Source organism: Cygnus olor, chromosome 25, assembly GCF_009769625.2.
Source record: "Cygnus olor isolate bCygOlo1 chromosome 25, bCygOlo1.pri.v2, whole genome shotgun sequence".
Classification (NCBI taxonomy): domain Eukaryota; kingdom Metazoa; phylum Chordata; class Aves; order Anseriformes; family Anatidae; genus Cygnus; species Cygnus olor.
The window spans coordinates 3,189,628-4,167,127 of NC_049193.1; the positions used below are offsets into that span (position 1 = coordinate 3,189,628).

General features: G+C 49.0%; 26 protein-coding genes, 8 long non-coding RNA genes and 2 other non-coding genes across 139 annotated transcripts in view; 15 read left to right on the forward strand and 21 right to left on the reverse strand.

Annotated features, from left to right (window-relative positions):
* The first annotated feature begins 953 nt into the window (after positions 1-953).
* On the forward strand, positions 954-7,545 carry RUNDC3A (RUN domain containing 3A). Of its 4 annotated transcripts, none has more exons than XM_040536831.1 (11): positions 954-1,125; positions 2,744-2,859; positions 3,023-3,156; positions 3,863-3,948; positions 4,046-4,135; positions 4,236-4,316; positions 4,397-4,562; positions 4,794-4,951; positions 6,234-6,371; positions 6,465-6,571; positions 6,778-7,545. In XM_040536831.1, exons 1-11 carry the CDS (start codon positions 1,019-1,021, stop codon positions 6,918-6,920), a joined length of 1,326 nt encoding a protein of 441 aa, XP_040392765.1. In that variant the 5' UTR covers positions 954-1,018; the 3' UTR covers positions 6,921-7,545. The 4 variants fall into 4 exon arrangements, with proteins under 4 accessions (XP_040392765.1, XP_040392766.1, XP_040392767.1 ...); XM_040536833.1 differs by lacking the exon at positions 954-1,125 and adding an exon at positions 2,293-2,597; XM_040536832.1 differs by lacking the exon at positions 6,465-6,571 and having other exon boundaries at positions 965-1,125.
* A 230-nt stretch (positions 7,546-7,775) lies between these two features.
* SLC25A39 (solute carrier family 25 member 39) lies at positions 7,776-13,125 on the reverse strand. 2 transcript variants are annotated; one of them, XM_040536870.1, is made up of 12 exons: positions 12,995-13,125; positions 11,117-11,225; positions 10,983-11,042; positions 10,481-10,525; positions 9,916-10,025; positions 9,732-9,799; positions 9,523-9,647; positions 9,251-9,424; positions 9,056-9,165; positions 8,849-8,930; positions 8,683-8,763; positions 7,776-8,589 (listed from the first exon to the last, which is right to left on the reverse strand). In XM_040536870.1, exons 2-12 carry the CDS (start codon positions 11,211-11,213, stop codon positions 8,471-8,473), a joined length of 1,071 nt encoding a protein of 356 aa, XP_040392804.1. In that variant the 5' UTR covers positions 11,214-11,225; positions 12,995-13,125; the 3' UTR covers positions 7,776-8,470. The 2 variants fall into 2 exon arrangements, with proteins under 2 accessions (XP_040392804.1, XP_040392805.1); XM_040536871.1 differs by lacking the exon at positions 10,481-10,525.
* A 2,484-nt stretch (positions 13,126-15,609) lies between these two features.
* Positions 15,610-19,174, forward strand: LOC121059802. The gene is made up of 2 exons (XR_005814645.1): positions 15,610-15,950; positions 16,903-19,174. It is a non-coding gene; the product is annotated as an uncharacterized LOC121059802 (long non-coding RNA).
* Positions 15,620-32,086, reverse strand: LOC121059797. Its single transcript, XR_005814639.1, has 4 exons — positions 32,008-32,086; positions 20,406-31,811; positions 17,416-17,840; positions 15,620-17,107 (listed from the first exon to the last, which is right to left on the reverse strand). It is a non-coding gene; the product is annotated as an uncharacterized LOC121059797 (long non-coding RNA).
* On the forward strand, positions 19,490-67,354 carry MAPT (microtubule associated protein tau). Of its 22 annotated transcripts, XM_040536619.1 has the most exons (17): positions 19,490-19,566; positions 37,770-37,858; positions 39,234-39,320; positions 40,605-40,691; positions 42,300-42,365; positions 45,329-46,237; positions 48,635-48,690; positions 49,809-49,988; positions 51,055-51,187; positions 51,809-51,859; positions 52,367-52,632; positions 55,758-55,850; positions 55,998-56,090; positions 59,681-59,762; positions 60,261-60,373; positions 62,258-62,405; positions 62,956-67,354. In XM_040536619.1, exons 2-17 carry the CDS (start codon positions 37,786-37,788, stop codon positions 62,958-62,960), a joined length of 2,442 nt encoding a protein of 813 aa, XP_040392553.1. In that variant the 5' UTR covers positions 19,490-19,566; positions 37,770-37,785; the 3' UTR covers positions 62,961-67,354. The 22 variants fall into 22 exon arrangements, 20 of the variants coding, with proteins under 20 accessions (XP_040392553.1, XP_040392549.1, XP_040392555.1 ...); XR_005814598.1 differs by lacking the exons at positions 62,258-62,405; positions 62,956-67,354 and adding an exon at positions 59,276-59,314; XM_040536615.1 differs by lacking the exon at positions 62,258-62,405.
* A 310-nt stretch (positions 67,355-67,664) lies between these two features.
* On the reverse strand, positions 67,665-165,907 carry KANSL1 (KAT8 regulatory NSL complex subunit 1). 10 transcript variants are annotated; one of them, XM_040536549.1, is made up of 16 exons: positions 162,835-162,859; positions 162,079-162,318; positions 142,265-143,651; positions 97,610-97,751; positions 92,710-92,814; positions 87,594-87,709; positions 85,960-86,155; positions 83,092-83,257; positions 78,961-79,146; positions 78,406-78,567; positions 77,932-78,083; positions 74,603-74,721; positions 73,373-73,430; positions 72,649-72,761; positions 69,827-70,073; positions 67,665-69,378 (listed from the first exon to the last, which is right to left on the reverse strand). In XM_040536549.1, exons 3-16 carry the CDS (start codon positions 143,566-143,568, stop codon positions 69,133-69,135), a joined length of 3,312 nt encoding a protein of 1,103 aa, XP_040392483.1. In that variant the 5' UTR covers positions 143,569-143,651; positions 162,079-162,318; positions 162,835-162,859; the 3' UTR covers positions 67,665-69,132. The 10 variants fall into 10 exon arrangements, with proteins under 10 accessions (XP_040392483.1, XP_040392479.1, XP_040392478.1 ...); XM_040536545.1 differs by lacking the exon at positions 162,835-162,859 and adding an exon at positions 165,786-165,907 and having other exon boundaries at positions 78,406-79,146; XM_040536544.1 differs by having other exon boundaries at positions 78,406-79,146; positions 162,835-162,864.
* Positions 165,908-167,400: 1,493 nt separating this feature from the next.
* Positions 167,401-200,406, reverse strand: CDC27 (cell division cycle 27). 12 transcript variants are annotated; one of them, XM_040536608.1, is made up of 19 exons: positions 200,079-200,406; positions 194,144-194,219; positions 190,692-190,839; positions 188,572-188,697; positions 187,446-187,543; positions 186,776-186,930; positions 186,450-186,664; positions 185,668-185,782; positions 182,545-182,660; positions 182,018-182,117; positions 181,177-181,384; positions 180,219-180,388; positions 178,723-178,875; positions 177,290-177,498; positions 176,507-176,624; positions 175,556-175,684; positions 174,461-174,535; positions 172,550-172,730; positions 167,401-170,354 (listed from the first exon to the last, which is right to left on the reverse strand). In XM_040536608.1, the coding sequence occupies exons 1-19, from the start codon at positions 200,103-200,105 to the stop codon at positions 170,272-170,274; spliced, it is 2,502 nt and encodes an 833-aa protein (XP_040392542.1). In that variant the 5' UTR covers positions 200,106-200,406; the 3' UTR covers positions 167,401-170,271. The 12 variants fall into 12 exon arrangements, with proteins under 12 accessions (XP_040392542.1, XP_040392540.1, XP_040392538.1 ...); XM_040536606.1 differs by having other exon boundaries at positions 180,219-180,391; XM_040536604.1 differs by having other exon boundaries at positions 182,545-182,678.
* A 3,237-nt stretch (positions 200,407-203,643) lies between these two features.
* Positions 203,644-209,791, reverse strand: MYL4 (myosin light chain 4). 2 transcript variants are annotated; one of them, XM_040536927.1, is made up of 7 exons: positions 209,593-209,791; positions 208,750-208,777; positions 206,611-206,760; positions 205,905-206,078; positions 205,466-205,543; positions 204,773-204,813; positions 203,644-203,897 (listed from the first exon to the last, which is right to left on the reverse strand). In XM_040536927.1, the coding sequence occupies exons 1-6, from the start codon at positions 209,689-209,691 to the stop codon at positions 204,785-204,787; spliced, it is 558 nt and encodes a 185-aa protein (XP_040392861.1). In that variant the 5' UTR covers positions 209,692-209,791; the 3' UTR covers positions 203,644-203,897; positions 204,773-204,784. The 2 variants fall into 2 exon arrangements, with proteins under 2 accessions (XP_040392861.1, XP_040392862.1); XM_040536928.1 differs by lacking the exons at positions 208,750-208,777; positions 209,593-209,791 and adding an exon at positions 207,486-207,982.
* A 2,906-nt stretch (positions 209,792-212,697) lies between these two features.
* On the forward strand, positions 212,698-219,085 carry LOC121059785 (parathyroid hormone/parathyroid hormone-related peptide receptor-like). Its single transcript, XM_040536950.1, has 13 exons — positions 212,698-213,232; positions 213,992-214,097; positions 214,496-214,606; positions 214,727-214,851; positions 215,022-215,116; positions 215,467-215,644; positions 215,837-215,990; positions 216,153-216,213; positions 216,826-216,892; positions 217,026-217,124; positions 217,474-217,611; positions 217,725-217,766; positions 218,020-219,085. Exons 1-13 carry the CDS (start codon positions 213,155-213,157, stop codon positions 218,374-218,376), a joined length of 1,611 nt encoding a protein of 536 aa, XP_040392884.1. The 5' UTR covers positions 212,698-213,154; the 3' UTR covers positions 218,377-219,085.
* Positions 219,086-220,833: 1,748 nt separating this feature from the next.
* DDX42 (DEAD-box helicase 42) lies at positions 220,834-238,403 on the reverse strand. 3 transcript variants are annotated; one of them, XM_040536586.1, is made up of 19 exons: positions 237,180-237,800; positions 236,986-237,088; positions 236,271-236,507; positions 235,439-235,589; positions 234,770-234,831; positions 233,986-234,022; positions 232,375-232,524; positions 231,997-232,101; positions 231,257-231,376; positions 230,614-230,790; positions 229,998-230,126; positions 229,022-229,121; positions 228,280-228,327; positions 227,626-227,723; positions 226,387-226,663; positions 225,534-225,760; positions 224,109-224,219; positions 223,598-223,702; positions 220,834-222,896 (listed from the first exon to the last, which is right to left on the reverse strand). In XM_040536586.1, exons 3-19 carry the CDS (start codon positions 236,489-236,491, stop codon positions 222,183-222,185), a joined length of 2,832 nt encoding a protein of 943 aa, XP_040392520.1. In that variant the 5' UTR covers positions 236,492-236,507; positions 236,986-237,088; positions 237,180-237,800; the 3' UTR covers positions 220,834-222,182. The 3 variants fall into 3 exon arrangements, with proteins under 3 accessions (XP_040392520.1, XP_040392519.1, XP_040392518.1); XM_040536585.1 differs by lacking the exons at positions 236,986-237,088; positions 237,180-237,800 and adding an exon at positions 238,111-238,403; XM_040536584.1 differs by lacking the exons at positions 236,986-237,088; positions 237,180-237,800 and adding an exon at positions 238,077-238,184.
* On the forward strand, positions 238,170-249,709 carry CCDC47 (coiled-coil domain containing 47). 2 transcript variants are annotated; one of them, XM_040536802.1, is made up of 13 exons: positions 238,170-238,205; positions 241,095-241,360; positions 241,490-241,597; positions 243,085-243,259; positions 243,580-243,701; positions 244,028-244,093; positions 245,015-245,116; positions 245,985-246,095; positions 246,661-246,746; positions 247,865-247,923; positions 248,602-248,711; positions 248,882-249,049; positions 249,369-249,709. In XM_040536802.1, the coding sequence occupies exons 1-13, from the start codon at positions 238,190-238,192 to the stop codon at positions 249,447-249,449; spliced, it is 1,470 nt and encodes a 489-aa protein (XP_040392736.1). In that variant the 5' UTR covers positions 238,170-238,189; the 3' UTR covers positions 249,450-249,709. The 2 variants fall into 2 exon arrangements, with proteins under 2 accessions (XP_040392736.1, XP_040392737.1); XM_040536803.1 differs by lacking the exon at positions 238,170-238,205 and adding an exon at positions 238,450-238,585.
* Positions 249,710-251,139: 1,430 nt separating this feature from the next.
* On the forward strand, positions 251,140-262,349 carry STRADA (STE20 related adaptor alpha). 3 transcript variants are annotated; one of them, XM_040536865.1, is made up of 13 exons: positions 251,226-251,304; positions 251,386-251,461; positions 252,736-252,793; positions 253,382-253,410; positions 256,911-257,013; positions 257,539-257,660; positions 257,791-257,899; positions 258,026-258,149; positions 258,829-259,000; positions 259,304-259,408; positions 259,659-259,900; positions 260,403-260,445; positions 260,861-262,349. In XM_040536865.1, exons 2-13 carry the CDS (start codon positions 251,426-251,428, stop codon positions 261,011-261,013), a joined length of 1,296 nt encoding a protein of 431 aa, XP_040392799.1. In that variant the 5' UTR covers positions 251,226-251,304; positions 251,386-251,425; the 3' UTR covers positions 261,014-262,349. The 3 variants fall into 3 exon arrangements, with proteins under 3 accessions (XP_040392797.1, XP_040392798.1, XP_040392799.1); XM_040536863.1 differs by lacking the exon at positions 253,382-253,410 and having other exon boundaries at positions 251,140-251,304; XM_040536864.1 differs by lacking the exon at positions 253,382-253,410 and having other exon boundaries at positions 251,210-251,304; positions 251,386-251,437.
* Positions 262,350-263,272: 923 nt separating this feature from the next.
* LOC121059733 (E3 ubiquitin-protein ligase RNF113A-like) lies at positions 263,273-286,459 on the reverse strand. 2 transcript variants are annotated; one of them, XM_040536882.1, is made up of 10 exons: positions 286,399-286,459; positions 268,498-268,574; positions 268,306-268,410; positions 266,767-266,874; positions 266,522-266,631; positions 266,211-266,317; positions 265,642-265,731; positions 264,702-264,795; positions 263,898-264,004; positions 263,273-263,396 (listed from the first exon to the last, which is right to left on the reverse strand). In XM_040536882.1, exons 1-10 carry the CDS (start codon positions 286,442-286,444, stop codon positions 263,317-263,319), a joined length of 924 nt encoding a protein of 307 aa, XP_040392816.1. In that variant the 5' UTR covers positions 286,445-286,459; the 3' UTR covers positions 263,273-263,316. The 2 variants fall into 2 exon arrangements, with proteins under 2 accessions (XP_040392816.1, XP_040392815.1); XM_040536881.1 differs by lacking the exon at positions 286,399-286,459 and adding an exon at positions 268,749-268,920.
* Positions 270,879-283,988, forward strand: LIMD2 (LIM domain containing 2). Of its 3 annotated transcripts, none has more exons than XM_040536938.1 (5): positions 270,879-271,098; positions 279,595-279,758; positions 282,308-282,352; positions 282,592-282,731; positions 283,199-283,988. In XM_040536938.1, exons 2-5 carry the CDS (start codon positions 279,738-279,740, stop codon positions 283,356-283,358), a joined length of 366 nt encoding a protein of 121 aa, XP_040392872.1. In that variant the 5' UTR covers positions 270,879-271,098; positions 279,595-279,737; the 3' UTR covers positions 283,359-283,988. The 3 variants fall into 3 exon arrangements, with proteins under 3 accessions (XP_040392872.1, XP_040392870.1, XP_040392871.1); XM_040536936.1 differs by having other exon boundaries at positions 270,887-271,098; positions 279,595-279,739; XM_040536937.1 differs by lacking the exon at positions 270,879-271,098 and adding an exon at positions 276,997-277,648 and having other exon boundaries at positions 279,595-279,739.
* Positions 286,460-289,287: 2,828 nt separating the features above from the next.
* On the reverse strand, positions 289,288-333,244 carry MAP3K3 (mitogen-activated protein kinase kinase kinase 3). 3 transcript variants are annotated; one of them, XM_040536725.1, is made up of 18 exons: positions 332,956-333,105; positions 325,576-325,697; positions 325,122-325,211; positions 321,975-322,015; positions 317,097-317,196; positions 315,702-315,815; positions 312,057-312,177; positions 307,964-308,097; positions 307,249-307,322; positions 305,438-305,505; positions 305,088-305,180; positions 304,100-304,291; positions 302,085-302,233; positions 300,101-300,232; positions 299,105-299,234; positions 297,306-297,483; positions 290,020-290,082; positions 289,288-289,854 (listed from the first exon to the last, which is right to left on the reverse strand). In XM_040536725.1, the coding sequence occupies exons 1-17, from the start codon at positions 332,957-332,959 to the stop codon at positions 290,040-290,042; spliced, it is 1,785 nt and encodes a 594-aa protein (XP_040392659.1). In that variant the 5' UTR covers positions 332,960-333,105; the 3' UTR covers positions 289,288-289,854; positions 290,020-290,039. The 3 variants fall into 3 exon arrangements, with proteins under 3 accessions (XP_040392659.1, XP_040392657.1, XP_040392658.1); XM_040536723.1 differs by lacking the exons at positions 289,288-289,854; positions 290,020-290,082 and adding an exon at positions 292,941-294,880 and having other exon boundaries at positions 332,956-333,244; XM_040536724.1 differs by lacking the exons at positions 289,288-289,854; positions 290,020-290,082 and adding an exon at positions 292,941-294,880 and having other exon boundaries at positions 307,261-307,322; positions 332,956-333,235.
* Positions 333,245-340,913: 7,669 nt separating this feature from the next.
* DCAF7 (DDB1 and CUL4 associated factor 7) lies at positions 340,914-356,454 on the reverse strand. Its single transcript, XM_040536878.1, has 7 exons — positions 356,099-356,454; positions 350,305-350,463; positions 349,800-349,911; positions 348,592-348,710; positions 347,739-347,948; positions 347,041-347,158; positions 340,914-346,477 (listed from the first exon to the last, which is right to left on the reverse strand). The coding sequence occupies exons 1-7, from the start codon at positions 356,234-356,236 to the stop codon at positions 346,305-346,307; spliced, it is 1,029 nt and encodes a 342-aa protein (XP_040392812.1). The 5' UTR covers positions 356,237-356,454; the 3' UTR covers positions 340,914-346,304.
* Positions 356,455-357,646: 1,192 nt separating this feature from the next.
* On the reverse strand, positions 357,647-389,208 carry KCNH6 (potassium voltage-gated channel subfamily H member 6). 2 transcript variants are annotated; one of them, XM_040536553.1, is made up of 16 exons: positions 388,934-389,208; positions 385,803-386,033; positions 377,994-378,149; positions 375,360-375,469; positions 373,311-373,623; positions 371,595-371,806; positions 366,536-366,964; positions 365,392-365,791; positions 364,959-365,158; positions 362,978-363,230; positions 362,292-362,485; positions 361,858-361,957; positions 361,284-361,571; positions 360,721-360,901; positions 359,381-359,579; positions 357,647-359,006 (listed from the first exon to the last, which is right to left on the reverse strand). In XM_040536553.1, the coding sequence occupies exons 1-16, from the start codon at positions 389,007-389,009 to the stop codon at positions 358,719-358,721; spliced, it is 3,630 nt and encodes a 1,209-aa protein (XP_040392487.1). In that variant the 5' UTR covers positions 389,010-389,208; the 3' UTR covers positions 357,647-358,718. The 2 variants fall into 2 exon arrangements, with proteins under 2 accessions (XP_040392487.1, XP_040392488.1); XM_040536554.1 differs by lacking the exons at positions 373,311-373,623; positions 375,360-375,469.
* On the forward strand, positions 379,101-381,117 carry LOC121059799. The gene is made up of 4 exons (XR_005814643.1): positions 379,101-379,442; positions 379,580-379,686; positions 379,802-379,848; positions 380,753-381,117. It is a non-coding gene; the product is annotated as an uncharacterized LOC121059799 (long non-coding RNA).
* Positions 389,209-396,865: 7,657 nt separating the features above from the next.
* ACE (angiotensin I converting enzyme) lies at positions 396,866-413,782 on the reverse strand. The gene is made up of 25 exons (XM_040536542.1): positions 413,342-413,782; positions 410,288-410,455; positions 408,987-409,074; positions 408,580-408,723; positions 408,153-408,344; positions 407,929-408,026; positions 407,246-407,418; positions 406,778-407,001; positions 405,013-405,157; positions 404,624-404,722; positions 404,274-404,396; positions 403,574-403,785; positions 402,916-403,052; positions 402,484-402,642; positions 401,976-402,063; positions 401,631-401,774; positions 401,211-401,402; positions 400,893-400,990; positions 400,427-400,599; positions 399,757-399,980; positions 399,391-399,535; positions 399,086-399,184; positions 398,536-398,658; positions 397,809-397,996; positions 396,866-397,530 (listed from the first exon to the last, which is right to left on the reverse strand). The coding sequence occupies exons 1-25, from the start codon at positions 413,558-413,560 to the stop codon at positions 397,334-397,336; spliced, it is 3,852 nt and encodes a 1,283-aa protein (XP_040392476.1). The 5' UTR covers positions 413,561-413,782; the 3' UTR covers positions 396,866-397,333.
* Positions 413,783-421,794: 8,012 nt separating this feature from the next.
* Positions 421,795-426,520, forward strand: LOC121059751 (cytochrome b561). Of its 4 annotated transcripts, XM_040536908.1 has the most exons (8): positions 421,797-421,978; positions 422,964-423,133; positions 424,112-424,319; positions 424,574-424,672; positions 424,757-424,860; positions 424,956-425,113; positions 425,814-426,038; positions 426,345-426,519. In XM_040536908.1, the coding sequence occupies exons 3-7, from the start codon at positions 424,118-424,120 to the stop codon at positions 426,007-426,009; spliced, it is 759 nt and encodes a 252-aa protein (XP_040392842.1). In that variant the 5' UTR covers positions 421,797-421,978; positions 422,964-423,133; positions 424,112-424,117; the 3' UTR covers positions 426,010-426,038; positions 426,345-426,519. The 4 variants fall into 4 exon arrangements, with proteins under 4 accessions (XP_040392840.1, XP_040392842.1, XP_040392839.1 ...); XM_040536906.1 differs by having other exon boundaries at positions 421,795-421,978; positions 422,979-423,133; positions 425,814-426,520; XM_040536905.1 differs by having other exon boundaries at positions 421,798-421,978; positions 425,814-426,520.
* Positions 426,521-426,636: 116 nt separating this feature from the next.
* On the reverse strand, positions 426,637-709,636 carry TANC2 (tetratricopeptide repeat, ankyrin repeat and coiled-coil containing 2). 24 transcript variants are annotated; one of them, XM_040536498.1, is made up of 30 exons: positions 707,879-709,636; positions 674,575-674,679; positions 642,613-642,675; positions 635,115-635,214; positions 585,888-585,959; positions 580,946-581,125; positions 555,406-555,516; positions 537,580-537,728; positions 530,732-530,918; positions 518,951-519,214; positions 507,191-507,316; positions 496,720-497,001; positions 494,328-494,461; positions 482,871-483,102; positions 479,665-479,831; positions 477,019-477,626; positions 462,717-462,825; positions 457,895-458,017; positions 456,949-457,185; positions 455,123-455,308; positions 453,036-453,129; positions 447,470-447,603; positions 446,965-447,088; positions 442,747-442,922; positions 442,355-442,487; positions 441,794-441,823; positions 440,736-440,827; positions 438,937-439,083; positions 436,381-436,481; positions 426,637-434,298 (listed from the first exon to the last, which is right to left on the reverse strand). In XM_040536498.1, exons 4-30 carry the CDS (start codon positions 635,179-635,181, stop codon positions 432,339-432,341), a joined length of 6,225 nt encoding a protein of 2,074 aa, XP_040392432.1. In that variant the 5' UTR covers positions 635,182-635,214; positions 642,613-642,675; positions 674,575-674,679; positions 707,879-709,636; the 3' UTR covers positions 426,637-432,338. The 24 variants fall into 24 exon arrangements, with proteins under 24 accessions (XP_040392432.1, XP_040392442.1, XP_040392429.1 ...); XM_040536508.1 differs by lacking the exon at positions 707,879-709,636 and adding an exon at positions 675,516-675,676 and having other exon boundaries at positions 581,057-581,125; XM_040536495.1 differs by lacking the exon at positions 707,879-709,636 and adding an exon at positions 675,516-675,676.
* LOC121059792 lies at positions 706,884-745,407 on the forward strand. 3 transcript variants are annotated; one of them, XR_005814631.1, is made up of 7 exons: positions 706,884-707,925; positions 713,125-713,225; positions 715,764-715,909; positions 724,270-724,449; positions 734,764-734,873; positions 738,855-738,932; positions 741,725-745,407. It is a non-coding gene; the product is annotated as an uncharacterized LOC121059792 (long non-coding RNA). The 3 variants fall into 3 exon arrangements; XR_005814633.1 differs by having other exon boundaries at positions 745,007-745,407; XR_005814632.1 differs by lacking the exon at positions 738,855-738,932 and having other exon boundaries at positions 745,007-745,407.
* LOC121059787 lies at positions 731,556-740,743 on the reverse strand. Its single transcript, XR_005814622.1, has 3 exons — positions 739,128-740,743; positions 738,971-739,056; positions 731,556-732,705 (listed from the first exon to the last, which is right to left on the reverse strand). It is a non-coding gene; the product is annotated as an uncharacterized LOC121059787 (long non-coding RNA).
* TRNAS-GCU lies at positions 742,427-742,508 on the forward strand. The gene has a single exon. It is a non-coding gene; the product is annotated as a tRNA-Ser (tRNA).
* Positions 745,408-749,563: 4,156 nt separating the features above from the next.
* On the reverse strand, positions 749,564-775,074 carry MRC2 (mannose receptor C type 2). The gene is made up of 30 exons (XM_040536537.1): positions 774,904-775,074; positions 765,998-766,396; positions 765,135-765,308; positions 764,802-764,966; positions 764,474-764,587; positions 763,918-764,061; positions 763,193-763,381; positions 762,367-762,521; positions 762,021-762,128; positions 760,012-760,127; positions 759,737-759,885; positions 759,417-759,634; positions 759,039-759,181; positions 758,551-758,653; positions 758,186-758,324; positions 757,831-757,866; positions 757,156-757,316; positions 756,735-756,802; positions 756,366-756,466; positions 756,113-756,258; positions 755,836-755,950; positions 755,590-755,753; positions 755,223-755,331; positions 754,542-754,780; positions 754,288-754,456; positions 753,937-754,086; positions 753,552-753,671; positions 753,075-753,254; positions 752,825-752,851; positions 749,564-752,279 (listed from the first exon to the last, which is right to left on the reverse strand). Exons 1-30 carry the CDS (start codon positions 774,989-774,991, stop codon positions 752,059-752,061), a joined length of 4,410 nt encoding a protein of 1,469 aa, XP_040392471.1. The 5' UTR covers positions 774,992-775,074; the 3' UTR covers positions 749,564-752,058.
* LOC121059791 lies at positions 774,594-777,466 on the forward strand. Its single transcript, XR_005814630.1, has 2 exons — positions 774,594-775,233; positions 775,885-777,466. It is a non-coding gene; the product is annotated as an uncharacterized LOC121059791 (long non-coding RNA).
* LOC121059737 lies at positions 775,834-779,617 on the reverse strand. 2 transcript variants are annotated; one of them, XR_005814612.1, is made up of 2 exons: positions 778,351-779,617; positions 775,834-776,596 (listed from the first exon to the last, which is right to left on the reverse strand). It is a non-coding gene; the product is annotated as an uncharacterized LOC121059737 (transcript). The 2 variants fall into 2 exon arrangements; XR_005814613.1 differs by lacking the exon at positions 778,351-779,617 and adding an exon at positions 776,886-778,339 and having other exon boundaries at positions 775,834-776,254.
* Positions 779,618-782,080: 2,463 nt separating this feature from the next.
* TLK2 (tousled like kinase 2) lies at positions 782,081-826,937 on the reverse strand. Of its 7 annotated transcripts, none has more exons than XM_040536693.1 (23): positions 826,581-826,936; positions 824,382-824,467; positions 822,505-822,570; positions 815,755-815,826; positions 813,194-813,263; positions 812,093-812,136; positions 810,936-811,031; positions 808,091-808,258; positions 807,445-807,540; positions 804,408-804,500; positions 802,800-802,910; positions 801,284-801,420; positions 799,738-799,890; positions 795,810-795,876; positions 792,920-793,017; positions 792,539-792,620; positions 790,780-790,871; positions 789,712-789,801; positions 789,104-789,273; positions 787,469-787,607; positions 786,258-786,369; positions 785,138-785,245; positions 782,081-784,752 (listed from the first exon to the last, which is right to left on the reverse strand). In XM_040536693.1, the coding sequence occupies exons 2-23, from the start codon at positions 824,460-824,462 to the stop codon at positions 784,579-784,581; spliced, it is 2,319 nt and encodes a 772-aa protein (XP_040392627.1). In that variant the 5' UTR covers positions 824,463-824,467; positions 826,581-826,936; the 3' UTR covers positions 782,081-784,578. The 7 variants fall into 7 exon arrangements, with proteins under 7 accessions (XP_040392627.1, XP_040392625.1, XP_040392631.1 ...); XM_040536691.1 differs by having other exon boundaries at positions 824,382-824,470; XM_040536697.1 differs by lacking the exon at positions 808,091-808,258 and having other exon boundaries at positions 824,382-824,470; positions 826,581-826,937.
* On the forward strand, positions 825,997-836,833 carry LOC121059798. Of its 3 annotated transcripts, none has more exons than XR_005814642.1 (3): positions 825,997-826,042; positions 830,130-830,635; positions 830,956-836,833. It is a non-coding gene; the product is annotated as an uncharacterized LOC121059798 (long non-coding RNA). The 3 variants fall into 3 exon arrangements; XR_005814641.1 differs by lacking the exon at positions 825,997-826,042 and adding an exon at positions 829,355-830,022; XR_005814640.1 differs by lacking the exon at positions 825,997-826,042 and having other exon boundaries at positions 829,355-830,635.
* Positions 836,834-837,640: 807 nt separating this feature from the next.
* METTL2A (methyltransferase like 2A) lies at positions 837,641-852,569 on the reverse strand. Its single transcript, XM_040536861.1, has 9 exons — positions 852,424-852,569; positions 849,978-850,069; positions 845,695-846,056; positions 844,292-844,341; positions 843,752-843,812; positions 842,436-842,575; positions 840,531-840,637; positions 840,253-840,318; positions 837,641-838,882 (listed from the first exon to the last, which is right to left on the reverse strand). The coding sequence occupies exons 1-9, from the start codon at positions 852,519-852,521 to the stop codon at positions 838,731-838,733; spliced, it is 1,128 nt and encodes a 375-aa protein (XP_040392795.1). The 5' UTR covers positions 852,522-852,569; the 3' UTR covers positions 837,641-838,730.
* Positions 852,570-852,610: 41 nt separating this feature from the next.
* On the reverse strand, positions 852,611-865,534 carry EFCAB3 (EF-hand calcium binding domain 3). Of its 5 annotated transcripts, none has more exons than XM_040536587.1 (23): positions 864,716-865,534; positions 864,293-864,613; positions 864,047-864,146; positions 863,563-863,762; positions 863,384-863,469; positions 863,104-863,205; positions 862,612-862,653; positions 862,309-862,368; positions 861,332-861,433; positions 860,681-860,779; positions 860,017-860,136; positions 859,814-859,918; positions 859,131-859,202; positions 858,368-858,460; positions 857,384-857,480; positions 857,202-857,311; positions 856,570-856,713; positions 855,983-856,054; positions 855,235-855,361; positions 854,723-854,916; positions 854,023-854,207; positions 853,741-853,932; positions 852,611-853,133 (listed from the first exon to the last, which is right to left on the reverse strand). In XM_040536587.1, the coding sequence occupies exons 2-23, from the start codon at positions 864,499-864,501 to the stop codon at positions 852,846-852,848; spliced, it is 2,799 nt and encodes a 932-aa protein (XP_040392521.1). In that variant the 5' UTR covers positions 864,502-864,613; positions 864,716-865,534; the 3' UTR covers positions 852,611-852,845. The 5 variants fall into 5 exon arrangements, with proteins under 5 accessions (XP_040392521.1, XP_040392522.1, XP_040392523.1 ...); XM_040536588.1 differs by having other exon boundaries at positions 857,202-857,275; positions 864,716-865,290; XM_040536589.1 differs by lacking the exon at positions 862,612-862,653.
* Positions 865,535-865,625: 91 nt separating this feature from the next.
* On the reverse strand, positions 865,626-885,606 carry ITGB3 (integrin subunit beta 3). Of its 4 annotated transcripts, none has more exons than XM_040536687.1 (15): positions 884,375-885,606; positions 880,792-880,877; positions 876,839-877,031; positions 874,635-874,887; positions 874,045-874,207; positions 873,299-873,460; positions 873,057-873,152; positions 872,755-872,844; positions 872,127-872,261; positions 871,243-871,672; positions 868,892-869,114; positions 868,625-868,725; positions 868,381-868,500; positions 867,587-867,753; positions 865,626-866,856 (listed from the first exon to the last, which is right to left on the reverse strand). In XM_040536687.1, exons 1-15 carry the CDS (start codon positions 884,430-884,432, stop codon positions 866,788-866,790), a joined length of 2,346 nt encoding a protein of 781 aa, XP_040392621.1. In that variant the 5' UTR covers positions 884,433-885,606; the 3' UTR covers positions 865,626-866,787. The 4 variants fall into 4 exon arrangements, with proteins under 4 accessions (XP_040392621.1, XP_040392623.1, XP_040392622.1 ...); XM_040536689.1 differs by lacking the exon at positions 884,375-885,606 and adding an exon at positions 881,111-881,273; XM_040536688.1 differs by lacking the exon at positions 884,375-885,606 and adding an exon at positions 880,953-881,040.
* Positions 885,607-887,788: 2,182 nt separating this feature from the next.
* RPRML (reprimo like) lies at positions 887,789-889,275 on the forward strand. The gene has a single exon (XM_040536945.1). The coding sequence runs from the start codon at positions 888,186-888,188 to the stop codon at positions 888,519-888,521; it is 336 nt and encodes a 111-aa protein (XP_040392879.1). The 5' UTR covers positions 887,789-888,185; the 3' UTR covers positions 888,522-889,275.
* Positions 889,276-915,831: 26,556 nt separating this feature from the next.
* Positions 915,832-920,562, reverse strand: LOC121059880 (zona pellucida-binding protein 2-like). Of its 2 annotated transcripts, XM_040537065.1 has the most exons (10): positions 919,946-920,562; positions 919,768-919,827; positions 919,196-919,300; positions 918,520-918,663; positions 918,154-918,366; positions 917,926-918,026; positions 917,658-917,829; positions 917,217-917,396; positions 916,751-916,832; positions 915,832-916,382 (listed from the first exon to the last, which is right to left on the reverse strand). In XM_040537065.1, exons 1-10 carry the CDS (start codon positions 920,052-920,054, stop codon positions 916,061-916,063), a joined length of 1,488 nt encoding a protein of 495 aa, XP_040392999.1. In that variant the 5' UTR covers positions 920,055-920,562; the 3' UTR covers positions 915,832-916,060. The 2 variants fall into 2 exon arrangements, with proteins under 2 accessions (XP_040392999.1, XP_040393000.1); XM_040537066.1 differs by lacking the exon at positions 919,768-919,827 and having other exon boundaries at positions 919,875-920,560.
* Positions 920,563-944,167: 23,605 nt separating this feature from the next.
* LOC121059854 (corticotropin-releasing factor receptor 1) lies at positions 944,168-973,738 on the reverse strand. 2 transcript variants are annotated; one of them, XM_040537022.1, is made up of 13 exons: positions 973,451-973,738; positions 965,170-965,254; positions 956,700-956,819; positions 955,123-955,208; positions 953,908-954,014; positions 953,533-953,653; positions 953,022-953,175; positions 952,742-952,802; positions 951,816-951,888; positions 950,664-950,749; positions 948,759-948,894; positions 948,528-948,569; positions 944,168-946,698 (listed from the first exon to the last, which is right to left on the reverse strand). In XM_040537022.1, the coding sequence occupies exons 1-13, from the start codon at positions 973,499-973,501 to the stop codon at positions 946,558-946,560; spliced, it is 1,263 nt and encodes a 420-aa protein (XP_040392956.1). In that variant the 5' UTR covers positions 973,502-973,738; the 3' UTR covers positions 944,168-946,557. The 2 variants fall into 2 exon arrangements, with proteins under 2 accessions (XP_040392956.1, XP_040392957.1); XM_040537023.1 differs by lacking the exons at positions 955,123-955,208; positions 956,700-956,819; positions 965,170-965,254; positions 973,451-973,738 and adding an exon at positions 954,153-954,650.
* Positions 973,456-977,500, forward strand: part of LOC121059855 — a 4,086-nt gene continuing 41 nt past the window's right edge. The window contains exons 1-3 of the long non-coding RNA XR_005814668.1: positions 973,456-973,627; positions 974,972-975,139; positions 976,407-977,500. The exon at positions 976,407-977,500 is cut by the window's right edge and continues 41 nt beyond it. This is a non-coding gene — a long non-coding RNA (uncharacterized LOC121059855). The remainder of the gene's footprint in view (positions 973,628-974,971; positions 975,140-976,406) is intronic.

Consider the following 977,500-nt stretch of genomic DNA (forward strand, 5'->3'; position numbering starts at 1 on the left):
CATGCGGGAATGGTGATGATCGGGGGGGCGAAATTCATGGGGTGGTTTGGGGGGGGGTGATGTTTGTGGGGTGGTGACACTTATGGGGTGGGGCATGGGAGGAGATGTTCATGGGGGGGTGATGCTCGTGGGGGGGGGTTTATGGGGGGTAATGGGGGGGTGAAGCTCATGGAGGGGATGATGCTCATGGAGGGGTGGGCTTTATCATGGGGGTGAGCATTATGGGGGGGGCATCGTGGGGGGGCATCATGGGGGGAGAATACCATTGTGGGGTGAGAATCGTTTGGGGGAGCATCACTGGGGGATGAACATGGGGGGGCATAATGGGAGGGGGCATCACGGGGGGGCATAATGGGGGGGGAGCATCATCAAGGGGGGCATCATGGGGGGGCCAAGTTTATGTCAGGGCATGGGGGGTGATGCTCATTGGGGGGGGTGAACATTATGGGGGGGAAATAATGGGGGGGTCATCATGGGGGCAGAACATGATTGGAGGGGGTGAGAATCATGGGGGGGCATCACTGGGGGGTGAGCATCATCAAGGGGGGGCATTGTGGGGGGGGACCTTCATGGCAGGGCATGATGGGGGGGTGATGCTTAACTGGCGGTGATGCTCACGGGGGGGGGATGCTCATGGGGGGGGTGATGCTTAAATGGGGTGATGCTCATGGGGGGGGATGCTCATGTGGGGGGATGCTTAAATGGGGTGATGCTCGGGGGGGGATGTTCATGGGGGGGGGTGCTCATGGGGGGGGATAATCATGGGGGGGGGATGCAGGTGTGGGGGTTGACGCTCCCCCCATCCCCCCCCCCTTCCCCCCGTCCCCCCCCCTTCCCCCCAATCCCCACGGGGCTGATGTCGGGGAGGCCGGGGGAGGCCCCATCCCGGCGCGTGGGGGTGGGAGAAAGAAAGGGGGTGGGGGGGGTGGGGTAAGGTTGGGGGGGGTGGGGGGGGCCGCGGCGGCGCGGGGGCCGCGGGGAGGGGGCCGCGGGCCCTGGCGGCTTCGCCCCGCTCTGGATGGAAGCGAGCTGCGTCCAGGCTGCCATGGCTCTGGGGCTCTCCTCCAAGAAGGCGTCCTCCAGAAACATCGCCGTGGAGAGGAAAAACCTCATCACCGTCTGCAGGTGGGGGCCCGGGGGGCGGGGGGGACACAAACCCCGGGGGGGGGGGAGACCCCGAAATATAGCCGGGGGGGGGGAGCGGAGGGGGGAAGGGGGGGAGAAGGATGGGGATGGAGGACCCCCGGTGGAGGGGATGGAGGGGAGGGAGGGGAGAGGGGAAGGAGGGGGGGGTGCAGGGGGTGGGGGGGTGGATTCCTCCCCCCCCGCAGCCCCTTCAAGCCGGGGGGGGGATTTTTTTGTCGTTGCCGGTGTTGGTTTTTTACTGGGGGGGCGGTTTGGGGATGGGGAGCGGGGGAAGGATGCGGCTGGGATGGAGCCCGGGGGGGCGGGGGGCTGCCGGGCACACGGGGGCTGCGGGGAGGGGGGGGGGGGGGCACACAGGGCCAGAGGCTCCGGAGGGGGGCAATGGGGGGGCAATGGGGGGGGGGCACAACAACAGCACGGGGGCTGCAGGCGCCGGGGGCGGCAATGGGGAGGCAGGGGGAGGCCGCAGAGGCTGGGGATGGGGGGGAGGCCCTCGGGGGGGGGGGTGAGGGGTTGGGGGGGCACCGGGACCCCCCCCCGTGGGGTGTGGGGCCGAGGAAGTGACGTCAGGCCGCGGGCCAGGCGGGCTGGGGGAGGAGGGCAGCGGGATGCAGGGATGGAGGAGCGGGGATGGAGGATGCGGGTTGCCATGGCGACGCCGGCTGGATGGGGGGGCGATGGGGATGGGGTCTGGGGACCGGGGGGGGGGGTCACGGGGATGTGGGGCCCTGCAGGTGGCGGGGACGGGGAGGGCACCTGAGCTTGGGGTCACCCCGCCCCGTGCCCCCCCGGTGCTGATGTCAGGGTCTGGGGAGCCCCCAAAACCTCTCACAACAACACGGGGGCACCTCCATACCCCCCCCATACCATGGGGACCCCCTGTGCCCCCCCCCAGGTCACACAGGGCACCCCTCCCTCTCACCATGACACCGGGGGGGGGGGGGGGGGGGTTCTCCACCTTTGTGCTCACGCCACGGGGTCCCTCCAGACCCCTCCAGCCCTCCAGCCGCCCCCCCAGCCCTCCCCCTGTACCCCACAGGTTGCCCCCTGGCATCCTCCCCATCCCCGGCCTCCGCGGGCCCGATCCTGGGGCCTCGGCCGGGCCTCGGCCCTCCCTGCGGCCAAGGGGCCGGCGGAAGGGGAAGCCATCACCGCCCGCGCGCGGCCGGGGAGGAAGGGGGCCTTTGTTCGCCCTTCCTGGCCGCTCGCGCCGAGGGGCAGCGGCGGCCGCCCTGCGGGCCCCCCGGGGACGTGGGGACGAGGAGCCGGAGCCCGCGCGTCCTGCAGGGTTTGGCAGGGCCGGCGCCGTCCTCCCCCCCCGGGTGTCCCCTCCCCGCCGCAGGTGGATGCGGTGTGGGGAGCGGGGGCACGCGGCGTGCCCAGCGCCGTCGGTTGGGTTTTGGGTGCTCGAGCCAAAACGGAGACAGCCGGCGCTGTGCCCACGCAGAGATGTGAGCCCCATTTTGGGGAGGAATCATGGGAAAAAAGGCTTTTTGGGCTGAAAACGCATGGCGTGGCAGGGCACCAGGGAGTTTTAGTCCTCTTGCAGCCCCGTCCCCTTCCGCCCTGTGACACCCGTGTGTGTGTCCCCTGCCAGGTTCTCAGTGAAGACCCTGCTGGAGAAATACACGGCGGAGCCCATCGACGACTCCTCCGAGGAGTTCGTCAACTTCGCCGCCATCCTCGAGCAGATCCTCAGCCACCGCTTTAAAGGTAGCGCGGGGACCCTCGCGTGTCCCTGTCCCCACCCCTGTCCCCATCCCCGTGCCAAGCGCCGGGTGGGGACACGTGGCTGTCGTGTGCTGGGCACGGGGCTCGGGGCCGCTGGGGCCGGGTGTACTGGTGCAGCAGCCCCGAATCAGCCCCATCCCCGCAGGCCCCGTCAGCTGGTTCAGCTCGGATGGGCAGCGCGGCTTCTGGGACTACATCCGGCTGGCCTGCAGCAAGGTCCCCAACAACTGCGTCAGCAGCATCGAGAACATGGAGAACATCAGCACCTCCAGGGCCAAGGTCAGGACGGGGACAGCCCCAGCCCTGTCCCTGTCCCCATCTCAATCCCCATCCCCATCTCAATCCCCATCCCCATCCCCATCCCATCCCATCCCATCCCATCCCATCCCATCCCATCCCATCCCATCCCATCCCATCCCATCCCCTTCCCTCTCCCTCTCCCTCTCCCTCTCCCTCTCCCTCTCCCTCTCCCTCTCCCTCTCCCTCTCCCTCTCCCTCTCCCTCTCCCTCTCCCTCTCCCTCTCCCTCTCCCTCTCCCTCTCCCTCTCCCTCTCCCCATCCCTATCCCTATCCCTATCCCTATCCCTATCCCTATCCCTATCCCTATCCACTTCTCTGTTCCCATCCCCTCTCTGTCCCATTCCCCATCCCATCCCCATCCCTGTCCTCATCCTATCCCTGTCCCCATCCCTGTCCCGTCCCCATCCCATCCCTGTCCCATCCCCTCTCTGTCCCCATCCCTGTCCCATCCCCATCCCATCCCTGTCCCATGCCCTCTCTGTCCCCATCCCCTCTCCCTGCCCTCCCGCAGCCCCAGCCCTCCCCATCTCCCTCCTGGTGGGGCCACATGAATTCACCAGGAGGGGATCCCTGGGCTGAAACAGGAGCGGGGACCACCCCTGCCCCCCAGGACGAGGGGGGGGGGCACGAAGCAGGGTTTGGGGGCGCAGCATGCAGCAACACCCCGCTCAGGACTGCCTTGCAGGGCCGGGCATGGATCCGCGTGGCACTGATGGAGAAGCGCATGTCTGAGTATATCTCCACTGCCCTGCGCGACACGCGGACCACCAGGTGAGCGGCCGCATGTGGGGTGGGCACAACGAGGAATTTTTGTTCCCCCCCCCGCCCTTTCCCTCCTGCCTGCCCACCCAGCCTCTGGTCCCCGCAGGCGCTTTTACGACGACGGGGCCATCATGCTGCGGGAGGAGTCCACGGTGCTCACCGGGATGCTCATCGGGCTCGGCGCCATCGACTTCAGGTAGGATGCGGGCAGGCGGCCGTGATGTCCCACCCCTGACACCCCCTCCCCAGGGCTCCCCTCACCCTCTGCTTCCTCCCCACGACCCCCCCGGGCCCAGCTTCTGCCTGAAAGGCGAAGTGATGGATGGCAAAACGCCGGTGGTCATCGACTACACGCCCTACCTGAAGTTCACGCAGAGGTAAGAGCAGCCCCTGCCCCTCTCCGTGGTCCCCTCGCCCTGTGCCCACCCCCCCTGACCCCCGTGTGTCCCCCCCCCAGCTATGACTACCTGAGCGAGGAAGAGGAGCGGGGCAGCGTGGAGAGCAGCACGAGCGAGGACAGCTCCCCCGACCACCCCTACCTGCCGCTGGTCACCGACGAGGACAGCTGGTACAACAAGTGGCGCAAGATGGAGCAGAAATTTCGCATCGTTTACGCCCAAAAGGTACCGAGGAGGAGGAGAGGGGACGGGGACGGGGGGTGACAGGGGTCACGGATGGGGCTGGATGGGTCCCAATATTTATGGGATGCTCTGAGATGGCTGGGTCCTGATCCCTGCGGGATGCTCTGAGCACCCCCAGCATGGCGCTGGTTGGGTCCTGATCCTTATGGGATCTGAGCAACCCTGGCACGGCGCTGGGGACCTCGCAGCACCGCTGACGGTGGCCTCGCGCAGGGGTACCTGGAGGAGCTGGTGCGGCTGCGGGAGTCGCAGCTGAAGGACCTGGAGGCGGAGAACAAGCGGCTGAAGCTGCGGCTGGAGGAGGTGATGGTGCAGAACCAGCTGGAGAAGAGGGAGCTGGAGGGCGTCATCCTGGAGCTTCAGGAGCAGCTGTGAGTGCGGCCCCATACTGGCCCCATACCGGCCCCATACTGGCCCCATACTGGCCCCATACTGGACCCCCGGCTGCTGCCAGGTCTGGACCCACGGGATCTGGGTGGGTGGTGGGGACTTGGCATCCCGTACACACCCAGTGCCTGGGTGCTCCGTGCGCCCTGGGGGATGTGGTGGGTCCCCATCGTCCTGGATGTTCTGTAGGAGATGGTGAGTGCACTGTGCTCCATGTGTCCTGTAGGACATGGTGGGTCCCCAGTGCCCTATATGTTCTGTAGGACTTGGTGAGCACACTGTGCTCCATGAGTCCTGTAGGATGTAATGGGTCCCCAGTGCCCTATATGTTCTGTAGGACTTGGTGAGTCCACAGTGCTCCATATGTCCTGTAGGACATGGCTGGTCCCTAGTGCCCTGTATGTCCTGTAGGACGTGGTAGATGCCCAGTGTCCCACACATCCTGTAGGACATGGTGGGTCCCCAGTGTCCCATATGTTCTCTGGGACATGGTGTGTGGTTGGTCCCCAGTGCTACATGCACCCCGTGGGATGTGGTGGGCCCCTAGTGCCTCATATGCCCCATAGGACATGGTGAGTCCACAGTGCTCCATATGTTCTGTAGGATGTGGTGGGTCCCTAGTGCCCTATAAGTCCTGTAGGACGCGGTGAATGCACTGTGCTCCTTGTGTCCTGTAGGATGTAGTGGGTTCTCAGAGCCCTGGCTGCTCTGTAGGACATGGTGGGTCAGCAGTGTTCCATACGTCCTGTAGGATGTAGTGGGTTCCCAGTGCTCCATATGTCCTGTAGGGCATGGTGGGTCCCTAATGCCCTGTATGTCCTGTAGGACATGGTAGATCCCCAGTGTCCCATACATCCTGTAGGATGTGGTGGGTCCCTCGTGCTCCATACATCCTGTAGGACATGGTAGATCTCCAGTGTCCCATATACATCTTATAGGACATGGGGGGTCCCTAGTGCTCCATATATCCTGTAGGACATGGTGAGTCCACAGTGCTCCATACATTCTGTAGGACATGCTGAGTCCACAGTGCCCTATATGTCCTGTAGGACATGGTGGGTCCCTAGTGCTCCATACATCTTATAGGACATGGCAGGCCCCCAGTGTCCCATACATCCTGTAGGACATGGTAGGTCCCCAGCGCCCCGTGTGCCCTGTAGGACACGGTGTGCCCCCAGTGCCCCGTATGCCCCGTGGGACACAATGGGTGGTGGGTGCCCAGTGCCTGCAGCTGCACCAAGTGCTGAGCGCCCGCGTGTGCCACAGGACGGGGCTGATCCCCTGCGAGAACCCGCAGCTGGCGCAGCTCTCCAAGGAGATGGTGACGCCCCTGGTCAACCAATGGCCCTCGCTGGGGACGCTCAACGGCAACGAGAGCGGCTCGGACGGCAAGCTCTACAGGAGGTAACCCCCCGGGGGGGGCAGAGCTGCCCGACCCGCGCCCCATCCGGCCCCGGGGAGGGGGGGGGACGGGGGCTGAGCGCCGTCCCTCCGCAGGCACAGCTTCGTGAGCACCGACCAGCTCTCGGCCGAGAACAGCCTCAGCTCCGACTCCCAGCGCCTGGGCGAGGGCAAGCGCGAAGGCGAGCCCTGGGGGCCCTTGGGTAAGACCCCCCCCCCCCTTAGCCCACCCCAGTGGGGTGCTGCACGGGGCCCCTCCTGCCCTCGACACCTCCCCAAGCTAGGGATGCTGCCCACACAGCCACGGGGTCCCCAGGCCACCTCGGCGCAGCCCAGCGATCCCGGAGGGGTGGTCCCCATCCCCGTCGCCGTCCGCAGCCCCCGCGACGCCCGCTCTGTGCCCCCGCAGGGAAGGACCCCACGCCCTCCATGCTGGGGCTCTGCGGCTCCCTGGCCTCCCTGCCCAGCTGCAAGTCCCTGGCCAGCCTCAAGTCCAACGAGTGCCTGGTGAGCGACAGCAACGAAGCCAGCCCGACCCGCAGCCCCAGCTGAGACCCCCGGCCCCCTCGCCCAGCGCCGCCGCCGAGGACTGACCTCGTTCCCCTCCACCCTGGGACCGACGGAGGACGGAGGGACTCGCCCAACCCATCGGGGAGGCCGGGGACAGCGTCCTCCCCCCCTTCTCTGCACCCCACCCCGGCTGCGCGTTGGACCCCAAGCCTGGTCCCCGGCTGGAGACGTGGACCCGTTGGGATGGGGATGCTGGAACGGGACCAGGATGTGTCTGTGTCTCCCCCCCGCCCCTTTCCCCCGTCCATCCAAGGTGGGGAGGAGGTGATGAACTGCGGGGACACCAGGGTTGTGCTGCAGGGTGCAGGAGGGGGGCTTGGGGTGAACCCCCCTGCAGGGGTGAGGGGCCGGGCACGGCCCCGTTGCCATCCCAAGGGCTCGGGGCGCAGCTCTTCCAGCCGGGCTTCGTCCAGCAGCCCCCCGCCTCAGCACCCATGGGACCACCCGTCCCTCCTTGCAGCCGCATCCCCACAACAGCAATCGGACCCCTCCCTCCTTCCCTCCCCCTTCCCCCCGGGTTTTGGGGTGTTTGGGGTGTTTTCGGGTTTTGGTTCAGCCCCAGCTTGCCTTGTTGGAGCGAAAGGAATCAATAAACGCAGCGATACGAGCTGGCCCCCGTGAGCACCCAGCCGGCTGGGAGGGGGAAAAGAGCCTTGTGCCCCCCCCCCCCCAAAGGGATATGAGGGGGGTGCTGGGAGCCCCCATGCCCCAAACAAGCCCCCCAGCGCTGCCCTGGTGGGTGACAGCACTGTCCCCAAGCACCAGGGACACCTCCCATGCTCCCATGCCCCCCCTGCACACAGCCACTGCAGGGACCAGGGGCAGGGCTCCGCGACCTAAGACACAAATTCCATTTCATTTTATTTAAGAAAATAAGAGAAACTCCCCCCAGGCACCCAGGGCAAGCTGGGGACTGGGAGGGGATCGGGCAGCACCCGCACCGGGCACGGCGCAGGGCAGGTCCTCACGGTGAAGGGACAGGGGGCACAGGACAGAGCCCGCTCCCCCCAGAGCAGCAGCGAGGTTTGTCCCCACGCAGGGTCCGAGCCCGGGCTGTGCCAGGGGCCGGGGAGGTCCTGAGCAGGCCGGGGGAGGGCTGCAAGGTGTCCCCACACCACGCAGGGGCAGAAGGGGAGGCTGTGCGTAACTGGTGGTGAAGGGCCGGGCTCGGGGCCGAAGCCGAGCTGGGGGCAGGCATGGGGGGCAGCCCCCGGGGTTTGGTCCACGATGGAGCCCCAGCTCCTGCCCCCGAGCACGGCAGGAGGCTGGGGGCACCCGACCTCGCCCAAGTCCGTGAGTCAATCCAGCAGCAGCATCTGTCCAGCCTCAAGGGACGGACTGGGGGGGGGATATACGTCCCCAGTGTCACAGCAGGCACCGTGCCCCCAGCACGGCAGGGCCAGGGTAGCCCCCAGGACCGTGTCCACACCATGGGGCCGTTGGGGAGCGGAGCACACGGGAAGGCACTTGGGCTCAGCACGCGGGGGTGTCCCTGTCCCATGGGCCACGGTCCCCATCCGTGCCCCAACCCTTTACAACCCCCGCAGCCGCCGCTCCTGGTTCAGCTTCTGGAAGAAGGTTTTGCCGAACTCGTAGGTGCTGATCATGATGGCGCAGGCGGGTGCCACCTTAATGACACGGGGCAGGAACCCTGCAAGGACAGCACCATCAGCCCCGCGGTGACACTGGGGCACCCCAAAACCCCAGCCCCCCCTGGGACAGGGTGGGGGTGTCACAGCCTTACCTGCAAACAGCCCCCGGGTGCCCGACTCAGCGCGGATGCGGCGCATGAGCATCCAGGTGGATGACGGCTTGGAGGCTGCGACTGCGGGAGGAGAGGGGAGCGGGGGGTCAGGGGATGCCCGGGGGGCTCCCCGCTGTCCCCTCCACCCCACAGCAAGCCCCCTCACCCGGGTGCAGCTCGCTGTCTCCCAGCTCGATCTGCCGCTGGGTCTTCACCACGTCGAAGGGCAGCGTCAGCACGGCGGCCACCTGCGGGGCGAGCGGACGGGGCTCAGCTCCCCGTCCCCATGGCCATGGCACGGCCCCAGCCCATTGCACCCCCGTTCCCCCTGGGTGGGGGGGGGGGGGCTGCAGACCCCAGGCCCCTTTCTCACCGTGCCGGAGATGGCCCCGGAGGCGAAGCTGATCATGAAGGTGGCCTCATCCAGCCGGGCTTGGGTGCAGAGCCACTTGCGCACCAGCTCGTAGTTGAACCAGTAGAGAGCTGGGAGGAGAGGTGAAGCCGCCGTGCCGCCCAGCGGCCCCCCGCCCCTGCCACCCCCTGCCCCCCGCCGGCCCCGCAGACCTACCGGAGAAGGGGACGTCCCGCAGCACAGTGGGTCCCCAGCCCCTCCAGAGGGACAGCCAGCCGTCCTGAGCCACCGCCGACTGGATGCAGACGCGCAGCTCCCGGTAGCTGAGCTGCCGCGACTGCATCTTGGTGCGGATCAGCTCCAGGGGGCTGATCACCGTCACAGCACCCACTGCCGGGGGGGGGAAAGGGGGTGTCAGCACCACGGAGTGGGCACAGCGGGGCCCCTCCTGTGGGCTGGGCGTGCTCGGGGTCCCCCCCGGTACTCACGGCGGGCGAGGGCCCCTGCCAGCAAGGGGATGTGGTGGCCGCCGCTCCCGGTGCGAGCGTGCAGGTAGTCCCGGAGCTGGTCGTAGGCGGTGAAATAAATGACGGTGGCCGGCACCGCCATCACCCTGCCGGGGAGGAAGGAGGTGAGGGCACCCCGGCGTGAGGCTCAGGGCACCCCCCCAACCCCAAAAAGTTGGGGTACCACTCACAGCGTCGGGGGGAGGCCGCTCCACAGGGACCTGATGCCCTCGTAGCGCGTGATCTTCACGAAGGCATCCTGCGGGGAGAGCGCAGCGCCCAGGGGAGGGTGGGAGGGGGGCAGAGGGGCAAGCACCCCCCCACACACCCCCAGGAACACCCGACCCCACACGGGGAGACCCCCGCAGCCCCTACCAGGGTGCCGGTGAAGCGGGTGGGGGCCTTGTACCAGGCGGTGCAGCCGGGGCCGTTCTGGCAGACATAGAGGTGGTCCATGAGCCCGTTGCAGTAGAGGAAGCACTTCCCTGGGGCGGGAGGGAACGGCAGCACCGTCAGAGCCCAGCCCGGACCCCTCCGTCCCCAAACCATCACCGTCTGTCCCAGGAGAGCACCGAACCCGAGCCCCCGGGCCCCAAACCGGAGCCAGGACCCTCGCTGGCCGCGACCCTATGGGGCAGGGGGCACCCTGGGGGAGGCAGAAGCCTTCGTAGTGAGGCAGCGAGGCTGCGGGCGATGCCCCCAAGGCTGGGGGAGCTCCCCTGGCCATAAGCATCCCTCCCCCTGGCCTGGCATCAGCAAGGCCAGCGGGAAGAAGCAGATCCCAGGAGGCTTTGACGCAGCGGCAGGGCAGAGCGACAGCACGAGGACAGGGGCTGCAGGCACGCTTCCGCCACAGGGCAGGACCGAGGACGGCCAGGCAAAAAGAAAAATACCGGGTCCGGGACGTCCCCGCAGCCGCCACCAGCAGCTCGGTACTCACATGTGGCCTGCCGAGAGCCCCAGGGCGCCGAGCGCACCGACCATGCTGAAACACAACGGGGACAGGCTGAGCGGGGGCGCCGGGGACGTGCCACCCTCCGGCTCCGAGGGAAAAGGGGCTGGGAGCGGAGCCCTGCCGGCACCAAACCGGGGCTGTGGGGAGCCCGGAGGCCGTGCCCGGTGTCCTCCACGGGGCAGAGGCTCCATGGCAGAGGGGTTGGCACCGCTCAGCTCCTCCCTGGCACCCGGTGGGCACGGTTAGTATGGAGCAGCCACGCAGCTCGGGCAGCGGCACAAGAGGCAGCAGGTCCAGGGGATGGGGAGCCTCCGGAGCACGCTGAGCCCCCCACCCGGCCCCGCAGCGCTGGCCCAGCTCCAGCACGGGACCGTAGCGGGGGGAAGGAGGACGAGGGGGGGCCCACGGCAGCAGCGTCCTCGCCACGGCCCCATGCACCCAGGCACGAGCGGAGGCGTCCCCGCCGCTGGTTGCCCCAGCGGGGTACCTTTGGAGAAGGGGGTCCTCTGGGCCTGCAGCCGGATCTTCACCACGTCCAGCGGCGTCACTGCAACGACAGCCCCCCTGTCAGCCACCTCCCGGGGCGCCCCCCTGTGCCCCCCCAAGCCCCACGGTCCTCACCGAAGAGCGAGGTGAGGATGGCGCCCGTCCCGGAGGCCAGCATCTGCTGCAGGGGCGTGATGCCCCCGCCGGGGCCCGGCGACGTCTTCTCGGCCATGGCGCTGCCCTCCTGAAACATAAAAATGGGTCGGGGGGGTCCACCCGAGCCCACCGGGGGGGCCGGGCACGACTCCGGCCCGAGCATCCCCGCCGCGACGCCGCTCCGCGCCCCGCTATCGGCACGGCGCAGGGCAGGCGCGGCCCCCGTCCCGCTGCTGCCCCCGTAATCGTGCTGCCCCCATCGGGGACCCCTCCTGGGGCCGGCTCGGCCCCGATAACGCCCGGTAGCGGTGCTGGCAGCCGGCCTGGCCGCCCCGCACTGCTGCTCCCTGGGGGCCCGGGGTGGGGGGGGGGAGATGCTGTCCCCCCTCCCAGCGCCGCAAGCTGGGACGTGAAGGGACGGGAAGGGCCAAAGTCCAAAGACCAGGAGCCCCGTGCTGGAGACGGCCCCCTCCTGGTCCTGGCTACGAGGGCGTAACGCAGCCCCGTGGGCACGCGGGGGGAAGTCCCCCCCTTGCAGAGCCCCTCCAGAAAGGGGCTGCACGCCCCAAATCTTGCATTGCAGCACCAGCAACGTGCCCTGGGCTCTGCCCTCAGCACAGCCCCTCCTGCGGGACGCAGCAGGGCCACAGGAGGGGCTGCACCCCCAAAACCCACAGCACCCCCACCGTGGGGTCTGACAGCAGGGAACCCTCCTGGGGGGGGGGGGGGGTTTGAGGGGCAGCAGTGAGTTTTTTGCTTCTCCACCCCTCTGGTAACAAATCACGGCCACTGAGCACAGACAGAGGCAGCGAGCGGGGCCAAAAAACCCCAAACGCCTTCGGCGCCTGACTCAGCACCTCCCCAAGGTCGCCGCGGCCCCTCGGGGCTGGGCGCCGGACCCCAGGGCTCCAGGTGCCACCCATGGGTGCCGCACGGGGTGACGGTGATGGTGTCACGCTCCTGGCGGTGGCAAAACCGGAGCCCTCGGCCCCAGCTTGCACCCCCAGCGCGGGGCCGGATCCTTCCCACCCCTGAGAGGGGAGGAAAGCGCCCGGTGGGGGCACGGCGCTGGGGGCTGCCACAGGGAGAGGGGCTGCGGGGGGGGCTGTGTGCGCCCCGAGGGAGGGGGAACCCCGAAAGGGCAGCCTGCCCCTGGGGGGTCCTGCTGGGAAGGGATTAAGGGTGAGGAAGGCAGGCAATTACGGGTGAGGGCGAGGAAGGTGAGGGTGATGAAGGCAAGCAATTAAGCCTGAGGGTGATGAAGATGAGGGTGAGGAAGGTGAGCAATTAAGGGTGAGGAAGGCAGGCAATTAAAGGTGAAGGTGGTGAAGGTGATGAAGGTGAGAGTGATGAAGGCAGGCAATTAAACGTGAAGGTGAGGAAGGGGAGGGTGAGGAAGGCGAGCAGTTAAGCATGAGAGTGATGAAGATGAGGGTGATGAAGGCAGGCAGTTAAGCACGAGGCTGAGGAAGGCGAGGGTGAGGATGATGAGGGACACAGCAGCAGGGCCAAAGCCTGGGGACCCCGGGGGGCTTCGAGCCCCAGGGGCAGGGGGACAAACGGGGGGTGCATGGGGGGGGGCACACAGGGGGCGCTCCCCTACCTTACCCCCCCCACGGGGGTCTCAGCCCTGCCAGGCCCCCTCTCCGCAGCCCCCCCAAGCCCTCAATGCCCCCCTCCCACTGTCGCCCCCCCCCAGAGGGGGTTGCCCACCCCCTGCCCCCCCCATTCCCTCCAGAGAAACTGAGGCAGCGGCCCCACGTGCCCGGCCCCCCCGGGGGTCTCTGTGGGGGGGGGGTCGGGGGGGGGGTTATGGGGCGGGGGGTGTCCGGGGGGGTGTCCCGGGGGGGCCCCCACCTGCTCATGCCGGCCCCGCGCGGCGCTGCCGTCCCCGGGCACGCGGATGGGGGGGGGCGGCGGCGCCTTTAAGGAGCCCCATGGGCGCCGAGCGCGCCCCCGCCGCCGCCGCGCGCCGCTTCCGCCTCCTGCCCGCGCACGCGCGCGCGCAGCGCGCCCCCACCCCCCCCTTCCCCGTGCGCGCGCCCCCTGCCGGGCCGGGGGACGAGGGGGCGGGCAGGGTCGTGCAAGGGGGCGCTTTGCACGCGCACCGTGCTGGCAGGGGGGCGCTTTGCACACTTACCAGGCTGGCAGAAGCACACCCTGCACGAGTGCACATTAACCATGCCGGTGGAGGGGTGCTTCGCACGCTCACCGGGTTCGCAGAAGCACACCCTGCACGATTGCACCCTCACCATGCTGGCAGAGGGGCACCCCGCGTGCTTGCACGCTCACTGTGCTGGCAGGAGCACGCCCTGCGTGACTGCGCGCTCGCCGTGCCAGCGGAGCGGCACCCTGCATGATTGCACGCCGAGCTGGCACAGGGGCACTTCGTGTGCTTGTCTTGCCGGCGTAAGCATGTCCTGCATGATTGCACACTCACTGTGCTGGTGGAGGGGCACTGTGCACGCTCACCATACTTGCAGAAGCACACCCTGCATAACTGCACACTCCCCGTGCCAGCAGAGCAGCGCCCTGCATGATTGCACACCATGCTGGCAGAGGGGCACTTTGCACGCCCATCATGCTGGCAGAAGCACACCCTGCACGATTGCACACCCATCATGCTGGCAGAAGAACACGCTGGGTAATTGCACACTCACTGTGCCGGCAGAGTGGCACCCTGCACAACTGCACACCGTACTGACAGAGGGACACTTTGCACGCCCATCACGCTGGCAGAAGCACACCCTGCATGACCGCACACTCACCGTGCTGGCAGAAGCACACCTTGCACACTCACCGTGCTTGAAGTATTGACACTCTCACTGTCCTGGTGCTACCGAGGCGTGCACAGGGCAGCGGGGCTTGTGTGCTAGTTGTGCCGGAGGCAGCAGGGTTTGCGCACTTACACAGCTGGAGGCAAGCACACTGCCACAGCTTGCACACTCACACAGCCGGAGGTGAGCACACTGCCACTGCCCCGTGCACGCAGCCTTAGGGCAGGAGCAGGCTGCAGAGGTCAGAGGCTTGCCCGAGCGCGGGGAGCAGCACGGGTGGTGCAAGGGAGCAGCACGAGCAGCACACGCATCACCCCAGGGGCGGGCGTGAGCAGCTGAATGTGTCCCCGCAGCCTGGGAGGTGCGGGTGTCCCCCCCCAGGGTGCTGGCTCCTAGCACCCTAGGGCAGCGGCCCCACCCCAGCCTCCTTTATGAGGTGTAGGGGAGGAGGCGGGGCCAGCTGGGGCCTTTTAACCCACCCCCCACCCCCCCACCCCCCCCCCCCAAACAGGGGTGGGGGCAGCTCTGGGGGCTGTGTCGTGCCGGCTGGGTGAGGGCTGGTGTGTGCTTTGGGGTAGGGGGTCTGGGGGAGGGAAGCTGGGGGATAGTAAGAGGAATTCTTAGGGCTTTGTTAGGTGTGCATCAGCCGGGTGATGGATCTTTTGCACTTAAAGGGTTATAGGTTGTCTCTTTTCACCTGGGAGGCTGGGGTTCCCTTCCTGCTTAACGCAGCTGCTTGGCTTTGCGCTCTGCACCGTGCCGAAAGCGCCAGCGTTTCGGGGGAGACCCCCGAGTGCTGCACGGAGATGTGAGCTCTTCGGGGTGACGTTATTTCTGCTGCTGTTTCAGTCTCTCAATGATGCGTTCTGCCTCCCTGCAGGTGGGAGGTGAGGGTGCTGCTGTGGGGTGCTGCACGCCCTGCGCAGGGCGGTGCTTTAGATGGAAGACGTTTAGATGTAGCCCTTAGTGATGTGGTTTAGCGGAGGCCTTGTTAGCGTTAGGACAGAGGTTGGACTAGATGATCTTGGAGGTCTCTTCCAACCTAGACGATTCTGTGGTTCTGTGCTGCTGTGGGGTGGGCTGGTGGCAGCAGATGGCCCCCAAAGCCCCCTGACACCCACAGAGCCCAGCAGCAGTGGGGAGGGCCCCAACCTGGCCCCGCACAGGGCTGATCGCGGGTGCCTGGGGTAGAAGAACTGGGGTAAGACCAGGGTGGGTCCTGCTGGTGTCTTCCTGGCCCCGTGGATGGGGTCTCCTGGACCTCTGCATCACGTGAAGTTCTGCAGCGGTGCCACCAGTGGTACTGGTACCTGCTCCCCACCAGAGGGGACGTGTAACGCCCGGAGCAGTGCCCGGTGTTTGTGCAGAGGCTGCGGATGTGCCAGGTCCGGGCTCGAGGGAGGGAGCTGCTGGGGCTGCCAGCATGGGTGCGCAGCCAGGAATGGCCCTGACTTGTCTGCAGGCACTCGCTGCCTTGACACGAAGCGAGGCGAGTCAGGGCTGCGCGAGGTGAGGCTGGGAACCCCATAAAATTCCCCCAAGGTCACATAACAAGTCGGTGCATCCTGTACCTCCCCAACTAGTAACTCTGCCTCTTAAACACAGTGTTTAAATGATCTGGAAAGCTGCTCTAGTAGAGTTTAGAAGCAGAACAATAATGCTTCAACAACAACCAAAAACAATTTTGTTTTAATTACAAAAAAAAAAACTTAGGGTCTTATATATTTTTCGGTGTCGGGCTTTGCATGCCTTCCGCGTTACCCAACTGAGAAGAAAAAGGAATAATCTTTTTCCAGCTGGGGTGTGGGCACGAGGGAAGCATGTGAGGCAGCGTGAGGGCCTTAATCTCAACGTGTCAGGGCTCTCCGACCAGGGGAAGGTGCTGGGGCTGTTCTCCCCGCGCTCAGCACCGCTGGGCCGCGAGGATCTGGACGGCTCTTTCTGCTGAGTCACGGGGGTGTGCATGTCTGATCCACGTCCCTGCAGTCCCTCAAGGGCTGTGTCTTGTTCCTGGAGCCTGCCCGTGCAATAGACACGTAAACTGACTTTGGAGAACCGTGCCCAAATTGCAAATCCATGCGTTTGGTCTCAACTTGTGGGAAACGGAGCCAGCTGAGCTCTAATCCCCTTCTGAGTTGCAGACTCGCACGCAGAGGCTGAGCTGCTGGGAAAGGCTGGTGGGAGGCTTTGGTCTGCTCGGGGCAGGAATGCCGCTCTCCTGCTGCTCCTAACGGCGTGCGAGCACGGCTGGGAAACTGTGCAATGCCCGGCTCCCTGCCGCGATCTCCATGGAGAGGCTTTAAAGCACGGCGAGATGTCACAGCCCAGCCGGTTCCCTGCTCCGGCACCGTCTGCGCTGGTGGCCGTGCCCTGGGGGCGAGTCTGGGGGCTGCATCTGCCCGGGCTCCCCCAGGAAGGGGTCATCTTGTGGTCTGCCAGCCCACGATAGCGTCTGGAATTGGTTCAGGAAGACCAGTCCTGTCCCCTGGCTGGAAACCATTTTGCAAGCCATTAGCCCGCTTCCTTTTTTAGGTGAAGTTTTTAACGGCCAGGTTGCAGAAAGGATCTGGGTAGTGCTGTAATGGAATTACGCTAGTGCAGAATTTGAATATTTATTTCAACTAGGATCATTGTGGTTTTGCAAAAGCCATCCTTAATCTGAATTAAGTGACTGAAATGAAGCAGCTTGCAGGCAGATAAGGCCTTGGGGACATCAGGCTTAAAACCACCGTAAGCCAGAACCCATCACTCAGTTGCAGTTCTCCAGTTCCCATTGCAGGCTGGACCTGAGAAATCAGTTTACCTTCCATAGCACCTGCTGGGGAAAACCTTGCTGCAGTGCAAAACACCTGTGAGGAAAACAAGCCCCATTTTCCAGACAAGGAAGCAGATTTGGAAGCTTAAAGCTTTCCTTCTTAGAGGTTACCTTTATAATTTGTTAAAAAAATAGTCCTTTTTTTTTTTTTTTTCTTTTTTTCCTCTCTCCAGCTAGTAGCAGGGCAAAAGGGATAGAGGGGAAGGAAGAGCCTGGACTGAGCTAACAAGTGTCTTGTTGCGTGGTGTGGTTTCACATCAAGGAGGTGGTTTTGTAGCAAACCAGCAGTGGATGTGTGGTGCGTGGGCAGGCTGAACAAGGGAATCTTCTGCCACTTGCTGCCCCTCTGACGCAGACATTCAGCCCATGGTTTTGGCCCTGCAGGGTGAAAAAGAAGAGAAGCTGGGTGTGGATTTGATTATTTCTCTGTAGGAACTTTACCAGGAATGCCCATGCGGTTCTATCCCTATGAACAGAGGGAATTGGGCAGCAAGACACTGTGCCTTTGCTCTTTCTAGATATGATACTCAGAGCATCTTTTTATTTTCAAGTGCAGTGCCACCAGGCTTGCATGGGTGGGTCCTGGGCCAGGACAGGAGGTGTGGTGGCAGCCCTGCAGGACTGACCAGGGAAGCACTGCTGCTTTACTACAGTCCACCAGCTGATGCATTTTATTCCTGACTCACCTTTACCAGCAGATCTTCTAGATGGTCAGGCTGTGGTAAGAGTGGCTGTGCTTGAACATCATTGGGACCAGTTAATACTTCCCAGCCTGTGATTTCCTGGGTACTGAAGGGACTCAGTGCCTGGTGACCTGAGAAAAATTCAGGCAGGCAAAGATGAACGCTGGCAGATGGCTTCAGAAAGCCAGGTGCCATTCTCCCTAATAATTCCTGCTAGGAAACAAAAGCAGGGAGGTCCCTTCTGGTTTTGTCCCCCTTGGATGATGAAACAGTCCCATTAGAGGGTGCTCAGCTGCTCTGCAGTCACTCCCGTGTTCCTGCTGCATCCGTGCTGCCTGTAGGAAGAGCTGCTGGTCCAGGACTGGGCTCTCGGTGCTTGCACTGCGAGTTCAAATTCAGCTTGTTCCTCATCACAAGGATGGATCCCCCTGTAGCATGAGTATTTATTTCACAATTCCCAAAGCAGTGAGATTTTTCACAGATGTGCTTACCCTGGGAAAATTCTCCAATCAATTTATAGCAGGTACTTCTTAAATTCTTTAAGAAAAGAGCCACTCCCTTAGTTTTTTTTTCAGGTCAACAGAAACAACTGATGCATGTAAGCCTATCTCATGGTGCTGTGTGTTCATAAAGCAAAATTTTTGCCCCCAAATAACTATTTCTACTTTGTATTAATTTGACTGTACCTTGTACTTATGTAGTTACTTATACCGTAGTAAGAGAAGGGCTTTGACCCTCAAAGCTATAAGGCTTCAGCCGCTTGTTCCAACCTACGGTGGACCATCCCTAACCAACACTTGTCCAGCCTGCTTTTTAAGCGCTCTGGTGCTGCGGGTTCCACATCTGTTTCTTTCCTTATTGAGTTTTCCCCTTCACAACCTCTGTCAGAGAAGCCTGTTCTTAAATTGGCTGTTTGCCCTTGATGTACACCGGAATGCTTCCCAGATAAAAAAAATAAATAAAAATCTGAGCTTGTCTGCCAGAAGATCCCTCCTGCAGTTTCTCTGCTAAATCCAATTACCAGGGGTAGAAGCCTGGTAAGGCAGCAGCTCTTTGCAGAGTGATCTCTGCTGCTGGCACGAGCCACCTGAGCACCCTGCTCTGCTTCCAGGTGAAGCAGGCAGGTGGAAGAGGTGAGGCCTGTCTCTTCAGCCCTTCTGACTTCCAGGGCTTGAGGCAAAGCTCTACAGGATGAGGAGGGAGCCTGGTGCGCCTGTGTTTGCCCTGGGACACGCTATGTTGTCACTTGTCACCTCCTTCCCACAGGTGTCAGCTGCCCCAGATGTTCCTCTGAGCATGCTGACACTCACCTGGTGCTCGTGTCCCTACAGCCCGAGGTGTGCAGATAACCTCGGTGGGGCTGCCTGCCTCGGGAGGAAGGAGGCTGCTTTTCCTTTCCTTAGCTTAGAGCTTAAAATTGGGTGAAATGAAACCTTCACGGCTGCCTGCAGGTGGGAGGACACTGCTGAGGCTGGTGAGCCCTTGGTGGGCTGGGACCGTGAGGGTGAGAGCCAGACTTGAGGAGACTTCAGCCCCTAAACAGTCCTATGTGCCTCTTCCTTCCCAAAGTGTGCTTAATGAAATACTGTTTCAGCAGCGCCCAGCTGGGACAAATAAATATATTTTTAACCATCCTGAACCAGCAGTGCTGCGGTTCTCCCTCACTCCCCTCCCTGAAAGCCCCAGGGAAGCAAATCTGCGCTCATTCCCCTCGGAGAAGTCTCCTCAGAGACAAAAAATGAGGTAAAAGAGGCGGGAGGGCGGGACGGGGCCGACCACAAAATGGCGGCCGAGGGGGAGGGGGAGGGGGAGGAGGGCGGGCAGCGCGCGAGCGCTCCCTGCTGGGCGGGGCCCCGCAGACAAAAGCCCCCCCCCGCAGCACCGCGCACGCGCTCACTCTGGGAGGGGGGGGAGAACAGGGAAGGGGGGGGACAGTGCAGGGAGGGGGGAGAGGAGAGCAACTCGGCGCATGCGCACTCCCACCCTCCCCCCCCAGGGCGGCTCGGCGAAGGTTCCGGAGCTCGCGCGCGCCCCCCCCCTTCCCGGCCCGCCCCCCCCCCGCCCCCCCCCCCCGCCGCCGCCGCCGCCGCCGCCCCCCCCCCGCCGCTGTCGCTTCCCCAGCGCGGCTCCGGTGCGGACACCCGGCGGCGGCAGGTAGGGGGGCACCGGGCTTTTGGGGGGGGGGGCGGGACACCCGTGCACCCCTACACCAACGGGCACGGCTGGGGAGGGGGCTGCGAACCCCCCCCCGCCCCCCTCCGGGTCCCCGTTTACCGGCTGCCAAACCGTGAAACGGGCGGAAAACGGTAAAATAAAATAAAAATAAGCACCGGTGGAGATACCCGGGGGGGGGGGGCACGGCGGTGCCGGTTTGCCCCCCCCGGTGGTGGTGCTGGGGGGTGGGGGGCGGTGCCGGGTGTAGGTTTTGGGTGCCCCCCCCCCCCCCCCCGCCGTGGGGGACGGAGGGTTTTTTTTATTTTTTGGCCGTTTTTGCAGGTTTTTGCCCCAATTTCCTGCGGCAGGTGGGGCCCGGGGGGGGGGGCTGCGGCAACGAGGGGTGGGCTGCGCCTCCCAGCCCCGGTGCCATCTTCTGCAGGCTGGGTGTGTGTGTGTGTGGGGGGGGGGGGGGTCGGGAAAAAAGGGGGGGAATTGGTTAAAATGGGTGAAATGATGAAAAATCCTTCAAGGGGGGGGGGGTTGGGGGGAAAGGGAGCTGTCCACGCCCGGCCCCAAAACTGGGGGGATCCAGGCGGTGTGGGGTCGGGTGTGTGGGGGGGTTGCGGTGCTTTGTTGGGTTTGGGGGTGAAATTTTGGGGGGGGGGTTAAGGGGGGGGTCCCAGCCCCCGAAACCTGTCAGGTTTTGGGGTGCTGGTGGCCAGCCCCGGGGGTGCTGGGTTGGGGTCTCGGTGCCACGCTAAGCTCGCCTCGTCTCCCCGTTATCCCCCCGTTACCCCACAATCCCGTTATCCCGTCCCAAAATCCCCTTATCTCACCCCAAAAGCGGGGCAGAACGCAGCCCCCACGCCCCGTGCCGTGCTTCTCCGCCGGGTTTTTCTTTGTGTTTTTTTTTTTTTTTTTTTCCGATCCGGGGGGGAACTTCGCTCACCGTGCGGGGCGGGAGCCGATTTTTGGGGTGAGGGACGGGGATCGGCGCCCGCACGCGGGTTTTGGGTGGGAAAAGCGGGTTTTTAGCACCTGGCCGCGCAGCCCGATGGCGCTGCCACCGCGTTACGGGGGATTTCTCCTTCCATCTGCCGGCGGTGCTGCCGGGAGGATCCCCGGGCCGTGCCCCTGCACCCGGTGAAGGTTTCCTTGCTTTAATCTTCCCTGCCGGCACCTCCGATTTGCCTCGTTTTAGGGTTTCCCTTCTGCGGTGCATGTTTTTCCCCATTTTTTTCAAGGTGTGCAATCAAAATCGTGCTCGGCTGGGCGTTTACGGGCTGCTCGTAAGGACCATCAAAGCGCCGTTTTCGCTAGAAACGAGAAACAACCTGACCCGTTCATAACCTTACCCGGTTTCGTTCCGCCTTGATACGCAAAATATTTGGGATTTTTTTATTTCCAAGGCGTGCAGCTAAGGAGAAAAGCGAGGTGCTGGCCCGCTTCCCCGCAGCACGTGGGGGCTTTTCCGGGCAGATAACTCACGCCTGATAAAAAATAGCGTTTTTTCTCATTATTGCCCTCGGTGGATCAATGGTGTTCGGGGGATGGTGTTGGCTGTGACATCCCCCAGCGTTAGCAGAGGCTGATGAATGCCCTGGGGGACGAAGGCTTGGATTCGAGCCTTTGGGGTTAAGGCGTGGGCAGGGTTTGGGGTTTGACACCCGGTTCCCGTGCGGCGGAGCAAGGCGATGCTGCCGGGGCTGCTCGGGGCTGCCCTCCACGAGGCCGTGTGTAAAGGAAGAGGATCTGAGGACGTTGGGACACAGAGCTTGGACTGGGAGGGCTGCTGACCTGGGTTTGCTTGGTTTAGGGGTTATTGGGCTGTCAGTGCGTGCGTGGAGCCCGGTGCCGTGGGTCTGTCGTCGTCTCGTGCAGCAGGATGGTCGGGGTCGGCCCCTGGGCTAGGGCAGGTCCGTAGGATTTAACGGGGGCAGCGCGAAGCTCTCCTGGAGTCTTCTGAAGCCTTTACACGAAGATCTGCGCTCTCCGAGGGCGTTTATCCGGCCCTGCTCTGTGACAGCTCGCTGCTCGGCCCCAGCTTTCAGGTGAGCTTGTGGAGGTCCCAGCGGGTGGGACGGGGGGACGCATCGGGACGTGGGCTCTGCCTGGGGGAGCGAGGCTGTCACCTGCTCCAGGAGGGGCCGGTGGCACCAGGGTTGGTGTACGTGCATTTATCCGTAGGTGGGATGAGGACAGGACCCCCGTGTGCCCCACCGGGAGCTCCCCAGGCAGGGGCCGGGGCCGGTCCTCGCAGGTGACAAGGGCACCGTAGGGGCCGTAACCCGTCTTGGCTCTGCCTCTCGTTACTCCCCCCTTTAAAACACTGCTTTAAGTGGTTCCAGACCAAGCCTCCAGTTTGGCCTCCCTCGCCCTGTGCCGTGGCCTCGCTGCCCTCTGCTGCCAGCCTCCTCCTGCCCAAAGCCTCCCGCACCGACTGCCCCTTCCCACCACCCCGACTGCCCCTTCCCACCACGCTCAACAAACCCAGCTGGGACAAGCGACCGCATTTTTAACTATCCCAAACCGGCAGTGCTGCAATCTCCCCTTATTCCCCACCCCGAGAGCCGCGGGGAAGCAAATCTGTGCTCGTTTCCCCAGGAGGAGCCCCCTGAGAGGTGAGAAATGGGGGAAATAAGGTGGCACTGGCCCTGCCTTGTCTGTGCTGGGCTCGGTGCGTTTCACCGGGGACGCTCGATGCACGCTGGCGAGGTGGGTGCCTCAGTCAGCCTTCGGTGCTCCTCTGCCTCGCTCCTAAAGCGTGCGTTTTTGCATCTGCTCCATCAGCTGTAGGCCTGAGCTTGTCCTGGGCAGAACGAGCTGCTTCTGCCAGCCCAGCGCCGGTGGTGGCTCCGCATCCTTTGAGGGAGCGCTGCTAATTTAGCCGTGGCGACCTGGCAGCGCCCTGCCGCTTGATGGATCGGTCGAGAGAGGACGAGGGCTGGCTCCCACCCAGCTCCCAGTGTTTTCCAGTCTCCTTCCCCTGCTGGTGGTGGGGTCGGGCGGCTAGCAGGCTGGCTGCAAGTAGGTGTGGGGCCGGACTGGGGGCTGGAAGCTCGTGGTGGACCCGTGATGCTCGTGGATGCGTGGTCTGGGTGATGCTGAGAGCACGTGCGGGAGCTGCTGGAGCTCGGTACGGGCGTGGGAGGGCCGTGGCTGTCCTGCTGGCTGGGTTTGTGGCTTCCAGACCACCTTCGTGGTCTGGAAAAGCGCTGCCGGCCCTTCCTGGTAGAGCACAGCGCGCTTCCCTGGCTGCACGGGGACACGGGAGGCTGAGGATCAAACCCAGGGCTGGTCGCTCGTGTGCTTGCCCCGTAGTCGAACGCCGTGAAAAGGAGGTGATGGCAGCAGTACCTGGAGCCGGAGCACCGATCCTTGAGGAGCTGAGCTCCTGCTCAGCTTTGGGGCACGAGCAGCCCTCGATCCCAAGGATTTGCCCCAGGGCTTGGCAGGAATAGCAGAGAATCGTGGCCCTGTAGGTAACCTATTCTTTTTTTTTAAGATGGGCGCAGCTCTGCCTTGAGGGGCTGAGTGGATCTCAGCCTTTTCTCGTGGCAGGATGGGTCCCCTCCATCTGCGAGGTGGAGCTTTGTTTCACGCTGAAATCTGCTGCTTGTAGGCTGGGTTTTATTTTAAGTGCCTGTGGAAAGCATATGCAGTTTACCCCAGAGTCTGGAGGAGATGGATTTGCGCCTTTAGACTTGAGTGGATTTTCTTTGCAAGTCTAATGAGCCCTTCGTGCTCTCGGAGCATCAAGCCACTGATTTATTTTATTTTTTTCCCTTTTCCTTTCCAAGAAGTCCGATTAGCAGAGGCAGTCGGTACATGCAGCCTGGCTCCCGTTCCCAGTGCCTGCTCTTTAAATACCTAAGGAAAAGCAGCGCCAGGGGATACCTTCTGTTGAGCTAACGGGGTCGGTGCTGCAGCTGGGCTGATTATTTCCATCCCTGCAGCCTCCCCTCTGTACCTGCCCTGACTCCTTGCAGAGCAGCTCCGTGTCGCTGCCTGCCCACCTCCGCCTCCGTGCTTGTCCCATTTGGCAAGTCCCGTCAAAAATGGGGAGCTGGGATGCTAAAACCACTCGTGTTCGGGTTTTTGAATAACGTCTGGGGCTCTGAGCCCCCGCGGTGCCGAGCTGCAGGGCTCTCTGCTGCTCCTGAGCATCTCGGGGCACGGCTCCCCACCAGCTCCTGCCCGCCTGGAGGTGCCCTATGGCGTTCCCACGGGTTTCATCGCTGCGTGAGGTCGCTAGCTGCAAAACGAAATTCCTCGAGGTGTTTGTAAACTGCTCACATCTCGGGAAACCTCTCCCGTGATCCTCGAGCAGTGCCCAGCTCAGTAACGTGCGCGTTTGTGCCGGCCTGGGGCCCATTTTGCTCATTTTTGCTGTCTTGTATCGGGCAGAAGCGCTTGGGATGCGCTTTTGAGTCTGAAACTGGTGCAGGGACACATCTGGCCAGCTGGGCACGTCCTCGATTGAGGAATTAAGAGGAGAGGCAGCGGACAAAGCGGTGGGCAAGGATTTGGTTTCATGGCTGGCCACTGCAGCGGGGCTGAAAGGGACGTTCCCAGCGGTGCTGAGACACGAGGTGGGTGGAATGGGGGCGAGAAGAGGGCCGAGGACATGGAGTCAAGTGAAATAGGGGCTGAGGAGCGATGAGCAGCCTGTCTTCAACCTGGGTGCCCGTGCTGGGAAGGGGCTGTTGGACCTCAGCAGGTCCAGCAGTGGCAGGGGTGCGAGACCTCGAAGCGGTCGGCAGCGGCTGCACCCCTGTGGCCGGGCCGAAGTTGTGCTTGTGCTGGGCTCTTCGATGACAAAACGGCCCCGTGCTGGTGTGTGGGGCTCACGGGGAGCGCGTTCAGGGTGCGGACTGGTGGGGCGAGCAGAAAGGCGTTCCCAGGAGGAGGGATGCCCCATGGGACGAGCTTTAAGAGGTCGGTTTGTAGCTTTGCAGCCTGGCAGGAGGAGCCTTCGGCGTAAAACGAAAATACGACCTTTACCTGAAAACGCCCCTCACCGTGGTGCGGGCAGGGGTAAAGGAAACTCGACGGAGCGGCGCAGACGGGGCTCGTGCTCCTCTCCCACCTCGTGCAAAGCGCTGGCGGCTCCGTGCCGCTGCCCGGTGTTTCGTTACCCTCCCGCTGCAGATCCCACGTGCGATGGGGTGAGCGGCTGGCACCGAATTCCCTTTGGGGTTTGAAGGCGAGGACTGTGATGGGGCTGGATTTGCAGGGCCAAATCACGTGCCCGATTCACGTGCCCGAAGCTGTAGCTTGTGGTGTTGGGGAGCCCGGGGCTGGGAGGTGCTCCCAGGGCAGAATTTGGTGGTTTCAGCTCAGAATTCGGGGGCAGGCTTTACCCCGAGCGAGCTCTGCCTTCTGAAGTCCCCTCTTTTAGCGTGGTTTCACCACTGCCTCGTTGCTGCCCCCGTTTTAAGAAGCCACTTTTAGGAACGGACCTCTCCAAACGGGACAGAAACCCCCGTGCTCTCCCGTGCCTTCTGCTGGTGCGGAGCGGGGCAGGCAGAAGCAGCGGGCGATGCTGGGGGGCGCAGCCGGGACCCAGCACGTTGGGGACGGACGGGGCTGGCACCGGGGCTTGGGACCTGTCCCGTGCCAACGGCAGCCACGGGGCCCTGCGAGGAGGAGGATGACCAGGAGCTGGGGCAGGAACCGGCCCTCTTCCCGTCACAAACCTCACCCGGCAGACCCAGACCCGGGCTCTGCAGCGCTCGGGGAGCCTCTGGTGCTCGGGCAGGAGCTGGGGGGCTGCGAGCACCCCGTGCCCAGCTCCCTGCAGGGTGCTGACGTGCTGGGCTGGGCTTCCAGCGCCGGCTGGTGCCGGAATCTCAGCTGCAGCAGTGCTGAGCTGCTGGCAGCGCATCCTCCTCCCGCGGACGGTTTTGGAGCCTGCTTTGGGTGTGTTTTGCCTTTTCCCTGCTTCAGTGGTAGCTGAATTACCGTGCCTCTTCCCCCGGGTTCCTCCAGGCTAGAGGGGAAGAGAGTTGTAAACGCTGGTTAAGGTGAAAGCGCTTCTTAGCGCCTAATCTCCCCACTATGTCAGTGCTTTTATGGTGCCTCATAATAGGGCTCATTGTCAGGGCTGTCTGAGGTCCCTGCGCAGCTCCGAAGCCGGTTTCCTTAGTGACTCTGCTCAGGCACTGCTCCGACGGAGGGGCTGCTCGCTCCCCGGGCTTGTTTGCTCTTCCAGCATCCCAGAGCCTCTCGGTGCTTGCTTCGAGTCCTGAAATGGCAGAATCCCGTCCTCTGTGCTCGAGCCGTTGCACCTCGCTGGTGCTCGTTGCGAAATTTCTGGCAAGCTGCAGCCAGCAGGAGCGAGCTGAGCGTGCCGGGCGATGCCGAGGAGCGATCAGCAAGCATCAGAAGGGTTCGGGGGCCGAGCGAGGACCACCAGGTGCTGCAGGCAGGAAACACCACGGACCCTCACCTCGTGTGCCCATGGGGTTTGCTTTGCTGCAGCTCGAGCCCGCTGTGGGAGCAAAGCCCAGCGTCGTCCGCCGCAGCCAAGTGCTCCCTGCCTCCCTCGGGGGGGCTCCAGGTGTGCCCAGAGCCTCTTCTAGCAGCCAGCCTCTGCTCTGTGCCGCAATAAAAAGAAGCGCGACTGCAGTACCGGCACCCTGTTCGTTCCTGCCTTTGTATTGGTGACCCGGAGAGAGCCCTGACCTTACGGAGCGTGAATGGATCCTCGTAACCCGAGCCCAGCAGCAATATTATTTTAAGCAAGAGGTAAGGCTCCCAAGCAGGCTGTCCTGTTGCGCGTGTCAGACGTGTGACAGCAGAGCTGCATTTAGATGGAGGGGGACGAAGCCCCTGAGGACACTGACTGCACCTCGCTGATTTTTACCAAACGTGCTGGGGAGGATGGAGCCCAAATCCTAGACGTGGGGCGAGCTTAAACGTGGACAACTCCAACTGCTCGTCCCCTGGGCCCCTAGATGACTGCCACAGGATGAAATGCACGCTTGTTCTGGTTTTAAACCTCTCGTCCTGCAGCCTTTGGGTTGGGAAGGGGAATAACGGGGCTACCGCTCGGGCTGAATTTAGGGCCTGGCTTCCCACGCGGAGTGTCGCTGTTGGTGCCACCTGCACATGCTGTTGTAAATCTGTTCATCGGCTCGAGAAAGGTAGAATCGAGGCGAGATGAGATTGGTAGCTGGTCATTGTCCCGAGTGGCCCTCATGGGGTGAAGATGAGCTGAAGGGAGACTCCCAAGCACTTGATTTTTACGTGCTGTTGTTCATCCTACCTCACTTAAATATCCTCGTCTGTCGCGTGCCTCAGCACGGTTCCAACTGAGCTCCCTCCCTACAAAAAATCAAGGCACAGCGCAGCTTCGGGGGCTTTTCCTTTTGGAAATAAGAGCTCTGGCTGTCGAGCTGTGCTGCAGGATGCCCGGGTGGACGTCGCTCTGTGCCGTCACACCTCTCACTGCTGGTGGCGTGCAGAGGTCGGAGCTGGAACCAGGACCCGTGTCCCCGATGTCCCAGCGCAGTGTCCCCAAACCTCTCCCTCCGCCGGCACACCCCGCTTCCTGCCCTCTTTTCCTGCTGATATTTCTTCTTCCAGATCTGGATTTTTTTCTGTATTGATCTGCTTACTGCCCCTTCTCACATGGATTTAATAACCAACCCAACCCTGATTTTAGTAAATACCATTGTGCCGATCTGCCTTGGTGTAGAGCATTTAGGGGAGCGATTTGTTTCTGCTGCTCTGCAACAACATGACAGCGACGACAGAAGCATGGTGAAGTGCTGGATGAAGATCCTGTTGCTTGCATCTTTTGGCCTGGAAGAAGAAAGGCTGAAGCACACTCGCTTTGGACCTCAACTGTAATTTTTCCTGGTAGGGGAGAGCAGAACGATGCAGAAAAGCTGGACAGAAGCTAAAATCTTCCTCTGGATGCCCTGCGTAGTGATGGCTGGCGTGATAGCCCCGAAGGGCTGTGAGCTCTGCTGTGCTCCTTTCTTCTACGGCGAGGCAGCAGTGTGGAAGAGCGCTGACTTTTTCCCCTATAGGTATAGGGACAGCCACAGTGAGGTGTCCCGCTGCCTTCCACTGCTTCCAGTCCTCTGTGGGATGCTGGAGCTGGTCGCTGCGGGGCCACAGGGTGTTTGGTGCCCACTTTGGGTATCAGGTGGCTCACGGTGACGTCCTGGTGAGATGAACACTGGTGCTGGTCTGACACAAGACCGCGGGGGGACCTGTGCTGCCACAGCAGAGGAAAGGGGGGATTTTTGGGGCCAGCTGATGATAACGCCTGCTCCTGCGTGCCCTAGGCCGTGGTGGCGTGGCGGCACCTGGAGCAGACGGTGCTGTCGTCATTGTTTTCATTTCTAGCTGTGTGTTGGAACGGCTCAACGTAACAGAAAGGCCAGCCCGAGGAGATGGCTTGAATGTTTTCCTTGCCCTGAGAAAATCTCTCGCACCCTCGTGGTGTCCCCAGCACCTTCCTGGCTCCATCCCGTCCGCGCTGGCTGGGATCACACGTCTGTAGGCTAGGGCTGTGGCCCGGGGCGTCTTTTAAATTCAGTGTCCTCGTTACTGAACTGAACATTCACCGAACTTCTGCCCAGGCTGCGCTGTCAGGGCGCAGCAAGCGTCAGCGCCGCGAAATCAAAGCGGGAGGAGCGGCTGAGATCAAAGCGAGCAAGCAGCACGCACGCCTTGTGTCTCGACAGCATCTTTCCCAAAACCTGGTGCTGGGTGTGGCTGGATGGCAGCTGGACGGCAAGATCCCTGCTTCCCCCTCCGGAGCTGCAAACCCGGGGCGAGGAGCTCGCGGTGCTCAGTGCCACGCACAAATCCTGCTTGTGCGGGGCGTGCGCGGGCGTGATGGTGGCCGAGGTGGAAGGCGACAGCACCTACCCGCATCTCCAGGTCCATTTACAGGTGCAAACGAGGGTTCCTTCTCCTTAAGTCGTAGTCTGGCTGCACGCAGATCCCGTCTGCTTGGTGTCAGCACCACGGCACGGAGCGAGGCAGGGGAAGGGGCTGGTGCTCAGCCTGCTTGGTGCTCGCCCTGAGGCTGCTCCCGGGCAGTGCAGGATGTGGCCCTGCCTGGCTCTGAGCACCGCAGCGAAGGCAGGAGGCAGCCAACTCCTGCTGCAGCAAAGAAAGAAGAGACTCGGGGGGCTGGCAGGGGGGTGGCCGCGTGCTGCAGGGAGAGCCCTGCCTTCTCTCCTCGCTGGGGGCTCTGCGTTTTTTGGCACCTAAATGCGGAACGGTTGGACTCCTCGGTGCCGATGGGCTGTGCCCTGTGCGGGTGACCTGAGCCTGGCGTTCCCCCCGGGCTGCGGACATTTCTCTAGCCGGTGGCTCTGGCGCAGCAAATGGATGCTGCTGTACGCGTGCCGCTACAGAAAGCCTGCGGAGAGACCAAATTAGCAGGAGCTGTGGCTCTCAGACCGGCAGTCGGCTCTGCTGGGTCCTACGGCACGCGGCTGCGCTGCGGAGCAGTTGTAAAATGGAGACGGTGCTCGGGAGCCTGCATGAAGGTGAAGAGCGGAGCTGCTGTCACGGAGCCGCTGCTCGTGGCCGGGAGCACCCCGAGCGCCCCGACCCGGTGCTGTGCAGCACCGTGCACCTCCCCGAGCGCACAGCTCCGCGCGGCCCCGCTGGCTCAGCACCAGCCTGGGGTTTTAGCCCTTGGTCCGTCAGCCTTTCCCGGCCCTGGGACGTGTCCTGGTACCCGCTGCAGCATGAAATCAGTCCTGTCATTTTGTTCCTGACCTCATGTTAAGGAAGAAAATGGTGACAGCCACGAGGAACCTCTGGCCGTGCCACTGGTCCTGCTCGTGGTAGATTGCAAGCGTCCCCGAGCAGATGAGCCCCGCCAGGCTCCTTTTGCCACCGACAGCTGTGAGAAAGGGATCTCACTTGGCTGCCATCGCAGGAACAGCCTTTATAATTGTTCCACGGGAGTGACAGAGAAGAGGGCGGCAGCTGCTGTGCGGTGGGATGATGTCTGCTTTCCTTCCTGGGGCAGCGCGGTGCCTCGGGAAAGCAACTTCTTCCTCCCCACGGTGCAACTTGCAGCCGGGGGACAGGAGGCTCCATGGGGCAGGTCCCAATTCATAAACACTCCAGCAGCATTTTGGGAAACTTTTCTTTCCCATTTTATCCCCCCATCCAAGCACGCACCAACATGGCTTTTGTAGCTGGAAAATAACGCGCCCCGACCGCACTGACCGCTTATTGCAGCGTGTGGTATCACAGCGCGTGGTAACAAGCGCGGTACTGGGAACGCTGGGGCTGGATTTTTTCTCCCCTTGGCCATCCGAAGGGGCACTTTTCCTCCCCTGTCACATCCCCTTTAGCAGCAGCGGGCGGATACATGGATATATGGATAGATGCCCACAGCGGGCGGTGAGACCGCAGGAGCAGTTGGCTGTACTGCCATGTGCTGTCATCCAGCCTTTCCTGGGCACGTGGTGGGACTTTCCAAGGGCAGCACCGCGGAAAGATGGCACTGCCACCTTTTTTTGTTGGTGAACGCCAACTGACACAGGCCCGCGAGCCTGCAGCAGCAGAGATGCTCCGATTTCCAACCGGTCGGGCTGAGCCCGGGATGGGAAGAGTCAAAGGGAATTAGCTGGTAAATAAGATCTTCTGCCTTCCCTTTGATCCGCTCTACGCGTTCAACTGCTTAAAGGCTTCCCAAGAAAGCAGGATTTTGGGGGAGGAAGAACTTAGCTACCCACGGCCCATCTCGTAGCTCTGAAACGCACGACGGCAAGATACTCCAGCAGGGGGCTGGGGCGAAATCCGAAGGCAGCCTCGTAAATCCCTGCAAAGAGGCTTCCCCTCCTCCTATCCGCCAGGAGCCCGCTGACCAGCTAGGGCAGGCTCCAAAACTCCTCTTGCTTCCTCTTCTGCCGTGTAAGCCCCTCTGATCGGAGCCCTAATCTAGCTCAAGCCACTGGACTCGGAGGCAGCCCGAGCTTCGCATCACAGTGCGGAATGAGAGGGGGGATCCGGGGCGCTGGCGCCCTTCAACGCCCCCCGTGTAGGCGTGCAGGGCTCAAGGGGGCTGCGGGGGGGCTGCAGGAGGCTGCTTTTGGCTGAGTCAGGTAAGGCAGGAGGAGAAGAGAAAAAGAAAGGTGGGAAGGGGTGGTGGGAGCTCGGCACGGAGGCGTGCGGCTCCAGGCAAGGCGAAAGCTGGGTCCTGGTGTCCTGGTGGTGTCCATCGGGGGGAAGTCAGGGAAGGTGACTTCCCGGCGGTGTCTGCCAGGGAAATCAGGGGCGATGACATCCGGGTGGTCTCCATCAGGGGGAATTCAGGGAAGATGACATCCTGGTGGTGTCCACCGGGAGCTTCCTGATGGGAAGATGGGGATGGCGCTAGGTCTGCAGCAAACTGCACCTCTGGCAGTTAACACAAGGTGCAGGGTGGGTGTTCCTGCTATGCAAAATACTTGTGTGTGCTCCTCAGGCGATTCCCAGCGGGGGCTGTGTTTGTGGTGTCCTTTTATTTGGGCAGGTAAAATCATTTCCCATCTCCCAAGTCTCGCTGCTCGGGCTGGGGCTGGAGCTGGGGCCGGCTAATCTGCTCTCCTGATTGCCACCCTGCGTGGAGCCAGCTGCCAGAGTGGGCCTAAGCTGATTCGGGATGGCAAATTCTGTTAGTGTAATTCTCAGAAATGCCGAGGAACTGGCCAGCACGAGTGGCCCTTGGCTTTTCTCTGGCCACCGGCGTGCCCTGGAGACCTTTGCCAGCTGCTGAGAGCTTGCAGGGCTCTGGGCGAGCAGTCAGGTTCGTAAGGGATGGTTTCTGACGGTTCCCTGAGCTCTTGCGTCTTTGAACCCAGCTTTTTTATTCCCTTTTGACCCAAAGTGGTGTGCGTGAAGCTGGTGTGAACACCCTGCTGGGATGAGGGTCCCGAGCCTCAAAGTTGCTCTGCCGTGAGCCCAAACCCACTGCACGTCTGCTTCGAAGGGGTCCCGGCCCCAGGGAAAGGTGTCAAATTCCCAGGCCTCCAAGCAGCCGCCTACACTAAAACATGGAAAAAACATGAAAAAACAGTGTAGAAAAATGCGGTTCTGAAACTATTTCTATTGCAGCTCCCTCCTGCTCCTCTAAGAGGCATTTTTCTTGTCTTTGAACCTGGAGGAACTTTTCGAGCCTCTTGTCTAGAGAACTCGAAACTCCATTTAATTCCTCAGCTCGCTGCGTATCAGACAAATAACAAGGTCGCCATCCGTATTCCTTCATCTGTCAGCTTCTCGGAAAAAAACAGCACTTGGAAAGGTACACAAAGGAGATGAAAAGGGAGTTGCTTATGAATTATGAAGAGCCTTTCAGGCTGATGGTATTTCACGGGGCTGTCACTCCGTTTTAATTGAGTAATTCAGATGGAATTGTGCTTTTCGAACCCCCCTGCTTGCGTTTGATCACCTTTCAGAGGTAACACTTACCGGATGGCTGATGTTTGTTGAATTTTCATTTTTAAGTAGCACGAGTGGGCGCCTGCTGCCCTTGCGGGGTAAGCCCCTGGCAGCAGAAGGGCTGCGGGGACGCGGCTCCGTGCCCCTTTGTGACAGTGCTAATGGTGGCACCTGGAACACACTACGCAAACCGAGCGCCGCCGAAACGCAGCTGCGTGGTCCCCAGCACCTGCTTCCTTCCCCGGGCCACTCTCCGTGGGGTAGGTGTTTTCCAGCCCTGCTTTTATTTACCTCTCACGGCGAGGAAACCTTTTGCCGAGGGATTAAGGCTTCGGGCTGCCGGACCTAAGTGGGATGTAAAGCTTCCCAGGCTTTGCGCGCTGCTGTTCGGCCTGAGGGGAGCAGGATGAGCGCTGCGTGTGCTGTGCCTTCGCTGCTGGCCCCGCAGGAATCGCAGCACCAGACCCTGCAGCACAGGGGGCACGGGGCAGGAGGAAGGTGCTGCAGCGCCGAGAAGTTCCTTACCAACACCGGGAGCTGGTTTGTGCCCTGTACACAGGGCTTCGGCGTGCTCTAATGGGAAACTTCTTGCATATTTCGGTCATTTATTGATTTAATTTTCTTTTGTAATCCTGGTTTGCATAGGCTGTTCTCCTCCCCTCTTTGTGAAACAGTGCTTGATGGTGGAGCCCTCTTGGAGGGAGGAGGTGCTGCTGCGCTGCCTGGCCCCGTTCTCATGCGTGCGGGTGGTGCTGGGGGCGATGCCAGGAGCCGAGCACTTGGCTCCGCTCAGGCAGTGCCACCCCAGCTCTGTTTGCATTCCCTGCGGCTCAGACCACACCAAACCATTTTCCCGACACCTTAAGCCTACTCTAGGAAATACGCTTGCAGACCAGGCGATGGGAGAGGAGCACTGCTTTCATTTCTGAATCATATCAGGGCGCAGGACGATGCCAGGGATGTGGCTCTGGCGCCCCGGCTCCCGAGCACCACGTCCTGCAGAGGAATCGAGGTCAGGCTGGTGCCGAAAGCTCGGTGCGAGCCGCACAGATGGCGGTACAGGAGCTGCCACGCCGAGCAGAGAGACCCCACTGCCAGGTCTGTGCAGCCTCCTGGGGGAGTGCTGATGGCGCTTTCGGCATCCTCGCCAAATCCCACAAGGAAAATGAGGTTTTTCTCTGTTTAAATACCTTCTGGACCTTGAGCTGACTCTGACAGCTCTCACGTCCGGACCCCAACTCCAGTGATGTTGGTGGCTGTAAAAGCTCTGCTTCGCTTCTCTTCAGACTTCTGGTCCTGCAGGCTTTGGGCTCTTTTGGGCTGGAAACTGCTTTTGTAGCCACTTCCACTTAGGCTTTTAGCCCCTACCATTTTGCACAAGAGCCCTGCAGGGACCACCCTGTGCCGGGCTGAGCCACACAACGCCACCGTTTAAACTCGGCAGGAGCTGCTCCTGGTTGCGGGAGCACTGAGCTTAGCCCCCAGCCTCCCAAACCTCCTCCCAACCCAGCTGGGAGCCCGGCACCACCGCTCCGTCCTCCAAAGCAGCTCCAGGAGCGCGATGCGCCGCGTGCCGTCCTGCGACGCCAATTGCTCCTCCTGCACTGGTGCAAACGGCAAACAACTGAATTCGAGACATTGGATTTAGGCTGAGGGACCTGACCAGTTTGCACCAGCAGAAGTGCTGGTGGGTGAGCTGGCACTGCCAGAAAGCGGCCGCTTTCTCCTGCTCCTGGCAGTAAAAGCCTGGCCCCGCGGTGCCTCCTCGTGTGCCTTGCTGCACAGCTCGAAACGGCTGCTAAATAAAGGCGCCTCCTCTCTCACAAGGCGGGCCGCGGGTTTGAAAAATGCGAGGTTCGGAGGAGCTGTTCATAATGGGGCGGGCTGTAGGGTTTCAGATAGTGTCCCCGAGAACGGCAATAGTTCTGCTGGAAATGGATAAGATGCTTAGGGGGGCTTGTGCCTTATCTGCCATGCAGAAGGTGCTGCCAGAGTTTATCTTGGGCAGCTCTCCTTGGTGTAATTAGTCATTACCGAGCCATTGCTTCAAGGTGGGGCTGTCATTACAGGGGTTTTGGAGCATCTCTCCCCTTAATGTTATGTTTTTCCCTGAGAGGGATCTCCCAGTCCCCCACTCAAGAAACAGATGAAACAGATCATAATTACAGGCGTTCTCTAGAATTCAGAGCAGTTCCTCAAATCTGCGATTCCCAGACCCTCTTTCTTCAAAAAGAAAAACCTGAATCCAAAACAGGCGCTTTCATAGGGCTTCAATTCCGTTTAGTCCTGGATTTATCACTTGAGTGAAAACCTGCAGCAAAGCCGAGCCGTTCCCCTGGAATACGAAGGGGTTTGCGGGCAGGACAGATCCGTCCCCACACCGCGTGCATCGCCGGCGCAGTCCCGAGCTTGCTGTATCCAATGGGTGAGAAAGAAAGGAGAGCGAATGAAGCTGAGCATCCATCGGAGAGGCATAAAGTGTCTTTATAGAGGCCATTCCTGCTGAATATGGCTGTACGATTATTCTGTGGGCTGCGTGTTTTGAATTCAGCTGGGAGAGCTTCGCAGCTTAGAGATAATGGTGCTGCTGGCTCCTTCCTGCTTACCCACCGGCTTGCTCTGCGTGGCTGCCATTATTTATTTACTTCTGTGTTCCCGTTGAAATTCCATCAGCCCTGCTGTGACGGGTTTAAATCTCAGCCTCGGAGGGCGAGCTGCAGGAAACGCATCCGGGGCGGTGCAGGAGCAGCAGCGCTCGTGGTAGAGGCATCTGGTGAGCGGGCGTTTCTCCTGCTGAGTGCACGATGCTGCTGGAGCCACATGGGAGCCAGGTCCCCGTCCATGCCCCTTGGCTCGTGCTGGTTCGAGGAGCTCCTCTTCTCCTCCACTGCCTGCGGGAGGACGACCTGCTTCGTGTGGGAGACGCTTCTGCTCCGCACAGCAAACCGTGCCCCCTTGCTGGCCAAATAAATGAGCATCCAGGGCTTCTCCTCAGCTGCAGCCAGGTTTCTGGTGCTCTCAGGGTATCGTTGAGTGTTTTTTTGATCCATCTTTGTGGCTTCTGGTGGGGCCTTTTTCTTTGTAGCAGAGCAGGCAGCTCTTTCTTTCATCTCTGCCAAATTAATGGCTGTATCCTCCCGGGCACGTCTCCACTCCTTTAGCTCCAGGCGGCTGAATCATGCTGTATGCACGGAGCTCAGAGGGAACGGAGCCTGCTTCTGCCTGGCCGTGAGCATCGCAGCGTTAAAGGCCTTTCTGCAGCGCTCAGAGAGACAGCGAAACCGGCAGCTTCTCTGAAAAACACCCAGCCCTTTCTTGGCGCTGAAAACCCCCAGCACAGCCGGTCAGCGGCACGCAGGGCGGCAGCCGGCCCCGCCGGCAGCACATCCACCGGCCTCTGCTGAATCATCGCTCGCTGCTGGCGTGCCAGGCTTGCACAGATGCTCGATGCTGTGCTCTGAGGAAAAGCGGGACGTCTGTGGCTGAGTCGGATGCCGTGCGCAGCACCAGCAGATGAGCCTCCGGCGGGGTGCGCGAGCTTGGTAGCTGTCAAGCCAGGAGTCCTCTCTGGATAGCGTCCCAGGAAATTCGTGTCCGGAGGCAAGACAGCACTAAATGTGTCTTTCCGGGGAGACTGGGAGAGAGGCTAAGTGCTGCTCTCCAAAAATCAGGTGGGAGGAAAGAGAGAAGGAGGCAGGGGGAGGAAGCCTCAGTTAAATCCAGCAGTGTATTTGTGGGCGGTTTGCCTCTGGGTCAGCAGTCGGGAAGCAGAGCTGTTGGTACCTGTAGAGGTTTAGTGAGCTGAGCTGGGCTGGGAGGGCCCACCAGTAGGGAGGGGGACGGGAAGCTTCCCCCATCTGCATTTTCCTACCAGCAGGCAGGACAGCCCATGAAAAAAACTGCTGAGCCCGTCCCAGGTGCGCGTTCGGGACAGAGGGCTCACTCCTACGCCTTCCCCTGTGCATACACAGCGAAGAGCAGCACATTGCCATTTCACACTCACGTGTTCATGCCCAGGCTGCCTTTGTCCTCTGTTTACTAGATTAATGTTATAATTTCGTATTTCAGTGCTAACTAGACCTGCAAATAGGATCAAGTCCCAGCCAAACGGGACCAGGATAGCATCAGTGTGATCCTTTGAGCCCCGGGAGGAGGGCAGCCATATGCCCAAATAATTAGGGATGTTCGTTTTTGATGGGTAGCTCCCCCTGAATTTTGGCAAACAGTGGATACTTTACTCCTTCCTATTTTATACCTCCATTTTTGCGAGCGATTTTGTTTCAGGGCAAGTTCTCGAACTTCCTCGGTACAGTTAGGTCAAGTGGCTTTATAGCTGTCAAAGGCAGAAATTCAGTTGCATAGTCATCTTCCCAAGGCTTAAAAAAAAACGGGGTAAGATCTGATTACTGGCATTTGAGCTTCCCTTGCTTAGCTCCATATATCCAGAGAATTTATTGCCAGCAAACAAAACCACGTGAGCTTGCTTCCTTGCTGCTGGTAACCGGAGCCCCACTGCTGGATTCAAGCGCTCCTGGGGGTCGTGGCAAACTCGCCATTTCCCTTAATAGCTGGTTATTAATCACTGCCAATGGCTGTAATTATATCAGCTATTAGGAAGTCAGCTAAACCCACTGTCTGTCCAGCTAGCGCAGAGGATAAGGAGAAACACGGTCCATGCTTCGCAGGAGCAGATGTTTGTTGGCGGCTTCGTTTCCTTGAGCAGCTCGATGCTCGCTGGAAAAAATAACTCTGAATTTTAGCACCTTTCTGCGTCAAGACGCAGTGCTGGCCCCGCTCAGGCCCTGCAGGAGGTGATCCTGGCTTTGGTTTGTTTGTGGGGCTTGTGGCTCGGCTGGGAATTTTGGCTTTGCCCTCTGAAGCCAACCCACAGGAACATGAGGGTTTGGACTGGCGCTGGACGGCAAGCGAGATGAAATAAAGACGTTCTTGTTGCCCCGTGCAGTTGCATTGTGCTTTCCTGGCACCTTCCGCACCATTTCCCAGCAGGCTGAACGTGAGGTTTGTCAGCTCTCCGTAGTTTTTCAGTCCTTCTCCCCTTTGGAAATCCCAACCACAGCCCTTCTGAGGGATGTCAGCGTTTTAGGCATCCCTGCCCCACTGCCAGCCAAGGCTCCTGTGGGAGAGCAGAGGCTGAGCAGTGCCCAGGGTCACCAGGATGGGCGTTTTGCTCTGGAAATCCTAAACACCTCGGTCATTTTGGTGTTGCAGCTGGGCAGAATTCACCCATTCCTTATGCAGACGGATGCAGCGACCAGAACACGCTCGTGCAGGAATAATTAGACCTTCCGTCTGTGCACAAAGAAAATTTGTTCCTTTACATGTCTTTTATGAAAAACGGGTGTTTTGTTGGCTCGTGTCTGTAGGTACATGGTTCGGCACCTTAGTGCTCCCTTTCCCCTGCCCTCCACTCAGTGACTGCAGATAAAATCTGCTCCTGGTGGATTTGGAGCCGCTTGCATTGGATGCCCTGGGGAATATTGCAGCACAGGTGTGAAACCCAATAGGCACCGTGTATCTTGAGCCCTGACCTTCCCCGAGCACGGTGATGGGGTTTCAGGGCTCATCAGAAAAGGGAACAAAGCAGACACCTTGCAGTGTCTAAAGAGATGGCTGGAAGTTGGTTGACTGCTTGCAGGAGGGTATTTAGTGCTCCTGAAGTTGGCTGGTGAACCAAAATCGCCACATGGAGCAGGAGGAGGGAACGCACCAGGTGAAGGCCTGCAGTGCCAGCATTTTCCTAATTCATGATGATTTTTTGTTCTCTTCCCCAGGTAACTGTGCTGAGAGATGGCGGAGCAGCGTCAGGACGTCCCCATGATGGAGGATCACGCAGCTGGCCAGGAGAAGCACATCCCCACAGGTGAGCACCTCCAGGAGGAGGTGGTGGAAAGGACCTGCCCTGGCCACTGCTGGGAGAAGAAAGAGCTAGAATTGGGGAGAGCAGGGCCAGCGAGGGGGTCTTGGGGACGGCTAGGAGGAGACCTGGAAGGTTGCCGCGCACCAGCGGGCTGCAGCCAGGGGACATGGGTGGCCCACAAGGTGCTCTGTTGTTCACAGCCGTAGGAAAATGCTGCTCTTTGATACCATTGCCCAGCAGGAGCAGAAATCCCTCTGGTATCTAGCCCAGGGATGATCTTAGTGCTGCAGCTTGGCACACGTGTTTCTGTGTTCATTCCTCAGTTTGCTATCAAAGTAGAGCACTGCTTTTATTTTGAGACACAGCTCAAGGCTGCTGCTTGCTGCCTGCTTTTCTCACCTGCACAGGGAGAGCGGAGGACTGAGCAGAGAGCTCTGCGAGCAGGAGCCGTGCAAGGGTCTTTCGCCCCACATTTCAGACCTGCATTTCTCGAGAAGCCTTTCCTTTCTCATTCCACCATGCTCCACAATTGAGCTTGGAAGCCCACACAACACCAGCAGACCTGGTGGGACTCACTCCTGGCTATGCTCCATGTAAACATCATCTTGGTTTTCTTTTCTTGAGGTGCTTTGGCCACAGCTTACACCAGATAAATGGGTTGTCTCTCTCCTGGAGAGAATCCATAGCATCCATTCCTCATGGGTCGTATAATGCAATTCATTCTGAGAGCTTCTCGCAGCTTGTAGTCCCATCTTCGCACATCACAGGTTCCCAGGGATTTCACTTACATTAGTCTGAATCTTCTTTTCCAAGCCATTTTCTCCAGTTCTCATTATATTATTTTATTTGCCCAGACTCCTTGCAAAGAGGAGACTTGTGCTTCTTACCCTGCTCTTCCAAACCAAAAGATGACTTTTGCAACCAAGCCTTCACATTGTACGTTACATGCCGCACCGAGCCCTTTACAGAGACTTGCTGGTTTGCAGTGACTAGAATTAACACATCGTGGAAGTGCTCGGGAGCCTGCTCTGGGAGGGAAGCTAACGGCTCTAGGAATGGTAGAGAGGACAACAACCCCGCAGACGTTGCACATCTTTTCTGCTTATGTTGCTGAGATCTCCTTTCCTGCTTGTGCCATGCTGTGCTCTTTCTAGCTCTCTGGATCACTGGGTTTTTCTTTTGCTGGTGGGCTTCTGCTTGTTCTTTTTGGCGATGGCACCGGTGTTTTTGGTTGGCATTTTCACGCTTTGCTTGCTCACTGAGGTATTTTACACTCTCCAATTTCTTGCTGCTGTGGATCTGGGCTAGTAGAGGTTCGTAACACATAGGCCATGACTCGTAGCCAAGGACGTGTTCTAAGCATTTGAATGTTTTCCAGGCTATCCCCTTCAGATACCAGTCGATGATGGATCGGATGAGCCTGTTTCTGAAACATCTGACGCTAAGAGCACCCCAACTACGGAAGGTGGGAGCTCTTTGACTTACTGCTTTGAAACCATGATGGATGGGGTCGTGGTAAACCTTGCCAAAACACTCGCTGTGCCTTGTTCTGCTGGGGTTTCTCAGCAGGAGTGTTTGCGCTCTTGGACAAGTGCTCTTCATTAGTCTCATCACAAGTGAGGTTTGCCACTGCAGAACGAGATAATTCATTTAAAGGTGGACAGTGGGCTGGAAGGCCTACGGCTGAGAGTGTGAAACGTTGCTCGTAGTTGAGTGAGTTGCTTGTGGGTTGTTTCCTGAAGGCTTTTTACACGAAGACCACGGGATCCCATCAGCTCAGTGCAGCTGCGAGCAATCCCACATTGCTCCCAGGGGCAGAGGTGTGCACCATGGTGCACCACCACGATACTCACAGCACTCTCAGAGCTAGCTGTGCCTCACAGCTCTTTTTTTGATCCCTCTGTATTTATATGTTCATCAATACAGCATCATTCATGCTGGAATGATGAGATGGACAGAGTCTATACATGGAACAAAACTTTGTGCTGGTGTAAAGGTCATATGGGTAGGACTGAGTGCCACTGAATGCCACGTTCTGGAAGAATTCTCATTTGGAAGTAGTCTAGAGACTTGCTCACTGTTTTAATTAACTGCGCTTTTTGTGTTCCTTTAGCCAGGAAGAGGCAGAATCTGAGGCAGAATCCTGGGTATCTGCCTCTTGGATAGATAAAGGTATTAGTTTGCAAAAATTATCGAAAAGACGTGCAGAGATGCTGACTAGTTCCAGCTCTGGCTTGTTAGGGGTGTGGGCTGCCAGTGATCTGTAGCACAGCTCTGTTCTGTGCATGTGGCTCAGGAAATCAGGACATAAAGCAAGGGATGTTGAACCTCTTTACAGTCATATCGGGGCTGTTACGATGAGCAGATTGCCCTCTGGCAGCGCACAGATAGTTCAGGAAGGTATCGACGGGAGCTCCAGGCGAGTGCTGTCTCATGCAGCTGCCATTGCTGTGCATGCAGAGCAGGCCCAGTGGCTGGCCTCAGCTCTGTATTTTCAGGCAGAGTTTATGGCAAAGCCTCCAGCTGCATTAAGAGCTGCAGACGTGTGGTTTGTGTGGCAGAGGGGACAGCTTGTGGTGTCTCCGAGGGACTGGCTTTGCTGTGTCGTGCTCGGCTGTCTCCCCCCGCAAGGCCTGGATCAAGGGAGGGAGCCGAGTGCTTTTCTGAGCAAAACCATCTCCAGAAATGTCCTGCCTCCCTCCAGGGCCTTGCTGCTCACCGGCTATGTGAAAGCTGCGTTGTTTTTCAGATGCCACAGCACCTTTAGTGGAGGAAGGAGACCACGAGGATCAGGGTGGTGTCGAACAGCACGGAGAGATCCCAGAAGGAACCACAGGTGAGGGAGACCAAGGCGCAGCTTCATCTCTTGGTGCAGACAGGGCAGAGAGCTGCACTGGTTGGTGCTTAAAAATGACCAAACCTTTCGCAGGCTTGCTTTGTTCCTGATGCTTCCTTCTTCCTTCTCCATGGCCTGCAGAAATCCTTCCTAGCTTACAGCTTTCTTCTTGCCTTCCCCAGCCTGGGGGAACTCGCAGCTTTTCCTTCTCTCTTTCTCAGCTCCTCATCTGGCAATCTTTCTAATTCTTTCTATCTGGTGTCTCTTTGTGGCTTCGCCTCCCATCTCCAGGCTAAGCGCGGTCCATTCCCAAACCGTCTGCGACCTGCAGATCCCGGTCATCCCTGCCCCTCTGCCAGCAGCCCTGCTTTGAGGTGAAGCGAGGCAGCCGCCGGGCCTTGCTGCTCGTCTCGCAGGCCCTCTGCCTTGGCCAGGCCCCTGCGGCTCTCTCGGGAGCGGCGGCTGGAAACCAGGCCGCTGCGGCAGCTCGTCGGCTGCCAGCACGTTTTAAGGATAATGCAGGGGAAGGGAAGGGGCTAATTCAGCCTGAATGCTCTGTGGGGACTCCCTGCACCCAGGCCTGGTTTGGCAGGGGGCAGTGGGGATCTCTCAGAGGTAGAGCTGTGTGTACGGCCCAGCAGGACCCCATGGGAGCGTCTGTGGAAAACGAGTGCGTGGCCCTTGTGCAGTAGCTGCTGGGTTCCTCTGGAAATTCAGGCAGGTTCTGAGAAAGGTAGGGGGTAGAAACGGTCTTCTGCCAGCGCCCAAACACCTGCACAGCCCCACAGCTCAGCCCCACAGGTAAACTGTCTGTCCTGCATCCATCCCAGGCTGCTGGTGGAGCCCTGGATGGGAGCAGCTCGCCGGCCAGGAGGGACATGCAGTGTCTGATTCACAGCCTGACTGCACCAGGGAGCCAGGAGGAAGCAGTTTCTCCAGAACTCTTTGAAAAAAAAAAGGGGGAAAATGGAGAAGTTCCTAGTTTGACTCTAGAACTGTGATGTACAAGTGTAATTGCTTAGGTTGGTTTGAAGGTATTTATATAATACATTGAAATAATTCTGGTAGAGACAAACCATCACTGCTGTGAAGAAAATTATGCTTCTCTAATGTACCCGTATTCCTGAAGCATCAGATTCATGTCAGACAGACTGAGGTTAGCTGGCATCAAATAGCCTGGGCAGAGTTCATTGCAGTAAGCTAGGTGGAAGACACTGAGGAGGCAGGGCTCAGGTCAGAGGTAGGCTTCATGTGAGTGCCACCGGCAGCGTAAATGCTAGGTGGGGGTAGAAGAGGGGATGAAAATCCACAGGTTTCCCTGCTCCTTTACAGCTTGTTTTCTTCACCTCTGCCTGAAGGAGCTTGCACTAAGCTGCCACCCAGGACTTGGTGAAACGCTCCTCCAGCCTGATACAGCACATGCTGAATGAATCTGGCTAGGTTAATCGTCGGCATGGGTCGATTGCCTTTCTGATGCTGCCCTGCTCGTAGTACAGCAGTGATGGGCAGAATCAGCAAGGAGGTAAATACGTTCTCCAGACATGCTTAAACTTAATTCTTGTGGTTTTGATCATGTTTTTTCCCCTTCTTCCTCTGAACTGGGACCAGCTGAAGAGGCGGGCGTAGGAGCCACCCCCAACCTGGAGGACCACGCTGCAGGAGACGCTGCTCAAGGTTAGTCCAGCTTCTCTTACTGGGTCCAGTTAGTGCTGCTGGTGGCTTGGGGGTTTTCTTCCGTGATGAAGTTCTCCCTGTTCCTGCCGGGAGGGTCACACATGCTGGGAATGTCCCCACACAGTCATTTCAGGGTACTGCAGCTTTTCATGCACCAGCTTTCTCTCTCAGACGGCTGAAGCCCTGGTGCTTGTCTGTCCAGTTGCAAAACAGAGCATCCTCCAGGCTAGGAAAAGTACTGAACAGAGCCGGGACAGTGCAGGTAGCTGGGGGGCACTGCTCAGCACCAAGCAGGGTCGGTTTGGGGCCCTGCATGTGAAAGGAGTGAATTATTTGACTCCTATTTCTCTGTCTTCAACTTAGAAACTGATCTCAAACCTACTCACTGATGCCCTTGATATAGCATTAAGGGCGTTGTTTTCTCATCCCAGCCTCCAGGAACAAGACTGACAAAGGCACGATGGGCCGTGAGCATTTCTAGAGCATTAATTGTGCATCTGCTCAGATGAGCCAAGTAATTATCCAGGTCCCTCCTGGCTATCTGGAAGCCTGCCTTGACTCTGCTCAGTTCAGACTCGACTGAAAACTTGAGGATGGGATTCTTCCAAAGCACCCAGTGCTAGCTTAATTCTGTGCCCAGTGAGGCAGACTTAGGGGTTTGAAATCCCTTTGACATAGCCGACTTGCTCACACTCATATATTATAGCTCTAATTTTGTGTGCTATTTACAATGCCAGTTAAATCCCATTTTGTAAGGTAGTTTTGTTACACGCTTCAAATTCCTCAAGCTGCTTGGACAGTGTCTTTTCTCCTCGTGGCTGAATTAGTGCATTTATAAACATCCGTCACTTTTCAAGAAGTAGATAGGTCTCTGCCTTCTCATCTCAGGGAATAACTGAGGTCTTTGCTTTCCACACACAGCACAGTTACTCACATTCTGCTCCTTGCAATTAAAATACAGCATTTGCTTACCTGTCCAGTGGGTCTCAGGTTAGCAACTCTTCTGTATTTAAATAGTGGCGCCGATAAAAAAGAAATCAAGATTGTTAGCAGGAGCGGGTAAAGCTACCTCTTCTGTCTGCCCTGTTTAGTCTGGTTCTAGCTGCTGTTCATCACCAGATTTTTAATAGGACCTTTCTGTATTGTCCTGCGATCTTTCAGCTGTCAGATTTGGGGACATTCAGCTAGCTGGAGCTCTGATAAGACCAATATGACATTTCTAAGTTCTTATGTAAACTGTTACTTCTCTGAAAATGGACTTTTAATAATGTGCTGCTTCCTTTTAATGATGATGTGATTGTCTTTGATTCGGAGGAAAATACAATTATCGATGCATGCACGCAGCCATGGATATCTCATTACTCTCTACCTTCGTTTCTTGTGTTGTGGGATTTGAAACAATGATCTCTGGAGTGAAGATGGAGCGTGTTAAAATGCCTTTGGAGTCTCAGGTGGAAAAGCATCTTCTGATTCACGGTTTTTGCCGTGCTGGTATTCTGCCAACTCCCGACCTGATGCTAAACATTTGCCTCAGCACTGCTGACAGTCCTGCAGGATGGAAGCACAGCTAATGAATTGCCTGTCCACATCCCTGCACCAGCAGCCGTTAACGGTCCTGTTGGTCGTTAGCAGCAGAAATGAGCCAGGACGTTGTGCTGGCTCCTGCAGAAACACTCTTCAAATTCTGTGGTTACAAAAGGAGTTTCTTGATGCCATGTTTCAAATATTACCTGCCAATAGATGCCACTTTAAGATTTCTCTTAAACCACAATTCTGGAGGTCTTTGCGTGGTAGTTTCATTTAACCATTATGTTCTCTTAAAATGCGGAGACCATTGCTAAAAGACTGAGTCAGTCTTGACTTCTTCTTATCCTGTTTTAATCTCTGTCATGTAACAAAGAAAGAACTGGAATCTTGGTACTGAAGTGCTCTAATCGAGGCTCTTCAGTACTCAAAAAGACCAAAGAGAATTTGAAGGCAAACAAATTCAGAATATAAGGTGCACGTTCTTCCAGGAGCAGTTGACTCAGAGCAATTCACCTGTGCTCGGGGTGAATTCTCCATGGCTCAGTACATCCCTGCTTCAGTCGGATGAGTTTCTAGCAGAAAAGCTCCAGCTCAACCAGAATATATGGCTTAATGCAGCAATTGTTGGGTGAAATTGTGAAGTTCTGTGTCATGCATGAGATCAGCGATAGAACATAATTGTCTCTTTTACTCTAAAAAAAAGATCTGTGTCTCTGTGACCTTAAGTTTTGGGTTTTAAATGTCACCATGTCTGAATGGTGGCAGTGCTGCTGGAACAGATGAGCCCAAGTGGATGCATGGTCCAAAATCACTGTGGCTGTGTCACTACAGCCACCTTTTTACTTGCAGTCCTTTCCACTGAGGCTCTCTGCTCCACTGGCTGTTGAAATACACAGCATAAGAGATGGGACATAGGGGTGCTCTTTTCCGAGCTCATAGAAATGACCTGGAGAGGAAAGCAGAGAAGGTTTGAGCTCTGGGAGGGTGTAACTGGGCTCATGATGTCTGCATGAGCATCTCCTGGAAGGGAGAAGAGGACTTCAGGGGTTTCATAAGCCCACGAAGGAGGGGAGGGTGTCTGGCCGGATTTGTTCAGGCCCTTTGCTTGCCAGCTGGTGGTCCGATGGTGATGGTGGATGAGAAGCTGGATGTGTTCGTGGCCAGCTCGCAGCACAGGTGAGGCAGCTGTTGGCACACTGGGGTACTTCAGCCTCCCCTGAGACTCCAGGGAGGAGCCTTCCTCCCGCTGTGCCTGTCACTGTTTCCAATTCCCCTGGGGTCAGGGTCCCACTGTTTGCTGAATGGGGCAGGGAGCACTTGCTCTTACCCTCTAGATCGATAGTGAAAATCCTCAGTCTCTCTGCTGCGTTACGTGACTGCCTGTTTGCCATGCCTGTGCTAATTGTTTGCCCACGCTTCGTACTCTGCGTCTTCAGCTCCAGGGGAGCCGGGCTCTCCAAAGCTTCAGCCTGGCCCTAAGGAGCCCGTGGGAGATGCGATAAAAAGAGAAAGCCAGCCCACAAAGCAGGTGGCCGGGGCTCTTCGGGAGCCTCCTCCGTCACAAGAACCGAAGGCTGCTCCCACCAGGATCGAGGTCACTATCCCAATCCCCCTGGACATGTACCAGGACTCCAGACCACCTGAAGACGACGAGGTGTGGGATCATCGAGGCAGGGAAGGCATCGGCGTGGATGCAGCGCTGGGAGCAGAGCTGGGTGCTGACGTGTGCACTGCGGGGCTGGCAGGAGCAGGAGGCACGGCTGACCCCCGCAGTAAGGACGGGTCATCTCCTTTGTATACCAGAGCCCCGCTAAAAGAAGATGCCAGTGGACAGGAAAGAGATGAGGACCGTGATGTTGATGAGACTTCTGAGCAGGATTTGCCTTCCCTGGTGGGACAGCGTGTTTCTCCAGGACCTGAAGTTGGTTTCTGTGTAGCAGCAACCAAGGAAGAAGCCCTTGAAGAATTTGCCTTTGAAGAAAAGTCCCACGATGTCCTCGGAGATGCGCCGAGAGAGGCTCTTCTTGGTGAAACTGAAGCACGAAAAGCAGAAGAGGACCAAGAGGAGAGGAGACAGCCAGAGAGGGGGGAAGAATACACAGATATCGCCCCACCAGAGCCTTCTGCAACCACCTCCCAGGCAGAAGCTGAGCCCAGGGAGGGAGAGGATGCTGGACCCTTGCTGGAAACAGCCAGCCTCCCTGCTCGGTCGGAAGACGACACAAAAGATAAAGATGCTGCTCTGCAAGAGGCTGTGCCGGAGGCAGGAGGACGCCGGACGCCCAAGAAGAAGCCGAGTGCCCCCGCTGCAGACAAAGCAGGCAGCCGTGTTCCCCTCCTGAAAGGTGTGTGCGCGCCGCCTGCCTGCTCACGACAAGGCTGCCCCAGCCTCCTTCAGCTTGCTGCCACCTCTCGAATCCCGCTGCTTGGGAAATGGCCTGGACCCGTGCTGCCGACTGATCTACAAAGCACTGCTGCTTCTCCCTCCCCTTCCTCCCCACGTTATTTAATCCTGGACGTCCTGGCGTCCCTGCCAGACCCTCACGCTTTGGTTCTGCGCCCCCTTGCATGGTGCTGGCGTGTCCCGATTGTGCTTGGTTCTCCTGGTTTTGTTTCGGTCTCCTTGGATTTGGGGGGTGGGCTCCTTAACTCGCCCCCGGCGCTTTCCCAGAGGAGGAATACCGGCTGGTGCTGTTCTGGCATGGTGTGCGGGGCTAACCCGGCGCACGCTGTGGCTTGTTCCTAGACGCGTGCCATCTGGTCTGCACGTGTCCGCTGACCACCCCAATAACTCCCCGTATCGCCTTTCCTCACCGGGAGGGAGAAGGAAAAGCACAACTGAGATAGGTCAGACCTGGGAAAAGGCCCTGCGTTGGTCCTTTTTCCTTTAGTTTTCCCTTAAAACCGCTGACTGCCGTTGGAGGCAAGGTCTGGACCTTTTGCAGGGCATTTCCAGCGCTCTCACACAGCATCTGCTTCCATCCCAGCTCAGGATGGCCTGTTCGGGATGGCCTGGTGCGACGGCTGCATTTGGGGTGTCTGGCAGGTGTGGACACTTCCAGCGGGGGGTGCGTGTCTCTGGGCTGGGCATCCTCCACTGCGAGCACCTGGGGGGCAGTCGGAGGCCAGAGCTGCTGTGCCTGTGCGGCAGTCTCAACTTTAGGTGGGTGAAGGGCTGAGCTCACCCCTCAAAGCACGAGGGGCCCTGCCTGCGGGGCTGCTCTCGGACCTTTTCTTTCTCCAAGAGCAATTTTCTGCTTTTGCTGGGGGTCGGGGGTGTCGCAGAGGAGCCTGCTCGGTGCAGAAGTGCGGATTTTGCAGTGAGTTGTGGTAGGAAGCTGGGGCAGCGGGACACGCATCAAAACCCCATGGTCACTTCACCATCTCACGCCTCACCTCTGACTTTTGGGGTCTGGTTTTGGGGAAGCTCTGCCTTTCGCTCCAGCGCCACGTCCCCAAAGCTGTCCTGGCTGCTTCCCTTAGCCCCCAAACCCTGCTCACCGCCTCTCTCTCTGGTTTGCAGCAGAGGGAAGCGTGCTCTTTGCTGCGTGGGGTTCACGAAGAAATTGTTGATGTAGCTTTTCCCCGTGGAGCTAAAGCTCAGGACATATTTCTCATCGCTCGCTGCCCGATACGCCAGCAGAAAGCTTCGCACATGTGCTGCAGGGTGTCAGCATGGCTTGCTCTCGCTGCCATCAGAGCCTGGAACCAGTGGTGGGTTGCAGATGCATTGCCCAGCATCAGCCAGTTTCTGATTCAATAGGAGGGATTCCCTTAATTAATTAATGAGCTTTTCCTTCAAACTCAGAGGTACTTTGTGGCTGTTCAGCCTTGCTCTGCTCTGCAGCAGCCCTGGGAGTGGCTGCTGGGATGGGGTCAGGGTCTCAGCGCTGCATTAACAGCGTTGGTCGTGGGCTGACCCACCAGGGTTGGCTTCCAAATGCTGGGGCGAGTATCAGCAGCTTCTCCTCCCAGATTAGGGAGGAATTGGCTGAAGATGGAGAAAAGGGGCTTTGTTACGAGTGCCTTGTAGTACAAACGTTACTTCCTCCCCGCTTGTAATCTCCTAATGACTGCAGTGCTGCACTGTTTTGCTTGTGGACTAACGGGACAAAGCAGTGAAACACGGTGAGAGTCACCATATGCTTGGGACGAACCAAATAGGACGGCAGCTAAAACGTTCAGACCCTGCAGGGCCTGACCCAAATCTGGGGAGGCAGAACGCAGCAGGAGAGATGGGAAGTGAAAACCGCCAGGTATAAAAAGGCTTCGTGAAGCTAACACGCTGAACAGACCATGGGCAACCTGCCGCTGGTAGGTTTGGGGCATCCTGCAGTTTTAGTCTGTGTATGTGTGGTTGTTAGAACCAAATGGGTGTTTGTTTTAAAGAGGGAGACTCGCATTTAGGGACAAAGAGAGTTGTTCTGTCCTAAATTAAACAGGTGTTACTGGAACTGAGTGCAAATCTGGGCAAAACACAGACCTTGCTGGGTGTGTCTGATGCTCCAGCGATGACTAACGCACCACTGCCTGAGAACAGGATAATCTGCTAACCCAGACACGATGTACTTATAACATTTATAACTTGCTAGTATTTCTAGGAACGGGATTTAATTTAAGCGAGAGCAGCAAGGTGTAACACCAACCCAGCATGCGTGTTACCGTAGCACAGACGTGCTCAGCTAGCTGGAGCTTACTCCCCAGTCCCAAGAAGTGTAATTGTGTGTGTTTCCCTTTGTCAGCTCGGATTGACAGCAAAGACAAGGAAGGGGCTGAAGCTGAGGAAAAGAAACCGAAGGTAAGCTGAAAAACAAAACCCGCCATGATGTCAACCCGCCTGTGTGGGTTGTGCATGTTCCTGTCTTCCTCTCCTGCTCTCCTGCACTGGGCTGTGCCAAACCCTGCCATTGTCTGCCATTCTTCAGTCTTTCTTCCAAGAGCATTTTAATTTTTGTCTTCCCTTGCCCTGGTTTGGATCGTGCAATCCGTGGTGATCCTTGAGGGCAAGGAGGCAAGGCAACTGAAAACAAAGATGTGGCTCATGGGGTTGTGCAGGCAGTTAGGAAAATCATTTTCTCAGCCCAAGACCAGAGAGCGGCAGGCTGGCTTTGCTGGGCCAAACGGGTGCAAAAGCAAACTCTAGACTGCATTGGGTTGTATTAGGGTTGAGCACCGTAACAGTGCAAAGAGCAAGACGTGTAATTAAAAAATGAAATTAAATAATCCAGGCCTTGCAGATGCCATGTTCATCAGGAGGAACAGAGTTTAATACTGGCTAAACTGCAGAAGTTTGGAAGGTATCTGTCACACTCTTAATTTGGAGGATGTTTAGTTCAGCAGGCAATAGTCTGGCCGGTGTCTGGGCAAGATAATGGGCAAGCTGATAGACAGTAGTGGGTGAAGAGTTAAAGTGAGGAATATAATTCCTTCCAAACAGTATGAAATGGAGACTTTTTCAAGGGAAGTTTGGCAGGGTTGACAAGGAACTTAATAGCAAGCTGTTATTGATAAAGGAGGTGCGATGGGGCTGAGGGACTTGGGAGCAGCCGTGTGCATCTCCCAGAAGTGCTGGTGGTGGTAGTGCTGTGCCTGGTGCATGGCGATCCTGCAGCATCTCTGCCAGTGGTCTGGGAGCAAATGGAGCAGTTAGGATGGTAAAATGGTGTGGAGGTTGGTGGCAAGGACACGCTGCAGGGGGTGATGCATCCCCTGGAAAGGGGCTCGGCTGTCACCGTGTCCTGGTGCAGCCGTGGGTCCTCAGCAGTGCCCCAGGACCTGCACGTTTGCCTAATTCTGTGCCTCAAGGACAGGGCAGTGCCAGCTGTCTCCTGTCCCATGCCTGCTTCTGATCCCTTTCTGTTCCCCTTCCATACTGATTTTTTTTTGTTCCAATTTTATTTTGTTTCCATGTTTAAGAAATCCTCACCTTCCACCGCCAACCCCCCAGGCGATAGACCCTCCATCCCCCCCCATCGACACACTTCCTCTAGCACAACCCCTCTGAAAACACCCTCCAGCCCTGCTTCCACCTCTAAACGAGTCTCTTCTGTCACATCCCGACCTGCCAGTACAGGAACGCAGGAAACAAAAGCCAAGGTAAGGAAATGGGATGCGAGAGAGGCAAAAGCTGCCTCGGAGAACACCTGAAGGCATTTCTGACAGTGCTTACAGGGCTGCACCGTGTCTCAGAAGTGTCTCACGTGCTGCAGGGCGTTAGCTGGTCTCTCCGAGGCATTTCTGGGTCCCGTTGTGGTTTTTGGTGTTCTTTGTTGGGCAGCTTTACGCTGTGCTTTATGGCAGACGTATTTGAAACATGCCGGAGCCAGATCTGCCAGGTGCTGCACGGAGAGTAGGAAACACACACACATCTGTGGCTTACGTACAAAGTAGCTTGGAGTTTGCCTTTATGGTGTGTGGTCATACAAACACACCCGTGGTGAGGGAGAGAGCAGAGGCTGCGGGTCTCGGGTAGTGGGATGCCGAGTTTCTGTGAACAGGGGTTGTGACGGCTCTGCTCCGCTTCCCTGCTGCCTTGGGACCCGTCGGCTTTTAAGTTCTCCCTTGCTGTTTTGCATCAGTTTGTGTACACAGACCAGCATCAGAAAATTGCTGGAAAGAGGATGCATTAATTTGCTAGAGAGAGGATGCATAGATTTGGGAGGGCTTTTCTGCAGGATCAGAAGACAGGAAAGAGCGTCTTGCTATTTACACACCCCCACGGGCTATTTACATGTTACCTGAGTGCGTTACAGCTGGGGACCAAGGAAAAGCTTACCTGTGCTTGGAGCCTGGCTCTGTCCTGAACGGAGCCTCTGATCTAAAGTCCGAGGCTGGGTTGGTTCTTCTTCAGCACAGAAATGTAGCAGAACGAGGGGAATAAATGAGGAAATGCAGGGGACAGACGGAGCAGCTGCGCACACCTTTTAACCTGAGCGTGCGGGGAACGCTGTGGCGCGGCCGCTCTGCCAGCCCACCAGTGGCCGTGGCAGTTGTGGCAGGCGCTGTGGTGGTGAGCAGGGTAGGAGCAGGCACGTCGCAGACGCCTGCACCTGGGGAAGTTTGGGGAGCCCTGCAGGCAGCAGGGGGGTCCTGCGTGGCTCCGATCCATGAAAAGTGATGGCAGATCCCCCCTGCATCAACCTTCTCCCCCTTGCGTCTGCAGGGCCCAGAGATGAGAGGTGGCACGAAGGCGGCCACGCCACGCTCCGCAGCCGGGCAGGCTCAGAGGAACTCGGCCAACGCCACGCGCATCCCGGCAAAGACACCCACGGCCCCCAAGACCCCTCCCAGCTCCGGTAGGTGGTGGCGAGAGCGGCGTGCGGCCGCCTTCCCTCGGGGGCTCTCACTCCGGGGGCTCCGCGCCGCTGCAGTCCCCAGGCTCTCCGTGCAAGGATTTTGGGGTAGGGAGCCCCTCGTGCAGGCTGGGGTTGTGCACGGCGCTGAGCAAGGGCAGGGCCAGCAGGTTGAGGTCCGCGTGGTGCCTCAGAGCCGCTCAGCATCGTCACGGGGCTGAGGATGGTTCCCCTGAAGGGAGCCTTTCTGCACGCTGCTTCATCTGCTCGGTTCCTCTAGCTGCCAGTGTGTAGGAGAGGGCACTTGCTTTATCCCCGTGGGATTTCCTCCAATTTGGAAGATTTAGACAGCTCCGTTTTTTTTAATCCGTCTTTCCTTTTCTCTCGACGATATTTCACAAAGACCTGGGAGAAGAGGATCAATTCTTCGATTGCAGGAATGGAGATTAGCCCATTATTCTCAGAAGAAAACCCCAGAAAGCATCAGGCATTGTGAATTTCCATTAAAACGGTGCATTTCGCTGAACATATATTTTCCATACTTAACCAGAGCTGCATAAATTCTTAAATCAATTAATTTTCCAGCTTTATTAGGTTTAACCGTCTTTCTCATTCATTAAACAGGCAGAAAGGAGCAGAAAAAACCACCTCCTGCAGCAGCAAAGTCTGAGAAAGGTGATCTTTGAGGATTTTCTTTCTTTTCTCTTTTCTTTCTTCTCTTTTCTTTCTTCTCTTTTCTTTCTTCTCTTTTCTTTTTCCTCTCCTCTCCTCTCCTCTCCTCTCCTCTCCTCTCCTCTCCTCTCCTCTCCTCTCCTCTCCTCTCCTCTCCTCTCCTCTCCTCTCCTCTCCTCTCCTCTCCTCTCCTCTCCTCTCCTCTCCTCTTTTTTTTTTTGATGGGGGACAGTTCCAAGCTGCTCAGTGATCTGAGCTTTGTTTAATTACATGATTTTATAAAAATGCTTCCAAATTCCTAACAGGAAAGTAGTTTTGTTTCAGTGTCTTTTGTCTAGTTTTTCATGCATGGTAATGCCACACGCTAGTGGGGCATGATCCGGACAATAAAAAGAATGTCTTTCTTCTGAGATATTGGGGAATATTGTTTTTAATTTGAGCTCTCACTTGAAAATTAAGTGCGTCTGTCTGCTTACCCTGTGCTCGCCTCGCTGTGTCTGCAAACTTCAGGTGAGCAGCCCAAGTCTGGAGACAGAAGCGGTTACAGCAGTCCCGGCTCCCCCGGGACTCCAGGCAGCCGTTCCCGCACTCCTTCTCTGCCCACCCCACCAGCCAGGGAGCCCAAGAAGGTGGCAGTGGTTCGCACCCCGCCGAAATCTCCTGCGTCTGCCAAGAGCCGCATCCAGCCCTCAGCTGCGCCCATGCCTGACCTGAAAAACGTCAAGTCCAAAATCGGCTCCACCGAGAACCTGAAGCACCAGCCCGGAGGTGGCAAGGTAAACGTGGGCTCTGCTTTCCTGCGGGGACAGCGGGCGCCCAGCACTGCCTCTGGGAGCAGCAGTACTGGGGGGGGCAGCTATGGCAGCTGTGCTGTGGCCGATGTCCAGCCTGATTCTGGTTTTGGAGTTTTTGGGTTGGGCGCTTGTCCTGAAATCGCTTGCCTGGCTTAGAGCAGCTGTCCCGCAGAGGGCTGCAGGGGCTCGTGCCTTTCACGGGGTGGTATATCCGAGTGCAGACCGGCTGCCGGGGAGTGATACTCCCCCGGGCATCCAGTTAGGGAGAGCAGCTTGTGACCTGCAGCCCTAAAGAGTCCCAGGATCGAGGTTGTGTTTCTGGATCCTACCTGGAGCAGTCACCCCAACGCTGCCTCCGTTTCTTCGAGACGATAGCTGCGTCCTGCGAGGGTCTCGGGTTAGGTGAACCACCCCCAGGAGAACTGCAGCCTCTGCCAGGTCGTGGTTGTGGTCCCAGAGGGCAAAGAGCTTTGGGCTCACTGGGTCGGCCCCAAAACACGGCCAGCGCTGAGACCGCAGGGCCCTTGGGTCTAACGGGGTTCCTGCTGGGTGCTTTTCTCCCGGGGCCAGCCGAGGCTCTGGGGGCAATCCCAGCCCTGCTGGGATGTGGCTGGGACTGAGCTGGAGCTGCCGCTGTGGCCGGGATTGTCGGCTGAGGTCTGGTGAGGGAAGCAGTGCAAGAGCTGAGTGCTTTTCCTGAAGCATTGGGGTTTGGGATCCGGTTCTGCTGGCAGGGCTGTGGACTGCGCACTGCAGTCAGCTGCTGTTGGGCCATGACGGCGCAGTGTGGCACGGCCAGAACTGGTGGCAGTGTTTTATCGTCCAACCCCTGGTGTTATCCTCCAGCCCCTGGTGTTATCCTCCAGCCCCTGGTGCTTTTCGCTCCCAGAGAGAGCAGCAAAGTGAACTCTGGGCTCCAAGTGCTCGGGAACGAGGGTGGCATGTTAAGTTTTGCAAGCCCAGTGGCAAAGACTTCTGCAAAGCCCCGGCACAGACCTGGCTGAGGGTCTGAGCAAAGACTTTTTGCAAAGCCCTGGGCATAGACCTGGCTGAGGGCCTGGCGGCTCTTACAGGGACGTTACACGGCAGAACCGCACGCCTGGTGCCCGGTGCAGCCAGGACTCGCCACGTGCTCGTGCCTGCAGCTGCTGAAGCACCAGGGCCACGACACGTCCGAGCGGTGCCTGCTGCTTCGTGCCACCCAGTGGCTCCGTGCCTCTGAGCCTTTGGCACGGGGGGAGGCTGTGAGATGGCTTCTCCTCTCCATCGCAGAGAGCAGCGGGCTTTTGCATTTCTGTAGGTGCATTGGCTGGCCGTTTGCTGGACGATGCACGGTTTGCTCTCTGCTGCAGTCTGGGGATCGGTTACAATCTCTGGACCCCGGCTGGGGCTCTGGCCGCTAGCAGGGCAGAGCAGCATGCGTCCTTCCAGCTGCCTGTGCCCCGGGTCTCATCCCTCCTGCCTGCGTAGCACAAGGCTTGTATTTTCCTGCCACCCCCTCAAAACCGGTCCTCTGGGAGTTCAGAAGGAGCCCTCCCGCTTGCTGTAAACGGGTCAAATTGTTCGCTTGTTCTTTTTAATCCAGCTTTTGCTATTTTTTTTTCCCCTTTGTCGGCTTCTCTCTCGGGCAGCATGTTGTTTATTGTTGTCACCGGAAGAGTAAGAGCGGCTGAATTTGGGACAATTCATTGCTCCTTGCAGGGGAGCGTGGCTGGGTGCTCTGCCGGGGGATCTGTAGGGCACGAGGCGGCTCTGAGCTGAGCGGTTGCAGCTGGAGTGGAAGGGGCCGACCCCACAAGTCTGGGTTTAGGCTGGCCAGAAGCTGGCCCTGCAGCCTGCTCCCTCCCCCCAAATTTCTGCCCCCCAGCCTAGGGAACATGGGGCACGCGAGCCAGAAGTCAGCCAGACCAAATCCTTTCCAGTGCTCCTGCGCTGTCTGAGCACTTCTGTTTCTGGTTCTCTGAGTACTGCTCTTGGTAAGCCCGGACGAGCCGAGCTGTGTCCTGATCTGCAGGATTCATTGATCTGGACCTGAAAAATGTCTCCGGGGGCTTCTGTCAGCCTTGGTGCTCCTCGTGCTGGAGAACCGCGGTTCAGCGAGGAGCAATCCTTACAGCAGCGGGCTGGGGACGTGCTGAAACCTAAAGCGAGGTTTTGTGCCCAGCCAGAGCCCTGGTTTAGGTCAGGAAACAAATCCAGCCCGTGCAGGGGAAGGAGCAGGGACTGTACCTCCATCGGTGTCTTGTCTGGCATTGCTGCTCCTATGTGTGGGGTCACTCCAGCATCGCTGGCCTTACAGAAGACACAAAAAGCAAAACACATCCTAAATGGCTTCTTTAGTACAAAAAATTAGGGAGAGGGTGGACAGGCCTTGGGAAGGGTGATGTTAGCGTGGCGTGTGGTTCCCAGGGGTACTGAGCCACTTCCCACCCGAGGTGGTGTCAGGAATATGGGATAGAGCCTTTGGGGTTGGCCTGGGCTGTCCATTCATCTCGTCTGCACTGGGGTTAAGAAAACTGCAGGCGTGGGACCTCGTCCCTGGCAGCCACGGCGTTTTCTCCTCGGAACTGCAGAGGGAGTTGGAGCCCTGCGCAGCGCCGAGCTCGGCGTCCCCTCCGGGCTGCTCTCCAGGATGCTCTCGGCATCCCATCGCAGTTTGCTCGGCATCTCCGTGCAAGGGAGGGGAGATGCGGGCTGGCCCAGGACGGGGTGCTGAGCCCCGGGGTTTTCCTCAGCCCCATCCCTCCTCCCAGCCCACCCGCTCGATGCAGGTGCTGAGTCACTGAGCACTGCCGCTCTGCAGCGCGTTTGCTGCCCAGCAGGTCCCTCCTTTTGTTCGGGGAAAGCAAAGGGGGGTCGCTGGCTTTTCTGCCGGTGTTCTGGCTTGGAAACCGGGGCTGCCTTGCCAGCCAGACGTCAGTAATCTCTGGCTAAAGCTCGCCCACCTCCGTCTTCGGTTTCCAACCCATGAGCAGAGCCGTGCAGCAAGCCAGAGCTCCTCCTCTGCTCCTGACGCTGGAAGGCAGGCTCCTGGTTTTAGTGCTATTTCGCATGGTCAAGCTGCAGATGATCATGTTGTTTCTCACGCTCTTTTCTGGCTACCAAAGGTGCAGATTATTAATAAGAAGCTGGACTTTAGCAGCGTTCAATCCAAGTGTGGCTCAAAGGATAATATCAAACACATCCCAGGAGGAGGCAGTGTGAGTACCTTCACACTTTCAATGCACTATAATGGTTCTTATACTAAGTGGCATGTTGTGTACACTAAACTGCCAATGCTATCTGCAGCGACCGTGCCGTCAGATAGCTATTGGTGACGTGCAATGACTCTTTTCTGGCTACCAAAGGTGCAGATTGTTAATAAGAAGTTGGACTATAGCAGCGTTCAATCCAGGTGTGGCTCAAAGGATAATATCAAACACGTCCCGGGAGGAGGCAGTGTGAGTACCTTCACACTTGGAATGCTCTGTGATAATCCTGACCAGTAGTGGCATGTTCTAGACACCGAATCCCCAATGCTATCTGCAGTGGCCCCGCCGTCAGATAGCGATTGGTGGCGCGCTGTCCTTTAACCCATTAACCCAGAAGACGTGGGTAGAGGAACCCTAACAGGTCCTGGACGTGGACAGAACTAACTGACCCGTGTCTGAAACGAAATGTCCCGTTAACCCCAAGGTTTTACGCTCCCTGGAAGGCTTAAAGCCTCATTGCCTGCAGGACGGGCGGCCTCTAGCAGGCAGTGATGCAGCTGCTGATGCAGTGGACGGATAGATTTATAAGCAAACACAGTCCTTACTGCTTGTTGCCCTGATAAATTGCACCTGACCCTGCACAACACATAAAAGCACAGGTTCCTGATTGTTCCCATCAGGCAAGTACGATCCATGTGAACATCCACCTTCTCCGTGCTAATGAATGTGCCCGGTGTGTGCTAGTGCCCGTGGAGGCTGAGCCTGCAGTAGCACCGCGTTAATTGAGCTGAACCCAGGCATTCCCAGCCATTCCCAGAGGAGCAGCCAGCCTCAGCCTTCAGTTAGCGTGCCAGAAACCTGCAGAAACACCCCAGAGGTTGGTGGATTTGCACCGGTCTCTCTGGAGGCAGAGTTGGGGGCCAGGAAGGACGATGGACCAAGGAGGGAGCATCACCGAGACCCCAAATGGCGCGGCTCACGGTGTGTGGCCACCTGAGGCAGCCATCGGGTGCCCCTCAGACGTTCCCGATGGCTTTTTGTTGTGCTGTTTTTGGTCTCTGGGGATGCCGTCCCTGGGAAACCGAGCGTTGCAGAGGGCTTGGCACGTAGGCATCGGGACATGACCGGGTTTGCAACCTCGGTCTTAAATTTGCTGGCATTCTCCATTTATTTACGGGCCAGAGGAGCTGCTTTGCAGAGGTGGGCCTCTGTGCAGCAGTTTCCCTGCTCTTTTTGCCATTTCTTAAACCTGGGTCCTGCTGCATTACGCCAGGAGGGGGTGTCTGTCCATCGCATCATGTGCGTGGCTGCTGCTCAGCTGCAGCACGAGGTGCTGAGCTCATCCTTTCCTCCACTGAGCGCTCGCACCGTGGGCAAGCACTTGCCTCTGCAGTGGCTTACGAATTATCTGGATTTTTGGCTAGAGATCGCCATCCCTCCCCAGGCTCTGCCAGCAGCGAACATGGTGTGGTCGCTGCCTGGCGGCGCTGACACCGAAAGCAGCAGCTTCGCTCGGGGCACGGGTGCTCGGAGCAAAGTTTTGTGCTGATTTGGCTCGAGTGTGACCACACGGGCTGACCTGGTGGCAGAGCTGTGCCTGGGGGCTCCTCTGATCGAGGGGCAACGAGAAGCCCCCGGGGCACTACGGCAGTCGTGTCTTAATCCTCTGCAATGCTGCCAGCAGCGACGCCGGCCCAGCCTCTGCCGCTTCGAGGGAAGCGAGCTGCTGCTGCTGTAGCCTGGGGTCGGTACCTTTTTTTATTTTTTATTTTTTATTTTCTTTTATTTTTTTAATGCCAGTGGATGCTCTGGCAGGGTGATGCAGTAGGCAAAAGCTGCCCTAAGAATTGGGGATGCTAAGAGATGGGATCCCAAGGTCTCTGGTGCTGATTTCCCAGGCAAGCAGCTCTGTGCCCCTTTCCCTTTCTTGCTACAATGGGAGGCCCCTGCTCTGCTCCCAGCCAAGGTTCGCTGAGTCCCACCTGTAAAAAAAAGGAGCTGGGAGGAGAGCAGAAAGGGATTCGGTTGCCGGTTGCTTGCTCTGGAAATGGGGGGGGGTCTTCCAGACCCGGGTCCCAGCAGTGCCCCAAGGTGTTCCCAGGCCCTTTGGGGTTGCGTGGGATCAGAAAGGCTCTGCCCTTCTGCGGGCTGTTTCCTGCCTTCCAAGTGAATTTAGCTCTCCTCTTACCCAGTGCGTTAAATGTGTGAGCTTCTCCCCACCCTGTCTCCATGTCTGTCTCTGCAGTGTGCTCCTAGCCCCTGGGGTTGCTTTCCTCCCCTCTCCCTGTCCCCACTCTGATTTAAACGTGCCTTTTGGTGCGCGTGAGCATCGGAGACGAGCCTGGCCTGTGTGCACGGGGCAGTGGCACCAAGCCTGTGGCCCTGCAGGAGCCAGGCCCTGCACCTCCCTGAAGATTTTTGCACATCCCAAGCACCAGGGATGCTGCACCCCCCCGTCTTTTCCTGGTGAAGGGGGGGACGTTTCTTAGCAGTGTGCACAGCCACGTCCCCACCCGGCTCTGAGGATGGTGGCCACAGGGCTGCTGTGAGAGCTGGGGCTCTTGGATCAGCGCAGGGTGCGTGGGTGCCGTAGAGAAGGGCAACAAACCCTTCGGCCACGCTGCTTCGGGGGCTGCCTGGCTGCTCGGAGGGTCCCCTCCTCTGCAAGGGTCCCTTTGGTGCCGGCACGTCCCTCCCGAGCTTTCTGAGAGCTCGGTGAGCGTGCAGAGAGCAGCACACGCTCCCCCGAAATCCCAGCCTGTTCCTGAGAGCCGGCTGCTCCCCAGCGGGACGGGACCAGCCCAGAGGTGTCCGTGACCTGGTTTCTCCTGCACAGGCTCACTACCTACAGCCAGAGCCGATTCGCACGGAGGTGCGAGTCCAAAACCAGGCTCCAAAGCAACTTTGGGGGGCGTGGGGACGTGCCCTCACCCCGCTGTCTCCCAGTCCTGGTGTCGGTGGTGTGCACGTGCTGTGTTTGCCGTCCCTGGCACGCCTGCTGCTCCCAGACTTCCAGATGTTGGCGTTTTCCAGCGTGGTGTCTAACCTCTAACGCAAACACTAAAAGCTCCCCGTTAACCATCCCCGTGTGTGTGTCTCGTGTGACCCCATGGCTCCCGGCACAGCGCCGCGGCCGCTCCTCGGACGGGGCGGCGGAGGTGGAGGTGCCGGAGCCCTGTCCAGGGACATAACGTGTGAAACAACCAAAAAAGCAGCATAAAACCAGGAAATACTGCTGCGATTCAGTCTGTTATAATTGCCATTTTAATTTATATTATGTGAACTCCTGCCAGATATTTAGACTTTGCTTTTGCTTTTTATTTGTTTATTTATTTTTGGTTAACCGTTATTTCCATTGCAGCGTTTTTCAGAAATGCATATTTTGGTCACTCTTTTAAAATTTCTGTGCACATTGATCATTTCTGTTCTTTCAGTTTTTGTGGACATAAGCTTTATGTTTTACACCAGCAAAGGTATTTAATTTTTTACGTTTTCTCTCTGGTATATATCTCCTCCTTTTGGATGATGTGTATGCAAATCTTAATTAATTACCACTCCACTTTCTTTCTCACTTAAGCACTTTAAAATTGCCTCTACTCCCCCCCTCTGTGGAGAGGTGATCTTGTGCATGCTGACATGTTAAGAGAGGCTCCTGCACACGGGCATTAATGATCTCCCGTTTCCAATGCCGGTTTCTTTTGTACTATTAATCTCACCGGGGTTGGAGCTGTCCTTTCCCTCGAATCCAGCTCAGGTGCCGCTGTGTGTTGTGCCTCCCCCTCCCCGGGCGCCCCGTGGTGGCAGCGGGCTCATCGCCTTCTCCTTTCTCGCACGGACAGGTCCAAATCGTCTACAAGCCGGTCGACCTGAGCCACGTGACGTCCAAATGTGGGTCCCTGGGCAACATCCATCACAAACCAGGTACCCGTGGTGGCCGGGCGCTGGTCCCCGGCGGCTCCCAGGGAGGTGGGGGTAACGCAGGGGGTGCGGGGAGATGCCTGGGGCAGTGACCGGAGGGAGCATCAGCGTGGTGCTGGGCGCTGTTCCCTCCTCTGACACTGCAAAACTGCTCTGCCTGACCCCTCGGGGGCTGGGGAGGGATCTGCTCTGGTCCATGGACACCCTCGGTTGCGCCAACACACCGCTGCCCTTTAGGATTAATTCGGGGGTGTAGAGGGGAGTAAGGGTAATAACGCCCTGCCCGTGGCTCTCCGAATTGTTGGGATGCCCGTCAGCTCCGTACAGCATCCTCTGGAAAGTCTCTTTACCCCAGTTCCCTGGCTTTCCAAAACTCCTGCTACTGTTTTTGTGGTCCTCGCCCTCTGCACAGCCCCAGCAGTGCTCGGCTCGGACCGGAGCTCTTCCTCTCCTGGGTGCCGCAGGAGCTGACGCTGCCCTTCTGGTGCTCTTCTCTTCCAGGCGGTGGCCAGGTGGAGGTGAAATCTGAGAAACTGGACTTCAAAGATAAGGTGCAGTCGAAAATCGGGTCCTTAGATAACATCAGCCACGTTCCTGGAGGAGGAAATAAAAAGGTAAAGGAGTGCTTGGTGGGAGCGGGGCTGCTCTTCTGCTGCGTGTGTCCGTGTGCCCTGAGAGCGCCTGGAGGCTGGGCGCAGAGGAGGACCCGCTGGCCAGGCTCGTCTCTAGCCCACACGACCTGAAATGACTTGCTGCCCAAATTCTGGTGGGGGGTGGTCAGTAAAAGCACCCTGCCCATGGAAGGAGGCAGAGCTGAGGGCTCCCGGGCTGCATTTTCCAGCCTCGGGGACGTTTGTCGGAGCCTGGCCGTGGCAGAGCTGCGGGGCTTGCAGCCTGTCCTCCTCCTGCCCACAGCCGCCTGAATGAGTGTGAACGCGTGCGATGTCCCCTCCTGTGGTTTCCTGCTCTTCCTGCTGTTCTCTGAAGGTTGTGCACCACAAGTTTGTGTCTGGAACCTTTCACGTTACGGGGTGCTGCTGTTAGTGTCTGCGCCGTGCGATTAATCCCAGCGGGGTGGCACGGAGCTGGCGGTCAGGGTACCGCGTGGGCATCGGTTCCCCGGTGAAAGTGGAGCATTAAAGGCTTAGATTTATTTAGAAGAGGTGACTGTGCAGTAGGCTGCCATTTGCAAAGAAAGGTGATGTCTTCCTTCAGATCTCAGTCTCCCAGATGAGGCTGACCAGGGACTGTGTTGGGAGTGGCGCGCGTCCGGGGGAGTTAAATTGAGAGGGAAAAGCCAGGCAGGTCGGGTGAAATACTGAACCTGGAGGGAGCCGGTCGTGCCAGAGGCTTTGATGGTGCCTTCACAGTAAGTGTCAGCAAGTAAACTCCTCTGCAGCCGCACCTTAAGGACAGGCGAGCCTCTTGCAGGCAGGGCAGCGGGGAGGTGGGGTAAGCACAGCGTTGGGACTCCAGCCTGGTGACACACACGGTTGAATTTCCCTAGGGAAAGGGGCTTTTTCTCTTGCTTTTCTTTCAAACACTTTTTTTCTCGATGGGAGGGGAAGGCTCTGTTTTGGCTCCTGTATTTTGGCACTCTGTTCTTGGCCATGTTTTCTCTGTGCACCTCCCAGCTCCTCATCTCCCAGCGGTGCGCTGGCCTCTGACGGAGGGACTGCTTGACTTCCTTACCCTTCTCTCGCTGCTGCTACGCATCAGACTGCCCTGCGCTTCACTGAGCCCATTTTCATCATTTTTGTTCTTACGACCCTGACGATTCTTTCATATCCTGGCACATTCACTGGGTCATAGCTTGAAGAACTTGCCCTTTGGAGGGGGAGTTTATTTGCAGGGGGCTGAGCCGGCAGCGGGATCACCTGCCTCAGCCTCCTCGCATGGCAGCTTCCCAAATCCTGCCTAAATCCACACCTGGAGGAGGCTGGCAGTCTGGAGTTCATCCACTTCCCTTCCCCGGCCCATTCCCCTTCACACCTTAGCACCAGGACCATCCTCAGGTGCTCCGAGGTGGGATGCTGCGGTCGCAGGGTGGGCACAGGACAAATCTGTGCCCGGTCAGCCCTGCACGCACAGCGGCTGGGGGTGGCTCTGCTGCCCCTTCCCCAGCCTTTCCCTCGTCCCGAGCCCCCTCTTGCTGAAGGATCCATTCGGACACCTCGTCCCCAGCTCTCCTGGCCCAACGCCTCGGAGCTGGGGTGCTGCGTGCTCTGCCCCAGTACCTGTGCTGGCAGCATCTGCCGTCCCCTGCTGCACAGGGGAAGCCTGTCTCCCCGCCTCCAAAGGAGATGCTGTTCTTCCTATCAGTCAGTGAATGGCCTGGTTTTTCAGATCTTTTTCCCCCCAGTTTTCTCTTTCTTTTCTTTTTTTTTTTTTTTGGTCTTTTTCCTTCTGGTTGACATTTATTGGATCTTTTTTTTTTGTTATTGTTGCTGATGCGTTTTTTGCACCCCACCGCCTTGGGCGGGTTTCTTCACCTGTAGAGAGAGAAAGGCAAGGAAGACAAGACCTGTCCCCAGGCTGCTCGGACCCCGAGCCCAGACCCCGCTGGGCTCCAGTCCCTGGTGCTGGAGCCACCCACCCCCCTGGAGAGCCAGCTCCCAGCCTTGCACTCGGCTGGGGAGGGCACCAGTAAGTAGCAAACCTCGTCCACTTCACCTCCCCTCGCGCTCGCCAGGAGAGAGGGGTTTGGCTCATGGGAGCAGCTGGGCCATGGGGTAAGGGGCAGCTGAGCCGTGCGCGTCCCCCCAACCGCGTAAACCCCAGCGAGGGGAGCAGGAGCAGCCCTGGTCGTGCCAGCCGAGTCCTGTGCCCAGGACCCAGCCCCACGCTGGGGCTGGGTGCTTGGGAAGGAGCCGGCGGCATCCCGAGGTGCCCCAGTCCTGCCACCCCCCTCCAGTTGAGCCCATTCCCAGTGCAGGCGACTGGAAGGGACGTGCCTGAGGACTGGGGGCACTGAGAGGGATCAGGCCAGTGACCCGAGCAAGCCTCTGGCCCCTGGGGCTGGCAGCCCAGGGGAGGGGGCTGTCCCCAGCGCCACGGTCAGCTCTCAGCTGCCTCCTCACCGCTTTCGTCCCAGCTGCACAGCGGCAGTGGCCCAGCGGACTGCTTGCAGGTAAAAACGGCCCCTCTGGATCGCGCTCCCCATCCTCCTGCTCACCGGCCTCTCCTGTCATTGCAGATTGAGACTCATAAGCTGACCTTCCGTGAGAACGCCAAAGCCAAGACTGACCACGGCGCCGAAATTGTCTACAAGTCCCCCACCATCTCCGGAGATGCCTCCCCGCGCCGCCTTAGCAATGTCTCCTCCACCGGCAGCGTCAATATGGTGGACTCCCCCCAGCTCGCCACGCTAGCTGACGAAGTGTCCGCTTCGCTGGCCAAGCAGGGCTTGTGATCGGGGCATGGCGGGCAAAGATGAGAGAAGACAAGGAAAAAAAAAAAAGAAAAGAAACAAAAATAATAATCTGGCCTTCTTCCTCTGTTCCTTTTACAGCTGCTTCCCCATCCCCTAACTGGTTAATGATTTAACCTGCTTTTACTGTTCATTCAGCTCTAGCTCCAGGACTTCAAAATCAGACACTATGAGGTACAAAACCTCCTCTCCCCCTGCTCCTCGGAGCGCACAGCCCGTGCCCGTCCCCACTCCCTCCCCTCGTCCCCTCATCCCTTCGCTGTCCCAGCGGGAAGGAGCCAGGGGGTGGAGGGGGCAGCCCCAGCACAACGCTGACCCCAGCACCCCAAGGGCCTAGAGGGGAGCGGGGGTGACAGCCCCAGGGCTCCCCACGTTCATTACCCTAACGATGCCCGGGCTGGAGGCCTGGCCTGCACTCAGTGCAGGTAGTGGGTGCTGCAGCCAGGGACTGCAGGCAGGCACCCTCCCTTTCTGCATTAAATTTGCCTGCTGATTTGGAAGAAACCTTTTGTTTTTCCCTCTGAAAGCCGAGATGTGTATGAAGGTAACTGCCAGGTATCCCCTAATCCCGCTCTCAGCTCCGGCAGCTGGAGTACCGGCGACACCAGGGTGTCCCGTTGCAGAAGGGGCCCCGGCCGGCCGTTTCCCTCTCCATGGCTGTGCTGGAACCGCTGAGTGGATGAGTAGAGGCTTTTCCCCATTCCTTTGGCAGCCCCTCGTGTCGTAGAGTAGATTTGTCTGTATATGCTTGGACCGTGCCAGGGTGATTGTTTTCATAAACGAGCATGTGTTTGAAAACGCTGTAAGTAGTTTTGCACTGCCCCGCGCCGGCTCCGCCGCAGCCCAGCGAGGAGGGCAGGCGTGGGGAGCCCTTGCCGAGCTGCGGGTTGTGCCCAGACCCGGCACCGCATGTCTGCCGGGTGCGTGGGTGCACACAGCGCCGCTTCCCCGCTCCCTCGGGGGGGCCGGGGGCTGCGCAGGGTGTCCTGGCGCTGCCCCCCGTGGCTGCGCGCCTCCCGGGGCCCGGGGACGTGGCACGAGGGGCGCTCACAGCTCCAGGGCTGGGATGGCTCCTGGATTTGGGTGCAGCTTGTAACAGTTTGGGGTTGATTTGTTGTTTTTTTTTCTTCCCTGCAAGGTCAGCTAAGAGGTCACAGAAGTGGCAGCTCCATGGCTCTGCTGTTCTCGTGCCATTGGCAGCGGTAGGAGACAAATGGGAGAACGCGAGGGGAAGGCGCGAGGGTGGTTTTAGGTGGTGCATGGCAGCAGCGCCCCCGGTCCTGTCCTGAGTCCAGCTGCACTGGGGCCCAGTGGCTGCTCTGTGGCACTGCCCGTCCCTTTCCAAGGTGCCCTTCTGGTTTCAGCACGTTTGCACCCACTCGGTGTCCCAGTCGCACAGCACTACCTGTCCCCCCCCACACCACGCAGGGGAGAGGAGCTGACTGCTTGCTTTCACTGCTTTTGTTCCTGTGGCAACCTAGGGCTCATGAGGGGGTGGCCGGGGGCTGTGCTGCACCCACCGCCATCCCCGCGCGCCCCTTCCTTCTACAACCAAAGAGGCTGAGATGCGATCGGTGCAGCTCAGTGTGCATCCTCCCTCCCCATCTCCCCCAGGAGGCGTGAGCCGAGGGGCTGGGGCAGAGCTGGAAACGGAGCTGAGGGCAGCGGGATGCCCCGCAGGACCGGCAAAGGGCCCTAAGGGCTGTGCTGCAGGGAAAGCCGTGCTTTCCCAGCAAGGGGCACGCGGTGCTGGGGCCGAAATCCCAGTCTGACTGGGGTGGCAGGGGAGGCCTCGGGGTGGAGGCTGGGAGCCGCCAAGGCCGTTTGAGCTGCCGATACTCGGGGCAGTGCAGCAGTCGCTCCCTGCTCCCATCCTTAGCAGGAGGTGATGAAGCTGCCGTGGCCTTCACATGGGTGCACACCACTGGGCTCTGCAGGGTGCTGGGTCTCTGTTCCTGGGTGCAGGCTGGGGCCAAGGGGGGGAGGCCTGGGGAGGGCGCCTGCTCCAGCCTGGAGCACTGCTGGTGGGATGGAGGTGGTGGTGGTTGGGGTCCAGCCCTTGTCTTTGCAGCCCCTGGGGCAAGAACCCACGTCTGGCGTGTTGCTAACTCCGTTTCAGTTGACTCGATGATTGTAAGCATCTGTATTTAAGTCCGTGACTCCCTTTGTATCGCTGTGGGATATAGGCGCTGCTGCGGCTTTTTTGTCCTATGTAAAAGTGAGCGAGTGGGAGACATCCCCACCCCCAAGCCATCACCCCTTCCACCCCTCTGGCTGCAGCACCACAGCTGTGCTTGACCATCCCAGCCCCTTACCTCTGGCCCTCTCCATGTGGTTCCCGAGGGACACTAGTGCCAGGAGCCAGCCCTTACCTGCAGCTCCAGCGAGCGGCCCCTGTCCCGGGTCCATCGGGGGTGCAGGGGGCCTGGACAGCCCCGTTCCCCCACCCCCCCCAGCACCTCCCGCTGCCCCCCCCCTCCAGCAGCCCAAGCCACGGCCCCAGCCCCGACCCGCCTTCAGACCTGGGCCTGGGGGTTCCTGCGAGCAGCTGGACAGACCGACCCACGGCTTTCCCTTTACTCCACACACATCTTGGTCTGAAAAGGGTTGAAACCGGCACTGATTCAAAAACCATGTTTCTGCACTCAAAAGTATGCTTGTTAAGTGAACTGCCAGTGTCAGACTGCCGTGGCGGTGGCAGTCCCGCGTCCCCTTCGTGCGCTGGGGAGGGGAGGGCAGGTTTGATCTCAGTGTATCATTCTAGCTTAGCTTCCTGTCTGTGAATGTCCATAGTGTAGTGTGCGTTTTAACAAACTGGTTTACACTGTTGCCGTAAAAGTGAATTTGGAAATAAAGTCATTACTACAAGAAACGCTGCCTCTTTCGCATGGGGCGGGAGCATGGAAATGCCTGGGGAGCGGCAGGGAGCTGGTGATGGGCCCACGTGGGGACTCTGGCACATTGGGGCTGGGTTTTGGCTGCACTGCGGGGAGCTGAGGGTGGCAAGCACACGTTGTCCATGGTCCATGACAAACCCCACCATGGCCAGCAGCATCCCCAGGGGTGCCATGGACAGGGACTGACTACAGCTCTGCCCACAGGTAGCGGTGAACACTGGGGTTTTTCAGAGCCCACTTCAAATCCGCGGTGACGCCCTTTTCACCAATTTCAGCCCGTATCCAGGGCCTTGCCCATTGTGTTTCTAGCTTTTGCTGCCCAGGACCCTCCAGCTGCCGGCACTTCGGAGGCCACAAAGCAGCCCCAAAGGGCCTTCAACCGCTGCAAACCTTCCCAAGGGCACCGCCGCTTCGTGCGGGTCAGAAACCCCGAGTTTAATGCCTGCAACCAGCACGGCTGCCAGTGCAACTGCCGGCCGCCACCATTTGCTGTTCAGATTGGATTTTTCCTCCTCCATTACTTGTAAATAAACGGGTAATGCACAGGTCGCTGCCTCCTACTCCTTTGATCATCTGGTGAACAATCACCCCGCAGCTTCCTGTTTCCCAGCCACACGGGTGACCAGGAACAAAGAATGGTCTCTTAGCTTGGAAATTTAAGAGCATCCAAGGAAGTCGCCTCCCACCTCTTGCCGACATTCGAGTGTTGCAGTAACAGCCTGATTTCCACAAACCCTACCTGGGCATGACTTAACACCAGCCAGTTAACCCTAAACACAAAATAAAAGCCTCACCCAGCCCCAGGCATTTACTGGCAGCCGCGGGGCAGACCTCGGTTCTCCTGGGCTCTCTCAGGAAGTGCCACCAAGCCCTGGTCCTGCTTGATCTGATATCACAGCGCAACGCCGAAATCCAGAGATCCCGCGGAACAATTCCTCTTTTCACTCCTTGACAATAACTGCTGGGAAATAATGGTGTAAAAGAAAAAAGAGGCCATTCACCCAGGCCGTGGGAGGGAAGCGGCTGATCGGCCCGGGGCTGGGCTGAGCACACCGAAGGCTCCCTTCCACCCCCCCCAAGCCAGCGTTTCACAAACACACTTTGCATAGAATATTCTGTTTTAATTTTTTTTTTAATCTTTTTTTTTTTTTTTTTTTATAAGCACATTTGTGCTTTGCCAACAGAATCAAGACATTAACAAAGATCAGCTTCTCGGAAGAAAAGCATTTCTATATAACAAGGACATTACACAGCTCAAAGCAGGAAAAGAAAATATTTACAAAATACAAGGTGTTTTTTGTGGTTTTTATAATGCTAAAAGGGTTATTCAGAATTTTCAACCTTATAAATAGAAAAGCACTTATGCAGAGGGATATGGTAGCATTGTTTTTTGTTTTTTTTTTTTTTAAAGAAACGATGACATATCCTTTAAACTAGAACAGAACCAAAAACACTAGATAATGTTGAAAATTGTGAAAACCCCAACCATTAAGCAGTTTAGCTACTATTTCTTTACGATTACAAAATGGAAAAAAAAATATGTCCTTTGTATTTTTTTTCCTTTTTTTGGTGATGTGATTATACATAAGACAGGCACAATGCTAGCAACAGGACAGGGACCAATAGCCACACCGTCGGGATCAGAAAGCGTTACAGATGGGAACGGTGTGCGGGATCCGGGAGTCGCTGCGGGTGCAAAGGGCCGGGGAGGGAGGGACGGGAGGAACAACAGCGAAGTTGGTTCCAAAATAAAATACCTGTCAGGAGGTGGCGTGTCAGACCAGACTCAGAAATGAAACAGAATTGACACCTTTCTCGGACCGTGCATGGAAGTGGAGCGAAGCAGTGGTGACGGATCCCCATCCCTCCCAGCACGTCAGCGCCGGCGGGAGCTGCCCACCCACCCGATAAAGCGCCGCTCTTCCCTCTCTTTTTTCCCCTTCTCTCTGAGACCAAACCCACCGAAAGGAACCATCCCAGCGCCTCGGCCTTGCAACCCAGACTTGCCCAGCCCCGCTCCTGCCATGGGACGCTCCCTCGACCCGCAGCTCTCGGCGGCTCCTCAGGGCCGCAGCCCAGAGCTGCCCTGACCCAACCTTCCCAACCCTGCAGGGGACACAAAGGCAGAGCTCATAGCGACAGCCACAGACCCGCATCTCCCAGCCGAGAGCTGCTGCTGGCCTCGGCCAGCGACCACATCCCCAAAGGGAGTCCGTAAGTGCATGGCGCGTCCTGCCTCTACTCGCAGCACCCGGCCGCACCACGCGGGGGGCTCTCCCCTCCCCACCTTCCACCCCGGGTAACAACGCGAGGTGTGAACAGGGCTGTGCCTGAAATCCCTCTCCTCCCACGCGGAGCTGTGCGTCAAGCGGCTAAAAGGGTCCTTCCTTTTCCCCGGCTGAGGCAGCGGCCAGGGCTCGGCACAGCCGGCGGCTGCTCCGGGACCAGGAGAAGGAAGGAAGCGGTGGGGGGCAGCCAGGGGCAGAGGGGGGGTCGGGGGCTGTCACCGCCCCGGGACACCTGGAACCACAACCTGTGGTAGGGCAGCGCCGGAGGGTGGCACTGCAGGGTGGGCACGCTGCACGTGAGGACAGACAGACAGCTAGTGAAGGTTGCAATCCCAAGACATCACTTTTTCACCACTAATTTCACTCCACTAAAACCTTTCAGGGAGGGGGAGCGGGTTAAGAGAAAAAGACACCCTTTTGCTTGAGAAAAACTATCCCCGAAGTCCGCTAGTCAGCTAAATCCTGTGCTCTAGTTTTATACACCTAAGAGGGGAGGGGAGGAAAGAGGGAGGGGGACTGGTGGGCTGCTCCCCTCCCGAGGCTTCACTCCGCTGGGAGGAATCTGGGGGCTCTCATTTGTGTGACAAGGAAACATGGAAAAAAAACAAAAACAAAAAACAGTTTCTAAACTCCTTAAATTCACTAAAAACTGTGAAAATTCCCGGCAGGATGTTTGAATATCAAACGCAGATTTTGGAAGCTTTAATGCCAAGAGTTAGTTCTGTGTGTTGGTTTTGCTCATGTCTTCCCGTATGTCTCTATCTGTGCGCTGGCCGCTGAACTGCTGCGGAGGAAGAGGAGGAGGGTGTCGCCAGGGGGGTTCGGCTCTTGAGGCTGGCCAGGTTGGGCAAAGCAGAAGTGCCATCGGTCTCCCGGGAGGATTTACTGCCCGATGTGCGCCGGGTGCAGCGCGACGACCGGTCTTGGGGGTCGGATTGGTCCTCGCACTCTGTCCTGGGATCGTACGACAGTGGGAAGGTGCGCCGCTCCCAGGGCAGCACGGCCTAAAGGGAAGAGACACCAGGCTATGGAAAATCCTCCGGACAAACTCTTCTGCTCCCCCTCTGTGCGTGACTCCGGCTGCCCGCAGCGGCGGTTGAGGTGGGCAGCTCTATGGGGCAGGCTTAGTCTCGCCCCGTTAGCAGAGCACGGAGAGCAGGACCTTCAGCACCCGTGGTGAGGACGCAGCAGCCGCCAAACCGAACCCACCGCTGGTGGGCAGCGGGACGTGTTCCAGCACGGGACGGCACTACGCTCTACCTCCCGTCCAGCCGAGCCTTCGGGCCGAATTCCCCACATGCAGCTTTCCAAGCTGTTGCCCCACAGCGAGGGGAATTAACCAGCCAAGTCTGAGCACCGGATTTACCTCCACGCCTCTGCAGCAGTCGCTGCAGTGCCACCGTGAGCAGCACGGCGCTAGCGCCAGCAGCCACGGCCAGGACCTGCACCCACCTGCTCGTCGAGGCCGGCCTCGGGCGTGGAGCAGCGCGTGTCCTCGCTGGACAGAAGCCGCATGGAGTCGCGGGACAGGGGCGTGAGGGGGGCAGAGAGCAGTTCGGGGCTGATGGGACTGCGCGGGGAGTGGGTGTGGGACAGCTCCGAGTGGGAGTGGCAGCTGCCCACGTCGGGGGATGCTGGCTGGGGAGTCGAGGGGTTCCCCAGCTGGGGGGTCGTCCGTCCGTCTGTCGATCTGTAGGACCTGAGGGAGGAACAGATCCCAGAGTTTGATTTCGGTCCCGTTACAGGCACCCAGCCCACTCTCTGCCACCCAATGCCACCCTTTGGTCCCTTCCACCATCCCCGCCTCGGGAAGGCCCGTACAACAGGGAATGTTGCAGGAATTCGGTGCGTGCACCAAGAGGGAACGTCACAGCCCCGAGGTTGAATCCTCCAGGCCCATCCGCACCCCGTCTCCACTGCCTCGATGTGGCACTGCAGCGCTGATGCTGCTCTCCTAAGGAAACTTGTCCCACACAGCTCCTATGCCGCGAGCGCTGCTTAAATGCCAAAGTGAGAAGGCCCCTACGAAATCAGACGTGTTTTTAGCAGCCCCTCCAAGTGTTTCCAACATCATCCACACGCCACCTGACACTTCACAGGTAGTTCAAGAACCAACTGTAGTGAATTGGTAACGCTGAAAACGCACCACATTCAACAGATGGGCACGGGAGGAGCACGGTAAAAGCCCTAGACTTCAGAAGATTTAAACCAAGAGTTAAGGAAGCTTGAGCAGCTACAGAGATTCCCTGATAAGAGACCCAAAGGCTGCAAACAGAAAAGCCCATCTCACGCCTCCCTATCTGTAGGTATCTTATCAAGATGAATTCCAACAGCAAGTGGATCAATCAAGGATGGCTAAGGATCATACTTCAAAATTTATCTGGGCTAAAATGTTGATCAGAACACAGAAACCCAGCCCAAGTTGCACTAACAGCATAGCTACACCTGCAGCAGGCTATATGGAAACACGATGTGCTGAGTCAAGATGCCATTAGAAGCTGCTACACAAAGAAAAACAAACCGATCTGTTACGTACACGAGGCAGGAAGACCACAAGATGCTCAGCAGATCTGCTAGAGCGGGTCACTTCAGAGAACGACATTTCAGAGAAACCGACTTCACCCCAATGTGTACTGCCGTTACCTGGCCCAGGAGGCCACAGGCGAGGAGGAAGAACAGGCCGAAGCACAGCAGCACAAGTTCCTGGGCCGTGAGGAGGAGGCCCTCAGCAGTTTCTAAGGACCGAAGCAGCTGCAGCAAACAGCCCCAGCATCAGCCCAGGCTGGCCACGGAGGACCAAGCAAGGATCCTGCCGAGGAGCAGCTCGGGATGTGGTGAACGCCAAGCTGAGCTCAGCACAACTCACCACCAAAGCAGCAAACCACATCCTCGGCTGCACCGAGGAACGCGGCCAGTGGAGCAGGGGCACCTACATCCCCATCCCACCCTGCGGGGTCCTGGGGACGCTTGAGAGGGTCCCAGGATGGTCACGGGAAGCAGAGGGAGCTGGGCTGGCTCGTTTTGGCAGAGAGGTGAAAGCAGGATCCAACTGCTGCCTTCTGTAGCAGCAGCAAAACCTGCTTCCCAAGTGGGGACAGCCCTGCTCCAGCCACCACACAGGTGGGGGAACTTCCATCCTCGGAAACATTCACGCCATGTTAGCCAAACCCACGGCCAACCTGATTTTCAGCCCTGCTTCAAGACGGAGGCTGGACCAGAGACCTCCAGAGGCCCCTTTTCACAAGCATTTCTACACCTGCACGATGAATTCATTTCAGTGACCTAGTCAGGACACCACCTTGCACCAACATCCCTACAAGAGGTTTTTAGAGAAGAGGAAAGTTAGGGTGAAGTACTAACAGATGTGAGAAACTGGCTGAAGAAGTTTGCAGACAAACACCAAAATGTCCCACGCTCAACCAGCGCCGGGAAATGCAGCTGCAGATGAAGCGCAGCAGCAGCAGAAATGGAGCTTGACAGACGCGACCTTTGCATTTGCTGAAGTCCTGCACGACCACACACCCCCGACGGGGCTGATCTGAAACCACAACTATACCAAGAAGACCAGTGCATGTCGCAGTTGCACTTCGGCAAGAATTTCTGCCCAAGAGCAGAGTGGTTCAAGGCCAAGGCATCGGAAACCAAATGGAAAGGAGCGAATCTCATCGTAAAGCTGCGTAAGAGATCAACAGCTGGAAACTGCGTGCAGTTTTAGACACCCACTCACAAAAAGAGACTGCAGCACAGCAACAAAGTGTGAAGTGATCAGAGGATTGGAAGGACACGTATAAATGGAACACCAAAACAAAGTTGCCGAAGCTATCGAGCAGCGATGTGATACGCAGCACAATGCTAAGCACAACTGCTCCGTGTTCCTGTTTAAGGATGCCCAGCTCAGCCCTTTTGTTTTTCTCAGGACTCCTGAGCTGGCACTCAAGCCTCCACTCTTCTGGAGCCGTGAAAGCAAAATCCAAACACACAATGCAAGAGTTGCTTGTCTGCAACTTCACCGGTGGGTAACTTACCCCTGAGCTGAGCCAGACCCTGTCCCACTCCTACAGGGGCTCCTCCAGCTGCTCTTGAACATGGCGAGCAACCTTTCTGATGCCAGCACAAACTTTCAACCATTTTTATCCACCAGCCAGTTTAACAAAGCCTGATCTGTTGGAACAATGCCTGGGCCGAGGGAAGCACACTGCGCCCTCTGCCCGAGCGCTGCTGACCCCGGGACACCTGTGCCAGTGCCCCGCAGGGACAGCATGCCGACAGCGTACCTGCTGCCCCGCCGCTGCGGGGGCATGCTCGTGCTCCAAAGCCACCGGGCCCGCTCCATCTCTTCGCATTTGCCATGCCGAGCAGCGAAGGCCGAATCAGACAAGTCCTCGATCTGGAAAGGGAATGGTACAGGGCTTGGTCAGGGCTTGCTTATGTTAAACACACAGCTACGTGCAGTTCTTCCAGCATTAGCTACAGCATGAACTTAAGTGTTGATGTCTGGAGGGAGGCAGGTGCCTCAGTGAGCGAGCAAGCACCTTGTTAAACTGAGTCTGCATTGCTAAGGAAGGGATTAAGAACTGAAAACCAAAGGAAAGCCATTTATCCCAGAGCGAGCGCACTCACACAGAGGTTTAAGGAAATACCATCGTAGCAGTTTAGCTAAAATAATAACTACAGCAGCGTGACTGGTCATGATTTCTTGATTAGACTATCTCCATAAAAGACTGCTGCCCAGAAAGGTCTCCTGACAGCAATTAGACCTCAAATTCCGCTGTGCCCAGCCAGCTAATCCAAGTTCTGCCCTATGACCCCGTTTCCAAAAAGAAACCAACACCAGAAGGGCTTCTGCAAAGTTAGTTGTGCCCTTTTGTTGCCAAAAAGTAAAAGATTGCACCTCTCGGCTGACGTCCCTGTGTCTGTACCCTTCCGGTACCCACCACCGACACAGTTAGCTGCCCTCAACCCCATCCCAAGCTAAGTGGGACATAAAGCAGCTCTCACCTCCTCGTTGTCTTCATCAGGGCTCGCCTTCAGAGTGCCGATATCCACTTCACGCCAGCTGCAACACACAAAGTCAGACTGCAGTCAGTCACGGGCACGGCCGAGCACATACCCAGCACACCCCACCACCACCTTTTGTGGGAGAAGAAACACAAGCCTGGCACAATGAGAAACACATCCTGACTCAGCTTTAGCCACATTTATCTACCAAAATCCCCCCCGTGGTACCAGACAACAGTTTCTCCGCTTCCTGCGTTAGCCTGACCCATTTTGAGCACATTTTTCCATAGGAAGCAGGCGGTTTGTGCGCACTGAGTGCCCACGCAGGAGATTTGTCCTTCCTCACTTGGCTGAGGAATGGGCAACGCAGCTCCTGGCCTCCTCCCGCTGCAGCCCTTCCTCGCTGCCCCTGCCCAGCTCCCGGCGCTGCTCTGGCAGCACGGCCGGAGCCTGCGGGGGCAGAGGAAGCAGAGCAGATGCTGCAGCGTTTCCTCCTCTTCCTCTGGCCCAGCAACAGGCTCCCTCCCTGCCCTGCACTGAAGCGGGCCTGAGAAGAGGAGGGAGAACCAGAAAAAGGCTGCAGGAAGGAAGCAAGCTGGGAAAGAGAACTGGAAAACTCGAAGGGAAAAGAGGGACTAGAAGCCAGGCAGCTTGGCTGAAGAAGCTGCACCAGCTGCAGCCAAGTCAGCACACCCCACAGAACGCTCAGGTGCACAAAACTGCGAACCCAACTCACCCACGGCGTTCGTCCAGGATCATCTGAACAAGGGCTGACAGCTCACCTCCTCGCACTTAGCTCGGGCAGAGACTCCCAATTCCCACGGCTGCCTCTGCTCCTGGCCACAGCCACCCTCAAGACCAGCCCCCCCAGCCCAGGGGACGTGGGCACATCCGGGTGTGTGCAGGGCCGGGAAGCACCCAGACCTTCAGCTCACTGCGCTCAGCAGCTTCGTAGCGGGGCAGAAAACAACCAGAATGACTTCGGGTTGCTCGGGGAGACGTGAGCAGGGCAGGCGGCTTTCATGCACCACGGACGCTGAGACAACATAGTCCCTAACTCAGCCCAAAGTCTCTTTCAGTGATATGATCCAAATTTTCTCTTACTCTCAAGGAGGAAGGAAGCCCCTTTCCTCACCAGCCACTGGAGCAAGCCCTAGGCTTAATTTGAGGCCTAAGAGGTACGCGGTGAAAGCAGGCGGCCCCCCCTCGAGCTGGGGCTGGGGCACGTACCTGGGTGTGAGGATCTCTTTGTACTGCAGCTTCTCCACACGCGTTGTTGCAGCGACAGACATCGGGATGACAATGTTGTTAATATCGAAGGAGCTCTCCCCTCTCCTCCTCCTTGGCTGCTGGAACGTAAGGACAAGAACAACGTGAGGAAGGGTTGCAGGTTTTGCTGTGTTAAACCATTGACACAAAAAGGACGTGGCCTCACGGGACATGGTCTCCTGCGACCGACAGATCCCAAAGCCAACAGCAATTTGTGTGGGCACAGAATTTGCCTACCGCCTGCTGGAAGCCCTCTTCCCCCACGGGCGCAGGGCAACCAAAGCCCTTGGTTTGGAAGGCACGAACAAGGACGAGGCTGCGGTGGCCCCGCGGGCACTGCGGTGAGGTGAGCAGGGGCTGCTGAGCTTCAGCCGCCATCTCCACCCTGCCGCCACCATTCCCCCTCCTGCCACAGCCATGACATTGATCCGGCTGAAAAGCCAAGCCAGCAAAAGATGAAGAAAAGCCTCCTTTACTACCATCTTACTGCTTTAATACGATCCTATTCCCTCCTACCAGTGTGAAGGGGGTGCTGAGACCACGGGGACAGTGAAGGACCACGCGTCTGGATCACAGCCCCATTCCTTGGGGCACTGCAGGGACCTGCCACACGATGCTGCGGCAAAGCAGGAACGGGAAGCAGCCAGCCAGCAGTTCATCCCGGGTTTTGACAGCTGTACTGAGAACCTAACAGCTTCCATCTGCATCTTACTTCTGACTGGAATAGATTCTCCAAGACAGAAATAAGCTACACACTTCTCTATTTAAACCGGGCTGAACGCTGGGTGCCCTCCTACCATCTGTCTATCCCAAAACCTCCCCCAGACCTGTGACAGCAGCGCTGCCGGCACGGCGACACGAACCTTCCCGGATCAGCTCGGCGTGCTGCCTCCCTGACAAAGCCACGTGCACGTTACCTGCGCCTCCACCGATCCCCGCAGCTTTTTGGGCAAAAACACGCGGGAGCCCAAGCGCAAGGGACCCGCCGCGGGAGCTGGATGAGGATGCGAGTGGGTGGGCAGCTGCCATCGCCACGGTTCAGGTTCCTCGCCCTGTTTTTCAGCACGTTCCTGGTATTAGGGTGGTATTTGGGGGTGCTCTGAGCTGTGTGCACAGCCCCTGGGAGCCGAAGCACGAAGCTGGGTGCACCCCAGCAGGCTGGGCACGCTGTGCTGCACCGGGGGGCTCTGGTAAGGCCAGCACACCCAGATGGGGTGAGGACATCCTTTTTTCCATCTGTTCCCTGATCCAAGAAGAACAGCAGACCCTTCCCCATGTGGAATCGTATTACCAGATGCTTTTACGTCCCCAAGCAGCAGTGTTCCTGTATTACACTCGGAGCTCAACCCACACTCGCTGACAGCACTTTGCTTAGTTGCCTCAATCAAATTTGTATTGAATTTGGTAAAACACAACAAGGAGCATCATTTCTGAAGCAAAATCTGCTGGGGAGCCACAGAAGAAAATGAAGACTGCGGGCGAGACTGCACAGCCCAGCTGCCCCACGGAGCGTTAGGGTGCAGCACGCTGCGCCTCCCCTCACGCACACACCTCTCCGTTCAATCCAGCCCATTCCACCTCCCCTAAGGAACAAATCTGGGGGCACTGATTTCGTGGCAAGGTTCTGCACGCTGGTAGTTATTGCAAAACCACTAAACCAGACCCAAACCTTGGCCTGCCTTACAGTAACTCATGCATACACCAATAGCTTCGGGCTTTTGGAACGGCACAGGAGGCTGTTTGGGGCTGGGAAGAGTTGCTGGACTTTTGTGATCAGCAGATTTGTTTAATTTGTCATCTGTTTTCAGAATCGACACTCCACTGAGATTGAATGGGGAAGCCTGTAACTCAAAGCTGCAGCCTCAGCTCGTCTGCAGACTGCAGAAGACAGACTTTATAAATCCTAATTTCAACACGAACAGGCACAACCATGAATGCAAAAAAATAGCACCAACAACCACTTCTCCAAAACAAATATAGATTCTGCTTATCACACTTGTTCAATTCTCCAATCTATACTACAGTGTCAAAATCTGCCAGTGCTACGAACCGAGAAGAGTCTCCGAAAGGAAGCGAAGGAGTTTTAGAAACCAGCTGCAAGGACGCAACGTTAACAGCCTGCCCAGTCCGCTCGGGCAGTGAGGGGTGGCACAGGATTACCTGGCAGGGCTTCCCCTCGCCCTTCAGTGGACATTTCTGAGGGCATCATTCCAGCTGCGAGGCTGTCAGTACCGCTCAGTAACCTCACTTTTCAGAACGGCTTTACGAAAAAGCAGCAAGAGAAGCGGAAAGCAAGCCCGAGAGAAGCGCACGAAGCACAACGAGATGGCATCCTGAGACACTACAGCTGCGGAGAAGAGCTGTCCTCTTCTCCAGAACACCTAGAGAGTTCTAGCAAAGCTACCATGGCTGGCTGGGTTCTTCGGCCACCCGGAGCTGGCATCACTGATGACACAGCTGATGACGCAACAGCAAACGTGTGTTGGGCAGGAACCCAGCTGGGAGCTGGCAGAGCTCGGAGCAAGGACCAGGGCACGCGGTGGACTCTGAGCCCGCGTGGACAGATGCCTCCTACCCGCCCCATGTCCAGCCTAGGCTGTGCCACAGAGAGGGGCCAGGAGCTTTCCTGAGCCACCTTCAGAGCTCAGAGCAGGGTGGAGCTGGGGTCCTGCTCACTGATGACTTTCAGACACCGCTCCATAAAGGTCCCAAATCCCGTCATCCTTCTGGGAGGCCGAGCAGATCTCGGAGGACAATACGAGTTAAGCAACTGCTGAAGCTTGTGTCCAAGTGCAAGCTGAGGTCCCAGCCACCGCTGATCTGCCCCCAGCCCCATTTCCAACCCAGCACGCACAGAACAGGCTGTGAAGGGGAAGACATCCCAGTGGAAGCACTGCTGTAGCAGCAGCAACACGCTGCTGGTGCTCAGCTCTTCTACTCTTTTTTTTTCCTGGCATCCACAGACAACTTCAGAAACCAAAATCCGGATGTGGAGCAAAGCCAGGGGACTACTGGGAACAGCAACATTTACCAGCAGCTACTGAACTAGCAGTGAACCTATAATTGCAGCTGACTGGCTCTCTGCACAGCCAAAGTCAATCCAGGAGTGCAGCAAACCCAAAGCCAGAGCAGAATAAGGGCCAGCGACCCCACCATCAGCTGAACCAGCGGGTCCAGCGAGGTAAGAGCAACACCGAGCCCTCAAGTCTAGTTGGAACAGCTCGAAAGCTGAGCCATGCTGTGGCGGAGAGGAGCTCAGAAGCCTCTCCAGATGGGCAGCGGATACTTACGGCTGCGTTGGAGGTGCCCTGTGAGCTCGTACTGGCAGGGGCAGAGCCTTCCGAGGAGGTGGACAGTTGCCGTGCTATAGGGCTGTGAGGGGCAGGGGTCGCAGCCGCCGACAAGTAGCTCGGGCCACCGACGTCCGCATGATGCTTCAACACTGCACGGGGAGGGAAGGAGAAAACAGAGAGAGACATTAGCAACAAAAGGCTGGGGGGGCTGGGGGCAGAGAAAAGGACCGTCTGCACCAGAAATGGCCAGTGCTGAGGAGCACTGCAGGAAAGAGAAGCGTCTTCTGACCGCAGCTGCCAGCCTGCCAGGCCCTGCGGGAAGAAGCAGTTAGAGCACACGAGGCGTCGCTGCGGTGGTGACAAGGCCCAGAAGCAGTGCGTTCCCCCCTTCTCCGAGGCCGAAGGGGGAGAGAGGCTGGGTATGCAGCAAAGCCCAAGCTCCCCCCGAGAGACCTGGCCGTGGGAGCCTACCTTCACTCCTCTCAGATGAGCAGTCTCGCAATCGCTTTTTGTCATAGGCAGGAGGCTGGACAAGCGAGCGCTCTGGCGCTCTCTCGGCCTTGGACACGGCCGTAAAATCGTCTAAAGCCGGCCTGTGTGCCTTGTCTGGTTGGATTTTTTGATGTGAGCGCTCTGAGGAGGGGAACAGAGAAAGAGCTATGAAACGCCTGTTTTCACCTCTCTTTCTGTCGGCACAGGAGGCTTGGGCAGGACGTAGCAGCTCCGTGAATCCAGCCGGGTCGGGCTCAACGCCATCCCGGCCCCGGGCAGCCGCGCTGAGCTGAGCGGTGGCACTGCCCGCGCCGGGAGAGCTGCGTGAGCACAGCCTCGGGCTGGGCGAGGAGGGGTCCCTACGAACCGGGACCACCTCACCATCCTGCACACGTTTCACCTTCAGCCCTGGCCTCATCCCCGAGGGCTCAGTTTGAAGGGCATCCTCCTCTCTCCTCCCAGACTGCACTGCTTTTGGGTACAAGACCGGGGCGATGTTTCTGCACGCGGCGGGGACGAGGAGAGGACACTTACTGGCTGCAGTGAAGAACGAGTTCACCAGCTTGTGGCGGTCCTTGCGAATAGGGTCGGGCAGGCTGCTGGTAGGCATGGGGGCTCTGTGCTTGAGCGAGAGCTTTTTGGGAGCTTTGATTTTCTCGTAGGGTTTGTTCTGCCACTGAGATTTCAACATGCTCTGGAAGTGCAGGCTTGTCGGCACGTCTGCAGGAGGACACAAAACACAGCGCTCACGTTAGCTGAACGATGCCCCAGAAATACCACGATTGTCCCCCAGTCCCCAACAAACACGGCAGGCTTTCACTGCACAGCCCGGGTTTGCCTTCCTCGTGCTCACGGAGGACCTGCAACGTTAGGAGCCAGCTTTTCCAACCTGCAGCTCTTTGAGAGAAGCACGTTATCACAGACTTCACAGCCCAAGTACATCCTGGCAGGGGAACGAAACCTTTGTCAGGAAAGCCACGTGTCTCTACCACTAGCAGGTATCTCGTGTTGCCATGTTCTGTTCTGCTCAGATCTGACTTCCAAGAAGCCCAGTTATCTCAGCACATCAAATCTAGAGAAGTACAGGCTGGAAGAGAGAAATTCAGCTTAAATCCTCCATTTCAGGTCAGCCCAAAAGCCAGCCAAGCACCGTGTGAAGTTAATCTGCCTGATGTGGCATCTCAAGCACCTAACGAAAGCTGCGCTAAGCGAGCACACTCCAGAGGCTCCGGGTGAAAGCAGCCACGCCGGGGCTCTCCCCAGGCAGGGCTGGGTCACTCAGCCACCCACGAGCACGGCAGGCTCCACTCGTCCTCAGCACACCCCCACGGCCCCATCTTTGCCCCTAACCCTCTTGCCCAGCACCCGGAGTACCTGGCCCCATGTAATCCTGCCTTCTCACAGCCAGCACGTGCGTGCTGTCCGGCTGCGCAGCCGGCAGACGCTGCTTTTGCCCACATTCCTCAAGCTTTGTTTCACCCCAATCCCACGCACATGTGCACCGCTGACCTTAGCTGAAGGATGGAAGCTAATGAGATTATTCAGTGCTGTGCTTGGGCGGACAGCCTGAGCCATACGGTAGTCTATAAACACCACTAGCTGGACCAGGAGGCTCCCCCAGGCTCAGGAGTGCCACAAATAAAACCTTCCTTTCACACCCAGAGCTTCAAACCTCCCATCTGATCACCAAACGCTGGTGTTGTGCATCTCTCTGCCGAGCCCCAGCTCTCTTCTGTGCGCCCAAGGGGCCAAAATCACAGCTTGGAAAAGCATTAAAACCTTTCAGGTTAACAAATTCACGTCTCGGTAGTTCTCTTATCTTCTCCAACTACCCCATAAGATCGCTGTAGACCAGCACGAGGTTTGGCATCCCACCCATCCCTCTCCTTCCTCAGCACAGACCAGGACAGCCCGGTGCTGGCTAACGCTGCTGAAACCAGGAGCGAGAAGCACGAAGACGAGCACAAGCAGTACAAACATCCCTCCCCCAGGTCTCACGCGACATTTTCATGGGGATTTTGAAGGAACCCTGCTCGGAGATGAACTTTCCCGGGCCCCACAGCAGCAATAAAGCTCCTTGCGAGGCCTGCAGAGGGGACACCGCAGCGATCACGAGCTGCCCTGGGATTTGGAACTCCATCTCGATAACCTCAGAGGGCAACCTGAAGGGATTGAAGCCCTGCCGATAGGTTCGATGGCTGATACTTGAACCCCTTCACAATTTCCCAATAGTTCCAGGGACTGGAAAGCCCCAGCAGAGCTGGGACAGGCAAACAGGACAGCGGGAGCTGGCAGAGCTCGAGCTGGAGCCTGCTGTTATTAATAGGGGGAACTTGACTCTCAGGAAAAAGCCAGGACAGCTGCGTTTAGAAGGCTTGGACAGCTAAAGCTCTGGTTTGGCCCCATCTGTTTGGGAAGGAGAGGTGATCACGGTGCGACGGCAGCTCTTTGGCCACCACCACTGTTTGCAGAGACACGTCCCGAAGAGAAGAGAGGGTTCAAACCCCCTGATTATGCAGCTAGCAAGGTTCAAGAGCAGGATGCTGCAGCCTCTGGGAAAATGGCCTCTTTGCTAATCTTTTGCTTTCTTCTGGAAATCCATTCCCTGCACAGCAGCTCACACGTCTGCGGAAGGACGGGCCAGGTTGGGAGGGAGAAGAAAAAGGAAGACAAACCGAGAGCAGAAAAACGAGTTATCTGCCGCGTTTTCTCTCTGTCCTGCCGTCAGCGCTGGTTGCAGTGGAGCCCGCGCAGCGCCGGCGCCGCTCCTCCTGCAGCGCGCTGCAGGCTGCCCAGGGACCGGCAGATGGCAACCGCGCCGAGCCCGCGCGCCGCGGCTCCCATCCTTCCCACCAAGGTTATTACATCATCTGAAAATTCCCAGCTAGAAATCAGCCGAAGCAGAAAAAAAGAAAGCAAAGGGAAAGGGACAAAGCGGGTTAAGAGCCACCCGAGCCTCCCCGCCCGCCCACCAGGAGAATTAAAGGAGCTTTTTCCTCCTGCAGCGCCCGGTGGTTTTGCCCTTGGCAAACTGCACCCGAGAGCTCCGGCTGCTGGAGGAGCCCCGGGGACACTCAAAGTGAAAGCCAGCACATTGTCCCGGCTCGGAGGCCAGCCTCCGGCTCGCAGCCTCCGCCCTGGCGGAGTCGAACCGATCGCTCTCGGGGTGAGCCCCCAAAATCCGCAGGCGGGAGCGCCAGCAGCAACCGGCGCTGCCACTCGGCGGGGAGACACCATGACGACTTCAGGCTGAGCGCTTCCCCTGCCTCGCTGGGAAGGTAGCCCCAGCCCCAAAAAGGAACCCTAGCAAAACTCTATTAGGCACTAGGGAATAATCCAAGTGACTCCGTCCCCGGCTCTGGGAGGGAGGCAGTGAAGGTACTTCTGTGCAGACCTTTGAAGCTTTGAATGCTCTAGTTTTAAACACAAAGTTTTTAATCTCATGCAGCCAGAAGAGATCTTTCATCATGTGAGCTGGCTGCGGCTGACCCTAATAAAATGGATGAGGATCTCCTGGTGGCCGTGATGCAATGGTTTGTAACAGAGCTTCTCAGCGCCTCCCGGGGTGTCACATCCAGCACTACAGGCAGAGGATTACCGGTGCTGCGCTGCAGGAGTTCAGCACATTCAATTCCTTTAGCATTCCTTAACACAGGGATGTTTCTTAGGGGTGGGTGGGGACTTAGTTTTTAAAAATAGCCCAAATTTATTTATTTTTTTCAAGTCTGCTTTAAACACAGGGCTCCTGAAAGATGCCAGATTAATTGTTCCCAGACACGCCATGCATTTCCTACTGTTGCACAAAGTTTGCACAGAGCTGGAATTTAGCTCTACACACACCAACCCTGTGTCTTAACCCAGACCAAGCACTTCTCATCACCAGCAGCAGGAGCGTGCAGCTCCCTCCGTGCGGTACCAGCGGTGTCTTACACCCCGAGCAGCCAGCCTCTCCTAGCAAGCAAAGCGACTGCTGTGATCTGTTTAATTCCTGGCTCTCCTGATAGAAGTGCCAGTTCGTGGCCCTGTATTCTGTGATCAGAGGGAAAAGATGACAGGAGGACACCAGTTTCCTGCAGGGCAGTCATTTTTGGTCAAAGCAGCAGCTTGTTTTTAAGGTGGCAACTTAGGAAGAAGACAACTCTGGAAACTACAACTACCACATGCAGGGAGAAGTCCCTGCGCAACGCGTGTGAATGCCCCACAGCCAGGGTTGGTGAATTACTCCTCTTAACGATGACTAACCTTGAAACCATAACGCAGGGAAATGAGCATCCTAATGGGAACATCCCTTCTTGTACCCTCTGACCCAGCTCAGCTCGTTTACGATTCCATACAAGGTCAAAGAAGTTTTCTGTGACTTCAACCAATCCACAAGTAATTTTACACAGATGAATAAATTCTGCAGAAGCCAATATTTCTCAACTGGTTTGTAATGACACCAGCCCGAGGGCCAGGTCCCAGTGTGGACTCGCAGGCTCCAGTAAGTGCTCTGCTCCTAAAACCACTTGCAGATGAACGAGCTCGGTCTTAACGACTGCGCCCAGCAGCTCTGCGATTCCTCTGGGTGAAGGGCAGCGGTGCAGGCTGGAAGAGCAGCCTCCAGGGCCCTGCACATCCCTCGTCTCCCATTTCAGGCCCCAGTCCTACCGTGGGTGCTGTGCTTACCATCTGGGAATGATAGAACAGGATGGATGCAGGAGTCCAGCTGGGAGAGGCGCTCCAGCAGCGGGGCATCGTACTGGATTTCCAGAGTCGTCGAGCTTCGGGTGCCGCACAGAGCGCACGAGGGGTTCACATCGCAGCTACATCGCACCAGGCTGTTACGGTGGACCTGGGAAGGGGACAGAGAAGTTCAGCATATCAGAGGTCATGTTTCTAAGGGCTCTGTTCACACGCTCCCCTTTGACAGCTCACGAAAAAAGTCCTCAAGGCTCAGTTTTTTTGTAATACCCTGCAGAAAATCCACTGACTTAAGCCCAGACTCAAAGACGGACGCTTTTACCCCATGTAAACAAACCTGAGAACTACAACTCGCCTGCACAGCTGAACATCTACTAGGTTTGACTAAAAGAGTTTATCTAGGTTGAAAAACGCATTTAGAAAACCATGAGGCAGCACAATTTCGTTGTCAGAGAGGAAAAACGCCTTTTTCTAGTTCAGACAAGTCAGAGAGCCATCATTACGCCAAGAGCTGGCACCTATAGGGATGTCTTTACAGAGTGAAGAGTGTTTTTCCTTTTGTTTTTTAACGAGGACAGACTTCCGATTCACAGATTTATAGACTTCAGACTTCCTTTACATGAAACCACCGTGGCACGGAGGCACAACTGGATGTAAAACCCATACAGAGACAGCAACCAGTGAATCCCTGTCAGAAGGTAAGGATGCATCAAATTAGATCCTGTAAAAGCCCGGTCTGAGTCTAGCGTTATTCAAATAATTTTCACTAATGACTTGAATGCTGGAAGAGAGAATATCCTGAAGGCTCAGCAAACAACACCAGAACTGGGAAGGGCTGCGATCACCTTGAAGGAAAGAGCTGCAATCCCAGGCACGGTTACAAATTAGAGAAGTGATCTCAAATAAATCAAACCCAACTCACTACGGGCAAAAGCACCAGGCAGGCACTGCAGCGACCCATGACGAGGAGGAAGAGCCAAGTGAGCAGCAGCTCTGCCCAGAGGATCTTGTGGTGGTTATGGATCAGAAAACGAGCATGAATCAGCAGTGTCGTACCATTACTGAGAATTAACACCCCACGGGGCTTTATAAACAGGATGGCTCTGCGAAGTGAGGTAATCCTGCCTCTACTCGGCGTTACTCATGTGCGGGCTGGAGGGCTGCGCCCAGTTCTGGGTGCACATTTCAAGAAATGCATGCACGAAATGGAGGGAAACCAGAAAAAAACCAACAACAAAAAGACAAAAAGATCCAAGAACCACGTCCTGTGTGGAGGAACAGAGAGACCTGTGTTCGTGTAGTGCACAGATGACAACATTAAGAATTACCACACTAATTTGCTATGAGGAAAACTATGAGGAAAACTGCTGGAACAAGGCATGGAGCTGACCAGTTTACACCAGGATTTGGACTACTGGTAATATCTTTATCCAGTCCTGTTCCACAAGACCGATCCCGTCCCCAATCCATCCAGGCTACAGAGCCTCTCCCCCTTTAAGCCTCTTTTCTTTTCTACAAGCCATCTCCTAACTTGAAGAATATTTTATCTTGAGTATCTGGAAGAGTCCACACAAATCCTTTGCTATCTGGCACTTCTTCCACTCCTTGGAGTTGCTCTTATGAACCAGCTCTGATAATCAAATGTACTTGAGGAATGCGGTCAAGAGCTAACTCAGAATTAACAGACCTTCCTCAAACAGCAAGTGCACAGTCAGCACGACCTAAGGGATGGTAGATAGTTCGTCAGCTTCAAAACATTGAAAATCTCACAAGCAGTCGGTGCAGAGGTCCACCAGAAATACCCCACGTTAACTGGTTACTCCTTTGCTGTTTTAAGCTAACTCAGCTGGCCAAGAATCTCTTTTGCTCAGCAGAAGGATGCTTTTTGGGCTTTCTCTCTTAAACTCTAGCTCCCGCAGAGTGAAAACCCCTGAAACTTCATGGTAATGAAGTTTGACTTGAAACACTGACTCAAAGGTAAGTGAATTTGAGCCATCTATGGTTCTGCAATCATAAGAGCACAAATGCACAAAAAAATGTCCTCATTCCCTCAATTTCTTACCATCTATCCTCCAACTGACAGTTTATGACATTCCTAAGGGAGGTCAAAAATGAATGAAGCGTGGCCTTTCCTCACACAGGGTGCTCAGGGAATAAACTGTATTTCCACTGAACTGAATCCTGCATATGGGCAAGGGAGGACTATGCAGAGAAGAGTACAAAATTAAAAAAAAAAAAACAACAAAAAACAAAACCAGGAAAGGAACAGAGTCACAGCATTCAGTGATTTCCAACCCTAAGTAGCAGAAGAGAGCAGGGTCACTTCTGCAGGCCTTTGCAAGACATCCCCCGTACATCTGGACAGACAGCTACAGTTTTCCTCTAAGCGAGCAGCAGCACGTTCTTGGGTCTGTGTTAATTCCTGTGCTCAAGGTAAAGGTTTCCCGATATCTGACTTTCCAAAGGTTCACTTAACTGCTCAAGCTTTACCACGTTAAACTACCCAGCCTGAAGTTTACCTTAGGCTGGTTGGTTTTAGAAAAGAAAACCTCGTGTCAGAATTCGGCATCTCCCCTCCACAGTGACAGCTAAGAGAAGTCTCCATCAATTAAGAGCTCCTCCTTCATTTCTCCTTTACTTTTCAGCCTTTGAAGCCTCACTGACTTGTTTTTCCTCTCCATTTTTTCCCCTCTCCATAACCACAAACATTCCCAAAGCAGGGAGACCTCTTTGTGGAAATAGTAAAAGCAGGGGGCCAACACATCAGGAGCTCACCAGGCCCTTGTGTGTGGAGCTTGTGCTACACGCTGCAGCAAAGGAGGAAGAAAAAAAAAAAAAAAGGACAGTACTAACCTTTTTGGAAAGGGGCATAATGCTGCTAGGTCGAACAAGCCGTCGCTTCTTACAGCTCAGTACTGGGCGAGTGCGAGCTGCTACACACGTTCCATCAGAAGATGAAGAAACCATGTTCAGTCGTTGCTTTTTATGCAAGAGCTCCTCAGCTTCCTGGCCATCTCCCTGAGCGTGTTCTGCCAGGCCAGGCTGAAGACTGCCCAGGAAGAGAAGAGAGTAAGAAAGACGAGCGTTATTCATTCAGCCATTCCCCATGACCCAGCAGTACCAGACAGGGTCGAGATTCAGACGTTAGCAGGGTTAAAAGCACTGCAGTTTCACAAGGCAGGAGTCTTATTAAGCCAGCTCAAATTTCTGCTTTTGCTTCGGTCACTTTCCACATTCTCTCCCACCTCTTAACCTTTGACCAAAAAGCTTTGGAAGTTCTGAACAAAAAACAGTTCTTAAAGCCAGGCACAGAGCAAGCTCCCCAAAAGCCACTCTTGCCACAAACAGCTTTAATCCTAGAATTCATCCTTCCCCAGAATTACAGTTCAGGGTATCTTAAGCCTATAGGTCCTCGTGAGTTTAAGTGCTAGAGAACGCAAGGCAGAGACCTTGCAATTTTCTAGTAAAAATAATAAGCCTAGATGTAAACTCGATTCTGATGCATACTCAGGAACTGTACCTCTAACAACTCTCTGCACCTTTTCAGTGTCACTGCTATGCTACTCTTCACCTTTCTGTTCCACACACAAAGGAGTTTCCTGTCCGCATGTGGTAACCCTACCCTGCCATGGCATCAATACACCATGCCACGCACGAAATACCAGTGCAGCTCCCCAGCTACAGAGCCTTTTCATGTATATTTTACAAGTGCTTCATTTCTAAAAATGCAAAACATTGAAGTCCTGCAGTCTAATGCTCTGTAGTTCAAAGGCTACAGGCATATAAAGGGCCCTGTCGTAGCCTGCAGCGTTTCAGCTGTAGCGATGAGTTGGTCAATCAGTATTTCTGCGCTGGCTCACGCTGCAGCATCCTGCCCAAGGTACTAAGCAAGGGCAACGGTGCCGGCAGCACTTCTCTAGCCAGTACAGAACTTAGGGTTCAACCCTGAAATCATCCTGTAGCACAGGAGAAGTTCTTTCGCTTGTTTGTATTTACGCACTTAAAAGATTTTCTTAACAAAAACAACCTGGAGAAACAAAGGATTTAGAGAATCCTATTCCCAAGGAAATCAATGGGATTTGGGCTCCTCTGCATCTTCAGAAAAGCAGGCCAATGGTTTACAGATTTCTGCAAGCTAATTGCAAGCAGGCCTCGAGTATCTTTGAATCACACAATTTGCAAGTGTATTAAAAATACCCATAAAGGAACAGTTTTGAACATGCTCACTGCACAGTTGCCTGCAGGGCTTGCTCATGTAAACACAGCTCTGTTCAATACCATTTTCAGAAAAACAATGCAGCATAAAACCTCAAGCAAGAGATCTCCTCCAACGCTGTTTCCGAGCACGATCTAGTACCAAACATTTTTTTTTTTCCAAAAAGAAACCATTTATACCATTACCCACCCAATTACTACCAACCAGCACATTACAGGCTGGCTTGCAATCATAAAAATCAGACTCTATCCGTAACACACGAGCAGCTTACGTGTTAATAACTCCATTGACAGGTCTTGGTGCTCCACAGGGCTTGGCGGGATGGGATTCAGGAGTACTTGAAGCAGAAATCCCCAAGTTCTCTAGTGGCTGGGATCCAGAAACACTCTACAGAAGGATGAGAAAAATGATAAATAAATGTTTAGAAATATTCTGAAGTAGCTACCACTCTTAATTCCTAGTTTCTAGCTGAGGTTTCTGCACTGTAGCTACGGGCTTCCGAGCAGAACTTCAAACCAAGGATTTAGGAGTCAGTGTGAACAGAAGACCGGGGATGTAAGGACTTTGTGGGGAGCAGCTCTGGCAAGAGGATGGATACACAACAGCGCTTTCCATGTGAGAAACAAAGGCTTGCAATTCCCCTCGGGCGACCGCTAAGGAGCATGAAAGACTTCGGCTGAGTTCCTTAGGGAGATTTTAGGATTTTGTCTCAAAGTGCAGAGAAGTTCCTAACCACCTGCACAGCTCGCAGGCTGCTTCTCGCGTCGGACGGCGTGCTGCAAGCCACGGAGCTGCAAGCGCCTGCCTCAGCACTTTGGGGGAAAACGGGCGGCAAGGAGAGTGGACTTGCACAAGTCAATTTGCATTTTAACTAAATACCTGTGCCAGCAGGGTCCAAACAGCACTTTGCAAGATCTTTTAAATTAAAATGCACCCAGGCTGTGGTTTTGGGGTGTACGTGGGCCAACTCTTTAAAAGTGCCGGATACACACAAAGCTGGAAACACCTTTGTGAAGAGGAAAGCAAGTACGAACTAAGCTGAAGGCACAGCCCTCTCCCTCCTGCCTTGGGTGTGAAAAGCAGACAAACCCTCCCAAGCTACAATGAGAGGCAGCTACTGCGCGGCTCCAGCATGGAAATATCGAATATGGTAAAGCTCGTGCTGGCCTGCAAGTGGCAAAAGAGGGGGGACAGTCACTGTCACCTCCCTGCACACGCTGGCTTTGTGCCTCCTGCCGTAGCATCCCCGCTCTCCACCCCGGCTGGTGCCAGTGAGGTCTGGCACATCCTTGCCCTGCCACGAGGCTCCCCCAGACACATCCTTGCAGCCCCATCTTTGCTTTCAGACACGCTCCTCCTCTTCCCCGGAGTTGAACTTGCTTTCTTCCCTCGCGTAGCACTTCCTACACTCGCTGCCAGTGTCTCTCTAGCTGGGCTTTCCCCTTTGCGCACCCAAGGGCGGTGGTGCATTTCAGGCACTAATAAAAAAGACAAAAGAAAAAGGGCTGACATCTACCCAGGTGTCCGGGCAGCCACCCTGCCCGTCCCAGGCTCCTTCTCAGAAGCATCGGTACTGGCCTCGATTAAGTAAACCTTCCCTGCAATCACTCCTCAACCCCACAAACAACCTGCATCAGGCTACAGAGGTGCTGGGCCGCGTACAGCGTAGCAGAGACCTGGTTCAGCCAGGGCAGACATTTCTGATGAGGCAGAGAACTTCTGCCCGCTGCCTATTTGAGGAACTTGGCTGGCTTTTCTGCACTTCTGCTAACAAAAAACACATTTCTCCTGTCCGGGCTGATGGGCTCGTCTGGTATTCGGCCGCCCCAGGCACGGGTCGGACGGGGCTGGAAGCCTTACGCAAGCTGAACGCTGCACCCCGAGGAGGTGAAGCAGGGCGAGAGCCGTTCCCCTCGGCTCGCAGAGCCTTGGCGAGCCCGTGCCATCACCCGACACCTCCGCTGGAGGCAGGGACGGCGCGGGAGGGCGGGTGCACATGACTCATGAGCTCTTTTGAAACAAGGCTATTTATTTTCTCCTCCAGGAAGGGCCTTAAAGGAGGAAGCTCTTCTCCGGAGCGGTCTCTGGCTTGGTTACTCGAGATAGGAATACGGGGTGAGCCGCCTTCTGCAGAGGAGCTGCAAAGTGTCAGTCCAAAGTCCCTTTTATCAACCACACCGCAGGCTCTCCCTATCGCACTGGACATGGGCGTTCCCTAACCGGGCTCTTGCACGACCAGCTCCAAGCACGGAGATCTCCAGCCTTCAGACTCTGTCCCCAGCTATCCCTGGCCGCACCTCCCCGTGCCACGCGCTTCTCCAGGGCTGGCAGGGCAGCCAGGCTGGGATCTTCGCAGCAGGACCACGGCGATGCTCCACGCCGAGCTCTTTTCCAGGTTCTGGGGCTGGAAGTCCAGGTCTTCGGGATGCCTGGAGCTTTTAGGCTGGTCAGATACAGCTTTACGCTCCTGCTGGCTGCACGTGAAACCAGGAGCCTGCAGAGCACCTCTCCCAGCAGCACAGGATCCACTCCGTGAGCATGTGCTGGGAGGTGGGTAGTCATGACCCAGGACCAGAAATGTCCCTCGCGTTCCCAAAAACACAGGTTCAGACCCTCACCTACTACTAGACACAACTACCCAGTGCATGGCAAAGTCCTAACAAGACATCCACCAATATCTTCTCTCGTGTATTATTAAAATTTCAACTGCGTCCCCTCGCTAGCAAGTCCAGCAATGAACAGATATCAACGCTGAGTTATTTCTTCAGGGCTTCACGTTATTCCCATCTTCAGGCAAAAACATTTAGTGACCTCCTGGGCTTCCAGTTCCGAAGTGGAAGTTGACAATGGACCCTTCCAAGCCTGCTCTGTAAAGCCTTTCCCTCCACTGCTGGTATGATTAATTCCTCCGAGGGATTATCAGTCATATCCTACATATCGAGCTGATGCCCAAGGACACACATCCTGGATTCACGTTGGCCAAAGGAGTCCCAGGGGTGGATGAGACCCAAAGGTGAAGAGCTGGGCATGAGATGGAAGGTATTCCCTCCCCTCACCCTGCGCTGCAGACCGCTTCCGCTCTCCGAGCCTGAACAAAAGAAAAATCTAATTGTAAGCAGCCCGAGGAGTGCCAAAACGATAAGCACCTCTCCAGCAGAGGCCTGAGCTACCCTTCCAGTAAGTGTCCTAATGCACCAGGAATGGTCTCTGGGCTAATCGCCGGCTCTGAGCAGATCAAGGCTCTGACTCAACACCCCACCCTTATGAGCAAGTCTAATTAGGCACAAACCCTCCTGCAGGAGGGCGTAAAAGCTGGGTGCCTGCAGGCAGCCTTTCTGCTGGCTGACGCCTCCAGCCCCGCTGGAGAAGCGGGCAGCTCGGTGCCACGCACACCCACCAGCAGCCACGTGTGCAGGGGAAGAAAGAGTCCATTTTGGGAGGAGGCACCCTCCAAGGAGCAAGGACAGCTGCAGAAGGAGCTGCAAGAAGGTGCCAAGCATTAGCTACTACTGCTTTACTTCGTAGTAACTAAGCCTGCTTCACGCAGACGTTCTTTGCTGCTCTTGGTACCTGTTACTTGTGTCGCTGCTACCTCCAAGACCTGCAAGAGACCGGATCTCTGTAGTGCTAGTGCTCCAGCAATAAAAATCCCTGTCTAAAGAGCTTCTGTCCCAGGGAAAGGGATGAGAAAGGGGGCAAAGCAGGAAATGAGTAAACACAGCAACAGTGAGGTGGCTGTGAGCAGGAAAAACAGCGCTGCCCGAACAAGCGTTTTCTTTCCTCTTCACCAAACCTGTGGACATTTTCTATTCTATACATACAGAGATGTACATCTCTGGACATTTCCTGTTCTATACATACAGAGATGTCTAAGACAACCTGAAAAAGGACAGCGTGGTGATTTTAAGTATAAGGAAAATGTCTTGAATCTGTAGGAACAAAGTCAGAAGGGACACAGTGCTTCCATCTACAGATTCCAGGTTGAAAATATACCCGTATCATTGGATAAACATCCTGATTTAGACAGATAAGGAAGAAAATTTTCTTCCTTATCATTGTTAAATTTGATTATTCGTCTCCGTTATCAGCCTATTTACAGGTCAGCTCCCAAACAGCAGCCAATCCACCAGCGCAGGAGCATGCTATTTCCGAAGAGAACCGGAGCACGCTGTCCCAGCCTTTGTTTATTATTCACTGAGTGCTTTTTGGGTTAAAGCATGGACGGGGGGGGGGATGACAGACGGACATCACTGTTCAAAACCAGACACTGCGTAATGCTTCTGTTTCAATCATGATCTGTGGCGGCCCTGCCATCGTCGCTCTGCAGCCTCCTGTTGCTCTTGCGGCGCGGCTCTGTTTCCATCTGAAGCACCATCGGTCCTGAGCACAACCTGCTCGTTGTACCAATTACACTGCAGAGTTTTGGGGCTGAGCTAATCTGCTAATTAAAGACTTAAATTCCAAACACACATCTGAAAGGCAACGTTAAGCAAGGGGACGTTTCATTACAGTCACTTGTAATAACCCCTCACGGTGCGCTGTCAATCAAAAATTTCACAGCATTTCACGTTATCGCTCAGTATCAGAAAAACCCCGACAAAGTCTCACCAGCGACAGGAGGAAATACTTGAAGTACAATTTTACGGTCGCTTTCAGTTAATTTTTTTCTCTGTATCAACTACATTGAATATTGGGCTGTGAAACCCAAGCACTCCCATCGCAGTGAGGTGTTGCTTCTCCCCATCAGGGCAGGGAAGAAGGAGCTCTGCAGCCTGGCAGCAGGAGCTGGAGCCAGGCAGGGACCACCCTTCTTCTCGTACTACACCGCGACTTCAAAATCCTCCATTTTAATACGTCGATGTGTCCCGCAGGATCAAAAGTAATCACAGCCAGAGCAAACGGTACGATCAAGCCTTTACTCTGTGGCCTACATTTCTGCATTAAATAATAAATACCTGGCACTCCACATAGTTTCCAGTGCATCTCCCTGAAATCATTAGTTCCCTTTCTAAGGGGTAAAGCTCAGGCAGATTATTAATAGTCACATCTTCAGAAGCCTTTGCTAATTGTGCTGCTCTCAGTTTGAGGTACTGTTGCTAGAGGGAAAGGATTAGTTAGGATTTTTAAGTTTCATAAAATGCTAATGCATGTTACAAAGGTACCCCAAGGAACTCTGGGCTAAAAGGTGTTTAAATCGTATCGTTCATTAACCCCGAAATAAGCCGGGAGGGGGCATGACCAACAGAGGGGGCAGGACCAACAGAGGGGCCATGGCCACGTGAAGCCCCGCAGGGGCTCCTGCAGGAGTCCTGTGGTTCGAGCATCCCTCCCGGCTCCAGGAACGCGGAGCGCCAGGCCCCCAGCATCACCCTGCTGCTGGCACTTACCAGCCGGTCAGCCCCGGGCTCCAGCTTCACTTCAGCACTAACGGGACGGGACGCATCATCTACTGCAGGATCGGGGGGTGATGCTTCACCGAGAACTATCAGCCCCTGAAAGAGAGGGAATGGAACAGGAATTAACTGCGGATCCTTCGGGTTCAGCAGGGAAGCTGCGCATCCTTCCATCCCCCAGAAAAAAAAACACAAACTAAAACCACTGCAAAGCGAGGTTTGCATTCCCCCATTTTTCAGACGTGATGCCAAACCGAGCGCCCTGCTGGATTTTCCTGACATCGGAGCTGGACTCGGATGGGGAAGGAGGGTGGCAGAGGACAGATCGCACGCCTCCAGCCCATTAGGAGCAGACACCGAGCTCCCTTCTCGCCCTTCCCCTCCTCCTGCACGCTCGCCGGCTGGAGGTTGAGCGAGCTGCACGCCAGCAAAACCAGCGAGAATCTTTTGCTGTAGCACAGAGCAGGAAACGGCTGCTTTAACAGCACCGAGTGGAACTCGCCGCCGCAGCCGAGCAAACCATTGTGAGCGGGTGCCAGAAATCTACAGGCAGACTCGTAACTCAGAGCAGATTTTTTCAAAGAAGTGATATTCACAAAATTCAATAAGGGAAGAACAACACTGATAAACAAGCCCCTGCCATAAAGCTAGCGGGACAAAGCGCGGTGGCAGAGCACTGTTTTATCGGGCCTCACATATGCTGTCCTGTTTGTGTTTCACTCCAAGCGAAGCTCACTCCAGCGGCAGGAGGACTGCTTTCTCACCCAGCGACACAAAGGAAAACAAAATCATTACAATTATGCCTATTCCCAGCTATACCATACCAAAGCAGGCTAAAATGTGCGAGGGATGACAGTCAGGAGAACCTAAAGGCCATGAATATAGCTGGGGACAAGCCATGCTGGAGTTGGACAGAGCAGTCATTTGGGAACCTCAGAGGTTGCCCCGTGTGTCCAAGGAAAGTCAGCCTGAAAGCAGACCCAGGCACATTATCTGGAGAGGAAAGGGCTACAAGTCATCCCTCAAAGTCCTCAAAACCAGATCTTGCATGTAACAATGACCGAAGCCACAGCACGTGGCCACTCAAATCTCTTGTAAGGTTGATCCTATGCCTCGACACCATCTTCTGTACAACACGTCCGTAGCTTTCCAGAGACACAGTGGTGGCTCATCGTTCAGGGATCATTTATTTAAAAATAGATCATTCATAAACTAAATACAACTCTTCATGGCCTCGGCAATCAGGAAGCAGCCAGCTTCTAGATAAACATGACAACAATTTTCTATAGTTTTCTGAGATCCCAGAAGGCTGTTTAGTAGATGAGAGAGGCTGGAAGACTAAAATCAATTAAATGCTGCTGTGCTGTTCTTCTATTCCTGGAAAAATCCCTCTCGGAAGCACCCATCACATTCTGCTACCGCTTCTCGAACCATCCTCAGGCGTGCTGCAGAGGTCGGTCGTCCCCGCGTGTCCAGTGTAGGAGACAAGGGACACAAAAAGGGGAGGAACCGGGACTAAATGCAAAATTGGCAGCATGGGAACCGCTTCCCTTTGACGCTCCGGAAAGCGCTCGGGCTGCGTGTTTGCTCAGAGAGAGAATGAGATGGGGAAGCGTGCGCATCGGGAACAGGAACAGCCACCAGGGACTTCTGCCTTCAGACAAAAGGCAAGAGGACGAAGTGAGGCGCCCGGGGGCTCAGGATAATACAGGTAGATGTTGAGAGGCATGTCCCTGTGCTGGGGATTGGGCTGCACTCTCCTGCACGATGCCCACGGTGTGCACAGCTTTGGTCCCCGTCCAGCGCCTGCCTTGCACGAGCCCACCGCCCCGCAGGCTGGACGGGCTCTCCGCTGAGGAGCCGGGCTCTCTGCTTTGAAGATAACTAAATCTCCGTTATTTGCAACCGTCTGAATAACAGACAGGAGTCAGAAGGGCAACATCAAACTTTCAACTCCCTTTCAGGCCAGGAAAAGCCACGGTGCTTGGCGAGTTATTCCGAGCTCACGCAACGCTTGCTTTTTACCAGCATCCTCCAAAATAAACAGGAATAATGAAGAATTCATTCGCGCAGCTCTCGGATGCAGTTTCAGCTGAGGCTTGCAGCTTCTGCCAAGGGACCAGGGGGGAAGGAAGGGGGCTGACCCACAGCAGGACCCTTCGGAAGAGATGGAGAGTCCCCGGCAATGTTGCTCGTCATGCTCTGAGCCCGACACCACCGCACCGACGTGGCAAGCTCGTGTGAGCACCGCCGGCTGCTGCTCCTGCTCGTGCCCCCCTTCCCAGCACACGTTCCTCTGCTATCAGCGGCTCCAGCCCCAGCACGGCCCCACGGGGCTGAAGGCTTGGAGGGAGCAGAGTGAAACCTTCCTGGTTGGGCTGGGAGAGAGTCGAAGCGGGGTCTTCTGCAGGGGCGACGAGCAAAACAAATCGTTGAAGGTCTTCAAGGAGTCCTGGTCATCGTATCCCAGCCAACTCCTGCTACACAAAACTCCTGCAAGAGCCCTTCATCTTCATGTACCTCGTATTCTGTGTAAGAGGGAAACTCACGAGAAAAGAGACACGGGAGAGGGCAATTGCTCTCCGTTCCTTCTCCAACAGCGAGCACTTGCCACCCACACATGCGGGGAGGTGCGCAGACTTGATGGGGGAACTGGCATCATCCTGCACCCCCTCTAAAAACAGCCCAAGGAGGCACATCAGTGAAAGGAGACAAAACACCCCGTTACCTTCGTGGACATCCAGTCCCTTCAATTAACCGCACCGCACGTTTTTGAAGCCAAAACCAACACAAAATCGAAGGCAGTAAGCCCGCTCTTTGTAAGCAGCCAAAAAAGACAGCACTTGACGCCGAACTGTGCACACATGCCCCTGATTTCTTGTTTTCCTCCACACCCCGTCAGGCTCTGACCAAAGTGCTCCCAATGTGCTGAAAACACAATTAGTGCCGAGACGCCGGGCAGCGACGTACCCTCAAAACAGAAGGTTGTTTTCCACTGCCGTGTCCTTCCCTTGCTTTGACAAAGCAACGCGCCCTGCTTGCAAGGGTACACCAGGATGGAAATTTTAACATACAGATACAATAAAACCAGAAAATGAATAAAAAGGAATAGCAAGTGTGAATGTTTACAGAGGCTACATCTTAACCTCCTTATGTTTTAGGCCAAAATGGCTTCGGTTAAGTTATGCTGACCAAAAAAAGACGGTGTCTCCAAATTCTTTAACTCTTGCCCTTGTACAGTCTGAAGTCAAGCCCATTCAAAGACTCCTGCGTTACTGAAGTGTGTGTTTATTTCCTCATCTTCTCTACTTGCTGCAAGCTGATTTGTAAGTCTTACTCCAAGCTCCTCGTTGACAAAACCTGAACACATTTGCCAAGGCATCCTTGAGCTCAATGACACCGACACAACGACAGCTGGGTGCAAGCGGTGATCTCCATGAAGACAGGGCGTGTGATTTCTGCTTTCCTGTGCAGGCAGGACAGCCACCATCAGATCCTGAATATTTGAACTCTTTTGCCACAGTAACTGGCAGGCTTAATCTTGAATTCACCCATCAGGTTACCGCAGTTGAGGAGTTTTCGTTTGAGCAAACGAAAAGATGACGACAAGCTGTTTTCCAAAGCCTCAGATGTACTTTTCAACTTTGACACAATACTGTGATGTTCTCCTTTCAGACCCAGAGACTGCAACCTTAGATAAAAACATATGGGGTGCTTGTAGCCATTATCAGGCCACTTCATGAGTCTGTCAAGTTGTCAGAACCTGGAGAAAGCACCGAATCTTCTACTTTATTAGATGAGCTTCCCCATTTCCTCCACTATTCAACTTCTAGTAAATAAATGTTTAGTCATTTTGTATTTGATACTTCAAAACCACCTTGCAAGCCTGCTTTCTTAAGACAGAAGGGATAAGGATTCATTCTGATGCTGCTTTGTTGATTTGACGTCCCGAGCACTTCCCAGAGCCTTCTCCTCTCCTCTTCTCTCCCTGATGTATTCCCTTCAGCCAGCCGGGCTCCTCCACCTAGTCATTTACAGCCCTCACTCACCCCATCAGCCTGTTCTTCTGCATAGCTGCATAAAAGACCACAGTTTTCCTCTCCTGCCCGTGCCTCTCTACCCCTCTGGAAGTCTCCCTCCCAGCCATCCCCAGACCACCATAAATCTCGGGAAAAGAGTTCACCAGACTCTGAATTCCTGAGGATGTCTAAGTTGATGCAATACCCAGATCCTTCTTGCCACAAACTCCAGACATTCCTCCCTCCAAGGCCTGACATTTAGACGTGCGCGCCTGGACAAGTCTCGATAACGATTCCTTCCTCATCCCTTCTCTGCTCTCCCCCGCCCTCCTGCCATCTGAGAGCGAGTCTGAAAAAAAAATTCTTTGCACAGAGAAAGGTCAGCACCTACAGTCTTTTTTTTTTTTTTTTTCTGACTCAATTTTAAGCCTGTGCTCTGTGATAGCATCTGAAGCTAACTTCCTCCAGAGTCCCCTCCCTTCCCCAGTAAGCCTCTGGTCGAGCTGTTCCTTATCCCCAACTTCAGATACTCCCAAAGACAAAGAAAGGTTAAATGAATTGAATAAAACACAAAGACTGGAGTGGTGGGCGAGTGCAACACACGTGCAAAAGCAGTAGTTTTGTTCGGAGCCCAAAGACTGGCTTTTAGGTGAGGAATTGCTCTCTACATGTTACTGTATGGAACCAGGGAAAAGAATTGCACTCAGCCCATGCCAAATTGCATCACCATTAGTCACAGCCGTGCAATGTGCTTTTTGAGATTGGGGGGGGGGGGGAAAACTGCATCACACTCTGCATACACACTCCCCACTGCGGTGAAAGGGAGAGCCATTAGGAGACAGGGCAAAAATCACACGTATCCAAACAGTCCTCACCTTGTTGGCTCTAATCTGCTTGTAAATATCCGTTTGCTGCCGGATTCGGTATTCCAGGTCCGAGACGTGGGCTTGGAGCCAATTCCAGCGACTGACGATGGCTGCACGGTCTGCTGCCCATCTCCACTCTGCCCTTCGTCTCCTGGAAAAACAGACAGGGGAAGGGGGGATTACTTTGAGTGAGATTTTAATTCTACAGCCCACAGAAAACCCAGCAGAACTGACAGCCAGATCAAAAGCTACATGCTGAATGGCACGACTGATACCATCTAGCCACCACTAATAATTATCAGCCCAACTACAGACGTGCTGGAAAAGCCATGCCTCCGCAGAGCGATATTAAAACAACTTTTGGTACCCAGTGATTGAAGTTCTGCCTATGCAAGCGTTAAGGTTTTATTCCATGCTCAGCTGAACCAGCAGCTCCAGTCCTACCTGGCCGCATCAGCCAGACCCACTTTGCCAAGTCTCAAAGAAATAACACCCACCTGCCCTCCCTCCCTAAGCTTATCCCCTTTCAAAGCACCTCTGGCATCAGTCACAGAATAGGCTCGAACACCAGCACAAACCGCACGCCCACAATTAAAGCACTGCGGCCAGTCTCACAACGCATCATCGTTCAGTTTTAAGAGAGCATCTACTATTTGGAGGCGAGCAGCAGAGCTCACAGCGCCTTGCACAAGCTGCTCCCCTGCACGGAGGTGTTGCAAAGGAAAGGGGGCAACGGCAAACTTGCTTTCTGCCTCTGATGGCTCGACCGAGCAAACGAAGCCAGGAAGAAAAGCAGAAATTACCAAGTGAGCTGCACCTCCCGATCTCACGGCTGCACGGGGGAACCCACATGCTTTGCAACCCTTGGCTGATTGCCCACCTTCTTTATCTCTGCTGCGACCACAAAATACGGTTCAGCAGGAGCATAAATATGCTTTCGCTAGCATGTGGACTACAGCGTCGCATTTTAGAGTCAACTGCTACAAAAACGCCCTTGCTCCCTGCTACCGAGCTCCAGGCAGAAATAAACACAAAGAGGCAAGGGACACATAAATCCACGGCTCCGCTCTCCTACATTAGAAGCCATAATATCATGAAAATGGATCACAAGCATCCTGATTCTGGTGGATAAATACTAAAACTACCCAAAAAGAAAGAAAACCACAATATGATGCAGAAACAAGGCAATGGCAGAAGCGCATGCATGAATCCAGTGTCGCCGCACAAAGCCTTTGCCACATCTGGATGTCTTAGAATAAGGAATTAGTGACCAAATAATTCCCTTTTCCCCCCATCCCTTCCTCCTACAGCATTTTTGGCCCTGAGCATCTTGTCTAGGCTGGAGCACAGCCACCCGACCGCCCTCCACCAGGCAGAGGAGCTCCAGCGAGGTCCAGGTTTTTCTTCCCAAACTACCCCAAGTTGCCTGCTGCTGAGATTGACCTGTTTGGAAGCTGAGACCAGCCATGAGAGCGAAAGCAATACGTGGTAAATGAGATTTATTACCGAAGCACTGCAGAGACTGTACGCAACAGCAATAATCAAGTTCTTAGAAAAATCTGCACCTCTGACGCATCTGCCCTTGTTCAGGCGTGCTGCTACCAAACGTGTCCCCAAGAAAAGCACCGGGGTGACTACGAGTTTCACATCAGCTAAGCAAAATACCCTGAAACGAAGGAGTTGGCTCCTTCGACCTGCAGGCGAAACCCACAAATTCAGAGCAAGACGCGTTCTCCGTATTCTTGCTGGGCTGGTGGAGCATGCGGAGGGCTCAGCGGTCGCTGGCATCACCCCATCACAGAGCTCGAATCCAGATCCCCATCCCAGTCAGGCTTTATTCTGTTCCACGAGGGATAACACTGCAGGAAAGGCAGGAAAGGGGTGGCTGGGCACCAGACCTTCTCCCTCCTCCTGCAGGGAACTGTCTCCAAGCATCGCTGGGAAGGCAGCACCGCTCTGACTCCGTCGCCCACGAGACCGATGTCATTTTTGGAGCATCGTTTCCTACAACACTTTCCAGAGCACGTTACTTCTCCGCCAGTGACGTTTCAGTGAAATTCTACCACACTCTCATTTCAGAAGCAGAGGCCAATTTTACTGGAGAAGAGTTCTTTTTTTTGACAAAAGGCATCCTCAGCATCTGCAGGTAAAACCGACTGCACGAACATCCCCAAAGTTTGGGGTTCTAAGCCCGATCTCCGCAGGACTGCGCTTGCTCGCTGGGGATCCACCTTGGGAGTATTTTTTAAAAAATCAGGTAGAAGAAAGGTTGAAAGCTGCTGAGAGCACCTCCGAACTGCTTCCTCCCCTGGCTTTCCTCTGCAAGGCTATAAAGCACCTGTACAATGCTACAAAGCCCCCGTGCCTGCTGGAACAACGTTGTCCTGCTCCATTAAGTCTCGCTCTTATTTCCATTACACAGAAATCAAGATTAAGGGTAAAAACCACCCAGCGCCCATTTCGATTCCTAGGCGGCACGGCGGTGTGAGCAGCGGCAGAGCCACTCTTTGTTTCACCTTAAAAGCAGGACACATCCTACCCCAGAAAAACCCACTGGATTTAAACCAAAAATAAACCGAGAAAGCGAAACGCGGGAACGTCTACTTCATCCTCTGCCACCCCGCAGCACAGGTGGAGGAGGGGAAGACCCGTAACGATGGCTCAGCCACACTTTCCAAAACAGTGCCGGGCGTAGCGTGGTCCCTCTATATTTAGAGTCGAGCCTTTTCAGGGCCTGCTCCATTACTCCCTCTGCTGCAGTGTAGATCTTTTCCTCCTGTAGATCAGCTTTTGGGTACGCGGTTTGTAGCTTCTTTAGTTTGAATCTCTATACAAACGCCTTGCAAAGCAGTATTTTCTCGGCTAGCACTAGAAAGTAGCAACCGAGCACAGAACAGAGCACTGGAAGAAGTCACGGGCAGTCACCCCAAACCTCAGCCGGACACCCAGCTACTGGGGGCAGGGAAACCCACTTCCTTTCTTTCGAAACATCAGGGGCTTTGAAATGATGATTAGTAGAAGGGTTCGCTCCACCTGCCCCAAAATGGGGCTGAATGAAGCTGAAAATGAAGGGAGAAGAGAGGCAGATGGCTCTGACCGTGCTGCGTGGCTTGTCCTGGGGGCAGACGGTGCCGGTGAAGGTGGTGCGGGCAGCGCCGTGAGCAGCTCCTGCATCCTCCAGGACAAACTCCTCCTCGTGCTGCTGCGTGGGCACTGCTTTGGGCGAGAGCACGTGCAAAGCTGGCTACAGAGGACGACGCAGGACAGCCGTGCAGCCTCTCCAGCTCAGGACACGGCCACGGGACAGAAAAATGATTTAGGGGCTTGATTCTTTAAAAATAAATACGTTCCCAGGTAGGCTCGTTCCCCTGGTGGAGGCTGTGACGTGTGCAGGGCTGCAGCCGTCTGACGGCGCGCACGCAGCTGGCGTGGCACTCAGCTTGACCGACAAGGACAGCGCGGGGCGAGCCGAAGCAGATGGCGCCGCCGGTAAATCGCGTGTGCCGAGCTGGCAGCCGGGAGCCGACACGTGCCCGGGTGGTGCAGGCAGAGGTGGAGGAGGAGGAAGAGTGGCGGAGGAGGAGGAGGAGCGGCGGAGCCAAGCTAGAAAAATGCTTAGAAATGCTACGCCGTGTCCATGGGAGGCTGGGGGCCTTCGCCCACGGACAAAGGCCTCCAACCCTGCCCATCTGGGGTAACAACGACTCAAAGCCCCGACAAGGTGGCAGCAGCCCCCCCTGGGTGGCACCGCGCTGCTGGATGTGCGGGGATGGGCACGGCCTCTGCCTTCCCCACGGAAAGGCTTTGGAGAGCTGCAGGAAGCAAGTTCATCAACGTGCCGAGTCCTCAGATTGCTCTGATTAAAGCACGGGGAGCAGCTGAGGGATGGAGGGAGGTAAACATTTCATCTTAAAAAAAAAAAACACAGCAGTTAAATATGACTGAAGAAAGGCAGGGGGGGAAAAAATCCCGTGTTACATCAGCGCAAGTCCTTGGGATGGGCTCCAGTCCTTCCCCAAGCACACAACAGGCAGTTGTGGGTTCAATTCAGTGTCCTGAACAGCAAAGAAAAGCTCCCGAAAGCAAACACACACACACACCCCTGGGGGCAGGTGCTGCTGCCCTGTATTAGGGTCCCCAGATCCAAACCGTGGTGCTCGCGGCCAGCCCCGCTCGCTGCCGCCCGGGGTTTCGGCCATTTCAGACCAGGGCGTGAGCCCTGCTTTGTTTGGTTTTTAAACAGGCGGGATAAATACAGCCCTGCCAACGAACACAGCCAACACCTAGGTCAGCGCGCTGCCGTCGGTACGACCTGTGCTAGGTTCAGTTGTCTCAGCAGCTGCGGTGCCGTAAAAGCCGGACGAGCCCCGTGGCGATAAGCACCAAGGAGCACAGCCTCCGCCTGTAGGGCTTAAACCGAGGTAACCGACACAAACTGAGCTGCAGCCGTGCACGAGGCAGTCCTGGGTGAATTTGCACAGGGATCTCCCCCACAAAAGGCACATCCAAGCCCTCTTCCCCCAAGCAGGAGGCTTCACGCGCTGCCTTAGAGGAAATTAAGGCCCCGTGAGAGTTCCCTGGTTCCCCACAAGTCTGATGAGATGTGTTTGCTCTGCTCCTCCTAGACCTGGGAGAAGCTGTGCTGCTCCACCTGCCCAGCCACTGGCCGTCCATCAGTCCGGCTTTCCTTCGGACAGACCCACGCTGCCAAATGCCACCGGAGCGCAGGGCAAGCCCCACAAACCTCAGGAATTAGGGACGAACGGAATTTTCTTCACCAGGAGATGCCCTGCAAAAGGCCCGGCTGCAAAGTGACCAGAGCAGAGCCGCCAGCTGCTGCTAAACCGTCCTGGCAACACAGAAAAGTGAAGTGAAAGGATTTTGGATGGAAAAGTTTCCTGCTGGAGGGGAACCACAGCTAACAACCGCTTACAGGAGGCAGCATCCATGACGGAGAAGCAGCCACGAGGGTCTGGAGGGAGATTGCTTCACCACCTCGAGCCCAAATCATCCCGGTGCTCCGTGAGGGATGTGTGGAAATGCTGAAAAACCTTCACACAGCCCAGGGGGGGTGAACCAGCCCTGGTGGGACCGAGGGCAGACCAGGGAGAGCTTTCTGCCAGCAGGCACCGGGCCCGTGCCGCGGGCACGCGGTGGGTCGGGCCGGGTCGGGTCGGGCAGCGCCGTGCCGGCCTCCCCCTGCAGCTCCCCGTGTGGCTGCTCCCCTCCTCCACTTCCCCCTGGCAAACACCCAGGGGTTTTCTGTCCCGAGCTGCAGTTGTTCCCGAGGCGGAGGCCACGCTGTATTTGCTCTCCCCCTTCCCACGCAGCTTTCGGTGGAAAAAAATCGCCGAAGACAAGGCCTGGGTCAAAGCCCCGGAGTCCGAGGCCTTCTCCCGACGCCGGCGCAGCCTCCTCCTCCTCCTCCTCCTCCTGCCAGCACACGCTGGCAAAGGTGTGAGCTGCTTTCACGTAGCACGGGCATTTCCTGAGTAAGACGGTGAAATATCTGCCCACCGAATGAGGCCTCGGTACCGGGAATCGAGACCTTTGTGAGACATTTGCCAGACCCACGCTGGGGGCCCCGCTCTGCCGGCCCTGAAGGTGCTCCCAAAGCCCTGCACACGCGGCCTGCCCGCTCCCAGCTCCGCATCCCCCTGCCAAAATGCTCCAAGGAGCACTCGGTGCCTCCCCGAACACCAGCAGTTGATGCAATTCCCTGCTCCTAACAGAGGCCGGGTCCTGCTGCCAGCCACGACGACAGCAAACAAGCAGGGCACGCACCAGGACCACGTTCCTATATCCACCTGGGCTCGTCAGCGAGGACAAACCCTGCCAGCAGACCACAAAAAGCAGCTTCAAATATGACAGTTGAAGACACTCAGCTGTCAGCTCTATTAAAGGGCAAATTATCCGTATTAATTCTGCGTGCTTTCCCTGCGTTACCTACCACAAGGCAGCAGCCCCAAGGCAGAATTCAGCAGTGCGAAGGCAGCGCAGCGCTTCGTGTCCGTACTGGTGCAACGTCTGCTCCTGAACAATAGCAGGGTGCCTCCAGAAACCTCGTGGTTAAATCAACTCATTGCTTCACAGCATTAAAATCTGGTTAAGAACAATGTTTCACCATCCACTTTTTTGCTTTTTGAGAGGCTCAGCTGCCAGTACTGACAATGCTGTAAAATATGGGGACATTTGTTGTAGGGCTCCAAGCTATGGACACCGTTACTGACGAAAAGACAGGACGAGGCCAGGTAAAAAGGCCAGCGCTCTGCTCACGTACGTTTCAGACAGGAGCCATCCAAGCACCATCCTCCAAGCACTATAAACAACTTTTTCACGTGCTCTCCGGATCTTCATTTGTGCCTCACTGAAGGGAAGAGATTCGCACCCAACTGGGGTGCCGCTTTCCAGCTTGCTCCCGTCCCCGTATACTCCCCACGTCCACTCCATCCCCCCCTAACAGACCACTGGGCTTTTATACTTTCCTAGACTGATGCTAAACAAGATCTATGGGTGGAGCAAGAGTTAAGCTCTGCCAAATGCACCCGCACAACAGCTCCAGGGGAGGAAGAGAAAAACCCACCAGCTCCCCAGAACAATCTCCTGAGCCCACCCTAACGTCTCTGCCTGCGAAGGAGCCAAAGCGAACAATTTGTTCAGCTCAACGCCCGCCCCCGCCCCGTGGACAGAACCGCGGGCTCTTCTATTCACAGCGTGCGCTCGGCTCTCAGCTAAATCCAGCTCAACCCTCAGCCCGCTTCATTCATTCCCGGATTCTGAAAAACCCGAGAGGCTGGGAGCAAAGAGTTATTTCCACCGGTCCTCGCCGAAAAAAACCCCGCCGCTCGGAGGACGTTCGCGAGCACAAATCCTACGGCGTTTTGCGCAGGGATGCCAGGCTGCTGCCCCAGGGAGAGGGCAGCCCTGGGCGGCCGCCAGCAACCCGGGGCCGTGCATTATTTGCATTCGAGCACAGCCGATCCCAACCGCCCCGCTTTCTGGTGCCGAGGAACCATCCAAAGAGCTCCAGCAGCCGCAGCATGCGACGCTTTGTCTGCAGGGCAACCAGCGCCCCGATCAGGATATGAAAGGTTTGTTTTGGCATCTCCGGTCCGGTTCTACTAAAAAGAGGAGAAAGAAAACTGGCCCAGGCCAGCCATTAAAAGATGCTTGAAGTCCTGCATAGGAATTACGGCGGGACAAGCCCGCACAGCCTGCAGCAATTAGGCACAGCAGAATCCAGATTTCTAACACCCCACTTGAGGTCTCCGGTACGGAGCTGCTGGGCTCAGTGGCACCGTGCTGGAGCTGGTGCCCCGTGCTGGAGTTCAAAGCCCAAGCCTTTGCCCCTGGGCCACTCTCTCCTGGCACTTTCTCTCCCCCAAATCCCTTCCTAGCAGAAGTGCAGTGCAGCCCGCGGATCTAAGGAAACCCTCAGAGGGTACAAAACTCAGTCCACAAACAGCTCTACAGAGGGGAGAACAAAGGAGGGAAATTAAAAATACCAGAGTGAAGCAGCTGCCGGGGGGGGGGGAAGACAACCTTCCCAGCCCTTCCTGCTGCCTACTACCAGGTTTTACTGAGATTCAGGACAATTTTAACTGCTTTAGAAGCTGTGGAACAAAAATACGCTCAAATCCACTCTTCAGGAATTCGGTTTTCCCTAACGTAAGAAGTCACAGGATTATTTATCTTGTTGAACATCGTAACCGTCTGCATTCCTCAGTATCACGCTTACCTTAACAAGTTTTATACCTCTGAAGTGCAAATGGCTTCAAAAAAAGAAGCAAAAAAGCACCTATTGAACTATCCTTCCCTTAAAAGTAAGACTTTGAGAAAAGAACATGCCATGTAAGAGACATCCCAGCGAGCTGGCAGGGAACGAGCCAGTGAATTCAATGGAGATGCACGCACACGGAACAAACACCGCACTCAGTTTCTCTCCAAGAACCTGAAAATCATCACTTTCTTTACCTCCTGGTTCAGAGCAATGCTGCTGGCTAGTGAAACGCCACCCGCATCGCTCTTAATTTCAGCTCACACACACCTGTGCCGCAGGAAACGCAGCCAACACCTCTCGGGTCCGAGGCCAGCAAGATGACAGGGCGCAGGGTCGGTGGTGCCAAGTCGCTGCCACGTCTGCGTGAGCCCCTCTCTCGGCCCCATGAGCAATCCCAAACGGGAAGCACGAACCCAGCGGGGAGCACGCGGAGGCTTTTGCCGAAGCCTGGGCACGGGAGGCTGGGTGAGAGCGCATCCCTTAGCAGGGGCTGGTTTTAAGAGCTGGAAGGATGCAATAAACCTCTTCTGTTTGGGTGGTGACCCTAATTTTAGGGTCATTAAAGCCACGCTGGCAGAAGGATCTGTGGGATTTCAGACGCCAGCTCCCGAGGTGGGTCTGTGCATGGTGTCAATGTGTTCTGGCAACAGGACAGCAGCTCCGTCGCGCCCAGCTCACCTACAGCTGAGCCAACAGGAACCAAACCACGGCCGGGCATTGGTGGGTAAAAGAATGGACCAGGTCCCAAGGCAAGAAATATTACAACAGCCTTGTCCCCCGTGCCATCCCAGCAGCGTGACCAGCACACAACGGGGTGCCCCAAGGAGGACGCCTTCCAAATACAGACACGGGAGCCTGGTGCCGGTGCTCCTCTTAGCAACCCTACCTCATCCCTTCCCCAAAGATCACCGCAGAGAGGATCTTCCCAAAGTCCTTGACCCCCCAAACCATCGCACACACACAGGTGTGACCCCAACAAGCTCGTTCCGGTTCCTCTGAAGCTCCTGCTGCTCCATCACCCCCCAGATTTGCTCAATTTCTTCAGCTGTCTCAAGGTGTCACCTGCTTAAAATTAGAAATAACGCCCTACTTCTCAATTAAGAGAATCCCAGTAAGACCCCTAATCGTAAAGGGCTCTGATGTAGCATATTGGGTAAACTATAAAAAGATTTCAACTAAACAACCGTCGTACCCTCATGATTTTATTTTCCGTTGGGTTCACGACCAAGGCATCAGTTTGGCAGCGTGCCGATCAGAAGTGAAACAGCACGGCCCAGCAGAAGGCTCTGCCTAGACTCAGAACTGGAGTTCAGATTTTTTTTTTGTCTGTCTCAGTCTCCTGAATGCTTTAAGATCTTTGCTGAAATTCCTCACGCCGGTTGCCAGGGCTAGGTTTGAACTTCGGCGATATTTCCAATCCAAGCGCCCCAGATCTTTACGCTATGACATTTATGTAATGCCCCAAGCATTTATTCAGCTGACTGTCTGAAAAACATCCACTGCAAGCTTTAGCTGCTCTTCAGCCCTTAGCAGCAACAATTGTTCTGTGACAATAGCCTCAAATTCCCAGTTTATTCGTCTAGGCCAATGCAAGGACTTGGGCTCCTGGCTGAAAGCTGCTTTGGCTCCCGCTCGCTACGGGGCAAGATGGGGGGGAGAAGGGGAAGGTGGTAGGGGAGCAGCCTGGGGACAGGGGGGGCAGCCAGAAAAGCGTGGACGTGAAGGGCTGGCTGGGCTCACCAGCAAAAACCGACTCTCCAGCTGCACAGCAGAGCAGCCAGCTGGAAAATACCACGTTTGTAAGAGAATTTATTGGAGCGCTTTTCCAATATAGCTCTCCCCATGCTCACGGGCAGCTACGCAGGCACAGCGGCCAGGAGAACAGCCAGCTCGGTCAGCGCACAGAATGTGCCTGATCATCATCGCACCAGAAAACGCAAGGCAGTTTGTTACCCCCCGGCAGCTAAAGCCAGGAACGAGGAGGTAAGAACACACCGCATGTGAAAGTCTGTGCTGGTATTTTTTTTTAATAACTGGAAAAGTTTTCTTCGACTGCAGCGCGCTGCTAAATTCATTGGTAATTTTTCCTTTTTAGCTCTAATTAATACACCAGTCCCAGTCATATCGACTAAGCACCGCAATGCCTAAATACCTAACATAACAGGATGAGCAAGCTCACAACATGCTTCTTCCAGGAACGTATGCTCCTTTTTGGTAAGCGTGGCCCTTTATCAGCGCTGTAATTTTGCTTACGACAGCTTCCCAGCAGGTCTGGATCGCCCAGGAAAGCACAATCGTTACCTTTTTAGACCCGTATTTTAGTTATATTTCTTCCATTGGAAAGCAGAGAGTGACAGAAGCTCTATCCCCATGCAAATCTGGCCCTTGTTTTTCCTCCTTCAGGTTACGAGTGCGGTTTCACTACGAGATTCACAACCTGCCTGTTGGGAAACGCAGCAGCGAGGGACTGGCACCTCCTGCTCCTGAAGCAGAGTAAGTGGTAACGGAGGCTTTTTTACCGTCTTCGCTGATATATCACGAGCACAACCAGCAACAACTGCAAAAATTCAAGAGAATGGGTTAGATTGCTTTCAAGTAAGAGGTCCTGAACTACTCGGCCAATTGCAAAGATTGCAGTTCCATCCTAAAACTGCTCGCTGCCAAAGAGCACCAGCGCAGCACGCGCAGGCAGATGTACTGGTGAAGAGCACATGCCAAGCATCCCCCAACACATCCCCGGACAAAACCGGTGTCTTCTCTAGGGAACACGAAGAAACGAAAAGCTGCACAGGATGGATCTGACTTTTTGGACCTCTGTCAGCTAAGCTTCCCCAAAATTAATGCAGTCACAACTCCAAAGAGAAGGAAGGGGGTGCTCAGAGCCTGAAATTCTCCTAATGAGAATAAGTGCATAACAGAGAGGAGACAATCACAGCCCAGAGTAAACCGTTTGAAAAGTTACTACACTTGTTCAACAGCACAGCCCTTTGTGTGTGTGCAAATAGAGTAGTTTGGTGTCAAAGTGGGGGAGCGCTCATGATAGACCATTAGTGGCACAATCCCTGGGGAAAGGAGAATAGAGACTATGCAAATCAGGAGCTATTGTTAAAAGGGAAAATTTATTTCACATTCCTGAGCAGCAGTGTTCCTGGAGCATAACAATTGGTGAGGCCCTTCTGCTGAGTACTGCACATTTTTATGCTCCACAGTAAATCAATATTCCATAATACAGAAACTATGTTAAATTATTGCCAGTGCGAGGCCGGCAGCTCCGAGCTCCAGTTGGTGAACAGCCTTAATACAACGCTCTATCAAAACAGGACTTATTTGGGACACGCTCTTCATTGATTAGAAGAGTTTACTCAAGGCAGAAGTGATGGAGTTGTTCTCCAGCATGCTCAAACCTTCCAGCGCACCGTAGTGAGAACAGCACAGGCAGAGACAACTCCATCCGAGGACGTGGGACTGCCTGCAGTCACCTCGGGGTTGCAAAGCCTTCCAGTTGGGCAGCACCAGCACAACCATTTTGCAATCAGGCACCTACGAAGAACTCTAATCTTGATGTGGGAGCTCCCTGGACGCCCACGCCCCAGCTCTCCTTGCAAGACGAGGGGACCACGGGGACCGCTCCTTCAGCAGCTGCCACGAAGGGTGCCGCAGCACGGGCTGCAGCCACCTGCCCAAACTGCTTCCAAGGAAGCAACTTCTGATCCTTGTCTTTCCAAGGAAGCTATTCCTGATCCCTGCCCTTCCAAAAAGGACTGCTGGGAGCAGTCCAACCAAAACGTGTTTGTGTTTTCCTCTTGGCAGAGCCAGCAGACGGCGCAGAGTCTTCCTCTTCACCTCCTCTCCCCCATCCACGGCACTTTGCAAAAACCAGAGAGTGACGGAGAGAAGGGAACGAATGGCAGAGTGCACACCGCTTCCAGCTCTTCCCTTTTTATTATGCAGCCGTAGGACCAAAGGTCAAAGGGTGTTTTGTCATGGATTGAGGGGAGGGGGGTGTCTTTGTTCAGCTCCACAGGTTGTGGCCCAAGATCAAAACGGGACTTGGAAATAAGCGCCGGCGCTGAAGCCGGCCTCTGCTGCAGGCCTGGGAAACTGCTGCACTCCCGGGATGAGCTCCCCGTCCTGAGCAGGAGGAAAAGGAGAGAGCTTGGCAAGTAAATCTCAAAATGCAGAAGCCTAACGTGAAGCCTGAGTTCACAAACGCAGCTCTGAGCATCACAGAAGCAAGCTCTGCTCTGCACCTGAAGCACAAAAGCCCTGAACCCTTTCCACAAAAGCCTGTTAAGAAGCTTTCCCAGTCCTTCCTCGTTGCCCGTTAAAGCAAGCAGGCTTTGAAATTCAGCAGCAGAAATCTAGAAAAGATTTGTTTGGACCACGCAGTGACATTAGAACAATACAGGTAGAAGCCAAGAAGGATTTCCAGCCAAAGCAGAAGCAACGAGAAATGCAGCTCAAACGGGGCGGCTGGGCAGGGACTAACGGCGAACCAGGAGATTTGGGGGCACGTGGGAGCAGCAAACAGAGGCAGCACGGCTGTGGAACAGCCTCAGGGGGTGAATTCACATGTGGGGTGCAGACCCCAGGCCCCCACCTTCCAGGGGTGATGCACGAGGCAATCTGCTCAGCACCCACGGGGGGCGAGCTCTGCCGCAGGCGTGCGGCCGCAGCTCGTGCCCGCTCACTTGGGGGCTTACCCCGATTTCCAGGCCTTCAACCTAAGCAACAAGACTTAAAATACGTATTTCTGGAAGGTCATCCCTCCAAAGCACGAGAAATAGCAGGCCTGTTAGGAGAAGAGGACACCCACCGAACGCAGCTTCTGACACCCCGTGGTAGTCGCGGCGCTCTGCCCCAACCTGCACAGGCGCGGCCAGAGGCGGCCCCCAGCAGACCAAGACGGCCTCTTTGGTCTAAAATAGAGCAAGGGTACAGCTACACGTCAATATCAAATCTGAAGGTCATTTAGCCAAGGGAAGGGGCAAACGTGCTACTTCTGGCACAAAACCAAGAGAAGTTTCCTCCCTCAACCCCTCCGCGTTAACGCAGGAATAACACAACACACTTCTGGCCTCCCGTCCTTTACCTTAGGAACAGAGTAAAATAATCCTGGATAAAGGTCTCATGGACAGTACGGGAGCATGAAAAAGTCCAGAGAGAAATGGAAAGAGAAAAAAAGAGAGGGAATGATGGGAGGCTGATGTGAATCACGCTGTGTTGGGTTTTGCCTGAGCCACAGGGAAACGTGGCACGGAGCGGGCACAGAGAGTTTAGGGGTAGGGGCAGGGGGGCTGCTGCTGACTACGGCCCCGTGGCAAACAGCACTAGAAACGGAACATCAGGAGGCACGAATTAAGGCATTATGAATTAAGGAATTAGCAATTACAGTCCACAGAAGGGTTTTGCAGCAGCGGATCAAATCCGAGAGCGATGACGTGGGGGCAGGTGCTGGGGCTGGGGCAGATAAACTGGGGACAGGGAGCTTTGTGCAGAGCCGCCTGTCCCGGGGTAACTGAGGATGGCCAAACTGCAGCACGCTCAGGCTGTGAAAATCGCGTTTTATTCCCATTAGGAGAAGAAAGGCACAATCTGCATTGTTCGACCATGTTAAACGCCTTTTGTAGCAGACGCTGCGGCGTACAAAGAACTGAAGGAACAGGATTCGCACTCAGGCGGGGGACACAAAGAGCATCTCCGCTTTCCAAGGAAGGGCTGAGCTCCAACCAGGTTCAAGAACCTTCCAGAATGGCAACTGGCCACTAACGAAGGTCACTAATGAAGGGTTTTCAGGGGACTTCCCAGCTCAGCTCTGTGCAAACCGACACATCACGTCAGTTCCCTCCGCTAGCACTTGTCCCCCTTTTGGCACCAGCAGGCGTCTGCCAACACCCCTGAATTTCTCGGGCATTCCTGGCTCCTTTTTTGCAGTTTTTCCACCCAAGAGCTCAGTTAATGAAGCTGCAAGTCACCCTGCACGGTCCCACGAAGCACAGCTAAGAGCCCCTATTTCAGCCCTTACCATCTTCCGAACCCCTCCGCCAGCAGCAATTAAAAAGCCAGCAATTTCTGCACTTCCAACAACTCACCGACTCACCCAGCACAAAAATCTGCCCCGTGCCGGACCCAAAATCAGGAGCTCCCTGGAGCTGTCCTGTGCCTCCTACACCAGCTGCCCTACCCCGGGACGAGGCGTCACTGCTGTGACGTGCCTTTTCCCCGTAACACCTACAACACAGATTCATCACCGGCTTCAGTGGAAGCTGGCGAGTCCAGGCAGACAAGCTAAGCAGTAACGTCTGTACTCTGTGCTGGGGCAGCCTTGGTTTTGGCTTTTGAAGGTGTTTGGGATGTCCTCGCTCGGCCAGGCAGCAATGAGAGCGGGTACGGTGCTGCCTGCAGCCCCGAGCACGGGATCAGAGCCCTTCTTCTGCACGTCCTTGGAGAGCAGCAAGGCACAGCGGCGATCAGAGGTGGCGAAGGATGCAGCTGAAAATGCCTGCGTGAGCTGCTAGGAAGGAATTGAGACAAAAAGGGCCGAATGCTCCACTTGGCGAGCGAGCTGAAGGCTGCGAAGCGAGTCGTATCGGTCGGCATCCCCTCCTCCACCCCTGCTGCCCTTTGGTACAAGGACAAAACACACTCGGCACAAGCAGTTTTGAGGGAAAAGGGTGGGGGGAAGACTCGGTGCCTGTGCTCCACCTGTCCCCCGGACAGAGGACTTCAGTCTCGGTGCTGTCAGGGCTCCGTCCTTCAACAGGACTCAATGCAGTGTAAAACAAGTTCCTCCCCCCAAACATAGTTTTATCCACAGGAGGCCTCTGCTACTCGCTGTGGGCTGACAAAGGCCTTAATGTTTAAACTTACAGATACCCTATTTATTTTCCTGAAAAGAGTATGGGGTAATTCAAACCCTGGGAGAGCATGCATGCCTTGGAGGGAGAAGGAAGCGGGAGCTGAATGAGCCTGCAGAACTCTTTTCTGCGGTGCTAAGAGCTGGCGATGCTAACAAACGGTGGAATTCCTATGCACGCCGTCCAAACTGCAAATCCCTCTGTGCCCAACGAGGCCAGGGCTCGCACCGATCGCCCTGGGAGCCGCAGACTGGAAGCCTGTCACGGCTCCGCGGTGCCACCTTCCCCAGGGCTCGGCGGCGCGGGCTCCAGCGGTGGCAGCTCGCCGGTCTGCTGCTGGCAGCCAGCACCACGTCCCCCCGATGAAAGGAGCACAGTTGGGGCGTGCTGAGTGCCCGCAGCCACGAGGGACCAGCGGGCATGGACGTGGCAGGGCAGCTCAGCAAGCCCAGGTTGCTCTTTAACCAGGTTGCTATTTAGATTGCTGCGATAACGAGCTTCAAAAGTAACATCCCGCTAAAAGCCGCCCGAGGACGGGCAGCTTGCACATCACGAGGTTCCCGTTTTTGCTTGATGGCAGATTTCCCCCAGAGGTTCCTTAAAAGGTTTCAGATGCGAAATTTCCTTTGGGTGTCCCTCTAAGGGCCAACTTGGTGGGCGCTCCTCTGCTCAGAGCAAGTTCTCGACACCAGAGGTTCTCATGAGCGCAATAAATTCCTAACTGCGGCATTCCTGCAATCACCGTTTATAGCGTGTTTGCATCTTCAACACAGCAACAACCATTCTGCAAAGCTGATAAAAAACTGGCTGCACTAGTTTCCAGGTGTCCAAGTCCACTCCGAGAGTCCCCAGGGGGGAGGTGGGCACCAGGGCAGGCTTACGCAGGTGTGGCACCGCCCGCTCCCTCCCCGAACTTTCCTGTCTCAGTGGTCAGAAAACCCACTTCGCTTCAGCCCAGTAGTTCAGCCAAAGAACACCAGCTTCAGATCGACACCTAGCACAGAAATTCCCTCCATCCTCCAGTTCAGACCGTCCACAGGGTTACGCGGCCAGACTGAAGCAGACCACCAGCACATCTCAAACCCCAAATACAAAAGCAGAGTCCTCTTACGTTTCTCCTAACCTTGCTACGGCTTTTCATAAGACAACGCTGCCAAAAAAAGCCTACGGAGGTTTTAGTTCAGTACATAACAAAAGTTTATAACGTTTTTTATTTCAACTGCTCGCACACATCCTGGTCTGCACGTAACGGATCCTTAACTGACTTCCATTCTGGACTGCAATGAATGGCACAGAAATAAGCGATGTGATTTCCGAGCGCTTCGAGCACTCATTGAAAACTTCTCCGGCTGGAGAAGCAACTCCTGCGTTTCCTCTGCAGCTCTTCTGGTAGGGCATCAACATCCCACGGCGTCCCGCTAAACGCCGTATGTATTTATTTGTGCTGCCACCTCCTTTGCTGCTCTTGCTGTGCCAGGCAAGACGCTGCCTCCCTCCCCTCTCCCTGCCCCGGCTGCTCAGACCACAAACCACTCTCCGCTTCCACCGACGAGTACAAACCCCTTGCTGATGTGCGAGTGAGATCCAAACTCGTTAGCTGTCACTCCCTCTATCCACGACCTATTTACATCTCTAAACCACATTTTGCTGGTACTGAATGGTTATCGGGTCCCAGCAATGCCTGGGACAGGCTTCAGAGGGTAAAATCGGGGTAGTGCAGATCCAACTACGTGAAGTCACAACTGCGCGGCCACGTTTCCTCTGCAGAGCCAAAATGCACCAGCCCAGAAGGTTTAGAGAAGAGAATAACCGAGGAGAGATACAGAATTAACTCCAAGTAGGAGGAGATCCACATCTGACCAGGAATAAAAGCGAACGCACAAGATCAGGGCGAGAAGCTGACTGCTGTGCGTGCAGCTGTAAGTCCACGGTGAATTGTATACGAAGCTATTACTGTTTCCCACAGGAAAGCCCTTCCTTACGGAGCAGGACATTACAGCTGTCCCACCACAGAACCCCGACCGATGGCCGAATCCTGGTGGCTGCAGCGAGGCCGAGGTGGTGGGGAGGAACCCACGGACACGCTTTGTTCAGCGTTTTTTTTGTCTCCTTGCGCTCCGTTTTCTTTCCTCAATGTCTCAAAAAACAAAAATAAAAATGCTACAACTATCCCTCTCCTTTAGTAATCTTGAATATATTTATTAGCACACCTGATGTACAAGAGGAAGCGTATGATCCGACCTACAGCCTACATCCAGCCTACATCCAGCTGTTTTTGCCCTTTTTTATTTTTATTTTTTTCTTTTTACATACACCTCTCCCTTCCCCCAGAGCTCTCATTCCACAGCGACCTTGCCAGCGCCTGCATCAGAGACTGGCCAGTAATTAGGGTCAGAGGAAGCGGCACCGTTTCATGGATGCATTTACTGAGAAAGCCCCCAGGCAGCGGGGGCAAGAAAGCCCAGGAAGTTCTCAAAATCCTGCCATCCCTTCACAGCCAACCTCTGCCTGCGTAACGTTCAATTATGGGGAAAAATAAATGACACAATTTGGAAGCAAAGGAACGGAGATCCTTGCCCCCAGATCCATGACGTGCAGGACAGATCTCTTCCCCGCCGCAGGCAGGATGCTGGAAGCTCTGTGCCCTCCTCCCTCCCCTGTTTTTTTCCTTTTCTACCCCAAAGAGGAAAGAGTGGAAGATAGCACGTGCTCTCCTGAACCAATCCTGCCACACTGCATTCTTCCCCTATGTGCACGCCACCGTCCGGCCCTGATTGCATTGAGCATTTTCCAACGATTCAGACAAGGCATGAGATTATTCAGGCTCAGCAGCACTCTCTCCCTGCTGGATGGGATGCTCAGTGGGACCTACGGTCCTGTACCAGAGCACACCGACTGTGTCAAGCTCCCTCCTTTACCAGGTTCACTTAGAGGGAAATTTGGGGAATTTATGGCTATTTACTGTTCTTCTGGATACAAGAGGATGGTGGCACTGTCGTGTGCTCGACGCTTACCCCTCCCAGAGGCTGCTGCTGGCCTTCTGCAGAGCTCGACGCCAACTGCAGCAGATGCAAGCCCTAATCCCGACGTGAGAAAGGCGAGAGCCCGACGGCACGGGGCTGGCTGCTGCGGCCAGCCGACAGGTGTGGATTCGGGAACCTGGCCTGGTGACAGCGCCTCAATGCTCCCCTTCATACCGGGCATTTCTGGGACAATGAAGTCCCTGTCCGCCGCTGCGTAAATCAAGTTCCTCTTTGTGAAAGTTCAGTTCCAGCAAGTCGCAACCCCGCTGCAACCCCAACCCCACCCCAGGACTCGGAGGGACAAACCCAAGCTCCAGCGCCTCCGCTGCCCTCAGATCCTGTCTTGTTGCTGCTGGAAAATTCTCTGTACGGCCCTGGCTTAACCAAATCCTTGCAAATTCAGAGCTTTATACGAGATCCAAGATCCCCGGCGATCCTCAAGGGCAGTTGCCAGGCCTGACAAAGTGGGCAAAAAGGAAGAGGAAATAAGTCTGGGCACAATTCAAACACTCGTGCGCAGCCATCGCGTGAAGAGGTTGTGCAAACGTGTTTCAGAAATAGGTCAGAGAAACGGGAAAGCAAATGGAAGACAGATGGCACCGCAAAAGGGGAGGCAAGAGGAAGAGGGCAACGGCATCGAAGCCAAGAAAGAAGCAACCGAAGAATTCTTCAATGAAATCCCTGTTTGGTTTCACAGCCCCGTGCTCCGGAGTTGACAAGTAGTAGAGATGAAGCAGGAAGCCCATTTTGCTTCATGTTTGGGGGGGGGGGGGACAGGAAAAAAAAAAAAAAATCAAACCACATCTCTGAGCACAAGGCACTGTTCACCTCCCAGAATCTCAAACTCAGAGGTGTCAACGTCTTCCCGGGAACGGAGCCAAAGTGCGCTCATAATTACGGACTAAAGGACGGCATAGATTTAGGGCACACCACCCTCCATCGCCAGCAAAATCCCGCTGGTGTCAATATAACCTTTGTGCAAACTTCACGAGCCAACTGCGACCTGCGTGCGGTGCAGGAAATTATGAGGGCGGCGTCTGTAGCTATCTGTCAGAGAGGGGGAGGCCTCAGCGCTTAATCTCATCTTCTGCCCTAATCCAAATATATCCCTTTGCACTGAGCATGGCAGAACTGCGACACGATTTCAGTAATTTAGCTCTTTTGTTCTTCTGTTAAGTTGTTTTTACAAGTCTAAAGCTCCGTGTATGTAAAAAAAAATATATATCTCTTTTTAATGTTTAATTTTTTAAAGGTAACTCTTGCTAAGCTATCAGAACAGTTCGTACACACAGGAGACAAACCACATCCCGGCTGATTAGCAACTGAAAGGGAAGACTGAGAACAGGAGGCATTTTGAGTAATTTCTGCAGAAACACGAATCTAAATAAACCTTGATTGAAGGAACAAAAAGTGGTAGGACATGGCGCTGACAGAAGATGGCTTACTGCACCAGCAGCGGGTGAAGGCTGAACACGCTTAGCGCTTCTGTCCTGATTTAGCGGAAACAAAAGAACATAAACCAGAATTACAGAATTGGGATTTTTTTTAAACAAGGGGAAAAAAACGCTTTTGAAGGACTTTCCGATCGTTCAGGATGAAGACCGCTCTGTTAGAAGAAATAACCAGCGATCCACCCACAAGCAAGACTAAGTCGAGTCTCGGTGTTAACAGAAACTGCCAAAAGCCACCGCATCTCGATTTCAAATCCGAGCTCTGCTCAGATGGCACGGGACAACAAGATCCCATCCACGAGCACTTCGGCTTGCCACACGGCTTCCCAACCCAACAGGCAAGGGAGGAAACAAGAACCGATGGCCAAGAGATCAAACTAAGCAAGTTCAAGCCAGAAGAAACGAGTAAATCACCACTCCTACAATTCCTTCCTTCTCTATGTGATGTGAGCAATCCCATTGGGCCTTATAATTTAAGTACACAGGGGGAAAAATACTAAAAAAATGTTTATGACATAGTTTCTCTGAGCTTACTTTCCTACACCACCATTCTCTCCCAGTCCTTTCGTCTCCCTGCAGCAGCTCCTGTCCTGACACACGGCACCGCTGCGTTCGTCTCAGCCTCGTCTGCTCCCGGGACACGGCGCTCCTCTGCCTTTTAAGACCAGTCACCGGAATATCAGGCAGCGCTGTCCATACGCGCTGCGTGCTCACGGAGGGAGCAGTCAAGCTGAAAATATTTTCAGTCCTAGCAGTGTGTCCCAGCAAGTACAAGAAGTATTAAAACATTTGGCCGCGCTAGCTTTGATGTGGTATTCCTGGGAGAGCGAGCCAAGTGTTTGGATCATTTCATGGAATCATCTTCGTTGTGGAGGCTTTAATCCAAGGATTTCATTCTAGTTTCCATTAAATTCAGCCCCCAAAGGTACAGAGCGCAGCTCAGCAGTCACCATCCATGCATCTGGCAGCACGTAGGGCTGCTACCGAAAAAACCACTCTAAGCAAGAGATGGTCAGGAGCAAGCAGTCCTCCAGCAGCTGATTGCTTAACAAGATCTTCCTGGAAACATCTCTTAAGAGACCGAGGTCACAGAACCTGAGGGTGTCTGATCTCCTCCAGGTGGTCTCAGCAGGGAGATTTCAACATGAAGCCAGAGAAGAGGGAGGTGCAGACTTGGAGAAGCATTTCTTCCTGCAGCCGCTTCTAACGAACAATCCCGGTGCTGCACCAGAGTAGCAGGCATCCTCCCCAAGTCACAGTCAAAACTAAATGAATCATAAACCAAGAAAAGGAGCAAACAAAGTGTCCCAGCTCCAACTCACCGGAGGATCTGATTCCTCCATGTCCGTGGTTAACGGCAACATGGCCGCGGTGTGCCAGAGGGCTGCTGCTGCTCGCTTCCTACACCCAGCGGTCAGTTGGAACCCACGTACACACAGCAGCCACCACCAGCACCGCGCAGATCCTTCACCCCGGGCTGCAGAAATCAGCCAAGAGCAGAATTTCACTGCCTCCTCCTGGGAGCCAGGTTTTGGGGGCCAGCTTCGCTGGGAAGAGCTTCTCGAGGCAGTCCCAGCTTCCACAGGATATCCCCCAGGAGAGGAAGGAGATGACACGGTTTGAACTTTTAGACAAGAGTAAACATGCTGGAAACGTAACCCAAGACGATTTTGGAAACCAGAACAAACAACAAGTACCTGAGGCAGAGGTCGCTCGCATCCTGCCTGGGGCTCAGCCGAGACGGGCAGCGAGGGATGAGCGGGCAGCCCACCAGCTGGGAACGGCTCCGGCTCTGCTCCCTCCTTCACTTTCCCCTTCCCCTCCCAACAGGGAGCTTTTCCCTTTAAAAAAAACTAAAATTAAGCACCTCTCTCATCATTTCACGTAGCAGGAAAAGAACAGGCTGCGCCCATTTTCAGCTGTTATTACAAAAAACACAGAAAACCAGAAAAAGTTCCAGCAGCGAACCTTCCTACATCCGCTCCCCAGGCACTTCGGACCAGACTTGGCTCAAAGGTACAGAAAGTAGGACGAAAAGGTGGGGGGGAAGGAGAGGGTTAACAAATGTCAAACTTCGTTATGCAGCAGTTCTGTTCAGCCACCTACTACTCAGAGATGAGGAGTGCTGACCCTGTTTATTTTCATCTTCCCAAGTCTTCACAAGCTCCTGCAAAACCTCTGCATGCCTTGAGACAAAGTGGGCAAATCCCGGGGCAGCGAACAAAGCCTCTGATCCTCCTTTCTCCATTTCAGTGCTTCTCCTCGCCACATTCTTCTTTTGTAGGACAACGTCCCCCACTTCAAGATCGAGGAACCATGATTGCTTCAAAGCAGCCAAGAATCCTGGAGGAACTATTCCGGGCTTCACAACGCTGGTGGGAATACGGTCCGTAGTGAATGAGGCTTCAAAAAGCACCCCGTGCCCTCTTCCTCTTTCAACTCCCTGAAATAAGGCTTAAGAGGAAATCTGCCAAGGCACCGAAGAATAAGGCCACCTGTTCTGCTAAGTGAACGAAAGGAAGCAACAATAACCCGCTAGCAAAAGCACAATGACGAAGGTTTTTCAAGCTCTGCTGCAATGCCAAGGGAGCCAGGAATGTTTCAAGGACTTGCACCCACGTCAGGTCCTCCCTTCCCGGGAAGGAAGCGTCCCGATGCCGTCCCCTTCCCCAAGCACAGAAGAGCGGGGCAGCCTCCGGAGCTCTCCCCAGAGGTGCTTTCAGAGTAATTTTGTTTATTTCGTTTATTTTGCTTACCGCGTTCAGTCCTTTGGCTGGCTGAGATTAAGTAGTCATCGGTGGGAGGGCAACACAGGTAGGGCAGCTTCACCATTTCTGGTGGTCCCTGAGCAGAACAGGGTGGCAGAGGAGCTCGTTGCTACCTCAGCCATTTCACCAGGAACACCACCGGTGCCATCAGCCCCGCTACCACCCAGGTGAAGACTCACCAGATGAACTAATTCGGAGCTCCCCCAAAGCAGAGGCTGCGATGTGGTCGCTGGGTTTCTGCTCACATCACTAACGTGGGCCATATCCAAAAGCGACTGGAGTTCTATGCTACCCAGAAGAACCCTCAACTGCAATTTTTGGCCCCCTTTGCGAGCCCTCCCTGCAACTTGCTCGCAGTCGACGTAACGCTACAGCCGGCCAGGAGCCTGCAGGGAGCAGTGCAGCCAGCAGCCTGCTCTCAAACCCCAGCAAATACTAGCTAGAAGAAAGTTTTAGGCTTCACTGCTAGGTTAGTTCATGATTGTGGGGTGCTTTCAGGATGAAAACACTACACGTGCTAAGCATCCTCATCAAGCCTAAGGAGAGCAGACTTCGCTCCAGAAGAGATACTAGAATCACATCTACACGAATTAAAAGGCTTGGAGTCCTTCCAGAGCAGATCATTCTGAGTTTGTCTTTCTACTTGCTGGTACACAGCTACACGGATATCTGATTTTTGTAGGCATGGCACAGAAATCCAGAAAGCTGAGTTCCAACCCTAAAACTAGATAAATAACACCAAAAATATTCCTGCATGGCAGAAGATCATCCTGAAAGCCGATTTTTTCCTGTAGGATACCTGCAGATCTCCAAGAGCCTCAACTTCACCGCCTATGAAGTTTCTATGAAGTTTCTCTGGCCTCCATGCTCAGACACCACAAACCAACCATGAGAAACTTCAGGGGGAAAAAAATGCCCTATAGAAGGCTGGAAAAGCTCTAGAAGGTTTAAACAGGAATATATTGATATAAATATTAAATATTTATATACTATTTATATGTGTAACAAGTTTCAAAATGAGATTCAGACAAGGAATTTCCAAGCTCAGCCAAACAGCATTGCAGCTTGATGGAGAGCTACAGTAAGGTGGTTTTCTTTAATGGGATATCTGAGCCCAGGTCTCGCTCCCTGTACCTGAGAAAGCTTTTAGGGGAATTTCTGGAATTGAGTTTATTCTTTAATCAAAAGTTTATTTTCTTTCAGATCTCGTAGTACATCACGTGGTACTCGTGTGTCAGAAGTGAAGACAACGCTCCTAGGACTTTACATTTTTCTTCCTCTTAATGCAAAGCAGCCTGGCTGGGCTGCAGCTCTCATCCTTCCTGCTGCTGTTTCTTGGTCTCCAGATGCTGGTGCACTGCTCCTAGCACCTCGGAGCGATGGAGCACAGGCCACTTGGGCAGTGACACCTCCCTGCCCTCCTCCTGCGTGTTTCATGGTGGGGATGAATGCCAGTGCTATCCCGGGTGCAGGTGGAGAAGGCAGAAGGCATCGTGGGAGGCTGAGCACACCCCGCAACACGCACGGTGGCTACAGAGCTCCCCAAATAACAGACGGCACCGTCCATCCTACAGCTCACCTTGGTCTACCAGTACAACAGTCAGAGCGCAAATCCTAGGAGCAACACGCTAAGTAAGACAAGGGAATCCTGCAGCATGCTTCCAGCGCTAGTCGGATGAAAACCTGGAGCAGAGGAACGTGACCCCAGAGGGAAAATTTCTTACTCAATGCTATCAGTCAGAGCGTGCCTTCAATTTAACACGGGGGGACATTGTCCAGTGACCTCCCTTTAGCTCTCACACCATATTATAATACATATTATATATACTAGAACACCAGGTACGCTAGCTTTGCTGGTGTGCATCAACATTCCCAAAACAACAGCCCCTTAAGTTTCAACTTAAAATACCCTACCACAGAAAGCATAAGCCTTATTTTAGCTGACAAGCATTTTGTTGGTTACAGAACCTTTCAGCGTACACCCAGTTCTCAGACAGCGCCCAGGAAGGCAGCTTGGAGCCCTTCCAGCCCCTGCCAGTGCCTCGCACTGCAAAAGGAGAAACGTGTGCACCGCAGGCACCTCTCGAGCAGAAGCTGAGCTTTCTCGGAACAGCAGAGGACAAAATCCACCAGCAGGATTTATCTGTGCCAGGAAGACAAGAGGCAGATGTGTGCGATTGCCCAACGCTTTTATTTATTAATCCGTTCAAGAGAAGGATTATATTTAACGTAAGAAAACAGCGATACCTGCACATCACCACCTCAACTTGAAAGTCTGAAATCCCGTGGCACGGGCTGGAGCTGCCTAGTGGAGTCAGGACAGCTCACACCCTTCAACAAGTCAGCACAGATCGAGCAGGGCAGAGCACGAACGGCGTTCCCTGACGCACAGTGCTTGCCTCCTGCCCTCTCCCATCCCAAAGCGACGGAGACTTCATCCTGAAATCAAAAATGCACCAGGGCACAAACATGCACGGCTACTGCAGAGCAGCTGGCAGGCTGCAAGCTTGGTGGGAGATAAATCAGAATACAAATGTTTCACGTCTGAATCCCAAGTCCGTAATTCAAGCCTTTGCTACTGACAGAGGGAGTCATCCTTAGCCTAATGAGAACAAGAAGATGCTCAAATATTTACAATTACAACAAAAATAAGCAGGCACTGAGGCTACAAACCACAGCTGCAATTGTTACCAAGACACTACCACCGATTTTCCTGGAAAGGAGGAAAGGGCGTGTACTAGTAAAAAAAAAATACACTACAGGTTTTATACGTTTTCATACGTACTTCGCTATGAACGGCAGACTTAATCCAGGTGCTCACAAGACTAGTCAGGCACAAGCCCCTACAAAACAGCTTCATGAGACTCTGGTGTTTTAAAGAAGAGCTGTGAAGCCAAGTCTTTTCCAAACAGGACGAACACAAGTAGCACGAAGTCTTTCCCATCTAGATTCTCAGTGGTCTAATAAGGGAATGAAAAGACTCCCATGAAGGTTTTCCTTCCACAGCACGCTGGGAGTCTCTTTCCCCTGAGTTGCTGAGTTGTTTTCATTTGTTTTGTTTTTAAAATCTATTTATTCTGCTTTTTGAAGCCCCTGTGTGCACAGAGTAACTGCAGCAGAAGAAGTAGGGGGCTGGCTCTACCAACAGGTTCCATTCCTGCTGGAGAAAGCGAACGCATCGCTTTAGGGTATTTTGGCAAGGCGCAAGCAGGAAATAAAAGCAATTTTAAGAATGATCGCAAGCACTTTCAGCCATATGAAATCATCTTCCCAATGGCAGCGTCCAAATCACGTGCTTTGTGCTTCCTGCAGAAGACAAATTCACGCCGTATGCACGAGCACGCTCTTCCACACAGAAATCACACACTACAAGTTTAAGGGGTGTTTTAAATTAGCCACGTACGCTTGATTTAAGACTCACTTGAGAGGTTTTCCTACAAGAGCACAAACCACGGAGTTCATGACACTCTCAGAAAGCAGCACGAGCACCAGAGGAGGGGAGCAGCACCGGGACGGGCTCGCTGCTGCTCTACAATTCCCTGCTCTTCGCACATAATTGGACTCCAAGGGCCTCCAGCCCCAAGTTTGGGGAGGAAACCCACTTCTGATCAACCCCGACATTAACCCCCCCACACACACGCACACCCTCATCCACACGCTTTCCTTTCCAACACTGGCTCAAAGAAATGTCTTTTGGTACGTTCAGCTGTGCCGTCTGCCGCACACAAGAAAGCCATCACGAAGGGAAAGGAAGGACAAAAGAAGCTAAAACTTGACAAAGATTTCATAAACGTACCCAAGTTGTTTCAATGACCAAACAGACCAAGAATTTGGACTGCAAGACGGTAAATGAAAAGGTGTCACCTGAAAGCACAACGGGAAAGCCGCGTGCTCAGCTGTGCAAGGAGCTGGCAGCGAGAGCGTGTTTGGACCGAGCATCCTCAGCTGTAGCGACCTTCCCTTCTTTCTTCTTCAGGAGGAGAGAAATCAGAGACAACAACTGTCATAGCACTGACATCAAGGAGTCTACTCCATGCTGTGAATTCTTTGGAGGTTTGGGTCTTGGGGAAGGGGGCTGTTAAAACAAAATGCATTGCCACCGAATTCCAGCAGCCCAGCACACCGCATACTTCCCAGCTGCGTGGGAAACTCCCGTTGTAAAAAAGGGAGCTGGGGAGGATACACATGCACAAACCCCCACATGGAAACTCAACTGCTGCAGAGGGACCGGGTGTTTTGTTACACCTTCCAGGAATTCTGTCTCCAAGGACCTGTAATAAAAACTTCACGAAACCGCTCCACTGACAGCCTCCTCCCACAAATTCCCACGCACAGAACACCCTGGGCTTTCACAACCACCGACTGCACCAGATTTGGTGATTCCCAGGCAAAGCAATGGGTAAATCATCAACCCGAGCTGAATGCCCTCCAGAAAACACCAGCCACGCAGCAGTTTTATTAACTCCGATTTTGACAGGGAACATTTCTTTTCGTTGACACCTTTGCTTCGGTCTCCCGGGAATTTAAGAAAGGTCCAGTCTCGAAGCGCCTTTTTCCCAAAATTAGGACACAGATATTTGGCAGAGATAGCACCTGAGACTGAGAAGAGCAACGACTAGATCATTTTTTGATTGGTATGTCTCCCAGGAGGATACAGAAAAACAAAAAAACCTAGTTCCTTCAAAAGCATCAGAGCAGTAACAGAAAAGGGATTCGGAAAATAGACAATTTTAGCAGAAGAACGCGTTATTAACTGGCACATAGCTTAGCGATTGCAATAAAAAAGATGAGAGCTGCAGTTTAGGTGATCTGTTTTGAAGTGTACACAGCTTCTGAGCAAGGAGGTATGTTGTGCCATGTAGCAGCACTGAACTTGGCTGGCTTCCCTTCTCTCCAAACAGCAACACAGGAATACTGCTCCTCACCAGAAGACGGAAAACACTGGCACATATTTTCGGAGACACCTGCTACGACCGGAGGAACTCGCACCGAGGGCAGCCGAGGTGGCCACGCGAGCCTCGCCCAGCGTCACGAGGCCAAAGGAAGGTGACAACACCGTGACTGACGCTCCAGATGCCACCACGCTCGCTGCTTTCTCATCCCAACAGCTGCCTGCGCTTTCTCAACCTGGTATAAACACAGTTACACAACCAGCAGAGACGCTTCGTGTTCACCGGGGACGAGCTACAAGAGGGTCGTTAGCTACGTTCTGTAGATGAAGCCTACCTCCCAGAGCAGCATTTTCCCTTTATTTCTCCACGGAAAGAATAAAACACTGCAAAGCCCACTTGGGCTTCGGTCAGGAGTTATCGATACTTATTTCGCTTCAAAAAGAAACCTCTGCAAGTAAACCACACCAACTACTCCTGCTAACTGGCTGCTAAAGCCTCACCCTGGAGGAGGAGGTCAGGCAACTGGCATGCTTGTTACGACTGCAGAGACATACAGACTATGTACCCTCTTCTGTTTTGAAGTACACCACCAAATACTTCAGGCTCCAATCTGGAGGGGAGGAGGTGAGAAAAAAAAAAGAATAAGGCCCACAGAGTGGGGAAAAAGCAGCAGTCAGAGGCTTTGAGAAAAGCTTTCCCCTCCAAGCCAGCCAGACTGATACAGAGTGCTCCAGACTTCTTCGACCTTCAAAAGAAGACAAAGAACTCATGATTTACGTCCCTCGAGATGCAACCAGAATTCACAAAGGAGCTGCAAGAAGTGTTCTGCGTTATAAATGAAGTCCTAGACAAGCTGGTAACTGCAGTCAGTTTGGTTTAATAAGAATCTGCAACCGCTTAATTCCACCTGAAGCAAAGCTTATAGGCTGTCCTCTGCTTATTGACAAGTTTCATCTATAAAAGCTACTTATAAAGCAGCTCTATGCTTTTGCCACAGCAAGGTATAAAACTCAGATGAAATACTTGCAGTGCAGAAGCGGAATGCTGCGTTACATGCTGCAGTGTCCCCAAAAGCACGGTAACACGCTCTGACACTTGGAGCTACGCGATCCAATATCCAAAGGCTGTAGGAATGGAAAGGACGAGTCTGACAATAAGACAGTAAAAGAGGTCTTAAGTGATTCCATCTTCCGCTTTGTTATGAATTTGACCAACAGTCAAACAGCACCTACCCCAAACACACTGACCGCAGAGCAGCTTCTAGGAGACATCCCTATTAAAGGCTGTATTCGGCTACTACCAGGATTTCCAGACAGCACGAAATACCGCTCCACCAGCGGCTTCCTGTAGAGATTGCAAGTTCCCAAGAATTTCTCAGACCCGGGCAAATGATCTCCAGGCCTGTGTGCAAAATGCTGCTGAAAACAAATTCACGCAGATGCACCACTTGCTAGGCGAGTTTTGGGGAAGCTCGGCTGCGTGGCTGGGTTTTTTTTGTACTTTGAGGGGTGGGGGCTCACAGGTCTGTCTTCGACTTCAGGTAGAGGCGAGGTGAAATGGAAGGTGGCTCAGGTGAGATGCAAACAGAACGGGCTACGGCAGGGCTGTGCTTTGCACCACACTGGATCTGATAGCAGCACTTACCAAAAAGTGATGGTGAAGGGAAACCTCCGCATTTCTGAAAGCTGCGAGTTACAAATAAGGAACACTTGCCAGAACTTCACACGAGACAGCGTAACTCCTCCAGCAGGCTCCCAAACCAACCAAGAATTCAGCCACATTTAAATATTTTGCTTACTCTTACCCACAAAGTTCTGACAAGTTTTAGAAGAGATGTTAAACCTCGCGACTGAAAATTTAAAGCAACCCCTAACAAACATGAATGAAACCTACCACAAAGAGCACATCTTCCTCATCAGCTTTCCTCTGGTCTTTTAGAGCACAAGGAAGGCTACAGGAGCACGGCCACATGTTCCTCCTCTGAACAAAGAACTCCCTCCTCTGAGCAATAAAGTTATGGACATGTAGAGAACAAGACCAGACTGTGGATGTGAAGAAATAAAACAGGTGGTATTTTTGGTGCCGTGGCTGTACTATGAGGAAGTATCCATGCACACAAAGATTTTGTGTTCAAATCCTCAAAATACTCCTGCTTTTACCTATTACAAATACCTCGCTTCCTGCCCTTCCCCAAACCTGCTTTAATAAAGTTATATTCTCACAGAATTAGAAGAGACTTCGGATCCCCTCCTTTCTGGCACTGAACTATTTCTGTAAGTAAGGAGACCGGGGCAAGGGCCTCAAGAGTAAACTGCTGGGATAATAGTAAACACAGAAACTTTTTAACAAAGTTTCTGGTATACACACACACTGTGTGCATACACACGCTGTAAGACGCTCAGACATCTTTCAAGGTTTTCATAGGTCACTATAAATCCCCATACAAGTTGTTCAGAATTCCCTATGGTTGAAAAAAAACATACAAACAGCTAAAAAAAGGATTGTGTGTAAACATGTGCAGGAGAAAACAGGACTATTTTACTTTCCAACAGTCCGACTCAACTGCTGTTCGGTAAACTTACTGCCTGTCGCATTTTTTTCCTATGGCTCCGGGTTCCTGCAGCCCATTTCTGACCCCAGCGCTACCTGAATTCTCCGTCAGCCTCTCAGCTCTTTGTTGGTCTGTTTACACATCTCCGCGTGGCTACAGCACTTCAACTCATTAAGCTGCTAATGATTAACACAATCCTGCAAAAAGGCAGAAGGCTTCTGATACTACATAAAAAAAGATACACAGAAGTATTAATTTCATCTCATTTAGACACAAAGATTCACCGGCTCACTCGGCAAAGGCAAGATGCTTTCCACTGCATCTAGGCAGCCAGAAAGAGCCCAAAATAATGAGTTCACAGCCATATTTCTGGTTTTCAAGTAGACAAATTCCACAGCCTGAAAGAATAAATTGCCGTCTTAAGCAATTAAGCAGCACTTCCCATCCACAAAGTGCATTCTCCTCTGGCGTCACTGAACTGTGTGCTGCTTTCAAACAACTCAGCTGCTCTTAGTAAAAAAAAAAAAAAAAAAAAAAAAAGAAAGAAAACAGCTTCCTTGCTGGCAAGGTGAACGGCTGGAAGGATCTTCCCTCCTCAAGGACAATGCGGGTCGGTATCACGCAGACGTGGCAGGTTTGCCGCTGCTCCCTGTTGTTAATGCAAACAGGGGAGGCCCTGCCTCCAGCGCCGGAGCGAGGGCTGCCCGTGGAGGACAGGGAGCTGCAGCCACGCTGGAGGTGGCCGCGGCACCAAACCTGGGAAGGACGGAGCGCAGCCGGTGGGGGAAGCTCCCCTCGTTGCCACAGGCATGGTTCTAGGCTCACCGATCCCTTCTCCCTCACTCATCCAAGCCCTGCGAGCAGTACCTCTCCGAAGCAGCAGGCTCTCACAGCCTCCCAAAGGCTGGCCTCCCCCGAGGATGGGTGTCCGCACCTCACGGCCTCCCAAAGGCTGGCCGGGTGTCCCCATCTCACAGCCTCCCCAAGGCTGGCCTCCCCCGAGGACGGGCGCAGCGATGCCCACGGCCGAGCTTGCAGGGACACAGCTCCGCTGCCCGCCGCATCCCGCGCCATCGTCAGGGGAGTACAAAACACAGAGCACGAGGTGGAAAGGGAAGGCACAGGAACAAGAAGTGGTGAGAACACACCAAGGACCATCTTCTGGCCTGAAATAATTCAGTCCTTTCTTATCTGTAACGGTTTGAAGACGAGAGGCTGTTATCCTGCCATTCCACCCGCGTTTCTCAGAGCCACCCTGGGAAATGAGCGGCTATGGGCACAACATATTTGCACCCCCCTGTCACTCTCCCCCCCAAAAAAAGTGGTTTAAGTCACACATGCTGTTGGCAGCTCCACCAGAAATTTGTTTTGCTTGGATAGCTTTTGCCCAACCCTTTCAACCAGGTTCAGCCAAGACACACTCCCCGCTTCGGGACTTTAGAAAGACGAGATAATGTTTACTCCATGCTAAAACACCAGGCACGAAGCAAATGTTTCGGCACAGAAAAAGCCTGGTTCCACCTCCTGAGCAAAGCCCCTTGCCGTCCAAGTCCTTGCTGAGTTTTTTGAAGGATGTCAAGTTCAGACTAATTTTATTTGTATCCTGTGTGAAGTCTGTAGGAAATATCCAGCGAGTTAGTAGCTAGAAGAGGAGTAAAAACAAGCCGTGCATTCACACACACCTACTTTAGCCCTGAGTATTTTGGCCTGTTGCTTTAACGTGGATCTCCTGCAATCAACACAACGTTATTTAATATCGGGCTCCGATTCGCAAGAAGAGATTCTTCTCGAAGATGGGATATTTATAGATGATGTTGTGATTGGCAGCATTGAAACATCTAGTAAAAGAGGCAGAGCCCCCATCATTACCCCAGCCCTCCCCAGTTTTTCAAAAGAAAAAAAAGCCAGATCAATCTGATCAGAAGAGTTTTGAAGGAGAGTTTCGAAGAAGATGCGTTTGGTTCAGGAGGGTTCAGTTTGGTTTTCGAGGCTTTTGGGGAAGAGGGAGCGAATGGAGCACTACGTACCTTCTAGACGCTACCTTACAAGAGTTGTACTTTTCAATAAGAGTGAAGGCTCCACACTTTTTAATTTCTTTCCAAGCAAAAGCAAAGCATGTCACATTCACATGCCTAGAAGCCAGGACAAGAGCCAAAAAATTAAGCTGCGGCAACATTCAGCTGAACAATCTACGAGCAAAGGCAGCACATGAAAATAGTTTGCATTTCTGTCATCTTCCAGACCTTAACGCTAGACAAAAATTTAAAGAGCTTCACACAAAACAGAAAAGAATACAGATTCTCCTTCTATTGAGACTTCCAAAATCTGCTGCAAACAATGCTGTCGGGCTGACGGCAAATTCAGTCCAAGGCCCGATGCACGATCATGCTACGAAGAGGCTCGTTGGCCATCACGGCGAGTTACGGGGCCGAACCTGAGCCTCGCTGCTTCAGGACACCGCTCCCCTGACTCACGTCAACGTTATTTAGACATGTCAGAAGAAAGCCTGACACACATGGTCCTTTTTCAAATGCATTCAAGAACTCTGAAGCCAAGCATTTCACAACAAAAGCCAACACAAAACTAATTGTGTCGGAAACAAAGAGCAATCGCTGCAAGATGACTACACAGCCTCCAAGGGTCCAAAGGGCCACGCGGTCTGAAAGCCAAACTATTACGCATTTTCCCCTCCCCAGACCTCGAGGACTCCCAGCTCTGGAAGACACACGACGATGCTTTTTTTTGTGAGTGTAGCTGGAGCAGACCGGAGCAGGAACCAGAGCGGCCGTGCGGTCTGTGTGTGTGTGTGCCTCGGTCAAGGGCTACGGCGCTACAGCAAACGCTAGCAGCAGTGGGGTGTTTTAACCTAAAAAGAGACAGATCTTGGTACAAAGGGAAATTTTCCCTACAAAATTGTCATCCGATCTCCTGCCATAAATGTAAGGAGGTTAAAACTGATAGCAGCCAGTGCTAAGCTAACAGGCAGTTACAAAGATGCGCTCCTTTTTTTAATCGAAGCAAGATCATTACTTGTTTTTCTTACATTCTCTAAGACATTTCTGGGAGGCAAGAGGAGACCCTTCTCTGCACAGCTCTCCGCCCCGATGCGTGTCAAAAACCGATCACAGGTACGACGGAGACGATAATCCTGGAGGAAATCAGGCACCTGCTGCTCTTCGCGGTGCAAAGAGGAGGGGTGCTGCCCACTTGCTCCTCTGCACCGGGGAAGACAACAGCATAAGTAAGCCCTGCTAAGTCGATAATCGCGAATTCTCAGAACCTCCTTTATCTAGGCGGGCATCAGCTCGATAAACAGAGAGAGGTGCTTTTGGACGAGTTACTCTCAGAAATGAAGTGAGACGCACGGGAGCTCCATTACTTCAATTAACACTCCCGTTTGTACCAGGTCAGCAGTTCTCAAGGGCAGCCCGGACAGGCACAGACACATCCCCGTATTTCCTGTCTGACCAAAATCTCCAATCTCCAGACAATAAGCATCAAACTCACTTTACAACTCCAGGCAATCTCTTACACCACCAAAGGAAAAAAAAACAAAAAAAAAAAACAAAGTTTATGGGAGGAGAGGCTTCACCAGGATAGGTATTCTTAGAAATTTTGTTTTCAGTCTCCCAAAATGGGAGGGAGATTACACAGTTTCCTCCCGAGCCTAATAAATTTCAGCAAAAACAAATATTTTTCCAGTAAGCAAGCCCCAGAACAGGAAAATTACTTTATACGCTAGTTTGACGAGTTGAGAAATTCAAACACCTACATCAGAGCTGCTCAGAGCAGGAAAAAATCCTCCTAGAAAACTCCAAAGGGAGGGGGGCAAAAAGTTTCCATTATATAAGGCAAGCATTTAACATAGCCAAGTGCTCTGGGTGCAGATGGCTGGTAACGAGCAGACAAGAACTAGATGAAAGTGATTTTGAGGAATGCCGCAACATCAGAGCAAGACAATAACGAGAGGATTCCTGGGGTGGATTCACTGAGTAGCGCTGAGCGGCAGCAACGCACTCTCATTAGCGGGGAGCATTTTGTCGATGCTATGAGATTTGGTGCTACAAGACTGCAGAGGTGACCTTCCCGGTGCTGAAGTCTTGCAGCCGTTCCTCGATGCACCCATCACCACTAAAAGCTTTGGGGAATTTATACCAGAGTCTTTGCACGCACAGCAGCACTCAAGAAACCAAAGTCTTCCATGCGTTTTATCATCTTTAGGAGTTGGGTCTCTGAGAAGCTGTCGGATCCCATCGCTCTGAGCTGTGGGAAGGGTGGGAAGAGGAGGGAACCCCGAGGACTGCGCTGCTTCCATCACTCGGCCACCAGCTCCAGCAGGGGGGACGCCCGCCCCGATGAAGCGGCTGCAGGGGCTACCCAAGGGCGAAGAGGAGGAGGCAGCAAACACGCAGCTGCTGCCCACAGGGAGAGGGAAAGAAGGCCATAGACACTCGGTATTCCAGCAAGAACAACTGAGCACTTTCAGTAGTTCTTCATACAACCACCAGAAGGCTTAACCAAGTCGTTTGCCTTTAAATCATCGCGGAAGAGCGCCGCCGTCCTAGCACACAGCTCACTCGCTCTAACGCGAGAAGGCAGAGTAAGCAAGTCCATTTGCAGAGCAGCTTCACCTGCTCGGGGCTTACCTGTTGCCAGCCTGGCCGGGCATTTGGTTTCAGGCATTTAACATAACCAGAGCACGCCTGGTGACAGCGCGCTGACGGGGAAAGTACAGCAGGTCTGTGCCATGACAACTCGGCCGGGTTACAAAAGCTTTCCCCCCGCAGAGGACACTACTCTGAAAATCGATGCTGCTTCGGCAGCCACGACACGGGAGGATTACCTGCACGAATAACCAGAACGCCTTATACCAAGGGAAGGTGGATGTTAACGCAAGAGGACAGCTCATTCAGGAGCGAGAGGAGGGGCACGAGGGCACGTTTGACAAGTCAGATATTCACACAAAAGAGCAAACACATACCTAAGTGCTGCAAGCTGGAGACATCTCACTGCAGCCCGTAAGAGTTGGGAGAAGTGGGAATGTTCACAAAAAAGCAGCTTTAAAGACAGTCAAGTTACATACTTGGTAAGCCTGTTTAAGATCCAATACACAAGCCCGTGTCAATCAAGGCTTTCAGGTAAGATTTTCTACAAGAATCACTTAATGAAAATAGGTTTAAGTAACAAGGAGTTAAGTTGGTTTGGGCTTCCTGCCCATTTCCAGAGGCAGGGAGAGGGGGGTGGTGCAGGGGAGTGAGCTGGAGGGCTGGATATGGAAAGCTGTCCTCAGGCTCAATCTGAATCATCACACTGAAGGATTTTCTTTAAGTGGCTGGCTACAGCTCAAACAGATTGAGTTATTTCATTTAAAAGGCAAGGCTTTGACCGATGCCTGAATGACAAACCTTTGAAAAAAATCAAAAAGATGGCACTCACGTGCGTGCATTGAAATAATACTCGAAAATTAACCTGTATCAGCTTTATCTGCTTTGAAATAGGAAAAGCAGCTAATGCCTTGAAAGACCTCCTAATGATGCTGTAGTTTCTTCAAATTATTTTCTGCTGTGTCAGTAGAAGCAGCATCTTCCCTTTGACATTCAGCGAGCCCTGCAAATGGCAGAAGAGCTACCCACAACAGAGCAGGAGCAGAGAGAATTCTTTTCTTGTTTTCGTCTGACACAGTAAAGAGCCAACGCCACAAAACGTTGCATACATGGAGCAAGAGCCCCGCAAGTGTTCTGCATTCAAAATGCACACCCACAGAAGGCTAATTGTCTTTTTCTTTTTTTTTTTTTTTTTTCTGAAATAGCCAGCGCTGGAATAGCAGAAGTCACATGGAGCAGGGCTCCAATTCACACAAAAATAGGCAGACTTCGCTGCTGCAGTTTTTATTTACGCTACTGTCCCAGCCTACGAATGGAAGCGGCTGCTAAAAACAAATATTCTCCCCCTGGATGCGGGATGCGAGCCTCTAGCAGAGCTGGAAAACAGTGGGCACAGAGAACCACCGCCTCAGACACCCAATATATGATCTGCATTAAAGTTTCGTTAATACCCCCAAAACAAGGCACACCAGGATCGTGCCTCCCCTACCAGCACCACGGAGGGAGCGCAGAGCTTAGCCATGCCCCTCACCAACCACGCTTCCATGCTTTTTGTTTTTCCAGTCCATTTTATTTAAAAAAAAAAAACAAATCTGAAGGGCAGTGACAACTCCCAAGCACCCACACCATCACCTCCGTAAAGACGTGCGGGCACGGAGCAGGAACCCGAGCAGCCGGGCAGGATGCGACCCGCAGCAGCGGGGCCGGGGAGGCTGCAGGGGAAGAGAAGCAGCAGCGGCTCCAGCTGCGGGGCGACTGCACCCGGCCTCCTTGGCAGGTGCAGGACCAGCACCCGAGGCAGGGCAGCGCGGAGGCCGCACCCAGACTGCGTTACCTCCTCCTGCAGCACCCGCCGGGGCTCACGGTGTCACAGAGTGGTTTTCCGTCCAGCCTGCAGATGCAAACTGGAGAGAAGGGGGGAAAAAAAAAAAAAAGCAGCCAAGGTGCACAGAGTTTATTGATAATTTGATGTGGTTTTTTTTGCAAGGCAATGCAGCTTTGCTCGGCATCCCGTCGTGGAGCCCAGGGAGGGCTGCGTGCCACCGCTGCCAGCAGCATCCCAGGCACACAAACCATCACCGGGACCGGCTCGCGGCAGCTTCCCCATCACAAGCCACCCAAGTAAGGCCAGAGGCTCGGAAGACTTAATGCCTAACTTAATAGAAAGGTTAAATATCTAACTCGATAACAGAAAGCCACAGATAAGATACACGGAAGTGCGACATTCGTGCACTGGTGTTTAAGCTAACCTGGACGGCAGGAATTGCTTCTTGCTGGGTTCCTACAGGTGATTTAACTGCAAGGTCACCTGAACCGCAGCGCCTTTGGCTGCTCTCCGCTGCTGCTGCTTGCCAAAGTGGGCAGAAACGCTGGGCTGGGATGGCTGCTGAGGCTGAAACACACAGCTCAGATCCACAGCCCCTCAAATGCATGCACAACCCCCCTCTCTGAACCCTTTTTCCTCCAAGAATCCATTTTTGTGACTTCCATCTATTAAATCTACATAAAAAAAAACCTCGCTTCTTACTCAAGAGTGGATTGGATTTGATAATGCAGTGTAACATCACCAGCCCTGAAGCAGCAAAAGCTCAATATTGGTCATTAAGTAGGAGCCACCAGGGAATTCGCTAAATGAAGATTGCCTGGAAAGCCATATGAGCTCCGCTGTCACAAAGCCTTCTGAAGGGAGCCGTCCCATTTTTAACCCAACCGAGCTCACAGAGAACTCCGGGCACACAAAGGGGCTAACAGCTCCCAGTATTTAACCAAGTATCATAAAAAGAAAACGAGTTCCGACTGCACATGGGCTGGGTTGAGAACTACTCGCGAGATAAGATATTTTCGCCCGGGCTTGGAAAATGATTGACAGCAGAACGCTTCCAAAGCTTCACCTCCAGTATCAGAGAGGAAAGACTTCATGGCAAACACTCCCAAGACGACCTAAGCTCTCTTATTTTCTGTTCTCTAGCCCAGGAAAGTTCGATCTACAGAAGGCTGTTCGCTCGGGACAATACGTTAAATCACTGTCTCCTACCTAGCATCGTTTTTCCTGCTCCCACCAGAAAACACAACCAGACTCCCCTCCGATTCACGCCGCCTCCCACTAATATTTTAAAGTCCTGCCTTATAGAAATAAAAATCCTGCAACACCTCTTACAACATCATTATGTGTTACTATGGCAACTGCAAAAATGTCACAAATACAAGCCTAAATCTCTGCTGCGTGAGGAATACCTTGCTCCTCCCCATTTCCCCCCCTTTGTTAAGTCGGTGACCAAATGTTTTGGGCCTCATTAAAAAAGTCACCATCAGAGCACAGACGGCTGTTGCTGTTTTTGCACCGCTTTAAGTTACTGAATATTTCATTAAGCGAGCAGCCAAGCGACGTGACGTTTCACAGGTCACCCCCGGCGTCTGCCCAGCCTGCTGGGAGGCACTTTTTAAGTTCAGCGAGTCCCAAAAGCATCTGAGAAACTCCGCGCCGTACGGGGACACCTGGAGCTGCAGGGACATCTGCAGCGAGGCGCCAAGGGCTGCTCCCCGCCTGCCCCCGCGCCATCAGCGAGAGACAACACAGATCGTGTATTTATGCTGCAGGGATGCATGCGTTGAGCAGATACGGAGCTCTAACACCTTAAAATAAGCAAAATATTTCAGAGAATTAAACGCTTCGCAACAGAGGACGCTCGTACCCAGTCATTCGCAGGGAGGCACGAATCAATCCGCTCCGCAAGCGTCACGAGGTGTGCCGGCCCAACTCCGCCACCATTATCCCAGGGAACATCTCGCATTGCAGCTGAGGCAGCACGGCTGCACGAGAGCACGGCGGGGAGAGAGCCCGCTGCCGAGCCGCTCACCTTCGGCGGCTCGATGGATCACAGCTACGGACCAGCACCCCCGCGGGGACACGAGGGCCAGCCGCCGCGACACGCGGGGTTTGGCACAAAGCCGCTGGCTTTTTCGGGGGGCTACGGGCTGTAGGCACCTGCAACGTGACCCGTTAGCAGCGGAGGTTGAGGCAGCCCAGCTTCCCAAGAAAACCGGGCAATCGAAGCTCTCAGCAGCACAGGTTTCCAGCAGCTCTTTTTCAAGTGTTTTTTCCACCAGGGCATCCCCTCCGCTCCTTTTGCGGTGCTGCGTAAGGAAAAAGCGTGCTCTGCGAACGCATCCCAGGCACCAAAACCCTCGGCTCCGCGTGGCCGTGCCAGGTACCCTGCCCAGAAATAGCTTGTTCAGCGCGGGGGCAGAGCTGGAGCGGGCGTCCCAAAAAGCAGCCTCGCCACAGAGAAGGTCAGGGGGGAAAGAAGGGCTGGATGTTACTCGAGCAAACCATGTAACCGGTGGCCAGCACATCAGCAAGTCTTCCGAACGCACAGAGCTGCGATCAGAGGGCGTTAGGGACAACTCTGGGGGCAGAAGTGACCCATCTCCAGCTCAGGACCCACCTGGCTCTGCGGACAGAAAGGGCGACTCCAGCACTTGACTGCAATTCAAGTGTGTTTCTGCTTCCCGGCTGAATTACGGGTCAATGCAGGTGCCTTCACCCATTTGTATTTTTAAGTCCCTTCTTTCATTCAGCAGCTAATACCTAAGTCAATTTTTTTTTTTTAAAGTTCCCTTTCGCCTCCAGCGGTTTCTCCGCGGATGGCCCAGCAAAGCCATCCAGTTCTCCGAGCCTTTGAAACGAGACACTTGCAAAACGCACCATAGCCAGGGTGTGCCCAAAACACGCTCTGTGGAAAAATCTGTTGGGGTAGTGCCAGTGCAGCAAGGAAAACATTTTTCCCCCAGCTGGAAGCCGAGCGCAGCGCTGCTGCCGAGCGAGCGCAACCAGAACGTATCTGCTGGAACGGAGAACAAAGGAGGGGGGAGGAAAAAAAAAAAAAAAAAAGGCAACGTTACTGCATAATGAAAACCAAAATCTTTCAGGAAGAAAAGCACATCTGCGAAGCGCACCTTTCCAAGCTCCTTAAGGAAGCCCACGTTCGCCGTTCCTCCACTTTTCCTGTCAGGCAGAGTCACTTTGCAGCTTGTATCGGCATCAGCGGGAACAAAAATGCGGCTCTGAGCCGCAGCCGCTTACAGATGCCGGGGTAACAACACAAGAGCCTTTTCCCCATCCCCCAGACCGGTGCGTTAGGCTTCAGTATCAGAGATCAGCTCTAAGCAGGGCCCCTTTCCTTGCTAAAATGCTAACTACAATTCTGCGTGAGACTGCAGGGAAGCAGGCAAGCTACCGCACCCGTCCCGAAACACCAGTTCACGTTGAGACGTCTTTCTGCTTTTCGGATGCTGTGACAAACTTTTCCCAATTAAAAGGAAAGTAAATATTTATCCAAACCCATCCGAAGCATCACCTGCAAGTCCTAAAATACCCGAGCGAGAGCCCATTCCTCCTGGCTGCCCCACTGGGGCAGGGCTGTAAGGACAAGGTGTGACTTCCAGGTAGCGCCAGACCCCGAATCATTCCCAGCCCTCCACGTTACCCTTCAAACACAAGCCCAGCCCAGCCCTAAAGCCTAAAAACAGGCAGGGAAGACGCGACCCAGCAAAGGGAAAAGAGCTGAAGGAGACGGGTGATGTAGGAGACGGGTGAGGCGCACCCACGTGCTGCTGCTCCGTGCAGCCACCCAGCAGAACCCAGGGCAAGCACCCATGGGAGAGGCAGACGAGGGTTTGTAGAGCAGGCAGCGGCAGCACAACCTCTGGAAGAAGCAGCTCTGTCGGCACTCAGCTGCCTGGATGCGAACGTTTTCCTGCAGCACAGCACCACTACTGTTCGCTGGGGTGACCCCGCACGGAGCGCCGGTACCCTCCTGGTTGGGACCCCCCTGACACAACCACGACTTCAGCCCAGAAAGACGGATTTAAACAAACTCACTGTAGGGTGAGAGCCAACACGACCTTAACGGAGCTCAGCGGATGGCAACGCGAGTACCTGGTAGGACACCCAACCTCCCGTGTGTACTCCAGGGAGGTCCGCGTGGGGACCACGCTCGAACAAAAAGCCCGGAGCAGCCCACTGGGCATCCCCTGCACCTCTACACGGCGTGCTCTGACCATATTTCTAGCAGCAGTAACAGACTCCTTTTCCTTAAGATCTTTTTCAAGCAGCGTTTTCATTTGCCCTCTTTTCTTAAAAGCAAGAGGGACTCGCACGGTGTCCTACTTACTGGGGATACCTGATTAAGCATTTTCGAACAGTGAACTGCTCCCTGCTATTCTGCTTTCACATGCAAGGCAAGCACGTGCTCAGGATTTGCTCTTTCGCTCCCTTCCCAAGCGAAAGACGTTTGAGGGGCATCACCCTTGACCAGCAGCAGGCGGGTCACAAGCAATTCAGGTGTGATATATGCAGATGTTCATAAACTGCTGAGAACCAGAAGGTCAGGAACTGTGCTGCAGTCCGTACCTACAAACACAATGAAGTCAAGAACAAGAAAAACACCACAAAAACATGAGCAGGTAACTGAAAAAAATCATAAAGAGGAGGGAGAGAGTTTTGTGATTGCTCTGCATAGATCAGAGCAAGTGAAACACGTTGGAGACCAGTAGGAAAAGCGTCCTTGGTCTCTGCAGTGGGGGATCGGCCACCTGAATTGCTGCTCCGTGAAGTCACTGACATGAGAAACGTTATTTAATAGCCCTCGAGGCTACCTTCTTGCACTCTCACTTGAAAAATAATATCAAGGGAGAAAAATCCAAATTTCTAAATTCTAATTCCTCAGTCCACTGACTCACCGCCTGCACCTGCCCCTCGAACAACCCCTAATGCAGGCGCCACAAGCACTCCTCTCCAACACGGGGCTTTGAAATCAGTGCTGACTAAAGCATTTATTAGCGAAAAACCTTCATTACTACTCCGGGTCCAGCAATCCCGAGATGCAGGCAGCGTGACGCGACGCAGCACAGGGAGGAGCCAGCACACAAGCTCCCAGGCTGGGGAATGATTCACTGCAACACTGCAGTGCAGAAGGTGCTCGGATTTCCCACCAGTAAACGGGATAATTACAAAGCGTGCTACGGCATCGTGGCCAGAGGCGTCGGAACAGCCCCGACCGAAGGCACGGCACTGCCTGGCCCTTGGAGGAGGTGGCGCGAGAAGTCAGTCCCTAAAACTTGGCTTCGCTCTCAGCAGACACTCCAGGTAAGAAATCGGAACCAAAAAAAGCCAAGTTCCCGTTAAATATTTGTTTCCGGTACCTTTTCAGAAAGTTCCCGTGAATCTCAGACCGAAGCTGGGGAGCAGAGGCTAACTCCCACATCACTTCCCGGCTGATGACCGCATCGCTGCTCGGCACAGGTAACTCATCAGCCAGAAATAGCTGTCGGCTCCTGAGGAAACCACTCCACAGCCAAATGCAAGGCAAAGAAACCAGCCAGACTGAGGAAGGCAGCTCCTACAGATACACATGCACGTGAAACATTTCCCACTTTTACAGCCATTAGCACGGGGCCACAGAAATACCAGTGCTTGCTTGGGTAACTCCCTAAACCCTCACTCGATTGCACAAGCCAGAGCCCCCACCAGCAGCACTCCAGCACCGGGAGGAATCCGTGCGCCAGGCTCCAAGGCACCTTTCACAATCAGCAGCCCCCGATCCTATCACACCGACAGCAGTTTGGGCCCTTTCAAAGCCCCGTGGGTTTCAAAGAGGCAGGAGGCTGCTGCCTACGGTCAAATATGAGAGCAGTTGTCGACAGGGGAGGCTCCAACCTGGCCATCACGAAGCCGAGGCACAGCGCCCGCTGCTCCCAGCCCCGCCACCAAGCACGCTTCTGAAGCGACACCTCCGAGGCTCTTAGCTGTGAAGCAAATCGTTGCTTCTCATTAATCTGAGCGCAAATGAACGCAGCGTGGTGGTCCTTGATCCACGTAAGTCTACAGGCGTGCACCAAGAGCCAGCCCAGCCCGAGCGCACTTCGTTCTGCGTTAGCCACATGGGAGTCAAGAGCGGCTTATTAAACCAAGCCCATAGCTGGCAGGGCTTCCCAAAAAAGAAGGTGTAACGAATACCTCCCTGCTTTGTTTATGCATTACACGCTGGCCTGGTTATCTGCTCGAATGGCAGCGCCTTCCTGGGCAGCGGGCGCAGGACGCTTTAGGAGGACCTACCAAGTCCTGACGCGTGCCTACTGCTACGGGAAGACGCGATTCCCCGGGGAGACGCTGCCTCTATAGCCAAGACCAGGCGGGCCTGAGCAGCGCGAATGCTTCAAGTCTGTCCTTGACCAGATACTGATTCTGGAATGCCACCATGCCTGAAAAACTCAAAGGTCAGCTCTTATCTAAGCATGATGTAAACAGGTCTTTGTTTCTTTCGCATGCTTCTACTTCAGTCCCAGAGGCGGTCGGGCGACACGGCCACTTACTGCCAGCCAGCCACGAGACGCAGAATTTGAAGAGTCACTCTCGCTAGAGAGCGAGAAGCCAGCAAGCAAGTCCTTGGGGGAAGGAAGGAGCGGCCAGAAACAATACATAACCACGGGAACCTGGCTGCGGGATCAGGCAAAGTTTTCGCACTCATTAACATACTCCGTCTCGCTACTGAAATTATGAATAAATATAGTAAAAGTCTTCCCCCCCAATAAATAAATTCTTCAAGCAGCAAAACCCAGCCATACTTGAGCGAGCCTGCAACAAGCCTCTGCCCTTCTGCGCTCGCACAAACACAGAACAATGCTTCTGTACAAGCAGCTGGCCCAAGGCGGCTTCCCAGTGGAAAAGGCAGCTCTTCCTCTTCCTGCTCGCCGCGCTGCTCACGGACGGCATTTAGCTGCGCGCACCAGCTCTTGAGGTTGACTCCAGGAGTTTCGGTAACGAGCACAAATGCGCATTCAGCCTCAACAGCACCAGAGCTCCTGAGACCCGACATCAAAGCACTCGTGCCAACAGGACAGTCGATGGTGGAAAGAGCAATTACTAAATACCCACAGGCATAAACTTTAAACTAGGCTTGGTGGGCCTGGCCTAGATGCCAGTACGCGTACACACCAGCTTCTGAAACGGCGGACAACAGAAGGATCATTCTTTTTACTGGCTTTAAAAACCCTTGGCTTTTAAAGAGTACTCGGGAGGCCGGGGAACGTAAAGGCATGACTAACATAAAGGGCAGAAAAGTCAGCGAAGAATTTCACGCATCGTGTCTCTGAATACCGCACTTCCTCTTGGGATTACGACGAACGGCAAAGAGATTTCGCTTTGCTAGACGACACGTGAATCTACGAAGCCCGCAAGATGGAAAATTTAATATTACTTTGGACAGACAATATTGTCAAGTGCCGCCTCCATTAAGAGCTACAATACTTAGGAATTCAATTTCACTACTAATCCCAACAGAGCAAGTTTGACGATGTTATAAAACAGGAGTAAAGTTACTCAACTCTTTGCCACCAGCACCAGGGCCAAAAGCCTGTGTCCAGCCTGCACAGATCACACGCTCAGCTGCTAGCTTCGTGCCAAAATCATCTAGAGTTTAAGACTTCACATACAGAAATTCATCTTACACTAACATCCCAGAAAATAATGTGAAATTCTGCTGGAGTTTAATGCTTGAGAGCTGCAATATAGATGTTTATTAGCTCTTACCATGTGAGCATGTTTTCTGGAGGACGCTCCAAGGCACCAAGTACGCACGCTGTCCGTGTCCACCTGCCTAGTTTAGTGAAATTTATGTCACGGTACTTGTCCGGCCATAAACATGACTTTGGACAACAGATATCAAAATACATTCAGCTATTTCTCCACGGCTATCTGCGCAAACCCAGAATAGCGCAGGTATGCCAACAACGTCCCCAGCCAGGGAGGACCACCGTGGCTGCGCAGAGCTTCAGACTGAGGTTCAACCAGGATGGAACAGATCTGCTGAGGCAAGCAACGTTTTACACAGCCCAAACACACAACACAGCCTTTTAAGAGATTTGTTCAAAACTACTCTGATAAGCGTTCCTAGGACAAACGCTTTTCTTTGGAAGAAAAGTTTCCCTTGTTCCTTGACCCGTCTCAAGACCTTTTTCCTTGATGCGGGTTTTCCTCCTCCACACACAAGTTGACAGCTAATACTCTGGCAAACAGGATCCAGTTAACAACCTATTAGCTGCTGTCATCATCTAATGCAACTCATCACAAATAATAAGAAAATTCCCAACACTGACTTCCCAGAGATTAAGGAAGACAACACGCTCACTTCACACTTCCACCGCCACTCAGCCCAAATCCTTTAAGAGATTTTTTTTTACCCCCAGGCAGCTTAACCAAAAAAATAAAAATTAAATAAAAAAACATCACCACTCTGCAGTCAGTGAAGATTCAGACTGGCCTTACTTTACATAACTGGTTTACAACAAAGATCCCCATTGTAAAAAGACAAATATTTCATTTCAGGGGACAGGGCCAACACATAAGCAAGACAGTGGAGAGAACTGCTTATAGTATTTTGAGTTCATATCCGCAGCATGCCTGAGCGGCTCCAGCCAGGCACTATTTCCAGGACTTGCTGCTCTGAAGGAACACCAATGACTACTGAACACACGGAGGATTTTAACTTCAGTGCTCCATGCGCTGCCTGAACTAGGAAGTGTGCCACAGATCACACCACACTAGTTTTAACAATTATTTCTTTGATCTAAGCCCATCAGAAGAGAAAGGCGTTCCTACAAAATCCAGATTCTCCATCTGCCACCTTTCCCCTTACTCTCCCCCCTACCAGCAGTAAGACAAAGCATGACTGCTACTTACAGTGGTACGTGGGGTTGTTCTGGGTCTGCTTTGGTCAGTTCCTCCTCTTCAACGTCAGACTCTCCTCCCGAGCTGCTGTCAGTGACATCCGAGTCAAACGCTTGTTCGCTGGATCTCAAGTTGGCCATACCACTGGCCGTGAATCTCTCCAGTTCTTCCGATATCGAATCGCTCTTCAAGAAGCTGCTTAGGCCTTCTGAAGTAACTGTCTCGCTCGCAGCTCTCCTCAAAGCTGCTTCTGCTTTTCTGGTCAACATCAACTGGCTCCGATGCCTCAGGGGGTCCAAAGTTGGAAGCTTGCTCAGAGTTTTCTCCAAGAAGCCACCCAACTGCTGCTGGATGTGTCTCTCCACCTGCTTCGCCTGCACCACTTGCAAGCGTTTCTGCAGCCTGCGAGCCCGGCTCTCGATGTCTGCCTGCCGTCGCAGCAATGCCCTCGTCCTCATCTCGGAGTCAAGAGCACTGTGGTGACTGGCCAACAGAGAAGGCTTCTGCTCCTCCGACTTACCGCTCCCGAAGTCCGAGTGACCAGCAGCACCAGGCAACCTGGGCTCTCCACTGCCACCCTCGAGCACCCGCTGCTGCTCCATGGAATTAAGGGAAGATTTGTTTGCAGTGCTATTATTGCTAAACGGAGTCATGTGCTCTGCATCAAGGCTTCTATGTGGAAGAGTGCAATTGGTCAACCCGGTCTTCAAATCCCCTAATTCGGAACCCCCTGCGTTATAGTCAACGCCCTGGAGGGCAGCAGCAGGAGGAGCACACTTCCCACCATTCAGAGCACTAGAATTTTCATGGTCTGAATTGGTACTTTTGGCCAATTTCTTGGCCAAGCCGTTTACAGGCGCTTGCGGGAGAGGTGGCTGGCTATTAGTACTCATTGTTTTTAGATTCTCCAAAGTAAATTCCAACACCGGTTGCCTCCCCAACAGATCACTTGTTTTCAAGAAGGACTGAGATAATAGAGAGTGAGATTTAAGGACTGTCTGCTTGTTGAAGACTCCTTGCAGCTTCAGAGGCTCTTTTGAAGAAACAGATGTTACATCCGAGCAGAGATAAGAGGCCACTAGCGGCTGCAGCTTGCCCAGCTCTTCCTTCGTAGGGTTGTTTCGGAAATCTAAACTGGGATCCTCCGGAGCAATGGCTTTCCTTTTGGTGCCGTTGGCAGCCAGGAGGATGTTGTTGGCGTTGCCGTTGCTCTCGGCACTGCCAGGCGACAAGGTGGAGGACGGGGGAGCCAGCTTGAATCGGATGTGGTGAGCTTCAGCTGCTGCGTCAGTGAGAGCGGGCGCCATCGCAGCCATTCAGCACAGAGAGACGGGAAGTCCAGCCTCTCCCGGTGCCGAGGCCAGCTCCACTGCCTCCCACTGCCTCTCCTGAGGACAGCCTGCAGAAGAGAAGGAAAAGGAGAAAGTGAGGCATTGCACTTACATAAAATGCAATAAGCAAGACAGCAGCAACCAGAGGCATTGACTCGACGCTCCGGTAAAAGCCACGGGCACGCCATCCTCCCCCTGCCACCATCAGCCTCGTGCCGAGCGGAGCCACCCGGGCGCCAGGAGGGTTAGGACAGAAGCAGCAACACGCGAGCTGGCCCCGAGGATCTTCCAGAGCTGGTGCCTCTAACTATTGCCGTCATCTTTCAGACCATCCACCGAGCACACCCGCATCCTTCCAGGCCTTTGTGAAAGGTTTGGCTCTGCGTACCCACAGCCCGTTGCTCAGTGCCACCAGTTTGCCAACTTTATCTTGAAAATCCCTGAGCTATGCCTATAAAACACATTTCACTACTTCTACTGCCCATTCAGGTGTAAGAAGTGACAATGTAGAACTGGAACCTGCAACAGAGACAGGGCCCGAGGGGAAAAAAAAACTCCATATGCTCCAAATCCCAGTAGCTAAAGAAACCCTGCAATCCCACATGGGCTGGAAACCCCATCGCTTCCCTGAAAGAAAGCCCTGGACTTCAAGGAAGCCAGTTCCCTGGTGTGTATGAAAGCTACTTTCCCAGAAGCTCACTTCCAAATAAGCCGGGTGATTTCCAGCGTTAGCTGTTTCCACTTCTCTTTCAAAAACATGGATAAAGATTAACTCACACGCACCATGACGGAGCACTTCTATACTGACCGTAATAGCAAGCCGCTGGCTTAACTCAACTAGATCGAACAAGAAAAATAACTAAAGGCATTTCATTCATACCTACTGCAGCCTTTTTTCCCCCCAGATGTCAAGTTTCTAAAAATTTACCTATTTTCTTTACCATTAAGCATCAGCAATTTTAATGCCTTTTTTTTTTTTGTTCGAACTGCCTTCACATAGCCCACAGGACAGGTTGTGCTAACAGTACAAGATACTTTACTCTCGTGCTGGAGAAGTTGTGCAGTACCTTCACAAGCTATTTCAATGTCAAGTTAATAATAAGAAATTGCCCTGATGTCTTGCCTGATATGCCAATCCTCTAATTTCACATAAATTTGCATAAGCTTGTTGTAGCTGTTCATTAACACACCCCAATGACCAAATTAATATACCATTAGATAGTCTTCACTTATCCTATAAGAAGTTTGAAGACGTTGAACGAGCAAAATTCAGCAGGCAGTTTTGGCTTGGGCCTTGTTCAGCCGCACCGAGGTTGCTCCCCCGTGTCAGACCAAGCACCTAATGCAACCTACAGAACCGCGTTTAATTCCCACTTGTGTCTGCTCTCAGAGCTCTGCCCTCCTCCTCGTGGACCTTCAAGCACTCAGAGATGAGCATCTCAACTTCCTTCTCCAACTGGGAATCGAGCGGGGCGCTCAGGTCAGACCAGAAGCAACCCGAGAACAATCCCAGCTCTCCCCCATGCAGGTCAGGGCTCTACTCCCAAAAATAAAACAGAGCACCACTAAGTGCTGGTTTCTGGCAGTATGCAAGACCAGTAGAGATGAAACCTTTTCCAATCGTATCAGTAAGATTCTCACCAGGTCCACAACTCAGACCACCTCCAGTCCCGCTCAAGCTTGCCCAGCCCGCAGAAAGGTGGCACAGAGGAAGACAACAGGGAAAAAGGACACACTCATGGGGGACCTGATTAAAAAACAAGCACAGAGCTACCAGGGACGAGTTCAGACTTCAGAAGTCCCCTGCTGACAGAACTTCGCCTCTTTTGTAATCAACTATACTTTGTCCTCACTGAAAAGAAAGTACACTGCACGCCTAAAAATTTAACGTACATCACACTGAAAATAGTTTTTAAGTCATCACTTGGGTCCATAAATAATGACGATGACTCTTTGGGACAGAAACAAAAAAAAGGAACCTGCAGGGAACTTTCCACTTGTAGCTAAGATGCCCTTGGGAGAGGAGGGAGGAAGAGTGCCAGAATAAAGGACTTCCCCCACTCCAGCCTCCTACCAAGACCTCCAACCAGATGTGTACACCAGGAGGGACTGCTCCCAGAGCAGCTGCCACTTCTGCAGGATCACGCTGGTCTGCCTTGCAAAGGGAGGCTCTGGATCAGTGCTTTTCACCACGACTGCCACCGTAACATCACAAGGCAGTGAGAGCAGCTTTGTGAACACCCTTACCGCAAAAGAGCAGAAAAATCCACGCTTGGTGCAGAGCGCAATGATTCATTGTGAACACGTTCACACTGCGCTGCAGCCATTTAAGTTTACCAAGGCTGAAAAGCATTTCAGAGTAAGTTTGTATGTCATCAACTTCAGTTAAATTAAGAGAAGTAGAAAACGGAAGCAAAACTTTCATGCTGCCTCTTCCTCCAGGTTAGCAAACTTGCTTTAAAAAGAAAACCCTCCTCCCAAGCTAGAGCAACCCTCCCTGCCTTCACTTTTAGTTGGGCGGACAACATTTCAACACTTCTGAAGCCCGGGAAGACACCCTTAAGAACGAGGCTTTGTTCCAGTAGCTTAAAGATGACCTCCAAAGTATTGGGTGTATGGCTTTTTATTTAAGTCCTTAAAAACTGTGTGCCAGACAGCGCTGGTTTCCCTAACACTGAATTAGATCTCTACTGCTCCGAACAGCCTTGGGAAGAAGCGCTAAGGAATGTTTGTGAACGTGCTTCCCCCTTGGCTCCGTTCGTAGGCTTTGCTTGTTATTAAAGCCCCATCACAACATCTCTAACTCCTTCCTACGAGAGCGGGGGGAGAGGGCACTAGGCACCTCTGAGGTGAGCGTGGGGACGAGGAGCAGAGGTCACGGACACACATACACAGCCTGCGGAACTCTGAGCGGGTCTGGGAGCGTTCTGGCAGTAATTCTAAGAACTACCCACCCCATTGGCCTGAACCTTGTCTGCCCCTGGGACTCGAACCACGCTGCCAAGTTCTCCCCGAGCTGCTATCACCCACCAGCACCATCAGATCGACACCAGCACCCACAGGTCCCTTTTTTTGGCGTTCCTCCGCCAAGGGCCTGCGACTCCAAGCACCGGAGCTGGCAGGAACATGGCCCTCAGGAGAAGCCCGCTCCAAGCCCCACTGTGGACACTGCAGATCACCACGACGAGCCTGCAGCAGCACCTGCCCTCAGCAGCCACAGCACGACCCTCATGCATGCCTTGGTCCGGATTTTGCTTCAAAACACCCAAAAGGAGCTTCTTCTGGAATGGCGACATGTACAGCCAGCCTGAAAGCAATGCTCCGAATCCACAAGCACATCCTTGATTTTTTACTTCAAAACTAGAGCACTGGCAAAGCAGTTAGCGTTAATTAACAGAGGAAAGATGAAAGGCTGTAGCACGCAGTTAAAAACAGGGTAACCGTAGCTCGCCCAGCTTCCCTCACTTCCTGAGGAGTGCGAGCAAGGCCACCGAGGGAGGAAAGCCACTGGGCCGACTCGGTCAGGTGGCTCCAGCCACAGTTCCACGTGAACTATGCTTGCATTCAAATTCTTACCCGCCTTTCAAAATCAGAGCAAAGGGAAAAGCGTCAGTAAGGCCAAGGAAACGATGGGAGGTTAGGAGAAGCACGAGGACAGCGGCCAGTCACGCTACCCTCCGCAGCGGCCGTCGGGTCACAACGCCCCTGAAAACGATCTTCCTTCAGCACGCCGACTTCTCCAGGACCATCTGGTTTTGAAACTCAATTTTAGAACCAGCCCTTGAAAGGAGAACTGGCTTTCCAAGCACACCAGTTTGTGCAACGCCTCACAATATAAGCCCGAAACGGACACGCTAAGTTTTTGTTCTCTGAAAAGTTGTGACAGGAGTTTCGGGATGGGGGAGAAACCGAGCACCTGCGCTCGCAGGAAGGTTCACGAGAGGAACCGGAGGGCTCCAAGGACCAGAGGCCTTGCCACCCATCCGCCCCCACAGGGGCACGGCTGCCCCCAGGCCTTGGCCACCCCACGCAGACCACCAGCCCCACAGGCGGTCTGCCTCCCCCTGGCACCGCTCACATCCACCTCCCGTAGGTCTGAATTCCCCGGATTGCCATTTAAACCCTCACACGGAGGGAATTTTGCGTGCGAACGTCACCGTCTCATTTCATCACGCGCCAAAGCAGGCCGGGGCTGCTCTCTGTGAGGGCTTCGAGGCCCCCTCGCACCCCCAGATCTGCTCCCACAACGCTCTCATCCAAACCCACTTCGGGACATGCCCTTTTCCTACTCCTTGTGCTAGGAAGGGAGACAGAAGAGGTTACGGGTACCCACACAGAGTCGAGCTCAACGCGTGCACGAAGGGCCAACAAAGCAGCGAAGCCTCCCCGCGCCTGGTGCTGCGACCACCTCCCAGCCCCCCCTGCCCTGGCACCAGGTCCCGGCAGCGGGGACCGCGCATGGGGGCTCAGCACCTCAGGCCGGGTGCTGAGGGAGGGTCCCTCCGAGCCAAAGACCACGCAGGCCAAGCGACCCCGAAGGAAGCGAGCACCAGGCCAGCTCCCACTTCCCCCTCTCGCCTCCTCCACGCCCAGGCATCTCCTCAGCCTGCGGGGTCACAACCGACTTTCGGAAGAAACTTGGTGAGAATTAAATCCCTTTACACCTCATTCTGCGGCCGAAAGGCTGCACCTGAGCTCCTAACCCCACAGAGCAACTTAAAATGCAGGCACTCGACACAAAGCCAACACCCTGAGCCTAGAAATACTTCCCGCATCCACAACGTGCATCCACCAGAAGTCATATACAATATGCATAACAGATCCTCTACATGCCTTTTGTATCACCCTTCAATGTTTTATAGTTGTCAGACAGATGTTTACCAATTTAGGGAGAGATTTACATGAGAAGCAACTCTCAAAGCTTTAATTAAGAAAATGTGACAGGCAAGTACAGGACGATAAAGTTATCGATAACCCAGTGGTCACATGCAGTTTGGCAGCCAGTGCACTTATAATGACCTACATTTGGGAAACAGGCCCTTTTTCCTCTTTTCTTTTTTTACAGAAAGAATGAAAAAGGTTAAGAACTGCAGATTTTTAAAACATATCCGTTAAGTACCTTCCCTATATATTAACGCAACAGACTGGCTCCTAGTCACTCAGGGAAAAATATTTTAATATTAAGAACTTCCCAGGGAATTGTACTTCTGCTCTAGAGCAAAGAAGAAAGAATTACTAAGCTCCAGTTTTATAGCCTTTGTTTCCAATCAGAAGCCCTCAAGATTAAAATAGAAGCTGCTGCTCTTTACTTGCTGGTCCACAGAAGTGGCAGGGTCTTTTCTCGACCAGCAACCTGAGATCTCCTTCTTCAAGTGCAATTTTCTGTTACGCCTGAGTTCTTACCGGATATAAATAAAACTCCCTACGCTTTGCATAATTTAAGGTAGAGGAGTTCTTATTAATACCATGTCAGAAAAAAAATCCACAAAGCCAAATTAACTGTCATCTCCCTAATCAAAAGTATGGAAAAATCAAATAATTTTAAGCACGAATGACTTCACCAGGTAAATGAAGCATCTGGAGATAAAAATACCCATTGCTTTTAGGTTACTCTTCAGAGCAAAGTTGTTTTCTACAGTCAAATATAAAGCAGCATGGTTTAAAAAACAATAGTGGGGCATTTGCAGAAAGCAGCAGTCTGACATAGTACTAACAAAGACAAAAAACAAGCTTTAATTATTAAATCCAGGTCTCCCCCCTCATCCAGTATCAGAGAGATTTTGTTTTTCTTTCGCATAATCTGGGCAAGTTGCCCAGGAAATATGAAAACCTGAACTCAGGACTCAGAGAGCAAGTTAAACAAAAAACAGAATTGCCTCTTCAGTTTAAAGACACGTTTCCATTCAGGAGGTGCTGTTATAACCACCTCTGGGCAAAAGCATACAAGGATTTTTACCAAAACTTAAAACCCCTGCCCTGTAAACGGTACCACCTTGATCCTTTGTGCTTTAAACACTGCGTAAGGACTGTCACTACAAGAAGCTTCATGTTAACTGGTGTTCGGCACGAAGCAACAGGCCAGAGGAGCAGAATTAAGCATCCCCAACCACTCGATCCCTGCCCAATCTGGCGGGCCAGCCTCCCGCTGAGTTTAAATACCTTATTTCGAACGGAGTTCATGAGAGCTCTCCTGGATATGTATGCTCAGCTAACTGCAGATCTCAGCTTTTATTGCTCCTCAGATCTCACAGCAGAGAGAACAAATCCACCAGGACTGCCATGGCAGCAACTAAAGCCAAGACGACACGAACTCCAGAACAGAGATGCTCACTGAATGGAAGATGATGCTCAATCACACAGCACACGTTCCTTTCTACGGGCCACGATTACAGCCTGAACTCGGTTTGCTGTTTCTCATTCAGCGTAAGGCAACTCAATGGTAACCTTTCCCATCGTATCCTGTCACTGCAGACCTCGACAGGAAGTTATAAAGATTTCAGCGAGGAGAATCGTGAGGTTTGACAGAGCTGAAAATGAGAAGTCTTTAAAGGTCCATCTTCTGCTAACATCTCCAAGGTCCAAAAAAGCTCTCCATATCACACTAGGTATTTCAATTAAACTTTTTTTTTTTTTTAATAGCTAGGTTTTTTAAACGCTTGGCTCTCCACTAAAAAAAAAAGTTTGCAGCCAAAGATTAAGTAACAGATGAAGATGTGGCCTGTTGAGGCTGACAGCTACTCCCATTTCCTCTCTTCAGATGCAATTGTTATCCTTTTTCCTTGTTCTGTTAGATAAACAGCACAGCTCCACCACTAAATTCAGACAGCGTGCTCTCAAAACTCTACTCCCTGGAATTAAGTCTCCATGCCTATTAGCATATCCCATTTTGCTGCAGTCATCTAGTAACAAGAGTCGAAAATATGGGGGTTGGGGGGGGGGGGGGGGGGAACCGACTTATTTTTCTTATTTTCTAACTTTCTTTGAAACCTGAACAGTAACTTATCCACAGCCCTCTTCCAAAAGCAGCGGTCTGAACTCAGGCTGGGGGGACACACGCGGGGTTTAATGGAATTGTGTTTACCGAAGTCCCACAGCACCAGGACTCTCGCAGATTTGAGTACGACAACTCTGTGCCCAGTGAAAAGCAGCAGAAAGCCTTTCTTCCAGCTTAAATTATTTGTTATAGAAAGCTGCATCCTTGAAGATGCGGCTAAACCGCTACTTACAGGGCAGGAAAGGATTCTCAAAGCAAGCGGCATTCTGGAGCAGTCTCTGCTTGTCATTCCAGACAGACGTTGTATTCCTGGAAGTTTTGAGCTGGGACGTGGTATTTATAAAATGCAGCAGCGGAAACGGTGCTCCTCAGATCACCTGCCATTCCGGCTGTCCCGATACTAAGCAGCTCCTCGTAACGAAACTATAACCGCTCCGAACACGCGTGCAGAAGTCACGCATTATTTGGTCTCAGCACTACGTGATCCAACTGAGCCACTTCCGCTGAATTAAACTCCCATTTTTGCTTAAGCTGGCCCACCTGTTTCCCACACAGCCCAGTAAAAAGCAAACGAGAAAGACAAAATCAGCTGCTGATAAATGGGGACAGGCAGGGATATCACTGACTTACACTCACCAAAGAAAAAAAAAAAAAAGTAGTTCCAGAGAAATATTAAGACCCTCCCATCAGAAGAGGAAAAATAGATGAAGTTTTGTGGGCGGGGTGGGGGGGCACCGTGCTGCCCGTCCTTTCTCCCCCGTCCCAAACCTTTACCCTTGCCCTCAGGCCGCGTCTTCACCCCGCTATGGGTTTAGTGCTCCCCTGCCTGGAAAAGCCTTCTGAGGCTCCTGAGGACACGCACCGCTCGCTGCCTGAGCAGAAGGAGGGTGGAGTGCTGAAACTCCAGAGACATTCTTTGTTCGGAGCGTTCATTAGATAATGGCAGTTGCGCTCTCACACACACACACACAAAAAAAAAAAAAAAACAGTTATAAACAGGGCAAAAGGAAGTGACTTTGGTCGAAGAAATGCTCAGCTTTCCCCCCTGGCTTTTTTGATGTCAGAATTTCACCAGTTCTCCAGTTACCGAATGAGCTCCGAGAGATGAGACTCGAATTCAGCATTACAAAAAAAAATAAAAATAAAAAAAAAAACAACGCAAGGAATCAACCCAACCGCGTCTGCCTGGTCATCTGCTGCTTTATCATTTCTGAAGAGGGAACACAAGCCATCCCCCGTCGCTAAACCACCACGGCTCGGCTCCAGAGCTATCGCAGCCGGGTCCCACGACGAGCCGGCCCCGCGGCCACCACGCCAAGCCCCGGGGTGGCCGTGCCACCCTGGCAGCGCGGTGGCGGAGCACGCACCCGGCCCTCCCGCGCCAAAAGCACGCCGCCCCGAGCTCGGCCCCGACGGTGGCCGGCAGCGGACAGCCGGAGCCGCGCGCGGGGCTTTCCCCACCTCCTCCGGCCCTTCTCCGTCTCCCCCCTCGTTAATTGAGGCTTCTTAATTAAAGAAATAACCGCGGCTCGAAGCGATTCCGCCGCGCCGCTCTTACCCGCGCGCCAGTGAGCGGTTGGGGAGGAGGAAGAGGCTGAAGCAGGGGGAGAGAACCGGAGGTTCCTCCATGAAAACAAAGGCTATAAAAAGGACAAATGTGGTTTAAAGGGAAGACGCTTTCCGCGTTCGGGACGGGCCGTGCGGGGCTCGTAACGCCCTGGAGGACCCCCCCCGGAGCGATCCAGGGCCCCCCCCGGGCAGCGGGACCCCCTCGAGTCCTCGCCGGCGCCCAGCAGCGGGGCTTTTACCTCGCCTTATTTTTAGCGGCACAAATCACACTGTACGCAACACATGACATGATGTAACCGCTAACACCGAAACGGCCCAAAGCAGCGCAAAACGTACTGGTCAGCCCGAACAAATAAAAAAAAAAAAACCAAAAACCTGCAGTTCCTCCCAGAGCCTGACCGGTTTTTATGGAAAACTACAGTTTTGTCATCCGAGTGCATTTTACATAACAGGCGGCGTGGAGCCCGCGCTCTGATCCACCTGTACACAAATTTAATTAGCAGGGAGATCGCAGCTCGGTTTGCGAGAAGGAGCTGCCTTTTTTTTTTTTTTTTTTTTTGTAGAAAATAATCTTAGTTTTTCAGTAATTTTGGCCGCCCTATTTTTGCCTTTTCCAAGACCTTCGCTGACGGCCCAAAGGAGGGGAATTTCTCCGTAATCAGGCACCGAGAGATGCTAATCCCGTGATGAAAGTAAACACCCGTGCCGGTCACCGAGAGCCTTTCGGGAGAGCCGCGCTCTCTTGTTTGGAGAAAAATACATTTCGGGTTGGCAGGGCCGCTCCGGCAAGGGGGGGGGGGGGGGGGGGAGAGAGAGAGAAAAAAAAAAAAAAAGAAAAAAAAAACGAAAGAAGCAGCCGGAAAGTAAATACAGGAAAATGGCTTAGCAGATCAAACCCAGATGAAAAATTACGCTATTGTACAGCCCGGGAGCAGGGGCAGGCGCCCGTGACACAGCCCCGGCCCCGCTGACAGCCCCGGAGCCCCCCCGGCGGCGCTGGGAGCCCCCCCCCCGGGCTCCTTTTCCACGCGGGGCCGGGGCGAGCGTGCACGCGTGTTGCAAGCTGGAGGTTATGCAATTTTTTTTTTTCCTTTTTTTTTTTTTTTTTTTTTTTAAAGCTTATTTTCTGTTTACTTTGAAAACTTCGCGTGTCCTCCCCCCCCTTCGGCCCCCCGTTAACCCCCCCCTAGGGGTAAAAACGGACCCCCCCCCCCTTCCCCCCCCCCCAAACCACCCCCTCCCCGCACCTCCCGGGGCTACACGAGGTGCCGCCGGGACCCCCCCCCCCGCCTCCCCGTACCCCCCCCCTCGTGCTCCCCCCTTCCCGTTCAACCCCCCCCTTTCCCGTCCCACCCCCCCCCCCTCCCCGTGCCCCCCACCCCCACCCCCACCGCAGCCCCCCCGGTAATACTTTACCCAACGGCGGCACCGGGAAAACGGGGGGGGGGGGGGGGTGGGGTGAAACGGAGGGGGGGGGGGGGGCCGCCTCCCGCCGGGTGGAGAAGTTGGGGCGGGGGCGGCCGCGGAGCTGCCGGTGCCCGGCGGGGCGCGGCGGCGCTAACAAAGGGGCAGCGGCGGCGGCGGCGGCGGAGGGGGGGGGGGGGGGGGGGGGGGAAGAACGGGGGTGGGGGGGGGGTTGGCGGGAGGGGGGGGGGTTGGCGGGAAGGGGGGAGCACGAGGGGGGGGGAGGCGCGGAGCGGCACCTACCACGTGATCGGGCGGCGAGCGCGGTCCGCCGGGGGAGGCCCCGCACAAAATGGGCCCAGAGGAGGAGGAGGAGGAGGAGGAGGAGGAAGGCGGCGGTGCCGCAGCCGGCGCCGCTGCCCTGCCCCCCCCGCCCCCCCCGGGGCTCGCCCGTTTCCCTCGGTGGGCGCGGAGCCGGGGGGGGGGCGAAGAGGAGGAGGAGGAGGAAGGGGTGAAGGGGGGGGGGGGGGGGACACGGGCCACGGCCCCCCCACCCCCGGTTCGGCGGCGGGCGGGCGGGCGGGCGGGGGCTGCGGGGCCCGGCGGGGCGGAGCGGAGCGGAGCTTCGGTGCGCCCCCCACCGCCCCCCCCCCAGAGCGGTTTTGGCCCCCGCCCCCCCCGCCCCCCCCCCCAAAAGGCTCCGGGTGAGCGCGGCGGCGGGCGGCGCGGCTCGGAAAATGGCGGCCGGGCTCCTTGTCGGCCCTCCCCCTCCCTTCAACCGGAGAATGCACGGAGGGGGGGGGCGGGGAGGGGGGGGGCGGAGGGAAAAGTGGCGTGGGGGGGGGGGGCTGAGGGAGGGGGGGGCACCGCAGCGCCCCCGCCGGTCGCCGTGCGTACCGCGCCCGGCCGCCCGCAGCCAGGGGGCCCCGCCGAGCTCCCGCCGCCGCCGTCGTGCCGAGGAGCTGCAGTGCGGGGGGGGGGGGGGGGGGGGAATTAAAAAAATAAAATGGGGGGGGGGGGAAGGGGAAGGGGCGGGGCCCGCCGCCTATTGTCCGCCCGCCGCCCCGCCGCCGCCCGCCAGGGGGCGCCCGCCCCGCCCCGCCCGCAGGGAGCGGTGCGCATGCGCGGTGGCGCGCCCGCTGCCTCCCCCCGCCCTTCCCGCTCGCGGCATGGGGTGGCGCGGGGCTTGATGGGAAATGTAGTCCGCCTGAGGTGCCCCCCACACACACACACACACACCCCAACACGTGCGGCGGGGAGGGGAAGGGAGAAAGGAGGGGAGGGGAGGGGGAAGGGGGGAACCTCCCCGGCCCCGCTGCAGGAACTTTCAGCATTTTAAGCGTTTTCCCCCAAAACACCGCTCCTCAGCCGTCTCTGCCCACCATGCTCCCACCCCCCCACACGCCGCCAGGCGTTATTTCCAAAAATTCCGCCTCTGGTGCTGCTTGTTACAGTCCCCGAAGCCTGAGCAGCACCAACTGACCCCAAAACGTGAACCCATGGCTCGTGGGGGGCCACACCGGCCTCCCCAGGCCGTCCTGCACCGGGGGTCCCACAGCCCCCACTGGGGGTCCCTCAGCCGCCTGCAGCCCCCGATGCCGAGGGTCGGGGCCCGACCCTGCAGCAACCACCACAAACACTCGGGGCTGACAGGAAATCTGGCGAGCGCTTTCCGCAGCCCAGCAGAAAGCAAATTTTCTGCACGTGATCAGACAGATACCTCCCCTTCCACTTCGTCCCAGCACACCGGGCCCCTCCGGGACAAGCCGGCTGCCAGGACCCACCCAGCAGTGCCCAAACGGCCAGGACCGGGGCGCTGCGCGCGCCTTGCGCCTCTTTGACCTTCAGTTTTGTCACGGGTACAAGGGTGACGCCAACCCATGTCCCACACAGCCGGAGCTAATGAAAGCTCACTCGCCTGCTGCCCTCTGAGGGCCCCCAAGCTGCTGAATACTGCTGCTGGCCAAGGCCACCGGCCCCCCTCAGGCAGGTCTACGTGCCGGGTTTGATCCCGTACCCGTTCCCGTACCCGTTTAGGTTAACGCACTACTTTCCCCTTGCTCTGGCTATGCTGCCCCTACAGTAGGATTGCAGTTATGCCAGTAGAAAAGGTGCTTTGTATTCTCATCATCTGCCTGCAAAGGGAAGGAGCCACAGCAGGGCACGCTGCTGTACACCGGCAGAGAGGTGTCCTCACCCTAAGAAGTCAGCTTAAAGCGAAAAATAAAATCTCAAAGTTATACTGTTCTGACTGCAGAATTAGGTAAGACCTGCAAATATTGTATCCACGGCCAGTGTGGGCAACTGGACCAGAGCCAGACCTGGAAGAAGCAGCTCATCCAGACAAGTTTCTTGCCCCCCTTTGCCTCAAATTCCACCACCACACAAGGGGAAAAGCAGCCAGATACTATCTGCTGCCCAACACAAACCCTCAAAGCTTAGCACACGTCTAAGTGTTTTTCAGGAAGACCGTCCAGTGCAGGACGGCAGAGACCAGTGGTGGTGTTGATGCCCTGGCAGCGAGCTGCAGGCAACTCGCCCTGCTCCTGTGCATGCTCTGTCCCTCGCTGTCCTCCCTCCCTAGATGACCTCAATGGTCCTGTCCCAACGGAGCAGTTCCCCTATCTCAGCAATTCCATGCAGAACCTTGAAAAATTACTCCAGAGATCTCAATCTGGTCTCTAAGTGAATGATGAAACAGTGCCAAGGAGGACATGGGGACAGGGTGTTAGCAGCAGCCCTGTGCCAGTGCAGAAGCAGAGCACGCAGAATGTGCTCCCTTCTGACGGGTTACAGAAGTACTATTTTTGAAAGGCTGCCCCATGATGAACTCAGCAGCTTCTTGCTTTCTCCTGACCTGTTTCTCCCCACCACATTTGGGTAACTCTTTAGGAAGCCAAGATACCAGCCCCCTACAAGAACATAAATACCTCTGATTTTTTTTTTTTTTTTTTTTAAAGTCTACCTAGAATTCGATTCAGCTGAAAACCAGTAGCAATCAGTTGTGGAGGAAGTTTAAAATAAATAAATAAAATTCTGTGCAATGAAGTTTCTCATCTTTTACTCGTTCTGCACTGCAGAATTCTGCTAATCGAGGCAAGCCCAACCAAGAGTGAGATCTCCAGCCTGGCAGTCTGCTGCAGATCTGGACTCCCTTGCAGCACAGCCATACCTATGGCTTTCATCAGTCACCCTGAGCTGGAGATGACGAAGCAAAAATTTCTGTGCAGTCCAAGATAACACAACTTTGGCCTTTGCCACGTACCTTTTTATAGCCTTTCCATTCAGAAGAGCACTGCAACATCCTCATGGTCACCCAGCTGCTCCCATCGGGCACAAGCCCACACCTCGAGACACAGCTCAGATGGAAATGTCCCCGGGGACTCCCAGCCAACAGCCCCATCCCTGCTCTACCAGCACAACCAACTGCCCCGTCCACGAGTCCCCCAGACGGGCTCACTGCTGCTGCTGATACCCCACATGAACAGGAGGTGATCTCAGTGCCGAACCCACAGGTTTTACAGCATCAGCCTGGAAAACTTTCTTTGAAATCCTCCTCTCCTACAAAGCATCAAGAACACACAAGCCACAGGGCTCCATACACAGCGTACCCAACTGCTGCCTTATTTCCCCACACACACACACCCTTTATCTATTAATCCTCATGATTTGCTTTGACTGCTACATTTAGAAATGAAGGTACAAGCTTTGTGTGCATATACAACTATTAGTACAACAAAACACATACTAACAAATATGCTGGGGCACATGGAGGGAGACTTCAGAGCATGCAAAGACACCAGATCAGTTTGAGAAGCATCTTATCAGAGCAGAGAAAGCAGTGGCCACCCAGGGACACGGTGACACGACTCCCTACAGACACTGCCCCTGGATACAACTGCATTTTTTCCACATCCTGGTTTGCAACTTTGCCGTTTTTTGTTAAAACATCTAATGATCTCAAACGTCAGTGGCCACTGAGGCTTCAGGAGATGCAAGACTCATCTATATTTAGCTTCAAACCTGACGAGCTGTAGCAACAACACAAGAAGAGACCTCTGCAGCGATCGCTGCACTTCCAGTATCCTTCTTGAACATTAGAGAAAGTGTCCAGTCATGGCACCAAAGGCACTCAGCTGTGACAGACAGCACTCCCCAGCTGGCTCTTCTGAAAACGCTCGCCAGAAAGGACAGAAAGAGAGCAGAGTCCCTAAAGAGAGCCACATGCAGATAGAGCAGAGGCTGGTGGGGCTCTGGGGGTTATCTGTGCTGCTGAAATACCCCAAGGTCGAGCTACAGACCTGCGTCTTTTGTCAGTGGCTATTCCAATTTGCTTGATACAAACAAGAAGGGAACACAGTACTCCCTTAACAAGCTGGCTGATCCACAGAAGTAACATCACTCGTCTGAAAGCCACGTTAATGATTTGGACTGAGTCATTTGATGTAGACATCCCTAACTGCAAGGACAACACGTGCTGTTTGTTCTCACATCGGAGAGCTTGCTCTGGAAAGCACCGCGACTCCCAAGGTCGCAGTCCTATTGCCACCCAGGCTGGGGGGTTGTTTTAATCTGTTGTGAAGGTAAGGGGCAGTCAGTGCTAGTGACGGGGTAATAAACTATCTTGAATCAATTACAGTCACAGCTGCAAAATGTGTTAATATGGTTTCCACGAGGATGACAGGCTGGGAATGTAAGGCTCCTTAGCGAAGGTAACAAACTAACTTGGCCACTGTATTTCTGAGTCCCTGCCAAAGATGTTGGTGTCATCCTGCCAAAAACTACTCAAATACTCCACACTGTTGCATCAGACCAACGCATGTTGTACAGAAAAGCCTCGCTTCTTAAAGTCCTCACGGGAAGCTCTATTTTCACCAGTTTGGGGAAAACAGTGGAGTATTTTCCAAAGAACAGCAGGCCGAGTACTCACAGAAGAGCACCCTGGATTTAGGTTGTTAGTCCAGCTGGGGTCCAATAGCCAGGTTTTATCAGCTTGCAGAGGGTAAAGCATCCAGTTCTACGTTTAGTTGTAACCCTGTACCATTTATGTCCCTGTAAGTTACCAACGATATTATCAGGTTGGCTTAGATCCATCCAAAACATGCACGTAAAACTGCACAAAAGGTGCAAGAATAAGCCTCAGATCTCATCAGTTTTCTTGGATATTTAAGAAACACTGTGATGGCTGGAGTTAAGGTGATGTTTCATTATGGGAATCATGATGTTTTGTGCAGCCTGCAGTACGTGATCCCATGATATCATTCTGCTATTCATCTGTAAGTAAGGCAATAGCACACTTCTAACAAGTTGCATCCCTTCCATTTCTGTTTACACGTACTTTATATCGGAGAAAAAGGAGGAAGAAATAGGACAAGGAAATGCCATCCTGCTCTACCCACAGAGAAGCCCATGTCTTACCAAACCAGGAGACAAAGGCTAACAGCGTGGGGGACAGCGCATTGCAAATCCCAATACTCACGTGTGTGTCCCCACTACTAGGGGCAACATTCTGTTCCACTGGCTGATGGGCAAAGACTTGGGAGGTTTCATGTAGAAGTTCAGAAGAACTAGCGAGGTCCGGTTAGGAATTCCAGCAATTCGTAGCAAGCGGGGTTCCTGCTGCCAGAAGGCTGGGGCTGAGGGGAAGACCAGATCTGTACCTGCTGTGCAGCTCAGCCCTTCTTCCTTCCACTTGCAAAGTCTCGATGTATTTCCCTTTATCCTAGGCAAGGAAGTCCACAAGCCACACCTACGGCTCGCAGAATGCCTTCACCGACTTGTCCTGCACCAAACCCTGCACTCACACGTCCTCCTGTGAGTCAACAGCTGATCTGAGAACCAAGCCAGCCTCCAGCCTCGGACACTGCTGGAAGCTGGCTGGGGAAGTTTGAAGTCTCCATTTGTAATTCTCAGCCTCTTCCCCTCCACCACATTGTCTTTCCCAGCCTTTTTAACAGCAGAATTAGTTTCTGTTTCTATTGCTATTTAGATTTCCAGACTCAGGGAAAAGCATACCTTGCTATTGACCCATGACTGCTGCAGCAGTTTAACCAGACAGAAACGTAATCAAATATGCTGGTTATTGACTATTTACTCCTTTGGTCACAGTCAAGTCTCACCTAGCTATGCTCTGAGCGCTTCTGTTCCAGAGATAACAGTCCTCAAGTCTTCGAGCCCTAGGTTTTGGTGCTTCACACAAATTCCTCAGTCTACGCCAAATCCACCTGCCTCCAGCCCGCAGCAATGCAGGAAAACATCAGACATCATCGGTGGAAAGAGTCAAGTCCCTACACGCTTTCCTTATTAACGATACTTCCTATAACAAGGCAGGCACAGCAGAACAACTGCAGGGGAACAGCAGCAAGACCAAGGCAGCGAGTCCCCCAGTTCTGCTACCACCACGGGGAAGCAGAGGAGCACTTTGCAGATTTCCACCTGCGGCTGTTAGACATGAAGGCAGAACACACGGTGCTCCTGTTCCTCTGCTCCAAAACACCCTCCCACCCCGCTGAGGAGCTGCAGGTAAAGAGTTTTATAAGACTTAAGGGCTATAATGGAGCTGCTTTCTTTATGACTACAAAAAAAAAAACAACGCAGGCTATGACAACAATATTGGTGCCACGGTTTGAGCACAAGTCAGGAGTGCAGGACACAAAAGGATTCAAATACTTACTAGTCAAAGGTTTAAAGCTATTGGCACAGGAACAGAAGACATACTTGAGCGCTCAAAAAAATAAAACCAAGGTCCACCGTCCACCTAGCTCCTCCTGAATGCCTCCAAGCAAAACTGCCGAGCGGACGTGACAGCCTGACACAGCGGCTGTCTGCACATCCTCCTCGGGACGCTCTCCAGCAGGCTTTGGCTAGTTCTACGTGACCCGCCGCCACGGGCACACCTCCTTCCCCTCGGCTCCTGCCACAGCTTGCGGAGAGCATCCCACGTTATCCTCCCGTGCGCCCGCCTCCGAGCCGCTCTGCTGGAAGAAGCGGGTGCCTCCCGCACCCCTCCGGCACCCGGAGCCGAGGTTCTCCCTGGGGCCACCAGGCACGGGGCCAGGCGCTACCTGCAGCTTTTGCAGCCACCAGCACGAGATGGATGTCGCCTCTCAGGCTCACCACAGCTTAAGGACTCCTAAATTTCACTTGGCTGCCCCCCATCTGCCTTTTCCAGGCTGGAGCACGAGGGTAATTAGCTCACGTTTGGAATCCTGACGTTTTGTTATACGGATCAGCACCGCCTCCGGCTGCCACAGACCCTCACCCATTGACAGGCATACGAAAATCACCGGGCTGACAACATCCTAGGGCCACGCGAACACCAAACCCCATACGATGCACGATAAACCGCTGCTCAGCCAACACGTCGCCGTGCAGAAGTGAGGACTGATTTCCAGAGAAGCCACTTACTGGCTCCCCATCGTTCCAGCAGGAGTTGTAGGAACTGAGATTTCTGGGAAATTCAGCAATAACCTCCAAAACTTGTAACAGAGCCTTATTTTCCTTTTTAAAGCCCACACAACGATTTGCTGTTATTATGGATACACAGAATAAGAGCCTTTGCTTGTTTTGTCAGCCAACTGGAAATCAGATACAAATCAGAGCAGATTTGTCTAATGTTAGCGTGAAAGGACTGAGTAAAGATTTTTGGTTTTCCCACTACAAAAGAATGTCTAAATTCAGCCCTTCGTAACTGGGCTAAAGTCAGCCTGTTTTGGCTTACAGATTTACGTGAGGAGGAAAACATCCTCCCCTTCAGCATTCCACTTTAGGCTTTACTCAGATTCGCATAACTTAATTGCTGTACCTAAGTGTTTACCCCGTAATAAGAGTTGCAAGATAACAGGTGACTTTTCAAAGCAAGCATCAGCAAGTCCTCACGGCCCTCCTCTCGAGACCCAGAAGCTCTTCGGTCGCTTCGCAGAGGCATGGAAAGGTGATCAGACTTGTCCATGCAAAAAAAAAAAAAAGCTGAGTTAAGACCCTCAGTTTTCATGGGAGCAAGCCAGGTCCCTTAGACTGCTCTGACAGGTGCGCACAAAACTCTCGATATTACAGACACGCACATAAACCAGGCTACAGCAGCAAACAAGGAGGATCTGACAGGTGTAAGCCTGGGTTTTATGGACGCACATGGTACGAGGAGTAGATCTTCCTTTTTCTAGGCAAGTCCCACCTTGATGCCTAGGTGCTGTTGTGTACGCGGACAGGTAGTACCAGGAAACACGCACACGCTCCCAAGAGGAGGCTGCACATCTCCTCCCTACGTGTGGGCACACGGGTCCAGGCTGCACGGACCACTTTTGAGCGAAACACCCCTTAGACACGGAACGCACCCACGTTTTGTCCTGCACCTCCATCTTAAAGTTCGACGTTTGCCAAGAAACTACTGCGGAGGTCCAGACTCACCCCGCACCACCAGAAACCAAACCGAAGCCCAAAACCCCAACGCAGCCCACCCAGCTCGGGTAGGTTTGCAGTTGGTGAAACCGAAATTCCTGCTGTCAGGCGGGATGAGGGGGGGGCCCTACCTGGCTGGCCGTGCCGGTGAGCCCCATCCTCACCACCTGCGGCCGTGGGGGTGACCAGCAGCGTTGGCAGGGGGATCCCAAATTCCAGGGGGTGACCAGCAGCGTAGGCAGGAGAATCCCCAATTCCAGGGGCCGACCAGCAGCACAGGCGGGGGGGGTCCTGAATCCCCCCAGCCCCGACTGATCCCCGGCGGCTCCGCAAGTTTCTGATTCCTCAGGAGGCGGTGAAAGATCCGGGACCTGCGGGAAGAAGAGGCTGCGGTGAGAGGTGCGGGGGGGGGGGGGGGCACCAGCACCACTTCCCCCCCCCCCGCAGCCCCATCCCACACCGGACCCCAACGGGGCCAGGCCGTGAAGCCGGGGGGGGGCACCACGGGCTCACCGCCCCCCCCCGCTCCCTCCAACCCCCCCCCCCCCCCGGGCCCGGGATGCGCCGGGGCTAAAATGGAGGCCCGGGATGGGCGGGGGGGGGCGGGAGGTTTCTGAGGGGGGGGTCCCCACCCCGCGCGGAGCCCCCCCAGGGGAGCGCTGCCCCCCCCCCCCCAGTACCGCGCCCCCCACCCCGCCGCGGCCCGGCCCGCTCCCCGCAGCCAAGTTGCGGGAGGCCGGTGTGGAGAAGGGGGAGGGCGAGGGGGGGGGGGGGGGACGAGGCCGTGAGGCTCCCCGACCCCGGGGGGGCTCCGTCCCGCGCCGCCCCCTCCCCGCATCCCGGCCCCCCCCCCGCCCCGCACCGGCGGCGCCTCGCCCCGCACCTACCTGCGCCGCTCAACCAGCCTTGAAGTGGGGACCTTCCGCCCTCCCCCGCCCCCATTGGCTGAACGCGGGGCATGCGCCCACCCCATTGGTCGCCGCCGCGTCAATCAGTGCCGGGGGGGCGGGGCCCGGCCGGTGATTGATGCGGGGCCGCCGCTCGCCCCCCGCCGCGGGGGCCGGGACCCCCCCCCCCCAGTGCCCCCCCCCTCCTCCAGCGCGCCCCCCCCCCCTCCCTCCGGGCGCGCCCCCGCGGCGCGCCCCCGCGGGATGGGGAGCGGGGGGCGGAGGGGGCCGAGGAGCGGGTCCCGGCCTTGCCCCGCCGAGGGGAGGCAGCGGCTGGGGAGGGAGAGGCGGGGGAGGGGGGTGGCCCGGGGGGGTCGCCACACGCGGCCCCCAGCCCCGTCCCGCAGCCCCGGGGGCGGCCCGGGGCCAGGCCGGGTGTCCCGCGGCTGGCGGGGTGCTCGAGGCCCCGGGGGACAGCGGTGGTGCGCGGGGAGCGGCAGGGTGCTGCTGCTCCGCCGGTGGCACAGCCCCCGGGGCCCGTGGGTGCCACCAGGGCCCGGAGCCGTGGGTGACACAGCGCCGTGTCCCGCGGGTGACACCAGGCCCCTGTCCCGTGGGCGACATGGCTTCCTGGATGAGCAGTGACACCAGGCCCCTGGCCCATAAGGGACACAGTTCCGTGTGCCGTGGGTGACACCAGGCCCCTGTTCCATTGGTGACACAGCCCCATGTCCCATGGGTGACACCAGGCCCTTGTCCTGTAGGTGACACAGCTTCCCAGATGACCAGTGACACCAGGTCCGTGTCCCATGGGTGACACAGTTTCCTCTCTGAACAGTGACTCCAGGCCCTTGTCCCGTGGGTGACACCAGGCTGATGTCCCACAGGTGACACGAGGCTAATGTCCCACAGGTGACAGAAGGCCCCTGTCCCATGGGTGACACCAGGCCCGTGTCCTGTAGGTGACATGGCTTCCTGGCTGAGCAGTGACACCAGGTCCATGTCCCACGGGTGACATGGTCAGGAAGTCTGAACAGTGACTCCAGGCCTTTGTCCCATGGGTGACACCACGCTGATGTCCCACAGGTGACACAGCCCCCTGTCCCACAGGTGACACCAGGCCCGTGTCCTGTAGGTGACATGGCTTTCTGGCTGAGCAGTGAAACCAGGCCCTTGTCCCACGGGTGACGTGGTTTCCTGTTTGGCCAGTGACTCCAGGCCCTTGTCCCACAAATGACACCAGGCTGATGTCCCACAGGTGACAGAAGGCCCCTGTCCCACATGTGACACCAGGCCCCTGTCCCACAGGCGACATCTTTTCCTGCCTGACCAGCGACACCAGGCCCCTGTCCCCTCGGTGCCCGTGTCCTGCACCCATGGGATGCAGGAGGGGCGAAGCAGGGAGGAAAGAGCTGAGAGAGGGACCTGGGGACAGAGCGGGGACACAGGTGTGACAAAGGCATGCGGTGCAGACGTTACTGGGGCCTTCATCCTAAGCAGCCCCCCAGGACCGCCAGCCCCCACACCTCCTGCTGGCCAGGACAGCCCGGCCACCGCACTCCTCCTGCCTGCCCCTGCAGGCCGGCACAACCTGCCTGGGTTCCTTCCACTCTTTCTTTTAGCTTTTATCCATGTGAGGGGCTGGGTTTAACCCAAAGAAACGGCGGACGCCACATCCAGCAGGCTGAGGATGAGGTGGGCCCCTCAGCTTTTATCTGACAGATCGGGGTTTCCTAGTCCTGGCTCAGCGAGAGGACACCCGGATCATCTGCGGCTTCTCGGGGACCTTTACATTTCGTGCCATTTTTCAGGAGACAAAAGCCGGTATACCCACATATGAGACGCCTTTCAGGATTATCAAAATGCAAACATAAAAAAGGGGCAGGCGGCAGTGGGGTGCTGCAGTCTGTGCCCGGTGCAACAATTCTCAGATTGCACCGCGCAGGGAGGCTCAAAACGACGGCAGTCACAAATGTACGGCACTGCCGAGCCACGGGCTGAGCCTCTGGTCCCCTGCGAGGAGAATTCCTGCTTGTTTGGGGCAGCCAGCAACGCAGCCACAGCACATTTAAAAGCCAGCATTCTTCCAGAAAACAGAGCAGGGGATGCACTCCCACCCAGCTTGGGGCAGAGAAGCTGCCATCAGACCCCAGCGGGTTCCATTTCTAAATCCGTGTAGAGACACACGAGAAACCAAAAGAGGAAGAAATTAGCAGACTAATCCTCTTGTCTTATTAAGGTTGCTTTCCAAATGTCCCAATAACAAGGAATTTCTGTTGTTCCTCGTGTATGAGCCACGGGATTTTTTAAAAAAAGGAGATTTTTAACCAATAAATCATCTGAATGTGAAGATTGGCAGAAAGGAACTTGCGGCTCCTTCTTGGACATGGCTTTCCAAGGTATTTTTGCTGGAATAGACCTTTGGAAGTGTTTTTTGTTTGGTTTGGTTTGGTTCTTTTTATGATCTGGGAGGTGTTTCTGTTTATTGGTACTGTTAGGGTTCTCGAAAACCTCCTCATCCTTTAAGACCAAATAAGATTGTCTGGGCCAGGAGAGCGGGTCCCAGATGAGAAGTGGTCACAGCATCACGAGAGCAGGGGCTAGGATGCCCAGACCCCAGTGGAGCAATAAGGATCATAGCCAGAGCCACAGATGGGACACCCCCATTCTGTGATTTGGGCACCAGCAGACATGGGGGTGACCCTGCTGAGTGCTGTGCTTGAGAAACCCAAAAAATCCCCAAACCAACCCAATGCTGCTGAACACAACAGCCGGTGCTGTGGGGCTGAGCTGTCCCCGAGCAGGCAGGGCTGGTGCAGGGGCCGTTGGTTTGGACAGGGATTGCCAGTTTCCATTGGAGCTGTGACATCTGGGTGGCCTGTCACCCCGTGTGTGTGTTTTGGGGGGATCCCTTGGTCTCCCCCTGGAGCAGGGGCCGCGGTCGGGTTTACCTTTCTCACGGAGGGGCTCCAGCAAGGGCGATGCCGAGGCGAGGCGCAGGATCTGGTCCCACTCTGCGGCCAGGGCAGCATCCACAGGGCTGGGACATGCCAGCCCTCCCCGGCTGGGGGCTTGGGACTTCTCCTGGGTCCATCTGGGTGCAGCCCCAGCCTTCCTCGTGCCCAGCCGGCCACACACTCCTCATCCCAAGCCATCCAGGCCAGGCTCACTGGAAACTTCCACAGCCAACTGCCACGGAACCCACCGCCCGCTCCCAGCAGGACAGGTGCCGGTGGGTGCCGCACCGACAGCCCCGCATTCCCCAACCTAGGACACCCCACCAGTGACACTGCCACCCCGAACGAGGGACCGGGTCCCCTCACTGTCCCCATTCCCCAGGCTGCCACTGCAGGCAAGGGAACATCTCCCTGAGTTCATGCAACAGCAGGAACCAAACTGAGACATCACGGGCCGCACAAATACCATTTTGAGAAGCAGACAGACAAAGCAAGCGGAGGAAGTCTGATTCTCTGCATTAATTTTAAGCCCTGTTCCTCTGAGGATCAGGAACTCTTCCTGCCTTAGAAACCTAGTTCTTCACACCATGCACAGCCAGGTCTTACAACCCCTCTCAAACCAGCTCAGCTCAGCTGGGAAACGAATAACACGTTTCAAACAACGCAAGCCCTGCTCCTCTACCGAGTCTCGCTCAAATCAAGTCCCTAACGCTGACCGAGGGGCAGGGAACAGGGAGATGCTGCAGCAGCAAAGAACCACAGAGCAAAGCCCAACGTACCCGTACGAAGCTGTACACACTCAAACACCGAGTGCCAAAAACATTCCCAGCTGGAAAGCCCTGAGATGCTACCAAGCCCTAATACGCGCTGCATTGCTACCATTCAGTATCGCAGCTGACAAGTCAAATCTCATTTATAAAAGAAAAAGCTTTGCTTTTCTCCGGAGGCACCTAAAGCTCAGCCAACCATCGACAAAGCTTCGCTTCGCCGCTAGGAAGCGTGCAGCCCGACTCACCCTGACTTGCCCAGAAGAGCTGCACAGGAAGAGCGACTCGGCTCTCGCTGCTGCGCGCAACGCGGGGCGGGAGGTCGGCTGCAGGAGCCAGCGCGTAGCTGCGCGGCCGTGCCTGTGCGCGCAGTCATGGAAGGCCGGGGTCGAAAGGCACGGAAGCAAGAAAGGGAGAAGGAGTAGGAGAGGGTTAATTTCAGTGCAACTTTTACAGCCAAACCCGGCTCTCAAAAAGTCACCAGATTAGGCTGATACAACAGACCCGGTGCTACAAGCTTTAATCCAAGGCTACCGTGCATGCAGGAGGGATTCCCGTGGAGCCCGCAGCTTTTTGCACGTACTGGCGAGCGCGCCTTCCTGGCAAGCCGAGGCTGTGACCATTTCTCTGGTGTACATCATTGTAATTTTCTTTACCAAGGAGGAATAAGCTCTTGTTGGGGTAATTAATAAAAAATGGTGCCACCTGTGAATCCGGGTGGCAGGTTTCCAGCAAAGGGGGCTGCAGGAACAGCCCCGGGGCACCCAGTGGCTGCATCGCTGCGCCCACAGAGCTCTGAAGGCTGCATCCCAACACCAAGCCAAAGCACCTGCTGCTGAGCCTGCTTTTAAAAGTAGTTTATTTGGATTTTCCACATCCTTTAATGAATCGCAAATATATTAACAGAAAAGACTTTTTTTCCCCTAAGACTGTACAATTTCTGAAATAAAAAGTCAAGAAAGCAAAAAAAAAAAGACAAATTACATTGTTTCAATGCAAATAGTACACACCACACCCACACTTTGCATTTTTCCATATTTTTGTTGTAAGAAAATGACAGTTCCCTAATTCTTTTCAGTGAACACCCTTGCCCAAACCTGGCTGTCAGAGTGCCTTCGTGCTCACCGCCCTTCTCCTCACCCCTCTTCAAAGAGTAGCAAAACTTTATTGATTCAATACTAATTTTGTGCATCTATTTAGAAGGTAAAATAGCAGCATGGTCCAACTGTTACTTGATATTCTTGGAGAGAAAAAAAAAAGCAACCATTTAAGATATGATGTACATGTAAAGCAGCAGGACAGTTTTTAAGTATTAAATCTTCAAGGTAGAATGAGTATCCTTTTAATACCCCAGCTGAGTTAAGAACTCTTGCCAGGGTGTTGGAAATCTTAGTACAGTTGTTCACAATTTTCAGAGAAGGGAAAAAGCCACCTAGTTTCCTAAACCTCTGGTCCCCAGTTAAACAAGCAGCAAGTCTTCTGGAAAAGTCACAAGAGCAGCACCTGTTTTTTCAGATCTGAAAAGGATGAAAAAAAAAAGAAGTGTGCAATTTTGGGAGCTAGAAGCGCCCAGCATTTCTTCAGATCTAAAGACAAAAGGCCCCTGGCTTCAGCTGAGAGTCTTCTAGCTCCCAGGGAGCGGGAAGAAACTCATGCTTTTTGCTTAAGAAAACATCGGGAACCAAAAGGAAGGCAATTCACGCATCAAGTGGTGGCACTCACACAAGTACTGCCTCCAGACCTTCTGCTGAGGTGTGGGGTGCTCTCAGACTCCTTGAGGAAACCTCACGAGGAACACACACCGAAGCTGTAGACGCATTGCATCTGGATGGAAAAACGATGTCGTGACAGAGCCAGGGAACCCAAGAGCCCCGTGAGAGCTTTACCGTTGGCACAGAACAGCCCTTGGGAAATGCAAACCCTGCGTTTTCCTCAGGGAAGATGCATCAGGAAGGGAATCGCACCAGAACATTGATCACCACGGGAAGCCGTGCAGGATTCAGCACACAAGTCAGCCGAAACACGTCGTGATTTCAGTTCATCCCCCATCCAGACACAAGCTGAACTGCACGGCTGAGGCACAAGGCTCCTTTCATAAACTACCATTCCTCATTTTTTTCAGATTTCATTTCACACTGTTAGGGGAGTTCTGGCCTATTTCTCTCTGCTTGTCCTCCTGCTTCCAAAAAAAAAAAAAAAAAGTATTTCTGCACAGCACTCGTGGATTATTTTTGTTTGATGAAGGCATCCCAGTGGCTCACAGCCAGAGAGGAGCCATGACAGGGCACGGGCCTGGTGTAAGACAAGGTTGCAGTTTTAAAAGCTTAAGTTCTAAAGGTAACTACATCACCCCTAAAAGAGATATATATTTTAAAAAATTAAGATTGATGACAAATATGTTGCCATGAAATTTATATCACTCCCAATTTATTATGCATAAATTGCTCTTTAAAACTGCTTGTATCGTACACTTTCTTTATCGCCACTGCATAAAGGGCACCAAGTGTTGCTGCAAAATGCTACAGAGAAAGATTGTTTTGGACTCGTTACTGTGGCGTAGATTTCTTCTCACAGCAGCAGCCTCAGGGGAGGAGGAAAGGGGCCTACGTTCCTACAGTGAGAAAGTACTCTAAGAGCCTTAAAGAACAGCTTAAAAAAAAGAAAGAATTGCACATGTTTGCACACTGCTTGGACCACACTTTAGAAAACAGTTTTAAAAAGGACACTATCTTAGGCAATTACTCGATGCATTTGACTGTAAGGTTCTGATTGTATTAAGGCTTCCACGGTCTTCCCAGTTTATTTGTTCAGAAAGACACAGGCGCTGTTGGTTAAGGGTTTGATGTTTCCACATTAAGTTGTATCTACATTGCTCTTTGATTTCGCCCTTTATTAATTTTTATTCTCACACTGGGAAGAATAAGTCAAGGGGTAGATGAAAAAATGAAGCAAGGTGTTGCCGACTTGTTTCTCTGAAGTACAAAGTAAAACATTGACATTTTAGAAACTAGGTGAATAAATTAATTCTTGGTTAGAACATGAAAGCATTCTGTGAAAGCTACGATTCTGCAATGTGATTCTCCTGCTACGTTTTCACTCCTGCAAGTTTGCACTCTAAGTAGGGACACTGAACGTTTTATGCAGTCTGACACTCCCAGTCCTGAGCACGTGCATTGTATTTGTTCACGGGAAACACTGCGGCTTTAAGGTCATGTACATTCCCTGGCATTTAAGTTACACTACAATATGCAAAAGTCTTTAACAGCCTGCATTTGTCAACACTGTCCTCGAAGAACTTGGAAATGAAGTTCAGCGCTCTGCTTACCAAGAAAGAACCAAACTAAGACACATTTCTGGAAAAAGAACAAGACACTGCTTCATTAGTACTATCCCCGCATCTACTGGCTTCGTTACAGCAAACCACAAGTCTTTCTTCCGTGATATTTTTCCAGCAAAGTGGAGTCCAAAAATAGTATTTCCTCCTCAGTCATTTTCATAAATGTCTAAGAGCCAACTAGTCAGACTCAGTAGCAGCTGAATATTGCACTGCCATTAATTCTGCATACAGTTTTAAGTCTGAGTGGTGTACTCATGGTGTCAGTGGAGAATAATGACAATGCTGGCTCAGTGATGTGAAGACCCAGGATGCGAAGGAAGGGGAGAACACAACAGTACCAGTCACACACTCAAGCCCAGATACTGGCTTTTGGAGGTTAAAATTCATCGCTTTCAACTGCATGGAGCTGTGTGTCATCCGCATCTGTCATGCTGCTCTCTTGGGATTCATCTGTGCCAACTTTGAAAGAAAAACAACAAAACACACAAAGTAGTCAAACAGTACTAGGCTGCTTCACTACAAAAATTCTTATACAACCAACTCCAGCATGTTAAAAACACAGCAGCAACGTGCTTGTACTTCATTAACAACGTGGAACAGACTTCCTGCCTTTGTCCCCTTCCCCCAAAATGCTTTTAGGCCATATGGCTTTTTCCTTGCAATAAGTCAACCCCTGTCAACTTAATGAAGTCTAAATAAATGCATTTAGAAAGGAATTAACATAATGTACTATAAAAACATGCAGCCTAATTTAATGTCTGTTTAGATACCTTCTGTTAAATATCTGGAATTCCCAATGCCTGGCTAGGTAGGGATGGGTATGGAGGGTTCCAGAACCGCCTTAGAAGAATTTTAACCCTCCCAACTCTTTCAAATCATACCAGATACTTGAATATGCTCACATCAGTTACCCACTGCATCAGTGCATCATGTCTGCTCAATTCACAATCAAATAATATTAAATTAGAAGCATTAAGCAGTCTCCAGTTGCTCCCTGCTTTCATGACAAAGACTACTGCATAAAATATGGGGGAAAAAATTGCTTTGAGTAAATGCACACAAGTTTCTCACACTCAATTACTCTGCTCACTCAGCTCAGATGATGGCTGGCCTACAACTTCCAGGAAAACTACTCAAAAACCAGCAGAAATCTAAAGACTGCATGCTATGCACAGCATAAGAGAAATACTTATATATGAGAAGCTACCTTTAAATATTTAACTTCTATACTAGTTTAAATTAGTACCAAGGTAAATATCTAATCATGGTTGTTCTTCACACACAGGAAGTGCAACTCGAGTCTTTCTATAGCAGAATTTAGCATATTATCATTTCCCAAATGACTAAGAGGTTTCATGTAGAGAAACAATGATTTTGCTGCTTTAAGGCAAACACTTTACAGGTTTCCTGCACAATAGGCTCATCAAGTTCTATGCTACGGAATTTAAAGCACAAAATGGCTTATACTAGCCAACATATTGTAAAGCAACTCTCCACTTATCTCACGTATCCTAAAAATGTTATTCAGCCGACACTGAAACTCATCTACATTATCTGAAGAGCCAAGGAAACCAAACTGTCTACACACAGCTTAAACATGGACATTGGGACATTGTTTTATTTCAGTTATGTTTATTGGACAGATTTTTATTTTTTTTAATGCTCTGTGACTTAAGTGTTGCTCAGAAGTTCAAGTACTCTGTCTCCATCTTCTGGTCAGAAACACATTCAGCCCCCAGTAAGCCAGTGTTCTAGGTTAGTCCAACTACAACAGCAGGGAGAAGAAAAGTTTGATACTTCAGGAAACACAGCGCAGGATAGTTCCATTATTAAAAAGCACACTGTACACAGGATCAATAAAAATGAATATGATATACAGTTACCATAACTTTTTCAGATGAAGATTTTGGATTGTAGAACATAGCATACATTATTATCTTTTTCAGAATTTCTTTGTTCTTCTTTGGAGGGAAAGAACTAAATTGTTTATTAGTATTTATTCTTCACCACTATTTCAGTTTGTATCAGAGAGCTCAATATTTATGGCTTAACATTACTCTGTGCTTCACTGGAACTTAAGCTCACAACATCTTAGAAAGAAGGGAGACATCTGGGACATCCTTTTCTGTGGATTATTCTCAAATAGTGCATTTGGGAGCATTTTATTTACTCTCGATTCAAGTGAAACTTTTATTGACTTCCTTCTTCAAAAGCTACCTTTGTTTTCCAGACAAAGATGTTTACCTAACATCCAGCTTATTTAATTTCTCCTAAAGCATCTATAGATAATTTTAGCTACCATTCAGTTACATCGCATGATTTGATGCTTCTATGGGGGAAGAGTGGAGGCTGTAGGAACATCTTGTTCTTTCCTAAGATGGTATTAACCAACCATGAGTTCTGTGACTTTACAGCATTATTTTTGTCCTACTCCATCTACGTATCCTAAAGAAAAGTCATAATCCTTTCTCATAGTAAACCTAAAATAAGACGTACCTTCTTCTGAATCAAGAACTTTGAGTTTTTACTCGCTGAGCAGCAAGGTTGAGCAGTGTGCTTTACTTATTAAGCCTGGAATTCTTCCTACTTACAGACACTAGGTGACACCCAAGCAGAAACACCTCCCTGAATGACAAAGGGTTGGAAATACAAACCTGATTCATAGGGGTAACATTCATTTATTTGCTCTTCTTGAGTTATTGGTTCCTCATCATCTGGAAGGTAACGTTTATCAATAGCCTCTTTAATCTGGTTGTTGGCTCCTTTGGGATCTAGGTCCATCGCCCATGAGAAATTCATTAGGGCCAAATGAGTTTGACCCAGCTTTTTATAAACCTAAAATAAAAGCATAAAATGTTACATTTACAAAAAGTTGCTACTTGAAAGTTTGGAGAAACATACTAAGCCAGTTAACTAATATTTTATGAAAAGCAATGCAGAGTACACACAAAATTTATTACACAAGTCAAAAGGTAAAGAGAAAAGATGTGTAGAAAGAGCATGCAAGTGTTCCTACTTAAGTGGCCAAAAGGATTAAAAGAAATTAGTAGCTGACAGATTCAAGAACATATGAAAGTGGCTCTTCAGATATAATTTATGCTTTGCAACTGTGGCAGCAGGGTTGTGTAAAAGCTTTTAGCATGTTTTGTGTTGCCTCCCTCCTCTTTTCCAATTTTTACAGTCATTGTAACCCCAAGTCTACTACTTGCTCAGGAAAAGCCCAAAGTCTCAGCCTTCTATTGTCAGAGACAGAGAGAATAGTCTTGTGAACCATTAACCACATGCGTAGAGTAACCTTATATTCTTCCCTACAGCAGGTTTGGGGGGGGAGGGGGGAGAGGGCCAATATTAAACATCACCTAGCTTGTCCTGATAAACTGATTGGGAACACTTTCACAACAGTGCATTACCAAATCTAGTATATATTTTAATATATTTTACCTTCAGAGCAAGTTGATGGTGACAAAGAATTGCTCCTTATCATTAAGGATAGGCAAACATGTAATTTATCTGTATTAAGATTTAAGCAGCAAAAGTTCTCAAGTTTGTCAAGACATGGCAACTAACACCAATTTAGAGGTCCAGCTACTACTGGATAAACACCAGTCAACAAATTTCAGCACAAATCCTTTTACTTCTCTAATTCAAAAAAAGTCTCGTTGATTAAGAGTTACCCAGTCCTGTGAAAGAGACAAGTTTGTCTTGTTGCTTCCTAATGACTACCCACAGAATTTAAAACTGCAAAACTTAAAGCATATTAGCCAAGAAGATTGCCAAGGAAGGACTTCCATTACCAGATTACTTTTCTCTGGCATTAAACACAAAAAAAAGTTGGAATGTAAACACATCTGATGGACTAGAAACATCTTTTCGTGTGCTCATCTAGTCTATTAGCCTGAATAAAGGCTTCTTGCTTTCCAAACCTATATAGAAAGAATTTTCTACAATTCTTCTGGGAAGGCCATCAACTGAATGAGACATTGAGGCTACTGATGGAGACTTAAACATACTCCAAAAATACTAATTCAACATTTCTGATATGACATATTGGAGTGTGATTCAATATTTGAATAGCTCCATATCCATATAACCAACATGGCTGGCTGATAGAAATTCTTAATTTTGAGGGATAGACCATTTCCATCATTACTATAATACTGGATCAAGCCTTCATGAAGTTCAGTTTTCAAGGAAAAATATACAACTATGCATAACCACTGCATCTTTTTTCAGTGAATGATCTCAATAGAGATCTATTTCGCAGTTTCTAAAAATGAATTATTTCAGGTTGACAGTAGTGAAAACAAAGGCACAGAACAACAGGGGCCCGAGTTATTTTTTCTTGGTTTTAAAAATACCTTGAGGCTGCTCCTGTCTTCTGCATTTAAAAGCTGATAAAGCTGTGAGTTTATATGCAGCACGTCTTATTTAAAGCTTTGGGAATTTTTAGAATACTGCCCCAAATGGAAGCAGCTTAGTGACAGGCATCAAATTTTCTCATTAGGCATACATTTCTGCAATGAAGGAAAGCAAAGTACTTACAAACACAGTTAAGTTCCACCTACCTTTCCTATTAAAAAGTAAACAAGAGACTCTTTGGGAACAATCTGTTTCAGTTCTTCAAGTTCTTGTAAAGCAGACTGAAAAGGAAGAGAAAAGATTCAGTACAAGCTAGCAGTCTGCAACCAGTTACATCACTAAACTGCATTTTAGTGCTGACGAGAACCCTGGCATTTACATACAGTATACTCCACCAAGAACAACAGTACAGACTCAAAAGAACCTAAAGTTTCTTTTACATTAGTTCCTCATGTAAAGATTGTAGGTTATTATAGCACAGTTATTATAGAAACAGAGAAAGTCTGTTGGGCTTTGGTCTCCTAGAAACACATTTAACATTCTTCTGCTCTTGTATTTATCCTCTGCTTTTGATTTTTAGAAATAAGTCTACAAATTGCACTTCAGTAAGTCCTTAACCTTAATACTACTTATGTTTAACTGGTTACATTATGAATTTTCAAAACAAGTTCTAAGTAAAGTTTTCCCTTTACATATGTACACACATTTCTGAAGCAAGGTTTCAGAAGCCAGACTGCAGCTTGTATTCTGTGGCCAAGAAAAACAGGCCAGAGGACAGAGTCACTGGAAAGACAGACTGTGGGAAGATCAACTCCACTCATAAATAGGGTACAAGTCAGCAAGGGATCAGACTGAAATTATTTGGCTTCCTATTTTTTAGTTGATAATACAGCCTTTGAAATGGCTAGTTCTTATTGCTGTAATCTGTTGTGGGGCTGTTTGCTGAGCCAATTTTTAGTAGTTTAATAGAAATTCACAATAACACAGCCCCATCTTGGTGACAGCTGCAATAACGTCCCTTTCTTTCTTTTTCCAGGGTCAGACTAAAATAATAATTAAAAAGGTACCTTTTGGCTTCAGATTTTATGACAATCAAAAAATTTAACATAATGCAAAAGTGGCACTTGCCAAAACAAATGCTTTATGTTAGACTCCACAGGATAGGTCAATCTTCCTGCTCATGCTGCAAGCCTTGACGCTACCAGTGCTTATCAGTTAACATTCAGCCACCAGTGCATCCCCATTCATAGCTATAACAATTTAAAGATAATTTAAGGTTGTCTACGTGTACCAAATCTTACCTTGTACTTTTCATTTGCAAATAATACAGAAGCTCTATGGAATTTGCATAGCGGGTTCTTGGGGTCAATGTTAATAGCTTTGTTTAAAGTATCCAAAGCCTTTTCAGATTTTTTCAGTGCATGCTGGACCTATTACAGAAAAGAAGGAAAACCTTAAAGAGGGAAAATGGCCAAATAGACTTGTCTGGCAGATAAGCTGCTATATTTGCTTACAATATGTTTCAAAAAAAAGTAGTCCAATTCTAGACCAAGTCTTAAGAAAGCAAGTTTTCTTACAGGAAGAAAGCTTCACCTCTCCCCATCGCCACTTCAAAACACCCTCCATTCACTGGCTGATAGAAATCATCTAGCCTTTGGCCAGGAGTAAGCTCAATGCCATTCTCAGCGCTTAAGTGGCAAGAATCCTACTGTTCCTACAGACCCTGACAACTTTGCTGCTGCATAACAGGTAAGTGAATGCCAGCAGGTTACCACCGTTCATGCTTGCACAGTCTTTAGTTGCCATCACTAACATCTGAGAACTGCTTCACCACACTGTGAGCAAGCATTTGCTGGAGTGAGACTTATGGCTGAGGTACTGCGTTATGTACCACAGTGGCAGATGGACAAATGACCAGCTTTCCAGATAGCCCTGCAAATTCAATATGCTGTTCCCATGAATAACTGCACATGGGCTTGATTTTCATACCACTAGTAACTTGGCTTACTCGCATACACAACCTGATAGTATATTTCATTACTGGCTAAAAACAATTGTGGGTGAGGAAAGAGGAGTGTTTATTTTCCTGACACATTAATCCCATGGCTATTGATTCATATGGCACTTAAGATCCTCTAACAGGTACTCTGAGCTTTTACTTTTGTGCTTAAAACAAGTTCAGTAGGACTACTGCAAGCAAAGTACAGAGGCAGATTAAAACCTAAGGAGAGAGCCGAGTACAGACTACTTACTACTCCAATGTGGCACAGTAAGACTGAGCTCTGAGGATTGATATCAAGTGCTTTCTGGAAATGCATTTCTGCTAGGCTGAATTTTTCCTGTTTGTAATAAATCATTCCCAACCCATACCTGCAAACAGAAAAATAATGTTGTTAAGTAAGACTGCATTCTGAGTAAACTAACCTTTGTCAGTGAATATGGTAGAAGTGGCATATAGACTGGCCACTCCATCAAGGGTAAGAAGTGACTCTTTATAGGAGAAAGCTGTGACTAAAGTTACTTTTCTCTTGATTGCATAGGTTGAAGAATTCATATCCAGTGCACAAAAAAACTAGCTGAAGAGCTACAAAAGTAGAAAGCATACAGAAGCCTCTAAAAGATTAGAGGACTTACATTAACGAACCTGAAGTTTACTACTTTATGTATTTTTTCCCCCTCAAAAAAAGCTACAAGAAGCAGATTATATCCTAAGGTATAAGGGGACAGATCTCACCTGTCCAGCTGCAAGTGAAGAACAAACAACTAGATGCACAAGGAGTGTTGCACAGAGAACAGAATAGTTGGAATAACACAGCCCAAAAGATCAATGGAAACCATAAAAGCTCTAATTTCTTGCACTCCCTGTGTAGGGTATTTAACGAAAAGATGAGGTCCACATCTTCTGCAGGAATGGCTTTGCTCTCTTCTTAGTGAGAACAGTGCTAAGAAAACATTGCCAGTGGCAGCACATTTAGCTTTTCTCCAAACGGTGTTCCACATCACACGCAACACAAAAGGGTTGAAGCATGACTTACCATGCATTATAGTGTCTAGGGTTGACTCTGATTGCATTCCTAAAACAAGCTAATGCTTTGTCTAGTTCTTCTGTTAACACAAATTCATGTCCCAAAAGGGTGTAGGCATAAGCATAGTTTGGATCAACTTGAATGGCTCTCTGGAAGAACTTGATTGCAATGTCATGCTCTCGTTGCAAGCTGAAACAGTTTCCTGCAGCACACCACGCCTAGTGAAAACAGCATTCTAAAGTTAGCAGTTTCCTTTTACAACCAGTTTGAGATGAACAGATTTTCCAATACTGACTTACAGTTTTCACTTCCTACTAGATTATAAATAGTCCTAATAATAATAATACAAGAGTTAGTTAAGCCTCTGAGGAAGACAGGGCTAAATATCCCTTTGAGCTAGACAAGCTGAAGTACAGAAATCAAGCATCTAGACAGCCATCAGATCAGTGCCAGTTCGATACTTTGATGACTAAAGCTTTTGAAGCTGTTGAAAGGCTAGAAATAAAACATCTTGGATATCCATGAATAATGATGGAGAGTACATCCACACTCTTCTCACATTCCAGGATCCTGGAAGCTGCAGAGTAACAATTTTAGCAGCAACCTCCTCTCCCCCTCCTGCTCGACACCCATCATCAAGACAGTGAAGTATCATAGACAAGGCCCCTTGCTTTCCCAAACTATTAGCATCACTGCCAAATTCTCTAACTGTTCTCCATTATTTGCATTAGAGTTATTATCATCTGCATTTTCTCCTTTCCAGGCTACCTTACTACAACTTACTGACCTGCTGCTTCATTGTTTTTTCCCCCCTACTGTTAGACAAGCTACTAGGAAGACACAAACAGGATTCTCCCCTCCAACAATAAGAAAAAAACGCTACGGCTTTCTCAACTCTGTTAAGAGCACATTTATAAACACACACACATTACTGGTACTGTGACAAATATTAAGAGAGGTCTGTCTTTTTGCATATCATGCCCGTACTGCTGTACACTCTGCAGGTTCAATGGACCTTAGCATACAAGCGTGCAATATTCTGTTGGAAAATAAGCTCTAGAGCAAATATATTTTATGTGCCAGTGAATTAGAGCAATTAAGAAGTGGTACAGGAAAAGATATTCTTTATCTTCACGTACTGGAATTAATAGGCATGACTGACTAATCCATGATCTTCCTGGATGAATGGTGCCAATACGAATTTAAATAACCATTAACAGATAAAAGGTTTCGACCTGCTCCATGTAAGCTTATATTCTAATGCCAAGAAGCCATTTCAGGCATCATCAGTTCAGGAGGCAATACTGCCACCTCCCTCTCCAGTTTCCCATGCAGTTCTCACATGAGAATACACTCGAGCTAGATTAGAATTCAGAGTTTTGTTCTGAATCATTGATTTTGTCACAGTTACTCTTCTCATTTAACACCACAGCATTTTATACCTCTGGTGAGTTTTTATCCATGTCTGTCAAATCCTTTGAAAGAACAGAGAGCGCAACATCTTTCTGCAGATGCCACAGCGTAGTCGAATAGATCTCCATGCCTTCTACTCTGTAGTTTTCAATCCTCCTTACTTCTGAAAATATCCTCTCAGCCTAAGAGCAGAAATCAGAAATCAAACTTAAAACAAGATTCCACCCACCAAAGCAGAGCACACAGGTCAAGGTTAGAAACCTCCTATGTCCAGACTGAGGATCCTCTTTGCTTTGCAGGTGTATTATGCAGAGCTACCAGTCCTGTTGTATTTTTAACATCACCTCCAAGTAAAGGAAATAACTATATCCCAATATAGTTAGGCCAAGCAGAAACCCAGCCAGCCCTCCCTGCTGCTGTCTCTGATTACGTGACTGTTCTATCGCAGTGCACATGTGAAGTAAACATCATCAGCAAAAGATTTGTATGTCAGTCCTGATTATTAGCTGTTCTAACAGATGGCAGGTATTGCATTCATACGGAGTGCTATACCCCTCCAAACACTGTGTGTATTAATTATGAGGCAAAAGGCAACGTGAGAATTCCTGCACTGAACATGGCTGATGCAGGGATGGGGTGTGGGTAAGAATGTGACAGCACATACAGGCATTTTATTTTCATTTGAAACTGGTACACTTCTTATGAACACTTGACTAATGAAGTCCTTCTGATGTAGACTTCTATTTCAGAAACATAATTTCCAAGTTACAACACTCAAAGTAGCAACAAGGGAAGAACACTAGTTCTAGGAAACTCACCAAGGTCTGTAGCCTCAGTTTTCAAAGTTAACTATTAAGTTGTGCACTAACATACAGCCTGAGTAGAGACAGCACAATCTAGAAACTGCTTCTGAAACCTGTTTGTCTCCTGCACACAACATATCAGAAATGTTTGAAAAGCTTCTCCTAAGGAAATGAGCACCTCAACTATCAGGACAACAGTGATAAGGAGAGTTTTACTGCTGGATTACCCTTAGCTGCTCACTTCTGTTTCTGAAGCAGTTTGGCATCACCTCAGCTGTACAAACGCAGTCATTTCTGAGGCTGCAAAGGAAACTAGGTCACTGATGTGATCTGCAATAACTAAAAAGGGGGCGAGACGTCTGGTTTTAGAACCCAAATAGTTTCAGTGATCTTATTTACAACACCGCAGTACAAACAGTTACATCGGCACAGCTGTGGGTGAAGACAGGAAGAGGCAGGGGAGACTCCAATGATTGGATGCAAGAGAAAATAACTCGAGCATTAAAATAAGTCTAAAGCATTCTCAGCGTCTTCAGGAAGGCTGAAGGTGATGCAGCTTCAAGATCTAAATCCACTCTAGATATAGCTTTACCATTCATACCTTGTTTATACAGCTATATCAACCGTAAACTTCCCATAGCTTTCACAGGAAGTCAGCAGGTTTTCTGCAAAGCTTCCAAAACAGAAGTGAAAATAGTGAGAACCAACCACACAGTTCCTACCTGCATGTATTCTGCCAGCTCGAAGTAAGCTCTCCCAATTTGGCACAGCACCCAACCAGTGTTGTAGTGGTGAGATGGTAAATGGCTTAAAATATTTATCGCTTCTTTGCAGTTGTATGAACACAAGGCTAAATAACCTTTCCCCATGTCCCGAAGAAGGCTCATCAAACCTTCTAGGAGAAAAATACAATAAATAAAAATGGAAAAAGGATTGCCGAAACTACTAATCCCTTAAGCTCTTCAATTGTGCAGGCACTGCTCGTGATTTTACTTATTAAAATCTGCCAAGAGTTCCCAAACAGGCCTATACACTCTTAATTCAGGCATAACATTCTGAACAGCAACCCTTGTAACGGAAGTCAGATACCAACAACTTCTTAAGTCAGCAACAGAACACCCAGGAACAGAGAAACTGAAGTTCAGGACAAGTGGATTTTTTTGCATTTACAGCAGCAATTCAAACATTTTTTCAGGTCTGAAGCAGAGTTTCCACGTCTGGTATCCATGGATACCTCTGCTTGCTGCCCGGAAACTCTATCGAGCCAAAAGAGTAATTCAACAGTTTGTCTAGGATTTTCTGACAATCTGGATAAAGACAAGCTTTTAAACAAATGGGAAATAAGGAGGGAGAATAGACTACATAAACCCAATTTTGAGGGAAAATGATTGGATTACTTATAGTTCCTTTGAATAAGTTTCCAAGAGTCTTGCCTCAAAATATTTTAATCCCTAATAAGGACCAGAGCTGATGAATAGATTTGCTTACAAATAGACACTTTTTTACTACTACTTCACCTGTTCTCTTTACGTTAACTAGAATATACTGAATTCAATCAATCTTTATAATTATACAAAGGTCATAGGTGCAGGCTAAGAACAGGAAACAAAACTAGAGCATTTTTTCCCCACTAAACCATAAAAAGGTGGATTTACTAAGTTTGACAGCATTCAAACAGACCTGCTGCTGCTTTTTGTAGCGTAAAAGCCTGGATCTGTGGTGCAACAGTAGAGATTTTCCCTTCTGAAATGATGGAAGAGTCTAGTTTGGTAATTTCCAAAGTATCATTTATGTTTGGTTGAGTTATTCCTCCCTTATTTGTTTTACTTTTTGTTTTTCTGTTTGGAATCTTAGGTGGAAACTTCATTTTCAATTTTTTGCTATTTTCCTGCAAGTAAGAACAAGAGTTGCACGTATAAGAAACTTTTGAATTCAGATTACTAAACCTGCAAGTGAACTGTGTAAGAATGTATGTATGCCCAGCCATTTTACTTTTAAACTTAAGTATACAGACACCTTGTAACTTCATTAAATGCTTAGCTGTCCTTTTTTTAGACAGCAAACATTCACATATGGTAACTACAGTTCATGAGTATTTGCGTTTTGGTGTCCTTCTCCATTGTTTATGGAGCAGAAAACTGGTATGAAAAATATAGCTTGCTTTTAGAAAAGCAAAGCATCCACCCAAAATGAATTTTTCAATAAATATGAACACGACGCCTTACCAAATAGGCTGACAGCTAACAGAACCATTGCATTTGTCATCCCAGCACACATCTTTGGTTTTGTTTATGATATTCTTGTTCTCAGTCTCAGTTAAGCATTCTCAAGACTGAAAATTTACATGTTACAGCATCATGATGTGTTTCACAGTCAGATATTTTGTAAGTTCTACTCATTAGAGAACCTGTTCTTAAGCTGCTACAATTGCTATGCATATGGGGAAATTATTAGTCAGTGCAGTGGCATGTACAAGGGAAAAACCCCACAAGTCTGAAAAAAACTGCATGAAGTTTGTTACCTTTGTTGTAGAGCTATCGCTAGTAAACAGGCGAGAGCTTCTTCGAGGCAGTGCATTTGGTGGAGCAGCAATTGTTGGGCTCAATACCTGAGGTGTTGTACTGAAAACAAACACATTATATTAAAGTTCTTGGTTCCATTCTGAGCAAGTTTTAACACCGTTTTATCGTTGCGTTAAAGAAAATTGCTCAGGTACAACAGTGCAGGTATTCCCATCTCAAAGGGATGGAAAAAACAATCTACCTGTCGCATATGAAGAACGTGAGCAGATCTTCAACTACCTTAATGTTTATTGAAGAAACTGTTTAACTGCCCAAAGAGATTTAGAACAAGACTACCCACCACGCACAAGCTTCCTATCCAATGAAGTTCTTTTCCCCTAACAAAAAATAAGCTTCTTCCTTATTTAAAGGAGAACTCTGCAGAAACACCCAAACAGGCTGTGGAAAGTAAATTTAAAAATCCCCAAAACTTTCAGAAAGGAGAAGCAAAAGATAGTTCTAAGTTGAATTATTTTTATTTTCCTACCTTGTCTGTGGGCCAGAGCTCTGTGTTTGTGCAACAAGAATTGGAGTGACTTCTCGGCTATTTCCGCTCTGAGAGAAGACAGATTTTGTTCCAGCTTGGCTTATCCTGGTGACAGCCTGCATAACGCAAAGTTTCTACAGGTTTGTTATTATGTCACTAAGAAGCCTCAATCTGTTATATCAGACCAAATCCCTTCTGCCTATTGAACGCTGCACAAAGGAGGAGAAATACAAATTACTTCCACAAAGGCTTCCCCCATCCACACGGGGAGCACACAAAGTATTTCTCATACTACCTGAAAAAAATGCCAGTAGCACTGAGTTTACCAAAAATTCACACACAGTATTTGAAAGATTTGAAAACTCCATCTAGTGGCAAGAAACTATGTTAAAACTTTGTGCAAGAAAAGAGAATTAGCAGATGTCATATTTTAAGTTCCTTCTCAACAGGGAGAAAGTTGTTCAAAAACTCCCAACGACCAGGGAATGAAAAAGATTTTGAAGCCTTACACTACACTCACATTCAGAAGCCATCCCCATTAACATCTCATTGTGGTGCTTACTGTACAACATCTGAGCCTGCCACTCCCCTGAAGATTCTACAATAATTTCAAGTGCCTGTTTAGCATACCTGTTCCCAGCATGAATCAGTACCTTCAATTACACCATTACTGTGTGAACCTTTGGGGCAGATACAGAAGAAACCTTTTTGATCAAAAAGGGGTCTGCACGATGCCACGTAGAAGAAAGACTTGCAAGGTACTGCATGCCAGCTCAGCGATGCTTCGTGTCCACATGCACATATTTGTACTTTTTATTTGCTTTTTATTTATTTTATTTATTATTTTCTAAACAAAGCCTAAGTTGTATTTTTCTGCTCCCTCCAAGGGCACTAACATTCAAGTCAATGATAGCCATTTGGAAAAGATGCGCTTTCTGACACCAAAAATCTGCAGTAGGACTAATGACAGCACAAGCAACACCAGATTACAGATTACCAGACTTGTAAACGTTCCATCCTTCCCTTCCTTCTCAATTTCTTTGTTATCAGAGGACAGTTTAGGCAGCCAGCAAGCACGCTTGCCCACTCAGATAGGAAGCCTCTGGATCCATCCTAATGTTTCATTCATTTACGTAAGCGTCTCCAAGGTAACTGCCTCCATTAAGTCATGCACATTCAAGCCACTGCTACACTAAGCTTTTTCAAACTTGGTGATTTGAAGAGCAGAAGTGAAACTGGCCAAGTAATTATTTACATTGGACAAAGCAGGCATCAGAATTCTAAGATATTTATTAAAATTTATTAAGTGTTTGTGTTTAGGCACTAGCACAGACGCTTCCGGGCAGAAAGCATATCCATGAATTACTGAAATTTACACCATGATGCTGTTGTGCCATACCTAGCAAAGCAACAATGAAGGAACAAGTAGGACTTGATTTCCTGAAGCTTCACATCCATCATGTAGCGCATGTGTGAGATCAATCACAGATGAGGATTACAGTTAGTGGACTGCAGCTCTTTGCTATTTCAGTTGTACAGACTTGTGACAGCTTACCTTCCTACGCACACACGATCCACCACAAAGCAGTGCTTTCAGCTATACTGGGGAAAACTGGTTGCTCCTCAGCAACTAAGGGCAGGAATTGGACTCGCCATACAAAGCATGCTTCTAGCAGACTGTTCGAGCACAGCCCATCCCAAGAGAAGAAAGGCAAAAAAAGGGCAGGACTAAGACAAGTGATAGAAAAGGTTGCAGTAAGGAGGTGTCTAGAGACCATAATGGCTTGTGCAAAAAAAATCTCGAGTTCCCAGTAATGGGTTTCAGAAGAACATCCAAAGAAGAAGGAAAAAAGATACATACATAGTTACCTGCTTACTGCCTTTTATTCTTATAGGGATTAGGCTATCGAGAGAAGAGAAACGCAGCTTTTAAGAGTTCCCAAATCTCTTACAGAAAGGCACAGCAAGCTAGGCATCACCTGATTTGTCCGTACCATCAGATGCAGAAATCTAAGCGTTACTTTTTTAGGAGATCAGAACTTTTGCACTGAACTTTTATTTTAAAAGGTGTCCATCTATAAAACACTAGCATCCCTCATGCAACTTCTAGATTTACTAAAAATACATGGAAATATCCTCTGGTTTTTGTTTTTAGAAATGAACAAATGGTTCCTCAACTGTCATCAACATTCCACCTCCCATTTATCACTATGGCAACCGTGGCAATTTCTTACTGAGTAAAGAAAAGAATTTTTAGCTTCTTCTACACAAGACCTAGCCAAGGGAAACACCACTGTTCAGTCAGCCCTCCACGGACCACCAGCAGCATTTTGATTTGACCTGCCTGTAAACTAGTATTCAAGAACTGCTTGCAAGAAAGCAGTATTTTCAGCTGACTTGAAGCTTCTAGAATTCTTTGAAGTTACCCCTGAAAACACCTGCGTTAAACAACATTAATGTGAAAACTCCAAGTTCTGACTGTTCTCAGACTCTGGCTTGCACACAGAAGTTTTGAATTCTTCACAGTTTAGAGTCATTGTTTGTACATTCCTCTCTAATTGCAGGTGGACAGGAGTCAGAGCATCTGCCCCAGGTTGCCTCTTAGGCCTGCCAAGCAATGCCACTGAGGCAGTTTGCACGTGCCTGGGCATTTGTGGGCAGGAGAGGTGGTTTATTTTTATTTGAAAGAAAGAACTATTGCCTATCTTTATAAAACTTGGGAAAACAAAAGTCTGTTTCACTGTCCAATGGAAGTGACATGATAAACTGAAAACCATTTACAACACAAACATCATTGCTTGAGATAAGACAGTAAAGAAAAAAATCTGTATTTGCTTAGCTGAAAAGAAGATTTTCAAAACAAAATGCTTTTTGTTGAGGCTTTAGAAACTGTTGTTACTTTGAAACAGACTATTCCAGAGCAGATTTCATTTCAATTGATACTTTCTAGAAGTCCAAAAGGTTTTGTGCAGGGAGATAGCTGACCAGTTGTAGTCAAATTGAAAATGAACTCCTCCTCCACAATGCCTTTTTAAAAAAAAATGAAGACAATATGCGGATTTCAAGTACACTGAAACGTAAAACGCATACAGAACAGCAATTCCATTCTAGAACACAAAGTACCTTCTTTGAAGGTGCTCCTGTGGATGGCACATCAATTACAGAAGAGGAGTTAGTGTAGTTTTGCAAATATGATCCATCTCCAGGGCTGGGGGTTTCTAGTGGCAAAATTCCAAAGCTAAGAATAAAATGAAGAGAAAGTGTCAAAGTCCAAATATTAGACCATGAGTATCAGACCAATTCTGTGGGCAAAGCACAGACCCAGGTTACCTGCTTTATTTCAGAAATACTTGAGATTTATGTTAACCCCCCAAAAACTTACTATCCATTCTCATCTGTAAAAGATGCTTCAAAACATATTCTCATTCCTGAAGTTTCACACAGAACTTTCTTTGCCTCCTGCAGAACTAATAGACACAGACTGCCTGAGTATTAATGGCTTGTAACATAGTACTGGAACACTTCTTTAACCAAGATGGTATAGAGGAAAGAATATTTACACGCTCTTTAGAAGAGAGATTTTTCAATGCAAGCACTTAAGAATAGCTTTTCATAACAGTTTATTCCAGAGTAGAAGCTTTTAAAAACTTTTCCAGTGTGAATACAGCAATAAGCAACATGGTGAATCAACAGCTCCTCTCTTCTAAACAAAAACACCAGCTGCTTGTTTAAAAAGAACAGAAGAGATGAACACTAGGACCAAGAGCAGTTACTGAAGTGGTTTAGCTTTTGTTTCTGTATGAATTCTGTATGCATCATAACCCACTATCAGCAAGTCTTGTGCTGCACAACACACAAATTATCAGAGCAGTTAACTACAGAAGTGGTCCACCTCAAAGACTTACCTTGGAGTTAGTGGGCTCAAAGCCGCAGGTCCCCCTAGTAAACTCCGCCCAGTTTTTGGTTTATTTTGAGCCTGTTTAGACAATATGGCAGATCCTGACCCAAGAGGGACAGCATCTGGTGAAATTACGGCCGAGTCAATGTAAGACATAGAGGAATCCGTGTTCAAGGAAGGATATTTTGAATTGGAGGATTCTAGGTTGAGCCTGTTCAACTCCTGAAAAATGGAAGGCTGCTTTTAGTTACCCATGCAGTGTAGTTTCTAATTAGTATTTTTCAGTCAAGCTGGAAAGACTGCTTCAAACACAATGATTTTAGCAAAACTCACAATTGTGTCTTGTGGAGTTTCCATCAGGACAGAGTCAGGTTGTCTATGCGATATGTTGTGATTAGATACCAATGTTGTGCAAGTGTTAGGCAGACAGCTGCTGAAGTTCTGTAAAGATGTTAATTTAAATGTTTGGTCAGGGTCTGGTTTTTCACCTGTAAAATTGGAAGGAGATTTAAATAGAGTTATTCCTGAGTCAGTATGCTGAAGATTCGGGCTGAAACAAGGAGGGCAGGGGACAGTATTTTAGAGGGGTGCATTCTTATTTCATTATTTTAAAACTCCTTACACTAAATTGGAAGTGTTCTTCCACTGCAAAACCCTGGACAATCTGTTTTATCATTTTATTTAACTTGCTTAAGTTATTCTCAGAAGCATGGTTTCTAAGGGTCTCCTCAGAAAACACATGGTAGAAAAACACATGGTATTGCTAAATCCAAAATGTAGTAGTGAAAAATAAGAAAATGAGAAAAGCTCTGAACACTGGTAAAGTATTTTAAATCCATTATTACTCACAAAAACACTCACGAAGAATCCTGCTGGCATTTTACTTACAATGTTTTGGACACAACATAAGAAGTTGCCACATGGGGATGGCAAATGGGAAAAATTGACATAACCAAAAAATGTAGAAAATATCTTCACTGGGAAGACAGTTCTGCAGACCTACCTATTTCACAGAGCGATTCAAAAGGGGACCAGAGGAAAGGATTTAAACTAAGGCTCTTTTGGTAACATTCTGATCCTTTGGCAAGCCGATCTGTCTTGCTGCAAGAAGAATGCAACAGTTTATAAGGAAACTTAAAAACAGTACTTTTGTTCAAGATAGCTTTCCAGGAGAGGAGTTGAAAAGCTAAAACATGTTGAGAACCACAGCAACATTCCTCATTTTTCAATGAGGAACAGAAACAGAGCAATATTGAGTTATTTGGCATATTTATACACAGAAGATAGTTACTTAAACACAGTTCTTAAAGAAAAAAGCCCCAAGCACCAAAGTTTTCATGTTTAGAAAGGTGCTGTTCTCGGCAACCGTTTATTTTATTTTCTCCAAACTGACTGCTAGCCCTTCAGCCATTTTAAATATCTATGGGTAATATTTTTGCATATAAATTAGAGGTAAGCAGGATACTTAAATGGACACAAAAACAAGCTGCTTCTGATTTTTTTTTTTTGAGAACAGGTATACTAGGGAAGAAACCAAGAACTCCACTATTCCCATTTATTGATTTCTCCACATTTACTAAAACGTTTCTTGTATCTGAGCAAAAGCTTAACACTTAAATTTGCAGTTATTCTGAAAGGTATTGCTCACCGCTTTCATTTGAAGATTTCAGCTATACCTCTATAAACCAGACAGAAAAATCGAAGTGGTAACACTGAGAAACAGGCTTTGAGAGTTTCTCTTCAGGAAGAATACAGATCAAACCCTAAGTTATAAGAAAATGACTCCTGGGCACATGCTTAACCTGGAAGAGGAATTAAGTATTTTGAGGCAGTCAAAAGCTCTGGGTAAAAGAAATCACGCTCACATCCCTAAGCTAGATGGTTTCCACAACCATCTATCTGGATTTAGCATATTCTTTTGCACAGACCACATGGCCTGGCCACAGAACCCAGAGACAGGTAAATAAATAAAAATCACCAAAAGATTAATTTTTTTTCTTTTTGACTAAAATTTGTTTGGTCAAAAAATGAAAAAACACATACATGAAAAACCCACCTGCCAAAAACCAAAATCCAACAACAAAACCCCCCTAAGCTTTAAAAAAGGCAAAATAAAAAAGTAACATTACCAGTAGACATGTCCTAGTAAGGAGAGTGTAAAGCATGCAGAGTCACCAAACTCCGTAACAATGTCATCATGGCTTTTCTGTTTATTCAACACTCCACCAGATAAGATCTGCTCTCCCTCTGCAAGCCTTTTTAAAAAACAAGAGGTTTAAAGGGGTTACAAGGCTCACAGTATTGGTAGTCCAGTGTTCTCACCCTGCTGCAAACAAAAACAGAAATCCACTGTCAGTGTTCACAAGTTTCAAATCCCATACATACCAGCTCCTGCAAATGAATGTTAAAGAAATGACTGATTCCTCTAGCAACATGGAGGTACAAAATACTTTGAACATCTCTACTGGGGGAAGAAGAAATGAATGAAAAAAAAAACAAAAAAACCACGCCACTCCAAAACCAGAAATACATACTACAGCATGATTTTTCCAAAAAGGGCCTGATCTTGGGTAGAATACAAAGGGGAGAGAAGTCTTTCAAGCGCTTTATTTTTTGATGGTGTTCAAAACATGTCTTCTAAAATACTACTTCAGTTTGGCTTCATTTCCCAGCTATGAGAAACAACCTGTAAGGCTCCATGCACTCAGTTCTTAAGATCCAGTACTGGGATGTGGTAGATTTGCATTTTAATGCCTTTGTTTCTTTCATAATCTCCTCTTGCTTCCACATGACGTTACGCTTCTGTGTAGATGCTCCTATCAGTACAGGCCATTCCCACAAGCAAATAAGGTACATCTCTATAAAAGAGCTCATGTAAATGTAACAGCGCCAATGACAGTTAAATTTAACAACTTCTGAAGAATGTTTAAGAAATCCCACCTACCTAACTGAAATCAGCTCAGAAGCTGATGTATCATACACATACAGACTTCGTAAAAGCAAGGGAGAAAACAATCAGCTTCAAGTTTATTCTACTGGGACCTTTCCAAGTAGAGCATTAACATGATTTCCCTTTCAACAGAAGACACGGTAAAGAAACTGGTATCCTAATAGCTCCCAAAGTGCTAAAATAGTGTCAAAAGAAATGCAACAAGTCAAGACTTCCCTAGTACTCTAAGGACGTCAGAAGATTTGCCTACTAAAAAGAGCATCAAAGAAGAAAGAGGTTCCCCAAGAGACCTGCATTCTGGTTACACGTTGCGGGTAGGATCATGAGTACTGCAACACAACCACATCACACCATGTGGAACTACAGACTTCACTTCCTATTGTCTAAAGAAATGAACCTTTTTTTGGTCACTGAAAGAGGGCCACTCAAAAAGGGAAAAAACACAAACAAAACACACCCCAAATCCTACACAATACAACCACAAGCTGTTTTGTAGAAAGACATTTGGACTATTGCAAAACATCCTGCAGTACTTGAAGTTTCTTGAACTAAGGTTTTTACCTCCCTTGGTGTCTTTTATTCTCTCCATTCAACATCTCCACCAGATATTATTTCCTACATTTGAGTTGTAACAATCTGAAAGATCTACACAGAAGCAAAATACCCTCATTAACAAAGTCTCTGGGCATTGGTCAGGCTACAGTCCCTAATCTCATTTATGTGCTCTTGCAATGAAACTCCAGAAATCTACCACAATACCTTGATATTATGTCCCTGTTAAGGTTAATTTTTAATGTCAAAGCCAGCATTCGTTGGTGTGGATTCAAGCTAGTTTGTTTTCTAAAGAGATGTTTGTCCGACATCTTTTCCCCTCATCTACCCATAGCACTAACTGGGTAAGCGGAGCAAGCTTACTGTTTGAGGGAAGTGGCCTGTCCATTAAATTCATACTGGAAACACTTAATGAAATAAGCAAGAGCATCAGAGAAATGCAAAAGCGAAACAAACACTTCCCAGCCTGGTCTCCTTGAGTCATCTCAGCAGTCAATGCTCTTTTTCCCCCTATGCAGTTTGACAACTCCTTTGCAAGTTATTCAATACCTTTTAGAGGTTTGTGCAATATGGGCTAATGTTTGTTAGGTCCATCTCTGAAAGCAAAATGAATTGAACTTATAGTAATCTTTAGAGTTGAAGGGCCAATGAACCACTAGTTTATGCAATATGACAGCTTTCAAGGCAGAACTCCAACAAAAAAAATGCATTTGTAACCCTGGAACAGAACATAGAGGGTTCACTTACTTGCTGAGGTCAACACAACATTTTGCAAGCAGGTATTTACATTGTGGGGTAGTACAGCTGTGTCCCTTTAGGAGCCTGTATGCTTTATATGCCTTTCCTGAGCGGTAGTAACACGTTGCCAGTAAAAACAGTGCTTCTTCTGAATGTACTAAGAGAAATAAAACAAAAACCATCAGTCAGTTGCTTACCATTTTGATGCAATAAACTGGTGGGAGCAGACAGTTAGAAACAAGATACAAGAAAACAAGTACTGATATTAGACAGTCATTACCCACTGAGGTGTATTTCTTCATTCATTAACATAAAACTAGCTTTAACGTGCTGCTTTCTTGTACAGTCAGAGCAATTCTTAACATCTACTGTTAGAAGGGATCTTTGATCCTTCTGGCTACGCAACGTAAATAAGCAATTAGCCAGCTTGTTGTTAAAATACCAGCAAGTCAAGCAATGCAGTCATTGCTAGCAGAGCTGAACTGCTTTAACAACTTGTTGGCCATACCACGACTTGGCTCAGGGTGTTGTCAGGGAACACCTGCGAGTAACACTTCGCACACATTTCAGATGTGCATAAGCACAACAACAGCTTATGTAAAAGAACTTCTAGTAGGAAAGACCAATTTCAGCCTAAGTAGCCTAATTAACAGTTTTCATGCTAACATCAAATGTTTTTCTCCCCCATTTGCAATTTTATTTCTGTTATTTTTCTAAAGCATTTGATTCTGTATCTTCACGACTTAGCAAAGCAGGTTTTCTGATTTTAGTGGCCATTAAAGCAGATCAGCTACCAGTCACCTCTACCCCGAAATAAATTCTTGTCCTTTTTGCTGCCCACAGTTATTTACTTCATCAGGAATATGGCTTAAAACTACCATTCAGATGCTTTATTTATTTTATGGTAGGAAGTAATAACAGGGACAAGCTCTCCTGTAAATCTTCCCAAGCAGAGTTGTCACAGGTTTCCAAATTCTGAATTAATTAGCCAAGCTTCAGGAAAAATAATCTGTCTGAACAGAAAGTGAGATTAATTGAGACAAAAAATCCAACACTTTCTTTGACAGAAACTAGAAGTTTTTAGCCTGAATCATGTTTGCTTCACCACTTCTTTCACCGCCGAGCTGTATTATGGACTGCACTGAGAATGCTCTATTCAAACAACTGGAGTTGGCATCCAGATTGAAGACTGAGGTCAGACTTGCTGATTTTACTTGCGATTACAGTGTAAAGGACAGGGCACCTAATCCCGAAAGTAACTTTAGAACCTTACTGTGTAATTGTCAGCTGAAACTTGAAACAGAGAACACACATTTGAAAGGCAACAGCAAGCATTACCATGCTGTGATGTTGATTTGAGTGTTAAGCTATGATTGTGTGGAGTGTCTCTGTCTTCATTTTTCACTCCTTTCACCAGTTTCTAAGCCAGAGTAGAGATCTCTAGATATACTCATGAATTATTTAGCCTTATTCTTTGTACTTCCCCAAAAGTTTCACTCAAGCCACCATTAAGCAAAGTTTTTACCTCAAAGAAGGCTGTCTGTAACGACAAGCCTCTCAAACCTCCAAACAATTAGAAAACCAATACCACTTTATACTTTTCACAACACACTACCAAGCAGATCGAAGTCAGCACTAAAAGAAAAACAAGTTATGGTGTTTCCTTGCCTGCCTACATGGAACTCTTCAGAAAAATCAATGCAAGCATCGTACAAAAACCTCTTTGGGCAACTTACTCAGATCCTTTGCTGCACTGAACACTATTTTAAGCTTGTGTCATCACTCGGATGATGGCAATGGAAACCGAAGACCCAAAGAAAGAAGGACATCTTATTATCCTTCTGCTAAAAACTCCAGAAGATCTTTTTGACAGTTAAAGTTAAATCGATTATTTTATCCACTAATTTAACACACTTCAATCCAAGCATCCTGGGAAACTGCCACGCCACAGATGTCCCCACAGTAACTGCAGGGGCACTTAGAATTCTTCTTGGGGTCAGATTCTTACTGTCATTATGGAATCCATGTATTTGAGCTCAGCAGCTTCTACCCTGCAACATAACTACTCATTTTAACCAGAAGTGAGATGTTTTATCAACAGTTAACTGTTTGAACCAAGGGACAGCATGCTGTTCTCTCTCAGCACTGTTGGTCACTGAAAAAAGCTGTCTGAAACATTCTTGTAGAGTGTTATTCCGCAGAGATCGCATCATTACATCATCATATATTTTCTCCTGGCTGCTGCACAGAGTGGATTCTCCTCATTTCTACAATATCCTTGGCAATTACTTTCAATCTAGCATGTTCCGGCATCTCAGAATGTGCTGTGTTCAGGGGAGATGAGCCATCCCTAAGAATTCTTTCCTTCATGTACACCTTTATTATAATCTGAAGGTTCCCACAATATTCTATATAACGCTTGTCATTTCAACACTAGATGGAAGACTCCAGATTTCATGGGTAACCCTAACAAAAGGGAAAACCCTCCAGTTCTCAAAAGTTAGGTTTGTGCTTCCAGCATCAAGTACATGGTAGGCACATCGAGCAGAACATCAAAAGCAAAACATTTCATTATAAAACCCGGATCATGAAATAGATTACCCAGTTTAATTCATGTTAGAAACCTGAGTTTTGCTTAGCCTGAAATTAAAACATTTTTTTTCTTTTAGCTTAATGGTGGTGGTTTTATTTTTGTTTTCATGTTAGCAATTAAGGGACAATATATTTCAAAACAGAAAAAGTGAACACCAGTGTCAAGGAGAAAGAAGCAGAGAAGAACAAAAAGCTTGTCTGGGGTCATGTAGTTAAAGATAAGGAAGAAAAAGGACTACAGTACACGGAAGTGGTCTTTGAAGGACCCAGAACAGTACAGATCTGTGTTACTGCTGCCTGCTGAGTGCACAACGCAGGCTAGAATTAATGGCATTACAATGAAGTAACAGCTAACAAGAATTCCACAGGAGATGCATATTCCGTATTTTCTGATGCTCATTGCCTCAATTTCTCTCTGTTCTTCTCTCTTTATTACAAAATTACTTCTTTCAGCTAAGACACCAATCAACGTATCTGAACAGGATTATTGGCAAAGACAGCTTTCAATATCGAGACAATTTGTAGAATGCATCTCTCCAAGTCAACCTGAAGAATTGCATGTCTTCCGAGGGATTAAAAACCTCCCTCCCGTTTGACACCATGCAAGATACCACTGGAAACATTACACTTAAACACCCAACTCTGAATTTAATTTTAAGGAGGTTTTACTGTACAACAACAACAAAAACACATTGCTGTTACATGATTTGATTTCCCAACTTAACTGCAAAGCATTCTTCTGTTTTCCCCAAGCAGACAGTTAAGCTTTATTATCACAATGACTGCAGTAAGACAAAACAGGACCAGAGGCTCAAAATCCTACATCAAAACTGAAAAGACCATCAATTTCATGTTTGCAAAGTACATACCTTCTGCATATAACCTTTCTGCGAGGAACACTGCATCACGGTAAGCGTAGTGGTTAAGTGCTTGCCATATAGCAGCCTACAAGACAAGAAAATAGTCTAGGTTTAGAGAGAAGCTTTAAAACTACAGAACTCATTAGGCTCTTGCTATCAAAAAGCAAAGCTGTTTTGTTGTCCTGGAGTGACAAGAAGAAAGGACATGGATAAATATGACGTTTTAGTTGTTTCTACTAGTAGTAAGGAGATTAAAAGCAAAACCATCTTTGCACTGATACCACAAACCGATCTGCGACAACTGTTTCTCACTGGTTACCATACACAGCCGTCTATAAACCTCAGCCAGCGCGCGCTTCCACTCATGAGTGTTTTACCCTTGTGCCCGAGCAGGGATTATCACCAACTACCAAATAATTAGGCATTTTATCACCAACTATCAAATAATAATGCATTAAGAATAAAAACATCCCCAACTGTTTAGCAGAGCACCATCTTGCTCTTGGCTCTTCACGGTGCCTAAGGAAGGAAAAAAAAAAAGGCAAGCATACCCAACGCATTTTAATGCGTTTCCCATTTAAACCATCTCACCTCAAGACAGGACAAACTGAAAACCGACAAGACTAGGAATCACATCTGGGTCTGAGGTTGTCAGTGTAAGCCTGCTGTTTCTTAAGCATATGAAATACACAGAGTTTTCCTTGATGAGGCATTGGCGTCCCTTTAAGAACCAAGATTAAAGTGATCCACTGCTTTTTGTCATGGTTTTGTTCGGGTCTTCGCTCACCAGCCACCGCTTCACCACGGCGGATTAGGGTTGGGAGGTCTCACAAGAACATATGCGATGCAATGGGATGGACAAACTGATCCCTACACACATACGAAGGCTGCTTTTTGCTCGTACACCCACATTCGGCCAAAGCCAGCCACCTGCTTAAGGGCACCAATCTTCCTTTTTCAAAGTTTAGTGTCTGGGGCTGTCGGTATTCAAGCAACCTCTCAAGATGGCATTACTCCAGGGAAATGCAAATCCAACACACATATAGGCGCATAAACCTCACGCACGTTGGAGTAGCTGTGGTAATTACCTGCCCGGTATCCTTATTAGCAGAGTTAAAAGCAAGAGCTGTCCAGCAAAAGGAAGAACAGGGCTGGGGGATGCAAGTTTTGTTACACTATGCAGCGATTTTCTTTGGATCCGATTAAAATAACTCTAAGTAAAGGGGTGGGAGGGAAAAAAGAATCCCTTTTAACATCTGCTCAGTCCTTCCTCCCCATCCATTAAAAGCTGTGGTATGCATGCTTATCAGGGGTTGTTTTCTGAGGTTCGATGGGCTGGGACAAGGACGGCAGCTCCTTCCCATCTGGCAGCCTCGCTCCAGTTCCCGAGCCGTTTCCCACAGGCCAGCACACAGCCATTTTGCAGGAGTTGTGCTATAACTGATCCAAACTAGGTCTGAACTCATGAACTCAAGGCTCTGTGCTCTAATACTTCTCCAATATTTATCAGCAACGGAAAACACGAACAGAATCTAGCTTCTGACACCCCATCAGACGCTGCAAAACTAAAACGAGACTTCCAGAACTAAAGCAGCAAGCACCCTGTAATGCCATCTCCAGTAGGCAAAGCAAGTGCCAATTCCAATTAAAAAACCCAAACGTCAGAGGCAGTTACACGGACCATATGCTACTTCTTCCAACACAAACTTGACAAAGTCAGGGTGTGAAAAATGTGCGAGTTCTCCTCACGGGAAGCCTACACAGCCCTTATGAACAGTACACACCAGAGCTTCCAGTTACTACAGAGAATATTTTATGCACCATCTCTACAGAGATGCTGTTTTCCTCTACCAGTAGGCCCCAGCAGTACATTTTAAAAAATCAACAGGTCCTTTTAAGCCTGTATGAAAAGTATTTAACCATGGATTCTCTCGGCTTGATTATAATAATATAAACACATTATTTCTCTCTGGCTGTATTCCACACTTCAGATAACTTCAGCCTCAGCATCTGCCTGCAGAGATTACTCTGTTTTTACCTTGAAAAGCTCCAAGGCTGTTTATTGTTCTGTGCCCCTCGGACAGCATGGTACAAGAAGTACAAAACAGGAGGGTGTTAAAACCTTTCGGGCTAAATCCAGGTTAGAGCAGCCTAACATCTCCTTTTTCTCCTGCTCTCAGAAACAGCTCTTCCTTTACCAAGCCACAAGTGACATTCAGATGAACATATTCGAGTTGTGCTGTTCTTAAGGTTAAAAACACTGTCTTTACAGGGACATAACTCACCATGCTTACAAAACAGAGGGGTATGGGGGCGGTGGTGGTGAAACCAACGCCATTTCACTTCTCAAACAGGAGCAAATTGCCAGAAACAACCTTGCCAAAGGCCAAGAGGGGACCCAAGTCGTTTTTGGCTACATCGCAGCCACACGATAAAAGGCACGCTGCAGACTGGCTCAAGCGACGATCCTTGCTGAGCCGAGTCCTGGAGCAAGTAAAAAGCCAGCTGGTAATATGCAATAATTATCGTTTAGCAACTGAAATGGTGCAAGTTGGAATCCTGCCTTCAACTGAAGGAGTCTGAAGACCGGATCCTTGCACGCGCTGTCCTGCAAGAGCAGGATGAGGGAAGGAAGGTGGCAGGGCAGCAGCCGGACCTACACCAGGATTTTCTACGAAGACAGCAGATGTCTGAGCTACAACTTGGTTTCAAGCTGCCAAAAGTGAGCATTTCTACAGTGCCCTTTAGGGAGCAAGCCTGGGACAGGAACATCAATCTCCTCGCAGAGCAGCAGCTCGGTTTGTTCTAGCGGAGGGTCGCTGCATCTCCCCAGCGTCAGCGGCACACAACTGCTGACCCACGCCATGGTGGTTTGGAACAGGAAACTTTGGAGGCATTTATCCAATAAAAACTATTTAATCCCGAAGGCCTTTGGAGGAGGACAATCCAGTACAGCCACAAATACAATCCAAACGCAGCCTTAGTTTCTTCCCCATGGTAGTGATCAAAGTTTAGATGGAACCTGCCAGCTGAGATTTAAAAAGCCACCTCCTTGGGGGTGCGCAAGGCAGTTAAGACACTTTGGTTGTCACGTCTGTTCTCAGGGCTACAAGCAAATATGGACAGGAGGGGAGCCTGAAGCATTTCATGGTTTTATCATGCTTCCAGGATAAAAACCTCTCCAGGTCCTAGTCAGCTGTGCTACTGATTACATACAGTAATTCGCAAATAAAGAGAACAGAGAATCCCCAAACTACCACACCAACTACAGCTCCGTGGCAAGGCATCCTCAGAAAGGAAAGCAAGAAAACAAAAGCTGGCTCACACATTCATCTGTGATCCAGCAAATCCTGTGCGTCGTCCAAGTATCACCCTACATCTAATCCCAAGATCTCTTAAAGGATAAGGGGACACCTCTGACAGTTACGTGGCCCTGGAAATTATTTTCAGAGCTTTACAGCCTATTGTCATGTTAATCAATCCGTTCCTATCGTGTTTTAAGATTTGTTCGGGGCGAGCAGAAAGTTTTCAGAGACAAACTTTGCTACATTTACTAGTTAGGAAAACTTTCTCCATTAAATAATCAGACACTTAGTGGTATTGCATGCTTTCAGCCATGACAGCAATCTTGGAGTTCAAGCGCTATTCGAGTGGGTCACAGCAGATGATCACCTTGAAAAGCCAAATTCCAAGGAAAGCGTTCATTTGTTTCCAAGATGTTTTTCAGAAATATTTGGAAGGCATCCAAACCTGCATGGGATACAAGGCTTCATGCCTGAGCTGAAGAGTTTTAAGTTGACCACGTCAGGAAGTACAATAACGGTCTGTTGTCTACATAAAGCGAGTAAAAGTACCAGAGTTTGAGGAATTAAAAGAAAAACTAACCAATGAACTGGATGCCTTTAGCGACATTAGTTTTGTATAATTAAGGTGTTCCACTTACAGGACAAGATACACATTATTTATCTGTCATACTTTGTATATCATGACCATAAAGATGACAGTTCTTGCCTAGAATACCAAGCCCTGTAGATGTCTGAAAGGAGAAAACAGACAAACGGAAGAAATTTCTGCAATGACAAAAAAAGGAGAAGCAGCGTCAACTTTTTCAGACGTACTGCCAATAAATAAATAAATAGAAAGCCAGAGACAAGTACACGGACTCCAGCTACAGTCAGCTTCATCCAAATGTGTGCTGCAAGATGGAGACTGATTGTTGGACACGACACGAGTGAGAAAACAAGCGGGAGCTGGTTTGGAAGTACAGATCCAAGACCTACATCGCTACTCACAGCCATGGCACAGAGAGGACTCCAGCTTGCAACAGCAGATCCAGGCAAAACCAAAATGTCAACTTTGTTTTGGGTGATGCACTGGCAACTTTTTTTGTCTTTAAAATCAAAGATATGACCTAGGCTTCAGCAAGTAACAAATCCTAAACTTCCCAGTATTGCTGTCAGCAAAGAACAGCAGCGAACGGCAGTCAAATCACCAACTAAAAGTGATTTGGCATTCGAAGTAGACAGAATCTAACTAGATATACTCAACGTAGTGAAGCCCCATCAAAACTTCCAAGCTGATAAGAGCTTGAGAATTGCACTAGATAGGTCATTATCTCTCTGAAAAATTAAAATAAGACTGCGCATTTCTATTGGGGAACTCTCAGAATAGCAAACATTTTCCACTTGGTTAGTCTAATTAGCACAGCACTGGAAACATTAAATATTGTTTCCTGTCATTCACTCTGAAATGCATTCTTGCTTCCTTTTCGACTGTAACCCCATGTTTTCCTAGAATACCCAAGTGCTGCAAAACACCAGCCCAGCTCCAAGGGTAACGACAATGGCATCAGTACGGCCACAGCAGAAAATGGAGCTGGTGGCCAAAAGCATTTCCAGGAGCACACTGACCCTTGCTCTCCAAGCGGACCAGCAGAACAGTGGCATCGAGAACGCAAACCCTGACTCTACCAGAATGTCATCGTTGCCACTATCTTGCACAGGCAGGGTCAAGTCAGCAGTGCGGTCTTCCAGGCAAGAAGTCCTTCTTTCCTCTCCCCATCCTCTTTTCCTTAAAAGGAGAGCGGAGAGCCAAACACGAGGATTTTCACAACGTGCATTACAGAGCACAATTCCTGTACGACCAAGGCATATTTAGTAAGACGTTTCCGACATAACTAGAAAAAAAAAATCTGTTAAGATATAAAAATAATTTAAAAAAAGGAATGTGAATGAGGTTATAGTATCATTAACAGAAAATTATAGAAGAGTTAGAGTACAGAGGACAGGTGGAAAGAAACAGCCAACTTATCCTGTGAATCACGCCTTTTGGATGGGAAGACTGCAAAAAAGAGCAGGAAGCCCATCAGGGCAACTGCAGCAAGACTGAAATACGGCAGAACCTCACAATTTACGTTATTTTCTCCCCTAGATCTCCCGCGGCTCTGAAAATACGAACTCCTTGGGAATAAGGCACGTCCTCCGCCTGCACTGCGAGCTTTCCAGACGAGCCAGCAGCAGAGGTAGGAAGGTGAGCACGGAGAGGCATCAACAGGTCCCCCGAGGGGCAGCACAAGCGGCCTGCTCTGCACGCAGCCCGCCACCTCCCGAGGGGAGGCCGTCTGCCCGGGGCCGGGGCAGCCGAAGAAGAGGCAGCAAGGCCGCAGGAAGCTCCCCCCGGCCGCTCGGGGGATGGCGAAGGGACACCCGGAGGCCAGCCGCAGCCCGGCAGCCCCCCGGGACGGCCGGAGAAACCGGCGAGGAGCTGCCGGAGCGCCCCGAGGCCCGGCCGAGACAGGGCAGCGCCGCGAGCCCCAGGCCCGAGCGGCTCCCCCCGGCCCCCGGGACAGGCCCCGGCTCCCCCCCCGCTAGGCCCGGCCGGGCCTCGGGGCCTGGAGCGCGGCGGCGAAGCCCGAGCCGGAGCTCGGCCCGCAGGGGGTCGGTACCTGGACGGGTTCCTGCAGCACCGTCATCCTGCTCCCCCGGCCTCCTCCTCCTCCTCCTCCTCCTCCGCCGCCTCCTCCTCGTCGTCGTCGTCGCCGAGCCCGGAGCGGGGCGGCCCCGGCCCCGCCTCAGTGCGCGGCCCAGCGCGGCGCGGCCCGGCCCCTGCTCATTTGAACTCCCAGCGACCGTTACCGGGAACGAGGTGGGCCGAGGCCGCCCGAAGCTGGCTGCGGAAACAGCCGAAGCTGGCGGCGGAAACAGCCGAAGTTGCTGACGGAAATAGCCGAACCTGCTGGAGGAGCACACGGAGCGCCCCGCGGAAAGAGCCGAAGCTCGTCGGCGGAAAGAGCCGAAGCGCCCCGCGGAAACAGCCGAAGCTGCTGGCGGAACACACGAAGGGCTCCGCGGAAAGAGCCGAGTGCTGGCGGAACGGCCTCGCTTAGCGGAGCCGCTCGAGTGGTTCCGGAGATTGCCGAGCTCTGTGGCGGGGCGCGGGGTGCGCTGACCCCCTCAGAGCCGGGCGGTTTTTGCCCCTCACAGCCAGCAGGGCGGCGGCTGCCTCCGGTCCTCTTCCCTCGAAATGCCACCACAGGAGATTAAAGCTTGCGTTTTGTACCAAAAGATGGGGTTCTTGGGGTGTCTTGTCTGTCAGGAAGCCTCGGCAACCCTCACCAGCGGCCTGGGGTCTCCCTCACACCATGTCCACAGGGGCAAGGGGGGTAACTTGACAACGGACATTTCAATCTGTGTGAAGGTGCCAGTTTGCCTCCAATCACCAGGTACAGGGAGGGCTCTCTTCCTTTCCCAAAATAATGGAATAAAGATGCACAGCTACACTTCAGTTTATTAAAAATATTCACCTATCTTTAGCCACCTGCAGCTCACAGTGACCGTCCTCCAACACCCTTCGCAGGCTTCCTGTAATAAAACAGCCACACACCACCAACATACACACACCCCACTGTTCACAGGCTCTCTGCTCCCTCCTTCCTCTTACACTCACGCTCAACTCCTTGAAGGACAGATCCTGGCACCCGCCGATGCGCTGCTGAGCACGGCAGAGCAGCTGTGGGAGCAGGAGGTTGCTCCTTTACACGAGAATAAAGCTCTGTGTACGTTGCTTATGTTGAGAAGTTGTGTGGAGAGCAGGAAGGATTGGTCTGCCTGCTTCCCCAGTCCCTTTGCAGGTCTCTGCATTTCTGAAAAGCGTATTTACAGGTTTGCTATCGCTCCAGCAAATCTGCAGGTGTTTGCTTTCAGGGTGTGGGCAGGCTGGCACAGAAAGAAAAAGCTTGCTTCAGTCCACGACCTGGAACAAATAAAACGAAGCAGTGCTCTCCCCAAGGACAGATACCTGGCTCCCTACCAGGTTGATTTGAGCCATTTTGCCCCAAACACGGTGAAGTGTTTCCCTCCCCGAAGGGCCTTTGGCATCACCTGCCGTGATGATGGTGACGGTGGTGTGTGCATACGTGGGTGTGCGTGCGCGAGGCTGCATTTTGAGGCACGCAGTCCATCCTCATCACCCTTATCACAATCTCTGCCCTGCCATGTGCAGCTGATAACTCCCCAGGAGGAAAGCTGGCTCCATCTGTCTCTCCTGTTTCACGGAGGCAGCGCTGACTTTCCTGACATCCAGACCGTCTTTGGTATGAGTCTGCCTTATCACAGGCTGAGGAGATAGAGCCACAGTCTCTCCTTTGAGTGGGGGAGTATTTTTACTTCTTGGAGTCTCCTGGACTCCAAGTAAAGCATCTGAAATATGAAAGAGCACAGCACGTGACCATTGTCTTGGGACATCTCAATTTATAGGGATGCCTCTAGCCCTGAAGCGCAGTTCTGCATATAGGGTCACTCGCTGGTGTCAACAGATGCTTTGTGTAAATGTCCATGGGACTAAAACTGTCTGTTCCTCGGCATCCTCTTCTTTTCCAAAGGAGGCAGGGCACAAAGGCACATGCAGAGGTGCACAGCTGTACAGATACAGAGCTATATGCTGCACCTGTTCAAGTGCATCGTTCCAACCTGCTTCAGCACAAATCAGCTTTGTTTTACCCTAAAGAGACAGAACAGGTCCCCAGAGGGAAGCATGGTTGACTTACCTCAGGAGTGCTTCAAAGGCTGGATTTCTCAGCCCTTGCATTTTTGTCTAGTTCTTCCCATCATTTTCCACTGCTCCCTTTCTGCCTGTCTGTCTGCAGGAGTCTCTGCTTTTCATTTAGTGTCATCCCTATCTGCACAGAAGCTGGGGGCTTGAATGCAAGGCGTGCACTCTGCATACGGGAGCAAGAGCACGGCCTCCTGACTTGCCAGGGCAGGCACATCACAGCTAGCGGGGCCACCGGCCTCTGTTGTGCATTTCCCCTGCAGGTTGGGGCAGATCCCTCGCCTCTGCTCCGTTCCTGTCTGTAACAGCACGTTCCTCTGCAGGAGCCAACGCCACGGTGGTGGCAAGGGCAAATGTGACCCCAGAGTAAGTGCAGCAAGCAGTGTCCCTTCTCGCACTGTCACCACGGTCCTTTACCAGGTTAGAACACATGTAGTACGCTAAAGGCATGAAATGCCCCGATTCTCCCTAGTGGGAGCTGTAGAAATACCACGGACAGGAGCTAAAAATCTAATCTCACATCTATAAACAGCTTATGTTGCTTTTTACAAGCATTTCTATCAAGCAGTGGGAATTGAAAGCAGCTGTTACTCAGTCACTGCACAGAAATGAGCAAGTGGCAGCTGAAGGCAGCCACGGCAAAGCAAAACACCTCCAATTTCTAGTCCAAGCCATGGCGTGAGGACAGGGGAATATGGAGCAAATCAAAGGAAAGCATTATCTGCTCCCAGGTGCTCTGCTGATGGGGGGCTGAGTTATCTGTCATGAATTATTCACCACTTCTAAGGACGCTAGGATGATTTTCTGCAGGTAGGAAAAGAGCTGGCAGCTCACGTCACACAGCCCCCAGGGAGCTTCTGGCTGCGGACATGCTGTCCTGTACAGGACCATACAGAAAAGAAATAATGTTGTTAATGCTTTCTCTGTTTGAAAAAAAATAAACAAAGAAATAAATTGAAAAGAGCCTCTGGGCTCCTCTGTCCCTTTTCTGGCTGGGACAGGCGGATCAAGGAGAAGGTGCCCGCTGCTCTCTCCTGTGATGGGGGACAGCAGCAGGACCAAGCAGGTCCCTCCTCTCTTCGTGGTATGGTTCAGCCTGGACCTGGACAGAGTGCTCATGGAGCACCGTGCTGTAGGGTGGATGGGCTACAGGTCCAAAAAAAGGCCTGATTTTAACACAGAGAGGTGTGTCCTAAGAACAGGGGGTCATTGCATGCAGCCTGTCCCTCACTCTCACTTTGCTCCGAGCCTTCAAACCCCTAGTAGCAAGACACGGCCAGCTGCTGGCCCCACGTTGAGGGTGGGTGATGAGCAAAGACCCTCACGCCCGGTCTGAATTCCTCCCTCACTTCTAGAGGTCACGAAGCCTTCCCATGCTGCGAGAACATCCCACCAGCTCCAACCACGGGTAGCCCCAGTCTCCCCATCCACTGCTCCACTGACCAGACCAAAGCCACAGGTAAGGAAGGATGGAATGAGATTTAATGAGATAAATGTCACAGGAAAAACCTGAAAAGAATAATTTAGAGTTTAAAACCAAGTCGTGGACTTATCCCGTTGTATACCGAGGCTTGGGCAGATGCACGGAGGCTAAATCTGCGCTGGGGCTCGTGTGGAATGTTCTGCCAACAGGGGACATCTGGGGAAGAGGGGACGCGGACACAGGAATCTCACAGTTCGTGGTGCTCAGGTGGGTTCCAACATTTCCGAGAACCTGGGAGACAATCATGAGAGGGCTTAATGCAATGAATCCGTGCAACGAGAGCGCCGCTTCCCAGATAAACCCCAAATGTCAATAACCATAATTCCATGCCATTAAAAAAAAAAAAAAAAAGTTTCATGCAAATAGTTTTGGGTAGAATTGCATCTCCCTGGCAGCATTTGCCACCCAGCTGCCCGTATTGCTGAGCTGATGAACAGGAGCCGGAGAGAAAGGGATTGAAAACAAGATAAAATGGGCACCGAACATTCAAAGTTCAGACTTCTGTCTCCCTTGGCTTTAACCTTCTGATGCTTAAAGAGATTTGCAAAGGGAAGAAATAAAAGAGATCTTTAAATGTTTAATTTGTGTATTTAGCAGTTTCTGAAGGTCTTTTTTTTTTTTTTTTTTTTTTTTTTTTTTTTTCCCTGCTGCCCTCTGCACAGCTGAGGAGAGGAAAAATGCTTAAGAAAAAAAAAAAAAGCGAGATAAAAGCATAAGAAACTGGCAGGGGTGAGTGGGGCCAGCTCTTAGTAATTTGGATTTTCTTTTAAACTGAATACATTTCAGAGGAAAAGTTCATCCTGAAAGACACTTGTTTATCTGTTTTCCTCAGGCAGCCTTAGAGGAATGCAAAAAGCTTAACAAGCAGCAAGGGTACGTTTTCCATATTCTTTCTAATGTTAATGGGAATGTTGGTATTTTTTTAAGCATTAACAAGGAAACTTCTGAACTACTGTGCTAAGTAGTTAATATTTTAATATTTTCTTAGCATCTAGTCAGTCACAATTTTTAAAATATTTACGTCCACCAGCATGAGTTACACGTGCAGGTTTTTTAGGCAGGGCTTCCAATGTCAGACCAAAGAGGGGAGACCCTGATGGACTCACCTGAAGTTGGACTCAGCCAGACATGATGTGCTTGACAAAAGCTGAGGAGGAAAGGAGAAGTGAGAGCACAACCCTGCTGGGAGCTGGGGGGCAGAGGTCCCCAGGGCACCCAGGGACAAAGGGGACTTGCCTTGGCAGAGATGCTCTGCCAAGACCACGATATCTCCTTCTATTCCCACTTTCCACCCCAACCCCATCTGGAGAGACACCAAACCCCTCTTGGAGACAAGCCAGTCCCACTATTCCCAGTTTTCTGAGGCCATGGGGAATGGATACCCTCTTTTCCTCAATGCTCTCCAATTTTAGGGGTTCCCAGAGTTCATGCCAGACTTTCGCCCTCTTGGAGCCACGAGCAACCTGCGTCTCCAAACGTTCCCAATTAGCTTCTGCTGTGAAAGATGCTGGCTTTGTTTATTTTTGATGGCTTGCAGCAAAACAGTGCCAGCACTGGGGATAAATCTGTCCCAAAGCCCTTCGAAACATGCTGTCTTCAGCAGCCTTTGCTGGAAATCACTGGCACAACCGCTGTGTTCCCACCCCAGCTGGGATCCCATCTCACATCTCTCCTTGAAGAGGCTTTCGAGGATGGTCCACACCTTCCTCTCAGTGATCCCCAATGTCCTCACACATTTTGTGCCCTAAGACAAGACCGCTGTGTCTGGGACAACCCCAGCAGGAACCTCGTGCTCCTACCTTCGTAGTTGATACAGCCATTGGCATCTTCTTGCCCTGCCATGAGCTGCTCCACCTCGCTTTCTGTCATCTTCTCCCCTGGAGGAGGAGGATGGAGAGGTGAGGGGACGGCTGTGGCCCTGCTGTGACCCTCCTGTCCTTCTTCCAGAGAGCCAAAGCCACCAGTAAAGGAAAAGGGGGTTAAATAGGTGGGAGATTGTGCAGAGAAGACCAAGGTGTGGCCGTTGTCTGACAGTCGAGGATGATGTGGACTCTCCAGCTCACTTGGGTCACGCATGAAGCTACGGCTTCAGATGGAAAAGCCATGATTTTGGGAGCCATCAACTCCTACAGAAGCCTACAAGCAGCAGGGTCTCTCCAGCCAACAAACCCAAGCTATTTGCCCCAGAAGAGCTCCCGGGTGGCCCGTGGCCTGCTCCCCTCCCCAGGCAGCCCGTACCCAGCGTGACCAGCACGTGGCGCAGCTCTGCCCCCATCACCATCCCGTTGCCCTCCTTGTCGAAGACGCGCAGCCCTTCCACAAAGTCCTCGAAGGTGCCCTGCTCCCTGTTGCGGGTGAAGTGCTGCAGGATGGGGAGGAAGGTCTCAAAGTCCAGCACCTTTGTGTTCATTTCTGAAAGGGGAGGAGGAGAAGAGGTCAGAGATGAACCCTATTAGGCTGAACTCACCCTCTGAGGACCTCCTGGTTAACCTTTCTGGGTGTCATTTCCATCTGAGAAGACCCACAAGGTGATGGGACTGTTAGGACGTTATACTCAAGACGGGAAGATACAAGGACTAACTATCAGCTGGGGACTGCACACGGGTTGCTGGTATTAGCCCAAAATTCAAACCAGGGGGTAGGTCCTCAGCCACCAAAGCAGCGTGGCTGCAGTGGGACTGGCTGGGTTGCACTGCTTTGCAGTTTTCCAGCTCAGGATCCAGTCTGCTTGCATCAGCTACCACCGTCCCCACTGGGGACAGCCTGTCCCTTAGGTCAGTCATGGTACGGGGCTGGGTGGGAAGAAATTACGCAGGAGTGAAGCCTCTCTGCATCATTTTCTTTCTAATTTCTTCGTCTTGCAGGGTTCCAGGGGCTATGTCCCTCCACTGTCTGTCTGGGTTTGCATATCCCACCCTGTCCCACGGCCCCGGTGTGCTGTTACCTTCTGGTTTTGGCTTGCCCAGCACCTTCAGCACCTCTGCGTTGGTGGGGTTGTGACCGAGCGCCCTCAGGACGTCCCCGCACTGCGCGTAGCTGATCTGCATGGCTCCCGTGGGCGTGCGGTCAAACAGGCTGAAGGCTTCCTTGAACTCTACAGGGAGGAAGAGCTCGGCTGCCCCCTGCCCATGCCGGCCCCGTGTCCCACCCTACCAGGAGCAGGGTGGCCAGGAGAGGGTGGGACACGCGGGAGTCCCCATACGGAGCTGGATGGATGAATCCTGCCGGGGTTCCTGCACCACCTTGTGCTGGCAGCACCAGGTGCAGGCTGCTGTCCTCGCTGCAGATCATCCCCTTTGCTCTTCCCCTTCTTGACTCAGGCCTCCTGGGGACCCCACGACCCTCCCTCCGCGCCCCCACCATGCCCACAGCGCCCCATCTGCTCCAGACCCAGCCATGCAGGCACCGCGCGGCACTGCTCGTGTTCAGGTAGGGTCACCACGTCCACCCAGCCTTGCACCTTACACCAGCCCTGCTTGGGAAGACACAGGAGATCCATTTCTGAGCTCAAATTATCACCCCTTTGAGCGTTACCTTTTACCTGCAGGAAGAAGGCCTAAATTAGGACGAATTAGGGTCTCTCTCCTCCTTTACACGATGCTTTTTACCTTCCTAACCTACTGCTGGATTCTCTCTTTGGTCCCCATGTTGCCTACATGGCCACCAGATGTTGACTGCATGGCCAGCCACGCTCCTCTGCAGCTCAGAGCCTCATCGCTGCCTCCCCCAGAAGGCTTCTCCCCTCCAGCAGGCTCCTTGCTGGCATTGAGGTGCAAAATGTGGAGAACCCAATTCTCCAGGAACCCCCCAACTCCTTACCCTCCTGGGGCGAGCCAAGGGTCCTGAGCCTGGCGGCTGGTACCTGCCTCTCCATCTGCCCCTCATGGGCAGTGAGACGCTGGTTTTCCTGCACCAGATGCTCCACCAACTCCTGGCTTTCATCCTGCTGCCTCCAGACCCATGAGCCCACCTGAGCAGCTGACACTCACAAGTGGGCAACCAGCCTTTCCAGCCAGTCCACGTGGATGCTCAGAGCTGTGAGTTTAACGTCCATGGCTCTAACAAGCTCCAGATTCTGGTCCATCTTCTTCATGATGCCCAGCACTAGCTCGCTGGAAGCGGAGCAGCCGCTCCTCCCACTGGCGCGCGGGATGAGACGGTCGCGGTCTCCATGTGGGGTTGGAGACGCGATGGTTTGGGATATATTGCTTTGGATTTGGTGGTTATCATTGCCTGGGGCTTTGAGTTTGCTACTTGGCATTTTTATATCTTCTGTTGAACTTCACTGTCCCCTGGATGTGTCCCCGTGGTGCCCATGGCATGGATCTGTGTCCCTGTAGGGCTGCCCAGCACCTCGGGGTGCTGCTGTTTGCCCATTTGACCTCACAATGGCTCTGCCTCTGCAGGTGGCATCTGGGGGGACCCAGGGAGGGCCAACACCACCTGCAAGCCCCTGGGCCAAGAGGACACTCGGTGATGTCCCCTCTTGCCCCAGCACCAAGGCCTGATAACCTGGAGCACATCACACGCTTGGGGACATTGCTGCAGCTTAAATCCAAATATCTTCCAAATCTCTCTCTTTCCTCCTTTCAAAACCCGGCCTGGGGGCTGAGCCTGCACAGCACTCATCTGCTCCTCCCAGTACTCCCAGCAGGACGTGCCCTCAGATCTCGTCCCTCCCCTGGCCTGCACCGAGGCACTGGAACTTCCCATGAGAGATGAGAACGCCCAAGCCCCGCGCAGATCGGGCACGGGGCTGTCTCTGTGTCCCAAAGGCTGCTCCTGCAGTACAAACCCCAGACTGTGCACCAGGCTGCATCTCTCCCCGTGAACAGAAAACACCTTTTTCCTTGCCGGGCTGTGAAGCTGGGATTATCCCGTTCATTTGGGGCGCCCTCAGTGCAGAGCAAGGAGCCAGGGGCTGCTCACTGCTCCCTGGTGTCTCAATCCCAGCCACATCCCTGAGCCAGCTCCTGGTCACCTCCTCTCCTGCCTCCTTTCCCATCTCCTGCTGCAGAAAAATCTGGAGGAGGGACTCCCCGTGTCTAATGCCATCTGAGGGGGAGGCGGTGCCCGCACTTACCTTCGATCTGCTCTGCCGTGAATTCGATCTGTCGGGAGAAGAGAACAAGCAGGGCATGAGGATGGTGTTGGGGGCAGTGAAGGGGCTCAGCCCTGCCTTTGGGCACCTTCCCGGGCTCTGCAGCCTGCTCAGGGTGGTGGCCATGCCCGTGCCATGCCCATGCTGTGCCTGTGCCATGCCCGTGCCCGTGCCGTGCCCATGCCATACCCAGGAACACTCCCACCCTCATCACAGAACCAAAAACCCCATGGAAAGCACAGCCAGCAGCAGTGCAGCGGGCACAGGGAGGATGCTCAGACCACAGTAGGGTAGCACGGATGTCATTTCGAGGCTTGACCCCGAGTTCAAGTGATTAAGCAGCCTCTGTGCTGAGCCTGCTGTTAACAACCCCCCTGCCGCAGCTCGGGCTTAAAAATGTAACCGTAACCTGGGGAATCGCGGCAAAAATGAGCTCCCGTTGTGGGGACTTGGATAAAAGGTGCCATCCCATGGAGGAGGCGATGAGGGGGCAAAGTGCTTTAGGATGCAGGCAGCGGGTGGCGGAGATGCTTTTAGAGCTGCGGTGGCCCCGGAGCTGCTGCGGGGCGTTCGGCTCCGCAGCCCGAGCCAGCGCGATTTCCTCGGCTCTGCGGCACGCAGGGCTGGATGGGGGAGGATTAAACCCCCCCGGCGAGGAGAGCATCGCTGCCAGCTCGCTGCATCAACGCAGTGGGATCGTTTTCCCCTCCCAACCCCAGCTCCTAGATGGAAGGGCTGACGCCAACTCGCGTGGTGCCTCGCATCGCCCGCGCCTGGCGGGCGACAGCACGATGGAGGCACGCGATGCCTCCATCCCTCGCTCACCTTCACGCTCCTGGGATCGAAGGCGAGCTCCCTGGGCACCTCCGGGGCTGCAGCCGCTTTGGCTGCATCCTTTTTGGGGTCGGGTTTTTTGAGCGGCATCTCGCTGGGAGCTTTGCAGAGGTTCAAGGCTGAGTCCTCCGGGCTGGCGAAGCAACGGAGCGCAGGGCTGAGAGGCAGGGGCTGCTCCTTCCCTTATAAACCCAGCCCTGTCCTCACCCCGCAGGGGCAGGCCAGCTGCTGGAGCAACTGCTACTTACTATAAAAGGAAGAAAACTCAAACGAGAGGGGCCCCAACTCGACAATTGCCCATTGTCATCGGCTCCCGCGCGGCGAAGCCACCAGCCGCGAGAGGGGGGATGTCCCCCCCAGCACCTGCGCCGGGTGGGCTGCACGGGGGCCGCTCGCTAAAACAGCTCCGGAAACCTAAATACAGACAGCTCTGGGTGCCTGGCAAGGAAAAAGCAACGTGGAGAAGGTGCTGGAGGGGCTACGTGGCCACGCTGTGGGTAGAGGACACGTTCGCCTGCACCAGGGTGGCTAACAAGGGCGATGCAAACAGTGTGACCCTTAATTCATCAGCTCAGGATCTTTCCCCCTGCACTCCTGCACATCCCCATAGCAGCCCGCGGTGCTGGATGTGCTGCTTTGGGCGCTACCTGGACAGGGGAGGTTTCCAAAAGTGGCCTTGCTTTTTTTGGGAGGGGAATAAAAATAAAAAGTCCCACCCCTATAGCGAGGGATAGTTCTGGCAGCTGGGAAGTTCCTGCAAAAAGAGCCAGAAGAAACCATCGAGGTTCAGCATCCTGGCAAACGGTGCTGGAGGGGCAAACCGAGAGATCCTAAACCACCACCTTAAATGCAGCCAGGCTGCAGCAGAGCGTGGGGTTGCACCGAGAGCAAAGTGAGACCTGTTTTTTTTTTTTGGTAACAGAAATGGGGAGAAGCTATTTACGAGAGATGGGAGCACAACCCTGCTTGGGAGATGCTGCACGGCCTCGTTGCTCCCACGCCCGCCTGGGCTGGGCTGCAGGGACGGCTGCGAGCCGCTGGGTGGAACAGGATCCTGCGGGATGGATCCTGCAGGATGCGCACAGGGTGCGAGCCATCGCACTGATGCATATACCCCTGTGTGTGTACGTAGGTATACAGAATGCAGCTGTGTGCGTGCTCTCGGGAGGTATTTTCTAGGCTCGAGGCTCTGTCTCACTCCCAGGCTGTGCAGGAGCCAGGCAGCTCCTCCGCTTTGTGCCATTTCTCTGATCCCTGCGGAAAATGAAGGGCTCAGGGAAGATGCACACATGAGCAGGGAGGTCTCCGGCTGTAAATACTGAATCCCCTTCTTCCCATAAGGCAGAAAATTACCCTAGAAATTAAATTCTGAGCATGGCAGCTTTCAACTCCACTTTAATTCCTAGGGTAATTTCCCATCTTCTGTAAAGATGGGAGGGTCCTCACCCTGCACCCAGAGCCCCCGCTTTGGCCTCTTTTTTGCCAAAACGCTGCTCAATGCTGAGCTGCTGCCAGCCGGGTCATGGAGGTCTTTTGGCAGGAGGGAGCAGCTGAAAACTGCTGGGAAATTTGCTGTCTGCCATCGTCTCACGACTGCTGGAACGGATTTGGGGTCTGACCGGGCTGCGTGATGGGGCTGGGTGGGTGTCATTTGCGATGATTGCTTTCCCGATCTCTGCATAATAGAGCGAGCAATTTAGCAGAAAACAACATGTTTTGCTCGCTGCAAACTCTGAGTCTGGGTCAGGTTTCGCCTGCGGTGGGAATCAAATCGCCCCAGAGCTTTGCTGCCTCCCCCTCAGGCAGTATCGATCCCTATGCTCTGTGAAACACGGAGCCCGTTCCAAAATAACCTCACCTGAACCCCAACCGCACTCCCCGGGAGCTTCTTGGCCAGAAATCGGCACCCAGAAGAGCCTCCAGAAAACATTACTCCTGCAATTTAACTACTTAGCCCTTTTCTTGCCCTAAAACCCAGGCAACATCCAGATGAGCCCCTCGGTGAGGGAGACACCGAGCTGGGGTCAGCACCGACGCAGCACTCGGGCTGGGGGCTAAATAGGGCCGGGGTGACGGGCAGCTGCCAAACCTGCCCCGATCCCTCCATTACAGCTGCTCAACGAGGCAGGGGAAGCAACCCAGAGGCTTGCTTTCCTCTCCGATTTAATCCGAGCCAGCAGCAGCACCTCCTGAGCCCTGTCACCGGGATTTGCTTTGCTCTCCCAACTCTCTGCTCCGGTTTTGCTTGCTGCAGGAGCCGGGCAAAGCCTGACCTCCTCCAAGCAGCGGGGAGGCTCCTGGTTAAGACCAGAGCGAGCCCCCCCCGCCTGGTAAACCCAGAGGGAGGCCCCAGGGGGCTCTGCCCCGTGCGGGATTTTGCCATTTACGGAGGCAGCGATAGCTGCACCCAGCCATGGATTGCATGGGTGAAGCACTGGGCTGGGATCTTGAAATTCCCAGGGTTTTGCGCCGGGGTTTTGAATTTCAGCCTCATCCCACTGAGGACAACCTGCTCAGGAGTTAGACTTGATGATCCTTGTGGGTCCCTTCCAACTCGGGATATTCTATGATTCTATGCTCAGGGAGGGAGGACTCCCCGCTTTGTGCCCCCATTTCCCCAGGGGGATGCTGGGGGGACACGAGGTGTCCAAACCAGTGGGGTGGTGGGAACAAGCCAGGTGTATGCACGATCCCAAAATGCAGGGGCCAGCCCTAGGGCCTCCCCATGGGGATACAGGTGACGAGGGAGCTGCAGCTCCTCCACCCCACAGCTCCCCTGGGCACGGCCACGCAGCGAGGTCCTGCACAAGCACCACGGGCGCGTGTCCTGTGGGGCACGGGACCGATGCCGACGCACCTCCCCAGTGTACACCCCAACACCAGGAGAAGGAAAAGGGTTAAACTGGCGTCTGCCTCAAAGACATCCCAGCTCCAGCACCAGCAGCAAAGCAGTGAGGATGCTCACGTGTGGCACCCTCTGCCTCCCCACCTCCAGGCGCACTTACTGGGATTTTCCCAGTCTGTCGGCTCCTCGGGACCAGTCTGCTGCTGGAGGCGGCAGGGGGATGCCGTGACAGCTGAAAAATGAGCCACCGGGCAGCGAGAGGAGTTCTGAAAGGAGGAATCTGCCTTGACTGAGGAGGATTTTAGCACCTAGGGCTAAGCCAATAAAGCTCGGCCGTCCCCATCCCGACGGGAATTGTTTGCTCACGCTCCGGGAGCTGCTTAAAGCAGGGGAGACGCGGAGAACGAACAGGAGTAAGCGAGGTGGGGGGAGACCCCCCACGCGTGGCAAGCCTGCGAGCATCCCATAGTGCTGCCGGGACCAGGGCTCACCCCGAGCCCCCAGGGACACGCTGTGCCCCTGCTGCCACCTCGCCTCGATGGGGACTGCAACCGGGAAGGCGCTCGCAGAAGATGCTCTGCCTCGCCGACCACTCCAGCTCTCTTTGTAGCCCGTGGGCTGGCGGAGATTGGTGGTGCCCAGACGGCTGCGCCCAGGCGAAGGCTTTGCTCTCTCCACCCCTCAGTCCCTGAGGACCCCGGCGGGACCATGGTGGCATCGGGCTCCGGGGGAGGCGTTGTGGTGGCCCTGCTCTGCTGCTGCCTCCTGAGCTCTGCCTGGGCTCTGGTAAGTCCGCGCGGCCCCGGGCTCCTCCAGGCCCGCCGCTCTGCTGCCTTCAGGTATCGCTGATCGCCTCTGGGCAACCCGCACCTCCTGCATCTGCACTCCCGCTAAAAGCTTTTCAGCAGCCATGGGGACACTGTGATGGGATTTATTTATTTATTTTTTTTATTTCTTGCACATGCCCAGGGCAGGGCTCGCAAGGGACCGGAGGGACCCAGGCGAATTCCCATTAGCGCTGGTGAGGCTGCAGGGCTGGCAGCAAGGGCAGAGCTGGAAGCACCCATGGCAGCGCCTCTCCCCAAAGCGCCCCCCCTTGCTGATGCACCCCCTCTGTGCCTCCCTAGCCCCATTCTGCCAGCACCCAGCATCCCGGCTCCTTTTCCTTTCCAAAGCTGGTGGTTTGCCCATCCCCTCTCCAAATCGCTCCCCTTATGGCTCTGCTCTTCCCATATCACTTAGCTCTACCCCCAGCCACCCACACCCAGCTCACCGGGGACAGCACGGTGCTGCGAGGCTGCTGCACCTTCGTTTCCAGCCTGGCTGCCCCGTTGTCTCTGCCCACCTCCTCCAGCCGCACTCCGGGCCTCCCTGCTTGTCTCTTGCTCCGGCTTTGGCTCATTTCCCACCCGAGGACGCTCCTGCTTCGTGCAGGAGGGTGCAAAGAGTGCTCAGAGCAGAATTGAGTCAAGTTGCCATTAGGCACCGCTGGCCAAAGCCCCCCTGTGATGGGGGGGGGTCCTCACCCCGGTTTTGTCTGGGCAGGTGGACCCCGACGACGTGCTCACGAAAGAAGAGCAGATTTACCTCCTGGTGGAAGCCAAGGAGAAATGTCAGAGGGACATAAAAACCCAGCTGGAGAAGATCAAAGGTAGCATCCTGACCCTGCGCATGGGGGGGCAAGCCTGGGGACCTGGCTATGTCACGGAAAACGCTGTCCCCTCCGATGGCAGCAGGACGGGGCCAAGGGGACCTGCAGCTCCTGGGGACCACATGGTCCTGGAATGGATTTGTGCAGCTCCTGGGTGTAATTAGGGGACAATCAAACCCTTACACTGATGAGCCAGCACTGACTGCACTGCGCAGCCCCATGTGCAGCACAAACAAGAGCTCTGGGATGGGGATGGGGGTGGGTCCCCCTGCTCTGCAGATGAGGGGTGATGGCATGGCAGCACACTTCCTCGTCTTGGTTTGGGGCCCAGGGGGGTCAGAGGCAGGATGAGGCGCTGTTTGGACACGGGGTGCGATGCGCCTTTGCTTCCTGGCCAGATACCAGCTGCCTTCCAGAGTGGGACGGGATTATCTGCTGGCCGGAGGGCTCCCCCAGCCAGGAGGTGGCCGTGCCCTGCCCCGACTACATCTACGACTTCAACCACAAAGGTGAGCGCTCGCATCCGGACAGGGCGTGAGCTCACCTCGGGGAGCCGCCTGCACCAAGCGGGGGTGCAGATGGGTTTCCTGTGGGTTCTGCTGCTGTCACAGCACCCACCGCGTTCCCAGGTCATGCCTACAGGTACTGCAGTGCCTATGGGACGTGGGAGATGGCTCTCAGCCTCAACAAGACCTGGGCCAATTACACTGAATGCGCTGTGCTCTTCTCCTCTGAGAGCCGGAGCCGTGAGAAGGTGACCTTGCTTGTCGGAGGCGCTGGGAAAGGGACTGGGCTGGGGACCAGGGGAACGGCTGGGACTGGGGGCTCCCCAGAACAAGCTCTGCTCCTCCCGTGCTCTCGGCCTGGAGGCAGAAAGGGTCCTGGGCCGTGGGGGAGGCGTGGAGCAGAGCCCTTCTCTTCCAGGAGGTGTTTGAGCGCCTGCACCTGATGTACACCATCGGCTACTCCATCTCCCTGGCCTCCCTCATCGTCGCCGTCTGCATCCTCTCCTACTTCAAGTAAGGAGGAGCTGAACCCCATCCCCATGGGGGGAACAACCACGTCCCCATCTCCGGCACGCAGCACCTGGGGGGAGCAGCCCTGTGGGGCACCGGCACCACCCCAACCCCAGCACAAACCTCAGAGCATTTCCCAGAGCCCCCAGACACGTACTGGTGACCAGTACAACCAGCTCCTCGCTCCTGAAGGGGGATGAAACCCCACTTGTCCCCCGAGCTGCCTTTTGTGCCCACGGGGGGCTGGCATCTTGGGGCTGGCCTTCTCCAGGCCCCCCCCTTGCCTGGTAGCCCACATGTGCTGAGCTTTTTGGGCAGCCAGGGCTGGGCTCGTGTCACCCCCTTCTCCGTAGGCGCCTGCACTGCACACGCAACTACATCCACGTCCACCTCTTCACCTCCTTCATCTGCCGGGCGGTGAGCATCTTCGTGAAGGACATGGTGCTCTACTCGGCCAGCGAGACGGAGAAGCTGCGGGAGGACGACTTCAAGGCAGAAATGGGCTCCTCGCCAGGCCAACGGAGCCACCTGGCAAGTGGTGCATGGAGACCAGGGGCAGGAGCAGGGCAAAGGGGGATTTAGGAGCCCTGGTGCAAGGAGATGTAGGGCTGTGACACTCTGTGATGCCACTAGAGAGGGGAGGGAAAAACCCCGAGGAGATGCAGCTCTGGTGGCCGGCAGCTTTCAGGGAAGGGTCTGACATGGGCACCTCTCTGCCCGCAGGTCGGCTGCAAGGTGGTGGTGACGCTCTTCCTCTATTTTTTGGCCACCAACCACTATTGGATCCTGGTGGAAGGTCTCTACCTGCACAGCCTGATCTTCATGGCCTTCCTCTCCAACAAGAGCTACCTGTGGGTCCTCATCATCATCGGCTGGGGTAAGCTTGGACCCCAACCCAACCCTGCGAGGAGCTGGGGCACTGAGCAGCACCGATTGCCAAGATAAGGGCAATGGGATGCAGAGCAGCCGCCAGAAACCAATTCAGGCTGCAAACGTGGTGTCTCAGCTGTGCTCCTCACCCCGGTTTGCGTCCCTCCAGGTCTCCCTGCTGTCTTTGTGTCTGTCTGGGCCAGCGTGAGGGCCTCCCTGGCGGATACGCAGTACGTAGCTCCTCCTTCACCAGCAGTCCTTTGGGGAGGGAAAGCTTGGTTGCAAATGCTAGCAAGAAATCTGTGGGCACCAGAGCTTCTGGAAATGAAAAAATTCCAAAAAGAACAAGAGGAGTCAACAAGTATACAAGGCTTGTTTATAAAACTGTCGGTAATCTAGTCCAGTAATATCTTTGTTCTGCATGTGGAAGGAAGCTGGATGCAGCTTTACATCATAAATTGATTGATAAATTGTGCCAAGATGAACACTAAGGGTACGTTCTAAAGTTAAGATTTTAAAAAGAGGAAGACCACTCCTCCACCAAGAGGAGGACTTACAGCAGGAGGTTTAGACAAGGAGCTCTCAGCAGGATTCAGGTTAATTAAAAACTGAATTGCCACAGAAAGATATTTGGAGGTGTTTGTAACAGGGCTGCTGCTGGGTCAGGATTTACCCAAACTCCAGATTTCTCCCAGCCAGGCTCACTCAGAGATGGCAAAGAGGTGAAGGGTGGGAGGACGGGAGATGGGGACGGTGGCTGGTGGGGACAGGGACCATCAGCCAGCAGTTCTCCTCACCAGTGACTGCAGGCGTCTCCAAAGGTTCTTCACCGGTCTCTTCAGGTGCTGGGACCTCAGCGCGGGAAACATGAAGTGGATTTATCAGGTCCCCATCTTGGCTGCCATCGTGGTAAGAACCCCGTGGCTCCATTTCCCAACCCTTTCCAGGGAAAGGGGACTGGGAGCAACCCAGGGCTGATTGCTTGTGGTTGCTGGGCCGGGTCGCTGCAGGCAACAAACCCACGGTGGGCGTCTGTTGGCAGGTGAACTTCTTCCTCTTCCTCAACATCGTCCGGGTGCTGGCCTCCAAGCTCTGGGAGACAAACACGGGGAAGCTGGACCCCCGGCAGCAGTACAGGCAAGTGCTGGCAGCAGCAGGACCATGCCCCAGCCCTGGGCTGGCTCATTTAGGCGTGACGGTTCCCCAGAGGGCTGGGAACGAAGAGCAGAGACGCTGGAGTAGCTGCAGGAGCGAGGGAGGGTGGCAGCCAGCACTTTCGGCAGCTCGGTTTGCTTGAAACAGGAGGCTCGGGGTTCAAACCTTGCCTGGTCCCTTCCCCGAGCCGGGTGATGTGCGATAGCCTGCACAAACCAGGGCAGCAGCAGAAACTCCAGCGCCTGCCCTTCGCTGGGACACTCCCCAACACCGGCAGCTCCGGGCTGGCTGGCAGGTCCCAGCTCACCGCCCCGAGTGTTTCTCCTCTCAGGAAGCTGCTCAAGTCCACGCTGGTGCTGATGCCGCTTTTCGGAGTCCACTACGTGGTGTTCATGGCCATGCCCTACACCGAAGTCTCTGGGGTGCTGTGGCAGATCCAGATGCATTACGAGATGCTCTTTAACTCCTCTCAGGTACGTTGCTGTGGGGCTGCCCTCCCTGCTCCCAGCACCGAGCGATGTCCACCCGGGCACGCACACGGCATCCCGGCTCAGGACTCAAACCCCACGTCCGTCTCTTTTGGCAGGGTTTCTTTGTGGCTTTCATCTACTGCTTTTGCAACGGGGAGGTAAGTGAGAAGTGCGAGCAGCTGAGCTCTGGGTCAAGCCCGTTTAGGGTCAGGGACTTTAACCCACAGCCCCTGACTTGGGATAACTGGAGGGAAAACTGATTCATCACTCTCTGTAGGCTTTGGAAGGGAAAAATCTCTAGGAGTGAAAACCAAGGGAAGGGAAGGGAAGGGAAGGGAAGGGAAGGGAAGGGCAGGGCTGCCTGTTTTGCTGGCTCTGCGCACCAGCAGCCATCTCTGATCCCTCCTTTAGGTGCAGGCAGAGATTAAAAAAGCCCATTTTCGGAGAAGCCTGGCACTGGACTTCAAGCAGAAGGCACGCGCCACCAGTGCGGTGGGGAGCTGCTACTACGGCGGGCTGGCCTCCCACGCCACCACCAGCTTCAGCATGAGCCTCGCGGGGCGAGCGGCAGGGAGCACGCAGCAGCGTGGGCTGCTGCTCCCTGCCCGTGCCAGCCTGCCAGGCTGCATCCCCGGCTCCTTTGCCTTGGACTTTTTGCCCTGTCCGACCCAAGAGATGAGCCAGAAAGCCTGCGGGGAAACCACGGGGGACTTAGATGTGGATCGGAGTCACCCCAACCTGAACAAAGAGCTGGAGACGATGCTGTGAAGTTAACGGTGCATCTCCCAGCTGGACTGATCCTCACGCTCTGGGCTCCTTTTGTGCTTGCGTGGAGAGCTGGGGCAGGGGTCAGCAGCTGAATCAACACAAATCCCTCTGCCTCCCAGCCAGCATGCAAAGGGAGCACGTGCTCCTGTTCCTTCTTGTACCTACCCAGCCTAAAAACGAGCTGGTTCAAAACCTCCTTTCCTTCCACGCGCAGATGAGTGGTGTAAGTGATGTCTGTGCATGCAAAGCCTTGAATCGTCACCAGGACACAGTCCTCCAGGCCCAATCTGACAGACTCTGACAGCCTGGAAGGCTACTTCAGCTCCAGCGTGTACAAAGCTGTGCCAACGACACCGCAGCCCTGAAGTCTGCCTCCCCTCCTTGGCACTAATTCCTGCGGTGTGCAGCCCGGGGCTGGCAGTGAGCGGTGCCTGCGGAGCTGCTCTTCAGCTCACCCTGCCCTCACCTGCATCCTTGCGTAGCTCCGCGGTGCTGTGAACGCCTACAGGCACTGCTCGGATACAAACAGGGGGCACGGAGTCACCGGGACACGACGGGCTGAGGGAGGCAGACCATGCATTACAGCCTGGGAAGGGCGCAGCAAAATGCCTCGGTCCCCCACGCTTTCCAGCACGATTGCGTGGAAATGCAGAGACCACAGCATGCCAGAGCCTTGGCCCTGGGGTCTTTCTGCAAGCTAGTTAATAAAGAGACAGGCTGCAAGGCTTGCTTCCATCCTCAAACTTCTTTATGGTCTCAGCAAATGGTTACAGGAGGAAGCAGAGGGGGTGAAGGGCTGGAAACCCAGCCAGACCTACCCTCACTGCTCGCTGTTGGGGTGCAGTGACACCTCCGAGCTCCCTCCTGCCCCCTTCGGTGACACACACAGTGCCTGGAAAACCTCAGCACCCAGCTGGGAAAAGGCATTCCCGAGGATATTGCGATGCCCTGCACAGACAATTCTCTCGGATGGTGAGGGAGTGGGGTGGGGGGTGATGATTACAATGTTGTTGGGAGAGGGGGTACGTACACCAGTTGAAGTTACATGGCATGTCGGTGTTTTTTTCCTACTTGAGACACATTCCAAGGCAGTAATTTCATAATAAAGCTAGTGACAGAGAACACACAAATAATTCTGTGCATTTGCAGAGCTTTCCGGTGAAAGTCTAAGGTGCAAACTGAGCCACAAGGATTAGAAATCACTAGAGGAACCACCAGGCAGAGGGCCAGGAGGCCTGTCAGGGCAGGGACGAGGTTTCCTGGTCTACAAGAAGATGGCACATCTGCATCACCCCCAGCCAAGAAAGCAAGTGCCCTGCTCTGGGGGACGAGAGGCAGAGGGGGCGACCGATGCTCGAGCAGAGGCAGGAGCAGGGTTGTACTTCCCAAACCTGAGCTTCCTGTAATTGATTTGCTCAGCTGAGTTGTGCTCCCGTCTGTTCAGAAGAAAGCACAGCCAGCCCCTGCAAGGAGAGAGGTTCTCTTTCAGGGTAGTTGGCATGCAGCTCACACTGCTACCTTGTTCTGTGGAAAAGGAATCAACCCCCCTTATGTACCTAACGGGGACCTGCGAACTGACATTTATAGCGCTCTGTCACCGATCAATATTTACTCACTCAATTCTCCAGAGGCTCCTGGTAGCTGAGAGAGGGGTGAGGAATTTCAATAATCCTATCAGAACAGCAGAGGGATGCATTAAAAAGAAGGGGAGAAACCCACGCATATGCCACATACAGGCCAGATCCCCGTGGCAGCGACCTGAGACCAAGACAGGGAGGGAGCAGAGGGCAGCTTCAGACCACCAAGCTATTTTTTGGTTTTAAAACTCAAATCTTTAGTTATGCTGAGTGATAAACACTACGTGTGATAAGGAAAAAGGAACCCAGCAGTGGCTCCTAATCCCCTGCCGCATCTGCCCTCGAACAAGACATCATCCTCATCTTAATACTAAATATGCTGAAGTCTTCAGTTTTGCAGAGCTCAAACCAGTGCAAAGAGGTTTCTGCCTGGACTGTGATTAGGTAATTCAAGTGGAAGCCATCCTAAAACCTGTATTAGAGCTAGATAGCGAGGAGGCCCAAATAATCACATTGCTGTCTTCACTGAAACCAGGACATGTGCAAGTCAGATGACAGGACTGTGGCTGAGTTCCCTTCCCAGCTCTACAATGACTCCATGAAAGGCTGGGAGAAGCAATGTGTCCTGGACTGCACGCTTCCACACTTGTAAAATGGAGAGAAATCTATTCCCCAGTAGGCTTTGAAGCTAAAATACGGCTTTCAAAACTGAACGATGCTGAGAAAAACCACAGGAATTATTTTCTAAACTACAATCCAAAACTTCTGTTCAAAGAAAGGGATGCAGTCAGATCTCCGGCCACACAAATCGCTATCCAAATGCCAGAACAGCCAGAGGAAGAAGTGGAGAACAAAAAGCACATGGTAGATATTTTGTCCCAGTAATAAAACATTTACTAGAGCAAGCAGAAAGTAAATGCACAGCTGATAAAGAAAACATCACAATGTCACAAAAAACTGACAGTTTCTGATACTTCTCTCAGTAGAAACAAGACAGAGGTGGGTGCTGACATGTTTCAACAAAAGAGTTCTTCCTTACCTTTACGGTGCAAAAAAAAAAAAGTTAAAAAACAGGTAATACACACAATGAGTTAAAAACAGTCAAGCAAGATTTTACAGTTTTAACTACATGTGTCCAATATGGGGCGATATTTGAGCTGTTCCACTCCTTCAATTGCTTTTCAGGTTCTCCCTAAAGGCTTCTGAGCAGCAGGTCCCTGAATTTCTGAATGAAGCCTCTTCATTTAGCTTCACTTCATGAGGGGGAGGTGCCAGCCTTTAATTGCTGTGGCATATCTACATTTTGTTTCCCTTTTTTGTTTTTACTTTGAAGAAAGCAATCAGCCCTCTCAGAACAGAGGGTGCATAGGCACAGCAGAGAGACACGTTTGCTATGCAGGCTTCCACCAAAATGAAGGTTATTAGGAAAGAAGAGTTTTGTGTTTTTTTGTTTTGTTTTGTTTTTTGTTTTTACAAGAAAAGAAAAATACCTGGGGCAATGGGATTGGTGTACTGACCACAAAAAAAAACCAGGGAGTTCATCCTTCACTGTGTGTGATGTCGTGGTTAACTGGGCTGGAGAAGGATCCCTTGAACAGCTTCGTAAGAAATTAAAGAAAAATCAACTTGCTCCATCCCCCCTTCAGCAATGTAAATTAATACATTCTTAATTGATGAGGAGAGACAGACGGGCCAATCTGGAGGCCAAATTATTTGGGGATAGAAGAATATGGGAAAAGAAGAGACTGGAGAAGAACTCACCATACTGAACAAATTGCTGAAAGATTAAAGTTAAACAGGTGGGTCCTGAGCATCTCCAGATGAACTTTTTTTTTGTTGTGTTTCTTTTTTTTTTTTTTTTAAGTGTGAATGCTGGTTAAGAAAAGACTACCTTCAACAGTTTCTTAACGTTCCAAGGACATGAAACAGCTTCTTTCTTGTCAAGAAGATCTGTTTAAATCCAGCAGAGTCACTTGAGCACTGAATGTTTAAAAGCAGAACCCAGGGAGCTTTATCAAAATGATTTCTCTTTGACTAAGCATTGCATTTACACATCATTAGATTGAATCTGTCCGCAGATGTACCGGTGCAGACTTCCACGGGGAGTTCACATGGTTTCCTTCTCCTCCCCCAGCTGCTCAACAACCAGTTACCAAAAAACCCAAGAAATCCTCTGGAAAAAGACAACACTACCTGCACAGATTCCACCAGGCTGTGAAGCACCAGCCTTTAACTGTCCCATCGACTCTTCTTACGTTTTGGGGGCTCTGGGACAGCAAAACCATCTGTCTTGTTGTCCCGGCTGTTGGCATCCTTCCTGTTCTCACCATTCCTGTTCTCGTTGTTCCTACCCTCGCCGATATTCCTGCTCTCACCATTATTGCGATTGCCACTGCTCACGTCAGCGAAATGCCGGCTTTCACCGTGGCGATGGTTGTCGCTGTGCCGGCCCTCTCCGTGCCGGTAAGCGTCACTGTGGCGGCCACCTCCTTCCCCGTGGCGCTGCACGTCGTTGTAGCGACCGCCGCCGCCCTCTCCCCGGCGTGGGACCTCATTGTGCCGACTGTTCCTGTTGTCGTTGTATCGTTCTCTGACAGTGCCACCGCCGCCGCCACCACCAGCAGGAGCGACGCCGGTGCTGGAGCTGCCGATGCCTTCTCGATTATTAGCGCTGGCAGTCGTGGTGTTGTTGTAGCCCTGTACTCCGACGCTTGGGAAGGTGGGAACGCTACTCAGATTCCCGGTGCTGGTGAAACCTGGAACACCCTTTGCTGCTGCGGCAGCTGCAATCGGGCTGTCAGGATTTGCAGAATTTTGCTGTGCTGAACTTGTTGGTACTGAGTTCAAGCTCCCAGCACTAGTCCAGCCACTAGCACCCGCAGCAGAGCTTCCAGTCTTTTGATTATTTAAGCTTGCAGCAACAAAGTGGCTCTTATACTGAGACTGCCAGAAGAGACGGAAAGAAAAAAAAAGAGAGCACGTTTGCCTCTACACTGCACCACAAAACACACAGTCATCATGCATACACAAGCCCGTCTTGAACTCTGGGGAACCCCTAGTAAAAAGGGTTCCTATAAAAAGTCAGTCTTGGAGCGATTACATTCCTGCCGTGCTTATGAACACAGAATTAGTAACGGACATCTGCTACCAGACCACAGAAACAACGGAACTCCTATGCTGTGGGGTTAATTTTCACACTCAAAAGAAAGGGTTTCTCTGTTCCCTGCTTCTTTTGTCTGCAATTACACTATTGCTGCTAAGCAACTTAAGTAGGATCAAGCCTAGGAGCAGAATCCAAAAGGGAAAAAGAGCAAATAGGCAGCAGAAAACAAAATAAGTTTGGCACAGAAAACAAAATAAGTTTGGCACATTCATGTTGTGCAGCTATGTTCAGTCCAGCCTGCATGCTATTCTTCCACTTTGGACTGCAACATTGAGTGCTCCAGTTGGATGAGACATGGCTGCAACTACCAAACTTAACTCCCCTGAAGTCAGCAGGATTTCTGCACTCTTGAGGGAGGAAACAAAAAACATTTTGAACCATCAGTAGTAAAATTTTTCCACGCTATTTCCTTTTCCCTTGAGGTAGAACTTGGGATACAAGTGCCTGAGTTGGAACTTGGGATACAAGTGACCGAACCAACCTGAAAAGCTGCTTTCATTGCTGTAAGTCTGTCGCCCATTGCCCCAGAGGATGGCTTATATGCTTCATAGTTGCTCATCACACTGTTGTTGTTGTTTCCACGGTCCTAAGCAGAAAGACAAAGGACAACTGCAGAGATTTATCCAACTCAGACACTTTCAATTCAACACTTCTCCAAACCTATCTTCCCTCTGCACTCAGGGAAAATGCTCACTAAGGACCACAAACCTCCGGGAGCACTGAGCAGTAGCACAGTTTGGCTCATGATCTTGAGGATGACAGAAAGGTAAAGGTGCAGGAGCTCTAAGCAACTCACTATTCAGCAGTATAACCACATTTCCCAGCTCCCTACAGTACAAGCAAAACCAAAGTGCAATCAGATGATAAAACCAAGGTGAAATCAGATAGTTTGCAAAAAAAAAAAAAAAAAAAAGAGCAAGCTACAAGCTGGTCAATCCTGAGTTTAAAAGTTCCAAGAACCTGTAAAGAACTTCTTCAGCATCTCTACTTACAGAACTTTCTGATCCCAGACCAGGACGCTCACGATATCCTAAGCCACCACCACCAATGTTCAGCTTCTTGCCTTTTCCTCCTTTGAAACGGGATTTCCGGAACCATGGGTTCTGTCCAAAAGAAAACCAAATGCTTTTCAACACAGGGAATGAGAAGACTGGTAAACACTGGTAATGAGGCTCAGAAAAGAAGGATTTTGCTCATTTCAAAAAAACAAAACAAAAACAGTCTCCCAATCCACAACACAGCTGTTGCAAGGGGATGGGACACTTCAGACTACACTGCTTTATAATTAAGTTGGAGACAGTCCTGTCATGTGGGTCTGAAGCTTTTCCTACAAATGCTCCTTATGATAACTGATTTTATGTCCTGAGCTCTCGGACATGCTAAAGTTTTGGGGGGTTGTATTCTAATAAACCCAGGAATAAGTGCAATCTCTAATGCCATTCGCTTGAGAGCTCTGAATTTGCTCATGTTTGGGTTTTATTGATTTAGTCCATTGCCTGGCTACGAAGAAATGAAGTTTTGTCAGCAAAACTTACTGCAACGAGCAGTGGCTAGGAAAGGGCAGTCCAACCAGACCTCCTGTTACTAGGTTTTTAGATAATGGTTAGCTGCACCTCTCCTTATATCCTGTAGTTTGTTCAAACCTGAAGAAGCCAGTAAGCCAAGCCATTCAGCTTCTGTTCTCTCCTCTCATACACAGCCTTGGAGCTGTGCCTCACAAACTCTGTCACTTGTGAAAATGCTGCCTCTGTACATCAGAAAAAATATTTACTTCTAACAGCTAGTGTCTAAGCTGCTGGGTGAAGTCACAAGCATGCTAATCCATACCTGAAATTGGAAATTACCAAAAAGCTTTTGCTCCTTTGCAGCTACAAAGGCAGCAAAAGACAAGAACTTAATGAGCTGACAAGTACAGCGGCATAAACACAATTGTTTGAGCAATCCATCAGACCTATATATAGTAAGCCTGCCAGACAGCACTGCCAAGCAGGTAAAACGATCAAGCCACAACCAGTTCACAAAGTGAAAGTTCCTGTAATCAGCTTCTAGTTCAGCTTACAACTAAGCTGCATCTTCTAGGTACCTGCTATTAATGCGTATCAAAAATCTGATGGTAAGGAGATACCAGAGTTGGAGTGCTCTGCTGACATCAGGCAGGTTATAGTTCCTAACTTCCTAGGCAATGTTTTACCCCTGAATAGATTACATGTTGCAGTCCCAAATCATCATCATGTCTTCTGCATTCTTTCAAAGGCCATAACAAAAAAACACTAGAAAGCCTACTTAAAAACAATACAGGTTCCCAAAAGGTCACTGAGAATATATGATGGAGCCAGAAACAAGACTGAACTCCTTATTTGCTCACTGTGCTACTCATGAAAGTAACCTTCCTCTACTCAAAAAGTTTTGCTTTGTACCTGCATTGCTAGATCCAACAGCTCTTTGGAAACATGCTGATTAGCACCTTCCAGATTTCGGACGAGATCACCAGCGAAGTTACTGTCTTTGGGAGTCAACAGAGTGTAGGCAACTCCCTTCTCGCCTGCTCTGCCAGTGCGACCAATTCTGTGGGTGTGCGTGTCTATGTCCCGAGCCACATCGTAATTGATCACAGTCTTAATGGAAGGAATATCTAACCCACGAGCTGTAACAAAGAGCAATACAGTGGTAAGTGGGATTGGTCTGAAGGAACTCAAAGCAATCCCGTTCATACCAGCACATCATTCTGCTCCAGCATAGGAAAGGAGTTTTCACAGGAAAAGATCCCTGTTAAGACACCCTTCATACACTACGACTCTTTGCTATCTTAGGTACAGCAATATCGCTCATCTCCAAGTTCACAGCACTGGAGATGGAAGATCTCTCTTCAAATGGCGTTTATTTCAAGTGAGAAAGATACATTGAAATCCATTCTTTGTTCAGCTAAACATCTGGGTACGAAAGGTTTTCTAGAGAAGGCTTCAAGTGCATCCATCTCCTCCTCATATAAGCATGCATAATCTGTCAGCTGACTGATGAATAGCAACTACATCCTTAAGAAACAGTTTATTTTCTTTTTGTGTATTAAATAATATACCTGTCACTGTAACTCAAATATCACTATAGACTTTAAAAATGTAATCCTTTGCTAACACTACTTCTGAAAAACATCTGGAAAACTGTGTCCAGCAGGTGTAGAAGCCAACCTTGTTGCTTTCCACTGAAGTGCATTAACCTTTCTGCTGATATCCACAACTTGTACGTGCTGCTGTTTCTTAAAAAGCCACATACCTGCTACATCAGTAGCCACCAGTATTGGGATCCCTTTTTTCTTAAATTCTGAAATTACTTTATTCCTCTCACTCTGGTCCATGTCACCATGAAGCAGCCCTAGATTATGATCCTCCTGCTTGAGGTTATTAGCCAGCTCTTCTGCATTTGCCTTCTTGGTGACAAACAGGAGAACGCTCCCAGAAGATGTGAACTCCACAAGGCGTCGAGTCAGCCAGTTCCATTTGCTAGGGCCAGAAGGGAAAATCTCCACAATTTGAGTAACATCTTCATTTGCCTGAGGAGAGAAATAAGACAAGCCACAATGCAGTACATGAAAGGCACTATTGCAAACAAACACAGCAGAATAAAATCAGGAATTTAAACTAAGTGTGAGAATAAAATGTACAGAAGCAGGGGACTGACATCCTCCTCTGAACGAGGTTTCAGTTATCCCCTGCTTGACTAATTGCTGACCGCTTTATCTTCACTACACAGAAAAGGCAGGGGTTAAGCAAGCTACTCTGATAAATCTGAGAGGCAAACTGCAGCCTTTGACACAAACAGAAACTGACTGAGCAAGGACAGCTGCTTTTTTCCTTAAGCAAAGTTTAGAAGAAAGAGTCTCCTAGAAAGGAAAGGCCGCAGGTAGCCGTTCATTTTTTGTTATTAAGGGATACCTCACAATCCTGATTAAAAAAAATAAAAATGCAGGGAACTGGTTGAAAGAAGAATGTTCTGAAGGCAGATTGTGAAACTTCTCAACAGTTTGCATATATTCTGTGCAAAGTTTCTTCACAGCAAGCGTACATCTGCCCACTTCATTGACTTATTACCAAAGCATGCTGATAGTTCACCTGCTACTGTCAAGCAAGTACAGATCAACATTCCCACATAAACCAGCTGAGAGGCATTACAGCCTAAGTTGCAAATCCTCCATTGCAAAAGCTGTAATCGCCATATTTATATTTTTGAGACAAAGCAAAAGGATACACCTATTGATTCAGCCTAATAAACAAATCAATCACTGCCTTAAATGTTGTTTCACTCCTAGATGAAACCCTCCCATCACTACAAGATTATTTCCTGGCAGAAAGCTCAATAAAATAAAATAAAACAAAAACAAAACTCCAAAACATTTTTTTTTAAACACAAGATATTGACTCTTAAATATATGTGATGAATACTGCAGTTTAACATAAATTTCAGACAACAGAACGATTCATTTCTATGACTGTATCAGAAGTAAGGTGGAATTACCTCTCCAATGTCTCCCTGCACAACTCGAATTGGGTCAATCAGAATATCTCGGGCCAATTTCTCAATCTTTTTACGGAAAGTGGCACTGAACAAGAGGGCTGAAAGAAAAAAACAGTATTTGAGCTTCATGAAAAATCTTTTTTCAGAATTATGAGAACACTGCACAGATATTGTGAACCTGTACGACTGTACTGTATGTCAGGGATCTAAAGCTACAGTCTGTTTTAGCGGTTCTAATGAAAATTACCAATCGCAGTGACTATTAGAATATCTCAAAGCAGAAATATGTTTCATGGTATTTGAAATAGGATATGAATAATAGGTGGCACTGCTGTGAGCCTTCTTTTCTGCCACTTTAGAACACAGAGTCTCAAAGCATATGAATATTAATTCAGCTAATCATCTTTTCTCCGAGTAAAGTCTGTGGAGGGATTACAGAGTGATGAACAGCCTGGTTAAATGCTCACACTTCACAAGCAATCCCTCCCACCAGCCCCCACAGAGAATAACACCACCGGAGTCCTGCGGAAGTCTCACTGCACGGCTGTGTCAAGAACAAGAAATCCAAGCTCTGCTTCAGATTCTTAACTGGCAGCCCACCATATAGCCTCCTTCATCTCCCAGTAGTGTATTTTGAAACTTGCTTATACTTACTCTGTCTGTCAGGACGTACGTGGCTTGCAATTGATCTGACCTGATATTCTGGAAAAGAGAGAAAATGCTCTAATGAACACTGTATGCTCATTAGGTAGTGGACTAACTCAGAAACACAACTGGACTGCTTTAACAAATAACCACAGAATCAATGAGTGCCTCTCCCTTGATATTTAATTTTACTGGGACTTCCTGGTGCTCTTTGCTGCACAACGAAAGTTCATTGAAATTTCCTTACGGAACTTTCTTAAGGTTCCTTGAACTTCATCAAAAGTTCCTTTAAGCAAAGATCCTAGCTGAATCTGTGCACACTCTGTACATCTCACAAGTGTCTCTCACATCGGGGTATCATAGCACCGCCAAATTTTTATTGTGTCCCATGATTCCTGGGCACATATTCGAAGTCATATAGATCCGAATGACTAAACCTGATCCAAAAAAGCAGAAAGTTCTTCTAACACCACTAGTTTGTACACACAGAATCAAAGCACAGAAGCGACTTGCCCAAAAGTTATTCACCAATTCTAAGATGAAAATCAGGCTTTTGGGAATTTGTTCATCAACAGGGCTTTGCTAATCTCTTTATACCAACAGATAATAGACCTTTAAATATGAGCTTTGTATAGAAAACATTTCCATAATGCATTAAGTATAGGAAGCTACTGGAGCTAAAAACAGTCATATTAAGCTGGGAATCACACACTGCCGCTTTCCAAAACGGTGACCTTTGGTCAGCACATACCAAAACCCATATCAAACATTCTGTCTGCTTCATCAAACACAAGGTAAGTGACTCTTTGAAGGTTTGTAGCTTTCTTTTTCACATGGTCAATCAAACGACCCTGTGGAGAAAAAAAGCGCCATTTTTTTAAAAGCATTTAAAAAAAATAAAAATATATACAACCTTCAATCACCTAACTGCTTTTTATCCTCACTTACCAGAGACATAGAACAAAAACATGTCAGGGCTTCAGTCTGGAAATAAGTGTTAATATTCAAGTCATAGAAACAGATTCCTAAATCTCTCATGAAGTATACTTGACAAGATCAATTTTATGACTAGTTTTTGAAGGATAACAGTGCTGAGACCCTAAAATTGCCCATGCTTCATCCTGACTTAACTTTAACTGTGAACTATTTAATTCCAAAATTGTTGGTGCAGGAGTTCTTCACACTTCGCTTTTTTTGCCCAGTATCCCAATAAATAGCCACAATAAAACTTCCTCCAACCATTACTTGCTCAGTTTTGCTCAAATTTGTAACTAGTTTTTGCAGTAAGCAAAAATCAGTTGAGAATAGCGCTCATTTAAATCACTGGCTCAGCATCAACATCCAGTCAATGTCTCAGCCTTTAAATATAACTGCTACAGGCTCTACACTGATTCAGGAAGATGTCACTCAAGTTCAAGACATTCTGGGAATTGTCCTCACAAATCTAAGACTCAGCAATCAGAAGCTGGTGTTGCACACAACTGACACTGATTCAAGCAGGTCTTGCTTGCTACTATGTCTTCTGTTGGAAGATCATACCTAATCTCTTTCAATTTCTCTTGAGACAGGAATAATCCCAGTTTATTTGTCTTTAACATCTGATAACCTGCGAAGAACCTGGATTTCAGCGATCAGAGAACAAAATCTACATCACCAATGATACTGAGAGATCTGCCTCAGCTTCAGTTACACAACAAAACATGTACTGTGTGCAGACAGGCACTTACCGGTGTACAAACAACTATCTCTGCCCCCTCCTGGAGGGCTTTGGCTTGTTCCCACATGCTTCCTCCTCCATACACAGCTACGGAGCGCAGATTATACGCCTTACCAAAGCGCTTACATTCAGAATGGATCTGAGAATTTTAAACAGAACACATCTCAGTTCAGGTTAGAAGGATTTGAGAAGATACACTTACCTTGGCAATGGAGCCCAGCTCCTGAAATCCACTTTTCAGTTATCAGCTTAATTAAATTATTCAGAAATCCTCAGGACTGAATGCTCCAATACTTGTGGATAACTTCCATTCACTTATCTGGGAAAGCTATTTAGGCATTCAACTGCAATTTAAGCTATTCTTTTATACATACAATTTGTGGCAATGGATCCACAGTACTCCCAATACTTAAGAATAACATGGGAGAACTGTGTAAAAGTAACAAGTTAAAGTTTGTCATGATCCTTAGACTAAAATTAGTGTGAGGATTGTGAACTTACAATGGAGGCAGGTGCAGAGCAATTTTTTCAAATAGGTTGCTGAAGTTTTCTGGTAACTTCTGCACAGAATTTTGCCTTCTTTCTGCAGGAACACTGTATGGTACACACATTTTCTAGACACCTACCTGTTGGCAAAGCTCTCTGGTTGGGCATACAATCACTGCAATGGGACCGTCCCCTGGTTCAAGCTCCTTTTGATCCATGATGTGAATCAACATTGGCCAGATGAAGGCTGCTGTTTTTCCACTTCCAGTCTTAGCTATCCCAATCATATCTCTGCCACTTAGTGCAACTGGAACACCCTAAAAATAAGGAGATTCTAAACCCATATTATGCCCAACTTAGCATGTTACTGTCCTAGATATTAAATGAAAACCCAGATAAAAAAGGAAGGCATGTTGCAGGGGACTCAGAGCAGCATACATAGATACATACACAGTTTTATTGCCAAGTCAGATTTGAGTTAGTTTGGTTTAAGGGCTGGAAGTAATTGCAGTATTATGTTAGTGTTCTATATGAAGTCAGTGTTTGGGCACAGTACAACATCCCCAGGATATATTTACATGGCCATAAATGCATCCTGTCCAGCTGTAAGAATGCTAAAATCAAGAAAAATAACAAAGCTATTTACCTAGAAAAATCCAAATTATTCTTCTCTGTGACAGCTCTATATAGGAAACTAGAATTGTATATGCCCTCATACACACCAGGGACCTCTGCGTGCATTCTGTTAGCTGCATTTAGATGTAAGAGAGTAACAACACTCACCTGGCACTGTATAGGAGTGGGCTGGGTATACTCAGATTTCCTAATTTGATGCATAAGTTGCTCATCAAATCCAAAATGAGCAAAGCTACTGCCAGGTCTTGGAGGAGCAGCACCGGAGACCTTAGAAATAAAAACATATCTTCGTTCATGGAAAGCAGTAAGAGAAAACCAAAGAAATCTATAAAAAAAATGACCAAAGCTATTTCTACCTCAGAAAACTGCTTTTTATTTTTTTTAACAGACCTAAGTATAACTCAGTGCAAACTCCATATGTGCTGTGTAACTAGGTCTTTCAGATATAAAAAAAAAATTACATAAGTTGTCAATCAACACAAGCTACTAAAAATCGTACCTACTTCCCTGTAAAATTTATCTCCTTCCTCCCCCAAATAGTTCCCTTCACAGGAAGTCACCACACTAACATGTCTCAAATGGCAAAAGAAATAATTCTTGCATATAGGATTTCCAGTTTCAATTCTTAGCTCTGTGGTTCTTTAGTACAATTGCAACTTTAGTACAACTGGCAATTTTGGGTGCCCAATTTGAAAAGCCCAGAGATGACTTTAAAAACTGCTGAGGAAAATCAACCTCCTTTAAACCAAAGTCATTGAAGGTGTCCAAGAGGCTTGGTATTCAAAACATGGAATTCCCTGCCAAAATTTTCATTAAAACTACTAAGGCAGTTAGAAAGAATGAGAGAAAAAAAAAAAACGACAAAGATAGTTCTGTGACCTGCTTACCCGGAGATTTAGCTTATGACGTAACTCCACCACTTGCTGTGGGGTGAGACTGGTGATCTCCTCATGCTCATCATAGAAATTTTTCTCAAAAGGTGGATATTCAATCTGCAAGGGTAATTACTCAGTTAGTCCAAGACTCAAGATTCTCTCTGTACATCTAATTTTGGAGGGAAAGTTTTCAGAAAAAAGTTCTTAGCTGTCTGTGATAACGTTAACTTAATAGGGAGCAATTTTAAGGATCTTCAGAGTATGACTCAAGTGGCACAGCAGTGAAATATTACAACACTGATTCACAGGGAAGGAAGCATATTTCAATCTACTTCCTAGCTCCTCTTTCTACAGTCCCTCAGAAAGAATAGAATAGAATAAGCTTCCTACCTCTGAATGGTCAATAGGTGGAAGGGGATCAATGATTTTTTTGGACGGTGCAATTGGGTTCCCATCACTGTCATACTCGAGGTTATCCTCTTCCTCTTCTTGTACCACACCAGCAGTAGGGTTTTCAGCCATGTAGCGAAAATAAGCTTCCTGCAGCAAAACATATCAGTAAAATTGTATACAATAGGATGCAAAAATAGTACCACATTTGTTTAATGATGTACAAAGCTAGGTGGTGGTTTGCTTTCACACACAGCATTGAGAAACAGAATGTTCACTAGAACTGGTTCTTCTAACAAATACCAACAGTTATGCCCAGAGAAAGGACAGTAAGAAGACATGAAGAAAACAACTACAATGTTCAGGTAGACCACAAATGCTTTTTAAAAAAAAAAAACAAAACATAAACTTTTCCTCTTACAGATCTGCTTAAGAAATCCTTCCATCAAGACTTGTAATGCTTTAACAATATAAAATTCTATTCTTATTTCCACACAAACACAATACAAACACTGCAGGTTTTTAAACACAGAACACAATGTTACTAAGCATATGCTGTTCTTTTTTTTGTTAAGCAAACTATGCCAAAGATAGTTTCTCCACTTCTAACTACACTCAAGAAATGAAAAGTCAACAGCAAATGGGAAAGAAACTATTTCAAGAGTCCTTCAACACAAGCCCAAGTTAGAAATCACTGTCACATGCTATCCTTACAGCTCACAAGGAAGTATGCATCTCACAGAATCCCATTTAGGTCTCACTGGCACATCACGACATTCTCATGCAGAAACGCCAGTCTCAATTGATTTTTAAGCAAAGATTTAAGACAAGATTTTTAAAGCAAGGTTCAATTTCAAAGAAATGTGTATACCCATCTGGTTTTTTTCCATTCACATGGCCAATTATTGCTCAGTCATTTAGATATGCATGCAATATACTTTCTGAACAACTGTCTGCAAGCGTAAGGTAGCTGTGCTCAGACTTTAGCATGGCTACACTCACCAAACTGGAAGCAAAGCCCTACAGGCCAGAGAACCTTTCCATGCTCTGCTTTACTACAAGTACCACGATAATTCTTAATTATAATCTGGTAGAGAGACATTCTGAAATTAAGCCTTTCCTCTTTGCTTAATATTCCATTATGGCGATGCCTACAATCATCAGTCAGAACTGGAGCTCCTCTGAAAACTAAGAGCAAAAAGCCAGATTCTTGCCCTTAGCAGACAAACTGCGGAGGCTATTTGCAGTGAAATTTCAACAGCCTCTCAGTGCTGTTCCATATTAGTTGCTTCAGTTAATCTCAAATTTGATGAGACCCTCGGATACTGAAAAACCTGTAGTACAGGAAGTTGAAATTCAAATTGACAAAAAAAAATCGTCTCAAACAGGGTAAAAAAAGAAAGAAATTGTCTCCTAATAATCTTTTCTTTTTTTCTTTTGGTGAAACACCTAGAAGGGTGGAGACAGCAGGGTAACCACTAGAGTTTCCTGCTGAATTGTCCGGGTACTGTGCATGACACTGGAGTTTTATTTGTACCTAGTAGATACATATTTGGGGAGGGAAGATAAAAAAACAAAAAAAGAAGATAGAAAGACTGCATAAGAACTCACTTGGTCATCTTCCTCTTCAATGTCATCTCGAATACCCCTGGAAAAACAAGCGGAGAAAAAAAAAACTTCCCTGCAAGTGTTCCACATACTCAGCTCCACACTTTGATTTGATTAGTGCTGATACTTTGCGGAAGATACAACGCTAACAACTCAGTAACATTCATAATCCCAACCCATGGATTTTTCATATTTGGTGCCAACCATAACAGCGACCCTGCAAAGACTTCATTTTACTTCTATTAATGAGACTGAAAGATTAGGATTCCGTCTTCCCAGTAGAAGCCACATCAAAGATCATCCTGGTCTAAGCTCTCGATGCTACCAGATGTCCCATAAGTGAAGAGCAATATGAGCCAGGAAGTGCAAATCCAGTTCAGGACTTCCCCAGGTGGTCATTTGGATCCGGTGTTCTGTTTCAGGACCATGTATAATCTGATCAACCCCATGCAATGCAATGCAAGTTCTATCAACGTTTCTGACACTTATATCAAGAAGCACAACTATTTCCCTTGGTCAAAACAGATAGACAAGCTGCAAAAATGTAAACTGCTTGAACTCCAAATTTAGTAATCCCAATTGTCACCCACTACCTAATGTGTCAGCTTTACAGGGAATGTCTTAAAACCTAGTTCAAGTTTGGAAAAGCCTCCAGTATCTCCAGTACTACAGGTGCAGCAGCACTGTTTCATATTATCTACAGAACAATGAACATCAAAATACATCAGAATTTTCTTAGCACCATACAAGACACAGGTAGGAATGGGAATTACAAGAGAGAACTTACTTAGCATTCTTTTTTTCCTTGTCTTTATCTTCAAGTCGCTTCATGTCTCGAGCAGCTTGATCCTAGCAGGTCATAAAATTGTGGCACGTTAGAAAACATAAAAAGATGATAAAATGTGGAAAGGAAAAATTGTTCCTAACTAGACCATCATGCTGCAGCGATGATCATTTCTGGACTAAGCCTTTTCTTGTTCCATGCCCTATTAACATTAAACAAATTCTAATTCCTTTGAAATCTATATATTGTAACTTTGTGGCAGCGTTGTTAAAAAAATATATTCTCTGCATTCTTCTTGCAAATGCTGTGATAGAATCCAGCTAACTACAGAATTACAGCTAAGGAACTGCTGATAAATCTAAAACATTCCCATTCAGGTTGTGAAAAAACACACAAAATGTTAGCTTAGTATTTAGAGACACACAAAGCTCTTTGTGGCATTGCCTTGGAAAACCCAAAGCACTTAAATAGTTAAGCGACTGTAAAGTATATCCGCTACATCCCCATTTAATTCACGTTTAAGTTCTAATTAACATACTGTCTTAACTAAAAACCAAAAGCTAAGCGACATTCCGAATGCAACTGCCAAAGCCATGAGGGGCATTTGCTGCTCCTGACCGGAGAGGAGCACTGCCACAGAAGTTAATAAACATTTCACAAGCCGGGTCTTGCCTCCACTTCAGCCATGAACGCCTCCAGAGGATCATCGTCGCTGTCAGAGTCTGCCGATTTGGAATGAAACTGCTGGCGAGTGGGGGAATTCTCCGCTGGAATGTATGGCAAGTCGACATTGCTGTTATCTTCCTCTTCGTCCTCAAAGTACCTGAAAAGAAACAAACGTTGGCCCAGTCAGGACGGAGCCTACAGCAGCACACCGTCCTTCACGGTTTTCGAGCTGAGTCAAGTTTCCCATGCAGAGATGGATAATAAAAGTCAGTGCGTATACAGGACCTGCCGCTAAAATGCTTTCCTTGTGAAAGGCACACAAATTTATCCTAACTGGCCCCAACTCTGAACACAACACCTCACGCAAAGTCCCGGTCGTACCAGAGCATGAGATTTGAACGGTCTGAGGCTCAGCTGAGGGATGTTCTTAGGGAGAAGGAAAGCTAGAGGAGGAAGGGAGCTCTCCAAGAGCTCCTGTAGGATCTCACTGTCTTCTAAATGTATTTAAAGGCAAGGAAGCTTTGCTATTCTTGTTTTATAGGTGATGGGCTGAGACAGAGAAAGGGTAAATAAGTCCAGGGACACACCAAACATCTACCCCTGAGCAGGGCTGGGCGCTCCTGCAGGCAATCAGCTCAGTATTTTTGATACTACGGCAGTAAAGCCACCAGGGTTTTGCTACACCATCATGAAGTGTTAGGGTATTTTATTTAGGGTATTTATTAGGCTGTTCTAAATAACTGAACCTCGCAAACATCACAGGTACTTCCCCTGACCTTGAAAAGTATAAAACACTACAATCTAGAACTAGAGAGACACAAGAAATAACCCTACTTACGCGTTCTCTTCATCGAAATTTGCTCGCTTTGACCCAATTTTGTAGAAAGAAGGCAGCTGTGGAGGTCCCGATTTCGCAAATGCAGCAGAAGAACCGGCTGTTCCAAAAGCACTGTGAGACTGTTGAGAAAGCTTAGGCTCCTCTTTCTTTCCAGGCGTTATGGCAAATCCACCAAAACCAAAGCCTCTCTTTGTACCAGGTCCACCTTTATTCCAATTCATGATGCCCTCGATACACCTGTTAAAACCAGAACAGAGAAATTAATGTCCTTCCTGCTTTAGGCAGGTATAAACAATAGTGATCTTTCTTGAAAGCAGGTTCCTTTATTCATGATAAAGAGACGTGAGAAATATAACCACAAAATTTTGATCTGTTTCCCAAAAAGGATTTGCAAGTATGAGCGAATCCACAACTTGGAAAAAGAATAAATCAAAGAAGTTGTCTTCGAAAATAGATCACATCCCTCAAACCCTACTTAAACATATGTTGACGGTCTTGTTTGTTTTACATTTTACATTTTTACAACGTAAGACAAACAAACCCAAAGTCAGAACCTGGCACAGCAGGAGGAACGAGAGACGAAAAGTCAGCTCAGTAAATATTTCTGCATGCCCATACAGCGTTTCCCATCCCCGAGCGTTTGATGGCTCTGTAAATACCACGCTACAATCCAGACATTTCTAGAAAAACAGGCCCAAAGCAGCACACAGCTCACCACTTCGTCGTGAGACAAGACCCACTTCTGCCAAAAAGTTAGCTCCCTCTTCTTCTCAAGCAAGTGTCTCTAGCCATCGATACGTGTTCTCCATTCCAGCCTTCTAAGTTAGATGAAGACCGAACTGATATACTAACATTTACACTTTTCATTCCAAGTAATTTAATTATTTCATCTTCACAGTCAAGTCATACCTTTAAGGCTGCCAAAAAGAACACGACCCCCACTGCTTCCAAGTGTTTTGTAATTTGACAGCCCAATGGCTACAAGACTTATCGAAGGAATCCCTGCATTCAGCGAGAGCCCTCCAACGAGATCAGAATTCACTGGCAAGGGGAACAACTTCAAAATAACCTCAGAGCAAGCGCTGCCGCTGCGCCCTGTGCAGGACGTTTACCAGCCTGGGGCTTGCTCGGTAAGGCTCAAGCCTAGAGCTCACGAGGAGGCTCTGGGGAAGCGTTTTTCCTTTCTCTGTGGCAGAGGCTGGCTGTGACACGCTGCTCTTGCACAGACACACGGTGCAGCTTTCACACCTGACACGGATACGAGGCCAAAACGTACAAGAAACGGATAAAAGGGGGAATTTCACAGCCCTGGTGCCGACAGCACAGCAGGCATCCCTCTGAGTGACAACGCCTGTATCTAAGGATCCATCCTCACACACTTAACGGCCTCCCTTTCCCCCCACCGCTCCAGGACCAAAAAAGAAACGTTCCCTTGTTCCGTTTTGTGCCTAAACCCCCTCAAACCGCGTCAATTCGCCCACGGAGCGGTGACGGGCCGCGGAACGAGCCCCTACGGCCCCTGCGAGGCTCTGAGGCCGCTGGGAGGGGGGAGGCAGCGGCGGGGCTCGGAGCCCCCTCACGGCTTCCCCGGGCTCGGGGCTCCCCTCACGGCGCTTCGGGGTCCCCCTCACGGCGCTTCCCGCCCGCCGCGGGCCCTTTGTGCGGGCCGGGCCGGGCCGAGGCCTCCCTCAGCGGCGCTGGGTGGTGGCCCCGCGGCTCCCGCGGCTCCCTCAGCCCCTTCCTGCGAGGGGAGACCGGGCAGGGGCCGCCCCCGCCGTCCCCGCACCCCCCCCGCCCCCCGCTCACCGCCCGGCCCCGCGGCCGCCGCTCCCCCGGTTACCGGGCCGGGGGCGTGGAGACGGGACGCGACGTGCCGACGTGCGTGCGTGACGCGCTGACGTCAGCGCGCCCTGCTGAGCATGCGCGGTAGCGGAGGTGAAGCCGCCGAAGGGGAGGAGGGAAGGGTTTGGGCAGAGAGGGGCCTACGGGGTCTGAGCTGGCAGCAGTAGGGCTGCGTAAGGAGGAGACGGGCTCCGGCTGCTGTCCCGGGCTCGAGGCGGGGGCTGTCGGGCCCGCTGCCCCCTCACGTACGCGTGTGGGCAGCCCGCAGTGAGCATGCTCCCCTCGCGCTACGCAAAGTACGCGGGCTGCGCAAAACGCGTAGGCTCCGCAAAGCACTCAGGTTCCGCAAAGCGCGCAGGCTCTGCGGAGCGCTCGGGCTACGCAAAGCACGCAGGGTGCGCCGCTTGCGGCCGCGGCGGGCGCTGGTTGCGGGCCGGGCCGGGCCGAAGCGGTGGCGGCGCCGCGTGCCTCAGGTAACGCGGCCGGGCCGGGCCCTGCGGGCACCGCGCGGCACCCCCCCCCCCCCCCCCCCCCCGGGCCGCTGGGGCTGGGTTTTGGCCCTTTCCTTGTCCCCGTTACCGGCAGCCCTCGGCCTTGCGGTGCCCCCCCCGGGACGGGTGGTCTCGGCTCTGAGGGCTGCGGGGCCGGGAGCTGCGGCCTCCTTGGGGGGCTGAGGTGAGGGGCCGGGGGGGCTGAGGTGAGGGGCCGGGGGGGGCTGAGGTGGGGTGCCGGGGGGCTGAGGTGGGGTGCCGGGGGGCTGAGGTGGGGGGCCGGGGGGCTGAGGTGGGGGGCCGGGGGGCTGAGGTGGGGGGCCGGGGGGCTGAGGTGAGGGGCCGGGGGGCTGAGGTGGGGTGCCGGGGGGCTGAGGTGAGGTGCCGGGGGGCTGAGGTGAGGGGCCGGGGGGCTGAGGTGGGGGGCCGGGGGGCTGAGGTGAGGGGCCGGGGGGCTGAGGTGAGGGGCCGGGGGGCTGAGGTGGGGTGCCGGGGGGCTGAGGTGAGGGGCCGGGGGGCTGAGGTGGGGGGCCGGGGGGCTGAGGTGAGGGGCCGGGGGGCTGAGGTGAGGGGCCGGGGGGCTGAGGTGGGGTGCCGGGGGGCTGAGGTGAGGGGCCGGGGGGCTGAGGTGGGGGGCCGGGGGGCTGAGGTGGGGGGCCGGGGGGCTGAGGTGAGGGGCCGGGGGGCTGAGGTGGGGTGCCGGGGGGCTGAGGTGAGGGGCCGGGGGGCTGAGGTGGGGGGCCGGGGGGCTGAGGTGAGGGGCCGGGGGGCTGAGGTGGGGTGCCGGGGGGCTGAGGTGAGGGGCCGGGGGGCTGAGGTGGGGGGCCGGGGGGCTGAGGTGGGGTGCCGGGGGGCTGAGGTGGGGTGCCGGGGGGCTGAGGTGAGGGGCCGGGGGGCTGAGGTGAGGGGCCGGGGGGCTGAGAAGCAGGGGATAAGGGTGAGAGGGGGGCGTGGGGTGGCATAGGGTGGCCCGCAGCCAGTTTTAGCCTGGCTCACCTTGACTCGTGTCCCTGCCAGCAGCCCCCGGGCGCTGTCAGGGGTCTGTTGGTTTCCACACGTTTCATTTTGCATAAGACTGTATGGAGCGTATAGGGTTTTTTGGAACTGGGTGTGCTCAGGGTCTCAAAATTCATCCTGTGAAACCCTTGTGGGTTTGTAGAGCAGGTGGTTCTGTTGTCCAGGTGTTCTATGCAAATTCTGTGGCATGTAAACAGTGTTCTGTTTTCATGTTTGAATTCACCTAAAGCTGTGATATAAGCAAGCAGCGTGCTAAAATCCTGGGGTCTGCCTTGCTGTACTTCCCGTCTGGATTAATGTTCTTGTGACTGATCTGTGCGGGTTTTTGCTAGAACAAAAAGTCTTGAACGTAAGCGTTTATTTTAGCTGTCCTTGTCACTCACAGCAGTGAGTTCCCTGCATGCATTACTCAGAGGAGTGCTGGTCGAATTTAGAAACAAATTGCTTCTATTTCAAGTTCTTCAGAGAACAGTCTCATTAACATTGAAGTTCCCACTCAGATCTGGGTGTGAGAAGGAGTAAAGGGAGTACTGCCAAGTCTTTTGCAGCTGATCATCCCCAGACATTTGTGAAATGCACAAAATGCATTTTACATTATTACTGCTGTCTGAGACCTTAGTTTGGACCTCAGTAATCTGCAGTTGTCAGTGCTGTACAGTCTGAATGACAGACCGTGACTGCGTCAAGATTAAGCAAAAAGTCATAAGAAGTCGAGAGGGAAAAAAATAAAGGTGAACTATCAGATCATCTCCCCAGGTTCCTGGCAGATCTGGGGAGAGAACTCCAGGCTCATAAGCCAGTTTACTCTGTTATTTTGGGGACCAGCGCAATATCCATCCTCTTTATGCTTTCTTTTTTTGTGGACCTTATAACAAAAGGTCTCCATCTCTAAACAGAAATAGTGGAGGGATGCTGTAGGACCCGATTCTGAGAATTGGTCTAGAAAGATCAAAGCTGATCTGTTTTAAATAAACGGAGGCTATCAGAGCATTGCTGTTTAAAGTAAACGAATTAAGCACATTTTAAGATTTACTGCTTTTGTAAAACATTCCTGGATCTGACTGTGTCTAATTGCTAATTAATGAGAACTGTAGGCACCATGTGTGTTGAAATGAGTTGGCAACTCTGAGAGTTGCTACTGAAGAGTCAGTTTTATAGCAGGACGTCGCTGTTTCTAGAAATTGGTCACCTGAACAGCTTGGCCAGATGTGAACTTGCTGCTGCCTCAGCTGCTCCTGCTACGAGCAGAAAATCTAGTACCTCGCCCTTCACGTTATTTTTATTTCTTGTTAGAGTGTTCACTTTATGTGGAAGATGGCAAGATGAGGCAGAGCTTTATTTCTCTCGTGCTGACCTGACCCCAATAGTGTTTTGAAATTGTTCATGGAAGTTGGGCATAACTGGAGGTGGGATGGAGCAGGCTTTGTATCTCCTAACGTAAGGATTTGTTGCAATGTTTTGGATTTTCTTGCAGTGAAAATGAAGAATTTATATATTTTCGTTGCTGTCCTGTTCATCCCGTGGAGTTTGTCTTTGGCAAAGTACGATGAATTTGAGGACGGAGATGACATTATGGAATATGATGATAATGACTTTGCTGAATTTGAAGATGTTAATGAAGATGCAGTCACAGAGTCTCCTCAGAGGATCATCACGACAGAAGATGACGAAGAAGAAGCCACTGTAGAGCTTGAAGGTCAGGATGAGAATCAGGAGGACTTTGATGACACAGATACACAGGTAATGCCTCATCTCCTTCCCCTGTGTGTTTCCTAATGGTGTCTCTGAACCTTACCTTCTCACCCTATCTTTTCGGATTTTGACTACCCAGCTTTGGATTTTCATAATGCTTGTGATTTTGTTCTTTAGGAAGGTGATACTGAGAGTGAACCGTATGATGATGAGGAGTTCGAAGGCTATGAAGAGAAACCAGATGCGTCTCCTAGCAAAAATAAAGACCCCATAACAATAGTTAATGTAGGTACAAATTTTGATCCTTTTTCTATTTGGTACTTCATCACTTGTTTATGGCAGTATGCCAGTAACGTCCATGTTGTACAAAGAGAGAATCTGTCCTAAAAAATTTGCTATTTGAATTAACAAGATACGGAGAAGAAATGGGAAGAAGTTTGGAGACAAGAAATACCTAAAATAATACAACGGGATAGCAGCAGAATAGGATCTGTCAGCTCTCAATTCCATGCTCTTGGAATTCTTCATGCATTGGTTTATGTTACTTCAGATAGCAACTCCTGAAGTAAAACTTCCAGGGCAGGTATGTTGTTGGTCTGTTGATGTCTCTTTTAAGATGCTAGAACTGCCGTCCTTGGATCTGTGCTGGATTCAAGCTGAGAACTGCAATTGGAATATAGACCAGTAAATTCTTCATTAAAACACATGCTTTGATGCATAGGTTTGGCCAAACATTTTATGACTTAGGTTCTGTTACCTATATGAAAAAGGTGGAGATATGGAGGAGCTGTAGGGATAAACTCCTTTTAATCCAGAGAAAAACCATACATCCCAGAAATGTCTGGGTGCTCTCTTAACACAACGAGGAAGTTACAGTGATGATAGGCTTGCAGTAAACATAGGGTACTTTTAGCTTGTCTCTGGCTAAAGGTTCAGGTTGGCTGGGGTTTTGAGCAACCTAATCTAGTGGAAGATATCCCTGCCCGTGGCAGCGGGGTTGGAACCTAGATCACCTTTAAAAATCTCTTCTAATCCAAACCACTCTGTGATTCCGGAAGTTGACTTCTCAGATGGTTTTTGAAACTAATGTCTCTGTCCACACTGCTTCACCTTCTTTGTTGCCTCCCAGAAGGATCTTTTATAGAATGATCAGGTGCTTAAGGCCTACACTTTTATTATCTGTAAGATCTCTTTTTCAAATATGGTGGCTGACCTTGGCAGTGAAAATGAAGGTTTGGATTGCTTTATGACTGTAGGGTGACGTGGTGGTAAGCAGAACTGCTGATTATTCTCTGAAATTAAAAGATCAGGCAGGCTTCCATGCTTCCCCCACAGTCCATGGCTCTTGGTGCCATCCTGAAAATGTTCCTGGACATTTAGATTTCAACAGAAGTTAAATGACGATCAAATAATGCTGTGATGGGCAGGGCATCGAGCCCAGATAACCATTGGGTTGAAATGCTGGGCAGTTGACTACTCTGAAGCATAAATGTTAGCACAGGCTCACTTGGAGAAGATTATTTTTTTTTTTTGGTGTGTGGTAGCCAGGTATTTTGGGAATGCTGTTATCAGTTGTTCCCTGTAGGACGTCTGTGTCCCAGGAGAGCTAAATGCGTTATGTGTAGGCTTACTTGTGTCTTGTTGCCATTGTGGAGCTTGCTGCTGTATTTGGGAGGAAACCTCTTCAGAACTCTGCATTTTTTCAAGTTGTTTGTGCATGCCTAATCCACTTAGTAAGGAAAAAAAAAAAGATTTCCATTTACTTCCCATAGGTCCCTGCTCACCTTCAAAACAGCTGGGAGAGTTATTACATGGAGATCCTGATGGTAACAGGTCTTCTTGCTTACATCATGAATTACATCATTGGGAAGAACAAAAACAACCGTCTGGCTCACGCGTGGTTCAATACCCACAGGGAGCTGCTAGAAAGCAACTTTGCTCTTGTTGGTAAGTCCTGTAATAATTAGGATGCGTTTTTGGTTTATTTGAATAGAGATTGTTTTAGACCTGCTTGTAAGCTCCAGAGAAGGAAATCCTTTTCTATGCATATGTGTGATAGCACTGAGGGCAGCTCTGGAGGTAGATAAATAGTACGCTAGTCTTTAAGTGTTGAAATTAGATTATGGCGTGGTATAAATTATTCAGAAACATCAAGGTGAGTCTGAAGGAATCCAGGGACAACAGATTGATAAACCTACTGATGCTGCTCTGGCGTATAAATTTGTGCTTTTTAGACTGCAGTTCTTTTTCATTGTCATTTTCTCCAGGGGACGATGGTACCAATAAAGAAGCCACAAGCACTGGGAAACTAAATCAAGAAAATGAACACATATATAACTTGTGGTGCTCTGGAAGGGTGTGCTGTGAAGGAATGCTTATCCAGCTAAAGGTAAGGATGAGCGAGTTTGTAACACTGCTTTCCTGCTGCCCACGTTCGGGAAGTCCTGCACCTGGGATGGACAGTCTCACATGTTAGTTCAGCCCATAACTTGAGGGAGCAAGGCCCTGAACAACTCGATCAAACCCAGAAAGTCAACCTGCTTTTTGAGCAGTATAGGTGACTTCTAAAGGGCCCTTCAAAGTTAAATTATTCAATGAAAAACATCTGCTTACATCTGCCTTGTTTTTCCTTAAGTTGCACGGCTATCTGCCAATGAAGTCCCTCACTCTAGGTATATTTATTAATGTTCTGTGTTTACAATCTTGTGTTTTTAGTTTCTCAAGAGACAAGACCTCCTGAATGTTCTTGCACGCATGATGAGGCCAGCTTGTGACCAAGTGGTATGTACTCAACCCTTTAGATCAGCTGTGAGAAGTTGTTGCATTCCTTTTGTGCTTCTCTGCTGCTTTTGGCTGTATTTATAACCCACACTTGAAGTGCTGGGTATCTTTTTATGGTGTTCAGTATCTGTTGAAATAATCTGCAAGAATCATTCCTATTTTTTTTTTCTGCGCGTGAAATGCAAACTGATGACTAGGAAATGTTTTATCTCTAGGGGTTTTATTATTTGGGTGGTTTTGTGAACAGTTCATTGTGCTTCAAGACCTCATCTTGATTAAGACGTGTTTTTACAATCTAAAATACTGTAATTGTTCTTTTATCTGTACAGTCAGACTGAACAGAGCTGCTTAATGCATATGCTGGCCTGCATGTTCTTTCTTGTAATGTCACTATTTGCCTAGCCACTTTCTCTTAGAGTTGAGGGGAATCTCTGATCACATAAATGTCAAGAGAGGTTATATTTTGGAAGAACAGTGACTTAGAAAAAGTATTCACGATACACAATGTGTCTATAAGTGTATTTATAATATTCATTAAAATACTTAATTTAGATGTGGGCAGATAATCTTATCAATGGATATCTGTGCAGCAAAGGCTTATTATAGCCCTTCTATTGAGGAGTCGCTGTCATCACACGGTAGCATTATACCAGAATGCTGAATTGAGTGCTCCAGGAAAGGCGTTTTTTAACTTTAAGACACACTGAGAAGCTTTAATTTAACAACCTTTATCTCAGCTGTGTACAGCCTTGCTTAGGCTTTGTTCTTTGAGGTTATGAAAGATGAATCAAAATGTCAGATAAGCACTGAGGCAGCAGAAACTCTTCTTCAGGGAAGACACAGGTCTCCATTTGGCTGGTAGTCTGAAGATGGAGTGCATCGTAGAAATCTGATCAATGCTAATAACTTTCTGTCCCACAGCAAATAAAAGTAACAATGAATGATGAAGATATGGACACCTATGTGTTTGCTGTTGGAACGAGAAAAGCATTGGTGCGACTTCAGAAAGAGATGCAGGACCTGGTATGTGTGCTCACAAGGGAATAATAACAAGATAAAACCAGTGGGATGTAAGAACCTCTAATCAATAGGTCATTTATTTTCTTGGGAACAGCTGAACACTTGTGACTGACCTGTTGGAATTACTGTGGGGGGAAAAAGATATTTTCATCTAATAGATGGACATTTAATGCCATCAACCATCCGAAGCACTATCCAGCTGTTGTCAGAACTGCAGAAGAGGCAACTGAAAGCAGCTCACCTCCTTTTTTTGCTGTATAGTTAGCTTAGGAGGAGGTTGAAGTACATTTGGGATACACGCGAGTCTCATTTTCTCCTCATCTAATTTGCGCAAATGACTTTGTAAAGGATTGAAAAATGAAGTTAAGTGATGTGCGATGTGGAAAAATTTGGGTCATGTTTTTACCTAGTGTGAAATAAAGAAAACTTCCCATACATTCAAGCCCTGAAGTTTGCAAAGAATCCAGCAATAACGAGCAGTGGTTTGCAAATCTTTTCTCTCATAACATCTCAAACAGTGCTCAAATGCGGTTGGCAGGACGCCAGTTGGTCTTGTTGATTTAGCAACCAAAATAAGCAGAATACATTAACCTTTATCAGGTGTGCCAGCATGGATGTATTATACTTTTTTCTTTAAAGCACTCGCTATTGAGGGGAGATGCTAACTTAAAGGCTACAGGCATTGGTGTTTAATGCTTTACTTTATGCTTGAACTGTCCCCAGCGAGACTGAGTGACTGAGTTAATGCATTTTTATTGTTTCTTATCTGGTACTTTTAGGGGTGCCATTGTACCGAAACAGTTTAGTTGGTAAGCTATGTGCATGCTTATGCTATTTTTAATTTTTTTTCCTCTTCCTCTCTTTGCAACAGAGTGAGTTCTGCAGCGATAAACCCAAGTCTGGTGCAAAATATGGGCTTCCAGATTCGCTGGCTATCTTGTCGGAGATGGGGGAGGTTACAGAGGGAATGATGGACGCAAAGGTGATCTTGAGTGACTTAGTACAAATACTCCTTGGTGTCCCTGGTACTTGCAGCCTGTGCAAAAGTTCTAATCTTTGTCTCCTGTAAAAATCACAAGAGAGCTGAATGGCCCTAGTGAGATCTGGGAGAATCAAGAGGAATGTAAGGGCTAGAAGAAGGGAGTAATTGCCACTTCTTTATTCCTTTTATGTGGCAACTGTTAGTCTAACATATGATCTGAGGACTTAGAACTGCCTTTCAAAGCCTCAAAGCTAGCTCCAGCACCTGGCTTGATGGAGGGTGTTGGTCTCTCTGCAGGTCCTCAATGTTGATGTTTGTTATCAAATGAAATGGCAAATCCCAAATGAGAGCAACTCAAGAGTTATTAGATGTGTTAATTCCATGCATTGAGGCCCCTTCTAGCAAAAGCTAAAAAATCCAGCGGTTTAAATTGCGGTGTTACCGTGGCAAACTGAGCACAACAATTTTCTGAGTGGTGTATGGCCACGCTGGCAAACCAATCCGGAGTGCGTAGGCTGATGTCGCTGTTGGTGATAGGAGAAACTAACCCCTGTTTCTCTTTTAGATGATACATTTCCTCACGCACTATGCTGACAAGATTGAGTCCGTCCAATTCTCGGACCAGTTCTCCGGTCCAAAACTTATGCAAGAGTACGTACGTATAAAGCTAGATCTCTCCTTGCAGTAGCTGCTGTAACAGTAAGCAAAGTAGAGGCTGACAAACCTGTTTGCAGTGTGGAGCTGGCTGGAATGCACATAAAGAGAAATTGGGAGCAAAGGTGAAACAGCTGAATAAATACGCTCCCAATACTTAGAAATGCTGCATCAGTGTAGATGATCAAGGTGCTGCATTGCCTTAATGTTTATTTTTGAGTGCTGGTTACTCTTTAGTTTGGGCAACTCCAAATCTCAGATAACACCTGGCTGTTACAGTGTACGCAGCTCATGGGAAACAACTGAGTAATCCCACTAAAAGGATACAGCATGTTAGAGTTCAAGAGCCAAGAAATAATGCTCCAGGAGTGGTTGAAAAAGCACATTAATGCGTTCCAATAGCATCTGAAATAAGAACTAGGTTTGAGCAAAGTCTGAAGCGTTTTAAAAAAAGTGCTTTTAGCTGCTGCCTCAGAATTGCCAAGCAGTGGGTGCTTTGTCTTATCATCTGAGTTACTATGTAGGCTTTTGCAAGGGTGTATTATGCTTGCAGGCATATAAAAAAATGATCCGTATCAAAACTTGAAACTGCCCTTCAAAAGGATCGTGCTTTCTTTTAATTATAAGACAGCAGCATGTGTGCCTTGTACTGAAATTGCTAGGCTTTGGAGGCTCTGTGGAATGTAGGTCTGACTTTGTTGAATGAGCCTGTGGTTTTTTGGGCAGTCAAGTCTTGAATTCTTAAGAATTTTTTTACTTTCTTAATAATACTTTAAGCTTTATGTCTCAAGTAGTAGTATAAACTTTAGGGCATATGTAAAACTGAATGCCTTTAAAAATACACAAGCTTTTCTAGGGGTCAGATGACTTCTGACAATCAGCTTGGATGATGTTATTTGTATGGTTTTACATTATTGTCTTCTCACTTCTTTTTTTTTGCGTGGAACAGTTCAGGAACCTGAATAGTTTGAAACTTAAATCTTGTTTATTTTATTCTTGTGAGTAGTTTGCAACTGTCTCTTGGTTCTTGATGAGATTCCCCCTAACAACGCTTAGTATTTTATATGCCCGTGTTTTTCTTCACCGATTCCAGCCCCTTTTTTCTTTCTTACCAGGGAGGGTCAGCTTACAAAACTGCCCGAAACTAAAAAGACACTTTTGTTTACATTTAATGGTAAGAGAACTGGCGTATGTGTGTAAATGTATCTGGGGGGGTGTTGTTTTACCTGTGCAAGGTACGCTCAAGTTATGTCAACTATGGAAGACAATATTATGACGAATGACTGGTGCATGTAAACAGGATCGCTGACTGATGAACCTGTAAACAGAAGGCAGTAATAACAAGGAGGACACAGCAGCATATTGTGATGATAAAAGGAAACTGAACCTTGCTATTGTGGGTCTTAGTTCACAACCATATCTCTGCTGGTGGTTGTATTAGGTCTGCATTGAAAGGTGACTTGTTTTAAGCCACACTGCTTGTGGTGTGAGCTTGCACAGAGTTCCTTGGTTATCCATGCTTTGGAAGAAAAGCAGTCTATTCCAGAAAAAGACCACAGTTCTCTTAAGAATTCACAGCCATAGCTCCAAGTAAAGTTAATGTCAGAGCCAGAACTCGGTTTACTTTTTTTTTCATTCTGTACTAACAAAAAGAAGGATCGTGTGAAGGAAATGTCACTGTGAAGAATCTACGTGCAATCTCCAAAGCAAAATGCCTCTGTTAGTAAAGTCGTTTCTAAAGAGGATGATAAGAATATCGTTGATGATGATGTGAGCAATAAGGAAGGAGCATTACAGCTAATAGGAAAATCTTGCCAACCTCCCTGAATTAACAAGGAACTCTCTGTTTCAGTGCCTGGTTCAGGCAATACTTCCCCAAAGGATATGGAGTCTTTGCTGCCTCTGATGAGCATGGTTATCTACTCTATAGACAAAGCAAAGAAGTTCCGTCTGAACAGAGAAGTAAGTAGTATATGTTTTGTGCCTTCTGATTATTATTTGAAATTGCAAATGTTAACCTTTGATCCTTAATCTTAATGCTGGGAGCCTTTGGTTTCCAGTATAACTACTACAGGTACTCCATCCTGCTCATAGGGAATCTGTATTAACTGCCTTTGCTTTTATCTAAAAAGGGCAAACAAAAAGCTGATAAGAACAGGGCTCGCGTGGAAGAGAACTTCCTTAAGCTGACTCACGTGCAAAGACAGGAGGCTGCCCAGTCCCGTCGAGAGGAGAAAAAACGGGCAGAGAAGGAGCGAATCATGAACGAGGAGGATCCAGAAAAACAGCGACGGCTGGAGGTGAGATGGATTTTCAGCTTGTTCCAAGCTACAGGCGAATTTCTGCTACAGTATCTCCAGGGCTGCTTGTAGGCATACAACCAGCAGCAGCCAGCTTTGATTTCGTATTTTGCCAGAAGGCAGCACACGCTTCCCGTGTATGCTCTCTTGCTTTCCCAAACGTGTGAGGGCTCTCAGTGGGGAGCCAGCTCATGTGGTTAGGGATGTGAACCCAAGTATAGTACTGGGGGTTGCCGCCTTTGTTCTCTTCTGAAATGATCAGCTTGTTCTTTGAAGGGATCGCTGATGTTCATTTAGCTCTCTGTATCCTTTCCTACAGGAAGCTGCTTTGCGGCGTGAGCAGAAGAAACTTGAGAAGAAGCAGATGAAGATGAAGCAAATCAAAGTGAAAGCTATGTGACTCCATTGTGAGACGCCTGTCTCAGTGCCACCTGCAGAATTTTAATTCACAGGGTACAAAGACGTACTTAACTCCATAATCCTACACTTTTTTGAACACTACTAGCCATTAAGGGAAATGCTCCTTGCATCGGTGTTACTTATTTAAGTATTACAGCAACATTGCAGGTGTATGTAGAGAGCTTTGTCTCAGCAGTTTTATTCCAGGTGGTATAAATTTTTGCTACTTGTCTGTTTAAAAAAATTTGCAATATTCTTGAATGCCCATTGTCATTTGTTCTTCAAAAACATATGATTGTAAACCTGTCCATGTGTGCTGGTAACATATTAATGCTTTGGTTTTAAACTTTGGTTTTAGTTTTTGGGAGGGAAGGGGGAAATCCTTAATTTAAGTGGGGGAAAACTGCACAATAAGCATTTACTGTGCATTTATTTGCATCAGGCTTTTAAAGGCACAAAACTTAGCCTTCCATACACAGTATGGATACTTCAGGGATTTAAGTCCAGTAGAACAGAAGTGTTTTTTTAACAGACAAGGGTCTGAAACAGTATTAGGTCACCTGTAGGCATGATTGGCATACGTGTAAAACATATAGATGGGTTAGATACCAGGGAACGGAATACATGAGCATTACTTCTTACCTGTGGTTTTGAGTGCTGCAAGCTTAGTAAGATGTCAAGTCTGTGATGTCAGCGTGGTGTTTCTTCAGGAGTTGAGTGCATGGTGAGTTAGCAGCTTCAGCTAGTTTTTCCTTGAATATTTTAACTGTACAAATTTGCCTCAAAAACATTTTTCCTAGTCTTAGCAGCTGCTGCCTAATTCACTCCAGCAAGAAGCTAGATTCAGTGAAGTATCTGCTATTGCCAATTTCCCCAAGCTAGTAAAATTTTCAGAGGCTGTGTATCCTCTTCACCTGATAAGTGGTCACTTCAGGTTTTTGAGTATAAATGAGGGGAAGGAAGTGAGCGTCCTTGTGCAAGCACTTGGCTAACTGAGAGCTCTGCATTTTATAAATGCTTCCTGTCTCGAAGGCATTATATTGTTGCTGTAACAGACTTTTTACAGTTTTGTGGGGAAACAATGTCTTGCATTTTCTCGTTCAGTAATATGTGCAAATTTTGTTCCGAGGCAATAAGAGTGAGCTGCTGTTGAAACAGCAATTGCTTAAAATTCTTGTTCCAGCATGGGATACTTCAAGCTGATTTAAATGCAGAAGTCTGTAAGCTGATACATGCAAATACATTAATTTTATAACGGTTGGTAAAATTAATTTAAAACCAAAACTAATATAGATTATGTGAAATTTTAGCACTATTTAGCTTTAAAGATTAATGTGGTCTTGTTTCATGAAGTTCTTGCAAAGGAAATAGTAGTTTGTGCTCTTTTTGAGTAAGCCGACAGTGTTCCCGAAGTCCTATGGCAGCTAATTTTGTAATATGAACATTCAAATGAACTACCTAATGAAGAGTAAAATATAATTGAAACACTCCGCCTGCCTAGTTTACTGGACTCTGTGTTCCTTTCAGCTACTCCCCCTGCCTACTTTAACGTTCCTCTCAGGTATTAGCATCTCAACACTTTATTTGTCCTGTTTAGGGTATAAAAGTGTATTTTATGTGAGGGACGCGGATGCTGTAGCCAGAGGAGTGCCGTTCTGGTGGGAAGTGCTGGGGCTAGAGGACGGCACCCTGACGGGAGCCAACATGGCGCCCGCCGCTCCCCCCCCCCCCTCAGGTGCGCGGGGCTGCGAGCCGCCATTAGGTGCGGCGGTAGCGGCGCGCTGACGTCACGCGCAGCGACGTGCTGGCGTCACACGCAGCGTCTCCTGCCGGTGCGCGGTGGCCGCGGCGCTGAGGTGAGGCTGGGCCGGGGCTGAGGGGACCGGGGGGGTCGGGGCCCGGGCCGGGCCGGGGCTGAGCCGCTTTCGTCCCCCCAGGTTGCCTTCAGCAGCGTGTGGCGACGCACCCGCGGCCTCCATGTCTTTCCTTGTAAGTAAACCCGAGCGCCTGAGGGTGAGTGTTACCCCCCGTCGGGAGCGCCACGGCCCGCCGGGCTCCTTCGGGAACCGCGCTTGGACGCTGCCTGCTTGCCCACCTGCTGCTTGAGCGCTTGCTCCCTGCACACTTGCTGCTTGTACCTTTGCTCCTTGCACACTCGCTCCCTTGCTCCTTGCACGCTTGCTGCTTGCACACTTGCACCCAGAACACTTGCTCCTTGCACACTCGCTCCCCGCACGCGTGCATCCCCTCCGTGTGCGGCACCCAGCATTTACAACAAATGTTGTATTTAAGGGAAAGCCGAGTCTCTCCGACCTTTCCTCACGAAGCGACTGCTCTCGTCGCGCTGCGTACAGCTCTGCTTTTTCTGAACGTAGCCAAGTTTGGGAAGTTGAACCTCAGTGTTGCTTAATTCTGCGTTTTTGAGTGTCAAAGTGATTTGTTTTACACAAGAGAAGAGCTGCTAATGGCTTAAACCGAAAGGGTTATGCTGCGCTGTGTGTTTTGAGTCACTGTCACCAGAGCCTGGCGCTTTCCAGGACCGGCCTCGCTCACGCTAAGCGACATAACCTCTTTTCTCACTGCTTTTACTGAGCTGACAGGCTCTAATGTGCTACTGCTCCTGACTGTTTAATGCCAACTTAATCAACGCTCTGCAAGCCTGAAACTGCATATTCTATTGCCTATTACATATGTAGCCCTATTTTTTTTCAAATCGCAAAGCCAAATAGAATGGTAGAAACGTTTCTGTGGACAAGCTAATGCTTGCTCTGAATTTTAAGCATGAATTCTGGAAGAGAACTACAGCTTTACAACACTTGGGTTTTAATTTTACTTCTAGTTAATGGATATACTGCCAAAATAGTTCTCAGATTTCTAAGATATCATCTCGTTATAAAAAGTTGAATCTTTTTCACACCTGTTACGCCCAAGGAAACTTTTATTTGCCTGTATAAGGGTGCATAGCATGCTTGCTATTTTCATGTGCGTGTATGAAGACTCTTGTCTGAATAATTTAAAATGAACTTTATTGCAAGTACATGCTATCCAGGAGAGGCGGCAGCACCTAGGTGCTTGCTGGGTGCGTGCCAGCATAGTGGCAGAGGAGGGTAATGTTCTTGTCCAAAGGAAGGATGTAGCTCTGATGTTGCAGCTTTTAGATCACAGTAAAATTGTAGAAGTGTTAGGATTGTGTTTTACTTTTTGTTTTGGGGGGTGAGGAGGGAAGAGGGAGTAGATTGTCTCTAAAGGAAAAAACTAATTTTTCTTTTTTTTTTCTTTTCTTTTAGCGGTGGGTGTCGGAAAAGTTCATTGTTGAGGGCTTAAGAGAGTTTGAACTGTTTGGAGGTAAGTTTTCCTCTCGTTAGATGACATTGGGAAGGTTAATTATGATTCATGAGTGAAAATGGGTTTGGAAACTCTGATGATAGCTCCCCAGCGTGCCTGTAGGAGAGCTGGTTGGTTTCTGGTCTGCTTTGTGTGGAACAAGCAAAATCATTCACCACGATGCAGAAATCTTGGTCAGTGACTTAGAAAGCAATCAGAACATAGGAAATCAAGATCTCATCTAGATTTTGAGCTTCTAGAGGGAGTGGAAAAACTTTCGCTACTTTAAATAAATAACCTTTAGACAGTTTCTTCCGTATTTAGGCTAAGTATGTATGTCATTTGTCAATGTCAGTTTACATTTATGTTGAATATCTGAACAGTAGCACTGTTTGAATCTTTTTAATTCCCATTCTTGTGCTACGTTTGATTATTTTTAATGTAATTACCTGTAAATTAAACCTTTGTCTACAATATATGTGTATATATGTGCTATCAGTAAGTATCACGTAGGGTTATTTACTTAGTTTTCATCAGTAAGTTCCAACTATATTTTTAATGGGTATCTGTTGAACACAATTTGGTGAACAATTAATTTCTTTACTCCAGAGCAGCCTCCGGGTGACTCTCGGAGAAAAGTAAGTGGCTTTTGCAGGCTGTGGTGCTGTGGTTCATTGCATGGAGATTATCCTTGTGAAAGTTTGATTTTTCTTTTTACCTTAGTTATATATTTCATCTCTATATTTAGCTCTACGAGTGTGGAGACAGGTTTCACCCTGGAGTGGAGGTTTTGGTGTGTGGTTTTAAAACTGTACGTGACTAGTCAAAACTTTAAACTTAATCCCTCAGATTTGAGGGTCTCTCTTTTGAGGTGATTTAGATCTGATTCCTCGGAGATGTTAATCTCTTTGAACTCTTTTAGAGTCGAGGGAAGACGTTAGCCTATGAGACTTCTGAAAACGGCCCCCACATTTTTGTTTTGGCCGTTCTAAGCCAGCGTTCCCCTCTGAACTCATTGATTCTGGTTTCCTTACTTTTCCCTGCAGAGCAGTCACGTCAGAGGCCCCAACATCAGAAGCAAACATCATGTAATTTGCAGTTTGAGGTGACTTCATGTCCTGTTGGCTGCTCTTCTTCAGAGCCAATTCTGAGAGCTTTGCCTCTTAAGAACTAAAGTCACTTACGAACGAGGAATGGCTGTTCAAAAACATACAGCCAAAACGGGGCTGTTGAGAACTTTACCTTTGCTTTTTGTTCTGCAGGCCCTGACTACACACTGCGTGGTGCTTTATGAATAATGCCCACAGAATAACACAATTTATAGCAGAATATAGTGGTCTAAATGATTTCCTACCTGCCCACACCATACTGAAACGTTCTGTGTGCAGGTGTTGCTTTAGTTTAAGGCAATTACAACCAGGAATTAAGTGTGATTTGTTTATAACTGTGTCAGTTTAAGCTGTTATAATTGATTTTGTGTTACTGTCTGTAATTTGCTGGCACAAACAAAGCTGAAAACATGAGATATATACAGAATGTTTTGTATAAAGTCAAGTGAATTCACACCTTATTTAATTGCTGAGCTTCCAGCATATGCTGTTCTGGAAGTAAATGGAGATTAGCATCTGTATCGTTTTTGTTAAAATATTCCCTTGTGTTTTTGGACATGACAGTGATATTGGTGACTCTATTTTTACATCTAAATAAAAGCTTACTTTTTCGATCATGGCTGTACAAAAAGGCAAATAATTGGGGGAAGGGGCAGGAGGAAAATTTGTCTTGCTCATGCTGAAAGGGAGTGAAGGAGTGAGGAGGTGGTGAGGAAGGCAGCAGAACAAAAACAACTTTCCCTCTTTCTAATTCAGACGGATGTGATTTGGCAGAGGCAGATTCTTGCTAGCATTATATAACTGATTTTCTTATGGCATTTATAACAGCAGTTATCTTTCAAAGATTAATTTCCTTAAACCTATTTCCAATTAAAATCTGATCAACGAGCCTGAAGGCTAGCTCCTAATGAATGCCAGGCCATAAAGCCAGTCGTACGTGACTTCATTTCGCAGCTGCTTTTGCTTTTGACCATACACCAAAAGTTGTCCTGTGTGAAACCACAGAGGAGCTTTTTTGCAGTATTTCATGAGTGACATTTCAGTTTAACTTTTTTTTTAAAAAAAACTCTCGTATGATGTTGGTAAATTTCTGGTAGAGCTCCTTGTGCATTAACTTAGTTATTGGTCACTGCTAACACGAAGACAGGTGAGTGAAGACCTCTGATGTTCTGGAAAACTTTTTAAATAGGGATTTTACAGCGTTTTTCCATTCCTGTTGAAACAGCCTACACCATTCATAAGATTAAATTTATTTAATTTTTCGCATCTGTTTTGTTGGCTTACGCTATATTTGGAGTGGAGTTTATTAAAGCAAACCACTTACGTACTGCTCCGTGTTTCACCAGCTGTCACTGCTGCACAACGCTGCTTACCAGAGCTTTCCTTTCCTTGGTGGTGCCTTTCTGCTTCAGAGGTTTCCATCTGCCTGTGTGTCTCAGTGTGAAATTGATGGCAGAAGTAATGAGTGATGCAATCCAAGTCAGAATTGACAAGGATCTTTAACACGAGTTTGAAATAGCGAGTAGAAGGTTGCTGCCTGTTTCAGCCAAGCCACAGCACGCTGTAGTGCTAGGACTGGAAGTAAAGGTTTTGAGATCTGGGGGGTTAGTTACCCTGAAACAGATGCCAGCTAAGTTGCTGTGCTGGAGTTGTTTGAGCTGGAGTTGTGTCCTAGCACTGTTCACAAAGCAAAGTTTCACCTTTTCCCATAACTGAAAAATAAACCTATTTTTAAGGTAGACAGAGAGAGGTAAAACGTGTCCTGGTCAGAGTCAGTCAAAAAGCTGAGCTTAGGAAGCCTGAACAGCAACTTACTCCCAAGGTATACTTAGAGCTGAAAGCTTCTCAGGAGCTGAACCCTCAAACAGAACCAAAGGCAGTTAATTTATGGTGAATTCATGTCTGCTCTTGTTGCACTACGTTTACCCTTGGCTGAGCGTAGAACAGTGCCTTGTTTTTCAGCTGTCACTGTGTCGTTTCCATCTTCCAGCGATGGAAAAAAAGAGTATTCACTGTCACTGCAGGAAAAGGGACAAGCTTTTTCTACCTCATGAATCATGAGGAAAGGTCTCATAAAGGGCACTTGCAGTTGATGAGGAATGAGTTGGCAAAAATGAGCTGGGGTTCCAAATGTCAGGAGGAGTTAATGTGCTAGAAATTTGACATAACGAAGTCTGGACTTAGACACCAAATAAATTTGGATTCCCATTAGGATGCGCTCCTTGTGACTTTGGAAACTTAAGCGAGTTGCAAGGTATAAAGGAACTTGCAAGAAGTTCCTGCTTGGAAAGATTTTTGTGATCGTAAATAAAGCAGATAGCTTTGTGTCAGATGTGTCAGGGTAGCGTAGTTGGTAGGCTTAGGAGCGCTGCTTCCCTGCGTGGTGTGAGTTTTTTTTCTATTCTTTTTCTTTTCTCCCTGTAAGCACAAATGCATCGCAGCTAAATTTTTGCTTTCATTTGGAGCTTTTCTTATCATGTGTCTGACCTTCATACCTTTGCTAAGGTGGGTTCATCACTTTTACGTTCGGCTGAGCAGCTTCAGCTGCCCTGCTCTTCTCGCAGATGAGCGGCTGAAAACCAGAAGCCCCAGCTTCATCAGGCAGGAACGCTGACTGCCACGGTGCAGGGAGGTGCTGTGAACGAGCTTTCCTTTGGCCTTTGCTCAGGCAAGAAGAGGGTGACACAGAAGTTTGTAAATAACAGGAGAAAGACAGTTACTATAAAACAGTGCTCAAGCTGTCCTGGGGAATAGTAATTGGCTTTATCCAAGTATTTCAAAATAAATTTTAGCCTAACCTAAGTGAGAATATTGCCTTTTATGGTTATATGTTTAAAACACAGATGTCTGGATCTTCTGAAATGAGGCATCTCCTGGATTTTGATTGATATTTAACTATTAATTGTTTTAACAGCAGTTAAATTGTCTCTTCTATAATTTTTTCATATTCAGTGTGTATGATAATGAACAGATGACTTTTCTACCACGTGATCTTTATTTCTTTTGACCTGACTTTATTTTTTCCCTAGACAAATGAGGCGAGCTCCGAGTCGATAGCTTCTTCCCCTAAAAGGGACACCATGAGCAACTTCCTACCAGACAGCAGCTGCTACGAGTTGCTCACTATCATAGGTAAGATTACTCGTGGGCTGGAGGATCGGAAGTCTGCTCTGCAAAGAGAATAATTTCTGCAGACTTGTTGGCCTTTTTTTGATTAATTACTTATTTTTTGACATTAGATGCCCTTCTTCTTTGATTTTAAAATCACTTCAATGAAAACTGAGGTGCTTATCCTAAAGGCTTGCAACTCAAAGAGGCGTGTGGTGCGTTAACAATACTGAGTATAAAGTACAAAGTCAGCAGAAGGACTCTTGAAGCCCTGTCCTTGGAGGGGCTGTGGCCAAATCATTTTACTTCTGGCTCAGTTTTGAACTTGAAAGACTGGATAATACCAACTTACCGTCTAGGATAATTCCTCTCAATGGGATACATGCTAGGGGAAATGGTATCTGATGGAATAATTACTTTCTTTCACAAGGCTGTAAATAGTTTAAGTAAATGAGTATAAAGATTATTTAAGGGTCAAGGACTGGAGGAGTTCTTTAGAAGTGTGTGCTTCCAGAAATATTGCTGAAGCTTTATTGCCTTTTCTTTCAGGCAGAGGCTTTGAAGACTTGATGGTTGTGAACCTGGCCAGGTATAAACCCTCAGGGGAGTATGTCACTGTCAGAAGAGTTAACTTGGAAGCCTGCACCAATGAAATGGTCACGTTCTTGCAGGTAACTTGAATCCACTAATACAATAGTGCAAGTTTAGGAGAGAACAGATGGCAAGAACAGTGCTTATCAATCCTGTATTCATATTTCTGCATTTACTAAAATGAATCAAAATATCTTTTTTGTTTTTTAGGGGGAACTTCATGTTTCCAAGCTGTTCAACCACCCTAACATTGTGCCATACAAAGCAACTTTCATAGCAGACAATGAGCTGTGGGTGGTAACATCTTTCATGGCCTATGGTAGGTGGAGAGGGAACACCTTGACTGGCCATCATATCCTGTTAGATCGGGTTTAAGAGGTGTTGCATCTTTTTTGAAGCTTCCTTGTTTTGCTGACCACTGAAGAGGTGTTTTGTTTCGTTTCAGGTTCTGCAAAAGATTTAATCTGTACCCATTTTATGGATGGGATGAGTGAATTGGCGATTGCATATATCCTCCAAGGAGTACTAAAAGCACTTGACTACATCCACCATATGGGCTATGTACATAGGTAAAATAATAATAATTTTTAAAAAATGTCACTATGCAATAAACTTACCTCTGTACCGTGAAGACCAGTGTCTGAAGTCACGACAAGCCACGTCGGCAGGCAGACTTAAGGCTCTGTTCAGGTGCTTTGTAGAGTCTCTGAATTGAGACTGACAGTGAGGGGAAATTTGTCCTGTTGCTGCAGAAGGTCCTGAGTCCATAACCTCCAGTCCCGCATTTCTCCTTGCCGCGGAAACTTTCTTTGGGAAAATGCAAAGTGGGTGAATCGAGTCCTGTTAGTGCTTGTATACGTAGTTTTGCACAGCATTCAGGATGGCCATCAGGACTCTCAGCCTCCTGGTATGCTTTTATCCTTTCCACAGGTGCTTGCTAAGGTTGATCTTTCTCTTCAGTGCTGCAACGTCTTTTAATCTCTTCCTAAATCATCGTGTCCATCCTTTAGCATGTTTTTCCTTTCCTCTGGTATATCCTGTTGTGAAAGTAAATTTTAAACACGGAACGTCCTAGGTTATTAGTGGTCACTACGTTTATTGTATGTACTGTAAAAGTTGTTTAGCTCAAGTGTTCCTGCCTTAAATCCTCTGTAGTGCACCTCCGCACTAGCGGTGTTACTGGGGATGCTGTAAGGAACATAAATCCTCAGAGGGCAGAAAACCGGACTTCTTTTTTTGTTGTTTAAGGAGTGTGAAAGCCAGCCATATCCTGATTTCTGTAGATGGGAAGGTGTACCTCTCTGGCCTGCGAAGTAATCTGAGTATGATTAACCACGGGCAGCGACTCAAAGTTGTTCATGACTTCCCCAAATACAGCATCAAAGTCCTACCTTGGCTCAGTCCTGAAGTCTTGCAGCAGGTGTGTTATAAAAACAAAACTACTGCTTGTACTCGGTGATACATAGCATCTCTGCATAATTTTCTGAGGTTTCGGGGCCTGTTCTGGGAGAAGAAAAACAGCCACGGTGTTGCTTTTTCTCATGATGGGCATCTTGCTTTATACTTCTTAGCTTAAAACTACCACCACCACCACCAAACCATCCTGTATGCGGGTTGTGCCATTTCTGTTCTAATCATTTGGGTTTTTTCTTCTGCATGGCGAGTCATGAGCATTGCTTGTCCACATTGCAAGTCCACAATTTTTATTTTCCTTTTCTTTTAGAATCTCCAGGGTTACGATGCAAAGTCTGACATTTACAGCATAGGGATAACAGCCTGCGAGCTGGCAAACGGACACGTACCATTTAAAGACATGCCTTCCACTCAGGTAAGGTTTAAAGGTTCTTCCGTTCTCTCTTTCGTCTGAGCACGTGGAAGTGTCTTGCAGCACTGGGTTGTGAAGATAGGAGGGTGCTGAGCCTCCCTGAATTCCCTTCTCATTGCTGCTTTTTCCGTAGAACTGCTGTGCTTCTGTATTAAACCTTTGGTGTCCAAACGCTGAGGACATTAGAAATCTACTGAGAAATGTTAACTGTCGTGTTTGCATGCATGGGATGTTGATGCCCTTTCACTTCCAGATGCTCTTGGAAAAGTTGAACGGAACTGTTCCCTGCCTGCTAGACACCACCACTATTCCTGCTGACGAGCTGACTATGAAAACCTCGCGTTCAAGTGCTAACTATGGGCTGGGCGAGAGCATGGCCATTAGCAACGTGAGAGCAGCCAACGGCGAGTCAGCCCTGCACCCTTACCTGCGGACCTTCTCCGCCTGCTTCCACAACTTTGTAGGGCAGTGCCTGCAGCGGAACCCGGACTTCAGGTAAAGCCAGGCCAAAGCTGCTCTTCGCAGGCATGCCACAAGCGCCGTTCTAGGGTCTGACTGAACCAGGAGAGCCAGCAGAGGTTGTTTGAAGTTTTTTTCCAAAATTATAGCTGCGTGAGGATGTGCTCTACATCGAGAAGAGTATGCAAAGTATGCAGAACAAAAGCAGGTTAAAATATTCTTTAAGAGAGCCTGAAGAACTTCAGAGTTCATAGCTCTGCTTTGCAACCTTCTCTGGGGAGCGGAGAGGTCCTGCCCTGTCCTTCTGGTGCTCATCAGACCACTCCACGAGGTGTGAAGAGCAGGAATAGCTTTCTGCTGTGTTAGTGGGTTCACTCTTCACAGACAGTTTGAGTGGCAGAGCTGGTGTGAGGGAGGGGATGGGACACGGTTGTGACAGTGAACTGCCCGCAGAACTACACTTGAGCATCTTGAAAGGACAAAGTGTCACTGACTAATTTTTCTTGTGTGCTTGCTTTATTCTAACTCCCTTCTACAGGCCCAGTGCAGGCGCTCTCCTAAATCATCCCTTTTTCAAACAGGTAAGGAACTCGTTTAATATGCAGAGAACAGCGGCTTTTTTGCAGTCGTTAGCTTACTGTGTCACTGAAACTGAGGGTGGGAGTGTTGAGTTGCTTAATCCTTTCTGATCACAGAAAAATTAAGTTAGCTTGGTGCAGCTTGGTGATCGTCAGCTTCTCCAGGAAGGTGGATGAGGGATGAGGTGAATGTTCTCTGGGAGTAAGGTAGCTCTTGAAGCAGCTGCCTGTTCTGTGGTGCTGCAACTTCTTTTCCTTGCTGAGGCACACAAGTGCTGCTGGAAGGACTGTATGCGAAGCGCTTTCCTGTTACAAGATGCAGAGCAGAAATCCTTTGCCCCTCTTGATGCGGGCAGGAGGATAGCACTGTCTGTGTGGGGAGGCATTTCGGCAGCTGAGTTCTCTCCTTTTTGTGCAGATCAAGCGCCGTGCTTCTGAAGCACTCCCTGAACTTCTGCGCCCCGTCACCCCAATCACCAATTTTGAAGGAACACGGCCCCAGGATCCCAGTGGCATTTTTGGGCTGGTGTCAAACCTGGAGCAGCTAGACGTGGATGACTGGGAGTTCTAGAACAAACAGGGACTATACGTGGTTCTGGAGGAGCTTCCTGGACATTGTAATTTATTGGTCCTGTTCATAAAAGGTGATGAATGTTACATGTAGAAGAGTTTACAGGTCCTTGGGAAGGAACTTCAGCTGCCTGTTTACTTGGAAAGTAGCCTGGAAACAAATGGACAGACCTGAGCTGGAAAAGGCTCAACCCCAAGGAACTGTGCAATATCCCAGTTGGTACAGTGCCCCAGCAAGCCTCAGTCCTTGCAGCTGAGAACACTAGAGTGGGTTGAGCGAATCTGTTTAGTTATGGTCTCTATTTCTGTTTCTAAAAATCACTGGCTTCCTTGTATCACAGTCAGAGGCTGTACGTCCCTGTCCTCTTGTTGTTTCTTTTTTAAGGGTGCCTTAGAGTTAAGAAAGGGAAGGAGGCAGCTCTTAGCTTTGGGCATTTTCCTAGAGCTGGTCAGATTAGTTACAGCGTTGTCACCAGGTAACTTTTGAGAGTGGGGGGGGGGGGGGAGAAAGGAGCGTGCTCTTAGTCACTGCTTTGGGGTGGAAAATTGGAAATAGAGGATGACCTGATTCCATTTTGGGCACATTCGCTGCATTGGATGTTCCTCTGCAGCACTGAGTTCTTCTCCAGTTTGGGAGAGCCCTTGAAGAGACTCCTGAGTCGATGCTGAGTACTCTGAACTCCAGGTCAGACAGGGCAGGGCTGGAGACAGGGCAGGGCATTCCAGCCTCTTCTCCCGTGGCTGCCTGGGTCAACAAATGCAGTGTGTAATTCTGTGCAACGTACCAGCATTTTTACTCCCCACAGCGTATCTAGTTCAGCCTTCTGTTAGCTGAGCTGGTTTGACAGCATGAAACATTCACACCAGGTTGTTCTCACTGACTTAACTTGGCATAGAGGGAAAGTAATTTGATTTTCATGCAAAAACCTCTTATTCACAACTCCTCTTTCAACATCATGTACAGAATTATCTTAAGCCTTCTCTTACCATTGCTGTTCCACCTTCCCTGACTGAATGCCAGGTTAAAAAAAAAAAATCCTCTGCTTGCTTTTCACATGGCTTCCCTCGATTCATGGCTGTGGCAGCTCTCCCCCATTCCATGGTATTTGTTTTTGGAGGTGTGTTTAAGGCTTTTAGTTTGACCTTTCCAAGGACGGCGAGTGCTGGAGGTCTTTCTACTCTTTAATGAAGCACTGAGAATCCAGTCCTGCAGGTGTGGTTGATGGGAGTAGTGGTGCTGGCAACAGGTCCTTCTTGTGTTTATAAACTGTACTTGAACCCAGATAAAGTTTGTTACTCTAGTTTTTTGCCAAAACAAATAAAATATTTCTGAAGTTTTTAAGCCTGCTGTTTCTGCAAGGTGATGGAGTAGATCACAGCAGTGATGACAAGCTAGCTCTGCAAACTTACGGTCTTCCCTGCTCCTTACTTAAGAGGCTTTATCTTGTACCTCAGCTCATGAAGTCTGCATCTTGCCAAAAATCTACATCCCTCTCGCCCAAGCTTGCACGGGGATGGGGTTAGTGGTACTTGCAGCAAGAAAAAAATCAAACTGCCGCTTGCAGCATAAAAGCTTTGGGGCGGTGTTAGTGACATGCTTCCTCACAGAGGGATGGTTCCCCAGACCTCTCCTGTTGCCCACTTAAGTCCTAAAGCCTTCTTGACTTACCTCTTGAACTCCCCTGGGAACCAGGAGGCAAGCAGAAAAGACAGGAGGAATACACTCCTGTGAGCTGTAATAAACCACACCTACCTGCAGAAGTCTGGCTTACTTTCTAATGTCTAGGGTGATGGATGAACCTAGCACAAGCTAATTCTTCTCGTTCCTCTCCCTGCTTTCAGCTTACTACACAATTAAAGGTTACAAACTTAAAGTTTAGGGTCGGGATTGCTCCCTGTAACTTAGGGATGGTTTTATGCTTCCACAGCTAGCAGTCAGACACAAGCAGGATCAGTGCAAAGCTAGGCGTGAAACAGCAGTACCTTGTCAAAAAAGTTGTTACGAAATAACTGAACAGTCTTTAACCCTTCCCCAGGTCCGCTGCTGCACTCGGCCAGGCCATCATGCGGTCCTGCTAGCAGCACAGTGGTACTTAGCCACAACTCTGAGCTTACCTCTTCTTGTGCCTTCACAGAGCAGCGACCAAAGCCCCTGGCACCAGTCATGATGGCATTTTAGTAACAGCTGGCTGGATAAACACGCACTGGCTACAGCTGCTGGTCCCAAGGCAACTGCTGTGATCAGTATTTTTTTTTTTTCCCCCCACAAAAACTTTATTCAGCTAGATACAAAACAGCGCTTTGCTAGTGTGGATCCTCTCCGTGGTCTGAATGCTCTGATTCCTCCTCCTCCGCCTTGTGTTTTTCCAATTTTGCCATGAGCTCTGAAACACAGGAAGAGGCAGGATGAGACTCCGGGTATGGGAGATGTCCAGCAGCGAAGCTGGGGGCCCAGGACCCTTAAACATCCCTCTCCCCAGGAACCCAGGGAGCTACCAGAAGTCACTCGCCTACACAGAGGCTGAGCTAGGAGCTACCACCCTTTGCTGAGGCCAGGGCATCTGATGCTGCAGTCAGGGCAGCACTGACCTGCCACTGAGAGCCTCAGAGAAGCCACTGTTCCCCAGCACCCTCCCCCTGCCCTCAGCAGTCACCTCCCCGAGTTCCTCACCTGGGCAAGCACAAGATGCTCTTTTCACACCCAGAGCCACCCAGGCCCTGACCCGGTGTCTCCAGGCACTAAAGGAAGTTCTGCCTGCAGCCAAAAGCTGCGAGCCCCAGCTTAGGGCCAGGGCAAGCACCACGAACACACATCGGGAACTGGTGCTGTGCAGACGCTCCAGGTGAAAGCCCTCTCCCCCAGGCTGAAGCCCTCTTTCCCTCACCTTTTGCTGGGTTGAAGACGCCGTTGGTTTGCTTGTCACACACGTAACAGCGCTGGGATTTCCGATAGTGCTGGAGGGCACAGCTCTCACAGAAGTAATGCCTACACCTGTAAGGGGAGACAGATGCCACTGCCAGTCACCAGACACAGCTGCTGTGTCCAGGAGTTAAAAACAATTGACTACCGAGCCCTGAGGGATGCAAAAGCAAGCTACGTGCACAGCTTCCTCTGGAACACTGGCCCCATGTTTCAGCACTGCTTTACTGACACAAAAGTGATTGCAGAGAGCCATCCGTGAGCTCTTCCAGGGTCACCACGGGTTCGAGCGCTGAATTTAGCAGGTTGTGGTGTTGCCTGTGGGGAAGTGTGGCGGTATCAGGCAGCCAGCACTGTGGGCGAGGGCTGGCAGTGTGCGATGTCCCCTCTGTGCCTTATCCTTGGCCTCTTGCCTTCCCCATGCTTCTGTTTCTCTGCTCACACCCTGCAGTGTCATTCAGTGTTCAGGAGGAAAGAAAAAACAAAACCTCAAGGGGAAGATGATGCAATCGGGCAGCATCTTTTGGGAATCTAGAAGGCGCTTGGTCAACAAAGGCTCGGGATCCCTACCAAGGAGATGCTTCTGATGTAGTTATGAGGCTCCTCGGGTACCTGAGGCTTTCCACGCCCACCTGAAGAGCCACAGCGGACAACAGGCAGGTTCCGCCCACCAGCCTGCAGGCAGTGACTCTGTTTGCCTCCAGTGAATGACTAGTGGACTCGATCCACAACAGATGTTTGGCTCCCCCCTGCCAAAATAACCACTTACTTGGTGACCACGGGGTTCTTGAAGGAACTTCTGCAGATGAAGCATTTGAAAGGCATGTCCTCCTCGTCGCTGCTCACCTCGTAGTTTTCTTCGTCTGCACAAGAGAAAGTTAACCAGACTGGAGCAAGAGCAGAGGCAGCCAGGCCAGCTGACGCGTGGGACGCAAAATATTAAACACGGAGAGAGCACAGCAGGTGGGATTGAATCCCTGCTGGAAACAATAGGGTTCTGGCATCTGGGTGTCACTGATGTCAGTAACACGCGTGGGACTGAGATATAATTAGTCTAATGAGCCAGCGTGCCTGTTGCTCATCTCACAAGAGCAAATTTTTATAGCAGCAAGTGGGCGACGCAGAAGGGACATATCCTCCAGCCCCCTCCTTTTTAGATTTTTTTTCCAAAGCAGCTGCTACCAAACGCTTCAGCTCCAACTGAGCAGAGACTGCACCCATCCCCGCAACTGCACAGGGGTTCATGAGCAACACTCAGCAGCAGTCCTGGGCCACAGGTACGGATGCTGAGTGAGAAATAATGATGTAGCATGGAAACACTCCAGCTTCGGGGCATCCGTGGGGCAGGAAATGGTTGCACCTCCCCAGCTCCACAGGGCTCACTGCTGGCACTCATACAATAGCCTGCTACACTCTGTACAGACAGGGCAAATAACTCTCCCTGGTGTCAGTCGGTGGTTATCTGAAAGCAGCAGATTTGCTCAGCACTGTCAGTGGTTCCTGGCACTAAGCTTATCCCATAGCAGGGAGTTCCACAGCTTTGTGGAACAGAGTCCTTTCTGTCCAGTATTAATTCAACCCATGGCCTATGCAATGAGACAACACAGTCCCTGAGTCCTGTTCACTCCAGAGTATGAGGGAAGGCAGGACCGTGTAGCCACCACCACGATCAGCTTTGGGAGAGGCAGAGCAGAGGGGTGGTGCCGTACCATTGACTCCGTAGCGGCCTTCATCCAGCTCCCGTTCAATCTGCCAGCCGTGTTTGTAGTCCGAGCGGTCGTGGAGGAATTTGCAGCTGTCTGAGGAGCACAAAGAAAGACAGATCAACACTCTTCGTCCCGCTGCCTAGCTGCCCACAGGACACCTCGTTCGGGGGCAGCATGAGCTGTGCCCAGGACAAAGTGAAACTTGATTGTTTCCCCACCCAGCCCTGCTCTTCCTCCCAGGGCAGTGCCAAGCAGGCCGATTTCCTCCTCAGGACTGACAGGCCACAAGCACTGTGCTCTGTGCGCCACAGCGACAGATCCAGCACTGACCCACGTGGGAAGTGGGATATGGATCAAGAAATCCCATCCCTCCCACAGCCTCAAGTGAGATGAACATTATATCAAACAATTTTGCAACAGCACCACATACTAGCTCTGCAAACAAGTGCCTGTAAAGCAGTAAGTGCACATCTGCGTGCCACAAACATGGGATCACCAGCTGGACTAGATCCCTTTGGATCCCTCTGCGGACTGGTGCAGCACACATTCAGCTGCAGGCAAGGCCCACTCACCTCCGAAGCCGCAGAACCCCGTTTCTTTGTAATCCTTACAGATGTCAGGCTGGTAGTCCCATCGCACCGTGGCCCGCAAGTGCTCTGGAGCACGGATGGGTCCTTTTCTGAAAGGGTGGGAGAAGGCTCAGGCCAGCTGCGCCGCTGCGGTGGAGAAGGCCCCTGGGGGCCTGGTCAGAACCAGACACCGGACTCATTAGACAGGAACAAGTCGGCAGGATCAGCAAAGTTCAAGCCCCAAACAAGTGCCTTTGGGGACAGCGCCTGAACTCCTCTGTGATCCCACTCCTCCAAGGCTCATCCCAACCTACCTGACCATTCCTGAAGAGGCATTTCCCATGGACGTGTCCTTGGGCTTCACATACTTCTGATAGTTGTTAATACCACGGTAGATTTTATCATCTTCCTTTCCTCTCAGTTCCTAGGAAAGGGAAAAAAAAAGAAAAAGTTATTAAGGGTCAGAAGAGCTTCACACCTTCACGTCCCGGATAGCTTTTACATCTCTGACAACAGTCTCCCAGCCCAGCCCTGCCTTCAGTCAGCAAGGCTGACTGACCTCCTGGATCTTCTGGCTGCGCTCAAAGATGGCCTGGGCATCTTTCTCCTTCTCCGTGTCCAGCTCATACACTGCTGTGGCCCCCATGTCTTCTGGGCCAACGGGTTTCTGAAAAGCAAGAACAACTTTTGACCACAGTGAAGTGAAAACAGAGCTCCCTGGCTACCTGGAGGGTGGGTCACAGAACTGAGCACGGCCTGCTTCACCCTCCAGCAGTTTGTATCTTCCCCTACCACTTGCCAGAGTGAATCCCCCACAGGCTGGATCCAGTGCTTGCAGAAGCCAGGATGCTAATTACTGATTGCTCCTGAGTTTTAGCCTGCAAAGTCAGGACACGCTTGTCCTCACTTTACTCCTCAAGCTCAGCCTTGGCTTAGCTAGAAACTGAGCTCAGGTCTCCTGTGTCCAACACTTCAATCATGAGACAATCCTGCCTACACGCAGGATATTACATCCAAACTTTTAACCCAGCTGTGGGTGGCTTGCACTCAGTTTTAATGCAGTGATCTGGTTTAGATTCCTCTTGAATGCACCGAACAGACACCTATTCCAGCTCTCCAGGAACAGCTGCATAGAAACTGAAGAATAATTATAACCAGCCTAAACTGAAAACAAATCCAACTTATACGCCAAAAGCTTCTGGAGCCCGAAGGCTGTCACCTCCTCCTCCTCCTCCCTTCCCATCTTCCTGCAGCAAGTAGCACTAACAATATGCAGCCTCCCCTTTGCAGCAGTGGTGAATAATTACAGCACGAGTTTTCATATTAGTCTCTAATGGGATAAGGAGACCCAAGTCTGATCCCACATCTTTGACTGGGGACAGCTGGACATTATTCCCATTTTATACAGAACAAATGGAGGCACAGAGACTAAGGAAATAAGTCTGAAAAAGAATAAAAAGAATCAATACACCAAACGTTGGTACTTGCTTTTAATACTACTTATATCCTGACCAGACCCTTACTAATGGGCACAATTTCACTGCATAAAGAGGAGAGTTAAGAGAAAAATCCAGTGGGAAGAGCTCCAAACCTTCACAACTGACTTTTCTCCACTCCGGCTGTTAAGAGGACCCTCAGGTGTCCCCTGTCAATCCCAATTAAAAACTGACCTCTCTCGGTAGCTTTTACCCCATCACTAGTCACAAGAACAAAGATGGGAGCACCTTCTAAATTACTTGAATTCCTTGGGGACGAAGCTGTTCTAAAGCTGTAAACATGAACCTAACAATTAGGTAAACCTGATTCAAGTGCTCCGTCTCCTCAAAACTTTGCGTGACGTTGGGCAAGTTCGATGCCGTCTTGAGGTTTTAACTCCCACCTCTAAGAGAGGACGACCAACCTTATGTGGCCTCCCAGTAACGCAGGGGGCATAGAGAGAATAAACCCAGCATGAGGTGTTTGTGTATGAAGAGGCAAAGGACACGGAAACGCATCTCTAGGTAAAAAGCAAGAGCAGCTGATCCCACATCCACGGAGCCTCTCTGGCCAGCCGAAACTGCCCTCGCGCCCCGGGACCACCGCCGCGCTCCGTCCTTACCGCGGACCTGGTGGATTTGTACGTGACGCCGATCTCCTTTGAGGGATCCTCGTCCTCGCTGCTGCTCGCTGCGTACGCAGGCCTCTCCTTCGCGCACCGCCTGGTCTGGGGGGCGAGGAGGCAGCGGGGTGAGGGCGGGCAGGACCCTCAGGACCCCCGCCCGGATCAGCGCCCCCCCCCCCCCCCCTTTACCTTCTGGATCATGGGGTTGGGGGTCTCCCGCCGCCTCTCCTTGCGCACCACCGTGCTGCCCTCCTCGCCGCTGCTCTCTGGGGGAGGAAACCCGGGGCTGAGGGGGGAGCCCGAGGGCCGAGCCCCCCTCCCCCGTCCCAGGACACGGCCACAGGGCGGGCACCGCGACCGCCCCCTCACACCCCTCGGCTCCCCCCGCGCCGTAACAGCCCGGCTCCGGTCCCAGAGCCCCCGCCCCCGGTGACCCTCACCCCCTTCCTGGTCGCTGCTGGGCCGCTTGCGCCGCCCCCGGCCCGCCGCCGGGCCCCGCTTCTTGAAGACGAAGCCGCACACCGGGGCCCCGTCCGCCATCTTGCGGCCTCGCGGCGGGCCGGGCCGGGCGGCCCCGCGCCATGGCGCCCCCTGCGGGACGGGAGGGGCGGGGCAGGGGGCGGGGCCCGGAGGGAGGCCACGCCCCCCTCCTCCTCCCCCTGCCGGCTGCCGGGGGGCCTCGCGCGTCGCCATGGCAACCGGCAGCGCCGCGGGGCTGGGGGGGGTGGGGAGTGTGCAAGGGCGTGTGTGCACGGGGGGGGTACAAGGGTGTGTGTGCATAGCTGAGTGTGTGCATAGCTGTGTGTGCACATGGGGTGTGGGTGTGCATGGGTGTGGGTGTACAAGGGTGTGTGTATGTGCATAGCTGTGTGTGTGCATACGGTGTGTGTGTGCATGGGTGTGCATGAGTGTGTGTGTGCACATGGGGTGTGGTTGTGGGCGTGCAAGGGGTGTGTGTGTGTGTGTGCGCACGCGTACCTGTGTGTGCACGAATATGTGTGCACACAGTGTGTGCGTGCACATGTGTGGGTGTGCAAAGGGTGTGGGTGTGCAAGGGGTGTGTGTGTGCACCGGTGTGTGTGTGCATAGCTGTGTGTGTGCGGGGGGGGGGGTGTGTGCACCAGGGTGTGTGCACAGTGTTGTGCACAGGATTGTGCATGGGGGTGTGTGTGTATACGGGGGGGGGGGGGGGGGGGGGGGGGGGTGTGCACAGAGCTGTGTGTGCACAGGCATGCAGCCACATGCTTGTGCCTTCATGCACATGCATGTACAGGAGCACACTAGCATGCATGTGCTTCCATGGGTGTGCACGCGTGGCTGTGTGCAAGAGCAGGGGAGCATGTGGCCATGTGCACATGCATGTGTGGGCTCATAGGTGTGTGTGCGCGTGTGGGAGCATGCACGTGTGTGTGTGCACGTGTCCATGCATGCATGTGTTCACAAGCATGCTAGCGTGCGTGTGCTTTTGTGCAAGTACCTGTGTGCACATGAGTGTGTGTGTGTGTGTGTGTGCACATCTTTGCACGCTGCCCCCACCGCCGGGCCTGGCAGCAGCGGATTTTATCCAGTTCCTCTTTCCTTTGCCCCCGGTGGCAGCAGGCCCGTTCACCGCAGATGCTGCTCGGGGGACAGAGGTGACGAACGGCATCGCTGCCGCCTCCTCGGCCGGTGACCACCACCTTAAATCCTGTAAACAGATTTTTTTTGCACGGATTTTTTTTGTTTTTGTACGGGGATCGATCGCCTGCCTCTGCAGCTGGGAGCAGGCGCCACGCTTGGACCCGGAGCCGTCCCCAGCCCCAGGCTGCACCGAGGAGCCCAAATGCACCCCAAAGCTCTTCCCACCAGCACTTTTCAAGCTTTGCCTCCATTTCCCCCACACCAGAGGGGTTTGGGAGGTTAAGAAGAAGTCCTTGTGTGCACCAGGGGGTACCCCAAACCCCAGCCCACCTTCCCATCCCCAATTCCCTGCTCCCAGCTTGCTTCTGAGTTCCCTGCAGATTTAACCATTAGTGCTTACCCTCACCATTCCTGCCCCTCTGCCCTATTTCTGGAGAACCCCCAGCCTCCAAACCACAATCAGCAGCAGCAGGGGGATGCTCAGTTGTGATTCTGCTCACCCCAAATACCCACCCTGGCCACAAAATGCCCGCCGCACACTCCACCACCCCATGCACGCTCCTAAACCCTCCCGGGGGTAAAACCCAGGTTTCCAAAACCATCAGGAGGCTGGGGGGGGGGGGGGGACTGCGGCGGGTCAGATCCTGCAGGATCCTCGAGGGTCAGATCCCGTAGGATCCCTGTAGGATGCCTCGCGTGGCTTCGTGCCAAGCCCAGCGAGCCCACGGCCTCGAGCGAAGCTCACCCGCGCATCGTGGCAGGGAGCCGGGGGGGAGAGGCTGGGCAAGAGCCGATTTCGGGGGCACCTTCGGAGGGCCGGGGGCTTCGGCATCGCTCTGCCGGCCTGGGGAGGCCGCGGGGAGAGGGCTGGGGGAGGCTGGGGTTAGAGGTTGGCTTCACACAAAGGAGCCAGCGGCTCGAAGCCGGCACGAAGCCGGGAACCAATCACCGCGGCGGCCGAGCGATAAAAGGGCTCGCGAGGCGGCCGTGGGAGCTCGCAGGAAACGCTCCCGCGCCCACAGCCCCGGCCTCTGCAGCGCAGAGAAAGGCACGGCCAAAAGGCACGGCCAAAAGGCACGGCCGGCCGGCCGGACAGACAGACAGACGGCCAGACCCCGCTGGGGCCAAGCCCTCCCGCTCGGCACCTCCGCCGCGGAGCCCAGGCGTATGGTGGGTCTCGCTCTGCCGGGAAGAACGGGGCCGCTGGGTGGGAGACAAAGCTTGGGTGGGCGCCCCGAAATCTGGGGAGCGTTGGGGCTCACCCAGCGTGGGGATGGCGGCTGGGTTGGCAAGGTGGGGAGGGGGAAAAATGGGGGGGGGAGAGGGAAAATGTGAGGGGAGGGAGAGAGGCAGGCACCCAGGGAGAAAGGGATGGGGAGAAAGGAGGGATGCGAAGATGGGGGAGCCCCGAAAGCAGCGCCGCTGGCCAGGGCCACTCAGCAGGTGGGGGTTTCCACCCCCCCTTATGCACGGCCCCCCCCTGGAGGTCAGACCCCCAGGCAGGAGATGCGCCGGGAACTTTTGCTTTGGGAGGAGGCTCAGCCAAGGGGGGGGTGTGGGAAGCAGATTTGGGGTGGGGGGAGCACAAGGGGGGCTCTGCTCCCTGAAGGCAGGCGGGGAAAAGGGGATGCTGCCGGAGCTCCAGGCACCTTTTGGGGGGGGGGGGGGGGCGATGCTGCTGGGGAGGGGCAGGGGGCGAGCACCCCGGACCCTGCGTGGGCTGGGGGGGGTGCAGGACCTGCACCCGGTGCTTTGTGGGGTGAGCAGGGGCTTGGGGGCGCTGGCACGGCTGCAGCGGGGTCTGGGTTCGCAGCGTTTCGGGGCTCGCATCCCCGCACTGGGCTGAGCTCCCTCTTTGTTGTGCGCTGCAGTGCGTGCTGGAGGGGGGCTGGACAGATCCATTTTATTAAGCCGATCGGAAGGAGCAGATATGGAAGGGAACCTGTTAGATCCCAAGTCCCTTATCCCCCTCAGCTGATGCCTGCTAATTCCCGGTGATGTGTCTCCCAGCGCCCCATCCTGCCCGGCCCTGAACCTTTCCAGCGACAGGTCTTTCATCACTTCCCCGGGGAGGCTGTTGCACGACTGTGAGATTTAATTACAACACAAATACCCTGAGCTCTGACACAGCCCCGAACAGCCAGGGATCTCCCAGGGCTTCACAAAGGAGAGCAGCTCTGTTTTCAGCCTGGGGAGGGGAAAGGGAACAGAAAAAAATGCAATGATGTGCCCAGCATCACCCCGAAATTAGCAGCAGAGCTGGGAGCAGCCCCAGGTCTCCTAGGTCGCAGTCCTGCACCGTAACCACCGGCTTTCTCTCTGCAATCCCCTTGGATCACTTGAGACCAGCTAAGCTACCTCGCAGGTCACATTTTTGACCAATTTTTCCACCGGTTTCTGTTCGCGGGGTGGGCAGCAGTTCTGGAAAAGCAGGCTAATTCAGCAGCCTGGATCATGCCTTGGAAGCTGGGCTTTGTCCACCGAAGACATTGCGCGAGGGCTCTCTCAGGGAAGACATCTGGTGCCCCAGCTGAGCTGCCACGTATTTAAGGCCAGGAAGAGCATGTCTGCAGCATTATTAATGCAGATTAAAAAATAATAATTGCAGGGTAACTGATTGAGCGTAGTCTGAAACTGCCCCCGCGTTAATGTCCTTCCTCAGTGGGAGCCCCGCGAGAATCAAATTCCCGTTAGGAAGCGAGGGTCTGCAGGGATCCCTGTGGGCCAGCGCAGCACAGGGTGCGAAGTGACAGGATGCATCTTCATTTTCACCAGGCTCAAAACAAGGCTGCTGACCTTTTTTGGTCAACAGAAGTCCCACGAGACTTCTCGTTAGGGAAGGGAGTTCCACTTCTGGTTTCCTTCGGCGTGTCAGCTCTGCGAGCCTACAGATACCCCCTTCAGGCCCAGTTGCGGTGAGGTTTTTCCTCTCCTTTTTGCCCATCCTCAGCTTTCAGAGCGTTGCCCATTGTCAGGCAGCTGCCATGTTCCCAGAGGTGTCCGCCTTTCACTTTCCAGCTAAGTCATTTCTATCTGCCGTCTGGGGGTGTTGCAGAGCTTACCTAGCTGCTAGCACAGCGCTGGGATGGAAAACATTAAAGCTGGGTGAAGGGATTATTGCAAACACTACTAAACACAAGTTAGATGTGTTTTTCACTCCTCTGGTGTGCCCATAACCCTCTCCATATGGCCGGCTCAAGGGTTTTCAGACACAAGAGCCTCAACAAGCCCTGGTGTGCCCTGGCACAGCCTCTCCAGGGCTCGCTTTGCCCGGCGCGCTCTTTCTTCACTCCGCTGCAATCCCATTGCTTTGCAGAGCCCCAGCCCACGCCGGGCTGTATGGCATCTTGAATCCTACAAGAGGGGACAGAGGTGAAGGCTGAACGGAGAATAGACGGGTCAGCTCAAAAAGAAAGAGCTTTTTTGAAACTTGACATGTGAATGCCATTTTTGGTGGTTTGAGTTTTTGGATGCAATCCGTGTGTTGGGCAGCAAACGCGGGAGAGCACAGCAGCACTCAGGGCTGGTGTGGAGGGACCATGGGAAGAGGTTGTGCTGTGGTTTCGGTTTCTGGAGCAGAACTCACCCCTGCTCTTGCTGCAGGTGGTGGAGCAGCACCAGCTCCCAGGCTGATGGGGCTCTCAGAGTTCTGTTCAAGATATGAGCTAACCCACGTAGGAAGTGCAAGTACAAAGTCCGGTGTTTTACCGGTGATATTCCAAGGGAGGAGATCAGCCAACATAACACTTACAGGTTATGTTTGGGGAAAGGGGAAATTATGGGAAGTTACAAGTCCATTGGTTGGAATACAATAAAAAGCAAGTTTCTAGGGTAGGTTTTGGAAGAGGAATTAAAGGTTGGGAAGCAGAATGAAATGCAGCGTGGTTTCAACACAGATCATGCCAAGTTGCCTCAGTATCTTCTTTGGATGTGATAACCAGCTTCCAAAACAACGTGGGCTAATGGGTCCACAGTTAAGGAAAGCCCTTGGTACACTGCCCCAGGGAAATGACTTCAGGTGGAGATAGGAAAGAGGATAAAGACGAGCCAGCAAAATGGAAAGAGGACACTTGGATCCTACCCCAAGGAGAGGTCTAAAAATTGAACATGTTAGCAGTCCCTTTAGTGCTCAGGTGAGTTGGAGCAATGCTGGCAGGACGCAGGAGGTCTGCTTATGGGGAGGAAAAACAGATCAGCAGAGAGGAAGGTGAGCCAGATTCCTAGAAATGGCTCAAGGAGAGCTGAGCTGAGAGCTGAGCCCGGGGAGCTGCAACAAGAAGCTGCTGTAGGCAGGGGGACCTCAGCAAGTGGAGGTCACTTGCCTGTGAAGAAGTGAAGAACAACGAGCATCTAGGATCACTGGCAGAGGTGAGAGAAGAAAACATAAGGCCAGATGTTTTCTGTGGTGCCAGAGAAGTATTCGTACCAAGAGACAAAGGTCTGACATTTCCTCCAGTGCGGGGCATCCGCCCGCCTGCAGCAAGCCACCAAAGTAGCTGGAGGACTGGAGAACAGAGTAAAAGGGGTTGGCTTCTCCTGGTGAAAGAGGAGGCCGATAGGCACAGCCTTTACAAATACTTTTGGGAAGCAAACATTAGGGTGGGCAAACTGGGAGCATAATGCCAGGAAACGGATAAACATTTAGGCAGGAAACCAGAAGGTGAGGTTTCCAGGTGGAACATGATGAGGCTGTAGAAGGGATTATGGAAAAACGAGAAGGGAAGGGAGGGAGCATGGCCTGCTGTTTGCCTCCCATGCCTCTTTGCACCAGGTTTATATGGCACTTGATTAGTACCATGCTGCAGAGCTTCCAGGCCTTTCTGCCTGTGACGTGTTCTTGCCTAATGTCCAGTCTGAACCTTGCAACCTGCAATTTTGGCCATTGCTGCTTGCTCTATCATTAATGAGAAAGGTTCGTCTCTGCCTGGAAAAGAGGCTCATCCCAGCCTCCCAGCGCGCTTTCTGCTGCATTTGTCCACTCAATCTTGACTCATAGCAAGACAGGAGATCCCAGGGCGCAGAGACTCCCTTCAGACCTTAATCTTTCAGGGATGCCATAAAACATGGCCACGGGCCAAGGAACGGGCTGCTCCGTGCTTCAGTTTCCACTCCTGGAAAACGGATGGATCCCAGCAGCATCCTCCTGCTTCAGCTGCCCCCTCCAAGCAAGGCAGGGGCTGGACCAGCCCGGATCCCCTTGCCCTGGTCCTTCCAGGGCTGTGACCTCCTCTGGGAGGCAGAGCCAGGCAGGGCTGAAGGTGGGAGAGCAGAAGGGGTGGGCAGGGGCTCCCCTTGGGCTTGCTCCTCGCGTGCGCGGGTCCCCCTGTCGGTGCCCTGACAAAGGCAGCCCTGTTCGTCCCCACAAGTATTCCTTGTCAGCATCCCTCAGCACTTCGGCTGCAGACTTCCGGCCCACTGGCAGCCTTTCAGGAGGCAGCCCAGGCGCGGGACGTGGATGGAAAGGGGATTAGTGGGGCAGGCTGGTGGAAGGTAGTGCGGGGCTGTGGGGTGCGGGCAGGAGCAGCTCAGGGTGGCGGGGCTGAGCCGGGCAGGGCTGTCTGCACCAGTGGCCCTGTTGGTCCTCCCTGGAGTGCTTTGTCCTGAGTCAAAGCATCCCGAAGCTGATACTGGTGAGGTCAAGTGGTTGGCTTGAAGCCACACAAGGAGCCAAGATCTGAAGCTGACAAAGTCTTCCATGGCCAAGGCTGGAGTCACGACCACTGGGCTGACTCCACCGTCCCCCCACAAATGCAGCTCGCTCTCTCTTTCCATGCTTGAGAAGCTGAATCAGCACCGGAGGTGCTGAGCCCCCTGGTCAGGTGCTGGCCCGTTTGATGCTGGCTCTTCATGGTGTAGTTTGGCTGTGATGCCCCAGGGCCGTAGGAACAGGGCCCGGCTGTGCAGCGAGTTGGTGACCCCCAGGCTTGGGGTTGGCCTCATCCAGCTCCTTCCCTGCAGCCCTGCCACAAAGCCAGGCGCTGAGCTGGTCAGTGGCTGGCCTGTGTGTGTAAGCTGCACTGATCCTGCACACGATCGTGGGGACATTGGTGGTGCTCATTTTCACGGGGAAGAGGCTTGACAGCCTCTCCGAGGTGTTGAGCCCCTGCCCGTGCCTTGCCGTGCTGCCCGGGACGCTCAGCATCCTCCTGGGACACAGGGAAGGAAGGGGCCCGGATCCCCTGTGCTGCGTTTGGTTTTTGGGAAAGCCTCTTGCCGTGGCCCAGCGATCCCAGCAGTAAACATTCACTTCACAGGGCTGCTAATGGGAACCATATGGCAGAGAGGGGCCTCTCGCCCTCTGCAGTCACGTTGCTTTCCTGTAGCGGAAACCCTTCGGCTTTCGGAGAGGCGTTCAGCCAGCAGCGGGCTGCTCCGCGCTGGGGGCCCCGTGGGACCGGGCTGGCAAGGCACTGAGGGCAGCCTGGGCGGCCCTGCTGGTTTAGGAGAAGGGGGGAAAAACCCCACGCCTGGCCTGGCTGCTTTGGAGGCAGGTTGTGGTCGGGGGGATGCCGCCATCCTCCAGTCGGTTGGGGAATTTCCTGGAGGGGCCACTCCAAACGCTTCCCTGTCCTTAACGCCTGTCCCCAGGGGCCAAGCAGGAAGGTGAGCGGGGACGGGAGAGGCTGCAGGACAAATGCTGCTGTGAGCAGGCAGCTTCTGGGCTGAGCACTGCCTTCCTCAACCCAAAGAGCTCCTTGGTCAGTGCCAAAAGGCAGAGCTGTGGCGCTTCTCCAGCTGTTTTCACACGGCGGCAGGCACACGTGCCCTGCAGGTGCCACACGAGCTCCAACCCTGAGGTCCTGAGCTAAAAACCAGCTTGCTGAGAGCACCAAGAAAGGCCCCAGAGCCAGGCTGGGCACTGCTGGCAGTGAACTGTGAGCAGGTGGAGCTGCCAGCTTGGGTGCTGAGCGCATCCTGCTGGCCCCAGTGCCACCGAGACCCAAACCCCTGTGAGACCCAAACCCCTGTGAGACCCAAACCTCTCTGAGATCCAAGCCCCTCTGTGCTCGCCACACTGTGGCGACCAGCGCTGCCGCCAGGCTGCTCCATCCCCCTGGGCGGAGGGCACAAGCCCAGTCTGGAGGGTCATCAGACGCAGGAAGAGCAGCATGTGTAGGGTGAAGGTGTTCTCATCCCATCCTGAGCCCGAAATTGCTGGCTGCATGATTAGGAGAAGTCAGTACTGTGTCCTGCTCTTCCTGGGCTGGGTAGGTGGCTAAGAGGCTTGGGGCACAAAGGTTTGGAGAAGTCAGATCTAGCAGTTATAGTGCCAGCCTTCAGCACAGACTTGGCCATGACTTCCTTGCCTTGCCACAGATGCTGTCCTGTGGTCCTCAGAAAATCGGTGAGCCCCTCCAGCGCGCTGGGCGATTGCCCTGGCAATGTGAAGACTTCCCAACACCTACGTGGCAATGTGTCCTTAGGCAAAGCCTGTGCCACTGGGGTTCCTCTGCGTGTGTTTACTGCCTGGGGCTCAAATCCCCCCCTGTACAGACCAACGCCTCCCTGAAACAGCGATGACAGCAGCTGGGAGCCTCTGAGAATCCCTCCTGTGGTCTCGAACTCGTCGTGTTTCCCTTATCGCTTCAGCACACCCTTCCCCTGCAAGATTTCTACTCCTGCCTCCTGCCCATCGGCAGGAAGGACGTTTAGCAACTTCTGCTCGTGTCCACGGGGCTGCTACGCCACGGGGATCAAAACAAAGCCTGGGAGAGCGCGGGTACGGGGCTGGGAGCAGGGTGTGCGGGGAGGGATGGGGGCAGAGGGATGGAGGGCATGGAGGGTGGGTCTGGGGGGGAGAGCATCAAACCGCAGGTCAGGTTAACTGCGACGGTGTGGAAAGGAACAGGGTTTGGGGCCTGGGGGGAGGCTGCATGTGGGAAAAGAGGTGAAAGGAAAAACGGGAGGTGGAAGGAGCCAGGGAGTGTGTGCGTGTGGGGGAGAGGAGTGGAGAGGGGGGAAAATGGGGAGGAGGCAGCTGGGGTAGGGGAGGGAGATGAGCTGTGAGGGGAAGGGGAAGGGAAGCTGGGGATGGAGATGTGTTTGTAGGGGAGAGGGCGAAAGGCAGGTGAGAAGGGCAAGGGTTGTGCATCTGTGCTCGAGGCACGTGGTGGGTGCAAACCAGCAGGGTTTTCTGGGTTCCTCAGGCTCCTCTTAGGGTCTGTGCTGTGCTTTAGGCACCGTGCACACCCCCGAGGTGTCAGAGGGGAGGTGCTGCACCAGGACACGGTGGGCAGAGAGGGGCCGTGGGCTCGGGCTGCACCCCCAGCCCCGTTTGCCCAGCCCACGGTGCGCATGGGCCACGGCAGCCGCCTGTGTGCACCAACACCCGCCCTGCTCGCGAGCAGGAAATAACAAGTGAACCGCAGAGGAGACGGGAAATGATTTAGGTAAAATCGGAGTCGTGTTCTCAGCCGGAGCTCTGAAACGTTTGCAGCAGGGGGTGCCCAGCCCCTTGGCCTGCGAGGGTGAGCCTGGCTCCTCTGCCGCTGCCCAGGACCCGGAGCAAAGCTGAACTCTGAAAGCAGACACTAATTTTGGGTGCTCAGCTGGGCGCTGCTCATGCCTGAAACCAGCTGCTGAGTGTTGGGACTTTTTGGGGACCAAAGAGCCCTCCAAACCCCAAACCCAAGATCAGCAAGAGCGTGGAGTGCTGGCTTGCCAGCCCCCAGCACCTCCCTGTCCCTGCAGAGCCACCCCTTTGCTCCCATTTGCACCCAGGACAACATGGGGGGGGTGGGGGTTAAGGCCACGGGTTCAGCATCTGCTGCTCTGCTCCTCCCTCTGCACCTCGTGGTGCTCAGCTCCGCATGTGCAGAACAGGGCTCATCAACCCTGACCTTTTTTGGGTGTTTTGAAGTTAAGGTGCAACGGGGAAACCCCCGTGAGGATGTCAGTGCCTTTTTATCTTGTACCAAAGGAGGTAGTTTGCAATGCTTGTGGCTTTTTTTGTTTTGTTTTGTTCTGTGCTGCATTAAAAGCGGTCAGAGGCGCGTTGAACTCAGCCTCCTGGACGCTCAGCACATCACCTGGAGGCCACGGCCTCTAAGGGAACCGCTCTCAGCCTCAAGGCAACGTGGGCACCCCGAAAGGACAAAGTCCCCGTCACCCACTCCGCTGAGCTGTGATCTCTGTTCAGCGAGGCTTTTCTGGGCCACATTTAGACTAAAATCACCATCTTTGTGGTTTTAGCATCGCCAATCCTTTGGTGGCTGCATCAGTGAAACTCCGGGCTCTAGTTTCACTGCCTGGGCAGGACAGCAGCTCTGGCTGGAAGCTGCATCCTTTATCCTCGCTGCCAACAGCTTGGCCATTGCCTGGTAATCGCCTTCCACGCGTGGTTTGGAGGCTGTTTGCAGAAGCTGTCACATTTACACGTCTCCCTCTGCCATCCTAGCCCAATATCTTTGCATAGGAAAGGGGACTAGAGGTACTGAGCTGCATGCTAGGCTCAGCTCAGCACCCAAGATCGCCTGCCAGGTTCCTAACCCAGCCGTACCCCAGACCTGCACCTCCTGCCGGGTGTGCCCCAGGAATCCCGTACCCCAGAGGCTGCCCCGACCCCACAGAGCAAGCTTTGAGCAGGCACCGGCTCCTGCAGAGCCGAGCAGCTGCTGGGTTTGGGGTGACGAAACCGGCCTCATCCTGCTGACATTTCCTTTCCAGGTGTTGCAAGAGGCCGCCTTGCACCACTCAGCCACCTCCCCAGGGACCGTCGGGCCACAGGCTTCAAGCTCAGGATCAAGCGGACGGAGGAGGGCAAGGGACCATGTTCCAGGCCACGGAAGCCACCAGCAACCCCCCGGCTCATGTATGTCGCGTCCCCTGTGGTTTGTATGCGAATTTCCAGACCAGCTGGGTTTGTTCTCGGGGTGGAAGGTTGGGCATGGAAGCTGTGTGCAGGACTTGGCATTTTAGAGCCATCAAAGGCGCAGTCGCTGCTACTGAGACAAGAGGACCAGGGGCAGGGATGTTCCAGCAGAAGGTGCTGTTTGCTGAGCACGTTGCGGAGCCAGCATCCCGGCGCTGGCCCAGCCCGTTCCTCACCCTGCTCTTGTCTTGAGTTGCCGGCTGTTTGTTTGTGTTTCCATGGCTTTCGGCGATCACAATTGAGAGCATGCGAGCTGCTTAGGGTTGGAGCGATCGGAGATGGAAAAACATAAAAGCTCAAGAACATCCCCTGCTGGGACAGGATACGGCCCTTCCCCGGGGGAGGATGGATCAGATACGAAATAGAAATAGATAGTGAGCCTGATCGGAGCCAGGAGGCTGCCGAGAAGTGACGGGCGGCAGTGGATTGCCTGTAGCCTTGGGAACGGATGCGATCCAGCTCTAAAGCAGCAGCGCCTTCCTTCGCTCTGGTCAGCTGAGCCTAGAAAGAGTACATCAAACCCTAACCTCCGGAGAGCACCGGGGGTTGCTTTAGCAGTGCCGAGGGACGCAACCGGTTTTACGCGGCTCAAGTCTCCCCGCTGCCCGTGTCCCTCTGTTGATTTTGGCTTTCTCCTCCAGCCTTGTGCAAGCAGGAGGGAGAAAAATCACGGCACAGACCTCAGTCAGCGCGAGCAGCTGGGAAACGTCTGAAGAGGCAGCTTAGCGAAGTGAGAGCTTCCTGTGTGTCTCTTAGACAAACTGCTTCCAAAAATACAAAGGAGAAATGGAGGAAGGGCAGAGCAGGGGGAACGGGGGTGGGAGATCACGCTGGGGGCAGAGAGCTGGGGCGCGTTGCCTAAGCAGAGCTAAGGCAGTGGCAAGGGAAGGACGAGGAGGCAGTGGGGTGATGCTCCCAGGTCACTGCCCTGGGAACGAGGAGTGCAGAGGATGAAGGAAGCTGTTGCAAAGCAGCCCCGGCTGGCTCACACCGCCCAGAAAACGCACTAAAAAATGCACCCTTTGTTCCCAACTGAAAGAAGAAGGGGGCGTTTTCGTCAGTGCAAAGGGAGGTTAAAATACTTGCAGGTGACTGAGCCAGGGGGCAAGCGAGGAGGAGGAGGAGAGGGAGGTGATGGGCTGTTGCAGCTGCAGACCAGAGGGACTTCACGATGGGACCCCTGTGGATGTGCAGAGACCACGCTTGGAGGTGCTGGGGGCAGAGGTTTGGGCACCTCAGTGCCTGCATCTGCCCTGCTGCTCCCCCCACAGCTGCAGGGGCTGAGCAACGTCCCCCCGCCAAGCAGCTGAAGGCAGCAGAGCACATCTTTAGCCCTGCCTGTGCCCCGTTCCCCCTCCTGCCCCACACACGTGCAGTCTGCGGGGGTTTTTGAAAGCTTTTCGGTCTCAGCCACGGCGCGGGCGTTTCCTGCGCAGCGCAGCAGCGCCTGGCTGATAGCAGCGCCAGCAGGGGAGCTCAGACACAAAACATCCGGCGAGGGGCACCCAGCACAACGCGCTTCGTGAGGGCGAGGGGCACCCTGGACGTGCCACGGGGACACGGCCAGCCTGGCACCCTCCCACTGCAGGAAAAAACCTGGCTGAGCCCGGTGCACCTCCAGCACGAGAAGTGCTAATTATCGCTCTCCAGCCCCGTGGGGTAAATAGTTGTTGGGCAGAAGGGACACGAGCAGCATCTCACACCCAAACAGAGCTGTTGTTAGCTAAGGGGCTTACCAGGCAGCACGTGATGCTTCCCAGTGCGGGTCAGAGAGGGGTTTTGCTACAGGGCCTGCTGCAGCCCCTCTGCAAAGCCCTTTCCCCCTCTCTGTCCCAAGGGATCTTGAAGCAGGGATGCTTCAGCTGCACTCCTCTGCTTCACTGAGGGGCTAATGCCAGCCCTGTGGGCCTGAGATGTGCATGGTAGGTAGCCAAGGACAGCGATTGCCTGCAGATGGGGAGAGCTGCACGACCCCGGGGCAGTGCCAACAGCGTGACACCCCCTGGGTCTGTGCTCATGTGCTGCCTCTGCTAAAAAAAAGCAGCCGGTGTGTTTGCTACGTCTTGGTCCCAGACGAAACAAAGCCGTGGCATGTGCTGTATCCAAGCCTCAGTGAGCAGTGCTGGATGGCAGAGCTGGCCGCTCTGTGCCCACGGCCCCAGGGAAGTCCCACGGCCTCCTGGTGCGAGTTCGCTCTCTGCAATATATAAATGACTTTCCCTCTTTTTCTATTTTCCTTTCCTCCTTCTTGTCACTTCAGGAAAAGCAGCACAGTGCAAGCAGTCACTTGCACACTGGGACCTGATTGAGGTCATGGCCTCTGGGCAAATGAGTTCAGAGACTGTCACCAGGTGCTGTGATGGCCAGGCAGAGGCTGCTGGCATGCCCCAAGATCCTGCTGCTCAGCTGCCCTTACAAATCCTCTGCTGCACCTCCTTTAGCACAGCTCAGCACCGAGCCCCTTAGTCCAGGCTCTCATTTTGATTTCTCTGCTCCATCTCTCCTTAGGAGGCAAAGAACAACTCAGGAGGCAGCACGGTGCAGCGCTCCAAGGTACCTACAGCTTTACTGCGCTCTTCTGCTTCATGGCGAGGGGGAGAGGATGGAAACCTAAAGCCTGAGCACCAATCCAGCCCAGCGTCAGCGGAGGCGACGGTGGGCTGTTTCAGGCTTACCGGTGCTCCAGCAAATGGTAGCAGGGATGATGTGGAAGGTGGTTGCACGGTGAGATGGGCACCAGACCTCCAAACCCCCTTCCTCACCCTCTTTCCCTTTGCTCTCCCCTTGCCCAGTCCTTCAGCCTGAAGGCGCAGGTGAAGGAGATGTGCACTGCTTGCCAGAAGACCGTCTATCCCATGGAGCGGCTGGTGGCGGATAAATTTGTCTTCCACAACGCCTGCTTCTGCTGCAAGCACTGCCACGCCAAGCTCAGGTGAGCCGTGCCGGGTATCGCCGAGCCGGGGCAGGGGAGGCTCTTCCAAAAAGTGCACCCACCTGCCCACCGCAGCCCGTCCTCTTGTAGGGAAGGGATAGACCCTCGATCTCCCGATCACAGCATGAAGGGCTGTGGTCCCATCTGGTCCCAAGTCCCAGTTTAATCCCACCTGGTACGGAAGAAGAGTTTTTCCCCTCGAGAGCAGGGATAGAGCCCCACGGGGATGCCAGAGCTTCCTCCTAGGTGACACAGGGCAAAGCCTGAGCCGCCCTGCAGGACCCCTCTTTGCAGCCCCTTAAGGCTGCTCACAGCAGCCCCAAGACCCCAAGCAGCCCGGAGCAGGCAGCTGGCCCTTCCTGCTAAGGGGCAGCATGTTCCCTCCTCCTTCCCCTCTCTGAGCCTCCCAGCCCCCCGGCACCCCCAGCTGTGCCCCGCTGCCCACCCAACCCCTTCTCCTTCCCCAGCCTGGGCAGCTACGCGGCGCTCCACGGGGAATTCTACTGCAAGCCCCACTTCCAGCAGCTCTTCAAGAGCAAAGGCAACTACGACGAGGGCTTCGGGCGCAAGCAGCACAAAGAGCTGTGGGTGCACAAGGAAGTGGAGAGCGGGACCAAGACGGCGTGAGTGGGACCCAGCCCAGCCTTCCCTGGATGGAGCACAACAGAGACGGCGCGGAGCACTGCTGAGCCGGCAGCTAACTGAGCTGATGTAAAGCAAAGGGGACCCTAAGCGCCCGTGGGTGGTAAGGGAAGGGAGGCAGCCCGATTTTGAGGCCTCTGGAGGATGTCTAGAAGGGTCATGCAGACCCTAAGGACAGGGCGGAGGTGAGCGGGGTGTAGCCCCCAAACCTGAAGCCCTCTCTCCCTGATGAGATCAGACCAGAAGCACTTGCCCCCATGGGAATGCCCCAGCCCTGTTCACACATTTCAGGCCTGCTACAATGGAAAAGGAGACCTGGGGACTCTGAGAGCCAGCCCCAACCTAGCCTGTAAGTTAGAGCAGAGCTCCCAGCTCCTGCCACACCGATTCTGCCTTGTTGGGGCTCTGAATAAGGAGGGTCTTTGGTTTACATCAGCTCCGTTCAGCTGGGATTGTTCAGCCTTAAGGATGTTGCCCTGCGACTGTTTAACAGTGTCTGTCTTTTTTATATTTGCCTTTCTTTGGTACGTTCTGCGTTGGAGCCCAGCAGGGCTTCACGTGTGACACTGCGCAATGCGCTCTTTTATTTTTGTAATACAAGGTTTCCAAGCCTTCCCTGTCTTGTCCTGTGTTCCCAGGGACACGGGGAGGTGGGAGCAGCGGTCAGGTCTGGGCAGCTGCTGTGGAAAGAGCTCCTGCCCATAAAGTCCCAAGAAACTATTCCTGGGTGTGGAAATCCTGAGTGATGTGAAATCCTGAGCAGCATCACTACCCTGCGAGCTACAAGCCCCGACCCAAAGCTGCAGCTGTAACCACATCAGTTTCCACATGGAGCCCAGACCACCCTCAAAGGGAATTCACTGCCATGTGAATTATATCTGCCCTTTTGCCCCGCGTACACTTTGTGGCTTGCTTGCTTCCCCTGGCAAGACCTGTCAGGCTGGAGATCTAGTGCAATGGAATTAGGGAAAGCAGGTGGGTTTGCATTTAATTATAATTTACCTGCTGCCTCCACACACACGGATTTACAAGGCTAGCTTGAAAGAGAAAGCAGTGAGGAACCTCATGGCTTTAAATACTGCGGGAGTTGGGCCTTTCAGGGCCTGATCAGAGCCCAACACCAGCTCCTGCTGAGGTCCTGTCCGCCACCAAATGCTGCTGGAGAACCCAGACCCAGCCAAGAAACCACTGAAGAGGGGAAGAGATGGGGATGGGCCGGGAAACCGACGGTGCCTCTTCAGATGTGTCTTAGCCCAGGTAACCGTGGTGCTCCTCCCGGGGGAGCTGGAGGCCTCAATACTTCACCCTCAGTCCTTTTGGGCCCGGGGTATGTGCAGATGGCCAGGCTCTACCACGGCTCTCCTTCACTGGCGAAGCAGGCTGCAGTCATAGAATCATTAGGGTTGGAAAAGACCTCCAGGGTCATCTTGCCCAACCGTCCCCCTACCACCAATGTCACCCACTAAACCACGTCCCTAAGCACCACGTCCAACCGTTCTTTGAACATCCCCAGGGACGGTGACTCCACCACCTCCCTGGGCAACCCGTCCCAATGCCTGACTGCACTTTCTGAGAAGAAATTTCTCCTAATTTCATGCCTGACCACTCTTCCTGAGAAGAAATGTCTCCTAATTTCCAACCTGAACCTCCTCTGGTGCAACGTGAGGCTGTTCCCTCTAGGCCTCTCTCAGTCCCACCTGATCTCGGAGGAGAGGCCTGCTGGATGACCCCAGGAGCTCGTCCTGGCGGAGGAGTCATTTCTCCTCATTAGTTCAAAGGTTTTGCAGGCAGGTCTGTGGGGTGGGCACTGCTTGCGGATTTCCAGTGCCAGCACAGCAAGGACTAGACACACAGACCCTGGAGCCTGAGCCTCACAAAGTGCTTCTAACCACCGCCATCGCACGGGAGCTGTTGACTCCTCTTTACACCAAAAGCCATGCAGCACACACCACGCTTACACCATAACAAAAGCCACTTCCTGACCAACCCTGTAGGATTCACTGTAACACAAACGAAAGCACCAAGAGCCTGCTGCTCTGTGCAGGGGGCCTCATGACCCTGTCAGGTTCTGGTGCCTTCCTTCAGCAACCCCGGCTTAGAAAATGAAAGCAGACTCCTCGATTTCGTTTCCTGTTTCGTGCTGGCTTCACTTCTCCATTCTCTCACGTTGGCAGGCTGCTGCTCTTTTCCACACAGCAGGGAAATTATATACAAAGAATTTTAAACTATACTAGACGATTTTGGGGTAGGGGAGGGAGAAAAAAAGCTTCCAAGTGTTAGGCTTTCAGTTAAAAAAAAAAACAAAAACTACATCAAACAGGAAGAACAATGATGTCCCGTTTCTCTCCCTCCCTTCACTCTAAAAACTGAAATTTGGGATTTTGTCTGAAGACAGTAGCAATCCCCAGTCTTTACAATCACACCTTTCCATACTCCTTTCTCATACAGGCACAGCAAACTCTTGGCAATACAGCAGAAACAGAGGGAACAGATAAAACACTGCGAGGTGCGAGGTCTTTTGAATATAGATCAAAAAGATACAGTATCTCCTGTATCACTGCTTTCTGCACAGTCCCTTTTTCTCATTTGGAGAACACAAACCAACATCCTATGTATCACCAAAATGGGCTGCAGCAAGCTGACCCAGGCACAGTTCAGGGGACGGAAGGAAATCTGATTAATATCAAATTCACACACGGGTACAGCCAAAATCGACCCAGCCACCCTTCACAGAACGGCTGCTGCACATAAAGCAGCTAAAGGCAAACTCCTGCCTCCCTGATGAACATGCCCAGCTCTGTACACAGGGAAATCCTAGTGGTAATATACATGGGAAGATGTTTTAAACAATGCTTTGTGCTCATCTGATCTGCCTGATGAGTCTGAAGGTGGGTACACTGCACAGATGACAATGCACACTTTACGTTCCCAGGGAGTACCAAGAAGCAGCAGTACAGAAACCCCAGCTTGAAATTTCTCATCAAAGAGGTTTTTATAAGACAAAGATTAAAGATTCACTTCTCACCGTGATGCCCTTGCTTCCAATCTCTGTCTTTAAGCACAAAAGCCATCTTCCCTCCTCCCAGCTGCCACCAGCCTCCCTTGAACAGCAGTCCAGCCCGGCGATCTGCTGGTGCTGTGTGCCTGCAGTTCCTAGGATCCAGTGTGCTCAGACCCCACGTAAGCGTAAGATTTAACAGCTTAAGTACCACGAAGGAGAGAAAGACCACAGCTTCCCAGCATACACAGCTGCCAAACACTACGACAGCTTTTTAGTTGGAGTGGCCAGAAGCCAGCCATCAACTTGGAGAAGCTGAGCGAGGGGGAAAGCACCCTGTGCTCCCCCTGGAGCAGCTCAGCAGCACCGCACAGCGGCACCCCACGCCCGCCTGGGACAAAGATGCTCCAGAGCGATAAGGAGCATCAGCTGGGTTCAGAAAGCAGCCAGCACTATTCGGTAAGTGAAGCAAGAGCTAGGGGGACGATGCTGCACACAGACCTACTCGAGGAAGCTGCACGGGACCTGCACCCACTCGTGCAGAGATGAACTACCTGGAATTCTTTTCAAGTCGTGTCCTTGTCCCTGTTGGGGCTGCTTTTTGTTGCTCTGGCACAGTGAAAGCAGCTTAACCCCAGCACAGGAGCAAGGGAAGCAGCGAGAGCTGTAGTGAAAGCGTGACACGCTGGGCTACAGGGCAACAGAGAGCTTGAGAACAGCACCTTTAATAGCAGCAAAAGGCTATTCCAGGGGATACTGACTACTCCTGCAACACTGGCTTCATCTAAATCATAGACAATGGCAGACTGCCACCTGCATTTCCTTCCCTCCACAGCACAGATCTGGTCTTGTCACTGACAATACGAAACTGACAGGTGCCCAAAAACCTTTATTTGTATTGCACACACCACAGCTTTCTCTTTCCTTTTCCATACAAGCTCAAGGCTTCCCTGTTAGCCAGCTTGCCTTTCAGCTCAAGAAAGGACCTTTTACAGAGCCTAAGAATTCAAGCCAATAAATTCATGTAATAAAAAAAATGGTTTTTGGAGGGGTACAAAAAAATCAGTAAAAATCCTTTTTATATCTGTACCATCCAGATGTCCAATTTTGGATACGACACAGAGCACTAGGCAGAGATCAGCACCAGAAGAACAAGTGACATGACAGCTAACCGTGCCAGCATTTCCTGGATATAATGCAATACACCCACACCCAAGCGATATTAAATCCAGAAGACGTTGTTCCTAGTTGAGACTTTACTATCCTCACAGAAATAGCCACAGCAGAGTAGTATAACCAATCTCTTCAGAGATTCAAAATTACATTTGCTTCAGAACTGTTTAGCTCTGGCTTTAAAGAGGAAACTTACCTTAAGTCACCTTCCCTTGAGCCATGCTATACATGTAACACAAATTACCACGAAAACATAAAGGCAGTGGAGGTTTTTAGCTGCATTTCTTTTGTGCATTGATCAGTGTTTTGGGGCTGATCGTATCCACCTTCAACCCAAGCTTGGAGTCATTTTCCTCTCCCAGCTCTGGCTCCAACACCACCCAAGGACAGGCATGGTGAAGATTCAAGTCAGGAGCACACGCTGTATTTATGGAAATAAGCTAGCTACCTCCTAGAGGGGCGAGTGGGAGGGGAGTCCAGGGGAAAACATGCCATCCTACAGGCCTGAGGTGTGCATCTCTTGTTCACAAAGCAAATGTTAGAATCACAGAATCATGGAATATCCTGAGTTGGAAGGGACCCATAAAGATCATCGAGTCCAACTCCTGGCACCACACAGGTCTACCCAAAAATTCAGACCATGTGACTAAGTGCACAGTCCAAACAATTCTTAAAATCTGACAGGCTTGGTGCAGTGACTCCTTCCCTGGGGAGCCTGTTCCAGTGTGCGACTACCCTCTTGGTGAAGAACCTCTTCCTGATGTCTAGCCTAAACCTCCCCTGCTGCAGCTTGACACCATTCCCGCTGGTCCTATCACTGGTCACTAAGGAGAACAGATCGGCGCCTGCCCCTCCACTCGCCCTCGTGAGGAAGCTGTAGGCCGCGATGAGGTCTCCCCTCAGCCTCCTCTTCTCCAGGCTGAACAGGCCCAGTGACCTCAGCCGCTCCGCATACGTCTTCTCCTCTAGGCCCTTCACCAGCTTCATCGCCCTCCTCTGGACACTCTCCAACAGTTTAATGTGCTTCTTGTACTGTGGTGCCCAGAACTGCACACAGTACTCGAGGTGAGGCCGCACCAGCGCAGAGTAGAGTGGGAAAATGTTACTGCTGAACAAACCAAGTGGGGAGGAGAACAAAGGCATCGGCTCTGAGAAGGATCTCTTGCAGTAACAGTGGTTTTCAGGGCCTGCAGGTTTCTAAGCTTCTCCTTCAGTACAGGTTCTAACACACAGAGAGGGTGTCAGGAAGCAGCGGGAGATGGTTATTTCTAATTCCACATGACATTTTTATTCTGGGACAGCTTCAATTGTCTGGTTCTCATCTGTTCTGGAAGAGCACACAAGTGCCACGCGTGTACTTGTTTCATGTACCGGGGCTTTTATTGCATCACCTTGTTAACCTATTTATTCTTATCTGTTCATAATTTACATTAACAAATATTGCAGTATTTAATTGGCATAGCAACTAGCTATAGCCTGGCCTGTGAAAAGGCGACTACAGGGAAGGTTGTGGTTAGGGCCTGGGGGGGCCAGCATCCCAAGGGACCCCGGTGGCATTCAAACCACTGTGCTCAAGTGGCAGCGACAATGAAGACTAGGAGACGCATAAACAGAGAGAATAGTACCAGGAAAAAATGAGTATCTGAGCAAGTAGTGTAGACGAATTTTATAGGAGCACTATTTCTGTCCTTTCCTAAGATAGTATGCTGGAAAAAAATAAAGCCTGAAAATAGTTGGAAATGTGGTCACCCACTCCCTTGTCCAGGACAGCTAAGCTTACCCTGTCCCAAATTCCTAGCACACCAAATGCGAGGCTACTCAGAGTCCCCCACTTTTGCTGGGAGGCTTCAGTTCTGGCAGAGGACCTCGTGACATTTGCCTGAAGCCCAGAGGCCACACTCCTCCAAATTTTTGCTTTCTAAAATGGCAACACAAAGGAGGAACAATTCAGGAACTGTTTCCAGATATGTAGAATAAACACATTTCCAAGCAGGCTGAGCTTCACGAGCTAGAACTGGAGTTACCCACTTAACCTTACCTCCTCAGGGGCACTCCCAAGTAAAACACTCCACGGCAGACACTGCCACACAAACCATCTCCTCACAGTCTTGTTGTGAACTGCCTAGGTCCCTCTCCCACACCTGACGACAATCTGCCCTCGTAGGCACCAATGAATTAGGGCCATTTACAGACCCAGGCCTGGACTAAAGAACTCAACACCACAGCACAATCCAAACGCAAGCCTCAGCTTCTGCTCTCCATCACTAGGATCTCCAAATGAAGCGCTAATGAACCAGCCCAGCTACTCTCCTGCAAGGTGAAACGAAGACAGCTATTTTTACACTCTACAACAGGGGCAGTGGTGTTGTGGTTTATATATAAATACCTAGACAGAGCCATTCTACCTCTCTGAAGAGAGACAATGGATGAATGTAACCTTCATGAGAGGCAGCCTTGTAGATGACACACACTTACCCGATCCAAGAAGCAATGCTTCATAAATAGGACACTCCTCCGTCTGTCCCAAAATATAAATTCCTGAAATGAAAGATTTCTTCCTTCAGTTAAGGTCCTCAGTTAGGAGGAAAACTTGTTACCTTATCTACTTATCCAGAAGCATCATTTACATGGGAAGCAACAGACACTACATTGCAAACAACCACCAGAAAGACTTTCATATAAATGATAATTTTATTGTAAATAAAACGATACATTGGCCTGGCTTTGCACTGCAAGCCCCCGGTCGGTATATATAGACTACTGGTTCAAGGTCTTCTGCACAATCCAGGTTAAAGCAATTTCTCCCTGCTCTGCATGGTTTATGTCAGACAGGTGTTAACACACAACGATATCCTTTTCTAAACTGCCTCCTAGGCATCTGCCTTTTCTAACTGGGGAATTCAGAGCTGCTTGGTGAGATTTGCTCCTGAACAAGGTTGGGGTTTAGAGAGCTGAAGCCCAAACGCCATTAAACCACAGACAACACCAATCTTTCCTCTGAATATTAGACAGACTGAATACTCCCAGCTCCAAGGGCAGGTACCAAGGTGACAGCCACAGGCCTACATAATCAAATACATAAAACCTTTCCACCCAGCAGCTATGAACCTAATAACCAGTCACTGGGATCTCATTCAGCTGCCCCTGCACAGCTTTAAATGTGCCTTTGCCTACCAGTGAAAGCCTGTACAGCAGGGATAGAGTTACTGAGGTTTCACAAGTTATCCTGGCTCTCTTGGCACTTGGAAATAACGTGTGTCACCTGAGCAGGTACCAATTTCCCTTTGGGTTAATTTGTTTTGGTAATTAATGGCAAAGGAACCTCTTTGGAGCATCTTCAAGTTCTTTGGAATACCACTCCAAAAATGTGAAAAAATCCAAAGTGCTGCAACCTACAACAATTAGAATAGGCAAAGACCAGATTTAGTGGAGAAGAAGCTAGTAACCTGGAATGCACAGAATCGTCACACCAAGACCAAAATGCCAATAGTTTGCTTCCTAACAAGCTCATGGATAGCCAAAGTCCCCATTCCCCCAAGCTCCTCTCTGATGGGAATCAGACATTTTCCTGCTCAGACTCACAACTGTTTCAGGATAATAATACTCCTATAAGATATTTTTCTTCAGGCAGAATTTTCTCCACTTTTGCAGCACCTTCCATGAAGAATCCCAATACTAAATATTCACCGTATCTGCCTCCCAGGAAGGAAGAGCTGAAAACACAAAATGACATTTGAAATGGACACAACAGCTTTCTGTTAGCCTGGCACTCTCTCCTCCGCTCTCCCCTAAACAAGTTTATCCCCATTTTTTTTTCCAATTCTGCCAGGATAAAGAGGCCAGATGTAATTCAATTTAGAGGTATAATTACATTTATGTCCACTTGAAAGTTTTTTGATGTCAGGGTTGTATAAAGAGACTGTAGTATAAATGCTGGCCCCATGTTTATTCGTTGTAGCAGTGGACTTAGGAATCCTGATCTTCCTTTTCCATAATCAAGAAGGCTGTGAGGAAACAAAGAATGCATTTTGGCTTGGCTCTACTTGTTATAAACCATCAGCAAATTCTCTGCAAAACCAGCTGCTTTTTTTCCTTTTTAAATTCATAAAGGCGTCAAATTAATTTCCCATCCTCCCCCCTACCCCGTAACAGTCGAGTCGATATATATAAAAATCACCAAATATGATCTTTTACGATATAAATAAAAAAAAAAAAGTATGAGGCATCACCGTTTACATGATGTAAAAAGAGCTAAAAAAGAGCGATATAAACTACATTCATAAAAGTGCATCTCCAAACATACAAGTAATGCTTTGGCTTGTTCCTGTGCCGAACGGGTGGCATTGGGTCAGGTACTGGAATACAAGAAGTCCAAGCTGGCACCCCATGTTCTCTTGTCACTGTACAATTGCTATTGACTTTCCTTACTACAGACTGGACTACAAGTGTATACAGAGTAGGCACATCTCAGCATAGGTGGTGGGAAGGCCCAGAAGCTCTGACGGGGAAAGGACTGAGCCCATCAGCCCACGACGCTCTTTGCTCTGCTCTGGCACAGCCTTCCATGCCGCGTATGAGGTAAAAGCCACAACAGATCCTGAGGATTTAGTTGCTTTGAAACACTAAAAGTTACACCATTTCCTCATGCCCCATTCTCCCAAGACACGATGTGTGGGATGGCAAGGAAAGACCACGGAAGGAGGTCTCGATTTGGTGAGGACAAGCCGAGGGTACAGAGAAACCTACACGGACAGGATCACTGCAGTCTAGGTCGCTGCTTTATGCCTGTGGGTTCAAGTGTGAAAATAAAAGATTCCAATCTTTGGTATGTTCAGGTGCTAGTTGCAAGGCTTGAAGAGTGCTACTGGGCCCCACAGGAGTGCTGACCACCCTACTTCTGTCGAGACTACGGGAATGATTTCACATCCCTCTGCAGCATACGCAGCCATTTACGCCACAGCAAAGTGGTGTAAATGACTCCCCAAAACAGAATAGTAGTGTTACGCCCTCACTTCCCTCTGGTGCAAGCGACAGTGAAGTGCAGGCCAAAAGTCAGGCCATGTGTCTGGACAATTTGGAGTCAAGTTCCAGATTTTAAAGAGATCAATAGAAGTGCTCTCACTAGAATTAAATAAATTATGGAACAAGGGCTTTCATAAAAAAAGAAAAAATAAATCCCCCTAAGTGCCTGCACCCTAAACAGTGCATCCTTGTAGTGGTGCAGGAGAGCCAAAAGGGAAACCAACACTAGCTTTCTTTCACTGATTACACATTGCTCTGAGTTTGGCACAGAAAAAACACGTCAGATTGTTAAAGCCTTTCAGGGCCTTTCTTCTTTTTAGTTCCCTCTTCTAATTTCACATATTATTTGTTGGGTGTTTAAGGAGCTTGGTTTCATTAAAACTTGCCTTATCCTGCTAAGAGCTTTCACTTAAAATGAACAAATGAACTCCTGTTAATTTTACTGCATTATGAAAGTGATTTTCTTTTTTTTTTTTTTTTAGGAGGGGGAGGGGAGGCATGTGGACCATTAATATGGTTTCCAATACAAGAGCAGAACACCTCTGATGTTGCTCTATAAAGCAATATTTTAGCTAGTAACGTGCTTTCTTCTCTTAGTTTAATTTCACACAGAAATCGTATAATTAGCCAAAGATCTCCTGCACTTAAAAACTACTGCTCTTCTGCGTGAAATGAGGACTGTGGGTGCCGCAATCAACATACAGTGTTTGAGGCCAGCGAGCCATCAGGAAATCTGGTATCAGACGTGAACACTTCAAATGCAAAATGACTTGGATAGATCTTGCTGGTACCTGCCTGGGGATTTCTGCAACTCTCTTGTTGGCCAGATAGTTTTACAAATATGCTACCATTACAAGTGTTCTCTTTGTTTCACTGTTTGACTTAATTTGTACAAAAGCTTATTTAAATAGGACGAAAATATTTTATGGAAACCTTAAATGAACACTTGCACACCTGTAAAACAAAACACTTGCTGAAGGGTTGAGCTTGACTCTAGCTTACTGTGCACAAGTAAAACTAGTATCCAGCAAATTCTCCCCGTGAAAAAACAGCAACCTATTTTCTTAATTTTCCATCAGGCCAGGCCATCAAAGAAACTTGTAAGCTTTTCCTGAAGTAAATTCCTGGGCGCCAGGTAAACTATCTTTGGTTTAAGGGATGGTAAAAAGTTACCTGCCAAAAAGATAGGTACAACACAAAGCTGTTCTGCACAACTCCCTTCCAGAAGGGATTTGTTTAGACCCAACAGTCTCAGGGAGATGAACATGGGACACAGATTTGTTGGCTATGAGGACACAAGCTAACCAACACTGTCTCAACGCTAGGACAGATCAAGCCTTGGAAATCAAGCTCTGGATTTTTCTAATGTCAATGGGAGAGCCCTTATCCTAGACCCTAGAGTGATTGCATTCTGCTGAAACTTTTCTGATTATCCTGACATTTAGCTAGAAAGACCTCCCTCACCCCCACCCCCAAATCCATGGTTTCATTATAAAATAACACTATTCACATACTTTTGAATCAATATTTTCTGAACACCTTCAGATGCTGAATACTTAAGAAGAAAAATATATAATATAGTGAGCGCATGCTCAATGACACATGGCTTTTTGCTGGATTCATGTACTACAGATGCCTCTAAAGCCCTAGAAGTCTGGAAAGCAGTGACCCACACGAGTAGCCACTTGGAGAAAGCTGGCCTGGGTAGCCATTGCACGTTTCTGAATAGTGTAGCTCTTCCAGTTCCCACTTTGGTTCAGATTTCTTCTAGGTTCAACCAGCGAGACACTTCGTAGATTCCCATTCTTGGGCCTGCAGAAAACATGCAGCCAGCTACAGCTTCACATCAAGGTAACTAGGGCAAAAATGCAGCTCTGTTCGGACAGCTGTCGGTAGAACAAACATTAGTCCAGCAAACAAAGGTATCAGGCACAAGGGCAGACCCTAGGTTCCCTGGCATAAATTCCCCGAAGGACTAGGACAGCTGAGTTGGCATTTTGAAGATGCAGCACCACGACGGGCAGTTGCAACTAGACCAGGCGGGGCACTGAAAGCCCAGCAGGAGCTGCGAGCGAGGGAGGTAATTCAGTACTGGAGCTGTGCAAACTGATGTCTGAGCAGCTCTTCAGCAGAGGGTCTGTGCCTGGCTTCCACAAAGATTTGCTTTAGAAAGTCCCGGCAATGTTCTGATATGTGGGAAGGGAGCTGGGGGTTGGTTGGCTGGGTGGCAATTTTGAAAATGGCTGCCATGGCTTCGTACTCTGCCCAGGGTGGTTTCTCTGTCAGCATTTCCACAACAGTACAAGCGAGGCTCCTGGAAAAGCAGACAGGAAAAAAAAGAAGTGAGAACCAACTGACACAATAACGCACAGTGTTCAGAGAGAACTTCCAAACAGGCAGCACCAAGGTACAGCTCTGCCCTGAAAACAGCTATAAAATGGCTTTGTGCTCAGCAAACGCCATGTGTGCACAGATCCTGAGCCAGATCTGCCAACATCGCTGCTTTTACCGCTGTCAGGCTAGCAATAAAGTGCTGAGACGGGGAGGCTGGTTTCCACCGAGGTTCTCGCTGCACTGAGAACTGCAAAGCGCCATCTGTCCGGCTCTCCTTCGCCCAAATTCTACTCTCAGTAAACGTTTGTATTAACAACGGGGGACAAGAGCTGCACACAAGATGCCCCTGAAGTTGTTGTTGGACCTCAGTGGTATTTCAGGTCCTGCTGCTGCTATCTCAAATGCACTTGCTGGGTTACAGGGTAGAAAACTGACTTTGAGCTAAGGTCCAGTGAATCACAGCTGGTCGACACCACAAAGCCATTTCGGCAAAACCCCTTTTCATTGCACTTCCTCAGAATAACCATGTGAGAAAACTCCTATCTCCATAAGACACCAAGCATCCGCCACAGTCAAAAAGTAATTAAAATCTTAACAGCTCCAAACTGAGAAGGCAGCAAATTAAGACGCCAGTAGGGCAGATGCATCAATACGTTAGGGAAAAACAACCAGTGAAGTTATGGGGCTCTGCGGGGTAATTCAAGGCAAGAACGTGATTATGAGGACAGACACGGCTTAGCCACCTTTCTGAAGTGAGTGTGACACCGATACTTTCACAGGTTTCTGTAGTACAGCAGTGACCCTTTCTTTGTTCAAAAAGGATTGATTGCTTCCTCAAGGCCACAGATTAAGCAAAGGTAGTGAAATTCAAACATCCAGTTTTGTGTTCTGATCACACTGTTCCACTGAAAGAGCAAAATTGTTTCTTCTACCTTTAAACTACACCTTCTTTTGAAGTGAAATGCAAAGAAAAGACATTTTCAGAGGCAGACTTGCAACAATTGCCAAGACAAGGAAGGAAAGGAATTAAATCCAGTGAATATGCAAGAAATGACTTCTTGACAAGGTTTAAAACTCCAACGTGAAAATTTTACACTGGTTTCCAGCCATTTAAGTCTTACTCGAAGAGAGTACAGAAAATGCAAACCATGTGTGCTGAAATGCTGGGGGTTTGCTCAAGAGCAAGCAGGGATATATTATTGTTTAGACTGATTTATACCGTTTAAGCAGATCCGGTTTCTTTAAGATATTCAGCAAACAGCAGGAATGTTTTTCATGTCAAGTCACTCCAGCAATAACAAATAGCTCACATATTCTGCTATTTAGGAAAAAGAAAATTGGAGAGGGGCCTGCAGCAGTGGCAGAAAGCCAGGTGGCTAGATTTGTTACGTCTTTGAGCCTCTTGGCCATACGCATCCACCCTGGGACTAACGTTGCACTGGAAAATTCTGACCCCCCTAAATAACGATGGGGATTGTAGGAACTGGAGCCCAGCCAACGGCAGTGTCTCTTTGATGGGAATGGACCGATGTCAGCACCGAGAGGAAATCCACAACTGCAGCAATCCAGGGGGAAGGGCACGTGCTCCGTTCTCTCCCAAAGCATCCCAACTGGGAGACTACGCAAAACTTAACTCTTTGCATATGAGAAAATTTCAGCTCTGTTTCCACTTGCTGCTTGTATGGGAAATAGCACAGACCTTTCTTTACTGCTGAGACACAAACATACCTTTTGTTGTTGTCATTTAGCTTGGTTTTATAATCTCACCTTTTTAAGGCCTCCAAAACTAACATTTTGACACAGGACCATTTTCTTTTTCCTTTCGAAAGAGGTTGTTTCTTGGCTATGCCAATAATAGCATGGCTACAGTTTCCACTCATGCATGCTTCAGATCACCTCTGATCTGACCTGTACCTTGTGTGTTATTCCAGGTTCGGGCATCTTTCCTTTAAAGCTTTGTCAACATACTCAAATTCTGTTCGTTTCCAGTGTTATAAGCATACCTCTCATTTTAAAACAAAATGAATGGACTCTCCCCAAACAAACTTCGGTCTCTTATCAACATAAGGGATATAAGAGGGGTGGAAACCTCGCACCAGAAAGTTAGAGAACTGGCTATCAGTTTGAGGGAGGAACGAACGGAAACTGTTACTGAAACACTAAATGGGCACTTGTGTGTTGACACTGCACAGCTCAGCCTGCAGCAGGTCATGTCTTAAGTTCAAACCAACTACTTAAGTTCACCTTTAACTGCTCTCACTTTTGATCCAGACTAAATCTGAATTTGGATATATAGGGATAACAGAACGTGTATGTCTATTATCTTAGGAATAACATACATATCTCTATTATCTCACTCCAGAAAAGCTCTAAATTGATTGACAGACAGAAAGTCGATCCCTCACCATACGTCTGCTTTTCTTCCATAGCCCTCTCCGCTGATCACCTCTGGGCTCATCCAGTACGGTGTGCCAGTGACAGAGCGGATGCCTGTTCCAGACATACAGATTGTCTGCAGCCGTTTGCTGGCCCCAAAGTCCCCAAGCTTCACATTCCCAGCAGAGTCACGGAGAATATTGGCTCCTGGACAAAAAAAAAGAAGGGGAAAAAAAAAAAAGAATCGAGACAGATGTTTTCATGCAATCCAGCTGTTGGATCTGCAGCCTACGAAGCTGATATCCAACCCAGAAATACCCATGCTCATGGTATGGCTTTCAACCCGTTAAGCCTCAGGTGACCTGCTAAACATCATTGCTTTATTTCAGGCTGTAGACAAGCCAACTGCTAATGGCTGCAAATGGGAAAAACTTCAGGGGAAAAACACAAGGAAGCAAAGGGGGAGGGGAAATGAGAGCTGAGTCAGCACTGTCATTGTTAACAGTGCCTGTAAACAGCTCAGACAGCCTATACAGGGCCCCTAGGCCAATGTCTCTGATAGTTCATAGCTGTGTAGAAAAGGATTTTATTTGGATACTACTTTGGTGAATATACCCAGCTGACCAGAAAGCAATGGTTAACAGATGTACCTAATTAAACCACTTTGAACTCCTACAATAAACAAGTCAATCTCCACTTCACTTGGTCAGAGGTCCTGAACATGAAACACAGAGGAAAAAAAAAGCAAACTTAGAGGATAGCTTGTGTGTGGATACAAGCTAAGGCTTAGACACCAAAAACAATTCTTCCTCCAAAGCTGCAATAAGCTCAAGAACCCTTTGTTGCCATTATTTGGTATATGCCTATGTGAACTCCTTCTGCCCCCCAGTAAAATGCATCTGTGCTTTACCACTCCACTTCCCCAGTGGGAGAGCTGAATTCGGAATAGCAAGTCTGGTCATCCAGCACCCTAGGGACAAATGAACAGTTTGGTCTGGAAGATGGGTGAAGACTAGTGAATAATCCATCGGTAGCAGATCATTTGGTAAAGAGCACCACAAGAGCAATATATAAGGTGTTATTCAAGAATAAGCAGCTCATTTTCCTTTGCCAACCCTAGAGGGGAGGCAATGAAGATTTATAGGCAGGAACAAGAAGATATTTTTCTTACAGTGAGCAATGCTCCTGTCCCTCTAGAGCACAGAAAAATGTGTGTGGTGTCTGCCACATCTGTTGACATTAACTCTTAAGGAGACTGCCTGGCTCCATGGGGTTACATTGGGAAGAGGACAACTAAAGGCTGATCACGCAAGTTGTATATGGAAAGTCTTGCACAGAGCAGGAAAGAAGTCACAAGAGCCTGAGGTAAGCAGGACTGTCAAAAGCAGGCATTGAGCTCTTACAGCAATTGGTATGCTTAACAGCTGAGAAATGGCATTTTGGTCAGAGAGGAAATTAGAAGGGAATCAACAGGGAAATGAACATGTGTTACGGGAGCAGTGAAAGTCAGGTGGCAACTTAACCTCATTTTACCGGGGTGGAGTTATAGCTCAGTAGTCCTAAGAATTAGAGGCTTCCAGTCTTCCTTACTACAAACACCAACTGCCACACTCCCAGGTCCTGTAGAGAAAACAGCCCAACTTCCCTTGCCCAGCCCAGAATATCTCCATCCCTAAGACCTGGACAGGATATAAGACAAAAAGGGATATCTGAGCAAAGCACTATTAAGAAGCCACAACCAGGATACTGAATATTTAACATTTGGCTTCTTTTCCCCAGAATTCCTTCAGCACGTGGCATATATATATAAATCACCAGCTGATCTCACCCTTTATGTCCCTGTGCACAATCATGTTGCTGTGAAGGTACGAGACTCCTTCAAGAATCTGGCGAGTATATTTCCGGGTTACATTTTCCGTGAGAGCACCATACGCCTTCAGCTGGTCTTTCACTGACCCCTGCACCAAAAACAAACAGAACAGATTGGCAAAGAAATGACAAACCACAAATCTTGCAGTCTCCATTCAATTCCCAGAGCTGCGACTGTGTTATATACCCGACCAGCACAAGTAATGAATTCTGGCCTCTTCTAAAGCCTTTTTGTGAGGCTCTCAGAACTTCTTGCCCTATGAAGCCCCTTTTGAGAAAAGCAAGGACAGTGCTTTACAGCAGAAATAGCTTGAGGAGGTTCTTTGCGCTTCCTCCATCCTCTAGCTGTGTTGATACAACTGTCTGTGGATGCAAGCAATAAACTAGTTCAGCAGACAGATCTGGGTCAAAGGTTTCCCTTTTTTGCAGGGTCATTTTTAAGCTAATTTGCTGCACTGTATGACTCTGCTAATTCAGTTAGCCCAATTTACAAGTTGGCCCAAGCTCTTTCAAGTACTTTGGCAGAACAAATTTAGACTGAAGGAAAGAATTAGCTTTAGTGACGAATGAACAGAATGTATTTCAACTACAAGACACCTTAGGAAAAAAAATAAAGAGGTGATTTGGGCATGAATAAAAAGCAAGCAGTGGCACTGTAACACAGTATGAGAAGGGAACATACCTAACAGGACACAACATAGAAATATACAATAGTTAAGTTGGAAGGGACCTACAAACATCACCAAATCCAACTGCCAGACCACTTTAGGGCTAACCAACAGATAAAGCACATTATTAGGAGCATTATCCAAATGCCTCTTGAACACTGACAGGCACGGGGGCATCAACCGCATCACTAGAAAGCCTGTTCCAGTGTTTGACAGAGTACATAGCTGAAACAAAAGTTTAGTCCCGATCACCAAAACCACCCATCTCAGTTTGTTTCAGCTCTTACCCCTGGCATGTACTCCATGAAGATGGTCAAGGTCTTCTCTGCCCGATCCCGTAGGCAGCCGTAATACTGAACAATACGCTCGTGCTGGAGATTCTTCAGCAGCTGAATTTCACACTCCAGGGCACTCACTTCCTATGGATGTTGAAGGAGAAAATAAGGTTCTGACTTCAGGAAATATTCCATCCTAATAAATCCATCCTTGTCACTGTCAGGATGAGACCACTACTACACTGATGCAGTCTAATCCGTGGCATTGGCTCAACTAGCTCTTGGGAAAGGCAAACATTCACCAATGCCTCAAGTCAATCCTTCCTGTATAGTTGGTAGTAGCAGTGCAGATGTTAGAAACAGAACAGAGGAGGTATCAAATACGAATTTAGTACCAGAAAAAAACAACAACAAAACAAACAAAATACCTTTGTTGCCTTGATTCTGTCACCTATTTATTCAATAGCTTCAGCTAAGTTGATGGAAGGAATTATTTGCACACAATACAGCAATAGCCTTACTCCTCAGCACTAAGTTGATGGCAGTGCGCTTTAATTTCAGTTATGAAAAAGGTCTGAATACATTGCTACAGAATGGCCAGGAATCTTTCTGCAGGAACCCCAATCCCTTAGATATCTAGATTACAGGAGCTAGAAGTTCCAACTTCTTTTCTCATGTAGTCCTGCTCTGATTCATGTTGATGATTTTACTTGGATCAACCTTAGAAACAGTTTCCTCTTATTTACTTCAAAGAATCTGCAGCTACGCACGTGAAACTAATTCTCTGCTTTATGCCTGCCACAGACAACAGGGTATCATAGTGCACAGGCAAAAAGGCTATCCAACAGTTTCAGACTGAATTGGAGATGTTTGTTGCCCAGGAAAAGTATCAGCTTCTTGCTGAATCCAGGGAACGAACAGGCTGAACATCAAAGGCACTGGAGCACGAGGATTTATGGAAAAAGGAATGATGGTTTCCCCCAAATTAGTCCCACTTAACTCTCTCTGCCCCTGCGCCACTGGAAGCTGCCAGATTTACTTCTCTCACTTGAGGAGAGGATACAGCTCTTCGAGAGCAGGGACCTGGCTGCTGCACAGATGCACGGAACCAGAGGAAGGAGCTCAATGGGTCCAACTGATAGTTTAAGGTTTGGGGTTTCAGTGCCTTCGAAATCTGTTCCAGCCTGTTCTTCCTTGGCTCAGATTTACTGCCTGATTTACAGCAGAGACATGGTACAACTTACGACGTACCAAGTTAGGCCTGCTCTTGGCACCAACGTTCCACATAAAGTCAGAATAATTAAATCTTCATGGATCAGTTATTTCAGCTCAAAGTGGATTTGTTTAATATTGGGAAATCAGTTCATTGTTCAAATACTAGCAAAAATCTAACAGTCAATCCATCTGCATTCACTGTGAGGGAATTACTTGTACAGTTTCAAGGTACCCCTTCCCATTGCCACCATTTCTACTGTGTTGTCACGTTCTTGATTAATTTACACACCACAGTTCAGTCTATCTTGAGGATAAAGAGAATTCAGCAGTGGAAACAGGCAACAATTAATATACTCGATATAGGGCCCAGAAAACCATAAAAGCCCAGAAGATGGGTTTTGCAAGTGCATGAAGCTTTTTTTCCTCCTTTTTTCTTAATTTAAAAAAGAAAAAAAAAAGTCCTGCTCTTTCTGGGTCTAGTTTCACTCACATCCGTGTCTAACCAGGAATACAGGGCAGTCTAGTATTCCTCAAGTAACCTGGCAACAAACCAAAAAGCTGAGAACAGACAGCCAAAAATGAAGCCAGAAAATGGATTTTAGTTTCAGACTGAAGTTAGTAATACGGAAAAGCAATTTTTAAATGACTCCTATTCCTCTCCACATGATTTGAAACCCTAGTACAAACTAATGATGCCAGCTTTCGAGGACAGACAGATACAGGCAAATTACAGGATCTCAAAGTCTGCAGGGCAAAGTTTAGTAGCTGCAAAGACAATTACCTTGCTCGTTTCAGGACTCTCTGGGTCAAACTGGACCTGCTTAGCTGCGAGCTCTCTGCCCGTGTCCACATCGTAGCACAAATACACACGGCCAAAGGCACCCTGGCCCAGCAGTTTTCCTCGTCGCCAGTTTATTGGAGCACTCGGAGCTAAAAAACAGCAATAATTCTCCTTTTTGGCTCTGCTATTTAAAGATAATGGTGAGCTTTTCAGAGATCAATTCCTATCATAGCAAGACTGAAGCATGTATTTTGCAGATGAAGAAACAGACGTGAAAGGGACTCTCAGAGTACCAGTTAGTGGCAGAACTCTGAACAGAATTCAGCCATCCAGACTCCCAGGCCACAGCATCCCATCAAAAGGAAACTGTGCAAGATTTCATAAAGATACGCTGTAGACAAGTTTTAAGTTATTCAATGCGGCTGGTGGAATTTCATTCTGCCAGCAGGGAGGGTTCTACAACATCACGATCTTAAGAGATGGGGCAGCAATTAAACAGGACCTTCTGACCCTCGGTATGTAGTTACTACACACATCAGATGAAGAAGAGCTGGTCAGCCTTGCTAAATCAATCCCACCCAGCTAAGAATGACTGTTAAGCTTCTGGGACAACTCGTAGGACACAATTTCTGAGTTCTTTTCCAACTAGTAGTTATTTTGGGGTTCCTTCTCCTGCATGAAGGATTTTACTGCAAGGCTATTTCTACAGCAGAAAAATTCCCTACTAGAAACCTGTATGGTAGGGACCATAATGTAAGAACAGTGAAGGTATCTTCATCACCTGCTGAACGATTAAGACTCTAAAAAATATACATGAGAACCAGCTAAAGCAGCTAGCTCCAACACCCCCAGCAGGAGGTTACGTCAGCAGGGAATTACGAGTTCTCATTGTTCTACTGTGCTGGCCAGCTCATTGTACAAGTGGCAGCCTCCTGACCCAGAAAGTCCTGAGCCCAGTTTTCCAGATTGCACTTAATACCACAGCACATTACTCAAAGAGCAGTGCTTTAACTCTAACTTTGAAAAGGACACTACCAGACACACGCAGTGTGATGCATCCAATTATGTTGCATCTAACAAGAAATTGTAAAAACACAGACAGGAACCAGCCATCTGGACAGTGTGAAAATACAGAAGAGCTCAGAGATTAGCTTTGCCATGTCTAATTTAATCAGATTTACTGCCAGTCGGTGTTTTAGTGTTGCTTGCTCTGCTGGCTTAATGTCTTTATTTTGATCCCTAAATTACTCTACGGGATCGCTGAAGTTCATTATTAATGACTGATGCTCTATTTCTTTCCCCCTTTTTTTAAACAATAAAATGTTCCCAAAAAAACAACTCAGGGATGTTACTAATACAGAAGTAAATCTTTCTACTAAGGAGCAAGTGAAATAAATAGTCCTTAACTGTAAAATAACTGTAATCCACAAGCCTGACCATAAATGTTAATGTATCAAGAAAATAAGCTTGTCTGACTGGTTTAAGAATCCTGTACATCATCTAGATCCAATCAACTTCCATTTTTCTTTAAAAAAAATTCTTAGCTGAATTTCCAATGCTTTCTAAAGGAAAGGCCATCTCACAATGCAGGGCTACGTACCATTACTTAATAACTACCAAACTATTTCAAGCCCAAAAAACTCCTAAAATCTTTGTAAACAGTCATGTTACTGTGGACTATAATATGACTTGCTAAACCTTACTACCAAAATAGGAGGCGGTAGAAAACAGCTGGTTATACAGATCTAAAAATGCTTTACAAGCAGCACTTGCCTTCCTGGACTGTTGTTTGACCAAAGATTATCACCAGCTTCCAAAACAGCTCAACTGAGGGAAAAAAAGGACCTCATTGGTGAGACAGACTGGTCGCAAAACACAGCCACGTGATTGTGTGGTTTGGAACGGCTTGTTAAAAGTCAAGCTATAGTCTAAATTGGATCTGGAGTTCATCTCTAACAGCCTTTCCTGCCCGTAACCCCAGGAAGCCTTTCTCCAGCATCAATGTGACCACTTACATTTAGTGGGAATGTTCCTCTCCTGCACAGCGAGGGCATTTTCACTGTCAGCACTCCGCAGGCGCCCCCGGGGGTCCAGGTACTGCAACGCCAGGCCCAGGTTTTCCCCGTTAGTGCTTAAGGAACGACTTGAAGGCACCAAAGTGAAAAGATTCCCTTGGTGACGCCGTATCCGGGGAAACGTCCTCCGACCTGGAGAAAAATGGTGAAATTTCTAGATGACTTCCTTACAGCTGGGAGGTAATGGCTGGAAGTTAAGCACTGAAGAGAAGGGACAGAAAAAATATGTTGTGTTCTTTTCCCATGAAATATAACCTACTACCAAACAGACAATATGCAAAAATGTAACAGCGCAGGGCTGATGTTGAGTTCAGCACAGCTTTGGATGACTCCCAAGGCTGAGGGGAGAGAACACTTTGTAACGTCCTCAGAGCTGTTGTGCTTCTATCAAGATCTAAACAGAACTTGCCTTCCAGAGCAAAATTTGGTTTACAAGCTACCGCACAAGCTCCAAAGCTTGTTAACAACCACACAGACAGAATGACTTTCTAAATAACGTGCCTGGACTTGCAAATAAAAAACACATACAAAGATTACGAGAATTTGCGCCTCTTATGGAACTTGGAGAAATTAATTTCCTTACGCCCCTGGTATCTTATTTTAAGATACACAGAAGCAAGTTTGCATTGTGAATTAGCGAAGCATGATGAATCCTTCAGGTAGGAATAAACATGTCCAGCACTCAACCTTACCACTCACAGATCAGCCTGGATATATGCAGAAAGGGCAAAGTAATCAAAGAAATCTTGTGTGCCTTTGAAAAGGGACAAGCATCATGTGCAGCATCATGCACAGTAGCAGCAACTTGGGCACTAACTGCACGGACCAGGGTATTGCGAGGCTCCTGAAGAGTTATGCGGGTCCCTGGAGGTTGCCACTGCTTCAGTTTCTTTTTCAAGCCTGGAATGAAGGTCTGAACACAACTCACCATCATTGTAGTCTTTGTGCTGCATGGAGACGTTGTAGCGCCGAGGGTAGGTTCCACCTTTCCCGGCTTTGTCATAGATCTGATTCTCGCGGTCTGGAAGTAGATGCAAAGACAGGAGTGAGGCTCCTTCAAAAAGCACACGTTTTCTAAGGACAGAATTATCCTGATACAGCAGATTTTTATTTTATTTTTTTATATTTAGGAAGATGTAAGAAATAAATAACTTCAGCACTTTTCAATCAACATATCCCCAGTTCCTCTATTTTTATCATCCCAGCAAACATGGAGGCTAGCCAGCAAACAGCAGAAATGTCTGGATCAAGAACTCTTTATACTGGACACTGACATACCTGAGAACTCCTGTCTATTATCAGGAAAGCTTTGTGCCCTTGACATCCGTGACTTCCGAAAAGAAGGACTATTAAAGAAAGAAGGCAAGAGTAAGTTTTGCTAGCTACTGGAGAGAAACCTACAAGGACTTTAAAATACAAGCTAATATATTTGCACATCAGTAACGGTGATTCTCAAGTCGGTGTCCCTACAATAATTTAATGCTAAAACAAAGTCAGGCTTAGCCCCAGACTATTTCCCAGCACGGGCAGGCATCCTTTCTGTTCAGTTTGTGCCACTCATTCAGTGGTTCCCCAGACCATGGTTTCAAACCGAGTGCTTCCTGCAGCTACGTGAAATGGAAGCTTAAATCCAAGGCTGAGAGGAAGAGCAAAACAGGACACTGCTTGTAGCACACTGCTCACAGGGCAGAAGAGAACCGGGACCACTGCCCTAAGAGGTTCATTGTGAGGTTTAAGAGTTCCTGTGCTGAAAACTTCTGTTCCCTTTCCTCTCTACCAGCAGCAGATGAGCCCAACCACAAACATTGCTTACACCACTGATACCTCACATTTCTCCCCAATAAGCAGGACTCCTCAAAGCAAGCCTAAGTATGGCTCCTTGCTTGGCAGAACGCCTCTAACATCTCTAAAGAGATTATGCAAACTTCATCTGTACCAAAGCCGTGTTACCTACACTTTTTTATTTTTAAACCAGTGTAGAAGGAGAACAACAGTTTTCCCAGATGATACCCACACCAGCAAGGAACAAGGGGAGAGGACAGGTAAGAAAACACTAAATAAATAAATAAATAAAAAAAAGTGTGCACACACAGAGGTTAATTTAACTGCTTGTTTGTGACTCAAACTGTGTGGAAGAAGCGGACGGCCACAAAACCAAACCTCAAGTGCTCAACCTAAAAGCTTACACTACCTATAGGAACCAGCTTGGAAGAACCTTAAAAACAAGCTGAAGCCCATATGGGAAGCTATAGCTGTTATTCAAGTTAATAGGACCTACAGTTGTCTATTGACACCTCAAGGCATGTGCGCCCTTCCTTCTCCCCCAAATCAAAGCCTGCAGGGGAAGAAATCAATGTTGTAGCTTCTAGATTCCTTTAATTGAGAAAAGGACTTGTCTTTGTAAAAGAATAGTCTTTCTGGGAGGGTCCATACATAACCTTAAATGGGGCATTTCAGTTTATGAATTTTAGGTTATTTCAAATTATTGATTTTACATGGGAAGCACTTAAAAAATCACAGCCTTTCTCACACACACTTTAGATGTTCAAAGGCAGCACTGATCCTACTACCTGCGGGAGATGGGCACCACCACCAGCAAAGGAAGGGAAGAGAAAGATCTAGACCATCAGACTATGACTAAATTCACCAAAGGAAGAGCCCCCCCATTCACCTGAGGAATTAATACAGTATCTTGCAGGGCACAGGAATCTGGTGTAATGATGTATTTGTGTAACCTTAGAATAGGTTGTTGTTTTTTCTTTTTTTTAAATGAACAAGTAGAGCCTTGTCTAAAAGATTTAAATACCCTGCAGCCAGATGTTCTGAGCCCAGGCTCCACACAGACGGCACACTTTAGAACTTTGTATTTATAACACAGAGCTACTGAAGCACCAGTTTGTTGGTGTATGGTTTTGCCAGAAAATAAAACAGCCTTAAGATGCAGTTAATTCTCTCTAAGAAATATATTGGGGTATAGGTAGGAAATAAGTTCCTCTTTCTCTCCAAGAAAATTTGAGATGGAAAATAGACTTTTGCATAAGTACAACTGGTATTTTGATTTGAGCATGTAAGTTCCTACCAGCCTATACCTGTCTGCTGACCTGTCCAAGGACTGACAGCTTCCTGACACCGAGTTCTCAGCACTGCTTAAAGGGTCCAGCATCTGCAACACAAAAGAAGTCACACAGCAACATCAGTCTGATGCCTAAAAGAGGCTGCACAAGAGGATCAGAGTCCACTACTGCTTGCCTGGAGGATGTCCAGAGGATGAGGAGAGTCTAAAGCTATTTAGAGCGTACATTTTTCCTACATCTCCCACATAAACTATTAAGCACATACGGAATTTGAGCCACTGCTTTGCTTTGGGTGATGATGGACTTTGCTGTGACGATTAAAGTAAATCAACCAGTGTGCTGGGTTTGATCCCAAGTGATTTCAGGAACAGTCTCTGCTGGTGCTACTGCATTGCTGTCCCCACCTGCAGGTTGCCCTTTGGCCTTACTTCCTACTTTTTTCAATGGAAACCGCAGTTTCAAATGCAAGAGGGTCAATAGGAAACCTGAGCATACACGTGTAATGCCACCAGAACTGCAGGGTTCATTCAGAGGTGGAGAGACAGTGCCCAATATGCACGGCAACAGCTTCTGGCAGCCCAACAAAGGCACTGAGGTTTGAAGCATGGCTTAAATGAACAAGGCAACACTAGTAGCTGCTAACACAGCTACAACTACTGATTATTCTGGAGTGAAAGCAAATTCCTTAACTGCTGGACTTCCTTTTCTTTACCCTGATGTTCATACTTACACACTGTTCATTGGTTTCCGGGATGAATTCGCCTTCGCTATTGATGCTGGTGTAGGAACCCTGCCGAGCAATGCGCTGCTGCCTCTCTGGAACGTACCCAGGGGGTGGTGAACTTCGGCCTGTGTTCTGGGAACCTGAGCCAGAGAGAAGGACATCTTTGAGACTGATGCTTACTGAAACGAGACTGCACGTGCACACACACAAAATACGAATATTCACCTCTAACGTTAGACCTCTATGATCACAGCAACGCTGGAGTAAGCCTTATAGTCTGGAGTGGAACCAGGAGGTGCGATGTAAAAAAGCAAATTGTTGAGTGAGCACCTGTGCCTTCATTTAAGCTGCTACAAGAAAATTGCTGGCAAAGCTCCTAAAGGAGACGTCACCTGTCTCTAACCTCTTCTGCTCAATCCTCTGAGCATAACTTTGTTACCTTGGGGAAGGCAGAGGACTTCAGGAATTCCTGGCTTTCTAACAGGGGCACGAACTTGACTACACTGCTAATCACTAGACAAAACTCTGGTCAGAGCAACCAATCTTTTGCCTTGGCTGTAACTTTGCCTCAATCACTGTCATCTACCTTGAGTGAGAACACTATCCCTGCTAGTTATCATCAGCTGATCGTACCGATACTGAACAATTTTTAGTATTCAGTGGGAAGACTGGTAACTCTGTGAACAACCCCAAAATTTGTTCTGCTGTGTGAAATTGAAGTTGTACGGTTAGCTTGGGCAAAAACACACGGAGGTCAATTCTGCAATTTTCATTTATGAGACAGGTAAATGGCCAGAGTGTGTATGTTTAGGGGCCAAAAGAAAACAATGAGAAAAACATTTTACTTATCTGTTATGGTACTGCCTAAGGAGTTTCTGTTGTGCCACTTAGAAAAGCTCAACCCCTGGGATTTGCTTTTTCTTTGCTGATCTCAAAGATGATACTTGAGAAACAGGAAGGAATAAAATCCTTTTCTGCAGTGACCTATCCACCTGCAGCTCCCACCAAGTTAATCCGTGAGCTCCAAGAAATGCTGTGGTCCAGCCGATCTGCTCAAGGTCACCCATGAAGTCAGAGACAGAGTTTTAAGATCAGCTCTCAAGCTGTGCTCTTCACAACACTGTCTTTAATTAACTGTGTGTACTCAGGTGCTATGAAAGATGGGTAAAGATCAGCAAATCCTCTCCCAAGGAAAATATTTTCTACAGAAATTATTGTAATAAAGAGTGAAGGCAAACATTGGCAGAAGCTAGCCGAAAACCAGCACGTACACCTTTCAGAGGGCTGCGGAGCGGAAAAAAAAGCCTCCACTGGCATGGTTTAGAGCAGGCGGTGGGGAGGTGGACTGCATGCAGAAAAATTTGCTGAGAGCTACTACCTGATTTTCCAAGCAGCTCTGCGGAGCTCACGTGATGGCACGAGCCAACTGCAGCAGGGATAAACAAGCGAGTGTGCTTCGTGGCTGCACCGAGTGAGTCAGGGGAGCACACTTTCACTCTTTCCGAGACAATGCCACCACGGCTGGCCGAAGGCAGCCCGAGTCCTGCTGGCAGCAGCCCAGCCGCTATTGTGGAAAGGCCACCAGCGCTGGGCAGGAAAAGGAAGTCGGCACTAAATCAATGCATATCAAAGGAAGTGAGTGGAAAAAACACAAGTGCTGCCAGAATGCTTAGCAACTTTTTTTTCTCTTTTTTTTTTTTTAAATAAAACTTATCTTTACTTCCTCTGAATTGGTGACAGCGGGCTCGAGGCCTGGCCGTTTCAGAAGACAGGAACTACACGGACGTATCTCCTGCAAACAACTTCTGTTCTACGCTGCTTTCGACTTCCATCTCACGACGTGTTATGAACAGGGAAGTTTCTGTGCCTGAAATGCTAGCTAACAAGGGTACGCTCTGTTTCCAAAATCAAAGATAGGAAAAGAGGAGGAAGAGGGAGCAGATTTAGTGCTAAGCTATTGCCAGCTTACTATCAGACCTCCTGAAAAACTGGAATCCTTCTGGACCTCTTAATAAGGTAGCAGCCTGAAACTTTGACACGTTCAGAAAATAAAACTAATGCCTTTATGATTGATGACAGGCTAATCAGAAAATGTTCGTAAGCCAGGATAAGAGGAGAGAGTCTGTGCAACAGGGTTACAGAAGGGGCCCCTTATTACTGTACCGCTTACCCATGACAGACACTCAGTACAGTCTGTTAGCTTTGGCATCATGGTTTGGATACCTTCAAATGCCAACAAAAGAGAAAGATTTTTTTAAAATAAAATATTTTTGGCAACGAATCTGTCTGAAAAAAAGAAACATGGTGTTCAGACAAGCGTGGATATCACTGCTTTCCTTATAGGACCAAGGAATGCTGCTCTTTTTATGCATGTTAACTTCAAACTGGAATGGATGGGTAAACCCCTTCTGTACCAGTCCCAGACATACTTCACCTTATAGCACTTTTTTGTTTTTGTTTGCTACTTCACAAACGCAAACTGTATAAAAGGGGATCAGCAGACTCTAGAAAAGATACAGCAGACTTGCTAGATGAGTCTAATTTAGAGAACTGCTGGTCCAGTTCTCAAGTCCTTCTCTACTGAGCTTCCTCTCCCAATAAGCTTCAGTCAGGCAGTGTAGATCTGACTCTGGTTTAGGGCCCCCAGTATGGGACCGTCTGCACTAATTTAATCAGATTTGTTATTTGACACCAGGATTGCTTTGCAAATACTGTTAAATAAAATATGGTTACGATTACGCCTCAAGTTTACACTTAATGAACCTGAAGCACTCCTCTTCCACAGAGAGAGCTGGTTTAGAACTTGGAAACAAAACAACTCTGACATTCCCAGCCCCTAGTGCTGCCCTTGTGATTTGCAGCACCTGTCAGCTGAAGCATTGGGTCTGACAAGCCCTAAAATAGCTGCTAAAGCAAACACAACTATCCTCTGCTTCTGTTTCCAGCAAATTTCAGCTTTTCTCACTTTTAAAGCAAAAGTCATTTACGTGGAACGCCATCTCAGGCTGTATGTAGCCTTCAGGCTGCAGATCCCTATTATCACCTTCACCTTCTTCCTGCTCTTTCACAGCTCGCTGAGGTTTCACACAAAGGAGCCAGATTCTAAACCACGGAGCTTTTTTTTTTTTGACCCAAAAATCTTTGAAGGAACTTCAGACATTTATTTTTTATTTTTTATATAAAAATCTTAACAGCTTTGAGCATCTTTCAACAGTACTTCATAGTTATACATGGGGATATCATGAGAAACTGGGATGACTGAGCCAAACCTACCACAGGTAGAAACCATGCAGATGAAATGCGTGCTTGTGGATGCTCTAAATCAATGCACTATGATGCATCATGTTCTGTAACATGTGCACATATGGTCAGTGAGTTCTTCCTCTAAAACTTTGCACACTAACTTTTAGAAGTTGTGAGAATTGATAATACTTGGCAACTTACAGGTTTAGATTATTTGCATTACTGGGGTCTTACATGGACCTTCTCACTGAGTATGTATTCACTAAGCTAACAAACACAAAGGCACTGAGACAAAGTTACATATTACTCTGACTTTTTTTCATTATTTTCTGTGCAGCTGTGCCAGTCACCTACCATATTTGCCCGGTGCTCTACCGATTGGTAATTACAAGAGTGGAAAGTAAGGGAACTCTGTATGTAGGGCAGTGGTTAGATATGCAGTGGCAATTCCTGTGCTACCCATAAAATGCTTGATTACAGGAGCAAGCACCAATTCCAAAACTTAACACAAAAAAATAATAATAATAAAAAAAATCAAATCTAGATTTCATGAAGCGAAATTGCCAATCTAAATAAAAAAGCTTAATGGACTCACGTAAGCTTTCCAAACTTCTAACCTCAATGAATCTGGCTTTAGCACATCCCTTTTAGCAGCTCCTCAGCTGTTCAACAACTTAGTAAGGAACTTTGAAACATTCTATTATAAACATACTAAGAGCTTTTGAAAATGAACAGCCTTGTCCTAGAATAACCTTTCAATTTCTCATGGCTTTCATAAACCCTATACCATAAATCCTAGTGCCCAAAAGGTAATTTTCACAAAATAAAGACAAGCAGAAGTGGCAAAAATACTCACTGACAGACAGATGCCTACTTCTGGGTTCTGGCTGCTGATAGGGTGTGTTCACATCCCCCACAGACTGGGAGGTTTTAATCCTGACTTGTTTGGGCAGTCCAGAATGGGGTGAAGAACTTGTCTGTTGGGTAAAACGAAAATGAAATAAAACAAAATGAGACTGAGGAGCTCAAGCAATCTGGCCACAGTTTCAAAAATATCATTATGTTTAGTAGCAAGAAAGTAGCTGAAAACCAGCCCTACAGCCTGATGTCTTATTACTTCAAAGAACACAAACAATAAAGGCAGCAAAAGAGGAAGCTTTGCAATTATTTTGTAGAACAGGAGTCAAACAACTAGAGCATGCTTCCCTCCAGCCTCAAATCAGATGCAGGATTTACCGGTCTCAGTGCTTGTCTTCCTTTAGCAGCTACCTGTGAAGCTAACAGGAAAGGGGCTCAGATCACCCTCCGATATCAGACCACGGAAGAACCTGCAGTTTTGCCAGCCACTTTGGCCAGCAGCGATAAATTATGAATCTTGCACTCTTTCAGACAGGGTTAGCTAGCAACTTGATTCCCCACAATTTTTAAGAGAGCTGACTAATCAGCCTAAGCAAAAATAAATCCTAGAATTTGAAAGCACAAAGACTTGGGAGATTACAAGATGAATGCTGCCTGCGTTGCTTTTACTCAGCCTTCCCTGCACTTACATGGATGTAATCGAATTAAAGATCCTTTTTCCACAGTGCCTTCCTTTCATTCAAAGCAGAAAGAGCAGCGAAAGGAGACGTGCCACAGGACTTCTCCTGCATTTGCTGAGGAAGACAGAAGGGGTAACTCGAGTATGCTTTGTAGAAAGAGAAACCGCAGGACGGTTTTGCAATTCAGTGCAGTAAAAAGCTGCCCAGGAAATTTGTCGTCCTCCTTGTGCGACAGTTACGCAGAGCTCTCACAGAGAAACTGCAAGGCTTAAATGCTGAAATCAGACTCCTTAAGGTGCTCACTCGTGAACGTTCAGACTGCAGCTCCAGCGAGTTAACCCCTCTGTGCACTGCCTGGGGACTGTACAGGTAACGTGGGCTCTTAACATGGAACTGAGCTTTGCTGTGAACACAGATCCTGGGCACCAGTTATCTGAGGAGGCTGCACTAGGGTCCAAACATATGAAATATTGTGGACTGGCAACCTCCCCCGAGCAAATGAGATATTATGCATGACAAAGCAGGTGCTCAGGACCAGTGGATATTTTTGATTTCGATTGTCTTCTCCCAAAGTACCTAGTTTTACAAGAGGATATGATAGGCCCTCCCTCTCATCTGTTACAGAATTGAATGCTTGCAAAGCACTGATTTTACCGAGATGAACAGAACCAAAGGGACCCCAAGGAAATGAATCCTCTCTTCTGAATTTTATTTGAACAGGACTGACAAACAAGGTGTGAGGCCATAGAATCAAAAAAGTAAAACCATCAAATAGCTGGTCATTTAAAAGGGAAAATCCTTTGCACCAAGCAAGGAGGGAGACTGGTTTAAATTGCAGAAACTCCATCATGAATACATTCATGGGAGCTGAATAACGGATGCAGAGGTCACACCAGTTATGTGGACAGTCTGCCTTTAGTACTCTAGGTGTTCAACTTAACCAGTTCTTCCCATTAGTTTCTAAAGAGAAAGAAGGGACGACAGGAGTGAGTTTCTTGATAAAACAAAGAGCACAACAAGTGAGCCACAGTAAGAGGCACAAGGAAATTAATAAAAACAATATCCACAAAGACAGGCTCAGTACTAGTCACAGAGCTACTGCTGGAAAGTTAAGTTGCTTTATACACATATTAGTGCCAAAGTCACGGCATTACCTTTCCATCCCCAGAAAAAGAAAAAGAGCACAACTAAAACAAAATCTGCATCCTGTACTTCAGGAAAAATAATGCTTCCCGCTCCCTCAGTGGGATGAGATCATGCAGCCAAGAAACCTCCTTCAGCCTCGTGGGCTTTTGCTTTATCACATGTAGGGCTCTCCTGTCAGGCAACTCAGAGATGAAGAGGAAGTCAGAGGAGAGGGGGGAAACAGTGGCACTTACTGAAGACTTTGCTGTTTGTTTCTGCTTTGAGCAAAAGAGGAAAAAACAGCTAATAAAAGGACACCACCACAGTACTGGCTACTGGCTGGTGTAGGGATGAGACTTACCGAGTGTTTACTCTAGGAAGGTTTTGGGGGCTTACGTAAAGTTTAGATAGTATCATATAACATCTGGTTTGTAGCCTCAAGACACTGGAATTAAGAGGGTTGTAAAAGACAATTGTTTTACTGTGTAATACCAAAAGTAGAGGCCACCTTTTCCAGACCGTTTCCTGACCACACAGAACAAAGTCTGACTACACTAGGTCAGACCAAAGGCCTTCTTGCCAAGTATTGTCTTCAGAGCGGCCAGTAACAAATGCTTAGGGACAGGGCATAGGACAAAGAACATCATCGTTCCCCCAGTACCCTTCCAGCTTTTGGCACGTTTGAGAAACTGCTGTTAATACACCTGAAGGTGTTTATTTGTCTATTACCATAGATTATCAATTTCAAAAATAGTACGGAGTATATTTAAGTTCCTCTGACAGCTCTAAGAATTAGAGGAGTGATTATTCCAAGAGCCGGAGCTCACAGCCTGCAGAACTTGAACAAGGATGAACATTCAAGATTGACAAGCTACGATCAACAGAGATTTCAAGATAGGATAGCTTTTTGTGTCACACTGTTCAAGAAAATTTAGTAATTTGCAAATAAAATATCTAAGCTACCAGGCATCTTTGGCTTTGAAAGCTGGATGACTTTTATTCTAAAAAGAAAAGAAAAAAAACACCAAAAAAAATCACCCCAAAAGCACTGGTTTAACAGCCTGAGTGAACAGAGTTCACGTGCGGACCAGCAGTATAAGAAACTTCTGACATTTTTTGCCCTCCTCGGTTCATATTTCAATTCACTGTCTAAAATAGGTGTCTTTGGGAACTTGACTTACTTCTTACGTTACGGTCTTTTCTGCTGAAAAGTGCAAACTACATTGATAGTCACTGACTGCCACAGCCCCTTATGATGGACAGTGAACCAAGACAGTCAAATTCATCTTAGGTGTGTATGTGCCATTATTAGCTAAAAGCAACTCAGTTCCTACACAGTAAGACTGGATTCAAAGCAGTAAGCCACAGAACTGGAAAAGCACCAGGTATGTCCTGAGGCATTCCATCCAGAAAAAAAAAATCCAGAAAAAACAAAGTGCTAATAGCTTGTCTTCAAGAACAACTTGTGCTTTCTTAAAGACAAGATAATTACGTGCAGTTTTGACACTGTGCTACTAATCGAAACTTAAAAAAAGCTCTCTACGAACCAAACTCATCAAGAGTTTTCTGCATACTGTCATTGGGTACTCCACATAAAACATCCTTTGTAATTACAGCTTGAAAACCTCTTTTCAATGTTTTAGTCCCTAAACACCTGCTGCAGCCGGAAAAAAAAAAAAAAAAACAACAAATCAAACCCTATAGGTAAGCCAAAACAAAGAGAATAAACATATTCATGTGTGTCTGTGAAGCACAGAAATTTTACAAATTCCTATTATGCTTGGATAAAATTACCATTACGACTACATTTTGCTGCAGTCACAGAAGTTGTTACGTACATGGTTCCTGTCCTGAGACAGCAGTAATATTCTAAGGCTTTTCACATTAGAGCTTCGGTCTAAGAGATCTACTGCTTTATCCAGGTCATCTTGGTTTTTCAGAGGAATCGATAGCTGCAAAATACAGAACAAAAAAAATCATTAGAAAGAACAGAAAAGAGTCTACTTCTGTAACAAGAATTTAAACAAGATGTAAAAAATAAAAGTAAAATCAAAATACAGAACAGGATTCTGATTGCTTAATTATGCCACAAGTTTTCATCACAATATTGTCTTACTGTCTTTTTATACAGAGCTTTCCTTCAATACCATCAGAAAAGCGGTTGACCCCATGCAAAACTCCCTTAGTCAGCGTCCACAAAATACTAATTGCTACCTGAATTCATTGCTTGCTAAGAACAAGTCAGAGACAGGCTGACTCCCTGATGAGAACATTGTCTCAGAATATTTATTAATCCAGACCTAGCAATCAAATGAAAACTAGGTTTCAGCAAAGAGACAAACACGGGGAAGATCTATGCTCTGAAAGAGGGAATCAAAGAAGAATTTAAAAATTTGCTCTCAGACACCTTCTATTCTACAGCTCCCTCACAGCTCGATACGTGGATGTTACTAACACTGAAGAAATACTTTCATTTTGTTGGACTTCTACTGATGAATGGTGTTTTACATCTCTTTCATAGTGGTGCAGTCTCTAACAACACAAGGGCAACACCACAACAAAAAAAACAAACAGCAAAAGCCAGGATGCCCAGTGAGAAAGCCAAAAAATACTTTAGATTATTAACACAGACTACCCAGTTCCTCAGAGGCAAGTGCATACTCCCCAGGTCACTTTCTTTTATCAACTATAGTGCCCGTAATCCCCTCACAGCCACTCCATAGCGTTCCCTGTTCCCTCACTCATGTTGTTTGCCTGCGAGCTGAGCAATAAGCAGAAGGGTCACAGCCAGCAAGAAGTAAATGTCTTACAAATGCTTGGATGGCTGCTGCTGGTAGGCAGTCAAATTAAGACACTTTTAAATCTGTTCTTGGCCAGCTAAAGAAATGATGTGGGGACTGCCTGTAGTCTGCAGACTGCAAATCTACTGGCCTGTGATAGTTGGTTTCAGCAGTCAAAATACTTCAATTAACTTGTTTTTACTTCCCCAAGAGAGTCTCCCAAATAACACCAGTAGGAAGAAGTAAGATGATGATGTCTACAATATAGACATCAGTGTAATGTTCTGTCCTTATCAGCACGTCTTCCTCTGGAGCAGAGAGATTCAATCATGGTCCATATTAGAGGGAAAAATTGAAAATTAAATTTAAAGGCACAGAATTTGGGATGGAAAAAGGAAGTGTCATCTAGAGAGATTGTTGCATGTTTTGGGCACTGACAAAAATGCTCTGTACCTCATTGTTCATGTAGTGGAGGTCCAGGGGCTGGCCAAAGGCTGTTTTCACTTTCTGTTGCACATCTTCATAGTGCACAGGACGGACAAATGGGATAATTCTGGAAAAACAATAAAAAAATTACTTATTGAATTCAGACATATACCTGATAATGTAATCAAATTAGATGGTTGAATCATTAAAAAACAAAAACAGAACACAAATGTTTTCCTTTCATCCTCAAAGAGGTAATTATCTTTTTAACTTGAATTGATGTTATTTATTTTAGCAAGGAATTGTTGATCTCTGGTGCATTTGCAAATGGTTCACCAAAATGCAATATTCAACCTCAGAATTATTCAGCTAAAGATTTCAAATAGAATGCCCTTACTCCTGGATAGAAAAGTATCCTTTAGTGAATAAATTTCTTCCACGTAAGAGGACAAAAATCTACTACGTATGTTGGCTTAAAGAATACTGCCTCAGGTACTAAACACACACAAATACATTTAGTGAGAGTTATGCAGCAAAAGGCTCAAAGAACAAAAAAGCATTTTGGTTTAAATACTCTGATATCTGAACAAAAAACTCAGTTCTTAATATTTTCCAAAACGTGTTCCAATTGAAAGGTTTCAACAAACTTTCCCACAGCAAGTTAGGCCTGGACTCCTGAGGAAAGGTATTGGCAAGAAGACACAAAGGAACCTCAAAGCCCTCAATCCCAAGGGTGATCTGGGACATTAGCTCCACATTCACCCTCCGCAAATTCAAGTCAAACATCTCCAAACACCCGAAACACAGACTCACCACCCTGTTTCTGTAGTTCTACCTCAAATCCGATGCAACAAGCAGCGGCTTTCTCAGGAGTTGAGGTCAAACCTAACTCACGTGCAACTGCTGGTCACTCATGGCTTTTTTTCTTTTAATTTTGGTTTTACTCTCTCTTTTAATTACAGAGATGTAATATATCAAAAAACTTAAATACTGCTTCAGCTGTAACAACATTTGATTTGTAATTCAAAATATTCATATACAACAGATCAATCTCCTAATCTCATGTGTCCTCCCTACTTTAGTAGAAGAGACATATTTAAATAAAACAAGTATTTTTCTTGTGTGCTTACATGTAATGCAACTCTGCGCATATCCACCAATTGACAATTAAAATATGCAGAGATATAAATTTTTCTGATCGCTATCTATGAGCCCAGACTTTGTGGCCCACTAAAATGCTTGTCCTAACATCCAGCTGTTTCCTTGCCAGCTGAATGGCAGAGCGTTCTAGGCCGATACACATCAGTGGCCTCTAGAAATCCGAAATGGCAACAGGCACAGCTGTCCTAGGGGAACCCTGGTGCACGCCACAGCCAAGCATGCTTTTAAGAAAAGTGCAGTATAGATTTCTTTGTTAGGTATTTATTACCGTTTTGCCTCCATGAGGATAGAAGCGATAATGCTTTAGACACAGTGGTAAAATGAAGTTCCAGCAAAGCACCTAAAACTGTTTATTTTGCTGGAACATTCTGCTGCAGGAAGTTGCCAAGTACTCAGAAAGTTGCTACCTTGACGGCCATGGAAAAAGATGATTTTACCTCTCTCGGAAGAATAATCAGCCAGTAAAATGGGCTGGGTCAAGAACTGGAGGATTCAAATGTAAACTATAGCTTACAGCTTGTCAGACCTTATTTTGGTGAACCAAGGATGCCGACCGCCCAGAAATCCATTTAGTTGGTTGTTCCTGCCTTCGGGCTTCTGCAAGCAGACTCCTCGCCATCTGCTGCCACAGGCCACGAGACCAGGCTGCCTCCCGACTGCAGGTCCAACAAACAGCTCTGGGATGTGGCACTGCCGTGTGGGGAGCTATCAGAAAGCTCTGAGATAGCGACTTCAAACAACTCTGCTTCTGCCGAGCTGAAACACTGCCACAAAAACTTGGCTGTTCGCACTGCTCGGCAATTCTGCCATCGAGAAGAGCACGGACTACCTGAACGGATCACGGATGCTCGAGATCCATCTTGCTCGCAGCTTGGTGAAACCCTGAATCGTCCCTGGGGACAATCACACAATTTTGCGTTGAACCTGACCTCAAGATAGCAGGCTCAATTTCCAAAATGTCCATCCAGCACGCTTTGCCAACACTCAGTGTCCTCTCTCTACACGCAGCCTTTGTTTTAAATAGTTCTAGAGTTAGTTGGCTTCCTTAGCCACTTCCCAGGAAGGGTTCATCTTGCTACCAGACCTACAACGTTCAGCAATTTAGAAATAATTGTCCTTGCTAAAAACACAGCCCACAATAACATTTTCTACATATTACTAAGAAAGCCGTCCATGAAATTATAGCACTCTGGCACCGTACAAATGTAATTTAGCTCTCAGATGAACTAAGTCCCTTATAAAGGCTTCCATTCTGTGCTCACGACATTGAAAAGCAGAGCTGTTCTCAGGTGCCGCAAATTCTATTAGTGTAAAAAACTCCGTGCACTCTTCTAACACAAAATCATGGACTGCATGGTTTAAGGAGCCCATTCCTGCCTGACCACCTTAAATATTTGTGGTCAGATCTGGCAGCTCCTCTGAAACCCAGCACACACACTTACATTCTCGGGGCAAGCTCGCTGTCTGTAACTGCATACCGCTCTGGGAATGGGGAATTCAGGCAAGCGTAACTGCATAATTAGACTAACACACAATCAACCTTTTCATTTTAATGTTACTTCAGGAAAACCTTCCTTCTCCCCTGAGCTCTGTGCCATCCTAAATGCACTCAGGCAGGAGACATGGAAGGTGACGGGACTATGGTGACAGGAGTTCGCTTCCGAGGCGCCTTGTCATGACACGCTATCGCGACAAGCTGTTACACCTTGCACAGCAGCTCTGTTGTAGTCCCCACAATGCCTCTGACAGAGCAGAGTGTCCAAAATCGTTTTTTTAGTCATAGAATTCACCATGTAGGGCTAAGGTGAATGTAACCGTTCAATTTTTGAGGAAAAATTTAAGTTATTCTTTACTGTTTGCTTTGTCAACAAAAATGACTGTTTTCCTCTTTTAACAAAAATACCTACATTTGACAAAGGATGACACTTGAAGAAGAGTTTAAGCAGCCCAGTCGGTAACCTTTGCTAGTAACAGGCTGTTAGGATCTCTGTACACAACTTGTACTGAGTTACTACCAAACATATAAAAATGTTTTCTTAAATTTGTGTTTTACCATCAAATCATGATGGTAAAAATCACGAACCACTTCATGTTGAAAATACTGCCTGGAATGGAAGGAACCAAAGGATTTCTATAGGATACCTGTAAGGAGTAGCGTACAAATTCATGCTTACAATCCAACTGATTTCTTCAGAAAAAGGAAGCTGGAACATAAATAACATCAAGATCCCTTTTCTTCCTCAGTGGAAGCTCAAGAGGACTCTCAAAGAGGCTGCAAGCAAGCTTGGAGCCTTCCTGTACATTCACATGGCCACTGAACAGCTATGACGGTATCGAGAGGTCCTCTCAAATAGGGGACAAATTCGGGCCTTTTTGAGACCAGCTTTTGAAAGTTCTAGGCAACCATTACATCTTCCAGGAGTTCCCACTGGTACAGCATTTGCACTCTGTTGGCTGCTCCAATATGCTGAGCTATAACCGGCTCCAGCATTGTGGTCCAAACTGGACCAAACACGAAGCATCATGGAGAACATTCATTAAAATAATCTCAAATTGAGGCCTCGATATGAAAAATGAACTACGAACAACAGGGGAAAGTTTTAAGCCATAATTAACAATGTGTTGATAGCTTTATTATTTTATATCCAGACACTATCAATGAGCAGTCAAGGTTTAACTTGATGTACTAAATTAGATACATCCCTTCTCTCTAAACCCCTTCTGGTGATAAACGCATAAGCACAAGATGCGTTTTTACAAGACCTCTGTGAGGGTTTGACTGGCACATCAACAATGTGTGTAATCAACCAATGCAGGTTGTAGGGTTCTCCAAAATTAAGGTATATTTTATAACCTCCTGCAACAACCAAACAAGGAGACAAAAGTGCCAAAGAAAACATCAATAACTTCCTCTGAAAAGCAGCGGTTAGTGACCCTTTAACAATGAGCACGAGAAGTGCAAAATCAACTTGTGACAGAGAATGTGTGTACTAATCACACCAGAGCTCCTTCGACAAGAAAAATGAAGGAATTATATGATGCATTAGTATTTTAAGAGTGTGTGTAAGGTGGTCTTAAACCTCAATATTGACCTTCTGCGTACACAAAGTCATGAGATTTACAAAATGAGTAAAATTTACTTGTGTGAGAAATTTTATTTCAGCAAGAAAAACTCATGTACGCAGAAGAGCAGGGAATGAAAGACCTGACTAAATTTTACTCACTGGAAACAATATTGTAAACAAAAAATGTTCATTCAGTTAATTTTTTTTTTTAAAGAAAGCATCTCAATACCATGTATCAGAGGAAATAAGAAGGAAACAGAGACCAATGAAACATCTTCCCTTGCTGTGTACGTTGTTCAGTCACAGCAGGCCAGCAATAGTGATAGGTCATCAGGAAGTGAGAAACTATAAAAGAATGAAGCTAGTTTGATTCGCTTCATTTGGTTTTAGTTAAATGAAACAAAAGTGAAACATATCTGAGATAAAAAGACTCAGGCTGGATAGCTTACTTAATATTACTGCAATTCACTAACAAAGAGATATTATGGAAATAAATAAGAGGAAAGTGATTTTCTAAAAAAAAAAAAAAAAGTTGTGTATAATCTGCCTTTAATGACAACATTTCTCACTACTGTGTGTGTTTTTCACTCAGCATCAAGGAAAGTGAAGCCAACAAGATATTTAACCTGACTAAAGTATTCTACTAGGCAAAATACTGAAGTAGCGAAGACAGACTTACCGCCTTTCTCCGTTATATTCAAACTTTATCCTTACATCATTCTGCATAAAAAAGAACAAAAGGTTAGCTCACAATGAAAACTTTGACATACACAGAATAAAGCAAATGAATGGACCACATAATGATTTTAAGGCCCAAACACAAAGCAGGCAATTCTGTGACTGCAGGAGGTACACCAACTCCTCAAAAGGCTAACCAGAACACAACAAAGCTGAGTGCTTGAGCTTCCATGGAGAAAGTCAACTGTGGACAATTAAGAGGATGGCATGTGAGCACAGCACCATGTGCAATGGAGAAACTGCTAAGGGAGAAAGAGAAGGAAAGGGGGTAGAAACTAAGTTGTAATTTGTATTAATTATTTATTTTATTTTATTAAAATGTATTAATTGCCATTTAAACAGAGGACGTATTTAGTTATAAAGAACATCAGTCCATCTTCAACACTGCATGGCAGAAGCCTGAAATTGTGTCCAACTGCATATTCATGCGAACTGAAACTGATTTTCTTTATGAATCCTCAAAGCATGTCTTTCTCCATGGTAGAAAAGAGACAAACAGAGAACACACCACATTATTCACTCTTCAGACACAAAGTCTCTGCTTTTGCAAAAACTCAGTCCCTGAAACTCAAATTATGAGAATAAAAACAAGTTAACTATTATGTCACCTTGGAAAGTGCAAAGGGTTATCATCCATATCTGGCAGATGGTTAATAGCACTAACTGCACAACCTGTGCATTTCCCTGTAAACTCAGAAGATGCTAGATGACACGGAAGAGTCAACATGCTGAACTTTCAACTCTGGAGATCAAAGTTCAAATCCCAATTTAGGTCACAAAGATAAAAATAAAAGGGAAAAATCTGCTCTGATAAGCCTCCATAATTTCTGCTGCACAATTTATGTGATTGGAGTAGATTAAGCCATCTGTGAAAGCCTTAGACAATAGGCAATCATACATCTAGGAACTTCAAAAAAAATGTGGCCAGGAAATGCTCTTTAGCTAGAGGAAATATCTGGCAGGCCTAGTAGTCAAGAATGCAGTTCAAAGGGACCCATGCAATCACTGCGAGTACACAGTATTCCTGCAGCACTACTGTAGGTACATAATTGATCCCAATTGAGCTTCCCAATCAGAGCAACAATAAGCTGCAGGTGGGTAATTTACACATCAACTTTACCAAAGACAGTTTCTTAGATGTGGGAAGAAAAGGAATTTACTCTAGAAAGACACCAAAACAAAGCAAATTTTAGAAAAGTCATTTTAACAGAACAGTAAAAGAAAAATGCAACAAACAGCATAGGAATAATAAGCTATAAAGGATGTGCATCAGCCAACTATTGATGAAACAGATGGATACTGATGGATAGAGAAACGATCCCTTAATATTATGATTTTCTGGGAAGGAAAGCTCTAGATTTTTTATTTTCCTATACTATTCTAGGTAATCCAGTCTAAGTGAGCTAAACAGGACCATTTGGATGAAATTAAGTGACTGTAGTTGTATAGATTAAATTTCTGACCTCAAGATGAATTTTAGGTTTAGACATTTTAGGTTTCATTATTTTAACTAGTAAGATCAAAAAAAAATCTTCAGGGCTTTACAGAAACCGTTCTTCAACCTGCTGTTACCTGAAAAAAACTAAAATACCTCTTTCTCAACTCTGTTGTACCCTTTCAAACATCTGATTTGTAACAAAGAGAAAGGGGGAAAAGTGATCATTGGTACTGACATAATTCGGCATCTACCTCCTGATAATTTTTCCAAAAGGATCAGACACTGGCCATTTCAAGGAATTCAAAGTCATCTTAGTGTTTCAGGCAGAACCTAGAAGAGTTAAACTATCGCACTTCTCGTTTCCTTTGAAAGTACAGCAAATTTATCTCCTATACAAACTGCTTTTCAAAGTGACTCACATAAACTGTCCTAAGAGATGAGTAAGAAAACAAATCCAAGTTTGGGGCTTTAGTGTTCCAGCTCTGTGATGTGGTATCATAAAGACTGATTACAGATTGTGATTTAAGACTTCACTGAATTTACATTTCAAAATGATTTGGAAAGGGTTCTGTACTACTCCTTCTATGGATTTGTCCAACACATTCAAGGAAATCCCAGATCCCAGCTGAACAAGTAGATTATGAGCAGACAAAGCACAAGGAAGAGACAGACATGAACTTTAAAGCCTGCTCCAGCAAGCTTATGCCTGTAACAAGCATATAACTGGAAAGAATGATTTTACTGGTATCAGCAACTTCTCATGTTAACTTCAATCTAATTACAAGCAACTTGATTTAATTCTTTAAGACAGTAATGGACAAACAGTTCTTGACTGAAACTGTTAATTCTGCACTGAAGTATTTAATTCAAATGATACGCGGCATATAGTGCCAGAGCTATATTATTCTGTCCTTTTTTTCTACCAGAAAGTCAATGCAATAGTTTTCTCTACAAAAAAGAAAGTCTCTATCGACACAAAAGAGAAATTTTAAAGTATTGACCCTGCCACTCATTACCTTGGGAAAAGTATTCCATTTGGAGAATGGATTTTACATCCCCATACTCAAATAAGGGTGAGCTTCGTGCCCCTCTTCATGTGACACAGGATGGGTAACTCCAGCCAATCCTCCCCACTAAGGATGCTGGCTGCATTCAGACACCTGTAAACGGCTGTCTCCTCTTTCACAGAGGCAAGATTTATTACAGTTTCACTAAAGCCAGCCCTTTCAGATAATCCCCTTCACTGTACTTGAACCAACTTCAGTTTGACTCACTTTCATCAGGATCCTCACCCTGTATTCATATGCAGTCTGAATCATGTGAAGATGAAGACCAGCATTAGTTCATTACCCAACAGACTGCTTTATGCAACTTTGAACTGCAGTGACCTTCTTTTGAATCAGAAATTGAAATACTCGTTTCCTTTTCATCATTACTGCTTCTCAGTTCTCTGCTTCCCTCTGAATTTAAGGATTATTTCCACTACAAGGAGAAGTGCATGCTACTGCCATATGACAGAGTTAGTAACGAAAAGCACTCCCGGCCTCCTGCACCTGCTTAAGTGAATTCTGTAAATGCTGCCACGCACAATTTAAAAACACGCTCCTAATTTGTAATTGTTAACGCTGAATAGGAAGCAAGCTCTCTTACCGGAATTTTTTTTTCTTCCACTGCAGAGGCACACTGGTTTGTTATTGCAGGGCTGCCCAAGAGGGGTGGACTGCTGGCATTGTGTTTTTTCTTTAAGAATTATAAAAAAAAAAAAGACGTAATTAAAAAAAAAAGACGATAGGGACTGCAAAACAAGAAAAGTTTACTTGGTAAACTTTTTAGCTAATCTACAACAGATCAAATACCATCAAAACCACACGTGGGATGAAGACGGAGCGCTGAGATACCCAAACTGCATCCTCCTTAGTCCATGAAGGTCAATAAGTGAAAAAAACACAGCCCGAGCAAGAAGAGGGAGCTAATCCAGCGGTGATGCTTCAGCTGCCAGGCCGGAAGCACAGGACAGAAGACAGGCAGCAGACCCACTGTCAACCCAGCGCGCCCCTCTTGACTCCAGGCAGCAATTTCAGGTACCCGTTACCCAGCCTATTACCTGTTTGTTGGAGTGAGCGGTGTCTTTGTTCTTCATGGTATCAAATCCAGTCAGCCTGTGCCGTCGGCTCATCTGGAGTGCTACCAGGTCCTTCATGATGGAGTTCAAGGCCTCTTGTTCATCTGCCACGGACAAGGATTTTAGCGGTGAGTTGCCTGGGTGAGCATCAGCTGTAACACTTCCGCACGTGTTTTCTGCTGGCTCATAGAAACGCAATCCTTTGAGAGATCTTTGTAAATAAATACACTGACATTTCACTGAGTCATAAAAACCCAAACTCAACCTAACATCACAAAGTAGTAAACAGACAAGTTTCAAGCCACTTGCCCAATATCACAGAAGGATCAGGCCATAGGAAGGTTCAGAACAAATATCCCCAGCCTCTGGTTCTGTTAAGATGGCTTCAGAACAAACAGTGCAACTTGGAAAGATTTGCTAGATCACCACAGGTCACTTAGGAAGAGCAAACTGATGTGCTCCTGCCAAGCAAAACCCAGTAAGAATCTCTTCCTTCCAATCCTATATCCTGTTACCTTACAATTCTTGCTTGCCAGTGGAGCAAACCACAGCCAGCAGAAAGAAAACGAAAATCTGGACGGTGAGCCATCTTAGAATATCTCAATTCAAATCCATTTGTACTGGTATCTCCCCAAACGGTTCTCTCTTCCCCCAAAGAAGAGAGTTCAAAATATCTTATGAAGCTTCAAGACCTATTCAGATTCAAACCGAACAGAACTAAGAACTCTCTGCTGCCAGCACACAGTGCGGCAGATTCTCGTCAAGGCTTCTTGCAAATGCAGAAAAACAAAAATACACAGAGAAATATTTCTTATGTACGCTAGACTAAAACTTTTCTGATGCTAAGACGCCTGATGTGACCAATTTAAGGTGTTCTTCTACTGAGAAATGCATAGTAGCCGGGCTGTGATGGATGCTAGCACAAAGGAAGGTGTTTAGCAGCTACTGAAAAGAATCCTTTGCTTCTGAAAGCATAAAAATCCTAAATTATTCGATGCATTGCAAAAGGGGGAAAAAAATTGAAATTTGGTTCAAAATGGGACTGGGCTAGCGTCTTTGCTCCCAGGTGCTGTGCCATCCGTGCAACAAAGCAGCATCAGATGCCACCACCGAGATGACCCGTTACCGGCACGCTCATGCCTACTGCACTGCTGGGCTGCGGTTTCACATATGGACTCGGTGTTTTGGGGGACAAAGCCTTGTTTCCTCGGCAAATAACGCGTCCAGTTCAATCCTTTCTGATATTGACGGATAATGGATGCATGAAATGTGAACCGGTGATCAGATCAGCTCTAAGCACGCCCAGAAGGACAATCTGCCCTTTCTAAGAGTCTGGTTGGACTTCACCAGCAGTTCTGGATGCAAAGCTATGCTTTATGGGTTTTTTTTTTGGGGGGGGGGGGGGTAGGAACATTTGAAAGTGCTGTTACACAACAAAGGCACAGACGACACCCACACTTGTACGAAGCGTGTCAGGTATGCAGGTTTGGAGATATCAGCTTCCTCCTTTCTCCCCAAGGTCCTTAAACATCGGTTTGACATGAATTGAACCGAGCGTTTCTGAGGGTGATGTGTAAATAACTGAGAAGTTCTTTTATAAATCCAGCAGGGCTACACCTTTACTCACAAGCCAAGGTGCTGATTTGGATGGGTGCAGGCTTACATTGGGAAGTGGTGTCCTGGGACCAGCTGTAGGTTAAATGACGGACTGGTGTGCACCTGCATTTCCCTGTGAAGGGGACTCATTGGGAGCAATCGTTTCTTCAGTTTCACGTTACGCTTTTGTCCAGGAGTGTCTCTCCATAAAGCTGGCTTATGTTTTATGCAGGAGACTGCCTTCAGAATTAAGCAATGCCTGAACAACAGATTTTTGCCCTGCTTAAAGCTGACAAATGCAGGACGCGTCCAGCTTCTAAAGCACACAGGGAACAAATACCACCAACACTTGGGAGCAAAAAGGAGGAAAACGCACCTACTCGTACGGGGGCAGCATCTAAACCAGTCCCCGTTGGAACAGAAGCCACACTACCGTTATCTTTGTTCCAGCCCCTGGTTCCTGCCCAGGTCTGTTTCGCCTCCCTGGCAGGACCGAATGGTAGAGCAGAAATATTTCCACACCGGGCTGCAGTACGTGCTGGTAAGGTGATGTAAGCTCTCGTTTTACCTTCTTTTCTTGAGAGGCAGCTTTATGCATCCCCCCAAAACAAGAGCGATTGTTTAACCGCTACAAAATCTGGACCATATTCCCCATTAAACTTTTTCCAGTTCATTTAAACCTGGTCAATAGCCGTAGACCTCGGCAGTCCTTCGACGCGCTGAGCAGGTACCCTGCAAACAACCGGGGGCATTTCCTACCAAGGTTACTTAGCTTCGGTGTTTGCTAGGAACCACTGACAAACAAATTAATTGTTTCTAGGATTTTGATTGCATCAAGAATCGATAAATGCAACACGGAGCTCCTCTGGTAGCTTGAAGGCAATTTTGGAGGGTTAGCATTCCGCTCTCAGACCATGCATTCATCCCATTGCTCTCCCAGCACCACCAAGAAAAGGACTATTTGGATTTTAATGAGGTGTTGTATCAATTATTAAGACAAATCTGATCACGTGTTATAAGTGGAACAGAAGCATCGCGCCTCGGCCAGGCAAGAGAGGGGAAGGGAAGGAGCTCTCCCCAGGTCACTTGCAGGAGGTGTTAACTTGGAACAAAACCCTTCAAAATAAGCAGAGCGCAGCAAACAAAGTTAAAAAATTTAAAATGCACCAAATCGCAATTTTCCAAGACAAGCCAGATGAGACAATAACTACATTGTGGCAGTGTAGAAGGGAGAGTGTTCCTTGAGTTTCCATCTGCACACTCAAGGAACCAGGGGATAAGTAACCCAACCGTAAGCAACCCAACCAAGGCAAGAGGGTGCTTTTTGGGAAGCACACGGCCAAAGGAAATAATTGCTATCCCTATCTCAGCACTAAGTAAACCCTTGTGCGAGGAAAATGTGAAAAAACACGTGAATGAAGTTCAAGTTCCAGGTAGCTGACAGCACAGCTTTTTTTTTTTTTTTTAAATTGTTTCCAACTCTACATCGAATGTTTAACCTTTTACCTTGCTGGAGTGTCTCCAGTTTTCTCCTCTTCTTTAATCTTGGTTGATGTTAAGCATAACCTCTGAGTAACCTGGCCAACGAAGACTGTAACTCTGCACAACAAGACGCTACGAATTAGGGACTGGCACATCCCTGGAGCGCCTGCCACCCAAAGCACGTCGCGAGGAGCAGGGACACAAGTTTTCCAGGAGCAGGGACACAAGTTTTCCACTACAGTGCACTTGGGGTTTGGCCAGATACCAGGAGGAGGAAGAAGAGCTTGTCTTGGCAGCCGGTCAGGGCTCCTTTGGGCAAGCGCAACAGCTATGAAAACAGCTCGTAACTGAGCACTCATGACAAGGAATCAAATCAATCAAGGAACCCATCAGCGAACGAGGGACTGCATCTAAACAGTACGGCACGTCACTCAGAAAACAAGATCAGCAGTTACAAGGGGATCACGGGCTGGAGGTGTCGGGTGCCAAAGCCCCAGCTCATTTTCCGTCTCTTATTTGTACGAGGAAGTGGGCAAAGAGGACGGGCATTTAACCACCTATCCATCTCTTGATATAGATTATAATTCAACCTGTGGATTCACAAGAAAGATATTAAGCTCCTACGGGCAGCAGCTAAACCCTAGCTGGTGCGCTGCGAGGTCTGCGCGACGCTTACTGTAACCTGGGCTTCATCTCTAATGCTGAAATCTTCCATCCAGGCAAAAAGGAACGCGCTGGAACGCGGCAGGCTGATGGAACAACTGCAGGTGAATCTGAATCCTATGCGATTATACGTTTCAGTAGTCTCACAGCAGGCTATCAGACCCCTAGTAACTAGGGTTGGGTTAGGGTTAGGACCCTAGTACCAAACCATATCCTATAATTCATTCCTATGTTGGTGAGATAAAAAGAGAAATCCATTTCCTAACATAAAATGAAGGCCAAATATTGATTTGAATGTAATGTATGGAAAAAATGTTTCCATTTCGGACAACCCTGTGATAGACTTAGCGTTGAGGAGGATGAATACTCCTTTATTTCCATCAAAATAGATGATTTCCATCGGCTGGCTTTAAGGAAGTACGTGCAGCAGCATCGCATTAATCACACAATGCAAAAGTTATTACAAATGAAAAATAAGCAATTTTTGAAGCTCACTGAGAGACCCTGTTTTGCTAGGTCTCCACTAGGTCTGGGAAACACAGTTCTGCTTTGTGCGGGAAAGATGTTGTCCAGGAAATGCTTTTCATGTTTTAAAAACTACACTCAAGGATTTTTATAACATCGATAAAGGGGAACTGCTGCTCATGAAGAAAGCTGTGCCTCTGCATAAAGCGTTTATTTCAGCTCATACACGGCTTACTACACGGGTCCGAGCAAGTCAGCGTGTTTGCAATGGCAGAAAATAGAGTTTTGCAAAAAAAAAAAATAATCACGAAGTTCAAACAGAGTAAAAGTATCTGCACGCTGGTAAAAACAGGAAGTCTGTAAAGCCCTATAAACCAAGATGCTGTTTTATATAGTGTGATAATAGAAGGCATGATGCTGCAGCTGCTTAGGAAAAAAGAAGAAAAGCGAACAAATAAGGGGTTGTTTGTTATCTCCCCCCAACAACAGCAAAGCCGATTGCTCGCACAAACCATCAGCAGATGCAGGGGCAATGAGTAAGTATCACAAGTTAGGGAGAGAAATTCAAGCGTGTTTTCAGAGCTTTCAAGTATTTCTTCGAAAAATTTTAATTCTGAGCCCTTCGCAGCATTGCACTGAACGAAGCGCTGGGTATTCTGCAACACTGTCTTAGCAAAATGCTCTTTCGCCAGAATTTTTTGGAAATCACGAGTGACTTGGTTTGTAATTTAAGAGAGAAATCAGAGCGTGTCCATGAACCTGACACATGCGGTGTGTGTTTGGGGTCCCTCTTCTCACCGACAGAGCCCCCCAGCAGGATTCGGCCCTGACCTGCAGCCTTGGCCCCCTCCCTTCCCCCCCCGACGCCGCAGGGGCTGTCACCGCAGCGAAACCCAGGAGCTGGCTACGGGCAAGCTGCGAGCCAAGGGAAGGAAGTGACACAGGCAGGAAAAAAAGAGCAGATCGAGGGAAAGACTCGACTGCAGCTGGGCCTGCAATGAGCATTTCATCCTAGGCCTTGCACAGGCCACTCGGCCCAAAGGCCGCTCTCCCGTGTCCCACGTACACGTGCATTTCTCTGGATGAGCAGCAAGTAACCACAGCTTTACTATGAAATGTAAATCTATGAAATGAACTTGCTTTACTTTGGCTTTGAGCAACGTTTGCAACGCTTTATGAAGTTACGACATAAATAAAAGATCTGGTTATGCATATATTTACTTTAAATGCTGTTGAGGAGCTTTCCGTTTGGAAATAAACCTCAGTTGTAGCCCTTTCTGTGATGTGCCAGAGATCCACCATCGGTGAGCCTCATTTGTATCGACGGAGCCCCAAAACCTGCGACACTAACCTCTCGTCATCACCCCCTCCCCTTAGCTCAGACCAGCTTCCGAAAAACACGAGGGAAGCAAACTAGAGAATCACGCAGCCCGTTATCCACCAGCCTTATTAAAAGACTTGATAACGAATGCCGCGTTAATTTAGATAAGATCTTTCCTATCAGGAGCAATCTGCTCGCAGCTGTACCATAATTACTCCGTGCAGGCGTACAGCGCTATGGAGGAGCGCTCCATGAACTGCTCGTCGTCGTTCCGCACCCAGCTGTTTGCAAACAGGCATCCCAAAGCTGCTGGAAAATGCTTCCGTGGAAATCCAGCTCCGTCCTTCTCAACTATTTTAAGCCTACGTACCATCAGGTTGGTTCCTTTAGGGAAGATACGGACCGAACAATACCATGCCTCTCTTTATAAGACAGAAACCTACTCGTGGATGTGCACATTTGTTGTATTTACAAAATCAAAGCAAGTTACGAGCTTGTTTTAGGTAAGTGCTGCTGTAGCTAGGATTGTCCAGGGCCACAAAGGAAGCGAACTTGCTTTACTTTGGCTTTGAGCAAGGTTTGCAATGCTTTATGAAGTTACAGTATAAATAAAAGACCTGATTATGCACAGGGACTAAATAGTGCAGGTGAGCCTCAGAACAGCAAACTTAGCTGGAGGAAAGGAACAAGCTGCAGCCCACAAAGCAACCCAATTCTGTGCTGCAGATAAAAGCAGAAACTCACAGAATCCGCTCAGAAATTCACAGAATGGGGGAGGTTGGAGGGGACCTCCAGGGACCCTCCAGTCCAACCTCCCTGCTCAAGCAGGGTCGCCTAGAGCACCTTAGAGGGGATAGTTCCCCTGCTGATATATAAGCAGGGGTAAGTCTGGGTTTAGAGAAGTTAATTTTTTTATTCTCTTACATAAGAGACATCTCTTAAACTAAAAAGGAAATGAGGCAACAAAACAAACAAACAAAAGCAAAACCCAAGAACGTAACCAGTTCTTTATAGAAGACATAACTTCAAAAAAAATACACGTTAATCATTCAAATTCAGTTATGCCAACTTTCAAGACCAACTTTTTAGTCTAGAAAGAGTTCACCTAACTCCTTCACGTAGTTTTGTGCGCTATTCTCTGAGATAAATACAGCAAGCAAGCGTTCAATGGAAGCTCCCCAGAGGAAGCGGTGCCTTGACAGGCCTGTGACCGACGTGACGGACAAACACCCGGCTGGCCCCACGGACACCTCGCTGGCCCCACAGATGTCTGGCCAGCCCCACAGACACCGGCTGGCCCCGCGGCCACCCCACCGGCCCCGTCGCAGCCCAGCTGGAGGCCACCGGCAGCCACCCCCAGAGCAGCCCCGTACGGGGTCCTGGGGGCCTACAGGGTGCCCGTGCTGACCTCCAGCCAATTTTAACCCAAACCACCCGCCAACGCGCCCATGTTCCGCCACACCAACGCAAAATTTTTACGAAAAAAATTAAAACAAATAGCCTCACAAGCACGGGCTGCCCGGCGGCCTCGCTCTTCGCCAGAGGGCCCCTCAGCCCCGGAGCAAAACCCAGGGACCGGGACGAGTCCCCCCGGCTCCATCCCCTCCCGGTTCCCCCCTACAGCCCCCGGTCCCCCCCCGCCCTCCTCGGCTCCATCAAGTGCCGGTTCCCCCCGGTTCCCCCCACACCCCCCGGTTCCCTCCGGTCCCCCCTAAGCTCCCCCGGTCCCCTCTTCTCCCCCTCAGGCTCCACCCCCAGCCCCGTAACGCGGCCCAGCCCCCACCACAACGGGACCCCCCCCCCCCGCCACCCGCCCCGTGCCCCCCGTCTCTCACCCATGGCGGCGGGCGGCGGCGGCGTTGGGCTGCGCTCCGGGGCTGTCACCGCCGCGGCTCCATGGCGGCCGGGCCGAGGGGGGAGGGCTCAGGGCCGCCGCCGCCACATTGCCGGGCTCCTTCCGGCGGCCCCGGGAGGGGAGGGAGGGAGGGGGGGGACCGGGGGAGGGAGGGGGGAGGGGGGGGGTTGGGGCGGTGCCGATCGTTCCCCGCCGCCGCCGCCGCCGCCGCCGGGAGCAAAACAAACGGCTCGGCCGCCGCCGCGCACCCGCCGCCGCCTGCCAATCACAGGGGCCGGCCCGCCGGCGGCAGCCAATCAGCGCCGCGCGGCCCGCCAGCCGACGGCTCGGCCCGCCAATCAGCGCGCCGCAAGCTGGATGGGCATGCTGGTGGGCCCGCCCCTCCGTCCCGCTACGGGGGGGAGTGAGCGGGGAGCCCGCCCTCTGGTGGCTGCCAATCAGGGTGACGGGCGGCACCCAGGGCCCGCCCCCGGCCGCCGTGGGCTCGGCCCTGGGTCCTAGAGGCCGCCGCGCGGGGGCCGCGTTGGGCCCTGGGGGTTCGCTCCCGTCACACAGGGAGGGTGGCAGGGAGGTTAAGTTTCTGCTTCAAAATTCTCTTTTTATTTTACTTTTTTTTTTTTTTTTTTTTTTTTAAGAAAGCGCTTCTTTTTCTTGAAAAAGAACACAGTTCCATAATGGAATAGAGCCTCAAAGCCGCAAAAATGGGATTTTTTTTGTTTGTTTTCAAAGGAAAAAAAAGCATTGGACAATGCCCCCACTCGCCACCCCAGCATGACCGAGGCCACCTGAGGGAAGAGATCTCACTCAGGGGCTGCTCTAACCAAAAGCTGTGGCATGACCAAGCCTTGCCCGTGTCCCCTGAGCCTCACAGGTACCCCACGGCCCCCACACAGCGCAATAAGGGACAAATGCGCACGTAACAGCTTAATTCCCTCATTCTTTAAGCCTGCAAAAGCACATTTCATACTCTCCACAACCCCAATGTTTCTAGGTCATCATATATTTATTAAAGTTACTCGACATGAAAGTAAATTCACGTGGATTTAATGCACGGGAGTGCACTCTAGCCTCGGGGACTTAAAGCTCAGCATTTCCTCCCTTTCATTTAGTGGTCTGTCTTAACAAGAAAGTGTTTTTGGTGGTGGAAGTGGAACTGCTCACCTGCTACATTCGCTCACCTGTAGACACTCGATGACAATTTTTTCCTCCTCCTGTTTTAGCAGCCTTGTCTGCCAGGCCACCTCCAACAGACGGCCCAGAAGCAGAACACATTCTTGCTGAAAAACTCAGTGCCACTAAACATAAAAAGCTGTGAGAGGGATCACCCCAAAACAAAGCAGACACACCACACAGGGAATTTGCAGCGGTTTTAGGGCAAAGGAGGACTACTGCGGTTGTCCCATTTAACCCAGTAATTTCATCTCACTTCATAAATCAACTCATACCTTTTAAAATGACGTCCAGGCTTCAGCTGCTCTTTCCTTGCTTCTGTTTCCATTCCACCTGTGGGATGGTATTTTGACAATGCTTTTTTTTTTTTTCCTGCACAAGGGACAGCGGGGGGTGTGTTTATGTTATTTTTATTATTTTATTTTAATGAACAACTACAGCTCTCCTTCCTTGTTGCTGCACTGGCCACCCTGCTGCTGGGAAACCCACCTCGTGCAGATGGTGTCAGCAGCTGCTTTTCAATCTGGCAGCCATCTAGCAGCAAGTGCATTGTTTTCTAAATGTTTTTGCTCACAAGCAACACGGCAATGTCAAAGGGGTTGCATCAACTGGACGAGCCACACGAAGAAAACTAGACTGGAGAAGAAAGTTTCTCAGAAGCGTGGGCAAGTGCAGGAATCCAGACCCCACACAACAGGAAGAATTTAGGATTTACCCAAAGCATGATGACAGTACCTGTGATGTCTTTTTTTTTTTTTGTAAAGTACTTGGGATAATGAAAAGATCTTGCAATGCCATACTATAGACAAAATCAGTAAAGGAATGCTTAGATCAATAGATCTGGCCTCTCTAGGGCATGAAGCTCTGCACAAAGCTAATAATCTCACTTTGAAGTCAGCCTGCGTTGAGCAGGGGGGTTGTACTAGATGGCTTCTCCAGATCTCACCTTGAAGTTCCCACCCAAAACCAAGTCTAATGCTGTCAGTGTTTAGGCTTTTTAGTATCTCTTGAATTGCTTTTCCTGTATATTCCGTCTCGTATTCATGCCCAGCTTATAGCCATTTGTTTTCATGTCAAGATTATCCTTTTATTTAAATAATCTTTTCCTCTTCCCTGGTGTTTTCTCTCTAAATACTTCAAGAAGATAATCATATCCCCTTCCAGGCTTCATTTTAATAGATGAGTAAGCCACTCTAACTCTTATAATACAAGCTTTGTATTTGCAGTATCTTCCTGGCAGCCTTTTCTGCCCCCATTCCAATTTGATTCCTCTCTCGGTGACAGTATCTTCATCGCTGCTAGACCAACTTTCTACATGCATTTTCACAGCTTCACAGTAGCTCATCGCTATCCTTTATCAACTAGTAAAACCAACTTCCTTTCCGCACTAATTTCCAAGTAATAAACTATTAGCATCCTTTGCAAATTTCTCTTTGCCCCTAAATTCACAGCTTTGCACTTTCCACGGCTACATTTCATCTCACGTCTATTTCTCACTCTTCAAAGTCAATTCTCTACGATATTCTAGTTCCCTCGTATTATTGAAGCCTCCCTCTTTTGTTCACCACCAAATTTAATTATCATGCTTGCTTTTTGTGCCAAGGACATTATAGGAAGGTTTTAGTGAGATTACTCCTGGGACTAGAACTGGAGAAATTCAGTATTAACTCCCCACTGTGCCAGCTCTGATGTCAAAACACTATGTCACCTCTCCCTTTGGTATTTTTGTCTGTCTTCCAGTTCTTACATGGTTTTGAATGAAATTCTCAGTTGAAGTCCTGTTACATGAAACCTATTACAAGTCCTTTGTGTGGAAAGTGGGCTTATTTAAACCAAAGAGACACCAGACTTGCTAGTCATCAATTCTGACAGTGAATGAGGAGCCCCCAGCAGATGGTAGGAGACAGCCACCCTGGTAAAATGTGCTCTTTCCATCTCCAATTGCCCAGAAAGTCTGGATTTCCCTGAAGTTTTTATTCCTCCTCCTCTGAAAATAGAATGATTTGTCCTTGATGGTTCATTACTTCACGTACCTATCAAGCCTGATGTGCAAGACAGCAAGTTGTGTCTGCTGATTTGCAGTTCTGTTCTTTTTTGGAGACATTACCATGACCCTCTTTATACCCAAGTGCCATTAGACCTTTTTGGCCCATTGTAGACTTCCTACCTGATATTTTATTTTCTAGACAAGCTGGTACACCCTTCCTGGACTGCAGTTACAGTTTCTACCATGAAAATTTAGCAGATGACCCTATTTTGTATATCTTCAGGGGGGAAAAAAAAAGTTTTTTTCCACTTTTACTGTCTACTTAATGATGTACTAATATTGAACAAAAGAATCAGGTTATTCATTTTACTAATAACACTATGATACAAACTGATATTCTGTGGTTTTCCACCCTGATTGCCCACATCCTTTTAAAGCTGCTGCTTTCCAGAAAAGCAGCAGAATTTCTGTAAACAACAACTATAAAACATACTTAATACTTCAGCTTAAAGCTATTCAGATTGTTTGAAGCCGTTTTATGTAAAATCATCAGTACAGATATTCACCAAGACTCTACAGGAGCTATTGTGTTTATAGTCAACTCATTTGTTTTAAAGGAACTTTACAGAGGCCTAATTGTTTAATGCCGTCACACAGCATGAAGCAAGAAAAGGAAATGTAATCCCTATTTTAGGGATTAAAGAGCGTTGCACAGAGAGCCAGTGACTTGTTAAAAGTTACACAGGAAGTCTGGAGTAGGCCTTTGGGATTTAACTCCTGGCATCTTTTCCCAGTCTCTTAATTGCTATGCCATCATATTTTCTATTCTGGTAGTATTTCCGTTTTCTGTAGCATACCTGTCTGACTCAAAGAGCCTCTTCTCCTTGCTATCAGATGTACTATTTCTTCTTTCCTTCCTGTTTCCCTTCTTGTTTAGGTACACACATCCTTCCTGGGGAGCTTAGCAGTCTCCAGGCTGAGCCTTGTCCCATGCCAAAACTTCCTTATTCAACCTCTCAGACTCCACAGCCAGAGACACTGTACTGGGAGCTGTGCAAAGAAAAAAAAAACTGGGGGGAAGGGGGTTGGTAGTGGAAAAGAAACTCCATGAATCTTCAGACAACGCATGAAAGCGTTCTGCACTCTCTTCTGCAGATCTGAGAAGGGCAATCACGCTGGTTCCAGGCAGTTATGGCTCTGCTAACACTCTCTCTTGGTGTTCTCAGCTTTAACGTTGCAGGCAGGTTTTTTTTGATGGAAAACTAAGAGAACTGTCACTGTAATCCAACTTCAGGAGAGCGTGGCACAACATGGAAGGGCCAAACCGTACCTCACCACCACCAGAGCACATCAACCATGTGAAACATCTCCTCAAAAAGCATGAGTGTAGCATTCATTCCCCAGCCCCAAAAGAACAGCTGGTACCTGTCCTATTCTGCTGGCCAAACTCTGGCCTACTGCTGTCAGCACTCCAGTAGAGGGGGCTCTGAAGCTGTCTGTTTAAAAAAATAGGAGCCATTCTCCTGCTTGTGGTGGGCTGAACCGAAGAGAAAAGGAAGAGGAGGGAGGATGTTAGAAATATTGCATGCTTTCAGATCATTACTTGCTTCTGAGCTGGCAATCTGGACCACTTATGGAGCAGCACCAAAAAAAAAAAAAAAGCCCAAGATTAAGGCATAAGTTTGTTGAAGTCACTGCATTACTGTAACTAGTGCGCGTTATTGCTGGACATCTTTAACTTTCAAGTATTTTCCAGCCACTTACTGATCAGCGATGAATTGCGTGCTTTTCACTTACAGCTGCTATGAAAGAAGTGACTTTCCCAGGGTCACACAGCAAGCAAGCCAGCCAGCCACACCAGATGTCAGCTGTTTCTTAATATTTACAAAGGGAAGAGAACCTCTCGCTGTTTCTTTTTCTACGCATATTCCTCTACAGGACTTAATGGCACTTGTTTTGCTACACTGACAAGCAGTCTGTTTCTCTCATCATCTACCAGCTCCTGACTTTTTGCACTAGCAGGTCCAATTTGCAGAAGTTGTCATCACAGTCTTTCCCACAGGACTTAATTAGGGCGCAAACTGGTTGCTTCCAGCTGTACTTTATAGACTTCTAGTCTTTATCACTAAAGAGACAGGATGCCTATAGAAACAGGTAGATCTGTGGGGTTACTGCTGAGCTAGCCCCCACCTCCTACCCAACCCACACATTTCTGCATCCTACTGGTCCTTAATGAAGGGAAGGGATGGGAAGACAGGTTGAGCTCCCTCAGCTGGAAGGTGACCTACCTCCAATAGCCACCGATCCTATTTTTGTTGCACTTCCCATAATACCATACTGGGTAAGGAGAAGTTTAAAACTCAGTTATGTCAAATGGAAAGGACAGATTTAATTTAGATTGTAAGCAAAGTTAACCAAAAGAACAATAATTTGGCTTTACAATGAATGTTACTTTTCTGTTTTAGTTGCTTCCCTACAGAGATGGGGATTTTCTTCTCAGTTGAAAGTTACTAAAAATACGACAGGTAGTGCTTGGCATCTTTGAATTCTGGCATTAAATATTTGAAGATTGTCACTTAAGATTTCTGCATAAATTGATTTCAAGCAAATGCAAGTTTGATGCCATTTGAATACATATTGTTATTTACCTCTATAAAGAAGAAAGCCCGTTCTCCAAGTGGGAAGCTGGTGCAGTATGTCTCAATATTGAAAACAGTTGCTGGGATTTGGCATACAGAAATTTAAATTTCTTGCCTTCTTCCGCTAGAATGGAAGCGGAGAAACCTTCTTTGGAGAATTCTGAAGCACAGATCCAGGAAAAAGAATCTAGGAGGATGTAAATACATTTCTAGTGTAAAAAGACAATTCTTAGAAGGAAGGCATCTTTTCCAAATATGGATTACTGGAACAAAGTCCATATATAGCTTAAACAGTGCATCTTTATAGGCAACTCTTTCCACTGTGGTCATGAAGCTTAAAAAGCTTTCATTTCAAAGCCAGTATACAAAGAATTAGAGAAGAATCCAAAAGTACACTAGTTTTCAGACAACAGTTTAGCTGAACCAGAGATAATCTAAATACTTACTGAAATCAGTCCTGCTCACCAAGTTTTAAGGTTAAAAACAGATTTCCAAGTTCTGCCACCCTATTCCCCTCTAGGTCCCAGTTCCAGCAACAATGACACCAGTGACAGAGCCTGTAAAGAAAATACCCTTTAACAGAGGTCACCTATACATAAGACTTAGTAGCTAAATAAGGGCCTAATTGCTTTGTCTTCAATTTGCCTGTATTCAAAAAGCCTTAGAGACCAATTATTTGTATTAGAAAATCCCTCTTCCCCTCATCTTAAGTACCAGAAACATGCAGGCAGATAATTACTATTTGTTCTGTAGGGAAGAAGTACTATGCAAGGAAGTCAGAAAACACGAGCACAGACAACACGTGGTACATTTGTTTAAAAAAAAAGTAAATGTGGGTGTACTTTAAATATTAACCATTCTGTTCAAGTTGTCTTGTGACTGGTTTCCTAACAATATAATTATTTGGAGCAACCTGTAACTTATTGTAGCTAGAAATATTAAGTTAGTTTCATTATTAGTAGGATAAGAGATTAATACATCTCACCAGCTTTGTAAAGCAGAGAAGATAAAACGATCACCCTCCCTTTCACAGCAATGAACTTCACGCAGGATACATGAAACCTATTTTAAATATTTCCCTGCTAGTCCCACAGGGACCAGTTTCAACTCACCACACAGTGAACTGCAGTCAATCTACAAATGTTCCATTTTTATTACAAAGTATGAAAGGCAGAAAATACTGTACCTAATACACAGGAGGCTGAAACTTAGAAAGAAGGTTAAAAAATCTGAATAAAACTACATAGGAAGCAGGAAATAGCATAAAAGGATGCAACATTCCACTTTCAAGCGACTTCAGAAAATTGCCTTAAAATTTACAGAGTTTCAACAGTATGGTTCCATGACTCAGGTGTTAAAATCCATTGTAACAAAACCTTTTGCATTTTCTCCATAAAAATAAAGGAGTATAGGGACACTGCAGTTATCCATGTCAACAACATATGTCTGTTGAATAGCAGGATACTAGGATTCCTCTAGGACAGTATAGTAGCAAAGTTGCAAATCTCAATATGGAAGGTGGAGAAAAGGACAGAAGTAAAACTACTATTGCTTTAACATATTTTAGTGAGAACAAGAAGTCGGGAGTTTCATATGAATGTTTGTACAATCATGCTACAAAGATTACACCTTCAGGAAATTACCACAACGGGACTGTGAATGGAAAGAGCAGAAGGGAAAAAACACACAAAAGTAAACATCTCCTACTGACTATCGGTAACAAAAATGCTTCGGCGCAACAGATTTAAATTACATTTTTCACTGCTAGCAACCCAAGTTTAAAAAAAAGGTTCCTTTTAAATAGTAGATTTCATAATTCATATTCACCAGGTTGTCAGAAAAGCAACACATTGCTTCACAGCTGTACTATGACTTTCACTAGTTCTCGCATTTCTGCCTTTGTTCAGATTCGACAGACCGACTGTCGTCTCTAACAGGGGAGACTTGAGAGTCACACGTTTTACAATCGTGAGAGCAAACTCCAAGGGATGTTGACTTGTGGCTATCAATGAGAGCTGGAATATGGGCTTACAGCTACCCTTTGCAGCGATATTTTTCGGGAAATAATCTTTTTGTTAGATTTTCTGAAAAGGAGTAAATTTGCTGTCATACAGAAAGTCATACAGATTTTTTTTTATGAGTATGAAAATCCTAGCTTGATGCTGAGTATCAAAGGCTGCACAAAAAGCCACTGAGATACATGGCAGACAAAGTTATCTTCTGAAATTAGACAGCAGCGAGCAAGTCTCATAAGTGCCTTTGTCTCTGGAGTCTGCCACAAATGATGAGCATTCAGTAACTGGTGTTTAGCTGCATTTTTAATTACTGCTTTTTAGTGCTGGTGAATGCTGCTGACCAACAGTTCTGGAAATCTCTTCCTAAAAGAAGAGTTGGGGCATGCTGAATTCCTCTCAATATCCTCAACAATAAAACATTTCCGACTCTTCCCAGGTAAGTAGGGTGAAGTACAGCTGCCTCTCTAAGTAAGCATGAGAAAGTGCTCGTTAAGTGCCACATACAAATAAATCCCCGGATTCTCCGCAAAGATCAAGAGAAACAGGGACACAGTTGACAGTACCTTGCCCATTCCAGAACAGGTTTTGGACACCTTGTTTTTAATGTCCACTGTACAATAAATACAGGCCTGCTCTGGAATATTGGTCTGACAGTAGAAAGCAATAAATGTGCAGAGATAACCTGTATTAACTGGTAAGATAACCGTATGGATGTGAGGCGGTAGTGCCATTTTGCTAACCTGCAATGGGAAGACTAACCATTTCAGGATTTTGATGGAACTGTAACTCTGCAATCCATTGAGCCAATAGCTTACCCCTGCTGCCATTCATCCTTTTGAGGATGTTCTGAAAGAGACAAAACACCATTAAACACGAGGAACTGACAAGCTCCAGAATTTAGGCTGTGTGAATTCACAGACAGCAGCAGCAATTTTTCTATCACAAAAACGTTACCCAAAGAATCCAGCTAGATCTGTACACCACCAACCTGCCACTACTGCCGTCAAACAGTAGAAGAGAGATTGCCAAACACTGCCAAGTTCCTAAATAAAGCAAAAGGGACTCTCTGGGTGACAAGCTGCGCTAAATTACTTGGGGTGACCTTGCAAGGTTGTGTCATTCTCTGAATACAGAGCTTCAGTTTAACATAAACAGTATTGTCAAGTGCTCATGGTTTTGGTGTTTAGTAGAAACAGATGAGGGTCCACTAGATACTGACAGCCATAGCCAGTTGAGGATTTCTGTGACTGTTGTATTTAACATTTCATACAAAACACAGACAAACGCCTGCCATAAAAAGGCTGAGGAAAAGATGACTCTCCTCCTAATCTTACCAAAAATATACTTGTTAAAGTGCCATCTGCAAGAGAACAAAACAGACACACTCAGCTTTCTTAATTTACATTTAAAACAAGCACAAGAGCATCTGTGAATTCCAGTATATTGGACTTCTCCCCTCACCTAGTCCCTGGTAGGCAATGATCTACAGTTGAGCCTGATGCAGCTTTCTCAGTGTGACACCAGGCAAAAATAGATCCTTTCACTATTATCCAGAACATTCAGGAGAGTAATTACAGCTAAGTTTTGAAAGGATCATTAACTTTGACTTATGAGAGGCAGTGCCTCCCCCTTTTAAGTACATTTCAAGGTTCCATACGGAACAACCTGTGTTATCAGTCTCCTGTCGTATCGCTCTTTGAAACCACCGTTTCCTTTCTAAATAGATTGTCAAAGCACTCACATCCTTGCCTTTTAAATCCCTGCACACAGAAGCACAAGTCCAGTATACGCAACCTACCATAGGCCGTTTCATTTAGACAATTAAGGGTTAGCATACTACACACTAATTCAACATCCAACTTGTATTCTGGATGTTTTCCCCTCACTAACGAGGTATTACACAATTGAAATCTCCTGGTTGAAAGCCCATATACTAGCAACCGGTTGCCCACATAATAGTAGAAATCTGTGGAAAGCTTGGTTTAAATGGAACATAACAACCAGACAATAGCATAATATCTGGAATTAATCAACTGAGTGCTACACAACTACCGAAGCCAGAGAAAAATGACATTTCTGTACCAGAATCAAGGCCTTGCCTGTACCAAAATAGGCTGCGATTTTCTGCTTTTCTAACCTCACTGATGCTCAGACTTCTCCCTTAATGTTACTGCATACTCAAGGGATACCAGGCATTTGAAAGCAGTTGCTCTGCACCCTCCAGCAAGCACAAAATAATCAAGATCAAATGCTGAAGTATTTACATCCATGAACTTAGAAAAAAAATAATGCTTATGGGGGTTTCATACCCAACATAATTGAATGTTAAGCCAGTAAAATGCGATAAACCCTATCTTCTGATTCACAGGGTACAGCGGCAAGTCTCAGGGTTTTATTTTATCTTGCAAATAAACTTGAACCAGCAAGTAGATAGCTTGCTGCCACTGTGTCAGCAGGTGCTGGCAAAAGGGCACCGAAGTCTCTCACTTCCTCTCTAGATGGAAGTGCCATTTGCACTACAGAACATCTCACCCATGAGGATTTTCATGTCTTTTCAGTCATTAACCTTTCAAGCGACTTCTTTGAAAAGAAGCTATTTTAAGTAGCATTTCCCTGTTCCAGAACAGCCTCTGGTGATTTTGAATGTAATTTCATACGAAGAATGACAACAGATTATGCCCAAAGCAACATGTTATAGACCTAGAAGGTAGCCCAACTGGCTAAACAAACAGGATATGAGTTTTATTTAGAATCCACTGGAGTCCACAAAATTCCTTCACTTGCCTTTGAAGAGTTTGGAATGAGAATCCAATACCACAAACAAACTTCCATCGGTTTTATGAATGGAAGGGCTGACACTCCAGGTTCACAACAGAATTGTACTCTAACACTAGCAAAATCTACCTGGTTATTTGACTATTAGCCCCTTCACGCGTGCTCTTTTCATCATCTCAGTACAAATAGAGATTCTATTCCTAGAGAAGCAGGCTGTATTTGTGATTTAGTATAGCCAATGGAGTCTTTCGGTGACTTTATTTTCAACTAAATTAGCTTATGTCTTTTTTTAAAGCACAATTCGACAGTTGCAAAAGATCTGTTCTTAAGCTAAGCAACAGGCACATTCATCCTTTACTCATGCCATCTATTTAAGAATGAGACTTCAAAGCACAGAGGGGACTTCTGAAGTACTAACGTTACAGGTAGTTCCTGCCATTCCCCAAACCACAAGTTAAATTAAAAGCTTGTCTGGTAACAACTGACTTTGCACTCCAAGCCAAAGTTAAAATCCCTTAGTGACACAGGGCATAATATCCACTGTTTGTAATTAAACAGCACATTACAAGTATGTGCACATTTTTATGAGTTTCTAAAGCTCTGCACGTAATTATACGCTGCTACTAAGAAAATGCTGATTTTCATTTAATTCTGAGTATTTTCCAATTTAAGAGGAAGCACTATTTAAAAGAGTTAGAACCCAACTGTTTGGCTAACACCGTTCTGATACCTAGATCAAATCTGTGGAACACACTACTCTCAGCACCACAGCTAGTAAGGAAAACCGACCTTCAAGTCAAATGGAGCCTTCTGTCAAAAAATCCCACAACTGGACACAGAATGCCATTGACAAACCACGAGCTTAAACTGTGTTAGAGTTTCTTGGCTCTGCAATTAAAAGGGGTGATGGAATAATAATGCTGTTTCTAATGAATTGCAAACAAATTCACAAGGCCGTGCTTTTCTGTGCTCATGCTGAAAAGTAATCTGTAGAAAAATATTTCTCCATGTCCAGAATGACAAAACTTTTCAGAGTCTGTTCTGTACGTGACAGCACTTTCAGCGTCAGTTTTACTGTTTCTCAGCAATCTCTTTTCCCAACTTGCCTTTGGCTGCATAAACCAACAAAATTCAAGTTTGCCAGCGTCCTACTATTTATAATGCTGCCCGGAGTTGTAGGTGAATATACATTAGGTGGAAGGCTGATTTTGATAATTTCTGATGTTTACATCAAAACTCAGCTGGTATAGCCTCAGAGCCCAGCTACAGTTGTCATGTCTTCGTTGGGAGAGCACTGTGGAACATCGATCTGAATAGCTGTGTTATATTAAGACTTCACTGAAGATTTTTATCTTGCCTAATCCACTCAGCTTTGATTGCAAAGTATTACTGTAGAGCATTCCACTATTCAAAACAGAAACAGATGCCCCTGGACACATCCCAAAAAGACATGAGGATGACAAGTGCCAAACCATAGCCTCTGTGGCACTGTTTCTTTCATTTGAAACCCATCTTCTGTGCATTACATTAGGGAATTCTTTCTTTCAGAGAAACAGCTTTCATTTGGATAGCAGACCAGCTCTTCCAACTCATCTCCTCATTCAACAAGACCTGACAGCACAAAGCAAATACATTTAGGAAAAAAAGATTGCTTTGCACTCCTTTCAAGAACTCCCAGGAACATAGGCCAAATGCAAAGAAGCTCCAAGGTACAGGTTAACCACAAAATCTTGGTCATATTATTTGCCAATCAAGCAAGCTACAAAGTGTGAAACCATTTTATTTTGGTTCAGATAGTAAGCCCTCTAAGGGGAAATCATTTCATTGGAAATGTCAATCCAAAGTCCATTACAAATAACATTTTTTTGAGAAGTCATTTACCTCAGAGGGAGCTCAAGTCATGCAAGTATCTTCTTTCTGAAACCTATTACCATTCTGTTAGCTAACACAACTGCAGGAGACACACAATAAATTCAGTTATAATTTAAAAATAAGGCCTACCATAGTAGCAACTGCCTCTAGCATCAGAAAAGTGTAAGGAAATTGTGCAACAAGTACTTACACTTCACAGCACCAGAAAATTCTGCCCAGGTAACCAGGTATTGAGAGCCAAGGCAACAGTTAATTCTGGCAGGCCTTTACTGCCAGGGAGCCTGCAGTGTTATTGTGACTTGTATCAACAAATATATCCTGCTTTGGGCCTATGGAAGTGGATCACATATCAAAAGTAAGAATTCAGGAGAAAAGCCTTACTCAATAGAAAGTTAGCCCAATATATAAAAAACATACAAATGTTTAAACAGTTGAGAGGCAGCAACAACAGGAATGATAAAGATTCCTGCCAAGGTGGCTGTTAACATCACCGTCTTTTTCCCCACCTTGTTTTGCACTTGCATCTATTGAACTAGTTAGATGTGCTGCCCCAGCTGGCTGACAAACACGTGGACATACGCAGCAACTTAAAGCCTGCAAGCTTATTAACACAGTCAAAACAAATATACAGAACTTTAACTGAAGAAAAAAAAAAGAAAACCAGAACCCAAAAGGTCCAAGAGGCTCAGCATGTCTCTGCATTTTAGAGTCTTGGGGACAGGAAACACCTGTCCTTGATTCTTGTAAGAGTTTCTTGGAACAGTAGATGCAAAGCAACAACAGATACTGGCCACTTGACTTGTGTTGTTCTTACTTTAGAGGGGAGGGGAAATTATACGGCCTTGCCTCAATTTGGCATGAAGCAGTAATGTTACACTCTCAAAATCTCCAGGCAGTTGTTGTAGCAGATAGCTATCCAGTCTGGCTGAGTTGATGCCCACTGTACATTGTTGATTTCTCCCTCTGCTGTATAGGCCAAGATAGGGTCCTCAATGGCACGAGGCATTTGCTGGATGTCCCAGATGAGAGCCTGATGGTCATCCGCTGCACAAGAAAACAAAACAGTAAGTAGAATCGAAGTATTATGGGATCTCCCTACATGGGATCTCTCTAGAAGGGGTGTAGTAGAAGCAGCTAGATAGAATATGGCTGTTGCAGTCCAGATAAGAAATCAGGATGGAGATACAGTGAGTGATGCAGCTGTTCTCCAACAAAACCTGCACACATCTCTGGATAATTATGCGTTATCCAGGACAGTTATAAACCAAACAATCAGGGGAACTCCAATTGAAAACATTTAAGAACTAGCTTGCAAAAAAACATTAAGCAGCGTGGAAAATAAAATAGCTTAGCCAACAGAGATGCACAGTTTGGGCACTGTGCTCACTACTGCCACCCAATAAGCAGGTGTCTATTTCCATAAACTTTTTAGGAAAGTCTCTAATAAAAGGCTTCTAAACTTCAGGTAATCTTTAGCAAAAGGCAGTAAGAGAAGTGCATTGACTTTTTGGAAGAGAGGATTTTGCAAATGTAATGGAAAGCTCCCAAGCAGAGATTCACTAACATAGACGGCGAGAGATTGATCTGGAATCTCTTTCCACACCTACCTGCTGTACAAATATGGCAGGAAGAATGAGGCGCCCAAGCAATTCCATTTACACATGCTCTGTGGTTGTTTAACCTGGCAACAGGAGTGCAGGGAACTCTGACATCTAGAATCACAACCTTCAGAAACAAAACAACTAAGTTAATAATTTGCATTTGTTTGTTTTCCTCCAGAAAACAAAAAGATTTGGACTACAGCTGTAAAGACTTTCCTAAAGGGTGCATCTGGCAAGCACACACTGTTCTCAAAAAATAGTTTCTAGCTGGTCAGCAAATTGTGTGTATCTCAAAAAGAGTCAGGCCTCACCAGGAGGGCTTGTGAGTTATGAAAAAATGGCAAATGAATTATGCTCCCCTGAAGCAGCACAGGCGACAAACTAAGGTACATTGCCTTATGCAATGAACTGAGAAAGAACAGGACGACTAAAATACTTGCATTTATGATTTTATGTGAAAACTGTTGCCCAGCTGGCTCACAGACCCCTCTTAAAAAATCAGCTAAAATATTTAGGAGCCCCAGAGATCTCCAAGTTTATAATGCCAGTTATGTTTAGCTCCTACTGAAATTGCTACAGTAAGAAGCGGTACTTAATCGTACTCCACATAACGACATTGCCCCCTTCCTTCAAAAAGGATTAAGAGCTGAGCAACCTCCCAAAAATCACAGCCACTAGCACCCCCAGGAGAGCTAGTGCCTCACCTCCATGCCATCCATAGCCATTGTAGCAAGATAGTTGGGATCCTGCTTGTTCCAGCAAAGACGCAGCAATGGATGGTGCTGTGGGTCTTCATAAATTATGGTGCTATGTTCCAGATGACGGAGATCGAACATCCTCACAGAGCCATCCGCACCAACTGAAGCGAACATATCTCTTCCACCACCTGCACGGCTAAATGCTATGTCATACACCTGCTCGGCATCAGGGCAGAGAAAAACACAACCTCAGTTTTAGTGAGCGTACTGCCTCCTAATTCACAGCAAAATGGATTTTTCCATATGGATAACAGAACTAGTAGTGACATTTTCTGTTAAATGCTTGGGGTTCCTAGCTAGTTTTTAAGTCACTACATTCGCCAAAGGGAGGGGAAAAAACAACAACTAGTCATGTCATTACAGGATTATTCACTGAACCTGAACATATTTGTTTTCCAGACTCAGATTTTGTTAAAATGAAAGAATCCTGTAAGCTGTTTATTGCCTTTGATATGCAGTTGATTACAATTCTAGTTTGATGCTTTATCTCATTTTTCTAAAATATTCTAGAGCATAATCTAGTAAGACAAACATATTCTCAAGCCCAGATTTTATGACGAGTAAACAGAGCAGTTCTGGTAGCCAACAGTACAGCTTGAATCAGTTTGTAATGTATAAAACCCGTATATCTTAGCTATAACTAATGCATATCAAAGCCATCAATCTTATATTTTAAATACATTAAATTTTTGGATAACCAGATTTCTCAAAAAAAAAAAACAAAACAAAACAGAAAAGTCCTTTTCCTTGTCTGCTGCTTTAAAAATATACAATGTAAACAACCAAAAAAAGCCATCACCTCTTTGTCATGCGCAATAAGTTGGGTCTTAACATGGCCAGAGACCAGATTTACTCTTCCAAGAACCTGTCCTGTCTCCAGACCCCAGATAGTGCAGGTCGTGTCAATACTAGAAGTACCTGAAACAAAGAGGCTTCTGTTAGCAAAATGAATATTCTTAATACGATAATTTGTGAGAATTTTGCTAATGACTTACTCCATTAGTGTAATAGCCGCTGACATCTACAGATCAGAATAGCTACAAGAGCAGCATACAATTAAAGTCAAGGATGTCAACCAGCCAGCTGGCTGCCATGCATTTAAATGACCCAAACCCTTTAGCTGCAGAAAGAGTCTTTCACACAGGAACAAAGTGTAAATAGCTCATGTCTGCTTCAATCTATGCAGAAGCCTGATGCAGCTCTGGGATGAACTTCCCCATCCTTTAAGTCTCACGCACATGTCAAAACCAAAGCCTAATCCTAGAATTGCAATAGCACATCGTTATTAACTGATTGCTTCTGTGGACTGAAGGTGGGGCTAGCAGTAAAGCTTGTAAGAGAGGAGCAATGCAACACAGAAAAAATAAATCATGTAGTAAATAATTACTAAGACACATTATCAGTGTTAATCTCTGGGCAAATCCCCCTGACACGGCTGTCCTCTTCTGGAAAACAAACCTCTGCTGAATCAGTCATCACGGATTGACAATTTGTCCCAAAGGCTAAAATTAAGCCTTAAGCATTCAGCCCCCTCCTCCAACTGATTTAAGGGTTCCTGCCTTTACTCCTGCTACTGAAATGACTTTCAGAAATAAAAAGCCTGGTACGGAGTTTTCTAACCACTCCAGAACACACTGAATAAGTCACAGGAGTTCACGTCCGCTTTTACTCAGCACTGGAACACCAGCTCACCAGCCCTGAAGGCTGATAGCTCCTATCTGCAAGGTAGGAACAACTGAGGCAGCAAAGGAACGCCCCTAACCCAACCTCAGTGACCCCGCTCCGTGCTGGAGGGGCCACCTTTCAATACAAAAGAGTCTCCACGAGCTGGCTTTTTTTTGAAACCCAAGACAACGGCAGTTTCTCTGGCGTACAAATTTGTCTGCTTGTTAGTTACCAGACTGCTGATTGCAGTGACAGCAGCCAGGCACATCTGGGATTTCACCAGACTGAATTCAGAAGCGTGTCTTTTTCACGCCAAAAACCGCAGCGTTTTGTCAGTCTCACCTAGGAGGTACGGATCCACTTCATTCCAATCAAATGATGTTAGCGGAGCACAGAAATCAGAGTTCTTGTTATTGTTCAGCAAACACTCCAGCCGGGTCTCTGTTTCACCCACCTTTAGAAAAAGCAAAACATCTGACTGAAATAGAAACACCACGCGACTCGTTCCGCTTGTACTTCCAACACCGAGTGCTAATCCCGGGTTTCCTTCCCTCAGCTTTACAACCTAAACGTCTGGAAAACACAATCACCACCTCCATCTTCAACCAGGTGGTTAAAACAGCAACTACCACCATAATTCTGCCTCTCCTATAGTCTTCGTATTTAGTAGCATTATTATTGCAGTTAAGAAAAAGTGCTCTGCCTTCGTTTTGTGTCTTAACCTTCACACTGCAGCAAGCACAAGACACCCTGAAAGGAAAGAGAAAAATCTGGTCTCAAGTAAAAAGGAGATAAATATGCAGCAGTTAATATCCGAGTTGTCTCTCCCCAGGGAGGATTCACTCACCCTCCACACACGCAGGTAGTCACCGCTGGTTGCCAACAGGTCTGGGTAGACTCCCTTGGTGTCTGGGATCCACATAAGCTTCGTGGTAGGGTAGGGGTGATCAAAGGTGTTCCTGCAAATGAACTCTGAGCTCTCTTCATCCAAACCAACAAGCTGCACCTGTAAGAAACCATATTTAAAAAGAAAGCATTTTTATCAAATAATCATTTATAATTAGCGCATTAGGACGGCGTATTTCAGAAGGATGCCTTCTGTAACCTCAAGGACAATTACAAAGGACCATCATGGCAACGGAATGAGAAATCTTCAAAGCTGCGCTTACATGCCCAGCTGGGAAGCAAAGCGAAGTACCCATCATCACCACAGTGCTGTACTTTGAAGACACGATCTCAAGTGAAGCAAAATCCAAGCCTAAAGGACTAAAGCCCACCCGTCTCTTCCACACACTGCAACAGATCGCATCAGCCAACTCTCGAGCTGTTCTCGGTGTCACAGTAGCTAACACGGCCTGCCACAACTGCACCAAAGGAGAACACAGATTAATCCCACCTGGTGTCAGAAAGTAAAGACAATTCAAACTTGAAAAAAGGAGGGGGAAAAGAAAATGTTGACAAAATTATTCAACTGTTTCGTGTGAAGACCAAGAAAGCAGGCCTGCTGAAACAGATTTTAGGTAGCTGATCTCCAAATTCGTATTTTTCTTCCCACGGTAATGTGATGAAGGGAAGGGCTAACTTGCCCAGTTGTTAAAGTAAAGCAAGACAGAGCAGACAAGAAGCTATCTCCACATAGCTCGGTCATGACAACACCTGAAGTAATGCTGGTAGTCCCAGACATTATGTTATTAGAAAAATATTGACATGTCAGAAAGCGCTCAGAGAACAATATGGTGCTGGGAGGCTGTGTTTACCTAGCAGTGCCTACAAGACCTAAACAGGATGAGAGCCCCGCTGTGCTAAACGCTGCTCGAACACAAACACAGCGAGGACAACTCATCGCAAGCAGTTTGTAAGCTGCTCACAGTAGGAACTTCCTAATACTTTCCACACTGCAGCTTCCTCCTGGAAACGGTGGCTTAATGGACTTACTCTAAGACGTTTATCTGGACAATTCCTAAATATTCTGGTATATGCAGTTCGGTTAATGAACTACGCATTTAAAGTAGACTGGAAATCACCATAGTTCCCCCCAAACACACACCACCACCCCTCCACAGTCCAGTTATGAGTCCATTTAGACACACTCCTAACAAACGCAACCCTTGCCGCTTGTCAAACTGAAGATCCATCCTTTCCACCCTGTAACAGACCCCAGAAGACATCAAAATAAGCCTCTAAAACCAGGCTACCTCTGCCTCGCACTCCCCTCACTGCAGCTACTCCACTTCACACTCCACCACGAACCAGCCCCGAATCTCCCGCTCTTCTGAAGCGATTGACAAAAAGCTCTCTGACTCCTTCAGGGATCAGAAACACTAAGCGGATTTCACAAAGGAAGCAAGTTGTCCTTGGTCACAGAAAATCTCGTGGCAAGGTCAGAATCAGAAGACAAATGACTTCTAACCATTTCTTTCCCTTTGCTTACGCTGTTTGCAGCTCAACGTGAGGGCATTCAGCCTGTGCAAAGCAATCAACATTCCCCAACCAGCAGCGGATCTCGGACAGCAGAGGACTCGCTTTCCTGGTGCCAACTGACAGATCCCCGCCCTGCATAATCCTGTTCAACCCCTCTGCAGAAAAAGCAGCGACTACGTCGTAGCAAGCCAACCCCTTTGTGACCTTTGATGTTTTTAGGTTCAGGCCAGGTTGGAGAACAAAAAGCCCAGTAAGGGCACAAGATCTCCTGGCACCTGCTGAGGAGCAGGTGTCTGCCGCTGATTGTCAGAGCCGGCAGCAGCCCAGGGTAGTTCTGAGCAGGAGGCACTGGTCTGCCCAGAGACAGCAGCAGAAAATACTGCTTGAGGAGCTCTGTTCTCTCCTAGCTCAGCATATTCGAAGGTCTGACTCTTCTCTTTGGACCCGATCACACGCAGAGACTACCGAATCGCTCCGTCCATCCTCTTGGCGCAGGCTGCGGAGGACGACGGAGTTATTTTCAGGATGCTGCCTGTACGAGAGCCCCGTCTCTCCCTCCTGCAAGCGAGGCGAGATTCGCTGCTGTCGACCACTGCACGAAGCAGTGCCTGAAGCCTAGGCCAGAAAAGCCTGAGGAGATGCTAAAACCAAAGTAATCGTCAGTCAGGAGACAACCTGAACCTTTCTGCATCTACCTGTAACTCGTTCCGGTGGGAAAATGAGGACAAGGGGGTTCAATCTCCATTAGTTTTGCGATTATGCTACGATGGCAGCCAGGAAGGCTACATGGTTATTTTATTTCTCCCACACACCAGGATACGCTGCAATTGGCTGGGTGTTTTCCTGTCGCAGCCCAAGCTTTTATTTACCTGAGGCTTATTTGCAACACTGCCTCTGAGCAAACAAGTGCCTTCCATCAGCATTCATTAACTTCCCAAAAATTCCCTCTTCAACACGACCCAAAAGAAGAATGACGTTTCACAGTTATTTTAGGGTCAGACACGGCGCTGTTTGATCTTCAACACGCGATGGACTTATCTTTGCAACCCTAAACCTTACAGAAAAATAAAAAACACAGCCTTCTGGTACAGCAACCACCCGGAACGCTCTCTGATCTGAGGCGCTGTGCAGGAGAAGGTGGCAGTCTGGGAAATGCGCGGTCGCAACCTGTCCGTCTGCTCCTGCGATGGGAGCCAGCAGCGCACAGCACCACCTCCTCCCGCTTTCTACCTCCCATTTCACCTCTGTCTTACAGGCACGCCCTGAAATCAGCCTTCCTGCCGTTTTCCACGGATCACTCCTGATCCCCGAAGGCACGGTCAGGAGCCCGCAGCTGCCTCCCGTCGTGCCAGCGATCCGCGAGACGTTCTAAAGCCTAACAGCAGTTTGCTAATCCGCGGCGTTCAGGAAAAGCCGGCCTAAATAATTTCAGCTCTTCCCACTGGAGCAAAGTCATCCGTCTCATACCAGGGAACTGATCAGTGCAGGTGTAGGAGCCGAACCAAAACTCCCTGGGGGTTCAGAGAGATCCTGGCAATCAGCTTCCTCCTATGCCCTACAGCTCATTAGTAGTTGGGGAGTGACAGCGGTTAGAAGAGTCTGGGAATTGGGGACAGCAGGAAATTGGGGTTTTGCAGTCAGCAGAATTGAATCCCCCACAAATTAGAGGTGCAGAGAGACCTTTTATACATGTAGCCACAAGTACTCGGAGCTCTGGTAATTACTACAGAAACGGAAACTCTCCGAAATGAAGGAGACAAGAATCTGTCCTCTTCCTTTCCCTGCAATTCCAGCCCCAGCAGAAACTGCTGCTACAATGAACGTTTGGTGCATTAAATCTTTTTAAAAACACCTTTCAAAAAATAAATAAAACAGGAGAGTAACAGGGAAAAGGTATATTGACCTATTTGGTTACGTTTTCAGCAAGCTAGAATTGCTATTCCGATCTGGGCTTTGGTGCACTAGGGGGAAGGAAGGAAGTCGGTTATTTAGAACAAAACACCGCAGCGACAGGAACAGAAACGTTCGGTGCTTGTCAAAAGCCTCCAAAGATATCTGAGTGCAAGGAGAAAGCTGAAATGAAAGTGAGTTTTCGTTAGCCTTTTGATTGGTTCCACCTGCAAGCGTATTTTGATGTCAGAAGTTGGCAACGTAAAACATCTCAACTGTGCAGGGTGACTTAGGCAAGAGGACAAAGACTTCACACGTGCCTGAAAAGCCTTAAATTTCCACTTATCTCAGAACTCGGGTCGAAAAAAACCTGCTATAAGCACAACATTACGGACTACTTAGGACAACTTCCGTTTTACCACACACACGGACAGAGGCTGGAGCTGAAAGAACTCACAGCTAGCGTGCACCCCGCACGACCAACAGGGTCTGTCCTAGAGCTCCCAACCTGGAGCCCGAAGCCGCCCCCCGAGGGTTTGAGCATCCTCTAAAAGTTTCAGCAGAGCGCTGAGAGTCTCAGAGGGACACCGCGAAGAGCGTGCAAATAACCGAGCACTCCCAAGCTCCCTCTGGTCTCCAAAGGAAACACAACGCCAATACTCGGCGCAATAACACCACTTGCCTTTATCCAGGAGGGCTCTACCTATTATCACCTACCTACAGCAGAAAACTGTACTGAAAGCACCTTAAAAAAAAAACCAAACAAACAAAACCCCACCCCTCACCACACAAAAAAACCAGCACCCTTTAAGTATCACAGCAAAACATCTCAACAAAGCGAAGGCCGCGGTGTTATTGTGCAAACTGAATTTTTAATCACACATTTTCTTCGCTTCCAGACTGGCACCTCATCCTCGTACAACTACTTTCCTGCTATTCACACCGTGCTGCATAAATACAGAACGAGGTGCTTACAGGGACTGGAGTCAACAGGATTGTTAGTCCTGAATCGCCGAGGTCAGGAGAAGCTCTGGGGGATGTTTACAGACAGCGGTAATTTACATAGTCCTACACAGCTTCTGTCTGCAACAACTAAGCGTAAAGGATAAAAAAAAGTGGCTGACTCAACTGCCTTTATGGTTGAAGCCTGAACTGAAAAGCAGACTTGATAACGCTGTAATTGGGAACAATAATCCCCGGGGAATGACCCAAACTGAAAAGCACCAGAAACATGTCCCTTATTAACCAACTCTACCGCTTCTAAACAAGGAAAAAAAAATATTCACAGGTTGGTGATTCGGCCTTTAAACAAACGGAAAGTTTTCGAGCTCAGTGAGCTGCAATCCCCAGCACCCCGATGGTGCTCAGCGGTGGGAGGACACAACTCACTCGTAGCCGGATCAGCGGCTGGACTACAGCACGCTCCGTGAGCATCATGCCAGGACTGCTGCAGGTGGAGTGATTTAACCCCTCTGAGATGTCACCCTGCCCCTTCTGATCACATCTCATGACATCCTTCCCAAAGCCCAGTCCCCGACACCAACTTGTGGCCTTATTTTCTCCATTAAGCAGCTTGACAAAGCTAGAAAACGCACATGCTATAAACACAACGCTCTATTTGCAACAGCTTCAGTTTCACACTAGTTTCTGGATGCTCTATAGCTGGGTTTATTTCCTCATCTCTCCCCTGCTTGTATGCATTCATCACCCCAGACGGGTGCATTAAAGGCTGTTGAGAGATGAAGGGTGAAATGTCTGAAGAGACGGGCACATCTCTGCTACCTGCACAAGGTTCCCTGCTTCGATCTGGAGGGAATGCTGAGGATACGACCCCGCGTTTCGTGTCAGCATTGCCCTCAGAGAGGAGTAAAGGCACTGAGGGATTACAGCCTCGTGAAAAAGCCCCCACAGCAGCCTTCCACGAGGAGAAAGAACGGTAAAAAAGGCGTAACGCTTCTGACGGAGCCTCACCCCAGCTCGCACACTCCCAGACTTGGGTCCTCGCCGAAAACTTTCTGCACAAAAGCCGGGCACGCCGAAGGGGGGGGTTGAGGCCAGCGAGGAGACCTCTCTGTGAGCAGCAGCACCCCCACCCCGACCCCTCGGCCTCCCGGCACCCCAAACCCCACAGGGAAAGACCCAACCGGGGGGGGGGGGGGGGGGGGCACCCAGGGGAGGCCCCGCCTGGCTCCCAGAGCCGGGGCCGAAGCACGGGACCCCCGCAGCCCCCCCAACCCGCGGGGGTGGTGCCTGGGGCGGGGGGGGGGACCCCAAAACCCCCCCCCCGGGGCCCTTGGGGGGGGGGAGGGGGGGGCCGTGCCCGCGCCCACCTTGTTGTTGTACTCCTCCACGAAGCTGCCCAGCGCCAGGCGGAACCGTTTGTCCGGCCGCACGCTCCAGTTCATGGCGTACACGGTCCATGGCGCCTCGTACTTGTAGATCTCCTTCCGCTTGCCGTGCAGCGACATGGCGGGGCCGGGGGGGGGGACCGGGGACCCCGCGCTGGGCTAAGGGGGGGGGGGGGGGGGGGGGCGCTGGGCCCTGCTGAGGGGAAGGGGCCGGGGAAGGGGCCGGGGAAGGGGCTGGGCCCGGCCGCGGCGGCGGCGGGGAGCGGGGGAGGCCGCGGCGCCCCCAGGCCCGGCCTCAGACGCCCGGCGGCGGCCGGTTGGGATTCGGGCCCCTCACACAACGGGAGCGGAAACCGCGCGCGGAGACCCGCCCTCTGAGCGCGGGTTGGGCGCCTCTGGTGTCAATTAGCTCTGCGGCTGGCTATTGGGTGTTTTTCACGTCCGTTTGGCGCTGCGCGGCATTTTATTGGTTGGTTTGCCCTTCCCTTGCCGGGATAACCTACCGCGGAGGTTGGTCCCGCCCTAGAGGGAGGCCACGCTCGTTCTCGGCATCTCATTGGCTGCTAGGGGTCGCAGCGGCGCGAGGCGGGCTCTTGAGCCCTTATTGACAGCCGATTGGCTGGAAGCGCTGTCTGTCACCCCAGCCCGAGGCCCCCTTCAGGCGCTCCCTGCTGTCGCGAGTTCGAATCCCGCCTCCGCCGAGGGGCGGGCGAGGGTGGGCTGGCCTGCAATTAGCCGGCGTTTAATTACGGGGCTTTACGTTCAGTAACGCCAAGGAGCCGGGCTGTGCGCCGGCTTCCCAGGAAGCTCCTGCGTGGAGCCGAGCAGGCTGAGGCACAGTGCCTGGCTTGAGCCCCTCATGGCGGGGCAGGTGGTGCCTGGGGACCCAGCACAGGGTGCGGGTGCTCCCTGGGGTGCTCCCTGGGGTGCTCCCTTGGTGCTCTCCGGGTGCTCAGGTGCCTCCTGGAGGATGGCAGGGAGCAGAGGTGCCCAAATGCCGCGAGCCCAAAGCTGAGCTGGCCTGGCTACAGATGGTGGCTTTGTGGGACACGGCCAGGGCAGGGCGAAAAACAGGCTGGGAGCAGCCCCCATGGCAGAGATCAGCGGGGGAGGCAGGTCTGAACCCCGGGCCCTGCCTTCCTCAGGGGATGCGCGTTGGGTTCCAGGTAGCGCTACGTTATCCTGAAATCCAGCTTGCACCAAGAGCTCTTGGTGCGATCTCTGCCTGAGGTGTGTTTGCTGGATCATTTCACATACACAGGGATACAGCAGCACGCTGGTAAAAGTCAAAGAGCTTTCCCCGGTGTTGCTGAGACTGAGCTGCATCCTACTGGGAATGAATTGCCAACCAGCCCTGTCCTTGATCTGCAGGATCTGCAAGTGGCCTCCATTAGCCCTGCACTCCCTGGAAAAGAAGAGCTTTGTGATTTCACCACAACCTTTCCAGGGATCTTTACAGATCAGCAGCTTCCTCTGTACTGCCAGGGGTGAATTTATATATACTCCCAACAACCACAGTTGTAATCCACATTAGGTGCCAAAAACATCTTTATTAGCAAAGTGTACACTAAAACTCCAGAGAAAGAGACGCTCACAGTTTTACTACTCTCAAAGGGAGCTCAATACATTACTTGAGCAGGCGGCCTAGGACTGTCACAGCATCTAACCGAACAGCGAGGCGGCAGTGCTAAGTGGGCTTCTCCTACGGGGGATGCTGTGGGAGTCTGCCAGGGAAAGGGCTGAGGAGTTGGAAGCATCTATCAAACCTTTATCAAAAGAGAGAAGCTGGGAGGAAGGGCTGGAGATGAGGTGTCTGGGACTTTTCGCCTTTCTGGGTTTGTGCTTTTGAGTTTTGTGCTTTATGTCCAGGCCGGTGACCAGCTGGGTTCCTACAGGGATTTGTGAGATGCGTGTTGGGGTTTGCAAGGCGCGGTTGGCCTTGCTGGAGAAGTCAGTGCCCTAGGACTCGTGCTGAAGCATGCTGAAGTGGCGGGGGTTGTTGGCTCTTAGTGTCTCAGTGGCCAGCAGGTAGGACAGGGATAGCTTCTGTCCTCTGTCCTTGTCCTGGGCTTCCCACCTGCAGCTCCCCCCAGTACCGCACTGTGGAGATCTCCTCCTCCTCTGGTTGACTCCCCTTTTTGTGGTGCCCACAGGCTCCGCTGGGCTAAGCCCAGTACCAACGCAATGGTCCCGGCTCCGAAGAGCTGACAGCAAAGCGCCCTCGCAGCTGAGAGCCACGGATTTGCTCCCCTCCAGTCGCTGTGGCTCACTCGGCTTGTGCTGCTCTCGAGAGGAAGCCTTGGCAAGGAAGAGGCGGTGGGTGCTGTTTGGCCTAGCCAGCCTGTTGGTGGCTGTAAGAAAGAACTGCTCTGGGTTCACTAGAATGTGCAAATGAAATCTACTCTATGGAAACCGCTGGAAAACGTTGATCTTGGAAGCCAGCCACTCTACTCTTCCTTTCACGGTGGCAGAAGACAGCTACAAATTATACCCCTGAGCCAACGGCATTGTCCTCCGTCTTACCCCTGCAGTCAAAATCAACATCAACTGACCGAGCTCACAGTTGAGGTTCCTCTTGACTTGCTTCGCAGCCCCCACATCTCTAACTTCCAGGAAGCCCTGGGTCGGAGAGGTGTCTCTGAATGTCCTGGTGCTCGGAAGATGCCTCCAAGTGCTCAGGGAGGGAAGGGAAACGAGAGCCCCGCAAGAGTCCCTGGGTATTTGGTGCCCTTTGGTGGGGAGGCTCTGGGTTTGGGAGAGGTGGGGAATGGTGCTCCTGTTCGGAGTAGACCGTCATGGTTTCATCGGATGCCACGGTGAGGTGCATCCCGCTTGACAAGGAGTCCCTGGATTTCAAGTGGAACTTTTCTACCTCCGTGTAGCTCGGGTTCTGGTGGGAAAGGAGGAACCAGGTGGGTTATGGCAAAAGCAAAACAAAGTAGTCATGCTTTCTCCTCACCCCATCAGGCCTTAACCCCCCAAAAATGTTATTTTTGGCTTGGGGAAGCCTCAGAGGAGAGGAACCCACCCCGTTCCCTACTGACTGGGAAACCTGGTAGCGCTGTGCCCACAGATCAGTGGCAGAAGCATCCCCAAAGTAGATCCTCTCCAGTTTCATGACTCCTGGGCTTTGTATGAACCCCAACAAACTTAGCTGTGTTTTGCATGCAGGGAGGCTGGATAGAACTGCTGGCCCTCCAGGGCCCTTCATCTGGGGGCAGAAGGAAGCTCGGTGGGTGCTGAGCCAGGACGGGGTGGCCTTACCTGCCCCAGGGCCGTCTGCTCCTCATCCTCCAGGGGTGCGCAGGGGGCGAGCGGCTCCAGGCTTCGCGGGACGATGCCGTACATGGCCAGGTTGTGCGAGGACGGCGAGATGGGGCTGTACGCGGGCGGCACTTGGGACAGCTGGCGCTGCAGGAGCTGGAGGATTATATTAATGTCTGACGACATCCTGGACTCCAGCCTGGGGACAGAGCAGCCCAGCGTTAGCGCAGTGCGTCCCGCTGCACCCCGTGAGAGCCGGACCCGCGGCTGGGCGGGGAGGAGGTGCTGATTCGGCTGCCTGTGGGTGATGCTGCTCTGCCTGGTGCTGCTTGGGGAGATTTTTAGCAGAGCTTCAAACCGGTGCTGCCACAGAGAGATCAGTCCTGCCGCCTCTCTCCTGCCACACTCAATTTTCCCCTGCCCAGTTTTATTTTTCTGTGGAGCCAAACCAGGATCTGGAGCAGGGAACTGAGCAAAGTTAAAACTACCCCGGAGAGGGGGAAAAACGCAGTGGTTAGTTTTAACCTGGATCAATTCTGCAGGCCAGCTGCCTGTGCTGACAAATGGGAGCAAGATGGGTTGGTGCCAACCTTTTTGAATGGATTAATAGAAGGAAAAGGGAAAGCAGAATAAGCCCCTTCCTTCTTCCTTGTCCTAACCTTAGGTGAAATGAGCAGCTCTGGCAGCAGTGGGCACAGCTCTTCTTGCAGGCAATAGCCCCGGTAGTGCTATCAGAGCAGATGGGAGGTCTGGCTCCCATTGCTGGGACTGGCACCTTGGTGAGACACCGAAATATGTGCACGGGCACTGGGGTGAAGTGAGATTAACACGTGCAGCACCATGAGTGGGAGAGCTGGCTGCTCGTGTGGGTGCTGCCTGGGGCCTTTAAAACCGTGTTTCCAGTGCAGTCTCTTCCTTTTTATTCAAAAATCTTGTCCTTTTTCTTATTTAGAAGGCAACGATGTGCATGAGGCTTGAGCAAGAGGAATTTTGCAGCTCTTTGCAAGAGGAAGAGGAGGCCTGCAAAGGGCTCAGGCTGTGAGCCTGGGGGTGCTTTCACGTCCGTGGTTGTATCAAGCCCAGAGGCAGTGGCAGAGCAGATGCCAGTGGTGATGGGATGGCAGAGATGAGGTGCTGGGCTGCAGCCAGGGCTGAGACTTGCACTTTGAGAAGCTGCTGCATTACCTCCACCTCCTCCCCAAGGACTGCAGTGTCCCAGGGGGTCAGGAGGTGGCATCTGCTGCACACAGAGCCTGGTGCAGCGACCCTTGGAGAGCCGGAGAAGGTGTTGGCCCAGAGTTCTCTCCCCCAGGTTCTCTCCAACCCTGTGCCCTGCCCACCTGCTGAGCTGGGCCTGCAGGAGCTCCAGCCTGGACTCGATCTGCCCTGGCCTGTAGTCACTGTGCAGGGGGATGTCCTGTGAGCTGTGCACCAGGGAGACGTGCTGCAGGGGCTCCGGGTGGTGGTTCTGCCTTCGGTCCTCCCAGAAGGTGAACATGTTGGGGATGTCCAGGGGCGTGGCTGGAAGGAGAGGAGACCCCTCAGCACCTCTGACTTGTGTTCCCCACCTTCCTGGCATGGAGATGCTCCAAGACCCACCACCCTACGTGCTCACGGAAAGCCACCCCCTGACATATATGGTGGTCAGGGAGAGTCCAGCACCCTGGCAGCTGAGGTGCTTATGGGGATCCATCACCCTTGGCACCCAAGTTGCTCATGGGCAGTCCACCACAGTGGCACCCACCACACTTATGGAAGCTGCTACCTCCTGTGTGGCCCAGCACAGATCTGGCCCCTTGGGACAGCTCCAGAGGGGTCCCTGGGTGCTAGGAGAAACCCCATGGCACCGGCGTTACTCCTAGTATCCTTTCTTCCACCCTCCTACCAGCTGCAGATGGGCTACCTGTGTAGGACTGGCTGCTCTCTGCCGCCTGCTTGCCGACCTCTGTGCTGCTGGCGTTGGCAGTGATGAGGCTGAGCGTGGGCAGAGCAAAATCATCCTTTTTGGATGCGGGGAAGGGCTCAGCTTTCGTGGGGCTGCTGGGCTTGGCCTCGTCGTCGCTGGTCTGGGAGCAGGGGGTGGTGCTGCTGCCCAGGTCATCCCACTGGTCCTTACTCAGCGGGTCCTGCGGGTTGGTGAGCTCTGAGTAGGTGTGATACTGCTCAGCATCAGAGGTGCCCGTGTCTGGGTCTGTGGGGCAGCACAACAGGTTAATTCGGGGAGTGGCACAGTGGTAAAATCAGCCCCCACCCCCTCTAGGGCGCCTGTAGGGCTGGGGCATCCTAAGGAGAAGGAGGGAAGGCAGCACGCCTGTCAGTGTGGGGACGTACTGGGACAGAAGCACCGCTTTGGGGTGCCTGCCAGGACAGCGATTGAATGGCAAATCCTGCTCCCTGGTTTTGCCAATGCTTCGGGCTGCAGAGCTGGCATGGGACCGGGAATGGCCGGGGCATGGCGAGGGAGGCAGGGGACTCACCGGGCTTGTTGGGCTGGCAAAGGGAGTGCTTGCGTCGGCGCACCCGCCGGTAGGTGCAGTCGTACTCCTCGCTGAGCGGTGTGCGGGGAACGCTGTCTGCCTAAGGGACAAGAGGGGCTGGTCACCAGGACAAGGTGCCATGGCCCACCCATGGGTACCGCGGCCCATCCATAGGTGGCATGTCTCATCCATAGGTGCCACCGCCCAACCACCATCCTTCTAGGGCTGGTCTCCAGCCACCTCTGGCTCTTCTTCACTTCCCCATCCCACACAGCAACTCCTGGGCTGGTGTCAGAGCTCAAGGAACCCTAAGGGCTGGCCTGAGAGCACAGAGACTGAGCGAGGAGCACAGCCTGATGTCCTCACTTCAGCCCTCCCACTGGCCGAATTTAAGGCATTGACCGACCCATCCCTGGGACAACCCTAGCACTCACATCTCGCAGGTTGAAGGTGATTTCTAAGTTGCTCCAGAAGTTGTCGGAGAAGGCCGGGTACATGTCCAAAACCTCCAGCAGGTCCTCCCGCTGGATCTTGTGCAAGTCGCAGTAGGTCAGGGCCCTCACGTCGGCATTCGACTTCCCTGGGCGGGCATAGAGGCTGATGGGCTCCCCGAAGATGTCATTCTTCCCTGTGCCAACAGACAGCTCGTTAGGGAGAGATGGGGGCCCACTCCAGCTCTGCTGGACCAAGAGACCTCACTTTGGGGCTTGGGGAGAAGGGGGTGCCCAGAAACCCCGACCTTGACTGTGGATGTGGGGATTACACCATGAAAGCCACCACTAATGGGGTGACCAAGCCAGGGCGGTGGGTCATCAGTAACAGCTGGGGACTGCTGAACCATGCCCTGCTATCTATCTTCAGTCCTTTGGGGCCTCTCCCCATCATCTCCAGGCAATCCTCCATCCTACGTCCACTGGTATGGTGACCAGCCGGATGATGAGGATCAAATTTTCCTTCTCCAGGACTTGGAGAAGTCCTCTGCCCCTCACCTGCCGCCCTTTGTCCATTGCTCATCACCTTTTACCTAGCATTCCTTGTCCATTGCCCATTGCCCTTCACCCATCACCCTTCACCCCTTGCCCAGCGCCCCTCGCTCTCCCAGAAGGAAGGACTTCTCCACCTAGGATGGCCACCACAATGTCTTCCCGGAGGATCTCAATGGAGCCCCGGGAGATGAAGTAGAGCGTGGTGAGGACGTCCCCGTAGTGCACCAGGGTGTCTCCGGGCGGCGCATGGGTTGTCTTGAACTTCATGGCCAGGGCTCGCAGGCAGCCTTTGCTGGCCCCCCGGAAAGCCTTGCAGTTCTGCAGCAGCGTGCGGTTGAGGTGGAGGCAGATGTCTGCCTGCAGGCAGTCGGGGAAGCCCTTCAGCACCTGCAGAGAGCGAGGGAGAGATGCCCTCACACCGCTGTCCCCGGGAAGGACAGCCACGGTCCTGCCCACCCTGGGGTGCTGCATGTTGTGGCCAAATGGGGAGCCCCCAAATAGCCAAATCCCAAAGCTGGGGGCATCTTCTGAGCTTCCCTTGGTGGACGCCTGCTGTCCCTGGCTTGTACCACCTGTGCTGGGGATGAAAGCACTCCTGAGCAATAAATAATAATAATAACCAAATTAATCTATTTATACCCGCTGGTGGCATATCCCCCTTTCATCTTTCCACCCACTAATCTTGGCTAAATGAGAGCGCAAACTGGTAACGAGGTGCTGTCCTAATTAAACAGCACCTGCCTGAACGCCAAGAAGCAGCACAGGCCAGTTGTGTGCAGCAACAGCTAAATATACCCGTGGCAAACACCTCTCCTCGAACAGAAGCTGAACCTGAAGGTGAAATCAAGGTAAAACTGGCGACACGGAGAAAGCCACTGCCACCAAGGGCTTCGGATGCCTAGTCTGGATGCCTTAGTTTCCCTACTGGGAAATCGGGGGCGGACACTTCGATCGGGACGTGGGATGATTGATCAGAGTGTATTGTGTCTTAGCAGCATCCAGCAGGAGCTGGTGTGAGCAGAGGCACGTCCAAGCTCAGCTCGTCGCAGGGGATTTGTGCCAGGCCCTGTGCTTTGCGGGGTGCTGTGGCTTCGCTTCCAGCTATTGCCACCAATGTCCAGCTCAGGGTGTTCCCTCCATGGGAGAGGGGTAACCTCAGGCTATCCCAGCAGCAAAGCTCCCAGTGCTGCCCAGTTTATTGAGGCAGCAGCTGTTGAATTAATGCAAATCTGTCCCCTGGTAGTGCTCAAGGATGGAGGAGGATCAAGTCTTTGAAAAAAAAAAAGGGAGGATGAGCTGGGAACGAGCGGGTTAGCAGCCTGGCGAGGGCTGCAAGCTGGGGAGCACCAGGTGCCACCTCTCTCCTTGCCTTGCCCCTTCTCATTCCTCTCTGCCTTGCAGCTGGCTGAGCCAGCACGTTTGTGCACAGGACCCCATGGCCATTAGTTAAGTCCTGCCACCCCGAGACCACCCCAAGACCACCCCAGGCTGAGCCCCCCCGTGCCCCACGGTGCCTTGGTGCCATCCAAGCCACCCCACCAGGCTTGGAGCCCCGGCGCCTCTCCAGCGTGGCTCCCCCATTGATCCCCCCTTTGCTAACAAACAGCTGCCTCTCTGGGCTCTAATTAAAATGGATTGAGGTTTATTTAAATGCCCTCCTTTCCCTGCTGCCGAGAGCAGGATGCACTTTGCTTAGCAACCGGCAGCATGAAGAGGAGCTGGATCGATCCCGGCTCTGCGGCACCAGCAGACACCGTCCTGAAAGCGCTTGGCGCCGACGGGGGCTCTGAGCTCCTCGCTGGCACCAAAGCCACCCTCCAGCCGAGAAATGTTATCGTGGTCCTGGAACGGCCGGATAGATGTGGAGGGTTGGATAGTTGGGGGAGGGAGAAATGTTATCGTGGTCCTGAAGTGGCCGGATAGATGTGGAGGTATGGACAGATGGGGGGAGGCGAAAGGGGAAAAATAGGGAAAGAGGGCTGACAGACTCTCTTCAGCCTCCCAAATCTCCTGCCTCCTCTCCAACCTGGTCAAAAGGGTGGACACATTTGGGTGGGCTCCCAGACTTCAGGACGAGGTGCTGCACGAATCGGGGGCCTCCCCCGCTGCACTCACCGCGTTCATGTCGATGCCGTTGGTGTAGGACCAGGCGTGCTGGAAATACTCCTCCAGGCGCTGGCGCAGGGGGTTGGGGATCTGGTGGAAGCGGATGAACTCCTTCACCCGCAGCATCTGTGTGTGGTAGCGGGCCGTGCCCGAGTACAGCCGCTGGATGATGGCGGAGACGTTGCCGAAGATGCTGGCATACATCAGAGCTGCAACAAGAGGGCAGGACTCAGGGGGCCACGGGGAGATGCATATCCAACCATCACGGACCTGCAACCAGCAGGTTCCCAAATCCCTTATTTCTATCCCCTCATCCTCTGTGCAGAAGAGGCACAGACGGAGGGAGATCCTCTCCACGTGCCACAGCATGGTGGCTGTCCCCCCGCTTCTCCCCACAGCAGCCCCTCCAACCTCCGGGGCAGGGCCAGGGCCAGGCACTCACAGCCAATGAGCATGACACAGATGGAGAAGATCTTCTCCGAGTTGGTGTTGGGTGAGACGTTGCCGAACCCCACGCTGGTGAGGCTGCTGAAGGTGAAGTAGAGGGCAGTGACGTATTTATCCTTGATGGACGGGCCGGAGGAGAGGTCGCTGTCATTGTAGCGTTTGCCGATCTGGTCGCCCAGGTTGTCCAGCCAGCCGATCTTGTGCTCCATGTAGGGCCGCTCCACGTTGCCGATGGCGTACCAGATGCAGGCCAGCCAGTGGGCGATGAGGGCGAAGGTGCACATGAGCAGGAAGAGCACGGCCGCCCCGTACTCGGAGTAGCGGTCCAGCTTGCGGGCCACGCGGACCAGGCGCAGCAGCCGGGCGGTCTTCAGGAGGCCGATGAGGGTGGTGGTCTGCAGGGCAGAGCAGAGACAGCTCAGGGACAAGCAGGGGATAAATGTGGCCAAAGGCATGTCTCCAGTCTAACCATGCCAGCTCTGAAGGCTAAAAGGGCACTTCTAGAGCATGAATCACTTGTCCTGGAGGTGACACCTGAAAGAGGCTAGGTGAATCATGCCACAAAATGGATGGCTTCCCTCCACTGACTGGGAAGGGAAGGAGCCCTGGGATTACAGGCGAGCAAGTGAGAGGAGCCAAGGCCAATCTCGTGTTTCCTGATGGGTCCTCACCTTGCGTAGATCCCAGAATGACTGCCTTTCACCCCATCCCATGGGCTCTGAGCCATGGTGGGGCCTCCAGGTAGTACAATAACAACAGACCCATCCCACTGCCTACATTTTGAGTCTGGCTGGAAATGCAAGCCCAAATTCATCCTTGCTGATGTGTGAGGCCGGTCCCTAAACTGAGCTCCCAGCCTGCTGTGCTGGGTTAGCCTCGGGCTGTCTCCCCTGCAAGGAGAGTGGGTCCAGTTGGACATTATCTTAGCTTATAGTAGGGTCTGCGTGGCTGCCTGACCCTTTTCAAATAAAACTCCAGGTTCCAGCTGCTTAATAAAAACCTGTAATAACATCCTTGCTCATCCCTCTGACAAACTCCTCGCAGATCTAGCCACCCACCGCTTACATTAACCCATCCATACCCCTCTTGTTCTCTCCCCTAAATCCCTCTCCCCATCTGTCTACGAGTCCTCTCCTGACCTCGTCAGAGCCGGAGCGGAAGATGAGCAGGTCAAAGGGGATGGCGGCCACCATGTCGATGAGGAACCAGCCCTTGAAGTAGTGGATGGCGATCTTGCCGGGGTGGCTCACCACCTCGTCGTTGATGTTGACGTAGGTGGTGCGGAAGTTGATGACAATGTCCACGATGAACATGATGTCCACGATGAGGTCGATGATGTTGAGCGGGTCGCAGGAGTAACTGCAGTTCCAGTGCTTCTCCTCCACCTGCTCCTCGTTGAGCAGAAAGGCGGCCGAGTAGGGGGTAAAGACGGCTGTGTAGATGACCAGCAGTAGGATGAGCCAGTCCCACACGGCCTTGAAGGGACTGTAGTGCAGGATGGTCCATCGGTGGATGCGCGGTGCCTGTAGCTTGTACTCAGGAAGGACGTCGGCCCCCAGGGACAGCACCTGCAAGGGGATGGGCATGAGAAGGACATGGAGACCAGGAGGGAGGTTGGACAAGGCCAGGAGCCAGGTGAGAGGCTACTATCTGTCCCAGTAGGGTAGCAGGGAGCATTCAATTGGGTTCCTACATCTATTTCACTGCTGTTGCCTTCATGTGTGTCTGTCCAGGAGGCCACAAGGTGAGGTGACCACTGTGGCTGGCACCAAGGTCTTCCCAGCTCCTTGGCCAGCTCTGATGGCTGAAGGACCCTTGGGGCAGGCATTTATCCACTTTACACCCTTGAGACCCACACTGGCAGGGAGGACAGTGCCTCCTATCGTGCCTCCTTGTGCCCTCAGCTCTGTGCCACCAGCCCAGGAGCTGCTGGGTGTCCCCACCACAGGGGACAACAAGCCTGGAGATGCAGTCCCGTGACTGTGGCCCCAAGGGCGATGGCATGTTAGACATCCTGCAAGCCTTGCATGGTGCCTTTCTTGGTCACAGCAGGACCTTCTCCTCGATGTCGCTCTGGGACAGCTATCCTGGGACAGAGGGGACAGCCGGGGCCACCCGCAGCAAAGCCTGGCCTCGGGCAATGCCCATTTCCCATCTGAGCATCCTCAGGGAGGGGACAGCCTGCGACCACCAAGGGGCACACACCATCTCACATGCACAGCCAGCCTGCCGCATTGTCACATGCCCTGGATTTGTCTTTCCTCCTGGGGACACAATCCCACAGCACCGGTGAGTCCCCCCATGTCCCAGTTCCCCCCTCTAGGACCACCGCCAGCTCCTGGTGAGCTCTGAAGCCACCATGGGGACACAAAGCAAGGCTCTGGGGACCGAGAGGGCTGGGGCTGTCCTACTTTGGATGCTGAGACAGTGGCATGAAGGGGGTTATTTGGAGCTGGGGGCAGCCAGATCCTCCCTGCCTGCCCCTGCCACTCCATTGTCCCCTGGGTGTCCCCGCAGTGCCCACCACCCGTGCCACCCATAGAGGAGAACAAGGGGCATCCCCGCACGGAGGCCCCAGCAAAACAGGCGCGATTCGGTGCCAGGCTGTGATATCTGTCCCCAAGGAGAGAGTAGGACCCATGCAGATCCCACATCCCACCAGCAGCCCCATATACCCTGAGGCCACAGTGATGGGCACCACCATGACTCTGCCAACAGCTCCGGAGGAAGGGCCAGATCCTTCCTGCACTGGTGCCCATCTCCTTCAAGGCTTCAAGGGCTACCCGAGGGCTCCTGCTGCTCTGACCCCGCACAGATCCGGCCCCACAGCCCCATCCCACCACGTCCTCAGCTCCTACCTGCCTGCGGCTTGCCCGGCGCCCTGGGTGGCAGCTGACCCGCGGCGAGGTCCGGGTGTCCCCCATGGGGGTCCCCAGCCCCAGGCGCCCACGCAGCGACCGGCGCGGGGGGCGCAGGACCGGGGCCGCGGCATCGCCCGCGCAGGCACGCACGCGCTCGGCCAGGCGGGCAGGAGGCATGCGGCTGCGAAGGGCATTCGGGAGCCTGGCGTGGATTAATCAAACCCGATCGATGCTGGGGCCCCCGTGGGGACGAGAGCACCAATGGGGCCGCGGGAGCTGCCGACGTCGCCGGTGGATGGAGAGGGAGGGATAGGAAAAAGTGACTGAAATGCAATCGTTGTGGAGGGGAATGAGGCACCGGGCGGGCTTGGGGACTGGTTCCCGCGGGGACAAAGTGATGCTGCTGAAATTTTTGGTCCCCAAGCTAAGATGTGTCCTGCAGACCCCAAACGGGCTCCTACGCCTTGTGTCTGGGAAAACCGGCGATGCTGCCACCCTTGTAGCAAAATTGCCCTGTTCTGCCTGGCTGGGAGCAGCTCGGCGAGGCCAGTCCCAAATTTGAGCACCTCAAATGTTGTTCCCTGTGCTCAGATGCCTGCTGTGCACCCCTGCTCCTGACACCTGGCTCCTGCGGCTGGAGCAAGAGTGAGTTGAGCCCCCTTGGTTTCCAGGCAGGGATTAAAAAAAAAAAGGACAACCACAAAGATTTGAGGCAGAAAAGGGAAAAGAAACAACGTCCAAAAGAGCATCTATAGCAACCCAGAGGTAGGCAATGCCTTCAGCCTTGTCCCCAAGGGATGCGGGCGGCACCCATCGGTGGCCTGGGTGGCTCCAGGAGTCTGCAAGGGTGCCAGTGCCGGGTGTCCCCCATGGTGACTCCACCGGGTGCGTCTTCCCCTGTCCCCCTTCCCCTGCACTTACTGGCTTCAGCTGCAGCCGCAGGCTCATGGTGTGGGGTGCAGGGTGCCGGTGCTGGGTGACCGAGGCAGCCGCGGGAGGGAGGAGGAGGAGGGGGAGGAGGGAGCAGGGTGCGTGTGGGCTGTGGGTGATGGAGGGGGGGCCCTGATGGCCCCGGCTGACCCAGGCCACTGCTTGCTCCCCATGGGGCTCAGGGCAGAGCAGATGTAGCCCCCCTCCTTCTCTCTTTGCCCCATGCAGGGGGATGGGGACACCAAGCTGGGGAGGGGGACACACCAGAGCCACCAGGAGACCCTCAAGCAAAGAGATTCAGGCCCATGGTGCTGGCTGCAGGCAGGCACTGGCCTTTCCCCCCTCTCTGTTGTTTACCCTCTGGTCCAAATCCTGACACCGCTCAGCACCCCCACCCCTCCTCCCCATCACCCCCCTGACCACCTCCACAAACTTCCCCCTTCCCTGGGGACCCAGAGAAGTGCCACCCACGAAACAAGACCCCGAGCTGGTGGTGCTGACCCCGCAGCACCCTTGAGCAGGCTGAGCCCGGCGCACTCGTTGCACTTGTGACCGACCGTCCCGCCTGCTCACTGCGGTGCCAGAGCGCCCCAAGCAGCCGCTGCCTGCCTCTCCCTGCTGCCAGCCGGTATTTTTAGATGCCGTCAGCCATGTCTCGCCTCTGTCTCTGCCTCGCTGTGAATTATTTAGTGGGCAGGAGCAAGGAGCTGTGGCATGGTGGGAGGCATGGGGTGAGGATGGGCAGGATGCTTGGGGTCCCTGAAGCCAGAGGGAGATGCAATGGGGAGAAGAAGTCTGTCCCGTCCCATCCTGTCCAGTCCCATCCCATCCAGTCCCGTCCCGTCCCATCCCATCCCATCCCATCCCATCCCATCCCATCCCATCCCATCCCATCCCATCCCATCCCACCTGGAGATGGGTAAAGGGAAGGTCAACCATTTTGGGGGCTGCACCGCAGAGCCCCGTGCCTGCCCGTAGCCAAAACCCATCAGCTCTGATCCCCTCACCCCACCACCAGCTAGAGACCCGGCACCGTGTGGCTGGTGCCACCGTGCCAAAATCACCCCAGTGCACTGCAGTGGTCCCCAGCATGTGGGTTTTCCCCCAGGATGGGGACACGGAGGCCACTCGCCATCCTGCTGCAGCATTCGGGGCTGGTCCCCCAGATCTGAGGGGTGTGGGCTGACGGGGTCAAGCCAAAGCAGGGAACAAACCTAAAAACCATCCCATGCTATTTGGGGAGAGCCCGTCCACCCCGCACGGAGGACACGAGCTGGAAAGTTTCCTGGCACCAAGCTCCTGGGAGGGAATTCCAGCTCTGAAGGAGCAAACTGCCAAACCCTGGGGCTTTTCTGGGCTCAGATGGCTGCTTTTTTGTTAAATTTGCCCTCGGCTGCTTCTAGCAATGGTGGGATGTATTGGATGTTTTTTGCACATCACGGCTCCCCCGTGCCTCAGTTTCCCCAGTGGTAACAGATCCTGACCAGGGCTGTGGGACGCAGCAGCACCTCCCATGTGCAGCGAAACGCCCCTCTCCCTGCTCGCGCCATGCCTTGGCATCTCCCGTGGCCTTTTAATTAACTCGCTGTCCCAAAGTCATTATTTCCCAATGGGGATTTAAAAATATTTCCCTTCCTGTGCATAGAAGGAGGGCAGGCAGCTGTGGGCAATGTCCCCCCTCTGCCCCTGGGTCACAGGCACCGTGGGCAGGTGACAGCAGGGTCGGTCCTCGCCACTTGGCGTCCTCTTCCTCCTCACACCTGTGCCACCGCGTCCCATGGCCAGGGCCACCAGGGAACTCGGTCCCTCTGGGGACAGGATGGTGCCATGTGTTTGCCTTGCGGTGACAGTACAGGGACACGCGTGTCCCCTGTGGTGACAGGGTGATGCCATGTGTGTTCGCCACGGTGACAGCGCAGTGTCATGCGTGTCCCCTGCAGTGACAGCGCAGCATCACATGTGTTGGTGACAGCGCGGTGCCACGAGTGTCCAGTTCGGTGACAGTGCAGTGCCACCTGCTGTCTCCCAGGGGATCCGTGGGGTCCCCAGCTGAGCACACGAGGGCCACCGGTGCCCTGGGGACAGCCAGAGCCTACCCTGCAAATGAACCACAGGCACATGCAGGCACACGCGTGTGTCCCCTTCATGGCCATCATCACACCACCAGCAGTTAATGCCCATGTCCCCCTGGGCACAAATTACCCATAAAAAAACGATTCAAGAAAAAAAGAAGTAAGTATATCAAACATTCAGAGGAAAAGATGAAAATCAAATGCTGAGATGCTGGCATTGCCCAGGGTGGAAACTCCAGGTATCGCTGCCCTCTCCTCCCAAAGCCACAGGAATGGCTGTGACCACATCCTGGTGGCAGTGCCACCATGCCACCACTGTCTCAGCGCCCACGTACCTGCGTGACCTTCTCGGTGACATTCTGCGTGCGCTCCATCACCTTGTGGGGCGCAATTATCTCGATCTCGGTGGTGGAGCCCGAGCGGTGCTTCTCCAGGTTGAACTCCACGAAGTTGAGCGTGAACTGGGGGATCTGGCTGATGGTCCGGTACTTCATCAGGTCCGAGTCCGAGGTGGAGTTCGGGGGGTTGGGTTTGACATGGGAAGCCTCTGAAACAGGATGGAGAGGAGCGTTGAGGAGGGTGGCGAGAGCAGGAGCTGATTTGCAGAGCTCTAACCTTGGTGCAGGACCACCACAGGGTGCCACCAGAAGGCACTGACCAGGCCATAAAGGCTTGGCTTCTTCAGGGTGGCTTCTGACATGGGATGCCCAACCCAAGACACCCGAGGGGGGCTGCTTTTCAGGCACATCACCCATCTTCTCACCATTAAACCTCCTTCAGGGGGCTCGGATGGGATGCCAAAATACAGAGGCACCCAACGTGCTGTGCTACCCCTGAAGACTGCGGTGGGTTAGGGACCGGTCCCAACGAGACCCACCAGGGAGGGATGTCAGGAGCTGATATGAAAGCAGAAGGGGAAGGTGGGCCTCCTCCACCCTTGCATACTCCAGCATGACCAACACAGCTCCTCAGTTCCTTGCCTTGGCTCGTGGCCACCAAAGTGAGCCAGGAGATGGGCAATGTCCCCACCCAGACATATCCTCCACCCTCAATTCTCCCGAAGAAGAGCTGTAGCGGGGTTGGGGTCACAGTGCTGCGGGGGCTGGATCCCACCTGGTTTTCCTCCCTGCCTCACCCTGGTGCAGAACCGGGGAAGAAGTCCCAGAGGCACCAGCTTGGTCTGGCTCATGGCAATGTGTGCCCACAGAGGTGCTCGTGCCCACACCTGGGGGTTCAGGAACATACCCAAGCACCACAACCAGTGTGTCCCACCCCCTCTATCTCCTACAGGCAGGGCTGGGTTATTTTTTCAGTTTATTACCCCTTCTATCCCTTACATTCTGACATCACCCCAAGAGGTGTCATGGGCAGGAGGTGCCGAAGACCCTGTGAAGGTGCCCTCCTGCTGCCACCCTTCTCCTGCCCGCTCAGCCCCTTCCCTCCCTCTGTGCTGTGTCCCCTCCCGAGGTCCGTAACTTGTGACTATTTGAGGACCATGATCCCCCACCCTGTCTTCTCAAGCCAAACACTGCATGCTGATCTCTCCCCATCCCCAATTGTTGCAGCTTCCCTTGCCTGACCTCCATCTTATTTATTGTCATGTCTCTACAGGAACAAGAGGTCTGAACGTGAACACCAGGGTGGAGGCGCGTTTCCTCCCACGCTACAGAGGTGGCCTGGCCGCTGTCCCCTCCACCTTCAACGTGGGGACCGCTCACGGGGGCATCGCACTGCCTGCTGACCCCTTCCCTCCCTCCTGGCGTGGTGGGACGGCATCGAGACGCCTCTCACCCGAGGCAGCCAAACGCAACCTCACGCAGTCTCACGACCCACACGTGACGCCACCGATGCTCTACCCAAGAGCAGGACCTGCCTACGCAGGGAAGCACGCCGAGACCAGCGGGTTTGAGGGAGAAGATCCCACTTTATCTCCACTTTGCAGAGGAAAAAGCAGTGCAAGGTAAGAGACCTCCCCCCCCCGAGATGTGCCGGTGGCCCCTGGGGCCGTCGCTCCCGCAGTAGGACCGAAAACTCCGGGGTTTTTCCCCTACCTGAGTTTGCCCTCCTTTCCCTGAATTTTCTCTGGAACTCAGACCTCGCAGCCTCAAAGTTGTCCAAGGAGGAGACCCTGCGGAGGCTGTGGAAGCTGCCCCCGGGGCGAGACCGAATGAAACCCCACGCAGAGTACGGCCCTCGCGGGCCCAGCGAGGGAGGCTCTTGTTTCGGGGACGAGTGTTGTAAGGTGGGGTCGGCCTCCAGGCTCGGCCTCCTCTCCTTTTCCAGGAGGGATTCGGTCTCTGACTGCACACAGTTCTCCTTGGGCGATGTCTTCAAGTCCCTCAAAATCAGGGAGTCACCACCAGGCTTTAAGACAGCCGGGAGAAAGGGTTTTATTAGAAGGAGTCCTCGCGTGCTGGGGGGAAGGAGGGAGCTGGGGAGGTAAGAGGAGGGGCAGGGGGCTGGGAAGCGCTGCGGTTCCCCCGTTCAGCTCCAGCTTGGACCAGAACCGAGAGTGCTTTGCGGTGGGGGTGACCGAGCCCTCGGGGACGTGGCAGCCCCGGGATGGTGCCAGGAGCCGGCTCGCACGGCCGCGGGGCTGTTTGCAAGGCGTAGCTGGAAGCAGGCAGAGCAAGAAGAGAAGAGGAGACCCTAACGGTGGGTTTGCCTGGAGCACCTGCCCTGCAGCGCTCTTTCCTGAGGTGTCCCCATGTCCCACCACCAGTCCTGCCTTTCCCTTGCCCCTTGATCAGGCCACCACGGCGGGTGGGTGCCCGGGGTCCTGTGCTGCTGTCCCTGGGAAGTGATGTGCTCTGCACCAGGAAGCACCGGAGATGCTGCTGGGTTTGCAAATTCAGCCATATGAGGTCCTCCCTCTCCTCCAGCGCCCCTTGGCCATTGCTAAAGGTTGCTCCCTGGGGACCTAAAGGGTTTCCAGCCTTTAACGGCTTCTGCAGCGAGGAGCACAAAAGCCACCACCTTCTGGGGCAGAATCCTCCGGGTCTATGCAGTCATGTCCATGGCTGGGACTGGGGCTTTGAGCGCGTGCCCAAGACACGGTGCAGCACTTCTCACTATACTGTGGGTCGTAGGACGTGGTGACCAGTGGGGCTGGCTGTCCCTGCTCCTGCCAGGCTCTCCCCACTTGGACCAGGCTCCACCAGAGCGGTGGATCGTCAGGACGTCCTCAGTGCGCATCCTCCACGTGTGTGCCCCCGAAACGCTGCAGTGCACCACGCAGCTTCAACGTGGGGCACCCAGAGCCTTTAGCAGCACTGGTGGGTGTGGGACCAACGTACCCAGAGCAGCTGACAGCACTACGGATGCCTTCAGCTCGCCACAAGCACAACCTCTGAGAAGACATGCACCTCCCGCCTTACCCAAGCTGTGACTTTGGGAAGCAGCTGTATCCAGGCTGTCTGGATACACCCAGCGCAGCAACGACCTCGTGCCTGGGGATGCCTCAGCAGAGCGAAAGCCTCCTGCCCACAGCCCTGTGCCTCGAGCTGGAGGGTTTCAGAAAACAACACGCCTTTGCCCAGAGGTACCTTGAGCACTTCCGACAGCCAAGAAGACACTGAGAAGAGCAAGCTCTAAGGAGGTTCCTCCGGTACCTCCCCGATCTCATCACATCAGCAGTGAGCATCACCCTCCATCACAGTCTTTGCAGGAGGACTGAGAAGCCAGAGCTGCCTGGGTTGGTCCCAGCCAGGAAAATGGGGGGAAATGTGCCATTTCGAGGTTTTTGCCTGCAAGCCCTGCCAGCTGTGCTCCCTGCTCATACCACACCTTCTCCAGCTGCCACCAGTATCTCCACGGAGGAGACATCTCCCCTGACCTCCGCCATCCCAAACAACTCGCCCTACAGAGCTGGACCTTCCTCCCAGCTCGGCACATCTCCCGCTCCCCCCGTGAGCCACGGCTGGCCCTGCGGAGCAGCACGGTCCCATGCCACCGAAGCAACGCCACTGGGGCCGGAGCCCCCCAGCACCGGGTACGACCCGAGCCACAGCAGCCGAGGGGGAGCGGGGTGGGGAGAGCGAGGAAGAGCGCTGGGTCCTGGCCTGAGGCACGGGCTCGTATCAGACAAAGGCTGCGGTTACCTTTCCATAGTCAATGGCTACTCCATCAAACTCACTGGTGGGCAGAGATTTCCGCTGGACTTTGAGTCGCCGCAGGGACGGGAGACTAAACTTCAACCGCCTACCTTGACCTTGTTAAAAAGAAAAACACAGACAAAACACAAGAGACACAGATGTAACCTAGCTGCACGGGATGGCTGCAGTGAGGCAGGTCGGGGCGGTGGCAGGGGAGCGGGCTGCGAAGGATTTCGGGTGGTTTTGGGGGACATGCGTGGTCCTTCCTCCTGCAGTGCTCGCTATTCCCGCAGCGCCGTGCGCTCAGGGCAGACCCTGAGCCAGCAGAAAGCACGGCGGGGCTGCAGGAGACCCCTGCCACTGAGGATGCAAAACGGGAAAGGTGCGGAGCGTCTCTAAGCTGCTTAAAGTCACTTAGGGGATTTGGACCTGGAGGAAATCGAGCCTCTAAATCTCCTTGGTGGGACTCAGGGAAAAAAAAAAAAAAGTGCTAAAAAGTCCTATAAGTTAACAATTAGGAAGAATACTTCCGGCCATTTTGTCCAGTGCTGGAACGAAGTGTTGGGGTTACCCCTGGGGACAAGGGAACCACCTCACTGGAGCCCAGGACTGAGATGAGAGCAGCTGGGGCTGCAAGGAGCAGCAGAAGAAGGTGAGGAGGGGAAGGGGTGGATGCAGAGAGGGACCAGCAGCAGCCACAGGAGGACCTGATGTCCCTGGTTGTGATGCCCAGCACAAAATTGCTTGTCCTCCTCTGCAGCTGCTTTGCGGAGCAGACCATGACCCACAGGACCACACTCGTGACCAGGACCAAAACCTTCCCCAGACAAACCCCGGCAGCAGGGCCAGGAGCTGGACAAGGCTTGGACCAGCTTGGCTTCACCCTACGTTAAAAACAAAGCAGCCTAAATCCACCGTTAGATGAGCCTCTGGCTGACTTTCCCTGTGTCTCATCCCTCCACTAGCAGCAATACCTCTTGGCACAGGGACGTGGGATGCAACATAAGCTCCAGAAAGGCATCGTCCTCTGGGAGAAGGCAGCATATTGTGGACCTGGTGGGTTTTGGCAGAATTTGCCTCCCCTCACTTAACCCCAACACACTGCCAAGCTGCTCGGAGTCATAAAACCCACGCACAAGAGGCTGGTCCAGGCTGGCCCCAGCCTTTCCCGACAAGGCTCCTTGGGGTGCGCAGCACAATATGGGGTGCGCAGGGAAATCACTCGGTGCTGGATCTGTTTGGGCACCTTCTGCAGCCAAACCCACACCTCGGAGTATGTTCAACAGGACAGGAACACATCATATGTCGAGACGTACATATGAGAGCTGGGAGGGCTGCAAGGCAACACCGGTGCTGGTATTTAGGACGTCCTCAGCAGTTCATGCACAGAGGCTAACTGCTATTGTCGCGATGCACCAGAAATATAAACCTCGCCACTTCACAGACATAGCAGGACTTACATACATCCACCGCATAGCCCTGTGCGTATGCCTGGCCTGAGGATGCACAAAACCCGAAACCACACACAGCATCCCCACCAGGACCTGCAGCCGCGCACGCGAACCCCTTCGTGGCACCGGGCTGTGTCCGTGCACCGAGCGTGAATGCATTTAAAACACATTACACTACACAAAGGGCAGCGTGAAGGGGCCCCGTCAGTCCCCGGAGCAGCCCCAGCCCTGGCTGCGGTCCCAGTCCTACTGTGCCACCCCCAGTGCCATGTGGGGACAGACCCGGGCTGCTCCCACAGCTTTAGCCTGGTCCCCAAATGTCCTGACGCAAGCCTCCCTGTAGCGCCCCACACCCCAGGTAGTGTTTATAGGAAGATCTACGTAAGATTATTTACCCACTTAGAATACAGGTGGCTGACACAGAGGACCCTATAGCAGGAGAGTATTTGGAAGCTCCACCCCAGCTTCCCATGGTCTGGTCCAACATCGGTATCTTTTGGTACCCGCACCCCCTGCAGGGCCTCGCCATTGCTCTCCCTTTGATCCAGCTCCCCAAAAAATTGCGATTGGATTTTCCACTGCCCCCAAAAGCCCTGCAAAGCCCTGGGATAAGCCTGGGACTGCGGGTAACAGCCCAAAGCTGGAGCAAGTTCAGGGCCATCCCAATGCATCCCTCGTGCAGTGACAACCCCGTGGCACAGCCCTGCTGTTGGTGACACCAAATATCCCCCAGCTGTCCCAAAATATCCGCACGTGGCTCCTGTCCCACGCCAGCGCCCTCTGTCCCGGCCAACGCAGTGCTGCCTGCCTGCAGCAGGGACCCAAGGGGCTGCCACAAACCCCTCGCAGCATGAACTATCAAAAGGCTGGCAGCAAAGAAGGGGGTGTGCAGAGGGGCTCGACGGCTCCACTCGTGGCGAGATGCCCTCTCCTTAAATTTGCACCCTCCTGTGCCCGGGGTCCGTCCCCACCCTGTCCCGAGGTCCCCAGGTGAATCAGGAGGTGCGCGGCACACGGTGTGCCTGGGCGTGCACGCGAAGGGCAAAAAAAGCCCTTTTTTCACCCGTTTTCTTTTCAAGTGCCTCAATTCCCCGACCCGGCGGAGCTGCGGCTTTGCAGAAACGCAGCCCCTGGAGGACGCAGCCCTGCCTCCCCCCCCGATGTCCCCGGTGTCCCCAGCGCCACCCACCTGCGCGCCAGCTCTGCGACAGCCGCTGGTGCAGGCTCCGGCTGGCGCTCTTGGCGATGAGCTGCGCCAGGTCCTCGAAGTTGAGGATGAACATGATGACGACGCCGTCCTCGTTCTTCACCGGCACCACGTCCACCAGGCACCGGAAACAGGAGGCTGCGCGGAGAGAGGGAGAAGTCAGGGGGGGGATGCGGGGGGCTCTTCCCCGGCCCCCCCGTGCCATAAAACGATTTTGGCAGAACCGTATTTTTTAAGGGATGCAATTCCCAAGGGTGACCAGTGGGGAATTTGGAAGGGCCTGGAAAGCTCCGTCGCCCTGCCACATCCCAGCTCCCGCAGACCGCATCTTGCCTTTATATTTTATTTTTTTGTCCCAGACAGTCATTTATATTAATGTACTTTAGACTAGCAATTACGGTGTGGGTAATTAAGAACTCCAAAAGTTTCCAGGTAGCAGTTCAACCTCATTAAGTGTGCTGCTTGTAATCAAACTGCCGCTAATTGCCCTGCAATCGCCAACCAGTTTGGGGGGGGCTAGTTTTGGCCTTCTCCCGTCCGTGCAGGCCGTGGGTGGGGGCAGCACCTCGGGGAAACTGAGGCACGGGGGGGGGACATAGGGATGGGTGCAGTGACCTGGGAGCAGGGGGGCTGCGGGGACAACCCCCAGTGTGGTACCAGGGCACGGGGCCATGCAGATTTGCCCGCTGGATGCACGACTTGACCCCACGGTCCTGCTTGAGCTGCAGGCAGGTGCCAGCCTGCAGCAGGGGATCCCCAAATTCCCTGCCGCCCTTTCCCCAAAGGGAGGACGCAGAGGGCTTCCCACCACCCTTCATTCCCACAATAAGCCTAAAAAAGCCATTCCCAAGGGTACAATCAATGCGGAGCCCTTCCTTGAGCCGCCTCCTGTTGCTTTGGCACCGACCGCATCCCTGCTGGTGAAATCCCCCCGAAAATCCCCCCAGGTCCCCTAGAAGCAACAGGGCAGCGGGGTACTGCTGCAGAGGTACCTGCTGGGTGACAGGATAACCCCCTCAACACTTTGGGGCAATTTTGGACATTTCAACAAGCATCAGCCCCTGCAAAACCACCCAAATCTTCCCTCCGTCCCTGGACACAGTGATTAAAGGGGCCGGCGCCCTGCGAGCGGGGGATTAGCGGGGCCGGCAGCGCAGGGATGCGCGGCCACGCTCGGGGCCCGTCGGCCTTTCTGCGTGTAATTTTAAAGAGCTCAGGGCCTCCCGTAATCAGGAGCAGATGGCCGGCATCGGGCAACTTCCAAATCTGCCCTGACGTCAGTGGCGCGCGCACACACACATGCACAAGAAGGGGAAAGAAATGGATAGGGTGAAATCCGTTTAAAGGGCCCGGCAGCCGGGATTATTCCTTTCCTTTCTTGATTTCATCGTTGTTCAGCACACAGAGGGGAAATCCACTTAAAAGCAGGAGGTGGGGAGGAGGCGGTGGGGGGGGTGATTTTCGGCAGATAAAGTCATTTGGAAGGGACGCACGGGCACACTGCACCGACCCGCGTGCTGTGATACTGGGGATGGAGAGAAATGAACCCTTTTTTCCACCTTTTGTAGGTATTTCTGCGGGGCCCGAGAGGCGAGCGGGTGTCCTCAGGTGGTGGCACGGGCACGGAGGATGGTGTGGCAGCCCTGGGATGCTGCAGCTCTGCTGGCACATGCGTGTGAGTGGTAGGGTTGGCTGTGGGATGCTTTCTCCTTCTCTGTGCTATAAATTTTATTATTATTATTGTTGTTGTTGTTGTTGTTGTTGTTGTTGTTGTTATTATTTTCCTGCAGGTTATTTTGAAGCATCACCAACTTCGAAAGGACCAGAAAACTGGCAGGTTAGCATGGCAGCCGTCAGCTCTGTGCTTTTCCATGCAAGGGCATCCCGATCCAGATGGCCTGATCCTGGCTCACGTGCTCTGCCCTGCTGCACGCTTCCCTTTCACTGCTTCATTTTTTTCCTTCCTAAGCTCCTCCGTGGTGCTGGGAGCCTCTGAGCCGCCGCACACCTTGTGGGGGCCGGATGCTGGAAGGGCCAGCGTGCCCACAAAGGGTTAATCCCAGGCCGATGTCAAACAGCTGAAGACTGGGGATGTGAGGAGCAGCTGGGTGAAGGCTGGGGCTCGGGTTGGAGCTGGGAGGCAGCTGGCGCCTGGTGTGATCCCACAAATCCAGGCACTGGTCCGATACTCCCCACTGGTCCCCGGGGAATTGCCCCGGCTGGGGCAGGACCCATCCTGCGTGCAGGGAGCTCGGTGCCTGGCTTGGACCTGTGCCTTAGATGGGAGGACAGGGCATTGGGGACGGAGAGGATGGCTCAGCACCTTCCCTTGAGATGCAGCCAAATCCTCAAAGATTTGGGGTTTTGGGCAGCGGGGTGTGGGGTACTTGGGCACTGGAGCTGCTGCGGTGCCCGGTGCGGGTGGGCTGAGCCCCCAGCCCTGCGCTGCCGTCCTTGTTCCTCGATCGCCTGTCCCCATCCATCTGCCCGTCTCTTCCCTTCAGCTGTTCAGCTAATCTGTCTCCATCCATCTAATTTTATCTAGCCGCCAAATGATCTCCTGGAGGAGTCCTGGGGGCATTCGCAACCTCTCTGTGCTTCGCCCCCACCCGTGGGGCTGCCCACAAAAAGGGATGGCAGGGGGGACACGGCACGGGAACGGGACCGAGTGGCTCCCAGTGGGCTGGGGCAGGGAGTGGTGGTCCTGGGGACTCTGCTGGAATTTCTTTTCCCTTCCCCAGCACAGGCTTTTGGCATCTTCCCTCCTGCCTGGCAGCCGAGCGGTCCCTGGGGCATCAGCGAGGGCTCTCCCGGGAAACAGGGGGTGTCCCAGCACCGGGGGGTGTCCCCGCACTGATCTGGCTGTTAGCAATGAGGGTGCTGCTTTGGAGAGTCCCACACTCATCCTCCAAGACTTGATGGGTTTGCGTGGGCTGGAAAAGAAGCTCATTCCCCCAAACCCCGGGCTGGGTTCGATCCTCCCATCACCCAGCATCTCTCTGAAACCGAGAGGTCAGAGGCTTTGTGCTTCTGACCCATCTCGTCTTCTGACCTTGATGAAAATGAGCACTTAATAACATTAAAAATGTCATCGTGGGGCCCCTCCCTCCCCAGCCCTCTTATCCTCCGCAGCCACGAGCGGTGACTGCTTTTGCCCGTATCATCGGCATTAAACTAATCAACGGGACACGGGGGTTTCCGAGAGCCGGACACAAAACCGTATTGTTATGAATATTAAAAAAGCAAGCTATTAATCTGCTCTGGGAGCTCTTACTGAGTCCTTCCCTCCCCCGGCCGGCAGATTTAATCTGCAGGGTCTCATGGCAGAGTGGCTAAATCTATAGTGGCATTATATAACGGAGCGGAGGAAAAAGGGTGGGAAGGGCATGGCGGGGACGGGGCCGTCTCGCGCCCCTGAGACGTGCACAGGGCTGAGCCTTGCTCCTGTCCGGGGAGAAATCAGCACTAGGGCCCCGGTGGAAACTTCAAAGAGCTGTGCAGATTGCTCCGAGACCCTAAATCAAGCCATTGAGGCAGGATGGAAAATGCTGGGAGGCTGAGCCCTTGGGAAGTGGGTGTCCCATAGGGTCTGTCTGCTGGGGGGTGGCTATGGGGGCTGGGGAGCGCCCTGGGACCACGTCCCCCTGCACTGGGAGGGGTGGCCCCATGTGCACCACGAGGGTGGTGCTGAGGGATGCCTGTTCCTATCCTATTGAAACTGGCTGCGACATGGGACCAGCAAAAATACTGCTTGGGGCAAGTCCCTACAACCAAAACGACCTTACTAAGGGAGGTGGGATAGAGGCAGCCCTGCACCGGCGATTTCTGCTCATGGGTTGGGGACGACAGGAGGGGAAAGAGTAGGAGCACGGAGCAGCTGAGGACACCGGGGAGCCTCCAGCACGAGGTGGCCATGAGGATGCCACCCAGCCTGGTGGGGCATTTCGGGGTGCGGGTGGCAGGATGCTCCGGTGGCCCTTCCCTCGCTAAATCCCCGCTGGCCGCAGGAATTAGCCCAGCTTAGGACGGGGCTGTGTGGCCAAAGCTGCAGCACTGACATCTCCCGGGGCTGTGCGGGCACCCGGAGGGCTCTGTCCTGGTGCCACACGGTGCCACCTCCCACCGGGGACACAGCAGCCGGTGAGGGTGGGGGGATTAAGGTGAGAATCAGTGCCGGGGCAGGGATTTCAGGAAAACCCTCCATGGGAAGCACCCCCGGGGTGCTGGGGATGCTCTGGGCCTGTCTCTCCATTCATGGGATGCCTGGTCCAGGTGCACAGCACCCAAGGAGCTGCAGAGGGTGGAGATGTGTCCCTTCCAGCCCTGTACCCTGACCGTGCTGTCCCCGGGGCAGAGCTGGAGGCGCAGCACGGCCGTGCCAAGGAGGACGGACGTGGCCCCGCAGCGCCAGACCCCCGGGAGCGGAGTGTTTGTCATTGCAAGCCAGGGATGTTTATAAGTCCCCATCTGGAGTCGGGCCGCGGTGTCTGTCCCCTTCCCGAGGTCAGGGCTTAGCTCTGCCAAGCCCGACCCTTAAAGAAACACGGGGTGAGCTGCCCTGGCTCGGCGCAAAAACCACAAGTTTTTGTAAAAGCGAACGGATCGAGCTGGGGTTGGGCTTTGTCAGCCTGCCGTGCCTCCCTGCTGTCCCCTGCCACCCGGGAGGTCCCCTGGGTCCTGCCTGCTCCGCACCACGGGGCAGCACGCTGCATGTTGCCATCTGTATGGCTGTGTGGAGTAAACGTGGCCGGATCCGTCCCCGTCTGCCTTCGCGTGGGCTTCTGGCAGCAGCTGATGGAGAGAAGCCCATGGCTGTGCTGCAAACGTGCCCCATATGGGGAAGGAGGGGACACGCTGCCTGCGGTGACACCCTGTAGCCACCAGCCCCATGGGGAGCTGTGGGGGACATCCGCAGTGACACTGGGTCCCTGATGGCTCTGCTACCTCCTGAGTCCCCGGGGAAATCCCAGCCACGGCATGGCACGAGGCATCTGCCGGGCTCATCCCTGCCCCTAACCCTCGGGGGACTGGCACGAACGGTCTCTGCTCGAGGGGACAAACCCCGGGCTCTGGACACTGTCGCTGGGGGGGACACAGGGACGGGGACGGAGGGGCTGCCAGCAGGTGGCTGTCCCTCCAGCTGTCTCGTCCCCACGTCTCCCCTTTCAGATTCATAACCATCGCATCCACGCAGATTAAGAGCCAGGCGCTCGGTGCCAGCTGCTGCCGCGCCGCCTGTGCCAGCGCCACTGTGCCCAGCACCTGCGGCCACCGGCCCTGCTCGGGGGGCCCTGCGGGCTCTCACCGGCCACCTTTAGGGGACCCCCAGCCCCTCTGGGCCAGCTGGCCGTGGTGGGGACCGTGACCCCACGTGCTCCTCATTGATGTGGGGTTGATCCCGGCCCCGGGCAGGTCCAGCTGGGCAGTGTCTTGCGAGGAAATGAACTTCAGGCTGAGCCGCCGGCTTTGGCCGGAGGGTTGGAGCCCACCCGCACCACGGCCGGGCTCTGCCCTCTTCCCGAGGCTGATTTGGGGCTGCTGCGGTGGGGAGGGACAACGGTCCGGTCCTGCTTTCCCCCCCCCGGTGCTTATTGGCTCCATTTCATCTCCTTTTATAATCAGCGGCACGCTAACGACAGCATGGGTGTGATGTTGTCCCCAGGGACGTGCTGGCCCCAAAGCAACAACCCCCATGGGAACCTGCCTGGACATGGGCACAGCCACCTGCCCTGACACCCATGGGTGCCCCGGGCACCCTGTCCCCCCCCAGTCCCCTCCATTCATCCTCCCTTATCCTGCTGGGGGGCTCAGGGAGGCAGGTTTTGGGGGGGAGAACATCAGCTCTGGCAAACCACAAAAGCCAGGAAAGAACCAGGCGAGCTGCAGAGCCGGGAGTACCGCAGTAATAAACAGCAGGTCGAGCCTGGAGATTGGAGCCGCCGTGATGAAAAGGAGGACGGGCGGGTTCGGAGCCTCCGCGGTCTAATTAAGCAGCAGCTCCCCGTAATGCGAGGGCCTTTTCTTCGCCGATAAGGCCCATTTATAATGGGCTGAGCGATCGCAGGCTGAGTGCTGGGGGGAGACAATTGGAGAGCATATTGCTGGTGGGGCTGGGGTTTAAAAATAGCCACGAAGGGCTTTCTTCTAGGCTTTGTTGTGTGTGTGCGTGTTTTTTTTTTTTTTTACCCTTCTTTTTTTTTAATAAAAAAAGAGAAGAAAGCAGCTCGGAGTGTTTCCGTGGCCTGGAGGAAGAGCAGGGCTCTGTGGAGAGTGGCGAGCATCCCACGAGCTGTCGGGAGCTCTTCAAGCATGGAAGGAGGGCCTGGATCCTGCTGCCAGTGGGATCGAGCAGTCCCCAGGGACCAAGATCCCAAACGGCCTTTGGGGAGCCACCACCTCCAGCTCCCCATGACTGCGGGGGCCAGGATTGTCCCCAGTTTTTCGGCGCTGGGTTCTGGGGGCTGCTTTCTCTCCCTGCTCATCCTGTGCCACCATCCCCGTACTGGGGAGGGGACGCGGAGCCGCATGCCCTGTCCTTGCCACGGCCACACGCTGCAGGGAGCAGGGGGACGGCGTGTGCCCGCTCCTCCTCGTGCCTTCCCAGCCACGCTGGGCTCCGGCCAGACCCCTTCAACCCACGGCGGCTCGGGAGGGGGACGCGCAGCCCCACCTGGATGCCAGCCCAGGAGATAGGGGCTGGGAGGGAGGCCAGGACACCCGGGTCCCTGCCTGGGAGATAGGGTGCGGGCCGGGAGCCAAGGCTCCTGCCTCCATGTTCCCTTCCCGGTTGTTTCTTCTCCATCCCGGCACGCTCGGAGCTGACAACAGCGAGGTGCAGCCCCTTTCTCAAGCCCAGCCCCCAGCAATATAATCTAAAGCGATGGGAAGGCGCCGCAGGTTGAAAAAAAAAGGAAATACTTAATGTTTTCTACCTCTAGCGAGCGCCTGATCTTCTGAATTCCCCCTGCTTCTGCCAGTCCCGGCCAACGCTGCTTGGCAGCATCAAGCACTAAATATTTATTTAACTTCCTGCAGTATTAGAACTAATCACTAGTATTTTCCATCAAAGCTTCATTTTCATCTTAGTGTAATTCCATCTGTGCGCACGCAGCCACATCCTGCTGGCTGGAGGGGCGGCTCCGACGCCATACCAGTGCCCGCAGCCGGCTTTGGGATGAGATGGGTGGCAGGCTCACCCCGACACGCAGCCGCAGTCCCACCCCATCTCCTCCGTGGGCACCCCGTGGGATCCTCATTCAAGCCATAGGGATGCTGCGAGTGGTCCCATGGCTCTGAGCCGTCACTGAGGGCTTGCAAACCCCATTCCCAAATAATCCAGCAGCTCCTTTCTGTTGCTTGAGGTGCCACCACCACCAGAGCCCAAATTATGGCCAAGCTGGGTCTATCCAGCAAGGACCCACCATGGGGTCACCCCGCTCCCATATCCTGTGGCAAAACCCTAGTCCTGGGTCCAATCCCAAAGCCCTGGTGCCATCAGACTCCCTCTGCCACCCAGCCCCAGCTTCAAAGAGCTGAAAGAAGAAGAGAAGCTGGGGGTGCCCCATCCCTGGAGGTGCCCAAGGCCAGGTTGGATGGGGCTTTGGACAACCAAAAGCCTGGTGGGAAGGGTCCCTGCCCATGGCAGGGGGTGGAATGGGACGAACTTTAGGGTCCCTCCCACCCCACCCCGTGCTGTGGTTCATCTCAAGCCCAGACGGGTGACACCACCACAACCACAGTCCCCACCTAAGGACACCGGTTCGCCCCGCGCGTGCCGAAAGCATCTCTTACTGTCTTTGCGGTAGTAGAGGATCTCCAGCTTGCACTCCTCGGAGCCGAGCAGCGCCTGTGTGAGCTGCGCGATGGAGCTCTTGGTGGTGTCGGGGCCGGTGAGGAAGTCGCAGGTGCAGGGCCGCTGCATCACCTCCACGCGCGAGTAGCCAAACATCTCACAGAAGCCGTCGTTGCAGTAGATGATGGCGCAGTTCTCCATCTGGGCGTTGGCGATGAGGAACTTGCGGTCTGCAGGGACACAGCAGAGCACGGGGCTTAGGGGGACGTGGGGACACGCAGGGGGCCCGGCTGGATGGGGGGTGCTGGGGCTTTTTGGTGCCACCCGCTGTGGGACACCCCGGGGCTTGTGCAGGGACGGGCTCCCCAGTGACACCAGTGAGAGGTGCTTAGGACGATCACTGGCACCAGCCCACACCACTCTGGGTGCTGCCCTGCTCTTCAGAGAGAGAAAATCCCCCTAATTTCCCGCAAATCGGTGGCCGTGGGGACCCCCAAACAAGGGTCCCTGCTAAAATGCCACTGCACAGCCCTGAGCCACCTCTCCCTGCTCACGCATGAGGACTCGCTGCTGTCTGAAACGTGGGAAATTTGTCCCCAGCAGGCATGGGGAAGAGCTGCAGAGCCTATCTCAGCCCAGGAGCTCACCGGGGACCCGAGATATCTCAGACACTTCCCACCCTTGCTCAGATTTGACTCAAGTCAGGCAAGAGGTAAGAGGAGGCGTGAGCTCGGCTTCTGCGGGAAGCCAGGCTGAAACCTGCCGCACTAATGATCCTCCGAATGTTTTATGGGATAATTGTGCCTTCAGGCTGGAGCTGAAACGCGGACCCCGCCGCGCTGTGTGGCCCACGTGCTCGAGAAGGCCGGGGCTCAGGTGGAGGAAAGAGGAAACTGAGGCAGGGAGCGGCATGTCCGCATCGCTGGGCTGCAGCCAAGCTGGTGTCATGCCGTGGTGACTCACAGCGCTGCCGAGCCTGGGGTGTCCAGCCTGGAAGAAGCCCCTTCGCCCCTTTTCCTAGGGGAAACCCAGCCTCAAGCTTTTCTTTTTTTTTTTTTTTTTTTTTTTGCTTTTCTTCAAGATCGGGGGGTGCTGGGCACCAGGAGAGGTTTTGTTAGGATGTGGCAGCGGGGTCTATGTGCACTGACGGAAAAGGCTGCGTCCACCCCCTGCAGCACTCCCCCAGCCTTTGGCATCCTCCCGGGCTGGAGCTGGAGGCAGGTCAGAGCAGAGGGTCCCTTTGGAGGCTGCTTCCCAGCCCAGACCCCAAATAATCTCCCGGATTACCCAGGAATGGCATCTGCAGTGTGCGCGCGCTCCAGAGCCCCGCTGCTCTCCCGAGCCGAGTGCCGGCTTCACTCCAACGCGGAGAAACCTCGGCACGGCTGCGGCACCGGGACCTGGTGGGGTGGGGGCCCCCCCCGGCACATCGAGGCTCCCCTTAATGTCACCTCCGGAGTCCCTGGGGGTGTGGGGATGCCGGCATCGTGGTCTCCTGCGTCAGCCCTTGGTGGCCCCTCGTGGGGGGCTCCCACCCTCGGCTCCTTTCCCACGCAGGACGGACTCACGCTGGCGTGGGGTTTTCACCGCAAAGAGCACAAAACCCACATCCAAGCGTTCCCAAGTTGCCTCCCCTGCCCCATCCCGCTCTGTCCCAATCGCTCTGGTAGCACAGGGAAGGGATCCCCCCAAACCCTGCGCACCACCTGCGATAAACATCTCCCCATGCAGTGCCAGCCCCGTGGGCCGAATCGGGGCCGTGCTGGCGCAGGACAGAATTGATGGTGCTGGCAGCGCGCCACACCAAGCACAGGGATATGCCCAAGGCCGGCGTGGGGACGAGCTGGGGAGCCAGCTCTCCTTGCGGGTGTTTTTGCCCCAAATTTGCTTTCTGCACTGCCCTCACCTGCAGGTTTGCCCTTGCCCTTGTGCTTGGCAGGGAGGGTGCCCTGGGCTCTCCAGCTCCGGGTGCTGCGGCACCCACGGGGGCTGCAGGGCAGGGTGGCGGCACCCACAAACAAAGGAGGGCGAAGTGGCCCGGGGGGGCTCGTTTTAGTCTCTCCCAACACCTGTTACACACGGAGCTGCCCCAGGGGAGTGAGGGGGGAATATTTTGGTGTGTGCCTGGCCCTGCTGGCAGCACGCAGGCAGGGAGCCCGCGGGGCCAAGGGGGCCTGGCTGCCTCCCTGCTGGCACGCCTCGCCGCCTGCCCCCGCTGCCCTCCAGCCGCCGTGTCCCAGCGGGGGCTGATAGGAACCAGGGACAGTTTTTCTCACTTCCCGTCCCCGGGGTCACGTCACTCACTGCCACGGCAGATCCCGCAGGGACGGTCGCCCAGCCGGAAAACTCGGATACCAGGGACAAAGCGCAGGGAGATGGGGCGCTGGGGGGTGCACGGCCCCAGCACCCCACGGTAGAGACCCAAATACAAAAGGGGGGGTAACCCTGCTCCCCTCCCCTTGTCCCCAGCCCCATAGGGACAAACCAGTCCCATCGGGGTGCCTGGACAGGGTGAGCGCAGCCCCCCGCTGCCTCCCCCCGTGGCCCCTGACCGATGGCGTGCAAACCCCCGAGCTCCCCGAGGCGCCCGAACTCTTTGCTATATTTGACACGAAAAGCAGCCAAAAAAAAAAAAAATCATATAAAGGGATTACTCCGAGCAACAGCAAATGGCAACGTTTCACCAGGGACGGCTGCCTCGGAGCAGCGCGGAGTTGAAGGCAAACAAGCAGCGAGCCCGCCTGTGCCGCCGGACACCCGGCTGCCGGCCGGGCTCCCTCCCCGCCACCCCGGGGACCCCCTCCCAGCCCGGAGGGGCGCGGGGGTCCCCGGTGTCCCCCTCCCCCGGCACCGCTCGTCCCCTTGTGTCGCCCTGTCTATAAATACCCGCGGGGACAGTGCCTGGCTGTCGCCCACCCCTCCGCCTCTCCCCTCCCCGGGGGGGGTCACGGAGGAGCCTTTATTTCCCCGGGGACACCCTGCCGGTGGCCTCCCTCCGGTTCCCCCTCTGCTCCTCGCCGCGCCCCGAAGTTTGGGGGCCGCGGGGGGGGGGGGGGGGGAACGACACCGGGACCGGGAGCGGGGACCGGGAACAGGGAGCGGGGCGGGGGTGGGGGGGTACGGTACTCACTTTGCCCTTCAAATTTGCGGATGATGGTGTCCAGGTAGGTGTTTTGGGGGGCCACATGGCCCCTGCGCACCGGCATCTCCCCGCCGCCCGGTGCGCCCTGGGCGCAGCGCAACTTCCCACGGGGGCGGCGGGGAGCTCGGCCCGGCCCGGAGCGGCTCGGCTCGGCTCAGCACGGCCCGGCTCGGCACGGCACGGCCCCGCTCCGCCTCACCCCAGGGCTGGCCGAGCTCTGGAGCCGAGCCGGCCCGGGGCTCCCGTGCTCCCGGCGGCCGGAAGGGGGAACCCCACCGCCCGCCCTGCCGCGCCCGGCCCCGGGCGGGGGCGGCCGGGGAGGATGAGGATGGAGGGGAGGAGGAGGAGGAGGAGGAGGAGGAGGGTGGGAGGTGGAGGGAGGGTGTGTGGAGGAAGGGGGGGAGGCTCCGCTTGAAAGGGGGAGAAAAGAAGAGAATAAAATTCTAAGAGTAGAAATCCCCAAAGTGCTTAGTCACCGCTGTCCCGGCCCGCCGGGAGGTTCCCGGGTGGCTGTCGACAGCACCAGAGGGAAGATGGGGAGCTGCCCCCCCCGGCCCCCCATGGTCCCCCCCGGTGTCCCCCGGTGCCCCCCGGTACCCCCGGCACAGCACTTGCCGGCAGCAGCCCTGCAGCCCCGGTGGGCTCCGGGATGGAGTGCTGGGGTGGGGGGAGCAGGTGGGTGCTGGGGTGCTGGAGGTGGGGTCCTTGGGGTGCTGGCGTGCTGGAGGAGGGTTCCTGGGGTGCTGGAGTGCTGGAGGAGGGTCCTTGGGGTGCTGGAGGGGGTGGAGGTGGGGTCTTTGGGGCGCTGGAGGGTGTTGGATGTGAGGTCCTTGGGGTGCTGGATGTGGGGTGCTGGAGGTGATGGGGGTGATGGGGATGCTGGAGGTGGGGTCCTTGGAGGGCTGCAGGGTGCTGGGTGTGGGATCCTCAGGGTGCTGGGGCAGGGGGGTGCTGGAGGGTGCTGGAGGTGGGGTTCTTAGGGTGCTGGGGAGCTGGAGGTGAGGTCCTTGGGGTGCTGGGACAGGAATGGTGGAGATGGAGTCCTTGGGGTGATGGGACAGGGGGGTCCTGGAGGGTGCTGGACGTGGGGTTCTTTGGGTGCTGAGGCGGGGGGGGCGCTGGGAGATTGGGGTGTTGGAATAGGATATGCTGCAGGCACGGGGGTTGGTGGGAGTGTGGGTGCCGGGTGATGGGGGTGCTGAGGCACGGGACTGGTGGAGGAGGAGGTGCTGGGGGAGCCTGGGGGCTGGGGAGGGTGCAGGAGTCTGGTGATGGGGTGCAGGGGGCGGTGGGGCTGGTGATGGTGGGCGCTGGAGTGCCTGGGGTGGCAGAGGAGGGGATGCAGGGGGTGGAGGGGGGGGTGCAGGGGCAGAGGAGGATTTGTAGGGCTGCAAGGGTGCGGGGGCAGAGCCGGGGGGGTGCGAGAAGTGGGGGGTGCTGGGGTGCCCAAAAAAAGGGAAGAGGGAGCTGGAGAGCGGGGGGGGGCGGGTGCAGTGGGACGTGGGGTGCAGGGCGGCAGGGGGATGGGGGCAAGGCTGGGGGTGCAGGGAAGGTGTCGGGGGTTCCTGGGAGATCCCAGGAGGGGGGGTGCGGGGGGGTTCGGGGGGTCCCGGTGCGGGCGGGGCCCCGCGCCCGGCGCTGTCCACTTGCGAGGTGCTGAAGGGCCGGGCTCCGGGGGGGCGCTCGGCACTGGGGGGGCACCTTCGGGGCCTGGGGACACGGGGGACACGGGGACTCCATGGGATGTGGAGGGTCCAAGAGGGGCAGAGGCCTTTGGGGTCATGTTTGGGGTCCAGGTCATCCAGCCTCATGGGCTTGGGGTTTGGGGGAGACCAGGAGGGCACAGGGGGCCCAGGCTGCCCTGGCAGAGGAGATGCTTGAACAGAGCCCCAGGCTCAGCACCAATCCTGCCACTTCTCCGTACCTCCAAGGGGTCCTTCTCCCTTTTCTCCCAGCCCTCCTCCCCCCGGGCCCACCGCTCAGGGCAGCGAGGGGCTCTCCGTTGTTAGTTTGCCACGCACAATTTTTCAGGCATGAAATTGGACTAAGAGGATTATGGGCCATTAGCATCAGCAGGAGTGTTTTGCTGGGATTTTCAATTAATATTCCGCTGCACCTCAGGAATACTTACGGGGACCAGGCCCTGCCCGGGGGGCACCCGACCCGCGGCAGCACCCACCGGAGCTGCCTCCTGCCCCCAGGGCCAGCACCAAGAGTGGGTGGGCAACGGCAGGTGCTCCCAGAGCCCATTTCAGAGCCCTGCCGCTGCTTTTATCTCCGCCTGTCAGAGAAGTCAGTCTTCCCCCAGCAGAGAAAAACTTATTCTATTGTTGAAGAGGGTGAAAAACCCATTATCTTCCCCCCATCCACTCCGCACACTGCCTCTGCCGTGATTTACTGCGAGTCGTGGAGGATATTTTGCTCTATATTACACAGATGCAGCTTAATAGCATGGGGGAGGGAGAGGGACACAGAGTCCAGGCTCCTGCCTTCTCTGTTTTCTTGTTGATATACTGGGTGACTCGAGGGAGACAGCTCTGTGCCGCAATTTCCTCGCCAGAAAATAGGGACGTCGGTCACTCCGCCTTATGAAACCGCTCTGAGATTCCTGGATGTCCAGCTCCGCGGGGAAAAGAAAACTATTATTATTATGGCTAATATGATGATAATTATGATTATTAATCACCGGGCAGTCAGGATTTAAGGTTGGCCTCCAGCCCTCCTCTCATCCCATAAATCAGCCCGGGCTGTTCATGGGCACGGCACGTGGCTGTGGATGTGCCCAGTGGTGTGGGCGCGTGACAGCTCACAGCCCTCGCCGGAGCTGATCGGGTCCCCATAGGGGAGTGTGGGGTCACCGGGGGTGGCTCTGGGCATGGGGCAGGGCACAGGAACAGCCCCTCCAGCCCCTCTGCCACGCTGGGGTCTGTGGGACGAGCCTGGGAAGTCTTGTCCCCCTCCGGCCATGGCAGTGGGGCAGCTTCAGTTTCCCTTTCTCTGGACTGAGCTCCAGGGGCCTCCCAGTGCCCCCATAGCTCTCCCAGTGCCCCTATGGCTCTCCCAGTGCCCCCATGGCTCTCCCAATCCCCCCATGGTTCTCCCACTGCCCCCATGGTTCTCCCAATCTCCCTACGGCCTCCCTGTGCCCCCATAGCTCTTCCAATCACCCCGTGGCTCCCCCACTGCCCCCACAACTGTCACAGTCCCCCTGTGGCTCTCCCACTGCCCCCATGGCTCCCCCAATCCCCTTTTGGCTCTCCCAGTCCCCCTATGGCTCTCCCAGTGCCCCCATAGCTCTCCCAGTGCCCCCATGGCTCTCCCATTCCCCCTACAGCTCATCCAGTGCCCCCATAGCTTTCCCAGTGCCCCTACAGCTCTCCCAGTGCCCCCATGGCTCTCCCAGTGCCCCCAGAGCATCCCAGCAGAGCTGGCTGATCCGTGAGGCTGGGTCCGTGCTCTCCTCAGGAGTGCCCTGTGCCCAGACTCCTTTCAGTTCCCTGGGCTTCTCTGGGACTTAAGCATATGCTTGCAGTTAATCCCGTGCTTACAGCCTATCCCAAATAGGAAGAATTGGGGTCTCCGGGCAAATTCTCCTGCTGTTCAAGGCAGCTGAAGGGCTCCCTCTAATTCAACGAGCAGTAATCCCCTCCCTGCCCTGCTCCCCTCCTCCTCCTCCTCCCTCGCTCAGTTCTTTCCTCCTCCTCAGGGAGCGTTTTGGAGGTTTTGCTCCTTTCCCCTTCGTTCTTTCCTTCCCACACCCCAGGCAATCAATGGGAAAGCACCTGATTTCCAGGGAAAAAACGTGCTGGGTGCTACCAAGGGTGCCCTCCCCTCCCGGTCCCTCCCCATCAATTCGCCACGAGCCATCTGTGCCTGCAGAGCTCAGGTTCAACCGGGGCATGTTTGGTTTTTGCCGGGCAGGTGGGGAACCGGGGGACTCCGCGGGATAAGGCCAGGAAGTAAAATATTTGCGCTGTGCAGGGAATTATAACCCACCCACGGCTGTTGGGCAGGGGCGGCTGTGTCAGATGGGGGGGTACAGCCACGGAAGGGGCTGCGGATTTGGGGTGGCTGGATGAGGACGAGGGGCTCGGCACCCACCCGAATCCCAATGCAGCGGCTGTGGCTGATGCCTGCCGGGAGAAATGTTTGCCAGCCGCGAGCCGGCGTTTCTCCACCTTTTGGTAATTAGAGCTGGGCTGCAGGCACAGCGGGAGAGCAAGGCTGAGGACAGAGATACGGGACTTCCGCAGTCCCCAAAGCTGCTGGCAGCCACTGGGGCTGTCCCCAAATGGGCACAGGGGTCCCCCCTGCCTGGCACCCCTCGTGCCCTTGGTTTTTGGAAGAAGCTCCAGAGGGAGGAGATGGAGCTGGAGTCGTGGCCCCCGGGGACAGCTGGGGAAGGGGCATGGGTGGATTTTGGGTCATCCTCGACCTCCTCCACCCCACCCCTCCAAATCTGGACTTTTTTTTTCCCAAGCTTTCCCAGTGACACTGTTTGTTAGCTAAGTACAAAAAATAAATCACAAAACCAGTCAGATGTGCAGCCAAAATTAACCCTGCTCTCTCCTCAGTGCCATTCTGCGGGAGGCCCAAAGGGAGGCTGGAAACCTGGGAAGGTCTCAGTGACACTAAACCAAGTCTTAGGGTGTTATTTCCCAAGAGGGGCCAAATCCCATTCAGCAGAGGGATGAGAAGACATGGGAGCTCAGCTCCAGGACGTGGCACGCTTGGTTCACCACCATCCCACACGTCCTTGTTGCAAAGAAGGAGAAACTGAGGCATGGGGCAGGCTCGTGACTCCCTCACCATCCTTGGGGTTAGGAGGATGGATGGGGAGAGCGGGAAGATGGATGAGGAGAGTGGGAGGATGGATGGGGCAAGGGGGTGGCTGCACTAGCTCAGAGCGATGCTGCAGGGACGGCAGGGGAAGGGCAGGATGCGGCCGCATGTCGCGGTTGCCACGAGACTGCTGGTGGCGGCTGCAGCGCGGCTGCTTGGTTGAAAACCCTCCTTGGCTTGGGGAGAGGAGAGCCAAGCACTGGGGGCTTGGCGAGGTGCTCCACCATCGCTCAGGGCCGAATCGCTTCCAGCTGGCAGCGATTCCCTCCCTGCTTGGTGGGGAAAATGCTGGCTCAAGCGGGAGGGTTGGGGACGGTCCCCTTTGTCCCGCGTGCGCTGAGATGGTGGGCACAGGGACGGGGGGCAGTTGGTGCCTCGTTGGGCTGGTGCTGAGCCTGCCTTGGGGTCCTGCTGGGACACCCCAAGGAATCAGGAGGGGGGGTGCTGCCCATGCAGGCTGGGGGCTCCGTGGGGCTGGGGTCAGCACCGCTCAGCCCCACGGAGGTGCCTCCAGGTGTGGGGCACCCGTGTGGGTGCCCGATGCTTTCCTGCATCTCTGGCTGCCTCCCTGCCCTCCCTGGGATCCTGCGTGCCTGGGGCCCACCTGCCCATGCCATCGCTGCCCTGAGCCCACGGTGGCACCGCTGCTCCCCAGGAGGGAAGGGGACAGAAAGCAGCATCCCAGAATTAGGGGGAACACCCTCAGGGGCCACCCTGGGCGAAGCATGTCCCTGCTCGATGGCTGATGGAGGGGGCATTAGGAGGGTGGGTGTGCAGGCAAGGATTTGGGGTCTTGTGACCCTACTTTAGCCCACCACACCCACAGGATGCCCCCCGTGCCACGTCCCCCCCACTGATGACCCCTGCCCGGGGTTGGCCCCTGCTTCTGGCCCCTGGGTGCCGGGTGCTGCCAAGCTGCGGCTGCATTTTTCCAGGCGCTCCTTGTCCCCGGGGAAGGGGAATGCGAGGAACGCGGCCCCGTGCGCCCTGCCTGCTCCTGCCTGGCCACCTACCAGCTAAGAATAGACCCAGCTTGGCTGGGCCCCCACCAGCCGCTGGGGACGTGGGGTCCCCCCCACCAGTCACCTTCCCCCAGCTTGGTGGGTGTGGATAATGAGCATAAAAAAAAAGGAAAATAGGTTTGTGCTCTGCCCAAAGGGTCTCCAGGCTGGTGAAGGGAACCCAGCGTGGTTCTTGCTTTTGATTTGTGTGATTTTAAAGCAAATCTGCTCTCTAGGAGCCTTGTGCACAGGCATCCCCAGCACAGCCCCCGCAGGCCTGGGGTGCTGCTTTCTGAGTTGCCCTTAGAGGGGCTCTGTGAATTGAAAGGGAATCTCCTCTTTCTCTGCTCTTTTCCTTTTTTTTTTTTTTTTTTTCCTTTTTTCTTTTTCCTAGGGAGTAATTTTGCTAAGCCTCCTAATTTCAGCAGGAAGCGTGATGCAGAAGCCAGAAGGCAGCAAAATCTCTCCAGATGTTGTCACAACAGGGGAGGTGAAGCATCCTCATTTTAAAGGTAACTTGTAAAACGGTGGTGGTGGTTAGCAGAGCCCTGAGGGCACCAGCAGGTCTTAATTGCCCTGAAAAGCTTCACCTGTTCCCCCACCCATGGCTCAGCAGCTCCAGTTAAGCTCAGCTCAGGACTTTCATTTCATCTTGAGCTGGGCTGGAGGTAGCAGGGTGTTCTGTCCTGCTCCTGGATGGAGCTTGGAGCTGTGTTGGAGGTAACCTCGTGTCCTGCATCATCCCTTGAATGGCTTTGGACCTGAGCTGGAGGTAACCTGGTGTCCTCCTGCATCTCCTGGATGGACTTTTGCCTTGGGTTGCCTATCTGTCCCTGAGCAGGAGGCTGCAGCTCAGTGCTTCCATCACCCACCACTTAGCCGTGGCCTCTTCCAGGACACCGGCAGCTCCCGTGTGGGCTCTGATGGTGAGTTAGGGCTGAACATGTATCGCAGTCCCTGAGTGCAGTGCTCAGTGTGGCTCTCTTCTCTCCAGAAAGCAATCTTCCTGAAGCTGGCAGGACCTTGATGACCTTGGAGACCTCTGTTAATGGTGCAGAAAGCAGCCACAGGGCTAAAAATTACCAGTGGGGAGCTGAGCTTGATGGAGCACACCTGCACCAGCCTGCCTTCTGGGGCTGAAATCAAACTTGGCTTCCAACCCAGCCCTCACTTTGCAAGGTCTCTGATCCAAGGGCAACGCGTGGCTGGGAAGGGGGAGCAGGGATGGTGCTGCTGTGGGATGCAGGCATTTGGGGCAGCTGCTCCCCCAGCCCTGGGACCACAGCAGTAAGATGCACGACTGGCAGCTTCACCTCCCCGTGGGCGTGCTGTGCATGGAGGAGATGGAAGCAAACAAACACAAACCCGAGCGTGGGCGGGCAGACACCTGCCTTCTGCTCCTCTTGGATCTCGATTTCCCCCTGTAAGACATGACTGAGGGTGGAGGCCATCGGTTGAGAGGGATGGCACAATCTGCCCTGCGTCCCCTCATTTCCCTTCCTGCTTGGGGCTGCAGCAAATCGCAGCTCTTTAAGGCTGCAATAATCCCTGGCCTGGGATTAGTTTTACACCTAATCACCGCAGAACAAATACGAAGTTTTATTTACAGAAGCAGAAGAAAGACGGGAAAAAAAGCCTCAAGCACGGCTGATCCCAAGATAATCAGAGCTGGGGAGCGGGAGGCGATCGCTGACCTCAGAGCCCCCTCGGCCCTTACGTAAATGTGCATCGTCCCTGTGCTTGAGCTTGAGCCCTGTCCCTGCTTGGATTTGGTGACCCCCAACCCTCATTACTGCTCAGGCTTGGACTTTTCTGGAAACCCACTTCTTGGCTGGGGTTTTCTGGCCCTAATGCAGCCCCTCGGTTAGATATATGCCCTATGGAGAAACCCTGAGATAGCAGCTGCAATGGGAGACAATGTTTAGGGGATGATGGTGCTGCCATGGAGGGATGCTGAGCTTTCATGATGGGGATGGAGAAGACCCCAAAAGCCGCACCGACCCCTAGGAAATTGTATTCTCACCAGCCCAGCATCCCATAGAGATACCACCCACAAGAAGGAGCTGAGCTGCTGCGCTGGGGGTAACAAGACATGGGTTTATTTTTCATCCATGCAAGCGAACAGCCCAGCAGTGGGCAAACCACGGATGGACAGAGGACACAAATATGCTCTATCCTTCCCAAGCCTGCCCTCTGTCACTTGAAGCCCCCATGGCTTTGGCCACCCTGGCACAGGGGTCGGAGATTGATGGTGGGTGCCTGGGCTGGACCTGCACCCCCCAGGCATGGGGGCAGTCCGTGATGGCTCCGTGCCTGCCGGTGCCTGAATTTCTCTTCCCCTTATGCAGATGCTGACAAATAAATAGGTCTTTTCTGCTTTGGATCTTGCATAGTGGAAAAAAAAAATGTCCGACCTGATTGGAGAGAGGAGTCCTGGGCTGTGGAAACCCATGGCTTTGTGGGCGAACGTGCCCGCAGCATTGCCGTCAGCCTGCCCGAGTGCCTGCGCTCACACCCTGTCTGTGCTCCCCCATCAGTGTCCGCCTTATTTCAGTTCCATTTCTGAGCTGGATTTGAAGGCCTTTCTCCTTGCTGAGGACAACTTGACGCCCAAGAAGATGGTGGTGATCACGAAGACGAGCGCCAGGGCGAGCAGTACCCAGCCACCTGCAGCGGCTTGTTTGCTGCTCAGGGACATGCCCAGGAAATCGGTTCGGTCGGAGCCAGCTTGGCTTTGAGCAGCTGTAAAATGGAGAAATGAGGGACGTGGTTAGTGCTGGTGGCTCTGGGCTGGGTGTGGTGTGTCACCAGCTTCCCCTTTGCTGGTCTTGGGTGACTTGTCTACTTTAGACTCAGCTTGCTGGGAAGTCAAGGAGGAGCATCCAAAACTCCTGTGGTTTTTGGGGTGGCCAAGCGGCACCAGGGCAGCTCCATGTCCGCTATGAGCCCCATCCCCACCCTGGAGAGGACCAAACTCTCCCCCATCAAGGACCCACTGTGTTCAGCCCATTCCCATGTACCTGTGTAAGGAGTCCAGTTGTACTCCGGCCAGCCCAGGACCTCCCCGTTCTTCTCGTTCTCCTTCACCAGCCACGTCATGAGGGGCTCGAAGTAGCTCATCAGGGCCTCGGCTGACATGTTGGGCTGTCCTGTGACGAGCTGCATGGCTTCAGGCCACGGCTTGCTGAAACCCAGCTTCATGGCCTCCCTGTGAGGGAAAAATCAGCTCCAGTGGGTTCCCCATTGCCCCCTTTGCCACCAGCCCTTGTCTTCAGGGCTTGGGGTGCCCACAGCCCTGGGGCATGGTCTCTGCCTTCTGGCATCTGTGAGCCCAGAGCATGGGGAAAAAGGTTTTGCATGTGGGATATGGGGCTTTACACGCCTAAAGCCTTCCAGTGCATCCAGCCTGATGCAGATCAGTTTATGGGTGAAAGGGTTAATTTTACAGGTGCTTCCCTTGAAGCAAAAGGGCTCTTTTCCCTAAGGAACAGGGGGCTGCGGAGGAGGAAGAGGAGGGAGGGAGGGAGGGAGCCTTCCACCTGCCAGGGGCCCAGCTACCATCTAGTGGCTGCTTTTGCAATCACAGCTGCAGCACCCAGCCCAGGGTCCCCCAGGGCTAGGGACCGGAGCATTGCTGGGGCAGGGAGAGGATGGAGCACCAGGGGCTCTGCTGTCCTGCGGAGCTGTGACCTGACTTCAAGGTATTTGGGGTCATAAAGGTCTTGGCTGTGCCCTGCCCGCACTTACCCCAAGAGCTTCCCGGCCTCCTTGGACTGGTAGATGTCACACTTGTGAAGAGGCCCCGTGTGCCCGGCTGCGGTGCAGAGAGCCTGGTGGAACTGGAACTGGATCACGAAGCTGACGAAGTACCTGGAGGGGCCACAGAGGGGTGAGGGCACGGGGACAGACCCTGCTAGTGGCTGTGCAGGGGCAGGATGTGCTCCCCCCTATCCCCCAGGTGCAGAATCCCAGCCTGGAGGAGTATAACTGGCTTTGGAGCTCCACCTGCATCAATTTGGTCCAATATGCTGATGTCATTTTTTCCTTTTAATGTGCATTTTATAGCTATCTGGGTGGCGGAGCCCACCTTCCTTGGACAAAGAGAAAATTCCCCTCTAAGCCCTTCCCTCTAAGGTTCTGTTGATACATATGCAGCATCTTGGGATGGGCACCACCAGATGTCCCACCAGCCATGGAACAAGGTGCCATTGCTGGCATCTGAATCAGAGGTCCCTGCTTCAGCATGGGCTCACCTGTCCCAGCGGTGTCCCCCCCTGCCCCAGCCCTGCTTGCTCACCTGATGTAGGGGACATTGGCAGGGATGTGAAACTTTGCTCCAGGGTCGAAGTCGTCTTCAGACCTTGGTGTTGGTGGGCACAAGCCCTGGTACTTCAGCCTGGGCCAGAGAGGGATAATTAGCCCAGCATGGGAAGGAGAAGGTGGGCTAAGCCAGGAGGGGATGCAGTGGGGTGTGGGGACAGGGTAAGGGGTTGTGTTATCCCATCGTGTCCCACTGCAGCCACCTGGGCCAGAGGGAGAAAACATGAAGGGGGACGATGGCCAAGGACCTTGCAACAAAGAGAGGTCTGAGCTTGAGCACACCTGAGGTTCCACCACTGCTGGTTGTACTCGTCCTCCTTGATCCGCCCGTCAAACACCTTCCAGCGCCACTGGTCCATGAGGTACCCGAAGGGCAGGAAGGCGATTTTGTCCAGGGCGATGCTCATCAGGTAGTTAATATCACTTTCTGCCCGGAGTGGGAAGGTGTGAGCAAGGGGGTACTGCGCCCACCTCTCCACCCTGTGCAGGTCATTCTGCCCAAGGGCAGAGTGTCCCCATCAGATGCTGTCCCTTCCATGCATACCAAGCCACCATGCATGTCCTCTTCTACCTTTCCCAGCCCATCCTGACCCTCTGCACCCCCAGCTGCCCCCACCTGTGCCCTGGGGTGCCCCCATGCCAGCTCACCTTCATTTTCTGTGACTTGGTCCAGCAGCTTGATGCTGTGCAGATGTTTGGGGGTGGAGACAGACAAGGCCATAACATCCCCAATGGCCTCGTGGAAGCCAGGATTGGCTCCATCGCGGAATGAGATGGGCTGGTCCATGTACTGCAGGAAGTACTGGACGTGGCCCATCTCGTGGTGCACCGTGATCAGGTCATCCATGTTCACCACAGTGCACTGCTTGATCCTGGATGAGGACATGGGGTGGGGAGAAAAGAAAGGGCAGAGCTGGGGTGAAAGTCTCCAGGAATGACCATACCCCATTAAGCTGTGTTTTCCTCTGGTCTCTTTCCACGTGTCCCCTCCCCAGGTCTGATGCTGGTCCTGCTCCATGGGGTTGGCCTCTGGCTGTCTTCCTGCCTCTCCTGCTGCCCCTGCCCATTCCCTGTCCATGTTTGTAAGCTTTTCCATCCTCTGGGCAGTTCAGGGAAGGCATAAGTTGCCCTCCCCCTGCTATGGGGACTCCTGCCATCAATGCCAGCATCTTGAGTACCAGTGGCAGTGCCAGAGAGGGGCTGCCACAGCCACTGGGCAAGAGGTACCGCGGTGGCACCATCCTATGTGCCCTTATCCCACCAAGATGCTGCCCCAGCACCATATGAGCCAGGGGCACTGCTTGTTCCCTGCAGGCACCTGAAGTCCTTGCGGTTGTAGAAGTCCCAGGCCGAGGCATGACACACCACCTCCCGCCCATCCGTCGGCTTCTCGATCATGGACTTGTCCCAGAACTCCTGTGGCATGGGGATGAGGCCCAGGGAGGTAAAGAAACGGTCCGACTCTTCAAACATCATCTTGGGTGTCCAGCCCTGGGGAGAGAGCAGACAGAGGACCTGGTGAGGGGCAATAGGGACTCCTGCGGGTGCTGGAGGCTGTGGGAAGGATGGGAGGCTGGGAACAGTCTTGTCCTCTGGGCTTGGGAGGTCTTTGGTGGCGACTACTGTTGGGTCCAGCCCTTGGTATATCCAGATTGGGAAATAATAGGGGCATGTCATGGAAGCTTTTGGCAGCATCAAAGCATTTAGCAATGGGGGTGTTGGCAGTGGCCAGAGGGTGCTGGGTCCCAGGGGACTTCTCCAGAGCAGACTGTAAAAGCACTGACCTGTTCTTTCATGGCTGGGGTGGCATCCACCTTGGTGGCATCTGGGTAGGGCACAACCAGGTTGAAAATGTTGGACCATGACTGGGCCCACATGTTGCCTGGGAAGAACAGGAGGAAGATGGGGAGAGAAGAACAAAGACAACCTGTTACTCCCCAGTTTTCAGGATGGGCCACCCTGTCTGTGGCTGGGGTGCGCAGTCACTGGTCCCTGCACCGCCTGCACAAGGGCAATGCAAGCACAAGGTCCTGGCATGACTTGTAGCAAGCTATGCCTGCTGGGAGACACATCTCTGCTCGAGGCCCCCACAAAGCCCTTACCTAGCAGGTGAGCAGGGATGGGACCCTTCAGGTTTATGTGCTCAGCTCCATACTTTTTGTATAGGGCCCGGCGTACATAGGCATGCAGGTTGAGGTACAGGGGCTGAAGCTGCAGGTACAACTTCTCCAGATCTTCCTCGAAGGTGGATGTCTCATACAGGGATCTCCAGTAAGCCCCATTGTCTGTGTAGCCTGAGGTAGGGCAAAAAGAGCTGTCAGACACTTCCCTTCTTGGGCAAGAGTCTGTCTTGCCACTCAGACACCCCAGATCCCTCCATGCCTATGAGACAGGGGACCTAATGACAGTTGGTGGGACCTCTATGCCCTCAAGATATTGGCTCTAAGTTGGATGATCAACTCAATTCTCTGCTCACGGGGTGCTGAGACATTGGTGGGTCTCTGAAGGAGCAGGACACTGACCGTTGAGCACAGCTGCCTTGTTGCTCAGTTCCACGTATCGCTTGTAGTTGTTCCTCATTTTCTTCCCAGAAGCATCCCGCCAGCCCTTCCAGACAAAGAGGAGCTCATCGTAGTCCCTTGAGGTGGCCAGGATGTCCGTGAGGTCTAACGAGAGAGCAATGAAGCCAGATGATGACATTGGCTGGGCTGGCCTGATGCAACGATGCTAGACCCAATATACTGCTCAGGGGCCATCACCGAGAAGGTGGAAAGGCCCCTTCATGACCCTTCTCCATGTCCCTATGAAGAATCCCTCCTTCCTGGGCCTGCTGCAGATGACTCGCTGAGCACCCTGCCAGGTCTTACCAGGATCCAGGGGGTGACAGGTTTTGTTCTCCCTGCAGACCTTGGCTATGCTGTATGTGGTCTCCATATCTGAGAGAAGGGTGTTGTACTGCAAAGGAAATCGCATCACGTGAGCTCGTTAGCCTTGCTCCTGCTCTTGGGGAAGAACACAGCCCATTGGGATGTTCCCAGAGTATTCCTCTGGCCCCTTCCACACTGTCCTGGCAAGTCAAGTACGACCCCAGAAGGAAGCAAAACCAAGTCACTCTGGGAAGTATGGGGCCAGCATACAATGTGCCATTGCCACCCAAGCAGCTGGGACCCACAGCAGGCTGGGACAGGCAACCTTTGGGTGCGAAATCCTGGAGGTGAGGGTATTGCCTTTGTGCAGAAGGTACAAAACTATCACCTTCTGCAGGGGCAGGGGCAGCTGCCCAGGACCATTTCCTAAAAGCTGGGCGAAGCCTGTGTCTTCCCACAGGGTAGTGGCAAAGGACTGCCTGTCCTGCCCTGCCCTGTTGCAGCTCACCTCCTTCAGCTCATCCTCAGGCAGGGCTGCCCTCTCAATGATGCTCAGCTTCTTGAGGATGCGTGTGACAGTTTGGTCCTGGAAGTCAGAGGCATCGAACTGCCTGGCTCTCATCCCGTACTCAAGGGTGTGCTTGGACATGGCCAAGTTCTTCTCCAGCTGCAAAGGCAGGAGAGGAGTTACCTGAGGGAGCTCCCTGAGACGTAGGCCTTCACCAGAACCACCACCTGCCCTGCCATGGCTGACAACCTCCCCATGGCTTCCCTGGGGGGTACCTCATGGCATCACTTTTCATGGACAAGGCACCTTCTGGATGAGAATGTAGTTCTCATCTACATCACTGCTAGAGGCAGAGCCTGCCCTGGTTTTCAGAGCTCATTTGCAATGGGAACCAGCAGCCTGCCGTGGCTGTTGCCTGGGTTATTTTCATACCATGACCTCTTTGTTGTGGTCGGTGATGTTGGTGTTGTAGGCCCAGGACGCCTCAGTGTAGGCATACCACACCTCCTCGGCCGTGCTGTTGTACTCGGACAAGAACTCTTTAGCTTGTGCCTCATCTGCTATTTTGTCTAGAGGAAGAGATAAGAGGAAAGAAAGGGGAAGTCCTTTTTACAAGAGGACTCTCAAGAGGTTTCTCCATGGAGAAACCATGCTTGAACACATCCCAGAGCTGCAGGTCTGCTGAAGGATGTCTGGGAGCATGCTGAAGGTGGAGGTGTCCCACGGGACAGGGGATGGGATCACAGGACAAGCTGCCTGCCCTAAACCCTTCCAGCTGGGCAGAAAGGATGCAGCTGAAAGCAGATGACCTGTCACACCAGGACTGATGGCACTACTACAGTGGCAGGGCCACAGCTCCACACAAAGGTACGTCAAGGGGCTGGCTCATGGCACCTGCTTCAAAGGAAGATGTGACCACCCAGGAAATGGGACCCTATGGGACTTCACATGGAGGTGGTTATTCCTCTCTTTCCTGGCATGGAGACCTCACCCATCTACAGCAGAGACCTCCCCCAGAACTGTCCTGCCTAGGGGCTGGTGGTGGCCCCGGGGAGAACTCTTCCTGCCCCTCCTGGTGCCGCAGCCTTACCAATGCCTTCGGGGTAGCCTTCGGGGACAGGGGGACGCCAGTCGAACTCTGGCCAGCCCAGCACCTCATTGGTCTTGTTGTTCTGCTCCTCAAGCCAGGTGGTGACAGGGCTGAAGTACTCCAGGAGGGCCCCAGCGTCCATCTTATCCGTGCCAGTGAGGTTGAACAGGATTTCCTGCCATGACTTGGAAGACCCAGCTTTCAGCACCTCCCTGCAGAGGAGTGGGACAGCAAGAGCCAGCATTAGGTCAGAGGATGGACAGGAGAAAAGCAGTGGTGATGCCTCTGCTTCACAAGGGTTGAAGATGCTCTGCCTGAGAGGGACATGAGCCTGGAAACTGCCTCTGAAGCCCCCCAGCTATCCTGTGCTTGGGGGCTGAAGACTTTCCACCACATTCTCATGCATTCAATGCCCAGGGAGTCAACAGAAACCAAACATGCTTTAGTGACCTCTTGTCTGGGTGGGAGCTAGTGACAGGGACAATAGCAGGACTGTGGTGAGGACCACTCACCCCACCCCAGTGTTTCCTTGTATTTCCATCTATCCATCCATCCATCTGCAAAGCTATTTCTCCAGCCATCTCCATGGCCACTTTTTCCTTCCTTCCTTTCTTCTTTCCTTCCTTTCTTCCTTGCACACCATCAGCTTCCACGCACACATCTGCCCATGGCGATTGTCCCGACCCTCCTCTGTCCCCACCTGAGTTTGGCTCCAGCCTCTTTGGACATATAGATGTCACAGGTGTGTAGGGGACCGGTGTGGTTGGCTGCCTGGCACAGCGCCTTGTGAAACTGGAACTGGAGGATGAAGCTCACAAAGTACCTGCCGAGGAAGCCCGTGAAGGTGAGCACCGGGGACAAAGCAGGTGAGTCCCAGGGCATGGCCAAAGGCACCTTGCCACCCATCTGCTCCCCACCATTTGTACTCCCAAGCATTGGATGGTGTCTGTGTCTTGAGCAGGAGCAATGCATCCCAGTCCCCGCCTGAAGAGCTGGGGTCCCCACACCCCCTGCCCCAAGCCTCCGTCCCCTTCCCAGCACCTCCTCTACCTGATGTAAGGGGTGTTCCCAGGGATGTGGTACTTTGCACCAGGATCAAAGTTGCTTTCGTTCCTCGAAATCGGAGCACAAATACCCTGGTATTTAGTTCTGTAGGCAACAGAGAACAAGAGCATGAGCTGGAAAGAGGAAGCCAGGTGAACCAAGGCAGGAAACAGGAAAGGAAGGCATAGTGCTAAAGAGATCTGCACAACCAGTGTCCTTCCATGTTTTTCCATTCCTCAGCCCACCCTCCTATGCATCCATCCCTCCCTCCATCCCTCCATCCATCCATCTTTCTCCAGCCACCTCAGTGGCCACTTTCTCCTTCCTTCCCACCCTCCTTCCTTGCACACCCTCATCTTCCATGCGCGTATCCACCCTCCATGACTGTCCCCTACCTCAGATACCACCAGTCGTAGTTGTAACGACTCGGGGGTGTGTGGCCATTGAACACGTTCCAGCGCCACTGGTCGATGAGGTAGCCAAAGGGCAGGAAGGCAATCTTCTCCAAGGCCATCTTCAGCAGGTAGTTGATGTTGCTCTCTGCATGAAACAGAGCCCGAATGAGGTTGGGAAGGAGTCCTGGCGGATGGCACTATGGTCACTGGGTTTTTGTTGGCAGTGGGGTGAGGAGAGCTGGATGAGAAGTTGGAACAACATTTCAACATATAATTGTGATCCTTAGAAATTTGTGCATGGGACACAAGGTTTTTCTGGCTGCAGCTCCTGCTTGGGGCAACATGTCTTTCTACTGAGTGGGAGCAATGGGAGTGACAAGCCTGGTGTCCCCTTGCCTGAAGCCTGGAGAAGTCTCTGGTGAGGGTAACTCTAAGGGTGCCCTGTTAACATGTTCACCCTACAGGGGCTTCAGGGTGAAAGGGATTTGGTCTCCATGGCTGGCACACCAAAGCAAAGGCTGCCACGGTTTGGATCCAGACCTGGTTTCAAACTTGGGGCAGTCACCACCATACCATGCGGAGCACAGGGGATGGTGACATCTGCTTTCCCCTTCACCTCGAGCAAAGCAAGGCTGAAGAAGGACCAGCTGGAGACCCAGCTGCAGCTGTAGGGTCGGAAAGGGGTTGGCAGCACTGCCCCGACAGGCTGCTGGCTGCCACCACGGTGGTGGCGCGGCCGCCAAGTCAAGCAGCGATGCCTTGAGGCAGCGACCATCTGCTCCGTGATGTTTGTGCAGCATCGGCCCAACAATTTTGGCTGCTGTGACGGCTTCCCCATCATGAAACAGATTTAACGACAAGGCAGGAGGACCCAGGACTGGCCCTCCTCTGCAAAGCAGCCGCCTGCGGCAGGGCTCTGCGAATGCTTGGTTTCCTCTGCCGCCGTCTGGTTTGACGTGTTGGCTGGGGGGTGTGGGGGGGTGTGCAGACCCTTGCCAAGCCGGGAAACGTCCTGCAGCGACAACTCCTCCTCCTCTGCACTGGCTGGCAGGCGGACGTGTCACCCGCTGCCTGTCCTTGTGACCGGGCGGGTTATCTGAGCAAGCGCTCAGTGCCGCCTCTGCAGAGCTACGCAGTGAGCTCCTGGGTGGACAGGAAGGGGAGACGCTGGAAATGTCAAAACCAATAAACCCCAGAGGTGCTGCTTTCAGTTTGAGACTCTGCTGGGGAGGGGAAGGGAACAGACAAGGCTCCGGGGAGCATTGCTGCTGCTCATGGTGGTGAAGAGGATGGAGCCAAGAAGGAGTTGTCCACAGAGCCCAGAAGGGGCCATGCATAGAGCCAAGGAGGGGTCTGTGCATGGACCCATGGCAACAAGAATCAGAATTATGGAATCATTTAAGTTGGAAAAGATTTCCAAGATCACCTCGTCCAATCTTTAACCTAGCACTGCCAAGCCCACCATTCAACCACTAAGCTCTACATCTCCAAGTTTTTTGAAGACCTCCAGGGATGGTGATTCAACCACTTTCCTGGGCAGCCTGTTGCAACACTTCACAACCCTTTCAGTGAAGAAATGTTTCCTAATATCCAACCTAAGCTTCCCCTGATGCAAATTAAGCCCATTTCCTCTTGTCTTATCACTTGGTGCTTGGGAGGAGAGACCGATCCCCACCTCGCTACAGCCACCTTTAAGGTAATTGTAGAGTAAAGGTCCATGGAATCAAGGGTGGATGAAAGGCTTTTGTCAACCATGGGGTCATACCTGCATCCTCGGTGGCACTGCTGAGGAGCCCGATTTTCTGGAGGTGGCTGGGGGTGGAGACAGACAGGGACATGACATCGCCAATGGCCTCGTGGAAGCCAGGGTTGGCCCCGCTGCGGAAGGAGACGGGCTGGTCCTTGTACTGCAGGTAGTACTGCACGTGGCCCATCTCGTGGTGCACTGTGAACAGCTGCTCCATGGTCACCGCTGTGCACTGCTTGATCCTGTGAAAGCAGCGATGCATGAGCTGGGTGAGGTCTGCCCACGCACATCCCCAGTGGGAAGGACCCTTAGAGGGTGGCAGCACCCCATGGGAAGGAGGAAAGACCCAGTGGAGGGGAAGGCAGAGCAACGTGGTGCCCTGAAACCTTACCCCAGAAGGTGATGGGGTACCCAAAATAGTGACCACCAAGGGGGGTGGAGGAGGCTCTTGTCCTGTAGCCCTGGGCCCCTGCGTGGCCCACGCACCTGAAGTCCTTGCGGTTGTAGAAGTCCCAGGCCGAGGCATGACACACCACCTCCCGCCCGTCTGTTGGCTTCTCCAGCATGGACTTGTCCCAAAACTCTGGGGGCATCTCCAGCAACCCCAGGGAGGTGAAGAACTCCTCTGAGACCCGGAACATGTGGGTGGCGTTCCAGCCCTGGAAGGCAGGAGACAGAAGGTTACAGCCAAGGAAAGGACTGCCCATGCCTCGGGCGTCGCCTCTGATACTCTCACAGCATCGTAGGGAGGAGGAAGGCTCCTGCCCCTCTCACCCTGATGGGAAGCTCCATCTCCAGAAATGGGGTAAACATCCCTAAACAGCACCGAGCAGCGGTGCTGGTGCCCAGAACGGACAGGAGAGAGGAGCAGGGCAGGTGTCCCAGGAGGGCTCAGAGATGAATGATGGTGTGGATGCAGCCCCCAGACTAAGGACCAGTACTGCTCCCACCGCACCAGCCTCTTTTCCTACCTGCTGCCTCTTTGGCCATTGCTGGAGTGGGAGCGGGGCCATTTCTCTGTCTCTACCCTTCCCAAACACGTTTTTTCTGCTGTCCCATGTGTAAATATGGGCAAGCACTTCCATAGGCTCAAAGTTATGGGGAAGTCCTGGCCAATGCATCCCCCTTTTTTTCCCAGTGGTGCCCTAGCAGCTCCCCCAGCCCATTACCTGCTTCACCATGGTGCTCGTCACATCGAGGTTGGGCTTCTCGGGGTAGGGGACCATCAGGTCATAGATGTTGTTCCACTGCTGAGCCCACATGTTGCCTGAGGAGAGAAAGCAGACAAAGTAGACCCAGGGGTGAGTCAAGAGGAAGAGAAACACAGAAATAAGCGCGACCACCCACCATCCCACCACAGCTCTCCAGCCCCACCAGAACCCCTGGCTCTTACCCAGGAGGTGGGCAGGGATGGGGCCCTTCAGGTTGATGTATTTGGGGCCGTAGCGGTCGTACAGCTTCCTCCGGACAAAGGCATGCAGGTTGAGGTAGAGTGGCTCCAGCTGGTTGTAGAGATGCTCCAGGTCTTCCTCGAAGGAGGCTGAGTCGTACCAGGAGCGCCAGTAGCTGCCTGTGTCCTCGAAGCCTGCAGGGAGACAGTGATGACCCCTGGCTCCAGCCCCAAGGGGCTGCCCCACATCCAGCCCCAAGAGCTGGGCCTGTTGGGCACCAGTAGGATTTTTGCACCTTCCCCAGGGTGTCAATACTAGGGCAGAGGGGAAGTGGAGGCTGGATGCATGCAGGATGGGGAGAGCAGGACACCGCATTGCCCCACTTCCCGCCCCAATCCCTGACCCACCACGTCCCCATCCCGCTCGCACCGTCCATCTGGTACGCCTCATTGCTCAGCTGCACGAACTCCTCGTACTTGGCACGCAGCGGGTTTCCTGCGGCGTTGTGCCAGCCCTCCCAGGCATACAGGAGCTTCTTGTAGCTGCGGGAGGTGGCCATGATGTCCGAGAGGTCTGCGACAAAAGGGACACGTGGGACATGAGACATCCAAGTGGAAAGGAGACACAGGAGCGGGGCACAAAATCAACCCAAATCGACCCATCCTCACCCCAGGACAACCCTATGAAGGTGGACAAGGACCCTGCCAACCCCGTCCCAATGGGAATTCGGGGACCAGGGCAAAGTCACGGCCTGGGGGTGCTCATCAGGAGCAACCTCTAAGCAGGGGAGGGGGACGGGGACGGGGATGGGGACGGGGTTGGGGACATGACCGCACCTGGCTCCAGCTCCCAGCAGGTATCGTTGGCCGGGCACACCTTGGCCGTGGAGTAGATTTTGTCCATGTCGCTCAGGATGGTGTTGTACTGCGGGGAGGGAAAAGGCATTGGGGCTGGAAGACGGTGGGAAGGGCTGTTGAGGAGGGATTTATAAAGACTTCCTATCTCTGGAGCACATGCATGTGTCTGAAGGAGGATCAGGGTGTTTATATAGTGCTTTTTTTGGGGTGAGGTGTGTGTTATCACCCGTTGTTTCTGCACCCGGCGCACTTTGGGACAGACAGCCCACGCACTGCCGCTCACCGAGCCCTGTCCGTGTCCCAGAGCACGGCTATTTATAACGCCCTTAGTCAGAAGGGCTGCAGCACAGACTGTTTATCTAAGCGGGCAAAAAAAAAAAAAAAAAAAAAAACACACAGGAGGAGGGGAGGGTATTTATTTCTGTGAACTTCAACAACAGCAAACAATAGCGATGGGAGGTTTCCTGGAACCTGCTCGGGGAGCCCATTCCCAGGAACGGAAATTCCCCCATGCCGTCCCTCTCTTTGCTCCCATTCCTCTGCTCCGGAGGGGACGGCGGTGGCTGCGGGCAGGGAGGGAAGAAACGTGGGTGATGTGTGGGGAGGAGATGGGATGCTTTCTGTTATCAGGGACAGGTTTCCGGGAAGGAACTGAGGCCACAACTGCTCCAGTGAGGATTGTATCACCGGGCTCGCAAGCCAAGCAGGGTTTTGGTGGGGAGGTGCCCCGAGAACCACCAGAGATGTGCAGGGATCGCTGCCTCAAGCATTTTGCTTGCATTTAATTAAAGGACCCTGCAAGCTCAGGACTGTGATGGGGAAGGCTGTCCTGATGTCTCTGCTGCTGGGTTGCGCCACCAGTCACAGCCGCTCTGGGCACACAGGGAGCCATTTGGCTGCCGCAGCCCTCCTGTTTGCTGGGCTGTGTCCCCGGGGGCTCAAGCCAGCTGGCCCCCAGCCATGGGCACTGCCTGGCTGGCATCCAGGGAACGCCCAAGGCCACTCAATGTAAGCAGGAAATCTCCAGCCCCCGCTTGCAGGTAGCTCTGCATTGACGTAAGGGATGGATCCTGGCCGCGTGTCCCCCCAAGCTGGGACCCCAGCTCCTGTCTCCTCCCTTCCACCACTTTTCCCCAATTTGCAGCCTCCAGGGAGACCCTACAAAATGCAGCCGAGGGGCATTGGGCCAGCAGTGGAGTCTGTGTGCTCAGGAAAAAAGGCTTTGAGGGGGAATCGCAGCACCCAAGCATCTCCCAGGGCTTCACCACCACCTGGCCTACCTGCTGTCGCTTGTCCAGGGGCAGGTTGGAGGGCCCCAGGGTCTGGATGGAGCCAATGATTTTCTTCAGCTGCGGGTCACTGAAGTTGCTCCAGATGCTGCCGTAGAGCTCCTTGGCTTTCTTGCCCCATGCCTCTGTGAAATTTTGCTCCTCCAGCGATGCCTCGACCTGCGCGGTGAGAGGGGGACATGGAGACCAGTGCCGTGAGGTGCCACCACGCTCAGAGTCACGGGGTTTGTGCGAGCCAGAGAGCAGGGGACACACAGTGGCAGGCAGGGCTGTCCCTGAGCCATGACATTTATAGAAAGAGACAACAGTTTCCAGCCAAAGAGGCAACATCTGCAGCCCCCGCTCACCTTGCAGAACACCTGAGAAGTGGCGTTTGAGGCTGTTTTGGAAGTGGTGTTGTGCCCTGGGTGGGATGGGGACACTGGGACCCCATGGGCAGGGTGTTGGGTGCTTGTGGGCCGTTGTGCCAGCACCATTATACCCATGCTCGAGCAACATTTAGCTGCACCCCCCTGCTCTGTGCCCTATAAACCCCATCTCTGGGTTTTGCCTTGCAGGAGGGTACCCATTTGCCCCAGATATGCAAATCCCTGGAGATGCCCCCAGTTTTGGGTGCCCCATTACCCTTATCCAGCACTGCCAGCCCCGACCTTGCTTCCCAAGACCGTGGGACAGTGGGAGCAGCCTGCGCTGCAGGGGTTATTTAGGCAGCTGGAGCTGCAGCCGGCAGCCACGATTTTGGGACGAGGCGCATCGCAGGCGGTAGCATCCTTGTGGCCAGGGAGGAAATGTTGATTTTTGGGAGTGTATCAGCCTGGGCAGTGCGCAGTGAGAACATGCAGAATGCCTGCTCGCTGCCCGTGCCGTCCCAGCATGATTTATGGAGCTCATTAGCTGTAATTCGTGGCGTTTCCAGCCTGGTTCCAACAAGCCTGGGTTGTTTTATTTTAATCATCACATTCTCGTGGGAGGGAAGGGAGTTACAGCATGGTGTGGCCAGAGGTTGCTCGGGGACATGGAGGGGAGATGCCTAAAGCAGAGCTGGGTGCCCACCACCCCCCTTGAGCATCCCAGCACCTCCAGCCTCACCCCCATACCATCCGGCCCTGGCTCCCCATCCCACCAGCATGTGTCAGCCCCCACCCTGGAGCAAGATGCCCTTGTATCGATGGGAGTCACCCACGAAGCGTGGAGGCCCACGAGGGATGTTTTATCCCTTCCCAGACCCCGTTTCTGAGCCAGGGAGCTGTAGGAGGCAGAGTCCAGCTGTGTTTCGTCTTCTTCTTGAACGGACGCCTGTGTTAGGTCAGGCGAATTGTGCCCTAAACTCTCCTGACAGCTCCGGTGGAGCGAGCTGAGGCCGGAGGCTCTGCCCCAGACCCCTTGCTGCAGCTGTGCCCGCCTGTCTGTCATTCCAGCGTCCCTCTGTCCATCTCCACAAGGCCAGGGGCTGCTGCCCTGCCTTTGGCCTGCTGCCCCCCCTTGTCACTTTGACCCCTGGCCACATCTTTGGGGACAGGTCCTGGGGGAGACCACGCCTGTGGGCTGGCCTGGCTCAGACCCTCTGTGCTATAGACCTGAGCAGGGTTTGCCTGGCCAAAGGTTCACCAAATCCCCCAGATTCAGCCTTCAGGGTCCTGCTGGCCACCTCGAGCTCTGTTAACCCTTTAGTTCTCACTGCCTCCCCATTGCACAGCACACATCTCTGCTGCCCCTTTGACAGGCTGATTTCAGGGGCCAGATCCCCTCCTCTCCCTCTCCAACTGTGTCAGGCTCAGGCAAATAGTGTGCTGGGCACCACCGGGGTGCTTTCAGCCCTGCAGGGTGCTCTGAGCATTTCTCAAAGTGGGCAGATCTTTGGGCAGAGCGGCCAGGAAAGTCCTCTCCCTCTTCCCCCCTTGTTCCCAAAACTATCCTGGAGCTGCTGGGAGGGGAGCAGGGTGGCCCAAGAAGCCTTGAGATCACAGCGAGCACCCAGCCGTGATCCTCAGGTATTTATTAACATGGGAAAGTGGGCTGGTCTGGGAATGTTCCTGAGCAAAATCCACACAAGGTGTGCCCCGGCCCCTCCCTGCAGCCTGCTGCGGCCAGGATGCTCCTGCAGCACCCAGAGGTCCCCGGCCCCGCCACGACATCTGCAAAGGCAGCAGCTGGGCGCGTGCCTGGACAGCGTCAGCTGGCCGAAAAAGGCTGGAGGGGCATGCCGGGTGTCCTGCCAAGTTGGCAGCATTCATCCCCTGCCGCCCCAGCCGGTCCCTGCTGCGTCCCGCACGGACAGACGTGCATTGCACCATGTGCCTCCTGCCTGCAGGCTCCTGGCCGGGCTCTGGGGGGCTGCATGACATTATTTGGGGTGTGGAGGTGACACTCAGGTTCCCAAACACACCCTGGTCACATATATGTTCTCCTGACCCTGTGCACCATAAGCTATATGGGGTAGGGTGCATGGCTCCGAGCCGCACACAGCGCCGTGGCCATGTCCCCATGGACACGTGTCCCCACGCCGTGGCTGTGGCAGCCCCCCAGGTATGACAAGGGCTGGGGGAGCATTCATGCAGGGCAGGGGTCAGGCTTGTGTAACCGAGAGCAGCTCCAGTCCACCCCAAAATGTACAACCTCCCCCCAGCCAGCTTGTCCCCATGAGCTGAAGTGCCCCGGTGCCACCCTGCTTCTCCTTCACGCTTGGGGCTCCCGTGGGGCTGGGGCATGGCACAGTGCCAGGGACGTGGTGCCGGGCAGGGACAGGGACACTTGACACCTGACCCCATCCTGGGAAGGGGGGGAAAGAAAGTGGAAGGTTCTGGGCAGAGGGAAACACCTCTAAAAATAAACCCAGGCTCTGCTGCCGGGCCAGGGCTGTTGCACTGGGGCAGGGGCTCTCCGGAGAGCCAATTTTGGGGGCAAAACCGTTCCCAAGCTATGCATCTGAGTCCCGGGACAGCACCTTGGGGTGCTTCGAAAGGAACCTGCGGGGAGGAAGGGGACCCCGCCAGCCCTCCCCACCCTGCCGGAGCCCCCCCAGCAGCAGCCCGTGCCAGCACCCACCTGCAGGGCACCGTTGGTGGCCGTCAGGTTGGTGTAGTAATCCCAGCTGGCCGAGACGCTCTTGAAGAGGACGATCTCGGCCGTGCTGTTGTAGGCATCAGCGAAGAGGACGGCCCCTGCCTCGGTGGCATCAAGGTCGGGGGGCTCGAGCCCCGGCTGCAGGGTGCCCACCGGGCTCAGCACCAGCAGCAGCAGCAGCAGCCCCAGCGCCACGGGCATCGCGGTGGGAGCTGTGCTCGGAGCCTCGCGAGGGAGCTTCCCTCCGCGGCCGGCTGCTTATAAGCCAGCAGCCTTCACGCAAACCCTGCCCACCGCGCCTGCCTCCCCTCGCAGATAAGACCGGAGCATTTTCGCTCGTCCTTCAGCTGCTCCAGGCTGCGGGGAGAAAGCTCAGCCTTGGGGGGGCAAAGTCCCCTCGGTGCCCAGCTGCGCCGGGAGGGAAGGGGAAAGGGCTGGGAAGGGAGGGAGGGAAGAAGGAGAAGAATCGAGGGAAGGGCGGAAAAAGAAATACAGCGAGAGGAAGGCTGGGAGTGTGGGGTGGGCGGCTGCAGGACTTGTCCCATGCTGGGCTCTGTCCCCGGTCCCCTCCTGGCTCGGTGGCAGGGGGACCTCATCGCGAGAGCAGGATGTCCCTGACACGTTCTGCAGCTTCTCGGCACAGTCGTGCCCCTGGGCATAACTCATTTTTCAGAGAAACGGCGTGTTCCTTCTGGTGGGGAAGGAAACCCCATCCTGTCCCACAAAGTGTCTGGACTTTGAGGAATTGGTCTGATGACAAATGAGCAACAAAAAGTTCCTTCCAAATGAAAACCAGACTCGTTTTGGTGGGCTTGATAGCTCCTTTTGTGTTTTGTTTTGTTTGGTTTTTTAATTAAATAAATCCCTTTTCCCCAGGGTCCAGCCCCAGCCTTGGGAGCAGTGCCCAGGCTGAGCTCAGGCTCAGGGCTCACCACGTCCTGCTGGCCCTGTCATCCCCAAAACCACCCCATGGGGACACAGCAGGCACGCACCATGGGGGAAGGAGGGGTGTGTGTGCTTTTTTAGGGTGGAGGACAGGGGAAATCCCTTGACTTGTTTGCCTTGCAGCATGGCTGGGCACTGCCATGGCCCCATGGTGTGAGCACATGGGACAACACAGCCCCCAACAAGGAACGAGTCCTCCCAGTAGGGCTGGGAACCCTACAGCATGCAGAGAACCATTTCCAGAAGAGAAAGGAGGCATTTAAGAGCCTGCAATCTCCTAGCATCAATTAATTCCTCTCCAAAAATTACAGCTTCCCGCAGCACACCCTATCAGGAACACCCAAAAAAAACCTTCCCACCCCTCACCGAGCACGTACCGGGGTGTAAACGGCACCGGCACTGCTTCCAAACCCAGACACCGCGGCACCCCCTTGCCATCCCCTCTCCCCAGCAGCCACAGGTCCCTGGAAACTTCCCTGGGAAGTTGGAAAAATGGTTGGTTTGGCTCCAATTTGGCCAGCGATCAAGGGCCGATGAATGGAGATTTCCTGCGGAGCGCCAGCCCCGTGTTCCCAGCTGCTCCGGGGAGGGGTTTTCCCGGCTCCTGGGCCAGGGTCTCAGGAGAGCAGTGTGGCCAAAATGGGCTCTGCAATCTCAGCGTGGTGTTGGTATGCAGTGACCCCAACGAGGGCAGTTTGGGGCCCTTTTCCAAGGAGAACAGTGCACTGGGGTGCCCACAGTCAATGCATCTGAGCATCCTTCAAGGCGCTGATGGTGCTGCAGGACTTTGTGTTGGGCAGGGGTCCTCTCAGTAGCTGCATTCCCAAGGATGCCCGCAGCTTGGTGGCATCCCATCCTAAATATCCCCAGCTGGGAGAAGACTGAAAAGCCACCTACACGTGGGACAGTGCTGTCAGGTGAAGCAGCTGAGGTCCAGGAAGGCAGGTGAGATGTCTGCAAGTCTGAAGACGCGCGTTGGTGCCTCTGTGCTGCCCCGAAGCCACGACATTCCCAAACACCAGCCAAGGATGGGCCCAGAGACACCCACGGGTGCAAAATCGACCAGTCCCCACACTCCTTCTCCCCATACAATGCAATTTGGGGGTGCCGGGGTGGGTGATGGAGGGCAGGGGACCCAGCTGGGGAGTACCCAGGGCTGCTGGTGATGCAGACCGGAGGCAACAAGGATGTGAAGGATGCGTTGCCACGGAGACGGGTGCTGAACCGAGAGCGGCCGCGGGGCTGCGGGGTGACGTGGGCTCCTGGGTGAGCCGTGGTGTCCCCGGCGGCTGCCCCAGCCGGGAGGATGCTTCCCATCCGCTCGCATTTCCATCAAAAGCTGCAGCAAAACAGCCTCCCCCCCGCCCCCCCCCCCCCCCCACACACACACAGAGCACGTGTGCACAGACACGTGTGCTGTGCCGGACAGTTACCGCAGCCGGCTCCCGGCATCAGAGCAAGAGCCCTGGAGCCCGCTGGAAGAAAAGGGACCAGAACTGCTCAGATAAACCCCAAATGTCCTGCAGCAAGGATAGCCATGGCAGGACGCTGCTTGTGAAGTGCAGATTGCTTTCCTCGTCTTTAACAAGCTCCTTGGCTTGCCAGACCCACCAAATCTCCCAGCCCATGGCCCCACGGAGTGAAGGACATGGGAGATGAGCCCCTGGACCCGGAGACCCCCAAATCAGGCAGAAATAAGGAGTTTAACACCAAATACTTCTCAGAAGATTTGTAAGGTATCTGCCGTGACAGTGGTGTGATTGGAGAGGGCTTAAGGTGAGCAGGGAGGTGTGTGATGGAGCAGATTATTTAGGGATAACCCAGGTGCTAGATGAGAAGATTTGGGGGTTTTGCCAGGTGCAAGCCCACCTTACAAACTCTGGCTGGGAATGCTCGAGCTAGTTTTCCTTTTCTTTCATTAAAATCCACATTTTAACATTCCCATCCTATTTCTCAAAGCATTCAAGGGTGCTTCAAAACTCCTGCCTGACCCATCCGTCTCTTTGAGCAACCAAGGAGCGTCTGGAGATGAGAGAAAGGGTTTGCTGAGGGTTTATCCTACAAAAAGAGCTTTTTTGGGGGGGTGTGCCCCCTCGTCCGTTAATTTTCCCCATTGCTGTGGTTTTGTGGGCACAATGGCTTCTGCACCAGCTCGTAAAATCCCTGCATGGGAAATTTTTCCTCGCTCTCTGGACCACGATTCTAAATGATGCTGCTTTATTTACTGATGAATTCAATCAATTATCATAGCGCATAATTCACTAAGCTGCTTTCCCAGATGCTGTGACGTTGCCATGAGGGAGAGGAAAACATGTCTCTGCTCCAGATTTTTCATCTAAACAGCTCTTTTCTCATCCTGCAAAAAAAAGAAATGAAGCAACCCAAGCAACGTGGCAGTTCATTTCAGACCTGCAGGTGCTAAAATAATTACAAACTATTGGAATAACTGCTGTGGCCAGTGCAAGGCAGCAACAACAACAGCAATAAGAGTAAACCCAGTCCAGTGGGATTTGAGTGGATGCGGTGTCATGGGATGACCGTGCAGCCCCCTCTGTCACTTGGGCTTGGGGACAGGAGCTCTCGCTCTGTGCACTGCTGGCTGCAAAAAAATAGATTCATTGAGGGGTTTTTTTGGTCATTTCTTGCCTAAAAGTGCCATTTAAAGCCCCTCCCTGGGCTGGGGTGCAGTGCGTGGCAGGGAGCTTGCCCCCATCGTTAAAGCCACCCCGTAGCACCTACTTATCACCAAAAGAGCACACTCAGCTCTTGCTGGGGCTGAACGCAGCAGAAATGCTCCTTATCAGTGAGATTCCAGCCCTGCCCTGGGAAACGCCTCTCATAGAGCCACAGGACAGGGGTTTATGGTCAGTGGCAGGAGAAGGGGACATGCCGGCATGACTGTGTGTGTCCCTGCCCTCGTGGCACCAAGCAGGTTGGTGGGGCTGGGTGGAGATGGGAAAGCGATGGAGATGGGAAAGGGATGGCGGTTGGATTTCACCATGGGAGCTCCTCCAGCTCTGTCTGGGAGCAGCGCCAACAGCCCAAGGACGCGCTGTGACATTGCAAGTCCCCCAGAAAGTGGCACGCAGGGGGCAGCCGTCGGCTCAGGGCCCTTAAATGACAGCAGTGTCTTGGAAGGGTTGTAAATAAAAGCAAGACCCCAGAGGTTAGCCCCTGGGGAGTTCCCTGGCTGCAGTGCAGGAGATGAGACCAGTGCAGGGCACGTGGCCAGGAGCACCAGAGGGGAGAAGTGAGAGCCAGAAATCATCCCTTGTCCTCCATCACTTATCCTTTGTCCTCCATCAGTTATCCCTTGTCCTCCATCCCTCATCCCATGTCCTCCATCCCCCATTCCTCACCTTCCACCTACCCTTTCTCTCCAGCTGCTGCAGGGTGATGGAAGAGCCCAACATGTTCTCTCCACAACCATGCATCAACCCTCAAATATATGACAAAGTCCACGCTTTTCCTTTTATTTATTTATTTTTTTTCCCTTCCTTAATAACAGAAAACAATCCCAGCCTCAAGGCGAGCGAGCGTGACTGCTGTGGGTGCATTAATCATCTGCTGCACGTCCAGCGCAGGTTATCACTGGTGTTTATCCAAGCAGCTATTAAAATGGCCATAAATGAGCCTTCAGCCTCTTCGGAAAGTGATGAAGTGTTTGCACTTGCTGCGCCGATCTTATCGCCAGCCGTCCTCAGCTGAGCTCTGTTCCCAGCAAGGAGGAGAAGGTGGATTAATTGGTGCCAGGAGAAAAACAGGGAGCTGTGCCCTGTTCCAGCTGGGCTGCTCCAATCCCTGCTTTGGGGGAACCCGACTAGGATGGGTTTGTCCCAATGGGAATCACCTCTTGTCCAGCCTTTGTAGGATCCCAGGCAACTGGGACCAACCTTGGGGCAACTGGGACCAAGCCTGGGGCAACTGGAACCAACCCTGGGGAAACCGAGGCCCCGGGTGCTGCCTTTGGCACAGGGACGGGGCCAGATCCGGCCGTGCTGGGCGTGCTGCAGTCCCATAAAAACCAAATCCCTGCTGGGGGAATCAGCCAGAGGTGTGCAAAGAGGTCATCCCTTGGGGCCCTAAGCTGCACCCAACAGCCCCACTGGCAGCCACAAAGCTTTCAAGCAGAGCTTTTTTTCCTTGCATTTGGCAGAAAATTGTAATTTTGACCCGGGTTTGGGGTTTTGCTGGGGAACTGCTGTGGCTGGGGTGTTGGGCAGCTCAGTTCCCCCAGGGAGCCCAGGGTGGGTCTGGGAGCACTGTCCCCACCCCCAATGAGTCTGACTTTGCCAGCTGGGCTCTTGAAACACTCCTCTGGGGAGGCATCCTGCAAATTAGCATTTCTTAGCAATAAAAACTTCATTTGGGGGAGAAAGGAAAAAAACACAGAAGTGATGGGTTAGATCAGCAGAATGGTAATTTGATAAGCTCAGGCAGAGGCAGGGGAAGGGGCCAGCAGCTGGGGAAGGGCAGGAACTGCTGGTTTTATGAAGGATTACCGATTTAGTGGGCTCCTATTGGTCTGTGGGTGCTCAGTATCCACAGCATGTGCCGGGACCCCCAGAAAAAAAACAAACAGAGAAGCCCCAGGAGAGCCGGGGGTGTTACGCAGAGGGGACAGCTGGAAACGGCCACCACCAGCACCGGCTCTGCTCCCAGCATCACGGGGGGGATTTCATTACCACCAGCCACAGGCAGATTTAATAAACCCATTATGTCCCCGGCAACGTCGCTAATTAAAGAGCTGGTTACAAATCGCTGGCTAGCCCTGGGGAGAGGAGCATGCCTACCGTGGTGGCAGGGTCTGGGGTGTCCCCATGTCGGCCACCGCCGCATCCCCTTGTGCCCAGCAGGTTCAGGGGCCCATTGGCAAACATTTGGAAACATCCTAAAAGAAGATCCCAAGCTCATCCCCTTGGAGGGTTTTCTGAGGGTCTCAGCCCAGCCACAGAGGGGAAATCCTCCCTCTGCTCTGACCCCAAACACGGCTGACCCCTGCCATGGTGTGCAGCCCAGCGGCTAAAGGTTTGCAGTTTATGGCAGGTTTTATGGCTTAGATTAGCTCTGGTAAACCATTTACCAAACAATTTACCAAAGGTCTTGGGAGTTCAGGGAGGATCCTGCCAGCTGGAGACAAGTCAGGACTATGCCCAGGTACAAAACGGGCACGAGGCAAGACCCAGGGAGCTGCAGACCCGTTACGTTACCCTGGTCCAGTCCCTGGAAAAGTTGTGGAGAAAATTGTCCTGGGGGGTAGCGGGAGGCATTTAGAGAACAAAGCTCTTGGCAGGCATAGACAGGGAAGGGAAAAGCCTGCCTTGGCGATTTTATCTCTGTCCATGACAAAGTCACCCCCGTGGTGGATGGAGGGCAGTTGGTGGGTGCGATGGGGCTGGATTTTGGTAAGGTTTTGGTACCATCCCTCACAGCATCCTTCTGGACACATGGCCCCGCTGTGAGAAAGGTGGGTGAGGAGCTGCCTAGGCAGTGGGGCCCAAGGGGGACCTGGGTGCCCTGGCACCCAAGGGGACAAACGCCGTGTTGGGGTGCAGGAATCCCTGGCTGGTCAGAAGAGGGGATTCTCCTGCCATATTTAATGCTGGTGTGGCCTCACCTTGAATAGTGCCTCCAGCTCGGGCTTCCACAATACAAAAGGGGTGTGGAGGGCCTTGAAAGGGTCCAGAGGAGGGCAACAAAGCTGGTGCGAGGGCACATCCTGTGAGGACGCTTGGGCTGTCTGGCCTGGGGAAAAGGGGGCTGCGAGGTGCCCTCGCTGCTCCTTGGGGAGGGAAATGGGGGGCAGGTGTCAGTTTCTGCCCCCTTGTCACCAGTCTCTGCCCCTTTGTCACTGTTCTCTGACACCTTGTCACTGTTCTCTGCCCCATCACCGGTCTCTGCCCCCTTGTCACCAGTCTTCGCTCCCTCGGCACCGATAACAGGACACGTGGGTATGGTACAAGGCTGCACCAGGGAGGGTCAGACCAGAGTTTAGGAAAAATATCTACACCGTGAGGGTGGTGAGACACAGACACAGGCTTCCTAGCAAGGTGGTTGGTGCCCTGTGCCTGGCAGTGTTCAAGATAACGCGTGTAATAATGGGCCCTGGCTGTTGGTTTGCCCTGAAGTGGGCATCAGTAGGACCTGGTGATGTTTATAGGGCCCTTCCAGCTGACCCGGTCGATTCCATCGGCAGGAATTTGGCTGTGATAGCACCTGGTCTCAGGTCGCAGCAGCTCCCCGGCTGCATTTCTGCAGGGATGAGGGTTTGGGGCTCCTGCACCTGGGGCTCTGCTGTGGTGCAGGGACCAGACTTGGCTCTCAGGGTGCTGGGTTTCCACCAGGGACAGGGATTTCACTTGGTGGTGATGGTGGCTGGCACCACCCCAGGTGGATGAGTGCCCGATGCTAGGGGGAGGCTGGTGTGGAGCTGGGGGCTCTGGGGAGGGGTCTTTGCAGGCCGGGTGGGTAGGAGCAGCCCTGCAGGAGCCCCCAGCCCCTTTCTGAGGGAAGGGGCTTGTGTGGGACAGCCCTGTCCCTGAGCTGCAGGGCCAGGTCCCACCGGCTGCTCCAGGACCCGGCATGCCCCAGGTAGGTGCTCCAGGTCCCAGGGGTGCTCCAGCGCCCAGGGTGCTCTGGCTCCCATGGGTGTTCCACGTCCTGAGGTGCTCCAGGGTCCAGGGTGCTCCAGATCTGAGGGTGCTGCAGGGTGCTCCATGTCCTAGGGGTGCGCCATGTCCCCGGGGCGCTCCAGCTCCCAGGGGTGCTCCAGGTCTCAGCAGAGGCTCCAGGTCCCAGGGCGCTGCGCACCGCGGGCTCCTGGTGACACCTAGTGGCACCGTGTGACACACGCACACCCCACACAAAAATTGGGCTGGGGGGAGTTATGGGTTGCCCCCAACCACCCCCCACCCCCCTCCCACCTCACTGCCTCTCCCCTCCCAGGGCTTTTCTCTCCCGGGGGTGTCCCAAGGGGACCGCAGGATGCGGCCACTTGTGCCCGAGGGGCTCCCGGGGGAGCAGAGGGGGGTGGTCAGGGACACGTCCACGCCCCCCAGCCATCACCCAAAGCCCTGCCGAGGGCCCCACACAAGCCCTTAAACATCCCCCCTGATGCTGCTGATGTGGGCGCAAGCGATGAACGGGAGTTAATTACATCAAGTCCCTCATTAGTGCTGCTCGAATTAAAAAAACGACGGTCATAAAACTGGGGTGGGGGCCTGGGCTGGGTGGGGGCTGATGCCAGGTTGTGGGGCTGGGTGTTGGGAGGGGATCCCAGAATTTTTGGGGGGTCATTTGGGGGCTCCCCAGGGGTGGCTGCATCACCTGAGGAGCAATGGGGGTGGGGACACAGGCCCTGGCACAGCTCATGGGGGGGGGCGGGGGGAGTGGGCACGCAGCCACCAGCACACCCTGGCTGTGACTCAGAGCCTTGGGGACCGTCCCCGCCATTTTGCAGCCCCCCCCCCCCCTCCCTCAGTTCCTGCAGCCTCCCCAGCCCACTGGCGGTGCCACGGCACCCTCCTTCTGCAGCCAGGCTGTGGGGGGGGCTGTGGCGGGGGGCAGCCCCCCCCCCGCCTTGCCATCGCTCCGTTGCCTTGCCAACGCGGTGCTGGCCTTGTCCCTCGCTCAGCCGCTGTCACCACTGGGCCTGGCAGCACCCGGCACCTGCAGGTAGGGCTTGGGGGGGGGCACAGGGGTGGGGGCTGTGCCATGGAGTTTGGGTGTCTCCCCCCAAAAAAACCTTCCCCAAAGCATCACTCCTCCCTCCTCTGCATGAAACTGTTGTGGGGACCCTGCCCCAAACAGGGATTTTGCGGGGGACCTCAGCCAGAGGCCACAGTGAGGGGCTGCTGGGCTGTGTGATGTCTCCACCCCCAGTACAACATGGGGGGGGGGGATTAAGCAAAGACCCCCCCCCCCCCCCCGAGTAAGGGGGCTTTGGGGGAGGATTGGGGGCCGCCCTGGGTGGCTGCAAGGGGACCCCGTGGCACGGGGACAGGCAGGTCCCCATCACGGGGGGAGGACACAGGGAGGGGGCAGCATTTTCTGGGGGGCGGGGGGTTACCTGCCGTGCCACTGACCTGTTGCTTCGGCGGGGGGGGGTTGGGGGGGGCGGGGGGATGTCTGCTCACCTCTGGCTCTGCTGATGCTCGGGGTTGTTTTGTGGGCTGAGGACAGGTCATTTTGGGGGCTAAGGGGCCGCTGCTGGTCCAAGGGGGGCTGGGGACGGGGCTGTCCCCTTGCAGCATGCCAGCAGCACCCCGATGTTTGAAGCTGGTGTTTGAGGCTGCGCTCTGGGACATGGGTGCTCTTCTGCCAGCCTCGAGGCCAAACGGGGCAGGACGGGGCCCCAAGGGTGCCACCGGCAGCGGTGAGGATTTTGGGGTCCCACTGTGTGACAGGGAGGGGGCCCTGCCTCCTGTGGTCCCCCCCACCCTGCCCTGCTCCCTGGCGTGTCCCGCAGAGCCTCGGTGGCCCCGGGCGCTGGGGCTGGACGCTGGCAGGCGACATTTGCAGTGAAACCTAATGGGATAAACCAATTCCCCTAACCCACTTAGCCGGCTGATCCAATAAAGGTGGCTGGGAATAAAGTGTGTGCGTGGTCTTAATGCATCCTCCCCCCACCCCGTCCCCCCTGTGCCCCCGGTCCTGGCAGTGCTCTCTGTCGCAGCCCGGCCCCCAGAGGCAGTGGCAGCAGGGACGGGGACAGAGGTGGCCCTGGGGCTGCGACTTGGTGGCCCCCACGGACGGGCAGCAGGAGTGGTGGCCGTGCTGGTGGAAGCGGCTCAGATCCCCGTGGGATAACCCAAGACAAAGAGGGTGCAGGTGGGTCATGGGGGCCTGGGGGGGCAGATCTGTGGCGTCCACTGGCACTGGGGCTTGCTCAGCCTCCTGTCCCCAAGGGCCACCGCTCTGGGGGCCTGTGGGGCCCTGAGCAGCATCGCTGGTCCCTGTGCTGCTTTTCTGTAATAGGGGTTTGGGAGGGTGCTGTGATGGGGATGGAGGGTGGGGAGATGGGGGAAGGATGGGGATGGGGAGATGGGGATGGGGGGGAAGGATGGGGATGGAGGGATGGGGGGAAGGATGGGGATGGGGAGATAGGGATGGGGGGGAAGGATGGGGATGGGGAGATGGGGGATGGGGATGGGGAGATGGGGATGGAGAGATAGGGGGAAGGATGGTGATGGAGGGATGGGGAGATGGGGGAAAGGATGGGAATGGGAAGATGGGGAGGGAGGGATGAGGGGAGGATGTGGATGGAGGGATAGGGAGATGGGGTGGAAGGATGGGGATGGGGAGATGGGGGGAAGAATGGGGATATAGAGATGAGGATGGAGGGATGGGATGGGGGTGAGAGGGATGGGGATGTAGGGGTGGGGATGGGATGGGAGGGACAGTGCAGTTGGATGGCTGGGGCAGGAGAAAGGGGGCAGAACAGATGGGGCATGAGCACAGGGATGCTGGGGGCAGGAGCAGCTGTGCAGGGCCAGGGGGGCTGGGGCAGAAGCAGGGCTGGGAGCGCAGGGAGGGGACAGGAGAGCAGGGACAGGGTCTGAAGGCCAGGAGGGCAGCAGGAGGGGACAGGAGGGGACAGGAGCCAGCAGCTCAGGGCCGGGCGTGCCGCGGCAGCCGGGAGCCACCCCCGGGCGCAGGTGACGCAGCGGCACCAGGAAGCGTCGGGGGCCCCGTGGCAGGTGAGGGCCGGGTGGGTGCTGCTGCTGCGGGGTGGGCACCACAGCCACCAGGGTGGGCACCGCAGCCACCGACCCGTGGCTTCGCTGCCTTCCCTCTCTATCCCCACAGGCCGGCATGGACGGGGCTCCGCCATCCGCCAGCCCCGCCGGGCTCTCGGCATACGTGGCCGTGTCGCAGCTGCTGGGCCTGACGCTGCTGGCGGCCACGGGAGCGTGGCTGGGCCGCTACCGGGGTGGCGTGGCCTGGCAGGGCCAGCTGCAGTTCAACGTCCACCCACTCTGCATGGTGCTTGGCATGGTTTTCCTCCAAGGTGACGGTGAGCAGGGGCCGCGGGGAGGGCGCTCGGCCATCCTCATCCTCCGGCAGCCTTCAAAGCCCCCTGAGGTGCAGCCCCCCCGGTGCCACTGGGATGGGAGGTGAAGGGGGCAGAGTGGTGGTAAATGAAGTTGGGGAGACACTCTGGCCAGCCCCACACCTGTGTGCAGCACCCCAGGGAGATGGGGGTGTCCCAGCGAGGTTGGGGGGACCCTCAGGTGCTGCCCCAGCACTCACCCACCCTCTCCCCGTCAGCTCTTCTGGTCTACCGGGTGTTCAGGAACGAAGCCAAGCGCTCCACCAAGACCCTGCACGCTCTGCTCCACGGCCTGGCGCTGGTGATCGCCCTCGTGGGTGGGTGCTGGGGCTGGGGGTGATGGGGGGGGGGAGGGGGGAACCGGATCCGGCCCCGGCGGTGTAACGGGCTCCTTTCTGCAGGCATCGTCGCGGTCTTCGAGTCCCACCGTGCCAAGGGCATCGCCGACATGTACAGCCTGCACAGCTGGTGCGGGATGGCTGCCTTCGTGCTCTACCTTGTGCAGGTGAGGGATGGGGAGCCCCGGCACCCCTGGGGGGGGGGGGGGGGAGGGGCAGGTACAGGGCCCCCAGCACCCCCTGACACTCCTGCACCCCGCAGTGGCTCCTGGGGTGCGGTTTCTTCCTGGCCCCCGGCGCGTCCTTCTCGCTGCGCAGCCGCTACAAGCCCCAGCACATCTTCTTCGGCATCGCCCTCTTTGCCCTCTCCATCGCCACCTGCTTGCTGGGCATCACCGAGATGCTGCTCTTCAACATCAGGTGGGTGAACGACTTGGGGGGGGGGTGGGGTGTTAATAGCCCCCAGCCCCCCCCCCCCAAAAATGCTGCTCCAGCCCCAGCCCCGCAGGGCAGTGCCTGGCCCCTGCCCGGGCTGAGGTTCTGTGGCTCTGATCCCCCCCGAGCGTTTCAGTTCTGCTGCTGCTGAGTCACTTCCAGATGATGCTTAACGGGGGCCGCATACTGCTCAGCTTCTTCTTTGCTCCTGGTGGGGAACGCAGCAAGTGCTGCCGCCTCTCTGCTGCCAGGTGTTTGCAGAAACCCCTGGGAAGCTTGGCTGGAGGACACGGGGATGTCCCTGTCCCCTGAAAGCCCACTGCCCATCGGGCTGCAGGCTGGGGTTCCCCCTTGCCCCAGCACTGTGGGGACACGGCCACGGGGCGCCCCCAGGAGCCCCCTCCCTGTGGCCGGGGGAGCTCAGCTGGTGGGGGGGCTCTGGGCTGCCCATGGCCGGGTCTGTAGGACTGTGCCCCCCTTCTCCCTGCTATCACCCAAAGCAAGCAGCAGCCTCACTTCTTGCTCAGATTTGGGGGCAGGGGACATTTCCCGGTGCCCGTGCTCAGCTTTGGGGCCACCCCACCTTCCTCCAGGAGGACAAGGATGAGGATGGAAGGGGTCCCAGCCAGGGCAGGGCCAGGCCACCCACGCCCCAAGGCTCGAGCATCCCTCTCCGTGCCCGCAGGGACTCCTACAGCCAATTCGTGCCCGAGGGTGTCCTGGCCAACACCGTGGGGCTGCTGCTGGTGGCCTTCGGGCTGGTGGTGGGCTACGTGCTGACGCGGGACGAATGGAAGCGCCCGCCGCTGGCCGAGGAGCTGGCCCTCTCCATGGACTTCAAGACCCTCACGGAGGGCGAGAGCCCCGGTGGCAGCCAGTGACAGCCCCAGCTCCCCTGTCCCCAGCAGGGGTGGGTGTCGGATGTCCCTGCGCCCCGCCACCCATCTTCGTGCCCGGTGCCGGTGGGCAGAGCCTTTGCTCGGGGCTCCGTGCAGCTCCCAGGACCCCCCCCCCCATGCACCCCGAGCATCCCCTGACCTGCGTGGGGACGGAGTTGCCGCTGCACACAGGGTCCCCAGGCTCTGCCCTGGTGACCTCAGGCTGACAGCCTGCATTTCCCTGCCGTGAAGCTCCAAAGCCCAAAGCCCATCCCCATTTCTTTACGCCAAATGGATCTGACGGTGCCGATCACGAAGATTTTTTTACTTGTTTTCAGCCTGCACCCCTCCAGTGTGGCCACGTGCCGGGGCTGAGGCCACCAAAGGTTCCCAGAGCAACGTCAGTGCAACTTTAATGGGTTTGTGTTCCCTTCTTGTGCAATGTGTTGTCTGCAGAGTGGATGCTCCTGACCTAATAAATATTTGCAGCTAACCCTGCCCGGCTCCCATCTGTGCTCATCATTTTGGGTACCTGGGGTGTTGGATCAGCCCCTCTGCCCCCCAGGAGCTGCGAGGCTGAGACATTTTGGGCAGCAGGGTGGGAAAAACACCAGTCCGCAGGCAGCTTCCAAGTGTTAACCATTTATAAATAAGTACATTTTTTTTTCATACATACAGTTTTCATTGTACAGATTACAATCTGTATACATTGGGGTGGGGGGGAAATGCATTCTTTTGAACTTTTCACATCTATCTCACAGCTCACATGTACAGACAAGAAAACTCTGCTCAAGCAAATACAGCAAAGGAAAAAATATGTTTTCTTCTTTCCTTATACATGAGAGGCGAAGGCCTCCGCTGTCGGCAGGGGTTGCTCTCCCCACTGCACAATATCACAACTGTGTGGTGTTCAATATATCAGTAGAGAGAACAGAACATGCATTGAATAATATACTGTACAGAGAAAGTCCTTTACATCAGAATTATAGAAAAGCTAAAGGAAAATTAAGTGTCTTAAAGATCTTCCCAGCAAGTGTCTTCAAGGATGGCAACCAGGGAATTGTACAAATCACAAAGTGTGTATACTGTACATGTTTGTACCAACTCAGATCCTCTTGGAAGTGAAGACAGAACAGAGACAAAACGCTGAATGCAACACTATGGGAAAGAAAACGCCGGACAGGAATGACACCTGCGGTGCTGGAAGAGTCCACACGAGTCTCTGGGTTAGCGGTGCAGCGACAAAATGGACGTAATGCACACGGCGCTGCTCTCGGCTTGCTAATGGTGTCTGGAGAATCAGTGCACACGGCAAGGCAAAGGTGAAGCGAGCGAATTTCCTGTGCCTGAGGCTTCCCCACCCAACCGAATAAGCCCCCGCGTGCTAAACCTCCGGGGGGGACCACCTGGAGCCTACCTGCCTCCCTGGAGAGCGTCACCCAGAAGGGACAAAGTCTTTCTTGCAAAGCTTGAGGGACTACAGAGACCAGGACGCAATGGTGGCGGACAGGACCCGGCTGCTGACTCCCCAGTACCGCGACAGCTAGAAACTTAGCAGGAGGGAAGGGTACAGCGGATCTGTTTGGTGTCCGTTCGCTTTAGTGGTGACGATCGTGTTAGCTTTGTTTTCTCTTGGGTGGATCTGTAACAGTCCCAGTGAGATCCAGCTGCAGTCAGGAGTTGGACACGAACGCATCTTGCTAAATAATTGAGCCCTTAGTGGTTTAGAATTAGAAAAAGAGTTTGATTGAGTGAAAATCCAGCAATTATCCAAGCAAATCTGAAAAAAGCAGATTGACTTTCACCATTGTGCTTGTGTCCAAATGCACCCCACCAGACTTCGCGTCGAGCAACCAGAAGGGAGCGAAGGCATTTATCTGCAGAGGTCCCCGCACCGCGCCGTGCCGCAGCAGGGACAATAGCTCTTACCCTAAGCCCTTGTTTAAACACTGTTAATCCCAGCAGAGGAGTCGTCTGGAACCCCCCCCAAAGACGAATCAAAGTACAACCACCAAAGACCTTGCAACAGATGACCCAGGACCCACCTTTGCAACGAAGGTGGAGCACGAGCAGGCACGCTGGCTTGCTTGTTTCTCGAGATAAGGCGGAGCTGGCACTTCGGTTTTAGCTAGACTTCTTCTGGGTAACCCTGAATAGAGAACAACCTTGGTACGGGGGGACTGAATCGCTGCAAATTTCATAGCCACCCTGGTTCAGGACCTAACCCAACTATGGCTTAGGTATTTGTTATATGCACACACACGTTTACACTAGATAAGCAGTTTTCTTTACAGCCACGCTAAAGAAGAACGCAAAGGTCAGCGCTCGGATGAAGCCCCTGCACCGCAGGTACCCAGCAGCAGCCTTCGCCCTCCCGTGCATCGAATCAAAGCAGCAGCACCGAGGCGGTGGCACCAGCTGCATTGTGCCTTTACCTTCGGAGACAGCCTCCAAGGGCCTCATCTTTGGAAAATTTTTCCTTTTCCAAGCACTTTATAATGATCTCTCGACTATTTTCAAAGCCCTTAATGCCATTCCTAAGGTGGCTGGTACAGAGAGCAGCACAACCTCCCCACCCAGCAGGGCTCCCTGCCTCCAGGACAGGAGCATCTTTCCCCCTGGGACACAAACCAGAACCGGAGAAGCCACACCGCGATGCAGCAGACACCGATGCCCCGAGCTGGCAGATATTTCAGCTCTGCGGCACATCCAGTGCCGAGCAACCGCGTGCGGAGTGTGAGGGACATCTGGTGGGTACTGTGGCTAAATACAGGTGTTCGCTCCAGCATCGCCTACCGAATACGCCCCAAGAACCAAATCTGGAGGGTTTCAGCATCACCAACAATCTGGTTTACTTGGTGTACCCGACGAGTCCCACTCGCTGCCAAGGCAGGGGCTCGCGGGTGGCACCAGGGCAGCCAGGGGAGGGGATGGAGGCACCGACTGGCAGCAGCATCCCAAATGTTAATTATTCAAAGAGGCTAAAGGCATAGCACGGACGGTCGATACAGCGCAGTGTCTTTAAGGTCTACATCTAAGATGACACAGCAAAGGGACGTCGGGTGAAATCAGGGCACTTTACAACAGGACCACGCACGACTGCAAATATGAAATGACCTCTGCTTTTGTCCATGCCAAACCTGAATCGTGACATTGAGGACACATGGGACTGCGAAAGGAGCAGCTTTTCCAGGGAGAGGTGTGCTCCTCGCCCGCCCAGCGACTACAGCAGCAATCAAGCCTCAGCTGTCCCTAAGAGAATTGCTGGGGAAGCGCTTTAAAACCACTGCAAATAATTTTGTGTTTAAAAATTACTCCATCTGTTGATGCTTATATACAAGAGTCAGTTCTTGTGCTATAAATGTTATGATTCATTGCTTTTTTCTTTTTTGAAAAATACACTAAGAGACAAGAGTTGTTTTGCTATTTTCTAATGAAGACACTACTCACGCTTAAATATCCAGTATTTATCATAGTAACAAATTCAAACAGTAAAGTGCACCCATTTACAGAGAGAACAGATGGTAAACCATTAGTGCAAGAATCCTGTGAAAATGTAACACGTGGTCTTGTGAAAAAACCTGCATGCTGCAGTATTTCAGCATTCATTCATCTTAGTGGTAAAAGTGTGAGCTGTTTCGTTGTTCCCTTAAAACACCTTCACGAACCCAAAGTTACACACAGAAGTGCTGCTAGGGGACATCTCGGGAGTACAGTACTGGAACCACATGGCAGTGAATAGCAAAGCAAAGCACAGGCAGTTCTTACAACGCTCTCCTCAACACGGACCGTCCCGTTGGCATCTCAGCTGAGAACGCCGGCTTATAGCTGTAGCATGTCTCACTCCACCGTACAAAATAGCAACGGGGCTGAATTTGGTTACTTTTCCCTTGCAAAGAAGCAACTCAAGGCAGAAAGCCACTCACTCTTTGGGAAAGCAGAGGCAGCGAGGCTTTGAGCAAAACGACTGATGCTGCTGCAGACCCACGGATGCATGTTGCTAGCTAGCTAGGCGTGCTGTACATGGAGGGAAAGAAATCAGTTATTCCTTGCAAAGCAGAACACACCACTTCCAAAAGAGGAACAAAAACCATCGCATCCCTTCCAAGGAGAGCAGCAGGGCGTGCACCGGCGGCATGGCCGCGGGACCCGCGCTCCTGAGGGGTCTCTGAGTCTACAGCCTGCTCTACAGCCCTATAAGAAAACAAAGGTCAGAGCCGAGCCGCACTTGAGAAGGAAAACGCCAACCTCAATACAAATACTGGCTTGGACAAATACAAAATAGCCAAAACAGCGCAAGCATCTCCAAAGCCTGAAGAGGAAAACCCCCCTGAATACTCGCAACGTGTCTATGAGACACAAGCCCCCATCATCCCAAGGTACGCGCGTCCCGGGTTGGTCTGAGCAAATGAGGCGGTGAGATAACGACGAGATGTGCTGATCCATGCGCAGGACAGCCCGACCACAGCCAGGGTTTGCTTAGAGCTTTGAGCCATGTCCTCAGCTGGTGTAAATCAGCGTCACTCGTCTACACCAGCTGAGGCTGGGCTCTGCAGTTTGGTTCAAGGAATTTTTCAATCTACGGCTGGGTTCGCATAGCCCTTTGGAAACACCGAAAGGTATCGCTCGCTCTTCCTGCTCAGCACCAAATCCCTTTTGCTGTTAGGAGTTGATATGGGTGAGATTCATTCAGCATTGGGCAACAGGCACTATTTTTGCTTTAAAACAAGCTACACGTTTATCGCTCTCCCCCCAGCTCGTCTGACCGTTTGTCCTTGGTAACTGAAAAAGGCAGATTACAAAACAACCAGCAGTAAATGAAGCATCCCTCCAGCCCCCCCTCAAATTCCAGAGAATAACTCAAAAATTCAGTAAAAAGGTTTTTGGAAGCGTCCCCTGCTTTTCACGCTGTCTTGACGTGATTTGCATTTGATTTAAAAAAAATAAGAGAAAACCAGCCAAACCCCCCAAATGTCCTGAAACAGAGTGCATAAATAAATTATAAATATCTCTCTTTCAACTACAGGTCCTTAAGGAGCAAAACATCCTCTGTACCACTTGCAGGTACGGAACAGGGCAATTGCTTTCCAGGATTTTGGGAATGGATCCTGCAGCTCTAAGGAAGCAGCATTTCCCTTAGAGGGGTGCAGCCCCGCTCCGGCACGGTGTCCCAGAGCAGGAGCACGCGGAGGGGAAGTGATGCTGCCGAAGGACTTGGCCACCGTTACCTCCTCGGACCCTTCCCGTCTCGGGCCACGATGCCATGTTACGCATCCCATCAAAACAGAAAAATAAACTGCAGTTTTCCTCCTTGAACAGGATTTCCTAGTCGATTTTTTTTTCCTCGTGAGCCAAAAAATTCCCCCAAACTAAAACCAAACAAACCAAAACCCCACAAAAACACCAAAACCAAACGGAAACCCCAACATTAAAACTGTCCTGGTGAAAACGCAGTGTTGTATGTGTGAGGTGCAGTCATCTGCTACTGGTGTGACGAAGTTGTTGCAATCCCAGTCCACGAGAGGCTTCTAGCCAATTCCCTTGGCTGCTCAAAACACGTACAAAGGGCCAGCTTTAATCTCTGCAAACCTGTAAAATGCCCCCAGAGCAAATCAACGTTGGGGCACCTGGAAGGTAAACTGCAAAGTAGCAAAGCATCTCGTGATCCCCACCCCTTCGGGCAGATTACGCGGTGAAATAACAAATACAATTCCGATTAAAATTCTACAAACCAGATGAAGCAGGATGGTGACTGTGCATAGCTACTTCGCGTTAGAGCAAACGACGCCCTGCTCTGCGCGGGTCATTCGCTCTTCGTCGGCAAAGAGACAAACGGGCAGAGAAACAACCCGGCTGGCACGGGGACCTGCGGACGCGGCCTCTGAAAAGGCTCCTGGGATCCCTGCTCTGTTCCCACTAGGAATTTTCATCAGAATTGTGTAAGAGCTCATCGAGACAAAAGAAACCAATTTAAATTGAAACGCGATTGTCTCTTGAAAAAGAGCTGGTTACCTCCCACTGCGTAGGGGTTATTTCTGGACTACCCCACACCACGTACTAAAATATCCTGGTTGACAGCTGAAAACTGAGGGAACTTAGCTGGAATTGGGCAAATGATACTGGCTTGGCTGATGTTGGCTTCACAGTCAGCTGGGTAACAGAAGGGCTGGAGCACGTGCATGGCTGTTTGACCACCACACAGAAAGTACCGGAGAAACTTGATCATGTAGCTACCAAAGAGAAACAAAAATAATAGTAATAATAATATGCATGGAAATCAAGCTTGGAAGTGTGTGCTGAAAACATAAGGGTCTTACTCCAACAAGCGTCTTTTACACATTAGACTCCACAAATGGTCTCTTTGGTTTGATTGGGGACGTCTGCCCTTGCCTGGAGTCCCTGGAGAGCTGCCTGTACAGGTTGTCCTGGTAGGCCTGCGCTACAGGCAGTGTCCTTGCCACCTTGACGTCGGGGTACGAGGAGGCTTGGGTGACTCTCTCCAGGAGGTCTCCCCGGGACCCATTGGCCAGCATCCCATGGGGGCTGTAATAGTCTTCCTCTAGCAAATGGCCATTCTGTGCATTGTTGGTTTTGTTATAAAAGGCAATGTTGCTGATCGACGAGGGTGGGCTAAATGATTCTGGCTGGGGGAGATTGCCAGGAGACGTAGGACTAATTACAGTATCCACAGACGACACAGCCCAGGTCCGGTTCTGCTGATGGAGGTGGGGGTACTGCTGAGTCCGAGCGGTTTTATCTATGATTCCCATGAACGGTGTGGTCCGGGAACGTGCTGGCTCGCTGGGGTAGCCCCCCTGCGTGGGAGAGACCGGAGAAAGTTCATCGCACGACCTGTCATAGGCTGGCTTGAGAGGGATCTCCATTTGCTGGATCGAAGCAGATGGGCGGAAGTTGGGAGTCAGGTTGGAGGTGGATGAAATGCTATTGCTGGAAGGAGAGAAGCGGAGGCCAACACTTTGGGAATGAAGCAGCGGCCTCGGAGTCGGTGGGTGAGGCTTTATTTCACTGGGGTTAACCGTAATGGGCCTTCTAATGAGGTGAGACACGTCCGGAGAGCCAAGCTGGCTGGCGGGAATGGAGGTCCGCTCCAGGTCAAGCTTCGAGTGACACACCGGGTAGTAGGAAGCAGACTGACTTCGCCCAATCTGGGGTGTCTGGCTGTATCTCATACCCCCCCTGTAAGCCGAGGACGGCCTCTGGGGAAGATCTTCTTTAGCCAGGCCTCCGTGCTGACAGATGGCTCCCGCGCTGAGACTGGCCTGAACGTGCTGCACGGGTCTGCTGTCACCCACGATCCCCCCGATGGAGCCCTGGTAGACCAACCTGCTCTGACTAACCCCCATCTCCCCTGACGCCGACTGGTATTTGCTGGCCATCGAGTGGGCCACCTGGCTGTAAGCACCGGTCGGAATTACAGTACTCGAATGCACGGCAGAGCTGGGCTGGTTGCTCCGGACGATCTGGGCCTTCGCTGGCTGCAGTCTCAGGCCCTGCTGTGGCACCGCCACGGGCATCTGGGGCATCTGGAAGGATCGCTGGGTCATTTTGGACAAGGGAGACTTTGGCCGACCGGGGAGCTGGCTGACGCCGCTAGGTTCTTGCTGATAACGGACTGGGGAACCGGACTGGGACCTATAGACGCTCATGCTTTCTGCAGGGGGGCTGGCACGGTACTGAGGGCCTCTGCGGAGAGGAGAAGGTGGTGGGCTTTGATATTCTTTCCCTTGGCTTCCAGCGGGAGGTGGGCTGAAGCGGTAAGAGGAGCCCTGGTGCGCAGGAGAAGTGTGCGGAGGACTAGGTCTGTAATGGGAGTTTTGGTGTGTCGGAGACAGAGCAGGAGATGTGGACTGGTACCCTTGCCTGGTCGGCGAACCCACGGAGCTATTGGACCTGAAATCAAAGACCTGATGAGAGCCAAGAGGCGAGCCAGAAATATAGGCAGAGTCCCTGTGTGCAGGGGACGGCGGTGGGCTCTGGATGATGGGCAGCCCTTGGTTTGGCCTGGACTCTGTCTGCAGGCCAATGGAAACATTTTCGACATCCTGCTCAAGGTATTCCTCCTCAAAGATATCCTGCACGGAATACAGCTCTTCGTGCTGGGCTTCGGGTTCGGGCTCCACCGGGAGCGGTGGCTGCTGCTGCTGCTGCTGCTGCTGCTGCACCTGCCTGCACTCCTCTTCCACCCGCATCAGCAGCCGCTGGATCTCACGGTTGTTTGGACACAGCTTGATGGCCTCGTTCAGGTCCTCCAGGGCTGCTGAAAACTGCCTGCTTGACAAAGGGACAGAAATGAGAACTGAAATTACTCTGGATTTGAACAGAGCCGTTCTCGGAGGCTACCGAGGGTTAAGTGGCTTGTCTGTTTTACTGAAGGAGACGGCTGCGACCGCTACAGCTGGATGCCTCTCTGCAACTCTGCCTTACGTGCCTCCCTCGGATTTATTTTAGCCAAACTGAAGGAAAATACCGCCAGCCATTCTGGGGGAAAAGGGGAATACAGTTCTGAGATGGCACAACCCAGACTAGCAAAAATGCCTGTCCTGTGTAGTGCATGATACAGGCTTATTAATTACTCCTCACAGCACCACCGTGAGCTCTGCCCTTGTGTTAGCAAAGGGGAAACCAACACATCAGTAACTAGCAGTCCAGCTCACCATCACTGTAAACAAGTGCAGCTTTTGTTGCAACTGCTTACAGCAGTGAAAATTTAGCTTGTGACTGCCGCCAAGACCACACAGCGTCACGGCTGGCTCCAGGAGCCAGGGTTCCCGTGGGTCAGCACTTTAGGCAAGGCTGTCTCCGCAATTTTGCAAGGGATTTGGCTAACTTCTTCAGAACAAAGGAGCCAAGCAATGCTAGCAAGCCTGCAAGCCCCCCTGGGCCAGCTTTGCAATGGCAAGGCTAGCCTGTGAGGAGTAAAGGAAGGTGGGGATTCAGGGAAGGTGGTTGTTGTTTACAGGGACACTGTTCGCTTCTGAGCAAAACCATCTGTTTGTAGGTGAGCGTGACCTGGGGGATGATCCCCTGCCTTGGGCTGAACGTGCAGACACCCTGCTTTGCTGCTCTGTGACAAAGAAAAACTCCCCAGCACCTCCCAACACCAGCTCAAGCTTTTGCAGAACCCATTCAAAACCCTGGGCAAGAAGGAAAAGCCACATTCCCCCGACTGCGCTGACCTCAGGGGTGCTGCTGTGCACAAACAGGGAAATAAATAAGAAAGGCCAAAGTGATAACGGTTTCTGGTGGAGAGACCTGGGGAGAAAAGGCTGCTTGTATGTGTGGAGGCTGATATCATCTGGAAAGCGACCCAGTTTTTACGCTTCCTTAAAGCAATTTGGAAACAATGGAGAGGAAAACCATTAAAGGAAAGGCATGAGGTCAGCACAGCTCAGCCAGCAGGACTTCTCTGCAGAACACAAGGTCACGGCTTCACCTCCCACACCAAGACCCGGTGGACCTGGCAGCACGGCCTCAAGTCAGCCAGCAGCCCCGTTACACGTGTTGGCTCCAGCATGGAAGGTCAAACCGTGGCCTTGCCCGCTGGGCTGCCGTGTGTACACAGGTGGGCTTCACAAACCTCTGGCTGCTGGCGACTCCCTGCACTGCTGTGCAAAGCGTCCCGTTTAAAACTGGGACTCGTGCAATGACAGCATGCCCAGCCCTCGAGGGCAGGACTCCAAGCCCTCCTGCCCATTTAGGAACAGCATTGATCAGTTTTGAAATGAATAAAATCTCCTATTTTCAGCTTTCGGGGCAGTGAACGAGGGCACCCCCTGGGCTCTGTCTGAGCTGCAGAGAAATGCCAGCGCTGCATCGCCCCAGGAGCTGCCTGCAGTGCTCTGAGCCCAAACTATGGCTGGATCACAGTGGCTGGCATGACCTGCACAGGCACTGCACGGCTAGTCATCAGCACTGCCTTGCAATGTGTGCTGCAGGACAGAGAGATTCATAGATTTGAAGGCCAGAAGAAATCACTGTGATGAACAGAGTCTGCCCTCTTGCACAGCACAGGCCACAGGGTTTCCATGAATCATATTTTGCTTCGAGTCCAAGTTGTGGTTGAACTAAAGGGTATTTTTAAATGAAAACCCACGCTTGGTGTAAAGGGTTCCAGTGCAGTAAGGTGTTCAGACAAAGTTCAGCTAGGATGAACAGTTCAGAAACATTCACATTCAGCTGTCTGCAGAAATTACCGAATGAGGGAGAGTATTACTTTGGAGTTTTGTAATCTTATTAATGAACGTTTCTTTGACACTTCCTCACACGGGGACACTTGCACAAAGTTGCATGGTGAATGCCCACACCGGTGCGGCCAGGCTTGAAGAGCCCAATCACTGGTCTCTCTGTCCTCACCTGCTGCTGCGCTTGGCCCTTGCTCTTGCATAGTAAGCTTCGTAAGATTTCGGTTTCAGCTCCAGTGCTTTAGTGGCAAATTCCTCCGCCATTCCAAAATCCTGTCATTACAATAGGTGTGGAGATAAGTAATTGGACAGATAGAGAAATAAAAATATATACAATCTGGGAAGAAAACAAACTTAATGTGGACTTTTTTTTTTGCACGTTAACTTGGAAAACTTGATGGTACTGGAATGTTTCACATGGATTCCACATCATTTACGATCAGAGTGCTATGATGGCATGCCCAAAGACTCAAAGCTCTCTCCGTAACGCCAGATGCTGTCAGCACCCAACGGAGGCCAGTGTGCCACTGGCTCCGTTCTCATTGATTGTGTCCCCAACAAGTGCATGCAATCCCTGTCCAACAACCTCCAGTCTTGAGGAAACATCTGGTCTTGCAGAGCTTGGAATGTAATCTCATGAAGGACTTTTTTCCACAGTCAAAAGCAATAGGAAACCTTTCCCACGCCCTCTGCTTCCCACTCTGCAACACTGACATACTTCAGAGGGGCTGAATAAAACTCTACATGAGACTATTGATACCTTGGTAGCTACAAACAGGACTTGCCTGGCAAAGGTCTCCTACCTCTGCCACCCATTTCACTGTTCCCTTGCCTGTCCCCTACACTTGAGAGATTTGTTTGGAGTGGGGAGGAAGAGGGTGACAGCATGGGATGGAGATTGCTTTGGGAGACTGCTTTGGGTGCTGTCGAGTGGCAGTGCCATGAGGTCAGGCCAGCAGCTATGGTTCAAACCATGCCAGCTGTCCTCCCTTGCCCTCGTCCCGAATGCTACACGTACTGCTGAGCTCAGCTGAGCACCTGTGAAGGAGATCTCCCAGTGGAGGGGTTTTCATTTCCCATCCAAATACTCACAGCTTTGGACTGCTTGACTTAGGCTCTCTACCAGAACTGCTCAGGGCTAAAGAACCTAAAAATATTCCTTATTCATTCACAAACTTAGTAAGCAAACTCCACCAGGCTAGAAGTGAAGTTTGTGAGCGCACCATGGCCACTTGGCCTGCACCGAGCAGAAGTGCAGGAACAAGTAAGGTCATCCATAACCAAGCAAAACCTCGAGTGAAGTTTAATCTCCCCTAAGGTGCCCGTGCTGGAGTTTGCTATCTGGACAGCCTGCCTGGAACAGCTCGCAGCGTGATTCATCTGAGCAAACTGCGGTGTCTGCTGTAGGAAGAAACGAATTGCAGTGAGGACTGCGCTGCCTGCAGCTCCCTGGGTGCTATGGGGGTGGGAGCTACCTGGCACTGCCTCCGCTTGGACTCCCACCGGGAGATGGAGGAGGGCCAGGTGACGCCTCCAAAGCACGAAAGGCCACAGAACAGCACCGTGCCTCGTCCTGGGTGATTTTGTCAAATTCTGAGGCACATGCCATAACCTGCCACTTTGCTGTTTAGTAGAAATCTGTTTTGAATATGTAAAAGTCTTCAGTAAGAAGTTTTTTGCTTCTGAATCTACAGGGGAAAATTTGTAAGTCTGGTCTGTAGGCAAATACTTCTGTTTGTATCTTCAGTAGCAGTTACTGAAGAGACACTGTCTAATAACTAAACGTAGTCAAGTGGTAGGTACCTTTACGGTCTAGCTTATAGGCGCAAAAAATGCAGAAGCAACTACAGCCCCCTGAGATTCCCTATCACAAAACCTGGGATTCCCCTGTTAACAGTAAGCTGGGAATCTTGTCCTTAAAGTGCAGACTTAGCAGGGAGTTGGCTTGTTTAAGGAAAAGATTCACACTTTTTCTGAAAACTGTGCTGTTTGTTCACCAGTGTTAAGATTTTATTTCCATTGCTTTTCATCTGTCTCCTTCATAGCTTAAAAAAAAATGAACGTGTCACAAAATCCCATCCTCCCTTCCAGTGTAATCATTGCTGGCTCATAGCCTTGGCGGAGGATTTCACTTTTTTGAGCCTACGGAGACTTTAAAGTTGTAGAGGTGAAAGTTGCTGAACGCAGAGCAAGGGGGAGGTGGCACTTGTCTGCTGGAAGAACAGACATGCTGCAGAAGTTTGTTGCTAGATGCTGCTAGTTTGGAGCAGGGAGAGTGACAGTGATATGGCAGTTCTGGGAAGAGAGGGAGGATGTGGGGGTGTTTCTGGATGAGTCACTGCCCTGGGGAAGTGCTAGCCCCCTAAGCATATGCTCCTTCATTTTAAATTAATTAGTATTCAAAGGAGCACATCTCCTGGCTCCTCCCTCACCACTGCCCTAGAAATCTGGAAAATGCCTCCACCCCCAATTCACATAATCATCAAAAGGGAGTAATAAAAAATTCAAAAAGCTATAAACATAGCAATGAATTTTTAATAATCAGAAATGCATATTAAATCATTACTTCTTTTGAATTATAAAACATCAGCGCGCTGTGAAGGACAACCAGGTTACCCAGAGGAGAGATCTCAGAGGTCAAAGCACAATTACAGGATGGACATGTCTTTATGCACAGGCAGGAAGCTGGCAGCTTGCTCATAAGGCCATGGAGAGCGGGGAGACTTACATTCATTTTCCTTCGACATCGGGAGAGGTTGAGAAGGAGCGACACCTTCAGCTCACGGAAGGTTTTCAGGTCTTCTCCAAACCCTTCCCTGGGGAACTTCTTGAGAGCGTACTGGTAGCGCTGGGCAGCCTCTTTCACTTTACCTTTCTAATATAAAGGAGAAAGGGTCAAAACACATCCTTTGGTTGAGTTTACTTCACTGCAGAGAACTCTACAGCCCCAAGAATGCTTTGTGTGGTTAAGGTAACATGACATCACTATTTAGTTCTTTTCTAGGAAGGAAAGCCAGACCATTTGATCAAGGGAACATTTGATCAGGGAATGAAGCTGCCTTGTGCAAGCTGAGCTCTCCCATGTCACACAGCGTTGTCAAGCTACAGTGGGAAACCGCAGAAATTGTTAAATTGACTCGATACAACTCCATCTGGTGTCTGGGTAAATGGTCTGTTGAGCTGGGTGATCCTTACCCCATTCCTGGAGAGGACCCCACATCCCTCCTATGGGAAGGTGCAGCCTTCACACCCTGCTAACAGCTCAGGGGCTGATCCTGTGCGAGAGCCCCAGCAGCCACACAGCGTGCACTTGCAGCGCAACTCCACAGGCCGTGCTGAGGAGCTGGTCACTGGGAACAAGCATTTCACATCATTTAAGTCTAACTCAAAGCTTAAGAAGCACTAGGGAAGGTGAGAAATAAAAAGCCTTGGGCTTTGGGTAGAGATCCTGGGGCTCCGAGAAGCCTCTGCAATAGCAAAGATCAGCATTGTGGCACCGATGTGGCTCTGATGTTGGACAAATGGATTGGGATTCATCTCCCCGGACTTTAGATGTCTAGAAATTAGGTGTCTACATCTAAGGCTGTCAACTGGGTTCCTTTTATAGTTATTGGGACGCAACAGTCACCTTCAAAGGGTGACTCAGCCTTGCTATTTTGGGCACCTATTTTTGGGATGGGATGATCTGCGCCCTGGAGGTGGGCAGCCATGGCTGCTAGGGTGAAAGAAAGAGGGCAAAATGGGATCTAGGACACATGCAATTCACGACGACCCAGACATAAATTTTGCAGCTACGAACAGTAAGCTTTAAAACCTTTCAGACTCAGGTTTCTCAGTTGTATCACGTATCTCTGGCAGATAACTCCAGTTACAATGCCAGCTTTGCATATTTTCTGCTTTACCCTTGGAGCCTAACAGTGAATCATTGTTGTACTTGCACATTTTTGTGTGTGTGTGCAAATCTCCAGGTTTTAAAGATTGGCTTAAAATAAACACGGAACAAAAAAGACTCTAACTGTAGTGGTGGAACATCTCCCATGGGCTAAAGGACATGACAAAGCCATCCGTGTCCTGACAATCTGTTTTCGTTACAAAAACTTTCTTTCACTAGTTTTCCTGGGCTATACTGTCTCGTTGCCTTGCTTCACAGCAGAGAGCCAGCTAGGTAATGACAACACTGCCAGACCTGACGCAATGGCATTGGCACTGAGGATCTCTGCAAAACACTTAGGTCCTGGTGTTTCCAAGGAGGAAATGAAGTGTTGGCTGAAAGCCAGCATGCAGACAGACTTGGCTGTGCTTCAGCCTTGTTATAGATTTTGGTAATCAACCCCGCCCCCTTCCCCAACCCCACTAACCAAAACCAAACAGTTTGCAACATGTGGGATCCCGCAAGCAGCAGTGTTTGCTTGCCATGGCTTAAGACAGCAGCGTTGCTCACTGAGCTACCAAAGGAAGACCAAAACCTTGTAGAAATGTATGCTGTAAGCGGCATTTTTTCACTTTCTCTTAAAAAGCTCTTCTCACCTTATAAAACATGTCTCCCTCTTCCATCAGCTTGCTCAACAGGATGATCATGATGTCTGGTTTGGAGGTTGCCATCGCCCATGTTGCTGGACCTGTAGTGTACAGGATGCATGATGGGTAAAAAACTCATACAATGCAAGGGTGGTAGGAAGCTGGGTGGAAAAAATATCCTGGGGTGGGAATTTCTGCTGGAGAGAACAACTTGGCATGGTCAAAGAGCAGAGTGCTCCAAAGGATTGAGCTGACAATTCCTCTTGCACTTAAATGAACGTCATCCACATTGCAACGTTTTTTCCTTGGCAGTCATTAAGGCTAACGCTAATCACCACCGCCGCGTCAGGGAAATGCTGGGAGCCATTTCCACGAGAGGGCAGTGCTGTTTGCAGAACCAGCTGGGGGGGGGGAAGGCAGCGTGGTCGGGAAGTAAGCCGGGTTTGAAAGGAAAATCAAAGTGGTTACATAAAGAGCACTTGTAAATTAAAATATATATGGTGTCCTAGGAAATCTGCAGTTTGACTGTCGGTAGGCATTTTGCTTTTAATTGGATTTTGATTTCCAACTTCACAAGGTGTGAAATACGAGAGCAGAAAATCCAAACAGTTGGAGGATGTTACAAAGGCAAGGCCATGTCTCAGCACAGCTCGTGCCGAAGGATCCGTGCTGGGCTGGGGACAACCTTGGCTCTGGGCAGGTGAATGCTGCGGGACAGCAGCGTCTGGCTTTGGCCAGCGCAGGGTCCACCCGTGCAGAGCCAGTTGTTATCTCAAGGCCTGATACTTGGGAGGCAGGGGCAGCAAAAATTTGGGGACAACTCATTAGTGTGGGGGAAGAATAAGTCAACAGTATTGCGTAAGTAGATTCAGTACGTTTTGGGGGGAGGGGGTTAGTTTTTGAGTTCAAGTTATTCTCTGCAACAGTCATTTAAAAAAATTATTTGAAGGTGAGGTAAATTAAAAGATTAGAGGTGTTGGGGACGCATGCAGGCTAAATCAAACAGGAGAAAGCAAGGCTGACAAAGCTATCAGATCGAGGCTGATGCTGACAGCAATGAGATATACCTCGTGGGCGACTCGGTAACGTCTGACAACCTTCAAAGAAAGGAGAAAACAAAAAGTTGTAGGAGAGAGGGGAAAAAATGGATGAAGGTGAAAAAAAGAAAGGAAAAAAGCAGCTGTGAGAGGCAGGCAGCAAAGAAGCCAATGCACCAGCAAAATCCCCTTTCACAGGAAAATGTAACGTGAGCAGCTGTGTGGCGCAGTGCAGGTAACACTAAAATCTGAAAGCATACACAGAGCAAGTGAATGCAGCAGCTCACAGCAATGCACGAACATAGTATATTGGTCGACTCAGACTAGTAAAGACAGAAAAAGCTTTACCGGAGGAAAGACCTTGCCAAAGAAACAGTTGTTTATTAACTTTTTCTACGTAATACGACAGCAAAAACAATCCCAATTTAATCAAGAGGACAAGGCAGTCATGACTCGCTGGCTGCTTTCGGAGTACGAAGCAGCAGCTGGGGCTGGGGCTACCTCCACGCTAGGTTTCTGCTCACTAGGAAGTCCCTACTCCAAGTCCTGCCTGAGTATAGAGCCAACGACGCGTCCTCCCCTGGTCCCTACCTATCTTCGCTCCTTTCTTCAGGAGGGTGACGACCACCGAGGTGTTGCGGCACCCCACTGCCCTGTCGAGGGGCCGCATCCCGCTGTAGTCGACGTGCTCGATCATGGCCCCATGGTCCACCAGAAACTGAACCTGCAACAGCAAAGGCAACAGTCAGTTCTGCTCCGGAGGGACCTCTGTGCGCTGCTGGTGTGAAGTCCGAGCAGCCAAAGCTTGCTCTGCTCCACTGCTTGTGCCAGAACCACCTCTGCGGGGCTGAGGTTTCATCCCTGGCATGCACTGCCCCTGTGGAAGCACGTGCAGAGGGGAAGCACGATGCTTGCTGCTACTTCAAGCCACGCTGTACCATTCTGTAGCATTTTTTGTTCTGCATGCACTACAGGCCACTTACCACCTCTGCATCGCCGTAAAAAGCAGCCAGGTCCAGCGGAGTGCGTCCGTTTTTATCGGCATGGTCAGTGGCAGCCCCGTTCTCCACCAGAGAACGCACCACAGACAGGTGGCCCTTCAGACAAGCCCAGCTGAGCGCTGTCAAGCCCTCCTTGTCCATCAGAGAGATGGAGGCACCTGAAAGAACAAGCGTCAGTTCACCTGGGAGCTCTGTCATTGAGCAGTACGATACAACAAACCATCCACGTAGCAATGACAGCTTAGAGCGCTATGTATACGATTATTAATTACTTTATTAACATTTCTCCCACTGTGTATCCCACCCTCCATCACTACTTCAAATGTGCTGATGGGAACTGTGGCAAGTGAGTTTATTCACACCAAGCTGCAAACTTTTTCACATGTGGCTCTGTAGGCTGTCCTGGCAAACATCTTCTGAGCAGCAGGGTGGATTTGACATCCCTCATCTGAGACATCAATCTTCCTTTTTAACTGTTTTTCATCTAAACCCATTCCAGCCTGTGTGAGTCAGGGATGAAGGCTGTTTTGCTGTTTCAGCAGGTCACAGTGTACCAGGGGAACTAAGTCAACTCAGCTCATTTCTTCTAAAAAAGCACATATTTCCCCCTCCTCACTCCCTCCCCTTTAACCGAATCGACACAATTTCCAGCAGTATTTCTCCCTGAACTTTACCCAACATAAATACAACGTTGTGGGATAAACTACTGCCAACTGCAAGCCAAGGAAAGGGGGACTTGACATTTTCTTGGATGAAGAAATTGTGCTGCCATACCAACGGGTCAGTGTTGCTTCATACGGCATATGGGTACGCATACGAGATCTGAACAGCAGCATTAAGTGAACACTCCTCTTCGTGGCATGAAGACAAGTCCTGTTGCCATGGCACAGGCAGGGCTCTCGCTCTTGAGTGTGCAGAAGAGACGTGTATCAGCTCTGCTCCTCCGAGGAACTGTGGCTACCTGCGGGATGCTCCTGCCAGCAGGCTGGGCTGAATTGCTGCTGCAGTATTCTTCTCCTGTAGGTAAACTCGAAACCACCCACCGTGTGTTCTTCACTGGCTCCAGAAAGCTTAGCAAGTGGGGGAGTAATGCGAATTTCCTGAACCTTCCCATTCATCCCAGCTGACATATCCCCTGGTTAGCACACATTACCAAGGCGATAGCGAGCTGCTGTGTCTTCCAGCTTGCACAACTTCTTGTTTGCGGAGGAGCAAAACACAGGAATATTTGCTGGAGATAATGTTCAGAAAGCTCCATCTAGAGCTTTCAGCACAGCCACGGCATCCTGCCTGCTGCTTGCCTCCAAACAGCAGCGCACAACGCCAGCGAGGTGGGTGCCAAGCAAGTGGCTGGGGTGATCTGGCGTGCCAAGGTGGTACACTGGCTGCAGAACAGCTCAAATCTATGACAAACTCCTCTAATGGTGCCCCACGTGGCACCAGGAACCCTTCTGAAGCTCTCTGAAAGCTCTTGAGATGACCCTCAGCTAACTGAGGCCACCTTCTGCTCAGTAAAAGAGGACAAACCTCATTTCATCCCTTCTTATTTGTTCCTTTCTTGCAGTCAAAGTCTTCTAGTGTTTTTCTCCCGACTCTTCTGGAGCAGGTGAGAAAGCTCCCACAGGAAGAGGGAAGGCTGGAAAGCCTCATCATTGCTCAGCCTTCCCACTCTTTTCCCAGTCCAGTGGAAGAGCCACCATACCTCAGGCTGACACATGAAGACTTCAGGGTCTCAGGGCAGCAATGCAAGCCGAAGGACTCCACGAGAGGACAATGCAAACTGCTTCGAAAATGCCAAACCGCTGCTCCTGTGCATGCTGGGCATGACGTCCACAGAAGAGCCAAGGTCCCTTTGCAGCTGTGGCTCCCAGAACCTCCCTGTGACTGCACCACAAGTCATACTTCGCTCCTCGGGGCATCTCCGGCCTCCTTAGCACCAAGGCAGTCGGACGTGAAACAAGCTGATGGCTTTGAGGGCAAGTGGCTTAAGGTGAGCTCATGGGACCGATCCCTGCTGCAGTGGGATTTTGTCTGGGTAAACCAGCTTTCTTCTGAGAGGGGCTGGGCTGCTCCTGCCTTAAAAAAGTTAACTAAAGCATAAAACAGTGAGACGGGGAGCCAGCGAGAGAAAAAATAAACTCAATCGATGCTGTTGGAGCATCAAAAAGAAGCAGGAAGGGGCCAGGCCGGTCAAATCCTTTCAGTACAGAGGACACATCCAAAGACGCCCATGCAGGTCACATCTCTGTAGGGATGAGGCTCAGCTCTCTGTGTGAGTCACAGGCACAAGATGTCCAGTGAGGAGCAGAAACCCCACGTACCAAATACCTCAAGGTAGTAAAAACATCAGGGATTGGTTTTTGCAGGGAAATGAGATTGAGAGTCAAGGTTTCTCCAGACTGAACACTTATCAAGACCAATTTGCTTTGTCTGACATGGATTTGTACAAATACCCGCTCTGGCAGAGCTGCAGCCAGGAAAGTTTTCCCGGTTCACATGTCCATTCCTTCTGGGTACTAAGCGAGAGCAACAGGTAACTCCAGAAATTTGGATTTCAAATTGATTGATGACTGCAACTCTGTTAATAAAAAGTGTTTACAAATGCTGACTGTGTTAATCAAGTACAGTCAAATGAGATTTGCTTTGCAACACACTAATTAATGCTTATGGCTTATGATTCACACACTTTGATTTTAATGAAACATTGAACAGGATTGTCAAAGCCATTTTAATTAAAATCCACCATATATCACTGTACTCTGCCCAGGCTTGAGCTAACTTTTCAGGACCATGTGTTAGAGCATATTCAATGGAGTTTATTAAGCTATTTAGAAGGATGATCCTTTTCAAGTGAAAAGATTTCCACGAATTTGACTTCTTGCGCCCTTGGTGTCCAAACAACCAGGGAAGCATTATGCACATTTGTTGGCCACCCAAAGTCAGGATCAGATTATCTGCTATCTTCATCCTTCACTGACCCAATCTTCAGCAACGTGCACAGTTCTCAAGTTTGCCAAAACCCACGATTTGATTTTTTTTTTAAAGCAAAACAGAGGAGAATTAATTGAATTAATTCATAAAAAACTTGATGCCTCAAAATGATCTTTGTCACATCCCTTTGCAGGTTACAGCCCTGAACAGCAAGGACCCTGCAGGCCTGTGGCTCAGAACAGACAGGCAAGGGGAAACTTGCACTTGGAAGCCTGGCAATTTTACAGTGGAAAAAAAAGAATGTTTTTACAACTACTATGTAAAATGTTCAAGTGTCTCGCGTTCTGGCTACGAGGTCAGACACAGTCGCTTACGATATGAAGAAAATATCCCTTTCCCAAACAGGGATCTTACCTGAAATAAAAATATCAAATAACGATACAAGAATTAAATGCTATGTCTAGCCAAAAATAATGGAAAATTACCCAAACAAACCAAACAAACATTGGCTATCAGTCAAAAAAAAAAGGATCTAGGGAGCTACAGAATAAGTAATAATCATGTTTGCACAGGTTGCAGACTGTGTTGTTCTGACTCACCTCAAACATTTACATCAGAAATGAGTAAAATTGGAAGACATTCTTGTTGACTGAGTAACTCCTAGCGAAGAGGAGTTATGAGACACTGAAAGTACCGAGCAAAGTGAATCTGTGAGTGCAAAACTGACGGGCAGACTATTTTTGAAACAATCCTGTATTGTTTTCACCCAGTATACCAAATCCTTGCCCGTGTCAGGGCCTTACCCTCCTGCTGATGTGGGTGTCAAAACTGTGGGTAACAATACTAGTGCTAAAAATGGGAGTGTTAAAATGTGCCCCAAACCCTGTAGTTGAGTCTCACTTGTCTGGTCCATAGCATTGGTGGTTCACTTGCAGCACTTGTTGATTTTTGTCTTGTTGATTGTTCTAGAACATATTCTTAACTCATTGCTCAAAGCACCTGTCCTACGCTGCCATGTTAATTACTAACCCAAATGTGGGGTTTTGAGGCTGTGAGCGTCAAACAGGAAACAAAGCGGATAGCCCAGATGAATACTCTGCCTACTCTAACCTTGCTCTCCAAAAACCCGGGTAAGATGTTGAGAACCTTTCCCAGTGCCCCATACAGCAACGGGGTCACAATCCCCTCTGATACTATGAACTCCAGCTGTGCAGGACACAGCAGCAGGACTCGCTGTGGCCAGCCTCCACCACGCTTCCAAGCACTGACCTTGTGCAAGCAGAAACTCCACTGTGCCCAGATGTCCCTCGGATGCAGCCATCATCAGCGGCGTCCGCCCCTGCTTGTCTGCCATGTTCACATCAGCACCGTGGGTGAGTAAGAGATCTACGATCTGCAACACACAAAGCGGGGACACACCTAGAGAGGCTGCTGGAAAGAAGTAAGGGCTGAGAAGGAGCAGGGGGATCTCCACATCTTGAAATCGCAGCCCCAGGTTGCGTGTCGCCCCCTGGGATTACTGCTGCAGCGTTAGGTCACGGAAGAAGCAAGACAGGTAAAGGGAAAAATAACCCTTTAAGTCAAGTGCATCCTGTTTGTGTGCCAAACGGTGTGATAACACAGCACATAAACAAAAGCTGTCTGCAGAGCGCAGGAGCTCGGGGTGTTTAAAATGGCAAAAGCTCTTCTTTTCATTATTATAATCCCCAGAAGAGCTGTGTTTTCTTCTCTACTTCATCAGGGGTCGGTTGGAAGCCGCGCGAGGCCAGCTCACCTGCCAGTGGCCCTGTCTGACCGCGCTGAAGAGCGGGACCACCCCGCGCCGGTTGGGCTGCGCCACGGCGGCGCCCTGCTCCAGGAGCAGCCGGCAGACGTCCAGCTTCCCTCGGCCCGCCGCCGCCGTCAGAGCTGCAGGGGAGAGGAGAGGGGTGAGCGTTCGCCAGGGCACTTCTTCCAACCCTTTCTTCTGGATACCAACATGAGGGTGCCCAAAATGCCATACATACCCACCTGCACACCCCAAGAAGCAAAACGAACCACAAAAATGGGACGGGCCAGAGCAGCTCTAGCTTTCACTGGTCAGTTTGGGTCCATGTCTTTCAGGCCCATGTAACTCAAGTTCATGGCGCTGTAGCAGAGGAATGCCGGGCTGTGGCACAGGGAACCTTCACCGTTCCCCCTCGTGCCTCCTGCAGTCTCCCGTACAGCAAAAGCCACAGACTGTAGGATTCAATGTGTTTTAGCACAGGCACAACTTCCAGAGAAAACACAGATCTTTGGCTACGTGCTTCCTTGACAAGACCTTTCGCAACCTGCCCTTGACTATTTTCGCCAAGATCCTGACTACGTGAGATCCTTGCGAAAGCCAGGGGAGGTTTAGGTTGGGTATTAGGAAAAACCTTCTTTACCGAAAGGGTTGTTAGGCATTGGAATGGGCTGCCCAGGGAAGTGGTTGAGTCACCATCCCTGGAGGTATTTAAAAGACGTTTAGATGTAGAGCTTAGCGATATGGTTTAGTGGAGGCCTTGTTAGTGTTAGGTCAGAGGTTGGACTGGGTGATCTTGGAGGTCTCTTCCAATCTAAAGGATTCTGTGATTCTGTGAAGTGCGGGACCGAGCTGGAGGCGCGGCCAGATTCCTGCCCACCACAGGAAGTCAAGGGGCTTTGGGGCTTTTCTTGTCAGAATTAGCACAGAGCAGCATCACTGAGATGGAGGATTTCTATTTGTAATACCCCACTTTAGCCTGTGAATCTCTGAAACAACCAGAAAGCCAGAGCTGCACGTATGTGCTCACACGTTCTCTAGGCACAACCCCAATTCCAGCCTTTGTTTCTGGCCAGGACCGATCCTACCTGCAAGGGTCCTTGTGCAAAACCCGAATTACCCCTCAGCTTCAGTATTCCAGGTGCTCTGGGAAAAAGGAACACCTGACACCTCTCCCGCTGTCAAAATAGGCTCTGCTAACTCCAAGTACCGTTGGGTTAGGAACGACACCTTCAGCCTGACAATAGTTCCAAGGGCAGGACCTGCCTTTGGCTCGTCTTTGGTATTAATTTTAGACTTTTCAGTCCCTCCCTCCTCTCCCCAACTTTCTGTGCACTTCAGCACGGCTCCTCTGGCTCTGCTGCTTCTGGTAGGAGTTGGAGCAGAAGGTGGGAGTCTATTTCTAACTGACGTAGCTTGTTTTTTTCTTTGAAGTACATTTCTGTGGGATGGCTGATTACGAGGTGTTGATGGGTTTCCAACTGCAACACTGTTAATGGTGGGGGATTTAATTAATTCTCTATTCTGTTCCACATTATGGCTGAGTTTTCTTCTCTCGGAGTTGAGACACCAAGAGTTAAAAGAAAAATCATCTCCCTGCCACAAGCAGAACATACTGCAAAATCTATAATCAGCTCCATGTGGGTTTTAAACGTAAGCTACAAATATAGAAGGAGGACTGTGTCTAATGTTCACGGCAGAGGGATCGGCATGCAGGGCTTTTGGCTTCTATTTCTAACTTGCCTGCACTTGAAATGTTGCAGGTTAATTTGAGGTATTTCACGTCAAAATGACTTATGGTTGCAACAATGAAGATAGTGTAAGTCACCTAAGTATTCGGTGTTCACCATGAAATGCACTTTGGAAAAGACTTCACTGGAACAGGACGATTTGATCCAGGCCATCCCCTCTTCCTCTCTGCTTTGCTGGCTACCAGCATTGATGTATCTTGATGCTCTTCACTTCTTGGGGTCCAAACAAGTGGTGTGAGTATGGAGCTCCAGCCTGTCCTTCGCAGCTCCAACTCAAGAGAATCTTAAAAGGTTCTGTGCTACCGAGCTGCCAGAGCGTGCTGCTTCAGGACGGTCCCACACTGACGATCTGGGCTCGCTGCCTGCTGCGAGACAAACCTATCCAAGCACGCCTTGTGTAACACACAGCTATCTATGCAGCCGACCTCAGAAATAGAGAAACTCTCTGCAGGGTGAAAGGAGCACAAAATGTGGCTGGACCACAGGGTACCGGCTCATTAAGGCACACCCCGACTTCAGTAGTGCCTGTGCTCCGAACAGAAGGTCAGGGCAGACAACCCCTGCGCTCCCTCCGGCTACAACGAGCTCCATATTGGCTGCTCCGAATGCAGGTGCCTCACCCCTCTACCTCCAGCCTTCCAGCCAAAATGTCCTTTGAAATCTTCATGCTCCAGGCTCCAACACTGGCATCTCAAGCCCATAGCGCTGTCCTGTGGTGTCAGCTGTGTCCATCCGTCCAAGCCCCAAAGCTCAATTAAATGACTTCAGGAAAACTTCCAGAAGTTCAGCTTATTTAAGCCTTCTGGCACTCCTGAGGTGCTCTTATCAGCCTGCTCCTGACATCACCACACCGTTTCTGATGTGCCTGCAGGAGCCGCTAGTCACCACAAAACCCACAGCCCAAGGTAAGGCTTCCCCTGTGCTGCCTTCGTCTGCCCAAAAGAGACCGGAAAAGCCAAGGGAAGGCAATGAGAGGAAGTGAGAGAAATGGAAACGGTTACGTTTGAAGTTCTACTGTCTGCCAGAGAGCTCATGGCCCAGTGTGAAGAACATGAATGCACTGAGCCCAGCCAAGGAGCAGCCACCAGAGCTGGCAAACGTCAATGTTCAAGTTGCAACTCTTCTATGAGGACTGGTGCCATGAGAACAACTCACCCTGTAATAACAAAGTCTTGGCATAAATGCCATAAAAGACTTGCTGCAGTTCTCAAGGCCCAGCTCAACGAAACCCCAGACAAGCTGCAGGTGTGGACGTGCACCCCTCCACCGGTAAGGACGTCACACAAGCAGAAGGGATTTGCTAAGGCACATTCTGCCCCTGCCTGTTGTGCAAAGCGTGTCTGTTTTCTTAAAGAAAAAAACAAACAAAACAACTTTATCTGGAGAAGGAATCATGAAATTGCAGCGTGCTCCTGGCTCCTATATGGTGTGTGTATCTGTTTCACGGGCTGGCAGCAGGACAAACGCTTTCTGATGTAGTCGCTCTTGCTGCATTTGCACCTCCAGCCCTGGTGGAGTTATTGCAAGTGACTCAGATACTTTTGGGCTGGGTTTTGCTATTAGTCTTGTCCCAGGGGTAAATAATCCATCTGGAGTTGTGCTGTCAGCAATTCCTAAACTTATGATGTAACTTGGCACTGCCGTTTGGATGATATCAGGCTGATATCACTAAGCCAGGCAGTCAGCTCTGCTCTGTAGAAGATTAGACACATGAGCAACAAGTATCAACAAAGAGAAAAGACGTGATTCAGATTTTTAGAACAGATTGCTATTTTTAGGTTGGAACCAGAATTTCTCTTCAAATGTATCTAAACTTGCTATTTACTTTTGGGAAAATAAAAATAAAACAACGTGCAAGGGAGTCTTGTGATCCATATAAACCTGTCTTGCCCATGATGGGAGAAAATGCTGCAGAATTTGGTGGTTGGCTCAGTTTTGCTCATTTTCCCATCTCACTTCCTTAGTTTGTGTGCAACTTGCAAATCACAAGTCCACATTCCCAGCTATCTCCTCAGAAACCCGGAACTTCTCGATGTCTGTGTGAGTCCAGCTTTTGGCATCGGTGGGGAGGTAAGGGAGGAAGAGTGACAGAGAGGGAAATGTTTTCTGCTGAAGAGTCCTTAAGGCAACAGGCAGGCTGGGAACAGCAAAGCTGCCCAGGACAGGAGGACAGAGATGAGCTGGGATTTTTCAGGGAGAAGAGCATGGAGCTCAGCTTTTGGACCAGAGAGCACAGCTGACCAGGAGAGAGGAGGATGGGAGCTGTGACCTGTGAAGGCAGAGCTCCAGGGAAGAGAAGAGTCACACAACAGCTGAGAAAATGTGTATGGCTTCATACCAGGGTGTGCCAGGTTAATCCAGACAACCCAGGACTATCTGAACCTAAGAAGAGAAGAGTATCTGCAGCAGCTGATGATGCTTCTGAGGTTATGTTGCAGGAAGACATCATTTCAGTGGTTTTTGATCAAACTCTGAAGACATCTGGACCACCTTTTGTTCTGCTATTCCGCAGCAGGACTGTTTCCTCAGGAGCCAAATACCAGAGCACATTTTGAATGAGCTGTCTCTGACCTGGGGTTATGACCTGCCTTGCTGGTAAAAATGCCACTGTCCTATTACCAATTACCAATAGTCTGTCATTTCCTTTGAATAATTCTATATCCAATGTCTTCTTGCTTCTGTGATACCCTAGGGGCACTTCTAAATCGCTTGTTTGTATATGTTGGCCTTATTTCCACCAATAATGGCACCATGCCCTTGCTGCTCTGCTCCGTCCCGGTGGGTGCAGCGTGCTGCTGCTTTTCCTAATGCCCTGCAAATGGCCCAGAGCAGCCCTGCTGTGGCCAGCTCCATGCTGGGACGCTTCATTCCTCTCTCCCTCTGTCATTTAAAGCTGAGGTTGCTCAGAAGGAATAGTTTCTGGTAGGCTCCATTCATTACAACACCATAATACGGCTACATTTTCAATCCTACAGCATAGGAATCAGCTCAAAATGTAACCCAGCTCTTCGGTCTTCAGACCAGAGACAACCTGACCACGCACAAAGCTGATGCCAGCCAGTCTCTGTACCCTTGGATCATGTCACTTTTAAACAAAGCTGACAGAATCAAAATCAGTCCTCTGTTACCCAGACAGGAACATTACCTTGGTGTATTAAGTTGACAGGAACATTACCAATGATGCAAGTAGATTAGTGAGTTGAGTACAATAGACGGTGGATAATATTTAGGAGGTCACTGGGGTTAAAAGCTAGAAACTCCAAGTCTGAATATCTCAAGAAATGGAGATGACGATGCGGTAAGTGAAGTAAAAGGGGTGAATGGTTGCTTTTGCTTGGTAGAAGTTAGAAGAGTAGGGCTTCTGCATCATATTCATCAATACAAAAAAAGTGTTGCACAAAAAGGACTTTTTCTTTAATTACCAGGTACTAAATAATGATGAGTTTTCAGAAAATCAATGGATAATTTAACAGTCAGTGCTGCATGTTACAAGGAAAGGGAGAGTGAAATAGAAGGTGTTTTGGATAAATATGCCAAATATCAGGAGAGGAAGAGCAGAATTTTGTATCCATCTAACTTAAGACGAGATGTTTCAGAGAAATTACTGCCAGGAGCTGCAGAAGCTCAAGATTTTCAAAAGCCAAACCCTTTACTTAAGCAGAGTGCAAACTGAACCTTGGCATCTGTAAATCACCTGAAATCAAATCAGAGGAACTGATCTTTTCCCCTTCATCACAACAAAGGCAGGGATCAGGGATGTGTCAGGTGGCAGGAGACCATAAATACAAACATGCAGGAAAAGCTACAGCATCTACAGAAATCACCTGTCTCTCCCCAAAGACTGTCAAAGCTGTTGATTTGTGCTCGCTCCACCTCCTCTTCATCTTTTTCTGGAAGATCGAGCAGGTAGGAGACAATCTAAAACAAAATGACATGTCAGCTCACGAACTTTGGTGCGTTATATATAAACTACTGACATTTGAACACGAGCTGCTCTGAACACACGGAGGAAAATGAACAAAGTCTCTGCCTGGCACCCTTAGCTCGAGTAAATACTCTTCCGGAGATCAATCACTGAACCTGCTGCCCCATAAAAGCGAAAGAACCCCAAGCGTCTCGAAAGGATTGCACACGATGAGCCTCTGTAACACCAGCTCCTCGTATCGGTGTCTGCTCTGCTACAGACCATGAGGCACGCAGCGGGTGCACCTCTGCTGTGGGTTGAGCTACAGATGCTGCAGCCAGTGAAGAAATGCTGTTTGCCCATCTGTACTGCCCCTCACTCACCTGGCGGGGTGTGATGAGTGGGACCATCCACTTTTCCTGCTGGGAAAACCGAGTGACAGGCAACTGACGTAATGGCACAGTTATAATCATTAGCCTCTTCATTATCTTAAGCCACAGCCAAGATGAAGTTGCTTCCAGAAACCATTAGCTCCTTTCTATTAAGTACCATCTTTAAGCAGACCGTTAAAAAGACTTCCACTATGTTTTTCTTCCAGCTGTGGATGCTTGAAATCTCAGAGAAGCAAGCTAACTTCTTTACAGGGTAAATTAAAGGATTTAATTGACTGAAAACTGGCAGGCAATTTCGGTGTTTGGAGCACACGACATGAGAAAACAAGAGGCTAAGAAGAAAATTGAGATTTTACTTTCGTGACTGAAGGACAAAACCATTTTTCTCAGTCTAGGAGAAATAATTATCTGCTGGGGTCTGGGCTAGGAGGAGCATTTGCCAAGTGCTTGCGAGGAAGCTGTGCCTGCTCTGCTGCGTGCAGCTGCCCATGGGCACAGGTTGTCTGATAGAGGGGCAGAGATTTTGGGGACAACTGCTGTCTTCCAGCTGCTCTCATGCATCGTGGGACATCAGGAATGACAGAGGCATGAAGGGAGCTGGGAACCCAGCAGAGGGCTGTACCTCTTAGCGGACTTTGTGTTGCCTGACTAAAGCTTAAAGCTCAGTCTGGTTACACTAGAGTATAAGCCCAGCAAGGACTCCAGTGTGTCTCCACCAGTGATTAAGATCACTTTATAAACATGCAAAATACTTGTTTCATCACTGAAGTTGGAGAAAAAACAGCAAATTAATCATCAGCTTACATCTAGGGCTACAAGCACCTCAAAACAAGGAGCTGGAGTATTTTCTGTAAGCAACCATGTACATGTAGGGTACAACATAAATATTAAACTGCTTTTTATAAGGGTGACTGGTATGATTTGCAGGGAAATTCTCATTCAAAAATTGCTGTGCCCTGTTACAAATTATGTCCTCAGCGAGCAGATCTTTCTGGTTTTGAAGTCACATCTGCTTCTAATCGGTTCAGCTCACAGTCGCTTAGCTAATAGGAATTTCCCAGCTTTCTTTAATTAGCTCCTCTGATCTGAGCACATTACCTATGTTTTCATGGATTATACTTAACAAAAGCAAAGTCTCAAGTCAAGTAAATGAGAGGAGCTCAATTTAGCAAAGAAATCAACCAATTCAAAAATGCTCACATACAGCTTCTCGGAAGGAAAATGCACGTTTATCGTATCAGCAAATCATAATCACTACAATAGAAGCAAGCTCTTTGGCTCTTCTCTCCCCCCAGCAAACATACCAAAGCCGCGTGGTCTCACGTTCCCCTGAGCGCTTGGAGGAGTGGCGTACGCAACACGCTGTTTACCCACCCTTCCTTCAAGGTTTATTCCAACAACTTACAGGCTTGTTGCATGTCCTCTCTTGGAAGTCTGCCCAGACCACAGGCTTTGCCAAGGGATCTGTGAACCCTTGGATGGGAAGGGAAAGAAGAGAAGGGGCACTGCCCCCACCTCCCAGCCCCCCTTTGCTCAATGTTTTGGCTAGGAAACGTCATTAACTTTTGGCTTCCCCAAAACCCCACGGAGACAGTGATGGGCTGGTGAGACTTACCTCTGTGTACCCCATGCTGGCTGCAGCGATCAGTGCCTGCTGGATGGCGTGGCTCTTTTTAAACACTCCCTGCTGTTGCCCAGCCATGGTCCAGTCGCATTGGATCAGAAACTTCACCACTTCCAAGTGTCCCCTGAGAGCAGCGTGAACCAGAGCGCACTGACCGTTTTTGTCCAAGTGATCCACCTTGAAAAGAGAAGACGACAAAACACAATTAAGCCACATCTTGGGCAAAGCGTCGTCTTTTCTTCAGAGTTTCCAACCCCGGTTTCAAAATAATGCCACGTGTGCAAGATGTGCATATTTCTGGTAAACTATCCCTTCCACGACCAGAAAACAGCTATTCCCAAAGAAACTCTGCCCCAGGCTTAGGCATCCTCTTGGCCACAAGTGTTTACTTTGGGTAAGTTGCCTTTTTTTTTTTTTTTTAGCTTCAGTTTTCTTCAGGCTCAAAGGCTGCAAAACCGTTTTTCCCTTTGTGTCCTGAAATACAGCGACGATGTTTTCTTGAGGACTGAAATCAGACTTGTGATGTCGTCTCCTTTACCCAAATCCACAAAGGGAAAAACAGCTTGTTTCCCAGATATCATTTCATGATTCTTTCAAGAGAGACAGAAGTGCCTCAGCTTGTAGTCTAACACCCTAATGTGAAACCAATGCAAGCAGAAGTCAATAGGAAACAGAGATTTCATTTGGCAGCCCCACAGGAACTTATTTGGTAGGCTTTTCAGGACACGACATAGTTTTCACTTGATGCCTGAATACATCGACTGGCATTTCTGGGTCCTGTCACAAAAGCAGCAACTCGGTGAGAACGGGACGGGCAGACCAGCTACCATCCATCCTTCTGCCAATTAACCACTTCCATGCTCTGCAAAGTATTATTTGTCATTTACAAACTTACACAGCAGTGTTTCATTTCTGCTTGCCATCATTAAACATCTCAGCCCCCAAACTAAACCCAGCTGGAACTGGGGTGTTGGGCACCTCCTCAATAAAGGCAGGGATATTCAAGGAAAGCCTGGGTGGTGAGCCTTTTGCATTGCATTTTGAAACCCAAATATTCCTGTTCTCTGTGAGGGAGCAGATTCACCAAGTGACAGGGACTCACCCAACTCTCAAAATATCCCCATAAAAGCAGCATTCTTTTTTTGCTTCTTACTGTCCTTGCAGTATTACAGACAACATGGCAAGATCTGAACGGTCTCTCAGTCATCCTGACATTCATACCGCAACTACACAAACCCGTATTTTGCTTTTTGAACTGAAGCTAAACATATAGAGAAACCACAAATTGTTTCCAGGAGGCTTCACTTCAAATATCAGTACGATTTTCTTCTTCATCAAAATATTTAAACTTGACTCATTATATACAATTAAAACTCCAAACACTTACCACAAAGCTAAACAAAGGGTATTTTTCTAGGACAAGTCTGATAGAAATTTTTGGAAAATGTGTCTCAACGAGATATTTAAAGAACACTCTGCGCTGCAAAAGCGACGTTGCCATTTTAACATTGTGAGGTTCAAGGACTTCAGAACATACTTCAGCAGGCCGTTAGTGCAGCATGATTAGGCAGTTCCTGCACCAGACCTGAATTCCAGAATACTAATTACAGACTCTCCAGAGTTACTTGCCTTTGGTTTTAACATGAGATTTTGAAGCTTTTTAACAGAAAAGCAAACCCTCTGCAGCAGCATCCTGTGTTCATCTGATAGGGGATATTCTTTAGCAAGTGCAAGATATCCTTCCTGCAGCTCCTGCTCTGCCTCGCCTAAGCATGGAATATGTTAAGTCAGCTGTTAGAGGAACATAATCACCTTACCTTGGCCCGTTTCTTGCACAGCAGCACAACAATACTTAGAAATCCAGCAGCAGCAGCATATCCAAGGGGAGTCAGGCCGCTTTCAGAAGCAGCATCTACATTAGCACCAAACTCCAAGAGCAGAGCCACCATCTCCGTGTACCCCAGGTGAGACTGGACACACAAAATCGGGGCGTTGTTCAGAACTTCTGTCCGGTAATTCACATTTGCACCTCCTAGAATCAGCAACCGACTGACCTACAGAGAAAAAGCAAAGCTCCTGTTAGCTGCTTTTTGTGGAGAGACATGAGTTTATCGTCAAGGCAACACAAAAATTTAAACCAGGGCCCTTTGCACGTTTCAAAGCAAATAGTGAAGGATATAAAATGTCCAGTAAAAACACTTGCCAAATATACGGTCACATTTTAGGTAGCAGGATTTAAACTTTCACCTGAAAGAATGTGCTCTGAACGGTGCAGTTTTACTTCATACTAGACCAAAGTCACTACAGCTGGTCACAAGAGCTGGGGACAGTGTCTCTCATGTGAGGGTGTGAAATGAAAACACACAGAGAGAAAAACTTCTCCTTCCCATGGGATCCTCTCCTAGTGCTGCCTTTGGTCATCCCGTTCTGCTCCCCAGCTTGCTCTGCTCCCTCTGCACGTGGCAGTAGTGGAAAGACTACACCCAAAGGTGGAGAGTGTGGCAAGGACACGACGTGGAGATGGACCCCATGCTCTCCTTGTTCACACAGGGGTGAGCATACAGGGCAAATACTGTTTCAGACAGCTCAGCAAGTTATACCAATGCCTGCACAGTTTCCAGTCGGCTGCTCAGCTGCTGCCAGTGTAAGAAAGCTGTCACTGCCAGGCAGCTGCAGGGAATGTCCTGGACTTGGTGACTGCGTGGCAGTGGAAGCTTCTCGTGTGAGCTCCGAACCCCTCCAACTCTCCTCTCCCTCCAGTACCTTGATGTTTGGGGTGTAGAGGTTTCTCAGTGATGCCAATGCCATGGAAAGGCCTTCGGTACTGTAGGAGATCCAAAGCCCTTGGAGGATGGAGGAAGAAACCCCAACTTTTTTACTCAGCCCCTGTGAAAGAGAAAAGATGACTTTGATCCAAGCCCTGCGTATTCATTTCACTACTGGGTGAAAACATTAGTAAAAGCACTTCACAAATTATGCTTTCTTTTATACAGTAGAAACCCAGGCTGGTAGTCCAGGATTAGCCCAGTAACCACGCCCTCTTAAACTTAACTTTTATCTCTAAAACAGTGCCAGTATGGGAGGATTGCTTATAGATACACTGAATTACATTGGGCAGACCCTCCTGTGTCTAAGGACTTCAAACAGTTTCAGGACACTAATGTTTATTCACAAGATAACATGATCATTTGCCACATCCGACCTTTGCACTGAATTAATAAGCTTGTAGGAAATAACTTGCAAAGTTTCTGCAGCCATCTCCAAAGTCTAAGAAAGGCAGGATTAAACTGTGAGCAACCCAAATCCATTCACCTCCCCCAGAAAATGTTATGCCAAGGAGCACAGCGTGCCTCTTTTCTTCTTTTTGAATAAAGTACATGTTATTTTGGCAGAAGCGATTCACAAAGTTTCCTTATTATTCACAGGCTTAAACTAGATGACAATACCCGATCACAATAAGATAAATTAAGGAAGTCTTAACCACGGGCTCGAACAGCATTTCCATATCTAATACCAGACTGTCTCCAACCTTTCCAGTTGGCGTACGTGAGTAGGCTACATGCAATGTACAGGAGCTATGACATCTTCCTTCAGCAATGCTAATCAGCAGACCACGGCACTGTTAAGCAAGCTTCCCCCTTGCTACCGAAGGGATAAATGCTTTGTAGCCAACAGAAGTTAGCAAATGGCCCAGCCAAAGACCAGAGGGATGAATGGGGACACAGCAAGTGAATGCCAGCTTTGCTGCTGGTTGTGCTCCGCCGTGTGCTGTGGATATGCCCTATATGTAGCTGTTCTGCTATTGATTTACCATTAAGTCTGCTGTTTCCATGGAAACTGTACAGACATCTTTAATTCTGTTTTGATATGCAAAGCCCGATTCCTACCTCCTCACTTGCTGCGTGGTCGTTTGTACCTGCTCAGAGTGGCAGGATCACATTTTGGAAAGACTTTTGGACCCCTCTGCAGCGAGGGACTGATACACGTGGTGTGGGGCTGTGGGAAGAGGACCAGCAGCAGGCGATGGGATTTGTTTCACCTCAAGGAAGATGCTCACAGTGCAGGAATCACCGTCTGAGCCCGCTGCTGGGCTCAGTCACAGACCACTGCCACACAGGTGTGAAAGGTGCTCGGAAGCTTTGCACCAGCCATCGGCGGATTTGTCACTTAAAACAGTTTTACCACAAATTAAAAAAAAGCAAAAAGATTACACAAGCTCTTATAAATAACTAACAACTGCATGAGCTTGTTTTCTTCATAATTCAGGGAAATGAAGAGAAAAATAGCTGCTCTGCTTGAGGCAGAAAAAGAACTCAGGAATTTCAGTGACTGGTAAATGTTGCTTTTGAGATGACACAACACAGGACACTGGAGGTCAATATTAAATTTCAGTGAACTCGGTACAGTATCATTTGACAAATGGAAAACCATTTTATAATAAACAGTTAAAATAATTCAAAAATAGTTATGATACTACCAAACCCATAAATAAGCTGTTTGAGTCACCACCAGGACCGAGGGAAAGAGTATGTATTTTCTGAATAGCCATCTGAAGATAATCACATACGCTATAAAAAATCTCAACCACTATTAGAACATATATACTTAGATATTAGTGCAATGCATAAAAGATGACATTTATCCTTTATGGAATAAATACACTCGACACCGTTAGCATTGCTGAAACAAATCTGCACTATTTCTCATTTTACAGGTAATATCTTCCTGACTCTCTGTTTCCCTTCTCTGTAAAGCAGGTTGAACCCTTCAGCGAAAGCAAATCCCAGCCCGACACAACATCAAACTGAAATAGGATGAGTGGTTTCCATTTCGCTGAGACCATCTGGCAGGACGAAGGCATGGCCTGACCGTGTACGTTTCATTCAAACAACTCTGCCAAGCCCCCACAATCCTGATTTTCAAACAGGCTTAGTTTTTTTTTTTTTTTTTTGTCCTGCACTCTTGTATGCAGCTGTCAGCATCCTTCACTGCTAACTTACTGCTTCCTCTGCTATTTGGCCATCGGTTCCTCTTGTATCCATACCTTGCTACAGCCCTAAGGCTTTGTCTCAGCCGTGCCGTGACACGACGACTGCTGTGACACGTGTACAGAAAACCAAGAAGAGCAGGAATGAAATCAACTGCTGTCTGTGGCCTATGACAGAGTCAAGGATTTGACGCAAAATCCAACATGAGCTCCTTGTAAGGCTGTTTTTCAAGGAACATCAGACACCTTCAGACACCTTTACATACCCTTAGCTGTCACAGCGTGTGTTTCAGCCTGTAATTGCCATTACACGCTCAATCTGGAGACGAGGGACACCCACTTCTGGATTACTGACATTTCAGCTAATTTAAGATCAAGTTAAAGACTTGTCTTTGGTTGATTTGTAAAACATACGTTAGCTCGAAGTTTAGGTCTCCTCGTATCATTACTGCACATTTCTCTTCTTGCCCTTTCATTCCATGCCAGGCTTCCCAAGCTGGGTTTCCATATGCTCCTGTTAAGACTGGTAATCGCTTTAAAAGACTAAAACATTTGTACTTTTTTTTCCCAAACTGTTTGAGGATGTTTGTGTCTAAGAAAGAGCACCAGCAGATCTCAGCCACCGAGCGAAGAAGCTTCCTTGCACCCAGCTGCCAGACCAGCTCCTCGCGGCCGCATTTTGTTCATCTGCTGCACCCGGCAGTTCCAAGTGGCCCCCCGTTACTTTGCACAACTGCTGGTGGATGTGAAGTGACAGGGATCAGATAAACATGTTTTCCTCCCTGTTTAATCAAAGTTTTGACTCTGTAGCTAACCCTCATTTCTACCTGGCTGGACAAAATGCTTTAACCCTCACCAAGGGTTTTAATCCTCACCAAGCTTTATGATGGGTAAATAAACTGGAAATAAAATGATATTGAGCCTCGATAAATACCTTCAAAATCAGAAACTTTGTGTCTGCAGAAAGCCACTGCTATAACATGAGATATTTCAGGAAAAACACACTGAATTTATGACCTGACACGCTCCTCTCTTGGCAGAAAACCCATCTTACTTGTATTGACTTCACTAGAAGATCAGGCAGAATGAAAGGCTTGAGTGGAAAAAATGCTTGTTTAGAAGCAAATATGGTCAGAAACAGCAGGAATGTGCATACGTATTGTCTGAAATATTTTCTTAAAAGAATGTTTAAGATCTTAAAAACGCTCTGCAATACTCCAGTTTAATGTCTCCTTTCAAAAACTAATGCATCTATTGTTTCACTCAGTAAACACACAAATCCTCAGTAAACACTTGTTAAAAAAAGGAATAAAAATAAATCTATTCAAGGAAAACCAAAAGACCAAGTTTTACAGTGTTTCTAATCCAGTTAATCCAAAGCCTTTCAAAACTTTACAGTCCTTTTAAATGACATACTGTTATGCTTATCTGTCACCAGGACATGCTATTCTTGCTGCAGCATTGCAAAAACAGGGATTTTGCCGAGTGATTAGAAACAGAAGGCAGTACTGACATTTTTCATATGCTAATAGACATTTTCTACTATTGTAAATATTGCTCAATTAAATGTCGAATCTACAGGCAACTTTTCCACTTAATGAAAATTGTCATTTGTTTAGCTCCTGAAACCCCATTTGTTTCTACCAGAGAAGTGTGAAACAAAAAAGATTTGGAAGCAGTTTTAATGTAAAATGCAGCTGAATACTAAATTCACTGCTGAATTGGGCCTTGGGATTGTATCCCAAAATTTGAAAATTATACACTGATTGGATAATGCTTTGACCTGGGGTTCTTCCCTTTGGCTATAGCCATTGTTTTCCCATACAAGGAGACTTCACTACTATACTTGATCATGAATCCAGCAGACGGAAACCAACAAATAAATACAGAACTGACACAGGACAGAAATGCTTGACCTAAAAATACTAATAGAACTGCATAAGTTCTAAAGTCTGTAAAATCATATACAGACCAGATGAAAATATAGTCTCATTTTTATCAGTGTTAAGCACGCCCACAGATCCTAATACTTTTAAGAAATTCTGTATTTCCTATGACCTTACAAATCCATTCTTTCATTTCCATCTCCTGGTATGAGGGCCAGCAGGCAGAAGAACAACATTTAATTTATGGGTCACATTGCTGTTCATGTCCAAGCTTGCCTTTTAATTATCCAGGTGTTAAACGTCTGTATGAGAAGTAAAATGAATCAACCATCAGATTTTAGTGCTTTTTCCTTTTACAGCCTAAACTCTGGGTTGAGTTCTTCAAAGCCTTTGAATTCTTTAAGATTTATTTTTCCTAGATGTTGTTACAGGAACTCATCTTAGATGGTAAGAAACCTCTTATGGCAAGAGAGGGATTCTAGGTAAGAGGCTCTCTCTTGAATTTACTGTCTGAAGGATGGTTTAATTTCAAGAATTTCTTATATACCACTGCCAATTTTGTAAAGCTAACTTCTACATGTTTCAGCAGCCTGCAGCAATCACACTTCTCACAGCAGCCCTAAAACAAGAAGAGACTGAACGTTGCCAGCGTTGGCAGATTATACACGACGGGGATGAGGCTGGCATGAGTCTTCATTTTAATTTTTGTTACCTTAAAAATATGTGCTTTGAGAATGTGATGTCCCAGTTCAATAGTTTGCTGTCGATTTAGTTTTCCTTCTTGACGGGAAAACCAGAAGGCAAGTAATGTGTGGCCACTCCTGAAAAGAGAAGGAGGAGCACGTTAGTATTTGCCTGTTACACCAACAAAAGAACTTTTGAAAACAATTTTTGCTTCTGCTAAGCCTTCAACCTAATCCAGCTTTGGGGAAACTAAGCTGGACTAGCTCTTATTTGTAAACCACCAACTAATTGCATATCTTTTATTATTGGTGACCACTTATAACCAAAAAAAGATCATTAGAAGATAACAAAAATAAAATGATACATTCTCTATAAACAGATGTAACCTCAGAAATGCTAGAGGTACAATTTCATGAGAGCCGAGGTGCTATTTTTGTAGTTATTTTGCAGAGTGCAACTCCACTTTGAAAGCATGCCATCGATGCTGAAGTCATTAGAAAATGACACATTCCAAATATCCACACTTTGAAAAATGGCCTTTAAATGACAACTACATTCTCCACCCTTTGACATTTCCTGGGAAGACTGAAGCAACTTTATTTCCATGTAAAACTTCTAAACATATTCTCCAGCTTTTCGAGTAACAAAGATGCTTCTGGCAAATGACCTACAAGGTTGACAACCCAAACAATGTAGCTGAGCAACATGCAGAGCCCCATTTAATGCGAAACACAGTAAAAGACACTGACTTCCTTTGCTAACAGCGGTCTTTGCTGACATTTCTAAAGGTACTTAAAGATTTTTGAACTTCCAGCTCCAAACAGTGGAAGTTTAAGATGGCTGTGTCTTGACTCGAGCAGCGTATTCTCTGTATGTGCACAGAACACACGCGGTGCAAAGAAGTGAAGCAATGCCAATCGTTCTGGGGTGAGAATGGCTGGTATTTGTCCTTGCAGGCAGTTTTCTTGGTGTTGCCTACAAATATGCTCTTTGTGTACCCTTCCATATACTGGATTTTCTGAAGGAAGCAAACCAAGAGGAGACGGCCTCTGCAAACTGGAGATGCAGATCACTAACGCAGACATTGTTGCTGCTTGCAACGAACTAGGAACAAACGAGGCTTTTTCAAAGTCTCCCAAGTGTATCAGATCAAAAAAAAGAAAAACAAACAATTACACTGCAGCCAAGTATGCACGCTACAAGCGAAGCAACTGCTTGCCTTGACATTAAGGGCAGAGAAAAAGGGAAGTTCAGATTCTTCCGTAAGCCTTTGGATACTCTCAAGGGAGCCCTTTTTAACCCATTTCATTTCTGGAACAAAATAAAAATGTGACTACGCATAAAAGCAATCAAAACCCCCCAAGCCAAACAAAACCAAACATCATATAAATTGTGGCTTTACAAGGGCTTTTAAGGACAGGGAATGTTATTAGCTCATCACTATTTGGTAAAGCAGAAAAGCACTTAGCATGGTAAAAAGGCAAGTAAATATTACAAAAGATGGATGTTTTCACAAGGGTGGGGATCTCCATCCAGGGAGAATGCTTAGCCCTGTCTCAAAGGAAAGCCAGGCTCCTTCTTTTGCTGAAGTACAGAAGGAAAGTGGAAGACTTGCGTGCCACAGCCAGGTGTTTGGCGAGGTCTCTCCCAGTCCCTGCCAACGAACCTCCTTCTAGACTGATAATGCTCGGATTCATTTTAGCAGAGCCCAGTGACGCTTTGCCAGCCCACGTGGTACTTGTAGGATGTTGGACGTGTGCCCAAAGAAGAGCAGGATGAACAAAATGCCTTTTGTCATAAGGCAGGCCTAGAGGCCCCAGGTCTGGCTAGGAAAATGTGATGTGGTGATCTTCCCCATATATTAAAATAACCTCTTCCACTGGCGAACAACTCCATTAGTCCTCTCAAAAAGCCAAGGAAATTTATAAGGGTGCCCTCATAGAATCATAAACATTGGAAAAGACCTCCAAGATCACCTGGTCCAACCATCTCCCTACCACCAATGTCACCCACTAAACCATGTCCCTAAGCATCACGTCCAACCATTCTTTGAACACCCCCAGGTATGGTGACTCCACCACCTCCTTGGGCAACCTGTTCCAATGCCTGACTGCTCTTTCTGAGAAGAAATGTCTCCTAATTTCTAACCTAAACCTCCCCTAGCACAACTTGAGGCCATTCCCTCTTGTCCTATCACTAGTTACCCATGAGAAGAGGCCAACCCCCAGCTCCCCACAACTTCCTTTCAGGTAGTTGCAGAGAGCAATAAGATCTCCCCTGAGCCTCCTCTTCTCCAGACTAAACAACCCCAGCTCCCTCAGCTGCTCCTCACAGGACTTGTGTTCCAGGCCCTTCACCAGCTTCGTGGCCCTTCTCTGGACATGTTTCAGGGTCTCGATGTCCTTCTTGTAGTGAGGGGCCCAAAACTGAACACAGCACTTGAGGTGCGGCCTCACCAGAGCTGTGTACAGGGGGACGATCACCTCCCTGGTCCTGCTGGCTACACTATTCCTGATAAAAGCCAGGATGCCGTTGGCCTTCTTAGCCACCTGGGCACACTGCTTGCTCATGTTCAGGCGAATGCAAAAAACAGTCTGTTGTCTAAGTGCTTGGTTGGTTGATGGTACCCTTTGTGCTTTGGGTGTCTTGAGCTGAGAAAGAACCTGAAGAGAAGTTCCTGGCTGGCGGGGCCTGTCACATTCCTCTTCACGCCCTGTCCCAACCCGAGCTCGTCCCACCATACCGAGCACCCTGTGGTGGGCGCCCACAACCACCACACTCCCTTGCCACAGGGTAAGGAAGGAGAAGTTCCTCCAGATGGTGGTTGAGGTGCTCAGGTGCCATGGTGGGCTGCTTGAAATGAAAGGATGCCTCTGTGCACTGGGCAGTGCCTCCACTGACATTCGGCCATGCTGGGAGAGCTTTCCACATAGCACTAACAGAAGGGACAAAACTTAAAAAGATGGCAAAACAGAAGGGATTTGGAAGTGGTTGTAGCGCCCTGAGTTATCTATGGCCTACTGCATTTCCTTCCTTTTGCTCTTCCCCTCTTTGCTCCCCACCTTTGGAGCAGAAGGAGATTCCCACCAGTTCACACCCTTTCAAAGGAGAAAGTCAAATGCGTTTGCTCATTACACCAATTAACCTCTAGGAAGGCCCATGGAAAGAAGAAACAGAGCAGACAAAAACAAATGACTATACAACACAGCTTGAGTTTCGCGTGATCACAGAACCATGGAGATACAGCTGCAAGTCAAGAAGTGCAGCAATTGCTAGATTTTACCCATCCCCATTCAGCCGGATTATGAAAACCTATAATCACTCTAATAGTCTCAATACATCTCAATAGCTCCTCAGTCTCACGTTGCTACGCTTATATTTTGGACAACAGCCAACGCATTTACCTCAACTAAAAGGTTGGTGGTGCACGTTCATTCAGAGACATCAGCTCATTTCCTTGCTGGGGAGAGTCATGCATTGGGCTGGAAATCATTAATAGCAGCTTTCTGTTCCAGGATCTGATAGCGAGCTCACAAAGGGATGCTGTAGCTACCCTCTCTCTACCTCTGTTTTTCCCATCGCAGAGGAGGAAATAAAGCCACTTGTTTGCTTGTTGAACACGGCTGATCGAAAACTCTTCAAAAATGTCTGGGAAGGCTCAGAACAGAGCTGTAACTGCATTAATATCGAGCGTGGACTGAAGATCCAAGAAACTTCTGACGTGCCTTCTCTTTGCAGTGAGAGATGAAGTGCAGCTCCTGTCTGACACGTGAGCCCAAGGTCCATGCTTAGCTGCTAAATTGCTTTTCAGCTGCAGCTGGTAGGGTATTTACCTAAATTTAATTATACGCATGACTTTGGCTGTTATGAATAAGGCATGTATGAACTATTCCGGAATAAAGTACAGTATTCATGAGTAATACATTACCTCTGCAATGTTTCCCAGACCTTGGCTTTGGGCTTGTTGATAAATACTTGCAGTCACTTGTTCTGTCAACGTTAATTGCATGCTAAAACAGACTCGAACAGCATGGGCTTTTTTGCTTTTTTTCTACTACAGCAGAGGATGGCAGTAATGATTTCTACATCAAGGAGCTCAGTGAAATGATTTGCTTTGAATTTCGCCACTGCAGAGTTTATCATCAGAGATTTTCTATTTTTAATGCAAGATTTCTTTTTGTGAGAAATTAATAGTGCTGCCAGCTCAGCTGTGGAAGCCTTTGTCTGCACTCGCAGATTGCGTGTGGCAGTGCAAGCCAGCTCCAAAACGCAGGCTCCCATAACGGTGAGGGCTGTTCCCAGGGATGTGCACACGTACGTATATATAAAGATGAGAGGCTTGATCCTTGCATAGCATGAACCAGTGCAGACGTACAGCAGCTATAAGTGAATGCTACCTATGGGATACGTGTTATAGGCTGCTCCCTTATTCACCCAAAGCTGCAGCATGCGGAGCTGTGGGAGCAGAACAAGACGATGCAGGGAGCTGGTACCTCAAGCACATTCCTCATTCCGTCTCCATCCCTTGTGCCACAGATGGAAAGGGACGATGCAGCACTAACAAAATCCTAGCGTGACCGAAGAGCTGTGGTGCAGCATGGGGAAACACAGAAGAAAATACTAAAAGCTCCTGCATTTGTGCCTCATCTATACTCTTCTATCCTTCAGACAAAGCAAAGGAGATTTAAAAGGGTATAAAGTTAATCGATTCTTAAGGCATTGAACCAATGAAACAGAAGACAGGCAGGCAAAAAACAAAGTGAGAATCAGTCCCTTTTACTTCTGAACCTACCAACGTCCAAATTCCCTGATTTACATTGCATCCCCATCTCCCTTCTTCCAGCTAATCCCATGAAACCATTCCAAAATCTAGACATCTGACACAGTGCCCAGTGAATCTGGTCTTCCAGCAGACGTGTATTCATATTTTATTCAGCTCTGCAGAGGGCAATTTTATAACTTCAGTGCAGAGAATAATGTCTGCTCTGACGAAGACCGGAGCCTCCTTTGCTTTCCAAAGGACGTCTGTCCAGCGCAGCAGACTGCAGGAAAGGCCAAGCTCAGCTCACAGTCAGCTCCTGCTGAAGGATCACTTAATCACCAACAGCGATTTATTGATTTGTGTAGCATAGTTTCCCTCTGATGTTATAATTGTGAATTAACTTTAAAGGAATTAACGTTATACAAGAAACAATTCAAAACAGGGAATGTTCTTAAATACACAGTATTATTTCCTACAGAATTAAACACTGCTTTAACTTGCTAAGCTAATTGGGACAGCAGAGTTCACAGCCAAGAAAAAAAAAAAATCCCATCCCTTAGGTCATGTTTCATTGCAAAGAGACAAAGTATGGGACACCTGATCAGAAAGGATCACCCTGCCTACAAGTAACGGAGAACACAGCAGCAGGGCACTACCAGTTCCTGCTGCTCTATGAAACTGCAGAGATAATTCCGATTAGCAGGGTAAGAAACCTTCGCCACCATGGTTTCAGGTTGTTTTCTTCACCCAACAATTTTCTTATTCACAATGGCTTGCTCATACCATAATCACCACTGGCCATTCTTATACAGCAGGTACACCTAATGGCCTCAATCATAAACTAGGAACCCACTGTTCCAGGTGCTAAACATGCCATTTCCCAGCTAAAAGAGGTTATCTGTGATTATCTAAGCTTGCTTTTTCGTAGCACAGATGATAAGGCTCAACCCATCAGACACACACCACATCCAACACCCCTGGTCTCACTGCAGCAGGTCTCTCAAAGACATCTCCGACCATAATTTAATACTTCAACCAATGCTGCCAGCTACAAGTGCTTGACTGATGAGTTCTGGTTTACCAGAGACAGAGCTCTGCACAAAAATCTGCATCCAGACATCATCCCAACTCTTAGTGCTTCATCCCTTTATATGTAACCTTCCCTACCACCTTATTTGTAGTCTAAGCAGCAAAAGCAGCAAAACTGTGATTGGTGTAAAGGAGAGCTAAAGAATTGCACAAACCACTCCGTGACCACTGGAAGCAGCAGAAATGGAATCACTTAACTGCACCTGGCCTATCCCTAAAGAAACTGATTTAAGTAATAGCGTCTTGGTGATGGCGGACTTCAAATCAATAGGCTCACTGCATGTTTCTTCATTGCTGCGGTGCGACAGAACACCAGTAAAACCAATACCACCCGCACTGCTACAATATCGTGCACATCAGTGGGACGTGATCAAGGAGCAGAGCTTCCACATGCAGCCAGTACTGTCTTGCACCACGTCCTTAATACCCTGCAGGGAAGGCAGGCTGATTGAGCATGTGTGAGACTGAGCCAAACAGTAGTTAACAGCATCTTCAGCACTGAGAGATGTCTTAGAGCATCTTGTGCTTAATGATTTCGAACTTCGAAGGAAGTGGGAAGCTCTGTGCCCCCCAACATGGTATTAACGTCATCATTCAGGTAGGAAGTCACTGGTTTATTCAGGTAACTTTGACAGGTCTAATAGCAATGATCTCACTGATGCAGCTCAGCTGAAAGCAAAATTATGCTGAAGATCTGCTAGCAATCCTGCTGTCATTTTTCGTTCTCTAGACTGTCTGTTATAAATTCCATAGGTACTAACTGTGCCGCTCCCATATTTTATCAAGTATGGGGAGTACAAGCCTCAGATTGTGTTACATACTTGGCTATCACAGAGAAAGAGTTCATCTGCAATCTATCTGGGATAATACAGCTGAACCTGTAACAGGACTTTGTCCTGGAGCAGCTCTCCACTAAATTGCATGAAATAATGGCAGTTGGGTGCCAGGAAGTGCCCAGAGAAGCAGCAGAGGAAAAACAGATAACTGTGATGGCACCCTTCAGGTTTAAGGTAACAAAACATATTTGCAATAATTTAAAAATACAGAACAATAAAGGAGAGAAAAAAGCATTTCTGAACCCTTACAGAGCCTGACTTAATGAGATTAAAAAAGCAAGATCCAGAGAGTAAAGATGAAATTCCCTCGTCTCAGTTCAGTTCATAAGGCCTTTCAGAAAATCTGCTGGTTGCCAGGAACAGATTATTTCGTATTCAGAGTAAATAAGTGATGTCCAAGAGCAGTGTTAAAAGACTGCTGGCATATTTAATAAACATGCTAGATGGGTAAAATGAATAAAAACCATCTCTCAGTAAGCTCTCTGGTGACTATACAGTCAACATGCAGACAAGAACTCAAAAGATGAATGGTGATGCACCTCCTGTTCTCATTTCACCCGATGTAATTTCAAATAAGCAGGATGATAAAAGAATTGGGAATGTGACTTGGAAGTGTTCTACTTCCATTTAACTGGGAGTAAATGAACTTGTAAGAAGGAAGGTGGAATGAAGTCGGGGTTCCTCTCTAGTAAACCACTGGAAGATGTTTCTGCTCAGAGAGTGAGTCTTAAGATTTGAGGAATGAAATAACAAGAACAAATTAAGCAACATTTCTTTCTTCAGTAAGCACTCATTTTGCCTCCAATTAATTCCACTTCTCCCTTTTTGGTGGCTCAGTGCCACAGAATGGATTACTCAGTGGATGTTTTCTTCCATTTAGATGTAAAAATGGTACAGCATACAGAAGTTTGCAGTCCAAAAAAAAAAAAAAAGATTTTATGAGGACAGTAACTCAAGACAAAATATATTCAAAAAAGCCTCACATCTGAATGCTTAGGTTGCATGTCTAATGAGCCAGTTAAAGCAAGCTGCTCTGCTGATGTCCTTTATGGTGGTAGCAATCACATCTGCTCTTCATCTCATCTCATCAGTCATGATTTGTAATCTGTCTCCCATTTCTTCTCTTCCAATCGACACCACAGCTGCAGCCCTGTCCAAGTTTCCAAGGCAAAACCTGCAGCTCAGGCACGTGGGTGCTTCGTTAGACGTAGAGCCACAGGGTGAATGAGCTCAAGCCTCCCTCTCCTCTACATCCACCACCAGATCCTCCTCTGTACCCTGTCCTCAATTCCATATTACACAAATCCTTGCTTCTGACATTCAGAGAAGTCCCCATTACAGCTGCCTGACTTGCTACTGATGGCTTTAATCATTCATTTTTAGCTCTGTATTTCTGCAGGAGCTTAGAGTTAACACCTAGAAACGTTGGCAACGTGGATACTCACATATAGAAGTCTCCTACATTCATTTGGTTGAGCTATTGCCATTCTTTTTACATTTCAAAATACACCATTTACAAGTCAGGGATCAGAAGACTTTACTCTGGAAGCCTGGAAGTTGTATACTCAGTGTCAGCAGTCCATCGGATCTCCACTGCCTGGTGAGCAGCTTGTGTTTGCCCATTCAATGACGTGGAGGACATCATGATGGATTCATCTTTGTGATCCAAAAATATGGAACTCAGCTGCATTCCTCTTGATGAGGAAATTAAACCAGCAAGAAATGTTTGACTGTCATTCTTATGCTATGGGTATAGAGGAATCCCTACTCCAAACCACAGGTAAACCACCGTTTCCTCCCCGCTCCACAGTTCTGCCAAAATTAGAGCTCTAGGAATGATGATAAAACACCAAATCCCACGGCGATTTGGTAATTAATTACACTAACTCAGCGCAGGCTTTGCACAAGTGCAGATGCCCGGACAGCAGGCTGGCTAGGGAACGAATTGACCTCGTGTATTTCGGTGACATGTGGCACGCAGCACGCAGCTGGGCACAGCGCAACGAACAAATCACAACACGTCCCTCGGGGTTCTGCTGAACCTCCAGGTGCTCGCCACGGACCCGCGCCTGGGGGCACTCCAAAAAAAACACTTTCAGAAAGGTAATTTAAGCAGCAAAGTAATGCAAAATAATAATGGAAGAAGCAGCGTTCAGCTCCCTGCTGTACCTCCAGAGCTGAGGCTGCTGCTGAACACTCACAAAAACCTGCTTATTCCATCTCCCTCCCCACAAGATGCTAGTGGGCACTGCATTATTTTTATTTTTCTGCATAAGTATGTAAGAGATTCAAATAAATAAAACCCATTATTTTGCTTCACCTTGAGATCAAATAGCACCTTTGCTTCACGGAGTGAAATCCATCCCACGTGAGTGCAGAGAGAACACTTCAGACACAGCCTGGCTTTTGGTGAATGCTTTCTTTCAAGCTAACAATAAATCTGAGCATATTTTAAGAGCTTTCCAGAATCTCAGAATATAAAAGAGGAAAACAAAAAGTTAACTAACCATGCACTATAATGACAAAGTCGTTGAGATACTCAGGAGCTAACTGTGGACGAGTTTTAAGAAGCTGATGTGTAATACAAAGCCCCCCTCCCATTTAAGTGTATGCTTTATCACTGAATTTTTATGATTTTCACTGACTTCTTTTCCTCCAAACTTTCTAAATTTATTCCCTTTTGACTGGGGATTGTTATTTGTCGATCAGATTAAGCTTAATTTGATTTGTCAATGAGATTAAGTGCAAAAAACACTTATTTGTTTCTAATTCACAATCTATCAGTCCACTGGGTAATATGTAAAAATATTAACTTTGTGTAGGAAAAGTCTCCACTTGCAGCTTGCCTCCCAAGAGAGAAAGGAAAATGCAAAATACCTACACTGTATTGTATTCCAGGACAGCTCTGCAGGAAACCATGGCAACTCGGCGTGCTGCGATGGAGCTGCGCGCTCCTGCTTGGATTGCTGCTGCACCCCGAGCCACACAAGGTGCCTTTATTTAGGGCTGCAGGGACAGGAACAGATTCAGTTCGTGATGTGGAACACGAGGGGGTAGATGAGGAGCTGCCCTCACCCTCAGCTCCAGAGACACCAGGACTTCTGCCTTTTTTTTAAGCAATATCCCAAATTGTCAGGCATCTTCTGATTCAGTTAATGAGCAGGAGGAAGTGCCCCTGATCAATTGTTGGTGCACTGAAACATTTGCTGCAGAATACTGATTCCTCATACAGCATTTGTTTAGGTTTAGGTTTAGCATTTGGAGGTTTAGGTTGGAAATGAGGAGACATTTCTTCTCAGAAAGAGCAGTCAGGCGTTGGGACGGGTTGCCCTGGCAGGCGGTGGAGTCACCGTCCCTGGGGGTGTTCAAGGAAAGGTTGGATGTGGTGCTTGGGGACATGGGTGACACGGGAAGTAGGGTGATGGTTGGACCAGATGATTTTGGAGGGCTTTTCCAACCGTAATGATTCTAGGATTCTGTGATTTCTGAGCTTGAGCTTTACCCCTAAACCAGCCCAGTGGTGTCACTGCTGGCTCCCGACCCAGGGATCAGCAAGTGGGTTTGAATGATTCCCAGTGCCTGCAGGGGCTCTCTTCAGACCTGAGCATTCAGCTTTTCTGGAAGCCTGACCATGGATATTCAGGATTTCAGACTACCACCACATCTGGGATATTCCCAGATGGATTCCCAGCAGGATATTCCCCCTAGGAGGAGCTGTCCTCCCCCATCGCCACACCAGTGCCTGCTGCCCTCCCCGCTCGCCCCGGTCCAGATACGTGCACTGCAAGCACTGGAGGCTAGGTGAGGTGACTCCATGCTGCAGGTGGAGATCTCGGTGCTTCGTTTTGCTGAGGTGCCACTGCTGCTGGAAGGTCCCTGAGCTGTGCTACAAAGAGCCACTTTGGTAAGCGATGACAGGGAACACACCACCAGCTTGTGCGTGTGCCACCCTGAGAAGCAAAAGCCCCTGTTACGAGAGCCATATGCTGGCAACAGCATAAAGAGCAGCTTTTTCCTTCCTTAGCTTCCTGAACAAGAAAAGGACATCTGCAGATCTACCCTAAAAACCTGCGTACCGGTTAGAAGAGCAGACCGGACAGGACTCATCTCCTCCCACCCAGTTTTACTTGTCAGTACCGGAGACATCTCCCGGTAAGCCCATCACCCCAAGCTCCTTTACTAATCGACAGGAGGAGACACTTGGAAGGCACTCTTCATCTGACCTATTTTAGCCTTTTAGCTTATGATGAAATGAATCATCCTTATTTCCCTCCTCTGACTATAAAGCAAGTCTAGACAAGCCACGCAGATGTTGATACTTAAATCTGGACAGAGTAATTTCACTTTGGGGGTCTGTATCTGGCTGCAGCTCTTTTACTGCCTCACCAGGGCAAATCACGTCTGTCTCCCTCGCAGTTCCTTCAGCAGCAGCACAGGGATAAAACGTTTTATTAGCATTGTAAAAGCATGCAAGATAATTGCATGGAAGTTTCTGATTAAGTCTAGGCAAAACACAGCACGGCATCAGAGAAGAATTTACGTTAAGAAATACAAGTGTAAGAGCGAACACTCAATAATCACCACTTTCTCCATGCACTAGTCACAAAGGATTGGGTCTTTCCCCTAAGATGTTTGATGTTATTTGTCAACTAAGGCACTGAGTTAATTGCGTTATGCTGACAGGCAGGGGAAGTCATTACTCCGATGCTGGTTCGACTCTGACAAATGCTTTGTTGGTGCTCTGTTATTAAATGGATGCTGGGGGGTCTCTTGCAAGACAGGATATGGTGATTGTGTTCCCCTCAATGCCAGGCAGCCCTTGCTTGAGACAGAAAACTCATGGTGAGCATCCAAGGAAGAGGGTTAGCAACTCACCAGGCTCACAGGAAAATCCGGAGGATGGAGATTTGCTGCTTATCATAAAAGCCTAGAAAAACGTGGTAATTTCTGGACATTGTGTTCTTCCTCTCCCCTCTTCTCCATACTCCCCAGAACACAGGAACTCGCTCTCATTAATGAAATGATGAAGATTACCCCAGCTGCAGTGCTGCAGACACAAGGCCCATTATCCCAATTTCTTTCGTAACATCCTTACACCTGGACGCCCTGTCAGGGTAAGTCAATTAAGAGCAGCTTCACAAAACCACATTTCACTCCAAAGCTCTTCTCCTATGAAAAATCAGCCTTGGCAACCTGACTCTTGGCTGTATCGACATGGGGAGGTCAACGAGCTTTGCATTAACAGCGCATTTCTGCCCCAGCAGACGATGAGCGGTCCATACGGTTATAACGTCTTCCCAATTCCCGAGCGAGCAGAAAGGAAATCAAAGTTGCTGCAAACAAACCAACAGTAGGCAAATTTTCGTAGGTTACTCCTATTAGCTCAGTCAGTGGCAAGCTGTGCTTCTTTTAGAGGAATAAAATGAAAAATCATTACTTATCTTAATCGTTGCTAAGGGTTTACAGTGCTCTGAGCTCAACATTTCAATATCAGCACTTCCCTGAGAGCTGGACAGGAGGATTTTGAGGAGCACAACAGCAGAATCTCAGGGGGTCCTCTCTATTAATCACCAAAATGTATCCTGTTTCATTATCTACCATCGGAGTGTAATGCAATTAGTGTGCATTATACATTAGAGATATTTATTAGCCCTTCAATATGTATAGACTTGCACTTGAGGCACTGGGAGCCCATTACAAGCATTGCAACTTCTTTGCTTGCCCCTGGCAAGGAGCTGAGTCTGGTTAGCGTCGGAAATCCTGCAGGGGTTTTGTTCTTGCAAACAGCACGAGATTTCCCCATACGGTTAAAGCCAGCATTAATATTCCAGGTGAAATGGCACATATGGGACTCGAGTGATGCCCAAGAGCCTCCCTAAGCGTGTGACAAATTGTTTGGCGCAAAGAAGTGGAAGAGCAAAGGACCCGGCTCCAGCTCCGCAGGCAGGTGAGCGCGGAGCTCACACGGTTTCCTCGCCAGGACAGTGCTGTGCCCGCTCTCAGCTTGGCAAGAGGGCTACAGACCAAGCCCTGCTCAAACTACAGCTCTGAGGGCAGCGCAACGTGGTCATGATGTCCTTGAATCCCAAGCAGAGATCCATCCTATGGTTCATCTCGTCGAGTGAACAAGGGCTGATCTGTGACTTCACGCAAAAACCACCTGCAGTGGCAAGCATGACTTCAGTGCAAAATCACCTAAAATGGAGCACTTTTGAGTTTCATTCTGAGGTTGGTATTCTGAGAGCTTGTAGGAAGCCCGTAACCACCTCGGTGAGCATCAAGAGGAATAGTTCTGGGCCTGGGGAATCAAAGCACCCAGATTATCCAACTGTCCTCGCCCAGCTGCTGACAATCTCCGTTGCAGATGTCCGGCCAAAACCACAGGGGCCAGACAACACCAGCAGGGCTGGGAGCAAGTGGCCAGAAAGAGGGGCTGCTCTCAGCTCCATCGGCATAATCGACGTGTCCGCATTGCAAACAGGGTGGAAAAGTATCACCCAGTGACGAGTACTTAATGACTCCACAGAAGGATATTAAATAACCAACACTGATTGATATAAACACACCTGCTACTGTAAGATACTTTACAGAGGGTTCACTTGATAGGACTATCACGCAGAACCCACTAAACCAGCCAAGATTCCCACTGGGAGGAGCTATATGATATTTTTCTACTGTAGCCTGTTTGCAACATAATTTAAAGTGGTAAATTACTCCGAGAGCGCTAGCAGGTATGTCTGCTTTAATCAATTATTTGGTTCCAGCAGATACTGTCGTATTTCTTCAGGCTGGACGCAGGATCTAGGAGATGCCCTGATACAGCCGAGCATCTGAGTGTTTCCCTGATTTTTATAATCATATTTTAAGAGATGGGCAAGCAAAACGGAGCAGAGCTTACAGGGATAAACTACTAGAATTACAGTCAGTGTCTGTTTCCACTCTTCAGCAGAAACAAAGATAACATTGTTAATAGTGATCACTGGGTTTAGAGAATATAAATCTAACCATGATTAAATTCTGTTCTCTGTGAGCTAAGCCAGGAACTCAGCTGCTATCACTACAGAGATTGCGTATGCATTTGCAGTCCAAAATTGTGAAGAGCCTGATTCTGTTCCTTATTTTGCTTTCAAAAAGACATTTACAGCAGGACTACGAGGAACAAGACTTCAGAAAGAAGCCAACTGCAAAAGACGTATCCACACTGTTCATCTTTCATCTCCTTATCCTCCGCTTCACATGGTTTCGCTACCTTTGAGGAAACGGAGGATGAGTCCCCTCTCCAGACTGAGCTGGCAGGATTAATCTGCCAAAATGCAGCCTCCCCTAGCATGACTCAGATGCCTGTATCTGAGCTAGTCAACTGGGACCTTCTGAAGAACAGCTCATCTCATTCTAAAGAAGACTATTACATTTGCCGGGTCAGTTTTGTGCCCAGGGAGTGCTTCTTTCTTTCCACAAACAATACAAAGTTGTAAGGAGACCAGTACAGCTGTAGTTATGTACAGTGCAGACACATCAAAGTCAGGTGAGATGAATCTCATTCCATGTGCAACCTTGTAAAATGAAATGATTCAGATAACAGCACGAAACGCTTTTGAGACGAACACATTTGTAAGCTCTGATTCCTCAGAGTATCTGCTTACCTAGGATCACAGAGAAACTTGGTCTTTTCACCTTCTTCTCTCCAAATAAGCCATTCTCGAAAAGAGGGATGAACAAACATTCGCGTCATATCTCTACGTTTGATAAGAAACATAGAAAGGTTCTCCATCCTCTGCTGAAAGTCATCCCACTCCAAAGTGCCCTCAATGTTACCTGCATTAATGGCCTGAAAAATATGTTCATCTGTTAATGGGTGCAGAGATGCCACTGCCACATTCAAGAGAGGCATAACCCGATCAAAGGAAGACTGCGTTGGGAACTTCATATTGCACTGCAACAGGTAAACTTCTGACAGAGACACTGGCACTACTTTGTAGCTGGAGCTTTTTAGTACTAGGTATCCTTTCTCTATGAGATCAAAAGTGAGTTTTAGGTACAGGTAGGACCCTTGGCTCAAAGTCTTGAGGTGAGAACTGAGCTTGCCAAACGTAGTGTTGTCCATTTTGCCATTCAGCGAGATGTTGTTCTGGATCTCCGAGCTGCTGTGTATCCGATGAAGGATGTACGCCTGCAGGTCCTGGTCTATGGCTTCATTCTCCTCCAGTCTGTCCAAAAATATTCTATGGAAGGGCAACAGCTTAATTATTTCCTACAAAGAAAGAAAAAGAAGTATATTCATGCTAGGAATGTTTATTATTCATTAAGTAAACTTAATTCATATTACAGTAACACCTTTGAGACTCCTTTAAGACCTTCTCCATCAGGGCAAGCACACAAAATGGCAGTTTGTGCCTTCAGGACCTCACGATCTCATCTATAATCAAGTAGTTTCTGTGTGAGACATGACTGAAATCAAAATGAAGGACATGGTTCCTAACACCGCATCCCTGGAAAGGAGTGGAAAATTCCCCCAGAGCAGTGCCCTTGTTACTCCTGCCCTGCCCCATCCAAGTACTGACATGGCATCTCTCCTGCTGTCATTTCAGAAGCCCGATAGAGGGAACGACCTGTGGACAACCAGATGACAGATCTGAGACCAAAAGAAATTTCTCTGAAGCCGAGCAAAGCACCTCCTCCTGTCCTACTCTGCTGCTATCAACAGGGAAAAACACCAAAATGCGAGGGCAGATAACAGTGAGTACTTTCCAGTGCAAAATAAATATGTCTATCTGCTGCAAGATACCATGGCCAGGGAATCTCTCATCTGCTAAGCTCACCAATGCTTTGGGTTTTTGATAGCCCCAAAATCACTAAAGGCCTCTCCAAAGGAGTTCTCATGTCATGGGCTCTGTCGCTGTGAAGTGGGGAGAGAAATGACGCAATGGAGCTGGATAAGGCAGTTTCAGGAGCAGCATCCAACTCTCCAAAATAATAAAAAGGGTGACCATGGTGCAAAACTAAAGCTCGCCATGAAGACTGTAGGGCTGCAAGAGCCCTAATTAAATGAGGAACTCAAGCCATCGAGATGCGATTTATCTACCGTTATAAAAAGACTTCTTTGAAATGATGTTTAATTTACTCCACTACCGAGTGACCCAGAAGCACGCCACAGAAGAGCAGATAGCCCCTGCTCTCCCGGTGTCTCGGGGAGCAGCTGCAGCTCCCGGCTCCGAAGGCAGCGAGCAGCAGCTGGCTGCCTGGATGGAGCTGGAACCAGCGCTCAGCTCCCTGCCAGGCAGACCACAGTAAATCAACCTGCGGAGCTCGATAAATATTAGCGGATCTCGGTAAAACTGCCTAATGGACCTCGGTACAAATGAACTGCACAGCCCCGTGCTAATGAAAAGTGGCTAATCATGGAAAAATGGGTGCTGTTCTGCGTAAGGTAGAGCTGCAGACACGTCCTTCTCCCTGGAGCAGCTGGGCCAGCTGATGAGCAGCTCTCATCCCAAGCGCATCTCATCCCTCTGACGTCTGTCTCCTCCGGGCTCCTGGCTCAAAAGCTCAGTGTGAGTGTTCCCACAACTGATGCTGCAAATCAACCGGCTCTGCTTTGAAACAGTTGAAATAGCAGATCTGTCCTAACTGGGTCATTTTGTTTGCCTCTCAGCTTGCTCCATTCAGATGAGCCAACAAAACAAGGGCGGCTTAATCCTGTGCAAAGGGAGTGGTGACGAGTAGCTAAGGCTAGGATGAAGGTAAAAAAAAAAAAAAAAAAAAAAAAGAAAACCTGCTCAGCTGCAAACTAAAATGAAAATACTTATGGATAACCCAAACAACATTCAGCCTAGAGCTTCAGCGCCTACTCAAGATATTCTTAATTGAGCTGAATAATGTTTTGTACCAACATTGACTCCTTCCGATGCAGTCGCACAAAGTGGTATGAAGATGCGCACTCCTTGGCCCTTCCACAAGGAGGAGGGGGGGATGTTTTCAAGCAGTCTCCTAATATGCTTGGTGATTAAGTAGCCCCTTTTCATGTGAATTTAGTTCACATGAAATGAACTTGAATGATTCATTTCATCTGAACACGATGAACATCTATGGGCATAAACAAGTGATGCCAAATTAGACCCTTGCAACTCCCTTGAGTCTGGGGACAGGAATGCAAATCCAAGTATAAAAAAGCCAAAGCGATAACCTAAAATACAGGGTCTTAAACAAATCCTTATATACACTAAGACATTGTTTATCAACACCCATCATGACAATGCAACAGTTTATCAGAATTATTGGACTCAGTGTACCTGTAGACTTGTCCTGACTGTCACCACCAGCTTCAGCCAGGAAGGGAATTTTCCAATCATTTTGCTGAGAAATGATACTATGGTGTCTCCATAATCTGGCTTGTGAAATTCTGCCTCATTTAAGCCATCAATTAATATGATGAAATCTTCATCGGGGATCTTCCTCTCTGAGATAAGAGAAAGAAAAAAGGCATTAATTTAAAAGGCTAAACATGTGACTACAATATACTGTAAAGTCACTGCAGTGTTTTAAAGTGTCATCAGATACTGCTAAAGAAGAAATAAAAATGCAGCAGCAGCACCTCTCTTATGATACACTAATTCCTAGGTAGGTTCATACATAAACAATTTCCATTCTTCTAAAATACATATTTTATTTCTGACATACAAAATGTAATATTCTACAAGTAAAACAGATATCCTCCCACAAAGTCCAATGTTATTCGATGTGAATCGAGATCCTTCTGTTAAGTTTTAATAAGCACATTATCAGAAGTTCTTGTAATTTTGGTATTAAGCTCAGAAATGATGTCAGCCTCTCTTAATTTTTGAAGGCTCACCAAGAAATTCACTTCCCCAACACCTCCACACCATTCCGATTCTGATGTCTGCACTTTATTTATTTATTTTATTTATTTTTGCACTTGATCTTATTGATCAAGTAAGGTCTGCACAAGTGTTTTGAAATGAAAGCAAACCCGATTCACAGGCAAAACAATTATTTGAGGAGAGTAAGCCATCACTCTGCAGGTGTGGGGCTGGCTGTACATTTTGAAGGTTACACTGGCTGTTTCCAGCACTGTAAAGGAGTTTGATCAGAACTCTGCAGTCAAAACCACTTTTATAAACAAGCTGGGGGGAATAACCAGATCCCACAAAAAGCAAGTCACGACCTTTTTAAACTTTTTTTTTTTTGCTGCGGGTGAATGCAGTAACCAAAGTGATGCATACAATGAAGTCAGTGTTTCTAGGTCAGATGCTGAGAGCTGAGTAGAGCTTTGGAACTAATGATATATATTCTTGTGGACTGGGATCTTAAGCTCAAGTGATATCTTCTCAAAGGTAATCTTGTCTAATAAACGCAGTAATGGGTGGGAAATAGGACATCCAAGGCTACTGTCGGCATAAGCTACTGACGTACTACAGGTTCTAATTGGTATAATGTTGGCTCTCCTTTGTAAAGTACCAGGGATAAACCCGGCTAACAAAAAAGCTCAGTATTCCTGACAGCTGATCAGCTTTTCTCTTTGACTGTAAAGTGCATCAGGAAATTTTCTATAAAAATCCAGCACAAAATGTTCATCGACACCGCGAGCCGTCTGTGGTATTCCAGGGAGGACAGAAACGCGTAAACACCTTGCTTTTGGTAGCGCTGAACACCAAAATCCCATCTTGTCCTTGCCTTACGCTACCAAGTTGCATTTATTTCTGAATGTGCTGTTAATATCCATACGAAGAACACACATTTTGCATGAAATTCACTAGAGATCCTTTTTCAGTTAACTTTTCAGTAAGCTTATTGGATATACTTGAAACTACACTTTATGACTCTCTGAAATCCTGGAGTGAATATGGAGCACGAGTTTTATGCTCATATCTCATGTTTCTCATAAAGCCTGAGGGAGAGGGAAGAAGGCAGGGAGAGGGGAAGAATCAGAACTTTGTTCTCCTATGTATCATTTAGACTCCTGGCGATTCAAAAAAATGTATTTGAGAAACATGAATCTGAGTTTCTCAGTGACATTCACCATTAATGGTTATGCAATAACTTTGCCCCAGTAGCATTAAAGCTTCAACAGCACCTTGTAAAAGACCTGCTGATATATTTACAGAGTCTTAAATGTTATGTATTTTAAAACCAATTTCCAGACACTGTTCATTTTGTCACAAAACACTTGGTACAAATCAGCTTGCCAGCACTCTCCATCAGCAACGTTGAAAGATGAGAGCCCTGATCACTGGCTCCATCAGAGCTGCGTCAAATGCCGAGCCCAAAAGGAAACAAAACTTTTATAGAAAATTTTTCCACCCCCCAAGAACTTGGGACCAGCTGAGGGCCAACCTGCTTGGCAGGAAAAATAAGCATCCTCTGAAACCCTTTAAAATCAAGAGCTGGAACGCCTCCCAAGGAGTTACTGCAATAACCACAGATTATTTTCCTTTAGAGCAGTGGTTCCTAAACGTATCCTTTTTCTGCCAGGAGTGTTGGTTGGAAAGGGTAGCCACACTACTCCTACAGTGACATTTCTCCATGCCAGGAAAATCAACTGCTGTTGAGCTGTGCTGGCTCAGGATGTTCTTGTGCCTGGTAGAACCACGCGAGTTGGACTCAGAAGCTCAGGGCTTGGACGCTTTGTTCTGAAGAGCTCATCTGAACAGCAGGGCTTTGAATCTGGTAGAGGCTGCACCCATTTCACGTCGGTTCGAACACTGGGATATATGCAGGGTCATAACAGAAAATTATCTGAACTATTTTTGCGGCCGACAACTTAGAGCGTGCCATTTTGACAAAGGCAATTTCGCAGGACAACACAGCCCTGAACTCTGCAACGCTTTGCCAGTTTTCATGGCAACAAGCGGAGATCTTAAAGGTAGCGATTGTCACGACGAATTAGTTGCATCTTGAAAGAAAAGGAGACAAAATCAATGCTCCATTGGAAAAAGCTCTGAAATCAGTAATCAGGATATGGCCTGTTACCAGTTGCCCTAGAAGCTTTAGACAGGGTGTCTATAGACTTTTATGGTATCAGCTCTTTTGCTGAAAGCTTCAAATTCTCAAGAGCCCACTAAATAATGACAGGGGAAGGGAAAAACACTCACCCCCTAAATAAGTAAATCAAAACACATTGCCATAAGCAGGGCTGTGCATGGAAATTTTTGCTTGTTTTCACCTTCAGAGCTGCGAGGCCACATTTGGGATGGGGAAGAAACTGAGAAAGCAAAGTCAAATGCACTTTTGCATTAACATTTCATTTGTGGCCCCAAATTGCACACCAGAAGAGGGATTAACCCTTTGTGTCCAAACAAGCTTGATGGCATAATCTCAGCTTTTCTAGGTCTCACCTCTTGCCTGCAGCTCTTGGACTGCAACATGGATTAATTTATTGCTTTGTTTAAATGCTCAGATGCATCTAAGCACAATATTAAAAAAAAAAAAAAGGTGCAAGGGAGCTAAGGGAAAGGTGTATGGGGTGTATCCACAATACCTTTGTGCAGATTCTCCAAGGGCTCCAGGACTCCCCTCCGAAAGGAGGCCATGGGGTCTTGGACACAGGACCTCAGGCTGAGCATGCTCTGCAGGTGGGGCTCTCGCAGGAGCTGCTCCCTGTAGGCGACAAACTGCGGCGAGCGGCAGAGCAGCGCGGCCACGTTGTGCACGAACTCAGGCACCAGGCAGGTGTAGGCATTGTCCGCTTGGCAGTAGTGATAGGCGACGACCTGACAGAGAAGAAAGGAACAAGAGCACACCTTCATCAGACACGAGCTAAAAGCAGCGTTTTGCGTCCGGCGGCTCTGATGTGTTCTGGCAGGAGAAGTCTTTGAGAACACCAAGTGTTAACCACCCATGACAAGGATCCAGATGAATCGGCTGGTGAAAACAGGCACTGATCCTGAAAAGTGACTGGACCTGCCACTTGGGGAATAAATGAAATTATGCTGTAGCTGCTCATGGAGACGGACAGTGACAGTAGCTGACATCTCAGAAGCATGGCACCGAGCGATAGCATTGTGCTCCGAGCTCCGTGGAAGGACTTGGCATCAATAATAACTTGTGATTGTTTTCTTAAACTTACTTTTTAGTTGCTGCTTGCAAACGTCAAGCTCTGTAGATGCAGACATGCGGCACTAGCTGGAAGAGAGTACCTTGCAGCAAGGTAGCATCTGCAAGTGACAGATTCCCATGAACAACAGGGAATGCCAGGCTTACTATACATTACTCATCCGCTGTGATAGAGCTCTTCATTCAGAAAACCAAGTCAAGAAAAAAAAATAAAAATGAAACCTTCCTCTTTTCCGAGGTCACCTGCTTTTCCCAAGTCTGCCAGCACCCACCGAATTCTGCCCGCCTTCTCAAATCTGCAGAAAACCAGTGCTATCTTCGCAGTCTGATCTGACAATTCTCTTGGTTTCTTTTACAAAATAAGAAAAGGCCCCCAGACCTCTCTTGGCTTGCAGAGCCCTCAGCAGACTGCTCCAGTCCCACCCCACCGAGCAGCTCACCCCGTCCTTCGCCGGGAGCAGCATCCTCGGTGCCAGCCTGGACATTTGGTGCCAGCATTGGCCAGGTCAAAAAAAAAAAGCTTTTCTCCAGTGCTGCTCCCATTCACTGACTTTTCAAATGCCACTGACAGTATCCAAAAATATCAGAGTGAAGCAGGCGAGGGCAGTTTGCCACCACTGCCCTGGAAAAGAAGCCCATGCTGTCCATTGCTGCAGCACAGAGCACTAATACTGCAAAATAAAACACACTTCTGAACTCGGGGAGGGTGGGCTTTTTAACCAAGGACATGATTTGCATGGCCTATCTGTATCTGATACTGCTGGGTATCTCTGGATGCTGTGTGAGCTCTGCAGTGTGGCCAGGGCTGCTGGCTGCTGTCTGGATCCGTCAGTCTCTGGACCACGTGGCTGCAGAAGATGGCACTGAGAAAGCAAAACATAAGGCTGGGGGGGGTCCTCAAATGTTGCTGGCTCAGCACTGGCTTTTCATTTTAAATAGAAATCTATGAAATTACCGATGAGATATAATGCAATAATTTCCTTTTGCAGTCAAAACGAGGTGTGATGCATACAGTGATGATAAAGCTAGGCTGCTATTTGGAGCATCAAGTCCTAAAACATGTGCTTAAGCTTTAATGGATATCTCCAAATTCATAACATAATTTTTGCTACCAGCCAGTTAAAATATAATGTATCCCCTTAGAGAACAGCACCGGGTAAAGTCATAATAAAGGCAGTGATTTCTTTTCAGCAATATCATTTATCTGGGGATTAGAACTTGGGGACTCCACAGCATGAAGGTCCTGAGCAGCCCTCCTTTGATGTATCACGTTCCCAGTAACAGAAACCAAATTGCTATATATGCAGAGCTCTTACTTCCAACACACTATGTATAGAGGCACAAAAATAAGGCCTCCTCTTTAGGAGAGGCTTACTATCTTCTTCCAGGAACCTAAAGAGCCAAGTCACGGAAAAGGGGATGCAGCCAGTACCCCTGCAGAGAACGGTCACCGCTACTTATGGGGACACACTTCCTTCTTCTGGAACATACGTGCAGTTACAACTCAGCTCACAGAAGCCCCTTCACATACATTTTTGATACTTGGGCTGGATTTATTCACATATTGGCAAAGCCTGAACAGTATGATAGATGTAGTGCTTAATACATGGATCTGAAGACAAACCAGTAAGCAAGGAAGATTTTGGAAAGGCAACTAAAGGATAGGCACTACAATGTTCTCACAAATGCAACTGCGCCAGAATTTCATCTTGATGTTATTTATTCTCCATGACATTTTCTCAATTTTCAAATCAAAAAGAGGCTGCCAAAAGCTAGCGCTGTAAGCTGAATCTGGTGTTAGAAACCAGGCTCTTTGCTTATATAACCAGAGTTGGGTGGGAAACGGTTTTCTCATCCTATAAAACTTTCAAAGGTTTCAAATCGTTTCTTTGCTCCGCCTTTGGGAACGAAGCCAGTTTTCACATGAAAAATGAAAGGAGGAGACTTCAGGACAACCAGGGGGCTGCTGTGGAAGGGGCTCATTCCCAACCAGGTTCAAACCCTGCTCTTTCTCCCCATAGCAGGTGAATGCCTTTAGCACCATCTCACTGCTTGAGATACTCTGCTAAGAGGTGGGAGATCATGTCCAGGTCTTGCTCTACATCTGAAATAACACTCCTCAGACTAGCCATAATTCAGGGGTGTTATTAGTCCCTCCTCCTCTCGCTCACCTGGACAAGCCAAGAAGTACATCCAAGAAATGAAAAATAAGAACTTGTTCAGGCTGGAAACAAACATTGCATTGAACAAGGTGTGCTCTCAGTAAAAGCTTCATTTTCCATAAGCTGAATTTCTTTGCTTTAAAAAATTTTGCTCTATTGTTGAGAAAGTTCCAACGAGCTCTCATCATAAACTAAATTCTTGAGTGAAACATTTAATTTTATCTAGGAAGTGTTACAATGAAGGAAATCATCAGGGGACAGCCTGCTCTTCCAAAGATATTGGCATGCCTGGCTGTTGTCACCAGTAAGCGTTATTTTTGTCTGATACAATTTAAAGCTTAATTTTTCTAATCATATTTTCAATTTGAACTTTGTCATCACATAGCACAAAACATCATAAACACTAGATTGGCCTTCCCATACTTTTAAACCTTTATTTCAGCTCTCACGCTTGTTAAATGATGTTTACAAAGCTGGAAGCTGAGAAGTTCCTTGCTCCGGAGTTCTATTAAATTTAAATCATCTTCTCAAACATGGAGTACACAATGCCTATAAGCAATCCTAATGCAAAAGACGTGGATTACTACAAGGGATGAGAAAAGTAATACCTAAATAAAGAGAACCAACCGTTCCACGTACATGTTTATGCCATTCCTGTAAGGGCTGAGAATGCAATTTCAGCAAGCTGAATGACTCCACATTGCGAACCCAAGGCTTTTTTGCTGTTTCTATTAAATATCAAATGCCAAAAGTTACAAACTTGTATCATTTCCTCTCCTGCTTGCAAGAGGGTTTCAAAAATAATTCACACTTGTATCATGCATGTTTTGCCTCAACTGATCCCACATGCTGGAGCATGGGGTCAGGCAAGCAGGCAGCCCTAGCGTGCCAGCTGCGCTGGCAGTGCTGCACAGCCAGTGCTCCTCGTGCTCCTTCCCGATGTGCAAATGTGTAAAAAAAACTCTTGGAAGTTGGCAAGGAGAAATCGGTTGCAAGCGACTCCATGCCAAACGTGGGTTCTGAGGGCAGAGATTCTTCTCTTTTGAACACAAATCTGCTTCTGCCCCACTTAGCGCCAAAACAACGGCTTATCTCGTGCACCTCTTAGGAAAAATAAAGCAAGGACTCGGTCTGTAAGGCCTACGTTCCTAAAATAATTTGGAGAGTCTAGCTGGCTGGCTGCATACCAAAGAAACACAGTTATCATGAGCTCCGTGACAACTTATTTTTTTTTAAATATTAATTATGTGTTACAAGGCTTGAGCAATACCAGACACAGACGGCAGAGCACTGCCTCTCACGGCCTGCAGCCAGCGCTCGGTGCACGCATGGCCCTGTCACCTCCTGAAGTGGGGTCAGGGAGCACTGAATCCTCCCTATAAATGACAGTGGCTCATCTCCCTAAGTGCTGAAGCAGAATTATGAAAGAAATCGTTCATATACTCTAGGTGGTAAATGCAGCAGGACTCCCGGAGCCTCTTCTCCCAACCTTTCCGCCACTGGCCATCCTGCTCTCTCCTTTCCACCACAACCACTTCCCACCTCTCTCTTTATCCAGCCTCACATAACCAGCACTGTTCACGTTGCCTCCTTGTGCCCCTCCATCCTGTGTCACAGCCCCATCCACCCTTTCTGGGATGCCGGACCCGGTGCGGCTGGGTGGTACTGCACAGGCCTTTATCTGCCTGATTCGAAAGGGATTTGGCTTCGGCTGAGAAAGGAAGGAAGAATTCCATGCAATCAGGAAAAAAAGGGAGATTTCCTCATATAGATCAGATCTACGAAAGCAGCTGCTGGAAGAAAAAGGGCGACACGTGTGTGCTAAAAGCAAAGCGGTTCTCCCCAGCACAGCAGAGGACACCCGGGGAACAGGACGGGGAGAGTCACGTGAAAGCAGCAGGAGGAAGAGGGCAGAAAGGGCACAGAGTGGGGGAAATGAGGCACAAAAGAGATTGTGGTGCATCACCTGGAAAGTGCAGAAGGAGAAAAGAGACAGAGCTTGCGAGGGGCAGGGGGCAGAGGTGGGAAATATGTGACAGGCCTGGGGGGGCAGGAGATAACAGCCAGGAACAGGAGCAAGACCGGCAGGACAGCGTGCACATCAAAGGAGAAAGGGGCTGCAGATGGCTCAAGGGAAAGGAGTTATTTTTACTTAATAGGACAGGCCAATTTTAAGCAGCTCTCTGGCACTATTTGTGAAAAATAATATCCTCCATGTAAGAAGCGTTCCTCTGACATCACGCCTCTGGTGTGACATGTCTCAGCTTCCTTCTGCACGTGTCGGACAAGGAGACCGTCCTGCCTCCGTTCTCCTGTTCAGCCCCACCAGCCTCAAGGGAAGAACCTCGCTTACCCCATGGCACTGCTCTGCCTGCCCAGTGCTTCCCTGCTCTTACCGAAGCGCTTCAGCATTGCATTTTAACCCTATTTCTGCACCTAGTAACCTTTATCTCTATTTGAGCCATACAAAATAGCTTCACGTAAATTCAGTGCCATGCTTTTACCTGCCAGAAGGCCATCTGCCAGGCACAGCGCTGGTTGTAGTAACGCGAATGGAAATCAGCACTGCTGGGTTTTATTCATTGCACATGACCATGCACAGATGTGGAGACCCAGTTTATCAGGAACATTCGTTACTTTTACACAGCTGAGTTTGCCAGGAAATGCCCTCTGAAACTCATTAGTGTCGCAGGGCATCAGGGCTCTGAAGTAACGAAGCTTTCCACCTCTGCATAAGGTAGGAGGACTCCTGTTCTTTTTATACGCCCGCAGCAATGGCAATGACGCTTTGGCTTATGGCTTGAAGGATGGGGGAAGAGCCTCTGAAGTCAGCAGCAGTGCTCAGCATCAGCTGAGTGAGCTAATGCCATGGAAGCACAGCTCCCAAACCAGCTGCTCTATGTAGGTTATAATCCATTAGTGCTGCCAAACTGGTTTCAGGCTCATTTGTTTAAGTGCTGCTACCATGAGCAGCCAGACAGCAGCCAGAAAGCCAACGAATAGAGCTGTTCAGTGGCTTATTTAAACTGTGTATCACACCCATTAAAAATCCTGGGTGAATAGCGGAGAATACCTCCAGGGAAAACAGCGAAGGTGATCCTAACCAGAGGGGACAGCCCGTTCGGGCTTCTTCCCTTGAGCTGAACCCATCTCACCTTGGGCTCTCTCACCTCCCAGGGGTGCTGGTGGCCCTCGCTGAGATGCAAAGGTCACCCAGGACATGTCTGTGACTCTGCATTTTTCCGTACCGGTGGGAACGCCTCTCAGTTCGTTTTGCTGAGGTGAAGGACCAGCGCTGGACAAGCAAGGTCACGCTCCAGCTGAGAGGCATCAGCCCAAGTTATACATTATCCGGAAACATTTGGAGACAGGAAAGCAGCACAGCAAGGACAGCAGTGTGGTGACTTGGCCATGCTGCTCACCAGCCCTGCTCAGAGGAAATTAAGTCAAAGGGTATTGCAATGGGTGAAAGAATAAATAGAAAAAAGGAAGAAAAAACACGGCACAACATGGGAGAGGTGCGGAGTGCTGTCTTTTGTATGGGATCTTAGCTTGAAAAACCCTGCTGTTCTTATTCACAACTTTTTTTTTTTCTTCAGTTTCACCTTACAGTCATTCTGTGATACCAGGCAGTATGTTTACAAGCACCAAGTAACAGCACATCAGTTTAGCAGTTACACAAAGCTCTGCACTCAGCTATATGTGGCTAGCTCACCAGGAAACTGGCATGCACCTACTGCAGGGAAGGAGCCGAGCTGAAGCTTGACTCACTGGCACTGCTGAAGAACTGGCAGCCTGCTCTTTGTCAGAGGGCTGACTTGAAATACATTCAGGAATCCTGTAAACTGATTTCCATAATACATGCGTACAGATTAAAACAAAAGGCTAACCAAATGCACTCTGCCAGAAATGCTAATGTTTTATTTGCAAGTGTCAAGATGGGTGTTGCAATTTGAGAAGCTTTATTCATGACTTCTGAGAGTTTGCCAGATCTGGCAAGACAATCCCTCTTGTTCTTCTTCCCTGCAGGCCTCTTTATGCTACCAACTCCTACAGATGACGGGGTGGAGGGAAAACGGAAGGGAAACTTCCCCAGCAAGGACAGCTCTGCTGGGAGCTGGGGTCCGACAAACCAGCCCACCAGCTTCTCCATGACTGCCAGGGCATTTATCAGCTCCACTGCCTCACCTCTTCTTCTGAGGCAGGAGAAGCCTACGAGTTAAAAGGAAAAAGGGGATTTTGCCAGCTCCATTCCTGAAAGCTAGATTAAGCTACCTTTAAAAAAAACAAATTAGGAAATTGATTCACAGAAATCTCTGCTAAGAAGCAATTAATATTGCCATGTACTTCATATTTTCCTTGTGAGGAAATGGACGGCAAGTCATTTAGCACTTGATGCTTCCAGTTTCCTGGCACACTTCTTCATCCCTGTCTACACAGCAGCACTCAACACGATGCCAACCACAACCTTGAATGTGACCCTGGAATGACAGCAAGAGTGAACTTTCCCTTCTGAAAATCTTCTCCCTATGCACACCCAAACTTCTCACTGGGAGCTTGGAGAGGAGGGCAGCCAGAACAGACCTTGGTGGTGTTACACACCAGCATCATTGTACTTCCAGCATTTTCTCTGCTAATTCTTCAAGGCAGTAATCACCCTGCTGCCACTTACAAAATCTTAGTAAGACAGGCTGTTAGGAGGGGAAATGGCAAAACAAACAGACCAGCCTCAAGCTTAAGCTCCTTGTTTACTTTCCTTCACTGCAAACCTTGAGGAGCATCCAACCTTTCCTACCACAACCACTTTTCATATGACAAAAGACTCCGTTTCCCATCAGAGGGGGACTGAGACACTAGAAACCTCAGTGGTTGCCCACCAGCCTCTGGGAGGAAGAGAATTTTGTCCTCTCCTTGTGATGTTTTTGTCCTCCTAGGGTCCATGGCAAGGATAACATCAGGGAACTCCTGAACAAGCTGGACACAGATTGTTTCCTTGCACAGCTTTTGCAGGACAAAAATTACACCTGATACCGGTTTTCTAAATTGGCTCATTTCTAAGCATTTTTCTTCTCCAATTGTTTGCTGATGGACACTGAACTAGAAATCACAGGTAACTTCAAACTACTCTACGAATACAATAAAATAATGCTCTTTTCCAGCATGGCAAGGGAGCTGAAAAGACAGCCTGAGCAGCGCTCCTGCTAGGCAGCTTTCAGTCACTTATTTTTAAAATTAACAATTTGCTCATCTATGACAACAAGAGCTAAAAGCAACCCTTGCCCCAATGAACTTACTGCATGAAAAATAGACAGAGAAGTACAACCCTGAGTAATCCAGAGGAGGAAAAGCAACTGTTCACCTTTCATTTCTGTCATCATAAACACACAGCTTCTGAGTTTGGGGTAAGTGACATTTTCAGCAGGAACGGAGTGGGTGAGAGGGACGGCGTGCTTCCCACTAGCATTCTGGAGCCCGTGCCAACAATTACTTAAGCCTTTTAGTATATTATTAATCCACTTTCATAACGATCTGCATTTCTGTCTCACAACGACCACAGCACAACCCGAGAACATCCTTCTCCCTTCAGTGCAAGCAGAGGTGGAGTATCTGTACGTGGCTTTCTCTGTCTCCTCACATATGTTTTGTATCTCCCAAAATATTCCTGACAATTGTGGTTGTCCATCACTGTCAACGCTTTCTTCCCTGCTTCATTTCTGCCTCTAGCCTTAATGCAACTACAGAACACACACGTCCAAGAACAATTTTTCCAACCAGAACAACCCAAGGGGCACTTCTGTCATTTCTTTGGGCTCTTTTTTCTGCTGCCAGTTGAACAAATACTTCTTTAAGTAGGCCATTAGGAATTGTTTTTTTATTCCACAGCTACTGATACAAGAATATGGTCTTCTCTCCCTTTCTCCTGCAAAGGATGTTCCTTTTTCTTTTTTAGATTAGACTTTGGGCAACCTTTAGTTTACCCGTGTGAGGGTTTTCTGACACCGTCCCACAGAATGCATGCTGCAGCATGTGGCATCAGACACTCACGTTAGGCAGCTAAATTATTTTAACCAACTAGCTTCACTGTTGTCTACCAAGACCACTCAGTGTAGTAGCTCTTTTTAAGATTTCAACACCTTCAAAGCCTCAAATGAACAACAAATTTCCCTGATTTCTCAAAAGCTAGTTACAGACATGTGATTGAGTTTCCGAATGAGGCGATCCTATGCAGCACGAAGAGCTCCCAACTGTTATTTTAATGGATTTTCAATTACGTTGCCAGGTCAGTAATCCTTTTGCTCCCAATGTCACTCAGAGACTTCAAAAACCACAGCTGGGTTGGAATAGTCAGTGTTTGTTTTATCTAGGAGGACATCACACGGCATGGCTCTTTCTAAGCAAATCAATTTATCTGCTGTTGACAGCAAGTATTCATCAGTGGCGATGCTGAGTTGTGCTACTCAGGAGGTTACTAAGAGCGCACTAGGCACACGACTTCCAGCTATCAATTTGACAAACATCCTAACCCATTTTATTTGCCTTTATTTCCCTTCCTGAGGCTGGATAATCCATCAAGCTTACTGTTTGTAACATGCCGTACTGGTAAAGGGTCTGATGCAATAAAACCAAATTGTTGCTTTTGATCAAGTACCATCAGCAGGAACATGGAGCTGTAAAAAAACAACCAAACCAAAAAGCTCCTACACTTCCAGTAAAAGGTCCCTTTGTGATAGGAAGTGATGCTCTGAATCAGGATTTAAGCACATGCTTAATTTCACTGCATGGCTTCATTAAGGACATACCTGAAAGACAACTGCTGATTTGAACTGAGAACACCAAACACCACCCTGTTACGTATCCTTCCAGCGTCAGACACCCAAGGACCATTAGCTGCATGGATCACTCTGCTATTAATAGGGAGGGAAACAGGCAGGCGGATGAGATGCTGATCTCCAAGGAGCCCAGCAAGGCTAACGGCAAAGCTGGGAATAGACCCAAGGTCTCTGAGTGCTGAATCAAGCCCTGCCGCTGCTGCTCTGACTCATCCCGTAACTGTTTGCTAAACATTGTGAAGCTTTTTAGAAGTTTTGCATGCTGTGTCAGCTACTTGAGTAAAAGAAGCGATTCCAAGAACACGAAGGTCAACTCATCAGCCTTGGCATTGATCTTTTCGGGAAGGCCTCATGTTTGGAAGCCAGTGACAGCTATTTCTGGAATCTGTCTGCATTTATGACAGTTGAGATTTATTGGGAGATCAACAATCCCACCAAAAATCTGTAACCGTGCTGCTCGCACAAGAGGTACTACATCTTCCTAACTCATTTGTTATGCTCTGACAGCAAAACACGGGATTGGTTTCACAAAAACTTTTGGCTATGGGATGAATGGGGCTTTAGAAGCCTTTCCTAAAGGGGTGTGCAGCCAAGGTATCACAGGTATTGTAGGTATAACTACCCATTTTTACCTTACTTTTTGGCTATGAGGATTGTTTCTTATTTTCTTACTGGTCCAGTAACCAGAGATGCAAAAAAGCTTCAGTGCATCATCTATGCACTGTATGTGACGTGCTGCTTGAAAAAGCCGTATCCCTTACCTTTTTCAGGGGGAAACTGAAGCCAAAACTGTATCCATTTATCAATTACGTATCCAGCAGGATTACTGAAGCACTCAGGGGAAGAAAGTCGAGATAGACGAGGCATTTTAAGCAGAGATAGCATGCTTACTGGCCTTTCTGGTAGTCTGTAATGCTGAAGATTTACAAGGAGCACGATGACTAATGCTTTCTGAATGGAAGCAGGCCTGGCCACTGCATTCCTTTCAAGAACTCCATGTGGAAGAGAAGAAAATCAAGTCTTAATATTTATTAACACAGCCATCACACGCTCTCTGCCTTGCCATCTGGGTGCAGCAGAAAGCAGATAGGACAAGACAGTATCTGGTACAAAAAGCCAAGCAAAACACGTCCTGGCAGTAATTTAGAACAAAGACATTGCTAGATATTTTCCTCTCCATAGTAGGAGCAAGGCAACAGGAAAGCATAAACTGCTCACATCCTCTCAAAATGCGTAGGAAGAGCAAGCTCCTTGGATTTCAAAGCAATATAATGGCACCTTCCCACTATCACAAAAGTAGGACTGAATCTCAGTAATACAATAAAGCTCAAGCTGTAAAGCTTACCAACAGTAAGCAATACTGCTATACACAATCCAGTCTAGTTGTAACAGCAAACAATCTGTGTACTGCTCAAAAGGCTGTGATCTGTTTTGTAGACTTTCCCCAAAAAACATCTAAGTGCACCACCCAGCAGAAATGCTCACAGCCTGCTCCTTCACCTGCTGTATGCTACCTGCTCTTTTCAAAACGAAACACTGGTCACTTGGCAATTTTCTTTCCACTGCTGAAGAAAAACAACAATTATTCTGGTAGCTGTGTCATCTCGTAACGCTTCCACTGTTGGAATGATAAAGTATGATGGCTGGAAAAGAAACTCTCAGAGTTAAAAGCACATGTATCTGATATAATGGCAATTTCATTTTACAGAAATAACTTTCCTAGGGTAATAAAACTTGTTCCAGAAATTTATCCTCTGTACTCTCTCAGTAAGCTTTTGAATGCGCACATTTTCCATTGCACAAAGCGATGCAAGACAGAAGGCCTTCCAAGAGAGTCCATTAAAACCGACACGTTTCCAAGGCCTAAAAAAATCCCAAATGTTTCCATACCTGTGAAGCTAGTCTCCGCATGGCCTCTTCCTGGCGCCGGCGCATTTCGGGAGTCCCGGGGCAGCTCCCACTGGCGATCGAAGAGTGAGCAGACGGCGGCTGGGTTAAGGGCAGCTCTCTGTTTGCATCCACATCTGTCCGAGGAAAGAGGTTATGAATGGCTATGGGACAAGCACGACCCATGTTACTATTACCTACTACACAGCTGGCATTTTCTAGCAGTTCATTTGTGGCAGTTACACTTTCCACAAATATTTGTTCAGGACTTCAGGCAGTGGAACAACATGACACCAGCCAGCCAGGACAGAGGCTCCTGAAGAACTTTCTTTTGGAAGCAGCATGGGAAGGACTGCTAAGATAAAGCTTTAAGCTTGTCTTATTCGTCTTCTCCACAGTAATTCCATTGATTTAAATTAATCACAAAAATTGAATGAATTGTGCGTTCCTGAAAGCATGCTCTGTCTTCAAGTTTCGTGTATTTTAGTGCAATGCTCCCTGGGCTCTGCAGTTCTGCCAATAGATCTTCCTTCGTTATGACCCATCGCTCGTTAATTTAGTTCAGAGTCCTTCTTCAGTGGAGACAGACAATTTTTCTGAATTATGTGCCCATTTTATAACATATAAAAATGGAGAGCCACAGCTAACATATCTATCTGGAGCCCATTAATGCTATCAGAGAGAGAGAAGCAGCAGTAGCACCAGGATCTGGAAAAGGCTTGCAAGCAAATAATGAATTATACTGGAATCATCTCTGACAAATTTAACTGTGTTTCTATTGCATTTCTTTTGTCTGGCAAAGCAGAAATCAGCTGTACCAGTACAATAGTCCATTCACCTGACCTTTGTGGTTAAGACTTTCAAACCACTCATTTTTACACCCGTAGGTACTCAAACAGAGTATTATAGAATGACATCAAGACATGCAGTACTTGATGATGCCTAATTACTGATTTCTTTATTTTAGGAACACTTTAAAAGCAACAGACTCTACTAGCAGAGGGTTGTCCTGGATAGATTGCAGCAATGCATCCTTGAGTTTGACTTGCAATCATAACAGAAACAATGACCCATTTAATGATAAACAGCAAAGGAGGATGACTACTGCCTACATAATTAAATCCTGAATGTACTAGCAATGATGCACATTCTTGATTTTGAGCATACACCACCACCTTCACCTGTGTTGTTTTTTCTGAGCCAAGAATAAAAAGTTTGAGGCTGTATTTATTCCAGTTTGCTAATGCTGATAACACAACTGCTGTAGAGTAGTCAGGTCACCTAACTAGCATTTGTTATTAAACGTAGATTTTAGTAAGCATTGTAGACTTTTCCAGCATATGAAATTAGTAGAATAGTTATTATCTTCTATAGCTAGACTAGGACTTTTCAAGTCTTTAGGAAATGAAGTCAAATCTGTTGATTGATTCTAAGGTCTCCACCCCAGTAACTAACACTGAGGAATCATTCCACTTTCAACTTCATAGACATATCAGAGCGTGAACTAAAACACAGGTGACCAAGGATCTTTTTCTTCTGTGCATGAAAGGTACAGGAAGCTTTCTCGATATCCAAGCCTTTAGTCTGGAAACAGTTAAGTACAGTAGACTGCTAATCTCCACTATCCCTCTAAGTAAGCTGGGGAGACATGCAGTTGGTGCACCGCAGAGTTACAGTTAAAATATAGAAACAAGCCCTGCCTTTCACTACACATTGTTCATTTAGCTCTGACAAGTGACACTACTCAACATGCCAACATTCGGTGACATTTCAGATATTTCTACATGGCTAAGAGCACTGGATTCCAGTAAACAGATTCAACTACAGTTTCTCTGAGATACAGTGACCTAGATCCTTAAAGATACCTTTAGGTATCTAACTCAGTATTTTTAGTCCTGTCTTATTCACTTACTGGGAGCAGAGTGATTTTAAAATGTTGTCATCCCCACCTGCAAACATGTCAGGGCAGAATGATGTAAATTGCATGGGACCCACAGGAGGCAGAGCAAGCCTGGCTGCCTAGCCCACACGGGCTTGTGACCTACCCTAAACTTTCAAACCATGACAAACTGAGATAAACCAACTATGGGAAGGAGAATGCATCAGGAGGGATTTGTAATAAAAAAATTGGAGCAATTAAAACTGGAGCCTTCCTGATCAGAGACAATCTGTGATGCTTCTAAGCTGGGGAAAGCAGAGAGACTATTTTGACTCTTCAAAACGTGGATTTGGAACACAAGTAGTACAGTGCTGGCAGGTGCTTCCTTTGCTTGGCAACAAAGGTTTAACTGAGTTCTTGGGTCTGAAGAGGAAAGGGATCTTTGCAGCAAAAACGTTAGAAAAGTTGATGGAAAAGGTCTCTGAGTTTGGAAGATGTGCATGCTGTTGAACTTACGTTTTGGGGAGGCGTGCGGGCTATCCGAAGCGATCTGTCTCATACGTGTGCCATGGCAGCTGAGCGCAACCAGCCTGGAGATGATGGCAGTCTTTCCAAAGCCTATGTTGCCAACGATCACCACTCCTCGGTTAATGCTGGCATTTGAGCTCTGCAGCTGAGCATCTATCTCGTGAAACACCCAGTCGCGGCCAACGAAGACGGACTCGGTGGTGATGCTGGGAACCTCAAAGAGCAGTGGTTTCAGAGAGATGTCAGGAGGTCGGTAAGGTGCAAAGCGTACTGTAAAGAAACACAGGGAGAGAATGTAAGTGTTAATGCTACCAGAGTAAAACTATAGATCTGAAACCACTATTTAATCTTCCTTAGGAATCTTTTCATTGCAAAAGGTGAAAAGAATACAAGCTTGTTTATTGCCCACAGGTTTGCTGTTAAAAGTATTGGCGCTTTCCCAGCATTTTCCATCAAAGGAGTTCAGGGAATTTTACAGGAGAAAGTAGTTTACAATTGGGGAAAGTGGAGCTGGAGAAATGAAATTTCTTGTTCAAGGTCACCATAATTAAAGGCCCTGCCACAGGGCAGGAAGCTCTGCAAGGCAGCTGTCCTTGTCCCCTTGTGACACAGAACTGCATGCCTAACGTCACCTGTTCAATACAACGAGCACAAAAATCTTACAAGCGTTCAGTCAACCTAAGCAAAGTTATCTCAACTCTTCCACCATCTATAAACGAAACCAGAATTTTCCTGTATGACAATTAGAACATTTATCTTTTCACAAGGAAAATCCCAAATTTAACTCAATCTCCTTATGCAGAAAATGTTTTAAAAACGCAGACTGATTTTAAAGCTCCACTGGCAGGCTTCACCATCCGCAGCACTGGTAATTGGCAAAAATTAAAGCAGCAGAATTCAATCTAAATAGAAACACAGCTTCAAATATTTGATTATGGCACCTCTTAATACAAAAAAACCCTTCCACCTACTCCTACAGTAGCCCCATCAAGCTCTGCCCCAGAAGATCTACCTGTCACATCCCAGGCAGCAGGGAAGATTTATATCAGGGCAGGAGCCTGATGAAATTGGGCTATGCATTATTCCAATTTAGATATATGTAAGTGTATTTTGCTTCATGTGGGAGATGCAAAAGCAAACTCTAAGCAGTGTTACAGGCACCCTGAAGATGCTTGTGCATCTTCATGTGCATCTGCATGTGCATCTTTCAAGACGCATGCATGTGCAGTGCTACCACCTAAAACATAGAAGCTCGCTGTATTCATTTTCCCCTTTTCGTATGCAAACTCATCTTTTGAAAAGCTCCTCAGCATCTACGAGGGGGATGGAGGAGAAATTCAAGTGCAATCCCCTGGCAATCAAAGGAAAATCAGAAGCATTTGTGGGTTAATTAATTCCTATGAAGGCAACAGAAGAGGCCTACAACTGGCTTCACTTTATATGAAAGCTTTTCCTCTCTACTTAAAAGATGCAGTAAGTACCGAAAAAGCATTCTGCTCTATTTTGCTTTAACCTAACAACTTTTCAGCTTCTGGAGTTTGTTCCCATTATGAAATTAACACTGTCATTTGTTTCTTGAGATGCTATAGGCTCCCAGAGCCTCCTGAAAATCAAGCCAGCCAGAGACAGCTGCCCTCGAGTCGGCAGGTCTGCTTACTCTAGCTCACCTTTCTTCATGTTTTTCTGCCCGTGCCAGGCTGGAATACATCTCTCAGCCTCTAAAACTGGAATTATATGATGTCAGGAGATAAAATATATGACAATTTACTGAAACGTGAAACATATGTGAGATGGAGAGCTGTGACTTCACATTAATCTATATATGAGCATCCTTTTCCGATAGCTTCCCAATGGCTTCTCATCAGGAAGGTTACAACATCCCATGCCACCTTCATTACATCGGCAAAAGCATGTTTCTAACAGAAGATATGCCATATCCCACTGCAGGCTATTGCCACACCAGCAATGAATGCAGTAACTGCTACCTTTTGTACAGAGAATCAATTACAAAAGAGCAAAAAAAACAGAGGGAAAGGCATTGACAGTAATGATCGCTTGTCTCCCAGTTAGGACAGAGGTCAGGAAACCTCTGCCTCTTTGATCATTTCTAGAGTTTTCACATTTGCACATCTTCTCCTTTAATCCAAGACCTGGTTCCCCTACAGAAAACACAATTTACAAGGTGTACCTGGCTGTGTGGCCTGGGGGCACCTGGGCACCAAGGACATTTACTCAGGTCCCCCTGCAGAGCAGATTTAGGGCTAAGGAACCTAAACAGAGGCATCATCCCTCAAACCCCAACTGTACTGCTTTCTTTTATGTCTGGTAGCGTTATAATATATCCCAAATTACAACAAGATACAATACTGACCACAGAAAATGCTGCACGTCGTTGATATTTCACAGAAAGCACAGAAATGTTATTTTTGAATCCTCAGAAAATAATTTCACAAGTCAGAACTAAAAAGCTTTGTTTCTATCTTGCTGGTCCCCCACCCTGACTTCTAACCTAAGAAGCCTCCATGTTGTGTACTACTGCCCTGCACCACGTACTTTTGCCACTACAGAAATATTCTGTGAGCTTTACTTGATGGTGTGAACAAGGAAAAAAACAAAAGACAAAAAATAAGCATTTCTTCATCGAATTCAGGGGGACGAGCACACTTGCTGTGTCCCCCTGCCTTTGCCCTTCCAGCTTCACTTTCCGAGCCTCAAGGGAGGCACAAGGATGCTCCGACGGGCACGGCTGGCCGGCAGCCTGGTCTGCGCTACTGGCGTGTTCAAAAATGTGAAGCCATTCAAAGCACACAGGTCAGTGTCACTCCTCAAGAACATAACTTACCTAGAAGACATTTTCCCCTTCCCTGAAGAATTCAGGGATTCGTGGGGATTGCTGTGTGCTTCCTGCCACTGAAATGCTCAACTCTCAGTTCTGGATTTATTCCACCTTTAGGTTATAATAATATGTAAAACTAAAACCAAAGCAGCCTCGAAACCTTTTCAGGAACATTTGGGGGTGGAGGGAGAAGGTATCTGCCGTTCTTTCCATTTGGCACAAGCTATCTAGGGAACATACACCTACAAAGAGTAACAACTACACACAGATCTGGTGCAAACCTGGTCTTAGGAAGATTAACTCACATGGCTCATTCTGCCTAGAAGACATGTAACTGGGAGGTGGTACACAGAAACCTGAAAAAACAAACTGCTGGAAGCTCTTTGTACTGGCAGGGACAGTTGCTGCTTCTTCACAGCAGCAGCTTATTTTCATTTCTTTATTGCTGAGACGATTTCTTAATGAAAAGCTTCCAGAAAGTGGCCACAAAGACAGCAGGAGATTGCTGCCCAGGGAGAGGATGGTGTCACAGCGTGACTGATGTGGCTCTCGTCCTCATCCTGATCCTCATCCTGGGGACCAGCACCTGCTGGGAAGGGGGGTTCGGGCTCCCACCACCTGCACCCCACAGCCCCTGAATGGCAGCGAGAATCAGGACTGCCCACCAAGTAACTTCACCTGAAAACTCTTTATTTGAGACAGGATTCCCTCAAGTCAAGGCTAACTGAAGGGTCCGGAGCTGCAAGAGCAGGATATGAGTTCAGCCTCAGAGCCGGGTGTGAGCCCTGAGCACCTTCCAGCCACGCTGCTTTTTGTACGATACAGAGATTTAAGCCAATGCCATGAGCTGTGGCAAATTTGAGCTGTGGTTCAGGAAGCTGAATTCAATTTGTTTTGAGATAAACTGACCCACCATACAACTTCTAGATGTCCTCACAGCCTATTTTAAACCAAACCCCGCAAAGCTGCAGAGGGGGAGTCCCCCGAGCAGAGCCGCAGAAGGATTTAAGTAAAGGACTCGCTTTGCTGAGGGTTCTCTCTTGGCACAATCCCGCTCCTATCCCCTACACGAGATGCTTCCAGTTGGGACCGTTGGGTTTCTTTGAAGTTTTAGGGCCCCCAGCTACTTAAGAAAAGCCCATGCATCATTCAGCATCTGCTGAGGTCGGGCATTCCTTCAGCAGCTCGCCTCCTGCACGGAAGGGTTCAAACCCCTGCAGAGCCCCCAGCTGTCCCAAAGGCACTCCGTGGTGCAGAGCGCTCCCACTCCCGCCCCTGTAGTGAGAAACAAGCTCCAAAGGCTGAACTCATTGAAAATTATGTATTGTGGTACAGCAGCGGGATATTTTATCTACACGGGGAGAGGTGAGAGCTGTGCTACCACCCTGAAGCTCTTGCTGTAAATACAAACACATGTTTTTTGACCAACCTGGGGCTCTACGTCAAGCCTCGTGCTCCGATGTGAGATCCTCCCCCAGGCTGTGCAACGCTCTGCTCTGAAAGCTATGAATGACCCAGGCACTCGCTGCCTTGAGAATCCCCCAACTCATCCCTCCCTTTCCTCCTCCCACGTTTCAGCAGCAGAGGACCTGCTGCGCATCCTGCGAGGCTCTGCCTTCGCACCCTGCAGCCTCTGCCCCAGCACCCCGACACCTCGCCCCCGCTCCCACCCCACCCGCTCCTGAGACCCACCCCCTTATGGAAAACAGCTTGTGGTTAAGTTGTTAAGTATTTGCTTTTTCTTTTTTTAATACTGCAGGCAGGAGCTGTAGTTTTATTCCCACTTGCAAGCGACGAGCGTGCTTTAAGTTTACGTCAGTGAGGAAACGCGGAGATTTTTGTATTAGGGTGGAGATGGCTTGGGAGAGGCGGGAGCTCCGGTTCACCTCCCTCGCTGGGGGCTGTCACGGGACGCGCTGGCACGGAGGGTGCTGGAGAAGGGAACTGCTGGTGCTGGGAGGGGACGAGCCAGCGGGTGGCTGCAGCTGGTAGGGGCACGTGTCTCTGCCCCAGCTCCAGGCTGGGGGGCTCGATGCCAGGGGGTGGCACGATGCAGGAGCAATGGCACGATGCAGGGGCAATGGCACATGCAGGGGTAACGGCACGATGCACACAGGCAATGGCACGCTGCACGGGGCCAGGACCAGCAGGTGAAGGGGGCTGGCTGATGTAAACGACGTGTTTCAGCATTGCCTCTGATGGGAGAGATTTTCGGTCACGTTACACCACTGATGCTATATATAGAAAATGAAATAAAAATAATAATCGAGTTTCCATTTGGAAAACATCAAGCTAAGACTTGTGCTTGGTAAGCTATAGCTTTACCTCACTTGTGCGTGTGTATATGTGATGTGTTGTGTTAGAGAGTGAAAACACACGGTAATTTCTTCTGAAAGGCTGCAGAGGAGGCCCACGCTAGTGCAAGCCAGATGTCTAACAGGTACCAAACAGTCCCAGGAGTAATACAAAGACAAGACTGAGTAAATATGTAAGCTGTGGGATCCAACAGGCTCCTGCTGTACACGGTGGAGACAGATTCAAATCTTCATTTCTTTCCAGAGGTGAGAATGGGTATGAGGCTGTGTGACAACTACACCTGCGACCGCTACACCCCAAGCAGACAAAGGGTATCCTAAAGACAGGACATGCATATATACACCTTGGTTGTCACCTGGTATATGCAGTCCTAAAATAGGCTTAACAAAACCCGGAGAAGAGACACGCCCACTCATTTGCCAATATCCAACCTTCCTGCCCCTGCAGACCTACCAACACCACTGAGCAAACGCCGCCTTCTGGCAGCCTGGCGAGACCTTTATCACTCCCAGGCTTCGCAATCGCGGGGCTGACCGAAGGCAGGGATGTTGGTAAGATTCTTGCCATTAACTAAACACTCAGCGCCAGGTTCCTTTGGACATCAGTGCTGAGAATACGCTTCTTGTGCCACCAGCCACCAAAATCAAGGCCACATGCTAGGAGAAGACCCAGATATTTTGTTTGACTGTGCTGAGCTGAATCATGGAGCAGGGTTAGCGGCTCTCAGTGCTGCTGTGCACATTCTTTTAAGCTGCTGCCCTGCAAATACCTGCTTCAAACCGCACCTTCAAGCCAACGCGTTCGCTTTGAAAGAAGAAAGCAGCATCAACATTTTCCTAGCTGGATCGTCTAAAAGGGTTATGAATTATTTAAAACTGTCATTGACTAATTGCAAGCTATGTGCCAGATCCTCATTAATTCCTGATGCTGTCTGCTGAACCACTCCAAAACCCTCCCCTGTTACTATTTATTTTACGAGCCTCAGCAGCCGGCGGTCCCCAGGCAGAGGACGAGGCAGAGGCACGTGGCCGTGCTCCTTTAGGGCTGTGCAGCTCCCAGGGGATGAAACATGGGGCTCTGCTGAGCTCCCAGCCGCGACCTCCACTGGCTCCACTTTGCAAAAGAATAAACAATTCTTTCATCTTAAAAGCTCGGCTTCTAACAAAGGAATGAACAAAGTAAGGACTGGTAAAGAAACATGTCACGCATCACGAGGGAAGGAAACACAGAGAGAAGGGAGGCTGCACTGTAACTTCAGCATTTGGTGCTGAAGTTGAGTAAAGGATAAACCCATGGAAAGGACGCTATAAGAGAGGACAAGAAGGTTCAGAACTATTGGGTGAGGATGTGTGCACACATTTTAGACAGACTGTATTGAGGCACTTGACTTCAGCATTTGTGAATAAGCTGCCTTTCCATCCCTAAAATTTTGTCAAACACTTACTGGGGTCTATATTCATTTTTAATCAAGGATTTTAATAGAACTTAAGCCAGAGTACCACAGAAGTACCCAGAACTTCAGATAATATCTTAAGGTAAATTAAACTCCTACTCCTATAGATATTGGTGTGTAGAGTAGGGCAGCGTGGAATCTCCTCACCAGTATAATAGCTGATGAAATGCTGTGCAAGCTTTGGTACAGCCCGAACAATATATTCTAACCCCAAGCTCAAACGCTGTCTACCATACCTGTCCTGGCTCTTTTTTGCATTTGAAAGCATCAATTAAATCCCAGTGAATCTGGCTGTATTATGGGCACGATTTACAGAAGCCACTGGGCTGAAGACGAGCAGGGACAAAGTCAGACAAAGGCCCATCCTGCTTTAACACGCAGGTCATTCTCTGCTACACCACGTGAATTTTTACTTATCTTAGCTTGTGGAAAGAATCTTAACTGCCTGTTCAGAAATCATGTCTTTTTACAGACTCTTCTCTCTTTAAACAGGATTTGTTCTCAGCATCCACAGCTCATTACTTCTTTGATATTTTGCTCTAGAAGCGTTTCTGTTGCCATTTTACTTTCCCTAATGGAAGATGTATCTTGCTGTCCAAAGAAAGCCCATACCGGATGAAGATGCATAGCGTGGATATTGCCAATATGTGGAGAGGAAGCCCAGGCAAGAAGCGCTTCACTATTTATTACAATGAAATGCGGTTCTGAATAACACAGTATCAATCAGCATCTACCGTGCCCTTCGTTAAATAGGAACCCATAAATTAGTCAAATGTTTATTTCCTTTCCTTGCTTTGGACTGCAGCTTCTTTCAAGTGTCATCTTAAGTGTCTACATCCATCACCATGAAAGCAGTACCTATTTTTCACGGACTGCATGCCTGAAAAGGCTAAACTATTTTTTAACATACCCAAAAGGGTACAGCATTCAATAGACACCAAGAGGGGAAAAAACAAAACACAGAAAATTATAAAAGAAATTTTAAGGAAAACATGCTATTGCCATATGGCCTATATTAGTCAACAGTCCTTTTCCACTGTAGTGGTTGGGTTTGAACACTTTCACCAGCCTCTCCTCCCCTACCCAAAAAGATTCTTCTCCCACTGCATCAGCACAGACACTTTCCTGTTGGAGGAAAAAATAAATAAATCCTGATGGCAGCAGTTGGGATGTTCTAATACCATGTAATTTGGTTGCCATCTGGCTTCTGCTCCAAGGTATATCATAAGTATCTTGTACTTCAGGTTACAATAACCCAGAATGGCTTCAGATTCCGCTGGCTCGAAATAGTAAAACCGAGAAGAGCATTCGCCATCCTATTAAAAACCTGCCACCAGTACAAGTGCTTGTAATGCTCTTATAGCCTTTGGGATTACACCGTGAAGTTCCTCACCTGCTTAAAATAACTGATTTAACAGGCACAAATAGGCAGGACGGTCCCCCATTTAATTGCTCTGCACTGGGATTCTTAAACACCAGGAACAAAATAAGTGGGCTGTAATCTATGTCGCCAGATCCTGGGCCAGTAATAGCTTCATTATTTCAGCAGAGTGCCAAGTCTAGAGATATTAAAGTTAAGCCCAAGTTTAGCATTTCCAGTTGGAACAAAGCACTGGTGATTATAACAGCCCAGATCAATGCAATTTCACAATAATATCTGGACCACTGAGTATTGGGTGGGTGGGGCACAGATATTCATTGAAATGAAAATATTTCCAAATAGTGATGGCTTGATTTTTTTTACATCCTCTTCTCTCCCCTCCCCACCTCTTTTTAAAAATAGCACAGCTCCTCAACTAGAATCAGCAACAAGTTCCAAAAACCTGACACGCTGCTGCTATTCTCATGCAACCTTAGCAAAAAAAGGGGGAAAAAAAAAACATTAAGAAAAGAAGAAAGAAAATATGTAGTGCTACATGTTTTTCAAAAGTGTGTCTGGAAAACAATTTGATTCTGTTCCTACAATAAACTTTAATGTTTTGGATGCAATCACTGCAAATTACGAAGGCTTGGCAAGCTCTTCTGCTCGAACATATGGAAATTTTGTCTGTCAAAGTTTGCTTTCTTCACTTACTGCCTGCTAATACATTTTTATAACTGCCTCACCAGCCAATGTGATTTCATTACAGACTGCAATCCAAAACGACCAAAAAAAAAAAACAAAACCAAAAAAACCCCACATTTTTTTCTTGCAGTCAGGGGCTTGTGTGCTTTGTAGAAATCCCAACTCTACCCCAGGTGCTGCCTGCGGTGCTGCTGAGCTAAACCCAGCCTGCTGCCTCCCATGTCCTTGCCCGAGGACAGCGGCCGCGTTCCCAAAAGAGACCCAAAGAAAGGGGGAGCTGCACAGACTGCCAATAGAAACTGCTCTCCCTGCCTCCCAGGCACAGCTGCAACCCAAAATTCTCCCAAAAGAGCCAGGAATAGGATTTACAGTTTCAATTCTCAGACCACCAGAAGCCAAGGGGGTCTGAGAGAGGAGCCCTGAGCTCTCTTGGCCATTTACTGATGGGGATGAGGCCTTAACCTGGTGATTTGCTGCACATGCAGAGCCATCACCGTTACCAGAACAATTGTTCGAGGACAAAAACCAACGGCAGTGCTCAGATTAAACGGGGGATGGAAACTGTGCGGTGGGATGAAGCCTCAAGGACATACAGTGCTATGGCAGTGCCAGATCTGACTGGAGTGGTCTGGAAATAAAATCCCAAAATGTCAGCCCTGGTGCTTCTTCTCATTGCTAATGTCTTTCTGTGGAATTTGCCAGGAAGAACCGCAAAACTTTCCCCTCTCAAAAGGCCTTTCAGCAACGAGAGGACCGCCTGAATGGCAGCATTGTGAGCAGCCATAGCAGGGGTGCTTTGGGGTGGTGGCTCCACGCACTGCGCTGGGCTCCCACTGCACGGGCACGCCACAAATTGCAAAGGGGGCCACAGCTTGTGCTTTTGTTCCAAAATAATAAAAAAAAAGGAAGTAGTCCATCAAGCTTTCTCATTTCTCAAAAACTATCAAAGCTCTGAATTAGCCCCAGTGCTCAGTGACAGGGAGCACTGTTAGGGGAGCAATCAGAGAGAGGAATCTGGGGACATTTTGCAGGAATCCCCATATGTGATACAGCATTAAATGCATAGGGTAATACAGATTGGGGGATGCATTTACCCCCCCTCTCCCCTTAGCCATGCATCAGTGCCAGGCTGTCTGTAGGCACAGCCAACAGCATCCCAGCCCCAGGATGCCTCTGGAAGGAGGTGTGGGGCTGCAATGCTGCACGCTGTCTTTAGAGTAAAATTTATTGATTTGTATTTGTATTGCCCAAAAGTGAGGCTGCTCACAATTTGGGCCAACTCAGTGAAACAACTCCTCCATAATCCAACTGAAACACAGTTTGGGGCTCCAAAATTAAAGCACATGCTCTTCCAAAAAGGACAAAGGACAATTAGAGAATGTCGGGGGTGGGGGTGGGGGTGGAATGGACCTCTGTCATCAGTGTTTGCAGGACAGTGATGGGGGATGCATCTTTACAGCAAGGCTACACGAAGCGTGTATCTGGCAAACCAGACATCTACTCAGCCCAGAAAAACAACCCCAAAACTTTCCTCCAGTGGCACTTCACTGATCGTGGCACTGTTTTAGGAACAGCAAGGCAGCATCCAGCCAACCACTGCCAGACACAAGGCACAAGTACTTAGTTCATTACACATTTTTCTTCCCAATTTGGCCACGCCGACAAAGAAGACACTGCAGGAGAGCCCCACTCCAACATTTTCGCTTGCAAACCATTGAATCCAGCGGCAGCAACATGAGATCCCCCCCAGATCCCCCACAGAGGCCACGAGCCCCCAGCCCGCTCCTACCTCGCAGGTCCTGCTGTGCACGGGCACCGGCCATGCTCTGCCGCGGCATGCGGAGGGACGTCCGCAGGGGAGTGTGCCTCTGCTCGTCCAGGTATGCCAGGTCCTCCAGGTGGGCCGAGCTGGTGGCTGCACAAGAAAGCAAAGGACTACATCACACCCAGCTTTGAGATCCCATCTTCTGCCCCACTCATTTTTCCTTTTTTTAAGCCAAACATACCCAGTTATATCTACATTTAGTCAATGAAGCTGAGATAAGGCAAGTCTAATTTCCCATAGCTGGGAATAAAGAAGTGTTTTGGTAACGTTTTCTCATGCCCCATTGGGGTTTGCTCTGGTTTGGTCTCCTGTTGAGGTTCATAAACAAAAAAGACAAATGGAGATGCTTATGTTTGAGCTAAGCTCACCCAATCACAAAACTTACTCAATTGCACACGTGCAAACTTTGACAAAGATAGTCAGCATTTCCTACTACATAAAAGACGACTCAATAATGCATTTTATGCCACAGTCCAAAACCCTTCAATTATTTTAGAGCTACTTAGTTTGGATATTAGCATCTAGATGTTCATAAAGCCAGAATTAGTGGAGGAAAAATTAAACCTTCAACAGACCAGCAAAAACACACAAGTAAATGAGAAAAATGTTATCTGAACTAAAGAAGATGACTTTACTATTCCAAAGTTATTTGCTCATGTGAGAATTTAGTTTTCTGTACAATGTTAGATTAACCAGGCATAATTTATCAGTCTCTGCTGTAGGTGCCATCACTACATGAATAAGTACAGTTGGAAGAGAAATGACAGCTAGAAACTTTCTCTCTCCCTCTTGGAAACTGGCAGATAACACAGTGCAAGGGATTTTTTTCTTCCATTTTTCAGCCCAAGCACTGCAGACGGATCGTCCACCTGCCAGCTGGGCGCACACCTCCGGGTGGCCAGGCTGCTGCTGCAGGACACGGCTACAGGCTGCGACCCCCAGGGCATTACATGGAAACCCAATAAACGGGTGAGAAGCACTGGGTACAAACAAACTGATTTTGCAGGTATTTAGCTCCCAATCCCCTGGCCTCAAGCATGACCTCTCCTACGGCATTTCCTATCAAGATGTGACATTCACAGTGATCGTTTCACATATCTGTTTTTGACGTAACGCTTTTTCTCAATGACTACAAATATTTTCAAAATCAAATTTCAATATAGTAGAAAAGGGAATCTTGCAGATTGATGAGAAATGCCTCCGGACTGTAACAGAGGGGAACGTCTCACGTTACATTTGCCACCAAGCTGCATTAATCAGTACAAGAAACAGTAATTGCTTTTTTATACAGTGATACGTGATGACTGGAAGACAGGAGAAAACGTGATTTAAACAAAACAAAAAAACGTGATTTAAACAAAACAAAATCAGAACATTTGCACATGAATTTACCTACTATTCAGAAAGTGTTTTGCCATGTCACAGCACTTTTCAGCCAAGTAATTTACAGAATATTATAAAATGAAGGAATGAGAACTCCACTGCAAGGGAATACCATGCGCATTTATAACCAGAAAACTTAGAAATAAAAAAAGTCTTTGCAGATCAGCAGGTCTGTCCTTGTTCTGATAACCACTTCCAAAATTCCCAATAAACACTTACCAAAGGCAATCACTCTGCTCAGTATTCAGCTGTTCAGCACTCTGTATCTGATCCCTTTTATTTTTTTCTTTTTTGATAAGTTCATTATGGTTTTGTAGCAGAAAGAAGGTCTCAGTGGGAATAAGTGAACGATAAATGAAACAACTGCAACTTACATTTCATTCACTTTAGTATTTGGTCGCTTACCAGAACAGGATTATTATTTTAAATTGAAATAATTAATTGAATGACTTCTTCAAAGACTGCCTGTGAAGCTGATGTGAATTCTTTGCTGTGAAGTGAGTAAATATTTTGATACCGCTCTCTAGAGCAGTGCTCAGCACTGGACTTTGAATCCTTCCTCCTTGTCACACAGGATGCACCAACTGAACAAAACCGAAAGGCAGAATACTTCTAAGTGAAGAGAAGTATTTTTTCCACACAATCCCTAATTACCACGTGCCTATCTTTACAGGATCTTGCTGCATTCGAAAACTAAGATTGAGAGACTGTAACGGGGTAGAGAGAAGGGGCAGCGATTTTAAATGCTGTTCTTAAAATAATACTCTATTATTTGTAATTCTATTTATAGATTATAACTCATAACTTTACTTATAGATTTTAAGAACAAATAAAATAAAAGAGACAGACAGAGAGGACAAAAGGTAAACAACAGGAGTGATAAAAAACAAGGAGCTTAAGTATCAAAGTCTGGTTTTAGAAGTCCTTAGTGCCCTTTTACCCCTGTAAGGTTGATTAGATGCTCACCGTGGGGCAGCAATTGGAGCTGAAGCGCTGCATTTAGAAGATGTGGATTTGGAGCAGACACCAGCGACGTGCTGTAAGCACCGAACCCACCGCAAGCTGCTTGCAGGTTCAACCCCACTTGTACTAAGGCACCACAGGCCAGCAGAACATGTCTTTGGGATGAAAACGTGCCCTTTATGCCCACTTTTTGCGGTGTAAATGAGCCAGGGTGGCTATAGTGGAATAGCAGATACTACCACAGGAGCAAAAGGCAAACCCGAGGCAACCCCAAAGGCAAAATCTAGGTCAAGAGAGGTTCTCCTCCCCCTCTACTCTGCCCTGGTGAGACCACATCTGGAATATTGCATACAGTTCTGGGCCCCTCAGTTCAAGAAGGACAGGAAACTGCTTGAGAGAGTGCAGCGCAGAGCCACGAGGATGATTAAGGGAGTGGAGCACCGCCCTTATGAGGAAAGGCTGAGGGAGCTGGGTCTCTTTAGCTTGGAGGAGAGGAGACTGAGGGGTGACCTTTTTAATGTTTATAAATATGTAAAGGGTGACTGTCAGGAGGATGGAGCCAGGCTCTTCTCAGTGACACCCAATGATAGGACAAGGTGCAATGGGTGCAAGCTGGAACATAGGAGGTTCCGCTTAAATACGAGAAAAACTTTTTTACAGTGAGGGTGACAGAGCACTGGAACAGGCTGCCCAGGGTGGGTTGTGGAGTCTCCTTCTGTGGAGACATTCAAAACCCGCCTGGATGCGTTCCTGTGTGACCCGATCTAGGTGTTCCTGCTCCAGCAGGGGGATTGGACTAGAGGATCTTTCAATGTCCCTTCCAATCCCTGACATTCTGTGATTCTGTGAAACCCGACGTATCTTGAGGGTACTGTGACAGGGAGAAAACCCCAGCAGGCTGAGCTCGCCCGGGAGCAGCTCGGCCTTCATCTTCCACACCTTTGTGCGGCCTGTGCTATCGCAGGGCAGGGCCTGAGCACATAATCCTTCCTTTCCAAATACAAGGCCCTTTTCACTTCAGTCGCTTGTCAAACAAGACAAAAACCAGCTGGCCTGGACTCAGACTGACTTGTACATTTCGGATGTGCTGAAAAACCACACCGGGAACAACCCTGGTTGATCCTGAGAGAGCTGAGAAAGGGAATGCTCAGGCAAAGGAGACTTTTTTTTTATAAAAAATAATCAAAGTATGAATGCTTTTCTTTTATATTTGTAAATGACACTGTATTAAGCTTATGCAGACCATTACATTGAGTTAAGGATTATCATACTTCCCAGGCATATCTTCCATACTTGAATGGGAGTTATTAATGCTTTACACACGCAGCTCAGCAGTTTTGCTGCACCAAGGCTCCAGCACATACAATAAACAAACTTGCTGGCTGAAAGAACCACTGTTTCTTTGTGAAGGCATCAAGCTTTTCCTTTACCAAATTCTGCTAAACATTCTCATGAATTCAGTTCAAGTTACCCTGTTGAAGCTGCTCCTGTTCCTTGGGGACAGGCAAGAGAACGAAAAGAAAAGGGAAGAAAAATAAAACTACCCCCACTCGGAGGTGATGCGAGGGGATCGGAGCACCTGCAGTGAGCACAACTGTGCGTGTGCTTCACCACCAACTCCTTCTACTCTTACATACGTACGGACAGCAGCTGTCGAAGAACAGCACGTCCGCCCTCCAAATCCTGTATTCAGCCCTGTGCCAGTCCCATATTTGTTCTACCAAGTACAGAGCCATCAAGGATAGCCAGAAACACTCATCTTCCTGGTAATTTCATTTCTTTATACAAGATCATTCGATGTAGCAACACTGATAAAAGCTCCTTTTTCCATTTTATGTAATGACTTAAAACCAACAATCATTTTCTCTCCAATTATTCATCAACAACAACAAAAAAATCAACTTTTCCTTTGAAAATTCACATTTCTCCTCGAATAGAGAATCAGTGTTATAATATACAGAATCACAGAATCATCCAAATTGAAAGAGACCTCCAAGATCACCTAGTCCAACCTCTGACCTAACACTAACAAGTCCTCCACTAAGCTGGTTATTATATGGTTATTATGGTATATATATGGTATATATGGTATATACGGTATATACCATATCTATATATATGGTGTATATATATAGGTTATTAGCAATTATTTTTGACTTGCAGTCTCCAGGAAAACACCTTCATACAAGCCCATCTTGTGCACACTGAGAAAATCCTACACTACAAACATGCTGCATGGCTAAGAACTGAGACTTGCAATACTAACAGTATAGAGCCTCCTGCTAATTGTACAGGATTTTAAGTGCCAAATTGTTATTCTCAAGAGGCACATAACATATGCCTTACGCAATCTGTATTGCCCGAATTGTACTTGACTCACAACATTCTTAGGACCGGTTTTGGTTGACTGTTTCAGAAGTGTCAACTAGTGTCAGCTTCGTAACTCATGTGCAGTTTTAAATCATTAATTGTAGTGATCACCTAAAACTTCAAGAGAAGACTCTTGAGAGATGCACAGGTTGTCAAGCCCAGTTTTCCAAATGGTATCAGCTGCTCTAATCAAGCACAGCATCTCCCTGCTCGACACACTGCTTTCTGTAAAACAGACGCTAAAACCCAGCATTGCTATAGTTTTTACTTTGCCATATTGACAGTTTTAGTTTTTTTGTTGTTCTGAAAAGGCCGCTTTTAAGGGTTTTTTGTTGTTCGTCTTTTTTCTTTTTTTTCTTCCTCCTTTTTAAGTCCTCAATAATCGCTTTTAGCATAGCTTCAGATGAATGGAATTTGGTGATATTTCATCTCCTACATAAAAGCCACAGTTATTAGATAAAGAGCCAAGTGTCTCATACGCATCAGGCCCATCCTTTCCTTACAGCTTACTTCTGGGCTGTAGGATTTTCCTTCTTAAATATAGGAAATGGTTTTCAACATGAAGCCAGGTTTTTGGAGCCTGTATTAGGGACAACTGCTCCCCCCAGTTGTTAACGCAGAGCCTGACTTGGGAGACGGACGTCCCTTCACAGTGGTGTCTGGCCTCTGATCACACCAGCTAGCAGCTAAAAGGATGGTTAGCCATGTTGGGATTTGGACGGTTTCTGACGAACGTAACTGTGCCAGCACTTACTGACTTGTGTAATTAAAAAACTTTTTTAAGGCAAAGAACTGAAAATCTTTAAAAGTTGCATTAATTTTCTAGGATGTGGATCTTGGTTAGAAGACTTCAGGTCTATCCAGTCGTTCCTCATCCAGTAACTCTGGTCTATACAAACACGGTAGCCAGTCTTTTACTGTGAATCAGGAGGAGACCTTCTCCTGACTTCGCTCCACGTCAGGACACTGCTCCGAGGCGTTCCTGGTGCCCGAGTGGGCAGCAAGGAGCTTCTGCAGTGAGCAACAACTGCGCGCTTTTCAAGGCACTGCAATAGACAGTTGTTCCATCTCCTGGGGAGAACAGCATGCCAGCTGGCATTTTTTATTGTTTTATTTATCTAGGGAGTCTGCATTTCAGCCTCTATCCTGTCTGTGAAATGGCGATTAAGAGACAAGCGAAGCCCAGATGTTAAGTGGTGTGCGCTGCCAGAGAAGAGCACGGGGATGGCTAACCGCCTGATTTACTGCTGCTCCTACGAGGACTGGGGAGTTCCTCCTCGGCAGCCCAAGCCAGGCTCTTTCCTACCTTCATCATCATCATCCTCTACAGCCACATCTGAAGAGACTCGTACGCTACGAGCGGTGGCTAACGTGAAACACCACATCCATTTCGGGCTTTACCGTGGCTGATTCTTGTAACTGTCAGTGCAACCACCCTGCCGATGAACTGAGATTTATCCTTCTGATTTAGAACTGAGGAATAATTAAAGAGGCCTACGGCCAGAGAAACGAGAAGTCATTTTTCTAGAGAATATGCTTCAGTACATCAAAAAAATATGCAAGATAAAATGAGCTTATAAAATATAATATTAAACTCTTGAAAGCTTCCCCTCAGTGATGAGGTTTATTCCGTGCAATAAGACAGAGCGATTGCAGATACAAGGGACACAAGGGAGAAAAAAGTAAAAGTCCTCAAAATAACATTTGCGTACTGCTGATGCAATTCTTCCAAGGAAATGGCACACAACTAGTGGAAGACAATTCAGCTTCAATGAACTTTTTGACTAACAGACAGAAGGCAACCTGACTTGGAAGTTCTATTTGGCAGCCCAGATGCCCGGTGGGCTTTGGGGACTGGGTCTTTTGGGGGAAAAATGAAGAGTGGGAGGGAGCCGCTGCTCCCAGCTGAGTCAATGGACTCAGCTTGCTGTGGCTGATGTCAGAGTGTGCTGTTGCAAGGTAAGGTCCTCTCCATTTACCCCAAAATCAGTCTCCTTTCAGCTGTACTAATAAATTTGCTTCAGAATTAATGTCATCATTTTTGGCTAGATAACTGGCCTAAGCTTTCAAGAAACAGTCAAGCACAATTAGGACAACACAAAGTTTGGGGTTTTATCTGAGGCATCTTTGTTTCATCTCTCTCTTTGGAATGATTCATAGGAAGAGTTTTATCTAATTCAGAGAACACCAACCCAATAACGAAAGTGAAAAAAGAAAAAATATTTGCTGTACTGCAACACATTGCAGGGCTTGTGGAAAAGCAAGCACACTACAGCAGATCTAATTAGAGCTTCCTTTCCCTGTGTTGCAGCATGTTGCCTTTAACATCATACTTCTTTCTGAGTCATTTTGGTATCAATTCTTTCCCTTGGGTGGAGCAAGAGATATTCTTAAAAAGCTTCTGCTCTGCTTCTTCCCGAGCGTGGTCTCCCAGGGTCTTGCTGAGGTTTTGCAGACCCTCCGAGCATCATGCTCGCCCTGCTCATGAGACCTCTCCGTCCTCCTCCAGGGACAGCACAGAACAGAAGTAAACATGAATGTATTTCAATGTTAAGAAACGTTTAAGTCAGCTTTTATGACTTTCCCGTGCCCCTGGTTTGTGCTTTTCCCCTGCGTGGCGCAGGCAGGGCTGCTGTGCGCTCATGTCTCTGCCAGAAGCATCCCAAGAGGACCAGCTGCCAGACGCAGGATGCTTCCTGAGATAACCACTGCTCTCTGTGCTCTCACAGACCTCACTGAGAGGCGTTTATGCAAACCCTGCCCTCACCTTTAAAGATTAAATTCCTTATCCGTTAGAAAGTTTAAGCTAATAGCTAATAATGTATTTGCTGTTATTTTATATTCTCCGAGAGGAAAAAGAGAGGATCTAGTATTATAAAAGGTCATTTTAATTCTCTGTTAACATTGAAGCAGACCTTGTAAACCACGCGCAGGGTCTACATAACTCAAGATTTCATGTTTCATTTCATGGGTAATAGAAGCAGAATGAGACGCTCGTCGTGTACATGAGCTGCAAACGGTGCTGAGGCCTTTGTGTTCATTCAGAAACCTGAATGCCCAGCTCCAATGTCAAGTGTCTTCTGATGATTACTATGAGAAATGTTGGAAGCATATAAAATGAGTTATTGTGCTTATTTGCCCGGAAGAGGGTAGGAGGAAAATACAGTTGCAGCTTTCAATTTCTGGGAACAATAAAACAGCAAAGCCAATGGATTCACATGGCTCTGAACTGTAAAACTGAGTTTTAAAGAATTGTTGGAAGACCTGGGATTATTTTTATAGGTGTTTTTCTTGGATCCCAACCTCTGGATGCTTGCAGCCCTTTCCCATTTCCCACAGTATAACAGAGCACACAACCTCTGCAGATGGGCAAAGTGCTCCGCACCGTACAGAAGTAAAGAGCACTTTACAGAGCAGGTAAACACTGCAGAAAGAGGATTACAATCACTTCCTTGGCAATTTGCTGTTGCTGTCAGCACTCTGATCGCAAAGGATAACCAGATCAGCTTTCTATCCTTTGGCAATGAACAGGAATTTTTACATCTTATCACCCCTAACGTGCTCACTCGTTACCTTGAACTGGTTCTGTATGCAGCTCCACTCTTTGTTCCTTTCCCTTTCCTTCCTTTTAAAAAAAAAAAAAAACTTTTCTTTTTTTCTTTTTAGCTTTGAGATTTGGGGTTTCAATTAGAACTGGTGATTACTCGATTACGCTTTGTGAATGCCACACGGCTAGAAAAATTGCTGTTAATACTGGAAGAATGGAGGCAGGTTTCTTTGTACTGCAAGGTCACACTCTGGAGAGGTACTGATACCTCTAAAAACACTCCCTACAGTGCTTATGTAGGAAGTGAAGGGGCTTTCCCTAATTACAACGAAGAACATTTTTAATTGGCTTATTTTTTAACATTAATTTAATACAGCATAATACAATGTCAGCCAAACAAACAAAAATTATTTTAGTGGGTATGAGCCATATCATTGAGGTATTTGTTAGCAGCAAATAGGAATACCCAGCCTTTCTGGAGGCAGAGCTGGGTTTCTCTCCACATTTATCTGAGAATGGTGCAGGAAACCGATTTCAGGATCTGAGCTGCATTTTTAGCTCTGAGAAGACTTGGTGGAAGCAGAAGGCAGGGAACACTTGCCGGTGGCTGGACTGCACTGGCTGACGGTGCAGGGCTCTGGGGTATGGTGACAATAATTAAAACGTAACTAAGAGCTGTTAATGTCTGATATTAAGAGAAAAGAATCAGCAGCTCTGGTCCCTGAATTTCCTTAGCTTTTTTTCCCCCTGAGAGCATGGTATTAATGCTATGACTCTATGCTCACGTTTTGTTTCATTTTCTTCTAATGTATTAGTGGTATTTTAACTTGTAGCCAAGCTGCGAGCAACTTATTGTCTGTGAGTAGCGTGTGACCCCAAGCCCTTCAGCTCTCCCACTACTGAGCTCAGGACAATTTGCCCCCTCCCTTTCGCACCCCAGCTCTCCTTTCTCTTTCAATTAAGTCCTGTGAAATGCTGGCTGCCCAGCACAACAGCGGTGCCCTTCACAGCTGCTTCTGACTTCAAACCATAAAATTGCCCAGCAACTTTTATACTCCGTGCAGTAATTCACTAAGTATTGGTCACCATATGTGCCCCAACTGAGCTCACGCAAAGGAAGTACTCCCACTATTCCCACAACTTAAAAAAATCACATCCCATACACAACAACCCAGGGACTGGAGTGATTTACCAAGACCCAGAAGTGCTCTACCAAACCTCCCATCTCTACAAACATCCCGCTTTGGCATTTTAAGGTACTCCAGGGTTTTTCCAAGAGAAAGTGTTTGCAATAAATTGCTTTTAATTGCTTCTGAAGACGTATTATGCAACTAAGTGCAAGACTGGATCAATACATGTTGGGAGAACGGCTTCTATTTGTGAGCTGGAGGGATTCATACATGACACTGATTGCATTTGTAAGCCCGGCATAGAAATGAACATTTTTGTTCCGTTTTGGAAGATAAATAAGGAACATTTTAAGAAAACTGCAGAAAAAAGAAAAAAGCCACAAGGTGTAAGTGCTGCCGTGCAATGGAACAGACTGTTTGTGTATAAATAGACTGTTCAGCTGTGTTGCAAAACAACAACAAAGAAGAACAGTGTGTGTTAGCAAAGGTGTGGCTTCATCATTAGCTTAAAACGTGGAAAACCACCCTAAGGCAGGCTGCTCTCTGCCCCATCCACTGCCAGGTGCTCTGTCTTCTGCCCCCCACTAATGAACTCAAAATTAATGGCTCAAAATTAACGTGTGTGTTTTCTGGAGGGTTAACTTTGAGTCAGATTAGTCTGCAGCATCACCCGGCTGCACGATGTCAAGTGCTCGTGCTAGGAGGTGCAGCTTGCAGACAGAGCAGGTTGACTCTCTGGGCAATAAACTTAGAGGAAATAACACTTGGGCAGTCAATGCTAAAAGGTTAAGCCAAATCTTGTCCTCTTTTCCATAACTATTCCTACAACTGTTTATCCTGGGGTATGTGTGCTAGCTGATATACTAATAAAAGCACAAAGATACATAAGAAAAGGCTGTTCCCGAACCTTGCTAAACCGTTTTCTACCACGTTTTTCTATTTGCCTATAAACATACCAGGCAAGCCAACCTCTTCCAAAGTCACTGAAACCAGTATACCCAGGTATTTAAGTGTACGGTAACCAGCCCTGGTTTCTTCTGCAGGTGTCGATGATGTGTCACTTCTAAGAAGTGAACCCAAAGCCTAAGTAAGGAGGCTTTGCAAGTGGAGTTTCCTGCTTCTATTTTCTATCACCTCTTTCTAACCTGAAATCCCATGCATTTAGTCTTTCGGATGTAAGCACGTGGCACGTGTTGTTTAACCACCACGCTTAGGGGCTTTGTATTTTAGCATCTAAAAAACCTCATTTCTACATTGCTTTTAGGCCTTTGATTTTCCAAAGTGGGATTAAAAAGGAAATTTAATCTAGTTACGCAACACAGCCTGGGTGGACCAGCAATGCTATTTTAACCAACATTCTCCTGGGTCTTTGCAGCTCAGACTTTCTGGACTAATATTTCTAAGGAGACTCATGCAGGGACTACAAAAAGACAAAGGTTTCTCCATGTGTCTATATAGACAGGCATACAGACCATCTGAACATAATGCTTAACCCCCAAAAAGTTACCCAGGAAGAAAAAAACAGCAAAGCAAGGAAAAATAATTCCAGGCAAGAAGCTTTTCAGTAAAGCTTTAATATCTTTGATCCTATCTCTTGTTCCTGCTGTTACCAACTTGAGGGATGAACTTAGCAGATTGTTGAGACATTACCAAGCTATGTCACAGCATCATTTAAGAATCTTTCAAATAGTGGCTATGAAATTAAATGAAGAAAATTTTGACACTGTGCCAAAACAAAAAGCTCAGTCATTAGCAAATCCCAGATGCTGCAAAAGCTGAACTAGTGTATGCACACACGTGCTAATGCATGCGGGGCAAAGTCCCATCAAGAGATTGGATCCACAGCAACTTTTCTGCAGGAAACTTTTCATAATTCTCTTAACTCTGAAGTTCTTTTGATCATCAGAGAAGATCAGACATTTGATTTTTCTCACAAAGATTCCTTCAAAAGAGTATAAATGACTGTCCTGGAATTATGCAGTACTTTAAACCTGAGCATTTTATATTTATATTTGCGTTGTAATGATAGGAAAAAATTACTTTTTTTTTTTAATAAATATACTCTCCGCTAATCTTACAGTTGTACAATTTTGTAAAAATGACACCACAGATTGCTGAAATAACTGTTAAACTACATCAGAAGCAGTTTTTCCCACAGGAATTTTCCATGTAGAAGTAATAAGTCAAATGGACAGACAATTTTTGTCACACTTAATGACTACAGAAAGGAGATTCCTCTGTGGATAACGATAACATGAAAAAGGCTGTGGCATGTATATGCCGTGTCTCTAATTTCAACATGACATAAATGAAAAAATGTTTATTTCTTACCTGCTACGGAATTTGGCCGTGGCATAAGGTAAAGAGGAATAGACTGCACTGACTGGGACAAGACCGTCTCCAGGTTCCTTTCCGGGATCTTGTTCAAGCTGTAGGTTGAGGCCGTCATGTTCTCATCCACGCGATACAAGCAGGAGTCCATGCTGGACTTCTGGGACTGCCAGGGTTTCAGGTTTCCTCCAGATCCAAGCTCTTTACTGCTCTCCCCTCCATACTTCGTGCGTTCCACATTTTCTGAGTAGCTTGTCAAAGTAGCTTGAAGGAAGAAATTACAAACAAAATGACTAACAAAGAAAGAATTGCTTGCATACATGCTGCTATACACGAAGTTGTGCAACGCAAGCGCCAAAAATGATGCTCATCATATTTTCCACATGCACATAAATCAGAGATGGAATTTAGTTTAATGATACTACTTCTGCTTACTACTTCTAAAAGAACATTTAAGCTATAATGTCTTGGCTCATACTGTTAAAAGCCATTTATAATTATAAAGAGTATTAAAATTATGTACAATGTTGTATTAGAATACTCAATTCCAGAAAGACTAGAAATGATTAAGGAAGAAACTTTATCAGTGCTCCAAATATCTTTCAATTTGCATCACAGTTGCAACCTTTTCGGAGAATGCTTTCAGAAATTTATAAACGTAGGAATATAATTTATAAACACTGTAACAATGAAATATCACATACAAACCCACACCTGACTTGCACGAACAATTAATTTTTACGGATTTGTTCGGTTCAGAAAGTGAACTTGGTGTCTCGTTTGATTTACAGCCGTTTGTATCAAGCTTTAAATGTAATCCGTACATTTTCCCTCATACTGCTTGACTTGAAAGAGTAGGATTGTTGATATATTAACATATAACTCACTATCCTCTCACTTGCCACAACTGTGCAGATTCCTACTGCTACTCCAGACCCTGAAATACAACTCCATCCTGCCTATTCCTGAGCCCCAGGCGTGCTGTGCTTGTAGATGTCCTCGCTAATATTTATCTCATAAATCCACTGAAATACGTCATTTTCACTTAGCCATGGTAAATACCTCTCCAAGTCCAAATTCTCTGCTAATTTCTCTGCCATCTGTCCCTGGACACAGCAGCATCTCCTCTTGTTTGCAGCACAAACCCCACTGTTACACTTCATTAGGGGCAGCCTTCCTTGCCCGCACAACGGCTCAGTCCTGCAGCTGTGCTGCCTCATTGGCAACCAGCACCGTGTTTATTTTTGTCTTGATAAATGCAAACAGCAAATTACTCCCAAGATTCACATGCTTTTAGGCTAAAGCCTCGCCAAAGCTTTGCCCACTTTTTGAAGGTGAGCAGCCTCAAGAAGAGGCTCCAGGCAAAGAGCACCTAAAGGAGGCTGCTGTTTAATTGCACGTGGGCAAGGGTTCCTTTGTTTGTTTTTCCAACTTCATTCAGGAGCAGAGAACTACATATTTTAGTTGGTTGTTCACATGATGGGTACTGCCTGATGTTAGGCATCCGACTGGACTTGGAAATACCCCAACAAAGCTGCCCTGTCCCCTCTGACAAAACAGGCAGCTTCAGGCACTTAAAATCAGGGCTGACGCTGCTCTCCTTGCACAGGTGCCAAGCCGACTGTTCGGCTCTCTCCCCAGTGCAGAACCATTCATTTCAATATCCAAGGACCAATCTGGATTAATTATACATGTTAAATGTCACCATAACATGAACCAGAATTAAAGCTTTCATCTGAATTCACAAAATCACCAAAAACCCCACCAAGACCTGAAAGAAGTGCCTGTTCTGTGTCCCTCCCAACACGGCCTGTGCGGCTTCACCTTTATCTTTTGGACCTATTTATTTCTCAGGGTTGTGCTTCCCATCCATAAAGTGAGATCAATGTTTTTGTACCTCATCAAGGTTTCCAAAATTTAGCTGTTTGTAACATTTTTTAAAACTTAAAACCAACGCAGGTAACAGATAAGAACTGGTATCTTCATAAATGTTGGCATTTAAACACAGCGTGCTGTCAGGTGAACACATTTACACTGTAACGTGATAAAATAAGATAAAAACAAGAAGCAGATGTTCACAGATTTCTTTTGCTCCCTTAAATTGCTTAATATCAATACACAGATTTTTAACTGTTTCCCAGAAAAACTCCATTTCAAAAGTCTGGCTCTGAGGTGCTAAGCATACTGTGTTGTCCATTTACTGAAAAAAAAAATCCATTAATTTATACAACCCCAGTATATTTCTAATTAATCTTGGTAGAAACACGTCAGCAGCTGAAAGCAGTAATCTTCAAATACATTAAACTGAGGACAAAACAAAATAACCATGCATCAAAATAAGATTTCTCTTAATGAAGTGGCAAAAAAAAATGATAATAAACCCTGCTGGTCTCTTTTCTAATTGTCAATTTGTGCTCATTTTAAACATAATTTTCACTGTTTTACACTAAGGCTGTTTATGTGCAAACTCTTCATTGAATCAGGTATTTCGGATTGCTCTCTGCGGATCAATTTACCTTCTGAACAGCCCGGCATGATACAAGCACGGCTACACAGGCTGGAAGCAATTACTCTATGGACTTAATCTGTTCTATGAGCTATTTTAAACCAAAACAATTTTCATTTTATTTAAAAGGCAAAAGCGTGAGGCTATCTACAAGTCGGCAACATGAGCCAACATGCAGAGCACATCCCCTGGGAGAAGTAAAGCCTTACCAGCAGCACCCCAGAGCTGGGCTTAGCCCCGGCACCTGGAGCCCAGCAACCACCACCTCGCCACAGACATTCGAGCGAGCAACATTGAATCTCACAAAATTCACATTACGTGCACCAACTAAGGTTGGTGCGATAATCAGGGTCAAAAAGTGAGTCATGCTTAGGTATAAAAAAAAGTGCAAAGACTTTTTGGGTAGAAAGAACTTCATTTAAGTTCCAGACGGGATCAAGCCCATAAACACCTGCTGCCAGAAGAAAAGCTACGAATTATTATTATTTCTGCAGGTTTGCCATCTGCATACCCGAAAATTTCCAAAGGACAGAGCTGCGGAGGGGATTCTAGGACAGGAGCTGCCTTGAGACATTTGGGTGTGCGAGCAGGCATCTGCACAATCTCCTACATTTTCCTGCTGGGGATTAACTGTGCTCTGCAGGAATAAGCTCTTCGGACGGTTGCATGGGGAAAGAGGACCCACCCCTGGGCTGAATCCTGTCCAAATTCACAACAGGGCTGCTGCTGTGTCATTAATGTACCTGAACTCTACCTACATGTTAAAAATATTCTGCGCCTTAGAGCAGTGAAGCGTTGGGGAGAGGATGGGGCGAGACTGTCTGGCGAGGAACTGTGCACCACCACGACACCACTGGCCATATTTCTCAAGCAGATTTTGGTGTACAGAGCTATAAGGAAACCATCAGAACATTAGATTATACTGAAAACTGACTCTGATGTTGAAATTCTGGCTGATATTACTACTTCGGTTAGATTAAAGATCTAAATCACCAGCAAGTATTTAGCACTAATCCTTGGAGATTTCGTGGCTCTGTAATTCCTGACTACGGCACTAATCCAGCCGATGGGCTGCGAAAAGGAGGTCCTAACGGCGAAAGATCCCAACAGACCAAAACCTGACTTTGCATTGTTTAGATTGTGCCAATGCTAAAAGGGGCTGCAGGGACATTTATGGACTGACCCACCAGAAACCCAGTATTTGAAGTTTTCATCATTGGCAACGCTTCAGCTGTGCGGGACACATTCAGGGCTTTGAAGGATGAGAGATGTCACAGCCTGGGGACGAGGAGGGTCAGCGTCCCTGAGGGTGGCCCATAGCACCACAAAGTCAGAAATTAGAAAACTGGGAAATGACAATGCAGTTGTCACACTGATGGAGATGTCAGAATTAATCCTTTCTTAATGAAAGGGTTATAAAAGACCCAAACAGTCCTTCAGACACTGCTGGGAATTTTTTTATGGGAGGGATTCGTGCAGGGACAGAGCAGGACGGGGGCACCCATGGGAGCCGTGTGCTGAACAAGAGAGACCCGAGAGCCAGGGAGAAACGTCTGTGGTTCTCTACAGCACTCCAGTGATGGCACATGTAGATAAATATAGGTGCATATATATATATCATATCCCCAGTGAATCAGCCGGCGTGCAGTTCATGCCGTGTTTAATCTGAGGACAGAATTTGAGGCATGTGAAGCATCAGAGCGCCGCACCACTCATCAGTGACTAAAGCCCAGACAGACCCTCTCACTGCGGGATCAAGGCGCGGAGGCGCCCCTGTGCAGTCCCCGCCGCGCCTCTCGGGGGATTTGCCCTATCTCTGCCCGCAAGATTTCAACACCGCCCTCTGTAACAGCACCAATGGTATCGGCGAGAGCGGCGCTGCCTCGGCTTCTTTGAGGATGTGTGCTTTGATGCTGGGAAGGGAGACACTCCAGAGATGCACCAGCGGCCCATTTACAACCCTATCTTGCTTTTAGCATGCAAGACTCACACTTGCCTTTTACCTCAGCAGAGGATTTGATGCTTTGCCTGCATCAAGCTTTGAATTTCCAACCCTGACGTGGCTCCTTTCCTTTGGTGAAACATCTTGGTTAGAACTTTTTACCAACAGCATGTTTTAAAATATTTTTATTTCTTTGGGAAAGAGCAGAACTGCATCCAAGGTGCATCTAAGCATCCCAGACGTCACCGAAGCCAGTGCTACGCATTGCTAAGAAATATCATGTATTTACAGGACAGCAAATATTATTTCTAATGTAGTTGCAGGTCGGCCTGTGCCCCGGAGCACGAGGCTTTCAACTGCATTTGTCTCGAGTCAAACACGCGAGGGGAATTCTACCATCCCATCCAATTCTCCTCGAGGCAGAGATCATGCCTGGAAAATGTCAACCTTTATGCTCACGTTGCAGATGGAGCTGAAGGAAAAAGCACTTTCCTACAGCTACCTTTTTATGACGAGCAACAGCTAGGATATTAATTATATGTAGAGATTTATAATGCATCTCAAGTAGGAAATAGGGATTTTGTTGCCTTAAAGAAATAACTGCAGCAGAGCAATAAGCCTCATATATCGCCCTGAAACTGGATACTAGAAGCACTTTTGCAGCCACTGCAGGTTAACCTCATTTCACTCTCATCCAGTAACACAATAAAATACAACTTGCCTTATCACATTAGAGATGTCCTAGCTAAAATGTATGACTTTACAAGGAATAAAATAAATTTTTACCCCAATTTACATAAACCTTCATAAAGTCAGCTGCAGAGAGAGACACTTAAATATAGCCGAGTCGCCCCAGACTGCTCCCGGGAGCTTGGCTGCCAGGCAGAAAAGCTGGGCAGGCACAAACCAGAAGCCCAAATCCTTCCCCGGGGATGGAGGCAGCCTTGGGCACTGCAACCAGTACATGGGTGGCCTCTGGAGCACTGGGTGCTTTCAGAGGAAGAGAGTTATTCTTCACTGGGCACCATCAGGCGGAAAGTTTAAGGCTTATTCAAGCAAAAAAAAAAAAAAAAAAAAACACCAAACAAACAACAACCTTAAACCAGCCCTGGTTTTGAGGTCAAAATCCACCTTGTTCTTCCTACGTTTAACTTCTCTTACAACAGTGGTCTCAAATAGGGAAAACAAATCATTGGCTTAATTTGCATAAACTATCCTATGAAAAGACAGAGATTAACCAGGTAAACCAATTTCTGCTCCAAGCCTCAAGCTACTATAAATCACAGTAAGCACACAAAAGGTCTTGAAACGTAATGAAAAATACCTTGACAGTAGCATCATGCTGACCCTATATTCTTGCTGTTCTAAATCTGAATTCCCTGCTGTAATGGCTGACAGGCAGGATGAAGAATGGTATAAATGCCTCCAAGCCAGAAAGGGCTCGTACCTGCTTGCTCTGCAGACTAGAAATGTAAGGGTAAAGCAGCATTAGAACCCGGGGACGCTCCCCGCATCACAGCACAAGTTACTGCAAATACTGAGCTCGGGAAACAAAACTTATCAGCAAATCTTTCCTCTATAAACCTTAGTTTATCACTTGCTGAAGCAAGGTGGTGAGTGTTTTTCACAGTCCTCTATTGTGAATATTAAAGAAATCTGGTAAAAAGGTTCCAAATCTAATATATAAGCAGCAACTTGAGTTTTCCTCTAGCTAACTCCTGCTCGGTCTTTTCAGTGTGGTCTTTCTTTCAATTTTTCACTCCATTTTTTTTCCATCTACCAGGCTGGACTGTAAACCAGAGCAGATTTCACAGCTCTAATGTAACACGTGTTCTGGGCTGCTTCCTTCTGCTTTTATCTTTAAACACTTCTTTCTCTCCTCCACCTTTTTTTTATCCCCCCCAAAAAAACCTAACAACCACTTGTCGCCAACTTATTCTCTATCAGTATTTAAGGGCCAGATTTTGGGAGCAAACCCAGCCCTTGACACCTCGGAGATTTAACTGGGGGGAGGCAGAAATGTTTCATGCCTGGTTGGGTTCCTCACTCCTCACCCTGACCACGAATCGCTTCACATGTGCACACGTTTACTTTTGCTCAATTTGTCCTTTTTAAGGAAATTAAGAAAAAAATGAATCAGGATCCAGAAACGATATTTTATGTACTTGATGTGGCTGGGATTCTGTGATCCCACCAATTTTGCTCTACAGCTGCTGACGTGCCTGATAAATAGCCTCCCTTTTCATCTCTGACTGTCAGCCCAATCACCTGCAATATGCAGATGCATTAGCGAACAAAAGCTCATCATCATCAACACCAGACATTTTTCAGGGAGCTCCTCCTTTGGGGAATGAACCCAAATGGAAGCTGGGTAGACTAAAAAAAAGCTGCAATTGTTAGAAATCTTATTCATTATTAACCGGAACGTTTCATAATACTGATGAGATTGTCAGAATTCAAATGCAGCAGCTGTAAGATCACAAAAATATTTAACCTGAGTTAAATTTATCTTGAAGTGCCTTTTGAGCTGCTCTTTGTTCCCCTCTCAAAACAGTTAAACTCGCAAACAAACGTATCTTGTTTTATTGTCAGCAGCGTCTTTTCTGCTTCACGTGCAGTCTAGATGAATTTACTAACAATCCTGTTTTCAACCAACGAATGCATAGATCTGTAGAAAGCAGCAACTTGATAAAAAGTCAGGAGTCCGAGTGAGGAACGAAAAGCATCAAGGAGGGGGGAGGGAAATAAAAAAGCTATCGGGCAGATTTCCAGGAGGGGACGGGGACCCTTTATGTGTCTTCTTTGTAAAATCCACAAAATTTAAGTGAAGCCACCTGGTCCGCATGGTATTAGACCTACCTACATCACTGCAGCAGTGGTGCAAGAGGATTTACACCGCTCACTGGCTTTCCTTCCAGCTGCCTCAGCATCATACCTGTATTTCCTCGCTCAGAACGATCCCCCTGATCATTAAGCAGGGAACACGTTGCAGATTAGCACAGAAGTTTACATAAAGGAGGAACACGGCCCCGTTTCGTCAGGGAGTAAATCACAGCACTGCAAATGTCACTTCTCTGGGAAGATTCAACACGGGGACGCAGCCGCTCTCTCAATACCCTCGGGAGACTGCTACTAAATGATACGAAGTGCTACTCAAACATCACAAGCACTTGGGAGATCTTCCTATTCTGGCAGGAAATGTTTTCTGCTTTATTTGAAGAGTTGCCTAAGACTGTTGGAGATTTCTTTTTGTGTTTTCTGCTGCATCCAAGCAGCAAAACTTTAGAAGGCCACTTCTGTCGGGACGAGAAGCACAAAGTCTCGCTGCAGGAGCACGTGATGCCTTGACCAGTTTTCTTTTCAGTAGCAGATTTTGAACATTAACAGTCGGCTGCTTTTATACAGTGAGAGCCAAAAAATCCTGGAAGCTATTCAGAGGTTAAAATCAGGTCAGCATTTTCACCAGCCATTCTGTTTTACACAAAAACGATTTAGTGGCTTTGAGGAGAAAGGACTGACTTGCTCCTATCTCTGCTTTTGGCTCACCTCCTCTTTCCTACCCTCCCCCACCTTTATTTTTTTTTGTAAGTTAATGATTACATTTATTACCGCTTTTGATGGCTGCTATAATAACATGCAACTAATATAAAAGCTAAAAAATACTAACCCTTTTTCATACAATTTCCCTTCACCTTTCCTTCAGCTGCAATTTCCCTTGTCTGTCCTACTGCTTTGCACTGTGCTTCTAAACTGAGATTGAGCCTTCGAGATGAAGAAAACCCAACACAGTTTGCAAGGAGTTTGTGCTGGGAAAGGTGATAAGGCTGTGAATCTGAAGATCTGGAGCTTGTAACATTATCGTTACCCTTTCAATAAAGTAGAAATAACTTTCCTTTACAACAAGGGACCTTAAAATTTAAAATAAGGCTGTTGCAACCCAAGTGGTGCATTTATTAAAGTGGTCAGTAAGCGTGACATGGTCCCAGTGCCATGCAGATTAAAGATATGACACGTCTGTTCTCCAGTGATAACTGAAATTATGGAACAGGTGACATGCACAAGCGTGCTTTCTTTAGCTCAGTTTGTCCTCTTTAAGGAACGTGGGCTTCACATCCATATTTAAGAACAAAAATGCCCATTCTAGTTTGCCTGTGCAAGTTTGTGCTGTGTCTAGCAACATGGGTATGTAAAATGAGCTTAAAACGTACAAAAACATTTTATGTTAAGCAAAAACACACAGGGAAATGCAGTTATGGTGTAAGGATTGCCTTCCTACCTTAATTAACTGTTTTCTGGCCTTTGCTAATTCTCAAATATTGCACAAATTGCACACTCGCCTTCTGGGACACACTTTAAAACCTCTCTGTTTTCAAAATACAAACTGTGGTGGAGATTTGCGACTGAGATTTGGAGGTGATGCTTGTTGCAGCTGAGGACTGACAGATAGGAGACAAAGATCAAGAGATCTCCCTATACCTGTACCTTTTATCATTCGTTTTGCCATTTCTCATCTATTACAAAAATACACCTTTGCGGAGGTGCACGAGCTAACAGTTTACATCACTGATTTGGGAGGAGCAGGAGGGACCGTAACTCAGGAAACACAAAATACCAGGGAAATGTTTAATCTTTTTCTACACAAAAATGGCAAGGAAAAAAAACAATTGAAGTAGCTTTGTCATGGAAATCTCCAGTAGATTTACACTTTTCAGGTCCGTGTAAAGCCCCTCAGCCCAAAAGCCATGTCAGTTCAGTCATCCTTGCCGAGAGCAAACACGACCAAGGGAAATGCACACAAGAAGATCTGTATCCAATAAACCAGGAATGCAAGGGAGGGAAACCTGATCCCTGACCCTCCAGAAACAAAGGAGCTGATGTGTTGCTGAAAGGGAGAGCAGAGCCCGCGTGAGCTTTGGTTTGCTTTCTGCATGTGGGCAACGTGGCTGCTGTACTCTGCAGTGACAATAATCCCAGGGAACTGCCGTCGTGCACAGAGCACCTTACAAAATTATTGCACGCCCAGCTCACAGCCAAACTGTGCCATAATGACAAAAGTCCACGTCCACTTCCCGCGGGGAAGCTGCCTCCCCTCGCTCACGCTGCCCTTAAGCCTTGCAGAAGACAGCAGAGGGATGGAAACAGGCTTGGCTAAAAAAAAATCCCCATTTTTTTTGCTGCTGGAAAGTATGACTGGAGAAGACTGTTTCCCCCACAATTTGTTACAGCTGCCCAGCTTCTATCAAAGGCCGGAATAAGAAGGTGTTGAAAATATTCTTGTCAAAGCGAAGCGGGGGGCAAAGAAGGGGAGAAAGTCTCCTGTTCTCCTTTGAGTGCTAATACAAGAAGAGGAAAGCATTGCTTTTTGGGAGCCTCGAACAGTGCTTCCCCTACTCCATACGAATATATTTTTACATGACTTTTCCATCTGGGATACGTTAACATAGCCTTGGGATAAGCCACCTTCTTTCACTTTCCAATTTTTCCATGCAGAAAATCTACGCTCCTGAAAGAAATTGCTACGAGAATCTTCCTTGTGAGGGGGAAAAAATGTTCTCGACTTTAAAAAAATGCTAGTATAGACCTACTGACAGAAGGGTATGGTAGAGAGTCTGAGCAAAAAGGCTCAACGACTGACCCCACCAGGAGTCAGCATCGTGCTGACACTTCTCGGACACACGGGTGTGCCGCCGAGACCACCCACACCTCTCTGCCTTTCCCCTGAACCAGAAGGTGCAAATGAAACCTACCTGCAGTAATGCTCAGCCTCATGGCCTTCAGGTGGCAGGTGCGGACCCACCACCACAAGGTCGGGACGAACCCAACAGGACAGCCTAGCGCACCAACGGACCACAGCAGTAACAACAGCTCATAAAAGCAGAGCACGCACATTTTTGCAAACTCTGCTGCTTGCTTCGTTCAATCTTAGACCTAATTCACAGGTGTGCTGAGAGGCAGGACCCAGCTGAAATCAAACGTCCACTTCTACTCACCACCATTCTCCAACCCAACCAGGCTTCGCGGGGCTGTTGCTGGCCAGAGGGAAGGAAGCCCAGCTCATGGGGCATTGTGAACAGAGACCGAAGGGTGTGTGACACCGCAAAGAGCTCTCCCAGAATCCATTAGCCTACTCTGGTATGCAGCTCAGAATAGCTTACATATTTGCATTTTAAGATCATGCAGGCAGAAGTGCTACAAAGGTTTCTGTGGCATACAGGAGCTGAACTAAGCCCAGATTTCCTGATCAGCCAAGCAAAATATTAATCACTAGTACAACTAACCTCCCTGAATTATCAACCTGCCTTTTTTTTTTCCCTCCTTCTTTAAGCACTATATAAACCATTGGCAAAGTAAAGTATTCTTAGCTGGAGAAACACTCAACAAAAAATCCTGGTGAGGACACCCATGCTAGGACCATTCTGCCTGATGTCACATAGCAATTTCTTTCCTCCCATTGTGCCTTCACGGTTAGTGAGCACAAATTAATCTGTTTAAGTTATTTTCTCAAGATCCTTTACGCTGGCAATTAGGAAGAGGTGGGGCCTAGCGAGAATCTAAAATTATTCTCATTAATCCTCTAAAATTACGAGTTCAACAGTGCTATGGTAGAAGTCAGAGAAACTACTTACTGCACGTGTAACACAAGAACACATTTCACAGTCTCCTCCCCACCAAACAGTTTTACAGAAAATGCAACAGTCTTTGAACTATGAATGTAGTAGCACTGTCCATTCTCTTTCCCCTAACAGCAAAGAACAGTGTCAAGGGACTAAACAGCATTAAGACAAGGAAAATGTTGAAAAAACAGATACCTCAAATTACTTGAGGTAGCAGGAGAAGATGGCAGCCCCAAGCAGCAGCCACTGCCTGGCACTGCCCACCCCCGTCTCACTTCTTGGGCCAAAAAGCCAACTTGGCAGAAGAAATAACCTCACCGGAATTACAGGTAAGAAAATGTTGGGAAGAAAGATTGCACTAAGTATGTGAATCAGAGAAGATGGGGGACACATGGGAAGCAAAAATAGTAGAACGAGGTAGGCAAACCCTGCCTTTTACCATTTAAACAACTTCCAAAACTTTGCATCAAACAATTCACACTTACATTCTTCCCCATTTCCAGCAACTCTACATGAATTTATTTATCAGGAGTGGTAGGCAGAGGGGTATAATTCACCTTGGTCACTGAAACAATAACGTGAGTAACATGAAAACACCCCGTTCATTATCAAACACACATATATTATCCAAACTAAAGCTTGTTAAGCACTCGATGACTGGCTGCCTTAGCGTTAGGGGAACTAACAGAGAGCAAGAAGGAGAAAGATGGCACGCTCACCTATGATACCGCTGTCTCTGCTTTCCAGCGTGGACGTGGGGCTGGTGACGGCCCCATAGGTGCAGTCCTTGGCGGTGACGCTGGTGCTGACGGGCGGCAGGGTGGAGCAGGGGCTGCTGGCTGGCGGCGAGGCCGTGCTGCTGGTCAGCGTGGAGCAGGGGCTTATGCGCTGCGTTCCTGCGGAGGTCTGGAAAAGAGCAAGTTCCAGCTTCCTCATTCAATGGGCAATGCAGAAAACATCCAGCAAGGGGCATTTAGCAAAAGCCTGCTTGCACGCTTTATTAAAATTCTGAGCAGTCTGTTAACATGGAACTGAAAGTTAAGAAATAAACTAGCACAATAAAGTGAGATAAAGTCTGTGACTCTGTTTAAGTAGCAATCTTGAAGGTCATAAGCATACAGCATGATCTCACCTTCACTTACAGCAAGAAACATTATATGCAGGAAATCCTACAAAGACCTCTGTGCCATTTACATCTGCTCAGAAATCTCAGCGGGACTGCAATTTTTATTTTGCCCTGTAAATGTTTCCTTCATTCAAGAAGAGCAACAATGGTTTCACACCCTGGCAAAGAGGAAGTTCAAAATCCCTTATCTAGATACGAGACAGCCCTTCCCCGAACCAGCGTACTTTCCCCACCATATAGTTTTCAAAAAAAAAAAAAAAAAAGAAAAGAAAAGAAAGCCAGAAAGCCAAAAGCCAACCCATACCAGTGAAAAGGTTGCTCTCCAAAGGCAGAACAAAACAAAAAATGCGGCAGCACAAAAAAGACTGGTAGTTTAAAAGTTTTTTTGGAAAGAACCCATCTGAAACTGTGTGCAAGAAACTTCAAAGACCTTGTACATCTGATGCTGTGCACAGAGATCAGTTTATTAAGAAAACAAAATTATTCCTGAATTTGATTTGAGACAAGCTGTGATACAACACAGATCCCTTGTTCTAACCGCAGGCTGCTGGATACACAATCTTCCCTGGCAAAAGCTCCTCCTGGAGAAATATCCTGCAATATTTGTAAGCAACAAAGCCCGCTGACACTGGAAGGTGCTCCTGTTTACCTAACATAGCAACTTCATCAACGTTACTCTGTACTTTAGAGCAGTCATCCCAATAGCTTACCAAATGTACAACTTTTTACTTTCCTTCCACAAAACCAAGCCCTTTTGCCTAGCATACGCTTCCCATTCATCCCGCAGTGTGCCTCGGAGGAGGAGGCGCCCCCATACTGGGTCCGACCAGCACTCGTCTCCCCTCAAGTAGAAAAGGATGCACAGGGCAAGAATTTAAAACAAAAAAGGGTTCCTGAGCACGTGATCCTCCCTTAAATTTACCTTTCTGCCTCAGAGCAAGCAGCGCTATGGGGAAAACTCACCCTGCCTGCGTAGGGTCTTTCTGAATGTGCCCATAGTGGCTGGTGGCCACAGGGGACGGCGGTGAACTCAGGACACGTACAGCAGGGTCAGCCTCCAGCCTCATTCCTCCAGGGAAGGGTTCCCTGCCTCGCTGAACCGCTGCACGAGGGATTTGGGCCCCCAGACCATGGGCGGTGCAGAAGGGCTGGCAGCGGGGCCATGACTTCACGTCCCTGGTGCTCGGAAACTTCTCCCTTCCATTGTTTCTGCTTTCCGCAGCCCGCCTCTGCCTACGGGATTTTTTTTTCACTGTTGCAAAATGGTTCCAGTCCCAAGGAAGGAACAGCAGAGGTTAATTCCCTATTTGGAATGTGTCTGAGATTTCTTGTACTCCGTGTGAATGCTTCCCTAATAATCAGGCAGATTCCTGTTCCCTTTTTCACAGCATTTGAACCCAGGGTGACCACAGAAAGCATCACGCTTGTAAACTGCACAATGTGTCCTTCTCACTATTCTATACTTGAAGCTCAAATGGTGTCTGGAGCAGACTTTTGTAAGTAGAACATGTGGAGGATTCACCGGTTTTTAAATTAGAAGACAGATCCCACGTGTAGTTACTGGGAAGAAATCTAATTTGGCCAAGAAATCCCAATACGGCTGATAAGAAACCTTGCTCACAACATCATCCCCAGGCTTCTGGGGCAAAAGGGGGCACCCAGTGCCGAGGGTGGGCTTCTGGGGCAGCACCACGTGGATGCTCCAACCCTCCTTCACCTCCCTGTGCCTCCACTCTTGTGCCAGCATGACTGTGTTCATCCCAAGCATGAAGAAGCACGTTGATATGTCAGGGCTGGAGCGCTAACCCGATGGCTCTGCGTCAGGTTTTTGTATTAAACAGAGAGACTGCATCATGGTAGAAAATGAACTGTGTCGGTATTTCCAGAAATTTATCATCTCCCTTCGGTACCCGTATAAAACATCCCGCCAGTGAGCAAGACGGCTGCCACCAGACCAGCTTTTGAAGTCCTCAGGAGAAACAAAGCAATGCTCTCCTCTCCCCATCCAATTTGCAGAGCCACTAGCGGATCACAGTTATTGTTATTTTCCCTTCTTTTATGTTCGAGGCACTTATAAATAGATCTTTCTTTTCCCCCAGTAGCCTTCTAGGAACCGACGGCAAGCTGACTGCTCTATAAATCCTGGCTCCCTGGGCATTCTGGTTGCACGCATCCATTGTAGCACCTGCCACGTGCCTTCTCTCTCAACGAACCTTTTTCATTTTCCCTTGCTGCAATCTTCAGATGTCTAAACGCTGGCATGATTTCTGTAAATTTATTTTTAATTTTCCAAAACTATTTCTAACTAATTAATTCTAGTGATGAAATTAAAAACTACTTCTGTGTCAGTATTCAATAAAAAAAATCCATTAGTTTTTTCCACTTAAAATTGCTGGGGTGTATGGCTTTCTTAATGCAACCTAACATGGGGCACTTTTGAGATTGCTGCTCGTGAATCAAGCAGGTGCTTGCACTGAACTATCCGCTACCGTGGGACTGTCTCTTCTGATTTATTGCAGCTGATCAGACCCCATTGGTATACCCAAGCTATTAAGTTAATGTCTTCCGATGTTGATTTCCTTTAACTCACTGACAGTACAATAAACTCCATCGGGTATAAGGTAGCATCATTTCTGAGGTTCAGACAGAGAAAGAAGCAGCATTGGTGGCACCGCTCCTGCAGTGCTGGGCTCCCCTGTACGAGATGAGCAGACTGGAGGCAGGCCAAAGGACCACCGTGCCCCCGACATACAAGACAGGGAAATGTTCGAAACCCAGCTAGAGACGGCCCCAAGCAACCTCCTCTGAGCCAAGCCTGCCTTGGGCAGCAGGTTGGGTTAGACATCTCCAGAAATGCCTTCAGCCTCAGCTGTTCTCCAGCTCTGCAATTCAGCTCCTTCACTGCTCCTAGCCTAAATGATACTACAGCATCTAAAAATTTAATCAGTTCACATTTGGGGTCTTTCAGAATGCAAAGCATGATTACTGCTATGAATTGTTTATGGCAAGGTTTTTCTATGCCCGTTTCAACCGGTATTTTAAACAAATCCTTGCTGAAACTTGTCTCAGTAGTAGCAAAATAACATCCACTAACCTTAAAACACAGAAAAATTACTCTTCAAAGCAAATTAAAATTCAGTCCAAGAGGGGTACAATCATCTTTCCTGCAGCTGATAACATCATTGTTTCACGAAATGCCAAAAGTGATATTCTTATCAGCTCTTTTATTTGTACTATTATCAATGCAGCTCCTTAGGAGCAAGCTACTTGCAACTGGAAATTACTAAATAACACGACATATCTCTTGGCATTGATTGACATGTTTTATTTTTGTATTGATATAGAAGAATGCTCCTCTGTGCTAGTTTTAAATATAAATTTCCATTGACAGAACATTCCGTATTATTATTATTGCTGCTGTTTCATCTGTCACGTTTTCACTAAGCTTTGAAAAATTAAACTGTTCTGTCATAGGCCCATTGTCCTTTGTGCTTCTCTGGCAGCCAGTACAGTTGAAAAATAGTTTCCCAAAAAGTAGGAGAAAAAGGATTTATTCTTTGGCATTTGTGATCTCTCATTAAGGAAAGCATGATTAAGAAAGAGACAGCCCATAAAACATGCAATTTCATAGCAATCTGGATTAGAGAATACATCCTTTGACATATTCAAAATAAGGCAATTGAATGAAAATGGAATGTGCCGATTTACAGATTGGGGCAGTTTTAGTGAAAACACCTCTACTCCTTATCTTCACTTTAGCTCAGCACTGGTGAGATTGCAAATAATTATTTTCTCGCTTCAGAAGGCAAAGCATGGTTAGAATAACAAGCAGCAGCCAAGTCCCAGCTTTTTATACAAAGAAAATTCTTTGCCCAGGCCATGTAAATTAATGCATGAAAACCTAGAAAATTGTTCTCATTTTTAAATTCAAGTGCGAACTAGTAGTCAATCAGGTTTTAATTAATCAATGATTAATGGAAGAATTAATCTTTGCAAATCCCATAAACGTCTTTCTGCATGATTTTCAACACTCCTTGAAGAAGGGTGGCTGAAGAAATCAATCTGGGAAGGAGTCAGAGAGGTTTGCAGGAGATCTGCTGTGAAGCCGAAGTGGCTTTGGTTTGGGCCACATTTGGGCTGGGTCCTGGCCTGAAGGACCGGTGGGAGGCGAGGGCACACCGGGCCGAGCAGGGGTGCCCGTCCTCCACACCGCCAGGTGTCATGGAAGAACTAAACCAGCTTTCTTAATTCTCCACAGCCCATTTCACTGGCTGGTTCTCTCTGCACCCAGCTGCTGTAGTGCAGTAGGGTAGTGGTGAAGTGGGCAGAAGCGACCACTCGGCCCCGCTCAGAGCCTGAGGAAGGCCACAGGGCCTACGGGGCCTACAGGGCCAAGTGGTCAGGAGGCTGCTGGGTGCAGGAGGAGAGGCAGAAGGAGCTGGGTTTCTTCAGCCTGGAGAAGGCCCTATTGCCTCTGGGGAGAGCTGCAGGCCGCCACGGTCTGCAGGGGGGTAGAGAGAAGATAGCCATGTTCTTCTCAGAACTGCAAAGGACAACACACTATAGCCGCAGGTTGTAGCAAGGAAATTTTCTACCAGCTAGAAGGAAAAAGCCCTTCGCGGCTGGAGTCATCAAGCACTGGAACAGGTTGCCCTGAGAGCCTGTCGAGTCTCCATCCATGGAGATTTTCACGCCTCAACTGGACAAGCCCCGAGCAACATGGTGCGGCTTTGAAGCCAGCCCTGCTTGGAGCGGGCAGCGCGATGCGATGCCCTCCAGAGGTCACTGCCAACCTCAAGTGTTCTGCGATTCAAGGCGAGCGCTGACAGCAGGAGAGGCTCACAAAGAAAGAAAAAGAATTAAGTCGGTAATTGAGGAACTGGCCTCTCTTTATCTTCTCCAGCACATGAATAGCATTCAAAGGCCTTGCAAAACTTTTTCATGCAAAAATTAGCACACAGCCCAAGATATCAATCTATTTTAGAGGACAACTCTCCGCTGTTTCTCTTTAGATTTTTCTTTTATTTATTCTCCAAAGACATCTTTTACTTTAGAGAAAAGATGGGATTTTAATTTTTGTCAAAAGGCAACAACAAAAGGAGCCATTTACAGTAGAAAGCTCTGCTGGGCTTTGAAGTATTCAGTTCAAATAGGTGCCTGTTAAAAATACATTTTCTAGCACAATGTATAGTAAAGTACATTTCAAATCCACCAAACTTGAATAAAAAATTGAATGAAATCATTAAAAGCTTAATGAATGTGTCAAAGGCAAAAAATTTACAAAAACACATTTCTTGGCATTCAAGCATCTTACATATTAATCCTTTAGGCCATGTAGGTGATGGAAGACCAAAATCACTTGGTTCAGTCTGGGGCACGGGACCAAAAGCCTCCAGCCCCAGGAGCTCCCCCAGCTCTTGTGCTCGGAGCAGTGCTGGGCTTGGGGGAGCTCCTTGCCTCCTGCCAAGGGGCACCGAGCTTCCTAGGACCATGACGGGCATCAAGCTTTAATGCCAGGACTACCTTTATGGCTGCCACTTGTTATTGACTCTTTTAGGGAATTCAGGACTGTCAGTTGGATCCTCTGAATTGTGCCTATGTTGGATATCTAAAACAGAGATAGAGTCATGCAGAGTCATGCAAAGACTCTGGTAAAAGAAGAGAGAATTGCAGCTGGGCTCCTAAGTTTTGCCTTGTTGCACCACACGCTGGACTGTCCTTCTAGCTGATGGAAAAATCAAACCAAAAAACTGTCTCCTAGTTTCATTCTCATTTTATCAATACTGATGGAAGTGGGCGTATTGTCCAAGGTTGAGGAGGGGCAGGAAGAAACTCAGGCAGTTTCCACAGAATTTACACTGTAGCCATGACCCTGACCTTTTTGCTGTTCTGCTTTGCAGCCACCAAAGAGGATGTAGCAAGTTCAGTCACAACAAAGGTTTTATGATCTGCTTTCTCTATCGATTTTCAAGCATGAACTCATCTTGCTAGGCAAGAAAAGAGCAAAATCTTTGACTATCCGTAAAATAATATTACCACTTACCTGTACTTCCTAGAGACATAGCGAGTCTTTATGCAACATAGCTCAAATGCTTTTGAAATATTGCACACAAGATGCCATGGAAGTACAGATTATTTTGATCACTGTAATCTGATTAGAAATGCTGCCCACTCCTACAACATTCGCAGAAACAGAAAAACAACAGAAGCTGTTTCACACAGTAGCAGCTGATCCCTAAAACAAGTACTGCTGCAGTGTAATGATGATTCATTGTTTAACAAGGAGATACAACCTTCTACCTCACAACAATCATTTCACCATTATGAGCCACTCAGCTGCCATATAATTAGAAAATAACCACTATCTCCCATGCTGCATTCTGATCATAGCCCATCCAGTTACTGCTGTAAAACCGGAGAAGAGTGGAGGAGCTGCTGTACCTGGTTCTCGTCCTGCACCTCCATGCTGTACTGGGGCCCTGGCTGTACCTCCGTGACTTTCTCTCCGAGGAGGAAGCCCAGGCGAGTCATGAGTGTGTTTGCTGCCTCATCTACGGATGGAGGGGGTCCCAGCTCCTGCTCAGCGTCACCTAAACAGGAAGAGGAACACATGGATTTAGACAGGAATTGTTGATTTTGGCTATTGTTCAGTGTTTTTAGCAACAAAACTCAGCTAACTTTTCACACTGTAATTTCTGCATCCGGCTTTCGAGGTTATTCACATCATTCAAGTCTGTCTTAATGCTTAACATCGATCATTAATTTAGGTTTTACATTGCTCCAGCTATCAATACATGTTTCTAACTCTGTCTGTTAGTTCTCCTCTCATTGCTCGTTGTATTTGCAGTATCTCATATGCAAGCAAGCACATTCATCTCTCTTTCCCTGCACCAGCAATAACACAGCCAGCCAGGAACCGAGATTTCCTGGAAAGAACAATTGAGAGGGAGAGCGCTTCCCCTTTCCTCTCACACAGAAGCTGCCTCCAGTTACCCGCAGTGAATTCAAAACTGCACGTGCCATCTACTTCTCCTGTTCCCGCAGCATTAAACGAGATGCTCAGCAGCAAACCCACGCTACCGAGTGTCTAACGGCAAAGAACAGGACAGAAAACCCACGTGCATCGACCATTATCATCCGCTGGCTCTGACATGCTCAAGGTTACGTGGAAAGCATGGGGTTCCACAGACCAACCTGCCTTGTGCAGCCACAGGATGGGCTACAACACAACGCAAAGTCCACCTGCCAAATCCCCATCACGTACAAAAAATAAGTCAAAAAACAAAATTCCGGATGATTTTTTCCTGAAGTTTCTCTGTCAAAAAATGTTGGAGGTTTTTTGATCCGTAGCATCCCACGGTAAGTCAGGTTCTGAAAGTCAAGTTCCTTGCTGCTTGCGCCGGCAGCAGTGTTATCATTAAAGCCTGAAGGTCAAGTTCTTTCCACGTTACACTGAAGCAATACTGTGTTTAGCGCAGTTGTAGAAGACTAATTAGGATTTGCAATTAGTCTACAGTTAATTATTCATCTGATAATGTACAATCTGGAAAAGAGCCGATCTCCGCTTCCCAGCTCTGTCCTGGCTCGGGGGTGCTCCAGCACTCAGCCTGGAGCTACAGCAAAAAGATGTTGCTTTAAATATAACTTTTTGATAACTGTAACTGAAAACCACAAATCACAGAATCTGGGATATGTACAAGACCTCAGTAAATTTAAGCCAGCTGCTTCCAGAAATTCCCATTTAGCCTCCAAATGTACATCTCACAGAAGCTTACAGCATTTCTTGGTGTCTCACCCGCACTACTCCACATTAGAAACCCTGGAGCATCTCACGCAACAAAGTCGGCATTCAGAAGCGCCGCCAGCTTTGGCAGATCAGCATCTGAAGCAGTCCTTAAACGGTGACTTCACTGTTATGAAAGTGGATTATGTAGTATGATAATAGAAGTTGTCTTCTAAGTTATTGAATCCCTATTGTACTGCTTTATACAACACTGACGTGAATAGGATAGATTTAAGATAGAGACAAATTTAGATGGATGGCCCAATTTTTCTGAACTGCTGACCACCCACATTCAATCTGTGGGCATTTACCATCCCGGGAAGTCAAATTCAGAACAGACACATTTACGTAAAATGAAAAGTATACGGACTCTGATTTCCAAGGTTATTTTTGCTTTTTAAAAAAAAAGTTGACTTTGGAATTTATCCTAGATATCTACATGTAGGATATGGCTTAGTTCGTAATTACTAAAAGTTTCTTGTGCATTCCCCATGCTGGTTTCAGAGCACATTAACGATCCTCAAACCACTTTTACTCCTCAGAAAGTAAAAGGTCAGAGTAGCGCTGCACGCATCTGAGCGCTTCCTTCTGCTCTGTGCAGGCCCTGGTGCAACCTCCAATTTCCTTCAGTTACTCGCACTGGTTTAAAACTAGGAAAGAGCCGACTGTACAGTCTTTTACATACGACCACTGTGGCAATGCATGGGGAAAAGTACTCAGTACAGGTTCCTGCATCTAAGCCACAGCTGGGATCCTGTGCAGCATGCTCTAGGGGACCCTGCTTGGCAGGGGGTTGCACCAGGTTATCTCCAGAGGTCCCTTCCAACCTCAACCATACTTCCATTCTGTGATTCTGCGAAACTTATGAAGAAAACCAAGTTTCTGGAATGGTGCTCAAGAAGAGGAGGCCGACCTGCGCTGCTTGCCAAGGACGCGCCGTGCAGGCTCGTGCCAGGCCAGGCCACTTGCAGGGAACAGGTCCAGCAGGCCAGCAAGCAGGCAGGACTGAAGTCTTCAGTTTGCAATGTGTTATTTCAGACTTGAGAGCGATTTATTTACAGACCACATCAGGGCGGGCTGGGCAGAGCCAGCCAAATTCTGCTCAGCGTCAGGAACCGCTCTCAAAACAAACAGCGCAACTTGCTCCTGCGAGGCTGGGTTTAACCGTGTCTGCACCATCCCTAAAGTATCTCCAAGGGGCACAAGCTGTCTTTTACTTCTAAAATAAAATTATAAGCTCATCCCAGGTTCCTGCACAAGAAGGTGCAGCGTCATGCAGAGGTAGCAGACGTGACTGCAGCCCTAATTCCCTGGCCAGACACAAGACAGGAGAGCAGCAGCTGAAGGGAGCTGAGCTCTGAGAGCATCCCATTTAGTGCAGAACTATCAATTATTTTATTATAATGTGGCTTTCAAAGTGCAGATAACTTTGAACTTGAGCAAAGCACCACTGTACTGGATTATTATGCCTTTTGGTTTTATGTCTTTAAAAATAAGTGCAGTCGTTTAATTGAGTGTCAAAGAAGAGAGAGCAGCTCCAAGAGGCCTGTGAATGGGTATTATGGAAAGAAGCTGTAAGTTACCTTGCAAAGTTGACAGTAAGAGCTAAAACTCGCTCTCCAAGTTCAAAGAGAGGGCATAACTTCTTCCCCGCACCGCGCGCTATCCAGCTAATGCTGCAGCCACATTTTAGGCACACTTGAGCGCATTCGGTTCCCCGACCTCACTGGGGAAATCTGAGAGCACAGTCGAGAGCAGAATTGGCCCACGGTATTTTTAGCTCTTCTGACACTGTACTGCTGTAATGAACCGCAGCAGCTCAAACCAAGCCCTACAGTCAGCTCCAATACGCGACCACGAGCGTCTCAGTACCCAGCAGCGAGGTGCTCGGCTATACACACACAAACCTGAAGGCAATCAGGGAGTGGATTCGAGAGATCACAGTGTGGTTCGAGGTCTGGGGCCGCTGCGTTGGGCTACATCAAGTCGCACGCTTCTGCTTAAACATTAAGTCATGTTAAAAGCCTTCCTAAAATGCTCAGCGCCAGGAATTTTAAACAAGTAAAAAATCTTAACTCCCTGCTTCACTGGATGTGCTGAAGTGTTTGAAGGAGTTCAAGGGACTGCAGCTTTGTGTCCTTGTTCAACAGAAAGTGGGTATTCATGTATATACACGTAGATATATACACATACACACACAAATAACAAATGGAAGGCTTTCTTGCTGGGCATGGGGCGAGCTGGGCTGCTGCTGCGCTCCTCAGCCGCCTCTGCCTACCTGCCTGGGCCCCCGCTGGTCTCTCAGCGGCCATCAGACGGCAAAACTTGCATTTTTATGACAGCTGACATCTTCAGTTAGCTGGTTGAGTCGTTTACGTCTTGTTTGGTTTTAAGCAAGAGGTTTTTCTTGCTCAGCCCAGCTGCACTGAGCTGGCCGTGGGTCCAAGGTGGGGGGACCCAGCGCAACCGGCACGTGCTTGGCTAAACTGAGCCTCCTCACCTGTATTCAAGTTTAGCTGGACATGAAATTCCTCCTGATTACGTTGTCTTTGCACACACTGTTGCATTACCAGATCCCCACATGATAAATGATTTTCCAGAATCTTAGTAAAAATGATTTCCCTCTGCAGCCTGGAACTTAATAGAGCAACTTTTACCCACTTGGATTTTGTCATGGGTAATTTTAAAACAAGTGCTCCAAACTTGGAGTAAGCATTTCAGGTACTGAAATCAGAGTCAAAACCAAGACAGATTTACTGATGTGTGCCTCTAGTCCAAGGACTTTAATCACAGATGCAGCCCACAGAGCACAAACACACTGCAGTGAATTGCTTATTTCTAATAACATAAATAAAAATCCATGAACACCCTCAGCTCCAAGACAGATTAGTCTCAAAAGCTGTAGCCTAGTTGGAAGGAGAGGTAATTTGTCCAAACAGCACGGGGATTGTTTTGGGGAAGAAAAATGCAAGCAAACTGCCTTACTTTACACTGCAAAAATAAATGAACTCAAAAATAAGACATTCAGATTCTTTCGTAGTGACCTTTCCATAAATAAAAGATATCTTCAAAACAGAAAGCAAAGGAAGAATATTCAGAAGGCCACATGAAATAGGCAATCCCATTTTCAGTAAAGCAACAACAAAAAAAAAACAGACTGAAGGAGACTGCTTTCTCTTAATCCTTAATCTTCAGAAGAGACAGGTAACGGCAGCATTATATGACAGAAATAAATAAAGGCTCCTACACAGAGATGTGAAACAGTTTGTCCTTTTAGATTAAAATACTACACGTGTTTAGGCTATCTGGCATTTTTATCTCCCGGCTTGGAAGAATGCTGGAAACCATAAATCACAGTGCTGCAGTCTTAACACTGCTGAATGCACAGAGCGATTCAGAAGTGGAAAAGAACAGAAAAAAATATTAAATCAATCCAGCAACAACTTCCAATTCCTTACCAATAAAGCCACAGGGAAGGGGAAAAATCGCAAACCAGTACCAGCCACACAGACTTCTGTATGCGTACCAGTTCTCCCTACTACGCTGCTAAGTCCGGACTTCACGGTAATGGAGAAAAGATTGAAAATCCGACATAATTGTGGCTTAATTACTCTGAGACCGGAAAACAAAGTAAAAGAAACAAGAAATGAGAATGGAAGCTATGGCTTTCGTCATCTCTAGCCCATGAAGAGCACGCTATGATTTATTTATTTATATATTTTTTGTATGTCTATATATATGTGTGTGTGTGTATACTTATTAAACTATTATTTATTTTACTTCTGGATTGCATTATACTGAAAGGGATGCCAGAAGAGGATCAGACGGGCCAGGAGACGAACAGCAGGCTCATTAGATGAGGGCTCTGGAAGGTCGCTGGGCTGAGCAGCGTCGACCCTCATGGAGGCCGGGGGCGAGGTCAGGGCAGCAGAGGCCAGGGAGGCCGAGGATGGAGCACCAGGCTCCGCGATCGATGGCCGCAGCAGCAAGGTCACCAAGGGCCCCCAGGGCATCGAGGGAAAGGGCAGAGAAGGAGCTGAGGCTGTACAAGGAGACCGAGCATCCATCGGGGACACGTCTGGCAAAGGGCTCTTAACTGCTTTGACAGCGTGAGAACCATTTTCAACTATTACAGCCAAGCAATTAACAATAATAAATAATTAAACCCAGCCCTCAATGATTTAGAAGCTTCAAAAAGAGCGTAGGTACCTAAGGCGCACGCACAGCTTTTTTTTCTTTAATAATTCAGCTTCCAGAGTTCTACCAAACCTCAGAAGTGCACATCTCCATCCTCCCCAGCTACTTCTGCCATCCCTTTAAGTTAATAAATTATTTTACTGAACTACAAAAACTGAAAACTTTATAACCTGAGCTTGTCAAGGAATTTAACACCTCTAATTCTTCCTTTCAAACAATTTGACCCAACTCAACTACGTCTGAGGACCTCTGCGATCCACCACAGAACCTGCCTGATTTAGACCCTTCAGAAGCAATGGCACGGATCCTGGCAGCTCCCTATGTACACTTCTGGTATTGTTGGAGGGCTCGAGCCCAGTCCTCTCCTAATGCAGCAGGCTGGTCTCTCGGTTATGTAAGAAAAGCCCCGTCTACCAAAATCTGAGGTTTTAGCTTTATCCCAGAAAAGGGTGCCAGGTCAGGGAGCCACCCACGGCCCAGAGGCCACCGAGAGCCACGCGCACGCCTGCGTTTTCTTTCAGAAATGGTCCTGCTACCACCCCGGCCAGAGCTGATCAAGGGAGGCGTTCCTGGCAAAAGCAGGGGCGTTCGGCCTGCTTCTTGTTAGGGTGTTTTTTTTGTTGTTTTTTTCTCTCCAGGGGGAGTTCATAAGTGTTCATAAATGTTCACAACATTTCCTTGGAAATCAAATTTATAATCTCGTAAGCACAGTGTATTAGGTTTGCTCTTTTCAAGAAAGCATTCAAAATGCACGGCTTTGAACATTATCATTCTAAAATACTGTTTCTGTTTAGTTCTTTCAATTCCTATAATGAAATCTGCCACACATTTCAGCTGCAATTCCTTAAAACCAAATGAAATTTCTTTATGATATATTTTGCAATTCTGTGCCTTGTTTGATAGCTACCATCGTCTAATCTTTCAGATGAATGACAGAGGGTAGCACCCTTGCAAGAAACTAACAATGTCTTTGCTCCACAGAACGGTTTTGCTGTAATGGTTACACTTTTCATTCCAAAAGGAGACTGAATATAATTGAGATTACGTCTGAAATCTACTTCAGCGAGTGTCTAACGGAAAGCACTGGGTAACAGTTCGCCTAGTGGCACCCATCACAGAATTTGCCTGAATATGAATGATTTGTCTTAATCAAAAATCCTCAAATTAGCGAGGAAAAAAATAGAACAGTTGCATGCAAAGACTGAGCACCTATAGACTGCCAGAAATAAACGATGCCATTTATGATTTTGATCTTCAATTACATAACCATAGAGTTTTATCCAAAGACTTCTCTTTCTCCATGTGACCCAAATCTGTCCCATTATTATGTACATCTGCTTTAAGTTATTCTGGATATACTTGAGCTATATTTGGCAAATGCCCTTGACCATTTCTGCATATTCCCCTAATCTCGGTATTAATGGAAAGGTTTTTTCATTACTCTTGCTTACATCAAGAAGAGATTTTTTAAAATGTAACCAATAAGGGATGAAGACTGCATCAGATGCATTGCTTTAATGCATATTTTCGTGCTGCTGCTCTTTTCAGACTTAGTGTTATTTCTGAGAGAGCAATGGGAAATATTCCCACCGACTGAAATCGTACCCAGCCGGGCGGCAGGCGAAGTCTGTCTGTCCCTCTGTGCTGGTTCATCAGAAGTTGCAATGCAACAGAGCAAACAGGCAACCGAAATCTTCGCTGGAATCGATAACTCTGTAATTAGGACTATAAATTTATCTTGCTCTTCAGCTGTGACCTCTGGCTGGCCAAAAAAACTGCCTTTGAAGTAGAAAAGTGCTCCAAGTGCAGCTCTGCCTCAACCCGCAGCCTCTGCGCACTGCTCCGGGCCGTGCTCCGGCTCTGCAGCTTCAGGGGCTTGCTGCTTGCTGCCAGCCTTCCCGTAACAAGTTGCCTTTCTCCTTCGCTGCAAAAGTTCTCACCTTACTTCCACACCTTACACAAGTTCCACAGATGTTTGCTCTGAGAAATTCAAATGAGAAATTCTCCTCTGCACCACGTACAAAAACTGCTTCCTAACCCGTTCTCCCCACTGCTGTGGATGTCCTTGCGCGTTCCTTCAAGCACACTGCCAGAACGACAGTTATTTTTTTTAATCAGAAGCCATACCGAGCCACAGACAGGCAACAAATGTAATTTCAATACTATCATCAAATCTATTTCAATGTAATTCATGCTCTAGATTTGAAAAAAACCCTCTGTACTCCTATTTGGGGGTGAATTTTCTTGGATTTCAGCTCCCATTTACCTCCTGAAGAACAGAGAATGGAGGAAATAAGAGGACACTCAATCAATCACTAAACATCCCTTTAAAAAGGCCACAATTACCATAAATGGGATCCTGGGTATACGGAACATTTCCTAAAAGCAAGATTACATTTAGATCCCTGAACAGGTTCCTGAGCTCTTTAAAGCAGCAAGGACAAAATGTCAGAGGCAGCAAGCCCTCCGCTGATGCAAAGCAGAGATGCAATTAGCCCTTCCCTTACAGTTTTGGCATATTATCTTGGGCACGTCACCTGATCCTAAACGTGGCTCTGCTCTCCCATCTCCGAACACAGACCCTCCCATCAAGCACTGTCTGAAGAAAGGCCTTGACTCCTAAATACGGTTATTTGCTATTTAGCTTTTAGTTCTCTGAGCTGACCTTTTATTCCAGCCAGGTTTGGGGATGAGCTCTTATACTCCTATTGATAGGGAGATGTTCCAGGTTGGTTGGGGGTTTTTGTTTGCTTTTTTGCTTTTCCTTTTTAAGATTCACAATCAAAAAAGAACAGCCACTCCCCTTGAATATTATGTTTGATAAAATCTGAGCAACATACTCAAATATTATTTTGTGTATTTATTTTGCTACAATCCACCCAAAATATTTTTTGAATCTCAGCAACTGCTTCCCTAAACCTCTCGTATTCTCTTCTCTTACAGTTTTTCACGTGGTAAATCTGACACAAACCTCACGAACACGTTACACACCACTGCTGGGAAGAAAACGAACAGCATTAGCCGGCTTTGCTATCTGGCAGCTTTGGTAAGAAGCTTTATTTTGGGGATGAAGCACAAATAAGCCAATGGTGCCAACAGTTAACTGGACTACACACAGCTCCAGCAGAAGCCTGGACAAATCCTCTTCTCCTGCCATTTGGGGAACTGCCCAGCTCTGGCAGGGATGGAGGAGACGCACAGCTCCCAGCACAACACCGCCGCCTGCACGGGAAGCGTCCCCACGCAGGGGCCAGCAGCGCCTCGCATGCAGGTGGCACAAGCAGGGTGGCAGGGAACTTTCAGAAGTGTACTTGTGTGTGCTGAACACATTGCTGCTACTGCATAAAATCGATCTAGGTGTTCACCTGCAAAACCATGCTTATTTCTGCCCTCGGCTGCTGCAATGGCGGCAGAGGCCACTGAGAATCCGTTCTGTCGCATCCAGCCGTGGTCCCAGCATTTGACTCCTTGGGGAGAAAGAATTTGCAGAAAAGGACTTTTACAAGTGTCCTTTCTTCTTGTGAGGTAGCTCTGCCTGGTCAAAACACAACCAGTGTACAGGGAGCTGTAACTTTAGTTACATCAAGGAGAGATGCTGTAGCCATTGACTGCTGTTAAATGGGAGGTTGTGGGTTTGTAACAGAGTAAGGGGAGACACAGGCAGCACCAAGGCCTTCTTTTTCCTACAGCTGATATATTAGCACTTTTCCAGAATAAATGTTATTCAAGGCTAATCAGACCAAATCGTGACCTTAGCCTTTACAGCATAAACAGCAGTCTCCCAAACCTACTGCCATTAGATTCCTGGGATTTCAAAAGTGCGGTTTGGGTATGGAAGCTGTGACAGAGATTAATAATCTACCATCACCAGCTATTAGAGCATCAAGTATAAAAGCATTATTGGATGATTCTGACTTATTAATACTTACTCAGGTTGGCAGAATTTTAAACTGTGAGTTATCAAAATGAGCTGATCATACAGTTCTGTATTCGTTACTGCAACAAGCACCTCTGTTGCTTCCTGGACTCACATGGATTTCCACAAAACTAGGTGATTTCAGTAACAACTGCAAATGCAACAGAGAATTTTCCATGCTTTTTGGTGTTATTTTCAAACACAACCAATATCCAGGGCCTCTGCTAATCAACATCCCTTCAGTACCTTATAGAGCAGGAAGACCCCATTGCCCATTCTGATGAGATCCATTTAATACTTGTAGTTTCTCTGAAGCGTAAGCCGTATCAATGAAGGCCTTACACAACTCAGAATCCGATCCACCAGCCATCCTCACAGCAAGTTTAAGTTACACAGGGTAAGAGCTGCAATTTTACACAGGTCGTTTGGGTGGAAGTCCAATGCTGAAGTTAGCAAACAGGGGAAGGCAGAACGACAGCACCCAGGTAACCTCGCACATTGCTGCATCTCCTCCCGTCGGGCAACCAAAACAGGTGCCGAGAAGAGAACCCAGCAGGAAGCTCAGGAACACATGGAGGAGTTTGAGGAAGACTGCTGCAATTTCAGACCAAAGACAACAATTTTGGAGCCTGCGATAAGTGACAGACCTCTGGAGGGCCTTGAAGATGTGGTGGTATAATCATTGCTTTCCAGGAAGGCTGTGAGTTATCTGCCCTTTCCAGCTGGCAGCTGGCCCAAATTTTTCATGTTTGGATTCAAAGTAATTATCTTTCAAACGATTAGAAGTTCAAATAATTAGCAACATCAAATGTCCAAAAGTCTGCTTAATACAGTAGGCAATCCACCTGCAGGCTGCAGTGCGGGAGGTTATGAGCAAATTGATCTCCTTTCTTCAGCACAAAAGTGCAGCTGTGCTGACCAAGAGAAAGGAACAGATAGGATGGGGAGAATACTGATGATCAAAACAAATTACAGCAAGGGGAACAATATTCGCACTGGAAAAGAATAAAGAAGTCCTTGTTCTGCAGTCCCAAAGAGTGACAGGAAGTCAAGGCAACTGGTAAGAGAGCAGAAGTAATGGTGTGGCTTTCAGAGCACTGCATATTTTCCCTTATGAGAAGCTCTCCATAGCATCCCTGATGTTCAAGTGCCTTTTGGTTAAGAGAAAAAGAAAGCATCCATCGGATTCATGCAACCATTAAGACATGGGAACCAAGCTCTTACAAGGATTGAGCAGTTTTCCACAAATGCATCTATCCTCCTATTATCTTTGGAGCTGGTAAAACAAATATTCACTTTTTGCCTCCACAAAAGTTGAAACAAACTAATATTGCCTCAAAACTGGCATCAGAAACAAAGAGAGTAGAATTATTGATTGCTTCCTCTAGACTGCAGAGTATTTGGGAAGAAATATCCAAGTCAGAAGGAAAAGGGACGACTAATCAACAAAGCCATGACCAAGAAGCCCACCTACCATTATTTCCTTCCTTCTTCCTCTCAGGGTCCCAGTATTTCCACTTATGACAGGCATAAACTCCAAAGGTTAAGGCTAACTCCAAATTAACCACAGCCTGAATAACTCCTGAGGGCAGCTCCAGGAGCTAAAACGAAGGATTAGGGTCGTGTAACGACACCGACAGATTGCAGGCGGGAGCCCTGAAGACACAGGACAGCACGGTCACAGACAGGTCAGGGCCGCCACTGCCCTGGGACTTGCAGACACTGCCCTCGTGGCGAACACCAAACACATGGCAGTGTGCATTTAATTCAGTCTGACAGATGCGGAGTGGAAACAAAATTACCACAAGATGAACGAAAGCTGAAATGGCTTCATAAATCTAAATTGACACGTTGTGCCTTCCCAAAACTGCAAGTATCGGCGGGTCTTTTCTGCCCAAGAAAGGACAGTCTGGGGATAAAGATTTTGGTTTGGATACGGCTGATAATTATAGAAGTGAGAGTGCGAGCAGCCTCCTGTGACACTTCACGAGGGCAGTGACAACAACCGCGTCTTCAGCAGCAAGCGAGCAGCACCCTGCTGGAGGTTCAGAAGGCACATCGTACCTGCTGTCAGCAAAACTGCGATCCTAAAGCAGGATCTGGGCAACCAGCTCACGTTTCCAGTAGGATGATACAGGCAACAGATCCCTGTGATGGCCAAGTGTAGAAAATAGTCCAAAAGAGATTAAGCAGAAGAGAAGTGTGGAGACCTGCATTACCTGTTACCTACACTGCAAAAAAAATTCCACTCCAACCTCTGAATATGACTGATTTTTTGGTTTGAGGCAGGATACTTTGTACCTTTTGTACCTTACTGTAGGCTGAAATTCTGAAAAAGTTCTCCCTCATTATAAGGTCCAGTGAGCCTCCTGAAATATACAGGGACATATGCCATTATTAGCTGCGCCTTTGTCCCATCCGTAAGAGCTAATTTTGTTTTATAGCTGTGTGTGTCAGGCCAACCACGGAGCTGAAGATGGAGCCATGTGCAGATAAGAGGGCATTTGAGCATGCGAGGACTGCTGGGCCAGTGTGGAGGCCCGCGTCGGGTTGAGGCTTCAAGACCTGACCTCATCCCGTCTACATCACCCACCAGAACAACCCGAGTTTATCGAATCCTCAGTTTTGCTTGCAGTGACAGCACGATGCTCCACACCCAAAGACAGCTCAGCAGCGTGGATGGCCATCGGGTCACAACGCTGGAGCAAAACTGAGTGGCCCACACCGCTGAAGACACCTGACAGCCTCCTGACATGACTTGTTCTCAACTAATCCACACAACTTGGATGTCTCTGCTTCGCAGGCCATCACAGGTTCACAGCCATACCGCCCGAGCTGTGGTATTTGGGAGCATCGGTGCAGGCTGCCCTTGTTCCTTGTTTTAAGAAATAATATACTAGAAAAGGAAATTCCCCTGCAGGGAGTCGCTCGTTCTATGCGAAGCCTGACCTTGACTTTCTCCATCAGCAACGCAAAGGTTATGTTCACAGTACGGGGAAGGTCTCCGATGCTCCCTGCTTACTGCAAAGTGTGATATTAAGTGTCACGTCTACTCAGATGTGAAATCGACGAGGCTTTTACACACATCCTTGTAGGCCCATCTCCGAAGGCTTCAAAGTCAACAGGGCCAGTTTGCTTGCGTACATATTTACTTACTGGCAAGACAGAAAGCTACAAATACTCACTAAGCCTAAGTGTTAGCACAAAGAAGTTACCATTTCCCAGTAGAGGAAGGGAAGGGAAGCACTCCTGTCTGACGAGGGGAAACAACTTGTTTGACTCCAGGATCCAATCAGACAGGCACAGCCCAAGGTGCTGAGCTGCAGGGAACTCCGCTGCTGGAGCAGCTGATGTGAAACACACTTCAAGCACCTTGTAGATAAGGTGCTTTGGCAGTCACTGTGATACTCTAAAGTTGGACAGTTCTTCACAGGAATAGATTTTGGACCTCCTAAAGCCATTTTCTCCCCCCCTTTTTTTTTCCCCAGATAGCTGAAAGAAAATCCGAGGCTGTAAGGGGAAGCTGATGGTTTGCATTTCACATCAGGAAGCTTCAGGAACACCGTGTTATCTGAACACAGTGAACAGTTAAAACATACGGGGATAGTATATGGAATTCCTGTTATGTCCAGCTCTACTCTTGAGCCCCCTTGACGAAAAGGCTGGCTCCACAAACCCCAAGGTGCAACCCCAGGCCTCTTCCCAAAGCTGCTGCCTCCTACGTGCCCGAAGGCCCCTCTAGGCCCATCTGTAGGTAACGGCGAGCGCCCTGGGGCTGATCCCAAGGAGACACACCTCGAACCCTAACCATGCCGTCGCTATTCTTATCACAGACTCAGGATCGCGGCCGGGTTTATTTTGAGGCCGTTTCCATCTCTGAACAGCGCTGTGCTCCCAGAAGAAGCACAGAGAAGTCGATGGCTCCCATAGCAACCGACGCAGGGAATTGCCACCGTTCTGCTGCAACTACGGCCGATCGCAACGATTTCCCATTCCCTTCAGGTCAGTGGGCCTGAGAATGCTGGGCCAGCCCCAAGACTGAACAGTAAAACCATTTGTCAGGCCACGGTTTGTTTGATTATTCCCCGGCCTTCCTCCCAGCCCAGCACTGTCTAATATGACCGAGGTTGGACAAGGATCCTGCCGGCTGACTTTTTGTTTGGGGGTTTTCTTTTTGGCTTATTGCCTTTTCACCACAAGAAATGCAAGCGCAGCTCTGCCTCACCTGTTCCCTGTTGAGGGGCTTTCTCTGACACCTGAAATATGTCCTGGTGGTGTTTAAGAGAAGCACGTGGTTCGCGTAAAATGAAAACTAGACATCTTTACACGGTGAAAAGAAAGAAGTGGAAGCAAGTAGACGTCAACTCCAGAGATACTTTAACCAAAGAGGGAGAAAAAGGAGCAATGAGATGAACAGAAACAACAGCGCTGCGATGGCAGCAGCGCCATGGTGGTACCTAACTCCCTTAGGAAAGGAAGCAGATGCCTGCCAGCTTTGCCTGGAATAAGCAGACACCCACTGACCAGACAGTTTTGTGTCCCAAAATTTCCAAAGAAGAATTTAATCATAGTAAAAGATAATGTCATAACATACTTAGCCTTTGAAACGTAATGACAAGGTAATAAATCACATGAAATGCAACTGCAAACGTGGATCTAAGAGAAAAAGCAATTACCTGAAAGCACCATCCATCTCAGACTGCTTCCAGTAGGTTTCCTGAGCGCTTGTAAGTCAAAACACGCACGTGTTTTAGATGCTATGGTTAAAACAAAAAGCAGCACAAAGAAAAATGCCCTGTGATGAAGAGCGAAGCAGAACCAAGTAGCCAGTGCACCATTCCCTGCTTGTGCCACCTCTACAGAGTGAGATGCGATAAAAATATTACAGACTAAATCGTGAATCACCAGACCATCACAGAAAAGTTCTGAACTGCTGAGTAACAGAGGTTTGAAGGTCAGCTCCTGCTCTGCCACATTGTCCTGCCTGCAGCAAGGTGATGGCTGTGAGCGTGGTGCCACCGTCGCTACGTTTGACAAGAAGGAAAATGGGAGCTGCTCTGCCCAAAGGTGCTGCCACATCCGAGCAGGAACAGGGAGGGAGGACGGATCCACCACCTCTCAGGCTCTCCTTACAGAGTCAACGCTAAGTCAAGAAACAAGCAACAACTTCTCCACCTCATCTACCCCAAGTCAAAAAGGGCAGGGTTCAACTCTAAATGACTGCTGTGATTGCACAAGCAGTTACAGAAATGTAATTGAGAGAAATGTGTTTCTGAAAGCCATAGTAGAGTTTTTTGTCATCATCTTAAACCAAACAACTGTAAGATATGGGGCAATTTCTGCTTTCACGTAAATAGATTAAATCCATCTTACAGAATCGAATTGCCTTCTTTGGGCACACCAAAGAATATGGCTTTCTAAAAACTTGTGTGACAAGCTTAAATCTTTACTATGTCCTTCCTACTAGAAGTTCTCTCAAAAATACCAGCCACTTGATTATTCTCTTTCCTTCCTTGAGTGTTGAATCTCTAACGTGCATCATCTCGTACACTGATTCACACTGCAACATGTCAAAAGAAATAATTCCCCGCAGCAGCAGGAGAGGCCAAGTGGTGGAACAATGGTTGCTGAGGAAACCACCTCCCCGAAATGTGCTGAAATGTGCCTCGAGCCTTAAAATAAACATTTTAGCATTGAGCAAAATTTCATCTCTAGGCATCTCAAATTGAAATAATCATTTCTATATGCAGAGTAGATAATGTTCTCTCTTCATTGCTATTTAGTGTTTTAAACTGCCTTTAAGTGTATAATTAATTACATTACTTGTCAGGGATCACTTTACAACCACTCCACCTCCACTCAATTGCTAGGCTCTAGCATATCTCCAACTTTATTTTTTTTTCTTGTCTTAACTTCGAGCATCATTCCTCCAACTTCTTTTTCCTGGAGACACTCAGCATTTAGCACTGCCTGCTAACATCCTTCACTGGACACACACCCCTCAGAAGAAGGTTGCAGCACGACTAGCTTTGAAGAAAGGAGCTGTAATTCCTTGGAAAGCCGATTACAAGCAGAGCCTGTTGGCTTCACCACAGTCCCGAGTGGGATTCATCCCTTCCCATCGGGAGTTGGATGCTGTGCCAGTGCTCAAAGTCCTCACGGGGTCATCCAGATTTTTGTTCCTTCTTTCCTTCTTTACACAAGACTCCTTCCCAGCTGCTTGCCTCCTTCGAGGGTCTCATCCCCTGAGCTCCCTTCCGTTTGTTCCACAGCAAAGGGCCAATCTGCATGGAGTTACTGCTCACAGGTTCCTCGCTGGGCATGGCAAAGAAGGAATGAACTGCAGGACTGCAAGAGGAAACCCGTGCATCCCACCAACCTCCTCCTCTCCATGAACAGCTTCAGAAATCCTTCCCCAGTGGGCTCCTCTCTTCCCTCTTCACCTGCCGGTTGTCGCTAACATCAGCCTGGTGTGGCTCTTCAGAAACTGCAGCCTCTGGACCTCAACAAATGCCGGCTTCACTGCTCAGTGCCAAGCATACAGGCACCGCGGGGCCAGGCTCTGCACAGCCGCTCCTGCAACCAGACCTTGCAGAACCTCCTGGAAGCCCAAATTTCTGCCTTTGCTCCAAGTCCGTGCTGCTCACCAGCACCTACTGCGGCAAGTCGCTCTCTTGCTCTCTCCTTTTTTTCTTAATGATGCTTCATGTTTCTTTAATGACACTTCAAGGCACTAGGAAACTCCACTTTTCCTTTAAGATCACGATGCTGTCAGAAAGAGGAGGAGATCAAAAGGCAAAAAAAAAAAAAAGCAGATGCCACTGTCACCGCCTGCTGCTGGGCTGTGGGCTTCGGGAGGATGCCTGCACCTTCAAACCATGCTGGCAAATGAAGCTGGGGGCAGGAGGAGAGGCACACATACACACACACACACGTCTGCAAGACGTACGACGAGATAGGGCAATGTGGAATTTATGCTTTTAAGCCAAATTTACAATTCAATTATAATTCTCTGTGGATGCAATCATAGTAAGTTTATAATTATTAACGATTATAAACATGACAGTTGAAGCTATTCAGTTAAAAGAAGAAAGGGCTGCAACAGCAAAATTGTAATTGTAATTCATGATCATTGGAAAAGAAAGAGAGCTTTTCACAGCAACTCTGGCCTCAAAGGTGGTATTTCCAAGCACAGGGACTGCCTTTTTTCTAAGATACCCCCTCTTTCAAACAAAACACATTAAAGAAAGCCTGCACTCAAAAATTGGACACCATTCAATTAATTCCTCCAACTGTGAATACTAATACTCTTCAGACTCACCATGCACAGACATAAGCGATACCCTGATTTCAGAGAACCATTTATTCATGCAATCTCCTCTACCACAGCTACAGACCAAAAAGGAACATTTCACGGATTTATAATTCCATCTCAAAACACTTGACATCCTTTTCCTCTATCCACGGCAAAACACGAGTCCCTTTAGTTCATAAACTAGTGAAAGCCTGGGGAGGAAATGGCAGAATTCAGCAAAAACAAACAAACAAACAAACAAAAAAAAAAAAAACAACAACTCTTCCCATTGCTCTGAGAGCACTGGGCACGGCCTCCTCCAGGTGTGACACCTTTGCCCCAGCCTCCCAGCTTCCCCCACCGCTTTGCCAAGCCAGGAAGAATTTGGGATTTGATACCGAGCTCGCAGCAAGACACAGCTAAATAAAGATTTAACGGCATTCGCACATCTGCATGAGGTCTGTCTGGGCTTGATGATATTTACGCAACTGCCTGCCCGAGCAGCCAGACAAACACGGGGTTAAGCCAGGGAGAGCCACGACCCACTTCTATTTATGTTTCGACCAGCGCTCTCCAGAGGCCTCCACCAAGATGTATGCTTTTAAGAACAAATACTACAGGATACGTAAATTGGAAGCTACTCCTTAAAAAAATAGAAAAGCAGTATTTTTTGCACGTAGGTAAACAAGGTTACACCATTTCACATCAGTTGATAGAACGATATCTCTGAAATGTGTTTTTATCCCAACCTCTCTGAAAACCATCATTAAAAATGAAATTTAAAGTAGTATGTTTATTGGATCATTTTTATCTACTTAAAACCAACTCTCTAGACCTTCTACATTATTCTAAGAGTGGCCACGAGGCTAGCCTGGAACGAGCACACAACCACAAGCACCAAACAAAAATGGGCATCACTTATAAACTAACACTTATTCGGGTTTCCAAGTCACCAAAATTGGGCTGGGGCAGGTCCAATCAAGCAGCTACAAAAAGGAGCCATATTCCATTTAAAAGCCTCCTGGACTGGAAGTGCCGGCTCTCCCTCGCAACACAGACCCTTCGCATGCGGCTTACCAGGGCAGTATGCATCAACGTCCAGTTTCTGGGCTGAAGAAAGTGTTGGTGAGCCAAGCTCAGATTCTGGGATTCGAGGGCTCTCAACAAACTTTGCCTTCCTCAAAGGGGCTAAGGAGAAGGAGGGGGGAGAAAGAAAGAGAGGTCATGAGTAAGGGAAATAGCAAGCAACAGATGGAAGCACTTAACTAAACGACACTGTCAGACTCATATCAGGTTACCCTTTTTTTTTTTTTGCCAGAAAAAAATTATCTGCATTCTTTACAAAGGAGATGGCTCTTGCTAAAACTTTCAAACTGCACAGTCTTTAAAGCGTGCGAGTATCGAGGCACATTCTTGATACTCTTAAACGCTTCCTTTTTTCTTTCCTACTTTGTTTAATAAATTTTTTATAGGAAGCAAATGGGCCTGCATTCAGCAACTACAGAAGGGCTAAGATCACAGAGAGGTAACAGAGCCCATTAGGGTTTCAGATATTTAACTATAAATATCTAAAATGAATACACAAATTTTGGCTTCGGTAATTGTTTCCTCTGAACAAAAAATTTCAATTTTGAAACATCCTGAATGTCTGACCAAACAGATTTGGTATTCAGCGTGAGTGATCGGAGTACAACTAATGCTGCCCAAGAACACAAAACCCAAGTGCTTCACTTTTATCCTTGCAAATCCAGAAAAGATTCAAGAGAACTAAAGAAAGAGCAGGGAAAAGGTAAAAGTCTGTCTGTAACAAACCAGCATTGAGCACTAGTGCTAGAGAAATGTGATTTTTCTGCATGTTTGAACGGTCTGAATTCTGAAAGAAAGCTCTATGCACCTTTTGTAATAAAATAACAACTTCCAGAATGCCTTTATTACTAAGTTTTTAAACAGATATTCCTGCCAGACCAGGGAAATAGAACTGGGGAATAAGTTATATGCAGAGATTATTGTATTGCATTTCAAAGTTAAACTCACATGCCCATTAAAGTGAAAGGCTAATTTGAAAAGCTGATCTAAAAACTGTATCATGGGTCAGTATGCTTCATGCCTCTGTGGTTCTCAGTATAATAGCCTCGATTTACATAATTTATATTTATAGTTCTCTGTCCTGAAAATTAAATTTGGGATCTGAACCTAAGGATGGGGGGACGTTTGTTCTCATGCATCTCCTGCAATAAAAGCTCAACGGGTCAAGCGATGACCTCTGAGGCAGCAATAAATCTCTGGCTTTTAAGGAGACTGCACACAGCCAACAGTCCCCTGCAGCTGGAAAAGAATCAGCAATGCTGACGATGGGGCAGCAGCAAGCCTGCGCACAGCTCGCCTGCTTTCGCCTGCTGAGCCAGTACCTGAGCGACTGGGGCAATTCTTAAAAAGAGAGTGGGGAAAAGAAGACAGAGGTGATGGTGTGGTTTGTCAACAGAAGTCCGTATGAGGCTGAATATATCAAGATCCCACTCCCTGTACCAAAATATATCAGATCCCACTCCCTGTACCAAAATAGGTGCTGAACAACCCTCCTGGCTCCCCTTACCCTAAGCATCTCTCCCGGGTGACCCGACGCGACACGAAAAGAGGCACCGCGCTATCACTTTGCACGAGAAAACACGGCGTGAACATTAGGTATATTTAAAGCATGCTCCCCTCCAGACTCCGCAGGGACCGGTGTAAGACGAGCCGTGCCAGGCAGCAGGAATGTGAGTGCCTGGTGGAGATAAGGGGGGCTCGCAGCCCCCTGTGGCCTCCAGCCCATGCCTCCATTGCAGCACCGAAGGCGCCGAGGCTGCAGGGTGCTGGAGGCAGGAGCAGGGTTGCTCAGCCCAGCCTGGCTCGCACAAGCAACCCGCAGCTCACCGCCACCAGCCCAGTGATTAAAACCAAACCCATAAATAACAAACACGCACGCACACACAAAAACCCTATCAGCTTGCAAATCGGCCAATGCCAGTGGAAAAATTATTCACTGTGATGATCTTGTAGCAGATACCAATGTAATGAAAACACATCAATAGTGGGAAGATTATGACTATGGCACGAAAGTTGTTGGGAATAATAATTCTGCGCAGACCAATTTACTGGTGTTTCGTTTGTAATTATCCTAACAGATAAGTTTGTTTCAGTTATTTTATCACGGCCCCAGTTACTGTCATTTTTATCACATAAATTGGAAATAGCTCATCTTTTCTTTCTTTATTGTTTCTGGCTAACACTAGAACTGCAGACCATCTGATGTGATGCTTGAGCAACGCTCAACTCAAAACAAATACCAAAATAACCAATGTATGTGGTTCTCATAGGCCAAAACGTTAATGACTGCAATCGGGTTGTCACCAGAAGGTTTTGCTCTAAACTTGAGTTACTAACCCAAAGAAGAAGGAAAAAATATAAAAACACGGGAAGGGCTGGCGATGCCAACTACACTGATTTCTGCATGGACCTGAAGAGAAATGAGCTGAAGGCTTCCAAAGATGCACAATCTGCATGCTTGGGGTGTTTATCCTGAAGAACAGGAAAACAGTACGTAAAAGCTTAACACTGAAAGCAAGGCGATGCTGTAATTATTCAGTTTAAGTACATCTTTTAAGATACAGTTGATTCAAGATTGGTCTTTTTTAGTAATCCCTAGTAAATAATTAAAGCTTCACCTTTCCTGCCGTGGAAGCCCACCCTCCTGCACCTCTGCTCGCAGCCCAGCAGCTCCGGTCCATCCACAAGAAGGAACTCGCCCACGTCCCACGTCTGCATCTGCTCTGGGTGCTCCTCACCAAGGGGCTGCCCTCATCTCCCAGCATTCACCCCATTAATTCCTGCCTTGAGCCAACACCTGACCTAGGTCAGCACAAGCCATCAGCTCATGAACCCTACAAGCTGATCCACCAATTTTTCTTTCCAGGATAATGAGGAACCTATTATTATCAAAGTGATCAATTCTCACTGTACTACTTCTTTAGTCGTACAGGGCAATTTATAGTACTTATGTTTTTATTCCCTAAAAACGGTGACTTAAGTCTTGAAAATGCATGGTACTGGCAGACAAGATATGCTGTGTCAATATGACTCAAAACCAAGCTGAGTTTAAAAGGCTCCAGTCAATAAAATCTTCTCAGGGTAACTGCGTATCAGGAAAAAGCCACAGCACACTAGTTTCTTTCATTTCAGATATTCTTAACCTTAAAAAGACAAAAAAAAAGCCCTCACTTATATGTAACCTGATTACACGACGGAGGATTTCCCCACAGAAGAGTTGAGCGCTCCCGTCTTCAGTCCAAAGGAAGATTACCCTAGCAGACTCAGATTTGGACATTACTTTTCTACTGGAAGAAACAGCAAATGGCAACGCCATCATCTCAGAAACCTGTTTTGCCATTTTTAGCCAAGTGTTAAAGGAGAATATTGATCTTTTTTGTCAAAGTGACGTGCACTTTGCCTATGTCCTGAACGTGCTCCCATGACCACAGTGAAATCTTGTGATCAAAGTCACAGGATTAACATTTAGCACGTAGGGTAAATCCTAACAGAAGCATGGAAAAACTATTCGAAGTATGCTACACCTGCCTCTGTCCATTAGGCCTCTTATTTCCATAAGATTTGCTGTAAGAAATAGACTGAGCCTGGGCATTAAAGAGTATTGAAGCAGTTTTCCTGGTCACACAAAGGATGTTTTGAGCAGGGAGCAGCATAAGTATTTACAAATTAAGTGAAGGGCTCAGCAGTTACTAATGATGTCCTTCCAGAACTGCAAAATGCACATCTAATTCAGAAACACTTCCCAATGACAAGTAGCTCAGTTGCAAAAACCTTCATTTGGGTAAGCCAGGCTCCAACGTATGTTCGTGTCTGGGAGCAGAGGAGAGCAGCCTCTGTATGGACCTTCCATGGGCCCATCCTATGCCCAAGGACTCAACGACAAACATAGCACTGGTGTCATATGGGACCAGACTTGCTACTACTGGTGTAGGAACTCCAATGTAAATAGCTAGGGAAGTTATTTAAAACAAATACTGCACATTTTCGGGGCCAGTTCCTGCAGTTCTCAGTGCAATTAATCCCCACCGGTACCCAAGTCAGTAGAGCAAAGCTGAAAAGCCTTCCTTCAGTGCAAATCAAATTCTCATTCGACTTTGACAGGAATTTTTCCTCTTGAAGGAAAGCAATGGTACTTCTAGGATAGGAATTAACCACGGAATGCAAAACAATTACCAGGGTAAGCATTCAGAAAGTTTAATTAGATGGCTCATTTATGACACTTTCTGCAGCAGGTGGTCTGTCTTCCAGAGGGGAGAAGATAGAAATTATTTCCTTCTGTTTTCACGCTAGTTCTCCTTAATATCCACAAGGACACTGTAAGTACAATACTGTCACTGATGTCTGAAGATCAGTCTTTAAAGCAGACATGAGCCTGCTGCTGTAAATCAATTTAAAAATTGTATACTTGTTTTTGGAAAAATGTTTGAAACTGCTCTTCTAATAAAAATGAAAAAGCACACATAAGCAAACTTATTTACAACCAGCACAGAACTGTAGTAGAGCACTTTTAAACTAACACCAGGCAAAACACTTTATTAGAGGCTGCAGTCGAGCAGGCTGAAGATGGACACGATAGGAGTCTCTAAAAAAATCAGAGTATCCTGAAAGGATGCCCACCTGGGAAACAGAAACCTCCCGTGATACTGCTCGGACTGGGAGACACCAAGTCTCTGTGGGGCACCCGGGGAAGTCAGCTCCGAGGAGCAGGGGGCTGGGGCTGGAGTAAGTGGTAGGGGAGAACTGCCCAACGCGGCCGCTCTCACCGCCTGCTGCCAACACCTTCCTCTTGCACCCAAAAAACACTTCGGGTACCAGGAGCTGCTGATGGCTCATCCTTTTTTCACGGCTGCAATGAGTCCTGGGATCAATTCTGTTGCTCTCCGTGAACAGTGTCAAGAATCCAATCTACTACCAAATAAAAACACAACAAAGAACCAGCAGCGTGCGTTTATTCTTCCCGAGTAATCATTTTATCTCTATTAGCATTGTTTTCCACTTCAGCCTACTGAGCATCCTAATTCTATTGCATTCTCTCTGTTACCACTTCATTGTCATGTAATTTATAGATGAGTTAGCATTTTAATTAAAAAAGGTTTTCTTTATATTAAAAAGCATTGATAAAAGGAAATTATCATGGATTAGCAAAAGGCTTCATCTACCGAATTCAGGCTCAGCTCTGCAATGAACGTTTCACATGCGCACACACAAAAAAGCGCTCTTAGCATCTTCTGACCTGATTGAACAAAGTGTTCCAGGCGCTTTTTCAGATCATTTCAGCGGATCTGAACTAATTAACTCCATGGTTTGCCTGCGGTGCAGATACCTGCCCCTGTGTGTGCGTTGACGCCCATACGGGTCAGAACGAACCAATCCATTCAGGGACAGGGCACGAGGACGGCCAACCGCTCCTCCACAGCATCGAGGGCGGGCTGAGCAGCGAGGACCAGGCTGGGAGCCTCTCCTGGGACCAGTGACACAAGTCACCACGGCTTCCTGGGACACACACACGGGATTCAGGAGGAATACAAGCACAACGCGGCCACATGCCGAAGCTCACTCGCTTTGCTCCTCCATGGCGGGGCTCAAACGCCGCCCAGCTTTTTGTCCTCTCCCCTCCGTACACACCAAGAACTGCTGACTTTCAGCTATGCTTTGAACCCTCCTCTGCCCTACTAGAAGGGAAGTTATCTTTATTTGTGTAAAAACACACTTGTTTTATCAAAGGCTAGGGAAGGAGGTGAAAGACTGCCATGAATGATGAAAATCTGTGCTTGCTGCACACTCATCTCTTGCACTCGATTCGGCTGAAGAGGGGCTGAATTGCTTAAACATGTGAGCACAATATTACCCCATAAATTATGTATAGAGAGAAGGCCATCCCCCAAATGCACCAGCTCATTACAAAAAATTACCCAACTGAGTCTGTGACGGGAAGAGCCCGCGCAGTGGTTTGAAGAGCAAACTTCCAAACCTCGCATTTAGGACGATGTAAGCGGCCACTCTTCATCGGATATTCCCCATCTTTACTTAATAACGAAGACGCCGTGCCAAGGGCTGATTCACGTGCTGGAAGCTGCCCAACACTACGTAATGCTGCAGAGAGTGGACTTTATTGAAGTCTCCCTCGGACTGAAATGTTTTAAGTGCTGCAGTGCTATTGATCCACGGAGCTCCTGGAACGAGTAACTGTCAGACTCAACACAGCTGGACTACACCCAACACACGAGATACGTAGCTTGCAATGCCTCCTCTGATCCCCAGTGACTATTTCGCTAAGAGTCATAGAAAGAGACAATGACAGACCACCTGATTATTTCTGCCGTGGCACTAATAAACCAGCTATCAATAATTAAGATTTTTAGGCAAAGATTAAAAAAAAATCAAGATTGAAATAGTGAAATTGTAAACTAACATCCTTCTTTAGATAACCCAGCATTATTTTACAGACACCACTGTGTAACAGTAACTTTTTTTGTTCTTGTTGTTTTTCTTTTTTCTATTCTGTTATTTGGGAACATAAAAGCTTTTTAAATTACGTGTAAAAGCCTGTCTCCTTTCGTCACACAGCTATCGCAGCATCATGGGCAGGGCAGAGCATACAAGAAGTGAGAACAATGTGCTGTCTGGAAACATTGTTCTCGTTCCAAAACTTTCAGAAAACACGGTTAGTTTAGGAGATAAGGTTCTGAAAAAAAGGAAAAGGATGGAAATTAAAGTGGAAAGGGGAAGAGAGCAAGGAAGCATAAGAGAGCACAGAAAGCTGGGAAGGGAAGAACAGCAAGGGAAAAGGAGAGGTAAAATAAACAACTGTCAAAAACTGTCTCAATTAAAATGTTCTTTAAACTGTAAGAACTCTGTGACATGAAAGGTCTGCCTAGTCTTGCTCCTGAAACTGTTCTTGGAAAACTGAGGAATAACCTGTGGAATGGGTTTGGCGATCCTGGGGGACCACAGAGCCCTGCTAGAAACTTATTCCAGCCTCTCTCGCCCTCCAGATCAGCGATGTGTAAGATTTACATCCCTCTGCTCATCTACAGAAGGCAGGGGAAAGAAGATCAAACCACAGCAGTACCATTACACGAGGATGTTCAATGACATCAGAAAGGAGTATGATTTTCTAAAATGAAATCAAATTTTAAGTTGTCTTACTTAAATTATTGCAACTTCTCTCAAAAACAAATAATTCATCGTAACCTCCCTCTGTACAAATAGGCACCCCTAATTAATTTTCAAGGGAAAAAATAACTTGTTTCCGAAAGACTTGTATTGTAATTACATGCAGAAAAAAATAAACCAACAGATTTCTGTGGGAACTGTTCGATAACAACTAGCTCAAAGATATCTGCAATAATTTGGGTACTCAGGCAGAAAATAATGTTGCCTAAAATACTAATTTATATCCACTCTGCACTTCCAGAATTTTAGCTCAACTTCCATTTTTCTTATTACCATGCAACTATTTGCTGTCATTTAGAGTAAATGGAGCAGCAATTTGTTCTCAAACTTCCCAGCAGGCTGGGGTGACAGCAATGCAGCCCTCTCCTTGGTCAGCCCCAATGCTTCAGCCTTCAGCGAGACCGGGCTGAGGATCCCAGCGTGGGGCCATGATGCTGCTGCTGCCACGAAAACTCTGGCAAGCCTTTAGGAAGAAAGTTGCTCCTATTAAAGCTCCCAGAAAAGACAAAAAAATCTCTTACCCTGTTGATAAATTTATTTGCAATGTGGGTTGCCAAAAAGCCTTTATCCCCGTAGGGGAGATAGCTCTGAGGAGAAGCAAGTTACCTATTTAACATCCAGACAAGGCAGGAGCAAGGTATGGGGCTTTCATCTCCCCGTTTAAACTTCGGAGATCGGTTCTGACTCCTCAAAGCTGTGTCACAGGAGTAGTTCTCGACGTCATTTCCCATCTAAAATTCTCCTTTTCAGCATCTTCTGAAGTCTTTTAAAATTACCTCTTTTAGTAGAAATTCCTCATGTGTGACTCAAGGTAGAAACTGCTGTGCAGACGGGGGGAGGATGAAAGAGGAGGAAGCCAGTGCCACTCGCCTCAGCCTCCCAAATCAGCTTGTTAGGAAAATAAGCAATTCACCCACTGACAGGTTTCAGACATTTCTCTTGCATTCAGTTGCCTTTTCAAGTTTCAGACTTTGGTTAACCTAAAAAAACGGGGTGAATGACGACCTGGGACTACAGGATGATATCACGCCGTCAGCATTATAAGCCTACACAAGTTCTGCTCAGCAAACCAAAGAATTCTCCTGGATGGCAGAACCAGAATGGCTGAAGAAAACGTTCCTCACCTCCCTCACTTCCCTTTTCCCACCAGTTTTATTTCATTAAATGTTAAACTTAAAACAGATGAGAGGAGAATGCACCACACCACGAGTGCTGGATACCATTATTCCCATTCAGCCTCTTACCATCACAGACTTCTTTTTTCAGCAATTCAGGGACTCAAACATTGCACCGGCCCTATACAGAACTGTCAAATACAACCTGGATGTACTGTAAAGGCTATTTATTCTAAAGAAAGAAGCAAAGAGCTTGGTCACTTTAATCAAATTATGGGTAATCCTGTTAATTCACTGTTTGGAAAGAAACCGCTTCACCGTTCTCTAAACCTAACGCCTGAATCATCCAAACACAATGCTCAGATTTCCAGATAAACTTGCATGAGAGAAACCAGAAACTAACTAAAAAGCTACCGAAGCAAATACATTTTCCTCTTTTTGTATGAAGTTGACTGTAGGACAGAAAAAGAGAAAAAAAAAAAAAACTTATTCAGCAACAGTCCTTAGAACCTGAGAGTTTTCTCCAAATGCTTTCCCCTGTCTTCTTCAAATGTTATGTGTCACTGCAGTGCTCCAACAAGGGACTTTTGTTTTAGGGTTGTTTTTTTTTTAACTTATACGTGTTGAAAAAGTCAGGCTGTAGAAACCTACCTGAATATTTAACACAACTTAACGATATGTCAAGTCACTGGGGGGGGGGGGAGGAGATTCTAACTGATGATTCTTCCCAGAGAAGAAATGAGAAAGCATAGCCTAACTGCTTCCAAAATAAAACTACTCTTCTTGATAGAGCATGTTTTCCCCTGTTGTTTTGTACAGTCGTTCTTTCCATTCGTATTTACACTGAGATTTGACTACAGGAAAGCTGAATCACAGTGTGTAGCTGCAAAGCTGCAGTAAAGCAGCAAGCGTTTGGAATCACTGCTGCACCTTCTCACTGCACCAGCATTTTTTCTAGAGCTTGAGCTGCTACAGAAGAATTAAAGAAATGTTATTACTTTGTAAATTGCTGTCCTTCACAGAAGGATGAGAGCATTCGGTTCGTCCAGCTCAGCAGCACGTCTCTAGCAGTTGACACCAGATACCTAGGGCAGAGTTTGCAAAGGGGGACAGTCACAAACCTTCGCAGCCTCCAGCATGCTGCAATGCAAGGATTTTCCGAGCTAGGCATTAGCTCCCAAAGCCCCCAACAAATTTATCTTCCGTTAATTTATCTGTCACCTTCTGAAACAGGCATTGAGCTTTCATACCACCTCACAGCACAGCTTCCTCCAAATGAGCCCCACAGTTTGAAAAAACGCTTCCCAGGTTTCTGTTTTCTGAAAACCCAAACGAGCTCCATCGACTTGGTTCCCCACCACCACCCCATGGTTGTGCCAAAGCAATCCCAAGAGACTGGCAGAGCCTAACTCCACTAAGCAATACCCAGGTGAACTTCTGCTAATACATTCTGTTATCCAGGTGAGCACCAGCTCCCTTAGAGCCCTTGTTGGTACTTAGCTGTGCCCTACCAGCCACTGTTCCGCCAGTAGGTGTTAAGGAAGTTATAAATGAGAGGCTACGCAGCACAGAGAGCAATTCAGCATCCTCCAGTACCTTCTGGTCCTCCTGCTTTGCCATGACTCATTTTGCCTGTTTCTGTAACCCCTCCACCACGACCTCCACGTGAGGCAGACCCATGGATCTGCTGCTCTCTCTTCGTGGTGCCTGCACCTATAACACCCGTAGCAGCTGCCTCTTCCACGGCTGTGTGCAAGAGTGGGCTGCCCTGCATTCCTGTGCTCCTCTAGTACCATAGCAGTAAAAAAGTAAAGCCTGGACTAATCTTGCAAGGGATCTGAAGAACAACAGCAAAAAGGAATTATTCACTCTAGACACTGATGCAAGAAAGCATGACTATTTGTGTGTTATTTAAGTATTTTATGACAAGCCAAGAGTGATCAAAGGTAGGCATCAAATTATAGCCAAATTAAAAGAAAAAATGTGAACAGATGTGGCAGGGGCCAAGGCTGGGAGCAAAGCTAAGCTGCACAGCAACAAAGCCTAATTCATTGCCACACCATGTCCTTAAGATCATACCGAGAGATCGTAACCAGTTAGATAAGGGCAAACTGTAAAATATTTCGCCATTCACAGCCCAAGTAAACCCGTGTTAAAGCACACAGGTGACCAGAGCTGCTCACTACAGCACCACTGGTTTTAACTGGGGCTGTGCAGCAAAGGGGCCAATATAAATTCATTACTTGAAAACAGCATTTTAAAAAAAAATAAAAGATGTGAATAGATAAGGTGATTTGATTTTATATATGTGTCAGTCATTCACATTTTGCTATGCTGAAACTAATTTAGGTGGCTTAGCTTATAAAGGCAGACCTCTAATTACAATGACATGCACAGATAATTCTTCAGTTGATATCAAACTGTTTAGGATCCATATTGCTTTGCTGGCAGCAGCTACACGAACTATTGTATGGCTAAAATGGAGCTCTCTATGAGGCAAAAGTGATACAAGCCTGAATTACCTGAACTTGTTAAACGTTAGAAAGAATTGTATTAGGCTGTGTTTACAATGTTTGTTTGTTTACCTGAGGAAATTGCTACCATTTGCCCACGTTTAGTTTTCAGCAATTTATTCTTTGCTCTTGACATTTTTCATTGAGTACTTCTAGAAGGAAATGAGCTTCTAGAACTTTCTGTATGCAGCTGAGATGAACTGCTCACCAACCCCTACCTCCACAGAGGAACAGGAACAAGGAAACATAGCATGCCTAAATGCTTTAATTGAAGTGTCTCATGACCATGGGACTATTTGCAGTTAGAGCCCACAGACCGGACCTCCCTCTCCCAGTGATGCCTCAGGCACAGATGAGCGACGTTCTCAGTGTAACTGGATGCAAGGCTTAGCGATCCCTATCAGACCTTTGGGGCACTTTTATCCTGTGACAGCAGCGAGATGCTCCACAGCAGGCCCAGACCTTGTCAGTGAAAATGTCATTAACTTTGCTGGGAAGGCGCTGCTCAGCTCCCACTTCCAAGCTGAAGAAGTGGCAGCCACAGCACACAAGGCCAGAAACCGCTCCCTGAAAGAAACACTCTGATCTGACTTCTGACTTCATGGTACAAAAAAGACAGGGATCTCCTGGAAAGAGTCCAGTGGAGGGCCACAAAGATGATACGGAGCCTGGAGCATCTTCCCTGTGAGGAAAGGCTGAGAGACCTGGGTCTGTTCAGCCTTGAGAAGAGAAGACTGAGAGAGGATCTAATCAGTGTTTATAAATACCTGAAATGTGGGAGACGGAGGGATTTGGCCAACCTCTTTTCAGTGGTTTGTGGGGATAGGACAAGGGGCAACGGCCACAAAAAGGATCACAGGAAGCTCCGCACCAACATGCAAAAGAAATTCTTCATGGTGAGGGTGACGGAGCCCTGGAACAGGCTGCCCAGGGAGGTTGTGGAGTCTCCTTCTCTGGAGATATTCAAGGCCCGTCTGGACGCCTACCTGGGCAGCCTGCTATAGGCAACCTGCTTTGGCAGGGGGGGTGGACCCGATGATCTCTTGAGGTCCCTTCCAACCCCTACAATTCTGTCATTCTGTGTGATTCTTTCCTTAATAAAGGAAACAATTTTCTCATGCAGATTTACTTCTGTGATGGAGAGGGTAAAAAGATCTGACGTATAACTGGAAAAAGTCATTCTCCTAAGCTCGGCTTGATCTTTCCAACAAAAATCTTGGAGAAATTCCACGTTTCAACCTTCTACAACCTGCAAGTGGCCGAATCCCCCGAAGCTGTTCTGCTCGCTGCACACGCGGGACCACAACCACCGGTGTTGCACGACCGCTCCATCCGTCGAGCATGCATGCCAGCTGGCTACTCCTGTGCAATGCACCCAGATGTGCCACCCGTGTGCCTCAGATGAGGATCAAGCCCATCAGGCCAAAAAGATTTTGAAAGCAGGAAAACCAAAATCTGGCTGCAATGCCAGAGCCGTGCTTGGTGCAGCGCTGAGGGCTGAAGAGCTGCTGCTCCTCCTCCCTCTGCTGAGCAACCTCCTCCCTGCCATAGAAATTTTTAAATAGGATGTTACAATGGAAGGATCAAAGATAGACTTGCTCCTCTGCAAGCTCTTTAGCATGCCATTTTCCTCAAAGGCAACTCCCAGAGCAAGCACTTATTTCGTAACCTGCCTCAGAAGCGCTGCCTTATTCCAACTCTTCCCTGCCTCCCATCTTCTCTGGATTTTCCATTCCCTTATCTCCCCATTTTTACCTTTACCCTTTTCCCCCCTCTGAGTTAAAGCTGGCTTTTTTCCATCTACCCTTTCTCCCTACCTACCTTCCACGTTGCCCCCAGACAACGCCTGCAGCTTCCAGCCAGCCCCCAAGTCCCCACCGCTCCTCTGCCCCGCTGCCTATTTGAGGAGCCTGATGTATCTCAATGAGGTAAGAAAGCCAACGAGCTGCCTTGAGAGTCCTCTTGCAGATCTTCTAAGCAGATTTGAAATTTACAGAAACAGAAAAGAGGAAAAGAGACAGAAATCCAATGCAAAACCTCCAAAACCTCTACTGAGACACCATCAAACCCTTGCTTTGCTCCTTACCGTGTCCCTTACCGCTATTAGTGCTGGCTTTCTCTGTATTAATGTCAGCTGGTGCAATGTCCTGGCACTTAGCTGCAGCAATTCCCTCGTGGGTTTTGCATTCATTGCTTGAAAAACTTCAGGTTAGGTATCGCAGCATGAAGGCTGCCCTAGCCTGCCGTAATTACCATCATCAACAGCAACAGCATTGCCAATACTAATTTAACAATTAAACATACAGAATGACAGTGCCTATCATAATTCATTTACAGGTGGGTTTGGGGGGTTGGTTTTGGAGGGAGACAGATGTTTATTTTCACTGAAGCTGGATTTTCTTTGCATCTTAAATAATTAGTTCTTTTTTCAAAAAAAAGTAGCTGCTTTGTTCACAGATATGTGGTTATATTAAAAGCTCAGCTTGGCAAGAGATTGAGTTTACTGTCTTCTTGATATAGCTCCTTTAGATTACATAAGAGCAACAGCAGTATGAATTAAAGGCTGGACAAGCTTATTTACCTGTCAAAACTAATGGCCCTTTCCTACTTTCTAGAAATTTCAAAGCATGCCCAGGAAGAACTGCAGAAGGCAAACTGCCTAGTGCTGTTTTTTTTCTTCATGTATTGAAACAAAAATGCAAACCGTTGTCAGAAGCAAACAAAAGTTGCAGTTCAGATTCATTCAGCAATCATTCTCTGCAGTCATATACTCATTGAACAGCAAAACGGAGATCCTAATAGAAAAAAATAAAGAATGTAAACAACTTGTCTAATTATCTGTTGAACTGAAAGAGGCCACCATGGAACAGAAAGAGCAAGTTTTGCTTCTTGAAGATATAAAGGAGACAGGAATCTTGTAGAGAAAACTCGTCTACGTTGCATTTACGGGGAAAAATCACAGAAATGCTGTGAATAAGGAATAGAACAGTCAAAAGGAGAAGAATGAAGAAGAGCAAGCAACAGCCCAGATCCTTCCCCTCTGTATGAACTAGCAGGATATTCAAACACGCACTGCTGAAAACAAAGGTACGTACATCTGCTTTCTTCAGGGGGGAAATTGTAACGCACTGGGAGGGAAAAACATTGGGTTTAGTCCCTGTCTGCCAGCCCACGTTTACCAAAGCTGACCAATATATTTCCTCTGCTTTAAATTTTGTGGTGTTTGACTACACAAATCAAAGGACACCGCAGCGTTAGAACAAACCCGAGGTGAAGCTGAGTCCTGAAGGCCTGGTTATCATGTAATGAAACAGTGCAGTCACTGAAATAATGCTTACACTGCTATGTATTAAGTACCACTTTGATGCAAACATGAAAGCAGAAATTTAGCCTCGTGTGTATAAACAAACCTGTGTGCAATGTTGGGATGGTTACTTCACAGCTGAGCTGGGTATTTGGCAATCACAAAGCACAGCAATGTATTTATACCTGTCCAAATATAAACTTTTAACGAATATGGTACAAGATAAAGCGTAGCAGCAGTTCCTTTCTGAGAAGACAATGTGGAGCTATTCTCACCCCCTTATGCAACCTGCCCGCGTGTGCAGTGGGCGGCAAGAAGTTGTCTCTGCTCCAGAGCCGTGCCAACAGGTCCTGGGCTGCAGCGCTCCCTTCTCCAGGGCCAAACAAAAGGAAATATTGTCATTCCAGCAGTTCAGAGGCCATGCCTCTGAACTGAACAACCCAACCGATTCAGAAACATGGTTATGAGGAGGGGATAAAGAAATGATGATGTTTCAAAAACCCCAAAGAATTGACTATCAAGGCCTGAAGTAGTGCCTGCCACCAGGCTCCATACATCTGCAGGTATGGTTAGACACCAAGTCCTTGCACCAAGCCAACGGTGACCCTTGCCAAATCCCTCGTGAAGCCAGACATCTACTGCCATCTTCAGTTGAGCTGCTCCCCACTCCTAACAGCTGGGTGGGACCAAGTCCCCAGGAAAGGAACACCCAGGCAGCCTCGTCAGCCCCTACCGACTCCATACGGGCACAGACGGGGACCAGCCCTGTGGATCCCAAGGGATGTGATGAAGGAGTTTTCTGAGATGAATATTACCAGGCTGTAATAAGCAGCAGTCAGTTACAACACAGCACGTTTCAGGACTCTAAATACCTGGTTTAATAAAGGTACACAACCAAGTAAATGTTGGAAATTAGGATTCCCCACCCCCGGTCCCCTTTGGTCGAAGTATCGTGTGAAAATAGCTTGAGATAAGTTGTCTTCTCATTTCATTTAGCTGTAGGACGTGTCATCCTTGCTGCCAAAAAAGCCCATCTCCACATGGAGCACACGTCAACACAAAACGTTAGGCCACGCAGCTGTGTCTGCAGTCCAACCACCGGCTAGATATTTAAAGGCCTCTTTTTTTAAACGATTCAAAAAGCTGATGCTGAAAGAAGAAAGAAGCTGGTTTAGAAACGCGTGCACACATTATCTACTGGGGAAAAATCATCATGAGCTGTATCCTGGTAACAACCAGTGCATTATTCCCTAGCTGAGTGCACAGGAGAGGGATGGATCATGCTAGTGCATATTTTGAGGTGCAAGAACCATTGGTGAAGGTTTATGTCAACAGCAGGTATGCATATATACAGGAATATGGCTTGAATATTGGGCCAAAGGCATCCTTGCTACAACCCCAAATCGCATGCATGCGGTTAAATTGGTCCCATATTGGGAGTGGGATTACACAACAGCAGCAGCCAGCCAAGGGAAGTCACTGCAGAGCAAGTGCCAAAGCAGCAGTCCAGGGCCACGGATCAACCTCAATCCTCAACTTAGTCCATCGTGGGCACGGGTTGGGGATCCGTGATGAAAACCCGGCACATGGCTGGGCACTGCGGGACACCATCACGGAGCAGAGCCGCACATGCGGCTTAGCAGTAATGCTGCGAGCCATGCCGAGCCTGCCCAAAGTCTGTCCTGACCGCAGGCAAGCAGGTACGGATTGCTTTTGCAAAAGCAATGTCAGTCTTTGGACAAATAACCCAACCCAACACAATTGGGCAGGACAGAGGAAGAAGAGTTCACAACACAGGTTCGCTCATCGTTATAGATGTAGGGATGGGTAAGAACCCCCCAGCCCAGCTGGACGTGGGGATTGCTCAAAAGCTGTGCTGCGAAGGCCCCTCTGCTCACAGAACATCTTTGGGGGAATTTTCTAAGAGCAGGAGGAGGAAAGATGCAAAGAGGAAAACGATGGCCTGGTTCAACCCCACATTAAGGCTTCCTACACCACCTCCTCTGGTTACAGAAACTTTCTAGCTATGTGTAAAAATTCTCACGCAGCAGAAGTGTAATCGTGACAGATGCTCCATTTTGTGTAGCACCAGTGTGAAATAAGGACAGGCTTCTGGCTCTGAGCTTTCGAAAAGGCACGGAGGCTTCAGGCTATTCTGCCTTTCTTTGGATTTGGTTTGTAGGGTTTCTTTTGTTTGTTTTGTTTTTAATGTTACCTGCACTAAACGTAAACAAAGGGAGAACCTAAAGGTGTAAACATGTATAACAGACCTGAAATGAAATGTTACTAGTGCCTTTTCCCAGCCATAGTGTTGTGATGACATGTTTACCTATCCTCTGCACAAAACATCCTGGGAAGGAGCACACTGTGAAGGTCCTGCAGCCCAGCAGGCAGGCAATCACAAGGCAAACATCAAAAAAAGCATGTGGGATTTTGTGCATAACTCCATTATGATTTCTGTTCTGTTAATATGGAAGGCAGTCGTGTGTCAAAAGAAGTCGGAATAGGGTTCTTGCCTTGTGAGCAGCATTCTGGAAAATCTGTGCTAAAACTGGTTTGTGACTTTCAACAGCCAATGCATATGTTAAGGCAATTTTTCCTTCCCTCCACTGAAAATAAAATAAAAGCCACATGCAGACTACCAGGAAATGAATGCAGAAGTGTCATGAGTTTGACAGATCTCCAGCAACAGAAAAGTCATCAACACACCTATGGGTTTAATTCAAAGAGCTGCAGATGGACACAGTACTTATCTATATAAATGTTAGGAATGGGTTTGGAGACCTAAAAAACAAGTGGGAAACGTACCAATTTCATCTAAAGAACTGTGTTTGTTTACTAACCATAGAGGTACACAGGTAGGTGTGCACAAAAACGCGCCTGTTTTAGTTGTGCAAGCCCAACTGGTTTCCATTTAACTGTACAACTGTACGCCTGGTCAAAACAAACCACAAGTCCAAAAGCAATGGATGAAGCATCCGAGAAAAAAGCATAGTAAGAACTGACACAACAGGAAACAAATACCCAGCATACATCGCTGGAAATGAAAGAGGATCCTTCTTCTCCAGCAGGTTTCGCTCCTGGAGGCAGGAAGGTTTGACACCGGAGTACAAGACAGGACTAAAAACACAGGCACCAAAATCACAAAGAAATGTTGCCTGTGGGTGTGCTACTTCATTTTTTATAAGGGATGATTCAATTTTCCTTCCTGACATTATGTAAGTTTTCTTGTTGCGTTAAACCTCCAGATAGCCATGGACTGCCATGCATCAGGGAAAATTAAATGGAAAGTGAATGATGGCCAGAAAAAAAACACATTACACATCCTGAAAAAAACAGAATCTAATGGCACACTTCACAGATAATTCAGTCCTTGTCGGCACTGTGTGGTTCAGAAATGCGAGCAGGAGTGGGCCTCCAATCCCACCTCCACTCCCACATGAAAAACATGAATTTTAGATCAATGTCATGCTGACAAAATGACAGTTAAAGAAAGCAAGAGAAGAAAATGTGAACATACTGCCAGCAGTATGATATAAAAATACCTGGAAACGATGAAAAGTCTACACTGACACCAACAATTTTAACCACAACACCTCTTGAAAACAAGTGCAGCATGAACACCAGGCGCTCAAGCAGCTTTCCTCAAACTATGCCTTGAAAACGATTATTTATATATCGGGAATTTTTCCTAGTAGCACAAATTAAAACTTACTCTTTTAGCGGGAAGCAGATCTTTGCCTCCCAACACATAAGGGATCCATAATCCACTCAAATCTAATTTGTGGTCACTCTGCAATATCGAAGAAAAATCTTATCTCAATCCTGCAGTTCTACGATCAAAAAAAAATCATTCTTGGTATCTGTGGCTATTTTTCAACTCACTCCTCAGTAGATCTGTTCTATTTCAGCAATACTGGAAAAGTGGAATTTTTTGCACTGCACATTCATTTTACATTTTGTGCATGCGATTCTGCACATCTCTGCAAGAAGCAGACAAACTGGGGATTATGTAAAAGTATTGCAACAACACCTGAAAGAAAAATAACCAAAGCAGCATAATCTTTACTTAGACTACAAACCTTCTAATGGCTTCCTCGTAAGCTACAAGCATTCAAGTCCCTCGTTCTACATTGATTTTCTGCAGAGTTAAAGGAGGCCAGGAAAAGCCTAACGTGATTTAAATCAAAGTCCATGCAAGACAAATTGTCCAGATACTCACAAGGCTTTGTTTTCGCTCCCCGCCACCTGAGAGCATGCAGCCTTGCAGCAGGAAGCCGGCGAAAGCCTGCTAATTCACAGGTAGCGATGCCACGGGAGCAGCAGCCCAGGCCGGATCCTGCTTTGGTGCCCACCTCTCCCTAGCGCCAGCTCCATATTGCTGCTCCCAACGTCAGGATGATGTTACAGGTGCCACCTCCCGCTGCTGATGTCAAGCTCGGCTCCCAAAAGCACAGCGCTGCTCTCCCCGCGGTGCCTGCTGCCCCTGCCAAACATCACTTCGGCATCGTCTGCGTCCCTGGGGAGCAGGCTGCGGGATGATTTGGGGAAGGCTTCCAGACGCACAGCTTCTCTCTTCGTTAAGCCTCTCAGCGTTAAAGAGCCTCTCCTTCCAGAAGGCTGCAGCAAATGTAGGCTGTACGCCTCCCTCGGGGGGAAATGAAGTATTTTTACACAGTTTCTTTCTCCGGCGCAATCTAATTTGCTCTTTTTTTAGAGCAAATTGCTGAAAGGATAGGTAAACAATGGCGCAGAACAGCGGAGTCAATGATTCCCCGATGCTCCCCTGAACATTTTGGAGTAAGGCGAAGGGCTGGCGATGCAGCCCAGGACCAGAGCTGATGAATGGTGCAGTGCTGCTGTTGTCATGGCAACTCAGAGAAAAAAAGCAGCACCATATAAGGAGTTGTGACATGGATTCTGGGAACAATTTATACGAAAAGGCTGTAAGCTCTTGGATGCTTTAAAGCTGCAGCATCCCCTTCTCCCCGTCTGCATCCCGCCTTCACCCTCCGGATGGAAGCGGGCAGCGCAAATCAGCGCAGGCACGGCTGCTTCCATCCAGGGCGTGCTTGCACTGGGAGCCTGGTACCAAACCCGAGCAGAACAAGATGACTTTCAGTGTTTGCACAGGGTCTGCTTGAAACGAGGAGGAAAACAGCAGGGAGCTAGCGCTGACCCCAAGTAACGCCTGCGTCCGAGCAGGGTGCCGACGAGACCCGCGGCAACCACGCAGCTCCGCACAGGTAAGCTGCTCCCGGAGCTGAACCAAACTGCAGCACCATCAGGTGGCTGAGCGCCCAAGCGGCACCGAGCAGGAGCCAGCCACTCCTTCTGGAGCCGGGAACACATCCCCAAAGCAACCCGCAGCGCAGCCGCTGCTGTGCCGCCAAGCCTGGCAGGGCCCTAAAGCATCTCTGGATAAAGCAGGGCAGTGAAAGGCAACCCGGACACACGGCTGCCCCAGCAAGGTATCAAACAACCGAGGTTTCTTTCCGTGCTGCAGCTCAGAGAGGAAAATCACATTGTTTTACACTATGGTCAGATGCCTTCCACTCAATGCATGCACTCAGACAGACAAGGTACCAGAATCATGAGAGCTGCAACTATTTCACCGAAAGCTGACCTGACACATAGTTCTCAAGTCCCTGCTTAGCAAACAAAATTCAAACTTTCAGAAATTCTTTCCACTTCTTACCCTATTTTATCTGAACAAATTCATCCAGGCCCAAACAGCTCTTCCCCAGCACCCACACCTCGGCCAGCTGTTTTGACACCTCTCACATCCTTACCCAACTGCGGTAGCATCTTAGTTTTGAAAGAATACATAGTCCCAGAGGGCTGGGATTATTAATCTGGTTTTGCCACCATTCAACAAGGAACAAGTAGAGATTTCAAGTTCAGAAATCTCGGCTTGTTTCGTCCCACACTGACAATCAGTGCTACGACCATTCGACCACTTGCTGAAGACGCACGAAGAAGCGGTGTTCCTCCATGTGCTCCCAGTGGAGGGGAAGGAAGACACGGGAAGAGGGTGAAGACCTGGCTCTGCCATCCCCCAGCATGAGCAGCGAGGGGGTGACGGTGTCCCAGGGGTCCCCACAGCCTGGCTGGATCGGGACCAGCACCGGTGAGTTCATCGCCACACCAGGGCTGAGCGAGCCTCCCTCCTCCTGCAACTCCGTTCCCAGCTTCTTTAAAGGATCCAGCTGAAGGGTGTGCATTTTCGTTGGGGAAGAGGATGTTATTAATTGCCTAAATACAACTAGGAACGCTCCTACTTGTTTCTGTGAAGTGCATTCTTAGGGGAAGTTCCTCCGTTTCCAAAACACGAGGGAGAACGCTTTCAAAGTAGGAGGCTTTGCAACGAAGCTGATTCCTCGGGCCCATGTCTTCAAAGACGCTGAAGCATCACTCTGCATACAGGAGGAATGAGGCCTCTGAGAATCCAGACCTAAATACCTAAGCGACTTCTAGAAAAAACAGGATTTAATTCCTAAATTTCTTAACAACACTCCCCTACTCCCTCCGTGCATGGGGACTCACGCACACACTTTCTGAAAGAATTCTGAAGCTCCCAATCTGTTATTCAAGGAGAAAATTAAAAATAGCCCCGTACAGTGACGAATAAAATCATCCCTGTGCATGTAAATATACAGCCTGTAAATTAGAAACCTTTCCCGGGGAGGAGTCAGGTGTGGCACAGGGCTTCGTGCAAACGCTTTGCACGCGGCGGGTTCACGCTGAGGAAATAAAGCATCAGCAGCTGAATCTTGCAGCCCAGCATCAATTTTAACCTCATACACCTCCCAGTTACTATTTTTGGCTTCGATTCAGGAAAGCACTTAGATACATTCATCTCTATAAGCACCCTCCTGGAAAGCGATGCCTTCCTGAATGGAGGTGCACGATGCAGTCGCGTCATTTTCATTGCAGCCACGGCTTTGAGCCGTTGATAAACACGCCGCTGGTGTGGGGTAGAATATTTCACCCAGCGGTTTCGGAAATGGTTCCTCTCTTTGTGCAGCAAGCACAATAACTTTTAAGTGCTAATTTCTCTCCAGAAAAATCCAAATGGTGTCTTCCACATACTTACCCTGGGTTGGCAGGTCTGGGGTTTTTTGTTTGTTATAATATATTTTTCATGTTACACTTGCTAATAAACCACTGTTGTTATAAAAAATATATTAAATACAGCAACTGAGGTTGAACATGCTGATCTAAAATACGTTCTTAGCCATTGCTGAACAATAGGTTGTACATGCAGGAGAGGGAGAGAGCTGATTACTTATGCTCACTATTACTTCACCCTTTGGAGCAACAATGACCTTAGTTTTTCTTAATCACCATACCATTCAGCAGAGCAAAAATTGTAACCGTACTGAATATTTATCAACCTCTGAATCCAGCCAAGTCTCTGTATACAGAAAACAGAGATATCAAAATGTCAGCAAGGAGCCCCAGTTCCTCTGGAAGGAAAACTAACGCGCCACATGATGGTTTTTTTAAAAAAATGGGGAAATTTTAACTGTTCTGTGAAAGCAAAGCCAACCTGTGTACAAATCAGCTAAGTTAAGAACTTTAAAAGATGACATTAAAAATCAATAAAGAGCATTGCAGTTTGTACTGGGCCAATTTCTCTGTACTATACAGGCTTCCTTTCCTTTTTAAAGGGTTAAATTAAACCCTAAATGAACTGTGGCCCGTCTTCAAGGGCATCACGGGGCATATCTCAGCAACTACTCTACCTATACTGGAACGTATGCGTGCAGTTCCTGAGCCACCCAAGATACTTCAGTCCTCAAACATGAGCGCATCATCTAGTGAACAGCCAGAGAAGTGCTTCATATTGAAATCTTCATTTCTGAAGAGCTCCACAAAGTATAAAGCAAGAATTTGGTACAGTCTTGTTGCAAATGGTCTTAGGTATCAAATCTTTAGGGGAAAAAAAAATAAATAAAGACAACAAAGTGTTTTATCTAATGAATAGTATCATTCCGCTATCCGACCACTCCACAGATATGGAAATTATTACATGAATGGGTTAGTCACACACAAATGTATGTAAGAAGCAAAGAGCATGAAAAAGCCCCTACAATTGGATAATTTCTCAACAATTTTCTATGCTCTGAAGGTCGCTTTCAAAAATCCATGTGGCAACTGTCAGATGGACAAAAGGCTCTCTTTGTAATACTCTGGTTTCCCAGAATAACCCTCATCCTTTTTCCAAAAGGAATCACTGCTGTTATTGTGCAGTATTAACAACTGGAAATAAGAACGAGACAAAGTAAAAGAACAAACAGAATCCCAGCCAGCAAGACTTGGGGAAATGTCTCCATGCATTTACTGTCAGGCTAATGGCCATTTACTTTCATCTGTAAGCTCCCATAGTCACATGAGGATTCTTGAACCAACTTTTATTTATTTATTTAAATCAATTCTACCAGATTTTGAGTGTGCTACAACAGCACTCACAAGTCTCCTGGAATATTAAGGAGAGGAATTGGGAGAAACGCATCAAAAAATAGTGCAAGGCTGTGAACTTGTCTTCAGAAATCTAATAATAACTTCAAGGTATTTTTAAGGAAACAGCATTAATTGTAAAATAATGAACAAAACTGAGGAGGGTCTTTACAAACTGCCAATTGATGTCCACCAGTAAAAAAAAAAAAAAAAAAAAACTTCAATTTACTGATATAGTAAATGGTCAAATATTCAACAACCATCTCTTTCTGCAGCTGATGGATTCTTTTGCTTTTCAAAACTCTCAGATTAATACTAAACATGAGGCACAGACAATAAGAAATAGTTGAAGAAATGTGATAAATACTCTGAATAACAACCAGTGAAACAATGCTACTTTCCCAGTTCCTTTACACATTACCTTAATGAAAGCAAACAAATTCCTATAATGACTGCACAAGGATGTAAAATAAACATCTCCCTTTTACAATATCAACAGTAAATTAAACTAATAATTTAAAAAATCATGCTAATCCACCAACGCACTGAAACACACTTTGAATTCTAAGTACTTCAGGAGCTCCACTGAAGTCATCAAGACATGCACGTGCAAAACATCACCATGTGTTTTCATGCTGTATTGGACTGGGTCTAGCTGGAACAGGATATTTAAAACAGATGGAAAAGGAAAAGTACAGAAGCCCAAGAAAATCATCTTCCCAATCAATTTCCAATAGATTCCTGTGTGTGACCCCAAAATGGACCTCCGAACAAAAAGAAAAGGCAATATTTTTCTTCATTAGCTTTTAAGTAATAAGACTTATCAGCGTTTTCTTGGTGTCATACCAGTGTGTACACATGTTCAGAAGACACGTTTCAATGCATACAGTTTCCAAACAGGTCTGGCAGGGACTAGGCCTTCTCACCAGCTGAATGCCTATGTCGTAGTTCTACAAAATAACCTCGCCGGTGCTGGAAAGCAAATTTCAAGCAGAATGGCAGCAGGGACACTGCCTGGCCCCTTGGGAGTTCGTGTGGTTCCCCGTCCTTTTCTTTGAAGTACTGCCTGCAAAAACTACTGCTGCAATTCCAGTATCTGCTGTTCTGAGGAGCTAGTAAAACTCTCCGAGTGGCAGCCCTGCCAAACCCAACAAAAGCTTTCTGAGCCGGGAGATGGAGTCTGATCTGTTTCCACGTGGAAAAAAAGATAATTATAAATATATGGAGCTTAATCTGCTTGGCTGGGCCGGTGCCACGCGGAGAAGCGGGGGGAGGCCGATGCCTGCTGCCAAGCCAGGGGCCGGCAGCTCCACGCCAAGGTGGCTCGCTCAGCGGGCTGGGAGGGAGCTCTGGGGGTGAGCGAGCTTCCCTCCACAACAGGGTACGGCTCAAAGCCTCTGCCATATCCCACAGGACAGCAAGGAACTGTTGGGGCAGTTGTATAAATGTAACGGTGCTCAGAGGTACAACGGGACGGCACAGAACAGGCTAGAGTCAAATGAGGGTGGCAGAAAGGCACTGAATGAGATAAAGACACTAGGTATATGGAACTGGTTAATTTTAAAACACCACAAAAGAGAAAATTGCTGCAAGTAACTCAAAACCTAAAGGAAGATGTGAGTGTACGTACATAAAGCTACATATGTACTTGCAAACTGCTTGATTCCGTGTAATGTCAAGTAAGCTGGCAATGTTGCACATTAATAAACCTAATTACTTATGAAAATTAAAAGCTTCATTGACTGTAATTTTAGGGGACTGGGTTATCTGAATGTAGAGTGGAAGCAGACAACTCTAGATTTTACACTCCCTCCACTGACTGCATATTTAGCCCAGCGCAGGCATTGACCCATGTCAGTGCCCTACCCTCTTACCAGCACCTACGGCCAAGGAATTTCTCTCTTTGTGCATTTACCTGTCAGAGATAATGCCGCTATTGATTAAAATGTTATAAAGGAGGAATGACTTGCTAGCAAGAGAGTCTGGATGGCAGATCAGACTCTACCCATACATCAGGACACAGAGATAACTTGAGAGCGACAGGAGCGATTTTGATTACGGACAGAAATTCTGTTCAACTTAACACAGGTGGAAGAAGTTATTCACCCTGTCTTTCACAGAAGCATCACATCATCACGGGTACACAGACCGTCCTCAACCAAACCACAGGATCTAGCTCACACTTCTGAGTCCTTTTCAATTTCTCCTTTCACCAGTGGGCAGGGAAAACAAAGGTACTAAGTGTACTAGATTTGTCTGTTGTAAGCAGAGGTCAAATTATAGTGGCTAAAAATTGGGTTTGGAGATTTCTCTCAATATAAATGTAGCACCCTGACTGGTCATTTTTTAAAATGGGCATGGAAGTATGTCAGATTTTAGTCAAGAAGCAAGTTTCTCAAGACTGCTACCAGTAGGAATAAGATATCAGGCTTTTAAATGGCTGTTAGATGCCAACTGCTTTCAAAAATTCAACTACTTCAAAATCTTTGGGTGTTCAAATCCAAATCCCAGGAGATTAGATACATAAAACGGTTTAAAAATATAAACAAACTGTGAAAAAAAAAATCACTTTGTTGCACAAGTTTATCGTTTTTCTGATGTATTCTCTTAGCATTCAAAATTTTAGCAAAGTTCAAAATTACTGTAACGCTTCCATTGTGCATAGACCGTAATACAAAATGGAAATAAAATTTCCCAAAAACTCGACATTTCTCGGAAAAGCAGAAAATATTTGTTAAAATGAAAGATCATTTTCAGAACAGAGAGACTTCTCCATCAGAGGGAAATCCAATCTATTCTTTTAAATACTCTGATTGTGCAAACACTACTGGTTTTGACCAAAGTAGAAGCCATAATAAACAAATGATGACTTTCATACAGAAGCTTGTTCAAAGTTTTCTTAGCGATTTTTGCACCAAAGGACCTTAAAAGCCCTACTGAACTTTATTTAAAGTCCTTACCAGTTAACTTCTTCACAGGTTGGAGCCGAACACTGATAGACTGATGTGTGAGTAAGGGGGAGGATGGAAGGGAGCGGGACATGCCCTCCATAATCCGAATGTGCTGCATACCTTCGGTCACTGGGAGTGGCGGAATAGCGTAGTCTGGTTCAAAAGCACAGTCGTTCTCTGTGGAGGTGCCTGAGAGGAACATAAAGAGAAAACAGAGCTGGTTAGAAAAGGCGGGCTTCTGCTTTCATCATTCCCAGACAGAGGACTGTCTGGTTCAGGGCGAGCCCAGCCGGAGTGCCATTTCGCTGCATGTCTCTCTCAGCCCTGCAGATAGCAGTGGCGGCTGCTTTTTTGTGTTTGCCTGGCACGATCTTGGTGCTTCCCTTGAAGAAATTATGTTTCTGTAACAACATCTCAGCATAGCTCTTCAGATTATGAACAGCATAGCCATGAAATATTTATTTTGATTTTTCTCGCTTGTCTTTAAGAGTCCTAGAGTCACCAGTTTTGAATTTAATTCAGAGAAACCAATAAATCTTTCACTCTATTTTTTTTTGTGAGCTTAGATTGTGGATTTCTAATAAAAATCCTTCAGGTCGAATTAAATTTTCTCTTTACATTTCACTAACATTCCTTATTTATATATGGCCTGCAGATTAAGATAGCTTTCATACTTCTTCCAAGCCCACAAACACGCTGGCCTTCCACGTGCCAGGCAGCGCGGCCATCGAGGTCGGCACGTTGTGCTGGGGAAATGCCGGGCTGGCAGGACTAGATCTGAGAGCGGGCAGACACAATCTTGGTGAACAGTCAGGGAAGGCAAAAGTAGCTTAAAAGCAAGGGATGTAAAAGATACTGGGGCAGATGGAGTAAAGGTCTGTTCCGGAGGACCTTCGGCAGAAAGAGCAAGGACTGAACAAAGCCTCCCGAAGCAGCCCCCTGAAGCTCTCCCACAATGACCATGCAGACAAACCCCAAGCCCTTTAAAGCCGGGACGGAGCCCGCGTTCCTATAGACCCTATGGAAGACAGCCAAGTAACACAACGACAGGTGGGGATAGAACATCTTTGACAATAAATGCACATATTGCTAATTATTGCAACGCACATTAGTGACAACCGAAGCGCAGGTGTTGCACAGCAGCAGGCGGTCGGGGCCTGCTCCTCCTCTCCTCCATCGCCACCAGCCGGTTCCCTGCCCGCAGCCAGCCAGGCCATTAACCTAATAGAGACGGCTCAGAATTCAGCTGCAGAAGCCTCTTAAGGCCCTTAATATTTCATTACACACACCGTAATGAGATTACGCTCGTGCCACACCTTTAAGAGCTGGGTTTTAGCTTTTAGTGCCTGCTGATGTTTTCCCTCCAGAAAGACAATTATTATGGGATTTCCACTGGACACTTGTGTGGTTCTCAGGGGCTTGAAGAGCACGGTTAGAAGATGAAGCACAGCTCCCAGGGAACGGGCAGGCAAACGAAAGCGGGCGGAAGACAAAAGGGTAAATGCCTTCAAATATGGGGTATTGCAGAGGAGACAACGGACTGACTTCATTCGATAGCCAAAGCACAACGTGAACACCACAATATATGAGCAGAAGGGAAGGCCACACAGAAAGAAGTGTTGCAAGTCTTGGACAAGCTCCTGCAGCGCACTACGAGGTGGCACCACTGTGGTTACAATCCATCCACGGCTGATGCCAACTTTCAAGAACCTCTCTCAGCATTTTTGTACCACTCACGACAAGAAATCAAAACAAACACAAACGCGTGTTACCCACACGCTAGTTCTGACAGTTCAAAAATACGACTTTACTCTCTTCCTTTCTGAGCATTTGCCACAGTTTACCGAAAATGCAGGCTGTGCAGAGGTGCTCCTCAGTGGAATTTCAGTGGACTTTAGGACAAGATGACACGGTTTTGGGTTCTGCTTTAGGAAGAGGATCGTGCCCTGGGCTCCACCCAGTGCACCAGCGTTTGGCACAGACGCAGGCAGTCATTCCACAAACATCCACCTGTAACCAGCGTTTGCACACCTTTGACCAGCACAGCAAGGCCCAACGGCCACAGCTTCAGAGGTGGAAGGTCGCCATTTCTCAGATCGCTTTCCATCAAGTGCTAAGCAGAACATCGTGCCAACAGGACAGATGAGGTGTGCTGAAGACGCACGTGCTCTCAGGAGCAAGCCTAAGCCTCACGCTCACACAACACACAGGACAGCAGCTGCTTAGCTGACCTCGAAACCTGAACTTTGATGAACATCTTTGTGTGTTTTTTTTTCTGGTAATTGTCCAAAAGATGCAGTGGCTATGCTTAATTATGGAGTTGGGCCTAATTTTTTTGAGGAAGGCATAATTTGATAAAATGCTGTTAATATACCTTTAAAAAAAATTAGTATCTTCCAGTGCTGTATTGCCAACTTAGTTACTGGCCCCATACATAGCTTACTTGACATAAGACATTGCTTTTTCCAGAGTTGTTGAGCTGAACACCTCTGCTGACTCTGCAAGCCTGTTCCAAATCACCCGTGAGTGCCAGGAAAGGCAAATGGCATTAGTGCCAAAATTGGCATTGACATCGACAAAAATGATCTACACTTAAGGCTTTGGGGAAGACCTAAAAGTCAGTGCACACTTTATTATTACACTTTAAGCTCAAGGTATCTTTGACCAAGGATTGTCGCTTACCTAAAACTGACGGCAAGTGGGGGCAATAACTTATGTAGAAAAAAAGTAACGACAGAAACTTGACCAAGTTTTCAGGAATATTTTCCCTCTTAAAATTCTCAAGTGCTTTAAAAGAAAACCAGCAAACTCACAACATATCCAGAACTTATTGTTTTCATTCCACACTGTCAGAATTCCTCTTGCACCCTGGCCAGAGTCAACAAGCAAACAGGGTCACTGAAATAGACTTAAATTTGTTTCAGTCAGAAGGAGTACTGGGCTTTATCAAACCCTGAGATAAGGGAAGATTCATGGCTGAACCAGAACTTTGACAGTTTGTCTATCACCTGTACTTAAATAAACTGTTGCTATAAAGTGTATATTTGAACTAATAGATTATTTCTTGAAGTATTCCAAGATAATAAAGCTTCATAAACAACTCTAGGACTTGGACATCACGGATGGCAACATGAAAGTTTAACCAGTAGCAAGACGACCTCCTTATTTCAGTCAGCTGTTTATCTAGGCATAATAAAACCCCTTAACCCATGATGATGAGAAATTCGTTGTGCAGGCAGCCAAGCAGCTCATGAACACAGACCAGAGGCCGTCTGCTGCTCCAGACCTGCATCCACTGCTCCGGCTGCTCACGAGGGAGCTCCTTGTGAATGCTCCTACATGATTACAGCACTGCACTCGGAGGCAAACAGAAATAGGTCGGTTGTTCTTTGGCAAGCAGGAATTTGGAAAAAACAACACCCTCTGCCCAATATCAGTACTTTTCCACAGCAGCCAAGACGTTGACTGAACGGGCAGACATGTAACCTGGGAGAACACGGTGTCTGAACAAGCGCGCCGAAATCCAGCAGGCAACCTGGAAACGAACAGCTCCATCCAAGCTGCTGTATCTTGTAAAAACAAGCCAACAGACAGAACCCAAACAAAAAAAGAACATCATACAGACCAACGGGAAAGCAAGCGGGCAAGGCGCAGCCTTTAGAAGCAACACCAACAGCAACTTGAGCTCAACTAACTGCTGGGGAGAGAACTACCACTCGTCCTGTGTTCTCCAACAAAACTAGACAGCCAATGCTGCTTGTATGCAAGCTATCACTGAGTGCCCACTGCTAACGAGGGGATGGATAATTCCTCTATTTTAAAATACAGAATTGTAAAATGATAAGACAAAGGTCTTGTGTTAACAAAGCGGTTTCAGCTGCTGACGTTTCACAGGGCTTCGTGGCTTTAACTGTAAATTCCAATCCCCCTCATCCTGATCGCGGGCTTCAATCACTTGCAGCAATTTTGCCTGGGCAACACTGGAATGCTGCCAGAAAAGAACAATGCTCCAGAGAAAATGCCTCCATAATAAGTCATTAGGACACCATGACAACAACAGACTTGAACCTAAATGAAAGGAAAATTATTGCTGCAATCTGAAACAGAAAATAAGCCAACACACATAGCACCCACCAGAGTCATGCTTCCACCAAATGCTTTTTAATTGATCTCACGAGCTGCATAAAGATAACCTGCATTTTCACAACCCTCACAAATGAGCAAATGCTTAAAACTTATAAGGAAGCTACTTCAAAGGAAATGTAAGCCAGCACAGAGATAAGAGCCGCTGCTGTCAGCGACAGCAATCCCTGTTACACAGCCACAGCACTGGTTTTAACCACCAAGCCTATTGTGAACAATGGATACTCAACAAAAGAGGCTGTAGAATCATTATTTAAATAATGTAAAGACTATTTTTACCACTTTCTTCATAGGACCTTTCGCCCTGTTCTTGTAGGGTGCAACACAACAAAGCAAACGACGTACGAAGCAGCTGCTGAGCCCCCCCGTGCAGGAATGCCCACTTCCCATCTCTGCTCACATCCAGGGGGTTGTGGGAGAGAATAAACTGGTTATTGAGAACCAGCTGGGTGCTCCCCTTTGCAAGCAGGGAGGGAAGCAAGCGGTGTTTAGATTTGTGCTGGTACGTGCTGAAGACTCCTTACACTTCTGCCAACAGCCCTTGCACAAAGCTCAGTCCCTCCATCTGCAAAATGGAGATGCAACACGGGTACGCCTACGCTGGGCCACAAATTATCCTAAACTCCTTCAAACTGTAACAAGATCATCAGTTTTGTGAATATTAGCAAATAGTCGTAGCTGTATGAATAATAGCGATGGATACAATAACTCCAAGAGATTACACAGTCTGTGAAAAACAGAAAACGAATACAGAGAAGGCGAACAAACGAGAAACGAGTCACCGAGGGAGAACAACACTGGCGTTTACCTTGCCCAGATCGGCTCTGACGGAAGTCTACACTTGCCTGTCTTCGGTCTGGTGGCTCCTCGTTCCCTCCATCTGCATGAGAACCAAAACAGCAGAAGTAGAACATCATAGTGGACAGGTCAGGCAGACGCAACTTTTCCTTGAGCCCCATCCCCTAGCCGTGGGGGCAGCTCAACGGGAGCTCACGCTCGCGATGCGATGGGTAGGGCTGGGACGGGAAGGTGCAAAGGGGAACTGGGGCACCCTGCTGCTGACTGCTCCGCTGCTTCTTCCAGTTTGTCCCCTGAGTGCTGCAAACGAAGTCTAGAGGGTCCTCAGGAGCAAAAGCAGGATTTTAAATTCTCCTATGGACCCCTGAGAAATTTGAATGAAATAGGAACCAGGTTGGGCATCTTCAGTTAGCTCCTTTGTTATGGACCATTGTATCAAAACATTTTAAAAAAAAAATATTAAGTGTATGATGAAACAGGCCCAGGAAAAAGAAGAAAAAAATAAAAGAAGTGCTCTTTGAAATTGTTTCCCGTTAAAACTATTTGTCAGCAAAAAAAAAAAAAGGGAAGGCAGAGAGGAACAAAACCACTGCTCATTACATCCTCTTCTAAGCAGCTATGGTTAACAAATAACAAATCCATCTGGATAAATGTAGAGAGGGACATTGTGTACAATACTATACAATTAATTACGTGCTGGTCTTCATTGATCAACTGACCAGATTAGAAACAATAGATGCACACATCAATATAGATGTTGGAGTACACAGGGGCTGTGCAGGCAAAAAGAAGTGTAGCTCTGCAGATGGTGAACAAGCAAAAACAAGCCTTCACAATGCAGGATGTTTTTCAGAGGTTATTAAACCTTATGGCAGGGGGAGGGGAAGCTTTTGCAAGGCCTGAAATTAGTTTTGATACAACTGAATTCCTCAATAGCTGTATTACCTAAAAACTCGACAGCTGATTTCTGCCTTTACGCTTTGGGGTTACACTAGAAGGAGCTGCACCCTGACCTGTCTCCAGGCACAGAGGGGGCAGCTCCTATGCCCACCAATAATTCAACTTTTCCAACTCCCATCACAGGTGAGTACATCAGTCTGGCTTGAGAGGTAAGTTGTGTACCACAGCACACCTGCAGAACTGATCAGGTGGCCAAAAATTTACATCTAGCCCCTCCTGTGCCCCCAAAACCAGGACCACATCCCTGCTACGGAGGGGTTTCTTGCATCCTTTTCCCTTCACAAAACCCTTCCAGCCCTCAGTTCCACCTAAGCCATGTTCAGGCATCCTGAATGGGTGATGGCAATGCAATTTGCTCTCACCTTTGCCTTTTTCCCTGGTCATATGACAGCTGCACGGAAAGGTCAGCCTACAGCAAGTTAAAGCAACCGAAAAGTGCCCGTTTTCCATCAATTGCTTGTGCCCCAACAAGCCACAGTAATTGCCAGGTGTCAAGGAGGACACCGCCCGTGACATTTTCCCTCCTCACTTCGCTATTCTGTCTGCAGGAAGGATGTGATATTGGAAATACGACTGCAATTTTGACATATTCAAGGAGCTTTCATTAGCTTAGAGCTGTCCTCCTGGGGTTCGTTACGCGGAGCCTTCCTCCAGCCCGGCTGGCACCGAAGAGCACTGGTGTGACTGAGGGGCACAGGCTGCTGCCTCTGTGTTTCTGTTTGCAAGACACGGTGCTGGTTTTGAACACTGCCTAGCACGCAGATATAAAAATTATCTCTGTGCCCCCCCAGCTGCATGCCCACATGGACAACCTCGATGTTAACGAAGGAAATAAAAACGTGTTCGAGTCGCAACCACAAACACACGGCGCAAGGCAATTGTAAGGACTGAAAGTTTCAAAAGACTACAGCTACAAAAACAAAGTCGCAGCAGTAAAATCAGGAGGAAAACCTTGTATTTAGCAAAAGCCACCTCATCGTTACCAAAGGAAATTAAACCTTTATCCCTACAGTCATTACAAGCGCTGCTAAACGAGCACCTTGCCCACGAACCTATGGCCAGTCCCAGCAAACCTGTCCCCATGGGCATGTAGCTGCTTGCACCGTCCTCTGCAAGACGCTTCCAACAGGAGGCCGCACGCCCCATGGGGACAAGTGGCAGAGATGGTCCCCACAGCCTCGTCCTACCCTGAGGACAACCTGGGAGTCCCCCGCGAACAGGAAAACTGGCAACAGTTGGGTGAAGACGCATTAGAAATCCTCTGAAATAAGACGTCAAAACATGCACTGTGCATCTTTCCTAGCTTTACGTAGGAAGAAAAAATGAAATAACATCCAGTTGTCAAGAAGTATATGACAGGTTTCTTGATCAAGCAGAAGCAATGAAGCTACCACGTCTTCTTTTTAGGTAAGATAGAAAGATGTAACACAATAAGAGAAATAGTTTAAGACTTAACCATAATCTGCCAAAGCAAAACGCACACAGCAGAACACAGATTTGGATCACGTGTAGCAGTCTCCAGAAGATGACTTCATTTATTTACTAGTCTTAAAACTGCCTACACATTCTTGAGTATGTTGGTATTATTGGAACCAGGATGGGAGGTGCAGGGCAGTCCCCATGGCCGAGGGGCAACCTTTCTCTCTGGCAAGCCAAATGGCCCGGGGGAGCCAGCCCCAGAAAAGGGGCCCTCAGCCCCACCAACCCTCCTCCTTGTCCATGTGAGGGCATCTTCCAGGCCAGTCCCAACACAGCCGCCTTTGGCCACGCATGGGCCACTCCATCACAGAGGCTTGCTGGGGTCACAGTGGCCACCAGTGCCCCACCTTTGCTGCGGGCCCTATAAAACAGGGCCCCTGCAGCTGGCACACCATTCGCTGAGCATCTAGGCCCTCTGACTGACAGCTTGTGTGGCAGGAAGAACACTAGAAGTGCAAAGCGAGCAGCAGGCCTCTTGGTGTGCGAAGACAGCTATGCGGTCCGGTAAAGCACCAAGAGGGAATGCATCTGACCAGGAGATGTGTCGTGGGCGGAGGGATAGTGGCGGTGGCACAAGACACAGCAGTGCCCAAAGGACCTCTGGCACCCAGCCCATAGACAGATACAGGCAATACCACTGGCACCGCAACGATGCAGGGAACAGGCCGACCCCTCAAACATCCAACGACACGGGGCCTGGGCCTTTCCATGGGAGCAACGGTGATGTGGGGCGAAGACGGGAGCATCACAGAGACAGCCACAGGGAGCAGAGGCGTGCCCATTGTCTGGAGCACAGCGTGGGACCCAGTAATGGCCACAAACCAGACAGCACAGTCGGACCTGTGCATAAAAATCAAGCCGACAGTGGCATGGGACCAAGGCGAGGGACTGGACGACCCCCTGGTTCGGCACCCTGGCCTGAGAACATTCTGGGTGGAAGGCATCCCGGGCAAAGACTGGCTTAGCCTTCCGCCCAACACTGTGGAGCCAATGGAGCTGGATCCACCAGATGCGGATGAACAGATGGAAGTGGATCCACCTCGGCCAGAAGAAACCTGGGACTCCCGCAGCATGTCTTTGTGCTCTGCCATCCGAGCGCACCAACAGCATCGCAGGAGTGCCCGGCGAGCCCCCTACTCGTTGCTCAGGCTCCATCGCAAGCATTAGCTTGGAGCCACCAAACACCACAGACAGGCTTGCCTGCGAGATGTCCTGGCAATAAACAACTCTTGCCAATTCTTAGGGGTTGTGTGAGTGCTTTTTTTTTGGGGGGGGGGGGGGGAATGGGCTAAAGTTGTGCCAGGGGAGGTTTAGGTTGGATATTAGGAAGAACTTCTTTACCGAAAGGGTTGTTAGGCATTGGAATGGGCTGCCCAGGGAAGTGGTTGAGTCACCATCCCTGGAAGTCTTTAAAAGACGTTTAGATGTTGAGCTTAGTGATACGGTTTAGTGGAGGACTTGTTAGTGTTAGGTCAGAGGTTGGACTGGGTGATCTTGGAGGTCTCTTCCAACCTAAAAGATTCTGTGATTTTGTTTTTAACACGATGGTAAAACCAAGGAATGTTTGGTAACATGAAGCTGGTTTGTAGGATTGTCTTGAATTCACAGGATAAACTTTTTCCATAGTGCTTTGCGGTAAGATTCAGACAACAGCTTAACTCTCAGTTCAGTTAAATGCTCCTGAGCAGCAAAGGCAGCTCATATTTCATGGTGTTAATAACACATTTTCAGTAATGCAAACAGACGTTCCAAGTTAACTTGAGAATACCTTTTCTCTAATTTATCTCAAAAGAGCTACATGATACCCGAAAACTCTAGTATATGCCAACAGAGATGTAAGAGTACTGGAAGTAAAGAAAATATAATAATAAAGGGCTTTAGGACCAGATTGGGCTTAAAGCACAACATCACAGTGAGGGATGCACGACCTCCCCTGCCAGCGCTGCTGGGGAGGAGAGGAGGAGATGTTCCTCCTGAAGACGGAGGAACAGACCAAGCGTGACCCCGTGCTCACTGCAATTTGTTTCTCCTGCACAACTGGGCTGGTTCAAAACGCACCCACTGCCCTCCTGTCCTCAGCGTGGTGCTGTGTCAGCTCAGCCCCATTCCCACTCCTGCAAATCTGGATTTTTCCTCCCTCCTCACCCAGCCGGGTTTCCACTGCCACTGCCGCAGAGCTGTTTGCCTCAGCCAGACTCGATCCTCGTTCTCCTCCTCCCAGGCATTCAGAGGATTAGCAAAAAATAAAACATCACAAACTGCAGACCTGTGAGCGCTCCCTACAGCTCCAGCCAGCATCACTGGGGGTTTGGCCGAGCCTGGAAGAACAGCTGGGAGGCTCTTGCTTTTCTGAAAGGAAGAGCAATAGGGATACAGCAGTACCAACATGTCAGCCTGCGTTTTGTCCCGAGTGTTTTGCAGCTGCTCCAAAACACAGCTTCCCCCTTAACAGGAGCAACAAGGTAGCTGACACTATTTCAGTAAGGAATAAACGCGAGGTGCTGCTTGGAAGTCTTGTACCCACTACCTTTACCAGGCATCCAAATCCTCCTTGGGTCTTCTACAACAGAATAAATCCAACAAATGAGCAAGTTCTTCATTTTAAAAGAAATAACTTTTAGCCCCAAATGAGCAGCTTTGGTCTCTGGGAAGTCAGCTTCCCTAGTGAAGGGAAGCAAGTATTTTCCTAGTACAGTACTTTTACAAGAAACAAAAAGAGATGCAATACCAACCAACCAGAGGCAGTACTGCTGGAACACTGGATGTTTAAGTAGGAATTAATCTATTTAAAATCACTCGGAAGGACAGGATCTCCCCTGTGAAGTCATTTGGACATAACAAAAGCAATATTTGGAACAAAAACAAAGGCAGACTCGCTCACTATGTGAGAATAAGCATTAAGCAGGAGAGCACAGCGTGATGCCAGGCAGAGCTGGAGGTACTGCTCGTGAACACTCGACAGCAGGAGGCAAAATGGTGACAACTCGATTTCCAACAGGAACAGGAGCTGCTGCACAAAAACCATTGGCTTGGGAGAGTTCTCAGGTAATTTGCAAGTTGCACAGTGTAGTAAGGGGAGGGGGAGAAAGATAAATAACTTCCAGGGTCGATTCAGGAGGGCTACCAGACACGTGGTGACTCAGCACGCGGCATGCTGAGCCCTCCCAGCTGCTGTACGTCCAAGTAAAGGCAAAAGGAAGCCCAGCAAGCTCCCTGTGCAGGGCAGGCACCTTCTCCCTCTGAGGCAGAACTGTGAAATGATCAATATTTAAAATAAAAATGTAAGTAAATACAAACAAATTAGTGTCAGCCAGTGAAAAGGGCTGGTACCGGCAGGATTTCAGATGCATAGTGAAAAGATAGAGGGTGGCAAGAAGAGAAGTAGCAGCCCACAGCTAAGGGTCGAGCGATGGAAGTATCTCCTCTTGCTCTCTGCTACAAATCAAGACTTTGAGCGCACTCCATTCCCTGCAGGGGAGCAGCGAGGTTACTAGGGAACAATACCATACAATTACATAATTAAAGAGTTATCTTAATATACATGCAAAAAAAAAAAGGGGGGGAGCAAATTAGTGTTGCTAAGGGAACATTCATCCTTGCATTTCCTAACTTCTGAGTGCTCGAGCTCGCAGTCTGGGTAGCGCACACCTCTGTGTACCTGGCAGGCTGCTGCTGTTCAAACAACGCTGTCAGATGTTTATTTAAGGATGGTTTCAGGCAGGTAGCTGGGAGCGTTGTGTTAGTACCACCTGTACTGTAGCTGTAGGCAGGGATCACCCACCATGCAGACAGTGGTTTCGCTCAGGGGAGTGCAAACAACTCAGCTGCCCCACGGATTCTGGACGCAGCGAAACACCGCGCTTATTGACAGAGCCTCAGAAGCTCCAGCTAAAAGAGGTCACCGCAAGTAAATTGGGTGTGAAATCCGTACTAGGAAACACGGATATCTGTATGAATTTTAAAGAAAAATCAGAGACTGAGATAAAACTGGTGAGGAGCCTCCTGCAGAAGTCACCAGGAAAAACAAAGCTGCTATCTGTGCTAACGCCCCGAGGGAAACGAGTGACACAGCACAAGCCTGAGTCAGTGATCCGTATTCTCTCGTGTCTAACAATTGAAGGAAGGAAAGCTTTTGTTATTCTGTATTTTTGAATATCTCAATGTTAAGAAGTTCCATTAAGACTTGCACATTATTTAATTTCAATGAGACGCTGCCACACCGGAGGGCGAACGCCCCCCAGCCGTACCAGGGACTGGGGTCAGGCTCCCGGGGAGGGCACGGAGCAGCTCCTGCATGGCAAGCACAGCACACGAGCTTTAGTCTCTCTCTCAATTATAAAGAGATTAAGTAATTGCAATAATAATGCTTAGTAACAGCTTCAGAAAAGCAGCCTTCCCTACCAAAACGGGTCTGAGAAGCGCCTGCTCCCCTTTTTTTCCCCGCCTGCTCCTCTCCCCGCGCCCCGTCTCTCCTGGCAGCTCCCTGTTTAAAAGCAGCGACACGACAAATAACAAATCCTCGGCGGTGCAGAGAACGACTGCGTTCTTTGAACACGCTACTCCCAAAGGGAACAGAAAATCCCACGGGTTTTAGCAGCCCCACCGACTAACCCCACTGCCCAAAGCACCGCACAGCAATTAGCGGAGCAGCCTGCGGTACGGCCCAGCTCAGCACCACCTCGCCGCCAGGTGCTCGCATTAAAGGCAAAGACAACAAGTTTTAAATAAATTAAGTGCCAGCAGCCTGACGATCCCGTCCCCCTGTTTGATTAAAGCGTGCATAAACCACGCAACGTGTCTCAATGCCTTCCCAGGTCTCCCTCTTGCTTTTGCCTGACAAAGCGATTCTTAAGGCAGGAAAATAAAAGGGTGGGTCGGTCTCCTTCATGCATGCTGGGAAATCTGCTGCAAGAACCCACCGCATTGGATGTGGCGGAGTGCTCTGCTCTAACAGCCGATACATCAGTACCCCAAAAATCAGCCTGCACCGTGCCACAACGCCGTTCCCAGCCCGCGGTCGCTGCAGGACGGCCCCCTCGGGGCATCGCTGCTGGCCCCCGGCCCCAGAGGGGAGCTGGCTGCAAATCCTCTTTTCTGCAATCCCGGCGGATCCCAGCCAGGCTCAGGAATGACACGTGTGAAATGCAACAGCCTGGGATCATCCCAGATGTGACCAATGCCTGAGAAGAGGTAAAACGTACCCGACCTGAGCCAGGGGGAACGGGCTGATCCCTTACTTAAAGGAGGAACACATCAGCCACAAATCTCCCTTAGCTGGTTTGTGTGGGGGTCCTCAGCTTCAGAAGGCAAGCATAAAGATTATTATGATAAAAACAATTAAGAAGTATATTAATTCACTAACCGAACAGCCCTGTTACTGATGGATTCCCCATTACGTTTTCCAACATGTTGAGTCCCTTCTGAGCAGCCTTGATAATTCACACAAGTCACAGAAGAATACAAAATGCAGAGAACTATTTTTTCTGCAATTACTGTTAGAAAAAGCTTTACGGAAGCTCCTCCAGATGCACACACTTCCACACTCACCAGATCACCAGACTGAGACCCAGCGGTCAGGAACAGGCACCGAGAGCAAGCGTGCTTCAGGTTGAGCAGAGAAATTTCAAAGTGTGGAAAAGGAAGAAGCACACCTCAATTACATCACTGCCCGGACACGAAGAAAACAATACCAGCTCTTCAACTGCGTACAGTTTATTATGAAAAGCAATGGGAGACGGAAATCACGGGAACGCTTTCAGAAACGTAAGGTTGTGTCTGGGAACTGTTAATATGTGGGTCAGCAGGAGACTTTCTTCCTTTTTTTTTTTTGTGAACAAAATGCTAAGACTTCAAAAAATGGGAATGCCACACTGTGTGTTCTGAAATACTGTAAGGGGAAAATTAATATACATTTAATACAGATAAGTGTTTTTACGTTGTTGTATTTTAAATGCAGTCCCACTGGATAGACATGCAGTAAGCAAACAGTTGCTGCTGACACAAGGTATGTAGCACCGAGTCCAAGTGAGTGCATGGTTCAAAGTAACCTTGAACATCATAAAACGTGCAACATTACAAATTATTTCTGCAGTCGTGGCTGCAACAGGGCATGATGGAGTTCAGAAACGCAGCGCTACTGCACTTCATTAGTACACCTACAGACCAGAACATGGTCCACACGCTGGCGTGGTTATTCCATTAAAGCTTATGAAATTACATTACATATTTTTATTCGTAACTGCTTTTTATACTTCATGCACTTTAAAATGGCATTAATAAGTACATTACCCAAATTTATAAACAAAGGCTAGCTAACCTCAATACCTGCATTGTATCCAAGCTCATTAAGGAACAATCGAAAGAGCAGAAAGCAATCTGGAGTGAAAACATCATTCCTTAATTTGTCCAAATGGCTGTGAAAAGGCGTAAAAGCAGGCATACAGGGACTCTGAATAGTCAAGGTGGAAACAAAAGATCACGCAGAAGGCAGCCTACCCCTGTTCAATTCATAATCTCAATGCTATTTCTTCAACCTGCTTCGAAAACCGCAAGCCATCGTTCAGTTGTGTATAATCAAGTAATTTTGTGCATTTGCTTCCTAATGATACCCAAAATGTACGTAGGAAGCAGATATTTTCACACTGAAGATTTCAGTGACATCTTTTTATTTTTATCCATAACTTTTTTATGAAGAGTTTGAAATGTCCCTGATCTTTCAGACAGAATAAAAGTTAAAATTCTCCATAAATCTTCAGTCCTCTAGTGAAGACATCCGTAAATGGGCCAAGTACACACAAAGTCTTTTCCTTAAAAAGAGCACAATCATTTAAAAACAAAACCAAGATTAAAAAATGACAGGATGCAAACTTGATACAAAATCTGATTGGTAAGGTAAATTGTCCAAAAGAATTGGACTCATTCAGACTCCTCATGTTCCATTCACTGCCAGGGAGATTTGGGTTGGTTTATAACATTTCATAACATCGGTGCTTCTAAAATTCAGAAAATTCAATTCTAAATTTTTCTTTTGGTTTAGCACTCACATTTCCAGTACTTGTCACTAAAACTGTTTTGATGAACAATCGTCATAGTTACAAAAAAGGAGAGCTGTAGCCTCGCTTGTTCACTATTTAAATTAATGTAAAGTTGGTCTTTTTGGAAACTACATAAAAGTTAATGGGGCAGTGTAGGAAGTAATCAGCTGAATGTAATGTTTACTGTCACTGAATCAGAAAGGTACTAATTTGCAGCAATCTACGTGCATCAACTTATAATTATTTTTCTGAAATTACATTTCATGCTCCTACGGGAGCAATGCAGAATCGCCCAGGATAAGCAGACAAAAAAGCCACGGTTACAACTGTCACAGAGGAGAAAATTAAGAAGCAACCGCTTCTTCAGAAGCCATTGCAAGGAAGCACAAATGGGGTACAAGAGATGGAATTGCACCCAGCCACTCAGTAAAGGCTACAGAACCACATAAGAATGAAGTGGGATGAAATGTAAGCATTTTTTTTTTTTTTTGAATGCAAGACCTAAATAGAAAGTCTTTCTCAGAATTTGTGAGCAAATACTTAAAATAGTATTTTGGTAATTGCTCTGGGAGAAAACTAAAATAAGCATCTTTATCCTTATACATGGAAGACTGTAAGGTCAGTAAGATATTTATTTCAGACAATCAAAATACCTGCTTTGCTATCAAAATCAGAGGGCACACAAGTAACAGCTGAACCCAAACACACCATTGCGCCATCTGGCAAAATACTGCATCTTGTGGCATTTTACTTCTCCCTTTTATTTTTGTCCCAACAAGCAGCTGAAGATCTGCTGTTAACATACCCCAGCACCTAGCAGATGAACGAGGTTTCCAAGTAGAGGAGGGACATTGCCTCCTCAGACTGTAACTCCCACTGTCCTTCCCCTGACTTTTCCTTTCTTTAAAGCAAACTAAACCACCACCAACCGAGCAATTTCTGTAAGCCCAAGGGGTCTTCCCCGAGCATTTCTCTTTCAAAAATGACAGGTCCTTCATTAGTAAATGAGCATTATGTCATACGACAAAAATGCAACTCCGACCTGAGGAGCACGCTCTGGAATCCAGCCTCGCTACATCTGCCGCACAGACACCGCGCACAAGCGCCGGTAGGAGAAGGAACCAACGTGTTAACACTAGTGCCTCGTTCCTTGTTGCTGGATTACTGAGTGTTACAAGAAACATCGCCAAAGATGCCCAGAGTTGGGTGTTTGGGAGGAAGCAGGCAGCTGGCAGAGCTGTAATACAGCCACTACCCAGGGCGGAACAGAGATGGGACCAGGCCAGCCCTGCGCCCTCTCAAGGTACCGCTGCTCACTTACTGCTTCATCTCCAACACGGCAAAATGGAAACCGGAAATGCTTGGAGGCGAATCCACAGCCCTTTCCAGGCAACCTGCTCACACCCTCCCAAAGAAACCCACCACGTTTACATTTACTCTCAAGCACAAATTCCTTTTTTTTTTTTTCCCTGAACAAAATACCATTCTAGCCATTTGAAAGATGTGCTCTCCTCCATATTGGGCTAAGGAGCTCTTGATTTCAATCTTAATTCTCACAGGATTAAATCCGGTGTTAGCATACACAAACAGAATGGTTTCGGGATTGTTACACCTTCCAATCTGCCTCAATGTAACACCTAAAAATGTAACGGCGAGAAAGAAGGAGGTAGGAAAACATACGAGAAAAATTACCAGGATCTTTCAAAAGGTGATCAAAGAACAGCTCGGCACACAGACAGTATAGTCATTGATTTTTTAAAAACTCATTCCAAGGTCGGACTATGCTGTGCTGCTTGTGGGACCTTCTGGTGCTTGGTAGGGATGCACATGCATGGCAGGGACGAGCACAGGGCAGGAGAGAAGGGCTGGTGGTGCCCAACTTCCGAATTCCCTCCCTGTCATCACCCACTCAGCTTGCTTCTGCTCTCCATCTGTAAATTATAAAATACTTGTAGACTTTAATAAGGCTGTCTGGGACCTTTAGCAACCACAAGCATTTTCATCTTCAAATAAAAAGCACGACAGATATACTAATTATTCCAATTGACTGAATATGTTAAAATGTAATTAACTAAAAGCAATTAACACTATATACAACACATGCTCTTCGTAATGGCTAGAACAAGAGTTACCTATTTTGCAGGCAGCTACCTATTTTGTAGGGCACATTTTCTTTGCGTGCGTGTATGTTCCTCTAATTGAAAGTTGAAACAGCATTTTTAGAATGACTTAGTGGTCATCTATCCTAAAATTAGTTGAGAAATTGGTACAAGTGACTGAGCTTAAAATAGGTTATTGAGATAACAGGCAGTCTGCTGTGAGCACTCAGCAATCCCTGCACAATGACAAAGACACAAAGAGAAAAGTGAAATGGGTTTATTATGGATCTAAAGCCCAAGTGCATAGGGGAAAGGCTCTGAAATTCCCCCAACCCATATGCGACGTGCTAGAAATATCATTTTAGCCTTGGCTGAACACATGGGAATCCAAACGCCATCCAAGTCCCTTTCCTGGGAATCGACCAGAGCAGCGTGCCCTCAAAGCAGGTGAAGCTCCCCATATGCTCACTGTTTTGCAACACCTGGAGACAGAAGGCACCAATGGCATCAGGAAAGCAACCCACACGTGAACGCGCTTCCCTAATGAAGCAGAAGCACAGCCTACCAACTCACTAGCAAAGTAATTCGAGTACTGGTGAATGTTTAAATCAACCTACTTTTTACAACTCCAAACATGTTTTCTTGTACAATGCTAGCACCCCCTACTTGATAGTCAGAACTGCTGCGGCCAACGTGTCCTTCCTACACCTTTAATCAAAATGCCAAATTTAAACCCAAGCAGAAGGAAGCATCCAAGCATACAGGAAGATATTTCTCAGCATTTTGCTGCTTGTTAAAACAGATGTAACACTGGGTGTAATTTTCCATCATCAGCTGTTGTTGCATTCTGCAGTCTTACATTGAAGCCGCATTAATTCTTCCATTCCATTTCCACTGAATGCACTACCAATGTTTTTAGAAACACATTACAACTTTTTGATCAAAGGCACTTAAAGCAACCAGAATCCTTCTTCCAGTCCGTTACCTCCTGGAATCCAAATATCTACATTTTTTAAAGTTCTGCAGTATTACTACTTCAGTGTTTAAGCAACCCAAATGTGCTCCAGAATCACCTTTCTTATGGCTCCTCTGGCTCTGTACTGTAGCAGAAGAAATTTCACAGAGGTATGGAGTCATCATTTATGGCCTATTTAAAGCTTAATACAGTAAAATAAAAAGAGGTTAACAGTTCTATTTAGTTGGAAGAATGAGTAATTATTTCTAATAATTATTTCCCAGTTACTACTCAATAATACTTAATATTTGCTTTACAAATAAAAGACAGACAGGACTTTAAACAATTACTAAGTATTCAAGAAATTCTGAATGAAAGATAAAATGGCGGAGAAAAAGCAATATATATATAGATATGTAGCATCATTTTGTATCAGTACCAGATTTCCTATTTATTGAACTATTTCTATATATTCCTACACTAATGTTAGATGGCACTGAACTTCCATAGCAATCGTTGCACTGATGTGAAAGGCTCTTCTCAACTTTTGTACAATGCTGAGTTGTACAATGCAGCAACCCCATAACAATACAAAAATGTCTAAATGAGGAAATGGAGGAATAGCAAAGCCTCAGTCCATCATCTCTGTTTGTCCAGGGACAAGCTTACCCATGCCAGAGAATGCTGTGTCAGCTTGTCACTGCAGAACCAGCCTAAGTGAGCTGCTGTTGAGTTGTACGCAACATCATAAACTGCTTTATAGATACCAGACATAAATCTCCCTAATTAATACAATTACAGAAGCTCTCTATAGCAATTTTTTTTATCAGCCAGGCAGTACAATCAATCTGGTTCTAGCACATCACACATGATGGGTTATAAACAGGCTTTGCCAATTAAAATGACACCGTGGATTACTCACAGCCTAAGAAGTAAGAATACATTCCCTTCTCCATCGGTTTTGAAAGAGAATCAAATATTCAGAAGGGCAGAAAGCTGTTAGAGTCAAAGAAACAATTTAAGAAACAAAGAACTTATCTTGCATTAATATTCCTTCCAACTTTGCTACATAAACTATCCATTCAAAAGAACATTTTGTGAAGAAACCCACTCCTCAAACAAATGCACGGCACACATCAGTAACCAACCTAGCACCTAAAGGAAACAAAGGTTTACCCTGATCGTGTACTGCTGTTAATGTGTACAGCAACAAAAAATCCCTTCTCATTTTCAGATAAGGTACAAAGCTACAAAAAAGACTCCTAGAGATGGATAATGTAATCAGCAACAATTAAGAAGGCATTTATATGGTAAGTAATTAATAGCCTGAACGGAAATTGGTTTTTAAATGGTGGCAAGCAAAAATTAATTGCTTCATGTTAAAAACACTGTAATTTTTCTTCTAAAAAAATCAGTACAAAATCGGTAAAAACAGTCTGATGCTTTGTTTTCATATGCTCTGCCTGTGCTTATCTTACCGCCATGGAAGCAAGCATCTGATGACAGCAGATGGCACAAAATTCAAAACCAGAACCCAGGTCAGAGGCTAGCTAATTCCTTACATGTCAGGGAACTCTGCAAGAAAAAGGCAAAAAAATCACACGGCCTGAGTGCCACACAGGCAGGCAGCAGGGATAAGGAATCATGAACAAACTTCTGAAAGAGCGTGAAGAATAAATAGTAATACACTTAACCTGAATACATACAACATGGCAAAGAACTACCAAATATCCAAAACGCTGGCTGCCCTTTCACATGGGAAACAAGATTTAGAGTCAGGAGATGGCACGGGACAACCCAGAGCCATCGGCCATGGGACATCTCTGCCTTTGCTTCTTTTCCAAACTTCTTCCTCGCTACCTGGAGCAAAGCAAGCAATGCCCACCAGGCAAATAAAGTGTCACGCTCCCTGGTACAGAAAGGTCTGGACAACAGCACTAGAGGTGGCTGGCACACAGGCCAGAGTCCTTTAGGTGAAAGCATGACCAGCCTACCAATGCCTGAACATCTAAAGACTGGTGGGGCCTCTGAGTTCATCCAACAGCATTTCAGCAAAGCTAGTTAGCTGGAGCTTCATATCCTGTTTAATAAGAGATGACAGACCTATAACCGGAGATGCACTTCTCTTGGGAAAACCTCCTGGGTGTCTCCGTATCCGCTGCAGAAGCTCCCCCTGCTCCTTCACACCCAGCTTCACACTTACAGTTAGGAGGTGGAAAGAACGGGGTGGTAGCAGCAAGATTTCATCTGGGAGAGCTTGGTTAGGCTAAGTAATTCCCATTTTTTCTTCAAGTTACCTCCCTACGTTTACATGCACGAAGGGGCTGTGAGGAAGGCCCTCGCACCCTGATAGGCCTAGCACGGGTTCCTCACAGCGAAGCCTCAGCACGGCCCCAGCACACTTCTATCCAACAAATCAACTGCAGCGTTTTGGGAAGCCCCAAGAAATTCAGAATTCAGTTGAGACTGGCCAAGGATACCACCTTCCAGTGCCAGAAGTGAGATTAAATCTCAAAGTGCAGAACTACCTGGCTGTTGTTCTCCTGCACACAGGACCAGCAGCAACCTCCTCTCGTTGGAGCTGCCGTCTCGGTGCACTGCAAACAGACCATTCAACACGGTTAGTTTTTGGCTGATATTCTATTTTTTTTTCTTTTTTTTATCCCAGGCCTAGCCAGCTTCTGTTTCAGCATGACTGTATTGGCTACAGGGCGTCATTTTTCACCAGAATAATTTTGCTGATACCCTTCTGAAGACATTCTCCTTCCGCAGGAGTAGCTATGCTTGCCAGTACTGCCTGATTTACTTCTGAGCAGCCAAACTATTTTTCCTCTGAAAGGGCATTAACACAACCCAAATCGATAGATTAGGAATTAAACCAAACCAAGAACACACACAGAGAGGAGTTTCACTTGTGTGTGGATTTATATTGCTAAATGTCTGCAGTCCTGCCCATGGCAGGCCCAGCGGTGCCTTCCCGTTCAGTTCGTTTGTCTCTGCTCTTGCTACTTCACTAGCTGCTGCGCTTCCCTCATGCTGTCCCAGTACCTGGATGAGGTGTAAATTATCTGTTAAAAAATTGTTTACACTTATCTTTGTTTTGCTTGGCAATTTAAAACTGAGATTGTTGAGCATTTAATTTAATGAGGCCAAGTTCTGCATAGCATTACATTATGTAAAATAATTACACTTTTTAAATTACTGCTATACAGAAGATTACGGAGAAACCTGTTAGCGCTAAAATTATTCTATTTATATAGACAAACTTTGAAGTTTATTAATGAAAGTTTGCAGTGAAACAGATGTTCTGATGATTAAATAAATTATGCCTAAGTTCTCGTGTTAGCTTCCTCGAGCAGGCAGCTATTAAAAAGCTAGAGAGACTAATTGCATAAAAGTCACAAAATGCAGAAAAGTGCGTGGCATGCTACACAAATGTGAAATCATAAGGAGAATTAAAGCAATTTGCTACTTTCAGTCTTAAGTAACAATAATAAGAGTAATTAAAATTGTAGTAACAATAAAAATAAAACCTATTTGTTTGGAGATCCAAACGCAAAATACGCAAGAAACCCTGACACCAGGACTTGTGTCAAAGTAACCTACAGGTTTTAGAAAAAAGAGTACTTAATGATATATGACTCTGGCTTATCTGAAAATATAAATGAGCAAGCATACACTAACACTCAAATTAGGAATGCACAAAAAGCTGTCCTTGAGGAAATCAAAGCACGGGTAGTTTTCCAGCTTTGTATCTCATTTTCCAAATTTACATTAGGTCACAAGTCAGGGGGCGGGGGGGAGAAATCATCTGTCCCAATTTACTTCTCGAGCTCAAAAAAAAAGCAGATAGTATCAGGCTCCCCTCAGCTCTGGGCATTGTCACCCATCAGCACAGAGACCTGTACACTGACACTGTAGGGTCGAGAGAAAAAACTGAAATGCCTCCAGACAGACCGATGCACATTTAAGGCTAGCTTAGTGGTAAAGATGAAACCAAGATTTCATAGAGCAGTAATAAATATGAAAGGTTTGTGCAAAGATGGAGTAGAAGTCAAAAGGAGGAAAACTTGACCTGAATACATAATGGCAAAATCGTATTTCAAAGTATTTCAGCTTTCAGGGCAGGTAAGAATTTATCCATCTAATTCTATTCAGACCTTCATAGATCCAGCTTATTTAAAAGAAAGACCACATAACAACTCAAGTGCTTTATGCATCATAATAGAAATATTAGAAAACACTGCACCTTATTTTCCCGTAGCTACAGAGGACCACAAAGCTAATGCAAACAAATGTTTCTTTTCTGAGAGCAATTTTCAAGCCTCTCAAAACCAGAGGGCACAGCAGTCCAGCATGTAACGCACATTAAGGTTGTGCTAGCTGTTTGCTGCAGGAGTAGTTCCTTGTAAGCCACTAGTATATTTTTTAAATCTATATATATTGTCTGTATACACATAACTGTATATACACAGGTATGTATTGCTGTTTTTCTATTTCAGAATTACTTATCTTTTTTAAAAAAAATATGATTAATCTCAAAATCCAGGAAGGCCCATTAGACGATTCAGCCTGACTTCCTGCAGCATACAGACCACATAATTTCATTTATTTATGTTTGACTAAAGCTATCTGGTCCTCTGCTGCCAAAAAATCACTTCCATTCAGTTAGCTTCACTGATTATTCATGCTGTTAAAACACTGCCTTTCTTCATTGCTTCCAATTCTCTTTTCAGCTTGGGTTATATACCACATTTTAGGTATTCCTGCATTAGATTTAGTAGCCTCCTGGCTACTTAAATACCCAATATTTTCAAACCACCAAAGCACTTGGTGATAATATCCCTTTCTGATAAACTTGACCCCAGAACTTGTCGTGATCTTGCAGGGTTCCCCCCAGGTCTGTGACACCTTTTTGGAAATGCTGGCGTCAGCATCGGCTGCAGCACTGCACTACTGACCCCACCGATGTCTTCCTTAAAAACCTCCTCACTCCCCCTCCGTAAGATTTTCTTGCACTCACACGCACATATTTTATTATCCCTTTCTGTCACAGGAGCAACTGGAAATGCAACCTTTTCGCCTCCACTGTTGCCCAAGACATTATTTTCTCATTTGCAAGTGTGTGTGTTCAGCTGTCTGTATGACCTCGAATCTGATTAGCTAGCATTAATTATCCCACTCTGATCGAATAGTTCACAGCCCCTGTCCCTAACTTATTTTCCCTTGCGCTCAAGCATTATGAATCTTTGAAAACTGTGAATTTTATCAAAATCATATCCCTACCCAACCCTAGCAGAAACACTGCATGTGATAATCAGCCAGGCTCTGCATTAATTTTGACTTGCAGAGATTAGTTTAAATTCAGGCTGTGGCTCATTTTAATATCTTTCTGAATAAAACTTAAACCAAAACCTCCTCCACCACCAAAAGTCGCTCAGCCCATGCATGTATGAGGAAGCCATTCGTTTTTGAGGCATTTTTCTCCCAGGTGCTTCATGCAGGAGCTGCTCCTAACTCGACTTTTCCGACGACTCCAGCACCCCGAACTGCAGCACGTTAGGGACGCAGTCTGGCACTTCAAAGCAATGTGCAAAAGTTACAAGTGGAGGAAAGCGAATATATTTAGCTGTAAACCGTTAACAACTTGCACTACATCGATGGCTTGAATAACTTTTTAACCACCATATAAATGCAATTATATACGTGAATAAAAATAGGCAGGCGCAGCACCAGCCTTGATTTCCTTTCTAACTGAAGGCCCCCTGATAGCCACTGCCTGCACAGAGCGCAGGGACACCACAAGTCCCCTTTCCTCTAAGCCAAAAAGAGAGTTGCAGCCATGCTGAAAGCAAGAGGGCACACTATTTTGCAGGTAAACATGTAAATTTAATCAGGATGCAGGCTGAATGGCAAACTGCGCCTAACGAAAACAGGGAGACGTGGTAAAAGCCCAGCAAGGCTGGGGGAGCTGGAGTTATCCGGTATTAGTTATCCCTGATCTGTTCGCACAGGGCTTAAACGCAGAGGCTGACAAATAAAACCCTTGCTTTTCTGCCCTTCGTGGGGTTTCTGAATTTAAATAGGCATCGGACCATCAAAGCTGAAGCAGTTCATACTGTAAGGCATGAGCACGCTCCCATTTTTGCTCCTAAAATGTAAACTCACCCCCTTCATGATCTTTGTGGACATTAGCGGCAAAAAGCTGGGCAAAATCTCGAGTAAATAAAATAGCCCCAAATAATGATAAACGTGCTGTTCTCCCCGGATCAACAGAAAAATCCCAATCCTTTAAATGGAACTAAACTGCTTCTACAGTAAACATATTCCATAATCCAGTTGCATTACTGGAGCGATACGGTCCAAGCGCTTGCCTGGGAGAGCTCGGTGTCGTCCAGATAAGACCTCCCACACCTAATCCTGCAGCGACTGTTATGGACAAAGCAGAGCCCGCGGCTGTGTGGAGCTGAGCTGCTTGCACAACGCCCTCCCTCGCCTCACTGCAAACCTGCCGTGGTCACATCCGAGCTTGCTTTGCGGTGAACAAACTAGAGGCAGTATTATCCGAAGCCTTTTAAAGCAAATTTCCTGCTACTTCTGCAGCTCTGTGTTAGCAACAAGGAAGAAGCAAAGTGAGTTTAGCAGTCTTGCCCCTCTTGTGAAGTGTCAGAACATGGGTTAAGAGTCTACCAACACATGAGGTTCACATTTAAAAGCAGCAGGGAAAGACCACCACCTCGCAGGCAATGAGTGCTTCTCTTCCAACACACTCTTGGAGACCACAGTCTGGTCCTGCAGGTACTCAGGTGCAGGAATCTGTCTGTTCTTGCAGTAACCTTTGCTGGACTTCCACCCAAAGGGCTCCAGAAACGTCTGTCCGACACATTCAGTTTGCAACTGAAATACCGCTAGCAGAAAACACACACAAATAGCACTACCCAGGTACAAGTGCACTTCACAACGTACTTGTTCTTTCTCTGAAGACAGAAGAATCCTTCCCTGTGGTTTGGGAAGATCCATCCTGTTCCTAAGTTCTGCACAAAGTTTAATTCTGCTGAGCGAGTTCAGCTCCTCGGGGGGGTGGAGGGGAGGAAGTAACAAGAACAAATGAGCCATACGGAGACATTCAGTCTTAGTACGATCTGTTTATATAAAAATAGCATCATCCTTATACCTAACTCTGCTTGCAGTTGGAAAGTCACACAGCTGCTCGAGCAACTAATGAAAATAAAGTCTTTCCAATAGTTGCATCTTTTATTTAGGTTAGCTAGAGCAGTCAAATCTGTTACACAACCAAATCCAATCCTTTGTTCTTAATTGACATCTGGCATTACCAGGCCAGTAATTATCTTTATTCATCTCCATCAAAGGACAGAGGGATCCTGACCAGCTGCATAGCTCTCTACAGATTCCTTATTACTCCTGGTAGTATAGCAAGAACAAATCAATCCCCGAATCCTTTTCTAAAGATCACCTCCAGCCTTCAAATGGTTAAAACAAAACCAAAAAAAAACGTTAAGGGTGCAAAAAACACTTTTAATTGAGCAGACCACTACTTACCGTCTCTTGGGGCACAAATGGGGAAAATTTAGAAATGCTTGTTGCTGCTGGTTTTAACCTAAAGAGGGATAGTTTATTCTTTGTTTGGCTGAACTCAAGTTTTTGGGACTGTGTGTCCTCCACTCCAGGTGCAGAAGCACGAAGCAACCTCTGCTGGGACCTTTGGAGCGCAGCAGGTCCAACCCTCCGTACCCAAAGCAACACCAGTGCAGCTCAGGGCACCGAGAGCCTGGCTCTCAGCACTGCTGCTCCTTCTGTAACGCCAGCAGCACAGATCACGCGCCGTCACCTGCCTGACTCACCTTTATCTTGGTCATCCAAAGTTGAAAGGAAAGCTTCAAACTACATCTGAAGTTGCATCAAAATGAACCGAATGGGTATAAAGCAGATGGAGTCACAGCATTTCTTAGGCACCTGCCATTCCCCTTATCATTTTATGGATGAAGTCAGTAAGAAAACATAACAGAGGTAAATCCATACAGCAGAACACAACACAAAGGCTTTCACAAATCCGATCCTGCAACGAAGCAATAGCAAGAAAATAATCCGCAGCGTGCCAGAGTCAGAGCGCACCAGCCCCGGGCAAGCGAGCTGCATTCCATCAATAAGGACTCATCTATATTCCAAGAAAACTTCCATTTCAAAGGAAAGGTTTCTGTTCCCATGATGTAACTCTGTGTCACTAATGACACAGAGTTACATGACTAATGGCAGGAACACAGGCAAGGATAGCAGTTAATTGTAAACCGAGTGCACATCAATAGCCAGCCCCAAGTTTAAAAGGTGATAATGCATCTTTGAAACTGTCAGCGGGGATAATCTACGTGTCAAGCCTGCCCCGGTACATTGTACATCTGTACAAATGACATAACCAGTTTTGGGTTTGAAAAATTTCAAAGCTCAAGCAAGTTCCCTTTTGATTAAGGTTCTGCAGAGTTTTGTCTTTCTAAAATGTAAAGGGCAAATTAGCAGAGAACCATCCTAAAGCTGGTTTCTTAATAGAGAAGATGTTCCAACAAAACACGATCATCTTCTTCCAATAGCTTTAACTGAACCCGCCTTGGGCATCTTTTCAGATTTCTTTCAGCTTCACGTTGAAGGGAAGGCAAACCAGCCCTCAGAGCTACCAGCACCACGTCTCCATTTGTGCTGCTTTCTGTTGCATTTCCTGCATCTCCCAGAGCGCTCTTCCAACGCTCCGCAGCTCAGGGAATTCCAGAGGCACAGAGATCTTTGCATTCACAACCCGTCGGTGGACTACTTTTCAAAGAAAACATAAATAAAAGGAGCATTTTCCTGCTGAGAGTAAAATGCTTTGGGGTCTGTGCAGCACCCGACACTACCTCGCACTGCGCTGGTGCCTGAGCCACCACAGGTACACAACTAGAGCAAGTGAGTGTCAGTAGAACAGCCTGTAAAACAGTAATTATTTGTTTTCCAACAGCTATATTGAAAATTGCAACTCATTTTAATCTAGTAAAAAAACAAAACATGGGCTTCTGTGAGCTTATTCGTAAGCCTTTACAGGACAGGAAAGTCTTGCATAAACACTGTGTCCACCACAACATGATCTTTTAAACTAAGCCCAGGTTTAAAAAAAAATTAAAGGATTTACTTGTAAAAATCCCCAAGAAATAGTTTGGTTGAGGAAGATGTTTAATTTTCAAGAAGGAATCACTTTTTTTGCCCTCAGCAGAAAGCACAAAAATAGGTAACTGAGCACAGTGCTAAAAGCAGCCCAGGAGTCCCAGGCACACCTGACAAGCGTGGATGGAAGAAATTAATGGCTGAGATGCTAACAGATATTAAACTGAACCTCACATAAGAAAAAAAAATACATATTTTTTACAGTGCTGCACACGAAGCATTGTGTGCAACGAGTGCTTGTGCTGTAACTTCGACGTGAAATCATGTTATCTTCCTCCCAAACTGGTGTATGCATCTACCACGCTTGTGTTTATAAAGCACTATGCAAAATGCAATGTTCTGGTTAAAGCAACAACATTTTCCGTTAATTATCTCCCGGTATTTACGCATTGTTCACAAAAGACGGAGGTCCCCACCCAAAAGAAACAGATTTTGGAATCGGAGAAGGTGAGAATCGTGAAAAAGAAAAAAAGCAGAGAGACACTGCAAGGAGCTTTCACCTCTTGCAGTGGTTGTGCATTTGTACACACACTCTCACAGCCACCCCAGAAAAATGCTTTTTATACTCTCTAGAGCACAGGCGTGCAAGAGGATCTTCATAAAGAGCAGCAAAACTATGTGCCCAGACGGCTTTTCTGAAATAAATTACTTTAAGGGAATTTCTTTTAAAGAAGAAAAATTGACCACCATATATCACGGCTACAGCATGCGCAGACATCTGCGCTGCCAGAACGGCTCCGCAGCGGGGAAGACCCAGATTCCCCTGTTAAAATATGTACATGAAGTTTAAGAACTTATAAGGCCATGCTATGGTTCAGGGTTTTGCTTCTTTTTAGGCTTTTTATTATTTAGGATCGCTTCTTTTCTGAAGGAAAAGAGATGGCTGCAAGACTTGAAGCTACCGAAAAAAATACTTCAACCGATGCAGAAAGTCTTACGCTGGAGGGCAGATAAAATACGTATAAGTTCCGCTGAGTTCGTTGATTCTTTTTGTTGTTGTTATCAGCTTGCTGCGTTTCTGTTTGGCCTGTTTCTTTACAAGAAATAATCGGGATTTTGGCTGTGCTGTGGCAGCATGGCTGCCCACCCTTCCTCCCTTCTGAAGGGAGCACTGCTGCTCCTCCGAGCTGCCACAGCGCGGTCGCCTCCAGCCTTTCCCCCAGCCTGGCTGCTGCTAACGCGTGGGGTACAAGTGTTTCGCAAGTGTTTCTCAACACCCCTCTATTTTTCCTTTTCTAATATTCATTAAAATCATAGAATATCCTGAGTTGGAAGAGACCCACAAGGACCATCAAAAATAAACTGCACACTCTTGCTTGTGCTGGCCAAACGGTAGCCTGTGAGTTGGATAACGTGGCCAACAGAGGAAAAGGCATGTGGATTATTTGTGTGCGTTGCCTGGTCTTACCAGAGATCCTCCTGAGCCCCCAGACAGCACTGCCGTACAGGCTTGCTGCTTGCTCGGACACGCTACGAAACGCCGTGATGGGGGAGGAAGCTCTTCTCCTGCCCTTCGCAGGCATTTTCTTCTGGCGCAGGTCATTCTGAACGCAGTCCTCAGCAATACACGTGGACCTCTGAGACCTTGAACTTCTCCAAAACACAACCTTCAAAATTATCTACAGGCACCGCCCAGGCTGGGGCACTGCAGGAGCTTCTCCAGCCGTTGGGGTACGGCCTCCTTTGCGTGGCCACCTCGATGATGCACAGCGAGCAACGAACACGCAATATCCCCACGTGGGCTAACAGTTGTTTAAGACTGTGATAACCCCGAAAACACGGACTTTTGGTGCATAGGATTAAAGCAGACTCATTTCTTGCTGTAGCAGATGCCTGCCCTTTTGCTTACAGCAGCCTAGGGAGGGGCTTTCCTTTATTTCAGCAGCACTTTTTACTTTTTTAGGAAGTCTTCATACAACTTGGGTTTGGTTTGGGTTTAGATGACTGCAGAGTTCTCAAACACAGTCATACATTAAGATTTGCTGTAAATATGAAGTCTCAGCGAAGATTTGATCTTCCCACAAGAGAAACAAAATAACTCAAGTCCCAAAAAAAATCTTGAGAGAGAAAATACCTCCATCTGTACAAAATCTAGGCAAAATTCAGCATTGCAATGCAAGCGGGCTGTCTTCCTGGTCAGCCATGAAATCCAAAGAGCCAAAATATGTAAACTGATCAAATACAGGGACAGCAGATGAAGGACAGTGATGGAATCCCTTCACCCAAAGCTTTGTTAAATCCGGGAAATGATCCGGGAAATGACCATCATTCATTCCTCACGTTGAAGCCCACCCCGGAGTATCAGGGAAGCATGACATCTTGGCGTGCTCCCTGGTAAGCAAGATCCCAAATCCAAGTTAGGCGCTTGCACTGGTCAGGCAGATGAATCCAAGGCACACTTCTGGGGAGTCGAACAACGATCTGGAGCTTTGTTTGAGGCACAAAGCTGAGCCACAGCTCTGACAACACCGCCACGCTAAAGCTTTGATTCTCACCTCGATGATGAACTCACAATCAGAAAACACAATAAATAAAACCCATAGCTCTCCAGTAATGCTCATACACATGCCCTGATCCCATCTCGATCAGAGCCCCCTTCAAGAGGCCTTGCAAAACTTTTTTTTTTTTTTTTTTTTTTTTTGTATTTCTGCCCAGCCCTGGATGAACTGAACTGACCAAGGGTAGCTCCCAAAAAGATCACCATGGGTGCTGAGGGTGCCCCGATGCCAGCTGTGGGTCTGTGCCCTCAGGCAGCATCGCGGGGAAGAGGAGTAGGGTGAGCCTCCTGCTTAGGCAGCCGGCAGAGCGACAGGTTACAGGCCAAACTGTTCCAAATCCCAGCTGACCCTAATTACAGCCCTACTGGGCACATGAAGCTTTATTTTGATCGGAACATCCCCACCTCCCAGCCCATGGGGTTGGACTGGCCATCTACAAAATGTTCCCAACAATATTTGTATGGAAACGATGGGAGTATGCAAGAGAAACTTCCTAAAAACACATTTCAGATGTTACAAAAGAAGCAGCCAGCCTTCTTCGTTTTAGGATGCTGCCTCTGCAAAGTCATAACCATCACAGGAACTCAAACCAACAAACATTTCGGTAACAAACCCAGCTTGCCATGGTTTATCCACACCACGGGGCAGTTTTGGGGTGACGACACAGAGGTGCCACCAGCGGTCACAGCCACATGGACACCAGGGAGCAATGCCAGAAAAAAGCAGAGGTCACCTCGAGCGGCAAACGCACGCTATGAAGATATAATCAGCTAAAGGTTAATCTACACGGAAATGTTAGAGCCTTGCTCGCACACAACGCGTGCTGCTGGGTGACATTTCGGTGTATGAGAGCAACGCTACGTGGCAAATTTCTCATTTCAAAGATTACCTCTATATACTGCCAACTCTACATCAAGTAATAAATATTACACCGCCGACCAGAGAGCTGATAAAGAACTTCCAGACAAAGCATCTGACCATGTTTCTTTAGTTTTAACGTTAGGTCAGTCTTTGGACTCCTAAAGAAAGCGGGCACACCCATTTTCTCTATGTATCAGTTAAATCTGACAACCTGAAAACCAGAATTTCTCAAAGGAATATATTCTATATTATTCCAACAAAATCTAGCTAAGGAAATAAATTTTAACATCTAAGACCCAAAATGAGCGTCTTGCTATTTCCTAGCCAATTATTTCACAACCACCAGGTTGCTACCAAAGCACCAGGATGTTTACACTACGGTTATTGGGGTATAGCCAGCAATTATTTTTAATGACTTACGCTTGATTTATCCCTGCGACAGCACTATTATAACAAAACTGGAGTTTCTTGGCCTTACATCCCACTAAGTCAGCATCTCCCAGAGAAAATAAATTCATAGAATGGCTTTTACTGCTAGACCTCAGAAATTATTTGTCAGCCTTCTGAATATTTACTCAGTGTTACACTGACAGTCCTGTGCAGCCCGGTGTTTTTACACGAAATATCCATGTCCTTCCGAGCAGCCTACCTGTTGGAATTTCTCACCACATATCACCAAGCTTTCAGAAATCTCTACTTTTTATTTTACCACTTACCATTCGGAAATATTGCCCATATAAAATGTAAATGTTTGACGAGCAGAAAGAAGCAAATCGACTCCTCAGAGTGACGGTACAGACAATTTGCTGCGCTGATGGTCTGCACTGAAATATTTCACGGGAAATACCAAGGAACTGCATCCCATTTCCCTACATGTGCTATAGTTCCCACAACTCACAGACGATGCCAGCACGCCCTGGTACTAACAAGCTCTGCTTCTCCTGTAAACACGCACAGCCCTCGGAGGATTTGGAAATAAATTCAACCTTCCAATATTATGATCGTGCCATATTAAAGCATTTGAAATTTAAAATCTTTGCATAGCCAGTGCTTTTTAAATCAAAAGGGATAAATATCAAAGGCATTGTGAGAACTTCCACAGTTTACATTATGGGGCCCATTATAGGAAATGTTATTACAAAAGCCTCAATCACTCTGGGTGACTATACAGTCCCATACATTTTGTGCCCATGGTTTTGGGCAAAACAAACTTAAAAGAAAAACATTTCACCACAATTCCTGTTCTGAAATGCTTGGACTTTGAAACACTTCAGCCTCAGAGGTACAGCATCGTGCCCTTGTTGTTTTGCAATGGCCATACCCCTGGTTCTCTCACCTTGGTCCATTTCTCCTTCGGGAAACTACGCATGTGTTTTCAGAAGAGGATGAAAAGACTCTGTTCACCTGGTTTTGTGTACAAGCGTGTGCAAGTACCAAATCATTTCTATGTTTAACAAATGCACTATTTGTAAAAAAAAAAAAAAAAAAAAAAAGCATCAAATAGCAGGAACACCATTGCTGTTTGAAAGAGTAACAATACCAAAAAAAAAAAAAAAAGTATATAAACCATCACGGAACAGTATTTCTAGAAAAGCTTACCTGCTGCTGCCTTCACACGGAGCTCTCTACGCAGCCACTCCCAGGGCTGCACGTTAGCAGCACAGCCCCACTCTGCCTTTCTACAAACTGAAATTCTCCATATGGGACAGAGCTCACAGCTGCAGCAACCACCACACAACTAACAAACAGATTTCTCTTCTTATTTCAAATCAGATTCATCTCTGACGGACCCGGACCAGGACCTCCAATTAAAGGTACTGCAAAGTTATTAATCCCGAATCATCCAATTCCCGCAGCATTGCAGCCCAGTAATGCTCGCTCTGTTCCAGTGGATGAAACAATCAGTTCTCCAGCAGAAGGCCATGCAAATATCTAATTATAGGCTTCACAAAAGGAAATAATTATAATCTGAGGGAGAGTGATGTTGCAGCTTTCGTTCTACATACTGTATGCAGCCTCCTTGCGAGAACAGCCAGCTCCAAGACTCGGTCACCACGAGTTTAAGCACACAAATAACTTTCCATAATTGCATAGCTGAAAACACATCTAGGATCTGTTTCTGAATAGAAAAACTTTTATTTTTCAGTAGTAACTGCAGACTTGTTTGCAAATTTCCTTAATTTAAGTCTGCTTCCCTTTCTTCCATCCCAATAACAGCTGCCCAACAACCAGTCAAAATCATTGTATTTTGACTAATTTCTATTCAATAGAAATAGCTTAATTGCAGCTAGCTCTTCATCTGCAATTTCGCAGCACTAATATGTACCAGCCATTTTGTTTTCAGCATGTAACACCACGAAACAGCTGTCTCCAGCCTACTTCTCTATTAGCATATCAGATAATTTAGAAAAATCAGCTCAGGAGCAATACGTAGCAGTAATGGCTGGTCTTTATCACGGGTGATAGACTCGTACAGATAAGACTTACCTGATTTTTCTGATTCACTTCTGCTGGCTTTGATTCAGCACGATGATTTCTCTTTTCTTATTAAATCATCCTCGCTAATGTACCTGGGCTATTTTCACACTTCCTGTGCAGTTAACTATTAAGAAGAGGGCAGAAATGCTGTGGTTTCAAACCGAACGATGCTCTCGCTTAAAGTGCTCGCACCGCACATTACTATTTTTTGTTTTCAATTAAAGGGAAGAGGGCACGTATTGGATAAAGTAATTACAGCTGTATTTTACTGGACCGTCTAACCATGAATAATAAACATGTAAAGGCGAAGAAGAGGCAATATTCTCTCTTTTTCAAGGGTGTCCACAACAGGGAGCAGCCCGAGAACAATCCTTCACCTGTTTTGGCTGCCACATCCTGCTGTCTGAACGCCAATTACAAAGTGTTCTCCTAGGCAGTGTCACTGAAGTCAAAAATGACAAGTTTCTGCAGCCAAATTTAAATACATTTGAGACTAATGGTGAAAGCTGTTTCCAGGAGCCTTCTGTCTTTGCTGCAAGGCTTTTCACCAGCCCACACTTACAAGGAGCTGTGATCTTCTCACATTTACTATGCTAACTTGAAACTTTTTTTTTTCCTTCAAGATTTCAACACGTTTATCTTTGCTTTACCCAGCCAGCCTGCAGAAGACATCTCGTGAAACCCGGTCCTGCAGAGCACGCCAGCGCTGTGCAGGGCATGCCTCATGGCTACGAGGAAAATATTCAGGATGCTTTCAGGTGAGAAAAATGAGAGAATTGGGAGATGGAACGGTCTGAAGGAAATGGTTACCTGCAGTCATTACCATCAAACTTCCTTTCAGATCTTAAATAAGACAAAACCAGTCAATTCATAACATTGCCGTTACCTTTTCTTCAAAATGAGAGAAAAGCTCATTCCTCTGGCTGTGCTTGGCAATGGAGATAATTCGCCTTCGTTTGTCTCATCTGCAAATCTCAGTTTTACAGCAAACAAGAGATGTGGAGAGGCTAAGCCTAAGGGAAAGCAGACCTCTGGCAAGCAGCAGAGGATACCTTCAGAGACGTATTGCCATTACTGTAAACTATTTTTAGCATCTATAGATCTGATGCATCATTCTAATTTTATGCCACTTGCTAGTAAGTGGCATCTAGAAAATACGATGGTTGAGGTACACAGAGGAAGCAGGGATGCCATTCCTTTTATTTGGAGTATTTAATTGAAACAAGAAATATGCACTACACAGCTTTATTAAATTAAAACTTAGGTTTTCTTCCTTGAACTGTAGCTTACACTGCAATAAATAAGGGGTGGGGAATGGGTGTGCACGATAAATGAACCAAAGACCAAAACCGAATGACTGAATACAGGCATTATTATACTCCAGTAACTTAAGCAAAAATATTTAAACATGCAATCATCAGACCTAAGAGACAGTCAACATTTTCATTGCAAAACCCTTCTGATTATTTACATTCACAAACACACACAAACCCTCGTGCCACGAATCCCTCAGTCCTCTTTCCATTATTCCCTTTCCAGAGGCAAGGTTTAGCAGCCCAAATGGAAGAGCATTTCCAAAATATATATATATATATATGTATGTATATTTGTCCCTGCATGTTGGCTAGATAGGTAACACTTTTTCCCACTAGAAACCCAAGTTTACAAGTCAAATCCAGCAGCTCATCTCCCCTAATAACGCACTAGAGCTTGCAGTAACAGCTCTGTACATTTTGACTGCATGGCAGCAATTGCAGCCTGCGGAGGAACTCCCAGCTGCTCCAGCGGATTGAGCCCTTCCTCTGTACCCCTCAGCTCAGAACATCCCATGACCAAAGCCCGTGAATCAGCAATATATCAGCACAAGCACTCCACATACAAAATCCTCCTTAAAAATCTGGGTCTTCCTGAAACAAACACTCCTCAGTAACAATGCCACAAGGCGAGAAGCGACCTACCAAGGCTGCAGAATAGAGACAGGTATTTGCTTTTGCTGTTAATAAGTTTAATAGCAACATTATTCCTACCACTGCTTAATGATCTGAATAATACAGAGTTAAAATATACATAGATACATGTGCAAAGCACAATGTAAAGTCAGCTTTACCCAAATCCTTGTACCTCTGTGTCCTTGGGATCCTCATGACCCCCTCATCCCAGCCCCTACTTCCTTCCTCACGCTGTGCAATGACATTTTTATAAGTATCTTATTGAGAAAGCAAGCCAGGAATAATTGAAAGCCTTATTATTCACAATGCAAACTAAACAGCGTATGGTGGTATTATCAATAAAATATGAAGTGCTCATTCCTATGATTTTCCACATCTCAGCTAAGGCTCCACTATTAATACTCTCTGGCATTATTATGCACACAAAACCAAATGAACAGGCAAAAAAAGGTGAAGAAAAGGAGGAGGAAGAGAGGGGGAAGAGAGATGCAGAGCCCGATTCATTTTAAAAAGAAAAAAACCTTGCATTTGATTGCCATAACTAATCACTTAAAAGGTAAGTCTGTTCTAAATGCAAATCAATGTTTCTACAAGAAATTCTGTAAATATTTAAACAGAGGCACACACATTTTCATGTACATTTAAGCTCAGAAGAAAAAAGGCCACCCAGCTTTTCATTCCAAACACCTGCGCTCAAACAACCAGCGCTGCATCCTGAAGCAAACGGGGAAACAAAAGACACCCTACGCCAGCCACAGCCCCGTAGCTTCCCCTCCTCTTCCCTCACCCAGCCAGTGCCCAAACCCACCTCCAAGTTCCGCCGCGGGTTCTTCCCTTCTCACCTCGGAGCCTCTTGCACCGTTTTGTCAGGGGGCAGCAGCCGGGGGCAGCCGCAGGCGGTGGCTCCAGCACGGGGACCCCGCAGGTGCCTCCGCAAAGCTCCAGCCGCAGGCAGCGGCCGCCTCGGCTCCCACCGCCTGATCCCTCCCCGCTGCACGCAGCCCTGCGGCCCCAGAAAGCCGTGATTTTGGAAATTAGCAAAGGTGGAAGTGGCTTTTTTTTTACTAAAGGTGGTAAATGTCGCCTTACAGATTCATTTCAGGGCGACTATCGCATTCGTTTTGCTTTCTTTGAGCTTCCCTTATTGAAAAAGATGCATTTTTTTTCCTGTTTGGTAATGGAAAAGAGATGCAAACTCATTCAGGGTACAAACGTAAGTAAAACTTTAATCAGTGATAGCGCATTTGGTGTTTCCACGTTGTTAGCTTTCCTACGGAGCAAGCCATCTGTCTGGGGGTGAAACCAGCCCCGTTTGCAATATGGAGACATTCTAATTAATGAAGTCAAAATAGCAATTTGGCTTAAGAGGCCCTGGCAATTCATAAACGTGCTTAAGTCCGCCCATTTATCACCCAAGCTCCTCTTACCGAGGAAGGTCACTGGGAGGCACTTGGGGTTACGGCTCCGTTTTCTTTCCCCGGGCGACCTGCAGCATCCCCCCGGCGCCACTCCACGTCCCTGCGCCCTTCAGCAGCTTCGGGGTTTGTCCCTCCTCCCGCTCCGGTTTTCTGACAACAACTTCACCTCTTTAGGAGCACAGCCTGAGTTCATTTGCATTGCGGATACAATTCAACGCACTTACCAGCAGAATTGATTACAGCGAAGTTTGAGCTCCGTTAGAAAAGCGCAGCGAGGCCAGCGCAGCGCTAATGGGATCCATCCTGACTGCAGCCCCACCGTCAGAAAGAAGAAAAAATTGACACTTGCTGGAACTGCGGCTGCCCATACACACACTTCATAAATTCACCTTGAAATGTAAAGGTACACTGCCTACTTGTTAGCTGCCCTAGATGGAGTAACCCCATTGCTTATCACTCGCTCAGGCAGCGGCTGCGAGGCTCACGAAGAGCCACTGCAGAATTAAAGACGAGTTTTTTATTGGGCAAGTCTGTCTGGTTGTGGGTTTTGTTGTGTTTTTTATTTTATTTTATTATTACTGCAGTGCTTGGAAGCCTGAATTGAAATTAGGGTCCTACTGCGCTGGCAGCATTTAGGAAAACACAGTAAGAAAAAACCCTCATCATGATATATTTATTAGCTGAAGTCCTGCTCTTAGCAGACACGCTGCCATGAATACTTCTCATGAATTTCAGACACTAAGTGTGCTTTTTTCCTCGCATTTACAGATGTGCAGGACCTTCTCAGTAAGTCATAAACACCAACACGTGGGCTATTTTGGAACAGAATGAATCCTAAATAACTTTAGACATCGATGACAGAGATATGTACGTTAACCATCTCAACCCTTACGTTGTCATGGGCAGGAAACAGGTACACCTAAGCTAGGCTACAATTCTTCTCGCCTACTTCAGGTGGGAAAAGTGGCACCCTGATTTCTCTCTACTAATAGCAAATCACTATTTTGTCTGGAGACATCTGTGTAAAGTGAATGTTAATAAGAAACTGTACCCTTTGCTTTGCTTTTTTTTTTTTTTTGATGTGGGAAGATGATGGTATGACAAGATGAGCACCTTGAGTCAGAAATTGTTGTTAATAATATTTGGAAATTATATAGCATATTTTATTCATGAACCTAAAACTCCCTACATATGAAGTCCAAACGCAGAGGCTGGTTATACAGCTGGATAGGAAACCGAGGGGCACAGAGCTTCCTAGGTTGCATTAGGGAAAAACAAAAACTGCCAAAAACTGCTCAGAGCTTCTGCAAACACGTAGCAGCGTCAGCGCCGGGGGCTTCCGACGCAGGTCCTCGCAAAGCCGTCCGGGCAGCAGGCACACCAGGATGCTTTCTGTTCTTCTCAGCCAAAGAACTGATGAACAGAGCGCGTGGTTCAGCCTTTAACTTTCCTACTGGAAATGCACAACACAAAAGTCTCTGGCCCCGCGCTTTAGAGGTAACCTAGTGGGTGCTGCTCATTGGCTTTGCTCGTTAGGCGTATGGTCCCTTATGTCAACGTACATTAACTGTGTCCCTCCTGTAACCACTAGCTGGTGATCCTTGACCCTTGCAACACACAAGTGTCCGCATCAAAGATAAAAACCACTTTCTTCTGCCCCAGAGCAATGCCCGGCCCCCATAGGCCCAGGGCAGGCTGCTGCCGTCCCTGCACCCCTGCACTCACTGCTCTATGTCCTTGGGTTCAACCGGGAACAAAGCCAGCGCCACAGAGAACGAAACGCAGCTCTCCGTAGCTCCTTCTGATAGAAACCCACTTGTGTAGCTCTGATGCCTTTTGTACCAACCCAAGTTACGAGGGCAGACGCTCACCTGGGCAGCGAGTTATCCCCCAGCTCTTACTGATGTGTATAGTGAACATATTCGCTTGCGATTACCCCCTTTTAAAATAAATTATATCCATGGAACTGCTGCACTGAAAATCGTTAATAAACAATCAAGTTTTGATTACCACCCTAACGTTATCTGCTTTGTGGATTGATCACTGCTACCCACAAAATACCTTGGCAGTACTGCAAATCTTATGACAAACTTTAGCAAATTTACAGATTTAATTACTACTTAAAAATAACCACAGCGGTCTGTCTCCTGATACATTCAATTATTAAGCACTTTACCTATTGGCAGCTCAGGAACTTCTTCAGATCTTGCTCCTATGGTTGTAGGGCACCTTCTCTTGCCATCGGTTTTACTGCTAACTTGGGCTGACGGCCCCAAATGTCTCAGAAGAGATTTTTTCAACAGCTGCTGAGGTCTGGGGCACCACATGAAGATAACACTAGCGTCGTGTTATTTAATCCTTATTTATACCCTATTAAGTTACAGAAGTCACCTTTTATGTTTTACGGACGTTCCCAGTGTCACGGATGCACACAACAAGCACTGCCATTCCAACACAACGCTACAGGGCAGGAAACAAAAGGGATCTTTGAGGACGAACCTGCTGGCAGCCCACCAAGCACTTGGGGCAGGAGTTTCCTGATTTCTGAATTCTCCCGGCCCTACAGTCAACGCTGGTATCTGAGCATCCCATCATTTTCTATGATGTAAAGGTTAAATTAGGAGATGTAGGTTGGGATTTACTTTCAGAGAGGATTTCTGGTGATTTTTTATCATTTGTGAAACGGATCCTTTATACAGGCTTGTCTCTTTGTTGCCATTGTTTTACAGATACTGTCCACTACTGCCCAACCAAAACCAAGCACCACAGCACAAAGCACTCACTGATCACGAGAACAGTTCCAGCCCCAGAACCGCTCACGTGGCTGAGCGTTTGTACTACAAATAGAGCACATGATGAGCAGACACGAGCGGGTAACACAATAAATTGTTACAGGCTTCTCATGTTGCTTAATGGGATCACTCAAAATTTAAGATTAGTTTTACTTGAGCTCAGAATAGGGATATTTCATTAGAACTCATTAAAAATGTTAAGACTTTGGAGAACTCTGCAATGTTACTTTATGTTGGTTGCAACTTAAAGTAACACAAATATGCTAAATACTGTATGAAGATGGAATCCACACTAGTTAAGAGTATAAGTAGATCATAAGGTAAGATGTAAGGTAAGGCAGTGTAAAAAGTAACTTCTGTGTCAAGAATATGCTGGTTGCTTGGTAGTTTTGAATATTTTTTTGTTCATACCTAACAAGAAATTAATTCACACATCAATAGAGGTTAAGCAGGTCCACTGTCATCTTAATTACAACTCTTACATAGAATAGAACTGCTTACAAACCAGTTTTCTGTATATTTAAAAATCCAGATTTCTCCAGACACTTCTAGTCCAAACATCAGAAGGAGCTATTCTGTTAAAGGTGCTCACAGCCAGGCTTCAGAAGATCCTCCCCTGCTCACCTGCAAATAGGTGGGAAGTAAAACACGAGCACAAAGAAACTGTGCTTGGAGAAGAAATTCTTTAACCCATGATCCGCAGCCAACATTTGTGGACAACTTTGATGCTACACTGCGTTACTCAAGGAAGCTTATCCGTGCGCACTGAAAGGGGCTTTTACAATCGGGAAATGAAAGGCAGGAGCTCGTTCAGTGTTCTCTGGCTACGCCGATGGCCAAGCCTTCCTCTCCGCTGTCAGCGCTGGTTTATCGCCAGCACATGGCCAAGGCAACGGTGCCAGCAGCGGCACCAGCCACAAGGACACTCCGCTCGTCTCCTCTCTGGCTTCTCCCCTCCCAAGCTCCCCCGAGCTCGCTCCCCCTTTCACGGGAGATGAATGGGGCGCTCCGGCCCCGAGCTGCTGGGCTATTCATCCTCTCTGCTGGAGGAGCTGGAGGAAGGCCAGCCACTGGGGCTCCTTTCAGGCAGTGTCCTAAAGAGACACATTTGGAAAAAGGACCCTGCGATAAATCATTGCTGTTGCCAAGTATACTAACAAAATCCTAACAGGCTTTCTGTCTTCAGAAGAAAGAAAGAAAGTCAAAATTGACATTAACCTCTCTTGACCTCCCGTGAACTATGATGCCTGAAAACCTGCAAGCAAAACACCCACTGACAAAACTAAAACAACTGGATAACAAATCTATTACAGGATGAACGTATTAGATATGCTTAAATAAAAAGGCACCTTTTTATTTTTCCGGAATGCTCTGTTCTTTGTTGTTACCCTATTGAATATAAAAGGAACAGGGTGGAAGGCCGTATTTCCATTTCACCTCAACAGCCACTTAAGAGAGCAGGTGATCAGACAGCAGACTTGCAGAAGTGGTGAGAAGCCTATGCACTCCTCGTTCAATAGTCAAGAATTCCTAGAAACTCTGACAAAAGTACAGTTATTAATATTTTTATTTTTTTTTAATGGCCCACATCCAGAGAATTCACTTTTCACAATCAAAAACTTGATCCACTTGCTCGGTAAACTGAAAATCGCTTTCAGTTTAAACCTGTCACCCTGTGGATAAAACCACCACCACAGTTTTGGTGAAATATGGATTGAGGAAGTATTTTTAGTGAGCTGATTGTCACTTATGCTCCCTCTCCAAGGATTCATGGGGGACCAGGAGCTCGGGGGCAGCACGCGGTGCTCTTCAGCGTGCCGCTGGGAGCGCCGCAGCGTGGGAAACGCTTCGCAGGGAAACAGGAAGAAAATTAAGAAAACTGACTTGAATTAATAAGCAAATTATTACAGAAAGGCCTGCTTCAGTGTCATTATGTGCTTACATAGCCTCTGTTTCATCTGATTTTTGTCTCACTGTGCCCTAATTTCCTTGAAGTGCTTTCAGGTGCAGCTACTGCAGTGAACCTGCTTGCGCCCTTCCCAAGCGTGGTGCCAAACGTGCAGGAACAAACAGTTCGCTCCCTCCCAGGCTGCTTCAGAAAAGAAACTAAGAAGTTTTTTACAGTTTTGCATCTACTTTAAAATGATGATGATCCCTCGGGAATGCACCAAGAAAAGAGGCCAACTTTGTAGCCTCTCCAAGGAGCACCCAGCAGAGACACGTCTCTATCTCATGGCAAGGAAGCATCACAGGCATATGCGATGAGCAAAAGGTTCCTGCCTGGTTTAATTGTCAATAAAGGGAAGACAGAAAATAGCTGGATAATCAGCTTTTAAATGGTCAGTGGGTTATCATCTTGCAGGTCAGCCTTCAGAGCAACATTTCCTAGATTGTTCATCAGCCATGTGGGTCAGCCAACAGTATGAAAAGGCAGCAGGAACGCTTAGACACCACAAATTCAGGTTTTTCTTACATTTAGAACTTTGATCTACCCAAGTCTTTCTAGATCCCTGCACTGAATAACATTATTGTTATAAACTTGCAAACAAGTTTTGTTCATGTTACAGGCTAATTTAAAATAGACATTTTAAACTTGTATTTCTAAAAAAAATGCAGAGACAGAACAAAGAAGACTTTTTGTAGCCTCTATTCTTTTAATAAAACACTGTTAGCAACTCTGTGATTAGAATGAGATAACTAAATGTGAACAAGGAATAGTTCGTTGTTTTCTTTTTCTTTAATAAAGAGCAGATGAGTCAATTGTTTAAAGCAGACAAGAACAGCGCAAGGAATAAATCACTTTGACGTCCTACTAATTCTTGTACTATCAGTGACAGAAAGTGTTCTAATACAAATGAACAGCAGAAAAGAAATTCCTGTTTCAATTCTCACTGTTAACCGTAAGAAAAGGAAATTCAAATCATGTTCTAAACTTAAGATTTTTTTCTGAATACACTAACTGGGAGGGGAGGGATGAGGGGCAGAGACGTACAGACAAGTTTATACCACACTTAGAATTTGGGTCAGTCTCTATACTAATCATATCCTCAAAAAGAAAATGATGATATAAAAGGAAAAATAAATCTTTCCACATCAGTACGATCTTGCAGCAACAAGTTCCACAATTCCATCAAGTAGGTCATTTAGAATTGGAAGCTTTAGCAAAAATTATCTAAAATATCTGAAAATATATCCGATATTAAAAAAGAAGTCTTCATATGCACGTTGAGAGAGAAGATCGCATGTATGCAAAAGAAAGTCTTAAGAGGAGAAAATTCTAAGTTGATAACTTCAAAAAAAAATGAATCCTCTTATAAAGAAAAATAATTTTCCCATTAAAAATGTTAGTAACTACTAGATTTTACTAGACTTTATTCCTTAGTCTTTCTTAAGGAATAAAGAAACAAGGAAGAGCAAATGCAATTTCAATAAAAAAATCTAATGATGACACTACAGACTGATTCGCCAACACTTGTGACGGGTACTTTGCGCATCAAAGAGATGCTTACAGGAACGGGGTGAAACGTGTCTGCAGAACCAGTAACTTCACATACATAAGGCTGACCTGGGAGCTGCAACAGACCCTTGCAGAGCCACCCAAAAGTCCTGGAGGCTAGGAAGAAGACACACGAAGAGGCGATTACGAATTACTGAACAGGGCTGAACCGTATTTTATGTCGTAGGATTACAGAACATCCCACCTTGGAAGGGACCCACGAGGACCAAGTCCAACTCCTGGACTTCAGGCATCAGAGCAAGTCACTGATCAGGAGGTTTTATATAAGCCAATGTTTAGCGCACAAAAAAACTCAAAAATAAAAATGTGAATCATGCCTGGGATATAATTCTGGGATGGAGAGAGATGGTTTCAACATCTGTCGATGTAATAAACAAATGCAAGAATCCCCATCAACACTTCCCATGGATAAGTCACACTGAATGTTAATAATATTTATCTTTAGGTACTGAAAAAAATTGTTGTAGGGAAAAAATCCCCCACCTTTGGTGGAAAATTTAAGCTAAGATATGCCTGGACTAAGACAGATCACCAGGACTGAGGAGTGGGATGGCATAGAGATGGCAGATGTGGAGGCAAAAGGGTTCGGCTGTCTGGAGGCAGCATGGAGGAAACCCAACCTCTTCAAAACGCACCCAGCCACGCACCAGAAGAACAGGCACAGCCCGCCTCGAGTCATAAGGCAACGACCTAGAGCACATCTTATTCCACTTGTCAAAGAAGTGAAAAATAATTCCAAAGTAGGCTTTGTTACATTTTGTTCCTAGCCTGCTGTAGGAGAGAACGCTTTCAGCGCTACGGGAGCACCTGGTATGCCCCAAGTGTTTGGCATGTGGAGCACCGAGTCGCTGCGCAGTCTCTGATCAAGGTTCATACAAATCTTTCCTTCCTAGGACAGGTTATGAGGCTACAGACTTTTTAAATTTAATTGCAATATGTAATTGAACAATCTGCAGGACTGGGAAGTCCCAGAAACTTCTTCAGTCATCTTAGGCACCTGTTCTAAAGCTTCTTCGAGCTGCTGCCACAATAGCAGCTCTCTAAGGTGCATTTCGTATCCTATCACACTGGGAAAGCCTTGGGATCTAACTCCTGCTTGCCTTGTAGCCAAATAGTTCATCAATCTCTCCCTTCGAGGTGGTCCCTGCCATACAAAGTATTCTAGTGCTTCTCTCAGAGCAGTAACTACAAGCGTCCCAACTGTCAGCACAGCCCATCCACCTTTTTCTATATCCTTTGCTGCTTATTTTATAACTGGAGAGCTGGAAAATCAAACATTGAAAAGGAAAAATAATGAAGTTATAAGTTAACACCACCTTCCACCCTTCACATACAGTCTCATCTTGACTTTTCTCATCAAACTTAGAAGCTTAAACACAACATGAAATCATCAGACAAGACGTTTGCTCTGCATCCTGAGATTTTATACCTGGGAGTACAGGCTGTTTCTGAAATAGCCCCTCTACCCCACGCAGCAATTAGTTTTCCTTCCACACTATTCTATCATATTCCAGGGATATCTAGAAGAACCTTTCTTCCCCCAGCCAAATATGAAAAAACACAACTTTTACGTTGTAACATTTGCATTCCATGCACTCAAAGTTCCTGTTCTACATTTTTTGTTTTACCTACACTGTAATATATTACACATTGTTGCCAAAATTTTATTCTCACTTAGTCTCTTTGAACCGACTCCTACAGATTAATAAGAGAAAAGAGAACATCTTGATAACATGGACTTCCAAAAGCTAGCTGTAGTTAGCGCTATAAGCTGTGAAAAGCCACCTTGCAAGAGCCTTTTCCCGAGGAGCTGAATTTGTTGCGGAGATGAATCCAACTCACCTGCCCCAGAGATTCACCCGCTCCTGCTGGAGCGCATCAACCAGTGAGACAAACGTACTTGGTTCATCTATCGGTGTCATTTATTGCTTGGAAAATCTTACTGAAATTGTGCCAAGCCACGTGGTATGGAAATTCAGGAGCTAATTAGTAGAGGAAATTACCTAAGGTTTTCCATGACTGACATCTATTTGAAATCCTTGCAGGCAGCATTTCACTGCAAACAGAAATTGCAGTTTCAACTTCCGAAAAGAACAAAAATACAATGCTTGAAATTTAGGTTCAGCTTTTCTCCACTGTATTTTTAATTATCTTTACTGCACATGAAGACGTTTGCTTATTTTTGTGCCCCACCAAGTTCTGCTTACAAGAAAAACAGAATGTATTCAACACAATAACATAAAATGACAAGTGTTCAGCACTTGCGTGTTGATCCTGAACCTATTTGTTTATAAGCATTTGATATTCAGTAAGTTTCCAGAATGGAAAAAAAAAATACTTCTGGTTTGCGTAAAAAAAAAATAAATCCATTCTTACAGATTAGATTGACTCCTTAGATTTAAACAAAATGAACAAAGTCTGTTGCTTACCTAAGTACTGGAACTCAGCTTGTTCCGATTCAAAAAAAAAAAAACAAAGATCTGTTGTCAGACATTGGTGTTTTCTGACTGGTTTTATGGATTAAACAGCTGAATTTTTAAAACTAGTATAAATATGCCAATTGTTAATGTTTCCTTAGAAATCCTGGAGAGGACATTCCACTCGCCCAGCAATAAGACTTAACAAATCCCTCAAACTGTGTGATTTTCTTTTGAAGTGTACCTATTCCATTTGAATTGTGTATCAGATTTTTTTTTAAAGGAATCAGAGAGGACAACGTCACTTGACATGAACAATGTACCTAGATGCTTTGCCTATCAGCACAATGTTTCCAGCACAGTCTTGGATCCATGATTTGTCAGAAAACTTCTGCTCCCTCTGCTGGCTCACCAAGAGCAAGACGATTCCAGGTGGTTATCCCAGCCCCACTAGTGCACGTACCACCACAAAATCCCAGATATATCCAAAATTACACAGTACATACATGTTTTATTCTGCCCCCTTTATACACCTACAATCTTATTGTAAGAGTATAATGCTCTATTTCTTCCTTAGCCCCAAAATTTCTGCTATATTTAATAACAGGCTTGGTGCTTGATTTGCTTAGCACCTATTCAGTGTTTTATTTTGAAGCTCAACGTGTTGACTCACACTGCACGCACTAAAGGCGATTCTGAGACAAAATTATTAACCGCTGTGAGCTCTTCTTCGGAATTCATCATGAGAATGTTTTACATCCAACTGTTTCACAAAAACAGATTGCTCACTCGTAAGGTTGAGCGATGAGGTATTGTCCCCATTTCACAAATGGAAATGTAAAAGGTTTCTACCAGTTTGTGGCACTCGAATCGCTGAAGGGAAAACACCCGAGAGCACTGACCATCCTCCACTCCCTTAGAAGTTCAGCAATTGCTTTCTCAGTCTTCTCTTACCAACATGCTTTTATTTCCGTTCATCCAACAACGAAGTACCTGCCAGGAAAAGGACAAGAACCCAAACATCACGCTGCCTCACACCCCATGTCCATGGGTTCCCCCATCCTACAAGCACGATGCCACGCTGAGCTTGGCCAGGTTCTCCCAGCTCGCTGAGGTTCCTCAGACCGACAGCCCTGTCCTCCAGGGCATCACCTGCTGCCTCCAAGAAAGCATCGCCCACAAACGTGGGGAAGACACGCTCCATCCCTGGTCCAGGTTGCTCCTAAAGATGCTAAGTAGTACTGGCACCAGTCTCGACCCCTGACTGAGTCGCAGAGCCAGTTGTTTCACCACTGAAGACATCAGGCTGCCTGAGCACAGCTTGTACTTGATAAATCTGTGCTGGCTTTTGCTGATGGCCTTGTCTTTCATGCCTGGAAATGGCTTCAAAGAAGTCTTCGGGATTTTTCCAGGGACTGAGGTGAGGCTGCCCAGCCCGCCTGTCTCCAGATCCCCTCTGTGCCGGCCTTATCCCAGCCCCCAGGGACCTCGCTGCTTCTCGGCACATACCTTCATATCTTCCAGCTCCTGACATGCTCCTGGGAAGATATAGGAAGGGCAGAGGAGAGCCCTGGCGAAAGGCATCTGGAGAGTGACAGGAAGCCCCAATTCAAACCCTCACTGCAGCTTTCGTACAGCACTGATAGCCCTTGCATGATAGCCCTTGCTTTCGTACAGCACTGATTGCGCTGATAGCCCTTGCATGAAGAGGCTGTTCAAAGTCATTTAAAGGCTTACCAGCAGTCACCAGGACAGTAAAAAGCCAGTTGTACTCTTTAAGCAGCATTCAGCAGCTACTCAACTGGCATTAAAGAAGCCAGGTTACACAACTGATCCCCAGCCAGCCACCCCAGCTCCCCATGTTTTATTTCCTTGCTCATCCTTGCCTGAGAGCAAAGCTTACACAAAACTCCAATGAACTCCAGGAGCTTGGGTCAGATACTGCTTTCTGTCAGTACAACGCTCAACGGAAAGCACTACGGACAGTCAAAGGCAAATAATTAATTATTCCTTTCGCTTCTGACGGCTCCAAAGCAAGCGTGCCCAGCAAAGGCTTTCAGGCAGGTTTGGAGCAAGGCTGGTGGAGCACAGTACCAGCAGGCAGGCCACTGCCTCTGGGCAGAGCTCTGAAGGGGAAATAGCACAACCGGCCAACATTACCACTCCCTGAGGCCTTTAATTTCAAAAAAATCAATTCCCTTGTTTGCAGAATGGATGCCTGCAAAAAGGGCCCGATTAAAAAACCTCCTCCTCCCTGGAATAAACTCGCTGGAGGTCAAGGAGCTCAGAGCAGCGTGCGAGGAGGGCAGAATGAGATGGATGCCGTAATGGAAACGGCATTCAAAGCAGAGCTGGAGACAGATCGGCCCTGCTATTAGAAGGAACTTCAGTGAATTCATCTCAGCAATCAGATCTGTAGAACCGCTAACGAAGGGACAGGCTTGAGGAGGGCTGAAGCCCGTATAGAAGACCTTGAGAATAGGCTCAGTGACCTAGAGATAAGTCTTGGATAAAAACCAGCAAGTAGGAATACATCTGAGAATAAAACGTGGATGACTGGAGGAACAAAAAAGAAACAGGAGTGCTTGCAGATACAATGATAGCTATCAGAAACAGGGAATCAGGAAAAGAAAAACATCCCCCAGCAGCTGTAAAGGGGACGACCCTGTACAGTACCCGGAGCATGCCTTCCTCTCACTCTTGGAACAAATGCAATCAGCAGAGATGAAACATCAAGCGTTTCTCTCTCCCCTCCCCAAACCCACGTACCTAATTTTAAAATTTAACTTTTTTGAACAAGTGGGGCAGAGTCTAAAGATTCTCTCGTTCCATTTTTGCATTTGTTTTGGTTGGGGGGAGTAAAAGAATGAGCATTTTTGATCCAGGCTCCTTTAATGAAAAGGGATGAAGTAATAGGAACACCACCTGTATCAAAACAGTAAACGTATCTGATAGACAGGGCCTGCATTTCAAATGTATCTTTACATAATGAATAGAGTAGAACATCGAAAAGGGGAAAAAATAAGGAAGATTTTACTATGGGGTTTACATCTGGGGAAGTTTAAAGAGTCCAAAATACAGTATTTCAGAAATATCAGATGTTAATAAACACTTCATTCTTCAAAATCACTCACAGAAAACAAAGACAAAAAATAAGGAAGACTGAGAAGGAAAACCACAAAATTGTGTGATGACCTAACTGAGAGAAAGCAAAAGAAGTAGAAATAGCCCAGATTACAGAAATAATGCAGTTTTCTGGGGGACTGAAATGTTGAAAAAAAGGAGGAAAGTAAACACAGTTTGAAAATGGGGGCAAAGTGAAAAGCTTTATACATGTAGCACAATATGGGAAGGTAGAAGGGAGGTTGAGGCATGGAGCAAGGCTTTAAACATGTCTCCAAAAAGCTCCACGTGCAGAAATCATTGAAAAATGCCATGTAGCATCATGAGACAACAAGCAGGAAGCACTAAGAATTAAAAATCACCCTCCAGAAAAAGATTAGCATTACATCTGTATTTGACGAAAGCAAAAAAGATGAAGAATAAAACAATAAATTAAAGCTCGAGAGCATGGAAAAATCCACAAAGAAGATGTGGGAACACAGCTCGCTGAATGGTGCTTCAGTTAAAGTCACTTTTAGGGCTCTGAAAAGACAAAAGGTGGGGTGAGAACATTCATCGCTTGTTGCACATAACAGGATGGAGGCAGTCTTCGTCAACACGCTTGTTGTTACAGCTGGTGATGGTCATATTTGTGAAAATACTGGCAAGCCTCAGCCTGACAGAGCTGGATTGTCCCCTGCTCACCCCAAAACGCTCACACACGGAAGCACAAAACAACACACATTGACAAATTCTGGCAGAGCAATTGAGTCAGTTAAGACAATTATAAACACAGTAGAGGTCTGAACAGATCTGTCCTGTAAGAAAGATTTATGGGCTATAAAGCAAGTTAGGTTAATATTTGTGTTGTTACAAAGGATCTATGTGTGGGCCAGAAGTAAAGAAATACACGTCAGAATAGTGGGGGGCACTGGCCACTAAAGTTCTCTCCAGGAGAGCCAAGCAGGGAAGAAGCAGGAACTTCATTGTCCAAACATCTTTCGTTTGTCCGGAAAGAGAGCTTGGTACATGAAAGACACACCTGCTGACCAAAGATGTATTCCTTAGCAAGGAAAACACATGCATGGGTGTGCGTGTGTGTACTCACGTCTATCTGATGTACTTCTTCCTGAGCAATACACTAAATTACAGAGATGAAAACAGTGGGCGTACCAGGAGCTTGTGGGAAGGGTCGGTTCCTTCTTCATAAACGCAAGGACGGGATTTCTCTGAAGTCAGGGGGGCGGTGGATTTGTCAACTTTCTCGAGACTTGTCTAAAAAGGAGTTTATGAATGGCTAGCAAGGTTTTTGTAGAAGAAAATGTCTGAATTATTATTTGGATGGAATACCTTGGCCATGTGGAAGCATTCAGTATCCAGTACAACAATACAGTCTGTGCTTCTGATAGGTCTTTCAGTCTCGCTTCCAATACCTTCCTAAATGAAGTTGTCCCAACATCTATAGGGCCCACCAGCTGGACCTGATCACTCAGCAATTTCTTTCGGAAATGAAATCCAAACAGCATTTGCGACCCCCTAAAGCTCTTTTGGGGTAAAAATTACACTTAAGATTTCCAAGAGATCAGACAGAGAAGGAACTGCATGGCGCTCTAGCATGGCAGTGATGAGACCTTCATCAAAACGCTTTTCATCTTACGACGGCAAGAATCAAAAGAGAAGAGCTTTTGACAGGGGCTCTTTTAGTCCTGGAATTAAAATATAACGTGGCAGGTTCCAAAAAGCCTATAAATACATTGGAAGTTGGAAGTAATTGGCTCTCCTGCGAGTGAGGAAAGCAGAACAGGTTTTGCAACATCTATGGCAAAACCAGTACGAACCCAGGCAGGCTCCCAACTTGGACGCCCAGGATAAGCGGCGTGTGCTTTATAGCGGTTAAGAACAAATAAGATACAGCTCCTAACTCACTCAGAAGAAAAAAAACTAGACCCTTTGGGCTACTGTATTACATTAATGAAGGTTACATATCTCTGATAAAAAAAAAAAAATTAAGATGCAAAAAAAGGCAAAAGTACGTTAAGAACCTACCATAGCCTCTGTGAGAAATATAAGGTCCAAGTTCCTGGGCTTCTGCCTCACAAAGAAGTGAGCAGAAACACAAAAACAGGTAAAACACGAACACTTTAGCAGCTCAATTTTAGCAGGTTCTAAAGGGAATTTGAACTCTTATAGGAGCATTAATTTAATGTGATTATTTAAGAAGGAAATAGTCCATCTGCTCGGAAATGAAACAAGGTAATGCTAATAGGTGGAAAGACTGGATCCATTACTCAGGCCCATTTCACTAACAAAATATTGCATGAATACAGTAGTGGATTGATCTATGTAAACACGCCCAGATCAGTGAGTGTTTAGTATAAGCAAGCAAACTATAAATAAATACAAGACAGGCCTAGATAAAACAGATAAAAAGAAGAGAGTACCTCGTAGTCTCTGGATTCAGATGACAGAGCAGAATTGCCCCATGAGGGCTGAATTCGGGGGACAGAGCTGTGAAAATCATATTTCTGGGAAGCAGCAGCCCGCAGGGATGCCTCCCTTCAGCTTCTAATGCGACTGCCTGCCCTGGCTGGACTGTGCTGGACCTTCTGCCAGAAGGAAGAGAAGGATGAAGCATGGCACAGTGCTTTTACACTTTAAAATGAACATGCTTAAGGTAAATTTAGTCCTGGATACAAACTTATGAGTAAGAACACTTTCACATCTGTATCTCTGTAAAGTAAGGTAGCATAGAAAAATACAGGTAATATTTAAGTATACTCAGACCAAATTTCGGCCTTAAAGAGGCTGTTTGTCTGGTAGTCTTGTGGAATCCCAGCCTGTGGCAGAAGCAAATACGTTCTAATCAAAATACTGCCGCAGTCATGATGTGTCCTCAAGGCATTGCTGTAAAATATCTCGAGTGCCCTTGAGTCACCTGAGAATTTTTGTTACGACGATATTAAGTATGTGCACAAATACATGCCCGGAGTTGCACTGCACACAGTGCGCTGCTCTGAAACCCTATCAGCGCAGCTCCGAAAGTACACACACACAAAATTAACCACAGGAGATTACAAAATCTGATGCTGCAGTAGAAATTCATTTATTTTAATTGGCATTACTGCATGTAACTGTACGTTCATCCACGCTTAATTGGTAGTCTTCTTTTATAAATATTTTGTGTGTTCCTGAACCGCAAGACCATAAAGAGTACCAAAGAAAAAAAACCCAGCTGAGTCAAAATAAATTTTAACCGCAGCTCTTCAGAGAAGTTGCTCAGCAGTTTCTGAAGGAGGAATAATAAGAAGGCATTTTACTGTTACCACTACTGGTGTACTTTTAATCATGAAGAATGATCAAAACCACATCATAACATACAGGGATTGTTAGCTTGACTTGACTGACCCTGTTTGCTAACTGCATTACTGCAAATGAAAGAATTGCAAAGAGAAATAATTTCAAAGGCCAGTGTGTTCACTGGATTCCACGAGGAACAAAAAACAACAATACCTTTCACCCTGCTTCAAAGCGTTATTCCGAGACTGGAAAGGCACAAGACTGGAGTACAGGAAATTTAGATACACGCAGTACAACTTCATCCAAACCCACACACACCACGGAGCAGAGCGGGCTGTCACCTACCTACCTCAATTAAAATCATTACAAGGGAAGCGAATCAGCAAGCAAACCCGAAGTCTCTTTCACAACACAGAACTCAGGGTTCTCAGTTTGCTCCAGGTTCCCAGGTATGGGTGCAGCTCTTGCTACGGCTTGCTGGTGAGCACAGCTTGTTCACAGCTGCCTGCAGCTGCGTCCCCAGCGACTCTCTCGCCCTGTCTCTGCCTCCAGACCGTAGCCCTGATAAAGCAGCTTCTGAACCAGGAGGCAAATCACAGCTCCAAAATGGCCAAGAAAGCTTCATCTCCAACAGCGGTTTTGCACTTCAAATCACGTTAATGATAAATATCATTATTAACATCAAATAGCTAATCTTTTTAAAGCACTTGGCTGGAAAAAAAGAAATCCAGAACTCCTAGTTTCCCACCTATACCTCCACAAAAACAGCCCCCACAAAGTCACGAACCCGAAGGCCTGGGAAGGCAGTAACGATGTGGGTGATGAACACTTACACGTGCTAAGTACGAGCCTTAGCGAACTGAAACACTCAGCTCTCGTTGTGAAATGTGTACATTTATTTAAGGGTGATGGAAGCATTCCTCAAGATCCTTTCCTTAGCTTACAGAGAGACAGGGAAAGAAGGGAAGATGAAGAGAAAGGGAACGTGAAGTCCAGGATAAGCAGAGCAAGCAAGACGACTGTGAAGTCGGATTGCTTAGACCAGTGCGGGACTGCTCCGTCATCGCCAGTGACAGGACGACATCCGTTTTTGTACGGCATTAGATAAGTACTCTCCCTTTTATCGACTTTTAAAGCATCGACTTTGTACTTCACCAGAACTGAAAAGCAAATAAATAAAATTTCAAGCTTATAATACTCCATGCCACATAGAATTGTGCTTGAACGATTTATTGATTTTCTCCTTCCTGCGTTACAAAGAAATTAGAGAATTAAATACATTTATTAAAAATCTAGGCAGCAATGAATTAATCTAAGGTTATGTTATATTGTGATAGGCTTATCATCTGAAAAATTATCTTCCAGTGGAGTAATGTTTTCAATTTGGACGTTGTCAATATAACAAAACTTCTTTTTTTTTTCTTTAAATTCCCTCCCCTTCCCTTAAGGAAAGCAAAAAAGAATATTTCTCAGTAAAGGAAGTTATTTCAAAGGCAGAATTGCAATAAGTGATATCCAATGTCCAGTATAGTCATTAGGCATCAGAGAAAACTTTGTCTAATAGAAAATACCATCACGTTGTTTTTCAAGAATACATTTCTTTTTCTGTTCTGCTCGAAAACAGAAGTATTGCCATATCAAATCTTGTTATTTCAGTACCGACGCTTTTCATTCACAAAGTAAGGAACCCACATTTGCAGAGCCGTGCAGACACAATGCATTGCTTTGGGAGATAAGCCAAAAGAAATAGAGAGGAGTGATAACGGAACATCTGACAGAGATCTGGCTTTGTAAAGAAACCACAATTTGAGGTTATTTGTCTCCTGTACTGTTTTCCAAAGGTTGAAAGTCTCATCGGGAGACAAGTTGTACATCCCTGGGCTTTAAACTGTAAAACGTAGTACTTCAGAGATACAGAATCACAAGAGCCATCTGCCGGCGTGTCTTCCCAAAACCCACATGGCTTTGTGTGCGGGTACCTGCCTCTCGCAACAAAAGACTAAGGAGTTGATAAGAAAACAAAATCTGCTTCATCAAACCAGGGACTGACAACCACTACCTCGGGCTCTGGCACTAAGGGAGCCTTAGCAAAACAGACGCTTTTCCCCTGCAAGAGACGTGCTAATTACAATAACAAATGCAAGGAAGTCAACACCGTGATGCACTGCTACAACTTCCATGACAAATGCCTCGAGAGTCAGCCAGCACACGCTGGGCCTCCCACCAGAAGCCCGGCTCGCAGCTCACTGATGTGCGAGGACCGAAATGACAAAGTCAGTGCTGCTACCGGGCGACTTCAGGACACGTAAAGCTGCACTGCTGAAAAACAACGCCCCTCCTTCCCCAGTACTACTTGGGTAATAAGATACTAAACCGGGAAATATTCTGGCACTGAGAGAGATACATATTAACTCATTTCAGCCAAGGGAAAAGTTTATTTTCCATTGCATTATTGCCGTTGTATCTCTGCATCTTCACCATGGTTTCCCATGGAATATATAGATGCACTATTTACATGGACACACAAGCACAAATAAACAATATATCCCAAAATACTCAAAACGCACTGCCAGATGGCTTCAAAAAGAAAAATGAAATAACTCATTAAAAGTTCTTACACTGCCAGCACTCCATTCTTGGAAATAACTATGAAAGTGTAACAAAAATGTTTTTTAAGCACGGCAATATTTTTGCAACATTTTGCTTCGCAGTCAGAATCTCACCTAGGAATAAACGGAATTGTATAAACAGACCAAGACATAGGGACCAGACAGAACTACAAACAATTGTCCTGGGACAGGGAAAAAAGACTAGCAGAAGTGCTGGCTAAACTTGGGCAATTTTTCTTTAATTCCATCTCCCTCCACTTCATTTTTCAAAGAAAAAAATTACTAATATTACTGCAAGCATTGCTAATGTACAACAAATTATTTTTCTCTGCATCTTATCTCCGCAATGAAAATTGAATGTGGTTTACCTCCAGTATTTTTAATATTAAATCTCAACACACTATTGTAATGACCCACGATGATGTTTTGAGTCTACAGGGTCAACAACTGAGTACTTCTATTCATTAATAAGAAAAAGAGACCCAGGAAAACTGAAACACAATACATAAAAGGAATACTTTCAAGAACTGTCAATAAAACATATGCATGAGGAGCATTTACTTACCACTGGACCTGTTTTTGCGGTTTGACTTCCCTCCTGTAAGAAGCATCTTGAGACTGTTTCGAAACATGGCGATCCTGTTCCACTTTGTGTATCCCAAAACCTGTGTAAAATAAGAGAACACTACTTGTAGCAAATAACACTTTGATTTGGTCAACAAGAAAACATTACACAAACTGTAAGGAAGAGTTAAAGATGAGATTAAAAACCTGGAATGAAGAATAATTCTGCCTTAGGAACACGCTTCCTAGCAATAGGAATAAGCACCTGTACAAAGCCTACCATTTTGTTGGCCTTCCTTCATCCAGACTATCTCCAGGACAACACAATCTCTGCACTGCTAGCAAGACCCACTTACATTGTCAGAGTGAGGATAATTTTCTTAAACCCTCTAAGGTGGGAAAAACACAGCATTTAGTCAACTCTGCCTCCATTTCCCATCGCTATTAAGGCCAAACCTGCTGGAAAGAGCTGCTACCCTTCACACTGTTGAAAAAGTCAGCCTTGCTAACAACAACTTGCTGAAGATATTGTCTTTAGCTCCTGGGTTAGTTGACTGTCAGATTCTTCTCTGAATTGAACAAATTGTCATGTGGAGGAAAGCAACTCAAACCAAAGTTAACTGATAAAGAAAATCAAGCAAACATTATCCATGTATTTTTCTTGCTATGTACATCTCAAGCTAACAAAAAAGTAGTCTGTGTGCTGCTGAAGATAAAAGAATGAGCTTCTGGGTTCACCAGACACACTGACAGCTTGTTCTAGTGGAACATCCTCTTATTAAAGTAGGTAAAGCGTCAAAACAACAAGAAAAGCAGCTCCAAACTAGACCAAAAGAATAGTAAAGAGTCTTTGATCAGCACATACAATAAAATGCCACTTTGCTTCCATTGTATACATAGTATTCCATACTTCAAAAGGTAATACATTCATCTTATAGAAATATAACATGAATTTTTTCTTTAACAATGTAAAATCCATCTTGGAGGATTGCTCAGTAAATGCTACCTCGAGTTACTTCACAATTATCTAATATTCTGAAGTATATTCATAGAGTAATCCCGAATACCTAATTCAAAAAGCTTTGTAGGTATATTTAAAGCCACTGAAGTCCCTTTAATATAACCTGTTCACTTACTGGGAGATACTGACATTTAATGGCAGATTTTGGTGTCTGCATGTGAGTATTACTAATGAAGATACAGTACCAGTATTTCCTTTGCATCTATTAATTGCTTAAATATTGCCTGGCTTCTTTCCGAAGCCTTGCACAATGACATAAGAGCACAAAGACCTAGTATTTGGGCTTATTCCCAGGGCTCCCAAACAAAGCTTAAGCCCCTCTTCCAAGTATCCTACTGTTACATGACTACAGAAAAAAGACTGTCTGGCCACAAACACAATTGTGTTGAATCTGAATTCTGCTCATTTAATTTCTTTAGATGGCTGTTCTGTTCCAGCTCACAGCATAGGCAGAAAGCCTCTGGGTTTATATTACCCTTATTAATACACTTTTTCATATGCAACACTCTTTGCACCATCAGAAGGAGAAAATATGACATAGACGTCAAATGTAAAGAGAACGCAACTGAACTCAAAGTGTTATTTATTTTGGAACATGGTAATATTATAATCCCTCCAACATCCCACTAATCCAAATGTATTTATCTCGACTTTGAGCAAGACAACAAGAAGGCAGTAAACACCTCCTGCTACTAGCTGAGGAACTGCTCAAGTCTGAAAATGATTTTAGATTAATTCTAAATGCACCACAGAAAAATTTACATGTTAAAGGAGGATGTGAAAAAGGCAAAATATAGCAAGCACGCAGCAACAACTTTGATTTAAGACAAAATTCTTACGTTTATAGCTTTTTCCTTATGACCAAAGAACATTTTTACAAGGAAAGCTGATGAATGTAGAAAGGATGTTATTGATTTTTTTGAAATACCTGAAAGGAAGGTGCAATTCTCTTTCCAGTGGTGTCCAGTGCCAGGACAAGAGGCACTGGGCACAAACTGGAGCACAAGGTTTCATCCAAACACCAGGAAGCATCCCAGCCATTCCGTGACCCCGAGCTGCAGCACTACGTGTTGCAGTTGGCCAATGCAGGTGGAAGGGCAAAAGAGGATTGTAAATTGCTGTTTGCTTTTCCAGATTTAGGTAAAAAGATGGCAAATAAAGATCTTGCAACACTTTGTGACGCTAGGTAGAACAGAAATGCCCTACTAAAATCCTCCTAAAGAAGAGTACAGGTAATTTTTTTTTCTTGTTCATTTTAAAAGAAAAAGGAAGTTCTCTGGGTGTCTGTTTGAAATCCCGCCTAGGTCTGGTAGGACAATTCATCTTCACAATTCTTGTACTAACAGTGGACAGCCCCAAACTTCAAAGCTCCTACAGATTAAGGAGGAGGTGTAGGGCCTATCCCCAGGTCAGCTTCTGCCGAGACCAGAAATGAGTGGAGGTGTGCCAGGAGCGCTGAGGAATAATTTAAGTAACCTAATTATGCTGAAGGAACCAACTGGACTGAGCCTGAACAATGCCAAAGGTGGGGGCGACAGTGTGCTAATGATGTTTACCTGCAGCCTTCACATGACAAAACCGCCATGCTGCCAACGAGACTGGATTAAGTCTCTGCCCAGGGCATGTGGGGGGGCTCCATAAATTCGCTCTGAAGAACCACGTGGTAGAGAAAGAACTGATGTCTTGCACTACGACCCTGAGTTACCAGCCCCGGGGTGCCTTAAGGACCAATTCCACATACTCAGAGCTCACCTCGAAGCCTCGGCGGACCACTAGATCTTCGGTGACCCTCAGGGGTGGGAGATGGCAGTACGCTCAGTTTAGCATCAATTCCCAATGTGGCTTCTCACTGTGTCTTACAGACAATGTTGGATTCCAAGCCTAAACACTCACTGAATTTATACCCTGATTAATCAAGGTTTCATCAATATACAGCAGTAGAATGGTCAGGTCACCAAAATCAACTCCTGTTTTTATTTTGCACGCACAACCTCATTATTTTGCAACTTCGAGCAAATATGGCCACAGCTCTTCCTCTGCTTAGCTAATACTAATCCGGACATAATAAGAATAACCACTCAATTAAAAATTCTGTTGGTCATACTAGTTCATGGAATTAGGATTAACCAGCAAATGGCCTTACAGTATTAGGAGGAGCTGGATCAGGCCCTTCTCCATACCCCAGTGAACTCGACGCACCTTATAGTCCAGGTTAATTCTCTGCTCCGGTCCCTGCAGCTGGGTCAGCACAAGCTGAAGACACAGGATGCTGCTGCCCGAGCTCAGCTGGGGATCCCTTACGCTCCTCCCAATGCCAGGGGATGCTCCTGTCTTCAAGCCAGGTGACCAAGGGCTACGACATTTTACTTGTCATTGACCCTAGCTGTAACTTCCTCTATCAAATGCAGTGAAGATGTGCACCAGAAGTCTCCGAATGGTATCACCAGGTAAGTAAGAAGGTATTAGCCCCATGAACCTTGTTTCATAGCAACAATGGTACTTAACAAAAGTAGCTTTTTTTTTTTTTTTTTTTAAAGAGTCTCGCCACATGTTGTTTTATTTTCTAACAAAGCTAGGTTTCAATTAAGTACACAGAGTTTCTGGAGCTCCAGAAATTCATAGCGTAAGGCACAAAGAGAAAAGAAAAACAAAGGCAAGGGAGCAGAGAGGCAAGCTGAATGCTGCGAGTTGCATCTTTACCCCAAATGTTAAACTCGAACAATTCTGCACTCTCAGTACATCCCCCAGGATGACTAAGATCTATTTCTTTGTTTTCTTAATTTTAAGGCAGTTTGTACACAGGCTGCAAAAACTACTCATGTTTTGGGTGATATCTCTGAGGAAAGTCATTGTCCATTGAAAATGGAATTTCCAAATCAAAGCAAGTTCTTTCTGCCCCAAACACCAGCACATACTGCAGAAAATTCCAAAGGCAGAATTCACCCCCAAAACCTTCAAAATATTCTTCAGAAGTTTATGAACGCTATATTGTCAAAAATTCAGAATATTTTTAATCATGCATATAGATAGGGGAAAAAATCGTTTGCAAACTTTTATCAAGAAACATTTTCAATGAGAAGCCACTACCTCTATCAATGACAACCACCTCCACAATTCAAAAGGGCATAAGATGAACAAATCTTGTGCCATCCTGTCTCCACACAATGCTTTGCCAGCCTGTGGACGGAGCATTACACTATTGCATAGTGGTGGAGTCCCACCCAAACACGAACACCGAGAGCACTCTGACGTACAACAGAAGGCAAGCGTTTCTTCCCACTTCATTTCTATTGAAATTCATCATCAAAGATGAAGCAAAGCTTTGTAAAATAAACACTCAGTTACAACCCATAAACTACTCCATTTTAGAAGTCCCTGGTAGCACCAGACTACCTCATGTCACAAGAAAAGCTGAACCTGCTATATTAGAAATTAAGAATCGTGTATAACAGGAAGAGTATTTTAAGACACCAAGACTGTCTTTCTGAATATTAGTTTTCAAGATTTAACAACATGTAAACACTAACTTAACATTTTGTGAATGATAAAAAAAAACACTAAGCTTTCAGAAATTTGTGAACTGTTTCCTAAGAGCATTTCAACTGCAAGGAGTAGGTATTGAGGCCTTTCTTTAAAAAAGTGACAGATTTCTGAAGCTAATTATCACAAGATGAAAGAAACTGAAAAATAAAAGGAAAACACACACCACAAAGCCAGTCAAGCTTTTCAAGCATTTATTCCTTGTATAACACACATTGTATACAGAAATCTGTTCCATGCTCCCTTCCAACAGCTGCTAGGCTGAAACTTTCCACGCTTCTCAAATAAATTATTCAAAGTTTAACCTACACTCTTCCTTTAAATTGCCCTGAAATTCAAGAGAATGTTTTGAGAGACAGCCTATCTCGAGGGCTGCCAGCCCCAAGAGCACATTTCACCAGTGTGCCGACGCTGCCAGGCAGACCGCACTGCCATACACCCTAACCGAGCGCTGAGCTATGTCAGGAGCTCCACAAACGTCCTGACAATCAGATGTGTTGAACTCCCTGCCTCACACAACAGCTCCGACTTGCAAGAGGAGTGTGAAGAACTGATTATAAAACTCTGAAGTCAAAGAGCTGTGTATTTATAAGACTGGTCCGTGTACGGTTAAAAAAAACAGGAGCAGAAATTTGGTATGAAATACTTCCAGGGTCTTTAAGAATGAAAATTTGCTTGTTGGAATCTAGCAAAAAACACTGAGAACTTCTAGGACTGGTTGGAAAAAAGGAAAACAAAAGAAAAAGAATTAGATTAAAACCTGCCAGCCACACGTTCTTAAGCAATACAGAATTTATTGGACAAAGTCCTGTAAAAGACTTTAGGACAACTGAGTATGAACAAAAATCAATAATTTCACTTTTCCTCAGGAAAGCCTGAACATTAATCGTTGTGATGAGGGCAGGTGAGGTGAGGGTCTGTCTGGCCATCCCCTCCAGCCCTTCCCCATCACAATTCTTGGAGATCTCTCACCTACACCTCCCACAGGTCCTACCAGCAGTCCCCATAACTCCAACACTCCTGCACTTGCCGTGGCCTTTCCTCCTGTGCGCAGCTAGATATGCCTGACGCCTTTGCTTCTCCAGCTATCCTTGACGAGCTACAGATCCATAAACACAACCAAGAGGATCCACACTGGGCAAGCGTGCAGCAGTTCAATGTGAGGAAGCAGAAGTCAGCTTCAATCCCTGCTCTCATTTTATCAAAATAAAAAAGCCTTCAATGCTAGAGCTGAAAGGAATTCCGAGAACACCGCAAACAAGTTCCCAGGTATGTTGAGTTCCCAACAACAGCCCTAAGATGAATGAGGCCAAACATATTTCTTGATGAGCCCGTGGTGATTATATTCACTTCAAGCCTGCAGTGTTTATCGTCACTGCTGACCTGTATATAGGTAGAGCATGAGCCATGAGACAAGTGCGTTATGAACGCTCATCCAACCTCTTCTGGGTAGCAGCTCGCTCTGGTTTAACAGAAGAAAAACTAAATAGCTATTTAAAATGAGATCGGAAACACTGCTGAAACAACGCAGTCACCCGCTAGAAGAAAGCCAAAAGTCAGAACCATTCTTTATTGAATATGGAAATGTAGTGACCTTGAAATTCAGGAAATTTAATTTTGAATGGGGCTTTATCATTTTGTATAACCTGGTTTCTAATTCTAGATTAATGATACAGACTGAATTCATAAGGGACACTAACGCTCTCCGTATACAATGTCAGTTACGCCGCCTCTGAGAAAACCGATACTGAGGAAAAGTTTGAAATATTACTTCACTTTCATCAACTCGTCTTTGGTAGTTTTAATCTCTTCTGTGTTGCCCATAAAACTTAAAATTACTGTTTTGGTTGCAAATCATATCAACGTATCAGTCGTACCTTCCTCAAAAACCATGAGCTAGGTATTTAAGCTGAAACAAAACTTGGAACTGTTTTGCCAAAGCCAAGTCTAGTTAAACTGTCTGCCTCTGAAAACCAAGAAACTGGAAGAAATTTCAGGGCACTTCCTACAGCTGGCATCAACAAGCCTCACTGTGCCAGGACCAACAATCCTGATTCCGCCCCAAACCACCAGGAAGACCGAAGAAGTGCAGAGGGTTCCTCCATCAGCAACCAGGGGAACTTCAACTTTTAGCTGTGACATGGAGCAGCCAAAAAGTCTTCCTCTTGCAACCAGCTACTCAGTGCCCGTTCTTTTTGAGATGCTCCTACCAGTCCTATGTTAATTTTGACGATACAACGGCAGGACAGAAAATGAAAACAGAAAGTAGGCAGTGTATGACATGGCAGGAAATGTTACAGCACCAGGCTATTTTGAGAGATTAAAGGAAATCTGAATTATTTTCTTCATTTTAAAATTACCTAAAACATTGAAATACAGACCTAATTGCATTCTGCAAACTTGCTCAAGTTTCAAGAATATTCAATACGGGACCGAAGTTCAATCCACTAGCAAGCACTGAAAACTTTCTCAGAACACTGAAGATTCTGTATTTTACAAATGAAAAAAACAACTTGAAAAATTAAAACAGACTATTTTTTATGTAGAAGGCTGTGTCACTATTATATGTTCTGTTCACAAAAAAGCATAAACTGTTTTAATAAGCAGTTAGAATGAGCTTATATATATATATGTACTTATATATATAAACAAATTGCATAGAACCCTATATAAATATTTTTTATTACATCACTGTTTTCCTGCTGATTATTTCCAGCAGGAAAATACAGAGAATGATCAAACATGACTACATGAAAACTACTACATCTTTTTCTCTAACCACAGAAACAATCAGGTTAAAAAATGGGTAAAATTGACACAGGTACACAGTGCCCATGCTCTATGCAAAGGTTAACAAAGAAACCAGAACAGAGCACAACTTCCATTCTATTTAAACAGCTACTGTAAGGAAAACGTAGGGGGAAAAAAAATCTCCTACCTTGATATCTTTAAGCAAGTTAAATCTCTAGTAAAAAGCGTCTTCCTCCATGCAGCGGAAGTCCTGCAAGACATAAAAACCAACACGATTTAGTAGCATCTTCTCAACACGTTACCGCGCCCCGTGCCATCTAGCTGTATGAGCTAAACAGGAAGAATCTCATCCCAGGAATAAACCCACAGCTCCTTCCAGAGCGTTACTGTGTAAGCCATCAGACAGCCTCCACTCTGCACCATCACCATTCGAGAGCTCATGTGCACACTTCCAGATCGCTGTTAGTCGATACTCATTTGGTCACTTGACTCTTCCCTCTCAGCACCATTCAAATAGGAGAAGAAGAAAAGCAGATTGTGCGTTCCTTTGACACACATCACGTAGCATATAACATTTAGGGGGTAGCGCTGCTTTCCAATATTTCTCCTCATCAAGCCTTTCTGATAAAATCCTGCAACCCGTCCTTAGGTTTTTTCAGCTCAATCCTTACATAAACACAACTCCCACGAAGGCGTTCAGCACTAAATCAAGAGCCGGGTGCTTGGCCCTTTGCTCTATCTCCACGTACACAGAACAAGTTCACCAGCAGAGAGGCACAATGAATGTGTTTTACTGCTCACTGAAAAAGACCAGAGCGCCTATTTCAGTACCGCCATGGGTGTCCATTTGCGCTGACAATATTATGTTACATGCTTTAGCAACCTATTCTATGAAAATCTTGTTTGACAAGAGGAAACGAAGGAAAACAAAGTAAAACAACAAAAGCAAAATAAACTGAGACCACCTCAAGTTTGCATGTTCTAAAGCACAGAATATTTGACCACTATTTTTTTACTTCTACTGCGAGAAGATACTAAAAAGTAAATGGCCAGCTTAACTCGGGGTTTGCACTGCTCTCCAGAAGCTCAGGAGAAAGTCCTTAGATGGTCTTCTACGAATAGTTTTGTACATAGAGCTCTCAGACACTCCATAAATTCATGAAGCGACTCTACCTTATTTCTCAGGGTTGCCATTACCTCTCTGCTTTCAAGTTTTCACTTCCATGGAAAAATAGCAAGCAGCACACAGCTTTCAACAGCATCGTGGCCGCTTCAATCAGTCAGGCAAGGAGAACATGCAAATGCTGCTGAAAATGCACTGAAAATGAGTCGTGTCACAGCAGGGAGGGAGATCTTCTGCAACCTCTGCAAGTGTCAGAACACCATGATGTGTTGACAGCTTCAAGACTAAGGTGGTTTAAACCCTCTGTGGGACAGGGTAAAAAGTGCAGGTAAGGAACCAGGAGCTCCTTCGGCAGATGCCCAGCCCTCCGCCACCCTGCATGGCCGTGTTCACCCTTCAGGCTCCTTTGCTGGGTCCTACCAGCTAAGCATCCATGTTCTGTAGGAAATGCACTGTTAGGAAAATAGGAAAACCCAGCTAAAAAGCCCTGAGTGTTGAACCGTACACAGCAGACAAATAAAAAATAAGTTTTGCAGTTATGGAACTTGTTTTAACTGAGCCCATATGGAGGCCAAACTCAAACATGTTTAAATCAAGATATATTTTTATTAGATGTTGCTTCCCAAAAGATGCTCTATTCCTTGGGGCAGTGAGAAATAAAAGAGGAAGGCTCTTCAATGAAAAAAAAATAGATTGCCATTTTCCACAATTCTTTTAACTGGTCAAGAACCGGGACTTGAAAACACTTGCAGTGAGTGCAGGGAGAGAAACTTCTCCCTTCCAAAGCAGTGACATTACAATTTCTAGAAAGCTGAAAACATGCAGAGAGTCTTGGAATAACCAACAAAAGCTCCTCCCTGCATTTCAGTTTGCTGCCACCTATCTTCTTAATTCCTCTCTCTTCGTGTGATCCCCTGTAAAAACAAAGAGCAGAACATGGCTTGTGCAGCGTAAGCCGCAGATGAGTGCTGACTGCCCGTAATCTGCTCAGTAACTTTCCATCTGCATTCACGGAGCGTATGTGATGAATATGCTCTGCACTGAGCTTTTAAATAGCAGAGCTTTCATCTGCTCGTATTATTACATTAGAAATCTTGATGTGAATGCAGCAGATATTAGTGGGTTGTCAATAAAAACTGAATGTCATTAAAGTGCTTTTATTCTTTTAATGCCTTTAACCCTCTAATTATATTTGTAAATTCTGCTATTTAACTGCATGAAAGTTATAAATTCTGACATGTTGTATCACAACAAATATATTTGGGGAGTAATATGCAAACAGTTATAGGGGAAAAAATCAATTTTAGAATTATTCCTTCTTGATTAAAGACATAAATCACAACAATGGCACATCTCAATCAAACAACACAGTCTGGATTTCTCCAGATATTGTAGGAGTTTGGGGGTTTAAAATCTGTGTCCTGCAGTACAGCTGCAAGTCATAATATAAAAGAACTGATTTTTTTGATTATTATATTGGTGCAGTTTCACCAAGCCAGTTCTCTTTGGCTTGGCAGAGATGGCAGCAGTCCTACTTAACTCTTACTCACCCAAACCCGACAAAATCTGACTGCTGTCTGCTCTTCGCCGACTGGTGTGCTCCCCACAGGCAGCAGGGGGGATCTGCAGGACAGGGCACCAAGAGCCTAGCGCTGTCCCACCTACCGCAGAACCGCTTCACTCCTCACACTCATCCTGCCTTTGGCCATCCACGAAGCAGCCCGTTACTGCCAACCGGGATTTCTGTGGCTAAAAACCAAGCAGGGGTAGCTGGCTGACAGCAGTGCCTTCCTATTGCCATCGAAGTTTGCAGATTTGATATATAACCTATGATAGGTCATATGGCAAAATACACCAGATTCATGGTATATCATAGCTATATCAAAATATATCTACGATAGGAATATTCGAAGTTCCACAATGCCAAAAAATCCTTCTAAGGAGTGCTTTTTGTTCACAGAATCAGGTAATTGATGTGAGGACCAACATAGACAACGTACACACACTCACAAAGCTGTTCTAGGACACAAAACACCCCCATTTGGTGTGCTTTGCCCACCAACTGCATCCACCTGTTGAGTTCTTTTCCTTTGAACCACCACGAGCCCAGAGCAGTACCAATGCCCCGACACTTCCCAAACTGTGTTCCAGTACATCCACCGCTTTATTCAACTTCATCCGGGATCACAGAAATCCCTTTGAAACAGTTCTGATAATTCTCTGCACCCGGGACCTTTTCACTGATTCAGACAATTTCTGAATGAATGCCTTGTGAACAGAGCTGCTCCTACAGGGCTGAATGAAAGGACATTACGTACTTTCCAACCCCAGAATACAAGGAAACACTATTAAAACATCGCAAAGCCAAGTAATCAAAAAGCTAAGAAATACAAGGATCAAGGTTTAGCATGCTAAGTGGATGAGGTAATTAAATAATTCAGACACAAAGCAGCCCATCTGCAGCCTTACAGTCCCCGATATTTCCTTGGTTACACCTGTGTAAGCAGTAACTGTTCTACGTCCTTCTGCAGAAGAACACATTGAAGAACAACCGGGGTGTAAAACAGCAAAGACCCACAGTCACCACGTGTTCCAACATCTAGCTTCAAATTGGTCCCTAACAAACAGCTTTTTTATCTTCTGTTACACATACAGGTATATGGTCATAAGTTAACTCAATTTCTAGGCACGTATAACCTAATGCACGAGTCCACCAAGAAACAAAAGCATGAAATAAAAGCCAAGTGACCTGAGTGCCCAACAGAAGGGCTTCCAGTTAACAAATGAATCATCGGAACGGGCTGGGAGGCAAGTTTCTGAAAAATCTCCATAATGTCAAGAGTTTCAGCTGGCAGAATCGAGCACTCTCCTGTTGTTCCAATCCATGAGACAAGGACCTGACAAGGAATGAATGCGTTTGGATACAACCATGCAGGTTCCAGCTGCAATGTCTTCCTTTCAAGCTAAATCCACAACAGGAGGATGACTTAAAGATTAGAGATAACGAGCAAAAAGCAGCCTTCCGTAGCTGCTTGACTAAAGCTATAAAAGGCATTGCATTAAATGGTTCTAGGAGGTTTGATTTCATGGAAACAAGTTTAAGAAGTTTGTTACGTGGAGATAAATGCCATCCACTGTATATTTTTGAATATTTAACACCACTGTTGAGCAAGCTTCCAACAGGATGAAATGTAAGACTAATTTTCTGTTCGTCCTAGAGCAAACAAAGCAATCTTTTTCCCCATCATCTATGCAGACATTGCATTTAAGCAGGTAAAATTTCATGGCAATTTTGCAAAGCTAATTGAATTTGAAGCCTCTAAAACAAACGTAGAATAGGTCACATGTACCCTGATCTCAACAGTTTAATTATATTTTCCCAGAGAAATTAACAACTTACTCATACTCTTTTTTTTTTTTTTTTTTTTTTTTAATCAACAGAGCATTAATACACAGACTTTAAACAGAATCACCATCTGTCTTTGAAAACCATACACTACACCAATGATCAGAACATGCTGCTCAACCAGTTCTGCTGGAAAGAAATTCTCTGAACTGGTCTCATGAATAGGGATTTCCATCCTTAAACGAGGTTATTTTTCTAGTTTTGGCTGTCAGTTGCACCAGCTGGCATTCATCTGATAAATTGAGTAAGCTTGGATGGTATGCTAAAATCAAATAAAATCACAGTTTAAATTCTTTGCACATACATACATGTTGGAAACAAAGCACGTACCGACAGAAAAATAGCCTTGATTCCAGTTCAAAGTCACATAACTTCGTTTTTAAACAAAATGTACTTTTTTGTGTGTTTGTTTTAATGACAACCGCCACCTAACAAATCAAATATGAGGCAAACGGCAATGTTCTTTAAATTATAGTAATGCAAATTATAGTTGACCTAACTGTATTAGGGACTCATCTGGAAAACAAGTGTCACGTTTCCATCTCGATGAAGAGTACAACTCCTCAACTTCTTCCTCTGAAAGTAACATTTGAATCACGTTACTATATGCAATTACTGCACTTAGGGAGCTCACTGCATAGGATTGTGTACCATTGATAAATCAAGAGTGCCACACGCAACCACACGACAGAACACTTCAGTCCATATTTAGACACCGCCTGGCTGATTTTCAATAATATTAAGCAAGCATCCACTCTACCATATTCTAAGCTGGCAACAGTTTCCTCATAATTATCACTGTAAATAACTGTGGGAAAGCATCCAGACATCAAGAGAATTATGAAAAAAAAAATCAGAAAATTGCCCATGCTTTAAATTAAGATTTTTCTGCTCACCTCATGTGCTTTAAAAAAAAAAAATAAAAAGGGTGTTAAATACAGATTACATTTACATTCTGCTATCTTAACAACTCAGACTCTTGGTTTTATATGAAAATTATAATGAGCTTCCATTTAATTTCCTGCCTAACAAACAAACAGTTTCAAGCTATTAACGGAGTATCCCATTCTTCAGCATCCTAATAATGTTTATCAACATGTACAAACATCTCTACTAGCGCGGTGATTTGGGGCAGGAGCTGTCATTGTCTTGTTGTTGCAGCAAATACTGCTGCAAAGCCCTCACTCTCCTGATGCCTTCAGATGCTAATTAACATAACGTGTTTAATAACATTAAATACAACCTGTTTGTTCACCCCCTCTGCTCTATCTACAGATTGGTCATTGTTCATTAACTAGTTGGTTTGGGTGCTGCGCTCATGATACACATGCCAAGGTGACCATAAAATGATAGGTTATGTGAAGTATGCACCAAGGAAAATATCTTCTTCCCAGAGTTATTCAAGGTTAGGCAACTTAGTGTAATTATCTGACATTTCAATAGGTGTGAGCACTTCTTAGCCCATGGAGAGCAGGACACTGATAAACCGCTGGATGCAGCAGCCATTTTGGCCATCCCAAAGCTCTCCCTGGTGCAGCCAGAAGTTTTGCCAGGGATTGCACTGAAAACCAGGCAGGTCACTCTGGCAATGCCCCTGGCACCAGGCCACCCAACGCAGGACTCCAGCTGCTCGGTGCCCGTGGCAGAGCGGCCGTGCCGAGCCCTCGCGGTGCAGGGGCCGGGGAAGGAGGCCAGGCCCACTCAGCAGTTCCTGCGGACGGCCACCAGAGCGCACCTGAAAGATTTCCCCTGCTCCCTCTTCCTGTATTGTCATTCCTGGTGGAACCATGCTCCGTTTCACAGGTTGGTCTCCTTTGTCTTCTGAGTGCAAAATGCACACGTGCACAGGACTTCATCTACCAGGGGATACCTTCTGTTGCTCCCCACCTAGACAGAACGCGAGAGCTGCTGATGTGCTGGTTCATGTCAGAAAACACAGAAAAACTGCTCCAGCTTCCTGAACCAGCTCCCACAGAACAAGAGGATTTCAAAGAAGAAAGTCCAAACCTGTGCTCATTCAGAAGCATGGAGCCAGAAATCAAGTACCTAAAACCACAGCTCTTCCCCTCAGTTGTGCAGTGGGGAAAAAACGTGATGGTGGGGAAAAACATGAAAATTTAAACAGTTACCAGAAAGAGAAAAAGGAAGCGTAGATGGGAAGAAACTGGAAAAGGACAATGGAGAGGAGGGGGAAAAAAGAATGGCATCTCTGAAGGAGAGACCAAGTAGAAATACCATAGAAGATCAGAAAATGAAGGATAAAGGACAAAAAAGACAAGTAATAATAACAAAAAAAGCTCTGGTTAGACAACGTAGGGACAAACTTGCAAGCAATCAACTTGCAGTACAAAAAGGTGCACTTGCACGCACCAGCTCCAGCACACGACACTAAGACCTGTCCCTGCTGCCCTAATTCCAGCTCTGTAATTCAGTGCACAAAGCTACTGAGAGAAGGAACACCACAACGCTTTCACCGTGATGCACGGACTGCAGGGCATGCATCAACACAACGTCTGGAACCTCATGCTGTAAGCAAGAGACATGAAACACCACAGGCTGGGAACACTTAACTGGGGGAATCAGAGCAATAACAATGCTGATTGAGGCATTCTGTTTTTTTGTTTGTTTGCTTCATATTTTGTTTGAAACAAATATATTACAGGTAAGTTGCTTGGAAATTTAATTTTAATTCGTTTTTAAATTGTCCGAGGACAGAATTACCTAGAGCTGAATGGAACAACAATGTCATTCTACTAACAGTCTTCATCATGAAAGGTGTATGTCCCTATAAAAAGTCAATTACTCACAGATTGTAGTCACAGGTCTTTTTCAAACATTTTTTAAACTTGGTATAACTTCTAACATTAAGACTTATGTATGTTAACATACATAAACTGGACTTTATGACACAGGAGGAAAGTTGGAAAGAAAAAAACGTACCTCACAAATTACAAACCATGCTTACATAAAAAAAGAACAGCATTTTGTGGTTGTGGTTTTTTTGTTTGTTTTTAACTTATCTGCTAAATGCATAGAATATGCCTTAAACTCTGAGTTAAAAACAGCAACAAAAAGGGAACGTAAGTGCTACTTTGTGCCACTTGGCTTTCATTTCTTTGTTAGCTGGCTATGTCTATCCCACGCAGGAAAAATGAGACTTAGCAAGAGCGGGTATTCTGCTTTAAGTCACTTTTCCAAACTTTCCAACAAGGCAATGCAAAAACCACTGAAGTATTAAAATATAAATCAAGTTTGAGGATGTGAGAGCTAACATCATATTGGGACATTTAAAGACTTCCTACCTTATCAACTCCCCCAAATTAAGCTCCAGTACCTGGCCATGCGTGCAGTTCTCGTTCATTACCACACAAAATAAAAGCTGTTAGCCTTAAAGTACCACAAGGTGAGAAGAGAGGAAATTTCCACGCTGCACAAAAATTGCTAGGGCAAAGCACTTGCTTAGTGCATCACACCCACACAGCAGCACACGCGAGCAAGTACTTGAAGGAAAGGGCATGTTTATATACCTTTTATCTTTTATGAAGTATGTAAGTGGTATTTAAAATAGGCCTGGGTACTTAAGACAATGTGTTTAAACTACAAGCAGCTATAAATGAATCCATTGTATGAGCACACTTGAAATTACAGAGTACAGTATACTTCAAAATAATTCAATGGTGTATCTACCAGCTCTGTTTCCTACTGGTCCTTGTCAGCTAAGAACTCGGGTTTCTGATTTCATCCTGTAATGGGCAGCAAAAACGTAGATATGAAGATCTGCAGATCTGTTTTTGGAGCTAAAAACCCAATGAGATTTTTAAACTGGAGAAACTGGCTAACCCGAGGCCAACTGTTACAGGTCCATAAAGAAAGCAGGCCAGGAGAAGAGGAACAGCCACAGTTATAGTACCAAATTGAACAGGCATTTCCCAAGCCCATGGCTCAGTTACTTTCAATGTGACTCTTGAAATCTACCCTGTCACCACGGCTTAGAAAGGCCCCCCCTGCCAGCTGAGAATATTGAATATCCTCTTAAACCTAGCCCAGTTGCAAAATAAAACACATTAGCTCACACGATCCACTCCCTTTGGCTCACGTGTACTTAACTCCCTTCAGAAGGCTGGTACAAAAGCATCTGAAAAACCTGACTGAAATTTCTTTTGGTCTGCTCAGAGGGTATCAGGTATCCCTTCTGCCTTCTCTTCTGCTTGCTCTGTCAGTTGTGCTTCGCAGCGAGCCACACAAAGCTGAGCGGTAGCAACGCTGTGGTACCGGTGCTTCTTGGAGCCTCTCTAGTGCTGGAGCGGTTGGGGTGCTGCTCTTCTTCGGTTTGGGAAAGGACATGCTCTACCCATCAGGCACGGACACTCAGGAGAGCACTGACAACTGGGTATCAAAGCCGAAGATAATTCAAAAGAGCTGAATACAGCCATATGGGGTTTTGTTTGCTTTTAGCAAAAGAACAAACTATAACTGGGTGGGTTTCCTTCTCAAGCCTGTGAGCATCGGGATATTCCTTAAAGAAGGGAAAAAATCAGCTGAGAAATAACCCATACCTCCCCAAACTTTTGGTTCTCTCAGGATATTAGGTAGATTTGCTGGTGAGAGCAGGGGGACTTAAGCCTTACCCCTACCCACATCTCCTCCTCCCTGCTGCACCACCGTCCCACCCCACAACACTGCCCTGACAGCAAGTGCCTGCAAAGAGGACTGGAATGTAAGTGTTAACGTGGGTTCAGAGCTCCTCTTTGCAGGGCAGTTTCTGTTTGGGGATATATCCTGCAGCAGCATATGCATATTATATTAAAATATACATACATGTCTCATACACACAGTCCACTTCCACCAAACTCCAGTGTTGGCAGAGTTTAGGGCTTGAGGAAATGGCTCCCTCTTGCAATACATCCCCGCTTCTTTCATCCTAGGTGTAAAAAGCAGCATATCCTCATCCTCACTGCAGCACAAAGCCAGCCTCTGATTCACCTTTATTACACTCTGAAACAACGTTTATTAGGAAACAATGGCCTGAAATTTCCTCGGGCAAGTTCTGTAGGAAAACATTTATGACATCAAGACGTGTTACAGCAAACACAATATCATCTACTGTTGTATTACCACCCATATCAGGAAGTCTTTTTTCTTTAACAAGATTGAGTCTGAACAAGACAAAATAGTTTAACATTCAGTGTTGTAGCTAGATTGGATTATCTTAAGTCTAAATTAGACATGGATATCACATCTTTCAAAGTTTACTGCTTTTTAAGCAAAATAATGCAAACAGTACTGCAGAAACCACTTAAGAACATGCTTACCATGAGCCCAAAAGAAGGTGTATTTCCTCAACTGCCACAAAAAGTTCTTATGTTGTATAAACACACGCAAGGAAAATGAAGAACACTGCTGTTGGCTTCTGGAACCTCTTGCCACCCTGCTATTAAAGAGGTATTCATAATCTCGACTGCCTGGTTATGGGATATCTTCACTTAATACATTAGCCTTTAAACATCACAAGCCCAACGAATAAATCCCCAATTAACCCACGAGCGAAGCAATTCCCTGCCTCAGCAACACCACCCAGGTAGGTGGCCACGGCAGGAAGGTGGGCACGCACGCACCAGGTGACTGTGGGACACTTGCTGCACTTCCAGCAGTGATTCAAAGGGCCGAGTGCCAATGAGGATTTAAGGGCGCCTGAGGAGGCGTTCTGAGAGATGCTATTTGCCTACATTTCATCTGAAATTTGCATTGAGTTTTTTCTTTTCCAAGCGGTTGTTTCTAAAAGGCATCTCCTTCCCCTGCTAGGCAGTTCCATTCCGCTCAGCCGCTGTTCTGCAGAAATCATCCTGTATCTCATCATCCTCGTCGCCCTGCTCTGCACCTTCTCCAGCTCTAAAGTAGCGCTTAGAAAACAAGCGGACCAAACAGCAGTCTGCAAGATCCCCCACACTTCTAAGGTGGCTCTGATGCTTTTTTATTCACTATTCCTTTCCTGTTCATCCCTACCATTTCGCTCTCCTTTTAAACAGCTGCCAATCACCACGCCGATGTCAGAACTGCCAGGTTTTTACCCAGCAGTAATGTCCAGCTTCAAATCATCATTACCTATGCAAACTTGGAGTTAATTTCCTGGGTGTGCAGGAGAGACACTTACACTGCGTTTCATTCTGGTACCGACCAGTAGAAGGCTGGCAAGGCCTTTCCACAGCTGTTTGGTCATCCCTTGCTTTTACTGCCCTGAGCAAGCGTGTACCAGCGGCGAGACCGCTTCCATCCATGCCCACTCCGTTTTTGAGTCCATTAACGAGCACGCCGCCCTGTGCAGAAGAACCTGACAAATGCAGAATCGTTTCTTTAAGGCTTTCAGCACTTGACTATAAAGAGCCAGAAATTTGTTATCAAGCCTGCAGCCACAGCACCCGCTGTCCTACCGGCTGCTCGCAGGGCCGGGGCTTGCAGCATCCGAGTCACTTCCCGCGTGGCAATGCAGCGTGAGTCAAGTCAGAGCAATGGGAGTGTTAGGACTGAAGCTAATTACAGCTGGCATCTCAGCACCTGCTATGGTTACAAAAATGTAGGTCTTCACCTGGATAAAAAAAAAAATCAATTAAGAGGTTTAAAACCTTAATTCCATCAGGAGACATCCAGAAGATGCTCACACTGAGCTCCTCTGCCTGTCCCCAGCAAGAGCACCACTCCACCCCGGGAAGTGAGCTGTAGTTTGTCCTTCAGACCCAAAACAAGCCAGCTCCTCCTTGCTCACGCCGAGCCGAGCTTTGGTGGTGCCTGCCTTGCCTCATACCACCTGATGGGGAACCTACAAAAAGCAAACCTTGAGCACTGCCAGAGCCACGTGGAAATACAGTTCTCACGTGTCACAGGTGGGTGCGAGCTGCTTTAGTTTTCCACAGGAAAACAACAAAATGTAACACTTTCACACCGAGTTTCATCTGAAATATAAACGCATAAGTTTTCTAAATCAAGTTGAGGTGAAACCACCAAAATTATCAGACAAAGCACAGGAAAACTGCCAGCTTAGACATTATTCCTCTCCTCTTTAAAGCGCTCCCACTGTCCAGGCAGTCCAGATTCTAATAAAAAAGCTTGTAAAAAGAAAATCTTCCTTCTCTCAGCTAGTTACTTCACAGAGCTGATGGCTGTGTTTGCGTTCGGTTTTCCGGGTATAGTCTGATCATTTCCTCTGCTGCTCTCCCAGCCGCTTACAGGAGATATCCACACAGCCAGGGGGAGCAGGAAAAAGAAGGAAAGCTCAACTGAGTCACCACTGAACCTCAAATTACTCTTTCAGTTTCAAGCTGAGGTCCCTCCTGTTGAAAGGTTATTCCATTCGTGTGTGCCTCTGTGTATGCTAATTACCCTTAACACACCGATGCGCAGGCACAAACAGCAAGGCTGCGTTGGGGGCCCCGTGCTCAGCTTTCAGGAAAACCATGGATTGCTTCGCCTCCACCAGAACAAACAGGCTTCCTGAACAATCCTTCACATTAAAGACGAAAGATGAAACAGCTCAAACATCAACATTTGCACTGTGCAAAGTGCTCCTGAAGCGCGGGCCTGAGCCAGATCCGACAGTCCTTAGGTAGGTGGCCCCTTCCCCTGAGGTTCAGAGCGACCCCAGGTATGGTCCTGGGGTTTTTTGCTGTTGTTGTTTTGCTTCGTTTTTTAAATTCAGTAGGGAAACTACTCCCCTATTAAAAACAAACTCCACCACCATGCTACCACAGCTTTCCTTAGCACAAAAAATGCACAGATATATTGAGAAACACACCAGGTAACTTGTTATTTAAAAAAAAAAAAAAAACAAAAAACAACTCGGATTACTCTAAAATACTAGATTTTGAAGTTGCATTCAATCTAATGACTGGCTATCTGAGATAAAAGTTATTAAAAATTCAGACTCGGTAGCTGGTGTTCCATTTTGTAATGTTGTTACATATCCTAAAAACAAGTTTTAAATGTAATTGACTTGTGCAACAACATTCTATTTGTTTTGTTTTTATCCTTTGCAATTCAATTGTTAACCATCACAGGTAACATACTCTTAGATTAACTTTTCTTTTCTAAAAAGAACACAAAAGTAATGTGTGAAACCAATTTAAATAACCTTCCTCACCAACAGCACCTGTATCTACCTCATTACAGTACCCATTTCCCCATCTTTTCCTTTTTAATTGCTCCTCCTCTCCAAGTCTCTGCTAGATTCCTCCACCACAGGTAGTCATCAGGTCCCCCTGGGAGCCTGCATCGCGATTACTCAGGCTATCAAACAGGCTTAACGTTTTCAACAAGTTTCAAATTTCCTTACTTTGTTGAATATCCTGTTTTCCAGAGGCAAAACATCAGGCAGAAAACACTCAGCTGTAGCATTCTACGGACGTCACAATAAAATCCCTGACAATACTACGTCGAGCCCTTTCTTTGGGAAGGAGATAACAAAGGTAATGCAATATTTACAAGGGCAAGCAGGAAATTGTGGCCGCACCAAGCTAGAACTGCTGCAGAGATGTGTGACGCTGTCAAACGCCACCATTCCCCTCTCCCATGACACAAAACCCCATCGGACTCCCAAGCTTTGCCTACTCAATGGCGAGCACATTGCAGCGCTCCTCTTGTTGAAAGCAACCTGCAGAGGCACTCCCTCAGGGCTGACCGCAGGAAGAAACAGGGAACGTTTCTGACAGGTCACGAATATATAAATAAAGCTGCTTATCTGCTTTGCTAATCACACTTTTTTCTGTCCTAAAAGCGCATACCCGGCCGGAGGCTCCTCTGCAAACCAAACGCCTCCACGTCAGCCAGGCAGATCCAAGTAACAGATGCACGGTCAAGGCCCTTGCTCCTTATTAGGCTGCGGGAGCTAATGAACCCCCGACCTAATGACTTCACAATGAGAACTGAAGAAACGTGTCCATACGCCGTGTACACCTGTTTGCCTTATATCATGGGAATTTTTTACGCCCATCAAACAGCTCTGCGCAATGTGCAATCATTTTAACAGACACTGCTCTTCCCTTGTTGCTGTATTTACGGGTTTCAAGCCTTCACAAGCCCTGTCACAGCCTCTGTTGGTGCCTCCACCAGCCACACAGCAGGTCCTCAAAACTCCCCAGAGGTTTTTACGACTAAACCTACCACATCGCTCATTTTCCTTGAGCATAGGGAACCCCCGTTTCACATCTATCCCTATTCATATGAGCCCACAACATTTTACATAGAACGAGAAAATGTAATTCTATAACCTCCACTGATCAAACCCCTCGTAGCAGCCCTCCCCTTCCCAACTGACAGATGTGTGGAGATGTGAGGTACCTGCCTGCCATCCTCTGTTATTCTATCGGCTGTACAGACGCACTGTTCAGCTCTTTTAAGTGACAACAAAATCCCATACGAATAGTATTTCAGATGTAAAAACATACTAGCTTCTGTATCGTCCAATTCTGCTTACATCTTCCCTTTCGCATGCTGGAGATTAAGACTGACACACGTCTGAGGTAGGTCCTGAGAAATACACTGTGACATTGGTCAAGTTCGCATGGAGTTTTATCTGGTTACAGTACAGCACAGCACCATTCTGTCCTCTTAGGCAATCCTCCAAAAACATCCCTGCAGACATTATCTGCAGGAGAAAAGCATTATTTAGAATAACGTTAAAAGACTAATGGAATAAATACACCGAGCTTTAAAACAGATTTCTCTTTCATGTCCTGTTTATCTGTTCTTTAGATTCAGGCAGCTTGCTTGTTTCAAAAACGGTACTGCCACAAAACCTAACAAATGCTTCCCATTCTGGTTTTTAAATGTACGATATTGCCGCTTTCTCCTTTAATACGGCGACCTGTTTTCTGACATAACTATCCGTAAGGAACCCTTTCCATTCATCTGCAGCTGAAGTTTGCCACTGCATTAGTGCATGAATCCTACCCAAACCCTAGAAGGCACAGTTTTAAAGTTGACCATCATCTTTTAACAAGTAACACAAGACGCTTGATGTTTCAGACTTGCATGAGAGGAGCTTGGAATCAGCCCAGCTCTGCACACACTGGGATGCAGCAGCTTCAGCAGCTTCAGCAGCAGCGTGGCACAGGCCATCAGATTACTTGGAGCAGCCCGAGGAAGGAGACAACAAAGCCTTTATACATGACGGGTGCGTTATCTCTCTGGCAAAAGACAAAGAAGTTATTCTTTTATACACGGGCTCTAACCGTAGCACCAAATCCAACAGCAAAATCAACTTTTGAATTATTTCTGCTCGCATCAGATGTGCATAGGCTGGGTTCACAAGCTACAATGAACACCTAGAAGTCTATTTCCATGGTGCAGTTTGGAAGAACTTACCAACAGGCAAGAAATACAGACCTGGTGTTAGTTCTAGGTCATCTGACTGCACAGAAATAGATCTGTAACCTCCAATCTTGCTAGAAAGCGATTATTACTACAAAGGCACTGTTCGTATTAATAAGTAAGAATTACCGGCAGGTTCAGGAAAAACATCTTCACAGGTTGCTTCTGCTACAAACTACACGTGCTTTGCTGCCACGTACAGTAGGAGTGCTTAAAGTTCAACAGTTATTTTAATTTTGCTTACACAAATTAAGCTAACTGCACCACTGAAGCAATTAAAACAGAGGAAGATGAGGAATTAATTTTAATGCTATTAGCAATACCCTTTCCTTCTCTTACATTTGTTTGTACAAAAATATTTGTGTTGGGGTACATTTTATTAGTTTGCTCTGAAACACGTCGAAAACTCGGGCAGCAGTTAGACAGATTAGTGCTAACAGTGAAGGGTAATTCACTTCACTCCATGCTGCTGTTTAAAGAAATACTATTTAGTCGTCTCTCTAGATGTGCCCCTGCCACATTGTCCAAGGCTATAGCGAAACACAAACGATGGCTATACTTACATACACACGCAGAGATATAAAACCCTGAGCAAAGACAGAGCAGTTTGCTAGCAAAAAGGAAATCATGTGAAATTCTGTATTAATGTTTGCAACCAACACAGCCACTGAGTCCCTACAGCTCTTACCGCAGGTGTACCTGGACAACACAGGAAGTTCAAAACAACTGGCAAAAAGTATAGTCCTGAGGTTTTACCACTAACAATTAGAGAAACAAAAATCCACTGAAAGTAACTGGCTTGCTCAGACGTTGCTCGGAGCAAAATGGGATCTACAGAATCTTTACTGCGGGATTTCTAGAGGAATGCCACTTCGCTTTCCAGTTCAATCTTGAGTCTGTCAAACCCGCAGATAAATAAATGTACCTGTGTAATAGGAGCCAATATTCGACTGACCTGAAACAAACAGCACACAAACACATTCCTTAAAACTCTCTGAAATACTCAGTTCCAGCAGTATTAGTGCTAACGTTCCCACTCCCCTTACCCATCGCCCCACATACGTAACGCTGGTGATATAAATACTTAAATGGCATATTAAAAAAATAATTAGTTTTTAAATTTTTAATCCCTGCTGTCACGAAAGGGTCAAATATATGCATCCAAGCAGAAGAGGCAGCTGCACGCTCATCCATCGTTGGAGAAGCAGTCCGTGTAAGTGCCATTATCTGTCCTGTTCAAAGGGACGCTGATTGTCACTTGCAGTCACACAGGTATAACCGTGTCAAAATCCTGTTTGACTGTTAAACCACTCAACCAACTCAGTCTTAATCCTCAGACAAGCTTTTGTTATCTCTAACCTTTTCATTACGAGATCGGGAGCCTTTTACATACCAGCTCTTCCAAATACATTACCAAGTTCAACATCTCCCAGTTACTCTTCCCACCAGCCGATCTGCATACTCCTTTACATCCCATTACCTATGCAGGAAGCACATTTACAAGTTCACAAACATCTTGCTGCTGCTGCTCTGTTTCTCAATTTCACCGTGCTCATTCAGCTCTCCTCCAGTAATTTATTTTCACGTCTTTCTTCACCCTCAGAATCCAGTTTTGAGAAAGAGAAGCGATCCTGGAAGTCTGCTAGTTACCCATGCAGCTGGGGAGGAAGGGAAATGAAGCACAACCCAGCTACGACACACGGGCAGCCTGCTGGACTCCCCCACACACATGGAGCTGGGCTCACCGCGTGACTTACTGCATCTTGTATGGCACAGTTAGCAAGAGACACTGCAAAAACCACAAGCTGCCATCCCAGAAAAGAGGGATTTCCTTTCGGCACCCTTTAAAAGATGCAGTTCCTGCAGGAACTGGAGCTCTCAGAAAGGAGCCCCCCTCGACATGGTGGTGCCTACCCAGACAGCTCCCCGCGAGACCCGAGCGGTGCAGCCGACAGCCAGCAGAGGAACAGCCAGCGCGGGTTTGCTCGGGCCAAAGTTGCTTTTTGCCTGACATCCTGCAAATAGCAAGTGCTCTGCTCAAGGTCCTGCAATGCTACACACCAAAGACTGCTGCCGCTCTGGAAGAACGACTTCCTCTACACTTACTAATTGCCTCAAGAACAAGTACGAACACTTTTTCACGTCTGTGTTTGCCTGTTGTTTTAAGGAATTGAGGGCTTACAGCAGGCTTTCAACACCGATGAATCAGGAACGAAGTGGATGTCTCCGACGTGCCAGCCAGGCAGTCTTTTGCAGAAGTAACCTTCCAACCTACCTGGCACTGCCAAAGGTCCAATATTTCAAGGCCAGGAAAGCCTAGAAATATTTCATTCTTTTAAAACCTGAGACCTGAGCAAAAAGCACTCAGCCATTAGGAAAAGACCTGGAGGGAAGCGATACATGTGGCAAGATTGGTTGTTGCAAATTTAATAATGGGGACAAATCGTATCTTTGGATAAAAGCTGTGGTCTCCCTGCAGTTGTGGTCATGCAGCACCAGCTCGCAGACCTGCTCCATGCCTTCGGGAACACGCTGAGGATGGCACCACAGCCAGCCTGGCCTGTTTCGCTTTCACCACCTCGTATTCAAAATTTTGACGCTCCACCTACCATCCAGATCCAAGCAGTGCCACAAGTGAAAGAAGATTCCAACTAATCCAGAAGACCAGGAATAACATAACAGCCCCGGCAGTGGTTTACACCACCTGGAGGCTGGCTGCTTCTGACCAAGCAAGAAGGGGGCACCAAGCGCTCCTGCCAGACTGATGGAGCTGGGGAGTTTCTACACCACTGCAATCTTTCAATCTTTCAACCTACCTTCAGATATACGAAATAAAGCAAGCGTTTTTTGAACAAAGTCTGAAAGCTTAACTAAAAGAGAAGTGGGAAGCAGTGTTTGTGCACGTGACCGTTAAGTAAATCTTGCTAATCCCTTGCTAATGAGAAGCATCTCAAAAATTCCTTAAGTGTGGAAAGGGTTTGGGGTATAAAGCTATTTCATCCTCCAGGTTTCATCTCAGAACATCTCGCATCAAGTCACCACATGCGAACAGCGCAGAAATCAATGGTGTTTATGAACCAGACCTACCCAAGACTCTGCTGAAAGCCAGCACACAGCCCGTGTATGCTCCAGGGATGAGAGATCAATTCCTGGCCCTGCTAGGCAAATTTAACACTGCTGCAAAGATAAAACAACAGCAGGATGAGAAGGGGAGGGGGGGGAAGAGGAGGAGGAGGAAGAGGAAGAGAACAAATAAAGGAAGGAAAACCAACCTGATGTTTCTATCATGAGTAATATGCAAAAGCTCACCATCTGATATCTATACCAGAGGTAAACACAACTCTGGTAGGCAAAAACAAACAAAATACACTTGAAAAAATATACCAGGTTCTCTTTCAAGCTTTCGTACAGTATTTCCAGAGCATTTCATTTTTTTACCTACAGGATTTCTAAACATTTAGCAAAACCCTGCTAGCAACTTGCAGTCAGGTAAAGCAATTTCCTAAAGGAAAACAATGAATTCACAAAAAGGTATATGAACAAAACAAAATGCAACCTGGAGACTGCTTTCCTTTACCTAAAAAGCAACCAACGACAACATCAAACCTCTCAACCAAACTAGGCACGTTACACACATAAAGAAAATGATCAGCAACTTAAGTCGTTTCTTATTTGGAAGCTTAAAAGAATAATTCATTTTTTACAAATATTTTTAGTTTCCTATATGTGTTTTAGTAAAAAAAAAACATTAGGTCAACTTCTATTAGCATGTGCATTTCATATGGAACAACTCCGAGAGCATGAATAAACATGAAGGAATGTAAACTCGGATGCTGGTTTTTATACAACAGAAAGCACGGACACACATGCACTTTCTGCTGCACTTTTTAGTTCTGTTTTAATGATGTGCCACAGAGCATCTTAGAAACAGAAAAAGCCCCTCCGTAACAGATCATGTAATTCCTTTGAATCCCGATTGAGCCAACTTTTGATTCCTACACAGGCACTCCAAAGAACTCAAAAATAACATTATTTGCCTTAATGTCCACAAGCACCTACTACATCAAACTAAAAGCTCTTCCCCCTAAACCCAGTGAAGATGCATCCAAGCCTTTTACATATAACATCATATATATTATAAACTTTTTTTTGAACTCTTCTGAAGCTGGTCTAGCCACGTTTGCTGTTCCACACACTCAAGTTTTGGAGCCAGATTCTGTGCCCTTGCACACCATTAAACAGGGCTCCAGAATTCATTCTCTGTTGTTTATGAAATTCAGGGTGTTTTGCCAACACGAAGCATATATCAAGGCTTAATATTGGCAAGTTATAACTTTGGCATTTATAAGCATTTTTGTGTCAAAGCGCCTAAATAAATCATTGTAAACCAGTTCCATTAGGGATACGAAAACAGACAATAAATGAACTCCTGCTCAGTTTTTCACCCTAGGTTGGTGTCACAACAAAGCATCCAGAACCCTGAAACTATCTGAAAGTTTAGCCCACCTACTGTGGATGGGGAGCTTCAGCAAACAAAAATAGCCTGGACATGGAAGAAGTGTTTTGTTGCAATGACATTTTTGTAAGCCCCTTCAAAAAGACTTGGGTTTCTTCCTTTATGCAGTTTTATAGAGTCCCTATATAAAAACCAAGTGAAATCAAACTTATTTTTCCAATGGGAAAGGTGTCTGGGGAAAAAAACTGGAAATCTTTATTTAAAAAAGCATCATTTTAGGTATTGCTCCTACAAAATTCTGAAATAGGACTACATATGAAAAGCTGTTCCTCAATCCACATTCCCTGCAAAAATCAGATGTTCTCAGTGACAACAAACGATAAATGACAAAGCCTGTCCACTGTCAAAAGGAAGTGTATACATTTACACACACGTTATGTGTACAGCTGGGAGCTGCTCCAGCTAGCGGGCGTTATTTCCACCCCTGAGGAGCAGCAACACAGGGGCCCGACATGAGGCCCCTTCTCCACCAAACTGCCCCCCCCCCCCCAGGACCGGCCACGCTGCGTTTCTCACACGTGACATTACTATTTATTCAAATTTGCTCGCAGAACATCTCTAGCAATCAGTCAGCCAACGGCTTGTCATGGTTTATGCTTTTTTTGAGGGTCTGGAGAGGCCAGAACCAGAGGAGGGAGAGCAGGGCCGGGCCTCCTGCCCTCGGCCCCAAGCTCCTCGGGCATCACAGAAGGCGACGTCCCGTACGCAAGCAGCCCCGACTCCTCCAGCAGGAGCCCAGACCTCGAGCAAGCAGCCACCAGGCAGGGATCTGAGCACTGACAAGTTGACAAGGGTAGGCTCGAGGGGCCCGAATTCCCAAACCGCAGATTTCAGTAGGGAACAATACGATGTTCAGTAAGAACACAGGTGGTACCACCTGAGACTTTACAAGGGTAAATCCCCACATATGCCAGAGTTGGCTCTAATCTCTCCTTAACTAAATGGATAATAATGAATACAAGTTTTACTCTGCATATACCATTGCTGAACAAATCCAAGCCAAACCACGCTCACATAACGCACGATATTGCAAAGACACACTCATCGCCTGGGAGAGTTTCACAGTTACTCAGTTTCCTGATACTGATGACTAGCTGAGTAATCTTGTGTCAGATGACCTAATCTCCCTTTTAAGACGGTTTTATCCAGACCTGAACAAATTTTTCATTCACCCCAATTTATGGAGGTTAATTCACATCGGCGAATTGCACTGTTTGTGTTAGAGTGAAAAGCTCAAGCACAAAGCTAGACGCACAAAACTCGAGCACAAAACTAGACACACGAGGAAAGTGTTCACACAAGGAGTGGTAAATGCAGCCCACAGTAGTGCCTTATCTCATTTTCAGGCAGAAAAAATGTTTGTCTCTAAGGAAAAACGCAGCGCAAGAGCTTGAAGTTAATCATCATCGCTTTGTTTAATGTGAAATTTTAGTTGCAAGCAAGATACACAAGAGAATACAAAGCGGACTGATACATCGGATAAGTGAAAACCATATAATGGTTTAGTTTACATGAATGCTGAAACTTCTGACAAAATATCTAAATGAGGTAACTATTTCAAATAAGTCTATGTATCTCAAACTACACTTCAACTGTAGCTTGGTAAACAGATTAAACAAGCATATTCAAGTGCTCACTAAAGCACACTCATTAACTCACTTCAGAATTTGTGGATGCATCCAACTTCAACGCCGAGCTCCTTTTCAGAAGATCCTAACTACAGCAACCCGCCATGAAAAGCTAACTCACTGCAGGGTCCGTTCAGTGGGCTCGGAAAAAGTCTTTATTGACCAGATTTGTTAGGCAGTCTTACAGGCATTTACAAGAGACAGAAGCAGGGGAAAAAAAAAAAAAAGAAAGAAAGACAGAAGATCCAGACGCAAAGCTTATCTACTTTATGAGGACCCCTGCAGTTACAGCTATGCCGGGGGAAAAAAAGATCCTGGCAAAGACCCCTAGCAGACGGGCCCTGTATGCTGACATAAGCACAGCTAAATCATCTGCCCAAATAACTTAAGAACAACAAAAGTGCTCTTTGAAAGCCGTGTCCATGCACGGATGTTGTCCGCACTGACACGCAGTATGCCCAGGGTCCGAGCAGGTCTGTGCTAACAACCCAGAGCTGAAAAAAGGAATCCAGAAATTTTGAGCAGGGTTCTTGCTAGGAGAGGCTCCAACCTGCTTAACTACATGTGTATGGACAAAGAGATAGGAATTGACGTTCTCTGCAAGTAAACATAACTTGCATCTTGTCTTCTGTCTTCACTTCTTCCCATCCTGTTTTGCCCACCCTTCAGTCCACGCAGAGCTCACCCCACCACACAGAGCAATGATTTGACATCCACAATTCACTCTCAATTTCCCATGCTCTGTGTGCATGCACGCAAGTGACATTTAGAGGAGGGTGGATGGCTGCTTTGGGTTTTTTGTTTTGTTTTACATTGCACGGAGCTTTGCATATTCTAAACCCTACTGGTCCTGTTTTCAGACGGCTGATTTTGTATAGAGGAGACTTAATTACTAGGAGGAAAGAGGTAATGGTGTACAGCCACTGCAGGCAAACTCAAAGAAGGTATTTCCTCGCACTGTTATTGATTGCTCTTTCAGATGAGCTCATGTTGAAGCATTCTATCAAAAACTGGAAGAAGTCTCAGACACATCAGCTGTTCAACTCGAAAACGTAAAGTCAGCACTTTATGTTTTCTCATGCAGATGGCATCTTCCAAAATAAATTGTTGTGAGTAGCTATCCGTATCTATCTTTTACTCAGATTAATTCATATACAATATTCTTTCACTTTCCAAAGATGGGCATCTCTTAAATACCAAATTCGTCAGAGATACCACTTTTTTGAGCCATCACATTCTCAGTATATCACTGCATGTTATTGGTACGTCAGTGAGATAAAACCTCAGCTACAGGCCTTGCCTACCACAATCCTTCATCCTTCTAAATTACAGAAGTGACATTCGTCTCTGGACAGTTGAACAGACCTTTCCACTTAAATCAGAATTAATTCATCTGTTGCATTTGTTGCATGGTTCACAGAAACTTACCCATGTCAAGGCTTACTTCTAAACAGGGTTCCTTACAGAACTGACTTGATTAGGCCATATGGACCAAGAATCTTTTTATTTCCTATACTACAGTTTATGTACTGAAAACACATGGAAAGGATAATCTTAAATGTCTTACTTGTCATGGTTTGGGTTTGTTTTTGTTTGGTTGTTTGATTCTTTTTTTTTTTTTTTTTTAAATGTTTCCACCTCTAGAGGTTCCTGTTTGAAGAGCAATGACTGTCATCTTCCACTGTCGTCAGTGACGCTGAATCAATAGCTACCCTCAGTCAGGATCCAAATTTATAGAGAAAAAGGGAGCCAAAGGAGATGTACTGTGCTGTCTTTACCTGTTCTGTTACTTCAATTCTGTAATTACAAAAAACCATTAGTTCCAGTTCTTCCTATCTGCCTATGGTACATCTTCTGTCTGGTCTCTCTTTAATTAAAATTTAATGTAAGCGTGACTGTTAGTCAATTCTGATAACACATTCTACCCATTGATAAATAGATTTTATTATTTTTCTAAAATGCTAAGAGTTTTATAACACGTTTAAGAAGCTGAAATATGCAGTTACACAAGAGATGTTCTTGTGGCATGCCCTAAAGCTGACCGTGTGCCCAGCAGCATCACCCGTTTCAAACACCCCACTGGCCAGTGTTGACATTTGTGCACGGTCAGGACTTCACAGATTACCGAGGATGAGGCAAATTCAGCTGTTCTGTACGACCAGGTAGCATTACTCCGTTTGTAATGTCCTCCCAGTCACCCTCGACAGCCTTGTAAGAAAACCAAATAAAGGCAGGAGCGTGCCAGATCAAAGATTTAACCCTGGATCAATTCCTTTCAGTCCTTTTTTAGCACCCTAGCACCCAATTGACATAACTTCTCACCCCTGCAGCCCCTTGAAAGCTGCTGTCACTCACGGCTTCAAGTGGTACGCTCAATTCCACCATCCAAGCTACTGAGCAGCTTGCTAACCAGTTCTGTATCCACTTCACAGCAGTTTTGACTCTGCTATGTCCAACCTTTCAAACGAGAATGCCATATGGCACTGTATCAAAACTGTTACTAAAATCAGATAGGCGATCTTAACATTTTTCACCTAGCTGGAAAGGTTCCTCGTTGTCTTCCAGCAGGTAGCAGAGATTTGTACAAGGCTGGTGGCACCAAAGGATGAAGAAGCCGGATCTTTCCGCTCCCACTGGGCAAAGCCAAAACCAAATCGCTACGCCACTCCATTACTGCTCTCTTAAAATAATTCCTCAGCTTCAGCCTTGCATGTAATAACCTACTTGAGCCTTACATAATATGGAAAAATCCAAGTTTGTTCCTGCCTAGAAGCTGGTCTAGCAGGCATCGCAGCCCATGCTCCCGCCTTGCTCCCCTCTCACTTGCGCTAAAACGCTCGCAACTGAGACCCAGCAGAGCCCCCCGGGACTGAAAATACTTCGCAAGTCCGCAAAAATAAACGCGTGCCTTTCTCTTTGGAAATGCACGCTAATTTCGAACTGCGCCATTTGGCTTGTGATCACAACTTGTAACTGGCAAGAACTCCCACTGTTATTACTTTTTGGGATAACTACTACCCACATAGTGACAGATGGCATACTCCACCTCTGCTGAGGAGGTGTAGGAGCACTGCCTGCTGTCAGCATTGCATTAAAAAAAAAACTAAAATCAAGACATGGATAATATTACCAGTCTGAAGAGAAAGCGGGTGGGCACACGTAGCCTTCACCGAACAATATTCCTTTCTTTCATGGCGCCTGTTAGACTAAATCCCCAATCCTGAAGGCCAAAGAAGCGAGGGATGCCTCAATGCACAACCAAACCTTAGCCAAAGGTTGGTGCCCATGGAAAGCTGCTCACAAAGACTTCTAGCAAGCACTGATGTTGTAACTGTGAAGCAGAGTAGCTCATACCAATAACGGCGTGAAATAGCAGAAAAATGAGTTGGGGTCCTCCAAACAAATCTTATGTTGAAAATGAAACAGAGAGCTCTTTGAATAATAGGAAAAAACACCTATTAAATTAGCAAGTGGGAGATTTCCCCCTCTCATATGACAAAAGTGAGCTATTAAACCAAGATACTTCACAATATGAATGCTGCTCAAAGAGATAACAAGCATTAGATCCCAATTTAAACGACTACAGAAAGCTACAGATTAAACAAGGTAAAGCTACACGCACAGAGTTACTGCCTGGACCCCTGCCCCTTCGCACGTACCCTTAAAAATAAAGTCCTAGGAAGAACACCACAGCCTGCGAGCTTGGGGCTGACCAGCAAAATCCCCCAGCACAAACACCGACTGGGATCATTCCAACCACTGCAGCCACTCACACTTGCATCCCTCCAACTGGCTCAGCTTTACAGCTGCCATAAAAGCTTGACGCACGTTTCCTTTTGGCTCCTTTTTCCAAGCATTCGTTAATACTAAAACCCATCCTCGTGACATTTTATTTGGTTTTTCCCCTCTCTCAGAACCCTTCCCTACAATCTCTAGAGGACAGCAAGTTGTTTATCCGTCCCCTAATCTCCCCTTTGCTGAGGACTTTCTTCTGCAGCACTTACAAGAGACAGCCCGCCCGGGTCTACCCCAATGACCTCCCCATGCTCACAGACACGCGCTAACCACTGAGCAGGGAGCCAAGCCATGACACTAAAAATCTGTGTACTATTAAGAAAACCTAAAGAACGAGCAAGTGGGAGCTTCAGCCTGAAAGGACAAGGATATTTTGCCCGACTTCCTTCATTTACAGACCCCAGCATCGTGCTGCCATCCCTCCCTCCCATGACGCCGCGACTTCTGGCAAACTACAGAAGGCGTAAGCTTTCCAGCTGACGTCTCTCACACATTAAAAACACATCAGAAGTGCTGTGTACCTTCACCTTTTAGTTACTAGAGCTCTTCTAATTGTTACCTGGGACATTAAAGAGCACGCTGCTACCAAAAATAGCTTCCTGACGTAGGATAACCCCACAGGAGAGAACGGGAGACGGAAATGCCTATGCTCTTGAAGAGGGAAATAAGACCCAGACAAGGAAAGATGGGCACTTCACTGGTCACTGCACTCCAGCTGCACTTTGTTCCTTTATTTTCTAATAATATTCCTCCACAAAAACCTCTAACTTGATCAGATCCCAGTCTGAGAAGAGAGGAAGGCAGAAGCTCGTGTCCATTGATGGAACAAGACACCACCAGAACGTGCTGGGCCAGGCCAGGAGGACACAACAGGCCTGCTCGTCGCACCCATCTGGCAGCACCAGGCGGAAATTTGGGGGGGGGGGAAATGGTAAAGTGGGGTTGTTCTTCTTTACCTCACCCCTCAGAGGCAGTTGAGCGCTGAGGGGCCAACAGCTTTCACCAGGGAGGGATCAGCAGCTGGGTGGTGGCACAGACAGGTAGGAAACCCTTCAAAGAGCAGCAAGAGGCAAGCCTTTTTTTTTCCTTTTTTTTTTCCCTAAAACAGTAAAGCCAATAAGCCAGTTTCCATTCAACAACTGCAGAAAGAACCCAGACCCTCTAACATTTATCCCTCTGGTTATTAGTCCAGATCCACAAGCAGGAAGCTATGTAATGCACATTTGTTTCTCCTTACAGTTTTCTCCCGATTCTTCATTGGATTTTTCCCCCAACTTCATGTGAAATACAGAATCAAACCCAGAGAGAAGCAGCCCACTAACAGTGCTAAGCATGACACAGGAGCCCATAAAGATGGCCTACCAACATGTAACATGACACAGGAGCCCATAAAGATGGCCTACCAACATGTAAGCCACCTATTAAAACACCGCCCATAGGATCGAGCTCAATCAGCTTAATATTTGGTAATTCAAGGGCGGAAAATTCACCTGCAAGGAACTTTGGATTACCATCCAAAATTGTTTCCAGGTTAAGCACATTAAGGTACTTCAGAGAACATCAGTCAGTGCTTTTCAGCAATGGGAATCAATACACAGCTGCCTTCTGGAGCCACGAGCTCTATAAATATTCACGTTCTGAAGAGAGATTTTGGGTTGTCTTTCCTTCTGATACTTCTCATACACACCAACTGTTTCTCTTCTTCAAGTGCATTCAGTAAATTTCCAACCAAACTAAGAAAGAAACCCAAATTTTGGAGACCAAGAAACAGAAGTGCCTAAAATAAGGGGGATGCACGAATTAAGACAACTGAAAAAAAAGTTCCCACAGTGAAGTTTCCTACTGGCCACTTTAAAATACATTTTACTTAAATATCCTCAGTACAGAAAAATAGCTGCAATCTGCCAAAATAGTATTCTGTCTGCCCTGGAAATTCTACAGGCACAAAGGGGAAAATGAAGTAACTAAAACCCCAAAATATCTAAAAATGAGTAAATAGTTAATTTGTATCCATGCAGCAGGGGCACCTTCCTCTCTCTTTTCTCATCTTCAGTAATTAACAGCAAATTCCTAACGTGACTGCTATTGCAAATAGGAGTTCACCTATCCAAAATACTTTTTCCATTAATGTAACCCTTTCAACTGGAGGCTACAAAACTGAGATCATTACAATTCAACCCTAATTAGCCATTAAAGCCAATGTACGTAAGAATTAGACAACAGAATATTCACCATTAAAGGTGAGGGACTTGGAAAAAAAAAACACCAACCTCCGTTATTTGGGAATTTCACCTCATCCGCTGTGTCAGGCTATTCCAATTTAGCCGAGTGCAGAAGACGCAGTCCAACTCTTCAGCTGAACTTCATTAGCCAGCGAGGTATTTATACAAGCTGCAGGTTTGAAATATTACACAATGGAAACCTGCAAAGCATCGCTGAAAACCAACTCTCCTCTTTTAACGGAAAAAAAAAAGGAAGATATGGAAAAGGGGATGTGAAGACAGCTCCCCACAGCCACCCCTCTGCTGCCTCACACGCAACCTGCTCTAAAGAGAGCACAAACTTCCAGGTCCAGCACCTCGAGGAAAGAGAAGCAAGAACGGCTGCCTCCATCCTCCCAAGCTTTGCAAAGTTTTAAATAAAGGAAGAAAGAAATTCGGTGTCCGCATACCCTTGCAGCTCAGCTCAGGAACAAACACAGCTTTGAGCCTGCCCTGCTTTGATCAGCACAGTGAGGTCGGAGAAGCTCATCAGATGACTTCTCAACAACTTATGTCAAATAGGGCTGCATGACTGGAAGCGGCTGTGGGGTTAAAAAAGATTATTCAGACATACCAGGACCTTAACCTTGGACATGAGCCGTTCTTCCTTATTAAAGGCAAGCCAATGGCGACCAACCAACAAGTTGCTCCAAGACTTCCACGTTCGGACAGTGAAAGACCTCTAACAAAACAAGAAACCACTCCCCGGTCAAAGGAAAAAGTAAAAGCAACTGCAGCATTCATACCAGAGCTATCAGGGCACTCCAGGAGACATTCCTGCAGTCACCAACACGCTCCTTCCATAAAGTAGAAAGAGATAAGCACCACTAACAGCTGAAAGGCCGACGAGCACGTTACATACGCCGCTCTTCAGGGGCTGCTCCCGGCCACGGAAGCCCATGATGGCCCCGGTCGGAGGGGACTTCAGGCAGGTAGCCTTCGGGGGATGGATGGGGACAAGGAGGATGGGTCAGGGACTTCAGTTGTGTTTGATGAAGAGCACGGAATCATTAAGGTTGGAAAAGACCACCAAACTGCTCCTACTGAGTGCTGCTGGGCCTGCCTGTGGCAAACCAGATGTTGTTCTTATGAATCAACGGAGGTGGGGGGAAGGAAGGGGAAAAATTGAAAGCGCTCTGACCGCTCCAATTTTAAAGGCCGAAAAAGCAACGTCTGAGCAAATAAGGGCTCCCCATGGAACAAGGAAAAAAGCTTTACCTAGATACATAAAAATATGTAAAAATGACCAAGTAAGCAAGTCTTACCCCACGGTTTGTTTTATGCAGAACATGTGCAAGGTCAACCGTTACCTATCGTTTAAACACTTGAGCAGTATTTCCTCCAGCAATCACGCAACGTGGCACAAACATAAACTTGAGTCAAATAAGAAAGCCATACTTTGTGATACCATTACTAATGCCTTCCTAAAGAGTGTTTTTCAAGATGGAGTCTCTCACATCACAGCATAAATTAACTTGTTTGACGCAGATTAGGAAGACAGGCAATAACGCTGCCAACAAGGGAACCGGACCGTCAGCGAATGCTATGGGCGGCTCCAAAGATCTCCCAAAGACCCGAAACACCACGGTGACGTTACCAGAGCACCCAAAACATACTGCACTTTTACTCAAACTCCAAGACAGCAATTTCTCTCTCCCATCGGAATCCCGCAGCCAATTCCAGGCTACAACAAGTCAGATTCCTCTCCAGTTTGCCTTCATCCTCATCCTGGAACTGGATCCTGTTGCTGTGGGCTCCTATGCTGAACCTCAGCGAACTAAATCAGATGGGGAGGCTGCACAAAGCCAAAATTTCAAGACTGGGCTCCAAGCCCCCAGTTTGTCCGTTCCTTAAGCACACCAAACAAGCCACTACCTTCTCTAATTAACGTAGGGTTTGTCTTTAATTACTTTTTAAATGAATGTAAAACAAACTACTGTATTTCAGACCTATAAAATAATGGGACCAGAATAATTCTAAGTAGCATAACTAGAATTTGCTTTTTAGAGCTCATACAATCCAGTTAGCAAATAAACCAGAAATGAATGATCCAGTTCACTCCACCCCTGCAAATATTTGCAGATGCAGTGAGCTTTAAGTACGGATTTGTCTGCAGTGAACGCAACAGGTACACTCTCCACCTTGAATTTACAACGAACACGTCATTTCAAGACAAAGAGTTAACATTACACGAATCAGAAACCACCAGCGGGCTCAATTCTGCTCTCAGCACAGAGCGTGGTAGCCTGCCACGGGCCTCACAGGGCCTGCCTCCAGCCCCTGCACCACCACGCTGCTTTTACGTGTTCAAAGGATGCTGAACAATGTTCTGAGAGGTTGGCACCTCTGTATTAAACATATCGGAAGGTGCAAGGCAACCTATTACCAAGCTCGCCACAATCTGTGACTGCACAACAAGGCTGTATGACTGTAAGTATTCTCTGCACAACACCAAGCATAAACCAAACGTACCCCCACCGAAAGGCAGCCCCACACCTCTAACGGTGCCATTCCTGGAGACCTTTCTAAGGCTTCACACAAGTACTCCAGGCACGGGCTTGCAACCAGCATCACCCGCTCCAAGAGCTCGCTGCCGCCACGAAGGGCAGATCCAGCCACTCTTTCCTGTGTTATGCTCCCGCATCATTCTCGCACGCACCGCCCTGATGTTCCACACGACAAGTCCAGTTTGTTGATCCTGCTAGAAATGAACTCTGAAAGAAGAAATAGCTGTCATCCACCCAGCAGCTGCTCGAGCACTTAACTTCGCAGCCGAGAGGGGCTGCGCCACCACCCACACCACTGCTGCCACGAGGGCAGACATGGGGTCACTGCCTTTGCAGCAGTTCCTAAAATCAGCATAATCTCACCAAAAACCTACACTTAGAGTCATCTGCTTGTCTGGATGGCAGAGGACGTCAACCCGCCTTATCAGGCTGCAGGAAAGAAAATTCAGGCTCAAAAGTTTAAATAAAAAGAATCAATATGTATACTCAGGGCTTTGTACATCAAAAAGACACAAATGAGGAAATTATTGAAAAAATTCTAACGGATTTTTTTCTTTTGTTTCATACTGTGGAGTGATAGGTGTTGCTAGCCTCTCAGCTGATCACAAGTTCAATCACTTCTAGAAAAGGAACATTTACATAAAACATAAGGAGGAACATCATTTTTTTCTTTTCTTTTTTAAACAAAACAAACCATGCACAAGGAGGGTTGCAGATTGCTCTTTTTCTGTGTACCAGGCTTTTTTGGTGCTGGTGGTGGGGTTTTTGGTTTTGTTTTAAGAGTTTACTGGATGCCTTCTTATTGTTTTCCTTTTGCTGTTTAACAAAAAAGTAAAATACGCTATTACTGATGTGAACGAGCATTCTGAAATTAAAAAAATGTAAGATTCCATACCTATAAAATTTAAATATGCTATAAGCAAACCAAACAAGGCCTACGGAATTCAGTGTAGAGAGTGCATGACAACATTTTAAGTGATGCACATCTGGACCTAATACAGCTTGCATTTACACACGTTAATATTCATAAATAAGAATTTACAAGCAGAAAGTTAGGCATGCTCGCCTGTACTATTGTATAAAAACTAATCTATTAGAAACTCACTGGACATAACAGTTACATTCAGGGATTTCTCAACAGCAACGTATGTATCACTTACATTCCAAAGGTTCAATAGAAAGTAAATCTACAGTATGTAACTTGAAATGTTGAAAGGTAATCATTAGGCACCTCAGAAAACACCTTTTTGTTCAGAATATGCATTTCTAGTTAAAAAAAACATGCAAACATTGGATCATGGGCAAGCCAATGGAAAAGACGGAAAGATGAGAACAGGAGAGGAATTGCTACAAAGCAATCAATACTGACAATTAGGTTATTTTATGACAATGTAGCAGTCATCCAGTTTCACTGAGCGTGTAACCAGTAACCCAGGCTGTAATTCCATGTCTAAATCTGCAGGCGAGCATGTCTTGGTGTTCTACGACCACAATCTAGATCCAAACAGGATACAGTCCTACCGCTCCTCTCCACGCCAGAGCAATTGGTGGTAAGTCTGGAGCACACAGCATTCTGCATTTATGATGCTCTTAGCGAGAGTTACTACGAAAAAAGCAGCACGACTCCTTAAGGAGCACTTTATTTTTTTTTTTTAGAAGCCCCAGAGTCACAATGCCCACAAACCTCGAGCGGCTCGCATATTCCTTGCCTAAGCACTGCTGCCTGGTTTTTACCCCCCACTAAGAAAGGATTTTGATTACGGCAAGCTGCAAATGCAATATATTGCGCTATCACAGTTTAATTGCACATTCATCACGTATTTCATAGGTAAACGTACCTCTACGCAAAGTATCCATGATCTAAGGTGTCTCTCACCACTCCATTAAGAAAGCCTCACGTGACTGTAGCTAGCAAATTCTCCTCAAAACACTGTCACCAAAACACACTTATTTTACTATATATTGCTTTTACTCCACACACTAAGATTGGATGCTTTCAGTTTCAGGTTTTGGTTTCTAAGGTTTGAAATTTAAATAAGAAAAATCAGCAACAGCCAACCTTTAGCATTCTGAAGAGATCATTCCGAGCTCCAACCTGAGAAACACTGCGAGCACGGTTTCATGGCCATGTTGTTCTCTATCGCACGTTTGCTCTATTTCTTCTCGCTCGTCTCCCAGTTTCAGCATTCATTTGCCTTCGCTCACTATCCTGTAGCAATGCTACACTCCACAACAGCCCTAATTAACCTTTATCATTAACGTGATTTAACTTCTCCAGATATTTCTCCTCCCTTATGCCACGTCCACCTGTTTAAAAGCCTAAAATCCACACCGATGCACCATTCCCTAGATCACCTCGCTGTCTGCCATACGCTCCTGAACTTCCAGACACAAACGGGGACAAGAACGTCTCTTCCCTGCAAAACACATACACCAGCGCAGCCGTCTGCCTCGCCGTATCTCCTTTCTTCTTTACATTTTAGCCCCCAACAGCCAGCCCACGCCTGGAACAGAAAGCCGCTGCGTGTCATCAGCCTCCCCGCTCCTTACTCACCCCCGGGAGGAAGAGGAGGGAGGATTTCAAGCCCTGCTTTCCTCAAAAGGCATCGGGCAGGGCTGCGGGGGGCTCCTCACGGGCATCCTCTCTGCCACCCAGTGCCTGTGAAGGAGAGAGGCCGTTCACAAGGCAGATCCCTCCTGCGTGGCTCGATCCCACCTCGGGATCCCCACTTGGGATCCCCGCAGCCCCACTCACGCCCAGGTGCCCCCGCAGCCGGCTCCGAGCCTCCCCAGCGCCCCCCAAACGCCACGGCTAGGCTGAGCCAGGCGACCACCCCACAGCACCCCACAGCCTCCCAGGGCCGCCGCCCCTCAGCTCTGCAACCGTAGCCAACGTGGGGGGGTGAGGGGGGTAATGGGGGGCTGAGGATGGGGGTTATTGGGGTGTGAGGGGGTAAAGGGGTGAGGATGGGGGTATGGGGGTGAGGATGGGGGTAAGGGAGGGTGAGATGGAGCGTGAGGAGGGTAACGGGGGTGTGAGGATGGGGGTTATTGGGGTGTAAGAGGAGGGTAAAGGGGTGAGGATGAGGGTAGGGGAGGGTGAGGGGGTGTAAGGGGGTGTAAGGAGGGGTGAGGGGTGTATGGGGGTAATGGGGCGTAAAGGCGGGTGAAGGGGGGGATGAGGGGGGTGTGAGGGCGGTGGGGGGTAAGGGAAGGGGTAGTGGGGGGGGTGAGAGGTGGAGTGAGGAGGGGTGTGAGGGAGGTAGGGGGATGTCGGGGGGGTGGCTAGGGGTAACGGGGTGTGTGTGAGGGGGGTGAGGGGTGTAGGGGGGGGTAAGGGGGGGGGTGAGGGCACGTGGGGGGAAGATAAGGAGGGATGTGAGGAGGGCGAGGGGAGGCCCTGAGGGGACACCGCCGCGTCCCGGGGCGTCGCCTCCTCCCCCCGATCTGTCGCCGCGGGGTGGGGGGGGGGGGGGGCGCCCCCTTGGCCCTTACCTGGCGCGGCGGGGCTCAGCGGCGGCCCTCACACACACACACACACACACACACACACCCCTCGCCCCCCACACGCACCGCCCGCGCCTGAGGAGCTGGGGCCGCCTCCCTCTCCCCACACCGCCGCGGCGGGCGGGCGGCTGAGGGAGCGGACGAGCCGAGCCGAGCCGAGCCGAGCGCGCTCCCGGCGGGGAGGGGACGGCGAGGGGCGGGGGGCGGCCGCTGCGGCTGCTCGCTCGGCGCCCGGGCTCCCGCAGCGCCCCCCCCCCGCTCCCTCCCGACCGCAGCGCGCCCCCGCCGCCCCGCGTGCACGCGCGGAGATGGGGGGGCAGGGAAAGCGGGCGGGGCCGCGCTCGCCCCCCGGCCGTGATGGGGGGGGAGGAAGGGGGGGGAAGGGAAGCGGCGTGCGCGCCCCCGGGCTCGCTCCCTCCCTCCCCGGGCTCGCGCGCGATGCGCTCGGAGGTGAGCGGGGAGGGGCTGTTGCATATTCATGAGGGGGGGCGCGGCTATGCAAAACGCGCCGCTGCCCTCCTGCGGGGTCGAGGGGGGGCTCCTCCCGTGAGGGGGCCGCGCTGTGGGGGCCGCGCGGGCTCCTCCTGTGAGGCGGCGGCGGCCCCGCCGTGAGGCGGCTCCGCTCGGCGGGCGCCCGGCCGGGGACAGCCGGCTGTGGGCAGGGCTCTGCCCGCAAGGAGGGACCCGCAGCGGCCCCCTCAGGTGGCTCCGGCCTCCGGCAGAGCCTCCCGCTGAGGCGTTACAGCCGCCCAAGCTGGCCCCGGCTCGGGCGGAGCGGCCGCCGCCGCAGGTTCGCCCTGCGAACGCCCCCCCCCGGCCTCCTGCTGAGGGGATTGCGGAGCAAAACCCGAAATCCGAAGGGTTTCAGTCTGTTTTCCCTACAAAAAAATCAGCCAGCTGAAGACCAGGTGCAAAGGGCGTACACAGGAAAAGCTGCACTACCTTTTAAAGCTAGTAGACATTTATTCACGTTACCCAAATAGCTCAAGGAATACACGCTGCAATCTAATCAGTGTGCCAGCTGAATTGTCCACTCTGAATGAAATACAATAGTGACAGAAATTCGGGGTTTCTCATCAAATGTTACAGATCCAAGCTGTTTTTGCACAAAAAGTACACAGTAAACATAATTTTATCTGGTTATTTCCCTTTAAGAAAACTAATATTTAGGCCTTACTCAACAAAATAATCTTTTTAGTCCCAGTACAAAGTGTTCCCTTTAATTAAATTAATTACGAGTATCTACACTCCCTTGGGATGGATGCCTTGTTAAACCGTCTGGGTGCAGATTGCTTGCCTCCATCTAACCCCTGGACGGCTGAGAGCTTTACATCACATCTGCCCACAGTGCCAGATGAATGACCAAATAAATTAAGCAACAGGGTAATCTTCAGGTGTGAGTCAAGAAAATTACTTGTACAAAACAAACTCCTATGGAAAAAATCCTACCTAGGAAGCACTAATAAAAAATGGAGGTAGCCCTGTGTTTGGTTTTGCTGTGTATTTGTTAGCAGAGCAGGTATACAGATGCCGCGTTTCTGGAATTAAGCATGGATCAAAGTAAGTGGATATATATCATCTATCACTGCAGTCCTCACATTTTTCTTTCATAAGAGAGTGGCAACAGATAAAACAGAGCAACAAGCACTTAAAAAAATAGTAAGGAAATACTCCAGAAATATTTTCATCTAAATCTGTAGCCTCCTGTCTCTTTCATTACTTCCAGCAGAAGTGCTTTCTGTAATTGCTTATCTTCTGTTGCCCTTTAGTCTTTTTAAACCACATACACTAGGGGGGAATAATACATAGTCAGAATAATTCCCATTTTTCCTTCAGCAAGTTATTAGCATAGCAAATCACTGGCTCCATGTTACAGTACCAAGGATATAATAGTTCCACCTACAAGAAAATATTCTCAGAACTGATGTCAACTGCTTTATATATGTAGCTATATCGTTACTAAGAAAACAGATTTCAAGACACAGGTTTGTGAAAGAGAGGGAGGATCTGACACTTCCAGTATAGAGCTGAGAAGTCAAAGGGTATGAGATAATGGCAAAAGAGCAGCTCCAAATAGGGATACAGGAGCCACAGTGTCTCAATATTTAGTCATTTATGTCCAACCCAGAGAGGCTGTGCTAGTCACCTGTGAGAATTTACAAGCGGTCATACAGCGTCCATTTTCCACGCTATCCTCTTCAGCAGTGGCCAAAAGGGGATGCTTCAGCACAGGCAGGCATGTAGAATGGTTCCCCAAAGCCTTATGGCAGCCTACAACGAGTCTGGCCCAAGGACCTCCTGAGGCACATGTGATTCCTAAGTATTTGTGCTACACACACAGGCTCTGTGTACAGCATACTAATTTAGGCTGGGTGCCTTCCGACTGAGAACTCAAATAGGCAAGGAACTGCTTCAAGTCAATACTTGGGTTTGGAGTCCCTGAGGCAGAGGGAAAAAAAGAAAGCATCCTTGTTTTCCACCCAGGACAGCCTCCCTTGCATTTTCCAAGGAGACAGATCCTATTGGAACACACCAAGTCTGTACTTCGGTATAAATAAAGCACCAAACTGCCCAGACCTAGAAGACTGAGCTGGTCTGTGCCTACACAGAAGCACGACTATAGGTATTCAAAGAATATCAACACCAAACACCTTATTCAAAGAATATCATCAGCAAACACCCATAGCATTTAAAATGGTCAAGGATTAGCTAAGGGATGAGGGGGGAATTTTCAGGATCACCAATTCCAGACTTTGGTCCAGAAATCCAGTCCAAGTTCCATTTTGGTCACATCCACACCTTATTGCGTCTGGCCCCTGAGCCTTATAACCACTCCTTCAGACATCTTTCTGGTGAACCAGGGAGCCAAAAAAATTCACATAAAAATCTCAATCAACTCTTTATGTTTTGTGAGGTTTTTTTACTGCAAACTGACATGAAGTTTGCACAACAGCAAAAAAAAAAAACATGGCTGTAACAAACAAGATGTTGTCTCTTAAATAGCCAGAATACCTACAGTAAGATATAAAAACACTCAGTCTTTCAAATCATATATACCATCAGATAATCTCCTAGATGGATGCTATTAAGTGTGACCATATAAAAATAAATATTGCTTACAATATGTTATCTAAGAAATATATGCCTATGGAGAAAATAGTTCAGAGTAATCCTCTAGATGTGAGATACTGATTTTCTTCACACTTCAGCAGTCTAAAAGAACACAGGTTCTGCCATCCCTTCACTAACTAATGAAAGGCATATCTATTTCTGTTGCCTGGGGAGATTTCAAATAGATTTGCTTTTTTTTTTCCAGAAGGAAAGGGAGATTTCTGTTTTTCTGGCTGTTTCATTTTCATTTTTGCAATTTTTGGCAAGAGCACCTTGAGCTGCGGATAACTGACTGTATTTTGTCTAAATCTAAGTAAATATGTGCTTTATGATCCTTCTCCTACCACCAGTGTCCCATTTTAACACCACCATTACCCTTCATCTGAGAAACAGCTGAAATAGAGGCTTGATAACAGAACTTCAGAGAAGAAACAAGTAACAGGATGAGTAAAAATAGCTTTATTTTCTTGTATACACCTGCGCAGGAGCAAGATGACCAGACAACAAGAAAGGATCGACATTTGGGAGATCTCGGAATTAATACAAGAGCTGCTGGTTCTAGTCAGCAGTTTTTCCAATAATAGAAGCCAACAGAGACAAAACGTTTTCTGCTCACCAAGCTCTGTCTCCTCAGAAATGAGTATAACCAAGCCCCAAAACTCCCCTGAACACCGAGAAAGAGAACGTTAAAGGCTATATAGAAACAAAAGGCTGGTGATATACACCTCGGCATATTAAACCTACATCAAACAGTCCTTGGCTGTAGCAGGAAGCAAATCACAGCAATTCCTGTTTCCCGTCTGCAGCAGATGGAAGGAAAGGAAAAAAGCCATAATCTTAGATAAAGTTCAGAAGTGTTTGGCCAAGAGATGAGCCTTTTACTGCGTGCTGGAGGCCTGTTAGAACTGGCGATTACTGGCCTCCAGAAGGATTTAATTCCATGTGATCAGAGCCCCTTTGCAGAAGGTCTTGCCCATTTGTCCACAAGAAATGTTCAGAGAGAACAACACTGCAAAAAACGACATTGCGAAAGAAGGACATAACACGAGATGTTACAGCGCTGTTTTGGTGGCAGCAAGCAAAGAGAGCTTTCATGTAGGATGATAGGTCCCTTGTCTAGCCAGAGCTTCCTCCTGCCCTAAAACTTCTCCAATGATGCCTGATGCTTTCTCCTGTTTTTTGTTTTTCAAAACAGGTACCTGAGTGAGATGCCTGAACCTACCAACCAAACGCACGTGCCTCAGTCCAGAACCTTGTCTAACAGAATATTCTTTTTTTAATAATGGGCGTTTTCTATGTCAAAAACTGTAATTGCAATTTTGAAAGAGAGGATGTATTTATGCAGATCATAATTTGGCAACAATACCAATCTCAACATTTTCCTCTTGAGAGGCACCCCGGGAGCTTTAATGATTGCATGCATTCAAGATAACATCTTGACTGAAATAATGCACCTCTGGCACACTGGGGTACACCTATCAGACAGCAAACAGCACTCAGTTGTAAACAAAGAAAAATCTTCATAATTGTACCTTCTGATTTGTTAATGTTACAGAGTTAGTGTACTTTCTGCAGACAAAAGATACCAGAATGTGTGTGTGCACCAGACCAAACCAGAACACCAGCTTTTGGTACTTCTCCATTCTATTACGCCAGGACCAACTTAGCTCAGTTTTTAAGAACTCACAAGATGATTGCTAATGACTGCAGCTGGCAATCAGGTGAACATTCATTTGGGTAAGAAAAGTTTTACAAAATTTTCTACGGCTTTGGCACGAGCTCTTTATAGAATATGTTTGGTTACTGCTGTATGAATTTTGGATTACATGTGATAAAGATACACCAAGAGTATCCAGAAACCACGTTTTCAGTCTGTATGTGTTCATTAGTCGAAAGTCGAAACCTCCAGCACGTTACCCTTTGCAATTTACATTCCAGCATCCTGGAAGGATGTTATGCATGGACTGGTACTTTACCCCGATGGCTTAAATGCACAGGCAGGACATTAACTGGCTGATCAACTAGAATAGTTGGGAAATTTAGAAAAGCTTTTGTATTTTTTTAATCCTCTGCTACTTCTGCAGAGTTGAGACAAAGATTGCTGTTAAAGGGGTTGGACACTCCAACATTTGTTTTTATGGTTCTAATTAGTCCAATCAGCCTTAAAAAAAAAAAAAGACTTCTTTAATAAAACCTTGCCCAAATTGAAGTGCAGGAGAAAGACCACCAATTATTGTGTTATTTTCTGCCCATCCCACTTATTCATCTATCCTCTTATCCACGGAGAGGATGATCCACGGAGAGGATGAGCAATTTGGCGTGTTTAACCTAAAGAAAAGATGAAAACAACCTTCATACGTGTATAAGGTCAATAGGAAATGCAAGGAATCATTTGTTCTCCATTACTGAAATGAACAGGACAAGAGGTAATGATCTTAAAATGCAGCAAGGACGATTCTGACTGGAAATCAGGAATAATTTCTAATTGCAGGGATTGTTAAGCATTGAAATAGATTGTGTATAAACACTGTGATGTCTCCATCCATGGAGACCGGTAAGAACAGTAAGCATTTATCATAAAACAGGTACAGCTGAGCCTGACTTAGGGTACTGGAACAATGACTTAGATTCCTTGTGGAATTCACAGTAGGCCCATGGAAGCAGACGCAACGTATGAATAGGAGCAGTCGCATTTTGCACACAGGATGAAATAAGACACAAGGCCTGCTGCAAATTACTGTTTTCCAGATTACCATATATTAAGCCTTTCAGGTAAGTGGAAAATTATTAACTCTAAAAATTTCTCCCAGAGGATCACATATTTTATCATTAAAACACTCTGAAGTTGATGGAAATCATGCACTTTCCGTTGAGCAGACATTTGTAGGCCATTGAGACAATTTGCAGCCAGCACCTGAGGTATCTTTAACAAAGATAGCACTGCTCACCTGCACAATCAGACTTCAGAAAAATATCAATTCTTGAGCAGTAATAAGTATTTTATTACCCAACAAAATAAGTAGGGCTACTTAAAGAATAACTGTCAGAAGTTTGATAAGTTGATCTAATATGCTATATTTTAAAGAGCACCGTTTTAGTCAAAGTCATTTTTATGAAAGGAAAAAGCTTTGGTTCACTCAATTTGTTTCTGTCAAATACACTGTAACTCTTAGTGGTGATGGAATAACAGGTATTTAGAGAAACTGCTAAAATAGTCTACACACTCCATTAACCCATAGTAGCATTAAAAGAACGTCAGATTCTTCTCCAGCAGACCATGTCTCCTCCTCAATTCATACAATAAATCTATATAGATTTTTTTTTTTATTGCTTGCCTACACCAAAATCCAAAGCACTATATGAGAGCGGTGTTCTGGGCAGGTATTTTGTTAACTGAACACTGATGAAGGGGAAACAGCACAATAGCTCTTTCTAGACATAACAGCATTGAGTCGCTTCCATCTCTGGATTTCCAGTTTTCAGTGCATGATGCTGAAAACCCAGAGAAATCGGTCTGGGTTCTACCACCATGTCAGTGGGTGAAAGGCCTGACCTTTACTGGTTGGTTTGCATGGAGCTGATGAACTCAACGAAGATCTGGTAAACACTCAGGTCCACAGTTCCAAGATTCCTCAGCTCCTACTGAAATAAGTTACAATGGCAGAAACTGCCCCATTTTGGAAAACTGAATCTCACAACAAGAGAATGCAAATGCCTCCTGTCCAAAAATTGTTTCAAGTCAAACTATCATAAAAAGCAAAGAGGATGCCTCCATCTAAGTTTAGACACAATAATTGCTCAGTTTTGTGCAAAAATATATTAAAAGCATTATTCCTATCCCCAGTAGGATCTTCTGACTCTGATACACTATTCCAAGAGGGCATCATTATCATGAACCACAGCAAAGCTCCAAATCCTTTCTTCATGACATTCCTAAACTGTTTGCTCCACCCTGATTCATTTTAGGAAACTGATAAGACAGCTGTGAAAATACACCATGTAAAGCACTCTCATATTACAAACCAGTTGGCAGAATCTGCACCTTCTTTTTTTTTTTTTTTTTTTTATCCCAAGGGAATAAAGATTGTTGTTTATTCCATTTTTCAAAAGGCATATGAACTAAAATGTAACCTTCTCTTAATTAACCCAACTGGTATTGTTAAGTAGGTGTGTTCTGATATAACATTTTGGCTTGCAATAATCAGTAAAGCAGCTGCCTCTGAAATGTGTGGGCTACACTCAAAAGATTTTCTTATTATGAAAGGGGGTGTGGGTCTTTCCTTTCATGAAAATGATCATCATTTTCACTGTTCCTATTCCGTTTCTACTGTAACCATTACTGCATTTCTCATGACGCTTCCCTGTCGAAAGGTAATAGGTCGAAAGATCTGCAAAACTCGTGTGTTAGTTACTACTGTACAGTAGTAATACTGCTTCTGTGGGATAATAATGCCTTTTTTTTTTTGTCCTTTTTTTTGGGGGGAATGAGGGAAAAAGGGACCTGCTTCTCATTAGTAACACTTAAATGGCAACTTTTTTTTCAGAATTACATATCTTAAAGCCAAGGAAATAACCGAAATGTACCTTGCTTGGCCTATTACACTATGTTTTGTTTGTACATTCTTCCTACAGTCCTTCCCAACTGCTCTGTTATTCTCCTGAAACTTCTTTCTTACACTTCTGTGAACTGCTCTTGTGTGCCATCAAGCTGGTGTTGTTTTACACCCTGGAGATGCCTGCAGTTCAGTGATAGATCGCTTTGCTACAGATATCAGCGCTCCCTGATACAGCACAGGAATCCAAATCTTCAGCACAAATGACACAGTAGACATACTTGAGCTGAATTTACAACGTGAAAAATGATGCTTTGATGCTGCAACTCCTTTTTAACAATTTCCTTAGTTCAGTTGATCCCAGCCGTCTGCTAGCAGTTATCATGCCAACCCTTGCCTCTTTCTTATATATTGTTTTTTGCACTGGTAGTTAACAGAAGCCCACACATGAGAGTCATTTCTTCTTGGTCCAGATGTGATGCCTGCAGACTAGACCTGCGACTGAGAAACAGTTTGATAATGGACTTACAGCTTAACTAGGCAACCCTGGGAAGCTACAGATTGCTTCTTCTACCACTGGCTTCCCTGTCTGCATGTTCCTGGCAAAGGATCCCAGGAATTTCTCCAACCTATCTGCATAAAAAAAAAAATCCTGTGAAGGGCAGGATGGGAAGGGCTCTGTGCTACAGCTCTCAGACCCCTTCACCACTCTTCTAGCCAGAAGCAGAGTCAGTGGGTGAAAGGTGTTCACCTAAAGTAAACGCAACCCTTAACAGCAAAAAACACAGAACGCAGTTTTTGCATCACTATTTCATCTTGTAGGGATCCTTAGAAAGGCTTCAGGGAATATGGGAGCTCTTCACTGGAAGAGATCTACTGGAGGTGCTCTGCTGATTTGTCCCTTGGAAGGACTTCTTCCATAGGTAAATCCCTCTAGAAATATTGTTTTATTGCTTTCCTCAGCATCCCGTCCCAGATGCTTCTGAAACTACAAAGGATTGTAAGTGAACAGAACCAGTGACAGTGTGGCTGTGCGGCTCGTGCCTCTGAAGCCTTCCTGTGGACTTCTTCTCTGAAGGAGGGTGACTTGATAGAACAAACCATCCTGTATGCAACCAATTATTGCCTGAGTGCTTCAAAATAAGCTGAAGCTGAGATAATTCAGAACAGCACTTGCACCCTACAACTCATTCCTATAGCTTTGCCATGTGATTTCTTCCATTATGAGCCTCTGTTGTGTAACATAGATACATCACTTTTTTTTTTTTAAAAGGTAAGTCATATTTGAACTGAATCAAAAATAAGCAAGAGCTAAAATATCTGCAGTGCTGGGGCTGTGCCAAACACCCACAGATTCTGTACCCTGTACTCAAGTCTTGTCAAGTAGCTCAGCACATCTTTATTCTAATCATTTACTTTCATTTTATGCCTAACAGAGAATTGTCCTGATTAATCAAGCAAAGCACAGCAAGGAAAGTACAGAAAACGTGTGGTCAGCTTTGGGCACTTGGTGCTGCTATCGATACTCTAACCTCTACAACTCTTTTGTCGAGATATTTAGATGTATGTGCAATTATACGTACAGCTTCCAAATCTTCTTCCCCAACGTGTTTTCAGTAAGTAATCAGATAACTAAACAGAAAGGTGGCAAGATCCACTAGGGGTTATATAACAACTTGTGCAGTTGAAAGAGACCGATAATTAGTAACTCTTTCTGGCAGCACAACTTCGTCCAGTTTTCAACCTGTGGTCATTTTCTGTAGTCCTTGTAGCCCACGGACATCTAAATATTGCAGAAAATAACTAAGCAAGTGCTTTTGCTTTACACCGACAAGCTTGGCATATATCCACAGTTAGGTCATGCGATAAAACGCTCCTCTCCATACACATACAAAGAACACAGAGGAAAATTGACAATCCCAGTGACCTAATCAGAGAAACAGAGTACCCAGACCTGCTCCTCCAGGCTACCAGGCCTGGGAAGAGGGAGCTACAGCAGCCCTGGCTACTGGGCTACTGGATTTGGCTAGCCCATAGGAGGCAGTAGCCTGTATATACAACTTTACTTATGCAACACTTTACTTACATGGCATTTCTCAAGGGACTAGCACAATCGCTGGAACATTCTGGGAGTGGACAACAAATTATAGAGTTCAAAACTCACTGCTCTAATCAGAGTGTATATAGAGCATGAGGACACTTTGTCTAACAAAATGTCTTTTGGAAATTTAGGCAACAGCAAATGTTTGTGTGTTGTGGGGAACTGAAGCGACTACTTTATTGGTGATATAAAAAAAATGAGTGATCCGCCAGCAGTCTGCATACTGATGACTCAAGCCATTTTCAAGCATGCATTTAAAATAAAAAAAACATAGCTCCAACACACTGCTGTGATCAAGGATGATCACTACACCTATAACAACTGTTGCTACACTGGATGTTCTGACAGCATTTGAAAGTATGCAGTCTGGCAGAGCCAGTATGAAGGAGGAGGGGGGAAAAAGAAAGATCGGGAAAAAAGATGGTATTAAAAAAAAGACACCATAAACAATGACACCATTATTTGATAGCTCCCACTACAGCCATAGCCACAGGGACACTGCTGCTGTGTCAGTTGGACCTGGTGTAGCAGAAGCTGTTGTTTTCCTAAGAACTTCCTAATAATTGCCTTAACCTCTATGCTGCCATAAAACACACTAAACTCATGACAATATGGTAATACAACATCCTTCATACAATGCCTTTAATGCACTATGGCATAAGTGACTTTGCCCGAAGATATCATAAGCTAAAGGAATGAGACTGGTTGCAGCGTCTAGGAAGAGAGAATTAATGCCGGCCTGGTTTTCTCCTCTCCTGTGAAAGGGCATACTGCAAACTGCTTCCCTCAAGGAAGCTCTGTGAGTGGAGTTGCTGTTTGTATCCACTCCCGTTTGGTATTAAGAACATTTCTATAGTCAGGCACCATGGGACTGCAACAGAAAGTCACAATACTTTTTCCACCTCTTCTTTTGGTGCAAATACCACACTCAACAACAGTCCAACAACAGATTAATATAAGCAAGAAGTTGATTGTCAATTTCTTCCTTGTAAAATTTGTGCTGTTGAATAGCTCTTCATATTTAATAGAGATTTAAAGAGCAAATTTAGGGAGTCAGATTTAATTCTTTTAAGAAGAAAGACTTTTAAGAAAGGAAGAATCAGTTAGTGGATAGCAACAACACAGGTGCAGAGGAGAGGCCATACTTTCAGAAGTGCTCAGTGTTTACTTCCTCTATTAATGTCAGCACAGTTTGTAGATCTATTTAGTTCTTGCCTCTGAGAGAAAAACAAGTCTTGAGAATGTTGTTAGAAGACCAGGAAGGTATGGAGAGCTGTAAAAAGAGCTAGCACAAATATACCCTACAGGTCTATAAAGACAGACCACAAGCACAAAGTATTATCAAGAGCTTCCTTCGATTTTGAAGCCCACATGACACTAGGAGGTCATTTCAGAGGTGCAAAAAACACTCATGCAACAGCATTCCGGCCTCTCAGTTTAAGAAGTATTTTCTAAATAGGACTGGAATAGTAAGAATCACAGCAAAGGACACAGAAACAACAGGGTATATAGCACAGAGACAATAGAGTTGGGTAGACTATGAGACACAGTAAAAGGGAGTTTTAAGCACACAGAGATGAAAATCATCCAAGGAAACAATTCCTGTTCTGCCAAGGATCCTCCTTGTATGCAAAATGAAAAGATATTATCTTTGCTCTGCCATTTGCAGAATAAGACACTTCCCTTGACTAAGCTGTGTGTGAAGAGAGAATAAACATCATTTCTTCATCTGAAGCTCAAGCAGACAAGAAACACCCCTGACTAGTTTGTTCTAGTCAGAATCAGGAGAAAGACAGTAAGAAAACAGCCTGTTTTTCCTGTAGATTCACTTTCCCCACACCCTGAATTCTATTCACTTTTATAGGAGGATGGAGAGCATTCACACTTCTGCTGAATGAAATACAGCAGCCAGGCAAGTGGTATTAAGGGCAGGAGGACTGTCTGAGTTGTTACTACAAGTACCCACTATTAGGATACTTGGGTAACGTTGGCTGTACCAAAAAGAAAGACCACCACAAGAATATGGTCAGCTCAAAGGCAGAACCTGGAACCAGGGGAAACACAAGACCAAAGCACGGTTAAACAGGAATTTTTTCAACTACCCATGCTAGGGAAATGCCAAATACTCACGTTACATCACAGGAGCAGGTGCGCTGGTGGGTGACAAAGGTCACCCCAAACTGGAGATGAGTTCTTACATCCAGAGATCTGAGAGCATGCAACGCCACTGAAGTTTGCCTCTGTACTACCTCCTAGGCTGCCTACCCTCAGATGGTAATTTCCAGGAGAGGCAGCGTACGTTCTAGTATCAAGTTAATGATTGACTCTTTAAATGTACCCGAGGATGTGTTGTTAATAAACCTGCAAAACAGTCTGGCCTGGAAGGCAAAAGTAACCTTGTAGGCCAGGTTTTGGAACAATAGCTTTAGGATTTGCGTGCTGAAAAAGTTTGGGTGCAGAAGACTGAAAGTTAAATAAAAGGTGAGAGACATTTGCTTAAGAGAAATTACAATTCCAAAAATCACACCATTCAAGAGTTTAAAGTTACAGTACTCCTGAAGGGAAGAAGCCTGAAATAGCACTTAAGAATTCAGATGTGAGCACGAACCAAATTGTCCTATAGTGAATAAGCTGTGATTTCAATATGCCCTGGTGGAGGATTATCTCCATTTGTGCCTTACATGTGGGTGATAAATAGAGAACCCTTGTAGCTTGGTGAGATAAATTGATCAAAGTTGGATTATTAGAATAGGAAAAGTAAACAAAGGTTAAAAAAAAGCCTCAGTGTCTGAACGGCATTAGTGGGAATTAGTCATTTGTTGATGCAGCAGGACTTTTCTTCTTTGGTGGAAGAGGACCAGTGAGACCCTGGCAGGAGCTACAGAGAGCCCAAGCTGGATTTACGGGAGAGAAGAGATTTGCTGAGAGGTGCCCAGGGCCAGTTTTGGTGCAGTTTAAAATATTTCTTTAATTATTAATTCAGTGTAAGACTGAATTCTTACACTCTGGGGAAAGGGGACTATCCAAACTAATGGCTGGGCTACCAGAACTTCTAGCAAGCCCCAGAGCAGGGTACAGTACATGCTGGAGCCCCAGCTAATAAAGAAAAGAACAAGAGTGTCAGACCCAAAAAATTTATGATTTAGATACATTTCTTGTATGACAAAAAGACACACATGGAAGTGTTAATCTCAGCTTCCAAAGGTGTTCTTACTACAGGCCTACAGTATTCCAATTATTTTCCCTTACCTTATACTTGACTGGAAATTGCTTTTGGCGCCTTATATAAGTGTCCGATGCAGTTGATGGGAGTGGCTTTTGAACAACTTCCAGGAGAGCCATTACACTTCCCTCTTGGCTGCCTTTAAAACATGCTGCAAGTTTCAGCTATGAAACCTGGATATATGAACAGAAAGATATCTGAGCAACCTAAAGCAGAAAACGTTCCTCAAACATGCTCTGCGCGGGCCACAGGTAAGGAAGCAGCAGAACAGCAGCAAATGGCTGAGGACACAGACCTCGTTAATTCCAGCAATCCATTTGATGTTCAACTATAGAAATAATATTTATGACATTCAAGAAGCTTTAAAAAAAGAGAAGGAAAAAAAGAAAAAAGGCCCAACAGCATGAGAAATATTTGCAAACTGCCATATTTGAGAATGATCTCATTTAAAAAAAAGATTAAGTGCAGCAAAATATGTAACTGCAAATGAAAGGGGAAAAAAGAAAGAGTAAAATGTCTTAAAATTTAGCATTTGAGGAATATATAACAGGTTTTGCCAAGAATTATTCACATACATCTGCACGATCCCCATCCATCTATTTTTACTCTTCTGTGGGCCAATAAAGAGAGCTGTGTATTGTCAACCCTAAAAATAAGTGTTTAAGCTTTAAAAAAGCACAGCGCAGAGAAGAATGATCATGTTCAAATTAACCTTTCCCACAGCTCATGTAGCTTCAGCCACGTTACAGTAAGGGCAGAGCTTAACCTTTCCCTCACCCTCAGACAGGAGCAAGGAAAACCATCCAAGAACAAAGGGTGGATGACCCAAAGCAGAGACTACCTTAGCCCGGTCTCCTGGCTTTGCATCCTATGAACTCTTTTCTCTCCGTGGGTTTTGTATCACTGTCTTACCCTGCAGCTTTTCCAGAGCTTACTCTAGATACATCCATGGCCCCTGTTGGCCTCAGAAGCTAAGCTGAAATCCTGGTGCCATTCAAACAACCAGCAGAACTCCCTTGCCTCCAAAGGTCATTTCACACCATAAATTCCAGAGTCATTTGGAGAACTGTCCATCTGCTTAATTGTTGGCCCCTGTTGCTGATTTGTGTCAGTGCTACCTTCCCTGCATACCTAATAGTGGATTTGCTCTAGTTACTTAGCTAATTAGCTTTCAGAACATCGACTGGATACCAGGTAGGGGTACTTTAATGACCAGCCTATAAATAGGCTTAATAATGACTAAATACAATAAAAGATCATTTCTTTCCCCACAGGCAAGTTGCAAAAATTAAGGATATTTCTCTAAAGTAAGTTCTCAAACCCACATTTACAACTAGCCACAAAACCCCAGAGGTGATTTTCCTGGAGGAGGGACGGAGACTCCACGGGTTACAGTCGGGCACCAGGACTTCCCAACGTGGTTCTGCCTTTTTCAGATGATTAAAGGCAACACCACGCAACCCATTCCCCATCACCTGCCTCCCAGCCATGCAAACCATCTTTTAATTGTTCTGCATCAAAATGGTTCTTCTATATTCCCTTTCAATACAGGAAAAAAACATAAAGCAACAAACGCTAATACTACAGCCCTAAACTCCCCTTATTTGCAATACTGGAGTATTACTGGTACCGATAAAACCATTCTCCAGTGGATGCCATTAAATTAGTCATTTATTCAGCAAACACTGCTCCCAACACAGCTTGTGTATTCAGTTGCTGTTGACATTTCCTGGAGCTTGTTTAATTCGCCGCAGTAACACCTATAGTTGAGGGTGGAGTGAATGAACCCGCTTTTGAAGCTAGGACCAGCCAGCAAAGCCAGCGAGAGCTCCCACAGCTGTTTGCATTTGTTTATAATACAAGGGATAATTTTAGCAGCATTCCCTTTTGTTTTTCCCTCTATTTAGAAAACAAATGCTAAACCTTCTGCGGAACATTCAAGAGCTCACTTCCCGTTACCACGAACCATACATTAACCTCACCAGCAACAACAGGACCAAAACCCACGGCTTCTGGAACAGAGCTGAGCAGACGAGTGTCGCTGAGCTGTTGGGACAGTCATGGAGGGTAGGAGCTGCCAATCTAACATGATTTTTGCCTTTCAGCTACCAAATTTATTCACATGCAGTAAAGATCCTCCCCTTCTTCCTTGCTTCCAACTGGCCTTCCAGATGCTATTTTTGCTAAGTGTTCAGGACAAATGCATTCAGTACTGTAAAAAGCCAAAAGTTCTCAACACCAGTAATTTAGCTATGTCTGCCACAGCTCCATTGAGAATGTCGCTGCTCCACTGCTGGGCCTTTTGACAGCACAGTGTAAACACACAACTGCAGGCAAACGAGTTAAAAATACAACAAAAAAGATAACAGCTGGAACACAGGAGCCCACCACATTGTTCCCTAAGATTTATGCAGTTACTCACTCTTCTGCAGTCAACTTAAAACGTTTCCAAGGAAGAGCAGTAATGTTTTATGTATTTTACACATACTTTGCCTTGGTGTAAGTACCTGTGCAATAGGCAATGCAAAAGAAAAGGGGGCCCATGGCAAAGACAGCTGAGGCATAAGTGATGAATAAAACAAAATGGGAGCCTCAATTCCCTCATTTCCTATTGTTTAAATCCACGTCTTTGCAATTCTAATGAAATGTTCACTGTTTTACTGTCACTTCCTATAGCCTTTTCGCTTGCTGTTTGAGGAAATGGGAAAAGCAATTTTTCTATCTCCTCTATGTTTCATCACTGCTGGGAGAACTTGAAGAGGTCAGGAAATTTTCACAAAAGTATTTTTTATATTAGAAAAATAAGTGTTTAATTTCAACTGTACTTGGAAAAAGATTGCTTCCAAACATGTTTTCAGGCTTTTGAAGAATGAGCTTTCCACACATGCACTTCACTACTATTTTCCAAGTTTTTCCAGTTGGAAGACAGTACAAATGTGTGGGAAACACTGTCAAGCTTCGGAACATTCTCCAAATGAAAATAACTTTCTGTTTTCAAAGTGACACTTTCAGTACTTACCAGGTGTTAAATGTTCAATGTGATATTTTAAAAAGTGACAGTATGACCCTGAGGCTGCTTTTAGGCTATTTAAAAACGGTTACAAAATTTCAGGTTCCTGCTCCAAAGAAGACTTCTAGAGCTCTTTGAGACCAACAGCCATGTTTCTAGAACGGAAAAGAGAAGCCTGTTTACACTAGGGGATGTTAACACCTAGAGAAAAGTGGCCCCAAGTGAGCAGTGGGGTTGAATAACGCAAGCCTTACCAACATACAGGTTGTATCATCTGCATTATCTTGAAGATATATGGTGAGAAGACACAATAATTTAGGAGTAGCTAACCATGCATTTTTTTCCTTAATCGAGCATTAAGTGCAGAGCCTGTGTGATATATGATGGATTAGGCAGTAATAATATGACCCTGCAATAAAAATGGAAATTCAGTGGGCAGTTTGTAAACTGTTTTTCTAAAAACCAACCTGTAAATATCTGCAGAGGAAGCAGCAGCCTTGGAAAACAATGAGTCATAAATCTTTTTTTCTTTCCTTGACATACTGAGCATGAAAAGGAGCTAACATGGACAGTAGCTGCTAGCATGTTTGTCTTACAGTGATTTCTTTGTGTCTGAGAAGAGGAATCCTTTAACAAAACAGCAGATAAATGTTTGTCCTGGTTGTTTGTTTGTTTTTGTTTTTAAGATGATGTACTCTCATTTCCAGTCACTTACTCCCTGGGTGTCCCAGCTTTTGATGTTGTGTTTGTCTTGTTCCAAGCTCATTAAATCAACAATTTGCCATGACGAGATTCCCACATAACCTGGAGCATATTGGGATGACTCACAGGGGGATGACCATCACATAAAGAGAGCAGGGAATGTAAATACAATTTAGTCAAATGTGTATGTCTTACCAGGACGGCTTCTACCCCCGTAGCTCATACTGGGTAGCATGCTAACTTACAAGCAGATCAATTTAACCTAATGGCCTAATTTACATAGTAAATTAGGGACAGATTTTCAACAGTGCTCACCACCTGGCAAATCTGTGACTCTCACAAATATTTTCAAATAAACTTGTAGAGCCCTGATTTTACCAGATGTTTGGTGTACTTTTCAAAACCTGGTTCTTATTATTCAATGGGAATGCGGGCAGAGGAACGGCAGAGCACGCCACCACTGCAGGTGTTGCATAGAAATACAAGGCCCCACTCTACCTGAAGCAGCATTAAGCTCATTGCATAATCAGAGCTAAAGCACTACGGTAAATAAACGACTGACCTATTTCCTACAGGATGCCTTTTCATGCCCTTACTCCAGCTTTGTTTCTTCATGCATGTGCAAAAAGGTGAGCAAGAAAGGGAATTAAGCATTAAAAGCCTCGTTCTGTGAACGAGAGCTGACAGCAGCCGAAGAGCCTGACGTACAAGAGCAACCCTGAGCTGTACCTTCATGTTACAAGAGCGTGGCCGTTGCCATCCCATCGGCAGCACGCAGGGAAGGAAGAGCCACGCAGGCAGGTGCACATCGAAATGCAGATTCTCTGCCACAGATCCCAGCTGCGGTCTCCACACCTCGTCTGTCCGCAAAGCAGGCGCTGCTTCTGGCCAGGTACGGCCCCTGTTTATGCCTCCTCACCCAGCTGCTGCGGGTGTTTACCAAAGAGATGAAATTAATCTCTCCTCTCCCTGTTATCTGGAGTCTCATATTCCTTTCCTAGACTGTAAATAATCTATGATATTTAGGCTTGAAGTGTGATATACCTGCAATTATTTTCTCACAAACAATGATTTTTTTTTCCCGTCTGATCCATCTCAAATACTACAGTCATTTTAAGGCATCATACCACATTACATTGGTAGTGAATTTTTAGCCTCACTGTGATCAAATATTTAAAATACAACTAATAAACTGAATGCAGACTTCAATTCGCAGCTGCTCTATCCTTTAGAAGCTACAGACAAATTACACAGGCAGAATCCCTCCAGAAGCACATAAGAGAACGGATTTTAAATTGGATTGACAGCAATGGTCATTCACAGGCAGTCAGTATCCACTCATGTATTACACAGACTGTGGATAAATGGAAAATTGTTACCTTCAGAACTGTCAGTTCCTCACCTGACATTTACTACAAAAGATTAAAAAGAACCAGTTACAGCTGACAACACACTGGACTGAAATTGTATGAAATAGAAAGGCTTCGACTCTGGCCTGCCTCACTGAAGGCTGGGATACGTGCACTCAATTAAGGCAATGCTGGTCAGTTGCTTTGAAGGCAATAAAATCTATTCTCTCAAAACAACAAAGATAACTTTCACAATCTCTTCACTAAATAGGCAGGATGTGAAATTGCTTCCCTTGACAATAAGCATTCTGGGGGAATAGAAAAGGTACAGCCCGACGTAACAGACAGCTTTAAATGAAGCACACGGGGCACTTCTGAGTGTCATCTTTTGTTAACACTGACACGTGTGACTAATCGAAGGCAACTTCGCGGGGAGGTAAAGTTTGTCATTTTTACAAGGATTGAGTAATGCTAAATATCACTGTGGGCTGGTGTGATTGTTATTTAAAAGAAAATTGATACAAGACATGAAGGGCCACGTTTACAGTTGGTGTAACAAGTTAGTGCTGCCCATTTCAAGACATTGGAGTGATGCTAAATTAAGTCACCTGGGAATCTGTCTCGCTGTATCCAGATTAATTCTTATAGATTGTCTAAAATAAAATAACCAATAAAAACTGCAACCAAAACCGTTTGCCTCCGTTTCTAGAAGTACACGTACAAATTAATCCCAAGGTTTGGGGATGTATGAATACTGCAGCCAAGGCTAGGAGGGGATTTCTAGGAGGGGACTTGCCCTTGAAAACTGGAACGGATGCTTTAGGTTTAGTTTGCCTCCTGTTTTAACCCCGGTTAAAAGCATTGACCAGTGCCAGAGGAAGCAAACCAGAAGAGACGGACACGATGCCAAATCCAGCACCTCACAGACTACCTCTGACCTCCGCAACAAACACCCCACAACCCAAATTGCAGCACACGCTGAATGCCTCTCCGTGCTGTCTTCTGAAATACATCACAGGAAGGTTACCAGAGATAAGCAGCTACACTTTCTCTGCAACACCAAATACATCAAATAAGCCCTCCCTCGCTGCTCATTTTCCTTGTTTAGAGGATGGAAAGAATTGCCACCACAATAGGTCATTAACTACTTTCTTGGAACCTCGCATGCTTAATAACCTCACAGAGGCTGAAATACAGGCCCTTGTGGTTTTCAAGATCCTAAGCACTCACTGGTTGCCTGTGAAAGAGGAGGAATGCATTATTCCATATGAAAGGAGTTGTAAGAAGCATGCAATCAGCCTTCCCCTGGCTGTTTAGGAGCTGACTCAAAACAAGACTCTGGCAGATCGCAACCACTGTGGATGACATGCCATGTTCTCTTCCTCCTCTCCAGCTGCCAGCGCTGAGAAGATCCACGAGATACACGGAAATCTGCAACATTATTCAAAAGTGGTAAATCGGGGCGATTCTCCTGATGCCAGCTCAGCCCTGTTGTGCTGCTTTGAACCTGGGCACTGTTGCACGTCCCGATCTGTGGGATCCCACCTCTGGTGGACACGTTTCAGTGGGGTCCTGGGAGACCCCTGCTCTGACACCCGCCATCCACAGTCTGTCACACCACCCCTCGACAGGTCTCTGGTGAAACAAAATCGTGCAAGCTAACTTGAAACTGGTACCTAGGTCCTTCAGCTTCCATAGGAGGGGTTGTGTGCTTCAGGTCGACCCTTGCAAAAACAGCTTCCCCGCCTTTTGAGCCAAGGTTCCTGGCAATAGGGACCAGGCCTTTGTAAGGTGTTTGTTTATCAGCAGGGGGCCGACAGGCAACCGCAGGTAGGATATGGCTGGAATATAAATATTTAACACGACGTTACATTTTAATTTCATCATACGTCTTTTAATGATTTCCTAAGCTCTCCTAATTCGCATCCTCCTCCACAAGGCAGCTTATTATCAAAAACCCTCTGAAGTACAGGGAAGATAAAACCACAGAAGGAAGCAGTACCAGGGCAGGAATTGGAGGAAACTTTCACAACGCAATTCAACACCTGCATTTCGTGAGGCTTGTCCTCAAACATGACGTCTGATCAGCTGCAAACCTGGGAAACTAAGGATGCCTCTCTTTTCACGCTGTGCAGATGGCATCACTTTAATTACCCTTCAGCATCACATGTTGAATAGAACGTTCTGATTTTTTCCTAAATAAATGGACTGTTGTATTCTCCTTCCTCTGAGCGTTCCCGCATCGAACGCTCAAGCGAGAGAAAGAGTGGGGAAAAACAACCCCACCGAACCAGGATGCAGACAGACTCCCTAGCAATTATTTTCACAGCAAAAAGACCAAAGTTGACAGCATGAGCATACGATCACGATCACGGGCACTATCCAAAAGCGGCGGCTGCATTTCCTAGCTCCCGGAGCACCGGCCGGGGTTGCTTGGTAACCCAGGCTGGCGGCTCCAGCTCGGCCATGCTCGGAAATCAGCCATAAAAGGAACTCCCTTGCTATTGCAGCGTTGCCAGGGCAACATGCAGAAGTGATGGATCCCAAGTTAGAGGCACACCTTAAGCAAGAATATGTTTCCTCTCGTTTTAAATATTTTCCAAACACACGGAGGGTGCAATTCTAAATGGCTCCCAGCAAGGCTAATATTTGGTGGTGGTGGTGGTGGCGTTCGCATCGTTTGAGGCTTTGCACATGTAGCAAAGCAATTAGCAGGGAAAAAAAGATAATGCTGCAGCACCGAATTGCAAGCAGTTCCTCAGACACGAAGGTAGAACGTTCACAGATGTGTATGTGCGCTCTCGCAGTGCATTAACAAGCAGAGAGGAGGGCTCTGTGTCTAGTGGTGCGACTGCAGCAAGGCCGTGGGAATTGGTAGCGGTGGGGCTGTGAGTTCAGGAAATCCAGGTTTTGGCAGCGGTGCTGCAGGCTCACCCGTGCTGCTGCAGGCAGGTCGGAGGGTGGGATCTGTCCGACCTCAGGGATCTGCCCTGTGAGTTGTCTCCATCCGAGCACAGCGCTGCTGCGGCTCCAGCCTGCAGAAGGACAGCCCACGTAGCCCGGAGGTCAGAGCATGGCCTGGCTCTCCAAGCAGGGCTGCCTGGCAGGCAGATGGGGCACGTCCCAGCTTTGTGTGATGTACTGTGAACTTGCTCTCCAGGACTATTGAGCGATCCAGGACAGGTGGCTCAGATGGAGATGTCCATGTTAGAGATGCCCCTTCGGGTCCTGCAGACCCCAGCCTGTCCTTACGGCATCTCGCTGCACGCAGCAGTATCAGACTGTCCAACACAAAAGACTAAAAACCTGTCAAGTCCTAAAAAAAATTCTCAACAGGGACAAAGTTCACCAGTACCACATGGAAAAGCAAGCTTGTTGACTCCTAGAAGCAAATTTGCCCCTTGAAACCAAAGAGTTAGACATCAGCTTTAACCTGAGGCACGGCTCCTTCACTTCCAGCAGCTGCTGCCCACCACCTCCTTTCGGCACGGCGATTACGCTGTGACAGCGGACACATACCTTGACAGAGGACTTCACTTTTCAAAATCAATCAGCGCTGGCTTGTACCAACGTCAAGGCCACATTCATCTCACTGGCGGTGGCCATGTCCTCAGGCGAATACCGCGTGCCGATGATGAGGGCAGACGCAGAGCTTCCCTTCCTGTTGCTGTGACATGCCAATGATGGGCAGCTGAGAAAGAGGGGGGTTCGCAGAAGCTGAGCTCTTTTCTTCCCAAAAGTGTCTAAAACGGCCTCACAAACCAAAATTATAAAATAATTATACTCTGCCTTGAGCTGAACACAAAAAGGTTATTCACTACAAAGCCCTAGCAACCATCTTACCCTTAAAGGAAAAGAAAGCAGACTGCCAAAGCAGTAATGAAATGACACACAACTGTTAATTTCACGTCTGTTTTTCAGAAGTCTGTAATAATAACCAGCAATTCCTTACAAAGCATCCATTCTTGTTCCCTAATTCCCACCTAGGGATATTAAAAGCCTTAACCATTCCCTAGCTGTATCTTTTAGGAAGATAACATCCACTTTATTCCTTAAATGTACTTTTTTTTTTTTTTAAAGGAAAATAATCAACTTTATTAACAACATACAGAAGCGTTCCACTGAGTCAAAAGGGATTAGCAGGACCAGTAATGACATCTGAACATACAGATGAATTTCTTTTGTGGCCGAACATGACTTGAGTTTGATGGCCTCAGCACTACTTCAGAGGTCACCTTGCAGAGTCATAACCGTTCTGAGCAGAAAAGAATGAGACCTGCACCAAACCAGAGAAAGCCGTGCAGGTTGGTGCTGTAATTAGCTGAAGATATACAATTCCATCGTCACCATTTGCGTGTCTTTTAAGACGACAAGTATTTATTATCAAGCAGATAGCGATCTGAAAATAATAGCAAAGGCAGGCAGGATTAGGAATAGCTCCTCTAATTGTATTGCAACATTATGTTACCGCATAACGAAAAAGAATTCGGTTCCAGAAGCAGAAGTGTCTATGCAGCTCCTGTGATCAGCCACTTGGGAGAAAGAACTGCCTCATAACATTGATCCTGCTGACTGACTCAGGATTGACATTAACAGGTCTGCTAGTCTCATCCAGCTGCCAGCTGCTTTTATGTATGTAGGAATAAACTGGGGTACAAAGCTACTTGTGGCGTAAAAAAAAAAAGTGTATTCACATATGGTACCTACTCGACAAAAACAGATGCAGGCGCATAAACATCATGCAGCTCGAACAGGCAAAAGCTTCGGTATGCAGGCACGAACACACGGCTACCGCTCAACATGAATTAATGCAGCACACACCACCACGCTCTCCTCTGCGTCCAGTGCCCAGTCTGCTGCAAATTCTGGGTACAAACACTGGGTCTTGAGCACGTGACAAAGACAGAGACCTGTGCCTTCAGCTCTGGAAGCCCCCGCAGTGCTCGGTGGCTACGAAGGCTCAGCTCCTCTTTGAATTCCTGGGGCTTCCAGCACAGACTTCCAGCTTTTGCTTTCCACGAGGTGCGTGCAAGGCATTTGTCAGTGCGCTACGGAGCCTGGATGTAGGGTGCAGCAAGTTGGGCTTGGAACTAGATGATCTTTGAGGTCCCTTCCAACCCAAGCCTTTCTATGATACTACGAGCCAACCTTTTGCTTCTGAGATTATTCTGGTCAACCCACACTGCTGGCCAAAACGTCAACCATCACTCGTGGGTTCCAACCCCAGTGCAAATGGTAGGCTGTAAATTTCAAAATCTAACCTTCAGCACAATCCCACAAACACTTTCCATTCCTGTATGCTGTCTAATAAGAAACTCAACAAGCATTATATTTTTATTTACATCTGAAAGAGCCGCAGTAAAAAAAACCTGGACAGGCTGTGCATAAATACATGAAATTGCTCCTACTTCACTAATGAACTATTGTGTGTAATAAAATTGATCTCATTCCACCCATGATATATCTGGTTTAATTTGTGAAGCAGGGAAATATAGACGTGTAATTTGTAGAAACGGAAGCCAAAAAACTAAGAGATTCACTTTAAATCAATCAGGCAGTTGTTTTATTTATACAGTGCCCTTGAGAAAAAATTATCCAGAGATACTTTACAATGCAAAAATAACTCAATAAAATCCCAGGAGGGCCACTGCTACTGGCCATGCCTTAAGACACTATCTGTACGGCTAAGGTGTTCCTAAATCAGCGTACACCTTTTTTTAACCACGTTCACTTTATATCCTGGAGTTGAAACCCCAGTCTCTCTAAGCAGGTATTTCTGGGGAGCTTGTTCCCGCGGCGTTATCCGTTGGGATAACCGCCCAGCCGTTGTGCGGGTCGGTGACACACCTTCCTCGCGCAGCTCAGCACGCTCTCGGGACAGCAGTATTCACTCCCATGCTCCAGGCAGGTTTCTCAGTTATTTCTGCACTTGAGGAAGAGCTGGGAGTGGAAAGGAAGTTGGCTTTACGCCTTCTCTGCGTTGTGCACACACTGGTTCAACACAAGGCTGCGTGTACTTTACGTAATGTGGAAGACAGAGGAGCCTCAGCACCGAGACTCGCATGAAGCTTTATGTAAAATACTTGCACAACAGACCCAAAAACAAAGCAGAGCTCCCAGAAACAAAGCAGAGCTCTGAAGCAGAGCCTCAGGAAACGCAGCTCTCTACTGACTTGTGCCAGCAAGCCCTGTACGTTTTCATTATTTATATAGAGCTTTAGATGAGCAGAGCAATGCGCACTAGGTGAAAACGTTTTGCACAGATACGAGTCAGCTCCACAAATTTGCAGTCTAACAGCACCAAAGGAGCACACAAATCAATACAAAACGTACACAGGAGGATGTATGGCTTTCTGAGTTGGAAAGGGGCAAGAAATACATTCAATTTTCAGAATCATTTTTAGGAAAACACAGGAGGCTTTGTGAAGTCTGCCTGGACAGCCATTCCAAGCACGTGGAAGGGCTCAGAACAAAGAAAAAGGCACAAAGCGAGCACTGGTGTGTGCATGGGGGGCGTGGAGGATCATCAACTGCACAGGACTTGGGCCGCTGACGGAGGTTGGGTGCTGAGTAGGGAGACAGCACTCAACGCACCTCAGGGAGGTTGCAGTGGATCAAGAACCTGAACACGGTGACTAAAGCAACACAAGATGCATTGAACAGGACGTGCCCGAGTGAAGCGAACCCCGGCATGGCTGGTAGATGCTTTGCTTTCAATTTTGAATTACAGACATACCCAACAGTGACTCGGGAGTTTAAAGCCATCTTCTTAAATGGCACTTCAAAATAAAAACAGTAGCACAGCCATTTTGGTTTATACAGCTAGTCATACAGGATTCGCTTCCACTTTTTTTGGGGGGGGGGTTCTGTGTGTTTTGCCTCCTCTCTTCATTGCTTTCTTAAGGTGTTTGAATCAGGTTTGAGCTCAAATTTAGCCTCACCTGATATACTCTTCACTACTTAAGAACATCTCCCAACCATTAAACCTAGACGGAGAAGAAGATCCTTAGCGGATACAATGCAATAAGCAGATTTATTCTGCTCCAGGTTGTTCTCAGGTTATTTTTCCACATTCTAAATGAAAGCTTGTGTGCCATACAGACAGACTGGTTTAACGGAAGCCTCCTGTGCAAAAGCATGACTAATTTGGTATATTCACTAACCTGATGGTGTCCCTCCCCCAGAACGAGTGGGATACGCACACAGATGATGACCATACCTAAAACGCTCTTCAAGGGGAGCAGTATCCCCATTACAGATTAAGGCCTTGACTACAGCATTATCTTTGCTGCCTGAAGATGTTAACCTTCTCTCAGCTCCACTCCACATGAAAACCTTTGTTAAAGCCGATCTTCCAACAGCTAGTTTCTGTGCTAAGCACGCAGAGGTCCTGGCCTTAAAGAAAATACAGCCTAGCAATTACAGGTCTACAGAAGGACAAAGACACGGCAGAATCAAGGTTGCAGAGCACGCTGTGTGTACAGTACTTATGTTTATACAATAAGGTGTGTATTTAAGGGTGAAAAGCAGGATCTGCTGAGTCGTTTAACTCTCCAATTCCTTGCTACTATCACTGTGCTTTGGATCCAGCAGTCCTAAAGGCTCCGCAACATTTTTGTCTACTGATCCCATACTGTGAAACTCTGTGCTGTACTGAGGGGAACAAAAAGGACTGGTAGTTTTTGGCATTGATGTGGAAGGCCTTAAAAGGCGGACTAGGACCTGGGAAGTGCAGCATCTCATCTCTGAGGGGCAACAGCTCCTATGTTCTGGCTGCCATTGAACCCTAACAGCAGGGGGGACATTCTGCTTTCCACAAAACGCAAAAAACCATCAGTAAGGTGACAGGTGCCATCTTCCCTCTCCAAAAGAGGCTGCCTCTAAGCTCCTGTTGTTTCACTCTACACATCTAACGAGAAAAAAAGACGACCGTCTGGAGTCATTCCTCTCTCCCAGGAAAATTTGCCAATCCCTGTGTTACAACACGCATCCCATTGAATTACGATTACTACGTCTACTTCTTGGAAATAGAAGCAGTGAGGTGCAAAGCTACAGAAAGCGAGGAAAGCAAAGAACCAGCCCTCCTTTCTTCTACAGGGGGAGTTCCTCCCGACATTTTTGTGGGAATGACGCTCAGCAAGCTAGGAAGGGAACGTGTCAGACCACGGCCAAGGAGAGCTTGCTGCATGCCCTTCCCTTTCAGTTCCCAGACTGCCAAAACTGCAGTCAATGTGCCAGGTGGAATGTGAAGCTCACTCAAGGAGGGGCAATTCAGAATTCCCCTTCCTCCTGTCAAACCAGGTGACCAGGAACAAGAGAGGTGACACCACAAAGAGCGACTGGGTACACAAAACCTTTCGGGTGCACAGCACTCCTCTTTTCAAACCAAAGATCGCATTCTGCGTAAGCTGAAGGCTTTTCCTGCACTTTGCAGGTTTCCCACATTACCTTTGGCTGTTTTAAGGTATGTTGTTAAACAAATCTCTTCCTTCTTTGCTGGGAAGAATACCCCTTTTTCTGGGAAATATACCCTATTTATGGGAAATTACAGACAACGACCACCAAAAGAAGAGGAAGCATAAGAATCAAAATTGAGAGGCTCAATCACCTCAGCAGCACTGTTTTTTTCATGAGCAGAGGATAACCAGACCTTCTTCTCTTATCCCCAGAGGACACTGTGTGCATATTTACACATATGGAAATATCTGCTGGTATACCTATTAGACTCATGCTTGTAATAGCCTCCCTGCTTGTGAAAACATTGCATACGAAATATTCAGTGAGCTTGAAAACATTTGGGGAATCACTTTCGGAGGCCTTTGAACATGACACATAAAAATGCACTCCTTAACATAACATCTGCAGGGGCTTTAGCATTTCTGTCTGACACGTAGAACCCTTCTGAAAACACCAGTGCCAGGGGAGGGGGGGCTCCAGAAAAACATACTGCACTGGAGTTGGAAGAATATAACGCGTCTTCCTCCTGTTAATGAAGTTATTGCAGAGTTTACAACTGACCAGAAGTAGAACATGACTGATTTAGCCAATGTCACCAACTGACACAACCACCGAGAGCCCTGCTTATTGTTTTTAAAGTGTATTTTCTCCACTCACTGACTGATGCTCCATTAAAATTCTTCAGGCCATACCAGAAAGAAATTCTGCCAAAAGCTACCCATTAACAAGCAATTAATATACAAGCTTTAAAGTACAAGGTTGCTCATGCCATCCCACAGAAAATATTCTTTGCCTGCTATTTCTCACTGGAGACATTTTCTGACAGAACATTCTATCTCTGCCAGGGATTTCAAAGAAGTAGAATATAATTCTCGAGAAGAATAAAAGCTATACTTGCTCGCTCTCCAAATACTTGGATTGATTAAACTTTAATCTTAAAGGCTGTTTTCTGGCCCAGTTAACAACTGATGTAGTAACAGAAATGACACTATTAGCTGTAGAGCATCTGCCAGTAATCAGAGCAGGGTTACAAGGCCATTCAAATATACATTGTGAATATGTAATTCATAACTTAAGGCCTTAGAAAAAAAAAGTTCACTTTGGTCTTGCACCATCAGCATCCTTAACTCCTTAATGTGGCCTTGCTATACCCACAAGGCTCAAGTCCTGACCTATGCAGCAGTGTTTCTTTGCATCGATGATTCTCATCGCAGGAAACAGCGTAGAGATGCAAATAGCCTTTGAAGAAATTCTACTTCACATCTGACCCCTACGAGGGCAAGTGAGAATGGAAGAAGTAGAGATGGTTCTGCATTTCAGCTTCCAGTTGTAATAGCTACTTACAGAGGGCTGACCATAGATATTTTTTTTCTTTAACCAGAGGACAGACTGAAGGTCTGAGCTGGATTCCTCATCCCATGTCGGGTTTACACAAATATGGGCTGTTGGGTGATTGGGGCCAGCCCATCTTTACAAAATAGACATCAACCTGCACGGCAAATCCAAGAACAAAGGCTAAAACAGAAAACCCCATCAAAAGGGCCCAAATGCAACTTCACATTCCTCAGAGGACAAAGGATTGTTGTGGTTTTCAAGTAAAATATAGCTTATAATAAACAGCACCAAATTATGTGCTTTGCCTGGTAAAAAATAGTTTCAGACCGGAGGCAATTACTAGCCCATATCTAGGAGTCCAAGAATGCTGGAGTTCCTCCAGCTGTGTAATCCAGACCTGCCAGATGTCACTCATTTAAATTGAAGCACATACATTTTTTGGCTGTAACCAGCAACACCCCGCCCCCCCCCCCCCCCCCCCGCCAAACTTCACTTCTTTAATCCCACAGTACTAGAGTTGTGTTATCAGACTTAGGCAAATGGCATTTAGCATGTTTAAGGGATACAGAGCTGGCAAATAAAGACTGTTTATGACAGCTTCAGCTTCTCTGAGGGGCTCCTGCACACACACCCAGCCCGCTGTCCTGTTTATGGCCAGCAGCAAAAGCTACTGACATCTGCAGAAAGCAGAGATCCTACAGCGTGCAGAAAGATTCTCTCCCTCGTCTGCCACCCTCGCTTCTGGCAACATCCAGTTAACAGGTTTCCTGAGCTGAGTGTCACATTAAGACCATTGTATTATTCAGTAATAACTGATGGACCTATTGTCTACTAACTTGTAGAATCCCTTCTTCTATCTATCTATACTTTTGTCCTCCATTAAACTACTTCCACATTTTAGTTAGATGGCATTTCATTAATTTATTCATCAAAATGAACAAAAATTGTTGTAATAATGTAATTTAAGTGAATCAGTACTTGAGCCACTGAATTTTGAGATATACATGCAATATGTTTCTAAAGACTGCACCTTGTATTCTAATTGTTTATTCTTTGCTTTGTTTCTGACTTTTAAGTGTAGCACAGTGAAAGCGCCAAGATCTAGTTTTGTTTAGACAGCAGAACCTGATTCTAAAGTGTCTTACACCAAAGCGTTACTGTTCAATTTAGCATTCATTTCCATTGTTTCTGAAGTCAGTCTATTCTCATCTGTATCTGTGCTTCAGTTTTCATGCAAGAGGATCCATCTTTAGAACACAACAAACAACTCACGATCCTCTAAGAATATAATCAATTCCCAGATGGTGGCGGGGGGAGGAACCAGATCTCCATGCGAAGGTCTAGCTCTTAACAGATTTCCCCCCTAGGCAGTCTGCAGGCCTGCAAAAAGCACGATATTCTGGTTTTCCCAAATACCACTGTTCTCAGCTTTGTTCAAGTTCCTGTCATGGCCACACTGTAATTTTGGGGAAAACAACAAAAAAAAAAACCACCCTGACTACTCAACTTCAGGAACAATCTGAACTCATGTGTAACTTCAGTGAGCCAGGTGAGGTTTGTTGCTATTCTGAAAGATTTTATACTGCTTTGATAACTCTTTACAATCAAATATTGTAACTGTTTGTGAGGTGCTGTCGACTGTTTGTTTAGGACACCCTTGCAAACAAGGTCACGAGTCTCATAACCACTATCCTGATATGGCATGTTAAATGCATGTCATTCCAAAGGGGCCGACAAGGCTCAGACCTTCCCATTTTCATAGCCCTGGATTTTGCAGTATTTATTCCTAAAATAAAACTGCACAAAACAAGAAACCCAGGCTTTGAAAAATCACTTGATACCACTCACTCAGGGGCATGCTGGAGAAATGTTGCCACACAAGAATTCTAAAAGCATCTCAACAAAGCTTCCTCTCAGGGCATATCCCTGATTACATGAACTGCAGGACAGCAATTTTATAATGGTATCTCTGACTTGTATATGTTGTACACCAGAGATTCTCTTTATGATGCTAAACTATAATGAATCACACACACACCAAAAAAAAAAAGAAACGGAAAAAAGATATAATGCAGAACACAGACTGACATGTAAATCCAGAGATTCATTGGTGGGATAAAGCAAGCTGAAGCAGCAACCTCAGGCATGTTGTTTATATAAAGAAAATGCAACTTTAAATCATATGGGTAACACCAGTTGGCTTTCATCTTCTGCTAGTTCTTTGCCTTTGTCATTTGCCCAGCACAATTGCTATATTAACAAGAAAGTCAGCATTGAAAAAAATCATTCCTGAAACAATACAGACAGTAAGGGGAAGGTAAGGTCAAATGAAAAAAGAAAAAAAGCATCTGAAGATTCAATTTTTAAAAAGCCAAACACACTGAATTAATGGCTAAATGGTCAGTTCTACATCCACGATGGATCTGAGACTGTGATCGCTTAAATCATTACTAAAGCCAGTCTGATTTCGGGGGGGGGGGGGGGGGGGGAAGGGGGGAAGAGTGGGGGGGGGAAGAGTGGGGCCCTGACTCAGTACCATAATATATTTATATTAAGATGTAGTTCATATGCACTCTGAGCAGATGTTGCTTCCAGATCCCTGCTGCTTGTGCACTATAGATTATGGGCCAGATTTACAACAGTATTTGGGGATTTAAGCATATTACTACATGTCACATGGGATCTACAGAAATGCCTAACAAGGTTACACCCCTTATTTAGGTTATATTACAATAGCTGGTGGAGATTCTCATGAGGTTCTGTCTTTAACTTCTTCAGGGCAATGACTGCTTTACTTTCATATACTTCAGAAATCCACATGCAGCACAGGCACCAAAACCAGAATAAGGATCCTATTAAGTGAAAGAAATAGCCACGGCTATGCTGACACAAGTAAGGTATTTCTGTTACTCTGAAACATGATACTCTTGGGCAATATTCGCTGTCTTTCTAATTAATAGTTTCCAACATTTTGAAGTTTTTTTCCTGTTTGCAGTAAGAGACTGCATGAACAGTAAGAAAATCATTAGAATAATCCTCGCAGTCTGACCTCAACAAACAAGGAAATTCCAAATTAAGAGATACCACTGAGCTCTGGAAACCTGACAATATTAAGAACAGTGAGGGTGAACTAAGGGCAAAGTAAAGGCTTTAAATATAACTCTTATTTGCTAGTGTCTGTTTTGTCCATTTACTCTTTTTGTCCTTGTTAGTAGGACAGAAACACAAAATGTTAGTATGTGCCAGGCAGAGTCACAGAGCAATCTCTGATGCCTATGCTGTAACATGTATAAAAACACCGGAGAAGTTGTGCTGATGTCATTAGAGTTTAAGCATATCAAAATATTAATAAAACTCCTTTCTACATAGCAAAATAATAACATGCACCTGACTTTGGGAACATGTGTAGTTCCATCCATGCTTGCATGTCACAAGCTTGATGTTGCATTGAACATTTGCTTTCCTCTGGAAGATGAACAAGACAAAAAGCAAACAAACAAAAGGCATGTCTGGGTTAGAATTAAAAACACAACGGCTGTGTGGTTAATTTGCAGGAAGCATTCTTCAGGAACAAAAATACCCAACACGTGATGCCAGAAATGTGAACAGCAGTCGCACCTGATGCTTTTTGCTTGTGTGTAGATGGATCTAACATCCTCAGAGAGGCTTGCCACGGGAATATCCCACGACATGGCCATGGCCACACACCAAATCAGTACCAAAACGGGCTCTGACATCAAGGGCATGCTGCTTCCCACCCCTCACAGACCCCTTGGGGCCGCAGCAGGCCCAAGTCCCTCAGGGCAGCTCAGGGTAAGGTGAGGGCACAGGAATCGGCCCTTGGGTGCTCCCCAGGGACGGAGAAAAGGGTTGGGAACACCCAAAAACAGACCCTAGCACCATGGGGAGAGCCATCCTGCCATCTCCTTAGGGCCTGACAATACCGGGCGGGGAAGAAGGGACCCCACACACACACACTCAGTGCCTGACAGGAGAGGAACCGCCATCTCCACAGAGCCTGCAAACACCGTGGGGGAGTCGGGACCCAAAAAAGGGACTTTCCCCCTCGCTCAGCGCCTGAGGAGAGAGGCACTGCCATCTCCTCGGCACCGGGAAACGCTGCGACCGCTGGGCTTTAGGACTACAGGGGGAGCATAACCCTACAGGAGCCTTCCCCCGGCCCCAGGGCCTGAGGGAAAGGGCAGACTGGAGGGAAGGAAACAGGGGCAATAGGCCGGGGCTCCCCCTGCTGCGGCGCGGGCATGGCGCCTCCATCCCCCGCTCTCCTCAGGGACGGCGCCGCCCCGAGCGGCCGGCGAGGCGGGGAAGGAGTCGGGGCCGGGGGGGGAGATCGGGCAGCGGGCCCGGCTACCGCGGCAACAGGCGGCCACCGCCGGCCCGGGGCCGCCTCCCGGCGGGCAGCCGCTCCCCTCAGCGGGGTGGGCGGCGAAAGGGCGACCCCCGCAGCGCTGCTCGCTCCTACCCAGCCACCCGCACCCCCCTCACTCACCCCCGGGCGCGTTTCTCCCCGAGAAATGGCCTCCACAGCTCGGCCAGGTAACTCCTCCCGCGGCTCCCCGGCGCTGGGAGAGCCCCAGTGGCAGGAGACGAGCGCCTCCTTCTTCTCCTTCTTCTCCTCCTCCGTGGCTGCCTCAGGTGCTCCCCGAGCCCCCCCGCCAGCCCCGGGCAGGTAGAGCTGCTGTAGGGTGGGGAGCCCCCCCTACTAGGAACTGCCACCGATCTCTGGCTGTTGTAACAGCTGGCTGTGATTAAACAGGGTAATTAACGCCGAGGAACCTCTGCGGGAAGTTGGCAGCAGGACAGGTGATGGTTGGCATGGCCCCATTGGAGTTGGCCGTACCCAAAGCTGAGGTGAACAAAAGTTGCTTTGTTCCCTCATGCGGATATTGCAAGACAATATGTTTTCCTCATATCATCAGGGTTAAACATTTAGGTCCTCCAGAAAATTCGCCTCACAAGTTATAAAACAATCAGCCAGGGGTGCTGATAATATCCCCTAGGGAGAATACCCCAATGAGCCCAGCTTGGAAACCGTGCCCCGTGCTCCTGGGAAGAATAAAGCCTTCCTACAATAATCTGCCTGAAGAAAAATAACCGGGTAATCTGTTTGACCTTAATCATACAAAGTGGGAAGATTAGCCAGACATCAAAAAAGATGAGTTGGCCTGCCATTTCTTGTGCTCTATCATCCCATCCTGCGCCACCCCTCCATTTTTAGCCACTCTTTGATGCTTAAAAAGAAGGGAAATTGTCCTAAGAATACATGTTAAAGGGTGAGGCCAGCATAAATCTTGCTCAGTTCCATAGCTGAACAGATGATGCTCTGAAACAAGAGATTTGAATTGTGTTAATACAAAGCTGCAACTGTTACGAGCCTATTGATTGCAGCTGCTGGCAATGTCATTGTCCTTATGACATCCATGAATTAAAGGACAAACAGGAAAACTCATAGATTCACATGATTTGAGATCAGAAAGGGCTTCAAAAATCATCCAGCCCAATCAATCTCCTTGCATTCACAGACCACGCGATTTAGCCCAGAAGCTGGACAAAACAGTGTCTTTTAAGCAGATAACTAATTGTGAATATTTCAGGTGATGGCAAGTTCACCATTTGGTAAGCTGTTCCACTGCTCAGTTATCCTCAGCACTAGGTAATCGTGTGATCGTGGTTGTTCTAAAACTCGCCTGCCAACTTTGCAAGGCAGTAAATCTTGTTCTGCTTTTGTCAGTACAGTTGCAAAGCCATTCACTATCAGGTGCTTTTTAAAGGTGTGTGCAGATACACACAGTGATCAAGTCACCTCTTAACCTTCTTTTCAATTAAGCTAAGTAAGATAAGCTCCTTAAGCCTTACATCAGTAATGCTTGTTTTCCAGGACCTGGATCATTTCTGTGGCCCTCCTTTGAACTTCCTTTATTATTTCCACATCCTTCTTTAAGAAAAGGGATGAAAACCAGATACATTGTCCTCTCGCCTTTTGTCCTCACCAACTCACTGCAAAAGCAAAAGAGAAGGGGGAAACTAATTGATACTCATTTTTAGTGTTTTTGTGTTTGTTTATTTTTTGAGGCAGAAGCATATTACAGAGAGGATTTTAATTTCTTTCAGTACAGCACTCTTCATTCTCTGCTTGACATGCAGTGGGCATAGTGGAAACACGTATTCTAGTAGTTCACAATCATTTGAGGGAGACAAAACGACCCATACAATCTGCATTCTCTTCTGTTTTATTTTCTGGTGTTCTTTGAGTTGTTTCATTTATATCCATATGTATAGTACTGGTGCGCATATAAGAAGGATTGTGGGATTTGCACTTGTAAGAAATAATGCAATAGATAAATAAGGAAAAATATAAATACAAAGTGTTATGTAAGTCCATAGGCAACTGACAGACCTAGCTTTTAGTTTGTTTTTTTGTTTGTTTTGTTTTTTTGATGGAAATACATTTATACCCAGTACTATGAGCATAGTATTGTCTTTATAACCGTGACATTAAAATAGAGATTTTTATATTTTTTTATGATGCTTGATGGTTTCTGATCTTTAAAGATATACTTATGACATTCTTAGGACCTATTTTCAAATTTGTTTGAAGGGTTTAAACAGCTACTGAAAGCTTGCTTAATAAAAGGTGCTTTAATAAAAAATGCCAAATATCGAAGACTTATGCTAAATGTTAAGAGCTGATATTCTTAAAATACCACAGAAATATGATAATAGATTATTAAAACCTAAATAAAGACCTTAATCCCGCAAAACACTTGCTTCTAATCCTGTTGTTCACAAATTAAAATCATTAAGTTATGCTTTAGTGTTCTGCAGGATGTGGCCTAAACACGGACAGTTCTCAAATTCCAGACAGTCTTCAGCATCATCTTAAAAAAAAAGAGAAAAAATGGAAAGCATTTGTGTTTTCTGAGCTCTACTCCCCTTTCGTTAACACCAGCATACAGATTACAGCAGACTTTTAGTGATGCAACAGGACTGAGTTTGGCCCTTGGGGAATAACTTTAGCAGGTTGAACTACACTATCTGATATGGAAAATAGTCTCAAGCGTTGGTGTGTCACAGTTCTTAAAATATTAAGTCACTGAAAATGCCTACGTGAACAGTGTCTAAGGAAAGGATCGTAGCTTCTGGCTTCAGAGTCTCTTGCCCTTTCTTCTTAAGTAATCATTGAGCCTCCAATGTCCTGTGTCCTTCTGGTTTACAGGGGGTAGGTAATACCATCATGGACCAGTACTTGCACTATGGACAACTCTAAATGCATTTTTTTGTTCTGACATGGAAGTTGATGAATTGCAGAAATAGTGTTATGTATTGCCAGCATAACCACTAAATGACATATTTACGGTTAGACAGCATGATTTTCATTTCGTGGAAACAGGTCTTTCCATTTCTCTAATTCTGGAGTCATCATTAATTTGTATTTAAGTATCAGTCCTGCAGAAAACGCCAAATCTTCTCAGTTATTAAAGATGTAGGACATGATCAGCATCAGTGGAATTTTGCCCATGCTATCTTCCCAACATGTTATGAAAAGCAAAGCATAAGGTCATTCTTCACATCTCACTTAATCATTGTTTTCATTTCCTGAGATTGCCAACAATCAATTTATGCCATACAGGGAGAGGTATTTTGTTTGTCTGCTACTGCTTAGCTGACACATTTTCAATGTTACATTGGCCTTTTACATGGGTGACGTTGCAGTTTATTGCTTGAGAACAGTGAAAATACAAATGTGCATTGTGTGTTTTTATGACAAATTTTGAAAGCAAAATTTGCACTGGTTGTGGTGTTTGAGATATTCTCACAGGCTGCATGTGATCACTGTATTCAGTGAAGAAGGAGGTGTTATGACTAAATTGTGACTTTCATACAGCTGGAGCTGCAGGTATGTCATTAATGATCCAGTATCTATGTCCTTTATATTTTATTTTTTTAATCACATTTTGCTCTCTCTCTGAAAATAAGTAACTTGATTTTCCATAACAATCTCTCTGGCAATCTGTTGAGTTATTGGCAAATCTATATAATATTTTTGGATATCAAATTCCTGACTATTATTCATCTCTAGTTTGCACTGGCTATAACAAGGTTCATTGCTTTCTCTGACAGATGCTAAGTAGTTAAGACATCAGGAGAAGTAGTTCAGGATGGTAGCTAGCACATTTTTATCAGCTTTCTTGATTCCTTTTATAATTTGTGATACGAATTTCTGAAATACATTCTCAGAACATCTATTTCATATCTAAGAAACTTTGATTTTGACATCCCCTTAGATATCTTGGATTCTTTCAGAAAAATGTTGTCATGGTGCTTTCTTAAAGACTGCCTTGTGCTCCACAGTCTATGAGCTTTGCTCTTAGCACTTCTGATTTATCTCCCTAATTCTCTGTGAATATAGCTCACATTATCTCCTCTGGTGCACGGAACACATCTATTTTTACAGGCCAGTTGGATCACCAGAAATTTGCATACTGCTCCTTGGATTATGCTGCTATATCTTCTCTCACATTACCTCTCCTTTGTTTCAGATTTAGTTGAAACCAAATGATGAACCTTCTGGATACGTACAGAAGGTAATATTTGCTCCCCAAAACATGTTGTTTTGGGGAGCAAATAAATCTGCAGCTGTGTGGAGAGCTTCTAAGCAGACAGAGATGGATTCTCTCTTTAACATGCAGCTCCAAATAGAGGGCTGGGTAGAGCAGCACTAAGGTTGATCAGATTTTTCAGCTATAAAGACAGTGCTTTGGTATTAGCAACTTTAAAATCCCCAATTAAATCAGGGATATTAAAACCAATTTTGTGACCTGTACAGGTGATGTCATGATAAGAAACCACAGAGTTGCCAAACTATTTCTGTATGGTTCAAACCACCATATGGAAAATGTCCGGTAGTACCTTCTCTCTCCTCTTCCACACTCTTCCCTATAGGCAGAAACATGGTTTTGTTCTACATAGATTGAGTCATCCAGTTATTGTACTTACCTTGTAATGTCATCCTCAGACACGTTAAGACAAGATTTAGCTTTCAATAGTAGTTGGCACAGAACACATACTCCTTTTATGGTTAGAATTAAACCAAACTACAGAAATCATTGTGTTGGCATAACAATATATTTTTAAAACAATCTTTATATCCAGTCCGGGATGACAAATACCAGGCTGTGTTTATCACTCTGAAGAGGAACAGTGTGAAAATGAGTAAAGAGAAAAAAAAAAAAAACAAGTAGGATTATCCCGTAAAGCTGGAACACAGTAGTCTAAGCAAGCGGTCTTTATGGCTCTGTACTCCTAGCTTGCTCCCTGTGTTACTGTGGTGAGGCTGAAGACATCTGTTAGTGTACTAATCCTAGAATGTTTTGATTTATTACTTTAGTAAAAACTTGATGAATTACCATAGGGTCTAGAGATTGCTCAGAAAAGAACACTAATTCTGTCCGTAACGTACTTTAAATTCTGACAATATCCTAACGTTATTGAAGTTTCCTGTGATCAGATTCCTAGTTTCCCGTCTATGAAACTAATGCTCTGTTGAATCCCAATGCCACTAGTTTCATGTTAATGAATAGACCAAACTTATTTAAAGTAGTAAGGAATTTTGTAACCTCAACAGTTAGAATTGGTAAATCAAAGCTTTAATTTGCCACCAATGGCAAAGCAACATTGCATTTTAGTAGAATCAACTCTAAGAAAAAAAAGAAAACATACTTGCTTTGTGTACAGGTTTTGGTTACCTGGTGCGAGATACGAAGCACAGCCTCAGAAGTTCGTCAGCAATGCACGATATTTGAGGGAGATGCCACACAGGACAGATTCAGTCTCAGGTAAGCCAGAAAGCAACATAGAAAAGCAAGAGATGACTGCAGCATGTTAAACATTATTTCCACTTTTTCTTTGTATTGGCTGAGAGTAGTTCTTCTAAAATGGCTATTTCTGAATTATGTAACTTTTATTTCATTATCTTATATCATTAGTTTAAAAAAAAAAGAGTCATGCGCAACATTTCCATCAGCATCTTTGTTCTGCATTTGTTTTCTGCAGGGCTTAATAATATTTTAATATTTTAACATATGTTTCAAATGTATCCTTAAGTCATGTCTACTTACTGCACTAGCACAAGTGGAATTTCTACTCCTGGCTTTAGAATATTATTAACATTTCAGTAACACTTACAAGCCTTTATAAGGATTAGGCCCCAGTAGCCCACTTGCTGTTTAAATACAGTAAAAGACTGTGACTACTCCTAATTGCTTACTAAGCAACGATAGCTATTCAAGAGAGCATCTGGAGCCTCTTCTGCTTCATGCATCATCAGAATAATTCTCAGCTAAATTCTGAATGCTAGTCTTTATTACTGGTAATTATGTAAGAGGCAGAGAGATCACATAATGAATTTTAGAGCCAAGACGAAATTTGTAAAGATGGCAGTTATATCATCTGTTGATTTGCAGATTGGGCCAGTTTGGTGTGGAGTCACTGCAAGTAAATTTAGAATTCTGCAAAGCTGTTCATACAGTCACTCCATTGACTTGTTACAATTTAATAGATTTTTAAACTAACTAAAATGAGAAAACTAAAGCAATAAAGGAAACATCCAGAAAGATTGCTGGAATATGATATTGCTATACTGAAATAAATGCATCTGTTTGCAGCTGCTATCTTATTGTCAATAATTTAAAAGCCTAAAGGGGAGGAGGGAAAAACTGAGCAGCGTAGGAGCTTTTGTTAGAAACAGCACACTATACAATCTGTCTCCAGTCCATAAATTAAGATAGTTTCTTTGGCAGGCAAGTCTACTCACTCAAGCAGGTGCAAACTATAATATTTATGGACAAGACTGTGAATCTATTATATTTTTGAGATGGTGTACCTGTTACCACCAACTTCATCATGGTTGTTCACTCTATACAAACAATTGCTCATCTCTAAGGGACTTGCAATCTGAGTCTGACTGCACAATTTTTGGCAGAAAGTTTTGCAAGTAAATAAGGGTTGCAGGAATTAGCATTTCTTGAAGACTTTAGATCAAATTTAAGTGTTTCCAATAACTTCAGAAACACTTGGTTCTGATGAAGCTAGACTACTGACTAAATGACACAAGGGCAAACTTTGTAGCATACATTCAAATAAAGACCCGCTGAGAAAAACAGTTTTTTCTTTTATTCATTTATTTTAGGATACAGCTGTGAGTCCTCCTTGGCCAACGGCTAAACAAATTATGCATCATATAAATATATGCCCTTAAGACCCAAACTATGAGAATTTGCTTGCTTTCTAAGTTGAGCAGTATTTTAGCTTTATGATTATTGGTGGAAACAGTGGTTTTTAACTTCTAGAATACTTTTTCTAGTAATTGTACACTAAAACTTATCTCTGGTTTGATAGTCGCAGTAATAGAAAAAGTATATGTTTGTTCACTGTGCAAGTTCTCAGTGTGCTCAGTGTCAAGCAGGGACGTATGGCACTGAATTTCCAGTCACACGTGTTACGGGCTGCTCAAGAAGCTCTTGGGGGAAGTTTAACAGGACAGAAGCAGAAGCTGTCTTTACACCTTTTACAGTTGGCAGAACAGCGCTTCAGATTCTGGCATGTAACAGTTCGGTTTTATAGGCCACTCTGACAGCTTTATACACAGCAGAGTGTATACCAGCAAGGCACTGCTGCTTTTATCCCCCTTTATTCCAGTATGCCAAATATTTGTGGAGGATAGAGGCTGCTGTATGATGTTGATAGTAGCCAGGGACTCCTTTTTTTCATAGGATAAGGCTTAAGCAGGTGAATCTAATGTTTGTGGCCATTCTACCTGCTCAAACTAATGATGACAGCATTAAAATAGGAAAATCAAAAAAAAAAAAAAAGAGAGAAAAAGAAAAACACAAACAGCTGTGCAATCAGACTGATCATCAAGACCACTCTGTAGTTGCACAGCAAGACCACTTGTATTGATAGCAGCACTTCTGCAGTATTTTGGTGTAAGAATAATTGGAAAAGAAATAAAAGCATTTTTTGTTGTCTGAGATGAGCTTTCTACACAAGTAAGGAAAGGAACAGAAAACTCCATGGAAAACATTAGCCCCCTCGTTTTACAGATTTTATCTTCTGGTTTAGCAATGAGCATCCTTGAATGCAATTAACCATTGCAGTGTTTTTTGTTTACGTTTACCAAGATTATTGCATTACTAGGTCAGACAATTGTTCCCATCAGTGGTGAGTTTAGTCATTCAGTGGATTAACTCTTTTATCACGTGATGAACCTCAAAGAATATGAATGTTGAACACACAGACATGAGATCATCTCATCCAGGTGCATAACGTAGAAAATTCTCTCTAATTCCAGGCAAATAATATGTTTTGCTCCTTAGGCAAGTCTGAAACTACAGAAGCAGAACAGAGAACAAGCTGAAAGAAACAAAAACTCCACACAAGGGAAAAACAAAGCGAGGAAATCTGAAGTTCCATCTTTGCTACAGGTTGTTATGACACACTGTGGCCATCAAGCATCACACAGGTAACTACGTTGTGGTCATACAGAGCTAGCAATGCAAAAGATTCCATTTTACAGCACCTGCCTTAAAAATCCAAAAGAAAAAGAATAAAAAGCCACAAGAACTGATTTAAGAAAAAATAATTCAATTAACAACTACATTTTTCAGCTGTTCCTACACCCACTGCATCTTTCAGTTTCTCAGAGGGGTCAGATTCTTGTTCATGACAAAGCTGTACTGTGCTTCTACAGCAGAATGAAGAAGAAATAAAATTCATTTAAACCCCTTAATGCTCAGTAAAACAAGGGACTGTTGTACATTACATGATGCAAAAGTACTTGTGTAATGGCTAGATTCACAGAAGTCCAAGGGACCACAGTAATTCAGTAACGATGCAGAGCTCCCCAAATTATGTTATTCACTCAATAGCTGTTCACCGTCTTGCAGACCAGAACTGCAGTTCATAATAGCTGCATCATGGTGTGAGATCTCACTGATCATCAAAAGAAGTTTGGTTATGTTTTTGCTTGAACTTATTTTTAGTGTAAGACACTGATAATTCAGATATTCTACTGGTTGTGTGGTTTTAATGAATTTTCAGTCATCCATAGCCATCTGTTGCAACAACACTAATCGAAATTTAATTATTTTGAATATTCCACCCTATACAATTGCTCATCCATAATACAAAAGTTGGGACAAGACTGAATTGACATTAAGGAAAACACTATGATCACACAAGGACTGGTTCCTTCATAAAACTAGTTTAAAAATATATACATATAAATCCAAAGTTCTTCAATGGTATAGCACACACCAAAAGCTGTTCTTGAGTTTTCCAGGTGGCAAAGACCAATAATTATATCATACTAAGCTATGTTAATATTTGCCTTTCTGTAAGGTAAAAGCAAGCTTTTTTTGTTTGAGTGTAACTGAAAACAAGTGAGGGTGGAGGGGGCTGCCGAACTCAGAAGTGCATTAATGCAGGTTTTGTGCAAGTCTTCCCAGCCACCAGTTTATAATGTTTCACAGGCTAGAAATTACAGAAAAATAGATTCCTTAGGGATTCAAAATAAGGTAGGGAAATTCTCTGGTCTCAGAAAAGTCTTCACCTTATAGAAAATCTAGGGAAATCTTATACCAGTGCTAGAAAATGCACAAAGGAACCCAATGAGTAAAAGTTCACGCCATCTCAAAATTTGACGGCCATAAACGGGTTGAGTTGCAAACTGAATTGCTTCTCCCTCAGCCAAAACTTCCACTTGCTTAATCCACCTGTAGGATGATCAGCTACAACATACCACATCTGATGATTGTATCTCACCAGGTACCCAATTTCCTAAGAACATCATAAGAACAGAGTCTGCTGCTGCAATTGTCGTGCTATTTCCCAGATAACTTTAATATGCTGAGATCAGGATATCTGTGCTTATTGCTGTTCATAGTCTGTTTTCCATTTGCTGTCATCTCCATAAGGAGATTCTCAGAGTTAAAATGTATTAAACATGAAAACGTAGTGCTGCATCTCTCATCAGAGTATGATATTTCTCAAAACAGACATGGCTCATCACAAAGGTTAATCTGTTTTCCAAAACACCATTTGGTAGTTCCGTTGAACTCGTCTTAATCCAAAATACCCCAAAAGTTCTGTGATACACTTTAAACATTAGAAAAACAGCCAAAGCATATTAACACAGGGAGGTGTTTTTTTGGAGGTGTTTTTTGTTGGTGGTGGTTGTTTTTGTTTTTTAATAAAGGAAATCAACATTTTATTTATTGATTTACCAGCTAGGAATCCAGAGAATAAACGCCAAGAAGTGCTAAATCTTCTAGTCAGGTTCCCAGGAGAGCTAAACAATACTGGCCATGCCCAGCTGGATCTCAGGCACTGAGTACAGTTAGATTTCTCACTCGTGCCTAAGCACTCTCAAGAGCTACAGACATTACATATTCACCTAGCCTACACGTCTGGGTAAAGGAGTTTCAAGGATGAAACTTCAATGAGGCAGAAAAAGTTGGAGGAAATCTTGGTTCCAGTCTGCTTTACTAAGAGCCGTTCTAACTCAGGTCCCTGTGATACTTTGCCAGTCCCCAACAGCAAGATCACAACTGCATGGACTTCTCCTTACCAGTATTTGTTCACACTCATGCAGAGTAAATGCTGAAGGTGGGAAAGCCTCAGGAACCTTCCCACTAGAGACAATAGTTTAGTAGCTAGAGCATTCATGTGAAGGGGAAACAAACCCAGTTCTCCTACAGCATAAGTGAACTTTCTAAGTACTAGTAAAAAGATGGGATGTTGCTTCTGTGCTTCCTGTGTTATAGGAGAAAGTATGGATGCAGTCCCCAGAGAGGGCTGAAGGGTGTGAGTCACAAAGTTTCGGATATGGAAAAAAATCTGTCTTCTACGATGTGAAATTAAGTGTATAGAGTAAACATTCTCTTATGTGGTTGGGTCTGTTCTCAAATCAGGTCATTACATTTAGGTCAGAGACTTTCCCTAACATGCACACTACTGGCAAATGCAGAGGATATTACTTTGACTTGGCTGCATTCACGCTTTCCTATTCTACAAAGGAAAGTGATCTTCCATGAACTTGGCAAACATTAAAACATGCAATGGGTGACTGTTTTGGCTGTGTGTGCACGCCTCTCCCATACACGTTTTCTTTTAAGTGACATTGCTTTTATAATAGTTATATTAAGTTTTTGATGCATATTTCTGATAGTACTTTGAATATGCTGCTCAATTACCAACCTCACTTCTATTCTGGTTGTTATACTGCCATCATCAGTGTACTACATGAACAAAATAATGAACAATTATTATTTGACTCTCTTTTTCTGCCATCATCTTTCCAGTGAGAAAATAACATACTGCATGCTTTGGTTTTACCTTTTCTTTCCCCCTCCCCAAAAGCTGTAGTACTACACGTTCATAGTAGAGAAGACCAAGTCAAAAAAGTGCATTCAAGTGTCATTTTTAGGTCAGTAAAGGGTTTGTGATGGGCCCTAGCTTCCTGGAAGTTCATTATACCATCTCAGACTACTCTCTGGCTAATATCTTCATCAGGAAGTAATGCAGCTCAACAGAAGCAGAGTAAGAGTTGAAGCCAAGGACCTGACATCCACATTATACACATTTTAGGAGGTTCCACTTCTGACTATCGCTTGGCTGGTCATATGGATGAATACTAATTACCAGCTGGAGTCCGTCTTCCAGTCAAGCTTCATCCAAAAGGAATTTTAGTATGTGCTGTCCCAGTCTGCTCCACAGTTAGTGGAGACTACAGAGTTGTTCCAAAAGTACAAGTCTTAAGTCTGGACAAAATGCTACTGCAGATGCACCCTTTGTCTTCTCAATGACTCCCCTAAGCTGCACTTGATAAGACTTTTGTTTGTTTTTATGGGTGTGTTTGAGTGACAATTAATCAATTACAAAAGTGAACTCAAGACAACTCTTTACCTAGATGTTTTTTTCTTGCCACTGGTCAGTCCCTTAATTTTGTTTAAATTCACGTGGGTGGTTCCCAAGTAATGTAGTATTGCTGGTATTCGTTTGGGTGTAGGACAGATTAAGGCCACCTGTCTGTTTAGCACACAATAGCTCATTGAGGAAAACATCACTCATGGCGTAAATTATTTGCTAAATACCAATCACCTATTCAGATAGCTTGACTGGAAATATTTTTTCAGCCCTGTGCACATTGCATACAAAGAAGGGATATGCAGCAATTTTGTTGTTCTATTTACATGCTGACAACAAATTGATATTTAATGCATAAATGTTCAAAGATGATAATTTTACAATTTAATACAATACAAATTTCATAATTAGGCCACTAATCTCTATAAAGCCTCTTTTGTGTCCATGAAGATAGATTCTCAAGTAAGAAGTAAAGAAATATTTGCAAATGCTATTTCGTGGAGTTCTGTGGATTGAGAACTTTGAGGAAGCATTGTAGTGTGACTGAACTTAGTTCTAGAGAAACGAGCAAGTGAAACCACCTTGGCTGAGTACCTGGTAGTTCAAGCCTATTTTTCCTAAAGGACTGTGTCAACATACAATGTTATGTTTCCTCAGTATTTCACAGGAAAGGGTGGTGAACTGAGCAAATTCACAGTTGTTTTACAATTAGAATAGAATGAAGACAGTGGTCCAAAATGATTTGATGACTGACAAGTTTCACAACAGTCTTACCAGGCAGCCCCTAAAATAAGTGGGTGTTTTATTTCAATCTGCCACATGACTTTTGTGCCAACAAATATATTTGGCTTGTACACGTCACGTATTATATTACGTGATAATTCTTTTACATTCATGCAGCTTTTAATGAAAACAAGTTTACCCTACAGATATTTTGATTTATCTAACTTTGAAACTATTTGGTGAGGATTCAGTTTGTTTGCATTATTTAATAGCTATTTCCAGAAGAAACATTTCTGTTTGTTTAATAAGCTTTTTTTTTTGTAGTTATTGAGCTAATTCACTAGCCTCAAAATTAATCAGTCTACTAGATGATCATTTCTTTATCAAATCCGTAATATTTTTAATTTCCAATGTATAGTATGTCAAGGTATTTGTTTAAAAAGTGAAATAAGACTTTTGTGCATTGCTAACTGAACTAAAATATATCTATACATTTAAACCAGAGGACAGACAAATTTCACCTTTCACTTATCCTCATGTTTGCTTCCTTCTCTTTGTCCCTGATACAGGGAATATGTATGCTTCCATTAAATCGGGTGAAAAGAGTATCTTTCTAATTTATTTCAAAATAAAGGATAATGGAGATTTAAAGAATTTTTTTGTGAACAACAGCTCCCTCTAGTTTTTGTTCTGCTCTGTTTGGTGCCAACAGGGAGTTGAAACGAAAATAAGTCTCTCCCTAACACAAAGATAGATCTTGGTGTCTTGCTTTTAGATTCTGAAATACAGTGTTTATGATCTTTATCCTAAATTCAAAACCAAATGGAATTAAAACAGTGAAACTAAGTATGTTAAAATGGACTGTGAGATTAGAAAATTACACCCACTTTATGGTGTCAGCTTAAGTAAATATTAAAAATATCTGGTTAAAAATAAAAGAAATTATAATGCCCATAAAAACAGAACCTAAATCATTTTAAAACTGAATAATGTAGCTCATATTTTCTAATCTGGGGGTGCAGAACATAATTATTTGTCTTTACTGTTTCAAGCTTATACTCCAAGATAGCAACTGAGCACATGTAACTTTCAGGATTTTTTTAATCCTTACTCTGCTCCTCATTTGCCGTACAGCACAGTAAATTGTACTGTTCAAACATACAGCTACACTGTCCTGAGCTTTGAAACAGCATCCAACACTTTGAAGGAGACCTCCAGTCCCACAGTAGAATAGCAAACACCTGTGAACATCTAGACTATTCTGGGGTGTTTAAAAAGAAGAGTGAAACTACGGTAGGGTGTACTAAAGGCCTGCTCTGGTACTGACATACCAGGCTTGATCCTGTGATTAGCGTGGCAGTTTATGGAGAACCTAAGTAAAGATAAGCTTTTTTATTTGCCAGAGAGCAAAGAGCATTGGTTGAAAGCTTAATTTACAAAAATAAATTTTTTAAAAAATTGAAGTTTTTATGATAGGCACCCGATAGTTGAATAAGTTGTTAACAATGTGAACACATCATCTTTCAGAGTATGTGATTAAGACGTGACTATCTTACTAAGTTATAATATTTTGACCATAGAAACTTCACATAAATAAATATCCTCCAAGCAAACCAACACCACGCTACATGAATAATCCACAAGCAAGGTTAGAATGCAGTGACTGTGAAATCAATAGCGGTAATACCATTTATTTCAGGCAGGTTTTGTATTTCGGTTCTACTGCCATTACAGAGTGATATTTTTCAACACGTCCCCTCAGCTTTCAGCTTCAGTGCTTTGAGCTCTATGGATGATCTGTGGGACAGAAGACTAGGTGGTCATCTCCTCCATTGCCATGCTGCCTCCCGGCAAGCAGCAACTGGTGAATAAAATAATATCCCTTCATTCTTAGGAGAAACAAACACTCCAAGAGGAATGTCTGAATATTATTAAGAAAACTGGAATTATCTCCTGTCAATGATACAGTGAGATGGAAATTGTTAAACTAAAAGCATATACATTTGTCTCAGTTTCTAATTTCATAACAATAATGGCTTTCTAATCCTTTGTACTGCAGGGTTTTTTGTTTTTTTGTTTTTTACTTTAAACTTGTAAAATGAACTTTGCAGTGTGTCGTATCATTTTCAGAAAACATACCAGAAACAGTTCACTAAGTTGGATGACAAAATATTTCTACTTCTGATTTGAATGTTGCTGTACCACTAACAGATGATGCAACGTGTAAAATGTACAACAACGTTGTGATACAGCTTAATGAAATTATCTTCTTTAAAGTATGCAAGTTACTACAGAAGACAATTATAATCAGGAAAGTACTTGGCAGAATAAGTTCAGAGAGGTATTAGGAGACGGTACTTCAGGAAAAGTTAACAATAATATTGATTATCATTCTGCAACTACTTTGTACTTATCACCATGTTGACGGTGGCCCAACACTAAGATGTTCCTCTCTAGTTGTTAGTCTCAGCTAATACTCTCGCCTTCTAGCTATATCATTAGGCATTAATCTTCCTCCATGGAAGTTTTCCTTCTTTCTTTCTAATGAAGGTTCAGCAATCTTTTCTGTATACCATGTAAAAAGATTACATTTATACAGAAGTTGCCAGACTGTGACTAATATATCTGTTGGTACATGCTACATTTCTTTGTCTCTCTCTACATAAACAAAACCCCAAATCCCCCTCTTAAACATTTTATTCCAACTCGCTGTACTAAAGATCTCAAAGAAGTTGGGAAAGGAACCCTTTACTGCCTTAAAATTCAGACTAACACCGTAGTTTCTGTAATTGAGTTGTCTTTATGATCTTCTTTCCCCACACATACACATGCAATCAGAGAATTCTTTATTTAAACCCATGATCACTTAGGAAGTGAATATAAATTTAAACTTGCACCAGTGCTATACGTAGACTTTTTGAATCTGCATGAGAAAACGGCCTTTAGGAGTTCCCAGTAGCATTTGATTAATATAAGTAAGATTAAGTGTGCTTATATTGGAGAATGTTAGGTTACTACCTTTATAAAAGCTTTTTTGAACAAATAAGCGTCATGCTCACAAAGCAAGAAAATGTAATCAGACGTAATCTGCTAAATATTTACAGAACTCCACTAATAAGCCCTTGTCTCAACACGTGACGTCTCTTCTTTCAGCTTTTCCCTGTGTATCCAAAGATGTTAAGCCAAATTATGTAAACATGTTTGTCTGTGATTGGGATAAAAAGTTGGATATGCATGAAAGTTTACTACATTATTTTCAGATTTATATCATTTTTATTAACATAGCTTTTAAAATTCAAAATTTGAATGTCTGGTAAATTAGCTACTCTGCTTTTCTTTACACATTAGTCTAGAATTGATGCTTCAAGTGTAGCAACTCCAAGAATTAAATTGTATTATCTCTAAGAGCTTGTTATATTCCTTCTCTAAACTGTGCAAGCATTGTTGGGACATCTAATTTGAAAATTAGAATTTTCAGTCTTCAGCTCTCAGTATTTTTATTCATATTTGAGCATCCATTAGCATAAAAAGTTACTATGTTTTATCTCTTTACAAGGATTTTCTAAAGACTAGAATTAATTTGAGCGTGAATGGTAAATGGATACGTATAAGTTAAAAACACTAACATCATAATGGCAAAGGTCATGCCTGTCCTCTAAAACACAGAGGGTAGAATTGTTTTGTGGAATAGGAACATACGAAGTGTTTCATAAGTGAGCAACCATGATGTGATTTGAATGGCTCACATTGTAGTTCCCCTGGTGATATTAACATGCGAAAGGTCACAAGTCCAAATTAGACTTACAAGTTAATAGATTAACTGGAAACAGTCACTCATAGCTGTTTATGTTGTGTTTGTACTTTCTTAGATTATAGAATCACAGCTTTCAGTCTTATTCTTGTAGTAGTGAGATCACTCTGACAAGTTATCTGTAAAACAGAACAAAGATTTTTAAGAGAAGGCCTTGATTTGTATAGGGGAGAGTCCCATACTCCAAAAAAGATCTCTGAATAAAATACAAATGAAAATTTGAAAAAACATACTATAGAAATATCTGTCTTCAGAATGTTATGCAACTCAGGGGAGAGATCAAAGAAGAGGAGGAAAAAGGGGCTTTCTGGACTTTTCTTTCTGGTGTTCACACACAGATAAATTTGCATTGCAGTTGTTTTTTTTGTGTGTGTGTTTTCTTAAGAGTAGGTGAAGTTCAGTCACCTCTTTTGTTTTTCTAGACCTCCTCAAAAAACAGTTATGGAAGGAAACATGGATCTGTCACCAAATCTGGAAACAAACCTGGCCTTAAGTTTCCTGTTATAGACAACCTATCAGTCAAGCAGAAGTTGAAACACAACATAACCTATGAAAAAAAAAGAGAGAGAAAGGGGTGCATGACCCAAATAAAGTCACCTCAGGTGAGTATTGGATACATGGAATCAAGCAATTTGTCCTGATGCTAGACATTGCAAATTGAATGGATGCTTTGTAAGTTAATCGCTCTTGTATTACTGCCGTGAATAGACATTTGCCTTATTTTTTTCATACAAACACATTAGTTTAATAAGAATATACTTTCAAAGTAGAGCTCATGCTTACATTTTAGGTTGGTTTTAAACTGTCACACACTGGAAAGTTTTAAACTGGAATTACACTTATAACGATAAACTTTGTTTTTGAGAACAACATGAAATGTCTCAGTGGTGTTATTCAGGACACCTGAAATTAATTTTAGAATAAGGAATCACAGAATATGCATACATGCCTTTTAGAAATGTGGGATCAAAGGCCAGAGATAAAGCATGTCTTCTAATCTCCCTATTCCTCCAGGGCGCAGGCAAAGTTTTGCAGGCATGTTCACAAGGCTTTTAATGAGCACAGGATCAAGTCTTTATTTCGTGCAACTTTGCAATTGGTGGAGATAAGAAGAGTAATTTAAAATAAATTATTTGAGTTTAAAATACAGAAAATAGCAAAGTTACTTCTTATCATTGTTAATTGTATCTAAACGACAAATAAATCCTCCATAATTTAAATAGCAGACGTTAAACAAGTTCCGACCTAACAGTGTGTATGAGTAAATTCTCAGAAAACAATATGAAGTTTGCCAGGATTAGCTAATCGGTTTATTGTTTCGGTGAAGTCAGCTAGCATGTATGCCAGCAAGTTGCTTTTTAAAGTGATATTCCATTTTTGAGCACAAAGCTTCAAATATTTATAGAACAAAGATTATTTGCTAAATATTATAGCAGATGGATGGCTTCTCGTTTCTTGAGAGGCACTGTGAGAACACAACTACATCTCTGGAGACAAAAACCAGGCCCATACAGACAGAGAAGCAGTTCGACTGTCCTTGCAATTTATATCATTGTAGAAATAGCTTGCATAACCATAAAGCTATTTTGATGTTGTTCTTGACATGTATAATTACATGAGGGCTCTCCACACAATTAAGAATGCCATTGAATATTCAGGACTCCTAAGTGTGTTTTTGTGTGTGCATGTGTTTTCTCCTTTGAAGTCTTAGGGAAGAAATAGGATAGATCTATTGCTAATTCTGATTTATTACATATTAACAGCATTTTCTTATTCAAAAACATCATTCAGCAAAAATAAGTATTTTAAAATTAAGGTTAAACCCATTCAATTATGCATTCATGTAGGTCTGAGGTAATGCTCCTTACATCAGTGTTACTTCATGTCTTTGACTTAATTTAGAGCAGAAAATAGGCCTCAGGTATTTGGGGGGAAAAATATAGTCAAAATTAACTAGTGCACTGATCTTGTAAGGACAAAAATCTTATTTACATTCAAAGCTTCACTTATATCAGTGTGGAGTCTCCTGAGTAAAGCAGGCAGGCATTCACAGAGTAGGACCAGTCTTCTTCCCCTGTCCTTCCGGACAAGAAAAAAATGAGTAAACAGAGAGCAGCATTACTATGTCATATCTTTATGCATGTAACTTACTGTTTGTCTGTAGGGAGAAAACTCAGGCTTTCCTCTGAATTATCAGCAACATGTAGTTCAAAGGAAAGTTTGTCTTAAAGGCATCCCTACCCCAGTGGCCCTCCTGTCTGTTCTCTTCAAACTGCGTTAGGCTGAGGATATATTCTAGTACTTCCCCACCACACTCCTAATACGTAGTATCTTTTATTTCTGATGTCCTTAACATGCATGCAGGCATGCTTGCCTGATTATTTTACATACTTATCTGCCCCTCACAATTTGTTTTTGACTATCCTCTACCATTTCAATGAGTTTATCTTCACAGCACCCTTGGGCTTGTTTATTTATGTTTGAATGAGAAGCTAATACATAGTAAGTGATTTATATAGGATAAGTTTTAGCAGAGCACAAAACTGAATCCAGGCATCTTATCTTCTGTATGAAGGTCCTGACTACAGATTATACTTTCCATTCAAAACTTGTTTGAGGCTAGGAGAGCTGTTTCTGCTGGGGCCATGGGCAACAAAGCAGCTATGTGAAATAACAGCCATTTCTGTTTCTTTGATGTCACCAGCTAGGAATTACTACTTTCATCAACTTCAGGAGCTCTCAAATTGCTACCTAGAGAGTAAACATTGTGTCTTGAAGAAGAAAAAGAAATACTCAGGCTTCCCAAAACTAATGGGATTGCTAGGGCCCCAGTTTACTTTTTTTTTTTTAAATTATGCCTTGGAGTTAGAGTTGAAATACTTATCATCTAGATCATATTTTAGTGTGTAGTAGACCAAAAGTAGTACAAGAAAAAATATAATGGGAAATGTTACCTGCTGCACCATGTCTTAGTGAATTCTTATGCTGCTCTTAAGTTTAGTGAAACCTGCCCAGCATCTCACAGTAAAAGCAGGTTACTTGACACAAGGAAGGATATAGCCCCAGTAAAGTATGGAATGGCAACCACAGGTAGAGAACACATTTTTTAACGTGCATTACAACTGGAGATAAATCCATTCGAGTGCACCCACGTAGTAAGAAAAAAAATACAATAACACAGCCCCAAGCAATTAAAAAAATGTGCTGTATGAATGAGTGGAAAGGACAACCAGAGCAACAGTCCAAATATCTCCTTGGGAGAAAAAACAAACATGCATTTAACAGACAAGGTTAGAAGCACTGCTGGGAGAGCCCCATAGGCCCCACACCAGCAAGTGTAGTAGTACAGTCTGCCAGGGTAGGTCTGAGTGATCAAGCCCACAGCTAAATCAGTCTGACAGAGAGCTTGCTTTTTCTACCTGTAAGTGTCCAATCTTTCCAGTGGTTTAAAGATTGTACTGCACAAGGCAATTCCACGAGGAGACACACTGTTGATAAGTCAGTGGTCTATTGTGAAGCACATGCAGTCAGGTTTTACCAATACTATGTGAGTATGCTGTGTTCATTCATGTTACTTTTTGCATTACTTTGGCATAATGCCCTAGAAATTTTATCGTGGGTGCAAATTCCTTTCGTTGTGCAAGATGTCAAATGGGACCATTCAAAAATCCTCATCTACACATGACACTGGCTCGAGTGTTAGTGCACAGTGGCATTCATCACTCAGTTTCCTATAGGTGCCTGTCTCAAAAGCGTTCTGATTTTATCAATCATTCTTAAAAGGCTCATCTTCCTTATAGATTACAATTTACACCTATAACTTTGCTTCTTTCCTACTGTCCTCACACAAAGATTTCTAGCTGAGCCATCAGCTGCTATCCAACTGCCGTGAAGCCTTAGTCACAAAGCACAGCACACACACACCTCACGTCTGATCTGGGCATGCAGACAGCATACAACGACCTGAAATGACAACTCAACCACCGCTAGCCCAGTTACACTCTGCATTTCTGATCAGTCACAACACACGTCACATTCACAGTGTGCTACAGCAGAGTGGCACGGAGCTAGTCTTACACCAGCAGGGTCACTCGCTGCAATCAGGTAGCTCTGGTGGTGAAGTTTGTTGTTACCTGGGTCACCTTTACGAAACTAAGGTATATCAAGCAAGGTCATTAGTAGAAGTTTCTGTTGCTGAGAGTTCAGACTTCCAGGCCTGTCTTTATATGTGTTTTATTAGCACATAGCTTCCCTTCATACGGATTAGTAATAGCATTTTAAAAACATTTTTTCCTATTTTTCTAAAGGTCAACCAATCCCTGTTCTCTATCCCTTCTGGCTACTTTGAGCTATGAGCACCTTTTCTCAGCACCTCCAGTCCTCACGTGGTGCCAAAGAATGGACATAGCTCAAGATTTTTATGCAGCCAACTGATATTCTTGCACCAAATAAGGCAGGACTTGCAGTCATCACATGAAATTTAACAAATTTCTAATGTTTTACGTGACATTTTTTTTGCAAGATAATCATTAGAATCTCTAAAGCTACTTTTCTTTTTTGTTACTGTAACATATGGTTTTGTGTATAAATGTTAACAGGCAGAGAATTCTGTTGCAGAGTGCCCTTGAGGATTAGAACAAACAGCAGGCCTCCCCCAGAGTATGTACTAAAAAATCAGCTGAGCTGCAAACTGGGGCAGATCAAAGCACTCACTGAAAGTTTATATTACTGTGTAATAAGCGAGATAAAATTCTTGAAATTGAAAACTCCATCTTTTACATTATATAATAATAATAAAAAAACTAAAGTTGATGATGCAATTCCTGTTGCTTATATAGAGGCAGTTTCTTCTGACCCTACATGTTCAACAAAGCAAGCAAAGGCGGGTCAGAATGCATTTCAGGGGAAAGGTAAATATTAATTGTCTGTCTGATGCCATTGCATCATTTAGTAATATTTATTAGCTTTCGCCACATATTCCTCCACATGTCCTACCAGACAAGCAATATTGATTTTTCTGTCTGCATTCCAGTGAAGCTCATGAATAAATTCATATTGTTAACAAGAAGCGTACTACAACTAGAATTGCCAATAACTGACTGTGCCATAACATCAATACCAGAAGAATGTTTGTAAGCCACTCCAAACATGCTAAACACTCAATACAAAAGTAAATTTTTTTTTGATAGTTGCTTTTTGTACTGGACACACATCTTGGAGATCCACAGGATTGTGCAAGAAAATGAAGTGAAACTGCTTTTGAGAATAGGAAGCGATCTCAAGGAAGGAGTTTAATACAGTCCTCCAATCTCAGTCTAGATTGCAGAGGTCTTGAGAGAGAAAAAAAATAGGAACTATTCCAGTCCAGACACATGCTGAATCCTCTTTAATTCAGTCATCCACACTGACCTCCCAGGAAACCAGTGGTTCTTACACAGCAAACAAATTCAGCAGTTCATCTCTTCTGCGCTATAAAATAGCCCCATTTAGAACCAGAGGGAAAAGCTGTTATCCTGTCCAGTGTTTAACTATCAAAGATTCTTTTGAAGAAATGGAAGATACTGAAGAAAACAATCAGTTAAAGAAAAGTCTTTCCCAGACCCTTAGCCAGTTTGCTAGTATGCTGGGACAGAACAAGTTTAGTAAATTATATTTAGCACAAGGTGAGTGACATAGCTTGGAGCGAGGTGGAAATGATAAAAAAAAAAATGTATCTTCAAGAGGGAGTAAGTCTTCCCATTGGCCTTTAAGAAAACACAGTACGATGGTCACTGATGTAGAACTACATCAGAGAATCTCAGGACAGTAACAAGTTATACCCTCCATGTGGGAACTGTATAGAAGATAGGGATCATTTTGAACTTGAAAATAGGCCAAGTAATTAATTTATTCAGAAGATACTTAGTGAAGCTAACTCCAGAGATAGGGCTAGTGCCCACATTTATTGCTTTCCTAAGAATGCCTCTCTCTGCAATCATGGTGGCTTCCTTACATTAGTTCAGCAGTTCCCAGACCACTGCTTCGTTCTGCACCTAGTAGCCCAGGATCCTCAACTCAGCATGCACATAAACCTAAGACCTCAACAAACTGGAGCTCACCAACAGCTTTTTGACAAACACCGGAGTTGAACAATAGGTCAACATCCATTAAGCATACACCCTTGTTCCTTACACATTACAGGGACTTTCTACTCCAGAACATTTTAATTCTTCACTGCCTACCAACAATACATCTGAAGACAGCAGCTTTCTGGAGGGTAATATCAGTAACAAAACTTCATCTTCCAGTGGCAGCTCATGTGACAGGGGAAACTTAAAAAAAATAAATAAATCTAGATCTTCATCTCTAGAATGTTCCAGCCCATCTTTTTTTCAGACAAGATTCTCTCATGATCTCCATATGGCTTATGTTTTGTGTGATCAGTTGCCATTCACTTTCCTGGTATTTACAAAACCAAAGACCAGAGCCTTTCATTAGACAAGCACAGAGGAAAGACAGAGGCTGCAGGCAGATCAAGAGAAACTTAAGCAACATGGAAGGTACATTTAATGCACGTGTAAAGGTGGTTGGTTTTTTCATTATTATTTAAATCATAGGTTGATTTGATACTTGACTTGCTTTGTAAAGGAAGGGCTCTGTTTTCTCTACGTTTGGAAGCATACTGAAATAAGTTAATAGTTCTTCCATCTATATCTCCATCCTTACCCTTCCAGCAGATGACTTTTAGTAGGTTCTACTAGAGACACTGAAAGCCATTCAGTGAGGAAATGTTTGCTGCCTGAGACTTCTACAAGTCACACACTCACTTGCTTTATTCCTAAACATTAATAAATACCACTGAAGCTTTAGTCAAGCCTTCTTGGGCAATGACATGAGGGGGATTTGTGGGCTTTATTGTTACAGAGTTGGAGGCAAAAAAATAGATTCTTCAGCATGACAGCATCCACCACAATCCACAAGCATGCTTTTTGAGCACTGGTATACATGGCTTATAACACGGTCATAAAACTTGCCCTTTCTTTCCTTTATAAGGCTTCCCTTTGGGATAGATCCCATTTAACCAGTGCTGAGCCCTTTAAGCTCAACTTTATGTATTCCAAACATAACCAGAAGCTCAAGTTTTAAGAGGCACAGCTTTGTTTGTCAAAGCTATTTTTAATTGTTTGCTGGTCCTATTTTCTATCCGTGGTCTAAAAGCAGTAAAATCTTTGACTGCAGAGACTTTCAAATAAAGGCAGAATGAAGGAGCAATAGGTTTCCCTGCTGCTCATTGTAATCAACAAGCTGCTCACTCTGTCTCAAGAAACTGCTTAAGCAATTAGATTCAGAGATGCTATCAAGAAAAACATTTCTACTCTCAGTTTCACTGGAAATAAACCAACTGTCTGTATTTTGAAGTTTGTCATCTCTCCCAGGGGAGATGGTAGACATCTAGACAGAAGCTTCAAAACTAAACTTTTATCTTTAAAAATTAAAGAAATTCAGAAATAAGGGACAAAATGGACATCCAGAGGTTTTTCCTATCTTGCATTGGAAGGTTGTAAATATTCATCTTCCTGCTATGCCAACAGGAAGCCTCTCTTCTCTTGAGTTTCCTCCGCCTCCTGCTGACCTTAGTTGGAGTTGGTAACAGTACCTGTTTTGTCCAAGAAGTTTAGGGAGCGGAACTGCCAGAAATTGGAGTGCAGACTAGAAATAAACCAAAAGCTCTATGGGTAATCAGGTCTCATTTTATTCCTGCTTTCAGACAAAAGCCTTGTCCTTCTTTCCTAACACAAAACATTTAGGCGAACCAAACCACAACTAGAATAGGATGGGAAAAGGAAGAAGGAGAAAGCCACAGAACAAAAACATACAAACATTCTGCTGCTGACATTAATTAGAGGAGTCTGGTTTTCTGAGACATTATGTGTAGCATCTAGGGGTATTTGTAGGCAGTCAAAATTAAGGACAGAGATATAAATCCGTGTGGTTCAAGTTCGAATGTGTGAAGTGATAGATTCAAAAATTGCTTTTTCATTTTCAGATTTATTTTTACAATATTAGCTAATCTAGAGTTCAATCCAAGTCTCAATGTTTTTCTTGTTTAGAATTCTACTTATTAAACAGGAACCCAATCTGCTCATCAGATGGCATGCAAAGAGCATTAGTTGTTAATCAGTAAATACTTAACATGTTTTCATCCATCAGTCATAAATATAAAAGCATTAAAATGTGTTATGTAACATTACTTTTTTCCTGTTTAGTTTAAATTCATTCCAGTTAACCAAGAAATGAACTTTCCACGTACCACTGCCAATCTAGAAAGGTTTCTAGAAAGCAAGTCACTTTAGACAAACATTTAAAATGCATGCAGTGCCAACACAGGCGAGGGAGAGGAACATTCAACAGAAGCATATGTCCTAACATGCTTTATAGGTGGCATTCAGACACACTAATTCTTCCTAAAGGACAGCAACTGTATAATTCCCAGCAGCACATTGGATTTGGATTACGCAAAAACAAAGGGGGGATTTAGAGACTAAGGTTTTTCCTATGCACAGTTATCAGCTTTAAGGTACACGTTAACTCTGAACTGCTGGATGTTACACTTTCAGGTTACCATCACATGATAGAAGTCCTTAGTAAAATCTCTCCAAATCCTAGAATATTAGTGCAAAGATACTGTCCATTATTCAACTGTAGACTTCGCCAAGAGCAGTTATCGATTTCTTCTGTTATGTCTTAATCATCTTCTGGCAGAAGATTCAGACAAGGAAGATCAATGTCATATTTGTCAAGTTGGTGGAGGTTCTACAAATCCACTGCTGAGGCCATGTGGTTGCGTGGGAAGCCTGCAGTTTGTTTGGCAGGAACGTCTAAAAGAAAGGCTCAAAGCTGAAATAAAGTCAGGTGAGAGAGAGGAGCCCACAAGATATTTGGTTGAACCCACAAACGTTTGGTTGAGATACCTCACCAGATTTACCCCTTAATCTTGTTTAATTCCATTAGTATAGCCGAATCTGTCAAATCTTTAAATTTACTCAAAGGATAAATTTAACTCAAAGCTTGATCACCATGGCAGTATTTTTCTTCAGCACAAGAATTCTCAGTAAATTAACTGTAGATATTCATGTACTTGACAAGGCCACTAGTATGTAGCAAGCAGATCACCAAGACCAAAAACAATTTTCTAGTGCTTGGTTTTGATTAAAACGAGATCTTGATGTCAAGTGCTGAAAGATTTAATGAGCCAATCTACAGCAATTAGTAGAATCAGATGAACATCAAATTTTGTAGGGATCATAAGCTGCACATGCAAGTCTAACAGGTAAGAGAAATGTTTGAAAGACAAATCCATAAAATGAGGTGAAATGTGCGAAGTGCTAGAAGAATTCAGATAGGGAGGGGAGAAAAAATATTGGCAGGACAGATTGTAGCATTCAGGAAGGTGACTCCCATAGAAAAGAGCCCTGTTAGTGCTGCTGCATGAGCTTCGATTTCAGCCTGACTTCTGTCAGCACCCCTTTTTTTCCTACAAGTATTATTCTTGTACCAGTTCCATTCTGAGCAGAAATTATCAGTGACATTATAAGCTAAACTTACAGCAACGTAACTGCACATTTTCACAATACAGGTTATATCTTTATTGAGAGATTGAAGGTAATCACAACACAGCTTGGTACCTTCTTCTAAGACACATTCTACAGGGTTTGTTAAGCACTTGGATGTACTCTGACTTCTGAAATTCATAAATGAATAGTATAATTTCCAACTTGCTTCTTGTAAATAAGCACTTAAACGCAAAGAAAAAAGCCACCAACAGATAGTAACCAAAGAATTAACCTCCAGAAAGGGTATAAGTGGGTCTATGATATATACACACACCCTAACCTGGTGTAGATGGTGTAAAATGCTGATCCTGTACGTGGGAAGATAATAGCTTATGCCAGCTTTGTTTCTTCAGTCTTAAGAGGCGGATGATATATCAGTTGAATCCTGCATACTTGGTTCCCTGCCAGGCCTTGTTCATTTAGATTCCTGGCTTGCACCCAGCTTAGGGAAGTGAGTCACATTTCCCAAACCTTCCCTGAATCCTGTCCTCAGAATAATTGAAGTTTCCCCTCAGAGCTAGCTGACTGAATGCAAGGAAGTGATCATGTTTGAAGAGAGTTTCTTCGAGAGTCCGGGATTCAGCAAGAGGTGGTACGTTAAGCAATGAAAGAACTAAGTGGCACAGTATCCCAAGAAGCACATATGACAAGAAATCCACCTTAGCAGGCAAAGGTTTTGCATCTGGTTGTTGAAGAGTAAGGGGGGGGGGGGGGGGGGGGAAAACCTCCCCCTTTTTTTTTTTTTAAACATAAGCCATCTATGCACAGAGAGAGGAGGGCTTTTTCCTCTTTAACATTTTTTATTCCACATAATCCTTTAGAAGAAAATGGAAAGCAGAATCAGTTTACAGAGTAGGAGTATATCCACTCATTTTATGGCACTCAAATGATATTTGTTGTTGTCTTAAAAATAGCAAGGGAAAATGGCAAATAAACAATTCCAGGCACTCCTTGGCTCTATTGCTATTGATAAGACCTTCAACAGAAACTTATGTATGAAGTCAATTACTCCATCTTATTTCAATACCACTCATGATCCTGTTTTATTCCCTAAAAGCTAGAGATTTTATTGTTTAAAAGCAAACAAAATTCAGAGCAGTCATGCCACACTGAATTTAACAGAAGATTATTCAGTTATCACCAATATTACATGTGCTTATAAAAAATTCCATAGTTTCAAATGATTCAGAATTCCAATGCAAAGACAAAGATCTGTAGAAAATGGCTTTAAAGTAAGTAATAATAGGAAGTAGTGTCATTCTGGTTTTATAACAGGCATGACGTAGTTTAAAGCTAAAGGCTTAATTTTTAGTCTTATTGCAGGGGCTAATCTGGGGGCTGTGAAAGCCTTTGAGCTGTGCAAGCAGAACTTGATAATTGATACGGACAATTTTAATGTGAATGCATATTACAGAAATCACCAAAAGTCACGGGTAAGAAACTGCATCACTTCAGATATGAGTCCATAATCCTATTTTGGTATTGCTGCCTTGCAATATTTCAGTGTGTTGTGAAATGTCAACATCAACTGAAACCTGCTAAACTGTGAAAGAGAGATATGCTTACTTATGCAGATTTCAAGAAATGTAGAGAGACTTTATTCATCTTTGGCCTAGGTTTTATAATCCCAGAGCATTTCACAGAACTGCTCAGTATCTGGAAGCTTTGCATAGAGAAAACCTGTAATTAAGTGTGGCAATGGAAAAAATTCTTGTTTGTTGTGTAGATACAACATTACAGTAGAGAATCAGATTGAGGGAGAGCAGCCAAGGATTTCATTGTTTGTCCTTTGCAACATTATGTAAGATGAGAAATTTAGTAAACTAAGCGACAGAAGAATTTAACATATCTGTTACACTCCCCCCCCCCCCCCCCCCCCCCAAAATAAATAAATGCAATTTTAAAGCAAGAAATACAGGAATGAGGGTCAGAAATATTGAAACAGAGCCCCGCTAGTTTAATGATAACCAAGAATACCCTGTTTTCTGAGGAATTAATTGTGCCAAAGCATGATGTATTGATTCCATCATAAGATGCTTCTAGCATTGAGGAAAGATTAACATGCTCAGCAACCAAAGCCTATCTTGGTAAGACTTCAAAACACTGTTCTTGAATGTTAATGCACAAGTTCTGTTACTTCATTGTTATTGACAAGTTTCCATGACCCTAGGGAGCTCAAGTCACAGACAGAACCCCACTATGCAAGCTGTAAGTAAATAAGATCTTATGACACAGCCTTTTAGCTAATTACAATAGAAGTTGCCTTCTCCAGAAGTCTTGCAAATGTCTTGGCTTGCTTCCGAGTGCCTGGTAGGAGTTTCAGTCCCCAGTCTACACAGCTTTTGTGGTACTAGCAGTCAAGGAACAAGGCTCGCATGTGCGCCACACACACAGTTCAGTTTTAAAGCTTTCAAGTACTTTGCAGAATTTGAACTGATGGTGGTATCAGAGTCTAGTTTGATAATTCAGCTCATCATGCTTACACATTGCACACAAAGAGAAACTGCCAAGTTCATTGTGCGTGTGTGTTCCCCCCCCAAGGCATTTTAAAAAAATGGGATGAATTGCAAGGGTAATTGCTAGAGTGTTTACAGTAATCAAGACTATAGGTTGTAGTGCTTCCTTGAGATGGTTTATATCATATTATACTGTTGTACTTTTAGGGTATTATTTGTAATGTCCACCTAGTGAAGCTAGCACCAGAAGCTTCTAAGACATATGGTTAGATGCCCTTCTCAATGTTTCTACTAACCTAAATAAATAATTTACCATGCCAGTCTTTCCTATCAACTTGGAGAATATGGATAATCTGGTAGAAGTGTCTCTCTCAAATTATTTGCAGTAAACAGTGTATATTTCCCCATCTGCATGCCTTCAGGCCTTAATAACACATTTAGAAAAAAGTAAACGACTTCCCAGAATGCCTTGACAGAAGTGTTCATCAGCAAGCTATTGTCTAAATGATTGATTTGACACTATGCTGTAAAATACATACTTCTATATATACGCGTATATAGAAGCGAGTGTGAAGCCTTTTACTCATACTAAGACTGTCATACACTTATTGGAAGCCTAAAGGAAAACATCATGGCTTGAGATCTCTAAGAGGACCATAGAAATGCAGGAGAAAAGAGTGGAAAAAGATGCAACGGTTAAAAGAACAGTTTGACGAGAATTTATAAACATGCTAGAGCACATAATACTATAGCACAAAGATGACTCCAACCCAATCACAGCCTTTCCCAGGTGTACCAGGACAGCTGATCTACAAGAAGAAACACCCACCCCCAGCCCCAAAACAAACAAGTAAACAAAGTAGGTATTTTGATAAAAGTTCTGAGGAACAGGATCAGTTCAAGGTTAAGGACAATGCTGCTTCTGTTCACAGGCTGGCTGGTCCTTCCCTATTCCTGCTGACACTTCTAAAGAAGATAATGGTACTTTTCAGGAACACTATTGAGGCAGCTTACTGCAAGCTTGGATTTACATTCAGCATCCAGCACGTACATTCTGGAAGCACACACACAATTATCCCTTACCCCCCTCTACCACTCTTCCCCCCAGCCCCCCCCCCCCCCCCAAAATGCATTAATATATGCACATTTTATTTTTATTTTTTTTCGTCTCTAATCAGTGGAATACAGCCATACTGCCTTGGAATGAGGGCTACTCTTCCATGCCAGCAATATTGTACTGTGTATTTACAGGGGAAATAATTATTAATTTCTATAGTTCTTTTCACCATTGGCAGCTGGTACTTTAATTACAGATACAAAATGCAAACAAAACACTTGTTTGTCAAGAGCGAAGCAAAATAAGTGTTTTGTCCTGTGGGTTGATTAGATTCACTGTAAAAAAACCATATTCAATTAGAACTATAAAATGGAAATTTGGGGAGGCAAAATCAATTATCCTCAGCAGAACGCAGCCAGGATGCTGCATTTTAGTTTATGACAGTACAAGTGCCATGAAATCTTCAATACCTACAGGTGGTCAAAATCTCTAGCTGTATTCACTGAGAATTGACACTTTTTGAGGTCATCCCTGTTTCATGAGCTGTTTTAGAAATGTGTTATGCCATCTAATTCTGCACCTGATTCCCCACAATACCAGGCCTTTCCTTGGAGACCTTCTGCCTAGAAAGGCAGAAAATTCACTCCCTGTTTTTCATACTAATTATGATTACCTACGTTATCTAGGTTAAAAAAAAAAAAAAGTAGCCACCTACTCCTAGAAACATTTCCCCCACCCCACAGCTCTGGATAGTATATCTGTTGTTTTAATTGCACCATCCTTTTCCCTTTTAATTACTGCTTGGTATTTGCCATTGCTTGTGTCAAGTCAGTACTTCACAGTTGTTTTCTTCCTGGTGAGCTTTACTAATCTTTATGAATGTTCTCTGGATTCACCCCGTTTTTCCACTAGGACTCACTAAAGTACATTCTGAACAAGCTAATGGCTGTCTTAACATTCACACACTGCTACATCTTACGTAGTTTTATTCTTGAGACCAGACTAAACGTTGACCTTTTAGTTACCTACATTCAAAACCTTCATTTTTTCCCTTTGTAACAGGATATCCTTTCAGGAAAACTGGCAACCCTGCATTTTTGTAGGCTAGGACTCAAAAATCTAAGCTAACTCCCTTAGTACCAGCGCTGAATCCTCACAACAGGCTAGGCAGCTGTGAGCACTGCTAGTAAGAATGGTTAGCAAATACAACATTAATTGTGAGACTTAATAAATCAATTATATTCAGTAAACCTGAGATACTCAACCCACAGCCCTATTTTTTTTTTTTTTTTTTAAGGCTGAATACAGCTTAAATGCAGGTTCCTTCTTTCTGAAAACCCCTCAGACATCAATAAGGAACAGCAACATATTAAATAAATTGTTCTGGTTGTCCCCTCCATCCTAACCTCTTTTTTCATAGTCCATTCCCATGACAGTACTGGACATAAAATGCAAAATCATGCAACACATGCAGAGCTGCGACAGAAATATATGTACACATCCATAACTTAATGTCACTCATACACCCTTAATGGGGTATCAAAATGCCTTCCTTTTGATCGTGCCTTTCCAAACACTTGCTGGAGCATACTAGCTGCCCATCAGGCAGGTCAACCTACGCAGCACTTCTTACATGCATGCTTAGCACAAAACCACAGGACATCTGCTTTTCTAGTCAAGTAGCATAAGAGGAGTCACTGGAATGCAGACATAAAAAACTCTACAGCCTTCCCAGCCACTAGACAGTTTATCACTACTATAACATTGCCAAAACCTACAATAAGTTGAAGTATCTTTGTGTAGTTTAGTCTATTTACCAAGTTCATTAAAATTCACTTCAGTAAAAATACAGATTTGTGTGCATATAGGCACCATGTGAACTAACAGATTCAAGTCTCTAGCATGGACTGCAGGACCTTTACAAAGACCGTTTTGCAGAACTTATGAGACTGAACGACATCCTAGTCACCAAAAACAGGGTAACAAAAGTATTGAAAACAGCCGTGATTCCAGTTACCTTGTAGCTATGCCTTATCCTCATTGCTTTCTTCTGACTGTTACAGCACAACTTAACATACCTTTTTTGTCCTTAAGCTCTTCAATCTGCATAGAACCAGAAAAGCTTTTTTACACAGCCATTCCTTTCCAAAAGCCAGCCAGTAGACTTCTCTTACGTGCTTCCTTACAGGTATGGACTATAATCACACCTGATCCTCATACCCTCCTCAACATCCTAATGCAAAGGGATTGATTTCCTTGTTGTCTTACACTTATTTAAATGATCTTCAAAGTGTTTTTGGCAGCTTCACAAAAGACACCTGTGCATGCCCTGCTCATCAGTCATAGCATTAAAAAAGAAATGTTAGAAGAGGACCTAAGTAACCATTGGGATTGTATGCCTGGAAATGCACCTGGAATGAGAACTATAATGACTTTTTCAGCAGTGCTAACTTAAATGATTACAACTGTATCCCCACCAGCTTTGCTGGTTGATGTCAGCTAGTCACCAACTCCTTCGAGTAGTTTTACTAGTAATGGGTTAGGGAATCTTAATTAAACTAAGGGTTAAAACAAGGGCTTTGATGAGGCCTTTTTGCAAGCACTCCTTATGGTAAGCATCTACGTGAAGGGTTTTCTTGGCTGTTGGTAAATACACTGGCCGTCATCTTTAAAGATATTTCATAATTCTACTCATTTTAGGCAGGCAGGCCAGAAAACAGAATACCTTTGTGGTACTGCTATTTGCTACCAAGTCAGCACTCTGGACATGTCACATGAAAATGCATTTCCCTTGTCTTGGCGTGCTTGTTATGAATTGCAAAGCTGCAGATGAAACTTTCCAGTTAATTGTCACACAATCTTTACGTGAAACTATCCCTTTATTCTGTACCTTTCAAAGCTCTCTGGAATGACATTTTTGATGTTTTTAAATTCACAGAATATCGTTTCACTGGAGCAATATAAATGTAGTTGAGCTGGTCTAAAAAAAGGTCACACCAACTGATCCTGTGGCCTCTTGTGGTTTGTCTGAAGTCTTTCATCAGTCGTCTTGAAGCTGTACAAATGAATAGTGATTTTCAGTCCTGACTTTCTGGAGATTGGGAGGGATTTTAATTAGAACCCAGTCTATGGGATGCTGGATTCTTGTGATTCCTTTCTAGTCTTGCCATTTTGAAATGTCCAGTCTCAAATAATACTGACATAGTGATAAGAATAATTCTTGGCCTTTTATTGTTGTTGTTATGGCATGCTTACCCTTACAATTAGTTGGTATTTCTGGCTTAGTTATGGCTGAACATCATTAAAAACAAGACAAGACAAAAGAAGTCAGAAAACCCCAAACCAAAGAACTGAGTAACCTCACAGTTTTCTCCTGACAAATCATCAGTCCGGTTGAGAAAACAAAACATAAAAATACTTTCAGATGTACCACATAAACCACCTGTCTGTTGTGCATCAGGAGTTGGCATTTCCCCAAGTTACTTCTCATTTTGAATATCTGTTGTAAGGAATCATTAAGAAAAAAAAAACTTTCCATTTGACATTCAGAAAGCTGGATGCAGCTGCACCATCAGCTGAAGTCAGTGAAGAATTCAGCACTTTGAAAACTCAGGCAAGAGAGGGGGGATTACTTTCTGCTCATTTTAGGCATTCCCAGTACAAGGGCAACATCTGAAGCAGCTGGCCACCCTTCTGTTATAGTCTGTGTACAGAAAAAGGCAAGTTTGAGATCTGGTTCATCTTTCCTTGGGAAAGATGCCTAAAACTGGTCACACGAGCTTCACTCTCCAGACCTCTGTCTTTTCTCTGGACTGTAAAGGCATGACTGGGTTAGATATAAATACCTAGGGTGCAGCTGTGAAGTGGAGCAGACAGACCACAGTCAAAGTGGTTCATGCTGATTACTGGAAGAGTGAGTCAAAGAGAGTCATTTAACATCACTGGCAAACCCATAGGCAGAATTTTCCATTTCTGAAAACTTGGGTTCAGGTGCGAGATACCAAATCTTGTAACAGGCGAGACAACGAGGTGCAGAACGTGGGCATGTCCCTGTGGCACCCTGCAGCAGCAGGACAGAATTACAACTGGAATGATTCTGGTTTCTGAGCAACCTCAATTATCTGTTAATGGCCCAACATTACATGGTCAAATGTGCTCTAAATTAGTCTAACTCCCTCTCCTATAACAGAAGCCAAGCTCATCTGATGTGGGACATTTACTGCAAGCAGGATAAATAGCCCAAAATGCTGAAAATTTTTATTTACCATCATTTTCCTAAAACCTTCAGGAACTGAAGGGACAGCTTTACTGTCAAATTATACAATGCTGCAGCAGTCAGAGGTTACAGATGGCCTTGTTAAAAGCGCTCATAAAGAACTCTATCAGAGACAGCCAAACATGAAAGAGAAACCACTTTCAGACAAACACTTCAGAGAGAATACCGAATTAAAACAAGAGACCCACGGGAGTAGTTCAGTGAAGCTTCTCACTACTATTCATTGGTTAGTCACTCAAATATTTTGATACAGCATCACGTATATTCATTTCTGAAGTGTGTGTGCTTTCCGATAGCTGAGTCAGCCTGCTCGAAGTAAATAGATCAGAGCCGGAAAACTGAAGGAGCAGTCCCCCAGAGGTGGCTCAGAGATAGCGCATGTTACGTCAGTGATGGACAATTAATAAATGTTTGATGCTATTTTCTCAAACGCTTGCCATCAGTGCTTTTCTGCTGTAGGGCTGCTTGCATCGTTTAACCTTCCCTCCCATGCAGGTCTGCAGTAAAACAATGTGGATGGGGAACAGCAAGTGGAACAATGGGTGAGCCTCTGGCTATGTGAGACCCTTGGGCTTTGAAAAAAATATTCTGCTCCCTCCCCAGTGTCACTCAAGTTCAAAGGGACAGGGTTTATAGGTTTTCCCATAATCTAGGTGTCATGAAGAGACCAAGGAGCTTTAGCTGAAGTGACCACACAGAGCTGCATCAGCGAGAGGCCATGTTACTGCATCTCTTCTCTTTTAAAGTCTTAATTCGGATTGGACTTGGAAGTGAAAAATACCAAATCCAGATGCTGAACTCTCCGCCCCATGTATCTCAGAAGAACGTATTACTCCTAGGCTTGAGTTCAATCGTAGTTCTGAAACTTGGAGTGTTATTAGCACAAAATTCTAATTAAATCCATATAAAACTCTTTAAACGGATTTAATCATTCTTTAAACTTAAAAAAGATAATAATCATAAAACCAAGGTACAACCGTAGACTTTCTTAATGCTATCAATAGTGCTGAAATAATTATAATAATAAAAAATAATAAATTGTCTTAGGACTGGCTGCATAAATAAAATAAGTCTTTAAAAATACAGTATAATATAGATAAATTGAATAAAATTTCAGACAGCTATGTCTAGTTACAATCATTTTGATACTGACGATAAACCAGAGTTGTGCTGTATTTTAAGGATTAAAACTCAGCAGACGAGGTGGCCGAGTGGTTAAGGCGATGGACTGCTAATCCATTGTGCTCTGCACGCGTGGGTTCGAATCCCATCCTCGTCGGCAAACAGAAAAACCTTTCCTGAAATAAGGTTGGAGCCATGCTATTTTCAGTGGTGCCCAGTGCCAGGGCAAGAGGCAATGAGCATAGACTGAAATTCAGAGGTTCTGTTAAATATCAGGAAACGCTTTCTTTACTGTCTGGGTGGCCCATTAGTGCTGTGGTGTCTCCTTCCTTGGAGATCTTCAAAAACCAGCCTGCTCTAGGCTAGTTCCTGCATGAGCAGTGGGGTTGGACCAGATGATTTCCAGAGGTCCCTTGCAGCCCTAACTATTAAGTGATTCTGTAATTTTCTTACTTCTCCTGCTTTTAGGCATTTCCATGCTTTCATTTTTTTTTTTAAAACAATCTCCTTGCTGTCTCTAGCGTTATTAAATTGCATGTCTAATCAGTGTCAAAACAGAAAAGGTTTATTAATCTTGGTTGCCTTTCTCCTAGTGCTCAAGGCGGCCTAGAGCGGGGGAAAATGAAAGTAAGCTGTGGAGCTTAAAACACTTCTACAAAATTCTTGTTTAATTGTTCTCATTAAATATGCAAGATCTCATGTATTGGCAAGAGGGACTCAGTTATAAGAGACACATTAAACATCAAAAAGTGGGAGGAAAAAATTCAGGAAATACAACTTCAGGAAGTTAGGAAAATTTACATGATATCAAGTGTACAGTAGATATATTTAACTGAAGCTCCCAACAAAATGTGAAAAGAAAAAACCCCATAGTGTACAAGGTCTAGGCAGTGGGCTTTAGTCCTTCGGTTCTCTAAGAGCTGGTTGCTGTAAAACTCTGATTTGTTACACCCATGGTGTGCTAGCACTCTTCCTCCTAATTTGATTCAATAAGATTTTAAATTGCATTTATGAGCAATTTATGAACTTTTATGAGCTTTCTGGAAACATCCAAAAAGACGGTTGGCATCTTACTGGTTAAAGACTCCATTCATTTCATAAAGCCTTTGTTTTCATTTAGTTTTAGCATAGTCACTGGATTCTCTTCCCTTTGAGCCGATCAGGAAATTCGACATACCCATCCAGTCTGAACAGAGAAATGCTAACAGGGAGACACTGACAGATGTAAAACAGGGCAACGAACCGGATTATTTGCTAAGATGTAATCACAAACTCTAAGAAAAGGCTTTGCTTTTACTTGCAAATAATCTGGGATTTTATGGGTTAGAAAAGCGAGCGCTTAGTCATGCAGCTGGTCCCTGTGATGTCAAAGAGTACATCTACATCAAATATCGAGGAGGAGCCTGAAGCTGTTTTCCAGACTCAGATCACTGTCTGAACAAACAGCAAATGAAGCCAAGTCCTCTGAGAAAGCTTTCTGCATTTATTTCTGGTGTTTCAGCGTTCAAGATCTAGAACCATATTATAACACTGGATTTTGGGTGGCCAGCCCTGCTGAGCTTAGGATATCAGAACAGAAACTGAAGGAAATTTGGACTCTGCTGACCAGCTGCAAAAAATAAACTCCCAAGTTAAATTTTTCTTATCTTAGTGGACTAAGATAAGGGTTTCTGTCCACTCTGGACAGAAATTTTAAAGAGGTTCTAGTGCTAATGATTAAAAAAAAACCATCTTCAGCAGTCTGAAGCAGTTTTGTTCTTCAACAGAGACAAGAACTGTTTTCTAAAGCGTATCCCCTTCTCCCACCCCTTCAAACTCTATATCGTCTTGGCAGCTGTTTCCTAAATACAACCATTAGTCAAAATAAATAATGAAATTCCTCTTCAGTCCTACGGTACTGCTGAGTTTATAGCAAGCTCTACCCTGGGGTATCTTCTGTGAACATTTTTTTTAATGAATTAATGAGAAGGAAAGAACAATTTTAAAAGCTAGTTGAGATACTTATTTGAACTTGTTGATATTTATTTACTATCACCTGGTAAGTTAGGAAATCATTCCATTCACACAGCTGAGAGTAATTCAGTTTACATTTATACTTTGCCTTGTAATTGTAAAAGTACTGCCTCCAAAGTGTCTAGCTACAGCCTTGTCTTTGACCTCTAAGATATACTATCCATTAAAATATATTTTATCCATTTTCCATTACAAAGATATTTTGCTTTGTTTAAACTCTGATTGTGTAATGGGCATTTAAACAAAGTACACTTCATATTTAGATAAGTTGTGTAGACAATGATTGTGGGCTAAGAAGAGATTAACTCCCCATTTCTGATGTAAATGCTTGTTAAATCCCATTACAGAACAGGGACTCTTGTCCCCCAGCCAATAGGAAGGACTTGTTTTTCTCTCAAAGGTAGAAATAAAATGGAAATAAAAGGGTAAGGAAGCTTTCTCTGGCAAATCATTTATTAACCTTGGCATGTTAATATTCTCCAGAGACGTGAAATTGCCTTCTTTGGCCAAGCCAGCCACTTCACCCTCACCTTCTAAGTTCTATTACAATGTCATTGTCTGGGATTACTGAATAGAAAAATGAGAATGCATATTTTAAATGCATGTTTTACCAGTGAATGACAGGTATTTGTTGTCTTGCAGATCAGTTTACTGAGGAGATGCTGATGAGGAATGAAATCATAATGCTGCTGCTGCTGCTGCAGAAAGGTTTCTCTGAACCCCAACGTTTCAGTTGCAGGAAAAATACCACATATAAACAAGATTTTAAAGACTTGTAATGTCCGAGAACAATGCTAAATGCCAAATGAGTTATTTCATCCTAGAGGAAGACTGCAGATCTCTGTGTTTATAACACAGCTAATATTCTCATAGCAAACCTCTTGCAGTTGGAGCGAGCTGAGTTTCTTTGTTGGACTTGCTTCCACTGCCGTGGGTTTTTGCCAAGGAGGGAATCTTTCACTTCTGTCAGCTGGGGCTACAGTGACACCTAGTAACTGTTTGGCTAATTACAGTTCAGGTTTTCTGCGACCTGCTGCTTTTGCCAGCCTCTATCTGGCCTATTGGCTCCAGCGGTGAGAAATTCCTCATCCCCAGCAGGGATTTTGCACTACCAGCACCTCGCCGGAGCCAGTGCTCAGAGCTGCATAGTCTAAACCACTGAGAAGCAGCAATTACTTGCTTATGCTGACACACTCCTTGCAATATAAAATCATGCTTAGAATCATCCATTTTAATTAACTAGTGATATAGTATCACTTCTAAAGAGACCTTGCATGCCTTCTACATTTTGCATCATCCTCCATATGGCTAGCATGCCAGCAGTTCATGCCCCAGTAGAAACACATCTGCTAGTTAACCAGGATAGATTTACTTCTTATATAATATGTGAGAGTTAAATAATAATTCAAATACTGTACGTTTGACAATCCCATCAAAAGAGAAAACTGCATTTTCAGCTGTACTTTCAATAAATTGGAATAAATAAATTACCAAGGTAATTAAGAAAGCAGGACTTTGCAGTTTTTGCATGATTTAAAACCAGTGACTTGAACACGTCTTCCACCTATTAAAACTTCACAACAGTACTATGAGGAATACAAAAAAAATCTCATTTTGGGAAAAAAAGATGCTGAAGCAGTGAGCTCAAATGATTTCCACAGCATTTAGAAGATGTTTATGTGCAAGAAGGAGGGATCATACTTTCTGCCTTACCATACTTTCCCATGGTAACTGAAACTGTATAAATCTGAAGGCTGCATCAAATGATAGATTTATTTTGAATGTTGGAGAAACTTTCTCTTCAGATAGGCAGCAAAACTGAGTTCAGAAAGCGCTGCACTGGTGTTTTGAGAGCAGGAGAGCAGGCTAGTAGTGCAGATAATAGGCAATCAAAATAATTATTCAGTGATTGTTCTCTACTTCCAAATTTAAAAGAAAGCAAAGACATTTTGCCTTGTTCTATTCAGTTAATGTTTTTTCTTGATGAAGAAAGGTATCGTGAAACACCCTTTTTTCATTTGCAGATTCTGAGAAAATTGGATTAGAAAAATCTCATGACTTTGGAAGGCCACCAAGAAGCCTTTGTACCCTTGTCCCTGTCTTTTATACCCCTTATATTCTGTCCTACTTTAATTAAAGCCAAAACAAGAGTGTCTATGTCACACAGTTCTTTTTGTAGTCCATCTGATATCTTTAAAAGTCCAAACACTGCCTGCTAATTGCTCTAAAAGACCACAGGTCAAGGTAACTAGTAGTGATGCCAACATAGCATTTCTGCTGATTATGTCCTAAAACTGCCTCACCTAATTGGAAACAGTTGGCTGGCAAGTTGTGTTTTTAACTGACCTCCTTTAACCTTTAAAATCACAAGTGATGGAGATGCCTGTGGTTCCTTTACTGTGTGTTGTGAGTCACATATGAGACTGACATTCGGTGCTTCTGAGCTTTCTTCTGATAAGAGCTCGAGCTTATAAAGTGATGTGATCCTATCCACAGCTTACAGCCAAAAGGTCCAAAGCATTCTTTTATTATCTGTTGATTTAAGGCATGTAACAACAAACCATCAAGTGCATCGCCTTCAGCTGGAATAAAGCTTTCAGTAAAGTTCTAATATTTAATATTCTCTAGCAAATAGCACAGCCTGAACAAAGAGGGTCCTTCCTTCTTTTAGAAGGGAGAATGAAAAAAACAGTTACTCAGACCTTGAATTAGAATATAATGGTGACATGCAAAAATACCGTATTGAATCCACCTGAAGCAACTAGTAAATACTGCTGTTGTTTGGAAGTGAAGGTAAGGAGGAGACTGAAGGCTTCACCGTACAGTACAGCAAGAAGCCTGGAGTATTTATGGAGGATGTAGCTCAGCAGAATATTGGACTGATTGGCACAAGTTTGCTGTAGAAATTCTTTCAAGCTATACACAGATTTGTGCAGGAACCTTCTGAATTCTTGTATGGTTAACACGTCTCCTAACTTCTCAGTTCCATGTAAACTTGAAATATATTACTGAATAAATGATAATTCTTTTTATTGTGTGTGATGAGAGGGTATAATTTTGCAAGTTTTAAGGCGCCTAATATCCCCCACGCTGCTTATTGTCGGTCACTGGAAACCTGATCCAGATGCATGGCTGTGCTCACCCGTCTTCAAGTTGGTCCTTATAAACTACGTATAATTGCATGAAACGGGGGGGGAATTATTAAACACGAACTATGCATTATACTATGACCAATAACCACCTGCAGTGAGGAGTACCCAGCAGATTTGTTATTATCCAGAAATAAAATCCCTTACTAAGCAGACGCTGTATTCACAGAAGGTTGCATTCCTTTATCCAGCAAAGATTAATAACCTCTGAGTCAGACTTAGGGCTGGATTCTGGGAATGAGGAAACAAAGATCTTGTGGTTGCTTGTTTTGCACAAACTGGTTCTTTTCAGAGTAGCGGTTTTTACCATGGGGTGAAATGAAAACCGCTGCCAGCTGTGGTTTGCTTCAAAAGGGCAGCGTCCGCTGGCCACAGCCCCTGCGCGTTGCACGAATGCTGCAGCTCCAGGGATTCCCGGTCCTCAATACACTGCGGCCACTGAATGCTTGCTTTTTCCTGATCATTTAACGCTGATTTGTGACCTTTGCAAATGCAGCTGTGTCAGAGCTGCCTGGGGAAGAGCAGCTCAGCCCAGCAAACTCCGCACCCTGGCTGTGTGCTGCTCGCCATAGCCTGCAGGCAGAACAGAGCCAGGACGGGCCGACCGCTTCTGCCCAGGGCGCACAGTAAGGCTCCTGAGCAGATTTGGGCACTTCCCCTCCCGCATGCTCTGGATCCTGGCCTGAAAGTATTCAGTGCAGGCGGGGAGCAAGTCCCAAGAAGCTTGGTCCTGCTTCTATTGACCAGTGCAGGCAAACCCGAGGGAATGGGCCTCTCAGGGCCGGATTCTGCTCACTGAATATTAGACACGGTGCGGTGTGACTGCTGTAGCTCAGCTCCCTGCCCCAGCAGGGGCATTTTGTTAATCAGTTAAGAGAAAAGGGCACGTTAGGCCCATTCCTCTGCCTCAGTTTACGACAGGAGCCTCAAGCAGCCTGGGCGTCTCCGTTGACCAGACGCAGCCCACTGTGGGGCCTAGATGTGCTGCAGTTCTTGGACGTGATGTGAAATGCTTCTGACCATCAAGCTGAAGTTCTTCTCCAAAAACTTTGCCCCTTGTGTGCAGAGCAGGGGCTGGCGAGAAGCACAGGCCTGCTGACTAATTTTAGCCAGCCCTCGTTGCCAGCCCGGGAGGTGTTGCCTTCCTACTGCTACGTAAGGAGTCAGTAGGGAAATTAAAGGGGATTAAGATAACAAGGCTCTTTCGTATCCTTTTCCAGATGAGCCCAGCCTGAACCAGACATCATGGAATTTTGTAACGACTCCCTTAAAATGGGTTTGCTCAATTCAAGCTGGGAAAAGTTGACAGAAGGCGGAGATCATTCGCCTCCATGAGAAAGGGCCTTCGGTCACTCCAGACAGCTATGTCCCCCAGAGGCTCCATTTCTTTTAAATTAAAAAATAAAGCACATTGTGAGCTTCACGGTCTAAAGTCAGCAGTGCAAGTTTTACAGGGCTTCCTTTTAAGACAAACTGCCTACCTGGATTCGGGACCGGGCACCCTGAGACCAGAGCGAGGGTGACTCGAGTGTCCTCTCACTGTGCTGCTGCGTCGCGCGCAATTATTTCCACTGCTGTTTGCAATTAACGAGAGCGGCCCCCTCCAACCTTCCTGCCAGCTCCTCAGCTTCTTTTCCACCTCTCATGTGAAGTGCTCCAAAAGTGCTGGATTACAGCCTGAGCCTTAGTGAGAAACAGAAATTTCAGTGCTTTTCAAAGGGCTCTGCTCAAACTGACGTCTCCCTCGAGCTCCGGAGGGCTGGGTGTCCAAAAGGGAAGGTTGCCCGTTCTCCAGCTGACTCTTCCCAAAAAACAGCCAGCGAAGGCCAGCCACCGTGCCCAGGGACGTGCAGCACAGCGATGCTCCTTGCCCACCTACCTACTCCCCTCGCCTGGGGCCGGTAGGTGCCGTTTCAACCTCAGCTTTGCTTCTTCAACCTCAGCTTTGCTTCTTCAACCTCAGCTTTGCTTCTTCTTTGGGATGCACGGAAAGACAAATTTTGGCTTTCCCCAAATGAAAGGAGAAAAAAAAAAAAAGGGAAGAAAATAGGTGGGGAAGGAAATTTTATTTCCAAGCTTCTAAAAGGATCTTACACACCACAGAGAGTAAAAAAATGCAAAACTATATATATATATATATTATATATATATATATAATTGACAGGGTCCTTTTAAGCAATTCTTCACATTATTCTAATGGTGATAGGCGATACCACTTAACCGTATATGCAATTTTCCTGCAATCCTGATCACTGCCAACAGCTGACAAAATTATTCTTGTACAAAATTTCCCCTATATTGTACAGACTTCTTTGCTTGAAGGTAGAGAAGGAGGAAAGAGAAGGAAATTAATCAAGAAAAAAATAAAAAGAAAAATCTCTTTAAAAAAGTGTTCCTGGATAGGGCTGGGTGAAAGCCATGGGCTGTGACAGAGCACGGAGAACCCCACGCTGTGCCAGCCCCACTGAGCCCAGGGCTCTGTGCGATGCCCTAAATGAGCCCAATCCTGCCCAGCTGCACCTCTTGCCCTCAGCACCGCTCTTCCCCCACTCCATCCCACCAAACCTGACCTCAGCTTTTCCTTTGGGACTTCCCACCAGCGGGAGGAGTCGCAGAGGACGTGCAGTGCAGCATCCCCCGCGAGCCCAGGTGCTGGAGGAGCTGAACGCCTGCTGGGGCCAGGGATCGGGACGGACTCATGCTCAGCTCTCCAGGATCCGGCACCCACAACAGGAAAGAAAACCAACAGCTCCAAGCCAGAAAGGACCTCAAGAAATGAATGTGGACAAAGCCAAGACCGAGAACCGGACCCGGGGCAGCTCCAGGCTCTCTCTCGCCCTGAAATGTCGTGGCGGCTTTTAGACGTTGCCAAAAAGTAAACAAAACAAAACGATCCCTTGTTCCCCTGTCCCACCCCCCAACAGTTTCTTAAACACTTAATGTCCAGCTTAAGTGAAATCAACAGATTTTAAAATCGACACAGGTGTCAAAAATGAGAGTAACACAACTTAGCTAGTTCCCCTCGTCTTCACAACAAAAAAAGTGAGCCTTGGAGGCAGAGGGCTACGTGAAAACGTCTTTTTATGGGGGTTCTGCCGCCTTGCTTCAGAGGTTATGGGGGCTCTTTCGGGTCCCGTTCCCAGCAGGGACCCCCCTGCAGGGCCTGAGCATCTCTCGCTACCTCCGGGCATCCTCTGTTCCGACCCCAGTGCCGGGGGTGCTGCTGCAGGAGCAGGACGGCTCAGCCCCGGGGCACGCGCGCTCCTTATTGCACAGCTCGACAGCGAGCAGGGGGCTCAGCCATGCAGCGCCTTCCTCCTCCTCACCTACACCTTACACGTAAAACAGGCAACCACACATACCCCAGCCAGCTGTGTGAAAGAACGTATATATTCAGCACGCACTCAATACAGTATAGCAAAAAAAGCTATCGTTTCCTTAAAAAAAAAACAAAAAACAAAACAAAAACCTCCAAAATTACCACCAAAAAAAAATCCGAATTGGTGCCCACCCTACATCCCTTACGCTCGTCCTCCTGGCCCGAACAAGCAAAACCAGCCCTGCGCTGTCCCTGCCCTGCAAGGAAGGGTGGTGAGTGGGTGGGCGCGGGGGACGCAGGGCAGCTCCAGCTCTCGGTGCCTGGCCCCGAGCCTTTTCTTTATTTTTTGCTCCCTCCTCCACGCGCTTTGCAGTCGGGCAGAAACTGGCCAAATCTCTCAGGGGATCTGAGTGCCGAGTGGCTCGGGGAGCAGGGCCGCCGACCAGCGCTGCGCCTAACCAACAGGAGGATGCTTGGGGCTTCCAGTTCTCTGATCTGCTCAAAACCTGGGGTGCCAAGGACGCTCCCACCGGGGAGGTTTGCTCTGTGCTAACCAGGACAGGGACCAACGGAGCAGCGAGCAGGGCAGGATTGTGCCACCAGCCCGCAGGAAGCAGCAGCGGCTGCCTCGCCATGGCCGGATGCAGCCCGAGGGATGCAGCGGGGAGGAGAAGGGGTCGCATCGCTGAGCTGTTGGGGTTGGGGTGGGGGTGTCCTTGCTGGGGTCACCGCGACGTCTCTGCTGCTGGAGGTGGGAGATGAGGACGAGGAGGGGGAGAGGACTGGCGGGGTCGTGGGGCTGGCCCTCCTCGCACGCAGGAAGGGGAGGTAGATTGGCTTTGGAGACCTCTTGCCCAGGAGGATGTCTTCTCAGACACCAGCTCGTTTTCCGGGGGGAGCGAGCCCACCGCAGGGCCCTGAACGCCCACGCTTGCCTTCTCCCAAGGGGAAGGTGTCTCGGAGCCTGTTCAGGGAAAGCTCTTAAAGCAGGGGGCAACTTTCCCCTAAACATTTTAGCCCTGAAACCGCCTCCGTGGCTGCTGCAGACGAACACCCAGCAGCCGGGGACGAGCCCGGAGGTGGCGGCAGTGACCCTTGGGACACCCCGACCCCAGCCCCTCTCCTTGACCCGCTGCTGCCCCTGCCGTGCTCGCCCTGGGGATAGCCTGTGTGATGCTCTCCATCCCCCCCTCCCCATCCCCCCGTCCCCAGCGTCCCCCCTGCCGTTAGTCTTGCTGCTCGTTCATCTCCATGTCCGACACCAGGATGTTCTTCTCGGCGGCTTCGCTGGGGTTGGAGGTGGTGCGGCTGTAGCGGGCGCTCTCAAAGGCGCCTCGCTCCGAGCTCCTCCGCCGCTTGTACAGGTAGACGGCGATGCCCAGCAGGGCGCACAGCACCAGCGTTGACAGCACCACCACCGCGATGGCTGTCGTGTTCTCCGGCAGAGCTGCAGGGAGGGAGAAAGGCCGGTGAAATGCAGGCTGCCATTTCCCTATGTCCTGCCCGAGCCCCAGCCTGGCACACGAAGAGCTTCAGGTGGTGGCTCTCCGGATGGGTGGGGTGATAGGATGGGTCAGGGAGGAACAGAACTGCAGCGTTTTGGGGATGTCGTGCCCATGGCAGAGCTCCTGGAGCAGGACAGCCTCTCTGGGTTGTTCCTGACGTGCATTCACATCAGGAATGTGAATTCCTGGGCTGGATCTTTAGGATCTGCTGCTGTCTGGGCTGGGTCTTTAGGATCCCACCAGAAGATGTGGCACCTTCTGGACAAGCCCCTCCAGAAGGGGCAGGCAGGGGAGCCCCACAAAGGGCTGGCCAGATATTTCTCCACAGAGGAGGACTGAAAGCTGCCCGGAGATGGGATTTCCCACCCACAAACACCATTCCTCTTGTTATTCATGCAATTTGGGCTGCAGCACGGCCCCACAGGACCAGGTCATGCTCCCGCTGCTGGGCTCAGCTGGAAGTGACGCTGCTGACGGTGCCACTCACCTGCCCTGGAAAAGCTGCTCTCCTCCGCTGCAAAGGCAACACAGAGAAGTGAGTACGTGGCCACGACACCCTCCCCTCTTCCCACCATCCCACTGGGACCACTGGTGCAGACCTCATCACCACCACCCTGCACTGGAATTCCCCAAAACGTGACTAACCCTGCCAGCAGGACAGAGCCCTGCCCCGCAGCACCGTGCCCAGACCCCTGGCTCACCCCACACCAGCCCAGGCTCCGCAGGGGGGTCCCTACCTCGGGGGATCTTGCAGATGACCCCCATGGTGACGTTGGTGCAGGAGCCCAGGCGCCAGACGCCGTTGCTGCTCTGGATCCAGTAGCAGCTGTTCTGGCTCAGCATGCTGGGCCCCGTGTCGTGCTGGCCCCAGTTGGAGTAGTTCACGGCGGTGTTGTCGTGCCAAACCAAGGTACCTCCTGAGAAGTGGAAGAACTGGGTCTGGGGAGGCCGAAGGGGATGCCCTGTCTGTGCCCCGGTTCTGAAAGCAGGGGGAGGCGTGAGGGGGCGATGAGGAGGACCCACAAACCCAGGGGAGGACACATGTGGCACGTCCCGCACAGCCTGAGACGCTGGTGCTCATGGTCACACCGTGGCACGACACCCCCCCCCCAAGCTGGTGCCACCACTGAGGGCTTCCTCTGCTCCCTGCAGACCTGGTGGGAATCCATGGGGTTGCCCAGGGAGGGTCTAAAACCTCCCTCCTTCCTTTGTACCTTTGGGGTTGAACGTCATGCCCAGCCAGGCACCCTTGGATGGGCCCTCGTAGGCCTGGAGATGCTCCCACACAAAGACGTTCTCCGTCTCGTCCTGGATGGACAACACCGTGCCACCAACTGCGGAAGAAAAGGGGGTAAGAGGGAAGCCCAGGGCCTGGAGGACGGAGCCTGGGAGCAGCGGCAATGGCGAGGACAAAGCCGAGGAACCGCTGCTGGCTGTGAACCTCGTGGTGCACGGGGAGCCCCAACGCAAAGCAGCGCTGGGGAGAGATGAAGGCTGACCAGGGCTGGCCTGGTACAGGGCCGGGGCCTCCATTCTAGGGTGTTGTGCTGCACCCAGGGGCAACCTGGGGACCTCTCTTCTCCCGCAGCCCCCCCCTACCTTTCTGGCACCTCCGCATGGCATCCTTCTGCCCCAGGGTGATCTCCATGTGGAAGGTGTAGCAGTGGTCCCGGAAGGGGATCCACGATGAGTCCTCCAGCGACTTGGGGCAGCTGCCGCTGTAGCTCCACTTGTGTGCGCGGGTGGCACCTGTGGGGGGACACACAATGTGTTCGGGTGGGGGGCACGGGGTGCTGGGTGTCCCACAGCATGTTGGAGCACCCTGGGCCACCCAGCCCCACAGTGACAGGGCTGGAGCTCCTGCAGAAGGCCCTGGTGGGATGCCACCTCCAACAGCACACAGCTCCTGCTGTGGGGCCCGCAGAGCCCCCCTGGCCGCCCCCCTCGCACCTGACCGGAGCTGGCAGATGCCGCCCTGCAGCTTGGTGTCACAGCCGGCCGTGCGCCAGCTCCCGTCCGCGTCCATGTAGGAGCAGCTGGCGACCTGCTGGGGCTCCCCGTCCTGCCAGTTGGCGTAGAAGAGGTTCTCCTCCGTCAGCCACGAGTAGCTCCGGCCTCCCTGCGGAGCCAAGGGGAGAGGCTGGGGGGCTGCTGCGACCCCGCCCATGGCCCCCAACCCGGGGGTGCCGGCCCCATTCCCTCACCTCGTTGTTGGCCAGCCCGATCCAGAGCGGGGCCCGCAGGCTGCTGACGGCCTGGGTGAGGAAGGCCTGGCTGTAGGGGTCGGGGATGGTGGCCAGGGTGGCGTTGAGGGTCTCGCAGAGCAGCAGGGCCTCGTGCCACCTGAGGGGTTTCTGCAGGATGCGGTAAGTGCTGTTGTGGTAAAAGAGGGTGCCGGTGGGCGAGGGAGGGTACGGCGTCCGCGCGGGGCTCAGGAACGGGTCTGGGGGAGTAAAGAGACACGGTCAGAGGATGCTCCTGCATGTCGGGGGGGTCGCCTCCTCGCCAAGCTGGGGTGTCCACGAGGCAGCGCCATGCGTGCATGGGACATGTGCACCTGGCTGGGGAGTCCACGTCCCCAGGGGGGGCTGCTCGGTGGCGAGGTGCCGTCCCCACCTTGGGGCCGTCCATCAGGATGCACGTCCCTGTGGGACTCAGGCTGATGTGTGCAGGTTCGGGGGTGCCCCACAAACCATGGGGGCCAGGTGCTCCTCCCAAGTTGAGCCCGTCCTCCTGCCCCCTCCCACTGCCCCATGCTCCCCCCAAGCTGACCCCATCGCTCCGAGCTTCCTGGCTGTGGCACCCCCACGCTGTGGGATGCTCAGGTGAGGCTGGCAGCCCGCAGCTCTGCTCAGTGGGGCCCCATCACCCCCACACCCCCCTACCTATGCTCCGCTGGCAGATGTAGCCGTGCTTCTCTTCCACGCAGCTCCGGTCGTCCCAGCGCCCCGTGAAGTGTGGGGGGGAGCCGTGCCACACCACCACGCAGTTGGTCTGCACAGCCAAGCCCCAAGATCAGCACTGCCCCCAGCCTGTGTCCCATCCTACACCACCCCCCCAGCCCAGGGACCCCCATGCTGCAGATCCTGCGCTGCCCTCGGAGAGCCACCCCAGCACCCTACAACCTTCAGCCCACCATCAGTGGGACACCATGCTGAGGCCTTCTCAGGGTGGCAGGTGCCTCAAGCGCTCTCCTTCCCAGGGCAGGGCGATGCTATGGGGCAGGTCGTGGGGCAGTGGGGGGGGGCTCACCGGCTTGTCACTGGGGCTGGAGGCGCTGCACCCCGAGGGCTCGCCAGGCGCCCAGCTCACGTGCCGCAGCGGCTCGCCCTCCACCCACTGGAACTCCTTCTTGGCATCGTGGAGGCCAATCCAGAGGTCGAAGGAGATGTTCGGCAGCATGGATGTTATGAAAGCTACGAGGGATGGCGAGGTGCTGAGGGCCACCCCCAGCAGCCGTGGGGCTGGTGGCAGCAGTGGTGGCCGGGGGGGACCTACCCTGCTCCAGTGGGTTGGAGATGGTGGCCAGCACGGCGCCCTGGTTCTCACACGCCTGCTTCGCCTCCGGCCACTTCATGATCTCGGCTTTGTCGCGGCCGTTGAAGCTGAAACACTGCACAGGCACCGGGGGCATGGGATGGTCTGGGGGTGCTCCCGCCCCACAGCCCTCGCTCCCGGCCCCAGAGCCCACAATCTCCCCCCTGCACCTTCTCCAGCCCTATCCTGCCCCGATGGTCCTCTTCCCGGGGTCCGTCCCCATCCCGCCCCGCCGTACCTTGCTGAGGAAGGGGAACCAGCCATGGGGACAGCCCCCGCTTGTGGGAGCGGGCATCGGTGGCGGGGAGGGCTTCACGGCGGTGGCATTGCTCCGCTTGCAGATGTAGGGCAGCGCCGTCAGGCACTTCTGGTCCCCCCAGTCCTCTGCGGGGACAGGCAGGCCAATGACGCCCCCATCACATCGGGACAAGGTGCCTCAGCCCCGCCTGCAGCCCCCTGCCCCTCCGGTGCCGCTGGACTCGGCCCCTCACCTCTGCTGGCCGTCATGTAGACGCACTTCTTGTCCTTGTTGATGGGACGCGGCTTGCCAGGTGCCCAGGAGACGAAGTTGAGGAGGGACCCATCGGACCACCTGGGAAAGCAGGAGGCTGAGCAGTGACTTGGTGAATGCTACAAGCTGGCCGCAATGGGACCAGTCCCATGCCCGAACTGGGAGCGTGCCCCACCACTGCCCTCTCCTGGGTGAGGAACCAGCTGCCTCCGTCCCAGCATCTCAGAAGCACCAGCCCAGGACGGGCCCAATCTGAGCCGCAGGCACTGAGCCGTGGTGCTCTCTGGGCTGGGGCTGGTGGCACGGGGACACACAGGGACACAGGGGGCTCAGCCTGGCCCTGACTTACTTGAACCTCCCGTCATTCTCGTAGGTGTGCAGCCCGATCCACCAATGCTGCTCCTGGCCCCTGGAGAACTGCAGGACCAGAGCAGAGATGTCAGTGCCTGGAGGGCCCCGTGCATCTCCCTGGGGACAGCCACAGCCACTTGGAGCATGGGGCAGGACAGTGGGGGCTGCACAGCCCTCCTGCAGCTGGCAGTGCTCTGGGAATGCCCCGTGGTGGCATCTTGGTGGTGACAAGCTTCACGATGGAAACACTGAGCACCAAACCCAGCCACCAACTTGGAGCCAGGCTGTCCCCGGATAACATCCTTCAGGCAAAGCTTGGAAGCCGTGCCAGGAAGGGACGCAGCGGGCACGGAGCAGTGCCGGGAGGCAGCACCCAGCCGAGCACATCTGCGCCCGGGGAGGTCACCGCCACCTCTTACCTTCTTCAGGTTCTGGCCCAGGAAGCGCAGCTCGGCCTCGCCGTGCACCGACACCAGCTCTGCCTGGAACCAGCTGCAGATGCGCTGCGCCTGCACCCACGTCGAGTGGTGCTCGAAGAACTTGTACTCGGCCTCCTGGTACTTCACCCACTCTTTGCTGCCTGCAGGCGGGGACCCGGCACCATGCTGCAGTGACCCCCCCACTGCTGCCACTGCGTCCCTGTCCCTTTATCCCTTTGCCCTGCACGGGTTTGGCCTCTGGGCTCCTCCCTGCGAGCGCAGGGGGCCAGCGTCCAGCCAGGGGCCTGATCCTGCCGTGCATTTGCAGGCAGCGCTTTCCCGTTGCTGCTCAGCTTGGGTTGGGGGGACCGACCCCATGGAGCATCCACCAAGGAGGTGAGGGCAGGTTTGGGGATGGAGCTGGCAGCACCTCCATGCTCTGCCTGGCACAGGGATGCCCTGCAGTGCCAAGGCCGTGGGGACACCTCGGTTCCTGTCCCACCTCCCATCCCTCCTACGATCCTACACAGGGTCCCTTCTCCTCCAGATAGCGCTGCCCCTTCCCGGTGCCCCGCAGCGACCGCAGCTCGCTTTGTGCTTGCTACAGATGGGAGATGCCTGGGGAGGACGGCGCGTCCCGGACAGACACACGGCCGCGGGCAGCCGCTAACGCACCTTGGGTTGTGATCTCTGGCTCCTTCACATCAGCACCTGGGAGAAGGAAAGGAGAGGCCGTGAGCGGGATGAGGGGCTGGGATGCTCCACACCAACACCACCTGCTCCAAGTGTGCATGGTGCAGAGATGCCCCAAATCTCTCCAGGGCTGGCAGCAGCTCCTTTCACTTCCCCAGCTACCAAATTAGGGCTCATCCTGCCACAAAAGCACAGCTTGCAGAGGAGAGGCATCCCTGCAGGCTCCACCAACCCTCCCCTCCTCCTGCACAACCCCCTGCTCCAAAAAGATGCTCCGACGCGGTTCCTGCTCCCTGGCCCCCACGTATCTGCAATCCCTGACCTTGCCCGGCGGTACCTTTGGGCAGTTTGCAGATCCAGTCCAGCTGGGCTTCGCACTGCATTGGCATCCACTGCAGGGACGCCAGGTCCAGCACCGCGCAGTTCCGGATGTCGTCGTCGTCGTAGTTGCTGCGGTCAAAGTTGTGGTAGAAGAACTGGGGGGCCGAGAGAGACAGGCGGGGTTGGAGCTCCCGCGCTGCATTTCCACCAGCACTGGATTTGTCCCCTGCACCCCAAATGCCAACCGGGGCAGTGTATTGCCAAAATCCCCCCGTGGCAGCTCTAATTGCTGCCTGCGGCGCTGCTGCTGAGTTTCAGCTTTGCACCAGGTGGGTGCTGGGCGCTCAGCACCTGAGCAGGGGGTGCCCTGTGCCGACTCACCCCCAGCCCGTCGCTCCACCGCCAGCTCCGGTCCCCCGCAGGGTCCCGCCGGTTGAGGCCAATCCAGAACCAGTGCTGCTCGTGGATCTCCGGCTCTGACTCGCTATGGGAGCCAGGGAGAAGTGGTGAGAACATGCCCAACCTCCAAAACAGAGGTTTTTATATTTGTACATTGATATATATTTATATTTTGGCCTTTTTTTGCTTGTTTTTTGGAGCCTGCTATCCCCATGACCCCTAAAGGCAAGACCCCAGATAACAGGCTCCCTGGTGCATGCAGGCTCAGGGCTGGAACAGTTTTAAATCCAAATCCCTCCCCAAATTTCAAGCACTTCTATCACATAGAAGGTGCGATGGTCCCAAACAATGCATTTTCTGCACACACGGTGGCACAGAGCCACAGGCGCAGGCCAGCCCCACCGCTGGGTCCCCATCCCCGTGGGTTCACACCGAGCACATTCACGCAGCGGGATGCGCTGGCCCCTCACCCAAAAATCTTGTTGAGGGTGTTGGCGACGAAGTGCTCCTCCTCGTAGCTGCCCAGGCTGAGCAGCTGAGCCCCCAGCTCCCGGCAGAACTCCTGCGCCGCGATCCACGTCTTCTTCTCTTGCAGCTTGTCAAAATTAAACACCTGGCGAGGGAGGAGCAGGGGGGCTCAGCCCCAGGACCCCACTCAGAGACCCCCGATCTGGGCGAGGAGCTGAGCGCCATCCCCACCCCGCAGCCAGCAGCCCCCCAGTGCTGCCAGCCCCTAACCAACCCGCAGCGGGCTCCGGGCTGCCTTTTGCACGCACCCAAGCCCCAACGCACGCTCCTAGGATGGGAGGGCACGGCTGGGGCTCGCCGCCTCCCCTGGCACCCCTCACCTTGTAGCAGTGCCGCAGCTTGGGGTCCGCGCTCCATCCGGGGGGGCAGGCGCCGGTGAGGCTGGGCGTGGGGTAGGGGCTGGGCAGCTCGGGGTTCACCGGCGTGCCCAGGTTCTGCCGGCAGATGTACTTGGCCTTGAAGGTGCTGCAGTTCTTCACCTCCCACAGCCCCATGGAGCTGCCGGTGGCCAGAGCCACGCAGCCGCCCTTATTGTAACCTGGAGCCAGCCTCAGGGTCACTGCCAGTCCCCTCCCTGGGGCAGAGCCAGCAGGGAAGGGGATGTCCCCATCCCACATCCCACCTGCCGCCGTCCCCTTACCGGGCTGGTCGCGGTTCCAGTGGGTGTACATGACCTCGTCGCCGCTCAGCCAGCGGAAAGCGCCCGTCTCGTTGATGTCCTGCAGCGCCGTCCAGAAATACTCGCCGTCCCAGCCATAGATGAGGCTGCTGACGTATGCCTGCTCGAACCTGTGGGGCAGAAGCCAGGAGCTGAGCCCCCTCGCCCTGCCCAGCCCTCGCTCCCATCCCACACAAAACCCTGCCGTGGGGCAAACCCCATCCTTGGGCTGCTGGCTCCTGGGGCGCGGTGCTGACCTGTTGGTGATGGTGACCAGCGTGGAGCCGTAGTCGGAGCACAGCTTGCGGGCATCGCTGTAGGTGACGCGGTCCTCGCCCAGCCAGAAGCAGGAGGGGCTGTGCCACTTCCAGCCCTGGGGACAGGAGACAGCAGACATCAGTCACCCGGTCACCGCTGCGCCGGTCTCCACGCCTCCTCCAAGAAACCACCCCAAAGGCAGGGGCTGAGCTCCCCGCTGCGGGAGACGTGGGATGGGAGCAAGGTCCCACGTCCCCTGCTGCCACCTCCGCCTTTTCCTGGGAGGTCTCCTGCCCCCGGCTGACCCGGCTCTGCTCCAGAGCTCTCGCAAAGGAGAGGGCTGCGAGGAAAACAAACACCCGGGGCAGCTTCAAAGCAGCAGAAATCGCTCTCCCCGCCAGCGTTCGGCCCCGCGAGGGTGCGGAGGGGGGAGCACAATCCTCTGCTTATGCGGCGGGGCCAAACGGAGAGCGAGTCCCACCGCAGCCTGCTTTAATCGCTCGCCTTGTTGATGTTGGAGCCTCTCCGGAGCCGGAGACACAATAGCGCCTGTTTTCTGCCAGAGCAGTGAGCGGGGTGGCAGCGCGGGGAGGGACGCGGGGGCTCAGCTGCGCTGGGAGAGGGGATGCACACGGGGTGGGAGAGCAAAGAGTGGGAAGGGTGAAGGGGCTCGGCCGGGCAGGTAGGTGGCCCCAGCTCAGAGACCCTCCTGATACAGTGGGAAGCATCCCTGGGGTTTTATCTGTGTCCCCAGTGACATCGGGGGACATGTGCCATCAGCACAGCAGGGAGGGAAGCAGAGGGAGGGATGCAGGAGGGTGCCTGTGGGAGGAAAATGACTCCAAATCCCATTTTTGTCCCGAGTTCCTTTCCCCAAAGTTAGCAAAGCCAAGCATGGCCCCTCTGTAAGGCCGTTCCAAAAATAAAGGGTTCGTGCTCTAACTGCGTGTGGTCAGGAGCCGGCAGGGCTAAGCGTGGTAGCACGGCGCCACCAGCACCTCCTCCCCAGCTCCCGCTGACGCTGGGGGTCCTCCTGCTCCGGTTCCACCCAACCTGGCCCGGCGTGCCAGCCCGCCTGGCTGCCACCCTGGCCCCGAGCCCTCGCAGATGCCAACCACCTGCCGGGGTTTGTCTTTGCAGGGACGGAGGAAAGGTCTGGGCGAAGCCGCACGCGCAGCCCGGCAGCACCACGAGGCCTGTTTGCCAGGCTGGGCGCGAGCGAGCGCTGCCTGGCTCTCTGCACAAAGGCAGAGAGGCACAAAAGCCCCTTCCAGCAGGCGTGGGAGCTGCGCGGCCTCGTCCCCGCCAAGCTGGGGAAACTGAGGCAGGGCGCAGCTGGCTGAGACGCTGGGGTGGCACAGCCCTCGGTGGCTGTGTCCGAAATGCCCGCGTCCCAACAGACGTGGGGAAAACGAGACCGAGAGCACAAGTTTTGCAGCGAGAACGGTGTTAGTAAGGTCCAGGAAGTGTCGGCCCCGTCCTGACAATGGTAGCACCATGTTCCCCTGCAGGAGCCCTGAGCTTTGTGCACCTCAAAGCCAAGATGATCCCTTTACCCTGAATCCGTCGGGTGCAGCCTGATGCCAGCCCAGAGAGATGCCAGGAGCCCAGGGCCATGGGGTGAAGGTGACCAGCACCAATGCACCAGGTTCCTCCATCCCCTCCCATCCCGTCCCATCCCATCCCATCCCCATCCTATCCCACTCCTGCATAGAGCCGCTTTGCTGCAGCGTTTTGGCACACCGAGAGGCAAGGCGAGCAAGCAGGAAAAAAATAAAAATAAAACTTCCTTGCTGGAAACTCGTGCCAGACCAAGGGGGAGGATCTTGGACGATGGAGGCATTTTTTTGCCCCAATTTCTTCCCATGGCCTCATACAACCCCGGAAGCAGGGGCTCAGATCCCTGGGCACAGACCTGCAGCTCTGGGTGTGCCAAGGGTGCTTCGGGGCTGTAGTTTGGGAATTCCAAGGAATTGGCCAAGAAAGCAGAGCCCTGTGTCCCCCTCACCTTTCGGCACCCGTGGTCATCCTCCTCTTTCTCCTGGCTCACCCGGCCGGGCTTTTTGCAGATAGAGGGCAGGGTCTGGTTGCAGGGGCTGTCATTCCACCTCCCTTCCTGGAAAGGGTGGAGAAGAGCAGGATTGAGCCCAGCTGACAGCCCAGGGAATTTCCCAGCTCAATCCATGCTCCATAGATTTCCCTTCCCTGCGGCAGCCCCCAGGCTGTGCTGGATCCTTCCCCTCCCAAGAGCTGGGATGAGCCAGGTTCAACCCAGGCTCCCCCGGGTGCCCCATCCCCATCCCTATGGGGATGCTGCAGAGGTGCAGGATCTGTCCCCTGCCCCATGCCCTCACCGGTCCCCAGATGGTCACGCAGTCCTCCAGGCTGTCGCGGAAGTTGTTGGGCTCGAAGGGGTGCCAGTAGGTGAACCTCACGGGCGTCCCGTCCGACCACTCGAAGTTCATCTGCAACTTGAGGTCGTTTAGGCCAATCCAGAGCTCCTCCACGTCTGCCAAAACAGGAGGCAAAATCCCTTCTGCCTAGCTGAAATCTTGCAGAAACCCTCCCGAAAAGGCTGCAAAACACCTCCCGAAACCCTTGCCCGGCAGGGGCTGCAGGGCTCAGCCCCATGCCATCAGGAGGGGCAAGGATGCTCTCTCCCCACAAAGGGGCAAACAGAACTAAATTTGCCAGCAGTTTTTGGTTTTCCCCCTATTTCTGCATTAATCAAAGAGGACTAGTGATGAGGCCATGTTATTTTCACCCTGGTGCTGCAGGCTCCTGGGAATGGCTTTTACATCTGCTGGATGGAGAATGTGCCTGAGCAACCCACTGCTTCTCAGCCTGGGGTCTCCACACTGTTCACAGCCACTAATTAATTGTAATTTTCCATTACACAGAAGTGGCTTTGCATGGCTGCAGAGATTGGACAGGCGCTGTCCTGCCCAAAGTCACCCAGGGCACCGGTGTGGGAGCTGGGACCAGAGCCCGGACCCACACCACGTACATCGATGCCCTCTGTGTCACAGCACGATGCATCTCTCTGAGCGTGAAGGCTCCTGGACTCCACGTTTGGCTCTCCCAAATACCCCAACAGCAAACCTACAAGCTCTGGTGCTGCAAAATGCAAAATTTAAAGGATGCCAGCGTTCCCCTGGGCAGGACCAGGGCTCCTCATACCTTGCTTGATCTGCTTGGTGACGAACTCGAGCTCGGAGAGGGTGTGGATGCTGACCAGGTCCCCCCCGCTCCGCAGGCAGGTCTTCTTCGCGTCCTGCCAGCTCTTCTTCTCCCCCACCAGGCGGTAACAGTTGGACTGGAAGGATTGCCAGCTGGGCTCGCAGTCCACCTTCACCTCTGACCACGAGTCTGGCAGGAGAAGAGCAGCTGAGGGCTCCCGTTCTGCTCCCCAACCCTCTCCTCTGCGGGGCACCGTGGTCCCACGGGGCTGCTCGAGCGCTCAGAGAGCGCCTTGTGCTCTGGACAAGAGGCCAAGGTGTGGGAAAGCTACAGCCAAAACCAAGCAAGGTGCAAGCAACGGTAGCTTTAGAGCTCTGGAAACAACCCCAAATCCCTGCTGTTTGCACAGATTCGATGCAAGAGCAGAGCCCGGAGATCTGGGAAAGCACTGGAGAGCTCCCGTGTCGCTTGATCCCTCTCCTAACGCCCAACCTGTGACTACACCGAGCACTGAGGTGGTGCTGCTCTGGGATTTTCCGAACCTGTTCCCACCCTGGGACACCCTGAACACCTCCACCAGCTGCCTTGGCACATGGGCAGTGTCCTCTGGCCGCATCAGAGCCGGGATGTGGCAGGGAAGCAGGGCTCTCTGCCTGGATTTACTCCCTGGGGAGCGTGGGGCGATGTTCAGCCTCCCCGCCAGGGTGCTCAACCTCCCCGCTCACCCGTCAGGAAGGGGTCAGCGGTGGCGTTGGGCTTCTTCTTGCAGACGTAGGGGAGGGCGATGCCGCAGTCGCGGTTCTGCCACCCTCCGGACGACTCGGTGCGGATCACGCCGCAGTTCTCCTCGCTGGGGTTGTCGGGCTGGTCTGGAAAAGGGGCCGAGAAGGGGGGACAGGGTGCTGTTGGGCTCGCAGGGCGGGTGCAGCTGTCCCCAGCCCTCCTCCCACGGTATCTCTGTCCCCACGAGTGCCTCGGGGTGACGGCACTGGGCACAACCAGGGCACGCCTTGCGGCGGGTCCCTCTGCCCCCCGAGCATCCCCTTGGGGTTAGAGATGGACGCGGGTAAATTAACGCCACCTGTGTCCTCCGCCACGCTCCAGCACCGAGCCTGCCCATCAGTGGCAGGCAGTGCCCCTCGGCACAAGGATGCTCAGCCCAGGACACCCGGTCCCCTGGGCAGCCCGGGCCACCTCCCCGCTACCTGCCCGTCCCCTGCCCCACACCGCGTGCCCTGCCCCACTGCAGCCCCCCGGGCCGCACGCAGCCCCCCGGCTCACCGCTCTCCCAGTTGAGGTACTTGAGCGGCGAGTTGTCCGACCACTGCCAGCCCCCGTTGATGTCCAGGTCGTTGAGCCCGATCCAGAGCGTGGAGCTGTACCCCGTCAGCAGCCCTGGGGCCAAGGCAGAGAGAGGGGCAGGATCAATCCCCCAGCTCCAGCAAGGCCAAGCTCAACCCCAGCCCGAAACCATCCCCAGACCACCCGACCAAGACAGAGAGCCCAGCCTGGGGCCACTGATAGCCACGGGGCCACCAGCTCTGTCCCGGGTGGCGAGGACATGGGCGCAGCCAGCGCCTGGGTGCCATCGCGGGGCCACCGCGCTCACCGTTGATGTAGGTCTGCTCGTGGATCTCGGTGATGCTGAGCAGGTTGGCTCCCTGCTGCTCACAGCTGTTCCAAGCCTCCCGCCAGGACAGCGTGGACTGGAAGTTGAACTGGTAGCAGCTGTTGGTGAGGTGGTCCTTGTCCCAAAAGGTCTCGCAGTCGTTACCTACGGGGACAAGCAGTTGGTAGGGGCAAGCACCCAGCACTCCCCCCCCCAGACTTCAAAAATAAAGACTCAAAAAACCCATATCCCACAAAACCCAGGTGCTGGGGAGACACTGGGGATGCTCCTGCATCACCGGGAGGAGGGACGGGACGCGCTGCCCCCACTTACTCTTTATGGGACAGAAACCCCATCGCTCGTCCTTGCCGTAGTCCTGAGTGGTGGCGCACCAGAGGTGGCCGTCCTCCCGCCCCGTGCTGGTGCACTCGTGGAACCACTGGTTGTCGTACTTGAAGGGGATGGTGCAGGGCTTCCCGTGCGAGTTGCCCTGGATGGTGTAGATCTCTGCGGGACAAGAGGGGCCCCCTCCTGAGGCTGCAGCCAGGGGGCAGCTGGGGGCAGGTCGGGGTGATGGGTGTGGGTTTTCCACCCCAGTGGGGGCTCCTGGGATTCCCAGATGGCCTGGTTTCAGCTGGGATAGTTCCTTTTCTTCCTAGTAGCTGGGATGGGGCTGCATTGGGGATTTAGGAGGAAAGTAACGCTGATAACACCCCGATGCTTTAGCTGTCGATGAGCGGTGCTTACACCGAGCCGAGGACTTCACCGCTTCAGGTGCCAGTGAGGGGCTGGGGGTGCACAGGGAGCTGGGGGGGGACAGAGCCAGGAGAGCTGACCCCAGCTGGCCCAAGGGATGCTCTACACGTGGTGTTACGCTGAGCAATAAAACCAGGGGCAGCTGCCCAGGGAGGCTGCGGCTGCTCGGGGACTGGCTGGGCGTGATCCCACCCGTGGCGCTGATCCCATCGCCCTGCTCCCACCTGGTTTTGCAGCCCCAGCAAGCCAGGGACAAGCTCCCTGGGCAGGATTTGGGGCTGCTTCCCCTCCCCTCCATTTTGGGGCTGCTTTTGCTTAAGGGCTAACCCTACTGCTAACACCTCCTGGGTCTGAGCACCAAGGCAACGGGGAGGAGGAGCAGGGGGCTTGGGAAGCACCCAGGGTGTGGAGTGCCAGCCTGACACCCAACAAGGCATTACCGGAGTAGGGCACGGAGCACAGATCCTCCTCGGTGCCGTACGTCCTCCACTGAGAGCCGCGCGCCTGGTCCCCTCTGTCCAGCGAGGAATTGCCCGGGCGGGCGCCGAGGTGCTGTGAGAGCTGCTCGCCGAGGCTGCGGCAGCTCCAGCGCATGTTGATGGACTCGCGGTCGCACTCGTAGGTGGCCAAGGGGTGCAGCCCGGCCGTGGCATTGGCCCCGTGCCACGACACCCCCAGGCACTGCATGGCCCCCACGTTGAAGAGGCGGTTGCGCGAGACCCATTTCCACTGCTGGGCCGGGGCGCTGGCGTTGCAGCCCTTGGCGAGCCGCACCAGCGAGTCCTTGGTCTCCAGGCAGCCCTGAGCGCCCGCGTTGTAGATGAGGAAGACTTTGGAGTCTGGGGGGAAAGAGAGGGGAAAAAGCATGGGGATAGGGTTAAAGCACGGCCAGGGGGTTGGCACTGCGCTTGGCCCCCCCCTTCTCGGTTCCCTCTACGCACATGGCAAGTTTTGGGGTGCATCCCTGCGCACAGCACCCAGCAGGCTGCGGGACACCATTTGCCTCTGGGTATAACCCCAACGCCTGTCCTGGGGTGCTTCAGCAGCAGCACTGGGGCTGTTCAAATCTGAGACCCCATCAGCAGCATCCCGAGGCAATGGTGCTCAAAACAAGCCCTGTGCCAGCACCAGAGGAGCCACACCACCAGCTCTGGCGCCAGCCATCTGCTCCGGGTAAGGAAACCAGAGCAGGAAAATAAGAGCACAGCCATCATCTTCACCTGTGCCTGGGGATGTGTTAAAAAGCCGCGGAGCAATCGAGGTTTGGGAGGCAGGCGTCCCCCTGCACGGGCAGGACGTGATGGACAACACTTACACGGAGCCTCCGCTCGCACAGGCACGGCCCCGAGCGCAAACACGCAGCCTTGTGTTGGGACCCTCGGAAATCCCAGCCCAGGTGCTGAATGCTGGCCTCCAGCACCCCCACGCCACCATCCCCACTCGCCATGGCCCAAACTTCCAACCCCCTGGCATTTTCCTGCACCCTCCCTTGCAGGAACACATCTCCGAGGCCACCTCATTCCTTCCCATCTCAAAACCAACAAAAACCAGTAAAGCCATCAGGGCTCTGCACTGGGGCATGGCTTCCCAGGCAGCTTTGCTCCAGCTGATGCCTTGCTTCCAAAACCTCTGCCTGCTTCTTGCCCCCACGCCCCAGTGACCAGCAGCACGTTGAGAACACTACTTTTGCTTAGTTCTTTTTTTTTTTTTGTTTTAATCAACCAATTTTTTCACTACAAACATCACGAGAAGTCAGAGCCTACTCACAGGCCTGGCTATATTTAGCTTTGGTTGCTTTGGTTTTTTGCCACTATATGAATTTTTTGGCCTGAAAAGGTTTTCGTTTCCTATTCACCCAAAGCTTCCCCCTGCCCTGGCCACGCTGCTCCAGGCGGCTCCGGCAAGCGGCTCGGCTCAGCCAGCTCTGCTGACTTGTCTCTGCGAGGAGGAAGAAATGGAGGAAGGAGGAGAAAGCGACCAGAGGGCTTTTTGGTAGGCTCAGCACAAAGCTTTGTGCACCTCGACCTCGCTCCAGAGAACGGCTGGCCCCAAACACACAAAACTGGAGCCTGCTTGCGCAGAGCTCTCAGGGGGCGAGGGGGACGCAGGCTCCGTACGTGCACGATACCGAAAGCCAGGGACTGGAAGAAGAAGAAGCCTGTTTGCTTCTCCGAAGAGATTTTTTTAAATGCCGGCAAGTTCCCAACTAAGCAAAAGCTCTGCCGGGGCCGGGGCGCGGGCTGTGGCTGCAGCACTGTGCGGGGAGCCCAACACCAGCCCGCTGGTGCTGGGAACAAATCCTCCACGCCGGGAGCCCCGCAGCAGCCGTAAGCAGCAGGGGTCAGCAACGGGACACCCTCCTCCGCTTATTGCTTAACCCGGCTCTGCAAAAAGCTGCCCCAAAAATTCATAGCGGGTGGGAAAAACCCTGGGGAAGGGGTGTCGGGGTGCTCAGTGCCCCAATATCTCCGTCTCCATTGCTGCCAGGTGCCGGATCCGTGCCTGTCAGGGCTGCACCCGCAGCACTGCGTGGGCTCAGAGGAAGCTGTCCAGACTCTAGGGGCAGCCTGGGGCCGGAAAGGCACAAAAAAGCTCTAAAAAGGGACAAGGTGGAGTTTGGAAATTACAGCCTAAGGCTTTGGGGCTAAAGAAAGGTCACGACGTTACCTGCCGGCACCAGGCTCTGTCCCAGTGACGCCGCGATGGCCTCAGCAAGCTCCTGGAGGCACCAAAGCAATGCTGCAGGTGCAGCAAAAAGCTGCTCAGAGCCACAGGCCCTGGGTGTGCTGCTGAGAGCTTTCACCTGGGCGAAACAGAGAGCGAGCTCTGGCCTAGCTGCTGCCTCCTGGGGCACGGGTTTGGGTCACGAGCTCGTGCCCGGGCTCGCAGGAGGAGCAGGGAGCTTCGCTGGTGCCAGAAATCTTTGTTTTGGAAAAAAAAAATTGAAATCTTTGATTTGAAACCTTTGATTTTTTGAAATCTTTGATTTGGAAATAGAGCTGCTGGAGCTGCGTTTCCATGAAGGACAGGAGCTCTGTACAGAGGCACGGGAGCACATCGTGCTCCGAGCACTGCAGCACGCGCTGAAGGCTCCAGCAGGAGCCCGGTGCTCTGCGGTGCTGCAGGCGGAGTGCCTGGGGCATGGGGCACGGGTGTCCGGCCAAACACCTTCTCCCACGCCGTTATCCCGCAGGATAAACCCAGCCCTCGCAGGGGTCAGCCCCGGAGGAGCGATGCTCTTGGGGTAAAACCCCAGCCTGGTCCACGCTGCAACAAAACTTGAGTGAAACTGAAGATTTCTGAAAAACACAACTTCACCAGTGCCCTTAAATCATCGTCCAACATGGACACTACAGGGATAAACCCTCTCCTGAGTCCGTGCACAAAAATCACCAGCACCACCCTCAACAGCGACGGAGCAGCTATGGGTGACTCCTTTCACCCACAGCTCCACATGGGTGACTCCTTTCAGAGATGCTCCGTGGGTTTTTGCACCCCATTTTGGAGATGAAAGAACTGGAGAGCAGGGCACCTGCTTGATGCTCTGCCTGGAACGGCCAAAATTCGGCCAGGGCTGGGTGCTGCCCCTGTGCCTCTTTATCCTGCATCCTCCCGGCGGGGCAGCTCAGAGCAGCCCTGTCCCGCTGCCTGCCCGCGGCATTTTCCCGTTTGTTTGTTTTCCTGCCTCTTTAAAAGCAAGCTTTTAGCCACCAGAAAGTCCAAACCAAAAGGATCTCAGCGCAGCCCTTCCCACGACGGCTTTGCCACCGCACGGCAATTAAGGAAAGCATCGCAACCTGCAATTTGGGGACGTGGGCAGCACAGGCTGAGAGGCCACGGAGGTGGCCCTGAGCAGGGCCGACGATGAACGTCGCCTCCGTGGGAGCAACCAGGGCTGGGTCTCGGCTCCAAGCCCTGGGAGCCAGGTCCCTCATAGCCTCCCCGGGGGCGCAGGTGAGGCTGAAGGCTTCCCGATTACGTGCCGGGTGGCTTGGCGAGCTCAGCCCAGCTCACGTGCTGTCCCCCTGCCGTCCCACTGGGAAGCAGCACGGCAGCCCCCAAGCCCCCTTCTCCAAACTGCTGATTTTTCATCCTTTATTGCTGCCCCAAGCTGAGCAGTGGTCCCAAAACCCACGATGCAAAGCTGGAGGAGAAGCCGCGGGAAGCAGCAGCTCCTTCACAATAACATCCATGGGGATGTACCCAGCCCAGGGGGGAGATAAGCACCGAAGAAGCTAAAACTCTGGAATAAAACCAAGAAAAAAAGAAGAAACCCACACTGTTCTCATCAGACACAGGAGGGTTGCACCCAGCAGCGAGAGCTCCGCACGCAGACCTATGGACACGCAGGGCGGGAGGGAACTGCAGGCACAAGGAGGGAGACCCAGCCCCAAAATCCACGCCCTGGTGACATTTAGGGGTGCGGGATACCAAAGCTTCACCCCATTAGGGGCACAGGAGGGCCCCCAGCTCCACCTTAATTTGGGTTAGGTCTTCTGGAGGAAATCCCCCTTCCTTTGAAAAACAGGCCCAGAAAAGCCCAGCATTCTGCACCCCAGTAGTTTGCCCAGGTTTTGCCATAGTTTGCCATCCCCTGCAGACATCCCCAAGGTTTTGGCATGGAGAAGAGCAAAAACATGGTCATGAAGAGCAATTTTTGGCCAAAGGGAGCCCAAAAAAGGAGCCCTCTAAGGGCTGGGAACACAGCGGTGACAAACGTGGCCATGGTACCCATGGCCCACGGCATCCCCGGGCCATAGCAGCACGCGGCTCCGAGCGCTCGAAGCCAGGCACCAGGATAAAAGAGGGGTTCTGTTGCTGCTGCTGCTGGTTTTTAAATCCTAATAAACCTCAGGGAGCAGGTCTCTTGTCACAGGGATGACAGCAAAGCTCGCGATGCGGGCGTGCAGCACCAGAACCCGCGCCCGGAGCCCGCAGCGGCGCGGCGAACACCCGCTGTTGGTTTATAGGGTGAGAGCCCCCTGGGACGAGCTCCTTACTCGGCTGCGACCCGAGGAGGCCACCTACCACCCTGCTCATTTTCTGCTGCCTCGGGGGGTGTCGGATCGGGTCCACGCAGCGCGCTGCAGGCTCCCTGCAGGCATTAGGTCCGTTCTCCCCGCACCCGGCCCGGGATGCAGACCTAAGCATAGAGCTGCGTTCCCCGGGGGATGCTGCCCGTGGGCAGGCCAAGCGACTTAACCCACTTGTGGAAGGGGACAAGCCCCAGCATCAGCCCTCCATGCCTAGCACCTGGATTTTCCCCCCAGATTTCCCCCAGCTCGGCTCCAGGCTCCAGCAGTGGGCTGGGGAGGAGAGCCCTGACGCACGTCCCCATAAACGGGGTGTAGCAATTGGCTGAAAAGTAACACTTTTTTCAACACTAATAAACATAATAATAATAAACACTGATAATCATGCACAATTTTTTCCTTCCTTGCTTCTCCAGCATCATTCCTCACACTAACACCCCAACTTGGGCCACCAGTGCTCATTAACCTCCATTTTAGCAAAACAAGGCGTGTTTGCACGGCAAGGATCACACCCCGGGTACCCCAAAGAAATATCTACTTTTTTTAAATGGACAAGATGTTTGAAATGAAGCTTTTCTGCTATTTGCTCATCCCATGCTCACAGAGAGTGCTGGGGTTAATGGGGCCATTTTGCAGAGCACAAAGTTGCTGTGCTGGGATTCACACAGAGAGCACAGAAGCTCTCCATCTCCCCATTCCCATTTTCATCTCCATCCTGCAGACGTGCTGTTTTACAGGAAACATCCCATTTGTGTTCCTGTTGTGACAGCATAAGGCACAACGCAGCTCTGAGCTCTCCCTGGGACTGGGACAGGAGAAGCGTCGTGTTTGAAAAGTGCCTCGTGCCCCCTGCAAGCACCCATACCTCCCCTCCTGGGCTCGAGAGTTCGCTCAAGAATCTGCAAGTCAACCCACTAATCGTTTGCTAACCCTTAATTATTTAAAGATGGGTCCTTTAAGAAAAAGAGCGTCTGTGTGGGTCTCTTTTGGGCTCCAAGCAATCTGAAGAATGAGAAAAATGTGATGTTCCGCGGGCTCGGCACGGTTCAAATTAATTAAAACCCTGCTCCCCGGCTGCACGTGAGGAGCAGCAGCAGGAATCCTGCGGCTCGCCGGAGCAGCCCTCGGAGCAGAGCGCGGCTGCCACGCGTGCGCCTGTGTCGCCACCCCAAAATCGTCGCTGGCTGCATGCAACAAACCCGACCTGAGCAGCACCCGCTGCCCTTCCCCAGCACCCGCAGGGTACCGGAGCTGGGGTCTCCTGCTATGGGTTTGTAAAAGCTGATCCCACCAGCAGCGATTCCAGCCATCAGCAGCCATTTGCTCTGATTTCACGGCTCATTTTACCCCCGGGAAATCTTGAATTGGAAGGACTGCACAAGGAGCTGCGAGGCCAAGCTACGTTATAACGGCTCGAGAACGTCTGCTTGTGGTTTACGGGTTAAAAGAAAATCGAAGCTGCACATAGGAAGGCGCGGGGCAAGTCGGGGTCACCCCAAATGCTGATCCCAACCCTCGCCATGGGAGCCAGCCCAGGATGGGGGCAGCACCTTCACGTAGAGCACATGGGAAATATCCCCGGGCATCGCACGGCCCTGCGTGGCTTCGGGGGCAGGGGGCAGCTTTGCATTAAGGAATAAATCTCATTTGCTTGTCATTCTTTCAGTTCTTGCGCAAGCAATCCCTTCTTCTGCCTGCCTCTTCCTCTCGGCCCGGCTGCCTGCTGAGGCTGCAGGCGAGCTCCAGGCTTCCCCCGGCCCAGCACCAGGCTGCGGGGCTTTTACCCAAAATCCGACACCGCCGTTCCCCCTTCCTGCTCCCAAGTAATCCCAGTTATCATTTCTCGGAGCCACATTTGCCGTGCAATAAGCTATTTCCATTGCAAAGAGGAAAACGGGGGGAATTTCACGCGAAGCCTGCTGTGTTTATTTTAAAGGCTGTAAATTCTTCCCTGGGTCCCTTCCGTCCCCTCCCCACTCTGCAAAGCTGCCGTGGCAGCCCCTGCCTTCAGCCACAGGCGCTTGGCCCCATGCAGGGGAGCTGCGTGGTTTGGCTGGGCGGAGAAGTTTTCCCAAAATTTACATTTTTTTTTCAGCCTTTCCCGGTGCAATGGGGAGGCTCCACTGGCAGGGGAAAAGCGATGCCATCAGCGAGGTCCCCGAGGCCCCTGCCAAGGACCTGGATGCAGAGAGCATCCTTCCAAAAAGAGCTCACTAAGGGGACATCAGGGATTGATCCCCAAACCCAAGCAAGGATCCTTCCCCAGCTGCAAACTCAGCCCGGCACTGGAGACCTCAGCGTCTGCCTGCACGCAGCAGGCACCTGGGACGTGGCAGCTCCGTCAGCGCTGTCCCCTGTCCCCATCCCAGGTCCCAGCTGGGGGAAGATGCTGGGGAGGGCAGCAGAAAAACAGGGAATAGGGTGGAGGGAAATGAATGAGCATGGAGAGACCCCAGGGAAAATGAGCATGGAGGGACAGAGAGGTGCAGAAAGGCAAACAGCACCCGCAGGCTCTGCGGGGCTCCCTGGAGGACCGGCAAACGCCCTTAAATCCCAACCCCTATAGAATAAATAATAATAAACGGCGTTCCCAGCCCCGCAGCAGCCGCGCGCCCCAGTCCAGCCAGCAGCGAAACCTGGGCTGGGGGAGCTCAAAGCCTCCTTGTTCCTCCCCGGCCCCGACGCGGGACCGCCGCTCGCTGCCGCGCTCCCACCTCGCCGCGCTCCCACCGACCGCAGGGACAGAGGTGCCTCTGTCCTCGGCGTCACGCGGGCGAGGGGAACGCGCCAGACCTGGCTCCTTCCAGCGGCAAAGCGGCCGGGATCGGGCCCGACGGGTAGCCGAGCCCCGCAGAAATCAAGCAGCCCCCCCAGCGCTGCAAAAGGAGGGATTTGCGACCTCGAGAAAAGGCGTTTGTGGAGACGAGAGGAGGTTTAATGGGAATTTGGCTCAGGAGAGTTCATCGGAGATGGTCCCCACGCAGCAGCAAAGCCTCTACCGAGTGCCCCAGCACTACGAGGATTTCTTCCCCATCGCCCCGTCCCTTCCCCAGTTTTTAGGCCGTTTCTCCCAGCCGGGCCTCCGCTTACGCTCCTGGGCCAGATCCTGCCCTTGGCATGGGGCTGCCTCCGAAGGCTGCACCGCAAAGGGACCGAAAACCCCGCTCTGCCCCTGGCCAAGGTGGCAGCTCCCTGTCCCCCTTCCCTGTCCCCTGTCCCTGTCCCTGCTCCTTGTCTCCCGCTGGCAAACGCCACGGGGCAGAGCGGGGGGCCGGGGGGAGGAGGGCAGCAGCGCCTCCCATCCTGCCATTTCCAAATCTGCTTTGGATTTGCTGAGCGTACTCTAATAAAACAGGCCAAGGGTTTACGTTTGTTGTTGTTCGGGCAGAAGTAGCCAATTTCGAATTTTTTTCATTTTTTTTGAAAGAAAAAAAAAGAAGTTTTCTCGATAGGGACAAATTAACCGCAGGAAGCAACAAAACCGGTGCCTTGCTTCAGCACCGGGCTGTCCCGGGATGAAGTGGCTGAAATGGCTTCGCCGGGGGGGGTGGCCCCAGGAGCCCCTGGCATCTGGCACATGGTGTCTTCGGAGGGTGGAAAAAAAAAACGCCCAAGAGCCACGATTTATTGTGAAAGTCCTGCAAAAAGGGAAGCCTGCAAAGACCCACTTGGACGTGGAATTAATAATTTTAGGGGGGGGGGACGCGGTGGGAGGAGGAGGAACCCCCAAAAAAACCCTTCAGCCCCTCCCCGGGGAGACAAAAGCCCGGAGCGGGGCTGGGGGCCGCTGCCAGCCCCTGGCCCCGAAACCCCCCGGTCCCGTCCCGGAGCCTCCCCGACCCCCCCCCCCCCCCGGAGCCTCGGAAACTTTTCCCCCGGGCTCTCCAGGCGCTGCGTGGCCGTGCGGAGCGGGGAACTGAAGGGAAAAAAAAAAAAAAAAAAAAAAAGCCCCAAAACGGCGGCGGATCGGAAAAAAAAAAAAAAAAAAAAAAAAGGCGGCGAAACCAAAGCCGGCGGCGGGGGCTAAAAACAAAACGCGGCGGTCCGAAAGGCGACCGGAGGGAGATGGAGTAAAAGGAGCCGAGGGGAAAGCGAAGAAAAGCGAGGGGGTGGAAAAGCCAAAAAACCGCCCCGGAGCCCAGCGGCCCCCGCCCTCCCTCACGGCCGGGGTCCCCCCGCGCAGCGCCCCGGGGGCTGAGGAGGGAGGATTTGGGGGGGGGGGGGGGGGGGAGGGATTTAGGGGGCTCCCCCCGAGCCTGCATCGCTCCTGGCCCCCCACCCCAAGAGCTGACGGTGGGGAGGCGCGGTCCCACCTGGGTGCGCAGCGCCGAGCACCAGCTGGAGGCCCAGGAGGCAGCCGAGGGAGGCTCGCAGAGGCCGCGGCCTCCGGGGGCGCCCCATGCCCGGAGCTGCCCCGCCGAGCTCCGCTCCGCGCCGGGGCCTCGCCGCTTCCCTCGGCCGGGGGACGGCGGAGGGGCGGGAGGAAGGAGGAGGAGGAGGAGGAGGAGGAGGGACGCCGAAAAGAGGAGGGAAAAAAAAAAAAAAAAAGTTAAAAAAATATATTAAAAAAAAAGCAAAGTCGGAGGGGGGAGCCAGGGCCGGCCTCAGACACTGCGTCAGCGGGAGCCGCGCTGCCCTCGCCGGTGGGCCGGGCCCTGGAGAGCCGGGGGGGGGCTGGGGGGCCGGGGCCGGGGCTGGGAAAGGAAGGGACCCCCCCCATGAAGGGACACCCCCATGAAGGGACCCCCCCCCCCCGAGAAGGGGACCCCCCGGGAAGGGAGCCGCGGCCCGCTGCACAGTGCCAGGGCTTCGGCAGCGCTTCTGGGGAGGGGGGCTTGGGGGGCACTGGGGGTTTTGGGGGAGCACTGGCGGGGTTGGGGAGCTCTGGGGAGAGGGGTTGGGGAGATCTGGAGGGTTTGGGGGGCACTGGGGGGTTTGGGAGCTCTGGGGGGTTTGTGGACAAGGTGTCGGGAGCGGTGCTAAGGAGGTGGTGGGGAGCGGTGTGTGGTGTGTCCCATGTGGGAGCCCCCCCATGCAGGGTGCCCACTTCACCCCAAAACGTGGCTGGGGTACACGGGAGATGCTCGGGGACCCCCAGCCCCATGCCAGGTCCCCCCCCAGGCCCCTGCAGCACTCTGCACTCGCTTCCCAGTGTGGCATGGAGTAGGAGCATTGCACAGCGTCCCACACTGCTTGGGTTCCTGTGTCCACGAGCTGAGTACAAGAAGCTTTTGAAACCCTTTTAGCCCCTTTTTAGTTTTTTTATTTTTATTTTTTTAATGCCTCCCCTCCAGTGGGTGCTGCACAAGCCCCAGAAGCCATGCAGAGGGCTGCGAAGGAAGGTGCTGCCCTCGGGAAGCCGAGCGAGGAGGTGGGAAGGGAAGGAGAGACCCGGCTCTGCTGAGGCTCCGTTCCGTTCACACGTGGGTTTAAAACATCCAGCGACCTCTGTGTGTACCTCCGGGTGCCCCAGGCCCCCTGCGTGGGATGGCTTTGGGCAGAAAATGCTGGAAATTGGCATTTTCCCCATGTTGCAGGGTGGGCTGTGCTGCTGTAGGAGGGTTGTTGGAGCTGAGGCTCAGGGGCGCTGAGGTCTGCACGGACCTGGTGAACCAGGGGAGCTGCTTGCCTCCTGCCTGGGATCTTGCTGGAGCAACAGGTCACCTGCAGCACCCCGAGAAGATTGAACCTTGCAACGTGATCAAAGCCAATAAAAACCCCAAATCCCAGAACGCCAGGAGGAGAAAGTCCCCGGGAGGTCTGAAGGCAGCAGCTCCCCCAGCCCTGGCTCTCCCCTGTTGCTGGAGCGATGAAGACCCTGTGCCACCAGAGCCTCACCTCCCCGAGCTCCCCAGGGATACAGGGGGAGCTCCATGGGCTGTGCCATGCACAGTTCAGGGAAGATGATGCCTTTAACCAGAATGGCATTGCTCCCTTGAGCCAGGCGCAGGATCTCTCCCAATGCAGAGGGATGCTCGCGAGCCAGCGCGTTTGGTTTGGCAAATCCTGCAAAAATAAAGGGATCCGTTGTTTCCCAGCGAGGCAGGAAGGACCTGCAGAGCGGTGCCAGGAGAGGCTTTGGGGATGTAAACCCTCCTCCAGGAGGGCCCAATTAAGCATATCAGAACCTGGGCTGTTTTTTTTTTTTTTTTTTTTTTTTAAGCCATGGATTATTTTTTAATTGAGCCAGCACCTGGAAGAGCAGCCTGGGGGTCAGGAGAGCAGCACCTGGGTGCTCGGTCCCATCCCTAAGCCTTGGAGATGGGATGGGGATGACTCCAGGGGTGTCACCCACCCCAGGTGCCAGCAGCCAGGCATGAAGGAGCCGCGAAGCCCCACCAAGGGGTCCCCACACCCGCACAAATCTGCACAAAATCCCATCGGCAGGAGGGGACACGGCAGAGCCAAAAGGCCCCGGATCTCCCAGAGCATCGTCGCCTCCTGGCCTCGTCCATCCCATTCCTCGGAGGCCCCTCCTCTGTGTGCAATTAGAAGACAATTAGCACTTCCTAATAATTAATTCCTCCAGCGTGGGCCAGCAGCTCCGCACTTATGCTCATCTAATCCAGTTTAGTACCAGTCGAGTTGCTGCTCATCGGAGCGGATCTGGAGGAAATGCCTTTTTCCCTTCCCCTGGGACGTTTCCAAGCTGTCTGACCTCTCCGGCCCTAACGAGCTGCTGCCAGACGAAGGGACGCAGCCGCATGCCGGGGACAGCTCCGGGGCTGTCTCTTTGCACCGACCAGGGGCCACGGGCTCGTCCCAGCTTAGTCAGCACCGGGAGATCCAGGCTGCTGCTGGCTCCCGCAGCCGGAGCATCTGCATCTGTCCCCTCTTTGGAAAAACTTAAATAAATGCTGGGTTTTGGCAAAAGCAGCTTATTGGTCAGGGAATGGTCGCAGCAGAGGGGCTGCAGCAGGACAGCCGGGGTGAAAAAGCCGAGTTGCTTTTGCAGAAGGGGTTGAAAAATATTTCCTGAGCTCAATCTGTGCCGTGAGCTCTCCTTGGGTAGGGGCCTCGGCTTTTAGGGGATACTGGCAGGAATCAGGGCTGTTCAGTGTCCCACAGACTGGGAAAGAAACGTCGCCAGCAAGCCGTGGGACACAGCTGTCACCCGGCTATTTGGGATGGGAAAACAACCCATGTGGCTGCCCGGCAGCCCCAGGCTGCGCAGAGGGGGAGGCCGGTTTCTCAGACGTGGTTTAGTTAAAGACCGAGGGCGTTAGGGCTTGGGGAGCCACCTCAGATAAAACCACGAGGCCGGGAGTTGCTCTGAAGGAGCCTGAGGGATTGAACAAACCCCAGAGCTGAAGCGCTCGGGGTCAGAGAGGTGCCCCACGAGCTGGGTATTGAATTCGGCTCTGATGCAGGGCAGGGTTGGTATTCGCTCCCACCAAGGGCATTAGAGGACGGGGTCAGGGTGCCCACAGACCGTGAGAGCAGCATCGGGGGGCTCAGGCAGCTGCCCTGAAGGACAGAGCTGCACCACCCAGGTGGTGCCAGGATGGTGTCCATAACCGGCGGAGTCCCCGTGTCCCCGGCTCTCCGCAGGACAAGGCTCCAGGACAGCAGCCCCGGGACCAAAGCCCAGCCACCGAGGGGCTGCGGTGCCACGGGCTCCTGTTCCCCGCGCCCATCTCAGCCGGGACGGGGACTGACAACACCTGCCAGGCTCGACCACGAGCTCAGCCTCCATCCGCACCGCCTCGGCCTCATCCTGGCCTCCGAACGAGGCCGGCCAGGCCAAGATCAACACCCACCTGGCAAGCATTGCCGCGCTGAGGTCACCGCTTAGGGAAGAGGCCGTCTAGGCGTCTGCTGGCTCCTCTCTCCCCCGCGCCGGCAGCGGGGAAGGCCACGTCGCTCCCCGCCCGCCGGGAGGAGCGGAGGCTGCGGGGGGGACGCAGCCTGCCCGTGGCGATGGGGAGACCCAGCCTGGAAGGGGCGAAAAGGGAAGGAGGGCGCAGCGGCGCTGGGTTTGTGCGCGAGCATCACAGCCCTGCCTGGTGGAGCCATGAGAAAAAGGAGAGGGTGTTCTGCTGGAGAATGTGCCGCTGCGGGGTCGCAGGGATCAGGGGTAGAAATGGGTGTGGATGAGGAAGCAGCACAAAGAGAAATGTTTGTTTTCCTTCTGTTCCTTCATCCCAGGAAGCCCCCGCATCCCCCAGCACTTGTGGCAGGCTCTGAGAGCTGCCTGCCAGGGTGGGGATGGGGTGGCAGGAGCAGGGCTCCCCATGGAAACCCTACAGAAATCCCCTGCTCCAGCAATGGATAGGGTCCCCCATCCCTGTCCTCCCCAGGACTCACGCTGGGCTCTGCAGCGCCGGTGGCAAGGAGCAGTCGACAGCCATGGGGCTGGGCTGGGGGGCTGGATGCGTCCCCCCCGTGCGGGGCTAGGGCAGGGGCTCGTCCCCAGAGGTCACAGCTGCACCCTCCTGGCTGTGGACAGGCAGGGACGTCGGGCAGGGACCTCATGGGAGAGGGATCTCACCGGGGAGGCACCACGGGCACAGCCCAGGGACACGGGGGAGGCACCGCGCCCGATCTCCGAGACACCAACGGACCATCCAAGACAGCCGTCAGCCCTGGCTCTGCTCAACGCCCAGCTGCAGGGAGCGGGCTCCTGGCCCAGAGCAGCCCCCTCCCTGCCTCCGTGCCGGCCGCCCCCGCGGCTGCTGCAAGGAGCCGAAGGGGCTCTGCCAGGAGCAGGGGTCCCCCGGGGGCTTGGCTGGCCCTGGACCCCCTCGCTGTGAGCGAGGTCAGTCCCTTTGGGGCTGCTCTGCCGGGGCTCTTTCGCTGCTTTCTCTTCTGCAGCCCTTAGAAGTCAGGCAAGTTCAAGCTGCAAATAATTTATTAAAACCAGATGTGCTCGCTCAAAGCTGCCACGAGGAATTTCAGGGCGCTCCAGCCCTGGGAGGGCCAGCGCCGAGGTCTCTGCCCTTCCGACGCGGGGGCGAGACGAGGCCGGGGGCTGCCCAGGAAAGAGCGCTTCCCCCCTGAGCCCGTGGCCGCTCCTTGCTTCCCGGGGCGCCCAGAAAGGGGCTGCATGGATTTCCAGCCCTTCTAGAAAAAAAATCGCCTTCTAGAAAAAAAACAAACCACGACTTTCTCTTCGTGACTCAGGCACAAGTTAGCAGCATCGGGACATGGGGCCAGGAGAGAAGGCAGCTGGAGAGCAGCGGAGGACGGCACATCCCGAGCGGCATCTTCTGGACCAGGCTCCAGCCCTGTCCCGTGCCCATTCCCAGTGGGAGCAGCACAAACTGGGGCCACACGGACAGCCCTGGACCCTTTTCTTCCACCTCCACCACTGCCTCACCTCGTAGCCCTGGGCACGACCCCTTCTGCCTCTGTCCCTCACTGTCTCCTCTCTCCTGGAGGGGTTTTGGCACCACCCTGGCCGCTCTCCTGGGTTTGGGTGCGAGCGGGCAGATTGTCAGGATTAGCAGGAGCTGGGATGAGCCGACATGCTGAGCAAAGCAGGTTTCCAGCCCTGATCTTGAGGCAAAGCTGAGGCTGGGCCAAGAGGGAGGACATGACCGAACTGGTGGCCTGTCCCCCGGCCAACGCGTGCTTGCAGTGCCCAGGCTGCCGGCGGCTTCGGTTAAGCGAGGACAGGGCTGAGCAGAGCTCTGCCTTCCCCTTCCTGTGAGTGCGGATCGAAGCCAAGCACCTTGTAAACCTGGCCGGGACGTGCTGGTAACCTCAGCTACACGGCGCGAGGGTTGGTTCCGCCGTCCCGTCCTGCGGCATCGACCCACGCTGAGCCAGCTGCAGCAGCGGGCTGACAGTTGGCAATGGGGAGCGACGGAAAGGGCCGAGCTGCAGCCGAAGGACGGAGGGAGAGGAAAGGCGGCAGCGAGCGATCCCACGGCAAGATCCAGGGCCGGGAGCCGGAGACACGCAAGGAGGCGAGCGCGGCGCTGGCAGCCACTCGCGGCTCCTCACCAGACAGCACGCGCCAGCGGCTTTTCCCGGCCTTCGCGCCCCCACACAGTTAATGCGTGAAATGAGAGCTTTTGGAGCTTTTCTCAGCCCCAGCCCCGGCTCCCGCTCCCCCGCCTGGCAGAGACAATAGCGTCCTTGTGGCCAAGACGCCTGGCCCTGGGCGTGAATGTGTGAGGGGAGGCCGAGCAGCACGGCGTTTGCTTGGCCTCTCGCCCCCAGCCCTGCCCAGGGCGGGCGCTGCAGGGGTGCACGGATGCTCCACAGGCACCGTCGACACAGCCACGGGCGGTCCCGGGGCGAAAAGGCAGCTGCAGGCAGTAGGAAAGTTGCCCCTGTGCTGGGTGAGAGCCCTGCTTCTGTGCTGCAAAACCTCCTCTCCATTCCAGGTGGTGCGAGGTTTAAAGCTTTAGCACCCAGAAAATAACATCCTCCAGCAGCAAACCCCAGGGAGATGCTGGCAGCAGTAGCAAACCTCGCGTCGAGGGGTTGCCAGGTCACAAAATAAACTGGGACTGGCCTATTTGGCAGAAGGGAGCTTGTTTCATAGCATGACGCCTAACCGCTAACGTATGAGGCGAAGCATCCAGCAAGGCAGCCCCTTGGGAAGCCTCATTCCTGCTGGCTTTGAGCTGAGCTCCTATAATGCTGCTTACGGCCCTGCTCCGGGCACGCCCCGCGCCCCACGGGTACCTGGCCACGGCTGCATTCAGCTCATGCATTTGCTGCTGAAATGCTACCACCACCTCCTGCTGCCCAAATCTGCGTCGCATCATCCCAGCTGGCACAGGCGCCCAAAACCTCATCAGCTGCAGCAGCGCAGAGGGATCCGAGCTGCTCTCGGTGTTCAGTTTTACCGAAAGCTCATTCTCACCCTGAGCGCACGGCGGGTGATGTCAGGTTCGTCAGGAGCGCAGGAATCCTTGCCCACCACCACTCGTCCTGCAGCAGTCGGGCGCGTCACCTCGCGGGGATACCTCGCGAAGTGCTCGCAGCGTGCCTGTGGGGAGCCGGGCACAGGAGCTGGCACTCAGTGGGTGAAGCAGACTTGGTGCCTTCAGCTGCCAAGGTCTTTTTTCCTTCTCTATTGTGTAGTTTGAAAGCTGCCGAGACGGAAATTGAAGGAGCTGAATTTCTTGTTGCAGTCCTGGAGCCTGGCTGTGGCCACCAGCTCGCGGCACCGCCAGCCAGGGCAGAGGGGGAGTCTAAGTTTCATCAGCAGGCACAAAAAGGGTTTCTTTGTGGCCCGCACATAAACAGCTCCTAAAGGCAGCTACTGCTCTGCTAGATATGAAGGATAAAACCCAAGCTGTCGTCTTCCACGTTCTAGAACAAGATCGGTATCAGTAATTGAACAAGACTCGGTAATTTTCAACAACAGCCTGCGCGGGGCGCGATTCCCTCCTCTGATGCAGAGATCCCACTGCTCTGAGCTGCTGAGCACCGCCCTTCTCCATCCTTCCTCCTCGTCCTGGCACCCCCCAAGCCCATGCAAACAGCTCCTGCCAGTGCTACAAAGAGCAAAAACAGAAAGAGCCAAGCAAATCAGTTTCTTAAAACTTATTTTAATATCCATGTCTCATCTGTTGGGTAGAGCCAAAACAGTCTGGCCTGGTTTAAGTTACAAATTCTTCATACACTTTTCTTTAAGTAAATGAACAGTGTGGCAATAGGGTCTGTTATTGGAAGTGAAACCCATATTAACAAGGAAGGTGTCGCAGCTAGAATTCTACCAGGGTTCTTCACTGCTGTCAGCCCCAGAAAAGGCTAACGCGGTCCCATGGCCCCTGAATGGGTGTCACACAGCAGGAATAAATGCATCTGACACAAAACTAATCACACCCACAGAGATAGCACACACGGTATGTCCAAGAAACAACGGGGCTGGGATACAAAAAAACCCTTTTAGAATTCTCCCCGATGTGGACAGACACCGAATCATCCGTTTCAGCAAACAGGACGAAGCATCAACCCTGATTTTGCCCCGACAGAGGCTGGATAGACACGTTGAATCACTGCTTGCTAAACAGTTAACTTCTGGAATAGACCAGCAGCGACAGAAAGGGCTAAGAAATTATGGCTGAGTATTTAAAGATGCAGTATTTCTTTTCTTTGTTTAAAACACTACAGTTTAGAGACCACCCTAACGCAGCTGCAAGTGAATACATCCAATTAAAAGCCCAAGAGTCACTACAAAAATAGTAATAAAAATCAAAGCAACAGAGTTCCACGCTTTCCAGGTCCATTGCTCAATTTCAACAGACTCCTGCAATTTTCAGTTAACCTCGAGTTCCTGAACAGGTTAAGCGTGATGTTTGCAGATGATGGCTTACAAATAAGGCAGACACGTGCTAGTTCTCTCACAAAGCATGAGATGGAGAACGTTGCTTACCACGAGAGCAGCATTCAGGTACTGAGCGCCCCCCAAAAGCAGCCCACGCGCTGCTGGAGCTGCAGGATTGATCCCAGAGGTGCCGCACCGAGAACAGTCCACAACACGGTGGTCTGGGTGTTGGGTTAGGAAGCGTGCACACGATCGTTTGGTTTTTTAAACACCTTGGATTGAAGTAGTGTACGGCTCAGCTCTCTCCCGAGAACACTGCATCTTTAAATTTTTCTGGCTACGAGCTCCTGCCACATGTTAGGAACACTCCAACCTGGCTGCCACATGTTCAAGTGCTGCGCTTTTTGTGTGTGTTTTCAGTCTTCCTTCAACGCAGGGGGGAAAGGGGGCACACTGGGGACAACAGGCTTGTGTTTCACAGCAGGCAGGCTCCAGCTGAAGGTGTAAAACCTCTCCGGACAGATTACAGAAGGGAGACAAAAGTATTCGGGTGTTTGTTCCCTTCTAGAACATTATCTCCTTCCCCTCTATTTGTAATCTGACGCAGCAACGACAGCAAGTTAGAAAAGTCAGCAAGTTTTAGAAGGAAAACGTTAAAGGAGAGAGGCAGCTTTCCTGCCAAGTCACCTAACTGGGAAGAGCCTTCTTCAGCTTCAGATTTTTGTAATGTGAACAAGATATGTACAGTACTGCAGGAGCACAGACCACACCTGAGCTGTGCTCCGATTCCTTCCCGTTCGCTGCCTGCCTTTTCAACAGTCAACAGCTATCACGCTCACGAGAGCAGAGAGCACGTCGTGAGCATGTCAGGGTGCGTTTTCAAAAAGAACAGCACTTCAAATAAATTAAAAAGATGCAACCAACCGTTGTGAGATCTATGAAGCAGCAGCTGAAAACCTAGTGGCAGTCTGACGCATGATCCACTCTGATCACAGGAGATCTACGCAGGCTGCCTATGGGCTCCACGGCCCTCCTGAGAAGGTGATTATTCGTAAGAGGCCACCCCAAGGGAGCAGAAAGCTGCACCATCTGCAGAACGGACACTGCCATGGACCTGCTAATACGGGTTTCACTTTGAGACCAGAAAACTGTTTTCTTCCAAAAAATTGTTATTTTTAAAAAACTGAAATTAATTAGGGGTAAAACACTAACTCTAGTGCCATGAACAGGCAGGATCAACTTTTTTCCCCTCCAAAGGGCAAAGAGTCATATACCATCCCCAGCTGAACCTTGGTGCTTCGAGCTTTTCAGGAGATGTTACCTAAACTTTATTAAAAGAAAAAGAACAATGTTTAAATATCAACACTGGACTAGCCCAGTCTTTTTCCAAAGTCCACATTCTTCATATGAAGCACACACGGCGTCCTGGATTCCCCAAGGCTGCATGTTCAGAAGTTCACAGTACATAGAACCATGTCTTTTGTATTTTCTTGAGTTTCCCCTCCTTGCTCAGAGCAGCCACCCTTCGCGGTCATTTACTGGACAAACCTCAAGCCATCTCCTATCCACATGGCTTGGCCTAGATGCCGAAGGTTTTCTTGATGAGAGTTGATGTCATGCTCTATGGATGGAAAAAAGCAAGAGAAAAAAAGCACCTGGTACAGGTTTCTCGAGACCCTTGCGGATTCCTCTATTCCAAAGCTGTTTCTGAAAGTCTTTTTGCCGGTTTCTCAAGCAGTTTTTGGCCTATTACTCTGTCTCAGTTTGAAGAGCTGTTATTGGATGATCCAGAGGTTGATGCAATCGCAGCTCCAGCTGGGCTGCTTGTGGATACAGATTTGCGGATGTGAGGCAGCAAGTATGGGTCACAGGCCAGCTGCTGGACATCTATCCGATCCTCCTTTCGGTAGGCCAAACAGCGTCTGATAAATGCCTGCAGATACCCCAAAGGCGAAACAAGAATCAGCAGACTGACAGGATCAGGAAGCTTTCTTTGATAGATAACTCTTTGGGAGCTGGGCCAATCTGACAACCCCGGCACTGAAATTCCTTCCCCGGTGACTTCACAGACAGCCCAGCTCCCATGACAAAAGCTCATCTTTTATCGGTAGAAAGCACGGGTAGAGGCACACGCTGTGCTCCCTTCAACCCCAAGGCTGACAACTGCAACGATGCAAAGTCACAGAGCACTCTGTAGGAGGTAAGCATTAAACACAGAATTCCTTGCTAGTTTTAGGAGAACCATACGAAAGGAACGGTCAGTGCCACTTGCTGAACGGCATGCACGGGGTGATCAAATTATCTGCAGCAAGACTTACCTTTGCTTCTGGCGTGACTACTGGCTTTGGAGGGAACTGCACCTCAGTAGCTTTCAGAATCGTGTTCTCCTGCAGAATGTCTTGTTGTGACTGGTTGTGGCCAAAGGGCTACCAAAAAAATAAAAGAGGGTTGTTAAAGGTTGATGACAGGCCTTAAATAAACCTTAACACTTCTGTTAATCATCACTTGACATCAGCATTTTTCCAGGCAAGACGCCCGTGAACGTTACTGAAGGTGCTGCAGATTCCTGCCAGATGAGCAGGACACACTGCTCCTGTTTTTAAACTGGTCAAAAGGGACATCAAGCTGGAACGTGTCTGGGGTGTCTCCAGCTCAGACAGGAGGGACCTCCATCTGCTTCCAGACCTCATAGGTCAGCACCAGCACATGCCAGAGGGCCTTCAGTGATCTGAGCAGCCAGGAGATTCACCTACTTCAACCTCTGCTGGGCCGGTTCTGCTGTCTGCCTGACTGACACCACTAAGCAGACACAGTGTGTTTAGCAACTCAGGCTTTCACAACACTCGGTTACCAAGGACTTGGGAACACAAGTGTTGATGGAATCCTCTTCCTGCCCCAATCAATTTATTTTGTTGTCAAAACCAAAATATGATAGCCTTTTCTCGGGACAAATCGTCTCTTCCTGATTCAGACTCTTCCCTTCCAAAAGGCATCCTAAAAACTTCTAGAGGAGGTCCTTGTACCTATTTTTTATTTTAAAACACTTGCAGCTGTCGAGCAATACCTGGCTCCACAAAGGCTCAGCATTCAAAAGAATAACATCAAAACGCATGGAAAGCATCACAAAACAATGCCAAACCAGGAAGCTCAGGTGTCTGGCCCTGAACAACACACTTGTCCTGCCTGTAAGGGCCTCACTGGAAACATGTCCAGTGGAAAGAGATGTTCTGAGGATTGCTCCTGAAGGAACTGCCATGTAGAGCAAAACACAACCTAGTAAATTGTCCCCGCCCCATTAACACAGGCTCTGTTTTGGAGCTGCTGGCAAGGAGACAAGGCAGAAGCACCTTCTAGCGTGGCAAGAAGGAAACAGAAGTCAGGGCTGCCTCCAAAAGGTTTGGGAATCACTACTTGGAAAGGAGTTACATGCGTTCTTACCTTTCTGCCATAGAGACACTGATAGAAGATAACTCCTACTGACCAGACATCAACTTTATTTGAAATCTTTGGAGGTTCTTTCCCAACTACAAAACATTCTGGTGGCAAATACCTGATGAGGAGGAAGTGACAAGTTATTAGTAATAGCTCCAAATACTTTCAGTCATTTTCTTTGGAAGGGAAGGAACAAGCTTCTGTGATCAGATGTTGGCTTGGGAGTCACAGGACCAGATCTTGGTTCTTGTACACCTTCAGGTTAAGGTCACCACTGCACACCAGCTCCTGGAAACCACGATCCCAAGGATGTCCAGACATCCATGGTCTGAGCTAGTCAGCACAGTCAATTTCTTTTCAGCAGAACACACAAAATAGCCTCTTTTTCTTTCATCTTTGAAACTGGCATTTATTGTTAAAAAGGCTTGGCCAACAATTCCACAATAGAAATTCACAGCCAAAATATGTATTTCTAGAAACACAACCTCAGATGCCATGTCTCAGAGACCCAGCCTTGCTTAAACTACAGCTAGCGTCTTTTTTAGGAAAGGAGCAAACCTTTGCAATACAGAAGGCCTTAGAAAATGTTTGGGCAACTGTTGCCCATAGTGACAGTTTGCAGCTTGGGTGATTTCTAAGAATCACATTCAGAGGTACTCACCATAGGTCCTGCTCTCAGCTACGGGTGACGCAGTGCCAACAACTGGCATCAGAGGTAAAGTATTACTGAAACATCTCATGTGACACTCAGAAAAGAAGCTTTGGCTTTAGATAGCACCACGAGACTTATGTATTTTGTAAGAGCTAACACTCTGGATTTTCACATTATTTCAGCAGGATACTCTTTCCTTCTCCCTGATGTACCTGCATGGCATTCTCCTCCCCCCTGAACTGCTAGACTGTGCCATTATGCACTGTAGAATAGCAGCCAAGTTCCACTCCAGAGCTGGCTATCTCAGACGTGCAATTTTTCACCAGGCACTTTGGACAAGAGGTGGTCTTCAAATGCACAAACACAAACAGACTGAAAAGCAAAAAGCTGCCAGCCTCAAAAGAAGCTGTGTGTGTCAACTGAAAAAGTGGTTTCCAGGGTCTCAAACCCCCAGTGTCTCAAGCTGTCACAGACAATGGCAGCACATACAGATCAAGAATAATTTACACACAGTTTTGGATTTGTGTCAGCTCTGTAAGTTGCCAGTGCCCCAGGCAATGCTTACCAGTAAGTACCAGCCCCCTGCGATGTCAGTTCCATGCCATCAACAGAGTTGTAGCTGTCATCATCCATGATTTTGGAAAGTCCAAAATCGGTGATTTTTATCTCTCCACATGCAGTACCATTGACTAGAAGAATGTTACCTAAACGGAGGAAGGAAACAGGCTCTTAGGATATACATCTAGCAGAGAAAAGCAAGAATAAAATGACATTGAACTCTGTCTCTCTGCACAAGAGAACACGGAACCTGCAAAACACAGGGAGTTGCAGCAGCCTGGGGTAGATGTTTTACCACAATACACAACTTCAAAGACAACTCAGCTCCTACTGAGTGCTAGATCTGATTTGTCCATCTGCAACTGACTCAGTTGCCCAACATTACTTGGGGCCTTCAAGATTACGAGCCCTATTCTCCAACCCGGCTTGATGCCCGTGCCGTTTTGGTCCCTCCCAGAGGTCCTGCTGGAAGGGCAGGTCAAAAAGGAGGACTAAGGAGAGAAGGAAGCACACATTCACAGTTATGACTCATTTTATCCAGGAGTCCTGACTTGCCCCAGCCTCTCAACAGCCAGAAACACTCTCCTTCCTGGCAGTGCTCCCCAGCGGCTTTCTAAGCTCAAAAAGGACAATTACTGCTTAAGCAAGTCTTCTACAAATCCATCAGGGATCAAGCAGTCAGATCATCGCTGTTTTTCTCAAAGCCTACGGTTCAGCAGCAGAATTGTGTGTGATGGCAGCGGATGAATCACAACTTTAGATAACTGTAGGCAGAGCTCTGCACCGTAAGAGCAGCCAACAGCTGGGGGAAGAAACGCGTGCACTAGAACTGGAGCAACAGCACCACCTCCTGAACAGACTCCTCGTGCTGATGCAATAAACCACATCACATACCAGTTACACGATACTTAGCGATGAAGTGCCACCAGTAAAGGGAGGCAAACCAAAGATAACTTTTTGAAGAGGTGGTTGAATTTTACTGGACTAGTGAACAGCAATGTAGCCAATATCCGTACCCAAAAGGGAGCACTTTCACTTCTGCCCTCACTACTCCATCCAATGCTAAAGGGAAAGCTGCAACTATGTTTGGAGAGGACCTTCTACCTGGTAGATGTTACTGAAATCAAAAGGCAGGCCTGAGCAAACAGTTTTGACTATATATCCTCAGCTTTGTGAGCTTTCATGTGATATGAAAAAATGAACACTTCCAAGCCAGCTTCTGCCACGAAGTTTTCAGGCAGATGATTACAGAAAGAGTAAGTCAGAAGAATGGGAACAGAAAACACACTAGTAATTATGGGAACCTTTATGAAGCAATAATAACAGAAGCCCTCAAATACAGAACACAAGCAGGTCATTGAGAAACCAAACAGACACTTGGTGGTTCAAGAGCTCATTCTGAACAAGAAGGCTGCTTTTTCTGGAATGTTACTTCCTTGTTTATGTTGCAATTCTGGGAGACAATAAGCTTTTCACAGAATGTTCTATGCATTTTAGTTTTCTCTTGATGCAAGTTAATTTTCCCAGGCAGGACTGTCTACTTTTCGCTGTTTGACCAAAATAAATGCTCCCATGTTATTTATAACCCATTACCTTTAGTTATTAAGCATCCTTAGGCACATCAGCTAGCAGCATAGCATACCTGGTTTAAGGTCATAGTGTATGATGGGAGGTTTGATTTCATTTAAGTATTTTAAAGCATTCACAATCTGCATGATAATGGATCGCGCCTCCTTCTCCGACATTAACTTGTGCTGTTTCAGGTAGAAGTCCAGATCATTTCCCTCACAGTATTCTAACACTGTACAAAACCTGGAGGCAAAACAGTAGTTGTAATTAAGGCATCGGATAGAAACCAGAACGCTGTTGTTGTTTGTCTGCAAGTCTCATCTATTTGATCAAAGTTTCAAATTAAGAGCCCTCCAGCTTATTAATCCTTCTTTACAAATAGGCCACCAGGAGCACAGTCCTTAGTGCTCAACAGTGCAAAGGTCAGATGTGCCCCATTTAGCACTAGAAGCAGAAGGGGAAAGCTGTATCCGCTGGCGTACGCACCCAGACCAACAAAGAGCAGGATTTACTAGTAGAGCATCGCATCTCTAGGAAACCTGTGCATACTGAAACTGCTTCAGACATCTCTGCAGTACAGTCTGCATGGTGTGGATATATTCTGGACTCTGCTTTTGAAAGACCAAAAGCTTTGTAGTGAATGGGTCAAATTGAGTCAAAGGACACAGCAACACAACTTACGAGTCAGTATCCAGCGAGAAGTAGTCATATAGCTTAACTATTCGAGGATGATCCAGTTCTTTGTGAATTCTGTACTCTCTACACGCATGTCTGAAAGTAGGAAAGTCTGAGCATTAGTCATACAAGTGACTTAATTCTAAGTTCCACAGATAGAGCACCCAGACATACCACTCAGCATTCCAAGTCCAATCACAAACCCATGCACATTATTCAGACAACTTGAGAAAAGGCAAGCAAATCAGAAACTGCTCAGAACAATTTTGAAGAACCACAGAATCTAAGTGCATCAGATTCTCAAGTGCTGGCAGCACTACAAAATAACTAATCCTGATTAACGGTACTGCTTGCCAAAACAGAATAATCTCATAATAAATCGCTATGGGATCCAAGATAGCTGAATACAAAAATCAGCAAGTTCTAGAAAAATTCCAGGACACTCAACTGTCCAATTTCCAAGCTTCAATTCCAGCTTAGCTTGTGCCAGTGACTTGCTGGGGAAGTAAAATCACAGCTTTATCTTTGCAGTTCTGTCAAAAAAAGCCTGGCTGCTATTCTGCAGTGCTATCTAATCCATGGCATTAGGAAGCAAGAGTTAACCAGTACCTAAAAGACCTCCTGTACCTCTCTTCTTAGGCCAGGGACATGGAAATGTATTCCTAATCATCTGTGAAAAGCTTAAGTATTCTAGGAAACAAAGTGAAGTCTTTCTGGGAGCAAAATGCAGGTGTGTACCTGGAAGATGGGTACCAGCACCCTTTTTCTGCAAGAGCTTATATGTTTTGCAGAGGAGAAGCCACTTTAAAGCTTTCTTCGTAGAGCGTTACTGGTGTTTTAAAACCTTGCGTCACAATGCTTGTACACACGCACATGATTTTCTATATGTTGAAGACATTTCTAATATGAACAGAACTTTAAAAAGAACTCTTTTTTTTAAAAGAACTTTTAAAACAAAGAGCAGCTTTTGAAACGTGGCAAAACAGGAAAAAAATGGCAGCATGTTCAGACACTGAATAACCAAATACAGGAGGAGTTTGGAAACATGTCTGTCTGCTTTACAGCCTCACTTACTTGTGATAGTTTTCTTTCTTCTCATCTCTCCAGTTTTTATTTAACTGGTGTATTTTCACAGCTACGTATCTCTGTTCTGTTAAATCAAATGCCTGTGGAGAGAAGAGCTGAGTATCAGTAGGAATCACAGCTTCAAGTTAACGCTGCAAAAGCAGACAAGCTCTAACAAACCAATATCCCCACCCAGGAAATCAGCATTACAACACACTGAGTGAAGAGCAAACCCACATTTTGATGTAATTAGTTTCACTAATGAAACCAAGCAACTCTGAAAACAATTGAATATTTTGTACTTTGATCTGACCCTTCCCTATGGGATCTAACTAATGCTGCATTTATTCTGACATTTTACTATGAGAGTTACAATGGGATCAGAAAGGCCAAATTAACAAAGTATAGCCAGTTAATCACACTGGGAAAGACTGCCATTATGCCCCAAACCACCTAACTTATTTTCTACACTCAGTTAAAAACAAAACAAAAAACACACGAGTTTTTAATACTTTGTTTCACACAGGTAGCTCAGCTCTCCAGCTTGCAGCAAAATGTTTCAGCTTATTTAGAAGCTGGAGAATTCATTGGCTGAACCGTGTAATTTTTGTGCTGTGTTTTTCCCTCCAGTCTCTCGCTATTTAGGCATCCTTTAAAGAATCAACCACTGGAATTGTGCTCTTGGAGGAATGAAGTCTATTACCTTGTCTGAGAGCAGAAACACCTAATAATTTACAGGACAGGACAGACTCCTACTGTAAACAAACAAAGATAATTGTGTCCAGCTCAAAAGCTGGATACTCAACTCCTAGAGCCTAAGAGATTGGCTAAGACCCTGGAGAAGAGAAGCAAGCATTTCGTTGTCTTAATAATGCAATTAGAACTCTCAAGCAGTCAGCTACGAAGCATTCATACCCTCCTGCTTTCACCTTTCATCTGCAGAGCCTAGGTTTTCTACCAAGTCAGCAGAGACTCCAAAGAGAAATTCAAAGGCACTGCATGCAGATCACTGTCCCTCTTTGCTACCTGAGCCCCCTGGTTTGGAGGCCTGTTCTTACATTGCATCAAAATCAATCACCGTGATGTTTCCCATATTTGCACTGGCATAGGTATGTTAATCCTATCCAAGTTCAACATGAATTAAAGAATACTAGGTACAGATGGGGAGTATTAAGAACTAGAGAGGCTCTAAGTTGCAATCATCAAACAACAAGAACCTCCAAAGTATCACAGGCCTTGGCCATGCTAGAGTGCTGACACGCAGAAGTAATGAATGCTCAGTTCTAAGGACTACACACACAGTCTGCTACTTCAGACTGTAAAACAAAGACAATAAAAATAAAGTCTTCTACCCCCAGGAAAGGAAGGCTTTGCTTTTATTTATTATTGGAGCTATTTTCTCTTTTGGACACTTAAGACTTGCTATGCCATACTCAATAAAACTTAGCTGCGTAAGGTATGTGTGCGTGCAGCCCTTGAAGAAACAAATGCTTTGTTTCTCTGTCCTTACAGAACTTGCCGACTTGGTGCAATGTTTTCTTGAAACATACGTTTGTAGGAAAACTGACCTCTGAGGACAAGAGCAGAACCTAAAAATTTCAAGCCTGCTGTCTAATAGAAGCCAGATGTAACGTTTGTTTTGTCCTCCTTTCTTCCCTTTACAACCACACACACTGCTGCGAAAATGAATGCAAGGTTCTGCTTATAGTTGTATTTCATTTCATTTCTTTCAGATTCAGATTGCACCAGACCAGCACCGCAAATTTACCTTATATACTTCACTGAAGCCGCCTCTACCCAGAAGATGTAGCAACAAGTATCTATCATTTAGCGTTGGATGGTCTTTAAATCTGGTGAGAAAGACATAGTTTAGGAACACTGACAGTAATAATGCAGTCTACTGCACAATAAGTTACAGCTGTTATACAGTGAAGAAACATTTTTTTATATTAAGTCTAAAAATAAAATCATAATGACTAGAAGATTTGACAATATTTGATCATTTTGTACTGATAATAGATTATAGCCCCCCAGTCAAGTGACATGCTAAGGTGAAAGAAATTTTAAAAAAGATGCTGTACTTGACATTTTTGAGGGAGACAAATCAAAATTTGCAATACACTCTTGTTTATGACTCCCACGCGCTTACTGTGAATTATCTTCATTGTGTATCCTTTTCAATTCCCTGATATGTAGATTTCTAACCCTCTCTAGCCGTTCCAACTCTGCCTGGATCTCTGCTTCTTCCTGCACAAGAAAAGGGAAAGACACGTTTCCAAAAGGAAAACACAATGCTGTTTACAATATTGCAGTTAGCGTTTCTGCCTGATTTATGGAACCACAAACATAACTCCACTTGTAAAGACGTTATTGGCAAATAACTCGTTTGGGAGATTAAATAGATGTTCACAGTTAACTTAAAGAGTGAGGTGGAAGCTGAAAGGAATGCAAACTGACTGGACAGTTTTGTTTAAAATTATACATGGACAGGAGCAGACATATCTTTGTGTCTTCTTGTTTTTAAGATTTTATTAACTAAGAGGCATTCCACCCGGGACCTTATAACAAAAGGCCCCATGATATTAGACTGCACATTAACAGAGCCAAATACCCCTCCTTCTCTCTCAAATCCGTAAGCTGAGACAAATCTTTTAAGATTGCATCTTCAAAAAATGGGGCACGACATTTCACAAAGACGTGCTCTAAATACAGAGGCTGTTACACTGGGCTTCAACATGAAATTAGGCAGATAACAAAATTAATTGCGATTTTCTGAAGAAAGTACAGACTCTGGACTTTGAAAAGCCATAAAAAAGGAATGCTTGAAGGACGCAGGATGATGTGGCCTGCTCAATGCTTTGGCTTCCACATTGCAAGTGCACGGCTCTAACTTAACGTTAAAGAAAAGAAGATTTCCAGTACTAGCTTCCATTTTTATCTCTGACAGACTATTATGTTGAGAACTATCACAGCACGTAAACATTATGATAAGCTTCAACACATTTTAGGGTCCTAGGTTCTCTACCGTAGAAATTTAAAAGCCACCTAAAACAAAAATGGAAGCTATGAGTCAGAAACTTTTGTTGCAAGACACCATTTGAACGGACAGCAGGCTTCGGTTAACAAAGTTAAGGCAAGTAAAGACTCATTCACACATAAGTAAAAGTCCTGACGCCAAGCTGAACCACATAAACAGTCTAAAGTTAAACAGCAGGAATACCATAAAACACATGTTGCAGTGGGCAGCAGGTCTTACTATGAACAGCAGAACATATTAGTGTAAGTTTAATGGGCTTCTTAGTACCTGGTTGGATTCTTGTTTCTCTTTACCTCTTCAACACCAGGCTAACAGCCACTACCTCATGCTGCCAACAGGGAACCCTCCCCCTGAAACCCTCCAGTTTTAACTGAGGCTGTTTTCTGTATTATAGGAGTGACTGATATGACACATGCGACCCAAAAGAACTTGCAGCTGCTACTTCTCAAAACCAAAGAGTTTTTCTCTGGACCACAGAGATTTTATAGTTCTTAGAAAGACTTTGTTCCGGAATACTTTAAGTCTAGCAATCAAGCAAGGAAGTGCACGTGCTGAGAGCCCTCGCCTCACGTAGGAACACGTACAACGACTTCATCTCTGTGATGTGCAGCACCTCTGGTCCTGCTCCTTCCCTTGTGAAGGAAGGAGCCATGTCAAAGTCTCAACATAGCGTTTGTAGAGCTGGAAGCTCTGGTGCCCTCAAATACAAGACTAGAATTCACATCACTGTGGACAGTCGCAAACCTCAATTAAAACATGTGCCTTGAGCAGCATTATTTGGTGTATATGACTCAAGGGACATAGTTACCCAGTTGTCTTGTGACTCTGTTCCTTCCCTTCTCAACTTGTTCTATTTTTAGGCACGAAGAATAAGCCAGTTTCCAAAAGTGGAGAAGGATAAGCACAGCTTCAGACAATGCCACAATCCCAGAACATTACTTCATTTTCCATTAAGGTCCATTTCCTAATGGATTCCTCTATTCCAGGGTGGCATACTACATGCCAGCATAGACAGAGCTGCAATTAATCCATTCCAGCAATGCGGAAGCTGTAGAGCAAGTATGCCTTTAGCATACTCCTGCCCATATCACATATCTTTACTCACTGGACAATAAAACAATGGGCAGAGAGCCAGCGGATTCCATGTGTGCTTTAACTTTCCCTCGCCACTGAAAATAATGAGGGGTACAGCAGCATTAATGAGGCCTTGCATTCAACTTAAGCATCAAGGTTACACGGAAAAATAAGTGTAGAGTTCATACACCACCTGAGAAAAGGGGGACTAGCAGTGCATTTGCACTTTTCCTCTCTGTTTCACCCAGGAAAGAAAACTCTTTGGCCTTAGCAGAGATCACAGCTAACTGGGAAATGGCAGAAAACTTTTTCTTTTTAATTTCATCTGTTGAAGCGTCCTAGAAGTTCTATTTCTACATTTTTGCAATCACTTTAAAAGGTAACCAATGGCTTACTTAAATATAAAATCACTTGCAGGTGCAGCTCCTACTGAAGCCAATGTATTTGAAAACAAATACGCATTATAGCTACCTAGACACTTCTAGCATTCAAAAGCCCAAGAGGTTTTAATGGTTTGTTAGCAATAACGCTGGTTACTTGACATGACAAAAAAATGGGAAAGCCACTGATGCTTGCAATTTTTTTCGTGTTCTAGTGATTTCATTCCCTTGGTTCCTTCCTTTATGGTCCTCCATCCTGGAGGCATATAGAGCCCAGCACTAGGCAGGCCTTGGTGGCAGAATAAGATGCATTGAAACTGTGGTGCTCCCTGCATGAAATTATAACTATGATAACACAGAATCCATTTACTGAAGTAAAGAACAATACTACTGCCTTGGAAAATATGATTACGAAACCCCGGACATCCTTTTCAAGCAATAAAAACCTCTTATCAAACAAAGAGTAGTGACTTCTGCAGAAAAACGCTATTGTTTGCAGAACACCATCAAGAACCTACCCAAAAACCTTTTCTGCAGTTAGTTCTTACCTTTTTAAGATGACCTAGTCGGAGTTTGAAGATTTCTTCCTGTTCATGGTATTCTGCTAACGTCAACCTGCATAGAAGTGACAGATCCAATGTGTCAAGTTTCAATGCATGTGGTAAAGTGCACAGGTTGCAGCACACACCTTTGCCTATGGAAACAACAACTACAGTGTAGGTCAACACCCAGCAGGACTTTGTTGTTTTGTAAACTCTGCAATCTAGCAATCAAGTAAAGGAGACCAAAAGCTAAGCCGTGATGAAACATATCAATTTCAAATTCAAGTCCCTAAAAACACCTATTTAGGATAGTGACAGGATCATAACAAAGAGCACTAAAACAACCTAAACATGGAACACTGAAGCACAAGTATTCAGTATTCAACACCTTATTTTTCAATTTAGAGTTTGTTTTGTTGCTTGCCTTTTTTATTTTTTGTAGTAAGCACATGATAGTTCACCCCAGCTATTCACTCCAGCACTAGCAGAACAACTGGCTACCGTGCCATTGCAAGCAGAGCAGTGAACTGGGATTCAGAACTTTTTTCTCTTTCAGGCTGTGAAGTGGCTTCAGGGAAACCCTGGAAAGCTCACTTCATCTTTGACCCTGTATGTAGTTAGCTGAGACACAATGGAATAAAGGAAACAATCCCCTTTTTACTGATGGTAAATGATGTGTAAAGTTTCCATCCTAAGTGGGTGGTCAAAAAAAGGCGAAGTTTCACAATGTTTTCAGCGTCTTTTATAAACAAAGTGTGCCGTGTACAACAGTGGCAAAGTACAGCCTTACACTAAAATAATGACAGATCCCATCACTAGTGAAGTGGAACGATGTGCTGACATATTTAAAGTTACAAAACAAATCATTATACTGATTTTCTCATGGCTGCCAACATGGAGTTTGGTAAAGGCATCATGCATGTGAACAAGTTATCAAGTCGGCATCAACTGCATCTGCTTACTTTGTAAACATAAAACACGAAAATATATACATACCCTTTTTTAACCTAAATTAAGTTCAAACCATGTCCCAGGAGGATTCCTGTTGCAGCAGTTATGCTCTGCATAATACTTAGTACAAAGATTAGCATATAAGGTCTCCACAGAATCAATATCACACCTTGTTTAAGGAGGGGACTGAGTTCTTTGTCTATGCAGGGCCATGGGCTCTCAGCTCACTGCACAGCAAATTGAGATGATTGTATTTAGTTGATTAAGTGCTCATCTTGAAATACCCTACTTCCCTCCACTGTTGATAACGCAGCCTGCATAGCTGAAACTACTTCTAAAGCAGTTCTTATTGGATAAATTTGATATAACACTCACAAACCAAGCTCCCTTTGAAAGAACCTCCGTCATAAGGAACTGCTTATTACAAATTAAAGATACATACAAAAAACACCTGGTACTGTAAATGTTTGTGTGATTTCCCATTTCATATGAAAGTGCGCTGTTCCACAAGAAAAACATGACAGCCTGAATTTAGATCAGATTCAGCTAATTCAAAATGCCTTCCCAGAAGTTTAGGTCTTTGGTTGGTCTTGCTTATAAGGAACAAAAAGACAATTGAATAAACCAGCAACAAACTTTCCAAATCTTCTTATGTGCAAGAGGAATACAAAGCTAAACACCAACAGCCTACTCATTAAGCAAGAGATGTAATGAGTACCAGGCTAACACTGCCCAAAATAGCTACGTTTGCAGCAAGCATTATAAAAATCAAGGGGGCTTGAAGACAAACACTGCCCTGTTTCACAGAAACATGGCTTGTAATACACTCCTTCTAGTGCAGCTGAAGACTCTAAGGTTGCCCAAGCTGTCCCAGCAAACCTCAAAAATCCCCAGTAGATTAGCATCTGTGAATAAAATAACTTCATTCACAAGATAGACACCATTTTCAGGAGAGCAATGTTGGAGGAGAGTATGTTTAGATTTGCATCATGGAACCCTCCTCTCCTTTCTGACACAGCAACAACCATGAAACTAAGAGGAGACCGAAATCAAATGAAGGAATTTGGCTATCCACTCCCCATTCAAGTTTCAGAAACATTTAGATTCAACTTGCCCAAAAGCCTCTGTAAGAATTCAAAAAATAACTTCCCTCAAAAATCAGCAAGATTTTGTACATGAAACACGTCCAACAAACGCATTTACAGGATAACTAACAATTGAGCAAGTAGTCACTTAGTGTAGTTGCTTCAGCTGACTCACAAAACCAAAAACAAACCTAAAACACTCCACATGAACTGGCAAGCCGATTTTATTGAGAACATCACAAGCAGCTCTTCTAAACCACAAAGATAAAACCCTGAAATGCAGCAGTGAAGGATGATATACCAGCAAGAAACAGGGAAAAAGAGCAGGTAGCACAAAAAGGCTCACTAGCATACTCAGGTAGCAGTAGCAGATAACATCAAGGCACGCCCACAACCATAGGCAGAAGCTCACTGGGTATCACAGATATGTATCGTAAGTACCAGGCACATCAAGACCCGTGCTGCCATGTCTACAGCACATGCCACAACGCAGCTGCATCATCCTGATGGGTAAAAAGATCCGTACAGAAATGGGGAACGTGTTATCTCTTCCCTCAGAAATGAAAGGTTCCTGCAACGAGTGGCAACGCTTCAAAATATCCAAACACAGACGTTCAATTTACTTCTCCAACGTGCCTGTGCAAAAGCACAACTTGAAAAGTGTATTAAGTTGTTTTTAAGCTCACCTGGCCAGTGCGAGAGGTAAATCTCTCTGCTCAAACTACGTATTTGCAGAAAACATGGAGTGCGCTCCAATAAAACATGCCTAATCAGCAGATATGAACATCCAATTTGGAGGTACCACCTTGGCTGGTGAGAGCATTCTGAACACCACAATTCACCCGTCATGTGCCTTCTTTGCTGTGACTGAAAAAGGCAGCAGGAGCTTTTGCTTCACATGCAGTTTTAAAGTGCAAAGACCAGGAATTCAAAGAGCTCCAAGAACTTTGAAGTCAGGCCATACCCAGGAGATTTAATAGTGCAAAAAGAAAAGTGTTATCCAGAATTACAGTATTAGCTAAGAGCAATAAAATGAAGACTGAAAAGGAGACTTGCAGAAGTTATGGGAAAGTTCTGAGATCCCAGAACGGGGAGAAAAAGAAGAAAGGAAAATTAGGCTGTGTGGCTTACCAGCATGTTGAGAGTCAGTTTTATTTACAATAAAGTTACTTAGTAATGATCTCCAACAAGAAACAAGCTGGTGAGAGGCTGACTTCACATTTCCACAAAAAATTCTAAAAAAGAAGTTATGTTTGAAACCTCTTGTGAGAGGAGCTTTCCTCTCTGAAGTGCATCAGGAGTCTCAAAGTACCAGTAACTTCAAAAAAAGAGGAAAAATGTCTCCTTTAAAAGAAAGAGTAATACTTTAACATGTTCCTGTTTCCCTGACTCAAGTATCTGAGAAGGACTGCTTCTGAGACACAGTTCAATGCTTAATGCACTGTTTTTGTACAGCATCTTTTTCTAGTATACCAAATTAATTGTTTGAAAAGCCTCACCAGAAAGTAAATGGAAATAAAAGCTTCTGAATGCTATTCTCTTTTTTTTTTTTAGGAGACATGTTGCAGTGATACCAAAATTAAGTATGAAGTATTTTCTTCAGAAAGAGACACTGCTTTTTCAGCACTCTTGTTGCATCAAGTTTGAAAACTTACTGCATTCAAAAGTAGTTAAGCTTACACAAAGTCTGGACTCAGCAATGATCCCTGTTTTACTCCAATGAAAACTATTTAGAACTGCAGCCAGATGTTTCTGAATGCCAGGCTAATTCCACACTATTCATTTGTGCATGTAGTGAAGCCTAGAGGCAAGGGCAAGATTCCATTTCCCAGTAGATATTTTGTGCTCTAATCAAAGCATGCAGCTTTGCAATGCATAAGGAAGGCCACATAACGTACGTTTCATTTTCTGCTCCATTGGTCTTGTTCTTGCGCTGCTTCTGCTCATTGCTTGCTGGAGGGGTCTGTCCCATCGCAGGTGGCTTCCGTTTTGCTAACATTTTTCGCTGTCTTTCTATTTCTTCCCGCTGGGAATTTATCCTTTCCTGTTGCCTGGAAAGAAGAGGGGAGAAAAAACATGAAGCAGATAACTAATGGATATACTCAGTTGTCTTCAGCATCTGCTTTTAACAGACGGGAGCAATGAATTCAAATCAGTTTTAAGATTAGTAACAAAATACTCCTGTACAGAAAAGGGGGATGTGCCTTTTTTTTTTTTTAATATATATATACACATAGAAGGGGATTCTTTTCCTGGCCCACAGAAACCTTTCAGTAAAGTGAAAGGTTTTATTCATGCAGAGGATATCCAAAAACAAGGAGTTGCTAACCTCACAGAAAACCCAGGGATCCATGGTAAGTCACTAAGTTTCCACACACTTTTTCCTAGAAGGCTCTGTTCTAAACCTCAGACTTTCCTGTTCAAATTATTCCTGAAGTCTGGCACTGTTTGAGAAAGTATCCTTATACTTCAGTGGTACAGTTAAAGCTATCCTTACTTCTCTGAAGTGTAACTAACACCATTCCCAATTTCACTCTAAAAATAGTCTTTTTGTCTTGGAGGAGAGACTCCAAGTCTTAAAACTGCCTCGTTATTTTATAGTGATAAAAGCATTCGTAGAATTACAAGTTTAAATGACTTGAGAATTTACATACTTAATTCACATTTTAAAAATAGACTGAAATTGCAGGTAGAAATTCCAGAAGTATTTCTTCCATGTCGTACCGCACAAACTAACGGGGAATTATAAAGTACTCAACCTACACCTCGCAAGACCTGCGCCTCCCTGCCAGACTACAGAAAAGTGAGATGATTTTAAAGGATCACACATAGCTCTCTCTCTCTCTATGCAATTAATTTGCCAAGTCCTACTTAAAGGTCTAGGCCAGGTGGGAATTTACTGGATATTTCCATTAACATCCTGCATAAAAGGGTCTCTGATCTCAATTTCTAGGTTTCCACAGCCCCTTTGATCACCGTTACCAGTAGCAAAAAAAGCTAAATAGTATGGATTTTCTCTTTTAAGCCTTTCTACTTTAAAAAACAAACCAAAAAAAAACACAGGGAGCTAAGTAGCCTTCCTGGAGTAACACACACAGATAGAGCAAATCAGATTGATGGACTCAAGATACGTGTGAGGATTTGCTCTACCCCTTCACCCTCCGCACAGCCAAGTGCACGGAGAATATCCAGCAGGGCAGCCGATTTCTTTCCAACCCAGGGGCCAACTCAAACAATTTGATTCCAGTTTTAAGTCTTTGGAGTTAAGTGGAAACATTTCGCATTTCAACATTAAAAGATTCTCCACTGTCTGCAGCCGAGTTCCTATCTGATCCTTCCATGCTTCGATCACACCATTCTCACATTTTGACATGCAAGACACCACACACAACTGCTTAGATTTTCCTTCTCTGCCTCTGAAGGTAAAGATAACTCTGTCCTCACTTGATGAGGTTCTGGAAGGCATAGCCATCTGTCCACTGCTCGGTGAAAGACGCCCCATGCCGCACCGTAGTGAAGTGACCTAGCCTCAATCGATCCTGCATGCTCTTATCTCTGCATGCCATCTTCTCCTGCTTTGACTGAAAACAAAATAAGACACATGTTAAAATAAAACCCATAAATCAGCAGCCCAGAGTTATGCTGTATTTTAAGTAACTTCTAACCCTTATCACCTTTCACACTATTCCAGTGCCACTTATCTGAAACCCAGCTGAACGTTACTGATAAATTTATTGATGGTGCTTCTGTGATCTGACAGGCATTTTAAGACAGCTGCTTTTCTGACATTTCAGCCTCATCTTCCCTTGCCCATTACTGCTTCTGCAGCTCGCCCTTTCTATCACCAGTTGAAATTCAATCCAGCAGTAGGATTAAAACCATCCCTTTGCATCAGTAGCTTAGCTGGACTCCAGGCATGGTTTTGATCAGGCCCTTATTCACTCAAACAAGAGGTGAAGGAAGAAAATGCACCTTAAATCACTGCTAAGACTAAGATACAATGATCAGCCAGTTCAATCCTAGACAAGCACTACTCCCAGAAGTGACATGATCTCAATTAGGACACCAACACGCATAAAAACTGGTGGTGGTGTCTGTCAAGAGTATTTCCAGTAAGTGAAAGGAAATTTCAAAGGTCTGAGATGAGAGCAGCAAAGCTTCAGTCAATTAGGATTAAAGATGAACCAGCAAAGCTCCTCGCTGGAGCTACACACGACTTATCTGTACGCCAAGCCCACATAACATAGCCCAGAGTTAGAAATCCTCCCAGAAAAGGGAGTCCCATTCAGCCAGGAACAATCAGCTCTGTGACAAAAGCAAGTCAAACGGACTGCGTGTACTGGCCAGCACCCCGGTATTTGTGCCCATCCAGTGCCCACAAACAATAGATGTAATTGGCCAACAGGTGAAAGAGTGATCAAAACTTCTTATTGTTTAACCAAAAGGAAATCTGCAAAGCTTTCAACACTGAAGCAGACTGGATGCTGGTAAACAACAGCTTGGCACTTTCTCAGTGTCTTAAACACGTTGTTTTGAGTGCTGTGCAAACAAAGCAACGATCTCCAATTTTGCCATTTGAAAGAAAGGTTTAAATGGCTCGCCCATGTCACAGAGCCTATCTGGCAGTTTCACTGCACAATGGGATACTGCTCTTGTATGGCAAGCGCTGGACAATGGTGCTTTTTGGGTATGTGAACTTCCAAACCTAATAATGCCTGTTGCATTTAGAGCTTGGACTATTTCACTTAAGCAAGGGAGATCATACTGAGACAGTGAAGAGTAACCAAACCAAAACATTAAGAACACTTCTAGTCTTCAGATTATATTACTGTTTGCAGAGAAATAATTCAAGACAAAATTCCAGTCGTCTTTTATCATTAAAGCAATAGGAAGAGGTTTTCACTGCCCAAAAAATGATAGAGAAGCTTTCAGTCATATGAACTGTGAGTCCCCTGCTCACCTTTTCTATAAGGAGCTTCTTGCTCATCGTTACACATCTATTCAACCGCTCCTTGTACTTCTCCAGCATCTTCTGTTGTTCATCTATCTGCCGTCTCAAATCGCAGTTGGCCTAAAAGCAAACAGAGAAGACAAGCCTTTAACAAAGTCACTCCATGAAAGCCAAGCTAAGCATCACCTAGAAAGAAATTCCTCCAGCTAGCTCTAGGCATCAGATTAAAGAAAGCAAAGCAGCAGGATATGACCGGGAAAAATAAAAATAATAAAAAGAAAAAAAAGTACTAGGTTTCTCTTATCAAAACATCCAAGCCAAGCTCGTCGTTTTTAACCCATTCAAATCGTAACACCCCTCTAGAACAGGGAAGCGCTATCATCCTGTTTTACAAGTGAGGAACTAAGGTAGAAAGGAACTCAACACAAGGATTTTTTATTTTTAAAACAATTAAGGCCTTGCCACAGCTATCAAGTCTCAAAATAGCTTAGTCATCCCTGGACTATTCTCCCCCTTTAGCCACAACACCGACAGAGGAAATGGATGGGATAACTCCCTTTGCACTTTCTATTAAATTCTTGTTTGAGTTACTATCATCAGCCCTGCTATATAGACTTCTCCCAGTAACAGAGGCTGGTCGTTGTTTTTCTTTTTTTTTTTTTTTTAAATAAAACACCACCAAAACGTACAGCAGTATTTTTAAAACCACCAAAATGTACAGCAGTATTGCAACTATTTTCATTGATAAAAAATAATATTTAACCATCCCCTTTCAATCAATAGTTTGGCTTCTGTTTAAACAGTGGATGATAAAAATCTATTTCCTGCTTCACAGTCTATTTTCCACAAAGCCACACGTACATCCATATATGTCTAAGAGGATGCCTTAGCTCTTTTAGGTACTGAGATCAGAAATATACAAACACACAGAGCCTCTGCTCTTCTCCTGTTAGTGTGTTTTCTAATCCTTTTCAACGCTTCAAGAGATGCCTCTCCAGCTGATGAAAGCTGGATCAATTAAAATTCCTCCATTAAGACAAATCCTTCATTTAAAGGTATTTATCTTTTACCGAAGAATACTAATGAGCTGGAGAAGCTTTATTCTTTAGGTTTGACCAAAAGATCCTCTCTTCATCTTTATTCGTGTCACTGACTCATAAATCAACATTTCCGAATAAAACCTCTCCATCTACCGAGGTTGCAGAACATGCTACTGAGCAAGGGGCAGAGTCAGCTCCCCAGCACTGAGAAGAGGGGAATAATTCTGAAGGTTAGCTACCAAAATACACAAGAGTGCAACAGATAAAGAAAAGCCAACCCTGCTGAGGACACAGACACCTGAGCTAGTGCTTAGCTACAACAATGACTCTGCACTATAAATACCACACTGCTACTGCTGCACTGGTTGTGGATTTGAGCAGGCCCAAACAGTATCTGCTACGAACCAGATAATTATCTAGCAAGTAAGGGATGACTGGATTTGTTTTTACCTTGGGAGTGTCGGTTCTACAAATGTTACAGTATACAAACCCCTGCTCTGCAGCCCAGCTGGCACAGGCATTCTTGATATCTTTAAATAGCAACTTTTAGAAGAGTTCTCCCACTTTAAATACTTACTCTTAGTAAGTCGTCTATCCTCCCCTCCTTTTTCTCCAAGTCAGAGTTCTTACTGTTTTCTAGTGCAGAGATTTTTTCCATTGTGAGGTCCGACTGTAGAGAAAAACCACCGTAAACCACACTTAGTAAGAACAGCTGATATTTCAGGGAGTCAGTACAGAGCATAACATCGTAACCCTCTTGAACCTGAACAGTTAGGTCTAAAGAGGAACCAAGTCCCTACATCCCCCAGCAGTCTGGGGAAGAACATTCCCAATTCTTCATTTTCTCATTGCATGATGGGCTCCTCCAACACAGGAGGTTCAATCAGCTAGCACAAAGGCCTGAAGTTCTGCTCTGGAGAACACAGATTGTTAACACATAGCAGGCTACAACACCCTGCCAATTTTGTTTTTATAGTTGAGTTCTGCCCAGCCCTTGATGGTCTCTAACATTCAGTGTCCTTTCCTGCAGCACAACATAGCTTGCACAGGAAAAAAAGGCTTATGAAAAAGCCACCAAATCTCATCGCTCAGCTGGAATAATAAATTAATGGGCATAGACAACCACCTGCTAGACAAAACATAATACCTATGAGGTTTTTCAGGTGGTCTTGGCAGAAAATGCAGGTTCTCATTATTTTAAAATGTAACAACAGATTAACGGCAGGAATTTTAGGTGCAAGCCTTTCTTCTGACAAACTGATGTGTTAGTATCCACTATGGACAGAAACTTTACAATTCTTGAATGAAACTTATTTGGAAAATTTTACAAGGTGCAGCACATCTTTAATACATTCACCTCTTGAAATGAGAATTATAACCCAGGAACAGATTAAAAAAGAAATAAGAAATATTCTGTAGCAATAAGAGTATTTCAATCTCAGGACTCCAGTTAACGGATGGGGAAGAAAAGGGGAAGAACTCAGTGTGCACATGAACAACACAACCGAAAAAACAAGTCAGCCCAAGGGAATCTTGCTGCCTGGCTACAAACAGATTTCACATTTACAGCTAGCAGGCAACTATCCTGGTTCTGGGAAGATTTAGCAGAGACTTACCTGCGGAGTTGTTAATAACTGTTCTCCAAATTTCAAGCTTGCCTGGCAGCTAACACCATGAAGTAAGAGGCAAACTTGCCAGTCTGAACTCTGTTGCTTCTCTACATACACCCTTGTATGCGCAAGATCAAAATGAACACCTGCCAGCACTGCACATCAAGCAAGAGGAGCCTAAATCCCAAAAGACAAAGAGGAAGCTTGGCAGGTCACCTTACTGTGGCCTTAACTTGGTTTATGCTTCCTGACAGCCTGCAGGAGGCACATGGAACAAAGACTTTTGTCACTGAAGGCAATGAGAAGGCTCTCTGCTGAAAAGCTAGGCTGCATCCACTCAGCCAAGCAGCAAAAAGTTTCTTTGGTAACTGTTACATCCATCTGTCAAATGCACACATGCTTGCACTGCGTCAGATGAAGTCATGCTTCAGGATGCATGCTCTTACATTCGCAATGATTTACTTCATCACAACTCACCTTGCCTCAGAACTCAGGAAGGCCCTTGCACTGACTGAAAACGCTAAGAAAATCATTCTCATGCTGACTTGCTTTTGGCACTGCCAAAAGCAACTCAAGCTGGAAATCACTAAGATTTTATTTTCTCCATCTATCAACTACAAACAGGCTGAGATGGGGAAGATGAAAATGTAAACATCCTCAACACAGAGTCAAGCATCTTTCTGGGTTCTTTGTCTTAAGCATATGCTACAGCTACATCTGTGGAAAACACCACGCAGCTGAGTATTGGCAGAGAGCACGCTCAGCTAACCTGCCGCCCTTTTCAAGGAAGATGGATGCTGTGAGCACGTTGAGCACAGGAGAGGATAAAAGCATCTTGCTCACTACAGCTGTGGCCACTGTTTTAAACAGTGGTGGTGAGATGGCAAAGATTGAAATCTGAGAAGTCTCTCTGGCAGGTTCTTGAGCCATGGCATCATTCTATCACAAGCATTAGCAAGAAACAGGGATCTTCACAGACCAGCATTTTAACAATACAGACAACAGACGCGACCCCAATGACACGACAGAGCTCAGAGACTTTAGCTAGTAAGTGTCCCCAGCAATTCTTTATGCACAAAAGACTTGTACCACCTGCTGGGGAAACAGAGAATGAACTTCCCCCACCAGTAAAACCATCTCTGACACAGACTGATGTGTGAAAATGATTGACACAAAACTGATTGTTTAGAAATCACTTGAGGGAAGGGTCAGTCACAGAGAAATCAGAGATGAAAATCAGAAGACTAAGAGCAGGCTTGCAGAAGAAATGAGCAAGATGCATTGCAGATAAAGCTGAATGTCCTTACACGAAACAGATGATACAGCTAAAAGTAAATCTCGCCATGAAGCCACAAGAAGAATCTTAACAGAGTATAAAAGGCACCAGAAGACAGTGGCACAGACAAAACAGCTACTCTTCTTCTCGACTCCAGCTCAGTGAAGTTGCTGAGAAGCACTGTCAGGAACACATCAGGTTCCACCTTCGCAGGGCAAACTACACCACAGGTGTACTCTTAACTGCAGAAGACAAAGAACTTGCAGCTGTGGATATCTGTACTGTAATCAGTGTGGATGCACCCATGAGCCAGTGCTTAGAGGTATCCATAACTATCATTCAGCTTTCCGTCACGTCTTCACTTTTATAGGAGAGGAAGACCATTCAGGATACAACACAACTGAAACGACAGGGCAACCCAGAGCTACTCCTCCCCGATCACGTTCTCATGCAGCTGAAGAGCTGCCCACAGCACTGACAGGAAAAAGCTTCAGTAACAGATCAAGCAAACTCCAGTAGCTGAATTGAGAAGCATCCTTTACAGGATAAGGAACAAAGTTCAGAGTGATTCACCTTCAATCGGTACAGTTACAGACAGAGTTGGTACTACCAGTTCTTTTTCACTGGAGGCATTACGTCTACTGCAATTGACATCCTCTCATGCAGAAGACAAGCTGCGTCAAGCTTAAATCTCATATCCAAGAGATGCATCATCTAGTAAGCTATACCTGTGACTGTTTGTGCTGGATGGAAATCTGTTTTTGGGAAGTGCAGGAATGCTCAGTGTTCCCTGATCCCGTAGAAGATGGGCTGCCTTGCTGGGCCTGCAAAAGAAAGTTAGTGTATTGTTATATGCTCCTCAAAACGACTGCTAGTGCCCATGCAGATACCCTTATCTTTACATGGGAGGTGTAGGCTGGCCTGGGTACCATACTTTTAAGTTTTAAGAATGCTCTAGAGACTTAGTTCATTAAAACACGAGAACAACTCCTCTCAAGAGTCTGGCCCAACCTGCTAAAAGACAAAGCTTTTAAAAACCTAATATAATTCTGTCAGCTGAGATTAAGCTAGGCCAAAACTAACACTTCTAAAAGCAAGTCTATACTCTGCTCTTTTTGTTTTTCTCATTTGAGTAGTCACTCAGATACTACTATTTTGATCTACGCAAAACTTTTGAATCGTTAACTTAAAACTCATCTCATTTTATTAAACAAGGATAGCCTGGGACCTTGAACTCTTCACAAGGAAGATGAACTTACCAGAAGATGGTAGACTTGGTCATCAATAAACCAGGCTGCACTTGAGCTGCTTCAAATGCCCCATCCCTTAACTAGAACCATCCCCTGGCATTCAAGTCTTTCCAGAGCTGCTCACCGAGACAAAAGTAAAGCAGAGGCCACCTCCCCTCTGTGCCAGCTGCTCATTCTCTAGCCGCTGTTTCGCCAGCATCACCGACATCAGCGTTGGCAGAGCAGAGTGATCCTCCTGTGGTTCCTTTGCTGTGCTGCCGTCTACCCCATACAGCGGCTGCTCCACTCGCCGCTGTAACATAGTCAAAAAAAATACAATGAACTTTTTTTTTTTTTTAAAAGCGATTCTCTGACTCTGCCAAAACTGTTGTCAGTGAAGCAGCAGCTCAGGAATGGGCAGGCAGCATGGTGAGGATCTGATAACTCAGACAGAATTCCTGGAATGTTTGTTCCAATGGCAGACATCAAAAAGTAGATGAAGTTAGCAATTAAAAAAAACGTAACAAATGAACACACAGGACAGAATTCCTTGTCAGTTAACACACACCCTTCCTTTGCAAATACTTGCATTTTGGAGCCAGAGAGGCAAAATATCTTAGTACACTGCAACTTGAAGTTACAATACTTTGTTTACTAAGGACTCATTTTAAAATTTAAACCAATACTGAACTGCTACGTCAGCAACCTAACCGTGTCTGGGACCCAGACATCATGGTAGCTTCATTTCTGTCATTAAAGCAGGGACCAACCTCTTGCAAGATAAGTAAAATACTAACATATTTCTAAAAAATCTTTTTGAGATGCATAGCACATGCAAAGGCCATCTCCTTTCTCATTCAGTATACTAATTTTCCAAAGGTGATATGGGAATTGAGTTGAGTAAGAACAAGAATTATCTGAGCTACGTTGATTACAGCACTCAGAATCTTGTTGCTCTTGCTTCAAAAGCCAGCCCAACACCACTAAAACTTGGCAGCCTGGGTAATACTCATCTAAGACCTTCCAAGCCATAACTCCAGGCCAGACATATGCCACACAGAAAGTAAACAGTCAGGTCAGACTCCACTTTCTCTCAAAACCTAAATTGCAACCTGCAGCATATTTTCTGGCTAGCATTACAGATGTCAAGAGCATTCTTTCTTCCCCCAACAGAATGCTTGTATACGAGAGCGACCTTGCAAAAAGTCTGAAGACCTGCACATCATTCTTCCGATCAAGGGAGAAGCAAGGCAATTCAAAGCAGTCAAGAGATTTGAAGACGAGAGGTAACAACCTGAAGCCAGTACAATTCCTCCGCAAGTTCTGATTGCAGAAAATTTCCAGTACAGTACACATTAACTCACGGGTTTGGAGGAGGTTTGTCTCACTGTGAAAGACATTTTAACACTCCGCTCACTTCCTAGACCACACTGACATCTGCAACGGATAAGATACTCCATCTTCTCCAGTTTTCACTCATCCCCCCATTTTTTGGGCTTAGCTCAAACCGTTGATACTCAGTTTGTAAGAAGAGGATAGATCTTGCAAATGCACATAATAGTTTGTTATGAATATGCAAACACTGCAAGTTTAGCTGCAAGAGTAAAGAACAGAAGATAAGAAACACAAAGAGCACCTGCATAAGGAGAGAGACAAACTGACCAAGCTCAAACTAACTGTACCATCGGTCTTCACCACCTGAGCAACGTCCTGTTCAAACGTTTACCTACTCAATATGTTCAAGTGGAGGAGAAGAAAAGCAAAGGAAGAATCAATTGATCCCATTATAAACACTTGTAGGGTAGCTCATCTGCTGGAATAAAGAACTGTCCCTAGGATATCATTCATCTGCAACAGAGACGTTACTTCGTTCATTAACTTTCTCTTTAAGGAGGAGTATTAGTGAATTAATAAGACAAGGATGTTCAATTATCCAGATATTTTAATTTTTATAAACATCACAAACATCTAGAAGCCATATCTGAATCTCTCCCTTACAGCAGCATTACAAAGCTCCCAAAAATCTAGCAACATATATTGAATTCTGAGCAGAGCATTGAGTGGTGGGATTTAGTTCAGTACACATTCATGAACTGTGCAAAGGTCTCTGCAGAATAATGTAATCAGAAAAGCCTTTGCATTTGGTTTTTGGTATAACTAAACCTCTCCCATACTCTGTACTTCTACGAGGCTCAACAAATGCTGAAAAATTTTACATAAGGGCACTGGCAACACTCAGAATTAGAGATCAAGCACCAGGGCCTCTGAATACTGCTTTACCAGCTGAAAGAAATTTCTTTAGCTGCTTTGTGCTAAAATGGCTTAAAAATACTGGTTATTCCTTCATATTCAGATCTTGCAGAAATGTTCAGGCAGCAAAATGGAATTATTTAACAAAGAACAGCAACAGACGTGCTCGTATACACATTTCTTTGCAAGCTTTTGCTAATGCTCAAGTCACATACAGACAGAAATAAAGGATGTTCCCAATATTACTATGTTATGCACATTTTTCTGTACACCCAAAGGGTGCAACCAAGATCAGGATATCATTGTGGTAGCGCTATACAAACATACATGATAATCCCAACTTCACATAGAAGTTCATGAGCACTAGTGGAACACAAGGTAAGAAAATACATCCATTCCACCTTTTATTAAGGACAGCAACCTATCCGTAATCACGAAGCATGCTAAGAATATTGATCTTGCATGCTTTAAGCTCTGATACATCATTAACAACTGGACTGAAAACTGTTACAGGGTTCTAGAAATCTGACTTTGCTGCCAGAACCCAGTTTCAGATATAAAAACCAAAACAACAAGAAAAATGAACCAAGCCAAGAAAGGAAAAACAATACAGACCACAGGAAATCACTCACCAAGAGACCCTTCCTTCCTGTGCAGGACGCTTTATTACCTGTCTGAAGCACAGCCACCAACCCAATCATCGCCATGCCCCCCGCACTGTCCCCAGGCAGTACGCTTACCGGTAACGGGTTGGATAAGGAATGCTGCGGTGACGATCTGGCTACTGGTGGCACACTTCTACCAGGACTGGTTCCTGGGCCGCTTCCCCCAGCAAACTGGCCAAAGCAACATATTTGATCATCAGTAATTCCACAGAGATGCTATATTTATGCAAATTTAACAGAGACAGAACCAACACAATCTTAAAAATGAAGCCATACGGGCTCTAGGGATCATTTAAACAAACTGAAGATAAGCTGGGAGGAAAAACTTGAAATTTCATTTGCTGTTTTCAAAAATAACAGCAAAAGCATTTCAGACAAACATTCACATTTGCATGGAGTACATTTCTCATTTTAAGACAAAAAATGATATAAACTCACGTACTTGGCTACACGCTAATTATTTACTGCACAGAATTAGGAATCCCATTTGCTGTAAGGAGGTGTCTAACTCTGCAGCACAGAAGTGGCAAGAAATATGCACTTCCACTGAAGTATTTGTGCCAGTCACTGTCAAAGACAGCAAATCAGCTGGACAACTGATCGGGTTGGTACAGGAATTTGTATGCTCCTGCACCGCACAATGCCTCACACTTAAACACTTAAGCCAGGAAAGCAATAACACTAATAAGCACTTAATTTCTGACTCCAAGCTATTCACTAAAATAAAGAAACTTTTTTTGGGTGGGTGGATGGGGAGTGGTGACGGGGGACAGGGGATTCCACCCTTTCCTTCGTCATGACAGCTTCCCATGGCAAGCTACCTCTAAAGAGGGAACCCTGTAAGAAACTTCCTACTCAAATTGTCAGGACTTTGCAGGTAGATTCCTTTGCAGCGCTGGACATTTATCAATGTAGGTTTGCACACTAAGAGCTCAAGTATCCTCATCTGAGATACAGGTTTCAGTGGAAGTCAACCTCCAATCCATAGAACTACTATGGTTGTTCTTTAAAAAAATCCTTTATCAACCGTTCAAAGAGAAAGCAACTTAAAAACCAGCTTCCAAAAGTCTCACATCCCCTAGCTAAGCAGATTTGCAGGTTAACCTCATCGATCAATGACTCCCAGCTGCTATTTAATGTGAGGGATCAGTAACAGAAGTCTCGCTACAGACTTCCATCTTCAGATTTTGCATAATGTGAATTCTGACTTCTCAAACGACAAAGATGCTTACCTCAAAATAATCGCTAATTTTATGTCCTCTAGGAGTGCCTTTTCCTGAGAAGGAAAACAAAGAATGAAGAGTTGATATTTTAAGTACAGAAGTTATGAAGTAGTTTTCTGAAAAGCGACTTCTACACTTTGACACTCCTCTCCCCACATAAAGGTGCACCACCTATCGTAACAAAAGCTTCTGCAAAACAAAAGACTGCCCCAGGGTTACAGCTCTTGTGCTGTTTTGGGAGGGTTTACAGTTGGCGATCCAATTAACAATCAATTTTGAACATGTCAAATCTAATCAAACAGCATTTGTACTCGCTGAAGGACTTAGAAAACACTAAACCTCACTGAATGTTGCACGGGTTCTCCAAAACTTTCCTTTAAGCTGAGGGCAGAACAAGGGGTACTTTTACTCCTTCACCTTCGGGTAAATTACTGCACATTAAATCTCTCACCAGCATTCCTATAAGAGTTAAAGAGATAGCTAGTGGTGGCTTAATAGCAGCTCATTAAAACGTAGCCCTTTTCTCTTATTATAATATTATCAAAGCCATTCTGTCAACACAATCCTTATTACTTTCTTTTGAAGCATAAAAGAACTAGAAATCTGCCCCTATGCCCATTTGCTAGAAAATCTGAACTTGGACTGAAATGCTCTGGGTTTTTCTTAGTACTTCGAGACGGCACTGCTTGCTTTATACTTGAGTACAGTTTGTTCTCTATTTGTTATGGTGAGAACCTACTTTAACAAGGCAGGCATACGTCTCAAATAAGAAAGAGAGAGAGTACAGCCTGTATTTTGAAGTCTGGCTGCTGTATATGTAGTGACACAGGACCAGAACAACACTTCAGAGAAGCCATATTAAGCCTTTGGGCAGTCTGTCCCATAAAAATGGGATAGTTTGTGCAAATAAGCTGAAGACGAGTGTTTTCCTGCCAATGAGGACAACAGGGCTCCCAGAAGAGAACTACACCATCATGGAGTAGTTTATAACAAGCTGCCTGACACACCCTTGAGAAGAGCCATTAGTTTCCTAGGACACTGACTGTGCAAAACGTGCACAAATTACCAACCGTTCGGAAATCCTGCAGCAGGGTCAGGAGAATGGATTACCTTGACTGGTCTCATACGGTTCTGCTTTCCTTTTCCTATTCCGCTGGTCATTCTGTTTTTTCTCAGGAGTCTGTTAAACAATACTTCAAAATTAACATTTCTGCAGTTATTCCAAAATTTAAAGAAAATGCCAAAACACAATAATCTGCTCCATATCCCCAGTGGCCATTTTAGTTCTCTGGTGCATTCGCTTCTACTGCTGGTATTTAAAGAAACAATGGCTCTCAAATAGCTGCTACCTTTGGATATATGCACTGCAGAACGGAGAGAATGTGGTTAGGAATTAGTTTGTTTTTATTTTTTTCCTATTTCAGCTGCAGTAAGCCAGCCTCTACTGCCCAGTTACCTCACACAGTTAACAGAACAAGCCCAAACACTTGGAAAAAAAACAATGCATAAACCATTTCAGGGTGACTGCAGCGCTGGCACAAAAGGTGAAAGGTGGCTGAGAACAGGCCCCAACGACAAGAGGTTGGAGTACAGACATCCAGATTTACAGTGCAGCGGCCACTCTCAGTCTACCAGGACAATTCATCTTGCCTGCAGCTCTGCTCGTTCCCGAAGCTGTTTGCTGTTGGCTACGGGAACCATCCTGCCCATGGTGCACATCTGCAACCTTGCACAAAGGGAGAGCTCCCCAAGCAGGCAGCCAGGAGAAAGCCACCGCAGATGTATTTCATCTGAACTTCAGTTTGCTTTGCATCTGCTCTCATTGAAGCTGAGGGTCAGTTGCATCTGCACCTTCGGGGAGCAGCCAAAGGCCTAAAGGTGCAGCTTACAACTGGACAGCAATATATTTATGGGCAGGCACAATACAGAGCACCGGTTGAAGCCTCTGGAAGCATCATGCCTAGCCGTACAAGGCTGAAAACAGAGACACACTGGAGTGGGGGGACGCTGGCATGGTGCTTTCCTGCCACCAGGGTCACTGATGTGGCCCAATCAATCTGCTGAGAACAATAGGATGCAGAGCACTGGAAGCAGCTTACCAAGGCTGCTGGAGAGAAAGATATCTTGTCATTCCCATCGTCAATGTCATTTTAAAACCATCTCTTATCCCTAAGGGTCCCAAATAATTTCCAAGCTATAAGCTCTGCAATCACTTCAGTCACCACTAAACCATAGCCCAGGGGCAGAAAGAAAACCGCAGCGTGCAAAACAACACTGGGGGAGGGAAAGCCATGGCCAGAAAGTTTGTGGCAAACCTAAGCTTCATGCTCTTTGGAAACCAAAGTCCAAAGTACCCTGTTTAAGATCTCTGCCAAAAGACTTGCACACAGTAAGCACAGAAATCAATCTACCTTCTTTAACAGCAGAAAGAATAAAGCTGACGCAGCCAGAACCTAAATCTGGCTGTGTCCCCAGTGGATGCTGGACATCCACGGTCCCACGTCACCAACTGGGCGGTCACTGACGTTATTTTGGTAAGATGACGATGTAGGAGATGTTAAGAGAGGGGTGGCCATCATGTCTGCAAAGCACTTTTCAGAATGGAGAGACTGAAAACTCTGTAATGATCTAGACACTTGTCGCACCAGCTCCCGAACGCGTATAAGTCAATGAAATTGCCTCCTCACTGCTGGGCGAAGAGTAATTCACGAGCAGTGTTGGAGCAACGGTAACACCACAGGCCCCAGCACAGCCCCTGTGGAATTCTAAGCATATTAATGAGATTCAGTTTTGGTTGTTCTTCCACTTAAGTACATTTATATAACCAAAATTACACACAACGTTATGTTTTATAGACTGAAAAGCCAGGAATGGCAGATTTGATTACATCAGTTTGGTCAATTTAAATCATTCCACACAAGCCTATCAAAAATCAAGTAAAATAAGACTTCATACTCAATCTTTCACTATTAGCTGTACTCACTTGTATGGGTATTTCATTCTCGAAAGACTTAGCTTCACCAGATAGTTATCAGTACTGCCATATAATGGAGGGAAATATGATCCAAAACTTACCTGATAATTGGGTGGGAAGTTCTTTAAAGTCTTAAGAAAATGCACTCTAATTTGAGACATTATTTTATTAACATGGAGTTTTAAAGCAAAAAGATGAACTTTGCAATTCATTTTACAGCTGCTTTAGCAAGTGTTTTGAAATAGTTAACACTAAAGCAGTAAGATTAAACAGGGACAAAGCACCAATTTTCACCTCCCCATACTTCCACAGAGTGATTCATAAAAACGCTCAGCTTTGTAGACTTCTGCAAACTCATATTTGATAGGCAAGGCAAACTTTTCCATTAACGCTCTCTGGCTTTTTATTTGGCCTACACTTTAGCCAAAGCCACAAACAAATCACAATGCAGCTGAAAACAATTTCATAAGCTGAATTTTATGATTACTGTGTTTTTGGGGTTGGGTAAAATCTGCCTGCTGCAGTGGGAAGCTTCAAAAAGGATTGTTTCATAGCATGGTCCGAAGGCTGTAGGGTTAGAACGAGACTAGGTATTTCTGCTAGTCCCTTTCACACCCCAAACAAACACCACTGTCATTCGCTCTCACAAAATTCTGTTTTGAAAACCCCATTACCGTTAGTATTTGTGCCTGCTTACCTCCAGTTCCTTATCACTGAGAGAACCCACGCTGCACAAGCTCTGGTTGGAAGACTCACTATTTAATGGACCCTAGTGAAAAACAAGCAGAGACCGTTAGAAATGATCCCCGTACACGGCAGACACACCCTACCACACACTGCACCTCTGGGCTAACTACGCTGCTCTAAGCCATGTGGATACAGCAGCAACACGGGTCAAATGCCTAGACACATGCTAGAGCACTAAAAACCTCCAGAAGCCATTTGGAGCAAGATGGAAACTGGACTGCCAGTTAGACAGTCTTTTCTCAGCGTACTGATCTGGCCTTTGGAGTGGTATTTCTGGGTCGATTTAAACCCTAATTGTCCTATTTAACCACAATCACAAAACAGCCAAAGCACTATTCACAAAGGTCTAAGGCAACTGGCTTGAGAAACAAAACTTTGGATTTGTTGAGGAGCATTAGTTCAAAGCTCAGCTCTTCAGGCAAGCATCTGCTCGACCTTGGGCTATGAGTTTAAAGGTATCTTCCATCTGGCAAGGCACCCCTTGCTGTTATCAGATGCTGGCAGTACCACTGATTTTTCTTGAAAATGTGTATTTAATGCTTTTTTCCCCCCACACTAAAGAAATGAACAAGTGGAAGTTGTGTTAACAGCAGTAGAACCGTCACGCATAAAATAATCTCTCTCACTAGGCTCTTTTATGGACCCAAGGCTGACCTGCCCATAAAGCAGCCGCTTCTGCCACGCTAAAGCACAAATCCAAGAGGCTGGAACAGATTTACCTAAAGAGTATCCAGTTACCTACAAGAGTCTAGCATCTTTGCAGGCTCTGCTGGATACACACCTACATTTAAGGTACACAAGCGCTTTTGAAAATTATTTTCTAAAAATCTCTTTAAGTTGTTTTTAAAAAGAAAGAAAAGTGAATCATGCAAAGTCACTGTTTTAGCCTAGTGCTCTGACACAAAAGCATCCTCCCACGGACCTAACTTAAGAAATCTAGACAAATTTGACAAAGATATAAAAACAAGATTCACAATTACTGATGAAATGCATTAACAGGAAGAATGACATGATAAAGCCAACTCTCCATTAATAACTTGTGAGCATCTTCTCCCAAAGATTCATTCTATTTTGGCATTCTTATTTTTGCAGTAACCACTTCCCACCAATCAACCTTTCCTCAAGGCAAAGCCACTTCTCATTATATACTTGAAAAGAAGACTTATGGGAGGGGTAGAGAAGAAGCCTTAATACCACAGAAGAATCCCACAACAGATTGTTTTTGAGGGTGGCAGTTCTCCCTTCCCCATTTATAAGACAAACACCACCATCAAATTAAGCTTGTGACACAACCTAGCTATTACTAACCCCATTCCCAATCAGGCATCCGCACCAAGCACAAGTTCTGTTTACCTCCCGTGTTACTCTGTGAATGTTAACTAGCAAATTTGTTACTCCTTAAAGGACAGAGTTGCTTCAAGGGAATAAAAAAAAAAAGCCTACACTTGAACAGCTCAGGAAGCTACACATTCAGGATTCCCTTCCAAACGCAAATTACTGAAAAAGACATTGCAGATATGCTTTAAGCCATACTATTTTCCCCTTCAACTCATCACACAAATAGCTCATTTTACCTTGCGCCCTCGGTGAGGCAAAAGATTAAAATTAAGTTGCTTTTTATACGGAGAAGCAAGCTCCCACCTCCGTCTGCCCTGGAACCTCTCCACTGCGATGGCTCACGAGGGTACTGCCCCCGTTTGTCACAGAGATTTATTTCTTGGCCAACAGAACTTAACAGAACTGCCAACACTAACCTTAACTACATCCACATGAAGTCCTCCTTGATAATAAATGTATTGTCTGATGGCAAGCGGCGATAGAAAGCTGATCTTTTCACCTACGTACAAAGCTTGTTTACAAACAGCACAAGCGACGTCCTCTAAAATCCTTCGCTTCCTCTCGTGCGCTGAAACCTCAGCAGCACGGCCAAGCCACCAGCCTCCTGTGCGAGTGTGAAAGCTCGATTAGGTGTGGAAGCATCCCAACAAGTTAGCATCTGCTGGTCTCGGATGGACAGGCTGGGGCTCTGACATAACCAAGATGAAAGTTGTTTCCACGTTTGGTTAAGATTTGGTGCCTCCATTTTGCACGTGGAGAGCAAGTGACAGGAACAGCTGTCCCAAAACGCCACATTTGAGCTTCGCATAGACATTGCGGTTGAAAGCATGTGGCCATGGCGCTGACCTGCACTCCAGGGCAACCTGGGGTAATAAGCTGATAAAGCCATCTATAGTTAGAAGCAGTCCTAAGATTTTTAAGAAATACAGGTTTAACCTCACCTATACAAAAAATCCCGTCTATTTGCACCAGAATATAAAGTTCTGAAATGCAAGCAGCTGGAAAAGTACCTAAAAATGTTTTTCTTCCTTCCAATACACAGCTACCTGTAATATTCCACGTGGGATTTGCAGTTCCAGAGGAGTTGGAATCAAATCCTTTTTTTTTATATTAGCAAAAGAGCAATTCAATTCAGATTACAAGTTCTTGAAGAGCAAAAATACTAATTTCCCTTTACTTTAAAAACTTCCTCTAGAAACTACAGTGACAAAATCATAAAATTGAAGCTAACACAGGAATAGAAAGGGTGGAAAGGAATCGAGTACTCAGTTTCGGAGTCAGGAAAGAAAAGCTTGTCAGTTGTTTATAAATATCTAGCAAGTTCACTGCCATGTTTATTGACACTGTGAACAAATGCAAAACCCTCTATAGACACTTTTTGACTTATTTCCACTGAGCAAGTTTTCTTTCCCTTCGTTATCTTCAAGACAGCCTTCCACTTCTTTTACTGTAAAGTATGAGGCCTATCTTACAGGCAAGAAGCTAAAGCATCTTGCTCGAGTCAAACTGTTAGCAAAAAAGTCTTGTTTTGAGGTGTTTTGGCTATGGAAACACAGATTGTTTGTTAGAACATGCTGCACTTGAAGCAATAAGGATGCAATATCAAGGATGTTCGAGGAGCACGGCCTAGTCCTCAGCTGCACCTCTCCTCTCAGTTATGCAAGAGGAAGAACACAACAGTTTTCACGCTCATCCAGCTACGTATCTGGTTTCACACACAACCTCGTGTTAGCCACTGCTGGTAGCAACAGGTTTAGACAATGGATATGAGAAGCTATACATCTCAGCATCTGCCCCTCAGCTGACAGTGAGGGAGTAAGTGTGTGCACGGACTAAAAAAAATCTTCAAATTTATGTTTTATCATTCCTGACTATTTATATTTAACTCAGCAACTGACACTGGATAAATGTTCAGTACTTAATTTAGCATACCATTTTAAGTGGTCGTGACACAAAAGGAATTAAAGGAATGAATGTGAATTTTGGGGGAAAAACAAGTAAGCAGGAGCAAGAAATACTAACATCAGAATACAGCTGGGGAAGTAGTAGTAGGGAATGAGCATGCCATAGTTCACAAGGGAAGGGCTTATGAATTTTGTTCCTGAAGTCATTTTCACTGGTATCTGGCTTTTCTAGCACCGACTACTTCGGGATAATACCGCATTTCTCCAGTATTGCTTCCGGCCCCCTCATCCACTATTCCCTGTCAAGAGAAACCGTGATGGGGCTCTGCAAAAATCTGAAATACATGGGTCATCTGAAATAAGCTAATGGCTCCTATAGTGTTTACCCAAATGACAAGCACAAGAACAGCACACACATCCTCCTCTGCGAGGAATTTCTTTCCGAGATAAGCTGGCGTGCTCTTTTCCCTTGTGATTCACCTTTCAACTGCTGCTTTGAGTCCGTGGCCTACCTCTGCACGACAACACCTCCATGTTGAGAAGTGGATGAAGAGTTCGCAGGCCCTTTCAAGACTCCTACTCAAAGGCAAGAATTAAAATCCTGTCCATTTACACAAGCTAGTTAGTCATTTCTCCCTTTGCGAGAGCCCAGGGAGGGCCACAAACAAGGCACAACGGCTGCAGTTTCAATAGAAACAACTTAACCTGATAATAGCTCCCATCACATCTTCTGGAACAAAGTTAGTCTGACTCAGGCCTCCCTTACCTACCTCCTGTTCAAGCCTAAATACTGCCTTGCATGACTCGTGCATTTCCTCAGCCTCTCCAAGCTGCCAGAAATGATCCTTCAGGCTCGTCCACAACTCTTCTGTTGTCCAGTCTCCATTTTCTGCTCTGCAACTCCTCAGACTGGAAGAGAGCTCTAGGAATCCAAGCTGCCTAGCTGGAGCCTCACATGTGGGTTTACGTGCGTTGCAAAACTCTCTTGCTAACTCAGTGGCGGAGATGTGCTTCACTACCTCAGGCCAATGCAGCCCAAATTATTCTGAACTCTGTAGCAAATCAAGAGATTTCAAAGGGAAAAAGTCAGTCCTTAATTCCACTCAAAGTTACCGCTGACTCCACGTGGGAGAATTAAAGACTGCTTCTTAACTGGGCTTCTAGAAAAGCCCCATGTTAAGCAACATTATGGCCAATAACGAGATCCCCACATCACTTCTGTGTTCCAGGTTTGTCTTTTTGCCACGGGAAGTTATCTGCTATCAGACGTTCACAGGTAACTTCCACCACAGCTGATGGGTAAGCATATTTGCAACAGGATTTGCTTGGCTCCCATTATACCTCCAGAGTTCCCTCAATGAAAAAACAATATTTTTATTTTACTGATGGCAAACTGGACAGAAGGGTCACGCAACTCACCCTGAACCTCATCTCAGGGGCAGAAGCAGAACTGAGATCTGACAACTATTCCTGAACTCCAGCAGCCAGACAATGGCTTGAAATAAGTCGTGATGCACAAAGAAGCATCCAAGCAATTTTCAAGTATCTGGCATAAAGTCCTGGCACTTTCTGTGGTAGCTGATAAATTCATTTCTAAGCTTCAAAACTCTTATTAATTAGTTCTTCTGGTGGCACGTGACACCTGTCAAGGACTACTGTGCAGCCCTGCTTCCCTCCAGGGAAGATACAATTACGCTCATACATTAATTCTCAACCTAGTAACTTTTGCTGCTAAAAACACTGCTAAGTAGACCAAACAACTGGTAGTTACTGAACTAATCAAGACTTTCCATCCTAGAGCGACAGAAAAAGGGAAAAACAAACAAAAAAAGGCAACAACAAAATAATACAAGTAAATGCTGTTCTTTTTTATGATCCATTTATCCTCTTTTTGGAGGCAGATGTCCTGCGACGTAAGCGACATTATTCAGGTTATTTTCATTTCCCTCTTTGTGACACCACACAGAGGGAGGGCAGAGAGCTGTAGCTACCACCAACACTTCAATTCCAGCACAGTCCTCCAGACCTACAACATTCCTACAGCAAGACAGACAGTTACTCTCTCTAGAAATACTTCAGCCTTTTTAGATTAGCTATAATAAAGTGGTGCACGCAGCTTAGTTGGAAGATCTTTTAAAGACCAAATTTGTAGAAGAAATGCACGCTGCAGCTATGATCCACCCTGGTTAGGCCTGAAGCAAGCTGTGTGCAAACAAATCCATCCAGCACAATTACCTATTCCAATTCTTATCCAGTAAAAGTCTCTGGAAATGACAAATCCTTCAGAGCTAACCTGCGTGGTATCTTAAAGCCGGCACCCAGGCAGGGAGAAGGGAGGCAGAAGATGAGAACAGACAAAACTAAACAATGTTATCTCCAGAAACAAACTACTTTTTGTCTTCTGTACCTACTGACCCAGGAAAGATGCCTGAGATGACTAGTCAGAATAACGCCTCAACTGAACACGCTTAGATTTTCCCTAAATAAACAAACACAAACAGGAGTTAGATAAGCAGAATACTTGTAGATGTCAGACAGTCATGCGTTAATTCAAGGACCGGCTTTGTGAATTTGGGAAAGAATGGCACTTTACCATATGGCAAGAATAGACATCTAAAGCACTGCTGGCTTTTTGAAGCTATCTAGTGACCTGGACGAACCACATGAGTATAACAGTTGCCTAGAAACATTCCTTGCTCATAAATTCCACGTATAAACTCCAAGCGTCAAGAGAAATATATTCTCCAACTATTAAGTAAGAGAATTCATCACAGTCTTGCAACAGAATTTTGAGGCATTTGGGACTGCAAATGACCTCGGTCATTGGGTTGTGCCTTCAGCTACCACAGGAGGTGACAGCACACAGCTGCTTCCAAAACAGTTTAGGATTTCTGCCCTCTACTACTGTTACTGGAAAGCTCTTCTAGAATCCTGTGACTCTGATGACTAGAAGCTTTTTATTCCAGTTTCTAGACCGAAAATTTATCCTCGATCAGCTTACTTTTGTTCGTTCTTAGATCCGAGTACAGATATCCTTGCAAACACGGTGGGAAAACGGGCTTTAAAGCTGCATTTATATCAAGGACGTAAACTAGCACGTTAGTTTTACGCAGGCTCAAAATATACCCTGTATTTTTAAACATTAAAGAAACCTAGCCAAACACACCAAGTGATACAACAAGCCAGTGGAAGGCAGGAAGCTCGGGGCTGTAACTGCCTGCCCCATTCACCCAATAGGAGAGCATCTAAGATGACATTTCTTCCTTTTATGCAATAAACAGCAACAGAATACCTTCTATCCCAGGAGGATGTGCCAGTCCCAGTCCCACTAGATGGCACTAACTTACTCGACATAGCTTTCCTTAAACATTTAATTGGAAAAGGCTAAAAACCTTAGTTGAATCATACAAATTGTATCACAGCTTTCCCAATACATTCCCTTTAAGACAATGACCTACCAATGCCAGTGCGGAGCATGACGGACGGAGACTTGGGGGGGTAGGGAGGGAATTTGAAGCACCAACCTGGGAGGGAATGTAGTAGCTGAGATTAATATTGCAACCAAGACTTGCTGCAACATAGTAGAGTCATGCTAATTCATATCAATGGTTGGCTGATCTATTGCAAATTAGCAAGTATGCAAGTAAATAAATATATATTGCTTGAAGTGTAACGCATTTTAACAGTTTACTGGCTAATACAAAGTAATACGCTATACTGCAGAACAACAGGTAAAAACAAAACTCAGTTAAAGAGGAGCTTTGCTCCAAGTGCAATCTTCAAGAAATGAGGCCTTATTATTTGGTATGCTTTAGTTAAAAAAAGGTTTTTCAATATGCACCTATACAGAGGAAGGGTACACACTGTTTCTAGCTCAAACATATAGAAAACAATTAAGACTTGCTATCCCGTATCCTTTTCCTTTAAAAGGAGCAATTCCTAACATTTTTCAAGAGCACTGAGTATGTTGGCACTGTTTTAAAGCAACGATAGTGTCTGTGATTCTAAGTCTTAGCTATTCTAGAAAGTCATTTGGCTTTATTTTTATTGGTACAGCTAAAGATGTTAAAGTTACGTATGCGAGGGGAAAGAAGCAAGAAACAGATGAGAAAGTACATAAAAAGTTGTAATGCTGTATAAAATGTCTTTCAAGATCATAACTACATTATGGAGCATAAACTTATACTTGTAGAAAACCTAACGTTAAAAAAAAGTCTTAAAGGTGGGAAAAACATCAAAAAACCCACACTCCTACTTCAGTAACTGCAATAGTTACCCCCAACTTCTAGTGTTAATCATCCTTACTACGCTACTTGAATGCTGAATATTTTACTTATTCATGCTCCCTTCCAGGGCTTAGCCTTGTTTGAATCCAGACGGAAGTACAGAAATAAGGTGTAAACTCAAACTAAACTGTTTTTCAAGTTCTGATCTACTTTCACGTTTTCTAAGAAATACAACATCTACAAAGTTTCTTCCCAAAATAATTCTAAGATGCTTCAAAAAAAAAATAACACTGCAAAACTAGCGTTTTACCTTCTACCTTGATGTTGTCCAAAACTTGGTATCTTCATCAAAAATAAACTCCTTATCACTGACCTAGTTTAAAATGAGTTCTGCCACCATTTCATTGCTCAGAGAGACAATCAATTAACGCTACCAACGACATCAGGAGAGCTAACAACTTAATGCTAGCATATCAAGCAACCACAGAATGTTGTTATTAGGTGCCTTACTCAGGAAAGCCAGATACTGAACTGTTATGAAGTTGTACGTGAGGACAAAGATGGGATTTTACTAGCAGGTTGTGGATCACTGATATAGGAGGGTTTACCTTCAAGTACTTTTTTTGTGTGTCCCATGCAATCGAGTACACAATTTTAGCACATTGTACCCACAAAGAACTGGATGAACAAATTCCTGAAAATATTAAGCCCGGTTACATGTTGTATCAAACACAATACGCTTGAAACTACATCTAACAAGTGGCCAAATTCAATTCTCAAATGAAAACTTGGAGAAAGGAAGAGATAGATGAGATTCCCATTCCCAAAGACAAAGTTGTCTGGTTTTTGGGGGTGTGCAAGCTACCTCAAGATGGAGCAACTCCTAAGAACTTAATTAGGACCCCAAATCTTCTGTATAGCAGTGTCTGCTCATAGAGATCCCATTTTCATTCCTCTTAAACATACTTCAGACAAATTAGCACTCAAAACACAACTATCAATGTAAAACATTCTGCTAGCAAAGCAAAATTATCAATGTAGAACGAAAAAAAAGCGCAGTGCAGGATGGACAAGCAGTCATGCCTTTTACAGAAGGTACTTACACTCACCTTGGCAACACCAACTCCAGTGAACCTGGCCTCCAGTAGTTCCTGCCTTCGTGGGTCCAGGCTATGCAATTCTTCCATCATTTCTGCTGCTGTGGGAGAACAACAGCCAGATTATGCAATGCAAGGAAAGGAGAGATTTAACATTCTGTGCCACTGATGAGACTCAAAAGCGTCTGTTTTGCAGCAGAACCATGTAGAGAGTGTTTTCTTGCAAGAGAAATACGAAATTACCATGCCATAATAACGTGACTTTGTCACCGTATTACTGTATTTAAACCACAACCCTGCTGGAGAGTTTCATCTTCTATCTGTAGCACCAGCCATTTCAAGATCTCTTAATCCAAGAAACCAATTATGTCACATTCTCCCACTGGATGCTTTATTAAAAGGAAAACATGGGACTACAGCGTTATGACTAAAGGCTTCAGAGCTTTTCATCCATGCTGCATGACTAGGAGAAAAAAAAAGCAACGCTCCTCACCCCAGAATTTATTTTTGGCCAATCCCTAAAATACAAGGTCTCCCCAAACTCCAGATTTCACTGACAATAATACTGACAGCAGCCGTGGTTCTTCCAAGCACAGAAAAGGATCGTAAGAAGAAAATAATGCACATTTACACCTTTTACTTTACAAGGTATCGGATGCCTCTAGGGCTGCATCTTTATACTGGATGTACCTGGGGTACCTCTTGGCGATCCGACACAGCAGATACCATTATTTGAAGGGTTCAGGTGAGGAGAAAAAAAAAGCATAGTCGTACAAACAGGTTAAAATGACAAAATATACAATTCAAATACTGAACTGTGAAAAAATGGGACAAATTTCAATGCTCATTTTTAACTGTGAATCACATCTTCCCAACTGTACCAATCAAGTTCATCATTTCCAGAAATGTCTGTTCCAGTTTCATTTCCCGGACGAAGGTAGAGAAAAGAGATAGAAGATAAAGATTTGCTGTATAAAGAGCATATGCGATGAGGAAAGTTCTTGAAGGGCAGCAAGTGCCCTCTAGAACAGGCAGCATACAATTGTTCCTTTTATTAACTGTCCATTTTGTCCCTGCTGTTTCCTCCAAACGCTGCAGACCTAAGTTACGGGGGGCTAAGGGAATCAGCCTGGGGGCACTTCCAAAAGCTCTCCCCAGTCAGCAACAAGCCTCAAAAACTAATGGAATACTAAATGCGGTCATTAGGGAGCCTTATTTCTACTATTTGTTCCAACCCCCCCTAAAAAAGAGCTATCAGCCTAGATTTCAAAACAGGAAATCTGTGCAGAGGAAAATGACAGACGAGCCATGCAGGCTGAGATGTCGAAGTGCTCCAAGCCCCGTCCCCCATTTCGGGGGCACCATCCGGGAGGGAATGGCAGCCCGGGGCGGGGATGCTGGGCTGGGAAGGGGCCGCCACAAGTTCCCGAGCCTTTTTCCTCCCTCTGGCCGGAGCCCATCTTCTGCTGGGGCCTTGGGAATGCCCCGGGCTGGGGCACTGCTGGCAGCCGCCCCCTGCCCTCTCTCCCTCCCTCCCTCCCTCCCAGCAGCGGGGCTGCCCTTCCCCGACGGCTTTAAAAAAAAAAAAAAAAAAAAGGGGGGGGGGGGGCACGATTTTCAAGCCCTCTCTAACCCCAAGCTGGCAAAACAGAGAGGCGCTAGGAAATAAATGGGTGAGTGAGCAGCCTGCACCGCCTCGGCCTGCCTCCTCCCGGCACCCGGGGCAGCGCTGCCCCAACTCCCAGGCCGGGGCCTCGGAGGCCGTGCCCGCCTCCCCTTCACCTCCCCCTGGGGGGGATTTTTCTGTCCGCTGGGACCGGAGCCCCGCGGTTTTTTTTTTTTTTAGTTTTTTTTTTTTTTTTAACCTCTTCTCCCCCCCGCCCCCGCCTCTGCTCTCCTCCAGGCCTCGCGGTGGGGCCAGCAGCCGCGGCCCAGGCCTCGCTCCCGCCGCCTCGGGGCACGCAGGCCGCGGGCCCTTCCGCCGTGACCCCGGCTCGGCCCGGCCGCAGCCGGCCCCGGGGGGCGCTCCAACACCCCCGGAGCCCCTCGCAGCCCCGCCGGGACCCCCCCCCCCCCCAGGACTTCCCCCAGGCCCCCCGGGGCTGCTTCGGGCCCTGCCGGCCGGGAGGGAGGCGGAGGAAGGGAGATGGGGGGGGTTGGGGGGGTTCCCCCGCTGTCCCCCCGCTTTTTCCCCCTCGGGGCTTCTCTCACCTGGCGCTGCCGCTGCTCCTGCCGCCGCCCCGCCGCTCCTCTCCCCTCCTGCCCGGGCCGAGCGCTCCCCGGGCACCGCTCGGCTCCCGCCGCCGGGGGCAGGAGGAGGAGGAGGAGGAGGAGGAGGAAGGAGGGAGGGAACCTGCTGCTGCTGCTGCTGCGGCGGCGGCGGCACGGGCGGGAGGGGGGAGGCCAGGGGCGGCTCCGCGGCCTCCCGGGCACCGAGAAGGGCGGAGGGGTGGCGGCAGAGAGGAGGGGGGAGAACCAGGGGGGCGAGCCCCGAGGGCGGGGATGGAGGAGCCGGAGCAGGCCGCGGATCCCCGGCCTCGCGTAGGACCCTGGGCCGGCCGCCGTGCAGCCTAGGCCGGGCGGGGGGGGGGGGGGGGGGGGGGGGGCAAGGCCCGGCGGCAGGACAAAGGCCCGGGGGAGGGCTCGGGCGGCCGGGCAGGTGCTGAGGAGGGGGTCGCTGAAAGGTGGGGGGGGGGGGGGGGTGCGGGTGGGTTGCGGGGACCCCGGGGCTGGGCTGGGCGGGGCGGGGCGGGCAGGTGCGGGGCGGGGGCGGGCAGGTGCGGGGCCGGGGCTCCCTCCTCCCCCTCCCTCCCTCCCTCCCGCGGTGCTCGGCCCGGCCCGGCCCGGCCCGGCTCGATTGGTGCACACACAGTGGTGAAAGCGCGCCGCGTCTCGCGAGATTTGCACGCGCGGCGAGAGGGCGGGGGAGGGGAGGGAGGGAGGGAGGGGAGGGGAGGGGAGGGGAGGGGAGGGGAGGGGAGGGGGCGGGGGGGGGGGAAGGTGGGGGGGGAGGGGGAAGGGCAGGTCAGCGCGGGAGGGGGAGGGGGGAGGTCGGAGGGGGCGGGGTCTGGCGGCGGGGGGGAGGGGCTTGAGGGGAGGGGGAGGGAGGGGGAGGGGGCTGGCAATGAGGGGGGCAACAGGTGGGGGGGGCTGGGGGTCGGGGGGTGGGGGGGGCAGGTTATGGGGGGCAGGGGGGGCTGAAGGTCAGGGGGGCCAGGGGGCTGCTTATGGGGGTTGGGGGGCGTGGGGGGGCAGCTTATGGGGGACAGGGAGGTGGGGGGGGTCAGCTTATGGGGGGTCAGGGGGGGCCTGAGGGTCAGGGGGGGCCTGGGGGGCTGCTTATGGGGTCATGGAAGGCCTGGGGGGGCAGCTTATGGGGGTCAGGGAGGCTGGGGGGGGTGAGGCAGCTTGGGGGGGTGGGCAGCTTATGGGGGACAGGGAGGTGGGGGGGGTCAGCTTATGGGGGGTCAAGGGTGGGCTGATTGGCAGGGGGGGCCTGGGGGGCTGCTTATGGGGGTCAGGGATGCTGGGGGTGGCAGCTTTTGGGGGTCAGAATGGGCCTGGGGGACAGAGAAGCTGGGGGGGCTGCTTATGGGGTCATGGAAGACCTGGGGGGGCAAGTTTACGGGGGTCAGGGTGGGGCTGGGGGTCAGAGAGGTCCGGGGGGGCAGGTTATGGGGGTCTGGGGGGAGGCAGCTTATGGGGGTCAGGGAGGCTGGGAGGGGTCAGGCAGGTTGGGGGGGTGCAGCTTATGGGGTCAGGGTGGCCCAGGGGGAAAGCAGCCATGAGGGGACAGATCCAGCCTCGGGGTGCGGACAGGCCTGGGGGGGGCTGCAGGCACAAGGGGGGGGGGCACAGCAGCCCTGGGGTGTTTCCCCCTCTGGGGTGACCTCCACTGAAGACCAGGGTGTCCCCAGAGAGGGGATGTGGGGGGGTCTCCACGCACCCCCCGGCACCATCCCCAGCTCCATCCTCCTCAGGAGCGGCAACCTCACTCCCAAAAGCGCCCTCAGCCCCACAGGGAGGGGGCCGGGGTGCCCTGGTGCCCCCCTGGCCTTGTCCACCTATCACCATGGGCACCCCCAAAGCCCCCCCAGGAGCCAAGAAGCCCCCCCAGGAGCCAGGCCCAGCCGCCGCCTCACGCAGCCCCGTCCTTTGGGGCTGATGGAGCAGGGACGTGGCCGTAAAGCACAACCCCACCACGTTAACCGCTGCCTTTCTGAGGCTGTGCCGAGTCGCTGAGGAAAAAAAATGAATAAATAAAGACCAAAAAAAAAAGAAAAAAGAATAAAAATAATAATAATAAAAAAGGCTCATCCTGGCTGCGGCGAGAGGTTACAGCGCGGCGCATTTACCTCTCTCGCAGGCGGTGGGGGCCGAGCGCCAGGCGGTGCAAGCCGCTCGGCTTTAAGGCTGAATCAGCTTTCTGAAAAGCAAACAAGCAGGGGGGGGAAAATTGGGAAAAAAAAAAAAAAAGGAAAAGGAAAAAAAAAAAAATCGGCGTGTTAGGAAGGGAAGTGGCCAGGCCTGTCCGAGGGGAGGCAGGCGCGGATTAGCGATGCGAGGCTGCCGGCGCTTTGGGAAGGGTTCGGCCAGGAAAAAAGCGGGGCGTCCCGCACCTCTGGCAGCCCAAATCCTCTCCCCGAGCCTTTGCCCACCAGTTTGGCAACGGGGACGATGCGGGGAGGAGCTGGCGAGGTTCAGCTCCGGGGGGAGTAATCGCTCTTGCGACACGATGGGGGAAGTTCCATTATTTTGAACGTGTTAATTTATCGTCCGCGGAGCCCCGCGTTATTTGTTAACTTCATGTCGCAAATGGCTCTCGGAGCGCCTGCCTGTTCTCGCAAGCTGTGTTTCCTGTGCTTTAATCTGTTTTTCGGTAGAAGAGCCACTCCAGTTTCAGCTCCCGCTGCGTGATTCACATTTTCAGCACGGCCAGCGGCAGGAATTTGTAAAATAAATAAATAAATAGCATTTAGTCTTCCCCCCCCCCCCCCCCCCCCCAAAAAAAAAAGAAGAAATTCTAGAGTAAATATTCCATCAGCTGGTAAGCTAATCACAGCCATTTAGGGGAGCGCTAATTAGTAACATTTGCAGTTAACATTGTTTGAGGAGGTATAAATTTCATTTGTGGAGTTGCTGCTTGATTTGGGGTGGAGAGGGGAGAAGATCTGGAAGGCGTTAGACCCAGGAAAGGGACCGGCTTCCAATGCCCCCTGGCTCTTCTGGAGCCCGGCCACTGCACCTAAAAATGCCCCGAACTTTGTAGGGAGCGGTTTGTGATCTCAGTGCTGAACAGAAAACAGATGCTGTGCCGCTGGATCTATCACATCAGCCCCGTCTCTGTGTTTTAGGGGTGGTAGGGTCGCTTTGATGAGGACCCTGGGAGGTAAAAGCCTCCTGGAGACCCGGGGCATTTATTTCAGGCAGAAATGTTTTCTGAAAGGCGCCCTGCGCTGGTGGAGCAGCGGGTGGTTACTTCTGATAAGGAACCCGACGAGCTGAGGTTGCACCATCCTCCTCTTGTAACTTGCCCCTCTTCCAGCCCCGTATTCCTCTGCCCTTAGCAAAAGGGTCAGGGTTTCTCTTCTCACGTGCAGTTTTGTGGCTGGAGCACACCTCCTTCAGCACGCTCCTGGATTTTCAGCTAGTTGTGAGTGCTCACAACCCCTTTATTTTCAGCCTCGGTCAGCCGTACAGTTGCATCTTTCCCTTCTCTGCTGCAAACCCCAATTGCCCCCTCTGCCTTTGTCCTCCCAGGAGCAGCTCAGAGCAACTCCCTCAGCTGCAACTTCCTTCCCGAGATGCCAAACCAGCACGTAGGACGAGGCAGCTCATCTTTTGGTGTTGTGGAGGGGAAAGGAATCAACAAGTTGCAACCACATTTATGGCGGTAGCCAAAAATTCAGAGTAGCCTTTAAGGGCATCGCTTGCTGTCAGAGAAGTCCTGGGTAGGTACGAGGGGATTGCAGACAAATTTGCTATTGAGCCCCTGCAGGAAGTAAGTTATCAGATAGATTTCCCAATCAGAGCCTGTAAGTCCGATATCTCAGCGGTTTTTGTCTTATACTCCACCCCAACACCATTTTCAGCAGGGACGCAGCATCCACCCTTGCCTGGTCCTTCCCTTCTTACCATGGGGGACCAACACCGGGTGCCCTGGAACAGCAATGGTCTCCGAAGTGAAAATGGATTTACCTGGATGAGACACAGCATAGCTGGGCTCTTTGTTACGGCATTACTTCCCGTGGGACTTCATAACCCAGGTTGGGACTCAGCAGAGAAGTGGCAGATTTTTTTTTATTTTTATTTTTTCTAAATAGGAAGAGCTAACTTACCGGAATGTCCTCGCAAGAAAAGATCATTTTATGACTTTCTGTTTTCACAGGGAAAGGTTTTCTAATTCAAAGTGGCTGGGAGATGTAAATGTTTAAACATTTTGTATAAGAAAAATTCTGATTCAATCCAAAATTCTAATGTGAAATTTTAAGATACCATGTTTAAAAACATACAAAACATCCAAATTAAAAAAAAAAAAGGAAAACAAAATTGTTATTGCACTGTGATTTTCCCCACGCTATTTCAGTTTGTGAACACCTGGCCCAGCATAAGAAGAGAACATTTGGATCTCCAAGAACTCTCACGCAGCAAAACTCCTTCTGCCAGCCCCTACGTGCACAGCACGTGAAAACCCCTCTGTTTCCCCCACTTTCCTTAACTCCATACGAGGCTGGAGCCCCTGTGCTTTGGTCCTTTTAGAGGAGCTGGTTTGAAAGCTGGCGGGCAGGATGGCTATGAGCAATGCAGTATGTGCACGGCTGACCAAAATTTATCTCATTCGTGGGGGCAAGCCAGCCCTCCTACACCAGCGCCGGTGCCAGATCCCTCCCGTACAGCATCCTGCTCTCCAGGTCTGCCATCAGCCAGCGCTAACACTTCCTATTACATCCCCTGTGGCAGCTCTCATCTTCTTGCATCGCTCTCCTTGGATGTCAGCGATATGCTTGGCATGTTGTGCTCGTGTCGTGTTGGAGAAGAACCACTCGGCTGCCGCAGCCATTTTGTCACTGAATCGTACCGGAGCAGCCTCAGAGCTCCTCTCCAGCCAGCACTGCGTGTTTAGCAAAAGGAGAGCAAACCCCTGCCTCTGCATCACTGCTTCACTGTTAACCCATGTTAGATTTGGTCAAAATTTGCTAAGGTTTTAGAGATTTTAACACAGCCGTGTAACAAGCTCTCTGTCTTGAATTTTGAAAAGATAAATTAAAAGTCAAAGTCCTTATCTGTTTAACGCCACGGGTGATTTGCCTTTGCATTCCAGGCTTGTAAAATATTCCAACTGCATTTTCCCTCGTGTTTCTGTACAACCATGAGGTCTAGGAGTGTACTGACATGATGTAACACAGAAAAAGGAGAGCTGAGATTCCTCGGTGATAGCAGGAATCCGGGACCTGGGGACTTGAGGAAAGCGTCAAATTGCCTGAACCCTTAAAACATAAGAGCTGTCTTCAGTGATCTCAGACCTGAAAACTCTAAAGCCAACAGAAAAACAAAGCAAGTTCGGCACTCAACAGGTTTCTTACAGATTTAGCACGGGGGATGATCTCACTCTAGGCATCACATCCAGAAGAGGCCAAGCCTTGCCTGCAGAGCAGCCTGTCCTACCTAACCAGGCACGAGCGGCAACTGAGGGCTTTTCTAGACTTGGGGCATTCAGAACACCTTAGCCTTGTGTGGATTCTCTGGTGTCTAGCAAGGGTAGGGCTCCAGCAGAGCCTTTCCCTCCCTAGGAATGGTAAAAGGGTCTCCTCGTTTTCTAGACAGGGAGAAAGTTGGTATCAGCTACTCGGAGATAACATGCCATCGCCTGACTCCTTCCTGAGGCCATTTGGAGCCTCCGCCCTCCCACACAATGGGGTTTATCTCAGAGGTTGTTCCTGCCCCTCCCTCTGTCTACACCTTCAGGTATCCCATTAGGGAGGCTTTGATACCCGAACCCAGTAGGAAAGCATCCAGGTCGCTCAACCTCCACGCTTGCAGCGAGCCAAGCACAACCTCAGCGCCGTGCCCAGATCCAAGGCAGCGTGTGTCCTGCCTGCCTGGAGGCATTCGCTTTCCCCAAAGTGCAAAGCTCTGGAGAAAACCATTGTTTGTTCTTCTGCATGCACCTGAAATGGTGCGATTTCCTTTACGTGCCAGCAAACCTTCCCCCTGTCCTCGTTCACTGCTAGCTTCCTAGAATACGAGAGGATAATATTCTCCGCAGGATTTGCCCCCTGCTTCTCTTCCCCTGCATAAAACGGGTATAATAACACCCTACCTTACAGGGCTTTCTGAAGGCTTCAATTAAACAAACTGCTCTTAGATTTGTGTAAGAGGAAAATTAAATCAACATCCTATTGTAAAGCTGGAGGTACTGCATGCATATTTCTCTGAGTATATTCAGACTGTGTGAACGTGTGTAAATACATACCAACCTTCACAACAAGGGTTGTCTCAGTAGGGAAGAAGTCACTTGAAGTTAAGGAAAAGCTAGATTTAGTTTTGCATGCAACCTTGATCGACCCTTGGCATAGAATATGGAAAAAACACACAGCTGTGTAATTAAAGGCTGCAGCGCGTCTGTCTGTCTAGGTGGTGCCTGGTGTATCTGCTGCCCTGGTGGGGGGCACCCAGCACAGTGCCTTGCGCTAGGTCCCGTGGATAAAATAGTGGTCTGGGGGGGAGATCAGTCAAATTTTCCTTCCAGATGAAGAAAGCCACATCCAGTGCCCCCTGGAGGAGGGTGATGGGGTACCTCTCCACTTCCAGCGGTACGGCAGATCCCCTGGTGTGCCCCTTGCACACCCCCATAGTGTGAGCCTGGCCTCCATGACCTGGGACTGGACTGCAAGCAGCAACTTTCCATTTCACATGAACTGAAAGAAAGTTTTACAGGATGAAGGACCGGCCCTAATCCCCACAAAACTCCCCAGACCCCAAATAAAATGAAAACACGAGAGCTACAAGAGTCCTTTGGACTACAAGGCATTAAAAAAACCTGAATGCAGCAGCCATGCCAGCTCTCCTCTCCACCCCAAAATCAAGCTGCTGTTCACCCTGGAAGACTCCAGGTTGCTTACTGCATACAAGGGAGCTTGGTTGAGAGCAGCAGGGTCCAAATCTCACTTGGATGATCTTCCTTCCCAGAAGCAGCCACGGACCAACAGGCTGGCAGCTCCAGGCTGGTGCCGACACATTAGTGCTTTCTAGCGAACTCTGCCATCAATGCCTTCCAGCCACAACCAGTTCCCGCTCATCCAACTGTTGTCACACGTGAGTGGGGCTCAAAGACCGTATTTCCAGAGTAAAAACCTCTGGTGTGACACCCCCAGTTATACCACTGCACCTTTGGGCAGGAGGCAGAAGCAGAGGCACACACAGCCGACCTCTTGCTTCTCCCTGCGTGTGCTCCAGCTTGCGCGCTCCGTAACAGAGGTCGCTGTATCCCATTTAGCTCGAATTAGCCCTCGCTGTTGCCCACACAGGTAATTTCCTCCAGTGTCCCACTTTCTCTGCAATACAAGCTCCCATTCAGCAAGGCATTTAAGCACAGGAACTTACTGCCTTCAGCAAGAGTCGAGCACAAACTCCAGAGCTTTGCTGATTAAGCACAGAGTTGACAATTCCTTTTCCTCTCGAGCACCTCACTTCACAGGAGACTCCTCCAAAAAAAAAAAAAAAAATAATCCTCCCTCCTCCTTGCATTTCTAATAATTTCTATCATGCCCTGGAAGCATATGTGACAACACTGCTAGGGTGAGAGTCCTACAGACAGCTGAGCAGAAAGCTGCGTGCCAAGCACACACCCGTCTGGGGGGAAGGAAGAACTACGATGGCAGAAGTGATCCTGGGCATTCGACACATTCTCCCAATTCCTGATCATGCATCTTCTCTTCTGGAGTGATTTTTCCCTAACATGGCACCAAACCCAAAGGGGTTGTCCCGTTGACTGATGAGAACGAAGAGACCTCCTCTTGTCCCTGCACGGCTCAGTTTCCCTGCATCTGTCTTTACAGAGAGGGAGGGATGCTCCCCAGCTCCCTCAGTAAGGTGGTCCTTGCTGCCTTGTCAACACTTCTAGGCACTAAAACCTGTGCACCTTTCATTTGTGCTCAGGAAAAACAGTTGAGTTCAGTTTGGGTCTGTGATTCCTGTAGGGAATCCAGCTGGGAACCCGCCAGGGGCTCATCCCAGTGCTTAAAGACAAAGGAAGCTCTTTCAGCTTTGGCTACAATGCAACACCGAGAGCCGCAGGCACCCGTACACGGAGGTTACTTCTGCTCACACCTCTTATTGAAAATAATCAGGTTTCATTTATCCTGGAGCTCTACAAGTAACTACACAACTAGAAATGGTGGTGACATACCCTGAGAAGGTGGAGCCAAAGCGTTTGGGAGAGAAGACAATTGTCTGGTCTCAGAAGCATTTGATGATTACTGTTGTAACCAGAAAAATCACTAAGGATGATTGCTGCTTGCCACATTCCTGTGCTGCCAGGAAGATCCTGAAAAAGCTCCAATTTCCACTGGAATTTACAGTTCATTTATTTTTGAAGTGAAGACATCAGAAGCACTCCTCAGCTTTCTCTTCTCTTTATGTCCCGTTCCCCTCCTGCTTCCCAGGTTCCAAAGCTTATCTGTGAAATCCAGATGCTGTGAGAGGAAATACGTACCTAGGGAAGCAAAGGGTCCCTTGCCAGTCACTGGGACCCTCAGCATCATGGCTGGATTGAAACTGAGAGCCTTTCTGAAGGATTGGTCCAGGCTCAGCCCAAGTCACGGGCTTGATGCCATAATCCCTCCATGAAAGGGTTATGCAAAGGGTCAGAATAGGTGATGATAAAATTCCCTTCCAGCCAAAACAATCTCCGAACCTCCAAGGAAATCCACCATCCTCTGGCAAGAGCCAGGACCAGACTTTCTGAAGTGCAACAATGTCTGGCTCCAGCACCACGGGGACAGCGCCTCTGAAGGGCCATGAAACCATCTCTGCTGCTTGGGAGGTTCGACGAGCTGCGTTGGCACGGCCTGCCAGCTGCAGACCACAAGACTGGAGCGCTGGGAACGAAACCAGAGCAGATACGCTCGGAACGGCTTTAAAGTGAATGTTACAGTGCTAAAAAAGAAGTAGTGAAATGTAACGAAAGCGAATTCAGAGATCTTTGCACATTCTAGAAAGGCGTTGTGCAACCCAGCCCGCTTGGCAGGCCCGCGGTGGGAATGGCAGGAGCTGCTGCAAGTTAGGGCCCAGGTACCTGAGCAGAGCTGTGTGGGAGGCAAGGTCCGCAGTTGCAGGAGCGCAGCAGCTTCAGAGAGAGCGGGAGCTGACAGAGATTAACGAAGGGAGCTCAGGCAGTATCTGTCTGTAGGAGGCCTGGCTCGGTCCAAGGCCATTAACTTGTTGCTCTCTGAGCACCACCAACAGGACTGGAAAACAAAAACACGTCTCCTCAGCGTGGTTCACGTCCAGCGACTGCTTCAAGACTGCAGCAGAACGAGGAGCACTGAGAAAGGCACAGAGCCACTGCGATGGCTGCAGGCTCGCAGGGCTGCAAGTTTTTGCATGAAGCCCAAGTCAAAACCAGGCAGACAACTGGGACGGAGCCTTCAAAGTAGAAACAAATAAATTACTAGTCTTCATTTTCTCCCATTCGGGAGTTTGAACTTAAAGAAGAGTCCATCAGCTTTAAATAAATCATGTTTATAATTAAAAACACATTTTCTTGTGCTGCTTACAAGCCCTTGGATGATTAATAAGGCATTTTTCGAATTACTTTAATTCACACTAATTACGCTGCTTGCTTACCCAGTCAATAGTTCTCCTTCCACGGAGATAAAGCTATCCCAGGAGGAGGTCTCCCTTCAGGGACCAGGAGGGAAAAGACCCCAGAGAACTGCCTAAGGCACCAGCAACATACGGGAGGTCTTTCACAGAAAGCTACAGAGCTGGTTACATGAGTCACGTCGTGTTCAACGCTCACAGGACTGCTTTTGCTAAGCCTGACTCTTTGCTGGATAAGATGAGGTTGCTCAGTTCCTGGGGGCCTTGAGCAGAGGTACCAACCTCGCAGGGGGGCAGACTTTGCAGGCCTGGCATGGAAACACAAGGGGCTATGCACCTTCTGGGTTGGGTCAGGCCTGTGCCCAGCAGAGCTAAATATATTAGGAGCAAGCGGGAGAGATGGAAGGAGAACGTAAGACCCTCGTGAACATTTTCTTTCTTCCCCTGCCTTCAGCATTACAGTTTCCCTCAGCATTTCAAGCCCACAGGCTGACTGGCAGGATTTGGAGCCAAGGAACACATGTTCCTCCAAGTGCTGGTGCATCCGTGTTTTGCCCCCTGCACCCTAGTGAAGATGCATCAAGGGCAGGTCAGTAGCAGGGTATGACTTTTGAGCTGCCTTGACAAAAAAGGACAGGAAGTGGAGAAACAAACAAAAAAGGCAGTAAAGGATCCGTGAAATAAAACCGTCTCTGTTCACTTTTTGTCTTTCCAAAAAGAGCTGCTTCAAGCCTTATCTTCTCCTGTGTCATTTGGAGGCACTGTCAAGCCTCCTATTCTTTTAGAAAAAATAACTGGGAAGACAATTCTTCCCATACTACAAACCATAGTAGTATAACAAACTGAATGAGAATTCAATTCGCATACAATTTACAATATTACTTAAAAAATAAAAATAAAAATATAAAAACAGTAATGCACTTCCATGCCTGCCCCAGCACTGCAGCCTGCCTTTGGACCGTGAATGGATTTGCTGGGTCACCATTCCACAGGAATGGCTGCAATGTCCTGGCTCAGAGGCCTTCATTAGAAGACATACTAATACCTGTGGGGAGACACAGTGATGTGGAAGCTGCGAATTGATTGTGCTACCTCATGTCCGGCAAAGAGCATGCCCCTTCCAGCACTTCACAAACCAGTATGCTCCATGAAGACTCCTGCAGACTCCCCAAATCTAGCAATGACACTTCCTCATCTTTTTACCCTTTCTCACCCATTTGAAGACAGCAGTTATTTCATCACCTATGTGTCCTTATAGTTGACAGTTATTCTTGGGCAACTGTAAGCTACAAGTACTAGTACACAAACTGCTCTTCAGCCAGTGCTGCGCTCAGTAGGCACTGTTACTTCATGAGCTAAAAAAAACAGCAGCTACTTAACAGTGTCTGAAATCCTCCAGAAGCACGTGAGTTTCTGTGGAAGCCTGATTTGTATTAATCAAACCAGCATTGAAAAGCGTTACCACAAAATTTATTCTAATACCTGTTGTACCACACCCTAAAAATCACAAAAGAAAACAAGTTGAGATAAAAGATGTTAGCTGTCAAAGGTGGGGAAATACCGTCAGAAAGCCACAAGGTTGGCTTCCTCTGAGAAATTAAAGAAAAGTGGTAGACATTCTTCAGATTTCTTAGCAAAGACAGGTGTCTTGTCTACTTTGGTTTAGCACATCACCATCACAGGGCAGCGCAGCTCGTCACCTGACTGCAGCCAGCAAGAACAGTTCCGACTGCTCGAGCAGAAAAAGCAGGAAATGGATTCTGCATAAACTCTGGTCTCACAATCTGCTTTTGATTCTCTGCACTTTGGAGGTGCCCTAAGACTGGCATCAGCCCAGGTGTTTGAAAGCCTGAACCCTGCCTGATGTGAATTTACAGCACCTGAGGTACAGTGTGCTTGCTCCCTAGACAAACATCCTTGTGAACAGTAAGGGGCAAGGCAGCATAATCTGCTCTCTCCACAGGTTACCTGCTCACCAGGAGGCATCCATGGGGAAGGTGGCACAGAGAAACTAGAATGCTCTTAGGTCATGACCTCGATCAACGTATTTTATCTTGTGGATTTGCACAAACCTGAACGATTGTAAGAGAGCTGCATGAGATAGGTAGGGCAAGGGATCCATATCATGCCTAGTGACCAGCCATGAAGAAAGGCAGACTTACCGATTTTTTTTTTCCCTAAGACAAGAGTACACAACACAGAGGTAAGGTTGAAGATCTCCTTCTGCTTCATGTAGAAATCCAGAGTGAAAGTCAGTTGCTATTCAGCCTGCTCAGCTGCTCTTAGACAGCATGGCCATTTCTTACATTGTTAAAACCATTAGCAAGTTTAAAAATTCAGCCCAGTGGCAAGACATTTAAAATACTGCTTGGTCTCCTCCTAGAGCATTTGTCCTTAATAAAATTCACTCAAAGTGATGCTAGGCACTGTGAAAGGCACTGAGGTTCTGTGCATGCTGGCCTCCCTAACAGTTCTCACCAGGAGGAGCCTGCACATGGCCATAAAGAAGATTGAATCTAAAAAGCATGCCCTATTTCCTCATGGCTGATGGGCAGCAGGCTTCTGGTATTTGCACTGGATCCACACTCGATACATTGTCATTTGCTTCCCACGGTTCACTTGCAGTCGCCGATCAACCAGATTCTGGATTTTCTCCAGCCCAGCTCTTGTGAAGAGATCATCTAATTCATCTGCAAGCAGAGAGAAGGAGATAAGGATGCTACAGCTTTCATTTAACTGATACCTGCTCACGCTGAGGGCTAAACAGAGTTGAAAGATGGGCCAGAGGAAACTCACGGTCTCTGTCTGGCAGGGAAATGTGAAGATCAGACTGGACTTAATTGCTGTGGTATGGGGGGATAAAGATCACAGTCTCACCAGTTTCCTTTGAGTTTACCTCCTACTAAGGAAGGAAAGAAGTATTGGGAGGACAACTAGAGTTACAGAGACTTGACAGGGAGAAAACAACTGCAATTCCAGACTTGGGTATTGCCTCTAGTAAACAATTAAGGGAACATCTTCTGGCGAGCAGGGACAGATCCATTCCCTCCCCCTCTCCCTCCCTCCATAGGGATTTCAGAGTCTGCAAGAGCAAAGAACGGGATCAGATGAATCAGGCCTGCACTTTCAAAAGGGTGGCAATAAGATCTTTGCTGTATAGGCTGGAGGGGAACTGGATTCATTAAGGTTAAGTCTGGAAAAAAAAATCCGTAAAAAACCACACCCAGTTGGGGCCCAATCAAAGCACCAAGAGCCCTCAAGGCTGCAACACTTATACTGTTAGGTATTCCTGACCAAGCAAATAGTATCACAGTGCCCCAGCACAGTGGCCCTGGGCAAAGCCAGAGAGAGTCCTGCTGAGCAGCAGACAGCTCGTTCAACTGCAGCCTGGGAGCACGTGATTTGTACGGAGTTTCTGTAGAAAAGGGCTAACAGGTCTCAGCTTGTGCTCTTTTATCAGATGCTTGCCATAGCGAAGCGTTTGCCAAACACGCATTAAACATTAATTCTGTTGTGACAAACAAGACTTGTGCAGTAGGGAACGGAATGGTTTGTTGCAGTTGTGCCACTGCTCTAAAACAGACTCTGCAGATGTGCCCTCAGTGGAAGTGACTGGAGGTGCGACTGGTGATAAGGAGAGAGAAATACAAACCCTGCTGAACACAAAGCAGCAACAAAACTGAGGAGGCTGCCTCAGCTTTGTGCTGAACCACACTCCTCTTACTCCCTTGTGTCAGTAAAGTTAAGAGAAGATCTTCCAGTTGTGTCCATCTCACTGCATCCTTCTCAGGCAACAAGATTCAAGGAGAGCTCTTCCACTCCCATTCCTCCCAGTGTAGCAAATACACCAGTTTTAAACTAAAAAGGATCTTCTGCTTAAGAATTCACTGTGCCACATTCACATCAGTAAGTGTCAGGCCCAGGTCCCCGTGCAATTGGGAGACACTTAATATTTCACGCTGCTCCAAGAAAAAACAGGCTGGAAAGATCTACTGACAAAACAGGGCACAAGGACAAAAAGAGGTGAGCAGAGCCAGAGGGATGTTTTCTAGCCTCCTACCTTGGGTGAAGAAGTAGACTCTGGTGCCATCACCTCTCACATAGAAGTTATCAGACAGACATTGACCTAAGGGCAAGAAGGATTTAAACAGTTACCAGCTATCATTTAAAAATCAACAACTGCCATCCAACTGCATATAACGACAAGAGGCACTTCTCCCAGCACATGCTGTGCTTGAGGAGAATTAATGAGCTGCCTCCCAAACAGGGCAGACACTGCTCCAGAGAAGCATCATCCGTTAGTGAGCTGGTAAGGCTCCCCAAGGGAAATGAAAATACCTTTCTTAAACCGAAGCTGGGCCAAGTCGTAGCGGCCATAATCTCGTAACAAAATCATTCCTCCTGGTTTCAGAAGGCGACTCAGTCTGTTAACGATGCACTGCATCCTAAGGAAAGAACAAAAAAGCTGTACTCAACAGTCTGCAAAATCACACCCGTTTACTTAGCCTACTTTCCCAAAAAGAAGGTATAAGGCTTCATTTCTGTTTCAACTTCATACAAAAAGCTACCAAAAATTGGCACTTTTCTGAGCTCTCGCAGGCTTAGGTGGGTTGATTTTATTTGGCCACCTTTTTTCTGACACTCCCCAATTCTGTTTTTTTTTTTCTACATGGGTAACTTAGCCTACCACAGCAGGGGTTAATTGCTCTCTCTTACTAATTACAAAAATATCTCTACTGGTTTTTGTAAAACAAGCAGAAAGTGAACTTGAAAAAAAATGCTGTGAAATAAAACCAAAGGGAATACTAAAGAGAGAACAGGAATATTTAAGTCATTTATTTGCATTTCATAGGTCATAGCACATCATCATGCTAAGCACAGTACGTTTCTAAACTGTTTTCTGAACCTGCCCCCTCCCTTCTTCCCACCTGCTGAAGAGAAATTCATCTAGTATTGGAGCCTAAAAATACAGCAGCATACCTCCCACAAACTGGTGCTGAGTGCTCAGTGAGGCTGGTGTTCAGAACAGGCAAGCAACCATGACCACAGCAAGAGTTCAACCACAGCCATTCAGCACTTCAAAATTACACCTATCCCGTACCAGAATTTGCTAGAACAAAGTACCTGCAAGTTCCACTTCCAGAGGTTTAGCAAAAAACTGGACCAGTCACAGAACAAACTTTAATTTTCCTTGATATGAGGAGACCTACTCTGGAGCTTTACACGTACCTAGCAAAGCCCTGACACCCAACCACCAAGCCATTTTTACAACTTCTACACTGGCTCTGCGAGTTTCATCTCCACATATTGAAGTGCAGGCTCAGCTCCAGCAGCCTCATCTAGAAGTATTCAAAGGAGCATTTTCCCATTAGTTCTTGCCCATTACTACCCATCGAACATCTCTTATGTATTCTGTTCCAGACAGACGTTTCATTTAACAAGATTCTCTTTCCTGCTCTTGCAGAGTTCATGCAAATAACAGTTTAGCTATTTAACTGCTAATAGCCTTTCTGCACCGTGCTTATAACACAGGTGGTCAAACCGTGTAATGTTTCCCTATTCAACTGTTAGTTAATTAAACTCCATAAAGATACGGATGGCACACAGATCATTTTACTATCTAGCAAGTGCTGAAGCTAAATAATTCATTACGTAGAAAGCTACCAGTCTCCTCCTCAACTTAACGGTCCAGGGAGATCCCATGCAGCAACACCATGGAGTTCAGTGAGCTTTGTTATTAGCCAGTCCGATAACTTTCTTTGGCATTTTTGGTACAAGATCTCTTGGCAACAGGTGACTGCAATAGAAAACTCTTCTTGATATTCCCAATATCACTACTTTGTGCAACCAAAAGTGGTGCAACTTTCAAAATACATCAGTACTGCAGGCTGTTTTAGTCCTTGACTTCAATGTGAAGTCCATAAAACTGTAGAGATGAGGTAGTGAAGTTGCAGAGATGAAGAAGACGAGATACATTGAGATTACAGAGATACAGCCAGGGAATTTTAAGTCTGTGATGTAAGTTATGACGGCATAACTTGAACAGATTAATAAGAAGCCTTATCTAAACTGAATGAAATGGAAGAAGGTATAACAACATGGCAAGTACTTCCCACTGGTCACCAGCCAGACTTCAACCATTGAAGTTTTTACTTTCTCTGTACTGTTTTAAAGTTTCCCTAGTAAAGAACTCCAGTTCTATGTGCATTTTCTTTGGAACCAGAAGGAATTATTAAAACTTACTTCTCTGGGAGAATTGCTGAGAGGACAAAGATAAGAATGACAACGTCAAGACTCTCATCCGGCATTGGGAAAGGACTTTGGTCATTGCACAGATCATGGACAAACGCAAAGCAGCGAGAAGAATCATATTCTGCATTGTTCTGTATTTAAGGGGAGAGATATTAGAGAATTAGCACACATCAGCAGCCCCTGATCTCCGTATTATCTGGACGTGGGAGCACTTCGACTTTCACATAATGACGTGGTGTGTCCAGAGACCTGTTTCAGCTTCACTGAACTAAACAGGAGAGACAGAGTTCTAGATAGGGTTGATGGGCTCCCTGGTCAGATAGGGAAAAATAAGTACACGTAGGAGATTTACAGAGAGCTTTGGACTTGTTACATTTAGGCAATGAGCACTGCCAAAAAAATGCAAAACTGGATTGAGGGATAATTGCAATTTTAAGGTTGGATGTCCCACTAATAGTAGAAAGAAGTGAGAAATTTACTCTGTTAAGTAGGAAATCTTTATGAAAGTGGGTGTGTTAGGGCACCTGCATCACTGAAATCAATATTCATTTCAACTACAAGCAAGCTACTCTCAATACCCCAACCATCAAACCTGGCTCCCTAAAGTTATGCTCATAAAATCTCATGCAGACTTCCATAAGTTGTTTAATTTTCTAAAGCTGCTGTTACGTATTGTAGTAGCTTCTATAAGCAGTGCTTGTGTCAGCTTAGAGAACGAAACGGTATGCTGGATCTGCTGCTGCGCTCCCATCTCGCCTCATAAAGTGACTGATTATATTTGATACCTCACAGATTCCCAGTTCTGTTCTGACCTGAAATTTGTTAGCAGTATTTATCTTCTGACTGAATCCCAGCCTCCTGCTCCACAGACAGCAGTACCCCTCCACAGCTGTCTGTGCAGAAGCAGTCAGACCACATTCCCAGAACTGCAGTGACAGTAATGCACACGCAAATCAAAACCAACTTCAGCTGCTGTTAAAAAATAGCCTGAATGTTTTCAAGGTTCAGCAGTTACTCAACTAAAAGAGCGCTGCACTTAGAAGAGTGCTGCCAACCAAAGGGGAAAGGAAATCTGGCTGGCTTGTCTGCTACCAATGTGACATTCTCAGAACTCCTGCTTCCCTCATTTCTCCAGTCTTTGATGGCTCATTTTCCTGATTTACCAGTACGAGAGTCAGCATCAGGGCTAGCTAAAACCAGAAAGCTTCCAACATAGCTAGACAGCTGGTGGAAGCTATGATATACTTGGGTTAATGTGCAATTGGCACCTTGTACATCCTACCTTCATAAGTCACCGTTGCGTTTACCTGGACAAGATCCACAGCCGTTGTAGAAAAATCACAGCAATAAACAAAAAGGCCTGGGTCACTGGAATAAATAAAAGAAACTATCATATAAACTTGCTCCACAGGAATTAAAAAAGTGTCTCAAACTCACAGAACACAAAAATAGGGGGCAGAAATGCCGGGCTTTAACGTCTCTCTCTCATCAGTTGTGCAAAATTGAGTGGAGCACTTTGTTCATTTATGTTCCAGTTATTCTCACATAGAACAGACTGCTTACTTTTTCTTCAGGAGAAGGAGAGACACTAAGGCCCGTATGAAAATGCTTGAATGAGTATGAATGAGACATGCAAACACGCATCATGCTTTGTAGGTTGCACTAAAAAAGCCAAAGATTTCCAGGCTCAAAATACAATTATTTGAAGACTTGTATGGCACATCTGTCATTTACATATGGCCTTTCTCTATGAAATTGTCAAAACTAAAACCATATGCAGCACTTTTCCAATTGTTTTTCAGAGGCTGGTTTATCATGCAGGCAAAAACCTGCTGAGAACTACTTACTTGTTGGTTTGTAGGATTGGGAAGACCGTATTTCCAGCACCACAGCCAACCTGCACAAGCAAAACAGACACGTACATAGTGAAAATTGTTTCTTCAGCATGTCCCACACAGCTAGTTTCAAATCATCTCTCTACAGCCATGAAACAAAGAGCAACTCACAAGTAACACATGAGCACAGCAATGACCATTTGCAAATATCACTGTAAGTTCTGAGTAAGTTCAGCTCTGAGAAACAGGCCTACATACGAGCATTTGTGGGAAACCACTAAGTTAGGCAGTTCTTCCAGAAATCTTACTAACAAGCCATATTGTTACTTCTCTGAAAACTGTTTTTTGTGGAATCCCAAGCATAACAACCAGTATGAGTCACTGAGGCACTGGCAAAGGCCGGGAATTAGTTACATTAACTTCCATAGAAATTCAGAGCAATGGAGAAAGAAGTTTGATTTACTATAATTACATCCTGCTGTTTCAGAGTTCCCCTCACTAGATGGCTCTTCCTCAAGTTACAGCTAGGCCTACAATGATTCTGTCCCACTATTCCTTCTACTTGTTCCCGTTTGAAGAGAAGAGGACTCACACAACTGGGTTTGGGGAATTTGTCTCTGTTTAAACAATCAGTAAAATTGAAAGACTGCGCAGAAAATACCACCAAGGGCTCCCAGTGACAGACAGCACCAAGAATACTCAGGTGAGAAAGGAAAGCCACCATGAACCAAGAACATTAGTCTGAGGAAGTCCCCAGGGTTCAGATTATACACAAATCTAAAGGGCAGCTTATGTTGACTCTCCCTGGGAGGGCAGAGCTTCCACAGCACATGAGCATTCAACAAAAATAGTGATATCCACACTAAACAAACGACCAGAGCAAAAGGTCATTACGAGCTGTTAGGAGTCCAGTATTTGTAAGTCCCACAAGCTTGTCCAGGACCAGCGTGATACTCTATATTAATCCGAGATTCCCACTGCTATCAGGTGGATCAGGAGGACCCAAACAAACAGGATCTTTACATTCTTGGTTTCATTGTTTCATTATCCATCTCCCAAGGCAAACAAGAACTAGCACAAAACCACAAAACACAAAAGATAAGAGAAACATTTATACAGACAAATAAAACAATCAACTTCTTACACAGAAGATGCCTTAAAGGCTTGTTTCAACACGAGATAGTTAGTATTTCAAGCGTGGAAAACTTCTTCTGGTCCATGTGCTCTGCCAGGACACTGTCTGAACCAAAAGAACCCCAAGTTCTAAGCTGCCCTCTCTCTTTTTTGCATTTTACTGACTTAAGTCAATCACGCCATTCACTTGCTGTTTGCCGTGACATGTTTTTACATCCAGTCACTCCAATGTAGATATAAGAGACTGTTCGAAGTGTGATTCTTTGTTCTATAGCCATTACCTCTAATATGCGGTAAGATGCAGAGGATCCCGGGTAATCTCCGTAACTTTGGTTCACCTCACTACACTTCTGTGGAGCCAGCTCCTCCGTGCAGAATGTAGGCGTGCTTTTTATCAGGTTTAACTGATTCTCTGCCCTGGTTTCTAATGAGCAATGTCCATTTTCACAGCTTCCCAGCCCTTCGTTGCTGGATTCTTCTTTGTAACTATGTTCACGCACAGAGTCCTCATTTTGACTTGGGTTCCTATTTGGTGCCAGCTCAGGAAATTCAGTGAACAGCCAGTGCCTGTCCTTGAAGAAGCCGTTTTCATGGATTTTATAAAAGTCATCCCAGTACCTCTTAGCATTCACCTCGTATTCCTCTGTAAACACAAACAAAAACATCACCAGCAGTCAAATCAGAAGGTCTCAGTTTAATCAGTTCAGTCAGTTAGGGACCGCTGCAGATATCTACTCAGTAATCCCTTATAATAAGTAAGGTTATTGATTGAAAATCACCTCGATTTAAATTGTATCATCCCACAAGAACACTCAGTCTGCCTCCTTACTGTCACTTTGTTAGGAATAATAAAGGGAAAAGAGAAGAAGGAATAGAAGAAAATAGAAAGAGGAAACTGCCTGTCTCCTGGTAGGATTTAAAGGAAGTTGGCAACAGAAAAGGCCTCTTTGAAGGAGGCTGGAATGAAGAAATCCAGGTTTTAAATCCAGGTTTTACTTCCATCCCTAACGCTAACTTATTCAGTTCACAGGAGCAATTCATTTGGAGCCTCATGACTTTAAGTGTCAAGCACTTAAACTTCTAAGGAATTCTATGACAAGTGCCTGGAGCTGAAGAGCTCCCGTCTGACACACCACCCCTTTTTTCAGACTGAGAAACAGCAAAATTAGTCAACTCCACAGGCCTGGCCTAAAGCTCAATTAGCGTTTACACAATACTCCAGGATCACAGGACAGCATGTTTTACACAAACATTCCTGGAGTTCAGTCTTTGGCACGTTGTTTTCCACGGTTCTGTGCAGGTTGGAACATCACAGGCATGAAATTAAAAGAGAGGAACCGAAAGAAGTGACCACTACAAGTGAAGTAAGAGCGTAGAGCTAAGGTGGACGGACTGAAGTTGCAAGAATTAACTTTAGCATCAAGCAATGCTATTTTCACACCAAGTAGATACGTTCCAGTAGCAAGATGATTATTACAGAGAGCTGGAAGAACTCTTAGGAAGCCATAACCTAATGAAATCAGAGCTATCCACAGAATTATTTCCACAGCTTCGCACATTTCAGATCAGGTATATTTCGATGAGTTATTTTTCCATGGGAAATGAAGAATCCAATTGGTTTCCTGAATTCTCATCAACGCAGTAAGCTTTCTGTCCTGGCAAATAAGAGCTAATTATAGCCTTCTGCACTTGTAATCAACTAGAGGTATTAACAGCCTTGGCCAGAGACCCCAACCGCATCTCAATAAGGTGCAACTCCTTAGACATCTTTGCACGGCAACAAGTTCGTTACTGAATGCAAAGAAAATTTCCAAGCATTAAAGATGCCAACTGTACGTGAGAACGGGTAGCCTCTCTACAACGTCCACTAACAGTAGGGTTTAGAGAAAAAGCAGGCATCCTAAAATTGGGGATTATAGTTATCTGAACTGCAGTTTATTTACTAGTCTTTCTGAAGAGCATCAAAATGGTTAGAAGACATCTGAAGAGAGATACTAAGAAGGAACCAAGACCACCTGGAAAAATAAGTAGCCTCACCCAAATATAGACAAAAATAGCTTTAACAAAAGAATCAGAAGTCAATCACGTATTTTTAGTAGGATCTATCCCTGAAGCACAAGAACTATATATAAAAGTAATCTCTCTACCTCAATTACAAGCACATTCTCCTTTTAAGAAGCCTTGTCCTTAAACACCACGCTGAAAGAAATTTTAGTCTGATATTAGACTAGAGAGAGCAGTAAGTTTGTGCCGTGATCTCACCATACCTCAACGCAAGCAGTCAAGAGAGTTTACTACTTGCACAGGAGACACTCAATGACTGCTAATGTCAGAGGAAGAAGAGTTATGGATTCAGTCCCTGGTGCACTCACTCCTGAGCTGTCACTTCTTCCACGCACTAGTAGGGAAACACAAGGCTGCTGGGGCTGAAAACGCTCTTTCAGCTAACAAAAATATAAAAGCCCGATTCCTGCTCATCCCTAAAGGAGCCATGGCAGCCTCTGACCGTAACAGGATGTTCCTGTCAGGAGCTGTGGCGATATTCCAAGCCAGCCATTTTGGATCACCAACGTTTTTGCTCTTCCTAAATTATTGTGAAATTCTGTTGGATGCTATCTATTGAACAGCTGCTGCGCTCCAACCCAGACGTGCGGAAGCTTTATTTAGAGTTCATTTTAAAAGCACTAGAATAAAGGATCGCTAGCAATATAAACACAGAAGCTGAGGGCCAGCTGATAGAGATCATGCAAGAAACAGGGTTAAAGCTAAAAATGACCATGCTAATTTTTCAGTCTGACTTCCCGCACAACTTCTGTCAGAGAAGTTCTCATAATACTGGCTTCAAGATCCTTTTTGTGGTATTAGCTCACAAGGACATCAGCATGCGAGCCGGATTCCTCCAGAGACTTTCTTGACGAGGACTCCTGACCTTTTTGCTCATCTTTGGTAGGACACACCCAAAGTCAAGCCCCTACTCACCCTTTCACATTGCAGAAGAAGTGCAAACAAAAATAACTGTTCGTAAAAGACAGGAAGAGAACCAGAGATCCTTTGAGTCGCATGGGGGCTTTCTCTAAAGAAAACCAAGAAACCCCTTCAGTTCTTTCTCTGATTCCAGGCAGCAGATACACCTTCTGCACAGCACACAGAACTTCCCTCCTTCTTCAGGATAAATTCTGACAGCCCAAGAAGTCCAAAGAATAATACAGCCATAATGACCAATAGCCTGTCTTTGTTCTCCTGCCTGGACGTTTCTGATTCTCAAAATACTGGACCCTTCAGGCACATTTGGCTGGGCTGACTTCCCTATGTTTCAGCCATCCCATTGTCTCCACATGCTTCCTATTGAATAGCAGCCATCAAAATTTGACTGTCCCCCATTGTTCGGTCTGGGAAATACATCATGAAGACCTGACAAACTGCTCCAACAGCAAATTTCTCCACAATTTCATAGTTGCATATAGGTTCTCAAAGCATGACAGACAGCAGCCTTTAATGTTAACCAGATTTTAAAATGAACTCAACACAATGGGTATCACAATAGAAGCTGCTGGATGCTTCTGGGAATCCAAGAAATTAGGAGGGTTGCTCTTTGGTATAATTAAATTCGCTATTGTGAACACAACTGGAAGCTATATGGGAAGTGTCTGAATAGCTCCAGTAGTGCTCAGCGCTGCCTTACAGATGACACACACAATTTACTTTGAACAAAAGGAGCAGATACATCCTAGAGCTCAGCAGGATATAACAAGATCATCATCAAACGAGTCTCTTATCATACCAAAGAACAGGAAATCTGAAAGCACCGTCACCTGAGGGACTGGATGGTACCTAAGAGGTGTGAAGATGCAGCGCTAACCAACTCCGGAACAGCTTCAACCACGTAACTTGACCATAGAGCTGTGCACCTCTAGCTCGATTCCCGTTCAGGTAAGCTTTCATTTTAGATGTGTCAACATCCTTTAAGCCGAGATTGAGGAAATAAATTTGGAAACGCTTTTCTGCCTCTCTGACGATAAACACTCCCATCAGGATAGAATCATTTCTCCTCACTTCAGGTTTAACCATGACCGTGCTGTTCGTTAACTCGGTAGGGATGGGTATGGACACTACTTTATTCGAGCCTCTTAAGAGGGAAAAAAAATCTTGCAGCATGCAAGCAAACAGAAGATTAACTGTTAGAAGTTAAGCTTTAGAGAGCAAAACACGTATGAGACTGTTGCTCTACGCTGAAAGAAGCCTGTTGACAGGAAACACTACCAACTATCTAAATGTACACAACACGAACAAAGAATCTCAAGCCAAGATGACTCCTCCCAACCAAGGTCATTTCTTTTCCCCAGAATGAGCCTTGGCAGAAGGTGGAAAAGTCACAGAGAGGTAAATTTAGAACAGAAAGACTCCTTCTCCACCATTTTCACTATCACGCACTTGGTAATGTATTTCGAATAATTCAGGAGAGAGGGGGAAGGGAGGAATACATGGAGATGAACACGCAGCTCAGACTGTTCTGCTGCTGTACACACAGTCAAGACTGATGCGTTACAATAATATCTAAAGGTACCTTGTTTATCTTGTGGCAGTAGCTGCGAGCTGTTCTCTTGAACTTTACTCTTGGCACTGGCTTCCTGCTCTTCCGACCATTCCACGTTATCCCTGTTGTGAAAATGAAGGTGAGCTACTCAGCTGAGAATCGTGAGGCAAAGACAAAGACAAACAGAGAAAGGTCTGAACAGCTCTCCCCGCCGACGGTTGTGGAGCTTTTCCACATCTCCAATTCTAGCTCAGCAGCAACGTACCAGCTATCAGCACGTAGGGATGGTTGCCAGTTCTGAACGAGCCGTACTGGGAGCATTACAAAAGGCACCACTGGAAGGGATCCCAAGAGACACCAAATCTGTCCCCTAATCCTTTCCCCTATTTGACGTTCAGCCAAGCTGAGAGGAATTAAACCCTTCCTATAAAACCACCGGGGCACTCAGCACAAACAGGCCTCCTTGGAGAGGAGCTGCCATTCCCCCCCGGTGAAAACAAGTAATTGTTCCTATACAGGTGACTGCCAGGTTGGCGCTCGCATACTTTCGCTCGAGCAGGTTGTCAGCACGGTCCGTTTGATTTAGCTGTCTTAGAAAATTACGTTTTATTTCTCAAGTTAAAAGAAAGAGGGCAGCTAGGGTTATTTGGAAGGTAAAGTGTTACATTAATATTAAACCCAATTATGACAAAAATATGCAGGAATCTTAAAAGCATTAAGAACCTATTAATAACTTAAATGTGCATACAAAGTTGTATAGTCATTAAAGTCATTCACTTGACCTTTTTTCATTAAAACAAATGAAGGAAAAGCAAAATACAAGGATCAAGAAGACCAATTCTGGCCTCAGGAAAAATTAACCTTTTGATATTAAGCAACAAAACAAAGCCTTAACTACTGTCTCTGAAAAACTAGATTACTAGGGAGTTTCTGCAGGGAAATACTATTGAGGATACGCTTTGGTAACACACCTTTGATATAGAATAGTCCCAAAATAGATGACAAGCTGATACATGCACTCATTACTTTATTACAGATTAAACATAGCCCATTTTCAACAGGGCAGAGCATAGCAGCCAGAGCCCTAAAGTGGATATATTTACTTCAGAAATGCAAAATACCTTCAGTTCCCGTCAAATTCAAGCATTTGGGCACTGAACATCTCTAAAACAACAGCTTTCTGCAACCAAAGCCCTCCTGCTCCAAGCTAACACCTGGCCTGATCCCACACTCTTACGGCATCGCGTGGCAGCAGACGGGTGAAGTTATCTCCCTTCGATTTACACGTCAGCTGCTCGTGCGTACGGGTGGGAAAGTTGTAAGTGTCTGAGAGCAGATACTGCGTTAACTATAGCAATTAATCGATGGCCACGAAGCAAAGCAGCACGTGCTCCTGAAATAGGGGGCGGGCTGCGAATCCTGACTGCTTCCGACCCAAGGAAGGCTCAGGACCACGGGGAACGGGTGCTCCCGAGCACCAGACGAGCAGGGCTGGGCTCCCCCGCACCTCCAAGCTCTCAGGGCAGCCCCAGCAGCCCCCCAGGCCCGGGTGCGCAGGCCTGTGCCCCCTCACAGCCCCAGGCCAAGCAGCCCTGCCTGCTCTGCGCCCCAGCGGGCGCTACAGAGGGGAGCCTGGGCAGCGGGCCAGCACGCTGGGAGGGGGCATGAAATTGTTCAATTGTCTGTGGCTGGGCTCCTGCGAAGCAGAAATGGTGGGGGGCGGTGCTCAGGGCTGACCTGAGCCCTGAGAGCTCCGTTATGTGAAGCCTCGTCCTGCCACAGCGACAGGCTGGGGATGAAGCCCTCTGACCACCTGCACCGCCGCAACGGGTGTGGAGAGGCACCCCTGGGGCAGGGGCTCGCTGGGGCACGGACTCTCCGTGACAGGGGCTCCCTGGGGGCAGGGGCACCCCAGGGAAGGGATTCCCTGGCGCATGGGCACCCTCAGGAAGGGGCACCCCCGGGGCACAGGCTCTCGGGCACGGGGCTCTCTGCAACAGGTGCTCCCTGGGGACAGGGACACCCCACGGAAAGGGCTCCCTGGGGCACGGGCACCGGCACCCCAGGAGAAAGGGGTACCCTGGGGATAGGGGAAGCCTCGGGAAGGGGCTTCCTGGGGGCACAGGCTCCCCGGGGCACGGGCACCCCCGGGCTTGAGGCTCCCCTGGGCACGGGATCCCCGCGATTTGGGCACCCCAGGGACACGGGCTCCCCGGGGGCAGAGGCACCCCAGGGGCTGAGGATCCCCGGGGCACGGGATCCCCGGGACTTTGGCACCCCCGGGGCGGGGGCTCCCTCAGGAAGGGACACCCCGAGGCTGGGGCTCCCCGGGACACGGACACCCCCGGTGGGACACACGGGCACCCGAGCCGGCGGCTCCGCGGGCCTCGGCCTAGGGGGAGCGGGCAGGGAAAGGCGGTGGAGCGGGGGTTCAGCGGGCCCGCCGAGAGGTCGGGGAGGCGGCGGCCGCCCTCACCAGGCGTTGTGCTGGAAGAGGCGGGTGGGGTCGGTGAGGAGCCGCCTCCCGAACGGCCGCCGGGGCTGCGGCAGCGCCTCCTCGCTGGGCGCCGCCATGACGGGGCCGCGCGGCACCGGAACCGGAAGCGCCGCCCCGGGGAGGGAGGCGGGGCCCGACCCGAGAGAGGACTAGGCGGGCGGCCGCGGTCACGTGGGGCGGCGGCGGCGGGAAGCGCGCGCGAAGGCGGCGGTGGGGGTGGGGGGAGGAGGGGGCGGCCGTTACCTCAGCGCCGCCTCAGGGGAGCGGCGTCCCGCGGCTGCGGCCGCGTGCGGTGGAATAAAAACGATGAAAACGCTTGTCTCGGCTCTTATTTCGCGTTTTATTACCCCGGAAGACAGGGTGGGAGCGAAGCCCGGCCCAAACCGGCACCGTCCGGCGTTTCAGCGGGTTCTGGTGGGGTCCAGGGACGTCCATTTGGTGGTGGTCGCCTGCCTGGTGGCCCGGCGATGGCGGCGGTTCAGGCGGTCCAGCGCCTGCAGCTCGTCGGCGGTCACCAGCTCCTGGCACGCGTTCCACGACCAGGAGTAGGTGGAGAAGGTGTGGTGGAAGCGCTTGCTGCCCGTCTGGCGGCCGATCTCGGCCCCGCCGATCTTCCGCCACAGCTTGAGCAGGCTGGCGCGCTGGCGGAGGGCCAGGCTGTGCTGGTACTGCTGGGCCACCCGCGCCTCCTGGGAGCGAAGGGGAGAAGGGAGAAGAAAGGAGAAGAAGGGGGCCATGCCCAGGAGGAGGCAGAGCCCCATGGGGGGAAGCCCCGCAGCTCGGCCCCGGTGGGAGCACGTGCTGCAGATGTGCGTACAAGGCTAAAAATACACCTCAGCGGCACGCTAGGATGCGGTGATGGCAGGTTATAACTAATTCATGCTGACAATTAACAGTAATAAACAACTAAGCTATTATTATACCTCTGGTTTCGTTTTTCCTTGCGCTTAGGAGCAAATTGCCGTGTAATACCCACGTCTAGTTAAAGCATTCGCCAGACAGTTAATTTATAGGTTGCACGAGTGACCAGTCACCCTTCGGTGCTGGCTGAATTGCAGTCCCCACACCGCAACCCTAACGTCTGTGCTCTAAGCTGTACAGTATCTGCAGCCTGTGTCTCCTTGTCACGGTATATAAGTGGGGTTGCCAACTATCATTATATATTGCTTCTAGCTTTGTGTCTTCTCATCAGAGTAATGGCTACCAGGGAAAAAAAAAACACAGCAAGTTGTAACTGAGCCCGTGACTGAATGCTGCAGCAGAAAAGGGGGAGAAAACGTGAAGCAAGTGCCTGACCGAGTGAGGAGTGCTGTGCGGGCGGCTCCTGGAGGGCAGGTGGGGCGTGGGGCTGGATCTCACGCTCGTGTGTGCTTGTGTCTTGCCCTGGTTGCCTGTTTTTGGGTGATGCTGTCTGTTCGGCTGCGCTGAGCTGATGGTGGGGGAGCGTTTCTGCTTTCTGCTGCGAGCAGGAGGCTTGAGGGTAGCGGCCTGATTAAACAAAAAGCAGGTTTTCAGGCTTGTCCCCAGGCCTCCCTTGGTACTGTTCCATGTATCGGAAGCATCATGCTTGTCTCTTACCTCCTGCACGTGGTTTCTCTTATGGATGGAGCAGGTCTGTGTTGAAGCTACTGGCTCTTTCTTTCTCTGCCTCAGCAGCTTCTGCATGTTTTTTTTCGGCTTCACGAGTGTCTTTGTGTCTTCATTCAAAATTAGTGGGAAGATGGGTACTTGAGCATACGGGCTGCTTGTACGGGGCACGGATCCTGGCAAGGGGAAGATAGAACAAGGGTCACTGTACAGCTACAGCCAAGTGACTCTTGCTCTTTTTCCTCTGAACAGAGAAGGGCTTGTAGGTCCCAGATTTCTCACTCTTGAAACACAAAGCTACTCAGCCACCAGAGACACCTCAGGAAGGTGATTCCTTTGTCCCTAGAAGTCTCTGGAGCACAACCCACTCCAACTGTTTGATTCCGCATCTTGCCCTAGGAGGGTTATGGGCTGGAAGAACTCCCAAGGTTGGCTCCAGCTCTGTTTCCTGTGCTCCTCTTGGCTATTACTGCCTGGGGAAGGGTTTGCTAATGCGAGGCTGGTGCTGGGACTTGCTGAATAAAGTACCAAAGCACCGATTCTCCACCTTTGGAGGAGGCCATGTGCCATGAAGTAATGGAGGAAGCTGCGGCAAAAGCCCCAGTCAGTATTTCACCCTCGTAACTCTGGTGAACTCCCTTTTGGACAGAGTGGGAATGATAGAGTGGGAATGACAGCGTGCAAGCCTTACCTTTGAGTCGTTCCATATAAGCTGCTGCCTCTTTTTCCTTCATCATTGGGATGCGGGCAGCGCTTACAAAGGAAGTCATAGGATAAACCAGATCTTTCCTAGTTTTGTTGTTGTTCTTTCTGTAACTCGTGAGGAAATCAGCATCCAGCCAGGCTTTGTGGCCAGTGTAGTCCCTAAGCTTCTGCTGGTAGTAACTAGAAGACAAAAGAGGGCGTAGTTGTCCAGCAAAACAGAGCCCAAGGCCTGCTCAGCACTGGCTGCTGTACACTGACATATCTCGAAAGCCCATATTTAAATGGTGTGAGGTAGACATGTGGTGGCCTTTACAACAACACCTTTGTAAAGAAAATACTGGAGCTATGCAGGTACTTTTGGATGTCCATCTAGGTATGAAACATTTCAGGAAATATAGTCTTGGGCCCTGATATCCACATACTAAGTTAGATAATCCACATATGTCCCAGTAAAGTGGAGAGCTTCCTTCTCTGTCTTGCAATGCTAAGGCAGCTCACCTGGCAATCTGAAGAAGAGTTTTCCGGGGCAGAGCTGCCAACTCCACCAGCTTCAGCAAGACTTTGCAGAGGAGGATTCCTCTGGCATCGACATAATCAAAGCTGCCTGAATCACTTTTCTCAGGGACTGTAGAGAAGGAGAGCAGTCAGAGCCATGGCTGAGCCTTGTCTTACCTTCACAGAGCTCAGAGGGAGCAGAGACACCTGCAGCCCCCAGAAAGATCTGGACAATAGGGATCTATCCCCATTTTCTGCTGAGTGCTGGTTAGACATCTAGCAGGGAGGACGAGTCCCTGCAGCCATTCATTAGCCAAAGAAAGATAATGTCTTCTACTAACGGCTTCTCTGTTCAGGATAATGTCTTCTACTACTACTGCTTCTCTGCTTGAGAGCTGAGTTTGGCCTCTGCTCTGGTAGCCAGGAACACTTGGACTGGATGCTGGATTTGTGCCACTGTCCTTGTGTTCCCCTCGCTGAGACTGGCCAGCACTACGATGGTCCTTCCCCACCACTCTTCTCTGCTGCTTGGTCTGGGGACAGAGCTAACCCTCAGCTGCACTGTCACAACCCCTTGAGCTATCACGGTCTTGTCTGAGCAAAGCAGCCTTTGTTTCTTTGGGTCCCAATGCTGATTTCTTGCTCCGTACCAATTAGACTGGGAATCAGATAGTTCAGATATCTCTGGGTAACTGACAGTTTTGCTGGAGGGGAGCACAACACTTGCATGGGTAGGGTGTCTCTTACTTACATACTGTCTGGATAAAGCAGTTCTTGTCAGTAATGGTGGTCAGAAAGTCTGAGAAATTCATCGCCTTGTCTCCTGCAAGCAAGTGGCATCTCTGTTAGCAAGGCAGATTTTTGCTGTAACGAAATGCTGGGGTGAGCAGCTCAGAGCTGGCACTGCAGAAAGATTTGCTTGCTAAAACCTAAGGGCAGGAGAAAAAGCTGTTAAAGCTTTCACATGTAACTGGACAGTGGCACTTAGTGCTTCAGCATGTGTAAAGGGGTCCAAAAAGCACAGCATGCATTTGTGAAGGATAGAGCCAGTGCTGAGTGCTCAAACACAGCAGCTCAAGCATGGTCCCTTGCTCATAAAACATCTCAGTACAGCACTGCCCACGGCAGGGAAGGCACATGGAGAAGGATCACTTTACACACCCAGAACAATCCATGCATCGAGCCCAATCCCTGGAAGTGTTCAAGGCTGGGTCGGACGGGGCTTTGAGTGACCTGGTCTAGTGGGAGGTCCCCCTGCCCATGGCAGGGGGTTGGAATTAGGTGATCTTTAAGGTCCCTTCCAACCCAACCCACGCTATGATTCCATGAGGCACTCACCATCAGCTTCTGCACACACCAGCTTGTAGTATGCCTCCTGGCCGGCCAAGCTAATCCCCAGCTGCTGAGCAGTCACCTCCAGGCTGTAGAGGTTAATATTGCCATCCGTGTCTTTGGGGAAGAAGTTGAAAGCATCGGAGAATGCTGCAGGCAGGCAGGGAGAAGACAGTGGTTTAAATGGGGTGTGGGGGAACAGAGCTACCTGTCTTACGTTCTTTTGGAAGCAATGAACTGTAACCAGTAGGGATTGAGGACTGGGGTGGGTTGTTCCTTCCTGCCAGTGACAAAGCATCTATCTTTAAATAGCTACTGACAGTGCAGGGCAGTCGAGGAGTCTGGGGAGAAGAAGGGTAAGCACATATTTGATGTGAGGTGCTTGGTTGGTTTAGTTCTAGCTCTGCTCTCCTGATTTTCAGCTGTCTCTCTGCCAAAAAGGGCAGAGATGCCTCCTTCAGTCTCTGGGTCCCCACATCCTTGGGACACGGAATTGTCCCTTCCTTTGTGTACCCCAAGGTGAGGTTATTGTCTCAGGAGGGTCACGCAGTGCTGCAGGACCAAGCTAAAGATCGAACCACTCCTGTCTGTGCTGGCAACATGTCAACGGGGAGGAGCACGTAGCAAGGTACCGTTACCTTTCCATTGCTTCTTTGTCATGTTCCTCACTGCTTCACACTCATTTCTCATCTGAGGGATCTGTGGGAGTTCCCTGCCACACACACAATGAAGAGGAGAGATGGACGGGCTGACAGCTGAGACGTGATCACACAACAGGCCTCAGCGTTCCTACAAGCCCTGTCTCCACCTTGATGCTTACCTGCTTGTCTCCCTTGTGAGGGGTTTTCGAACCCTCTTCTTTGGCAGGAGCTTCAGTTTTACCCGGGTTTTGGGAGCACGGCCAGGAGCAACTTTTTCTGGACATGGAAAGACAAAACCTCATGGGCTTCCCTCTCGCCAGCACCCACAGCCTCAGACATCCCAAGGAGGAGAGCTGGAAGGACCCTACGATGGCACCTTTCCCTGTTTTGTGCTGCAGCAGCATTAGCTCTCTGTGCCCTCCTGTCCATGAGCAGCAGGATATCGAGCAAGAGAAATCTTGTGCCTCCCAGCATCCCCTGTCCTCTGCTCTTCCCTGTGGATACTTTCAAATCCCTTCTTCTTGTCACTTAAGCCTCTGATTTCCCATCCCACCTGCAGTGGACATGGAGGGCAGCTTATATCCCTTCTTCCTTGTATCCTTATATCCCTTCTTCCTTCCCTTCAAAGCAGCCAGCACCTGGGACAACCTGATGCCCACAGAGGCAGCATTTCATGGACAAGCTGTTTTTCCTTTCTCTTCCTCGTGATCACGGTGGCTCATGGTACCCAAAGGCTGACTAATCACAGAGGGGAATTAACAGCATGCCAAGCTTTTTCTTGCAGATATTTTCCTCTGCCTGCTTATCCAGAACCTGGCTTGGCTGATGGACGAGAGGCCACACAATTGCCATCGCAGCACAGCCAGCCTGTCACACTGTGACCCAGAATGAAGGCGTCACAGCGCAGGTAGCTGAAGACCCAGGCTCAGTTCCTGCTTGTCACCCCCAGAAAATCCAGGAGAAACCGGGTAAGGCACTTTGGGCCATGTCCAGGCATTCAAGTCCCAGAGATGCCCAGAGCTTGGCTGGGTAAAACCTCAACCAACCTCATCCAGTGCTGGCAATAACTTGGCAGCAAGCGGAAGGCTGGTTTGGAGTCTCCTTCCCACGCTTTCTATGGGTTTGGAGTCTCCTTCCCACCAACATTTCTATGATTCACTCACCATCCACTTGTGCCTCTTTCAGCTTCTCTGGGGCTGAGTGGATGCTCGGGGTGGCCAGGATGGAGCCCTCACCACTGACATCAACTTTGGTCTCTATGAAAGCAACAAAATAAAATCTTTTGAGCACTATTTTCCTTCTAAGCATGATTCTCTTAACCATCCTCAACACAGCAAGGCGTTACTGCCTTCTACACACAGCCAGGAGGTGGAGGGAGATTGGTTAAATAAAAGTAAGAGCCGTGTTATTAACATCCTTTGCCTTTCTCCAGCTCTGTCCTCCAGAGGGTTTAAAATCTTTTCAGCACATTAGTGAAATTAATCTTGCCTGCACACAGGGAGGAGAAAAGCCCTGACATCGCTGCTACGAGGGGGGAAGCCGAGCGAGACGAGGTGGCTCGCAGACAAATCAGGTCTGTGCTGTGCAGGAGAGTTGCAGCAAGAAGGGGAACAGAAGCCAGAGGGTGCCAAGTAAATCTTTGCAGCCCATCCTACGGCTGTGCTTTCCTGCCCTGGTAGCTCAGGAGTTACGACGCGGAGCACGGAGTGTGTTGAGAGCAGCACCGTGCCTTGATTTCTCCAGCAGCTTCCACTGGAAACGTACTGCAGCTGCTGGTGTTCCTCTGCTTCTCCCCTCGCAGCTTCATTACCAGCAGATTTGCAATTCATTAAAATACACGGCCACAGAATTTTCTTCTGAAGGGAGAAAATCTAATCCTGTTTGCTGTTAACTGGCAGCAGCTTGCATGGTGGACATCTCACTCACCTTCCTCCAGGGGTGGTTGCTGGACCACCCTCACCACCTTCATGGATTCGCTCAAACTTGCCTTCCCATCAGCTGCAGGGGGAGAGCAGAGCATTCAGGGGAAATAACAGTTATAAAAATGATAAATTGGTGGGAATGACAGACAGCAGAGCATGGAGAGGACGAGGTGCTGGTGCTGGACCCAGTGGCAGCTGCTATACAAGCCAGGGGCTTGCCCCAGATGTTCATTAGAGCTTGGTTCCTTCCTAACAGAGGCAGGATGGAGTCTTCGGGGAGGGTTAGGCATTGGAAAAGGGGAAAACTGAAAGCAAAAGTGCCGGGGCTGGCTTTTTACAGGCAGGAGTCCAGAGTGACTGCATTGGACACTAATCCCTATCACAGCGTGAGGGCTCTGATGGGGTACCAGGCACGGCTGAGACGGGGCAGGGGTACTGTACTGCTGGAGGAGCAGTCACATCCCTCGCCCACAGAGACTTTCCTCCACGTCTGCCCCATGTGAATGGGAACCCACAACATTATTTTAAGGGGATCAATAGCTTCGTGTAGCTTCTTGTGTTAACATCACATCCTCATCACTGGACAAGCACCAGTACGGGCACGCAGAAGGCTTTTAACTCAGCTGTTGGTTACCAGAGACGTTTAGGCTTCCTCCAAGGGAATAGATCTCAAAAGCCTACCCCTACCTTCCATGTGTCCCGAGGCTTCCTGCATCTCCTGGCTGCCCACGTGGACCTCTCTGGCTGTGGTGTCTGGGGTGGAGACCAGGTCCTGGGTGCCGCCCTCATCCCCTAGAGCCCAGGCAATATTTGAACGGAGCAGGAAGGGGCTCGCTGGGGACGTTCCTGGCCTTGGCAATGACAATGGAAGGGCAGGCAGAGACCCTCACCGTCCACAGCAGCGGGACCCAGCACCTCCTGCAGCTCCTCTGGGTTCGGGGGGATCTCCCCCAGGGGGATCTCCACTGTGGCCAGGTCAGAACCAAAATTATCTGCAGTGTCTGCGTCCTCTGTAACAAGAAAGCGTTAGAAACCTCCTCTCCGTGCTGGCAGCCAGCGGAGAGAGACTGGGAAAAGGTTATTAATAATAATAATGGAGACACCTTTGCCTTTCACCTACCCTTTCCATCTCAGGATCTAAAGGACTGTAGCCACAATAATGCAATGAAACTCCCTCCCCCCCAGGCAGGGTGGGATGTTGAGGCCAAGAAAGATTAAATTTCCTTTCCACGGCCATTCATCAACCCTTGCTTCCCTCCACACACTGTCTAGCACTCTCTAGGCACAACCCCCTTTTACTTTTATATGCTGAAGGATGGCATTTATATCTTGCCAGGACACACGGAGCAACTTGTGCCAAATAATGCAAAGCAAAAAATTGAACATGAGATTAAAGGTAAGGGAGAAGCGGAGAGGATTTAACCTCTGCTGAGTGCAAGGCGTATCCCAGGCCGTGGCCAAGCTCCAGAGGCCTCTCTGAGCTCATCTTTCTGGGTTTTTGGCTGCAGCGGCTGTGCAGGAGCAGAAACCGAGGAGAGAAATATCAATCCCCACCCGTGGTGTGTCCCGAGACCTCCTGCAGCTCCTCGCTGGCTAAGGAGATCTCCACGGTGCCCGTGCTGGAGCCTGTGTCCTGGCCGTCGACTGTGTCCCCTGGGGAACGGGGGAAGATGAAGTGTGGTCGGGGGGGGGAAGATGTTTGAGGAAGGAGAGCCCAACAGACAGACAAGAGCTTGCAGGGAGGCTCTTGGCTGCAGCTTTAAATGTCTCGCCAAAAAGGGAGTTTACAACACCGAGAACTCTCATATCCACAAAGGATTTGGTGATTTTGGAGAATTTCACCACAAAACTGCTTCACAAACCCAGGGCCTTTTTGGCCAGCTAGCCATCCAGGCTGGAGGTCCAGGCTTTCCTAGAGCACAGCGTTCTCATCTCAGGTTATCCCTGACTCCCTGAGATCCTATAATGGATAAATCCCAGAGCAACCCAGTCTGATCTCACAGCTGACCCAGCTTTGAGCAGGAGGTGGGACTAGAGGTGTCCTGAAGTCCCTTCCAGCCTGAATTCTATGATTTTGTGCCCTGGGAAATGTCAGTACTTTGGCTTTCATTTATTGATTTATTTTAATCCCAGCTCTTTCTCCTTTTCATCCCCAATCCTTAAGCTTCCTGCCCTGCAGGTGCTCCAGGACCTGAACACACTCACCATCCACAGCCACATCCTCCATTGCCTCCTGGTGATGCTGGTCTGAGTGGGTTTCTGCTGGGGTGAGGTGAGACTTCAGCTCTTCGACATAGACCTGTTTCCCTAAAATCAACGGGGAAATGCGTTTTGTTTCAGAAAGTTTCCTGGAGACTTGGAAAACTCAGTTCTGGGTTGTGAACGGGCAGAATGCACCTTAAACTAGCGGCATCAGGAAGAGCTTTGCTCGTTTTTTGGATTTATTAAAATACATCAGACCTTTTATCGCTCGTCATTGCAGCAAGCACCTGAAATCCGAAGGCAGCTTTAGCACAGTGCCCTCTGTGGAGTTTGTCTTCTGAGGCTCAGGAAGGAGATTGGGAAGGAGCCAGCGGAATAAAAGCAGCATTAAGGAGAGCCCCAGCCCGCAGTGCTGCTGCAAGAGCTGTGCCTGCGGGATGGGCTGGCTGTAGAGGCTCCACAACCTGGAAACCTCCACGAGGGAGAATCCTTCAGGATCCCTGCCTGCACGGGAGAGATGATCGGAAAGCAGCACAGGAAGGTGGAAAGCGGCCGGGAGCGTGCAGACATCACCATCTAGCGGTCCCTGACGCCAACAGCCTCAGCACAGCCCAGCATTTGCAGGTTCGGCAGGGCTGGAGTTATTTTATCAGCACTTGCAAATGGCTTCTCCTGGGGAGCTGCGAGCAGCCTCCACCTCCTGCTCCTGCTCCAGGAGGTGCCCCTGGCTGCTCATGGCTCATTTACGGCGGCCGGTGCAGCCACGTGGCCCTGATTTTTTGGGGAAAAGCCACTCCGGGGTCCCAGCAGTTGGTTCCTATGGTCCTGAGCCTGATCAGCCACACTCACTGGCATTAAGGGCTAAGCAGGGGTCTTGCCCTACCCCGTGGCTCAACGGGAAATAGAGATTTTCTGTGTTACAGGGACTTTGTTCAGAGTACCCAGGTGTGGGATGGTCACAGATGGACTCTGCTGCTTACCTTCCTCGTGACAGTTTCCATCAGCCTCCAGAAACTGGCTCACGTTTGCCTCCCTGCTTTCTGGAAAGGAAAAAGGAGTTTGGGGTTGGAGGATGCACCAAGGCAGGTGATCCAACGCAGCCGCCCATGCGGAGGGACAGGCAGCTGCAGGGACTGTCCCACACCTGCCCCAGCCAGGGACCGAGGGAGAAGTGGGTGGAGGTGGCTGTGGCCCCTGGGACAAGGCGTTCACCTTCTCCTTGTGGCTGCAGGGCAGCAGCCAGACCCTGCGCTAAGTCAGCCACCGGGAGTCACACTGCTCACCTCCTGCTCCAGCTCCTGGAGGCACGTGGTAAAAAGCAGGACCTCAAATTCCATTAAAAATAAAAAGATCTCATTTTTATCCTACTGGAAAAGTAAAGCTGAAGAGCATGAAAATGTGTTTGAGATGGGAGTAGGACAGCCTGCGGGTGGCCTGGAAGCTGCGACGCTCAGAGTTTCACCTCCGGGAGGTGCCACAGGCCGACTGCCACCAGCTCTGAGGCTTTGCTCTTGGTTTTGGGCCAAGATTTTTGGATTAATTTGGATTAATTTTGGATTAATTTTTGGATTAATTAGGATTCGCCCAGGCTCGGCATGGCCGGTGTGCTCATTTCTGTGCTCTCAGCAGCACCTCTTCTCCTGCCAGCTGCGTCTGCAGCCGGTGGCTGTGCGATCCAGCTCCGGCCCAGGTTTGCTATCAGGGGACCCATAAAATATGCACAGAGGGGGGCCAAGGCTGGTGTACACGTGCCTCCAGGACAGTTCCGTGCTTACCATGAGCCTGAGCTTGTTTCAGCCCCTCCTGCCTCCCCTCCCCTGCCGGGCAGGTCCCCAGGCTGCCCACCACCACGGTGTCCGGGACATCAGCCTTGTCCCCTGCGGTGGGAGAAGGAGAGAGGAAGGGGGAAGTTTTGGACACCAGCACATTAAATGGTCCCTGGGTCTGGTTTCTCCAGAACGCTGGATTCACCAAGGTGGGACAGAGGATTTCAGAGGAGTATGCTTGGAGCAAACGCGGTTGAACGGGGTGGGGAGAGCCAGGGGTTAGGGTTACCTTCCGTCCCCAGCACAGCCTGACCCTGGTCTGCCCGCTCTACGTCGCTGGGACTCGGGCACAGGTCGGGCGAGAGGCTGCTCCTCCTACCGAGGGACATTCCCACACTGAGCACCCGTCCTCCTGCTTTGGGGACCTGGATCAGCCCGGGGGATGATCCCCACTAACATCCCTGTTACCTGCCCTGGGCTGCGGCAGCGCCCTCGGGGGGGCTGGGGGCTCTGCGCCCCGCTGCCTGGGGGGAGCCCCCCGGGGCACTGCTGGTCGCTGAGGCCCACCGCTGAGGCTGATCCTGGCCGTTGCTCACATCCTTGGTTTCTCCCTTCTCCTCGTGCCGTGGGTGCCATTGCTTCAGTAACGCGTGCAAGGACGGGGGCGTCTGGGGCCGAGAGCACCCACATCGTCAAACACCGTGTGGGCTGAGCCCGGGGATGGCAACCGAAGGGACCTGGTGGCCACCATCCCGGGGATGCTCCCCAGCTGGGCCCATGCTGGGCCACACTGGGGTGCTCAGCAGTGGCCAAAGCCATCCCCAGCACAGCTCCCCGACCCAGCTGCATCCCTGGGGCTGCGGGTTACACGTCTGGGTGATGGGTACGTGCTTTTAAGGGGCCGGGTGTGCTCCCAGCAGGATGTGCACGGGGCCACGCTGCCCACCCTCACCTGTATTGCTTTGTCCAGCTTCGACACGTCCGTCCTGCACACCGCCTGCCTGGGTGGGTACACCTCGGCCACCAGGATCGTGCAGCGTGGGGCAGACCCTCTGCAAGGCGGGCACCGTCCTGTCACCCCCTGCACCCCACCTGGCTGTATTTCTACCTCGAGGGTGGGCAGGGAACATAACGGAGCCCTAAGACATGAACGGGGACAAGCTTCGTCCAGCCAAAGAGGAGGCATCCCCTCACTTACGTGGAGGCTCTGCTGGACGTGGAGGTCCTGCTGGACATGGAGGTCCCGCTGGATGTGGAGGTCCTGCAGGACGTGGAGAGCTCCCTGGGGGCAGTCGCAGCCGAGGAGGGGGCAGACGCTTCCCAGCTCTCTGCTGAGCCACGTTGCGGTGGCTGATGCTGCTCAGAGGCCACGGGGCTGCGGGACTTCGGTGGCTTATGGGGCTTCATCCTCTCCTTGGCCAGCCCTGGTGGGAACAGGGCCCTGCGGGGCCGTGCTGACTCCCAGGTCCTTGCACCCAGCAGGGACACAGCCGGGATGGTGTGACCCCGGGCTCTGTGTCTGCAGGGACAGGATGTGACCCCGGAGCAATGGGCGTTAAGGGTCTGCAGTGCGGACCCCCTGTCCCATCGCCCCTCTCTTGGCACCCTGCAGCAGACTCACCCCCTGGACGATTGCCCTGGTGGCCTCAGGTGCACCCAGGCAGCGCGGGGCAGTCCCCAGGCTCGCTGCCTGTTGTCACCGCTCTGCCCGATGTTGCCCGGTGCCACCGTTCTGCCTGATGTCACAGAGTGCCTGGGGCATTCACTGGCTCAGCTCCCACGTGCCAATAAGCACCGTGCTACGATGGGGACCGATGAGATCCCTAAGGGTGACACAAGGATGGGGATGACACCCAGGCTCCGAGTACAGCAGCACCTCCACCCCTCCAGCTGCTCGCTGGGCCCTGCGCCATGCCCATAGCCCTGAGCAGGAGCAGGATCCCCCCACGTACCCCTTAGGGGTGACCCTACAGGCCTTGGCCCCAGCATCCTCACTCCAAGGCCAGGCTTGCACCCTTCTAAAGAGTTTTCCCAGCACTTTCTGCGGTCCCAAAATGCTGCTTTGGAAGGTGCCCACCAGGTGTCCCTACAGCCCTGCATGACACGGCGCTGAGCGGGTGCCCAGGCTGGGTGCTCAGGCAACACCCAGCTCCCAGGTTTAGCACCTTTGCCCCCAGCCCAGCCGTCCCCAGGATGGTCCTGCAGTGGTCTCAGCCCAGCTGCCCTCCTCTGGGGGCTTTTCGTGCACACTGAAGGATTTTTGGAGTCTTGCAGAAATAGGGGGCTGCTGGGGTTTGCTCCTTTGCAATGAACAGAGGGGGCTGGCAAGAGAAGCCAAGCCTGCAGCGGGCTCAGGGCCATGCTGCGCCCCCAGGTGCGTTACCCACTCCAGGAAAAAGCAGTAACAGAGCAGAGAAAATCCCCTGCAGATCCCACAGTCCCACCTGGGCTGGTTCCCCCACCCATCCACCCCTCCTGGCCCAGACAGGCTCCCCCGAGGCTGGGTCGTGCAGGAGTGCCGACACAATTCGTGGTTTGAGGTTTTTATTTGGTGCCCTGGGAAGCACCCCCATGTGGAGCACATCTCTGCCCACCCAATGCCTGGTCCATGGCTCAGCCCCAGCTGCCCCCCAGCACCATCCCTGATGTCCACCACTGGGGACAGGCCAGGCAGGGAGCAGGGGACACAACCCCCAGCAGGACCAGCACTAGGGACTTGGGGTGGGCACAGGGCAGGAGGTGGGTGCTGCTTTTTGGTGGAACTGATGGGAACTGAGCTACCAGGATCTGGATAGGGCAGCATCCAGAGCACCTGGCCACACTCTGCACCTAGGATATTTTTTCCACAGGAGACAAACCATGGGTGGGTGATACACAGCCACAGGCAGCAGGATGGGGCCTGAAGGCTGCCTGCTCATTTGGACCCTGAGTCGCACAGAAAACCATGTGTGGTACCATGACCCAGCCCAAAAGGCACAGGGAAGGGAGAGTTTGTTCCCCAGAGAGCCTGGGCTAGGCTCACGGAATACAGGCAATGCAGTCCACGTGCTTTGGGACATGGGGACAGTGGTCAGGGACACAGGGAGCTCAGCTCCATCCCAGGGCTGCAGCTGGGACCAGCACAGCTGATGCTACACGGAGGAGGCCAGCGGTGCAGAGCAGGTGCATATGGAGGGGAGGAGGAAGGCCACAAGCACCCTAGAGGCTGCTTTACAGTGTCCTGGACCACAGCAACACTAGAAACACATGAACTGCTGGGTTTTGAGTGGTATCCTCAGCCCACAAAGCAACACGCTGGCTGCTGGCTGCCAGGCCTTCACATGGCCAGCTCACAAGGGCATCCCCGAGCAGGCAGAGCACAGCTTGGCCTTGGGTTCTATCCAAAATCCGCTTGGCCCAAGGAGCACCGAAGAGTTCACAGGTTCACCAGGCAGAGGAAGTCCCATTTCTCCCTGTTCAGTGTATGGAGGGGCCACCATCTCCTGGGGGGCAGCCCACCGAGGTATGCACGAGAGGTTTGCTGTGGAAGCGTGTCCCTGCAGTGCAGTGGGGTGATGGAGAACGGGGCCGGAGGCAGCCGCGGGGTTGTTAAATTACACATGGACACACACACACAAACTCGTCTGTAAACTGGACTCCAGGAGACCCCACGATCTCCAGCTGATCCCACAGGCTGCTCTGGATACAGCGTCCTTACATGTTCCCGCGGTACGTGATGTTGGTGAACGTCGATGTAGCCTCTTTGTATAACGGGTTGTTGCCCTGGGAAAAGAAGTCGAAGAGCATCACCGCTTCGTGATCGGCACCAGCACTCACCCCACTTTACAACTGGGGAAACTGAGGCACCAGTGGGTGGGGGATCCATGGCTCTGCTCAGGGCTTCGGATCTACAACGTGATGTGCACTTTAACAGCTCCCCGTGAGGTTTTTATAGGGGAGAGCAGGGAAAAGCTGTTGTGGCGGAGAGCACAGGAACACAGAGGCCTCCAGAAAGAGCCACCCCAGCTCACCCACCCCTTCACTCCGGGAGGCAGGAGGTGGGGGACAGGCACCGGTGCCATCCTGGCCCCTTCCCTCGTGCTCCGGGTGCCTCAGCCCTTCCAGCACCCCGTGGCAGCAGGGACCTTCCTCCAGCTCACAGGGTGGAAACACTTGTGCGGGAGGTGAGTAAGAAGATCACGCTGGAGAGAAGTGCTCAGGATACTCTGGAGGTGGGAAAAGAGCCTGGGACATCTCCTCTGGCCTGTGCACAGCCCCTGGGGCTTCAGCAGGCTGGGAGAAGGGGTGCCCAGGTCGGTGGTGCCATCCCAAATCCTGCTGCGACCCCACGCTGTGCTTCAGACAGCGATGGGATGGATGAGCCGGTCCATAAGGACAGCGCCCTGTGGGTCCTAAATGGGGACTGGGCTCTTGTACTTGGAACACTGGGATCTGGATCCACTTAGCCCAGTGGAGGCAGAATTCGGGGTCTCCTGCCCATCACGGCCCTTACCGTGTCCCACTTGGCCCTGGCCTTCTCCTCCTCGAAGCGGGCGAACTCCCGGCGGTCGTGGATGGTGATGAGCAGCTTCCAGATGAGCAGGGCGGCCAGGCCGATGAGCAGGATGGCGCCTGTCACCGAGAGCAGCACCACCAGGATGTCCGGCCCCTTTGGGCAGTCTGAGGGGGTAGGAGAGAACAGTTGGGTGGGCTTGGCGCCCTGGGGTGCCTCACTATAGGTACGGGGGCTCCTCCGCTCTCCAGAGGGCTTTATCCTCCCCCATTAGAGAGCCTCCACCTTTGAGCATCTGTCCTGCCCCCCAGGGCTGCCTGTGCAGGGACTGGGGAGGTGATGGGTGGCTGTAATTAGAGCTGATGGCTCTTTTAATGACCCTGGTTTTGAAGATTCTGCAGCCATATGGCCCCCTGCCCAGCTTGATAGCAGTCCCCAAGGATGCTGGAGGCCCTGGGCTGCTCCGTGCAGGGGCAGCATCGCTCCTGCGTGGCCAACAGGAGCTGGATCTTAATGGTGTATCAGAAAATGAGACCCCTGGAGCCAGAAATGGGGTGGGAAGACCGAGCTCCTCCTTGGCAGCTCAGCAGGGGGGTGAAACAACCCAGCAGCATGGGGAAATGTGAGACACAGGCAGGAAATCACAGCCCAGGTGCGCAGAGCAGGGAACAAAGCAGCTCTGTGACCCCTGCCAGCCCCTGGATCCTGGCCAGGAGATACAAAGGGGGTTCCAACCCCACAGTTAGTGCAGACCCCCAGGAGCAGCACAATCAGCACCCCCAGCTGTGTCCTACCTGGCTCCTCTATAACATAGAGGATGGACTTGCCACTGGAGTCCTCAAAGTACTGGAAGCGCACCACGCAGTCGTTCTCATCCTTGTAGGTGCAGTTTACAGCATCCTTGCCCCTGTCCCCTGCAGAATTGAGAGGCTGTCAGAGCCCTCGTGCTGGGGACATGTGCATGGAGGGTGTACGCAGCCCCAGGTTTCCTTGTTTTAGGGCAGAAATCTGTGCCGCGCGCCCCATCTCCTCTCTTACCCAGCTCCTGCACTGTCTCGATCTCATCACGACACAGACGGCTGCAGGACTGCTGCTTCACCAGCTCGCCCCGCTCGAACTTCTTGCACTCCACGCAGTCCCTGAGGAAGAGGAGGGAGCTGCCATGAACTGCTCTGCACCATCCCCAAGGCATCCTCCCACCCTTTTTTCTCTCCATGATCCCAACCCAATGGATTTGGGGACGGTGACCATACCTGCGGGCACCAACCCTGATGGGGACCATCCGAGCTCTCCCCCCCGACTCACTTTTTGATGGTGCAGGCATCCGGGCACGTGGGGCACTTCTCGCAGGTGTCCCCGTAGGAGCCGGGCTGGGTGCAGTCGCACTTGCCGCAGACGCAGGAGCCGTGGCCGCTGCACACCAGCCCGTTGCTGGACATGCAGGTGTCCGTGCGCGTCGTGCAGTTGCAGTAGTCGCCGGTCCAGTCCGAGTCGCACAGGCAGTCCCCGCAGCTGCACTTCCCGTGACCTGGGGATGTCCAGGAGGGCATCAGGACCCTTGGGTGCCCCCGTGGATCCCCACAGATCCCCTCTGGGGATCACCCACATGGGATGCTTGTGCACCCAGAGCCACAGCTCCATCTCCGCATGGCACGGCGAGGCGGAGCAGCCACCCGGGATATTTTTGGTCCTCTGTCCTTGGGGTGGGGCGCTGCTGCTCCCAGCAAACCCCATCCATCACCTCCCTGCCTGCTATGCCCCCTGTGCTTCTCTTATCCCATGCAAACAAGGAAAAAAATAGCCAAATTTCAGGCTGAGCTGCCTCGGCTCTGGCAGCAGCCAGAGATGCTCAATCAGCTCCATCTGAGCTGCCCAAGCTCTGGCTCTTGCCTTTAGTTTCAGATCTGGTTAGGCCATCTGGTCAACCCCTGCTGTCATTTCCCAGCCCAGCACCACACACGGGAAAGCTGGCTGCTGGGAAGAGCCCAGCCAACTCCACACACTCCCCTGGCTTGGTCAGACAGCCCGACGTGCTCAGATCCTGCCAGAGCCCGCAGCTATTTGGATCACGGCTGGGTTTTTGACTCAGCCACCAGACACAGCGAGCAGCGGAAACGCCACGGTGCCGGCACGCGCTGACCCGTCCCAAACACCGAGCACATGGGAGCTCTGCTCCCGGCTGGGGAGCGCTGGGGCACCGCGTCCCCCCCCTGCCCCCATGGCCTCGGGGGCACCGGTGTGAGAAATAAATGTGTAACCCTGTTAATGAGGAACTGGAGCTGAGTCACAGGAAAACAGCGCCGCACGACGAGGTATGGAAATAGAGGGGGAGGCTGGGGGAGCATGGCTAAACGGGACGTGACGGATGCCAGTGGGGTCAGACAGGGCACTGGCAAAGAGACAGGGCAGGGCTTCTGCCAAGTCTGGCTTTCGTGGGTGGCGGCCCCCCGGGAAGGGCTTGGCAACCTTTCCCCATCTCATTTCCTCCTCAGCCTTGGGCACACAGCCAGGGCTGGCCCTGCTGGGCAAAGGACTCGGGCACGGAGCTGGGAACCAACGGATGGGGTTAATTAACAGCCCGCCTGGCTCGGGGGCAGCAGTGCCACCAGCACCTTTGCCCTCACTCTGCCTGACATGGGGGATGCTGTGCAAACAGACAGTGCCACGGGAACAGCCTTGGGTGGCAGCATCAAGGACAAGCACCCGGCTCCCACGGGAATTCACTGCCTGGGGGGGAAAAATCCCAGCTCCCCCCTGTCTGATGTTAAGGTGAATTATCAACCCCAGTGGTGTGGAGGCAGCTGGGGGCTCTGTGTGCTGCCACCCCTCTCGTATCTCCTGGGAAACCAGGAGATGGGGAAGAGCATTGGGGTTTGCTCCTCTGGCACACTCAGACCTCCAGGGCTTACTGGAGATGGGGCTTCTGGATGAGGAAGGGGCACATGGGGCACATGAGATGACTGCTGCTAGGATTTATTTATTTATTTTTAACAGAGAGGGGCTCCCTGGTCCCTGGCATGGGAGAAGTGAGACTCCCCAAATTGAGAAATGCAGCAGCCAGGGCTGGGAGCCTGGCAGCACAGGGAGGAGGTGAATATTCAGGAGATGAATATTCGCCGTAAGACCAGCAAGGGGGAAGGATTTTCTTCCCCACCGCTTTTTGCCAAAAGGGAGTCTTCAAGAACAGGGTGGAGGATAAAATTAGCGCATCCTCTCCTCGGAAATCCCAGTGCCTCTCCCCACCCCTCTCCCCCCACCCTGGGGTTTCCTCCTGTGGAGCAATTCCTCTGATGCAGCTGGGCTGGTGGGAGTCAAGCAGAACCTGGCCAGCTCCTGCCCTGCGTACCCCAGAGCCACTTCCCTCGGAGGCTCCCAGCCACCTCAGCAGGGCTCCCAAGCCTAAGGAAGGATCAAGGTCTGCCTTTAACCCTCTGAGTCCATCCCCTGCCAAGGCTTTTGGGCACAGGCTGCCAAAGAGGGAGTCATTGCATCACACCCAGAACTAATCCATGGCTAAGCATGACACAATGCATGCAACGAGCCCCCAGATGGCTAGCATCTCCCTCAACCACGATGCTGGGTGGCAAAAATACCTCTCTAGCATACCCCAAGACGCTTTACTCCATGCAACAACCACCCCCGGGCGCACCACTCACCCGAGCACATCTGGCCCTTGAAGCGGACGCAGGAGAAGTCATCGCACTCGCAGTACTTGCCCGTCACCTTGCCGAAATCGCTGCTGTGGCAGACGCACTGCCCGCAGATGCACTCGCCACGCTGGCTGCAGTGGGGCTGGCCTGGCCGGGGGCTGCAGTTGTCCTGCTGTGAGGGGTTGTACTCCTCCTCCGAGCACTCACAGAGCGAGCCCAGGCGCCCGGGGTTGCAGCGACAGACGCCGCACTCGAGGCTGCCGTTGCCTCCGCTGCAGAAGGAGCTGTTGGGCTCAGCCTGGCTCTCGCAGGAGCAGCTGCAGTTGAAGTTCACCACCACCACCAGGCTGTCCTTGAAGCCCACGGGTTTGATGGTGAAAGATTTCTGGCGCTCTTGGGGGCACCCTCGTACCTTGGCCTCGATGCTGAAGCTCACCTGGGGGGGTGCAGAAGGGTGCATCTGGGTGCTGGCACCCCTCCCTGCAGCCTTGGGGTACCTGTTCCAGCCTGGCCTCAGCACCTGCTCCATGCCCAAGCTTAGGCAGCCCAAAATTGGGACCAACAAGGTCTCTTAGGGATTTCCCAAGCTGTCCTAGCACAGGACAGTGCACCTGCCCACGACAGTATCCAGGCAAAATCAGCCCAAAAGCCCATGCACCATGACTGGTAGACCACAGACTCTGCATCCAGCAGACTCAAGGAAGCATTTTTCCCCTTGCACCCACCCAGCCAGCCCCCTCTCCACCATCCACATCACAACGTCCCTGTAAGAGCCTGTGTCCCCCAGGAGGTAGGGGGAAGCAAGCAGTGCTGGTGCAGACCATTGGATGAGCTGGCAACACTGCTATGTAGAGGAGGAGAAAAGCTGAGCCCACGGACAGGAGCCTCACCGTGTCCCCGATCTTGAGCCCCATGCAGGACTTGAGCCCAGGGATGACCTCGTTGTTGAGGCAGGTAGCATTGAAGGACAGGGACAGCTCTTCGGGGAGGTCACGCACCTCCAGCTCCACCTTGGAGCGGATTTTCTGGGGGAGGAGAGAAGAAAGATGGAAAAATCCAGCCAGGTTGCACAGGGGTCCACCCCGAGCAGCCACCACACCCCAGCGATGCTCCCACACACACAGAAAAGCAGCCAAGCGCCTCGAGGCTTTCTAGAGCTTGGCCACGTCATTCCCCACAGGGAACACCTTTGAGGATGGGAAAGGGCAGAGGTCAGCTCCCATCCCCGGGGTCCCCGCATGTGTGGGTGGAGGCAGATGCTCACAGCTGGTCCAGGGAGGCTGCTGGAGGCTGGGGGAGCTGCCAAGTGCATGTGGGCTGCTCGTAGTGGTTATTTGGGGAGGGAGAGTGCTGCTGTGGGGCCATCACAGTGCACAGCTCTGCTTTGGGCAACCCTGGGTGAGGCCTGTGTGCTGTGAGGGTGACTGCTCTTCCAAGATGAGGAGAAAGCCCTCCTGCACTTTGCTGCTCCCTCTGAGCTGCCCGTGGGGACAGGATGTGGTGGCCTTGCACACTCACCCCATAGGAGTCCACTATGAGCTGCAGGACATTGCTGGAGTCTCCCGACAAGGTGCCCACAGTGGTTCCTGGGATCAGCTCACTGTAGTTCTGGGGAAATACCACTGTAAACATGGTCTGCTCATGACAGGTGAAGGCATCACAGCTGGGTCAGGCCATTCCCAGGCACACGGGAGCTTCCTGAGCAGCCTTGTGAGGATGGGTGCCACCAGGCTCCATCCAGCCACCCATGGACACCCACAAAGGGTGCCCTCAGGACGCCACAGCCCCCCATGAAGGTGACTTTGCACAGCAGCCATTACCTGGTAGAGTCCAACAACTGTGTCCGTCACAGCGAAGATCAAGTTGATGTTCTTCTGCGAGAGTTTCTCAGTCATCAGGCCCAGAGAGGGATAGTCCTGGGGAAGGGGAAAGGCTGTACCCTGAATCACATAGTCCCAACCACCCTGGTACCCACCATGCCCTCCAAGAACAGCCGGACCACCTTTCCCATCCCCAGCAGGAGCTGTGGGCTCCCTGACCCCACACACGGGCTTGGATTTACCAGCGTGGTGGAGGCTGAGTAGAAGTTGTCCTTGTCGATGTGGCACTGGGCGTCGTTGGGCTGCACAATGCCAGCCAGCCTCCCGTCCAGGGCAATGTGGGTCTTGGCATCCGTGGTGAAGACGAGCAGGTGGGAAGCGTCGTTCCTCCAGCCGATCTTCTCCTGTGGCCAAAGGCAGCTCCCAGTGGGGTGGCAGCGTGCACCGAGGGCAGCCCTGTACTAGCACTGTGCTGCCACCATGGGTCATGGGTTGGCCGTAGGGACCAGTCTGTCACTACCAGGGGAATTACGGGCAGCCCCTCTCCCAGAGAAGTGCTGGGGAGCCTGGCAGGTGAGCATGGACTGCTTGGGAAGGTGAAAGATAGGCTTTAATTTGCTAGAGTGTTAATCAAGGTGGCTAATGACTGAGAGACACGAACCTTCCCATCTCCAGCAAAATCAAGGTGCTGGCAGAGGAAAAGGTGTCCCTTCTGGACTGACGTGGGATCACCACATCCGTCCCCAAAGCATCTGCTCTGCTCCTCTCTCCTCCCAGGACCGCGTAAGGGCCCTGCTCTTCCCTCTCCTTGGCTGAGGCCCAGAAATGCCCTTGTTGAACGTGCGCCCTGCCCAGATCTCAGCCCTGCTGCAGCTCCACTGCAGGAGGCCTCAGGCCCTGTCCTGGTGGGGTGGGTGCTCTCTGCCAACCCACCAGGCCTGGCCTGGTGACCCTTTCCCAGCCCCAGCCCGGCCTTCTTGCCCCTTACATCGCACACGGTGGCCTGGATGATGGCATCGAAGCCGCCCTCAGGCGCATCGCGGTTCCGTGAGACGCTCTGCTTGCGCACCTCCTCGTTGAAGCGCATCACCTCGTCCGTGAGTGACAGGACGTGCTTGTAGCCAAACATGGGTAAGCACGTTTCCTCAGTCCTGCGGGAAGAGAGTGGTCAGGACATGAGTCTCCTGGGTGTCCCAGCTCCTGTCTTCACCCTGCAGCCATTTCACACCATCTGGTCTTCTTCTGGGCATGCTGGAAGGACCCAACCACCCCGATAGCCCCGAGCATGAGGCTGGTGAAGGATCTTTTAAAAAGCAATCACATTATAGTGATGCTGGGATTTTTAGTCCCTGAACAAAAATGGTGGAAAATTGTTTCTTCCCGTAAGAGCTTTTCAAAGCTTAGACATGCTCCTCCTCCCCATACCAACAGGACATGCAGTGTAGCACAGCTTAAACCCTGCCCCAAATCAGACACTCAAATCCTTGCTGAAATCCATTTCCATGGATTTCCAGCCACAGTCTGGTGATGTCCCGTTAGCTTCCAGCCCTTACAGACCTCCCTCAGCCTGGGACTTACTCATAGCAAGGGTTTGTGATGGCTTCTGGAGGAGAGATATACATGTAGGGGGAAATGGGCTTGTCCACAAAGGCCCCAAAACCGATGCGCAGATTGCTGGTGAGCTTGCGCATCTCGCTGGCCAGCGTGGTGCCCAGATTCTGGATGTTCCTCAGATCGTCCTTCATGGAGTTGGACAGGTCCATCAGGTAGTAGATGTCCACAGGATAGTCTTCCACTTGACGCACTTGGACTTGGAAGATCTGGGAGTCATCTGTAATACGGCAGGGCAGAGGAGTGAGAGATCATCCCGTGGGAGAAACAAAGGGGGCTCATCGCGGGACTGGGGAGAAAGTCAGTGGGACCCAACAGGGTCAACAGGAACCCAAGGAGATGGCCTAAAGCTGCTGGGAGGAGAATATCACAGCCAGACACACCAAGGAGCAAACCACTAAGAGCAGGGTGCTTGCATGTGAAGTATGCTGTGCACCCCTTGAGGATGGCAAATGTCCCACAGCTCCTGTTCTCCAAGCATCTCATTACTAGGAGATGAACTCCTGCTCAGAGTTGTCCTATGCTGACAGTGTGGCCAACACATGATGGATGGAGCGAGTAAAACTCTGTACACATGGGCAGCAGGTCTTATGGGAACAGCCAGGGGACTGCACAGCTGCTTCAGGCTGCTTCTGAACTCCTGATGCCTCCAAACATCTCCTTGGGCCTCCTCATCCCTGTTCTTTCCTGCTCTTCTTGGCTCCTCCCAGCCCCTGCTGGGAAACTTTTTGATGAAACATTTTCCATTGAAACAAAAACCTCCTTAGAACCTTCTGGGGAACAGGCCAGTTTTAATGACTTTTGCACTTCGAAAAAAATTAATGCTGAAAACTTAGGGTTGACCTTTTCTTTCAACTTTCTAGAAGGGACAAAGGTTCTTTCTTGTTGTTCTTTGAAACTACTTCTTTGATATATAACTCGGGCACAGCTGCAGCCTTCTCAGAACACCTCAAACATCAAGAAAAAAGCTTTAATCAACTTTCATTTAATCATTGTTTTCCTATTTCCTTCTAAATCTGTACATCTGAGATTTAGATTTTCAGGATAGATAAAGTATCTTCCAAATCCGGGAGAGCCCGAAGAGCTCCATGCCCCACTGTCTGCATGGCCAGGTAGCAGTGTGCAGTCAGGAGTCCCAGCTTTTTCCTCAGAGGACATCTGTTCCTCCTCATTGAGCTAAACCACAAGGACTCAGAGCTTGTGGGACATGAGGGCCTCTCTTCCTCCTTGTTGAGCTACACCACAAGAACTTGGAGCTTGTGGGACATACCTTGGTTACATCCTTCAGCACTTGGCCTTCCCTCATGAGCTGGGGAAGACAACTCTTGCTAAGCCCTCTTGTTCCAGCAGAGGTGATATCAAGCCAGGGCTTTCTTCTACTGCTTCCAAAGTCCTAAGAGCACCACATGCCTCCACCGATCCTCTCCGGAGCAGCACACATACCTGTCTCTTGATGAGTGCTTTTGGACTTAAAGACAGCAATAGCCACCCCGCAGCTATACGTCCCCTTATCATGGGGAAGGGGACACGTCTGACTGCTGTCACTCACATCAGAACTGCTCTTTGCCCAGCCTAGGGACGTGCTACCAGCCTCTGACATCTGTCCCTGAGGCCAGAATGAACACAAGCAACCAAAATTTGTTCCTGTTGAAACGTCTGTGAGCAGACTGATGATAACAAGGGCAGGGCTGGGCTGTGTGTGGAGAAACTGCGGACATGGCAATGTCACCATTTTGCTCCAGTTTCCCCAACCCCTTTTTGTGACCTCAGGTGAGTGACATCAAAAGGGGAAATCAGAGAGGGGAAGTACAACGTGAATAAATATATGTTAGCAAAGCCCCTTAATATAAGCCTTGGGAAAGCTAAGGGTCAGCCTCGTGGCACTGAGGCAGCAGTGGTTAAGGTTTAAGTGGCTTCATAAAATAATCCCACAGATGTTGAAATCGCATCCCATCCTGCAGGACTGAGCCAGTAGACTGAACAACAGAAATCAGCCTGCAGACAGCCCGACTGGGGACACTGCTGGTGGGGTTGGTGTAGCCCCAGCCCTGCCTTGTCCCCAGTGGGTCTAGGACAACCTTGGCCAAAAGGTGATGGCTCATCCATCACTCGAGCTCTCCAAGCTGTCCCCACCACATCTCCTTTTCCCACAGCATTTTGCAGACTCTTACCCGGCCGCAGCTTCAACTCTATTCTCTGGGGTCTCATCTGGGTGGTGGTGGAGCCCCCTGAGCCCTTGTCACTGAGCGGTCGGTCCTCCAGGACGGTGACGCTGCTGGTGGGGAACTCGATTAAGTCCTGCCTGCAGCCATTCTGCAGGAGGTTGGCATGCAGGTCGCAGCGTGGGGACGACTGTGCCATGGTCTGTGGGACAGGGACAAAGTCAGGAGTGATGATGGATGGCTTGCCCAAGCCCAAACCCCTTCTGACATCTAGGAGCTGGAGCCACAAGTTTGTATCTTGGCACAGCTAAAAGAAAAGCCCCTCTACATGGGGTGGCTGCGTGCCAGAAGAGAGTGAAGCAGGACACAAGCTTGGCAGGCTGTGAGCAATGGGCAAAATATGAGATTTTTTTGTTTGTTTTTCTAAGCTTTGGCAACAGAGCCACCTTTTCCCCAGTTTTCTGGACATACACCCTTAGAAATCCCTCCAGGAGCAGCAGGCAAGCCCAGTGCATGGCTCCTCTCCGAGAGCCACTCGAGCTTATCTGCAGCTCCCAGCATCCTGCCAGCTGGAGCCCAGCTGGGGAAGGGGAACCAAAAAAGGAAAAGAAAGAGCAAAAAGGCGACCGGGCTGCAGGAGAGGCCATCAAGAATCCATCAGAAGCAGGAAGCCAGAAGTGTGAAGTCACACTGGGGGCTCCGGCCCCCTCCCTGATTTCCTAGAAAGTTCCCGGCTGCCTGCCCTTATCTTGGCATGTTCAGAGGGGCTCCCGGCACTCCTGGGGGGGGAGTTTCCTATCGGGACAAATATGGGAAGAATTCCTCTCCTGGCCCAACGCTGCTGCGATCTGCCGCTGCGTGTTCCCGGCAGGGCAGCCGCTGCCCCCCCTCCATGGCGTTCTTCCCTCCTGCTCCCTCCCCAGCCCAAATCTTTCTCCATTCAAAGCCCGGGAAGGGGAGAAGTGAGATCCTTGCCCTCCCCACACCACTGATGCTCCTGCCCAGGCTATCAGCTCCCCCAGGTCCAGGCGGGTTGAACCCAGGAGCTAATTTGTGTGTTTTAAGCAAACAAGTGGAAAAGTGCAAACAGCATCAGGAGGCCCCCTCCGGCAGCAGTGGCCTTTATCTGCGTTTTTCTCCTCCCTCAGTCCAAGCAATAGCCAGAAAATACATCAGCAGGCGTGTTCCTCCCCTGTGGCCTCCCACTCCTGCCCAGGCAGCACGCTGCTGGTGAAGAGGACATGTTTCACATCTACACGAGCTCCGTGCACCCACCCAGCTTGCCACCTCATCCCGTGGGGCTCCCCACCACAGACCACCAAGCCCTTGAGGCCACTGAACCTCCCCCTGCAGCCCCCCATAGCTGGGCGAGGTGCCTGGATCATTCCCAAGCCCATCAGTAATTACACACCCGTTCCTGTCCTTGGCAGGGAAAGCACTGGAAGGATGAGGGTGAGAGGCAGGGCTGGGCAGAAAGGTTTTCAACCATGACACTGGGCTCTTGGGCAATACCCTGAGGTGCTGGTGGGCTCCCAAAGGGCACGCAGCTCCTTGCACAATCAGCAGCATCATTTCTACTGAGAGATTCCCACGGAGAAGCTATTTCACCTCTGGGCCACATCCTTCCCCCTTCCTTGAAAGCCTCAACATGATTGACTCAGGACTTGTAAAACTGACTCAGAAGCAGCCCAGGCTTGCTGGTGGGGGCACATGGTCCCACCTCCTCTGCCACGACCCCTCCTGCAGTCCTGAAGGATGCTCCCCAGCCCCATCTCCCCTCCTGGCAGCCCACACCAGGTGGTCCTGCCTGCGCAGGGGCTGGCCCATCTGGCTTCCAGAGGTGCCTTCCAACCTCTCAAGTTCTCTCATTTTCTGCAGTTCTGTGAGCCTGCTACAGGAGGTATCTGCTCAAGATCCTTGGGACAGGGGTAAGGATTGGGCAGGGTGCTGTCAGAGCCAGCTATATCCCACATCTCCAACACTGCTGTGGCTGGGAGGCTGCGGGATCCCCAGGGCATCTCCATTTTCATCTCACAGGCAACCACACACAGCAACAGCTTCTCTGCAGGAGAGCTCATGGGAGGACCCAAGGCACAGATGCCTCTGCACATTAAGCTAAAACCCTCCAGAGCTTCTCTAAACTAAGCCCTGGTCCAGCCTTGCCTCTTTTTTCCTCTCTGGGAAGTGGAGCAGGTGACATCTGGGGTGGGTGAGGCCCTGAAAAACTCTGCCATGATGCTCTTCAGGGTGATTTTAGAGCTACATCTCAGCTGGCTTTTCCCAAAAAGGAAAAACAAGTGGACAGGCACATCTATTAGCTGGTAACGGTGGTCAGGGTTTCTGAAAAATAAAGGTAACTCAACTCTCCTCTGCTTCAGTGCTCAGTGGAGTCAGTGGTCACAAGAAAGAGCAATAAAATTTATTTCTTGCTCAAAGCCAGGAAGGAGCAGCAGCAACTGATAACCCCAGACTCCTCTGGGAGCCAGCATGGGTGGGAAAGGAGCACAGATAAGGGCAGCCCTGTCCCTTTAACGAAGGAGGAGGGTAAGATCAGAGACCTCCCCCGCCCCAGGGATATTAAACAAACCCACAGAAAAAAAAAACCCTCATTTGCTAAATTAAGACAATGTGGTCCAGATGTTGGAGGCAGAGTTGCTGAGTAGTTTGCGCAGCGCGGCTCTCCGGCGGCTGGCTGCTGGCAGTGGGACGGCTCCCTTGCTGCTTGTCACGTCTGTCCATGAGCACAGCCCTGAGCAGTGCTGGAAATATTTCCTTTTTTGGAAACTTTTGCTGATCTGGGGAAAAAAAACACCCAAGCTCGCAGCCCCTGCTGCGTCAAGACACCAGCCCGGGCTGGGAAGGAGCAGACGGATGGTCAAGTCCTTATCGCGCTGCAAAGTTCGGCTGCTTCTTGCAGGAGATAAGTCAGGGCTCATCCACACAAGATCTTTATGCATCCTGCATGGGATGATGCTGCGAGATCCCCTGGGAGCTGATGGGACCTGCAGGTGGTCGGGGTACACAGCGGGTGCCCGGCATAGAGCACCATCCGACAGTGCTGCCAGCCTGGATCAGTTTTGCTAGGTCTTTTCTCCATCCCTGTGGGCACTGCTACCACTTGTGGAGGAGAGTTTCACAGTAGCAGAAGGCAAGAAAAGCCTTTTCTTAGTATTTTCTAGGGAAGGGGAACTCCTTGCAAGCCACAGAAACACATTGTTAAGGCAATGGCTCACCCAAGCCCTGGAGTTTTTAATCACCTCTCCCCATCTCTCCCTGCCCTGGGGCTGCAGCTCACCAGATCCCATCAGTGTTGGGAACTTTCCCCCTTACATCCCCGATGGGCCAACCCTAAGGGCAGCATTTTTGGAGGGTATCGTGGCAGACCTTCCAGCATCTCACCCACCCAGATAGGGGAATTTCAGAGCCACAGCTCAGCGCTGACATCCTCTTTAGCTCTGTAACCAAACCCAGTCACCTTGCCTTCCCACACCCACTCACCCTTTTCCAATGAATAAAACCCCAAACCCTAGCTTCTAATCAGCATTTGCTTCCTATCTCCAGACCCCCCTTCCCTTCCCAGCCCTTCCAGGAATTAGATTCTTTTTAGAATTTGAGCTTCACAATAGGTTTTTGAGAAGCAAACCAAAAGGAAACCAGGTTTCTGAATGTATAGCTTTTGAGAGACAAAGGGAACTTGCAGGGAAAACTTCAGCATTTCCAAGCCCACTCGACATGTTTCCCACTGAGGCACCCAGATAAGGGGCAGGTTTTGAAAGCGAGGCAGGAATCCAGACCAAGGGCCGTGATGCACATGGCTGTGGTCACTGCCAGCGTTGTGGTCACTGTCAGATGCCACCAAGGAATGTGTTCCGACACGGTGGGACCAGACAGAGACACAGCACCCATCCCACAGCCCGAAGCCCCCTCCCGTTCTCCAGCCCTGCTGGGCCCCCAGCACTCACCTTCGCGGAGCACCAGGCACAGAGGGGGCTCACGGCCAGGCACTGCTTGCAGGAGTTCACCCCTCGAGTGGTGCAGATGTTACCCCCTGGAACAGGAAACAGAAAGCTGTCACCACCTGCGGGGCCACCAAACAGCCCCCCCGGGTGCTCAGCCAGCTCACCAGCAGGCAGAGCCTCACCTGCGTCCTGCCCAGACTCTGCCCTAACCCTTTCTGCAGCCCCCAAACCCAGCTGCTGCCTCCCTGCCTCTTTTATAGCCGCCTCCCCCAGGCCGGCACCAGCTGGGCTCCATCCTGCTGCCACTGCTGACATTTCCCACCTGCCAGCCTGATGCCAGCTCCTTAAAGTGTCCCCTGTCCCTGCAGCCCCGGGGGACATCGCCCCTCGTGCCTCTCTGTGGGCATTTTGGGGCAGCTGGGAGGGGAAGGGGTGAGCCCCCCCAACTCAGTGCCTCTTCCCACCCCTAGGCCGTAGCGGTTGGTGCCTTTTTTTGCAGACGTTGAATCAGCCGCTGGTCTCAGCTTGGGTTAAAACATGGGGAAAGGAGGGGAGGGAAGTGGCACGTGTCCCAAAACATGCTGGCAGCCAACTGTGATGATGCCCTGGGGGGAAACTGGAGCTCCACCAGTGGAAGTGGCAGTGAGGATTTCGGGAGGTGCGCGCCTTGGTTAGAGACCAGCCAGCGTGTCCTATCAAAGGGCCCCCAAAAAAAACCCTCAGGGGCTTTGGGGCAGCAGAAATGTCTGCTGGGGCAGGAAGGGCAGAGGTAGGAACTGTGCAGCTCTGCGGTCCCAACGGCTGCTGCGGTGAGCGGCTGGGACACGGCTGTGGTGGCATTGCCCTGGGCTGTTCCTCCCTCCTGCAGCACCTTGTCAGAGCTTCAACATCTGCAGGCAACCGGTCTCTGGGGGTGCTCTGTGTCCCCCAGCCACAGCCCTGGGAACTGGGGGTGCCAGCACGGAGCAATTGGGGGCTCCTCTGTCCCCACCTTCCCTGCCCGGGGTCCCCTTTTGCAGCCGCAGGCGGAAAAAAAGAGGTGTTTGCTGCAGCAGCGGGAGGAAATGTAACACAGAACAGAAAGAGGAAACAGAGAAACGATGGCATCGGGTCCTTGGGCAGAGCCACGGCTGCAGCTCGGTGTGGCTGTGCCTGCTGGCACGCAGCGTGCTGGGGCTCGTGGAGGTGGGCACCTGTATGGGGTGGTGGCACCGGCGCATCCGGGCATGGGACCGATGCTGGGACACAGCAAATGCCACAAGGCTCAGGCACGTGGGCATGCAGCATTTCGTGCTTGTTCAGCTTTGGGGTTGCGTCCACTCCCAGAGCTCTCTCCCTACACCAAAATACCTGGCTGCAGCATAAAAGGACTTTAAATTTAGCATGGCCCTAAAAGAGCGACAGGTTGATCTCCGGTGCAGGAGGCTCAGCCCCGTGCCGATGGCTTGGCAGGCATCAGCCTGGCAGCTCCAGGCGCTTGGGATTAAACTCTCAGGGCCATGTGCCCAAAGACGGGAACAGCTTCCAGAACTGCAGGCCCCAGGGGAGCCCTGATGAGCCAATTTTCTGGCTGATCTTGGCACTTAGGACCATGAATGGGGCCGTCCTGCCCCACTGCCACATGACCAAGATGCGTGTCCGGGGATGTGGGACCTTTCCCCATCCCGTAGCACCATACAGAGCTGTTCTTGGCTGTGTTTAACTCACGGCTGGATGGAGCAGGGCTCTCCATCCCATGGGAAGGAGCTGAAATCCCCCGGGCTCCAGCTGTGATTAAGGCAGGGCTGTTATCGCCATGCAAACACACAGCTGGTGGTGGCCAGCCTCACCCCCTCACCCTGCGAATGCCTCTTTTTTGGCATCTCCGGCACCGTTTGCACGGCTGGATGCAGGGTGAGGTGCTGGGGGCTTTGCTGGGGGCAGGTGGGGAGGGGGACGCTGTGGTGATGTGGGCACAAAACCACAGGACAAGGAGAGCAGAGGACGCTGAAGCTCAGATGCTCTGGTTCTGGCCCTCGGTGCGCAGGATGCTGCCTGGCTGCGAGCTGGTTAACAGGATTCCAGCACAGACTAAACTAATAAACTCGTGTATTTTATCTGTGTATTTTTTTTCCAGCCATAAAAACTAATAAACCAAAGTACAAAAGCTGCATTTATTATTTTTTACTACAAAACCAGCTGGTCTCATTCAACAATCTGATCCTAATGACTGAGGCTTTGAAATAAGAAGAAATCCCAGCACATGAAATACCAGGAGCTAACCTGGGCGGCACAGGGAGCCCCGTTTGGGGTGGCAGCGCTGCAGCCAGGCGCTGGAGGTGATGCACATCGCGTGCTGAACCCAAAATGCCCCAGACGGCTGTGGCTGAGCATCATCCTTCCCTGGTCTGGGGAAAATTACTCAGTGCTCAGCCCGCACTCCAAGTCACCTCCATGCAGTGCGTGAGCCAGCCACACGCCTTGGTGGGTCTTGCCTTTTTTTTTTTTCTGCTAATACACGCAGGCAGAAAACTTTATAAGGAGACTTTAACAAACTTGATAAAGATACAAACCATTTTTGCATCTTCTCTGAGCTTTCTGCTTGTCTAAGCAATATGGATTTGGGCTTATTTTTGTCTGATGTCCTGCCCACGCCATCCTGGGGCTGCGTCTTTTCTCTGAACCCATCCCTATCTACCAGCATCTTCCTGGGGAGGGGATGCCCTGAGCTGATTACCAGAGAAATCATCTACGCAGCCCCAAAGAGCAACCTTACAAACCCAAAACTCTTTCAGGGGTTACTCTGCGTTCCTGCTCAGGCTGTTCGTGGGAATGTACAGAAATCTGGCATTCTTTAGCCAGAATAATGTTGCCCCAAACCCCCTCGGGTCAGGCCTCCAAAACAATGGGACCGATTTATAAATCAGCAGCTGAAAAACACTGCACCGTTTTGTGGCTGCAGGGTTCATTTTCTGCAAGCTTTGAGCCCCGGAAACCACACCTGGGGAGAAGAGTCCCTTCGCTGGGCTGCTCTTCCACAAGGCACTGAAAAGTTTTTTAAAAAGTGAGCCACTTTTGTCCTGAACTCACCTGATGCCAGAAATCGGGGCTTTTAAAGAAAAGCACCAAAATAATAGGAGAAAAAAATGACACAAAGTACTAACGCTGACTTAAACACACCCCATGCCCTTAAAATGAGATGGGTATGGCGATGCCTGCCCCATAAACTCCCCTTACTGCCTGTTTACAGAGGACAGAGTCCAAGTCCCACCCCAGTGCTCCCATTACAAACCAGTACCGCAGCCCAACGGTGGGTAGGTGGCGGAGATAAAGTTACCGGGGTGAGAATAAGGCACGGAGCTGCAGCGCCTTGACCCCGTGGCATCTCGGAGAAACCCTCTTGGCCCCGACCCAGCCCCGGCACAGCCAGCTCGAGCGATGCTTTGTGTTTGGGAACCGAGGCAGTGCTCTGCCAGCTTCCCCTTCCAGCAGCATTTCCAGGACTGTGTGAATGCAGAAAGCTCAGGGGTTTGGGGAAATAGCAGGCAACCTAAGCGCTAAGTGCAATATTAGGACAAACACGGCTTTAGGGGCTGTAAAAACCTACCCCAGCTGCCAGCAGCGCAGAGCACGAGGATGCTGAGGGCGACGCGGAGCTTCCCCATCTTCTCCGAGCCCCGGGGTGCCGGGGGGTGTCGGGACCAGCCCCACCGTGAGCGATGGAGAGTGGCTCTGGGGCAAAACCTCCGGGTTATGAGCCGTCCAGAAGATGAATCATGAGCCTGGGTGTGTGACACACATGCGGAGCGGGGCCGGCCGGAGGAAACTGCGCTGGCTTGTCACTCAAATTTGAGTCAGGGAGTGGCCCCCCCCATCCTGCCCGGAGCTCCTCACCCTTTTTCCCTTTCGCAGCTCACACAAGGACCCAATGAACCCGGGAAGAAAGTACAGGGCACCAGAGACCCACACGAACAGGCTCTTTCCCATAGGCTCTTTTGCCGGGGTTTAATTCCTTGCAAAATCCTGCTCACACCCTCGTTTTATTAACTCTTGCATGAAAGGCAGCCTGGCTTTTAAACCTGCCGAGGCTGAGCTGCCTCAGAGCTCAAGGATTTAAGGGGAAATAGAGCAAATGCATAGTGAAATGAAAGTGGGGGCTCTCAGGGACCCTCCCCAGGGCATTGCAGGTGGGGACATCCCTGCTGGAACAGGGGGGAGACCCACAAGGAGCAAAGACTTGGACCCAGCAGGACCAGCAGGAGCTTGGGTACAAACCCAGACATCACAAAGGGAGGGAAATTCAGATTGGGGTTGGATGATTTGGACCCGATTTTCTTCTCTCTCGTGCTGTTTTTCTCACCCACACCCTCATAAATTGCTGCTGCACCAAGCAAGGAGTTAGATTTGCGCAGGAATCTTCCCTGCTGAAATACCCAAAGAAATGCCTCCCAAAGAGGTTTTAAAAACCTCTCGTTCCCCAGGGTCAGACTCAGGGAATGGGGAAACTGAGGCACGCAAATACAGGCTGGGGTGCCAAAGGGAGGGAAGGGCTGCTCCCCCCGCCGGGAGACGGGGGCTGGGGCCAGCGATGGCAAAAGCTGGGGTCGGGGTAATCCCGGGGGCAGAAACTCCAGGCAGCAGAAAAGGAGCTTGTGCGGAGTACAGGGTGCTGTGCGGGGAGAAATGGGGATCACTGTGTCTGCCCGGACCCTCAGAGACGAGGTGAGATGGGGCTGAGGGCTCTGCTTCGGGAGCCGGGGATTTTTCTCGGTTGTAAAAGAAGTTTCGATGCGTTTTTGCTTCTTCCACTCGCTGCCACCTTCCCTGAGGGCGCTGCTGCCCTCCTGCGGCTGCCTGGGCTCTGCTCGGGGGGGGGGTCATTTTCCTCCCGGCTTCTCCCCCCTGACTTTTCAATGTGGATTTGGTAAAGAGAAGCCCATCGACCCTCACGCAGTGTTGAAAAAGTACTGCTTCTTGGCTGGAAAAATAAATAAATAACACCCCAAAGCTGCTTTCTGAGGGCTCTCGATCTTGCCCTGCTCCAGCTCCCGCAGCCATCTCAGCCTGCTGACCCCATAAGCCAGCTTTGGGGCACCCAAATTCCTGCTTTCCCTGCATATGTCCTCCTGTCCCTGCCTGGAAATGCCACTGGTGTGTCTTTTCCCCCTTGTGCGTGGCTTTCTGGCCAGCCTGTCCCCGTGCGTTGCACTGGACCACCCCATGAACAGGTTTGAAGCTTCATGGATGGGTTTGTCTCAAAGATTTGACTGAGTGAATTGTTGGTCCCACAAGTCCTCCTCACTGGGGCCTCATCCTGCCAAGCAGCTGGTTGCTTGAACCTGCAAGTGCTGCCAGCTCCGAAGGGACACAGCCCCACGTGTCAGCAACCCCAGAGCTCACAGCAGGGGGGGATACTCCAGCCCTTGCTGCCAGCATGATGCCAAAAAAAAAAAAAACCTTTGAAAAAGAAGGAAAAAGCCACAAAATGAAACGTTTGGCTTCCTGTGCCCTCCTGGGCTCTCACCCTGCCCGAGGATGAGGATGGACCCGTTTTCCTGGCTGACCGCAGGAAGGTGCTGCTTGTCCTGCAAGCATCACTGTGATGGTGACGTGGGGCGCATATAGGGCAGGGTGCACCGAGCGGAGTTTGGGCTCTCATCCCTGGAGAGCTGCACAAAATCTGGCCCTGGGGGAATAAATCGTGGAGGCTCTGTGTCATGAAGCCCGTCGTTGGATTAAGGCAAGGAGCAGCCAAGGGAGTGTCCAAGAGCCGAGTGACCCCATATCCCCGGCTTCTCTGGCACCGCAGCTGGTGGCTGTGACCCTGGTGCCACGGCTGCAGCGGCCGGGTCTGGCACAGAGCAGAGGCTGGAGCTGGAGCTGGAGCCAGCAGAGGGAGCAGAAACTCCTCTGGTCTGGAGGCAGCGGGGAGAAGAGCTGCCACCGGGATGCTCTGGTCTCCACTGGGGATTTTTCCTGGGCCTGGGGTTAAGCGCGATGGGTCACTGTCCTGATGGGTCGCTGTCCCGATGGGCTTTCTGCTCCCCCCAGTGCTGCAGGCTGCCCTGCTGGGACAGCAATACCATGTGTGAAACAAGGAGGAAAAAGCAACAAGTAAAACCCAAACCTAGCTGCTTTTGGGCCCTTAAATGTCACAAAAGCAAAGAGGCACTCAGCTCCCGGCTGCATAAAAGAAAAATCAGTTGACACGCTTCCCACCGAGCCACCCTTCACCCGCAGCCAGCTGGCCTCCCGCTCCTGCCTTTAGCTGCAATTTGTCAATTCTCATTTGGGTTTATTAAAATCCCCTCTGGGGGCTGCACAGGGAAAGCGAGCCAAGACGTACACAGATAAATCAGAACAAGGTCCCCACATCACGGCAAGCTCTTGTTCTGCACCACCCAGATGCATCTGGACCCATGCACGGTGCCGGCTGGCCCGTGGGTGTAGGATCCTGAGCTGGGGACAGGGATCGGGGTGCAGAACCCCTGTGCTCCCCTTTGAAGGGGATGAAGGAGCAAGAGGAGAGGGAGAAAAATGTGCCCTGGGGACAACCCCCCAGCCAGAGGATGCTGAGAGAGGGACGGATCCAGCCCTGCCATAGGACAGGCAGTGCTGAGCAGAGCTGGGGGTGGACCGGGCAGGATTGGGCTAGCGCTGCTCCTAAGGAAGGAGTGGGTGGCACAGAGCAGCGAGCGGGGAGCGGAGAGAGCAGCAGGGATCCGAGGCTGCGGGGAGGGTGCGAGGGGGGGGGGAGACAAGGGACCTGCCACCCACCTGGGGCTGGCACCTGGTGGGGTGGGGAGCAGGTGGAGGGGCTGGGGGCGAGGATGTGTTAGGGGCAGGACCCTAGGGGTCAGCCCCCACCCAGGGGTGGCACTGGGGTGGGTGCGGGCACCCAGAGCAGGGTGAGGGGCTGCACCCACGTGGGGAAGGGGTGGGCAGCCTGGGTGAGCGTGGAGGGGGGGGGAAGGCGGTCCTGGGGGGAGGCTGCAAGGGGGTGGAGTTGCTGGTTTGTCTTTGAACACAGGGAAGACTTTTAGCTGGGAACTTGCATCCGTGGAGCTCCCAGCTGGCAGGCATCGGCCCCCTGCTCCTGCTGGGAGGTCCCTGGTGCCTGCGCCTTGGGGTGGCAGCGAGGGCGGGGGGCATGTGGCCACCTTCGGCTGCCTTCCTCTCCCCCGCGTGCCCTTTGCCTTTCCTCTGCCCCTCGCTCTGCTTGCTCGGGGACTTGTGCTGAGCTGCTCGTGCCAGGAGGGAGCTGGTGGCGAGCTGCACAAATTGGCTTCCCGTCCACCCCAGGCGTTGGGAGGAGGAAGGCAGGAGGGGGCACGGAGCCCGCCGGGATGTGAGGGTGGGCAGGGGGACGGCACGCTTCCCTCCTGCCTCCCTCGGAGATTTGGGACCACGCACGGACCATGAATGGATCCTTCTTCAACCAGACTCTCCTCGAGCAAGGAGCTTACCCCAACAGGACCCAGGGCTTGGGGATGCTCCTGGCCTGCTGCAATGGGACCAGCTCAGTGCTGGCAACCGACGGCGGCTCCTTGGTCCTCGCGCCGGATGAGAGGAGCCTGTACATCACGCGGGTGGTGCAGATCGCCGTCCTCTGTGTCCTCTCCTTGACTGTGGTGTTTGGCATCTTCTTTTTGGGCTGCAACTTGCTCATCAAGTCAGAGAGCATGATTAACTTTCTGGTAAAGGACCGGAGACCTTCCAAGGACGTGGGAGCTGCGATCATGGGGCTTTACTGAAGCCACCAGGCACCTGTAGGCAAGTGAACTGACTGGACCTGGTGCTGAGATGCAGATTCCCATGTGTTTGGGGCAGCTGGGGGGAGCGGGAAGGGGGATGATGGCTTTTAATGTGTTTGTGTCCATGGGGAAGCAAATCTCTTCTTCCCAGTGAAGGAACTGTTGTGGTGAAGGGGGCGATCTCCCCGGCACTGTATCAAGCACAATAATTGACCAGCCTCGCGTTGCATGCAGAAATGGCTTAAGTTTTGCATGAAACTTGCAGAAACAGTGATAATGTGCAGATTTGGACTCTTTTTCTGCTGTTACCTTGGATACCGCTACTTGGGATTTAGGGCTAAAAAAAAAAAAAAAGTGTAAAAAGCAAACTACTCACTACAAAAAGAAAGCAAAGTAATGGGGAAGTGAAATATGTAGCACGGACCACATTGTTGGCCATGGGGCAGGGGCAGGGAAGGGCTGGGTGGGTCATACAACAAAGTCTGCATGCTACGAAATGCGTCGGTCTGTTTGTGTTTCGGACATCGAGCATGCACCGTCTGGCAGTTTTGTAACGAGGAGAGCATGTTTTTCCTTATTTTTTTGAACTGTCCTGTTAAATAAACTGGTACTGTCTTTTTTCACAACACTGAAAGAAGAAAAGAAACCCAGATAAATACAAAAAAACCACCCCAAACCCAAAACAAAAGCATGCTTGTTTTTGTACATAACAACCTTTTTTTTTTTTTTTTCAAGTGCTATATTGTTACAGTCCTTGAGGTTTTTGTAGTTTTTTTTTTCTTTTTTTTTTGAAAACTGGTGAACATTCAGGAAAAAGAAAAAAAGGAACCTGTTTCAAAAGAATTTGGTGTTGTCTTCATTTTCTTTTCCCGTGTGTGCAGAGCTCAGGTATTTCAATCCCAGTTCCAGAGTTTAAATATAGTCATCTCACCTTCCAGTTGAACTCTAAATAAAGACAGTTATTTAAAGCAGAAACTACCGTATATTGTTTTCACAGGGAAGTATCTGCTTCCACTAACAAATACATTTATCAGGAACTACGTATTTTGGGCTGGCGTTAAATACTTGCACAGTACCAAAACACAGAGGTTCACAGAGATGCACCAAACACGTCTTCCAAAGCAAGATTTCAGACCCTGAGTTGAAATCTCCATCTCCTCTGATCCTGATGAGCTGTCAAAACTAAATTATGTGAGACGAGGAGGACTCCTGACCTTTGTTCTGTGATGGAATTGCAGCTCTGTCTGTGGGTGTGAGATGGAAATGATTTGAGTTTTGTTGCCCCAACAATATTCCTGCTGGGTCCGCTTCTGTGGTGCGAAAGCGATCCTGGATCCCGGAGGAGCTGCTGCTCTGATGTATGGGGATGCAAATCCTGAGCAGCTCTCTGCCATTCCCAGATGCAGGAGTGGGATTAGAGCATGGCTTGTGATTAATCAGTGCTTGCTGAGCACCATCTTCAGTGATCCCACAGGATATTGGTGGGCTAGCCCTGATGCAGAGTGAGATTCGTGTAGTCCTGTCACTGACTGCTCCCGTTAACCTTAGGAGCACAAAGACAACGCAGCAGCAGGACCACGATTTGGGAGCCAAAGCTTTGGATTGTCCCAGTGGTGCAAACATCCTCCTCTGCAACTCTTCAGCAGGTACTCGTGTGTAAAACCTAAATGCATCCCTGCGTCTCCAGGTGGCCGTGCTGTCAGGACAGCCCAGATGTGGTCACCAAACTCCCAGCCACCTTCTGCCTGACGCTGCCATTCGGTCCCGTTTCCCAACCCGTCCACCAGCTTCAGCCCCAGAGGTGATGGAAGAAACCTTCCAGCGTTAGCAATGCAAGCAAGGCACAGGAAAATCCAAAGAAAGCATCAAAATCCCCTTAACTCTGACCTCGGGCTGGCCGGGGCTGTGAGAGCTGGAGTTGGGGCCAGGGAGGACTCATAGGGTGGTCACCGTTGTCTTCCTCTGTGGACAGGGGAGGAAAAGAGGGCTTGGCAGGAGCCTGGCAAATGCTCTGAAGAAGCCCCTTTCTTCTATGGATCAGCCACCAGAGCCGGTTAGCCCCGCTGGAAGCTCCCCCAGCCTCTGAATCTGACCCTGAGGGGGTCACGTCAGGCCAGGAGCCTACGCAAAGCAGCAACCTCCATGCAGGACGGGGCTCTTGCTGCCCTGTGGGGAAGGGTGGCTCTGTGATGTGACATAGCCACCAGCTCGTCCTGAGGGTCCTTAGAGGCCACCTCCAGGAGGGGGATGTGGAGGCCTTCATCCCTTTTCTGCTCTGGAGTCTTCCGAAGGAAAGGCGAAAAGTCAGCTGCCGTAGGGTCATGTACACAAGAGGTAGAGGGAGCAACGCAGTGCCCCAGAAAGCTGAGCTGAACACCCACTGAGACCCAAGGAGCTTGTTCAGGAGTCACTTAGAGGAGGGAAGACCTTACACATGGCCTTGTGGGACAAGAGCCCAACTTTACATTGGCTTATTTGTCCTCCAGTCCTGCTATGTCCCTTCCTTGGCCATAAGGGCTACGTCTGCATTGCCAGGCAGTGAGGGCCAGCAGAGGAGGGTCTGCAGGGTGGGCACCATCCACGTTTGCCACACCACATAGTGTGTGTCCCCACAGGGTGACTGGGCTTCTGTCTTGCTCGCAGTGAGCTTAAAGCACCTGCGTACAAGTCTCCATCCCATTAGATTCCCAATGAAAAGATGATCGCCCCACTGAAAGAAGGAATATTTGGGGAAAAAGAGACCTCGGGAGGACTGAGGTCAGCATGGTGACAGCAAGGTGAGACCAGAAGGAAGGATGGGAGAGAGGATGCTGAGGGCACGACCATGCTCCCCAGACCTCAGGCTGCCACCCCTGGCCCTGGGGACCCAGCTGCCCTGCCAAGGGGCACAGGCCCTGCAGCCAGAGGATGAGCTGCTTGCTCCAAGGCTGGTGTAAGGAAAGCATCCCATAATGGCTCCTTCTGCTGCCCTTCCCCCACAGACATCCGTGCTTTCTCATCTCATCTCCCGCCCACTCATTTAGCTGAAGCTTGCAAGTGGGTACTGGTTCCCAAGAAAATTTTCAGCAGTTTTTTTTCCTTTTTTTTTTTGAAGGAGAACAGTTTAAGGTTATTTTGATTTTTTATACATATTTTTTAAATTGCTGCTTGTAGTTCATTAGCTCCCAGAACGTCACTGGGGTGCCAGAAGCTGTACAAGTATGGCTGAGAGACTGTGCTGGCTGTAAAATACAGCAGAGAGGAGGGATGTGCTCGGGGGGAGCCGCACATCAGTGGCAGAGCGAGGACCAGACCTCGAGTCTCATTTAAGCTCATCTCCTAGCGGTGGAAGGCAAGGAACCAACACAATCCACAACCACACTGACCGGTGGGACTGGCCACACTGGCCTGAGCCACAGGTCTGCCTAGTCTGCATCTTTTCTCTGAAAATAGTCATGATTTTAGGCAGCACATGGGCCATCAAACAATCCTGCTAACGGGGAACTGCTTCTTGACCCCACCATGAGCAACCTGCCCTGGACCTTTGTAGTCCTCCTCCAGGAGCCGTCCCCATCTGCGGGCTGGTCCCTGCTCTGCTCCAGCTGGAATTTTTGATTTCTAGACAAGCAGCAGGGAAGCAGCAGAGGCAGGCAGATGTGAGAGCATTTCCCCCCGCTGAGCTTGCAAACAGCCAGCCTCTGCCTGGTTTTACAACCAGAGAAATGAAGAGCTGCCTTGACCCACCTGGGAAAACCCAGCAACCCTGGCCATGCCGTCCTGCCTGAGGCAGGGAGAAACCCAAAGCAGGTCCCAAAGCTTGCCGAGCTCCTCCTCCCTGCCCCGGCAGCCTTGCCTGAGGGCAGAGAAAGAGTTAAACAAGATGAGACAGACAAACAGATTAAGGGGGAGGGAGGATCCCAACCTGAGCCTGGCACCAGATGTACTGGAGCGCGTGCACCAAACATACACAGTATTTAATAATTCCTGAGAATTGCCATGGTAATGAAGTGCAGAGTCAGGTTGTTATGGAAACAGCCTTTTTTTTTTAGGCAGGGAGGCATTACCCAGGTTGTAACCTCAATCCAGCTTGAACACATTTCAGAGAGCCCCCAAAAAATAATAAAAAAAAGAAGTAAAATAAAATCAAATTAGATAAGTTGCAGTTTCCTGTCTCTCGTCTGGCAGTTCTGGGCTTGTTCTGTAGGCAGGTGGAGGGAGGCAGGTTGTTGCAGACGCACGTCACCCAGAAAAGCCTGGGGAATGGCTGGGAGCATCCCCACAGGTCCTGACCCCAGTACTGCTGGGGGTGCTGGGGCTGGACCGCTCCCCTGGGTGGCCCTGGGATGCTCCAGCACCGCCTGGTCTCCCTGCCAGACCCCTGGCGTGGCTTCGGGGTGTCCCTATGGGGGACATGGGAACTTCATACCCATCTCTCTTGAGTGTATTTGCACAAGGCAGTGGCCATGCAGAAACCCTTGTCCCAGCCAAGCCCAGGGAAGGATGCTGGGATCCCACCTGCCTGTGGGCACCTGCACCCCAAGCATCGAAGGTCCCAAAGCTAGCATGCACGACAAAACAGGCAGTTTGGGGGCTGGAAAAGAGGTAACAGACCATGTTCCCAAAGCCAAAAGGCACACCTAAGAAGAAAGCACAGGTTCCCTGAGCTCTGGCTCCGGTGCTCCCTGATGGGGCACCCATCAAGCTAGAGTGGAAATCCCCCATGTCCCCATTCTGCCTCCCAGCAATGGGCAAACACAAACTGCTCCCATCTCCCCTCTAAGCAGACGTTCCACCAAGTGTGGCAGGTTTGTCCAGCCGCTGCTCATATTGAATTTTAATTTAGTGCTGGATAAATCAGCAGCTCTGTGAACCTGTTTCCTATTCAGGAGGCTGAGGCAGAGCATTTAGGGTTCGCTTAGCAGAGAGATGGCCTGAAATACAGCGTGCAATTACTCAGGAACATTGCTCCATAAATCCCCGCTGCTGCTCAGCATGGTTCTCTCGCGCCAGCTGTGTGAGAGCCATCAGCCTCCAGAGAAAGCCTCTGTAGTCCATTAGCTCTGACAGAGAGGGACAAGTCAGTGTCATGAGAGCCTGATACCCAAGGGAGAACTGAGGCCAAATGATGACAAAATTTAAAAGCATTGCAGCTACGAAGGCATTGAAAGGGGTTTCTTCCTCTTGCTCTCTGCTGAATTGGAGCTATCATGGGATTGCAAGAGCATTTAGAGCCCTCGGTGCAAAACACGGGCCTTACAATCTGTCTGTACTGGTAAAGAGGAACAACAAGATCATTCCTGGCCACTGGGGCCTGGCTGATGGATGATACTGCTGACTTGTGTGAATGGTTCTTGGTATGGCTCATACCTGTGACAACAGCTCTGACCTGAACAGTCCGCGGGCAGTGGCAAAAAGACCACAGTGCACTCCAGGATGTTGCTTTGGACAGTGCTGTCCATGCAGGGCGAGCATCTCATTAGGTTTGATGGGTTTGCAGGGACCACGTGCCAGTGTAGATATCTTTAAAGCAGTTTTTTTGGGCTTTCTGAATCCAACTTGGCTTCCTCAAGTATGAATGAGGGATTGTAAACCCCAGGGTTTAGTCCTGGAGAATACATCTTTGGACAAACAGCGAGCCCAGTGAAGCACAAAACATCCTCAGTATCCTTGACAACTGCCTCTTTGGTGGTGTTGGACAAATCTTTGAGTTCCCACCAGTTCCCCCATTAAGATGGCTTAGCCAAGCGAATCCCTAGCACCGTGGTCAAGTTTGCACTCCTCTGATTTTACAGACAGGCAATTTCTTGGACTTGTTTGTTCCATGAGGACGTGGTTATAGAAAATTTAGCTCAGAGAAAATCAGAGTGTTGCCAACGATCAGTATGGTTTGGCGCTTCCCTGAAGATATCACCGTCAAAGTGCTGGAAAGCAGCGGGGGCACTGGCAACACTCAAAGACATGAGCAACTATTTGAGTGGCTGTCTCTGATCTGAAAAATGCTGCTCATCTACATGTATTTCAGGCTGTGAGTATAGCAGAAGTCTAGCTTCAGAGACACCTTTGCAGTGCTCATCCTTCCCAGAAGTTCATTAGCGTGGAAGACATTTTCACATCATTAAGGCGGGTTAATCAACAACAAAGCAAAAATGTCTTTTTAATGACAAAGATGGCACAGTAGTGCGAGAAGCTGAGAGGTGGGTCTGCATAGCAATTTGGCTGCAGGTCCAAGATCCCCTTAAGGTGAAGGCAATGGTTTTGGCACTCTCCATCAACCCACAGTCCTCAGGAACACGAGCCCTGGCCACGGCAAAGTGCTCTCTGTTGGGGTGCAGACAGGGAGCAGCTATTAAATCAAGCAAATTTCCTCTTTTTGAGCTAACAAGACCCTTCCAAACATTGCTGCTCAGATGAATGGGGGCCTCCTGTCCCCACGGATAAGCTTTTTGAAGGCACCATAACTGCAGGTGGCTTTGCTCTCCTAGCAAGGAGCTGTGAAAGTAGAGGACAGCAGCAGAATCCCTCGTTACATCCATCCTTTCCATGTGGGCTCACTGGCTGTTTGTGTTTTATGGAGCACCAGCTGTGCCTTGCAGATATGTGCCTTTGAACACCACCACTTTTGGCTTTGGTCTGGATGACTCCAAGGGAAAGGAGACAAGACTCATCTTTCCTGCGATGCTCCAGTTCCCCCACAATGGTTCAGCACTGCGAGGAGGTGAGTTATCATCTCATCCTCACTGCGGATGTGGCACTGGAAGAGGAGATGATCAAGACAATAACCAACAGAAGGCAGCAGAAACATCTACCCTACAGCAGCAGGCAGCTGGAGTGGCCTTTCTAGCAAAGGGGCTGGGGCTGCAGAGCTACACAGCCCTGCCTCTTCATCACAGAGCCAGTTTTGTCACCTGTTGGTGTTGTCTGAGACTGGTACACGAGTGTGGGTGTGAGGAGGGATGCAGGTGCTTGTTGTGCACTGCACCTTCCAGGAAAACAGGGTGTGCATGAAAGCCAGCTCAGAGCTCTCTTTCCTTTCCATGACAGCTGCCTGGCTGGTGCTGGGTGCTGGCTTTCAGCCCTGGCATGGCTCAAGCTTTCCATGCACGTGGGGTTAAATCCTGAGCCATCCTTGCTGGCGGGCCCCACAAGTGTTCACATCTTACAGGTTTCTGTGCAGCTGTGAACAGTCCCCTCTTGCCCCCCTGAGTCCCAAAATGCAGGTTTAATGGGACAAGACAGCTGAAGAAGCAGGCAAAATGTAATTAGGCTTTAATTAGCTAAGTTCGTTCTTTCAGATAATTGAAAATCGGACTAATTGGTTGCAATGAATTCCCAGTACAGCCAGCCAGCCAGCTTGGCGTGTGCTCTGCCAGCTGCCACGTACTCCTGTCCCCACACCAGCAGCAGCCTGGCAGCCGAACGTGGCTACAGCTACCTACTGGCTGCCTGAAACTCCCCAGGGCCTTGTTCCTCATCCCCAGAGATGTTAAAACCTCTGAACTCCCCAGGCTGCAGTGAAGATCATTTATTGACCTGTGTACACAGCAAAGCTTGTGGTTCTTCACCTCCCACTTCACAAATCAAGGAGCTGGTGGGCCACCAAGCCCAACACACCCAGGCAGGAGCACGCCAAAAATCCTAATGTGAAGGGACCTACCCTTATCCATCTACAACATCCCAGGGAGTTACAGCTGGCAAGGACAAGAGGCTGAGTCTCTACTTGCCTCCCTCATGGCAATGCAGGCATTTGGCTGGCCTGTGTGTGGTCAGTGCTGAGTCAACTGTGCTGGTTCCCCTGCCTCTGCTGCTCAGTCTGCCTCAGCTGGGTTTTCACAAGATCTGTTCCATGACCAGAGCTCCCTGGGCTGATGGAAACCTCTAGGGCACCAGTTGGAGCTGGCAGTGACACTGCTAGAACTGCCTTGCCAAAGCTTTCTGGTAGGAAACCATAGGTCTGGGAGCTGAGCACCTTCACAATGAATGTGACCAGGCAAAGGGAAGCAATCATTCCAGCCAAGGAACCTCAGCAAACAGGTTGCTCTGTCCAGGTACACACATTTTTTTTTTCTAACAAATCCCTTGTGACACATTTTTTTCTAACAGGTCCCTCTCCCCATCAATGTGGCATGGAGCAAAGACTTGGTATTTGGTGCAGCCAACATCTTCCCAGTGGCCAGGGATGGTTCAGAGAGGCTGGACAGGTAGGAACAAAGGCAGCGTTGCTTCATCACAGCACTTGACAGATCATGCCTAGAAATATGCTGGACTTATTCTGCAGCCTTGGCTCAAGTTTCCCTTCTCTCCCTCTGTGAGCAGCGTGCTGTGTGCCAGGTGGCTGCATTTCATTATGGAGTTTACAAAGCGCCTTGGGAAACAAGGCATGGGGGGATGAGAAATTACGCACGCATTTCACTCAGTGCTGACTGTTTGTCATCTCGTTGTACAGAAATGTAATAATCACTGGGGTGGGCAGGGGCTGTGGAAACGAGGGACTAATCACATTTGCACCATTCCTATAGTTCACGGCTTTTTTTCATGCTTCCATCTGCCCGAGCTGTAGCACTGGGTATATTTCTTTTGCTTTAGGGTTAGAACCGTCTTCAGCTTTATGTGCTGTCAAGTCAAGGCCTGACATCTCATTTTTCCCCTGGGTTGCAAAGCAGTCCTAAAATATTCCTCTGCACCGACCACACTGGTGGTGCAAGAGTCTCTGCCCACTCCCAACCCTTGTGCTTGAGGTGCTGAGTACGAAGCCCTTTGTGTTAGAGGTGAGGTCTCCAGCTCTCCATGACCAACTCAGCTCCTTCTCCTTGTTTTCTGGAAGACCAGCAAAGGCTGACAGGAGGGAGAAGTTGGGAGGAACCCGGGCTGCTTAGGAATTTGCCCCATGCACAGTTACTTTATATGGCTCAGACCTGCTGCCTGCAGGTGTCTTATTTGAGGGCTTTCAGATGACTAATAGCTCCATTATTCCCTGCGGGGCATGTACCAGGTGACCCTTTAACAGACAGGAGGGAACAACACCTGGCAACAAGGCACAAAGGAACGCAGCTGGCCGCTCGGATGCACCGGGCCAAAGCCCCTTTTTATAGCTCCCTCCTCATCTGCAGGGGGTGGTGGGTTGAAGAAATCGAAGAACAGCAATGCTGAGGCTCAGCACCAGCACTTTCCCCTTTGTTATGGTGAAGCATCGCTGTGCTTTCATGTTGCAAAGCTTATGACTGCTGCAGTGTAGAGCATCCCCAGCTCCTCAGACCCTGTCTGCCTCTTCATGCTTCCCCACTTCACACATAGAGGAGTCACAAACAGATCAGGTAATCTGGAAAAATAATCATAAACTAACCGTAAAAATAGATTTATGTGTTGGTCAGATCATTCTTGGTTCACCAAACCAGCACTGCTGGCACAATGTACAGGAGTTGTGTCCTGCTGTGGAGAAGAGGAAGAAAAGTCTGTTGAATTGTGAAAGATGTTTCTTTTTTGGGTGTTTTCCTACTCCAAAAAGAAACTTTAGATGAGTGCTGGCAGGCTGGCCTCCTGCCTGGCTGGCAGCAAGGCTGCCCTGGGTTAAGGTCCGGGATGTTTTCATGTACACTGGTGCCTCCTGGGCTGGTCCCATTTGTGCATCTGGCAGCAAGCAACGTGGATGTGAAGCTCCCAGGATCCCGACATCTCCCATTTCCCTACAGAAGCTGCTCCATCAGCCTGACTCCTGTAGCTTTAGCCCCAGCAATGAGATTTCCTTACTTGTTTTCTGGGTTGAAGGGTTCTCTGTTATTGTCTTCCTGCTCAGCTCTTTGCTGGCTTAACCTTCTCCAAAATTGCATAGCACTAGGCATTGGCAGCTTATCCCATTGCTCTTTCCAGCCTTTAACTGAGCCAGACAACTGCTACCCATGTTCCTGGGTCTGCCATGGTGCAGTGTGCTGTGTGGGTGGTAGCATGGCCAACCCCATCAGCATTCCACCACTCGAGCACCATTCCACAGCAGAAGGACCCCAAGACACAGGGACACCACTTACTGAATGAAACCTCCCGCGCTGCAATTTACAGGTCACAACTTCTCCTCCTGGGCACAATGTGAGCATGGAGAGGGATGGCTGCTTTCTCCTTCTGGCTGCCTTTTCCACATTTAGACTGTCTGCATGCTTCCCCTTCTTCATCCACCCTCCCTGAAACATGGTTCCCCCAAAACCGAGCTCAGCCCAATGCCTAAACAAACAAAGACCATCATTACATGTCTTTCTGCCAGCGAGCTTTCCTGTCGATGCGGCCTCTTGGGATGCTCTTTTTTCTCCTACTAGCTGTTCATACGGGTGCTCCCTCACCTTTGGATCCACTACAACCCCAGGAGCATTTCTGCATAGCTGCCTAGCTCATTGGCACCCATCCCGTCTGTGCAATGATCTTTGATGATCTTTGCAAGTTTACAATATCTTGCATTTGTTCCTAGTGAACCCCATCACAGGGGCTCTTTCTGCTCCATTTCTCTGCTTTATGGAGCTCCATTCAAACTCTTCTTGCCTTGCGTTACTCACACCTCTCCTCTTGGTGTGGGGTGGCTACACACATCCTAATCTCCTTGGTCAACCCACCAAGCAGTCCTTGTGCAGAAGACCTCCATTTTCTGGTATTTTCTCCCTTTCTTTCTGTTTTCCAGCTGCTATGAAGAAACATGTCTATAGCATGCCACTGAGTCTTCCATCTGCAACAGTAAGAACTGCATCACCCAAAGCAACCTACACGGGTCGTCTCGCTCCCTTACTCAATGTCAGGTCCTCAGTGCAGATCAATTCACTGCAGTGGAGCTGGGAAGTTTTATTCCTGCTCTGAGTTTGGATCCCACTGCAGAGATGATGGGGTGTGTGGCACTGGTTTCCCTCTGATGGGCAATTTTGAAGCTTGGGAAATAAGCAGAAAGATACAAAACATTAAAATCCCACGATAAAACTTGGCTTGCTTTGCCATAGTCCGGCTGCCACATGTTATTTCCATTTCTCAGTTTTTTTTTTTTTTTTTTTTTTGTTCTTTTAGTCTCCATTTACTGCAACATGACATCAAAAGAGCTGCTTATTACAGAACAGGCACTTGTCACTTTGTCTGTGGCAAAACGCCCAACCTCCTCTTCTTGTCCCTCACCCATTCTGTTCTTTTTTCCCTTTTCCTTCATATGTGCTCCCTTTGCCCGGTTGGGATGATCTCCCTGTGAATCCAGGCTACTCCAAGGAAATGCTTCCACTTAAATATAATTCACAGGGCAACCAACTCCAAACTTTTTTTTTGGGGGGGGAGGGGGGGTTGGGGGGGGGGAATCTCCTGCAAGTTATTTCCTCCTGAAATCTCAAGCTGAATGCCAGAGAATCACCTGTCTTTTTAATCAAGAAATAATTTCATCTGGGTAATAAATTGCCTGAGAAATGAAGATGGAAGGAGCCAAAGCCCTCCAGCAGAACAGCCTCCAGTTTTGTGCTATTATTGCTCCTTATGAAATGTGTCAAATCTCCACCAGCCTTCGCTGGGTCTGCTCTGGGGACTCTGCTTCGTGACCAGGGAAATGTGAAGGTAGCAGGGGAAGTGAGGGAAGCATCTCCTGAAGGACAGACGGCTCTGGCATGGCTGCTACACCCAAGCCAAATGCAGGGAGCCCAAATGTCACCTGTGCTGGGGTTGAAACTGGCTATGAGGACTTCGATGCTTTGCTTGCAAGCAACCAGAAGCCAAACAAGACGCTGAGAGCAGGCTCTAAGCACGCACAGCCCATTGTGTGGAGCCCTAAATCAAGTCCTGCACTGGCCAGTTTTGCTGGAGACACCTAACACAGAGCAGCCAAGGTGCTGGTGAAAGCCCCTGCAGCTCCTGTAGCCCACCATAGTGCACAGGGTGTGATGTCCTGTCCCAGCGGTGGAGCCAGCAGTCCCGATGCTGAGCATCCTCTTCTTGCTGGCTCCGTGGGACGCATCATCCCCTTCGCTGGGTGCTGAAGAACCAAAATAACTCCCTGTTTTTTCCCAGCCAGCGCTGAGCTGGGATCTGTTTGGGAAGGCGACTGCGACACCGCAACAGATGGCCGGGAAAGCAAACGTTGTTTTTTGTCTCACCTCCGTGTTTCCTCCTCTGCTGTCTCCTGCGCTGGAGGCGGTGTTTGGAATCGGGGGGGTGCTGCCAGCGCGCGGCTGGCACCAGCGCCAAGGGGGCGGCTTTGTGACCTCCATCAAGGCTTTCTCCTGCGGGGATCCGTGCCAAAGATGGGCTTTGGAAGAGGCCGGGTGCTCGAGGTGGGGTGTTTGCTTTCACAGAGCTGCTGAGCAGGTCCCCACCACCTGCCTGCTGGCCCAGTCTCTTTGCTTTTGCCCTGAAGAGCCAGGAAACGGGGCCAGGGTCTCCTCCTGCCAGCTGGTGTTTTCTTCTGGCTTTTCTTCGTATGGGCCTGTCAATAACTGCGTATAGAGGATGCCAGGCTAACCAAGGCTTTGAAAAAAAGCCACTTTCTGAAGTTCCTTGATCTGCCTCTGCCTCTCCTGCATTTCACTTTGCATCTCCAGGCAAGGGGCCACCGATCTCCCTTCCTGGGGCACAAACGTGGCAGTGTCCAAGGAGAAAAAGGGCTGGTGAGAGATGCAGCCCCAGGTGAGCACACCTGAGCAACAGAAGGGAGCACAGAGAGGCTGGTGACATATCTGGTGGTCACTATACCTTGGAGTGGCCCGACACTGGGACGTATTGCCCTGTCCCACGTGGGCAGCTCCATGCCACTGTCTCTGCTCTCACGGCAGGAGGCTGCCAGGACGCCAGCTCCTTTCACAGCCTGCCTGGTGCAGGAGGAGTGACTGACATCCCCGCTTGGCACAGCACCCATCTGCCTCCTGCTCCTGCCTTGTTGCACTTGGCAGTTCTCCCCCTCCTCCCTCTGTTTTTCCACTGGGAGATCTCACACTCCTCTGCCTTGGCAGCAGGGAGACAGACAAGGAGGGGCGGACGGGTACATGGACCCAAAACAGCTCAGCCATGGCTCTCCTGCCTGGGACAGAGGAAGAGCCCCTCTAAATTCAGGAGCCTGGGAGGGGGAATTCAAGCCCCAGCTCAAGATGTTTCAGGAGAATAAAGCCAGAGATGGTGGTGGGCAGACACGGGGTGAGGAAGCGGGGCAGGTACAATGCCAGGCAAAGTCTGCAGTGAAGAAGCAGAAGGAAGGGAGAGGCAGAGAAGAGCTGGAGCGGTCTGCACCCACACACCCAGGCCCAGGAACAGTGACGTGGAAACAACTTGCTATTTGCAGCATCAGCACCCTTCCTGCTCCCTCCCTGCACCAGGCAAGCTCCCTCCATGCCCACCCCCAGCTGCACCAGTTCCACCCAGGTGTGCATCAGGGACCCTGCTGTGGAAATGCTGCTTGGAGTAGACCTGGTAGAGGCAAAGAATGGGAAACAGCAAGGACCTGGACAGCTCCAAGCTCTGCAAGGGTCCTCCCTAATCCCACTGGGATTGAGGTCCTCCCCAGTCCCTCATTGACTTCCCTTTTACAGACCCATTTCCAGCTGTGGGACAGTCGCTCTTGGTGGAGCACGGAGAGAAACGAAGCCCTGGGTGCTGATCCTGAAGCTGCGTCCCCAAAGAGCCCATCAGCTGCTCTCTGGACAAGCAGAGCCAGCCCATTGCTTTTTGTCCTGTGGCTCACACACTTCAGGAGGCAGCGCTGCCCACGGGCAGCTGCCAAGCCTCACTCCTCATGGTGCAACCCTTGCTGAGTCCTCATCCCCTGCTGCTGCTCTGCCCCGCAGCTGGGACGTACAGACAACCTCCACGTATGCCTGTCTTGGCAGAGTGTTATTTTGGGACAAGGATTCCATGAATAACTCCCTCATCTGCCAAACGCAAATTAAAATTTGCTGCCAACAGTCATGAGTCCTCCTCCCTCCAATCTTCTTCTTCTTTTTTTTTTTTTTAAAGCAAAATTTCCTGCATTAAGATAAACCAGTGATAAAACCAGACTGTGCATTAAACACCGGCCCACGCGGTCTGGGAAACAAAGAGCACGAAGGAACGCTGCGATTCAAACTGTTGCTAGCTGCTACACATTTGGGCACGTCAGCTTGTAAAGGATTTTCTCAGAACAATCCTTTCAGATTTTCTGAGTCTGCAACATGAGATTGTGTGAAAAAGCACTACAGCTTGTGAGTCCCAGACCCGGAGATATCCCAGAATGGATGAGGTTGGAAGGAACCTCTGGAAGTCACCTGGTCCAACCACACCCCGGAGGACACAGAGCTGTTGCCCTTCCACATGCAGGGAAATATTCTGGTTAAGAACTGGGAAATCAGTGCAACACGAAACGTGCCAGCAGCCAGGTTCAGTGTGGCTCCAGCAGCTCCTTCACTCGCTGAAGCACCTTTGGTAGCTTTATGTATGAACACAAACATCTGCAAACAAAAGGAGTGATGGAGAGAGCATGCACGTGGGGGAAGAAACCAGGCCCAGGCACTTGTGTGCATGATGCATCCTGAACCCCTGGCAGCTCAGCCAGGCGGGTACAGCCAGCACATCCCCGTGGCATTCATTCCCCATCACCTCTACCTGGTCTATTCTAGGAAAGGCTGCCTAGAGCTCACCCACCCAAGGCGTCACACTTCACAGCTCGCAGCCCTTCCCACGCAGAGCTCAGCCAGCAGCTTGCTTCCTCGCTCCGAATAAACACCGCTTCCCTGCCTGCCCTCCCAGAGGCAGCCCTGCCCCAAGGGATCGGCACAGATTACCCCGTGCCCCAGGGAGGATGAGGAAGGATGAGCCCCTGTACAGCACTGTATTTGCTTGGTTGTGCATCAGGATAAAAACAACAGCATCTGGGATCAGGATGAGCTGAGCATCGGTGTTACACTGGCCTGGGGCAACGTCCTGCTCTCCACTGAGGGTAGGAAAAAAGGAGTAGGGATAAAACTACACCAGCATCTTCGCCCCTTGGTTTCCATTTCCAGCCAGGATAGATGCCACCAAAGGTAGCACCAAATGGTTCAGTGCTCGAACTGGTGATCTGGTCCCAGGCAGATCCCAATCCACCTCTGAGAATCACTCTGGTGTTAAGCCATGGCCAAAGGGTGGTTTTGAGGACCACAGGTGGTTTGTGGCTCCCTGGAGAGGAGTCCCAGCTCCTATCTGGCTCCTTAATGCAAAGAGAGCTGGTGGTGTCCAAACGCCCTCAGTCGCTGTGGGTGCCACCCAATCTTTCCTACAGCAAAACCAACTAATTCCCCTGAAGGCTCCCTGCCAGCAGAGCATCACAGCACAAAGGCGCAGGACTGAGTGAACCTCTGTTCTCCTGAGAACCACAGCCATAAACAAGTTCAAAATTTCACCTGCTTTCGGGACCCAGGCCAGTGCTCATTAAGGAAGGAAACGTGACAATCCAGAACACAGAGCACTGTCCTGCTCTGAAAGAACACATTCAGGCAAGCAAAGACCTGGTGACAGCTTGATTGGGGAATGTGCAGAACAAGCTTTTCGGGAAATGGGTTAAGGGCTGCTTCTGGGGGGACTGATAACGTGATAACATGAGTTGTGAAGATCCAGAGGAAAGGAAAGAGAGAACTGGCCGCCTGGGGAACGGACACATGGAGGACTGGCAAGCCCAGATGCGGAAGATGACAGACCGTGACATTAGCACCACTAGAACAGACTTAGATGGTGAGATTGTGAGTACCTGTCACGTTCCAAAAGACAGTACAGGACTGTGATCTCACAGGAGGAGCTGGCAATACGTGGAAACTCCAACAAGCCCCATGTTTAAGCCTCAGGTGGAATTATCCAACCAACTGCTGTCCTCCCAGGACTTCATTTATGAAACATTCAACATTTTACTAGCTCTTAGTGATCGGTTCAATATCAGACTGACACCAGGGCAGACAATGGCTTATATCCCTATAAATGTAATTTAATCCCTGCCATTTTAACCCTGAGTATTCTTTCACAGTGGCCACAAGCAGATACCTGCCCAGCCAGAACAACACTTTCTTTTGATAGTCTCCCATTTCCCAGATCATTTTCAGATTTCTGTAGTTCCACCGAATAATTCTGTGGATTTCCTTTTGACAAATGCCTTGACTTTCACGACAAAGACTTCCACGGGTCAACTCCTCTCATATGTAAAGTGTCCCAAAACACAAGTCCTCCTGCTGCCTCTCAGCACTGGCTCCTAAGCACACTCTGTCACTGTTGCAATGCTAACAAAGCACACCATACACTGGTAGATGGTCTGGCCCAGGGTTTTTGGCAGGTGCTCCTTGAGGCAGCTGTAATCACTCATTTAAATCTCATTTATTTTTATTTTAGAAAGCTCCCTAACAACACAAAAGATTTCTTTCCCGCATCTCATTGGAATTGTGTGCATATTGCCATAGCAACCATGCCAGAGACTTTTGTGGTCCCAGACCCATTTTATTGGTTATTAGGTATCTGTGCAATAAAAATATATATATATAGCTCTGTTCTCCCATCTGTCTGCTCCATCTGCTTCTTTCAAAGTGAAATACAACCAGTTGGCTCAGCCACTGCTCTCTCCCCTTCCATGTCGGAGTGGCTGAAGGAAACAGCGATGGATCTGCTGGTGGTCATGGAAGTGGTGATGGGAAGGAGGAGGGAAGGAGGACATCACTGTGGACAGACACCTGATCATCACCCAACATCTGCGAAGTTAAATCAATCCTTTCTTGCAGTCCGAGCTCATGGTAACCAGATGCCCATTACCAGTCATCTCCCAGGTGTGAAGGGGAGGAGAAGCTCTTGGGGTTGTGCCCAACACAAACCTTGCTTGCTGCTGGTGGAACTGCCATGGTGCAGCTCAGCCCCAGGCGGCTGCTTCCCTGCTGCGGGGTAACTGGGGAAGTAAAGTCAAATGTTAGGGCATCGGGCAGCACAGGAAACTCATCACAGCTTCAGGACACAGCCAAGCTGCGTCCACCAAATCCTTTTTCCCTTCTCTAAAGTGAGGGGAAAAAAGTCACCTCGTCCCAATACACTCTGTTCCAGGGAATGAGACAACACCAGTAACAAGACCTTGGTGCCAAACTGACCGTGTTCCTCCCTGCAGTCGTCTGCCTCGGGCTGGAGCCCATACCAAAAGCTGTTTGACGTGTCCCCATTAACTCCTGGTAATGTCTGCCTTGCATGTCCACCCCCACAGCCTCCGCTGGGAGAGAGGATACGTTTCCAGCCTCCCAGCTCCCTTCCATTATTTAAGCTGTCGGGTGTTAATTATAGTGCTGTGTTTTGACTTGATGCCTCCCAGGGGTCCAAACCACACTAACAGGCTAAAAGCGGTTCCCAAGTGAATACTCCGGGAGCCTCTGCTAGAGCCAAGCCTGTCTCCATCAGCCAGGGCAGATACTCCCCGCTGCTCCTGGGAGGCTGGAGCAGCACCTTCTGCTGGAAAACCCACGTCTGAGCTCTCTTACCCTGCAGAACAGATCTTCCTGCTCATCAGCTGGGACCACATCATTCATGAAAGGAATTGCAAAATAGCCTCAGTGTCACCACCTCCTCCCCTGCCTCCCCACAAGCTCCAAATCTCTCCATGAGGAAGGAAGGGGAAGAGAGGACACTGCCTCGTCCAGCTGGGGATGCCTCAGAGCAGAGGGTGACCCTCGCCGTGTCCTCTCCCACAGCTGCATCCTGCTCCAGCCGACCTACAGCTGGGGTGACTCTGTTCCACCGGTCGAGCTCCCTGTTTGTCACGGGCTGGAAAAACTCTGCTGCCCTTCTGCTAAGGCAAACCCACTGTCACAGCCACCCCACTGTGCCCACCAAGCCTGGAGGACCCAGCACACCCCTCTTGGTGCAGTAAGGGCTACTAAGCAAGTGGCCAGGCCAAGGGAGAAAAAGCAAAGAAACTGGTGGTGTCGTCGAGCTTGTAACAACAATCCGCTGCCCCCAGGACACGGAGCAATGGTCTGCCACCCCTCTGCTTCATGTGGCTGCTGAAACATCTCCAAACACAGGATCAGTTTCACCTTGTTCAGGGCAAGAGCATGGGGAAAAAAATAAATGGGGGTAGACTGTAGCAGAGGGAAAGGCTTGGGGATCTCAAGTCCTGACACAAGAGCATCCATTTCCTTCAGCTGTGGGAAGGGAGATGCTGTGTTGTGAGCCTTTGTCTCCAGGGGAATCAGATCTAATGGCTCAGATGTGCCAGAGGAAACTCAAAAGCTGGCTGGGGAGTGCTTTGGGAAAAGCCTGCTGCTGGCACCATCCTCCAGCCGTACCCACCTGAGCCCATGCACAGCTGGCCGGGCACCAAGTAAAGCGGGCCAGCAACTACAGCCAAGGGAGGTCCAGCTACGTGCCCTCTGCCATCCTTGGCTGGTTGGAAGCATTTCCCTCAACTCCTACAGGGCAAGTACTGTAAGAGGGTTCACAGCATGCTTGGAAGGATACAATTCTTTCAAAAAAAAACACAAAAAACAAAACAAAAAAAAACACACCATAAAAAACAAAACAAAACACCAAGCAAAAGCAAAAAAGAGGCAGTAAATGAGAAAAGGAAAACAAAGACGAACCTTACACTGCATAGAGCCTAACTACAAGTCTGGTGGTTAAGAGCAGCCTTTAGACCAGGAGATTGGGGCTGCTGTTCAGCTCCTGTGTGCTTTGCCAAATTTGCATAATAAATCCACAGTAATTATAATTTCATCTTGAATAGGTTTTATTTTAATTGTGACTGCCTTTCCTGCCTGGCACTAATCAGAGAAGTCACAAAAGAATATCAAAGAGGGAAGGCTGCTGCTGGCTGTGGCCTCTCCTCCCTGCAGCCTGCTCACATGCCCCACCAGGCCCCCTTGCAGCCAACCTCGCTGAGGCTTTGTGCAATGCAAAGCAAACCACATAATGCCAAAATAACTGGTCCTTAAGTGGCCATGCAAAGAAACCAAGCTTCTTTCTGCCTGGGACAACAGTAGCCCTCAGAAAAGCTGTCCCAAGACACGTTCCCAACCACCTGGCTCTGGGACGGGCACCACAGAGTTGGGTAGGGTCCAGGTAGGGTCATCACTGATGTACCAGGGCCCTCTCCCAGAGCTGCACTGACCCATGCTGGGCTCTGCTCTGCCCCCCCCCCAAGATCCCTTCTGCCCCCTTCCAATGCAAAAGAAGAGGGTCTGGGTGTGACAAATGGCTGTTTATTTTCTAGTGAAGGCAACCGCACCACTTTCAGTAACTTAATTCTTGTTGTTTGATAGCCTAATACCCAGCCTGCAGCCTTTGGGCTGAAAATTATGCTGATTTGCTTGCTTGCTTCTCACTGGATGTGGACAGTCATAGCTCACCACCATTTCAAGGACTGGTAGCCTGCTCCTGCCCTTCTCTGGTACTTCTCTCCATACACTCGAACTCTGTTCTTGTAGAGGTGTTCAGGCCTTCCAGATGTCTCTGCATGCTGTCAGCTGCCCTCTAATTTGTCGTCTTCTAAGCCATGATGCTTGAAAGTGGACATTCTCCAGCTGAAAGCTGATCAGCAGTGAGCAAAGTGCACTAATTATTTCCCACATCTTGGATATTTCATCTCTTTGAGGAGAAGGACCAGACTAAGTTGACAGTGGTCTTTTTTTGGGCTTGAAAGAAATGCTACATAAAATTACACAGGAACACTTTTAATTAATTGCCTTGCACTGACAGCAGCTGGCAAGCCATCCCTTTGCCCATCAGTATTCAGACAATTAGTTAGCTTTGTACTCCACCTGAGATGGTGGAGTGGCTCTATATTTATTCAGCACTTGGATAAGCTCAAAGTGAATCACTTCTATGGCTGATCATCTACACAGAAAAGGCTCTACATTTCCTGTCTTTAAAGACTACAGTGCCCTGGGACCAAACGCTGTCAGGGAGATTCCATCCTCTGGGGAGGGCTCGCTGTGGCTCCTCACCTCCTTTGTACATTTAGGCTGGAGTTGCCTGAGACAGGGAACCTGGGGCTCCCACGCTCTTCCACTGCAAGAACCTTTTCCCCCTCTACTCTGCCCTGGTCAGGCCTCACCTGGAGTGCTGTGTCCAGTTCTGGGCTCCCTGGTACAAAAAATACAGGAATCTCCTGGAAAGAGTCCAGTGGAGGGCCACAAAGATGGTACGGAGCCTGGAGCATCTCCCCTGTGAGGAAAGGCTGAGAGGCCTGGGTCTGTTCAGCCTTGAGAAAAGAAGACTGAGAGGGCATCTTATCAATGTTTATAAATACCTGAACCGTGGGAGACACAGAGATTTGGCCAACCTCTTTTCAGTGGTTTGTGGGGATAGGACAAGGGGCAATGGCCACATATAAACCCAGGGCACAGGATGGGAGGTGCAGGGCAGTCCCCATGGCCGAGGGGCAACCTTTCTCTCTGGCAAGCCAAATGGCCTGGGGGAGCCAGCCCCAGAAAAGGGGCCCTCAGCCCCACCAACCCTCCTCCTTGTCCATGTGAGGGCATCTTCCAGGCCAGTCCCAACACAGCCGCCTTTGGCCACGCATGGGCCACTCCATCACAGAGGCTTGCTGGGGTCACAGTGGCCACCAGTGCCCCACCTTTGCTGCGGGCCCTATAAAACAGGGCCCCTGCAGCTGGCACACCATTCGCTGAGCATCTAGGCCCTCTGACTGCCAGCTTGTGTGGCAGGAGGAACACTAGAAGTGCAAAGCGAGCAGCAGGCCTCTTGGTGTGCGAGGACAGCTATGCGGTCCGGTAAAGCACCAAGAGGGAATGCATCTGACCAGGAGATGTGTCGTGGGCGGAGGGATAGTGGCGGTGGCACAAGACACAGCAGTGCCCAAAGGACCTCTGGCACCCAGCCCATAGACAGATACAGGCAATACCACTGGCACCGCAATGATGCAGGGAACAGGCCGACCCCTCAAACATCCAACGACACGGGGCCTGGGCCTTTCCATGGGAGCAACGGTGATGTGGGGCGAAGACGGGAGCATCACAGAGACAGCCACAGGGAGCAGAGGCGTGCCCATTGTCTGGAGCACAGCGCGGGACCCAGTAATGGCCGTAAACCAGACAGCACAGTCGGACCTGTACATAAAAATCAAGCCGACAGTGGCATGGGACCAAGGCGAGGGACTGGACGACCCCCTGGTTCGGCACCCTGGCCTGAGAACATTCTGGGTGGAAGGCATCCCGTTCGGGCAGTCCCGGGCAAAGACTGGCTTAGCCTTCTGCCCAACACTGTGGAGCTAATGGAGCTGGATCCACCAGATGCGGATGAACAGATGGAAGTGGATCCACCTCGGCCAGAAGAAACCTGGGACTCCCGCAGCATGTCTTTGTGCTCTGCCATCCGAGCGCACCAACAGCATTGCAGGAGTGCCCGGCGAGCCCCCTACTCGTTGCTCAGGCTCCATCGCAAGCATTAGCTTGGAGCCACCAAACACCACAGACAGGCTTGCCTGCGGGATGTCCTGGCAATAAACAACTCTTGCCAATTCTCAGGGGTTGTGAAAATGGATCACAGGAAGTACCACACCAAGATGTGAAAGAACTTCTTCACGGTGAGGGCGACAGAGCACTGGAACAGGCTGCCCAGGGAGGTTGTGGAGTCTCCTTCTCTGGAGATATTCAAGACCCCCCTGGACGCCTACCAGGGTGACCTGCTCTAGGGAACCTGCTCTGGCAGAGGGGTTGGACCCAATGATCTCTTGAGGTCCCTTCCAACCCCTACAATTCTGTCATTCTGTGTGATTCTCTGCCCACACCTCCCTGTAGGTACTGGGCAAGATGCAGTGGTCCAGGCACACTGGGTTTTCACACCTTGGTGTGGGCCATGGGGCACGAGGCATGGGGAAGCATTCTCCTAGCCTTGGTCCCAGTGAGTTGTGATGAAGCCCATTTTGCACCATATCAACAGCAAAACAAACTTGATTATCCCACTAGATCCCTGTCTGCAGGCTGTTTGCCACATGTGCAGTAGATCCAAGATACTCCTGGAGCTGCAAACAACTAACACCAGGCTGTCTCTGAGGCATTTATACCTCCATTGGGTCAGGCAGTTTAACAAAAAACAATCCCAGCTGCTCCAAGCAGGTCTTGCTTAAGGCTGAGGCCACACCAAAAGACACTGAACTACAAGATGTATATTGAACTCAAGATAGGAAGCATGCAATGAACTGTCACAAATAGCAGCAGGTATTTGCTCATCATTTTGTTTTTCATAAAAACCTCTAGTGCAATCATGCATCAAGCATTTAGGGATAGGTTTTGGGATAGGTTTTATTCAGCAATCCCAGATGAAGTTATGGAAATGCAAGTCCAGGATATGGCAACATAATGGTCAAGTCAATCTGTATAGCTTATTTTACAGCATGCCAATTGTGAAATAAACAGTTCAGGGCCTCTTAACAGTCCTGTTCAATTCAGGAATGTGCTGTCATCTCAAGAGTGTGGGCAGACATAAAACAAATACACAAGGAGAGAATAAAACAGGAAAAATAGCTTTACACACAGGGACCAGCTATGTGCTAGCAGTACTTAAGCAGTTAAAAGCTCAAAGAGTTGTGGTTTAAGCACTTGTGTTTGAAAACTGGAAAGAAGGATGATGAATAGTCTTAACACTGAATTGAGGTAGGCAACTTTGGAAGCCAAAAGTTAACTGTGATGCATGGCTGGAAGCGATGTGTGTTAATTACAGAAAACTGGGCCTGCAGTATCAGACTTTGATATTTTTATTAACTGATGATTTAATTTAAAACGAGTGGTTATAAACAAAATAAAGAGCCAACAGATCTCAGGTATAAATGAGATCACAAAAGTTAGACCACAGCAGCATTATTTCAACTTCAATTTAAGTCTTTTTTTTTTTTTTAATGTTTTAATGTTTATGTCTGAAATGTTTTTTAATGTCTGAAATGAAGGAACAGGCAAGAGCACCTAGGTCTTGAGGAGCCAAGGGGAGAAGAGAGGAGAAAAAAGGAGAGGAGACCTGGATGAAGCACAGGGAGGAGGTGTGCCAGCACCTGGCAGACCAACCTGGCCATGTTCACCTGGTGTACCACGCTGCTGGGGGGGGCTGCATTTTGGGGCCATCAGGAGCAAAGCAGCAGCAAAGCCTGTGGAAGAGGAGAGAAAATGAGCACAAAGAAGGCAGAGCTCTTCCTTAGAGGAAATTCCTCCTCTTGCTTCCACCCCCACCAGAGCCATCCTGACATGCTAAGGCAGATGGGTGCCTGCAGCATAGAAACCTCTCGGAAGAGAAGGAAAATCCCATGGAACAACCCTGCCACCCCAGGAGCAGCTCCCATCTCCTCTACAGGTGTCTGGAGGAGGACAGGTGGAGTACGACCCACTGGAGACCTGTTTCAGGACCTTGCTCAGCTGCAGGTGGCCTCAGTGAGTTTTGAAGGCACTGGAGGGCACCTCTGGAGGCTGCTCTCCTGGATCGCTGCCCCAGGCCAAGCAGGAGGCTGTCCTCCAGCACCGGGCAGCAGGAGGAGCACCTGTGGGTGGAGGTGACCCATTCAGAAGTGTTCGTACCCCAGCCTTGGTGTATCTCAGCCAGTTGCTGCCAGAAACACTGGGGCATGGATGCAGGTGGTGCGAGCATCCCAATACTGCAATCTCCTCCACCCCAGCAGCAAGGACAGCAAAAATCCCTTCCTCTTGGGTGCACAGTGAGCTCGTCACCACTGGTTACAGACACCAAAGCCTGACTGCCCTTCCTTCCTCCCACCCACCTTTGCTTCTCCAAGCAGCACCCCCATGCCAGCCAAAAGCCAGACCTCAGTTTTTCTGCCTTTAAACACATCCCATCCCAGGGGAGGGGAGCTGTGAGCCAGCTGGGGGGCTCTAACTCTGCTCAGCAGGCTCAGCCCCACTGGCATGAGTGGCTGCCTCAAAGGGTTGTGATTTGCCTCATTACTGGAGCTGATGCGCAGCACCCCCAGGATGCATCCTGTGCCTGACAGAGCTGCCTAATGAGCCATCGCACCGGTGGTCCTGCTGGTGCTGACTGGGGAAGGGAGCCGGGCTTCAAAGGATGCCACTTACTCCCTTTGTGCCAAGGAAATTACCCCATGTCATTAAAACCAACCAGCCCATAAGCCTGCAGGGCTGGGTGCTGGGGAACAACAGAGCCAGCATGGTAGGGCAGCCTTCCCTGGGGGGTTTCATGGTGGGGCTGATGCTGCTCAGAACCAGGGATGCTCCTGCTACGCTGCGGGGCTGTGCTGTGCTTGCAGGGCAGCTATGGAGATTTTCCCTTTGCACCCATGGTTTCACTATGGGCACCTTACTGCCTTGGCCCCCGGCAAGGGGCTGCATCCTGGCAAGGGGTGCTCTGGTGCAGGGGAACTTCAGCAATCACTGCGAGCAAGGAGGAACGAGAGGTTGTCATGGATACTGACATGCAGCCGAGGGCCCGATCCTGCACTGCTCTGCTCCCCCCGGCTCCCCTTGCCCAGTTGTGTGGGATCAGAGGAAGTAAAAACTGAAAGAAATAAAACCTGCTGTGAACACTGCTTTGGGTTTCAATCCTATTGACCCAGCTTTACTTCCAAGTGCCCATTTTGCTGGTTTGAGCCTGGATTCCAGCAGGTCTGCATGAGGGCAAAAGGGGGGGGCAATGGTCTGAGAGCAGAGCCCCTGGCCTTGCAGGGTCATCCCAAAATACACAAGGCCCACAGGCATTTTGGTCTTCCCAGCTGCTGACAGTGGTGAGGATGAGGGAAGAGGGATGCGCAAGCCAGGGTGCTTGGCAGCTCAGGGAGAGTACTAATTCTGAATTTCCTGGGGAGATTCAACCTCTCCTGGGCCGGATTCAGCCCCCAGAACCAGGCAGCAGCTTTGCTCAGGATTTCCCCCAGGCTGGGTAGGGCACACTGTGACCTCCAGAAGTTTTTACAAACACAGGCAGGTTTCACCAGGTTCTCATTTTCAGAGAAAAACACCTCCCCAGATGTAAAACAGGCCTGGTTATTTCATGCTGAGATGTTTTGGATTTCCCATTTGAAGTTGGTCTTTCCATTTATCCTACAGTTGTGTTTTTTTTTTTTTTTTTCTTTTTAAAGCTTTCATTCTGGCCAAAAACCCCATAGAGTTGATCAGCATTCTTGAATTTTGGGACTTTTTGCCAGAAAATACATTCTGGACCAGATTTATTTATTTAAATTTGGGAAATACCGAAGGACCTTTGGAAGATGAAATTTCAGTTCCCAAAATACTTCTGAAAAGCTTCTCATACACACACAGAATTGCCCTGGTTTAACACAAGACCTTTTTGGATCCAGGAAAACTGAGATCTAACACAAACAGGAATATTTTCAAGATATTGCTTGCAAACATAAGCATCAATTAGTTATCTCAGTCTGGTTAAATAGCAGTGTGGGCAGATGATTACAAATGATTGCATTGCTGCCACTTACTGCCTTACCACCCCACACCAACAATCCCTTTGGTTTTCCAGAAACTAAGACCTTGGTCTTAGATCCAAGTCCAGGGAAGCACCTGAACGTGTGCAGACACAAACATCCCCAGATGCTGAAAACACCATGGGTGCCAACGGATTTCTGTCTTACACCCCAAGCAGGAGCAGCCTGTTTTCTATGCTCCTGTGAAGCAGCAGCACCAGGAAGGCAGTGGGACATTAAACCCTGATATGTTGCAGGAATTCACAAAAGGCAATGAACTGAAGGGACATTTGATCAACTCCAGAACAGAGCATCCCCTCCACAGGGAATTCATTGAGCCCCACTGGAGGAGCCTGACCAGGGCATGGGGAATTTTGCTCCGATGCTTTCTGCTCTCAATTACAAAGTCAACCCATACTGAGCCAGCCCCCATCAGCTCACAGCACAGCCCACGCAGCCCAGGACAGGGCACAACCATGACTCCAACCCTCAGCCCCGCTAATTACACTCCTCTCAAGATTAGTCAGAGGGAATTTATTCACTCCAAGCTGGGCTGCGGAGCTAAGTTGGGCAGCAGCTGCTGCTGCCTCCTCATCCCAGACCTTGCCAAGTCAGCAACCTCTTTACATGTTGCTGGATGTCTCTGTGGGTGGGCATTAGTTTTGCCTCGTTAGCTTGATTGTGCTTTGGACTGCAGCCTTGTAGGTTCATTCAAAAGGGGGGGGGGGGGTTGCAAATTCTTTTAGGGTTTTGCAGAGGGGAGAAGCAGAGAAAAGCTGTAGTGGTTGAACATGCCCAGACTACGCAGCAGAAGGAGAAAGCTCCAGTGTCCCCATTCCCCAAGTCTCAGGAGGCCTTACACAACCTGCCCCCAACACCTCCAGCTAGCAGAGTAGCTCAAAGGTGATGGTCCTGCCTGTTCCCACCATCTCCTCTAGCTTTACTCCAGGTTATCACTCTCCCTGTTTCAGAACCTAAAACCCAGCACTCTTATCACTTGCTTTTCCCTACCTTCAGCTTGCTGATGCCAAATTTGCATTCAGTCACCTGCTGCAGTCCCATAAAAGATTCCTGATGCTGGGAAAAGGCTGGGAGTAGCACCATGGAGCTTTATACCCAGCCAGTGGCATCTCCTGCCTGCACCTCCCACCTGAACACTGCCAGCCTCCGCCCCTCAGGCATCACATACACCTGTGCCCTACTCTGCCTCTCCTCCACGGTGTTTTTCTCCCTGTTCTCAGCTCTAACGCAGTTTCTGCCCCCCCCCCCCCCCCCCCTCCAATCCATGTGCTGGCCACCGCTGGGCCAGCTGGGCTGCTGGCAATGGGCCTCAGCAAACAGCTTCCAGCCCACACTTTCTGCAAAAGAAGTTTCTTGGGACAGCCTAGTGCCCCTGAAACTGCTGTACTAAACACGAGACCTGGAGCTGAACCCATGACCTGCTCTGAGCTTGCTTCTTCTACTCCAGGCAGCAGAGCCAGCCCATTCACTTACTTGGATTTTGGACCCAGGGCTCGTTTCTGCTAAAAAATCACCCCCTGACTGCCCAGGCTGCTCTGTGTTGGAGCGGTGCCTCTCGCACTGCGTTGCTGCCCTCTCCTGGAGCCTCCAATAGCCGCTGAGTTTAGAGAAGTTTCAGCTATGGGTGAAAATCTCTTCTTTGAGTCCATAAAGGTGGGAATCCTCCCGAAAACCTTATGTCGCTTGCATGGCAAGGTTGTTTTTGAAAATGAAGAGATATGAGGCTGAGCTTTCTCCTGCCCTATCCTATATAACCTTGATCCCAGCAAATGGCCCGGCTTTATCAAGGGTATAAAAAGTTAAAGAAGGGAAACCAAGTCAGTCCTTAGTGCAAGACTGACTCCCTGCCTGGGAATGATGTTTTCCATGAGTAAAGACAAGCAACTGATCAATTTGTATGATAGGTTTCCCCTCCCCGCCCCCCCCCCACCCCCCCCCATAACCTACGTGTCTGGTGTATCCAGTGTTGTAGAGAGATGCTAACAGAAGCTGAACTTTATAGCAAAAGAAATAGTTGTAGTCAGAGCTATTTGGGAAGACAAATTCAGAGAGGGGAAATGTGTCCCTCTTCTCCATTGCTGGATACTTCGGCCTGTGTGGGGTGGCTGGGGATACACACAAAATGGACAGTGGTGGCTGTAGGAACGCTCTCCCTCGATGCTGTTGGCTTGTGCACGTGGAGGGAATCTCAGGGAATGTCCCTCCTGTCCTCCAGTTCCAGCACAGCAGGGCCCTCATCGGTCAGAGCAGCAAAGTTCGGGGTCCCGGGAGGGGAGGGTGCTCCATGCGTGTGCTCCTCGTCACTCCCCTGAGATGTGCTGGTGTCCAGGTGGCTGGTGTCCAGAAGGCTGGTGTTATTGTCATCTGCAGCAGGAGAGCCAGGCTTGGGGCCCTCCCTGGGGATCCTAAAGAACTTGGTCACCATCTCTGTCACCCTGGAGATTCCTGCCTTCTTGGAAGCCGTTGGAGATGACATCCAGTACTCTTGTTGGAACCAGTAGCAGGAGCTGCTACAAAAAGACAGAAAAAGTGAAAAAGAGTGAAAAGTGGTAGCTATTTTCCCATAGTGAAAAGTGGGAACTCAGTGCCAGCAAGCAGCACCAGAACCCTGCAGCCACCCAGCGCCAGCCCTCAGGGCCAGGATTCCCCAGGGCCATATCCAGCAGCTCCCTATAGGGCTGTGTGAACTATTGCCAAAGTTTATCCCCTATATTGGTGTCCTGCACCCCTATTCTGGCATGCTGCCTCCTGCTGGTGTGACAGTGATGAGCCCAGGGTCTTCATCTCTTGTTCCATGGAGGAATGTAGAGCTGGGGGAGCCAACACCTGCAGAGTGACCCCAAAATGTCCCATGTCGAGAGAAAGAGCTCAGACTTACAGGATGAAAAGAAAGTTGATGGCTAGTAGCGGTGGCAGGATGATAAGGAGCAGGAGCGGGATCCTGTGTATGATGGAGACAGCTGAGGAGAGAAACGGGTGGCATTGCCTCAAAGGGACAACTCCCACTGCTACAGGCCCTGGAGAAAATCCTGTAATGTAGGTGGGACCTAGCAGTGAAGCTGCCAGAGCTCAAGGCAAGCTGGGGACACCAAGGTGGAGAGAGAGTGATCAGATTGCTCAGTGGCTGGTGAGTGGAGCAGCGAGGGAGCTTTGATCTCTTCAGGGAGGATAATGATGGAAGAGACAAGAGCGATCTGTCTCCAAAGGGACCCCTGAGGTGTGTGGAAGTTGCCATGGCCAGCATATGTGGGGCAGCTGCTCTGGGGCCCACTGCAGTGCCTGTCCCCTGTTAGGAGCCACCCGGTCCCCTCCCTGCCCTGCTCCAGTGGCAGCTGATGCTGTACCTTGCTCAGTTCTTTCTGTGACACACTCTGTCATGGAGCTGGCACCTGGCACCTGGGTGATCATGTCGTCCTTGCAGAGAGTGCAAAACGTCACCCCATAGATCATGCTGTAGGTCCCAATAGGGCATGAGGAACACTGCAGGCTCTTCGGAGGGCTGAAGGTCCCTGGTGGGCACACGACTGAGGGGAGGACACACAGAAAGGCCCTTCTGAACAGCAGCACCAGCTGCTTGGTAAAGCTGTATTCAACTAAGGGTCAGGGAAACCGAGCCCTGAGGCTTAAGGGCTCAGAATGACCCCATCCAACATGTTCCCTGAACCCAGTGTGCAGGGGGAGAGCAGCAAGGGCCCAGAGACACAGAGCCTCGCGTGGGAAGGGGAAGAGGCAAGCAGAAGTGGAAAGTGGAGGGGGAACCAAAGGGTGGTGGACGCTTGGCTCACTGCAACAGTCGAGACATCTCTGCAGCTGCTTGGTCTGCCCGTAGCCCATGTTGCACTGCTTGATCTCCAGGAAACTGATAAACTCGTTGGTGAAGATGATGCCAGAGATACCAGCCCCGGTGATGTGGAAGGACTTGTGCTCCTTAAAGAACCTGGTGAGGGCGAGCCGGACCTGGGGAGGGCAATGCCAGGGCCCGAGAGGGGAGCTGAGCCCTAGTTGTAGAGAAAATGTCCTCTGAGAGCTCAACTATGTTGGCCCAGGGCTCACCTGTTCAAGGTTGTGCTGGATTGTTTCATGGTAGCAGTCTGTGACCATCTCCACGTGCTGGGATTTGCAGTGCTCATCCCAGTTGGGCCCAAAGAAGGACACTAGAGTATGGAGAGCCACCAGCACAGCTCAGGCGGCTGCAGCTCCAGCTGGAGACTGGCAAAGCCCCCCAAAAACCTAACCATTAGCCACCACTGCCTTCCAAGAGAAGCCGTGGTGCTCGTCTACCTTCTAGCTGTACTTGGATGATGAACTCGTCCGAAGGGTTGTTGAGTGAGGGGAAGCAGGAAGTGGTGGTGAACTGGAGCTTGCAGTGCTGCTCAGTCTCCAGCTGCTGCAGCCTCTCCTGTAGATCCCACAGGAACCTTTTGGTCCATTCATCCTCACAGAGCTTGCTCTGGAAGAGCAGCAAAGTCTCCAGGCCTCCAGGCATGTGGTAGCCTGTGGGAGAAAACCCTAAAAGGCACCTGGTTCTTCCTCCTTGCCAAGAGGGAGCAAGGATGGACAACCCCTCCTCTCCTGCCATGGCCCCTCCACCCTTCCTGCCTTCATTCGGTTGCCCTCCCGTGCTTGTCAGCATGGCTTTGGACTCACCAAAAACATTGTAGTGAAAAGTTTGGGACATGGGGAGCCCGTGGTCCATGTAGGAGATGGTGCAGGAGTAGTTTCCACTGTCACTGGCTTGGAAGTGCTGGAACAGGAGATGTCCCTCTTCAGTGACCGAGAGCGACTTGGGGTCTAGTGCAGGAGATGGAAGGGTTGAGGGTGATCTCCAGGGTCTGTGCTGAACTGCCCCAGTCCCCAGGTGACTGTGCCATGTTCTCCTGGACTGTCCCAGACTTGGTCTCCTCAAACCACTGCGGAGACACTACAAGGACTCCCAAAGCTGATCTTCCCTTTCCTTCTCTGATAAGGTATTGAGGGGCAGGGAAGAAGAAATTAACACTCCCCAGTACCCTCTCCTCTGCTAGAGAGGTCCCTCTCTACAAAAGAACCATCCAAATGCCCAAAAACTTTCTTAACAAAACCTCTCAGCCCTTATCAGGACAAAAAAGGGGTAGGTATTACCCCATAGAGCGTTACCCCATAACCTTGTGTCCTGTTTGCAGTTCAGGACCCCAACACATGCGATCTCATGAGGTCCCAGTCCTGACTTGTCCCTCACCTGCTCCACAGACCTGCTCCTTCCTTACATGGCCATTTCCCCTCCTACCCAGCTCTTGCCTCGTGGTAGCAGAGCCCATCACAGCTGCTCACTCCAGGACCTTACCTGCCCTTTCCCGCACCCAGCGGTAGGTGGGATCAGCCACCTCCATCTCCTTTGGGCTGCAGGGCAGCGAGTACAGGCTGCTGTCCATGTGGATGAAGACAAGGCCTAGGCCAGAGAAAGAGAGATGAGAGCTGGGGGACATTTCAGGAATTTCAGGGCATTGGGAAGAAGCAGACCTGAGGCTAAGGAGAGAGGAGGGTTTGGAAGTCACTGGGGACTTGTGTGGGATCTGAATGGACCCAAGCCCACCAGGGACCATCCTGGAAGGAGACCTGAGGATGTTTAGGGGCTTAGAGCAGAGAAAATGCCAGGAGATGGAGGACTAAGAGGCAAGAAGTGAGGCAACAGTGAGTGGAGCTGGTGGATGACAGAGGCAGGCTGGGCCATCTCCACTTGTGTTGGCTGCAACTGGGAAGCCACATCCCCTGCCAGGTTGTTGGCAGAGTGGGCGATGAGGAGAGGCTCCTCTCATCTCCGCCTGGACATGGGCTGTGTGATGTGACTGCTTCAAGCAGGAAGGAGACCCCCTGAAGGGTCAGGGAGGTCCCAAAGGAGAGCTCTGTGGATCTCACCCGCTTTGTGCTCCTGGCTGGGGCTGGCGGGCAGGTGCCCAGGGACAGACGCTGTTTGCCCTAGAAGGGAAGCAGAGGGGCTCAGGCTCAGCTCGGTGGGCTCTCACCTCTATTCTGCTCTCCAGGGTTTCCATCAGCACTCCAAGGAGAATATATCCACCTCCACGCTGGTCTTTACCTGAGCAGCTACAAAGCACCAAGGTCAGCATCCCCACGGCCCCCAGCACCCCAGGCTCTCCAAGGTCCACCCAGAAGCGTGGAGCGCAGAGCATCCTGCCCCACTGCATAGGGTGGAGCGTCCAGTTACCATGGTAATGAGGAATCTGCTGCTTCTTCCCCCGTCACCTTAGTGATGGTTCACAGGCAGGGCAGCATTGTGGCTGCTGCCCACCTTGGTCACATTCATTTTTTGGGGGGCTTTGTGGGAAACACGGGGACCATCACGGGGCAGGGTGCACTGGAGGAAATACAGCTGGGGATATCCTAGTAGAAGGGACGTGGACTTGCAGGGACGTGGTGAAGAGGAAGAGGAGGTAGAAGATGAGAGTGCTATGCAAAGCTTCTTTTTGGTGGAAATCCTAGAAAAGCAAGAGGCAAGGAAAACCCAGAAAGCCTAAACTGGAGTTTGTGCCATAACTCAAGGCAATCTTCTGGTTTGTACCTGAATCTCTTAAAAAGGGTGTGTTTTCTTAATGTTCCTCTTTGTCCTGGAAAGGAGATTGTTTCCTATGATTGTCCCCTGAGAACTAAAAGTGTGCAGTTAAAAGATAAGGACAGACAGAAAGAGTAAAGCTAAAATCTCCTTCTCACTTGTACCAGGGTTTCTGTAGGCGGGGGGTGAGGGAGGGAGCACATCCTACTGACTTGTGAAAAAAAATGTATACTTGAGAAAATGGCAAGAGTTAAAAAAATAAGATAAATCAGAAAACACCTACTGCTTCAGCTAAAGTACAGCAGAAATATGGAGCACTCAAAATTTAAAGGCAGCAACAATTTAAAGTAGAAAGCACTGATAATTATTCTTGGGGAAAATCGTCAGAAGTGAAGGTGGCTCTCCCTCCCCGTCCTCCTGAAATGATGAAATCATGAGAAAATCATGAGAAAATCCTTATCCTTCCCAGCCCTGTGGCTGGGAGGGGTGGGGTCAGACCCAGAGCTGAAGGGAAGGGCAGGGCCGAGCAAGCATCCCTGGAAGCTGCTCATTTCCAGGCTGTGCCGATGGAGAATTTTTCACCCTGGTGAATAATAGGATGAATGACTCTAGTGTTTATTTTTAAAGAAAAAAAAAAAAATCTCCCTACGTACCAGATCTCAAGTTTCTCTGACAGTTTTAGCATAAATAAACAAAGTCTGTCCTGAAATCCCTTGGGATAGAAACACGTACTTGCGCAAGCAGCAGAACAAACCAAGCTCCCTCTCGATTTATGGTGCGGGGCCGCACATTCCCTCCTGCCTGGGGAGAGCTGTGGCACGGCACAGCTGCAGCTTCTCTCTCCCATCACCTCTCCTTACTAAACATGTAGGAGCTTGACAGTATCTTTGAGATCTCCACTCTGCCTAACTGCAGTGAAACTTGTGTTCAGGAGTTATTATGAAGAGGGCAAGCGGCCAGGCTAGGCTCTGAATTATTCCATGGATCTCATTTCCTGAGGAAACCAGGCTAATAATATGTATGATCTGAGGCAGGTGTGAACCTTCTGAAATTTCCTTTTATTTTTTATTTTTTTTTAATTCATCGGCTCACTAAGGCATTTGTTTGTGAGTTCTCAGAAAATGTGGTTAACAGCCACTGAGCATGTGCTGCAGTGTCAGGAGATGGGGCACCCTTCTTACATAGCAAAGAGCTTGGCTACCTGCTTGAAATACAAAATTCAGACTTGTGGATGAAGCTGAGCCTGGGTCATCCATAGCAAAATGCCATGAATACAGATTCTCTTTCTCACCATCTTGTAGCATTTGTTACTCATTTGCTTATCTTGGAGAGAGAGAGCACAGCAGCTGCTTGCATGGGCTCATAGAAGGTCATTCCCAGCGTTGTTCTGACTCAGAATTAACCTCTCCTCCCTCCAAAAGAGTGGTGGAGTCACATAAAAACTCCATTTATAAATAAGAATAGATACAGGAGAGTCTCAGTAGTTCCTCCACTCCTACATGGCAGGAAGGAAAGGATCTGGGATTTCTGGGTGTTTTGTCTCTAGGAAGTTTAATTTGCCCTTGGTTTATATAAACGGAGGCAGTGCCAAGGGGTGGAGGAGCACCCTGTTGTGCCATACAAGCACAGACGCACCTTCTGCCTCTGGCACTCTTCCTGCTGTCACTCTCTGACCCCTGCTGGCAGATCTCACAGGACCTCGCAGTCTCTCTGTCCTCACATTGGTCTCCTAAAATTAGCTTTGCTTGACTTGGGAGACCTGGACTGCCAGAAATTAAGTTAAAACTGACTGAGGCTGTCTATGTCTAAGTCCAGACCCACTGCAAGAGGTGCCCAATTTTACTTGGGTGGAGACTGTACTCCAAAATAGTCACCAGCTGTGGCTTAATGAGACAGTGCCCTGTTTCCCTGGGGACTCCCCAGGGGCATCCAGGGAACTACTACTATGACAGGAACAAGAGTTTTAGGAACCTGGCTGGTTCCAGTCCATCAGACTCTGATCCCACTATATTATTTAGCACAAAGGGTGCTTTCTGCAGCCCTTGAGGGTCTATGGAAGCCAGAGGTGGAACTTTTGGGATGCATCCTAACGAGGTGCTTTGGGGTCCCAGTGTCCTGGAGAACCACCTAGACACCGCCACGGCTGCTCCATGCCTTGGTTTCAGACCAGACCTGATAACTTTGTGAGACTTCTGCTCCAGGAACGTTCTCTGCTAAAGACAGTGACACTGATTATCGTAGGCAACAAGTTGTGTCCCCATCACAGGGTCGCATTTACCTCCCCGTGAAGCCCCAAGCCCTTGGGACAGGCAGTGGTGCTCAGCTTCTCAGAGGAGACCAGCACAGCCTGGCAGCCGTGGTGGACAGCCCGGTCCAGAGAAAGGAACCCTACACTTCAGATCCTAGCTGGAGTCAGCTGAACACGGCTCGTTAGGCAGGAATTACGCCCCTGTCTCTCTTCCTGTGATAAGTAATGTTTGTGGTGATAAATATTCAATGTGGGCACCAAAGCAACAAGGCTGGCATTCCTCTCTTAGCTTGTTTTCTTCTGTGAAGGGTCAAGGGTTGTTATTAAAGGCAGGAGCTGTGCTGACACCACCTCGGAATTAACCCTGGTGGTGCCAGGCTGTTCTCTGAGACCTGCAGGAGGGTTTTCGGTGCTTGGCAGGGCAGAGTCCAGCTCTCCTGTGAGCTGTTTACAATTGGTGAGCAATGCACAGGGTTAGGGGCAGAGGGACCATCAGGAAAGCAGAAAGGGCGGGGTGGAAAGGCTGGGAGATGGAGGGAAACGCAGCTACTGTGTGCGTAGAGCTGATAGCATTTGGGAAAAGAGGTCTGAGTAGGCTGGGGAGCAGGTGGCTGGGGTGGGCAGCAGGTTCAGCCCAAAGGCACCTGAAAAGGCTCAGTGACTTCTGATGGGAAGGAGGGCGGTTTCTCCCTGGCTTTATATCCCTCCACAGGGACATACAGGAAAGTTCCATTGGCCTCTGCCAGAGGGAGGTGAAATAGCAGGAGGAGGACAGCAGAGGGTAGCAAATACCTGGCTTCCCCTCCCGGCCTCGCAGGGCTGGGGTGAGCACGGTGAGGCGGTGGAGCTCCGTACAGATCCACAGTGCACATCTGGGCAGATTTTGTTTAAGAATATAACAGGGAACGAGGCGTTTTGATAAGGCGGATATGTTCGTATCACAAAGACTTGTTCTGAAAGACATTTCCTTTAGAAATTTCCTGCTGAGATATGCAGGGTGACCCATCACCGCTAGGGAGAAGGCGAGGCAGAAGGAGATGCTTTGATAATAGTCAGAGTGGAAGGTTTTGACCAAATGAAAAGAAATTTATCTGTGTGGGGATCTCACATCCCAGGAGCAGCAGCAACTTTGCATTTCAGTTGCTTTTGGGGCAGATTCTTCCTGAGTTTTCAGCTCTGATCTTTGCCCAGCTTTGCCCTGGTGTTGTGCCAGAGGGTTGCAAGGATGGAGATCCCCAATTCCCACCCCTGGGTGTCCTCCAAAGGCCACATCTGCTCTCACTGGTTGAGAAAGACAGCAGGGTTTCCTTCATGGACACAGCCAGCCAAGTATGAATGAAAAGCACAGACCTCATATTGGAAGACCCAAAGCAATTCCCTGTGCCTGAGTCCTGCTCTCGCTCCTACCAGTGCAAACCAGCCCAGAGATATCAGAGATATGTCAGGGTCTCCTGCTGCCCCTGCATGCTGAGGGGGGCTGCTTGTAAATGCTCAAAGCGTCATTAGCACCCCACGGCTAATTAGCTGGGCAATCTGCCTCCCTCCTTGCCTGCAGATGTGGGCTCATATAAGATCTCCTATAAGATCACATAAGATATGAGTCTTATTCACATCAGACTCGATGCTTTGCTTTGCCCTTCAAGCAGCTGGGAGGAGGTGGGTTATGATTTTGGGGTGGAGGAGAAGGACGTGGTGCCCTGGATGCTGGGATGGGACAGCCACAGCAGCCGGTCCTGCTTTGGTAGCCCCTGGGTATCCCAGGGCAGAGTTAAGTCTCATTCCTGCTCTTCACAGAAAATCTTTTAACTCCTCAGTGATTTGTTTTTTATTTTTATTTTTTTATGATGACTGTGGATGCCACTGTCTGCCAAGTACAAATGAGTGGAACGTTCTCCTTGGAGCATATTTAGTTGGTGAAATCAGGTTTCAGACGTGTGCTGGCTGCCAAAAGAGGTTCTTGCAGAGGTGCAGGAGCAGTCTCCCCGGTGTTCAGAGGTGGTACTTAATGAGATCTTCACTGCTTATTGCTCTGATGAGTCTTTAACATAGTAAGTGGGTTACAGACAGCAGAGGAGCATTTGGGAGGAAACCTTTTATCTTATGCATGACTACAAGGTCCTGCTGAAATTTCAGCCCATGGCTACAGGGACTGGCGTGTGGGGCTCGGGGACCAGGAGAGAGGGAACAGACAGGAAAGCAGCTGGGAGATGCACTTCTGGCCTTACAGGGTCCCACTGTCTCCAGAGGCCCCATTTAGGCTCGAGATTTACCCCTCTGCCCTCCTCACACAGGACCCCACGTGCTCCCCTTGCTATGGGGTGCAGCGCCTTCTGCCCGGCTGTGAAAGCGGCGGCTTGAAACTTCAGTAAATGCAGGAAAATAACAGTATGCAGGTGACTTTCAGTCTTGATTTGTCTGAAAATTTGTCTATTTTATTGATTTACACATTGCATTTTACACCCCTCTGTTCTGAATAACGGGGCCAAGTGTTACCAGTTACAGGGAGGCAATGATAGGATTGGGCCCAGGTACTAAGAATTATTTTCTCTTGCAGCTTTTGTTCTGAATACGACCCAATACAGCAGAGCTTTCAATTCTATTTTAGAGAAGGATACATCTCTTTTTCCCCTTGAACAAAGGAAGAGATTTTCCCCTTAGTTTTGTGTTTCTGAGTCATTCCACATCACAGCAAATTGCTAGCAAAGTTGCAGTTATGGCTAAATGGTCACTTTAAATTTAAGTCTCTTTTCCAGCAGCTTTATACCTTTTTAAAGAAAACAATTACTCTTCTAGGATGAGGATTTCTCCTCGCTTGGTCTCACCCTGAAGTCAGAGTATTCTGGAACATGGTGAGAAAATCTATCCAAAGCCCTGGACATAGCTGATAACACCTTTTCCTTTCCAGCTGATTGATGGCTGAAGAACCCATAGTTCCTCTAATCTGAATTGTAATTAGGGGTAATTTAGCCTTTCTCTGAAAGCGAAAGCAAACAAAACCATAGTAGTTGGCAAACAGAGTGGGATGTTGGGTCTGTAGTTATTTGCTCAGAGCTGGAAAGCCTGGTTTTACATCTCTGCTTGAGAAGAGCTGGATGAATGCAGCCAAGTCCCTTCTCCTACATCTCTGTTCCTCCTCTATACGACAGGGATGAGGACAGTGTCTTCTCCCCAGGACACATACCGGTAGCAATCCCGAGCCAGAGTGGGGAGAGGGACAGTGGCCCCAGGTCGATGTGGGAGCAGTCCGACCTCTGTCCGTCTCAGCAGTGTTGTGGTGAAGATTTTCTCCCTTCTGCTGCCCTTCCTGGAGGAAAGCTGGCAGCGAACGCAAAGGGCACCTTCTCCTCTGCTGCAGACACATCAGTCAAGAGCTCAGGCTCTCTTTGGATGCTGAGGCTTTCCCTCTACAAAGATTTTTCACACCTGGTGGTGCCCAGCTGCTGCCAGCCTTCATGCTGCCCACCCCAGGATGGATGATTTAATCCTGGAGCTGTTCTGGGAAAAGCCTTTGGATTCTCTTTCTGGCTCCTGAGAGGCATCTGGGAGCTCTGGCTCTTCCTTTACTCTCCTTCTCTTTTGTTCTCCATTCCCCTGAAAACACCCATGGTGCTGGGAGAAAGGTGTTTAATTGTCCTCAAGCACTTGGGGTTGGGGTTGGTTGCGGTCAGTGACAGCGTGGTGGCAATGGTGCCCCTGGGCCCTGCTGCAATGCAGGGGCTGAGCATTACATTTCCCTTCTGCCGGAGGTCAAACAGCCCTGGGAAAACAAATCCCCCCCATCTGGCAGGGCCATTTCAGCTCCGATGGAGGGGAGGCAGCATGCAGCCACCGGGGAAATGGGTCTAATAATTTCTGTACTGACACCTGCAGTTATATGAGAAAACATAGTGAAAGGCAGAGGTGGGGAGGCAGGAGAGATCTGTCTCTGGTGCATGATTGCTCCCTGGAGGAAATTCATTCAGACCTTGTTCGGTGTAATTCTGAGCATCCCAAATGATGGAGTTTCTATCTCTTCTGCACGCAGCGGGCTAATTTCACAGGCTGATCCTTTCCCTTGGTGATCAGCCTGGATCATCCCGCCTCTGTTTTCACCCACCCGGCTCAGCCCTGCTTCCTGTGAACTCTCTTCCACCATAAATATTTCTTTGCTTGGCACCAACATCCTTCGATATTTGGGGAGTGCAATTACCTCCCTGAAGCTGAGTCATCCCAAAGCCAGCTGGGTCTGCCTTGCCGTGGCTCCCTCCACCTCCCAGAGATTTCCCCTGCTCTCAGTTTTAAACTTTAAGCTCCACCCCTTTTGTTGTTTTGCCTTGGACCATTTTTACATCTAAATAATTGTTTTATTTTACCTTCATTATCTATTGGCACTGAAATATCTGTTGAAACAGAAAACCACATTTTCACCTCAAAGCAGCTGAAACCAAATACTTGGGTGATTTTAAAACTTTGCCAAATGTCTCCTTAGGGTGAGAAATAGATGGAGGAACCATCCACTCCTGTGAAAACCTTGAATTTAGACGGAGAAACATCACTCACAGGGAAAACAGGTTGAAATAAGGGTGAAGAAAGGAGAGGTGGGCATCAGTCCCAGCAGGTATCTGAACCCTATGTGAGTGCCAGGTCATTTCTCTGAGATTTACTGGCTTTAAGCCTGTTGTAGAAGTGTGGCTAATTTTCCTTGCTGTTTCATTATCGACTGAAGAGATGTTTATTACTGATCCCCAGGAAAGCATAAAGCGTAGGTGAGTAACACTGCAGTTCGGAAAAGCCAGATGGGGTTGCTCGGTGAGTCAAAGCAAAGCAGAGAAGAAAAACAAGCCAAGATACCTGGTCCCACCTGTTCCAGTTTCCAGCCTCTCCCTACTCAAACTTCAAGGCATCTCTGCCCATCTTGGTGACTATGGCGTCTTTCTCGAGGGATGGACTGACAACTGGGCATCCAGGTGGCAGCGGCAGTCTGGACCTTGGGGCTTTTCTTACCATGCTCTGCGGTGACATTTGGGACCAGGTAACACATGTTGCTTCTGATGCAGAGTGTGCAGTGACTTCTCTCTGGCTGAGGTTGAGAAAATTTTTTGGCAAGAGTTTTCAGATCACTAACCTCGAGTCTGACTGAACGTTCATCCCACAGAGGTACTCCTAGGTGCTACACCTTACAAGGGATCGTTGGTTCTTTTAATTGACTTTGTGATGACCATTGAGCAGGGAGTGGAAGCTTGTCTCCAGTACAAACCCATCATGCAAGACACAAAACCCTCACTGCCAGGACCACCGCTAGCTTCTGCTGGGCAACAGCAAAAGGGGATGAGACCAGTACAGCTGCAGTCAGCGAGTCCTCACTCAAGCCCCTGCAAGAACCCAGCAAAGCTCCTAGGGCTCTTTGGGGTCAGCAGGTCTCTTTACAGGTTGCTGTGAGACCTGGCAAAGCCACTGGTGGTAATTGGTAATGCCTTCAAACTACTAAAAGGCCTGCCCTCAAAATATTTGATGCCTCGCTATGCCTTTTCTCTACAAGATGAAAAAGCTTTTCAGAATCTGGTAACTTCACCTTTGCAGATGCTCATCCACTTTACGCCATCCTCCTCTTTGTCTTTGGTGACTACTGAATTGTCTAAATGACAATGCCTGGAACCAAAACGCCTCTGTTCACAACACCTCTTATGGATCCATCACTCTCCCGGTCCTGTGGAGCTCTCATAGGGACAAGTGCATGACAACAGATTCACGATTTGCTGGGTCTCATCTGTAGCTTATTCCCCAGTCCTGGGCTCGTGGTCTACCTCAGCTGGGGTCTGGGAGGTCCATCAGCCCAGGCAGAGCTCGCCAGAACTGGGGCAAATGAACACTCTGGGCAAATACAGGTACTCTGGGCAATTTATAAGACATCTATCTGCTAATAAGGTAAAAGCCAAGCAAAAGACAGTATTTTGTGAACTTGGAGCATTCTCTTCTTGTCAGCAGTTGTTACAGCATTAAGTGTGTGACAACAGGAATGACCATGAAAAGGAAACTGGTGGAAACATCATTTCACTGTGAGCTATACTGCACTTGCTGCCTTCTGCAGCCTGCTCCTCTGTCTGGCAGCATGGATTTAAGAGACTCCTATTTTTCAGGAAAAATTCTGGTGGGTGGCTGCCAGTGCTCTGGGTGGAATGGATTTGTCTCACCCACACCAGCCACTACAGACAGCCTGGTGTCCCCAGTCCCTCTGCAGATGGAGCAGGTTCAATTAATGGAGCACACTTATTCCCCAGGATTTTACCTCCCGCAGCAGCCACCTAAGCCGTGTCAGAGGAGTCTCTTCCAGCACAGAAGTGCAATGGACCTGCTATAACAGATTTCTTGGGGTGTGAGGACACTGCAATGATAACTTTGAGGACTGGGGACATGACATTTCCCCGAATCACCCTCATTTTGCTACCAGGAGATTTTCGTGCAATGCTTTTTGCTCACTGTGATGGTCAAAAGACTCCCGTGCAGAGAACGGAGCCAGCTGTCAGGGTTAGGAAACACCAATAAATCAAAGCCCTGCATTGGAGGACAGCCCAGCACCATCCATCCAGCAGCACACCCCACCCTGCGGGACATTTGTTCTCTTGGCATTGACTTCCCAGGTGCTTTGAAAGCGCTTCCCTGCCCACCACGGGGAGTTTCAAGTGCCGCACACTGAGACATCTGAAATCACATTCATTTTTGTTTGCGGAGTTCTCAGTTAATTGGCAGCAGCTCGTGAGCACCTGTCAGTCCCATTGCCGGGGGCTAATGGGTGTCAGGTTGGATGTGCACCAGGTATTTTTAGCTTGCAGACACACTGCGGATGGGAAGACTGGCAGCTGAACCAATTCCAATGGGATGGGGAGGCAAATTCCCCCTGGGGATATTTTTGCCCTGGAGAACAGTGGCAGAAAAAAAAATCCCCTCCTTGGAGGATTTTCAGAGTAGGTTGTTCAAAAAAAAAAAAAAAAAAAAGAAGAGGTTAAATAATCTTCAGCTGAAAGAGTACTCTGAAAATCGCATCCGCAAGCTGCACTTATTGCTGGCGGAGGAGCAGGGCTTCTGGGTGTTCTGCTCAGTAAGTAGTCTGATGACTAGCTCATCCCCAATGCCAGCAGGCAATATAGAAGACAAAATCCTCTAAAATCCTGCTGTTGATGAGAAGATGAGCTACAAAGCACCACCACCCTCTCCATAAGGGCTGGACCAGGTCACTGTCCCAGTATAGCCCAGCAAAGCTGCTTGGGAGGCCGTGGTTGGGGGGCTGGTGGGAGGTCTCCTCGGTGACCACGGGGCATCATTGTGCAGCTTGGCTGGGACCCATGCTCAGACCCATGCTCAGCCCTACTCACACTGCTTGTTTTTCAACCTGTGGTTCAATTCTCTTGCCTCCACGAAGCTGAGATTTTCAGAAGCTCAAGAAATAAAAGAGCTGAAAACTTGTCTTAAACTTTGTGTTTATGTTTTTCAACTGTGGAATCAATACAGGCATAGAAAGAGAGCCCCTGTTATTGAAGAAAGCCTCACCTAATATCAACTCATTTTCAGTACATATTTGTAACCTCTTCCTGCAGTAATTGAATCATTTTCAGCTCAGGAGGCAGGGAAAGGCTATCCCCAGACAACCTGCTTGTACTGTTGAAAACCTGACTGCATCTTGGGTGATATCAGCGGCAGCGAGGAGGAGAGATGCGCATTCATGGTCCGCTGTCCCGTGAGGCACTAAATCCACAAAAACACCAGTTTTGTAATGTGGTGGCAGGAGTGAGGTCTGCCTTAAAACTGGCTTGGAGCTGAGGACATGGCGAATGGCAGGGGTGCATGGTTGGGACCAGTGTCTACTTGTTGCAAGTCTCTGAGCCACCTTGAATGCAGGCATGGGATCCTTGTCCTTCTTGTTGGTGGCAATTTCTGCCCTCGAGTCCAAGCTGTAGGGTGGGGAATGGGTCTGAAGGCTCAGATCTGCTCCACAACAGCTGGAAATGCTTCAACAAATCATCAGTGAGAGAAAAAGATTAAAAAAAAAAAAAAGGAAAAAAAAAAAGAAAGCTGGATGACACAGAGCATAAAACCATCGTCATACATACAAGTGATCCATTCTTGTGCCTATAGATATATGGAGATTCCCCAGTCTCAATGTTTTTTGGACTCAGGATCCCTGAAAATGAGTGGCTGGAGGTAGTTCCCCATCTCTCTCCCCTTTTCGCCCTCTCTGGCTGCACAGGGTCACCTCAAACTCTTCCTTTGTGCTGCAGCGTTCCTAACAAACGCTGATTTGCAGATACTGTCGGAGCCTGGGGAGCACCAAGCTGAGAGCAGTGGCTCTTTGTGCCTGGGGGCGTTTGGCCACTCATCTTGGTTATTTTCTGGCAGTGCAGGAGCAGCGAAATCTAGATGAAGGTTTATGATCGCAGCATTACTTAGGAGTTGATTGCCTCAGCGCATTTGTTAGTGAAGAGGTACTTCGTCTCTGTGTGTGTGTGTGTGTTTTTTAATGGGAAGTGATGAACTGAAATATTCCTGAGATGTAAGCTCCCTGGCTGCATGAGGCTGCAGAGACCTCTGCAATCAAACATAGAGAAGAGAGCTCCCTGATGTGGGTTTCATTTGGTCATCTTGACAATATCTTTTGGATAAGAAGTAGGAGAAGGTAGTCTTGATGTGCACCGCAAAAATCAGCTTCTTTCATAGAAAATTCTGCCCTAGTTGGATAATTGCTTCCTTAAGTAGGTGTACATTTATTATTTTTTTCTGCTGTGAAGCCAAATGCATGGGGCAGAACAGATCCATAGCTGATGTGAATCAGCCTTGCACCATTTCATTGACATCACCTGGAAAACACTGATTTATTGCCCCTGACCTGGTGAATTTACAGGATTGCAGGGAAGAAAGCACATACACACAAAAAAAAAAAAAAAAGAAGAAAAAAAGGAAAAAAAAAAAACAACAAAAAATGAAAGAAAGGCAAATGCTGCAGTTTTAACGAGAAACTGCTGCTGAACTGTTGCTGCTGAACAACCTCCAGACTTTATTGCCAGGGCAGGTAAATAAAACACAGCCTTATGGCATAAAGAGCTCAATCCTGATCATCTGTCTGCTGTAAGCAGCTCTGGGTCCACAGGAGGGTGTTTACATCTAAATGACTGTTAGATGGAGATTGAAGATTCTGAAACTGCAGGATCTCAGTGAACCCTTGCAGCTTTTTCTCCTGTTAAGGAAAGCCTTCATTTTAAGCAGTGGGATTGCAGCTGAACTGCAGCAGAGCTGTGGGTGCCAGCGTTAGCAGGGGAACAACCTGATGGAGGGACCCAGCATCGCCTCCCACCAGCTCTTGTTCCTATCCCTGCTGTGGTGCTACCAGCACCCAGGTACTGCTGCAGTGGACTGAAATAGAGAATAAGCATAGGAGGAGACTTCAAGGAGGTCAGAGATCTGCCCCATAGCATCACAGGCTGCATTCGGGTGAGTTAAGGCAGTTTAGGTGTGTTTCTTTTAAAATCCTGGCAACAACCTCAACCCTGCTTTCAGCCCCTCCTGACTACACTGAGCTATTTTCAGGACACTTATGGGAAGTACCTTCCCATGTTTCCTCTGCAGGGCCATCTCCACTTGCAAGCGATGCTTGAATGTGAATTTCCTGGATGCTGATGGGGCCAGAGAGGGGCCTGCAATGACAGCAGCAAGGGGAGGATGCTTAGAGGTATCCTTAAACACACGCATCACCTGGGGAATCTGGTGCAGCATAGGGGGAGGTTTTGGAGGTGCAAAGAATTGGCTGATCCCATGCTGCATGGAAAGTCCCATCACTTCTCCTGTTATGAGTTTGATGGCTCTGTTTTAAGACCTATTCTCCTCGTGGCTCCCTGCAGGGGAAAGATAAAACACAGCTTAAGGCAAAACCAAAACCAGCTGCAACCCCTCCTGAGTCACCAATGGGCTCCTCTAGTGCCTCTCTCACCCCAGGACACACAACACACCAACCAGGGAAAGCTTAGGACAAACATCTGCCAGGATTTGCTGACTCCTCTCAGGAAACCTCTGCTTTAGCCAAGCTGTTCATCTCCTGGCTGTGATAACGTATTTACCAGACAAGCCATTTTTAGAGACCATCACTTTGAGCGTAACATGCCCAGCAGGCAATTTCAGGAGGATTTGGAGCATTTCAATTTCCTCCTGTCTTTTCATAAAGAAAATACATTTTTCTGCCTTGGTTGCTGGTGTCACCGCAGGCAGCTCCCGAAGTCAGCCGTGTGGCCCTGCAGAGCTGGAGGTGAGGATGCTGCTGCCAAGCTCTCTCCGTTCAGAGCGTCCACAGAGACTTTCAGGATTAAATCAGGTGCATTTGCTCACTTCATCCACGGCTCTGCTCACTCCCTCAGGGTGTCCAGCATGGCTCAGACAGCCCATTAGGCGGCCAGGAGGAGAAGCTCGTTACTGCTCATTAGCATGGTTCCTCCCTCCAGGCAACTCCCTCTGCTTGGGCAGCTCGCAGGTTTGGGCTGGTGCAGCAGTGCTGGGTGGGATGCTTGGGCTTCGTGGGTCTCCAATATCCCTCACCTCCAGGGATGAGTGGGCAGCGGGTTTCAGGCTGCTTCTTTCAATCATGCAGCTGAATTGCCTGGTTTGTGATTCACAAGCATCTCCCTGGCTCTCCTCCTCCACGCGGCTTTGTTACCGCCACTGGACTATTTCCCCGCATAGTTGATTGATGTCAAACGCAGGCTCAGGATGTTCCTGTTCCTGCTCTCTACCATTTCGAGCCGGATAAGATTGATCCTGTCTGTCTGAGTTATCACCCTGATGCCTGAAGGCCTGTTAAGGCCAGGAGAAGGATGCTGCTGTCATCTGCAAGTCTATACACGGCCACTGGAGATGCTCCTGGATGGCATTCCTCCAGCAAGCTCATGCTGCTGCGTTTGGCCCTGGGAGGGAGCAGATGGCTGAGCCACAAGCTCAGGTCCCCACGTCGCAGTCGCGCCCCTGCCTGGTGTAAGAGCATCCCCATGGGTCATGCTTGAGGTCCTTCTCACCACATAGCACATCGGTGGTGGCCAAGAGCAAGTGCTAGGGAAAGAGCAGGACAAGCACACAGAGGTGTGTTTGGGGCTTCCAGCTCTTTGTGCTATGGGAGTTTATGAGACGGAGGTAGCTCCTCTATGTAACACCTCTCCGAATTTCCCTTCCATGTGGTTATCAGGACCCCCCTCCTGCAGGAGGTGAAGCTCCTTGCTGCAAGCCCTCTGGGACACCAGCTCCTTCTTGACCTTCCCAGCACCAAGAGACCACTGAGACTGGGACACAGCTGTTATAGGATAAGACTGGGTTTAACCTCTATGCAAGCCTTGGTTGTGGCCTGGGGGCCACCTGTGTTGATATTTGGGAAAACTCTGCTTTTTGGAGGCAGCAAGCCCAGCCTTGGTCCCTCCTGGCTGCTCTGCATCCCATAACAGTGGCTGAGCAGGATTCTCTTTCTGAAATAGAAAGTGCTGTCAATTAGCCTGAAATACAATAAAAACAGGTAGGAACTGGGCTGGGCAGGGATTTAGCTGGGTTTTGGACCCTTCTGGCAGCTGCCAGAGGCTTTTGAGCAAAGAGAGGTCTTGGTGCAAATCCATACCGAGTAGGGGAAGACAGGAGGATTTGGAGCTGGAGCCCACGTCACAGTCAAATCCCATGGCTTTGCAGTCAGTTGCCACTGAAATTCCCTGAATATTGGTAAATAAGCAAGGCAGCTGTTTGGAGTCGAGCACTTGATTGTGGGACTCTTTCAAGCTAGCTGGTGAGCAGGAAGGCATTGTGGAGCAATCATTTCAAAACAGCCCCCATGGGCTTTTTTCCCTAATATTAGACCTATTCTGAGTGAGGTGCAATGGGGAGCAGATGTCGTCAAGCAGCATCTTCCTCTAGCCATGCAAAAATAGTGATTAAAGTGGGACAGCATCGGACAGCTTAACCTAGGAAGCATCACAGGCCTTGCAGAGTGTTAGCACAGATGTGTAACCGCATGCTGGGAGCTAGTGGGTATTTACTGCTGAAGGATCCCTTGCTGAACCTTTGGGAGTTTCTCATAGCTCTGATTACACTTGTGGAATCGATTCCAGTTTAATCCAATTTGTTAGCAGCTGGTGGGCTCTTTCTAGCTCCAGTGAAAAATGGATAATAGGGCAAAAATTAGGTACGAGCCATTATTGCTATAGAGTAATTAACATATAAAGTATATCCAGTGAAACACACCGATAGCGGAGTAAAGTTAAATTAAATCTCTGCAGCGTGCTGCTGTTGATCACCTGTGGAAAAATGCACCACATTCAGCACATTTTGGGGTGTTGCAGCAGATTTTTTTCTAGGTTTAAAACTGTGACAAAGAACCCCAGGGTAACAAAATAGACATGGAAGATCATTTCACAAAAAAAAAAAAAAAGAAAAAAAAAAAAAGCAATGTTTGGGTCTAAATCATCTGTTTCCCAGGGAGAAAAGGGGGGGGCCACACTGCGGTGGCTGCTGTTCCTTCTCCTTTCTGTGTTAAAGGCTGCCTGTGCAGCCCAGTGTAGGATGTTTTAAAGATAAATTTCATCTGTAAGAGGGGGAGAATGGGGAATCAAAAATGGGCAGGGGCCATAAGTTAATACATTCAGTAATTACAAGAGGAAGCTAGAGGTAGCAGTAAAATGTCCTTAGGATGATGCTACACGTGCTGAGTCTGGCTTTCCACCCCAGCTCCTATTTATCACCTGTCCAAGAGGTGTTTTAGTGCTCTGTCACACTCACCCATGTATCCATGCCATCCAAGAAATCCTCCACCCATATATCACAAATTTCTAAGCGAATTTTCACTGGTATCGAGCCGTGACATGGCTGGATTTGAAGATCCCCGTGTTTTGTTACATTAGCTGCTGTTAGGAAGGAAAGAAACCAACAAGAACCAGCCCAGCAATAAACACTGAGCTATCCCTCTGTAAACAACAGGACAGCTGACTGCAGCAGTGATTTCTCCCAGCTGTCAGCAAAGTTGTCGCCATTTCCCCTGCTGAACCCATCACTGGCAGAGCAACGAGGTAATTTCTCTCTCCGTCTCCTTGCTCACAGCCCTGCATCCCGGAGCATCCCCAGCAGCCCGGCAAGGCAGGGGGGGTACAGATGGCACTTGAAGTGCTCGCATTTTTGACACAGTAATATTTGGCAGCCCCCTGGCTTGGCAGAGAGGGGCAAGTTCACGCTCAGTGGTTTGGATCTGGCACCTGTGGTCGATCCCATCCAGGTGGGAGCATTGCAGGGCTCTTCCCATGGCTTGGAGATGTGATGCAGCAGCTTCAGCCTGGGAGGGTGAAGAACCCTGCCTGCCAAAGCCCTGGTTTTCCTGAGGGGGGTGGTCTGATATAACCTTGACACTTCTGCTGGTTACAGCTGTGCCTGGGGTGGTGGCACCCCCACTGTGCCCCCCACCCCATCCTGCCTGGGACACCGCCAGGGTCTTCAGAGCCATCGGTGTCCTCCAAGGGCCATGAGTAAGAGCAAGCTCTGCTGCCTGCCCTGATACTGCTGTGTTATGTGGAGGATTTTACACTGCATTAGGCTGCTCATGGATGCAAGCATCCACATCCCCCCCAGCACTTGGGATGCTGAATTAACACCATGCCTTTAATTTTGCAGGTGTGCAAGCACAGCTCCCCCAGGAGCATGCTGCAGAGCAGGAGAGAGTTCATGGAGATCATCTTTGCATGTTAATGAAACTAGAAAACCTGATTATTCCACATGGAGTTAATGAGTTAGTAGGATAAAACTACGGCTGGTTGCAATCCCAAGGGGAATTTCCATCCGATGCCACCTCCAACTCTCCCCAGGTCTCCTTTTTGGCTCCTTTTCCTACGCAGCTCCTATCAACCGCTGCTATCTGACGGCTCCACTGACACCCCTCCCAAGTCTGGATCCCATCTCCTGGCCTCCCTCTCTCTGTTTACTCCATGAACCAGCCAGGCATTTCAGAGCGCTGTGCAGGAGATACTCCACTGAACACATCTGGCTCAGGCAGCAATAAATACGCTGGGTGTTCACTGCCCCCCGATCAACGCTCATCCCATCCATGGATGAAATCACCACGTGGGGAAAGCCAGCAGCCTGCTTCCCCACTGCTCTTCCCTCCCTGGATCATGGGGAGAGGATCCGGGAGCTGTCTGATCTCACTGAGGTTAAAGAAATGGGCTGCTCTGGGTTGGCAGGAGCCCAGCTGCTCTTGTCCAGCTGCTCGGTCTCTTGGTTGTCACCCTGAGCCCCCCGCCTGCTCTGTGGGGTTTTGACACACAGAGGGTGCCGGCTCTTTGTCTTCCCTGAAAAGGAGCAGAAAGGAGATTTCCAGGTGAGTTAGAAATTAATTTGTGTAGGAAGTGCATTGGGAGGTGGAATAAGGAGAAAATAGTTGGTGGAATTTAATAGGAAAAAAAAAGGGAATGGGGTCACACCGACACCACCCTACAGCATTCGGTATTTTCTGGAGAAACCTCTTTAATGGAGAGCAGCACTATTGGAAGGTTGTTGAACACAGGTTCATCAAGAACCTGTGCAAGCGAAGCTCACCTTGCCTCTCCTTTTCATTTTCACTAAATGAGGAGAAAACCGCTCCAGCACATAGACGCTGATCTGTGGTCATTAGTTTTCAATTTGAGCGCAATCAAGCTTCATAGCGCTGCCTTGGCACAGTGCTGTGCATGCCGAGGCCGGTGCCAGCGTCGCCACAAATGTGATTTCCAGCCCTCATTTTCTTTTTGTGGGAGAAATGGAGGGATGGTGATCAGGGGGAGAAGGCATTTAAATCGCATCTCTCTTCAAAGGGAAAGCAGCAGCTCCACAGGTTAAATTCATTCTCAGGCAGTGAATGAGGTGAAGAAAGAAAGAGGATCCAGATGTGACCACAGCCTGGCAGGGGCCAGGACTTCAAAACATCCTGAGGAGCCAGGCAAAAGGCATGTGCAGGCAGAATGTCCTCAAGTCTGCATTTCTTTCTTCCTTTTCCATTTCTGGGGATTATTTTTTGCTGATATTGCAGAGAGAAGCCCAGTTACAAAGCCGCCTCCACCAGCACTTTGCTGCTACCCAAAACAGATGCCTTGCCAATAGGTCCCATCCTGAGCTCCCTGCTTGGTCTCAGTGGAGGTGAAAGTGGCTCAGACACTGAATTACCCCAGAAATGACTGTGCAGGAGGAAGTGCAATGGGGAGGGAGCTGCTGGAGCATCCTCATCCTTGTCCCTGCCGTGGCTGTGAGCACGATGGACGATGCGACCTGCAGACAGAGGTGATGGATGCGCAGCATCCCGCCCAGACCTCATCTGTCCCAGGGCTTGTTAAAAATAGGGCTTCACCACTTCGTAAATTTTAACTGAAAACCTACATAACTACAAGCAGTTCTGAGGTTTTAAAATGTTCCTTGGAAAAGATTCTGTGATTTTGGTTCCATGCCAAAACATCTTAGGTTTTCGGCAACTGAAAGCTGAAAGCTTTGCCAATAAAATAACATTTGGGGTTTTGATCTTCCAGTGGGAAAGAAAAACAAGAAAGAAATAGGTACTTTATTAAAAAAGAAAACAGTAATCAATCCCAAAATGTTTCTCAAGAAAACAGTATTTTTGACTGAGAACCATCAGCCCTGGGAATTCTTGTCCTTTTACTGTAGGGAAGAAGTGGGGAAGAAAAGAGAAAAATACCATCGACCTGGCCAGGGCATCAAAGGATATTGTATTAATTTATATTGTACATGAATATTATTGACCTGCTGAAAAAACACAAAAACCAAACAAAAAAACCCACTCCTCTGGGTAAAGTAAGCACTGCAGAGGCTTTTTAAAGTGCATCTCTTTGGAAACAGGAATGGCTATTGACTGTAGAGGGAAGAGCACAGGGAGCTGTGAGTGTTAGGGACAGCCACAGGGAACATCATCCCAGCTCCAAAATCTCCTTTAATAAAAGCTCATACATAAATACAGATGTCAGGTATCGATTTTCCTTTGCAAGCTGCATACTTTGCCCTGGCTAATGAAATGCAGCCCCTTCTTCAAAGCGAGGTCGGCAGCACGGCATAGCCGCAAAGGTTGCAATTGGGAGGGAAAATGAAAAATGTTCTGCCGAGAGGGAACCACAGCCGCTCGGCCCAGCCTGTACCTGCTAGAAAATGTCTGGGGCTGGAAATAAGAATTCAGAGAAAAGCATTTTGTGTTATGAGCAGTGCTGCCACAGAGCAGGGTACGTAGGGCTTCTGGTAGATTTTGTCAAACTCCCCTCAAATCCAGAGTGACTTTTTTCTCGTTCAAGCTTAAAATGTTTTGCTGTGATATTTCAGAAATATATGTGGAGGATCTCTCCCAGGATACAGATTTGGGTGGAAATTTGCTTCCAAAACTTTTTTTTTAGCTCTTTTTTTTTTTTTTTTTCTTGACAACCGCTCTTTTCCACCGAGGAATTCCTAATCCCCCCAAAAGCCAGTGCTGGGAAAGCTGCAAAGACCAATGTCTGTTTTATGGAGAAGCCACCTCCTGTGTGTGTAATGGGGTTGGTGACGATGCTTCTCTGGCCTGGGGCTTGCTAGGGTACACCCCAGCCTTGCTGTTGCACCCAGGGTGCCTCAATGCCCACATTGCGTTTAGAAGTGGGATTTGGGGCTGGAGGTGAAATGCTCCCATGGACCCTGTGACTGGCTCAGGTCCTCCTTTAGCCTCATTCAATCCCTTCCTCAAAGCATCTTTGCCTTGACCCAACAGCATCAATGGATTTCAGGTTCTCCAGTTATCTGACATCACTTCCTCTACATCCTACTTTTCCCTCCATCCCAAGCATATTTCACTTTCTCGAACACTTTGCTTCCTACACAGCCTCACAGGGGCAGAGCTAAGGGTATTTGGCAGACGGTGCTGTTTTGGCTGGCTGATGACAGCGTCCAACCACGCCACAAACACTCCCTGAGCATCCTGCCCCTCATTAGCAGACTGCTAATGGAGGCTGGACAGGCTTAAACTCAGTCAGACCCTGACAGGTCTACTCATTTGCTCAAGGCTGGATTTGATGTCTGGCATCCCATCACCCAGCTGCTCCCTGCTCCCCTTTTATTTCCCACCACTGCTGCTGGTTCATCAGCATCATCAAGCTGAGAGGCACTAATTACCCTCCAGTGAGAGGGAGAAGGGCACAGAGCCCTTGGGAAGGAGCCTGCGTGACTGCCCTGCTCGCTGCCTGCTTAGCACTGGGTTGTGATGCTCCTGGGAAGAGGATGTGTGGCTGGGGTTGTGTGACATTTCCAGCTCAGTTTTCATACACTGGAGCTGGAGGAGCTGAGGGAAGGGTATTAGCGAGGTGCCGTGAAGCATGGGGCCAGACGTCAGGAAGGGGAACATGGTGCAAAACTTGATGTTGGGGTGGCCCTGTGGCTCCTCAGCATCCCCTGTGCAGGGTTAGTGCCTTCACCTAGTCCTCTTTACTCCTTCCAGGCAGGTATAACCTGTTCCTTGACATTTTTTTTGTGTGTCCCTGGAGTGGTACCACTGCCTCTGTACATACCCAGGGTGCTGGTGGCTTAGGAGCTGATGGCGATGGATACTGGCAGCACTCATCATCATGGGTGCTCTTGCGCACGTGGTCAGAGAGGTCCCAAATAGGCGTTCCCAGGAGGGAGGTAACAGCTAAATGTGTCTCCTAGCCAATGCTAAAAGGCTTAATTTACCCCAGGGAGAACCGGGGAGCAATTCCTTCTGGGACCGGGAGCAGATGTGTCCCCTCCGTGCTGTGATGTACCCCGGGGGTGCTCCCAGCTGCGATGTGCTTCACTGAGACGGGCGGCTCTGCACTGAGCCCAGTGATCTGCTGGGTAATTAGCTCCCGTTTGTATCCGTTAGGTGTGCCATTAGTCTCCTATTAACACAATTATCGTCGCGGTGTTAGTTTAAGTATGTAATTGGCACAGAAGGCAGCTGCAGCTCAGCTGCTGAGCACCACATGGCACCTATTTTTTTTTTCCAAGGATAGTGAGAAGGGATGGGTGGTGGGCACCTCCCTAAGCCAAAGGCAGGTTGGTTTTTGTGCAGCCCCCTGCAGTGTGTGAGCCATGTCGTGCAACCACGTGTGCTCCTTGCTTGCTTCAGCTGCAAAGTAATGTGATTTTCCACCCTCCCACCTTGCTATAAACCTCCGGGAAGACTTAGGGGAGCTGATGAGGTGCACCCCAGCCCCTTCCCAATGCTGCAGGACTGGGAGAGCTGGTGTCTGGCCTGAAAGGCTGCCAGAGAGCCTGGTCTGACCTTGTCTGGAGGCAGGTCCTACCCTGAAACCGGTGTCACTCCTGCTGGTCCTCCCTGGGGCTGTGTGGATGTCAGAGGCGATAGCCCATCTGGCTGCCCTGCCGGGGAGTGAGGGTGGATGAGGGGGGAGAAATAACACTTTCCTCCTCCCTTAGCCAGTCCTGGCAGCCAGCCCCCTTGGCAGGCTATCAGACCACACTTCTTGCCGTGAGAAGGGCTGACACGTCCTCTGCTGCATGGCGGCACAGACGGCGGACACAGTTGGCCTTTCGGGATGTCAAGGACGGAGAAGGGCCGTGCAGGATAAGGGAAGGTGAAGGCTCTGTGTGTATCCCACCTTGCTTTGGCTTCTGTCTTCCTGCTTTTGGCTTGCTGGCTTTGGCTTCCTGGCCACTGCTGTAAATCCTAATTTCTGGAAGCACGGATGAGCTACTCGCCTGCTCCAGCCAGTGCATCGGTGGTTAACAGCGGAGCAGAGTGAAGAGACCCTCCGGAGCTCCAGCGAGGGCGTTTGGCTCGGGGAAAGCTTCTGACAATCTTGATTAACAGCCTCTTCATCTGTTCATGCCGGCGATAAGCCACAGGAGCTCTGGTTCGCTTCAGCTCTATAATCAAGAGAGTTTGAAAGAAGCAATTTTCTCCTCTTGCAACCCAGTTGATTCTCGTTTAATTGCTGCCCGTTTTGCATAGATTTCCCACAATTGCCATGGCACTGTCTCTGCACTTCATCCTCTCCAGCGAGGCTGCGGTGCTTGACTTGCCTGTTGTTTTGCCAGGCTGGGATTTGTGATGCTTTGGGGCTTTGAAATCTCTCCGTGCAATTTAGGCAGAACATGCCCAAGACAGAGCTTCTGTAGGAGAAAACCTCTGGAGACGGGTTGTTGTTCTTTTTTTTTTTGTTTTGTTTTGCTCCTTGCTATCATACGGTGTGTTGGGGCACTGCTTTTGGGAAAAAGAAATAGAAAAACATGAGAATGAAATGCTGAAATCCTGCTGTGACATGGAGAAGTCCCTGACATTGTGCTGGTGTGGCATGCTGATGACAAGCCACGGTAGCCTAGCTCATCTCCTTGCCACTGTCTGTGATCTTGCTTGGTTTTGCCTTGCCATTTTTTATTGCTGAGCTTCCCTCAGCATTGCCTGGCACAAAGAAGGGAGCCAGAAACATCCCTGCGTGCACAGCTCTGCAGAACACCCTGTCCCCCCTGCACAAAGAGGGGCTCTTTTATCTGCTTAACAAATCTGTGGTCTCTGAGCACATCTTAACCACATTAATGGATTAAAATATAGCTCCCATTAACCACCCAAATCATTTCCATCAGAATCATAAGCATTTCTATTGTCATGTCTTTGGGTTAGTGATGCAGCACTGGTCAAACTTCAATAGAGATGTAATCATTCTAGCCTATAATCCAACACTTCTGAATATCTCATTTTATTTTCCTTTCTACCCAGTGGACAAAGTCACATTGCTTTCTCCTGGCCTGTACTGAGCTTCTGACACTGCTCTTGCAGCATTTTTCATTCACGTGTGCTTCTCAGGCTGAGGTTTTCCTTGCTTGTATTCCTCCAAGGTCTCCAGCTCTTGCTGTGCTGACACCTTTGCCAGTAGGAATGCCAGGAATGCTTGATCCAGGTTTTCTGTCCCATATTTCATGTGCAGCTCTGGAGGAGCCACCAGCTCACTGGGACTTTCCAGCTGCCCTGCTCAAGTGGTTCTCCTGCAAGAAGGACCTCATCCAGCTCCCATGGCAGCAAATGAAGCAGCCAGAGACCATGAGAGAAGAGGGGGCTCCGGATCACAAGCTGCTGCTGGGGCAACCTGAATGGATGTTGGTCCCCATGGGCATGGTGCTGAGCTCAGGGAGCTGTGACCCTTCCCCTGCTGCATCCAAAATTAGGGTCTCGCCTTCCAGATCCTGAGGCTGGTCCAGGTCTGGATGGCTGGGGATGGAGGATGCTCTGCACCAGTGTCTGCAGGAGGTTACTCAAAAGAGAGAGCCCAGCATCTGGTTCTGCAACACGATGCAAATCCATGCCTCAGTTTCCCCTACTGGCAGGAGGCTCAGCAGCTTGAAAGCAATAGTTTCCAATGGCAAAAATGCCCCCAAACACCACTTATCTCGCTTGCTGAGCAGACAGGCTGTCCAATGGGATCTGAGGGTGCTCTGCTTGCATCTCTGATCTTTAGATCTCCTCCAAACAGGAAAAATACAACCCTCTGAAAATTTCATGAGGGTGGTGGAGGGCTGCCTGTCTCACACTGCCACATGCTTTTGAAAGCTATTTAACTGTGGCTGTGGTGAAAAATGTCGGCAGAAGATGCGTGCTGGGGGAGGGCAGTGAGCAAGAAGGCGTTGGAATTAAAGGATGAATTATTTATTGGGGGTTTGGCAGTGCTGGAAGGATGACACATCACATATGAGAGGCATCTTGGGTGGACGGCCACAAATTCACCCATTGGGCTATAAAATGAAATGTGATTTCCTCTCCCTCCCTACCTCCCACCCCTTCCAGGATCATCGGAGAAGGTTGAAGCTCCAGCCCTTGCCCAAAGCTGTGGACAATGAGACAGAAATGTAGTGTCTGAGCGAAGATGGAGGGATGGGAATGATGCTCCCAGCCTGGCTTTAAATTCAAGCCATAAACCCTCTGACTGATGGGCAGTGCATGGTGCCTCTGGCGCTGGAGGAGGATTCGGGATTTTTGCCCAGGGTGGCCTGAATGAATGTGGGCTGAAAGCTGAGTTCCTCCCAGGAGGGCGACGACTCTGAGCTTTCCTCTCCCTCCCTCTGTTTGGGATCCAGACAGGCTCTGCCTCAATTTTCTCCAATAGATGCCTGGCTGACATCAAGGGTTAATGCAGGATTACCTCTAGAGGCTACAACCTTGTCAAGAGCACAGGAGACAGCGATTGGCAGGTCATTAATCTCAGAGTTACTCGATACTTTCAAACACAATCATGTAATCAGCAGGAACCTGTAATTATTATTTATGTGCATGGTGCTTACCAAATTACAGCGCTCTCCAAGGCTCAGTGTGATGAGGGAATTAATTCTGCAGTGGAAGAGCTTGACCAGAAAGAGATGTTTGTGTCTGAATTTCCCTAGTAAACATTGATGTATGAAATGAAATTCAGGTTTAATTGCACAGGATTTTTTTTTTAGTTCTGTTTTAGCTCTGCTGTGAGAGGGAGCACCAGATGCCGTGTGGAAAAATTGGAGGGGCAACTGTTTTTTCTAGCCTTGGTGGTATTTGTGTGGTGGGAGACCCGCAGGGGTGCTCCTCACCTTCCTCAGTGGGATGGGGCTGGTACCTTCATGGAGAACCTGTGTCCCCCCTCCACCCTATGGGCAGGTGGCCCTGAAGCAGGGAGGCCACAAGAAGCGGCCAGGAATTGAGGAGGAGCCATGCTGGGGGTGTCTTCTCCCCAAAATAAAGAAGCCCTGAAAGCCCTTGAGAGAGGAATCAAAGTCATTTTAATCAGACAAGGCTGAGCACACACACACCTCTCCAGCTACGGAAAGTAAAGTCACATCAGTCAGAGCCGACCACCAAGAGAAGGGAAAAAACAGCGATACAAACACAGATGTTTTTGTTTGGGTTTCTTTCCTTGCTTTTTTTTTCTCCTTTTTTTCTTTTTTCCCCTCTTTTTTTCAATTTACAGCTTCTTTCCCACCAAAAGTGACTCTGCTTTAGAAACATCCAAACCGCACCAGTAGCACATCACTTTCTGGTGACACCTCTTGTATGTACAATGAAAAAGCTCCCTGGGGGGGGGGGGGGGCGTTTCCGCCTTCTCCACAGCCAGCAGATCTCTATCAGTGCCCCCCCAGAGCACCCAACACAGCTCAAAGGAACCTGTGGGGGCCAGAGCGAGTCCCTTCCTTGCAGGATGTCATCCTGGGTGCCTCTGCCACCGGACAGAAGCCTGGGGTTGGCTCTAGGTGTGCCTCAAGGAGGGCTTACCTCCGCTCTTTCCTCAGGGTTTGCACCATTCTGCAACTCTCCCCATATGGGAATAAAGCTGGGACCTGCTGGTTTTCCCATTGTGTAGCTTCAGGGGTCTTTGTCTCGTCCATACATGGGATAAAGGGCAGTTTCTGGGGCTGCTGGTGATGGAGGAAGTGCAAGGACCAGAACCTGCCCCATGTGCAGTGAATGGTCTGTGATGTGGTCACTGGGCAGTACTGGGAGCTGCTGCTGCTCCCGGCATGGTAGCGGAGACATTTCTGGTTTTGGCTGCACAGTAGACATGCAGGTGGGAAATCTCAGAGGGAGAGATGGAAATGGGAGGGATTTGCTTCAAAAGGTTGAATTTTGCAAATGTTTAAAGAAAGAACCTGGAGGTTTTAGCCTGTGCCTCACTTTAGAGAAAAAAAGAGATTTTATTCATTTCTGATGGTGCACCCTGAAGAAACCAGAATACTGCAATTCCAAAATTACTTAGACCTTCCCAGGAAGGAAAACACTTATGGGGAAACTGAGGCACAGAAATGTGAAGTGACTTCTGGCAGACCCTGCAAGGCCTTAGAAGCAAAATCCCTAGAATGCAGAGAGCAGCCTCAGCCCCCCCAGCAGCATCCCTCTGTCTGAGCATCCCTGGCTCTGCACAGAGAGGAAAAACAGCTCTGAGGAGGTCAGGGCCAAACCCTCCCACTGCACACACAGCTGGTTTGTGTGACTACACCACATGGGGCACTGGGGATGGATTGAGGACGTGACAGGGCCCAGGAACCGGCATGGGGATGGAGGCAGCCGCTCCTCCAAGGCACTTAACCCCAGCACGGGAAGGATTCGGCCCCGGGCCCTGCGCGAGGGCAGGGAGCAGCTTTGGCACAGAGCTCATGGTAAGGGTGGAAGCGAGGCAGGGAGGAGGAGAGCAGGGCAGAGACATGCACATCCCCGTGGGGGTGCCAGAGGGGAGCTGAGCCACTGCTCGGTGACCGGGCTGAGGTCCAGGAACTCTGCAAAGCCCTGGAGACCCACCAAGGTGGAGCACAGGATTAACTCCATCTCCTGCCTCCCTGCTCTCTCCCACCGAGGTTCTGCCTTGCATCCTCAGCGTCAAGACGAGCAACAACCTGGCTGGGGACTTGGTGAGGGACTCGGGGGACTCAAATAACCCCAGTGGTTTAAAAACACAGCTGCATATAGCAAAGTCTGCAATCAGCCCTGGGCTCTCCATCCTCTCCAATGACCCAGAGGCTTTTGCCTCCCCTGAGCAGCATCCCAAGCCAAGGGGTTAACGCCATCAGCTGTCCCTAGGGGGTCCCTGTGTCCTGACACCTCAGTGACAAACACAAGGCAGAGATGGGACAGGCAGCATCGTGCCTGGGATGGATGTGGGCACGACAGCTGTGTAACCTCTCTGGACTCCTCCTGCCACCCTGGCAGGTCACACTGCAGCCGTGGTGATGGCAAAGCAGCATCTTGGCTGTCCCGTCCTACAGCTCCATCCTGGCAAGCAGGACAGGAGCTTCTGTAGGGTTTCCCACAGCTGCAGTGAGTTCGTGAACCCTCTGTTGGCAGGACCCCGCTCCCACGCCGTGCCGGGGGACCCACGCAGGGGGGACACGGGGACGCCGTTGCGTTGGGCAGCTGGCTCCCAGCTCATCAGACGGCCGTGGACTGCTTGATGCTGTGGAAGCTGACACGGGTTGGGGAGGTGGGGATGGACATGGCACGAGCCACGCGGGCACGGATGGAGTGCTTGTCCTGCCATCGGTGCCACCGCTTCCGCACTGCCGATCGCACCTGGAGGTGACACAGAGGGGACATTTAGGAACCATATGGCCTGCAAGCATTGAGCTATGGGCACTGTGAAGGGGTTACCTGGGCCCCCACTTGCAAAAGGCAGTGGAAGTCAAGGGTGTTGCACTATTTTTCCCCATGGGGAAACTGAGGCACAGAAACGTCTCATCCTAACAAGTGGTAGGTACAGGAAGCGAGTCCTGCAGCTACGTTAGGTCGTGTTGGAGGTCAGATCCCAAGAGCAGTTTAGCCACTTCCTCTGTTAAACCATAAAAGAGCAAGGTGGTCTTCCCCCCATGGCAAAGGAGAGCACGGAGCCTGGTCCTGCTGGCACCCAGGCATCCCATTCCCTCTCCTCTCTTCTGGTCTCACTATTCAGGTCCAGCATCAAACCGGGATCCAAAGCTGTTCGGAGGTACCAGCCATCCTCATGGTTGGTGTGACAGGCCAGGAGGGATGTGAGTGACAGCTAGGGAGGTTTATGGCTTGTCTGGTCCATGCTGGTGGCATTTCTTCAACATTAATTCTGGCTGACAGCAGCCCAAGTGCTTTGCATGGCAGATGAATATTGAAGAAATGTCTTTTCATCAACAGCGGCTGAGACAAACACCAAAATCCCCAGCCAGCCCAGCTGGGACTGAGGGGTGGAGATCACTGAAGGACCATGAGCTGCGTGGCATGAGATGCTCCTGATCCACCAGCAAGCTCTGGTATAGTTCCTTTTCCTCCTGCATCAACAATTACTATTGTGTGTATATATATATATATATATATATATATGTATATATGTATATATGTATATTGTATATTAATATTGTAATTGTATTGCATCAGTGAGTTATTTAGCACAGCTGAGCCTGTTATGTCAGGATGCTGCCAGCTGCCTTGTATTCCTGAAAAGAAGTTTGAAAAAGAACCCAGAGAGGGGTCTGCATCATCTCTGGAGCTTTAAAATGCTTTTTATGTTGCCAGTCCCTGGGGCTTTGCTGGTTGCCTTCCTGCTCAGCTGCTGTATCACAGCCAGCAAAGGTGTGAGAGCATTTAGGAAGAGGAGGAGGAAAGGATCGGCCCCAGGATCAGCCCCTGCTCTTACCTCCTTTGCTTGCTGCTGTGTTTTGGGTCAGGGCCTGAGAGGTGTCATGGGTGTGTACACAGGGATGGGGGCCCTGGACCCTTCTGATGCATCGAATTGCATGGATGCACCCCCAGAGCATTTATTCTCAGGGGTGGATTTTCCTCCTCCAAATAGGAGGAAGAAGTGGGAAACTAATATCTTTTTTCTGAGATATGGTCCATTTGGGCTAAGATTTCTCCCCAAGAGCCTTGCCTTTCTTGCTGCATGTAAAAGAAGCAACAAAATTTCTCAGTTTCTCACATTTTTGGAGGCTGAGCATCCCTACTAAACCCAACAAGCCACAACGAATATGAAGCCTGGGGGAAATATTTTTTAAAGGCTGGAGACAGTTGTCCACACTGCCAAGCCCTGGAAGCTGCCAGCTGTGTTTGGTTTGGAAGGGGCACTCTTGGGCTATTCTCACAAAAAAACAAACAAACAAAAAAAAAAAACTAGAAGGAGCTGGAACCAGATATTCCATTTCCCATGAGAAACAACTCCCATTTTATGCCAGATCCCACTGGCAGGATGAAGCACAGAGCCAGGGAACAACCAGTTTCCCGTCTGGGTACAACCTGTGGTTGTGCCTCTAGCTGCCTAACTCTGCAAATGCCTTCAGCTGGGGACCTGGGTGCCTGTGCAGGGGCAGAGCCTCAGACTGAGCCCACATCCCCTCATATGGATGGGCACGAACACCCCAAGCACCCCCAGTGCTCACCTCGCTGTTCAGAAAGCAGTAGAAGACGGAGACGAAGAAGCCCTGGAAGGAGACAAATGTTAGAGTCACAGTGGAGCTACCCCAAGGCTGAGTGGCTTTGGAGCAATGCCAAGGTTTGGGGAGGTTAATGTTTCTGATGGAGAAGGAGTGGGGTGAGACAAAAGTCACACCTTGTGCTCCTCCACAGCCCTTGGTGAGGGCCTGGGATGGGGCCAAAGCTGAGGACCTTACCTGGAAGGACTCCAGGAAGGAGTTGAAGTAGATAAAGACAATCCTGGAGATCTCATCCTCCCCCGGGTTGACGAAGAACAGCATGTAGGTGATTCCCAGCAAGGGCAGCAGCACCAGCGTGGCTTTGACAGCTTTTCTGGGGGAGAAACCATTGAGCTGAGCCACCAGCACATGGCCCTCAGCACGGGGACTGGCCCCATCTTGCTCCCAGCACCAGCATCACTGGGACTGGTGGAGCTGGGTCTGGACCAACCAGTGCCATGGGGAGGAGAGAGCGGAGTTGGGCTGTTTCCCAATGTATTCCCCAAATAATTGGGCTGGTTTTGGCAGCAGGCACCTTCTTTGGTTTCTCCATCCAGAATGGGTGGTGGATAGCAGGTGGATAAACGAGACCTGACCTTCAGCTGCTGTGACATGACTGCCTGGATGATCTAGGGCTCAGTTAAAAGGGAATTACGGAGGGTAAGATAATTCAAACCTATCAAGACAGGTTTATGAAAAACTTATCTGAGCTAATTAATTTGATATCTTTTCTTGATGAGATTACAAGTGCTGTTTGTGAAAAGTGATTGTGCTGATGCAAGGGAGCACAGGAAGGGTAGGGGCTCAGTATCTCATTCATTTTGATTAGGGAACGAACAGTGCCAAGCTGACATTTTTTTTTTCCTTAAAAATCCTGTTGACAGAGTCCAACAGCAGCTTAATGCAGGAAATGTCGTCCCTGGTGGGTCTGGGTGGGCTGGGACCTACAGCAGAGCCCCAGCCACCAGTGTAAGCTGGCAGATGGCATAGAAGAGCTGGCAATAACTGAGGATAGAGGGGGCTTCAGCTGGCAAACTGGAACATAACAAAAACCCTGGAATTTAAGATTTAAAATAAAGGACATGACCTGCTCTGGTGTAGCTTTCCCAGGGCAATAGTCACAGCAGTGGAGGATCCATCTGCTTTTACCAAAAGCCATCATCTAAGGTGAGCAGGAGCCCTCCAGGCTCTGGTTTAAGCAGGACTGTGCAGTTTATACCCACTCGAACTCTTCAAGTTCTCCTGTCCCACAAAATGTTTCTGGGAAATGGAGATGTTCCTCTGCCCCAGGGTGAAAAATCTTCCCTGCCAAAATCAGGAAAATGCTGGAAAAAAAATTCTCTCGGAATTGCTTCCTGAGGCAAACCAGCTTATTTCAATAGTCTTCAACTTTGTTCACCCCAGAGCTCAATACTCTGCGACAAGGAAAGCTGGCATCTTCCAGTGACAGCATGTGAATTTTTTCCATTTTTAGCTGAAAAAAGCCACCCTCGACTCCAAACCTACTTCTCTGAACTCAGTGAGATTCACTGATCTCTGCTCAGAAAACAATCTGGAGAAGCATGGTTAAAGTCCAAGGTTTCTTCTCCTCTTCCAGGTACTTCAGAGCTGCTCTGACCGCGTGCCTCCAAGCTGCCTGTGACATGTTCTGCAACAGGGAATGGTTAAATCTTCCTGCTGTGTGCTGCTTTCTCCTTGCAGCTTCATAAGCAGATTTTGAGGCGGCATCAATTCATTGCTCCTTCATCACCTTTTGCTTCGCTGCCAAGCTACAATGTAATTCTCACTTCCACGTCAGGATTTGCAGCTCTGACCCCAACAAGCTGATCAGTCCCCCTCAGAAAATGCTTTTGCAAAAGGGGTCAGCTCCCAGCTGCTCCCTCCAAAGGCAGATCCAGCTGTCTTTCACGAGGATTTTCAACTGACCACAGAAGCAATGGCCATCTGACTTCAGAAAGCACCTGAGGTGCTCTTAGATGTCTCCACACTCCCATCCCCTTGCTGCATGGCTACTGGGGCTGTTCCTGTCCCCCCTCAGTCCTGCCAATTCTGTTTCTAGTTCTGCTTTCTGCTTAGTCGTCTTCTCTCCCCCCATGCTCTTACCTGTACTGGATCGTCTCTGACGTGGTTGAGGCTCGGAGCTTTGTCATGAGAATCCGGACGATGTTGAACAGAAAGATGAAGTTGATCTGGAAGAAAGAGGGCAGCTCGTTAGTGTCTACTCCCCCTGTTCTCTTCTATTTCCACAGCAGAGGAAACAGGCTGTGCCAGGGGAACTGGGAACATCTCTTGAACCTGAACCAAGCCTGGGCAGCCACAAAAGCAAGAAGCAGTTGGTAAGGTACACATGGACCCTGCTTCTCACTACGATCTGCGCTGCCCTCCTTGCACAGGGGCAGGACATCTGCATTTACCATTTTTAAAACATCTTTCCAATAAGATTTAGGAATTTACTCAGGGGAGCAGGGGCAGAAGGGCACCCCAGAAGATGGGTGAGGGAAGGGTGGGAGAAAAGGATAAGTGGGGAGGAGAACTGTAAGGCTGACAAAAGGATTTGGGGAGACTGGCTGCCATCACAGCAGGGAGCAGCTCTCCTGGCTGCTGAACCACTAATGAAAGCAGGGAGGGCAGAGCTGGGGGCTGAGCACAGTTGGCACAGATCAGAGGTGGCCCAGCTACCTGACAGGCTGGGAAATGAGAAGCAGGCTCGATTATTCTGGGAGGTGGAGGGGAGGCTGCTTGGTGCTGTTGATTAATGGCCTCTCAGGTTTTCTCAGCATTGGGCAGGGAGGGGAAAAAAGCTGTAGGATCTTGTGCTTGGTTCTGGACCTGCTAGTCAAATGCCTTGCACTCTTCCTTGTGACCTGGCAGCCCTGCTCCTGTTTGTCCCCTCTAGGAAAGGAGAAGCACCAGGGGGTTGTAAGATCCCTGGGTTCAAGCACTGCTGCTCAGTCAGCAGCAAACTGATGTAGATCAAGGAATGAGGATGAGGTCCCCAGGCAGCTCCTGATGCTTGGCAAAGCACCAACGTGCACTCAAACAGTGCCCAGGCAGGGACTTGCTGGTGCCTGTGGGATATCGCTGATGGGAGCATCCCTATTAGAGCAAGGTCTCCAGACTGCTCTCCTAGCCTATCCCAAGTCATCAGGATCCATGCACACTGATTCTCATCTTGGGCTAGGTGCCCAAATTTGCTCAAGGTGCAGTTTGGGTGGGGGGACCCAATATTTACAAGCAAGGTCACTTTGCTCTTACCAGAAGCACCAGGATCATGGGACCTTGGTAGATGTAGTCAGTATAAACTCCTGCTCGCTTCCCAAACCAGCACCTGCAAGGCAAGGACAGGCAGTGTTGGGGACAAGAGGTGTTAGGGACAAGCCTGCAGCATGAGTGACCTGGATTTACTCTTGCCCTTACACTATGTCTGTAGGTTGCTGTCCATAGGGTGAAGGCACAAAGACTTAAGCTGCTGTAGCAGTGAGTAGCTGCTACAGAATAGCTTCTCTGAGACCCCCATGTGTGGGGTCTTTATGGGAACTCATTATTGTGGGGCATGGAAGGACAACACAACACGCACACAGGACTAGGGTGGCTCTGTCCCCAGCAGACCCTGCAGGAGCTCATGCAGGTATCGGTGTCCTGAGAGTTGGGTTCTTTTAAATTGCTGCTTTTCCTATGTGTAACAGGGCTGCTGAAGCCAGGGGGCAAAACCAGTACTGCAAAACAAGGCGAGCTGCCACTCATCTGAGCGGGCTCCTTTCAGCTCCACCATCCCCGTGATGAACTCATCAGGTTCCTGTTAAGTCCTCCATTAACAAGTCTCCGTGAAAATGGCTCAGGTGGTGGTAGTTTATGTCTCTACTGGTAGATTAAATCCCAGCTCCATTTAGCAAACACTTTGTAGGAGCTCTGTCTTAATCTAGCCTTTTGCCCCCTTAAAAATCTCATTTGCAGTTTGAAGGGAAAAATGCAGCAGCAGGCAGGGCTCGTGTCACAGAGAGCCTAGAGGTGGGATAAAAGAAAGAATGGAAGAATATCATTTTTCCTCCCACCCTTTCCATGTACCCTGCCTCCTATGAACCCTTGCAGGCAGGATTCGCGCCCACTTTGTGCACAGCTCCTGGCATGACCGACACGCAGGGAATTGGGGCAGAGGGAAGGCAGGGAGCAGTGAGGCTCACTTCTCGTTGTCGTAGTACAGCTTCCCGATGGCCCAGGCGACGATGATGGGAAAAGGAATACCTGCGGATGAACACACAGATGGGCCTCAGGGGTGCAATATCACAACCAGGCTATGCTATAACAGTGATTTTCTTGCAGAGGGCGAGCTGATATGGGCCCACAACTCCCATCCTCCTGCTCCTGGAAGCCTTCTTGCAACTATTTAGGTGGAAGAAGAGCAGGAGCAGAGGATGGGGGTGGGCACCACCCGCTGGGCAAAGGGGAAGCGCTGGTACTTACACCAGCCGATGCAGATGAACATCCACTTGCGGAGCTTGTCGGTGGAGTAGGTGAGCACAATAGCTGTGTGCAGGTAGCAGCCCTCGCCGAACATCCAGAAGAAGTTGGTGACGTGGAAGTAATTGTAGGCGGCAGTGACCAGGCGGCACCAGACCTGCCAAGGGGGTTAGGAGGTGACACAGGGTGAAGAGCAGAGCTACTTCAGAGACAAACTGGTCACCCCCCATGGAGCACTGTTGCTCCCACCTGGGCCATGCTCAAAACATACCATGAATATTTCTTCCATGTTGCCACAGTAAAAGGCAAGAGTATGGATGTGTTACAGTGGAGAAACTGAGGCACACAGCAACACAGACAATTGAACAGCACAGCAATTGAACCTGGCTTTACCATAGACTTTCATTGTCCTCCAGCCACCAAGCAACCCTATCTGACCTCTCAAGCTGCTTTTTTGGCCTTGTCTCTGGGATCCTTGAGCTCCCCACATACCCCAGGGCTGGGCTGCACCTACCACGTTGCTCTCGTGCACCTCTGGGTTCATCGTGAACTGCACCACGAACCACGTGGCATTGCGTAGGATGAAGGCTGTGATCAGGTTCCAGTGGATGATGTTCCTCAGGCACCGAATGCTCCTGCAGACGGGGGGAGAAGGCACCATCAGAGCATGGTGGGGGTCTGGGGACTGAACCCATTTGGGCTGCAGGGGAGAACAGGGACATATCTGGTGCTGAAGAGGCATGACCTCTCCAGAGGAGAGAGCAATGGCCATGGGGGGGACGTGGAAAAACAAAGGGGCTCCAGGTCCATCCCCATCCTGAGGGCCGTGGGGTGACCTCTCTGGGCTCATGCCCCTGCCAGGAGCGGGGCAGCAGGTCAGGTCTCTCACCGCAGGCGCATGAAGAGGACGAAGGCCACGAGGAGGGCCCCAAGGGAAACACAGTGCCCCAGGTAGTTGATGATGACGGCAACATGGTAGTGAAGCTTGCTCTTCTTCTGAGGAAGGGGGAAAGGAGACAGGGAAGGAGTCAGCAGAAGCCCCAGCACCCCACAAACCCCCTTCCTTCACCATGTCACCTCCCAGAGCTGCTCTGCAGACTTGGGGACCCCTTTCAGAAGCCCACTGGAACCCACCTGGTGCAGGATGGAGGAGAAGAGGCTGGAAGGCACCAGGGTTGGTCAGATGGGGCTAATTTGGACCAGAAATGCACAAACTTGGCCACGCAATGGGCTCAGGCATTTCACATCCTATCCACACCGGGGCAGCTCAGGATTGCTGCTCCTATATCAACCCTGCTCAGCACTGGGGCATCTCTGAGCCATCATCTGGGGAAATCCTGCTGTAATTCATCTGAGCCCGCTGGCAACATGACATCTGATGTCTCAGTTCATTCCCCTTAGCCCTAGGGGCAGCTGAGAGGCTGGGCTGAATGTGGGCAAAGGGAGCAAGGGATCACAGGAAGGCATGAGTGATAATTAAATTAATTGATTGCTCCTGCTGTTAGGCACTCATCCAACCTGTGAATTAGCAATTAACTGAGTGAGAAAACCATTCCTGGCAAGAGATATCTGCATCCCAAATACCAGAGGTGCTTATCAACTGCAAATGAACAGCCTGTATCTCTTCTCCTCTGCTCTGAGGGGTGCCTTGACCTACTCAGGGGCTTGTAATTTGTGGTACCCATTTTTCATCCCTCTCAGCTTCCTAAATATCTCCTTTATTACATTGCCAGCAGGGAGGGATGAGGTTTGCACTGTGTTTTTGTACTGGGAAGGAACTGGAGAAGCAGAGGAGGGTAATAGGGCTGGAGGACATGCCAATCTGCACTGAGCATCCCAGGACGAGGATACCCCACACTGCAAATCCTCTTGGCTTAACATGAAAGGAACCAGGAACGGTAAAATTTTTGCTAAGGAATGAAAATGCGCACCAAGGACAGGGTCATATATGCTGCATGCAAACTTGTACACTTGGCTGCTGGTGTACACCCAGCCCCACAAATCCTCTTGGGCCATTCCTGACCTGGGTGCTGGTGTCCTTTAATATTACATCATCCATCCCTCACCCTCCTGTCCAGAGCATAAGGGACCACCAAGCTCCTACCTCCTCACTGAGGATCTCCTGGCACTGGGAGTAGTTAACCCGTGCGGCCCAGCTCCCGTTAGCGAGGCACTCCCTGTAGCCATTGTCTGAAAGAGAGGGTGCACAGAAGGAGTAACAGCACCTGGAGATGGGCACAAACCCCAAAACATGACAGATGTGACCTGGTTGTCATCACTAATGTGGGGTCTCTGATATCAAGCCAGTGGTGTCTTTTCCTTTGAAGCCAGCTCAGATGCTGCCTCAGTTGAGACCACAGGATGAAACTCCCCAGGTGCTACCACCGTTCTATAAAGCTTTAGAGAGGAAAGCAAGGAGGCTTTTTGCTTTTTTTTCCCCAGAAAACAGCAAGGCCTGGGGAAGTGCTTTCAAGATGATCTGTCCCTTGGGATGATTCCCCAAGCCTTCTAAAGCACTCGTGGTCTGAATATGTGGTGTGGGAAGGTCTGAAAGCCCATCCTAGTGTTTCCAGACCTGGGCAGAATTGCTTTTGGAAGAGCCTCTTTCTGCTCCCTATGCAACCGGGAAATCAGAGGCAATTCAGCTTATATCTTAATGGGAACATTTCAGTCCCACTCAAGGGCTATGGGTCTGCACCAGCACTGTCCCTCAGTGCTGGGATACCCCGATGCCTCCCAGCACCGAGATGCATCAGGAGCAGCACAAAACCAACTCCTCCATTTGTTCCAGCAATCACCAACCATCCAGCGAGTGCTGCTGCAAAGGCAGCGTGAAGTTTGCTCTCCTCTCCCCACGTTAGGAGCTTTCTTCCCCTCCCAGCAAGGATGGCAAGAGGAGGCAAGGCTAATTAGGAAGGCACGGCTCTGACAGCCCCGGAGCAGCCTCCGATTAACATCAGCACCAGGGTGATGTTGGGCTTCTGCTATTAAAAGGAGAGACTGTGAGCCTCATCAGGGCGATATGATGGGACAGGGATGGGGATGGCACTTAGGCAGGCATAAGTGCAGATTAATGCAAGGAGACTCCTGCAGCTGCATGAACGGCACCGCCAAGCAGGAGCTGTATGCGTGTGATCTTCCACAGTGGTGAAAGGGTGTGGGACAGAAAATGTGATGTTTTCTGCATGAAGCAGGATGTTTCTTTCATCAGAAGTAGCGTTCGGGTGGACAGAAACTCATCTGCGTGCTAGGAATGGCTCTGGGGGCTTTCCAAGTGCCTTCACTTCATCCCCTGTTCCCAGCATGTCGTTGGCAGTGACAGCTCAGCCACCCGTGCTGGGAGATGAGTTGCAAGGTCCCCGTGTCCTTGCTCAGTTGGGGGCACCTGGGGGCTCAGCTGTGTAGCACCTCCAACAGCAGGACAGGCTCCCTCTTCACTCCCTGTCGTCAAGATGGGCACATCAGCCCTCTTCCCCTTCACAAGTGCATACCCAGGATCATCTCCTTATACAACCACCCTCTCCAAAATTTGAGATGAAGGATTCTTCCCTTTTTGGTTGACACATACCACAGAACACCTCAACAAGCTCTGCACCCAGGGATGTTTTGTCACTTGTGTCCCTGGGTCTCTGCTCCCCCATCCCTTACCCATCCTGTCCACACTGGCGCTGCCCAGCTTACTTGTGGTGTTGTACCGCACACCGTAGAAATATTCAGGGCAAGGACGAGCCACCAACTGTCCCACCGCACTCCGGGGCCAGCACGTGCCGATCAGGTCTACAGAGGCGTTGCACTGGGGCCCTGGTGGGGAGAAGGGTTGAAGGTTAGTGGAGGTCTCCAGGCCACTGAGGACCATCTCCAGGTCAGTGAAGGTTCAGGGTTTGCCCAGGGAGCTGGGGCTGCGGTCCCAGTTGAGCTGATGGGTTGCTGCAAGCTCAGCTCTGAGGGAAGCTTCAAGGCAGACGCCAAATGCTGTCTGTGCTTAGGCTCCCCAGGGGCTGACTTATCCATCCTTTCCATATCTATTGCCTGGGTTCTGCCTGAGCACCCAAGTTAAGCCTGGTTCTGTACTAGGCTGCTTTTCTGACCCGGCTTTCCACCTGAGGTCCCCTGCTCTGGTCCTCCAGCCCTGCTCCTTTCTTCAGCCATGACTTTGGCATCTGGCCCTGCTACAGCCATATTTTTGCTGTCCCAGTAGTGACTCCAGCCTGGTGTTGGAGAGCCCCTCCAAGCCTCTCACACCTCCTGGCTCCAACATCTTCCTGGTCATCCCTGCTGGTCTATTCCAGCCTTTCCCAAGAAGAAAGCTCCAAGTCTGCCGCTGTTATTTCAGATTTCAAGCAGGACTTGTGTGCTTTTCCCAGCTACACAAGTGTGTTAATGTAGACATTAGGTAGGCCAGATTGCAGGCTTTTTTATGTATAATTTGTGTATATTTAGAACAACATGTACTGTAGCTAAATATGTCCTAGCTACATCTCAAAGTGAGGTAGGAGGCACAACGGCTGTGATATCAATACAATGCGATCCCTAGCAGGCAGCAGATGGATGATAGGCAGCAGACCCAGGAAGGGGCAGAGTTCAGTGCAAACCGCTCCTGGGTAACTGAGATGTTTGTGCTGCCAGCACAGAGCCAGACATTGCCATTTCCAAAGGCAAACTACCCCCAATTTGCAGCTCTTTGGGTGTGAGAACAAAGCGTTTCCTCTCCACCAGGACTCAACACAGAGCAGGTCGCTATTTGAAAGCCTTTCCCGAGACATCCTATGGATAGAGCTGGCTACAAAAACAGCAGAACAGAAAAGCAAAGCGTTGCTTTATTAGTATGATGAAAGTTCTTGGGGTGGGGAAGCATAATATTTTTTTCACTGCTTATCTGAAAAATTGATACCGTTGTTTCTTGGGACACTCTTAGAGCAAATTCTCAGTGTGAAGAAACGAAGGTTTGGTTTAAATCTTTGCAAGGGAAAGCAACTTCCAAGTGTCTGAGCTGGGGAAACATCCGAGTGTGCAGAACACTATCTTCTGCCTGCCATAGCTTGTAGGGAGAAATTAATTTTAACAGTGACCTTTGCTTTGAGCTTTCCTAATGTGTATGGTTGCTGTAGCAACCTTTAAGTTAAATGTTCTAAGCCAGTATTTCTTAGGAAAAAAGTTGCATTTAATCACGCACGTAGGGTGCGCATCTGTGCTCATCTGCATCTATTAGCAACTGTTGAGCTCCTTAGATGTTTTGACCCAAACTTGACAGAGAAATAGAGGGGTCATAGGGAATGAAGTCGCTATTTAAAATTTTATAATACTCATTCAGATAAAGAACTGGTGATTGCTTCTACTGAGGACAAAGTTAAAGTGTGAATGCCCCCTCCCACATTAGCCACTTGGGAAGCTACAGGTATACCTGCAGTAGAAAATACTCATTTGGAGTAACCCAGCATGGGAAAACAGGGCTCGCACAATGATAATGTCAAAAACTCTCCCTGTGACCAGTGGGGCTGAGCACAACCCCCATTTTATTCCAGTCTCCCATGCCTCAGTTTCCCTTCTTGCATCCCAGAGGTTGTGCTGGGGCACAAATGCAGGCTGCTCACAGGGGACAAGCAGCAAGACACAGCAATTAAGTCAGCAGAGCCAGAGGCGGGCAGCAGCACTCTTCCAATTAGTAAAGCAAAACCACTACAATACCATTAATAACCAGAACCATAAGTTCATGGAAATGATGTGACCAGGCAAAAATGGCACTGTGCTGTTACAGTTCTGCTCAAGGTTGGATATAATACCTCTGTAATTGTCCTAAGCACTTGATTTAATACTGCTTGGCACTCCCATTAGAGCACTGCAACCACCTGCCAGGTGACAAAGACAGCAGATGGGTCTCACATCCCACCACGGCGGGGATGTGTGGTGGACAGAGCCAGCACAAGGTGGAGCAGCATCACCAGGACTTCAGCCCCTCCATGTCCCACAGATCAAGGTTACGGGGTGGAGTGGGATTTGGGCTTGGGCTTGCAGTGGTGTGAGGCTGCAGAAAGCTCCTGGAACTGCACCCAATTCACAGCAGACTTTGCCCCAGTGCTGCTGGAAATGGCATTTGGAGGTCCATCCAGACAGTTTTGAATCTAGTTTATAATATATATGTAATTATTTATAATATATTATAATATTAATATATAACAATAAATAATATAGCTATAATATTTCCCCCACTTTCTGAATCATAGAAACGCTGTGATGTCCAGCATATAGGGAAGAAAGTCTCTTGCTGGGGAAGGGTTAAAGTAAACCAGTGAAAGAGAATTGTGCAGGAAGGTCTGCGATGTCCCCTTCGCCCATCACGACCGTCTGCTCCAGCTGCTCCCCAGAAGCATGCAGCTCCCAGCATTTAGAGCTCTGTTTAGCATGGAAATGATATGTATCAGTGCTAAATGCATTCAGATCTGCTTCGTGGCCCATCCTATTTGCAGAGGGATTATTCTCCCAGGTTCTGCAGACACCTGCTCCGGCTTTCTCAGCACTGTTGGCGGTGCAGCCACAGTTTTGGTCTTTGCAGCAAGAAAGGTCAGGGACTTTCCTGCATGCACCCAAATCCCCCAGACTTTGCTCCCTCCTACACAGAAACGCAACATCTGTATCAGGTCCTGCTTTGAGACAGGGAACGTGGCACGGGGGAAGTCATTCAAATCCCTTCTCACCCTATTTCCCTCAGGCTTTTGCAGCTTTGGAACAAAGCAAAGCTTTTCCTTTCTCCTGAAAAGAAAAATGCCTGTCCAGGGACTTACCCTGAGACAGCTGTAACATAACTGCATCGGGATAACTACAGCAGATTCCCTTCTGTTTCTATAAAAGAGCCTTCCCCAGCCTGCCTCCACAACTCAGAAACTCCTGAGATGGCTCCAGGCTAAAGGCATGCAGACGTATGAAGCCTGGCAGGGCAAAGTGCCCTGGTCCCAGCTGATCCACCAGAAGATTTGGAACAAAATTAAAGAGGACAGAGCAAGCCTGTCCTGTGCCAGCACCACCAGACATATGGCTGCAGTGCCCTCAAGCTGGTGCCAGGAGGCCTGGAACATGATTGCACCATCAAACCCTTACTAGAATGGCATGAAGAGAGGTAAAGCAAAAGTTGTGCTGATACAGCAGCATCAATAAACACAGCCCCAGCTCACACCCCAGCAAAGCTTTGCAGCCACACAGCGTCGCAGCTTGTTGCTGCATTCCCAGCAAGTTACAGCTGCTTGGAGGCAAAGCCTCTCTCCCTCCGCACAATGCAAAAGGGGAAAGGAGACACAATAGAAAACTGAATCATAGGCTCACTCCATGCTGAGAGTAGTACAGTTATTTATCTCAGGTGTCCCAGGAGGCTGAGTAAGAGCTGAGATGCGTTAGCTCATATCTCTACCTGTCTGGAGATCTTACTCAACCACAATCATCTCTGTCCACCCCAACAGCCTCAGTGACTGCTTCTCAAGCAGGCTGACATCCCCTGCTTTGGCCATCACTTCTGAGAGCCTGTATTTAATAATCAGGGCTTCACCTCCACGTCTAACCAAAATATACTCACTGCAGGCAGCACCTGAAGGGCAGACCCACACTGTGAAAAGTCATCTGCACCCAGGCAGCATTACCATGCTAGTAGAGCAAAAGGAGCCACTCCCTATCTTAATACCCCCACATAAAAGCTTTGGTGGGGATGCTCTTATTTAAAGGCTCTGATGTGCTCAGGAGGGATAGGTGCTGAATGCTTATGAGGAACACCTGGAGGCACCAAGGGAAACAGCACTGAGGGGCAATTTACATTAATATGGGGCTGAAATTGGGGTGGTGGAGCTATTTGCTTTCCCTCTGAGTTGAGGATGGATACACAGGCTGTCTGGGAGCACTGTGGTTGTCTCAAAATACCCCAGCTGTTGCTCACACCCTACATCCAGTGCTGCTTTAGTTGGTGTTGGATGTTTCTATTTATTTCTGTAAGAGTCCAGACCTTAGAAAAATCTCCAGCAATCTTCCCAAGCATTCAAGTTTCATGATCCTCAAAGAAAAATAATTACACAGGCTAATTAAGCGTTATGATAGCAAAGGGTCTTCATAATGAATTTTCAGCTTGTTGCTATTCACCATTGTTGGCTGTCCCCTGAGGTCTTTGCTGCTGTTCTGGAGAAGGATAAACAGGAGGCACCAAGCCTAGCTTCTGCCATCAATGGGATGCATCTGTGCGATGCTGTCACCTGAGACTGATCCACGTCAAGCTTATGTGAATCATATATATGTATTGAGTATATAATGTGGTGGATAGGGATTGTATAATTGTACAGAATATGTAATGTAGTGGGTTGGTTTGGGGCAGATCTTGTTTTGATCCGACCCATGGTGTGATCGGGGTTGTGTCATTGCCAAGGGCAGCAGCCAGTGGTTTATTCCCTGGTCTTGCCTGGGCTTTGCTGGTGGCTGAGCAAAGAATTGCAGTCCCTTGCTGAGAGAGGTTTCCTCTCTGATTTGGCTAAAACGGAATGGAGCAGCTGGCAAGGATTTTACTGCATTCAGTCCAAAGTGCAGTTTAACTGGTGTAGCTGCTGCTGAGATGTGCCAGCATGCTGCTTCCTACCAGAAAACCTCAAATCATCACTATCTTCCCTCTTCCACTACAACAAAACCTATGAATAAAAACAAGTTTCTATTGACATCCCTGTTTCCCAGATGATGGAGCAGAATGGCTTTATCAATACCAGCATACACTTTAAACACCCTGATTTTTTTCATATAGGTGAGTTCAAAATTTTCAGCACCCGAGCCTATCACTGCAATCCCTCGGTGCTAAGTCCCTGCCAGGACTCCCTGCTGCCTCTTTAGCCCTTTTATTAGTATTTCTGCAACGGTGGGAGAGATGCCAATGAGGCTGAAGGGAAGAGAGGCACTGATGTTGTTAATTTGACCTTTATGAATTTAAATTCCAGTCTCTTCCCTGGAGGAGTCAGAGAGTGAATGAAAGAGCTGCGGCTCAGGCAGGGATGGCTGTCGTGGTGTCAGTGGTGTGGGGCTGGAGCGGGTGGGAAGGCTCCTGGTCAAAATGTCACCTGCTGCAAAACATGTCTCCAGACCTGTCCAGCAAAGCACATGCAAAGGAAATGCTCGCATTGCTTGCTTCTCTCCTGTGCCTCTCAGCCACCAGTTTTTGCTGCATCTGGACCAGTTCAATTTGCTTTATTTAAATGCTTCCTTCTGCCCTTGAAAAAGGCTCATTTTTAAAAAACAAACATTTTTATTCATTTCTGCCTAGCTTTGGTGTCATTTTCCCTTGCTTTAGTTGAACATGCAGTGGCCCAAAGCACTTCTTTCCTGGGAAGAAATCAGCTGTGCTCCATGCTCACTCCTGGGCACACACACAAGATTGAGGATAACAATTTATTGTGATAACAATTTAACGGCTTAAAGTGGTGAATCGTGCAGCCGGGAGCAGCCAGGGCTATTAGCAATTGGGTGCCAGCTCCTTGGGCTGATCCAAGCTTGAATGTTATGAAAAGCAAAATAACCCCGGGAACACCCGCTCTGCTTGAGTGCTTTCTGCTGGGCTGCTTTGGAAAAGTCTTATCTATTAATTAGGAAGAGGCTTTCCCATCTGCTCGGATTCTTAATTCCTTTCCCCAGAAAAGACCATGGTGGGAAACTGTCCTGCGGCCACAGCAGGATGCTTCATCCCCATGGGTGAAACGACCTCATCCCTCTGCGAGCCATTTTGTGGCAGGGCAAAGGGAGAAGCAGCTGTGCACAGGCCCTGGGGAGCCAAAATCTTCCGGAAGACAGTTTGCTGTTTGCAGCAATCTGGAGGCAGGGAGCCCTCGGGGTCAGCACCTTTCCACCCTGGACAAGGGATGGTGATCCTTGTTATTTCTTTTGATTAATTAAGCCTAACCTGGGAGTTTTCTGGCTTCCAGACATTTGGAGGTGTGAGCTGACCCGATTTTTCTAACGCACCTTGTTGATCTCAGGTCCAGCCTGATATAATTTCTGCCTGGAGGAGTAAACAGAAAAGCAGCCTCAGCGATGCAGCAGCTAACCTACATGCACGGATGCCAACCAGCCAGATTCAGGCCCACTAAGAGGTATTTTCAGTCAGGTTGAGCCACCACATCTGTGCAGGGGTCTGCATGAGGCTGAATGCCAAGGGACACCACACTGTGCTGTGGACAGGGTGTTTAGAGGATGATGGATGAGAACCTGGTGAGCATCACCCGGACCTCTCTGCATCACCCTGCTGGGAGCAGAGACCTTTTCAGCTCAGTGCACTTGCTTTGGAGAGTGCCAGCGCCCAGCAATAGCACTGCACAGCTGTGCATCCTCATTAAAAAGTGTGAAATTAAGTAATGAAGGGACTCGCAATGTGAGAAGTGGGGAGAGACCAGGCTGGGCTATTTTTTCGGAGGAGCAACGCTGTGGCAGGCCCACTGCTTCACATGCCTGAGGATCCGTGGGCTCGTGTTGTTAGCACGTGCTGTTTCCCAAGGGTTACACAGACATTAACAAATTAAGTCTCATGGCCTTGCTGCAATTCTCATTAGCATCATCCTAACAAGTCTCCACGTTAAATAGCCTCGAAACAAAGTTGCCAGTTTTGTAAATATCTCCCCCTCAGAACTGCTGCCTAAATCAGGCAGGGCTTAAATGGGCCCCAAGGATGAGGGCTGACGCTGAGCTCCGCTTACCAAGCAACAGACGTAAGCCAATTAATTTCAGCTCCTGCTCAAAGCCCCCTCCCTGAGCTGGGAGCAACTCTTGTGTGCACCATCCCCATCCCAAATCGATCGAGTTACCCAGGCATGAGAGGTCAGAGAGCGGAGATTTTGCAAATCTGCAGCCTGGCATGTTGTGTTCTCCATCCCAGAGCGACGGGGGTTGAGGCGCACTCACTCCTGCCATGCTTTGCACCAGTAAATCCCAACTGAACGAAGCCCAGTGCTTGTAAAAAGCAGCACGCGCTGCTTGAAAATGCTCCCCACTCCCTGCTTTCTGCCCCAGGCTCAGGAGGTGACAGCAGCAGGTGATGAGGGCCATGAGCTGGGCACGAGGAGGATCTAGGGGCTGCTGCCACCCTGGCTTGTGCCATGGGCCAGCTCCTGCATCGTGGGAAGATTTGGAGGTGCTTGGCTGGTGCACCCCACGATGCCGTGGATCAGAGTCAGACACAGGTTGCACCAGGGGGGAGAGTAAGAAGAAGACAAATGCAAAATTTATCACAGCTTAATGTGGCCAAGGACACACTCCTTGCTGAGCAGAGTAATGAAACCTTCAGGGAGCAAAGCCCCTGAGTTATGACCAGGCTTCCCACCTGCACAGCACCCAGGACAGAGACACGCAGGCATTCCATTTCCACCTCCAGCCTTGCTTTACCCTCAGCTTTCTACCTCCATGTCTCAGGCTGGGATGCTCTGCAGCACCATGCCTTGGGCTCTGCCAATGGGCCAGGCACAGAATCAGCTGATGTTAAGCAGAAATTGCTTAAAAAGAACTTTTTAATCTGCTGCTAATGGGAGTGGTGTGGCAGGGAGCCACCCGTCAGCCTTTTGTCACCCTGACAGCAAGGGATGGTCTGCTGAGCAGGGACTGGGGCAAGCAGGGCGATTTCTCGGTGCACGCTTTGTCTTCTTTCAACTGTGGGAAAACGAACTCTGTAGCAACCCTGAGCCAGGGAGGGCTTTTCTCCTGGTCCCTGGGAGCTCCTCTCCTCTCCCTCAGCCACTGTTCCTCTCCCTAAATCTGTCAGTAACCCAGTGAGGCATGGATGTAGGGGACAAAGGTCCCCAGTTGGTACTAAGGACCACTTTGGCTCCTGGTGTCCTTGGACACGCAGAGAAGGGGCAGCATTGGAGCAGGCACAGGGCAGGTGTCTCTTTGCCCACCTCCCCCTCCAGCTCAGCCCCACGCACATTTATTTTCTCTATTTTTAGCTCTCCTGAGCTCTGCATCTTCCACCTGCCTCAACTGACACCCTGCAAAGGTGCTGATGCGGCATTCACCACGGGGCTGCAATGCAGCCTCAGCACATCCCCACCCCCTGAAAAGGAGCTGGATCAGCCCAGAGACTCCCCCCCCCCCCGACTACCTCTGCCCCAGGTGCTCTGACCAAAGCAAGGGCAGGCTGGGGACACAGGACACTCACCTGTGTGGTTGGTGGCGGGCGGCAGGCTCTCACAGTACTGCTCTTGGATGGAGGCTGCCACTGGGCTATCCCACAGGAGAAACGCCTGCGTGGGGAGAAATCAGATGGTAGCAGGGTTATACACACAATATACAACTCCCCTGTGCCTTCTTGGATGTAGCAGCAAGTTGGTCAGATCCAAGCCTGCCCATGTCTTGATGGATGTCACCCCCCAAATCTGCACGGTGGACGCGCGCCTGTTTGTGGGACCGGTTTCCCAGCCTGGGGCTGGGGGCCTGATGTTCTCTACTTTGTTTCCCACCCATTATTCATCTTCTGCCCCAAAACATCTTCCCCAGCAACTCATGCTGCAGTCCTGCACAGCCCCCGCCAGGCCTCAGAGCTTCTGCTATTTAGCATTTTAACCAACATTTTTAGTTTTAGCATCTTTGCGTCCTGAGAGCAGGCAGGGGAAACATGACGAGCCTGACACTGCGCTCAGATTTGCAATACCTTATTAAAATCACAGTCTTGTAAGCTGTCAGTGGGAAGATGCTAATATGCATCCTTAAGGAGACCTGATCCAGTCAATCAGGTCTGGATGAAGCCTTCGTTTAGGAGAAAGGCTTGTCTACAAGCACTGCTATTCCTGCAGTATTGGCAAGCATTGACCAGAAACTATCCCATCAGCAAGAGCTTCTCCAGAACAGCTCCCAAGCAGCTCTGCAGCTCCTCTGGAAGTGAAAACCATTTACTCCATCTGCCTGGGGAGCTATTTTGAAAAAGCTGCTCCTGAATGATGGTTTCCAGCAGCGATTGCAATGAGCCCTTTGGTCCTGTGCGGCAGGAACAACCTAGAGACTCTGCCAGCAGTGGCTGGATGCGGTGGCAGGCACGGTGGATGACCTGGAGAAGGCCACATGGACTGCAGGTAGCTGCTCCTTTGGCTTTTGCAGGAGTTTGGGGAAACTGAAGTTGAGGAAAGGGATTGCAAGGGCAAGGCACAGCTGCCTGCTTCCTCCTCCAGCTGAGAGGGGTGACCAGGGCTGATCCCTCTGCTCAGGGGATGGACACCAACAGTGGACGAGGCTGAACCCAGAACCTTCCTCCTCCATGCCTAATCTCCCTTTCTGAGTGCCATTTACCTTAAAAACCACTCTGCGTAGGGAGGACTGTGTCCTCCCCATACCCTTTAGACATACAAACACTGGCTCCTCTTGCTGGCACATCCAGAGATCTCCTGCGCCCTATCAAAGCATTAGCAGAATTTATTCAGACGGGGAGACAAGCTCAGCACCCACTTGCTCTTTTCCAAACAACTATTTACTGCCTTAGGAAGCTGGTTTTGACAGCAAGAGAGATGTCAGGCAGACATACAAGCGGAGCTGAGAATAGCTTCCTTGTTATGACTGCTCCAAATGGCACAGGGGATCCGGCAGCAGATCCCTGCCCCAAGCTCTGTAAGGGCTCCACTGCACCGGTCCCGCAGGATCTGGGCACATTCAGTGATGCTCTGGGATCGGTGGGGATGAAGCACAGCCCAGAGATGAGAGTGCCCAAACTCCAGAGATGCCAAAATGGGGGTGCAGTGGGGCTGGATCCCCTCTGCTCAGTGCCTGCTGGATCCGGTGGCTCTTTGCACAGGCAGCTGGGGTTAAAGGTTTCTTCCCCAAAGGGCCTGGGATGGTTTGCCTACCTGAACAGGCCTGCAAGTGTTAACTGGACGTTTCTGTGCTAATCACAGCCTGCTCCAGCCTGGCAGTGCCCATTCTCCTTCCAGACACAGGGAGAGGTCTTGGCACTGGGCTGCAACATGGACTGAGCTACTGCTGGAGGGGGTGAGGATGGAGAGAGGGAGTGCAGGCTCTGGGCAGGCTTTGTAAGTGAGCTAAAACTGCAAAATCAAAAAATAAAAAATAAAAAAAATCCCCAAAATAGAACAAAACAAACTACCAGTTTTTGCTTGCTTTTAAACCAAACTCTGAATTTTGTCTCACTGCAGTGTGGCCAAAACTCACACCAGAGCCTTTTTACCTGCTCCTGTCAGCTGTGCAGCTCGAGGGGATAAGGTAGTGACTCCAGGTGCATTTGCATGAACCAAAAGCATTCTGCCCATTTAGCCTGATGGCCAGGCTCTCTTGCGTGTTTTGTCCCCTGCAGGTTACTTTAACCCCTCTGCAGGCTTTGCAGAAGGAATAAGTCAAAGCTCTGTCCTTGCACAGCTCTGCCTGCCAAAGCATCCCTGCTGTAAGCTGCCACATGGCACCCAGCAGGTCCCAGCCTGGCTGAGCTGGAGCCATGCATGCCCCAGCGTCCCTTTCCCTCTGCCCTCCCGGTCCTGTTTTGACACAAGCTGCTGGAAACCATGCTCTGCAGTGAAGAAAACCTCTGCGACCTCTCCCAGGCTGCCAAAATCCAAGAGAGCTTCAGTTGAGCGTTCAGCTGTGCAGGCTAAAACAAGTAATCTGCTTTTGCAGAAGCAACCACTTTGCACAGAGGTCCTGCTTAGCCATGGCATTCTCCCATGAGGATGGTGCTCTGCCAGGAGCTGCATGGCCCCGTGCTGGCAGCAGCTTCTCCTCCATCTGGAGCCACCCATGGCTCCACTGCTGTTGTCTCAGCAGCCACTCAGCTCCCTCCCAGGCTCTGCTGACATGTCCAGTTCACATGTGGAGGCATCCCAGCGGATGCTGAAGGCACCTGATTAAGCCTGGACCTTGCAGAGCACGACTGGGACACTGCAACATGCTGCGGCTCCAGCATTTGCTGTATCCTGTCCACAGCAAGCACCAGCTGTGGTCTGTGTCCCACCCCCAGCACATCAAGCTTGGGCCAGAAGGGAAAAAGAGGCACACAGGGCATCTTGCTCAGGCTTTGCTGCACCACATAGGGTGGGATGTCCCCATCCCATCCCACCAGCCATTCCCTGAGCTGCTTGATTTTTTTTTTTTTTTTAAAGCTGTTCCAGCTCATCAGCACGAGGATGCTCAGGATCTCACTGCTGATCTGGGTGTGAGCAGCAAACTCGCACGCACACACATGCACATGTGTGCGCACAGAGCATCCATCTCTCTGACCTGCCACTGACCTAGCAGCAAAATTCAATTAACAACAATTAGGAATTAATGTTCCCCTGCAGTGCTTTCTCTCTCCAAAACAATCCACAGATATTAATTAATGAACTAACATCTGAGTCAAACATCACCCCCCCATCCTATATTACCCAGAGAAAGGCTTGTCCCCCCTCCGAGATCTCATTGCCTCAAACAAGATCGGATCTGCATGGCACGAAGGGCTGACAGCTCCAAGCAGCGAGATAGATGGCTCGTGGCCTAATTAGCAAGCTAAGATGGGGCTTGGGTTTTCCGTGGCCAACAGGGCTGTAACTGGAGAGCAGAGTGATTAGCAAGACACGAGCAAGTGGCTTTTCACAGAGTCAGGGAGGTCAGTGGGACTGATGGATGGTGAAAGCATCCGAGACCCCCCCAGGTGGGTTGTGGGGGGATCTTTTGTGAGCAGCAGAAAGCAGCCCTAGTGGCTCAGTCACTGCAGGAAATCCCTCAGGATGAAGGCATCTGGAAGGGGATGTCACATCCTCCTGCGTGTAGCACTTGGGGACAGGACCTGGGCTGGAAGGATCTATCTTAGGAGACACTTTTTATGGCCTCTGCTCCTGATCAGATGCACTTAAAACCTGGTTTTGAGCAGCTCTGCCCTGCTGGCTCCTTCACCCAAGGACACGTGTCCGTGGTTGCTCACCACAGCATGGGTGCAGCACCAGCCACCCTGCTGTGTCCTTGCTGTAGGGACCTTTCACTCCCCTTCGTCCATCCTTCCAGCCCAGCTGGGCTTGCTGCCACCCTGTGACACCACTTCACACTTGCTCAAAAGTATGTGTGGAAGAAGAAAATCCCTCCTGGGACAGTCAGGACATACAGGCTGGGGAAGGGCTGAGCAGTCTCTGTCCCAGACCTACCTTGAGGACTGATCCTGCTCTTGGCTGCGAGCCTGCAGGAAAAGGCACCAGACTGCGGGTACTGAATGCAGCGAGCACGGCAGGAGCTGGATGCCAAGCTTGGATTGCAGAGCAACACCAGCAAGTGTGCAGGGAGGGCACAGGGCAGCACAACTTGCCGACACCACAGCTGCAGGCTGGAGGTGGCTTTTGCAAAGCTTCACCCAAATAGCTGCCCTTCGGCTGCACGTGGAGGTGGGCATGGTGCCTCCAGCCCGCCCCGTCCCCTGCTTTCACCCCTTTGTCCTCAGCTCCTTGACTTCCAGCCACTGCAGCTGCTCAGCTTCTTACCACCTCACCTTGAGAGCTCTCATCCCTTGGAAAAGTCCTAAGCCACAAATGATAACCCCAGGGAGCTCCCAGCCCATGAAAGCCCCCTGTAGGACTCCATGCCTTGACAGTCATCTGCTTTGCCATGCCCTGAGTTAAGGTTTCTTCGAGGCCCCTGCTTTTTGAACTGATGTTCCTTCACTTGCTTTTGTGCAAATCCACATCGAGAGCCCTGCGAGCATCGAGGCAAAGCAGCTGATCAAGGCTCAAAGTAAGAACCAGGGGAGGATTTGCTATGGCTAACGTTACCCGGGGTGTGGAGGGAGAGGAGACAGGGAGCAGACTGCGTTAATGCTTCCATCTGGCATTAAAATCTGGGAACATATGAATTTAGCCATGTTAGAGGGCCAGCCTGTGACGGAGGCTTTGGTGTGAACATTTATTCTGTTTGGAGTCTCTCTCTGAGCACGCTGGATGCAGAACCTAACAAAAGAATATCAATCAGGGCTAAATGAGTGCCTGTAAAACCTGATTTATGGGCAATTAAAGGTTTTCCTGGATTACACTCCAGTCTCTCACTGCACATAAATAATTCTGACTTCATTTATCTATCAAAAGGGACATGGATTTTTGGGGACAGGTGGAAAAAGAATAATGTCATTCGGGTGCTGGAAGCTAATGACACAAGCAAGTTGGGGAAGGAGACGCTGTAAATCAAAGCAGCTCCTATGGCTTCTGGGTTGGCCAGAGCAAAGGCTGCTAGAGAAGACGTGGAGTGATGGGCACATCCACAGGACTGCTTTTCCGAGGTGTTTTTATTAAACTCTCCTGCAGACTTTAATTATGGGACCTCTGTGCATTCAGATATTTTCACTTTGGGGGCTGGAGATTTGTTGTCCCCAGCTGCCTCCCATGACCCAGACCTCACCTGTCCCATCACTCTCCCTCACCCATCACCTTTTGAGGGTTATGCCCTGGGCTGAGCATCTGCCATTCAATTCACCAATAATTTTCCTCCAGTTTACCTGTGTTCACGTCTGGGGAAACCCTGACCACAGCAAAACATCAGCTGCATTTGCCATTGCGTTTTCAGGCTGAGCCGTGCAGGATTTCAGGGTGGAACGGGGGCTATTGTCTGCAAAAGGCCAACACCCTTTGCCCATTGCTGTCTGAATGGAGGCAATTGCTTCTGAGTGGGTGACTCATTGATAAACCAGGGTATTGCTAGGAAAAATACAGTTGGAGGAAAAAAAATATAACAGATGGGCCTCTGGGCATGTTCTCCCATCTTTGGAAAGAGCTATCCGCTCCTGAGCATCAGCTCTCAAGCACTGGAGAAAGGCTCTTTGGGCTGCTTGCTCAGGGACTTCCACTAAAGATTTGTGCTTGGCTTTGGGTCTGGATACCCTTCTCCTGTGTTAAAAACACAGATGTAACCTCTCCAAATGCTGCAGCCTCGGACCACAGCTCAAGCTGGTTGTTCCCAACTAACTTCTGAGCCAGTCCTGTGCGAGATTTCTGCAGAGCAGGGCTGTATTTCAGGGCAGGATCGAGCCTTCTGTGCAGGCTATTCTCATTGCATTTCTATATATTCATCCTATGGCGAGAGAGCAGCTATTCTGGGAACAGGCTGTGCCATTTCCATTCACTTCTTCATTGAAAATGTGAAACCACGGGGGTGAGCTCATACACACTGCATCTACTCCAGCTTTTAAGGAATGCAAGGACTGGAGGAGATCTCCAGTGTCTGTGTCTCTGTGTCCTACACAGCAGCAAAGGGGTGGGGAGCTGGTTCTGGAGCTTATTGCTGCTGGAGTGGATTAAGGGATAGGGGAAACCACCCCCCACCATCAGACCTGGTTCTCTGTAAGACATTTCTATACTATTATCAGCCCCCAAAATGTCATCAGTTCCTGACATCACTGCACTTGAACTTGTTCTTTTCAACCACGTGTTTAGTTTAAATGATGTGCAGGATGCCAGAGAGCAAGATCCTAAAGTTAGCTGCCTGCCTCCATGTCTGTCTGTCTGACCCTCTCAAGGGATGTCTGCTCTGCATGGCAAGGTGGACAAACCAATGCTAAACTAGAACTGATGCACAGGGAACACCTTAGCTGTGCCAGCCCAGGGATCTGCAGGATGCAAAGCCTGCCCAAGCAGGAGAGACTTGCCCCTTGGCTCTGTCGGAGCCAAGCTGCTGCAGGTCTCTGTGCTTGCTGGCTGCAGGGATGGGCTTGGTTGAGGCTGGAGTTTTCCTGTTTCTTTTAGCTAACCCTGTCCCCAAGTGAAGCTTGGCTTTGCCCACAGCTTGGGCTGCACTGCCAGACCCTGGGGACAGTCCCAACACCACTGGGAAAATCATGGAGCCAGGGCATTGTGTTCTTTGAGAGTGTAGGATCATGCTAGAAAAGGATCTAAATATTCAATACATATATTTTTAAGACAAAATAGATGGATGGGTTGTGAAGGAGTGTTTTTCAGCTTGGGTGCTCTGCTCAGGGCTGGCTGGGGGAAACTCCTCTTTGCTTGGGCTGCTTTTTGTGACCCTCTTCCTGGCCCCAGCCCCAGTGCTGGGTGGTTTCTATCTCAAACTCTGGAAGGGTTTTGAGGACTCAGCCTCCATCCTCACAGGAAGACCACCCTTGGGGAACATGTGGGAGCGGCTAAGGAAACCCCCAAACCTGGCGGGGTCTAGCAGAGCATGGGAGCTGTGTCTCAGTACCTTTGCACTGTTTTTCTGACCACTTCTTGCTCCCACAGTAGCTACGGGGATCTGTCATTCTTGCTTGGCTGTCCCTATCCCAGATCCTGCCCCTGTTGCATCAGGGTGGTGGCTTTGCCCACGGTGTCCCCATGTAACAGCCAAGGGGCACCTGGGTGGGGGAAAGAGCTCCTGCTCTATCTCACCTTCATTGCTTACATTGGAGCCAAGCAAAACCTGAGCTAGGGAATACAAACCCCCCTCCCCCCCCCCAAAAAAAAAAAGCTCTTAAAAAACAGGATGGGGCTGTGCAGTTAAAAGCAAAAGAAGCTTTAAAAAGCAGCACCTACTTGGCAGGGCAGTCACTGGGTGCTCATCAGCTCTTCTCACCCAGGTGAGAGCTTTTTATCCAAAGGTGCAGCTAAATTTGGGTGGTAAGAAACCAGCCTGCAGGTATGAACCACAAAGGTGCTAACGGTGAGGGCTGACCCTCTGTGTTTTCCGTCCTTTTAATTCTGCAGTCACAACTGGGCCACTGAGACAGCATTTTGCAGAGAACCAGGCAAATTTATTTATTTTTTAACACTCTCAACACAGAGATTTAATCAAAAACTTGGTCATTTTGTTTAACTGCCCACCTAGGTCTGTTAAAATAATGCTCGGGATTTCACTGGAAACATTTTCCTCGCCTCATTCCCTGGGGTCTGGGATCTGAACATGCTTTGGGCTGGGAGCATTTGCTTTCTTGATGAGCCCTCAGGGAAGAAAAATATTGCTTCTGACAAAGCATTTGCATTTTGTGCAGAGCTGCAAAATTAGCAGTGGCTCCAGTTCCACCGTGAGCAATTCAGAGAGGAAAGTCTTGAGATTTGTGGGTGGGGGAAAAAAAAAGGAGAGGTTTCTTTAGGAAATCAATCAAAGGTGGGGGGAAGAATTCAGCTTCGCATTTGTGCTGTCCCCATCCATCACACCCCCAGAGTAGGCTGCTGGGAGGGGGTGGCTAAGGGCTACTGGTGGCAGCTGGTTTCACTGGGAGGCGTGAGGTGGGGAGCTGCTGGAAGAGCCGGGCTGCTCTCGGGGGGACCTGGTGGTGAGTCCCTGGCTCCAGCCCCCTCCCCGCTAGTTTTTGGGCGCTCTTGCCAAGACCCCATGCTCAGGTGGAGGATCCTTCCCGGGGGCTCTTTGTGTCTCCTTTGACTTTTCCCTTCCTGGAAAGAAAGGGAAAAGTCGTCGCGGAGACACGGAGCGGGGCAGGGTGCCGAGGGGAGGGAGGCAGGAGGGCCCCCGGGGGAGCAGAGGGCTGGCGAGCACCTTACCTGCAGGACGAAGAGGAGGAGGAGGAGGGCAGGACGCAGGCTGGGCACCATCCTTAACTCCTTCTGTGCCCAGCTCCCCGGGGCATGGCCGGCAGCGCTCCCCGCTTCTGCTGGGCTCCTTCTGCCGTCGGGTCTGCAAAATCCTCGGAGCTTCGCGCCGGGGCTGCAAGGAAGCGGGTAAGTGCCTTCGCCCCCCCGCTTCGCTCAGAGACCCTCTCCTGCCTTTATAACCTCCCCGGAAGCCGCCCCTCCGGCTGCCCACCCTGCCGCTCGCCTGCCGATGGGCTACATCCCTCCACATCAGCCTCCCACTCCCCCCTTCCCACCTCCTCCTCTTCCTCCTCCCCTTTTCCTTCCTCCACCTCCCTGGTGCCTTCCAACTATTTTTTTTTTCCCTTTCTCCTCTCTCTCAGCATCTTCGGCAGCGGAAAAGTCCCGCATCCCCCCGTTCCTCCCCCCCACGACCCGGACCTCTCCTCTCTCTGCCCGCAAAAGCCGGCATTTTGCTGCTGGCGCTGCGGGCTCTCATGCGGAGGCTGCGGGCACCTGTGCCTGCATGCAGCGGGATTTGGGCTGCAGTTTGCAGGGGGGTTGATGCATTCACAGATTTTGTTCTGGCACAGGGTCAGGGGAAAGGGAAGCTTCCCCTCCTGTCCCTGCTGCAGTTGGCAGCTCCTTGCAAACCGGCTGGTGAATCAGAGGGAGGTGGGAGCCCCTTTCCACTTCCCAAAGGGATGGGGGAGAATGGACTTCAGCCCCTCCTCGTGATGGAGATACTGTAGGGACAAGGGGGGGACGTGGGTCCTTCCATGCAGCAGGGATATGCTGGGGAAATTTGATCGTAACAGGACAAACTGAGTCATGGAGGGGGGTGCTGCTTGAGGGCTGTTTTTCACATAGGACGGGTGGCAGAAGGGGCAGAAGCAATGGGGCGGGAGCAGTGGGGCTTGAACTGACAGCGGGGGGCACTTGTCTGGCAGACATGTGTCCTGGGGAGGGGGAGAGCAGGGGGGGGTGATGCAGGGGAGCCTGGACAATGCTTCTGGGGCTAACAAATGCCCTCTAGCCTAAAACATGGATGTTAAGGGGTCTCTGTTCTGTGCCATTGCCTGGAAGCCTCCAGCCTGAGCTTCTGGGGTGGTGTCCCACATCTCTTGGGGGCACAATGGCCAAGGTTGGGTCCACCTCTGAGCTGGGTGAATCTCTGGGTGAAGCTAGAGCAGTTTCTGGGCATCCCTTCTGCACCCATCTCGGGCTTGGGGTGTTTGTTCTAGCCATGGTTGATGCACCTGCCCTGGGCAGCCTGGCTCAATGACCTGGCAGCAGAAATCCAGGCAGCAAGTTATAGATCCATTTTCCTTGAGAAAATAAGGAGAGTTGAGGTGTGCTGCTGGGAAGGGGACAATGGGAGACATCACCTTCGGGGTCACCATTCTGGGGGGTATGAAAGACATTTCCCCTTCCTGATTCTGCTGCCAGCTCCTTGTGGGGTGTAGAACTATGCGTCCCTCTTTGTCCCAGTCACAGCCTCTGACCACAGCACGTGGCAGACAGATCAATAAGAGGGCAGCGTCCTTTGATGGATTCCCAGCCGAAGCCTCCATCCATCTTCGCTGAGCCACTTTCTGCCTCTGAAGCACAGGAGAGAGCATGGACAAGGTGAACATCCTGCATCTGCTGGACCAAGGTGTGAGTGGCTGGCCAGGGCTGCAACCAATGGCCCACCCCAGAGCTCAAAGGGTGAAAGCTCCCAGCCCAGTCATTAAAGGGAATAAACAACCCAGACGCAAATCTTCCGGCATTAGCTGGATTTAACCAACTGTGTCACTGCTTTGGAAAATAAGTTTGAAAATATGTAAAGCTCTGATAAATTGAGGAAACTCTTTGTTTCTTAAGTCTCCTAACATCCCTACCCCCCAGAAGTGACAGGACAAGACAAGCTCCAGAGCTACCTCTGCATTGCCTTTCACTTCAAAACTTTCTAAAGGAAAAATCCCTCTTTGGTGGTGAGGAGGCAGGGCTTGAGTCTGCTGGGGCAAGGCAGAATTTTTGCTGGCATTTCCCCATGGGCAGGAAAATTCAGCCCCTTCCCCAAGAGTGTCATGGGGCTGGGGCATGGCTCCATGCTCTGGTTTTGGGGACGTCTATGAGGCACAGGAGGCACCTTGCAGCCAGGAGCACTGGGGACCCTGTTTCCACACCATGCCCCAAATTCAGCTCAGCTCTCTGGTAATGGCTTTTTTTTTTTTTTGGTATTGAACTTCATGAGCTGTAGGATTGACACTGCCTAAGTGGGTGTTGCTCCCACATCCTTGCAGGATCAGGCTTGGGTGAGCATTCACCCCTTTGCCAATAGCCACAGGTCTGACCCGGTCCCCAGCAGTGCTGAGTCGCACCTCACTCTCACGCCACAAGCGAGGCTTTGTGGCGTGTGCTGGTCAGAAATGCCAGGAGAAAACACCATTTTCGTCCTCCTGAGGCTAGTCAGTAGCCATCCCATGATGTCCAGGCCAGGACACATGTGATAATAGCCACTGTCATCTCAGGTGCCCGGAGTGTGGGGTGAAAGCCAAAGTGAGCACCAACTATTTTTAGTTAAGGAATTGGTTGCCAGGGACCTGAAGATAATTCCTTTCCCATATATCAGGGAAATGACTGCAGTGCTGTTTTAAAGGCCTAATTGAGGGGATTTATAGCAAAATGCAACTTGTCAGATGTGGCAAAGGAAAAATAAAACAGTCCCTGAGACAAGGAAATCAGTCCATTCGTCATGGTTAATCTCAAACTCCTTGGTGCGGCGCAGAGACAAACGTAGGAGATGGGTATTAGGGATGGGGAAAATGAAGAGAAATATTGGATCTCCAGGAAGGAGGGAGAGGAGCGATTTAGCCTGACTTTATCTGCCTTTGATATATTATTATTTTATGTAACTGCACATGCTTTTGTTTCCAAGCAGCTCCAGGATGGCTGCTTTTTGGGGCTCTTTGTGTGAGTTACGCCACCGCAGCATTCCTCTGTTGTCTCCTGTCACCCTGCAGCCATCCTCCCAGCCCCCTTGGGACTGCTCTGTGCACCCATTCAGCATGACATGGCCAACAGGGACAAGACCAGAGCAGGTCCCTGCCCTTGGGGAACCTGGCACACGTGTCCCCACTTCCCCCTTGGGGCACTGGTAGCAGTGATGGCCACGGGTACTTGATACTTCTAACTGGGACGTCTGCAGGCAAAAAGCAATCCCCAGAGTCATGGACATAGAGGTCAAGCTGGTAGAAGAGTGGAATTTGGCTTTTCATCTGAAAACACAGCCAAGATTGGAAATGGGCCTCAGTTTCCCTTCTGGTTGGTTGGGGCTGTTCCTTTCCTGTGACAATGAGGAAAGCAGAGGGTGGTTTTTAGTGTGGTGTTCGGTGTAGGAAGTGCTGTCACAGTGCGGAACTGCTTTAAAATCCAGTTTCAGGCTCTTTCTCCAAGCTTTGACCGTTTTTCCTCCTTCTGGACCTGCAGAGAAGGGAAGATGTTCTCTAATTCTATCTGCAAAAAAAAAAAGTGGTTGCTGGGCCCAGGTGTTCCACATACCGAGACATTGTACAACTGTGCTCCAAATTTTGGCCAGTCTTGTTGTATTTAACTGTTCCATATAGCCTGCTTTGTCCCTGCAAGCCTTACAGGGCAAAGCTTAATCCAAAGACCTGCTGAATACATTGTGGGGAGGGAGGCTGAAGGCTCCTTGCTCAACCCACAACCACTTGTAATGGTTAATGACTTAGAGCTGTGCTGGCAGAAAGGTTCGTTGGTCTTGAAGACCCTGAGAAAGGCTTGGGTGGCCTTCAGACACTTCAGACCCCTGCTCATCCCGTCAAACTCTACCAGAGAGGCTGGAGTTGTCAATGCAGTCATGCAGGGAGAGAAACCAGCGTACTCCCAGGAGAAGGAAAAGCCAGCCAGGACACACTTTGTGCTGAGTCTTGCTCTGACTCACTGCTCCATGCAGCAAACGACCAATTCCTTCAGTGCATGGATAATTCCCTCCCATGCTTTCTTTTCCCTCTC

Excerpts from the sequence above, each read along its gene's own strand:
- RUNDC3A (XM_040536831.1), top strand. The coding sequence starts at position 1,019 with ATGGAAGCGAGCTGCGTCCAGGCTGCCATGGCTCTGGGGCTCTCCTCC. Across the intron at positions 1,126-2,743 it reads AACCTCATCACCGTCTGCAG|GTTCTCAGTGAAGACCCTGC; the intron begins GTGGGGGCCCGG and ends GTCCCCTGCCAG. Across the intron at positions 3,157-3,862 it reads TCAGCACCTCCAGGGCCAAG|GGCCGGGCATGGATCCGCGT; the intron begins GTCAGGACGGGG and ends ACTGCCTTGCAG.
- SLC25A39 (XM_040536870.1), bottom strand. The coding sequence starts at position 11,213 with ATGGCCGAGAAGACGTCGCCGGGCCCCGGCGGGGGCATCACGCCCCTG. Across the intron at positions 11,043-11,116 it reads CATCCTCACCTCGCTCTTCG|TGACGCCGCTGGACGTGGTG; the intron begins GTGAGGACCGTG and ends CTGTCGTTGCAG. Across the intron at positions 9,648-9,731 it reads AGCGGCCTCCCCCCGACGCT|GGTGATGGCGGTGCCGGCCA; the intron begins GTGAGTGGTACC and ends CCTCCCCGGCAG.
- MAPT (XM_040536615.1), top strand. The coding sequence starts at position 37,786 with ATGGCGGAGCAGCGTCAGGACGTCCCCATGATGGAGGATCACGCAGCT. Across the intron at positions 37,859-39,233 it reads GGAGAAGCACATCCCCACAG|GCTATCCCCTTCAGATACCA; the intron begins GTGAGCACCTCC and ends AATGTTTTCCAG. Across the intron at positions 42,366-45,328 it reads TGCAGGAGACGCTGCTCAAG|CTCCAGGGGAGCCGGGCTCT; the intron begins GTTAGTCCAGCT and ends CTGCGTCTTCAG.
- KANSL1 (XM_040536545.1), bottom strand. The coding sequence starts at position 143,568 with ATGGCTGCGATGGCGCCCGCTCTCACTGACGCAGCAGCTGAAGCTCAC. Across the intron at positions 83,258-85,959 it reads TTATGCCCCTTTCCAAAAAG|GTCCACCGTAACAGCCTGGT; the intron begins GTTAGTACTGTC and ends TCCCCTTCCCAG. Across the intron at positions 73,431-74,602 it reads AAAGAGATCCTCACACCCAG|CTGGCGTGAAGTGGATATCG; the intron begins GTACGTGCCCCA and ends TGTGTGTTGCAG.
- CDC27 (XM_040536602.1), bottom strand. The coding sequence starts at position 199,080 with ATGCCACTGTTCTGCTGGTCCGCTTGGAGAGCAAGG. Across the intron at positions 187,544-188,571 it reads TTACTAGGACATGTCTACTG|CAAGACAGATCGGCTTGCCA; the intron begins GTAATGTTACTT and ends TTCTTCTTGCAG. Across the intron at positions 174,536-175,555 it reads TTGCAAATGAAAAGTACAAG|TCTGCTTTACAAGAACTTGA; the intron begins GTAAGATTTGGT and ends CTTCCTTTTCAG.
- MYL4 (XM_040536927.1), bottom strand. The coding sequence starts at position 209,691 with ATGCCGCTCAAAAAACCCGACCCCAAAAAGGATGCAGCCAAAGCGGCT. Across the intron at positions 208,778-209,592 it reads TCGATCCCAGGAGCGTGAAG|ATCGAATTCACGGCAGAGCA; the intron begins GTGAGCGAGGGA and ends TTCTCCCGACAG. Across the intron at positions 206,761-208,749 it reads CACGGCAGAGCAGATCGAAG|AGTTCAAGGAAGCCTTCAGC; the intron begins GTAAGTGCGGGC and ends TCCTCCCTGTAG.
- LOC121059785 (XM_040536950.1), top strand. The coding sequence starts at position 213,155 with ATGGTGGCATCGGGCTCCGGGGGAGGCGTTGTGGTGGCCCTGCTCTGC. Across the intron at positions 214,852-215,021 it reads AGAGCCGGAGCCGTGAGAAG|GAGGTGTTTGAGCGCCTGCA; the intron begins GTGACCTTGCTT and ends CTTCTCTTCCAG. Across the intron at positions 216,214-216,825 it reads GCCTCCCTGGCGGATACGCA|GTGCTGGGACCTCAGCGCGG; the intron begins GTACGTAGCTCC and ends CGGTCTCTTCAG.
- DDX42 (XM_040536585.1), bottom strand. The coding sequence starts at position 236,491 with ATGAATTGGAATAAAGGTGGACCTGGTACAAAGAGAGGCTTTGGTTTT. Across the intron at positions 232,525-233,985 it reads TTGAAGAGGAAGATGACCAA|GAAGCTTATTTTCGCTACAT; the intron begins GTGAGTTCTTAT and ends GTTTTGCTGCAG. Across the intron at positions 228,328-229,021 it reads AATGTTTGATATGGGTTTTG|AATATCAGGTCAGATCAATT; the intron begins GTATGTGCTGAC and ends TCTCTTTTCCAG.
- CCDC47 (XM_040536802.1), top strand. Across the intron at positions 241,361-241,489 it reads TTGATGACACAGATACACAG|GAAGGTGATACTGAGAGTGA; the intron begins GTAATGCCTCAT and ends TTTGTTCTTTAG. Across the intron at positions 248,712-248,881 it reads AGTTCCGTCTGAACAGAGAA|GGCAAACAAAAAGCTGATAA; the intron begins GTAAGTAGTATA and ends TTATCTAAAAAG.
- STRADA (XM_040536865.1), top strand. The coding sequence starts at position 251,426 with ATGTCTTTCCTTGTAAGTAAACCCGAGCGCCTGAGG. Across the intron at positions 253,411-256,910 it reads CGGGTGACTCTCGGAGAAAA|ACAAATGAGGCGAGCTCCGA; the intron begins GTAAGTGGCTTT and ends TTTTTTCCCTAG. Across the intron at positions 258,150-258,828 it reads CATATGGGCTATGTACATAG|GAGTGTGAAAGCCAGCCATA; the intron begins GTAAAATAATAA and ends TTGTTGTTTAAG.
- LOC121059733 (XM_040536881.1), bottom strand. The coding sequence starts at position 268,848 with ATGGCGGACGGGGCCCCGGTGTGCGGCTTCGTCTTCAAGAAGCGGGGC. Across the intron at positions 266,318-266,521 it reads GCCTCTTCAGGAATGGTCAG|AAAAGGACCCATCCGTGCTC; the intron begins GTAGGTTGGGAT and ends CCACCCTTTCAG. Across the intron at positions 264,796-265,641 it reads AGGCCGCTACGGAGTCAATG|ACGAAGAAAACTACGAGGTG; the intron begins GTACGGCACCAC and ends TCTCTTGTGCAG.
- LIMD2 (XM_040536936.1), top strand. The coding sequence starts at position 279,698 with ATGTTCCAGGCCACGGAAGCCACCAGCAACCCCCCGGCTCAT. Across the intron at positions 279,740-282,307 it reads CCAGCAACCCCCCGGCTCAT|GAGGCAAAGAACAACTCAGG; the intron begins GTATGTCGCGTC and ends ATCTCTCCTTAG. Across the intron at positions 282,732-283,198 it reads CACTGCCACGCCAAGCTCAG|CCTGGGCAGCTACGCGGCGC; the intron begins GTGAGCCGTGCC and ends CTCCTTCCCCAG.
- MAP3K3 (XM_040536723.1), bottom strand. Across the intron at positions 305,181-305,437 it reads TAATAGACAGGAGTTCTCAG|ACCGCGAGAATCAGATCTAT; the intron begins GTATGTCAGTGT and ends ATCTACTTCCAG. Across the intron at positions 299,235-300,100 it reads TCATGGAGTACATGCCAGGG|GGGTCAGTGAAAGACCAGCT; the intron begins GTAAGAGCTGAA and ends TTTTTGGTGCAG.
- DCAF7 (XM_040536878.1), bottom strand. The coding sequence starts at position 356,236 with ATGTCGCTGCACGGCAAGCGGAAGGAGATCTACAAGTACGAGGCGCCA. Across the intron at positions 350,464-356,098 it reads TGGAGGAGTACAACAACAAG|GTGCAGCTTGTTGGTTTGGA; the intron begins GTGGGCGCGGGC and ends GGTTTCTTACAG. Across the intron at positions 346,478-347,040 it reads CTGCCATATTTGTACAGCAG|CGGATGACCATCAGGCTCTC; the intron begins GTAGGTGTGGAA and ends TTTCTTGTGCAG.
- KCNH6 (XM_040536553.1), bottom strand. The coding sequence starts at position 389,009 with ATGCCGGTGCGCAGGGGCCATGTGGCCCCCCAAAACACCTACCTGGAC. Across the intron at positions 366,965-371,594 it reads TCACCGAGAAGGTCACGCAG|GTGCTGTCCCTGGGGGCCGA; the intron begins GTACGTGGGCGC and ends ATCCCCTTGCAG. Across the intron at positions 363,231-364,958 it reads ACGGCATCGACATGAACGCG|GTGCTGAAGGGCTTCCCCGA; the intron begins GTGAGTGCAGCG and ends CGCTCTCTGCAG.
- ACE (XM_040536542.1), bottom strand. The coding sequence starts at position 413,560 with ATGCCCGTGGCGCTGGGGCTGCTGCTGCTGCTGCTGGTGCTGAGCCCG. Across the intron at positions 403,786-404,273 it reads GAGGCTGGAGCCAAACTCAG|GGAGGTGCTGAAAGCTGGGT; the intron begins GTGGGGACAGAG and ends ACTCCTCTGCAG. Across the intron at positions 399,981-400,426 it reads TACAACCGCAAGGACTTCAG|GATCAAGCAGTGCACTGTGG; the intron begins GTGCCTGCAGGG and ends GTCCTCATCCAG.
- LOC121059751 (XM_040536906.1), top strand. The coding sequence starts at position 424,118 with ATGGACGGGGCTCCGCCATCCGCCAGCCCCGCCGGGCTCTCGGCATAC. Across the intron at positions 424,861-424,955 it reads TCGTGCTCTACCTTGTGCAG|TGGCTCCTGGGGTGCGGTTT; the intron begins GTGAGGGATGGG and ends TGCACCCCGCAG. Across the intron at positions 425,114-425,813 it reads ATGCTGCTCTTCAACATCAG|GGACTCCTACAGCCAATTCG; the intron begins GTGGGTGAACGA and ends CCGTGCCCGCAG.
- TANC2 (XM_040536497.1), bottom strand. The coding sequence starts at position 635,181 with ATGTTTCGAAACAGTCTCAAGATGCTTCTTACAGGAGGGAAGTCAAAC. Across the intron at positions 507,317-518,950 it reads ACGGCCAAATTCCGTAGCAG|CCACCAGCTCGGCCCACCTG; the intron begins GTAAGAAATAAA and ends TTTCTTGTGCAG. Across the intron at positions 442,488-442,746 it reads TTTACGGCGATGCAGAGGTG|GTTCAGTTTCTGGTGGACCA; the intron begins GTAAGTGGCCTG and ends TTGCTGTTGCAG.
- MRC2 (XM_040536537.1), bottom strand. The coding sequence starts at position 774,991 with ATGGGGCGCCCCCGGAGGCCGCGGCCTCTGCGAGCCTCCCTCGGCTGC. Across the intron at positions 764,967-765,134 it reads GGGTTTCTGTCCCATAAAGA|GTAACGACTGCGAGACCTTT; the intron begins GTAAGTGGGGGC and ends TTGTCCCCGTAG. Across the intron at positions 757,867-758,185 it reads GATCTGCAAACTGCCCAAAG|GTGCTGATGTGAAGGAGCCA; the intron begins GTACCGCCGGGC and ends TCCTTCTCCCAG.
- TLK2 (XM_040536693.1), bottom strand. The coding sequence starts at position 824,462 with ATGATGGAAGAATTGCATAGCCTGGACCCACGAAGGCAGGAACTACTG. Across the intron at positions 813,264-815,754 it reads TCAGTGATAAGGAACTGGAG|ACTCCTGAGAAAAAACAGAA; the intron begins GTAAGCAGGCAC and ends ATTGTTTAACAG. Across the intron at positions 790,872-792,538 it reads GCTTCAGTGAAGTATATAAG|GCATTTGATTTAACAGAACA; the intron begins GTAAATTTGCGG and ends TTCTCTCCACAG.
- METTL2A (XM_040536861.1), bottom strand. The coding sequence starts at position 852,521 with ATGGCGGCGCCCAGCGAGGAGGCGCTGCCGCAGCCCCGGCGGCCGTTC. Across the intron at positions 850,070-852,423 it reads CTCTTCCAGCACAACGCCTG|GGATAACGTGGAATGGTCGG; the intron begins GTGAGGGCGGCC and ends TTTTCACAACAG. Across the intron at positions 840,638-842,435 it reads TCAGCAATTCTCCCAGAGAA|GATGCAGTGCATCGTTAACA; the intron begins GTAAGTTTTAAT and ends TTCTTTCCTTAG.
- EFCAB3 (XM_040536587.1), bottom strand. The coding sequence starts at position 864,501 with ATGAAGCCCCATAAGCCACCGAAGTCCCGCAGCCCCGTGGCCTCTGAG. Across the intron at positions 864,147-864,292 it reads ACGTCCAGCAGAGCCTCCAC|AGGGTCTGCCCCACGCTGCA; the intron begins GTAAGTGAGGGG and ends CCCGCCTTGCAG. Across the intron at positions 857,312-857,383 it reads CTCACAAGGGAGACAAGCAG|CCCGTCCATCTCTCCTCTTC; the intron begins GTAAGCATCAAG and ends CTCAGCTGTCAG.
- ITGB3 (XM_040536687.1), bottom strand. The coding sequence starts at position 884,432 with ATGGGGAAGCTCCGCGTCGCCCTCAGCATCCTCGTGCTCTGCGCTGCT. Across the intron at positions 880,878-884,374 it reads CTGCGCTGCTGGCAGCTGGG|GGGGTAACATCTGCACCACT; the intron begins GTAGGTTTTTAC and ends TTCCTGTTCCAG. Across the intron at positions 869,115-871,242 it reads CAAGGGCCAGATGTGCTCGG|GTCACGGGAAGTGCAGCTGC; the intron begins GTGAGTGGTGCG and ends GGACATCCCCAG.
- RPRML (XM_040536945.1), top strand. The coding sequence starts at position 888,186 with ATGAATGGATCCTTCTTCAACCAGACTCTCCTCGAGCAAGGAGCTTAC.
- LOC121059880 (XM_040537065.1), bottom strand. The coding sequence starts at position 920,054 with ATGCAGTGGGGCAGGATGCTCTGCGCTCCACGCTTCTGGGTGGACCTT. Across the intron at positions 917,397-917,657 it reads GAGATGTCTCGACTGTTGCA|TCGTGTGCCCACCAGGGACC; the intron begins GTGAGCCAAGCG and ends TCCTCCCCTCAG. Across the intron at positions 916,383-916,750 it reads ATCAACTTTCTTTTCATCCT|CAGCTCCTGCTACTGGTTCC; the intron begins GTAAGTCTGAGC and ends GTCTTTTTGTAG.
- LOC121059854 (XM_040537022.1), bottom strand. The coding sequence starts at position 973,501 with ATGGTGCCCAGCCTGCGTCCTGCCCTCCTCCTCCTCCTCTTCGTCCTG. Across the intron at positions 952,803-953,021 it reads GTTCATCTGCATCGGCTGGT|GTATTCCTTTTCCCATCATC; the intron begins GTAAGTACCAGC and ends GTTCATCCGCAG. Across the intron at positions 946,699-948,527 it reads ACTGCTTTCTGAACAGCGAG|GTGCGATCGGCAGTGCGGAA; the intron begins GTGAGCACTGGG and ends TGTCACCTCCAG.